Genomic DNA, 1,153,433 nt, shown 5'->3' with positions numbered 1-1,153,433 from the left:
ATCAGACATAATAAGATCTCTTAAGATCTCTTAAGATCTTAGATCTTAAGATCTTAAGATCTCTTAAGATCTTAAGATCTCTTAAGATCTTTATTGCCATCAGACGTAATATCACTCCCCCTGGTGGAAGAATGACATTACTGCAAAGACCAGGACTCTGGGGCACTGCATATTTCATGAGCATGCCTCCGTTCTGTGCCCTGCTGTTTGTCCAAACAGAACTTTTTGACAACATGTTGGGTATCGATGTGCTCATAAGAAAGTGGGTAAAAAAAAATGTGGATGAAGCAGAAGTCCAGCATGGGTGATACCATTTTCATTAAAAGCACATAAGTCCAAAATCCATCTTTATATCCAGAGACACAAAAACGGGTGATTCCTACCAGTGACAGTCACAGGTTTAAAGTGCATTTAAAATCATGCCACCTTAGTCATTGTGATAAAAAAAATGTGGCGTATACTTTCTGGTGTTACCTATTTAAAAAGTGAGAAATGTTGCTCTAAAGCAACATTTTTGGGAAAAAAAGAACATTTTCAATATTATAATTTTATCAAGTTTGTGTGTAGTACCTGCGTGTTCAAAAAGCTCACTGTACCACTAGATAAAATCTGTTAGGGGTGTAGTTTACAAAATGGGGTCACTTGTGGGGAGATTCTACTGTGTAGGTACCTTAGGGGCCCTGCAAAAGTGATATGGCGCCCACAATTTAATTCAGCCAAAATTGTGTTCCAAATTAAAAATTGCTCCTTCCATTCTGAGCCCTCCTGTTTGTCCAAACACAACTTTTTGACTGCATGTTGAATATCACTGTGCTCATAAGATATTGGATAACCAACTGTCGAGTCCACATTTTGGTGCTACGTCTTGCAAATGTGATACATTTGGGGTCAAAGCAACATTTTGTGCAAAATTTTTTTTTTCTCAATATTATGACCTAATATTATCAAATTATGTGTAGTACCAGTGGGTTTAAAATGCTCAATATACCCCTGGATAAAATCCTTGAGAGGTGAAGTTTGCCAAATGGGGTCACTTGGCGGGATTTCTGCTGTTTAGGTACCTTAAGGACCTTGCAAATGAGATACTGGGCCCTCAATTTATGTCAGCCAAATTTGTGTTTCACAATTCGGCCGGCGTCACACTGGCGAGTTTTACGGACGTAAGAGCACAGAAACTACGTCCGTAAAACTCGCATTACATACGGCACAATTATTCTCAATGGGGCTGCTCCTATTAGCCGTATATTACGGTTCAGTATTATACGGCTTTCTACGGCCGTACAAAATCGCAGCATGCTGCGTTTGTCAGCGTATTGCGCTAATAATACGCCAATGAAAGTCTATGGGGGCGAGAAAAATACGGATTCCACACGGACCTGCAGTGTGACTTGCGAGAAATACGCAGCGGTGTTAGTGAAAAGCCGGTAATTCAATTGCCGGCTTTTTCCTTCTCCTTCACAAACCCGACATGATATGAGACATGGTTTACATACTGTAAACCATCTCATATCCCCATTTTTTTTGCATATTCCACACTACTAATGTTAGTAGTGTGTATGTGCAAAATTTGTGCACTGTAGCTGCTAAAATAAAGGGTTAAATGGCGGAAAAAATTGGCGTGGGCTCCCGCGCAATTTTCTCCGCCAGAATGGTAAAGCCAGTGACTGAGGGCAGATATTAATAGCCAGGAGAGAGTCCATGGTTATTGGCCCCCCCGTGGCTAAAAACATCTGCCCCCAGCCACCCCAGAAAAGGCACATCTGGAAGATGCGCCTATTCTGGCACTTGGCCACTCTCTTCCCACTCCCTGTAGCGGTGGGATATGGGGTAATGAAGGGTTAATGCCACCTTGCTATTGGAAGGTGACATTAAGCCAGATTAATAATGGAGAGGCGTCAATTATGACACCTATCCATTATTAATCCAATTGTAGGAAAGGGTTAAAAAACACACACACACATTATTATAAAGGATTTTAATGAAATAAACACAGCGGTTGTTGTAATAATTTATTGTTCTCGCAATCCATTTGCAAACTAATATTAGTTAACCCCTTCACATGGATTACTTTGTGGGACGTGATCTGACATCAGAAGGTATGTATCTTGTGCGTTAATTATTTTGCCAAGCGAGGGTCTGAAAATGGATTGTGAGAACAATAAATTATTACAACAACCGCTGTGTTTATTTCATTAAAATCCTTTATAATAATGTGTGTGTGTTTTTTAACCCTTTCCTACAATTGGATTAATAATGGATAGGTGTCATAATTGACGCTTCTCCATTATTAATCTGGCTTAATGTCACCTTCCAATAGCAAGGTGGCATTAACCCTTCATTACCCCATATCCCACCGCTACAGGGAGTGGGAAGAGAGTGACCAAGTGCCAGAATAGGCGCATCTTCCAGATGTGCCTTTTCTGGGGTGGCTGGGGGCAGATGTTTTTAGCCACGGGGGGGCCAATAACCATGGACCCTCTCCTGGCTATTAATATCTGCCCTCAGTCACTGGCTTTACCACTCTGGCAGAGAAAATTGTGCGGGAGCCCACGCCAATTTTTTCCGCCATTTAACCCTTTATTTCAGCAGCTACAGCGCTGAAATTTTGCACATACACACTACTAACATTAGTAGTGTGGAATATGCAAAAAAAAAGGGGATATGAGATGGTTTACTGTGTGTAAACCATGACTCATATCCTGTCGGGTTTGTGCAGGAGAAATGAGAAGCCGGCAATTGAATTACCGGCTGTTCACAGATATCGCGCTGAATGAAATCTAAATACAGAATATATATATATATGTGTCTCAATGACATATATATATATATATATATATATATATATATATATATATATATATATACTGTATATATGTTTTAATGAACATTTGAGCACATAAATCCATTAGATGTCGGTTTTGCAAGCCTGCGCGAAAATCTCGCAGTATGGATGCCATACGGATTACATACGGAGGATGCCATGCGCAAAATACGCTGACACACCCTGACTACGGATCACTATTTTGGGAACATTTCTCCGTATTACGGCCGTAGTACGGACGTATAATACGTGGCGTATTGTCTTACGCCAAGTGTGACGCCGGCCTTCAAATGATGCTCCTTTCCTTCCGAGTTCTGCTGTTTGTCCAAAAAAGGTTTCTGACCACATGTAGGGTATTAGCATGCTTATAAGAAACTGAGTAACAAATTTTGGGGTCCATTTTGTAATGCTATCCCATGTAAAAGTGAAAAAGTTAGGTTTAAAGCAATATTTTAGAGGTAAAATTTATTTTTTTTCATTCCACTTTGCAATAATTCCTGTGCAGCACCTGGAGGGTTAAAATATTTTGTGACATGAGTTTGAAGTATTTCATGGGTGTGGCTTTTAAAATTGTATCACTTTGGGGGCATTTCCAACATATATGCCCCTCAAAGTCCATTTAACCCCTTTACGACATGGGCCATACTAGTACTGCGCATCTCACTTCTCTCCCTTTGATGTGGGCTCCAGCACTTAGCCTACATCTTTCCTTGCTCATGTCAGCTGTTTTGAACAATCTATCAATAAAAAAAGGATTAACCTGATCGCCAAACGACGTAGAGAGAAAAAAAGTAAAAATGCCAGAATTGGTTTTTTTGGTCGTCGCGACATTACATTAAAATCCAATAACGGGTGATCAAAAGATCATATCTGCACCAAAATGGTATCAATAAAAATGTCAGCTTAGCTACAAAAAAATAAGCCCTCACACAACTAGTGATTATGAAAAATTGAGACACTACGGGTCTCAGAAAATGGCATCATTTTTTTTTAACAAACTTTGGAATTTTTTTTCACCACTTAAATAAAAAAGAACCTAGACATGTTTTGTGTCTGTGATCTCATAATGACCTGGAGAATAATAAAGGCAGGTCAGTTATAGCATGTGGGGAACATGGTAAAAAAAAATCAAAAAACCCACTGTGGAATTGCACTTTTGTTGCAAGTTCACTGCACTTGGAATTTTTTTCCCGTTTTTGACTACACTATATGGTAAAACCAATGGATTTATTCAAAATTACAACTTGTCCTGCAAAAAACAAGCCCTCACATGGCCATACTGATGGAAAAATAAAAAAGTTATGGCTCTGGGAAGAAGGGGAGCGAAAAACAGAAATGGAAAAATGAAAATGGGCTGCAGAGAAAAGGGGTTAAAGGGGTTAAAAATTATGCAGCTATAAAGTGAACATATGGGAAATGTTATTTATTAATTATTTTGTACAGCATGAGTAACTGGTTTAAGAATATAAAAATTAAAAGTTTTCAAATTGCAAAATTTTCAAAACATGTTCCCAAAATTCCGATATTTTCCCAAATAAATGTAAAAAATGTCTGGCTTAATTTACCACTAACATAAAGTACGTTGTGTCATGTGTGCTAGGGGTCGAGCTCCCGCCTCTGCACAGGGGAAATCTCAGGCCATCTCCGCTGCGGTCTCCCATTATCTTCCTGCCGCGGTGGAGCCTGCTCAGCGGAGATGTCGGTCCCAGTGTCTCGCTCAGTCTGACTCTGTACAAAGAGTTACTGCTGCTTTTCCTGCTTCTGCCATTGAAGTCAGTTCTGGGCAGCGGCGAGCAGACACTTCTGGGACTAAGTCCTGCTTTTCTCGTTCTGAGCATGCCCAGAGTAAGATCTCTCAGTGGAGATCGAGGGTCACATGATCAGATACTGCAGCTAAGGCCATTGGTCCTTCAGGAAGGTCCTGTAGGTGCTCACGCTCTGTGGCAGCCTCTCATTGGTTCTTCTAGGAAGGTCCTGTACGTGCTGCAACTATTTAATGCTATGTTCACATTTGCGTTGTGCAGCGCAGCGTCGGCGGCGCAATGCACAACGCACACACAACGCATGCAAAACGCATGCATAATGCTGCATTTTGCGACGCATGCGTTGTGTTTTTGGACGCCAAAAAAATGCAACTTGCTTCGTCCTCTGTGCCCTGATGCTTGTGTCAAAAAAGACGCAAGCGTCAAAAAACGCAAGTCAACGCATGTCCATGCGCCCCCATGTTAAATATAGGGGCGCATGACGCATGCGTCACCGCAGCTGTGCTGCACAACGCTAATGTGAACGTAGCATAAGGCTCGCATGGCCGCACGGCAATGCGCTAGTATTGTTCTATGTTATGTGCTTTGCGCCAGTGTGGTCATGTGAGTTTGTGTTCAGGGACCCAGCTGAAATAAGCCCCTAGAATGCTGGCACCTCAGGCGAGGAGATTTTGTGTGAATGTATTCAGGGACCTGGCTGAAATAAGCCCCTAGAATGCTGGCACCTCCGGCGAGGAGTTTGTGTGCATGCATGACCACTGACTGCTCTCAGTTGGGTAGTTAGCCTGTGCCACTGTGAAGTCAAACAGGGTGCAGTGCTTTGAGTTTCTGCTACTCTGTGAAGTAACAGGGTTAGCTCATACCACCTTATACACTGTGTTCCAAATTATTATGCAAATTGGATTTAAGTGTCATAAAGATTTAATTGTTTTGTTTTTCAAATAAACTCGTGGATGGTATTGTGTCTCAGGGCTCAATGGATCACTGAAATCAATCTTAAACACATGTGATAATTGGTTTTCCAGGTGATTCTAATTAAAGGAAAATTACTTAAAAATGATGTTCCTCATTATTAAGCAGGTCACAGTTTTCAAGTAACATGGGAAAGAAAAAGGATCTCTCTGCTGCTGAAAAGCATCAAACAGTGCAATGCCTTGGTGAAGGGATGAAAACATTAGACATTTTCCAAAAACATAAGCGTGATCATCGTACTGTTAAGAGATTTGTGGCTGTATCTGAGCACAAATGTGTTTGTGCTGATAAAGGCATAATGAGGAAGATTTCTGCCAGGCAAGTTCATCGGATTTAGAGAGCAACTGCTAAAAAGCCATTACAAAGCAGCAAACAGATATTTGAAGCTGCTGGTGCCTCTGGAGTCCTTCGAACCTCAAGGTGTAGGCTCCTTCAAAGGCTTGCTGTGGTGCATAAACCTACTATTCGGCCACCGTTAAACAGTGTTCACAGGCAGAAATGGTTGTATTGGGCCCACACATACATGAAGACTAATTTTCCAAACAGTCTTGTTTACTGATAAGTGTTGAGCAACCCTGGATGGTCCAGATGGATGGAGAAGTGGATGGTTGGTGGATGGCCACCATGTCCCAACAAGGCTGCAACGTCAGCGAGGAGGTGGAGGAGTCATGTTTTGGGCCAGAATCATGGGAAACAGGTGGTAAGGCTCTTTAAGGTTCCTGAAGGTGTGAAAATGACCTCTGCAAAGTATATAGAGTTTCTGACTGACAACTTTCTTCTATGGTCTAAAAAGCAGAAACGTGCCTTCAGGAGCAAAATCATCTTCATGCTGACAATGCCCCATCTCATGCTGCAAAGAATACCTCTGAGTCATTGGCTGCTATGGGCATAAAAGGAGATAAACTCATGGTGTGGCCACCATCTTCCCCTGACCTCAACCCTATAGAGAACCTTTAGAGGATCATCAAGCAAAAGATCTATGAGGGTGGGAGGCAGTTCACATCCAAACAGCAGCTCTGGGAGGCTATTCTGGCTTCATGCAAAGAAATACAAGCAGAAACTCTCCAAAAACTCACAAGTTCAATGGATGCAAGAATTGTGAAGGTGATATCAAAGAAGGGTCCTATGTTAACATGTAACTTGGCCTGTTGGGATGTTTTGGCGTTAAATAGCTTTTAAGTGAAATTCACATTTCAGTGAATGTAACCTCCTAATGCTGAAAATTCCACAAATGAGCATTTTCAGTTCTTTAACCCCTTCCCGACATTTGACGTACTATCCCGTCGAGGTGGGGTGGGCCCGTATGACCGCCGACGGGATAGTACGTCATCACCGATCAGCGGCGCTCACGGGGGGAGCGCGGCCGATCGCGGCCGGGTGTCAGCTGCATATCGCAGCTGACATCCGGCACTATGTGCCAGGAGCGGTCACGGACCGCCCCCGGCACATTAACCCCCGGCACACCGCGATCAAACATGATCGCAGTGTACCGGCGGTATAGGGAAGCATCGCGCAGGGAGGGGGCTCCCTGCGGGCTTCCCTGAGACCCCCGGAGCAACGCGATGTGATCGCGTTGCTGCGAGGGTCTCCTACCTCCTTCCTGGCTGCAGGTCCCGGATCCAAGATGGCCGCGGCATCCGGGTCCTGCAGGGAAGGAGGTGGCTTACCGAGTGTCTGCTCAGAGCAGACACTTGGTAAGCCTGCAGCCCTGCACAGCAGATCGTCGATCTGGCAGAGTGCTGTGCACACTGCCAGATCAATGATCTGTGATGTCCCCCCCTGGGACAAAGTAAAAAAGTTAAAAAAAATTTTTTCCACATGTGTAAAAAAAAAAAAAAAAAAAAATCCTAAATAAATAATAAAAAAAAAATATATATTATTCCCATAAATACATTTCTTTATCTAAATAAAAAAAACAAAACAATAAAAGTACACATATTTAGTATCGCCGCGTCCGTAACGACCCAACCTATAAAACTGCCCCACTAGTTAACCCCTTCAGTAAACACCGTAAGAAAAAAAAAAAAAAAACGAGGCAAAAAACAACGCTTTATTACCATACCGCCGAACAAAAAGTGGAATAACACGTGATCAAAAAGACTGATATAAATATCCATGGTACCGCTGAAAACGTCATCTTGTCCCGCAAAAAACAAGCCGCCATACAACATTATCAGCAAAAAAATAAAAAAGTTATAGTCCTGAGAATAAAGCGATACGAAAATAATTATTTTTTCTATATTTTAGTTTTTATCGTATAAAAGCGCCAAAACATAAAAAAATGATATAAATGAGATATCGCTGTAATCGTACTGACCCGAAGAATAAAACTGCTTTATCAATTTTACCAAACGCGGAACGGTATAAACGCCTCCCCCAAAAGAAATTCATGAATAGCTGGTTTTTGGTCATTCTGCCTCACAAAAATCGGAATAAAAAGCGATCAAAAACGGTCACGTGTCCGAAAATGTTACCAATAAAAACGTCAACTCGTCCCGCAAAAAACAAGACCTCACATGACTCTGTGGAGCAAAATGTGGAAAAATTATAGGTCTCAAAATGTGGAGACGCAAAAACTTTTTTGCTATAAAAAGCGTCGCTGGTTTCACACTTGCGTTTTTGTCTGCAGCGTTTTTTGCACAAAAAAACGCATGCGTTTTTTCCCTATATTTAACATTGAAAACGCATGCGGTTTTTTTGTACGCGTTTGGTCGCGTTTTCAAACGCATGCGTTTTTTTTCTGCATGCGTTCATTTTCAGAAATACAACCTGCAGTATTTTCTTGCGTTTTTAAGCACATGCGTTTGTTTGCGTTAAAAACGCATGCATTTAAACACACTGAAAAGCCACCCACCACCATCAAGGTGATAAAGGGATCCAAACCCTAACCCTAACTCTACCCCTAACCTCACCCCTAACCGTTTAATGAACATTTTCTGACAGTCATAGTGCCACGTATTTCAGTGCCACGTATTTCAGTGCCACGTATTTCAGTGCCACGTGTTTCAGTGCCACGTATTTCAGTGCCACGTATCACATATTTCAGTGCCACGTATCACGTATTTCAGTGCCACGTATCACGTATTTCAGTGCCACATATTTTAGTACCACGTATTTCAGTGCCACGTATTTCAGTGCCACGTATTTCAGTGCCACGTATTTCAGTGCCACGTATTTCAGTGCCACGTATTTCAGTGCCACGTATTTCAGTGCCACGTATTTCAGTGCCACGTATTTCAGTGCCACGTATCACGTATTTCAGTGCCACGTGTTTCAGTGCCACGTATTTAAGTGCCACGTATCACGTATTTCAGTGCCACGTATTTCAGTGCCACGTATTTCAGTGCCACGTATTTCAGTGCCACGTATTTCAGTGCCACGTATTTCAGTCACGTTTAGGGTTAGGGTTAGGGGTAGGGTTAGGGTTAGGGTTAGGGCTAGGGTTGGAGGTAAAGTTAGGGTTGGGGCTAAAGTTAGGGTTGGGGCTAAAGTTAGGGTTAGGGTTTGGATTACATTTACGTTTGGATTAGGGTTGGGATTAGAATTATGGGTGTGTCAGGGCTAGGGGTGTGGTTAGGGTTACCGTTGGGATTAGGGTTAGGGGTGTGTTTGGGTTAGGGTTTCAGGTAGAATTGGGGAGTTTCCACTGTCCAGGCACATCAGGGGCTCTACAAGCGCGACATGGCGTCCAATCTCAATTCCAGCCAATTCTGCGTTGAAAAAGTAAAACAGTGCTCCTTCCCTTCCGAGCTCTCCCGTGCGCCCAAAAAGGGGTTTACCCCAACATATGTGTTATCAGCGTACTCGGGACAAATTGAACAACAACTTCTGGGGTCCAAGTTCTCTTGTTATCCTTAGGAAAATAAAAATTTGGGGGGCTAAAAATCATTTTTGTGGGAAAAAAAAGATGTTTTATTTTCACGGCTCTGCGTTATAAACTGTAGTGAAACACTTGGGGGTTCAAAGTTCTCACAACACATCTAGATAAGTTCCTTGGGAGGTCTAGTTTCCAATATGGGGTCACTTGTGGGGGGTTTGTACTGTTTGGGTACATCAGGGGCTCTGCAAATGCAACGTGACGCCTGCAGACCAATCCATTTAAGGCTGCATTCCAAATGGCGCTCCTTCCCTTCCGAGCTCTGTCATGCACCCAAACAGTGGTTCCCCCCCACATATGGGGTATCAGCGTACTCAGGACAAATTGGACAACAACTTTTGGGGTCTAATTTATCCTGTTACCCTTGTGAAAATACAAAACTGGGGGCTAAAAAATCATTTTTGTGAAAAAAAAAAAGAATTTTTATTTTCACGGCTTTGCGCTATAAACTTTAGTGAAACACTTGGGGGTTCAAAGTTCTCAAAACACATCTAGATAAGTTCTTTGGGAGGTCTAGTTTCCAATATGGGGTCACTTGTGGGGGGTTTGTACTGTTTGGGTACATCAGGGGCTCTGCAAATGCAACGTGACGGCTGCTGACCAATCCATTTAAGTCTGCATTCCAAATGGCGCTCCTTCCCTTCCGAGCTCTGTCATGCGCCCAAACAGTGGTTCCCCCCCACATATGGGGTATCAGCGTACTCAGGACAAATTGGAAAACAAATTTTGGGGTCCAATTTATTCTGTTACCCTTGTAAAAATACAAAGCTGGGTGCTAAAAAATCATTTTTGAGAAAAAAAATAAAAATTATTTTCACGGCTCTGCGTTATAATCTGTAGTGAAACACTTGGGGGTTCAAAGCTCTCAAAACACATCTAGATAAGTTCCTTATGGGGTCTACTTTCCAAAATGGTGTCACTTGTAGGGAGTTTCAATGTTTAGGCACATCAGGGGCTCTCCAAACGCAACATGGCGTCCCATCTCAATTCCAGTCAATTTTGCATTGAAAAGTCAAATGGCGCTCCTTCCCTTCCAAGCTCTGCCATGCGCCCAAACAATGGTTTACACCCACATATGGGGTATCAGCGTACTCAGGACAAATTGCACAACATTTTTTGGGGTCCAATTTCTTCTCTTACCCTTGGGAAAATAAAAAATTGGGGGCAAAAAGATCATTTTTGTGAAAAAATATGATTTTTTATTTTTACGGCTCTGCATTATAAACTTCTGTGAAGCACTTGGTGGGTCAAAGTGCTCACCACACATCAAGATAAGTTCCTTAGGGGGTCTACTTTCCAAAATGGTGTCACTTGTAGGGGGTTTCAGTGTTTAGGCACATCAGGGGCTCTCCAAACGCAACATGGCGTCCCATCTCAATTCCAGTCAATTTTGCATTGAAAAGTCAAATGGCGCTCCTTCCCTTCCAAGCTCTGCCATGCGCCCAAACAATGGTTTACACCCACATATGGGGTATCAGCGTACTCAGGACAAATTGCACAACATTTTTTGGGGTCCAATTTCTTCTCTTACCCTTGGGAAAATAAAAAATTGGGGGCAAAAAGATCATTTTTGTGAAAAAATATGATTTTTTATTTTTACGGCTCTGCATTATAAACTTCTGTGAAGCACTTGGTGGGTCAAAGTGCTCACCACACATCAAGATAAGTTCCTTAGGGGGTCTACTTTCCAAAATGGTGTCACTTGTAGGGAGTTTCAATGTTTAGGCACATCAGGGGCTCTCCAAACGCAACATGGCGTCCCATCTCAATTCCAGTCAATTTTGCATTGAAAAGTCAAATGGCGCTCCTTCCCTTCCAAGCTCTGCCATGCGCCCAAACAATGGTTTACACCCACATATGGGGTATCAGCGTACTCAGGACAAATTGCACAACATTTTTTGGGGTCCAATTTCTTCTCTTACCCTTGGGAAAATAAAAAATTGGGGGCAAAAAGATCATTTTTGTGAAAAAATATGATTTTTTATTTTTACGGCTCTGCATTATAAACTTCTGTGAAGCACTTGGTGGGTCAAAGTGCTCACCACACATCAAGATAAGTTCCTTAGGGGGTCTACTTTCCAAAATGGTGTCACTTGTAGGGGGTTTCAGTGTTTAGGCACATCAGGGGCTCTCCAAACGCAACATGGCGTCCCATCTCAATTCCAGTCAATTTTGCATTGAAAAGTCAAATGGCGCTCCTTTCCTTCCGAGCTCTGCCATACGCCCAAACAGTGGTTTACCCTCACATATGGGGTATCAGCGTACTCAGGACAAATTGTACAACAACTTTGGGGGTCCATTTTCTCCTGTTACCCTTGGTAAAATAAAACAAATTGGAGCTGAAATAAATTGTGTGTGAAAAAAAGTTAAATGCTCATTTTTATTTAAACATTCAAAAAATTCCTGTGAAACACCTGAAGGGTTAATAAACTTCTTGAATGTGGTTTTGAGCACCTTGAGGGGTGCAGTTTTTAGAATGGTGTCACACTTGAGTATTTTCTATCATATAGACCCCTCAAAATGACTTCAAATGAGATGTGGTCCCTAAAAAAAAATGGTGTTGTAAAAATGAGAAATTGCTGGTCAACTTTTAACCCTTATAACTCCGTCACAAAAAAAAATTTTGGTTCCAAAATTGTACTGATGTAAAGTAGACATGTGGGAAATGTTACTTATTAAGTATTTTGCGTGACATATGTCTGTGATTTAAGGGCATAAAAATTCAAAGTTGGAAAATTGCGAAATTTTCAAAATTTTCGCCAAATATTCGTTTTTTTCACAAATAAATGCAAGTTATATCGAATAAATTTTACCACTAACATGAAGTACAATATGTCACGAGAAAACAATGTCAGAATCGCCAAGATCCGTCAAAGCGTTCCAGAGTTATAGCCTCATAAAGGGACAGTGGTCAGAATTGTAAAAATTGGCCCGGTCATTAACGTGCAAACCACCCTTGGGGGTGAAGGGGTTAAAACATATCAAATGTTTAGAAATCCTACTGTGCATAATAATTTGGAACAGTGCATTTTGAGTTTTTATTCATTTTGGAGATTATACTGTTATCATTGGGAGGTTTCTTCAATAAAATTCGATGTATAATCTAACGGGTGATGACTTTTATTAGACTGACTGTAATTTGCACCGACCATTTAGGAAAATCTGATAAAAATGTAATTTGCATAATAATTTGGAACATAGTGTAGTTCCGCCGTTTGCTAGCAGCAGGTTCTCCTGCACGGTGGACCCCGGGCTGCTAACGCATCTATTATAATAAAACCTCTATATTTACTCGGTGCGTTCCGCTGCCCTAGCAATGTGAAAACAATCTCAGAATCACTGAGATCCAGAGTTATTACTAAGTAAAGTCACGCTGGTAAGATTTCAAAAATTTGCTCTGGTAATTAGTGTCCAAATTGGTTCTGTTTCTTTGGGGTTTAAGGTTTATGTAGACATCAAAGATTTCTCTCATATGCGAAAAAGACCCATTTCATCAGTGTTTTAGAAAGTGTCAGTTTTTACCCTAAGAATTTCATCAGATTTTTTCTCGAACTTCTTCTATCAATCAAACAAGAAAATTAAACTGTTCTAAGATGGCATATGGATTGCATCAAGGGAGTGCTTGCAGGATTTCTCACAGACCCTGAGGGTATGTGCACACGTTGCAGTTTTTTATGCATTTCCGCTGCGTTTTAGGACACGTGGAATTGCCTCAAATCTGCAGTGCGTTGTGCAAACAACTTTAATCAATGGGAAATTCAAAAATGCTGTGCACATGATGCGGAAAAAAACATGCGGATTTGCAGCGTTTTTTTACTGCAGCATGTAAATTCTTTGTGCGGAACAGCAGCGTTCCTGCACCCATTGACTTCCATTGTGTCAGTCCAATCCGCAGAAAACCTGCAGATGTAAAAAAGATCTGCGGTTTTGCTGCGGATGTGGGTGCGAGAAACTGGAGGAGGGAAGCATGTGGGCAGAGTGTGGGTGGTGACTGTATGCATGTCTGTGTGTGCGAGTGAGGTCTGCATGTCTATGTGAGTGGGTCTGCGGGGCTGTGTACGGGGTCAGCAGGGCTGTATGCGGGGTCGGCGGGGTGGTGTGCGGGGTCGGCGAGGGTCAGTGGGGCTGTGTGCGGGGTCAGCAGGGCTGTATGCGGGGTTGGTGGGGCTGTGTGCAGGGGTCTGCGGACTGTCCATGGGTCTGTGAGGATGTGCAGGGGGTCTGTGGGGCTGTGTGGGGGGTCTGCCAGGGCTGAGTCTGTGTGTGTGTGTGTGCAGGCATCGTCCGATGGTACTACAAGTCCCATTCAGCTATGCCTGCTACAGTGACAGGGATTGACACATTAGTCAGTGATGGGACAGTAGTAGTCTCATCATCCGGCTAATGTGTTGAATGTAAAAAAAAATTACATACAGTACATATATAGTTCATACTCACCATCTAAATTTAATCCACGAAGCCCTCGCTCACCTGCAAAAAAAAATAAAAAATAAACCAACAATATACTCCCTGCGGCCGACGTAATCCAATTAATGCGATTGTCCCACAACGATCTCTAGTGGAGAGCTGTAACATCAGCTGATGCGACCGCTCTCCAGGGGTTCCGGGATACAATGACGGAAGGTATTCTTCCCTATTGTATCCCTCCGCCGCTGTGAGTACAGTATAGTTCATACTGTCACTTGCGGCACAGCTGCGTGTGAAAATTCCCACACAGCATTGCCAGAAAGTGAGAGAATGAACTCAGGTAACCTCTTCAGTGATGCACTGCAGGAGTCATTGTCTCCTGTCAGTTTGTTACTGGAGGCCCTATAGAGTGGTGACATCACCAGATGTCATTGTTCTATAGGAGAGATCGTCTTGGGACACTCGTTATTAATTGGACTGTGTCGGACAGGGAGTATACAGCTGGTTTATTATTTTTTTTCAGGCGATCGAGGGCGGATAGATATATTTGTAGAAATATCCATATATGGATATATACATAGAGATAGATATGGATATATCTATCTATAGATATATCTATCCATCTATAGAAATATTTATAGATAGATAGATAGATAGATAGATAGATAGATAGATAGATGAATAGATCTATCTATATATAGATCTATCTATCTATAGATCTATCTATCTCATTCCTTCTATCTATCTATCTATCTATCTATCTATCTATCGATAGAAGGAATGAGATAGATAGATAGATAGATAGATAGGTAGGTAGATAGATAGAGAGATGAATAGAAGGAATGAGATAGATAGTGTAGGGATTTCACTCACTCAAGTACGATGGCTGACACTTCAGGAGGCACATTCCTTTAAAAGTTCATAGGTTTATTACATTATAAACCACGTGGCAAAATAACAGCAAACAAATAGCCTTTAGTTCAGGAAAAGGAAAAACAAAGTGTCCAGTCTTTCAGGCTCAGACCTGGAACTTTAACACACTCTGGAGGCTAGCAGCTCCACACATATCTCCTGTGTTAAGCATTAGCCTGTCTTATATAGAGCTAACCACACCCAGTAACCCATCACATGATTAGCCATGTGGTCTGACATCACCACAGGTTCTGACAGACATATAGGTAGCTATGGTTACATCACAGCGGCAAGCCATCTATGCGACACATATCTCCCGTCGATTAGACACCCTTTAGCCACGCTACATACCTCCCCCCTCTGCCTAAAGCCGTGGGGCTTGGCACTTTCCCCCAGTAGACAAGGGATTCTTGACAGGGCATCAGCATTACCGTGCAGCTTTCCGACCCTATGTTCCACATGGAAACAGAAGTCCTGCAGGGCTAAGAACCAACGGGTGACCCTAGCATTTCTACCCTTCGTTTCGCTCATCCACCTAAGTGGGGCATGGTTGGATATCAATCTAAATTTACGTCCCAGCAGATAGTACCGTAATGTGTCCACCGCCCATTTTATGGCCAAGCACTCCTTCTCAACCACTGAGTAGTTCTTTTCAGACGAGGACAACTTCCTACTCAGATAGAGGACAGGATGCTCCTCCCCATGTAGCTCTTGGGAAAGGACTGCTCCCACCCCGACATCTGAGGCATCTGTCTGAAGAATAAACTCTTTTTTGAAGTTTGGGGCCATCAGAACGGGTTGCTTACACAAAGCCTCTTTAATTTCTTGGAAGGCTGACTCTGTTTCTTCGGATCACTTAACCATTACTGATTTTGTCCCTTTTAGCAGGTCAGTCTGAGGCGCAGCCATCGTGGCGAAGTTTGGGATGAACCTCCTGTAATATCCCACGATTCCCAGGAAGGCTTTAACTTGCTTCTTGGAAACTGGTTTTGGCCATGTTTGAATTGCCTCCACTTTACTGATTTGGGGTTTTATTTCTCCACGACCCACTATGTATCCAAGGTACTTAGCTTCTTCTTTACCCAAGGCACACTTCTTCGGGTTTATTGTAAATCCGGCCTCTCTTATAGCATCAAACACCGCTTGGACCTTTTCCAGATGACTCTCCCAGTCCGGGCTAAAGATGATGATATCATCCAGGTACGCAGCAGCGTATGCCTTATGGGGTGCAAGGATTTTATCCATAGCCCTCTGGAAGGTCGCCAGAGCTCCCTGTAGGCCAAACGGCATCCAGACATACTGGAAACATCCATCTGATGTAGAAAACGCCGTCTTCTCCTTGGCTTCCTGTGCCATGGGGATCTGCCAATACCCCTTCGTCAAATCCAAGGTGGTTATGTACCTGGCAGGTCCAAGCCTTTCGATGAGCTCATCAACGCGGGGCATGGGATAAGCGTCAAACTTGGAGACCTCATTCAACTTCCGATAGTCGTTGCAAAACCTCCACTCTCCATCAGGTTTTGGGACCAGGACAATTGGGCTCGACCAACCGCTCTTGGATTCCTCAATGACTCCAAGCTTCAACATACGCTCCACTTCCTTGGAGATAACTTCTCGACGAGCCTCAGGAATACGATAGGGCTTCACGTTCACCCGCACATGTGGCTCTGTTAGGACCTCGTGCGCTATGACCTTTGTGTGTCCTGGCAACTCTGAAAACAGGTCCCTGTTTTTCTGGAGTAACTCCCGGCACTGTTGTTTCTGGGTCTTCGATAGCGTCTCCGCTATAGTAACCACTCCAACCTCACCTTCTGGGTTGCTTAAGAATGATGGAGTTACTGTCGGCTCCCTATCTTGCCACGGCTTGATGAGGTTGACATGGTATACTTGGAATGGATTCCGTCTTCCTGGTTGGTGAATTTTATAATTTACTTCACCAAGTTTCTCGACAACCTCATATGGCCCTTGCCATTTGGCCAAGAACTTGCTTTCCACTGTCGGAACTAACACAAGAACTCGGTCTCCCGGATTGAACTGCCTCACTCTTGCAGACCGGTTGTAGATTCTGGCCTGAGTTTCTTGTGCCTGGAGGAGGTGTTCTTTCACGATAGGCATCACCTTTGCAATCCTCTGCTGCATCAGGGCCACATGCTCAATGACGCTTCTGTGGGGCGTGGCTTCGGCTTCCCAGGTTTCCTTGGCTACATCCAGGAGTCCTCGCGGATGTCGGCCATATAGAAGCTCAAACGGTGAGAACCCTGTGGAGGCCTGTGGAACTTCACGAATGGAAAACATCAGATAGGGTAAGAGACAATCCCAGTCTCTACGGTCTTTCTCTATAGCTTTTCTCAGCATGCTCTTCAGTGTCTTGTTAAATCTCTCAACAAGACCATCTGACTGGGGATGGTACACCGAGGTCCTCAACTGGGAGAATTTCAGGGCTTTGCATAACTCCCTCATCACCTTGCTCATGAAAGGTGTCCCCTGGTCAGTCAGGATCTCCTTCGGCAGACCTGTCCGGGAAAAGACATGGACCAACTCGCGGGCTATACTCTTCGAGGAAGAATTTCTCAAGGGAATTGCCTCAGGATAGCGTGTGGCATAGTCCAGGATGACTAATATATACTGATGGCCCCGGGCTGATTTAAGTAAGGGACCAACCAAGTCCATGGCAATTCTTTCGAACGGTACCTCAATAATGGGCAGTGGCACAAGGGGGTTCCGGAAATGAGGAGTGGGAGCAGTTAGCTGACATGTAGGGCAGGACCTGCAATAGTTCACTATTTCTCGGTGACACCCAGGCCAACAGAATCTCTGCACAACCTGTTCCTGCATTTTTTCCACCCCTAGGTGTCCACCCAAGATGTGTGAATGGGCCATGTCCAACACCTTCCGTCTATATGGACCCGGCACTACCAACTGCTCTACCAACTCCTCCCTTATTTTCGTGACCCGGTACAACAACTCGCCACTCATCAGAAAATGGGGAAACCTTGTGTCTGCCCCCGGCTCCTGTACCACCCCGTCAATAACTGTGACATTATTAAAGGCTTCCCTCAGAGTGGGGTCCCTATGTTGGGCAGTCCCAAAATTTTCACCGGTTACCTCTAACACCATAGTGTCAGATGCAGGGGACACTTCCTCCTCATCCCCAACCAGCACACAAAAAGGAAACCTGTCTGTCTCTGGGTGTGGTGACACCCTTCCAGGGTTCACTGGTTCCCTACTCTTGCTAGGGAGCTCAGAACCTTTTCCCCACAAATCCCAAAACAAACAGAAATCCCGGCCAATAATTATAGGGTGCAACAAGTCCTGCACGACGCCGACTATGTGGGACTCAGTGCCACATGCCATTTCAATGTCCACCCTGGCCACAGGGTAGTCCTTTGCATCACCATGGATGCACCGTACTCTGACCTTCTTTCCCGGGAGCAGGTGGAGAGGAAAAGTGGCCCTCACCAGGGTCACTAGGCTCCCCGAGTCTATCAGTGCCGTTACTGCTCGACCGTTCACCTTTATGGGACATGCTTGAGGTCCCTCGTTGGGCGGAGAGTTCACACTGCAGGCTGGATACGCATAGTATGAACAACGGCGTCCCATGCTGCAGTCCATCTGCTCAGTGGTCTGGGAACAACGGGCAGCTATATGTCCTGGCCCATGGCACCTCCAACAAATAATATCACCCGTAGGGACCTTGGGCACCACCTCCCCTGCCCTTTGTGACCTTGGATGCACCACCCCTTTTTGGGACTCCGCTCCCTTCTGGGACCCCCAGTACGGCATGGGTTGTCTCCCAGAGGAGCCTTCCAACCCTTGGTATCTCTCGACCAGTCCGATCAGTTCGTCGGCATTCTGGGGATCACCCTGGGCAACCCAAGTCTGTATGGACCTCGGGAGGGAATGCACAAACCGATCCATCATCACTCGTTCTACCATCTGTGCAGGCGTAGAGGACTCTGGCTGGAGCCATTTCTGGACCAGGTGCAACAGGTCAAACATTTGGGAGCGAGGCGGTTTGTCCCGGTGATAAGCCCAGGAGTGAACTTGCTGTGCCCTAACAGTCAGTGTCACCCCCAAACGTGCTAGAACCTCGGCTTTCAATTTGTGATACTCTTTGGCATCCTGCAAGGTCAAATCATAGTACGCCTTCTGGGGTTCTCCTGTCAGGTATGGCGCCAGTACCTCTGCCCACTGCTCTGGCGGGAGTTTTTCCCTCTCAGCGACCCTCTCAAACACCGTCAGGAAGGCCTCAACATCATCCCCGGGGGTCATTTTCTGCAATGCGCGTCTTACCGTCTTCCGGACGTTGGTGTCATCAGCCAAACCTGGGGTTGGGGCGCTCGTCTTGCCCTGGATGGCGGTTGCCAGAAGCTGCATCTGCTGCCATTGCTCCTGCTGGTTCTGTTGCATCTGCTGCACCAACAGCCTGTTAGCCTCTTGCTGCTGTGACTGCAACTGGACCAAGTGTTTCAGCAGTTCCTCCATTTTCCCCGGCTGGCTTACACCAGACTTGACCCAGGACATTCAATAACAGACTTTTCGTCTCCGCTGGGAACGCTGCCCGCATTCTCCACCAATTGTAGGGATTTCACTCACTCAGGTGCGATGGCTGACACTTCAGGAGGCACGTTCCTTTAAAAGTTCATAGGTTTATTACATTATAAACCACGTGGCAAAATAACAGCAAACAAATAGCCTTTAGTTCAGGAAAAGGAAAAACAAAGTGTCCAGTCTTTCAGGCTCAGACCTGGAACTTTAACACACTCTGGAGGCTAGCAGCTCCACACATATCTCCTGTGTTCAGCATTAGCCTGTCTTATATAGAGCTAACCACACCCAGTAACCCATCACATGATTAGCCATGTGGTCTGACATCACCACAGGTCCTGACAGACATATAGGTAGCTATGGTTACATCACAACGGCAAGCCATCTATGCGACACATATCTCCCGTCGATTAGACACCCTTTAGCCACGCTACATAAGATAGATAGATAGATAGATAGAAGGAATGAGATACATAGATATTATTTATAGATCTATCTATCTATCCCGTATCTATCTATTATCTATCTATCTATCTATCTATCTATCTATCTATCTGTGTGTAATGGAGTGTGAGTTGGACAAATGTAAAAGAGGAGGTTGGACAAGAAATGACATCACAAATCTTTTTTTTTTGTTCAATAATAGATCTTTATTTAGCTTTCAAAAACGCATACAAAAACGCAGCAAAAACTAGTGGAATTTTACCTGCATTTTCTGCCAAGAGGTGCAGATTCTGTGCTGAAAATACCCAAAAATACCCAAAGACTTACAGTAGCATGTTTTATCCCTGACTTGTATAAAAATAAACATGTCTCCATGAGTGGACTCCTCAGTCTAAAAAACATTGACATATGACCAGACTATAATGGGTATAAGTTCTATTTTTGAAAACATAGATAGAACACGTACAGTACATGAAAAACTAACATCTAACTATGTTGTGCTGTGCAAAATGATCAATATATGTTGCCAGTACAAAACAAATTTTCCTCTGCAACATTTTTTTGATACTTGACTTACATATAATTTTTTGAAGGCTCGTAATACATGAAACCGTGCATAAAGTTTCAGAATACCTGCTACCACAGACATAATGTACTAATCTGTACTTTGTATTCACTATTACTAATAAAAATTGATTTTACAACATTTAATTAAAATCTGCATAACTGTATGTGAAAAGAAGACACAAAAGCCACCTATTTATTTTATTGTTACATTTTCACATTTTTAGGGTATTCTAAAGAAAGCCTACTAAAATGAACAGCACAAAATGTATATATTTATTCCTTCTGATTAACATGCCATGAGGCATATCACACATTTTGCAGCAATATTAACTAGGCAATATAAAATCTACACTAATTAGTTTTTTCTTTGCCAGTACAGGATAATTAACCAAACAAATTAAGGAAATCACACACCGTTGGGACTCTAGAGACTGACTGTCATAGTCTGCTCTGTCATTCCGCTCAGGCTTAAAGACCATAGTAACATATCTGTGAAAAAGTAGCCTGTGACTATTCGCTGAGAAATGATGGCAAAGTCACAGAGCCCAGGGACAGTAAGGTAATTAAAACATAATTAACAAAGATAATGAGCGGCACTCTCAGATATTAGTGTTTCTCTTTTTTCAGCTGGCCTGTGTGATTTAATAACTATAGGATAAAAACTGTATAATTGTATCTAAATTAACCGCCGTTGGAGAATTGTTGGAGCCTCTAAAACCCATGTAATGTAAACATCTAATTTATATTATGGTTACCCAAGTGTGAAAGTATATGATATATAGCACAAAGACCATGTTAATGATATGCATTGTGCAATTCACAGTCAGTGTAACATAAATGAAGGAATTGACACTCCCCAGCCATAAATTAACACTGTAGGAATAATGTTGTGTTAACTATCAACCATAAATTCATTATAGTATAGAGACCAGCTTTGTCTGCTGTCAGCCTAAAATCATCAGAAATTGTTGGGCTGTACAGTACATAAAGAGCAACTCAACAAATCCCAGTGTTGACTTCTCAATACAAAGTTTTTTATGGCTTGTAAAAAAAAGTGTTTATTGGACATTGGTCATTTTGATAAAAAAATAAAACAGGACCTAAAAATTAGAAAAAAGCATAATAAATTAAAAAAGGTGCTGTTTTTCACTTAATATTTCCTTGTTGACTTAAAGGCAATGTCAGGGTGCAGTCTTCTCTGCTGCAAAAATAATGAAAAAAAAAGCCGGGAAAAATGCTCTAAAATCATGGTATATTTGCAAATAAAGAAAATACAGTAATTTTGTGTAAAACTAGCATTAGAATATAATTTTCCTACTTCTTTTACATTTGTAGACTAGAGAAAGGCTAAACGATTTGCTGGATTCTGATTTATTTGCCAGGTCAGGATTCTCTAGCCAGTGGACAGGATGCTTGTGAATATCTCTCCTTCTGAGATCCTCAGTGCAGCTTTTGATTAGCCAGGCTAGTATGACATAATTTGTCCATCACACTGCAATGATGGTGTTGTACCAGCATGGCAAATCAAAAACAGTACTGATTATCCCAGAAAGTAAGAGATTTGTGAGCCTTCCATCTACCAGAAACTACTGACCTGGCCGACTGACACAAATCGATCTGCTCATCTCTAATGCTTACTCATATTAACTTATTTAAATCATACAAGATACAAACAGAGCATTTTCCATCATCATTTTCATCATAAGATTCGTGGTGGTGTATGGAGAGGTCTCAAGAGCTGAGCCAAATCCACAGTGTGCAAGCACAGGTTGTGTTAGATTGTCAACAACTGCCTCTATCAGCTGCAATCACTGTGAGCTCTGATCGCTTTTGTTTAACTGCTTAAATGCCTTTGTCAATTGTGGAGAAACGGGGTCAGTGGGTGCTCTCGTCCGCTGGCCAGGCTACCTTTAGCAAGACTGCATTGACCAGGGCCCATATCACTGAATGCCCGCTCTACCTCCTAGTGGGCAGTACACTACACAGACAACACAGGGTTAGAGTAAATCCGTGTGATAATACTTTATTGAACCACAATACCCAATAGCAAACAGAACAATCTCCGCAATTACCCCCAGATGGTGCACATTACAGGGCCTCACCCTTCCGCTGTCTCGCTGGGTTTAATGGTAGATGATATGTTCGAGCTCCCAGGGTCACTACTCCACCTGTGATACACAAGCAGAGAAGAGGTAATGACAATCATAGGGAGATATCCGAGAGCAGTCCTGTGTTCTTTCAGCCGGGTCCAGGGTACCCTCAGCTGGGATCCTGAAGAGTGACGATGCCATGACTTCTGTAATGTAGGCTCTCTGAACACCAACAGCTCTTCCTTTTTATAGGTCACAAATTCTCATTCAGTCATTCCACCACAGGCTTGGGAGAAGGAGGTAGGAGGCCATCCCTCACTGCAGGAGTGTACAAACAACATGCATAGATTGTCCGTCATATTGCAGAGCACCAGTGAGTCATTAACATATTAATAAACATTCAAACATTGTGCCTTTGTTTCCCAAAGATTGCAGAACAATATGAGGACATATACAATAGCTGATCAGCAGACAGTCAACAAATGACAGCCAGTGAATTAATTGCAATAAGTGCCAACAGTCATTCTCACATGAACTCTAGCTCATGTCCCTGGGTATACTGAAATAATATGTCTGGATAATTCAGATTAAATGCAATATCTCCACATCAATTTCTGACAACAGTGTTTAAGAGGCACGATCCTGCCACTGCATCTGTTTGGGAACCCATTCACTACTCACTTACCAAACACATGGGTGCTGATTAGTGATGAGCGAGTGTGCTTGTTACTTGAGATTTCCTGAGCATACTCGGGTGTTATCTGAGTATTTGAGCGTGCTCGGAGATTTAGTTTGTGTCGATGCAGCTGCATGATTTATGGCTGCTAGACAGCCTGAATACATGCAGGGTATCACGAAGGGAGTTATAAGTGACACTTACTGATTCTATCTCCTGGGAAGACAGGACCCGGAGAGAGCCACAGACTCCCAGGAATGCGGGGCAAGCGAGACTGGAGAAAGATTGCTTCAGGCCTGACAGGACCTGAATCACCTGACTGCTGGAGGGCGTGGCCTAAGCTCCAGGGAGCTAGAAGCTGAAGGAAAACTCCTAGAAAGGTAACTAAAGAACAGAGCTACCAATGGGCACAGACCGAAACATAAACAGATCAGGCCGGGGTCAGAGCACGGGATAGCATAATGGTACCAAGGGACTAGACAGAAAGGATAGTAGGGGCAAAGCAGAGGTCAAATACCAAACGGACAGAGAAAGTACAGAGAAGGAATCCAACAAACAGTATCCAAACCGAGTTAAAAAGCCAAGGGATCAAGCAAACCAGCACACAGCACAAAACTCACTCAGGGGTCAATACACTTAGCCAAGGGTGGAAGTATCACTGGCAAAGAAAACTCCCAGATGGAGGCTATAAAAAGTCCACCCAGGATCAATGTGAGGCTACAGGAATTAACCCTAGAAGAACCGACCCAGACAAACCATGACACAGGGATTGCCTGTTTATTAGGGAATCCGCACATATATTCAGGCTGTCTAGCAGCCGCAAATCATTTAGCTGCGTCACCACAAACTAAATCTCTGAGAACACCCAAATACTCAGAGAACACCCGAGCAAGCTTGGGAAATCTCGAGTAACGAGCACACTCGCTTATCACTAATGCTGACTGAATACCATGGTAGCCTGAAGCCTGGTTTTGTCCCTTTTGTACCAAGTTTTCCTCCTGTGAAGCATAGCCATCAATGGGCTTTCAACTATTTGGACTATGGCATTGGAGTGTATAGTACAATTGACCCCAGGCTCAAATTCCCTAGGGGAACTAAAAAATAGAGTGAAAAATTAATAATTTTGATTTAAATATTAAAAAATAAAGTCATCATAGGCAAAGTGTAATAGCTAAAATTGCAGTATTTGAAAGTAATGTTGCCACAAGTCCACTAAGAGATTAAAAAGCAGTTTTGAAAAACAACATAATATATACAAATTTAAAATCATCCCAACATTTTCCATTTTTGTATTTTAAAAAATTAACTTAATGGATATTTTTGTACTGTAAGAGTGGGAAATATGAAAACTATGTTATTTATCCTACATAGTGATCATCAAAAAGAAAAATGGCAGAATTACAAATTTAGGTCATCTAACCACCTAAAAAGAGGTGTAAACAATGATCAAAAAGTCACATGTACCTCAAAATCGTACCAAAAAAAAATGCATCTTGTCTGACACAAAAGCAACCTTTAATAGACAAAAAAATTATAAAAGCTTTAATGGAAACAAAAAAAAAAGTTTTTTCTTTAGAAGTAAAGCATAAAAATGTTTTTAGTTTTACCATAAGGATACGGACTCACAAAAAAAAACAAAAAAACTTTTGATACAAAAATAATACGTTGTGGTTTTATGAAAACTAAAAAAAATAAATAAAAACATCTGCAATGAGTAGAGAGTAATGTTCTATTTTATGGCTAATAGAAAGTGTATAAAATGAATTAAATTAGGGATCAACTTTAGGCAGAAATTAACTGTGCAATTCAAGGACACTTAAAACTAAGCTGAGGAAAAATGAATTCCATCTGCTTCCATCCCTGAATGTGATAAATCTTCTTGACCATGAACAATGGCAATATAATATCTAACACTGTCCTTCTGTCACTTTGTTATGTTTCATTGCCCTTTTTTTTACGGAATACATTTATTGGATGTTTTATTTTCATTTTTTTTTTCAAGATTAGGGAACATTTGTATACTTTTTGGGAAAATGATATTGTAAATATGCACAGGTCATTACATTTTAGGCTACTTTCACACTAGCGTTAACTGCAATACGTCGCAAATGCGTCGTTTTGCCGAAAAAACGCATCCTGCAAAAGTGCTTGCAGGATGCGTTTTTTCAGCATTGACTAACATTAGCGACGCATTTGCGATGCATTGCCACACGTCGCAACCGTCGTGCGACGGTTGCACCGTGCTGTTGCGGACCGTCGGGACCAAAAAACGCCTCCACCTCCCCGCACTTCCCCGCACCTCACAATGGGGCAGCGGATGCGCAGGAAAAATGCATCCGCTGCGCCCGTTGTGCGGCGGAGACAGCGCTAGCGTCGGGGACCTCGGCCCAATCATGGTCATGATTAAGGGAGCTTAGTCTCCAGAAATGCGTTGAGATTCTTACCCATATGGCTTGTGCTGAAGTTTGTATCCTCTATGCTTAAAAGTTTGTGAATAAAGAAAACTCTTTTTTACGGACTCGGTGTAGCTGGACATTCTATTCGTTTTTGGACTCTATACGCCTGGACACAGCGGGCCTGTGCTCCCGAGAATTGGTTTATGCATCACGGGTGAGCTGGTTTATATTCCTTCTCTCCAAATTTTGTAATAAAGCAAATTGTGAAAATGCTTAAAGATGGATATTTATATATGGCATTACAAGTATTGGATCAACCCTGTAATTTCCTGGTTGATATTTTGAGGTACTGTTCAATATCTCTATATAGTTTTTCTTCTTTATGGTGTCACATATTATGTGAGCACAAATTTAGTTAGGCACATCACTACTCAGTGAGTCACTGGAAAAATGGGTAAAAAAATTAAAAATATGCAGACATTTAGATACATAGTTCTATAATATGGTTGAAAAAAGACACATGACCATCAAATTAAACCAAGAAATGGGAAAGGATAAAGAGAATGTGGTGTAGGTACATGCACAGAGTGGTCGCTTCAATGCTTTGTAAACTCATAGTACATTATATCCCTGAATCATGAGTCCATGCCTCTTTTTATACAAGATGATGCCTTGTTCGTTATAAAAGTTGCTGACCAATATTGCATATTATTAGGTTGTGGTTAGAAATGAGCAAGCATTGAAATGCTCGAATGCTCGTTACTCAAACCAAGCAATTCCTAATACTTGGATACTCGTTTCGAGTAACAAGTATAATGGATATCAGTAAGAAATCCAAGCATTTTTTCTGCAGACTTTAAAAGATCTCGGGGGGGGGGTAGTGAAAATGTTGAAAGGAACAAAAAAAGTGCTGAATGGATGGAGAACAGCTTGGGAAAGACCCCTGGAAGCATCTCTGACTCTCAGATTGCTCCTGGGAACAATGAAGTCACACTTTTTTTCATGTTTAATGACTTGTATATAAAGAAAAAATTTAAAAAGGATTTTTGAAAAATATAACATAAGTAAACAAAAATGATTTTTTAATTAAAAAAGTAAAATTTCATTGTAATTTATGAAAGAAGTAAGGAGTGACAACAATTAGAGACTCAGAGGGACTCAGATACACCTTGGATTAGGCATAAAGGAGGACCTCATACACATTGTGTTCAAATTGTCATGTAGTGGTTGTACTAGACTTATAAAGGCTATGCAGTAAGTGCAAATCCTGCCAAAAGTTAAAAGCAGGGTCATCCATACACCATTTACGGCATCATTTGTAGTGTCGCATTTAAATATTGTGAATAAAGTGTAGTTGTGTTACTCCTACACTCTTAAAAGCTCTGCACACATTGCAATGCCTGAAAATAGTAACAAGCAGGATCATTCATATACCCTTAAAGGCATTAACTGACTGGAGTGCCTCTTAAAAAAATAAGAAAGTAAAGTTATGGTTGTTCAACACTCAAAAAGACTTTGCACAAAGTGCAAAGCCCAGAAAAAATTATAAGTAGTGTCAACCAGTCATCCTTAGACTGTCATGCACAGTGTGGGAAGACTAAGTGCAACATGATGGGAAGAGGGGAAGGAAACTTAAATGCTAGGGAAAGGGGGAGTTGCAGATCTAATAGCAACCTGCCCCCCCTAACATCCTTATATTGGTTCCACATCAATTGCCGAGCAGGAACCTTAGCCCTGTATATCCCTAGAGCTAGGCCCTGAATAAGGAATTGGGGGGAAGTGCACTGGTCAGTCCCCACTGTACTCTAAAGAGAAGAAGGGAGACAAAAGGGGAAAGCTACTTATATTGAGCAGACTCAGAGAGGTAACTCTAAACTTCTTCCAGCAGCACTAGAGATTAAGTAAGCCAACTACTATAGCTCCAAGCCCTCACAATGGGAAAATGAGAATATCAGCGGAGGCTCTCTGAAGCAGACTGGGAGTCTATAAACACCCAGGTCCAGTTGAGTCAATTAGAGCCAAGGGAGGTTGCCACTGAGTCCAAAAGTCAGAAGAATTAAGAAGGCGTCTGTATTGCCAAACGCAGAGACCTTCTGCAGCCAGATGCAGAGCGACTGTCTGTTGCATCTGACACACCCATGACATAGACCCCAGAAGGCAACAACTGACAGGTGTCATTCCAATATCAAACATTAAAAGCACTTTATGTGCTGCTGTCATCTGGTGGTGTGGAAAAGACAGATCTAATCCAGGATTTGTTCATTGATATCTGAGTGCAGCACATTCGGTTGACAGGTGAAAGCACCTGTCTGTTATGACCCCCTTGATGTCATTAAAAACCTGCTCATACAAGATGCTATCAGCAGGGCAGCACAACACCTCCAAGGCATAGAAGGACAGCTCATGCCAGGGGTGCAGCTTTGAGTCTCATTGGCTGAAGGTCGCAGAGGAATTAGGGAGTATGCTAGATTTGTCAGCCAGGTATTGTTTGACCATGACCATCTTTTAAAATATGTTCACTTTTTGTCAAAAATACCTGGTCATCAGGGCATGAACGCTAGGAGGGTGTCATGAAATTGGCCCAGACATTTTACAGTGTACCTCTGTCTGCTGTACCTGATGTTTGTCTCCCTTACCTCTCCTCCTTGGTTGGACAAGGAAGCTGGTTCTCTGCCGCTAGCAGTATCTGATTGGATTTTTTCAACATATTTTCCACAATGGCATTCTGGTATTACCACTATTTTAGAAGGCTTCTCCACCTCAGGAAGAGATGAGAAGTTTCTCCTTGTAGTGTGGGTCTAGCAAAGTAAACAACCAGTGCTCTCTCTTGGCCACGATGAATGTAATGTCAGAGTCACAGGAAAGGCAGCAGTACATAAAGTCTGCCATATGTGCCAAGCTCCCTACAGCCAACACCTCCTTGACTCCACTATGATGACTACTCTCCATCTTCTCCTTCTCCTCTTTTTTTTCCTCCTCATTCTCCTCCTCAGCCCATCCATGTAGAAGAGACAGGTTGAAGCTTGTGTGGGTACTAGCCTTTTTTTGCGCTATCTGCCCTGTTGTGCCTCCTTTTCCTCATGCTCCACTTCCTCAATGTTACCCAATATGCACTGAGTAGATGAGATGAAGCTGGGCTGGGTAGTATCTACCAGTCTCATGTCTTCCTATGTCTCCACCTGGTCCTTATGCAAAGCTTCATATTTAACTGCCAGCAGTGATTGTTTAAGTAGGCACAGAAGGCGGGATCACTGTGCTGATGTTGGCGTCATTGCAGGTCACCATCTTTGTGGAGTCCTCAAAGTTTTGGGTAACCTCACAAATGTTAGACATCCATGCTCACTCTTCAATTTCTATGTGTGTAGGCTGGAGCTGGTATTCCACATCTGGTGTCTGCTGCTCACAAAGCCTTGCCAGCATGGGCAGTGTGGAGTTCCAGTGCGTGGTCACATTGCACATCAGTCAATGAGCTCTCACTTGCATGCACTGCTGCAGAACTACAATAACAGCAGCAGCTGTAGCTGACTTGCGTATATGGGCGCTGACCAGAAGCCCTGGAAAATTTGGACAGGTTTTCAGAAACCACTTAACTACCAAGTTAATCATGTGGGCTAAGCATGGTATGTGTGTGAGCTTCCGAAGCATCATAGCCACCATCAGATTATGCCCATTATTTCACACCACGTGTGGATGGAGGTTCAGTAGCAAAAGCTACATATCAGTCTGGTCTGTTATTCCTTTAAGAAGTTCTGCTGATGTGTGTGGTTTGTTTCCTAGACAAATTAGTTTCAGTAGGCAGTGCTGCAGAGCTTCCAGCTTCCAGGTGATGTGGACAATGTTCTCTGAGATAACACATCAGATCAGACATGGAGGATGAAGAGAAGCAGGAGCATGTGCATGAACTCATGTGTGATGCGGAGGAGCCCTATTAGAAGTAGTGCCAGCAGTCTGCGTCAGGAGCACATGTGCCATGCCAGGATGTTGCTATGCCATGGCCTCCACAATGTTTTCCTAGTGTACCGTCAGAAAAATGTAATGCCCCTGCTTTCAGCAGGGGGTTGGACCAGATGACCCAGGAGGTCCAATTCAACTCTAATATTCTATGATTCTATGATTCTATGTCCCTGGCCACAATCCTAGCTACCGCCTTTTTAAGGGCACAGGTGATGTTAATGGACACATGTTTTTACAAGGTGCAGAAAAAGTGGTCAATAAATAAGTCAAACGTGGGCAGAGGCTCGTTTGTGGAAGGTCCCTGCACTGCGGTGGGTAAGCTTAATGGATATCTATTTATTGACTTATTTATTGACTCTGTCATGAACACAGTACTACTGTGCTAGTGGCACATACAGCGGCAGTATAACCATTGGGTAATATACTTGCTGACCGCTTTTATATTTATAGTTGGTGATTACCCCGCATGTTAGATTTGGTAACCTCTGGTTTTACCATTTATTTCCAATTTTATGGGAGTTGTCATCTCGCCTGCAGTAGCAGTTATTATGTGGGGATTTTACTCTTTCCATTTTTGGATTATATACTAGGACCTCCCACCAACCTGTCTCTTGCTATTGTTTTGTGACACTCAGCTGTTCTTGTTCATCTTATTGCCTCCAATCACTAGTGGTGTTTCATGTTTTAATTAATAAAGTATTGTGTTTTATACTCTAATTTTCCCTTTATGTCATCTTTTTTTGGTATGCTTATGATATCTGATGATAGGGTGTTACATGGTCCTACCTGTGGGTACAATAAATATTTAATTATTATCAGTTATGTACCATGTTCAGTATTACTATAAGTGGTTATTTATTCTTTTATTCCAACGCCTGGGGTAAGGACAGCTGAATGCTTTCCTGGGACAAGGATTTGGAAGTGCCTGATGATGGTGCATCATAATTTGCAATGACAGGTGCAGGGTGGGAGGCATCTTTAGGACTGGCAAGCATCTATCACACAGGAAGAGTCAGTGGTGTCACCTGCTGGCAATGCTGCAACCAATGATGAACCTAGGCGTTTGTCCCACAGAGACAGCTGCTTAAATGAAATGTGCCAGATCATTGTGGTGGTAGTGGTGGTGATGGTTAGGCTCTTCATTGTCAGACACCTTACACAGGTTGCAAATGACCATTTTTTGTCCCGGAACTATCTTTAAAAAGTCCCCGACTGGGGAAGATCTAAAGTTTGATGGAGAAATTCATGAGTGTCTGTGCTATGTCAAACAGTTGCCCGCCTTCTCCCTCTAATCACCCCACTGTCTTTCCCTGCCTGCTTTTATGCTGCCGATCCCTCCCCCTCTGTGCTGCTGGCTTAAATCTACATGCCAGATTCCAAGGTTGGGTCAGTGACTTCGTCATCCACATCTTGTCTTCCACCACCGTACCCTGGTTCTCCTGACTTGGTGGCTTAACAACAACCTTACTTATCAATAACAGTTTCTCATCATCATCTTTCTCTTTAGACAAAATTTGCCATTCCCCATCATAATTTTCTTGTGGCAATGCATCACTAAACAACCTATCAATAACAGTATTGTGAATCTGCTACCATGGAAGCCCCAGTATCAATTCAGCAGGTAAATTATCCAAAACAAAACAGAAGATGGATTTAGACTGGAGTGCTCCCACTTGGAGCTTGAAATCCACCGTTACCCTCTTTGCACAATTCTGGGTTACCAGAGTCTTGTCAAGGGTGAAGATTTGAATAGGTCTTTCTAAACTAACTGTGCTTAGCCCTAACATCATAACCAATACCTAATCAATAAATTTAGCAGCAGACCCAGAGATAATGAACACCAATATTGATAACACCTGGTTCTTGAAGAATAATATCGTATTTATCAGTGCAGAGGAAGAAAAAGGTACCTGGGAGACTGGGTGATCTCTTTGACTATCATCCAGACTCAGATATTCTCCCGATGGTTTGCTAGACTAAGGATGAGTTTAGCAATTTTTGAGAAAATGTCCGAAGAGTCCACAGTACAGAGTCCAAGATGTCTAGGTATTTTCTCCGCAACACGAAGACTGGCAACTTTAACCTCCAATGACTCCACCACGAGCAAATGGACCTGCTCTGGGGAAGTATAACTGGAAAGCTACTGTTCACCAAGTCTCTCACAGATACTGTGGTCCACTTGTGTGACCTGGGTCATGGCCTCCACCAGAGAACAAGGGGCATCCTGAAGGACAAGGGTATCCTTAAGAGTTTTGGAAAGGTTTTTGTGGAACTGGCACCTGAGAGCTGAATTGTTCTGCAGAACTTCAGTGGACCACTGCTAGAACTCAGTGCAATAGTCATCATCTGTGCCACCCCCACCCCCCACCCCCGTCCCAGGTTCATGCTTTTAGCCTCAGTGACCTGGCTCCTGTCAGGTTTATCATCAATCAGACCAATACTGTGAAAAAAGAGCCAACAGAAGACCATTCTGGGGCTTGAGGGGACAAGGAGATTGCTCAGGTCTACATATTCCCACCCCCTGGAACTCATCCCCTGACAACTGGGGGTGCAGGGTAAAAATTAACTGATAGCTCTACCTGAATACCCCAAAACTGGTCTTTCTCTCCAGAAAATTTATTAGGGAGAGCCATTACAGGTTCAGGAGAGACCAACTGTACAACTGGGCCAGCAGCGGAGGGCTTTAGGAGGTATTCATAAAATTAATTATCTGACCATGTTAAGCAGAACATTAGAAGGAACTGACATAAATAGAAAATACAATTAAAATGTATTTAAAGGGATGCAAAATGTCCTAAACACATTGTATAAACATTCACTGTGCACAAGTTATATACATTTACAATTGCCCTAGGAGAGATTGTGATATACTGTATATTCTAAAGTTAGATATAGCCTGAGGTATCTCTTGCCTATGGTTATGGATGAATATTTATGAGGGGCCATGACATTCACATAAATAGTCTTCTTCTTTTTAAAGATCCAAGGAATTTTTGCTTGGAAAGATAAGTTATGTACAGTACATACGTCCATGCAGCTTAATAACATATATATCATTAAACGTGTCAATGTCAAGAGTAGAAAACTGCTAGAATATTGTAATAATAGATTACATAGTCTTAAAAAGAGTGCAATTGTCATCCTAATTTCAAGAATGCACTGAACACAGGTACAGAAAAACTGAAATAAAATTCAGTGTTAAATAGTAAAGAAGAATACAAAAATGAGTCATTAAAACAAACACGACCTAGTCAAAATAACTGTCCTTTATATGAAAAAATTTCTGAATCTCCCTGGATCGCTGCAGATGATTTCAGGTTATAGCAATCACTAGTCAGTTAATTTATGATTTTTCTTACAGCATTTAGCTAGAGATCTGAATAAACCTAAATTACTCGAACATTTGAAAATATGGATCAGGAGTGCTGTGCTTACAGCTGACTGCAAAAGTGACAGCGTAGTTTACTGATGTTACCAATAGAACAAATGTATTGGTTTAATTGTATCATAAAATCATTGGGGAAGCATGTGTTCAGTTTTTTTTGTAATTCACTAACAAATATAACCCAGAATAAAAGAAATTAAGCGTTACCCTGAAGTAGGTAAATAATTTGTAGTAATACTTATAAAATACAAAAGGTACTTAGTTGACATAGTTGTTATTTAAATAAAAGTTGAAAAGACATCCCACCAAGACAAGGTGAACCCAATCACTAGTAATTCACCTCGCTATGTTCCAGCAGTCCTCAAAATATTTGAGGGCCGAGAAACAGCTAGGGGTGGCTATGTTTTACTCCTGCCTGATGAAAGCTAAATAGACAAGGCGCACATCAAAAGATGGAAGGGAATCACCCCCAAATGAGCAAAAAGCAATGCACTAAAGCAAAATCAAAAACATGGGCCAGCACACTTGTTTGTATAAGTATAGTACGCTGCTCAAAAAAATAAAGGGAACACTAAAATCCCTAATCTTAGATATCAATGAATGAAATATTCCAGTTGTAAATCTTTATTAATTACATAGTGCAATGTGTTCAGAGCAATAAAATCTAAAAATTATCAACGTCAATCACAACTAATATCCCATGGAGGTCTGGAGTTGGAATGATGCTCAAAATCAAAGTGGAAAATGAAGTTACAGGCTGATCCAACTTCAGTGGAAATGCCTCAAAACAAGGAAATGATGCTCAGTAGTGTGTGGCCCCCACATACCTGTATGACCTCCCTACAATGCCTGGGCATGCTCCTGATGAGGCGGCGGATGGTCTCCTGAGGGATCTCCTCCCAGACCTGGACTAAAGCATTTGCCAACTCATGAAGTCATGGATATATTCAATTGGATTCAGGTCTGGGGAATGGCCGGTCCATAGCTTCAATGCCTTCATCTTGCAGGAACTGCTGACACACTCCAGCCACATGTGTTCTGGCATTGTTCTGCATTAGGAGGAACCCAGGGCCAACCGCACCAGCATATGGTCTCACAAGGGGTCTGAGGATCTCATCTCAGTACCTAATGGTAGTCAGGCTACCTCTGGCCACCCCACACTGTCACTGACACACTGCCAAACCGGTCATGCTGAAGGATGTTGCAGGCAGCAGATCACTCTCCATGGCCTCTCCAGACTCTGTCACGTCTGTCACATGTGCTCAGTGTGAACCTGCTTTCATTTGTGAAGAGCACAGGGTGCCAGTGGCGAATTAGCCAATCCTGGTGCTCTGTTGCCAAATGTCAAGTGTCCTGCACGGTGTTGGGCTGTGAGCACAACCCCCATCTGTGGACGTCGGACACTCAGACCATCCTCATGGAGTCAGTTTCTAATCATTTGTACAGACACATGCACATTTGTGGCGTGCTGGAGGTCATTTTGCAGGGCTCTGGCAGTGCTCCTCCTGTTCCTCCTTGAACAAAGGCTGAGGTAGCAGTCCTGTTGCTGGGTTGTTGCCCTCTTACAACCCCCTCCACATCACCTGGTGTACTGGCCTGTCTCCTGGTAGTGTCTCCAGCCTCTGGACACTACGCTGACAGACACAGCAAACCTTCTTGCCACAGCTCACATTGATGTGCCATCCTGGATGAGCTGCACTACCTGAGTTACTTGTGTGGTTTGTAGAGTCCATCTCATGCTACCACGAGTGTGAAAGCACAACCAACATTCAAAAGTGACTAAAACATCAGCCAGAAAGCATTTGTACTGAGATGTGGTCTGTGGCCCTCATCTGCAGAACCACTCCTTTATTGAGTGTGTCTTGATAATTGCCAATAATTTCCAATCTGTCATCTATTCCATTTGCACAACAGCATGTGAAATTGATTGTCAAACAGTGTTGCTTCCTAAGTGGACAGTTTAATTTCACAGAAGTTTGATTTCCTTGGAGTTATATTCTGTTGTTTAAATGTTCCCTTTATTTTTTTGAGCAGTGTATATAGGTGCACATTCACACCACAATGTACTCATTAACAGATTGGTATAGCCTAGAATAACAACAATGAATAGATCCACTAGCAGGTTCATATAAAACTAAACTGTTTGCTTGAAAACAAAAAGGTAGCAATTTGTCATGAAGAGTATGCATTTTTCAATTTGTTCTGCATACTATATTGTATGTTCTTATTAAAAATAGTTAAAACTATAGAGCTGGGCACTATTCAGACATACATTCGTAATATTGTTTAAGTTCATTGTAGAGGGAGGTTCCAAAGAGTAGTCTTATTTTGAGTTACTTTATGTGATGCTGTTGCATACATTGTGTATCAGTATCCACTAATAATAATAATATATACAGTGTATATCCTTCCTCTAGTGTTAGGGTTGTGACCGACCTGTTTTAGGTTTTAAATGCATACAAATTCTACATACATTTGTTTATTGCATCAAGACTTTTTGACTTTTTGAGGAACTTATTTTAAAACAAAATACAATAAAATAAAACTATTTTACTAAATTGTAAAATGCTCTTATTAAAATTATAACATTTGTGTTGTTGTCAATTTTGACCCAGGTCTAATATAAGAGTATAAAAACAATAATAAGTCCCAAAACTGAACTCATAAACACAATATAAACCAACAGCCCACAGCCAGCTCTACCTCCAACAACTTGAGTTAGGGACATGTCCAGGCATGTATGGCCAAATCAGCTTAGAGTTGGTACTTTGCAGAGTATACATCTCCAGTTTACACATGCAACAATGATGAGAAGATTTGATGTAAGCCAAATTCTGGATTATATCTTAGATGATAATGAATCAGAGGACATACAGCAGCAAACTGATACAGATGAACAGGTTTCTGAGGAGGAAGATGATGTGGAGCATCAACCGGAAGACACAGACAGTTCTGATCAGTCTGATGAGGAGGTCACTGGTGCTGAAGCTGCTCCTGCTGAAAGATTCAAATCCAAAAGTGGCAAGATCAGTTGGAGCTCAGTACCTCCAGATGTACATGGCAGGGCAGATGCTGCAAATGTCATAAAAATGACCCCTGGGATCACAAGGTTTGCTGTGACAAGAGTAAGTGACATCAAGACATGTTTTGATCTGTTTATGCCATTGTCAATAAAAAATGTCATTATTGCTATGACAAACCTTGAAGGAAAAAAGTCCACGGCAACATGTGGAATGACCTTCATGATGATGTCCTGGATGCCTACATTGGTGTTCTTCTCCTTGCTGGAGTGTACAAATCCTGCAATGAGGCCACTGATCGCATTGACAGGCAGAAATATTTTCTGGGCAACAATGTCACTTCAAAAGTTTCAAATCATATCAAGAGTCCTCAGATTTGGTAACACAGACACCAGAACAAAATCTGACAAACTTGCTCCCATCAGGGATGTTTGGGAGAAATGGGTGCAGCTCCTTCCACTGATGATCAACCCAGGGCCAGAGGTGACAGTAAACGAACGTTTTCTCCCTTTCCACGGAAAATGCCCCTTCCGGCAATACATGCCAAGTAAGCCAGGCAAATACGGCATAAAAATCTGGACAGCCTGTGATGCAAAAACTAGCTATGCATGGAATCTACAGATTTACACAGGCAAGTCTGCAAGCGGCATCCCTGAAAAAAACCAAGGAAAACGTGTAGCCCTCGATATGACTACTGGACTGCAGGGTCACAACATTACTTGTGACAATTTTTTTACCAGCTATGACCTTGGACAAGAACTTCTCAGGAGGAAAATCACCATGGTGGGCGCAGTGGAAAAAAAACAAACCTGAGCTGCCCGCTGAATTGTTGCAGATGAAGGACAGGGCTCCACTTTCCTCAAAGTTTGTTTTTACAGACACCACCACTGCTGTTTCATACTGCCCCAAAAAACGACGGAATGTGCTACTGATGTCCACACTTCACAAAGATGCAGCTGTGTCATCAGGAAGTGACAAAAAGCCCAGAATCATCCTGGACTATAACAAAAACAAAGGAAGAGTGGACAACCTGGACAAGCTGACTGCCACCTACACTTGCCAGTGAATGACTAGGAGATGGCCAATGGTTGTATTTTACAACATCCTTGATGTGTCAGCATGCAATTCATTTGTGTTGTGGACCCACATTCACCAAGGATGGAATTCAAAGAAAAAAAACAAGCGGAGGATGTTTTTTGAGGAACTAGGAAGATCCCTTGTCAAGGCACACATTGACCAAAGGGAACAAGTGCCCCGAGACCCAGCCTCTGCAGCCTTGGTCCAACAACTCCAGAGCTCAACCAGTGCTTCGTACACACCCACAGCAACATAAAGAGCATCATCAGCAGCATCCTCCTCAACCAGGCCTGCCTGAACATCAACCACAACAGCCACAACCCCAGTGAGACCACCTGATTCTAAAAGAAAGAGGTGTCAGGTCTGCCCTAGCAATAAGGACAGAAAGACAAAGACATCGTGCTTCGCCTGCAAAAAATACCTCTGCAAAGAAAACACAAAAAGTGTAACTTTTTGCCACACATGCATCTAAATACTAATGCATCTAAAAACTAGTACTTGATTTCTGTTTATTTGATTTGCTTGATTGATTGTTGTTTGTTTGTTTGACTTGGAAAAGCTACTTTTCATTATTATTGCTATTAATGTTAATACAATTTTCATCTTTTATTTGTATTAAAGTTCTATAAAAAAAAATCTGTTTTTTGCCTTTTTCATAAAGTAGTTAGATATGAGTCAAAATTGACCCGTAACACCATAGATGTTACTAGAGTTAATAATATAAAATATATATATATGTATATTTTTTTAACATTTAAGAAATGTGTTCTAAAACCCTTCAGTAATAGTCAGGTAATATAACAAACTTTTTAAAGTTTATATTATTCTCTTGAGGTTCATTTGACAATATTTTTATATTGAAAATGAAGGGTATGCTCTCAAATGAAAGGCCCAGGGGCCACAACAGAAATATTAAAATCAATCCTTCCATGGATGAGAAACCCTAACAAGGTAACTAAGAGGTAAGAAACAAATTGGATCATAAATAACTGTTTTTAGGGTATCCTAGCGGTGATTTAAGACACGGGTCAAAACCGACCCATTAACATAAGAAAGAGTAACAGAAAGCTAACACTAGAGGAAGGATATACAGTATATTATAGAGTTTCACACTCTCAGGTATGGACAAAAAAAATGTTCCAAAAACTTCAGCTATTTTTGGCTCTATATCCAACAGAAAATCATATATCAGGGGTCTCAAACACATGACCCCTGAAGTTCCCTTGTGCAGCCCTCGGGTCCTTGAGATAATTGCATCCAGCCGACTTCGGCACCCCTTTTCAACTGAATATGCGTCATCTCACGCACATTCAATTGAAAAGTATTGCGATGTAAAGACTGGTTTTCTGCACCACAATCCCAATACCAGCCGCTGGCCAATCAGAGGCCAGCAGCTTACATCAGCATCCCGGTTCGGACCTACATGTGGAGATGGAAGAAGACACTGTTCTCTGAGGAAGCGAGGTCAGATGGAAATAACTTTTTTATGTGACTGTAAAGAGGAGCAGAATGGGGGAAATTGTTACATGAAGGGGATAAGGATGGAGACATTTCTATAAGATGAGACAAGGATGAGGACATTTGTATAATATGGTATCAGGATTGGGACATAACTATAAGATGAAACCAGGATGGGGACATTACTACAGGACAGAGGACATTATTACAGGACAGGGAATAATATTACCAGACAGGGTACAATATTACAGACTGATGGACAATACTACAGGTCATTATTACAAAACAAAGGACATTATTACATGTTTTGTGACATTATTACCAGGAAAAGAACATTATTACAGGACAGAGGACATTATTACAGGGTGAGGGACAATATTACAGGACAAGGGACATTATTACAGGTTGAGGGACATTATTACAGGATTAACCCCTTTCTGACCTCAGACGGGACAGTACGTCCGAGGTCAGAACCCCCGCTTTGATGCAGGCTCCGGCGGTGAGCCCGCATCAAAGCCGGGACATGTCAGATGTTTTGTACAGCTGACATGTGCCCAGAATAGCGGCGGGTGGAATCGCGACCCACCCCCCGCTATTAACTAGTTAAATGCCGCTGTCAAACGCTGACAGCGGCACTTAACTAGTGCTTCTGGCCATCGGGCCAGAAATGAGCGCATCGTTGACCCCCATCACGTGATCGGGAGTCAGCGATGCATCAGCATGACAACCAGAGGTCTATTGAAGACCTCTATGGTTGTTGATCCTGGATTGCTGTGAGCGCCACCCTGTGGTCGGCGCTCATAGCAATGCAGTAATTCAGCAACAAAGGAGCGATCTGAGCATCGCTCCTATTTAGCAGAACCAATCGAGTTGTGCCAGCTTCAAGCCTCCCATGGAGGCTATTAAAGCATGGCAAAAGTAAAAAAAAAGTTTTAAAACATATGAAAAAAACCCCGAAAGTTTAAATCGCCCCCGTTCGCCCCATTCAAAATAAAACAATAAAAAATAATCAAATATACACATATTTGGTATTGCCGCATTAAGTTTCGCTCAATCTATCAAGAAAGAAAGCATTAACCTGATCGCTAAACTGTGTAGCGAGAAAAAGAATGGAAACGCCAGAATTACATTTTTTTGGTTACTGCAACATTGCATTAAAATGCAATAACAGGTGATCAAAAGAACGTATCTGCACCAAAATGGTATCAATAAAAACATCTGCTCGGCATTGAAAAAATATGCCCTCACCCAACCCCAGATCATGAAAAGTAGAGACGCTACAGGTGTTGAGAAATTGCGCAATTTTTTTTTTTTTTTCGCAAAGCATGGAATTTTTTAAACCACTTAGATAAAAAAGAGGAAAAAATAAAGTCAATATTGTAGAACAACCTCAAGCACTTCAAAAAACGAAAGCATCTATCATATATCTTGAATCAATGATGAAACTTTATTCTGGGAATTCACAGCCATGAAAATAGTATAACAGAAGAAATTTATTCCCAACGTTTCGGTCAAAGAGGCCTTTTTCAAGGGTTCATTCTACATAGACAAAACATGATATGAATATAAGAAATTATAATATACCGAACACACAATAACATATATCAACTGATAGCCCTCTGTGTAATATAATACATAAGTGAAATTAATCCAATTTAAATGCATTGTGAGTTCACTTAAAAATAAACATTGAAAAGAAAAAGGATCCTACTTAAATACAATGCCAGTGATATATTAAACAATCTGTTACATGTCACTGGCCTCCGTTATGGGATGGATTTATTTACTTTGTGTCTATCTCCTATCTATTTCATCATAAGTGTGAATAAATATCCTCCCCATAGGAGATCAGTATCATGAGATGTGGAGTAAACATTAATACGTGGGTTAGATGAACCTGCAATGTCTTATTAGATGCGACACATGAGATCAATAGCAAAAAATATATCCCATATAAGATAGGGAGCCCCACCAAATAAACAAAATCAGTATTGGAGAGCCAAAAAGATAAACAAGACCATAGAAACCGCGTGCAGTGTAAAAAATAGGTTTTACCTGTAACCGTGAGCAGCGTCATATACGGCAAGTCCCAGGAAAGTGATCTATCCCGGTACAAAAGGACCTTTTATAGAGCGGTGATGTCACATCCTGCGGGTCACGTGAGTGTTGAAGCCGAGTGATCCTGGAAAAACCCGAGAGAAGTTAGAAGTGTGCATGCGCTAATTATATCTAAAGTTGTGCAAACAGACCGAACAGAGCCGAGAAAAGCCGATGGAGGAAGAGGACACAAGGCGCATGCGCTACCCGTTAAAAGGTGTAATACTAGAAAAACTGGATACCGATGCTGGGGGAAAAGATAGAAAGTGCATACTAACAAAAATAGAATGTTATATTAGCTAAAATAAAGGAGGTGAAAAAAGCAGAAGATGAATATTGGATTATATTAGAGATATAGACGAATAGCCCGAATAGAAAGGGGGAAAGAAAAAGAAAAGGGATAGGAAAGAATTATAATAAAGATCCAAGTGGGATATATTACCAGGTTCGTTATGTAACCTGTAAGAGTAAAAGAGAGAAATTATTATAATAATTACTTCATATATTCAATCCATATTATAAGATGAGGCTGTATAGTCAATAGGTAATCTCATACTCCCTATTTAGACCCCACGGTTCCAGCATCTGTAATGTGAAAATCCAATAGGATTCCCTTGATTTTAACTTCTTAATCCTATCACCACCCCTTCTGGGTAATGCTACACTTTCTATTACTTGATATTTCAATTGAGACTAGTGTTGAGCGATACCGTCCGATACTTGAAAGTATCGGTATCGGAAAGTATCGGCCGATACCGGCAAAGTATCGGATCTAATCCGATACCGATACCCGATACCAATACAAGTCAATGGGACACCAAGTATCGGACGGTATCCTGTATGGTTCCCAGGGTCTGAAGGAGAGGAAACTCTCCTTCAGGCCCTGGGATCCATATCAATGTGTAAAAGAAAGAATTAGAATAAAAAATAGGGATATACTCACCCTCCGACGCAGCCTGGACTTTACCGCCGTAACCGGGAGCCGTTGTACCTAAGAATGCGCGCTTGAAGGGCCTTAGATGAGGTCACTGCGCTCTGATTGGTCCGTAGCGGTCGCGTGACCGCTACGCGACCAATCACAAAGCAGTGACGTCACCTAAGGTCTTTCAAGCGCTTGAAATACCTTAGAAGACGTCCGCAGCTTCTGATTGGTCGCGTAGCGGTCACGCGACCGCTACGGACCAATCAGAGCGCAGTGACCTCATCTAAGGCCCTTCAAGCGCGCATTCTTAGGTACAACGGCTCCCGGTTATGGCGGTAAATTCCACGGGCCGCCGGAGAGGTGAGTATATCCCTATTTTTTATTTTAATTCTTTCTTTTACACATTGATATTAATCCCGATACCGATTCCCGATACAACAAAAGTATCGGATCTCGGTATCGGAATTCCGATACCGGCAAGTATCGGCCGATACCCGATACTTGCGGTATCGGAATGCTCAACACTAATTGAGACACATTATGTCCTGCAGCAGCAAAATGTGCTGGGATGGGTAACATGAGCCTTTTACATCTGATTGTTTATTTGTGTTGGGATATGCGGTCCCGGGTATGTTGGGTGGTTTCACCAACATATCTGAGACCGCAAGGGCACTTGATCAGATATACTACATAAGATGATTTTCATGTGAAAAAAAGTCTACTTTAAAAATTTTTTACCAGATCTAGGGTGTGAAAAAGTATCCCCCTTCATAATATTAGAACATTGCAAACAATGTAAACAAGGGAATGTGCCCCGTTTCTGTGTGAGAAATGTTGTTTGTGTACATTGAGGCCTATTTGACCCAATGTCTGCCCTGACAAGATTTCTGAGATTTGGGGGTTTCTTATAACACATAATTGGAGTGTCATTAAACTCAGATACATATGTATAAGCCTTGCTCAATAAATCCCTATGACGTAAAATACAGCTATTAATCATATGTATATATGGGTGATATGTGCTCAAGAAAGGTATTCTTTGTCTATTTGTGCTATTTTCTCTGCTCATGAGATTAGTTGTTGCGCGTTGAAGTATCTTCCTGGGATACCCCCATTGTAAAAACCTATCTGACATCTCCCGTTGTCGAACTGTTCTTTTCCTATCATTTGATACAATACGGGATGCACGATGAAGTTGAGATATTGGTAGTGACTGTTTGACTTGTCGAGGGTGACAACTGGTATAATGCAATAGACTGTTATTGTCTGTTGGTTTACAATAAAGGTCTACATCAAAATTTCAATTTGCTTCTAATGTAATCAATGTGTCTAAAAAGTAAATGGACGTTGTACTCTTATGCATTGAAAATGATAGATTGGGAACAAAGGCAGTAATATCTTGTACAAACTGAAGAAGAAATTCTTCTTCACCTTTCCAAATCATAAAAACATCGTCTATGTATCGTTTCCAATATACAGAGTGTGTTTGAAATAATGGGTGTATGTAGATGTAGGTCTCCTCAAATGCCGCCATGAAAATATTGGCTTACGGTGGTGCCATATTTGAACCCATGGCTGTCCCGATTCTTTGCATGTAATATTGGTCCCCAAATCTGAAAACATTTTTATGTAGGATTAGAGATAATAAATCCAGGCAAAACTGAAGCTGGTCTGGGGAGAAATCAGTATATTCTGTCAAGAACCATTGGACTGCTTCTATCCCTCTCCGATGGTCAATGCGCGTGTATAAACTAATCTAATCTAAAGTAACAAGTGTACACCCAGAAACAACGGGAGTGATGACACGCAGTTTAGTCAAAAAGTCCGTTGTGTCTTTAAGATTTGAAGAGATGTTAAAATATGATCCATAGTAATGGCGAGAGGTGATAGGACATTATTATAGGACAGGGGACATTACTACAGGATTGGGGACATTATTACAGGCTGATGGACATTATTACAGGACAAAGGACATTACTTTAGTATTTTAAACATTATTACAGTTTGAGGGACATTAATACAGTATTGAAGACATATTATAGGGTGAGGGACATTATTACATGACAGGGGACAATACTACAGGAATAGAGACATTATTACAGGATGAGGGCCAGAATTACTATATGGATTAATTGTAAAATTATCTTACTGTATGGGACCAATTTTGGTGTAAAAAAAAATGAAAACATAAAAAAAAGTAAAATAAAGAATGAAAAAATAATGGAATAATATGTGGCCTCTAAAAATGCTGTTTTATGTAAAAATTGAAGTAAACGTGAAGACCTGTACCATAACCCATAAGATAAACACTATTAAAAGGAATAAAAAGCACGCCTAAACAAGATTATCAAACAGCTATATTGAAAAATAATGGTATCACTGAAAACTTAATCTTCACCAGCAAAGAACGCAACCCTTCATATTCAAATTTTTTTATGTGTGGCCAATTTACCCGGCTGAGTTTGAGACCCCTGTCATATATAGATATATATATATATATATTCGTGTTAATGTATAAATATACATTATAAATCAAACTACTAAAACTACTGCTATTATTACTACTATTACTTCAGGTTGTATCTCCCCTCTCCATTGAGCCACTGAACCAGTCCAGGTGTTGGTAATAACTGAATAATCATCTGCAATGCCACATAGGGTCCGATTTATCAAGATTGGTGTTGTTCATGCCGGTATTGGTAAGAGGCTATTCTGGAGTCAGATGTTCTTGATTAATGTGCAACTTTTCAATGCTTTTAAGCCAGAATTCTGCCATGAAAGCTTTGATGAATTGGCTCATAGAGTCCACAATAAGATTGTTCTCTCTGCTCCTGGGTAAGCTGCTATAAGTAAAGGAGTTGTTTGGTTAGTAGGTATGCGCTGGTCCCCACTTAGTGAGTCAGGACTTTGATTAGTTATCGGTCGGCTGACCCCTGGGTCCTAATTTATTTGTATCCTTTGTATTTTGCTTTGTAGTTGTATGTAAAAAATTCTAATTGGATGTGGCCAGTTGTACCAAACGTGCTTGTTGTGAACATTCCCTTGAAGTGCCAGAAGCACACTTATAGCCCAGGAAATTATGATCTCCTGAGCTAATTCCCTAACCCTCTCATACTACATAAGCAAAATAATCAGAACTACACTGTGTTCCAAATTATTATGCAAATAATATTTCCTCATATTTTCTCTAAATTACCTATCTGAATTGCAGTCATTGTTATTTTCCAGTCATCTACTATCCTAGTATAATTGCAATGTTTTGGAACAAACTGCCTATGAAAACAGTATCTTTTAAAAAAAAATAAACACTCAAAATGCATGTTCCAAATTATTATGCACAGCAGAGTTTTCAACCGTTTTTTTTAATTTTGAACAAAAAAATGGTCAATTGTGAAGTTATAAGCATTATCAGCTTATTACAAAATGAAATCAAACAGTGTTTAAGTGAAAACTTTATTCTAGGTGATGTTACATTTGCACATAGGACCCCTTGTTCGAAAGAAGCTTCTGAACTCTCTCGTCCATTGAATTTGTCAGTTTTTGGATGGTGTCTGCTTCAATTGTTTTGCATGTGGACAGAATACCCTCCCAGAGCTGTTGCTTAGATGTGAACTGCCTCCCGCCATCATAGACACACCTTTTGATGATGCTCCAGAGGTTCTCAATGGGGTTGAGGTCAGGGGAAGATGGTGGCCACACCATAAGTTTGTCCTCTTTTATGCCCATAGCAGCCAGAGATGCAGATGTGTTTTTTGCAGCATGAGACGGTGCATTATCATGCATGAAAATGATCTTGCTGCGGAAAGCGCGGTTCTTCCTCTTGAACCATGGCAGGAAGTGTTGTTTTAGAAACTCCACATAGATTATCAGCAGCCGACACATCCTTTTTCTTTCCCATTTTGGCAAAAAATGTAGGCTGCTTAATAATGTGGAACAGCCTTCTTAAGTACTCTTGCCTTTATTTGGACACACCTGCCAAACTAATTTGCACAGGTATCTGCAATTGCTTTCAGTGATATAAAGAGCCCTGACACACATCACCATCAATGAGTTTAAATGACAAACAAAAAAATTCGAACCTTATCACTCCTAAACTCTTTGTGCATAATAATTTGGAACACAGTGTATACACTGTTGTTATGATCCTTAGTGGCTGAGGATCACAAATAGACCAGCAAGTGAATAAACTAAGGACAAGCTCTAGGGAGATGGTAACTGGACTGATCGCAAATCTGAACCTAACCAACACAACTAGAGGTAGCCGGTGAACGTGCCTAAAAAATTTCCTAGACGTCTCGAGCCAGCCTGAGGAACTAGCTACCCCTAAAGAGAAAGAAAGACCTCGCTTGCCTCCAGAGAAATAATCCCCAAAGATATAGAAGCCCCCAACAAATATTAACGGTGAAGTAAGAAGAAGGCACATACGTAGGGATGAAATCAGATTCAGCAAAAGAGGCCCACTAGTACTAGAAAGCAGAAAATAGAGCAGGGGTCTATGCGATCAATAAAAAACCCTTACAAAATATCCATCCTGAGATTTCAAGAACCCACACACCAACTAACGGTGTGCGGGGAGAAACTCAGCCCACTAGAGCATCCAGCAAGCGAGGGAATTACATTTTAGCAAGCTGGAACAGAAAACATGATAAACACTGCTGATCAAAAAATGAGCAAACAAAACTTAGCTTATCCTGGATGGACTGAGAGCAAGGTAGTCAGAAGGAATCTGAGTAGCACTGATTACATCGAAAGCCGGCCACAAGTGGAAGTAAAACAGAGCTATATAGGAACCTCCCAGAGGATAACAAACCAGCTGATAGCCAGAGACCAGCAGGATAACAAACAAAGCCACCAGGGGGAGCCCAAAGCAAAAGTCACACCATACCACCAGTGACCACAAAAGGGAGCCCGAAAACAGAGTTCACAACAGTACCCCCCCCTTAAGGAGGGGTCACCGAAACCTCAGGAAAACCCCCAGGGCGATCAGGATGAGCCACATGGAAGGCATGAACCAAATCAGCCGCATGAACATCAGAGGCGACAACCCAAGAATTATCCTCCTGACCATAGCCCTTCCACTTGACCAAATACTAGAGCCTCCGTCTAGAAACATGAGAATCCAAGATCTTCTCCACCACGTATTCCAATTCTCCCTCAACCAGCACCGGGGCAGGAGGCTCAACCGGAGGAACCACAGGTACCACATACCTCCGCAACAACGAGCGATGGAACACATTATGAATATCAAATGATGCCGGGAGGTCCAGATGGAATGACACAGGGCCAAGGACTTCCAGAATCTTATAAGGACCGATAAACCGAGGCTTGAACTTAGGAGAGGAGACCTTCATAGGAACGAAGCGAGAAGACAACCACACCAAGTCCCCAACGCGAAGTCGGGGTCCCACACAGCGACGGCGGTTGGCAAAGAGCTGAGCCTTCTCTTGTGACAACTTCAAATTGTCCACCACATGATTCCAAATCTGATGCAACCTATCCACCACAAAATCCACTCCAGGACAGTCAGAAGGCTCCACCTGACCTGAGGAAAAACGAGGATGAAACCCCGAATTACAAAAAAAAGGAGAAACCAAAGTAGCAGAACTAGCCCGATTATTAAGGGCAAACTCGGCCAATGGTAAAAAAGTAACCCAGTCGTCCTGGTCAGCAGAAACAAAACATCTTAAATAAGTCTCCAAGGTCCGATTAGTTCGCTCGGTTTGGCCATTCGTCTGAGGATGGAATGCCGACGAAAAAGACAATTCAATGCCCAACTTAGCACAAAAGGTCCGCCAAAATCTAGACACAAACTGGGATCCTCTGTCAGAAACAATGTTCTCAGGAATCCCGTGCAAACGAACCACATTTTGAAAAAACAGTGGAACCAACTCGGAGGAGGAAGGCAACTTAGGCAAGGGCACCAAATGGACCATCTTAGAAAAATGATCACACACCACCCAGATGACAGACATTCTCTGAGAGACAGGGAGATCTGAAATAAAATCCATGGAAATGTGCGTCCAAGGCCTCTTCGGGACAGGCAAAGGTAACAGCAAACCACTGGCACGAGAACAGTAAGGCTTCGCCCGAGCACAAATTCCACAAGACTGCACAAAGGAACGCACATCCCGCGACAAGGAAGGCCACCAAAAAGACCTGGCCACCAAATCTCTGGTACCAAATATTCCAGGATGGCCCGCCAACACCGAAGAATGAACCTTGGAGATGACTCTGTAGGTCCATCTATCCGGGACAAACAGTCTCTCCGGTGGACAGCGGTCAGGTCTATCCGCCTGAAACTCTTGCAGCACACGTCGCAAATCTGGGGAGATGGCAGACAAAATCACCCCTTCTCTAAGGATACCAGCCGGCTCTGAATCTCCAGGAGAGTCAGGCACAAAACTCCTAGAAAGAGCATCAGCTTTCACATTCTTCGAACCCGGCAGGTACGAGACCATGAAATCAAAACGAGAGAAAAACAACGACCAACGAGCCTGTCTGGGATTCAGCCGCTTGGCCGACTCGAGATAAATCAAATTCTTGTGGTCAGTCAAGACCACCACACGATGTTTAGCTCCCTCGAGCCAATGTCGCCACTCCTCAAATGCCCACTTCATAGCCAACAGCTCCCGATTACCGACATCATAATTCCGCTCGGCAGGTGAAAACTTTCTTGAAAAGAAAGCACATGGCTTCATCACAGAGCCATTGGGGCTTCTCTGCGACAAAACAGCCCCCGCTCCAATCTCGGAAGCATCAACCTCCACCTGGAAGGGAAGTGAGACATCTGGCTGACATAAGACCGGAGCCGAAGAAAACCGACGCTTCAGCTCCCGAAAGGCCTCCACAGCCGCAGAAGACCAATTAGTCACATCAGAACCCTTCTTGGTCAAATCCGTCAAAGGCATAACAACGCCAGAAAAATTAGCTATGAAGCGACGGTAAAAATTAGCAAAACCCAAGAACTTCTGAAGACTCTTAACAGATGTAGGCTGCGTCCAGTCATGAATAGCCTGAACCTTGACTGGGTCCATCTCAATAGTAGAAGGAGAAAAAATGAAACCCAAAAAAGAAATCTTCTGGACTCTAAAAAGACATTTTGAGCCCTTCACAAATAAAGCATTGTCACGTAGGACCTGAAAGATCATCCTGACCTGCTTAACATGAGACTCCCAATCATCCGAAAAAACCAGAATATCATCAAGATACACAATCATAAACTTATCCAGATATTCACGGAAGATGTCATGCATAAAGGACTGAAAGACTGAAGGAGCATTAGAAAGTCCAAAAGGCATCACCAAGTACTCAAAATGGCCTTCAGGCGTATTAAATGCAGTTTTCCATTCATCACCCTGTTTTATACGCACAAGGTTATACGCACCACGAAGATCTATCTTGGTGAACCAACTAGACCCCCTAATGCGAGCAAACAAATCAGTTAACAATGGCAAAGGATACTGAAATTTGACCGTGATTTTATTCAAAAGGCGATAATCAATACAGGGTCTCAGGGAACCATCCTTTTTAGCCACAAAAAAGAATCCTGCACCAAGAGGGGATGAGGACGGGCGAATATGTCCCTTCTCTAAAGACTCCTTTATATAACTCCGCATGGCAGCATGCTCCGGCACAGATAAATTGAAAAGTCGTCCCTTAGGAAACTTACTACCAGGAATCAAATTTATAGCACAATCACAGTCCCTATGAGGAGGTAGAGAATTGAGTTTGGGCTCCTCAAATACATCCTGGTAGTCTGACAAAAACGTAGGGACTTCAGAAGGAGTGGACGAAGCAATTGACACCACAGGAGCGTCACCATGAATTCCCTGACAACCCCAACTTGACACCGACATAGCTTTCCAATCCAGGACTGGATTATGAGTCTGCAACCATGGTAGACCCAACACGATGACATCATGCAAATTATGCAGTACATGAAAGCGAATCACCTCCTGATGAACAGGAGTCATGCACATGGTCACTTGTGTCCAGTACTGAGGTCTATTCGTAGCCAATGGTGTAGAATCAATTCCCCTTAGTGGAATAGGGAATGTTAAAGGCTCCAAATCAAAACCACAGCGCCTGGCAAATGACCAATCCATCAGACTCAGGGCAGCACCTGAATCTACAAAAGCCATAACCGGGTAAGATGACAAGGAACAAATCAGGGTAACAGACAAAATGAACTTAGGCTGTAAAGTACCAATGGTGACAGATTTTTCAACCTTTTTTTGCGCTTAGAGCATGCTGAGATAACATGAGCTGAGTCACCACAGTAAAAGCACAACCCATTTTGCCATCTATAATTTTGCCGTTCACTTCTGGTTAGAATTTTGTCACATTGCATAGATTCAGGTGTCTGTTCGGAAGACACCGCCAAATGGTGCACAGGTTTGCGCTCCCGCAAACGCCGATCAATCTGAATGGCCAGAGTCATTGACTCATTCAGACCTGCAGGCATAGGAAACCCCACCATGACATTCTTAATGGCTTCAGAAAGACCTTCTCTGAAATTTGCAGCCAGGGCACACTCATTCCACTGAGTAAGCCCCGACCATTTCCGAAATTTCTGGCAGTACACCTCTGCTTGATCTTGCCCCTGCGAGAGGGCCAATAACGTTTTTTCAGCCTGGTTCTCAAGATTAGGTTCCTCATAGAGCAATCCAAGGGCTAGAAAAAATGCATCTACACTAAGCAATGCAGGATCCCCTGGTGCCAATGCGAAGGCCCAATCTTGGGGGTCACCACGCAAAAAGGAAATGATAATCTTAACTTGCTGAACGGCATCACCAGAAGAACGAGGTTTCAAAGAAAGAAACAACTTACAATTGTTCCTAAAATTCAGGAACCTAGATCTATCTCCAGAAAACAACTCCGGAATAGGTATTCTAGGCTCTGACATAGGACTGTGAACAACAAAATCCTGAATACTTTGAACCCTAGCAGCAAGATGATCCAGACTGGAAGCCAAGCTCTGGACATCCATGTCAGCAGCTGAACTCAGAGCCACACCAAGATTAAGAGGAGGAGAGAAGCTAGCCACAGCAGCTAGACACACGGCAAAAAAAAAAAAATTCTCAAGGCTTCTTTTCTCCTGCTTCTGCCATGCAATTAACACTTTATTGGCCGGCTGTACTGTTATGATCCTTAGTGGCTGAGGATCACGAATAGACCAGCAAGTGAATAAACTAAGGACAAGCTCTAGGGAGATGGTAACTGGACTGATCGCAAATCTGAACCTAACCAACACAACTAGAGGTAGCCGGTGAACGTGCCTAAAAAATTTCCTAGACGTCTCGAGCCAGCCTGAGGAACTAGCTACCCCTAAAGAGAAAGAAAGACCTCGCTTGCCTCCAGAGAAATAATCCCCAAAGATATAGAAGCCCCCAACAAATATTAACGGTGAAGTAAGAAGAAGGCACATACGTAGGGATGAAATCAGATTCAGCAAAAGAGGCCCACTAGTACTAGAAAGCAGAAAATAGAGCAGGGGTCTATGCGATCAATAAAAAACCCTTACAAAATATCCATCCTGAGATTTCAAGAACCCACACACCAACTAACGGTGTGTGGGGAGAAACTCAGCCCACTAGAGCATCCAGCAAGCGAGGGAATTACATTTTAGCAAGCTGGAACAGAAAACATGATAAACACTGCTGATCAAAAAATGAGCAAACAAAACTTAGCTTATCCTGGATGGACTGGGAGCAAGGTAGTCAGAAGGAATCTGAGTAGCACTGATTACATCGAAAGCCGGCCACAAGTGGAAGTAAAACAGAGCTATATAGGAACCTCCCAGAGGATAACAAACCAGCTGATAGCCAGAGACCAGCAGGATAACAAACAAAGCCACCAGAGGGAGCCCAAAGCAAAAGTCACACCATACCACCAGTGACCACAAGAGGGAGCCCGAAAACAGAGTTCACAACACACTGTGTTCCAAATTAGATAGACATATATACATAGATGTGTCGGCTGCTGAGAAGCAACAAATTGTGGAGTATTTAGGTCAAGGCATGACTACAATCAACATTGCCAAGACACTTCACCGTGATCATCGCACAATCAAGAAGTATGTAACTGATTCCCAGCACACACGTGTGCGTGCTGATAAGGAAAAATTGAGGACTCTTTCCAACAGGCAATTGCATAAGGTTAAAAGAGCAGCTGCAAAAATGCCTTGTCATACCAGCAGACAAGTTTTTGAAGCTGCTGGTGCCTCCAACGTCCCCAGAACAACAAGATGCTGGGTCCTTCAGAGGTTTGCAGCTGTGCATAAGCCATCCTGTCCACCACCTCTATCCACTGCACACAAGCAGAAACGGCTCCAGTGGGCCAAACAATACATGAAGACTGACTTCCAAACTGTTTTGTTCACCGATGAGTGCCGTGCAACGCTGGATGGTCCAGATGGATGGAGTGGAGGATGGCTGGTTGATGGACACCCCATGAAAACACGGCTAAGGCGCCAACAAGGAGGAGGTGGAGTAATGTTTTGGGCTGGAATCATGGGGAGAGAGATTGGCAGCCCCTTTATGATCCCTGAAGGGGTAACGATGAACTCCATAATCTATGTGGAGTTTCTAAAAACACTTCCTGCCATGGTTCAAGAGGAAGAACCGCGCTTTCCGCAGCAAGATCATTTTCATGCATGATAATGCACCGTCTCATGCTGCAAAAAACACATCTGCATCTCTGGCTGCTATGGGCATAAAAGAGGACAAACTTATGGTGTGGCCACCATCTTCCCCTGACCTCAACCCCATTGAGAACCTCTGGAGCATCATCAAAAGGTGTGTCTATGATGGCGGGAGGCAGTTCACATCTAAGCAACAGCTCTGGGAGGGTATTCTGTCCACATGCCAAACAATTGAAGCAGAAACCATCCAAAAACTGACAAATTCAATGGACGAGAGAGTTCAGAAGCTTCTTTCGAACAAGGGGTCCTATGTGCAAATGTAACATCACCTAGAATAAAGTTTTCACTTGAAAACTGTTTGATTTCATTTTGTAATAAGCTGATAATGCTTATAACCATTTTTTTGTTCAAAATAAAATAAAAAAGGTTGAAAACTCTGCTGTGCATAATAATTTGGAACATGCATTTTGAGTGTTTATTTTTTTTAAAAAGATACTGTTTTCATAGGCAGTTTGTTCCAAAACATTGCAATTATACTAGAATAGTAGATGACTGGAAAATAACAATGACTGCAATTCAGATAGCTAATTTAGAGAAAATATGAGGAAATATTATTTGCATAATAATTTGGAACACAGTGTAGTCACTACTATATGTAGTCATACTATTATATGTAGCATCAGTTCAGATACCAAAGCATCAAAGCAATTGACATTTTATAGATTTGCGTAGGTACCTTATTACTCAGTGGCAGAAATTTACTGTATACAATCATTATGTCTATTGAAACCTAATATAATATAGGTTCTTTTCCAATTTTATAGCAAATCTCCTAATTGCTGCATGCTATGTTAATAATTGCGACAGTATATTGTAGACTAGATTGCATTTAATCTGAATGAAACGTTATCTTCATTTTAAATAATGCTTTAAAGTTCAGAGACTCACATTTTAGGAATCCATTGGCACAGAGTTGAGTTTACATGCTGGAAAGCTTAATGGTAATGAGCTGCACGATAAATTATCATAAGAGATTATGATAGCAGGATGGCATGAATGTCACAGCAGTTAATATCCTTTATAAGAATAGTTAAGAATCTCAAGTACAGGATAGAAACATTGCATTTTATTAATTGAAAGAAACAAAATTAACCTTAATCAGTGAAAGATGGCAAAAAATGTTTAATTATTGGCAATTATTTAGGTTTAAAATAAGCATGTTTTATAATATATGAGAGTCCATCAATTAAAGGGATTCTCCTCTTTCTGAAAATCCAGATCCCTGGATGTAGTGTGCTATAAAAATACAAAATGCCCTGAATTCACTGTATTCGGGTCTACCACAGAGTTTTTGCCTCTACTACTGGTATCAGTTATTGACTTCAGTGTCAATGTCATGTCGACAGTGTGGAAGCCAAAACGTGAACTTAGAGACTCTAAAGGTCCCGTCTCACATAGCGAGATCGCTAGCGAGATCGCTGCTGAGTCACAAGTTTTGTGACGCAACAGCGACCTCAGTAGCGATCTCGCTATGTGTGACACGTATCAGCGATCAGGCCCCTGCTGTGAGATCGCTGGTCGTGTCGGAATGGCCTGGACCTTTTTTTGGTCGTTGAGGTCCCGCTGACAGCGCTGAATCGGTGTGTGTGACACCGATCCAGCGATGTCTTCACTGGTAACCAGGGTAAACATCGGGTTACTAAGCGCAGGGCCGCGCTTAGTAACCCGATGTTTACCCTGGTTACCAGCGTAAATGTAAAAAATAACAAACAGTACATACTCGCCTTCTGATGTCCGTCAGGTCCCTTGCCGTCTGCTTCCTGCTCTGAGTGCCGTACAGTGAGAGCACAGCACAGCAGTGACGTCACCGCTGCGCTCTGCTCTCACTGTACGGCACTTAGAGCAGGAAGCAGACGGCAAGGGACCTGACGGACATCAGAAGGCGAGTATGTACTGTTTGTTATTTTTTACATTTACGCTGGTAACCAGGGTAAATATCGGGTTACTAAGCGCGGCCCTGCACTTAGTAACCCGATGTTTACCCTGGTTACCCGGGTGCTGCAGGGGGACTTCGGCATCGTTGAAGACAGTTTCAACGATGCCGAAGTCGTTCCCCTGATCGTTGGTCGCTGGAGAGAGCTGTCTGTGTGACAGCTCCCCAGCGACCACACAACGACTTACCAACGATCACGGCCAGGTCATATCGCTGGTCGTGATCGTTGGTAAATCGCTATGTGAGACGGGGCCTTAAGCAAAGTGTTCTATCAACATAGATAGAGCCACTGAGCTTAGTGATTCATTGCTGTGTTGTTGACTTGACATCATCACTGCAGCCAATAATTCACACTAGGAGCACTGGCAGAGACTTAGTGCTGGACCCAGACACAGTGATTTCTTTTTTTTTTTTAATAACAACCATGAGGAGGACTTTCTAAAAGTGGCAATCCCTTTAAATTGTTTTATATGAACTTTCATAATATTATTAACTTTAGAATTATCCAATATTAAAGGTTGAACTCGATGGACCTAGGTCTTTATTCAGCCTACGGAACTATGTAACTATGTAACAGAGCTGATACCCCCACACCACATACTTGGTAATTCATAGACATTACACATACCACATAGTTTTTCCAGCATCAATCTCAAACACAAGGAGAAGTAAAATGAAGATTATTTTTACATCTTTTTGCTGAGAAAATCTCACAACATACAGTATGTGCCAAACGTGATCACCAAATATATACCACTACATGACATATAGTTCTATTGCCTTAAAAGTTGCAGACTCTGCAATATAAGAGTTCATGGCCAAGTGTATAGAGTGTGCAGCAGACTATCCATTCCCTTTTCCCTAAATAATGCTTTTCAGTTAAGAAATCCATTTAATGACATGTACAGTTAAGTCTTGCTTATATTGAAATTTAATGTGGATTATTTCTTGATTTGGACATTAAAATAAGTGACAACAAATCTGTCCTAAGCCACCCCACTGCCATATGGAAAATTGTTATAATTCAAGCTCTTTAAGAATCTATTAACCTATAAAGAAAACAATAAGGCAGAAATCATCAATAAAGTAGACATGGTGAAGGCTGATTGGGCATACACGCCCTGTTACAAAGCCAAAGATTGAATGCTTAATCTGCAGCTGCCCCAGTTGATGATGTGGTGCAGTAACTATCATGTATCAGACAAATAGTTTCAAAATTAAATTTTAAAATGTTCTGCTTAGTATGATAGACAAGCAGTTAATATCTACATAAGAATTTATCAAATAGAGGGCTACACGTTTCAAAATTGAACAGGTGTCTTTCTCAGCCAGGCATGTCTTCCTCGGGCCAGGCATGTAGGATACATGCCTGGCCCGAGGAAGACATCTGTTCCATGTTGAAACGTGTAACCTTGTATCCATTTAACAAATTTGTATGGAGATGTTACCTGCCTGTCTGTCATACTCAGCAGTGCTTATGTCACCATTTTTATTATTTTAGTTTTTAAGTTTATTTTTTTATTACTTTACTTTTTAAACATTTATTTTTTATAAATGATGCCTCTCCAAGTGCAAGCTTCCCACTAATTTTATCACAGCTGTCAAACATCACTTTTCATTCCATCTGATGCAAGCAGACTCACTGACAGAATGAGTGACTGCATTTCACCATTTGTGTAGGTCAAAAGGCTTACATTTATCTTTCTAGTAAACCCAAAGAACATGAGTCCTATCACTTGCATACTCCTAATGGTCCCAAAGAAAAACATATTTACTATTAATCTCAGAAAGAATGCACACCACAGTCTTCATTGCTGACATTTTAATGTTCAAATAGACATATGATGGAGTGATTAATTCCATTTTACCAAAAGATGAGATGCAAAAATTAAAAGGTTTGGTGATACACTGTCAGATTACAGTTTTTCAAGAATCTAATCACAACACTTTTGTTACTTTCAATTCGAGAAACATTTATTTTGCTTAATAAAACACTAATTCACACTTTCCTGTGTCCATTAGACCATGAAAATATCCAGCAACTTTTTTCTCATCTTTTATTAGAGATTCGCGAAGGATTGAGTTAGCGACTAATTTGCTGAAATTCATGGTTTCATGCAAATTCGAACATTTTGAGACTTGATTCGTAGTTCACAAATAAAATCTTGTCTGGCATTATTTCCCGTACTGTTGAGGCATCAGAAAGCAGGCTAACATAATTTTGCATTACCAGCTGGTCATCCCCACAATTCCCTACAGAAATGACATCTAGCACATTATCATACCTTGTATAGTGGTGGTCAACGACTGGGCCATTAGAAATTAGCGATTCCCAGGGGAGCACAGTTTATAGAACTGCATAATCTCGATCTCCACCATAATCTCCATCTCCACAGTCACTGGATAAGTCTTGCTCTTCTGCAAAATGTAAGTTTTTATGATCAGTGGATCTACTCTCTCCTGTACAATATAAACTCTTATGGCTAGCAGAGTAATCTATTTCTCTCTTGACCTTGTGTGTAAGTTCTTATGATCAGTGGGGTCCTCTCTCATTTGTAAATTGTAAGCTCATACGGTCAGATAAATTCTCTCTCTCTCTGCTCTCATACACATGTATTTTATGAGCAATTCCAAGCTTTCCATTAATGAAATTCACACAAATGTTTTCACTGCCAATCTATTTGTGAGTTAAAATTCAGTAAAGTTGAATAATTCTAATTTCACAAGATCTGCTCATCTTTATATTTGACCGCTTTCAATTTGGGCTTCACTAGATAGGGGATGAGAAAATAAACATCCCATCCAGGCCTATCAGAGAAGACATATTGCAAATGTCAACTCATAATGAATAGTTTAACAGAGTTAATTCACTCCCCCAAATTTGATTCCCGCAGTGTCAGGACTCTGAACATTTTTTACCTTTTGTGCATTACTACCCTTTTCCAAGATGGCATCTTTGGTCTCATGTGCACTGTGTCTTCCTGCTATAAAACTCCACCCCAGCCTTCAGTCTGTGCTAGAGTATTCTGCCTTGCATCCAGCTCCTGATCTCTGATTACTCCCTGGCTATACACCTGCTCCTGTGAACCTGTTTGGTGATCCTGCTACTCTGCTCTGAGTTCCTGCTGCATACACAAGTTTCCAGTAATCCTCCTTCATCTGCTGCTCGTGTTTACTTCCACCTGCATTTGCTGGACATGTAAGCTGCTGCTGCTTTGCATTAACCTGAGACTATTAACCAGGCCTCCCTGGTTGAGCTAAGATATGATTTGATCTGCCTATAAGCATATCTATCTGTGTCTGGACTAAGACAAGGATTTATTCGTGTCAAGTATCCTCAAGAATAACTGTGCTTCATAGACTTTCTGCTTGATTGCATTTTGCTCTGAAGTTTCCTATAGACTGCTAAGCTTCGTTTATTTTTTGCACCAAGTGTTGTGGACTTGAGTTTCTCTCTGCACCTGTTTGAATCACCGTGTGATAATATAGATTTACCACTTATAAAACTGTGTCCTGTAGTTGTCTTGTTCCATGCAAAGAGTCTCCTGAGTTATCCCCTATAAATATTACATGCAGATTCACTCAATTCAGTGGAGGGGATTCGAATCTGTCAGCAAGTGCTGCCCTTGTTGTTCAACAGCCACCCCTTGTCCAGTCATTGGTTGGCTACTCTTCCTTTATATTCCCCCTCTGAGTCTTCTAATGATGCTGCTGATGACTATGCCCTATGCGGTTATGTGGGATGTGACAGATGTCAATGATGTGCACCACACCTCATATACCCACATGCAATGTGACACACGCTGTGACATATTTTTGTGTGGTGCTTAGTCAGTAGTGACACTCAAACCAAGAGGGAGAAGAATGAAGAGGAGCATTTTAGATGACTGGACAGCTGGTGGCGGTGGAACAAGTATGGGGAGGGCCGAGGAGAAGTGAATTTAAGAGCCTTTTGGCTTTTCATCAACTTTCTGGCCATCAAAATACAGATAGCTAGATTCGCACAAAGCAATTCCAACAATATTGAGATTTGCCTTAATCTCCAAATTTTGGGAAAATCTAAGTGAATTATTTATTTTGAATCGATTTGCTCATATTTATTTAACACACTTAATTAGACTTAAAAATTAGCATAGCCAAACTCAACACAATTGCTAATTGCATGCTAAAGATTAATCTTGCAAGTTGTATTTCCAGGTTAAAAATAAAAAATGTTGCATGTTATATGCAGCATATTGCATGTTATTTAAAATAAAATCTTCTGCATCCATAAGAATGAGTCTCAGAAATGACTATTTTTTATCATAAGCATAAAATATATTCATCTATGATTTGTCACAGCTTCCAAATCTATTAAAGTCATTCAGACTCCCAAGATCAAAGCTTGACAACAGTGTCTCAAGAACTGTAAGGAGTGCTACTCAGAAAAAGATATGGAAGATCTGATACAAAGTTCAATATATTAAAGCACTGAATAAAGTTCAAAAGGGGAATAGATTTCAGAGAAGCAGGTAATGTAGAACATGAGGTCATGATCTGAAGACTGAAAGTGTGTACCAAGTGCTATATAGTAATATTTACTACTTTATTTCTGAGAAAATAGTGCAAGTATAGAATTGTACTTAGGAACGTTGTAAACATAAATAATAAAATACTAAAGAAAAAGTTTCAATTTTTGATTTTGATTTTTTTACAATAAAATAAATGTAATAGCTTCCAAGCTGTTTAAAAATGTATTATTGATATTTTGCATAGTAATAAACACTGAAGCTAAGGATAGTTTGGACTATATCAACTTAACATTTAGTACTTGTTCACACAATAATTTGCAGTGTTTTTTGTGCATACAAAATGCAATGTTTTACAGTTTTGGCAAAAAGAATGAGATTTCTGAAATCTCATACACATGCTATTTACTATTTCTTTGTGTATTATAACCATCAATGTGCTTTGGAAAATCTCCAATGTGTCAATTCTTTCAGTGCATTTACAACATTTTTCATCAATTCAAATGAACAGAAAAAAAATGTTACTAAAACACGTATCAAAGCACATACAAAATGTGTGTGTTGTACTTTGCATCATTCCTGTCAAGAGATGTAGTTTTGTGCAGAAAAATTCTCAACATGTGAGCATACTCTTATGCAGTGCTCAACACTGAACACTTTGTCAAGGCATAGCCATATATCCCTTATAAACGGGATTCAGATAGAACACCATAATGGAGCCCCGACGGACCTACTTAATATGTTGGAGCAGACAGTGTAACTTTGGAATCCAATAGGACTCTGTTATGTCAGTGTTATGCTTTTAAGGGAAACATAAAAACAAAGATCAAAGCCGTGGGGTCACGCATATCGACCTCACTGCTACCTTTTGATCACAAACAGCCCTCTGCTGCCCCCCATCAACAGGACATTTATGCTGTTGACTGACAATTAACGGAGGAGACCACAGCTGTTTCCACTCAAGGTGAGTTATTGGGGAACTCACAGTGAGCGTACTGTACAGTGTCATGTAAAAGTTGTCAAACTTACTGTTATTGTGAATAGTTAAGCAAGTTGAAGACAAATTGATCTCTTAAAGGCCTAAAGTTAAAGATGACACATTTCCTTAACCTTTTTCCTTTTTTGACACATTTTAAAAATTACAAAAGAAAAATGGGCTTATGTAAAACTTTGAGCACCCTGCATGGTTAACACTTAGCAGCACCCACTTTTCAAAGTATCACAGCTTGTAAATGCTTTTTGTAAAGTCTTTCAATTCTTGTTTGAGGGATTTTTATCCATTCTTTCTTGTACATTTTTTTCAGTTCTGTGAGACTCCTGGGTAGTCTTGCATGCACTGCGATTTTGAGGTATAGCATTAGCCACAAATTTTCAATAATGTTCAGCTCAGGGCACTGTGAAAGCCATGAGAAAACCTTGAGCTTACGCATTTTGATCTAGTCTTTTGTGGGTTTGGACATGTGTTTAGGTTCATTATCCATTTGTAGAAGCCGTCCTGTTAGGTTTGGTGGATTGCAATAAATAAAATATAAAAAAAGTGCAATCGCAACCCGGGGTCCACCATGCAGAGAAGAACCCTGCTGCTAGTATGAATAATGATGGAACACAACAGCAAGTGCTACCTTGAACACACTGAGTTAACGACACCTAGTGTGAACGGAACACAGAGTACCAAGCTCAGTTACTTCACCGAGAGGTACAGCACGAGTATGTGAAGTGCTATGCCCTGTTAGTGTCACAGGGATAATAACACGTGGATAGGGCTAGCTCTGCAGCTAAACAGTGCTAGGAAATGAAGCAGATGCTGAGCCAAGAGAGAGCCCTTTGACGTTAGTTACAATACCCTGTCACTTTCACAGAGAAATAAAGCATAAGGGTTAAGCTTGTTGTGCCAATCGTGCACACAAACTAAACAGATGCTAAGCCAAGTGGCTAGTTACCCCAGTCCTGACAATACTGAACTTTTGCCTGACCGGCACCCTAAGCATGTAGCAGACCAGCAACTCAGGTGCTGAGCCAAGGGTACGAAAGCACATAAGTGTGCAACCTGCCTGCCAACTTGTACAGTCTCTGATCAAAGACATACACACACACAAACGTGCAGACAGAGTGGTACAGTAGCCACCCACACACACCAAACATAAATGACACTAGCACGCCCAGGTGCACTGCTGAGAGACTTTTATATGCTAGGCTCCACCCCAAACACTTGTGCCCAGTTTGTCGAGACATTGCCCATGGACCAATCCACATCAACAGAGCAGTTAACATCCGACCACCAATAAGAAGATGCCACATCACAGATATGCACAGAAAGGTGATCTCTGGACTTTGACTCCAGAGCGCAAGGCTGCACCTGTATATCACTGGTTATCATGGACTTGGCTGGAGTGCCAGCAGTAACCCAACATATACCACGAGCCTGAGCAAGACATCTGTGCTGAGCAGCAACCACAGCGGCCGGACCAGAATGCGAGACCACAGCACCAGACAATGCTTGGGATCTATCCCACACAGTGGGAGAATCCCGACGTCTAACACATCCTCTTTTAAACTTCAGCTTTATTTCAGATGGTGTTATGTTTGCATAAAGATATGTTTAAATTTCATTGAATCCATTCTTCCCTCTACCCATGAAATGTTCTTCATGCCCTTGACTGCAACACAACCCCAAAGCATGATTAATCCACCCCATAACTAACCCCTTCCCGACCTGTGACGCAACGTAGGCTGTTGTGAATTCTGTTCTCGAACTCCCTCCGGTGGTTATGAATGGTACTTCGGCGAGTTCTGCCCATGGACTCCCTCTGGTGGCTGTGAGTGGAGCTTCTGGTTCTGAGGTTCTTTCCTCAGCTGACCTCGTTTAGTCCTAGGCTGGCTGCTCTATTTAACTCCACTTAGATCGTTACTTGATGCCAGCTGTCAAAGTCCTTGTACTGGTTCAGTTTGCTCTTGGATCTTTCAGATGACCTGTCTACTCCAGCAAAAGCTAAGTCCCTGCTAGCTTATTTTGTTTACCACTGTTTTCTGTCCAGCATGCTATCATGATTCTGCCTGGCTAGCTGGAAGCTCTGGAATGCAGAGTGGCACCTCCACGCCGTGAGTCGGTGTGGGGTCTCTTTTGCACACTCTGCGTGGTTTTTTGGTAGTTTTTTATGCTGCCCGCAAAGATACCTTTTCTATCCTCAAGTCTGTTTAGTTAAGTCTGGCCTCCTTTGCTGAAACCTATTTCATTCCTGTGTTTGTGACTTCCATCTTAACTCACAGTCAATACGTGTGGGGGGCTGCCTATTTCTTTGGGAAATTTCTCTGAGGCAAGTTAGGCCTTATTTTCTATCTTTAGGGGTAGTTAGCTCTTAGGCTGTGAAGAGGCGTCTAGGCAGAGTCAGGTACGCTCCACGGCTATTTCTAGTTGTTGTGATAGGTTTAGGGGTTGCGGTCAGCAAAGCTCCCACTTCCCAGAGCTTGTCCTGTATTACTAGTTTGCTCATCAGGTCATTCCTAGTGCTCCTAACCACCAGGTCATCATAACAGTAGGCATCATGAAAGTTGGTGCCGATCCGACCTGTGACACCTATGTGGCATCATGGAGGGATCGCCTCCCTGCAGATCGGGTGAAAGGGCTAACTCCAATTTCACCAGATCTGCAGGGACAGGGGGAGTGGTACTTCAGCCCAGTGTGGGTGGCTTCACCCCCCGTGGCTACGATCGCTCCATGGGCGCCGCCATCTTCCAAAATGGCGGGCGTGTGCGCAGTGTTCCCACCGAATCTGCTGGCCGGCCGATTCTTTCCAGGTACATTTTGATCACTGTGACAAAACCTATCACAGTGATCAAAATAAAAAAATAGTAAACAAACCCCCCCTTTATTACCTCCATAGGTAGGGACAATAATAAAAATAAAGAAAATATATTTACTTTTATTTTTCCACTAGGGTTAGGGTTAGAACTAGGGTTAGGGTTAGGGCTAGGGTTAGGGCTAGGGTTAGGGTTAGAATTAGGCTATGTGCACACGGTGCAGATTTGGCTGGAAAACCAAATCCGCTGTGCCCATGGTGCGGAAAATACCACGTGGAAATGCTGCATTGTATTTTCCGCAGCATGTCAATTCTTTGTGCGGATTCCGCAGCGTTTTACACCTGTTCCTCAATAGGAATCCGCAGGTGAAATCCGCGCAAAAAAAACACTGGAAATCCGTGGTAAATCAGCAGGTAAAACACAGTGCATTTTCCCTGCGGATTTTTCAAAAATGATGCTGAAAAATGTCACACGCATCCGCAACGTGGGCACATAGCCTTAGGGTTAGGGTTGGAATTAGCGTTAGGGTTGGAATTAGGGCTAGGGTTGGAAATAGGGTTAAGATTAGGCTTGTGGTTAGGGTTATGGTTAGGGTTAGGGGTGTGTTGGGTTTTGGGTTGTGGATAGGGTTATGGCTAGAGTTGGGATTAGGGTTAGGGGTGTGTTGTGGTTAGTGTTGGAGTTCGAATTGAGGGGTTTCCACTGTTTAGGCACATCAGGGGTCTCCAAACGCAACATGGTGCCACCGTTGATTCCAGCCAATCTTGCGTACAAAAAGTCAAATGGTGCTCCCTCCCTTCCGAGCCCTGACGTGCGCCCAAACAGTGGTTTGCCCCCACATGTGGGGTACCGGCATGCTCAGGACAAACTGGGTAAAAACTATTGGGGTCCAATTTCTCTTGTTACCCTTGCGAAAATAAAAAATTGCTTGATAAACATGATTTTTGAGGAAAGAAAAATGATTTTTTTATTTTCACGGCTCTGAGTTATAAACTTCTGTGAAGCACATGGGGGTTCAAAGTGCTCACCACACATATGGATAAGTACCTTGGGGGGTCTAGTTTCCAAAATGGGGTCACTTGTGGGGGGTTTCTACTGCTTAGCCAGATCAGGGGCTCCGCAAACGCAACATGACGCCCGCACACCATTCCATCAAAGTCTGCATTTCTAAACGTCACTACTTCCCTTCCTAGCCCCTACGTGTGCCCAAGCAGTGGTTTACCCCCACATATGTGGTATCAGCGTACTCAGGATTAAACGGGCAACAAATATTGGGGTCCACTTCTGTTACCCTTGTGAAAATAAAAAATTACTTACTAAAACATAATTTTTGAGGAAAGAAAAATGATTTTTAGTTTCACAGCTCTGCATTGTAAACTTCTGTAAAGCACTTGGGGGTTCAAAGTGCTCACTAGGGTTGAGCGAAACGGGTCGATCATTTTCAGAAGTCGCCGACTTTTTGCAAAGTCGGGTTTCATGAAACCCGACCCGACCCCTGTGTGGGGTCGGCCATGAGGTCGGATCTTCTGATTCTGGTATCGGAATTCCGATACCGAGTTCCGATATGTTTGCGATATCGGAAATCGGTATCGGAATCCACATTTAAGTGTAAAATAAAGAATTAAAATAAAAAATATTGATATACTCACCTCTCCGGAGGCCCCTGGACATCGCCACTGGTAACCGGCAGCCTTCTTTGCTTAAAATGAGCGTGTTTACGGCCTTCCATGACGTCACGGCTTCTGATTGGTCGCGTGCCGCTCATGTGACCGCCACGCGACCAATCACAAGCCGTGACGTAATTCTCAGGTCCTAAATTCCTCATTCTAGGAATTTAGGACCTGAGAATTATGTCACGGCTTGTGATTGGTCGCGTGAGCAGTCACATGGGCGGCCTCTACCAATCACAAGCCGTGACGTCATCTAAGGCCCTTCACGCGCTCATTCTTAAGAAGGAAGGCTGCCGGAAAGAAGCAGGGCGCGTCCGAGGGTGAGTATATACCTAATAGGAATATACTCACCCTTGGCTTCTTTCCGGCAGCCTTCCTTCCTAAGAAAGAGCGCGTTCAGGGCCTTAGATGACGTCATGGCTTGTGATTGGTCGCGTGGCGGTCACATGAGCGGCACGCGACCAATCAGAAGCCGTGACATCATGGAAGGCCCTGAACGCGCTCATTTTAAGCAAAGAAGGCTGCCGGTTACCAGCGGTGATGTCCAGGGGCCTCCGGACGGGTGAGTATATCAGTATTTTTTATTTTAATTCTTTATTTTACACATTAATATGGATCCCAGGGCCTGAAGGAGGGTTTCCTCTCCTTCAGACCCTCGGAACCATAGTATCCCATTGCACTGCATTGGGTTTCGTGTTTCGGCCGACCCCGACTTTTTTATAGGATCGGCCGATTTCGCTCGACCCGACTTTTGAGAAAGTCAGGTTTTGTGAAACCCGACCCGATCCTATAAAAATAAAAGTCGCTCAACCCTAGTTTCTTGGGAAGTCTAGTTTCCAAAATGGGTTCACTTGTGGGGGGTTTCTACTGTTTAGGCACATCAGGGTCTCTGCAAACGTAACATGATGCCCGCAGACCATTCCATCAAAGTCTGCATTCCAAAACGTCACTACTTCCCTTCTGAGCCCTGACATGGGCTCTCTAAACACGACATGGTGTCTGCTAATGATTGGAGCTAATTTCTCATTCAAAAAGTCAAATGGCGCTCCTTCCATTCCGAGCCCTGCCATGTGCCCAAACAGTGGTTTACCCCCAAATATGAGGAATCAGTGTACTCAGGAGAAACTGCCCAATAAATTTTAGGATCCATTTTATCATGTTGCCCATGTGGAAATGAACAAATTGAGGCTAAAAGAAATTTTTGGTGAAAAAAAAGTACTTTATCATTTTTACGGATCAATTTGTGAAGCACCTGGGGGTTCAAAGTGCTCACTATGCATCTAGATAAGCTCCATAGGGGGTCTAGTTTCCAAAATTGGGTCACTTGTGGGGGAGCGCCAATGTTTAGGCACACAGGGGCTCTCCAAACGCGACATGGTGTCCGCTAAAGATTGGAGCCAATTTTTCATTAAAAAAGTCAAATGGCGCTCCTTCCTTTCCGAGCCCTGTCATGTGCCCAAACAGTGGTTCCCCCCCATATGGGGTATCGCCATACTCAGGACAAATTGTACAATAACTTTTGGGGTCCAGTTTCTCTTTTTACCCTTGGGAAAATAAAAAAATGTTGCTAAAAGATCATTTTTGTGACTAAAAAGTTAAATGTTCATTTTTTCCTTCCATGTTGCTTCTGTTGCTGTGAAGCACTTGAAGGGTTAATAAACATCTTGAATGTGGTTTTGAGCACCTTGAGGGGTGCAGTTTTTAGAATGGTGTCACGTTTGGGTACTTTCAGCCATATAGACTCCTCAAACTGACTTCAAATGTGAGGTGGTCCCTAAAAAAATGGTTTTGTAAATTTTGTTGTAAATATTAGAAATTGCTGGTCAAATTTTAACCCTTACAACTTCCTAGCAAAAAAAATTTTGTTTCCAAAGTTGTGCTGATGTAAAGTAGACATGTGGGTAATGTTATTTATTAACTATTTTGTGTCACATAGCTTTCTCGTTTAACAGAATAAAAATTCAAAATTTGAAAATTGCGAAATTTTCAAAATTTTCGCCAAATTTCCATTTTTTTCACAAATAAACGCAAAAATTCTCGACCTAAATTTACCACTAACATGAAGCCCAACATGTCACGAAAAAACAGTCTCAGAACCGCTAGGATCCGTTGAAGTGTTCCTGAGTTATTACCTCATAAAGGGACACTGGTCAGAATTGCAAAAATCGGCCAGGACATTAAGGTCAAAATAGGCTGGGTCATGAAGGGGTTAGTAGCTGGTGAGATGTTCTTTTTCTGAAATTCTGTGCCCTTTTCACTCCACCCATACCTTTGATCATTGTAGCCAAAGAGTTCTGTTTTAACCTCTTTGGTTCACAGAACTTGTTTCCAAAATGCTTCAGACTTGTTTAGATGTTTATTTGCATACTTCTGATGCAGAATTTTATGGTGTGGACACAGCAGAGATTTTCTTCTGATGACTCTACCATGAAGGCCATATTTGTGCAATTGTCTGTGAACAGAAGAATAGTATACCACAACTTCAGAGTCTGCTAAATCTTTCTGAAGGTCTTTAGTAGTCATGCAGGGGTTCTGATTTGCTTCTCTAGCAAACCTACAAGCACCTCTCACTGAAATTTTCGCTTGGTTTTCCAGACGTTATCTTTACCTCCACTGTTCCTCTTAACTGCCATTTCTTAATTGCACTTAAAACTGAGAAAAGAGCAACTTAAAACAATTTGCTATGTTCTTATAGCCTTTTCCTGCTTTGTGGGCCTCCACCATTTTTATTTTCAAACTGCTAAGTAGCTGCCAAATAAAACACATGGCTGCTGTTTTTTTGGCACAAGGCTAGAGGAGGCTGGGTTTTTATAAAGCTGGGAAATTTGCATCACCTTGCCTTTCCTAACAATAGTAGTGAACAATCCATGACCCTAAAAGGCTAAAGTTTTCTGAGCACACAAATCTCCAAGGGTGACCAAACTTTTGCATCAGCCCTTTTCCTTTTTAGAATTTGTAAAATGCAAAAAAATGACAATATATATTTTTCTCTACCTAAAATACAAAGGAAATGTGTCATCTTTAAGTTTAGGCATTTTAGAGATCATTTCATCTTCGACTTGCCTAAATGTTCATTGGGTGCCCAAACCTTTACATGCCGCTATATATATATAACTAATTCCAACCCATGGAGTATATATATATATATATATATACAGTATATATATATATATATATATATATATATATATACCTTGGAACTGTCACTATAGGCACTGCTCACTCTACAATAACAGCGGAAAGATTGTTATCTGCTACCACCAATCACTTTACAGGCCAATTGAGCACCCGTCACTGGTGGCATATGGCCTCGGGGTGCTGTTTTCAGAGCAATAGGTACAAAACTATTACATTTTATATTTAATTAATAAAGATAGGCAGTGTTTATTAAAAAATACAAAAGATTTTACAATTACAGCATGTAGAATTACATAAAATAAAAAGATAAACAAAAGAATAGTACTAAACCTGATGTCACTCCAATGGCTACAGATTTAGGGAGGGAGGTATTCCAGAAAGAAAATGGTCAGGACCCACAGTTAGCAGCACCTCCAAGGACTGGCAAGGGCTAGTATTTGGCATTTGACTTTTATTAACTCCTACCTTACACCTGCACATCTCCCCTTGATTACCTCATGTGAGGCGGATTTGTGGAATGTTCTCAGCCCGTCAGATTTTATGAAATCTGTAACATACATGATATCTTCACCTCTAAAGTTCCGAGACGTTCGAAATTGACTATATTTTTTAATTATGATTTTACCATTACCCAGAGACCAAACATGAACTGGTTCGCTCCATCAATCAGACAGTTATTCAATTGGAGGGATTCTATTTGGATGCGTCTCATTCATCCCTTTGTTTCGAGGCTAAAAATCTATCTATATCTCATAAATATCGGATTGTTACAAACCCCAATATTCCTATCTGGACCCCAGATCAAGAGTGTCTACAATTTGTGCCTGGGACAGCATACTTCTCCTTCTACTTCTATTTCTCATTCTCTGGTAAACACATATCCTTTTGTTATTTGGTTCCTAAAGAAAAGTTTTCAGTATGATTACCTGGACTGGACACTGGAAGGAGTCCTGTCTTCAAAATGAAGTTGAATTGTTAGCTATTCCTACCTTAATTAGTTTTAATTATTTTTTCTCCCCTAGCGTTAACTGGATACCTTTCCTCATTTGCCTAAAGTGTCAGCTCTTTGTCACTTATGTTCTATGTGAGGAGGGTGAACATCTTATAGATTTTAATCTTTCTGCATGACACATAGCGTACCATTTTGTTGTGTTTGCCAAAAAAGGACACATAGCTTTGGAACAGAGTCCAGAGTCCAAAGGGATTCTGTTTGCCCCTTTATGCTGAAACACTTGATCGGGAGTTTCATTTGAATTCTGTTTTGGGGAGCTCTGTATAAATGAGAATTAGGACTTGCAAATTGAGAACCTGCTTTCTCCTCACTTCAAATTGGATTTCATCATAAAATCATATGCTGACACATAACTCCCTCCACTCTCCTTTGAACCTCTCATCATATCATCATTAGTGTTGAGCATTCCGATACCGCAAGTATCGGGTATCGGCCGATACTTGCGGTATCGGAATTCCGATACCGAGATCCGATACTTTTGTGGTATCGGGAATCGGAATCGGAAGTTTCCAGTGTATGGTTCCCAGGGTCTGAAGGAGAGTAAACTCTCCTTCAGGCCCTGGGATCCATATGAATGTGTAAAATAAAGAATTAAAATAAAAAATATTGATATACTCACCTGTCCGGAGGCCCCTGGACATCACTGCTGGTAACCGGCAGCCTTCTTTGTTTAAAATGAGCGCGTTCAGCACCTTCCATGATGTCACGGCTTCTGATTGGTCGCGTGCCGCTCATGTGACCGCCACGCGACCAATCACAAGCCGCGACGTCATCCCTCAGGTCCTAAATTCCCTTCTAGGAATTTAGGACCTGAGGGATGACGTCACGGCTTCTGATTGGTCGCGTGGCGGTCACATGAGCGGCACGCGACCAATCAGAAGCCGTGACGTCATGGAAGGTGCTGAACGCGCTCATTTTAAGCAAAGAAGGCTGCCGGTTCACAGCGGTAAGGTCCAGGCTGCGTCGGAGAGGTGATTATATCAATATTTTTTATTTTAATTCTTTATTTTACACATCAATATGGATCCCAGGGCCTGAAGGAGAGTTTGCTCTCCTTCAGACCCTGGGAACCATCAGGGATACCTTCCGATACTTGAGTCCCATTGACTTGTATTGGTATCGGGTATCGGTATCGGATCAGATCCGATACTTTGCCGGTATCGGCCGATACTTTCCGATACCGATACTTTCAAGTATCGGATGGTATCGCTCAACACTAATCATCATCTGTTTGCAGCACTATTTCCTCTTTGGCTATATGTATATACATATATATATGTTACATGTACTTACTTGTTTAGAAATGCTATTGTCACTATGTTGAGCAAATCTTCCATTTACACTGTAAGATTATTGTGAATGAGCATTCTTAGGAATGCTTATTTCACGATGAGCTTGCAGTCTAAACAGGCTGATGACCTTCCGGTGAACCAGCAGAACACTCGATCATCGGGTGAATTGATCTTTTGTGCTGCACAAAAGATCATTGTCCTTGCTGATGCATCACACATTGAACCATTTATGACTGATCATTCAGGGCACATCTGAAGCCAAGTCAGCTTGTGTAAACATGATATTAAAATATTGCAAGCATTGCTCAGTGTACACAAACCTCTTGGGTAAGGTCAGTTGGCACTAAAGATAAGCATATCAGACAAAAATAGAATTTGCGCGTTCGTGTGGATTTTCCCAGTAAATTCAATTAGCAGATAAGTTTTTCCCTACAAATGTAATGCCCTTTATTATGGCGTAAGCTCTCTATATCTAATGTGATGAGGACCACATGAATGATAACTAGTGGCAGAAGAACTGGGGAGGTAAGAGTAAAGGTGAGATTAAGTATTTTTTCTATTTTTAAGCTTTTGTATGGCTCTTGAAAAATGAAAACAGAATAAACAAATCCTCATTCAGGCAAATGGAGATTTTAGTAAAAATTTGGGTAGAACACAGTTTCACATGAATATATTTGCTTATCTCTCAAGTTACCACAATTGTGACTCCATTGTGTTGCGGTCAAAAAGCACACAAAGCTAGCAGCCATTTTTTCATGAACAATCTTTGACAGTGCTCTTTTCTTTCTGAATGTACTTTAGAGTCATTGCCACTGATGATCCATTTTGATTAAATAGACAAATCAACTTTTGGTCAAGTCTAAAATAGCCCATAAATAAAGTTTGCTAATGCAAAAACTGTTTGCAGTCAACCATGCACATTTTTTTACCACATCTGGAAAGATCCTATTGAATGACCCTATTACAGATCATTTAGAAGTATGGTAAAACTGTATAAACATGTAATTAAATGACTGCTGATTAGCCAACCAGGCGCTGATTGGTAGCTGTTTAGTGCCCCTCATCCTCTAATGTAAATGGTCTCAGATTCTGCTGTAGTTTTATTTCATCCAAGAAAAAACATTAAGATTAGAAAATTCAGCCTACAGTGTATTTGAAGGGGTCTTTTCTCAGTTACTACAAGTTTAAAGTTTTTTTGTATGACAGTTTGCTTACCACAAAATATTGTATTGAAAGGTAAGCTGCTATGTTGTAAATGTATATTTTGGAAGCACAGAGTAATAAGTACATTGATATAAGAAAGGATTCTGTTCTGTTCAGACAAGCCAAACTTTTCTTTGACTTTCTGAAAATAAATGATAACAGCAGGTCAAACAGCATTTCTATAAGGCTAGCTTATCATTATAGCATTTAAATGAAATCATTACCTTGCAAAGGTCCTGACCTTCCACCTAGGCCATTACAAATGTATGTTACTTATTGCAGATAGGAATTCGTATTAGTAGGAAAAACATACAATTTTCTGGTGCAACCCATATTTAAAGGAGGCGCTCCTAAAGCCATAGAATGATTTCTATTCTTGAATTACTTTTAAAGAAGTTTAGTCCACAGTTAAGAAAAATATGCATTCAATGGATTGGTGATATTATTTGAAAAAAAAAGCAACTTATTTTTATGTTCTGACAAATGTCAATGGATATAAAACAAATTTGGGCAATTTGATTTGAAATTTAATGTCTTCTCTGCCTTCTCACCTTTAAAACCTGATATATATTTACAATAATCACCCTGTTTAATACTTTAGACAACAATTGTGGATCTAGATTTTGAGGACATGGATCTGTCACCAGATTTAACAATATAGACACCATCCATTCTAAAACAGATGTCAAAGAACTGATGAGGATGGTGTATTTTATTTAAAAATCCATGTCAGAATGGCTGTAGAATCCCAAAATATAAATTAGAATTAATGGAATTTGCAATTAGGGATGAGCAAAACCGAACTGGAAAGTTCGGTATTCGTACCAACCACCGAACACAGACTACTTACTGTATGTTCGGTTACCTGTTCGAGTCCAGAAGTCTAATAAAGATTCTTGAAAGGCCATTAAAAAATTCACAGGAAATTTGGAAAATAATTTGTCTGGGAGCATGCTCATTACCAAAGTAGCATGGTCCCATATTAATAATTCAACTATAAATGTAAACACAAGAATCTCCTACTCAATAAAAAAATTCTATTAACTGGGCAAAATGGAGTTCTGACTTCAATCACTTGCACTTTATAATGGGTAAACATCTCAGTTGTTACTTATTTGCATATGCACTAAGCATATATAAACAATTTTTTTTAATTAATAAAGTTATGATATTTGATTATAAACATTAAAGTCAGCAATCCATTTGGTCCATTTAATTGAATTTTGTTGAAAGTCAGCAGCACCGGTGTTATTATTCTGGGAGGGGGAAAATATCCATAGCCCTTCCCAGACTATTAATATCAGCCTGAAGCTGTCTTCATAGCTTTTAATCGTTATTAAAAATAGAGGGACCCAACGTCATTTTTTGGGGGGATCCCACATTTTAATAACCCGTAAAGTCTATGCAGACAACTGAGGGCTGATATTAATAGCCTGGGAAGCTTCATGGATATTTACCTCTTACTGGAATAATAACACCAACCCACATCTGTCTGTTTTTTCTCATCTGGTTAGTTAAAACAAGATCAGAGTAGTAGTATTTAGCCAACACCTGACCGGCGGTAACCTTTTCACTGCTGGTCACAGCTGCTCGCTCACACGCTGTCACACAGATGACAGGTTGGAAACCACTGAAAGTTCAGATTCACTTGTATGGGTTCTGGGGTTTGGACCAAATTCTGGTACCATTATGGTACCTGGACCTAAGTTTTTTATAAAGTTCTACCGAACCCGTCAGACTCGAAAATCCATGTGTCCGCTCATCTGTAATGTGTATACAGTTCCTTTTAATATCGTTAAGAGAAACTTTCAAAAGAAGGATATAGTGTCATGCAGCTGCAGTGCAGTACAGCGCAAACTTTACCAGGGGGAGCTTTATCGGGAAGCGAGACTGCACACACTGAGCAGCTGAACAGATGCCAACAAGTGGCAAGAGAGTAGTCAGAAAATGCTGAGTCAGTGCACAAGATAACACGTCAGTGCAAAAAGGATTAAAACCGAAAGGATAGTCAGGACGTAGCAAGAGATCAGTAAACCGGGACGAGCAAAATACAGTACAAAAGGGACAAATCCAAACAGAGTCAATAGCCAAGCCAGGAGATCAGATCAGGTAATCAAGCAGAACAGACAAGTGCAGGGAAAGGGCAGACAGAGGGAGACAACAGACACAGGACAAGTCAGGGTTCACAGCAGGACAAACCAAGGGTTTCCAGAGTCAGGTTCACAAGCCGAAGACAGAACTATAGCTGACACTGCCAGCAAGATTCCTGGGAGCTAAATAGCCAACCTGAACCCAGAACGAGGCAGAGCAAAGTTAACCCTTGACTTGATCCGTCCAAAAAGGGCAGACACTAATAAACCCTGGAACGGAACATGACAGTACCCTCCTCTCAAGGGGGGGCCACCGGACCCCCAGGTTTCCCAGGATAACATGCATGAAATGCCCGGATCAATCGATCAGCATGGACAGATCGCGCCAGGACCCAAGATCGATCCTCAGGACCATAACCCCTCCAATGGACCAAATACTGAAGTGAACTACAGACCATACGAGAATCCACAATCCGTTCAACTTCATACTCGGTCTGACCATCCACAGAGACAGGAGGCGGAGGGGATGGAGGCCCAGCGGAAGATGGTACAAAGGACTTAAGAAGGGATTTATGGAACACATTGGGGATCCGAAGTGACCTCAATGATCTCGTAAGGACCGATAAACCTAGGACCAAGCTTAGCAGAAGGAATCTTAAGACGAATGTTCTTGGTAGACAACCACACTTTATCTCCTACCAGAAATATAGGTAATACAGACCGTCACTTATCAGCAAAAAGTTTATGTTTGCCCTGAGCCTTCCCAATGTTCTACTGGCCCTCCCTCCACACCTCCCCCAACCGTTGAACTGCCGTATCAGCTCCTGGACATCCTGAAACCAGCCTAGAAAATTCACCAAAATGGGGGTGAAAACCGTAGTTACAGAAGAATGGAGAGGTGCCCGTGGACTGGTTAATCCGATTATTAAATGCAAATTCAGCCACGGGCAATGAAGAACACCAATCATCCTGCTGAGATGTAGCAAAACACCTCAAAATCTGTTCAAGTGACTGATTGGTCCTCTCCGTCTGCCCATTGGTCTCAGGATGGTAAGCAGAGGAGAAGGTCAAACAAATACCCAATCTTTTACAAAATGCTTTCCAAAATTTGGACACAAATTGTACCCCTCTATCAGAAACCACATTCAAAGGCACACCATGCAGCCACACTACATGCTCAACAAACAATCTGGATAGTGTCTCAGCATTAGGCAATCCTGCCAGAGGTACAAAATGTGCTTGCTTACTGAATCTGTCAACCACTACCCAGATTACAGTTTTGCCATTGGAAGGAGGGAGATCAGTGATAAAATCCATGGACAAATGAGTTCAAGGTCTATCTGGAATTGGCAATGGCACCAATTCCCCGGCCGGCCGGTTATGAGAGCTCTTAGCACGGGCACAGGTATCACAAGCAGACACAAACACAATGATATCAGAGTACATGGAGGGCCACCAAAACAGCCTAGCAATAGCTTTCCGGGTGGCAGAGATCCCCGGGTGACCACTAAGAGCCGAATCATGGATCTCCCGGAGAATCCTCAATCTGTACTGAACTGGGACAAAAAGCTTATTGTCAGGCAAAGAGGGGGGAGCAAGCCTCTCGAATCTCCTGCTCCAATTCAGAAGATACCCCCGCAACAACCACCCCGTGCTGAAGAATGGAGGAAGGAGGTTCGGGGGGTGATATCGGATCAAAACTGCGAGATAAGGCATCAGCCTTGACATTCTTGGAACCAGGTCAAAAAGTGATTGAAAAATGAAAACGAGAGAAAAAAAGCGACCACCTAGCCTGTCTAGGAGTTAACCATTTGGCAGTTTCAATATAAGAAAAGTTCTTGTGATCAGTAATCACCGTGATCCAATGAACCGCCCCCTCCAAAAAATGCCTCCATTCTTCAAAAGCTAATTTTATAGCCAATAACTCCCAGTTTCCAACATCATAGTTCCTCTCAGCAGAAGAAAACTTCCAGGAGAAAAAGGCACATGGTCTTAAGTTGGTCAAAGTAACGGGTCCCTGAGACAACACCACCCCTACTCCCACCTCTGATGCGTCCACCTCTACAATGAATGGTTTAGATGGATCAGGCTGAACTAACACAGGAGCAGACATAAAACACTTTTTGAATGTAATAAATGCTTCAACGGCCAAGGATGACCAAACTTTGAGATCAGCCCCCTTGCGAGTGAGATCGGTGAGTGGCTTGATTACCTGAGAAAACCCCTTGATGAATTTCCGGTAATAATTGGCAAAACCCAAAAAATGCTGCAGACCCTTAAGGTCTCTGGGTTGCACCCAATCAACAATGGCCTGTACCTTTCCAAGATCCATCCGAAACCCATTCGCAGAAAGGATGATCCCCAGAAAAGAAAGCTCCTGGACACAAAACAAACCTTTCTCTGGTTTAGCGAACAAATAATTTCCCCTTTACCTGTGAAGAACAGCACGTAAATGACCAATGTGAGATTCCTTGTCAGGTGAGAAAACAAGGATATCATCCAGGTATACAACCATAAAGCGCCCGATAAAATCATAAAAAACATCATTTATGAAGTTCTGAAACACCGCGGGCGCGTTCGTGAGACCAAAGGGCATTTCCAAATTTTCAAACAGGCCCTCAGAGGTGAGAAATGCCGTTTTCCACTCATCCCCTTCCTGAATGCAGATAAGGTTATATGCTCCCCTAAGATCAAGTTTGGAAAACCACTTAGCCCCAGACAATTGGTTATAGAGATCAGGAATGAGTGGGAGAGGGTAGGTATTTCTCACCGTAATTTTATTTAGTTCCCGGAAATCGAGGCATGGACGTAAACCACCATCTTTTTTCTTGACAAAAAAAAACCCGCGGCCACAGGTGAGACAGAGGGACGGATGTGACCTTTGCGTAGACTATCAGAGATATAGTTTTTCATAGCAGTACGTTCCGGGCCAGAAAGATTGTACAAACGGGCTTTGGGCAATTTAGAACCTGGAATAAGATTGATGGTACAATCATAAGAACGATGGGGTGGTAAGACCTCAGCCTCTTTTTCGGAGAACACATCACCAAAGTCCTTCAGGTACTCCGGAATACCTTCCGGACTAATGGCAGACACAAACACAGCAGAAAGACAACCATTGGAACAATTAGGACCCCATTTAACAATATCACGAGATCCCCAGTCTACTGTATAACAGGATTATGCCTCTGCAACCAGGGGAACCCCAACACCAGTCCCGCAGGAAGATTATTCATAACACAACAAGAAATTCGTTCCTGGTGCAAGGAACCCACCTTGAGGAGGAACTCCTCAGAGACAAATTTAAGCACATTTTGAGCCAACGGTGTCTTATCAATGGCAACGATATGGATGGGAGTCTCTAGCCTAACTGTCCCTAACTTTAACTTGGACACCAGACTATAGTCAACGAAGTTCATGGAAGATCCACAGTCCACAAATGCTGAAGTGGATGCAAAAACACCTCAATAATACAGTTCCACTTCTAGCAAAACTTTTTGAAATGACGAAAATGGTACCTTAGAGTCTGGATGACCTCCTAGACCATCACCCAGACTCGGCAGCTTGTTACTTGATGGACAAGAGGGGCAGTCTTTCTTCCAATGTCCCGGATCTCCACAATAAAAACATAATTTCCCATCACGTCGCCGTTTCCTCTCCTTCTCCTTGAAATTGATGGCACATGGTTCACCACAACTCCTCATGAATTAGATAAGATGTGGCGTCATGTCCCCATTTCGCTTAATCTCTGCCCATTTTGATGATGCTTGGTAAAACCAGTGTGAAAACGTCAATAGTCTCTAAAATTTGACACAACTTCAAGTTGCACAAACATTTTTTGAATTATTAAAATAATTTACACTAGCTTTCTGCCAAAAACACTTCAATGAATCTTAGTCCTTAAGTGTAATTCAAAGGATCAAATACATTGTATAACATGGTCTATGGGACGAGACACTTGTTATTAAATTGTAGTAACTTTTTTCTTTTAAACCTACAGTAAAGATAACATCACAAGAAATAACTTTAAATGCCTTTATTACAGTGGCATGTAAAAGTTAGAGCACCCCTGGTCAAAATTACTGTTATTGTGAACAATTAAGCTAGTTGAAGATGAAATGATCTCTAAAAGGGTTAAAGTTAAAAAAGGCACAATTCCTTTGTGTTTTATGCAATTATATACACTGCTCAAAAAATAAAGGGAACACTTAAACAACAGGATATAACAGCAAGTAAATCAAATTTCTGTGAAATCAAACTGTTCACTTAGGAAGCAACACTGTTTGACAATCGATTTCACATGCTGTTGTTCAAATGGAATAAGCAACAGATTGAAATTATTGGCAATTATCAAGAAACACTCAATAAAGGAGTGGTTCTGCAGGTGGGGACCTGTTGTGAACTCTGTGTTCAGGCTCCCTCTTGTGGTCACTGGTGGTATGGGGTGACTTTTGCTTTGGGCTCCCCCTGGTGGCTTTGCCTGTTATCCTGCTGGTCTCTGGCTATCAGCTGGTTTGTTATCCTCTGGGAGGTTCCTATATAGCTCTGTTTTACTTCCACTTGTTGCCGGCTGTCAATGTAATCAGTGCTACTCAGATTCCTTCTGACTACCTTGCTCCCAGTCCATCCAGGATAAGCTAAGTTTTGTTTGCTCATTTTTTGATCAGCAGTGTTCATCATGTTTTCTGTTCCAGCTTGCTAAAATGTAATTCCCTCGCTTGCTGGTTGCTCTAGTGGGCTGAGTTTCTCCCCACACACCGTTAGTTGGTGTGTGGGTTCTTGAAATCTCAGGATGGATATTTTGTAAGGGTTTTTTATTGATCGCATAGACCCCTGCTCTATTTTCTACTTTCTAGTACTAGTGGGCCTCTTTTGCTGAATCTGATTTCATCCCTATGTATGTGCCTTCTTCTTACTTCACCGTTAATATTTGTTGGGGGCTTCTATATCTTTGGGGATTATTTCTCTGGAGGCAAGCGAGGTCTTTCTTTCTCTTTAGGGGTAGCTAGTTCCTCAGGCTGGCTTGAGACGTCTAGGAATTTTTTAGGCACGTTCACCGGCTACCTCTAGTTGTTTTGGATAGGTTCATATTTGCGATCAGTCCAGTTACCATCTCCCTAGAGCTCGTCCTTAGTTTAATCACTTGCTGATCTATTTGTGATCCTCAGCCACTAGGGATCATAACAGGGACCACAGACCACATTTCTGTACCAATGCTTTCTGGCTGATGTTTTGGTCACTTTTGAATGTTGGTTGTGCTTTCACACTCGTGGTAGCATGAGAAGGACTCTACAGCCCACACTAGTGCCTCAGGTAGTTCAGCTCATCCAGGATGGCACATCAATGCGAGCTGTGGCAAGAAGGTTTGCTGTGTCTGTCAGCATAGTGTCCAGAGGCTGGAGGCGCTACCAGGAGACAGGCCAGTACACCAGGAGACGTGGAGGGGGCCGTAGGAGGGCAACAGCCCAGCAGCAGGACCACTACCTCAGCCTTTGTGCAAGGAGGAACAGGAGGAGCACTGCCATAGCCCTGCAAAATGACCTCCAGCAGGCCACAAATATGCGTGTGTCTGCACAAATGGTTAGAAACCGACTCCATGAGGATGGTTTGAGTGACCGATGTCCACAGATGGGGATTGTGCTCACAGTCCAACACCGTGCAGGACCCTTGGCATTTGCCACAAAACACCAGGATTGGCAAATTCGCCACTGGAGCCCTGTGCTCTTCACAAATGAAAGCAGGTTCACACTGAGCACATGTGACAGACACGACAGAGTTTGAAGACGCCATGGAGAGCAATCTGCTGCCTGCAACATCAGCATGTCCGGTTTGGCAATGGATCAGTAATGGTGTTGGGTTGCATTTCTTTGGAGGGCCGCACAACCCTCCATGTGCTCGCCAGAGGAAGCCTGACAGCCATTATGTACCGAGATGAGATCCTCAGACCCCTTGTGAGACCATATACTGGTGCTGTTGGCCCTGAGTTCCTCCTAATGCAGGACAATGCCAGACCTCACGTGGCTTGAGTGTGTCAGCAGTTCCTGCAAGATGAAAGTATTGAAGCTGTGGACAGGCCCGCCTTTTCCCCAAACCTGAATTCGATTGAACACATCTGGGACATCATGTTTCGCACCATCCACCAACATCAAATTGCACCACAGACTGTCCAAGAGTTGGCGGATGCTTTAGTCCAAATCTTGGAGGAGATCCCTCAGGACACCATCCGCCGCCTCATCATGAGCATGCCCAGGCATTGTAGGGAGGTCATACAGGCACATAGAAGCAACACACATACAACTGAACATCATTTCCTTGTCTTGAGGTATTTCCACTGAAGTTGGATCAGCCTGTAATTTGATTTTCCATTTTGATTTTGAGTATCATTCCAAATCCTGACCTCCATGGGGTATTCATTTTGATTTACATTTTTAGTGTTCCCTTTATTTTTTTGAGCAGTATGTACTGTAATTTTTTACATTTTTAATTTTACAAAAAGGAAAATGGGCGATTGCAAAAGTTTGGTTTACCTTTGGAGATTTGTGTGCTCCATCAACTTTCACCAAAGTTTCAGATCTTAATTAACCTGTTAGGGTTATGGCTTCTTCACTATCATAATTAGGAAAGGCGAGGTGATGCAAGTTTCCCAGGTATATAGAAATCCAGCCTCCTCTAACCTTGTGCCAAAAAACAGCAGCCATGGGTTGTTCTAAGCAGCTATCTTGTGGAGGTCAAGATAAGGTCTGGAGGACAAAGCTAAATTTCAGTGAACGGTGCTCTTAGGATTGCTAGAGAAGCAAATTAGAAACCCCTGCTTGACTGCAAAAGGCCTTCAAAAAGATCTAGCAGACTATGGAGTTCTGTTCTACTGTTCAGAGACACCTGCACAAATTTGGACTTTGTGTCATCAAATGGAAACCATTCCTGCATCCTAACCATGAATTTCAGCATCAGAAGTATGCAAATTAAAATCTAAACAAGACTGATGCAATTTGGAACCAAGTCCTGTGGACAGACGAGTTTAAAATAAAACTCTTTGGCAACAGTGATCAAAGGTATGTATGGAGAAAAAGGGCACAGAATTTCAGGAAATTTATCTTGCCAATCATTGACCTCTTCACCCCAAGCTTGTTTTTACCTTTCTGACCGGCCAATTTTTACAATTCTGACCACTGTCAATTTATGAGGTCATAACTCTAGAATGCTTCATTGGATCCCACTGATTCTGAAACTGTTTTCTCTTGACATATTGTACTTCATGACAGTGGTAAAATTTATTTGATATGACTTGCAAAGATTTATGAAAAAAACAGAAATTTGGCAAAAATTTTGCAATTTTAAAACTTTTATTAAATCAGAGAATCATATTGAACAAAATAGTTAATAAATATACTACCGTTCAAAATTTTGGGGTCACCCAGACAATTTTGTTTTCCATGAAAACTCATACTTTTATTAATCAAATGAGTTGCTAAAAGAATTTAAAATCTAGTCCAGACATTGACAAGGTGTGAAAAAAAACATTTTTATTTGAAATAATAATTTTTTCCTTCAAACTTTGCTTTCATCAAAGAATGCTCTTTTTGCAGCAATTACAGCATTGCGGACCTTTGGTATTCTCGCAGTTAATTTGCTGAGGTAATTTCTGGAGATATTTCACCTCATGCATCCTGAAGCCACTCCCACAAGTTACTTTGGCTTGATGAGCACTTTTTGCATACCACACGGTCAAGCTGCTCCCTCAACAGCTCAATGGGATTGAGATCTGGTGACTGCGCTGGCCACTCCATTACAGATAGAATGGCAGCTGCCTGCTTCTTCCCTAAATAGTTCTTGCATAATTTGGAGGTGTGCTTTGGGTCATTGTCCTGTTTTAGGATGAAATTGGCTCCAATCAAGCACTGTCCACAGGGTATTGCATGGCATTGCAAAATGGAGTGATAGCCTTCCTTATTCAAAATCCTTTTTACCTCGTACAAATCTCCCACTTTACCAGCACCAAAGCAACCCCAGACCATCACATTACCTCTACCATGCTTGACAGATGGCCTCAGGCACTATTAGGCTGTGTGCACACGTAGCAGATTTTTTGCGTTTTTTTTGCAGTTTTTCGCTATAAAAACGCTATAAAACCGCAAAAAAAACGCTAACATTAAGCATCCTATGTAACAGAATGCAATCCGCATTTTTTGTGCACATGCTGCATTTTTTTCCTGAGCGGAATCGCAATCCAGAAAAAAACGCAGCATGTTCATTAAAATTGCGGAATCGCGGCGATTCTGCACACCTAGGAATGCATTGATCTGCTTACTTCCCGCACGGGGCTGTGCACACCATGCGGGAAGTAAGCAGATCAAGTGCGGTTGGTACCCAGGGTGGAGGAGAGGAGACTCTCCTCCACGGACTGGGCACCATATAAGTGGTAGAAAAAAAAGAATTAAAATAAAAAATAGCGATATACTCACCCTCTGGCGGCCCGACCTTCTTCAGCGGCTTCCGAGGTGTGTGTGAAGGACCTGCGATGACATCGCAGTCGCATGACCCACGGTCACGTGACCGCTACGTCAATGGAAGGTCCTGAACACACAGCATTAGGAACGGACGCCGCTGAGGTGAGTATAACCTTTTTTTTTTTTTTTTTTTTTTTTATTATTTTTAACATTCTATCTTTTACTATAGATGTGGCATAGGCTGCATCTATAGTAAAAAGTTGGTCACACTTGTCAAACACTATGTTTGACAAGTGTGACCAACCTGTCAAACAGTTTTCCAAGCGATGCTACAGATCGCTTGGAAAACGCTAGCAATCTGCAAGCTAATTATGCTTGCAAAACACTAGTTTTCTGCGGGTATATGCATGCTAAATCTGCATGCGATATACCCACGGCAGGAGGCGCAGAATTGCCACGGAAATTTCCACGGCAATTCTGCTACGTGTGAACTCAGCCTTACAGTATCTTTTCAGTTGTTCTGCATGTCACAAATGTTCTTCTGTGTGATCCAAACGCCTCAAACTTGGATTTGTCTGTCCATAACACTTTTTTCCAATCATCCTCTGTCCAATGTCTGTGTTCTTTTGCCCATATTAATCTTTTCCTTTTATCAGCCAGTCTCACATGTGGCTTTTTTCTTGCCACTCTGTCCTGAAGGCCAGCATCCAGGATTCACCTATTCACTGTAGACATTGACACTGGCATTTTGAGTGAACTATTTAATAAAGCTGCCAGTTGAGGACCTGTGTGGCATCGATTTCTCAAACTACAGACTCTAATGTACTTGTCTTGCTGTTCTGTTGTGCAGCGTGGCCTCCCACTTCTCTTTCTACTCTGGTTAGAGCCTGTTTGTGCTCTCCTCTGAAGGGAGTAGTGCACACCGTTATAGGAAATCTTCAGTTTATTGGCAATTTCTCTCATGGAATAGCCTTCATTTCTAGGAACAAGAACAGACTGTCGAGTTTCACATGAAAGTACTTTTTTTCTGGCCATTTTGAGAGTTTAATGGAACCACCAAATGTAATGCTCCAGATTCTCAACTAGCTCAAAGGAAGGTCAGGTTTGTATGTTCTCTAATCAGCCAAACTATTTTCAGCTGTGTTAACATACTTGCACAAGGGTTTTCAAGGGTATTCTAATTATCCATTAGCCTTCTTACACAGTTTGCATACACAAAGTACCATAAGAACACTGGAGTGATGGTTGTTGGAAATGGGCCTCTATACACCTATGAACATATTGCATTACAATCCAGACATTTGCAGCTAGATTAGTCATTTACCACATTTACAAAGTATAGAGTGTATTACTGAATCATTTAATGTTAGCTTCATTGGAAAAAAAACTGTGCCTTTCTTTTAAAAATAAGGAAAATTCTAAGTGACCCTAAACTTTTACACGGTAGTGTAACATTTCCCACATATCTACTTTAATTCAGCATAATTTTGAAACATATTTTCTTTTCTGTTAGGAAAGTATAAAGATTAAAAGTTGACCAGCAATTTCTCATTTTTACATCAAAATGGGCAAAATCATTTTTTAGGGACCACCTCACATTTGAAGTGACTTTGAGGGGCCTATATGACAAAAAATACTGAAAATTGAAACCATTGTAAAAACTGCACTCCACAAGGTACTCAAAACCACAATCAAAAAGTTTATTAACCCTTCAGGTGTTTCACAGGAATTTTTGGAACGTGGAAGGAAAAAATAAACATTTACTTTTCTTTCACAAAATTTTCATTTAGATCTAATTAGTTTGTACTTTCACAAGGGTAACAGAAGAAAATGGACAAGTTTGTTTGTTGTGCAATTTATCCTGAGCATGCCGATACCCATATGTGGGGGAAATCTACTGTTTGGGCACATGGCAGGGCTCAGAAGGGAAGGTGCGCCATTTAACTTTATGAATGTAAAATTTGCTTAGGGAACTTATCTAGATGTGTATTGAAAACCTTGAACCCCAGGTGCTTCATAGAAGTTTACAATTTAGAGTCGTAAAAGTAAAAATAAAGCAAATTTTTCCCAGATAAATCTTTTGAAGCTGAAAAGTTTGCATTTCCATAGGGGTAAAAGGAGAACTTGCACAATACAATTTGTTGTGCAATTTCTCCTGAGTTCACAGATACCCAATATGCAGAGGAAAACAACTGTTTGGGCGCATGGCATGGCTTGGAATGATAGGAGCGCCATTTGACTTTTTGAATGTAAAATTTTCTGGAATAATTAGCGGATGCCATGTTGCATTTGGATAGCCCTTGATGTGCCTAAACAGTGAAAACCCCCTACAAGTGACACAGTTTTGGAAACTAAGCCCCATTGGGAACTTAGCTAGATGTGTATTGAACACTGTTAACCCATATGTGCTTCACAGAAATTTATACCATAGAGCTATGAAAATAAAAAATTACATTTTTCCCGCAAAAATATATATTGCTCCAAATTTTGCATTTTCATAAGGGTAAAAAGAGAAATTGCTCCATACAATTTGTTGTGCAATTTATCCTGAGTGTGCAGATGCCTAATATGTAGAAGAAAACAACTGTTTGGGTGCACGGCAGTGCTTGGAAGAGAAAACCACATTTTTCACGCAAAAATCTTTTTTAGCTGCAAATTGTGTAACAGGGTAACAGGAGAAAATGGACCACAAAAATTGTTTTGCAATTTCTCCTGTGTTCACCGATACCCAATATGTGGTCGAAAACTACTTTTGGGGTACAGTGCAAAGCTGGAGGGAAGTAGTGCTATATTACAGTGCAGATTTTGCTGCACTGGTTTGAGGGTGCCATGTTACATTGGCATAGCCCCTGACGTGCCATAACAGCAGAACCCCAATAAGTGACGCCATTTTACAAACTAAACCTCTCAATGAATTAATATAGGGGTGCAGTGATTATATTAACATGACGTGTGTTAGCCCCAAATTTTACATTTTCATATTGGGAAAACAGTAAAAATGGCTCCAAAATGTTTCCCACAATTGCTTCTGAATGTAGAAATATCCCATATGTGGCTGTACAGCACTACTTAGCCAAACAGAGAGACCCGGGAAGAACATAATGCTATTTGCCTTCTTGAGCACAGATTTTCTTGGAATAGTTTGCGGACTCCAAAATACAGAGTCCTTAAGTGCTAGAAAAGCAGAATCCCCCCTCTAGTGACCCCATTTTGAAAATATATACTCCTTTTGGAATTTATCTACAGGTGCAGTGATGATTTTGACTACATGGGTGTTTTCCAGAAACAGGCAGCAGTGTGTTAGGTGTCAAGTTCCCACTGCTGCACAGGGGGAATCTTGAACCACCTCTGCTGTGGTCTCTCATTCTCCTCCAGCCGCAGAGGAGACGTCGGTCCCAGGGTCTGGCTCAGGCTAATGCTCTCTGCTTGGTTACGCCTGCTCTTCCAGGCTCAGCCATTTTAGCCAGTACTGGTCTGCGGAAAACAGACATTTCTGGGACTAAGTCTTGCTTTCTCCCTTCTGAGCATGCCCAAGGGAGGACCTCTCATTGGAGGTCGGGGGTCACACACTCAGGTGTTGTAGCAGCTCCCATTGAACCACTAGGAAGGTCCTTGTCTGCTGCATCTATAAAAGGTTCGGCCATGCACTAGTATTAACCTATGTCATGAGCTTTTGCTACTTTGTGGTCATGTCTGCATGTGTTCAGGGTTGGCTGAAATAACCCCTAGAATACCGGCACCTCCGGTGAGGAGTTTTGTGTGTGTAAATTCCGGGCTGGCGTATAGCCACTAGAATTCTGGCTCCACCGGAGAGGAGTTGTTCGTGTGCTATGCTGACTGCATGACCACTGTTTGCTTTCTGCTCTGTTAGGTAGCTGTGATCCTCTGTGAGGTTAACAGGGCACAGCGTTTTCCTTTCTTAGCGATTCTGTGAAGTAACAGAGTTCGCTTATACCGCCATATAGTGCCGCCAATTGCTAGTAGCAGGTTCTCTCCTGCACGGTGGACCCCGGGTTGCGAATGCACCTATTATAACATATATATATATATATATATATATATATATATATATATATATATATATACTCGGTGCGTTCCACCAACCCTAACACAGTGGATGTTGCTGAATGGAAATTGCAAACTGCCTTTGTAGTAACCAGTACATAATGAACAAAAGCCAGCAATTCAGGAATTGTTTTTTGTTTCTGTTTTTTATATCGTTCTGCTTGTGGTAATATTCGCAAGGCAGCTTTACTCTTTGGATCAATACGATTACAGCAATACACAATTTATATTTTTTTATGTTTTGTTGCTATTACACAATAAAAACTGTTTTATAGAAAAAATAATTATTCTGAGGGCTATAACTTTTTTGATTTTTATGCTGATGGAGTTCTATGATGGCTTGTTTCCTGCGGAAAAAGATGACTTTTTAGCGGTACCATTTTTATTTACATTCATCTTTTTGAACGCGTTTTATTGCAGTTAATGTTCGGCGGTATGAGAATGAACCATTGTTTTTTGCCTCATTTTTTCATTTGTTTTTGTTATGGTGTTTACTGAAGGGGTTAACTAGTGGGGCAGTTTTATAGAACGGGTCGTTAAGGATGCGGCAATAGCAAATATGTTTACTTTTATTGTTTATTTCTTTATTTATATAGATAAATGTATTTAATGGAAAAATATTTGATTCTTTTTTTTTTTTTTCTTTATTTGTAGATTTTGTAAAAAAAAATGTAACATCTTTTTGCCCCGTAACCCCCAGAGCTTTTTTTGGTTTTGCATTTTTGCTTTTCGCTCCCCTCCTTCCCAGAGCTATAACTTTTTTATTTTTCCATCAATATGGCTGTTTGAGGGCTTGTTTTTTGCAGGACGAGTTGTAATTTTGAACAACAATCCCACACTTGTTTTTTGTTTGGCTTTTTTATTAGGTCCACTAAATGTTAAAACTGACCTGCCACTATGATTCTCCAGGTCATTTTGAGTTCATATGCATGTAGAAAAGCCGCGGAGACACCATCACTAGGGTTGAGCGAAACGGATCGGTCATTTTCATAAATCGGCGACTTTTAGGCAAAGTCGGGTTTCATGAAATCCGAACCGATCCTAGTGTGGGATCGGCCATGTGGTACACGATCAGAGCGCCAAAGTCGCGTTTCATATGACGCTGTCACCGCCGTTTTTCATCCAATGAAGGAGGACGCAGAGTGTGGGCAGCGTGATGACATAGGTCTCGGTCCCCACCATCTTAGAGAAGGGCATGGCAGTGATTGGCTTGCTGTCTGCGGCGTCACAAGGGCTATAAAGGGGCGTGCATGCCGACCGCCATCTTACTTCTGCCGATCTGAGCATAGGGAGAGGTGTTGCTGCAGTTAGTCAGAAGCAGGGACAGAGTTAGGGAGGAAATATAAACCCCCAAACCGCTTGTGCTGGAGCGATTTTCACTGTCCTACACCACCTTTTTGTGCAGGGACAGTGGAGGTCGTATTTTAGTGCAGCAGCTGCATAGCTGTGTGCACGGTGCTGTGCAAACCAACTGCTTTTTTAAAAGCAAAATTCCTGTTGCTCCTTTCTGCACAGTTACCTATCTTGTTTATTTGTCCACATTTTTGTGTTCAGCAGTCCCTTTTATTGCTGCCATACTTGTCCTGAGCTCATTGTAGGGAGCTTGTTATTTTTTTTTTTTAAATAATAATTCCGGCCACTTTCTGGCACGTTCATAGTGTTGTGTTATACCACTGGGCCAGAGTTGTGGTTCTGTGTCTCTACCCCAAAAAAAGGGAGAATAAAATTTGCACACAGTGTATATTCTGCTGTACTGCTAGTGTGTCGTATATATCAGGCAGCCACTTTCTGCCACGTTCATAGTTTACTGTTATACCACTTGGCCAGAGTTGTGGTTCTGTGTCTCCCCCCAAAAAAAAGGGAGATTAAAATTTGCACACAGTGTATATTCTGCTGTACTGCTAGTGTGTCGTATATGTCAGGCAGCCACTTTCTGCCACATTCATAGTTTACTGTTATACCACTGGGCCAGAGTTGTGGTTCTGTGTCTCCCCCCAAAAAAAAGGGAGATTAAAATTCGCACACAGTGTATATTCTGCTGTACTGCTAGTGTGTCGTATATATCAGGCAGCCACTTTCTGCCACGTTCATACTTTACTGTTATACCACTGGGCCAGAGTTGTGGTTCTGTGTCTCCCCCCAAAAAATGAGGAAGTCTGGTGGAAGAGGCCATGGGCGGGGGTCGTCACCTGGTACTGATGGTGGTGCTGCATCTGGTGGTAGTGGCAAAAGCACAGTAGCACCTAAGGCTGGAGGTGTTGAGCCTGCGTCATCGTCTGGCTACACAAGGCCTCGAAGGCTCTCTTACCTGGGAGTAGGAAAACAGCTTTTAAAGCCGGAGCAGCAGGAAAAAGTTTTGGCTTTCCTTGCTAACTCAGCCTCTAGCTCTTTGGCCTCCTCTTCCCAAAGTTCAAAATGTCACAGCAGCCAGTCGTCAGTGGATGCTCCCGGTCAGGAACAAGACGTTTCCTTGTGTCCTTCTCCCAAACCAAAAGTGAAGGATGCGTCAGGCGACACAACAGGTTACTCCATGGAGCTCTTTACACATACTGTGCCTGGGTTAGAAAGGGAAATTGTACCCTGCCCATTACTAGAAGAATCGGGCATGGAGTGCACTGATGCACAGCCACAGCTAGATTATGATGCTCTTCCATTGAGTCAGATCACTACGTTGCCCTTGCTGAGTTTGCTGAGCCAGAATCTGACCCTGATGAGACTATGGTGCCCTGTCCTGAACGCTATAGCACCTTACACGGTGACACTGAGGAAGGTGCACATGACATTGAGGAGGAGAAGGTGATAGATGACACAGTTGTTGACCCAGATTGGCAGCCATTGGGGGAAGAGGGTGGCGCTGCCAGTAGCTCAGAAGCGGAGGAGGGTTATCCACAGCAGCACCAATCTACATCGCAACAGCTGTCATCTGGCAGGCCCGTATCAGGCAAAAAACGTTTGACAAAACCAGTTTTAGGACAGCGTGGCCATCCTGTGAAAGTTGCACAGTGTGCAATGCCTGAAAAGGAATTCCATAGTAGGAAGAGTGCAGTGTGGCATTTTTTTGACCAAGATCCCAATGATCAGTCAAAAGTGATCTGTAAAAAATGCTCAAAGACCTTTAGCAGAGGGAAGATTCTTAACAATTTAAATACAACGTGCATGTGTAGACATTTAAACAGCATGCACTTGCAAGCCTGGACTAACTACCTAACGTCGCGTACCGTTGGTGCACCAGGTCTGAATGAAGGTAGTCAGCACCGCAACATTGCTTCCCTCACTGTAAGCCCACCGGTTAGGACACCAGCAGCAAATGTGGAGGGATCGTCGCTAGGCCAAAGCAGTCAGGGAGTCAGAAGGTTATTGGTAGGAAGCACTGTATGTAGGCCAACATCACCAACTCACTCTCAATCTGCCATGTCCACAACCACAACCACCGCTAGTTCCACCATAGACAGCTCTCCAGTCCAGCTCACCCTAGAAGAGACTCTTGTTAGGAAACGAAAGTACTCATCCTGTCATCCGCGTACACAGGGTTTGAACGCCCACATTGCCAGACTTATCCCTTTAGAGATGATGCCCTACCGGTTGCTTGAAAGCGAAGCTTTCAAAGCCCTGATGGCCTATGCAGTACCATGCTATGACCTACCCAGTCGCCACTTCTTTGCGAGAAAAGCCATCCCAGCCCTCCACCAGCATGTCAAAGACCGCATTGTCCATGCACTGAGGCAGTCTGTCAGTGGGAAAGTGCACCTCACAACAGATGCATGGACCAGTAGGCATGGCCAGGGATGTTACGTGTCCATCACGGCGCACTGGGTTAATGTCATGGATGCAGGGTCCACAGGGGACAGCAATAGTGGGACAGTTCTGCCTAGCCCACGATCTAGGAAACAGTTGGCTGTAGACGTTCGCCACCCCACCTCCTCCTCCTCCTCCAGAAGCAAAAGCTCATCCACAGAGCGCTGTCGCATAACCACTCCATCCGCAGCTGCCAGTATTGCACATGAGGTGTCCCATTACGGAACAGCTAGTGGGAAGCGTCAGCAGGCCGTGTTTGAAATGAAGTGTTTGGGTGACAACAGACACACCGCGGAAGTTCTGGCTGAGTTCTTGCAGCAAGAAACTCAGTCATGGCTGGGCAGTGTACATCTTGAGGCAGGCAAGGTAGTAAGTGATAATGGAAGGAATTTTATGGCTGCCATAGCCCTTTCACAACTCAAACACATACCTTGCCTGGCTCACACTTTGAACCTGGTGGTGCAGTGCTTTGTTAAAAATTATCCGGAGTTACCAGCCCTGCTCCTGAAGGTGCGAAGACTTTGCTCGCACATCTGCCGGTCACCCGTACACTCCAGCCGTATGCTGAACCATCAGTGATCGCTCAATCTTCCACAGCACCGCCTAATTATCGACGTTGCAACAAGGTGGAACTCCACACTGCACATGGTTCAGAGGCTGTGTGAACAGAGGTGTGCTGTCATGTATTTGTGGGAGGATACGCATACACGGGCAGGCAGTTGGATGGCAGATATGGAGTTGTCTGGTGTGCAGTGTTCCAAGCTACAAGACCTCTGTCAAGTCCTTCAGTGTTTCGAGGAATGCACACGGCTGGCAAGTGCAGACGACGCCATCATAAGCATGAGCATCCCACTTATGCGTCTGCTGATGCAAAGTTTGACGCACATCAAGGAGCTGGCGTCTGCAGCCGAGGAGGAGGGAATCCTTGATGACAGTCAGCCATTGTCTGGTCAGGGAACTGTCCAGGACGAGGTGGCGGTCGAAGAGGATGAGGAGGAGGATGATGGGGATGACTATGTATGGGAGGAGGATGCTTCTCAGGGGCCACTTGAAACTGGTGGCGTTGCAAGGTCAGGTACAGGTTTCTTGCGGGACACTTGTGATGTGGATTTCCAAGAAAGTGCTCCTCAACCCAGCAGGACCAGTGAATTGACACCAGGAACATTGGCCCACATGGCTGAGTATGCCTTGCGTATTCTAAAAAGGGACCCCCGCATTGTCAAAATGATGACCGATGACGATTACTGGTTGGCCTGCCTCCTGGATCCACGCTATAAAGGGAAAATGCAAAACATCATGCCACATGAGAACCTTGAGCAAATATTGGCTACCAAACAAGCAACTCTTGTAGACCGTTTGGTTCAGGCATTCCCAGCACACAGAGGCGGTGATGGTCCTCACACTTGCCGTAGGGGGCAATATGACAGAGGTGCTAGAGGTGCCGAAATCCGAAGTGGCGTTGGACAGAGGGGTTTTCTGACAAGGTTGTGGAGTGATTTTTCAATGACCGCTGACACAACAGGGACTGCTGCATCTATTCAAAGTGACAGGAGACAGCATTTGTCCAGTATGGTTACAAACTATTTTTCATCCCTTATCGATGTTCTCCCTCACAGGTCATTCCCCTTTGATTACTGGGCATCTAAACTAGACACCTGGCCCCAATTGGCAGAGAAGCATTACAGGAGCTCGCTTGCCCTGCTGCCAGTGTGCTTTCAGAAAGAGTCTTCAGTGCTGCTGGTTCAATACTGACTGAAAAAAGGACACGTCTGGCTACCCAAAATGTAGATGATCTAACCTTCATTAAAATGAACCAATCATGGATTGCCAATTCTTTTGCCCCACCTTCCCCTGCTGACACGTAGCTTGGGTGATAAATGACTCGCTTTTGCCCTCCTCTTACTGACTTTGCCAATTCCTCCATTTGCAGCTGCTGAATGTCCACCATAGGCCATTTTTATACCTCCCTAAATGGGCTGACTCCCCCACAGGACCGTGGTCACCACTTGGCGCAAGCACCCGTGCAAGTGCCGTTTGCCTGGACAGGTGGGTGCGCCCACTCTACCTCTACTAAACAAAGCTGAATTTGAATATACAGGCTTTCGGCCTCTATCAACAATATGAAACTGCATTTGACCTGGTTCTTGGTTTGGGCCTAGTGACGTCTGCTGCTGCCTCTTGGTTTCCTCAAAGAAACAAAGCTGAGTTTCAATCTACAGGCTTTCGGCCTCTATCAACAATATGAAACTGCATTTGGCCTGTTTCTTGGTTTGGGCCTAGTGACGTCTGCTGCTGCCTCTTGGTTTCCTCCAAGAAACAAAGCTGAGTTTCAATCTACAGGCTTTCGGCCTCTATCAACAATATGAAACTGCATTTTGCCTGGTTCTTGGTTTGGGCCTAGTGACGTCTGCTGCTGCCTCTTGGTTTCCTCAAAGAAACAAAGCTGAGTTTCAATCTACAGGCTTTCGGCCTCTATCAACAATATGAAACTGCATTTGGCCTGGTTCTTGGTTTGGTCCTAGTGACGTCTGCTGCTGCCTTTTGGTTTCCTCCAAGAAACAAAGCTGAGTTTCAATCTACAGGCTTTCGGCCTCTATCAACAATATGAAACTGCATTTGGCCTGTTTCTTGGTTTGGGCCTAGTGACGTCTGCTGCTGCCTCTTGGTTTCCTCAAAGAAACAAAGCTGAGTTTCAATCTACAGGCTTTCGGCCTCTATCAACAATATGAAACTGCATTTGGCCTGGTTCTTGGTTTGGGCCTAGTGACGTCTGCTGCTGCCTCTTGGTTTCCTCAAAGAAACAAAGCTGAGTTTCAATCTACAGGCTTTCGGCCTCTATTAACAATATGAAACTGCATTTGGCCTGGTTCTTGGTTTGGGCCTAGTGACGTCTGCTGCTGCCTCTTGGTTTCCTCAAAGAAACAAAGCTGAGTTTCAATCTACAGGCTTTCGGCCTGTATTTAGAATTTGAAACTGTATTTGCTCTACTAGCTTGGTTGGGCCCTACTAACAGTGTCTGCTGCTGCTTGTTGTTGTCCTCCACTGAACAAAGCAATGCTGCCTGTTTACTCCTGTTACCAATTTTTTTCTGCTTTTAGCCTCCTTTTTTATTTTGGGCCTATATCTGTGTTTCCTCCTCATCCTGCCTATTACCCAGCCACTGCTTGATGGGTCTGCTGGTACATTGACCCAGACCACTACATTCCCCTTGCACTCTACACAGCCAGAATCTGACCCTGCTGAAACTCAGGTCCCCCTTCCCGCATACTATACGACCTTACACGGGGACAAAGAGGAAGGTGCATATGAAAGTGCAGGTTCCTTCATCAGGTGGGGGTGCATACTCGTTGGCGACGTCACTGTCACAGGGCCCGTCATAGTACACAAAATTGTCACTGCTGGTGGGAGGCGCCCCCGCCGTTAAACACAACGCCGTACTTTGAGGGGCCCTGTGCCAGTGCCAATGCGAACGAGTGGGCCCCCCTGCTTACTCTGGATCACAGCACTTGCAAAGTTGAAATACTTACCTCTCCCTGCTCCACCGCCGTGACGTATTCCACATTTCCTGGGCCCAAGAAAAAATTGAGCCAGCCCTCCCCGCCCCCCCAACTTTAACCAAATGACCCCCAATTTTCAAAACCTAACTATTATTATAAGGTTAATTAAGATTGACAAGCTTAAGTAACAATAATTGATGTTTTTGACATTAAAATGGGCTCTGTAGGTGTTTTCCTGTCCTCCACTCACTGCCGACTTTTATTCCCCATTGACTTGCATTGGGTTTCGTGTTTCAGTCGGCCCCCGACTTTTCGCAATGATCGGCCAATTTCACTTGAACTGACTTTTGACAAAGTCGGATTTCGCGAAACCCGACTCGATCCTGAAAAAGTAAAAGTCGCTCAACCCTAACCATCACGTGTTTCTCAACACAAGCAATGAATAGCCAGGTCTTTCACCGGGAAGGAACAACCACGGGAAGGGCAGCATCCAAGAAAGGAAAACCACCTATGCCAAAACATGGTATCCATCCACAGACAGCTGTTTCAGGATATTTGCCCCTCATAAGTGTGGAGTAGGAAACTGGCTATTAGGAGCACTGCCTAGTGAAAAGACAATAAACATAAGGATGAATGACCTCGGGGAGATCAAAACATCCAACACCGCGGAGACACCATCACATGTTTCTCAACGCAGTGATCCAGAACACTGCCCCCATCCCTAAAGGGAAATATGCAAATGCATGTAGAAAAGCAGCGGAGACACCATCACGTGTTTCTCAACGCAAGCAATGAATAGCCAGGTCTTTCACCGGGAAGGAACAATCACGGGAAGGGCAGCATCCAAGAAAGGAAAACCACCTATGCCAAAACATGGTATCCTTCCACAGACAGCTGTTTCTTTTTTTTTTTCTTCCCTCAGATGGGAAAATCCATGCTACAGAAATCCAAGACCAAAGAAAAATCCCAAACAGCTGCGTCAAATACAAAATACAAAAGCTGTTCCCATCATCATCGGAACATTTCAGTTTAATACAACATCAGAAAAAACAAATCAAGACATATTTACAAGGTATCTCCACTTCTTCACCTTCCAAATCCCTTCGGCATCCACCGCCCCCTTCTCCTTTTATCCCATAGAAAACACACATACATTTTCCCCAAAATTACTTTTAGACTATTCTTTACTACAATTTCCTTCCTCTTAAAAGCATACACATTCCTCACATCCCATAATACTTCCTTTATACATGCAACCATTAACCACAACACTCTCTCCTTCACTCCATCACACATTCCCAAACCAAACATGAACAACTCGAAGGATAACAAGCTCACACCACACAATTCTTTACACAATGGTCCCATTCTTCCAATCACCTCCCTAGCATAATGACAATTCCAAAACACATGTATTACACTTTCCCTTCCACCACACCCACATCTCGGACACATATCATTTCTCACCAACCCACGATTCCTCTGAAATTCTCTAACTGGTAACACTCCATGCAAAGACTGCCACACAATCTCACTCTGCCTATTCGTCATACCGTCCAACCGCACTTTCTTCCATACTTTTTTTACTTTTGCTCTCCTGCTCGCTTTCTTAAAAACGCTCACATTTTGAGAAACTATAGAAAAACCCATACTATAAAAACAAAAAGCACAATGCAAAAATTACCACAAAACTACACACATTACACAAAAAGCCCTTGTCAAAGGTCAAGACTCACAAAAAGGAGAAAAAAAAACAAAAAACAACAGATCCACTGAGCTTTCATTCTACCCAGTATCACCATTGTCGTCCTCCGCCATTCGGACTGAACAACTAGTCTCTGAATCACTAACCCCTTCGTGCTCACTCCATTTTGTTTTAGCTGGCCAAATTTTCCTCTGAGGCATGCGGTAGTATGGAGCTGCAGGGATGGTTGTGTTAATACCTAAAAAAGGAGATTTGAAGAGTTTAAAAAATTGGAGACCGATAACATTGTTGAATTGCGATTATAAGATCTATGCGAAAGTAATGGCGAATAGGATGCATGATGTGATAGAGAGTGTGATTGGGGATGAACAGTGTTGTCCGGTGCCTGGGAGAGGTATACATGAGTGTGTGTGTATGTTGAGAGATTGTTTGTGGGACTGTTTGAGTCGGAAGAAGAGTGTATTTGTTTTGAGTTTGGACTTTGAAAAGGCGTATGATCGGTAAGCGCATGGTTTTTTGTTCCGGGTATTATTGAGAATGGGGTTCCGCCTGATTTTGTTTGGAGGGTGAGGAGCTTATATAAGGACATTTATAGTTGTGTTTTGATGAATGGTTATGTGGGTAGAAGAGTGAATGTTTTTTCAGGTGTGCGACAAGGTTGTCCTTTGCCTCCTGTGGTTTTATCTGTGCGATTGAACCGTTGCTTTGTATGTTGAGGAAAGATAAAGTGATTAGAGGTGTACAAGTGCCAGGAGGTGGGGGGAGGGAATGGAAGGTTAGTGGTTATATGGATGACGTGTGTGTGTTGTGTGATTCAGAGTATTCTGTGAGGCGGGTGAAGTTATTAGTGTCTATTTTTTGTGGTGCATCAGCTTTTAAGGTGAATTGGGAGAAGAGTGTAAGGTTTTTGGGGGAGGGGTTTTAAGTAAGGATGTAGGAGTGAATGAGGTGACTGGGTCTATTAAGGTTTTGGGGGTGAAATTTTCAGAGAGTTTGGATGGGAAAGAAAGTTGAGATGATGTGAAAGGAAAGGTTGAGCGGATGAGAAGTCTTTCGTTTTTTGGAAAAATTTTAGTTATTAAAAGTGTGATTTTGCCTATTTTCTGATATATTGCAGTGGTCTTTCCACCGGGGTATGTGTATGAGGGGGTTAAATAGGATTCTGTTTGTGTTTTTGTGGAATTCTATAATGGAGAGGGCTATGAAGGAGGTTTTGGTGAAACGTTTAGAAAAAGGTGGGTTGGGTTTTCCAAACCTTGAAGTGTTTTTTGGTGTAAATATTTTGTTTTTTGTGTTGAGGGTGATTAGGATGGATGGGAAATTTTCTTGTCTGTGTAGGTTTTTGTTTGGGGCGTATTTATTCCGTTTGAGGTGGCGAGAGAGGGATCTGAGGTATCCGGTTGCTTTTGACGTGCCTAGATGGTATGTGTGGGTTTATAAATTTTTGGTGAAGTATGAGTTGTGTGATGTGGATGTTAAGTTGTTGAGTAATAAGAAGGCTGTGTATAGGATGATTGAATGTAGAGAGACAGAGTGTGGAATAAACATGGTTAGAGTGAATGATATAGAAAAAGTATGGAAAAAAGTGAGGTTGGACGGTATGACGAATAGGCAGAGTGAGATTGTGTGGCAGTTTTTGCATGGAGTGTTACCAGTTAGAGAATTTCAGAGGAATCGTGGGTTGGTGAGAAGTGATATGTGTCCGAGAGGTGGGTGTGGTGGAAGGGAAAGTGTAATACATGTGTTTTGGAACTGTCATTATGCTTGGGAGGTGATTGGAAGAATGGGACCATTGTGTAAAGAATTGTGTGGTGTGAGCTTGTTATCATACGAGTTGTTCATGTTTGGTTTGGGAATGTGTGATGGAGTGAAGGAGAGAGTGTTGTGGTTAACCCTAGAATGCATACCCATAGAAATCTACACATTCACGCACCTGGGGCCTTTTAGGCCTGTTTACAATTATCATGGAATAACTCAAATAAAAATACTTTTCAAAGTTTATTGCAAAGTAAGGATGCATTCCCACTAGCGCAGGGGTCCGCCAGGACGGGATTCCGTAATGGATCTGACCTCCTGGTGACCCCAGCTAAGGCTGGCGGACGCATACCTGGGCCCTCGCAGGCCTGCCAGGTTACTTGTTTTCTATTTTCTGTAAAATTACTTTAGTTAGAATTTTGAAACTCTAGGTATTCCTCAGGTATATAGTTGTTAGTAATTTCCAGTTGTTCATATATTTTTATGTTATAGGCATTTCGGTATAACAACCTTTTTTTGGGACTACCCCATATTCACGCACCTGGGGCCATTTAGGCCTGTGTGCAAATAACACGGAATAACTCAAATAAAAATACTTTTCAAAATTTATTTTACAATTGCAAGGTAAGGATGCATTCCAGCTAGCGCTGGGGTCCGCCAGGAGGGGATCCGCAATGGATCTGACCTCCTGGTGACCCCAGCTAAGGCTGGCGGAATCCCGCCATTCCGGCAGCCTTAGCTGGAGTTACCAGGAGGTCAGATCCATTATGGATCCCCTTCTGGCAAACCCCAGCACTAGTGGGAACACAGCCTAAGATGTGTATATTTCAAAACATAATTATGTGCATAAAACAACAAAAAAGTAAGTAAACAGGCACGCCAAATATAGATGCAATTTTTTTATGAAAACATTTTTTGGTTGTAGCAAACTTGGTGCAGGAATATTTATTTGTAACTTTACATATTCCCCCGACAATTCTCGCATATTATTTTTTCGGCTGAATGTTCCTTGCGTACATTTTGTCCGCAAGTAGAACAGAAACGCTCTGATTTTCTTTCCTTCTTTGCTGGACAAATATAGCAGCGCTTTCTTTTTTTTTCTCTTTGCTCTGGATGTTCCAGAAAGCATATTCCACATTGGATCATTGCCTCCATAATTTGCCTTGATAAGCATATCATGCTGCTTCTCTCCATCATAGTAGGCATCAAAAGTTCATAAGACACCATTGTTGCTTGATTGCAGAAACCGAATACACTCTCGTAGATTGTTCGCTTGTGCATTGTGCTTCATGATTGGAGGAATTTTGCGGTGGTTTGGCCTCATAGTACCAACAAGTGTAAGTTGCTTTTGAAGCAAAAAGTTGGCCATTTCAAAATTGGTAAAGTAATTATCCATTGTAATATTTTTATTCTTTTTTTTTCCTTATTTTTATTATTTTTATGTTGTCATGCAGAATCCACACTCTTCCCAGCAATAGCAGAGTCATAAAAGTTCTTCCCCAGCAACAATACAGACAAAAAGACAGTATCACATGTAAACCTAGTACAGGCCTAAAAAGCACCAGGTGTGTGAATATGGGGTAGTCCCAAAAAAAGGTTGTTATACCGAAATGTCTGTAACAAAAAAATATATGAATAACTGGAAATTACTAACAACTATATACCTGAGGATTACCTAGATTTTCAAAATTCTAACTAAAGTACTTTTACAGAAAATAGAAAACAAGTAACCTGGCAGGCCTGCGAGGCCCCAGGTATGTGTTCTAGGGTTAATGGTTGCATGTATAAAGGAAGTATTATGGGATGTGAGGAATGTGTATGTTTTTAAGAGGAAGGAAATTGTAGTAAAGAATAGTCTAAAAGTGATTTTGGGGAAGATGTATGTGTGTTTTCTATGGGATAAAAGGAGAAGGGGGAGGTGGATGCCGAAGGGATTTGGAAGGTGAAGAAGTGGAGATACCTTGTAAATATGTCTTGATTTGTTTTTTCTGATGTTGTATTAAACTGAAATGTTCCGATGATGATGGGAACAGCTTTTGTGTTTTGTATTTGACGCAGCTGTTTGGGATTTTTCTTTGGTCTTGGATTTCTGGACCGTGGATTTTCCCACCTGAGGGAAGAAAAAAAAAAAAAAGAAACAGCTGTCTGTGGATGGACACCATGTTTTGGCATAGGTGGTTTTCCTTTCTTGGATGCTGCCCTTCCTGTGGTTGTTCCTTCCCGGTGAAAGACCTGGCTATTCATTGCTTGCGTTGAGAAACACATGATGGTGTCTCCGCGGCTTTTCTACATGCATTTGCATATTTCCCTTTAGGGATGGGGGCAGTGTTCTGGATCACTGCGTTGAGAAACATGTGACGGTGTCTCTGCGGTGTTGGATGTTTTGATCTCCCCGAGGTCATTCATCCTTATGTTTATAGTCTTTTCACTAGGCACTACTCCTAATAGCCAGTTTCCTACTCCACACTGATGAGGGGCACATACCCCGAAACAGCTGTCTGTGGATGGATACCATGTTTTGGCATAAGTGGTTTTCCTTTCATGGATGCTGCCCTTCCCGTGGTTGTTCCTTCCTGGTGAAAGACCTGGCTATTCATTGCTTGCGTTGAGAAACACTTGATGGTGTCTCCGCAGCTTTTCTACATGCATTTGCATATTTCCCTTTAGGGATGGGAGCAGTGTTCTGGATCACTGCGTTGAGAAACATGTGATGGTGTCTCCGCGGTGTTGGATGTTTTGATCTCCCCGAGGTCGTTCATCCTTATGTTTATAGTCTTTTCACTAGGCACTGCTCCTAATAGCCAGTTTCCTACTTCACACTGATGAGGGGCAAGTACCCCGAAAAAGCTATCTGTGGATGGATACCATGTTTTGGCATAGGTGGGTTTCCTTTCTTGGATGCTGCCCTTCCCGTGGTTGTTCCTTCCCGGTGAAAGACCTGGCTATTCATTGCTTGCGTTGAGAAACGCTTGATGGTGTCTCCGCGGCTTTTCTACATGCATTTGCATATTTCCCTTTAGGGATGGGGGCAGTGTTCTGGATCACTGCGTTGAGAAACATGTGATGGTGTCTCTGCGGTGTTGGATGTTTTGATCTCCCCGAGGTCAGTCATCCTTATGTTTATATTATGAGTTCATAGACACCAAACATTTCTAGGTTCTCTTTTATCTAAGTGGTGAAAAAGAATGCCAAACTTTGTTTAAAAAAAAATGCTCCATTTTCGAATACCCATAGCATCTCCATTTTTTGTGATCTCAGGTTGGGTGAGGGCTTTTATTTTGCATGCTAAGCTGACGTTTTTAACAATACCACTTTGGTGCAGATCTTTTGTTTGCCCATTATTGCATTTTAATGCAATGTCACAGCGACCAAAAAAAGTTATTCTGGCGTTTTTTTCTTGCTTTGCTGTTTATCGATTAGACTAATCCATTTTTTTATTGATTGATCAGGCGATTCTGAACTCAGCAATACCAAATATGTGTATGTTTGATTTTATTTTTATTGTTTTATTTTGAATGGTTTGATCTTTAATTTTCTCTATTTTTTTATGCTTTTAAAAACATTTTCTTTTTACTTTTGGCATGCTTCAATAGTCTTCATGGGAGACTAAAAGCTGCCACAACTTGATCGGCTCTGCTACATAGAGGCGATCATCAGATCACCTCTATATAGTAGATTGACTCACTTGCTATGAGCGCCAACCACTGGGTGACACTCACAGCAAGTCAACACTGACAACAATAGAAGTCTCCAGGAGACCTTCGGTTGTCATACCAATGCACCAGTGACCCGCGATCATGTGACGCGGGTCACGGGTGGGCGTTTTTCCATCGCAAATGCTGGAAGCGCTTGTTAAATGACACTGTCAGAGTTTGATAGCATCATTTAATGGGCTAAAAGCCGCAGCTGGATCGCGATTCCACCCGTGGCAATTCCTTGCACATGTCAGCTGTTCAAAACAGCTGACATGTGCTGGAAAAGATGTGGGCTCACAGCCGGAACTGACGAAAAAGGGAGGGAGTCCGACATCAGCGTATTATTGCTCCCCATGTCAGAAATGGGTTAATACATATTTTTTACTTCTTTACATTGTCTAAATCTGGGCCATCCCAGTATAGTGTCAGATGGCTGATCTGATATTCTGCACTGCAGAGTATCACATCAGCATCTGACAGGCAGAGAAGGATGTATGTCAGTGCCTGCTCTCTACAGACGCTCACTAGCCACAATCCCTGCAGGACCCATTAGGATCCTGTGGCCACATTGGGGCTGGGGCTCTCCATGGAGGATATCCGGACAATGCGATCGCATCATGTTGTCCTGATAGAAGTGCGCAGGAAACTCATTACCTGCATGATGCTCATCAATGCCGCTGTCACTACTGACAGAGGCATCAGATGGGTTAAATGCCTGTGATCAGTACTGGCACGGATCGTGGGCATTGCTGCGGGGTGTCAGCTCTCACACAGAGCTGACACCTGCATATGATTGCTGCGATGCTCAGCGTGAGGCTGCACGATCATGCCGCCATACATGTACTGCTCTTTACACAAACATTGGAGAATACTAGGAGTTTTGATGAAAATGTAGAAAAGCTTTATTTGTCACAATACAATAATCTACAAAACACTGACAATATAAATAGATGTGATATACAAAGGACACCAAGAAAATCACACTGCACAAAAGTTACATCATAGCATAACCGTTATCTGGGTGCACGGGGGTGACGGGGGTCACCGGTGCATGCATTTCCGGCCAGATGTTAAAAGGAGCGGGCGGAGAGCGATTCTGCCCGCACCTACTGTGGGCACATTTCAGCCGTTCAAAACAGCTGACATGTCCTGGCTTTGGTTTGGGCTCGTTGCCGGAGTCCACATAAAAGCGTGGGGTTCTGCCATCGGACGTGCTATTCCGTCTGATGGCAGAAAGGGGTTAAGAGATCAATTCATCTTCAACTTGCTTAACTGTTCATAATAACATCATTTTGACTAGGGGTGCCCAAACTTTTACATTCCACTCTATGTTTCACTCTAAATAAAGCAAATATGACACAGACACATGTTCGTAATTATTCGCCACATATTAACCCATTTCATGTGTCACCGGATTACCAGACCTATCATCAAATGTCATACAAAACCAAAACGAAAAAAAGATGATCAAAGGTCAGATTTAAAAAAAAATCCATACAAATTTTATTAACGGAGTATTAAAATTACATAACAACAAAACACCAAAATTGGGGAAGAAGGTGAAATAGAGCGACAAATTCACGTAGTGTGATACATGGTAAGTGACGCCATCGCCCGGAACAACAGCTTATCTAGGTGATATAGACATAGGGTAATCCCATTAATAAACCGCTACAAGCCACAGCTCATACGCCAAAATTGGCCATTTGCCACATAGCAAAATGTCATCCAGTCACTACTAGCTGGTGCAGGTAAAAAAACACCATGCCCCTATATATATCTCTCCATTCATTAAGTGGCACCACCACAGAATCCTTTCAATAGGAAAAAGACCATGCCCAGCAGGGACCATGTAATCAGGTCGCCAATACTTACCTGTCGGTGGCAGAGATACAGGGGCTTAGCTGGAGTCCAGGCGAGCGTGTCCGCCACGACGCGCATTTCGGACCTTTCCTTTTTCAAGGAGCCTGATGGGACTGCTCCCAGCCCATCTTAAATACTACTTCATAAGCGCTCTCAGTGACTCGTGTCACCGGAAGTTGTGCTCCCGGCCCGGAAGTAACGCGTCACGTCGCCGAGGCAACCACAACAATAACCAGCGCCGGCATCACAGGGAGGAGAAGTCACGGGACTGAATCCCCATGTAAAGACGCCGACCACGGGCAGCCGCAGAGGCGACAAGGTGACGGGCGCATACAGGGTGGGGATGACAACTTTATCACTATACATGATCAATGCCCAATAGGAATATAAAAACAGTAAACATACAAAAAGAGACACGACACACAGTATATAAGAAAGAAGCTAAGCGGAGACAGCTTAGTATGGCATACATGGAATATAAAGAAATACCCGAGCAGAATTGCGTATATATACACCGATCTGCCAAAATACCATATGTACCGCCAATAAACTAATGCAGTACACATATTTATCTGGCATATAGCAAAAGGAGATGCACAAAAGTCCAGTACAAGCACTGTATATATTACATTATACAATATGATTTAATATAATTAACAATAGTCGGTATATATAACAGTACATATAGAACCAGTGGGCATCCAATGTTATTCCATTCCTCCATTGTTTCAAAGACCCTCATTGGCAGATCTCCAATTATATATATATTCAACCAGTCTGCCCATCCATATAGTCATCACCGTCTCCACATATACTTATAGCTAAAACTGAAAAATAAAATAGTTAAAAATGTACACACAGAGTGAATTATGTCCGTCATCTATAATACAGAGTGACAATTTAGAGGAATGGGGTGAAACTAATATTTTTGTTAAGTCCAGATGGATGGACTGTGCCAAGTGTCCATATCCATTTGGATTCTAACTGTGCCAATCTCCTAAATGTCCCTCCACCCCAAATATTCATGTCCAGCATATCAATTCCTCTAACCCTAAATAGGCTACTATCACAGCCATGGAATCTGCTAAAGTGTCGGGGAACAGTATTCAATAGCAGCACATCCTCAGCCGTAGCTGCTGCCTCAATCCCCAACATGTGCTCACGCACACGTACCTTAAGCTGTCTAGTAGTCATGCCCACGTAAATCATGTTACATGGGGAGACAGCATAATATATTACGTTCCTGCTTGTACACGTAATACAAATTGCTCTACAGATGGAGATTTTTATAAATAGGCGGAGGATCTTAAGGAACGGTTACGGGAGCGAGGTTTCAGTAATCACATGATCAAAAAGGCATATAATCATGCCAAATACTCCTCCAGAAGCGGATTACTACATGGGACACGCCAATCGAAGGATTGTAATGACGTGAGATTTGTCACTAATTTTCAATCATACTTTTCTAAGATGAGCAAGATTCTTGATAGATCTTGGCATATTTTGAAGGCCAATCCGGTCATTACTAGATTTATCCCTGAGAGGGCTGCTATTACAGCTAGGAGGTCGAGTAACCTGCGGGACCGATTAGTCCATAGTCATTACACGGAAGAACCAATAACTACATTCCTGGATCAAATTGAGAGGCGCCGTGGAAGTGCCCCGTGCGGCCATTGTGTGGCATGTTCCAATATGGACTGCATGGATACTTTTAAAAATCAGGAGGGCTCCAAGGAATTTAACATCAAGAAAAGTATTACGTGTACAAGCAGGAACGTAATATATTATGCTGTCTGCCCATGTAACATGATTTACGTGGGCATGACTTCTAGACAGCTTAAGGTACGTGTACGTGAGCACATGTTGGGGATTGAGGCAGCAGCTACGGCTGAGGATGTGATGCTGTTGAAAACTATTCCCCAACACTTTAGCAGATTCCATGGCTGTGAAAGTAGCCTATTTAGGGTTAGAGGAATTGATATGCTGGACGTGAATATTCGGTCTGGAGGGAAATTTAGGAGATTGGCACAGTTAGAATCCTACGCCCCCTATTTGAGGAAGCCAGTCAGGCGAAACGGCACTGTCGGGGTCGCTGTGGAACACTCTGGGCATTTGGACACCTGTCTATGTAAGTTTATATACTACTATGCATTGTCCACTTTATTATTGCATTGCGCACTTTGGCACTATATGCTGCTGCAAAGTTATTAGCACCTTATGTGCCTAACTTGTGCCCTGCATTAGGTTAGACTTTAGATTTGCTTTAGCAGGCTTTTTTTAGCCATTTATCAGCCATACACATTTCACACAGCATTTGCCGCCCACTTGTACAGGAAATTAGTTTCCATATGGTTAATTCCTGCAGCTGTACAGTTGTCTTCCTTTGTGACAGAGTAGTTATTATTATTATTACTTATGCGGTATGTTCCGCACATGGTCATAGGAAATTTATTTTCATGTTTCCATGTTTTCCTTTTGTACTCATTGTCCTCAAATTTTCTATGTGGCATGTTTTAGTGCGCTTCATACCTTTGTCTAAAGTGGACTCACACATTGTGTTACAATTGTGGACTAGTTTGTGCCCTGCCTAGTGAGTGTTCCCGGCACATTGTTTTTATTAGAACATTTCCTGTTATACAAGTATTTAGTTGTTTTTTAATATTTTCATTAAAATTTATTTTATTTTACATTTGTTGCCTTAGCCTCCTTTTCCCCATAATACTCATATATGGGTAATTGGATTGAATATGTATCTTTTGAGGTGTGCACAACACTATTTGTGGACATATGATAAAACTATGTTCCAATATGGACTGCATGGATACTTTTAAAAATCAGGAGGGCTCCAAGGAATTTAACATCAAGAAAAGTATTACGTGTACAAGCAGGAACGTAATATATTATGCTGTCTCTCCATGTAACATGATTTACGTGGGCATGACTACTAGACAGCTTAAGGTACGTGTACGTGAGCACATGTTGGGGATTGAGGCAGCAGCTACGGCTGAGGATGTGATGCTATTGAATACTGTTCCCCGACACTTTAGCAGATTCCATGGCTGTGAAAGTAGCCTATTTAGGGTTAGAGGAATTGGTATGCTGGACGTGAATATTCGGGGTGGAGGGACATTTAGGAGATTGGCACAGTTAGAGTCCAGATGGATATGGACACTTGGCACAGTCCATCCATCTGGACTTAACAAAAATATTAGTTTCACCCTATTCCTCTAAATTATCACTCTGTATTATAGATGACGGACATAATTCACTCTGTGTGTACATTTTTAACTATTTTATTTTTCAGTTTTAGGTATCAGTATATGTGGAGACGGTGATGACTATATGGATGGGCAGACTGGTTGAATATCTATATAATTGGAGATCTTCCAATGAGGGTCTTTGAAACAATGGAGGAATGGAATAACATCGGATGCCCACTGGTTCTATATGTACTGTTATATATACGACTATTGTTAATTATATTAAATCATATTGTATAATGTAATATATACAGTGCTTGTACTGGACTGTTGTGCATCTCCTATTGCTATATGCCAGATAAATATGTGTACTGCATTAGTTTATTGGCGGTACATATGGTATTTTGGCAGATCGGTATATATATATATACGCAATTCTGCTCGGGTATTTCTTTATATTCCATGTATGCCATACTAAGCTGTCTCCGCTTAGCTTCTTTCTTATATACTGTGTATCGTGTCTCTTTTTGTATACTTACTGTTTTTATATTCCTATTGGGCATTGATAGTGTATAGTGATGAAGTTGTCATCTCCACACTGTACACGCCCATCGCCTTGTCACCGCTGCGGCTGCCCATGGTCGGCGTCTTTACATGGGGGTTTAGTCCCGTGACTTCTCCTCCCTGTGACGCTGGTGCTGGTTGTTGTTGCGGTTGTCTCGGCGATGTGACGCGTCACTTCTGGGCCGGGAGCGCAACTTCCGGTGACGCGAGTCACTGTGAGCGCTTATGCAGTAGTATTTAAGACGGGCTAGGAGCAGTCCCGTCAGGCCCCTTGAAAAAGGAAAGGTCCGAAACGCGCGTTGGGGCGGACGCGCTTGCCTGGACTCCAGCTAAGCCCCTGTATCTCTGCCACTGACAGGTAAATATTGGCGACCTGATTACATGGTCCCTGCTGGGCATGGTCTTTTTCCTATTGAAAGGATTCTGTGGTGGTTCCACTTAATGAATGGAGAGATATATATAGGGGCATGGTGTTTTTTCCCTGCACCAGCCAGTAGTGACCGGATGATATTTTACTATGTGGCAAATGGCCAATTATGGCATATGAGCTGTGGCTGGTAGCGGTTTATTAATGGGATTACCCTATGTCTATATCACCTAGATAAGCTGTTGTTCCGGGCGATGGCGTCGCTTACCCTGTATCACACTACGTGAATTTGTCGCTCTATTTCACCTTCTTCCCCAATTTTGGTGTTATGTAATTTTAATACTCTGTTAATAAAATTTGTATGGATTTTTTTTTAAATCTGACCTTTGATCATCTATTTTTCGTTTTGGTTATGTTTCACTCCAAGAAGACCACAGAAGTGATACCACACTCATGATTAGCTATTATACTTTGTCTGGCTGAATCTGAAAATTCTGCTTTTTTTGCAAAACCTGACCTCACAAGGAGTCTATTTGTCTTAACTATTTCATTTTGCATGAAAATATAATTCTTATAAGTTATCTGTAGTTTAATATTAATATATGTTATGTCCAACATAGTGTACAGGAGGGATGATTTTTGCAGTTGACATAGTGTTTTTAAACCCTGGTTATCATCTGCACGTTCCCCATGCTCTGTTGCTTATCATAATTAGGATATCCATTTTTCTTACGATTTTAGTAAGTGGAAAACTTTTTAAGCCATCATTAAAAAGTTGGATATTAAGTGGACTACTGAAATTACTGAACATTGAAAAGTGAAGCACTGAATATTTTCTCTAGTAATAAACACATGGTCTTTGTATTTACAGTTTCAATTAAATAAAAAAAGTAAAAGTAAAAATGCACAACATCATATAAAAAAGTTTATACAGTCATCTTTATGCAAGAATATGATACCATATTAGACAAGAGGGATCTCAAATTTTGACAGAGACAGTGATTTTGGTTTTTCAACTATATGAAAGAAAAATTTCATCTGGCGAGTCTACAAATCCAACAACACATGCCTGATCGTAGTGAATTTACTTGTTAGAGAGACATAAAACCTTACAAAGTGTTATCTAGCAATGCTGTCCTCTTCATCCGGAACTTTTATTATCCTTTACAGACCTTTTAATCCATGAAGAATCTGGGCTTCTTCAATAGGATTACTGACAAAAACATGAAGGTGAATTTCTGCGTAATAGAGTATTTGAAAAGAATGGGAGTTATAAGCATTGCAATTTAACAATGTACCGTATATACTCGAGTATAAGCCGAGATTCTCAGCCCAAATTTTTGGGCTGAAATTGCCCCTCTCGGCTTATACTTGAGTCATGATCGGCGGTGGGGTCGACGGGTGAGGGGGAGAGAGGACTGTCGCATACTCACCTAGTCCCGGCGCTCCTGGCGCTCCTCCTGCCCGTCCCACGGTCTTCGGTGCCGCAGCTCTCCCCCTGTTCAGCGGTCACGTGGGACGGCTCATTAAAGTTATGAATATGGACTCCACTCCCATAGGGTTGGAGCCGCATATTCATTCCTCTAATCAGCGGTAACGGTGATCGCTGACAGAGGAAGAAGCTGCGGCACCCAGACACCAGCTGTCCAGGATAAGGAGCCAGGGACGCCGGGAGCAGGTAAGTATGATAGTTACCTGTCCACGTTCCACCCGCCGGGCGCCGTTCCGTCTTCCAGCCCTCTTGCTCTAATTGTTCAGGTCAGAGGGCGCGATGATGTACTAGTGTGCGCGCCGCCCTCTGCCTGAACATTCAGTGCGCAGAGACGCCGAGACGGGATGCTGAGGAGCTGCGGGCAGCAAGAGAGGTGAGTATGTCATTTTTTTTTATTGCAGCAGCAGCATTATATATTGCACAGCTTTCTGTGGAGCATCTATGGGGCCATAATGAGCGGTGCAGAGCATTCTATATGGCACAGCTTTATGTGGAGCATCTAGGGGACCATAATGAACGGTGCAGAGCATTATATGTGGCACAGCTTTATGTGGAGCATCTATGGCGCCATAATGAATGGTGCAGAGCATTATATATGGCACAGCTTTCTGTGGAGCATCTATGGGGCCATAATGAGCGGTGCAGAGCATTCTATATGGCACAGCTTTATGTGGAGCATCTATGGGACCATAATGAACGGTGCAGAGCATTATATATGGCACAGCTTTATGTGGAGCATCTATGGGGCCATACTGAACGGTGCAGAGCATTATATATGGCACAGCTTTATGTAGAGCATCTATGGCGCCATAATGAATGGTGCAGAGCATTATATATGGCACAGCTTTCTGTGGAGCATCTATGGGACCATAATGAACGGTGCAGAGCATTATATATGGCACAGCTTTATATGGAGCATCTATGGGGCCATAATGACCGGTGCAGAGCATAATATATGTGGCACAGCTTTATATGGAGCATCTATGGGGCCATAATGAATGGTATGGAACATCTATCTTATTTTTGGAATTCACCGGTAGCTGCTGCATTTTCTACCCTAGGCTTATACTCGAGTCAATAAGTTTTCCCAGTTTTTTGTGGCAAAATTAGGGGGGGTCGGCTTATACTCGGGTTGGCTTATACTCGAGTATATATGGTAATTTAAAATATTTAGCTACATGACATTTTTTATAATTTTTATTTTCATTTTAGATAATTTTAAAAAATGTGTTTGATATTAAATGAATCTACAGTCAGATTCGTATTAATAGGGTTCACGCTTCAACTATACAAAATATATGCATGAAAACTTTTTGCTTTATTGAAATCTTTGTTGTTATTGCACAAGCAGAAAAGTTTATCAGTAGGCTCCAATAACTTATTTTTAAATCAATCAATTAGAATTAGACCTTAGTGGTAATTGTTTGACTTTCAGGTCATGTTCACACGTTCAATATTTGATCAGCATTAGAGATTAGCGGTGTTCGAGTCGAATTGTTCACCAATTTCAAATTCGAGCTGTTTTGGGCGGTGTTTGAGTCGTTCGATGAACTCGAACAATTTGCTTAAAATTCGGCTGTTCAAGTTTCTGTTCAATAGCTGTTCGTTCATCAAAAGCCTAACTTGATTTTCATATTAAAACTGTTTATCAATGTTAATAGACTGTTTCAGTGTATAGTGGGTGGGGGGGAGCGGGGGATAGATCTGTGCTGAAATAATGTCGATCTCCATTTTTTTTTCTTTCCCGCATTTACAGTATGGCGGTGGAGTCTCTCAGCTTATCAGCAGTGCACACACACACACAGCAATGTGGATGTGATGCACACAAGCAAGGGCATGTGTCATTGGCTGTGTATGTCACACGTCCTTGAACTATAAGAACCAGCCATTTTCCCCGTTGCCACCATTTCCTCACTGCTGCAGCTTAGTGTTAGACGGCACCGCTGCTGCTGTGGGCGCTATACAGTCTAAGAGACTTTTTTAAGAGCAAATTTTCAGTTAGATAGAGAGATAGGTTTAGGGAGTCGGGACTTGATGTAATATCAGCCCTTTTCAGGGTAGGTTACAGCAGTTCATAGCACTTTTTGCCAGGAAGGTCTGTGCAAGTGTTTGTCACAGCATTTGGTGTAATTTAGCTCAGCCAATCCTTTTGGGCTAGTAGCATTGTCTGGTAGTCATCTGAGTAGCCCGCCTGTGAAGCTAGCTACATCGCCTGTGTATCTCAATTTTTACTGCATCTAACCTAGTAAATCGTTTTGGGCTTAGTAGCAGTGTCTGCACGTCAGCAGAGTAGCCCGCCTGTGAAGCTAGCTACACCACCTGTGTATCTAAATTTTTACTGCATTTAACCCAGTAAATTATTTTGGACCTAGGAGCAGTGTCTCCACATCAGCGGAGTAGCCCAAGTGTGAAGCTACACTGCCTGTGTATCTAAATGTTTACTGCATCTAACCCAGTAAATCATTTTGGGCTTAGTAGCAGTGCCTGCACGTCAGTGGTGTAGCCCGAAAGGGAAGCTACACCCCCTGTGTATCTAAATTTTTACGGCATCTAACCCAGTAAATCGTTTTGAGCCTAGTACCACAGTTTGGCCACTCAGCTCTGCTCGGTTTCCATCCATCGTTTTGTGTGCCAACAACAACAGAGTTGCCAATTAGTAAAGCACCAAAATGAGTGGCAAAAGGCCTGCTGCTAGTGGAAAGGGGAATAGGCTTTTTGGAAAGGGAAAAAAAGGTTTTGTCCATGGGGCAGGTGGTAAAGCAACAGTAACATCTGCAGAAGAAAGACCATCTTCCAGCCAAAGTAAGATGTCTACTTCTTTTCGTGGACAATCTGATATGATCCCTTTCTTACGACCATCACTACAAGCATCGCTACAAATTCCAGATGAGGCACAAAAACAGCAGGTGCTTGAACGGATATCAAGTGCTTGTTCAAGTGGGCTCTCCTCCACCTCAACTTCAACATCACAAGTACTCCGTTCCTCAGAGGTGTCACTCCAATTGCTTTTGCTTCCACACAGCTCCCACATCTCCAGCCACCCATCTGATTATGGGGTAATACAGATGGTTGAGTCTGCAGAGCTGCTTACTCTTACTATAGCCTGGTAATCAGAGGTCTGCTCCAGAGCTTCTGTGAATCCAGACGAGGAAATGATCTGCACTGATGCCCAGAATCTTTGTGAGTCGGATCCAGGCCCAGATGAAGAAGGTTCTGAGCACAATGTAGACCCTCATTCCTAAACTGTAACTCCTGTTGGTGGAGACAATGAGGAAGATGATGATGAGACTGAGATACCTGATTGGAAAGAAAACTTGACTTTTCGGTCAGGGCAGGAAGAGGTTGGGTCTGAGGACGACGGGTGTAAGAACACACAGGGTGATGATGATGAGGTTGGAGACCCCACTTACTGTCAACCCGCAGTCAACCAGTCCATGAGGTCAGAAAAGGAGGTGGAGGAGGATGCTAGTGATGAGTCTGATGACGAGGTTAGGTTGCGCCTTCCTGGACATAGACGGAGTACTGGAAGCATGTCAATAACTGCATCCACAACCACAACTGTGCCTCTGAGCACAAGTTGCAGTGGTTCTTCAGGTCACATGGGATCTAAGCCTTGCATAGCCTGGGCATTTTTTGAGATCGCAAAGGATGACCCAACTCATGTTGTCAGTAAGATTTGTCACCAAAATCTCAGTAGAGGCCAAAAAATGAATAATTTGAGTACTTTATGCATGAACCATCACATGGATATGAGGCATAAGTTGCAGTGGGAAGCTCACTGTGCTACAATGCGGCCTAGTGGGCCGGGCCAACCACTGTCTGCCCCATCAAGTGCATCCACGGCCTCTTCATCCTCTGTGACTGTGGGGACAGCAGTCGCACATGGTTTTGGATGCAGACCTTCCGCCTCTTTACCCTCAACAGCCAGTGTGATTGGCAGGTCATCAGGACATTTGCAAGTAGAAACACCTGCTGGTGTTGAGCGCTCTCCGACATCAAGACCACCACATTTTGAACAAGGCAACATAATATCTCTTAATGAATAGATATATGTATCTAGGATACATGTATCAGCAATTTGCGCTGATTCAGGTCCCTATAGAGGAGGACCACTGTTGATGGTTGACCCCAGAGAAATAATGTGTAAGTCAGTATGGGCTGACAGTACAGAGTCCAATATGAATCCCCAATAAATACCAAGCGTGCGCGGTCACGTTACTCACTTCGTCACGCAGGTCCTTCGGACGCGCTGTTCTCACCGCTTGCACTGGGTGGGATGCCCGCCTGTTTGGATGCCGCTGCACGTTGCCAGCTGGGGAGAGGCATGCCGCCACCAGCCAGGGCAGCCATCTACTGACATTTGGATATCTCCCTTCATCGTGAACTTCTCTACCACTGTGGATTACCTTCCCCTATGGACTCCGGATTGGGGTAAGAACTATACCTTCATAACAAAATTTTCTACACAGACTGTTTTCAAGGTTTTATATCTGTTCCGCTTGGTATTTATTGGGGATTCATATTGGACTCTGTACTGTCACCCCATACTGACTTACACATTATTTCTCTGGGGTCAACCATCATCAGTGGTCCTCCTCTATAGGAGCCTGAATCAGCGCGAATTGCTGATACATGTATCCTAGATACATATATCTATTCATTAATTGATCTGGATTCTTCACAATTCTTTGTGGTAATTGTTTGATTCGCAGCATGTCTATTAGCCCTTTAGCACTTTGCACTAGAGTTGAGCGACTTTCATTTTTTTAAGATCGAGTCGGGTTTTGTGAAACCCGATTTTGTCCAGAGTCGAGTCGAGTGCAGTCGGCCGATTATCGCTAAAAGTCGGGGATCGACCGAAACACGAAACCCAATGCAAGTCAATGGGGAAACATAGTCGGCAGTGAGTGGAGGCCAGGAAAACACCTACAGTGCCCATTTTAATGCCAAAAACATCCATTCTTGTTTCTGAAGCTTGTCAATCTTAATTAACTTTATAATAATAGTTGGGCATAGGGAATTGGGGGTCATTTGGCAAAAGTTGTGGGGGGAGTAGGGCTGGCTCAAGTTTTTCGTGGGCCCAGGAAATGCGGACTACGTCACGGCGGTGTTGCAGGGAAAGGTAAGTATTTCAACGTTGCAAGTGCTGTGATCCTGAGCAAGCAGGGGGGGCCCACTCGTTCGCATTGGCACTGGCACAGGGCCCCTCAAAGTACAGCGGTGTGTTTGCATGGCGGGGGCGCCTCCCACCAGCAGCGACACTTTTGCGTACTCTGAGGGGCCCTGTGCCAGTGACGTCGCCAATGAGTATGCCCCCCCACCTGATGAAGGAACCTGCACTTTCATCTGCACCTTCCTCTCTGTCCCTGTGTAAGGTGGTATAACATGCGGGAAGGGGAACCTTACTTTCAGCAGGGTCAGATTCTGGCTGTGTAGAGTATAAGGGGAATGTAGTGGTGTAGGTCAATGTACCAGCAGACTCATCTAGCAGTGGCTGGGCAATGGGCAGGATGAGGAGGAAACAGATATAGGGCCAAAGAATAAAGTAGGCTAAATGCAGTTCAAAATTGGTAACAGGACTAAACAGGCGGCATTGCTTTGTTCAGTGGAGTAGCAAACCCAAGAGCAGCAGACACTGTTTCAAGGGCCTAACCACACTAGTAGGCCAAATGCAGTTTAATATTTGATAGTATAGGGCGAAAGCCAGAATGTGGAAGCTCAGCTTTGTTCAGTTGAGGACAACACCAGGCAGGGGCAGACAGACACCTTTAGTAGGCAGGAACAGCCAATTTTTTTAAAAAACAGCAGTTAGTAAGAGGCAGAAGGTAGAAGCTCAGCTTTATTCAGTTGAGGACAACACCAGGCAGGGGCAGACCCCTTTAGTAGGCCGGAACAGCCAATTGCATTTTTAAAAATGGTAATTTGGAACTGAAGGTTGAAGCTCAGCTTTATTCAGTTGAGGACAACACCAGGCAGGGGCAGACAGACACCTTTAGTAGGCCGGAACAGCCAATTGCATTTTTAAAAATGGTAATTTGGAACAGAAGGTAGAAGCTCAGCTTTATTCAGTTGAGGACAACACCAGGCAGGGGCAGACAGACACCTTTAGTAGGCCGGAACAGCCAATGGCATTTTTAAAAATGGTAATTTGGAACAGAAGGTAGAAGCTCAGCTTTATTCAGTTGAGGACAACACCAGGCAGGGGCAGACATTCACCTTTAGTAGGCCGGAACAGCCAATTGCATTTTTAAAAATGGTAATTTGGAACTGAAGGTTGAAGCACAGCTGTATTCAGTTGCAGCTTCTTGGCAATAATATAAAGAAGACGAGACAGGACAACACTCGTTGGATGCCATATCTGTGTTTTCACTGGAAAAAAAACTGTCATTTAACTACTTGTAGGATAAAGTTTTTGTAGCTGGAGGCCACTTTTTGTATTGTACCAGTTTTTGGTTGTATGTTTGGAACTGAAGGTTGAAGCTCAGCTTTATTCAGTTGAGGACAACACCAGGCAGGGGCAGACAGACACCTTTAGTAGGCCGGAACAGCCAATGGCATTTTTAAAAATGGTAATTTGGAACAGAAGGTAGAAGCTCAGCTTTATTCAGTTGAGGACAACACCAGGCAGGGGCAGACATTCACCTTTAGTAGGCCGGAACAGCCAATTGCATTTTTAAAAATGGTAATTTGGAACTGAAGGTTGAAGCTCAGCTTTATTCAGTTGAGGACAACACCAGGCAGGGGCAGACAGACACCTTTAGTAGGCCGGAACAGCCAATGGCATTTTTAAAAATGGTAATTTGGAACAGAAGGTAGAAGCTCAGCTTTATTCAGTTGAGGACAACACCAGGTAGGGGCAGACATTCACCTTTAGTAGGCCGGAACAGCCAATTGCATTTTTAAAAATGGTAATTTGGAACTGAAGGTTGAAGCTCAGCTTTATTCAGTTGAGGACAACACCAGGCAGGGGCAGACAGACACCTTTAGTAGGCCGGAACAGCCAATTGCACTTTTAAAAATGGTAATTTGGAACTGAAGGTTGAAGCTCAGCTTTATTCAGTTGAGGACAACACCAGGCAGGGGCAGACAGACACCTTTAGTAGGCCGGAACAGCCAATGGCATTTTTAAAAATGGTAATTTGGAACAGAAGGTAGAAGCTCAGCTTTATTCAGTTGAGGACAACACCAGGCAGGGGCCGACATTCACCTTTAGTAGGCCGGAACAGCCAATTGCATTTTTAAAAATGGTAATTTGGAACTGAAGGTTGAAGCTCAGCTTTATTCAGTTGAGGACAACACCAGGCAGGGGCAGACAGACACCTTTAGTAGGCCGGAACAGCCAATTGCATTTTTAAAAATGGTAATTTGGAACTGAAGGTTGAAGCTCAGCTTTATTCAGTTGAGGACAACACCAGGCAGGGGCAGACAGACACCTTTAGTAGGCCGGAACAGCCAATGGCATTTTTAAAAATGGTAATTTGGAACAGAAGGTAGAAGCTCAGCTTTATTCAGTTGAGGACAACACCAGGCAGGGGCAGACATTCACCTTTAGTAGGCCGGAACAGCCAATTGCATTTTTAAAAATGGTAATTTGGAACTGAAGGTTGAAGCTCAGCTTTATTCAGTTGAGGACAACACCAGGCAGGGGCAGACAGACACCTTTAGTAGGCCGGAACAGCCAATGGCATTTTTAAAAATGGTAATTTGGAACAGAAGGTAGAAGCTCAGCTTTATTCAGTTGAGGACAACACCAGGCAGGGGCAGACATTCACCTTTAGTAGGCCGGAACAGCCAATTGCATTTTTAAAAATGGTAATTTGGAACTGAAGGTTGAAGCTCAGCTTTATTCAGTTGAGGACAACACCAGGCAGGGGCAGACAGACACCTTTAGTAGGCCGGAACAGCCAATTGCATTTTTAAAAATGGTAATTTGGAACTGAAGGTTGAAGCTCAGCTTTATTCAGTTGAGGACAACACCAGGCAGGGGCAGACAGACACCTTTAGTAGGCCGGAACAGCCAATTGCATTTTTAAAAATGGTAATTTGGAACAGAAGGTAGAAGCTCAGCTTTATTCAGTTGAGGACAACACCAGGCAGGGGCAGACAGACACCTTTAGTAGGCCGGAACAGCCAATTGCATTTTTAAAAATGGTAATTTGGAACTGAAGGTTGAAGCACAGCTTTATTCAGTTGCAGCTTCTTGGCAATAATATAAAGAAGACGAGACAGGACAACACTCGTTGGATGCCATATCTGTGGTTTCACTGGAAAAAAAACTGTCATTTAACTACTTGTAGGAGAAAGTTTTTGTAGCTGGAGGCCACTTTTTGTATTGTACCAGTTTTTGGTTGTATGTTTGGAACTGAAGGTTGAAGCTCAGCTTTATTCAGTTGAGGACAACACCAGGCAGGGGCAGACAGACACCTTTAGTAGGCCGGAACAGCCAATGGCATTTTTAAAAATGGTAATTTGGAACAGAAGGTAGAAGCTCAGCTTTATTCAGTTGAGGACAACACCAGGCAGGGGCAGACATTCACCTTTAGTAGGCCAGAACAGCCAATTGCATTTTTAAAAATGGTAATTTGGAACTGAAGGTTGAAGCTCAGCTTTATTCAGTTGAGGACAACACCAGGCAGGGGCAGACAGACACCTTTAGTAGGCCGGAACAGCCAATGGCATTTTTAAAAATGGTCATTTGGAACAGAAGGTAGAAGCACAGCTTTATTCAGTTGAGGACAACACCAGGCAGGGGCAGACATTCACCTTTAGTAGGCCGGAACAGCCAATTGCATTTTTAAAAATGGTAATTTGGAACTGAAGGTTGAAGCACAGCTTTATTCAGTTGCAGCTTCTTGGCAATAATATAAAGAAGACGAGACAGGACAACACTCGTTGGATGCCATATCTGTGTTTTCACTGGAAAAAAAACTGTCATTTAACTACTTGTAGGAGAAAGTTTTTGTAGCTGGAGGCCACTTTTTGTATTGTACCAGTTTTTGGTTGTATGTTTGGAACTGAAGGTTGAAGCTCAGCTTTATTCAGTTGAGGACAACACCAGGCAGGGGCAGACATTCACCTTTAGTATGCCGGAACAGCCAATTGCATTTTTAAAAATGGTAATTTGGAACTGAAGGTTGAAGCACAGCTTTATTCAGTTGCAGCTTCTTGGCAATAATATAAAGAAGACGAGACAGGACAACACTCGTTGGATGCCATATCTGTGTTTTCACTGGAAAAAAAACTGTCATTTAACTACTTGTAGGAGAAAGTTTTTGTAGCTGGAGGCCACTTTTTGTATTGTACCAGTTTTTGGTTGTATGTTTGGAACTGAAGGTTGAAGCTCAGCTTTATTCAGTTGAGGACAACACCAGGCAGGGGCAGACAGACACCTTTAGTAGGCCGGAACAGCCAATTGCATTTTTAAAAATGGTAATTTGGAACTGAAGGTTGAAGCACAGCTTTATTCAGTTGCAGCTTCTTGGCAATAATATAAAGAAGACGAGACAGGACAACACTCGTTGGATGCCATATCTGTGTTTTCACTGGAAAAAAAACTGTCAGTTAACTACTTGTAGGAGAAAGTTTTTGTAGCTGGAGGCCACTTTTTGTATTGTACCAGTTTTTTGTTGTATGTTTGGAACTGAAGGTTGAAGCTCAGCTTTATTCAGTTGAGGACAACACCAGGCAGGGGCAGACAGACACCTTTAGTAGGCCGGAACAGCCAATGGCATTTTTAAAAATGGTAATTTGGAACAGAAGGTAGAAGCTCAGCTTTATTCAGTTGAGGACAACACCAGGCAGGGGCAGACACCTTTAGAAGGACGGAAAAGCCAATTTTTTAAAAAACAGCAGTTAATCTGAGCCAGAAGGTAGAAGCTCAGCTTTATTCAGTTGAGGCCAACTTGAATTAGGGACTGCAGACAGACTTTGCAGGCTGTCCCCTGTGTGGACCATGCATCCAATACATTAACCCATTGAGCCACAAAGGACACGTAACCTTCCGTGGCCAGGCCTACAGGTCCATGTGTCTGTTGTCAGGTATACCTTTGGACTGACAAATTGACAGAATGCAAGGACAATGCGGTCTTTAACATGCAGGTGGAGGGGTGGGATGGCTTTTCTCGCAAAAGAATTGTCAACTGGGTAGCTCATAGCGTGGTATATCGTAGTTCATCCTGGCTTTATTAATATTAAATTAAATTAAAAAATAGGCTCTATGCACTTTATAATTGGTTCCAGGGGTACACGGGCAGCAGTGGTCTGGTCAGTGGAGGCCTAGTGGAAGGAGGGACCGCAGACAGGCTTCGAAGGCCTAACATAATTAAATTGGGCTGGCTGTAGGCACTTTATTATTAGTTACAGGGGTACACGGGCAGCAGTGGTCTAGTCAGTGGAGGCCTAGTGGAAGGAGGGACCACAGACAGGCTTCGAAGGCCTAACATAATTAAATTGGGCTGGCTGTAGGCACTTTATTATTAGTTACAGGGGTACACGGGCAGCAGTGGTCTGGTCAGTGGAGGCCTAGTGGAAGGAGGGACCGCAGACAGGCTTCGAAGGCCTAACATAATTAAATTGGGCTGGCTGTAGGCACTTTATAATTGGTTCCAGGGGTACACGGGCAGCAGTGGTCTGGTCAGTGGAGGCCTAGTGGAAGGAGGGACCGCAGACAGGCTTCGAAGGCCTAACATAATTAAATTGGGCTGGCTGTAGGCACTTTATTATTAGTTACAGGGGTACACGGGCAGCAGTGGTCTGGTCAGTGGAGGCCTAGTGGAAGGAGGGACCGCAGACAGGCTTCGAAGGCCTAACATAATTAAATTGGGCTGGCTGTAGCCACTTTATAATTGGTTCCAGGGGTACACGGGCAGCAGTGGTCTGGTCAGTGGAGGCCTAGTGGAAGGAGGGACCGCAGACAGGCTTCGAAGGCCTAACATAATTAAATTGGGCTGGCTGTAGGCACTTTATAATTGGTTCCAGGGGTACACGGGCAGCAGTGGTCTGGTCAGTGGAGGCCTAGTGGAAGGAGGGACCGCAGACAGGCTTCAAAGGCCTAACATAATTAAATTGGGCTGGCTGTAGGCACTTTATTATTAGTTACAGGGGTACACGGGCAGCAGTGGTCTGGTCAGTGGAGGCCTAGTGGAAGGAGGGACCACAGACAGGCTTCGAAGGCCTAACATAATTAAATTGGGCTGGCTGTAGGCACTTTATTATTAGTTACAGGGGTACACGGGCAGCAGTGGTCTGGTCAGTGGAGGCCTAGTGGAAGGAGGGACCACAGACAGGCTTCGAAGGCCTAACATAATTAAATTGGGCTGGCTGTAGCCACTTTATAATTGGTTCCAGGGGTACACGGGCAGCAGTGGTCTGGTCAGTGGAGGCCTAGTGGAAGGAGGGACCGCAGACAGGCTTCGAAGGCCTAACATAATTAAATTGGGCTGGCTGTAGGCACTTTATAATTGGTTCCAGGGGTACACGGGCAGCAGTGGTCTGGTCAGTGGAGGCCTAGTGGAAGGAGGGACCGCAGACAGGCTTCGAAGGCCTAACATAATTAAATTGGGCTGGCTGTAGGCACTTTATTATTAGTTAGAGGGGTACACGGGCAGCAGTGGTCTGGTCAGTGGAGGCCTAGTGGAAGGAGGGACCGCAGACAGGCTTCGAAGGCCTAACATAATTAAATTGGGCTGGCTGTAGGCACTTTATTATTAGTTACAGGGGTACACGGGCAGCAGTGGTCTAGTCAGTGGAGGCCTAGTGGAAGGAGGGACCGCAGACAGGCTTCGAAGGCCTAACATAATTAAATTGGGCTGGCTGTAGGCACTTTATTATTAGTTACAGGGGTACACGGGCAGCAGTGGTCTGGTCAGTGGAGGCCTAGTGGAAGGAGGGACCGCAGACAGGCTTCGAAGGCCTAACATAATTAAATTGGGCTGGCTATAGGCACTTTATAATTGGTTCCAGGGGTACACGGGCAGCAGTGGTCTGGTCAGTGGAGGCCTAGTGGAAGGAGGGACCGCAGACAGGCTTCGAAGGCCTAACATAATTAAATTGGGCTGGCTGTAGGCACTTTATAATTGGTTCCAGGGGTACACGGGCAGCAGTGGTCTGGTCAGTGGAGGCCTAGTGGAAGGAGGGACCGCAGACAGGCTTCGAAGGCCTAACATAATTAAATTGGGCTGGCTGTAGGCACTTTATAATTGGTTCCAGGGGTACATGGGCAGCAGTGGTCTGGTTAGTGGAGGCCTAGTGGAAGGAGGGACCGCAGACAGGCTTCGAAGGCCTAACATAATTAAATTGGGCTGGCTGTAGGCACTTTATTATTAGTTAAAGGGGTACACGGGCAGCAGTGGTCTGGTCAGTGGAGGCCTAGTGGAAGGAGGGACCGCAGACAGGCTTCGAAGGCCTAACATAATTAAATTGGGCTGGCTGTAGCCACTTTATAATTGGTTCCAGGGGTACACGGGCAGCAGTGGTCTGGTCAGTGGAGGCCTAGTGGAAGGAGGGACCGCAGACAGGCTTCGAAGGCCTAACATAATTAAATTGTGCTGGCTGTAGGCACTTTATAATTGGTTCCAGGGGTTCACGGGCAGCAGTGGTCTGGTCAGTGGAGGCCTAGTGGAAGGAGGGACCGCAGACAGGCTTCGAAGGCCTAACATAATTAAATTGGGCTGGCTGTAGGCACTTTATTATTAGTTAAAGGGGTACACGGGCAGCAGTGGTCTGGTCAGTGGAGGCCTAGTGGAAGGAGGGACCGCAGACAGGCTTAGAAGGCCTAACATAATTAAATTGGGCTGGCTGTAGGCACTGTATAATTGGTTCCAGGGGTACACGGGCAGCAGTGGTCTGGTCAGTGGAGGCCTAGTGGAAGGAGGGACCGCAGACAGGCTTCGAAGGCCTAACATAATTAAATTGGGGTGGCTGTAGGCACTTTATAATTGGTTCCAGGGGTACACGGGCAGCAGTGGTCTGGTCAGTGGAGGCCTAGTGGAAGGAGGGACCGCAGACAGGCTTCGAAGGCCTAACATAATTAAATTGGGCTGGCTGTAGGCACTTTATTATTAGTTACAGGGGTACACGGGCAGCAGTGGTCTGGTCAGTGGAGGCCTAGTGGAAGGAGGGACCGCAGACAGGCTTCGAAGGCCTAACATAATTAAATTGGGCTGGCTGTAGGCACTTTATTATTAGTTACAGGGGTACACGGGCAGCAGTGGTCTGGTCAACGGAGGCCGATTGTAATGAGTGTCTGCCAGTTAGTAGTCCAAAACAACAACTAAATGTGAATGTCTCGCATTAAAACAAAACAAAAACACTAAAGGGTGCAATCATTAGGTTCAGGGGTGGGATCCTCTGCGTTGTTTCAGACCTACTAATTTTGCGCAAAGTATTTACTGTGGTAAATAGAGGACACTGCCCCTGACTATGTTAAGTACCATCATACATGTCAACACAATGGTATTGTCAGTGGCAGGTATGGAAGGATGTCAGCGCATAGACTTAACATTGGTGGAAGTGTGAGAGATAACTGTGGAAGTGGTAGAGCAATGTTTGACCTGGGGGTGGGTGAACTCTCTTGTGGCCGGCGTTACAGGCCCAAGGCCCCTCATGTTACAACAGTGTGTCTGACGTTGGGTGCGCACCACCACCGCCAGAGACACTTTATTGTACTATGAGGAACCCAGTAGCAATGCCGTCGACCAAAAGCGAGTACACCCACCTCTTCAGACAAACAGCAGTCTCACGGGTGCTTGCGCCAAGTCGCGATACCACGGCCCCGTGTGGGGAGTTTGGCCATTTAGGGAGGTGTAAACATGTCGTATGCTGGACAATCAGCTGCAGCAAATTAGACATTAGAAAAGTAATTCACAGTAGTCCACAGGCAAGAGCTTTTCATAGGAAAGCTAGGTGTCGGCCGGGCAAGGTGGGGCAAAAGATTTCGAAATCCAGTTGTGGTTCATTTTAATGAATGTTAGATCGTCAACATTTTGGGTAGCCAGACGAGTCCTTTTTTCGGTTAATATTGAACCTGCAGCACTGAATACTCTTTCTGATAGGACACTTGCTGCCGGGCAAGCAAGCTCCTGCAATGCATATTCTGCCAATTCTGGCCAGGTGTCTAATTTTGATGCCCAGTAATCAAATGGGAATGACGGTTGAGGGAGAACATCGATAAGGGATGAAAAATAGTTAGTAACCATACTGGACAAATGTTGTCTCCTGTCACTTTCAATTGATGCAGCAGTACCTGTCCTGTCTGCGGTCATAGCAAAATCACTCCACAACCTGGTCAGAAAACCCCTCTGTCCAAAGCCACTTCTGATGTGTGCACCCCTAACACTCCTAGTCTGTTGCCCCCTTGAGCTCGTGTGAGAACGATCACGTGCGCTGTGTGCTGGGAATGCCTGAAGCAAACGGTCAACAAGAGTTGATTGTTTGGTTGCTAATATTAGTTCCAAGTTCTCATGTGGCATAATATTTTGCAATTTGCCTTTATAGCGTGGATCAAGGAGGCAGGCCAACCAGTAATCGTCATCGTTCATCATTTTCGTTATGCGTGTGTCCCTTTTTAGGATATGTAAGGCATAATCCGCCATGTGGGCCAAAGTTCCAGTTGTCAAATCTCCGGTTGTGATTGGGTGAGGGGCAGTTGCAGGCAAATCTACGTCACTTGTGTCCCTCAAAAAACCAGAACCCGGCCTTGACACGCAACCAATTTCCAGTGCCCCCGGGAAAGGTTCCGCATTAAAAATATACTCATCCCCATCATCCTCCTCGTCCTCCACCTCCTCTTCGCCCGCTACCTCGTCCTGTACACTGCCCTGACCAGACAATGGCTGACTGTCATCAAGGCTTTCCTCTTCCTCTGGTGCAGACGCCTGCTCCTTTATGTGCGTCAAACTTTGCATCAGCAGACGCATTAGGGGGATGCTCATGCTTATTACGGCGTTGTCTGCACTAACCAGCCGTGTGCATTCCTCAAAACACTGAAGGACTTGACACATGTCTTGTATCTTCGACCACTGCACACCTGACAACTCCATGTCTGCCATCCTACTGCCTGCCCGTGTATGTGTATCCTCCCACAAAAACATAACAGCCCACCTCTGTTGGCACAGTCTCTGAAGCATGTGCAGTGTTGAGTTCCACCTTGTTGCAACGTCTATGATTAGGCGATGCTGGGGAAGGTTCAAAGACCGCTGATAGGTCTGCATACGGCTGGCGTGTACAGGCGAACGTCGGATATGTGAGCAAAGTCCACGCACTTTGAGGAGCAGGTCGGAGAACCCAGGATAAGTTTTCAATAAGCACTGCACCACCAGGTTTAAGGTGTGAGCCAGGCAAGGAATGTGTTTCAGTTGGGAAAGGGAGATGGCAGCCATGAAATTCCTTCCGTTATCACTCACTACCTTGCCTGCCTCAAGATCTACTGTGCCCAGCCACGACTGCGTTTCTTGTTGCAAGAACTCGGACAGAACTTCCGCGGTGTGTCTGTTGTCGCCCAAACACTTCATAGCCAATACAGCCTGCTGACGCTTGCCAGTAGCTGGCCCATAATGGGGCAACTGGTGTGCAACAGTGTCATCTGCCGATGGAGTGGTTGGCCGACTGCGGTCTGTGGAAGAGCTGTAGCTTCTGCAGGAGGACGAGGAGGAGGAGGAGGAGGGGGTGCGAACGCCTACAGCCAACTGTTTCCTACACCGTGGGCTAGGCACAACTGTCCCGAAATTGATGTCCCCTGTGGACCCTGCATCCACCACATTCACCCAGTGTGCCGTGATGGACACACAACGTCCCTGGCCATGCCTACTGGTCCATGCATCTGTAGTCAGGTGCACCTTTGTACTCACAGATTGCCTGAGTGCATGGACGATGCGCTGTTTAACATGCTGGTGCAGGGCTGGGATGGCTTTTCTGGAAAAAAAGTGTCGACTGGGTAGCTCGTATCGTGGTTCAGCGTACTCCATCAGGGCTTTGAAAGCTTCGCTTTCAACTAACCGGTAGGGCATCATCTCTAACGAGATTAGTCTAGCTATGTGGGCGTTAAAACCCTGTGTACGCGGATGCGAGGATAAGTACTTCCTTTTTCTAACCAGAGTCTCATGTAGTGTGAGCTGAACTGGAGAGATGGAGATCGTGGAACTTGCGGGTGTGCCGGTGGACATGGCAGACTGAGAGACGGTTGGATACGGTATTGTATCAGCCGGTGCCCTAGATGCAATATTTCCGCCTACAAAACTGGTGATTCCCTGACCCTGACTGCTTTTGGCTGGCAAAGAAACCTGCACAGATACTGCCGGTGGTGCGGAAAATGGTGGCCTTACAGTGACGGAAGGGATGTTGCGTTGATGACTAGCTTCATTGGACGAGGGTGTTACAACCTTAAGGGACGTTTGGTAGTTAGTCCAGGCTTGAAAATGCATGGTGGTTAAGTGTCTATGCATGCAACTAGTATTGAGACTTTTCAGATTCTGACCTCTGCTTAAGCTAGTAGAACATTTTTGACAGATGACTTTGCGCTGATCAATTGGATGTTGTTTAAAAAAATGCCAGACTGCACTCTTCCTAGCATCGGATCCCTTTTCAGGGATTGCAGACTGAGCTTTAACCGGATGGCAACGCTGTGCTCCAACAGGTTTTGGCTTTGACACGCGTTTTGGGCCAGATAGGGGCCCGGCAGATGGAACCTGTTGCGATGTTGATGCCTGCTGCGGCCCCTCCTCTACCTCCGCTTCTGAACTACTGCTGCCTGCACCCTGTTCCCCCAATGGCTGCCAATCGGGGTCAACAACCGGGTCATCTATTACCTCCTCTTTGAGCTCGTGTGCAACTTCGTCTGTGTCACTGTGTCGGTCTGTGGTATAGCGTTCGTGGCGGGGCAACATAGTCTCATCAGGGTCTGATTGTGGATCTGTACCCTGAGAGGGCAATGTGGTGGTCTGAGTCAAAGGAGCAGCATAGTACTCTGGCTGTGGCTGTGCATCAGTGCACTCCATGTCAGAATCTACTTGTAATGGGCATGGCCTGTTAAGTGTTTCACTTTCTAAGCCAGGGACGGTATGTGTAAAGAGCTCCATGGAGTGACCTGTTTTGTCGCCTGCTGCATCCTTCTCTCTTGTTGTAGTTTTTGCTGAGGAGGACAAGGAAGCGACTTGTCCCTGACCGTGAACATCCACAAGCGACGCGCTGCTTTTACATTTACCAGTTTCAGAAGAGGAGGCAAAAGAGCTAGAGGCTGAGTCTGCAATGTAAGCCAAAACTTGCTGTTGCTGCTCCGGCTTTAAAAGCGTTTTTCCTACTCCCAGAAAAGAGAGCGTTCGAGGCCTTGTGTAGCCAGACGACGAAACTGGCTCCACAGCTCCAGACTTAGGTGGAATATTTTTATCCCCACGACCACCTGATGCTCCACTACCACTGCCATCATTACCAGCTGACAATGAACGCCCACGGCCACGACCTCTTGCACCAGACTTCCTCATTGTTTTAAAAAATGAACCAAAGTAACTTTATTTGTTGCTGTCAAACAACTTACACGGTGAGCTATAACTTCAGTATGATTTCTATATCCCTTAACAGGTTGGTGAGACCACAAGGAAAATCAGGCACAATGTTACACACTCTGTTTTCTGTGGCACAAAATCACAGAGATGACACACACGCAGGACTGTCACTCAAGCACTAATGTCAATATTATTCTCCCACCTAATTTTTTTTTTTTTTTTCTCAGGGAGACTTTAGAAACCAAATAAGATAAAATGTTTTTTTCAGGGACAATTTAGAAACCAAATACTAATAAAAAAAAAATAGCCTTTCTATGGCCCACAATTAGAGAGAGAGAGAGGTGGCACACCCAGGAGTCAAGATTGGCACACAAGCTGAAAGGGCAATATTACTCTCCCACTGTTTTTTTATGTATTTTTTTTTTTTCACGGAGACTTTAGAAACCCAATAATATTAAAAAAAACAAAAAAATAAATAGGCTTTGTATGGCCCACTGAATGAGAGATGGCACACACAGGAGTGGCACACACAGGAGTGGCACACAAGCCCTGACTGAGGCCAATATTTTTCTCCCACTGATTGATGTAGTGTTTTTGTGTTGAGGTAGATTTTAGAACACAAATCTAGGAAAAAAATAAATAGGCTTTCTGTGGCCCACAATTAGAGAGAGAGAGGTGGCACACCCAGGAGTCAAGACTGGCACACAAGCTGAAAGGGCAATATTACTCTCCCACTGTTTTTTTATGTATTTTTTTTTTTCAGGGAGACTTTAGAAACCAAATAATATTAAAAAAAGCAAAAAAATAAATAGGCTTTCTATGGCCCAAAATTAGAGAGAGAGAGGTGGCACACCCAGGAGTCAAGACTGGCACACAAGCTGAAAGGGCAATATTACTCTCCCACTGTTTTTTTAAGTATTTTTTTTTTTCAGGGAGACTTTAGAAGCCAAATAATATTAAAAAAAGCAAAAAAATAAATAGGCTTTCTATGGCCCACAATTAGAGAGAGAGAGGTGGCACACCCAGGAGTCAAGACTGGCACACAAGCTGAAAGGGCAATATTACTCTCCCACTGTTTTTTTATGTTTTTTTTTTTTTTTCAGGGAGACTTTAGAAACCAAATAATATTAAAAAAAGCAAAAAAATAAATAGGCTTTCTATGGCCCACAATTAGAGAGAGAGAGGTGGCACACCCAGGAGTCAAGACTGGCACACAAGCTGAAAGGGCAATATTACTCTCCCACTGTTTTTTTATGTTTTTTTTTTTTTCACGGAGACTTTAGAAACCCAATAATATTAAAAAAAATAAATAAATAAATAGGCTTTGTATGGCCCACTGAATGAGAGATGGCACACACAGGAGTGGCACACAAGCCCTGACTGAGGCCAATATTTTTCTCCCACTGATTGATGTAGTGTTTTTGTGTTGAGGTAGATTTTAGAACACAAATCTAGGAAAAAAATAAATAGGCTTTCTATGGCCCACAATTAGAGAGAGAGAGGTGGCACACCCAGGAGTCAAGACTGGCACACAAGCTGAAAGTGCAATATTACTCTCCCACTGTTTTTTTATGTATTTTTTTTTTTTCAGGGAGACTTTAGAAACCAAATAATATTAAAAAAAGCAAAAAAATAAATAGGCTTTCTATGGCCCACAATTAGAGAGAGAGAGGTGGCACACCCAGGAGTCAAGACTGGCACACAAGCTGAAAGGGCAATATTACTCTCCCACTGTTTTTTATGTTTTTTTTTTTTTCACGGAGACTTTAGAAACCCAATAATATTAAAAAAAACAAAAAAATAAATAGGCTTTGCATGGCCCACTGAATGAGAGATGGCACACACAGGAGTGGCACACAAGCCCTGACTGAGGCCAATATTTTTCTCCCACTGATTGATGTAGTGTTTTTGTGTTGAGGTAGATTTTAGAACACAAATCAAGGAAAAAAATAAATAGGCTTTCTATGGCCCACTCAGTGAGAGATGGCACACACAGGGATGGCACTGTAGCAGAAATGCCAATCTTAATCTTCCACAAAAAAAAAACAAAAAAAAAAACAGGGACTGTCCTACAATTACTATCTCCCTGCAGTAATGTAAGCCAGGTATGGCAGGCAGCAATAGGAGTGGACTGATGCACAAATTAAATAAAAAGTGTGGACAAACAAAAAAGATAGCTGTGCAGAAAGGAAGGAACAAGAGGATATGTGCTTTGAAAAAAGCAGTTGGTTTCCACAGTGGCGTACACACAGCAATACAGCTATTACAGAGCCTTCTAGGGCAGCCCAATGAGCTACAGCGCTGAGGGAAAACAAAAAAAAAAATAGCTTCCACTGTCCCTGCACACCGAAGGTGGTGTTGGACAGTGGAAATCGCTACGGCACAAGCGGTTTGGTGGTTAGTGGACCCTGCCTAACGCTATCCCTGCTTCTGACGAAGCGGCAGCAACCTCTCCCTAAGCTCAGATCAGCAGCAGTAAGATGGCGGTCGGCGGGAACGCCCCTTTATAGCCCCTGTGACGCCGCAGACAGCAAGCCAATCACTGCAATGCCCTTCTCTAAGATGGTGGGGACCAGGACCTATGTCATCACGCTGCCCACACTCTGCGTTCACCTTCATTGGCTGAGAAATGGCGCTTTTCGCGTCATTGAAACGCGACTTTGGCGCGAAAGTCGCGTACCGCATGGCCGACAAGTACAGGGGTCGGATCGGGTTTCATGAGACGCCGACTTAGCCAAAAGTCGGCGACTTTTGAAAATGAACGACCCGTTTCGCTCAACCCTACTTTGCACCATTCCTATATACATTTTTATTTTAACAATATCTCTGCCTGCACCTTCCTCACAGACCAGCAGTTTGCCAGGGACACCCTACTCAACCCTGTCTAAGCATGGCAGCCAGCCCTCGGTCCCTCAGATGTGGACAAGTAAAAGACCATTTCCTCCTAGCCATGACAAAGCTAAGAGGTTGAATTTCACCATCTGCAAGCTGTTAGCTACAGAAATGCTGCCTTTCAGCCTGGTGGACACAGAGGATTTTCGAGACCTTATGTCCGTTGCAGTGTCCCAGTACCACATGCCCAGTCGCCACTACTTCTCAAAGAAAGCTGTGCCTGTGCTACACAGCAGAATGCCGCACACAACATCACTGCTTCCTTGAGAAACGCTGTGTGTGACAGGGTGCATTTCACCACAGACACTTGGACGAGTAGACATGGACAGGGGCATTACATGTCAGTGACTGGGCACTGGGTAACTAAGGTGACATCAGGAGAAGGGGCTGCTGTCCAAGTCTTCCCATCCCCACGAGTTGAGCGTAGATCCTCTGTATCTCTAAGTTCTTCCACTGCTTCTGCCTCCACAACCTCCTCTCGGTCCTCCACCTACACCCAAAGCCTGTCTGGTAATGCCACCCGTGTTCTAACTGCGCAGAAGGAATCCTGCACACCTCCTTAATATGCTGTCACCAGGGCTCAATGGTATCAGGCGGTGCGTACCTTGAAATGTTGTGGGAAATGTGAGTCACACAGCTGAGGAGTTGTGGTCAGCTCTGGAGACCGAGTTCCATCAATGGTTGTCTCCATTGAACCTGCAGCCAGTGAAGGCCATGTGCGACAATGCTGCAAACCTGGGTGCGACCCTTTGCCGGGGCAATGTCACACACGTGCCTTGTATGGCTCACATTTTGAACCTGGTTGTCCAGTAATTTTTATCCCACTATCCCGGACTAGATGGGCTTCTGCAGAGGGCACGGTCGCTGTGTGCTCACTTCTGCCGTTCACATCCTGCAGCTCAACAACTTGCATCTCTACAGAAGTCGCTGGGACTGCCAGTTCACCGGCTGAAATGCAATGTGCCCACACGGTGGAAATCAGCTCTGCACATGTTGCAGCGACTATGGCAGGACAAACGAGCCCTGGTGCAATATGTTATGACGTATAGCCTGGGCCAACGAGATCCAGAGGTGGGGCAAATCACACTGCAGGAGTGGTCTCAGATCAGGGACCTATGCACCCTTCTGCACAGTTTTGAAATAGCGACGAAGATGTTTAGCGCTGATGATGCCATTATCAGCATGACTATTCTGGTCATTTACATGCTGGAGCACACCATAAACAGTATTCAGAGTCAGGTGGTGGGACAAGAGGAGGAGGAGGAGGAGGAGGAACAGGAGGAGTCGTATGCCGAATGGATAATATCTCCAAGGTCCAGAAGGTCAGCAGCACCAAGGCAGCTGGCATTGGAAGGTGGTGGGGAGGGATTACTGAGGGCACATGGTAGCAGCCAAACTGTTGAGGGCGGTGCAGGAGCCGAGGAAGAAGTGGAGGATGAACTGGCGCTGGACATGGAAGACTCATCAGATGAGGGAGACCTTGATCAAATTTCTGTTGTGTGAGGTTCGGGGGAGAGGGCAGAGGAAGGAAGCATGATTCTCACCTCGCCGCCACCAAGACAACAAGGAATTGGTCCTCCTGGATGCGCAAGACACATGAGTGCCTTCTTGGTGCACTACCTGCAACATGACCCTTGAATTGTCAGAATCCGAACTAATGCTGACTACTGGGTTGCCACACTCTTAGATCCCGGGTACAAATGAAAATTTGTTGAAATAATTCCTGCCATAGAAAGGGATTCACGCATGCAGAAGTATCAGCAGAGACTGTTACAGAATCTTACATCTGCTTTTCCACAAAACACCAGTGGTGCACGAAGTGAATCTCTGAGTTCTAACTTGCCAACCGTGGGACTGTCGAGTCATCACTCAAACCGTAAGGGTACCGTCTCACAGTGGCACTTTGGTCGCTACGACGGCACGATCCATGAAATTCCAGCGATATACATACGATATTGCTGTGTCTGACACGCTACTGCGATCAGGGACCCCGCTGAGAATCGTACGTCGTAGCAGATCGTTTGAAACTTTCTTTCGTCGCTGGATCACCCGCTGTCATCGCTGGATCGGTGTGTGTGACACCGATCCAGCGATGTTTTCGCTTGGAACCAGGGTAAACATCGGGTTACTAAGCGCAGGGCCGCGCTTAGTAACCCGATGTTTACCCTGGTTACCATTGTAAATGTTAAAATAAAACACTACATACTTACATTCCGGTGCCTGTCACGTCCCTCGCCGGCGGCTTCCCGCACTGACTGTGAGCGCCGGCCGTAAAGTAAAAGCAGAGCACAGCGGTGACGTCACCGCTGTGCTGTGCTTTACGGCCGGCAATGACACAGTCAGTGCGGGAAGCAGACGGCGAGGGACCTGATGGACATCGGAATGTAAGTATGTAGTGTTTTTTTTTTTACATTTACAATGGTAACCAGGGTAAATATTGGATTACTAAGCGCGGCCCTGCGCTTAGTAACCCAATGTTTACCCTGGTTACCCGGGGACTTCGGCATCGTTGGTCGCTGGAGAGCTGTCTGTGTGACAGCTCTCCAGCGACCACACAACGACTTACCAACGATCACGGCCAGGTCATATCGCTGGCCGTGATCGTTGGTAAATCGTTTAGTGTAACGGTACCCTAACAGTAACATCGTATCTGGTGGTAACAGCAATTTTTTCCAATCGTTTCAAGAATTTTTTTAGACCATCATTTGCAAGGCCACAGGAGACAAGAAGTCTGACACATAGCCAACGCCTAGAGAAAATGGTACAGGAGTATCTCCAAGTTAACATCGATGCCATGACTGTGGAACTGGACCCTTGCTCATTTTGGGCTTCCAATCTGGAAGAATGGCCTGAGCTCATCACTCACGCCTTGGAGATCTTGTTGTGCCCCACAGCCAGCGTTCTCTCTGAACGTGTGTTCAGTGCTGCTGGTGGTGTGCTGACAGAGAAGTGCACGCGGCTGTCCAGTGACAGACAATGTAGACAGAATAACGTTCATCAAGATGAACAAATCCTGGATCCGCAAAGACTTTTCTACCCCTGTGTCATCCTGGGGAGACTAAAAGCTTGATGATTTTTGAAAATCGCCTCTCCAACCATTTTAATAAACTCTGGCGAAATTGATGCCACTTAAGTGGTGTCTGTGGCCCAATTTTTGGAAAAAATGGAGACTCTTTTTGGAGTTCCCTTGCTGTGTTTTACATGACATTGGCATCGTCAATTCCAGGTGGGTGGGGTCACTCCCCCCCTTTTAACCTTTAGAAACTACATACACTATGGCTTGGGGTAACACAGATGGTTGAGTCTGCAGATCTGTTTACTCATACTATGGCCTGGGATTCAGAGGTTTGCTCCAAAGCTTCAGTGTCTGCTAGTTAGCAGAGTAGCCCACCCATGAAGCAAGCTACACCGCCTGTTTATCTAATTACTAATTTTTAACTGCATCTAGCCCAGTAAATCCTTTTGGGCCTAGTAGCAGTTTCTGCTACTCAGCAGTGTACCCCACCCATGAAGCAAGGTACACCGCCTGTTTATCTAATTACTAATTTTTAACTGCATCTAGCCCAGGAAATCTTTTTGGGCCAAGCAGCAGTTTCTGCTACTCTACAGAGTACCCACCCATGAAGCAAGCTACACCACCTTCTTCCTTTCTCAATCTTACCCCACGGCTTTGGGGTGTCCTCTCTCCCTCCAACTCTCTCCTTCTCGCAGTTGGACTACCGCTTGTATTCACACTGTGGCAAATCTTTTGGGCCCAGGCATAAGAAGTCATCGAGTTAATGGATAATATGTGCCCCCTTAGAAACGTCCATGACGACCCATTCGAAGAATCAACTAAACACTTCAAATAGTGAGCAGGATATGGAGCACCCCATGGGCAAACAGCGATCTATGTAGCATGCTCCTTCACAGAAGCAGCCCAATAGCTGGACACTATTCGGAGGCACAGGTAGTAACCGGAACGCCCCCTCAATGTCTGTTTTCGCCTTCCCAACTTCTTGACCCACCTGATTGCCTCATCAAAGGAGGTACAGTATATAGTACCCTCCTCGGTTCCGAGTCGATGTTGTCGTTACTGACCTGCCCCTTGGATATGACAAATGGTGGATTAGTCTGAATGTATTGGGTTCTTTTTTTTGGCACGACTCCCAATGGGGATACCACTACGTCTTCTAAGGAAAGTGTTCTGAATGGACCCGCCGTTCTACCTAAAGATATTTATTTTTTTAATTTTTTTGCCACGACGTCTGGGTGTTGGTAGGCTGATTTTAGATTTTTACTCCAGCCTTTCTTGATTTTAGAAGGGCATGACATGCCTATATCTGTGTCTTCTCCTCCTTTTACTCCTCCACCTCTTTTCTTTTCACATGACTATATGCACTTGTGACTTTTCCATTTGCTTGTTGTGTCTTCTGAGCAGTTTGTCAGCTTTTGGACACATTTTAAGTTGTTTTCTATGTGTTTTCTATGTGTTTGTATGTGTTTGTGTTTGCTTGCCATTGGTTTCAATGGGGTTCGACGGTGTTCATCAAACTTTCGACGAACCTTCGGCGAACACGCCCCAATTCGACAAACCGAACCGAACTCGAACACTAGGGGGGTGGCTCAACACTAATCAGCATTTTACAACAGTATTTATAAGCCAAAAACAGGAGTGGGTGATAAATACAGAACTGGTGACGTGTTTCTAGTATACTTACCTCTAGCTATTCCACTCCTGACTGAGGCTTACAAATACTGATGTAAAATCCTGACCAAATACTGGGCATGTGAATGTAGCCTAAAGGTATATATCTCTTATTATAACTTTAGGGGATCCGCACATACATACTTTACTCAAAACTTAGAAACTCGTAAAATATGCCATGAACAATAGGTGTTTTTATTGGCTTTGTTACAAGGTTATTGGTGTCATTATTTTTACAAAAAACATTTTGCACATGCCTTTTTCCTCTGTGTTTTTTTTTCTGCTTTTAGAAGTTCTTTAATTAAGTTGAGTAGAGCTTGGAAATAAATTTCATACCCAATGTATAAGTTCCAGGGCTTAAAAAAGTTTGCCAGAAAATAAAACTAACTGGATTTGTCATAGTGTCAAAAGTTGCCAGCTTCAACAAATCCTAGTGATTTTGAGAATGTTTCTTTTATGACACATTATACTTTATGATATTGGTAAATTTAGGTCAGTACTTTTTTTGTTTATTTACAAAAAATATCAGAAATTTGAGAAAAATGTTAAAAAATTAGCAATTTTCAAACTTTGAATGATTATCCCTTTGATCCAGATAGTCATACCACAGCAAAACATTAATAAATAACATTTCCCACGTCTGCTTTACATCAGCACCATTTTTAAAATTGTATTTTATTTTGTTAGCATTTTAGGAGGTTTAAAAATTTAGCAGCAATTTTTCGTTTTTTCAAGTAAATTTACAAAATTTATTTTTTTAGGGACCTATACATGTTTGAAGTGCCTTCAGGGGTCCCATATATTGGGAAACCCCCAAAAGTTATACCATTTTAAAAACAGCACCCCTTGATATATTGAAAACTGCAGTCAGGTAGTTTATTAACCCTTCAGGTGATTTTCAGGAATTAATGCATGACAGAAATGAAAATGTGTATTTTTACCACCTAAATATTGGTAACTTCTAAACAGGCCACTATAGCCGGAAGACTCTAAGGCCGCTATTTGGCTGTGAATTTCCATGGAAAACAGGACCATACAATCATGATCTGAGGGCACCAATTGGGATAAAGAGGAAGCCCCCAGGCTCTGTTAACCATTTATGTGGTGTAGTCACTATTGACAGCAGCATCTAAGGGTTTAAACATATTTGGATGCATCAAACACTGATAGTGGCTAATGCAGCAAGTTGTCAGCTATAGTGTACAGCCGACAGCTGCTGGATTGTCACCTGTATGGGGATGCTAGTCTGTTATATCTCATTTCAGTTAAAAGACATATTGGCGGTCATTAAGGGGTTAATCTTACTTTATTCTCTCTGCTCCCCTAAGTATTTTGTTTATATTTTTCTTTTCTGCCGTTATACGATTCCAGAGATAATGCTTTTCATTTACTGCAAGGTTTTCTGCTCTTTAAGGGAAGTGCTCGCAGGACTATCTGTGGGCATATCATTAGACTGCTCTGCATTATTACCTTGTGAACAACGAACCCTTGGTATAGACCATAGAAAATAGCATTGAGTGCACTAAATATAAAGAACATTATCTCAGGAACTGTATGGGAAATCTACATAATAAATCAATAATTAGAGACATAAAAAAGTGCAAAAAACGGTACTTTTGACTTGATGATAGAACCTCTTTAAACTAACATCTACCTGCATCACAAAACATCAATATTTCAATTTGGAATTAGTCTTCCTCAACCTCTCTCTATTATGTAACAGTAAACTTATTTTCCCATGATAGGTTTGTTAGATGTCAATATGTAATATTACTTTTAAAATTAAATGTTCTATGAAGGCTGAAAGGAGAAAGCACAGAATGAGTGAATGAATGAATGAACAGCAGTTTTGTGATTATTTGTGATTAATGCTCTATAAGAGATGGGAAATAGTCTTTGGGTCTACTGTAATATTTACAAGTAGTAAAATTTAGGTTACAGGAAGAGTCCATATAACCTATCATAGAAGGAAGTACCTAATATTATATTATAATATAATGGTTAAAGGGAATTTGTCACTAGGATTAACCCTCCTAAGCAATCTTCAAAGGCATGCAGTTCATAGAAAATTGAATAAAATGATGTCTTGATATCTTAGATGCAATGATTTATCCAGAGATATTCACAATTTTCATATATGAAAATAGATCAGTTTTTTAGACAATAAAGTGATTAAGGGACCAGATTTTTTCAGGAAAAGCATAGATCAAGAATAATCTATTTTCAGTTACCATCACAAATCTGTCAAAAATCCATTTCAGTCTCCGAATTCAAAACAGTTGCCAACATTGTTTCTGATACAGGAAAAAGGTCTAGATGCCTAGGGAAAATGGAGTCTAGATTTTTAGACAAGGGATATCCCAAATGTATTTTTGATGTAGCCAATCAAGACCATTGTGATCTATCAATCATAGTATACATAGAATTCCTTTTTTTCATGTGTTTCACCCGTTTACACATAAGATCCAGATGAGGAGTTCAGACATCCTTTTTTTCGGGGTTTTAAAAGCCATCCAATATAAGGAATAAGCTCATATGAGCAAAGGTTGAAATCAATGTAATAATGTTCTTAAAGTAAATAAAGTATATAATCTCCAAACAGGGCAAGACATCAATGCTAGGAGCTATTTTACTTGTTTTTCCAGGTTTGTGGTTTACACTATTAAGTGTCCATTTGGCCTCCTGAATGTAGGAGAGACCACTAAACAAATTAGAGAACGACTTTCTCATCACAAATCTGACATCATATGCAAAATGAACTATTTACCCTTATTGGATAATTTTCATAAAGCTGGTCATGAGATTTCATAATTAAAGTTTCAGGTTTTAGAGCATGTTCCACTCCTATGTAGAGGAAGTAACTGCATAAAGATTTTAAAAACAGAGAAGCATATTGGCTTTATACATCACAATCCTTGGATCCTAAACGTTTATACAGTGACTTTATTTGTTCTTTATAGGTAGATCCCTTATATTGCTAACTGACTAACTGCACTTTTTTCATTCAGGCTCTACTACACTATGAACTATGTGCTCTAGGTTTTTTTTGTATTAACTCTTCCCATCCACTCTGTTTATATACACATTTTTTATACTCTGTTTTCTCTGCATTTTCTAATAAAGGTGGTGTTAGACTGAAACGTCAATATATGTTATGCTTTGGATCACTATTAAAACCTTATGCATCATATAGGAGTGCGGTATACTTTCTATTTTATGAACATTGGAATAATATCCTATTCAAGCACTCTCCATTGAATTTAAGCAGCGTGACGTATTACCATGTTTACTAAATCTCTAGAAAAAACATAAGTACAATGGGTTTAAATTACACACCCACAGAGCTAGCATAAATAAAATGGCCAATAGATTGATAAGAAAATTAATTCCAAGAAATTTTGGCAACCTGTATCTCCAAAATGGAGAAGTAATTTGTTGTACCTACCTTGCTGCTACTATATGTAGGCATGTATAACTTAGAATGCTAAAAATTATGAAAGTTCCTCTTTAAAAACAAAATATTTGAATTTTGTAAAAAAAATATAATTTGGTTTGTGCTACCATCTCCTGAGACTCAACCGCTTTTATTTTTCACTGAAGAAAGCAATGTGAGGGCTTGTTTTTTTGCAAGTCAAGCTGTTTTATGTATTTTTTAAAATAATTTATTTGGATGGCTCATGTACTGGCAGCCACTGTACAAGATGTAAGAGGTCATATCTGCAGATCGTTATGGGGAAGGCCATGTGGCCATAAAAAATGATTGATGTCTGAACCTCAGCACCACAAAAAAAATGAGATTGTAGGTCTTGCTGCAGTGTTAATTTATTTCATACAACGAGTCAAAAACAGATATGGTCCATACCTATTCTCCAACACTTTACTGTTGCTGGTTCTGTACTCTTCAGCCATTACATCTGATATCTTCCCCCTTATCCACTTCCTGTCTCCCCTGAAGATTCTTAGATGAAACTAGTCAGGCGTACCATGGGGAACTTGTATGTTTGATCCATGGTAGAAGGAACATCAAGGGTCATCGTGTCTAACCCCTTGCTCAATGCAGCGTATGATTCACTATACCATCTCATACAGATGTCTGTCCAGCCTTTGTTTAAAGACTTCAATTGAAGGAGAACTCACCATGTCCTGTAGAAGCCTGTTCCACTCATTGATCACCCTCACTGTCAAAAGGATTTTCTCTAATATCTAATCTGTATTTTCTCCCTTTCAATTTAATTCCATGTGCAAATGAGAATAAGGATATTCTCTCTACACCCTTAAGATGTTTGTAGACAGTCATTAAGTCTCCTCTTAGCCTTTTTTTGCAAGCTAAACATTCCCAGATTCTTTTACCGTTCCTCATAGAACATTCTTTGTAGTCTGCTTACCATCCTGGTAGCTCTTCTCTGAAATTGATCCAGTTTGTCAATGTATTTTTTTTAAATGTGGTGCCCAGAAATAGATACAGTATTCCAGATGAGGCCTGACCAAGGAGGTGTAGAGGAGGATAGAAACGTCAGGTGATCTAGATTCTATGCTTCTCTTAATACATCCTTGAACTATGTTTTACCTTTTTGTTGCTGCATCATACTGTTGACTCATGTGCAGTCTGTGATCTATTAATATACCCAAGTCTTTTTCACATGTGTTGTTGCTTAGTTTTATTCTTCTCATTCTGTGGATGTAATTTTCATTTTTCTTGCCCGCATGTAGAATCTTGCATTTCTCCATGTTAAATACCATTTTGTTAGTCATTGCCCATTGTTCAAGCTTGTCTAGATGTTTCTGAATCCTTCTTGTTGCAGTGTTGATTATCTATAACAGATTCCTGTTAGGTGATATTTATACATGAGGTTTTTGTGTCTACATTTGTTTTTTATCAAATAGCCTGTGACTATTTTCATCTATTTATATACCGTATTTTTTGGATTATAAAACGCACTTTTGTTCTGCCAAATTTTTGGGGAAAGTGGGGGGTGCGTCTTATAATCCAAACCTGTGTGCTGTAGAGGAGGGGGAGCAGCTCTGGAGTGATGTCAGGGGGCTGGAGTGGACTGGCTGCGGGTTGCAGAGACAGCAGGAGATCTTGTGCTCCTGCTCATTAGCCTCATGTAATATTCACTACACCTGCTGTCCATCACCTCGGTGCTGAAGCTGCGTGAGTTGATTCACAGGAGAGCAGCGAATATTGCATGTGCCTGAATCTCCCCCACTCCCATCTCGGATATGGCCCCCCCATGCTGCTGACAGGCACATGCCCCCCTATGCTGCTGGCAGGCATATGCCCCCCATGTGCTGCTGGCAGGCACATGCCTCCCTGTGCTGCTGGCAGGCATATGATAAAATAACAAACACTTAACTCACCTTCCGACGATGGCTCTGTGCTCCCAGCTCTCCCGTGGCTCTTCCTGTGTCTGTGCTGATATCTGATCATGTGATTGGCACACCACAGTGATGTCATCACTGTGTGCCCAGGTCACATGATCTGATGCCTGGGAAACAGGAAGCACAACCGAGGAGCTGTGAGCACGGAGCCATCATTGGGGGGCATATAGTGACCCAGGTGGCATGTCCCTGCCAGTAGCACAAGGGGACATATTGTGACCAGGGGGCATGTGTCTGCCAGCAGCACAGGGGGCATATAATGACCAGGGGGCATGTGTCTGCCAGAAGCGCAAGGGGGCATACAGTGACCAGGGGGGTATGTGTCTGCCAGCAGCACAGGGGGGCATATAGTGACCAGGGGGGCATATAGTGACCAGGGTGGCATGTGTCTGCCAGCAGCACAGGGGGCATATAGTGACCAGGGGGCATGTGTCTGCCAGCAGCACAGGGGGGCATATAGTGACCCAGGAGGGCATGTGTCTGCCAGCAGCACAGGGGGCATATAGTGACCAGGGGGGCATGTGCCTGACAGCAGCACAGGGGGGCATATAGTGACCAGGGGGGCATGTGCCTGACCGCAGCACAGGGGGCATGTGCCAGCACAAGGATGGGGGTTATATAGATACCAGAATGAGGGACATATGATTTGTAAGACGGACACTGGCATTATAAAACAGACCCCCATTTAACATAAAAAAATATTTTTTTCTCTTTTTCCTTACCAAATTTGGGGGTGCGTCTTATAATTAGGTGTGTCTTATAAAGTGAAAAATATGGTAATTAAAGTTATGTTTTAGTATTTACACTCTTTTGAATCTGATTTTACTATCTGATGTTCCAGCAGTGTAGGAAATGGTGCTGGGCAAGGTTTTTTTTTTTTTGGCAAAATGCGAATCGAATTTCAAGATTCAAATATGCATGCAACCACAAATTTCAGGAATCAATCTGCTCATCTCTGTTTAAAAGCTAAACAACGTGATTGGCTGTGGCACTGATCTGATGATACTGTGGCAGATGTCAGCTTTGTAATATAGTCAACATCTGACCTGTGTGGAGAAGGCTCTACAAGATGTAATAGTACATCATGGAACATTAAGAGGTCAAGCTCTGATCATACTAGAAATTAATTTGTACTTAGATTTTTTATACAATACTTAAAATATATGCAAATAGAAAAGCTAAGCAAATACAACTAACTTGTTTTTAGTGCCAAGTATAAACAGATTTGTAAGGCAGCAGCAGAGTATTGGATTTTGATGGAATATTGTAATTAAGTCTGAAGTTTCACGGCGTTTAAATGCCGTTTTTACATTCCTTACCTTATTTATAAATATGCTATAGAATAGGTTTAAATAGCTAATATACTAAACTCATTCCTTTTTCTAATTAAAGTGAAATGTTTCCCTTTTTAGTCTTGTTAATAATATACATTATTTTTACCAAATTTGTGCTGCTTTTGGATTTACTGCTTTAAAAAAATGTAAACCCTAACATAAGAAAAAATAAAATGTGTCTCTTCAAAATATGCTTATGTCAGGACATTAAAACTGACAATTCCACATAAATATGAAGACAGGTTTAGTTTTAAATTTCAGAATTCAGAAGGGAAATAATGAATCACATTTTCCTGGTCATTTAAATCTGTTCACAATATGATTATACTTTGCAATCCATTATATTCTTGCTGCAACGCATGTAGGTACTGTAGTGACTCTTCAAAATATAATCCTAGCAGAAAATAAAGTTTAAAGTAACATTTTGACACCTTTTATTGCAGCTGCTGAATATATATTATTGGTTTGTAAAGAAATGGTGAGCATAAAAAGTGTTAAATTAAAACAGTAAATATATTAACCCCTTTCACACCTTGGATGTTTCCATACATCCCTGTGACCTGGGTCTTCTTAGCCTGGGACGTATGGATATGTCCTGGCGATTTTGCATGGACACGGGCTTATTCTGACAGCTGACACCCGGCACTAAGTGCCCGGACCTATTCAGATTCCAAAAAGTAGAATAAAATGCAAATAAAAATGCCAAACATAAATAAACATGGTACCGCAGAAAACATCAACTTGTCCCACAAAAACAAGCCATCATACATCTTCTACCTTCAGAGGAAAAATATAAATATTATAGCTCTCAGAATAATGCGGTGCAAAAATAATCATTTTTTCTATAAATAGCTTCTTAAAAGCACCATAGAATAAAAAATAAATAAATGGGGTATCGCTGTAATTGTACTGGCCAGGAGAATAAAACGGCCTGGTCAATTTTACCACATCGGGAACTACATAAACCTCCCAAAAAAATTCCTGAATTGCTGTTTTTTGATCATTCTGCCTCCCAAAAATCAGAATAGAAAGCGATCGAAAAATGTCATGTGTCTGAAAATTGTACCAATAAAAACGTCAACTCATCCCGCAAAAAACAAACAAACACATGACTCTGTGGGCAGAAATATGGAAAAGTTATAGCTCTCAAAATATAGAGATGCAAAAACTAGTTTTTGCAAAAAAAAAATGTTTTTTAGTTTGTGACAGCAGCCAAACATGAAAAAAACTATATAAATCTGGCATCGCTGTAATTGCACCGACCCAAAGACTATAGTAATACAATCACTTATACAGCATGAGGAAAGGTGTAAAAAATAAATAAAAACAATTCTGCACCTGCTGTTTTGTTTATTCTGCTTCCCAAAAATCTCAGTAATGCTTGGCTCACAATTATCCTGCGCTTTGTGCTGAGCGTCTACACCAGGGTTTCATGTAAATCTCTAAAATATGTAATTCTAACAGAACCCCAGGCAAAAGATTCCCTATAATGAGGCAGATGGAGACACTGTGAATGGCATAGGACCTGTGATCTGGCGGTGTTCGTCTTTTTAGGATAGCACACAAGTGCTGTCGGCCACAGTTTGCGCTCTTCTGAAAAGCAGGACAATACTGGACAGAGGCCAGGCATCGTCCAGAATAATTCTGCTATCTCATTATAGTGAATGAATGTTTCTAGGATTTCATCTGAGTCACGTCACTTGGAGATTTAGATGGAAACCCCAAAGCAAGTGCTCAGCGTAGAGCACCAGATAAATGTGATCCCAAATGTTATGCAAAATGTTAACAATAAAAGCTTCAACTTAATCCACAAAATAATCAAGCCCCCTGTCTGTCATCTGTGTTATGGAAATATAGGGAGCTTCCATATTGCTGGTAGTATAAAGGCTCTGGTAAAGTGAAATGGCTCCTCGGCCCTCAAAAGAAATTCATCAAATTATGCACTCCCAAATCCAAATGCCCCCTCCCTCCTGAGCTCCACAATGTACCTAAACCACATATAATGTCCATATGTTTTTCATTTCTGAAGGGATGAGAGCCCGACTAACTTACGCGTGCATATCTCAAGAAGCATAACCCTGAGCATAACGTATTGGTGACTGCAACGTACTGGTCACTACAACATACTGGTCACTACAGCTTACTGATAACTACAACGGCAGTTTGCAATTTTCACTCGCAACATACATTGCTACTTGTTTTTGGAATGCATCCATGGAGTCAAAGTCATCACTGCACCTGTAGATAAATAACCAAAGGGGTATAATTTCCAAAATGGGGCGTTGCTTGAGGAGGGATTCTGCTTTTCTAGCAATTATGGGCTCTGTATATGGAGTCTGCAAATAATTCTAAGAAAATCTGTGCAACAGAAGGCAAATAGCGCTCTGTCCCTCCCAAGTCTCTCCATATGGCTAAGCAGTACTGTACAGACACATATGCAGTATTGCCATGTTCAGTAGAAATTGTGAGACAATTTTTTGTGACATTTTTACTGACGTCTTGTTTGAAAATGTAAAGTCTGGAGCTAAAACAAAATTTTGGTGGTAAAAATGTAATTATTTTTTCTCCTCTACCCAATAATATAAAATTCTGTGACACACCCATGGTGTTAATATGATTGCTGCAACCCTAGATTAGTTTGTTGTAGTTTTCAAAATGGGGTCACTTATGGGGGGTTTTGCTGTTCTAGGAATTCAGGGGTTCTCCCAGTGGGTCATGGCACCAGCAAACCATAACTGCAAAATGTGCACTATAGTATGGTGCTTCTTCCCTTCTGAGCTTTGTACTATGCCTCAAAAGTAGTATGTCATCACCACATATTGGGTATCGGCATGCTAAGGAGAAATTTCACAACACATTGTATAAGAAAAAATATAGAAAAAAGTCATCTCACCCATCTATCGGTCCCAGGATCCAAGCACGGAAGCTGCACTGTAGCAGAAACAAGGGAATCATCAAGGTATAATCCAGCTCAGAAAGGTCAATTAAAAAATATTTTTTTTAATCTTTATTAGAAAATTATCTTTCATAAAAAAAGTTACATATCTTAAAAAATCACCACCTCCATATGGGAATGTAATATCGGCAGACGCGTTTCAAATCCCAGTGCTTAGTCTTTGCATCAAAGACTAAGAACTGTTGTTTGAAATGCATCTGCCCACATTACATTCCCATATAGAGGTATGGAGGTTGTAATTTTTTAGATGTGAAACTTTTTTGTTATGAAAGATATTTTTCTAAAAAAAAAAAATTAACGGACCTTTCTGAGCTGGATTATACCGTCATGATTCACAGCAAATTGTAGTGTGCAATTTCTACTGTTACCCTTGTGAAAATAAAAAAAAATCTGGCTAAAATAACATTTTTGTGTGAAAAATATGATTTTTTACTTTCACGGCTCAACGTTATGAACTTCTATGAAGCATCTGGGGGTTAAAAATGCTCACCACGCATCTAAATACATTTATTGAGGGGTCTATTTTACAAAATGAAGTCACTTGTCGGGGTTTCCATTGTTTAGGAACATCAGGGGCTCTGAAAATGGGACATGGCATCCGCTAATGATTCCAGGAAATGTTACATTCAAAAAGTCAAATGTTGCTCCTTCTTTCCAAGCCCTATCGTGCACCGAAACAGTAGTTTTCTCCCACATATGAGGTATCAGTGTACTCAAGAGAAATTGCACAACAAATTGCATGGTGCAGTTTCTCCTGTTACCCTTATGAAAATGCAAAATTTAGGGCTAAAATAAAATTTTTGTGGGGAAAATTTGATTTTTTTTTCATTTTCATGACTTAACGTTATAAACTTCTGGGAAGCACCTGGTTCAATCTGCTCATCACACATCTAGATCAGTTCCTTGAGGGGTCTAGTTTCCAAAGTAGTGTAACTTGTGGGGATTTTCACTGTTTAGGCACATTTGAGGCTCTCCAAATGTGACATAGCGTCCTCTAAGGCCGGCGTCACACACAGCGTAAGAAAATACGGTCCGTTTTTTACGGCCGTAATACGGCCGTAATACGGAGAAATGTTCCCAAAATAGTGATCCGTATGTCATCCGTAGGCAGGGTGTGTCAGCGTATTTTGCGCATGGCATCCTCCATATGTAATCCGTATGGCATCCGTACTGCGATATTTTCTCGCAGGCTTGCAAAACCGACATCTAATGGATTTATGTGCTCAAATGTTCGGTAAAACATACATACAGTATATATATATATATATATATATATATGTCATTGAGACAGATATATATATATATTATGTATTTATATTTAATTCAGCGCGATATCTGTGAAAAGCCGGTAATTCAATTGCCGGCTTTTCATTTCTCCTTCACAAACCTGACAGGATATGAGACATGGTTTACATACAGTAAACCATGTCATATCCCCCTTTTTTTGCATATTCCACACTACTAATGTTAGTAGTGTGTATGTGCAAAATTTGGGCGCTGTAGCTGCTAAAATAAAGGGTTAAATGGCGGAAAAATTTGGCGTGGGCTCCCGCGCAATTTTCTCCGCCAGAGTGGTAAAGCCAGTGACTGACGGCAGATATTAATAGCCAGGAGAGAGTCCATGGTTATTGGCTCCCCCGTGGCTAAAAACATCTGCCCCCAGCCACCCCAGAAAAGGCACATCTGGAAGATGCGCCTGTTCTGGCACTTGGCCACTCTCTTCCCACTCCCGTGTAGCGGTGGGATATGGGGTAATGAAGGGTTAATGCCACCTTGCTATTGTAAGGTGACATTAAGCCAGATTAATAATGGAGAGGCGTCAATTATGACACCTATCCATTATTAATCCAATTGTTTGAAAGGGTTAAAACACACACACACGATTAAAAAGTATTTTAATGAAATAAACACACCGGTTGTTTTAATATTTTATTGCTCTCTCAATCCTGTCATGATCTCTGCAGGCAGAGATCATAGCAAGCCTATAGAGGGACAAGCTCTCGGAAGATGGAACTATACTGACCATGAACTAAGCCTGCCGCGCAACTAGAAATAGCCAGGTAGCATTTCCTATTTATCGCTAGATGCCCAGCTCTGGCCTAAGACCTAAATAGCTAGCAGAGGGAAATATAAGACCTGGCTCACCTCTAGAGAAATATTCCAAAGAAGACAGTAGCCCCCCACATATAATGACGGTGAGTTCAGATGAAACTACAAACGCAGCAGGAAAATAGTCTTAGCAAATTTGAGGTCCGCTTACTAGATAGCAGAAGACAGATAGTATACTTTCATGGTCAGCAGAAAAACACTAACAAAACACCATCCAGAGATTACCTTAAACTCTGGCATTAACTCATAACGCCAGAGTAGCAATCCCTGATCAACGAGAGCTTTCCAGACACAGTAACAAAACTTCAGCTGTGAACTGGAACAAATAGGCAAAACAAAACATGGACAAAAGTCCAACTTAACTAGTAGTTGTCTAGAAGCAGGAACAAGCACTGAGAGGCATCAGATAACATTGTTGACCGGCAAGAAACCACCAGAGAAATGAGCTTAAATAGCGACACCCACTACTGATGGAACCAGGTGAAACAGGAAAGAGGATGACAAGTCCAATTCCACAAGCGGCCACCGGGGGAGCCCAGAATCCAAATTCACAACAGTACCCCCCCCTCAAGGAGGGGGCACCGAACCCTCACCAGATCCACCAGGGCGACCAGGATGAGCCCTATGGAAGGCACGAACAAGATCAGAAGCATGAACATCAGATGCATTGACCCAAGAATTATCCTCCTGGCCGTAACCCTTCCAGTTGACCAGATACTGGAGTTTCCGTCTGGAAACACGAGAGTCCAAAATTTTCTCCACAACGTACTCCAACTCACCCTCAACCAACACCGGAGCAGGAGGCTCAACTGAAGGTACAACAGGTACCTCATACCTGCGCAATAACGACCGATGAAAAACGTTATGAATGGAAAAGGACGCAGGGAGGTCCAAACGGAAAGAAACAGGATTAAGAATCTCCAATATTCTATAAGGGCCGATGAACCGAGGTTTAAACTTAGGAGAAGAGACCCTCATAGGGACAAAACGAGAAGACAACCACACTAAATCTCCAACACAAAGCCGAGAACCAACACGACGATGACGGTTGGCAAAACGCTGAGTCTTCTCCTGGGACAACTTCAAATTGTCCATAACCTGCCCCCAGATGTGATGCAATCTCTCCACCACCGCATCCACTCCAGGACAATCCGAGGATTCCACCTGACCGGAGGAAAATCGAGGGTGAAACCCCGAATTACAGAAAAACGGGGACACCAAGGTGGAAGAACTGGCCCGATTATTGAGGGCGAACTCTGCCAATGGCAAAAAAGCAACCCAATCATCCTGGTCAGCAGAGACAAAACACCTCAGATATGTCTCAAGGGTCTGATTAGTCCGCTCGGTCTGGCCATTAGTCTGAGGGTGAAAAGCAGATGAAAAAGACAAATCTATGCCCATCCTAGCACAGAATGCCCGCCAAAATCTAGACACAAATTGGGTACCTCTGTCAGAAACAATATTCTCAGGAATACCGTGCAATCGGACAACATTCTGAAAAAACAGAGGAACCAACTCAGAAGAAGAAGGCAACTTGGGCAGAGGAACCAAATGGACCATTTTAGAGAAACGGTCACAGACCACCCAGATGACAGACATCTTCTGGGAAACAGGCAGATCTGAAATAAAATCCATCGAGATGTGTGTCCAAGGCCTCTTAGGAATAGGCAAGGGCAACAGCAGTCCGCTAGCCCGAGAACTACAAGACTTGGCCCGAGCACAAACGTCACATGACTGCACAAAGACTCGCACATCTCGTGACAGAGAAGGCCACCAGAAGGATCTTGCCACCAAATCCCTGGTACCAAAAATTCCGGGATGACCTGCCAATGCAGAAGAATGTACCTCAGAGATGACTCTGCTGGTCCAATCATCCGGAACAAACAGTCTATCAGGCGGACAACGATCCGGTCTATCCGCCTGAAACTCTTGCAAGGACCGCCGCAGATCAGGAGAAACAGCCGACAAAATTACTCCCTCCCTAAGGATACCTGTGGGTTCAGAATTACCAGGAGAGTCCGGGTCAAAACTCCTAGAAAGGGCATCTGCCTTAACATTCTTAGAACCCGGTAGGTATGACACCACAAAATTAAAGCGAGAAAAAAATAAAGACCAGCGCGCCTGTCTAGGATTCAGGCGTCTGGCAGTCTCAAGATAAATCAAATTTTTGTGGTCAGTCAATACCACCACCTGATGCCTAGCCCCCTCGAGCCAATGGCGCCACTCCTCAAACGCCCACTTCATGGCCAAAAGCTCCCGATTCCCAACATCATAATTCCGCTCTGCGGGCGAAAATTTGCGAGAAAAGAAGGCACAAGGCCTAATGACGGAGCAGTCGGAACCTTTCTGCGACAACACTGCCCCAGCTCCGATCTCCGAAGCGTCAACCTCAACCTGAAAAGGCAGATTCACATCAGGCTGACGCAACACAGGGGCAGAGGCAAAACGGCGCTTAAGCTCCTGAAAGGCCTCTACAGCATGAGGGGACCAATTAGCAACATCAGCGCCTTGTCTGGTCAAATCAGTCAGTGGTTTAACGACATCCGAAAAACCAGCAATAAATCGGCGGTAAAAGTTGGCAAAGCCCAAAAATCTCTGAAGACCCTTAAGAGAGGAGGGCTGAGTCCAGTCACAAATAGCTTGCACCTTGACGGGATCCATCTCAATGGAAGAGGGAGAAAAAATATACCCCAAAAAGGAAATTTTCTGGACCCCAAAAACGCACTTAGACCCCTTCACACATAAAGAATTAGACCGCAGAACCTGAAAAACTCTCCTGACCTGCTGGACATGAGAGTCCCAGTCATCAGAAAAAATCAGAATATCATCCAGATATATTATCATAAATTTATCCAGAAAATCGCGGAAAATATCATGCATAAAAGACTGAAAAACTGAAGGGGCATTAGAAAGACCAAAAGGCATGACCAAATACTCAAAGTGGCCCTCGGGCGTATTAAATGCGGTCTTCCACTCATCCCCCTGCCTGATCCGCACCAAATTATACGCCCCACGAAGATCAATTTTAGAGAACCACTTAGCACCCTCTATACGAGCAAACAAATCAGTAAGCAATGGCAATGGGTATTGATACTTAACAGTGATCTTATTCAGAAGCCGATAATCAATACATGGTCTCAAAGAGCCGTCTTTTTTTGAGACAAAGAAAAACCCAGCTCCCAAGGGAGAAGAAGATGGACGAATATGTCCCTTTTCCAAAGACTCCTTTATATATTCCCGCATAGCAGCATGTTCCGGCACAGACAAATTAAACAAACGACCCTTTGGATATTTACAACCCGGTATCAAATCTATGGCACAATCGCACTCACGGTGCGGAGGTAACGACCCAAGCTTGGGTTCGTCAAAGACGTCTTGATAATCAGAGAGGAACTCAGGGACTTCAGAGGGAATGGATGACGAAATAGAAACCAAAGGTACGTCCCCATGAATACCCTTACATCCCCAGCTCAACACAGACATTGCTCTCCAGTCCAAGACTGGGTTGTGAGACTGCAACCATGGCAATCCCAGTACCAAATCGTCATGTAAATTATACAGCACCAGGAAACGAATAATCTCCTGGTGATCCGGATTGATAAGCATGGTTACTTGTGTCCAGTATTGTGGTTTATTATTAGCCAATGGGGTGGAGTCAATCCCCTTCAGAGGAATAAGAGTCTCCAAAGGCTCTAAATTAAAACCACAACGATTGGCAAAGGACCAATCCATAAGACTCAGAGCGGCGCCAGAGTCAACATAGGCGTCCGTGGCAATGGATGACAAAGAGCAAATCAGGGTTACAGACAAAATAAACTTAGACTGAATGGTGCCAATGGAAACAGACTTATCAAGCTTCTTTGTACGCCTAGAGCATGCTGATATAACATGAGTAGAATCCCCACAATAGAAACACAATCCATTCTTCCGTCTAAAATTCTGTCGCTCGCTCCTGGACAGAATTCTATCACACTGCATACTTTCTGGCGTCTTTTCCATAGACACCGCCAGATGGTGCACCGGTTTGCGCTCCCGCAGACGCCTATCAATCTGAATAGCCATTGTCATGGACTCATTCAGACCTGCAGGCAAAGGGAACCCCACCATAACATCCTTAACGGCATCAGAGAGACCTTCTCTGAAAGTTGCCGCCAAAGCGCACTCATTCCACTGAGTAAGCACAGACCATTTACGGAATTTTTGGCAGAAAACTTCAGCTTCGTCTTGCCCCTGAGATAGTGCCATCAAAGTTTTTTCTGCCTGAAGTTCCAAATGAGGTTCCTCATAAAGCAAGCCCAAGGCCAGAAAAAACGCATCCACATCGCGTAACGCAGGATCCCCTGCTGGCAATGAGAAGGCCCAATCTTGAGGGTCACCCCTGAGCAAGGAAATCACAATCCTAACCTGCTGAGCAGGGTCTCCAGCTGAACGAGACTTCAGGGACAAATAAAGCTTACAATTATTTCGGAAATTCTGGAAGCTAGCTCTATTCCCTGTGAAGAACTCCGGCAAAGGAATTCTCGGCTCCGATACCGGAGCATGTACCACAAAATCTTGTAAATTTTGTACTTTCGTGATGAGATTATTCAAACCCACAGTTACACTCTGGAGATCCATTATTGTCAGGTGCACACAGAGCATACAGAGATTAGGAGGAGAGAGAGAAAAAAGACTGCAGCAAGGCAGACTGGAGGAAAAAAAAAAAAAAAATTCCAGCAGACTTCTTATAACTCTCCTTTCTCAACCTGGGTCTTTAACACTTTATGGGCCGGTCAAACTGTCAACAACCCGGTGCCCCCCACATATAATGACGGTGAGTTCAGATGAAACTACAAACGCAGCAGGAAAATAGTCTTAGCAAATTTGAGGTCCGCTTACTAGATAGCAGAAGACAGATAGTATACTTTCATGGTCAGCAGAAAAACACTAACAAAACACCATCCAGAGATTACCTTAAACTCTGGCATTAACTCATAACGCCAGAGTAGCAATCCCTGATCAACGAGAGCTTTCCAGACACAGTAACAAAACTTCAGCTGTGAACTGGAACAAATAGGCAAAACAAAACATGGACAAAAGTCCAACTTAACTAGTAGTTGTCTAGAAGCAGGAACAAGCACTGAGAGGCATCAGATAACATTGTTGACCGGCAAGAAACCACCAGAGAAATGAGCTTAAATAGCGACACCCACTACTGATGGAACCAGGTGAAACAGGAAAGAGGATGACAAGTCCAATTCCACAAGCGGCCACCGGGGGAGCCCAGAATCCAAATTCACAACACAATCCATTTGAAGACCCTCGCTTGGCAAAATAGTAAACCCACAAAATACATACCCTCTGATGAACTGTCAGGTCCCACGAGGTAATCCATCTGAAGGGGATAAAATATTTTACAGGCAGGAGCCCTGCTAATGCAGCTGTGCTCGTGCCTGTAAGCCCCGGCGAATGAAGGAAATGTAGGTCAATGACCCATAGTTACCTTCAGTCGTGGTGATGCGCCCCCTGGTGGATGTCCTCATATGACCTGGAGCATGGGAAAAAGTTCCCAGGCTGCAGTTCATGAGGACATCCAGCAGGGGGCGCATCACCGCAAATCAATGTAAGTACAGATCACCCTGATTTCCTTTCAGTACCCTGGGTTTTTACAACCACGAGCGAGTGCTTTAGCGCAGCTCCTGGCTGTAAAATGATTTAACCCCTTCAGATGGATTACCTCGTGGGACCTGACAGTACATCAGAAGGTATGTATATTGTTGGTTTATTATTTTGCCAAGCGAGGGTGTTCCGGATGGATTGAGAGAGCAATAAAATACTAAAACAACCTGTTTGTTTATTTCATTAAAATACTTTTTAATAATGTGTGTGTGTTTTTTAACCCTTTCAGACAATTGGATTAATAATGGATAGGTGTCATAATTGACGCCTCTCCATTATTAATCTGGCTTAATGTCACCTTACAATAGCAAGGTGGCATTAACCCTTCATTACCCCATATCCCACCGCTACACGGGAGTGGGAAGAGAGTGGCCAAGTGCCAGAATAGGCGCATCTTCCAGATGTGCCTTTTCTGGGGTGGCTGGGGGCAGATGTTTTTAGCCAGGGGGGGGCCAATAACCATGGACCCTCTCTAGGCTATTAATATCTGCCGTCAGTCACTGGCTTTACCACTCTGGCGGAGAAAATTGCGCGGGAGCCCATGCCAAATTTTTCCGCCATTTAACCCTTTATTTTAGCAGCTACAGCGCCCAAATTTTGCACATACACACTACTAACATTAGTAGTGTGGAATATGCAAAAAAAAAGGGGATATGAGATGGTTTACTGTATGTAAACCATGTCTCATATCCTGTCGGGTTGGGGAAGGAGAAATGAAAAGCCGGCAATTGAATTACCGGCTTGTCACTAACACCGCTGCGTATTTCTCGCAAGTCACACTGCTGGTCCGTGTGTAATCTGTTGTGAATTTGCTTTTTGGCTCCCTCTAGTGGTTACTAGTGATTTGACTCTGGGTATGTCAGTCATCCCTTGTATGCTCACCTGGGCCGTTAGTTCAGGGGTGTTGCTATATATGCTCCCTGGACCTTCAGTTCAATGCCTGGCAACGTTGTAATCAGAGCTAATCTGTTGTGCTCTTGTCTACTGATCCTGGTTCCTGCTAGATTAAGCTAAGTCTGCTTTCTTGCTTTTTGCTATTTGTTTTTGTTTGCATTTTTGTCCAGCTTGTACTTAATCTGTATCCTATCCTTGCTGGAAGCTCTAGGGAGCTGGTGTTCTCCCCCCGGGCCGTTAGACGGTTCGGGGGTTCTTGAATTTCCAGCGTGGATGTTTGATAGGGTTTTTGTTGACCATATAAGTTATCTTACTACATTCTGCTATTAGTAAGCGGGCCTCTCTTTGCTAAACCTAGTTCATTTCTATGTTTGTCATTTCCTCTTACCTCACCGTTATTATTTGTGGGGGGCTTGTATCCTACTTTTGGGGTCCTTTCTCTGGAGGCAAGAGAGGTCTTTGTTTTCCTCTTCTAGGGGTAGTTAGTTCTCCGGCTGGCGCGAGACATCTAGCGACCAACGTAGGCATGTTCCCCGGCTACTTCTAGTGTTGGCGTTAGGAGTAGATATATGGTCAACCCAGTTACCACTGCCCTATGAGCTGGATTTTTGTACTTCGCAGACTTACCTATTTCTCTGAGACCCTCGCCATTGGGGTCATAACAGTAATCCGTATTTTTCTCGCCACCATAGACTTTCATTGGCGTATTATTTGCGCAATATGCTGACAAACGCAGCATGCTGCAATTTACTACGGCCGTAGAAAGCCGTATAATACTGAACCGTAATATACGGCTGATAGGACCAGACCCATTGAGAATAATTGTGCCGTTTGTTTGGCGAGTTTTATGGACGTATTTTCTGCGCTCTTACGTCCGTAAAACTAGCTAGTGTGACGCCGGCCTAATTGTTCCAGCAAATTTTGCATTTAAAAAGTCAAATGTCGCTCCTTCCCTTCAAAACTCTGCCGTGCTCCGAAACAGTGGTTTTCCCCATGTGGGTATTGGCATGCTCAGAAGATGTTGCACAAAAAATTTTGGGGTTCATTTTTTATTGTTACTCTTGTGAATATAAAAAAATCAGGTCTAAATTACATTTTTTGGTGAAAAAATGTTAAATGTTCATTTTTTTCCACATTTCAAAAATTCCTGTAAAGCACCTGAAGGGTTAATAAACATCTTGAATGTGGTTTTGAGCACTTTCAGGAGTGCAGTTTTTAGAATCGTGTAACTTTTGGGTATTTCATGTCACATAGATCGCTCAAAGTCATTTCAGATGTGAAGTGGTCTCTAAAAAAATGTTTTTGGAAATTTTATTGGAAAAAGGAGAAATCACTGGTCAAATTTTAACCCTTATAACTTCCTAACCAAAAAAAAAATGGTTAAAAAATTGTGCTGATGTAAAGTAGACATGTGGGAAATGTTATTTATTAACTATTTTGTCCTACACATCTCTCTGATTTAATGACATAAGAATTCAAAGTTTGAAAATTGCAACATTTTCCAAATTTTTGCCAAATTTCCATTTTTTTCGCAAATAAACGCAAGTTATATTGAAGAAATGTTGCAACTATCTTGAAGTACAGAATGTCATGAAAAACTTCCTCAGAATCAGTGGGATCTATTTGAAGCGTTCCAGAGTTGTTACCTCATAAAGTGACACTGGTCAGAATTGTAAAAATTGGCCTGGTCATTTATGTGCAAACCACCTTGGGGGATAAAGGGGTTAATAAAACATTAAAAACATAATATTAAAACATTAAAACATATAAAAAAAATATATTAACACATATATAGAAAAGTAAGCATATTGTTTAACCCGTTTACCCCCAGGGGTGGTTTGCACGTTAATGACCAGGCCAATTTTTACAATTCTGACCACTGTCCGTTTATGAGGTTATAACTCTGGAACGCTTCAACGATCCTGGTGATTCTGACACTGTTTTCTCATGACATATTTTACTTCATGATAGTGGTAACATTTCTTTGATATTACCTGAGTTTATTTGTAAAAAAAATGGAAATTTGGCAAAAATTTTGAACATTTTGCAATTTTCCAACTTTGAATATTTATGCAATTAAATCACAGTGATATGTCACACAAAATACTTAATAAGTAACATTTTCCTCATGTCTACTTTACATCAGCACAATTTTGGAACCAAATTTTTTTTTTGTTAGGGAGTTATAAGGGTTGAAAGCTGACCAGCAATTTCTCATTTTTACAACACAATTTTATTTTAGGGACCACATCTCATTTGAAGTCATTTTGAGGGGTCTATATGATAAAAAATAACCAAGTGTGACACAATTCTAAAAACTGAACCCCTCAAGGTGCTCAAAACGACATTCAAAAAGTTTATTAACCCTTCAGGTGTTTCACAGGTATTTTTGAAATGAAAAATGAACATTTAACTTTTTTTCACAAAAAAATTATTTCAGCTCCAATTTGTTTTATTTTACCAAGGGTAGCAGGAGAAAATGGACCCCAAAGGTTGATGAACAATTTGTCCTGAGTACGCCGATACCCCATATGTGGGGATAAACCACTGTTTGGGCGCATGGCAGAGCTTGGAAGCGAAGGAGCGCCATTTGACTTTTCAATTCAAAATTGACTGGAATTGAGATGGGACGCCATGTTGCGTTTGGAGAGCCCCTGATGTGCCTAAACATTGAAACCCCCCACAAGTGACACCAGTTTGGAAAGTAGACCCACTGAGGAACTTATCTAGATATTTGGTGAGAGCTTTGAACCCCCAAGTGTTTCACTACAGTTTATAACGCAGAGCTGTGAAAATAAAAATTATTTTTTTCCCATAAAAATTAATTTTTAGCCCCCAGTTTTGTATTTTCCACAGGGTAATTGGAGAAATTGGACCACAAAAGTTGTTGTCCAATTTGTCCTGAGTACGCTGATACCACATATGTGGGGGGAACCACTGTTTGGGTGCATGGGAGAGTTCGGAAGGGAAGGAGTGCCATTTTGAATGCAGACTTAGATGGAATGGTCTGCAGGCGTCACATTGCATTTGCAAGGCCCCTAATGTACCTAAACAGTAGAAACCCCCCACAAGTGACCCCATATTGGAAACTAGACCCCCTAGGAACTTATCTAGATGTGTTGTCAGAACTTTGAACCCCAAAGTGTTTCACTACAGTTTACAACGCAGAGCCATGAAAATAAAAAATCTTTTTTTTCCACAAAAATTATTTTTTAGCCCCCAGTTTTGTATTTTTACAAGGGTAACAGTTGAAATTGAACCACAAAAGTTGCTGTTCAATTTGTCCTGAGTACTCTGATACACAATATGTGGGGGTGAACCACCGTTTGGGCGCGTGGCAGAGCTCGGAAGGGAAGGAGCGCCATTTGGAATGCAGACTTAGATGGATAGGTCTGCAGGCGTCACGTTGCATTTGCAGAGCCTCTGATGTAACTAAACAGTAAAAATCCCCCACAAGTGACCCCATATTGGAAACTAGACCCCCCAAGGAACTTATCTAGATGCGTTGTGAGAACTTTGAACCCCCAAGTGTTTCAGTACAGTTTATAATGCAGAGCCGTGAAAATAAAAAAATCTTTTTTTCCGCAAAAATTATTTTTTAGCCCCCAGTTTAGTATTTTTCCAAGGGTAACAGTTGAAATTGAACTTCAAAAGATGTTGTACAATTTGTCCTGAGTACGCTGATACCCAATATGTGGGTGGAACCACCGTTTTGGCGCATGGCAGAGCTCGGAAGGGAAGGAAGGAGCACTATTTAGAGTGCAGACTTAGATGGATTGGTCTGCAGGCATCACATTGCATTTGCAGAGCCCCTGATGTAACTAAACAGTAGAAAACCCCTACAAGTGACCCCATATTGGAAACTAGACCCCTCAAGGAACTTATTTAGATGTGTTGTGAGAACTTTGAACAACCAAGTGTTTCACTACAGTTTATAACGTAGAGCCGTGAAAATAAAAAATCTTTTTTTTCCACAAAAAATATGTTTTAGCCCCCAGTTTTGTATTTTCCCAAGGGTAACAGGAGAAATTCGACCACAAAAGTTGTTGTTCAATGTGTCCTGAGTACGCTGATACCCCATATGTTGGGGTAAACCCCTGTTTGGGCGCACGGGAAAGCTCGGAAGGGAAGGAGCACCGCTTTACTTTTTCAATGCAGAATTGGCTGGAATTGAGATTGGACGCCATGTCGCGTTTGGAGAGCCCCTGATGTGCCTAAACAGGGGAAACCCCCAATTATAACTGAAACCCTAATCCAAACACACCCCTATTCCTAATCCCAATGGTAACCCTAACCACACCCGTAACCCTGACACACCCCTAACCCTAATCCCAACCCTAATCTAACCATAAATGTAATCCAAACCCTAACCCTAACTTTAGCCCCAACCCTAACCCTAACTTTAGCCCCAAGCCTAACCCTAACTTTAGCCCCAACCCTAACTATAGCCCTAACCCTAGCCCCAATCCTTACCCTAGCCCTAACACTAACCCTAGCCCCAACCCTAACCCTAGCTCCTACCCTAACCCTAACCCTAGCTCTAACCCTAACCATAGCCCCAACCCTAACCCCAACCCTAACCCTAACTTTAGCACCAACCCTAACCCTAACGGGAAAATGGAAATAAATACATTTTTTTAATTTTATTATTTTTCCCTAACTAAGGGGGTGATGAAGGGGGGTTTGGTTTACTATTTATAGTGGGTATTTAAGCAGATTTTTATGATTGGCAGCTGTCACACACTAAAAGATGTTTTATTGAAAAAAATAGGTTTTGCGTCTCCACATTTTGAGAGCTATAATTTTTCCATATTTTGGTCCACAGAGTCATGTGAAGTCTTGTTTTTTGCAGGATGAGTTGATGTTTTTATTGGAACCATTTTTGGGCACATTACTTTTTTATTGCTTTTTATTCCGATTTTTGTGAGGCAGAATAACCAAAAACCAGCTATTCATGAATTTCTTTTGGAGGGGGCGTTTATACCGTTCTGCGTTTGGTAAAATTGATAGATCAGTTTTATTCTTCGGGTCAGTACGATTACAGCGATACCTCATTTATATCATTTTTTCATGTTTTGGTGCTTTTATATGATAAAAACTATTTTATATAAAAAATAATTATTTTTGTATTGCTTTATTCTGAGGACTATAACTTTTTTATTTTTTCGCTGAAGATGCTATATGGCAACTCGTTTTTTTGTGGGAGAAGATGACGTTTTCAGCGTTACCATGGTTATTTATAGTCTTCTTTTTGATTGCATGTTATTCCACTTTTTGTTTGGTGGTATGATAATAAAGAGTTGTTTTTTGCCTTGTTTTTTTGTGATCACTGAAGGGGTTAACTAGTGGGGCAGTTTTATAGGTGGGGTCGTTATGGATGCGACAATACTAAATATGTGTACTTTTATTGTTTTTTAATTATTTAGATAAAGAAATGCATTTATTGGAACAATTTTTTGTTTTTTTCTTTATTTAGGAATTTTTTTTTATTTTTTACACATGTGAATTTTTTTAAGCCACCTCTCTGCAGGACCCCGAAGTAGCCCCGTGGCCATTTTGGATCCAGTGTACCGGGTTTTAATGTGCTGCAATAGTCAGCTGACACTCAGCCGCGATCGGCCGCACTCCCCCCGTGAACGCAGCTGATCGCGCTGGACATTCTATTCCATCCTTGGGAAGTAGAGCCCACCCCACATGGACGGAATAGTACGTCCAATGGTAGAAAGGGGTTAATAAATTGAGTGTTCATTTTGCCTGTTCATAAGACACATTCTGTTCATAATGCAGGGGATAGCAGGTCATTTAACAAGCAAAACACACATTGGGAACTTCAATTCTTTTTTGTTAACAAGTCCAGCTGATCCTACCAATATGTAAGGTGATTTCTAAATAAATCATAAATACTGATTGTGTTGCTAATATTGTGGGTATTTTTGTCCATTCTGTCACCCTATTGGAAGATTCCACGTTTGCCCAGTTGGTTTAGTATGCTATCTACCTGTTAGGGCTGGTGGAATGCACAGAGTAATTTTGTAGAGCAGCATAGGTGCATTCGCAGCCCGGGGTCCAACGTGCAGGAGTGAGACCTGCTGCAACACTATATGGCAGTATAGACATGAGTTCTGTCATTCGGTCTGAATATGAACGAGCCATGTTGCTACACAGAGTTGTAAGATTCCACGTGGGAATAATACCCTAACTAGGGTTGTGCTTGCTCTGGAACTCTTCCATGCTAACCACACACAGGAAGGAACCAGATGCTAAGCCAAGCAGCTAATTGCCCCCATTGACGCTAACTGCCTGCCTGAGAGTATTCCCAAAGCTAGACGAACACACACCACTTGTAGAGAGATTGGTAGTGTATCAACTGGCGACAAGCACATAAACAAATGATACTAGCGCATGGCCGTGAGGCCACGCAATCCTTTTATAGTTGCAGCAACTTCAGGACCTTCCCAGAGGACCAATGGGAGTTGCTACAGGACCTGAGCGTGTGACCCCCCAACCTCCAATGAGAAGTCTTCCTTTGGGCATGCTCAGAGGAAAAGCAGGACTTAGTCCCAGAGACGTCTGCTCGACACTGACCAGTACTGGTTACAATAGCTGAGCCTGGAAGAGCAGCAGCAACCAAGCGCAGAGTATCTGCCTGAGCCAGACGCTGGGACCGACGACTCGGCTTAGCAGACTCCGCTGTGGCTGGAGAAGAAGGGGAGACCGCAGCAGAGGTGGTTCGAGATTCCTACTGTGCAGCGGTGGGAACTCGACACCTAACATTACCCCCCAGGGCCCTCCTCCTCGGGCCTCGCTACGCTCGAAGACAGCAATGAGTTGCGGAGCTCGAATGTGCTCAGCAGGCTCCCAGGACCTGTCCTCTGGGCCATAACCCTTCCAATCCACTAAATAAAATTTTTGCCACGTACCACCTTGCACCACAAGATAGTGTTCACCTCGTAATCATCCGTAGATGAAGCCGATGTCGCGGCAGATGACTCGGAAAACCGGGACATGTATATGGGCTTCAAGAGGGACACATGAAAGGTGTCAGTGATACCCAGGCATGGAGGAAGGGCCAGACGGTAGACCACTGGGTTAACCTGTACAAGGACCTTAAAGGAACCAAAGTAGTGAGGTGCAAACTTAGAGGACTCAACTCGCAGCCTGATGTTACGGGCGGAGAGCCACACTAAATCGCCAGGAGAAAAGGTCAGAGTGGGTCGCCGATGTGTATCGGCAGAGGACCTCATTCTCTCCTTGGAGGCCCGGATGTCATCCTGTGTGCAGTTCCAAATGTTAAACGCCTCCACAGCCCAGTCTGCCACCTTGGAGTCGGCGGAAGACACGGGCATAGGCTCCGGAACCCGCGAATGCTGGCCGTAATTAAGGAGGAATGGGGTCTGACCAGTGGAATCGGCTACGGCGTTGTTAAGCGCAAACTCTGCCCACGGTAGCAAAGATGCCCAGTCATCCTGCCTGGCAGAAACAAAATGTCACAGATATGTGACCAGGTTCTGGTTGGCTTTCTCTACCAACCCATTCGTCTTGGATGATATGCTGAAGAGAGATTCAACTCAATGCTGAGTAGACGTCAAAGCTCTCTCCAGAACCAAGATGCAAACTGGGGACCCCGGTCACTGACAATTTTGTCCGGCATACCGTGTAGGTGAAAAATATGTTTAATAAACTATGCTGCCAGAGCCCGCGCAGAAGGTAGCCGTGGAAGAAGCACCAAGTGCACATTTGGAAAAATGGTCGGAGATCACCCAAATAAAGTTACAGCTACGAGACTTGGGTAAGCCCACCACAAAGTCCATCCTGACCATCTCCCAGGGCCTGTCTGACACCTGCAGGGGAAAAAAAAGCAAACCAGCTGGCCGTTGCCGAGGAGATTTGTTCTTGGCGCAAGAGACACAAGCCTGAACATAGTCTGCAACGTCACGAGCCATATGCGGCCAGCAATATGTCCTCGCCAGTAGCTCAGATGTCCTTTTGGACCCAAAATGTCCACCCACCCTGGACGAGTGAGCCCAAGAGAGAACTTCCAGATGCAGATTGGATGGTACAAAAGTCTAGCACGGAGGCACAGACTCGAGCGAAACCAGGGCCACAGTTCTCAGGCTCTCGGTGGGGACAATAAGCCGAGGCTCCTCTTCCTCCTCCGCAGATGATACAACGGAGTGAGAGAGAGCGTCGGCACGAATGTTCTTCTCCCTGGAAAGAAAATGGAGGGTGAAATGGAATCGGGAGAAGAACAAGGACCATCTTGCCTGATCAAATTCTTGTGATCTGTGAAGACTTGGAAGGGAAAACGAGCTCCCTCCAAGAGATGTCTCCACTCCGGCCAACTTAATGGCTAGCAACTCCCTGTTCCCGATGGAATAATTCCTCTCTGCTGGTGAGAAGGTCTTAGAAAAGAAGAAGCAAGGATGCTTCCGACCTTGAGCATCCTTTTGGACAAGGACTGCTCCAGCACCAAGAGATGAGGCATCCACCTCCATTATAAATGGCTCATCTACATCGGGGCGATGTAGGATGGGAGCGCTAGCGAAGTGTGACTTAATGAAGAGAAAGGCCTTGGAGACCTCATCAGACCACAATTTTGGATTTGCTCCCTTCTTGGTGAAGGCAACCAAGGGAGCTACTAAAGTTGAGAAGTGTGGAATAAACTGGCGATAGTAATTAATGAACCCCATAAAGCGCTGCACCGCTTTAAGAGAATGGGGTTCCTGCAGTCCATCACAGCCTGTAGTTTGGCAGGATCCATAGCCAATCCCTGGGTGGAGATGATATAGCCCAGGAAAGGCAAGGACTTCTGCTCAAACACACATTTCTCCAACTTTGTGTAGAGGGAATTTGCCCTTAAGAGGTCGAAGACTCTGCAAACATCTCTCCGGTGGGAGTCAATATCTGGAGAGTAGATGAGAATATCGTACAGATAGACTACGACCGAGGTGGAGAGCATATCCCGGAAGATGTACTTCACAAAGTCTTGGAAAACAGCTGGGGCATTATAAAGCCCGAAGGGCATCACCAGATATTCCTAGTGCCCATCCCTGGTGTTAATAGCCATCTTCCATTCATCCCCCTCACGGATGCGAATCAGGTTGTAAGCACCCCGCAGATCTAATTTTGTAAATACCCTTGCTCCCCAAAGCCTATCAAAGAGCTTAGATATCAGGGGCAAAGGATACTTATTCTTAATGGTGATGGCGTTAAGACCCCTGTAATCTATGCATGGACGTAGTTCCCCATTCTTCTTCTGCACGAAGAGGAACACAGCCCCTGCAGGTGACACTGACTTCCTAATGAATCTGGATGTACTGTGTCCTGTGTACTGTGACATTGCCTCCGTCTCCGGGAGAGATAACGGATAGACTTGACCCCGGGGAGGCTCAGCACCAGGCAAGAGGTCAATAGAACAGTCATAGGGGCAGTGAGGCGGAAGGGTCTCCACAGCTCTTTTGGAGAACACGTCCGCATAGCGCCAGTATTGCTTGGGGAGAGAGGATAGATCTGCGGGTACCTCAGTAGTAGCAACCTGAACACATTCCCTCTGACATCTACCTCCACAAGATTCATCCCATCCCAAAATTCTGCCTGTGGACCACTCAATATGAGGAGAATGGTACTGTAGCCAAGGCATCCCTAACAGGACCTCATCAATTCCCTCAGGAATGATGAGCAGAGATATAATCTCCTGATGAGATGACGACATGGACAGCGTGAAAGGGATGGTCTGGTGTGTTATCTGTGAGGGCAGTGTCGACCCATTTACCACTCATACAGTCACTGGTTGAGCTAACATTACCAGGGGAATTGCGTGACCTTGGGCAAAGGCAGATGACATAAAATTGCCCTCCGCCACAGAATCCACGCAGAGCTCTACTAAGTGGGAAAATGGGCCTATAGTAATTGTCCCCTTAAAGGACAATTTGGAGGCAAATGTCACAGTGTCTAGTGTACTTCCACCTACTACCACTAGATGCTCACGTTTCCTCAACTACTGGGAACATCTGGTGGCAAGATGTCCTGACTGCTGGCAAACATGACAAACCTGGAGTGCACAAGCGGTCCGGGACTTAGATCCCACTCATGACACTTCCATGGCTTCATGTGACTCAGAGGCCTGGACTGGAGATTCCAAAGGTTTGGCGAAGGTGGGAGCCAGCCAAAACCTCTGCCTACACTGAGCTCGCTCTAACCTCTGCTCGTGAAAACAGAGGTCAATACGAGTGGACACTGCTATTAACTCCTCCAGTGTGGCGGGAATCTCCCTAGTGGCCAAAGCATCCTTCACGTGGTCAGCCAGCCCCCTCCAAAATATCGGAATAAGGGCTTTATCCAACCACTCCAGCTCAGATGCTAGGTTGCGAAAGTGGACGGCAAAATGGCTGACCAAGGACGAGCCCGGAGTCAATGCCAACATGTGGAGCGCCGTATCATGGGTGACATGAGGTCCTAAAAAGACCTGTTTCAGAGTGCTCAGGAACAACGAAGCACTCTGCACCACATGATCGTCACGCTCCCACAGCGGCGTAGCCCACTCCAATGCCCTGTCCGACAGGAGAGACACAATACATCCCACCTTAGCCCGCTCTGTGGGGAAACGTGCAGCCAGAATCTCGAGTTGTATAGAGCACTGACTCACGAAAACCCTACAAGACTTACTATCACCAGAAAATTTTTCTGGCAGCGGGAGGCGAGATAGAGTCGGAACAGGGGTGTGTTATGATCTGGTGGCCTAGGAGCAGCATGAGACGTACTCTGGAGAAGGTGGTACCTGTACTGACCGCAGACCCTGAACTTAACACCGCAACTAGAAGTAGCCGTGGAATGTACCTAACACTCCCTAGACATCTCAACACAGCCGGAGGACTAAATACCCCTAGAGATAGAAAAGGGAAAACTATCTTGCCTCAGAGAAAATCCCCAAAGGATAGACAGCCCCCCACAAATATTGACTGTGAGAGGAGAGGGAAATAACATACGCAGACTGAAATCAGGATTTAGCAAAGGAGGCCACTCTAGCTAAATAGAAAGGATAGGACAGAGTACTATGCGGTCAGTATTAAAACACTAGAAAATATCCACCACAGAAAATAAAAAATCTCCACATCTAACTAAAGATATGGAGGGTATATCTGCATCTCCAGAGATACCAGCATGGCTGAACAAATCCTTATGCAGACCAAGCTGGACAAGACAAAAACATGGAAAAGAACTGAACAATAAAGCCCACAGCATGTGGACTGCAAAAAACAAAGCCAGAACTTATCTTTGTTGAAATGAACAGCAAAGCAGGAGAGACCAGGCAGGGATGTGAATCCTCCAGGAACAATGGACAACTGGCACTGACTAAAGGGTCAAGCAAGACTAAATAGCCCAGTCCGAATTGCAATAAGTGGACACAAATGATGAATGCAGCGATCCAAAGACAGCAGCGCTACCACTTATAACCACCGAAGGGAGCCCAAGAGCAGAATTCACAACAGTACCCCCCCTTGAGGAGGGGTCACCGAACCCTCACCAGAGCCCCCAGGCCGATCAGGACGAGACAAATGAAAGGCATGAACCAAATCGTCAGCATGAACATCGGAGGCAACAACCCAAGAATTATCCTCCTGGCCATAACCCTTCCATTTGACAAGATACTGAAGCTTCCGCCTCGAAATACGAGAATCCAAAATCTTCTCAACCACATACTCCAACTCCCCATCAATCAACACTGGGGCAGGAGGATCAACAGAGGGAACAACGGGCACCACATATTTCCACAACAAAGATCTATGAAAAACATTATAGATGGAAAAAGATGCTGGAAGGGCCAAACGAAAAGACACAGGATTGATAATCTCAGAAATCCTATAAGGACCAATAAACCGAGGCTTGAACTTAGGGGAAGAAACCTTCATAGGAACACGACGGGAAGACAACCAGACCAAATCCCCAACCCGAAGCCGGGAACCAACACACCGACGACAGTTAGCAAAACGCTGAGCCTCCTCCTGAGACAACACCAAATTGTCCACAACATGAGCCCAAATTTGCTGCAACCTGTCAACCACAGAGTCCACCCCAGGACAATCAGAAGGCTCAACCTGCCCAGAAGAAAAACGAGGATGAAAACCAGAATTACAAAAGAAGGGTGAAACCAAGGTAGCAGAACTAGCCCGATTATTAAGGGCAAACTCGGCCAATGGCAAGAAAGCCACCCAATCATCCTGATCAGCAGACACAAAGCATCTCAAATAAGTTTCCAAAGTCTGGTTAGTTCGCTCGGTTTGGCCATTTGTCTGAGGATGAAATGCGGAGGAAAAAGACAAATCAATGCCCAGCCTAGCACAAAAGGCCCGCCAAAACCTAGAAACAAACTGGGAACCTCTATCGGACACAATATTCTCCGGAATGCGATGCAAACGAACCACATGCTGGAAAAACAACGGAACCAAATCAGAAGAGGAAGGCAATTTAGGCAAAGGTACCAAATGAACCATCTTAGAAAACCGGTCACAAACCACCCAGATAACCGACATCCTCTGGGAAACCGGAAGATCTGAAATAAAATCCATAGAAATATGCGTCCAAGGCCTCTCAGGGACCGGCAAAGGCAAAAGCAACCCACTAGCGCGGGAACAACAAGGCTTGGCCCGCGCACAAGTCCCACAGGACTGCACAAAAGAACGCACATCCCGTGACAAAGAAGGCCACCAAAAGGACCTACCAACCAAATCTCTGGTACCAAATATCCCAGGATGGCCAGCCAACACAGAACAATGAACCTCAGAAATCACTTTACTAGTCCATCTGTCAGGAACAAACAGTTTCCCCACTGGACAGTGGTCAGGTTTATCAGCCTGAAATTCCTGAAGAACCCGTCGTAAATCAGGGGAGATGGCAGAAAGAATCACCCCTTCCTTCAGAATGCCGACCGGCTCAAGGACCCCAGGGGAATCAGGCAAAAAGCTCCTAGAGAGGGCATCAGCCTTAACATTCTTAGAACCCGGAAGATACGAGACCACAAAATCAAAATGGGAGAAAAACAGGGACCATCGGGCCTGTCTAGGATTCAGCCATTTGGCAGACTCGAGGTAAATCAGATTCTTATGATCGGTCAAGACCACAAAACGGTGCTTGGCCCCCTCAAGCCAATGTCGCCACTCCTCAAATGCCCACTTCATAGCCAACAACTCACGATTGCTGACATCATAATTGCGTTCCGCAGGCGAAAACTTTCGAGAAAAGAAAGCACACGGTTTCATCAAGGAACCATCAGAATTCCTCTGAGACAAAACGGCCCCTGCCTCAATCTCAGAAGCGTCAACCTCCACCTGAAAAGGAAGAGAAACATCCGGCTGACGCAACACAGGGGCAGAAGTAAATCGGCGTTTAAGCTCCTGAAAGGCAGAAACAGCCACAGAGGACCAATTTGTCACATCAGCGCCTTTCTTCGTCAAATCGGTCAGGGGTTTAACCACACTGGAGAAGTTGGTAATGAAACGGCGATAAAAATTAGCAAAGCCCAAAAATTTCTGAAGGCTCTTCACGGATGTGGGCTGGATCCAATCATGAATGGCCTGAACCTTAACCGGATCCATTTCTATAGATGAGGGAGAAAAAATGAAGCCCAAAAAAGAAACCTTCTGTACTCCAAAGAGGCACTTGGACCCCTTCACAAACAAGGCATTATCACGAAGGATCTGAAATACCATCCTGACTTGTTTCACATGAGACTCCCAATCATCTGAAAAAATCAAAATATCATCCAAATATACAATCATGAATTTATCAAGATAATTCCGAAATATATCATGCATGAAGGACTGAAACACAGATGGAGCATTAGAGAGTCCGAATGGCATCACAAGGTATTCAAAATGGCCTTCGGGCGTATTAAACGCAGTTTTCCATTCGTCCCCCTGCTTAATACGAACCAGATTATATGCCCCTAGAAGGTCAATCTTAGTAAACCAACTAGCCCCCTTAATCCTAGCAAACAAATCAGAAAGCAAAGGCAAAGGGTATTGGAATTTGACCGTGATCTTATTCAAGAGGCGATAATCAATACAGGGTCTCAAGGAGCCATCTTTTTTGGCAACAAAGAAAAAACCTGCTCCCAATGGTGAAGAAGATGGCCGAATATGCCCCTTCTCCAAGGACTCCTTCACATAGCTCCGCAAGGCGGTATGTTCTGGCACAGACAGGTTGAAAAGTCGGCCTTTAGGGAACTTACAGCCTGGAATCAAGTCAATAGCACAATCACAGTCCCTATGCGGTGGAAGGGAACTGGACTTGGGCTCATTGAATACATCCTGGAAATCTGACAAAAACTCAGGAATTTCAGAAGAGGGGGAGGAGGCAATTGACATCACAGGAAAGTCACCATGAACCCCCTGACAACCCCAACTAGTCACAGACCTAGATTTCCAATGTAATACCGGATTATGCACCTGTAACCATGGGAAACCCAGCACAATAGCATCATGCAAATTATGCAACACCAGAAAACGACAATCTTCCTGATGGGCTGGCGCCATGCACATGGTCAGCTGTGTCCAAAACTGAGGTTTATTTTTAGCCAACGGTGTAGCATCAATGCCCCTCAAAGGAATAGGACTCTGCAAAGGCTGCAAGGGGAAACCACAATGTCTGGCAAATTCTAAGTCCATTAAATTTAAAGCGGCGCCTGAATCCACAAATGCCATGACAGAAAATGACGATAGTGAGCAGATCAGGGTCACAGATAACAGAAATTTAGGTTGTACAGTACTGATGGTAACAGAACCAGTGATTCTCTTGGTACGCTTAGGGCAATCAGAAATAACATGAGCAGAATCGCCGCAGTAAAAACACAACCTATTCTGATGTCTGAATACTTGTCTTTCAGCTCTAGACACAATCCTATCACACTGCCTAGGCTCAGGACTCCACTCGGAAGACAATGCCATAGTGTGCACAACTCTGCGCTCGCGCAAGCGCCGATCAATCTGAATGGCCAGAGACATAGAATCACTCAGGCCAACAGGCGTGGGGAACCCCACCATCACATCTTTAACGGATTCAGAAAGACCCTTTCTGAAGATTGCCGCCAAGGCATCCTCATTCCATTTAGTCAGTACAGACCATTTTCTAAACTTCTGGCAATATGATTCTTCTTGACCCTGAGACAGGGCCAACAAGGTCTTCTCAGCATGATCCACTGAATTAGGTTCATCATACAATAACCCAAGCGCCTGAAAAAAGGTGTCTACATTAAGCAACACCGGATTCCCAGGTTCCAGGGCAAATGCCCAATCCTGGGGGTCACCACGCAGCAGATATATAATAATTTTAACCTGCTGGATGGGATCACCAGAGGAACGGGGTTTCAGAGAAAAAAACAGTTTACAGTTATTTTTAAAGCTCAGAAATTTGGACCTATCCCCAAAAAACAAATCAGGAGTTGGAATTCTAGGCTCTAAAACTGGAGTCTGAACGATATAATCGGAAATACCCTGTACTCTAGCAGCAAGTTGATCCACACGAGAAGCCAATCCCTGAACATCCATACCAGCGCTGAACTCCTGAGCCACCCAGAGGCAAAGAGGGAAGAGAAAAAAAAAACACAACAGACTACAGAAAAAAAAAATGGCTCAGCACTTTCCTTCCCTTCTTCTGAGATGCGGTTAACTCATTGTGGGCCAGTTGTACTGTTATGATCTGGTGGCCTAAGAGCAGCAAGGGACGTACTCTGGAGAAGGTGGTACCTGTACTGACCGCAGACCCTGAACCTAACACCGCAACTCGAAGTAGCCGTGGAATGTACCTAGCGCTCCCTAGACATCTCGACACAGCCGGAGGACTAATTACCCCTAGAGATAGAAAAGGGAAAACTATCTTGCCTCAGAGAAAATTCCCAAAGAACAGGCAGCCCCCCACAAATATTGACTGAGAGAGGAGAGGGAAAAAACATACACAGACTGAAATAAGAATTTAGCAAAGGAGGCCACTTCTAGCTAAATAGAAAGGATAGGACAGAGTACTATGCGGTCAGTATAAAAACACTAGAAAATATCCACCACAGAAAATACAAAAACTCCACAGCTAACTAAAGACATGGAGGGTATATCTGCATCTCCAGAGATACCAGCTTGGCTTAACAAATCCTTATACAGACCAAGCTGGACAAGACAAAACATGGAAAATAACTGAACAATAAGACCACAGCATGTGGACAGCAAAATCAAGGCCAGAACTTATCTTTGTTGAAAAGAACTGCAAAGCAGAATAGACCAGGCAGGGATGTGAATCCTCCAGGAACAATGGACAACTGGCACTGACTAAAGGGTGAAGCAAGACTAAATAGCCCTGTCCAAATTGCAAAAAGTGAAAACACCTGATAAATGCTGTGATTCAGAGACAGCAGCCCTACCACTTACAACCACCGGAGGGAGCCCAAGAGCAGAATTCACAACATGTGCCCAAGAGAGAACCTCCGGTCACAAACTGGATGGCACAAAAGTCTTGCCCGGAGGCACAGACTCTAGCGAAACCGGGGCCACGGTTCTCAGGCTCTCAGTGGGGACAATAAGCCGAGGCTCCTCTTCCTCCTCCACAGATGACACAACGGAGCGAGAGAGAGCATCGGCATGAATGTTCTTCTCCCCAGAAAGAAAATGGAGGGTGAAATGAAAGTGGGAGAAGAACAAGGACCATCTGGCCTGGCGAGAATTTAACCGCCGGGCTGTCTGCAGGTACACCAAATTTTTATGGTCTGTGAAGACTTGGAATGGAAAACGAGCTCCCTCCAAGAGATGTCTCAACTCCGAGAAGGCCAACTTCATGGCTAGCAACTCCCTGTCCCCGATGGAATAGCTCCTCTCTGCTGGTTAGAAGGTCTTTGAAAAGAAGAAGCAAGGATGCTTCCGACCTTGAGCATCCTTTTGGAAGAGGACTGCTCCAGTACCAACAGATGAGGCATCCACCTCCATGATAAATGGCTTATCTACATCGGGGCAATGTAGGATGGGAGGGCTAGCAAAGTGTGTCTTTATGGATTTAAAGGCCTTGGAGACCTCCTCAGACCACAACTTGGGATTTGCCCCCTTCTTGGTGAGGGCAACAAAGGGAGCTACCAAAGTTGAGAAGTGCGGAATGAACTGACGATAATAATTAATGAACCCCAAAATGCACTGCAACGCTTAAGAGAAAGGGTTTCCTGCCAGTCCATCACAGCCTGTAGTTTGGCAGGATCCATAGCCAATCCCTGGGCGGAGATGATATAGCCTAGGAAAGGTAAGGACTCCTGCTCGAACATACACTTCTCCAACTTGGCATAGAGGGAGTTTGCCTGTAGGAGGTCGAAGACTTTGCAAACATCTCTCCGGTGGGAATCAATATCTGGAGAGTAGATGAGAATATCATCCAGATAGACTACGATCGAGGTGGTGAGCATATCCTGGAAGATATCGTTCACAAAGTCTTGGAAAACTGCTGGGGCATTACAGAGCCTGAAGGGCATCACTAGTTATTCATAGTGCCCATCCCTGGTGTTAAAAACCGTCTTCCATTCGTCCCCATCACGGATGTGAATCAGGTTTTAAGCACCCCGCAGATCTAGTTTAGTAAACACTCTTGCTCCCCGAAGCCTATCGAAGAGCTCAGATATCAAGGGCAAAGGATACTTATTTTTAATGGTGATGGCGTTAAGACCCCTGTAGTCGATGCATGGACGCAGTTCCCCACTCTTCTTCTGCACGAAGAAGAACCCAGCCCCAGCAGGTGACACTGACTTCCTGATGAACCCTCTTACCAGATTCTCTTGAATGTACTGAGACATTGTCTCCGTCTCCGGGAGAGATAAGGGATAAACTCGACCCCGGGGAGGCTCAGCACCAGGCAAGAGATCAATAGGACAGTCATAGGGGCGATGGGGCAGAAGGGTCTCTGCCGCCTCTTTGGAGAACACGTCTGCATAAGACCAATATTGCTTGGGGAGAGAGGATAGATCTGCGGGTATCTCTGTTGTAGCAACCTGAACATACTCCCTCTGACACCTACCCCCACAAGATTCACCCCAACCCAAAATTCTGCCTGAGGACCACTCGATATGAGGAGAGTGGTACCGTAGCCATGGTATCCCCAACAGGACCTCATCAATTCCTTCAGGAATGACAAGCAGAGATTTAATCTCCTGATGGTATGGCGACATGGACAGAGTAAGTGGGATGGTCTGGTGAGTTATCTGTGAGGGCAGTGTCGACCCATTCACCACTCGTACCGTTACTGGTTGAGCTAGCATAACCAAGGGTATTGCATGACGTTGGGCGAAGGCTGAAGACATAAAATTGCCCTCCGCCCCAGAATCCATGCAGAGCTCTACCGAGTGGGTGGATGAGCCAATAATTATTGTCCCCTTAAAGGACAATTTGGAGGCAAATGTCACCATGTCTAGTGTACCTCCACCTACTACCACTAGAAGCTGACATTTCCTCGGCCGCTGGGGACATCTGGTGGCAAGATGTCCTGACTGCTGGCAAACATGACAGACCTTGTGTGCACAAGCGGTCTGGGACTTAGATCCCTCATGTGACACTTCCATGGCCACATGTGACTCAGGAACCAGGACCGGAGATTCCAGAGGTTTGGCAAAGGTGGGAGCCAGTCGAAACCTCTGCCTACACTGAGCTCGCTCTAACCTCCGCTCGTTAAAATGGAGGTCAATATGAGTGGAGACAGATATTAACTCCTCCAGTGTGGCAGGAATCTCCCTAGTGGCCAGAGCGTCCTTAACATGACCAGCCAGCCCCCTCCAAAATATGGGAATAAAGGCTTTATCCGACCACTCCAGCTCAGAAGCTAAGGTAAGGAAGTGGACGGCAAATTGGCTGACCAAGGACTCACCCTGGGTTAATGCCAGCAGTTGGAGCGCCGTGTCATGGGTGACTCGAGGTCCTAAAAAGACCTGTTTCAGAGTGCTCAGGAACAGCGGAGCACTCTGCACCACATGATCACCATGCTCCCACAGCGGTGTAGCCGACTCCAACGCCCTGTCCGACAAGAGGGAAACAATAAATCCCACCTTAGCTCGCTCTGTGGGAAAAAGTGCAGCCAAGAGCTCGAGGTGAATAGAGCACTGACTCATGAATCCCCTACAGGACTTGCTGTCTCCAGAAAATTTCTCTGGCAGCGGAAGGGGAGATAATGTCGGAACAGGGGTGGCAGTGGACAGGGTTGCTGCAGCCACGCTAGCAGCCTGTAAAGCAACTGCAGTAACATCCACAGCTGAGGTTGAGCTCTCGAGAGCCGCCAACCTACCCTCCAGCTGCTGGATATACCGCAAAGATTGCTGAATGTCCGCCATTTACTAGCCAGACCCTGGCGCTAGTATTATGTTAGGGCTAGCGGATCGCACCAAATGAATAAAGAGACATTATTATAATATATCCAATGAAAAATAGAAACAAGTAGGAGCGCACTTACCCTGGTGGGATAATCATCGCTTTATTTGGACATCATAAAAAGCAAACGGCAGGGAGGAATGGAGACAGCTACGGACAACGGCCGTTTCGTGCTACACGGCACTTCAACGGGTCCTACAGCTGAATGGATCAAAGGAGGGTTTTATAGCCCTACATGGGTCACAAACTCCTCCCCCCACACATTTTCAAAATACAAACATTATTACATTTAAAAACAACCAATGTGATTTAAAAACAATCTCTGTGAACCTAGGTTAAAGCAGAAACAGACATTAAAGACAAAGAATGTAGAATATAAAAAGACCGACATGTCAACTTTTTCGTTTAGACCAAATGGCCCTGCTGCGTCAGCGCGCAGAATCCATCTAGCCTCCCTGCGCAGTAAGAGGCGGCACAAATCGCCTCCTCCCTCTGGCAGGGAGACCTGCTCCAAACCAGCAAATCTTAGTACCTGAGCATTACCTGCATGGTGAGTATGGACATGCTCTATTAGCCTAGGAGCTCCCTTGCCCGTTCTAACAGAATTCAAATGCTCTCTAATGCGGACAAATAAAGGCTGAATCGTTTTGCCAATGTAGAAGTTCCTGCATGGGCAGAAAAGAATGTAGACCACATGTGTAGTCCTGCAGGATATAAAATCATGCACTATATGTTGTATGTGACCAACTGTGACCCTATTTCCTGTATGATGATACACACAGAAATTGCATCCCCCGCATTTGAAATTACCTTTGGGGATACTATCCGTGAGCCAATTATTTCTGTTTGTCACAAAACGATTACAGACTACACTATCCCTAAGGCCGGGGACACACTTAACGTATAAAAAAACGGTCCGTTTTTCACGGCCGAGAATCGCACAAATGTTTCAAAAACAGTGATCCGTGTGCAGTGCGAGGAGGCGATTTCCTCGCATCAAATGATCCGTGTGACATCCGTGTGACATCCGTATGGCATCCGTATGCCGAGATTTTCTCGCAAGCTTGCAAAACCGACATCTAATGGATTTATGTGCTCAAATGTACGGGAAAACATATATACAGTATATATACAGTATATATATATATATATATATATATATATGTAATTGAGACACATATATATATATATTCTGTATTTATATTTCATTCAGCGCGATATCTGTGAAAAGCCGGTAATTCAATTGCCGGCTTCTCATTTCTCCTGCACAAACCCGACAGGATATGAGACATGGTTTACATACAGTAAACCATCTCATATCCCCCTTTTTTTTGCATATTCCACACTACTAATGTTAGTAGTGTGTATGTGCAAAATTTCAGCGCTGTAGCTGCTAAAATAAAGGGTTAAATGGCGGAAAAAATTGGCGTGGGCTCCCGCGCAATTTTCTCCGCCAGAATGGTAAAGCCAGTGACTGAGGGCAGATATTAATAGCCAGGAGAGGGTCCATGGTTATTGGCCCCCCCGTGGCTAAAAACATCTGCCCCCAGCCACCCCAGAAAAGGCACATCTGGAAGATGCGCCTATTCTGGCACTTGGCCACTCTCTTCCCACTCCCTGTAGCGGTGGGATATGGGGTAATGAAGGGTTAATGCCACCTTGCTATTGTAAGGTGACATTAAGCCAGATTAATAATGGAGAGGCGTCAATTATGTCCCCTATTCATTATTAATCCAATTGTCTGAAAGGGTTAAAAAAACACACACACATTATTAAAAATTATTTTAATGAAATAAACACAGCAGTTGTTTCAGTATTTTATTCCTCTCTCAATCCATCAGCAACACCCTCGCTTGGAAAAATAATAAATGCACAAGATACATACCCTCAGCTGAACCGTCACATCCCACGAGGTAATCCATGATCTGAAGGGGTTAATTATTTTACAGGCAGGAGCCCTGCAAATGCAGCTGTGCTCCGTGCCTGTAATCCCCGGCGAATGAATGAAATGTAGGTCATTGACCTACATTTCCTACAGTCGCGGTGATGCGCCCCCTGGTGGATGTCCTCATATGACCTGGAGCGTGGGAAAAAGTTCCCAGGCTGCAGTTCATGAGAACATCCAGCAGGGGCGCATCACCGCGACTCAATGTAAGTACAGATCACTCTGCTTTCCTTTCAGCACCCGGGGATTACAGACACGAGCGAGTGGTTTATCGCAGCTCGTGCCTGTAATATTAGTTTACCCCTTCAGATGGATTACCTCGTTGGACGTGATAGGACATCAGAAGGTATGTATCTTGTGCGTTTATTATTTTTCCAAGCGAGGGTGTTCCGGATGGATTGAGAGAGCAATAAATTATTAAAACAACCACTGTGTTTATTTCATTAAAATACTTTTAAATCATGTGTGTGTGTGTTTTTTAACCCTTTCATACAATTGGATTAATAATGGATAGGTGACATAATTGACGCCTCTCCATTATTAATCTGGCTTAATGTCACCTTACAATAGCAAGGTGGCATTAACCCTTCATTACCCCATATCCCACCGCTACAGGGAGTGGGAAGAGAGTGGCCAAGTGCCAGAACAGGCGCATCTTCCAGATGTGCCTTTTCTGGGGTGGCTGGGGGCAGATGTTTTTTAGCCACGGGTGGGCCAATAACCATGGACCCTCTCCTGGCTATTAATATCTGCCCTCAGTCACTGGCTTTACCACTCTGGCTGAGAAAATTGCGCGGGAGCCCACGCCAATTTTGTCCGCCATTTAACCCTTTATTTTAGCAGCTACAGCGCTGAAATTTTGCACATACACACTACTAACATTAGTAGTGTGGAATATGCAAAAAAAAGGGGGATATGAGATGGTTTACTGTATGTAAACCATGTCTCATATCCTGTCGGGTTTGTGAAGGAGAGATGCAAAGCCGGCAAGTGAATTACCAGCTTTTCTATAGAACACCGCTGCGTATTTCTCGCAATGCACACACATGGTCCGTGTGTAATCCGATTTTTTCTCGCACCCATAGACTTGCATTGGCGAGTCTCGGCCGAGATACGCTGACAATCGCAGCCTGATGCGAGTTCCCTCGGATCCGAAATACGGTGGAGAAAATATCGGATGATGGGAGCTGCACCATAGATTAACATTGGGCCGAGTGCTATGCGATTTTTTATCGCATAGCACTCGTCCGTATTACGGTCTAGTGTGACCCCGGCCTAATATTTCTGCTCCGGCGACTGGCAAATAAAGGTCCCCTATCAACTATCTCTTTTAAATCATTATCTTGTCGCAGAATCTGCCAATTCTTACGGATAACAGCTCTGATGTGATTGTCAAGCGGGCCAAATTTAAAACTAAACACAAATTTTTTCTCATGTTTTTTCTGGGGGACAATGGAAATGTCTGTTGCAACCGCCTTATCATAGGCACTCTTCAAAACGAAAGGGGGGTAGCCACGTTTTGTAAATCTATCAAAAAGATCAACTGACTGCTGCGAAAACCCCATTGGGTCACTATTAATTCTCTTCACCCTGAGAAATTGACTGTAAGGTAGAGATCGTTTTATATACGCGGGATGGGCACTATCGTAGTGCAGTAATGAATTTGATGCCGAGGGTTTTTGGTACACTTCTGTGGAGATACCCCTCTCGTTAATTTGCAATTTTACGTCCAAAAAGACCAAACTGGCCCCTCCAAATTGCGAGGTAAACCCCATGTTCATGGTGTTGGATGTCCCCAGGTACCTCACAAATTCCGTGAATGTATCCTGGTGCCTATCCCACACCATGAACATGTCATCGACATATCTAGCATAAAGCTTGATATGTCGGAGGAAATGGTTATTTGAGGAATAAATTCCTCCTCAAACCTGGCAAGGAAGAGGTTAGCCAGGGTACATGCGACGGGGGTACCCATCGCGGTACCCACCGTCTGCAGGTACCACTGGTTATCAAATTGAAAAGCATTGTGCTTGAGGATGAATGAAAGTCCCTCACAAATGAACTGAACAGTATCCTTTCCAGTAGGTGTATTCTCCAAAATGCATCTAATTGTGTCCACCCCCAATTTTTGTGGAATTCTCGTGTACAAACTTTCGATATCTATCGAAGTAAGGGCATATGAATCCTGCCATTCAAAATCTTTTAGAATCTTCAGAAAATCTCCCGTATCCTTAATGTACGAAGGGACGTCCCGCAGTAGGGGACGCAGCAGCCAGTCGATATAAGAGGATAGCGGCTCTGTCAAAGAACCCACCCCCGACACGATGGGACGGCCGGGGGGGGGCCTCTACCGATTTGTGCAGTTTTTGGTATATGATACCAGTGGGGTCTTCTCGGAAACTCTGGTAGTAACTTCTCGGCCTGTTTAAAAGAGAACACCCTTTTATCCACATAATATCTTAATAAAGAGCGCAACAGGTTCTTAAATTTTGTGGTGGGATCCCCCTTTAACTTCAAATATGTTCTCTCGTCCGACAATTGCCTTAATGCCTCCGTTTTATAATATTCCCTTGTCAACAACACTACATTACCCCCTTTGTCTGCACCGCGGACAATCACATCAGACCAACCTTGTATTTCGATTAAAGCCCGTTTTTCTTTGGACTGCAAGGGTTGTTCATATATTAATGCCTCTATGTCCTTTAAGACCTGCAACTGAAAAATGTCTACGGGATTACCCGGAGAAACAGGGGGCATATAGGTGGATTTATTGCCACCTGTGAAAGGTGATATAACTGTTTCATTACCAATAGTGGAAACGGGCAACGGATCCAAAGAATCAAGGAGATTGCATGTCTCTTCCTGCACGTCACCAAATGGGTCCTCCATGACAAAAAAGCCAAGAGGACCCACGTGGCAAGGTGTTTCACCTGGGACGACTTCCCGAGGAGCTGGGTGAACAGCATTGTTTTTGACCGTGGCAAACGACTTAAATAGATGAATTTTGCGAACTGCTTTAAACAAATCGATCTTAAAGTCCACAATATTAAATTGATCTGGTATACAAAAATTCATTCAATGTACGTGGAGTTAAGTTAACCACAGTTATTTCGTTGGTCTCCACGAAACTTGTCGCCTTTTCTTGGCGTTTGATTCTGCCATTTCTCCTACCCCCTCGGCGCATCCTGCATATAAAGGGGATACACCAGGAGTGGCTATTTGTAACGAAGGCACTGATCCTGTAGACGTGCAGGGATCTTCCGTGGTGCTTGAATCGGAATCTGTTGTAAGGTAATCCCTTTTGTTTTTATTGTGGGACTTTTTTCGCACCTGTCCTTTGTTTTGATTCCATTTATTAGAAAATTTCCGGTGGCCATGGGATGGACCACCATTGTTCCAAGTGAAGATCTTACCCGACTCAAAATCCACTTTATCTCTGATGAACTTGTCTCTTTTCCTTTGTTTTATTTCATTTTGAAAAATTACCAACTTAATGTCCAGTTTTTTATCTACTGCTGTCCACTGTGTTTCAGACAGCCTGGTCTTTAATTCTTCCTTTGTCTTAATGAATTCTGCTTTAGTGGCCTCATAATTAATGATGTTTTGCTGCAGGACCAAACGTAAAAAATCCTGGGAGCATTGTAATAAAATTTTTTCCCATTCTTTAACAAAAGATTCATTGTCCTTATACTGGGCCATTTCTTTGACGACTCTTAGTCCTCGCGGCACACGGCCGCACTCCATATAAGATTTAAGGGAATTGTTGGTCCAAAACAAATTAACTTCCCTTTCCGTGGCCATGAATAATTTATATTCTAATGTCTTGGTACTCAGAGAAAAAACGTTGTCATGTAGTTCACATTCTGAAAAATAGGAATCCACATTTTCCCTCCCTGCCAAGAGTCCATGTGATAAAGATACAGCCTCGGACTCCATGTTGCGGAGTCACGGTCAGTGAATAATCACCGCCGTATAAATTACAACCCGGTGTGGTGGGTGGGTGTGAACAAGTCAGCGTGCTGGTAGTGTGCAAATGGAAGTCAATATGAAAGTCCACAAAATGAAGAAAAACACATCCGCACTGCTGCTGTGTGAACAACACCCGAATGAAACGACCTCCAACCCAGCACCCAAAGGGTTGTCACGGCTATATGTATCCTCCACACCTTGTCTGTAGGGGTGCTGCATCTAAAAAAATGTAAGTGATATCCAACGAAAAATAGAAACAAGTAGGAGTGCACTTACCCTGGTGGGATAATCATCGCTTTATTTGGACATCATAAAAAGCAAACGGCAGGGAGGAATGGAGACAGCTACGGACAACGGCCGTTTCGTGCTACACGGCACTTCAACGGGTCCTACAGCTGAAGGGATCAAAGGAGGGTTTTATAGACCCACATGGGTCACAAACTCCTCCCCCCACACATTTTCAGAATACAAACATTATTACATTTAAAAACAACCAATGTGATTTAAAAACAATCTCTGTGAACCTAGGTTAAAGCAGAAACAGACATTAAAGACAAAGAATGTAGATTACAAAAAGACCGACATGTCAACTTTTTCGTTTAGACCAAATGGCCCTGCTGCGTCAGCACGCAGAATCCATCTAGCCTCCCTGCGCAGTAAGAGGCGGCATAAATCGCCTCCTCCCTCTGGCAGGGAGACCTGCTCCAAACCAGCAAATCTTAGTACCTGAGCATTACCTGCATGGTGAGTACGGACATGGTCTATTAGACTAGGAGCTCCCTTGCCCGTTCTAACAGAATTGAAATGCTCTCTAATGCGGACAAATAAAGGCCGAATCGTTTTGCCAATGTAGAAGTTCCTGCACGGGCAGAAAAGAATGTAGGCCACATGTGTAGTCCTGCAGGATATAAAATCATGCACTACATGTTGTATGTGACCAACTGTGACCCTATTTCCTGTATGATGATACACACAGAAATTGCATCCCCCGCATTTGAAATTACCTTTGGGGATACTATCCGTGAGCCAATTAAGAACCTGTTGCGCTCTTTATTAAGATATTATGTGGATAAAAGGGTGTTATCTTTTAAACAGGCCGAGAAGTTACTACCAGAGTTTCCGAGAAGACCCCACTGGTATCATATACCAAAACTGCACAAATCGGTAGAGGCCCCCCCCCGGCCGTCCCATCGTGTCGGGGGTGGGTTCTTTGACAGAGCCGCTATCCTCTTATATCGACTGGCTGCTGCGTCCCCTACTGCGGGACGTCCCTTCGTACATTAAGGATACGGGAGATTTTCTGAAGATTCTAAAAGATTTTGAATGGCAGGATTCATATGCCCTTACTTCGATAGATATCGAAAGTTTGTACGCGAGAATTCCACAAAAGTTGGGGGTGGACACAATTAGATGCATTTTGGAGAATACACCTACTGGAAAGGATACTGTTCAGTTCATTTGTGAGGGATTTTCATTCATCCTCAAGCACAATGCTTTTCAATTTGATAACCAGTGGTACCTGCAGACGGTGGGTACCGCGATGGTTACCCCCGTCGCATGTACCGTGGCTAACCTCTTCCTTGCCAGGTTTGAGGAGGAATATATTTATTCCTCAAATAACCCTTTCCTCCGACATATCAAGCTTTATGCTAGATATGTCGATGACCTGTTCATGGTGTGGGATAGGCACCAGGATACATTCACGGAATTTGTGAGGTACCTGGGGACATCCAACACCATGAACATGGGGTTTACCTCGCAATTTGGAGGAGCCAGTTTGGTCTTTTTGGACGTAAAATTGCAAATTAACGAGAGGGGTATCTCCACAGAAGTGTACCGAAAACCCTCGGCATCAAATTCATTACTACACTACGATAGTGCCCATCCCCCGTATATAAAACGATCTCTACCTTACAGTCAATTTCTCAGGGTGAAGAGAATTAATAGTGACCCAATGGGGTTTTCGCAGCAGTCAGTTGATCTTTTTGATAGATTTACAAAACGCGGCTACCCCCCTGTCGTTTTGAAGAGTGCCTATGATAAGGCGGTTGCAACAGACATTTCCATTGTCCCCCAGAAAAACATGAGAAAAAATTTGTGTTTAGTTTTAAATTTGGCCCGCTTGACAATCACATCAGAGCTGTTATCCGTAAGAATTGGCAGATTCTGCGACAAGATAATGATTTAAAAGAGATAGTTGATAGGGGACCTTTATTTGCCAGTCGCCGGAGCAGAAATTTTAGGGATAGTGTAGTCCATAATCGTTTTGTGACAAACAGAAATAATTGGCTCACGGATAGTATCCCCAAAGGTAATTTCAAATGCGGGAGATGCAATTTCTGTGTGTATCATCATACAGGAAATAGGGTCACAGTTGGTCACATACAACATGTAGTGCATGATTTTATATCCTGCAGGACTACACATGTGGTCTACATTCTTTTCTGCCTGTGCAGGAACTTCTACATTGGCAAAACGATTCAGCCTTTATTTGTCCGCATTAGAGAGCATTTCAATTCTGTTAGAACGGGCAAGGGAGCTCCTAGGCTAATAGACCATGTCCGTACTCACCATGCAGGTAATGCTCAGGTACTAAGATTTGCTGGTTTGGAGCAGGTCTCCCTGCCAGAGGGAGGAGGCGATTTGTGCCGCCTCTTACTGCGCAGGGAGGCTAGATGGATTCTGCGCGCTGACGCAGCAGGGCCATTTGGTCTAAACGAAAAAGTTGACATGTCGGTCTTTTTGTAATCTACATTCTTTGTCTTTAATGTCTGTTTCTGCTTTAACCTAGGTTCACAGAGATTGTTTTTAAATCACATTGGTTGTTTTTAAATGTAATAATGTTTGTATTTTGAAAATGTGTGGGGGGAGGAGTTTGTGACCCATGTGGGTCTATAAAACCCTCCTTTGATCCATTCAGCTGTAGGACCCGTTGAAGTGCCGTGTAGCATGAAACGGCCGTTGTCCGTAGCTGTCTCCATTCCTCCCTGCCGTTTGCTGTTTATGATGTCCAAATAAAGCGATGATTATCCCACCAGGGTAACTGCGCTCCTACTTGTTTCTAATTTTTCGTTGGATACCACTTACATTTTTTTGGATGCAGCACCCCTACAGACAAGGTGTGGAGGATACATATAGCCGTGACAACCCTTTGGGTGCTGGGTTGGAGGTCATTTAATTCGGGTGTTGTTCACACAGCAGCAGTGCGGATGTGTTTTTCTTCATTTTGTGGACTTTATTATAATATATGCATTCACAGCCCGGGGTCCACCATGCAGGAGAACCTGCTGCTAGCAAAAGGCGGAACTAAATAGCGGTATGAGCTACCTCTGTTACTTCACAGAGTAGCCGTGAACTCAAAGCACTGCGCCCTGTTAACCTTCACAGTGGCACAGGCTAACTACCCAAACGAGAGCAGTCAGTGGTCATGTATGCACACAAAACTCCTCACCGGAGGTGCCAGCATTCTAGGGGCTTATTTCAGCCAGGTCTGTTGTGATTCGGTTCGTGGGCTCCCCCGGTGGTCTCTTGTGGTACTGGTGTCCTGCAAGCTTTGCCTTCTCAGTTCACCTGTTCCTATCAGGATGTGGGAGTATCCTATTTAACCTTGCTCCTCAGTCATTCTAATGCTGGCCATCAATGTATCCAGAGTGATTCTGTTGCATGTTCCTGCTCCCAGATTTCTGCTCAGCTAAGTTGGACACTTTAGTCCTTAAGTCTATTTTTGTATGTTTTGTCCAGTTTGCACTTATGTGAATCTCTGCAGCTGGAAGCTCTTGTTGGGCTGAAATTACCACTCCAGTGGCATGAGTTGTCACATGAGTTAAGGTAATTTCAGGATGGTGTTTTGAAGGGTTTTGCAGCTGACCGCGAAGTCCTCTGTTGTATCTTTCTGCTATTTAGTTAGCGGGCCTCTCTGTGCTAAATCTGCTTTCATACTACGTGTGTCTTTTCATCTGCTCTCACCGTTATTATATGTGGGGGGCTGCTATCTCCTGTGGGGACATTCTCTGGAGGCAAGCCAGGACTGTGTTTTCTTCTACCAGGGGTAGTTAGTTCTCCGGCTGGCGCGCGGCATCTAGAGACAACGCAGGAATGCCCCCTGGCTACTTCTAGTGTGGTGTGTAGGTTTAGCATCGCGGTCAGCTCTAGTTTCCATCACCCGAGAGCTTGTCCATTTATTCTATGCTTCTGATGTTTCCTTGCCATTGGAAACCATAACAGTATGGCCAGCCGCCACAAAATGTTTAATCTATAGGCTGAAGCAGGAGAGAAAAGGAACTGTGTGAAACCTTTTTTTTTTTTTTCCTCTGAAGTTGCACTCCAGCTCTAATTGCAGTCTCCTGTTTTCCTCTCCTCTTAACCCCTGAATGGCTCAGACTTTATCTGTTGAAATATGGATCTCCAGAGTCTGGCTACCAATTTGAATAATCTTGCCTCTAAAGTTCAGAATATACAAGATTTTTTGTTACATGCTCCTCGGTCTGAACCTAAAATTCCTATACCGGAGTTTTTTTCTGGAGATCGATCTTGTTTTCTAAATTTTAAATACAATTGTAAATTGTTTCTTTCGCTGAGATCTCATTCTGCTGTAGATCCTGCCCAGCAAGTAAAAATTGTTATTTATTTACTGCGGGGTGACCCCCAAAATTGGGCATTTTCATTGGCACCAGGGGATCCTGCGTTGCTCAATGTGGATGCGTTTTTTCTGGCTTTGGGGTTGCTTTATGAGGAACCAAATTTGGAGATTCAGGCTGAGAAAGCCCTAATAGCCCTCTCTCAGGGGCAAGATGAAGCCGAAATATATTGCCAAAAATTTCGAAAATGGTCTGTGCTTAGTCAGTGGAATGAGTGCGCTCTGGCGGCAATTTTCAGAGAAGGTCTCTCTGATGCTGTAAAAGACGTCATGGTGGGGTTTCCTGTGCCTACTGGTCTGAATGAGTCCATGACAATGGCAATTCAGATTGATCGGCGTTTACGGGAACGCAAACCTGTGCACCAGTTGGCGGTGTCTTCTGAAGAGGCACCACAGAGTATGCAATGTGATAGCTTTCTGTCCAGAAGCGAACGACAGATTTATAGGCAAAAAAATCATTTGTGCTTCTATTGTGGAAATTCTACTCATGTTATATCAGCATGCTCTAAACGAACAAAGAAAGTTGATAAATCCTCTGCTATTGGCACTTTGCAGTCCAAGTTTATTCTGTCTGTAACTCTAATTTGTTCGTTATCTTCTATTGTTGCGGATGCGTATGTGGATTCTGGCGCCGCTTTGAGTCTTATGGATTGGTCCTTTGCCAGGCGCTGTAGGTTTGATCTAGAGCCTCTGGAAGTTCCTATACCTTTAAAGGGTATTGATTCTACACCATTGGCTAGTAATAAACCACAATACTGGACACAAGTGACTATGCGTATGACTCCAGACCATCAAGAGGTGATTCGCTTCCTTGTACTGTATAATCTACATGATGTGTTGGTGCTGGGATTGCCATGGTTGCAAACTCATAACCCAGTCCTTGACTGGAAAACAATGTCTGTACTAAGCTGGGGATGTCAGGGAAATCATGGTGACACATCTTTGGTCTCCATTGCTTCATCTATTCCCTCTGAAATTCCTGAGTTTTTGTCTGATTATCGTGAGGTTTTTGAGGAATCTACTCTTAATTCTCTTCCTCCTCACAGAGATTGCGATTGCGCCATAGATTTGATCCCTGGCAGTAAATTTCCTAAGGGTCGTCTATTCAATCTGTCTGTACCTGAACATGCTGCCATGCGAGAGTATATTAGGGAGTCCTTGGAAAAGGGACATATTCGTCCTTCTTCGTCTCCTCTTGGAGCGGGGTTCTTTTTCGTAGCTAAAAGCGATGGTTCTTTGAGACCTTGTATTGATTATAGACTCTTGAATAAGATCACAGTCAAGTATCAGTATCCTTTGCCATTGCTGACAGATTTATTTGCTCGCATTGAGGGGGCGAAGTGGTTCTCTAAGATTGATCTTCGCGGTGCGTATAATTTGGTGCGAATTAAGCAGGGGGATGAGTGGAAAACCGCATTTAATACGCCCGAGGGCCATTTTGAGTATTTGGTGATGCCTTTTGGTCTGTCAAATGCCCCTTCGGTCTTTCAGTCTTTTATGCACAATATTTTTCGTGAATATCTGGATAAATTTATGATTGTGTATTTGGACGATATCTTGATTTTTTCGGATGACTGGGAATCTCATGTTCAACAAGTTAGGAGGGTTTTTCAGGTTTTGCGGACCAATTCTCTGTTTGTTAAAGGTTCAAAGTGTGTTTTTGGGGTTCAGAAGATTTCTTTTTTGGGGTACATTTTTTCCCCCTCTTCTATTGAGATGGATCCTGTGAAGGTTCGGGCTATTTGTCACTGGACGCAGCCGACTTCTCTTAAGGGCCTTCAGAAATTTTTGGACTTTGCTAACTTTTATCGTCGATTCATAACTGGTTTTTCTAGCGTTGTCAGGCCTTTGACTGATTTGACTAAAAAGGGTGCTGATGTTGCAGATTGGTCTCCTGCTGCTGTGGAGGCCTTTCGGGAGCTTAAGCGCCGTTTTTCTTCTGCTCCGGTGTTGTGCCAGCCTGATGTTTCTCTTCCTTTTCAGGTGGAAGTTGATGCTTCCGAGATCGGAGCGGGGGCGGTTTTGTCGCAGAAAAGTTCAGATTGTTCAGTGATGAGACCTTGTGCGTTCTTTTCTCGAAAATTTTCGCCCGCCGAGCGAAATTATGACGTCGGTAATCGGGAGCTTTTGGCGATGAAGTGGGCATTCGAGGAGTGGCGTCATTGGCTTGAGGGTGCTAAACATCAGGTGGTGGTCTTGACTGATCACAAAAATTTGATTTATCTTGAGTCGGCCAGACGTCTGAATCCTAGACAGGCGCGCTGGTCGATGTTTTTCTCCCGGTTTAATTTTGTGGTTTCGTATCTGCCAGGTACTAAGAATGTGAAGGCGGATGCCCTTTCTAGGAGTTTTGAACCTGATTCCCCTGGTGATTCTAAACCTACGGGTTTACTTAAGGATGGGGTGATATTGTCTGCTGTCTTCCCAGACCTGCGACGGGCTTTACAAGAGTTTCAGGCGGATCGGCAGGTCATCCGGGAATTTTTGGTACCAGAGATTTGGTGGCTAGGTCCTTCTGGTGGCCTTCCCTGTCTCGGGACGTGCGTACTTTTGTGCAGTCTTGCGATGTTTGTGCTCGGGCCAAGCCTTGTTGTTCTCGGGCTAGTGGGTTGTTGTTGCCCTTGCCTGTTCCTAAGAGGCCTTGGACACACATCTCTATGGATTTTATTTCTGATCTCCCTGTTTCTCAGAAGATGTCCGTCATTTGGGTGGTGTGTGACCGCTTTTCTAAGATGGTTCATTTGGTGCCCTTGCCCAAGCTGCCTTCCTCATCTGAGTTGGTGCCCCTGTTTTTTCAGAATGTGGTTCGGTTGCATGGTATTCCGGAGAATATCGTTTCCGACAGGGGATCCCAGTTTGTGTCCAGATTTTGGCGGGCGTTTTGTGCCAGGATGGGCATTGATTTGTCTTTTTCGTCTGCATTTCATCCCCAGACAAATGGCCAGACGGAACGTACTAATCAGACCTTGGAGACTTATTTGAGGTGTTTCGTGTCTGCTGATCAGGATGACTGGGTCTCCTTTTTGCCGTTGGCTGAGTTTGCCCTTAATAATCGGGCCAGTTCTGCCACTTTGGTCTTCCCTTTCTTTTGCAATTCAGGGTTCCATCCTCGTTTTTCATCTGGTCAGGTGGAGTCTTCGGATTGTCCTGGAGTGGATACCATGGTGGATAGGTTGCATCGTATTTGGGGGCAGGTGGTGGACAATTTGGAGTTGTCCCAGGAGAGGACTCAACGTTTTGCTAATCGCCATCGTCGTGTTGGTCCTCGTCTTCGTGTTGGGGACTTGGTGTGGTTGTCCTCCCGTTTTGTCCCTATGAGGGTCTCTTCTCCTAAGTTTAAGCCTCGGTTCATCGGTCCTTATAAGATTTTGGAAATTCTTAACCCTGTGTCTTTTCGTTTGGACCTCCCAGCATCCTTTGCTATCCATAATGTCTTCCATCGGTCATTATTGCGGAGGTATGAGGTACCACTTGTGCCTTCTGTTGAGCCTCCTGCTCCTGTGCTGGTTGAGGGTGAATTGGAGTACGTGGTGGAGAAAATCTTGGACTCCCGTGTTTCCAGACGGAGACTTCAATATCTGGTGAAATGGAAGGGCTATGGTCAAGAGGATAATTCTTGGGTTACAGCTTCTGATGTTCATGCTTCTGATTTGGTCCGTGCCTTTCATAGGGCTCATCCAGATCGCCCTGGTGGTTCTTGTGAGGGTTCGGTGCCCCCTCCTGAAGGGGGGGGTACTGTTGTGATTCGGTTCGTGGGCTCCCCCGGTGGTCTCTTGTGGTACTGGTGTCCTGCAAGCTTTGCCTTCTCAGTTCACCTGTTCCTATCAGGATGTGGGAGTATCCTATTTAACCTTGCTCCTCAGTCATTCTAATGCTGGCCATCAATGTATCCAGAGTGATTCTGTTGCATGTTCCTGCTCCCAGATTTCTGCTCAGCTAAGTTGGACACTTTAGTCCTTAAGTCTATTTTTGTATGTTTTGTCCAGTTTGCACTTATGTGAATCTCTGCAGCTGGAAGCTCTTGTTGGGCTGAAATTACCACTCCAGTGGCATGAGTTGTCACATGAGTTAAGGTAATTTCAGGATGGTGTTTTGAAGGGTTTTGCAGCTGACCGCGAAGTCCTCTGTTGTATCTTTCTGCTATTTAGTTAGCGGGCCTCTCTGTGCTAAATCTGCTTTCATACTACGTGTGTCTTTTCATCTGCTCTCACCGTTATTATATGTGGGGGGCTGCTATCTCCTGTGGGGACATTCTCTGGAGGCAAGCCAGGACTGTGTTTTCTTCTACCAGGGGTAGTTAGTTCTCCGGCTGGCGCGCGGCATCTAGAGACAACGCAGGAATGCCCCCTGGCTACTTCTAGTGTGGTGTGTAGGTTTAGCATCGCGGTCAGCTCTAGTTTCCATCACCCGAGAGCTTGTCCGTTTATTCTATGCTACTGATGTTTCCTTGCCATTGGAAACCATAACACAGGTCCCTGAATACTTAAACACACAAACTCCTCACCGGAGGTGCCAGCATACTAGGGGCTTATTTCAGCCAGATCCCTGAACACTATCATACGTGACCACACTGGCGCAAAGTACAACATAGAACAATACTAGCGCATGGCCGTGCTGCCATGCGAGCCTTAAATAGTTGCAGCACGTACAGGACCTTCCTAGAAGGACCAATGAGAGGCTGCCACAGAGTGTGAGCACCTACAGGACCTTCCTGAAGGACCAATGGCCTTAGCTGCAGTGTCTGATCATGTGACCCTCGATCTCCACTAAGAGATCTTACTCTGGGCAAGCAGGACTTAGTCCCAGAAGCGTCTGCTCGCCGCTGCCCAGCACTGGCTCCAATGGCAGAAGCAGGAAAAGCAGCAGCAACTCTCTGTACAGAGTCAGACTGAGCGAGACGCTGGGACCGACGTCTCCACTGAGCAGGCTCCACTGCAGCAGGAGAAGAATGGGAGACAGCAGCGGAGATGGCCCGAGATTCCCCCTGTGCAGAGGCGGGAACTCGACCCTAACATTTTATCCCTTTGCCCACTAAAAGGACATAATTAAAACTATTGTAATGTGACAGTGTTGCATCTTATGATTTTTCAGAGTAATTATAGTCATCATTCATTTTTCATTGTATAGTCTTTAGCTGTTTCCTCATTAAACCGATGGTTTTCACATAGTTCCCAATGATTCCTCTTCAAGGCTCCCCGAAATTGAAGCGATCTTCTGCTTGCCGACCCCAAAAATCAGACCAATAGTACAAGAATAATAAAATAACAAAATCATTCCTCTTTCTCTTGGCAAAGGTCAGACTAGTTTGCTGGCCAATCAAGTACAGTGATAATGTTGTTTTTAAACCAGGTATCGGTACTTTTGGCATCATGGACAGGTGCCAAGTCCCGCTGGTAAATGAAATTTCCATCTCCAAAAAGTTTGTCAGCAGAGGGAAACATGAAGTGCTCTAAAATGTCCTGGTAGACAGCTGCTCTGACTTTGATCTCGATATAGCACAGTGGTCCTACTCCAACAGATGACATCGCTCCCCAAACTATCACTGATTGTGGAAACTTCACACTAGACCTCAAGCAGATTGGATTATGTGCCTCTCCACTCTTCCTCAGGCAATGTTCCCCTACTCTGAGGACTGTTTTTTCCAGCAGGACAATGCGCCATGCCACACAGCTAAGTCAATCAAGGTGTGGATGAAGGACCACCACATCAAATCCCTGTCATGGCCATCCCAATCTCCAGACCTGAACCCCATTGAAAAGCTCTGGAATGTAATCAAGAGGAAGATGGATAGTCACAAGCCATAAAACCAAGAAGAACTGCTTAAGTTTTCGTACTAGGAGTGGCATAAGGTAACCCAAAAGCAGTGTGAAAGACTGGTGGAAAGCATGTCAAGACGCATGAAAGCTGTTATTAAAAATCATGGTTATTCCACAAAATATTGATTTCTCAACGTTGCCTGAGTTAAAACATTAGTATTGTTGTTTATAAATGATTATGAACTGTTTTTTTTTTTTTGCATTATTCAAGCTCTGCAAGGAATGCATTTTTTTGTCATTTTCAACATTCCTCAATTTCAGAAAATAAGTACAAAATGTATTGCTTGGAACTTCGAGACATGTTGTCAGTAGTTTATAGAATAAAAGAACAATTTACATTTTACTCAAAAATATACCTATAAAGTTAAGAATCAAACAAACTGAAAATTTTGTAGTGGTCTCTTAATTTTTGCCAGAGTTGTATGTATACATGCCAAATGCCAGAATAATGAGAGATAGAGAATGTTTGAAGACATTTTTATTACTTACTGCATATCATTAGAATTTGGCACCATTGCCCTTAAACTGAATGACTTGGGTCAAACATTTGGGATATTTTGACAAGCTTCTCTCAATAGTTGGTCGGAATATGGGCACATTTCTCCTGACAAAATTGGTGTAACTATTCCAGATTTGTAAGTTGCTATGCATGCACCTGTATTTTCAGCTTTATCCATGAATTTTCAATAAAATTGAGATCAAGGCTTTGTGATGGTCACTCCAAAAAATTAACTTTGATATCCTTAAGCCACTTTGCTACAATTTTGGCAATATGCTTTGGGTCCTTCTCCATTTGGAAGACCCATTTTGCACCCAAGTTTTAACTTTCTGGCTGATGTCTTGAGATGTTGCTTCAGTATTGCCACATAATCTTCTTTTCTCATGATGCCATCTATTTTGTGAACTGCACAAGTCCCTCCTGCAGAAAAGCAAATGCACAACATGATGCTGCCACCCCCCGTGTTTCACAGTTGGGTTGGTGTTCTTGGACCTCCAAGCTTCTCCCTATTTCCTCCAAACATAATGATGGTCATTATACCCAAAAAGTTCAATTTTAGTTTCATCAGACCACAGCACATGTCTCCAAAAATTTAGGTCTTTGTTCATGTGTACATTTGTAAACATTAATATGGCTTTTTTATGTTTCTTTTGGCGTAATGGCTTCTTCCTGGCAGAGTGGCTTTTCAGCAAATGTTGATACAGTACTCATTTCACTGTGGATATTGACACAATCTTATAAGCTTTTGCTATCATCTTCACAGTGTCTTTTGCTTTTGTCCTTGGGTTGATATGCATATGTTTGACCAAAGCACGTTCATTTCTGGACACAGAACCCATCTCCTTCCTGAGCGGTATGATGGCTGGTCATTCCCATCTTGTTTGCACAGATGAACGAGGCACCTTCAGGTATCTTGAAGCTGTACCCAAGGATGAACCAGACTTGTGCAAATCCACAATTCTCTTTCTGATATCTTGGCTGATTTCGTCATACTTTCCCATGATGCTACACAAACAAGCAGTGTGTTTCATGTGTGCATTAAAATACATCCACAGGTGTGTCTCTAATTAACTCATATGTTGCCAAAAAAACAGAAGCTTCCAAACACATGACATCATCATATGGGCAGTCCAGAATTGTTTAAAGGCATAAAGCTTACTGTATGTAAGCTTTTGACTTGCAGTAAGTAATAAAAATGCCTTAAAATATTATCTCTCTCCTTATTCTGGCATTTGGCAATTATTAATAATTATGGTAATCCTAAGTCACCTAAAACGGGAGAAGTTTATTCTGATTTCATGTCAGATATTGAGAAAAACATGCATATGTGTCTTTTTATATAGTGTATGTAAATTTCTGGTTTCAACTTTATATCATGAATTTATACTTACCTTTCCTCTCACTTCCACACATTTTGATCACATATTTGATTTTGATTAGCTTTTAATCATGCCCCCTTTCTCTCACTTCCACTTTTCTTATATCTCACTCACTTCATGATTCAATGTGAACTGAATTTCCCTGCAGAATTAAAACCAATCTGGCGAATTCACATTTCGGGAGATTCACTCATCTGTATTTAACTAAAACTACAGTTCCTATGATGTGTATTAAATGAAGAGATGGTCTATACTCCATTAGAATTGTGCACACATTAAATGAATATAAGAAAATGAGGTATTAAAATAAATTTAATGTAGAAATTACACACTGCTTATTATTTTCCTATTTTGTAATTATACTGAAGCAACACTTTGAACTCTTTGGGTCATAAAGACAGAAATATAAAATTCTTTGTTAGGACACAAGTATAAGGAGGTCATTTGAGATAAGAAGTTTAGCGATGCGGACACAAACAGGGGGTCTATTCATAGCGCTTCTTTAAATAGTGTAAAAATGTAATGCATTTTAATAGAAAAATTTAATTATGCAAACAGCCACACAATCTAGGGACCTAACACAATTACTATGGTGTCTGTTCTAATTCCATATGATCTTCTGTCTTAAAACTTCATTGATTAACTCTTAAAGGAACTTGTCAAACCCATGAAATGCTAATCTGCACACTAACAAATTACAATGCTGCCAGATTAATTTATCAATTGAATCAATTATGCAAACAGAAACAAAGTGGCATCATCAATTATTATGGAGTCGGTCTGTTTTAATTTTTTTTCACAATGCAATATAAAGTTCTGCATGAAGGACTTTATTCTGTACTAAAAAATTACACCAAACACAACCAATATTAATCAGTGGAGCCCTTCAACAGATCAGAAATTTCATTTGTCTGTTTTTAATGTGGAACAGGCAAAGGTAGCACCAAATGGATACTGTATGTGAAATGAATCCAGGGCAATTTTCATGCCATGATTCACATACGTTTGACTGGCTTATTATAAAATTTGATCTAGAAGAAAAAGTGTATTGCAACTAGAGATTAGTAAATATTTCAACGTTCAGTTTGTATTACGATTGCCAATTTATTTGTTGAATATTCGCAGAACATATTTGAACGCAATTGGAGTCAATGGGAGGTAAAACAAAACGCATACACAACACCTTCAAATGGGCCCAAAAGCTGCCAAAACACATCAAATTAGGGGCAGATATCAGGAAATTGGCCTCAATTGACTCACAATACACATTTTAGAATGGCATGGCAGCAATCAACAATGTATGAGAGATCAGGGCCTGGGCCAGCATTTACAGCTTTGAATTGAACTTCAAATTAAGACGAGATAAGTGGGACACCGGTGTAGGCCTGCTGTGCTGGGAGTCCTGATACCACATGCAACAGCTCAACCTGCTTTTATGCTCAGCCAGACTCAGGTGGCATAAATATCTGTTTTGTAGACTACAGTACTATTGTTAGAAAAATGTGAGGATAGTGACATGGGTAGTTGACTCAAAGGATGTGGAGGCCTGACGATCTCAGAGGCCTACTGCTCAGGGCCGTATTTAGAGTTTCTGCTGCCCTAGGCACTTTTAGTGCTGCCTCCCCCAATGGTGAGCATGACACTATCGGCAGTGACTTTGGCAAACACCGCTGATGTGAAAGTCGCCTTTTGCAGCAGATCTGGCAGTTTTTCTGCATCTGCCGTGTAACGGATCACTTACGGCAATACTGCGTTCGGCCTCATTCATTCCCTATGAGACTTGCAGACATGTGCGGCACTTGTGGTTTTGCTGCGATCTGACAAATGCAGTACTTGCAGCAATGGAAAAAAACACTGCTAGCAGTGTTTTTTGTATCACCGTAAGTGCAAAACCGCAATTGCCGCACATGTCCGCAAGTAGCCATCACTACCTGTCCCTGCACCATGCTAGCTCATCCCTCCCTGACCTAAAACTACACTATAAAGCTTTAGAAAAACAATTTATTAACTGATATATTCCATTGACATATAATGAGGGCTCCAGGCTACGGCGCAGACTGGGACGGGCAGTCTCCGGGTCTCCATTCTCTCTGTGCACACCCTCAGTCCCTGCCTCACTGCCTGTGCTTCACTGTGCACAGACATCCCTCCACCGAACCCCGTAATCACTGCTTGCAGTAGCATACCGGCAGAGGTGTATCAGGGGCAAGAATTCATTTTGGTGCCCCCCCTCCACCAAGGACATATGCGATTTGCACACTCAGCCATGTGCCCACGAGCTCCTCTCCCTAATGCTCTCAATGTTCAGTGAAAAACTGAGAGAAGAGGGAAGAGAAGCTCGGTGTCACAGGACCACAAGTGTAAAAGTCACATATGAGTGAAGTGTCCATGTGATGACTACTGGAACCTGCAGAGCTGAATCCTGGCATTGCAGACTTCTGAATTCTCACAGCTAATGCACTGCACACTTTTAGGATTCTCCCTTGCCGGTGGACGGTCATGTCAGCACAAGTATGTGATTTGTACACTTCTGACCACATTCCGACTAGACGTGCCCGGCCTCCCTCAGTTCATTTTCAATGACGGAGGCCACACATGTCTAGTCAGCATGTGACCGCATTAATGTAAATCCCCAGCATGAGAGAATTCTGACAGCGTGCAGTGCGCACTGTGAGAAGTCAGAAATCTGCAGTCACAAAGAATGACTGCAGACTCATCACAAACCTGGACATCCCCTTTAATGCTCCTAACATAAATGAAAACATGAGAGTTAGCATCACAAATAACATTTACATCCAGGTACCTTATATATGATGTCGCCTCTGGAGCCGTTCTTCTTTTCTTCATCTTGTCCAGATCCCATGATGAGTTTTCTCATCCACAGCCATCTCTGCAGACTTCCATCTTCTCCGCTCTTTTGCAGAAAGTCTCCACATGACCCCCTTAAAGATACAAGTGTCATTATAATGCTCCTGAATAAAAAATTGCTGTTTACACTGACCTCTCCTTTCTATACCGGCCCCCTCTTCACACTGTCCTCGTGCACTTTGTCCCCCCTATAGGGCCCAGTATTTATACTCCATATTTATACTCCATCCTCCCACCCTGTGTGCATGGCTCCCCCATCTTCCCACCCTGCATGCATGGCTCCCCCATATTCCCACCCTGCGTGCATGGCTCCCCCATCTTCCCAACCTGTGTGCACGGCTCCCCCATCCTCCCACCCTGCGTGCACGGCTCCCCCATCCTCCCACCCTGCGTGCAAAGCTCCCCCATCCTCCCACCCTGCGTGCATGGCTCCTCTATCCTCTCACCCTGCTTGCATGGCTCCCCCATCCTTCTCCCCTGCGTGCATGGCTCCCCCATCCTTCTCCCCTGCGTGCATGGCTCCCCCATCCTTTTCCCCTGCGTGCATGGCTCCCCCATCCTTCTCCCCTGCGTGCATGGCTCCCCCATCCTTCTTCCCTGTCATACTCACCTCTCACCATGTGGCGCAGAACTTCCCGGCATCTCTGCAGCGTCTTCCTTCCTGTATGAGTGGTCATGTGGTAGCGCTCATTAAGGTGATGAATATGCGCATATTCATCACCTTAATGAGCGGTACCATGTGACCGCTGAAGACAGGACGCGCTGCCGGCACTGAGACGCTGTTGCAGCCACCGCTGGAGGAAGGTGAGTATTACGTCTTCAGGGAGGGGATGGGAGGGAAGGAGGGAGGGAGGGGGCGGGAGGGAAGGAGGTAGGGAGGGAGGAGGGGGGCGGACTCTTGACCCCAGAGTTTTATTAAAAAAAAAGAAAAACCTAGCTCAAGTGTGCCCCCCACATCCCGCCACCCTAAGCATGTGCCCTCAAGTGCCTAGTGGCAAATACGGCCCTGCTACTGCTGAAGGAAGCACACATGAAGGAGACCCAACCAGGTCTACACATTTCCAAAAATTAGTGTCAGACACCACCAAAGTGGCATCGATTTCAATAGAGAAGAACTAGTATAATGGGGATTGACACGTCTCCCATCACAGCCAACCCAGCAGATGGAGACTGTAATGGGCAAGATGGTGGAACCACAGTGCCATAGCCCTCAAAAAGACTCTTTCTGAGTTAAAACATTAATATTATTGTTTCTAAATGATTATGAACTTGCTTTCTTTGCATTATTTGAGGTCTGATAGCACTGGGGTTTTTTTTTGTAATTTTGACCATTTCTCCATTTCTGAAAAAAGAATACAAAATGTATTGTTTGAAAATTTGGAGACATGTTGTCAGTAGTTTAAAGAATAAATGAAAAATTTTCATTTTACTCAAAAATATACCTATAAAGTGAAAAATCAGACAAACTGAACATTTTGCGGTGGTCTCTTAATTTTTGCCCGAGCTGTACATGGAGAGCCAGGTGAAATTGATGCAACTTTGGTGGTGAATGCCACTAATTGTTGGAAATGTAAACACTCCTGTTTGGGTTTTCATCTGTTGGGTTGGCTGTAGTGGAAGAGGTGTCGGTCACTATTATACTATTTCTACTCTGGTGAAATTGATGCCACTTTGTTGGAGTCTGCCACTAATTGTGGGAAATTTGAACACTCCAGGTTGGGTCTCCATCTGCTGGGTTGACTGTAGTGGAAGACGTGTCAGTTCCTATAATACTATTTCTACTATGGTGAAATTGATGTCACTTTGTTGCTGTCTGTCAGTAATTATTGGAAATGTGAACGCTCCTGATTGGGTCTCCATCTGCTGGGTTGGCTGTAGTGGAAGACGTGTCAGTCCATATTCTACTATTTCTATTGTTATGAAATTGATGAAATTTTTGTGGTGTCTGCCCCTAATTATCTTAAATTTGAAGTCTCCTGACTAGGTCTCCATTTGCTAGTTTGGCTGTAGTGGAAGATATGCCGATCCCTAGTATACTATTTCTACTCTGGTGCAATTGATGCCACTTTGTTGGTATCTGCCACTAATTGCAGGAAATGTGAACACTCCAGGTTGGGTCTACATCTGCTGGGTTGGCTATAGAGGAAGAGATGTCCCTCCCCATTTAATTATTTCAACTCTAGTGAAATTGATAACACTTTGGTGGTGCTGCCACTAATTTTTGGAAATGTGGAGAGTCATGATTGGGTCTCTCCATCTGCTGAGTTGACTGTTGTGGGAGAGATGTCACTCCCCATTATACTATTTCTACTCCGGTGAAATTGATGCCACTTTGGTGGTGTCTGCCCCTAATCGTTTTAAATTTGCAGACCCTGATTAGGTCTCCATCTGCTGGGTTGGCTGTAGTTGAAGAGATGTCACTCCCCATTATACTATTTCTAATCTCGTGAAATTGATGCCACTTTGGTGGTGTTTGCCTCTAATTATTGTAAATTGGAAGACTCCTGATTAAGTCTCTCCATCTGCTGGGTTGGCTTCAGTGAAAGGGTGTCACTCCCCATTATACTATTTCTACTCTGGTGAAATTAATGCCAATTTGGTGGTTTCTGCCCATAATTATTTTAATTTTGAAGACTCCTGATTGGGTCCCAATCTGCTGGGTATGTTGTAGTGGAGACGTGTCATTTCCTATTATACTATTTCTACTCTCACTCTCGTGAAATTTATGCCACTTTGATGGTGTTAGGCACTGATTTTTTAAATTTGAAGACTCCTGATTGGGTCTACAACTGCTGGTTTGGCTGAAGTGAAAGAGCTGTTGCTCCCCATTTATACTATTTCTTTTCTGGCGAAATTGATGCCACTTTGGTGGTGTCTGCCACTAAATTTTGAAAATGAATAAAGTGCTGATTGGGTTGCTACATCTGCTGGGTTGGCTGTTGTGGAAGAGATATCGCTCCCCATTATACTATTTCTACTCTGGTGAAATTGATGCCACTTTTGTGGTGTCTGAAGATAAATATTTAAAATTTCAAAACTCTTGATTAGAACCTCATCTGCTGTGTAGGCTAATGTGGAATACGAGTCAGTCCCTATTATGCTATTTCTACTTTCATGAAATTGATGCTACTTGCTACTTTGGTGGTGTCAGGCCCTATTGTTTTGAAATTTGGAAATTCCTGGTTGGGTCTCCATCCGCTGGGTTGGCTGTAGTGGAAGAGGTGTCGGTCACTAATATATTATTTCTACTCTGGTGAAATTGATGCAACTTCAGTGATGTCAGGCAATCATTTTTTGTAATTTTAAAACTCCTGCTTGGGTCTCCATCTGCTGGGATGGCTGTATTGGAAGAAGGGTCTGTCCCTATTATAATATAGCTGCTCTCATGAAATTGATGCCACTTTGGTGGTTTCAGGCCCTAATTTTTTTTCAATTTGATTCCTGATTGGGTGTATATCTGAACGGTTCGATTCAGTGGAAGAGATTTCACTCCCCATTATGCTATTTCTACTCTGATTAAATTGATGCCACTTTGGTGGTGTCTGCCACTAATATTTGGAAATGTGGAGAGTCCAGATTGGGTATCTCAATCTGTTGGGTTGGCTGTTGTGGAAGAGATGTTGCTCCCTATTATCCTATTTCTACTCTGGTGAAATTGATGACACTTTGATGGTTGGTGTCTGCCCCTAATTGTTTTAAATTTTAAGACACCTGGTTAGGTTTCCATCTGCTGGATTGGCTGTAATGTAAAATGTGTCCATCCCTACTACACTATTTCTACTCTGGTGAAATTGATGTCACTTTGGCAGTGTCTGGCACTAATTTGAACATTTGAAAACTGCTGATTGGGTCTATATCTGCTGTGTTGACTGTAGTGGAAAAGATGTTGGTCCCTTTCATTTTATTTCTTTTCTGTTGAAATTTATGTCACTTTGGTGGTGTCTGCTGATTTTTTTTAATTTGAAGACTCCTGCTTGGCTCTATAGCTGCTGAGTTGGCTGTAGCAGAAGATATGTCACTCCCCATTAAACTATTTTTACTCTGGTGAAATTCATGCCACTATGTTGGTGTCTGCTACAAATTTTTGGAAATGTGTAGACTCCCGTTTTGGTCTCCTTCATGTGTGTTGCCTTTTCATTAGGCCTCCGAGACTGGCAGCCCTCCACTTACTTTGAGTCAACTACAAGAATTACTATCCTTACATTTTTCTGACAACAGTAGTCTTACAAAACTGATATTTGTGCCACCTGAGTGTGACTGAGCATCAAAACAGGTTGCGTTGTTGCATGTGGTATCAGAGCTCCCAGCACAGCAGGCCTACACCAATCCCTCACCCACCTCCTCTTAATTTGAAGTACAATTAAAAGCTGTAAATGCTGGCCCATACCCTGATACCTCATGCATGGTTGATTGCTGCTGTGCCATTCTAAAATTTGTACTGTTTGTGAATGGAGGCCATTTCCTTGTGTATGCCCCTAATTTGATGTGTTTTGGCAGCTTTTGGGAACGTTTGAAGGTGTTGTGTATGCATTTGTTTTTGTCTCCCATTGACTCCAAATGCGTTCGGTTATGTTCGACAAATAAATCCGCAAATATTGCAAAATTAGAGATCATAATTCGAACTGAACATTGAAATATTCCCTTATCTCTATTTATGATGTTGTATTTAATGTTGAATAAATGAGTAATATCAAAGGGAAAGTAGATACAATTATGGTCATCAGCAATTGACTACAGTAATTTGTAAGCATCCAGTATTTATATTATGGTATCAGATTTATATATAAATAAAAGAACAAGAATATTTCTGTTTCAAGTGGAGTTTATGGATGGACCTAGCTTTAAGTTTTTACTTATAACATTTAGATGTGGCTGTGAATTTTCAGTCTATAGAAGGATAATTAATTCTGCATGGAATTCACATAAATACCCATTAAACCTGCATGTCTAAAGTACTTCTTGGTCTGCTTTACTGCATTTTCTATTCTTAAAAAGAATTTTAGAATCAAATCTGAACTTGTGTTTATTTTACATCTTTGCTATGAAGCACTCTAGTTTATGACTGTCCTCTCCACTTCTACTGGATCAATTTGTAGATTGTAAATGTTAGAGTCAAATATTCAAATTTGAAAGATTCAAACTATTTCATACACATGTACACAATTATCAAAAGTAAATGCTTGATTTTGCTTTGAGTGCTCTCCTCCTCATATATTCATCAACTAATTGAAAATTACAATACTTGTGAATGTGAAGAGCAGCATCAAGAGCAAAGTGATATAGTAGCTCTAAGCAATAACTTAGAAGTGACAAAGCTCATTAGGGAGCGGTCCCTGGAGGACATCCAAATCCGTCTGTGAGAACTAATTGCCTGTTAAGAAAAGGTGACAGAAAGAGTAAAACGGCATCTAAAACATGTAACAAGTTGTCAAACATTCAGTCTGCAAAGCTGAACTTAATTCTACCAGCCAAGAATGAAATGCATTTATAGGGATTTGCTTAATAGTCCATGTATTTCAAGTACTTAAAGTCTGATTTGTCTACCTTGTTGCTAGCATGAAGGCAATTAAATAAATATCCAAAGGCATTGCTATTGTGCAAAGCCATTAGATGATTTTACTGTATGTTCAGGTTATTAGTCAGCATTGTGGGAAGCTCAAACTATATTTTCTGAGTTTCTATGGATTTATCTTTCCCTCAGATCTGACTGAAAACATGAACTTTTGCCTCTCTTTTTTATTATTTGTACTTTTTATATAGTTTCATGTTCTTGTTAACCTTATTTTTTTTTCTTAGAAGAAAATACTATAACTTTTTGTTGGTCTAAATTTTGCCCTCAGGATAAAAAAAAGGTTATTTTTCTATTAAATTATCGCAGCTTATCATTCCATAGCAGCTTTAAGCTTGGCTTAGAAATAGATATTTAAGCAAATCCAATTCTATCTAATACAACAAAATTAAGTTGTTTTTTCACCTAGAAAATAAAATGAGTGTATGGCATGCTATTGTTTCTCTCAATGTTTTCATTAAAGAAACCTATTTTAAATAGAAGCCATTATTTTGCTGACCAGAGTCAGGCTTTCTACCTTACATGCCTAAACTTGCACCATGATTCTTACTTGATCTGCCATCACTCTTAAGTCAGACACATTCTTTTCATTTTTCTCTGTCAAAGTCCAAGAAACCTTTGCCTTTACTATGGACAAATGATAGATTGACTGTAATGAAGGGCAGTGTGAGTCAGCTAAATGTACTACTAACAAGCCGTAATTTTTTGTGTTACGCTGATGAGTATAATCTGCTTTCCTGTCTGTCGCCTCTAGTATCTAGACAATTTCTATAATTGGATTTGCTCTGCTTTTTATCCAAGCCACACTAAACAGTTTTTTCTTTATACAGAAATTGTTGAGACAGATTTAGCAATAACCCAACAAGTAATTTAGGAAATGTATGCCTTTTTATTTGGTTATTTTTAATGGACCTCATCTGCACAGTACAGTTGCATGCTGAAATCTGATTGAAGGCACACATGTTACCAGTGGCTTTATACACTGTCATATTATAGATATGTAATATGATGTCACATGAGGAATACCTCAAGATATTTGCCAAATTTCTCAGAACTCTGGCATAAAAATGAATTTGACTGCTATGGTGAAAAAAGCGCAGTATAATATAGTATCATAAAAATCAATTGGTTTTATGTTATGACTCTTAAGATCTTAAAGGTTTATAGAGCTATACTATTTTATGTGCTTTGAACTATAAATATTGTCTGAATAATGATAATTAAAGGGTGTTTTTACTTTCAATTAAAATAACAAAATCAGATTCACTTACCATTTCAAGCCCCAGTGCTAGGGATGAGCGAGTATGCTCGTTACTCGCGTTTTCTTAATATGCTCTGGTGTTCTCCGAGTATCTTGGGTGTGGTCATAGATTATGTTTGAGTCCCTGCAGCTGCATGATTTGCAGTTGCTAGACAGCCTGAATACATGTGGGGATTCCCTAACAAACAGGCAATCCCTGCATGTGTTCAGTTGTCTAACAGCCGCAAATCATGCAGCTGTGGGGACACAAACATAAACTACGAGCACGTCTGTCGTGATCTCTGCAGGCAGAGATCATAGCAAGCCTATAGAGGGACAAGCTCTCGGAAGATGGAACTATACTGACCATGAACTAAGCCTGCCGCGCAACTAGAAATAGCCAGGTAGCATTTCCTATTTATCGCTAGATGCCCAGCTCTGGCCTAAGACCTAAATAGCTAGCAGAGGGAAATATAAGACCTGGCTCACCTCCAGAGAAATATTCCAAAGAAGACAGTAGCCCCCCACATATAATGACGGTGAGTTCAGATGAAACAACAAACGCAGCAGGAAAATAGTCTTAGCAAATTTGAGGTCCGCTTACTAGATAGCAGAAGACAGATAGTATACTTTCATGGTCAGCAGAAAAACACTAACAAAACACCATCCAGAGATTACCTTAAACTCTGGCATTAACTCATAACGCCAGAGTAGCAATCCCTGATCAACGAGAGCTTTCCAGACACAGTAACAAAACCTCAGCTGTGAACTGGAACAAATAGGCAAAACAAAACATGGACAAAAGTCCAACTTATCTAGTAGTTGTCTAGAAGCAGGAACAAGCACTGAGAGACATCAGATAACATTGTTGACCGGCAAGAAACCACCAGAGAAATGAGCTTAAATAGCGACACCCACTACTGATGGAACCAGGTGAAACAGGAAAGAGGAAGACAAGTCCAATTCCACAAGCGGCCACCGGGGGAGCCCAGAATCCAAATTCACAACAGTACCCCCCCCTCAAGGAGGGGGCACCGAACCCTCACCAGATCCACCAGGGCGACCAGGATGAGCCCTATGGAAGGCACGAACAAGATCAGAAGCATGAACATCAGATGCATTGACCCAAGAATTATCCTCCTGGCCGTAACCCTTCCAGTTGACCAGATACTGGAGTTTCCGTCTGGAAACACGAGAGTCCAAAATTTTCTCCACAACGTACTCCAACTCACCCTCAACCAACACCGGAGCAGGAGGTTCAACTGAAGGTACAACAGGTACCTCATACCTGCGCAATAACGACCGATGAAAAACGTTATGAATGGAAAAGGACGCAGGGAGGTCCAAACGGAAAGAAACAGGATTAAGAATCTCCAATATTCTATAAGGGCCGATGAACCGAGGTTTAAACTTAGGAGAAGAGACCCTCATAGGGACAAAACGAGAAGACAACCACACTAAATCTCCAACACAAAGCCGAGAACCAACACGACGATGACGGTTGGCAAAACGCTGAGTCTTCTCCTGGGACAACTTCAAATTGTCCATAACCTGCCCCCAGATGTGATGCAATCTCTCCACCACAGCATCCACTCCAGGACAATCCGAGGATTCCACCTGACCGGAGGAAAATCGAGGGTGAAACCCCGAATTACAGAAAAACGGGGACACCAAGGTGGAAGAACTGGCCCGATTATTGAGGGCGAACTCTGCCAATGGCAAAAAAGCAACCCAATCATCCTGGTCAGCAGAGACAAAACACCTCAGATATGTCTCAAGGGTCTGATTAGTCCGCTCGGTCTGGCCATTAGTCTGAGGGTGAAAAGCAGATGAAAAAGACAAATCTATGCCCATCCTAGCACAGAATGCCCGCCAAAATCTAGACACAAATTGGGTACCTCTGTCAGAAACAATATTCTCAGGAATACCGTGCAATCGGACAACATTCTGAAAAAACAGAGGAACCAACTCAGAAGAAGAAGGCAACTTGGGCAGAGGAACCAAATGGACCATTTTAGAGAAACGGTCACAGACCACCCAGATGACAGACATCTTCTGGGAAACAGGCAGATCTGAAATAAAATCCATCGAGATGTGTGTCCAAGGCCTCTTAGGAATAGGCAAGGGCAACAGCAGTCCGCTAGCCCGAGAACTACAAGACTTGGCCCGAGCACAAACGTCACATGACTGCACAAAGACTCGCACATCTCGTGACAGGGAAGGCCACCAGAAGGATCTTGCCACCAAATCCCTGGTACCAAAAATTCCGGGATGACCTGCCAATGCAGAAGAATGTACCTCAGAGATGACTCTGCTGGTCCAATCATCCGGAACAAACAGTCTATCAGGCGGACAACGATCCGGTCTATCCGCCTGAAACTCTTGCAAGGACCGCCGCAGATCAGGAGAAACGGCCGACAAAATTACTCCCTCCCTAAGGATACCTGTGGGTTCAGAATTACCAGGAGAGTCCGGGTCAAAACTCCTAGAAAGGGCATCTGCCTTAACATTCTTAGAACCCGGTAGGTATGACACCACAAAATTAAAGCGAGAAAAAAATAAAGACCAGCGCGCCTGTCTAGGATTCAGGCGTCTGGCAGTCTCAAGATAAATCAAATTTTTGTGGTCAGTCAATACCACCACCTGATGCCTAGCCCCCTCGAGCCAATGGCGCCACTCCTCAAACGCCCACTTCATGGCCAAAAGCTCCCGATTCCCAACATCATAATTCCGCTCTGCGGGCGAAAATTTGCGAGAAAAGAAGGCACAAGGCCTAATGACGGAGCAGTCGGAACCTTTCTGCGACAACACTGCCCCAGCTCCGATCTCCGAAGCGTCAACCTCAACCTGAAAAGGCAGATTCACATCAGGCTGACGCAACACAGGGGCAGAGGCAAAACGGCGCTTAAGCTCCTGAAAGGCCTCTACAGCATGAGGGGACCAATTAGCAACATCAGCGCCTTGTCTGGTCAAATCAGTCAGTGGTTTAACGACATCCGAAAAACCAGCAATAAATCGGCGGTAAAAGTTGGCAAAGCCCAAAAATCTCTGAAGACCCTTAAGAGAGGAGGGCTGAGTCCAGTCACAAATAGCTTGCACCTTGACGGGATCCATCTCAATGGAAGAGGGAGAAAAAATATACCCCAAAAAGGAAATTTTCTGGACCCCAAAAACGCACTTAGACCCCTTCACACATAAAGAATTAGACCGCAGAACCTGAAAAACTCTCCTGACCTGCTGGACATGAGAGTCCCAGTCATCAGAAAAAATCAGAATATCATCCAGATATATTATCATAAATTTATCCAGAAAATCGCGGAAAATATCATGCATAAAAGACTGGAAAACTGAAGGGGCATTAGAAAGACCAAAAGGCATGACCAAATACTCAAAGTGGCCCTCGGGCGTATTAAATGCGGTCTTCCACTCATCCCCCTGCCTGATCCGCACCAAATTATACGCCCCACGAAGATCAATTTTAGAGAACCACTTAGCACCCTCTATACGAGCAAACAAATCAGTAAGCAATGGCAATGGGTATTGATACTTAACAGTGATCTTATTCAGAAGCCGATAATCAATACATGGTCTCAAAGAGCCGTCTTTTTTTGAGACAAAGAAAAACCCAGCTCCCAAGGGAGAAGAAGATGGACGAATATGTCCCTTTTCCAAAGACTCCTTTATATATTCCCGCATAGCAGCATGTTCCGGCACAGACAAATTAAACAAACGACCCTTTGGATATTTACAACCCGGTATCAAATCTATGGCACAATCGCACTCACGGTGCGGAGGTAACGACCCAAGCTTGGGTTCGTCAAAGACGTCTTGATAATCAGAGAGGAACTCAGGGACTTCAGAGGGAATGGACGACGAAATAGAAACCAAAGGTACGTCCCCATGAATACCCTTACATCCCCAGCTCAACACAGACATTGCTCTCCAGTCCAAGACTGGGTTGTGAGACTGCAACCATGGCAATCCCAGTACCAAATCGTCATGTAAATTATACAGCACCAGGAAACGAATAATCTCCTGGTGATCCGGATTGATACGCATGGTTACTTGTGTCCAGTATTGTGGTTTATTATTAGCCAATGGGGTGGAGTCAATCCCCTTCAGAGGAATAAGAGTCTCCAAAGGCTCTAAATCAAAACCACAACGATTGGCAAAGGACCAATCCATAAGACTCAGAGCGGCGCCAGAGTCAACATAGGCGTCCGTGGCAATGGATGACAAAGAGCAAATCAGGGTTACAGACAAAATAAACTTAGACTGAATGGTGCCAATGGAAATAGACTTATCAAGCTTCTTTGTACGCCTAGAGCATGCTGATATAACATGAGTAGAATCCCCACAATAGAAACACAATCCATTCTTCCGTCTAAAATTCTGTCGCTCGCTCCTGGACAGAATTCTATCACACTGCATACTTTCTGGCGTCTTTTCCATAGACACCGCCAGATGGTGCACCGGTTTGCGCTCCCGCAGACGCCTATCAATCTGAATAGCCATTGTCATGGACTCATTCAGACCTGCAGGCAAAGGGAACCCCACCATAACATCCTTAACGGCATCAGAGAGACCTTCTCTGAAAGTTGCCGCCAAGGCGCACTCATTCCACTGAGTAAGCACAGACCATTTACGGAATTTTTGGCAGAAAACTTCAGCTTCGTCTTGCCCCTGAGATAGTGCCATCAAAGTTTTTTCTGCCTGAAGTTCCAAATGAGGTTCCTCATAAAGCAAGCCCAAGGCCAGAAAAAACGCATCCACATCGCGTAACGCAGGATCCCCTGCTGGCAATGAGAAGGCCCAATCTTGAGGGTCACCCCTGAGCAAGGAAATCACAATCCTAACCTGCTGAGCAGGGTCTCCAGCTGAACGAGACTTCAGGGACAAATAAAGCTTACAATTATTTCGGAAATTCTGGAAGCTAGCTCTATTCCCTGTGAAGAACTCCGGCAAAGGAATTCTCGGCTCAGATACCGGAGCATGTACCACAAAATCTTGTAAATTTTGTACTTTCGTGATGAGATTATTCAAACCCGCAGTTACACTCTGGAGATCCATTATTGTCAGGTGCACACAGAGCATACAGAGATTAGGAGGAGAGAGAGAAAAAAGACTGCAGCAAGGCAGACTGGAGGAAAAAAAAAAAAAAAAAATTCCAGCAGACTTCTTATAACTCTCCTTTCTCAACCTGGGTCTTTAACACTTTATGGGCCGGTCAAACTGTCGTGATCTCTGCAGGCAGAGATCATAGCAAGCCTATAGAGGGACAAGCTCTCGGAAGATGGAACTATACTGACCATGAACTAAGCCTGCCGCGCAACTAGAAATAGCCAGGTAGCATTTCCTATTTATCGCTAGATGCCCAGCTCTGGCCTAAGACCTAAATAGCTAGCAGAGGGAAATATAAGACCTGGCTCACCTCCAGAGAAATATTCCAAAGAAGACAGTAGCCCCCCACATATAATGACGGTGAGTTCAGATGAAACAACAAACGCAGCAGGAAAATAGTCTTAGCAAATTTGAGGTCCGCTTACTAGATAGCAGAAGACAGATAGTATACTTTCATGGTCAGCAGAAAAACACTAACAAAACACCATCCAGAGATTACCTTAAACTCTGGCATTAACTCATAACGCCAGAGTAGCAATCCCTGATCAACGAGAGCTTTCCAGACACAGTAACAAAACCTCAGCTGTGAACTGGAACAAATAGGCAAAACAAAACATGGACAAAAGTCCAACTTATCTAGTAGTTGTCTAGAAGCAGGAACAAGCACTGAGAGACATCAGATAACATTGTTGACCGGCAAGAAACCACCAGAGAAATGAGCTTAAATAGCGACACCCACTACTGATGGAACCAGGTGAAACAGGAAAGAGGAAGACAAGTCCAATTCCACAAGCGGCCACCGGGGGAGCCCAGAATCCAAATTCACAACACACGTCCAAGGTATTCAGAGAACACCCGAGGATGCTGGAAAAACCAGAGTAACGAGCACACTCGCTCTTCACTACCCAGTGCTCTTTCTCTGCTGCTGCTCCCAGCCTTTTCTAACAAGGTGATATCATGACTACAACACTGATCTGCTGCAGACAATCACTCTGCCATGCCATCTACTCTCCCATTGGTTGACTGCAGCAGTCATGTGTTGAAGTCTCTAATTCACCATGTCAACAAAATTGGGGGCAGTCACAGATAGTCAGTGCTGGAGCAGTGGTGGTAAATAAATTGATGGTATTTTAGAAGATAAATTATGTGAATTCTTATTGGTAGATTATCCAGTAATACCCATTCTATATATGATTCCAAAAAATTTATATGAAGGACCCTCCTGTATGCCCTATAGTGTCGGGACAGGACTCCATAATTAGTAATGCAGCTAAATTTCTTGATAGATTGTTGCATAAGTTTGTAATTAACATCTGTTCGTATGTCCAGGATACTATAGATTTTTTTAGTAAAATTAAAGATTTGACTGTAGAAAATAACACTATTTTGGTTTCCATTGATGTAATCTCTCTACACATTGAGTGAATATTAAAAGGGTTTGAGAGCTGTGGAGGCTAAACTTACCACCTTGGACATGTCTCCAGAGTGTGCATGATTCATCCTAGAATGCTGGAGTTCTTACTCAGATGGAATTACTTTCTGTTTAGAGATGATTTCTACTATTATTGCCAGGAAATGGCCATGTAGACCGATGTGGTTCCTACGTATTTAAACATTTATATGTTTGTTTTCGATGATGAGTGCATGTACACGTCCGTCCATTGGTGACGGGTCTGGGATTGTCTTAGCTATATAGATGACATTTTCTTTTTATGGGAGGGATTAATTGAGAATCTGTTAACCTTATTAAGAGGATTTAAAGAGGTGACACCGGAATTACAATTTATTGTCACATATTCCAAGAGAGAATTACAGTTTTTGGACACGCTGTACTACAAAGGTAATATCTGACAAACTGATATTTTTATCAAGTTACCTGATAATAACAACATCCTAAATTATCAAATTTGTGACCCTAAAAGGATGATTAATGCTTTACCTTGAAGTCAACTTCTGAGAGTTAGGAGGATAGTAGATGATGATAATAGGGTTGATCAATGTTTGGGTCAGATGTACAGTACAGACCAAAAGTTTGGACACACCTTCTCATATAATGATTTTTCTGTATTTTCATGACTATGAAAATTGTAAATTCACACTGAAGGCATCAAAACTATGAATTAACACATGTGGAATTATATATTTAACAAAAAAGTGTGAAACAACTGAAAATATGTCTTATATTCTAGGTTCTTCAAAGTAGCCACCTTTTGCTTTGATGACTGCTTTGCACACACTTGGCATTCTCTTGATGAGCTTCAAGAGGTAGTCACCGAGAATGGTTTTCAATTCACAGGTGTGCCCTGTCAGGTTTAATAAGTGGGATTTCTTGCCTTATAAATGGGGTTGGGACCATCAGTTGTGCTGTGCAGAAATCTGGTGGATACACAGCTGATAGTCCTACTGAATAGACTGTTGGAATTTGAATTATGGCAAGAGAAAAGCAGCTAAGTAAAGAAAAAGTAGTGGCCATCATTACTTTAAGACATGAAGGTCAGTCAGTCCGAAAAATTGGGAAAACTTTGAAAGTGTCCCCAAGTGCAGTGGCAAAAACCATCAAGCGCTACAAAGAAACTGGCTCACATGAGGACCACCCCAGGAGAGGAAGACCAAGAGTCACCTCTGCTTCTGAGGATAAGTTTATCCGAGTCACCAGCCTCAGAAATCGTAGGTTAACATCAGCTCAGATTAGATACCAGGTCAATGCTACACAGAGTTGTAGCAGCAGACACATCTCTACAACAACTGTTAAGAGGAGATTATGTGCAGCAGGCCTTCATGGTAAAATAGCTGCTAGGAAACCACTGCTAAGGACAGACAACAAGCAGAAGAGACTTGTTTGGGCTAAAGAACACAAAGAATGGACATTAGACCAGTGGAACTCTGTGCTTTGGTCTGTCCCAGTAGTATTTTGCTGTGTTCTGGGACATAGTGTGCGGGCGCATGCGCAGTAATGCTTTTCGGCTTTGCCAGCAGTCGGGCAAAGCATACTGCACGTGCGCGAGCGAAGATTGCATTGTGCACGCGCGATCTATTGAGGACAAGTATTCTAATTCTCAAACATATTGCGGACAACAGGGACGGATGGGGGGTAGAAATTAAGACGAAACGCCGCCCATCGGACCGGAAAAAGGGCATTTACATATCCCGCCATTTTAATAACCCACCCTTAATGTCATACAAAAGAAGTCCAAACACAAGGGATAAATTAGTCAGAACAGATAACAAACACAAAAGATAAATTAGTCAGAATGGATATAAGGTCCTCTAAGAGCCCGAGTACACATTAAGTTAGAAATTTTCCCTGTTTTGGATATGCATACTGTAGCAATCTAATCAAGAGAAATTAGTTTTAAACATGCATACATATGAATATTTTTTTAACAAACATCAATACATCTGCACGTCTAGTTTTGATGTGTATCTTACCTCCTGCCCCAGTAGTCTTTTCTATGTAGGAGAAAAGACAATGGAAATCAAAGCTAGGATTAGGAAGCATAAAAGTACCATCAAGACGAGTTTGAAAGGACTCCTGATTGCTAAACCGTTTTTTTGAAAAATCACATTTAGTTAACCAATTAAGCTTTAGGGTGATATATCAAGTCCCCCTGTAGAGGAGGGGAGGACACAGAATTAAATGTCTCAAAATGTTGGAGGTATAGTGGATCTTTTGTTTGGTCTGCTACCAATTCATATGCACCCCATTAGGCCTTGGAACCCACATAGTGTATGGGCCCATGAAAATCCACTTCACAATATGCATTTTTCGCTCCTGTACTCCTTGGTTTTGCACATTGGCAGGAAGGAGAGCCCTGCTGCATAGTCAGTCTTATGCACCCCATTAGGCCTTGGAACCCACATACTGTATGGGCCCATGATAATCCACTTCACAATATGCATTTTTTACTCCTGTACTCCTTTGTTTTACACATTGGCGGCAAGACCATCCCTGCTGCATAAACAGTCATATGCACCCCATTAGGCCTTGGAACCCACATAGTGGATGAACCCATGAAAATCCACTTCACAATATGCATTTTGTACTCCCATATTCCTTGGTTTTACACATTGGCAGGAAGGCGAGTCCTGCTGCATAGTCAGTCATATGCACCCCATTATACCTTAGAACCCACATAGTGGATGGGCCCATGAAAATCCACTTCACAATATGCATTTTGTACTCCTGTATTCCTTGGTTTTACATATTGGCAGGAAGGCGAGCCCTGCTGCATAGTGAGTCATATGCACCCCATTAGGATGCGACACCTGGAATAATTTAACTATTTATGATATTTCACTTGTATTTTGCACAGTATCTGAGATTTGTCATTGTAATAATGATATTTTATGAATTGTCACTTATCTATGTACTGAGCACTTTTTATATTTTCTGTATACATTATACACTTTTTAATATTTTGTAACTAATTGATTAGTATTGAATTGATGAATTGATCACCCATATATACCTGCACTTTGATAATATTCATTGCTTGAGAAAGGATTGTATCTGCAACATCGCCACGCCGTTTGGACATTAAACATCACTTTTTTGGAAGCCTGCTGTGCTGTTTCTCCCTTTTCTTTCATTATTTTAAGGAGCCTTCTGTGACTGCTGGCTTGGGATTCATGCACATTGTAAAGGTATTTTGTCTGGTACTGTTCCAAAATGTTTTCACTATATATATATATATATATATATATATATATATATATATATATATATATATATATATATATATATATATATATATATATGGCTCTGGCAAAAATTAAGAGACCATCACATCAAAGCCCTGTCAGGGGCAGCCCGATCTCCAGACCTGAGTCCCATTGAAAACCTCTGGAATGTAATTAAGAGGATGATGGATAGTCACAAGCCATCAAACAAAGAACTGCTTACATTTTTGCACCAGAAGCAGTGTGAAAGACTAGTGGAAAGCATGCCAAGACGCATGAAAGCTGTAATTAAAAATCATGGTTATTCCACAAAATATTGATTTCTGAACTCTTCCTGAGTTAAAACATTAGCATTATTGTTTCTAAATGATTATGAACTTGTTTACTTTGCATTAGTTGAGATCTGAAAGCACTGTTTGTTTGTTTTTTTTGAACATTTTTCTTTGTCAGAAAAAAATAAAAAATGTGGGATTTTTGGTAAATCCTTTTATAAATCTACGATAGTAACCCACTAATCCCAAGAATTGCCTCACTTCTTTTGCGTTGGTAGGTCTTGGCCAATCCCTTATGGCAGTTATTTTCTCGGGATCCGGTGCTACTCCCTCCGAACTCATGATGTGCCCTAAGTATTGTACCTTTGGCTTGAGAAGGTGACATTTGGATGGTTTGATTTTCATACCATACTTGGATAAGGCTTCGAACACCTCTGCCAGGTCTGTTAAGTGCTGTTCGTAAGTCTTTGAGTAGACGATCACATCATCTAGGTACAGGAGGACGGTCTTGAAGTTCTTATGTCCGAGGCAACATTCCATCAGTCGCTGGAAAGTACCGGATGCGTTGCAGAGTCCGAACGGCATGCGATTAAATTCGCTTAGACCCATTGGTGTGGTGAATGCCGTTTTTTCTTTATCTCTCTCAGCCACAGGGACTTGCCAATACCCGCTTGTTAAGTCTAAGGTGGAAAAATAATTAGCAGATTTCAAAGCAGTCAAGGACTCTTCTATCCTAGGCAAGGGATAGTCGTCTTTGTGGGTGATGTTATTAATCCGCCGGTAGTCTACGCACATTCTCATGGTTCCGTCCTTTTTTTTGACAATCACCAGAGGGGCCGCCCAAGGGCTACAACTATCTCTTATTACCCCGGCCTGTTTCATCTCTCTCAGCATGTCCTTCGCGCATTGATAGTGAGCGGGCGGTATGGGTCTATATCTTTCTTTTATCGGGGGATGGTCACCGGTGGGGATTGTATGTTCCACCCCTTCTATCCGTCCGAAGTCCAATGGGTGTTTACTGAAGACCTGTTCATATTCCGTCACTAATCTATACACCCCTTGTCTTTGATGGGTAGGTGTTCTACACCCACGTCTAGCTGTTGACACCAATCCTCCAATTCTCCATCTGAGCCGTTATTTTCCACCTGACAGGTCGATTCTAAGGGCTCAACGGTTGTGATGGCATTGTTGTCAACAGTATATAACTTTGCCACTGTAGCGTACCTTGGCAAAGTGACCTCTTCCTCTCCACAGTTCAAAAGTCGTACCGGCACCCGTCCCCGGTGTACCTCGACCACTCCTCGTGCCGTGAGTATAATGGGTCTGCTGTCGGTGTACGCTGGTTCTATTAAGGCTTGATAGTCTCATCCTTTAGTACCAATGGCCGCTCTACACCTTACCAGCATTTCTGTTTTTGGTGGGATTACAATAGGCGTTGGATCACTCACCCTCACACTGCCGATTTCTCCACCTGCAACTTCTATCTGTTGCCTTAACATTAATACTTTTATTTCCCTCCAGAGAACTCTCTGCTGGCAGGATCGGGCAGTTTCAGCAATTTGTTGTAAGACAGAAATAACTTTGGAAAAGCAGTTCTCTAACACATTCATTCCTATCAATACAGTTGTTTCACAGTTCTGTCGGTCAACATCAACGACAATTATACCCTGTTTCTTCAATTCTGCTTTACCAATCTTTATGGTCATCTCCCTGAATCCTAGTTTCGGTACCAACTTACCATTACTGGCCCATATATCTAGTTCAACATCAGAGGGTCCTTTATCAATATCTACCTCAGCCCAGTACCTCTTATAAAGCATATATAGTATGGATGAAATCTGGGAACCTGTATCCAGCAAAGCGTTGAGGGGAATTCCGTCCAGCATGATAGGGATGATGGGTCGTCCTCCGATGTACCTGTCGTGCCAGGGTGTTGGGCCTTGAAAATTCATTCCTGCGAAGCGGCCCGCATTCCCAGGGGATTCCCGTTTAAATCACAATTTTGTGCAAAGTGGCCTGGCTGCTGGCAACGGTGGCAAATGGGCTGTCCATCCGGTTGGTAGCGGTCACGGGATCGTCCTCTCCATGTTGGGTATCTCCGGGACCTCATCCATGTAACATCCTCTCTACGGTTTGCCAACTCCATCTTGGGTTCTCTCATCTCCTGCATGGTTTTAGCCATTGAAGCAACAACATCAGTTAAAGAGTCAAGCCTTTGCTGAAGAGCCTCATTAGTAATGGGCCCCAGGGACTTAGCACTGGCACCGGACGTAGCTGATGTCACTGGCATTCCCCGTTGCTGAAGTACATCTGCCATGGGTTGTGTGAGATCCTGATCCCGAGGTGCCTCTGCCAGCTGGAGACGTATAGCGCTCTCCTTTAAGTGGGCAAATGTCAATTCAGGGTTCTTAAAAACAAGCATGCTCACATGCCCCCGGTGAGAAGGGGTATAGAGTCCCTCAATAAATTGGTCTCTTAGCAGTTTATCGGCTCCTGTGTTAAAAATGGGTTCAGCCAGTGTAAGTGATTTAAGGGCTTCCTGCAGGTTTAAGGCAAAATCTCTCACGCCCTCATTAGCTATTTGTTTGCAATTAAAGAATCGTACTTTAGCTTTGCTGCTGGTAGTGATTTCAAATGTAGCTTTTAATCCAGCAAATATGCGTTCAACAGTACCTTTTAGATCAGTTGCCCATGCCGTGACTTCTCGCTTAGCATGGCCACTTAACTGCATCATCAGGAGACTTCACCCACGGGGAACATATCAAAATGAGCCAGCATCTTTTCCCTGAAACCGTCAAGGGTATTAGGGTCACCTTCATACATTGGAAGCCACGGGCCACCCGGGGTATATGGCATCAACACCGGCATGATGGGCGCCACTCCTTGCACTGCTGCGCTGCCAGGCTCTCTATCGACACTCTGTCTTTCAGCTGCATTAGCGTCGCCGGGTGCTGCGGCGTCTCCGTGCTGCGACATACTGTACCCCCTTAGTTAATCCAGACCCCTCCGGTCCCAGCTTCCGTCTAGATAATGTAGATTCGTTCCTCTGTGCAGCAGGATGACAATGACACGCCCCCTGCTGCCTCTAACTGCCGCACGCTCTGTGATGGTGGATTTTGAAGTTTTTCAGTTAGACTGGGGCTTGGGTAATGACGTAGCTCGATTAACAGTTTTGTGCCTAACGGTTATGAGATGATCACATCAGGGGTTGGCGGCCATTTTTACCCCATTATAACCAATGGAGAAAAGTCACTTTCAATAGTTTTCAATGGGGAACGGGATTTTCTTTAATAAAGTCAATTTCCAAGATTTTTTATCCAAATTTTCACAGTTTCAGACTCCAATTACGGCACACAATACCCGGTTTATGGGCTGGCCCTATCCTGTTCGTGACGCCAGTTGTGACACCCGGGAGACCGAGGTACCCAGCACCAGATCAATGAGGTCCGTCTCTTGAGGGGGATGTCACTAGTGGCTTGACCTGGTGCTGTGGCCTCAGGCGATGCACAATGTAAGGGATATCATGAAGGAACAGACACTTACTTGATCAGCAGCAGGTCCTCTCAGCTGTGATGACCCCGATCCTGGATTGATGGCTATTGTCCAAATGAAAGACTGAGGCGCTGAAACGTTTAACCAGTTTACTTCAACAAAGAGGGATTTGCAACCAATACTGTCACCGGAGTCTGTTTAAGAACTCTGAATCAGTTTGACCCTATCAGGATTTCCATCTCTTATTATGCGCAGTTTCTGTATGGCCCTGCTGCTGTTTGTGAACTGGCTGCCGACCCAATCTGTCTCTTCTGTACTCTGGTTCGACGGACAACCCGAGTCCTTTTTTGTCGGCTTACCCCCTCTGGGAGTACCGCTGAACTCTGTGTCTGTTGCTGCGTCTTACCCTAGTGAAGCTGATATCACCTCACTTCCTTCTGGTTGCTGTATTATGTATAATGAATATAACCACGGATCCGGTATCCGTCTCTGCGCCTATTCTGGGTAGAGGTTATTGCTACCCGGTTCTCACAATGTCCTTTTTCTCTATTCCTCTTTTCCTACTACGGGTATTACGGGCCTATAATCCGTTATAGGGCTGTTAGGAGTTCAGTTATACGACCTCTCACTTTCAGCTCCTCAACCCAACTGCCAGTCCTTTTCTCAGACCAGAATAGATCAAGGGGAGTCTCTGGAGCTCCCCCTTCTGGTCAGAGATGGTAGTGCAGTCTTGCTATTTTAATGTTTGTATTTGGTGTCAATAACTATTTTTGTGGCAAATACCCCTAGGGGCGCCACAAATGCATTTCTTGAAAATTCAGAGACATGTTGTCAGAAGTTTATAGAATAAAAGAACATTTTACATTTTACTCAAAAATATACCTATAAAGAAAAAAATCAGACAAACTGAACATTTTGCAGTGGTCTCTTAATTTAATCAGTCTCTTTAATCAGGTGAAATAAGTATTTAACATGAGACAAGAATTTTCTAAGTAAATATATTTCAAAAGGTGCTATTGCTGTCTTGAAGCTGTCATCACCAACAAATGCTTTTTTTAGCTTCCATTAGCGTGTTTTCCCTCTCTAATTTCCCACTATTAGGCTGCCGTCACACTATCAGTATTTGGTCAGTATTTTACATCAGTATTTGTAAGCCAAAACCAGGAGCGGGTGATAAATGCAGAAGTGGTGCATATGTTTCTATTATACTTTTCCTCTGATTGTTCCACTCCTGGTTTTGGCTTACAAATACTGATGTAAAATACTGACCAAATACTGATAGTGTGACGGCAGCCTTACACATAACTTAATTTATGGACACCTATGGTTTGATTTCTTTGCCTGTGTACATTGGACGGGTTTTTACCAACATCAAAGCTGTCCTGTATGTTTGTCTATATGTGGTTGTTTCCGGAAGAAGTGCTTGTAACTTCTAAATGTGTTAAATTAAAAGCTCAAGTTTATAAATAATTATTTGTGAACTCATGTCTTCAATAACCAGCAGCACGGAGGATATCTACAAATTTTCCAGATCCTGACACTAACACCTAGTTAAAATTATTTCATGTCAACAGCACCTTTAGAAATATATTTAGAAAATTGGTGACAAGTTCAATAATTGTGTATATATGTAAATATATATATATATATACACATACATATATATATACATATATATCACCATTATTATTGGTTCTGATAAGTTTAGGCTAAAAAAAACTCAGCCTGAGATGATTGAAATACATATGAAACAAATCTAAGAGTGCATTTCGAGGGACCAATTAGCAGAAGAACACACCCGCTGATTGGTAAAGCTCTGAACGGTGGTCGTTTGAATACCTGTTTATACGGAGAGACAAATGTAAATGCATACTGAGTGATTTATACTAGGTAGTTCAGTAAGAACAGGCTGTCATAGTTCTCGGCAATGCAATTTTAGTTTACACAGGACAGGACTATGCAGTGGTGAAAATGATGGTCTTTTATACTGCACACTACATTAGCAGTCCATTTACATGTCAAGATATTCATGAAACAAGAATCAAGAGTTTTCAACAATATGGTTCACAATTCTTTTGTAGTGTAAATGAACCTATATATGAGCCAAGTTGCTTGAGCAAATTATTTTCAACTTAAAGTTTATAAAAAAAAACTATCAAATTCACTTACTGGAACGTGATTAACTTTGTGCAAATTCATCACAATGGTGGCCAATCAGCAGAAGGCTTGGAAAGTGGTGCAAAAAAATTATACTCACCTCACCCTCATGTGTCTCACCAGCACAGTCCCACATTTGGTCTTCTATAAAGCTTCTGCTGTTTCTTTCCTTAAGCACAAAACATGCTTTTACAGCATCTTGACTCTGCTCCAGGTTGTCAGAAAGGCCTCATACATCACGGCGTGCATCATCAGAGGTGCTGGCTAGGTTTTAAACAATGTCATGACATGTCTCAGAGGCGTACTCTTCATTGGAAATAGAGGAAGAGTCAGAGTGGAGCGTTTTGGAGTGCCAGATGGGCACTATGACAGAGAGACAAGTAAAGAGAGAGTTTTTATCCATTCGTTATTATGTTTTGGGGATCAAAAGAGACCCCAGAGTATGATAAGGAGCATTCTATTTGCATTGAATAACTGATGCCAATTTAATTTCTTACTCAAAATGACCAAATTGATAAATTTAAATTAAATTAGCTTACAAGTAGAATTCACCTGAAAAGATGTTAACAATTTAGTCAAGGAAATCTTGGTCTATTGTGTCAAAGACTTGAATTGCTTTGTGTTTTGCCAATAATATAATACTTATCATGTTTGTGTACACATATTAAGTAAGTTAGTGGTTAATATATTACTAGCCTAGATTAAAAAAACTTACTAATATTGAGTTACCTGATATGATGTTTTTGGCCAAGTATTTGCTGTTATTTTGGCATGTTACACGTTTACACTAATTTTGGTATTTAACACTTGTATATATTAATATATATATATATATATATATATATATATATATATATATATATATATATATATATATATATATATATATATGTAAAAAATTTGAGAAAATTGTTCTTGGATAAATAAATAGTTCAGAGTAAAGAGACCCACATTAATAACAAGTTTTGAATTGGAATAAAGATGTGTACCTAGGTATTTGCCCTTTACAAAAATGTTTCTGTGCTAAAATAGATGACAAACTAGACCATAGATAGAATAAGACATGTCGACCGGAAAATTGTAAAACTGTAGAAATATTTTACCCCTAATTATAATGTTCATATTTTATTTAATTTCTTCACAGATGGCTTTCAGCTGTATGTCAGAAATTTCTACCATAATTGGCTCCTTCTGCACAAACTCTATCAGATTAGTCAGATTCCAGTAGGGTAATTAGTGTATTTTAGTAGTGCATTTACCAGTGTTTACTGGAATCTCTGCAGTATAATCATTAGATATCATGAGTAATTTACAATATCAACAATAATCCTGTAAGTCAATTGCATGGCTATCATTTGTCAAGTGGGGCACTTCAGAAATAAAGATGATAAATGTCTGGAAATCACATGATCTCTTCAGTGCTCAGATTAGTAAATTACTTTGTTATTCTACTACATTGATATAGCAACACAAAATGAAACCAATCTCTAGTGAGGAAACTATGAGACCTTAATAATAGTCACCTTATTGAAACCTTTTAAGAAGTGCATGTCAAATTATTGCATTCTATCATATACATGTGAAATAGCATTAGACTTAGAGACACAGAAAATATTACACCTCTGTTTTCAATCTTTTCAATCTTTTCAGGATTGTGGCAAAACAGCTTATATCGGTAGCTCACATCAGAGACAAATAGTAACATAGTAAAGAGAATTCAATGAATAAAAAACACCAAAAAAGCCAAAATAACCAACAATTCCTTTTGAATTAAGCTCTAATAACCCTAAGGCTGCTTTAAAAAGGCCAAAATGTTGTGCATGTAGGCAGGGCCGGTTTTAGACAAAGTGGGGCCTTGGGCAAAAGTTTAAAGTGGGGCCCCAAATGCTCACATTCTTCTGCACCATCACACAGAAACATTTCTATTGTATTTACAGGTGCTGACTACAGGCCGTTTAATGGGCATGATCGACAATATTGCAGTCATTCGATGCTTGTTTCCCGGCCTCTTTACTTTGGCTGAGGAAGAATGAAGGCAATTGTCTGTGCTGTGAAGACATGAGATGTGCAGTATCTGAAACAATGGATACTGGAAGCCTGTGCTAGCATTTCTTCTGCAAAATTGCTATCAGTCTGTCAAGAGAGGGAGAAGAGGGTTGCATTGACAATCCATTACAATGGGCAGCACTTTGAACACATATTATAAGTGGTCATAAACTTGTAAATAACTCATGAAGGAATTAAGTTATGCTAAAACCAAGCACACTATTGCTTTTCTTGTGAAATTCTCAATAAGTTTGATGTGTCACGTGACCCTCTTCACATTGAAAAAAATTAAAGTTGGATTCAAAATGGCCAACTTCAAAATGGCTGCCATGGTGACCACCCATCTTGAAAAGTTTTCCCCCTCCCATATACTAATGTGCCACAAACAGGAAGTTGATATCACCAACCATTCACATTTTATCTAGGTGTATCCATATAAATTGCCAACCCTGTAGTAAAATGCACTGCCATGGTCCTTGATAGACTATATTGCAGCCCCATCAGAGTATATTGCAGCACCCCTCAGAGTTTAATGCAGCCCCCTGAGTATAATGCAGCCCCCCTCAGAGTATACTGTAGCCCCCCTTCGAGCATACTGCAGCCCCCCTCATAGAGTATATTGCAGCTCCCCTGATAGAGTATAATGAAGCTCCCCCAGACTATAATGCAGCCCCCACACACAGTATAATGTAGCCCCCTCAGAGTATAATGTAGCCCCTCATAGAGTATAATGCAGCCCCCTCAGATTATAATGCAGCCCCCTCAGAGTATGCTGCAGCACCCTCATAGAGTATACTGCAGACCCCTCATAGAGTATACTGCAGACCCCTCATAGTGTATAATGCAGCCCCCTCAGAGTAAAATGCAGTCATGCACACACTATAATGTAGCCCCCTCATAGAGTATAATGTAGCCCCCTCATAGTGCATAATGTAGCCCCCTCAGGGTATAATGCAGCCCCTTCACAGTTTAATGCATCCCCGTTCAGCAGAATATAATGCAGCACCCTCAGAGTATAATGCAGCATCCCTCAGAGTATAATGCAGCCTCCTAAGAGTATAATGCAGCCCACTCAGAGTATAACGAAGCTCCTCAGAGTATAATGCAGCCCTCACACACACTTTATATTGCAGCATCCCAGAGTACAATGCAGCCCCCTCAGAGTATAATGTAGCCCCCTCAGTGTATAATGCAGCCCCATACACAGGGCTGCCACTAGGTATTTTGGGGTCCCATACCGGCAACATTTTCAGGGTCCCCTTGAGACTCCGCTCAGCTCCACCCCAGCTCCGCCTCCACCCCTTGAACCTTCCACAGTCCTACCACCGACTATTGGAAAAACTCCACTTCTGCACCACATCCTCACCAATCACACATTAACAGTTCCCATCACCAGATCACATACATAGCCTGCAGCTTTTGTAGACTCTTCTTGCCGGGCTCTACTCTACTGTATCCTATTAAACATTTGTTAAAATATTCAATACAATTTTAATAAATTGATCCACAAAAATGTAAGCAGCACACCATAAAACAATACAGTTTTAGGTAAATTTTTATTTATTTTTCAATTTTTGAAAATTACCAATAATATCACATACAGTGGACAAATACCACCGCACCATGACCGAATCACATATTACCACCACATGGTGACCAATAATACCACATACAAGTAACAAATGCCATCACGCCATGACCAGAACACGTATTACCACCACATAGGGACCGATTACTACAATACTGAACATTAATAAAAAAACCACAATACTGGTGGAATGTGATGGCATCAACTTTCTGAAACTGTATGTATCCACCAGGTGAAAAGGCAGCATTTCAATGGCCAACAGATTGGATATGGTGGAGTACAAGCTCCTAGCTTTGGCACGTGTAGGAGGAAGTATTCTTTTACATGACCACAACTGCGGGACCGAGGGCTGGCGGCTATGCTTAGAGAGGGTGGAGTATGGAGAACAGGATATACTGTTGGACTGTGGGTGAGTTGCAGGCGGAGATGTTATTTTGGTTTGAGAAAGATGTGTTACTAGGAACTAGGTAACACAAAAGCAGCAGTCTTATCCACTTCCATAACAGCTGACGGGCTCTTACTCTCCCCGACTAGAAGGCAAAAATAAGAGGAGTTTCTGCAGCCAGAGACCTGTGTGAGAAGACATGGCAGGGTGATGAGGAGGAAAAAGAAGCTGATGGGGTTGATGGGAAAGCCGGTGGATATCCACACTAAGGCATGTTGATCGAGCATGTGCCCATTCATGCATGTAGTTGTAACCCCTGCAAACTGCACACTCATGGCTGGTGCTGGCCACAGCAAGAGTTGGGGCTGAGGATGCAATGCTTTTCGTAGTTACATCACTTTGTGTCTGTGTGGAAAGCCGCAACATAACCTCCTCACTTTTCTCCTTCTCCACCTCCTCTGCTGAGCTACTCAGCTGCACACATCTGGGTTCACACCATGGAGGATCTACAACCTCATCGCCATCCTCTCTGTTTTCACACTTCTCACCCTAAGAGTCACCCTCCTCCTCTTCCTGCCCTGACACCACAGTACAGTTCACATGCACCTTTGGTATCTGAGTCTCATCAGGATCACCTCCACCCTTGGTAGTTAGTGTCTGGCGACAAGGGTCTGGATTCTTCTAGGACCCAAGTTCATCCGTCCCCGGATCAAACATGAAAACATTTTGTGCATCAGTGTAGATGCTTTCCACCTCTGGATTCTGTGATTCTTTGCGGCAGTCCTCTGATGCCCATGGAATAGAATGTGTGAAAAGCTCTGCAGAATGGCCTATCTGTGATTTTCTATAGTTAGGTGGGCATTTGGAAATTTGTTACGCACGGTAAATAAGGGTGATCTGAGGATTGTACTTTTTGTGATATTAAGATGGAGGAAGAAGAGAAGAGGCCACTTGATGCAACGCTTGCCATCCACTGGAGTACATGCTTTTCTGAGCCTCATCTACAAGGTGTGCTGCTGTGTGGCTACCAAAGAAAGGAAGTCAAAGAGCCCTTTTAGTAACAGATGTTGTCAGTGATCTTTGGATAGGACGAGATGGTGTTTGTTAAGTTGAACTGCCACTAAATGAACAATCAATATTTACTTTCTTAGATAGTGTGCCTGAAAAACAGTTATGACGAATGATTTTTAAGTGGAAATCTGGCCTTCAGATTTGTCAATGAAACACAGTTTTATCACAAACAATTTGGATTAGCTAATTGGGCATTGTGGCTGCACTCCAATATTAGGCCTAACTATTTTTAAGTGGAAATCTGACCTTCTGATTTGTCACTCTAGCACAGTTTTAGCAGCAGTGATTTGGATTAGCTAACTGGGCCTCATGGCTGCAACTGTCATGAATCCCAATGGCTAGGGATAGCACAGGACAAGCAAAGTACAAATATATTACGGACGAGCTCTAGGGTGATGGAACCTGGGCTGACCGCTGCCCTACGCCTGACAAACGCAACTAGAGATAGCCAGGGAGCGTGCCTACGTTGGTTCTAGACGCCACGCACCAGCCTAAGAGCTAACTAGCACTGCAGAGAAAATAAAGACCTCACTTGCCTCAAGCGGAATGAACCCCAAAAGATATAGTTGCCCCCCACATGTATTGACGGTGAAATGAGAGGAAGGCACACACATAGAGATGATATATATAGTTTTAGCAAATAGAGGCCCGCTGTAAACTAGAAAGCAGAACGATACAAAAGGGGACTGAGCGGTCAGCAAAAAACCCTAATCAAAAAAACCATCCTGAGATTACAAGAACCCATGTGCCAACTCATGGCACATGGGGATAACCTCAGTCCACTAGAGCTACCAGCTAGCATAGAGACATAATAAGCAAGCTGGACAAAAAAAAAACCAAACAACTGAAAATCAGCACTTAGCTTATCCTGAAAGATCTGGGAGCAGGTAGGCAGGAACCAAACAGAGCACATCTGAATACATTGATAGCCGGCAAGGGAAATGACAGAAAGGCCAGGTAAAATAGGAAACACCCAGCCACTGATGGACAGGTGGAAACCAAAGGCCGCAACCCACCAAAGTCACCCAGTACCAGCAGTAACCACCAGAGGGAGCCCACAAACAGAATCCACAACAGAACCCCCCCTTGAGGAGGGGTCACCGAACCCTCACGAGAACCCCCAGGGCGATCAGGGTGAGCTCTATGGAAGGCGCGGACCAAATCAGTCGCATGAACATCGGAGGCGACCACCCAGGAATTATCCTCCTGACCATAACCCTTCCACTTAACCAAATACTGGAGTTTGCGTCTGGAAACACGAGAATCCAAGATCCTCTCAACAACATACTCCAATTCTCCCTCCACCAGCACCGGAGCAGGAGGCTCAACCGAAGGAACAACGGGCACCTCATACCTCCGCAACAACGACCGATGGAACACATTATGAATAGCAAACGATGCTGGGAGGTCCAAACGAAAAGATACAGGGTTAAGAATCTCCGAGATCCTATAAGGACCGATGAACCGAGGCTTGAACTTAGGAGAAGAGACCTTCATAGGGACAAAACGAGAAGACAACCACACCAAATCCCCAACAAGAAGTCGGGGACCCACGCGGCGACGGCGATTAGCAAACTGCTGAGTCTTCTCCTGAGATAACTTCAAATTGTCCACCACCTGATTCCAAATCTGATGTAGCCTGTCCACCACCACGTCCACTCCAGGACAATCCGAAGGCTCCACCTGACCAGAGGAAAAACGAGGATGAAACCCCGAATTACAAAAAAAAGGAGAGACCAACGTGGCCGAACTAGCCCGATTATTAAGAGCAAATTCGGCCAGTGGCAAAAAAGCAACCCAGTCATCTTGATCAGCAGAAACAAAACACCTCAAATAAGTTTCCAAGGTCTGATTAGTTCGCTCCATCTGGCCATTCGTCTGAGGATGGAATGCAGACGAGAAAGACAAATCAATGCCCATCTTGGCACAAAACGTCCGCCAAAATCTAGACACAAACTGGGATCCCCTGTCAGAAACGATATTCTCCGGAATCCCATGCAAACGAACCACGTTCTGAAAAAATAAAGGGACCAACTCAGAGGAGGAAGGCAACTTAGGCAAGGGCACCAAATGAACCATCTTAGAAAAGCGGTCACACACAACCCAGATAACGGACATTTTCTGTGAAACCGGGAGATCAGAAATAAAATCCATGGAAATGTGCGTCCAAGGCCTCTTCGGGATGGGCAAGGATAACAACAACCCACTGGCCCGAGAACAGCAAGGCTTAGCTCGAGCACACACTTCACAAGACTGCACAAAGGTACGCACATCCCTAGACAAGGAAGGCCACCAAAAAGACCTGGCCACCAAGTCTCTAGTACCAAATATTCCAGGATGACCAGCCAACACAGAAGAATGGACCTCGGAGATGACTCTACTGGTCCAATCATCCGGAACAAACAGTCTTTCTGGTGGACAACGATCCGGTTTATCCACCTGAAACTCCTGCAATGCACGTCGCAAGTCTGGGGATACGGCGGACAATATTACCCCATCCCTAAGGATACCAGTAGGCCCAGAGTCTCCAGGAGAGTCAGGCACAAAACTCCTGGAAAGAGCATCTGCCTTCACATTCTTTGAACCTGGCAGGTATGAAACCACGAAATTGAAACGAGAAAAAAACAACGACCAACGAGCCTGTCTAGGATTCAAACGCCTGGCAGACTCAAGGTAAATGAGATTCTTGTGATCAGTCAAGACCACCACACGATGTTTAGCACCCTCAAGCCAATGACGCCACTCCTCAAATGCCCACTTCATGGCCAAAAGCTCCCGATTACCCACATCATAATTGCGCTCGGCGGGTGAGAATTTTCTAGAGAAGAATGCACATGGCTTCATCACCGAGCCATTAGAACTTCTCTGTGACAAAACCGCCCCCGCTCCAATCTCGGAAGCATCAACCTCAACCTGAAAAGGAAGTGAAACATCTGGTTGACACAACACAGGAGCAGAAGAAAACCGGCGCTTAAGTTCCTGAAAGGCCTCCACGGCCGCAGGAGACCAATCAGCAACATCAGCACCCTTTTTAGTCAAATCAGTCAAAGGTTTAACAATACTGGAAAAATTAGCAATGAACCGACGATAGAAATTAGCAAACCCCAAGAACTTCTGAAGGCTCTTAACAGATGTAGGTTGTGTCCAGTCACAAATCGCCTGAACCTTGACGGGATCCATCTCAATAGTAGAAGGAGAAAAAATGTACCCCAAAAAAGAAATCTTCTGGACTCCGAAGAGACACTTTGAGCCCTTCACAAACAGAGAATTGGCCCGCAGAACCTGAAACACCTTCCTGACCTGTAGAACATGAGACTCCCAGTCATCAGAAAACACCAAAATATCATCCAAATACACAATCATAAACTTATCCAGATATTCACGGAAAATATTGTGCATAAAGGACTGAAAGACTGACGGAGCATTGGAGAGTCCAAAAGGCATTACCAAATACTCAAAATGGCCCTCAGGCGTATTAAATGCAGTTTTCCACTCATCACCCTGTTTTATCCGCACCAGATTATACGCACCGCGAAGATCTATCTTAGTGAACCACCTAGCCCCCTTAATGCGAGCAAACAAATCAGTCAATAATGGCAATGGATACTGATACTTGACTGTAATCTTATTCAGAAGGCGATAATCTATACAAGGCCTCAGGGAACCATCTTTTTTTGGAACAAAAAAAAAACCTGCTCCCAGAGGGGACGAAGATGGACGAATATGTCCCTTTTCCAAGGACTCCTTAATATAATTCTGCATAGCAGTATGCTCTGGCAGTGACAGATTAAATAAACGACCCTTAGGGAACTTACTGCCAGGAATCAATTCTATAGCACAGTCACAATCTCTATGCGGAGGGAGCGAATTGAGCTTAGGCTCCTCAAAAACATCCCTATAGTCAGACAAAAACGCAGGGATCTCAGAAGGAGTAGATGAAGCGATTGAAATCGGAGGTGCATCATCATGAACACCCTGACATCCCCAGCTTAACACAGACATTGTTTTCCAGTCCAGGACAGGATTATGAGTTTGTAACCATGGCAGACCAAGCACTAGTACATCATGTAAATTATAAAGTACAAGGAAGCGAATCACCTCCTGATGAACGGGAGTCATGCGCATGGTCACTTGTGTCCAATACTGCGGTTTATTCATAGCCAATGGTGTAGAGTCAATTCCCTTCAGAGGAATAGGAACTTCCAGAGGTTCCAGACTAAAACCGCAGCGTTTAGCAAATGACCAATCCATAAGACTCAGGGCAGCGCTCGAATCCACATAGGCATCGACGGAAATGGAAGACAGTGAAAAAATCAGAGTCACAGACAAAATGAACTTAGGCTGCAGAGTACCAATGGCAAAAGATTTATCAACCCTTTTTGTGCGTTTAGAGCATGCTGATATAACATGAGCTGAATCACCACAATAGAAACACAATCCATTTTTCCGCCTATAATTTTGCCGTTCACTTCTGGACTGAATTCTATCACATTGCATAATCTCAGGTGCCTGTTCAGAAGACACCGCCAACTGGTGCACGGGTTTGCGCTCCCGTAAATGCCGATCAATCTGAATGGCCATAGCCATAGACTCATTCAGACCTGTAGGCGTAGGGAACCCCACCATAATATCCTTAATGGCCTCAGAAAGACCATTTCTGAAGTTTGCAGCCAGGGCGCACTCATTCCACTGAGTAAGCACCGACCATTTCCGAAACTTCTGACAATATATCTCCGCTTCATCATGCCCCTGAGAGAGGGCCAATAAAGCCTTTTCAGCCTGAATCTCCAGGTTAGGTTCCTCATAGAGCAATCCCAATGCCAGAAAAAACGCATCCACACTGAGCAATTCAGGATCCCCTGGTGCCAATGCAAATGCCCAATTCTGAGGGTCGCCCCGCAGGAAAGATATTACAATCTTGTCCTGTTGAGCAGGGTCTCCAGAGGAGCGAGATTTTAAAGAAAGAAACAATTTACAATTGTTCCTGAAATTCAGGAAGGTAGATCTATCTCCAGAAAAGAACTCTGGAATAGGAATTCTAGGTTCAGACATGGGAGTGTGAACAACAAAATCCTGTATGTTTTGAACTTTTGCCGCGAGATTACTCAGGCTGGAAGCCAAACTCTGGACATCCATGTTAAACAGCTAAGATCAGAGCCATTCAAGGGTTAAGAGGAGGTAAGAAGCAGCTAGACAGCAATTAAGGGCTAGGCAGCAAAACTCTGAAGGAAAAAAAAAAAAAAAAAAAAAAATTCCCTTAAACACTTCTCTTTCTCCTGCTTCAGCCCAAACAATTAACACTTTGTGGGCCGGCTATACTGTCATGAATCCCAATGGCTAGGGATAGCACAGGACAAGCAAAGTACAAATATATTACGGACGAGCTCTAGGGTGATGGAACCTGGGCTGACCGCTGCCCTACGCCTGACAAACGCAACTAGAGATAGCCAGGGAGCGTGCCTACGTTGGTTCTAGACGCCACGCACCAGCCTAAGAGCTAACTAGCACTGCAGAGAAAATAAAGACCTCACTTGCCTCCAGCGGAATGAACCCCAAAAGATATAGTTGCCCCCCACATGTATTGACGGTGAAATGAGAGGAAGGCACACACATAGAGATGATATATATAGTTTTAGCAAATAGAGGCCCGCTGTAAACTAGAAAGCAGAACGATACAAAAGGGGACTGAGCGGTCAGCAAAAAACCCTAATCAAAAAAACCATCCTGAGATTACAAGAACCCATGTGCCAACTCATGGCACATGGGGATAACCTCAGTCCACTAGAGCTACCAGCTAGCATAGAGACATAATAAGCAAGCTGGACAAAAAAAACCAAACAACTGAAAATCAGCACTTAGCTTATCCTGAAAGATCTGGGAGCAGGTAGGCAGGAACCAAACAGAGCACATCTGAATACATTGATAGCCGGCAAGGGAAATGACAGAAAGGCCAGGTAAAATAGGAAACACCCAGCCACTGATGGACAGGTGGAAACCAAAGGCCGCAACCCACCAAAGTCACCCAGTACCAGCAGTAACCACCAGAGGGAGCCCACAAACAGAATCCACAACATGCAACACTATATTAGGCTTCGCAATCTTTTAATCTGGCCTGATTTGCCACTGAAACACAGGTTAGCAGAAACGATTTGGAGTAGCGAACAGAGCCTTGTGGCTGTAACACAATATTAGGCCTAACGATCTTTAAGTGGAAATCTGGCCTGATTTGCCATTGAAACACAGTTTTAGCATAAATGATTTGGAGTAGCTAATTGGGCCTCTTGGCTACAACACTGTATTCGGCCTAACGATTTTTGAGAGGAAATCTGGCCTTCTGATTTACCACTGAAACAGTTTTATCACAAACGTTTGGATTAGCTAACTGGGCCTCATGGCTGCACCGCAATATTAGGCTTAACGATTTTTAAGTGGAAATCTGGCCTTCTGATTTGTTAATGAAACACGGTTTTATCACAAACGATTTAGACTAGCAAATTGGGCCTCGTGGTTGCACCCCAATAATAAGCCTAGCAATTTTTAAGTGGAAATTTGGCCTTGTAATTTGTCAAAGAAACACAGTTTTATCACAAACGATTTAAAGTAGCTAATTTGGCCTTGTGGCTGCACCCCAATACTAGGCCTAAAGATTTTTAAATACAGGTGTGAAAAACTTGTTGCATCATTCCCAAGAAGACTCATGGCTGTACTAGCTCCAAAGGGTGCTTCTACTCAATACTGAGCAATGTGTCTGAAAACTTATGACCATGTGTTATTTCAGTTTTTCTTTTTTAATAAATTTGCAAAAATTACTACATTTCTGCTTTTTTCAATCAAGATGGGGTGCAGAGTGTACATTAATGAGAAAAAAATGAACTTTTTTGAATTTACTAAATGGCTGCAATGAAACAAAGAGTGAAAAAATTTAAAGGAGTATGAATACTTTCCGTACCAACTGTAAGTGGCCCTCCAGGCTGCAACCCAATATTAGGCCTAACAATATTTTTAAATGGAAGTCTGGCCTTCTCATTTACTAGTGCAACAGTTTTATTACAAATGATTTGGATTACATAAATTTTGTGTCATGGCTGTTCCCCAATATTGGGCCTAATAATTTTTAAGTGGAAATCTGACCTTCTGATTTGACACTGAAACACAGTTTTATCCAAAACAATATGGATTATCTAATTGGCAGGGCCGGACTGGGACTAAAATTCAGCCATGGCATTTGAAGTTACACAGGCCCACTTGTCACATGGTGACTGTATAATATCTTTGTACACTTGTAGGTTACAAGAAGTGAGGGGAGTGTAACACGACTATATAACAAATAATCACAGCTGTATCCAGCATTACAGCTCGGTCCTATTTATTGCTTTTAGTTGCAGTACCAAGAAAAGCCGCTACTTTACCTACATAACTGGATCTCGTAGATAATGAAGTGATTGAGACGACCAAAGGCTACGGAACCTCTGTCTGATGCTCTATACACTTTGCCTACATCCACTTTTGGTTCCACTGCGCAGCACCAGACCCGGTGACTCTGAAGAGCGGTGACATCAGTATCTCAGTAACGTAACCGCTCTTCAGATATTCCAGGTCTTGTGTTGAGCTCGGCGACTGTGAAGAGCGGTATTGTTACTACCGTCAACATATGGCTGGCACAGTGCACCAAGATTTAAACAGCCAACGCGCATAAAGTATATCTATGAGGGTAACTAAATGTAAGCAGAGTATGTTGGCTAATGTGTCAATCACTGTCACTGTAGCAGGCACAGCCGGATGGGACTTGTAGTCCCATCGGACGATGTCTGCACACACACACTGACACAACCCCAACAGACCCACAGACATCCCTGCAAATACCCACACAAAGCCTCGCACACAACTTCGCCAACCCCCGCCAACCCCGTACAGCCCTGCCGACCCCGCACACAGCTCTGCTGACCCCGCACACAGCTCTGCTGACCCCGCACACAGCTCTGCTGACCCCGCACACAGCTCTGCACACAGCTACGCCGACCCCCCCTGCACACACATATACGCACACAGTCACCACCCACACACTCCCTCCTCCCGATATCTGCAGTGTTTCATCCGCAGCTAAACCGCAGATCTTTTTTTACATCTGCGGTTTTGCTGCGGATGTGCCTGAATCAATGCAAGTCAATGGGTGCAGAAACGCTGCAGTTCCACACAAAGAATTGACGTGCTGCAGAAAAAAAAAATGCTGCTAATCTGCGCATTTTTTTCCACAGCATGTACACAGCATTTTTGAATTTCCTATTGATTAACATTGTGTGCACAACGCACTGCGGATGAGGCAATTCCGCGCGTCCAAAAACGCAGCACAAACGCATCAAAAACCGCAACGTGTGCACATACACTAAAAGCACAATGGCTACTGATAAAATACCTAACTGTAGTGAACAGGCCCCTCAGGAGGACAGCCGCCGACACCAAAGATAGGCGCAATCAAATGAATCAGTCGACGCACCAATATAAAGAAAAAATCAACACAATATATCATGAAAAATAGGAGTACATATGTTATCAAAACGAATCAAAGGTAATTCAAGTAAAATAATCACAGAATATACCCATAGCTGTAGGAGGCGGACCAGTGACTATGCAGAATACTGCAAGATTGCGCCGCTGACAGTGGCGCAGAATGTGACAAGCGCCCTATACACACTTTCTCCAAGTGCAGTTATATTAGGCTTCTTTCACATTTGTGTTGTGTGACATACATCGCAATCCGTCGTTTTGGGAAAAAAAACGATCCCGCAAATGTGTCTGCAGGATGCGTTTTTTCCCATAGACTTTTATTGCCGACGGATTGTGACGTATTGCCACACATCGCGTCCGTAGTGCACTGGATACGTCGGTATTTGGCGGCACGAAAAACGTTCAAGGGAACGTTTTTTCGTCCGCCGCGTCGGCCATTTTCTACCCACATGCGTGGCCGGAACGCCGCCCCCTCCTCCTCGGACTTTAGAATGGGCAGCTGATGCGTTGAAAAACTGCATCCGCTGCCCATGTCGGGCATTATTTTCACAACGTGCGTTGGTACATCGGCCCGACGCTTAGCGACGGACCCGTACCGACGCTTGTGTGAAAGTAGCCTTACCAGGCAGCCCCCTCCATGGTGGTTACTCTCACCAGTTCATTGCCCCTTTTATCATAGCAGCTGCTGCAATGCATTAGTATTAAGCCCTGGTGTTAATACAGCTGCCCTTTTTCTGCTGTGTTTTTCCTCCACCCCCATCCCACACACCTCGGCACTAGTTGGCATGCAGAGGCTCCCTCCCTGGAACCTGTAGTTCACCATCACCACATCTCCTCGCATTACATGCCCAATGCTGGCTCCCATTGGGGTCTTGCAGCCACTATTGTGACACCTCACATGCTGTAGGGGTTAATGATTGCTCCTACCCCCATCCTGGTCAGGTGACTGCAGCACCCACACACATTTTCACTCTCCTTCGGTGCCCCATTCCGGAAGGCACTGCAGTGAGTGCAGATACATCATTCTCTGTGAGGAATTGATCATGTGACCTCCAGCCAGGCTCCAGCCCGGCTGCTGGTATTCTAATCCCGCCTACTCATGCATGTGATTGATCACATGCTCGTGAGTCGTGACATCACTGAAGGTCCTGACTTCCCTGACACCAATAACGGATTGAACGGCCCACGACTGCCACCAGCCCTTCTGGCATTGCCTGAACTGCCCGATGGCCAGTCTGGCCCTGCTAATTGGGCTTCCTGGCTGCAACCTAATATTAGTCCTAATGATTTAAAAATGGAAATCTGGCCTTCTGATTTGCCCCTGAAAAACAGTTTCATCACAAATTATTTGGATTAGCTAATTTGGTCTCCGGGCTGCACCTTGATATTAGGCCTAGCAATTTTTAAGTGGAAATCTGGCCTTTTGATTTTCCAGGAGACTGCCACACAGTTTTTGCACAATCTTGTTCGATGCTGGAAGATCGATTTGATACAAAACAGGATGTTATCTAGTTAACTGACAAGTTTACCTGCAGCAGCAGCACTAGCGTAGGAGTGACCTCTCTCTAGTGTGACACTGAGGTAATGGTGCCAGCAAATCAAGATATCTGCTTTTTATATGGCCAGGAACATGCGACTTTGGCAGTCAATCACAGAAGACCTTGTGTCATGACATTGTGGATGATTTCTGCACCCTGATTGACTGCTGCAATCAACACACAGAAAGTTAAGGAGAAATAAAAAAGAGCTTGCCGCTACGCTAACCTCTCCACATGCTCCTCTAACCTTTCAACACCCCGTCCCCTCATCAAATATGTCCCCTCATCTCCCCCGCCCATCATAGAGTACCACTATTCTAGCCTAAGTAATAACTAAAGCATTAGTGAAAAGGCAATGATTTGCTGAACTGTGACTGAGTTTTGCTGAGTAAAAATGCTTGTGAAAGTGAACAAGAATCTGAATGTGCTACATTCGTGTTGAATTTGAGATTGCCAAATGTTTTCCGAACAAGTTTGCTCATCTCTATTGGAGAACTAACAATGTGAGTATGATATATACACCTCCAATTCCAAAACATGGAATATATATATATACCCTGGTACGGTCACTGCTAACTTTACAATAATTCAAGAACTACTTATTGCCACAACCAATTGTTTTTTACATGTTTTTAGTAGTATATTGTTCTCAGGAGTGTGGTTTACAGAACAAAAGAAACAGAACTATTACATTTTATATTTAACCCAGAACAGTAGGCAGTGTTTATAAAAAATATGCAAAAGATTTTACAAAGGGAACAAAAAAATACAGCATGTACAATTACATAGATGGCTCAGCTAGCGAAGGAGAGCACTTTAATTAAACGTCCAATGGATGGGAATCATGCATAAAATTAGATGTATCTCTCTGCAGGAACAAATATCATAATTCACACTGTCCTTTTATCAGCACCTAAGTTACACCCACACACCTCCCCTTGATGACTCACAGTAGGGCTGGTTATGGGATGTGACTTCAGTTTCTGAAAATTATGGGGAACACAGGCGGGATAGATTGCTCTCATATTTTTATCATAAATTTTACCATTACTCAGAGACCAAACATGGCCTGTTCACACTATCTATCAGGAATTTATTTATTTGAAGGGATTCTAATGAATCCACATCAAAGTGAGTGTACAGTACATCACGTCTATAACACCAAAATAATCTACATCTTATAAATATTGGGTCGATACAAGCCCCTTTATTTCTAACCTCCCATCGGCACTAGTTGGAGACATCCAGTTTCCTACGAGGTAACAATAGTTAAATGTAAAAGTGTTAGATATTCACTTTCCTTCCTTTCAAATCTTAGATTCTATGACTGATTTCCCACAATAGATATCCTCTTTCAGTCACCTGGGCACTGCAGGAAGTCTGAGCTTCAAAAAGAGTTTTAAGTAGATTTGTCACTTCTCAATTATACGTAATTTTTTCACTTTCCATGTATTAATATGAGGTCCTATTACCAAAAGATGTTTGTAGATTGTAATTTATTCTCCTACCACAAATTCTGTGTAAGAGAAGAGGCGGCAAATGACCCATCACAAGAGATGTTTTATGGGTCTTAATATTTTCTATGAATGTTTATATCTCTACCTCTTAGAAAATATGAAATTATTTACCCTATAAGGTAATTGATGTAAATGCAGTAAAAAGAGATCAAAGCATCATGTCATATATACCGCAAAATGGTATCAATAAAAATATCAGGTTACCAAGAAAAAAATAAGTTCGCAGAAAATTGTGCCACAACCAAATTTGTTTTTGCAAAATTCTGAAATGTTACATCATCACTGCTTAAATTAAATTGTAATAAAAAATGACATAAGTTTGCTATTGCCATAGTCTTACAGACATGAAGTATCATGTTGATAGGTCATTTTTGCCACACAATGAAGGATGTAAAAACAAAAAATAAAATCAATTGTGAAATTGCAGTATTTTCACCATTGCACTGCACTTTCATTTTATTCCCTTTATTTCAGAACATGTTATGGTAAGTTGAATAGTGTCATTCAGAATTAAAATATGTTCAAAACAACTATATCAAGAGAAAAATAGAAAAGTCATCAATTTTGAATAGAAGGCTAAGAAAAAGAAAAGGAACTCAAAAATGAAAAACTACTCTATCATAAATGGCTAGTCAGGTGCACTTTGACAATGGTTGTATGTAGATGCCATGGTTTTTTGGGGATCTTGTAACAACAGTTCCTGACTGACACTTGTGTAAATTAATAATTCCTTAGATGGCTATATTTATTAACTTATTTAATTATTTGCTTTACAAAATATGTAAAAAATTCAAAGACATTCCAATGAAAAACAATACTCATGTAGATAGACCTCTAATGAATCTTTGCATGTCTTTGAATTCTTATGTCTTACCCAGTTGTCCCATTTATCCTGGGCTCGGTTCCTTCACCGTGGTTCAGTTACGTTACCTTCCTAATCCTGTTTTATGCCCACTAAGGCCTCCTTTACAATGTCCTGGTGATTTATGTACAGGAAAAATCAGTAGTAGTGACATCTGTGGTCCGTGTCCATGTGCCATCTGTATGTACGTATGTGACATCAATGTGTCTGTTTGCTGTCCATATCTGTGTGTCCTCGTTTCACATCTGTGTGGCATCTGTGTGCCCTTGTGACATGTACTGTCAATAAAGCAGTACAGTTCATGCTGGTCTCAGGCTCCGGCTGCTGTGGCATATTTCATCATTGTTGCCTAGTCTCCCTGAGATCAGCATGACCAGGCAACAATGTTGGGAATTGTATTAGGCAGCTGTGTCCCTCATGTATAAAATAAAGAATTAAATAAATCAAACATTGCTGGCTTCTGCACAATTTTCAGAACCAGCAGAGGGGAAGGGACAATATCCCAAGAAGGTTCCCAGGCTGTTAATAACAGCTCACAACTGTTTGCTTAATCATTCTTGGAGAATTTACAGGGGACCCCCCCAGAAAAAATGACGTACCGTCACCCAATAAATTCAAACCAGAAAAAGCTTAACAAACAGCTGTGGGTTGATATTAATAGTCTGGGAAGGCACTAGAGTTATTGCCCCCTGCCCAGGGTACCAACATCAGCTGCCCCAGAAATGGTAGATCCATAAGATGTGCCAAATCTTGCATTTAGCCTCGCTCTTCCCACTTGCCTTGTGGTGGTGGCAAGTGAGGTAATAGGGTTGGGGTTGATGTCACGTTTGTATTGTCAGGTGACATCAAGCCTAGGGGTTAGTAATGTAGAGTCATCTATAAGATGCCCCATTATTAGCCCCACTGTATGTTTGGAAATAAACATGCAGCCAGAATAAAATCTTTTATTTGAAATAAAACAAAACACTCGTTTTCTCTAATTTATTTAAAAAAAAATAAAGTTATGCTCACCTTTACGCATAATGCATTGAAGCCCATGTCCAAAAGAAATAAAATAATAAATAACTATATCCCTAACCTGTCAAGCGTGAGTATAATCCTTCGATGCCCATGTTCCTTGTAAAACAACAATGTATGAAAAACCTGACATATGCACACCACCATTGAATGTAATGGGTATGCATGTGTCCATATTTGGGGCCCTTAAGAAGCTGACTGCATAAGGATGCAAAAAACGGACTTGTGAAGGGGGCCTAAGTCATACACCTTTGTTTCAGGATTAGGCTCCGGAGTCCTATGTTTAGTTGCTCCACATCTGTGTTTATTGTGCTTTTAACTTCCATTCATCTCTGCTGGATTTCACTTCATCTGTTCTACTGCTTCTGTGATTGCTGTCAGTCCAAGTACTCACAGTTTCATGTGTCCTCGGGGAAACAGCACCAAGGCCTGTGCTCCATGTGCTGACCCAGGCTAGAAACCTATTGAGTCTACCTCACCAGATGAGCTTACCAAAAAGGAAAGATGGGGAGATTTCCAGATTTCATAAAAATTGAACTCAAGGAATGCGATATTGGATGCCATATGTACAAATGCATTCACAGCTATAAGAATTGTTTATTGGAGAGAATACCTTCATACCTGCAGTAATGTACTCCATATGAGCCGATTTGTCAGCACATGAAGGTTGTATATTTTTGAGCTAAAGAGCATTTTTTCCTCCATTCACAAAAGAACAACTTTTTTGCACAATACATTCTTATATACATGTGGACTTAATACTACTAACATACTTGTTTTAATTGAAAAATTGATTATTTGATTTGTCTTTTACCATCCTGCTTTAAATTCATATGAAACCGCTGACTTTGATTTATTTTCTAAGCCAAATATGCATTAAAAGTAGAACTACGGTAAGTGAAAGTCTCCTAATACAGCTAGTGATAATTCTTCAGAAATTGAATAATAAAACCAAAATTATGAATGTTCAGTGTTTATATATAGATGCTCATGCAATTAACAAATTATTTTTTATGTGTTCTAAAATAGGGATGAGAAAGCTAAAGTACACATTGTTCTGACTGTAAACTAGAAAATAAGGGTACATTTGCATATTCTTTAGTCTTCCTGATACACATAATAACATTTCTAAAAACAAAACATAAAAAGCATTTTAAGGCTTTCTTATAACTTTGTCACGGAGCTAACCTGGAAAATATATAATATAGTATAATAGCGACTTAATATCTGCAAGCTGTTTTTCCTTTTCAAAAAATAAATGTTTTAGCTATTACGTCTAAATAAATATTTGTTGCACGAATAGAAAACACAATTGCTGAAACTGTATGCGAGGATCGATAAAGATTTTTTTTCTGTTCAACAAATTGTAATTACATTGTATAAAAGACACTTGCCAATAAGGATAAAGAAACATTTTTTATGTTATTAACAATGAGTCCATTAATAAAAAGATTGAAGATGACTGGACACAAAAGCACAAGCATTGCCATGTGTATTTGAATATAAACAGACTTTTGTCATTTTTCATTATTTACTCCTTTACATCAGTCCCACCAATAACCAATGAACCAGAAAGACCCTGAGAAAATTAACCATGCTGTTTTCTCACTCATGAAGTAATAATTTATTTACATATTTTGCATTGAAACATTTTTTATAATTGAACTCTCTCTTGGCCCACTATAGCAATATTTCCACTAAATGACTAGATTGCATTACAATGAAGCAATGTAACAATTGGTAATGATAATAACTATTCCAATCATTTTATGAATGTGGTCATGAGCAATATAAAGACAGAACATTTACATTTTTCCTGCTGGGAAAAACACTGATCATTTTTCTAATCCTAAGCAACCCTAATTTTGTAGATTTTATACTTATGGTTTTTACTTTTCTAACCTCCCTTATGCACCATATTGTGTGGATTTTACATATACAGGACGCACTGCTGAAATGACCACAGCAAAATGTCTGAGCTGGAAGAGAATCCAGTGTGATGCATTTCTCAATGGCTGTCACACTGTAGAGGGATCAGCTTTATTTTCATTTGCACAAAGAAAGGCTAGAAGCTAAAAGGGAGAAGAAACAGGTTAGATATTATAAAAACAAACTTTTTGACAGTGAGGGTGATCAAAGAGTGGAACAGGCTGCCATGAGAGGCGGTGAGGTCTCCTTCAATGGAAGTCTTCAAACAGAGGCTGGACAGACATCTGTCTGAGATGGTTTAGTGAATTTTGCCCTGAGCAAGGGATTGCACCAGATGACCCAGGAGGTCCCTTCCAACTCTACGATTCTATGATTTTATGATTCTAAGAGGGGTCGAGTAATGTGGCACAGACTGGCAGAGGCAGGGCTGAACTGGAGCTCTGGTTGGTTAGCACAAAGTCATGGGTCTCAAGAGTAGAGGTTACAAGTACTGGATGGTTATTAAGATAGGTAGTCAATAGGGTTGAGCGAAACGGATCGTTCATTTTCATAAGTCACCGACTTTTGGCAAAGTCGGCGTCTCATGAAACCGAGCCGATCCCTGTGTGCCAAAGTCGCGTTTCAATGACGCTAAAAGCGCCATTTCTCAGCCAATGAAGGTGGACGCAGAGTGTGGGCAGCGTGATGACATAGATCTCAGTCCCCACCATCTTAGAGAAGGGTATTGCAGTGATTGGCTTGCTTTCTGCGGCGTCACAGGGGCTATAAAGGGGCGTTCCCGCCGACCGCCATCTTACTGCTGCTGATCTGAGCATAGGGAGAGGTTGCTGCAGCTTCTTCGGAAGCAGGGATAGTGATAGGCAGGGAACATAAAGCCACAAACCGCTTGTGCTGTAGCGATTTCCACTGTCCCATACCACCTTTTGTTTGCAGGACAGTGGAAGCTACATTTTTTTTTCCTCAGCGCTGTAGCTCATTGGGCTGCCCTAGAAGGCTCCCTGATAACTGCGTTGCTTTGTGTGTACGCCGCTGTGTAAACCAACTGCTTTTTTCAAAGCACAAATCCTGTTTTTCCTTCCTTTCTGCACAGCTATCTTGTGTGTTTGTCCACACTTTTGTGTGCAGCAGTCCTTTTACAGCTGCCTGCCATACTTTTCTGAGATAACTGCAGGGAGATAAATATTGTCAAGTCTGCCTCCGTGCCAGTCCTGTGTGTGGTATCTGTCTCTCATTGTGTGCCACAGAAAACACTGTGTAATACTTGGCCTTTTTTTTTTTTTTTCTAAATTCTCCCTTTTCCAAAAAATAAATTAGTGGGAGATAAATATTGGCAAGTCTGCCTCCGTGCCATTGCTGTGTGTGGCATCTCTCTCTCATTGTGTGGCACTGAAAACACTGTGTAATACTTGGCCTTTTTTTTTTTTTTTCTAAATTCTCCCTTTTCCAAAAAATAAATTAGTGGGAGATAAATATTGGCAATTCTGCCTCCGTGCCATTGCTGTGTGTGGCATCTCTCTCTCATTGTGTGCCACTGAAAACACTGTGTAATACTTGGCCATTTTTTTTTTGGGGGGGTACATTCTCCCTTTTAAAAAAAAAAAATTATTGGGAGATAAATATTGGCAAGTCTGCCTCCGTGCCATTGCTGTGTGTGGCATCTCTCTCTCATTGTGTGGCACTGAAAACACTGTGTAATACTTGGCCTTTTTTTTTTTTTTTTTCTAAATTCTCCCTTTTCCAAAAAACAAATTAGTGGGAGATAAATATTGGCAAGTCTGCCTCCGTGCCAGTCCTGTGTGTGGCATCTCTCTCTCATTGTGTGGCACCGAAAACACTGTGTAATACTTGTCCTTTTTTTTTTTTTTCTAAATTCTCCCTTTTCCAAAAAAAAAATTAGTGGGAGATAAATATTGTCAAGTCTGCCTCCGTGCCATTGCTATGTGTGGCATCTCTCTCTCATTGTGTGGCACTGAAAACACTGTGTAATACTTGGCCTTTTTTTTTTCTTTTTCTAAATTCTCCCTTTTCCAAAAAAAAATTAGTGGGAGATAAATATTGGCAAGTCTGCCTCCATGCCTTTGCTGTGTGTGGCATCTCTCTCTCTCATTGTGTGCCACTGAAAACACTGTGTAATACTTGGCCATTTTTTTTTGGGGGGGTACATTCTCCCTTTTAATAAAAAAAAAAATTATTGGGAGATAGATATTGGCAAGTCTGCCTCCGTGCCATTGCTGTGTGTGGCATCTCTCTCTCATTGTGTGCCACTGAAAACACTGTGTAATACTGGGCCTTTTTTTTTTTTTTAGGGTAAATTCTCCCAGAGGAAAAAAAAAATAGTGGGAGATTAAGATTGGCATTTCTGCTTGAGTGCTGGGCCTGTGTGTGCCATCTGTCTCAAATTATTTGGCCACAGAAAACCTAGTGTGTAACATTGGGCCTGATTTTCCTTTCAGTGTCAGGCACCCAGTGTCAGGCATAAAGGTATATATAAATCCTACAGAAGTTTGAGTTCACCTTATAAGTTGTTTTACAGTAACAAATAGTGTTACTTTGGTTACGTTTTGCAAGCAATGAGGAAGTCTAGTGGAAGAGGTTGTGGCCGTGGGCGGTCATTGTCAGCTGGTAATGATGGTAGTGGTGGTGGAGCATCAGGTGGTCGTGGTAAAAGCAGTACAGCACCTAAGTCTCGAGTTGTTGAGCCAGGTTCCTTGTCTGGCTACACAAGGCCTCGAACGCTCTCTTTTGTGGGAGTAGGAAAACCACTTTTGAAGCCGGAGCAGCAGGAACAAGTATTGGCTTTCATTGCCGACTCTGCCTCTAGCTCTTTCGCCTCCTCCTCGGAAAGTGCCAAATGTCAGAGCAGTGCATCGTCAGTGGATGCTCCCGGTCAGGGACAAGTCGCTTCCTTGTCTTCTTCACCCAGAACAAGAGAGAAGGATGCGTCAGGAGACACAACGGGTTACTCCATGGAGCTCTTTACACATACCGTTCCTGGGTTAGACAGTGAAACAGTTAACAGGCCATGTCCATTAGAAGTTGAATCGGACATGGAGTGCACAGATGCACAGCCACAGCCAGATTACTATGCTGTTCCTTTGACTCAGACCAGAACATTGCCCTCGCAGTGTACTGAGGCAGAATCAAACCCAGCGGAGACTATGGTGCCCCGTCACGGACGCTATACCACCGGCTTACACGGTGACACAGACGAAATCGCACACGACATAGAAGAGGAGGTCATAGATGACCCAGTTGTGGACCCCGATTAGCAGCCATTGGGGGAACAGGGTGCAGGCAGCAGTAGTTCTGAAGCGGAGGAGGAGGAGCCGCAGCAGGCATCAACATCACAACAGGTTCCATCTACCGGTCCCGTATCTGGCCAAAAACGCGTGGCAAAACCAAAACCAGTTGGAGGACAGCGTGGCCATCCGGTTAAAGAAGCTCAGTCTGCAATGCCTGAAAAGGTATCCGATAGTAGAAAGAGTGCAGTCTGGCATTTTTTTAAACAACATCCAAATGATCAGCGCAAAGTCATCTGTCAAAAATGTTCAACAACCTTAAGCAGAGGTCAGAATCTTAAAAGTCTAAATATAAATACAAGTTGCATGCATAGACATTTATCCACCATGCATTTGCAAGCCTGGACTAACTACCAAACGTCCCTAAAGGTTGCAGCACCCTCGGCCAATGAAGCTAGTCAGCAACGCTACATCCCTTCCCTCCCTGTAAGCCGACCATTTCCGACACCACCTGCAGTATCTGTGCAGCTTTCGTCGCCAGGCCAAAGCAGTCAGGGAATCACCAGGTTAGTAGTAGGAAACACTGCATGTAGGGCACCGGCAAGAATACCATCTCCAACCCTCTCTCAGTCACCCATGTCCACCGGCACCACCGCTAGTTCCATGATCTCCAGCTCTCCAGTCCAGCTCACCCTCCATGAGACTCTTGTTAGGAAAAGGAAGTACTCATCCTCGCATCCGCGTACACAGGGTTTGAACGCCCACATTGCTAGACTAATCTCATTAGAGATGATGCCCTACCGGTTAGTTGAAAGCGAAGCTTTCAAAGCGCTGATGGACTACGCTGTACCACGCTACGAACTACCCAGTCGGCACTTCTTTTCGAGAAAAGCCATCCCAGCCCTCCAACAGCATGTTAAAGACCGCATCGTCCATGCACTCAGGCAGTCTGTGACTACAAAGGTGCACCTGACAACAGATGCCTGGACCAGTAGGCATGGCCAGGGATGTTACGTGTCCATCACGGCACACTGGGTGAATGTGGTGGATGCAGGGTCCACAGGGGACAGCAATATTGGGACAGTTTTGCCTAGTCCACGGTCAAGGAAAGAGTTGGCTGTAGGTGTTCGCCCCCCCTCCTCCTCTTCCTCCTCCTCATGCAGAAGCGAGAGCTCGTCCACACACTGCAGTCGCACATCCACTCCATCCGCAGCTGCCACTGTTGCACACCAGGTGTGCCATTATGGGACAGCTAGTGGCAAGCGTCAGCAGGCTGTATTGGCAATGAAGTGTTTGGGCGACAACAGACACACCGCGGAAGTTCTGTCCGAGTTCTTGCACCAAGAAACTCAGTCATGGCTGGGCACTGTACATCTTGAGGCAGGCAAGGTAGTGAGTGATAACGGAAGGAATTTCATGGCTGCCATAGCCCTTTCCCAAATGAAACACATTCCTTGCCTGGCTCACACCTTAAACCTGGTGGTGCAGTGCTTCCTGAAAAGTTATCCGGGGTTACCCGACCTGCTCCTCAAAGTGCGCAGACTTTGCTCGCATATCCGCCGTTCGCCTGTACATTACAGCCGTATGCAGAACTATCAGCCGTCTTTGAACCTTCCCCAGCATCGCCTAATCATCGACATTTCAACAAGGTGGAACTCCACACTGCACATGCTTCAGAGACTGTGCGAACAGAGGCGTGCTGTTATGTTTTTGTGGGAGGATACACATACACGGGCAGGCAGTTGGATGGCAGACATGGAGTTGTCAGGTGTGCAGTGGTCGAAGCTACAAGACCTGTGTCAAGTCCTTCAGTGTTTTGAGGAATGCACACGGCTGGTTAGTGCAGACAACACCATAATAAGCATGAGCATCCCCCTAATGCGTCTGCTGATGCAAAGTTTGACGCACATAAAGGAGCAGGCGTCTGCAGCCGAGGAAGAGGAAAGCCTTGATGACAGTCAGCCATTGTCTGGTCAGGGCCGTGTAGAGGACACGGTAGCGGGCGAAGAGGAGGAGGAGGACGAGGAGGATGATGGGGATGAGTACTTTTTTAATGAGGAAGCTTCTCCTGGGCCAACAGAAATTAGTGGCGTTGCAAGGCCGGGTTCTGTTTTTTTAAGGGAGACAAGTGACGTAGATTTGCCTGTAACTGCCCCTCAAACCAGCACAACCGCAGATTTGCCAACAGGAACTTTGGCCCACATGGCGGATTATGCCTTACGTATCCTCAAAAAGGACCCACGCATTACTAAAATGATGAGCGATGACGATTACTGGTTGGCCTGCATCCTTGACCCTCGCTATAAAGGCAAATTGCAAAATATTATGCCACATGAGAACCTCGAACAAATCTTAGCAACCAAACAAGCTACTCTTGTAGACCGTTTGATTCAGGCATTCCCAGCACACAGCGCCGGTGATGGTTCTCACACAAGCTGCAGGGGGCTACATGGCAGAGGTGTTAGGGGTGCACAGATCAGAAGTGGCGTTGGACAGAGGGGTTTTCTGACCAGGTTGTGGAGTGATTTCGCAATGACCACAGACAGGACAGGTACTGCAGCATCTATTCAAAGTGACAGGAGACAACATTTGTCCAGTATGGTTACTAACTATTTTTCTTCCCTTATCGATGTTCTCCCTCAACCATCATTCCCATTTGATTACTGGGCATCAAAATTAGACACCTGGCCTGAATTGGCAGAATATGCGTTGCAGTATTCAGAGTATTCAGTGCTGTTGGTTCAATATTAACCGAAAAAAGGACTCGTCTGGCTACCCAAAATGTGGATGATCTCACCTTCATTAAAATGAACCACTCCTGGATTTCAAATTATTTTGCCCCACCTTTCCCGGCTGACACCTAGCTTTCCTATAAAAAGGTCTTGCTTGTGGACTGGTCTTAATGAGTGTTCCAATCTGTTAATTTGCAGCAGCTGTTTGTGCAGCATACGACATGTTTACACCTCCCCCAATGGGAAAAATCCCCCCACGGGGCCATTGTCTCGCCACTTGGCGCAAGCACCCGTTACAGTGCTGATTGTCTGAAGAGGCGGGTGTGCCCGCTTTTGGTCGATGGCATTGCCATTGGGTCCCTCATAGTACAATGTAGTGTCTCTGGCGGTGGTGGTGCGCACCCAACGTCAGACACACCGTTGTAACATGAGGGGCCCTGGGGCGGTACCGCCGGCCACAAGAGAGTTCCCCCCCCAGCTCAAACTGTGCTCTACCACGTGCAAAATTATCTTGCACAGCTCCACCAATGTTTAGTCTATGCACTGACATCATTCAATGCCTGGCACTGACAAACAATACCAATTTGTTTGCATCTATGATGCTAGTTAAAGTAGTCTGGGTCAGTGTCCTATATTGACACCAGTAAATACTAATTTACTGCCAAATTACTTTGTCATAAACTCTGCAGATGAGCCCACCCCTGTACCTAAGCATGCCACCCTTTTTTTACTTATAGTTGTTTTGCGAGACATTAACATCTATTTATTTTTTTGGAGTACTAACTGTGTCAGACACTCCTTGCAATACTCCTCCACTGACCACAATGCTGCCTGCCTGTGTATCCATGTAACCGATGTAAAACTGCCATGACTGCCTACTGTTTGTTATTTTAGGCCTTTGTGAGCCTGTCTGCGGCCCCTACTTGCAATACTCCTCCACTGACCACAATGCTGCCTGGAGTGCCTGCCTGTGTATCCATGTAACCGATGTAAAACTGCCATGACTGCCTACTGTTTGTTATGTTAGGCCTTTGTGAGCCTGTCTGCGGCCCCTACTTGCATTACTCCTCCACTGACCACAATGCTGCCTGCCTGTGCATCCATGTAACCGATATAAAACTGCCATGAGCCTATTGTTTGTTATTTTAGGCCTTTGATAGCCTGTCTGCGGCCCCTACTTGCAATACTCCTCCACTGACCACAATGCTGCCTGGAGTGCCTGCCTGTGTATCCATGTAACCGATGTAAAACTGCCATGACTGCCTACTGTTTGTTATTTTAGGCCTTTGTGAGCCTGTCTGCGGCCCCTACTTGCAATACTCCTCCACTGACCACAATGCTGCCTGCCTGTGTATCCATGTAACTGATGTAAAACTGCCATGACTGCCTACTGTTTGTTATTTTAGGCCTTTGATAGCCTGTCTGCGGCCCCTACTTGCAATACTCCTCCACTGACCACAATGCTGCCTGGAGTGCCTGCCTGTGTATCCATGTAACCGATGTAAAACTGCCATGACTGCCTACTGTTTGTTATTTTAGGCCTTTGTGAGCCTGTCTGCGGCCCCTACTTGCAATACTCCTCCACTGACCACAATGCTGCCTGCCTGTGTATCCATGTAACCGATGTAAAACTGCCATGACTACCTACTGTTTGTTATTTTAGCCCTTTGTGAGCCTGTCTGCGGCCCCAACTTGCAATACTCCACCACTGACCACACCAATGCTGCCCGTGTACCCCTGGAACCTATTTAAAAGTTCATAGAGCCTAGTTATATATTTTATTTACTATTAATAAGGCCATGATGGACTACGCTGTACCACGCTACAAGCTAACCAGTCGACACTTCTTTTGCGAGAAAAGCCATCCCAACCCTCCACCAGCATGTAAAAGACCACATTGTCCATGCACTCTGGCAATCTGTGAGTACAAAGGTGCACCTGACAACAGACGCATGGACCTGTAGGCATGGCCATGGAAGATTACGTGTCCATTACGGCGCAATGGGTTAATGTGTTGGATGCATGGTCCACAGGGGACAGCCTACTAAGTCTGTCTGCAGTCCCTAATTCAAATTGTCCTCCACTGTCTAAATCGGAGCTTCCACCTTCTGGCTTTCGGCCTATAGTATCAGAAATTAAACTGCATTTGGCCTTCAACTTTGGTTATGGCCTACTAACGGTGTCTGCCCCTGCCTGGTGTTTGTCCTCAACTGAATAAAGCTGAGCTTCATCCTTCTGGCTCTCATTTAAGTGCGGTGTTTTTAAAAATTGGTGGTTAGGGCCTACTAACGGTGTCTGCCCCTCCCTGGTGTTTTTCCTCAACTGAATAAAGCTGAGCTTCAACCTTCTGGCTTTGGGCCTATAGTATCAGATATTAAACTGCATTTGGCCTTCAACTTTGGTTACGGCCTACTAACGGTGTCTGCCCCTGCCTGGTGTTTTTCCTCAACTGAATAAAGCTGAGCTTCAACCTTCTGGCTCTCATTAAGTGCTGTTATTTTAAAAATTGGTGGTTAGGGCCTACTAACGGTGTCTGCCCCTCCCTGGTGTTTGTCCTCAACTGAATAAAGCTGAGCTTCAACCTTCTGGCTCTCATTAAGTGCTGTGTTTTTAAAAATTGGTGGTTAGGGCCTACTAACGGTGTCTGCCCCTCCCTGGTGTTTGTCCTCAACTGAATAAAGCTGAGCTTCATCCTTCTGGCTCTCATTAAGTGCTGTGTTTTCAAAAATTGGTGGTTAGGGCCTACTAACGGTGTCTGCCCCTCCCTGGTGTTTGCCCTCAACTGAATAAAGCTGAGCTTCAACCTTCTGGCTTTGGGCCTATAGTATCAGATATTATACTGCATTTGGCCTTCAACTTTGGTTACGGCCTACTAACGGTGTCTGCCCCTGCCTGGTGTTTTTCCTCAACTGAATAAAGCTGAGCTTCAACCTTCTGGCTCTCATTAAAGGAAAGGTGCCGCATTTTATTTTTTGTATTAAAAATAATTGTTTATATAAACAATTATTTTTCATACAAACTTCCTTTTTTTTACTTTAACATTTTTTTTATTATTAATTTTTTTTTAAGCCACTGGGCGCCGCCATTTTGCTTTGCAGGAGTGTAAGTGAAGCTGCACGTCACTTACACTCTGCATTTACGGCAGCCCAGGGCATAGAGATCTGCGGTCGGGAGCCGCCTCTATAGCTTGCATTATAAGCTGCTTTCTGCTGTGTCTGGCCACGCCCCCTGAGCCGTCCTGCACAGCAGAGGCAGGAGATCAGCGCCATCTTCCTGGAGCTCACACTGCAGCTGTGAGCTCCAGCTCCCAGGATAATCGCAGGAGCCCTGCAGCTATAGGAGGAGGAGGAGAAGACCAAGGAGGGGAGGGAGAAGAAAGGACTCAGCAGGGAGCCGTAAGTATCAGTGGGGAGGGGGAGAGGGAATCTATTCCTATCCCTTGTGGTGCTGACTCTGAGCAGTGTATCTCCTCCCATGTGTGTTACTGTCTGCTGAGCTGTGTATCTAATCCTCTCCTGTGTGATACTGACTGAGCTGTGTATCTAATCCTCTCCTGTGTGATACTGACTGAGCTGGGTATCTAATCCTCTCCTGTGTGATACTGACTGAGCTGTGTATCTAATCCTCTCCTGTGTGATACTGTCTGAGCTGTGTATCTAATCCTCTCCTGTGTGATACTGTCTGAGCTGTGTATCTAATCCTCTCCTGTGTGATAGTCTGCTGAGCCATGTATCTAATCCTTTCCTGTGTGATACTGTGCTGAGCTGTGTACCTAATCCTCTCCTGTGTGATACTGTCTGCTGAGCCATGCATCTAATCCTATCCTGTGTGATACTGTCTGCTGAGCCGTGTATCTAATCCTCTCCTGTGTGATACTGTCTGAGCCATGTATCTAATCCTCTCCTGTGTGATAGTCTGCTGAGCCATGTATCTAATCCTTTCCTGTGTGATACTGACTGCTGAGCCATGTATCTAATCCTTTCCTGTGTGATACTGTCTGCTGAGCCATGCATCTAATCCTATCCTGTGTGATACTGTGCTGAGCCTTGTATCTAATCCTACCCTGTGTGATACTGTGCTGAGCCGTGTATCTAATCCTCTACTGTGGGATACTGTGTGCTGAGCCATGTATCTAATCCTATCCTGTGTGATACTGACTGAGCTGTGTATCTAATCCTCTCCTGTGTGATGCCGTCTGCTGAGCCATGTATCTAATCCTATCCTATGTGATACTGTGCTGAGCCTTGTATCTAATCCTATCCTGTATGATACTGTCTGGGCTGTGTATCTAATCCTCTCCTGTGTGATAGTCTGCTGAGCCATGTATCTAATCCTATCCTGTGTGATACTGACTGCTGAGCCATGTATCTAATCCTTTCCTGTGTGATACTGTGCTGAGCTGTGTATCTAATCCTCTCCTGTGTGATACTGTCTGCTGAGCCATGCATCTAATCCTCTCCTGTGTGATGCCGTCTGCTGAGCCATGTATCTAATCCTATCCTATGTGATACTATGCTGAGCCTTGTATCTAATCCTATCCTGTATGATACTGTCTGAGCTGTGTATCTAATCCTCTCCTGTGTGATAGTCTGCTGAGCCATGTATCTAATCCTATCCTGTGTGATACTGACTGCTGAGCCATGTATCTAATCCTTTCCTGTGTGATACTGTGCTGAGCTGTGTATCTAATCCTCTCCTGTGTGATACTGTCTGCTGAGCCATGCATCTAATCCTATCCTGTGTGATACTGTGCTGAGCCTTGTATCTAATTCTACCCTGTGTGATACTGTGCTGAGCCGTGTATCTAATCCTCTACTGTGGGATACTGTGTGCTGAGCCATGTATCTAATCCTATCCTGTGTGATACTGACTGAGCTGTGTATCTAATCCTCTCCTGTGTGATGCCGTCTGCTGAGCCATGTATCTAATCCTATCCTATGTGATACTGTGCTGAGCCTTGTATCTAATCCTATCCTGTATGATACTGACTGAGCTGTGTATCTAATCCTCTCCTATGCAGTCCTCTCCCCCGTTATGTGTGATCTATATGGCGGCGTTCTGTGAGAAGTATATGGCGGTACTATGTGATGTATATGGCGGTATTATGTTTGATATATATGGCGGTATTATGTGTGATCTATATGGCGGTATTATGTGAGATCTATATGGCGGTATGCTCTATATGGCTGTATTATGTGTGCTCTATATGGCGGTATTATGTGTGCTCTATATGGTGGTATTATGTGTGCTCTATATGGCAGTATTATGTGTGCTCTATATGGCAGTATTATGTGAGATCTATATGGCGTCGTTATGTGAGAAGTATATGGCGGTACTATGTGATGTATATGGCGGTATTATGTTTGATATATATGGCAATATTATGTGTGATCTATATGGCGATATGTGAGAACACTGGTGGTATTATGTGAGATCTATATGACGGTATTGTGTGAAGTATATTGTGGTATTGTGTGCTCTGTATTATGTGTGCTCTATATGGCGGTATTATGTGTGCTCTATATGGCGGTATTATGTGTGCTCTATATGGCGGTATTATGTGTGCTCTATATGGCGGTATTATGTGAGAACACTCTGGCGTCGTTATTTGCGATGGTATTATGTGAGAACTATAGGACAGTATTATGTGTGCTCTATACGGCGGTATTATGAGTGATCTATATGGTGGTATTATGTGAGAACACTATGGAAGTATTATCTGCAGAAAGGGGACCAAATCTAGGGTGGTTCCGGTTGAGCAGCTGCACGCGGGTCTGGGGTAATAGAGGGGGCAGCATGACCTCCAGTTAGGTGCCTTCAGGGGAGGGCTGGTAAGGCAGCTGAAGAGAGGGGTCTCATGTTTATCGTTACTATATGGCTACATTTCCTTCCCAGCATCACCCCGGACTGCGCCTGTCACCTCGCTTTCACACATCGCCAGGACAGGATCTGAGGAGGGGAATGGGGTCTTTGCATGCAAAGCCTGGATCAGAACAGGCCATCAATCAGCAGAAATGTTTCCTGGATTTCTGAGGAGACGGTCCATCCATGTGTATAAAAGACAGTGCTCTATGTACAATCCCTGGCTGCTCTGCGCACCAAACAGGGTGCCCCCCATAGACCAGCACACTGCTCTCCTGAAATACTCTGTGCTGCTGTCACCCTGCTCCCTCCACCATATATCTCCCAGAATCCTTGCTGCCTGCCATCTTCGGTGACTGTCTACTTGTCAGTATAACTTTGCAGTCACCAACAAAATGGCTGCACACTGTGTTCCTGAATCCTCTCATCCCCTAGCAAACACCAGAAGGGGAGGAGAGGAGTGACATCACACCCATGTCAGCAGACTCAGCCCATAATTACTGCAGTGCAGTAATGTGAGCTAGTTGTACACTAAGTTTTTGTCAAATTTCATTAGCTGCTCCCCCTAGTGTTTAAAAGTGGAAATGCCAAACCTTTTAAAATTATTTTTCATATTTTACTAAATGAAAAACAAATGATAATATTTTTTAAGAAAATGTAAACATTAATTCTTTACATTTTTTCAATCGCTGGGAAATTTTTTTTTTGATGGCACCTTCCCTTTAAGTGCTGTTATTTTAAAAATTGGTGGTTAGGGCCTACTAATGGTGTCTGCCCCTCCCTGGTGTTTGCCCTCAACTGAATAAAGCTGAGCTTCAACCTTCTGGCTTTGGGCCTATAGTATCAGATATTAAACTGCATTTGGCCTTCAACTTTGGTTACGGCCTACTAACGGTGTCAGCCCCTCCCTGGTGTTTGTTTTTCCTCAACTGAATAAAGCTGAGCTTCAACCTTCTGGCTTTCGGCCTATAGTATCAGATATTAAACTGCATTTGGCCTTCAACTTTGGTTACGGCCTACTAACGGTGTCTGCCCCTCCCTGGTGTTTGTCCTCAACTGAATAAAGCTGAGCTTCAACCTTCTGGCTTTCGGCCTATAGTATCAGATATTAAACTGCATTTGGCCTTCAACTTTGGTTACGGCCTACTAACGGTGTCTGCCCCTGCCTGGTGTTTTTCCTCAACTGAATAAAGCTGAGCTTCAAACTTCTGGCTCTCATTAAGTGCTGTTATTTTAAAAATTGGTGGTTAGGGCCTACTAATGGTGTCTGCCCCTCCCTGGTGTTTGCCCTCATCTGAATAAAGCTGAGCTTCAACCTTCTGGCTTTGGGCCTATAGTATCAGATATTAAACTGCATTTGGCCTTCAACTTTGGTTACGGCCAACTAACGGTGTCAGCCCCTCCCTGGTGTTTGTTTTTCCTCAACTGAATAAAGCTGAGCTTCAACCTTCTGGCTTTCGGCCTATAGTATCAGATATTAAACTGCATTTGGCCTTCAACTTTGGTTACGGCCTACTAACAGTGTCTGCCCCTCCCTGGTGTTTGTCCTCAACTGAATAAAGCTGAGCTTCAACCTTCTGGCTTTTGGCCTACAGTAGCAGATATTATACTGCATTTGGCCTACTAGTGTGGTTGGGCCCTTAAAACAGTGTCTGCTGCTCCTGGGTTTGCTACTCCACTGAACAAAGCAATGCCGCCTGTTTAGTCCTGTTACCAATTTTGAACTGCATTTAGCCTACTTTATTCTTTGGCCCTATATCTGTTTCCTCCTCATCCTGCCCATTGCCCAGCCACTGCTAGATGAGTCTGCTGGTACATTGACCTAGACCACTACATTCCCCTTGCACTCTACACAGCCAGAATCTGACCCTGCTGAAAGTAAGGTTCCCCTTCCCGCATGTTATACCACCTTACACAGGGACAAAGAGGAAGGTGCAGATGAAAGTGCAGGTTCCTTCATCAGGTGGGGGGCATACTCGTTGGCGACGTCACTGGCACAGGGCCCCTCAGAGTACGCAAAAGTGTCACTGCTGGTGGGAGGCGCCCCCGCCGTGCAAACACACCGCTGTACTTTGAGGGCCCTGTGCCAGTGCCAATGCGAACAAGTGTGCCCCCCTGCTTGCTCAGGATCATAGCACTTGCAACGTTGAAATTCTTTCCTCTCCCTGCTCCACCGCCGTGACGTAGTCCACGATTCCTGGGCCCACTAAAACCTTGAACCAGCCCTACCCCCCACAATTTTGCCAAATGACCCCCAAGTTCCATTGAACAACTATTATTATAAAGTTAATTAAGATTGACAAGCTTCAGAAACAAGAATGGATGTTTTTGGCATTAAAATGGGCACTGTAGGTGTTTTCCTGGCCTCCACTCACTGCCGACTATGCTTCCCCATTGACTTGCATTGGGTTTCGTGTTTCGGTCGATCCCCGACTTTTAGCGATAATCGGCCGACTGCACTCGACTCGACTCTGGACAAAGTCGGGTTTCACAAAACCTGACTCGATCTTAAAAAAATGAAAGTCGCTCAACCCTAGTAGTCAAATCCAAGCATCAGCGGAAAGACAGACTCAGTAGTAGAAAGCACCTGGTAAACTATCAGCATGAGAAACTAAAATATATCAGAGACCTTGCTATTTATTACAGAGAGACGATAGTGTTATAATTTATTTTAGAGGTATGTTTCCACGGTCAGGAATCCCTGCGCTTTGGACACAGCGGATACCCCGCTCCGCCCAAAGTGCCGCCCCCTGTTGTACGTGTGGTGATTCCGCATGTGTTCATTGAACACATGCGGAATCACTGCATCGAATTCATAAACTCTGTTATTTATCTTGCGGAGACTGAGCTTCTCCGCAAGATTAATAGACATGCTGCTGTCTGGAAAGACGTGCCACATGTCCGGTTATGCAGGGCCGCCGGATGCGGCCCTGCACGCATAGCGGAGATGGGATTTCATAAAATCGCCTCCACTATGCTGTAACATCTGGACGCTGCAGATTGGACCCTGCGGCTGTACGCAGCGTCCAATCCACAGCAAATACTGAAGGAATCCTGACCATGGAAACATACCCTAATTCTGTATTTAGTAAGTTCCTAGGAAAAGCTTCACATGTTAACCTGTTCGGCTACTGAACATATTGTTTCAAACCAATAACAATTTAGTGCTGTTGACAAAAGTATTTCAGGAAAAAGGAGATTTAACAAGCAGTGTCCACGCTTAAGGCTATGTTCCCACAATGAGTATTTAGTGTTGTTTTTCTATTGCATATTTTCATACAAAAAATGCAGCATATTACAGTTCCAACAAACTATATGGGATTAATAGAACTCTCATGCTCTCTGCGCTTTTTTTTTAATATTACAGAAACAGACTAGTGCAATTATAAAATCTGCAACATATCAATTTCACTAGCAATAAATATGAGTTGTGTTTGGAGATTCTCCACATAAACTGCAAAGTGATGAGTAAAATCTGCAGATGAAAAGGCATAAGCATTTTTATTACATTTCTGAAGTTAAAACACAGTAAAGATACATGTAATCCAGTCATGACTTTATTAAGTTTTAGCAAAGCTAAGTGACAGGAAGTAAGCAAAGCAGATTTATAAGAAAACAACATGACATATCAAAAACATAAATGGGCAGCTTAAATGCACGTGTATTATTCCTCAGAGAAGAAGACTCCTGAGCTTTATTCACTCATCATTTAGTAGTTATGCTTCACATAATTCAGAGTGAATTCCAGCTTTTCAGTCTGCATTTCTGAGTAATAATAGAGATTACAGCGTCATGTAAAAGTCTGGGCCCCCTTGTTAAAATTACTGCTATTGTGAAGAGTTAAGCAAGTTGAAAATGAAAAGGCCTAAAGTTAAAGATGACACATTTCCTTTGTGTTTTAGACAAATATATATATACAGTATATACTCTTTTTTTTTCATCCTTTTACATTTTAATAATTACAAAAAGGAAAATAGGCTGATGCAAATGTTTGGGCACCCTGAATGGTTAGTGCCTAGTAGCACCCACTTTTGAAAGTATCACAGCTTGTAAACGCTTTTTCCAACCAGCCAAAAGACTTTCAATTCTTGTTTGAGGGATTTTCAACCATACTTCCTTGGAAAATTCTTTCAGTTCTGTGAAATTACTGGGTCATCTTGTATGCACTGCTGAAAATAAGTGACAATATACACTCACCGGCCACTTTATTAGGTACACCATGCTAGTAACGGGTTGGACCCCCTTTTGCCTTCAGAACTGCCTCAATTCTTCGTGGCATAGATTCAACAAGGTGCTGGAAGCATTCCTCAGAGATTTTGGTCCATATTGACATGATGGCATCACACAGTTGCCGCAGATTTGTCGGCTGCACATCCCAAAGATGCTCCATACAAGGCAGGATGGATCCATGCTTTCATGTTGTTTACGCCAAATTCTGACCCTACCATCCGAATGTCACAGCAGAAATCGAGACTCATCAGACCAAGCAACGTTTTTCCAATCTTCTACTGTCCAATTTCGATGAGCTTGTACAAATTGTAGCCTCAGTTTCCTGTTCTTAGCTGAAAGGAGTGGTACCCGGTGTGGTCTTCTGCTGCTGTAGCCCATCTGCCTCAAAGTTCGACGCACTGTGCGTTCAGAGATGCTCTTAGGCCTACCTTGGTTGTAACGGGTGGCGATTTGAGTCACTGTTGCCTTTCTATCAGCTCAAACCAGTCTGCCCATTCTCCTCTGACCTCTGGCATCAACAAGGCATTTCCGCCCACAGAACTGCCGCTCACTGGATTTTTTTTCTTTTTCGGACCATTCTCTGTAAACCCTAGAGATGGTTGTGCGTGAAAATCCCAGTAGATCAGCAGTTTCTGAAATACTCAGACCAGCCCTTCTGGCACCAACAACCATGCCACGTTCAAAGGCACTCAAATCACCTTTCTTCCCCATACTGATGCTCGGTTTGAACTGCAGGAGATTGTCTTGACCATGTCTACATGCCTAAATGCACTGAGTTGCCGCCATGTGATTGGCTGATTAGAAATTAAGTGTTAACAAGAAGTTGGACAGGTGTACCTAATAAAGTGGCCAGTGAGTGTATATACTTTTTTTTGCCTAAAATACAAAGGAAATATGTCATCCTTAACTTTAGATCTTTAAGTGATCATTTCATCTTCAACTTGCTTAACTGTTAACAATTATAGTTATTTTGACCATGAGTGCCCAAACTTTTACATGCCACTGTATAACCCTAAATCAGTACTAAATAAGCAATGTATTTACTAAGTTTTTTTTATGTAGATAAACACTATCTGCCCGCGTAAGCAAAGCTTTTGCACTACTATTCTGGTGTGAAATGTTTTGAAAAGTCAAATAATTTTGGCGCAACTCGATGCTGCATTAAAATGTTGAAATTTTTGGCATTCTCAATCTATTTTCCCACAGCTCCAGCAATGTGGGCAGAGTTGGGGCAGAATGGGGCATGGTGGCCGATGCTTGTCAAATTCATGATGTGCAGCAACGTTCGCTGTGCCACAAATCTTACTCCAGCACGGACTGGAGTTGGATTTGAGTTGAGGTGCACACAGAGCTGTACACCCCTTGTCCGACTCTCTGATTTATGAAGAAGCAACTTCAGCACCACGAGAAAGATAAGAGACTATAGGTCTTGCTGAAAGTGTTATTTATTTTTATCTGGCAAGGATTCAAAACGGATATGGTCCAACATTTAGACCAAGAGCGGTCTTTGTCACGGACATCTGTTTATAGCAAGAGCCAGAAACCAGTAAAGGTGTAGGCCTACACTTTGCCACAATTTCCTGATTTCTGGCCCTTGCTGCACACAGATGTCCTTGACAAAGACCACTCTGGGTGGGAATGTTGCACCATATCTCTTTTGACTCTTGCCAAATCAAAATAAGTCTCAAGACCTATAGTCTCTTATCGTTTTCATGGTGCTGTAGCTCCTATGTTGAAGATTCTGGACCACGAGTCCCTTACTTGAGCACAGTACAATTAACGACAGTGCTGCCAACGAACAAAGCTACACAAAGCTTGTGTTGGTGATTCTAAAACACAGAAAATATTTGTTTGATTCTCAAAGTGTAGAAAAAAATTACACATACAAACTTTCTTGCTGATACTGATCAATAAACAAGAGCAAGAATCAACTCAGGATTCAGGTGAAACTGTTTTCCTAAGCATTTTATATATTAACCCCTTAATGACCGGGGCTTTTTTTGGTTTTGCGTTTTCATTTTTCGCTCCCCTCTTTCCCAGAGCCATAACTTTTTTATTTTTCCATCAATATGGCCATGTGAGGGCTTTTTTTTTGCAGGATTAGTTACACTTTTGAATAACATCATTGGTTTTACCGTGTCATGTACTAGAAAATGGGAAAAAATTCCAAGTGCAGTGAAATTGTAAAAAAGTGCAATCCAACACTTGTTTTTTGTTTGGCTTTTTTTGCTAGGTTCACTAAATGCTACAACTGATATGTCATTATGATTCTCCAGGTCATTACGAGTTCATAGACACCAAAAATGTCTAGGCTTCTTTTTATCTAAGTGGTTAAAAAAAATTCCAAACTTTGCTAAAAAAATAAAAATTGTGCAATTTTCCGAAACCCGTAGCGTCTCCATTTTTTGTGATCTGGGGTCAGGTGAGGGCTTATTTTTTGTGCGCTGATCTTACATTTTTTATGATACCACTTTTGTGCAGATACGTTCTTTTGATCGCCCGTTATTGTATTTTAATGCAAAGTCGCAGTGACCAAAGAAACGTAATTCTGGTGTTTTTACTTTTATTATTGCTACGCCGTTTAGCGATGAGGTTAATCCTTTTTTTTATTGTTAGGTCGGGCGATTCTGAAAACTGTGATACCAAATATGTGTAGGTTTGATTTTTTTTATTGTTTTATTTTGAATGGGGCAAAAGGGTGTGATTTTAATTTTTATATTTTTTTCATATTTTTAAACACTATTTTTTTACTTTTGCCATAATTCAATAGTCTCCATAGGAGACTAGAAGCTGGCACAACTCGATCAGCTCTGCTACATAGAGGCGGTGGTCAGATCGCCTCTATGTAGTAGAATTGCTGAGTTGCTATGAGCGGAGACCACAGGGTGGCAATCACAGCAATCCAGCACTGACAGCCATAGAGGTCTCAAGGAGACCTCTGGTTGTCATGCCGATGAACTGATGACCCCCGATCACATGACGGGGGTCACACTTGCTGGAAGCTCAATCTAAATGCCGCTATCAGAGTTTGACAGTGGTATTTAACTAGTTAATAGCCATGGGTGGATCACGATTTCACCTGCTATTGCGGGCACATATCAGCTGTTAAGGAGCTAAAGTATGTTGACAGTGAGTCATTGAACAATGACGTCATTTTTGTTTGTAAGATTTTGTACTGGCAGTTTCTTTTTTGATTTTTCTTTTGTTGTTTTTTTATTGACAATTGTATTGCTATAACATTTTCACTGAATTTCATTGCATTTTTTCTGGATTTTACTGAGATTTATATGATCAAAAATGTATAATGAAGTTGAATTTGAATGCTCTATAGGTCATATTCTATTAGAAGTCTATACATTTCAGAAAATGACTACATTCTAAAACCATAAGATACAGGGGTTATCTAGTAGTTACAGATCTCAATATACAGCTATACATGTTTAATAGCTAACTCAGATTACTGGACAATAAATGGCAAAGATAATTTGAATTATGATTAGCATATAACCTTAGTCAAATCAGACTTTTTAATCAACGAAGCTGAATATTATTTCAGGATCATCCAAAATGTATACTGTTATATGGAGGACTCATATTATATAGGTATGTTGCTAAATAAAGCTAGAGTTGAACATTGGAGTTATTTATAGATGGTCTCTTTTTGTGTTTAAATATGTAAAATATGTTACTTCACCATATTTTATCACATATTAACATATACAGTACTGTGCAAAACTATTAGGCAAAACTCTGCATAGTAGGAATTCTTTAAAACATTGAAATATTAATTGTTTATTTTTATCAATTGCCAAAATGCAAAGTGAATGAACAACAGAGAAATTAATAAGAAATCAAATTCAAAGAAATATTTATTGTGACCACTATTTGATTTCAAAGCAGCATCAATTCTTATAAGTTCACTTGTACACAAGTTTAGAAGATCTCAACAGAGAGGTTGTTGATCTTGCTTTTTGTTGCTGGTTATTGCTGAAGAACACATTTGTAGCCAATAAGACACCTCTCTGATGGTACTACCTAATGGATAAGTATCTGACTGTATTTTGCTACATTGATCAAATTACCAACTCCATTTGCTGAAATTGACAGCTAAAATAACCAACAATGATGATCTTCATCATATAAGCTCAAGGATGTCCCAGGAAGGTAAGATCACTTGATATTACTGACCTATTTTGGACATGACATTGGGTGGTAAAGGCAAATTTCATTAGAAAGTGAGATGCTACTCAGAATGGTCAGTGGTAAAAGGAAATAAGGGAGCCCAAGGGTTCATTGACCGAATATTGTCAAGAATGAAACAGGAAATTACATCAAGCAATTGAAAGAATACATAGAAAATAGGGAAGCATGGTGACAAAATGGCCTACAGAGTATCCAAGAATCTGACACAACTGAACAGATAGAATCAGATTGAAAACAGCATGTTTAGGATTTTCTTTAGATTTAGGAGACAGCTTTTAATGCTTCAGTTAAAACTTTTGTCAAAGTCATTCAAGCCAACTTAATGATAGCATTGAAGGATCTGGCACCATATTTCTCAGAACAAATGTATTGTTAAAATTAAAGGGAAACTGTCACCAGGTTTCTCCTTGTCTCTACAACTTCTTCCAACTATCCATGAGTATTTGGTGATCAACAATGCTTTTTATAGCATGATGGAGCACTATATACCAAAAAAGAAAGTGAACTAATTTGTGCAGTGAACAAAATTTTGAATTTTTGGGTCCATGGCCAAAAAGCAACACAAAGCTCTATCTCATTGAGGATCTGTAGTCATTCCTCAAAAAGTAAGAAGATAAACAAAACATAGAAATTGAAATAAACTCAAAGCACTGATTAATCCCTTTCTGACCTTGGACGGGATAGTACGTCCGAGGTCAGATTCCCTGCTTTAATGTGGGCTCCGGCGGTGAGCCCACATCAAAGCCACGACATGTCAGCTGTTTTGAACAGCTGACATGAGCGCGCAATAGTGGCGAGTGGAATTGCGATCCACCCGCCGCTATTAACTAGTTAAATGCCACTGTCAAACGCTGACAGCGGCATTTAACTAGCGCTTCCGGCCGCGCTGCCGGAAATGCTCTCATCGCCGACCCCTGTCACATGATCGGGGGTCAGCGATGAGTCAGGATAGTAACCATAGAGGTCCTTGAGACCTCTATGGTTACTGATGCTGGCCTGCTGTGCGTGCCACCCTGTGGTCGGTGTTCATAGTAAGCCTGCAATTCAGCTACATAGCAGCGATCTGATGATCGCTGCTATGTAGCAGAGCCGATCGAGTTGTGCCAGCTTCTAGCCTCCCATGGAGGCTATTGAAGCATGGCAAAAGTAAAAAAAAAAGTTAAAAAAATATGAAATAAATAAAAAAAATACAAGTTTAAATCACCCCCCCCTTTTACCCCATTCAAAATAAAACAATACAAAAAATCAAACCTACACATATTTGGTATCGCCGCATTCAGAGTCACCTGATCTATCAATAAAAAAAGCATTAACCTGATCGCTAAATGGCGTAGCGAGAAAAAAATTTGAAACGCCAAAATTATGGGTTTTTGGTCCCTGCGACATTGCTTAAAATGCAATAACGGGCAATCAAAAGAACGTATCTGCACCAAAATGGTATCACTAAAAACATCAGCTTGGCATGCAAAAAATAAGCACTCACAGAACCCCAGATCACGAAAAATGGAGACGCTACGGGTATTTCAAAATGGCACTTTTTTTTCGCAAAGTTTGGAATTTTTTTCACCACTTAGATAAAAAATAACCTAGACATGTTTGGTGTCTATGAATTCGTAATGACCTGGAGAATCTTATTGACAGGTCATTTTTAGCATTTAGTGAACCTAGCAAAAAAGTCAAACAAAAAACACCAATGGGATTGCACTTTTTTTGCAATTTCACCACACTTGGAATTTTTTTTCCCATTTTCTAGTACACGTCATGGTAAAACCAATGATGTCGTTCAAACATATAACTCATCCCACAAAAAATAAGCCCTCACATGGCCATATTGCCGAAAAAATAAAAAAGTTATGGCTCTGGGAAGGAGGGGAGTGAAAAGCGAACATGGAAAAAACGAAAATCCCAAGGTCATGAAGGGGTTAAGCAAGAATGGTTTGCCATCAGTCAAGATTTGACCCAAAAGCTGGTATCCACCATGCCAAGGTGAATTTCAGAAGTCTTGAAAAATAAGAATCAACACTAAATATTGAGTCTATGCAGAAACTTGATATATTTGTCATTAAGAAAACATCCAAATTTCTGCAGGCCTCAAAACTTTTGGCCACGATTGTACATTAGAAACAGAGCCCTCAGATGTTGTAAAAGCAAATTCTTAAAAAAATAAAAAAGTGACCAACACAGGGGTTATTCATTGTTTTACACTAATTATCACCTACATTTAAAGGCATGAAGGGCTGCTGTAATAAGCCAGTGTTTCTTTGCACAAAAAGCACTATTTCTCATTAATAAATAATATTGCTACACAAGATGAACTTCTTCCTGACATGCGCCGTATATATATATATATATATATATATATATATATATGATGATCGCACAGGCTCACGCTGAGCACCGCCACGATCAGATGCAGGTGTCATCTCTATATGAGAGCTCACACCCTGCAGCAATACCCATGATTGGAGCTAGCACCAATCACAGATGTTTAACCCTTCTAATGCCACTGTCAATAGTGACAGCAACATCTCGGGTCATCCCATCAGCACAATGCGCCATTGTAATCATGTTGTGCTGATGGTCTTCATGGTGACTCTGGGCCAAAAGATGGCCGTGGGGTCATCCAGGTATGGTGTCCTGTCAGATCATGCTCAGAGCAGGAGAAATCTTCTCCCTGTGAAAGAGATGCCGATTTAATGCTCTGCAGTGCAGTAGAATTGCAGAGTATTACATCAGCAATCTGTCAGTGTAAAGTTCATTTCCCATTCTGTGACAATGTAAAAAAGTAAAAAAAGTTAATAAAATTATAAAAAATATTTTAAAAAATCACAAAAAAAGAAAAAATATTAATCCAATAAATACATTTATTTATATAAAAGTTAAACAAAAAAGTACATGCGGCACCCAGAGTCCGGTTGCCATGGTGACACTGCCTTCTTCTGTAGGGTGATGTCATGCCTGGAAGCAGGAAGAGGTCCCCATGCCAGGTAATACACAGCATGCATCATAATTCCTTCTCCAGGCCTGAATGGCGAGCTCTAGACCCGACTTGAGGGGAGCTGCTCTCTGGTCGGGAGGAGGAGTTAGTGTAGTCTGTTAGAGAATTAGTCTGGGGAGACGAGAGAGAGAGGAGTGGAGACAAGTGCTCTGGGGAATTGCAGCTGTGTCAGAGCTGTCCCAGGAGGGGAGCTCTGACAAGAAGGATGCCAGAGTCCTTGGCTGTGCTGGGGCTGAATGCCCCAACAGCCGAATCAGGAGGGCAGGGGATTGCAAGCTCCCTGGCCATACTGAACACCCGGAGGCACCACAGCAGGCCAAGAGCCCAGGGCTGCCAGTGAACAGGAAGTGCCCATGATAGGCTCACGCTGTCTGCCATACAGGTCGACGCCAACAAGCAGGAGACGGCCACAGCTAGCTACATGCAGCAGGGATCCAAAAATAGAGTGCAGCAGGAAGGCCTCAAACCGCACCTGGCAAGGTGGACCCCCTGAATGCTTCCAGGCTAGCCAGACCTGAAACTGCACTTTTCTGCATCCGTTGCTTATTCTCTCCATCCCAACATTCACCACCACCTGAACCGACTGTTATATCTGCCCTGGGGTGCCACTCAACCCGTGGGGAGCTGTACCATCTTTTCTGCATCACCATCAGCCCTAGTGGACCAGATCTGCAGTGTCGGTCATCCCTTGCTGAACACCACGGGTGGCATCACAAATCAATCCCATATAACTTTCCCCCTTGCATTTTTATTGCATGCCCAGGGCCTCGGAGTCGGGTCACGGCCCCGTGACTTTCCCAAAGAACTGTCAAACCCAGTTCCGAATACCCCACAGCCCTGGTGGGTGTTGCATACACATATTTGGTATTGTCTCATCCAGAACCAGTGGTAAAAAATGTCCCACTAGATAACCCCTTCAGTGAACATCGTTTTAAAAAATAAATAAAAATCAAGGCAAAAAACCATTCTTTATCATCAAACTGCCAAACTAAAAGTGAAATAAAACGTGATCAAAAAGACGAATGTAAATAAACATGATGTCTCTAAGAACATCGTCTTGTCCCACAAAAAAACAGCCAACATATAGCTCAGTCAGCGGAAAAATAAAAAAGTTATAGCTCTCAGAATAAAGCAATGCAAAAATAATTAATTTTGCTATAAATTGTTTTTATTGGGTAAAACCGAAAAAAAAAAAAACTATATAAATGTGGTATCGCTGTAATCATACAGGCCCAAAAATAAAGTTGCCTTATCAATTTCACCAACGGCATTAAAGAAAAAAAAATCCTGAATTGCTGGTTTTTGTTCAATCTGTCATCCAGAAATCATAATGGAAAGTGGTCAAAAAATGTCATGTGCCTAAAAATGGCACCAATAAAAAGAACAACTCATCCTGCAAAAAACAACCTTTCACATATCTCCGTCAGCTGAAATATGGAAATATTATAGCTATCTAAATATAGTGATGAAAAACCTTGTTTTTGCAATAAAAAGCATATTTTAGTGTGTGTCAGCTGCCAAACAGAAAAAAAATCTAAACTTGTTATATCTGAATTCGCACCAACCTAAAGAATAAAATAGTCTAATTACTGATACCACATGAGCAATGGTGTAAAAAATAAATAAAACAAATTCATCACCTGCAGTTTTTTTTTCATTCTGCCTCACAAAGAGGCAGTAAGGATTGGCTCACATTTATCCTTCACTCTGTGCTGAACAGTTACACTAGGGTTTCCGTGTAAGTCTCTGAAATGCGTGATTCAGATGAAAACCTGGGCAGAAGATTCCTTATAATGAGGCAGATGGAGGCACTGTGGATGCCCTTCCATCTGTGATCCGGCGGTGACCATCTTTTTAGGCATGCATAAAAGCGCAGTCCTCCACAGTTTTGCGCACTTCTGAAAAGAAGGATACCACTGAACTGAGGCCATTTGGAGTCCAGAGTAACTCTGCTGCCTCATTATAGTGAGTGGCTTCCTCTGATGTTTCATCTGAATCCCGTCACTCAGAGATTTAGATGAAAGCACCGATGTAAGCGCACAGCGTAGAGCGCAAGATAAATGTGATCTCAAATGTTATGTACAATGTTTTCAAAGCTTCAACTCAGTCCACAAAAAAGCAAGTCCCCACGCAGGTCTTTCATCTGTCAATGAAAATATAGGGGGCTTCCACGCTAATTGTACTACAAAGGCTCTGTAAAAGCGGTATAGCTCCTCGCTCCGTTAAAGAAATTCAACAAATTATGTGCTCCCAAATCCATTTGCCCCCTCCCTTCTAAGTCTCACAGTGTGTCTAAACCACAATTAGTGTCCACATGTTTGGCATTTCTGAGTATACAAATTTTAAGCGGGCACCATCAGAAGGCAATACTCAAGCGGGATCACCTAGGTGCATATCCATTAAATCATATTACCGTACATAAAAAGAGAAAAAGAAAATATGCACACAACAAGAGGGATCACTTAATAGTAGTCCTAACAGCCAAATGATAACATGATTGTAGATTGATATAATAATCAAAGTTCATCCACAATGATTATTCCATACAAAATCCCCATATCATCCCAAATCTTAATTCTCAGGCCCCAATAGTGTTATCTATGCATTTCTGTCATGGTAATTCAAACACACCTCCATTATTAAGAATACAGTCCGAATATCACAATAAACATTTCAGAATGTATGTGTGACCAATAAGGTCACCAAATAGATATATGTTATTTGCACAATGACAAAAAGTAAATAAATACAAGGCCCATAGAAGAGTGATCAAAAAGGCATAATAAGAACATCCTTGGAAAAAGGCAGGGGTTGAACAATGTAAATCAGTAAGTCCAAACCCATGTGTATGAAGCCGGCTAGAGAGGAATCAGGGACCCGTGCGTATTGACCACCACCATTACTTTCTCAAGGTGTTACCTTACCTAACTTACCTTGAGAAAGACACAGTGGTGGTCGATACGCATGGGTCCCTCAACTATGTCTACAGATGGCACAATGCAGTTAAGGCTGGTTTCACATTTGCGGATGAGGGCTTTGCGGAGGACTGTGTAGTTCCTCCATTAAACCCCACCCACTGCCGCACCTCTTCCTTCAGCTCCGCCTACGTTGACGAGTATCCTGTGTACCCTATCTTTAACATTGGGTACGCAGGCCATGCGGATGTATGCGGATGCCTCCACAGCGTTGTTTTCACGCTGCACTGACCACAACAAAATGCAACATGTTGCGTTTGGCGCAGGTCAGAGCAGCGTGAAAATGACGCATGCGTAGGCATCAGCATACATCTGCATGGCCTGCGTACCCAATGTTAAAGATAGGGTACGCAGGACGCATGATGAAAATAGGCGGAGCTGAAGGAAGAGGTGCAGCAGTGGGCGGGGCTTAACAGAGGAACTATGCAGTCCTCCACAAAGCCCTCGTCTGCAAACCAGCCTTTGACAGATAAGTTATCCTGGTATTCATCCATGAGACTGCCGTCACTTCACAAAACATATTTCCAGTGCCCCAGAGACCAGTGTTGACTTGATTTACACCACTCACTCTTGGTATTGTGCTTGGCGATTTAACCCCTCTGTGACCTTTGACGTACTATCCCGTCGAGGTGACCTGGGCCTATCTGACCCTTGACGGGATAGTACGTCATAGCCGATCGGCCGCGCTCACGGGGGGAGCGCGGCCGATCGCGGCCGGGTGTCAGCTGACTATCGCAGCTGACATCCGGCACTATGTGCCAGGAGCGGTCACGGACCGCCCCCGGCACATTAACCCCCGGCACACCGCGATCAAACATGATCGCGATGTGCCGGCGATGCAGGGAAGCATCGCGCAGGGAGAGGGCTCCCTGCGGGCTTCCCTGAGCCCCCCGCAGCAACGCGATGTGATCGCGTTGCTGCGAGGGTCTTACCTCCCTCCCTGCCTGCTCCAGACCCGGATCCAAGATGGCCGCGGATCCGGGTCCTGCAGGGAGGGAGGTGGCTTCACAGAAGCCTGCTCAGAGCAGGCACTGTGAAGCAGCCTGCAGTTCAATCAGATCGGTGATCTGTCAGAGTGCTATGCAAACTGGCAGATCACCGATCTGTATTGTCCCCCCTGGGGCAAAGTAAAAAAGTAAAAAAATAATTTTCCAAGTGTGTAAAAAAAAATAAAAAAAAATATTCCAAAATAATGAAAAAAAAAAAAAAATATTATTCCCATAAATACATTTCTTTACCTAAATAAAAAAAAACAAACAATAAAAGTACACATATTTAGTATCGCCGCGTCCGTAATGACCCGACCTATAAAACTCGCCCACTAGTTAACCCCTTCAGTAAACACCGTAAGAAAAAAAAAAAAAAACGAGGCAAAAAACAACGCTTTATTATCATACCGCCGAACAAAAAGTGGAATAACACGCGATCAAAAAGACAGATATAAATAACCATGGTACCGCTGAAAGCGTCATCTTGTCCCGCAAATAACGAGCCACCATACAGCATCATCAGCAGAAAAATAAAAAAGTTATAGTCCTGAGAATAAAGCGATGCAAAAATAATTATTTTTTCCATAAAATAGTTTTTATCGTATAAAAGCGCCAAAACATAAAAAAAATAATATAAATGAGATATCGCTGTAATCGTACTGACCCGAAGAATAAAACTGCTTTATCAATTTTACCAAACGCGGAACGGTATAAACGCCTCCCCCAAAAGAAGTTCATGAATAGCTGGTTTTTGGTCATTCTGCCTCACAAAAATCGGAATAAACAGCGATCAAAAAATGTGACGTGCCCAAAAATGTTACCAATAAAAACGTCAACTCGTCCCGCAAAAAACAAGACCTCACATGACTCTGTGGACCAAAATATGGAAAATTTATAGCTCTCAAAATGTGGTAACGCAAAAAATATTTTTTGCAATAAAAAGCGTCTTTCAGTGTGTGACGGCTGCCAATCATAAAAATCCGCTAAAAAACCCGCTATAAAAGTAAATCAAACCCCCCTTCATCACCCCCTTAGTTAGGGAAAAATAAAAAAAAAGTATTTATTTCCATTTTCCCATTAGGGCTAGGGTTAGGGCTAGGGTTGGGGCTAGGGTTAAGGCTACAGTTAGGGTTGGGGCTAAAGTTAGGGTTAGGGTTGGGGCTAAAGTTACGGTTAGGGTTTAGATTACATTTACGGTTGGGAATAGGGTTGGGATTAGGGTTAGGGGTGTGTCAGGGTTAGAGGTGTGGTTAGGGTTACTGTTGGGATTAGGGTTAGGGGTGTGTTTGGATTAGGGTTTCAGTTATAATTGGGGGGTTTCCACTGTTTCGGCACATCAGGGGCTCTCCAAACGCGACATGGCGTCCGATCTCAATTCCAGCCAATTCTGCGTTGAAAAAGTAAAACAGTGCTCCTTCCCTTCCGAGCTCTCCCGTGTGCCCAAACAGGGGTTTACCCCAACATATGGGGTATCAGCGTACTCAGGACAAATAGGACAACAACCTTTGGGGTCCAATTTCTCCTGTTACCCCTAGGAAAATACAAAACTGGGGGCTAAAAAATAATTTTTGTGGGAAAAAAAAGGATTTTTTATTTTCACGGCTCTGCGTTATAAACTGTAGTGAAACACTTGGGGGTTCAAAGTTCTTACAACACATCTAGATAAGTTCCTTGGGGGGTCTCGTTTCCAAAATGGGGTCACTTGTGCGGGGCTTCTACTGTTTAGGTACATTAGGGGCTCTGCAAACGCAATGTGACGACTGCAGACCATTCCATCTAAGTCTGCATTCCAAATGGCGCTCCTTCCCTTCCGAGCCCTCCCATGCATCCAAACGGTGGTTCCCCCCACATATGGGGTATCAGCGCACTCAGGACAAATTGGACAACAACTTTTGGGGTCCAATTTCTCCTGTTACCCTCGGGAAAATACAAAACTGGGGGCTGAAAAATAATTTTTGTGGGAAAAAATTTTTGTTTTATTTTTACGGCTCTGCATTATAAACTTCTGTGAAGCCCTTGGTGGGTCAAAGCGCTCACCACACATCTAGATAAGTTCCTTAGGGGGTCTACTTTCCAACATGGTGTCACTTGTGGGGGGTTTCTACTGTTTAGGTACATTAGGGGCTCTGCAAACGCAATGTGACGCCTGCAGACCATTCCATCTAAGTCTGCATTCCAAATGGCGCTCCTTCCCTTCCGAGCCCTCCCATGCATCCAAACGGTGGTTCCCCCCACATATGGGGTATCAGCGCACTCAGGACAAATTGGACAACAACTTTTGGGGTCCAATTTCTCCTGTTACCCTCGGGAAAATACAAAACTGGGGGCTGAAAAATAATTTTTGTGGGAAAAAATTTTTGTTTTATTTTTACGGCTCTGCATTATAAACTTCTGTGAAGCCCTTGGTGGGTCAAAGCGCTCACCACACATCTAGATAAGTTCCTTAGGGGGTCTACTTTCCAACATGGTGTCACTTGTGGGGGGTTTCTACTGTTTAGGTACATTAGGGGCTCTGCAAACGCAATGTGACGCCTGCAGACCATTCCATCTAAGTCTGCATTCCAAATGGCGCTCCTTCCTTTCCGAGCCCTCCCATGCGCCCAAACAGTGGTTCTCCCCACATATGGTATATCATCGCACTCAGGACAACTTGGACAACAGATTTTGGGGTCCAATTTCTCCTGCTACCCTCGGGAAAATACAAAACTGGGGGCTAAAAAAATAATTTTTGTGGGAAAAAATTTTTGTTTTATTTTTACGGCTCTGCATTATTAACTTCTGTGAAGCCCTTGGTGGGTCAAAGCGCTCAAAACACATCTAGATAAGTTCCTTAGGGGGTCTACTTTCCAAAATGGTGTCACTTGTGGGGGGTTTCTACTGTTTAGGTACATCAGTGGCTCTCCAAACGCAACATGGCGTCCCATCTCAATTCCTGTCAATTTTGCATTGAAAAGTCAAACGGTGCTACTTCCCTTCCGAGCTCTCCCATGCGCCCAAACAGTGGTTTATCGCCACATATGGGGTATCAGCGTACTCAGGACAAATTGTACAACAACTGTTGGGGTCCAATTTCTTCTCTTACCCTTGGGAAAATAAAAAATTGGGGGCGAAAAATAATTTTTGTGAAAAAATATGATTTTTTATTTTTACGGTTCTGCATTATAAACTTCTGTGAAGTACTTGGTGGGTCAAAGTGCTCACCACACCTCTAGATAAGTTCCTTAGGGGGTCTACTTTCCAAAATGGTGTCACTTGTGGGGGGTTTCAATGTTTAGGCACATCAGGGGCTCCCCAAACGCAACATGGCGTCCCATCTCAATTCCAGTCAATTTTGCATTGAAAAGTCAAACGGTGCTACTTCCCTTCCGAGCTCTCCCATGCGCCCAAACAGTGGTTTATCGCCACATATGGGGTATCAGCGTACTCAGGACAAATTGTACAACAACTTTTGGGGTCCAATTTCTTCTCTTACCCTTGGGAAAATAAAAAATTGGGGGCGAAAAATAATTTTTGTGAAAAATATGATTTTTTATTTTTACGGTTCTGCATTATAAACTTCTGTGAAGTACTTGGTGGGTCAAAGTGCTCACCACACCTCTAGATAAGTTCCTTAGGGGGTCTACTTTCCAAAATGGTATCACTTGTGGGGGGTTTCAATGTTTAGGCACATCAGGGGCTCCCCAAACGCAACATGGCGTCCCATCTCAATTCCAGTCAATTTTGCATTGAAAAGTCAAATGGCGCTCCTTCGCTTCCGAGCTCTGTCATGCGCCCAAACAGTGGTTTACCCCCACATATGGGGTATCGGCGTACTCAGGAAAAATTGTACAACAACTTTTGGGGTCCATTTTCTCCTGTTACCCTTGGTAAAATAAAACAAATTGGAGCTGAAGTAAATTTTTTGTGAAAAAAAGTTAAATGTTCATTTTTATTTAAACATTCCAAAAATTCCTGTGAAGCACCAGAAGGGTTAATAAACTTCTTGAATATGGTTTTGAGCACCTTGAGGGGTGCAGTTTTTAGAATGGTGTCACACATGGGTATTTTCTATCATATAGACCCCTCAAAATGACTTCAAATGAGATGTGGTCCCTAAATAAAAATGGTGTTGTAAAAATGAGAAATTGCTGGTCAACTTTTAACCCTTATAACTCCCTAACAAAAAAAAATTTTGGTTCCAAAATTGTGCTGATGTAAAGTAGACATGTGGGAAATGTTACCTATTAAGTATTTTGCATGACATATCTCTGTGATTTAAGGGCATAAAAATTCAAAGTTGGAAAATTGCAAAATTTTCAAAATTTTCGCCAAATTTCCATTTTTTCTGGAAATAAACACAGGTAATATCAAAGAAATTTTACCACTATCATGAAGTACAATATGTCACGAGAAAACAATGTCAGAATCGCCAAGATCTGTTGAAGCGTTCCAGAGTTATAACCTCATAAAGGGACAGTGGTCAGAATTGTAAAAATTGGCCCGGTCATTAACGTGCAAACCACCCTTGGGGGTGAAGGGGTTAAGGCTTACATGCAGCTGATCGGCCATGAAAATGTATGCTATGAAGCTCCTGGGGCACAGTTTTTGTGCTAATTTTAATTTCGTAGGTGATTTGGAGCTTTGCAGTTACTAAGTCAGCAGTGCATTGGGGACATTTTTCTATTTGCTCATCTGCACTTGTTTACCAAGCTCTATATGTATACTGTAAGTGATCTGAATTTGTTTAGAAATGTTTCTTTTTTCATTACATTATAAAATAATCCATTCTTAGACAATGTGTACAATATGTGCAAACAATGCAGACCGTTCTGAACATCTGAAAGAAAGCTTAACCGTTGCACCAGCAATTCTGTTATGCATTTATGTGAATTAATGTCTAGAAATATAATTTAAAATGGTAAGTGATGCTAATTGCAGTGCAAGGATAATAGATTTAAATATTCTGTTCCACAATGAAAGCCCCAGACACCAAAGTGGATGCTAACCTTTCTGATCCTAAAGTCTCTTCTTTTCCCCTTGTCAATTGTTTCCTTTGTTAGGAAATCAAAAAGCATATTACAGTAACTACAGGGATCAAATTCTTTTAAGTGGTAAGGGAAAAGTGAATAAAGAGCACATTTTTCAATTTTACACCGTACACCTAAGATATGAAATAACATTGCATTGGTTAATTTCTATATCAATCTAGACAGACTTCCTGACAAGCTGTAAGTAAAGGTGTTAATAAGTCAAAATGCATGTGAAACCTAGAAAATACTGAAAATTGAAATCAAATATTCTTACATTGTACGTAATCTTTAAACAGTGTTTGCATGCCTGAACAGTTTACAGCAACATCCCAGGATATTGCTATTGATAAGATAAGTGAATCTATTTGAGTGGAATTGAATTTTCCTCAAATTTTACAAAATCTGTATTCTCCAGGATAAAGATTTTTTGTTTTTTGCTCCTGGAAAATTCAGTCAAATGGTGGCCAGCTGCAGACACCATTTTGCTGAACGTTTAAAAAACAAAAACTTTTAATGCCTCACGTCACACCTGACCTGGCACTCATGCTTCCTCTGGTGAACACTGCCTACTGTTTGGTTATCAGTGCCTCTTCTTTGTGCAGTCAGGCAGCCATTGCTTTGGTTCATTTCTACGTCAATCTAGAACGACTTCCTGACAAACTATAGTAAAGGTGTAAGTGTGTCAAAAAGTATGTGAAACCTAGAAAGTACTGAGAATTTTCATCAAATATCCTTACCATTGAACGTAATCTCTAAACAGTGTTTGCATGCCTGAATAGTTTACAGCAACATCTTTGGATATTTCTATTGATATAAGTGAATATATTTTAGTGGAACTGAATTCTCCTTGAATTTTACCAAAATCTGTATTTTTTTTTTTGCTCCCTGTAAATTCAGCTAAATGGATAAAATGCATATCTATTATAGTTCATGGTGCTGTTTCCATGTCCATGTAGTTTTGAGATTCATGTAGTCCACACCAAAACACGGTGATATGCCTGGTTTTGATCTGAGTCCTAAGTCAAAGTTGCAAAATGTAAAGTCTGTGAGTTTGTGAAGAAAAAAACATAAAATAGATAGCTCTAGGATAACATATCCATTTTTTCTGACTTGATAGGAGAAGCTTAAGATATCTCCGTCAGTTTTTCTTTCCGTATACAAAAAAAGGATGAAATTCTAATGATAGCAATTGACAAAGGGACCAAACTCTGAGGAAAATCTGATTCAAAACATTGATGTAATTTGAACTGTTTATTGCAGATGAGGAAAAACTGATGACTGAATGATCTCTTAAAGTGTAGAAATGAAAGGAACATTTTTTACGACATGCAGGCAGTTTGCGCACATGGTTTGTGGACCTGCTATGCTACAGAGCCGTGTTTACCAGGGAACTAGTCTGATTGCCGTATGTGGGGTCGGGAATTAATTTTTTTCCCCATGGTGGAGCTTACTCTTACCACATGGGTTTTTTTTTGCCTTCCCCTGGATCAACATGTTAGGGCATGTTAGGCTATGGGTTGAACTAGATGGACTTAAAGTCTTCCTTCAACCTTAATAACTATGTAACTATGTACCTAGGAGGGATGAAGCTAAGCAGCTGCCTGGTTTATGCTGGAGCTCCTGATGGTGGAGTCAGGGTTGACATGCAGGTAGCCACCAGATATAACTCCTAGGCATTCCCCAGTACTGCAGCTGCTGCCACCAAGGGTCAGGTTCGCTGATACAGACTGGATTCAGAGTCATTGGCATGACAGGGGTCAGACTATGTTCAAGCAGTACAGGTTCTGAATCCTTGGGCAGAACAGATACTTACACAGAGTAACAGACAGGGCTGGTTTCAGACACTGTAACAGGCTCTGACAGTACAGACTTTGGAACACTAAACAGAAATGACATAGATGCATGTTCGAGTACCGATGGAATGGTTACAGGTTAGGGTACTGCCGATGCGGCCTCAGGTACTGCTAGGCTTCAGGGACGACCATGTGCGGCTTCAGACTCAAGGGATCACCAGGTGCTGTTTCAGGTTCATGCCCTGGCCACACAAGGATCAGGGGCTCAGGTTCAGGCCCTGGCCACACAAGGAACAAGCATCCTGGTTCTGGCTATGGCCACAAAAGGACCAGGGGTTCGGGTACAGAACAGGGACCTGACAACTCACTAGCTGCACCAAAACTAACAAGGAAAAATGTTGCTCAGACACTGGGGAGGGTGCCTCTTAAACCAGATGCCTCCTTGCCATTTGCTGAGGATATTTTCACCATGTGTGCTGTCCCTTTAAGAAAAGGGGAGCATGCTCACTAGGCGCACCACTGGGATGACTATGCAGGGTGCAGAGGAAACTAAGAGCGGAAACCAGGGGCGCTCACGGTGCTGCCGGGGAAGAGAGTATGTCTGCATCTCTGCATGGAGGGGGAAGAGGAACCATGCAGGGGTACCGGCATTGGTGTTACACTCTGTGTGAAAAGTGGAACTTAAACTGACACCTCTCATGAAGGTTGGGTTAAATGTTACTTAGGGGTACACAGGGGTGCACAATTTCTATTTTGAGGCTATGGTTATTCATATAAATACACCTATCTGGATGTTGCATTACATAATAAATAAATGCCTAGTTTTCATTAATTTGTCAGTATTCAGTGCACTATTTGCCATTACACTTTGAGTTCATTGTGAGACAAGCACAATGCAAATGTTTGCTGAGTAGTGTTGAGCGATACCTTCCGATATTTGAAAGTATCGGTATCGGCTGGTATCGGCCGATATCCGAAAAATATCGGATATCGCCGATACCGATACCCGATACCAATACAAGTCAATGGGACACAAGTATCGGAAGGTATCCTGGATGGTTCCCAGGGTCTGAAGGAGAGGAAAGACCTGCGATGACGTCGCGGCTTGAGATTGGTCGCGTGACCGCTCATGTGACCGCTCACGCGACCAATCACAAGCCGCGACGTCATCGCAGGTCCTTCACTCGCTCATTCTTAGGAACGGAGGCTGCCGGTTGCACGTCTGAGGTCCAGGCTCCGTCGGAGGGGTGAGTATATCCATATTTTTTATTTTTATTCTTTATTTTTTACATGAATATGGATCCCAGGGCCTGAAGGAGAGTCTCCTCTCCTCCAGACCCTGGGAACCATACACTGGGAACTTCCGATTCCGATTTCCGATATCACAAAAATATCGGAACTCGGTATCGGAATTCCGATACCGCAAATATCGGCCGATACCCGATAACCATACACTGGGAACTTCCGATTCCGATTTCCGATATCACAAAAATATCGGAACTCGGTATCGGAATTCCGATACCGCAAATATCGGCCGATACCCGATACTTGCGGTATCGGAATGCTCAACACTATTGCTGAGGTTTTTGCTGATTGGGATTGTGCATATGAAAGACCAAAGATGCATCATCCTGCAGTATTATAAATTATATTTCTCACTATAACAGTGTGTGCTATCCAATATACAATTTGTGATTCCTTCAAAATTTTAAATATCTCTGCATAAATGTGACTGAAAACTACTCATATTTTAAAACATCATAAACATAGATTAAAGAAATGCCACTAAAACATTGCACATTGTAATTTTTTTGCATGCGGAAAATGAAAATAAATGATAAAATATCATGCCTTTCAGTGGTAAAACTATACGAACCTTTAGAATTAGAAGATAATTTGAAGGTGAAATTAGAGTATGGTATTTTCAATTAATGGAATGACCATCAAGTGTGAGTGTGTGACCTGCTTTATCTAAAAAAATAGGGATCTAACAAAGTCTAATCTACACAGTACGCTTGCGTTTGAACAACTATTTCGATCCAAATAAGGGCCGAGTTATGAAGAGATCCTTTAAAAGGGTAACACTTTATTAAGCAGATTTTTTTTAAAAATACATAAAAAGCAGAGCAGTACACAGATGGGGAGCTGCTGAAAGCCAGACCCAAAGAAAACAATCACAGAAACATCAAAAGCCTACTCAGTACAAAAACAAATGTCTACATCAAAAAATGGACATCACTCAGGTAGAAATATAGTTATTAGTTTCAATAAGTATAATCTAATAATGCTCTAGAGTGTTTGGTCACATTTCACTACATATGGATAGAGTTATGATTAGAGTTATAAAGAGACTCTATGTCCATATTATGATGTAGGTACTAAGTATAGTGACAGAATGTTATTTTGATATCCCACTAGTCACCCACTAGTCACCAAAACCATGAATAATGAAAAACAATTATCTATAGGTTGGCTCCTAATATTCCACAATATATACGCCCCCGGAAGAAGCTGTCGGCGAAATGCGCGTCGGGGTGAGGGGACGCTGCTGTCCGGACCCAGATTTACTTTCCTGCCAAGTCCCATGATATAGGTATATTTAATCTCCTTTTTTGCTCCTCTAGCATTTTCCTTATGACATCGCGTTTACCTCTTGCGGTCATTTTTCACTGTATTCTTTGCCCAATCCAGGCTTCATTGGTTATATTGCTATACTGAAGATCACTCATTAACCTTTATTTATGTTTGCTGGTAACGTGGATGGAATATTAGGAGCCAACCTATAGATAATTGTTATTCATTATTCATGGTTTTGGTGACTAGTGGGATATCAAAATAACATTCTGTCACTATACTTAGTACCTACATCTTAATATGGACATAGAGTCTCTTTATAACTCTAATCATAACTCTATCCATATGTAGTGAAATGTGACCAAACACTCTAGAGCATTATTAGATTATACTTATTGAAACTAATAACTATATTTCTACCTGAGTGATGTCCATTTTTTGATGTAGACATTTGTTTTTGTACTGAGTAGGCTTTTGATGTTTCTGTGATTGTTTTCTTTGGGTCTGGCTTTCAGCAGCTCCCCGTCTGTGTACTGCTCTGCTTTTTATGTCTTTTTTAAAAAAATCTGCTTAATAAAGTGTTACCCTTTTAAAGGATCTCTTCATAACTCGGCCCTTATTTGAATCGAAATAGTTGTTCAAATTCAATAGGTGGAAGTGCCTTTGTGTTAAATATGGTGGACCTATGGTTATAAAACAGTACGCTTGCGGTAGTATATATTGTCCCAAACTATGGAGATTTCTGAGGATCTCAGAAGAAGAGTTCTTGATCATCAGGCTGTAAACTGTTAGGGTACGTGTCCACGTTCAGGAAAAGCTGCGTGTTTGACGCTGCGTGGGGCCGCAGCATCAAACACGCAGCGTCCAGATGTTCCAGCATAGTGGAGGGGATTTTATGAAATCCCATGTCCACTATGCATGGAAACATGCATCCGTCGGCCCTGCGACTCCGGACATGCTGCGCGTCTTTTAAGATCGCAGCATGTCCGTGTTCCTTGTGGCGATGCTGCAAGGAATAACACAGGGCCCTATGCGAGGGGTGCGATGATGCCGGATGTGTGCAATGAACACATCCGGCATCATCGCGTCCCAGAAGGGGGCGGGGCTTAGCGCCGAGCGGGTTTGCCGCTCCGACGATACTGCCGGCCATCCTGATCGTGGACACATACCCTTATAGAACCATGTCTTCAGAGTTTGGACTCCACTAATCCCCAGTCAGACAGATTGTGCAGAAATGGAGCAAATTCCAGGCTATAATTATCCTCCTCAGGAGTGTTTGACCAAGAAAGGTCACTCCAAGTGCAAGGCATATAAAAGCCGATATCCAGAACAAATTACTGGAAATATTTAGATGCATCTATTGTTGCACAAGGAGGACTCACCAGACACTAAAAGCAAAGAATAACATGCTAGTGACACTTACAGACATGTAGTATTGGACTGTTTTCCTAATTTTAATAATGCCCGAGTGTAACATTTTTTGGACTCAATTGTTTGATTTAGTTCTTTGTATCTACTTGTAAAGTTGTTAACTACCTGCCTGTTCTTCCTGGTACCAGATTAGAGCAGTCACAAACCGCTCCTTACAGTGATTCTGCAGCTTTATGTCAACAGAGCAGCTCTTCCTCTTCTTGGCTGCACTGACTATGGGTCGTGATTGCTGGTGGCATGAGGTCTTTTTGATTGACAGCTGGCTTCCCTTAGGTAGGCCCTTTTTTCATGTCTTTGTTTCCAGTACATGTGTGTGCCACATCATAACCTATGCTACAGTGCACATATCCGTGATTTTACACTGCTGTAGTTTCAGTATAAACCTTATGGAGACATGTCCGTTTTTTACAAGCAGCAGAGATGTCCATGTACTGTATGTGTTTAACATTGCAAAGCAAAGGAGAAGCTCTGTAAATGCTTCTTTTGAGATACCGGAAACACTAATGACATACTTATGACACACTGATCCAAAACACTGATGATGCCGGTACTGTTTTTTCCAATATTGGTTCTATATGGACATGGGAGGGAGGCCTTAAGCTGTGGTCAGCAACTGACCACGCTTCATAGATCGGTATCAAACACATCATATATTATTATTTCACATGTCAGGAAAAGATAAAATATTACATTAATCAGTGCTATTAGATCTTATGAAAGAGGGAAGATCAAATGTAATAGTAATTTCCCATAAATTCTTTCTGTCACAGATAATATTCAGGAAAACATGCTTGAAAACTTGACAGGTAGACATAATGTGGAAAAAGCAATCTATTAAAATAAGAGGTCATAGACATTTATTTCAATTGATATGTCTAATGCATAGCAATTATGTGAAAGGTCACAATTTTATAGCCTTTTCCATTGCTCACGTTACAGCTCCTATTGCATCATATTTGCGGTAGATTAGTAGGATCCGCAGCATTTTGAAAGTTCTAAAGTAAATTGACCACACCATATTTTCCTTTCTGAAAACACGAGTAGTAATGAGCATTCATTTAAAGTACTTTGTTTCATAAAGACTATAGCGCGTGGTGACAGAGGTGAGCTGCTGAAAAGCTGCTTCCCTACATATTCAATAGTTGCAATTTGTTCAGGTACATGTAATAATTACATTCAATGATGTTTTTTGTGCTCTGAGAGAGTAAAGCATAGTTTTCCAGCCTCCTGAATTTCTGATTATTGGCATGCCAGGCTTGATATGTCAATCTCCACAATGAGAAATATTACCCCTTTGATCCGAAACCTCTCACACAGCCAAACCAAATCTCACTCTTTGCACTCATGAGGGGCAGTACCCTGAAACACTGTGTCTGCAAATTGAGATTCTGGTTTGGCTTTTATCCTTTAAAGGGTCGACATTAACTTTTAGGATTGTAACTTCCAATAGGCGGCACTAGAGTACTAGTCCTCTTCCTCTCTGAAGAGACAATTTGCATATTTAATTTCCCAGAGGAGAATTGCAAGGCTTCAAAGTCTCCTTACCTTCTCAAGTCAGGCTTGACTTGTCACTTTCCACAAGGGGAAACGTTATTCCCTTGGATCACGGTCAGATGATTGTTGGGGTAAAAGGCACTTCTGCTTGATTGACATATCAGGCCAACAGCATTGTTGCACTGCTGAACTGAATTGTGTGCTCAGATGCTGCTGTATGACAATACCTTGCCTCTGGCACATCTGTAGCATTGGAGAGGTGGCTGGGATTAGGAACTACATATCGCTCAAGCTATCCCATATAGCTTCAAAGCAGTGCTGATAAAGCCAGTGAAGAAAGAGCTTGAAAGCATTGTGTGTGATTAGAGAAAGGTGGTGGTTGGTCCTCTTGGCAACGAGCAGTAAACAACAATAAACAACAAAAATAATTAAAAAGGAAAATTATGAGGAGTATTTAAACAATAAAGATATGCTTATACATTTCTCAACATTGAAATTGCAACATCAAGAAGGAAAGGTCGCGGAGTTATGGAAATCACAGGATTGATACACCTGTTAATGATTTGTAAATTATGAAATAATGAAAATAAAATAAAAAAAAATCTCATTGTATTTAGTATCAAGCATGAGAGTCATGTGCAGAAATCTTTGCACTTACACACTTTTGCCATGCTATTAATGAGGTTACTAACTTCTTCACTAAATATGAAGTAATCTTACATCATATGTTGTGTGTCTTTGATTTTAAAAAATTAAGAAAAAAACAAAAAAACACAACAGTTCAATTCATCCCCCTTTTGCCCCATTAAAAATAAAGCAATTAAAAAAAATGACTGTAAAAATACCCATATTGGTATAGCTTCATTTGTACAAGTCTGATTTATCAAAATATAAAAGTAATTAATCCAGTCGTTAAATGGAGTAATGAGACAGTAATCAAAACACCTAATCTATATTTCTTGTCCACCGCAACATTGCAATAAAATGCAATAAGAGCAAATCAAAACATTGTATTGTTTTTTTTTTCTCCACTTAAATATAAAAAACTATTTTTCTATACTCCCACTGTCTTGAAGAATTATCAGGTCAGGTTTACCACATTGTGAACATTGTAAATAAAAAAAAAACAAAACAATTGTGGAATTGCAATTTCAACGCACTTGGATTTTTTTCCCTGTTTTCCAGTATACTATGTGGTAAAATGAATGGTGCCATTCAAAAGTACAACTCATTCCGCAAAAAAAAAAAGCCATCATATGGCCATAATGATGAAAAAATAATAAAGTTTTGTCTCCTGGAAGAAGGGGAGGAAAAAAAACAAAATGACAACATGGAAAATGGGTTAATGGTAGTTTCAGAAATGTTCTGCCACTTGGGTCTGCAAATCATCAAGATCCTTTGCTGGCAGCTCTCTTTGCAATTGCTGACCAATAACATCCTAGATGTGCTTGACAGGAGATAAGTCTGGAGGTGCTGTAGGCCTTGGTGACACGCTTAGGTCTGACTGCTTAGAATAGTACAAGCAACATGCAGGTTGATTTGTCATGTTGAAAACAGCTCCTGGAACACTTTGGAGAGATGGCTTCACAAATAATCCATTATGTACTGCAAATACTGCAAGGAAAATCGGACATCTCATACCAAGTCAAAGGTATCAAGCAGTATTTACTCAAACTGTAAGAAGGCCTTTGCATGAAATTGGGTTATGAGCCAGATTTCTAGCCAGAAGTCATTTGACTTGTTACTCATTGAACAAATATGGTATATCATTGGTTGGTAATTGCAAAGCGACCTGCTAGTAGCGGATCTTGATAAATTTCATGCCCACATGCATTTAGAATTGCAAAACATGTATCTGCAATTATGTCTACATAGTCATACCCAATTAAGAAATTAAGATGATGTGAATAACCCTTTTTATTTTATGCACAAAAGGGGGAGAGAAAGCAGTGCTTTATAAGCATATAAAATAAAAAAAACATGAAACATAAGTATTGTTGTATAAAATATTTAAATATTTATTAATTTAATAGCAAAAAATAAAAAATACAGCTAAAAGGATCACCTGAATGTGATAGGAAAACACAACTATGACTAAAGTAGCAATAAGTGTGCTAAATCACAAATACAGTGATGCTTTTGTGACTCCTTCAGAATTATCCATGTTTCTGCACAAATTTGAGTAAAACTGCATCTGATTTTAACATCAGTCTTAAAGGGTTATCTGGGACTAATTAATTTTTTACTTTGGGTCTGAGAACTGTCATGCAGGTAGTTGCTAACTTTTCTGCCTGCCGCCGATCACTGCCACCAGAGCAGTCACAGAACATTCAAGTGGCTTATGTTGATGTCATGCCAACAAAGCAGGAAGGAAATGTATCGGTTTGTGCTCCCATTGGCGTGGGATATATATATATATATAAAATTACAAATTTAACGACTACAAATATAATAGTGTAGACTGGACAGCAATAAGGTCCCTTAAGGGTATGAGACTATACCCAATGACAATTTTTCACATGGTGAGCATACAAAACATATAATATATACATATATACATATACCTATAAATACAAGTTGCCCATTGCATAGTTAGGATGGCGTACAATCAATGGTGCAAGCGTAAGTATGCCATAGGCGCAGGAGGACGGCATCAAAAATATGCATAAATACTCTAGTAACACTGTACATGCTTGCAGAGTGAAGAAATAGCAAAACACTAGACTGACCTTGTTGTAGAGATAATAGAAGAAGGTATGGTAGAAAAAGGACCCCGCATAGACGGGACAGACAATTATGATGAGCAGGCTCCAAGAAGGACTGTGGGGAAGAAATCATACTGTGAAAAGGAAAAAAAAGAAAAAAAAAAGGGGGAAAGGAAAAAAAGGGTGGGGCAAAGAAAAGGTCATAGAAGGTACAGGTATAACATACCACTTAGTGATGTGTGGAGTAATTGGATGTCAGAGAAGGGTAAATGATCCCAGTCAGGACTATATGGAATGAACAATGGGGAAGTGTTAGGCAGCAGAACGTATGGACACAAAGAGGGCATGAAGAGAAAGAGGGAAGGCCATGGATTACCTGCGGGTCCGGGTTGTTGGAGTCCCCGTGGTGATGTGTGCAGGCATAGGCGGTAAGCGGGAACTTTATAGTGCCAATACAGGAAGTTCCGGGTGGCGCCTGCGCAGTGAAGGAATGCAGGAGAGAGGGTAGAAACGCAGACCTGCGTCTGCGTATGGTGAGGGTAACATGGAGCGGTGCACGTGCAGTATGAGGGTACTGGAGGAGAGCTCCGGCGCCTGCGCAGTGAGCACAAAGCGCAGACGCCGGGGGTATAAGCGTGAAGCGGCGCATGCGCAATAAGAAGGTGTTGGAGTGAGGGATCCGGCATCTGCGCAGTGATCACACAGCACAGACGCCAGGAGTGGCAGCGTGTGATGTGGAGCGGCGCACGCGCAATGGAGAAGGGATCCAGCGTCTGCGCAGTGAGCACAAAGCGCAGATGCCGGGAGTGTGTGCATGAACAGAGCCCTGAAGGGAGGGGGGAGGTGTGTGTGCTGGAGCAAAACCTGACCTATTAACCGAACGGCTCGATGAGATGTCCCTTAAATTTACAGCCAGGAACTATCCTAAGAGCCTACTGGATAGAGAAAAACTGCTGGCTACAAATCTTGTTTCTAACCCGAGGATTCAATCCAAACCTGAAAGGGTCCCTTTCATTCATACTCACCATCCTGTTATGCCCAGGATTTACAATGTGATCCGCAAACACTGGCCCTTGCTGAAACATTCATATCCTCAGATTGAGGCTTTCTCCACACCACCACTAATGAGTAAACGTAGGCCCAATAATATTAGAGACAAAGTGGTCAAGTCCGATATAGGCAGTTTCACGAGAGTACCCAGGCAAACTTTCCCTGGCACCAAAAGGAACGCGACATTTCCCTGCTTGGGGTGTGCCTGTTGCTCAAACGTTATAAAATCGAGCTCAATCACCCACCCTCACTCTGGCAAACAATTTGGGATTAGGGGGTTCTTCACTTGCGACTCCAACAACGTCGTATATGTGATAAAATGCCCCTGTGGTCTTCTCTATGTCAGTGAGACGACACAACATATTCGCGACAGAATTGCATCCCATAAGTCCACCATACGATGCAAAAAAACGTGGCTCCCTCTTCCCCACCATTTTATTTCTGCTAATCATTCCGTCTCGCAACTACGGTTTCAGGTACTGGAGCAGGTTGATAGACCACGCAGGGGTGGGAACCACATTAAATTGTTGATGGAACGGGAAGCTCATTGGACATACACCCTTCAGACCCTCACACCAAAGGGCCTTAACCGGGAACTAGACCTGGTTCACCGATGGCACACTGCAGGTCCCCTGATCTGCTGCTAGATTAGCTTACTGTCTTTATGAACCCTACTTGGGAGTCTATACTTTATTTTGAACACAATGTTATGAATGACAAGCATATGTGTAATAGACTGACCAGTTGCTTCTTCACGCATTAACCTTTTCTCTATACTTTCAGGCTATCTGCCTTTCACTATCGGTAACACCCGACTTGGGTAAGTACCCAGAATTCACAATTTTATTTTTATTTTTATTATTTTTACAACATTTTTTTGCCTTTTTATTTTTTTTTTTTATCTTTATTTTTAGTTTTTAATTTGTATTCTTTTTTTCGTATCTTTCCAATTTTTTTTATTTTTTATTTTTTCTAACCTTCATTTCATTCCTTCATTTTTATTTCATTTCATTTTGTCATTGTTTCATTTTTTCATTCCATTTATTTATATTTATTTTTATTTTTTCACACCAGTTTTTGCTTTATCTTTATATATTTTATTTTATTTTACTATTCATATTCCATTATGCATATTCCTCATATATCATCTATTTATTGTTTTCATTATTTTTTGCATTATTTTTATTTTTGTTTTTATTCCATTTTTACATATTTTTCTCTTCACATTTCATCATTATCATCATCATCATCATCATTCTTTTCCCTCTTTCTTATATTGACCTCTTTCCTTGTATTTACCTCCTTCCTTGTTTTCACTTTCCCTCAGTACCCACTACATATCCCTCTTCAGGCTCCCCTCCTCGCTCCAGCACACTCACCTCCCCCTCCCTTCAGGGCTCTGTTCAGCGCCAGTACCCGCTCATCCATATGTTCATGCCCACACTCCCGGCGTCTGCGCTTTGTGCTCACTGCGCAGACGTCGGATCCCTTCTCCATTGCTCATGCGCCGCTCCACATCACACGCTGCCACTCCCAGCATCTGCGCTTTGAGCTCACTGCGCAATCGCCGGATCCCTCAATCCAGCACCATCTTATTGCGCATGCGCCGGAGCTCTCCTCCAGTGCCCTTGTACTGCGTTTGCACCGCTCCATGTTACCCTCACCATACGCAGATGCAGGTCTGCGTTTCTACCCTCTCTCCTGCATTCCTTCACCACGCAGGCGCCACTCGGCACTTCCTGTATTGGCACTATAAAGTTCCGGCTTACCTCCTATGCCTGCACACATCACCACAGGGACTCCAACAACCTGGACCCACAGGTAATCCATGGCCTTCCCTCTTTCTCTTCATGCCCTCTTTGTGTCCATACATTCTGCTGCCTAACACTTCCCCATTGTTCATTCCATATAGTCCTGACTGGGATCGTTTCCCCTTCTCTGACATCCAATTACTCCACACATTGCCAAGTGGTATGTTATACCTGTACCTTCTATGACCTTTTCTTTGCCCCCCCTTTTTTTCCTTTTCCCCCTTTTTCTTTTCTTTTTTTTCCTTTTCACAGTATGATTTCTTCCCCACAGCCCTTCTTGGAGCCTGCTCATCATAATTGTCTGTCCCGTCTATGCGAGGTCCTTTTTCTACCATACCTTCTTCTATTATCTTTACAACAAGGTCAGTCTAGTGTTTTGCTATTTCTTCACTCTGCAAGCATGTACAGTGTTACTAGAGTATTTATGCATATTTTTGATGCCGTCCTCCTGCGCCTACGCCATACTTACGCTTGCACCATTGATTGTACGCCATCCTAACTATGCAATGGGCAATTTGTATTTATAGGTATATGTATATATGTATATATTATATATTTTGCATGCTCACCATGTGAAAAATTGTCATTGGGTATAGTCTCATACCCTTAAGGGACCTTATTGCTGTCCAGTCTACACTATTATATTTGTAGTCGTTAAATTTGTAATTTTTTTATATTTGTTTTTGTTGGACAGCACTCTCCTTTTTACAAAAACCTTTTCCCACAAACTAATATATTGTAATTTTCATTGTTTTTCTAGTGAGGTTTGACAAAGGCCCACTACGGGGCTGAAACATTACCTCAACTTTGCTATACTTCTGTGGTGAATGCAATAAATTACTCCTTTTGTGCATTTGAAAAATTCCAAGAATTTGTGTGCGGCTGTTTCTTATGAATTTATGAGCCAACTGGATAGCATCCAGGTTCAGCCTGCACCTGTCCTCATTGATCAGAGTGCACGCCATTTCCACTTCTACTTGTGATGTGATTGTTGTTTGCCGATGGGTTGTCATGATGGCTGGGGGTCTGCTGAAGACCCCAATGCATGTTCTTACAATCTTCCTGTAAAAGCCTGCCATTGGCTGGCGTTCATAGGAGATCTTGATTTTAGCAATAAATACTGTAGTAGTGCTGGTGCATCTGGTCCTCCTGAAGCAGCGACCCTGCCTCCTGTGACCCTGCTCCACTACCACCAGTAAGCTCACTCCAGATCGTAAGACACATAACCATTTTCCTACCAAATTTGGAGGAAAAAATGCATATTATAATCTGAAAAATATGATACTTCATTTTCGGGAACAATTCCAAGGCTGCCAACACTTTCTTTTTTTGTGTCTCCAGTTATTCTATCTGATTTGAAGAATAAGTTGACGTTTGTATTTATCGCATTGAAGTACATAGTTTTTTACAGCTTTTAAGGTTGGGTTCACATTTACCCTGTGCTCTATGCTCAGCATGCTGTATATATTGTGAGTTTTGTGTAAATCCCAAAATAATGAAATTCAGGCGAAAACCCCAGCGAAGCCATTCACCACAACATTGCAGATGGGGTCATGTTGAATTCTACTTAACCCCTTAACAACGAATAATGTGCATAGCACATCAAGAACGGGTGTCAGTTCCTTCATCATGACATGCTATATCTGTTATTACTTGAAACCCTTCCCGACATGCGCCGTATATGTACACTCCCTGACAGAAGTTATGTCGCTAATCCATGTTATGTAAATAAAAGCTTATAACCTGATGTTAAATGCATCCATTGGTTGTATAAATTATTCTTTTGAAAGCTGAAACCTGTTGTGAATTCCGTTCTTGAACTCCCTCCTGTGGTCATGAATGATACTTCGGCGAGTTCTGTCCGTGGACTCCCTCTGGTGGCTGTGAGGGGAACTGCTGGTTCTGAGGTTGCGTCCTCAGCTGCCCTCGTTTGCGGCTAGGCTGGCTTCTCTATTTAACTCCACTCAGATCGTTACTCCATGCCAGCTGTCAATGTATTAGCACTGGTTCAGATCTCTCTCGGATCTTTCTGATGACCTGTCTACTCCAGCAGAAGCTAAGTCCCTGCTAGTTCATTTGTTGTTCATTGTGTACTGAATATATTTCTTAGTACTTGCTAAGTTCTAGTCCAGCTCGCTAACATGATATTGCCTAGCTAGCTGGAAGCTCTGGGTTGCAGAGTGGCACCTCCGCACCGTGAGTCGGTGCGGGGGTCTTTTTGCACACTCTGCGTGGCTTTTTGCAGTTTTTTGTGCTGACCGCATAGATCCCTTTCCTATCCTCAGTCTATCTAGTAAGTCTGGCCTCCTTTGCTGAAACCTGTTTCATCCCTGTGTTTGTGACTTTCCTCTTAACTCACAGTTAATATATGTGGGGGGCTGCCTTTACCTTTGGGGGAATTTCTCTGAGGCAAGGTAAGGCTTATTTTCCTATCTTTAGGGGTAGTTAGCTCTTAGGCTGTGAAGAGATGACTAGGGAGAGTTAGGTACGCTCCACAGCTATTTCTAGTGTGTGTGTGTTATAAGATTAGGATTTGCAGTCAGCAGAGTTCCCACTTCCTAGAGCTCGTCCTGTTTTCTAGTTTAACCATCAGGTCATTCCAGGTGCACCTAACCACCAGGTCCATAACAGTACAGCTGGCCCACAAAGTGTTAATGCATCTCAATAGAGGGATAAGAGAAGTTCTGAGACCATTTTTTTTCTCTACAGTGTGTTTTGTCTTTCTTTTCCCCTTAACCTCTGGGTGGTTCAGGACTCAGGTGTGCATATGGACATTCAAGGTCTGTCCTCTCGTGTTGATCACCTCACTGCAAGGGTACAAAGCATTCAAGATTATGTAGTTCAGAATCCTATGTTAGAGCCTAGAATTCCAATTCCTGATTTGTTTTTTGGAGATAGATCTAAATTTCTGAATTTCAAAAATAATTGTAAACTGTTTCTTGCTTTGAAACCCCGCTCCTCTGGTGACCCCATTCAGCAAGTAAAAATCATTATTTCTTTGCTATGTGGCGACCCACAAGACTGGGCATTCTCCCTTGCGCCAGGAGATCCTGCATTGCTTAATGTGGATGCGTTTTTTCTGGCGCTTGGATTGCTTTATGACGAACCTAACTCTGTGGATCAGGCAGAGAAAATCTTGCTAGCTTTGTGTCAAGGTCAGTATGAAGCGGAGGTATATTGCCAGAAGTTTAGAAAGTGGTCTGTGCTTACTCAATGGAATGAGTGTGCCCTTGCAGCAATTTTCAGAAAAGGTCTTTCTGAAGCCCTTAAGGATGTTATGGTGGGGTTTCCCATGCCTGCTGGTCTGAATGAGTCAATGTCCTTGGCCATTCAGATCGATCGGTGCTTGCGTGAGCGCAAGGTTCTGCGCCATTTGGCGGTGTCCTCTGAGCAGAGGCCTGAGCCTATACAATGTGATAGGACTTTGACAAGAGCTGAATGGCAAGAACACAGACAACAGAATAGGCTGTGTTTTTACTGTGGTGACCCCACTCATGCTATCTCTGATTGTCCTAAGCGCACTAAGCGGTTTGCTAGGTCCGACACCATTGGTACTGTACAACCTAAATTTCTTTTGTCCGTTACTCTGATTTGCTCTTTGTCGTCCTACTCTGTTATGGCATTTGTGGACTCAGGCGCTGCCCTGAATTTGATGGACTTGGAGTTTGCCAGGCGCTGTGGTTTTTTCTTGGAGCCCTTGCAGTATCCTTTTCCATTAAGGGGAATTGATGCTACGCCTTTAGCCAAGAATAAGCCTCAGTACTGGACTCAGTTGACCATGTGCATGGCTCCTGCACATCAGGAAGATGTTCGCTTTTTGGTGTTGCATAATTTGCATGATGTGGTCGTGTTGGGTTTGCCGTGGCTTCAGGTCCATAATCCAGTATTGGATTGGAAATCAATGTCTGTGTCCAGTTGGAGTTGTCAAGGGGTACATGGTGACGTTCCGTTGTTGTCAATTTCTCCTTCTACTCCTTCTGAAGTCCCTGAGTTTTTGTCGGATTACCGATATGTATTCGATGAGCCCAAATCCAGTGTCCTACCTCCTCATAGGGATTGTGATTGTGCTATTAATTTGATTCCTGGTAGTAAATTTCCTAAGGGACGACTTTTCAATTTATCTGTGCTGGAACACGCCGCTATGTGGAGTTATATAAAGGAGTCCTTGGAGAAAGGGCATATTCTCCCGTCGTTGTCACCATTGGGAGCAGGGTTCTTTTTTGTGGCCAAGAAGGATGGTTCTCTGAGACCTTGTATAGATTACCGCCTTCTCAATAAAATCACGGTCAAATTTCAGTACCCTTTGCTTCTACTGTCTGATTTGTTTGCTCAGATTAAGGGGGCTAGTTGGTTCACCAAGATAGATCTTCGAGGGGCGTATAATCTTGTGCGTATTAAACAGGGCGATGAATGGAAAAAAGCATTTAATACGCCCGAGGGCCATTTTGAGTACCTGGTGATGCCATTCGGGCTTTCTAATGCTCCATCTGTGTTTCAGTCCTTTATGCATGACATCTTCCGAAAGTATTTGGATAGATTCATTATTGTATATTTGGATGATATTTTGGTCTTTTTGGATGATTGGGAGTCTCATGTGAAGCAGGTCAGAATGGTGTTCCAGGTTCTTCGTGCTAATTCTTTGTTTGTGAAGGGTTCTAAGTGTCTCTTCGGAGTTCAGAAGGTTTCCTTTTTGGGTTTCATTTTTTCCCCTTCTACTATCGAGATGGATCCTGTTAAAGTTCAGGCCATTTATGATTGGACTCAGCCTACATCTGTGAAGAGCCTTCAGAAATTCTTGGGCTTTGCTAATTTTTACCGTCGCTTCATCGCTAATTTTTCTAGTGTTGTTAAACCGTTGACTGATTTGACCAAGAAAGGTGCTGATGTGATGAATTGGTCTTCTGCGGCCGTTGAGGCTTTTCAGGAGTTGAAACGTCGTTTCTCTTCGGCCCCTGTGTTGTGTCAGCCAGATGTTTCGCTCCCTTTTCAGGTCGAGGTTGATGCTTCTGAGATTGGAGCAGGGTCTGTTTTGTCTCAAAGATCTTCTGATGGCTCTGTGATGAAGCCATGTGCTTTCTTTTCTAGAAAGTTTTCGCCTGCTGAGCGTAATTATGATGTTGGCAATCGGGAGTTGTTGGCAATGAAGTGGGCGTTCGAGGAGTGGCGACATTGGCTTGAGGGAGCCAAGCATCGCGTAGTGGTCTTAACGGATCACAAAAATCTGACTTATCTCGAGTCTGCTAAGCGGTTGAATCCTAGACAGGCTCGATGGTCGCTGTTTTTCTCCCGTTTCAATTTTGTGGTTTCATACCTTCCGGGTTCTAAGAATGTGAAGGCTGATGCCCTTTCAAGGAGTTTTGTGCCTGATTCCCCGGGAGTTCCTGAGCCGGCTGGTATTCTCCAAGGGGTAATTCTGTCTGCCATCTCACCTGATTTGCGGCGGGTGCTGCAGGAGTTTCAGGCTGATAGACCTGACCGGTGTCCAGCAGAAAAACTGTTTGTCCCTGATAGATGGACTAGTAGAGTTATCTCTGAGGTTCATTGTTCGGTGTTGGCTGGTCATCCTGGTATTTTTGGTACCAGAGATTTGGTGGCTAGGTCCTTTTGGTGGCCTTCCTTGTCACGGGATGTGCGTTCTTTTGTGCAGTCTTGTGGGACTTGTGCTCGGGCCAAGCCCTGCTGTTCTCGTGCCAGTGGGTTACTTTTGCCCTTGCCAGTCCCGAAAAGGCCTTGGACGCATGTTTCCAAGGATTTTATTTCAGATCTCACTGTCTCTCAAAGGATGTCGGTCATCTGGGTGGTTTGTGATCGCTTCTCTAATATGGTCCATTTGGTACCCTTGCCTAAACTACCTTCCTCCTTTGATTTGGTTCCACTATTTTTCCAGCATGTGGTTCGTTTGCATTGCATTCCGGAGAACATCGTGTCGGACAGAGGTTCCCAGTTTGTTTCAAGGTTTTGGCGGTCCTTTTGTGCTAAGATGGGCATTGATTTGTCTTTCTCTTCGGCTTTCCATCCTCAGACAAATGGCCAAACCAATCGAACTAATCAGACCTTGGAGACCTATCTGAGATGCTTTGTTTCTGCTGATCAGGATGATTGGGTGACCTTCTTGCCATTGGCTGAGTTCGCCCTTGAGTTCGGCTACTTTGGTTTCGCCTTTTTTTTGTAATTCTGGTTTTCATCCTCGTTTTTCTTCAGGGCAGGTTGAGCCTTTGGACTGTCCTGGTGTGGATTCTGTGGTGGACATGTTGCAGCAAATTTGGACTCATGTAGTGGACAATTTGACATTGTCCCAGGAGAAGGCTCAATGTTTCGCCAACCGCCGTCACTGTGTTGGTCCCCGACTTCGTGTTGGGGATTTGGTTTGGTTGTCGTCTCATCATGTCCCTATGAAGGTTTCTTCCCCTAAGTTTAAGCCTCATTTTATTGGTCCTTATAAGATTTCTGAAATTCTCAATCCTGTGTCTTTTCGTTTGGCCCTTCCAGTTTCTTTTGCCATCCATAATGTGTTCCATAGGTCGTTGTTGCGGAGATATGTGGCGCCTATGGTTCCCTCCGTTGACCCTTCTGCTCCGGTGTTGGTCGAGGGGGAGTTGGAGTATGTGATGGAGAAGATTTTAGGTTCTCGTATTTCGAGACGGAAACTTCAGTACCTGGTCAAATGGAAGGGCTATGGTCAGGAGGATAATTCCTGGGTTTTTGCCTCCGATGTCCATGCGGCCGAGTTGGTTCGTGCCTTTCATTTGGCTCGTCCTGAGCCTGGGGGCTCTGGTGAGGGTTCGGTGACCCCTCCTCAAGGGGGGGTACAGTTGTGAATTCCGTTCTTGAACTCCCTCCTGTGGTCATGAATGATACTTCGGCGAGTTCTGTCCGTGGACTCCCTCTGGTGGCTGTGAGGGGAACTGCTGGTTCTGAGGTTGCGTCCTCAGCTGCCCTCGTTTGCGGCTAGGCTGGCTTCTCTATTTAACTCCACTCAGATCGTTACTCCATGCCAGCTGTCAATGTATTAGCACTGGTTCAGATCTCTCTCGGATCTTTCTGATGACCTGTCTACTCCAGCAGAAGCTAAGTCCCTGCTAGTTCATTTGTTGTTCATTGTGTACTGAATATATTTCTTAGTACTTGCTAAGTTCTAGTCCAGCTCGCTAACATGATATTGCCTTGCTAGCTGGAAGCTCTGGGTTGCAGAGTGGCACCTCCGCACCGTGAGTCGATGCAGGGGTCTTTTTGCACACTCTGCGTGGCTTTTTGTAGTTTTTTGTGCTGACCGCATAGATCCCTTTCCAACCTCAGTCTATCTAGTAAGTCTGGCCTCCTTTGCTGAAACCTGTTTCATCCCTGTGTTTGTGACTTTCCTCTTAACTCACAGTTAATATATGTGGGGGGCTGCCTTTACCTTTGGGGGAATTTCTCTGAGGCAAGGTAAGGCTTATTTTCCTATCTTTAGGGGTAGTTAGCTCTTAGGCTGTGAAGAGGCGTCTAGGGAGAGTTAGGTACGCTCCACAGATATTTCTAGTGTGTGTGTTATAGGATTAGGATTTGCGGTCAGCAGAGTTCCCACTTCCCAGAGCTCATCTTGTTTTCTAGTTTAACCATCAGGTCATTCCAGGTGCACCTAACCACCAGGTCCATAACAGAAACCCTCCGAAATGTGATTTAGGTTAAGAAAATAAATTGGCATCAATGCAGAAATATTGATCAGTTAATGGACACAGAATGGTCAGATTTTGTCAAGACAAAAGTTTTGCCGCCTGGTCATATAATGCACCCAATCCCAGTTTACATCCTCACCTGTGCTCAGTAAATGATCGGTTAATTTGTGTGTGTATAAAAAGAAACCCAGCACTCCAGACCTTCACTTGAATTGCAACTTGAGCTCTGACAACATGCCAAAAATCCACCCTGCGACCAAAGCCTGGATTATCAAGAGGCTGAAAACCAGATCCACTGCAGAGGTGGCTGGCACCTTTAATGTGTCTCAGCATCAAGTTCAAATAATTAAAAAAAGATTTGAATAGACTGGAGATGCGTTGGACAAGCCCAGGTCCAGCAGACTCCACAAGACAACTGCTCAGGAGGAAGGTTTGTTGGTTAGAAAATCCAAAGCAAGCCCCTCTTGCACTGCAGCAGAGCTCCACCAGGCCTGGTCACCTCAAGTCCCTGTGTGAAATAGAACAGTTTGTAGGATTCTGTCTTGAATTGGCCTCCATGGTCGAATCAGTGCCCAGAAGCCAGCACTTAAAACCGTGTGGCATTTGCAAAGTCCCACAGCCTGCTAAACAGTTGGACGCAGGAAAAGTGGCAGAAGGTGGATTTCTCAGATGAATCTTCAGTAGAATTACACCACAGCTGCCACAAATACTGCAGGAGACCTACTGGAGCCCGTATGGATCCAAAATACACCCAGAAAACAGTTACATTTGGTGGTGGAAAGATCATGGTCTGGGGTTACATTCAGTATGGGGGTGTGCGAAACATTTGCAAGGTGGAAGGCAATATCAATAGCCTTAAATATCAAGAAGTATTAGCTACCTCTTATATTCCAAATCATAAAAGGGGTCAAATTCTGCAGCAGGATGGTGCTCCATCTCATACATCCATCTCTACAACAAAGTTCCTCCAGGCAAAAAAAGATCAAGGTGCTCAAGGACTGGCCAGCCCAGTCACCAGACATGAACATCATTGAGCATGTTTGGGGTAGGATGAAAGAGGAAGCTTGGAAGACAAAACCAAAGAATCTAGATGAACTCTGGGAGGCATGTAAGACTGCATTCTTTGCTATTCCTGATGACTTCATTAATAAATTGTATGAATCATTGTTGAACCGCATGGATGCAGTCCTTCAAGCTCATGGAAGTCACACAAAATATTAAATATGACTCTAATAGCACCACAACTTCATTCACCAATGTTATGCAACATATATTTGTATTTTAAGTTAATTATTTGTTTGAATATCACATTACTTTCTGTGGGCGACAAAACTTTTGTCTTGCCAAAATCTGACCATTCTGTGTCCATTAACTGATCAATATTTCTGCATTGATGCCAATTTATTTTTTATTTTCTTAACCTAAACCACATTTTGGAGGGTTTCAGATTTCAAAAGAATAATTTATACAGCCAATGGATGAATTTAACATCAGGTTATAAGCCTTTATTTACATAACATGGATAAGCGACATAACTTCTGTCAGGGAGTTACGGCACTGCGGGAGCTGTGTTCCCGCAAACCATCATATACAGCTCTGAAAAAAATTAAGAGACCACTGCAAAATGTTCAGTTTGTCTGATTTTTCTCTTTATAGTATATTTTGGAGTAAAATGTAAATTGTTCTTTAATTTTATAAACTTCTGACAACATGTCTCCGAATTTCCAAGCGATACATTTTTTTTTTTAACAGGAGAAATTAAAAAAATTAAAAAAAGACCTCAATTAATGCAAACAAAACACATTCATAATCATTTAGAAACAACAATACTAATGTTTTAGAGTTCAGAAATCAATATTTTGTGGAATAACCTTGATTTCTAATCATAGCTTTCATGTGTCTTGGCATGCTTTCCACCAGTCTTTCACACTGCTTCTGGTGCAAAAATGTAAGCAGTTCTTTTGATGGCTTGTGACTATCCATCATCCTCTTGATTACATTCCAGAGATTTTCAATGGGGTTCAGGTCTGGAGATTGGGCTGCCTATGACAGGGTTTTAATGTGGTGGTCTCTTAATTTTCGCCAGAGCTGTATGTACGTCCTGATGATCGCGCAGGCGGAGGCTGAGTACCCAGCTATCAAATGCAGGTGTCAGCTCTACATGAAAGCTGACGCCCTGCAGCAATGCCTATGTTCAGTGCTGGCAACAATCATGGGCATTTAACCCCTCTGATACAACTATCAATAGTGACAGCGACATCAAAGATCATTGCAGAAAAAGGGAGCTCCCTCTTCCCTCTCTGCTCAAATTGATACAATGCAATCGCAATTGCATTGCTCCTATGGTCTCAATGGTGACCCAGGCTAAAAGATGGCTGCACAGTCACCCAGGGATGGTGGCCTGTAAGCTCCTGCTCAAAGCATATGCTGACACGCCTCCTCAATGCCTGTGAGATGCTAATGTGATGCACTGCAATGAATAAACATTGCAAAGTATTACATCAGCGATCAGGGCGGAGGAATTGATGTCCCATACTGTGATAAGGTAAAAAAGGAAAAAAAATGTTTACAACATTTTAAAAATATAAAAAAAATACCACGTCTGGAACGACCCGACCTATAAACTGTCCTACTAGTTAACCACCCCTTAAGTGAACAATGTAAAAAAAAATTAAAACCATAGCAAAATAATATGGTTTTTCATCCTATCGCTCAAAAAAAAAGTGAAATAAAAAGGGGAAAAAAATCAAATGTAAATTAAAATGGTATCGCTGAAAACATTATCTTGCCCCACAAAAAATAAGCTGCCTTTCAGCTCCATAAGCGCAAAAGTAAAACAGTTATAGCTCTCAGAATAAAGCAATGCAAAAATAACAAATACTTTTTTCTATAACATAGTTTTTATTTTGTAGAAGCATCAAAACATAAAATAAATTCTGTAATATAATTTGGCTCTGTAATCATACTCACCTGAATAATAAAGATTTTGTCACATGGTGGACAGCATAAAAAAAAAATTCCTGAATTGCTGTTTTTTGTTTATTCTGCCTTCCAAAAATCAGAATAGAAAGCGATCAAAAAATGTTATGGAAATTAATATGGTACCAATAAAAATGCCAACTTGTCCCACAGAAAACAAGCCCTCAGATGACTCTGTCAGCAAAAACATATGAAAATTATAGCTCTCAAACTATGGCGGTGCAAAAGCTTTGTTTTACAAATAAAAGTGTCTTTTAATGTGTGACAGCAAATATTAAAAAAGATATAAATCTTGTATTGCTGTAGTTGCAAGGATTAAAAAAATAAAATCGGATAATCACTTATACTGCATGAGAAACGATGTAAAAAAGTAAATAAAACCAATTTTTCAGTGCTGTTGATTTGTTTATTCTGCCTCCCAAAGATCACAGTAAGGCTCAGCTCACATTTATCCTGCATGCTATGCTGAACACTTACAGCGGGATTTCCATGTAAATCTTTGAAATATGTGATTCAGATGGAACACCAAGTGTAAAATTGCATATAATGAGGCAGATGAGGACACTATGGAAGCCATCTGGCCTGTGATCTTGCAGTGTCTGTTATTTTAGGCATTGTGACAAAGTTACTGGCAAATTACTGGAGAGGAGATATGTTGTACTGAGGATATTAGTTTCAGTGATTTTAAACTTAGAAGTTTTGCTCATGCACCCTTAGCACTGAGAGGGATTAATCAGCCATGTTTGAGGTCTGGGTTTTTTCGTGGACAGCTTTTGTGTGGGTGGCTATCCACAATATCTGCCAAGGTTTGGTTTAGGATATAAATAGTCAGCCTTCTGAGGCATTGAATATTCATTAGGCCTGGAGGGATGAACTCCTGTGCTATGTGTTCTGGAAAGAAGGCTGAACCATTGAATGCTGATTTTCCTGAGCGGGCGGATCCCTGCAACAACACGGACTGTGCTGTATGTTATGTTTTTCCTTAAGCAAGAAATGTCTTGTTTATTTTTTCTGACTCTGCACTAGCTTATGCAGCACCCTTAATAAAATAGTGAGAGACTTAAAGAGACAGCGTTCCTGTGCCTACCTATGTGTGCAGCTGAGTGAGCAGATCTACCACAGTTGGTAGGTTGGTAGAGAATGTGGTCAATTTCCACAGGAAGCATGTGTGATGGCAGTGAACAAACCGCATGTCATGGGTAAAGACAGCCATAAGCCAGGAAGTGACATCAAACATTATGGAGGAGCTGATAAAACAGCAGGTCCAGGTCCAACAACAGCAGCAATAGCAACATCAAACAGCAGCAAATTGCACAACAAGAAAAAATAACTGTTGCTGCAACAGCTCCAACAAGCAGCAGCAGGAGATGCTTACACAGCAAATGGAAGTCCTCACAGAGGTTATTCATGGGAGACCAACAGCCCACCCCCAAGTCCAGGTGACAACACATATGTATGATGGCAGTAAGATGAGTGATGCAAAAAATGACCCCGGGCGATGATGTGGAAGCTTTTTTCACTGTGTTTGAAAGAGTGGCAAAGCAGGAGAAGATTCCTCTGGTGCAGTGGTCAGAGGTGCTATCCCCTTATCTAACTGGTGACTCCCAGAAGGCTCACTATGACCTGGTCTTACAAGATGCCCAGGAATATTCTAAACCAAAAACTGAGGTACCGGCATGATCAGGAGTTGCTATATCTTTCCGAGCTCAAATGGTCCACCACTGGGCATATTGCAGTGATAAAACCCCTCACTCCCAAATATTTGATTTGCTGCATTTGGTACACAAGTGGTTGCAGCAGGAGTCCTCCGCCCAGATGGTAGAGCTGGTTGTATTGGACAGATTTATCCACTCCCTTCCCAAGCCAGTGTTACGGATCTGCAGCCCAGGACTAGGGTAGAAGGGAGAAAGCTGACCCTGTACTAGGACTAGGCTGAAACCCTACGATGGAGTGGGCGACCTATTCCTTGAGAATAGACCCACCGACGTTTCCTAGGCTAAACTCAAACGAAGACCTACAGGTAGGGGGGAAGGGTGTCCCTGAATGATCTAGGGACTGGGAACAAAAACAGGTAACCTCCTTGTAGGAAAAAAGAGGAAGCTGCAGAAACGAATGGAAAAACAAAAACAAAAACTGGCAGAACTAGAGATCCCAGAACTGCACAATATCAAACATAGAAAGCTAACAAGGCACCTAGCCAGAACACTAGCAGATTAACACTGTTGTCCAGCAAGGACTGGGAGGCAGGTTCTGGGTAATAAAGGGTGATGCAATCACCTGACCTAGGACAAACCCAGCACCAGAGGAAAAAGACCAGCAGCCTAAAAACCACAACAAGATGGCAGATTTTCAAAACGAAATAGATTCTAACAGCCAGTGCAGACCTGGGTTGCCCAAGTGGATCCCCAAAATGCAGATGACCTCGTTGTCCTAGTGGAAAGGTACCAGGTTGTCAAGAGGTCCCTAAGGAAGTTGAGTGGTATTGAATCCTCATACTGTAGTACCCAGAGTTAGCCTGAATCCCAACAGAGGGGTAGTGAAGCCACCACTGGTGGGAGTCCAAGGTCCCAAGGGATCACTAAGGGGCTGCCAAAGACTTGCTCTGCTGGAGATGGTCCTGGACATATAGAAGCCCATTGTCCTATGTCCTACAAGCAGATGGACTGCAGCCTAGAGAGGCACTGTTCTTACTATGCCTACCCCACCTGTAGTGTGGACCATCAGCTTGTTGAGGGGCTGCAGGCATGTCCCACAACAATAAATGGGGTATTGGAGATGGGACTCGTGGAGTTTGGTGACCCTGAAAAGGGCCACACTACCCCACCACTTGATCCCCGGAAAACATGTGGGCATCTTCTGTATTCATAAGGACATCAATGACTAGCCTGTTTCCAGTGGGACTATAAAAACAAACTGTGGGGCTGAGATCCATGAGGTCTGACTGGATAAGGACCTGCTACACCAGATGATATCAGTATGAGACTTTAGCTTGTTTGGGACATATGGCGGAAAGCGGTGGTACAAGTGACTCAAATAAGAGTCGTTTCAACCATGATGAATCCCCATTGCAGTTGGAGGCAGATGAGTCCCCCCTGTGTGCTGGTGATGAAAACAAGACAGTGACCAATTAGACCAAGGTTCCTGAGTTGGGGATTTCTGAAGATAAATTTTGGGACTGCTCAAATGCAGGATGTTACATTCTTACGTTAAAAGGTGCATTTAAAAATGTGACTGTGATAAATAGGGTTGCTCAAGAGCTGGGAGCTGACACCAAGTTTCCGTATTTCGCTTTACATAAGGAGCTGTTATATCGGGTCACTAAACTAAAAGGGGAAATGATAGAGCAGTTGTTAGTGTCAGGTTCCTATAGGCGAAATGTACCAAATCTGAATGTCACTGAGACATTGTTAATTTCTGCCTATTCTGCCCTACCTGTCAGCTAACTGCTCCAGTATCTCAATTCTGCAGTCTCTTAGTGCCGCTGTCCATTATAGGGGTCCCATTTGACGAGATTGTCATGGACCTTGTTGGGCCTCAAGTTAAGTCCGCTAACGGGTACCAGTACATCCTGAGGGTGGTGGACTATTCAACACTGTTCCCGGAGGTAGCACCACAGAGAAACTCCTCTGCCAGAATTATAGCCCAAGGGCTAGTCCACATTCTCTCCTTGATGGGCCTGCCAAATCAGATCCTGACAAGCAAAGTAACTCCTTTTATGTTTAAAATGATGAGGAGTTGTGTAAGGCTCTCCAGATTACACAACTCAGAATATCAGGTTACTATCCGCAGACAGATGGCCTGGTGGAGAGGTTCTACCAGACCCTAAAGTCCATGGTTAAGAAGGTTGTGAAGAAGGATGGCCAAGACTTGGATAGCCTGGTCCTTTACCTGTTAGTCACTATTAGTGAAATTCCACAGACCTCTTCGGTCTTTTCACCATTCAAGCTACTATACAGATGGAACACTTGGGGCTTCTTGACATTACAAAAGAGACCTAAGAAGCAGAGGTTACACCCCACAGTAGCATCATCGAGCATGTGAGCCAGACGCAAGACCGGATCGCGAAAGTGATGCCAATTGTGATGCCTCCTTCAAGCACAAGAGGTCCAGGCAAGGGTCTACAATCGGGCAGCGAGGCTGAGACAGTTTAGCCCCAGAGACTGGGTGTTGGTGTTGATCCCCATAGTGGAAAGTAAATTTCTGGCCAAGTGTCAAGAGCCATACAATGTTGTTGAAAAGCTGAGTGACATTAACTACAAGGCCCACCAGCCAGGGGGAAGAAAGCTGCAAAAGGTGTACCACGTCAACCTGCTAAAACAGTGATGAGTAAGGAAATTGATGGAAACAATGTGCCTGAAGGCCAGTCCTGAAGCCAAGGCCAAGGATGTCACAGTGGCAGAGACACTGTCACCGGCCCAGAAACAACAGTGCCGAGAACTGTTTCAATGAAACTGAGACCTGTGTTCCAAGTTGCCAGGACATACACAGGTTGTTAAGCATGACATCTTGATGGAATCCCATGTAAGGGTGAAACAAAATCCCTATCAAATCCCCAAAGCTGGCCACTAGGTGATTTCAAAGAAAGTGAGGAGAATGTTAAGTCTGGGTGTCATCGAGGAGTCAAAGAGCAGCTGGTCCAGCTTAATTGTCCTTGTGCCGAAGTCGGATTGAGAGTGGCGTTTCTGTAACAAATACAGAAATCTGAATGAGGTGTCTAAATTTGATGCATATTCGACGCCTCAAGTTGATGAACTCATTGAGAGGCTAGGGTCAGCCAGATAAATCACTACCATGGTCCTAACAAAAAGGTACTGGCAAATCTTCTTGTCCCAAAGTGTCAAGGAGAAGATGGCCTTCTCAGCTCCTGATGGTTGCTTCCCGTATACCAATATGGCATTTCGACTAAAAGGAGCCTTTGTTATCTTCCACAGCGCCATGGACCGGATCCTAGCAGCTAAGATAATTTATGTCATAGCTTACCTGGATGACATTCTGGTCTTCAGCCTGGATTGGGGAAGTCACTTGGAGAAGATCCAGGTGCTACTGGATGCTCTAAGGAAGGCAGGGTTTACCATACACCCAAAGAAGTGCAATGTGGGGAAAGAAGAGGCAAAATACTTGAGTTACATCTTTGGAAGTAGAGATGGACGAACCTGAACAGTAAAGTTTGGCGTCCATACCAAACACCTACTGTTCAAGCATGGACACTGAACACAGACTTCACTAGTAAATGTTATTGTTCGAGTTTGGTCCCCCGAACACCCAGTGTTTATTGTGCTGTCATGTGCATGTGTTTATCTTTGTCTATTGAGGTGTACTGATATGCTAATTGTGCATTGTATTCTGGAACCAGCTTGTTGAATTCAAAAGAGATAGGGAAAGGCTGTCAGGGTGTACTGAAGGACAATGGGTAATTCTAAAAAAGCTTACAGGTCTTGGGTGTAAAAGACTCAGATATCTCATCGCTAGAACTGAAGTAAAACAGAGCTACCAGCTGGACATTCTGTAAGACCCAACGGATGAGAGAGAGGACTGCAGCCAATTCATCATGGCACCATCATGAGGGACACAGATCTATAATTATATAGGAAACAACCTAGGGGTTTTCAGCTCCGGTTTAAAGGACACAGATCTGATCCAATTACCATGTCTGAACCATGGATATAAATAAGAAGTACTTGGCACTCTGGAGATCTTTTTTGTAAGTTTTAGAAATTGATTTTATTCGGTGCATCCAGCTCAACATATAAACGTTTTCGGTCTATACAAAAAGACCTTCATCAGACATAGTTGTGAGTACTGGAGACCACAACATGTGTGTGAGGACCTACACACAAGGTCAAATGTCAGCTGAGGCACAGGAGCGCAAGGCGCCTGAATGAATGTGGCGATGTGTACACAAAGCGCTGCAGGAGAGCGAGAAACTCGCAGGGGCAAGAGTGCTGAAAGCCACCGACGCCACGAACGTCGTGCTGCCTGGAAGGAGACGCTCTCGGGGCTGCGTGGTCTCCAGTACTCACAACTATGTCTGATGAAGGTCTTTTTGTATAGACCGAAAACGTTTATATGTTGAGCTGGATGCACCGAATAAAATCAATTTCTAAAACTTACAAAAAAGATCTCCAGAGTGCCAAGTACTTCTTATTTATGCTTGATGGGTTGGACACCCAACTTGTGCACCTCCAAGAAGCCTTGAGTGCCGTGGTCACTATTTCTACATGTTGAACCATGGATATGTTTGGGGAAAGCCAAGTTTTGGGACCCGTTTGTCAACTGGTTCCATGGAGATGGTCAGAAAGGCCAGGTGATGACTCTCATGTCAACTGGCTTTGGACATTGTACGGACCCTATGGACTGTTCTCTGTCATCTCCCTATGCTTGTTGTTACCTCTTCTCTGTGTGTGTATCACAGGTGGAATAGCAACCCTGGGAGCTCTGATGTCATGTTAGCTGGCTTTGGACCTTGTACGGACTTTATGGACTGTTCTCGGTCATCTCCCTATGCTTGTCGATATCTCTTCTCTGCGTGTGTGTGTATCACAGGTGGAATAGTGACCCTGAGAGCTCTGACATAGCATCTACCATTATCCCGGTGAGTCAGCGGAAGGGTAATACCCTGTAATGTGCACCATCTTGGGGGTAATTGCTGGGACTGTTCTGTTTGCTATTATGTGTTGTTCTTCAATAAAGTATTGCCACACTGTTTTACCCTAACCCTGTGTTGTCTGAGTAGCGTTATGCCCACGTTTAGCGGGAGGCAAAAAAATTACTTGGCACTCAGTATTTGAAAAAAATGATTCCTTCTTTATTGTACATCCAGACCAAATAGATTCAATTAAACATTTTCGGTCCGTCATAGGACCTTCATCAGAATATCCTTATTGGAGAAAACTGGAAAAGAAACACTTTGTTATAATATCCCAGTTGAAGAAAGTGAATCCACAGTTAACAGTTTTGTGCTGGATGTCATATGAAATTATCGGAATAAAGGCAGCTGTATGCAGTCTGGTGATGGTAATGCCAATTGGACCTGGTGGGGCTAGTCACATAACAGGAGAGGAACAGTGCTACTTGAATATGCAAAGGACTCCATAGCCCTCTCACTCACCGGTGGAATCGCAACATGATGGACCTGGGTAATAAGCATCATCCCCTTTGCAAGTTTCCTGCCAAGTACTGGAGTGCTGCTCATCTCTTACCACATCACAGCCCCACAGGGTCACATTAGCTTTCCCCGTCCTGGGCATTCCTACTGAAGGGTGGGCTTGCCATATGTCTTACCGAGGCACTCAGCACCATTCCTGTCACACGTTCTTTGCATATTCAAGTAGCGCTGTTCCTCTCCTGTTATGTGAATAGCCCCACCAGGTCCAATTGGCATTACCATCACCAGACTGCATACAACCGCCTTTATTCCCATAATTTCATGAATGAGGCACATATACTAAAACCAGTCAAAAAGGAACAAGTTACTCAAGGAAGCTGCAGAAACTGCAATAATTAAACAAGGTCTAAGAGTCTATTTGGTTCTCAATTACAAATGTACTCTGTAGTGATTTTATTAAAAAATAATAGAGGCAATACATTTACACTTACTACTGTTTTAATAATTAATTTTGGGTGATACCAACATTTAATTATTGGTATAATATTATCTTGTTACGGGACTAAGAAATAAAACAGTTCAACTGAAAGCTTTAATAAAGATGAAAGCCTGAATTTACTTTTAATAACAACATTAATTTATTTACAATTTTTTTCTCCCTTGGTTACCTGCCTGTGTCTGACAATTGGAGAAACAGGGGGAAGACAGATGTCAGAGGCAAAATAAGGGAGGATATTTTCATTGGGTGCAATCAGCAGATGGCAGTCTAAGGTGTCTTTCAGGTGGAACCTTTTTGCCACTCCCCTGAGAATTGGTCTCTGCCATTCTCCAAGCTGGTTGCCAAACTGACAGCCGGATCAAAGAACATGTAAGATGCTGGCTCCCTTCAGTCAGTTATACTCGCATTTTTCAAGTACGAATACAATAAAAGCCCTAACCACCCACACTTCTGGAATCAGGGCAACAACAATAGCATGATCAAGTCATCTGATCACACTACTGATGTTACTCTCCCGCGAAAAGAGGAGGATGGCAAAAGGAAAACCCTCCAATGGAGAAAAAGAAAAAGTATGGGTGTGGAATGTGAGCAACAGTATCTGGGGAGTTTGAGAAAACAAAATAGGGAGGGTAAGTGTGAGTGGACAGTATGAGAGGAAATGTGTGAGTGGACAGTCAGGAAGAAGAATGTGTGAGTGGACATTATAGCAAAAATTGTTTTGAAGGAACACAGTGGTGGAAGAGTGCAAAGGGACAGTATGGTTAAAATGCATGAAGGACAGTGTAAGGGAGTGAGAAAGAAGTGAATTGGTGAAAGTGTGAATTGACAGGTTGAGGGTACAGGTTGAGAGGACATTATGTGGCAATGTGCGTGAACAGTATAGAGGTAGAACATGTGACGGGACAGTGTGTTGGAGAAAAGTGCGAGGGGACTGTACTGTGAGGGGAAGTGTGAGTGTATGGGGAAAAGTGTAAAGGGACAGTATGGGAGAGCAAGTGTGATGGAACAGGATGAAGGGGTGATGATGTGATGAGACAGTATGGAAAGAAAATATGTGAGGGGACAGAATGGGGAAAGTTTGATGAGACTGTATAGAGGAAGTTTTAGAGTGTAGGGGAAAGTGTGAGTGGAATTTAAAGGGGATGTCACGGTGGCTGTGACCCGGTCCGTGGCACTGGGCACCCAATTAAAGGGAAAGGTCTTTAAGGGGATTTGTAATGTCTATGTTTGTGACGCCACCTGTGGTGTTCGGTCAGTTGGAACCGACGCTGCTTAAAGGGGTCCTCTGGGGCGATGCGATGCAGCAAAATGGTAACACTTCCCACAGGTGAAGCAGGGTCCCCAGGGCTTCCCAAGTGTATGGCAAGATGGTGCAAGCCGACGAATAAGTGGAGGACACAGTGTTTACAGTCTTTTACCTGGTTTACTGATGATAGCAGTCCTTAGTCCAGGGTACCAGGTGTAGGGTAGCTGTAGTCCGGCCAGCTTGGAGGCAATAAGGGGGTCCCACTTCAGGTGAGGTCCGTAAGCCTTTCCTACTTGCACCAGATGGCGAGGTCCCTGCGGCTTAAAGCTTGCTGACATGGTCCCCTCTCTCCTGTCCTAAGACAGATATCTGTACGATAGGCAGTTTGAGTCTGTTTATAGGATCTCTCTCCCTCAGACTTGTTATAGGCAATTGACATATAGTGCTATGCCCTCCGGTTCTGACACGCGTCCTGGAGAACAACACAAACTCAGGTTCCCGGTACCCGGCTTCTGCGCTCTAGCTCTGAGGGTGTCATTCCTCTGTTCCCCTCCTGATCCCTTTCCTCCACTGTGCTTCTTCCCTCTCAGCTCCTTCACAATTCACCTCTACTTCTAATGCTCGCTCTTTCCCGGGGTAGCAGCTCCCTCGTGGCTGCTCGGCCCCTATGTCTGCTAAAGACGTACTTCTGCTCTCCTGGAGACCAACTGTTTCCCTGAAACTGACTGGCTTCTCCTCCAGACCAGGATACATAAAGTGTCAGGATGCTCCCCTTAATCCGGGTCTTGAGCTCCCCCTCCTGGCCTAGATTCAGATGTGTTGAATGCGAGTGCCTTACCTGATAGACAGAATTCCCCTTGCCTCCAAGCATGACATCACCCTCCCCGAAGGGAAGGCAACATCACTGCAGCAACCGGCTACCTGGGGTGCTGCATGAGTGGATAATATAGGGGTTGAAGGAATAGTATGGTGTGAGTGTGAGGGAACAGTATTGGAGGAAATATGTCAGAGGACAGTATGGGGGAAATTGTTATAGGACAATGTGGGGGGAGTGTACAGTATGGGGAGAGAAATGTGTGAATGGACTGAATAGGGGACAATTTGTGACTTGCTGGCATGGGGAGAGAAATGTGCAAGGGCACAGTATATGAAAAGGGTTTGGGGGAATAATATGGGAGGAAAAGTGTGAGGGAACAGTATAAGCAGTTTAAGGAGACAGTATGGTGGTAGTGTGAGGAAATAGTATGGTTTTGTGAGGGAACAGTATGGGGAAATGATTTGTGAGGGTAGAGTATGGTTAGAAATAGTACGAGGAGACAGTATGTGTGGAAAAAAATTAGGGGACAGTCTAAAGGGAAAATGAGAGAAGGCATAGTATAGAGGCTGGGTGGTGAGGGCAATATAGACAGAGGGCAGCGGAGCGGACAATGTGAGGAATGAGCAAGGAGGAGACAGTATTCAGAAGATGGGAAGTGTGAGGAGGGGGAACAATATAGACACTGGGCAGTATAAAAGAGAAACAGTGTGAGGGGACAAAGCGAAGAGGGGGTCCAGTAGGGGAAAGTGGGCATCGTGTTGGGGGACACATAAGATATGGACAGTGTGTTGGGTGTAGCTAATTAGGGTAACAAGTGAGGTTGTTATGGCAAATAAAGGCAGATGTTGTGGCTGTTATAGCTAATAAGGGAGGACATTGTAGCAGCTATAGCTAATAAGGGATAAGGGAATAATCAAAACATGCAAACAAAATAGAGATGAAAAGGATGAGAATTAATCAAATCAGAGAAAATGTTATCTACTGTATAAGGTACCTAGGCAAAAAATGTTATTTGTGATACTGACTATGTTTCATCAGCATGGTTCCTACATTATCAGCAGTCTGATGTTGGATGTTAGCAATTGTTACCATTGTTAAGGACAAATTGGTAGGTGTACATTCATGTGATACAATGGTATATAGGGCTGACGTGACACTGCAATTGATCACTGTAATAAGTTTAGGGTCTAAGTAGTGTAAGGAGACTTACAAAACTTACAATGCTCCTCTTGGAAACTAAATATTCACCTTGTCTCTTCAGAGAGAAAGGGGACTTGAACTGTAGTGCCACCTATTGCAAGCATCAAACTTATAAAGCAATATCAATCAATTAATGAGCCTTGCCATGTGACTTAGATAAAAACCAAGCCAGGAAATAAATTTGCAGACACGTGTTTCAGGTGTAACCCTTCCAAAGTACAAAGCATGAGATCTAATTTGGAAGTATGAGAGGCCTTTGACTTGGTCTAAGGGGTAATTTTTCTCTTAGTGAAGATTGATGTGCTTCAATTGCCATGTAAGGATACTTATAGACCATGCAATGCTCCTTTTGGAAAAAAAAACATGCAAATTGGAAGTAGCAATCCTAAAGATGAACATATACCCTTTAACAAGCCTTACTCTATGGCTTTGGGTAAATGAGACATTATCCCTTAGTCTCACATCAGAGGCAGGATTCTAATACAGCCTAAATGCACTGAGGAGGGGCAACACCCTGAAAAATGGGCCTAAAAAGTGACATTCTGCTATGGCTTTTATCCTAAGTCATATGGTAAGACTTGTTGAAGGGTTGATATTGGCTTTTCGGATTTCTACTTCAAATAAGTGAAACTAGAGCTCAAGTTCTTTCTGAAGATGCAAATACTAAGCTTAGTGATGATGGATCTAGATATGTAATCATGTACTAATGGTAGTTTTGGTGATATAATCCTGTGTTGATGGTGGATGTGATGCTGTATCTCTGTACTTTTATTGGTTCTTGGATGTATTTCTGTACAGTTAGTGGTTCTAATGAAGTATTCCTGTACAGATTGTGGTTCTGGTGAATTATTACTGTATTATCAGTTCTGATCCTGTACACATTTAGCAATCCATAACTTATGAGGTAATGTGATACATGGGTATGTTAATAAAATATTGTGCCATCTGACAAGTTAAAGGAAATTTGTCCCCCCATTTGAATAATTTGAGCTATTAATATAACATACAAGCTGAAACTAGTCATACCTGTATGCTTTTAAAAAGTAAAGTGCTGCGGAATATGTTGGCGCTATAGAAATAAAATTATTATTACTAATGTTCTGTAAAAATCATCATTAATTTCTTTATGTTAATTATTTATTTCAGGTTATTGTGTGTATGCTGCATGAAAGATAACACTCCTCTCTTCATTGTACATTTTTCCTCCCCTCTCTTCACTGCATACCTGTCACGTCAGATGTGCGTCCGGAAATCCAGCAAATCTGCATTCTCATTGCCGTAGCCTCTCTGCACTGTTCTGTCATTTTATGGCCACTTATTCAATTTTGTTCTGCACAGGCGCCTGAGAGTCACTGTAATTTCTGATCCCAGTTTTCTCCAACATGCAGAAAAGGTGCAAACATGACTTCCTTCCTCCCGCCCTGCATAGCATGCATGTCATTTCTGATGCCGCAGTATAATAAAATCCTGCCAGGCAGCTCTAACATTTAACAATGGAAACCCCTACAAGTGATCCCATTTTGGAAACTACTCCCCTCAAGGAATTGATTAGAGGTGTGGTGAGCACTTTGAACCCCCAGATGCTTAATTGAATTTGGTAAGGTTAAGCTGTAAAAATCTAAAAAAGCACATTTTCCCACAAAAAAATTATTTTAGCCCCAAATTTTTAATTTTCATAAGAGTAACAGGAAAGAATTGTTGTGCAATTTCTCCTCAGCACACCAATATCTCATATGTGGTATAAAACTACTGTTTGGGTGCATAGCAGGGCTTTGAAGGAAAAGAGAACCATTTGACTTTGATAGCAAAATTGGCTGCAATTGTTTGTGTGCACCATGTCGCATTTGCAGAGCCCTTGAGGTGCCAAAATAGTAGAAACTCCCACAATTGACCTGATTTTGGAAACTACACCCCTCAAGGAACTTTTCTAGAGGTGTGGTGGGCACCTTCAACTCACAGGTGCTGCACAGTTTTATAACATTGAGCAGTAAAAAAAAATACATTTTTCCAGCAAAAATGGTTCTTCAGTTTCAAATTTTTATTTCCACAAGAGTAACAGGAGAAAATGTACTCACAATTTTGTGCAATTTCTCCTGATTAGACCGATAAACCATATGGGGTGGAAAACTACTATTTTTACACCTGGCAGTGCTTGGAAGGAAAGGAGTCCCAATTGAATTCTGGAGCAATTTTGGCTCAAATAGACTGCGGATGCCATGTCACATTTGAAGAGCCTCTGACATGCCAAAAGAGCAGAAACCTAAACAAGTGACCACATTTTGGGAACTACACTGTTTATGAATTGATCTAGGGGTGTAGTGAGCATTTTGAGCGATCAGGTGATATCCAAACTTGTATAGTCTTGGGCTGAATCACTGGAAACTATCAATTTTTTCCAATAAAATGTTGCTGTGGCCCCATGTTTTCAATTTTCAAAAGGGATAATAGGAGAATATGGACCATACAATTTGCTACATAATTTCTCCTGAGTCAGTTTCCCATATGTGGTCAAAAACAACTTTCGAAACACAGTGCTAAGCTCAGAAGAGAAGGAATTCAGATTTTACTGTAATAGCTTGAGGGTGCCATGTCACATTGTCAGAGTTTCTGATGTGACCCTATTTTGTAAACTATATCTCTCAAAGAATTGTGTCACAGAAAATTTATGCAATTGGCAGTGAGCCCCAGATTTTAGATTTTCACACTGGGAAATGGGTAAAAATAGAACCAAAACGTGTCACACAATTTCTGCTGAACATGGCAATACCCCATATGTGGCTGTACAGTACTACTTCGGCACACAGAGAGACTTCGGAGGGACAAAGAGCTATTTGACTCTCAGATAACAAATAATTTTAGAATAATTTGCGGATTCCAAATACAGAGCCCCTAAGTGCCAGAAGAGCAGAATCCCCCCTTAAGTGACCCCATTTTGGAAATTATACCCCTTTGGGAATTTATCTATATTTTTCATTTATTTATTTATTAGCTAAATACAAGTACAGAAATCTACACATGCAAAGCATTGCCGATATACTGTATAGCATTGAGATATTACTATCTGTCATCTATCTATCTGAAAAATAAAAAAAATAGGCAGCACTCTAAAAATAAAGTGAAAATCCGTGGCTTTACTGATCCATTGGCAGCAACATTTTGGCAGATTTTTTTGCAGAGAAATCTGCCGAAACGTTGCTGCTAATGGATCAGCAATTCCACGGTTTTTCACTTTATTTTTGGAGTGCTGCCTGTTTTTTTTTTTTTTTTTCTATTTTGGAGGTTTGGACAGCACCTTAATAGGTTTTATTGCACCTTGTTTTTCTCTTTTTTTTGGCAGCGCTGCAAATTTTTTTTCTATTTACTAGCTATCTATCTGTCTATCTATCTACCTATCTATCTGTCTAACTTTTGTATCTCTATCTTTGCACATTTAACATCTAAAAATCTGTCATTTGTATTGTTCATTTTATTCCACTACTTGTTACAATGATGATGCAGATGAATGGCACATGAATGATACATGCGTACACATGGACACGTATACACGTATACATACATATGCCACACGGATGGTGTCACACTGACACATGTATGGAGCATGGACACGGAACACGGACCTCACCGCTACTTGTTTTTCCAGTACCGGATTTACCAGGTCATGTGAAGGTTGCTTTAAACTGAGATAAAAAAAATATTACATATTGTTCTGCACAGGTAGCTGGTGTTAGGGCTAGCGGAACGCACCGAGTAAATATAGATGTTATTATTGGTGCGGTCGCAGCCCGGGGTCCACCGTGCAGGAGGAACCTGCTGCTAGCAAATGACGGCACTATATGGCGGTTTAAGCGACCTCTGTTACTTCACAGAGTCGCACGGAAACAAGACGCTGTGCCCTGTTAACCCCACAGGAGTTCACAGCTAACTGCCGAGCTGAAGGCAGTCTGTGGTCACACACACATACAATCTTCTCACCGGAGCAGCCAGTATTCTAGGGGCTTATTTTAGCCGGGGCCCTAGATCCACACACACAATCTCCTCGCCGGACGTGCCGGCATTCTAGGGGCTTACTTCAGCCGAGTCCCTGAACACACACATAAATGTGACCACACTGGCGCATGCACAAAACTGATTCAATATTAGCGCATGGCCGTGTGGCCATGAGAGCCTTAAATAGCTGCAGCATGTACAGGAACTTCCTAGAAGGACCAATGAGAGGCTGCTACAGAGCCTGCGCACCTACAGGACCTTCCTAGAAGGACCAATAGATTTGGCTGCAGTATCTGAACATGTGACCCTCGATCTCCACCGAGAGATCTCACTCTGGGCATGCTCAGAACGAGAAAAGCAGGACTAAGGGTACCGTCACACAGTGCCATTTTCATCGCTACGACGGCACGATTCGTGACGTTGCAGCGTCGTATAAGTATCGTTGAGCGATAATTTCATGACGTATTTGCGATGTAGAAGTCGTTGGTTACTGTGCGCACATCGTATACAACCTGTGTCACACAATGCAATCATGCCGCCACAGCGGGACACTAGACGACGAAAGAAAGTTTCAAACGATCTGCTACGACGTATGATTCTCAGCGGGGATCCGGATCGCAGTAGCGTGTCAGACACAGCGATATCGTAAATGCATCGCTGGAACGTCACAAATCGTGCCGTTGTAGCGATCAAAATTGCACTGTGTGACGGTACCCTTAGTCCCAGAAGCGTCTGCTCGCCGCTGCCCAGTACTGGCTTTAATGGCAGAAGCTGGAAAAGCAGCAGTAACCCTTTGGACAGAGTCAGACTGAGCAAGACACTGGGACCGACGTCTCCACTGAGCAGGCTCCACTGCGGCTGGAGAAGGATGGGAGACCGCAGCAGAGATGGCTTGAGATTCCTGATGTGCAGAGGCGGGATCTCGACCCCTAACATGGCCCCCCCTCCTTAGACCTCACTACGTTCGAAGGCAGCAATGAGCTGCGGAGCTCAAATATGCTCAGCAGGCTCCCAGGACCTTTCCTCTGGACCATAACCCCTCCAATCCACCAAATACATTTTTTTGCCACGTACCACCTTGCACCCCAAGATAGCGTTCTCCTCGTAATCAACCAAAGATGAACCCGATGTCCCGGCAGATGACTCGGAAAACCGGGACAAGAATACGGGCTTCAAGAGGGACACATGAAAGGTGTCGGTGATACCCAGGCGTGGCGGAAGGGCTAAACAGTAGACCACAGGGTTAACCTGTTCGAGGACCTTGAAAGGACCCAAGTAGCAAGGTGCAAGCTTAGTGGACTCAACTCGCAGCCTGATGTTACGGGCTGAGAGCCACACTAATTCGCCAGGAGCAAAGGTCGGAGCGGGGCGCCGATGTGTGTCGGCGGAGGACCTCATTCTCTCCTTGGAGTCCCGAATGGCATCCTGAGTGCGGTCCCAAATGTCCCATGCCTCCACAGCCCTGTCTGCCACTCTGGAGTCGGCGGAAGACACAGGCATGGGCACAGGTACCCGTGGATGCTGACCATAGTTAAGGAGGAATGGAGTCTGTCCAGTCGAGTCAGCTTGTTCACTGCAAACTCTGCCCACGATAGCAAAGATGCCCAGTCATCCTGCCTGGCTGAGACAAAATATCGCAGATATGTGACCAAGGTCTGGTTGTCCCTCTCTACCAACCCATTCGTCTCGGGATGAAACGCAGAAGAGAGATTCAACTCAATGCTGAGAAGATGACAAAGCTCTCTCCAGAACCGAGACACAAACTGGGGACCCCGGTCACTGACAATTTTGTCTGGCATACCGTGTAGACGGGAGATGTGTTTTATAAACAACGCTGCCAAGGCCCGTGCAGAAGGTAGCCGGGGAAGCGGCACCAAGTGCACCATCTTAGAAAAATGATCGGTGATAATCCAAATGATGGTACATCCACGAGACTTGGGCAAACCCACCACAAACTCCATCCCGACCATCTCCCATCTCGGCAGGGGATATAATAACCCAGCTGGCCGTTGTCGAGAAGTGTCCAGCCTCCCGTGACGTCACGGCTTGTGATTGGTCGCGTCGCCCATGTGGCCGCGACGCGACCAATCATAAGCCAGAACGTAATATTAAAATCCTGAAGGACCTGAAATTACGTCACGGCTTGCTGTGATTGGTCGCGTCGCGGCCACATGGGCGGCACGCGACCAATCACAAGCCGGGACTTCACGTAAGGAAGTAAACGCGCAAATTTTAAGCAAAGAACGCTCCCGGTTCCCTCGGTAAGTTGCAGGCTGCGTCGGAGAGGTGAGTATAGCAATATTTTTTATTTTAATTCTTTCTTTTACACATTAATATGGATCCCAGGGCCTGAAGGAGAGTTTCCTCTCCTTCAGACCCTGGGAACCATCAGGGATACCGTCCGATACTTGAGTCCCATTGACTTGTATTGGTATCGGGTATCGGTATCGGATTGGATCCGATACTTTGCCGGTATCGGCTGATGCTTTCCGATACCGATACTTTCAAGTATCGGACGGTATCGCTCAACACTACTCAGGAGACACACGCCCAAATATAGTCTCCAATGTCACGGACCATATGTGGCCACCAGTACGTTCTAGACAGCTCTGATGTCCTTTTAGTCCCAAAGTGCCCACCCACTCTGGACGAATGAGCCCAAGAGAGAACCTCCGGTCACAAATTTGCTGGCACGAAAGTCCTACCCGGGGGCACAGACTCAAGTGAAACCGGAGCCACGGTCCTCAGACTCTCAGAAGGGACAATAAGCCGAGGTTCCTCCTCCTCCTCCGCTGATGACACTACGGAGTGGGAGAGAGCATCGGCATGAATGTTCTTCTCCCCGGAGAGAAAATGGAGGGTGAAATGGAACCGGGAGAAGAACAGGGACCATCTGGCCTGGCGAGAATTTAGCCGCTGGACAGTCTGAATATAGACCAAATTCTTGTGGTCGGTGAAAACTTGGAAGGGAAACCGAGCCCCCTCCAAGGGATGTCTCCACTCCGAGAAGGCCAACTTCATAGCTAGCAACTCCCTGTCCCCGATGGAATAATTCCTGTCTGCTGGTGTGAAGGTCTTAGAGAAAAAGAAGCAGGGATGCTTCCGACCTTGAGCATCCTTTTGGAATAGGACTGCTCCAGCACCGACAGATGAGACATCCACCTCCATTATGAAAGGTTTATCTACATCGGGGCGATGTAGAATGGGAGCACTAGCAAAGTGGGACTTAATAGAGAGGAAGGCCTTGGAGACCTCTTCTGACCACAATTTGTGATTTGCTCCCTTTTTGGTGAGGGCCTCCAAAGGAGCTCCCAAAGTTGAGAAGTGGGGAATGAACTGGCGATAGTAGTTAATGAACCCCATAAAGCGCTGCACCGCTTTGAGAGAATGGGGTTCCTGCCAGTCCATCACAGCCTGTAGCTTGGCAGGATCCATAGCCAATCCTTGGGCCGAGATGATATAGCCCAGGAAAGGCAAAGACTCCTGCTCAAACACACACTTCTCCAACTTGGCATAGAGGGAATTTGCCCGTAGGAGGTTGAAGACTTTGCAAACATCTCTCCGGTGGGAGTCTATATCTGGAGAGTAGATGAGAATATCATCCAGGTAGACTACCACCGAGGTGGAGAGCATATCCCAGAAGATATCGTTTACAAAGTCTTGGAAAATAGCTGGGGCATTGCAGAGCCCAAAGGGCATCTCCAGATACTCATAGTGCCTATCCCTGGTGTTAAAAGCCATCTTCCATTCGTCCCCCTCATGGATGCGAATCAGGTTGTAAGCACCCCGCAGATCTTGTTTAGTAAACACTCTTGCTCCCCGAAGCCTGTCAAAAAGCTCAGATATCAGGGGCAGAGGGTACTTGTTCTTAACGGTGATGGCGTTAAGACCCCTGTAATCAATGCATGGACGTAATTCTCCATTCTTCTTCTGCACAAAGAAGAACCCAGCCCCTGCAGATGACACAGACTTCCTAATGAATCCCCTTGCCAAATTCTCCTGGATGTACTGAGACATAGCCTCCGTCTCTGGGAGAGACAATGGGTAGACTCGACCCCGGGGAGGCTCAGCACCAGGCAAGAGGTCAATAGGACAGTCATAGGGGCGGTGAGGCGGAAGAATCTCCGCAGCCCTTTTGGAGAACATGTCCGCATAGGGCCAATATTGCTTGGGGAGAGAGGAGAGATCTGCGGGTACCTCAGTTGTAGCAACCTGAACGCATTCCCTCTGACATCTACCCCCACAAGATTTACTCCATCCCAAAATCCTGCCTGTGGACCACTCAATATGAGGAGAGTGGTACCGTAGCCAAGGTATCCCTAACAGGACCTCATCAATTCCCTCAGGAATGACGAGCAGAGATATTATCTCCTGATGAGATGGCGACATGGATAGAGTAAATGGGATGGTCTGGTGTGTAATCTGTGAGAGCAGTGTCGACCCATTCACCACTCGTACGGTCACTGGTTGGGCGAGCATCACCAGAGGTATTGCGTGTCGTTGGGCGAAGGCAGAAGACATAAAATTGCCCTCCGCCCTGGATTCCACGCAAAGCTCTACCGAATGAGTGGATGGGCCAAAGGTAATTGTCCCTTTAAAGGACAATTTGGAGGCAAACGTCACCGTGTCTAGTGAACCTCCACCGACTACCACTAGACGCTGACGTTTCCCCGACCGCTGAGGACATCTGGTGGCAAAATGTCCTGACTGCCGGCAAACATGACAGACCCTAAGTGCACGAGCGCTCCGGGACTTAGGTCCCGCTCGTGGCAACTCCATGGCCTCATGTGACTCGATTGACTGAACAGGAGATTCCAAAGGTTTGGCGAAGGTGGGAGCCAGCCGAAACCTCTGCCTACACTGGGCTCGCTCTAACCTCCGCTCGTGAAAATGGAGATCAATATGAGTAGATAGAGCTATTAACTCCTCCAGTGTGGCGGGAATCTCCCTAGTGGCCAGAGCGTCCTTAACATGGTGAGCCAGCCCCCTCCAAAATATAGGGATGAGGGCTTTATCCGACCACTCCAGCTCAGATGCTAAGTTGCGGAAGTCGACGGCAAAATGGCTGACCAAGGACGAGCCCTGAGTCAATGCCAAGAGTTGGAGCGTCGTATCATGGGTGACTCGAGGTCCTAAAAAGACCTGTTTCAGAGTGCTCAGAAACAGCGGAGCACTCTGCACCACATGATCACCACGCTCCCACAGCGGCGTAGCCCACTCCAACGCCCTGTCTGACAGGAGGGACATAATGAATCCCACCTTTGCCCTCTCTGTAGGGAAACGTGCAGCCAGAAGCTCAAGGTGTATTGAGCACTGACTCACGAAACCCCTACAAGATTTGACATCACAAGAAAATTTTTCTGGCAGCGTGAGGCGAGATAGGGTCGGAACAGGAGTGGCAGTGGACAAAGTTGCTGCAGCCACGCTAGCAGCCTGAACAGCTACTGCGGTAACATCCACAGCTGAGGTTGTGCGCTCGAGAGCTGCCAACCTACCCTCCAGCTGCTGGATGTACCACAAAGATTGCTGTTTGTCTGCCATTGCTAGCCAGACCCAGGCGCTAGTATTATGTTAGGGCTAGCGGAACGCACCAAGTAAATATAGATGTTATTATTGGTGCGTTCGCAGCCCGAGGTCCACCATGCAGGAGGAACCTGCTGCTAGCAAATGACGGCACTATATGGCGGTTTAAGTGACCTCTGTTACTTCACAGAGTCGCACGGAAACAAGACGCTGTGCCCTGTTAACCCCACAGGAGTTCACAGCTAACTGACGAGCTGAAGGCAGTCTGTGGTCACGGTCACACACACATACAATCTCCTCACTGGAGAAGCCGGTATTCTAGGGGCTTATTTCAGCTGGGGCCCTAGATCCACACACACAATCTCCTCGCCGGACGTGCCGGCATTCTAGGGGCTTATTCAGTCCCTGAACACACACATAAACGTGAGCACACTGGCGCATGCACAAAACTGATTCAATACTAGGCCATGGCCGTGTGGCCATGCGAGCCTTAAATAGCTGCAGCACGTACAGGACCTTCCTAGAAGGACCAATGAGAGGCTGCTACAGAGCCTGCGCACCTACAGGACCTTCCTAGAAGGACCAATAGATTTGGCTGCAGTATCTGAACATGTGACCCTCGATCTCCACCGAGAGATCTCACTCTGGGCATGCTCAGAACGAGAAAAGCAGGACTTAGTCCCAGAAGCGTCTGCTCGCCGCTGCCCAGTACTGGCTTTAATGGCAGAAGCTGGAAAAGCAGCAGTAACCCTTTGAACAGAGTCAGACTGAGCAAGACGCTGTGACAGATGTCTCCGCTGAGCAGGCTCCACTGTAGCTGGAGAAGGATGGGAGACCGCAGCGGAGATGGCTCGAGATTCCCCCTGTGCAGAGGCGGGATCTCGACCCCTAACAGCTGGTAGCTGCAAAAAGAAGAGGCAAAAAATTAAGAAAACAAAATGTCTGGTCAATAAGGCCCATTCAGGCCTGGTCAGTAATGGGTTGAACCCAAGCAAAACTACACTTGCTCTGCAGATTAACTTTGTAGCCCAAACTCTGGAATTTGACATATATGTTGAAATCCGATGCTTAGGATGACCCTGCAAACCATATGAATGACTGATACATCAAGGTTAATATTATTTACTAGATGGTGGCCCGATTCTAACGCATCGGGTATTCTAGAATATGTATGTAGTTTATTTATGAAGTTTTCAGAATAATGCAATTTATACACAGGATTCGGCTGGCTGGGCGCAACCAATTAGCGAAGCGTGGTTCAAATTCCGTGCCAATTTGCAGCCGGACTGCACCTGTCGCTGATTGTTCGCAGCCGGCCGGGCGTGACCAATCATTGAAGCAAGGGCCGGCTCCAGGTTTTTGAGGGCCCCAGGCGAAAGAGTCTCAGTGGCCCCCCTCTTTAACACATACCACGATTCATGATGCACAGATACAGCAGAGAAATATACCACAGCCAAGTAGCATATAACACAGCCCACGTAGCATATAACACAGCCCATGTAGCATATAGCACAGGCCACATAACATATAGCACAGCCCACGTAGCATATAGCACAGCCATGTAGTATATAGCACAGCCCACATAGTATACAGCACAGCCACGTAGTATATAGCACAGCCCACATAGTATATAGCACAGGCACGTAGCATATAGCACAGGCCACATAGCATATAGCACAGGCCACGTAGTATATAGCACAGGCCACATAGTATAACACAGCCCATGTAACATATAGCACAGCCCACATAGCATATAGCACAGCCATGTAGTATATAGCACAGCCCACATAGTATATAGCACAGCCACGTAGTATATAGCACAGCCCATGTAGTATATAGCACAGCCCACGTAGCATATAGCACATCCCATACAGTGTATAACACAGCCCACGTAGTATATACACAGCCTACGCAGTGCATAACACAGCCCACGCAGTATATAGCACAGCCCACATAGTATATAACACAGCCAACGTAGTATACAACACAGCCCATGTAGTATATAACACAGCCACGTAGTATATACCACAGCCAAGTAGTATATTGCCCAGCCATGTATATTGCACAGCTACATAGTATATAGCACAGCCCACGTAGTATTTAACAGCCACGTAGTATATAGCACAGCCCACGCAGTGTATAACACAGCCCATGTAGTATATAGCACAGCCCATGTAGTATATATAATACAGCCCACGCAGTGTATAACACAGCCCACGCAGTATATGGGACAGCCCACGCAGTGTATAACAGCCCGCGTAGTATATAGCACAGCCCACGTAGTATATAACACAGCCCACGCAGTGTATAACACAGCCCACGCATTATATGGGACAGCCCATGCAGTGTATAACACAGCCCATGTAGTATATAGCACATCCCACGTAGTATATAACACAGCCCACATAGTATATAACACAGGCCATGTAGTATATAGCACAGCCATGTAGTATATAGCACAGCCACGTAGTATATTGCCCAGTCATGTATATTGCAAAGCTACGTAGTATATAGCACAGCCCACGTAGTATATAACACAGCCATGTAGTATATAGCACAGCTCACACAGTACATAACACAGCCCAGGTAGTATATAACACAGCCACATAGTATATAACACAGCCACGTAGTATATAACAGCCCATGTAGTACAGCGCACAGCTCACGCAGTATATAACACTAAGGTTTATTAATGACCTTGTAGGGGGCATTCAGAGTAGAATTTCAATATTTGCAGATGACACTAAACTCTGCAGGGTAATCAATACAGGGGAGGACAATTTTATATTACAGGATGATTTATGTAAACTAGAAGCTTGGGCTGATAAATGGCAAATGAGCTTTAATGGGGATAAATGTAAGGTCATGCACTTGGGTAGAAGTAATAAGATGTATAACTATGTGCTTAATTCTAAAACTCTGGGCAAAACCGTCAATGAAAAAGACCTGGGTGTATGGGTGGATGACAAACTCATATTCAGTGGCCAGTGTCAGGCAGCTGCTACAAAGGCAAATAAAATAATGGGATGTATTAAAAGAGGCATAGATGCTCATGAGGAGAACATAATTTTACCTCTATACAAGTCACTAGTTCGACCACACTTAGAATACTGTGCACAGTTCTGGTCTCCGGTGTATAAGAAAGACATAGCTGAACTGGAGCGGGTGCAGAGAAGAGCGACCAAGGTTATTAGAGGACTGAGGGGTCTGCAATACCAAGATAGGTTATTACACTTGGGGCTATTTAGTTTGGAAAAACGAAGACTAAGGGGTGATCTTATGTTAATGTATAAATATATGAGGGGACAGTACAAAGACCTTTCTGTTGATCTTTTTAATCATAGACCTGAGACAGGGACAAGGGGGCATCCTCTACGTCTGGAGGAAAGAAGGTTTAAGCATAATAACAGACGCGGATTCTTTACTGTAAGAGCAGTGAGACTATGGAACTCTCTGCCGTATGATGTTGTAATGAGTGATTCATTAATTAAATTTAAGAGGGGACTGGATGCCTTTCTGGAAAAGTATAATGTTACAGGGTATATACACTAGATTCCTTGATAAGGCGTTGATCCAGGGAACTAGTCTGATTGCCGTATGTGGAGTCGGGAAGGAATTTTTTTCCCCATGGTGGAGTTACTCTTTGCCACATGGGGTTTTTTTGCCTTCCCCTGGATCAACATGTTAGGGCATGTTAGGTTAGGCTATGGGTTGAACTAGATGGACTTACAGTCTTTCTTCAACCTTAATAACTATGTAACTATGTAACTATGTAACACAGTCACATAGTATATTGCCGAGCCACGTAATATATTGCACAGCTATATAGTATATAGCACAGCCACGTAGTATATAGCAATGTGGGCACCATATCCCTGCTAAAAAAAATAATTAAAATAAAAAAGTTATATACTCACCTTCCGGTGGCCCCCGGATCCAGGCGAGACGTTTAGCGATGTTCCTCGCGATGCTCTGGTCTCAAGAATGCATTGCGGTCTCGCGAGATGATGACGTAGAGGTCTCGCGAGACCGCTACGTCATCATCTCGCGAGACCGCAATGCATAGCCTGGAGCGTCGCGAGGAGCGGGAAAGGCACCGGAAGGTGAGTATATAATGATTTTTTATTTTTTTATTATTTTTAATATTAGATCTTTTTACTATTGATGCTGCATAGGCAGCATCAAGAGTAAAAAGTTGGTCACACAGGGTTAATAGCAGCGTTAACGGACTGCGTTCCACTGCGGCATAACACAGGGCCGGCTCCAGGTTTTTGAGGGCCCCGGGCGAAAGAGTCTCAGTGGGCCCCCCTCTTTAACACATACACTATTCATGATGCACAGATACAGCAGAGAAATATACCACAGCCAAGTAGCATATAACACAGCCCACGTAGCATATAACACAGGCCACGTAGTATATAGCACAGCCATGTAGTATATAACACAGCCCATGTAACATATAGCACAGCCCACGTAGCATATAGCACAGCCATGTAGTATATAGCACAGCCACATAGTTTATAGCACAGCCCACATAGTATATAGCACAGCCACATAGCATATAGCACAGCCATGTAGTGTAAAAGCACAGCCACGTAGTATATAGCACAGTCCATGTAGTATATAGCACGGCCCACATAGCATATAGCACAGCCCACGCAGTGTATAACATAGCCCACATAGTATATAGCACAGCCCATGCAGTGCATAACACAGCCCACGCAGTATATAGCACAGCCCACGTAGTATATAACACAGCCAACGTAGTATATAACACAGCCCACGTAGTATATAACACAGCCACGTAGTATATAGCACAGCCACATAATATATTGCCCAGTCACGTATATTGCACAGCTACGTAGTATATAACACAGCCAACATAGTATATAACACAGCCCACGTAGTATATAACACAGCCATGTACTATATAACACAGCCATGTAGTATATAGTACAGCCCACGTAGTATACAGCACAGCCCATGCAGTGTATAACACAACCCACATAGTATATAGCACAGCCCGTGTAGTATATAACACAGCCCACGCAGTGTATAACACAGCCCACGCAGTATATGGGACAGCCCACGCAGTGTATAACACAGCCCAACACATAACACAGCCCACGTAGTAAATAACACAGCCCACGCAGTGTATAACACAGCCCATGCAGTGTATAACACAGCCCATGCAGTGTATAACACAGCCCACGCAGTATATAGGACAGCCCACGCAGTGTATAACACAGCCCATGTAGTATATAGCACAGCCCGCGTAATATATAACACAGCCCACGCAGTGTATGACACAGCCCACGTAGTATATAGCACATCCCACGAAGTATATAACACAGCCCATGTAATATATAACACAGGCCACGTAGTATATAACACAGCCACATAGTATATAGCACAGCCACGTAGAATATTGCCCAGCCATGTATATTGCACAGCTATGTAGTATATAGCACAGCTCACACAGTATATAACACAGCCCACGTAGTATATAACACAGCCACGTAGTATATAACACAGCCACGTAGTATATAACAGCCCATGTAGTATATAGCACAGCTCACGCAGTATATAACACAGCCACGTAGTATATTGCCCAGCCACATAATATGTTATTATTATTATTATTATTATTATTTATATAGCACCATTAATTCCATGGTGCTGTACATGAGAAAGGGGTTACATACAGAGTTAAAATATTGTTTACAGTAAACAAGTTTACAGTGACAGACTGGTACAGAGGGGAGAGGACCCTGTCTTTGCGGACTTACATTCTATGGGATAATGGGGAAGAGACAGAAAATCGGAGGTGCAACAGCTCTGGTGGTGGTGAGGCTCTGGCGAGGCAGCAGAATGGTTTTTGCAGGCTGTAGGCTTTCTTGAAGAGATGGGTTTTCAGGTTCCGTCTGAAGGATCCGAGGGTGGTGGATAGTCGGACGTGTTGAGGCATGGAATTCCAAGGATGAGGGATATTCTGGAGAAATCTTGGAGGCGGTTGTGTGAGGAACGAATAAGTGTGGAGGAGAGTAGGAGGTCTTGGGAGGATCAGAGATTATGTGAGGGAAGGTATTGGGAGATTAGTTCAGAGATATAGGGAGGGGACAGGTTGTAGATGGCTTTGTAGATCAGTGTTAGTAGTTTGAACTGGATTCGTTGGGGAATTGGGAGCCAGTGGAGGGATTTGCAAAGGGGAGAAACAGGGGAGTAGCAAGGAGAGAGGTGGATTAGCAGGGCAGCAGAGTTGAGGACAGACTGGAGTGGTGCAAGAGAGTTAGCGGGGAGGCCACAAAAGAGGGTGTTGCAGTAGTCGAGGCGGGAGATGATAAGGGCATGCACAAGAGTCTTAGTAGATTGTGTGGTGAGGAAGGGATGGATTCTGTCAATATTTTTTGAGTTGGAGGCGACAGGAAGTGGCAAGAGGTTGAAAGTGAAGTTTGAAGGACAAGGCAGAGTCGAGAGTTACCCTGAGGCAGCAGATTTCAGGTGCGGGAGAGAACGTGATGCTGTTTACCATAATAGAAAGATCAGGTAGGGGGATACGTGAGATGGGGGAAAGATGATGAGTTCGGTTTTGTCTACATTGAGTTTTAGGAAGCGAGAGGTGAAGAAGGAGGATATGGTTGACAGACACTCCAGGATTCTGGGCAGTAGAGAGGCGACATCTGAGCCAGAGAGGTAGATCGGCGTGTCGTCCGCATACAGATGGTACTGGAAGCCATGGGACTTTATGAGTGGCCCTAGGCTAAGGGTATAGATGGAAAAAAGTAGGTACCCTAGGACAGAGCCTTGAGGGACTCCAACAGAGAGACGGCGGGATGAGGAGGTAGTGTGGGAGTGGGAAACACTAAATGTGAGGTCAGAAAGGTATAAGGCAATCCAGGACAGGGCATGGTCTTTGATGCCAAGGGAAGAAAGAATCTGTAGCAGTAGGCAGTGAACGACTGTGTCGAAAGCAGAGGACAGGTCAAGAAGGAGGAGGATGGAGAACTGTCTGTTCGCTTTGGCTGTGAGTAATTCATTAGTAATTTTTGTCAGGGCAGTTTCGGTGGAATGGTGGGGGCAGATGCCAGATTGGAGGTTGTCAATGAGAGAGTTAGATGAGAGGTGGGAGGAAATTTGAGCATGGACATGCTGCTCAAGGAGTTTTGAAGCAAGCGGGAGCAGTGATATGGGGCGATAGCTGGGCATAGCAGTTGGGTCAAGGTTAGTTTTTTTGAGGATGGGTGTGATGGTGGCATGTTTGAAGGCAGAGGGGAAGGTACCAGAAGATAGCGATAGGTTGAAGAGATGGGTTAGGGCTGGAATGAGCATGTTAGTGAGATTGGGGAGCAAGTGGGAGGGGATGGGGTGAAGTGCACAGGTGGTGAGGTGTGACTTGGAAAAGAGGCAAGTAAGCTCTCTTTCAGTGATGTTGGACAGGGAGGTTATTAGGGAAGGGCAGAGGTCTGGTATATGGAGTGGTTGGGGTGGTGGAACAGTTAGGGTTTACCTTGTTTGGTCGATCTTGTTTTTGACGTAGGTGGCAAAGTCCTCGGAGGAGATGAGGGGAGTCGGAGGTGGCAGTAGTGGGAAGAAGGGAGTTAAATGTGCTAAACAGTTGTTTTGGGTTATAGGATAGTGAAGATACAAGGTTAGTGAAATAGGTCTGTTTAGCGGAGGTGAGGGCTAATTTGAAGTCAAATGTAGCTTGTTTGAAAGCAGTGAAGTCATCTGGCAGGCGTGTTTTCTTGCAATGTCGCTCTGCAACCCTGGATGCTTGTCGAAGTTTTTTTGTGAGATTGTTATGCCAAGGTTGTCTATTGGTTCATCGCTAGTGTTGAGCGATACCTTCCGATATCGGAAAGTATCGGTATCGGATTGGATCGGCCGATATTAAAAAAATATCGGCTATCGCCGATACCGATACCCGATACCAATGCAAGTCAATGGGACCAAAATATCGGAATTAAAATAAACCCTTTCTTTCCTTGTAGGTTCATTCTAAATGAAGGAAAACAACTAAGAATAATGTAGGATGTATTGGGGGAGGTGGTGGAGACATTAAAGGCATAGAGGTTTAGCCCAATCAAATAGAATAGCACGTTCGGAGTTACAAAGATATTGACTATGTTAAGATTTTTTTTATTTTGTCAGATATTGATGTTTTACTACTTCCATGCCCTTCACCTTCGTTTTTACTTCTCCGACACTTTCTTCTTCATCATCCTCAGCAGCAGCATCTTTGACATCAACTTCTTCTTCACCTTATTCATCTTCTTTTTCATCTTCTACCTATTATTTTTTTTGTTACATTCTTCATATTCTTTTTATTAAACTATTATTCTTCTTCATATTCTACTTCTTCATCATATTTTTATTTGTGACAGGCATTCCTGTAGTTGTTATCTATAACAGTTTGAAGATTACACCTTCCATTCTGCCTGTCACAAAAGAGTTACAACAGGATTTGTCCGCGTTCAGTTAGGCCTGCAGCAGCATGCTTTTTCCAGGGGTACCACGAGGAGGAACGGACTCAACCCCATACACTGCTTTGTCTTCTTCTGCTTATAATTTAGATAATATCTTTTGCTCTGATGTTTAGTCTTGTGCTTAATGTTCTTCTGCTCTTTGTTCTGCAGCCTCTTGTTCTTATGCTTCTCGGTCTTCCGGGTCGTCGACTTTAGGGTCTTGAACTTGGAAATGTAGCAGAAGGTACAAGAAGGCTGAGAAAATGCCGATAACCAGCTGATGGAACTGGAACTCGGATGGCTACCCGAGGGTCCAAGAGCCAATGGAACTACCGAGGACCAGCTGATGTTACTGGAACCCGGTTACTAAGCAGGAGGTACCCGTGCCAGGAAGCACTACCAAGGACCACCTGACGTTGGTGGAACTCGGACACCCAGAAGGAGGCACCTAAGCCAAAGGCTCTGCCCGGAACCAGCTGATGGTACTGGAACCCGGATGGGTATCCAAAGGTAAAAGAGCCAATGGAACTACCGAGGCCCAGCTGACGTTACTGGAACCCAGTTACTAAGCAGGAGGTACCTGTGCCAGAAAGCACTACCAAGGACCACCTGACATTGGTGGAACTCAGATACCCAGAAGGAGGCTCCTAAGCCAAAGGCTCTGCCCAGAACCAGCTGACGGTACTGGAACCAGGGGGACCTATTCAAGATTGTCTTCCTAGAGCTCCAACTAGCGGTGTTGGAGCCAAAGGTCAGCAGGGGGAGCAGAGTGTAGGCCAAAGCCTGCACTGGAGGAAGCCTATTGTCTGTTGTGTCTGCGTGGCATTTGCAGGACAAGTTGCCGGCTACACAGCAGGGGAACAGCTGGCGTTACTGAACCCCACTGACACAGTGGTGGGTGTTTTTTTCTGTGTAGCCAGCACTTCCGAGCACCAACTGGCAGTGTTAGACCCCAGGGACAGCAGGAGGAGCAGAGTGTAGGCCGAAGCCTGCACTGGAGGCAGCTTAGTGTCTGTTGTGTCTGCGTAGCATTTGCAGGACACGTTGCCGGCTACATAGCAGAGGAACAGCTGGCGTTGCTGAACCCAACTGACACAGTGGCGAGGAGAGTGTTTTTCTCTGTGTAGCCAGCACTTCCGGGCACCAACTGGCGGTGTTAAAGCCCAGGGTCAGCAGGAGGAGTAGAGGAGCAGAGTGTAGGCCAAAGCCTGCACTGGAGGCAGCTTAGTGTCTGTTGTGTCTGCTTGGCATTTGCAGGACACATTACCGGCTACACAGCAGGGGATCAGCTGGCGTTGCTGAACCCCACTGACACAGTGGCGAGGAGAGTGTTTTTCTCTGTGTAGCCAGCACTTCTGAGCACCAAATGGTGGTGTTAGAGCCCAGGGAATCAAGGAGGAGCAGAGGAGCAGAGTGTAGGACAAAGCCTGCACTGGAGGCAGCTTATTGTCTGTTGTGTCTGCATGGCGTTTGCAGGACATGTTGCTGGCTACACAGCAGGGGAACAGCTGGCGTTACTGAACCCCACTGACACAGTGGAGAGTGTTTTTCTCTGTGCAGCCAGCACTTCCGAGCACCAACTGGCGGTGTTAGATCACAGGGAATCAAGGAGGACCAGAGTGTAGGCCGAAGCCTAATTGGAGCAAGTTGAAAGGGAACCTTTAACCCCCCCAGGCGTTTGTAGCTGAAAGAGCCATCTTGTACAGCACTAATGCTGCAAAAGGAAAAGGTGGCTCTTTTTATTATGTTCCTTGCAAACGCAGAACTAGACACTTATAAAATGTGTCCCTTCACACCGTGAGACCGTCCCGGAGGTGGGACTTTTTTTCTTCTTAATGGGACGCAGCACAGCCATCATTCCTACCCCCTTGGCGACGTGCGACGCCTCCTCAGCGTTGTTTGATTCTGTCCCGGAGCCTGCACTGTTATGTTATCCCTTGGCCATGCGCAGTTAGCACTGCCCGTCTTCTGACATCATTTGGTGTGAGGGGACACATTTCATAAGTGTTAGGTTCAGCGTGTGCAAGGAGCACAAAGAAAAGAGGCACCTTTTCCTTGTGCAGCATTACTGCTGCACAAGGTGGCTCTTTCAGTAACAAACGCCTGGGGGGGTCAGGTTCCCTTAAATTTCAGTAGTTGTGTCAGCGAGGCGGTCGCAGGACACATTGCCGCAACACAGCAGAGGGCAGCTGGCGTTACTGAACCCCAATGACAGAGGAGCAACTGTTGACTGTGCAGACAGCACTTCCGGGCAGCAACTGGCGGTGTTGGAGCCCAGGGAATCAAGGAGGAGCCGATGAACAGAGTGTAGGCCGAAGCCTGATTGGAGGACGTTGAAAGCGATCCTTTAACCCCCCAAGGTGTTTGTAGCTGAAAGAGCCATCTTGTGCAGCACTAAGGATGCAAAAGGAAAAAGTGGTTCTTTTAATTATGCTCCTTGCAAATGCAGAACTAAACACATATAAAATGTGTCCCGTGAGACCGTCCCGGAGGTGGAACTTTCCTTCATTATGGGACGCAGCACAGCCATCATTTCTACCCCCTCGGTGCCGTGCGCTGCCTCCTCAGCATTGTTTGAATCTGTCCCGTAGCCTGTGCTGTTATGTTATCCCTTGGCCATGCGCACTTAGCACTGCCCGTCTTCTGACATCATTTGTTATCAGGCTGGCTGTGCCTGTGCGGACACGCTGCCCGAGATTCCGCCTCACAGTCTCTTCTGTTTTAATCACACTGCGGGCCTGGGATCCATGGGCATGCACAGTGCATATCTTCGCCTCTCACTCCCCTCCTTCCGGCTTCTTCAGACTGTGCGGCGTCACGGCCGTGGCATGCTATTAGGGATCAGCTGATGGCACACAGTCTGAAGAAGGCGGAGGGAGATGAGTGAGAGCCTGAGGTGAAGATATGCAGAGCTGGGGATCAGCTGACTGTCCAGAAGCTGATGGAATTGGTGAGTCCTCATCCTCCACCTCTTCCACAACATCATCCCTTAGAGCCTGCAGTGTTTGTTGAAGCAGGCAGATAAGGGGGACAGTCATGCTGACTAGTGCATCATCTGCACTCACCATCCGTGTGGAAATATCGAAGGAACGCAAAACCTGGCAGACGTCCTTCATAGTGGCCCACTCAGTGGTTGTGAAGTCTGAACGGCGCGGAGTGCGACTTCTTTGCACCTGATGCAGCTGGTACTCCATTACTGCTGCCTGCTACTCACACAACCGCTCCAACATTTGTAACGTGGAATTCCACCTGGTGGGTAGGTCACATATGATGCGATGTTCCGGAAGGCAGAATCGGCGCTGCAGATCTGCAATGCGCGATCTTGCCATGCTGGAACGCCGCAAGTGAGCACACTCTAGGCGGACCTTGTGCAGCAGTGCATCAAGATCCGGATAGTCCCTCAAAAAACTCTGCATGACTAAGTTGAGCACATGTGCCAGACATGGGATGTGAGTGAGGTTGCCTAGGGCCAGAGCTGCCACCAGATTTCGGCCATTGTCAAACACTACCATGCCTGGCTGGAGATTCGCTGGCACAAACCACACGTGCTCTCCTGCTTGATGGCATTCCAGAGCTCCTGCTGTTGTGGTCCGGTGGTAGGACCTCAAAACTGACCTGACACATATGACCAGAATATAGGACAAGTTCTGGGGATGTGGCAGCTATACTGACCGCAATCCTGATCCTTTCCACACACACTAAAGGCAGCCGTGGAGCGTTCCTAAAATCCTAGACGCCACGTTCACAGCCTGAGAAACTGACTACCCCTAGAGAGAAAGCAAAGACCTCACTTGCCTCAGAGAAATAACCCCAAAGTTATAGATAGCCCCCACAAATAATAACGGTGAGTTAAGGGGAAAAGACAAACGTAGAAATGAAACAAACAGGTTAAGCAAATGAGACCCACTAATACTAGATAGACAGAAAATAGATAGGAGTCTGTGCGGTCAGTACAAAAACTATCAAAAATAAACCACGCAGAGAATGCATGAACCCCCACACCGACTCACGATGTGAGGGGCGCACTCTGCACCCCAGAACTAACCAGCAAGCAAAAATCACATAAAAGCAAGCTGGACTGAACTCATTATATACTGAGAAACGTTTTCAAGGAAATAATGAGCAAACAAACTTAGCTTCTCCAGCAGGAGACTGGTCACAAGGAATATTCAGGAGAACTCAAAAACAGGACTGAATACACCGACAGCAGGCAACAAATGAAGGGCCAGGTGAATTAAATAGGCCCAGCATAGCAGGAAATGAATCAGCAGAGCCCAGCCAAGACCAGCCATATCGCTAAAGGCCACCAGAGGGAGCCCTAGAACAAACTCACACAGTACCGCTCACGACCACAGGAGGGAGCCCGAGAACGGAATTCACAACAGTACCCCCCCCCCCTTGAGAAGGGGTCACCGAACCCTCACCAGAGCTCCCAGGCCGATCAGGATGAGCCGAATGAAAGGCACGAACCAAATCGGCCGCATGGACATCGGAGGCGACAACCCAGGAATTATCCTCCTGACCATAGCCCTTCCATTTAACCAAGTACTGAAGCTTCCGTCTCGAAACACGAGAATCCAAGATCTTCTCCACCACGTACTCCAACTCCCCCTCAACCAAGACCGGAGCAGGAGGATCAACAGAAGGGACCACAGGCACCACGTATCTCCGCAACAATGACCTATGGAACACATTATGAATGGCAAACGATGTTGGGAGGTTCAAATGAAATGACACAGGGTTGAGGATTTCCAAAATCTTATAAGGACCGATGAAACGAGGCTTGAACTTAGGAGAGGAAACCTTCATCGGAACAAAACGAGAAGACAACCATACCAAATCCCCCACGCGAAGTCGGGGACCCACACAGCGACGGCGGTTAGCAAAGCGCTGAGCCTTCTCCTGTGACAACATCAAATTGTCCACCACGTGGTTCCAAATCTGCTGCAACCTATCCACCACAGAATCCACCCCAGGACAGTCAGAGGGCTCAACCTGACCCAAGGAAAAACGAGGATGAAAACCAGAATTGCAAAAGAAAGGAGAAACCAAAGTAGCAGAACTAGCCCGATTATTGAGGGCGAACTCAGCCAATGGCAAAAAAGTCACCCAATCATCCTGATCAGCAGAAACAAAACATCTCAAATAAGTTTCCAAGGTCTGATTAGTTTGTTCGGTTTGGCCATTCGTCTGAGGATGGAAGGTGTCATGATTCTCAATGGCGAGAGAACATAGCCCAGCATATATAAGAACTAGCTCTTGGAAGATGGAATCTAAACTGACCATGAACTAAACCTGCCGCACAATTAACAGTGGCCGGGTAGCGTGCCTACATTTTATCCCTAGACGCCCAGCGCCTGCCGGAGGACTAACTAATCCTAGCAGAGGAAAATACAGTCCTGGCTCACCTCTAGAGAAATTTCCCCAAAAGGCAGACAGAGGCCCCCACATATATTGGCGGTGATTTTAGATGAAATGACAAACGTAGTATGAAAATAGGTTTAGCAAAATCGAGGTCCGCTTACTAGATAGCAGGAAGACAGAAAGGGCACTTTCATGGTCCGCTGAAAACCCTATCAAAACACCATCCAGAAATTACTTTAAGACTCTAGTATTAACTCATAACACCAGAGTGGCAATTTCAGATCACAAGAGCTTTCCAGACACAGTAACGAAACAGCAGCTGTGAACTGGAACAAAATGCAAAAACAAACAAGGACGAAAGTCCAACTTAGCTGGGAGTTGTCTAGTAGCAGGAACATGCAAAGACAGGCTTCTGATTACATTGTTGACCGGCATGAAACTGACAGAGGAGCAAGGTTATATAGAAACTCCCACATCCTGATGGGAACAGGTGAACAGAGAGGATGATGCACACAAGTTCAATTCCACCAGTGGCCACCGGGGGAGCCCAGAATCCAATTTCACAACAGTACCCCCCCCTTAAGGAGGGGGCATCGAACCCTCACCAGAACCACCAGGGCGATCAGGATGAGCCCTATGAAAGGCACGGACAAGATCGGAGGCATGAACATCAGAGGCAGTCACCCAAGAATTATCCTCCTGACCGTATCCCTTCCATTTGACCAGATACTGGAGTTTCCGTCTGGAAACACGGGAGTCTAAGATCTTTTCCACAACGTACTCCAACTCACCCTCAACCAACACCGGAGCAGGAGGCTCAACGGAAGGCACAACCGGTACCTCATACCTGCGCAATAATGACCGATGAAAAACATTATGAATAGAAAAAGATGCAGGGAGGTCCAAACGGAAGGACACAGGGTTAAGAATCTCCAATATCTTGTATGGGCCGATGAACCGAGGCTTAAACTTAGGAGAAGAAACCCTCATAGGGACAAAACGAGAAGACAACCACACCAAGTCCCCAACACAAAGCCGAGGACCAACACGACGACGGCGGTTGGCAAAAAGCTGAGTCTTCTCCTGGGACAACTTCAAATTGTCCACTACCTGCCCCCAAATCTGATGCAACCTCTCCACCACAGCATCCACTCCAGGACAATCCGAAGATTCCACCTGACCGGAGGAAAATCGAGGATGAAACCCCGAATTACAGAAAAACGGGGACACCAAGGTGGCAGAGCTGGCCCGATTATTGAGGGCGAACTCCGCCAATGGCAAAAAAGCAACCCAATCATCCTGATCCGCAGACACAAAACACCTCAAATATGTCTCCAAGGTCTGATTAGTCCGCTCGGTCTGGCCATTAGTCTGAGGATGGAAAGCAGACGAAAAAGACAAATCTATGCCCATCCTAGCACAGAATGCCCGCCAAAATCTAGACACGAATTGGGTCCCTCTGTCAGAAACGATATTCTCCGGAATACCATGCAAACGAACAACATTTTGAAAAAACAGAGGAACCAACTCGGAAGAAGAAGGCAACTTAGGCAAGGGAACCAAATGGACCATCTTAGAGAAACGGTCACACACCACCCAGATGACAGACATCTTCTGAGAAACAGGCAGATCCGAAATAAAATCCATCGAGATGTGCGTCCAAGGCCTCTTCGGAATAGGCAAGGGCAACAACAATCCACTAGCCCGAGAACAACAAGGCTTGGCCCGAGCACAAACATCACAAGACTGCACAAAGCCTCGCACATCTCGTGACAGGGAAGGCCACCAGAAGGACCTTGCCACCAAATCCCTGGTACCAAAGATTCCAGGATGACCTGCCAACGCAGAAGAATGAACCTCAGAGATGACTCTACTGGTCCAATCATCAGGAACAAACAGTCTACCAGGTGGGCAACGATCCGGTCTATCCGCCTGAAACTCCTGCAAGGCCCGCCGCAGGTCTGGAGAAACGGCAGACAATATCACTCCATCCTTAAGGATACCTGTGGGCTCAGAATTACCAGGGGAGTCAGGCTCAAAACTCCTAGAAAGGGCATCCGCCTTAACATTCTTAGAACCCGGTAGGTATGACACCACAAAATTAAACCGAGAGAAAAACAACGACCAGCGTGCCTGTCTAGGATTCAGGCGCCTGGCAGACTCAAGGTAAATTAAATTTTTGTGGTCAATCAATACCACCACCTGATGTCTGGCCCCCTCAAGCCAGTGACGCCACTCCTCAAAAGCCCACTTCATGGCCAAAAGCTCCCGATTCCCAATATCATAATTCCGCTCGGCGGGCGAAAATTTACGGGAAAAAAAAGCACAAGGTCTCATCACGGGGCAGTCGGAACTTCTCTGCGACAACACCGCCCCAGCTCCGATTTCAGAAGCGTCGACCTCAACCTGAAAAGGAAGAGCAACATCAGGCTGACGCAACACAGGGGCGGAAGAAAAGCGGCGCTTAAGCTCCCGAAAGGCCTCCACAGCATCAGGGGACCAATCAGCAACATCAGCACCCTTCTTAGTCAAATCACTCAATGGTTTAACAACATCAGAAAAACCAGCAATAAATCGACAATAAAAGTTAGCAAAGCCCAAAAATTTCTGAAGACTCTTAAGAGAAGAGGGTTGCGTCCAATCACAAATAGCCTGAACCTTGACAGGATCCATCTCGATGGAAGAGGGGGAAAAAATGTATCCCAAGAAGGAAATCTTTTGAACCCCAAAAACGCACTTAGAACCCTTCACACACAAGGAATTAGACCGCAAAACCTGAAAAACCCTCCTGACCTGCTGGACATGAGAGTCCCAGTCATCCGAAAAAATCAGAATATCATCCAGATACACAATCATAAATTTATCCAAATAATCGCGGAAAATGTCATGCATAAAGGACTGGAAGACTGAAGGGGCATTTGAAAGACCAAAAGGCATCACCAAATACTCAAAGTGGCCCTCGGGCGTATTAAATGCGGTTTTCCACTCATCCCCCTGCTTGATTCGCACCAAATTATACGCCCCACGGAGATCAATCTTAGAGAACCACTTGGCCCCCTTTATACGAGCAAACAAATCAGTCAGCAGTGGTAACGGATATTGATATTTAACCGTGATTTTATTCAAAAGCCGATAATCAATACACGGCCTCAAAGAGCCATCTTTCTTAGACACAAAGAAAAAACCGGCTCCTAAGGGAGATGACGAAGGACGAATATGTCCCTTTTCCAAGGACTCCTTTATATATTCTCGCATAGCAGCGTGTTCAGGCACAGACAGATTAAATAAACGACCCTTAGGGTATTTACTACCCGGGATCAAATCTATGGCACAATCGCACTCCCGGTGCGGAGGTAGTGAACCAAGCTTGGGTTCTTCAAAAACGTCACGATAGTCAGACAAGAATTCAGGAATCTCAGAGGGAATAGATGATGAAATGGAAACCAAAGGTACGTCCCCATGAGACCCTTTACATCCCCAGCTTAACACAGACATAGCTTTCCAGTCAAGGACTGGGTTATGAGATTGCAGCCATGGCAATCCTAGCACCAAAACATCATGTAGATTATACAGCACCAGAAAGCGAATAATCTCCTGGTGATCCGGATTAATACGCATAGTTACTTGTGTCCAGTATTGTGGTTTATTACTAGCCAATGGGGTGGAGTCAATCCCCTTCAGAGGTATAGGAGCTTCCAAAGGCTCCAAATCATACCCACAGCGTTTGGCAAAGGACCAATCCATAAGACTCAAAGCGGCGCCAGAGTCGACATAGGCGTCCGCGGTAATAGATGATAAAGAACAAATCAGGGTCACAGATAGAATAAACTTAGACTGTAAAGTGCCAATTGAAACAGACTTGTCAAGCTTCTTAGTACGCTTAGAGCATGCTGATATAACATGAGTTGAATCACCACAATAGAAGCACAACCCATTTTTTCGTCTAAAATTCTGCCGCTCGCTTCTGGACAGAATTCTATCACATTGCATATTTTCTGGCGTCTTCTCAGTAGACACCGCCAAATGGTGCACAGGTTTGCGCTCCCGCAGACGCCTATCGATCTGAATAGCCATTGTCATGGACTCATTCAGACCCGCAGGCACAGGGAATCCCACCATAACATCCTTAATGGCATCAGAGAGACCTTCTCTGAAAATCGCCGCCAGGGCGCACTCATTCCACTGAGTAAGCACAGACCATTTACGGAATTTTTGGCAGTATATTTCAGCTTCATCTTGCCCCTGAGATAGGGACATCAAAGCTTTTTCCGCCTGAAGCTCTAAATGAGGTTCCTCATAAAGCAACCCCAAGGCCAGAAAAAACGCATCCACATTGAGCAACGCAGGATCCCCTGGTGTCAATGCAAAAGCCCAATCTTGAGGGTCGCCCCGGAGCAAGGAAATTACAATCCTGACCTGCTGTGCAGGATCTCCGGCAGAGCGAGACTTCAGGGACAAAAACAATTTGCAATTATTTTTAAAATTTTGAAAGCAAGATCTATTCCCTGAAAAAAATTCAGGCAAAGGAATTCTAGGTTCAGACATAGGTGCATGAACAACAAAATCTTGCAAATTTTGTACCTTCGTGGCGAGATTATTCAAACCTGTAGCTACACTCTGAAGATCCATTTCAAACAGGTGAACACAGAGCCATTCAAGGATTAGAAGGAGAGAAAGAGAGGAAGGCTGCAGTATAGGCAGACTAGCAAGTGATTCAATTATGAGCACACTCAGAACTAGAGGAAAAAAAAAAAAAAAAAAAATTTTCAGCAGACTTCTTTTTTCTCTCCTTTCTCAGCCAATAATTTAACCCTTTTGGGCCGGTCAAACTGTCATGATTCTCAATGGCGAGAGAACATAGCCCAGCATATATAAGAACTAGCTCTTGGAAGATGGAATCTAAACTGACCATGAACTAAACCTGCCGCACAATTAACAGTGGCCGGGTCGCGTGCCTACGTTTTATCCCTAGACGCCCAGCGCCAGCCGGAGGACTAACTAATCCTAGCAGAGGAAAATACAGTCCTGGCTCACCTCTAGAGAAATTTCCCCAAAAGGCAGACAGAGGCCCCCACATATATTGGCGGTGATTTTAGATGAAATGACAAACGTAGTATGAAAATAGGTTTAGCAAAATCGAGGTCCGCTTACTAGATAGCAGGAAGACAGAAAGGGCACTTTCATGGTCCGCTGAAAACCCTATCAAAACACCATCCAGAAATTACTTTAAGACTCTAGTATTAACTCATAACACCAGAGTGGCAATTTCAGATCACAAGAGCTTTCCAGACACAGTAACGAAACAGCAGCTGTGAACTGGAACAAAATGCAAAAACAAACAAGGACGAAAGTCCAACTTAGCTGGGAGTTGTCTAGTAGCAGGAACATGCAAAGAAAGGCTTCTGATTACATTGTTGACCGGCATGAAACTGACAGAGGAGCAAGGTTATATAGAGACTCCCACATCCTGATGGGAACAGGTGAACAGAGAGGATGATGCACACAAGTTCAATTCCACCAGTGGCCACCGGGGGAGCCCAGAATCCAATTTCACAACAGGAAGGCCGACGAAAAAGACAATTCAATGCCCATCTTAGCACAAAAGGACCGCCAAAATCTGGACACAAACTGGGATCCTCTGTCAGACACAATGTTCTCTGGAATACCATGTAAAAGAACCACATTCTGAAAAAACAGTGGCACCAAATCGGAAGAGGAAGGCAGCTTAGGCAAGGGTACCAAATGGACCATTTTAGAAAAACGATCACAAACCACCCAGATGACAGACATCCTCTGAGAGACAGGGAGATCCAAAATAAAATCCATGGAAATATGCGTCCAAGGCCTCTTCGGGACAGGCAAGGGCAAAAGCAATCCACTGGCACGAGAACAGCAAGGCTTGGCCCGAGCACAAATCCCACAGGATTGCACAAAGGAACGCACATCCCGCGACAAGGAAGGCCACCAAAAGGACCTCGCCACCAAATCCCTGGTACCAAAAATCCCAGGATGACCTGCCAACACCGAAGAATGAACCTCGGAAATAACTCTACTGGTCCATCTGTCCGGGACAAACAATCTCTCCGGTGGACAATGGTCAGGTCTATTGGCCTGAAACTCCTGCAACACCCGTCGCAGATCAGGAGAGATGGCAGACAAAATCATCCCCTCTTTGAGGACACCAGTAGGTTCAGAAACTTCCGGGGAGTCAGGCACAAAACTCCTAGAAAGGGCATCAGCCTTCACGTTTTTCGAACCCGGAAGATAAGAAACCACGAAATCGAAACGAGAGAAAAACAGCGACCATCGAGCCTGTCTCGGATTCAACCGTTTGGCAGACTCGAGATAAGTCAAATTCTTGTGATCTGTCAAGACCACCACACGATGCTTGGCTCCTTCAAGCCAATGTCACCACTCCTCAAATGCCCACTTCATTGCCAACAACTCACGATTACCAACATCATAATTCCGCTCGGCAGGCGAAAACTTTCTTGAAAAGAAAGCACATGGTCTCATCACAGAGCCATCAGAACTTCTCTGCGACAAGACAGCCCATGCTCCAATCTCAGAAGCATCAACCTTGACCTGAAAGGGAAGAGAGACATCGGGCTGGCGCAAGACAGGAGCCGAAGAAAACCGACGTTTCAGCTCCTGAAAGGCCTCCACGGCCGCAGGAGACAAATTCGTCACATCAGAACCCTTCTTGGTCAAATCCGTCAAAGGCTTAACCACGCTAGAAAAATTAGTGATGAAGCGACGGTAAAAATTAGCAAAACCCAAGAACTTCTGAAGACTCTTCACAGATGTAGGTTGAGTCCAGTCATGAATAGCCTGGACCTTGACTGGATGCATCTCAATAGTAGAAGGAGAAAAAATAAAGCCCAAAAAGGAAATCTTCTGGACTCCGAAGAGACATTTAGAGCCCTTCACAAACAAGGCATTGGCGCACAGGACCTGAAATACCATCCTGACCTGCTTCACATGAGACTCCCAATCATCAGAAAAGACCAAAATATCATCCAGGTACACAATCATAAATCTATCCAGATACTTTCAGAAGATGTCGTGCATGAAGGACTGAAACACAGAGGGGGCATTAGAAAGCCCAAAAGGCATCACCAGGTACTCAAAATGGCCTTCGGGCGTATTAAATGCGGTTTTCCATTCATCGCCCTGCTTTATGCGCACAAGATTATACGCTCCACAAAGATCTATCTTGGTGAACCAACTGGCCCCCCTAATCCGGGCAAACAGATCGGACAATAGTGGCAAGGGGTACTGAAATTTGACCGTGATGTTATTTAGAAGGCGATAATCTATACAGGCTCTCAGAGAACCATCCTTCTTGGCCACAAAAAAGAACCCCGCACCCAAAGGGGACGAGGACGGGCGAATGTGCCCCTTCTCCAAGGACTCCTTTATATAACTCCGCATAGCGGCATGTTCAGGTACAGATAAATTAAAAAGTCGTCCCTTAGGGAACTTACTACCAGGAATCAGATTTATGGCACAATCACAATCCCTATGAGGAGGTAGGGCACTGGATTTGGGCTCATCAAATACATCCTGGTAGTCCGACAAAAATTCAGGGACTTCAGAAGGAGTAGAAGAAGCAATTGACACCAAAGGGGCAACGCCATGAATTCCCTGGCAACCCCAACTTGACACAGACATTGCTTTCCAATCCAGGACTGGATTATGAGCCTGCAGCCATGGCAGACCCAACACAACAACATCATGCAAATTATGTAGCACAAGAAAGCGAATCACCTCCTGATGTGCAGGAGCCATGCACATGGTCACTTGAGTCCAGTACTGAGGTTTATTCTTGGCCAATGGCGTAGCATCAATTCCCTTTAGTGGAATAGGAAATTGTAAAGGCTCCAAGATAAAACCACAGCGCCTGGCAAATGACAAATCCATCAAATTCAGGGCGGCACATGAATCCACAAAAGCCATAACTGAGTAGGATGACAGAGAGCAAATCAAAGTAACAGACAAAATGAATTTAGGTTGTACAGTGTTATGACCCCAATGGCGAGGGTCTCAGAGGAACGTGGAAGTCTGCAGAATACAAAAATCCAGCTAACAGGGCAGTGGTAACTGGGTTGACCATATATCTACTCCTAACGCCAACACTAGAAGTAGCCGGGGATCATTCCTACGTTGATTCTAGATGACACGCGCCAGCCGGAGAATCTAGCTACCCCTAGTAGAGGAAAACAAAGACCTTTCTTGCCTCCAGAGAAGGGGACCCCAAAGCTGGATAGAAGCCCCCCACAAATAATGACGGTGAGGTAAGAGGAAATGACAAACACAGAAATGAACCAGGTTTAGCACAGAGAGGCCCGCTTACTGATAGCAGAATAAAGAAAGGTAACTTATATGGTCAACAAAAACCCTATCAAAATCCACACTGGAAATTCAAGAACCCCCGAACCGTCTAACGGTCCGGGGGGAGAACACCAGCCCCCTAAAGCTTCCAGCAAAGGTCAGGATATAGATTTGGAACAAGCTGGACAAAAATACAAAACCAAAACAAATAGCAAAAAACAAAAGGCAGACTTAGCTGATATAACTGGAACCAGGATCAGTAGACAAGAGCACAGCAGACTAGCTCTGATAACTACGTTGCCAGGCATTGAACTGAAGGTCCAGGGAGCTTATATAGCAACACCCCTAACTAACGACCCAGGTGCGGATAAAAGGAATGACAGAAAAACCAGAGTCAAAAAACTAGTAACCACTAGAGGGAGCAAAAAGCAAATTCACAACAGTACCCCCCCCTTAGTGAGGGGTCACCGAACCCTCACCACGACCACCAGGGCGATCAGGATGAGCGGCATGAAAGGCACGAACTAAATCGGCCGCATGAACATCAGAGGCGACCACCCAGGAATTATCCTCCTGACCATAGCCCTTCCACTTGACCAGGTACTGAAGCCTCCGCCTGGAGAGGCGAGAATCCAAGATCTTCTCCACCACGTACTCCAACTCGCCCTCAACCAACACAGGAGCAGGAGGCTCAGCAGAAGGAACTACAGGCACAATGTACCGCCGCAACAAGGACCTATGAAATACATTGTGAATAGCAAACGACACAGGAAGATCCAGACGAAAAGATACAGGATTAAGGATTTCCAATATCTTGTAAGGCCCAATAAAACGAGGTTTAAATTTGGGAGAGGAGACCTTCATAGGAACAAAGCGGGAAGAAAGCCATACCAAATCCCCAACGCGTAGTCGGGGACCCACACCGCGGCGGCGGTTGGCAAAGCGCTGAGCCTTCTCCTGTGACAACTTCAAGTTGTCCACCACATGATTCCAGATCTGCTGCAACCTATCCACCACAGAATCCACCCCAGGACAGTCAGAAGGCTCCACATGACCCGAAGAAAAGCGAGGATGGAAACCAGAGTTGCAGAAAAAAGGCGAAACCAAGGTGGCGGAACTAGCCCGATTATTAAGGGCAAACTCAGCCAACGGCAAGAATGTCACCCAATCGTCCTGATCAGCAGAGACAAAACACCTCAAATAAGCCTCCAAAGTCTGATTGGTTCGCTCCGTCTGTCCATTAGTCTGAGGATGGAAAGCAGACGAAAACGACAAATCAATGCCCATCCTACTACAAAAGGATCGCCAGAACCTGGAAACGAACTGGGATCCTCTGTCTGACACAATATTCTCAGGGATGCCGTGCAAACGAACCACGTTCTGGAAAAACACAGGAACCAGATCGGAAGAGGAAGGCAGCTTAGGCAAAGGAACCAAATGGACCATCTTGGAGAAGCGATCACATATCACCCAGATAACGGACATGCCCTGAGATAGCGGAAGATCAGAAATGAAATCCATGGAGATATGTGTCCAAGGTCTCTTCGGGACAGGCAAGGGCAAGAGCAAACCGCTGGCACGAGAACAGCAAGGCTTAGCTCGAGCACAAGTCCCACAGGACTGCACAAATGACCGCACATCCCTTGACAAGGAAGGCCACCAAAAGGACCTGGCCACCAGATCTCTGGTGCCAAAAATTCCCGGGTGACCTGCCAACACCGAGGAATGAACCTCGGAAATGACTCTGCTGGTCCACTTATCCGGGACAAACAGTCTGTCATGTGGACAAGACTCAGGCCTATCAGCCTGAAATCTCTGCAACACACGTCGCAGATCCGGAGAAATAGCTGACAAGATAACTCCATCTTTAAGAATACCAACAGGATCAGCGACTCCAGGAGCATCAGGCACAAAGCTCCTAGAAAGAGCATCGGCCTTCACATTCTTTGAACCTGGTAAATACGAGACAACAAAATGAAAGCGGGAGAAAAACAATGACCAGCGGGCCTGTCTCGGATTAAGGCGTTTAGCAGACTCGAGATACATCAGATTTTTGTGATCAGTCAAGACCACCACACGATGCTTAGCACCCTCGAGCCAATGACGCCACTCCTCAAATGCCCATTTCATGGCCAACAACTCCCGATTGCCCACATCATAATTTCGCTCGGCAGGCGAAAACTTCCTAGAGAAAAAGGCACAAGGTTTCATAACAGAGCAACCAGGGCCTCTCTGCGACAAAACGGCCCCTGCCCCAATCTCCGAAGCATCCACCTCAACCTGAAAGGGAAGTGAGACGTCAGGCTGGCACAAAACAGGCGCCGAAGTAAACCGGCGTTTCAACTCCTGGAAAGCCTCCATGGCAGCAGGAGCCCAGTTAGCTACATCGGAGCCCTTCTTGGTCATATCCGTCAGAGGTTTCACAATGCTAGAAAAATTAGCGATAAAACGACGGTAGAAGTTAGCGAAGCCCAAGAACTTCTGAAGACTCTTAACTGACGAGGGCTGAGTCCAATCAAGAATAGCTCGGACCTTGACTGGGTCCATCTCCACAGCAGAAGGGGAAAAAATGAACCCCAAAAAGGGAACCTTCTGTACACCAAAGAGACACTTTGAGCCCTTGACAAACAAAGAATTTTCACGCAAAATTTTAAAGACCAACCTGACCTGCTCCACATGTGAATCCCAATTATCAGAAAAAACCAAAATATCATCCAGATAAACAATCAAAAATTTATCCAGATACTTCCGGAAAATGTCATGCATAAAGGACTGAAAAACTGAAGGCGCATTGGAGAGCCCAAAAGGCATCACCAAGTACTCAAAATGACCTTCGGGCGTATTGAATGCGGTTTTCCATTCATCACCTTGCTTAATGCGCACAAGGTTGTACGCACCACGAAGGTCTATCTTGGTGAACCACTTGGCACCCCTAATCCGGGCAAACAAGTCAGACAACAGCGGTAAAGGATACTGAAATTTGACAGTGATCTTATTTAAAAGCCGATAATCAATACAAGGTCTCAAAGATCCGTCCTTTTTTGCCACAAAAAAGAATCCCGCACCAAGAGGGGAAGAAGACGGACGAATATGTCCTTTCTCCAGAGACTCCTTGATATATGAACGCATAGCGGTATGTTCAGGTACCGACAGATTAAACAGTCTTCCCTTAGGAAATTTACTGCCTGGGATCAAATCTATAGCACAGTCACAGTCCCTATGAGGAGGCAGTGCACTGGACTCAGACTCACTGAAGACATCCTGATAATCAGACAAATACTCCAGAACTTCCGAAGGCGTAGAAGAAGCAATAGACACAGGCAGGGAATCCCCATGAATACCACGACAGCCCCAACTTGAGACTGACATAGCCTTCCAGTCCAGGACTGGATTATGGGTCTGTAACCATGGCAGCCCTAAAACAACCAAATCATGCATTTTATGTAAAACCAGGAAACGTATCACCTCGCGGTGTTCAGGAGTCATGCACATGGTAACCTGTGTCCAATACTGCGGTTTATTTGCTGCCAATGGTGTAGCATCAATACCCCTAAGAGGAATAGGATTTTCTAATGGTTCAAGAGTAAAACCACAGCGCTTAGCAAATGAGAGATCCATGAGACTCAGGGCAGCACCTGAATCTACAAACGCCATGACAGGATAAGATGACAGTGAGCAAATCAAAGTTACAGACAGAATAAATTTAGGTTGCAAATTACCAACGGTGACAGGACTAACAACCTTAGCTATACGTTTAGAGCATGCTGAGATAACATGTGTAGAATCACCACAGTAGTAGCACAAGCCATTCCGGCGTCTATGAATTTTCCGCTCATTTCTAGTCAGGATTCTATCACATTGCATTAAATCAGGTGTCTGTTCAGACAACACCATGAGGGAATTTGCGGTTTTTCTATCACATTGCACCGAATTAGGTGTCTGTTCAGACAACACCATGAGGGAATTTGCGGTTTTGCGCTCCCGCAACCGCCGGTCAATTTGAATAGCCAGTGCCATAGTGTCATTTAGACCTGTGGGAATGGGAAAACCCACCATAACATTCTTAATGGCTTCAGAAAGGCCATTTCTAAAATTAGCGGCCAGTGCACACTCGTTCCAATGTGTCAGCACGGACCATTTCCGAAATTTTTGGCAATACACTTCAGCCTCGTCCTGCCCCTGAGACATAGCCAGCAAGGCCTTTTCTGCCTGAATCTCAAGATTGGGTTCCTCATAAAGTAAACCGAGCGCCAGAAAAAACGCATCAAGATCAGCCAATGCCGGATCTCCTGGCGCCAGCGAAAAAGCCCAATCCTGAGGGTCGCCCCGTAAGAACGAAATCACAATTTTTACTTGCTGAGCAGAATCTCCAGATGAACAGGGTCTCAGGGACAAAAACAATTTACAATTATTCACGAAATTCCTAAACTTAAACCTGTCTCCGGAAAACAGTTCAGGAATCGGTATTTTAGGTTCTGACCTAGGATTTCTGATAACATAGTCTTGTATGCCCTGCACACGAGTAGCCAGCTGGTCCACACTTGTAATCAAGGTCTGGACATTCATGTCTGCAGCAAGCATAGCCACTCTGAGGTAAAGGGGAAGAAGAAAAAAAAAAAAAAAAAAAAAACTCAGAATCTTCTTTCTTACAATCCCTCTTCTGCAATGCATCAAACATTCAATACTGGCCTGGCAAACTATTATGACCCCAATGGCGAGGGTCTCAGAGGAACGTGGAAGTCTGCAGAATACAAAAATCCAGCTAACAGGGCAGTGGTAACTGGGTTGACCATATATCTACTCCTAACGCCAACACTAGAAGTAGCCGGGGATCATTCCTACGTTGATTCTAGATGACACGCGCCAGCCGGAGAATCTAGCTACCCCTAGTAGAGGAAAACAAAGACCTTTCTTGCCTCCAGAGAAGGGGACCCCAAAGCTGGATAGAAGCCCCCCACAAATAATGACGGTGAGGTAAGAGGAAATGACAAACACAGAAATGAACCAGGTTTAGCACAGAGAGGCCCGCTTACTGATAGCAGAATAAAGAAAGGTAACTTATATGGTCAACAAAAACCCTATCAAAATCCACACTGGAAATTCAAGAACCCCCGAACCGTCTAACGGTCCGGGGGGAGAACACCAGCCCCCTAAAGCTTCCAGCAAAGGTCAGGATATAGATTTGGAACAAGCTGGACAAAAATACAAAACCAAAACAAATAGCAAAAAACAAAAGGCAGACTTAGCTGATATAACTGGAACCAGGATCAGTAGACAAGAGCACAGCAGACTAGCTCTGATAACTACGTTGCCAGGCATTGAACTGAAGGTCCAGGGAGCTTATATAGCAACACCCCTAACTAACGACCCAGGTGCGGATAAAAGGAATGACAGAAAAACCAGAGTCAAAAAACTAGTAACCACTAGAGGGAGCAAAAAGCAAATTCACAACAGTACAGTACCAATGGTGACAGACTTGGTGAACCTTTTTGTGCGCTTAGAACACTCTGAGATAACATGAGCAGAATCACCACAGTAAAAGCACAACCCATTCTGACGTCTGTGGTTTTGCCGTTCAACTCTGGTCAGAATCCTGTCGCATTGCATAGGCTCAGGTTTCTGCTCAGAAAATTCCGCCAGATGGTGCACAGGTTTGCGTTCCCGCAAACGCCGATCAATCTGAATGGCCAAAGACATTGACTCATTCAGACCCGCAGGCGTGGGGAACCCCACCATAACATCTTTAAGGGCTTCAGACAGACCCTTTCTGAAAATCGCCGCCAGGGCGCACTCATTCCATTGAGTGAGCACAGACCACTTCCTAAACTTCTGACAGTAAACCTCTGCTTCATCTTGACCCTGAGAGAGAGCCAGCAAAACCTTCTCTGCTTGGTCTACCAGATTTTGTTCCTCATAAAGCACTCCAAGCGCCAGAAAAAATGCATCCACATTTAGCAATGCAGGATCTCCTGGCGCCAGAGAGAATGCCCAATCTTGAGGGTCGCCACGTAACAAAGAGATAATAATTTTAACTTGCTGAACAGAATCACCAGAGGAGCGAGGTCTCAGAGAAAGGAATAACTTACAATTATTCTTAAAGTTCAAAAACCTAGATCTGTCTCCGGAGAACAGTTCAGGAATTGGTATTTTAGGCTCTGACATAGGACTGCGGACTACATAATCCTGAATGCCCTGCACCCTTGCAGTGAGATGATCCACACTAGAAGACAGACTCTGAATGTCCATATCTGCAGCTGAATTCAGAACCACCCAGAGATTAAGGGGAGGAGAGAGACTAAACACAGTGCAGAGAAAAAAAAAATGACTTCAGGATTTCTTTTCTCCCTCTTCTGCTGCATTAACACTTTGTGGCCTGCTGTACTGTTGTGGTCCGGTGGTAGGACCTCAAAACTGACCTGACACATATGACCAGAATATAGGACAAGTTCTGGGGATGTGGCAGCTATACTGACCGCAGTCCTGATCCTTTCCACACACACTAAAGGCAGCCGTGGAGCGTTCCTAAAATCCTAGACGCCACGTTCACAGCCTTAGAAACTGACTACCCCTAGAGAGAAAGCAAAGACCTCACTTGCCTCAGAGAAATAACCCCAAAGTTATAGATAGCCCCCACAAATAATAACGGTGAGTTAAGGGGAAAAGACAAATGTAGAAATGAAACAGGTTAAGCAAATGAGGCCCGCTAATACTAGATAGACAGAAAATAGATAGGAGTCTGTGCTGTCAGTACAAAAACTATCAAAAATAAACCACGCAGAGAATGCAAGAACCCCCACACCGACTCACGATGTGAGGGGCGCACTCTGCACCCCAGAACTAACCAGCAAGCAAAAATCACATAAAAGCAAGCTGGACTGAACTCATTATATACTGAGAAACCTTTTCAAGGAAATAATGAGCAAACAAACTTAGCTTCTCCAGCAGGAGACTGGTCACAAGGAATATTCAGGAGAACTCAGAAACAGGACTGAATACACCGACAGCAGGCAACAAATGAAGGGCCAGGTGAATTAAATAGGCCTAGCATAGCAGGAAATGAATCAGCAGAGCCCAGCCAAGAGCAGCCATATCGCTAAAGGCCACCAGAGGGAGCACTAGAACAAACTCACACAGTACCGCTCACGACCACAGGAGGGAGCCCGAGAACGGAATTCACAACATCCTGCGCTGTGTGGCTTCGATTCCCCAAAGAAATTAATTTCAAGACGGCCTGTTGACGTTTGGCAACAGCTGTGCTCATGTCGGTCGTAACAGGTAAACGTTCACGGGTCCATGTGGAGGTGGACTGTGACGGCTCCTGCAGGGATGATTCTGAGGTACTTGTGTATGAGGAGGAGTCAATGCAGACAGACTGGATTCCTGCAATCCTTGGAGTTGGCAGAACACATCTTGCGCCACTAGCACGATCTGTACCCAGCTCAACAACATTAACCCAATGGGCAGTGAGGGAAAGGTATCGCCCCTGTCCATGGTGACTGGTCCACGCATTGGTGGTGAGGTGGACCTTGCTACTGACGGCATTCAGTACCGCATGTTTTATGTGTCCCTCCACATGCTTGTGCAGGGCAGGGATGGCTTACCTGCTGAAATAAAAGCGGCTGGGCACATTGTATTGTGGGACTGCCAATGCCATCAAGTTACGGAAGCTGTCAGTCTCCACCAGCCTGAATGACAGCATTTCAAGGGACAGTAGTTTTGCAATGCCAGCATTCAGAGCCTGTGCTTGGGGGTGGTTTGCTGAGAATGGCCACCTTTTCTCCCATGCCTGTGCTACTGATGGCTGTAGACTTTGGGAGTGTGAGGATGACTGGGAACGTGGCGCTGCTGGTGGAATTACTGTGGGTCTCTGGACAACAGTGCCAGAGGTTCTTCCATGGCGATCCTGTGAGGAAGCCGAACCAGCTGTGTGTGATCTGGAGGAAGAGGTAACAACACGAGCTGAAGAAGTGGTAGGTGCCGCTGTTGGTTGGCCTAGGTCTTCAGTGTGTTTTTGTAACTCCACCGCATGCTTGGTCCGCACATGTTTCTACATATTTGTGGTATTGAGGTTGCTGACATTTTTCCCTCTTTTGACTTTCTGATGACACACCTTGCATTTGACAAAACAAATGTCATCTGCAACTGTGTCAAAAAAGGACAAGGCACTGCAAGTCTTGGGAGTGCCCGTTTTGGCTTTTGGAAGAGGGATGCTCCTAACGGGTGCCGAAGTGGAGGCTACAGGAACCACAGTCTTCCCCCTCCCTCTCCCTCTTTGGCCTGTTCAGAGAATCTCTTCCTCAGAGCTGCTCCCACCACCTTCCTGTACCTCACGCAATGATGGGTCAAGGACCTCATTATCTACACTACCCTCTCTATTTAACTGCTCCTCCTGGGTAGTCTCGGCAACACAGTACGCACCAGAAAGTGGCACCTGAGTCTCATCATCAGATGCGTACTGTGGTGTGGTGACCAGAGGCACTGGCCCACCCGCCTCTTCAGAGTCAGAGAGAAAAAGCTGTTGGGCATCACTGCACACTGCCTCTTCTTCCATTTCTCCAATGCTGCATGGCTGGCCCTCTCTTTCCATGCCAAGAGATTCAGAGAACAGAAGTAGAGATGGCTCCTGTCCTGGGCTCTCTGACTGCCTGGGCAATTTGGCAGGTGGTGAAGAGACAGATGGGTGCTCTGCAGTGCTCTGTGCCTGAGAGGATGTGGCACTAATTGAAGTTGATGTGTTAGCTGCCATCCATCCGACAACGGCTTCAATTTGTTCTTCACGCAGCAGCGGTGTACGGTGATCTCCTACAAAGCTGCGCATGAAGAACTGTTCCCTGCTGAAACTGGGTGATGATGAGTCACCGGTGCCCGCAGCAGGCACAGAATCCCCACGTCCTCTCCCTGCTTCACGCCCACGCCCATGCCCACGTGCCTTACTCCCTGCCCTCTTCATCTTTGTTGACTGATAAAGATAAGCAGAAAAGTACTAAGGGCTTAGTGTGCTTATTCCTGAACAGCTCCTAACAGGTATAAGAAACACTAATTTTCTAAAGTGTGGACTAAACTTTAATATGAGCTAATGTGGCCTACACAACTGTGTGTTTGGTGTGTTTGGTGAACTTTATTTTTTTTAGAAATGACTACAGAGCGGTGTGCACTCACACAGAGACCATGCAGACAGCTGTAAATGGCTCTGCAAGGCCAAAAAAAGCTCCTCAATGTAATCCTATGTAGTGTTTTTCCACAATTTAGCTGGATACGGGTGGAAAGCCACTAATAGGAAATATTTGAAAAGATGTGCAGCAGGCTGCACTAATTGCAAAAAAGGACAATGGATTGAATGGTATGAGGCAGTGACACACCCTGAGGTGAATACAACCGGCTGTGGCTGCACACAGACTACAGAGCGATGTGCACTCACAAAGAGACCGTGCAGACAGCCGTAAACGGAGCTGCAAGGCCAAAAAAACCTCCTATGTAGTGTTTTTCCAGAATGTAGCTGGATACGGGTGGAAAGCCACTAATAGGAAATATTTGAAAAAATGTGCAGCAGGCTGCACTAATAGCACAAAAGGACAATGGATAGAACGGTATGAGGCAGTGACGCACCCTGAACTGAATACAACTGGCTGTGGCTGCACACAGACTACAGAGCGATGTGCACTCACACAGAGACCTTGCAGACAGCTGTGAACAGTGCTGCAAGGCAAAAGCAAGGTTCTCACACAGTGGTTGCTAAATTAGCCTGGGTAAAGCACAATGAAGCAAATCGCTATCTCTAAACTGGCCCTCAGTCAGAACACAGCGTCCTGTCCCTAACTGAATTCACAGCAGAGTGAGCCCTAAATGGCGGCAGCGGATTTTATAGTGCATCATGACATCATTTCAGCAGCCAATCACAGCCATGCCAGTACTTCCATGCCCACCATGCAGAACAGGATGTGCCCACACTTCTAATCAGTCCTCATTGGCTGAATTCGGGCAGTTTGAATTCTGGGAACTTCCGATTCCGGTATCCGATATACGGAAAATATCAGAACTCGGCATCGGAATTCCGATACCGCAAATATCGTCCTATATCCGATACTTGTGGTATCGGAATGCTCAACACTATTCGTCGCACTTTGCCATGCATGAGAGGGGCAACTGAGTCTATGGCTGATGTGAGAGTGGAATTATAGAATGCAGTGGCGCTGTCCATGTCGTTGAGTGAAGATATGGAGGACAGGGATAGGAGAGAGTCTGAGAGTCTGTGAATGTCTAGATGTGTGAGGTTTCTGCATGGATGTGGTAATGGCTGGACATGGGGGGCAGGTGAGGAGGACAAGGATGAGAAGGCGAGTAGATGGTGGTCAGATAGGGGGAAGGGAGAGGTTGCGAGATTAGATAAGGAACAGAGGCGGGTGAAGATGAGGTCTAGTGTATGTCCATCTGTGTGGGTGACTGTGGAGGACCACTATAAGTCCAAAGGATAAAGTAAGGGCCAGTAGCTTGGAGTCACCCGTGATGATGGTGGGGATGTCAGCGGAGAGAAAGTGAAGGAGCCAGGTGGAGAATCGGTCAATGAAGGCAGTGGCTGGGCCCGGTGGTTGGTATATGACAGCCATTTGGAGATTGGAGGGAGCGTAGATACGGACAGAGTAAACCTCGAAAGAAGGGAGGATAAGGGAGTATACACAGCTACATAGTATATAGCACAGCCACGTAGTATGTAGCAATGTGGGCACCATATCCCTGCTAAAAAAAGAATTAAAATAAAAAATAGTTATATACTCACCTTCCGGTGGCCCCCGGATCCAGGCGAGACGTTTAGCGATGTTCCTCGCGACGCTCCGGTCTCAAGAATGCATTGCGGTCTCACGAGATGATGACGTAGCGGTCTCATGAGACCGCTACATCATCATCTCGCGAGACCGCAATGCATAGCCCGGAGCATCGCGATGAGCGAGAAAGGCACTGGAAGGTGAGTATATAATGATTTTTTATTTTTTTATTATTTTTAACATTAGATCTTTTTATTATTGATGCTGCATAGGCAGCATCAATAGTAAAAAGTTGGTCACACAGGGTTAATAGCAGCGTTAACGGACTGCGTTGCACTGCGGCATAACGCAGTGTAACGCAGCCATTAACCCTGTGTGAGCGCTGACTGGAGGGGAGTAGGGAGGGGGCACTGACAGAGTAGGAGGGGGCGAGTTCGCGGCTGGACTGTGCCCGTTGCTGATTGGTCGCATGTATATGCTTTTTGTAGAATGCTTTCATAAATAGTGGAGTTAGCAGTAACAGAACAGTAAGTGTGGATAAAATTATGAAGAACTAACTAAAAGCGTGGAAATTGTATCTTTAACAAGTTTGCTGATTAAACTGTAATAACTCCATTGCTCAGACTGATGACCAGGCAAGAAAACTTGAGTACTCAATTATATGTGGGAAAACTCATATACTTCAAAGATGCAACAATTTAGAAAGGAAATGGTGATAAACAAATCAATTGCAGCTCTGCGTTAGCATAGCAAATTATTCATTGAAAGCAAAAATGAGATCTTAGCTTAGTGATTTGGGGATGTCAATATCAGAAATGAGAAATCAATTATTATTTGTGTTTCTTTCATTAATCACAGCACTGGAACGAGTGAAGTCTAATCACACAAAAACAGGAAATACTTAATTGAGCTGAAGGACTTATAGGAAAATTGTTACTCACACTTAGAAAATAAGCGCTCCAAAACCTCTGACAGTCATTTATCTGTCGTCATTCGAACAAATGTTATTATTTTACTATGTGTCTTACAGTGGCAAGATTTTCTCTTGGAGATCAATATAGCTTGACCTTTAACAAAAAAGACTCAATGTCAGCAATTTTCCTTCATTCTTCTGCACCAGTCTTTCACTATTAATGCTAAAGAGTTGATAAGCATCCGAGGCATCTTTGTTGCATCATTCATCACCAGCTCTCTTTATTTTTCCAAGAGGCTCCAAAGTTTCAGTGTATACACCTTTAGAATTAAAATGTGTTATAAATGAATTTTAATCTTCATGTACCTTTCTGTACCTAGCAAGTAGAAGGTAATATTAATAAATACTTTCCAAAAATGGTAAATTCTGAAATTCTGCAACTTTTTTTATGCATTTTATACAGAGATGAGTGGCTTACGTTTGAGTCAAATTTCCTGAAATTTTCTGTTTCACACAAATTTCAAACATTTTGAGATTTGTTTATCAGTTCGCAAGAAATATTTCCTCATCACCATTTCTCACACTGCTCAAGCAACAGAGAGCAGGCTAATATTATTTTACATGGCTGCATGGGCTTACCCATAATGACCTGCTGCTATGATATATTATACTTTGTATTGTGGTTGTCAGTACCTGGACGATCACAGGTGAGCTGTTCCCAGTGGAGCACAGTTTAAACGGCAGTCATTTTCCATCTTCAAAGTCATTGGGTAAAGTCTCTATCTCCTGTAGAGTGTAAGTTTCCATGATCTGTGTTGTCAATCTTTCTCTCCTGTAGAGTATAAGCACTTACGGTCAACAGGGTCCTCTCTCTCTCCTGTATACTGTAAGTGCTTATGATCATCAGGTCCTCTTTCTCTTTTATGTAGAGAGTAAGTTCAAATGGTCAGCTTAAAAAACTGTCTAGAAAAAGGAACAATTGGGGGAAAAATGATAAAGGTAGCATTAATTGGTCCTCAGGTCCTTTGCTCTCCCTAAGTCATAAAGTGATGTCCACCTGACTGTTTTGTGTAGTTTAGCAGGTACAAATCCCTTTGTTGTATACTTTTGTACTAAGCAGAAGTTTTAATGTGGCCTTACACCCTGACTCCGCAAGTCATTCTACATTTGCAATGCATAATCAGCCTGGTGCCCTCTCTTTGCCTCCTACTCTAAGACCTTATGGAGTATACAACAACTGCAGGCCTATGCTATGGATGGACTATCTGGAGAATATAGGAGATATTGTAGTTAAATGTCTAGACTGTATTGCATGATGTTTAATGCTTATTTTTGTTCAATTTGACCCTTGTAATCCTCCATGTTGATGATGAAGAAGGTCACAATTGCTATTTGTCTCAACTAAACCAATACTAATGATTCTGCTAAAAACTGAAAATCTGCTACAATACCAGTATTCACTTTAAGGTGATGCCCCAAAACTCTAGCTGAAAAATAAGGTAAAAAAGCCATTATCATGTAACACAGCTCAATGTCATCAATAGAGTGGAAACTAATAGTAATGAGGTATCAAAATCAATCATGTCAATAGGGAGTGCACCCTATTACCCAAGTAACTTGCACGCTTTCTCTGCTAAGTCCTACTCATTGCAGTCACTGCTCTACTACTCCTTGTGGCAAGTCGTCTCACTAGTTGCCTCTTGTAGCACTCCCAGCACTAATGCATCTTATGATTTCTCCATCTGGCTATAGGGAGGCTGGGACAAATTTGCAGGAGTTTAAGCCTAATGTATCATGTAGAGTTCTGCTCCCCTTGCAAATCCCCTGCCAGCAGTGGATATTTTAGACTGCTCCTACCTCCTCTCCTTGCCTGAGCCTAAGTTCTAGTTTGAAGCCCGCTTCTAATTTCCTGTCTAGATGTTTTCCTGTTTAGCTCCTCCTGTTACCGACCCACCTAATTGTTCTATCTGATCTCTCCGCTCCTGATGCTTGCTTTGTACTTTGACCCTGAGCTGCCTGCCCTAACCCGTCAGACTAAATTACTGCCTTGGCCCTCTGTACCTCGTGTTCTGCCCCTGACCATTTGGTCAGCTGCTCCTGGTCTGGGGACTGCCCTGGAGTGGCACCTGGTAGCTACCTCAACAGCAAAGCCTATCCTCACCATCGGCGGCTCTAGTGAAAACCAGGAAGCCACTTAATCTTGCCTCTCCAGGATAAGTCCAGCCAGTGGCGCAGTTGGTCTACACCCATCTCCGTCACACACCCCTTATTATGCAACAAAATGCAACACATATTTAACATGACTAAAAAGGATTAAAAACAGATGACTAGGTGTCCATTGTATGATATTAGGGCAGTCTTACGTGAAAAATGCTTGTGTGAAGATAGAATAACAGCATGCACCAAAGAAATGTGTGAGGAAAGGAACATTTCGTCTCATAGATGCCCATATACTTTCTACGCATTTAATAATGAATTAGTTGAATTATTTCAATATAGGTCAATTTAACCTCTACACCGGAATTACGATTCCAGTGTGATTCACCTCAAGTTGGTGATTAACTATTTAATTAATACGATTATTAAAAAAGCATTATTGGACCTTCGAGCATTTCATTTAGAACTGTCCAGCTTTAATGTGTTCCATTAACATTTTCCCTCACTCTAAAAGAGTCTATATTGTTCTCAATTACAAACATGCTTTGTAGAGATTTTATTAAAACATAATGGCTGCAATACATTTACACTTATTACTATTTTAATAATAAATGTTGGGTGAAGCCAACTTTCAATTATTAGTATAATATTATCCTGTGAAAGATCTAGAAAATAACATAGTTCAACTGAAAGCTTTATTATGGACGAAAACATGAATTTACTATTAATAAGGATAGTCATGTAAATTAAAAAAAAAAAGAATATGGAAACACACTTGACTAAAAGGCTTTGTTACATGCACATATGCCCTGCACTGTGCATGTGGGAAGAGTGGGGCCTATCACTAATACCAGTTAATAATATGATGTAAATAATATAATAATCCATAATGTTTTGGCCGCAGACTTACTATGAGTGTGAAAACAAGAGAATAACCACATTCTATGAAGAGCTGTGTCAGGGCAAATCACGCTAGTGCTTGAACTATTGAACTACAAATTTATGAACGGATTATGAATGGATGTCAGCATGCAGGTATTCACTTCTATAATTTTGTACAGAAAAGTTCTCAAGTTGAGTGCTTACTCTGGGAAAAAGTCAATAAAAATGTAATGACGGTCAGTATTGACCCTTTAACAAGGATAAGGATACCAAGCCAAAACTCTCCATTTGCACTTGTATTTGGGGGTGTTTGCCCCTCAACAGTGGAAAGCCGGGGAACTAATTTGGATAAGTAAGAGGACTCTGATTGTGGATCAAAGGGCTTGTTCACACCCCTGTATAAATCGGAACAGTGCTATCTGATTTTTTAATGGAATAGCATTTGGAACAATGGTATTCAATAGGACAGTACTGATGCCCATTTTTTTCACTGACAGAATTTGTCTGTATAAAAAAATCGCAGCATGCTGCAATTTCTCTTTAAAATTGGATGGATGTGAAAAAAAAATTAAATGCTGTACAGAACCATAGAATGACATCTGATTTTTTTCTCATACATTACAGTTTTGCAGCATAGTAAACTGTAAATGGTCTTGTAAATTATTAATAACTGCTGAGTAAGAATAAGGGTTGCACATTGATTGCACAAGGACAGCACTTGGATGACAGGTGGGTAAAAAATCATCCCACTTTTCTAGATAAAAATGCTGACAAATTTTTTATACGCTTGTGTGACCCTAGCCTTAGGGGGATTATTTCTCCTTGAGGAGAGTGTGAAGATGGCGTAAAGAGACTTATAGGTCATGCAATGCTCCTCTATGCAAGTAGCCTCTTTAGAGAGGAAGAAGATGGGAACTTTAGTGCTACTGGATTAGTGCGACAGAGAGGGGCCAGAAGATTGCAATGTCTGTTTTCATAAACTTCTACACTGATTAGAATTGCTTCACTATCTTGGTAAATTTGCATTTTTTCCTTGCTAGCAGTGCAAGGGTTAATCAGTTCAGTTGATCTCCTGGATTGTCTCAGCTGTTCAGTGTTGACCACTCCCTTCTGCTATATATGCTCACCACTAGAGCTTGGGAATTGCCAGTAATAGTTCTTACTGCCTGGTTAGGAGCTGGAGGTGAAGTTCATGTTTGGAGTAGGCATTTGGAGGGTTGTTCAGGAGATTGTTGCATGGTGTTTGTGTGTTCATCCTCATATGAGCCTTGGGAGACCCGGCGGGACATCACTGAAATTATGTAGACGTGGGAGGTTAGTATCTTTTTTTTTTTTTGCACTGGGAAACATAGTGTTTAAGAAGAGGTTATTCAAATAATTGACAACTCCTTTAATGACTATGAATTTAGAATCGGAGGTCATTAAAGTAGCTATAATGTGTAGGTGCCCCAATACTGTGCTCTGATAATGTAAACAAAGATATGGCACATGGGACAGTGAAGACTGCATTATCTATAACCTGTTTCCTTAAATTATCTACGAATAACTGTTTTTCTTCTCAAATGGTGATATGTGGTAATGTGATTTCCTTTTTGATGCCTCTGATTGCAAGTTTGGGTCACTACAAACACATAAAAACACATTTTCTGATCCTTGCAGAAAGCACAAAATCCACAGCCCTCTCACACTGAGCTTGGACTTCTGGCTCTGATGAGGCCCAGGAGGGTTCTGTGCAAGCTTGAGAAAGGTCATGATGCGTAACAGGGATCAGAAATATGTGGCATGACATTGTATGCGCATGCACAGATTTCTAATCCCTGTTGCACAGGCATGACGTCATGTGTGCTTTGACAATGCATGCGCATGCACAAAACTTTCCCGAGCCTTATCAGAATTGAAAGTCTTGGCTGGATGGTAGAGGCCCGGGTATCAGGAGATGCGGAAAGGACCAGATGTGTGACAGAGGCCAGAATGGTGAGCAGTAAAGTTAGTATACAGATTTTCTTTATTTTTTAACCTTTCAATTGCCATTTGCATTTCAGAACAATTGTGACCAGCCATTTTCAGAAGCGAATTGAAATACATTTATATATATATAAATATATATATATTTGGCAAATGTGTATTTTTGTAAAACTAGAATAGAACTCAATTCTACTTGAATATATTCACTTGTCTGAACTTTACTGTATGATAACTATTTCCACTTATAGGTAGCTTTGAATTTTTCAGGAGCATTTGCCTTATGTGCAAAGTTTTAATTATCTTGATAACAAGACCTCTTTGAAAGCAAATTCATAGAGTTAATTATCTTCTAAATTCAAGACTCTAATAAAATATAATTTAGGCTGTGAATGAACAAATAGCTAATCTTTCATCCTTTTTATTCCATTAAAGGTTTGTTTCATTACTTTTATTGCTAGTTGTAATAGAATCCAGTACTCTTTCCGCAATCAAGCAGCCAGAATTGTAATTATACATAGTCCATCATTCCATATACTTCAGACAAAAGTCAAGCAAGTTTGGTTTCAAATGATGTGTTTCTTTAATTTACAGCAACAAAATGCTTAGAAAGTTGCAGGGAATGCAAATCAATAATTAATCTGTCAGATATAAATGCTGTTAATTAGATCTATTTGTCATTCCAAACTCATTGCCATTAGGACACATGCCAAAAAAGAAAAAAAAAAATCTTTCATTCTTCGCTAATTTTAAATAATGTGTCAATGGTTGGAAAATAGAATATATCGCATCATTTGCATGCTTTCCAACTTTCTGAAAACATTAGAAAAGTGGCATGTGTCGTAACCAGACGGAAGACAGATTCACGCATGGAAGCTCTAATGAGGTGCTTTCTGGGCCAAGATAAACCATTAAGTGTATTGCCAAATTTGTATAATGACACTGGGCTCCAACCCAAATCCAATCAGCAAATATCTAATAAAATAAAGCAAGGGTAACTACCTATCAATTTTAATTGTCAGTTGCTACATATACCTGTAAAAGTTATAACTTGTTATAATAGGATACATTTCGAAAAACAATTAGAAAATAGGAATATAACAAATTAACACTATCTCTGAAAAACACTGCTTTGTAATTAAATGACATACAAGGGCAAAAGTAAAAACATATGATAGCAAAGTACTTGGCAGATTTACCAAAATATGTTTCTCATGAGCTATGATTCATAGTCTAAAGGAAATGTTCTCAGAGTAATGAGGATCAGATACTGAAAGAGCACATTTCTTATACAGTATGTATCTAAGGCTACATTTTCCAGATAAGGACTTAGAAAAATCTGTACATACAATTCCAAATATTTAACATAGAGTATGTATTTTTTGGCAAGAAAAGATCTGCTGGCAAAAATCATATGTTCTCGATGCTCAGAGCATTAAAAATTAAATTAAGAAATGTTTTGCTGTAAAGTACAATCTTATTTGATCTTTATAGGCTTAAATGTAAGTTCTCATTAAAGAATGTGTGTGTCAGACAGAAAGATTGGCTGATTCAGGTCCCACTCCCGACATATCGGGAAGACAACTAAATATATGTAAAATTACATGGCGGCTATACAGGTGAATAGTGATTCAAACAAAAACTACTTGACTCCATCAGTACAGTGGCCACTTGTGCAGAGAATTTTTCCATTCGGGCTCAATGAGGCGGTTCTCCAGTGGTAGACCTCCATGCATGATGTCCATTTCCAAAAAAATGGCATAAGTACAGAGGATGACTTAAAGAGCCAACCCCTTTACTTCTTACACATGGTAATGAAAGCTATTTCACAGATAAACACGGTGAAAAGTTTACTGAAACTAAAAGACAAAATAAAAAATTATTATTACAAATAACAATAAACATTATGTAGGGAAATCCTTTTAATATTATAACCATAAGTGCATAAGAGCAATACTGCTAGTATTTATAAGAGATTAAATAAATATTTGTTTGTATCTTAAAGAGACCCTGCCACCATGAAAATGAAGTCCAATCTGTATGCACCATGTTATAAAGTCAGGGGAACTGAGCAGAATGATATATAGTTTGGTAAGAAAATATTCAGTATAACCCATTTTTAATCATGTACATCTCTGCTCTTTCCTGGATATTTGGTCCAGTGGGTGATCCTGTCAGTGACTGACAGCAATCTCTCTATGCACTCTTACAGAAATAAAGCTGTCAGTCACTGATAGGACCGTCCACTGGACCAAAAGAGTAAAGGATTGTATGATTAAGAAACAGGCTATATTGAATCTTATCTCATAAAAATAGATATCAATCTACTTCAGGTCAAACTGTTCCATAATATGATACCAGAAGGATGGATTGCATTTTCATGTTGGCAGGTTCCCTTAAAATCTTAACTTCTATTTTTCAATAGATTGCTAATTTTACACTGTAAGAATGCATTTGAATCAGTTTGGACTGTATGTCTATATGTTTGTTTGAAATTCAGTACTTTAGGGCAAAACAAAAATGTAGATTAATAGTTTCCGATCTCTAAGGCAGTTTCCTGTATTAGAAATTGTATTCCTTTCCCTTTACACCTACAGTTGTATTACCTTAATTACGTGTAGTCTTAGTATTTATTGTTTATTTGAGAGCAGGGTCACATTCCTACAGACACTGGTGAGTTTTCTCACAGATACTATACCTTTTTCTAGCTTGGCACTAAACTACTACTACTTTTTCTGTTTATGAAGATCCAACCCATCTAGTTTGCCAGATGTTCGACACCCACTAATTTGACATTGATGACTTGTCCAGAGAACAGAAAATCAGTATATACAGTGCCTTGTGAAAGTATTCGGCTCCCTGGAACTTTTCAACCTTTTCCCACATGTCATGCTTCAAACATAAAGGTACCAAATGTAAACTTTTGGCGAAGAATCAACAGTTGAACGGAATTTACTGCTTATTTTAAATTTTTGTGGAAATTCAAAAACTGAAAAGTGGGGCGTGCAATATTATTTGGCCCCTTTAACTTAATATTTTGTTGCACCACCTATTGTTGCGATTACAGCTGCAAGTCGCTTGGGGTATGTCTCTATCAGTTTTGTACATCGAGAGACTGAATTTCTTGCCCATTCTTCCTTGGCAAACAGCTCGAGCTCAGTGAGGTTTGATGGAGATCGTTTGTGAACAGCAGTTTTCAGCTCTTTCCACAGATTCTCGATTGGATTGAGGTCTGGACTTTGACTTGGCCATTCTAACACCTGGATACGTTTATTTGTGAACCATTCCATGTAGATTTTGCTCTATGTTTGGGATCATTGTCTTGTTGGAAGACAAACCTCCATCCCAGTCTCAGGTCTTTTGCAGACTCCAACAGGTTTTTTTCAAGAATGGTCCTGTATTTGGCTCCATCCACCTTCCCATCAATTTTAACCATCTTCCCTGTCCCTGATGAAGAAAAGCAGGCCGAAACCATGATTCTGCCACCACCATGTTTGACAGTGGGGATGGTGAGTTCAGGGAGATGAGCTGTGTTGCCTTTATGTCAAACATATCATTTGGCATTGTTGCCAAAAAAGTTAGATTTTTGTTTAATCTGACCAAAGCACCTTCTTCCACATGTTTGGTGAGTCTCCCAGGTGGTTTGTTGCAAACTTTAAACAACACTTTTTATGGATATCTTTGAGAAATGTCTTTTTTCTTGTCACTCTTCCATAAAGGCCAGATTTGTGCAGTGTACGGCTGATTGTTGTCCTATGGACAGACTGTCCCACCTCAGCTGTAGATCTTTGCAGTTCATCCAGAGTGATCATGGGCCTTTTGGCTGCATCTCTGTTCAGTCTTCTCCTTGTTTGAGATGAAAGTTTAGGGACGGACAGGTCTTGGTAGATTTGCAGTGGTATGATACTCCTTCCATTTCAATATGATCGCTTGCACAGTGCTCCTTGGGATGTTTAAAGTTTTGGAAATCATTTTGTATCCAAATCCAGCTTTAAACTTCTCCACAACAGTATCACGGACCTACCTGTTGTGTTCCTTGGTCTTCACGATGCTCTCTGTGCTTCAAACAGAACTCTGAGACTATCACAGAGCAGGTGCATTTATACGGAGACTTGATGACACACAGGTGGATTATATTTAACATCATTAGGCATTTAGGACAACATTGGATCACTCAGAGATCCACAGTGAACTTCTGGAGCGAGTTTGCTGCACTAAAAGTAAAGGAGCCGAATAATATTGCACATCCCACTTTTCAGTTTTTGAATTTCCACAAAAATTTAAAATAGGCAATAAATTTTGTTGAACTTCACAATTGTGTTCCGCTTGTTGTTGATTCTTCACCAAAAATTTACATTTGGTATCTTTATGTTTGAAGCATGTTATGTGGGAAAAGGTTGAAAAGTTCCAGGGAGCCAAATGCTTTCTCAAGGCATTGTAATATAGTGTACTACCCCTTTAAGCATAAAATGTATTAAGGAAGACTTACAGGTGGTGTCCACTATTAAGTCAACCTTTGTTAAATATTATATTCTCAAATATAAAATAAAAAACATATTTTACTGACTTCCCGTAGCGGAGATGTCATCCAGAGATGTCAGCATCACATCTCCCAAAGCTTTTAGCCCTGCAGCCATCTGGTTGCTAATGGGCTGCTGCACTCTAACTTCCTTTTGATGTTCAAGGTTTTTTCAAAGGAAATGAGAGCACAGCAGCCCAATATCGGTCTCTGATTGGCTGAAGATCTCACATGGCATAACAATGACACATAAACTTCAAGAGAAGTGACGCCAACATTGCAGTAACATGACTGCTACAGGAGATGAGTATAAGATGTTTTTATTTTGCATTTCTGAATTGATTCTTTAGGAAGGGGTTGTCTGAGTAGTGGATAAGAACTATAAGTGATTCACTCTCTCTGGCAGCAATTAAGGTAGACGCACAGGCCTTTTTGGTTCTAGGGCAAAGTATTTTGGAAGTTTATCAATAGTAAAAAACTTCAGCAAAGTGAACATGAACAGAATATAGCTATGTGTGCAAAGGTAACAGAAAAGGAATAGCCCTTAAATACAGTACAAGCTCACCCATTTAACTAGCCATCCTCCACTCTCAACCTTTGGCAGAGAATGAGCAATACAAACAGGTCTTTCCTGCTCTGAACACAGACACTAATAAGACTGCCTGGATGCTTTGTATAGACTATACCACACCAGAAGGTAGAGATATGGGAGCAGCCAGTCCCACTCATGTCTTTGAATGCCCTATTAACACTCTCAGCATTATCTGTGGTGGAGCCTGCTTTCCGGGTTTACGTCACTGAGGTTAACCACCTGGATGACATATCTCGCTTCAAGGACCAATCGGGTGGTCATCATACACCACTTTGAAGAATTTACTCTGTTTAGTCAAAGTAAAAGATAAAAATGTTCAGCTATAATGTAAACATTTAAATATTGTCATGATCCGTTCCAGGGTTTATTAGTGTCTGCCCTTTTTTCTGGATGGATAATGTCAAGGGTTAACTTTGCTCTGCCTCATTCTGGGTTCAGGTTTGCTATTTAGCTCCCATGAATCTTGTTGGCAGTGTCAGTTATAGTTCTGCCTTCGGCGTGTTTACCTGACCCTGCTGGTAGCTCTTGATTTGCCCTGCTGTGAACCCTGGCTTGTCCTGTGTTTGTTAACTCCCTCTGTCTGCCCTTTTCCCAGTATTTCTCTGTCTGTTTTTCTGCTTGATTCTCCGGTTCTGATCTTCTGGCTTGGTTATTTACTCGGTTCTGATCTTCTGGCTTGGTTATTTACTTAGTTGCTGTTTGTCCCTTTTGTACCGTATTTGCCCGTTCTGGTTTACCGATCTCTGGCTATGTTCCGACTATCCATCTGTCTAATCCTATTGTACTGTCGTGCTATCTAGTGTTTTTTTTGACTCGGCTTGTCTGACCACTCTCTCGCCGCTTGGTGGCGTCTGTTCTGCTGTCCTGTGAGTGCAGTCTTACTTTCCTCCCAAGCCCTCTCTGGTGGAGGTTGCGCTGTACTGCACTGCAGCAGCCTGACATTATAACTGACCCATACATTTAAGGGATTTCTGCATTTTTTTCCCTCTGCTCTGTTTGTTATGGATCCACTCCATAACTTGGCGGATCAAATGGACAGTTTGACAACTATGTTACAAGACCTGTTTGTGGAACAGAGGGCCTTATCCTCATCTCAACCACCTGCAAAGTGAGCTTTCTGACACAGTTAAATTGTTGCAGACTGACTGTAAGCACTCTGACACTGTGGATGTTTCTTTGCACTCTCCCGAACCTACTGTCAAGCTCCCAGATACCTTCTCTGGGGAGAGGGAGAGATTTCATACTTTTAAGCAGAATTGCAAGCTTTTTTTTCTCTTAGACCCAGATCTTCTGGAGATGAGATTCAGTGGGTGGGGATAAATATTTCCTTACTGCGGGAGGGACCTCAATCATGGGCTTTCTCTTTACCTGCTTCTGCCCCTGAATGTGTGTCTGTGTGTTATGGACCTGGTGGTTAGGTGCACCTGGAATGACCTGATGGTTAAACTAAAAGACAGGACAAGCTCTGGGAAGTGGGAACTCTGCTGACCGCAAATCCTAATCCTAACACACACACTAGAAATAGCTGTAGAGCGTACCTAACTCTCCCTAGACGCCTCTTCACAGCCTAAGAGCTAACTACCCCTAAAGATAGGAAAATAAGCCTTACCTTGCCTCAGAGAAATTTCCCCAAAGGTAAAGGCAGCCCCCCACATATATTAACTGTGAGTTAAGAGGAAAGTCACAAACATAGGGATGAAACAGGTTTCAGCAAAGGAGGCCAGACTTACTAGATAGACTGAGGATAGGAAAGGGATCTATGCGGTCAGCACAAGAAACTACAAAAAGCCACGCAGAGTGTGCAAAAAGACCCCCGCACCGACTCACGGTGCGGAGGTGCCACTCTGCAACCCAGAGCTTCCAGCTAGCAAGGCAATATCATGTTAGCAAGCTGGACTAGAACTTAGCAAGCACTAAAAAACATATTCAGTACAAAATGAACAACAAATGAATTAGCAGGGACTTAGCTTTTGCTGGAGTAGATAGGTCATCAGAAAGATCCGAGAGAGATCTGAACCAGTACTAATACATTGACAGCTGGCATGGAGTATCGATCTGAGTGGAGTTAAATAGAGAAGCCAGCCTAGCCGCAAATGAGGGCAGCTGAGGAGGCAACCTCAGAACCAGCAGTTCCACTCACAGCCACCAGAGGGAGTCCACGGACAGAACTCGCCGAAGTACCATTCATGACCACAGGAGGGAGTCCGAGAACGGAATTCACAACATCTGTGGATAGATTCTTTGAGGCTCTGGGACTTATTTATGATGAACCGGATCGGGTCAGGGTGGCAGAGGCCATGATCATGAGTCTCTCCCAGAATGAACTCACTGCTGAACAGTATTGTTCTGAGATTAGGCGGTGGTCCGTTGAGGTGTCTTGGAGTGACTATGCTCTGAGGCGCTTGTTTGAGAGAGGACTTTCTGCTCATCTTAAAGACGCGCTGGCCCTTCACACGCCTCCCAGTTCCCTGGTGGAGGCCATGACTCAGGACATTCGTATGGACCGGAGATTACGGGAGAGATTTATCCAGCGTGAGATTCCTGTTTTGCCTGCAAATCTGAGGTGATGTCATTCAAGGAGACTATGGAAGTTGGTACCATCAATTTCAAGGAGAAGGAGAGGAAACGGCGACGTGATGGGAAATTATGTTTTTACTGTGGAGATCCGGGACATTGGAAGAAGGACTGCCCCTCTTGTCCATCGAGTAACAAGCTACCGAGTCTGGGTGATGGTCTAGGAGGTCATCCAGACTCACAGGTACCTTTTTCGTCATTTCAAAAAGTTTTGTTAGAGGTGGAACTGTATTATGGAGGTGTTTTTGCATCCACTTCAGCGTTTGTGGACTGTGGATCTTCCAAGAACTTCATTGACTCTAGTCTGGTGTCCAAGTTAAAGTTAGGGACAGTTAGGCTAGAGATTCCTATCCATATCGTTGCCATTGATAAGACACTGTTGGCTCAAAATGTCCTTAAATTTGTCTCTGAGGAGTTCCTCCTCAAGGTGGGTGCTTTGCACCAGGAACGAATTTCATGTTATGTTATGAATAATCTTCCTGCGGGACTGGTGTTGGGGTTCCCCTGGTTGCAGAGGTATAATCCTGTTATAGACTGGGGATCTCGTGATATTGGTAAAAGGGGTCCTAATTGTTCCAATGGTTGTCTTTCTGCTGTGTTTGTGTCCACCATTAGTCCGGAGGGTATTCCTCTTCCAGAGTACCTAAAGGACTTTGGTGATGTGTTCTCCGAAAAAGAGGCTGAGGTCTTACCACCCCATCGTCCTTATTATTGTACCATCTATCTTATTCCGGGTTCTAAATTGCCCAAAGCCCGTTTGTACAATCTTTCTGGCCCGGAACGTACTGCTTTGAAAAACTATATCTCTGATATTCTACGCAAAGGTCACATCCGTCCCTCTGTCTCACCTGTGGCCGCAGGTTTTTTTTTGTCAAGAAAAAAGATGGTGGTTTACGCCCATGCCTCGATTTCCGGGAACTAAATAAAATTACGGTGAGAAATACCTACCCTCTCCCACTCATTCCTGATCTCTATAGCCAATTGTCTGGGGCTAAGTGGTTTTCCAAACTCGATCTTAGGGGAGCATATAACCTTATCCGCATTCAGGAAGGGGATGAGTGGAAAACGGCATTTCTCACCTCCGAGGGCTTGTTTGGAAATTTGGTCATGCCCTTTGGTCTCACAAACGCGCCTGCGGTTTTTCAGAACTTCATGAATGATGTATTTTCTGATTTTATCGGGCGCTTTATGGTTGTATACCTGGATGATATCCTTGTTTTCTCGCCTGACAAGGAATCTCACATTGGTCATTTACGTGCTGTTCTTCACCGGTTACGGGGAAATTCTTTGTTTGCTAAACCAGAGAAATGTTTGTTTTGTGTCCAGGAGCTTTCTTTTCTTGGGATCATCCTTTCTGCGAACGGGTTTCAGATGGATCGCGGAAAGGTACAGGCCATTGTTGATTGGGTGCAACCCAGAGACCTCAAAGGGTTGCAGCATTTTCTGGGTTTTGCCAATTATTATCGGAAATTCATCAAAGGGTTTTCTCAGATAGTCAAGCCACTCACCGATCTCACTTGCAAAGAGGCTGATCTCAAAGTTTGGTCATCCTTGGCAGTTGAAGCATTTATTACATTAAAAAAATGTTTTATGTCTGCTCCTGTATTAGTTCAGCCCGATCCATCTAAACCATTCATTGTAGAGGTGGACGCATCAGAGGTGGGAGTAGGGGTGGTGTTGTCTCAGGGACCCGTTACTTTGACCAACTTGAGACCATGTGCCTTTTTCTCCCGTAAGTTTTCTTCTGCTGAGAGGAACTATGATGTTGGGAACCGGGAGTTATTGGCCATAAAATTGGCTTTTAAAGAATGGAGGCATTTTTTGGAGGGGGCGGTTCATCGGATCACGGTGATTACAGACCACAAGAATTTGTCTTATATTGAAACCGCCAAATGGTTAACTCCAAGACAGGCAAGGTGGTCGCTTTTTTTCACTCGTTTTCATTTTTCAATCACTTTTCGGCCTGGTTCCAAGAATGTCAAGGCTGATGCCTTATCTCGCAGTTTTGATCCGATATCACCCCCTGAACCTCCTTCCTCCATTCTTCAGCACGGGGTGGTTGTTGCGGGGGTATCCTCTGAATTGGAGCAGTAGATTCGAAAGGCTCAGTCTCTTGCTCCTCCCTCTCTGCCTGACAATAAGCTTTTTGTCCCAGTTCATTACCGATTGAGGATTCTCCGGGAGTTCCATGATTCTGCTCTTAGTGGTCACCCGGGAATCTCTGCCATCAGGAAAGCTATTGGTAGGCTGTTTTGGTGGCCCTCCATGAACTCTGATATCATTGAGTTTGTGTCTGCTTGTGATACCTGTGCCCGTGCTAAGAGCTCCCATAACCGGCCGGCCAGGGAATTGATGCCATTGTCAATTCCAGATAGACCTTGGACTCATTTGTCCATGGATTTTATCACTGATCTCCCTCCTTCCAATGGCAAAACTGTAATCTGGGTAGTGGTCGACAGATTCAGTAAGCAAAATGTGTCCAAATTTTGGAGGACATTCTGTAAAAGATTGGGTATTTGTTTGACCTTCTCCTCTGCTTACCATCCTGAGACCAACGGGCAGACGGAGAGGACCAATCAGTCACTTGAACAGATTTTGAGGTGTCTTGCTACGTCTCAGCAGGATGATTGGTGTTCTTCATTGCCCATGGCTGAATTTGCATTTAATAATCGGATTAACCAGTCCACGGGCACTTCTCCATTCTTCTGTAACTATGGGTTTCACCCCCATTTTGGTGAATTTTCTAGGCTGGATTCAGGATGTCCAGGGACTGATATGGCAGTGCAACGATTGGGGGAGGTGTGGAGGGAGGTCCAGAAAAACATTGGGAAGGCTCAGGGCAAGCATAAACTTTTTGCTGATAAGCGACGGTCTTTTGGACCTATATTTCTAGTAGGAGATAAAGTGTGGTTGTTTACCAAGAACATTCGTCTAAAGATTCCTTCTGCTAAGCTTGGTCTCAGGTTTATTGGTCCTTACGAGATCATTGAGGTGGTCAATCCAGTTGCCTTTCGGTTACGTCTTCCTCAGTCGCTTCGGATTCCCAATGTGTTCCATAAATCCCTTCTTAAGTCCTTTGTACCATCTTCCGCTTGGCCTCCATCCCCTCTGCCTCCTGTCTCTGTGGATGGTCAGACCGAGTTTGAAGTAGAACGGATTGTGGATTCTCGCATGATCCATAGTTCTCTTCAGTATTTGGTCCATTGGAGGGGTTATGGTCCTGAGGATCGATCTTGGGCCCCGGCGCGATCTGTCCATGCTGATCGATTGGTCCGTGCATTTCATGCATGTTATCCTGGGAAACCTGGGGGTCCGGTGGCCCCCCTTGAGAGGAGGGTACTGTCATGATCCGCTCCAGGGTTTATTAGTGTCTGCCCTTTTTTCTGGATGGATCATGTCAAGGGTTAACTTTGCTCTGCCTCATTCTGGGTTCAGGTTTGCTATTTGGCTCCCATGAATCTTGTTGGCAGTGTCAGTTATAGTTCTGCCTTCGGCGTGTTTACCTGACCCTGCTGGTAGCTCTTGATTTGCCCAGCTGTGAACCCTGACTTGTCCTGCGTTTGTTAACTCCCTCCGTCTGCCCTTTTCCCAGTATTTCTCTGTCTGTTTGTCTGCTTGATTCTCCGGTTCTGATCTTCTGGCTTGGTTATTTACTTAGTTGCTGTTTGTCCCTTTTGTACCGTATTTGCCTGTTCAGGTTTACTGATCTCTGGCTATGTTCTGACTATCCATCTGTCTAATCCTATTGTACTGTCGTGCTATCTAGTGTTTTTTTTTACTCGGCTTGTCTGACCACTCTCTCGCCGCTTGGTCGCATCTGTTCTGCTGTCCTGTGAGTGCAGTCTTACTTTCCTCCCAAGCCCCCTCTGGTGGAGGTTGTGCTGTACTGCACTGCAGCAGCCTGACAAATATGTTACCTCCTCAAATGTCAGTCAAATTTTCATTTTTGTGTATTTTTTTCAATTAATATAGCCACAGCTTATTTGTTTACTCTCAGGGGATGTCCTTATTATGTGGTGACAAAATTGTAAGGTGCCTAACACCTTTGTGATCAGCACACAATCAAAACAGATCACCATTCTTTAAAAATATACAGTATATATTTACAATCACTGAAAAACACAGGTAATTTGAAGGAATTAAGGATTTGATGGACAAATTATATTGAAAAATGATACAACTTCCAATTAGATAATGTAGAAACATTTTCCTTATAAAAAAACAATGTCAAATTAACATATGGGGGAAGGGTATTTATTAGATAAGTCAATTATACCTTGCCAGACTTTAATACCAACCCAATTGGCAGCAGATTCCACCAATAAAAATAGATTTTTGGCCATATTTGGGTAGTGGTTTTTAAAGAAGTTTTAAGTGATTAAAATTTTCATTTAAAAGCAGTTTAACTTTGTAGAAGTAATTTCTTAACAGAGTAAAAGAACATAGATAATATTAAAAGCAAATGTAATGATGAAATAAACAATGATATGAAGATGCCTTCAAAGCTTTAATCTAAAATGATGAAAGAAATTGTATTATACCTCAGTGATTAAATAAAGAATTTTGATAATTTAAGAGACTAATTTTAACAAGGGAAAAATAATAACCATGATTGTGTTATAAAATAGGCTAGTATAGGAAAAAAGCTGGCATTTTCACCTAATATATATGCATTGCAAATTATTGTGATTTTTTTTCTTACATAGCTGTTCAACATCCTTTATTTGAAATATATTTAAAATATGTGGTCAATAAATTTAAATACATTTTAACAGTTAAAAAAACACAGCAATAAGTTTAAGTCATGTTTTCACTATAGAACTATGACTAGAAAACTTATAACTGGAGTTTGTTTCTTTAGCTAAATCCTTAAACTTAAAGGGGTTTTCGGAGACTTTCCTTACTTTTTCGTATGGGGAAAAGAGTTTACCAGCAGGTAGTTTCCTACTACTTTACCAAAGAAGGATAAATAAACTTTGTAGAAAAAATCCAGCTCACCGCAGTAGAATCCAATGGTCGTCCATGGAAGGAAATTTGTGTTAGCAGCAAACGAGCAGTATCAAAGAAGAAAAGGTATGCAGCAACAGATCCATTGGTGAATAATTATATCAAAACAAAAATCTTTAACCCCTTCACCCTGAAGCCTGTTTTCAACTTCCTGACAAGGCCATTTTTTTCAATTCTGACCACTGTCAGTTTCTGAGGTTATAACTCTGAAACGCTTCAATGGATCCTAGTGATTCTGAGAATGTTTTCTCGTGACATATTGTACTTTATGATAGTCATAAAATTTTTTTGATATGACTTGCATTTATTTGCGAAAAAAATGGAAATTTGGCAAAAATTTTGAAAATGTCACAACTTTCAAACTTTTAGTTTTTATGCCATTAAATTAGAGAGTCAAATCACAAAAAAGTTAATAAATAACATTTCCCATATGACTTCTTTACATCAGCACAATTTTAAAAACATATTTTTTTTGTTAGGAAGTTATAAGGGTTTAAAGTTGACCAGCGATTTCTCATTTTTACAACAAAATTTCCAAAACCATTTTTTTAGGGACCACCTCACACTTGAAGTGACTTTGAGGGGCCGATATGACAGAAAATGCCCAAAAGTGACACCATTCTAAAAACTGCACCCCTCAAGGTACTCAAAACCACATTCAAGAAGATTATTAACCCTTCAGTTGCTTCACAGGAATTTTTGGAATGTTTTAAAAAAAATGAACATTTAACTTTTTTTCACAAAAAATTTACTTCAGATCAAATTTGTTTTATTTTTTCAAGGGTACCAGGAGAAATTGGACCCCAAATGTTATTGAGTAATTTGTCCTGAGTACGCTCATACCTGATATGTGGGGATAAACCACTGTTTGGATGCATGGCAGAGCTCGGAAGGGAAAGAGCGCCGTTAGACTTTTCAATGCAAAATTTGCTGGAATTGCGATCGGACACCACGTCACGTTTGGAGAGCCTCTGATATGCCTAAACAGTGGAAACCCCCCACAAGTGACCCTATTTTGGAAACTAGACCACCCAAGAAACTTATCTAGATGTCTGGTGAGCACTTTGAACCCCCTAAAGTTTATAATGTAGAACCGTGAAAATTAAAAAATCATTTTTTTCCAGAAAAATGATTTTTAGCCCACAATTTTTTATTTTGCCAAGGGTATCCAGAGAAAATGGACCCCAAACGTTGTTGTGCAATTTGTCATGAGTACCCTGATACCACATATTTTGGGGGGAACCACCGTTTGGGCACATGGCAGAGCTCGGAACGGAAGGAGCGTTGTCTTAGAATACAGACTTTGATGGAATGGTCTGTGGGCATCACGTTGCTTTTGCAGAGCTCCTGCTGTACCAAAACAGTAGAGACCCCCACAAGTGACCCCATATTGGAAACAGACCCCCAAGGAACTTATCTAGATGTGTTGTGAGAACTTTGAACCCCCAACTGTTTCACTAAAATATATAACCATGAAAATAAAAAATCTTTTTTTCCACAAAAATTATTTTAACCCCCAAATTTTTATTTTCACAAGGGTAAAAGGAGAAATTGGACTGCAAACGTTGTTGTGCAATTAGTCCTGAGTACGCTGATACCTCGTATGTCGGGGTAAACCACTGGCTGCACGGCAGAGCTCAGAAGGGAAGGAGCACCGCTTTACTTTTTCAATGCAGAATTGGCTGGAATTGAGATTAGACGCCATGTCACGTTTGGAGAGCCCCTGATGTGCCTAAACAGTGGAAACCCCCCAATTCTAACTCCAACCCTAACCCCAACACACCCCTAACCCTAATTCCAACCCTAACCATAACCCTAACTACACCCCGAACACACCCCTAAACCTAATCCCAACCCTACCCACACCCTTAACCCGAACACACCCCTAACCCGAACACACCCCTAACCCCAACACACCCCAACCCCAACACACCCCTAACCCCAACACACCCCAGCCCCAACACACCCCAACCCCAACACACCCCTAACCCTAATCCCAAATCTAACCATAACCCTAGCCACACCCCTAAACTTGACACACCCCTAGCTCTAATCCCTACCCTAATCCCAACCCTAACACCAACTCTAGCCCCAACCCTAACTTTAGCCCCAACCCTAACCCTTACTTTAGCCCCAACCATAACCCTAACCCTTTTTACTATTTTTCCCTAAGGGGGTGATAAAGGGGGGTTTGATTTACAATTTATAGCGTGTTTTTATAGCAGATTTTATGATTGGCTGCTGTTAGTCATTAAAAGATGCTTTTTTTGCAAAAAACAGCTTTTGCATCACCACATTTTGAGAGTTATAATTTATCCATATTTTGGCCCACAGAGTCATGTGAGGTCATGTGCACATTTATTTGGGGGAGGGGGTGTTTAAACCATTCTGTGTGTGGCAAAATTGATAAGGCAGTTTTATTCTTCGGGTCAGTACAATTACAGCGATACCTCATTTATATAATATTTTTATGTTTTGGCGCTTTTACACAGTAAAAACTATTTTATATAAAAAATAATTGTTTTTGCATCACTTTATCCTGAGAGCTATAACTTTTTTATTTTTCTTCTGATGGAGCTGTATGGCAGCTTTTTTCCGGGACAAGATCACGTTTTCAGAGGTACAATTTTTATTTATATCCGTCTTTTTTATTGCGTTTTATTGCACTTTTTGTTCGGCGGTATGATGATAAAGCGTTGTTTTTTGCCTCGTTTTTTATTTAATTGTTTTACGATGTTCACTGAAGGGGTTAACTAGTGATATAGTTTTATAGAGTGGGTCATTACGGACGCGGCGATACGTGTACTTTTATTGTTTTTTTATTTACATAAATAAATGGATTTATTGGAAAAGTATTTATTTATTTTTTTTATTTGGGGATTTTTTTTATATTTTTATACAGTGTATTTTTTTTTTACTTTTGTAACATTGCTCCAGGTTGGGACACCACTATATAAAGTCAGATTGCTGATCTGACACTTTGCATAGCTCTGTGTCGGATCAGCGATCTGACAGGCAGTGTAGGAGGCTTGCTGGCACCTGCTCTAAGCAGAAGATCGCAAGCCACCTCACTGCAGTACCCGGAAGGACCCCCGCAGCCATTTTGGATCCGGGGTGTCCATGGAGACTGCATTGTGTTGTTCCGGTGGGAGAGCGCAGGGACCCCCCTCCCTGCATGATTGTTTTCTATGCCGCTGTCACTACTGACAGTGGCATCAGAAGGGTTAAATGACATGATATGCACTGGCACCGATCGTGGGCATTGCTGCGGGTTTCAGCTGTCACATACAGCTGACACGTACACACGATCGCTCACCGTGAGGCCGCACGATCGTGCCGCCATACTAGTACTGCGGTTTGAGGGAACGCAGTTTCCACAGAGCAGTACTAGTATGGCGCATGTCAGGAAGAGGTTAATGTATAACATGGCTAAAATTATGGTATAAAACCATTGCCTTAAAAAGGCAAGTAACCCGGGAAACTCATGGCCTTACGTGTTTCAAACTGAATGGTTCATTCTGAACTATGATTAAAAACCAGTCGGTTTGAAGCACATAAGCCCTTGCGATTCCCGGGTTAATTGCCTTTTTTTCTAAACTAATGGTTTTATACCATAATTTTAACCATGTTATACTTTAAAGATTTTTGTTTTTATATAATTATTCACCGATGGATCTGTTGCTGGATACCTTTCCCTCTTTGATATTGACCAAAGATGTGTATCCTCTAATGAATAAAAAAATCGAGAAAAAAAAAAAAAAAAATATATATATATATATAAATTAATGAAGAGACCCAATAGTCAGAAGGATAAAGTAATAAATTCAAATTTATTTAAAAAGTATTAATAAATATCATTTGACACTTGGCACATGGGTATGGGAAAATTATGGCTAAAAGTAGTATAACGAAAGATATAATAAACCCTATATATATATATATATATATATATATATATACACTATGTTCCAAATTATTATGCAAATTACATTTTTATCAGATTTTCCTAAATGGTCAGTGCAAATGACAGTCAGTCTAATAAAAGTCATTACCCGTTAGATTATACATCAAATTTTATTGAAGAAACCTCCCAATGATAACAGTATAATCTCCAAAATGAATAAAACCTCAAAATGCACTGTTCCAAATTATTATGCACAGTAGAATTTCTAAACATTTGATATGTTTTAAAGAACTGAAAATGCTCATTTGTGGAATTTGCAGCATTAAGAGGTCACATTCACTGAACAAAAAGCTATTTAACGCCAAAACATCCCAACAGGCCAAGTTACATGTTAACATAGGACCCTTCTTTGATGTCACCTTCACAATTCTTGCATCCATTGAACTTGTGAGTTTTTGGAGAGTTTCTGCTTGTATTTCTTTGCATGAAGTTGGAATAGCTTCCCAGAGCTGCTGTTTGGATGTGAACTGCCTCCCACCCTCATAGATCTTTTGCTTGATGATCCTCTAAAGGTTCTCTATAGGGTTGAGGTCAGGGGAAGATGGTGGCTACACCATGAGTTTATCTCCTTTTATGCCCATAGCAGTCAATGACTCAGAGGTATTCTTTGCAGCATGAGATGGGGCAGATGATTTTTCTCCTGAAGGCACGTTTCTGCTTTTTAGACCATAGAAGAAAGTTGTCAGTCAGAAACTCTATATACTTTGCAGAGGTCATTTTCACACCTTCAGGAACCTTAAAGGGCCTTACCAGCTGTTTCCCATGATTCCGGCCCAAAACATGACTCCTCCACCTCCTCGCTGACGTTGCAGCCTTGTTTGGACATGGTGGCCATCCACTACTCCATCCATCTGGACCATCCAGGGTTGCTCAACACATATCATTAAACAAGACTGTTTGGAAATTAGTCTTCATGTATATGTGGGCCCAATACAACCATTTCTGCTTGTGAACACTGTTTAAGGGTGGCCGAATAGTAGGTTTATGCACCACAGCAAGCCTTTGAAGGATCTACACCTTGAGGTTTGAGGGACTCCAGAGGCACCAGCAGCTTCAAATATCTTTTTGCTGCTTTGTAATAGCTTTTTAGCAGCTGCTCTCTTAATCCGATGAACTTGCCTGGAAGAAATCTTCCTCATTATGCCTTTATCAGCACAAACACATTTGTGCTCAGATACAGCCACAAATCTCTTAACAGCATGATGATCACGCTTATGTTTTTGGAAAATTTCTGTTTTCATCCCTTCACCAAGGCATTGCACTATTTGATGCTTTTCAGCAGCAGAGAGATCCTTTTTCTTTCCCATGTTACTTGAAAACTGTGACCTGCTTAATAATGTGGAACAACATTTTTAAGTAGTTTTCCTTTAATTAGAATCACCTGGAAAACCAATTATCACATGTGTTTAAAGGCCCCGTCTCACATAGCGAGATCGCTGCTGAGTCACTAGTTTTGTGACGCAACAGCGACCTCAGTAGCGATCTCGCTATGTGTGACACGTACCAGCGATCAGGCCCCTGCTGCGAGATCGCTGGTCGTGTCGGAATGGCCTGGACCTTTTTTTGGTCGTTGAGGTCCCGCTGACATCGCTGAATCGGTGTGTGTGACACCGATCCAGCGATGTCTTCACTGGTAACCAGGGTAAACATTGGGTTACTAAGCGCAGGGCCGCGCTTAGTAACCCGATGTTTACCCTGGTTACCAGCGTAAATGTAAAAAAAACCAAACAGTACATACTCACCATCTGATGTCCGTCAGGTCCCTTGCCGTCTGCTTCCTGCTCTGACTGAGATCCGGCCGTACAGTGAGAGCGCAGCACAGCAGTGACGTCACCGCTGCACTCTGCTCTCACTGTACGGCGGCTCAGTCAGAGCAGGAAGCAGACGGCAAGGGACCTGACGGACACCGAAAGGCGAGTATGTACTGTTTGTTTTTTTTGGTAACCAGGGTAAACATCGGGTTACTAAGCGCGGCCCTGCGCTTAGTAAACCGATGTTTACCCTGGTTACCCGGGTGCTGCAGGGGGACTTCGGCATCGTTGAAGACAGTTTCAACGATGCCAAAGTCGTTCCCCTGATCGTTGGTCGCTGGAGAGAGCTGTCTGTGTGACAGCTCCCCAGCGACCACACAGCGACTTACCAATGATCACGGCCAGGTCGTATCGCTGGTCGTGATCGTTGGTAAATCGCTATGTGAGACGGGGCCTTAAGATTGATTTCAGTGATCCATTGAGCCCCGAGACACAATACCATCCACGAGTTTATTTGAAAAACAAAACAATTAAATCTTTATGACACTTAAATCCAATTTGCATAATAATTTGGAACACAGTGTATATATATATACTAGCTGAAGAGCCCGGCGTTGCCTGGGCATAGTAAATATCTGTGGTTAGTTATAGCACCTCACTTCTCTTATTTTCCCATCACGACTCTCATTTTCCCCCTCACATCTCTCATTTTCTCCCTTACACCTCTCATTTTCCCCCTCACTCCTCTTATTTTCCCCCTCACTCCTCTCATTCCCCCCTAACACTTGTCATTTCGACCTCACATCTGTCATTTTCCAATCACTCCACTATTTTCCCTCACTCCTCTCATTTTGCACTCACACCTTTTCATTTTCACCTCACACCCCTCATTTTCACCTCACACCTCTCATTTTCCCCACAGTATATACATGTTTGTCATCTCCCTTGTATATAATATACACCTGTATGTCATCTGCTGTATATAATATATACCTGTATGTGATCTCCCCTGTAAATAGTATATACCTGCTGTATGTCATCTCCTCTTGTATATTGTATATACCTATGTGTCATCTCCTCCTGTATATAGTATATACCTGTATGTCATCTCTTCTGTATATACTATATACCTGTATGTCATCTCCTCCTATATATAGTATATACCTGTATGTCATCTCCTGTATATAGTATATACCTGTATGTCATCTCCCCTGTATATAGTATATACCTGCTGTATGTAATCTCCTTTTCTATATACCTATGTGTCATCTCCTCTTTTATATAGTATATACCTGTATGTCATCTCCTCCTGTATATAGTATATATGTGTGTCATCTCCTCCTGTATATAGTATATACCTGTAAGTCATCTCCTCCTGTATATAGTATATACCTGTGTCATCTGCTCCTGTACACTCACTGGCCACTTTATTAGGTACACCTGTCCAACTTCTTGTTAACACTTAATTTCTAATCAGCCAATCACATGGCGGCAACTCAGTGCATTTAGGCATGCAGACATGGTCAAGACAATCTCCTGCAGTTCAAACCGAGCATCAGTATGGGGAAGAAAGGTGATTTGAGTGCCTTTGAACGTGGCATGGTTGTTGGTGCCAGAAGGGCTGGTCTGAGTATTTCAGAAACTGCTGATCTACTGGGATTTTCACGCACAACCATCTCTAGGGTTTACAGAGAATGGTCCGAAAAAGAAAAAAAATCCAGTGAGCGGCAGTTCTGTGGGCGGAAATGCCTTGTTGATGCCAGAGGTCAGAGGAGAATGGGCAGACTGGTTCGAGCTGATAGAAAGGCAACAGTGACTCAAATCGCCACCCGTTACAACCAAGGTAGGCCTAAGAGCATCTCTGAACGCACAGTGCGTCGAACTTTGAGGCAGATGGGCTACAGCAGCAGAAGACCACACCGGGTACCACTCCTTTCAGCTAAGAACAGGAAACTGAGGCTACAATTTGTACAAGCTCATCGAAATTGGACAGTAGAAGATTGGAAAAACGTTGCTTGGTCTGATGAGTCTCGATTTCTGCTGCGACATTCGGATGGTAGGGTCAGAATTTGGCGTAAACAACATGAAAGCATGGATCCATCCTGCCTTGTATGGAGCATCTTTGGGATGTGCAGCCGACAAATCTGCGGCAACTGTGTGATGCCATCATGTCAATATGGACCAAAATCTCTGAGGAATGCTTCCAGCACCTTGTTGAATCTATGCCATGAAGAATTGAGGCAGTTCTGAAGGCAAAAGGGGGTCCAACCCGTTACTAGCATGGTGTACCTAATAAAGTGGCCGGTGAGTGTATATAGTATATACCTGTGTGTCATCTCCTCCTATATATAGTATGTACCTGTATGTCATCTCCTCCTGTATATAGTATATACCTGTGTGTCATCTGCTCCTGTATATAGTATATATCTCTGTCATCTCCTCCTGTATATAGTATATATGTGTGTCATCTCCCCTGTATATGGTATATACCTGTGTGTCATCTCCTCCTGTATATAGTATATACCTGTGTGTCATCTCCTCCTGTATATAGTATGTACCTGTATGTCATCTCCTCCTGTATATAGTATATACCTGTGTGTCATCTCCTCCTGTATATAGTAAATACCTGTGTGTCATCTCCCCTGTATATAGTATATACCTGTGTGTCATCTCCCCTGTATATAGTATATACCTGTGTGTCATCTCCCCTGCATATAGTATATACCTGTGTGTCATCTCCCCTGTATATAGTATGTACCTGTATGTCCTCTCCCCTGTATATAGTATATACTAGTGTGTCATCTCCCCTGTATATAGTACATATGTGTGTGTCATCTCCTGTATATAGTTATACCTGTATGTCATCTCCTCCTGTATATATTATATACCTGTGTGGCATCTCCCCTGTATATAGTATATATGTGTGTGTCATCTCCCCTGTATATAGTATATACCTGTGTGTCATCTCCTCCTGTATATAGTATATACCTGTGTGTCATCTCCTCCTGGATATAGTATATACCTGTGTGTCATCTCCCCTGTATATAGTATGTACCTGTGTGTCATCTCCCCTGTATATAGTATATACCTGTGTGTCATCTCCCCTGTATATAGTATGTACCTGTATGTCATCTCCCTTGTATATAGTATATACCAGTGTGTCATCTCCTCCTGTATATAGTATATACCTGTATGTCATCTCCTCCTGTATATAATATATACCTGTGTCATCTCCAATGTATATAGTATATATGTGTGTGTGTCATATCCTTCTGTATATAGTATATACCTGTGTGTCATCTCCTTCTGTATATAGTATATACCTGTGTGTCATCTCCTTCTGTATATAGTATATACCTGTGTGTCATCTCCTCCTGTATTAGACCTCGTTCACACGTTATTTGCTCAGTATTTTTACCTCAGTATTTCTAAGCTATATTGGCAGCCTGATAAATCCCCAGCCAACAGGAAGCCCTCCCCCCTGGCAGTATATAATAGCTCACACATACACATAATAGACAGGTCATGTGACTGACAGCTGCAGTATTTCCTATATGGTACATTTGTTGCTCTTGTAGTTTGTCTGCTTATTAATCAGATTTTTATTTTTGAAGGATAATACCAGACTTGTGTGTGTTTTAGGGCGAGTTTCATGTGTCAAGTTGTGTGTGTTAAGTTGTGTGTGGCGACATGCATGTAGCGACTTTTGTGAGATGAGTTTTGTGTGGCGACATGCGTGTAGCAACTTTTTGTGTGTCGAGTTGCATGTGACAGGTTAGTGTAGCAAGTTGTGTGCAGCAAGTTTTGCACATGGTGAGTTTTGCATGTGGCGAGTTTTATGTGTGGTGCGTTTTCAGTATGTGCAAGTTTTGTTTGAGTCAACTTTTGTGTGTGGCGAGTTTTCCATTAGGAGAGTTTTGCACGTGTGGCGAGTTTTGCGTGAGCCTAGGTTTGCATATGGCGAGTATTGCGCGTGGCGAGTTTTGAGCGGCGACTTTTGTGTTTCGACTTTTATGTGGCGAGGTTGGTGTATGTGTTGTGAAATGTGTGCTGAGGGTGATGTATGTGTTCAAGCACGTGGTAGTGTGTGGCACATTTTGTGTGTGTGTTCATGTCCCTGTGTGTGGTGAGTATCCCATGTCGGGGCCCCACCTTAGCAACTGTACAGTATATACTCTTTGGCACCATCACTCTCACTCTTTAAGTCCCCCTTGTTCACATCTGGCAGCTGTCAATTTGCCTCCAACACTTTTCCTTTCACTTTTTCCCCATTATGTAGATAGGGGCAAAATTGTTTGGTGAACTGAAATGCGCGCGGTTAAAATTTTGCCTCACAACATAGCCTATGACGCTCTCAGGCTCCAGACGCGTGACTGTGTAAAATTTTGTGGCTGTAGCTGCGACAGTGCAGATGCCAATCCTGGACATACACACACACACATACACACATACTGTACACACACACATTTAGTTTTATATATTAGATATCTGTATTTATTTGCTGAGATAGTGTGGCTGGACCACAGAATTAGCACAAAAGATTTAGATGCTGAAATGTGGACTTCTGGATGGACAACACAATTAGCACCAAAATTTAGTTGCTGAAAAGTATACTGCTGACTGGACCACACAATTTGGAGAAAGGATTTAGATTCTGAAATGTGGACTCCTGGCTGGACCACACTATTAGCACAAACTATTTAGATTCTGAAATGTGACTTGGTGCCTGGACCAAACTATTACCAGAAAGGATTTCATTTCTGAAATGTGGCCTGGTGTCTTCACACACTATAAGTGCAAAGTATTTGGGTTCAGAAATGTGATTTGGTGTCTGGATTACACTATTAGCATAAAAGATTTAGATTTTGAAATGTGACCTGGTATCTGGACCACACTATTAGCAGAAAGGATTTAGATTCATAAAATTGGCCTGGTGTCTGGACCACATTATTAGCACAAAGGATTTAGATTCTGGAATGTGGACTCCTGGCTGCACCACACGATTAGCACACACAATTTAGATTCTGAAATATGGACTCCTGGCTGCACCACACTATTAGTACAAATAATTTAGATTCTTAAATATGGACTCCTGGGTGCACCACACTACAGGTCCTTCTCAAAAAATTAGCATATAGTGTTAAATTTCATTATTTACCATAATGTAATGATTACAATTAAACTTTCATATATTATAGATTCATTATCCACCAACTGAAATTTGTCAGGTCTTTTATTGTTTTAATACTGATGATTTTGGCCTACAACTCCTGATAACCCAAAAAACCTGTCTCAATAAATTAGCATATTTCAACCGTCCAATCAAATAAAAGTGTTTTTTAATAACAAACAAAAAAACCATCAAATAATAATGTTCAGTTATGCACTCAATACTTGGTCGGGAATCCTTTGGCAGAAATGACTGCTTCAATGCGGCGTGGCATGGAGGCAATCAGCCTGTGACACTGCTGAGATGTTATGGAGGCCCAGGATGCTTCAATACCGGCCTTAAGCTCATCCAGAGTGTTGGGTCTTGCGTCTCTTAACTTTCTCTTCACAATATCCCACATATTCTCTATGGGGTTCTGGTCAGGAGAGTTGGCAGGCCAATTGAGCACAGTAATACCATGGTCAGTAAACCATTTACCAGTGGTTTTGGCACTGTGAGCAGGTGCCAGGAAGCATGAAGTGCTCCAAAATCTCCTGATAGCTAGCTGCATTGACCCTGCCCTTGATGAAACACAGTGGACCAACACCAGCAGCTGACATGGCACCCCACACCATCACTGACTGGGTACTTGACACTGGACTTCAGGCATTTTGGCATTTCCTTCTCCCCAGTCTTCCTCCAGACTCTGGCACCTTGATTTCCGAATGACATGCAAAATTTGCTTTCATCAGAAAAAAGTACTTGGGACCACATAGCAACAGTCCAGTGCTGCTTCTCTGTAGCCCAGGTCAGGCGCTTCTGCCACTGTTTATGGTTCAAAAGTGGCTTTACCTGGGGAATGCGGCACCTGTAGCCCATTTCCTGCACACGCCTGTGCACGGTGGCTCTGGATGTTTCCACACCAGACTCAGTCCACTGCTTCCTCAGGTTCCCCAAGGTCTGGAATCGGTCCTTCTCCACAATCTTCCTCAGGGTCCGGTCACCTCTTCTCGTTGTACAGCGTTTTCTGCCACATTGTTTCCTTCCAACAGACTTACCATTGAGGTGCCTTGATACAGCACTCTGGGAACAGCCTATTTGTTGAGAAATTTCTTTCTGGGTCTTACCCTCTTGCTTGAGGGTGTCAATGATGGCCTTCTTGACATCTGTCAGGTCGCTAGTCTTACCCATGATGGGGGTTTTGAGTAATGAACCAGGCAGGGAGTTTTTAAAAGCCTCAGGTATCTTTTACATGTGTTTAGAGTTAATTAGTTGATTCAGAAGATTAGGGTAATAGGTCGTTTAGAGAACCTTTTCTTGATATGCTAATTTATTGAGACAGGTTTTTTGGGTTATCAGGAGTTGTAGGCCAAAATCATCAGTATTAAAACAATAAAAGACCTGACAAATTTCAGTTGGTGGATAATGAATCTATAATATATGAAAGTTTAATTGTAATCATTACATTATGGTAAATAATGAAATTTAACACTATATGCTAATTTTTTGAGAAGGACCTGTATTAGAACAAACGATTTAGATGCTGTAAAGTCAATCTGACACAGGATATAGATTAACCAAATGGAAAAAAAGGAGTTTTAGAGACTAAGAACAGTCAATTTTATTACAAATTTATTTAGACATAAAACAAATGCTTGATTCTCGAGCGGCTTTCTAGCTTCCTCGGGTAGGTGGTGGTTGGAGTTTAAATGCCAAAACCCAATTTGCAGGTACTTAAATATTGGAAAAGCTGCATTCACATGACCACCAAAAGGCCAATAAAATTCTATCTGTCTACACATTCGCACTGCACAGTGAGCACCAACCACTCAACCCATATCCGTGGCTATCAAGGTAGTCTGCACATATCAACCACACAACCTGTGCTTTCCACTCACTTGCAGACTACCTTGATAGATGCAGATTGTGTGGTTGGCAAAAAGTTCATTGGGACTTTGTTATGTGTCCTTGGCGACCTGACTGGGCTAATTTTATTATGGGTAAGTGTACTTCTTATTTTCAATAAGGTCTGGCTGTTTTTCTATCAAGATGCTATATATAAACACGTTGAGAGTGTGCAGTTAATGTCCATGGTGTCAGTTAGACAATATAAGACACTCCCCTGTGTCTTTTTATTAAGTGTGATTTTCTCTGTTTTTAATAGCTGTATTGAGTATTTACCCTTTATTGCACCTACCTCAGTCTGATACCTCTTGTAATTACAATATTTGCACTTGTCACTAAGGGTACCGTCACACAGTGGCATTTTTATCGCTACGACGGCACGATTCGTGACGTTGTAGCGATATCGTTACGATCTCGCAGTGTCTGACACGCTACTGCGATCAGACACCCTGCTGAGAATCGTACGTCGTAGCAGATCGTTTGAAACTTTCTTTCATCGCTGGATCTCCCGCTGTCATCGCTGGATCGTTGTGTGTGACAGCGATCCAGCGATGCGTTCGCTGGTAACCAGGGTAAACATCGGGTTACTAAGCGCAGGGCCGCGCTTAGTAACCCGATGTTTACCCTGGTTACCAGCGTAAAAGTAAAAAAAAAAAAACAGTACATACTGACCATCTGATGTCCGTCAGGTCCCTTGCCGTCTGCTTCCCGCTCTGTCTGTCTGCCGGCCGGAAAGTGAGAGCAGATCACAGCGGTGACGTCACTGCTGCGCTCTGCTCTCACTGTACGGCTGCACTCAGTCAGAGCAGGAAGCAGACGGCAAGGGACCTGACGGACATCAGATGGTCAGTATGTACTGTTTGTTTTTTTTTACTTTTACGCTGGTAACCACGGTAAACATCGGGTTACTAAGCGCGGCCCTGCGCTTAGTAACCCGATGTTTACCCTGGTTACCAGCGAACCTCGGCATCGTTGGTCGCTGGAGAGCGGTCTGTGTGACAGCTCCCCAGCGACCACACAACAACTTACCAACGATCACGGCCAGGTCGTATCGCAGGTCGTGATCGTTGGTAAATCGTATAGTGAGACGGTACCCTAAGTCTTTTTTTTCTGATTTGTCATCCTTTGTAATTACTATTTACTGTTTGGCATCTGTCTATAAAATTCCTTTTTTCTGTTTGTTTAATCTGTAACCACTTTAACATGTAGTTATTGGATCCAATGATAGAACTCAATATAAAATGAAGGGATAGCAAATTGGAAATTGAATCCAAACTGGTATGGCACCAGTATGTTGCTATATCACATTCCTGCAATGGTAGTATGACTGTCTACTAATTCTAAGAATGCTCTATGCATTACGGGCTGTTAATACTTAGTGAGAAGTGTAAGAGTTTGAGATGATGGATAAATATCAGTGACTGACATACTATTGAGGGACATCTGTGACTGGCATAACATTTTGGAAATACTGGTGACTAGCATAACAGTATTGTGTCAAGTAAAAGAATAGATCACCGATTCTTACAGAACTTTTTTTAGTTTGACCCATAGGCTTTAACAATAAAGCATCATACAGGATGGATTTCAGCTCTACCCAAGTCTTTGTCTAAAATATAATATTCTAAAAACTCAGCAGCCCAACTCCATTTTTACCTTTTGGCTTCTTTTGGGTTTCTTCAGAGATATCTTGATGGGCTGCTGAGTTTTTAGAATATGCTGTTTTATCCATGTCATTTTTTAAGTAGAAATACATCTTGCCCTTTTATTTTGGCTCAGTGGATTCTCACTCATGTGGATCAAAATGTTATGTTCATCTTATTTTTCAGATTACAAACATGTATTTATCAGCTCCCATGGAAGGGAAGACTCCAAGTCTACTGTTTATGGGACAGATTTGATCTGAAAGAGAACCTGTCACCAGGTTTGGCCGATACGAGTTACAACCACTGTCTTTCAGAGCTGATATACAGCATTCTATAATGCCCCCAACCTGACCTGTAAGAGAAGAAAAAAAACTTTAATTTTACTCGCCTGTTGGCGGTCTGGTCCGATGGGTGTCGCAGGTCCTGGTCTGGCACCACCCATCTTCTTACGATGCCACCCTCCTGCTTGCTTCATGTGGATGATGCAACCATGTGTCATCCACACAGGCTCCCTGGCATCGAGGCGTACCTGCGCAGGCGTACTTACTGCCCGGTTGAGGGCAGAGGAAAGTACTGCAGTGCACAGGAGCCGGGAAAGGTCAGTGAGGCCCAGCGCCTACGCACTGCAGGGATTTGCTCAGCTCTCAACAGGGCAGATAAGTACACCTGCACAGGAGTGTAATGTCGGGGAGCCTGTGAAGCAAGCAGGAGGGCGGCATTGCAAGAAGATGGGAGGTGCCGAACCAGGACCTGCGACACCCATCTGACCGGACTGTCCCCAGGTGAGTATAATAAAAGTTATTTTTCTTCTCTTGCAGGTCGGATCAGGGGCTTATCTACAGCATTATAGAATGCTGTATATCAGCCCTGAAAGGTGATGGCCGTAACTCGTATCGGCCAAACCTGGTGACAGGTTTCCTTTAAAGAAAGATCCACATATTAACATCTGCAGCAACAGTTACTTCTGAGAGAAGTCCTAATTTGTACATAACGTTTTACATATTAGTATAATTTTGAAGGCTGCTTGACCCATCTGTATGTTATCGCTGCATCTGGACTTACGAACATTGACTTTGAATATTATAGGGAAACAGATCTTACCAGTTTTTTTCTCTCCCTCATTTTCTTCATGATCACATTGTGGCATGCAATCCCCCGCATCGGTGTTTTGAGTTTTTAAAAAATTTAAATTAAAAATTATTGATGTTTTGTGATTATTACTCTGATGGTGTGTTTCCAAATCACAGCATGCTTTAGGTATAACATTACTAGCAAACATGGAGGCCTAAAGGAGGAGCTAGTAATGATAAGTAGATTTATTTCAATTACACATTTTAAGGTTAATACTGAAATTGGAAGCTGATAGAAATGATTATATGCACATAAGGATGATATTTGAGCATCTGCGGTAATGGGAACATCTTGTAAGAAGCACTCAATGCTATGGCTTTTATGTGCAAAAGACCTTTGAATGTAATTGTGACATGTAAAAATTATAGTTTTAGATCAGAATATATTAACAAAACATTGCTACATTTTCATCCTACAGAACCTTCCAAAAATCTGCTAGCTTTATTAATTTAGATAAAGACATTTGTCAGGCCATTACTGTGCATTCTGTCTTCAAAGGAGAATGCCATATGATGCAGGGTGAAAAAAACAGAAGGAAAAAACTGGCTGAAGAGTGAAAAAAACAAAACTCTTTATTCTGATACGTTGACACAGTTGAATTTGGACCTGGATTAAGTCAATTCTGTTGAAATGGAAAGTTTTGAAATAAATTTGCAAATACTTCTTCACTACATTTCAGTCACAAACAAATTATTATGACCGAACTGCAGTGTCAAGTACATCCAGAGCCCCGTGTATGACTGGAGGTGTGCAGCCCCTTTACTCAGCTGGTATGAGGGCATGCTGGGACATGGATCCATGTTATGTCGGGTAACTATGGGTATTGTGTGAGCGGTTTCATTCCCAGATAGAAAACAATACTGTCTCAAGTTTGTAGTACAAACATCACTTTACTTGCAAGTGAGAGATACTTAATGGCTCTCAAACAAAAGGAGCAAATGTGTGGCACCCCTGAAGGTCCAGACGCCACAGAGGTACTGCATCTCAGCCAGAAATGTGGCATCCCAACTCTCTGGTAAGGAGGGAGCATTGTACTAAACTCTAACACTCGCACCCAACAGACATCAGTTTAGATGGGGCATCTGGTTGAACCCTTAGGGACGATGGCCTCATATCAGTCTAGATAGGATGTTGGGGAGTGGGTGGAGGAGGTAGGAAAAAGGGGAGGAGCTAATTAGGCAGGAAGAAGTGTGTGAGAGTAGTTGGAGAAAGGAAATGGAGTGAGCAGACGTGGGGGTCTGCAGCTCCTGACAGACAGGAAGGAGCAAGAGAATTGAAAGGGAGGAGAAGAAGCTCCCAGCAAGAAAGGGTTCCAGAGGCACGAGTAGTGACCAAACTACCAGTGGGGCTCATTCCAAAAGTGGAGGAACCAGGCCGCAGTAAGGGACTGGCCCCTGATCTAGTGGGACAGCTTCAGGCACCAGCTAGCAATCCAGAGGCTGCTGTGATTGCAGGTGCATCAGCCACATTTGCACCTACTCGCCAAAAAGGTGAACACTTAGGATCCAGGGTACAGAGAGTACGTCGCCCGACAAGACCCGCGTTTACTGGCTGGGAACACTGAGTGGCGATAGCCAGCGCAGAAAGATGGCCAGGAGAGGCACTTATATAAGAGGAGTTCTGGACAGGTGCCCAACTTGCTGGAGGGATTCCTGAACTTCATACCTGGAGGACACAGCACCCCGGCTGGGGAATCTGAACTGTGAATAAAGCCGTGAGAACTGCAACAAGCTTTGTCTTTCTATTTCTTTCCGGCATCATCCACTCTGCCCCTCCACCTGTCGCTAGTAACATTGCCACCCACATCACTAACTGGCCTGGGGACCAAGCTCTACCTGTGGAGAGCTATAACAACTCAGCTGCATTATCATTTGCCCCAGAGGACTTTAAAGCAGCGTTGGCTAACACCTTAATTGCCGAGTATCACAGGTGGTGTCACGAACATTTTCCACTTTTCTACAAAACTTCTCTTTAAAGACTTCCTCTTTAACTTGGATGTCCAGGGCCACAGACCTGGTCACTGCCACCGTGACCACCCTTTTAAGTACCACAGAACCCTGTACCGAGTATCCCACGGCCCCATGGGGCGCTTCAAATGCGTCAACAATTTAAATGATAATAGTTTATCCTCATCACACTCTCATCAGAGGTGCACAAAAAATAGCCTCCACAGAACATACACCCACTGAACAGAATTGACACCTAACTTCCTCTGACATCTAAACTATGCAACTCACATTAGAGGAGTATTCAGGAGCTACAACATAGCGTCATGAGGTCTATATAAGAGTTGTGACGCCATGCTCGGCACACTCTACCCCAGACACAGGCTGCGTAAGGAGACATACAGCTGATAAAGGGACAGTATTGTAACTGCATATTAGGCATGGATTCAACCACATTTACAGTTCTGTGAAGTACAACAACAACCCTTCTTAGGCCTAATTATAATTACTAGTGCTGAAGGGATCTTGTAGGATAGGATAGGGTGAATTGCAAGCCCTTTATGCTGCAACCTGCACCTCATACCAAAAGCTATACCCAGGCAAAGTGCGGCCCGTGGGCCACATCCGGCCCTCTGGCTGTCTCAGCCTGGCCTGCAGACCAAGACAGCCCTGGGGCTGGAAACCAGACTTCTCCGGGACGCTCTGTGCCCGCTTGCTGGCTCTCTCCGTTTTCTCCCTAGGCGCAGTCAGCATTGGTGGAGGAGGGGCCTCCAGCCACTTCCTCCACCATTCAGCGTGTGAAACAGCTGACGCGATGACATCATCTCATCGCGTCAGCTGTGTACCGCCAGAGAGTCAGCGCACCGGAGGCAGATAGAAGATCAGAGCGCCAGGGAATGGGACTGAGGTGAGTATGTGGTGGTCTTTTTTTCACATGGGAATTCTATGGCGGTGACAGAAAGCCCATGGGTATTCTATGGGGGTGACAGACAGCACAGAAGGAATCTATGGTGGTGACAGACAGCACATGGGGATTCTATGGGGGTGACAGACAGCACATGGGGATTCTATGGGGTTACAGACAGCACATGGGGATTCCATGGTGGTGACAGACAGCACATGGGGATTCTATGGGAGTTACATGCAGCACATGAGGATTCTATGGGGTGACAGACAGCACATGAGGATTCGATGGGGGTGACATGCAGCACATGAGGATTCTATGGGGTGACAGACAGCACATGAGGATTCTATGGGTGTGACAGACAGCACATGGGGATTCTGTGAGGGTGAAATACAGTGCACGGGGATTCTATGGGGTGACATTGTTATTATTATTTATTTATATAGCGCCATTAATTCCATGGTGCTGTACATGAGAAAAGGGGTTACGTACAGGGTTATAGATAACGTTTACAGTAAACAAATTTATAATCACAGACTGGTGCAGAGGGAAGAGGACCCTGTCCTTGCGGACTTACATTCTATGGGATAATGGGGAGGAGACAGAAGGTCGGGGAAGTGGCAGCTCTGGTGGTGGTGAGGCGGCAGCTCCTGCGGTTGGTGACGCGGCAGCTCTGGCGGTTGGAGATGTGGCAGCTCGGGTGGTGGTGAGGCAGCAGAATGGTTATTGCAGGCTGTAGGCTTTCCTGAAGAGATGGGTTTTCAGGTTCCGTCTGAAGGATCCGAGTGTGGTGGATAATTGGACATGTTGAGGTGTGGAGTTCGAGAGGATGTTGGGGAGAAATCATGGAGGTGGTTGTGTGAGGAACGAGAGGTCTTGGGAGGATAAAAGATTACATGAGGGAAGATATTGGGAGATTAGTTCAGAGATATAGGGAGGGGACAGGTTGTGGATGGTTTTGTAGATCAGTGTTAGTAGTTTGAACTGGATTCATTGGGGAATTGGGAGCCAGTGGAGGGATTTGCAGAAGGGAGAAGCAGGGGAGTAGCAAGGAGAGAGGAGGATTAGCCGGGCAGCAGAGTTGAGGACAGACTGGAGTGGTGCAAGAGAGTTAGCGGGGAGGCCACAGAGGAGGGTGTTGCAGTAATCGAGGCAGGAGATGATGAGGGCATGCACAAGAGTTTTAGTAGATTGTGGGCTGAGGAAGGGACAAATTCTGGCAATATTTTTGAGTTGGAGGCGACAGGAGGTGGCAAGAGTTTGGACGTGTGGCTTGAAGGACAGGGCAGAGTCGAGAGTTACCCCGAGGTAGGGGATTACAGGTGCAGGAGAGAGCGTGATGCCATTTACCATATTAGATAGATCAGGTAGAGGGATACGCGAGATGGGGAAAGATGATGAGTTCGGTTTTGTCTACATTGAGTTTTAGGAAGCGGGAGTTGAAGGAGGATATGGCTGATAGATATTCTGGACATACAGCGCATGGGGATTCTATGGGGCTGTCGTGCAGAACATGGGGATTCTATGGGGGTGACATACAGCACATGGAGAGGCTATGGGGCTGTTGTGCAGAACATGGGGGGCTATGTGGTGACGTAGCAAATGGGGAGGCTATGTGGTGACGTAGCGCATGGGGAGGCTATGGGGGTGACATGTCACACATGGGGATGCTATGGGGTGACATTTAGCACATGGGGAGTCTATGGGGTAACATGCTGTGCATGGGGAGGTTATGGGGCTGTCGTGTAGAATATAGGGATGCTATGGGGTGGCATGCTCCACATGGGGATTCTTTGTAGGTGACATGCAGCATATGGGGATTCTATGGGGCTGTTGCGTAGAACACGGGGAGACTATGTGGTGACGTAGCATATGGGGAGGCTATGTGGTGACATAGCACATGGGGAGGCTATGAGGGTGACATGGATCATAGGGAAGCTATGGGGGTGACACGTCACACATGGGGATGCTATGGGGCTGTCATGCAGAACATGGGGATTCTATGGGGTGACATAGCACATGGAGAGGCTATGGGGCTGTTGTGCAGAACATGGGGAAGCTATGTGGTGATGTAGCAAATGGGGATGCCATGGGGTGACATGTCACACATGGGGATGCTATGGGGTGACATTTAGCACATGGGGGTCTATGGGGTAACATGCTGTGCATGGGGAGGCTATGGGGCTGTCGTGTAGAATATAGGGATGCTATGGGGTGGCATGCTCCACATGGGGATTCTTTGTGGGTGACATGCAGCATATGGGGATTCTATGGGGCTGTTGTGTAGAACATGGGGAGACTATGTGTTGACGTAGCACATGGGGAGGCTATGAGGGTGACATGGATCATAGGGAGGCTATGGGGGCGACATGTCACACATGGGGATGCTATCGGGGTGACATGTAGCACATAGGGAGACTATGGGGGTGACATGCTGTGCATTGGGAGGCTATGGGGCTCTTGTGCAGAACATGGGGATGCTATTGGGGTGACATGCTGCACGTGGAGAGGTTATGGATCTGTCGTGCAGAACATAGGGATGCTATGGTGGTGACATGCTGCACATGGAAAGGCTGTGTGTTTGTCATGCTGCACATGGGGAGGCTATGAGGGTGTCATGTTGCACATGGTGAGGCTATGGTGGCCTCATGCAGTATATGGGAAGGCTGTGTGGGGCTCATGCAATATATAGGGAGGCTGTGTGGGGCTCATGTAGTATATGGGGAGGCTGTGGGACTCCTGCTGTATATGGGAAGGCTGTGTGGGGCTCATGCAGTATATGGGGAGGCTGTGTGGGGCCTCATTCAGTATGTGGGGAGACTGTGGGGCTCATGCTGTATATGGGGTGGATGTGTGTGGCTCATGCAATATATATAGGGAGGCTATGTGGGGTGCATGCAGTATATGGGGAGGCTGTGTTGGGCTCATGCATTGTATAGGTAGGCTGTGTTAAGCTCATGCTGTATATGGGGAGGCGGTATGAGGCTCATGCTGTATATAAGGGCTGTGGGGTGTTCATACGATATATAGAAGGGGCTGTACTTGGGTTGAAAGATATATAGGGGTATCAGCATACTTAACTCTGCTTAATATTAAGTGATACAATTAATATTAATAAATTAATTAATGAATAGAATTAATTTAAGCTATTGGCTCTGCCCTCCACAACAGTCATGGTCTCTCATGTGGCCCCTCGGGAAAATTAATTGCCCACTGCTGCCAAAAGCCCTTCTCAGGGCTAATCATTCTTTTTGCTCTTAATTCTGCAAATTGTTCTGAGCAGGGAAAGATTATACACCATTTTTATGCAGTTGTGCGTCAAAAGCATACAGCCAGACTTGGCTGGATCTCAATAGCATTGCTTAATTTTTACTGCAGTCTCATATGTCCAACTTAATTGGGAAAATTTGCCTGGCATTGTAATCCTTCAATTTTGTTGAGCAGTTAATTTTTTTTACTGCATTTAGCATGCTACAGTTGTGCCTCAAACCCCCCAAAAAGAAATTTAAAAAAATTGCATTGCTATTTTTATACTGCAGTCTGATACGTCCATCTGAGGTGTACATTTGCCTGGCATTGTAATATAGCCTTTTTTGAGCTGTAAAATTTCATATGGCATTTAGTGTGCTAGAGTTGGGTCTCAGATCCCCTCCCCAAAAAAGTTTCTTAAAAAATTTGCATTGCTATTTTGATACTTCAGTCGTATACGTACATTTGAACTTCTCAAATTTTGCTGGCCTTGTAACACTGCAATTTTTTTTAGCAGTGACATTTTATACACCATTTATTGTGCTAGATTTCAGCCTCAAAACACACAAAAAAAATCCTTTGGTTACAAATAGGATTGCTATATTGATACTACAGTCTTATACATTCCTCTGGAGTGCACAAATATTGATGGCATTGTAATACTGTCTGCAACGTTTTCTCAACAGCGATATACAATTTAAAATGGGCATGGAAAAGGATGGTTGAAGTGCATATGATGCTGATGGTGAGCGCAGAGGCCGAGGATGTGGGCAGGGTGAAACCATGCCTGCTGTGGGAGCATAGAAAACATACATATCATGTCGATCAAGCTTCCTGTCCCACTTTGAAGGGAGGCGCTGAACATCACTCTTGAAGCCAGACCAATGTGAAAAGGTTGCTGGGTAGCAGATAATGCTTCCAGTCACTTTGCCAGCACCCCCTGTCTACCACACAGTCCAGTAACAGTAGCCGTGATTCTGGGTCACACAATCCTCACCCTGATCCTCCTTTCCCCACCATACCAAGTGCCTGTAGACAAGAGATCCCACACTTGGACACTTTGAAGAGCTGTTCCCATTTCCATTTATAGATTCTGGCCACTCGTCCTGCCCTTTCTGACCGGGACATGAGGGAATCGCATGTAGTGATATTTGAGCAGCCACGCTTACGAGAATGTGACGGTGGAAAAATGCAATTACTGTCGCAAGAGATGGATAATGATGAGACACAATTGCCAACAAGTGGTGTTATGTCAGCAAGTCAGAAGGAGGACCAGGGTGCGGAAGTGGAAGATGAGATGATGGACGATTAAGTCACTGATGCAACTTGGGAAGGTGACAGACAGAGCACAGGGGGAGCGATCCGCCATACCACAATAGGCAGGAAGAGGCAATGGGGTGCTTAGTGACACAAGGCGGGAAACTGAACCCCAGAGCACCAACACGGGTTAAGTTGCCAAGCCAAGGGTTAGGGTTTCCCGAGTTTGGCGCTTTTTTAAAGACAGTCCAGTTAACCCAAAAAAGGCCATTTGCAACATCTGCCATGCCAGCATCAGCAGAGGCAGCACAACTACCAGCCTGACCACCACCAGCATACTCAGTCATATGCAAGCAAAGCACTCTATTACTTGGGCCGAATGCCAGTGTCTAGAAACAGTATCTGCGGGTGACACCACTGCCTCTTTTCCTGTTCTATGGGGATGCCAATCCCTGCCCATAATGTAGGCAAAGATGCCTCCTATCATGCACCTGTCGTTGCACACTTGCAACCACCATCAGCAACCATGCCTATGTCCTGGTCCCAGTGCAGCGTTCACTTGTCCCTACCCCAGTCCTTGGAATGCAAGAGAAAATATGCAGCCACCCACCGACAGTCTGCAATACTAAATTAACACATTTCCTGACATTGTTATACAACTTTGGAAATGTTGCCATTGTGGAGCTGGAACCTAGCATGGCGGAGGCTGTCCCTCGGTATTCAGTTTCGAGCTGCCGCTATTTCGACCCGTGTGCCATCCCCGCCTAACACAAATACGTGTCCCATAACATTAGCCGTGCCCTGACCAAAGCTGTGACTGGAAAGGTCCATTTAAACATAGACATCTGGATATGTGCTTGAGGCCGGAGGCAGTACATTTCCCTGATGGCACACAGGGTAAACATCGTGGAAGCCGGGACCTAGTCAGAGTCTGGGACAGGACACAAGCTACCAACACTGAGGATTGCCAGGCCCTCATTTAATCAGGGTTGCCCCCATGTTCTACAGCAGTTCCTGCACCTTCTCCTCCCCCTCCATCTCACAAATGTCAACATCAATTGCAAGCTGGAAACACTGCATTACTCCCTCAGCCAAGCGGCAACAAGCTGTATTGAATATGATCTAAGCTTAGGTGACAAACCACAAACCGCCACAGAGTTGTTGAAACTGACTGATCTGTGGCTATCAACCCTGAACCTACAACCAGGTATGGTCGTATGTGACAATGCCCATAACCTGTTTGAAGTTCTGAAGCTTGATAACCTCGCTCATGTACCATGCCTAGCCCACATGCTCAACTAAGTGGTTCAGCTGTTTCTCAAAACCTCCCCAAATCTGCCTGAGCTATTTGTGAAAGTACACCATGTGTGTGCCCATTTCCGTGAGTCAGCTACAGCTGCCACCACCCTGGCAGTGTTGCAGCCGCATTTGCAACTTCAAGCTCACTGACTGGTGTGCAATGTCAGCACACGTTGGAACTCACACCATGCACGTCTGTATTCTGGTCAGCCTCCGCACATAACAGCTAATGAGTGGGCATGGATGTCTGACATCTATGCTGTTGTCCAAAATTTTGAGGACTCGACCAAGATGGTAAACAGTGATGATAAACGGCATCACCATCCCACTTCTCTGTCTACTGAAATGCTCGCTGTTCACAATAAAGAGGAGGCTTTGCAACAGAGCAAGTTGAGATGGATCAAGAAATTATACTGGGTGATACTACACAGCCAAGCCTCATCTCATCTTCTCAATGCGGATTGGGTGATAATGAGGAGGAGGAGGAACAGGAGCTTGTTGCCTATGCTACAGATGGTAGTACCCACACGACCTTCATCCCATCTTTCAGCATGGATGGCCTGAAGTACAAGGAGGAGAGGGAGGATGAGGAGGAGGAGGACAAGGAGGACAACATGGACATGGAAAATTTAGAAACCAAAAGAGCCAATAGGTTCTATTAGTATATGTCCCAGTTTCTTGCTGTGGGCTGTCAGGTCACATAGGGAGTTCTCACACTGCATACAGGATTTCACAGTTGGGACAGTAGAGTCTGCACAGTAAGTACAGAAGATCTTGGTCTCCTCCACATCAGGCTGGGAAGATGTGAAACACTTGACTATAATCCCCAGCAGGGTTGATGAAATAACAGTCCTTGATGCTGATACATTAAAATAATCACTTTTTTCAGAGCAAATTCAAATAAAAATAAAATCCAGCTCACCGTGATTGCATCTTGAGGGTGTTTGGAGCCTGGAAGCGCCTTGTCAAGGTGTAGAAAATGCACAAACAAGGAAACTCCAGCTCCACGATCGATTTGTGATTCTTTTCTTTACATAAGTGATTCGGAGGACATAATCAGTCAGCTATACAATTTCAAATGGCACGCATGAACGCGTTTCAGGTGTCTGTGCACCCTTAATCATGATGCCTGTACTTGGGATGTAACCTCTTTAATGTTGTCTATCCATTGAACACACAAGTGCGCCAATTAGCTAAGTTCATTAAAATCTGTTATACAACACAAGTGATATACAAACCGATAATAGATTCAAAAGTATATATGATCAGATATTGCAAAGTATAAGTTCAAATGATAATATTGATTATGCAGCGATAAATAAGAGTGGTAACCATAGAAGCCTATAAAAGCATGTGTAATTTTATGTCACTAAGCATGAACTGAAATAATAACTATTAATTTAAGTTTCAGACATGTTGAACATGTAATTCTTTTTTATGTAAATTGTAGCATAAAAATTTTGATAGTAGATTGCAATCATTATATGTCCGGGACAGCTGAGAAATCAGATAGTTTTGTTTCCTCATTCATTTACTGTTGGCATCTATGAAAAATGTTCCCTTTCCTTTTAATCCATCTTATGTGAGACCCCCCTCCCCACATCAGGAACACAACGTAACTGGTTATTTTTGTCTCAACAACCCCTTCCAAAACTAACCCCAATCAAAGGTTTTGTCACGATTCCACCACTCCGTGTGTCTGAGATGCAGTTACAGATAGCTCAGCAGTCCAATTTGAAACAGGGGTGTGCTGAAGCTGTCAGTACTTTGATTGACAGCTCAGTGTCCAGTGTCTGTTGCAGGGGCATGCTGAGCTGCCAGTGTTTTGCTTGTCAGCTCGGTCATCCAATCTGAGACTGGGACGTGCTAGCATTCTCCACATATTCATTGTCCCAGGTGATTGCCAGGCTACTTAGCTGGGCTGTTAGCTGAAACTACATCTAGAAGAGGCCTGGGGTTAAAGTGTGGTTGGTTTTCTCTGTGCCTAGCATTTTGCTTGATGAAATTTTGTTGCCTGACCTTTGACCTCATCTGTCTTAAGGCAAGATTGCCTTGTGCAGGCATGTACTACGGAGGACAGAGAATGAACTTCAATCCAATATTGCAGCCAGCATGCAGCCAGCGGGTAAGGAAAGGGTGAATCAAACACCCGAAAACCCCGCCCATATGATTGAAAATTGTTCCCTCCAAATTCAGGTGACAGAGTCCCTTTAACCCCTTTGACCTGATCTGCTATATTTCTGGTATTTTGACCTCGGACTGTTACCTGACAACGCCTTTGTCTCTTGCCTCTGTTTATGGCGTACCAGGATCTTGACCTCGGACTCCATCACTATCCCCACTCACGGCTTGTCGTGAGAAGTGACTCAGCATCAGAGGTTTCCAATGCCTTGGTTCTCTTACATACCTGGCTTTGTTATTAAAGCAAGTAGTCATATTATAAGATAATTTTTTTTACCAGAGCAGTTTAACTTATAGCAAATAAAAGCTTTTTCATTTATGTAAAGCTATATATTGTTTCAATTCAATTGTTTACATCCTTTTTGCTGAAGCCATTTATTGAGAACATTCATTGTTATCTAAAGCATGAATAACTGTCTTGTCCATGTGATGGTCACACTGGTTCACAATTTGTAACTACACAGCTATCAGATCTGTCTTGTAACAAGCTGTGCACCTGTGTGTTCAATGTATGGCCAAGACAGATCTTGATCCTGTAAGTGAACAATAAAGGTTCTTATGGCAGCAGGCAAACATTCTAAAACTGTGAAGAATTGAAAAAGAAATGTAATGGAAAATTGTGTAACTTTTCATCTTCCAATAAATAAGTTTTATTTGCTGAGACCATAGTATCACTTTACTTAATAAAAATTGTACTCTCACAAGGTAATGACATCATATGTATTGTTGTAGGCAACAAATTCCCAAAAATTAATTGGGGGCACACATCTCAAAAAATAAATATATACTTTAATCAGCAATATGAATGTTGTAACTTTATCAGTTTAGCACAACCTTAACAATTCTTAAGTGGTTATGCAGGCCCTTCAAAAAGTTCACCATGGGATTAGAGCTGGATGCCTGTTAGTCTGCTCTGACTAAGGAAGACGAGATGTCACCATTACATCAAAAGCAAAACCACTACACCTTGTGATTGGCTGCAGGGTCAGATGACTAGATGTCTTCAGAAAAACATACTATAGCGTGCTGCTCAAGTTGCTTGACCACTGCAGTTAATCACAGGTTGCAGCAGTCCTGCTGCTGGGGCGAGAGAGACATTTCCCCTCCATTGACCCCTCCTCTTTTTATTCCAGTTGAATCTAAGTGAATCTAAGTGGTTTTAGGCATGCTATCATCCTTTTATAGATTATGTGCATTTGAGACATATTGTCATTCTGGTGGGTTGTGGACCCACTGCGCCACAGGTCAGGATTACATTGTACGGGGGTAACTAAGCGGCTACCAGGTCTGCAATAGAGCCTCTGATGGTGAAGTTAGGCTTGAGCTGAAAGTAGCCACCAGGTTCCACTCCAAGGGAGTCCCTGGTACTGCAGCAGCTGACCCCAGATACAATGCTGCTCATCATTTTTGGCCCCATCATCATTTTTTTCATAAGCTGTACAATATCTTTAGAAATAAATGGAAATGTACCAAAATTATATCCTCAGGATGTTTTAAACAGTGGTCCAAAGTAATACAACAAAACATTACTTTTCAATTTACATGTTGCAATTTCAATGAAGAATCAGAATAAACAACATGGGCAGCAATAATGACATCTCTAATTAATACTTGGTTGCATACCCTTTGGCATTGATGACAGCCTCCAAATGCTTCTTGTAGCCATCTATAGGCTTCCTCCACTTCTCAGCTGGTATTTTCTCCTGTTCTTCCAATGCAGTTTGTTCAAGCTCTTGAACTTTTGCAGGATTCTTTTTCTCAATGGCAGATTTCAGCTCACTCCAAAGATTTTTAATAGGATTGAGATCAGGACTCATTGATGGCCATTTAAAAACATTTTCTTTTATAATCATTACGGTATACTTTTGGATGTGTGCTTTGAGTCATTGTCTTGCTGGAGGACCCATGATTTTCGACTCAAAACCAAATTTTCTTATACTGGGTATGCCATTTCACTCTAAAATCTGTTGATAATTCTAATTCTCTAATTTCATGTTTCCTATGATACAGTCAAAGCCTCCAGTACTAAACACAGCAGAGCAACCCCACTGCATTATGGATCCTCCGCCATGCTTAATTGTTGGTAGGGTGTTCTTTTACTTATAAGCTTCATTGCGCAGTCTGTAAACAAACTGTTGCTTTGCATTACCAAAAAGCTCTATTTTTTGCTTCATCTGTCCAAAGAACATTATTCCGGAAGGATTGTGGTTTGTCAAGGTACTCTTTGGCAAAGATCAGTGGTTCCTTTTTGAGTCTTTTCTTCAGCAATGGTTTCTTTCTTGGCCTTGGCCCATAAAGCTCTACTTGGTTTAGTGTGCGGCATATGGTATTTGTTGAAACCAGAACCCCAGACTGTTCCACGTTGGCCTTTGGGTCTTTGGATGTTAGACGTGGTGTTTTTTCCACCATTTGCACCAACCTTCAAACACATCTCATGTTAATTTTCGTCTCTCCCCCACGTCCAGAGAGGTTCCTGAAGGTTCCATGGTTGGCAAACTTCTTAATAACATAGCGCACTGTTGAAACTGGGGTACCAAGGACTTTGGAGATGGCCTGATAACCTTTGTAATTCTTGTGTTTGCTAACAATAGCAGTTCTGATGTCCTCAGACAGCTCATTTGTCTTCACCATGGCTTTTTAAAACACTGAAGTCATTATTCTTTGGCTAATTAATGTCACATGGGCACCAACAATTAATCACAGGTGACTCTCATTTGTGATTTACTACAGGCAAGTCAAAATGTGTTTCCATACTAATTTAATGTAATGGGGGCCAATACCAGTGCAGTGTCACAGCAAGCTTTAGGTTTTTCTATTTTTTCCTCCCATTGTTTTTGTTTAGCACTTGCTCATTTCACAAGTGCTCTATACCAAAAACAGTTTCACTTGATTCAATTTTTAGAGGAGATATTCCACATTATGTAATTAAACTTCACTGGTGCCAATGACGATGAGCAGGACTGTACTTGTGACGGTTCAGATGGCACGGGTACGGACAGAATGACTAACACAGACAGGATGGGTTCAAGTACTGGATTAGATTCTGGGAGAGTGGGTTCAGAATAACAGGACAGAATCTAGTACAGGGTAGCAGAAAGGGTTCAGTAACATGGACTTGAAAATGATCTAGTGGGTGCAAGACAAACTATTTACTAAAGTTGCTCTGGCACCTTCCTAAAGGGGAGGGTGCTTAACCATAGGTCTGACACACACAGCTCACACATTTTTGTCTCCCCTCCTCTCCAAGACAGCAGGGAATGCTGCCAATCCCAGTACCTTCCTAACTTTAGGTGCTGTTTGAAATCTCCCCACTTAGTTTTACCACCATCCTTGTGGAAAGCAGGTGTTACCTCCGTGGCCTCTCAGGCTCATTGTATCTAGAGAGTCTCACTTTTGAAGGTTTGTACTTTCTGGGTTTTTTTCATCACAATTGTTTATTTTGCTTGTTTTATGACTGAATAATGCAACATTTGTGGATAATTCGTAGAAATAAGTAGGGTTTTCTTACAAATAAGAGGCTTTTCAGGCATATTGCACCCAAAAACGTAATAATAATCTCTGATATGATATGATATATGATAATGTGATTTGCCAACTTTGCTTTTCTCTCGGCCAATATAAGCTGCTAAGCTGCTGAGCTCACAGCTTTAGTGACCTGTGGAGATGTCACTGATGCTGCGTTTCCCATGGGCAGCACATTGGGAGCAGCACTATGAACTATGGTGATCTCAATGAGATCACTGCTAACGCAGTGAGAAAATTTTCACAGTGCTAGCTGGCGGCAAAATGCGCATCGGGTTGAGGGGATGCAATAACTGGCCATTCTGGAGCCTATATCCATATTCAGGTATTTCTGACAGTCCTAAGGGATGCTCTTCATAAGAGGCATTGGCATAAGAGGCTTGTGTTCACACTAATAGGGTGAATGTTATAATTAGAGATGAGAGAATATGTTCGGAAAACGATCGCCAAACATAAATTCGGCACAAATATGGAATAATTGTATTCATGATCGGAAACACGAGCATTTTTTCTTAAAATCGGGAAACTTGGTACCATTTGGTAAAAACTGCGGGAAAATAATTGCATTGCCGCTAAAGTATTTTTAGCACATTGGCTAGGATAGTGGTGGTGTATGATGAGCTGGGGTCACATGTTTGATAGGAGAAGCGGGTGGGGAGAGCTCAGAGGAGTGATGTGCTTGTAATTTTTTTTTCTAACTTTATGTATGCAAATTGAGGCTAGCCAATCAGGATGCAGGAGTCATCCGCAATGTCCAGACAAAAAGACTTGTGCCATTGGCTGCTGAAATCACATGACCTTTTTGTATAAAGAGCAGACATCTTGTTTTAGTGTCATTTTGTCAGTATAGCGCTTCAGAAAGGCTACTCTTGATGCTGCTTTTGGATGCTGAGAGACTTTAGCTGGTTAGCTAGGTGGTTGTTTCTAAGTCAAATATTAGATAGCTAGTGTCCTGTGTGGCTGTGAAATCAACCTTCCAAGCAGATTTTTTTCTTGTGCCTTTAGTGAGGTCCACAAAGACAACAAAGCACATTTCATAGAAGTGTGTTGTGCACCGCTTCTATTGTGCTCCATGCACGAGTAGACCTTTCAAAATCTATTTTTTTCTGTTGATAACATGATTCAGAAAAACGTATGTCACCTTGTCATTTAGTGTCGCTGAATTTCATCTGTGTGCAAAGCTGTGTCAGGGTAAAAAAAAAAATTCTGTTGCTAACTAGTGTTGAGCGATACCTTCCGATATCGGAAAGTATCGGTATCGGAAAGTATCGGCCGATACCGTCAAAGTATCGGATCTAATCCGATACCGATACCCGATCCCAATGCAAGTCAATGGGACGAAAATATCGGAATTAAAATAAACCCTTTCTTTCCTTGTAGGTTAATTCTACATGAAGGAAAACAACTAAGAATAATGTAGGATGTATTGGGGGAGGTGGCGGAGACATTAAAGGCACAGAGGTTTAGCCCAAACAAATAGAATAGCAGGTTTTTTTGTTTTTTTTTATGACGTTCGGCGTTAGAAAGATTTTGACTATTTTTTTTTTTTATTTTGTCAGATATTGATGTTTCACTACTTCCACGTCCTTCACCTTCTTTTTTACTTCTCCCACACTTTCTTCTTCATTATCCTCATCATCAGCTTCTTTGACATCAACTATCTTCACCTTATTCATCTTATTCTACCTCTAATTTTTTTTTTTACATTGTTCATATTCTTTTTATTTAACTATTATCTTTTTCATATTCAACTTCTTCATCATATTCTTATTTGTGACAGGCATTCCCGTAGTTGTTATCTATAAAAGTTTGAAGATTACACCTTCCGTTCTGCCTGTCACAAAAGAGTTACATTTGTCCGCGTTCAGTTTGGCCTGCAGCATCAGGCTTTATCCAGGGGCACCACGAGGAGGAACGGACTCACCCCCATACACTGCTTAGTCTTCTTCTGCTTATAATTTAGATAATATCTTTTGCTCTGATATTTAGTCTTATGCTTAATGTTCTTCTGCTCTTTGTTCTGCAGCCTCTTGTTCTTCTGCTTCTCGGTCTCCCATGTCATCGTCGTCTCCAGGGTCGTCGTCTCCGGGGTCGTCGTCATCGGGGTCGTCGTCATCGGGGTCGTCTTCAGGGTCATTGTCTCCAGGGTCGTCGTCATCTCGGTGGTTGTCGTCTCTGGTGTCGTCATCATCTTAGGGGTGGTCTTCCGGGTCATCGTCTTTAGGGTCTTGAACTTGGAAATGTAGCAGAAGGTACAAGAAGGCTGAGAAAATGCCGAGAAACAGCTGATGGAACTGGAACTCGGACGGCTACCCGAAGGTCCAAGAGCCAATGGAACTACCGTGGACCAGCTGACGTTACTGGAACCCGGTTACTAAGCAGGAGGAACCCGTGCCTGAAAGCACTACCAAGGACCACCTGACGTTGGTGGAACTCGGATACCCAGAGGGAGGCACCAAAGCCAAAGGCTCTGCCTGGAACCAGCTGACGGTACTGGAACCAGGATGGGGAGCAGAAGGTACAAGAGAAAAAGACACTGCCGAGAACCAGCTGACGGTACTGGAACCCGGATGGGTAGCCGAAGGTCCAAGAGCCAATGGAACTACCGAGGACCAGCTGACGTTACTGGAACCCGGTTACTAAGCAGGAGGTACCCGTGCCTGAAAGCACTACCAAGGACCACCTGACGTTGGTGGAACTCGGATACCCAGAGGGAGGCACCTAAGCCAAAGGCTCTGCCCGGAACCAGCTGACGATACTGGAACCAGGATGGGGAGCAGAAGGTGCAAGAGCAAAAGACACTGCCAAGAACCAGCTGACGGTACTGGAACCCGGATGGGTAGCCGAAGGTCCAAGAGCCAATGGAACTACCGAGGACCAGCTGACGTTACTGGAACCCGGTTACTAAGCAGGAGGTACCCATGCCTGAAAGCACTACCAAGGACCACCTGACGTTGGTGGAACTCGGATACCCAGAGGGAGGCACCTAAGCCAAAGGCTCTGCCCAGAACCAGCTGACGGTACTGGAACCAGGATGGGGACCTATTCAAGCTTGTCTTCCTAGAGCCCCAACTGGCGGTGTTAGAGCCCAGGGTCAGCAGAAGGAGGAGCAGGGGGAGGGGAGTGTAGGCCGAAGCCTGCACTGGCGGCAGCTTTGGGTCTGTTGTGCCTGCGTGGCGGTCGCAGGACACGTTGCCGGCTACACAGCAGGGGAACAGCTGGCGGTGCTGAACCCCACTGACACATTGGCGAGGTGTTTGGCTCTGTGCAGCCAGCACTTCCGGACAGCAACTAGCGGTGTTGGAGCCCGGGCTCTGCCGGTGGAGCAGAGTGTAGGCCGAAGCCTAATTGAACCGATTTCAAAGGTAACCTTTAACCCCCCCTCAGGGGTTACAAACTAGAAGAGCCACAGCTTATGCAGCAGTAGTGCCGCACAAGTCAAAGGTTGCTCTTTTAATTTTTCTCCTTGCACACGCCGAATGAAACACGTATAACATTTAGCCCTTTATACAGTCAAACTGTGTTGGAGGCGTGAGTTCCCTTCGTAATGAGACGCAGCACAGCTGACAAAAATGCCACCTTGGTGCTTGGCGCGGCCTCCTGAACTTCGTTATTTGTTGCACAGGAGTCTGCGCTGTCGTGTTATCCCTTGGCCTTGCGCTGTTAGCGCTGCCCATCTTCTGACATCATTTCATGTCGGCTGTTGCAGTTTGCGATGACCATGAATCCGACCCACGCAGTGTCTTTACATTGTTAAAACACTGCGGGGCTGGGATTCATGGCCTGGCGCAGTACATATGTTCGCCTCTCGCACTCGGGTCCTTACACCCGCTTCAGACTGTGCGGCGTCAGCTGATCCCTTATCGCATGCCACGGCCATGAAGCTGCACAGTCCGAAGAAGGCGGAAGGAGATGAGGGATAGGCGAAGAAATGCAGCGTTCATGCCCGTCAATCACACCCTCGCAGTCAAAATAAATAAGACACCGAGGGGCGTTGTGTGGGGCAAGGCGGCGGCATAGGCGCAGCCAGCCAAACAATGAGGCCAGAAGACGTGCAGCGCTACCAAGGAGCTTGTTGCGTGTCAATACAAAGGAAAATCACACCTGAGGGACGTTTTAATGGTCGCAGAGGACTCATTTTAGACGTGTTCAGTTCAACATGGGCAAGGAGAATAAGTTTCTGAGCCACCTTGCACACATGCAGCATTACTGTCGTACAAGGTGGCTGTAAAACGTAGAAACACCTGGGGGAGGGGGGACAGTTTTCCTTCAATTCCAGTTCTTGTGTCTGCGTGGCTGTTGCAGGACACGTTGCTGGCTGCACAGCAGGGGAACAGCTGGTGGTGCTGAACCCCACTGACACATTGGCTGGTGTTTTTCTCTGTGCAGCTAGCACATCTGGGCCCCAACTGGCGGTGTTAGAGCCCAGGGTCAGCAGGAGGAGGAGAGGGAGCAGAGTGTAGGCCAAAGCCTGCACTGGAGCAAGTTGAAAGGGAAACTTTAACCCCCCCCCAGGCGTTTGTAGCTGAAAGAGCCATCGTGTACAGCACTAATGCTGGAAAAGGTAAACTTAGCTCTTTTAATTATGGTCCTTGCACATGCTGAACCTAACACTTATGAAAAGTGTCCCCTCCTACCGTGATACCGTCCGGTAGGTGGAACTTTCCTTTGTGATGTGACGCAGCACAGCCGTCATTCTTACCCCCTTGGCGCCGTGCGCCGCCTCCTCAGCATTGTTTGAATCAGTCCCGGAGCCTGCGCTGTTAGGTTAGCCCTTGGCTATGCACACATTTTGCGCTGCCCGTCTTCTGACATCATTTGGTGTCAGGCAGGCTGCGCCTGTGCGGCCGCGCTGGCCGAGATCCCACCTCGTACTGTCTTCTGATTTAATCCCACTGGGGGCCTGAGATCCGTGGCCATGCGCAGTGCATATCCTCGCCTCTCACTCCCCTCCCTACGGCTTCTTCAGACTGTGCGGTGTCACGGCCGTGGCATGCTATTAGGGACCAGCTGACACCGCACAGTTTGAAGAAGCCGTAGGGAGATGAGTGAGAGGTGGAGGTTCAGATATGCACTGCGCATGTCCATGGATCTCAGGCCCCCAGTGGGATGAAATCAGAAGACAGTACGAGGCGGGATCTCGGCCAGCGTGGTCGCACAGGCGCAGCCAGCCTGACACCAAATGATGTCAGAAGATGGGCAGCGCAAAATGTGTGCATGGCCAAGGGCTAACCTAACAGCGCAGGCTCCGGGACTGATTCAAACAACGCTGAGGAGGCGGCGCACGGCGCCAAGGGGGTAAGAATGACGGCTGTGCTGCGTCACATCACAAAGGAAAGTTCCACCTACCGGACGGTATCACGGTAGGAGGGGACACTTTTCATAAGTGTTAGGTTCAGCATGTGCAAGGAGCACCACGAAAAGAGGCACTTTTTCCCTTTGCATCATTACTGCTGCACAAGATGGCTCCTTCAGTAACAAACGCCTGGGGGGGGGACAGGTTCCCTTAAATTTAACTTGTTGTGCCTGCGTGGCGGTCGCAGTACACGTTGCCGTATACACAGCAGGGGAACAGCTGACATTACTGAACCCCACTAACACATTGGCGAGGTGTTTGGCTCTGTGCGGACAGCACTTCTGGACGGCAACTAGCGGTGTTGGAGCCCAGGGACAGGTGGAGGAGGAGGAGGTGGAGGAGGTAGGAGGGATTGCCACACACACAGCAGGGGAACAGATGACGTTACTGAACCCCAATAACAGAGGAGGGACTGTTGACTGTGCGTACAGCACTACCAGGCAACAACTAGCGGTGTTGGAGCCCAGGGACAGGTGGAGGAGGTGGAGGAGGTAGGAGGAGGTAGGAGGGATTGCCACACACAAAGCAGGGGAACAGCTGACGTTACTGAACCCCAATAACAGAGGAGGGACTGTTGACTGTGTGTACAGCACTACCAGACAACAACTAGCGGTGTTGGAGCCCAGGGACAGGTGGAGGAGGTGGAGGAGGTGGAGGAGGTAGGAGGGATTGCCACACACACAGCAGGGGAACAGCTGACGTTACTGAACCCCAATAACAGAGGAGGGACTGTTGACTGTGTGTACAGCACTACCAGGCAACAACTAGCGGTGTTGGAGCCCAGGGACAGGAGGAGAAGCAGAGGAACACAATGTAGGCCGAAGGCTGATTGGAGAAAGTCGAAAGGGAACCTTTAACCCCCCCCCAAGGCATTTGTAGCTGAAAGAGCCAGCTTGTGCAGCAAAAAAGATGCAAAAGGAAAAGGTGGCTCTTTTCATGATGCTCCTTGCAAACACAGAACTAAACACTTATAAAATGTGTCCCCTGATACCGTGTGACCGTCCCGGAGGTGGGACTTTCCTTCGTAATATGATGCAGCACAGCCGTCATTCCTACCTCCTTGGCGCCGTTCCCCGGCTCCTCAGCGTTGTTTGATTCCGTCCCAGAGCCTGCGCTGTTATGTTATCCCTTGGCCAGGCACACTTAGCGCTGCCCATCTTCTGACATAATTTGGTGTCAGGCTGGCTGCGCCTGTGCGGCCGCGCTGGCCGAGAGCCCGCCTCGCAGTGTCGTCTAATGTAATCCCACCGCGGGCCTGGGATCCGTGGCCATGCGCAGTGCATATCCTCGCCTCTCACTCCCCTCCCTACGGCTTCTTAAGACTGTGCGGTGTCACGGCCGTGGCATGCTATTAGGGACCAGCTGACACCACACAGTCTGAAGAAGCCGTAGGGAGATGAGTGAGAGGTGGAGGTTCAGATATGCACTGCGCATGTCCATGGATCTCAGGCCCCCAGTGGGATGAAATCAGAAGACACTGCGAGGCGGGCTCTCGGCCAGCGCGGCCGCACAGGCGCAGCCATCCTGACACCAAATGATGTCAGAAGACGAGCAGCGCTAAGTGTGCCTGGCCAAGGGATAACATAACAGCGCAGGCTCCAGGACGGAATCAAACAACGCTGAGGAGCCGGGGCACGGCGCCAAGGGGGTAGGAATGACGGCTGTGCTGCGTCATATTACAAAGGAAAGTCCCACCTCCGGGACGGTTTTACGGTATCAGTGGACACATTTTATAAGTGTTAAGTTCTGCGTGTGCAAGGAGCTAAACAAAAATAGCTACCTTTTCCTTGTGCAGCATTACTGCTGCACAAGGTGGCTCTTTCAGTAACAAACGCCTTGGGGGGGGGGACAGGTTCCCTTACATTTCAGTTGTTGTGTCAGCGTGGCGGTCGCAGGACACATTGCCGGCTACACAGCTGGGGATCAGCTGACGTTACTGAAACCCAATAACACTGGGTCGTATGTTTTGACTGTGCAGATGGCACTTCTGAGCCTCAACTGGCGGTGTTGGAGCCCAGGAATTTAAGTTCGGGTGGTAGAAAGATGAACACAACAGGAGACCTGGATACTGTAGACAGTCACCTAATTATTTAATCAGGAAGAGGAGTGGCAAATTCCTGCGAGATCCAGGCCTTGTTCATTTTCAGGAAAGTAAGCCGGTCAACGTTATCGGAGGATAGTCGCATGCGACGGTCAGTTAGTACACCACCTGCAGCACTAAAGACACGTTCCGATAATACACTAGACGCAGGGCAAGCCAGCACCTCCAATGCATACTGGCTTAGCTCTGGCCATGTATCCAGCTTTGAGACCCAAAACTTGAAAGGGGAAGAGCCGTCTGGGAGTACAGCAAGAGGGCAAGACATGTAGTCTGTCACCATCTGATGGAACCGTTGCCTCCTGCTGACTGGAGCCGTCTGTGATGGTGTAGACTTTTGTGGCGGGCACAGAAAACTGTGCCACAGTTGGGCCATACTGGTCTTGCCTTGGGCAGAGGCACTGCTTCTGCTCCCTCTTTGTGCAGAGCCTCCACCACTGCCTGGACGCACTGAGCTGCTTTGGAATGCACTAGCAGCACTTCTCTCACTTGGAATGGAGAAGATGATGGAATTCACCAGTGTGTCTTGGTACTCCCGCATTTTTTGCTCCCGGTTCAACGGTGTGATGAGGCTTTCTACGATGTCCCGGTAGCGAGGATCGAGGAGGGTGAACACCCAATAATCAGACATGTTGAGAATGTGGGCGATGCGGCGGTCGTTTCTCAGGCACTGCAGCATGTAATCCACCATGTGCTGCAGACTGTCAACTGCCCAAGAAACGCTGTCCCCCGCTGGAGGCGTGATCTCTGCCCGCTCGTCATCACCCCACCCTCGCTGTACACACTGACTACTGGACAATTGTGTAACTCCCTCCTCTGGACGGATGTCTTCCTCCTCCATTGACTCCTCCTCATCCTCCTCACAAACTGTCCCCTGCCTACGCGTTTGTGAGGAACCACGTGGCGCTGACTGTCCAGAAGATGATGGAAATGCTGAATCCTCATCCTCCACCTCTTCCACAACATCATCCCTTAGCGCTTGCAGTGATTTTTCAAGCAGGCAGATAAGGGGGACAGTCATGCTGACTAGTGCATCATCTGCACTCGCCATCCGCGTGGAATAATCAAAGGGACGCAAAACCTGGCAGACGTCATTCATAGTGGCCCACTCTGTGGTTGTGAAGTCTGTACGGCGCTGAGTGCGACTTCTTTGCGCCTGAAGCAGCTGGTACTCCATTACAGCTTGCTGCTGCTCACACAACCGCTCCAACATATGTAACGTGGAATTCCACCTGATAGGTAGGTCACATATGATGCGATGTTCCGGCAGGCGGTGTCGGCGCTGCAGAGCCGCAATGCGCGCTTTTGCCGTGCTGGAACGCCGCAAGTGAGCACACTCTAGGCGGACCTTGTGCAGCAGTGCATCAAGATCCGGATAGTCCCTCAGAAAACTCTGCACGACCAAATTGAGCACATGTGCCAGACATGGGATGTGAGTGAGGTTGCCGAGGCCCAGAGCTGCCACCAGATTTCGGCCATTATCACACACTACCATGCCTGGCTGGAGATTCGCTGGCACAAACCACACATCGCTCTCCTGCTTGATGGCATTCCAGAGCTCCTGCGCTGTGTGGCTTCGATTCCCCAAAGAAATTAATTTCAAGACGGCCTGTTGACGTTTGGCCACGGCTGTGCTCATGTCGGTCGTAACAGGTACACGTTCATCACGGGTCCATGTGGAGGTGGACTGTGACGGCTCCTGCAGCGATGATTCTGAGGAACTGGTGTAGAGGAGGAGTCAATGCGTACAGAATGGATTCCTGCAATCCTTGGAGTGGGCAGGACACGTCCTGCGCCACTCGCACGGTCTGTACCCGGCTCAACGACATTAACCCAATGGGCAGTGAGGGAAAGGTATCGCCCCTGTCCATGGTGACTGGTCCACGCATCGGTGGTGAGGTGGACCTTGCTACTGACGGCGTTCAGTAGCGCGTGTTTTATGTGTCCCTCCACATGCTTGTGCAGGGCAGGGACGGCTTGCCTGCTGAAGTAAAAGCGGCTGGGCACATTGTACTGTGGGACTGCCAATGACATCAAGTCACGGAAGCTGTCAGTCTCCACCAGCCTGAATGACAGCATTTCCAGTGACAGAAGTTTGGCAATGCCTGCAGTCAGAGCCTGTGCTCGTGGGTGGTTTGACGAGAAAGGCCGCCTTTTCTCCCATGCCTGTACTACCGATGGCTGTACACTGGGCTGGGAGTGTGTGGATGACTGGGAAAGTGGTGCTGCGGGTGGAATTACAGCGGGTCTCTGGACAACAGGGCCAGAGGTTCTTCCACGGCGATCCTGGGAGGAAGCCGAACCAGCTGCGTGTGAGCTGGAGGAAGAGGCAACACGAGCTGAAGAGGTGGTAGCTGCCGCTGTTGGTTGGCCTAGCTCTTCAGTGTGTCTTTCTAACAACACCGCGTGCCTGGTCCGCACATGTTTCCACATGTTGGAGGTATTGAGGCTGCTGACATTTCGACCTCTTTTGACTTTGTGATGACACACCTTGCATTTGACATAGCAAATGTAATCTGCAACTGTGTCAAAAAAGGCCCAGGCACTGCAAGTCTTGGGAGCGCCCTTTTTGGCTTTTGGAAGAGACATGCTCCTAACGGGTGCCAAAGCGGAGGCTGCAGGATCCGCAGTCTTCCCCCTCCCTCTCCCTCTTTGGGCCGTACGGGGAATCTCTTCCTCAGAGCTGCTCCCACCACCTTCCTGTCCCTCACGCCAAGATGGGTCAAGGACCTCATCATCTACACTACCCTCTGCCCCCAACTGCTCCTCCTGGGTAGTCTCAGCAGCAGAGCACGCACCAGTAAGTGGCACCTGAGTGTCATCATCAGCGGATGCGGCCTGCGATGTGGTGACCGGAGGCACTGGCCCACCCGCCTCTTCAGACTCAGAGACAAAAAGCTGTTGGGCATCACTGCACCCTGCCTCTTCTTCCATTTCTCCAATGCTGCTTGGCTGGCCCCCTGTTTCCAAGCAAAGAGATTCAGAGAACAGAAGTAGAGACGGCTCCTGTCCTGGGCTCTCTGTCTGCCTGGGCAATTTGGCAGGTGGTGAAGAGACAGATGGCTGCTCTCCAGTGCTCTGTGTCTGAGAGGATGTGGCACTAATTGAAGTTGATGCATTAGCTGCCATCCATCCGACAACGGCTTCAATTTGGTCTTCACGCAGCAGCGGTGTACGGCGCTCTGCGACAAAGCTGCGCATGAATGACTGTTCCCTTGTGAAAGTGGGTGCTGATGAGTCACCGGTGCCCGCAGCGGGCACAGAATCCCCACGTCCCCTCCCTGCTCCGCGCCCACACCCACGCCCACGTGCCTTACTCACTGCCTTCTTCATCTTGGGTGACTGATAAAGATAAGCAGAAAAGTACTAACGGCTTTGTGTGCTTATTCCTGAACAACTCCTCCTAACAGGTATAAGAAACACTAATTTTCTAAAGTGTGGACTAGACTTTAATATGAGCTAATGTGGCCTACAGAAATGTAAAGTGGTGTCACTGGTGTGTTTGGTGAACTTTATTATTTATTTATTTTTTGGGGGCTGAACTGACAACAGAGAGAGCTGCAGTCACACGGAGACCGTGCAGACAGCCGTAAACGGCGCTGCAAGGCCCAAAAACCCTCCTCTACATTATCCTATGTAGTGTTTTTCCACAAGTTAGCTGGAGACGGGTGGAAAGACACTAATAGGAATTTTTTGAAAAAATGTGCAGCAGCCTGCACTACTTAAAACAAAATGAAAATTGATTTTGCGGTATGACGCAGTGAAGAACCCTGAGCTGGAGACAACCAGGCTATGGCTGCTCACAGACTACAGGGCGAGCTGCAGTCACACGGAGACCGTGCAGACAGCCGTAAACGGCGCTGCAAGGCCCAAAAACCCTCCTCTACGTTATCCTATGTAGTGTTTTTCCACAAGTTAGCTGGAGACGGGTGGAAAGACACTAATAGGAATTTTTTGAAAAAATGTGCAGCAGCCTGCACTACTTAAAACAAAATGAAAATTGATTTTGCGGTATGACGCAGTGAAGAACCCTGAGCTGGAGACAACCAGGCTATGGCTGCTCACAGACTACAGGGCGAGCTGCAGTCACACGGAGACCGTGCAGACAGCCGTAAACGGCGCTGCAAGGCCCAAAAACCCTCCTCTACGTTATCCTATGTAGTGTTTTTCCACAAATTAGCTGGAGACGGGTGGAAAGACACTAATAGGAATTTTTTGAAAAAATGTGCAGCAGCCTGCACTACTTAAAACAAAATGAAAATTGATTTTGCGGTATGACGCAGTGAACAACCCTGAGCTGGAGACAACCAGGCTATGGCTGCTCACAGACTACAGGGCGAGCTGCAGTCACACGGAGACCGTGCAGACAGCCGTAAACGGCGCTGCAAGGCCCAAAAACCCTCCTCTACGTTATCCTATGTAGTGTTTTTCCACAAATTAGCTGGAGACGGGTGGAAAGACACTAATAGGAATTTTTGTTAAAAATTAGCAGCAGACTACACTACTTGGAAAAAAAAAAAAAAAAAAGAACAGTATGAGGCAATGAACCACCCTCCCTGAACTGAATACAACCAGCTATGGATGGCCTATGTGGCTGCACTCAGACTAGAGAGTGGGCTGCACTCACACACACACACACACACACAGACCTTGCAGATCGCTGTGAAAACAGCGCTACAAGGCAAAAGCAAGGTGAATAGTAGGTGAACACAGCGGTTGCTAAATTAGCCTTTGGAAAGCACAAAGAAGCAAATCGCTATCTCTAAACTGGCCCTCAGTCAGCAAACAGCGTCCTGTCACTAACTGAATTCACAGCAGAGTGATCGCAAAATGGCGCCAGCGACTTTTAAACTGCATCATGACATCATTTCAGCAGCCAATCACAGCCATGCCAGTAGTTTCATGCCCCCCATGCTGAACAGGATGTGCCCACACTTGAAATCATTCTCATTGGCTGAATTTGTGCATTTTCAATCTGGGAACTTCCGATTCCGGTATCCGATACGCGGCAAGTATCGGAATCCCGGTATCGGAATTCCGATACCGCAAGTATCGGCCGATACCCGATACTTGCGGTATCAGAATGCTCAACACTATTGCTAACGTGATTCAGCACGCCATGTCTCACCTTGTCATTTAGTGGTGGGGAAGTTCATCTGTGTGCAGAGCTGTTGCAGAGTAAAAAGGCCTATTTTTTCTGTTGCAAACATGATACAGCATAACATATCTGTTGTGAATTTGGTTTCTGGGCTCCCCCGGTGGTCACTGGTGGTACTGAACGTGGGTTTGTCATCTCCTCTGTTCACCTGTTTCCATCAGGATGTGGGAGTTTCTATTTAGCCTTGCTCCTCAGTCATTTCTATGCCGGCCAACAATGTTACCAGAAGCATTTCTGTTGCATGTTCCTGCTCCTAGACTACTTTCAGCTAAGTTGGATTTTTGTCCTAAGTTTGTTTGCATTTTTGTTCCAGTTCTCTGTGTTTGAATATTTCTGAGACTGGAAGCTCTTGTGAACTGAAATTGCCACTCTGGTGTCATGAGTTGATATTAGAGTTCTAAAGTAATTTCAGGATGGAATTTTGAATAGGGTTTTCAGCTGGCCGTGAAGTCCCCTTTTCTGTCTTCCTTCTATCTAGTAAGCGGACCTCAATTTTGCTAAACCTATTTTCATACTTCGTATGTCAATTTCCTCTAATATCACCGACAATATTTGTGGGGGCTACTGTCCGCCTTTTGGGGAAAATTTCTCTAGAGGTGAGCCAGGTCTGTATTTTCCTCTGCTAGGGTCAGTCAGTTCTCCGGCTGGCGCTGGGCGTCTAGGGATAAAACGTAGGCACGCTACCCGGCCACTTTCAGTTGTTGTGATAGGTTTAGCTCACGGTCAGCTCGAGTTCCCATCTTCCAAGAGCTAGTCCTTTTTGTATGCTCAACTATGTTCTCTGTGTGTTGAGAACCGTGACACATATCCCACCTTCTCATTTTGTGGAGGTGAAAGTCATTTGTGTGCAGAGCTGTTGCAGAGTAAAAAAACTATTTTTTTCAGTAGCTAATGTGATTCAGCATGCCATATCTCAACTCATCATTTAGTGGTGGTGAAATTCAGCTGTGTGCAAAGCTCATGCAGAGTAAAAAAAAATTCTTTGACAAACATGATACAGCAGGCTAGATCTGATTTTGAAATTGTTTGGAGCATATCCTCTAAGTTATAAAGGCCTCATCCACACAAAATATACTATACTCTGTTACTAACATGATACAGTAGGGGAGATCTCAGTTTGAAATTATTTGTAACATATCTTCTATGTTATACAGGCCTCATCCACAGTAAAAAAAAAATATATATATACTTTCTTCTGTTACTAATGTAACACAGTAGGGGAGATATCAGTTTGAAATTGTTTGGAGCATTTCTTGTATGTTAAACAGGCCTCATCCACAGGAAAAAAAATACATTTGTCATGCTGCTGCAGTGCAGTATAGCACAACCTCCAAAAGAGGGAGCTTGAGAGGGAAGTGAAACTGCATACACAGACAAGCACCACATCAGAGACAGAAGTACCAAAGGGATCAGCAGTACACGTGGTCAGGAACAAGCCAGGAGGTTCAGCAACAGTCAGAAGCTGATAAGACAAAGTCAGAAGGCAGAAGCGAGTCCGAATACAAGCCAAGTCAGAAACCAGAAAATCAAACCGACAAACAGGGAAACGCTGGGAAAAGGACAGACAGAGGGAGTCAACAGACACAGGGCAAGTCAGGGATCACAGCAGGACAGATCAAGAGTGACAGAGTCAGGCTCACACACTGAACGCAGAACTATAGCTGACACCAACAGCAGGATGCATTGGAGCGATATAGCAAACCTGAACCCAGAATGAGGCAAAGCAAAGTTAACCCTTGACTTGATCCACCCGGAAAAAGGGCAGACAGGATTAAATTCTGCAACGGATCATGACAGTACCGAAGATAATGTGCGTGAAATGCCCGAACCAATCGATCAGCATGGACAGATCGCACCGGGACCCAAGATCGATCCTCAGGACCGTAACCCCTCCAATGAACCAAATACTGAAGTGAACTATGGACCATGTGAGAATCCACAATCCGTTCCACTTCATACTTGGTCTGACCATCCACAGAGACAGGAAGCGGAGGGGATGGAGGCCCAGCAGAAGATGGTACAAATGACTTAAGAAGGGAATTATGGAGCACATTGGGGATCCGAAGCTACAGAGGAAGCCGTAAGCAAAAGGCAACTGAATTGACCACCTCAATGATCTCATAAGGACCAATAAACCTGGGACCTAGCTTAGCAGAAGGAACCTTAAGATGAATATTCTTGGTTGACAACCACACTGTATCTCCTACCAGGAATAAAGGTCCTACAAACCGTCGCTTATCCGCAAAAAGTTTTGGTTTGCCCTGAACCCCCCAATGGTCTTCTGGACCTCCCTCCACACCTCCCCCAATCATTGCACTGCTGTATCAGCCCCTGGACATCCTGAATCCAGCTTAGAAATTTGCCAATGGGGGTGAAAACCATAGTTACAGAAGAATGGAGAGGTGCCAGTGGACTGGTTAATCCAATTGTGAAATGCAAACTCAGCCACGGCAATGAAGAACACCAATCATCCTGCTGACATGTAGCAAGACACCTCAAAATCTGTTCAAGTGACTGATTGGTCCTCTCTGTCTGACCGTTGGTCTTAGGATGGTAAGCAGAGGAGAAGTGTCATGAATCCCAATGGCTAGGGATAGCACAGGACAAGCAAAGTACAAATATATTACGGACGAGCTCTAGGGTGATGGAACCTGGGCTGACCGCTGCCCTACGCCTGACAAACGCAACTAGAGATAGCCAGGGAGCGTGCCTACGTTGGTTCTAGACGCCACGCACCAGCCTAAGAGCTAACTAGCACTGCAGAGGAAATAAAGACCTCACTTGCCTCCAGCGGAATGAACCCCAAAAGATATAGTTGCCCCCCACATGTATTGACGGTGAAATGAGAGGAAGGCACACACATAGAGATGATATATATGGTTTTAGCAAAGTGAGGCCCACTGTAAACTATAAAGCAGAACGATACAAAAGGGGACTGAGCGGTCAGCAAAAAACCCTAATCAAAAAAACCATCCTGAGATTACAAGAACCCATGTGCCAACTCATGGCACATGGGGAGAACCTCAGTCCACTAGAGCTACCAGCTAGCATAGAGACATAATAAGCAAGCTGGACAAAAAACCAACAACTGAAAATCAGCACTTAGCTTATCCTGAAAGATCTGGGAGCAGGTAGGCAGGAACCAAACAGAGCACATCTGAATACATTGATAGCCGGCAAGGGAAATGACAGAAAGGTCAGGTAAAATAGGAAACACCCAGCCACTGATGGACAGGTGGAAACCAAAGGCCGCAACCCACCAAAGTCACCCAGTACCAGCAGTAACCACCAGAGGGAGCCCACAAACAGAATCCACAACAGTACCCCCCCCCTTGAGGAGGGGTCACCGAACCCTCACGAGAACCCCCAGGGCGATCAGGGTGAGCTCTATGGAAGGCGCGGACCAAATCAGTCGCATGAACATCGGAGGCGACCACCCAGGAATTATCCTCCTGACCATAACCCTTCCACTTAACCAAATACTGGAGTTTGCGTCTGGAAACACGAGAATCCAAGATCTTCTCAACAACATACTCCAACTCTCCCTCCACCAGCACCGGAGCAGGAGGCTCAACCGAAGGAACAACGGGCACCTCATACCTCCGCAACAACGACCGATGGAACACATTATGAATAGCAAACGATGCTGGGAGATCCAAACGAAAAGATACAGGGTTAAGAATCTCCGAGATCCTATAAGGACCGATGAACCGAGGCTTGAACTTAGGAGAAGAGACCTTCATAGGGACAAAACGAGAAGACAACCACACCAAATCCCCAACAAGAAGTCGGGGACCCACGCGGCGACGGCGATTAGCAAACTGCTGAGTCTTCTCCTGAGATAACTTCAAATTGTCCACCACCTGATTCCAAATCTGATGTAGCCTGTCCACCACCACGTCCACTCCAGGACAATCCGAAGGCTCCACCTGACCAGAGGAAAAACGAGGATGAAACCCCGAATTACAAAAAAAAGGAGAGACCAACGTGGCCGAACTAGCCCGATTATTAAAAGCAAATTCGGCCAGTGGCAAAAAAGCAACCCAGTCATCTTGATCAGCAGAAACAAAACACCTCAAATAAGTTTCCAAGGTCTGATTAGTTCGCTCCGTCTGGCCATTCGTCTGAGGATGGAATGCAGACGAGAAAGACAAATCAATGCCCATCTTGGCACAAAACGTCCGCCAAAATCTAGACACAAACTGGGATCCCCTGTCAGAAACGATATTCTCCGGAATCCCATGCAAACGAACCACGTTCTGAAAAAATAAAGGGACCAACTCAGAGGAGGAAGGCAACTTAGGCAAGGGCACCAAATGAACCATCTTAGAAAAGCGGTCACACACAACCCAGATAACGGACATTTTCTGTGAAACCGGGAGATCAGAAATAAAATCCATGGAAATGTGCGTCCAAGGCCTCTTCGGGATGGGCAAGGATAACAACAACCCACTGGCCCGAGAACAGCAAGGCTTAGCTCGAGCACACACTTCACAAGACTGCACAAAGGTACGCACATCCCTAGACAAGGAAGGCCACCAAAAAGACCTGGCCACCAAGTCTCTAGTACCAAATATTCCAGGATGACCAGCCAACACAGAAGAATGGACCTCGGAGATGACTCTACTGGTCCAATCATCCGGAACAAACAGTCTTTCTGGTGGACAACGATCCGGTTTATCCACCTGAAACTCCTGCAATGCACGTCGCAAGTCTGGGGATACGGCGGACAATATTACCCCATCCCTAAGGATACCAGTAGGCCCAGAGTCTCCAGGAGAGTCAGGCACAAAACTCCTGGAAAGAGCATCTGCCTTCACATTCTTTGAACCTGGCAGGTATGAAACCACGAAATTGAAACGAGAAAAAAACAACGACCAACGAGCCTGTCTAGGATTCAAACGCCTGGCAGACTCAAGGTAAATGAGATTCTTGTGATCAGTCAAGACCACCACACGATGTTTAGCACCCTCAAGCCAATGACGCCACTCCTCAAATGCCCACTTCATGGCCAAAAGCTCCCGATTACCCACATCATAATTGCGCTCGGCGGGCGAGAATTTTCTAGAGAAGAATGCACATGGCTTCATCACCGAGCCATTAGAACTTCTCTGTGACAAAACCGCCCCCGCTCCAATCTCGGAAGCATCAACCTCAACCTGAAAAGGAAGTGAAACATCTGGTTGACACAACACCGGAGCAGAAGAAAACCGGCACTTAAGTTCCTGAAAGGCCTCCACGGCCGCAGGAGACCAATCAGCAACATCAGCACCCTTTTTAGTCAAATCAGTCAAAGGTTTAACAATACTGAAAAAATTAGCAATGAACCGACGATAAAAATTAGCAAACCCCAAGAACTTCTGAAGGCTCTTAACAGATGTAGGTTGTGTCCAGTCACAAATTGCCTGAACCTTGACGGGATCCATCTCAATAGTAGAAGGAGAAAAAATGTACCCCAAAAAAGAAATCTTCTGGACTCCGAAGAGACACTTTGAGCCCTTCACAAACAGAGAATTGGCCCGCAGAACCTGAAACACCTTCCTGACCTGTAGAACATGAGACTCCCAGTCATCAGAAAACACCAAAATATCATCCAAATACACAATCATAAACTTATCCAGATATTCACGGAAAATATTGTGCATAAAGGACTGAAAGACTGACGGAGCATTGGAGAGTCCAAAAGGCATTACCAAATACTCAAAATGGCCCTCAGGCGTATTAAATGCGGTTTTCCACTCATCACCCTGTTTTATCCGCACCAGATTATACGCACCGCGAAGATCTATCTTAGTGAACCACCTAGCCCCCTTAATGCGAGCAAACAAATCAGTCAATAATGGCAATGGATACTGATACTTGACTGTAATCTTATTCAGAAGGCGATAATCTATACAAGGCCTCAGGGAACCATCTTTTTTTGCCACAAAAAAAAAACCTGCTCCCAGAGGGGACGAAGATGGACGAATATGTCCCTTTTCCAAGGACTCCTTAATATAATTCCGCATAGCAGTATGCTCTGGCAGTGACAGATTAAATAAACGACCCTTAGGGAACTTACTGCCAGGAATCAATTCTATAGCACAGTCACAATCTCTATGCGGAGGGAGCGAATTGAGCTTAGGCTCCTCAAAAACATCCCTATAGTCAGACAAAAACGCAGGGATCTCAGAAGGAGTAGATGAAGCGATTGAAATCGGAGGTGCATCATCATGAACCCCCTGACATCCCCAGCTTAACACAGACATTGTTTTCCAGTCCAGGACAGGATTATGAGTTTGTAACCATGGCAGACCAAGCACTAGTACATCATGTAAATTATAAAGTACAAGGAAGCGAATCACCTCCTGATGAACGGGAGTCATGCGCATGGTCACTTGTGTCCAATACTGCGGTTTATTCATAGCCAATGGTGTAGAATCAATTCCCTTCAGAGGAATAGGAACTTCCAGAGGTTCCAGACTAAAACCGCAGCGTTCAGCAAATGACCAATCCATAAGACTCAGGGCAGCGCCCGAATCCACATAGGCATCGACGGAAATGGAAGACAGTGAAAAAATCAGAGTCACAGACAAAATGAACTTAGGCTGCAGAGTACCAATGGCAAAAGATTTATCAACCCTTTTTGTGCGTTTAGAGCATGCTGATATAACATGAGCTGAATCACCACAATAGAAACACAATCCATTTTTCCACCTATAATTTTGCCGTTCACTTCTGGACTGAATTCTATCACATTGCATAGTCTCAGGTGCCTGTTCAGAAGACACCGCCAACTGGTGCACGGGTTTGCGCTCCCGTAAACGCCGATCAATCTGAATGGCCATAGCCATAGACTCATTCAGACCCGTAGGCGTAGGGAACCCCACCATAATATCCTTAATGGCCTCAGAAAGACCATTTCTGAAGTTTGCAGCCAGGGCGCACTCATTCCACTGAGTAAGCACCGACCATTTCCGAAACTTCTGACAATATATCTCCGCTTCATCATGCCCCTGAGAGAGGGCTAATAAAGCCTTTTCAGCCTGAATCTCCAGGTTAGGTTCCTCATAGAGCAATCCCAATGCCAGAAAAAACGCATCCACACTGAGCAATGCAGGATCCCCTGGTGCCAATGCAAATGCCCAATTCTGAGGGTCGCCCCGCAGGAAAGATATTACAATCTTGACCTGTTGAGCAGGGTCTCCAGAGGAGCGAGATTTTAAAGAAAGAAACAATTTACAATTGTTCCTGAAATTCAGGAAGGTAGATCTATCTCCAGAAAAGAGCTCTGGAATAGGAATTCTAGGTTCAGACATGGAAGTGTGAACAACAAAATCCTGTATGTTTTGAACTTTTGCCGCGAGATTACTCAGGCTGGAAGCCAAACTCTGGACATCCATGTTAAACAGCTAAGATCAGAGCCATTCAAGGGTTAAGAGGAGGTAAGAAGCAGCTAAACAGCAATTAAGGGCTAGGCAGCAAAACTCTGAAGGGAAAAAAAAAAAAAATTTCCCTTAAACACTTCTCTTTCTCCTGCTTCAGCCCAAACAATTAACACTTTGTGGGCCGGCTATACTGTCATGAATCCCAATGGCTAGGGATAGCACAGGACAAGCAAAGTACAAATATATTACGGACGAGCTCTAGGGTGATGGAACCTGGGCTGACCGCTGCCCTACGCCTGACAAACGCAACTAGAGATAGCCAGGGAGCGTGCCTATGTTGGTTCTAGACGCCACTCACCAGCCTAAGAGCTAACTAGCACTGCAGAGGAAATAAAGACCTCACTTGCCTCCAGCGGAATGAACCCCAAAAGATATAGTTGCCCCCCACATGTATTGACGGTGAAATGAGAGGAAGGCACACACATAGAGATGATATATATAGTTTTAGCAAATTGAGGCCCACTGTAAACTAGAAAGCAGAACGATACAAAAGGGGACTGAGCGGTCAGCAAAAAACCCTAATCAAAAAAACCATCCTGAGATTACAAGAACCCATGTGCCAACTCATGGCACATGGGGAGAACCTCAGTCCACTAGAGCTACCAGCTAGCATAGAGACATAATAAGCAAGCTGGACAAAAACCAAACAACTGAAAATCAGCACTTAGCTTATCCTGAAAGATCTGGGAGCAGGTAGGCAGGAACCAAACAGAGCACATCTCAATACATTGATAGCCGGCAAGGGAAATGACAGAAAGGCCAGGTAAAATAGGAAACACCCAGCCACTGATGGACAGGTGGAAACCAAAGGCCGCAACCCACCAAAGTCACCCAGTACCAGCAGTAACCACCAGAGGGAGCCCACAAACAGAATCCACAACAGAGAAGGTCAAGCAAACACCCAATCTTTTACAAAATGCCCTTCAAAATTTGGACACAAATTGTACCCCTCTATCAGAAACCACATGCAAAGGCATGCCATGCAGCTGTACAATGTGCTCAACAAACAGCTTAGACAGTGTTTCAGCATTAGGCAATCCTGCCGGAGGTATAAAATGTGCCTGTTTACTGAATCTGTCAACCACTACACAGATTACAGTTTTGCCATTAGAAGGAGAAATATCAGTGATAAAATCCATGGACAAGTGAGTCCAAGGTCTATCCAGAATTGGCAATGGCACCAATTCCCTGGCTGGCCGGTTATGAGAGCTCTTAGCATGGGCACAGGTATCACAAGCAGACACAAACACAGTGATATCAGAGGTCATGGAGGGCCACCAAAACAGCCTAGCAATGGCTTTCTGGGTGGCTGAGATTCCCGGGTGTCCACTGAGAGCAGAATCGGAGAACTCCCGGAGAACTCTGTACCGGTACTGAACCGGGACAAAGAGCTTATTGTCAGGCAAAGAGGGAGGAGCAAGAGACTGAGCCTTCCAAATCTCCTGCTCCAATTCAGAGGATACCCCCTCAACAACCACCCTGTGCTGATGAATGGAGAAAGGAGGTTCAAGGGGTGAGATCGGATCAAAACTGCGAGTTAATGCATCAGCCTTGACATTGTTGGAACCAGGACGAAAAGTGATTGAAAAATGAAAACGAGAAAAAAAAGCGACCAACTAGCCTGTCTAGGAGTTAACCGTTTGGCAGTTTCAATACAGGACAAGTTCTTGTGGTCCATAATCACCATGATCCGATGAACCGCCCCATCCAAAAAATGCCTCCATTCTTCAAAAGCCAATTTTATGGCCAATAACTCCCAGTTACCATCATAGTTCCTCTCTGCAGAAGAAAACTTCCGGGAGAAAAAGGCACATGGTCTTAAATTGGTCAAACTAACAAGTCCCTGAGACAACACCACCCCTACTCCCAGCTCTGATGCTTCCACCTCTTCAATAAACGGTTCAGATGGATCAGGCTTAACCAATACAGGAGCAGACATAAAACACTTTTTTAATGTAACAAATGCTTATACTGCCAAGGGTGATCAGCCCCCTTGCAAGTGAGATTGGTGAGTGGCTTGAGAACCTGAGAAAACCCCTTGATGAATTTTCGATAATAATTGGCGAAACCCAGAAAACGCTGCAACCCCTTGAGGTCTCTGGGTTGCACCCAATTAACAATGGCCTGTAACTTTCCAGGATCCATATGAAACCCATTGGAAGAGAGGATGATCCCCAGAAAAGAAAGCTCCTGGATAGAGTTGAGCGACTTACTTTTTTAGGATCGAGTCGGGTTTCGCGAAACCCGACTTTGTCAAAAGTCGGGTCGGGTGAAATTGGCAGATTATTGCGTAAAGTCGGGGGCTGACTGAAACACGAAATCCAATGCAAGTCAATGGGGAATCAAAGTCGGCAGAGAGTGGAGGACAGGAAAACACCTACAGTGCCCATTTTAATGCCAAAAACATTAATTCTTATTACTGAAGCTTGTCAATCTTAATTTACTTTATAATAATAGTTAGGCATTGAAAACTGGGTGTCATTTGGCTAAAGTTGTGGTGGGGTAGGGCTGGCTCAAGTTTTTCGTGGGCCCAGGAAACGCTGAATAAGGTGGAGCAGGGAGAGGTAAGTATTTCAACTTTGGAAGTGCTATGATCCTGAGCAAGCAGTGGGGGCCCACTCGTTGGCATTGGCACTGTCACAGGGCCCCTCATAGTACGGTGGTGTGTTTGACGGAGGGTGGCGCCTCCCACCGGCAGAGACACTTTTGTGTACTATGAGGGGCCCTGTGCCAGTGACATCGCCAACGAGTATGCCCCCCACCAGATGAAGGAACCTGCACTTTCATCTGCACCTTCCTCTTTGTCCCCGTGTAAGGTGGTATAGTATGTGGGAAGGGGAACTGTTGTGAATTTGGTTTCTGGGCTCCCCCGGTGGTCACTGGTGGTACTGAACGTGGGTTTGTCATCTCCTCTGTTCACCTGTTTCCATCAGGATGTGGGAGTTTCTATTTAGCCTTGCTCCTCAGTCATTTCTATGCCGGCCAACAATGTTACCAGAAGCATTTCTGTTGCATGTTCCTGCTCCTAGACTACTTTCAGCTAAGTTGGATTTTTGTCCTAAGTTTGTTTGCATTTTTGTTCCAGTTCTCTGTGTTTGAATATTTCTGAGACTGGAAGCTCTTGTGAACTGAAATTGCCACTCTGGTGTCATGAGTTGATATTAGAGTTCTAAAGTAATTTCAGGATGGAATTTTGAATAGGGTTTTCAGCTGGCCGTGAAGTCCCTTTTTCTGTCTTCCTTCTATCTAGTAAGCGGACCTCAATTTTGCTAAACCTATTTTCATACTTCGTATGTCAATTTCCTCTAATATCACCGACAATATTTGTGGGGGCTACTGTCCACCTTTTGGGGAAAATTTCTCTAGAGGTGAGCCAGGTCTGTATTTTCCTCTGCTAGGGTCAGTCAGTTCTCCGGCTGGCGCTGGGCGTCTAGGGATAAAACATAGGCACGCTACCCGGCCACTTTCAGTTGTTGTGATAGGTTTAGCTCACGGTCAGCTCGAGTTCCCATCTTCCAAGAGCTAGTCCTTTTTGTATGCTCAACTATGTTCTCTGTGTGTTGAGAACCATGACAGTTTGGCCGGCCAAGGGTTAAAATAATTGGCTGAAGAAAGGAGAGAATTAGAAGTCTGCAGAGAATTTTTTTTTTTTTTTCTTCCCCTGAGTTTGCTTCTCTGCTTATACTGCAGCCTTCGTCTCTCTCTCCTTCTAATCCTTGAATGGCTCTGATCTCACCTGATTAAAATGGATCCTCAGAGTTTAGCTACTGGTTTGAGTAATCTCGCTAATAAGGTTCAAAGTTTACAGGATTTTGTTATTCATGCTCCAATATCTGAACCTAGAATCCCTTTACCTGAATTTTTCTCCGGGGATAGATCTCGCTTTCAGAATTTCAAACATAATTGTAAATTGTTTTTGTCTCTGAGATCTCGCTCCGCTGGAGATCCTGCACAGCAGGTCAGGATTGTAATTTCCTTACTCCGGGGCGACCCTCAGGATTGGGCATTTGCTTTGGCACCAGGGGATCCTGCGTTGCTCAATGTGGATGCGTTTTTTCTAGCTTTGGGGTTGCTTTATGAGGAACCCCATTTAGAGATTCAGGCTGAAAAAGCCTTGATGGCCCTGTCCCAGGGTACAGATGAGGCGGAAATATACTGCCAAAAATTTCGTAAGTGGTCTGTGCTTACTCAGTGGAATGAGTGCGCCCTGGCGGCGATTTTCAGAGAGGGTCTCTCTGATGCCATTAAGGATGTTATGGTGGGGTTCCCTGTGCCTGCAGGTCTGAATGAGTCCATGACAATGGCTATTCAGATTGATCAGCGTTTGCGGGAGCGCAAACCTGTGCACCATTTGGCGGTGTCTACTGAGAAGGCGCCAGAGAATATGCAATGTGATAGAATTCTGTCTAGAAGCGAACGGCAGAACTTTAGGCGAAAAAATGGGTTATGCTTCTATTGTGGTGATGCAACTCATGTTATATCAGCATGCTCTAAACGTACAAAGAAGGTTGATAAGTCTGTTTCAATCAGCACTTTACAGTCTAAGTTTATTCTATCTGTGACCCTGATTTGCTCTTTATCGTCAATTACCGCGGACGCTTATGTCGACTCTGGCGCCGCTTTGAGTCTTATGGATTGGTCCTTTGCCAAATGCTGTGGTTATGATTTAGAGCCTTTGGAAGTTCCTATACCTCTGAAGGGTATTGACTCCACGCCATTGGCTAGTAATAAACCACAATACTGGACACAAGTGACTATGCGTATTAATCCGGATCACCAGGAGATTATTCGCTTTCTTGTATTGTATAATCTACATGATGTTTTGGTGCTTGGATTGCCATGGCTGCAATCTCATAACCCAGTCCTCGACTGGAAAGCAATGTCTGTGTTAAGCTGGGGATGTCAGGGCACTCATGGGGACGTACCTTTGGTTGCCATTTCGTCATCTGTTCCCTCTGAGATTCCGGAATTCTTATCTGATTATCGTGACGTTTTTGAGGAACCTAAACTTGGTTCACTGCCTCCGCACAGAGATTGCGATTGTACAATAGATCTGATTCCGGGCAGTAAGTTTCCAAAAGGTCGTTTATTTAATCTGTCTGTGCCTGAACATGCTGCTATGCGTGAATATATTAAGGAGTCCTTGGAAAAGGGACATATTCGTCCTTCGTCATCTCCTTTAGGAGCCGGCTTTTTCTTTGTATCTAAAAAGGATGGCTCTTTGAGGCCGTGTATTGATTATCGGCTTTTGAATAAAATCACGATTAAATATCAGTACCCTTTGCCATTGCTTACTGATCTGTTTGCTCGCATAAAGGGGGCCAAGTGGTTCTCTAAGATTGATCTTCGTGGGGCGTATAATTTAGTGCGAATTAAGCAGGGGGACGAGTGGAAAACCGCATTTAATACGCCTGAGGGTCATTTTGAGTATTTAGTAATGCCTTTTGGTCTTTCAAATGCCCCATCAGTCTTTCAGTCCTTTATGCATGACATTTTCCGTGAATATTTGGATAAATTTATGATTGTGTATTTGGATGATATTTTGATTTTTTCGGATGACTGGGACTCTCATGTCCAGCAGGTCAGGAAGGTTTTTCAGGTTTTGCGCTCTAATTCCTTGTGTGTAAAGGGTTCTAAGTGCATTTTTGGGGTTCAAAAGATTTCTTTTTTGGGGTATATTTTTTCCCCCTCTTCCATTGAGATGGATCCTGTCAAGGTTCAGGCTATTTGCGATTGGACGCAACCCTCTTCCCTTAAGAGCCTTCAGAAATTCTTGGGCTTTGCTAATTTCTACCGTCGATTTATAACTGGGTTTTCTGATGTTGCTAAACCACTGACTGATTTGACTAAGAAGGGTGCTGATGTTGCTGATTGGTCCCCTGCTGCTGTGGAGGCCTTTCGGGAGCTTAAGCGCCGCTTTTCTTCCGCCCCTGTATTGCGTCAGCCTGATGTTACTCTTCCTTTTCAGGTTGAGGTCGACGCTTCAGAAATTGGAGCTGGGGCGGTTTTGTCGCAGAAAAGTTCCGACTGCTCCGTGATGAGACCTTGCGCGTTCTTTTCTCGTAAATTTTCGCCCGCGGAGCGAAATTATGATATTGGTAATCGTGAACTCTTAGCTATGAAGTGGGCTTTTGAGGAATGGCGTCATTGGCTTGAGGGGGCTAGACATCAGGTGGTGGTATTGACCGACCACAAGAATTTGATTTATCTTGAGTCTGCCAGGCGCCTGAATCCTAGACAGGCGCGCTGGTCATTATTTTTCTCTCGGTTTAATTTTGTGGTTTCATACCTACCGGGTTCTAAAAATGTGAAGGCGGATGCCCTTTCTAGGAGTTTTGAGCCTGATTCTCCTGGTAATTCTGAACCTACGGGTATCCTTAAGGAGGGAGTGATTTTATCTGCTGTTTCCCCAGACCTGCGACGGGCCTTGCAGGAGTTTCAGGCGGATAGAACTGATCGTTGCCCGCCTGGTAGAATGTTTGTTCCTGATGATTGGACCAGTAGAGTCATCTCGGAGGTCCATTCTTCTGCGTTGGCAGGGCATCCTGGAATCTTTGGTACCAGGGAGTTGGTGGCTAGGTCCTTCTGGTGGCCTTCCCTGTCACGAGATGTGCGAGGTTTTGTGCAGTCTTGTGATGTTTGTGCTCGGGCCAAGCCTTGTTGTTCTCGGGCTAGTGGATTGTTGTTGCCCTTGCCTATTCCGAAGAGGCCTTGGACTCACATCTCGATGGATTTTATTTCTGATCTCCCTGTTTCTCAGAAGATGTCTGTCATCTGGGTGGTGTGTGACCGTTTCTCTAAGATGGTCCATTTGGTTCCCTTGCCTAAGTTGCCTTCCTCATCCGAGTTGGTTCCTCTGTTTTTTCAAAATGTGGTTCGCTTGCATGGTATTCCGGAGAATATCGTTTCTGACAGGGGGACCCAATTCGTGTCTAGATTTTGGCGAGCGTTCTGTGCTAGGATGGGCATTGATTTGTCTTTTTCGTCTGCTTTCCATCCTCAGACTAATGGCCAGACCGAGCGAACTAATCAGACCTTGGAGACTTATTTGAGGTGTTTTGTCTCTGCGGATCAGGATGATTGGGTTGCCTTCTTGCCCTTGGCGGAGTTTGCCCTCAATAATCGGGCTAGTTCTGCCACTTTGGTTTCTCCTTTCTTCTGTAATTCGGGGTTTCATCCTCGTTTCTCTTCCGGTCAGGTGGAGCCTTCGGATTGTCCTGGAGTGGATGCTGTGGTGGAGAGGTTGCATCAGATTTGGGGGCAGGTGGTGGACAATTTGAAGTTGTCCCAGGAGAAGACTCAGCATTTTGCCAACCGCCGTCGTCGTGTTGGTCCTCGTCTTTGTGTTGGGGATTTGGTGTGGTTATCTTCTCGGTTTGTCCCTATGAAGGTTTCTTCTCCTAAGTTTAAGCCTCGGTTCATCGGCCCGTACAAGATATTGGAGATTCTTAACCCTGTGTCCTTTCGTTTGGACCTCCCTGCATCTTTTTCTATTCATAATGTCTTCCATCGGTCATTGTTGCGCAGGTATGAGGTACCTGTTGTGCCTTCCGTTGAGCCTCCTGCTCCGGTGTTGGTTGAGGGTGAGTTGGAGTACGTTGTGGAGAAGATCTTGGACTCCCGTGTTTCCAGACGGAGACTTCAGTATTTGGTCAAGTGGAAGGGCTACGGTCAGGAGGATAATTCTTGGGTGACAGCCTCTGATGTTCATGCCTCCGATTTGGTCCGTGCCTTTCATAGGGCTCATCCTGATCGCCCTGGTGGTTCTGGTGAGGGTTCGGTGCCCCCTCCTTGAGGGGGGGGTACTGTTGTGAATTTGGTTTCTGGGCTCCCCCGGTGGTCACTGGTGGTACTGAACGTGGGTTTGTCATCTCCTCTGTTCACCTGTTTCCATCAGGATGTGGGAGTTTCTATTTAGCCTTGCTCCTCAGTCATTTCTATGCCGGCCAACAATGTTACCAGAAGCATTTCTGTTGCATGTTCCTGCTCCTAGACTACTTTCAGCTAAGTTGGATTTTTGTCCTAAGTTTGTTTGCATTTTTGTTCCAGTTCTCTGTGTTTGAATATTTCTGAGACTGGAAGCTCTTGTGAACTGAAATTGCCACTCTGGTGTCATGAGTTGATATTAGAGTTCTAAAGTAATTTCAGGATGGAATTTTGAATAGGGTTTTCAGCTGGCCGTGAAGTCCCCTTTTCTGTCTTCCTTCTATCTAGTAAGCGGACCTCAATTTTGCTAAACCTATTTTCATACTTCGTATGTCAATTTCCTCTAATATCACCGGCAATATTTGTGGGGGCTACTGTCCGCCTTTTGGGGAAAATTTCTCTAGAGGTGAGCCAGGTCTGTATTTTCCTCTGCTAGGGTCAGTCAGTTCTCCGGCTGGCGCTGGGCGTCTAGGGATAAAACGTAGGCACGCTACCCGGCCACTTTCAGTTGTTGTGATAGGTTTAGCTCACGGTCAGCTCGAGTTCCCATCTTCCAAGAGCTAGTCCTTTTTGTATGCTCAACTATGTTCTCTGTGTGTTGAGAACCATGACAGGGAACCTGACTTTCAGCAAGGTCAGATTCTGGCAGTGTAGAGTGCAAGGGGAATGTAGTGGTCTGGGTCAATGTACCAGTAGACTCATCTAGCAGTGGCTGGGCAATGGGCAGGATGACAGTGGTAGTAGGCGCAACGTATTAACTGGTCTAAATGGAGGCCAGGGCCCCTGTATATTTTAACTATCATCTATCATTTCAGCAAATTTGTATTGGCAGTGCCATTGAAGGATTTAACAGCACAGACTACTACAGTGGTGGAGCAGGGAGAGGTAAGTATTGCCAGTGGTAGAGCACTGTTCAACCGGGGGGGGAACACTCTCTCATGGGCAGCGGTAATGGCACAGGGCCCCTCATATTACGATGGTGTGTGTGACGTTGGTTGTGCACCACCACCGTCAGAGACACTTCATTGTACTATGAGGGACCCTGTGCCAGTGCCGTCACCCAAGAGTGGGCACACCCACCTGTCCAGGCAAACGGCACTCACACGGGTGCTTGCGCCAGATGGTGACCACGGCCCTGTGGGGGGAGTCAGCCCATTTAGGGAGGTATAAAAATGGCCTATGGTGGACATTCAGCAGCTGCAAATGGAGCAATTGGAGAAGTCAGTAAGCAAGACATTTTTCAGGCAAGCTACGTGTCAGCAGGGGAAGGTGGGGCCAAATAATTTGAAATCCATGATTGGTTCATTTTAATGAAGGTTAGATCATCAACATTTTAGGTAGCCAGATGTGTCCTTTTTTCTGTCAGTATTGAACCATCAGCACTGAATACTCTTTCTGATAGCACACTAGCAGCAGGGCATGCGAGCTCCTGTAATGCATATTCTGCCAATTCAGGCCAGGTGTCTATTTTAGATGCCCAGTAATCAAAGGGGAATGACCTGTGAGGGAGAACATCGATAAGGGCGGTAAAGTAGTTCATAACCATACTTGAAAAATGCTGTCTCCTGTCACTTTGAATCGATGCAGCAGTACCTGTCGTGTCAGTGGTCGTTGCGAAATCACTCCACAACCTAGTCATAAAACCCCTCTGTCCAACGCCACTTCGGATTTGTGCACCTCTAACACCTCTGCCATGTTGCCCACTACGGCTCGTGTGAGAACCATCACCGCCGCTGTGTGCTGGGAATGCCTGAACCAAACGGTCTACAAGAGTTTCTTGTTTGGTAGCCAATATTTGGTCAAGGTTCTCGTGTGGCATGATATTTTGTAATTTTCCTTTACATCGTGGATCCAGGAGGCAGGCCAACCAGTAATCGTCATCAGTCATCATTTTGATAATGCGGGGGTCCCTTTTTAGGATACGCAAGGCATATTTAGCCATGAGGGCCAATGTTCCAGGTGTCAATTCACTGCTTGTGCTGGGTTGAGGAGCACTTTCTTGCAAATCAACATCACTTGTGTCCCGCAAAAACCCTGTACCTGACCTTGCAATGCCACCAGTTTCTATTGCCCCCTGAGAAGCATCCTCCTCCCATAAATATTCATCCCCATCATCCTCCTCCTCTTCGTCTGCCACCTCATCCAGGAGAGTTCCCTGAGCTGACAATGGCTGACTGTCATCAAGGCTTCCCTCCTCTTCGGCTGCAGATGCCTGTTCCTTAATGTGCGTCAAACTTTGCATCAGCAGACGCATTAGTGGCAAAATATATGAAGAGATGAAATGGGCGGCACAAGAGGAGTACAAACTCTTTAGGACTGGGACTCAGGGCAACACCGATTTGCAGCTGTCACGATTCTCTAAGTATATGGTGCTCTGCATTGCTAGCATTTAGCTGTAAATTCTTAAAGACAAGAAAAGTATGCGGCACTCACCCTTTTTGCTGTGCATTCATGATCTTTATTGGTTTAAAACTGTTGCATGTTTATACATCCATTAGGACATCAGGTTTGCAGGAGGGTGCGGTAGTGGAGGGAGGATGAGTGCCGCATACTTTTCTTGTCTTTAAGAATTTACAGCTAGACGCATTAGTGGGATGCTCATGCTTATGATGGCGTCTTCTGCACTTACCAGCCATGTGCATTCCTCAAAACAATGAAGGACTTGACAGAGGTTTTGTAGCTTCGACCACTGCACACCTGTCAACTCCATGTCTGCCATCCAAGTGCCTGCCCATGTATGTGTATCCTCCCACAAATAGATTACAGCACGCCTCTGTTCGCACAGCCTCTGAAGCATGTGCAGTGTGGAGTTCCACCTTGTTGCAACGTCGATTATTAGGCGGTGCTGGGGAAGATTCAGCGATCACTGATGGTTCAGCATACGGCTGGAGTGTACGGGCGACAGGCGGATGTGCGAGCAAAGTCTTCACACCTTCAGGAGCAGGGTTGGTGACCCCGGATAATTTTTCAGAAAGCACTGCACCACCAGGTTCAAGATGTGAGCCAGGCAAGGTATGTGTTTCAGTTCTGAAAGGGCTATGGCAGCCATAAAATTCCTTCCGCTATCACTGACTACCTTGCCTGCCTCAAGATGTACACTGCCCAGCCATGACTGAGTTTCTTGCTGCAAGTACTCGGCCAGTACTTCTGCGGTGTGTCTGTTGTCGCCCAAACACTTCACTTGTAACACAGCCTGCTGACGCTTACCACTAGCTGTTCGATAATGGGACACCTCGTGTGCAACACTGGCAGCTGCGGATGGAGTGGTCATGCGACTGTGCTCTGTGAACGAGCTTTCGCTTCTGGAGGAGGAGAAGTGGTGGCAAACGCCTACAGCCAATTGTTTCCTAGACCATGGGCTAGGCAGAACTGTCCCACTATGGCTGTCCCCAGTGGACCCTGCATCCACCACATTAACCCAGTGATGGACATGTAACGTCCCTGGCCATGCCTACTGGTCCATGCATCTGTTGTGAGGTGCACCTTTCCACTGACTGATTGCCTCAGTGCATGGACAATGCCGTCTTTGACATGCTGGTGGAGGGCTGGTATGGCTTTTCTCGCAAAGAAGTGCCAACTGGGTAGGTCATAGCGTAGTACTGCATAGGCCATCAGGTCTTTGAAAGCGTCGCTTTCAACCAACCGGTAGGGCATCATCTCTAACGAGATTAGTCTAGCAATGTGGGCGTTCAAACCCTGTGTACGCGGATGAGAGGAGGAGTACTTTCTTTTCCTAATGAGAGTCTCTTGTAGGGTGAGCTGGACTGGAGAGCTGCATATGGTGGAACTAGCGGTAGTGGTGGTGGTGGACATGGCGGATTGAGAGAGGGTTGGTGATGGTATTCTTGATGCTGGCCTACATACAGTGTTTCCTATCAATAACCTTGTGATTCCCTGACTGCTTTGGCCTTGCGATGATACCTCCACATTTGCTGCTGGTGGTGTCCTAACCGGTGGGCTTACAGTGAGGGAAGCAATGTAGCGTTGCTGACTACCTTCATTCTGAGCAGGTGCACCAATGGTACGTGACATTTGGTAGTTAGTCCAGGCTTGCAAGTGCATGCTGGTTAAATGTCTACGCATGCACGTTGTATTTAAATTTTGAAGATTCTTCCCTCTGCTAAAGGTCTTTGAGCATTTCTTACAGATAACTTTGCACTTATCATTCGGATCTTGGTTAAAAAATTGCCACACTACACTCTTCCTACTATGGAATACATTTTCAGGCATTGCACGCTGTGCTACTTTCACCGCATGGCCATGCTGTCCTAAAACTGTTTTTGTTTTTGACAAACGTTTTTGGCCTGATACGGGCCTGCCAGATGACAGCTGTTGCGATGTAGATGGCTGCTGCGGATCATCCTCCTTCGCTTCTGAGCTACAGGCAGCGGCACCCTCATCCCCCAATGCCTGCCAATCTGGGTCAACAACTGGGTCATCTATCATCTCCTCTTCAATGTCATGTGCACCTTCCTCTGTGTCACCGTGTAAGGTGCTATAGCATTCGGGACGGGTCACCATAGTCTCATCAGGGTCAGATTCTGGCTGAGTACACTGCGAGGGCAATGTAGTGATCTGAGTCAATGGAACAGCATAATAATCTATCTGTGGCTGTGCATCAGTGCACTCCATGTTTGATTATGTCTTGTAATGGCTAGTTAACAATTTCCCTTTCTAACCCAGGCACGGTATGTGTAAAGAGTAACCTGTAGAGTCGCCTGACGCATCCTTCACTTTTGGTTTGGGTGAACGACACAAGGAAACGTCTTGTTCCTGACCGGGAGAATCCACTGACGACTCGCTGTTTTTATATTTGGAGCTTTCTGAAGAGGAGGCGAAAGAGCTAGAGGCTGAGTCAGCAAGGAAAGCCAAAACTTTTTCCTGCTGCTCCGGCTTTAAAAGCTGTTTTCCTACTCCCAGATAAGGGAGCCTTCGAGGCCTTGTGTAGCCAGACGATGACACTGGCTCAACACCTCCAGCCTTAGGTGCTATTGTGCTTTTCCCACTACCACCAGATGCACCACCACCACCACCACCATCAGTACCAGATGGCAACCTACGCCCACGGCCTCTTCCACCAGACTTCCTTATTTTTTGGAAAATCTAACCAAAATAACAACCGTTATATGGTACTGTAAAACAAGGTAGAAGGTGTATATAAACTTGTTGAGAATTTGAATCTCCCTTTTTTTTTTGAGACTGAACCAAAACTGAGGCCCAGTGTATAAAACAACGCAATGTAAGTGGCAGAAAGTGGCTGGCTGATATTCGACAAACTAACAGGACTGAAATATGTCCACTTTGTGAGAATTTCAATCTCCCTTTTTTGGGGGGGGACTGAACCACAACTGAGGCCCAGTTTATAAAACAACGCAAGGAAAGTGTCACGGGGAGACTAGGTGAGCGAGAGCTAATAACCCGGGCCCCTGCAATTTCCCTCAGACTAGGGAAAATCTGACTGACCCTCTACCTGGAGTTTACACTGATGGTGTGCATGTCCAGGCCTCGAACCTCACCCTGTCTCCTGTTTCAACCTTAGGCTGAAACCTCCGCACACCACCCAGTGAAAAGGTAATACATCAATACCCACAGTTAGCACAGACAAGAATAAAAAAAATATACACCACGCAACAGTCACACAGGAATACACTATAAATGTGCAGGGCAAAATAAATACAAATATAGGAAGGAGTGTTATTACCTGGTGGTTACGGAGAAGCACTGATATGACCTGGTGGGTAAAATGAATCATGGACAAGCTCTGAGGAGGTGGTAGCTTTACTGACCGCAGTTCCTAATCCTAACACAAACACTAGAAATAGCCGTGGAGTGTTCCTGACTCTCCCTAGACACCTCGTCACAGCCTAAGAACTAACTACCCCTAAAGATGGAAACAGAAAACTATCTTGCCTCAGAGAAATTCCCAAAAGGAAAGATAGCCCCCCACAAATATTAACTGTGAGTACAGAGGGAAATGACATACACAGAGATGAAAACAGATTTTAGCAAAGGAGGCCAATTTCTAATCTAGATAGACAGAAATAGAAAAGGATACTGTGCGGTCAGTATTAAAAACTAAAAATCCACGCAGAGTTTACAAAAATGATCTCCACACCGACTCACGGTGTGGAGGGGCAAATCTGCTTCCCCAGAGCTTCCAGCTAGCCTGAATAATTCATAATGACAAGCTGGACAAAAGGAACATAACTTAAACTGAGCAGTAAGTCCAAAGCAAATGGACAACCAAAGAACTAGCAAGAACTTATCTTATGCTGAAATGGACAGGCCATCAGAGAAATCCAAGGAGAGATCTGAATCCAACCCAGAGAGCATTGACAGCTGGCATGGACTACAGACCAGAGCCAAGTTAAATAGCAAGGCCAGGGGAGCCGATTAGTGAAAGCAGCTGCTGCGGCTAAACTCAAGGAGCAGCAGTTCCACTCGAAACCACCAGAGGGAGCCCAAGGGCAGAACTCACAAAAGTACCATTCATAACCACAGGAGGGAGCCCAAGAACGGAATTCACAACAAAGGAGTAAATAAGACAAAGGAAAATACACCACCAGCAACAAATCTCCAACAACCAGCTCTCCACTCCAGACCGAGATAACAACGCACAAGACAGAAGCTATAATCGGCGACGCCCAATGATCAGGAGAACTATTTAAAGGCAATGGGCATGGCCCAGCTTCCAATCCGAGGATCAGGTAAATTAACCCCGGAACAGCTAGATAAAATCTAGCCGACGCTAGTGGTCAAAAGCGGAATTACCGCTGTCTGTTGAACGACCTGGTCTGAACAGCGTCCGACATGACAGTACCCCGCCTTCTACGAGGGACCTCAGGGCCCTCACGGCTTATAGGACCCGGCTTGTTTGGATGGCGACGATGAAAAAACCTGACCAGCCGATCCGCATGAATGTCCGAGGCTGGTACCCAGGACCTCTCCTCAGGCCCATAACCACGCCAGTGTACCAAGTACTGTAAAGTGCGGTGCACTACACGAGAGTCAACCACCTTGGAGACTTCAAATTCCAAATTACCATCCACCAAGACTGGAGGTGGCATGGGTGCCGCGTCCACAGAACCCACCACCTTCTTTAGCAGAGACCTGTGGAACACGTTGTGTATCTTATAAACCGTAGGGAGCTCCAATCAGTACGCTACTGGGTTAATGACGGCGGTAACCCTAAATGGACTAATAAACCGTGGACCCAATTTAAGGGACGGTATTTTGAGTCTTATGTTTTTTGTGGATAACCACACCCAGTCATCCACACTCAGGTCCGTACCTGGCACACGCCTACTGTCAGCCACATGCCTACTGTCAGCCACACGTTTGTACCTAGCACCCACACTCAACAGGCGCTGTTTAACTCTCCTCCAGACTGACGACAATTGTGCTCCCAACTGGTCCTCCTCCGGAACGCCGGAAGAGCCCCTCTGACTCAAAGTACAAAATTGAGGATGTAGCCCATAAACACAAAAAAACGGAGACTCCCCAGACGACTCCTGGCGGTGATTATTGATGGCAAACTCAGCCAAAGGAAGAAAGGTAGACCACTCCTCCTGGTTATCAGAGACAAAACAGCGTAGGTACTGTTCCAAATTTTGGTTCATACGCTCAGTCTGACCATTTGACTGAGGATGAAACGCCGAAGAATGAGACAACTTGATCCCCAGCCGTGAGCAAAATGCTTTCCAAAATTTTGCCACAAACTGAGTACCCCTATCAGACACGATGTCAGATGGAACCCCATGAAGTCTGACCACCTCCTGCACAAAGACCTGAGCCAGAGTCTTAGCGTTAGGCAACGAAGGCAAAGACACAAAGTGTGACATTTTTGAAAACTGATCAACAATCACCAAGATGACCGTGTTCCCAGCTGATGAGGGCAAATCAGTGATGAAATCCATGGAGATTTCCGTCCATGGCTTACTAGGTACCTCAAGAGGAAGTAGTGTGCCAACAGGACGGGAGCGGGGTGTCTTAGCCCTAGCGCACGTGGTACAAGCTGACACGTATGAGACCACGTCCTGTCGGATCTTGGGGCACCAAAACCGACGTGACACCATCTCCAAGGTACCTCTAACCCCTGGGTGGCCAGCCAGGACAGCATCATGATGCTCCGCCAAAACCTTTAAGCGGAGATGAAGAGGTACAAAAGATTTGTTGATGGGAAGCTCAGATGGTACCTCCTCCTGAGCCTCGGCAATCTCAGCCTCAACCTCGGTAGTGAGAGCCGAAACCACAACACCCTTTTGGAGGATGGGTACTGGATCCTCCCGAGGTTCTCCCCCCGGAAAACACCTGGACAGAGCATCCGCCTTAGTGTTTTTAGACCCCGGTCTGTAAGTGACAACAAAATTGAACCGCGTGAAAAACGATGCCCAGCGAGCCTGCCTGGGGGACAGACGCTTGGCTGACTCCAAATACAGCAGATTCTTATGATTGGTAATATGTTGTGGATTCTGTTGGTGGGCTCCCTCTGGTGGTTACTGCTGGTACTGGGTGACTTTGGTGGGTTGCGGCCTTTGGTTTCCACCTGTCCATCAGAGGCTGGGTGTTTCCTATTTTACCTGGCCTTTCTGTCATTTCCCTTGCCGGCTATCAATGTGTTCAGATGTGCTCTGTTTGGTTCCTGCCTACCTGCTCCCAGATCTTTCAGGATAAGCTAAGTGCTGATTTTCAGTTGTTTGGTTTTTGGTCCAGCTTGCTTAGAATGTTTCTATGCTAGCTGGTTGCTCTAGTGGACTGAGGTTCTCCCCATGTGCCATGAGTTGGCACATGGGTTCTTGTAATCTCAGGATGGTTTTTTTGATTAGGGTTTTTTGCTGACCGCTCAGTCCCCTTTTGTATCATTCTGCTTTCTAGTTTTCAGCGGGCCTCTATTTGCTAAAGCTATATACATCATCTCTATGTGTGTGCCTTCCTCTCATTTCACCGTCAATATATGTGGGGGGCAACTATACCTTTGGGGTTAATTCCTCTGGAGGCAAGTGAGGTCTTGTTTTCTCTGTAGTACTAGTTAGCTCTTAGGCTGGTGCGTGGCGTCTAGAACCAACGTAGGAACGCTCCCTGGCTATCTCTAGTTGCGTTTGTCAGGCGTAGGGCAGCGGTCAGCCCAGGTTCCATCACCCTAGAGCTCGTCCGATATTTGTTATACTTTGCTTGTCCTGTGTTATCCCTAGCCATTGGGGATTCATGACAGTATAGCCGGCCCACAAAGTGTTAATTGTTTGGGCTGAAGCAGGAGGAAAAGAAGTGTTCAAGGAAAATTTATTTATTTTTTTTTCCCTTTAGAGTTTTGCTGTCTAGCCCTTAATTGCTGTCTAGCTGCTTCTTACCTCCTCTTAACCCTTGAATGGCTCTGATCTTAGCTGTTTATCATGGATGTCCAGAGTTTGGCTTCCAGCCTGAGTAATCTCGCGGCAAAGGTTCAAAACATACAGGATTTCGTTGTTCACACTCCCATGTCTGAACCTAGAATTCCTATTCCAGAGTTTTTTTCTGGAGATAGATCTACCTTCCTGAATTTCAGGAACAATTGTAAATTGTTTCTCTCTTTGAAATCTCGCTCCTCTGGAGACCCTGCTCAACAGGTCAAGATTGTTATATCGTTCCTACGGGGCGACCCTCAGAATTGGGCATTTGCATTGGCACCAGGGGATCCTGCGTTGCTCAGTGTGGATGCGTTTTTTCTGGCATTGGGATTGCTCTATGAGGAACCTAACCTAGAGATTCAGGCTGAAAAGGCTTTATTAGCCCTCTCTCAGGGGCATGATGAAGCAGAAATATATTGTCAGAAATTTCGGAAATGGTCGGTGCTTACTCAGTGGAATGAGTGCGCCCTGGCTGCAAACTTCAGAAATGGTCTTTCTGAGGCCATTAAGGATGTTATGGTGGGGTTCCCTGCGCCTACAGGTCTGAATGAGTCTATGGCTATGGCCATTCAGATTGATCGGCGTTTACGGGAGCGCAAACCTGTGCACCAGTTGGCGGTGTCTTCTGAACAGGCACCTGAGACTATGCAATGTGATAGAATTCAGTCCAGAAGTGAACGGCAAAATTATAGGCGGAAAAATGGTTTGTGTTTTTATTGTGGTGATTCAGCTCATGTTATATCAGCATGCTCTAAACGCACTAAAAGGGTTGATAAATCTTTTGCCATTGATACTCTGCAGTCTAAGTTCATTTTGTCTGTGACTCTGATTTTTTCACTGTCTTCCATTTCCGTCGATGCCTATGTGGATTCAGGCGCTGCCCTGAGTCTTATGGATTGGTCATTTGCTAAACGCTGCGGTTTTAGTCTAGAGCCTCTGGAAGTTCCTATTCCTCTGAAAGGAATTGATTCTACACCATTGGCTATGAATAAACTGCAGTATTGGACACAAGTGACCATGCGCATGACTCCCGTTCATCAGGAGGTGATTCGCTTCCTTGTACTGTATAATTTACATGATGTATTAGTGCTTGGTCTGCCATGGTTACAAACTCATAATCCTGTCCTGGACTGGAAAACAATGTCTGTGCTAAGCTGGGGATGTCAGGGGGTTCATGATGATGCACCTCCGATTTCTATCGCTTCATCGACTCCTTCGGAGATCCCTGCGTTTTTGTCAGATTATAAGGATGTTTTTGAGGAGCCTAAGCTCAATTCGCTCCCTCCTCATAGAGAGTGTGACTGTGCTATAGAATTGATTCCTGGCAGTAAGTTCCCTAAGGGTCGTTTATTTAATCTGTCACTGCCAGAGCATACTGCTATGCGGAATTATATTAAGGAGTCCTTGGAAAAGGGACATATTCATCCATCTTCGTCCCCTCTGGGAGCAGGTTTTTTTTTCGTGGCAAAAAAAGATGGTTCCCTGAGGCCTTGTATAGATTATCGCCTTCTGAATAAGATTACAGTCAAATACCAGTATCCATTGCCATTATTTACTGATTTGTTTGCTCGCATTAAGGGGGCTAGGTGGTTCACTAAAATAGATCTTCGTGGTGCGTATAATCTGGTGCGGATAAAACAGGGTGATGAGTGGAAAACCGCATTTAATACGCCTGAGGGCCATTTTGAGTATTTGGTAATGCCTTTTGGACTCTCCAATGCTCCGTCAGTCTTTCAGTCCTTTATGCACAATATTTTCCGTGAATATCTGGATAAGTTTATGATTGTGTATTTGGATGATATTTTGGTGTTTTCTGATGACTGGGAGTCTCATGTTCTACAGGTCAGGAAGGTGTTTCAGGTTTTGCGGGCCAATTCTCTGTTTGTGAAGGGCTCAAAGTGTCTCTTCGGAGTCCAGAAGATTTCTTTTTTGGGGTACATTTTTTCTCCTTCTACTATTGAGATGGATCCCGTTAAGGTTCAGGCTATTTGTGACTGGACACAACCTACATCTGTTAAGAGCCTTCAGAAGTTCTTGGGGTTTGCTAATTTTTATCGTCGGTTCTTTGCTAATTTTTCCAGTATTGTTAAACCTTTGACTGATTTGACTAAAAAGGGTGCTGATGTTGCTGATTGGTCTCCTGCGGCCGTGGAGGCCTTTCAGGAACTTAAGCGCCGGTTTTCTTCTGCTCCTGTGTTGTGTCAACCAGATGTTTCACTTCCTTTTCAGGTGGAGGTTGATGCTTCCGAGATTGGAGCGGGGGCGGTTTTGTCACAGAGAAGTTCTAATGGCTCGGTGACGAAGCCATGTGCTTTCTTCTCTAGAAAATTCTCGCCCGCCGAGCGCAATTATGATGTGGGTAATCGGGAGCTTTTGGCCATGAAGTGGGCATTTGAGGAGTGGCGTCATTGGCTTGAGGGTGCTAAACATCGCGTGGTGGTCTTGACTGATCACAAGAATCTCATTTACCTTGAGTCTGCCAGGCGTTTGAATCCTAGACAGGCTCGTTGGTCATTATTTTTTTCTCGTTTCAATTTCGTGGTTTCATACCTGCCAGGTTCAAAGAATGTGAAGGCAGATGCTCTTTCCAGGAGTTTTGTGCCTGATTCTCCTGGAGACACTGGGCCTGCTGGTATCCTTAGGGATGGGGTAATATTGTCCGCCGTATCCCCAGACTTGCGACGCGCATTGCAGGAGTTTCAGGTGGATAAACCGGATCGATGTCCTCCAGAAAGACTGTTTGTTCCGGATGATTGGACCAGTAGAGTCATCTCCGAGGTCCATTCTTCTGTGTTGGCTGGTCATCCTGGAATATTTGGTACAAGAGATTTGGTGGCCAGGTCTTTTTGGTGGCCTTCCTTGTCTAGGGATGTGCGTACCTTTGTGCAGTCTTGTGAAGTGTGTGCTCGAGCTAAGCCTTGCTGTTCACGGGCTAGTGGGTTGTTGTTATCTTTGCCCATCCCGAAGAGGCCTTGGACGCACATTTCCATGGATTTTATTTCTGATCTCCCGGTTTCACAGAAAATGTCCGTTATCTGGGTTGTGTGACCGCTTTTCTAAGATGGTTCATTTGGTGCCCTTGCCTAAGTTACCCTCCTCCTCTGAGTTGGTTCCTTTGTTTTTTCAGAACGTGGTTCGTTTGCATGGGATTCCGGAGAATATCGTTTCTGACAGGGGATCCCAGTTTGTGTCTAGATTTTGGCGGACGTTTTGTGCCAAGATGGGCATTGATTTGTCTTTCTCGTCTGCATTCCATCCTCAGACGAATGGCCAGACGGAGCGAACTAATCAGACCTTGGAAACTTATTTGAGGTGTTTTGTTTCTGCTGATCAGGATGACTGGGTTGCTTTTTTGCCACTGGCCGAATTTGCTCTTAATAATCGGGCTAGTTCTGCCACGTTGGTCTCTCCTTTTTTTTGTAATTCGGGGTTTCATCCTCGTTTTTCCTCTGGTCAGGGGGAATCTTCGGATTGTCCTGGAGTGGACGTGGTGGTGGACAGGCTACATCAGATTTGGAATCAGGTGGTGGACAATTTGAAGTTATCTCAGGAGAAGACTCAGCAGTTTGCTAATCGCCGTCGCCGCGTGGGTCCCCGACTTCTTGTTGGGGACTTGGTGTGGTTGTCTTCTCGTTTTGTCCCTATGAAGGTCTCTTCTCCTAAGTTCAAGCCTCGGTTCATCGGTCCTTATAGGATCTCGGAGATTCTTAACCCTGTATCTTTTCGTTTGGATCTCCCAGCATCGTTTGCTATTCATAATGTGTTCCATCGGTCGTTGTTGCGGAGGTATGAGGTGCCCGTTGTTCCTTCGGTCGAGCCTCCTGCTCCGGTGCTGGTGGAGGGAGAATTGGAGTATGTTGTTGAAAAGATCTTGGATTCTCGTGTTTCCAGACGCAAACTCCAGTATTTGGTTAAGTGGAAGGGTTATGGTCAGGAGGATAATTCCTGGGTGGTCGCCTCCGATGTTCACGCGACTGATTTGGTCCGCGCCTTCCATAGAGCTCACCCTGATCGCCCTGGGGGTTCTCGTGAGGGTTTGGTGACCCCTCCTCAAGGGGGGGGTACTGTTGTGGATTCTGTTGGTGGGCTCCCTCTGGTGGTTACTGCTGGTACTGGGTGACTTTGGTGGGTTGCGGCCTTTGGTTTCCACCTGTCCATCAGAGGCTGGGTGTTTCCTATTTTACCTGGCCTTTCTGTCATTTCCCTTGCCGGCTATCAATGTGTTCAGATGTGCTCTGTTTGGTTCCTGCCTACCTGCTCCCAGATCTTTCAGGATAAGCTAAGTGCTGATTTTCAGTTGTTTGGTTTTTGGTCCAGCTTGCTTAGAATGTTTCTATGCTAGCTGGTTGCTCTAGTGGACTGAGGTTCTCCCCATGTGCCATGAGTTGGCACATGGGTTCTTGTAATCTCAGGATGGTTTTTTTGATTAGGGTTTTTTGCTGACCGCTCAGTCCCCTTTTGTATCATTCTGCTTTCTAGTTTTCAGCGGGCCTCTATTTGCTAAAGCTATATACATCATCTCTATGTGTGTGCCTTCCTCTCATTTCACCGTCAATATATGTGGGGGGCAACTATACCTTTGGGGTTAATTCCTCTGGAGGCAAGTGAGGTCTTGTTTTCTCTGTAGTACTAGTTAGCTCTTAGGCTGGTGCGTGGCGTCTAGAACCAACGTAGGAACGCTCCCTGGCTATCTCTAGTTGCGTTTGTCAGGCGTAGGGCAGCGGTCAGCCCAGGTTCCATCACCCTAGAGCTCGTCCGATATTTGTTATACTTTGCTTGTCCTGTGTTATCCCTAGCCATTGGGGATTCATGACAGTAATAACAGTAACATGATGTACAGACCCCTCCAGGAAGTGTCGCCATTCCTCAAAGGCAAACTTAATAGCCAACAACTCCCTGTTGCCGATATCGTAGTTACGTTCGGCGGACGACAGTTTCTTGGAGAAATAGGCGCACGGACGCAAACCACTCAAAGATGAGCCTTGAGATAGTACCGCCCCCACACCAACCTCAGACGCATCGACTTCCACAACAAAGCGTTTTGATACGTCTGGCTGCACAAGAATGGGGGCTGAAACAAAACTGTTCTTAAGAAATTCAAATGCGCGTACAGCAGCCTCAGGCCAAACGGAGAAATTGGTACCCTTTTTAGTCATGTCAGTTAGCGGTTTAGCAATGATGGAAAAATCCTTGATAAATTTCCTATAGTAGTTAGGAAACCCAAGGAACCGCTGAAGTGCTTTCAGGTTATCAGGACGTTCCCAATGCAGCACCGCTTGCACCTTAGCGGCATCCATTTTAAAACCAAAAGCAGACACAATATAACCCAAGAAAGGCAACTCTTGAACAAAAAATACACATTTCTCAAGTTTAGCATACAGCTTATTCTCTCTGAGAAGCTGTAACACCTGCCTGACATGATCTAAATGAGCATCACAGTTGCAAGAATATATGAGAATGTCATCTAGGTACACGATAACGAATTTCCCCAAAACATGCGAGAACACATCATTGATGAAATGTTGAAACACTGCAGGTGCGTTAGTCAACCCAAATGGCATCACCACATTTTCAAAATGACCCTCAGGGGTATTAAAAGCCATCTTCCACTCATCACCTTGACGGACTCTTATGAGGTTGTACGCCCCCCTGAGGTCAAGCTTGGTAAACCACTTAGCACCTGCCACCTGGTTGAACAAATCTGGTATCAGTGGCATAGGGTATGGATCACGAACCGTAATCTGGTTCAACTCCCTGAAATCCAAACACAGGCATAGTCCGCCATCTTTCTTCTTCACGAAGAAGAACCCTGCTGCCACCGGCGAGGATGACCTTTGCTCAAGCTTTCAGCAATATAATCTTTTAACGCTTGTCTCTCCGGACCGGAGATGTTAAACATCCTTGCTTTAGGCAATTTGGCCCCTGGTTTAAACCTGATAGAACAGTCATAGGGACGATGTGGCGGCAACTCTGAACAACCCTTCTCAGAGAAAACATCCACAAAATCCAGAAGTGACTCTGGAACGCTTGAAGTCACCGCAGCCACACATGTGGCCAGGCAATTCTCCTGGCAGAACTCGCTCCACTGAATTATGTCCTGAGTTTTCCAGTCAATTACCGGGTTGTGTATAGACAACCAAGGAAAACCCAAAACCACCTGAGCAGGAAGAATCCTGAGCACCTTACATGTAACCCGCTTGAAATGTAGAACCCCAATGTGGAGTTTCACCTCAGTCACAAATTCAGTAATCTCCCCCTGAGAGAGAGGAGCAGCATTGATGGTGACCACGCAGATAGGATGAGACAGTTTTTCAATCCTAAAACCTGCTGTGCGCGCAAACTCCTCATCAATGAGATTTGTGGCTGAACCACTATCCACAAAAACAGTAATTTGCAGCTCACTGTGTCATGATCTCTGCAGGCAGAGATCATAGCAAGCCTATAGAGGGACAAGCTCTCGGAAGATGGAACTATACTGACCATGAACTAAGCCTGCCGCGCAACTAGAAATAGCCAGGTAGCATTTCCTATTTAACGCTAGATGCCCAGCTCTGGCCTAAGACCTAAATAGCTAGCAGAGGGAAATATAAGACCTGGCTCACCTCTAGAGAAATATTCCAAAGAAGACAGTAGCCCCCCACATATAATGACGGTGAGTTCAGATGAAACAACAAACGCAGCAGGAAAATAGTCTTAGCAAATTTGAGGTCCGCTTACTAGATAGCAGAAGACAGATAGTATACTTTCATGGTCAGCAGAAAAACACTAACAAAACACCATCCAGAGATTACCTTAAACTCTGGCATTAACTCATAACGCCAGAGTAGCAATCCCTGATCAACGAGAGCTTTCCAGACACAGTAACAAAACTTCAGCTGTGAACTGGAACAAATAGGCAAAACAAAACATGGACAAAAGTCCAACTTATCTAGTAGTAGTCTAGAAGCAGGAACAAGCACTGAGAGGCATCAGATAACATTGTTGACCGGCAAGAAACCACCAGAGAAATGAGCTTAAATAGCGACACCCACTACTGATGGAATCAGGTGAAACAGGAAAGAGGATGACAAGTCCAATTCCACAAGCGGCCACCGGGGGAGCCCAGAATCCAAATTCACAACAGTACCCCCCCCTCAAGGAGGGGGCACCGAACCCTCACCAGATCCACCAGGGCGACCAGGATGAGCCCTATGGAAGGCACGAACAAGATCAGAAGCATGAACATCAGATGCATTGACCCAAGAATTATCCTCCTGGCCGTAACCCTTCCAGTTGACCAGATACTGGAGTTTCCGTCTGGAAACACGAGAGTCCAAAATTTTCTCCACAACGTACTCCAACTCACCCTCAACCAACACCGGAGCAGGAGGCTCAACTGAAGGTACAATAGGTACCTCATACCTGCGCAATAACGACCGATGAAAAACGTTATGAATGGAAAAGGACGCAGGGAGGTCCAAACGGAAAGAAACAGGATTAAGAATCTCCAATATTCTATAAGGGCCGATGAACCGAGGTTTAAACTTAGGAGAAGAGACCCTCATAGGGACAAAACGAGAAGACAACCACACTAAATCTCCAACACAAAGCCGAGAACCAACACGACGATGACGGTTGGCAAAACGCTGAGTCTTCTCCTGGGACAACTTCAAATTGTCCATAACCTGCCCCCAAATGTGATGCAATCTCTCTACCACCGCATCCACTCCAGGACAATCCGAGGATTCCACCTGACCGGAGGAAAATCGAGGGTGAAACCCCGAATTACAGAAAAACGGGGACACCAAGGTGGAAGAACTGGCCCGATTATTGAGGGCGAACTCTGCCAATGGCAAAAAAGCAACCCAATCATCCTGGTCAGCAGAGACAAAACACCTCAGATATGTCTCAAGGGTCTGATTAGTCCGCTCGGTCTGGCCATTAGTCTGAGGGTGAAAAGCAGACGAAAAAGACAAATCTATGCCCATCCTAGCACAGAATGCCCGCCAAAATCTAGACACAAATTGGGTACCTCTGTCAGAAACAATATTCTCAGGAATACCGTGCAATCGGACAACATTCTGAAAAAACAGAGGAACCAACTCAGAAGAAGAAGGCAACTTGGGCAGAGGAACCAAATGGACCATTTTAGAGAAACGGTCACAGACCACCCAGATGACAGACATCTTCTGGGAAACAGGCAGATCTGAAATAAAATCCATCGAGATGTGTGTCCAAGGCCTCTTAGGAATAGGCAAGGGCAACAGCAGTCCGCTAGCCCGAGAACTACAAGACTTGGCCCGAGCACAAACGTCACATGACTGCACAAAGACTCGCACATCTCGTGACAGAGAAGGCCACCAGAAGGATCTTGCCACCAAATCCCTGGTACCAAAAATTCCGGGATGACCTGCCAATGCAGAAGAATGTACCTCAGAGATGACTCTGCTGGTCCAATCATCCGGAACAAACAGTCTATCAGGCGGACAACGATCCGGTCTATCCGCCTGAAACTCTTGCAAGGACCGCCGCAGATCAGGAGAAACGGCCGACAAAATTACTCCCTCCCTAAGGATACCTGTGGGTTCAGAATTACCAGGAGAGTCCGGGTCAAAACTCCTAGAAAGGGCATCTGCCTTAACATTCTTAGAACCCGGTAGGTATGACACCACAAAATTAAAGCGAGAAAAAAATAAAGACCAGCGCGCCTGTCTAGGATTCAGGCGTCTGGCAGTCTCAAGATAAATCAAATTTTTGTGGTCAGTCAATACCACCACCTGATGTCTAGCCCCCTCGAGCCAATGGCGCCACTCCTCAAACGCCCACTTCATGGCCAAAAGCTCCCGATTCCCAACATCATAATTCCGCTCTGCGGGCGAAAATTTGCGAGAAAAGAAGGCACAAGGCCTAATGACGGAGCAGTCGGAACCTTTCTGCGACAACACTGCCCCAGCTCCGATCTCCGAAGCGTCAACCTCAACCTGAAAAGGCAGATTCACATCAGGCTGACGCAACACAGGGGCAGAGGCAAAACGGCGCTTAAGCTCCTGAAAGGCCTCTACAGCATGAGGGGACCAATTAGCAACATCAGCGCCTTGTCTGGTCAAATCAGTCAGTGGTTTAACGACATCCGAAAAACCAGCAATAAATCGGCGGTAAAAGTTGGCAAAGCCCAAAAATCTCTGAAGACCCTTAAGAGAGGAGGGCTGAGTCCAGTCACAAATAGCTTGCACCTTGACGGGATCCATCTCAATGGAAGAGGGAGAAAAAATATACCCCAAAAAGGAAATTTTCTGGACCCCAAAAACGCACTTAGACCCCTTCACACATAAAGAATTAGACCGCAGAACCTGAAAAACTCTCCTGACCTGCTGGACATGAGAGTCCCAGTCATCAGAAAAAATCAGAATATCATCCAGATATATTATCATAAATTTATCCAGAAAATCGCGGAAAATATCATGCATAAAAGACTGGAAAACTGAAGGGGCATTAGAAAGACCAAAAGGCATGACCAAATACTCAAAGTGGCCCTCGGGCGTATTAAATGCGGTCTTCCACTCATCCCCCTGCCTGATCCGCACCAAATTATACGCCCCACGAAGATCAATTTTAGAGAACCACTTAGCACCCTCTATACGAGCAAACAAATCAGTAAGCAATGGCAATGGGTATTGATACTTAACAGTGATCTTATTCAGAAGCCGATAATCAATACATGGTCTCAAAGAGCCGTCTTTTTTTGAGACAAAGAAAAACCCAGCTCCCAAGGGAGAAGAAGATGGACGAATATGTCCCTTTTCCAAAGACTCCTTTATATATTCCCGCATAGCAGCATGTTCCGGCACAGACAAATTAAACAAACGACCCTTTGGATATTTACAACCCGGTATCAAATCTATGGCACAATCGCACTCACGGTGCGGAGGTAACGACCCAAGCTTGGGTTCGTCAAAGACGTCTTGATAATCAGAGAGGAACTCAGGGACTTCAGAGGGAATGGACGACGAAATAGAAACCAAAGGTACGTCCCCATGAATACCCTTACATCCCCAGCTCAACACAGACATTGCTCTCCAGTCCAAGACTGGGTTGTGAGACTGCAACCATGGCAATCCCAGTACCAAATCGTCATGTAAATTATACAGCACCAGGAAACGAATAATCTCCTGGTGATCCGGATTGATACGCATGGTTACTTGTGTCCAGTATTGTGGTTTATTATTAGCCAATGGGGTGGAGTCAATCCCCTTCAGAGGAATAAGAGTCTCCAAAGGCTCTAAATCAAAACCACAACGATTGGCAAAGGACCAATCCATAAGACTCAGAGCGGCGCCAGAGTCAACATAGGCGTCCGTGGCAATGGATGACAAAGAGCAAATCAGGGTTACAGACAAAATAAACTTAGACTGAATGGTGCTAATGGAAACAGACTTATCAAGCTTCTTTGTACGCCTAGAGCATGCTGATATAACATGAGTAGAATCCCCACAATAGAAACACAATCCATTCTTCCGTCTAAAATTCTGTCGCTCGCTCCTGGACAGAATTCTATCACACTGCATACTTTCTGGCGTCTTTTCCATAGACACCGCCAGATGGTGCACCGGTTTGCGCTCCCGCAGACGCCTATCAATCTGAATAGCCATTGTCATGGACTCATTCAGACCTGCAGGCAAAGGGAACCCCACCATAACATCCTTAACGGCATCAGAGAGACCTTCTCTGAAAGTTGCCGCCAAGGCGCACTCATTCCACTGAGTAAGCACAGACCATTTACGGAATTTTTGGCAGAAAACTTCAGCTTCGTCTTGCCCCTGAGATAGTGCCATCAAAGTTTTTTCTGCCTGAAGTTCCAAATGAGGTTCCTCATAAAGCAAGCCCAAGGCCAGAAAAAACGCATCCACATCGCGTAACGCAGGATCCCCTGCTGGCAATGAGAAGGCCCAATCTTGAGGGTCACCCCTGAGCAAGGAAATCACAATCCTAACCTGCTGAGCAGGGTCTCCAGCTGAACGAGACTTCAGGGACAAATAAAGCTTACAATTATTTCGGAAATTCTGGAAGCTAGCTCTATTCCCTGTGAAGAACTCCGGCAAAGGAATTCTCGGCTCAGATACCGGAGCATGTACCACAAAATCTTGTAAATTTTGTACTTTCGTGATGAGATTATTCAAACCCGCAGTTACACTCTGGAGATCCATTATTGTCAGGTGCACACAGAGCATACAGAGATTAGGAGGAGAGAGAGAGAAAAGACTGCAGCAAGGCAGACTGGAGGAAAAAAAAAAAAAAAAAAAAATTTCAGCAGACTTCTTATAACTCTCCTTTCTCAACCTGGGTCTTTAACACTTTATTGGCCGGTCAAACTGTCATGATCTCTGCAGGCAGAGATCATAGCAAGCCTATAGAGGGACAAGCTCTCGGAAGATGGAACTATACTGACCATGAACTAAGCCTGCCGCGCAACTAGAAATAGCCAGGTAGCATTTCCTATTTAACGCTAGATGCCCAGCTCTGGCCTAAGACCTAAATAGCTAGCAGAGGGAAATATAAGACCTGGCTCACCTCTAGAGAAATATTCCAAAGAAGACAGTAGCCCCCCACATATAATGACGGTGAGTTCAGATGAAACAACAAACGCAGCAGGAAAATAGTCTTAGCAAATTTGAGGTCCGCTTACTAGATAGCAGAAGACAGATAGTATACTTTCATGGTCAGCAGAAAAACACTAACAAAACACCATCCAGAGATTACCTTAAACTCTGGCATTAACTCATAACGCCAGAGTAGCAATCCCTGATCAACGAGAGCTTTCCAGACACAGTAACAAAACTTCAGCTGTGAACTGGAACAAATAGGCAAAACAAAACATGGACAAAAGTCCAACTTATCTAGTAGTAGTCTAGAAGCAGGAACAAGCACTGAGAGGCATCAGATAACATTGTTGACCGGCAAGAAACCACCAGAGAAATGAGCTTAAATAGCGACACCCACTACTGATGGAATCAGGTGAAACAGGAAAGAGGATGACAAGTCCAATTCCACAAGCGGCCACCGGGGGAGCCCAGAATCCAAATTCACAACATCACTGCCAGCGATAAAAACCTTAGCTGATGACCTTTGCTCAAGCTTTCAGCAATATAATCTTTTAACGCTTGTCTCTCCGGACCGGAGATGTTAAACATCCTTGCTTTAGGCAATTTGGCCCCTGGTTTAAACCTGATAGAACAGTCATAGGGACGATGTGGCGGCAACTCTGAACAACCCTTCTCAGAGAAAACATCCACAAAATCCAGAAGTGACTCTGGAACGCTTGAAGTCACCGCAGCCACACATGTGGCCAGGCAATTCTCCTGGCAGAACTCGCTCCACTGAATTATGTCCTGAGTTTTCCAGTCAATTACCGGGTTGTGTATAGACAACCAAGGAAAACCCAAAACCACCTGAGCAGGAAGAATCCTGAGCACCTTACATGTAACCCGCTTGAAATGTAGAACCCCAATGTGGAGTTTCACCTCAGTCACAAATTCAGTAATCTCCCCCTGAGAGAGAGGAGCAGCATTGATGGTGACCACGCAGATAGGATGAGACAGTTTTTCAATCCTAAAACCTGCTGTGCGCGCAAACTCCTCATCAATGAGATTTGTGGCTGAACCACTATCCACAAAAACAGTAATTTGCAGCTCACTGCCAGCGATAAAAACCTTAGCAGGGAGCATGCATTGAGAAACCACCATGGAGGATATACATAAGCTCAGATTGGTCTCCTCCACACCCTCTGAGCTTAGAAGTTTTCCGCCGTTGCGTTTTTCTTAGACAGCAGAGGACAGATGTTAATAAAATGACCAGTTTTACCACAGTAAAAATAGGCTCCCTGCTTTCTGAGCTCAGGGGCTCAACGCTTCACATGTGACACCCCTGTGATTTGAATAGGCTCCATGGGCTCACCTGCAGCAACCTCACGTGAACCTAAACCCTCTCCCATAGGCGGTGTCTTATGCTCCCCCTGACGCAAACGGCGATCAATGCGGACAACCAGACTCATAGCGGAATCTAGAGAAGCAGGAGTCTCGTACATCAGAAGGGCTTTTTTAACCCTTCCAGAAACCCCATGAATAAACTGACTCCGCAATGCTGGATCATTCCATTGTGTATCGATCGCCCAGTGACGAAATTCAGAACAGTAATCCTCTGCAACTCACTCCCCCTGGCGAATAGTGCATATCTTCGATTCTGCTAGAGCCATTCTGTCAGGTTCATCGTAGATTTTTCCAAGAGAGGAAAAAAAACTCTCCACAGAGTCAAATGCAGCAGAATCAGATGGCAAAGAAAACGCCCATGCTTGGGGATCCCGGCTTAACAATGACAACACCAGGCCCACACGATGAGCCTCATTACCCGAGGAGATTGGGCGGATACGGAAATATAGTTTGCAAGCTTCACGAAAAGAAACAAATTTACTGCGTTCCCCAGCAAATTTTTCAGGCAAAGGAAATTTAGGCTCAGCAACTCTTCCTGTCGCTCCAGCTTGCACATTAGATACTGCTAGTCCCTGTTGCTGTACTGCCCCCCTCAACTCATTGACCTGTAGGGACAGCGCTTCCAACTGGCGGGTTATGGAAGTCATGGGATCCATGACAAAACACACAAAAAAAAGAAACCCCCCTTTTTTTTTGTTGTTGTTGTTGGGCCGATTATAATGTCACGGGGAGACTAGGTGAGCGACAGCTAATAACCCGGGCCCCTGCAATTTCCCTCAGACTAGGGAAAACCTGACTGACCCTCTACCTGGAGTTTACACTGATGGTGTGCATGTCCAGGCCTTGAACCTCACCCTGTCTCCTGTTTCAACCCTAGGCTGAAACCTCCGCCCACCACCCAGTGAAAAGGTAATACACCAATACCCACAGTTAGCACAGACAAGGATAAAGGAAAATATACACCACGCCGCAGTCACACAGGAATACACTATAAATGTGCAGGGCAAAATAAATACAAATATAGGAAGGAGTAAATAAGATAAAGGAAAATACACCACCAGCAACGAATCTCCAACAACCAGCTCTCCACTCCAGACCGAAATAACAACGCACAAGACAGAAGCTACAATCGGCGACGCCCAATGATCAGGAGAACTATTTAAAGGCAATGGGCATGGCCCAGCTTCCAATCCGAGGATCAGGTAAGTTAACCCCGGAACAGCTAGATAAAATCTAGCCGACGCCAATGAGCACATAGTGGTCAAAAGCGGAATTAGCGCTGTCTGTCGAACGACCTGGTCTGAACAGCGTCCGACATGACAGTAAGTGGCAGAAAGTGGCTGGCTGATATACTACAAACTAACAGGACTGAAATATATCCAGTTTGTGAGAATTTCAATCTTCCTTTTTTGGGGGGGACTGAACCACAACTGAGGCCCAGTTTATAAAACAACACAATGTAAGTGGCAGAAAGTGGCTGGCTGATATAAGACAAACTAACAGGACTGAAATATATCCACTTTGTGAGCATTTTAATCTCCCTTTTTTGGGGGGGGGGACTGAACCACAACTGAGGCCCAGTTTATAAAACAACGCAATGTAAGTGGCAGAAAGTGGCTGGCTGATATACGACAAACTAACAGGACTGAAATATATCCACTTTGTGAGAATTTCAATCTCCCTTTTTTTTGGGGGGGGGACTGAACCACAACTGAGTCCCAGTTTATAAAACAACGCAATGTAAGTGGCAGAAAGTGGCTGGCTGATATACGACAAACTAACAGGACTGAAATATATCCACTTTGTGAGAATTTCAATCTCCCTTTTTTTGTGGGGGACTGAACCACAACTGAGGCCCAGTTTATAAAACAACGCAATGTAAGTGGCAGAAAGTGGCTGGCTGATATATGACAAACTAACAGGACTGAAATATATCCACTTGAGAATTTCAATCTCCCTTTTTTGGGGGGGGACTGAACCACAACTGAGGCCCAGTTTATAAAACAATGCAATGTAAGTGGCAGAAAGTGGCTGGCTGATATACGACAAACTAACAGGACTGAAATGTATCCACTTTGTGAGAATTTCAATCTCCCTTTTTTTGGGGGGGACTGAACCACAACTAAGGCCCAGTTTATAAAACAACGCAATGTAAGTGGCAGAAAGTGGCTGGCTGATATACGACAAACTAACAGGACTGAAATATATCCACTTTGTGAGAATTTCAATCTCCCTTTTTTGGGGGGGACTGAACCTCAACTGAGGCCCAGTTTATAAAACAACGCAATGTAAGTGGCAGAAAGTGGCTGGCTGATATACGACAAACTAACAGGACTGAAATATATCCACTTTGTGAGAATTTCAATCTCCTTTTTTTTTGGGGGGGGACTGAACCACAACTGAGGCCCAGTTTATAAAGCAACGCAATGTAAGTGGCAGAAAGTGGCTGGCTGATATACGACAAACTAACAGGACTGAAATATATCCACTTTGTGAGAATTTCAATCTCCCTTTTTTTTGGGGGGGGGGGGACTGAACCTCAACTGAGGCCCAGTGTATAAAACAATGCAATGTAAGTGGCAGAAAGTGGCTGGAAGATATGTGAAAAAATACAAGGAATGTAGTACAATTTCAATCTCCCTACAATGATCTCAGGACAAGTATGGCAGCAATAAAAAGGACTTCTGCACACAAAAGTGTGGACAAATAAACAAGATAACTGTGCAGAAAGGAGCAACAGGATTTTTGCTTTTAAAAAAGCAGTTGGTTTGCACAGCACCGTGCAAACAGCAATGCAGCTATCAGGGAGCCTTATAAGGCAGCCTAATGAGCTACAGAGCTGATGCACAAAAATATAGCCTCCACTGTCCCTGCAAAAAAAAGGTGGTGTTGAACAGTGGAAATCGCTACAGCACAAGCAGTTTCGGGGTTAATCTTCCCTCCCTAAGTATATCCCTTCTTCTGATGAAGCCGCAGCAACCTCTCCCTATGCTAACATCGGCAGAAGTAAGATGGCGGTCGGTGTGCACACCCCTTTATAGCCCTTGTGACGCCACAGAAAGCAAGACAATCACTGTCATGCCCTACTCTAAGATGGTGGGGACCGAGACCTATGTCATCACGCTGCCCACTCTCTGCTTCATCCTTCATCCTTCATTGGCTGAAAAATGGTGCTGAACACGTCATATGAAACGCGACTTTGGCACTCTGATCGCCGACCGCATGGCCGATCCCTCATTAGGATTGGGTCGGGTTTCATGAAACCCGAGTTTGCTGAAAGTCGGCGATTTTTGAATTTGTCCGATCCGTTTCGCTCAACGCTACTGAAGGGAACCGAAAATTCATAGTGATGATTGCTACTTTTGTACTTGCAATGTGGAGGGATTCATCCTTAAAAACAAGAATTAATTTATATACTCGGACCTCCCATTAGCGATTTGCCCTGTGCCTCAAGGTCCTGCAGTACCTGTACCTTCACTTCCAGAGACTTGAAGATACACCTGATTCAGAAGATTCAGAACAGGAAGAACAGAATTCTGGCGAAGACTTTAACGCTAGTCCCAACAAGCCACAGCTTTCTTCACAGCTCAAATTAAATGATTTAGTCAGGGACTTGGACCTTCCTAAATATTCTGCAGAAATTTTAGGCTCTAGACTATAGGAAAAGAACTTACTAGCTTCTAGTACCTGGTTTTCATGGCACTGAAGAAGAGAAAAGGAATTCCTTCCATACTTTTCTCAAGACGGCACTCTAGTGCTGATAGAAAAATGTTACATTGAGTACAATGTGCGCTGTTGTGAATTTGGATTCTGGGCTCCCCCGGTGGCTACTGGTGGAATTGAACTGGTGTCTTCATCTTCTCTGTTCACCTGTTCCCATCAAGATGTGGGAGTCGCTATATAACCTTGCTGCTCTGTTAGTTGCTTGCCGGTCAACAATGTTATCAGAAGCCTCTCTGTGCTTGTTCCTGCTCCTAGACAACTACTAGATAAGTTGGACTCTTGTCCATGTTTGTTTTTGCATTTTTGTTCCAGTTCACAGCTGTAGTTTCGTTACTGTGTCTGGAAAGCTCTTGTGAACAGGAATTGCCACTCTGGTGTTATGAGTTAATGCCAGAGTTTTAAAGTAATTTCTGGATGGTGTTTTGATAGGGTTTTCAGCTGACCATGAAAGTGTCCTTTCTGTCTTCTGCTATGTAGTAAGTGGACCTCAAATTTGCTAAACCTATTTTCATACTACGTTTGTTATTTCATCTTGATTCACCGCCAATACATGTGGGGGGCCTCTGTCTCCTTTCGGGGTATTTCTCTAGAGGTGAGCTAGGACTAATATTTTCCTCTGCTAGCTTTATTTAGTCCTCCGGCTGGTGCTGGGCATCTAGAATCAACGTAGGCATGCTACCCGGCCACTGCTAGTTGTGCGTTAGGTTTAGTTCATGGTCAGCTCAGTTTCCATCTTCCAAGAGCTAGTTCCTATATATGCTGATGCTATGATCTCTTGCCATTGAGATCATGACAGTTTGACCGGCCCACTAAAGGGTTAAAATCCTTGGCTGAGAAAGGAGAGTAATAAGTAGTCTGCTGAAATTTTTTTTTTTTTTTTTCTCTCCTTTGAATGGCTCTGTGTCCACCTGTTTGCAATGGATCTTCAGAGTGTAACTGCAGGTTTGAATAATCTCGCCACGAAGGTACAAAATTTGCAAGATTTTGTTTGTAATGCACCTGTATCTGAGCCGAGAATTCCTTTGCCGGAGTTTTTCTCGGGGAGTGGATCTGGGTTTCAGAATTTTCGAAATAATTGCAAATTATTTTTGTCCCTGAAATCTCGCTCTGCCGGAGATCCTGCACAGCAGGTCAGGATTGTGATTTCCTTGCTCCGGGGCGACCCTCAAGACTGGGCTTTTTCATTGACACCAGGGGATCCTGCGTTGCTCAATGTGGATGCGTTTTTTCTGGCCTTGGGGTTGCTTTATGACGAACCTCATTTGGAGCTTCAGGCAGAAAAAACTTTGATGTCCCTATCTCAGGGGCAAGATGAAGCGGAAATTTACTGCCAAAGATTCCGTAAATGGTCTGTGCTTACTCAGTGGAATGAGTGCGCCCTGGCGGCGACTTTCAGAGAGGGTCTCTCTGATGCCATTAAGGACGTTATGGTGGGGTTCCCTGTGCCTGCGGGTCTGAATGAGTCCATGACAATGGCTATTCAGATCGATAGGCGTTTGCGGGAGCGCAAACCAGTGCACCATCTGGCGGTGTCCACTGAGAAATCGCCAGAGAGTATGCAGTGTGATAGAATTCTGTCCCGAAGCGAGCGGCAGAATTTTAGACGGAAAAATGGGTTGTGTTTCTATTGTGGTGATTCTACTCATGTTATATCAGCATGCTCTAAGCGCACTAAAAAGCTTGGTAAATCTGTTTCCATTTGCACCTTACCGTCTAAGTTTATTCTATCTGTGACCCTGATTTGCTCTTTGTCATCTATTACCACGGACGCCTATGTCGACTCTGGCGCCGCTTTGAGTCTTATGGATTGGTCCTTTGCCAAACGCTGTGGGTATGATTTAGAGCCTTTGGAGACTCCCATTCCTCTGAAGGGGATTGACTCCACCCCATTGGCTAATAATAAACCACAATACTGGACACAAGTAACTATGCGTATTAATCCGGATCACCAGGAGGTTATTCGCTTTCTGGTGCTGTATAATCTACATGATGTTTTGGTGCTGGGATTGCCTTGGCTGCAATCTCACAACCCAGTCCTCGACTGGAAAGCTATGTCTGTGTTGAGCTGGGGATGTAAGGGGGCTCATGGGGATGTACCTGTGGTTTCCATTTCATCATCTATTCCCTCTGAAATTCCTGAGTTCCTGTCTGACTATCGTGACGTCTTTGAAGAATCCAAGCTTGGTTCGTTACCTCCGCACCGAGAGTGCGATTGTGCCATAGATTTAATCCCGGGTAGTAAATACCCAAAGGGTCGTTTATTTAATCTGTCTGTGCCTGAACATGCTGCTATGCGTGAATATATAAAGGAGTCCTTGGAAAAGGGACATATTCGTCCATCGTCATCTCCCTTAGGAGCCGGTTTTTTCTTTGTGTCAAAAAAAGACGGCTCTTTGAGACCATGTATTGATTATCGGCTTTTGAATAAAATCACTGTTAAATATCAATACCCATTGCCGTTGCTGACTGATTTGTTTGCTCGCATAAAGGGGGCCAAGTGGTTCTCTAAGATTGACCTTCGTGGGGCGTATAATTTGGTGCGAATCAGGCAGGGGGATGAGTGGAAAACCGCATTTAATACGCCCGAGGGCCACTTTGAGTATTTAGTGATGCCTTTTGGTCTTTCAAATGCTCCGTCAGTTTTCCAGTCCTTTATGCATGATATTTTTCGCGATTATTTGGATAAATTTATGATTGTGTATCTGGATGATATTCTGATTTTTTCGGATGACTGGGACTCTCATGTCCAGCAGGTCAGGAGGGTTTTTCAGGTTTTGCGGTCTAATTCTTTGTGTGTGAAGGGTTCTAAGTGTGTTTTTGGGGTACAGAGGATTTCCTTTTTGGGATATATTTTTTCCCCCTCTTCCATTGAAATGGATCCTGTCAAGGTTCAAGCTATTTGTGATTGGACGCAGCCCTCTTCTCTTAAGAGTCTTCAGAAATTTTTGGGCTTTGCTAACTTTTATCGTCGATTTATTGCTGGTTTTTCGGATATTGCTAAGCCATTGACCGATTTGACTAAGAAGGGTGCTGATGTTGCTGATTGGTCCCCTGATGCTGTGGAGGCCTTTCGGGAGCTTAAGCGCCGTTTTTCCTCTGCCCCTGTGTTGCGGCAGCCTGATGTTGCTCTACCTTTTCAGGTTGAGGTCGACGCTTCTGAGATCGGAGCTGGGGCAGTGTTGTCGCAGAAAAGTTCTGACTGCTCCGTGATGAGGCCTTGTGCCTTCTTTTCCCGTAAATTTTCGCCCGCTGAGCGGAATTATGATGTTGGGAATCGGGAGCTTTTGGCCATGAAGTGGGCTTTTGAGGAGTGGCGCCATTGGCTTGAGGGGGCCAGACATCAGGTGGTGGTATTGACTGACCACAAAAATTTGATTTATCTTGAGACCGCCAGGCGCCTGAATCCTAGACAGGCGCGCTGGTCATTATTTTTCTCTCGGTTTAATTTTGTGGTGTCATACCTACCGGGTTCTAAGAATGTTAAGGCGGATGCCCTTTCTAGGAGTTTTGAGCCTGACTCGCCTGGTAACTCTGAGCCCACAGGTATCCTTAAGGATGGAGTGGTATTGTCAGCCGTTTCTCCAGACCTGCGGCGGGCCTTGCAGGAGTTTCAGGCGGATAGACCTGATCGTTGCCCACCTGATAAACTGTTTGTTCCTGATGATTGGACCAGTAGAGTCATCTCTGAGGTTCATTCTTCTGCGTTGGCAGGTCATCCTGGCATTTTTGGTACCAGGGATTTGGTGGCAAGGTCCTTCTGGTGGCCTTCCCTGTCACGAGATGTGCGAGGCTTTGTGCAGTCTTGTGACGTTTGTGCTCGGGCCAAGCCTTGTTGTTCTCGGGCTAGTGGATTGTTGTTGCCCTTGCCTATTCCTAAGAGGCCTTGGACGCACATCTCGATGGATTTTATTTCAGATCTGCCTGTTTCTCAGAAGATGTCTGTCATCTGGGTGGTGTGTGACCGTTTCTCTAAGATGGTCCATTTGGTTCCTCTGCCCAAGTTGCCTTCTTCTTCCGAGTTGGTTCCTCTGTTTTTTCAAAATGTTGTTCGTTTGCATGGTATTCCTGAGAATATCGTTTCTGACAGAGGGACCCAATTCGTGTCTAGATTTTGGCGGGCATTCTGTGCTAGGATGGGCATAGATTTATCTTTTTCGTCCGCTTTCCATCCTCAGACGAATGGCCAGACCGAGCGGATTAATCAGACCCTGGAGACATATCTGAGGTGTTTTGTGTCTGCTGACCAGGATGATTGGGTTGCTTTTTTGCCATTGGCGGAGTTTGCTCTCAATAATCGGGCCAGCTCTGCCACTTTGGTGTCCCCGTTTTTCTGTAATTCGGGGTTTCATCCTCGATTTTCCTCTGGTCAGGTGGAATCTTCGGATTGTCCTGGAGTGGATGCTGTGGTGGAGAGATTGCATCAGATCTGGGGGCAGGTGGTGGACAATTTGAGGTTGTCCCAGGAGAAGACTCAGCTTTTTGCCAACCGCCACCGTCGTGTTGGTCCTCGGCTTTGTGTTGGGGATTTGGTGTGGTTGTCTTCTCGTTTTGTCCCTATGAGGGTCTCTTCTCCTAAGTTTAAGCCTCGGTTCATCGGCCCATATAAGATATTGGAGATTCTTAACCCTGTTTCCTTCCGTTTGGACCTCCCTGCATCCTTTTCTATTCATAACGTTTTTCATCGGTCATTATTGCGCAGGTATGAGGTACCGGTTGTGCCTTCCGTTGAGCCTCCTGCTCCGGTGTTGGTTGAGGGTGAGTTGGAGTACGTTGTGGAGAAAATCTTAGACTCTCGTGTTTCCAGACGGAGACTCCAGTATCTGGTCAAGTGGAAGGGATACGGCCAGGAGGATAATTCTTGGGTGAATGCATCTGATGTTCATGCCTCTGATCTGGTTCGTGCCTTTTATAGGGCCCATCCTGATCGCCCTGGTGGTTCTGGTGAGGGTTCGGTGCCCCCTCCTTGAGGGGGGGGTACTGTTGTGAATTTGGATTCTGGGCTCCCCCGGTGGCTACTGGTGGAATTGAACTGGTGTCTTCATCTTCTCTGTTCACCTGTTCCCATCAAGATGTGGGAGTCGCTATATAACCTTGCTGCTCTGTTAGTTGCTTGCCGGTCAACAATGTTATCAGAAGCCTCTCTGTGCTTGTTCCTGCTCCTAGACAACTACTAGATAAGTTGGACTCTTGTCCATGTTTGTTTTTGCATTTTTGTTCCAGTTCACAGCTGTAGTTTCGTTACTGTGTCTGGAAAGCTCTTGTGAACAGGAATTGCCACTCTGGTGTTATAAGTTAATGCCAGAGTTTTAAAGTAATTTCTGGATGGTGTTTTGATAGGGTTTTCAGCTGACCATGAAAGTGTCCTTTCTGTCTTCTGCTATGTAGTAAGTGGACCTCAAATTTGCTAAACCTATTTTCATACTACGTTTGTTATTTCATCTTGATTCACCGCCAATACATGTGGGGGGCCTCTGTCTCCTTTCGGGGTATTTCTCTAGAGGTGAGCTAGGACTAATATTTTCCTCTGCTAGCTTTATTTAGTCCTCCGGCTGGTGCTGGGCATCTAGAATCAACGTAGGCATGCTACCCGGCCACTGCTAGTTGTGCGTTAGGTTTAGTTCATGGTCAGCTCAGTTTCCATCTTCCAAGAGCTAGTTCCTATATATGCTGATGCTATGATCTCTTGCCATTGAGATCATGACAGTGCGCTAGTAGAGACTCTATAATAATTCTGAAACCTATGCTTCTGCACAATGGCAGCAAGTTTGCTTCTTTGCCTGTTGGACATTCTGTGCACTTGAAGGAAATTATCAAAACTCAGCTGTCGGGTGAACCGGGACCAGGAGCTCTTTCCCTGTCCCTAACACTAGGGGTCACTCTAGCTCACCCTATTCCCCGGTATACTTCTGAAGGTGAAGATGCCATGGCCTTCACCCTTGCCTTATCTCCTGAATCAGCCCTCCGTCTGTTCCCTTCCCCCACCCAGGGATGAGGGGAGCTGCCATGCACCGCAGTACAAGGGGTAACTGAAAATACTAGGCATACAGATATTCAGTCACATATAGCAGGGGAATGCACTGGGGAGTGGAGGACAGGGAACAATCAAAGTACGAGGACGGAAAGAAATTATCACACCTACAAACCCACGCAGTCACAGATAACCCCTACAAACTCCTTCTCATAATAAGCACCAAACACCTCTCCTCCAAGCCATGCAGCATAAGCTAGGTCTGACGATGTGTTTCTAACAGGACCCATATTACATAGGGGATAGGAGTTACTAACCAAGCTCAGCGGAAAGCTCAGACTCCCAGAGCTCCCAACATGGTTGATTAACCTCTGCTCTGCCCAAAGAAATAAACAATATTTAAAAAGAAGGTGAAGTGCTTCTTTTCAGCTCAGGAGTAGGAGAAATCAGACGCTGCATTCTTCAGGCTCCTCTCTGTTGCGGTAACCCTGTGACAGAAAGCAATGAGAATTTAGACTTTATTCTAAAGAAAACTAACTACGAGGATCAAGGATAGACAATATGTAGTGATCTGAAAGTTCTCTCTTTGCTCCTTGGGCAGCAAGGAGTACCCATGCTATTTGTGTGAATAGGACACCAGTGATATATCTCCTCACTGGAGTCAAAAGAGGTGTTGAATGAGAACATCTTTGCAACCTGGACTCAAGAAAACACAGTTGCAGAAAGTTTAGTTGATCCCTTTAAATTTCTCTAGCAACCACTCCACATTAAGCTTGCACTGATGAAGCAGTTTGTGAAAGCTCTACCCATGAAAGAGAGAATTGTAAGTACCTATTTACCAAGTTTCAAGGGCTGTCCAGAGCAAAACTGAAGGAAGGTATTTTTGTGGGTCCAGATATTAGGAAATTCATGAGTGACGAAGTGTTCAAAACAAAATGAAAGTTGTTGATAAAAGGGCTTGGGATTTTTTTTAAAGAAGTATGTGAAGAAATTTCTAGGTAACAACAAAGATCTAAAATTTAAGTTAAAAAAATGTTCAATCTCCAGAAGAGATAAGCCTTCTTTACCATGAAAACAAATTATCTGTGGAGCAGCCTACTTCAGAAGCTGTCAAGAGCAAAACTGAAGAAAAGCATTTTTGTGTGTCCAGATTTCTGGAAATTTATGAATGATGACTTGTTCAAAACAAAATGAAAGTTGGTGATAAAAGAGCTTGGGATTTTTTTTTAAGAAGTTTGTGAACAAATTTCTAGTTAGCAACAAAGATCTAAAATTTAAGTTTAAAAAAAATGTTCAATCTCCAGAAGGGATAAGCCTTCTTTACCATTAAGGCCGGGACTACACATGCAAGAAACACGGCCGAGCCTCGCATGTTAATACCCAGCCCTGCCGTCGGCACTCAGGAGTGGAGCGTGTGGCTCCATGCATTGCTATGCGGCTGCACGCTTTGCTCCGGAGTGCAGGCGGCAGGGTTGGGTATTAACATGCAAGGCTCGGCCGTGTTTCTCGCATGTGTAGTCCCGGCCTAAAACAAATTATCTGTGGAGCAGCCTACTTCAGGAGCTGGTCACAAGGGTTTTAAAAAGTATTAGGCCAAGTCAACACGTTGAGTATTTGGTGAGTCTTTACCTCAGTATTTGCAAACCAAAACCTGGAGTGGAACAGACAGAGTAAAAGTTTAACATAAACACATCATCACTTCTGCTCACATTAGTGTAAACATGGGACAAGTGTTCTCTGATTTTTTATTAGATCGAACTTTGTCCAATGTTATGCAATGGGGCCATGCTGATGCACCATTTTTTTCACTGATAGTGGAAAAAATTGCAGAATTTTGCGATTTTACTTTGAAATCGGATGCCACTCGCCCATTCAATTCTATGGGTGCGTGGAAAACATCAAACTGCACTCGGATGAAATTCGAGTACAGTCCAAGTCCCTCAGACACGTAGAATGGAGAAATTTCATTCTTCATCTTCTCCTGACAGAATCGCATCACACTAGGCTGAAACTTGGATCAAACTCTGATCAGAGTTTAATCAGTTTTGTTTTCATAATCTGCCTGATTCTCTCGAATGAGAATGGCCATCTGTCCATAGCCTGAATGTTGATCTAGCTGATCACACTCGCAATCAGGAGGAAAAAATCTTCTCTAAAGAGTTCATGATGTATGGCTGTACCTGCATAACTTCCCTTAATCCTCTCCTCTGTCAAGTCAAGTCAAGCAATATTCAAATTGCCTCTTCAGAAAGGAAGAGGAGCTGAACCAACCTTCTGGAAGTAGCAATCATAAAAGTCAATATCGACATTTTCACAAGCCATACCATATGACTTAGGATAAAAGCCAAACCAGAATCTCAATTTGCAGACATGGTGTTGCTGGGTGTTGCCGCTTGTCAGTGCAAAGGATGAGATGTGATTTGGCTAGGTGAGAGGCTTAAGACTGGGACCTAAGGGGTAACATTTCTCCTTGTGGAGAGTGACAAGCCAAGCATCTTAGGTCAAGCAAAGAACATGGCAGGCAGTAGACAAAATATTGCAGGAAAACATGCCAGGGTATATCAGTTAACAACAGAATGAAATGTACACTAACACGAGCTAGAACCAAATGGATTTTATTAAAACACAATATATTGTGGGAAGAATCCTTATAAAACCTAGAACAGAAATACAGTGACTGGAATGATTTGGTGTTTAATGACCCTTTAATATGTCAGAACCTGGCACATGTGAATAACCCAAAAATGTGATCACAGTGCAAACATTGGGGGTAAAATAAATGTTGTTTTATGTAGCATCAGAAATCTTATAGGCCTGATGGAAGTAGGCGCGCACTTGTATGTTGCAACTCCACATAGCTACTTTACAGACATTTCAACCTTCATATAATTATAATTAACAGTTGCGTAGAACTTTTTTAATTTTGATAAGCATGCTGGAAATTACATGTTTAAAATTACCTTTTGCTGTCTATGTTTTCAATGGAGTATGATTTTATTCCTATTCTTTCATCATGAAGCAAGCACTGTAACACAGCATAATAAATAAGATCAAAGAAGAAAAACACCAACAGGAAATCAGAGGTGGAAACATTACAAAATTCAATTAAAAGAAAAAGAAACAATTACTTTTTTTATTTGCTTGTTGTCAAGTTAGCCAAAAAGAATGTATATTTCTTTACCAGCATCACGCAAGTGCAAATTGGATGGGACTCACAGCATACCATTATTCAAGATGTTTTGTGTGGATCGCTTAATACACGTAAATGTCCACACTAGTTGAGCTGAAAATCTATTTTAATTTATTTATGCAAAACTACAAAAACCTGAAGCTTTTCGTGACACTGATTCTTGCATTGCTTCTTAGAACATCCAGACACCTGCTACTTTCGATATACTGAATCGCATACTGTTGTTCTGCACATTTTCTAAACACAATGTACAATTTGCCATTTTGAAAATGATAGCTAGTTTCTGAACACAACAATAATTAACCTGTTATTGATTGGAGACCAGAGAAAACTTTTTTTTAGTGCCAGAAACAAAATCGTTTATTGTTAAAACTATGTGAAAAATTTGCCAACATATGGAGGAAAAAAATGTTATTACAAAATTATTGGAAGTAGTAGTAATGGTATTTTTCTGGTATAAAATTACTTAAAATCACGCAATTAGTTGCTCAAAAATGTTGCAAATTTTTTAAGACCAGTCAAAGCCATCTCTGACAATTTTATGAATTTAGCTCAGCAAGGAAGGAATGTGGTCAAGCATGCCTGAAAAATTTAAAATAAGTTATGCCACATAGGCTGTGAAAATTACAAATTACAACAACAATGTAGTCTAGTCAGGGTTTGCAATAGTACATGGCAGCTAAAAAAGCACCAAAGTCAGAGCAGAAACGCTATAAAAGCCTCATCCACAACTGCTTCAAAAACATTTTGAAATCTGTTCCAATTTATTTCTGTGGCAAATCAACTTCAAAGAGGAGTTTTGTGACGTTTTGTTTTTTTTTTTACATTTTTTCCCCTAAAAATTTTTTTAAAAATCCTGGGGAAAAAGTAAATTGCACGCCACTACTTTAAGGCCGGCGCCACACTAGAGAGTTTTACGGACGTAAGAGAGGCGCAAAAGCAACGCATTGCACACGGATCAATGATTCTCTATGGGGCAGCTCCTATCTGCCATACATTTCGAAGTCATATTTTACAGGCTGAGAAAATTGCAGCATGCTGCGTTTGTCAGCGTATTGTGCAAAAAATCCTCCAATAAAAGTCTATGGGGCGAGAAAAATGCGGATAACACACAGACCATCAGTGTGACTTGCGAGAAATACGCATCAGTGTTCTATAGAAAAGCCGGCAATTCATTGCGGTGTACAGTAAAATCACACTGACAGGTTAGAATAGATAGAATAAATGTCTACACATAGCATAGGTATATCTTTTTCCGGAGGCAGCTTCAACAGCAGCATTCATCCTTCAATGTTAACTCCTTTCTGACATCGGGCGTATATTTACGCTGATGTCAGACTCCCTCCCCTTGATGTGGGCTCTGGGGGTAAGCCCACATCTTTCTCGGCACATGTCAGCTGTTCAAAACAGTATGGGAGAGGGGACCTCTGCTCACTGACACCAACATCTTCTGAGATGATGAGGCCCGCAGCATTGCCTCACTCCTCCTGCCGCCATCGACATCCTGAATCAGTGACACCCCAGTTACCTTCAGATTATAAGAAGCACCCCCTTTTTTCGCCCACATTTTTGGGAAAAAAGTACATCTTAAAATACCGCACTCACCAAAAAATGAGAATTTCCTGGAGTAGTTTCCATTGAAAATTGTGGCTTTTGAAGTCCTGAAATAAAATAAGTGTGACCATAGCCTTACAGCACCTCTTCAGTGTTTTTTTTATTTCACTGCCAGAGTGGTGTCACCAATGAAAGTTCCCAGCCCCTAGTAATATACTTACCAGCTGTTATCTTCCCCTGTTCTTGTCGCCGATCCGCTTGTCTTCTGCTGGTTGTCACCTGCTGGATCCGTCAAGTTTTTCCTGGGCCTGCTGGAGATCACTTCTCAATGCAAGTCTATGAGAGCCAGAATGAGGTCAAAATGAGACTCTCAGAGACTTACACTGAGAGATTGTGACCATTACCTCTGACTTCTGGTCAGTCAAAAGTTGCTGTTACAAGATGGTTGTATGGACCAGAGCATCAAGTGAAAGAACAGTAGATAACGGCTGGTATGTATAATACTAGAGGCAGGAAACTTGGATTATTGATAGCACTTCAGTGGTCAAATAATTACAAAAATGCTGGAGTAATGATTTCATGAATTTTGGTGTATTTAACTCCAGCACACTGTTTATCAAGACTGCCATGCAAAACGTCAATCTTGATGAATCATGCTTATATGTTTTCAGATATATACTGTTATGCAGTAATGTCTCTCACTATAGAATGTATGGCTTTGGTATATTTGACACACCAATGTATTTATAATGTTTATGGCTTCTTAAGACTAAGTTAGTGTTCTGAGGTTTAGGGTTATGTGGTGTGGTAACAATGTGTACTTCCTCACCAATAATAGCAGAACATAAGAAATGACATTAACACCCTTAAGGCCTCATTCAGAAATCTGTTTTTCATGTACATTTACTGTTTGTGGTTTTCATGGATGGCACTCGAACCTGTGATAATCTACATGGCCACTTATATGTCTGCAAATTTTCATGGACTGAGCAAACCGAGAAAAAGTGCCGCGACCTGTCTCATTTTTATATGAAGGTCGGATCAAAATCAGCAATGCAAGCCTATGGATCCGTGAAAACAATCAGACTGCAGTTGGCTGACATCTGAGGGCAGTCTGGTTTTAGGCCATATTCACACTATCATTGTAAGATATATAAGACTATAAGATGCATTGAATCATAAGACACATCCAGAATTTTTGGGAGAAAAATAAGAAAACATTTTTTTTGTAATTAAAATTGTGGTGCGTCTTGTAGTCCAATTTTATGGCAGCTTACTAGGGCGGCTACGGTGGAGCTGGGTCACAGGAGGCAGGGTCGCCATTGTGCAAAGCAGGAGTGGGATGATGCTGCAGGCCCTTGTACTGTGAGTATTGGGCTCTCAGCGGTGTGTAGCTGTTGGTCCTGAGCTTTCATAAAATGTGGTCCGGGTCCCCTTCCTATTGATTTCCCTGAGGTGGGCTTTGGGAGGTGCATGCACAGATTGAGATCTCGGGAGCCAACATCTCGGCCCATAGGTATTACATCTCCGCATGTGCTGCTTCTGGTGGCCATTTTCCCGAAGCACACTGGAAGGAAACCAATGGGAAATGCGGGGATTCCTCTCACCCCCAAAATTTTGTGAAAGACCAGGGCCAACAGCCTTGAACCACTGGAACACCCTCTTCTCTCAACACGGGACTTGCAGCATCGGCCCACTCTTGTTTCCCCCACCAGCCTCCTGCAGCATCGACCCTGCTTCCTGTGACCCTGCTTCATTGGAGCTGGCAAGCTACATTCAGATTATAAGACGCACCCCCATTTTCCTCCCACATTTTGGGGAAAAAAAAGTGTGTCTTATAATCCAAAAAATACGGTACATTTCCCTATGTTAACAATTGCAATGTATCATAAAAATAGGATGCAGTACAGATGATTAGCATGGGATCTGATCTTTTATCTGATTTTTTTTTTTTGGCGCACCCATGAACTTAAATAGGTGAGTCTCAAAAGAAATATGGAATAGACCAGATCATGCTGCGATTTACTTCAGACGACCTCTTGGTCCATGTGAAAAAACTGTAATAAAAAACAGCCCTATTAAAAAATATTGTTCAGTGCGATGGCTGTGTCCATGTGCTATGCAATTGTTACATGGACAGCATACTTACATACAATATAATAGTCTCAGTTTATTATCTAAAATGAATGGCAGTTTATAACACCAGATCCTTATCCTATGAAGGAAGGAGGAAGCAGAAGCACAATGCAATGCAAGACTTTATTCTGATCAGTCACACGATAAAGAACCTATTGTTTCCAGAGCAGTCTTCTTTGACAAGGTGATATGAACAATGACACTAAATCAGGTTCGATGTGCCCTTGTGAGCAACCCCTGTTCTCAGACATATTGGTGGAAGCACGATGCTTATGTTTGACCACCATATCAACTCCTTAGGAATTTTTAACACCTAGCACTTTTGATGCATTTCTTTCTGCCTTTTTGTGTGGAAAAATCACAGTATTTTACAGTAACAACAAAAAGAATTAGATTTCTAAAATCTCATTCACATGGTGTAGATTTTTATTTGCTTTTCTGACCTGTGATGCACTTAAAAAAATATGCATGTCAATTCTTTCAGTAATTTTACTGCAGGTGCTTATACCAAAAATGTGTAAGAGGGTGGTGCTGTTATGGACAGTAACACGCTGCCACTTTAAGAGACAGCACCCCCTTGTCTGGTGTGATGGAATGTCCTGCTTCCCCCTGCTATAGGCTGTGAAGATGAACTGCCCTAGAATTAGGGGAGGAGTTGAGCCTGAACTGTGTGTGTGAGCTGGAGCTGCAAGAGAGGACTGTGTGCTGCTTGCTACAAGAAAGGTCCCACAGTCTGGGACGAAGTGTACTTGTGAAATTTGCAAGACTTTTCCGGGTACAGCAAAGGTGTCTGTTCTGTGCTAGTTTGTGAAGCCACGAAGATACTGAGAAAGGGACTTACAGTTTCGAGGAGCATCCCTAGGATCCTGAAGCAAGGAGAAGACCACGCTTCATAGAGCTGACAGAAAGCCATGCGCACCACCGTATAGACTGCTGGGGGCCCCCCTGGGACTGGACCTGAGTCCCCAACATCACCGTGAGTCTATTCCTGTTTGGTGCACCTGTTAGGGCCTAGTGCAGGCTTCAGTAGTCAGTACACGGGAGCCATGTGGCCTGCTTAGTAAAGACCAGGGAGGTTATACGTAAAGTAGCATCGTTATTTGTGTATTGTTTAAAGTTGCTTGTGAGACATATTCTGAGTCTGTAATAGTTGGAGCACCGTGCTATTTTACGGACAAGATAAAGTTCATAACTCATGTAAAGTGTCTCTTGCCATTGCATACCCCTGTTTGCATCTTCCTCAACCACTTCATTCCTTGCCTCCCAATAAATCTACCCTTTGTTGTTTGCACCTTATCTTGTGTACAGTAGTCTTCCTGCACCGTGGTGGTCCCCCGGCCATCGCTTCAAATGCATTAAAACTGCATAAAAACACATTAAAAATAAAAATGAACAAGTGTAATTCTGCTGTAGTTAACCTGCCATAGCCTGCATTTTTTTCATGCAGAAACAGTGATTTCTTCTAGAAAATGATCTTTAGTGCTATGATCACCTAAGACCAGTATAAATATAGTTAATATTTAATATATGTGTATAAATTAACAACAAACTAAATGTAAGTAAGCAAACATTTCTCTGGACCCAGAGATCAGTGTTACTATTAACTCATCTAATTGAAATAGCCAGAGGACAGATAAAACAGCAAACAATCTGTCACGGGTAGCCTAGGTGGGCAAGAGCTAATAACCCGGGCCCTTGCAATTTCCTTCAGACTAGGGAAATCCTGACTGACCCTCTACCTAGAGTTAACACTGATGGTGTGCATGTCTAGGCCTCCACCCTCTCCCTGTCTCCTGTTTCAACCCTAGGCTGAAACCACCACCCAGTGAAGAGATCATACCCACAGTTAGCACAGACAAGGATAACGGAAAATATACACCACGCCACAGTCACTGAGGAATACACTATAAATGCACAGGGCAAAATAAATACAAATATAGGAAGGAGTAAATAAGACAAAGGGAAATACACCACCAGATACTATACTCCAACTCCTAGCTCAACACTCCAGACCGAGATAACCAAGCACTAGACAGAAGCTATAATCGGCGACGCCCAATGTTCAGAAGAACTATTTAAAGGCAGTGGGCGTGGCCCAGCTTCCAATCCGAGCACCAGCTAAATTAACCCCGGACCAGCTAGATAAAATCTAGCCAACGCCACTGAGCACATAGTGGACAAAAGCGGAATTACCGCTGTCTGTCGAACGCCCTGGTATGAACAGCGTCCAACATGACAGTACCCCGCCTTCTACGAGGGACCCCAGGGCCCTCACGGCTTATAGGACCCGGCTTGTCCGGATGTCGGCGGTGAAACATACTGACCAGCCGGTCCGCATGAACATCCGAGGCTGGTACCCAGGACCTTTCCTCAGGCTCATAACCACGCCAGTGTACCAAGTACTGTAAAGTGCGGCACACTACACGAGAGTCAACCACCTTGGAGACTTCGAATTCCAAATTACCATCCACCAAGACTGGAGAAGGCATAGCTGTCGCGTCCACAGGACCCACAGTCTTTTTTAGTAACGATCTGTGGAACACGTTGTGTATCTTATACACCGTAGGAAGCTCCAATCGGTACGCTACAGGGTTAATGACGGTGGCGACCCTAAATGGACCAATAAACCTTGGACACAATTTAAGGGATGGTATCTTGAGTCTTATGTTTTTTGTGGATAACCACACCCAGTCATCCACACTCAGGTCCGGACCTGGCACACGCCTACTGTCAGCCACACGTTGGTACCTAGCACCCACACTCAACAGGTGCTGTTTAACTCTCCTCTAGACTGATGACAATTGTGCTCCTAACTGGTCTTCCTCCGGAACGCCGGAAGAGCCCCTCTGACTCAAAGCAAAAAATTGAGGATGTAGCCCGTAAACACAAAAAACGGAGACTCCCCAGACGACTCCTGGCGGTGATTATTGATGGCAAACTCAGCCAAAGGAAGGAACATAGACCACTCCTCCTGGTTATCAGAGACAAAGCAGCGTAAGTACTGTTCTAAATTTTGGTTCATACGCTCAGACTGACCATTTGACTGTGGATGAAACGCCGAAGAATGAGACAACTTGATCCCCAGCCGTGAGCAAAATGCTTTCCAAAATTTTGCCACAAACTGAGTACCCCTATCAGACACGATATCAGACGGAACCCCATGAAGTCTGACCACCTCCTGCACAAATACCTGAACCAAAGTCTTAGCGTTAGGCAATGAAGGCAAAGACACAAAGTGCGACATTTTTGAAAACCGATCAACAATCACCAAGATGACCGTGTTCCCAGCTGAGGAGGGCAAATCAGTGATGAAATCCATGGAGATTTCCATCCATGGCTTACTAGGTACCTCAAGAGGAAGTAGTGTGCCAACAGGACGGGAGCGGGGCACCTTAGCCCTAGCGCACATGGTACAAGCTGACACATATGATACCACGTCCTGTCGGATCTTGGGCCACCAAAACCGACGTGACACCAACTCCAAGGTACCTCTAACCCCTGGGTGGCCAGCCAGGACAGCATCATGATGCTCCGCCAAAACCTTTAAGCGGAGATGAAGCGGTACAAAAGATTTGTTGATGGGAAGCTCAGATGGTACCTCCTCCTGAGCCTCGGCAATCTCAGCCTCCACCTCGGTAGTGAGAGCCGAAACCACAACACCCTTTTGGAGGATGGGTACTGGATCCTCCCGAGGTTCTCCCCCCGGAAAACAACTGGACAGAGCATCCGCCTTAGTGTTTTTAGACCCCGGTCCGTAAGTGACAACAAAGTTGAACCACGTGAAAAACAATGCCCAGCGAGCCTGCCTGGGAGACAGACGCTTGGCAGACTCCAAATAAAGCAAATTCTTATGGTCGGTAATAACAGTAACCTGATGAACCGACCCCTACAAGAAGTGTCGCCATTCCTCAAAGGCCAACTTGACTGCCAACAGTTGCCGATATCGTAGTTACGTTCGGCGGGTAACAGTTTCTTGGAAAAATAGGCGCATGGACGCAAATCACTCAAGGATGAGCCTTGTGAAAGTACCGCCCCCACACCAACCTCATATGCATCGACTTCCACAACAAAAGGTTTTGATACGTCTGGCTGCACAAGAATGGGGGCTGAAATAAAACTGTTCTTAAGAAATTCAAATGCGCGCACAGCAGCCTCAGGCCAAACGGAGAAATTGGTACCCTTTTTAGTCATGTCAGTTAGCGGTTTAGCAATGATGGAAAAATCCTTGATAAATTTCCTATAGTAGTTAGAAAACCCAAGGAACCGCTGAAGTGCTTTCAGGTTATCAGGCCGTTCCCAATGCTGCACCGCTTGCACCTTAGCGGCGTCCATTTTAAAACCAGAAGCAGACACAATATAACCCAAGAAAGGCAACTCTTGAACAGAAAATACACATTTCTCAAGTTTAGCATACAGCTTATTCTCTCTGAGAAGCTGTAACACCTGCCTGACATGATCTAAATGAGTATCACGGTCGCAAGAATATATGAGAATATCATCTAGGTACACGATAACAAATTTCCCCAAAACATGCGAGAACACATCATTAATGAAATGTTGGAACACTGCAGGTACGTTAGTCCAGAGGTCCCCAACCGCCGGTCCGCGTACCAGGACCGGGCTGTTGGGGTTTTTCAGCCGGTCCGCGGCGCCGCTGAAAGCTAGCTCCGCGGCCCTGCGCCTGGTCAGAGCTCGCACAATTAAATCCCTCATCATCCCCGGCGCCCGGCGGCACCTCGGCTGCAGGGGGTCCACAGCCACAGAGCTCTGTCTGAGCTGTTTCGCCAGCTCCTGGCGCTGCGCAGCTGCAATAGCAGCAATACTCACCCCCGCCGGCCCTCACCATGGATACACACAATACACTTCCGGGCGACGCTGGGTCATCTCTCCTGTTACTTCCGGTCGGCTCATCATCCTAAGAGCAAGAAGACAGAGAGAGAGCCCCACGTCGTCCAGCGCAGCGTCCACCAGGTCACCGTCCAGGACATGAGGTCCAGCAGTGGCAGCGCCAAGCAGGAAAAGACAAGCAGCAGCTGCAGTGAGGACCGTGCAGCACCCTCTCCTGCTGTGTCCACAACGAGGGCGATGGACGGGCCGGTGAAGCAGTGAGTGAGTCAGTGACTCGTCTGCACTTTGCGGGGGCGGGGGGAATATGGGATGCAGCCTGCTGCTGCTGAGCCTGGGTCTGCTCTGCTGCGTGCTCACTGACCCTTTTACTTGCAAAATCTGATCTCCAGTGATGCCCCTGGGCCCTGTCACACATGAAAGACATGGAATAGCTGCTTGAGGGCATGAAGTTGTGGTGGCACGTCTCTGTTCAGTGCGGCACATTGTAAACACACCACAAGGTGCATTGCTAGCATATGCAATCATTCAACAAAGTCACTTTCTCATTATAAATGTCATAATTATATGATAAGTATGCACTAAGCTCCATCCCTCCATAACCCCACCCCCATATGACCAAAGCCCCGCCCCTGCCCCACCGGGCCATGGAAAACTGGTCTTGCTTAAAGCCGGTCCCTTGTTGTGAATCCGCTTTTTGGGCTCCCCTGGTTGTTGCTGGTGGTACTGGTAACTTGTGTGTGCTTTGCTGTCTCAGTTCACCTGCTCCCATCAGTGTTTGGGAGTTTCCTATTTAGCCTTGCTCTCCAGTCATTTCCTTGCCGGTCATCATTGTAACCAGAGCCTTCGGTTGCATGTTCCTGCTACTAGTCTGCTGATCAGCTAAGTGGACTTTGTCCTTTTGTTTTGTATCTTTTGTCCAGTTTGCAGTTTTTGTTATTCTCTGTAGCTGGAAGCTCTTGCGGGCTGAAATTGCCACTCCTGTGTCATGAGTTGACACAGGAGTCTTAAAGTAATTTCAGGATGGTTTTTTGAAAGGGTTTTCAGTTGACCGTGAAGTCCTCTTTTGTATCCTTCTGCTATCTAGTAAGTGGACCTCTCTTTGCTAAATCTACTTTCATACTGTGTATGTCTTTTCCTCTTAACTCACCGTTATTACATGTGGGGGGCTGCTATCATCTTTTGGGGTATTTCCCTAGAGGTAAGCCAGGTCTGTTCCTTCCTCTACCAGGCGTAGTTAGTCCTCCGGCTGGCGCGTGGCATCTAGGAGTCGTAGGTATGCTCCCTGGCTACTATTAGTTGTGTGGTAGATTTAGCTCACGGTCAGCTCGAGATTCCATCACCCAGAGCTCGTCCGTTATTTTTGTGTTCTGATGTTTCCCTGCCATTGGGAATCATGACAGTCCCTGGTGCAAAAAAGGTTGGGGACCTCTGCGTTAGTCAACCCAAATGGCATCACCAAATTTTCAAAATGACCCTCAGGGGTATTAAAAGCCATCTTCCGCTCATCACCTTGATGGACTCTTATGAGGTTGTACGCCACCCTGAGGTCAAGCTTGGTAAACCATTTAGCACCTGCCACCTGATTGAACAAATCCGGTATCAATGGCATAGGGTATGGATCACGAATCGTAATCTGGTTCAACTCCCTGAAATCCAGACACGGACGTAATCCGCCATCTTTCTTCTTCACGAAGAAGAACCCTGCTGCCACAGGCGAGGATGAAGGCCTGATGTGCCCTTTGCTCAAACTTTCAGCAATGTAATTTTAATGCTTGTCTCTCCGGACCAGAGATGTTAAACATCCTTGCTTTAGGCAATTTGGCCCCTGGTTTAAACCTGATAGTACAGTCATAGGGACGATGTGGTGGCAACTCTGAACAACCCTTCTCAGAGAACACATCCACAAAATCCAGAAGTGACTCCGGAACGCTTGAAGTCACAGCAGACACACATGTGGCCAGGCAATTCTCCTGGCAGAACTCGCTCCACTGAATTATGTCCTGAGTTTTCCAGTCAATTACCGGGTTGTGCATAGACAACCATGGAAAACCCAAAACCACCTGAGCAGGAAGATTCCTGAGCACCTTACATGTAACCTGCTCAGAATGTAGAACCCCAATGTGGAGTTTCACCTCAGCCACAAACTCAGTAATCTCCCCCTGTGAGAGAGGAGCAGCATTGATGGTGACCACGCGGATAGGATGAGGCAGTTTTTCAATCCTAAAACCTGCTGTGCACGCAAACTCCTCATCAATGAGATTTGTGGCAGAATCACTATCCACAAAAACAGTAATTGGCAGCTCACTGCCAGCGATAATAACCTTAGCAGGGAGCATGCATTGAGAAACCAACATGGAGGATATACATAAGCTCAGATTGGTCTCCTCCACACCCTCTGAGCTTAGAAGTTTTCCGCCGTTGCGTTTTTCTTAGACAGCAGAGGACAGATGTTAACAAAATGACCAGTTTTACCACAGTAAAAACAGGCTCCCTGCTTCCTGAGCTCAGGGGCTCGATGCTTCACATGTGACACCCCTGCGATTTGCATAGGCTCCGTGGGCTCACCTGCAGCAACCTCACGTGAACCTAAACACTCTCCCATAGGCGGTGTCTCATGCTCCCCCTGACGCAAATGGCGATCAATGCGGACAACCAGACTCATAGCGGAATCTAGAGAAGCAGGAGTCTCGTACATCAGAAGGGCTTTTTTAACCCTTCCAGAAACCCCAAGAATACTGACTCCACAGCGCTGGATCATTCCACTGTGTATCGACCGCCCAGCGGCGAAATTCAGAACAGTAATCCTCTGCAACTCGCTCCCCCTGGCGAATAGTGCGTATCTTAGATTCTGCTAGAGCCATTCTGTCAGGCTCATCGTAAATGTTTCCAAGAAAGGAAAAAAAACTCTTCACAGAGTCAAATGCAGCAGAATCAGATGGCAAAGAAAACGCCCATGCTTGGGGATCCCCGCTTAACAATGACAACACCAGGCCCACACGCTGAGCCTCATTACCCGAGGAGATCGGGCGCATACGGAAATATAGTTTGCAAGCTTCACAGAAAGAAACAAATTTACTGCGTTCCCCAGCAAATTTTTCAGGCAATGGAAACTTAGGCTCAGCAACTCTTTCTGTCACTCCAGCTTGCACATTAGATACTGCTAGTCCCTGTTGCTGCACTGCCCCCCTCAACTCAGTAACCTGTAGGGACAGCGCCTCCAACTGGCGGGTTATGGAAGTCATGGGATCCATGACAAAACAAAAAAAAGGAAACCCCCTTTTTTTTTTTTTTAGGGCCGATTTATACTCACACAGCAGTACTGTACAAATAGAAAGATATCCAACAAAAAGATTGACACCATCATTTAGTGGCATCCAAATGTGTTAGTTTACCCCTTCTATTTATTACAACTAGGAACTTATATGAGATTGCTTCCTAATGGTTGCTTGGATGTAGGATAAATATGTTGGCCACCTTTGGGGACTTTTTTTTCAAAATTAACCCCTTTCCGACGTTGGGCATTTTAGTACGCCCACGTCGGAATTTCCTCCCTTTGATGTGGGCTCCGGCACTGAGCCCAGATAGTTCCCGACACACGTCAGCTGTTCAAAACATGACATGTGCCTCTAACAGCCGCGGGTTGAATCACAATCCACCCGTGGCTGTTAACTTGTTAAATGCCACTGTCAGTCTCTGCCACCCATCTGCGACCCTGCTATGTGATCGAGGGTCACCGATGGGTTGGCATGACAACCAAAGATCTCCAGCAGACCTCTATGGTTGTCATTGCCAGATTGCTGTGAGCGCCGCCCCGTTGACGACGCTTATAGCAAGTGAGAATTTCTACTACACACAGGCGATCTGATCATCACCTGTGTGTAGCAAAGTATTGCCACTTCTAGTCTCACATGGAGACTATTGAAGCATGCAAAAAGTAAAACAAAAATGTTTTTAAAAATATTAAATAAATGAAAAAATATAAAAGTTCAATCATCCCCCATTCGCCCCATTCAAAATTAAACAATAAAAAAAATCAAACATACACATATTTGGTATCTCTGCGTTCATAATTGCCCAATCTATCAATATAAAAGAAAAATAACCAGTTTGCTAAATGGCGTAATGAGAAGCAAATTAAAAATGCCAAAATTATGTCAAAAATGCCAAAAGATCGTATCTACACCAAAATTGTATTAATAAAAACATCAGCTCGGCATGCAAAAAATAAGCCCTCACCCAGCCCGAGATCACATAATATGGAGATGCTACAGGTCTCAGAAAATGGCACCATTTTAATTTTCTTAACAAAGTTTGGATTTGTTTTTCACCACTTCATTAAAAAAGAAACTAGACATGTTTGGTGTCTGTGAACTCACAATGACTTGGAGAATCTTAGTGGCAAGTCAGTTTTAGAATTTCGTGAACATGGTAAAAAAAACAAAAGCAAAAAGCAACTGAGGAATTACACTTTTTTTGCAATTTCACCGCATTTGGAATTTTTTCCCCGTTTTCCAGTACTCAAAATGTTAAAACCAACAAGCAAAGAGCAAGACTTCACATGGTCATTTTGACCAAAAAATAAAAAAGTTATGGCTCTGGGAAGAAGGGGAGCAAAAAACAAAAACGCAAAGAACGAAGGGGTTAAATACATGTATTTTGCTCTTAAAATTGTTTTTGTAATTAGGTTTTATCACAATTCTGACACTGTTTGACTTTGACTTTGTTTCCCTGCACATTGAACCTTAAAGAGGTTGGCAACTTCTCTTTATATTGATAGACTATTCTTAGGATTGGATATTAATATCTGAGTTGCTGTGTTCCAGCAGCATACAAGAACTTCTAGTCACTGTAGTTGGTGACAGTTGATCGGCGAGGGTGCTGTGTGTCGCACCCCCACCGATCAGAAATTGATGGCCAACCATGAGGAAAGGCGATCAATAAAAAAGTACTAGCCAACCTTTTTAATGAACTCTGTAGCCATAAATCAGCATAGAGGAGCTCAGAAAAAAAGACAGTTAATAAAGAATTACAAACTCTTCTGTTAGACGGTCTGAATAAGCTCAGTGATGGATTCTCAGCTTTCCTCACAAACAAACCAGCACTTCTGCCCATGCAATGGCTGCTGATGGAGGATCACGTGACTGGACCAGTCCATCAGCCTCCTCAATTAACCCCTTCACGCCACAGCCCTTTTTCACTTTTGCGCTTCTGTTTTTCACTTCCCTTTTCCCAGAGCCATAACTTTTTCATTTTTCCACCAATATGGCCATGTGAGGACATGTGTTTTTGCAGGACGAGCTTTACTTTTGAATGACATCATTGGTTTTAACATATCTTGTACTGGAAAACAGGAAAAAAATTCCAGGTGCGGTGAAATTGCAAAAAAGTACAATTCAACAACTGTTTTTTGGATTTTTTTTACCATGTACACCAAGTGCTAAAACTGAACTGTCAATATGATTCTCCACGTCATTGCGAATTTGAAGATACCAAATATGTATAGATTGTTTGTTAAGTGGTGAAAAAAAAATCAAAAAGTTTGTTAAAAAAAAAAATTGCGTCATTTTCCGAGACGTGTAGCATTATCATTTTTCGTGATCTGCGGCAGGGTGATTGTTTATTTTTTGCGCACCCATCTGACGTTTTAAATGAAACCATTTTGGAGTGGATACAATCTTTTGATCGCACATTATTGCATTTTAATGCAACATTGATGTGACCAAAAAAAAGGAATTCTGGCATTTTGACTTTTTTTTGCTACGCCATTTACCAATCAGATTAATTCTTTTTATATCTTGATAGATCGGGTGATTCTGAACGCGGCAATACCAAATAACTGCATTTTTTTTATTATTCTTTTATTTTGCATGGGGCGAATGGCGGATGATTTAAACTTTTATATTATTTAAATTTTTAAAAACTTTTTAAAAACTTTTTTTTTACTTTTCACTTGCTTCAATAGTCTACATAGGAGACTAGGAGCTGTGATAATTCAATCGGCTCTGCTACATACAGGCGATGATCAGAACTCCTGTGTGTAGCAGAAATAGTCACTTGCTATGAGCACCGATCGCTGGGCGGCGCTCACAGCAATTTCGCAATGACAACCACAGGGGTCTGCTGCAGAACCTGGGTTGCCATGCCAGCCCATCGGCGACCCTGCAGTCATGTGACACAGGCGCCGTTGGGCATGATTAGTGACGTTCTTCCGGCACAATCACATTAAATGCTGCTTTCAGAGATTGACAGCAGCATTTAACAAGTTAACAGACGCGGGTGGATCGTGATTCCACCTGCACATGTTAGGGGGATATGTCAGCTGTTCAAAACCGCACCGGAGCACACATCAAAGAAAGAGAAATGACATGCACAGTTCATGTATGGCGCATGTCATGAAGGGGTTAAAAAGCAGCTTTCCCATGTGAGCGGTTTTACATTTGGAGGATAGCTGATGGGCATGTCTTTTCACATTCTCCTCCACCAGTAGCAGAGGTGTAGCTAAGGGGTCAGCCCAGGAGGGGGCAAAACATTTAAGTGGGCCCCTAACCAGGTAACTGTGTGCACAACTACGGTAGTGAACCCTGATCGTGAATATAGAGGTACAGTACCTCAGCAGATGACCGCTCTGTTACTGAAAATAAATCTCTAGACACTGAAATTACCCCAATATGGTGATCCTACAGTGGGTACAGAAAGTATTCAGACCCCTTTAAATTTGTAACTCTTTGTTTCATTGCAGCCATTTGGTAAATTTAAAAAAGTTCATTTTTTTCTCGTTAATGTATACTCTTCACCCCATTTTGACTGAAAGAAACCGAAATGTAGTATTATTTGCAAATTTATTAAAAAAGACAAACTGAAATATCACATGGTCATAAGCGTCATGAACCGGGGGGGGGGGGGGGGGGTGTTTGGTTGCCCAAAGTTCTTTCTTCAGAGATTTATTTATATCCCACTTCCCAGTTCCGGTTTGGAACTTGCAGCTCTCTGGCACTTGCTTTACCCTCAGGTCAGTCAGGGAACTGCACCTAGGATAATTAGTCACCAAAAAGGCTGCCCAGTCATGTACTGGCTATTGGGCATGCTGCAGTGAGGGTGATATACCTATTCCCCACCGCAGCTGGGCAATGCTCTTATAATCCCCTTTCCATTACTGTCAGCTATACCCAATAAGATCAGTACGCTCTGCCTCCACCAGCTTCTATTCCTATGATTACTAGTGGGTCAGGAGCCAACCCAATAAGTAGCGTAATTTGCTTCAGAGGATGTTGGAGGTACATTTTAGAGCAAGGAAAACTGAGCTAGTAAATATTATAGCTTTTACTCCAAAAAGATTAGGCAGTGTTTACAAAAGGTATAAAAAATGATATTACAAGATGAGACAATTATAGTATGTACAGAATGATTACAAAATAAAAGGGATTAAAGTTGAAAAAAACGCTTACAGTTCTCTCATATCATGGCTGGCCATGCGGCTGGGGGAAGGGTGACACATCCCAATGCATCAGAGCAGATTTCAGAGTTTCTGTTAGCTGACTTCCTGGGCAAATACACTCCTAAAATTAGGCTGAATCTCTAATACCCTCTGCTCCTGACATCACTGAGTGGGCTGTGCCCTGGAATGCCCTCCTCTTTCTGGAAGTTATGTCAAATCTTCTATTACTCATACCTCTTGGGGAGGGGCTCGTGGAAGGATGACAAATGTATTATTGATCTTGTTTTGAGATTAGCGTTCTATTAAGTCTAACCATGAGGTGTCTGTATGACCCGGTTAAGTAGTTATCCATTTCTCGGATACTGCTGGTACAGGAAATTAGGAAACGCACTGGTGTGTAGCTCTATCATTGCACACCCCAAATATGTAACTTTCACACCTATACCTCTACTTGGGGTCGAGTTATTCCATCTTGAATAACTCTGATACACAAATGGTAGCACAAGGCTGCAAACAAGGAAGTGGTTTCTGCTAAGCAATGCATTCTTGAGGGAGGGGGATGAGTGGTTTAGAATTACACAGACAGAGTGAGGAGAGCTATCTAGGCAGGGAGAAGAAGGAGGGGCTTTGGGGGGAACCACATCTGAAGCGTGCGTCTTACACAAATCTAATGGATGTTGCAGAGCTCAGTGTGCATGATAATATAGAATCAAATACGTCATATTTCCTGACAATAAGTATTCAGACCCTTTGCTCAGACACTCATATTTAAGTCATATGTTATCATTTCCTTGTGATCCTCCATGTGATGGTTGTACACCTTCATTGAAGTCCAGCTTTGTTTAATTAAACTGATAGGACCCCTCTCTTGGCTGTAGTGGTTGGGGCCACATCTGGAAATAGTTCATAGGAGCTACCTTGGAACTTCAAGGATGAGGAATTTCAAGCCATTTACATTAGTTGTTCTTTCGCTTTGTAGAAGTGGAGTATAAAGATAATGTGACAGTAGGGCCCCCTGATCAGTGGTGGGAGTGGTTGGGATCCTAGATGTTGAAGCTGAAATTGATTCAAAATCTGTCTCATCTGGAGTGGAGGAGCATGATGATTCCATTAGGGAAAGTGGTCCAGAAGAAATTTTGCTGCTTCGATCTGCAGAGAGCGGGTTTCTGAAGTCAGGATTTGCTGAAGCGATTCAGTGTGTCTTCAGCATGAGGTCAGATATGGCTTATTGGAAAATCCAGTATTTATGACCCCAAAATAGTTAAAGGGAACTTGCCACCCCCTCCAGGCATTTGTAACTAAAAGAGCCACTTGTGCAGCACAAATGCTGACAAGGTGGCTCTTTTAGTTATGATGCCTGCACACACTGAAATAAACTTTTATAAAATGTGCCCCCTCATACCCTGAAATCACCAGGGAGGCCGGACTTTCCTTCCTAATCAGACACAGCACAGCCGTCACTCCGGGCCTGTGCGCCGCCTCCTCTTACTGCATTGTCGTCCCTGGTGCCTGCGCTATAAGTACAAAGGGCAGCGCAACTGCGCATGCCCGAAAAAAAAACTTAATGCGCAGGCGCCGGGGATGAAAATGCTGCAAGAGGAGGCAGGGCCCGACGCGCACAGGCTCAGAGTGACAGCTGTGCTGCGTCTGATTAGGAAGGAAAGTCCTGCCTCCCTGGTGATTTCAGAGTATGAGGGGGCACATGTTATAAACATTTATTTCAGCGTGTGCAGGCATCATAACTAAAAGAGCCACTTTGTCAGAATGCAGCATTTGTGCTGCATAAGGTGGCTCTTTTAGTTACAAACGCCTGAAGGGGGTGACAGGTTCCCTTTAAGTAGGTTAAAATAAAAGCATATTGCTCATTGTGCTTCGCATGGTGGGATAGTGAAAGTTAAGTAATCACGGAAGTATAGGGCCATTAAAATTAAGCAATAAAAAGCAAATTTCATCTCAAATAAACTGTAGGCAATTTGTAAAGTAGTTGTTAAAATAATGTTTATCTTAGTGGAGTAGGAAACAATAGGCTGGAGATTTTAATTTTTATAATTGATGACGTATATATGATGAATGGCCAATAGGTGATAGCAAAGTCCATCTGGAAATATAATTAAGTGTGAGTGCTATGTTCTTGTGGACCTGGGATTCGTTTAACTGTGCCAATCCAGGAGCTGAGGAGAGCCAGGTAGATCTGTTGCTTTAGGCTTGAAGTGTCAGTGTAGGGAGCCACCCAGGAACCTCACAATGATCCCAGATGCCAGGTATCCAGAGACAGAAAGCAGGTTTGGAGGTATAGTCAAGGGTCTGCAGGACCAACAGTGCCTCTTACAGGGTGCCCTTCTATGTTGGGGTCTTCCCTCCTTAGTGAGTATTACACCCTGGAGAGGGGTACCCAACTGGGGTAGGATGCGCACAGACCACTCAAGCCCCAGCGTCCTCCAAAGGGCTGTAAGGAATTCCTGAATTTGCCCTGCTGTGGGTAGCAGGGATTTCTCACTTCTGTGGATGCGGCTCCCTCGTGCAGCCAACCACCAAGCCAAGACTCAGGACCAGAAGGCGTGATCACCGTCAGGGAGGCGCGGAATGGACTTCCTTTGGGGAGGCAGTGGCTACAAGCATGCAGGTAGACCACAATGTCGCCGGCCACCACGAGCCACAATAGTAAGCTCAAAGGAGTCATCACTAGGGTTGAGCAACTTTTATTTTTATAGGATCGGGTCGGGTTTCACGAAACCCGACTTTCTCAAAAGTCGGGTCGAGTGAAATCGGCCGATCCCATAAAAAAGTCGGGGTCGGGGTCGGCCGAAACACGAAATCCAATGCAGTGCAATGGGATACTATGGTTCCCAGGGTCTGAAGGAGAGGAAATTCTCCTTCAGGCCCTGGGATCCATATTAATGTGTAAAATAAAGAATCAAAATAAAAAATATTGATATACTCACCCTCGGACGCGCCCTGGTACTAACCGGCAGGCTTCCTTCCTAAGAATGAGCGCGTGAATGACCTGCGGTGACGTCGCGGCTTGTGATTGGTCGCGAGCGGTCACATGGACAAGCCGTGACGTCATCTAAGGTCCTTCACGTGCTCATTCTTAGGAAGGAAGGCTGCCGGAAAGAAGCAGGGCGCATCCGAGGGTGAGTATATTCCTATTAGGTATTGCACGTTTCTGTGCAAAAAAGACTCAAAAAAAACCAAACAAGCAAGCAAACAACGAGCACCGCCAGACCAAAGGCCAAACCTTGGAGGTTTGAGTAAAGAGTTTTGAGAGTTTAAATAGAAACCCTCATAGAGCATAGGATAAATGTAAAGTATTCTTTTGGTTAGTACGATTACAGTGTTACCAGATTTACGGTATTTAGGGACTGTTTTGCTACTTTTGCACACTCAAGATGAATTGTTATCAAACTTTTTTTTTAATCTCCAGATTCTAAGAGTTATACCTTTTTTTGGCCAAAATAGTTGTAAGAGGGTTTGTGTTTTGATTGTGAATTAATGTTCTAATTTATATCATTTTGAAGTACATAACATGTTATAATTGCTTATAATTCATATTTTCAGATGCAAAATGAGAAAAACCTAGCAAATCAGGAACTGATTTTCTTTTTTATACCCCAGACACTGTGCAGTATAAGTGATAAGACAACTTTGTTCTTTGGGTTAATACAATGACGAGATATAAAGAACTTCTTTTATGCTTTCATACTGTTGCACATTAAAAAAACAATAGTTTGCAAAAAATAATTTGTTTTTTATTGACATATTCTGAGAGATTTAACTTTTTTATCCTTCTACCAACAGAGCCATATGAGCACTTCTTTTTTTATGAAGCTTCAAATAGGAATTCATAAAACTAAAACAAAATTATTCAATAATTAAAAAAACAAAAGCAACAATGTATTTCACCAAGACATACAGTTGGGGATAATGGGTACAAAAGGAAGAATAAATAGAATCTGAACATGTTTCGAATGTTTAATGTGTGGAAGCCATGAAACAACGTGGGGGCTACTAAATGGGTTATGATACAAATTGGTGGCTACTGTGAAGGCCATCATACAGTGTGGGAGCAAATCTGGGGCCATCACACTGCATGCAGGAAAAGAAATCTTCAGTGTGGAACTCAATTTCCGTAAAAAGTACAATGTTTTATTGATAACAAAATCCAGCATCAAAATTGGAAAGACATGATGACAATGGGGTCCCTAGTGGTCTGAAGCTGACGCGTTTCGACCGTTCAGGTCTTACTCATGGCACACATGGCACTTACTCATGCCTTGAGTAAGACCTGACCAGTTGAAAGGCGTCAGCTTCAGACCACTAGGGACACCATTTTGATCATGTCTTTCCAATTTTGATGCTGGATTTTTAAATTTGTTATCAATAAAACATTGGAAATTTTACTGAAATGGAGTTCCATGCTGGAGATTTCTTTTCCTTCTTTTGCTACAGACAACGCCCCTGATCATGGTGTCTCCGAGCGAGGACTAACAGAGGATCATTCAGAGTCTGGTAAGCTGACTTTATTTCCCCTTTTCCTTTTTCCTCCATATATATATCATACTGCATGGGAGCAATCATACAGTGTTGGGCTTACAGTGGGGCCATCATACAGTGTGAAGACCATTAAAAAGTGTGGGGTTACAATGGTGTCATTGAACTGCACGGGGGCTATTAAGGGGCCATTATATAGTTGGGGTCCATTATACAGTATGAAAGCTACTAACAGGCCATTACATAGTGTGGGGGCTACTGTAAGGGCATCATACAGTTTGGGGGCATTATACTATGTGTAGGGACTTGGGATATTATTAAATGTTAAATGGGCACTTATTGTTATAGCGACACTCAGGGCGTTGTGACTATCAAAGGGGCACCCAGAGGGCATTATTACTTTCTACGAGAAAAAAATATGGGCACTGTTTTCAAGGGCACTTGCACAGGGTATTAATATGTTATAGAGGTTTGTTTTACCATCTAGAGAGCACAAAGGAGGCAGTTTAGTATGCAAGGGGCACAGTGGTGGCATTATTATGTGGGGCAGTAAGAAGAGCGCTGTTATTATGTCAAACAACAGGTGCAGTAATGGGGACGCATATGGAAACAGTGGTTCATTATTGGGATTTGTAAAGGTTGGGAGTAGATAGGGATGGTGCTAGATATGTTAGGAGTCAAATGTGTCTTTATTGTAAACTTAGGAGACGAGTTGTGGATGATAGAATTTGTCATGTCGGTTTGGGCCTGATGGAAAAATCAACGACTCCATCAGAAAGAACGTCAGATGTAAGTCACTGTATATAACTGTGCTGTGATCTCATATATGTTCTGCATATGGCGGTAATATCGGTGTCTGTCTTTGTGTAAAGATTTATTTTCAGTAACAGCATAGTCATTTGCTGAGTTTTCCCACTATTAGGGTAACTCTGCAGTTTTTCCCAAGAAGTTCCTGTTGAATATGTTGAATGAACCTTTGAATGCAAAAGGGACTGCAGACCTTGGGAGTTGCTGCAAAAAACAAATATTTTATCCAGCAGGACTAGAAATCTAGAAATGTAGCTATAAAATTGCTAATGGCTCACTACTGTATCATTTACATCGCCAGGTTTAACACATGCTGCATTTGCGACCATTCTACAAAAATAGCATAGTCTATCCAAGATACTGCCTACATTCAATGCATAGGTTAGCTTTGTGCTTGCTACATTTATAAGTTGCTTTACTGGCTTAATTGCCCTGATTTGTTGCCTATTCTTCAAAGAATTGATCTTCAGACTGTCTGAAATACTGAACTCTTTTATTATGTTTTACCTAGTGAGGTGGATTCTCAAAGTCATTGGTCCGGATGAGAGGGCTTTCTGCTGTAATGACAAATGATGTTAACGCCACAAGTTAGAAAGGCTGGACAAATGGAGGCTCTAATTGTTATATGGCAAGTGGAAAAACAGAGTAATAAATTGAGTGATCAGAGGCCGATGAAGCACAATTGGGATACAGGCACAATAGAGAGAGCTCGTCAAGGTAGCAGAGCCTGAACTGCCGCAGAACTGCCAAAAATTAGGGACTCAGATATACCCTGTATTCAACATGAAAGAGGGCCTTAAACACATTCTATTCAAATTGTCATATATTGGTAATCCTAAGCTCATAAAGACTATGCACTGTTGAGGCTTTATATCAAGGAAATGGACTCCAGACCATGGAATAGTCTGTGGGTGAACACTATAATACCAATAAGGGAGTATATACTAAAAACAAGGAGTCAACAGGTCTGTCAATAAAAGTAGATACCGTATATACTCGAGTATAAGCCGACCCGAGTATAAGCTGACCCCCCTAATTTTGCCACAAAAACTGGGATAACTTAATGACTCGAGTATAAGCCTAGGGTGGGAAATGCAGCAGCTACCGGTAAATGTCAAAAGTAAAAATAGATACCAATAAAAGTAAAATTAATTGAGACATCAGTAGGTAAAGTGTTTTTGAATATCCATATTGAATCAGGAGCCCCATATAATGCTCCATGAAGTTTATGATGGCCCCATAAGATGCTCCATATTAAAATATGCCCCATATAATCCTGCATAAAGGTTAATAATGGCCCCATAAGATGCTCCATAGACACATTTGCCCAATATAATGCTGCACAAATGTTGATTATGGCCCCATAAGATGCTCCATACAGACATTTGCCCCATACAATGCTGCACAAACATTAATTATGGCCGCATATGATGCTCCATAAAGATATTTGCCCCATATAACGCTGCACATGGCCCCATAAGATGCTCCATAAAGATATTTGCCCCATATAGTGCTGCACAAACGTTGATTATGGCCCCATAAGATGCTCCATACAGACACTTGCTCCATATAGTGCTGCACAAACGTTGATTATGGCCCCATACAGACACTTGCCCCATATAGTGCTTCGCAAACGTTGATTATGGCCCCATACAGACACTTGTCCCATTTGCTGTTGCTGCGATAAAAAAAAAATCACATACTTACCTCTCCATTGCTCAGGCCCCTGTCACTTTCAATATTCACCTGACTTCATTCCGGTGCCGCTCCATCTTCAGAGTCTTCTGCACTGACGTTCAGGCAGAGGGCGCACACTAACCACGTCATCGCGCCCTCTGACCTGAGTGTCACTGCAGAAGATGCTGAAGACGGAGCGGTGCCGAAACGAGGAGCGGGTGAAAATTGTGCAGCGCAGCTCTCCCCTCCCCGTTATACTCACCTGCTCCTGGTGTGGTGCAGTCCCTGTTTCCCCGGCGGCGCAGCTTCTTCCTGTACTGAGCGGTCACTGTTACCGCTCATTACAGTAATGAATATGCGGCTCCACCACTTTGGAAGGTGGAGCAGCATATTCATTACTGTAATGAGCAGTACCATTTGACCGCTCAGTACAGGAAGAAGCTGGGGAGCCAGGGACGTGCAGGGACCGCACCAGGAGCAGGTGAGTATTATTAGACAACCCCCGCTCCCCTTCCCCTGCTGACCCCTGGGTATGACTCGAGTATAAGCCGAGAGGGGGACTTTCAGCCCCCAAAAATGGGCTGAAAATCTCGGCTTATACTCGAGTATATGCGGTATATCTTTATTAAATAGTAATCACAAAATGGGCAGTAACGTAATACATTCATAAAGACAAGATAATTGGTGATAAAGACTCAAGTAATTAAAGTCTGGGGTCTATACATGATTATAGGGGTAGGGAGAGTGAGTCTCCTGGGAATATTAGTAACTATATAATTGATGGCATAAATTGTATGTCTAGAGACATCTCACAAATACAGGAACAGATTAAATAACAATGCTAATCAGTATAAATGTATTGCTCCTGCAGAGTAACATTGTGAACACTTTTTAGAGATAACCATTTCATTTTTTAACACCCAGATAACCATTCTTACCCATGTATTCCTTTGTGCGACACCAGACTAGCAGCCCCAACTTGTGTTTCGTGTGGGCTTCCAAAGCTTCCGAAGGGGGCTGTGACACAATGTGTGTTAAGGTCTATCCCTATATAATACCACTTTTTGAATAATATTTCTTAAATATATAACAACTTTTATTGACAGACCTGTTGACTCCTTGTCTTTAGTATATACACTCCATATTTGGAGTGCTCTGTCGATTTATTTTGGAGGCCTATTAGACAATTGGGCCCCACCCTTTACACAATTGTTATGGTTTCTGATGATATTGTTCCAATAATACTGATACAATGAGTAAAATTTCTGCATCTCTTGACAGGAAAAACGTAGCTGCAAAAACATGCGTTTTGCTGTGTTTTTGGTGTGTTCTTGTCTGCATTTTTAGTTGATTTAAGTGAAGTCAATGGTGAAAAACGCAGGGCAAAAACACACAGGGAATTGACATTCTGCAGATTATTTTCTGCACCAAATCTGCAAGTCAATAATACGTGACACTTAGGCTATGTGCGCACGTTGAGTATTTGCTTGCAGAAATTTCTGCAAGGTTTCTGCATCTCTTGGCAGGAAAAATGCTGCGCAAAAAAGTGTGTTTTTTCTGCGTTTTTGGTGCATTTTTTGCCGTGTTTTGGCATGCGTTTTTGTACAGCAATGATTGCTTTTTTGAGCTAAATAAAGATATTTAAAAAAAAATGTTTTGTGATGTAATTTTGTGGTTCAACACCACCTTTTTCATTCTGTGATTGACACCTAGCTCTAGAGTTTGTAATAAAAAGGTGTCAGCCCTACACCCTTATTACTAAGCCGATAGGTTAACACAAACACACAAACACACACATTGTCACCAGAATGAACATACATAAGCTGTAATCAGACAGCAACAGTTAATTTTGTGTGGTCTCCCATGTAATTTTAGTAACCAGCAGAGGGAAAGCCGATGGCTGAGGGCTGATATTAATATTCTGGCAAGGAGCTGCTCTCAAAGACAGCTGGCGATACACTGGCAGGAGGTAATCACTCCTGCAGTGTATCACTGAGCTGCTGTGAGAGAGTTCACAGAAGTTCATCAGCTGATCAGCTCTGGTGATCTCCCTGACAGCACCACTGCTGCGTGGGAAAGTTCTTATGCAGCAGTGCTGTAAGTGATAGCATCAGAGCTGATGAACTCCGGTGAACTCTCACGGCAGCTCAGTGATACACTGCGAGAGCGATTACTTCCTGTCAGTGTATCCCGGGCAGCCGGGTAGAGCGGTCACATTTCCCGATGTGACTATGGCGGACAGGTGAGTATATGGTGGTTTATTATTTTACATTATTTCTAGGAGATGAGGGTGTTGGAGATTGGGCATTAAGATGAGTATACAGTTTTTTTATTTGAATATGTATGTAATTTAACTTTTTTATATAACTGTGAACACAGGTGCCGGCAGATGAGACTACATCTCCCATAAGCAGCACCTGCTGTCACTGTTATCAGTGACAGCAGACGTAGCCTGATGGGAGCAGTAGTCTCATCAGCCCATGCCTGTGGGTCACAGTCACAGCTGAGGGGTCATGCTGACATCTGACAGAATGATCCCGCAGTGCTGTGACCAACAGTCTACAGTAGCCTTACCGCGGGTGACAGTCACAGGTGCGGGATCACACTGACATCTGTCAGCATGATTCCGCAGCGCTGTGACCGATGATCTGCGGTAGCAGTACTGTGGGTGACAGTCACAGCTGCAGGGTCACACTGACATCTGACAGCATGATCCTGCAGCGCTCTGACTGACAGTCTGCAGTAGCATTACCACGGGTTGTAGTCACAGCTGCGAGATCGCGCTGACATCTGACAGCATGATCCCGCAGCGCTGTGACCGACAGTCTACAGTAGCCTTACCGCGGGTGACAGTCACAGCTGTGGGATCACATTGACATCTGACAGCATGATCCCACAGTGCTATGACCGATCGTCTGTGGTAGCATTACTGTGGGTGACAGTCACAGCTGCGGGGTCACGTTGACATCTGCCAGCATGATCCCGCAGCGCTCTGACCGACGGTCTTACCGCGGGAGCGTTACCGCCGATAAGAACCACTGCGCCTGTGTTTCCCACTCTGTCACACAGATGACAGTGTGGGAGACACCGTAGGAAGATGGTAAAATGCAAAACAATAAGTCAGCAAATCCGCAAACACTTATACCTGCGTTTTTGCTGCGGATTTGACTGACTCAATTGAAGTCAATGGGTGCAGAAATGCAAAAAGAATTGACATGCTGCAGAAAAAAACAGACTGCAAATAAGCACGAAAATTTACTGATCATTTGAACAGCACCTCAGGATTGTCATTGAATAAGCTTGCATAAAGATTCCATAGCGTTTTTGGCCCATTTCCGCATGGAAAAAATGCTGCCAAAATGCATCAAAAACACACTGTGTGCACATAGTCTTAAAGGGGTTGTCCACTACTTTCAATTAACCCCCCCAATGTATCCCCCCGGGGCCCCTACTGAATTGTGTAAATACCTTCCATTCTCAGTGATGCACTGCAGGAGCCATTGTTTCCTGTCAGTGTGTGACTGGAGGTCCTATAGAGCTCTATAGTGGAGATCGTCGTGGGACACTCGTTATTAATTGGACTACGGCAGACAGGTACTATACGGTTTATTATTTTACATTTTTTGTAGGCGCTGAAGTATGGCAAGTATGGTAAAATTAAGAATATTAAAATACTTTTTTCCTAATGTGTGTGTTTTATTAACCCTTTACTAGAATTGGATTAATAATGGATAGGCGTCTTATTGACGCCTCTCCATTATTAACCCAGCTTAATGTCGCCTTACAATAGCAAGGTGACATTAACCCCTTATTACCCCATATCGCACCACTACACGGGAGTGGGAAGAGAGGGGCTAAGTGCCAGAATTGGCGCATCATACAGATGCGCCATTTCTGGGGCGGCTGCGGACTGGTATTTGTAGCCGGGGGGGCCAATATCCATGGCCTCTCTAGGCTATGAATATCAGCCTGCAGATGTCTGCGTAGCCTTTCTGGCTATAAAATATAGGGGGACCCCACGTCATTTTTTTTGGGGGGTCCACCTATTATAATAGCCAGTAAAGGCTACGCAGACAGCTACGGGCTGATATTCATGGCCTTGGAGGGGCGATTGGTATTACCCCCTTCCCAGGCTGCAAATATTGGCCCTGGCCATCGGCTTTCCCCCTCTGGTGCAGAAAATTGCGCGGGAGCCCACGCCATTTTTATTTTTTATTTTTTTAACTGAAAGATATTGTTGATTAACCCCTTTCTGCCAGCTGACCGGAGTGAGCCCACTTCAAAGCCGCAACATGTCAGCTGTTTTCAATACAACAAAAAAATTTACATGATCGCTAAATGGCGTAGCGAGAAAAAAAAATCAAAAGCCAAAATTATGGTTTTTTGGTTGCCGCGACATTGCATTAAAATGCAAGAACGGGTGATCAAAAGAACGTATCTGCACAAAAGTGGTATAGTTAAAAATGTCAGCTCGGCATGCAAATAATTAGCCCTCACCCGACCCGATATCTCAGAAAATATAGACACTATGGGTATCGGAAAATGGCGCAATTATTTTATTTCTGTTTAGCAAAGTTTGGAATTTTTTATCACCACTTAGATAAAAAATAACCTAGATGTGCTTGGTGTCTATGAACTCGTAATGACCTGGAGAATCATAATAGCAGGTCAGTTTTATGCTGTGTGCACACGTTGCAGATTTGGGTGCAGAATTTTCTGCACAAAGTCTGCATGTCCTGCAGCTGTGTTTTTGATGCATTTTTTCACGGTTTTCACGTGGTTTTGATGTGGGTTTTTGGTGCAGTTTTGAAGCAGTTCTTGGTGCCGTTTTTGGTGCGTTTTTTGCGTGGTTTTGATTCAGTTTTTGGTGCAGTTTTGATGCAGTTTTTGGTGCAGTTTTGATGCCATTTTTAGTGCGGTTTTCATGCAGTTTTGATGCAGCTTTTGATGCTGTTTTGATGCAGTTTTTGGTGCAGTTTTGATGCAGTTTTCGGTGCGGTTTTGATGCAGTTTTTTTGCAGTTTTGATGCAGTTTTTGGTGCGGTTTTGATGCAGTTTTTGAAGCAGTTTTCATGCGTTTTTGATATATTTTTTGGTGCAGTTTTGGAGCAGTTTTGATGCAGTTTTTGCTGCAGTTTTCTTGTGTTTTTGGTGCGGTTTTGATGCAGTTTTGGGTGCAGTTTTGATGCAGTTTTTGATACAGTTTTTGATGCAGTTTTCTTGTATTTTTGGTGCGGCTTTGATGCAGTTTTATGTGCAGTTCTGATGCAGTTTTTGGTGTGGTTTTAATGAAGTTTTTGATGCAGTTTTGATGCGTTTTTGATGCATTTTGGTGCGGTTTTGGTGCAGTTTTGATGCAGTTTTTGGTGCAGTTTTCTTGTGTTTTTGGTGCGGTTTTGATGCAGTTTTTGGTGCGGTTTTGATGCAGTATTTGGTGCGTTTTTGGTGCAGTTTTGATGCATTTTTGGCGCGGTTTTGATGTAGTTTTTGGTGCCGTTTTGATGCAGTATGGTGCAGTTTTGATGCAATTTTTGGTTCAGTTTTCATGCGTTTTTGATGAAGTTTTAGCTGCGGTTTTGATGCCGTTTGTGGTGTGTTTTTGATGCAGTTTTTGGTGCGGTTTTGATGTAGCTTTTGGTGCAGTTTTGATGTAGCTTTTGGTGCAGTTTTGATGCAGTATTTGGTACGGTTTTGATGTAGTTTTTGGTGCAGTTTTGAGGCACATTTTGGTGCATTTTTGGTGCAATTTTGATGCAGTTTTTGGTGCAGTTTTGATGCAGTTTTGAGGCAGTTTTTGGTTCAGTTTTGATGCAGTTTTTGGTGCGGTTTTGATGCAGTTTTTGGTGCAGTTTTGGTGCAGTTTTGAGGCAGTTTTTGGTTCAGTTTTGATGCAGTTTTGGGTGCGGTTTTGATGCAGTTTTTGGTGCAGTTTTGGTGCAGTTTTGAGGCAGTTTTTGGTTCAGTTTTGATGCAGTTTTGGGTGCAGTTTTGGTGCATTTTTTGCGCAGTTTTGATGCATTTTTTGGTGCGTTTTTTGTGCTTTTTTGTATGCATTTTTGAAAGCTAAATGAAGATGTATTATTGAACAAAAAGGAGATTTGTGATGTCATTATTGTCCAACCCACACTCAATTACACACAGATAGACAGATAGATGATAGATGAAATGGATAGACAGATCTACGTATAGATAGATCTATAGATGCATATATCTATCTATTCATATATCTATCTATAGATATATCTGGATAAATATATCTATTGATAGATGTATGGATAGTGTAGGGTGCGTGTCCACTGTCCGGATTATATCCGGATTAGCTGCAGACTGGATGCTGCGTACTTGTAGCCCCATCGGATGATGCCTGCACAGACACCCCAAAAGACCCCCCGCACAGTCCCGCACACACCCGAACAGTCCCGCACACACCCGAACAGCCCCGCACACACCCGAACAGTCCTGCACAGCGCCGCACACATCCGAACAGTCCCGCACACACCCGCACACATCCGAACAGCCCGCAGACCCCGCATACACCTGAACAGTCCCGCACAGCGCCGCACACATCCGAGCAGCCTGCAAACCCCGCCCACACACACCCAAACAGTCCCACACACATCCGAACAGCCCGCAGACCCCACCCGCACACACACATACATGCACACAGTCACCGCCCACACACTTCCCTCCTTCTGAACTGCAGCGTTTCTCGGACCCACATCCGCAGCAAAACTGCAGATCTTTTTTAAATCTGCGGTTTTGCTGCGGATGTGCCCAACTCAATGAAAGTCTAAGGGTGCAGAAACGCTGCAGTTCGGCACAAAAGAAGTGACATGCTGCGGGAAAAAAAGCTGTGTTTTGGTGCGGCTTTTTCCGTGCATGTGCACAACAAGTCTGCGGCTCCCATAGACTTACATTGGTTGTGCACTACACTGCAGATTTGATGCAATTCTGTGCAGCAAAAAAACATGCGGATCTGCAATCAAATCCGCAATGTGTGCACACAGCCTTAGCATTTAGTGAACCTAGCAAAAAAAGCCAAGCTAAAAACAAGTGTGGGATGGCACTTTTTTTGCAATTTCATCACACTTTGAATTTTTTTCACATTTTCTGTTACACGACATGGTAAAACCAATGGTGTCGTTCAAAAGTAGAACTTGTCCCACAAAAGATAAGCCCTCACATGGCCATATTGACGGAAAAATTATGGCTCTGCCAAGGAGGGGAGCGATAAACAAAAAAAGCTCCAGGGGTGAAGGGGTTTAGAAAAATGGATATGGACATATCTATGGAAATAGACATAGATACATATCTATCTATCTATCTATCTATCTATCTATCTATCTATCAATCTGTGTGTAATGGAGTGTAGGTTGGTAAAATGTAAAAGAGGAGGCTGGACAGAAATGACATCACAAATCTTTTTGAAGATAGAGGAGGGAGAGCAGGGAGGGGTTTGGGTTTGTTTTGGAGTGGGTGTGGTAGGTTCGAGCTTAGTGGCCAGTGCAAGGCATCATGGAACTTGTAGTATCCGAGCACAATAACTCAGGAGAAAGGAAGTTGTCGATTAACCCCATGAGAGCTGGATCCAGCACTGAAGATGTGCTGCTACAGCATGATAAAAGGTAATATTGCTAAAATAAACACAGTGGATGTTTTCAGTGGCCCATAATAGCAAGATTTAGGAAAAAACATTTTTTGTAGTGGACAACTTCTTCTTTAAGGTTTCTCATTTGTTTTGCTGGCATCAAGTTTTACTTCAGGTTTTGTCACAAATCCACGCAAAAAAAATTTGACAAAAGTCCAAATCTGCAACATGTGCACACTTAATTCATTTGAGGAAGCCAATATGGCGAAACGGCGCTGTCGGGGTCACTGATGGTCTCACAGAAAGTGTAAGTAGCAGTATTGATGGGCTGGGGCAGGATCATTTTTTGCGGCACCTTGATAATTTTGTTGTTTCTTCCGTCGTGATTGAGCTACTATTATGCCCATATTAAATACCTTTGGATATAGCACAGAGCACTTTACATGGTGTCTGGTTTACTATATTTTTGCTGCTAGGTGTAATTTAGGGGTATTGTTATGTAGCACAAAGCACTTTACAAGATAGAAACACATGGCATGTCTAAGTGTATATGGAAGTAAAATGAATTATTTTGCACAGCATTAGGCACTTTAAAACTTTTTCTATATACATGGAGACTATGCATTGAAGTGCATAAGAATTAATAATCTTTGCCAGCAAGAGCGTTTTGCCCTGCCCACTCCTAGTTGAAATAATATATATTTGTAATATACTTTAACCACGGTGGAAAAACACATGATGTACTAATTTATATTATTTCTGATATCTGCGTAGTCCTATGACATTTTGGATACCTACATTAATGTGATCATTGGTTATTTCGTATTTTTGGAACTCCCTTGTCTTTTTTATATGTTTTTATGTACTGTTATTGTTAATAAAAATATATTTATTTTACCCATATTTGTCTTAGCCTCGGTATTTCATCAGTTATTTTCTGATGATTTTGGGATGAATTTAGCGTTTGGAGGTGACTAAATTTACGATTGGACCTTTTTTCATTCTTTGGTAATGTATAAAACATGTGCACACTGCCTAAAATTTTGAACAAGTTTTTTCAGGCTTACATAGCAACAAAATCATCCCAAGAGTATGTAAAAGTCTCTGGATGAGCAATATAATACCAATACCTTTTTTAAATAATTTTTTAGAGGCTTTATACCAAGGAAATGTACTCTATACCATGGAATTATCTATGGATGAGCAATATAATACCAATTAATTTTGAACAAGTTTTTTGAGGGTTATATACCAACAAAATGTAGTCCAAACTATGGAATAGGTGAACAATACCGATACATTTTTGAACAAGTTTTTGAGGCTTATATATTTCAAAGAAATATACCCAAGAAGATTATATAATACCCTATGGGTGAGTAATATAAGAACGATACAATTTTGAATACATTTTTTTGAGGCTTTAATAGCAACAAAATGTACCAAGAAGATGTAATATCCTATGGGTGAGCAATTCAAGAACGACACAATTTTGAACAAGTTTTTTGAGGCTTTTATAGCAATAAAATTTATCCTAGAGTATGTAATACCATATGGGTGAGCAATATAATACCGATAAATGTAAAAAAAGTTTTTTTAAGGCTTATATAGCAATGAACTGTACCCAAGAAAATGTAAAACTCCATTGATGAGCAATACAAAAACAATAAAATTTAGAAAAATTATTTTGAGGCTTATATAGCAACAAACTGTACCCAGAAGATGAAATACACTACAGTATGCATAAGTAAAGAAGAGTGATCTAATCCTGAAATATTTTTCTACGTTTTATGAAAATTTTACATACCAACGTAATGCAATAATAACCAAGTTAAACTATATGGATGAGTAACTGAATACATAAAAAAAAATTGATAGAAAATGTTTTTAAAGTCCATTTGATGTACATACAGTCATAAAGGCTTTGCAGAAAGTGCAAAGCCAGCCAGAAATGATGAGGCGGGTCATCCATACACCTCTGAAAGGCAACTACTGGCGAGCATCATTAAAATATTGAATATTACAAACACTTTATGTGCTGCTGTCATCTAGTGGTTCAGAAAAGTGTGAGCTAATTCAGGCTTTGTTCATTTCTATGAGAATGAACCTGTCTGTATTCTCTATTGATCGGACAATGTGCCTGTCTATTATGACCCCCCGGCAGCACTACAATCCCACTCAGACAAGATGCTAGCGGCATCACACTTACCTGTGTGAATAGCGTCTTATGCAAGCCCTATCTGTGTGCATTTTTGCTGCTAGGCAGCCAACCCTTCTATTATTTAAGTGAGTGGGTGGTTGTTCTCATCAGTAGCTTGCACCTGTGCTGCTCCAGCCTTTATCAATGGGGGCCTGCTGCACCCTGCTCGTACATTTGTCATTTGACAAGGTTTTGGTGAGGATATTCCCTGTAAAGTGGGACAGGAACCTAAGCGTCCTGGATGGGTGTGTTTCTTGTGCTCCAACAACAGGTGTGTTCACACATGCCCCATGTCCTTGGCATCTCTGTACACCATCATCAGCACTTCCACTTATCCATTCCTTACTGCATGCCTTACACATTTTGTAATTGCTAGGTCTCTTGAAACCAAGTTTATTTTTAATGAAAGAAAAATTGGTCACCCGCAGCAATCTAAGCGTTTTTTGAGAGTTTACTCTACTGTAATGTAACAGAAAGAATGCAAAAGTTTATGGATGAGAATAAATTCAATCCATAAAAAATGGTTCAATGCTTTTTTCAGTTTTAGAGATAAAAGAAATGCTCACAGACCATGTAACACTGTATGGCTGAGAAATGGAAGCCTACAAAATTTTTAAAAGGTTTTTCTCAGTTTTAGAGATCATAGAAATGTACTCCACGCTACAGAATAGTGTATGGCTGAGAAATGTAGCACAAAAAAGTGAACGATTTTTGGGTGTCTTATATAACACAAAAAAGAACTTTAAAGCACGCAATACTTGAAGGATCAAAATATATTACATTTTGTCAGCCCCTACAAAAAAGCTGCAGCTATATATTTGTCAATGGACTGCACAGCTCTAATCCCTGTCTACAGACTAGACTTTGTCACTCTCCCTGCTCCTGTGACTCTCCCTCCCTAGGATAAATGCAGATGGTGTGTGATACAAACAGCAAAGCAAATGATTAGATGGGCTGGTAGAATGACGGCTCAGCTTCAGCACCAGTATCAACACTAAAGGCCTCTGATTCGTTATACTGTGAACCCACAGGGATAGACAAGCATGCTCTCTCTTTAATATGAAGTGTGCTGAGATGGACGGCATCTGTCCTTTTATAATACCTGATAATGTCAGATGGCCAGCCAATCACAGTAATGCCACCTCCAAGATGGTAATTGCATTATAGTGACTTACAGGCAATCCTCGCATGCTTATTGGCTGCATGACGGGTGCCAAAGATTTTGGGCAGGAATTCGAGTCTTACATCGAGCGCCGACCATTGGTCACTGATAGTGATGAGCGAATATGCTCGTTACTCGAGATTTCCCGAGCACGCTCGGGTGTCCTCTGAGTATTTTTTAGTGCTCGGAGATTTAGTTTTCGTCACTGCAGCTGAATGATTTACATCTCTTAACCACCTTGATTACATGTGGGGATTCCATAGCAACCAGGCAACCCCCACATGTACTTATGCTGGCTAACATATGTAAATCATTCAGCTGCGGTGATGAAAACTAAATCTCCGAGCACTAAAAAATACTCAGAGGACACCCGAGCGTGCTCGGGAAATCTTGAGTAATGAGTAGATTTGTTCATCACTAGTCACTGAGTAACGAGCTCATCCGAGCACCATGATGCTCGAGTGATAACCGACTATCACCGAGCACATTTGCTCATCCCTAGTACCAAAGAGAGAAATGCGAGTGTGCTGTGCTGCTGGTATGGAATTGACAGGATACAGATATATAGAAATAGATTGTACTTAATTCCCAAAGCATTTCTAGGTTGAAAGGACTTCTTCTGCAAGGGAACCACAATAAAGATCATAGAGTTCTTTATTGTGGTTCTTCAGAGGAAGAGGTCCAGTCGACCTAGAAATACATTGAGAATAAATTACAATCTGTTTCTATTCATCTAGATCATGCAAATTCCTTCCTTTTCCATCAGCGCAGCACATCTGCATTTCTCCCTTTGGTACAATGATGTGGCAGAGCTGAGTATCTTAGGAGATGCAATGTAGCAGAGAAGAGCTGTTCAGGTGACTTTCAGCAGATGTAACAGAGCCCTGTGATGTAGGAAAGTTGAGTTGGTCAGGTGACACTCTATAAATGTAGCAGAGCCCAGTAATATATCAGAGTTAAGTTGGTCAGATTCCATAATGTTGCATTGTAGCAAAGTCGATTATGATAGAATTAGGAAAGTCTGGAGTCTCACTTTAGGGAAGAATAGTAGAATGAGATGTAGTATAAAAGTCCTAGACACAAATGTAAAATGTCTTTAGCTAACACAAAAGGAAAGATATCCCAATGTGGGAAGTTAACACTTAACACAACAAAACATATTGAACTTGCTTACTTAGTTGGCAAGTTACACTTTTATACATTGGTATATCTTGCTGCATTGTGATATCTGTAGTCATTTTAAGAAATGGTAAATGTGTATAACATCAGATGCATGCTGCTACCTGAACGAGAATTCAGAGGAGCTCCTCGGGTTATCATTGCAACCTGCCTAGGAGAACCAAAAGGGCTTACTGGAGCAGAAGATGAACGGGAGAATCAGGACATTTGAATAGCAGTAACGCCTTTTAGGGTCACTCTAAGGCTGCCGTCACACTAGCAGTATTTGGTCAGTATTTTACATCAGTATTTGTAAGCCAAAACCAGGAGTGGGTGATCACTATCAATATTAGATGACATCAAGATAGTGGAAGCAAAATACTCTGGGTCAATGACATAAGTGGGCAATGTAAAACTGATCTGAAAATCTGGAGTGTCATGCTTGCGGTTCATTCCTGCTGGATAGCAGGTGAGAAGTCGAATTAGAAAAAGAAAAGCAATTGAAATGATTCCAGATTTTCATGGTTACTTTGTTTTGTCACATGAAAGCTCTGCATACTTCTAATAAATACAGTTTTTCCTCATTTAACTGGGATCTAATTATAAGACATTTTAAGAATAGGCACTATGATAAATTTGAAGAAAAGTATTATCTCCTAATATATATCAATGTTTTGAGACCACCATAGCGAATAACTCTGGAATAGTATATAATATTACACTAATGGAATTACTACAGAGAATAATATTTTTATGAACAAAAACGCTCAAGTATTTCAAAATGTAGAGTGTGTATAGGGAGAGATTAGTTACTCAATGGGAGTTTGGCAGGGAGAAGTTACTTGGACCAGTCAGTTTACATGTATGTTTTTCTATTACACACAGCAGCATTTCAGAGTACAACATACCTGACTGAAATTAACGATCCTGTGCCTGTTACATGCTGACCTCGGTCTGGAGAACATGTATCTGTTCTTAGGTTTCCAATAAATCCAGAGATTTCTAATAATTCTCACAGAAGTTTCTATTGTTGCATCCAGGATACGTAATACACTGTGAGCTAATGTATTGACAACATATTTCTCTCTCCTGTCATGAAAACTTACTTCAATGTATTATTGCTGGTAAAATGCATGAATCTAGTATTCAGGCTGTTTAACACACATATAATTATCATTTGAAAATCTCTCACAAAAATTTCTGTCATTGTCGATTGTCGATTTTCATCTGAATGGAGTTTGCAGAAATCTAAGTGTTTTCCTGCAAAAACAACACTATTTTCAGATATATGAACATATTAAATGTATATGTATAGTAATGATTAGTGATGAGCGAATATACTCGGTGCTCGGGTGTCCTCTGATTTATTTGTTAGTGTTCGGAGATTAAGTTTTCATCGCCTCAGCTGAATGATTTACATCTGTTAGCCAGGCTGAGTACATGTGGGGGTTGCCTGGTTGCAATGGACGTAACTGTATTTCCAGATTGCAAGTAATGTAGTGCAATCCAGTGTACAGTAACATTCCTGTGATGGCACGAGCACGATAGTAGTTATCCTGCTGCCGCTGAGCTTATATGTCACTGAATTGATTTATGATCCGCTCAGAGGGCTGGAGACACAGCAGAAACACTCGCTGCTGTGATAAAACAGGCAGGGAAATGTGTTAATGTAGAAAGCAGCAGCTTTGAATCCTGCTATCTCATCTGTATACTCACTTATCTGAAGTGACTTATTCTTTCTCCTGGCTAAGAGATGTGGCATGTGCCGACAACTGGAGCAGCTCTGCACGTTCAGACATGGCCTTTGCACAGAACACAGCAGGGGCTCATTTATAAGATTATCTCAGACCAAAAACATTTTTTTAACACATCCATGTGGAACTTATCATTACTCCAAGATGTATTGGTTAAAAATTAATTTATGGGACAACTCCTTTAAAACACCTGAATCTGGCAGAATTTGTCCTTTGATTTTATTCCTTCCCATGAAGGGTTAATAAAAGTTACTTATGTATACCCCAAAATGATAACACTGACAAACAACACTTTCCAGAAAAAGCAAAGTCGCAAAAAAAAAATAATGGATCCTGGTACCGACAAAAAAAGAAGTAAAAGAAAAAGGTTTGCCATGAAGGCCAAATCTTGCTGTGATGCCAAGGGGTTAAGACACCTCACTAAAATTACTGTATGAGATAAAAAATATAGTATGTTTTGCATTTTCCCTTTACTGAGCTTCTTTTGAAAATCAATTACTGTCAGAGATTTCACATAAAATAGCACTTATTTCTATTCTCTAGGGCACATTGTACTTTTTGTATCATATAATTAAAATGCCAAATGTATTGGTGGCATCATACTGGAAAAAAGACTAAAAGACTCAAAATCCTATGGAGGATTTTCAGCTATTCATGGTATTCTTATACTGTAGTACTTAAATATGGGGATTTCTATATCTATAATTGTCATTATTATCATCTTCCTTTTTTACATCTTATACCATTTCTTTATATTCCTAAATATCTCATTAAACTTAGCTGTATTGCAGGCTTAATAGACCTCTTAAAAGCAGGGAATTGTAGTAAACTAATCTGATACAAATGAAATAAGACATTGATCGAATAAACAGCACCACCGGAATAACAAACGCTTCAATGAATTGAAACGCCAGAGCAGAAAATTAAATGGTGAAAATGAGAAACTACGTTGAATCCAAGAAAAGCTTTTAAAACTTCCACTAAAAAAATCATTGGATAAAGCAGACAGTGCTAATGTGATAGCATGCAAAGCAGCAGGAGATTATGTGAACCCGTCAGTTGAGAGATGGTGACTTGTCGACTTAAGTCCTCATGCACACAAGTGTATTTGTGACCCATTTTGAGCAAAACTTGAAAATGTTTTGCCAAACATCTGTATGCCACTAATTTTCATAAGGGGTTGTTCGCTCATAAATCCTGTAATAATTTTTGATAATGTGGCTCATACTGGGCAACCTATCTGCGCTCTATATTGTAAACCTCTGTATGGATAGTGGCTATGGAGCCTAACCATGCAACGATTCAACCATCTTCAGAGCAGTGCTTGCAAGCTTTATAGCAAAGAGTCTGTAAGCGCTTGCCTAGGAAACTGGCCACAACTGTTAGGCTATGTGCACATGTTGCGGATTAGCCTTAGGAATTTCTGGTGCGGATTCTGAACGTCTTGGCAGAAAACGCAGCTGCAGATTTCTTGCATATTTTGTGCAGATCCGCAGTGTTTTTTGTGCGGTTTTGCTGCGGATTCTTTGCGGATTTTCACAGGGTTTTTTTACCCCTGCGGATTTCTATAATGGAATGGGTACAAAAACGCTGCAGGTCCGCAAAAAAAAGTGACATGCTACTTGTTTTAATCCGCAGCATTTCCGCACAGAATTTTTCGCACCATCTGCACAGCGTTTTTTTTTTCCTCATTGATTTACATTGTACTGTAAATCAATTGCGGATCTGCAGCATTTCTGAATCCGCAACGTGTGTACATACCCTGAGACTAAAAACATAGTCGCATAATATTTGTGAAAAGAGACACTATAGTAGGTGTAAATTACCACAAAGGGACGACTATTCCAAACTGGCATGTAAAATCAGGAGAATATGGAGTAGGCATAGTTCAAATAGTAAATTTTATTAGTATAACATCACATTTTTAAAAAGTTGGGCAAGAAAAGACAGACAGACAGACAACAACCATGGATCCTCAAAGTAATCTTTAAAAAGTTGCAGTGGATATATATATACACTCACCGGCCACTTTATTAGGTACACCATGCTAGTAACGGGTTGGACCCCTTTTGTCTTCAGAACTGCCTCAATTCTTCGTGGCATAGATTCAACAAGGTGCTGGAAGCATTCCTCAGAGATTTTGGTCCATATTGACATGATGGCATCACACAGTTGCCGCAGATTTGTCAGCTGCACATCCCAAAGATGCTCCATACAAGGCAGGATGGATCCATGCTTTCATGTTGTTTACGCCAAATTCTGACCCTACCATCCGAATGTCGCAGCAGAAATTGAGACTCATCAGACCAAGCAACGTTTTTCCAATCTTCTACTGTCCAATTTCGATGAGCTTGTACAAATTGTAGCCTCAGTTTCCTGTTCTTAGCTGAAAGGAGTGGTACCCGGTGTGGTCTTCTGCTGCTGTAGCCCATCTGCCTCAAAGTTCGACGCACTGTGCGTTCAGAGATGCTCTTAGGCCTACCTTGGTTGTAACGGGTGGCGATTTGAGTCACTGTTGCCTTTCTATCAGCTCGAACCAGTCTGCCCATTCTCCTCTGACCTCTGGCATCAACAAGGCATTTCCGCCCACAGAACTGCCGCTCACTGGATTTTTTTTCTTTTTCGGACCATTCTCTGTAAACCCTAGAGATGGTTGTGCGTGAAAATCCCAGTAGATCAGCAGTTTCTGAAATACTCAGACCAGCCCTTCTGGCACCAACAACCATGCCACGTTCAAAGGCACTCAAATCACCTTTCTTCCCCATACTGATGCTCGGTTTGAACTGCAGGAGATTGTCTTGACCATGTCTACATGCCTAAATGCACTGAGTTGCCGCCATGTGATTGGCTGATTAGAAATTAAGTGTTAACAAGAAGTTGGACAGGTGTACCTAATAAAGTGGCCAGTGAGTGTATATATATATATATATATATATATATATATATATATATATATATATACAGGTCCTTCTCAAAAAATTAGCATATAGTGTTACATTTCATTATTTACCATAATGTAATGATTACAATTAAACTTTCATATATTATAGATTCATTATCCACCAACTGAAATTTGTCAGGTCTTTTATTGTTTTAATACTGATGATTTTGGCATACAACTCCTGATAACCCAAAAAACCTGTCTCAATAATTTAGCATATCAAGAAAAGGTTCTCTAAACGACCTATTACCCTAATCTTCTGAATCAACTAATTAACTCTAAACACATGCAAAAGATACCTGAGGCTTTTAAAAACTCCCTGCCTGGTTCATTACTCAAAACCCCCATCATGGGTAAGACTAGCGACCTGACAGATGTCAAGAAGGCCATCATTGACACCCTCAAGCAAGAGGGTAAGACCCAGACAGAAATTTCTCAACAAATAGGCTGTTCCCAGAGTGCTGTATCAAGGCACCTCAATGGTAAGTCTGTTGGAAGGAAACAATGTGGCAGAAAACGCTGTACAACGAGAAGAGGTGACAGGACCCTGAGGAAGATTGTGGAGAAGGACCGATTCCAGACCTTGGGGAACCTGAGGAAGCAGTGGACTGAGTCTGGTGTGGAAACATCCAGAGCCACCGTGCACAGGCGTGTGCAGGAAATGGGCTACAGGTGCCACATTCCCCAGGTAAAGCCACTTTTGAACCATAAACAGCGGCAGAAGCGCCTGACCTGGGCTACAGAGAAGCAGCACTGGACTGTTGCTAAGTGGTCCCAAGTACTTTTTTCTGATGAAAGCAAATTTTGCATGTCATTCGGAAATCAAGGTGCCAGAGTCTGGAGGAAGACTGGGGAGAAGGAAATGCCAAAATGCCTGAAGTCCAGTGTCAAGTACCCACAGTCAGTGATGTGTGGGGTGCCATGTCAGCTGCTGGTGTTGGTCCACTGTGTTTCATCAAGGGCAGGGTCAATGCAGCTAGCTATCAGGAGATTTTGGAGCACTTCATGCTTCCATCGGCTGAAATGCTTTATGGAGATGAAGATTTCATTTTTCAGCACGACCTGGCACCTGCTCACAGTGCCAAAACCACTGGTAAATGGTTTACTGACCATGGTATTACTGTGCTCAATTGGCCTGCCAACTCTCCTGACCTGAACCCCATAGAGAATCTGTGGGATATTGTGAAGAGAAAGTTGAGAGATGCAAGACCCAACACTCTGGATGAGCTTAAGGCCGATATTGAAGCATCCTGGGCCTCCATAACATCTCAGCAGTGTCACAGGCTGATTGCCTCCATGCCACGCCGCATTGAAGCAGTCATTTCTGCCAAAGGATTCCCGACCAAGTATTGAGTGCATAACTGAACATTATTATTTGATGGTTTTTTGGTTTGTTATTAAAAAACACTTTTATTTGATTGGACGGGTGAAATATGCTAATTTATTGAGACAGGTTTTTTGGGTTATCAGGAGTTGTATGCCAAAATCATCAGTATTTAAACAATAAAAGACCTGACAAATTTCAGTTGGTGGATAATGAATCTATAATATATGAAAGTTTAATTGTAATCATTACATTATGGTAAATAATGAAATTTAACACTATATGCTAATTTTTTGAGAAGGACCTGTATATATAGTACAGTCCAAAAATTTGGACACACCTTATCATTTAAAGATTTTTCTGTATTTTCATGACTATGAAAATTGTACATTCACACTGAAGGCATCAAAACTATGAATTAACACATGTGGAATTATATACTTAACAAAAAAGTGTGAAACAACTGAAATTATGTCTTATATTCTAGGTTCTTCAAAGTAGCCACCTTTTGCTTTGATGACTACTTTGCACACTCTTGGCATTCTCTTGATGAGCTTCAAGAGGTAGTCACCAGAAATTGTCTTGCAACAATCTTGAAAGAGTTCCCAGAGATGCTTAGCACTTGTTGGCCCTTTTGTCTTCACTCTGCGGTCCAGCTCACCCCAAACCATCTCGATCGGGTTCAGGTCTGGTGACTGTGGAGACCAGGTCATCTGGCGTAGCACCCTATCACTCTCCTTCTTGGTCAAATAGCCCTTACACAGCCTGGAGGTGTTTGGGGTCATTGTCCTGTTGAAAAATAAATGATGGTCCAACTAAACGCAAACCGGATGGAATAGCATGCCGCTGCTAGATGCTGTGGTAGCCATGCTGGTTCAGTATGCCTTCAATTTTGAATATATCCCCAACAGTGTCACCAGCAAGGCACCCCCACACCATCACACCTCCTCCTCCATGCTTCATGGTGGGAACCAGGCATGTAGAGTCCATCTGTTCACCTTTTCTGTGTTGCACAAAGAGACGATGGTTGCTGCTTTTTTCTTGCCATAATACAAATTCTAACAGTCTATTCAGTAGGACTATCAGCTGTGTATCCACCAGACTTCTGCTCAACACATTTGATGGTCCCAACCCCATTTATAAGGCAAGAAATCCCACTTATTAAACCTGACAGGGCACACCTGTGAAGTGAAAACCATTACCGGTGACTACCTCTTGAAGCTCATCAGAGAATGCCAAGAGTGTGCAAAGAAGTCATCAAAGCAAAAGATGGCTACTTTGAAGAACCTAGAATATAAGACATATTTTCAGTTGTTTCACACATTTTTGTTAAGTATATAATTCCACATGTGTTAATTCATAGTTTTGATGCCTTCAGTGGGAATTTACAATTTTCATAGTCATGAAAATGCAGAAAAATCTTTAAATGAGAAGGTGTGTCCAAACTTTTGGTCTGTACTGTATATATGGATAGAAATCATAGAATCATTGAATGTTACGAGTTGGAAGGGACCTCCATGGTCATCATGTCCAATCCCCTCCTCAATGCAGGATTCACTAAACCATCTCAGACCGATGTCTGTTCAGCCTCTGTTTGAAGACTTCCAATGAAGGAGAACTCGCCACCTCTCGTAACAGCCTGTTCCACTCATTGATCACCCTCACTGTCAAAACTGTCATGCTTGGGTTGGGAGAGCAGCAGACAGTCCGTGCATTAGTGGTCTGTGCTCAGATGGATTGGTACAAATGTCTGCCTGGGCCCTTAGCTGGTGATCTAGCTAATGAGCAATAAACAATAAAATTAAAAATCTGTTCTTGTGAAGGGGGAGATTTTTTAACAACAAGTATATTGCAAAGCTCCACTATGCAGTTTTGCACATTTAAGAAGAAACACAATCTTTAAAGTATAATTCTCATTATATTACATATTATAAATACAATTGAAAACTGCTGGTAAAAGCCAAAAACTTTGCAATTTACTTGTAATTTCAAAATCCTCTCCATTCTCAAGAATTCAAGAATGGAGGGATTGTTTTTATTTTTTACTGCTCATTGCTTAATAGGAACCTGTCAGGTGATTCATGCTGCTCAAACCAATGGAAAATATACTTTGCAGATCTGTCCAGGGACCATAGCTGGAGACAAGATGAGTCTGACGCCTCCCCAGGTCGGCTCTTCCCAGCAGTGCATCGGTTGATTGACAGGTCTCACCCTATATACACACAAGTGAGAGACCTGTCAATCACCTCCAGCAGTGCTGGTAAGAGCCGGATAAGGCCCTTTCATTCCAATAAAACATTTAGTCAGCTTTTGATCAGTAGAAATATAGTGACACAATGGTAAAGAACGCAGCATTTAAAAATAAAATAAAATCTAAACCTTGCATTTCCTGCCAATTTAATTCCTACAAACTATATAAAAAGGAATCATTAGATTCTAGATGTTTCCCCTGTGAAGCCCTTTAAATTGTATTGTAAAGTTATAAGTACACAATTTGCTACGAGCTATTCTTCCCAGACTTACTACAGAAGTTTGCAGCCGGGGACACTTCATTTAATGTCAGCGTAATCCAAGAAACATAACTTTGTTCTGTGCTGTGAAACCTCCTGTAGGCAGATTGTTTGTGTGAGAATGGCGATGGCAAGAGCTGTGTAATGGGCATTATGAATAATATAGAGGCATTATACAGTTCCACACACAATTTGGTTAGGGTTGAGTGCCATGCTGTTAGCTCATCGCAGGTATCAGACAGACTATTAACATTGATTCGCTTTGATGACTGATGTGAATGTGTTTGATACATTTAAAAAAAGCATTTTAAGTATGTCTAGGAACAAGAATAGTAGAACCGTTTTATATTTAGTATGTATTATTAATGAGCCTTAGGGTTCGTGTAGACGACCGTATCATCGGTCCGAGTGCGATCAGACAAAACATCAGATTGCACTGGCACCAATGTTATTTTATGGTGCTTTGCACATGTCCAATTTTTTTCCTCTGAAAAAATTGCAGTATATCCAAGTTGGATCCGATTATTGGATTGCACTCAACCATACACGGCAATGAATACGTGGAAAACATCGAACGGCACTCGGATGACATCTGAGTGGAGTCCGATATTCGCAGGCTGACAGAACGGAGAAGATAGAGAATTTTTCTTCATCTTCTCATCTAAGAGAATCATATCACACTGTGCTCACACTCTGAATAGACTCTAATCAGTGTTTGGTCAGAGTGTTATTTGCATAATCGGCCCTCAGAAGAGGGAATATACGGTTGTGGGATCCTAGCCTTAATATTATTTGCTAGTATTCATTAACTAATAGTATAAAAAAAAAAGTTGAAGAATGAAAAATGTTCAGATGTTTACAGGGATCCAAAAAGTATCGTTTCTCCTTGCGGAGAGTGACATGTTAAGCATGTCGAGGTGAGGAGACTTAAAGCCGCAATGCTCCTCTGGGAAATATGCAAATTGTCTCTTCAGAGAGGAAGAGGACTAGAACTCTAGTACCACCTATTGGGCGTATATTTCCCAGAGGAGCATTGCGACTTTTAGTCTCCTCACCTTGACATGCTTAATATGTCATTCTCCGCAAGGAGAAAGGACACTTCTTGGATCCCTGTCAGATGCCTCTCTCTCAGCCAAACCAGATCTCCTCTTTGCACTGACGAGGGGCAGTACCCCGAAATATAGTATCTAGTGTTGAGCGATACCTTCCGATATGCAAAGGTATCGGTATCGGATTGGATCGGCCGATATCCAAAAAATATCGGATATCACCGATACCGATACCCGATACCAATGCATATCAATGGGACACAAAATATCGGAATGGTTCCCAGGGTCTGAAGGAGAGGAAACTCTCCTTCAGGCCCTGGGATCCATATTCATGTATAAAATAAAGAATAAAAATTTAAAATATTGATATACTCACCCCTCAGACGGCCCCGGCTCTCACCGGTCCAAACGTCTGCCTCCGTTCCTAAGAATGCAGGGAGTGAAAGACCTTCGATGACGTCGAGGCTTGTGATTGGTCACGTGAGCGGTCACATGAGCGGTCACAAGCCGTGACGTCATCGAAGGTCCTTCACTCCCTGCATTCTTAGGAACGGAGGCACCGCTAAGAGCCAGGGTCCGCCGGAGGGGTGAGTATATCAATATTTTTTATTTTTATTATTTATTTTTTACATGAATATGGATCCCAGGGCCTGAAGGAGAGTCTCCTCTCCTTCAGACCCTGGGAACCATACGCACCGCACACTTCCGATTCCGATTTCCGATATCGCAAAAATATCGGAACTCAGTATCGGAATTCCGATACAGCAAATATCGGCCGATACCCGATATTTGCAGTATCGGAATGCTCAACACTAATAGTATCTGCAAATTGAGATTCTGGTTTGGCTTTTATCTTAAGTCATGTGACAAGGCTCGTAAAAGGGTCAACATTGACTGTTAGGATTGCTACTTCCAATAGGTGGCACTAGAGTTCTATTATTATTATTATTATTTATTTATATAGCACCATTAATTCCATGGTGCTATCGTTTACAGTAAACAAATTTACAATGACAGACCAGTAAGAGGGGAGAGGACCCTGTTCTTGCGGACTTGCATTTTATGTGATAATGGGGAAGAGACAGAAGGTCGGGGGTGAGGCAGCTCTGGTGGTGGTGAGGCGGCAGTTCTGGAGATGGTGAGGCGGCAGCTTTGGCGGTGGTGATGCGGCTGCTCTGGCGGTGGTGATGCGGCAGCTCGGGTGGTTAGTGACACGGCAGCTCGGGCGGTGGTGACGCGGCCACTCTGGCGGTGGTGACGCGGTAGCTCGGGTGGTTGGTGAGGATGCAGAATAGTTATTGCAGGCTGTAGGCTTTCCTGAAGAGATGGGTATTCAGGTTTTGTCTGAAGGATCCGAGGGTGGTGGATAATCAGACGTGTTGAGGCGTGGAATTCGAGAGGACGGGGATATTCGGGAGAAATCTTGGAGGCGGTTGTGTGAGGAATGAATAAGTGTGGAGGAGAGTAGAAGGTCTTGGGAGGATCGAAGATTACGTAAGGGAAGATAGTGGGAGATTAGTTGAGAGATATAGGGAGGGGACAGGTTGTGAATGGCTTTGTAGATCACTGTTACTAGTTTGAGCTGGATTCGTTGGGGAATTGGGAGCCAGTGGAGGGATTTGCAGAGGGGAGAAGCAGGGGAGTAGCGAGGAGAGAGGTGGATCAGCCGGGCAGCAGAGTTGAGGACAGACTGGAGCAGTGCAAGAGAGTTAGCGGGGAGGGTGTTGCAGTAATCGAGGCGGGAGATGATGAGGGCATGCACAAGGGTTTTAGTAGATTGTGGGCTGAGGAAGGGACGGATTCTGGCAATATTTTTGAGTTTGAGGCGACAGGAGGTGGCAAGAGTTTGGACATGCGGTTTGAAGGACAGGGTAGTCCTCTTCCTCTCTGAAGAGACAATTTGCAAATGTTTACAGTATCATTCACACAGAGACTCCCAGGGAAATAATAGTAGGGTTGGACACAACACCAGAGAACGTTGTGATTGACTATAAATAACAACATTAGGAAATGTTCTGCCTTTACAAATAATTACATGTAAGAACTTTTTCCCTATGCTTATTACTGTTAGACCACGTGCACACGTTCAATATTTGGTTAGTATTTGACCTCAGTATCTGTAAGCCAAGCCCAGGAGTGGGTGATGAATCCAGAAGTGGTGATGTGTTTCTATTATACTTTTCCTCTCATTCTTAAACTCCTGGTTTTGGCTTACAAATTCTCAGGTAAAATGCTGACCAAATACTGAACGTGGACTTACTATTTGTTCCAATAAAAGAAAACTAAATTCTTATTTCTTCTAGAAAAATGCTCAGATCACTGAGGTGCAGCTAGGCAGAAGGGTCTGCCTAACTTGGATTGGAGAATCAAGCTATGGGACTGGTTGGTAAGAATCTTTTCAGAAGAGGAATTTAATGAGTCACATGGAGTAAAACCCCAAAGCATCCAATACTAAGTTTTATAAAAATAGAGTTGCAATACGTCATTGCCCATACATACAGGGGGCACACAGTGGGATATTTGCTACATATTACAGTTTTAGAAGTATGGGTGACCTTCTACAAAATCTCATAAACATATTGTGGAGAGAAGCCAGAGCAGAAATTAATCAGAGCTGCTGCTGATTTGAAATCTTGACAATTTATGCTGAGGATTTTCACTACACCCTTTTGACTGCCGAATTTCCTGTTGCAGAGATTTTCGTATCCCCATACTTTCTTCTCCTCCACTGAGTAAACTACTACTTCTCCATTTATATCTCCAATGCTACAAGTCGCTGTTATTTTACCAAAAAGTGTTATCGACCGTTAATATACTTTCTCCATTCCATAGATTCTGTTTTTATTCCAATTTCACAATTTATTTGCCTCTCGCATAATGAAACAAAAACTGAAGAAAAGATGAAACTGATGAAACCAACCTAGACAATATTTACAGGCTGGTCTGTTAATGATTTCCAGGACCCATTCATGTGCAGGAAGGCACGAAATGGCCATCATCCAGCATGTGTCCGAAAATTCTCATGCGCCCATATTTTAACTCAAACTAAATAAAGTCTTATGGGATGGGATGGTGAGTGCCACCTTTCTTTTTCTTGTTGGCTAACTTTGGATTGACTGATTTTTGATGCGGCACCCGAGATCTTATTTGTTCAGTGGAAAAAACGCTCCATAAAAAATACGGTTTTCTGGCGGAGTTTGGATTTTGGCGTTGGATTCTTTGCTATTTTTCCCTGGTCTGTTAATGGAACTGCACAATCCCTGCACAGCAGACCATCCTAGCAGCTGGTGGTCAGTTTTCAAATCTATTTTCTGAATGGACCACTAAATGACTACAAACATTGAGATGTTTTTCCTAAACTCACATATTGTAACTTCATATGAACACCCTGGTTGTGTTGTGATTCCTGACTTGCTCTGACTACAATTCTCCTAATTCTCTGTGCTTTCTCCGGTTTTGATTCTAGTTTACGTGCTTTTTTTTCTTGCTCACCAACCCTTGACTTACTACCAGCTCTTTGATCCATTGTGATTTTTTTTTTCCTCAGGTTATTCAACGGTGTATTACCATAATGAAGATCAAGTCTCATCAAACATCCCATTAAAATCACTAAAATATGTAATTAACATAAATTTGTTAAATTGCATTGTTCATAATGAAAGTTTGGCCCAAGAAGCACGATTCCTACACTTTGAATGGTCACTGCTTACGTCCAGCTTCAGCTCTTCTTTTGCAAAATGATCATGGGCAGATCTAGTTGTTCAGTACAACAATGGTACCTTTCAGAAACATGTATCTGTAATACATACAGGGGTGGATATGCCATCCATGCCAATAATGCAGCCACACAGGGGTCCAATGGGTGATGGGGCCCACTTCCACCTCCAAATCAGTAAGCAGTTTTTGTCACACACCCAAAGAGGGGTCCAAATATGATTCTTGCACAGGGGCCATCTTTTGTCTGTGTTCACCAGTGACTATATATGTAGCCATTCTTAAACTAATATGTAAAAATAATATTATAATAAAAAGTTAACTTAATGGCGTATTTCTATCTACATCTACATATCTATTATATTTCCATATCACCTATCATGTGGCCTACGTTTAGCATCTAACCAATATTAAAAAAAACAACCCAGTCCAGTACAGCAGTATTATTTATAATAACTATATTTTGTCTAATGAAGTTACACTTAAACATCTTGTATTTCGAAAACAGAATTTTACTAAGCTATGGATTAGGTCAGTGAAGGAAAAAAATCAATAGATTTAACATGACACCTACTGGGAAACGGAGGCTCATGGCATGGTATGATCAATAGTCTATTACTGCACTGCTAGTGTTGCTGTTCACAGATCTGATCAATGCGCACTACAGTGACATGAAACTTCCAAGCTAGCCATAGAGCCCAGCCTAGCTAATTCACCGTATTTCACAAAATAGCTTAAAGGAACACTGAAATACAAGCTTCATTTAATATGATAGCATCATCCTTGGTTCTGTTTTGCTTTCTATAGTTCCCTAAAGGTTTTTATTCTGTTCTTCTTTCTCCTACCAACAAAGGGTTTGGGCAAAGCATGAAATTTAGGATATGTTGACACTCAGATCTATTGCTTTGGATTTTCACCTGGTCTGGTACCACACCGGTCTCAGTGTCTTAGCTTCTAGCAATGATGTATTATGCAGACATTATGTAGATATGTGACCCACTGCAGGCAATCACATTCTGCTGTACAGAGGATGGCAGTGGACCAGGTTAGTGTTACCAGAATTAGATCATTTATATATTGAATCTTTAGTTCCAGCTCAGCAGTATGAATCCTGTATGGATGATTTATGAACAATTTGTTGGATTTTCCTTGATATTATGGGTCAGATGTCCTGCAGATTTATCTGCCGTACATTGCCCTGCATTCAATGGAGATCAAACAATGCAGAATCCTCTTAATTTTCCTCAGTCCTTACTCCTAAATGCTTCTGCTCGGCACCCATAACCTGCCTTGAGACCAAACAATATCTCTACTTGCTTCTGATTTTAAACTCCAATTATGTTTATTATTTTTACGGAATCTGTGAGAAAACAATTAGGTTATGTGCGCATGTTGAGTATTTGCTTGCACAAATTTCTGCAAGGTTTCAGCATCTCTTGGCAGAAAAACGCTGCGGCAAAAACACTTGCTTTTGTATTCTTTTTTGTATGTGTTTCTGCATGAGTTTTTGTACAGCAATTAAAGGGAACCTGTCACCTGAATTTGGCGGGACCAGTTTTGGGTCATATGGGCGGGGTATTGGGCAATATTGCCTTGCACTGGCGTGTACTCCGGAGGACAGAGAATGAACTTCAATCCAATATTGCGGCCAGCATGCAGCCAGCGGGTAAGGAAAGGGTGAATCAAACACCCGAAAACCCCACCCATATGACCCAAAACTGGTCCCGCCAAATTCAGGTGACAGGTTCCCTTTAAGGTTTTTTTGAGCTAAATAAAGTTTTGTGATGTAATTGCTTGCTTCAACACCATCTTTTTCATGTTGACTCAGTGTGGCATCAGGGTAATGGGATTTTGGCTTGGTGTCAGCAGCTGTCATTGACACCTAGCTCTTAGTAATGAAAAGGTGTCAGCCTGACAGCCTTATTACTAAGCCAATAAGGAAACACAAATATACAAACACACACACACAAAAACAAATTGTCACCAGCCTATGTAGGAGCGTTAACAAAACGAATTCACATAGGCTTTAACCAGACAGCAAATGTTAATTTTAAAGAAAAAAAATTGTGTGGGCTCCCGCACAATTTTAATAACCAGCAGAGGGAAAGTTCGATGGCTGATGTTAATATTCTGGGAAGGAGCAAATAGCCATAAAGGTTCTCAGCTGTTTGATTAGCCTTTACTGACTAGTTTACAGGGAGACCCCAGAAATTTTTTTACATAGGATCCCCCTATAAAAATCTAACAAGCAAAGGCTAGGCAGACAGCTGTGAGCTGATATTAATAGCCTAAGAAGGGGCCATGGATATTGGCCCCTCCCAGACTACAAAACATCAGCTCTCAGCAGCCCCAGAAAAAGCACATCTATAAGATGCACCAAATCTGGCACTTGGCCTTGCTTTTCCCACTTGCCCTGTAGCGGTGGCAAGTGGGGTTCATATTTGTGGGATTGATGTCACCTTTGTATTGTCAGGTGATAACAAGCTCACAGGTTAGTAATGGAGAAGTGTCTATAAGACACCTATCCATTAGTAACACCACAGTGATATTGTATAAAAACACACACCCAGAATAAAATCCTTTATTTGAAATAATGACACAGACTCCTTTAATGAATCTTATTCAAGCCATACTTACTGAATGCCCAATCCACTGATGCCAATGTCTCCTGCAACAAAAATTAAAATTAATAAACCACAATATTCCTCACCTGTCTGCAGAGAAGATAATCCACAATGTCCCATGACAATCCTGATCACTTTGAGAGCAGTCACTGATGTGACGGCTCTCAAAGACAGCCGGCAATACACTGGCAGGAGGTAAACATGTGAACGACGGAGCATCACAGTGTGAATGTTCGGGTGTCGGCTGATATCCAGAGAGGTGCACACCGGGTAAAGCATTGCAGCACAGCCTTTCAGGTGACGGTGGCAGCTCAAAGAGGCATGCACCAAGAGTAATCCTGTGGAGAGCTCTATTCTGTTGCTCCACAGATATATGGACTAGAGGTTCAGCGAGCAAAACCAGAAACTGCCCGCTGCCACCAGAAGTAGGACCGCATGCTGGGCGAGGATGCTAGCAGACACCACATCGACCAATCCTGAAACCCATGGGACCTTCAGCGAGTGACAGACTGCAGAGCCACGATAAGTGAACTTTTAACCAGAAACTGTTAAACATCCATTTATCCAGTTTAGTTTTGCACACTTTTACCCTGCTATCTCTCTGCGTGGAGTTTCTTTCTGTTGACTAATTAAATATAGTTAACCCCTGCTCTGCAGCATTTGTGCTACTGCATCCAAGTACCTGCATATTACAGCTGCGTGAATTTTCTCCCGCAGCGGAGCCATAAGTGAGAACACTGGAGCTGATGAGCTGATGAACTCTGATGAACTCTCTCACGGCAGCTCAGTGATACACTGTTGGAGTGATTACCTCCTGTCAGTGTATCGCCGGCCGCTGGGTAGAGCAGTCATATCTCCCAATGTGACTGTTCTACATGTGAGATTACCATGGGACACTGAGGATTACATGAACTATGGTGGACAGGTGAGTATATGTTGGTTTATTATTTTTGATTATTTCTTGTAGACGAGAGCATCGGCGATTTGGTGTTAGGTGAGCATAATGAGTTTTTTATTTTTATTTGAATGTGTTTGTAATTATTTAACTTTTTTTTTTAACTGTGAGCACAGGTGCTGGCAGATGAGGCCATGTCTCATCAACGGCACCTGCTGTCATTGTTATCAGTGACAGCAGACATAGCTTAATGGGAGCAGTAGTCTCATCAGCCCACTCCTGCTGACCTGCAGTAAGCTTTTAACTGCAGGTCACCGCTGCGGGTCACAGACAGAGCTGCGGGGTCACACTGACATCTGACAGCATGACCCTGCAGCATTCTGACTGCTAGTCTTACCGGCAGTAGCGTTACCGCGGTTCACAGCTGTGCATCACATTCACAGCTGTGGGTCACGCTGACATCTGACAGTATGATCCCGCAGCGCTCTGACAAATGGTCTTATCGGTGGTAGCGTTACTGCGGATCACATTCACAGCTGCAGGGTCACGCTGACATCTGACAGCATGACCCTGCAGCACTCTGACCGATGATAGCATTACCACCGATAAGAACCACCATGCAAGTGTTACAGCGTGTGTGAGTGGGGAACATCATAGGAAGCCGGTAAAATGCAAATCTGCAAAAAAAAATTTATACCTGCATTTTTGCTGCAGATTTCATTGACTCAATTGAAGTCAATGGGTGAAAAACGCTGCAGAAATGCACAAAGAATTGACATTCTGCAGAAAACAATGCACTGCAAATACTTAAGGAAATTTACTGATCATGTGCACTACACTTCAGGATTGTCAATTAATTAGCTTGCATAAGGATTCCACAGAATTTTTTGCCCATTTCTGCACAGAAAAAATGCTGCAAAAACGCAATTAAAAAGCACTGTGTGCACATAGCTTTATGGTGTCCGGGTTTTTAATATCCATTTTGTAGAGATTTCTTCCCTGGAAGCATTGGTAATGACTAGTGTTGAGCATTCCGATACTGCAAGTATCGGGTATCGGCCGATACTTGCTGTATCGGAATTCCGATACCGAGATCCGATACTTTTGTGGTATCGGCTATCGGGTATCGAAACAACATTAATGTAATAATGTGTAAAAGAGAGAATTAAAATAAAAAATATTGCTATACTCACCTCTCCGACGCAGCCCGGACCTCAGCGAGGGAACCGGCAGCGTTGTTTGTTTAAAATTCGTGCGTTTACTTGGTTACGTGAAGTCCCGGCTTGTGATTGGTCGCGGCGGCCATGTTGCCGGGACGCGGACCAATCACAGCAAGCCGTGACGTAATTTCAGGTCCTTGCAGGATTTTAAAATTACGTTCCGGCGTTGTGATTGGGCGCGTCGTGGTCACATGGGCGACGTAACCAATCACAAGCCGGGACGTCACGGGAGGCTGGACACGCGCACATTTTAAAATGCGCGCGTGTCCAGCCTCCCGTGACATCCCGGCTTGTGATTGGTCGCGGCGGCCATGTTGCCGGGACGCGGACCAATCACAACGCCGGAACGTAGTTTTAAAATCCTGCAGGACCTGAAATTACGTCACGGCTTGCTGTGATTGGTCCGCGTCCCGGCAACATGGCCGCCGCGACCAATCACAAGCCGTGACGTCACGGGAGGCTGGACACGCGCACATTTTAAAATGGGCGCGTCCAGCCTCCCGGCTTGTGATTGGTTGACCGCGATGCAACCAATCACAAGCCGGGACGTCACGGGAGGCTGGACAAGCGCGCATTTTAAAATACGCGCGTGTCCAGCCTCCCGTGACGTCACGGCTTGTGATTGGTTGTGTCGCCCATGTGACTGCGGCGCAACCAATCACAACGCCGGGACGTAATTTTAAAATCCTGCAGGACCTGAAATTACGTCACGGCTTGCTGTGATTGGTCCGCGTCCCGGCAACATGGCCGCCGCGACCAATCACAAGCCGGGACTTCACGTAACCAAGTAAACACGCGAATTTTAAACAAAGAACGCTGCCGGTTCCCTCGGTAAGGTGCCGGTTCCCTCGGAGAGGTGAGTATAGCAATATTTTTTATTTTAATTCTTTCTTTTACACATTAATATGGTTCCCAGGGCCTGAAGGAGAGTTTCCTCTCCTTCAGACCCTGGGAACCATCAGGAATACCGTCCGATACTTGAGTCCCATTGACTTGTATTGGTATCGGGTATCGGTATCGGATTGGATCCGATACTTTGCCGGTATCGGCCGATACTTTCCGATACCGGACGGTATCGCTCAACACTAGTAATGACTAATGTAATTTCATTTATTAAGATTTTTTTTATTTCAGTTATCAATTTGAGAAATATATTTTGTGGATGAAATTACGATGTGTCGCTTGGTCATTCCACTATTTACACAAAGCAATTAACCATTTAATGGTGTCCGAATATTTTTACAGGGCTTTATTCTGCAGCTCCATAAAAATACAGTGCTGAAAGTGGGTTTCACACATTATTAATAATTTTCTACATTATGCTCAATGAACACTGTGTAAACTATAAATGTTGCCACTTTTTGGGATCATCGATCATGCGATCACCAGGACAGTTATCAATGACATATTTTTCACGTTTTGTGTTTTCTTTTTGCGATATAAAGTAAAAAAAGGAAAAAAAATGTGTATACACTGGTAACCTGCCTAATACATTTTAATCTCATGTGAAGATGAAAATTGGGCTAAACAGAGACTAATTGGGCTAAACAGAGAGGCCTAATGGCCTGCAAACAGTTACAGATGATTGTTTCGATGTTATTTTGTTTCTATCATGAAACAAATAACATGTATTCAACTTGTCAGGTATCATTCTGATTGCTCCTTTGCAATTATTTGGGTGAATTAGTGCATAAAGTCATCACATTGGAAATCAATTTATCAAAATGATAGCTTTTTAAGAAATCAAATATTTTTAATAAATGATATTTTTTTGCCGAGATGCCTTCACTAGGTCCTGTTATACAGATGTCATCATCGATGCATGATAGAAATTCAATACGTCATGCTGAAATTTACTGGTATTTTGATCTTATAATTGTATATATTGAAGCAATTTAATAGAGCTAATAATGCTCGAGAAGTAAACTACTAATATCTACAAGGAAGTAAAATGTAGATGTCCCAGCTGTGCATCTGATTTATATTTTATATATACATATACAGTATATAGATATATCTATATATCTATATATGTTTATATATACAGAGAGAGTGTAACTGGCAAGAAAAACTACTTTATCCTGCCAGGAAATCTTGTCAGTGTTATGTACCGTCTTTATTAATATGACCAAAGTGGAAAGGATCTAATGAAAGTGGTCATTTATTGTGAAGAAATAACAAAGGACTGAAATGTTCTCTCTAGATAATAAGTCAGATGCTGTGCCAAAGACACAAAGTCCAGCATTAATTTGTATGAATATGTAAAATAAAGCTGATTTATCAGTACTGCTTAGATTCATTGCATATTTTTTGTTTTATTAATATGCTAAGAGGAACATGAATAAAGTTCTATTGAAAAGTCACTAAAATCTCAACATACATAGTACAAGTATTAAGATTAAAACAAAAATACAACCACTATCAAGGCCAAGAATTCCATATTGGCCATTAGAAAAAACTTTCATCAGAAGTTTGAGAATGCTTGTGAGGACAGTATTGTCTGTTATTTCCTCTCTGCCAATCAATAGTGATACGCTGGCTAAATGTATGACATACTGTAGCTGGCGGCTGAACACTTGTTCTGCCAATAGCTATTTCTCCTGACTTCAACATAAGCATAATTTTTTTCCAGTTGGGAGAGAGATATGATTAAGACTGGCGTCACACTAGGCGTAAGTAAATAGGGTCCTTTTTTTACGGCAGTAATATGCAGTAATTGTCCCAAAACACTGTTCCGTATTCAATGCGAGGATGCGATTTTTACGCACAAATTTATCCGTGTGTCATCCGTATGGCTTCCGTATGGCGATTTTTTTTTTCTCGCAGGCTTGCAAAATGGACATATCATGGATCCATCGGCTCAAATATTCTTATAAACATATATACAGTCTATATATATATATATATATATATAATATGTCAGTAAGACATATATATATATATATATATATATATATATATATATATATATATATATTTAACCCCTTTACCCCCAAGGGTGGTTTGCACGTTATGGACCGGGCCAATTTTTACAATTCTGACCACTGTCCCTTTATGAGGTTATAACTCTGGAACGCTTCAACTGATCCCAGTGATTCTGACATTCTTTTCTCGAGACACATTGTACCTCATGATAGTGGTAAAATTTCTTTGATATTACCTGCGTTTATTTGTGAAAAAAATGGAAATTTGGCAAAAATTTTGAAAATTTTGCAATTTTCCAACTTTGAATTTTTATGCAATTAAATCACAGAGATATGTCACACAAAATACTTAATAAGTAACATTTCCCACATGTCTACTTTACATCAGCACAATTTTGGAACCAAAATTTGTTTTTGTTAGGGAGTTATAAGGGTTAAAAGTTGACCAGCAATTTCTCATTTTTACAACACCATTTTTTTTTAGGGACCACATCTCATTTGAAGTCATTTTGAGGGGTCTATATGATAGAAAATACCCAAGTATGACACCATTCTAAAAACTGCACCCCTCAAGGTGCTCAAAACCACATTCAAGAAGTTTATTAACCCTTCAGGTGTTTCACAGGAATTTTTGGAATGTTTAAATAAAAATGAACATTTAACTTTTTTTCACAAAAAATTTACTTCAGCTCCAATTTGTTTTATTTTACCAAGGGTAACAGGAGAGAATGGACCCCAAACTTTGTTGTAGAATTTGTCCTGAGTACGCCGATACCCCATATGTGGGGGTAAACCACTGTTTGGGGTGCATGGTAGAGCTCGGAAGGGAAGGAGCGCCATTTGACTTTTCAATGCAAAATTGACAGGAATTGAGATCGGACGCCATGTTGCGTTTGGAGAGCCACTGATGTGCCTAAACATTGAAACCCCCCACAAGTGACACCATTTTGGAAAGTAGACCCCCTAAGGAACTTATCTAGAGGTGTGGTGAGCACTTTGACCCACCAAGTGCTTCACAGAAGTTTATAATGCAGAGCCGTAAAAATAAAACAAAAATTTTTTCCCACAAAAATTATCTTTTTCCCAAGGGTAAGAGAAGAAATTGGACCTCCAAAGTTGTTGTCCAATTTGTTCTGAGTGCGCTGATACCCCATATGTGGGGGTAACCACCGTTTGGGCGCATGGCAGAGCTCGGAACAGAAGGAGCATCATTTGGAATGCAGACTTAGATGGATTGGTCTGCAGGCGTCACATTGCATTTGCAGAGCCCCTAATGTACCTAAACAGTAGAAACCCCCCACAAGTGACCCCATATTGGAAACTAGACCCCCCAAGGAACTTATCTAGATGTGTTGTGAGAACTTTGAGCCCCCAAGTGTTTCACTACAGTTTATAACACAGAGCCGTGAAAATAAAAAATATTTTTTTTTCCCCACAAAATTTATTTTTTAGCCCCCAGTTTTGTATTTTCCCAAGGGTAACAGGAGAACTTGGACCCCAAAAGTTGTTGTCCAATTTGTCCTGATTACGCTGATACCCCATATGTTGGGGTAAACCCCTGTGTGGGCACACGGGAGAGCTCTGAAGGGGAGGAGCACTGTTTTACTTTTTCAACGCAGAATTGGCTGGAATTGAGATAGGACGCCATGTCGCTTTTGGAGAGCCCCTGATGTGCCTAAACAGTGGAAACTCCCTAATTCTAAACGAAACCCTAATGCAAACACACCCCTAACCCTAATCCCAACGGTAACCCTAACCACACCTCTAACCCAGACACACCCCTAACCCTAATCCCAACCCTATCCCAACCGTAAATGTAATCCAAACTCTAACCCTAACTTTAGCCCCAACCCTAACTTTAGCCCCAGCCCTAACTGTAGCCTTAACCCTAGCCCCAACCCTAGCCCTAACCCTAGCCCTAACCCTAGCCCTAACCCTAGCCCTAGCCCTAACCCTAGCCCTAAACCTAACCCTAATCCTAACCCTAGCCCTAACCCTAGCCCTAACCCTAGCCCCAACCCTAACCCTAGCCCTAACCCTAGCCCTAACCCTAGCCCTAGCCCTATGTTGTGAATTAGACTTTTTGGCTCCCTCTTGTGGTTACTAGTGATATGACTCTGGGATTTTCTTCCCTCAGGTTCCACCCACCTGGGTCGTTAGTTCAGGGGTGTTGCTATATAAACCTCCTGGATCCTTAGTCCAGTGCCTGGCATCGTTGTAATCAGACTCATTCTGTTTGCTCCTATCTGCTGGTCCTGGTTCGTGCAAAATTAAGCTAAGTCCTGCTTCTTTGTTTTTTGGGTTATTTGCTTGCTCTCATTTTTGTCCAGCTTGTTCTAAATGTGATTCCTGACCTTGCTGGAAGCTCTAGGGGGCTGGTGTTCTCCCCCCGGGCCGTTAGACGGTTCGGGGGTTCTTGAATTTCCAGTGTGGATATTTTTGATAGGGTTTTTGCTGACCATATAAGTTATCTTTCTATATTCTGCTATTAGCTAGTGGGCCTCTCTTTGCTAAATACCTAGCTCATTCTTATGTTTGTCTTTTCCTCTTACCTCACCGTTATTATTTGTTGGGGGCTTGTATCCAACTTTTGGGGTCTTTTCTCTGGAGGCAAGAAAGGTCTTTCTTTTCCCTTCTAGGGTTAGCTAGTTCTCCGGCTGGCGCGAGACGTCTAGAATCAACGTAGGCACGTTCCCCGGCTACTGATATTTGTGGTGTTAGGATTAGATATATGGTCAGCCCAGTTACCACTGCCCTATGAGCTGGTTTTTTGTGTTTGCAGACTTAGAAATTATTTCTGAGACCCTCTGCCATTGGGGTCATAACAGTATGCCAGGCCAACATTGAATGTTTAATGCATTGCAGAAGCGGGATAATAAGAAAGGAAATTCTGAGGTTTTGTTTTTTTTTTTCCTTTCCTCTCTTCCTCCCCTTTACCTTTGAGTGGCTTGTGCTTGCTGCAGACATGAATGTCCAGACCTTGATTACAAGTGTAGACCAGCTGGCAGCTCGTGTGCAGGGCATACAAGATTTTGTTACCAGTAGTCCTATGTCTGAACCTAAAATACCTATTCCGGAATTGTTTTCTGGAGACCGATTTAGGTTTAGGAATTTCAAGAATAATTGTAAATTGTTTCTTTCTCTGAGACCCCGTTCATCTGGAGATTCAGCTCAGCAAGTTAAAATTGTTATTTCTTTTTTACGGGGCGACCCCCAGGATTGGGCTTTCTCGCTAGCGCCAGGAGATCCGGCATTGGCAAATATTGATGCGTTTTTTCTGGCACTCGGATTGCTTTACGAGGAACCCAATCTTGAAATTCAGGCAGAAAAAGCCTTGCTGGCTATTTCTCAGGGCCAGGATGAAGCTGAAGTGTATTGCCAAAAATTTCGGAAATGGTCCGTGCTTACTCAGTGGAATGAGTGTGCTCTGGCCGCAAATTTCAGAAATGGCCTTTCTGAAGCCATTAAGAATGTGATGGTGGGTTTCCCCATTCCTACAAGTCTGAATGATTCTATGGCGCTGGCTATTCAAATTGACCGGCGTTTGCGGGAGCGCAAAACCGCTAATCCTCTGGTGGTGTTGTCTGAACAAACACCTGATTTAATGCAATGTGATAGAATTCAGACTAGAAATGAGCGGAAAAATCATAGACGTCAGAATGGGTTGTGTTTTTACTGTGGTGATTCTACACATGTTATATCAGCATGCTCTAAACGCCTAACAAGGGTTGTTAGTCCTGTCGCCATTGGTAATTTGCAACCTAAATTTATTTTGTCTGTGACTTTAATTTGCTCTTTGTCTTCTTACCCTGTTATGGCGTTTGTGGATTCAGGTGCTGCCCTGAGTCTTATGGATCTGTCATTTGCCAAGCGCTGTGGTTTTGTTCTTGAACCGTTAGTAAATCCTATTCCTCTTAGAGGTATTCATGCTACGCCATTGGCGGAAAATAAACCGCAGTTTTGGACGCAGGTGACCATGTGCATGACTCCTGAACATCGGGAGGTGATTCGTTTTCTTGTTCTGCATAAAATGCATGATTTGGTCGTTTTGGGTCTGCCATGGTTACAGACCCACAATCCAGTCTTGGATTGGAAGGCAATGTCTGTGTCAAGTTGGGGCTGTCAGGGAATTCATGCTGATTCCCCGCCGGTGTCTATTGCTTCCTCTACTCCTTCGGAAGTTCCTGAGTATTTGTCTGATTATCAGGATGTATTCAGCGAGTCCAGATCCAGTGCTCTGCCTCCTCATAGGGACTGTGACTGCGCCATAGATTTGATTCCAGGTAGTAAATTTCCTAAGGGAAGATTATTTAATCTGTCTGTACCTGAGCATGCCGCAATGCGTTCGTATGTCAAGGAGTCTCTGGAGAAGGGGCATATCTGTCCATCCTCTTCCCCTCTTGGTGCGGGATTCTTTTTTGTGGCCAAGAAGGACGGATCTTTGAGACCTTGTATTGACTATCGGCTTCTGAATAAAATCACTGTAAAATTTCAGTATCCTTTGCCTCTGTTGTCGGACTTGTTTGCCCGGATTAAAGGTGCCAAGTGGTTCACCAAGATAGATCTTCGTGGTGCGTACAACCTTGTGCGCATTAAGCAAGGAGATGAATGGAAGACTGCATTTAATACGCCCGAAGGTCATTTTGAGTACTTGGTGATGCCTTTTGGGCTCTCTAATGCTCCCTCAGTGTTTCAGTCCTTTATGCATGATATTTTCCGGAAGTATCTGGATAAATTTATGATTGTTTATCTGGATGATATTCTGGTTTTCTCTGAAGATTGGGACTCACATGTGGAGCAGGTCAGGATGGTGTTTCAGGTTTTGCGTGAGAATGCTTTGTTTGTTAAAGGCTCAAAGTGTCTCTTTGGTGTACAGCAGGTTCCCTTTTTGGGGTTTATTTTTTCCCCTTCTGCTGTGGAGATGGACCCAGTCAAGGTCCGAGCTATTCATGAGTGGACTCAACCCACGTCAGTTAAGAGTCTTCAGAAGTTCTTGGGTTTTGCTAACTTCTACCGTCGTTTTATCGCTAATTTTTCTAGCGTTGTTAAACCTTTGACGGATATGACCAAGAAAGGTTCTGATGTTGCTAACTGGGCTCCTGCAGCCGTGGAGGCGTTCCAAGAGTTGAAGCGCCGGTTTACTTCGGCGCCTGTTTTGTGCCAGCCTGATGTCTCACTTCCCTTTCAGGTCGAAGTGGATGCTTCTGAGATTGGGGCAGGGGCCGTTTTGTCACAGAGAGGTCCTGGTTGCTCGGTAATGAGACCATGTGCTTTCTTCTCTAGGAAGTTTTCGCCTGCTGAGCGGAATTATGATGTTGGCAATCGGGAGTTACTGGCCATGAAGTGGGCATTTGAGGAGTGGCGTCATTGGCTCGAGGGTGCTAAGCATCGTGTGGTGGTCTTGACTGATCACAAAAATTTGATGTATCTCGAGTCTGCTAAACGCCTGAATCCTAGACAGGCCCGCTGGTCATTGTTTTTCTCCCGTTTTGACTTTGTGGTCTCGTATTTACCAGGTTCAAAGAATGTAAAGGCTGATGCTCTTTCAAGGAGCTTTGTGCCTGACTCTCCTGGAGTCGCAGAACCTGTTGGTATTCTTAAAGAGGGAGTTATCTTGTCAGCTATTTCTCCTGATTTGCGACGCATGTTGCAGAGATTTCAGGCTGGTAGACCTGACTCTTGTCCACCTGACAGACTGTTTGTTCCTGATAAGTGGACCAGCAGAGTCATTTCCGAGGTTCATTCCTCGGTGTTGGCAGGTCATCCGGGAATTTTTGGCACCAGAGATCTGGTGGCTAGGTCCTTTTGGTGGCCTTCCTTGTCACGGGATGTGCGGGCATTTGTGCAGTCCTGTGGGACTTGTGCTCGAGCTAAGCCTTGCTGTTCTCATGCCAGCAGGTTGCTCTTGCCCTTGCCTGTCCCGAAGAGGCCTTGGACACACATTTCCATGGATTTCATTTCTGATCTCCCGGTGTCTCAGGGTATGTCTGTCATCTGGGTGGTATGTGATCGCTTTTCGAAAAAGGTCCATTTGGTGCCTTTGCCTAAGCTGCCTTCCTCTTCCGATCTGGTTCCTGTGTTCCTTCAGAATGTGGTTCGTTTACACGGCATTCCTGAGAATATTGTGTCTGACAGAGGATCCCAGTTTGTTTCCAGGTTCTGGCGATCCTTTTGTGCTAGGATGGGCATTGATTTGTCGTTCTCGTCTGCCTTTCATCCTCAGACTAATGGACAAACGGAGCGAACTAATCAGACTCTGGAGGCTTATTTGAGGTGTTTTGTTTCGGCAGATCAGGATGATTGGGTGACCTTCTTGCCGTTGGCTGAGTTTGCCCTTAATAATCGGGCTAGTTCCGCTACTTTGGTTTCGCCATTTTTCTGCAACTCTGGTTTCCATCCTCGTTTTTCCTCGGGACATGTGGAGCCTTCTGACTGTCCTGGGGTAGATTCTGTGGTGGATAGGTTGCAGCAGATCTGGAATCATGTGGTGGACAACTTAAAATTGTCACAGGAGAAGGCTCAGCGTTTTGCCAACCGCCGCCGCGGTGTGGGTCCCCGACTTCGCGTTGGGGATTTGGTGTGGCTGTCTTCTCGATTTGTTCCTATGAAGGTCTCCTCTCCTAAATTTAAGCCTCGCTTCATCGGTCCTTACAAGATATTGGAAATCCTTAATCCAGTGTCCTTTCGCTTGGATCTTCCTGTTTCGTTTGCCATTCACAACGTGTTCCATATGTCTTTGTTGCGACGCTACGTTGTGCCTCTGGTTCCTTCTGCTGAGCCTCCTGCTCCGGTGTTGGTTGAGGGCGAGTTGGAGTACGTGGTTGAGAAGATCTTGGATTCTCGTCTCTCCAGACGGAGGCTTCAGTATTTGGTCAAGTGGAAGGGCTATGGTCAGGAGGATAATTCCTGGGTGGTTGCCTCTGATGTGCATGCGGCCGATTTAGTTCGTGCCTTTCACGCTGCTCATCCTGATCGCCCTGGTGGTCTTGGTGAGGGTTCGGTGACCCCTCCTTAAGGGGGGGGTACTGTTGTGAATTAGACTTTTTGGCTCCCTCTTGTGGTTACTAGTGATATGACTCTGGGATTTTCTTCCCTCAGGTTCCACCCACCTGGGTCGTTAGTTCAGGGGTGTTGCTATATAAACCTCCTGGATCCTTAGTCCAGTGCCTGGCATCGTTGTAATCAGACTCATTCTGTTTGCTCCTATCTGCTGGTCCTGGTTCGTGCAAAATTAAGCTAAGTCCTGCTTCTTTGTTTTTTGGGTTATTTGCTTGCTCTCATTTTTGTCCAGCTTGTTCTAAATGTGATTCCTGACCTTGCTGGAAGCTCTAGGGGGCTGGTGTTCTCCCCCCGGGCCGTTAGACGGTTCGGGGGTTCTTGAATTTCCAGTGTGGATATTTTTGATAGGGTTTTTGCTGACCATATAAGTTATCTTTCTATATTCTGCTATTAGCTAGTGGGCCTCTATTTGCTAAATACCTAGCTCATTCTTATGTTTGTCTTTTCCTCTTACCTCACCGTTATTATTTGTTGGGGGCTTGTATCCAACTTTTGGGGTCTTTTCTCTGGAGGCAAGAAAGGTCTTTCTTTTCCCTTCTAGGGTTAGCTAGTTCTCCGGCTGGCGCGAGATGTCTAGAATCAACGTAGGCACGTTCCCCGGCTACTGATATTTGTGGTGTTAGGATTAGATATATGGTCAGCCCAGTTACCACTGCCCTATGAGCTGGTTTTTTGTGTTTGCAGACTTAGAAATTATTTCTGAGACCCTCTGCCATTGGGGTCATAACAGCCCTAACCCTAGCCCTAACCCTAGCCCTAGCCCTAACCCTAGCCCTAACCCTAACCGGAAAATGTAAATAAATACGTTTTTTAAATTTTTTAATTTTTCCCTAACTAAGGGGGTGATGAAGGGGGGCTTGATTTACTTTTATAGCGGGTTTTTTAGCGGATTTTTATGATTGGCAGCCGACACACACTGAAAGACGCTTTTTATTGCAAAAAATATTTTTTGCGTTACCACATTTTGAGAGCTATAATTTTTCCATATTTGAGACCACAGAGTCATGTGAGATCTTCTTTTTTGAGGGACGAGTTGACATTTTTATTGGTAACATTTTCGGGCACGTGACATTTTTTGATCGCTTTTTATTCCGATTTTTGTGAGGCAGAATGACCAAAAAACAGCTATTCATGAATTTCTTTTGGGGGAGGCGTTTATACCGTTCCGCGTTTGGTAAAATTGATAAAGCAGTTTTATTTTTCGGGTCAGTACAATTACAGCGATATCTCATTTATATCATTTTTTTATGTTTTGGCGCTTTTATACGATAAAAACTATTTTATAGAAAAAAATATTATTTTGGCATCGCTTTATTCTGAGAACTATAACTTTTTTATTTTTTTGCTGATGATGCTGTATCGCAGCTCTTTTTTTGCGGGACAAAATGACGCTTTCAGCGGTACCATGGTTATTTATATCTGTCTTTTTGATCGCATTTTATTCCACTTTTTATTCGGCGGTATGATAATAAAGCGTTGTTTTTTGCCTCATTTTTTTTTCTTTCTTACGGTGTTTACTGAAGGGGTTAACTAGTGGAACAGTTTTATAGGTTGGGTCGTTACGGACGTGGCGATACTAAATATGTGTACTTTTATTTTTTTATTTAGATAAAGAAATGTATTTATGGGAATAATATATATATATATTTTCTTTATTTAGGAATTATTTTTTTATTATTTTTTTTACACATGTGGACATTTTTTTTTAAACTTTTTTACTTTGTCCCAGGGGGGACATCACAGATCGGTGATCTGACAGTTTGCACAGCACTCTGTCAGATCACCGATCTGACTTAGAGCACTGCAGGCTTACCAGCGCCTGCTCTGAGCAGGCACTCGGTAAGCCACCTCCCTCCCTGCAGGACCCGGATGCCGCGGCCATCTTGGATCCGGGACCTGCAGCGAGGAAGGAGGTAGGAGACCCTCGGAGCAACGCGATCACATCGCGTTGCTCCGGGGGTCTCAGGGAAGCCCGCAGGGAGCCCCCTCCCTGCGCGATGCTTCCCTATACCGCCGGCACACCGCGATCATGTTTGATCGCGGTGTGCCGGGGGTTAATGTGCCGGGGCAGTCCGTGACCGCTCCTGGCACATAGCGCCAGATGTCAGCTGCGATAGGCAGCTGACACCCGGCCACGATCGGCCGCGCTCCACCCGTGAGCGCGGCCTATCACGCTGGACGTACTATTCCGTCCTTGGGAAGTAGGGCCCACCCCACATGGACGGAATAGTACGTCCAATGACAGAAAGGGGTTAATTCAGCGCTAGATAGCAGAAAAGGCGATAATTTAATTGCCGGCTTTTCCTATCTCCTTCACAAACCCGACAGGATGTGAGACATGGTTTACATACAGTAAACCATCTCATATCCCTTCTTTTATTACATATTCCTCTTTACTAATGTAAGAAGTGTCTCTGTGTAAAATTTGGGGGCTCTAGCTTTTAAATTAAAGGGTTAAATCCCGGAAAAAATTGGCGTGGGCTCCCGCGCAATTTTTCCGCCAGAGTGGGAAAGCCGGTGACTGAGGGCAGATATTAATAGCCTAGAGAGGGACCATGGTTATTGCCCCCCCTGGCTAAAAACATCTGCCCCCAGCCACCCCAGAAAAGGCACATATGTAAGATGAGCCTATTCTGGCACTTAGCCTCTCTCTTCCCACTCCCCTGTAGCGGTGGGATATGGGGTAGTAAAGGGTTAATGTCACCTTGCTATTGTAAGGTGACATTAAGCCAGGTTAATAATGGAGAGGCGTCAATTATGACACCTATCCATTATTAATCCAATAGTACGAAATGGTTAATAAAACACACACACATTATTAAAAAGTGTTTTAATGATATAAAGACACATGCTGTTTTAATATTTTATTATACTCTTAATCCACCTGAAGACCCTTGTAACCTGAAATAAAGTTAAAAAAAAACAATCAACAATATCCCATACCTTCCGTCGTTACAGTCTTTTCCCACGCTGTAAATCCATCTGAAATCATTTTACACCCAGGAGCTCTGCTAATGCAGCTGTGCTCCTGACTGTAAAACTTGGTGAATGAATGGAATGCAAGGGAATGTACTGTAGTTACCTCGAGTCGCGGTGATGCGCCCTCTGCTGGATGAACTCATATGAACTCGAGTGTGGGAAAATATTCTGAAAAGTCCCCATGCTCGAGTTCATATGAGTTCATCCAGCAGAGGGAGCATCACCGCGACTCAAGGTAACTACAGTACATTCCCCTGCTTTCCATTCATTCACCAAGTTTTACAGTCAGGAGCACAGCTGCATTAGCAGAGCTCCTGGGTGTAAAATGAGATAACCCCTTCAGATGGATTTACAGAGTGGGGCAAGACTGTAGCGACGGAAGGTATGGGATATTGTTGTTTGTTTCAGGTGACAAGGGTCTTCAGGTGGATTAAGAGTATAATAAAATACATTAACCCTTTATTACCCCATATCCCACCGCTACAGGGGAGTGGGAAGAGAGAGGCTAAGTGCCAGAATAGGTGCATCTTACAGATGTGCCTTTTCTGGGGTGGCTGGGGGCAGATGTTTTTACCCAGGGGGAAGGGCCAATAACCATGGTCCCTCTATAGGCTACTAATATCTGCCCTCAGTCACAGGCTTTCCCACTCTGGCAGAGAAAATTGCGCGGGAGCCCACGCCAATTTTTTCCAGGATTTAACCCTTTAATTTAATAGCTAGAGCCCCCAAATTTTACACAAAGACACTTCTTACACTAGTAAAGAGGAATAAGTAATAAAAGAAGGAATATGAGATGGTTTACTGTATGTAAACTATGTCTCACATCCTGTCAGGTCTGTGAAGGAGATAGGAAAAGCCGGCAATTGAATTACCGGCTTTTCTGCTATCTAGCGCTGAATTAAATATAAATATATATACATATATGTATATATGTGTATCACTGATATATATATATATATATATATATATATATATATATATATATATATATACACACATTCTATGTGTACACATTTATTCTACCTATTCTATTCTATTCTATTCTGTCAGTGTGATTTTACTGTACACTGCACTGAATCACCAGCTTTTCTATAGAACACCGGTGCGTCTTTCTCGCAAGTCACATGCATGGTCCGCGTGTAATCCGTAATTTTCTTGTCCCCATAGACTTTAATTGGCGTATTTTTTGCGCAATACGCTGACAAGCGCAGCATGCTGCGATTTTCTACGCCAGTAACATACCGTATATTACGGATGCGTAATATACGGCAGATAGGAGCTGCCCCAAAGAGAATCATTAGGCCGTGTGCAATGCGTATTTTCTGGACGTATTTTCTGCGCTCATACGTCCGTAAAACTTGCTAGTGTGACGCCGGCCTTACCCCTTTAAATCATTAGGCCGTGTGCAATGCGTATTTTCTGGACGTATTTTCTGCGCTCATACGTCCGTAAAACTTGCTAGTGTGACGCCGGCCTTACCCCTTTACCCCCGAGGGTGGTTTGCACGTTAATGACCAGGCCAATTTTTACAATTCTGACCACTGTCAATTTATGAGGTAATAACTCTGGAACTTTTTAAAGGATCCCAGTGATTCTGAGACTATTTTTCATGACATATTGTTCTTCATGATAGTGTTAAAAATTTTTCAATATGACTTGCGTTTATTTGTGAAAAGAAGGAAATTTGGTGAAAATATGGAACATTTCGTAATTTTCCAGCTTTGAATTTTCGCACCCTTAAATCACAGATATATGTCACACAAAATAGTTAATACATAACATTTCCCACATGTTTACTTTATATCAGCAAAATTTTGGAACCAAATTTTTTTTTGATAGGAAGGCATAAGAATTAAACATTGACCATCAATATTTCATTTTTCCAGCAAAATTTACAAAACCATTTATTTTAGGGACCACATCACATTTGAAGTCACTTTGAGGGGTCTATATGATAGAAGATACCCAAAAGTGACACCATTCTAAAAACTGCACCCCTCAATCTGCTGAAAACCACATTCAAGAAGTTTATTAACCCTTTAGGTGCTTCACAAGTACTCTTTAAAAAAAAAAATTTTTATTTTGACAAGGGTGACAGGAAAAAAATGGACCCCAAATTTGTTGTGTTATTTCTCCTGAGCATGCCGATACCCCATATGAGGGAGAAAAACAATGTTAAGGCGCGCGGCAGAGCTCGTAAGTAAAGGAGCACCATTTCTCTTTCTGAATGCAAAATTAGCTGGAACAATTGCTTGATGCCATGTCACATTTTGACAGTCCCTGATGTGCCTAAGCAGTGAAAATCCTCCACAAGTGACACCATTTTGGAAACTAGATCCCTCAAGGAATGTACTTAGATGGGTGGTAAGCACCTTGAACCCTCAGGTGCTTCACAGAAGTTTATAAATTCGGACAAACAACCGCACTCAGAAAATGTATTCAGATTTCATCAGAAGAGTGAAGTATTTATTGAGTAACACCACAGTGGTCAATGGGGTTCTGAGGTAACATTTCGACCCTATGGGTCTTTATCTAACCTCACTTACTAAGTATAGAATGATAGGGGAGAGAGGAGGACGCTTGTCCAATGAACGGAGACAGAGGCTCCACAAAGTATCCAAGATAGCTGGAAGGTGCGAGGGTCCGGTACGGCATGGATAGGGAGCAGGGTCCCTAGAGGCACTGTGGGTCCAGTAGGAGAAAAAAAGGTGGTAGTTTTTCCTATGGCAATACACAGCATCCAAGTTAACAGCCTAGCAGTTACACCCTTCTATTAGATCAGGCGGGCTGCCCAGTGCTATCAAAATGCATGCCATGTGAACAGACACCACAGTTTACAAGACAAAATGGGCCCAACTGCACCCTGGGGAAAAAGTGCAAAAAACACATATAATATAATATATGAGGTATTAGGCAGTAAAGAAAAAACTACATTTTTACCATCAAAATTTTATTTTAGCCCCAGATTTTAAATTTTCACACAGGAAGCGGGTAAAAATGGCAAAAAATTTGTCCCACAATTTCTACTGAATGTAGCAATACCCTATATGTGGCTGTACAATACTGTTTAGCCATACGAAGAGACCTGAGTGTTTTTTTTTGTGTATTGAGTTGAAGCTTTTATTGGGAACATTTGAAATAACTTTTTGGATCACATTTAACTGGCGCACAACTATGACCACTTACTTTGGGGTTTCTATCTAAATCTCTGAGTGACGTGATTCCGATGAAACCCCCAAGGGATCCATTCACTATAATGAGGCAGCAGAGTTAGGCCGGGGTCACACATGCGTGTTTTACGGACGTAAGAGCGCAGAAACTACGTCCGTAAAACGCGCAAAATAAACGGCACAATTATTCTCAATGGGGCTGCTCCTATCAGCCGTATATTACGGTTCAGTATTATACGGCTTTCTACGGCCGTACAAAATCGCAGCATGCTGCGTTTGTCAGCGTATTGCGCAAAAAATTCGCCAAAGAAAGTCTATGGGGGCGAGAAAAATACTGATTCCACACGGACCAGCAGTGTGACTTGCGAGAAATACGCACCGGTGTTAGTGAAAAGTCGGTAATTCAATTGCCGGCTTTTCATTTCTCCTGCACAAACCCGACAGGATATGAGACATGGTTTTCATACAGTAAACCATCTCATATCCCCTTTTTTTTTGCATATTCCACACTACTAATGTTAGTAGTGTGTATGTGCAAAATTTCAGCGCTGTAGCTGCTAAAATAAAGGGTTAAATGGCGGAAAAAATTGGCGTGGGCTCCCGCGCAATTTTCTCCGCCAGAATGATAAAGCCAGTGACTGAGGGCAGATATTAATAGCCAGGAGAGGGTCCATGGTTATTGGCCCCCCCTGGCTACAAACATCTGCCCCCAGCCACCCCAGGAAAGGCACATCTGGAAGATGCGCCTATTCTGGCACTTGGCCACTCTCTTCCCACTCCCTGTAGCGGTGGGATATGGGGTAATGAAGGTTAATGCCACCTTGCTATTGTAAGGTGACATTAAGCCAGATTAATAATGGAGAGGCGTCAATTATGACACCTATCCATTATTAATCCAATTGTTTGAAAGGGTTAAAAAACACACACACACACACACATGATTTAAAAGTATTTTAATGAAATAAACACAGCGGTTGTTTTAATAATTTATTGCTCTCTCAATCCATTTACAGGCCCTCGCTTGGCAAAATAATAAACGCACAAGATACATACCTTCTGATGTCCGATCACGTCCCACGAGGTAATCTATCTGAAGGGGTTAACTAATATTACAGGCACGAGCTGCGATAAACCACTCGCTCGTGCCTGTAATCCCCGGGTGCTGAAAGGAAAGCTGGATCTGTACTTACATTGAGTCGCGGTGATGCGCCCCTGCTGGATGTTCTCATGAACTGCAGCCTGGGAACTTTTTCCCACGCTCCAGGTCATATGAGGACATCCACCAGGGGGCGCATCACCGCGACTGAAGGAAATGTAGGTCAATGACCTACATTTCATTCATTCGCCGGGGAATTACAAGCACGAGCACACCGCTGCATTAGCAGGGCTCCTGCTTGTAAATTATTTTAACCCCTTCAGATGGATTACATCGTGGGACGTGACGGTTCAGCTGAGTGTATGTATCTTGTGCGTTTATTATTTTGCCAAGCGAGGGCCTGCAAATGGATTGAGAGAGCAATAAATTATTAAAACAACCGCTGTGTTTATTTCATTAAAATACTTTCAAATCATGTGTGTGTGTGTTTTTTAACCCTTTCAAACAATTGGATTAATAATGGATAGGTGTCATAATTGACGCCTCTCCATTATTAATCTGGCTTAATGTCACCTTACAATAGCAAGGTGGCATTAACCCTTCATTACCCCATATCCCACCGCTACAGGGAGTGGGAAGAGAGTGGCCAAGTGCCAGAATAGGCGCATCTTCCAGATGTGCCTTTTCTGGGGTGGCTGGGGGCAGATGTCTTTAGCCACGGGGGGGGGGCAATAACCATGGACCCTCTCCTGGCTATTAATATCTGCCCTCAGTCACTGGCTTTACCATTCTGGCGGAGAAAATTGCGCAGGAGCCCACGCCAATTTTTTCCGCCATTTAACCCTTTATTTTAGCAGCTACAGCGCTGAAATTTTGCACATACACACTACTAACATTAATAGTGTGGAATATGCAAAAAAAAGGGGGATATGAGATGGTTTACTGTATGAAAACCATGTCTCATATCATGTCGAGTTTGTGCAGGAGAAATGAAAAGCTGGCAATTGAATTACCGACTTTTCACAGATATCGCGCTGAATGAAATCTAAATACAGAATATATATATATGTGTCTCAATGACATATATATATATATATATATATATATATACTGTATATATGTTTTACCGAACATTTGAGCACATAAATCCATTAGATGTCGGTTTTGCAAGCCTGCGCGAAAATCTCGCAGTACGGATGCCATACGGATTACATACGGAGGATGCCATGCGCAAAATACGCTGACACACCCTGACTACGGATCAATATTTTGGGAACATTTCTCCGTATTACGGCCGTAGTATGGATGTATAATAAGTGGCGTATTGTCTTACGCCAAGTGTGACCCCAGCCTTACTCTGGACTCAGTCTGACCTCTGTTCAGCTGTGTCCTTCTTTTCAGAAGTGCACAAAACTGTGGCCGACGGCACTTTTATGCAATCCTAAAAAGATGGACACCGCCGGATCACAGGGCAGACGTTGTCCACAGTGCCTCCTTCTTCCGCCAGTGTTTTTGTCTGGATCACATATTTCAGAGATTTAAAACAGCAGGTGAAGAATTTGGTTTTATTTATTTTTTACGCCGTTCCTCGTGCGGTATAAGTGATTAGGAGACTTTATTCTTCAGGTCGGTGCAAACACAGCAATACCAGATTTATATTGGGATTTTATGTTTGGCTGCTGTCACACACTAGAAGACGCTTTTTATTGAAAAGGATAGTTTTTACATCACCATATTTTGAGGGCTATAATTTTTCCATATTTTGGCCCTCAGAGTCATGTGATGCTTGTTTTTTGTGGGACGAGTTGATGTTTTAAATGATATCATTTTCAGACACAGGACATTTTTTGATCGCTGTTTGTTCCGATTTTTGGGAGGCGGAATGAACAAAAACCAGCAATTCAGGAATTTTTTGGGGGGGTTTATGTCGACCCATGTGTGGTAAAATTGATAAGGCAGTATTATTCTTTGGGTCATTACTAGGGTTGAACGAAACAGATCAAACAAATTCCAAAATTGCCGACTTTCGGCAAAGTCGGGTTTCATGAAACCCGACCCGATCCTAGTGTGGGATCGGCCATGCGGATGGTGATCTCCGCCCCAAAGTCGCGTTTCATATGACGCTTTCACCACCATTTTTCAGCCAATGAAGGAGGACGCAGAGTGTGGGCAGCGTGATGACATAGGTCTCGGTCCCCACCAACTTAGAGAAGGGCATGACAGTGATTGGCTTGCTTTCTGTGGCATCACAGGGGGTATAAAGGGGCGTGCACGCCGACCGCCATCTTACTTCTGCCGATCTTAGCATAGGGAGAGGTTGCTGCAGCTTCATCAGAATAAGTGATATAGTTTGGGAGGGAAGATTAACCCCCAAACCGCTTGTGCTGTAGCGATTTCCACTGTCCAACAACACCTTTTTTTTGCAGTGGAGGCTATATTTTTGTGCATCAGCTCTGTAGCTTATTAGGCTGCCTTATAAGGCTCCCTGATAGCTGCATTGCTGATTGCACGGTGCTGTGCAAACTAAATGCTTTTTAAAAAACAAAAATCCTGTTGCTCCTTTCTACAGTTATCTTGTTTATTTGTCCACAGGGCACTTTTGTGTGCAGCAGTCCTTTTTATTGCTGCCATACTTGTCCTGAGATCATTGTAGGGAGATTGAAATTGTACTACTGTACAGTCCTTGTATTTTTTCATATATCTTCCAGCCACTTTCTGCCACTTACATTGTGTTGTTTTATACATTGGGCCTGAGTTTTGGTTCAGTCTCCCCTGTTGTGAAATTGGATTTTGGGCTCCCCCGGTGGCCACTGGTGGAATTGAACTGGTGTGCATCATCCCCTCTGTTCACCTGTTTCCATCAGGATGTGGGAGTCGCTATTTAACCTTGCTCCTCTGTCACTTCCATGCCGGTCAACATTGTAATCAGAAGCCTTTCTGTGCATGTTCCTGCTGCTAGACAACTCCCAGCTAAGTTGGACTTTAGTCCTCGTTTGTTTTTGCATTTTGTTCCAGTTCACTGCTGTAGTTTCGTTTCTGTGTCTGGAAAGCTCTTGTGATCTGAAATTGCCACTCTGATGTTATGAGTTAATACTAGAGTCTTAAAGTAATTTCAGGATGGTATTTTGATAGGGTTTTCAGCTGACCATGAAAGTGCCCTTTCTGTCTTCCTGCTATCTAGTAAGCGGACCTCAATTTTGCTAAACCTATTTTCATACTACGTTTGTCATTTCATCTAAAATCACCGCCAATATATGTGGGGGCCTCTGTCTGCCTATCGGGGAAACTTCTCTAGAGGTGAGCCAGGACTATATTTTCCTCTGCCAGGATTAGTTAGTCCTCCGGCCGGCGCTGGGCGTCTAGGGATAAAAAACGTAGGCAACGCTACCCGGCTACTGTTAGTTGTGCGGCAGGTTTAGTTCATGGTCAGTTTAGTTTCCATCCTTCCAAGAGCTAGTACTTATGTTTGCTGGGCTATGTTCTCTTGCCATTGAGAACCATAACAGTTTGACCGGCCTAAAAAAGGGTTAAATTAATTGACAGAGAAAGGAGAGAAAAGAGAAGTCTGCTGAAGATTTTTTTTTTTTTTTTTCTCCCCTTCCCTTCAGTTCTGAGTGTGCTTGTAATTTAATCTCTTGCAAGTCTGCCTATATTGCAGCCTTTCTCTCTCTCTCTCTCCTTCTAATCCTGGAATGGCTCTGTGTTCACCTGTTTAAAATGGATATTCAGAGTTTAGCTGCAGGTTTGAATAATCTCACCACGAAAGTTCAAAATTTACAAGATTTTGTTGTTCATGTTCCTATATCTGAACCTAGAATTCCTTTGCCTGAATTTTTCTCGGGGAATAGATCTTGCTTTCAAAATTTCAAAAATAATTGCAAGTTGTTTTTGTCCCTGAAATCTCACTCTGCTGGAGATCCTGCTCAGCAGGTCAGGATTGTGATTTCCTTGCTCCGGGGCGACCCTCAGGATTGGGCTTTTGCATTGGCTCCAGGGGATCCTGCGTTGCTCAATGTGGATGCGTTTTTTCTGGCCTTGGGGTTGCTTTATGAGGAACCTCAGTTAGAGCTTCAGGTGGAAAAGGCCTTGATGTCCCTATCTCAGGGGCAAGACGAAGCTGAAATATACTGCCAGAAATTCCGTAAATGGGCTGTGCTTACTCAGTGGAATGAGTGCGCCCTGGCGGCGAATTTCAGAGAGGGTCTCTCTGATGCCATTAAGGATGTTATGGTGGGGTTCCCTGTGCCTGCGGGTCTGAATGAGTCCATGACAATGGCTATCCAGATCGATAGGCGTCTGCGGGAGCGCAAACCTGTGCACCATTTGGCGGTGTCTACTGAGAAGACGCCAGAGAATATGCAATGTGATAGAATTCTGTCCAGAAGTGAACGGCAGAATTTAAGACGAAAAAATGGGTTGTGCTTCTATTGCGGTGATTCAACTCATGTTATATCAGCATGCTCTAAGCGTACTAAGAAGCTTGATAAGTCTGTTTCAATTGGCACTTTACAGTCTAAGTTTATTCTATCTGTGACCCTGATTTGTTCTTTATCATCTATTACCGCGGATGCCTATGTCGACTCTGGTGCCGCTTTGAGTCTTATGGATTGGTCCTTTGCCAAACGCTGTGGGTATGATTTGGAGCCTCTTGAAACTCCTATACCCCTGAAGGGGATTGACTCCACCCCATTGGCTAGTAATAAACCACAATACTGGACACAAGTAACTATGCGGATTAATCCGGATCATCAGGAGATTATTCCCTTTCTTGTGCTGTATAACCTACATGATGTGTTGGTGCTTGGATTGCCATGGCTGCAATCTCATAACCCAGTCCTTGACTGGAAAGCTATGTCTGTGTTAAGCTGGGGATGGAAGGGGAAGCATGCGGACGTACCTGTGGTTTCCATTTCATCATCTATTCTGTTATGACCCCAATGGCGAGGGTCTCAGAGGAACGTGGAAGTCTGCAGAATACAAAAATCCAGCTCATAGGGCAGTGGTAACTGGGTTGACCATATATCTACTCCTAACGCCAACACTAGAAGTAGCCGGGGATCATTCCTACGTTGATTCTAGATGACACGCGCCAGCCGGAGAATCTAGCTACCCCTAGTAGAGGAAAACAAAGACCTTTCTTGCCTCCAGAGAAGGGGACCCCAAATCTGGATAGAAGCCCCCCACAAATAATGACGGTGAGGTAAGAGGAAATGACAAACACAGAAATGAACCAGGTTTAGCACAGAGAGGCCCGCTTACTGATAGCAGAATAAAGAAAGGTAACTTATATGGTCAACAAAAACCCTATCAAAATCCACACTGGAAATTCAAGAACCCCCGAACCGTCTAACGGTCCGGGGGGAGAACACCAGCCCCCCTAGAGCTTCCAGCAAAGGTCAGGATATAGATTTGGAACAAGCTGGACAAAAATACAAAACAAAACAAATAGCAAAAAGCAAAAGGCAGACTTAGCTGATATAACTGGAACCAGGATCAGTAGACAAGAGCACAGCAGACTAGCTCTGATAACTACGTTGCCAGGCATTGAACTGAAGGTCCAGGGAGCTTATATAGCAACACCCCTAACTAACGACCCAGGTGCGGATAAAAGGAATGACAGAAAAACCAGAGTCAAAAAACTAGTAACCACTAGAGGGAGCAAAAAGCAAATTCACAACAGTACCCCCCCCTTAGTGAGGGGTCACCGAACCCTCACCACGACCACCAGGGCGATCAGGATGAGCGGCATGAAAGGCACGAACTAAATCGGCCGCATGAACATCAGAGGCGACCACCCAGGAATTATCCTCCTGACCATAGCCCTTCCACTTGACCAGGTACTGAAGCCTCCGCCTGGAGAGGCGAGAATCCAAGATCTTCTCCACCACGTACTCCAACTCGCCCTCAACCAACACCGGAGCAGGAGGCTCAGCAGAAGGAACTACAGGCACAATGTACCGCCGCAACAAGGACCTATGAAATACATTGTGAATAGCAAACGACACAGGAAGATCCAGACGAAAAGATACAGGATTAAGGATTTCCAATATCTTGTAAGGCCCAATAAAACGAGGTTTAAATTTGGGAGAGGAGACCTTCATAGGAACAAAGCGGGAAGAAAGCCATACCAAATCCCCAACGCGTAGTCGGGGACCCACACCGCGGCGGCGGTTGGCAAAGCGCTGAGCCTTCTCCTGTGACAACTTCAAGTTGTCCACCACATGATTCCAGATCTGCTGCAACCTATCCACCACAGAATCCACCCCAGGACAGTCAGAAGGCTCCACATGACCCGAAGAAAAGCGAGGATGGAAACCAGAGTTGCAGAAAAAAGGCGAAACCAAGGTGGCGGAACTAGCCCGATTATTAAGGGCAAACTCAGCCAACGGCAAGAATGTAACCCAATCGTCCTGATCAGCAGAGACAAAACACCTCAAATAAGCCTCCAAAGTCTGATTGGTTCGCTCCGTCTGTCCATTAGTCTGAGGATGGAAAGCAGACGAAAACGACAAATCAATGCCCATCCTACTACAAAAGGATCGCCAGAACCTGGAAACGAACTGGGATCCTCTGTCTGACACAACATTCTCAGGGATGCCGTGCAAACGAACCACGTTCTGGAAAAACACAGGAACCAGATCGGAAGAGGAAGGCAGCTTAGGCAAAGGAACCAAATGGACCATCTTGGAGAAGCGATCACATATCACCCAGATAACGGACATGCCCTGAGATAGCGGAAGATCAGAAATGAAATCCATGGAGATATGTGTCCAAGGTCTCTTCGGGACAGGCAAGGGCAAGAGCAAACCGCTGGCACGAGAACAGCAAGGCTTAGCTCGAGCACAAGTCCCACAGGACTGCACAAATGACCGCACATCCCTTGACAAGGAAGGCCACCAAAAGGACCTGGCCACCAGATCTCTGGTGCCAAAAATTCCCGGGTGACCTGCCAACACCGAGGAATGAACCTCGGAAATGACTCTGCTGGTCCACTTATCCGGGACAAACAGTCTGTCAGGTGGACAAGACTCAGGCCTATCAGCCTGAAATCTCTGCAACACACGTCGCAGATCCGGAGAAATAGCTGACAAGATAACTCCATCTTTAAGAATACCAACAGGATCAGCGACTCCAGGAGCATCAGGCACAAAGCTCCTAGAAAGAGCATCGGCCTTCACATTCTTTGAACCTGGTAAATACGAGACAACAAAATCAAAGCGGGAGAAAAACAATGACCAGCGGGCCTGTCTAGGATTAAGGCGTTTAGCAGACTCGAGATACATCAGATTTTTGTGATCAGTCAAGACCACCACACGATGCTTAGCACCCTCGAGCCAATGACGCCACTCCTCAAATGCCCATTTCATGGCCAACAACTCCCGATTGCCCACATCATAATTTCGCTCGGCAGGCGAAAACTTCCTAGAGAAAAAGGCACAAGGTTTCATAACAGAGCAACCAGGGCCTCTCTGCGACAAAACGGCCCCGGCCCCAATCTCCGAAGCATCCACCTCAACCTGAAAGGGAAGTGAGACGTCAGGCTGGCACAAAACAGGCGCCGAAGTAAACCGGCGTTTCAACTCTTGGAAAGCCTCCACGGCAGCAGGAGCCCAGTTAGCTACATCGGAGCCCTTCTTGGTCATATCCGTCAAAGGTTTCACAATGCTAGAAAAATTAGCGATAAAACGACGGTAGAAGTTAGCGAAGCCCAAGAACTTCTGAAGACTCTTAACTGACGAGGGCTGAGTCCAATCAAGAATAGCTCGGACCTTGACTGGGTCCATCTCCACAGCAGAAGGGGAAAAAATGAACCCCAAAAAGGGAACCTTCTGTACACCAAAGAGACACTTTGAGCCCTTGACAAACAAAGAATTTTCACGCAAAATTTTAAAGACCAACCTGACCTGCTCCACATGCGAATCCCAATTATCAGAAAAAACCAAAATATCATCCAGATAAACAATCAAAAATTTATCCAGATACTTCCGGAAAATGTCATGCATAAAGGACTGAAAAACTGAAGGCGCATTGGAGAGCCCAAAAGGCATCACCAAGTACTCAAAATGACCTTCGGGCGTATTGAATGCGGTTTTCCATTCATCACCTTGCTTAATGCGCACAAGGTTGTACGCACCACGAAGGTCTATCTTGGTGAACCACTTGGCACCCTTAATCCGGGCAAACAAGTCAGACAACAGCGGTAAAGGATACTGAAATTTGACAGTGATCTTATTTAAAAGCCGATAATCAATACAAGGTCTCAAAGATCCGTCCTTTTTTGCCACAAAAAAGAATCCCGCACCAAGAGGGGAAGAAGACGGACGAATATGTCCTTTCTCCAAAGACTCCTTGATATATGAACGCATGGCGGTATGTTCAGGTACCGACAGATTAAACAGTCTTCCCTTAGGAAATTTACTGCCTGGGATCAAATCTATAGCACAGTCACAGTCCCTATGAGGAGGCAGTGCACTGGACTCAGACTCACTGAAGACATCCTGATAATCAGACAAGTACTCCGGAACTTCCGAAGGCGTAGAAGAAGCAATAGACACAGGCAGGGAATCCCCATGAATACCACGACAGCCCCAACTTGAGACTGACATAGCCTTCCAGTCCAGGACTGGATTATGGGTCTGTAACCATGGCAGCCCTAAAACAACCAAATCATGCATTTTATGTAAAACCAGGAAACGTATCACCTCGCGGTGTTCAGGAGTCATGCACATGGTAACCTGTGTCCAATACTGCGGTTTATTTGCTGCCAATGGTGTAGCATCAATACCCCTAAGAGGAATAGGATTTTCTAATGGTTCAAGAGTAAAACCACAGCTCTTAGCAAATGAGAGATCCATGAGACTCAGGGCAGCACCTGAATCTACAAACGCCATGACAGGATAAGATGACAGTGAGCAAATCAAAGTTACAGACAGAATAAATTTAGGTTGCAAATTACCAACGGTGACAGGACTAACAACCTTAGCTATACGTTTAGAGCATGCTGAGATAACATGTGTAGAATCACCACAGTAGTAGCACAAGCCATTCCGGCGTCTATGAATTTTCCGCTCATTTCTAGTCAGGATTCTATCACATTGCATTAAATCAGGTGTCTGTTCAGACAACACCATGAGGGAATTTGCGGTTTTTCTATCACATTGCACCGAATTAGGTGTCTGTTCAGACAACACCATGAGGGAATTTGCGGTTTTGCGCTCCCGCAACCGCCGGTCAATTTGAATAGCCAGTGCCATAGTATCATTCAGACCTGTGGGAATGGGAAAACCCACCATAACATTCTTAATGGCTTCAGAAAGGCCATTTCTAAAATTAGCGGCCAGTGCACACTCGTTCCAATGTGTCAGCACGGACCATTTCCGAAATTTTTGGCAATACACTTCAGCCTCGTCCTGCCCCTGAGACATAGCCAGCAAGGCCTTTTCTGCCTGAATCTCAAGATTGGGTTCCTCATAAAGTAAACCGAGCGCCAGAAAAAACGCATCAAGATCAGCCAATGCCGGATCTCCTGGCGCCAGCGAAAAAGCCCAATCCTGAGGGTCGCCCCGTAAGAACGAAATAACAATTTTTACTTGCTGAGCAGAATCTCCAGATGAACAGGGTCTCAGGGACAAAAACAATTTACAATTATTCACGAAATTCCTAAACTTAAACCTGTCTCCGGAAAACAGTTCAGGAATCGGTATTTTAGGTTCTGACCTAGGATTTCTGATAACATAGTCTTGTATGCCCTGCACACGAGTAGCCAGCTGGTCCACACTTGTAATCAAGGTCTGGACATTCATGTCTGCAGCAAGCATAGCCACTCTGAGGTAAAGGGGAAGAAGAAAAAAAAAACTCAGAATCTTCTTTCTTATAATCCCTCTTCTGCAATGCATTAAACATTTAATACTGGCCTGGCAAACTGTTATGACCCCAATGGCGAGGGTCTCAGAGGAACGTGGAAGTCTGCAGAATACAAAAATCCAGCTCATAGGGCAGTGGTAACTGGGTTGACCATATATCTACTCCTAACGCCAACACTAGAAGTAGCCGGGGATCATTCCTACGTTGATTCTAGATGACACGCGCCAGCCGGAGAATCTAGCTACCCCTAGTAGAGGAAAACAAAGACCTTTCTTGCCTCCAGAGAAGGGGACCCCAAAGCTGGATAGAAGCCCCCACAAATAATGACGGTGAGGTAAGAGGAAATGACAAACACAGAAATGAACCAGGTTTAGCACAGAGAGGCCCGCTTACTGATAGCAGAATAAAGAAAGGTAACTTATATGGTCAACAAAAACCCTATCAAAATCCACACTGGAAATTCAAGAACCCCCGAACCGTCTAACGGTCCGGGGGGAGAACACCAGCCCCCCTAGAGCTTCCAGCAAAGGTCAGGATATAGATTTGGAACAAGCTGGACAAAAATACAAAACAAAACAAATAGCAAAAAGCAAAAGGCAGACTTAGCTGATATAACTGGAACCAGGATCAGTAGACAAGAGCACAGCAGACTAGCTCTGATAACTACGTTGCCAGGCATTGAACTGAAGGTCCAGGGAGCTTATATAGCAACACCCCTAACTAACGACCCAGGTGCGGATAAAAGGAATGACAGAAAAACCAGAGTCAAAAAACTAGTAACCACTAGAGGGAGCAAAAAGCAAATTCACAACACTATTCCCTCTGAGATTCCTGAATTCTTGACTGAATATCGTGACGTTTTTGAAGAACCTAAGCTTGGTTCATTACCTCCGCACCGGGAGTGCGATTGTGCCATAGATTTGATTCCGGGTAGTAAATACCCTAAGGGTCGTTTATTTAATCTGTCTGTGCCTGAACATGCTGCTATGCGAGAATATATAAAGGAGTCCTTGGAAAAGGGACATATTCGTCCTTCGTCATCTCCCTTAGGAGCCGGTTTTTTCTTTGTGGCTAAGAAAGATGGCTCTTTGAGACCGTGTATTGATTATCGGCTTTTGAATAAAATCACGGTTAAATATCAATATCCGTTGCCACTGCTGACTGATTTGTTTGCTCCCATAAAGGGGGCCAAGTGGTTCTCTAAGATAGATCTCCGTGGGGCGTATAATTTGGTGCGAATTAAGCAGGGGGATGAGTGGAAGACCCCATTTAATACGCCCGAGGGCCACTTTGAGTATTTGGTGATGCCTTTTGGTCTTTCAAATGCCCCTTCAGTCTTTCAGTCCTTTATGCATGACATTTTCCGTGATTATTTGGATAAATTTATGATTGTGTATCTGGATGATATTTTGATTTTTTCGGATGACTGGGACTCTCATGTCCAGCAGGTCAGGAGGGTTTTTCAGGTTTTGCGGTCTAATTCCTTGTGTGTGAAGGGTTCTAAGTGCGTTTTTGGGGTTCAAAAGATTTCCTTTTTGGGATATATTTTTTCCCCCTCTTCCATCGAGATGGATCCTGTCAAGGTTCAGGCTATTTGTGATTGGACGCAACCCTCTTCTCTTAAGAGTCTTCAGAAATTTTTGGGCTTTGCCAACTTTTATCGTCGATTTATTGCTGGTTTTTCTGATGTTGTTAAACCATTGACTGATTTGACTAAGAAGGGTGCTGATGTTGCTGATTGGTCCCCTGCTGCTGTGGAGGCCTTTCGGGAGCTTAAGCGCCGCTTTTCTTCCGCCCCTGTGTTGCGTCAGCCTGATGTTGCTCTTCCTTTTCAGGTTGAGGTCGGCGCTTCTGAAATCGGAGCTGGGGCAGTTTTGTCGCAGAGAAGTTCCGATTGTTCCGTGATGAGACCTTGTGCCTTTTTCTCGCGTAAATTTTCGCCCGCCGAGCGGAATTATGATGTTGGGAATCGGGAGCTTTTGGCCATGAAGTGGGCTTTTGAGGAGTGGCGTCATTGGCTTGAGGGGGCTAGACATCAGGTGGTGGTATTGACTGACCACAAAAATCTAATTTATCTTGAGTCCGCCAGACGCCTGAATCCTAGACAGGTGCGCTGGTCGTTGTTTTTCTCTCGGTTTAATTTTGTGGTGTCCTACCTGCCGGGTTCTAAGAATGTTAAGGCGGATGCCCTTTCTAGGAGTTTTGAGCCTGACTCCCCTGGTAACTCTGAACCTACAGGTATCCTTAAGGATGGAGTGATATTGTCTGCCGTTTCTCCAGACCTGCGGCGGGCCTTGCAGGAGTTTCAGGCGGATAGACCTGATCGTTGCCCACCTGGTAGACTGTTTGTTCCTGATGATTGGACCAGTAAAGTCATTTCTGAGGTTCATTCTTCTGCGTTGACAGGTCATCCTGGAATCTTTGGTACCAGGGATTTGGTGGCAAGGTCCTTCTGGTGGCCTTCCCTGTCTCGAGATGTGCGAGGCTTTGTGCAGTCTTGTGACGTTTGTGCTCGGGCCAAGCCTTGTTGTTCTCGGGCTAGTGGATTGTTGTTGCCCTTGCCTATCCCGAAGAGGCCCTGGACGCACATCTCGATGGATTTTATTTCGGATCTTCCTGTTTCTCAGAAGATGTCTGTCATCTGGGTGGTGTGTGACCGTTTCTCTAAGATGGTCCATTTGGTTCCTCTGCCTAAGTTGCCTTCTTCTTCCGAGTTGGTTCCTCTGTTTTTTCAAAATGTGGTCCGTTTGCATGGTATTCCGGAGAATATCGTTTCTGACAGAGGAACCCAATTCGTGTCTAGATTTTGGCGAGCATTCTGTGCTAGGATGGGCATAGATTTGTCTTTCTCGTCTGCTTTCCATCCTCAGACTAATGGCCAGACCGAGCGGACGAATCAGACCTTGGAGACATATTTGAGGTGTTTTGTGTCTGCAGATCAGGATGATTGGGTTGCTTTTTTGCCTTTAGCGGAGTTTGCCCTCAATAATCGGGCCAGCTCTGCCACCTTGGTGTCTCCTTTTTTCTGTAATTCGGGGTTTCATCCTCGATTTTCTTCTGGTCAGGTGGAATCTTCGGATTGTCCTGGAGTGGATGCTGTGGTGGAGAGGTTGCATCAAATTTGGGGGCAGGTAGTGGACAATTTGAAGTTGTCCCAGGAGAAGACTCAGCTTTTTGCCAACCGCCGGCGTCGGGTTGGTCCTCGGCTTTGTGTTGGGGACTTGGTGTGGTTGTCTTCTCGTTTTGTCCCTATGAGGGTTTCTTCTCCTAAGTTTAAGCCTCGGTTCATCGGCCCGTACAAGATATTGGAGATTCTTAACCCTGTGTCCTTCCGTTTGGACCTCCCTGCATCTTTTTCTATTCATAATGTTTTTCATCGGTCATTGTTGCGCAGGTATGAGGTACCGGTTGTGCCTTCCGTTGAGCCTCCTGCTCCGGTGTTGGTTGAGGGCGAGTTGGAGTACGTTGTGGAAAAAATCTTGGACTCCCGTGTTTCCAGACGGAAACTCCAGTATCTGGTCAAATGGAAGGGATACGGTCAGGAGGATAATTCTTGGGTGACTGCCTCTGATGTTCATGCCTCCGATCTGGTCCGTGCCTTTCATAGGGCTCATCCTGATCGCCCTGGTGGTTCTGGTGAGGGTTCGGTGCCCGCTCCTTGAGGGGGGGTACTGTTGTGAAATTGGATTTTGGGCTCCCCCGGTGGCCACTGGTGGAATTGAACTGGTGTGCATCATCCCCTCTGTTCACCTGTTTCCATCAGGATGTGGGAGTCGCTATTTAACCTTGCTCCTCTGTCACTTCCATGCCGGTCAACATTGTAATCAGAAGCCTTTCTGTGCATGTTCCTGCTGCTAGACAACTCCCAGCTAAGTTGGACTTTAGTCCTCGTTTGTTTTTGCATTTTGTTCCAGTTCACTGCTGTAGTTTCATTTCTGTGTCTGGAAAGCTCTTGTGATCTGAAATTGCCACTCTGATGTTATGAGTTAATACTAGAGTCTTAAAGTAATTTCAGGATGGTATTTTGATAGGGTTTTCAGCTGACCATGAAAGTGCCCTTTCTGTCTTCCTGCTATCTAGTAAGCGGACCTCAATTTTGCTAAACCTATTTTCATACTACGTTTGTCATTTCATCTAAAATCACCGCCAATATATGTGGGGGCCTCTGTCTGCCTATCGGGGAAACTTCTCTAGAGGTGAGCCAGGACTATATTTTCCTCTGCCAGGATTAGTTAGTCCTCCGGCCGGCGCTGGGCGTCTAGGGATAAAAAACGTAGGCAACGCTACCCGGCTACTGTTAGTTGTGCGGCAGGTTTAGTTCATGGTCAGTTTAGTTTCCATCCTTCCAAGAGCTAGTACTTATGTTTGCTGGGCTATGTTCTCTTGCCATTGAGAACCATAACACTCCCCCCCAAAAAAGGGAGATTCACATTCTCTCAAAGAGGATATACTACAGTCCTGTTAGTTTGTCGTATATCAGCCAGCCACTTTCTGCCACTTACATTGTGTTGTTTTATACACTGGGCCTGAGTTTTGGTTCAGTCTCCCCCCCAAAAAAGGGAGATTCAAATTCTCACAAAGAGGATATACTACAGTCCTGTTAGTTTGTCGTATATCAGCCAGCCACTTTCTGCGACTTACATTGTGTTGTTTAATACACTGGGACTGCGTTTTTGTTCAGTCTCCCCCCAAAAAAGGGAGATTCAAATTCTCACAAAGTGGATATACTACAGTCCTGTTAGTTTGTCGCATATCAGCCAGCCACTTTCTGCCACTTACATTGTGTTGTTTATACACTGGGCCTGAGTTTTGGTTCAGTCTCCCCCCCAAAAAAGTGAGATTCAAATTCCCACAAAGTGGATATACTACAGTCCTGTTAGATTGTCGTATATCAGCCAGCCACTTTCTGCCACTTACATTGTGTTGTTTTATACACTGGGCCTCTGTTTTGGTTCAGTCTCCCCCCAAAAAAGGGAGATTCAAATTCTCACAAAGTGGATATACTGCAGTCCTGTTAGTTTGTTGTATATCAGCCAGCCACTTTCTGCCACTTACATTGTGTTGTTTTATACACTGGGCCTGAGTTTTGGTTCAGTCTCCCCCCAAAAAAAGGGAGATTCAAATTCTCACAAAGAGGATATACTACAGTCCTGTTAGTTTGTCGTATATCAGCCAGCCACTTTCTGCCACTTACATTGTGTTGATTTATACACTGGGCCTGAGTTTTTGTTCAGTCTCCCCAACAAACAAAGGAGATTGAAATCCTCACAAAGTGGATATACTACAGTCTTGTTAGTTTGTCATATCCCAGCCAGCCACTTTCTGCCACTTACATTGTGTTGTTTTATACACTGGGCCTGAGTTTTGGTTCAGTCTCCCCCCCAAAAAAGGGAGATTCAAATTCTCACAAAGTGGATATACTACAGTCCTGTTAGATTGTCGTATATCAGCCAGCCACTTTCTGCCACTTACATTGTGTTGTTTTATTCACTGGGCCTCAGTTTTGGTTCAGTCTCCCCCCAAAAAAAGGAGATTCATTTCTCACAAAGTGGATATACTACAGTCCTGTTAGTTTGTCGTATATCAGCCAGCCACTTTCTGCCACTTACATTGTGTTGCTTTATACACTGGGCCTGAGTTTTTGTTCAGTCTCCCCCCCAAAAAAGGGAGATTCAAATTCTCACAAAGAGGATATACTACAGTCCTGTTAGTTTGACGTATATCAGCCAGCCACTTTCTGCCACTTACATTGTGTTGTTTTATACACTGGGCCTGAGTTTTGGTTCAGTCTCCCCCCAAAATAAGAGCATTTCAAATTCTCACAAAGTAGATATACTACAGTACTGTTAGTTTGTCGTTTGTCAGCCAGCCACTTTCTGCCACTTACATTGTGTTGTTTTATACACTGGGCCTCAGTTTTGGTTCAGTCTCCCCCCAAAAAAGGGAGATTCAAATTCTCACAATGTGGATATACTGCAGTCCTGTTAGTTTGTCATATATCAGTCAGCCACTTTCTGCCACTTACATTGTGTTGTTTTATACACTGGGCCTGAGTTTTGGTTCAATCTCCCCCCAAAAAAAGGGTGATTGAAATCCTCACAAAGTGGATATACTACAGTCCTGTTAGTTTGTCATATGCCAGCCAGCCACTTTCTGCCACTTACATTGTGTTGTTTTATACACTGGGCCTGAGTTGTAGTTCAGTCTCCCCCCCAAAAAAAGGGAGATTCAAATTCTCACAAAGAGGATATACTACAGTCCTGTTAGTTTGTCGTATATCAGCCAGCCACTTTCTGCCACTTACATTGTGTTGTTTTATACACTGGGTCTAAGTTTCGGTTCAGTCTCCCCCCCAAAAAAGGGAGATTCAAATTATCACAAAGAGGTTATACTACAGTCCTGTTAGTTTGTCGTATATCAGCCAGCCACTATCTGCCACTTACATTGTGTTGTTTTATACACTGGGCCTGAGTTTTGGTTCAGTCTCCCCAACAAAAAAGGGAGATTCAAATTCTCAACAAGTTTATATACACCTTCTACCTTGTTTTACAGTACCATATAATGGTTGTTATTTTGGTTAGATTTTCCAAAAAATGAGGAAGTCTGGTGGAAGAGCACGTGGGCGGTTGTTGCCAGCTGGTACTGATGGTGGTGGTGGTGGGGGTGCATCTGGTGTTAGTGGCAAAAGCACAATAGCACCTAAGGCTGGAGGTGTTGAGCCAGCATCATCGTCAGGCTACACAAGGCCTCAAAGGCTCCCTTATCTGGGAGTAGGAAAACAGCTTTTAAAGCCGGAGCAGCAGGAAAAAGTTTTGGCTTCCCTTGCTGACTCAGCCTCTAGCTCTTTTGCCTCCTCTTCAGAAAGTTCCAAATATAAAAGCAGTGAGTCGTCAGTGGATGCTCCCGGTCAGGAACAAGACGTTTCCTTGTGTCGTTCACCCAAACCAAAAGTGAAGGATGTGTCAGGCGACACTACAGGTTACTCTTTACACATACCGTGCCTGGGTTAGAAAGGGAAATTGTTAACTGCCCATTACAAGATGAATCGGACATGTAGTGTACTGATGCACAACCACAGCTAGATTATTATGCTGTTCCATTGACTCAGATCACTACATTTCCCTCGCAGTGTACTGAGCCAGAATCTGACCCTGATGAGACTATGGTGCCCCATCCCGAACGCTATAGCACCTTACACGGTGACACAGAGGAAGGTGCACATGACATTGAAGAGGAGGTGATAGATGACCCAGTTGTTGACCCAGATTGGCAGCCATTGGGGGAAAGGGTGCCACTGCCAGTAGCTCAGAAGCGGAGTAGGATGATCCGCAGCAGCCATCTACATCGCAACAGCTGTCATCTGGCAGGCCCGTATCAGGCCAAAAACGTGTGTCAAAAGCAAAAACAGTTTTAGAACAGCGTGGCCATCCGGTGAAAGTAGCACAGCGTGCAATGCCTGAAAAGGTATTCGATAGTAGGAAGAGTGCATTGTGGCAATTTTTTAACTTTTGACTGATCATTCGGATCTTGGTTATCTGTAAGAAATGCTCAAAGACCTTTAGAAGAGGGAAGAATCTTCAAAATTTAAATACAACGTGCATGCTTAGACATTTAACCAGCATGCACTTGCAAGCCTGGACTAACTACCAAACGTCACGTACCGTTGGTGCACCTGCTCAGAATGAAAGTAATCAGCAACGCTACATTGCTTCCCTCACTGTAAGCCCAACGGTTAGGACACCACCAGCAGAAAATGTGGAGGTATCGTCGCAAGGCCAAAGCAGTCAGGGAATCACAAATTTATTGGTAGGATACACTGTATGTAGGCCAGCATCAAGAATACCATCACTAACCCTCTCTCAATCCGCCATGTCCACCACCACCACCACCGCTAGTTCCACAATATGCAGCTCTCCAGTCCAGCTCACCCTACAAGAGACTCTCATTAGGAAGAGAAAGTACTCATCCTCTCATCCGCATACACAGGGTTTGAACTCCCACATTGCTATACTGATCTCGTTAGAGATGATGCTCTACTAGTTGGTTGAAAGCAAAGCTTTCAAAGACCTGATGGCCTACGCAGTACCACGCTATGACCTACCCAGTCGGCACTTCTTTGCGAGAAAAGCCATCCCAGCCCTCCACCAGCATGTCAAAGACAGCATTGTCCATGCACTGAGGCAATCAGTCAGTGGAAAGGTGCACCTCACAACAGATGCATGGACCAGTAGGCATGGCCAGGGACGTTACGTGTCCATCGCGGCACACTGGGTTAATGTGGTGGATGCAGGGTCCACAGGGGACAGCCATAGTGGGACAGTTCTGCCTAGCCCACGGTCTAGGAAACAGTTGGCTGTAGGCGTTTGCCACCCTTCCTCCTCCTCCTCCTCCAGAAACGAAAGCTCGTCCACAGAGCGCAGTCGCACGACCACTCCATCCACAGCTGCCAGTGTTGCACACGATGTGTCCCATTATCGAACAGCTAGTGGTAAGCATCAGCAGGCTGTGTTACAAATGAAGTGTTTGGGCAACAACAGACACACCGCGGAAGTACTGGCCGAGTACGTGCAGCAACAAACTCAGTCATGGCTGGGCAGTGTACATCTTGAGGCAGGCAAGGTAGTCAGTGATAACGGAAGGAATTTTATGGCTGCCATAGCCCTTTCAGAACTGAAACACATACCTTGCCTGGCTTACACCTTGAACCTGGTGGTGCAGTGCTTCCTGAAAAATTATCCGGGGTTACCAGCCCTGCTCCTGAAGGTGCGAAGACTTTGCTCGCACATCCGCCGGTCGCCCGTACACTCCAGCTGTATGCTGAACCAGCAGCGATCGCTGAATCTTCCTCAGCACTGCCTAATAATCGATGTTGCAGCAAGGTGGAACTCCACACTGCACATGGTTCAGAGGCTGTGCGAACAGAGGCGTGCTGTAATTTATTTCTGGGAGGATACACATACATGGGCAGGCACTTGCATAGCAGATATGTAGTTTTCTGGTGTGCAGTGGTCGAAGCTACAAGACCTCTGTCAAGTCCTTCAGTGTTTTGAGGAATGCACACGGCTGGTAATTGCAGACAACGCCATCATAAGCATGAGCATCCCACTAATGCGTTTGCTGATGCAAAGTTTGACACACATTAAGGAGCAGGCGTCTGCAGCCGAGGAGGAGGGAAGCCTTGATGACAGTCAGCCATTGTCTGCTGAGGGAACTGTCCTGGATGAGGTGGATGATGGGTATGAATATTTATGGGAGGAGGATGCTTCTCAGGGGGCAATAGAAACTGGTGGGGTTGCAAGGTCAGGTACTGGGTTTTTGCGGGACACAAGTGATGTTGATTTGCAAGAAAGTGCTCCTCAACCCAGCACAAGCAGTAAATTGACACCTGGAACATTGGCCCACATGGCTGAGTATGCCTTGCATATCCTAAAAAGGGACCCCCGCATTATGAAAATGATGATATAAAGGAAAATTACAAAATATCATGCCACATGAGAACCTTGAGCAAATATTGGCTACCAAACAAGCAACTCTTGTAGACCGTTTGGTTCAGGTATTCCCAGCTCACAGCGGCGGTGATGGTTCTCACACGAGCCGTAGGGGGCAACATGGCAGGTGTTAGAGGTGCACAAATCCGATGTGGCATTGGACAGAGGGGTTTTATGACCAGGTTGTGGAGTGAATTCGCAATGACCGCTGACACGACAGGTACTGCTACATCGATTCAAAGTGACAGGAGACAGCATTTCTCCAGTATGGTTATGAACGACTTTTCCTCCCATATCGATGTTCTCCCTCACACATCATTCCCCTTTGATTACTGGGCATCTAAAATAGACACCTGGCCTGAATTGGCAAAATATGCATTACAGGAGCTCGCTTGCCCTGCTGCTAGTGTGCTATCAGAAAGAGTCTTCAGTGCTGCTGGTTCAGTACTGACCGAAAAAAGGACACGTCTGGCTACCCGAAATGTTGATGATCTAACCTTCATTAAAATGAACCAATCATGGATTTCAAATTATTTGGCCCCACCTTCCCCTTCTGACACGTAGCTTGATTGAAAAATGTCTTGCTTTTGGCCTCCTCTTACTGACTGCTCCAATTCCACCATTTGCAGCTGTTGAATGTCCACCATAGGCCATTTTTATACCTCCCTAAATGGGCTGACTCCCCCCACAGGGCCGTGGTCACCACCTGGCGCAAGCACCCATGCGAGTGCCATTTGCCTGGACAGGTGGGTGTGCCCACTCTTGGGCGACGGCACAGGCACAGGGTCCCTCATAGTACAATGAAGTGTCTCTGACGGTGGTTGTGCACAACCAACATCAGACACACCGTCGTAATATGAGGGGCCCTGTGCCAGTACCGCCTCCCACGACAGAGTGTTCCCCCCCAGCTCGAACAGTGCTCTACCACTTGCAATACTTACCTCTCCCTGCTCCACCACTGTGTAGTCTTGGCTGTTAAATCCTTCAATGGCACTGCCAATACAAATTTGTTGAAATGATAGATGATAGTTAAAATATACAGGGGCCCTGGCTTCCATTTAGACCAGTTAATACTTTGCGCCTACTACCACTGTCTGCTACTCAGCAGAGGAGCCCACCCCTGTACCTAGCTATGCCACCTGTTTATTTATGAACAATTTTTTGGCAGACATTTAGCCCACTTTGTTATTTGGGCCTACTAACTGTGTCTGCCGCTCATTACAGATGTCCTCCACTGAACAAAGCAATGCCGCCTGTTTAGTCCTGTTACCACATTTGAACTGCATTTAGTCCACTTTGTTATTTGGGCCTACTAACTGTGTCTGCCGCTCAATAAAGTTGTCCTCCACTGAACAAAGCAATGCCGCCTGTTTAGTCCTGTTACCACATTTGAACTGCATTTAGCCTACTTTATTATTTGGACCTACTAACTGTGTCTGCTGCTCATTACAGTTGTCCTCCACTGATCAAAGCAATGCCGCCTGTTTAGTCCTGTTACCAATTTTGAACTGCATTTAGCCTACTTTATTATTTGGGCCTACTAACTGTGTCTGCCACTCATTACAGTTGTCCTCCACTGAACAAAGCAATGCCGCCTGTTTAGTCCTGTTACCAATTTTGAACTGCATTTAGTCTACTTTATTATTTGGGCCTACTAACTGTGTCTGTTGCTCATTACAGTTGTCCTCCACTGATCAAAGCAATGCCGCCTGTTTAGTCCTGTTACCAATTTTGAACTGCATTTAGCCTACTTTATTATTTGGGCCTACTAACTGTGTCTGCCACTCATTACAGTTGTCCTCCACTGAACAAAGCAATGCCGCCTGTTTAGTCCTGTTACCAATTTTGTACTGCATTCAGTCTACTTTATTATTTGGGCCTACTAACTGTGTCTGCCACTCATTACAGTTGTCCTCCACTGAACAAAGTAATGCCGCCTGTTTAGTCCTGTTACCAATTTTGAACTGCATTTAGCCTACTTTATTATTTGGGTCTACTAACTGTGTCTGCCGCTCATTACAGTTGTCCTCCACTGAACAAAGCAATGCCGCCTGTTTAGTCCTGTTACCACATTTGAACTGCATTTAGCCCACTTTATTATTTGGGCCTATATCTGTGTTTCCTCCTCATCCTGCCCATTGCCCAGCCACTGCTAGATGAGTCTGCTGGTACATTGGCCCAGACCACTACATTCGCCTTGCACTCTACACAGCCAGAATCTGACCCTGCTGAAAGTCAGGTTCCCCTTCCCGCATACTATACCACCTTACACGGGGACAAAGAGGAAGGTGCAGATGAAAGTGCAGGTTCCTTCATCATGTGGGGGGGCATACTCGTTGTCGATGTCACTGGCACAGGGCCCCTCATAGTATGCAAAAGTGTCTCTGCCAGTGGGAGGCACCACCCGCCGTCAAACACACTGCCGTACTATGATGGGCCCTCTGCCAGTGCCAACGAGTGGGCCCCCCTGCTTGCTCAGGATCACAGCATTTGCAAACTTGAAATACTTACCTCTGCCTGCTCCATCGCCATGACTTATTCCGCAGTTCCTGGGCCCACGAAAATCTTGAGCCAGCCCTACCCCCCCACAACTTTAGCCTAATGACCCCCAGTTTTCAATGCCTAACTATTATTATAAAGTAAATTAAGATTGACAAGCTTCAGTAATAAGAATTGATGTTTTTGGCATTAAATTGGGCACTGTAGGTGTTTTCCTGTCCTCCACTCACTGCCGACTTTGATTCCCCATTGACTTGCATTGGGCTTCATGTTTCAGTCGGCCCCCGACTTTTCGCAATAATCGGCCGATTTCACCTGACCCGACTTTTGACAAAGTTGGGTTTCGCGAAACCCGACTCGATCCGAAAAAAGTAAAAGTCGCTCAACTCTAGTCATTACTACTACAGCGATACCCTACTTATATAGTTTTTTTGTTTTGTCGCTTTTACACAATAAAAACTATTTTATAGACAAAATAATTATTTTTCCATCGCTTCATTATGAGAGCTATAACTTTTTAATTTTTTCGCTAATGGAGCTTTATGGCAGCTTGTTTTTTGCAGGACAAGATGATGTTTTCAGTGGTATCATGTTTATTTATATCTGTCTTTTTGATCGTGTTTTATTCTGTTTGTTTGGCAATATGATGATAAAGCATTGTTTTTGCCTTTTTTAATTTATTTTGTTTGTGGTGTCCACTAAAGGGGTTATCTAGAGGGATAGTTTTATAGGTTGGGTCATTTCAGACGCGTCGATACCAAATATGTGTACTTTTACTGTCTATATTTTTTTCATTCAAATATTTATTCATAGATACAATATCTTTTGATTTTTTTAATTATTTTTGATTTTTTTTTTTTTAATATTTTTACAATTATTTTAAAACATTGGTTTCCTTTTTTTTTCTTTTTCTTTAGTCCCACTATGGTACTATCATTTTTTGCAGGCTGATTGCTTCTACAGCATGAAGATGCAGTAGCATCCCCATGCTGTAGAAACTGTCAGCTCTGCACCAACAGAGAAAGTTGCTGATCATGCACTGCGCATGATCAGCATGTTTCTTAGTTCTGGTGACCCTGATGTCTTCCTGATGACATCGGGTCACAATGGCAAAGATCAGGACCTTGCGTCACAACTCGGGGTCTGCTATCCAAAATCAGAGGGGCTCCCAGAATGCTGTGATCTCTTTTGCTTCTGGCACTTAGTGTCAGCTGACACTCGGCGGCGATTGTGCGCAAACCACCCGATCGCGTAGCCGTAATAATCTGTCCCTGGTCAGATAGACCAAGGTCACATGGACGGATTATTGTGTCTAATGTCAGAAAGGGGTTAAAACACTATGGTCATTATGAGTAGGGTTGAGCGACTTTGATTTTTTTAAGATCGAGTCGGGTTTTGTGAAACCCGACTTTGTCCAGAGTCGAGTCGAGTGCAGTCGGCCGATTATCGCAAAAAGTCGGGGATCGACCGAAACACGAAACCCAATGCAAGTCAATGGGGAAGCATAGTCGACAGTGAGTGGAGGCCAGGGAAACTCCTACAGTGCCCATTTTAATGCCAAAAACATCCATTCTTGTTTCTGAAGCTTGTCAATCTTAATTAACTTTATAATAATAGTTGGGCATTGAAAATTGGGGGTCATTTGGCAACAGTTGTGGGGGGTAGGGCTGGTTCAAGGTTTTAGTGGGCCCAGGAAACGTGGACTACGTCACGGCGGTGGAGCAGTGAGAGGTAAGTATGTCAAGTTTGCAAGTGCTGTGATCCTAAGCAAGCAGGGGGGGCCCACTCGTTGGCATTGGCACTGGCACAGGGCCCCTCAAAGTACAGCGGTGTGTTTGCACGGCGGGGGCGCCTTCCACCAGCAGCGACACTTTTGCGTACTCTGAGGGGCCCTGTGCCAGTGACATCGCCAACGAGTATGCCCCCCCACCTGATGAAGGAACCTGCACTTTCATCTGCACCTTCCTCTTTGTCCCTGTGTAAGGTGGTATAACATGCGGGAAGGGGAACCTTACTTTCAGCAGGGTCAGATTCTGGCTGTGTAGAGTGCAAGGGGAATGTAGTGGTCTAGGTCAATGTACCAGCAGACTCATCTAGCAGTGGCTGGGCAATGGGCAGGATGAGGAGGAAACACAGATATAGGGCCAAAGAATAAAGTAGGCTAAATGCAGTTCAAAATTGGTAACAGGACTAAACAGGCGGCATTGCTTTGTTCAGTGGAGTAGCAAACCCAGGAGCAGCAGACACTGTTTTAAGGGCCCAACCACACTAGTAGGCCAAATGCAGTTTAATATCTGCTACTATAGGCCAAAAGCCTAAAGACTGAAGCTCAGCTTTATACAGTGGAGGACAACACCAGGGAGCGGCAGACCCCGTTAGTAGGCCGTAACCACCAAGCTTTTTAAAAAAACAGCACTTAATGAGAGCCATAAGGTTGAAGCTCAGCTTTATTCAGTTGAGGTCAACACCAGGGAGCGGCAGACACCGTTAGTAGGCCGCAACCAAAGTTGAAGGCCAAATGCTGTTTAATATCTGATACTATAGGCCGAAAGCCAGAAGGTTGAAGCTCAGCTTTCTACAGTTGAGGAGAACACCAGTGAGCGGCAAACAGAGGTATTAGGCCCCAAACACCAATTTTTTTTAAAAAAAGCACTTAATGAGAGCCAGAAGGTTGAAGCTCAGATTTATTCAGTTGAGGAGAACACCAGTGAGCGGCAGACACCGTTAGTAGGCCGCAACCAAAGTTGAAGGCCAAATGCTGTTTAATATCTGATACTATAGGATGAAAGCCAGAAGGTTGAAGCTCAGCTTTATACAGTTGAGGACAAACACCAGTGAGCGGCAGACACCGTTAGTAGGCCGCAACCAAAGTTGAAGGCCAAATGCTGTTTAATATCTGATACTATAGGCCGAAAGCCAGAAGGTTGAAGCTCAGCTTTATACAGTTGAGGAGAACACCAGTGAGCGGCAAACAGAGGTATTAGGCCCCAAACACCAATTTTGTTTTAAAAAAGCACTTAATGAGAACCAGAAGATTGAAGCTCAGATTTATTCAGTTGAGAACACCAGGGAGCGGTAGACACCGTTAGTAGGCCGTAACCACCAAGCTTTTTAAAAAACAGCACTTAATGAGAGCCAGAAGGTTGAAGCTCAGCTTTATACAGTTGAGGACAAACACCATGGAGCGGCAGACACCGTTAGTAGGCCGCAACCAAAGTTGAAGGCCAAATGCTGTTTAATATCTGATACTATAGGCCGAAAGCCAGAAGGTTGAAGCTCAGCTTTATACAGTTGAGGAGAACACCAGTGAGCGGCAAACAGAGGTATTAGGCCCCAAACACCAATTTTTTTTTAAAAAAGCACTTAATGAGAGCCAGAAGGTTGAAGCTCAGATTTATTCAGTTGAGGAGAACACCAGTGAGCGGCAAACAGAGGTATTAGGCCCCAAACACCAATTTTTTTTAAAAAAAAGCACTTAATGAGAGCCAGAAGGTTAAAGCTCAGATTTATTCAGTTGAGGAGAACACCAGTGAGCGGCAAACAGAGGTATTAGGCCCCAAACACCAATTTTTTTTAAAAAAAGCACTTAATGAGAGCCAGAAGGTTAAAGCTCAGATTTATTCAGTTGAGGAGAACACCAGTGAGAGGCAAACAGAGGTATTAGGCCCCAAACACCATTTTATTAAAAAAAAAAGCACTTAATGAGAGCCAGAAGGTTGAAGCTCAGATTTAGACAGTGGAGGACAATTTGAATTAGGGACTGCAGACAGACTTAGTAGGCTGTCCCCTGTGGACCATGCATCCACCACATTAACCCATTGCGCCATAATGGACACGTAACCTTCCGTGGCCATGCCTACAGGTCCATGCGTCTGTTGTCAGGTGCACCTTTGTACTCACAGATTGCCAGAGTGCATGGACAATGCGGTCTTTTACATGCTGGTGGAGGGTTGGGATGGCTTTTCTCGCAAAAGAAGTGTCGACTGGTTAGCTACAGCGTAGTCCATCATGGCTTTATTAATATTAAATAAAATATATAAATAGGCTCTATGAACTTTTAAATAGGTTCCAGGGGTACACGGGCAGCATTGTGGTCAGTGGAGGAGTATTGCAAGGAGGGACAGCAGACAGGCTAACGAAGGCCTAAAATAACAAAAATTAGTCTCAAGGCAGTTTTAAATCGGTTACATGGATACACAGGCAGCATTGTGGTCAGCGGAGGAGGATTGCAAGGAGGGACAGCAGACAGGCTAACGAAGGCCTAAAATAACAAAACTTAGTCTCAAGGCAGTTTTAAATTTGTTACATGGATACACAGGCAGCATTGTGGTCAGTGGAGAAGTATTGCAAGGAGGGACAGCAGACAGGCTAACGAAGGCCTAAAATAACAAAACTTAGTCTCAAGGCAGTTTTAAATTTGTTACATGGATACACAGGCAGCATTGTGGTCAGTGGAGGAGTATTGCAAGGAGGGACAGCAGACAGGCTAACGAAGGCCTAAAATAACAAAAATTAGTCTCAAGGCAGTTTTAAATCGGTTACATGGATACACAGGCAGCATTGTGGTCAGCGGAGGAGGATTGCAAGGAGGGACAGCAGATAGGCTAACGAAGGCCTAAAATAACAAAAATTAGTCTCAAGGCAGTTTTAAATCGGTTACATGGATACACAGGCAGCATTGTGGTCAGTGGAGGAGTATTGCAAGGAGGGACAGCAGACAGGCTAACGAAGGCCTAAAATAACAAAACTTAGTCTCAAGGCAGTTTTAAATTTGTTACATGGATACACAGGCAGCATTGTGGTCAGTGGAGGAGTATTGCAAGGAGGGACAGCAGACAGGCTAACGAAGGCCTAAAATAACAAAACTTAGTCTCAAGGAAGTTTTAAATTTGTTACATGGATACACAGGCAGCATTGTGGTCAGTGGAGGAGTATTGCAAGGAGGGACAGCAGACAGGCTAACGAAGGCCTAAAATAACAAAAATTAGTCTCAAGGCAGTTTTAAATTGGTTACATGGATACACAGGCAGCATTGTGGTCAGCGGAGGAGGATTGCAAGGAGGGACAGCAGATAGGCTAACGAAGGCTTAAAATAACAAAACTTAGTCTCAAGGCAGTTTTAAATTTGTTACATGGATACACAGGCAGCATTGTGGTCAGCGGAGGAGGATTGCAAGGAGTGTCTGACACAGTTAGTACTCTCAAAAAATAAATAGATGTTAATGTCTCGCAAAACAACAAAAAAAAAAGTGTGGCATACTTAGGTACAGGGGTGGGCTCATCTGCTGAGTTTCTGACAAAGTAATTTGGCAGTAAGTATTTACTGGTGTCAATATAGGACACTGACCCAGACTACTTTAACCAGCATCATAGATGTCAACAAATTGGTATTGTCAGTGCCAGGCATTGAATGATGTCAGCGCATAGACTAAACATTGGTGGAGCTGAGTGAGATAATTTTGCATGTGGTAGAGCACAGTTTGAGCTTGGGGGGGGGGAACTCTCTTGTGGCCGGCGGTACCGTCCCAGGGCCCCTCATGTTACAACGGTGTGTCTGACGTTGGGTGCGCACCACCACCGCCAGAGGCACTTCATTGTACTATGAGGGACCCAGTGGCAGTGCCGTCGACCAAAAGCGGGCACACCCACCTCTTCAGACAAACAGCACTGTAACGGGTGCTTGCGCCAAGTGGCGAGACCACGGCCCCGTGGGGGGAATTTTCCCATTGTGGGAGGTGTAAACATGTCGTATGCTGGACAAACAGCTGCTGCAAATTAAGAGATTGGAACACTCAGTAAGACCAGTCCACAAGCAAGACCTTTTTATAGGAAAGCTAGGTGTCAGCCGGGAAAGGTGGGGCAAAATAATTTGAAATCCAGGAGTGGTTCATTTTAATGAAGGTGAGATCATCCACATTTTGGGTAGCCAGACGAGTCCTTTTTTCAGTTAATATTGAACCAGCAGCACTGAATACTCTTTCTGATAGCACACTAGCTGCTGGGCAAGCAAGCTGCTGCAATGCATATTCAGCCAATTCAGGCCAGGTGTCTAATTTGGATGCCCAGTAATCAAATGGGAATGACGGTTGAGGGAGAACATCGATAAGGGATGAAAAATAGTTAGAAACCATACTGGACAAATGTTGTCTCCTGTCACTTTGAATAGATGCTGCAGTACCTGTCCTGTCTGCCGTCATTGCGAAATCACTCCACAACCTGGTCAGAAAACCCCTCTGTCCAACGCCACTTCTGATTTGTGCACCTCTAACACCTCTGCCCTGTAGCCCCCTGCAGCTCGTGTGAGAACCATCACTGGGAATGCCTGAATCAAACGGTCTACAAGAGTTGCTTGTTTGGTTGCTAATATTTGTTCTAGGTTCTCATGTGGCATTATATTTTGCAATTTGCCTTTATAGCAAGGGTCAAGGATGCAGGCCAACCAGTAATCGTCATCGCTCATCATTTTAATAATGCATGGGTCCCTTTTGAGGATACGTAAGGCATAATCCGCCATGTGGGCCAAAGTTCCAGTTGTCAAATCTGCGGTTGTGCTGGTTTGAGGGGCAGTTACAGGCAAATCTACGTCACTTGTCTCCCTTAAAAAAACAGAACCTTGCAACGCCACTAATTTCTGTTGGCCCAGGAGAAGCTTCCTCATTAAAAAAGTACTCATCCCCATCATCCTCCTCGTCCTCCTCCTCCTCTTCGCCCGCTACCGCGTCCTCTACACGGCCCTGACCAGACAATGGCTGACTGTCATCAAGGCTTTCCTCTTCCTCGGCTGCAGACGCCTGCTCCTTTATGTGCGTCAAACTTTGCATCAGCAGACGCATTAGGGGGATGCTCATGCTTATTATGGCGTTGTCTGCACTAACCAGCCGTGTGCATTCCTCAAAACACTGAAGTACTTGACACAGGTCTTGTAGCTTCGACCACTGCACACCTGACAACTCCATGTCTGCCATCCAACTGCCTGCCCGTGTATCCACAAATACATAACAGCACACCTCTGTTCGCACAGTCTCTGAAGCATGTGCAGTGTGGAGTTCCACCTGGTTGCAACGTTGATGATTAGGCGATGCTGAGGAAGGTTCAAAGAACGCTGATAGTTTTGCATACGGCTGGAGTGTATGGGCGAACGGCGGATATGCGAGCAAAGTCTGCGCACTTTGAGGGGCAGGTCGGGTAACCCCGGATAACTTTTAAGGAAGTACTGCACCACCAGGTTTAAGGTGTGAGCCAGGCAAGGAATGTGTTTCAGTTGGGAAAGGGCTATGGCAGCCATGAAATTCCTTCCGTTATCACTCACTACCTTGCCTGCCTCAAGATGTACAGTGCCCAGCCATGAGTTTCTTTCTGCAAGAACTCCGACAGAACTTCCGCGGTGTGTCTGTTGTCGCCCAAACACTTCATTGCCAATACAGCCTGCTGACGCTTGCCACTAGCTGTCCCATAATGGCACACCTGGTGGCCAACAGTGGCAGCTGCGGATGGAGTGGATGTGCGACTGCGGTCTGTGGACGAGCTCTCGCTTCTGCAGGAGGAGGAGGAAGAGGAGGAGGGGGGGGGGCGAATGCCTACAGCCAACTCTTTCCTTGACCGTGGGCTAGGCAGAACTGTCCCAATATTGCTGTCCTCTTTGGACCCTGCATCCACCACATTCACCCAGTGTGCCGTGATGGACACGTAACGTCCCTGGCCATGCCTACTGGTCCATGCATCTGTTGTCAGGTGCACCTTTGTAGTCACAGACTGGCTGAGTGCATGGACGATGCGGTCTTTAACATGCTGTTGGAGGGCTGGGATGGCTTTTCTAGAAAAGAAGTGTCGACTGGGTAGCTCGTAGCGTGGTACAGCGTAGTCCATCAGCGCTTTAAAAGCTTCGCTTTCAACTAACCGTTAGGGCATCATCTCTAATGAGATTAGTCTAGCAATGTGGGCGTTCAAACCCTGTGTACGTGGATGCGAGGATGAGTACTTCCTTTTCCTAACAAGAGTCTCATGTAGGGTGAGCTGGACTGGAGAGCTGGAGATCGTGGAACTAGCGGTGGTGCCGGTGGACATGGGTGACTGAGAGAGGGTTGGAGATGGTATTCTTGCCAGTGCCCTACATGCAGTGTTTCCTACTGCAAACCTGGTGATTCCCTGACTGCTTTGGCCTGGCGACGAAAGCTGCACAGATACTGCAGGTGGTGCGGGAAATGGTGGGTTGACAGTGAGGGAAGGGATTGCGTTGCTGACTAGCTTCATTGGCCGAGGGTGCTGCAACCTTTAGGGACGTTTGGTAGTTAGTCCAGGCTTGCAAATGCATGGTGGATAAGTGTCTATGCTTGCAACTTGTATTTAGACTTTTAAGATTCTGACCTCTGCTTAAGGTAGTTGAACATTTTTGACAGATGACTTTGCGCTGATCATTTGGATGTTGTTTAAAAAAATGCCAGACTGCACTCTTTCTACTATCGGATAACTTTTCAGGCATTGCAGACTGAGCTTCTTTAACCGGCTGGCCATGCTGTCCTCCAACTGCTTTTGGTTTTGCCACGCGTTTTTTGCCAGATACGGGCCCGGCAGATGGAACCTGTTGTGATGTTGATTCCTGCTGCGGCTCCTCCTCCTCCGCTTCAGAACTACTGCCGCCTGCACCCTGTTCCCCCAATGGCTGCCAATCGGGGTCAACAACTGGGTCATCTATGACCTCCTCTTCTATGTCGTGTGCAACTTCGTCTGTGTCACCGTGTAAGCCGGTGGTATTGCGTTCGTGACGGGGCACCATAGTCTCCGCTGGGTTTGATTCTGCCTCAGTACACTGCGAGGGCAATGTTCTGGTCTGAGTCAAAGGAACAGCATAGTAATCTGGCTGTGGCTGTGCATCTGTGCACTCCATGTCCAATTCAACTTCGAATGGGCATGGCCTGTTAACTGTTTCACTGTCTAACCCAGGAACGGTATGTGTAAAGAGCTCCATGGAGTAACGTGTTCTGTCGACTGACGCATCCTTCACTGTTGTTCTGGGTGAAGGACACAAGGAAGCGACTTGTTCCTGACCGGGAGCATCCACTGACGATGCACTGCTCTGACATTTTGCACTTTCCGAGGAGGAGGCGAAAGAGCTAGAGACAGAGTCAGCAATGAAAGCCAATACTTGTTCCTCCTGCTCCGGCTTCAAAAGTGGTTTTCCTACTCCCAGAAAAGAGAGCTTTCGAGGCCTTGTGTAGCCAGTAGTGTTGAGCATTCCGATACTGCAAGTATCGGGTATCGGCCGATACTTGCTGTATCGGAATTCCGATACCGAGATCCGATATTTTTGTGATATCGGGTATCGGTATCGAAACAACATTAATGTAAAAATGTGTAAAAGAGAGAATTAAAATAAAAAATATTGCTATACTCACCTCTCCGACGCAGCCTGCACCTTACCGAGGGAAGCGGCAGCGTTCTTTGTTTAAAATTCGCGCTTTTCTTTCCTTTACGTGAGTCCCGGCTTGTGATTGGTTGCGTGCCGCCCATGTGACCGGGACGCAACCAATCACAGCAAGCCGTGACGTAATTTCAGGTCCTTCAGGATTTTAAAATTACGTTCCGGCGTTGTGATTGGTTGCGTCGCAGTCACATGGGAGACGCAACCAATCACAGCAAGCCGTGACGTAATTTCAGGTCCTTAAGGATTTTAAAATTACGTCCCGGCTTTGTGATTGGTCCGCGTCCCGGCAACATGGCCGCCATTAACCAATCACAAGCCGTGACGTCACGGGAGGCTGGACACGCGCGCTTTTTAAAATGGGCGCGTGTCCAGCCTCCCGTGACGTCCCGGCTTGTGATTGGTTGCGCCGCGGTCAACCAATCACAATCCAGGAGGCTGGACACGCGCCCATTTTAAAATTTTAAAATGCGCGCGTGTCCAGCCTCCCGGCTTGTGATTGGTTGACCGCGGCGCAACCAATCACAAGCCGGGACGTCACGGGAGGCTGGACACGCGCCCATTTTAAAAAGCGCGCGTGTCCAGCCTCCCGTGACGTCACAGCTTGTGATTGGTTAATGGCGGCCATGTTGCCGGGACGCGGACCAATCACAGCAAGCCGTGACGTAATTTCGTCACGGCTTGCTGTGATTGGTCCGCGTCCCGGCAACATGGCCGCCCTGACCAATCACAAGCCGGGACTTCACGTAACCAAGTAAAAGCACGAATTTTAAACAAACAACGCTGCCGGTTCCCTCGCTGAGGTCCAGGCTGCGTCGGACAGGTGAGTATAGCGATATTTTTTATTTTAATTCTTTCTTTTACACATTTATATGGATCCCAGGGCCTGAAGGAGAGTTTCCTCTCCTTCAGACCCTGGGAACCATCAGGAATACCGTCCGATACTTGAGTCCCATTGACTTGTATTGGTATCGGTATCGGATTGGATCCGATACTTTGCCGGTATCGGCCGATACTTTCCGATACCGATACTTTCAAGTATCGGACGGTATCGCTCAACACTAGTAGCCAGACAACGAACCTGGCTCAACAACTTGAGACTTAGGTGCTGTACTGCTTTTACCACGACCACCTGATGCTCCACCACCACTACCATCATTACCAGCTGACAATGACCACCCACGGCCACGACCTCTTCCACTAGACTTCCTCATTGTTTGCAAAACGTAACCAAAGTAACGGTATTTGTTACTGTAAAACAACTTATAAGGTGAACTCAAACTTCTGTTGGATTTATATATACCTTTATAGGTGCCTGAAAGGAAAATCAGGCCCAATGTTACACAGTAGGTTTTCTGTGCCCCAATAATTTGAGACAGATGGCACACACAGGACCAGCACTCAAGCAGAAATGCCAATCTTAATCTCCCACTATTTTTTTTTTATGGGAGAATGTAAAAAAAAAAAGGGAGAATTTAGAAGAAAAAAAAAAGGCCAGTATTACACAGTGGTTTTCGGTGGCACACAATGAGAGACAGATGCCACACACAGGACTGGCACAGAGGCAGACTTGCCAATCTTTATCTCCCACTAATTATTTTTTTTTTAAAAGGGAGAATTTAGAAAAAAAAAAAAAAGCCCAGTATTACACAGTGGTTTTCGGTGGCACACAATGAGAGACAGATGCCACACACAGGACTGGCACAGAGGCAGACTTGCAAATCTTTATCTCCCACTAATTATTTTTTTTTTAAAAGGGAGAATTTAGAAAAAAAATAAAAAAAGCCCAGTATTACACAGTGGTTTTCGGTGGCACACAATGAGAGACAGATGCCACACACAGGACTGGCACAGAGGCAGACTTGCCAATCTTTATCTCCCACTAATTATTTTTTTTTTAAAAGGGAGAATTTAGAAAAAAAAAAAAAAGCCCAGTATTACACAGTGGTTTTCGGTGGCACACAATGAGAGACAGATGCCACACACAGGACTGGCACAGAGGCAGACTTGCAAATCTTTATCTCCCACTAATTATTTTTTTTTAAAAGGGAGAATTTACCCAAAAAAATAAATGGCCAAGTATTACACAGTGGTTTTTGGTGGCACACAATGAGAGACAGATGCCACACACAGCAATGGCACAGAGGCAGACTTGCCAAACTTTTTCTCCCACTAATTTTTTTATTTTTTACAGGGAGAATTTACCCCCCCCCCAAAAAAAGGCCCAGTATTACACAGTGGTTTTCGGTGGCACACAATGAGAGACAGATGCCACACACAGGACTGGCACAGAGGCAGACTTGCCAATCTTTATCTCCCACTAATTATTTTTTTTTTTAAAGGGAGAATTTACCCCAAAAAATAAATGGCCAAGTATTACACAGTGGTTTTCGGTGGCACACAATGAGAGACAGATGCCACACACAGCAATGGCACAGAGGCAGACTTGCCAAACTTTTTCTCCCACTAATAATTTCTTTTTTTACAGGGAGAATTTACCCCCCCCAAAAAAAATGGCCCAGTATTACACAGTGGTTTTCGGTGGCACACAATGAGAGACAGATGCCACACACAGGACTGGCACAGAGGCAGACTTGCCAATCTTTATCTCCCACTAATTATTTTTTTTTTTAAAGGGAGAATTTAGAAAAAAAATAAAAAAAGGCCAGTATTACACAGTGGTTTTGGGTTGCACACAATGAGAGACAGATGCCACACACAGGACTGGCACAGAGGCAGACTTGCCAATCTTTATCTCCCACTAATTATTTTTTTTTTTAAAGGGAGAATTTACCCCAAAAAATAAATGGCCAAGTATTACACAGTGGTTTTTGGTGGCACACAATGAGAGACAGATGCCACACACAGCAATGGCACAGAGGCAGACTTGCCAAACTTTTTCTCCCACTAATAATTTCTTTTTTTACAGGGAGAATTTACCCCCCCCCAAAAAAAATGGCCCAGTATTACACAGTGGTTTTCGGTGGCACACAATGAGAGACAGATGCCACACACAGGACTGGCACAGAGGCAGACTTGCCAATCTTTATCTCCCACTAATTATTTTTTTTTTTAAAGGGAGAATTTAGAAAAAAAATAAAAAAAGGCCAGTATTACACAGTGGTTTTGGGTTGCACACAATGAGAGACAGATGCCACACACAGGACTGGCACAGCGGCAGACTTGCCAATCTTTATCTCCCACTAATTATTTTTTTTTTAAAAGGGAGAATTTAGAAAAAAAATAAAAAATGCCCAGTATTACACAGTGGTTTTCGGTGGCACACAATGAGAGACAGATGCCACACACAGGACTGGCACAGAGGCAGACTTGCCAATCTTTATCTCCCTGCAGTAATCTCAGGAAAGTATGGCAGGCAGCTATAAAAAGGACTGCTGCACACAAAAGTGGGGACAAACACACAAGATAGCTGTGCAGAAAGGAAGGAACAACAGGATTTGTGCTTTGAAAAAAGCAGTTGGTTTGCACAGCGGCGTACACACAGCTATCGGGGAGCCTTCTAGGGCAGCCCAATGAGCTACAGCGCTGAGGAAAAAAAAATGTAGCTTCCACTGTCCCTGCAAACAAAAGGTGGTGTTGGACAGTGGAAATCGCTACAGCACAAGCGGTTTGTGGCTTTATGTACCCTGCCTATCACTATCCCTGCTTCTGAAGAAGCGGCAGCAACCTCTCCCTATGCTCAGATCAGCAGCAGTAAGATGGCGGTCGGCGGGAACGCCCCTTTATAGTCCCTGTGACGCGGCAGAAAGCAAGCCAATCACTGCAATGCCCTTCTCTAAGATGGTGGGGACTGAGATCTATGTCATCACGCTGCCCACACTCTGCGTCCACCTTCATTGGCGGAGAAATGGCGCTTTTAGCGTCATTGAAACGCGACTTTGGCGCGAAAGTCGCGTACCGCATGGCAGACCCCACACAGGGATCGGGTCGGTTTCATGAGACGCCGACTTTGCCAAAAGTCGGCGACTTATGAAAATGAACGATCCGTTTCGCTCAACCCTAATTATGAGGCTAAAGGATTATTTCCAACTTAGACATTCAGCATGGCGCTTCATCAAGCAAAGAGTTTTGGGAGACCTACAGTCTGGAGATGGATACGGGTCATACATTTATCTGACATGTATCGCATACAAATTACTGTAGATTGTTGTTGATAGAACGAAGATTTGTGTGGCCTACTGATAAATATGAAAACGAGGCATTCAAACGGGTACATAATAAGGAGACGTACACTTTGCTTCCCCACAACCCTCTACCGAAATTTGTGAGGGAACTTATGGAGATTCTGGAGGAGTCTCTATATCAGGGAACCATCAGTAAAAAAACATTTGATGGGTTGGTAGTGGAATGCCCTATTATGCCCACGTTTTACCTTCTCCCCAAGGTCCACAAGGACTCTGTGAATCCCCCGGGACGTCCAATTGTCTCTGGCATAGGAGGGCTCTGTGACCCAGTATGCAAATACATAGACTACTACCTTAGGTCACAGGTAGAGACTAGGGTTGAGCGACCTTTACATTTATAGGATCGGGTCGGGTTTCACGAAACGCGACTTTTTCAAAAGTCGGGTCGAGTGAAATCGGCCGATCCTATAAAAAAGTCGGGGTCGGGGTCGGCCGAAACTCGAAACCCAATGCAGTGCATTGGGTTTCCAATGGTTCCCAGGGTCTGAAGGAGCGGAAACTCTCCTTCAGGCCCTGGGATCCATATTTAAGTGTAAAATAAAGAATTAAAATAAAAAATATCGCCATACTTACCGTCTGATGCGCCCTGGTACTAAGCGGGAACCTTCCTTCCTTAGAATCAGCCTTCCAGGACCTTGCGGTGACGTCGCGGTGACGTCGCGGCTTGTGATTGGTCGCGCGGCCGCCCATGTGACCGCTCGCACGACCAATCACAAGCCGCGACGTCACCGTGACGTCACTGAGGGTCCTGGAAGGGCTGATTCTTAGGAAGGAAGGCTGCCGGAAAGAAGCCGAGGGTGAGTATATTCCTATTAGGTATATACTCACCCTCGGACGCGCCCTGCTTCTTTCCGGCAGCCTTCCTTCCTAAGAATCAGCCCTTCCAGGACCCTCGGTGACGTCACGGTGACGTCGCGGCTTGTGATTGGTCGCGCGAGCGGTCACATGGGCGGCCGCGCGACCAATCACAAGCCGCGACGTCACCGCGATGTCACCGCAAGGTCCTGGAAGGCTGATTCTAAGGAAGGAAGGTTCCCGCTTAGTTCCAGGGCGCATCAGATGGTAAGTATAGCGATATTTTTTATTTTAATTCTTTATTTTACACTTAAATCTGAATTCCGATACCAATTCCCGATATCTTAAACATATCGGGAATCGGTATCGGAATTCCGATTCCAGATTCAGAAGATCGCCGACTTCATGGCCGACCCCACACAGGGTTCGGGTCGGGTTTCATGAAACCCGACTTTGCCAAAAGTCGGCGACTTCTGAAAATTGCTGACCCGTTTCGCTCAACCCTAGTAGAGACGTTACCCTCCTATGTCAGGGACACTACGGATGTCCTGAGGAGACTGGATGGTCTCTCCTTGGAGCCGGACATGGTATTAGTTACAGCAGATATTGAAACACTCTACACCTCCATCCATCATGATGATGGGATGGAGGCTGTGACTTTCTTTCTTGAGTCAAGTAGCATTGACTCAGATGTGGTGAGCCTGGTGTTGAGGCTCTTGCGGTTCATCCTGACACATAATTGTTTTACTTTTAATGACCGATACTACCTCCAGAGTCGCGGGACCGCGATGGGGGCGGCGTGTGCGCCCTCTTATGCTAACCTGTTTTTGGGATACTGGGAGAGAGCCATATTTGGGGGCACACACTCTGCCCCCCAAGTACTGGGGTGGTATCGGTACATTGATGATATTTTGTTTATTTGGCAATGGCCTGTGGAACATCTTCACCAGTTTATGCAGGATTTGAACCGTAACAGCCTCAACATTAGGCTCACTTACAACTTTAGTAGGGTGAGTATCTCTTTCCTTGACATCATGCTGCACATCCAAACTGACGGCTCCATTGGTACGGACGTTTTCAGGAAAGAAACCTCAGTCAATGCCCTCCTTCATGCCTCCTCGTCCCATACTGGCTCCACAATTGGAGCAATTCCCATAGGGCAGTTTTTAAGGATGAGAAGGATATGTTCTACTGAGGAGGCATTTGCGAAACAGTCTGTGGACCTTGGGGAGAGATTTAGGTCACGTGGGTACAGTAATAGGAGTATAAAAAGAGGGTATGTTCGGGCTAAAAATCAAAAAAGATGTGATCTCTTATCACAAATACCTAAAATAAAAAAGAAGGATGAGAAAATTAGGTATATATCCACATTCAATCACCAGTGGGGAAAAATGAGGAACACCTTGAGGAGACATTGGCCCATACTAAGAACAGAACCAGTTTTGGCCGAATATCTCTCAGAAGAACCCCTTATGACAGCGAGGAGGGCGAAAAATCTGAGAGATATCTTGGTCAAAAGTCACTACGTTACTAAGACTCCACCTATCTTCGGTACTGGAAAACGAAAATGGGGCTTCTACCCATGTGGGGACTGCCTGGCGTGTCGCAATCATGTGAGGACATTATCATTTGCCTCTGTGGATGGTAAAGAGTTTAAAATTACAGACTACATCTCCTGTAGTACCACTTTTGTGGTCTACATGGCAACATGCACATGTGGCCTATCCTATGTTGGACTGACCTCACGGGAACTGAGAGTCAGAACCCGTGAGCACGTCAGGGACATCACGGCGGCTAAAGAGGCAAAGGATGATGTACCTCTCAAGGCAGCATCATAGATGTAATCCGAAAGATTTAAAAGTTTTTGGGATTGACCATGTTAGGGGGGGAATAAGAGGTGGGGATTTGAAGAAAAAACTCGCACAACTTGAATGCCGATGGATTAATATACTGGGCACCATGTCCCCACACGGTCTGAATGAACAGCTAAGCTTTGCGTCTTTCTTATAAGATCTTCAGTTTCGGGTCAGCCTTTATCTTTTGTTTCTGGATTTTAACTATGTGTGTCTCTATGTTTATTTGTAGTACCTTTGCACCTATCCATCTTCATCATTGTTTGTTCTTCTGGGCGTGTGTGTGACATCTGGATATCCTGTCAGCTGTATCTCCTGATGGACAAAGAGATTGGAAGAAAACCTAATTAGTCATTGACTATGTTATTTATCTCTTAACCATAAATTGAGAAAGTTTTTCATGGCAGCAATAATATGGTCGAGATATGTATTGTAAGCTCTGTTTTCTGGACACATTGTAGTTAATATATTTGTGATATGTGCTATTTTTATATTTTTATTTTTTCTTATTTGTGTTTTATATCTTTATGTACCGGGAATGTAGTATGACCGGGATTGTATGAGTATATATGTACTATATGCATACTCTCCATCCTATATTGTAGGTGGAGTTGGAGTATGTAGTTGGTGTTTTGAACACATCACAGTCACTTATTAATAGATTGTGCTCTGTCTGGTCTATATCAGGATATCTCACACTATCATAGATACGTCTATATATGCACTTTTTGCACTTTATTCACTCATCACGAGTACTGGGACTCATTCCCCATTCTACTTATATGTATGGGGGGTGTCTTCATATCACGGTCACTTTGGTGACATTCTCACCATTTTATACCTCATGCGATCAGTGACTTTGTTGCTGCCCTTAGTTCGTCCCTTAGGTAAGATGGCCGCTGGTGCACGCTCGCATGCGCGCCACACTGGGGTTCGCAGATCATCATCTCTGGCATTCAATAGCGGTGGAGCAGGAAATGACGTCTTGAGGGTTTTCCCTCTGCCTACTCGCAGCGCCGTAGATGCCGGGGATGGTGTGTGCGGCGTCCCGGATATGGCGGTGCGCATGCGCCAATTATGGTGCGCTATGGCCGCTACAGCTGACGGTATACCCTTAAATACAACCCCAGTTAGACACACAAGCATGTCCCCCCGAGGAAGCCTACGCGAAACGCGCGTCGGGGCCGCCGGACACACACTGGCACTAATTTAACTTGGGTAAGATTGGCAGAACTTTTTTATACCTTTATATATTCTGGGTTCATTAATTAGTAAATATATATGGTGGTATTGGGCACATGGAGATTCATGTGGAGCATTATGCACTTTGCAGTCACAGTTATGAGTTACTGATAGATTAACATGTACCCAATACACACTAGTTTCTGTTTTCTCTGAGCCCTAGGTGCTATTTGCAGTGTGGTTTGTCCGCCGTACATGTACCAAACGTGTACCTTGTCTGTCATGTTTGTCATGATTTTTTTTGTGTATGACTATATTTAATAAAATGTGTTACCCTTTTTATATCATTATGATCTTCTGGGTTATTTATACTCCGTAGCCTTTTTGTAGGATTTGTTCAGTAGTGGAGTTTTCCCTGTTATATCCCATGTCCATTATAGGGTATATCCCTTTTAGGAGTTTTCCAACTGACATGCATCAGTGGTATTTGTATTTAGAATGAAGATTTGGCTGATTATTTGGCTGATGGTAATCTCAACTGTCTCTCCCAAGAGTGTTTAGCCCAATGAGCTGTCTGTTGTCGGCTTATGTCCTGGAGAAAAGAATCAATCACCAGTAGTGTTGAGCATTCCGATACCGCAAGTATCGGGTATCGGCCGATACTTGCGGGTATCGGAATTCCAATACCGAGATCCGATACTTTTGTGGTATCGGGTATCGGTATCGAAACAACATTAATGTAAAAATGTGTAAAAGAGAGAATTAAAATAAAAAATATTGCTATACTCACCTCTCCGACGCAGCCTGCCTTACCGAGGGAAGCGGCAGCGTTTTTTGTTTAAAATTCGCGCGTTTACTTCCTTACGTGAAGTCCCGGCTTGTGATTGGTCGCGTGCCGCCCATGTGGCGGCGACGCAACCAATCACAGCAAGCCGTGACGTAATTTCAGGTCATTCAGTATTTTAAAATTACGTCCCGGCTTTGTGATTGGTTGCGTCGCAGTCACATGGGCGACGCAACCAATCACAAGCCGTGACGTCACGGGAGGCTGGACACGCGCGCATTTTAAAATGCGCGCGTGTCCAGCCTCCCGTGACGTCCCGGCTTGTGATTGGTTGCGTCGCGGTCAACCAATCACAAGCCGGGAGGCTGGACACGCGCGCATTTTAAAATGCGCGCGTGTCCAGCCTCCCGTGACGTCCCGGCTTGTGATTGGTTGCGTAGCCCATGTGACTGCGACGCAACCAATCACAAAGCCGGGACGTAATTTTAAAATCCTTAAGGACCTGAAATTACGTCACGGCTTGCTGTGATTGGTTGTGTCGCCCATGTGACTGCGACGCAACCAATCACAAAGCCGGAGCGTAATTTTAAAATACTGAATGACCTGAAATTACGTCACGGCTTGCTGTGATTGGTTGCGTCGCCGCCACATGGGCGGCACGCGACCAATCACAAGCCGGGACTTCACGTAAGGAAAGAAAAGCGCGAATTTTAAGCAAACAACGTTGCCGGTTCCCTCGCTGAGGTTCAGGCTGCGTCGGAGAGGTGAGTATAGCAATATTTTTTATTTTAATTCTTTCTTTTACACATTAATATGGATCCCAGGGCCTGAAGGAGAGTTTCCTCTCCTTCAGACCCTGAGAACCATCAGGAATACCGTCCGATACTTGAGTCCCATTGACTTGTATTGGTATCGGGTATCGGTATCGGATTGGATCCGATACTTTGCCGGTATCGGCCGATACTTTCCGATACCGATACTTTCAAGTATCGGACGGTATCGCTCAACACTAATCACCAGTCCAAAATTGCACATGCCGGTTTGACATCTCCTCCAACATTAGAATTATGGCTGACTACTTTGTTTCACGCATGTGATGCTCATTCAAACTCACCTGTGGCAAGTAACAGGAGTGGGCAATATGAAAATCACACCTGAAACCTCATAAATAGGAGAATAGTTGGCTCAGTCTTTGCATTGTGAGTCACATTAAGTGGAACGCCCACCAGGGCCGTGGGGTACTCGGTACCGGGTCCTGTATTTAAATGGATGTGTCACGGCAGCGGTGACCTGGTTTGTGGCCCTTATGTTAAAGGAAAAGTCTTTAAAGGGGTTTGTGAAGTAGTAAAAGTTTGTGACGCTAACTGTGGTACTTGGTCAGGGACGACCGAGGCTGCTTAAAGGGGTCCACTGGGGTGATGTTATGGCAGCTAGGATGGTATTGCTTCCCACAGGTGAAGCGGGGTCCCCAGGTCTCCCAGTGTAGCAGGGACAGGTGATAGGTGGTGTAGAAAGAAATGGAGGACACAGGGTTGCAGTCTCTTTACCTCCTTACTGAAGAGTTCAGGCAGCCTCAGTCCAGGGTACTGGATCACAGGTACTGGTATGATCCAGCTGGCTTGGAAGCGAATCTGGAGTCCCCTTTTTCAGGTGGAGTTGGAAGCCTTCCCTCTAGCGCTGTGGTGTAGTCCCTTGCTGCTTCAGGCCTCACACAAGGTCCTCATGTTTTCTCTCTGTCGTACGGGAAAAGGGGTTTTGGTAGGACACTAACCCGTACGACAGGTAACTTGAGCCTTTTTTTACAGGATCTCTATCACGACCCGGGCTCTATCTGCTACCGTGTCCTCGGGTGTTAATGGTGGACAGGTAATTTGCAATTTGCTGTCCACTGCTTTCTGCCGTGGGGCATGAAGTTACCCCCACAACCTTGGTCTTCCGGCTACCGGTATCTGTGCTCAACGTGGAGGAAGCTCACTCGCAGCTTCTCTCTCCAGCTCTTCACTTCACCTTTGCTCCTTCCTCCTTTCAGTCTCTTTACAAGTTGCTCTGCTCTCTTTTTCCTTCCCAGGAGCTGCAGAATCACTCGTCTGCACGGTCTCAGCTTTCCTTCCTCGCTCTCCTCTCTAACTGTCTAACTCCAGCTGCTTAGCAACTGACTCCTCCTCCCGACCAGAGAGAGCAGCTCCCCTGAAATCGGGTGTAGAGCTCCCCCTTTTGGCCTGGAGTCAGAATGGTGTTGTATGTGCTGAATACCTGTTAAAGGAGATCCTTCTTCGCTTCCAAGCATGACATCACTCTCCCCATGATGAAAGCAATGCCACTGTAATAGCCGGTTACCTGGGGTGTTACACAAGCATGTAGAACAGAAAGAGGAAAAGAGAACTGTTTAAGGACTTGGGAACCAAAATTGTTGAAAAATGTCAACAATCTCAAACTTATAATCCATCTCCAGAGATCTTGATGTTCCTTTGTTCATGGTGCGCAACATAATGCAGAAGTTTACTACTCATGGCACTGAAGCTAATCTCCCTGAACAAGAATGGCAGAGAAAAATTGATAAAAGGTTGCACAGGATAGTCAGGATGGTGGATAAGCAGTCTCAAACATTTCCAAAGAAATTCAAGCTGTTCTGCAGGCTAAGGATGCATCAGAGACAGTACAAGCTAGCCTTCGACATTTGAATTAAATTAAGCACTATGAAGGAGACACAGGAGGAACTCGCTGCTGGCACAAAGACATAAAAAAGCTGCAGTTTGCCAAAATGTATGTAAGTTAGCCAAAATCCTTCTGGGAAAGTGTCTTGTCGACAGATGAGACCAAGACAGAGCTTTTTGTTAAAGCACATTATTTTACTGTTTACCGAAAACAGAATGAGGCCAACAAAGAAAAGATCATGGGAACCACAGTCAAATATGGTGGAGGTTCAAAGATGTTTTGGGGTCGTTTTTCTGCCTCTGGCATTTGGTGCCTTGACTTTGAGAGAGCCATCATTAATTCGGAAGATTACCAAAGGATTTTGGGTGGCAATGTAGTGCCCAGTGTCAGAAAGCTGGGTTTGCATCCTAGGTCATGGGTCTTCCAGTAGGACAATGACCCCAAACATACTTCAAGAAGAAAGCAGAGATGGATGGAAACAAAGCTGCTGGAGAGTTCTCAAGTGGCAAGCAATGAATCTGGATCTAAATCACATTAAACACCTGTAGAGAAATTGCTGTTGGGAGAAGGCAGCCTTTAAATATGAGAGACCTGGAGCAGTTTGCAAAAGAAAAGTCGTCCGAAATTCCAGTTGAGAGGCGTAAGAAGCTTGTTGTTGTTTATAAGAAGCAATTGATTGCAGTTATTTATTGCAAAGGGTGTGCAACCAAATATTAAGGTAAGGTTGCCGACAATCTTGTCTGGACCATTTTTGGATTTTTGTGTGAAATTTTGTCTAATTTGCCTTTTTTTATCTGTTTTTTTGTTGTTCCAATACACACTAAATAAGTAAACATGTGCATAACAAAACATATGTAATTGCAATAATTTTCTGGGAGAAATTCTTCATTTTCTGGAACAATTTCAAGAGCGCTGACACTTTCGGCCATGGCTGTATGTGTCAGTGGAGGCATACAGGAACACATCTGCTGGCTCAAATGGTTATCCAAAATTAACAGCTACCTGTTATTTACTCTGTATACACACTCCATGTCTGCTCTTCATCATATAACCTGCTTCAATTACCTATTCACAGTGGGAGAGAGGGGAGGGCAGGCAGTGATCCGATGCTCCCAGCCTTGTATCTGAATAGCTCGTATCTCTACTCATGGCAGTTTTACATTTTTAAGTAAAATGTTATTGGTCCACACCGCTGTAATACCATTCATTCAGACTCACAAAAAGGTTCTGATGGTGCTGTGATGTTTCATTTATCTAAACCTGGGCAAAATGTATTGACATTTATGAATTTCTTATATCAGAGACAAACAAATAGAGCTAATAAGAGTCTTCTGAGGCTAATGAAGCTATCGCTTCTAACTTACCCATAAAAGGCGTGTTCGAGTTGGCTATTTTCAATATGAAAAAAGGGAATAAACTGAGCCAAACTCTGGCAGATTTTGTCCTGAAGGTGCAAAAAAATCACCATATTGAAATCCAACATGCCTGATCTTTCCAACTGTCTTGCTGCTCGCAGACATAAGAGAATTGGCTGCAACATTGTTTAGTTTACACGCATCTCAGAAATAAAAAAAGCAAGGAGATAGGAAATGATGAGAACGCTCATATGTGGTGCTCTGCATTCGTTATAGCACATATTTCTGATGAACCCATAACATTGCCAATCACAGTGCCTACATAGTAAATCAGTTAGGGCCACCCAATAATAATGCCTAATTTTATTCTACTTTCCATCTCTACACAATTACATCTCACAGGTGAATAATGATGGCACAATGCTTAATGTAGTAGCAGCAATAACTAAAATGTATACGGGGAATATGTACAACTATTTCTTTCTCTCTAACTGTACTATTGAATATCTTGGTTCGTTACAATCGTTATATGATCAAGGATCCGTGTCTCTAAGGGCACTAAAAATGACAGGAAAGCTCCCGATCAAATAGAGAACAAAAAAAAGAGAGGCAGAATGATGGCAGTAGTGTAAGCCCTCCAGCTAAGCATAGCCTACAAATAACATGAACACAAACAACATCAATTAGTTCTAAAATACTCTTTATTTACATAGATGGGGATTTCTGTCATGATTTCATTCTTCTTGATGATTGCTCTGCGCAGTCGGTGGTGCAGAGCGTTTTCCATATTTATACACTTCATGAATAATAAAGCAAGATAAATGCATATGTTAACTTCCATCAATCTGAATATACGTTTACACATACATAAATGAGCATGGGTGCTGCTCGTACATCCACTTCTGCGTTTTGCATTGCACTCACAGATGGTATTCAGGCGAGAATAGTCTGCATTTCTGTTTGTGAGTTTACTAAATTGTTGTCGAATAATTTTGTTTGTTGGAGAAAAACAGACAGGTGTACATCCATCTGTTTGTCCAAGAATGTCAGCCATATTGTTATCTGCTTTACAGCAGCTCAAAGCACAGTTCTGTTTGGTTTCTTATGTCCTTTTCTATTTGTTGACCGATCTTATGTACATGGTTTTTATTCCCGCTAACCTTTACGAAGAAAATCCCAACAAGTGTCACTGGCATATCTGTAAGCAGAAAAGATAACATTTACATTTTAGTTTCCACTATAGAAAGGGAATAATAATCAGGTGTTTCATTGAGGATGCAATGTTAGTTTGCCACTGGACAAGATCCAGTTTCTTATGCTATCCACATAAATAAACTCAACATGTTAGGGGAACACATACTATAAATCAACAATGGAATAGTTTGCTGCCAGTACTCAGCAAGTTAAAGTGTGCAGTCCTGTCTGCATTCTTTCTGGTCTTTAGTTAGTGACCCACTATATGGATTACTCTATAAAATACACAATAAATTGGCTAGCTTGTGCTGCAACTCACTAGGAAGCTTTAAAAAATAAAGCTATATCAACTCTTTCCACCTTTAATTCTTAGAGCATACAGGACCAAACTTACTAAAGATTTATGTCTTTTTAGAAAAGGAATATAGGACTAATAAAAAGTTAAAAAAGAGGTCATACAAAACAATCAAAAAGGTAATAAAATGAAAAGGGATAAATAACAGAAGATCTAGCACAATCCTGAGAGTGAACCTCTGTGACTTCGGGGCATCCAAAGCCATAGCACCCCGCTATTGGCGGGCACCCACATAGAGGAGGTAGCGGTAAGCTTAGGAATCTGACAGAGTACAGTGAGGTATAGGGCAAAGTGACCTGATTGTTCCAACCTGGGTTCTTTAAAGGTCTTCATGGGTTCATTGATCTGCATTCTAGCAGATCTGTATTCCACCAGCTGGAGTCGTAGTCCCTTGGACTGATGTCCTTTCAACAAGCTTTATTAGACTGGCGATTCTGAAAAGAAAACCAGACATACAATAAAAAGTCTGTGTTCTGGGTTCAGCACCAGATATTAGGTGTCCGGCACAAACGTCAAACTTTCCAGTTCGGGTTCAATCATCGCTAATGAACAGTATTGTATTCTCAAACTGTGCAAAAATTATCAATTTTTTTTATAGAGCAGAAACAGGCAAGCAATGGCTTCTCAACTAGGGGTGAAAAAATAATAATTTTGGGATATTCAAGAGGTTTGCTATTTGCAAAGTAAATAAACATTTGAAAAAGTTTTATTAAGCCATCCAAAATGATCCCTTCATTTCGGGATCAGGAATACATTATCTGTTTTCCAAAGAAATAAACAAACATTGACTTGCCAATAAGTTTATCAAATACCAGCAGGCTGCGACATTACAAATCAGGCCCTTTGGGTTACCCTTTTTGTTTTTGCAAAGCCAAGAGCTTGTGCTTTGCCACATAAGAATGGCTGAGGGTAGGTGCACACGTTCAGGATTTTTTGTGTTTTTTTCGCGTTTTTTTGCTATAAAAACGCGATAAAATCGTGAAAAAAACGCTTACATATGCCTCCCATTATTTTCAGTGTATTCCGTATATCTTGTGCAAATGTTGCATTTTTTTCCGCAAAAAAATCGCATTGCAGAAAAAAAAGCAACATGTTTATTAATTTGCGGAATCGCGGGGATTCCTGTTGTGATTTTGCTTTTTGCTCCCTCTAGTGGTCATTAGTGATTTGACTCTGGAGCGTCTGTCTTTTCCTATATCCTCACCTGGGCCGTTAGTTCAGGGGCGTTGCTATATAAGCTCCCTGGACCTTCAGTTCAATGCCTGGCATCGTTGAAATCAGAGCTAATCTGTTGTGCTCTTGTCCTCTGATCCTGGTTCCTGTTTTTCAAGCTAAGTCTGCTTCTTTGCTTTTTGCTTTTGTTTTGTTTGGTATTTTTGTCCAGCTTGTTCCTATCTGTATCCTGACCTTTGCTGGAAGCTCTAGGGGGCTGGTGTTCTCCCCCCGGACCGTTAGACGGTTCGGGGGTTCTTGAATCTCCAGCGTGGATTTTTATAGGGTTTTTGTTGACCAGATAAGTTATCTTGCTATATTCTGCTATTAGTAAGCTGGCCTCTCTTTGCTGAAACCTGGTTCATTTCTGTGTTTGTCATTTCCTCTTACCTCACCGTTATTATTTGTGGGGGGCTTGTATCTTGCTTTGGGGTCCCTTTCTCTGGAGGCAAGAGAGGTCTTTGTTTTCTTCTCCTAAGGGTAGTTAGATTCTCAGGCTGGCGCGAGTCATCTAGCGATCACCGTAGGCGTGATCCCCGGCTACTTCTAGTGTTGGCGTTAGGAGTAGCTATTTGGTCAACCCAGTTACCACAGCCCTATGAGCTGGATTTTTGTATCTTGCAGACATACACGTTCCTCTGAGACCCTGTCCACTGGGGTCATAACAGTATGCCAGGCCAGTATTAAATGTTTAATGCATTGCAGAAGTGGGATTATAAGAAAGAAAATTTTGAGTTTTTTTTTTCCCTCTCTCATTTTTTTTTTTCTTTTCCCCTTTACCTCAGAGTGGCTTAAGCTTGCTGCAGACATGAATGTCCAGACCTTGATTACAAGTGTGGACCAGCTTGCCGCTCGTGTGCAGGGTATACAAGATTATGTTACCAGAAATCCTAGGTCTGAACCCAAGATTCCGATTCCTGAACTGTTTTCAGGAGACCGATTTAAGTTTAGGAATTTCAGGAATAATTGTAAATTATTTTTGTCCCTGAAACCTTGTTCGTCTGGAGACTCTGCTCAACAAGTAAAAATTGTTATTTCATTCTTACGGGGTGACCCTCAGGATTGGGCTTTTTCGTTGGCGCCAGGAGATCCGGCATTGGCTGATATTGATGCGTTTTTTCTGGCGCTCGGTTTACTTTATGAGGAACCCAATCTTGAGATTCAGGCAGAGAAAGCCTTGCTGGCTATGTCTCAGGGCCAGGACGAGGCTGAGGTGTATTGCCAAAAATTTCGGAAATGGTCCGTGCTGACACATTGGAACGAGTGTGCACTGGCCGCTAATTTTAGAAATGGCCTTTCTGAGGCCATTAAGAATGTTATGGTGGGTTTTCCCATTCCCACAGGTCTGAATGATACCATGTCCCTGGCTATTCAAATTGACCGGCGGTTGCGGGAGCGCAAAACCGCAAATTCCCTCATGTTGTTGTCTGAACAGACACCTGATGTGATGCAATGTGATAGAAAAACCGCAAATTCCCTCATGGTGTTGTCTGAACGGACACCTGATTTGATGCAATGTGATAGAATCCTGACTAGAAATGAGAGGAAAATTCATAGACGCCGGAATGGCTTGTGCTACTACTGTGGTGATTCTACACATGTTATCTCAGCATGCTCTAAACGTATATCTAAGGTTGTTAGTCCTGTCACCGTTGGTAATTTGCATCCTAAGTTTATTCTGTCTGAAACTTTGATTTGCTCACTGTCATCTTATCCTGTCATGGCGTTTGTAGATTCAGGTGCTGCCCTGAGTCTTATGGATCTCTCATTTGCTAAGCGCTGTGGTTTTATTCTTGAACCATTAGAAAATCCTATCCCTCTTAGGGGTATTGATGCTACGCCATTGGCAGAAAATAAGCCGCAGTATTGGACACAGGTTACCATGTGCATGACTCCTGAACACCGCGAGGTGATACGTTTTCTCGTTCTACATAAAATGCATGATTTGGTTGTTTTGGGGCTGCCATGGTTACAGACCCATAATCCAGTCCTTGACTGGAAGGCTATGTCAGTGTCTAGTTGGGGCTGTCGTGGTATTCATGAGGATTCCCTGCCTGTGTCTATTGCTTCTTCTACGCCTTCGGAAGTTCTGGAGTACTTGTCTGATTATCAGGATGTCTTTAGCGAGTCCAGGTCCAGTGCATTGCCTCCTCATAGGGAATGTGACTGTGCAATAGATTTGATTCCAGGCAGTAAATTTCCTAAGGGAAGACTGTTTAATCTGTCGATACCTGAACATACCGCTATGCGTTCATATATCAAGGAGTCTCTGGAGAAAGGACACATCCGTCCGTCTTCTTCCCTCTTGGTGCGGGATTCTTTTTTGTGGCTAAAAAGGACGTATCTTTGAGGCCTTGTATTGACTATCGGCTTTTAAATAAGATCACTGTCAAATTTCAGTATCCTTTGCCGCTGTTGTCTGACTTGTTTGCCCGGATTAAAGGTGCCAAGTGGTTTACCAAGATAGACCTTCGTGGTGCGTACAACCTTGTGCGCATTAAGCAAGGGGATGAATGGAAAACCGCATTCAATACGCCCGAAGGTCATTTTGAGTACTTGGTGATGCCTTTTGGGCTCTCTAATGCCCCTTCAGTTTTTCAGTCCTTTATGCATGACATTTTCCGGAACTATCTGGATAAATTTCTGATCGTTTATCTGGATGATATTCTGGTTTTTTCTGATAATTGGGACTCGCATGTGGAGCAGGTCAGGATGGTCTTTAAAATTTTGCGTGAAAATTCTTTGTTTGTCAAGGGCTCAAAGTGTCTTTTTGGTGTACAGAAGGTTCCCTTTTTGGGGTTCATTTTTTCCCCTTCTGCTGTGGAGATGGACCCAGTCAAGGTCCGAGCTATTCTTGATTGGACTCAGCCCTCGTCAGTTAAGAGTCTTCAGAAGTTCTTGGGTTTCGCTAACTTCTACCGTCGTTTTATCGCTAACTTTTCTAGCATTGTGAAACCTTTGACGGATATGACCAAGAAGGGCTCCGATGTGGTTAATTGGGCTCCTGCTGCCGTGGAGGCTTTCCAGGAGTTGAAACGTCGGTTTACTTCGGCGCCTGTTTTGTGCCAGCCTGATGTCTCGCTTCACTTTCAAGTTGAGGTGGATGCTTCAGAGATTGGAGCAGGGGCCATTTTGTCGCAGAGAGGCCCTGGTTGCTCTGTTATGAGACCTTGCGCCTTTTTCTCTAGGAAGTTTTCGCCTGCGGAGCGAAATTATGATGTGGGCAATCGGGAGTTGTTGGCCATGAAATGGGCATTTGAGGAGTCGCTGAACCTGTTGGTATTCTTAAGGATGGTATTATCTTGTCAGCTATTTCTCCAGATCTGCGACGTGTGTTGCAGAGATTTCAGGCTGATAGGCCTGATTCTTGTCCACCTGACAGACTGTTTGTGCCTGATAAGTGGACCAGCAGAGTCATTTCCGAGGTTCATTCCTCGGTGTTGGCAGGTCACCCAGGAATTTTTGGCACCAGAGATCTGGTGGCCAGATCCTTTTGGTGGCCTTCCTTGTCTAGGGATGTACGGTCATTTGTACAGTCCTGTGGGACTTGTGCTCGAGCTAAGCCTTGCTGTTCTCGTGCCAGCGGGTTGCTCTTGCCCTTGCCTGTCCCTAAGAGACCTTGGACACATATCTCCATGGATTTCATTTCTGATCTTCCGGTGTCTCAGGGCATGTCTGTTATCTGGGTGATATGTGATCGCTTCTCCAAGATGGTCCATTTGGTTCCTTTGCCTAAGCTGCCTTCCTCTTCCGATCTGGTTCCTGTGTTTTTCCAGAACGTGGTTCGTTTGCACGGCATCCCTGAGAATATTGTGTCAGACAGAGGATCCCAGTTCGTTTCCAGATTCTGGCGATCCTTTTGTAGTAGGATGGGCATTGACTTGTCGTTTTCGTCTGCTTTCCATCCTCAGACTAATGGACAGACGGAGCGAACTAATCAGACTTTGGAGGCTTATTTGAGGTGTTTTGTCTCTGCTGATCAGGACGATTGGGTGACCTTCTTGCCGTTAGCTGAGTTTGCCCTTAATAATCGGGCTAGTTCCGCCACCTTGGTTTCGCCGTTTTTCTGCAACTCTGGTTTCCACCCTCGTTTTTCTTCGGGTCATGTGGAACCTTCTGACTGCCCTGGGGTGGATTCTGTGGTGGATAGGTTGCAGCGGATCTGGAATCTTGTGGTGGACAACTTGAAGTTGTCACAGGAGAGGGCTCAGCGCTTTGCCAACCGCCGCCGCGGTGTGGGTCCCCGACTACGTGTTGGGGATTTGGTGTGGCTTTCTTCCCGCTTTGTTCCTATGAAGGTTTCCTCTCCCAAGTTTAAACCTCGTTTTATTGGTCCTTACAAGATATTGGAAATTCTTAATCCTGTATTGTCACGATTCACACCGTGACTGTCACCAATTGTCAAGATCCCTTAGCTGCTGCCTACAATATGTCACGGCTTGGGGTGACTTTAGACCAGCAGACGGCTATCACATGTGCAGGGGGGCTTATCCGAGTTATCCCTCCACGGCCACAATGTGATGAAAAAAAACACACACGAGGCTATTGCCCTCTTAGTTTACAGCAGGGGCTTATTTTAGGTATCCCACTGCTCTTCAGTATACCATGAACTGCAGGGATTTGTGTCTATCCCGCTTACAGTTCCACTTAAACCTTGCAGCTCTCTGGCGCCCCCCTTTCTGTCAGGTCAGATTAGGTACTGCACCTAGGGTGATTAGTCGCCAGAAACGCTGCCTGCTATGTACTGGCTATTGGGTGCACTGCAGCGACGCGATAACTACTCCCACTCAGGCAGGAACAATAATTATCAAGCCGCAGTCGCTACAGGGACCCCCAAAAGCCGGCACACGGTCGCTGCCACCAGCTCCAATTGAACGGGTCTGGAGCCAACCCCCAAAATAGTAGCGTAATTCCCTTCAGAGACAGGGTACGTATTTAGAGCAGGAAGGACGAACTAGTATTAAATATGATACCCCATAAATGATTTTTAGGCAGTGTTTATAAAATATTTTACAAAGATGTTACAAATGAGACAATTGCAAATATGTACAAGGTAATTATGAAAATAAAAGGATTAAAGGAAGAAACGATAACACTCACATTTCTCAGATCATTGCATGGCAGTCAGCCAGACATCCCAGCTCATTGGATGTGCTGCTCAGGGCTCACAGGAAAAGAGAAGAAGAAGACTGAGCCGGGAGATCTGGCCACAACTTTATAATCTACAGTCTGTGACCTCACAGAAAGGGCTGGCTTTTCCAGATCCTCCTACCTTTCAGTCTGAGTAACTTGGATACAAATTGGTCTAATGCTTATAACTCCGTCCCAGTACATATCAGAGTCATATCACACCCAGCATAGAGCTTGTATTAACATGAGCTTTCTAAGGAGATCAAATATGTCCTATTATTTACAGAGCAATCCCTACTTCTTCCCCCGATGGAGTTAGGCGACTGTGTTTAGAGTGATGGGTAGATGCTTCGACGGAGATAAAGAATATGTATTTATCATTCCACTATCCTAAATAGTTTGTCTAATATCTCACAATAACCGAACAAAGGACCGCATGGTTCTAGAAGTTTCTCTAACTGTTAAAGCTGAGCACTTACTACTACAGGAACTGGGGGTCGTAAATGCCTTTCGTCAATAAAACTCACTTCCCCCATCTACATTGGCAAGCAAGCTCAACTCTGAAGCAAAAGTCAAGGGGGGCCTCCTAGCCCACATCCTGGGCTGACAAGAGCACTAAACTTATGATATTTCATACCATATCGTGACACCTCCCCCTTTTGGCGTGCGCTACGGCGGCAGGACCTCTCGGTATGCCTCCATGCGCACCTCCGTGGGTTCACCCTGGCGGGACAGTCCATCTGCATTCCCATGCTCCCTGCCCGCTTTGTGTTCAATGGTGAAGTCAAATTGCTGAAGGGCAAGGCTCCAGCGTAGCAACCTGCCATTGGTTCCACACATGGTGCTTAGCCAGCGCAGAGGGTTGTGGTCGGTCACCACAGTGAAGGTGCGACCGTACAAGTAGGGCTGCAAGCGCTGCAGGGCCCAGACTATGGCCAGGCACTCCTTCTCAATGGTGGAGTAGGCCACTTCCCTCAGCAAAAGTTTCCGGCTCAGGTACAACACGGGGTGCTCTTGGTCCTCCGAGTCAACCTGGCTGAGCACAGCACCGAGGCCAAACTCGCTGGCGTCGGTCTGTACCAAGAACGGTCGACTGCTGTCGACTGCTTTCAACACAGGGGCGTTGCACAGTGCTGTTTTCAATGCCTGGAAGGCCCCCTCACAGCCATCTGTCCAGTTGACGATGTGGGGTAGCTTCTTCCTGGTGAGGTCCGTCAAAGGTTTTGCCAGGCTACTATAGTGCTGCACGAAGCGCCTATAGTACCCTGCAGTGCCCAGGAAGGACATCACATGTTTCTTGGTCCTGGGAGTGGGCCAGTTCACGATCACGCCCACTTTGTCAGGCTCCGGTTTCAGGGTGCCTCCGCCTACCCGGTGCCCCAGGTAGTGGACCTCCCTCATGCCCATCTGGCACTTTCCCGGCTTGATAGTCAGTCCTGCTCGGTGAATTCGCCCGAGCACCTCCTCAAGATGCTGCAGGTGTTCATCCCAGGAGGGACTGAAGATGGCAATGTCATCTAAGTACGCCACGGCGTACTTCTCCAGTCCCTGAAGCAGGAGATTGACCATCCGCTGGAAAGTGGCAGGGGCATTCTTCATGCCGAAGGGCATGACCGTGGACTCGTACAGTCCAAAGGGTGTGATAAAGGCGGACTTCTCCTGCGCCTCGGGGCTCAGGGGAATCTGCCAGTATCCGCGACTCAGATCCATTATTGTCAGGTATTCTGCGCCAGCTAACTTCTCAAGCAGCTCCTCGATGCGCGGCATTGGGTGCGCGTCAGAGGCTGTAATGGCGTTGAGCCCCCTGTAGTCCACGCAGAACCGGGTGGTCCGGTCCTTCTTTGGCACGAGAACTACAGGTGAGGCCCACGCGCTCTTTGACCGTCGAATCACCCCCAGCTGTAACATCTCATCGATCTCCTGGCGCATAATCTGCTGCACCTGGTCAGAGATTCGATAGGGTGTTCGCCGTAGTGGGGCGTGATTCCCGGTGTCCACCTCGTGGACCGCTAACTCAGTCCTTCCAGGCCGGTTGGAGAACACGACCCGGAAGGGTTCCAGGGTGGTTTGCAACTGCAACCGCTGTGGTTCATCTAGCGAGGCGCTTACCTCCACGTCCTCAATGGACCCACGGGCCTTGGCTTGGGCCAGCATGTCCAGGAGGGTGTCCTCCTCCCCGTCTTCGGGTGCGCTGCAGACCGGTAGGACGAAAGGTTCACGTTCGTGATGAGCCTTCATCATGTTGACGTGAAAGGCCTTTCGCCTACCCCGAGTGTGGTCAAGCGTGACCACATAGGTGACCGGGTTGAGCTGTTGGTGGACGACGTACGGGCCCTCCCAGGCTGCCTGAAGCTTATCCGTTGGTACAGGAACCAGCACCCACACCTTTTGACCCACGTGGTAGGTCCGCTCCCGGGCGTTCTGGTCGTACCAGTGCTTCTGATCAGCCTGAGCCTGCGTCATGTTGTCATGCACCAACTGCGTCAAGGTCTGCATCTTGTCACGGAAGCGCATGACATACTCCACTATGGACACTTCAGAAGGGTTCGGCTCCTCTTCCCAGGATTCTCTTACCAACCCAAGGGGTCCCCGGACTCGCCTGCCGTACAGGAGCTCGAAGGGGGAGAACCCCGTCGAGGCCTGCGGAACCTCTCTGTAAGCGAATAGCAGGTGTGGGAGGTACCGCTCCCAGTCGCGCCCTTGTGTCTCAACCAGCATGCGTAGCATCTGTTTGAGGGTACCATTGAAGCGTTCACACAAGCCATTGGTCTGTGGGTGATACGCACTCGATACCAGGTGCTTCACCTGCATTTTCTTACAGAGAGCCTCCATTAGGTGAGACATAAATTGGGTCCCTCGATCAGTAAGCATTTCCCTGGGAAATCCTACACGTGAAAAGATGGCCAACAGGGCATCCGCCACCTTATCTTCCCTAGTTGACAACAGAGCTACTGCCTCTGGGTACCGGGTAGCGTAGTCTACCACAGTAAGAATAAATCGCTTTCCAGAGCTGCTGGAGACGGCCAGCGGGCCCACAATGTCCACCGCAATCCTCTGGAAAGGCTCCTCTATCACTGGCAAAGGGATCAGGGGAGCCTTAAGAGCAGGCCCCGCCTTCCCCACTCTTTGACAGGTGACACAGGAGCGGCAGTAGTTTGACACATCTGTCCCCATCTTAGGCCAATAGAAGTGTTGAGACAGCCGGGCCTTAGTTTTGCTGATCCCCAAGTGTCCAGCTAGCGGGATCTCATGGGCAATCCGCAACAACTCACCCCGGAATTGCTGTGGGACGACCAGCTGTCTTTCCCTCAACCACTCCGTTTGTGATTCTCCGGGTACTGTCTCCCGGTACAACCTTCCTCCTTCCCAGAACACCTTCTCCTTATCAGTCTCGGAGAAGCGCGTCCCGGCGAGTTGTCTCAAACTCTCTAGGCTCGCATCTGTGTGCAGAGCGGCCTGAAACTCCTGGCTAGGGGAAGCCAGAAGCGACGTCAGGGTCCCTTCCCCACGGGAGCCCTCTGGGACCTGCTCTGGGTCCACCTCTGGTTCAGTCATTCTGATGACTGAGGAGGGTCCGGGAGGCAAACAGTTATCTGCGTTCCGGGCACTCTGACTGCGGGTGACAGCAGCTATGTAGGCTGTCTCCCCGGGGATTTCTACAGACCCAACAGCCGACGCTGCTATGGGCTCTACCTCCCCATCCACCCCCATTACCTCAGGAGCATTGCTACTTATGGGCCAGTTACCTTCCTCGGTGGCACTGGTCAATTGCATGGCATCCACTTCCTCACGGTTCCCATGTATTTCCCCATTTCCGGTAGCACCGACACTTGCCCCTGCTAGGGGTTCCTCAGCCGTCTCACTCCGCAGAGCGACGTGGCTGAGCACTCCTGTACCTATGGACACATCAACTTTCACAGAAACATCATTATCAGATACAGTTGGCACAGGTACAGCATTTTCACCATCAATCCTAGGGAAAAAATGGTTAGCAGATGCATCACTACAAGATAAAGCATGGTCAGGTAACACATGCGATTTCCCATCATCATCATCATCATCATCATCAGGGTTAACGTTACCCTTATTAGCAGATTGGGGAGGGGTGTCAGGGACGTAGTATGCAAACAACCTCCCCAAATCAGTCCCCAACAAAACATCAGTGGGCAAATTATCAGACAGCCCCACTTCTTTCACCCCGCTCCCGGCACCCCAATCAATAAAAACCCGGGCCATCGGTAAGGGACAGCTGATGCCCCCAATCCCAGTGACAGTTAGGGTTTTCCCCGGAATGATTTCTTCAGGGGCCGCCAGTTCGGGTCGGATGAGGGTTCGTTCAGCCCCGGTGTCCTTGAGGCCGGTAGCAACACGACCTCCCACAGTGACGGGCTGTACGTTGTCACACACCCTCCCAACCACACCACCCACCAAAAGAACGGCTGCATTAGGCCCTGGGGCCTGGGATGAGGGGTTCTTCTGCTTGGCTTGACATTGGTGACTGAGGTGTCCAGTCTGCCTGCAGTGGTAACACTGGCGAAGTTCGGTGGTAGGCCTGGTGCTGTTGGCCACGGGGACAGGACCTCTGGTGTGTTGGCTGGCAGGGGTACCGGCGTTGGCTGCAGGCTTACCCCCTCTCCAGCTGGTGGTGACTGGCTTCCGCACTTCCGATCTACGGTTGGCCTCATAGGCATCGGCAATCTGCGCTGCTTTCGTCACATCGTTGGGTTCTCTGTCCATCACGAACTGTCGCACTTCAGTTGGGCAAAGACGGAAGAACTGGTCTTTGATCATCAGGTCTCGCAGCTGTGCAAAGGTGGTCACTGACAGTCCTTGGGTCCACTGGTCAAAGTGGGTCCCCAGTCTATGCACCACATCACTGTAACTGTCGTGTGGGCCACGTAGGAGGGTCCGAAACTTTTTACGGTACACCTCGGGTGTAAGCTGGTACTTGGCTATCAGAGCCTGCTTGATGGCCTCATAGTCACCATCTTGTTCTTGAGGGAGGGCGGCAAACGCCTCCAGAGCTTTTCCTCTCAGCCCTGGTGTAAGGTACCGTGCCCATTCTTGTGTAGGCAGCTGGTACTGTCTGCAGGCTTTCTCAAAGGCCCGCAGAAAAGTGTCCAAGTCCCCATCCTTTTCCATAACAGGAAAGTGGTCGGGCCGGGGCTTTGGTGTCTGAGCGCTGCTGGGCTCACGACCGGACTGGGACAACCCCTGCATTTGCAGTCGGGCCATCTGCAGCTGGTGCTTCCGCTGCGCTTGGGCCTCTCGCTCGGCTCGGGCCTCGGCCTCCTGCCGGTATTGCTGAATCAGCTGCAGACGTCGGTCCAGGTCATCTGCAGAGCATTGTTGCAGAGCCAGCTGCAGGAGGTGGTCTGCACCCCCCTGGTTGCCAGTAGGGCCCGTATTCAGTGGTTGGACCTCTGCTGCAGCACCATGTTCGCTTGTGCCGGCTTCTGCGGCCTCTGGGCTCTGTGGCCTGGCTTGGTCTACTTCAAATTGCACCAGTTCAGCGACCATTTGAGCCTTGGTTTTGTTTGTACAGTCAATCTGCTGTGACATGCACAAGGCCATAAGAGTGTCCTTGGACTGCTTCTTATAAAAGGTTTCTCCCAGCACAACCATGGTTGCCAAATAAAAGATAGGATAGAAAAACGAAGAAAAAGGGAGGGGATAATCACCAGTACACAATTGTCTCACAACTAATAAACACTGAGTTCGTTCTCCAAACTTATTTGCGCAGAGTTCTCGCAAGAACTTTCTGCAAGTTTTTAGTGAGAGGAATGATTGCTCAAACCAAATCACTAATGCTCTAATATCCCACCGCCTTGCCACCAATATGTCACGATTCACACCGTGACTGTCACCAATTGTCAAGATCCCTTAGCTGCTGCCTACAATATGTCACGGCTTGGGGTGACTTTAGACCAGCAGACGGCTATCACATGTGCAGGGGGGCTTATCCGAGTTATCCCTCCACGGCCACAATGTGATGAAAAAAAACACACACGAGGCTATTGCCCTCTTAGTTTACAGCAGGGGCTTATTTTAGGTATCCCACTGCTCTTCAGTATACCATGAACTGCAGGGATTTGTGTCTATCCCGCTTACAGTTCCACTTAAACCTTGCAGCTCTCTGGCGCCCCCCTTTCTGTCAGGTCAGATTAGGTACTGCACCTAGGGTGATTAGTCGCCAGAAACGCTGCCTGCTATGTACTGGCTATTGGGTGCACTGCAACGACGCGATAACTACTCCCACTCAGGCAGGAACAATAATTATCAAGCCGCAGTCGCTACAGGGACCCCCAAAAGCCGGCACACGGTCGCTGCCACCAGCTCCAATTGAACGGGTCTGGAGCCAACCCCCAAAATAGTAGCGTAATTCCCTTCAGAGACAGGGTACGTATTTAGAGCAGGAAGGACGAACTAGTATTAAATATGATACCCCATAAATGATTTTTAGGCAGTGTTTATAAAATATTTTACAAAGATGTTACAAATGAGACAATTGCAAATATGTACAAGGTAATTATGAAAATAAAAGGATTAAAGGAAGAAACGATAACACTCACATTTCTCAGATCATTGCATGGCAGTCAGCCAGACATCCCAGCTCATTGGATGTGCTGCTCAGGGCTCACAGGAAAAGAGAAGAAGAAGACTGAGCCGGGAGATCTGGCCACAACTTTATAATCTACAGTCTGTGACCTCACAGAAAGGGCTGGCTTTTCCAGATCCTCCTACCTTTCAGTCTGAGTAACTTGGATACAAATTGGTCTAATGCTTATAACTCCGTCCCAGTACATATCAGAGTCATATCACACCCAGCATAGAGCTTGTATTAACATGAGCTTTCTAAGGAGATCAAATATGTCCTATTATTTACAGAGCAATCCCTACTTCTTCCCCCGATGGAGTTAGGCGACTGTGTTTAGAGTGATGGGTAGATGCTTCGACGGAGATAAAGAATATGTATTTATCATTCCACTATCCTAAATAGTTTGTCTAATATCTCACAATAACCGAACAAAGGACCGCATGGTTCTAGAAGTTTCTCTAACTGTTAAAGCTGAGCACTTACTACTACAGGAACTGGGGGTCGTAAATGCCTTTCGTCAATAAAACTCACTTCCCCCATCTACATTGGCAAGCAAGCTCAACTCTGAAGCAAAAGTCAAGGGGGGCCTCCTAGCCCACATCCTGGGCTGACAAGAGCACTAAACTTATGATATTTCATACCATATCGTGACATGTATCCTTTCGCCTGGATCTTCCTGTGTCGTTTGCTATCCACAACGTGTTTCATAGGTCCTTGTTGCGGCGGTACGTTGTGCCTGTGGTTCCTTCTGCTGAGCCTCCTGCTCCGGTGTTGGTTGAGGGCGAGTTGGAGTACGTGGTGGAGAAGATCTTGGATTCTCGTCTCTCCAGGCGGAGGCTTCAGTACCTGGTCAAGTGGAAGGGCTATGGTCAGGAAGATAATTCCTGGGTGGTCGCCTCTGATGTTCATGCGGCCGATTTAGTTCGTGCCTTTCACGCCGCTCATCCTGATCGCCCTGGTGGTCGTGGTGAGGGTTCGGTGACCCCTCACTAAGGGGGGGGTACTGTTGTGATTTTGCTTTTTGCTCCCTCTAGTGGTCATTAGTGATTTGACTCTGGAGCATCTGTCTTTTCCTATATCCTCACCTGGGCCGTTAGTTCAGGGGCGTTGCTATATAAGCTCCCTAGACCTTCAGTTCAATGCCTGGCATCGTTGAAATCAGAGCTAATCTGTTGTGCTCTTGTCCTCTGATCCTGGTTCCTGTTTTTCAAGCTAAGTCTGCTTCTTTGCTTTTTGCTTTTGTTTTGTTTGGTATTTTTGTCCAGCTTGTTCCTATCTGTATCCTGACCTTTGCTGGAAGCTCTAGGGGGCTGGTGTTCTCCCCCCGGACCGTTAGACGGTTCGGGGGTTCTTGAATCTCCAGCATGGATTTTTATAGGGTTTTTGTTGACCAGATAAGTTATCTTGCTATATTCTGCTATTAGTAAGCTGGCCTCTCTTTGCTGAAACCTGGTTCATTTCTGTGTTTGTCATTTCCTCTTACCTCACCGTTATTATTTGTGGGGGGCTTGTATCTTGCTTTGGGGTCCCTTTCTCTGGAGGCAAGAGAGGTCTTTGTTTTCTTCTCCTAAGGGTAGTTAGATTCTCCGGCTGGCGCGAGTCATCTAGCGATCACCGTAGGCATGATCCCCGGCTACTTCTAGTGTTGGCGTTAGGAGTAGCTATTTGGTCAACCCAGTTACCACAGCCCTATGAGCTGGATTTTTGTATCTTGCAGACTTACACGTTCCTCTGAGACCCTGTCCACTGGGGTCATAACAGATTCCACACACATAGGAATGCATTGATCTGCTTACTTCCCGCATGGGGCTATGCCCACCATGCAGGAAGTAAGCAGACCATGTGCGGTTGGTACCCAGGGTGGAGGAGAGGAGACTTTCCTCCACGGACTAGGCACCATATAATTGGTAAAAAAAAAAAAGAATTAAAATAAAAAATAGTGATATACTCACCTTCTGATGGCCCGGAGTCTTCCCGCCTCTCATCGGTGCATGCTCTCTCTTCCGTTCTTATAGATGCTCTGTGTGAAGGACCTGCTGTCATGTCGGATGCTGTTCAGACCAGGTCGTTCGACAGACAGCGATAATTCCGCTTTTGACCACTATTTGCTCATTGGCGTCGGCTAGATTTTATCTAGGTGTTCCGGGGTTAATTTACCTGATCCTCGGATTGGAAGCTGGGCCATGCCCATTGCCTTTAAATAGTTCTCCTGATCATTGGGCGTCGCCGATTATAGCTTCTGTCTTGTGCGTTGTTATCTTGGTCTGGAGTGGAGAGCTGGTTGTTGGAGATTCGTTGCTGGTGGTGTATTTTCCTTAGTCTTATTTACTCCTTCCTATATTTGTATTTATTTTGCCCTGCACATTTATAGTGTATTCCTGAGTGACTGCGGTGTGGTGTATATTTTCCTTTATCCTTGTCTGTGCTAACTGTGGGTATTGGTGTATTACCTCCTCACTGGGTGGCGGGTGGAGGTTTCAGCCTAGGGTTGAAACAGGAGACAGGGTTGGGTTCGAGGCCTGGACATGCACACCATCAGTGTAAACTCCAGGTAGAGGGTCAGTCAGGATTTCCCTAGTCTGAGGGAAATTGCAGGGGCCCGGGTTATTAGCTCTCGCTCACCTAGTTCCCCTGTGACATTATAATCGGCCCAACAACAAAAAGAAAAAAAAAAAGGGGTTTCTTTTTTTTTCTTTTGTCATAGATCCCATGACTTCCATAACCCGCCAGTTGGAGGCGCTGTCCCTACAGGTCACTGAGTTGAGGGGGGCAGTTCAGCAACAGGGACTAGCAGTATCTAATGTGCAAGCTGGAGCGACAGGAAGAGTTGCTGAGCCTAAATTCCCTTTGCCTGAAAAATTTGCTGGGGAACGCAGTAAATTTGTTTCTTTTCGTGAAGCTTGCAAACTATATTTCCATATGCGCCCGATCTCCTCGGGTAATGAGGCTCAGCATGTGGGCCTGGTGTTGTCATTGTTAAGCGGGGATCCCCAAGCATGGGCGTTTTCTTTGCCATCTGATTCTGCTGCATTTGACTCTGTGGAGAGTTTTTTTTCCTCTCTTGGAAAAATCTACGATGAACCTGACAGAATGGCTCTAGCAGAATCTAAGATACGCACTATTCGCCAGGGGGAGCGAGTTGCAGAGGATTAATGTTCTGAATTTCGTCGCTGGGCGATCGATACACAATGGAATGATCCAGCATTGCGGAGTCAGTTTATTCATGGGTTTTCTGGAAGGGTTAAAAAAGCTCTTCTGATGTACGAGACTCATGCTTCTCTAGATTCCGCTATGAGTCTGGTTGTCCGCATTGATCGCCGTTTGCGTCAGGGGGAGCATGAGACACCACCTATGGGAAAGGGTTTAGGTTCACGTGATGTTGCTGCAGGTGGGCCCACGGAGCCTATGCAAATCGCAGGGGTGTCACATGTGAAGAGTCGAGCCCCTGAGCTCAGGAAGCCTGTTTTTACTGTGGTAAAACTGGTCATTTTATTAACATCTGTCCTCTGCTGTCTAAGAAAAACGCAACGGCGGAAAACTTCTAAGCTCAGAGGGTGTGGAGGAGACCAATCTGAGCTTATGTATATCCTCCATGGTGGTTTCTCAATGCATGCTCCCTGCTAAGGTTTTTATTGCTGGCAGTGAGCTGCCAATTACTGTTTTTGTGGATAGTGGTTCAGCCACAAATCTCATTGATGAGGAGTTTGCGCGCACAGCAGGTTTTAGGATTGAAAAACTGTCTCATCCTATCCGCGTGGTCACCATCAATGCTGCTCCTCTCTCTCAGGGGGAGATTACTGAATTTGTGGCTGAGGTGAAACTCCACATTGGGGTTCTACATTCCGAGCGGGTTACATGTAAGGTGCTCAGGAATCTTCCTGCTCAGGTGGTTTTGGGTTTTCCTTGGTTGTCCATGCACAACCCGGTAATTGACTGGAAAACCCAGGACATAATTCAGTGGAGCGAGTCCTGCCAGGAGAATTGCCTGGCCACATGTGTGGCTGCGGTGACTTCAAGCGTTCCGGAGTCACTTCTGGATTTTGTGGATGTGTTCTCTGAAAAGGGTTGTTCAGAGTTGCCGCCACATCGTCCCTATGACTGTTCTATCAGGTTTAAACCAGGGGCCAAGTTGCCTAAAGCAAGGATGTTTAACATCTCCGGTCCGGAGAGACAAGCGTTAAAAGATTATATTGCTGAAAGCTTGAGCAAAGGGCACATCAGGCCGTCATCCTCGCCGGTGGCAGCAGGGTTCTTCTTCGTGAAGAAGAAAGATGGCGGATTACGCCCGTGTTTGGATTTCAGGGAGTTGAACCAGATTACGGTTCGTGATCCATACCCGATGCCATTGATACCAGATTTGTTCAACCAGGTGGCGGGTGCTAAGTGGTTTACCAAGCTTGACCTCAGGGGGGCGTACAACCTCATAAGAGTCCGTCAAGGTGATGAGTGGAAAACGGTTTTTAATACCCCTGAGGGTCATTTTGAAAATTTGGTGATGCCTTTTGGGTTGACTAACGCACCTGCAGTGTTCCAACATTTCATCAATGATGTGTTCTCGCATGTTTTGGGGAAATTCGTTATCGTGTACCTAGATGACATCCTCATATATTCTTGCGACCGTGATGCTCATTTAAATAATGTCAGGCAGGTGTTACAACTTCTCAGAGAGAATAAGCTGTATGCTAAACTTGAGAAATGTGTATTTTCTGTTCAAGAGTTGCCTTTCTTGGGTTATATTGTGTCTGCTTCTGGTTTTAAAATGGACGCCGCTAAGGTGCAAGCGGTGCTGCATTGGGAACGTCCTGATAACCTGAAAGCACTTCAGCGGTTCCTTGGGTTTTCTAACTACTATAGGAAATTTATCAAGGATTTTTCCATCATTGCTAAACCGCTAACTGACATGACTAAAAAGGGTACCAATTTCTCCGTTTGGCCTGAGGCTGCTGTGCGCGCATTTGAATTTCTTAAGAACAGTTTTGTTTCTGCCCCCATTCTTGTGCAGCCAGGCATATCAAAACCCTTTGTTGTGGAAGTCGATGCGTCTGAGGTTGGTGTGGGGGTGGTACTATCTCAAGGATCATCTTTGAGTGGTTTGCATCCGTGCGCCTATTTCTCCAAGAAACTGTCGTCCGCCGAACGTCACTACGATATCGGCAACAGGGAATTGTTGGCAATCAAGTTGGCTTTTGAGGAATGGCAACACTTCTTGGAGGGGTCGGTACATCAGGTTACTGTTATTACCAATCATAAGAATCTGCTGTATTTGGAGTCAGCCAAGCGTCTGTCCCCTAGGCAGGCTCGCTGGGCATTGTTTTTCACGCAGTTCAATTTTGTTGTCACTTACAGACCGGGGTCTAAAAACACTAAGGCGGATGCTCTGTCCAGGTGTTTTCCGGAAGGTGAACCTCGGGAAGATCCAGTACCCATCCTCCAAAAGGGTGTTGTGGTTTCGGCTCTCACTACCGAGGTTGAGGCTGAGATTGCCGAGGCTCAGGAGGAGGTACCATCTGAGCTTCCCATCAACAAATCTTTTGACAAAGTAGAAACAGAAGGTGCTCCAGCTCCAATAAAAGAGATTCTTTATTAATGGTTAAAATCCAGTGACATAATAGATCCTTGCTGTAGTACAAATGTGGGGGTACAGAGCCCATGCAACGCGTTTCGATCGCTGCCGATCTTAATCAATGCATACATTTTGGATTTTAACCATTAATAAAGAATCTCTTTTATTGGAGCTGGAGCACCTTCTGTTTCTACTTTGTAATTATCCCTCGTCTGGATCCGAGACGAAGCTCCGTGCGCCTGCAAGGATCGGTGAGCTGGCCATGGCTTTTTAGCCATCATCTTATTTTGTTTTTGTAAACAAATCTTTTGTACCACTTCATCTCCACTTAAAGGTTTTGGCGGAGCATCATGATGCTGTCCTGGCTGGCCACCAAGGGGTTCGAGGTACCTTGGAGTTGGTGTCACGTTGGTTTTGGTGGCCCAAGATCCGACAGGACGTGGTCTCATACGTGTCAGCTTGTACCACGTGCGCTAGGGCTAAGACGCCCCGCTCCCATCCTGTTGGCACACTACTTCCTCTTGAAGTACCTAGTAAGCCATGGACAGAAATCTCCATGGATTTCATAACTGATTTGCCCTCATCAGCTGGGAACACGGTCATCTTGGTGATTGTTGATCGGTTTTCTAAAATGTCGCACTTTGTGTCTTTGCCTTCGTTGCCTAACGCTAAGACTCTGGCTCAGGTATTTGTGCAGGAGGTGGTCAGACTTCATGGGGTTCCATCTGACATCGTGTCTGATAGGGGGTCTCAGTTTGTGGCAAAATTTTGGAAAGCATTTTGCTCACAGCTGGGGATCAAGTTGTCTCATTCTTCGGCGTTCCATCCTCAGTCAAATGGTCAGACTGAGCGTATGAACCAAAATTTGGAACAGTACCTACGCTGTTTTGTCTCTGATAACCAGGAGGAGTGGTCTACCTTTCTTTCTTTGGCTGAGTTTGCCATCAATAATCACCGCCAGGAGTCGTCTGGGGAGTCTCCGTTTTTTTGTGTTTACGGGTTACATCCTCAATTTTGTACCTTGAGTCAGAGGGGCTCTTCCGGCGTTCCGGAGGAGGATCAGTTAGGAGCACAATTGTCATCAGTCTGGAGGAGAGTTAAACAGCGCCTGTTGAGTGTGGGTGCTAGGTACAAACGTGTGGCTGACAGTAGGCATGTGCCAGGTCCGGACCTGAGTGTGGATGACTGGGTGTGGTTATCCACAAAAAACATAAGACTCAAAATACCGTCCCTTAAATTGGGTCCACTGTTATGAACTGGTGGCCTAGGAGCAGCATGGACGAGCTCTGGAGTAGGTGGCCTCTATACTGACCGCAGACCCTGAACTTAACACATCAACTAGAAGTAGCCGTGGGATGCTCCTGTCACTCCCTAGACACCTCGTCACGGCCGGAGGACTAATTACACCTAAAGAAAGAAACAGGAATACTATCTTGCCTCAGAGAAAATTCACAAAGGAAAGGCAGCCCCCCACAAATATTGACTGTGAGAGGAGAGGGAAATTACAAACGCAGACTGAAAACAGAATTTAGCAAAGGAGGCCACGCTACCTAGAAAGAAAAGACAGGAAAGAGTACTGTGCAGTCAGTATAAAAAATACTACAAAATCCACCACAGAGAATACAAAATCTCCACACCTAACTAAAGGCATGGAGGGTAACTCTGTGACTCCAGAGCTTCCAACTTGGCTGAGTAAATCTTAACACAGACAAAGCTGGACAAGAAAAAACATATAAATTCACCGAACAATTAAGTCCACCGCATGTGGACTGCAAAAACAGAGCCAGGACTTATCTTTGATGATTTGGACAATCCAGAAGGAGAAACCAAGCTGAGATGTGGGTCCCTAGAAAACAATGGACAACTGGCACTCACTAAAGGAAGGAGCAAGACTAAATAGCCCCGTCCAAAATGGAAGCAGCTGATGACCGTTGTGAAGGACAAACAGCAGCACTACCACTTATATCCACCGGAGGGAGCCTAAGAGCAGAAACCACAACAGAATTCACAACAGTACCCCCCCCTTGAGGAGGGGTCACCGAACCCTCACCAGAGCCCCCAGGCCGATCCGGACGAGCCAAATGGAAGGCACGAACCAAATCGTCAGCATGAACATCGGAGGCAACAACCCAAGAATTATCCTCCAGGCCATAACCTTTCCACTTGACAAGATACTGAAGCCTCCGTCTAGAAAAACAAGAATCCAAGATCTTCTCCACAACATACTCCAACTCCCCATCAATCAACACCGGGGCAGGAGGATCAACAGAGGGAACCACGGGCACCACATATTTCCGCAACAAAGATCTATGAAAAACATTATGGATGGAAAAAGAGGCTGGAAGGGCCAAACGAAAAGACACTGGATTGATAATCTCAGAAATCCTATAAGGACCAATAAACCGAGGCTTGAACTTCGGGGAAGAAACCTTCATAGGAACATGACGAGAAGACAACCAGACCAAATCCCCAACCCGAAGCCGGGAACCCACACGCCGACGACAGTTGCCAAAACGCTGAGCCTCCTCCTGAGACAACACCAAATTGTCCACAACATGAGCCCAAATCTGCTGCAACCTGTCAACCACAGAGTCCACCCCAGGACAATCAGAAGACTCAACCTGCCCTGAAGAAAAACGAGGATGAAACCCAGAATTACAAAAGAATGGTGACACCAAGGTAGCAGAACTAGCCCGATTATTAAGGGCAAACTCGGCCAATGGCAAGAAAGCCACCTAATCATCCTGATCGGCAGACACAAAGCATCTCAAATAAGTTTCCAAAGTCTGGTTAGTTCGCTCGGTTTGGCCGTTTGTCTGAGGATGAAATGCAGAAGAAAAAGACAAATCAATGCCCAGCTTAGCACAAAAGGACCGCCAAAACCTAGAAACAAACTGGGAACCTCTATCGGACACAATATTCTCCGGAATGCCGTGCAAACGAACCACATGCTGAAAAAACAACGGAACCAACTCAGAAGAGGAAGGCAACTTAGGTAAAGGTAGCAAAAAAAAAAAAAGCAACCCACTGGCGTGGGAGCAGCAAGGTTTGGCCCGCGCACAAGTCCCACAGGACTGCACAAAAGAACGCACATCCCGTGACAAAGAAGGCCACCAAAAGACCTACTAACCAAATCTCTGGTACCAAAAATCCCAGGATGGCCAGCCAACACAGAACAGTGAACCTCAGAAATCACTTTACTAGTCCATCTGTCAGGAACAAACAGTTTCCCCGCTGGACAGCGATCAGGTTTATCAGCCTGAAACTCCTGAAGAGCCCGTCGCAAATCAGGGGAGATGGCAGAGAGAATCACCCCCTCCTTAAGAATACCAACCGGCTCAAGAATCCCAGGGGAATCAGGCAAGAAACTCCTAGAGAGGGCATCAGCCTTAACATTCTTAGAACCTGGAAGATACGAGACAACAAAATCAAAACGGGAGAAAAACAGGGACCATCTGGCCTGTCTAGGATTCAGCCGTTTGGCAGACTCGAGGTAAATCAGATTCTTATGATCGGTCAAGACCACAATACGGTGCTTGGCCCCCTCAAGCCAATGTCACCACTCCTCAAATGCCCACTTCATAGCCAACAACTCACGATTGCCGACATCATAATTGCGTTCCGCAGGCGAAAACTTTCGAGAAAAGAAGGCACACAGTTTCATCAAGGAACCATCAGAATTCCTCTGAGACAAAATGGCTCCTGCCCCAATCTCTGAAGCGTCAACCTCAACCTGAAAAGGAAGAGAAACATCCGGCTGACGCAACACAGGGGCAGAAGTAAATCGGCGCTTAAGCTCCTGAAAGGCAGAAACGGCCTCAGAGGACCAATTAGCTACATCAGCGCCCTTCCTCGTCAAATCGGTCAGGGGTTTAACCACACTGGAGAAGTTGGCAATGAAACGACGATAAAAATTAGCAAAGCCCAAAAATTTCTGAAGGCTCTTCACGGATGTGGGCTGGATCCAATCATGAATGGCCTGAACCTTAGCCGGATCCATTTCGATAGATGATGGAGAAAAAATGAAGCCCAAAAAAGAAACCTTCTGTACTCCAAAGAGGCACTTAGACCCCTTCACAAACAAGGCATTGTCACGAAGGACCTGAAATACCATCCTAACTTGTTTCACATGAGCCTCCCAATCATCTGAAAAAATCAAAATATCATCCAAATATACAATCATGAATTTATCAAGATAATTCCGAAAAATATCATGCATGAAGGACTGAAACACAGATGGGGCATTAGAGAGTCCGAATGGCATCACAAGATACTCAAATACTCAAAATGGCCCTCGGGCGTATTAAACGCAGTTTTCCATTCGTCACCCTGCTTAATACGAACCAGATTATATGCCCCTCGAAGGTCAATCTTAGTAAACCAACTAGCCCCCTTAATTCTGGCAAACAAATCAGAAAGCAAAGGCAAAGGGTATTGGAATTTGACCGTGATCTTATTCAAGAGGTGATAATCAATACAGGGTCTCAAGGAGCCATCCTTCTTGGCAACAAAAAAAAAACCTGCTCCTAATGGAGAAGAAGATGGCCGAATATGCCCCTTCTCCAAGGACCCCCATACATAGCTCCGCATGGCGGCATGTTCAGGCACACACAAGTTGAAAAGTTGGCCCTTAGGAAACTTACAGCCTGGAATCAAATCAATAGCACAATCACAGTCCCTATGCGGTGGAAGGGAACTGGACTTGGGCTCATCGAAAACATCCTGGAAATCTGACAGAAACTCAGGAACTTCAGAAGAGGGGGAGGAGGAAATTGACATCAGAGAAACGTCATCGTGAACCCCCTGACAACCCCAACTAGTCACAGACATAGATTTCCAATCCAGCACCGGATTATGTACCTGTAACCATGGAAACCCCAGCACAACAGCATCATGCAAATTATGTAACACCAGGAAGCGACAATCTTCCTGATGGGTTGGCGCCATACACATGGTTAACTGTGTCCAAAACTGAGGTTTATTTTTAGCCAATGGTGTAGCATCAATCCCCCTCATAGGGATAGGACTCCGCAAAGGCTGTAAAGAAAAACCACAACGTCTGGCAAATTCTAAGTCCATTAAATTTAAAGCGGCGCCTGAATCCACAAATGCCATGACAGAGAATGACGATAATGAGCAGATCAGGGTCACTGATAACAGAAATTTAGGTTGTACAGTACTGATAGTAACGGAATTAGCGATTCTCTTGGCACGCTTAGGGCAATCAGAAATAACATGAGCAGAATCGCCGCAGTAAAAGCACAACCTATTCTGACCTCTGAATCCTTGGCGTTCCGTTCTAGACACAATCCTATCACACAGCATAGGCTCCGGACGCCGCTCGGAAGGCAACGCCATAGTGTGTACAACTCTGCGCTCACGCAAGCGCCGATCAATTTGAATGGCCAGAGACATAGAATCACTCAGACCTGCAGGCATGGGGAACCCCACCATAACATCTTTAACAGATTCAGAAAGACCCTTTCTGAAAATTGCCGCCAAAGCTTCCTCATTCCACTTAGTAAGCACAGACCATTTTCTGAATTTCTGGCAAAATGACTCTGCCGCTTCTTGACCCTGACACAGGGCCAAAAGTGTTTTCTCAGCACGCTCTACAGAGTTAGGTTCATCATACAATAACCCAAGCACCTGAAAAAAGGTGTCCACACTAAGCAAGGCCGGATTCCCAGACTCCAGGGAAAATGCCCAATCCTGCGGGTCACCGCGCAACAGAGAAATGACAATTTTTACCTGCTGGATGGGATCACCAGAGGAACGGGGCTTAAGAGCAAAAAACAGTTTACAGTTATTTTTAAAGCTCAAAAATTTGGACCTGTCCCCGAAGAACAGATCGGGGGTAGTAATTCTAGGCTCTAAAACAGGAGTCTGCACAATATAATCAGAAATACCCTGTACTCTAGCAGCAAGTTGATCCACCCGAAAAGCAAGTCCCTGAACATCCATGTCGACGCCTAACTCCTGAGCCACCCAGAAGTGAAGAGGGAAAAAAAAACACAACAGAGTACAGAAAAAAAATGGCTCAGCACTTTCTTTCCCTTCTTTTGAGATGCGGTTAACTCATTGTTGGCCAGTTGTACTGTTATGAACTGGTGGCCTAGGAGCAGCATGGACGAGCTCTGGAGTAGGTGGCCTCTATACTGACCGCAGACCCTGAACTTAACACATCAACTAGAAGTAGCCTTGGGATGCTCCTGTCACTTCCTAGACACCTCGTCACGGTCGGAGGACTAATTACACCTAAAGAAAGAAACAGGAATACTATCTTGCCTCAGAGAAAATTGACAAAGGAAAGGCAGCCCCCCACAAATATTGACTGTGAGAGGAGAGGGAAATTACAAACGCAGACTGAAAAAGGAATTTAGCAAAGGAGGCCACACTACCTAGAAAGAAAAGACAGGAAAGAGTACTGTGCGGTCAGTATAAAAAATACTACAAAATCCACCACAGAGAATACAAAATCTCCACACCTAACTAAAGGCATGGAGGGTAACTCTGTGAATCCAGAGCTTCCAACTTGGCTGAGTAAATCTTAACACAGACAAAGCTGGACAAGAAAAAACATAGCAATTCACAGAACAATTAAGTCCACCGCATGTGGACTGCAAAAACAGAGCCAGGACTTATCTTTGATGATTTGGACAATCCAGAAGGAGAAACCAAGCTGAGATGTGGATCCCTAGAAAACAATGGACAACTGGCACTCACTAAAGGAAGGAGCAAGACTAAATAGCCCCGTCCAAAGTGGAAGCAGCTGATGACCGTTGTGAAGGACAAACAGCAGCACTACCACTTATATCCACCGGAGGGAGCCTAAGAGCAGAACCCACAACAGAATTCACAACAGTCCACGGTTTGTTGGTCCATTTAGGGTCACCGCCGTCATTATCCCAGTAGCGTACCGATTGGAGCTCCCTACGGTGTATAAGATACACAACGTGTTCCACAGGTCTCTTCTGAAGAAGGTGGTGGGTTCTGTGGACTGGCACCTCCAGTCGTGGTGGATGGTAATTTGGAGTTTGAAGTCTCCAAGGTGGTTGACTCTCGTGTAGTGCGTCGCACTTTACAGTACTTGGTACACTGGCGTGGTTATGGGCCTGAGGAGAGGTCCTGGGTACCAGCCTCGGATATTCATGCGGATCGGCTGGTCAGGTTTTTTCATCGTCGCCATCCAGACAAGCCGGGTTCTATAAGCCGTGAGGGCCCTGGGGTCCCTCGTAGAAGGCGGGGTACTGTCATGTCGGACGCTGTTCAGACCAGGTCGTTCGACAGACAGCGGTAATTCCGCTTTTGACCACTATTTGCTCATTGGCGTCGCCTAGATTTTATCTAGCTGGTCCAGGGTTAATTTACCTGATCCTCGGATTGGAAGCTGGGCCATGCCCATTGCCTTTAAATAGTTCTCCTGATTATTGGGCGTCGCCGATTATAGCTTCTGTCTTGGGCGTTGTTATCTCGGTCTGGAGTGGAGAGCTGGTTGTTGGAGATTCGTTGCTGGTGGTGTATTTTCCTTAGTCTTATTTACTCCTTCCTATATTTGTATTTATTTTGCCCTGCACATTTATAGTGTATTCCTGAGTGACTGCGTTGTGGTGTATATTTTCCTTTATCCTTGCCTGTGCTAACTGTGGGTATTGGTGTATTACCTCCTCACTGGGTGGTTGGCAGAGGTTTCAGCCTAGGGTTGAAACAGGAGACAGGGTGAGGTTCGAGGCCTGGACATGCACACCATCAGTGTAAACTCCAGGTAGAGGGTCAGTCAGGATTTCCCTAGTCTGAGGGAAATTGCAGGGGCCCGGGTTATTAGCTCTCGCTCACCTAGTTCCCCTGTGACACCTGCGATGACGTCGCGGTCATGCAGGTCCTACACACAAAGCAACAGCTGAGGAGATCGGGGGCCATCAGAGGGTGAGTATAACCTTTTTTAAATTTTTTTATTATTTTTAACATTATATCTTTTTACTATTGATGCTGCATAGGCTGCATCTAAAGTAAAAAGTTGGTCACACTTGTCATGCACTATGTTTGACAAGTGTGACCAACCTGTCAATCAGTTTTCCAAGCGATGCTACAGATCGCTTGGAAAACTTTAGCATTCTGCAAGCTAATCACGCTTGCAAAATGCTAAAAAAAACGCGGAATAAACGGGAAAAAAACGCAAAAAGAAGCATGCAGATTTCTTGCAGAAAATTTCTGGTTTTCTTCAGGAAATTTCTGCAAGAAATCCAGACGTATGCACATACCCTAAGGGTACGTGTCCACGGTCAGTTAACACTGCGTGTTTGACGCTGCGCCGAGCTGCAGTGTCAAACATGCAGCGTCCAGATGTTCCAGCATAGTGGAGGGGATTTTATGAAATCCCGTGTCCACTATGCGTGGAAACACGCATCCGACTTCCCTGCGACTCCGGACATGCTGCACGTCTTTTCAGATCGCAGCATGTCCGTGCTACCTGCGGCGATGCTGCGTCGCCGCAAGTAGTATCACAGGGCGCTATGCGAGGGTGCGATGATCCTGGATGTGTACAGTTAACACATCCGGCATCATTGCGTCCCAGAAAGGGGGCGGGGCTTCGCCGCTCCGGCGATACCGCCGGCCATCCTGAACGTGGACACGCACCCTAAAAAGAAAAAAAAAACTATTTTCTGGTGACATAGCCATTACCTTTGTCAGGTAGATATATTTATTTAAGATTTTTTCTTTTATTCAATTCAGGTTGTGAGCCACGCAGTGCAGTTGATGGGGGGCCAAATTTATGGGAGATTTGTTGAGTGATGCACAGCAGAAACCCTCCACTTTATGGCTTTTGTCCCCAATGATTTCCACCTGTAAAGCTGCTGTGTGTATAATCTGTGAATGAAAACTATGCCCTCTGGCTGTTGGGGATGGAGTCATGTCTGTTGAAGAGGAGATGGAGGAGGTGTAGAAGAAAACAAATAACCTCCTCTTGATGGTGGAAACAGACATAGCTTTCAGTTGCAGTGTCTTCATCACCTGTCCTGGTTGCACAAATCTCTGCCAATCTTAACATTCCCCAGTTTTCCATGAAGCTCAAGTATTATTCCTGCCTGTTTGCTGCTCCAAGTGTCTACAGTGCAGTGCACTTTGCAGCTTAGGCCTCTTTCACACTTCCATCTTTCTTTTTCCGTCACAATCCGTCGTTTTGTGAAAAAAACGGATCCAGCAAATGGTGTTGCTGGATCCGTTTTTTTCTCATAGACTTGTATTAGCGATGGATTGTGATGGATGGTCGTCCGTTTCATCCGCCGTGCACTGGATCAGTCATAAAATTGATATCCGTCGGGTGGAGACAAAGCACAGAGGAACTTTATTTCTGTGCGTCGGAAAATCGCTCTACGACGGATCCTGCGCTGCCCGTCATTAGCTATAATGGAAGCCTATGGACACAGGATCCATCGCTGACTGTGAAAAGCAGGAATCCTGCGACGGATGCAGCTTTTTCAAACTGAGCATGCGCGAAAGAATTTCCCGTCAGCGAAATTCTCTCTCGCTCTCTCTTTCTCTTTTTACTATTGATGCTGCCTATGCAGCATCAATAGTAAAAAGACATAATGTTAAAAATAATAAAAAAATTAAAAAATCATGATATTCTTACCTTCCGGCGGCCCCCGCAGCCTTCCCAATGCTCACGATGCTGCCGACTGCTGCGGTTTCCAGTGATGCATAGCGAAATGACCCGATGATGTAGAGGTGTCGCGAGACCGCTACGTCATCACAGGTCATTTTCTCGCTATTAGTGTTGAGCGATACCTTCCGATATTCAGAAATATTGGGATCGGATTGGATGGGCCGATATCCAAAAAATATCGGGTATTGCCGATACCCATACCGGAAACCAATGCAAGTCAATGGGACACAAATATCGGAATGAAAATAAGCCCTTTCTTTCTTTGTACATCCTGTTCCAGAGGGGGGAAGAGTGTGGGCGGTGCGGGCCTGTCGGGGGTCTGTACGGGCCTCTCGGGGGTCTGTATGGCCTGCCGGGGGTCTGTGCGCCCTGCCAGGGGTCTGTACGGGACTCTTGGGGGTCTGTGTGGCCTGGCGGGGATCTGTGCAGCCTGCCGAGGTTCTGTACAGGCCTAAGGGGGTCTGTGCGGCCTTCCGGGGGTCTGTGAGTGTGTGCAGGCATTGTCCGATGGCACTACAAGTCCCGTCGGGCTATGCCTGCTACAATGGCAGTGATTGACACATTAGCCAATGATGGGACAGTAGTAGTCCCATCATCCGGCTAATGTGTTGAATGTAAAAAAAAATACATACTACATACATACTACATACAACATACTACATACATGCATACAACATACTACATACATACAACATACTACATACATACTGCATACATACATACATACAACATACATACATACTACATACATCCATACATACTACATATATACTACATACATACAACACACATACTACATACATACATACTACATGCATCCATACATACTACATACATACTGCATACATACATACTACATATTACATACATACATACATACATACATGCTACATACATACTACATACGTACTACATACAATACATTCACACATTACATATATACAGACATACAGTACATATAACATAGATTACATACTGACCATCACTTGTCATTTTGATCCCCGAAGCCAGTGTTATCTGTAAAAAATATGAAAATAACAAACAAACAATATACTCCCTGATCTGCAGAAATCCAAGAGTGTCCCACGATGATCTCCCGTGGAGAGCTCTCTCGGGGCTCCAGGAACACAATGATGGGAGGAAGGTATCCTTCCGCACTGTATTCCTCCGCCACTGTAAAAAAAAATAGTCCCTAGTCTCACTTTAGGTATTGCTGTGTGAGAAATTTTCCCATGCAGCAATTGCCATAAAGTGAGACTCTGAACTCTAGTAGCCATTGTCTCCTGTCAGTGTGTCACTGAAGGTCCTATAGAGCAGTGACACCACCCGATGTCACTGTTCTATAGGGGAGATCGTTGTGGGACACTCTTTTATTAATTGGAGTACGGCAGACAGGTAGTATACGGTTTATTATTTTACGTTTTTTGCAGGCGCTGAAGTATGGTAAGTATGGTTAAATGAAGAATATTAAAATACTTTTTTCCTAATGTGTGTGTATTTTATTAACCATTTACTAGTATTGGATTAATAATGGATAGGCGTCTTATTACAATAGCAAGGTGGCATTAACCCCTTATTACCCCATATCCCACCGCTACATGGGATCTGATCTGATGATCGCTGCTATGTAGCAGAGCCCATCGCATTGTGCCAGCTTCTAGCTTCCTATGGAGGCTATTGAAGCATGGCAAAAGTAAACAAAAAAAAAGTAAAAAAAATTTGAAAAAAATAAAAAATATATAAAAGTTTAAATCACCCCCTTTCACCCCATTCAAAATAAAGCAATAAAAAAAATCAAACCTACACATACTTGGAATTGCCGCATTCAGAATCACCTGATCTATCAATAAAAAAAAGCATTAGCCTGATCGCTAAACAGGGTAGCGAGAAAAAAATTAGAAACGCCAGAATTACGCTTTTTTGGACTCCACGACATTGCATTAAAATGCAATAATGGGCGATCAAAAGAACGTATCTGCACCGACCCCAGATCATGAAAAATGGAGACGCTACGGGTATCAGAAAATGGCGCAATTTTTTTTTTCTTTTACCAAAGTTTGGAATTTTTTTCACCACTTAAGATGAAAAACAACCTAGACATGTTTGGTGTCTATGAACTCGTAATGTCCTGGAGAATCATAATGGTTGGTCAGTTTTAGCATTTAGTGAACCTAGCAAAAAATCCAAACAAAAAACAAGTGTGGGACTGCACTTTTTTTGCAATTTTTCCGCACTTGGAATTTTGTTCCTGTTTTCTAGTACAAGACATGCTAAAACCAATGATGTCTTTCAAAAGTACATCTCGTCCCGCAAAAAATAAGCCCTCACATGGCCATATTGACGGAAAAATAAAAAAGTTATGGCTCTGGGAAGTAGGGGAGCGAAAAACGAACACGGAAAAACGGAAAATCCCAAGGTCATGAAGGGGTTAAAAGTATCGGAACTCAGTATCGGAAATCCGATAGAGCGAATATCGGCCGATACCTGATATTTGCAGTATCGGAATGCTCAACACTACTCGCTATGCATCACTGGGAGCGGAGCACCGCAAGCATCGGGAAGGCTGCGGGGGTCGGGCGGGACGGCGGAAGGTAAGAATATGATTTTTTAAATTATTTTTATCATGGGTTGTGTTGTGTATGCGTTTTCGCAGCAAAAAACGTGGATCTGTCTTTTCAACATTTTGACGGATTGTGACTGATTGTAAAAAACGGAAGTGTGAAAGAGGCCTTAAAGACTAGTTGAGAGAGTTGAGAGAGTAGCTCACTTTTCCTCAGAAAACAATCAAGGATGGGAATCTAGTTCCATGATGGCAAAGGAGGAATAATCAGACCACTGCAAACAGTATTTGTGGATGACGATGATGATGATGATTATGAAACATCTTGGTGCTACTTGAGGATGCGTTCAGGCTGACAGAAAGATGAACATGAGGAGAAGAGGTCAAGGGATAACTTGGAGCTTGCTCTGATTTCTGGTGTACTTTCTTTTCCTAAATAGCAGTTTATGTTGCTTCATGTGCTGATGGAGAGCCTCTGTTACCAGGCTATGCCAGTCTGAACATCTATGGCTCATTCTAAGGTATCCACCACATAATCATCATCATCTTTAATGTGGTGACTAGAGTTGAGCGACTTTTACTTTTTTCGGATAGAGTCAGGTTTCGCGTGAAATCGGCCGATTATTGCGAAAAGTCGGGGGCCGACTGAAACATGAAACCCAATGCAAGTCAATGGGGAATCAAAGTCGGCAGTGAGTGGAGGACAGGAAAACACCTACAGTGCCAATTTTAATGCCAAAACATCAATTCTTATTACTTAAGCTTGTCAATCTTAATTTACTTTATAATAATAGTTAGGCATTGAAAACTGGGGGTCATTTGGCTAAAGTTGTGGGGGGGGGGGTAGGGTTGGCTCAAGATTTTCGTGGGCCCAGGAAACACAGAATACGTCACGGCGGTGGAGCAGGGAGCGGTAAGAATTTCAACTTTGCAAGTGCTGTGATCCTGAGCAAGCAGGGGGGCCTCAATCGTTGGCACTGGCACAGGGCCCCTCATAGTACAGCGGTGTGTGTGACGGCGGGTGGCACCTCCCACTGGCAGAGACACTTTTGCATACTATGAGGGGCCCTGTGCCAGTGACGTCGCCAATGAGTATGCCCCCCCACCTGATGAATGAACCTACACTTTCATCTGCCCCTTCCTCTTTGTCCCCGTGTAAGGTGGTATAGTATGCGGGAAGGGGAACCTGACTTTCAGCAGGGTCATATTCTGGCCATGGAGAGTGCAAGGGGAATGTAGTGGTCTGGGTCAATGTACCAGCAGACTCAACTAGCAGTGGCTGGGCAATGGGCAGGATGAGGAGGAAACACAGATATAGGCCCAAATAATAAAGTAGGCTAAATGCAGTTCAAATGTGGTAACAGGACTAAACAGGCGGCATTGCTTTGTTCAGTGGAGGAAAACAGAAATGAGTGGCAGACTAAGTTAGTTGGCCCAAATAATAAAGTGGGCTAAATGTCTGCCAAAAAATTGTTCATAAATAAACAGGTGGCATAGCTAGGTACAGGGGTGGGCTCCTCTGCTGAGTAGCAGACAGTGGTAGTAGGCGCAAAAGTATTAACTGGTCTAAATGGAGGCCAGGGCCCCTGTATATTTTAACTATCATCTATCATTTCAACAAATTTGTATTGGCAGTGCCATTGAAGGATTTAACAGCACAGACTACACAGTGGTGGAGCAGGGAGAGGTAAGTATTGCAAGTGGTAGAGCACTGTTCGAGCTGGGGGGAACACTCTCTCATGGGCGGTGGTACTGGCACAGGGCCCCTCATATTATGACGGTGTGTCTGATGTTGGTTGTGCACCACCACCGTCAGAGACACTTCATTGTACTATGAGGGACCCTGTGCCAGTGACGTCGCCCAAGAGTGGGCCCACGCACCTGTTCAGGCAAACGGCACTCGCACGGGTGCTTGCGCCAGGTGGTGACCACGGCCCTGTGGGGGGAGTCAGCCCATTTAGGGAGGTATAAAAATGGCCTATGGTGGACATTCAGCAGCTGCAAATGGAGGAATTGGAGCAGTCAGTAAGAGGAGGCCAAAAGCAAGACATTTTTCAGGCAAGCTACATGTCAGCAGGGGAAGGTGGGGAAAAATAATTTGAAATCCATGATTGGTTCATTTTAATGAAGGTTAGATCATCAACATTTTGGGTGTCCTTTTTTCGGTCAGTATTGAACCAGCAGCACTGAAGACTCTTTCTGATAGCACACTAGCAGCAGGGCAAGCGAGCTCCTGTAATGCATATTCTGCCAATTCAGGCCAGATGTCTATTTTAGATGCCCAGTAATCAAAGGAGAATGACCTGTGAGGGAGAACATCGATAAGGGAGGAAAAGTAGTTCGTAACCATACTGGACAAATGCTGTCTCCTGTCACTTTGAATCGATGCAGCAGTACCTGTCGTGTCAGCGGTCATTGCAAAATCACTCCACAACCTGGTCATAAAACCCATCTGTCCAAAGCCACTTCGGATTTGTGCACCTCTAACACCTCTGCCATGTTGCCCCCTACGGCTCGTGTGAGAACCATCACCGCCGCTGTGTGCTGGGAATGCCTGAACCAAATGGTCTACAAGAGTTGCTTGTTTGGTAGCCAATATTTGCTCAAGGTTCTCATGTGGCATGATACTTTGTAATTTTCCTTTATATCGTGGATCCAGGAGGCAGGCCAACCAGTAATCGTCATCAGTCATCATTTTGATAATGCGAGGGTCCCTTTTTAGGATACGCAAGGCATACTCAGCCATGTGGGCCAATGTTCCAGTTGTCATTTCACTGCTTGTGCTGGGTTGAGGAGCACTTTCTTGCAAATCAACATCACTTGTGTCCCGCAAAAACCCTGTACCTGACTTTGCAACGCCACCAGTTTCTTTTGCCCCCTGAGAAGCATCCTCCTCTCATAAATATTCATACCCATCATCCTCCTCCTCCTCCTCTTCGTCCGCCACCTCGTCCAGGAGAGTTCCCTGAGCAGACAGTGGCTGACTGTCATCAAGGCTTCCCTCCTCCTCGGCTGCAGACGCCTGCTCCTTAATGTGCGTCAAACTTTGCATCAGCAGACGCATTAGTTGGATGCTCATGCTTATGATGGCATTGTCTGCAATTACCAGCCGTGTGCATTCCTCAAAACACTGAAGGACTTGACAGAGGTCTTGTAGCTTCGACCACTGCACACCAGACAACTCCATGTCTGCCTTCCAAGTGCCTGCCCATGTATGTGTATCCTCCCACAAATTAATTACAGCACACCTCTGTTCGCACAGCCTCTGAACCATGTGCAGTGTGGAGTTTCACCTTGTTGCAACGTCAATTATTAGGCGGTGCTGGGGAAGATTCAGCGATCGCTGATGGCTCAGCATACGGCTGAAGTGTACGGGCGACCTGCGGATGTGCGAGCAAAGTCTTCGCACCTTCAGGAGCAGGGCTGGTAACTCCGGATAATTTTTGAGGAAGCACTGCACCACCAGGTTCAAGGTGTGAGCCAGGCAAGGTATGTGTTTCAGTTCTGAAAGGGCTATGGCAGCCATAAAATTCCTTCCGTTATCACTGACTACCTTGCCTGCCTCAAGATGTACACTGCCCAGCCATGACTGAGTTTGTTGCTGAAAGTACTCGGCCAGTACTTCCGCGGTGTGTCTGTTGTCGCCCAAACACCTCATTTGTACATCTTTACCTACATTCATGCTCTGAATCCCTCCTCCCTCTCACAGACATAAGTTTCTAACACAATGCGGATGACGCTACCACTCTATATAACACCACAATAGCTGTAGCTTTGGAATCTGCTGCCCCACTTACACATACCAAAGCTCACAAAATCAACAGACAGCCCTGGCACACCAGCCTGGTCAAAGAACTGAGGCAATCTTCCAGGGCTGCTGAGCGCAGATGGAAAAGATCCCACTCCAACGAGCACTTCATCGCATTCAAACAGTCCCTCACTACTTTCAAGACCACACTCGCCACAGCTAAACAAACCTACTTCTCATCTCTCATATCCTCCCTGTCTCACAACCCTAAACAGTTGTTCCACACCTTCAATTCTCTCCTCCGTCCCCCAGCACCTCCTCCCTCCCCACTTATCTCAGCTGAAGACTTTGCCTCATTTTTCAAGCAGAAGATTGAGAACATCAGAGACAGTTTTGGTCAACAACCCCCAGAGCCCTTCCTCCCGACTTCCCAGCCCTCCACCTCCAAAACCAACTTCTCCACCATTACAGAAGATCAACTCTCCACTCTACTCTCAAGATCACATCTCACCACCTGTGACCCGCTCCCATCCCACTTCATCCCAAACCTCACCACAGTCTTCATCCCAACCCTAACCCATCTCTTCAACCTATCACTAACAACTGGTGTTTTCCCCTCAAGCTTTAAACATGCCTCCATCACACCTATCCTCAAAAAGCCCTCTCTTGACCCATCCTCTGTATCTAGCTATCGCCCTATATCACTTCTCCCTTATGCCTCCAAACTACTGGAACAACACATCTACCTTGAACTGTCCTCCCATCTCTCTTCTTGTTCCCTCTTTGACCGCTTATAATCTGGCTTCCGGTCACACCATTCCACTGAAACTGCCCTAACTAAGGTCACCAATGACCTCTTAACTGCCAAGAGCAAGCGATACTACTCTGTCCTCCTCCTCCTCGACCTGTTGGCTGCCTTCGACACAGTGGCCATTCCCTATTATTACAGACCCTCTCATCCCTTGGCATCACAGACTTGGCCCTATCCTGGATCTCATCATACCTAAGAGACCGGACCTTCAGTGTCTCCCACTCACACACCACCTCCTCACCTCACCCCCTATCTGTCGGAGTCCCACAAGGTTCAGTCCTTGGGCCCCTGCTCTTCTCCATTTACACCTTTGGCCTGGGACAGCTCATAGAATCTCATGGCTTTCAGTATCACCTCTATGCTGATGACACACAGATCTACATCTCTGGACCAGATATCACCTCCCTACTAACCAGAATACCTCAATGTCTGTCCACTATTTCATCCTTCTTCTCCGCTAGATTTCTGAAACGTAACATGGACAATACAGAATTCATCATCTTTCCCCCATCTCATGCGACCCCCCCAATGAACCTATCCATTACAGTACATGGCTGCCCACTCTCCCCAGTCCCACAAGCTCGCTGCCTCGGGGTAATCCTTAATGCTGATCTCTCCTTCAAACCACATATCCAAGCCCTTTCCACTTCCTGCCGACTTCAACTCAAAAATATTTCACGAATCCGTACATTCCTCAACCAAGAATCTGCAAAAACCCTAGTCCATGCCCTCATCATCTCTCGCCTTGACTACTGCAACCTCCTGCTCTGTGGCCTCCCCTCTAACAATCTCGCACCCCTCCAATCTATTCTAAACTCTGCTGCCCAACTAATCCACCTGTCCCCCCCTGCTATTCCCCGGCCTCTCCCCTCTGTCAATCCCTTCACTGGCTCCCCATTGCCCAGAGACTCCACTACAAAATCCTAACCATGACGTACAAAGCCATCCACAACCTGTCTCCTCCATACATCTGTGACCTCGTCTCCCGGTACTTGCCTACACGCAACCTCCGATCCTCACATGATCGCCTTCTCTACTCCCCTCTTATCTCCTCTTCCCACAATCGTATACAAGATTTCTCTCACGTATCACCTCTACTCTGGAACCCTCTACCACAACACATCAGACTCTCGCCTACCATCGAAACCTTCAAAAAGAGCCTGTAGACCCACCTCTTCCGACAAACCTACAACCTGCAGTAACCACCGATTGACCAAACCGCTGGATGACCAGCTCTATCCTCACCTACTGTATTCTCACCCATCCCTTGTAGATTGTGAGCCTTCGCGGGCAGGGTCCTCTCTCCTCCTGTACCAGTTATGACTTGTATTGTTTAAGATTATTGTACTTGTTTTTATTATGTATACCCCTCCTCACATGCAAAGCGCCATGGAATAAATGGCGCTATAACAATAAATAATAATAATAATAATAATAATTTGTAACACAGCCTGCTGACGCTTACCACTAGCTGTTCGATAATGGGACACCTCGTGTGCAACAGTGGCAGCTGCGGATGGAGTGGTCATGCAACTGCTCTCTGTGGATGAGCTTTCGCTTCTTGAGGAGGAGGAGGAGGGGTGGCGAACGCCTACAGCCAACTGTTTCCTAGACTGTGGTCTAGCCAGAACTGTCCAACTATGGCTGTCCCCTGTGTACCCTGCATCCATCACATTAACCCAGTGCACCGTGATGGACACGTAATGTCCCTGGCCATGCCTACTGGTCCATGCATCTGTTGTGAGGTGCACCTTTCCACTGACTGATTGCCTCAGTGCATGGACAATGCGGTCTTTGACATGCTGGTGGATGGCTGGGATGGCTTTTCTCGCAAAGAAGTGCCGACTGGGTAGGTCATAGCGTGGTACTGCGTAGGCCATCAGGTCTTTGAAAGCTTTGCTTTCAACCTACTGGTAGGGCATCATCTCTAACGAGATTAGTATAGCAGTGTGGGCGTTCAAACCCTGTGTACGCGGATGAGAGGATGAGTACTTTCTTTTCCTAACGAGAGTCTTTTGTAGGGTGAGCTGGACTGGAGAGCTGCATATGGTGGAACTAGCGGTGGTGGTGGTGGACATGGCGGATTGATAGAGGGTTGGTAATGGTATTCTTGATGTTGGCCTACATACAGTGTTTCCTACCAATAACCTTGTGATTCCCTGACTGCTTTGGCCTTGTGACGATACCTCCACATTTGCTGCTGGTGGTGTCCTAACCGGTGGGCTTACAGTGAGGGAAGCAATGTAGCGTTGCTGACTACCTTCATTCTGAGCAGGTGCACCAGCGGTACGGGACGTTTGGTAGTTAGTCCAGGCTTGCAAGTGCATGCTGGTTAAATGTCTAAGCATGCACGTTGTATTTAAATTTTGAAGATTCTTCCGTCTGCTAAAGGTCTTTGAGCATTTCTTACAGATAACTTTTGACTGATCATTCGGATCTTGGTTAAAAAGTTGCCACACTACACTCTTCCTACTATGGAATACCTTTTCAGGCATTGCACGCTGTGCTACTTTCACCGGATGGCCACGCTGTCCTAAAACTGTTTTTGTTTTTGACAAACGTTTTTGGCCTGATACGGGCCTGCCAGATGACAGCTGTTGCGATGTAGATGGCTTCTGCGGATCATCCTCCTCTGCTTCTGAGCTACTGGCAGTGGCACCTCTTCCCCCAATGGCTGCCAATCTGGGTCAACAACTGGGTCATCTATCACCTCCTCTTCAATGTCATACGCACCTTCCTCTGTGTCACCGTGTAAGGTGCTATAGCGTTCGGGACGGGGTACCATAGTCTCATCAGGGTCAGATTCTGGCTAAGTGCACTGCAAGGGCAATGTAGTGATCTGAGTCAATGGAACAGCATAATAATTTAGCTGTGGCTGTGCATCAGTGCACTCCATGTCCGATTCATCTTGTAATGGACAGTTAACAATTTCCCTTTCTAACCCAGGCACGGTATGTGTAAAGAGCTCCATGGAGTAACCTGTAGTGTCGCCTGACGCATCCTTCACTTTTGGTTTGGGTGAAGGACACAAGGAAATGTCTTGTTCCTGACCGGGAGCATCCACTGACGACTCGATGCTATTATATCTGGAACTTTCTGAAGAGGAGGTGAAAGAGCTGGAGGCTGAGTCAGCAAGGAAAGCCAAAACTTTTTCCTGCTGCTCCGGCTTTAAAAGCTGTTTTCCTACTCCCAGATAAGGGAGCCTTCGAGGCCCTGTGTAGCCAGACGTTGACGCTGGCTCAACACCTCTAGCCTTAGGTGCTATTGTGCTTTTTCCACTACCACCAGATGCACCACCACCACCATCAGTACCAGCTGGCAACCACCGCCCACGGGCTCTTCCACCAGACTTCCTCATTTTTTGGAAAATCTAACCAAGATAACAACCGTTATATGGTACTGTAAAACAAGGTAAAAGGTGTATATAAACTTGTTGAGAATTTAAATCTCCCTTTTTTTTGGGAGACTGAACCAAAACTCAGGCCCTGTGCATGAAACAACACAATGTAAGTGGCAGAAAGTGGCTGGCTGATATACGACAAACTAACAGGACTGAAGTATATCCATTTTGTGAGAATTTGAATCTCACTTTTTTTGGGGGGAGACTGAATCAAAGCTCAGGTCCAGTGCATATAACAACGCAATCTAAGTGGCAGAAAGTGGCTGGCTGACATACGACAAACTAACAGGACTGAAGTATATCCACTTTGTGAGAATTTGAATCTCACTTTTTTTTTTGAGACTGAACCAAAACTCAGGCCCAGTGTATAAAACAACACAATGTAAGTCGCAGAAAGTGGCTGGAAGATATATGAAAAAAATACAAGGGCTGTAGTACAGTTTCAATCTCCCTACAATGATCTCAGGACAAGTATGGCAGCAATAAAAAGGACTGCTGCACACAAAAGTGTGGACAAATAAACAAGATAACTGCAGAAAGGAGCAACAGGATTTTTGCTTTAAAAAAGCAGTTGGTTTGCACAGCACTGTGCAAACAGCAATGCAGCTACCAGGGAGCCTTATAAGGCAGCCTAATAAGCTACAGAGCTGATGCACAAAAATATAGCCTCCACTGTCCCTGCAAAAAAAAGGTGGTGTTGGACAGTGAAAATTGCTACAGCAAAAGCAGTTTAGGGGTTAATCGTCCCTCCCTAACTATATCCCTTCTTCTGATGAAGCTGCAGCAATCTCTTTCTATGCTGAGGTCGGCAGAAGTAAGATGGCTGTTGGTGTGCATGCCCCTTTATAGCTCCTGTGACGCCGCAGAAAGCAAGCCAATCACTGTCATGCCCTTCTCTAAGATGGTGGGGACCGAGACCTATGTCATCACGCTGCCCACACTCTGCGTCCTCCTTCATTGGCTGAAAAATGGCACTGAAAGCATCATATGAAACGCGACTTTTGTGCGCAGATCGGCGACCTCATGGCCGATCCCACACTAGGATCGGGTTTCATGAAACCCGACTTTGCCGAAAGTCGGCGATTTTTGAATTTGTCTGATCCGTTTCGCTCAACCCTAGTGGTGACAGTTTTCCCAGTGTGGAGAGTGTTCTGAGCTCCTTGCCCCCACCTCAAGATTTGCCCTTTGCTGCTAACACTGCTCACAGAGCAATCAACACTAGGGTTGAGCGAAACGGGTCGATCATTTTCAAAAGTCGCCGACTTTTGGCTAAGTCGGCGTCTCATGAAACCCGATCCGACCCCTGTGCTTGTCGGCCATGCGGTACGCGACTTTCGCGCCAAAGTCGCGTTTCAATGACGCGAAAAGCGCCATTTCTCAGCCAATGAAGGTGAACGCAGAGTGTGGGCAGCGTGATGACATAGATCCTGGTCCCCACCATCTTAGAGAAGGGCATTGCAGTGATTGGCTTGCTATCTGCGGCGTCACAGGGGCTATAAAGGGGCGTTCCCGCCGACCGCCATCTTACTGCTGCTGATCTGAGCTTAGGGACAGGTTGCTGCCGCTTCGTCAGAAGCAGGGAGAGCGTTAGGCAGGGTCCACTAACCACCAAACCGCTTGTGCTGCAGCGATTTCCACTGTCCAACACCACCTTCGGTGTGCAGGGACTGTGGAAGCTATTTTTTTTTTTTTTTCCCCTCAGCGCTGTAGCTCATTGGGCTGCCCTAGAAGGCTCCGTGATAGCTGTATTGCTGTGTGTACGCCACTGTGGAAACCAACTGCTTTTTTCAAAGCACATATCCTCTTGTTCCTTCCTTTCTGCACAGCTATCTTTTTTGTTTGTCCACACTTTTTATTTAATTTGTGCATCAGTCCACTCCTATTGCTGCCTGCCATACCTGGCTTACATTACTGCAGGGAGATAGTAATTGTAGGACAGTTTTTTTTTTTGTTTTGTTTTTTTTTTGTGGGAGATTAAGATTGGCATTTCTGCTACAGTGCCATCCCTGTGTGTGCCATCTCTCACTGAGTGGGCCATAGAAAGCCTATTTATTTTTTCCGTGATTTGTGTTCTAAAATCTACCTCAACACAAAAACACTACATCAATCAGTGGGAGAAAAATATTGGCCTCAGTCAGGGCTTGTGTGCCACTGCTGTGTGTGCTATCTCTCATTCAGTGGGCTATAGCAAGCCTATTTTTTTTTTTTTTTTTTAATATTATTTGGTTTCTAAAGTCTCCCTGAAAAAAAAAAAAAACCTAAAAAAACAGTGGGAGAGTAATATTGCCCTTTCAGCTTGTGTGCCAGTCTTGACTCCTGGGTGTGCCACCTCTCTCCCTCTCATTCAGTGGGCCATAGAAAGCCTATTTATTTTTTTTTTTTAATATTATTTGGTTTCTAATTCTCCCTGAAAAAAAAAAAAAAAAACTAAAAAAACAGTGGGAGAATAATATTGCCCTTTCAGCTTGTGTGCCAGTCTTGACTCCTGGGTGTGCCACCTCTCTCCCTCTCATTCAGTGGGCCATAGAAAGCCTATTTATTTTTTTTTTTAAATATTATTGGGTTTCTAAAGTCTCCCTGAAAAAACAAAAAATACATAAAAAAACAGTGGGAGAGTAATATTGCCCTTTCAGCTTGTGTGCCAGTCTTGACTCCTGGGTGTGCCACCTCTCTCCCTTTCATTCAGTGGGCCATAGAAAGCCTATTTATTTTTTCCGTGATTTGTGTTCTAAATTCTACCTCAACACAAAAACACTACATCAATCAGTGGGAGAAAAATATTGGCCTCAGTCAGGGCTTGTGTGCCACTGCTGTGTGTGCTATCTCTCATTCAGTGGGCTATAGCAAGCCTATTTTTTTTTTTTTTTTTTTTTTAATATTATTTGGTTTCTAAAGTCTCCCTGAAAAAAAAAAAAAAACCTAAAAAAACAGTGGGAGAGTAATATTGCCCTTTCAGCTTGTGTGCCAGTCTTGACTCCTGGGTGTGCCACCTCTCTCCCTCTCATTCAGTGGGCCATAGAAAGCCTATTTATTTATTTTTTTTAATATTATTTGGTTTCTAATTCTCCCTGAAAAAAAAAAAAAAAAACCTAAAAAAACAGTGGGAGAATAATATTGCCCTTTCAGCTTGTGTGCCAGTCTTGACTCCTGGGTGTGCCACCTCTCTCCCTCTCATTCAGTGGGCCATAGAAAGCCTATTTATTTTTTTTTTAAATATTATTGGGTTTCTAAAGTCTCCCTGAAAAAACAAAAAATACATAAAAAAACAGTGGGAGAGTAATATTGCCCTTTCAGCTTGTGTGCCAGTCTTGACTCCTGGGTGTGCCACCTCTCTCCCTTTCATTCAGTGGGCCATAGAAAGCCTATTTATTTTTTCCGTGATTTGTGTTCTAAATTCTACCTCAACACAAAAACACTACATCAATCAGTGGGAGAAAAATATTGGCCTCAGTCAGGGCTTGTGTGCCACTGCTGTGTGTGCTATCTCTCATTCAGTGGGCTATAGCAAGCCTATTTTTTTTTTTTTTTTTTAATATTATTTGGTTTCTAAAGTCTCCCTGAAAAAAAAAAAAAACCTAAAAAACAGTGGGAGAGTAATATTGCCCTTTCAGCTTGTGTGCCAGTCTTGACTCCTGGGTGTGCCACCTCTCTCCCTCTCATTCAGTGGGCCATAGAAAGCCTATTTATTTATTTTTTTTAATATTATTTGGTTTCTAATTCTCCCTGAAAAAAAAAAAAAAACCTAAAAAAACAGTGGGAGAATAATATTGCCCTTTCAGCTTGTGTGCCAGTCTTGACTCCTGGGTGTGCCACCTCTCTCCCTCTCATTCAGTGGGCCATAGAAAGCCTATTTATTTTTTTTTTTAAATATTATTGGGTTTCTAAAGTCTCCCTGAAAAAACAAAAAATACATAAAAAAACAGTGGGAGAGTAATATTGCCCTTTCAGCTTGTGTGCCAGTCTTGACTCCTGGGTGTGCCACCTCTCTCCCTTTCATTCAGTGGGCCATAGAAAGCCTATTTATTTTTTCCGTGATTTGTGTTCTAAATTCTACCTCAACACAAAAACACTACATCAATCAGTGGGAGAAAAATATTGGCCTCAGTCAGGGCTTGTGTGCCACTGCTGTGTGTGCTATCTCTCATTCAGTGGGCTATAGCAAGCCTATTTTTTTTTTTTTTTTTTATTTTAATATTATTTGGTTTCTAAAGTCTCCCTGAAAAAAAAAAAAAAACCTAAAAAAACAGTGGGAGAGTAATATTGCCCTTTCAGCTTGTGTGCCAGTCTTGACTCCTGGGTGTGCCACCTCTCTCCCTCTCATTCAGTGGGCCATAGAAAGCCTATTTATTTTTTTTTTTAATATTATTTGGTTTCTAATTCTCCCTGAAAAAAAAAAAAAAAACCTAAAAAAACAGTGGGAGAATAATATTGCCCTTTCAGCTTGTGTGCCAGTCTTGACTCCTGGGTGTGCCACCTCTCTCCCTCTCATTCAGTGGGCCATAGAAAGCCTATTTATTTTTTTTTAAAATATTATTGGGTTTCTAAAGTCTCCCTGAAAAAACAAAAAATACATAAAAAAACAGTGGGAGAGTAATATTGCCCTTTCAGCTTGTGTGCCAGTCTTGACTCCTGGGTGTGCCACCTCTCTCCCTTTCATTCAGTGGGCCATAGAAAGCCTATTTATTTTTTCCGTGATTTGTGTTCTAAATTCTACCTCAACACAAAAACACTACATCAATCAGTGGGAGAAAAATATTGGCCTCAGTCAGGGCTTGTGTGCCACTGCTGTGTGTGCTATCTCTCATTCAGTGGGCTATAGCAAGCCTATTTTTTTTTTTTTTTTTTTAATATTATTTGGTTTCTAAAGTCTCCCTGAAAAAAAAAAAAAAACCTAAAAAAACAGTGGGAGAGTAATATTGCCCTTTCAGCTTGTGTGCCAGTCTTGACTCCTGGGTGTGCCACCTCTCTCCCTCTCATTCAGTGGGCCATAGAAAGCCTATTTATTTTTTTTTTTTAATATTATTTGGTTTCTAATTCTCCCTGAAAAAAAAAAAAAAAACCTAAAAAAACAGTGGGAGAATAATATTGCCCTTTCAGCTTGTGTGCCAGTCTTGACTCCTGGGTGTGCCACCTCTCTCCCTCTCATTCAGTGGGCCATAGGAAGCCTATTTATTTTTTTTTTTAAATATTATTGGGTTTCTAAAGTCTCCCTGAAAAAACAAAAAATACATAAAAAAACAGTGGGAGAGTAATATTGCCCTTTCAGCTTGTGTGCCAGTCTTGACTCCTGGGTGTGCCACCTCTCTCCCTTTCATTCAGTGGGCCATAGAAAGCCTATTTATTTTTTCCGTGATTTGTGTTCTAAATTCTACCTCAACACAAAAACACTACATCAATCAGTGGGAGAAAAATATTGGCCTCAGTCAGGGCTTGTGTGCCACTGCTGTGTGTGCTATCTCTCATTCAGTGGGCTATAGCAAGCCTATTTTTTTTTTTTTTTTTTTTTAATATTATTTGGTTTCTAAAGTCTCCCTGAAAAAAAAAAAAAAACCTAAAAAAACAGTGGGAGAGTAATATTGCCATTTCAGCTTGTGTGCCAGTCTTGACTCCTGGGTGTGCCACCTCTCTCCCTCTCATTCAGTGGGCCATAGAAAGCCTATTTATTTTTTTTTTTTAATATTATTTGGTTTCTAATTCTCCCTGAAAAAAAAAAAAAAAACCTAAAAAAACAGTGGGAGAATAATATTGCCCTTTCAGCTTGTGTGCCAGTCTTGACTCCTGGGTGTGCCACCTCTCTCCCTCTCATTCAGTGGGCCATAGAAAGCCTATTTATTTTTTTTTTAAAATATTATTGGGTTTCTAAAGTCTCCCTGAAAAAACAAAAAATACATAAAAAAACAGTGGGAGAGTAATATTGCCCTTTCAGCTTGTGTGCCAGTCTTGACTCCTGGGTGTGCCACCTCTCTCCCTTTCATTCAGTGGGCCATAGAAAGCCTATTTATTTTTTCCGTGATTTGTGTTCTAAATTCTACCTCAACACAAAAACACTACATCAATCAGTGGGAGAAAAATATTGGCCTCAGTCAGGGCTTGTGTGCCACTGCTGTGTGTGCTATCTCTCATTCAGTGGGCTATAGCAAGCCTATTTTTTTTTTTTTTTTTTAATATTATTTGGTTTCTAAAGTCTCCCTGAAAAAAAAAAAAAAACCTAAAAAAACAGTGGGAGAGTAATATTGCCCTTTCAGCTTGTGTGCCAGTCTTGACTCCTGGGTGTGCCACCTCTCTCCCTCTCATTCAGTGGGCCATAGAAAGCCTATTTATTTTTTTTTTTTAATATTATTTGGTTTCTAATTCTCCCTGAAAAAAAAAAAAAAAACCTAAAAAAACAGTGGGAGAATAATATTGCCCTTTCAGCTTGTGTGCCAGTCTTGACTCCTGGGTGTGCCACCTCTCTCCCTCTCATTCAGTGGGCCATAGAAAGCCTATTTATTTTTTTTTAAAAATATTATTGGGTTTCTAAAGTCTCCCTGAAAAAACAAAAAATACATAAAAAAACAGTGGGAGAGTAATATTGCCCTTTCAGCTTGTGTGCCAGTCTTGACTCCTGGGTGTGCCACCTCTCTCCCTTTCATTCAGTGGGCCATAGAAACCCTATTTATTTTTTCCGTGATTTGTGTTCTAAATTCTACCTCAACACAAAAACACTACATCAATCAGTGGGAGAAAAATATTGGCCTCAGTCAGGGCTTGTGTGCCACTGCTGTGTGTGCTATCTCTCATTCAGTGGGCTATAGCAAGCCTATTTTTTTTTTTTTTTTTTTTTTTTAATATTATTTGGTTTCTAAAGTCTCCCTGAAAAAAAAAAAAAACCTAAAAAAACAGTGGGAGAGTAATATTGCCCTTTCAGCTTGTGTGCCAGTCTTGACTCCTGGGTGTGCCACCTCTCTCCCTCTCATTCAGTGGGCCATAGAAAGCCTATTTATTTATTTTTTTTAATATTATTTGGTTTCTAATTCTCCCTGAAAAAAAAAAAAAAAACCTAAAAAAACAGTGGGAGAATAATATTGCCCTTTCAGCTTGTGTGCCAGTCTTGACTCCTGGGTGTGCCACCTCTCTCCCTCTCATTCAGTGGGCCATAGAAAGCCTATTTATTTTTTTTTTTAAATATTATTGGGTTTCTAAAGTCTCCCTGAAAAAACAAAAAATACATAAAAAAACAGTGGGAGAGTAATATTGCCCTTTCAGCTTGTGTGCCAGTCTTGACTCCTGGGTGTGCCACCTCTCTCCCTTTCATTCAGTGGGCCATAGAAAGCCTATTTATTTTTTCCGTGATTTGTGTTCTAAATTCTACCTCAACACAAAAACACTACATCAATCAGTGGGAGAAAAATATTGGCCTCAGTCAGGGCTTGTGTGCCACTGCTGTGTGTGCTATCTCTCATTCAGTGGGCTATAGCAAGCCTATTTTTTTTTTTTTTTTTTTTTTTTAATATTATTTGGTTTCTAAAGTCTCCCTGAAAAAAAAAAAAAAACCTAAAAAAACAGTGGGAGAGTAATATTGCCCTTTCAGCTTGTGTGCCAGTCTTGACTCCTGGGTGTGCCACCTCTCTCCCTCTCATTCAGTGGGCCATAGAAAGCCTATTTATTTTTTTTTTTAATATTATTTGGTTTCTAATTCTCCCTGAAAAAAAAAAAAAAAACCTAAAAAAACAGTGGGAGAATAATATTGCCCTTTCAGCTTGTGTGCCAGTCTTGACTCCTGGGTGTGCCACCTCTCTCCCTCTCATTCAGTGGGCCATAGAAAGCCTATTTATTTTTTTTTTAAATATTATTGGGTTTCTAAAGTCTCCCTGAAAAAACAAAAAATACATAAAAAAACAGTGGGAGAGTAATATTGCCCTTTCAGCTTGTGTGCCAGTCTTGACTCCTGGGTGTGCCACCTCTCTCCCTTTCATTCAGTGGGCCATAGAAAGCCTATTTATTTTTTCCGTGATTTGTGTTCTAAATTCTACCTCAACACAAAAACACTACATCAATCAGTGGGAGAAAAATATTGGCCTCAGTCAGGGCTTGTGTGCCACTGCTGTGTGTGCTATCTCTCATTCAGTGGGCTATAGCAAGCCTATTTTTTTTTTTTTTTTTTAATATTATTTGGTTTCTAAAGTCTCCCTGAAAAAAAAAAAAAAACCTAAAAAAACAGTGGGAGAGTAATATTGCCCTTTCAGCTTGTGTGCCAGTCTTGACTCCTGGGTGTGCCACCTCTCTCCCTCTCATTCAGTGGGCCATAGAAAGCCTATTTATTTATTTTTTTTAATATTATTTGGTTTCTAATTCTCCCTGAAAAAAAAAAAAAAAACCTAAAAAAACAGTGGGAGAATAATATTGCCCTTTCAGCTTGTGTGCCAGTCTTGACTCCTGGGTGTGCCACCTCTCTCCCTCTCATTCAGTGGGCCATAGAAAGCCTATTTATTATTTTTTTTAAATATTATTGGGTTTCTAAAGTCTCCCTGAAAAAACAAAAAATACATAAAAAAACAGTGGGAGAGTAATATTGCCCTTTCAGCTTGTGTGCCAGTCTTGACTCCTGGGTGTGCCACCTCTCTCCCTTTCATTCAGTGGGCCATAGAAAGCCTATTTATTTTTTCCGTGATTTGTGTTCTAAATTCTACCTCAACACAAAAACACTACATCAATCAGTGGGAGAAAAATATTGGCCTCAGTCAGGGCTTGTGTGCCACTGCTGTGTGTGCTATCTCTCATTCAGTGGGCTATAGCAAGCCTATTTTTTTTTTTTTTTTTTTTTTTTAATATTATTTGGTTTCTAAAGTCTCCCTGAAAAAAAAAAAAAAATAAATTAGGTGGGAGATTAATATTGACATTAGTGCTTGAGTGACAGTCCTGCGTGTGTGTCATCTCTGTGATTTTGTGCCACAGAAAACAGAGTGTGTAACATTGTGCCTGATTTTCCTTGTGGTCTCACCAACCTGTTAAGGGATATTGAAATCATACTGAAGTTATAGCTCACCGTGTAAGTTGTTTGACAGCAACAAATAAAGTTACTTTGGTTAAGATTTTAAAACAATGAGGAAGTCTGGTGCAAGAGGTCGTCGTGGGCGTTCATTGTCAGCTGGTAATGATGGTAGTGGTAGTGGAGCATCAGGTGGTCGTGGGGATAAAAATATTCCACCTAAGTCTGGAGCTGTGGAGCCAGTTTCGTCGTCAGGCTACACAAGGCCTCGAACGCTCTCTTTTCTGGGAGTAGGAAAACCGCTTTTAAAGGCGGAGCAGCAACAGCAAGTTTTGGCTTACATTGCAGACTCAGCCTCTAGCTCTTTTGCCTCCTCTTCCGAAACTGGTAAATGTAAAAGCAGCGCGTCGCTTGTGGATGTTCACGGTCAGGGACAAGTCGCTTCCTTGTCCTCCTCAGCAAAAACTACAACAAGAGAGAAGGATGCAGCAGGCGACACAACGGGTCACTCCATGGAGCTCTTTACACATACCGTCCCTGGCTTAGAAAGTGAAACATTTAACAGGCCATGCCCATTACAAGTATATTCTGACATGGAGTGCACTGATGCACAGCCACAGCCAGAGTACTATGCTGCTCCTTTGACTCAGACCACCACATTGCCCTCTCAGGGTACAGATCCACAATCAGACCCTGATGAGACTATGTTGCCCCGCCACGAACGCTATACCACCGACCGACACAGTGACACAGACGAAGTTGCACACGAGCTCGAAGAGGAGGTAATAGATGACCCAGTTATTGACCCCGATTGGCAGCCATTGGGGGAACAGGGTGCAGGCGGCAGTAGTTCAGAAGCGGAGGTGGAGGAGGGGCCGCAGCAGGCATCAACATCGCAACAGGTTCCATCTGCCGGGCCCGTATCTGGACCAAAACGCGTGTCAAAGCCAAAACCTGTTGGAGCACAGCGTTGCCATCCGGTTAAAGCTCAGTCTGCAATCCCTGAAAAGGGATCCGAGTCTAGGAAGAGTGCAGTCTGGCATTTTTTTAAACAACATCCAACTGATCAGCGCAAAGTCATCTGTCAAAAATGTTCAACTAGCTTAAGCAGAGGTCAGAATCTGAAAAGTCTAAATACTAGTTGCATGCATAGACACTTAACCACCATGCATTTTCAAGCCTGGACTAACTACCAAACGTCCCTCAAGGTTGTAGCACCCTCGGCCAATGAAGCTAGTCAGCAACGCAACATCCCTTCCGTCACTGTAAGGCCACTATTTTCCGCACCACCGGCAGTATCTGTGCAGGTTTCTTTGCCAGCCAAAAGCAGTCAGGGTCAGGGAATCACCAGTTTTGTAGGAGGAAATATTGCATCTAGGGCACCGGCGGAAACAATACCGTCTCCAACCGTCTCTCAGTCTGCCATGTACACCGGCACACCCGAAAGTTCCACGATCTCCAGCTCTCCAGTCCAGCTCACCCTACATGAGACTCTGGTTAGAAAAAGGAAGTACTTATCCTCGCATCCGCGTACACAGGGTTTTAACGCCCACATAGCTAGACTAATCTCGTTAGAGATGATGCCCTACCGGTTAGTTGAAAGCGAAGCTTTCAAAGCCCTGATGGAGTACGCTGAACCACGATACGAGCTACCCAGTCGACACTTTTTTTCCAGAAAAGCCATCCCAGCCCTGCACCAGCATGTTAAACAGCGCATCGTCCATGCACTCAGGCAATCTGTGAGTACAAAGGTGCACCTGACTACAGATGCATGGACCAGTAGGCATGGCCAGGGACGTTATGTGTCCATCACGGCACACTGGGTGAATGTGGTGGATGCAGGGTCCACAGGCGACATCAATTTAGGGACAGTTGTGCCTAGCCCACGGTCTAGGAAACAGTTGGCTGTAGGCGTTCGCACCCCCTCCTCCTCCTCCTCCTCGTCCTCCTGCAGAAGCTACAGCTCTTCCACAGAACGCAGTCTGCCAACCACTCCATCGGCAGATGACACTGTTGCACACCAGTTGTCCCATTATGGGCCAGCTACTGCCAAGCGTCAGCAGGCTGTATTGGCTATGAAGTGCTTGGGCGACAATAGACACACCGCGGAAGTTCTGTCCGAGTTCTTGCAACAAGAAACGCAGTCGTGGCTGGGCACAGTAGATCTTGAGGCAGGCAAGGTAGTGAGTGATAACGGAAGGAATTTCATGGCTGCCATCTCCCTTTCCCAACTGAAACACATTCCTTGCCTGGCTCACACCTTAAACCTGGTGGTGCAGTGCTTATTGAAAACTTATCCTGGGTTCTCCGACCTGCTCCTCAAAGTGCGTGCACTTTGCTCACATATCCGACGTTCGCCTGTACACGCCAGCCGTATGCAGACCTATCAGCGGTCTTTGAACCTTCCCCAGCATCGCCTAATCATAGACGTTGCAACAAGGTGGAACTCAACACTGCACATGCTTCAGAGACTGTGCGAACAGAGGCGTGCTGTTATTTATTTGTGGGAGGATACACGGGCAGGCAGTAGGATGGCAGACATGGAGTTGTCAGGTGTGCAGTGGTCTAAGATACAAGACATGTGTCAAGTCCTTCAGTGCTTTGAGGAATGCACACGGCTGGTTAGTGCAGACAACGCCGTAATAAGCATGAGCATCCCCCTAATGCGTCTGCTGATGCAAAGTTTGACGCACATAAAGGAGCAGGCGTCTGCACCAGAGGAAGAGGAAAGCCTTGATGACAGTCAGCCATTGTCTGGTCAGGGCAGTGTACAGGACGAGGTAGCGGGCGAAGAGGAGGTGGAGGACGAGGAGGATGATGGGGATGAGTATATTTTTAATGCCGAACCTTTCCCGGGGGCACAGGAATTTGGTTGCGTGTCACGGCCGGGTTCTGGTTTTTTGAGGGACACAAGTGACGTAGATTTGCCTGCAACTGCCCCTCAACCAATCACAACCGGAGATTTGACAACTGGAACTTTGGCCCACATGGCGGATTATGCCTTACGTATCCTAAAAAGGGACACACGCATTACGAAAATGATGAACGATGACGATTACTGGTTGGCCTGCCTCCTTGATCCACGCTATAAAGGCAAATTGCAAAATATTATGCCACATGAGAACTTGGAACTAATATTAGCAACCAAACAATCAACTCTTGTTGACCGTTTGCTTCAGGCATTCCCAGCACACAGCGCACGTGATCGTTCTCACACGAGCTCCAGGGGGCAGCAGACTAGGAGTGTTAGGGGTGCACACATCAGAAGTGGCGTTGGACAGAGGGGTTTTCTGACCAGGTTGTGGAGTGATTTTGCTATGACCGCAGACAGGACAGGTACTGCTGCATCAATTGAAAGTGACAGGAGACAACATTTGTCCAGTATGGTTACTAACTATTTTTCATCCCTTATCGATGTTCTCCCTCAACCGTCATTCCCATTTGATTACTGGGCCTCCAAATTAGACACCTGGCCAGAATTGGCAGAATATGCATTGCAGGAGCTTGCTTGCCCGGCAGCAAGTGTCCTATCAGAAAGAGTATTCAGTGCTGCAGGTTCAATATTAACCGAAAAAAGGACTCGTCTGGCTACCCAAAATGTTGACGATCTAACATTCATTAAAATGAACCACAACTGGATTTCGAAATCTTTTGCCCCACCTTGCCCGGCCGACACCTAGCTTTCCTATGAAAAGCTCTTGCCTGTGAATTACTTTTCTAATGTCTAATTTGCTGCAGCTGATTGTACAGCATACGACATGTTTACACCTCCCTAAATGGCAAAACTCCCCACACGGGGCCGTGGTATCGCGACTTGGCGCAAGCACCCGTGAGACTGCTGTTTGTCTGAAGAGGTGGGTGTGCTCGCTTTTGGTTGACGGCATTGCTACTGGGTCCCTCATAGTACAATGTAGTGTCTCTGGCGGTGGTGGTGCGCACCCAACGTCAGACACACCGTTGTAACATGAGGGGCCCTGGGGCGGTCCCGCCGGCCTCAAGAGAGTTCCCCCCTACCCCAGCTCAAAATGTGCTCTACCACGTGCAAAATTATGTCGCACAGCTCCACCAATCTTTAGTCTATTCGCTGACATCATTCAATGTCTGGCACTGACAATACAAATTTGTAGACATCTATGATGCAACTTAAAGTAGTCTGTGTCTGTGTCCTATATTGGCACCATTAAATAGTTACTGCCAAATTACTATGTCAGAAACTCAGTAGATGAGCCCACCCCTGTACCTAAGTATGCCACCTTTTTTTTTTGTTTTGGTTGTTTTGCGAGACATTAACATCTATTTATATTTTGGGAGTACTGGGACAGACACTCCTTGCACTACTCCTCCACTCACCACCAAGCTGCCTGTGTATCCATGTAACCGCTGTAAAACTGCCATGAGCCTATTGTTTGTTATTTTAGGCCTTTGATAGCCTGTCTGCGGTCCCTACTTTAAATACTCCTCCACTGACCACCAAGCTGCCTGCCCGTGTATCCATGTAACCGCTGTAAAACTGCCATGAGCCTATTGTTTGTTATTTTAGGCCTTTGATAGCCTGTCTGCGGCCCCTACTTGCAATACTCCTCCACTGACCACCAAGCTGCCTGCCCGTGTATCCATGTAACCGCTGTAAAACTGCCATGAGCCTATTGTTTGTTATTTTAGGCCTTTGATAGCCTGTCTGCGGTCCCTACTTTAAATACTCCTCCACTGACCACCAAGCTGCCTGCCCGTGTATCCATGTAACCGCTGTAAAACTGCCATGAGCCTATTGTTTGTTATTTTAGGCCTTTGATAGCCTGTCTGCGGCCCCTACTTGCAATACTCCTCCACTGACCACAATGCTGCCTGGAGTGCCTGCCTGTGTATCCATGTAACCGATGTAAAACTGCCATGACTGCCTACTGTTTGTTATTTTAGGCCTTTGATAGCCTGTCTGCAGCCCCTACTTGCAATACTCCTCCACTGACCACACCAATGCTGCCCGTGTACCCCTGGAACCTATTTAAAAGTTCATAGAGCCTAGTTATATATTTTATTTACTATTAATAAGGCCATGATGGACTACGCTGTACCACGCTACAAGCTAACCAGTCGACACTTCTTTTGCGAGAAAAGCCATCCCAACCCTCCACCAGCATGTAGAAGACCGCATTGTCCATGCACTCTGGCAATCTGTGAGTACAAAGGTGCACCTGACAACAGACGCATGGACCTGTAGGCATGGCCACGGAAGATTACGTGTCCATTACGGCGCAATGGGTTAATGTGGTGGATGCATGGTCCACAGGGGACAGCCTACTAAGTCTGTCTGCAGTCCCTAATTCAAATTGTCCTCCACTGTCTAAATCGGAACTTCCACCTTCTGGCTTTCGGCCTATAGTATCAGAAATTAAACTGCATTTGGCCTTCAACTTTGGTTAGGGCCTACTAACGGCTTCTGCCCCTCCCTGGTGTTGCCCTCAACTAAATAAAGCTGAGCTTCAACCTTCTGCTCCAAATTACCATTTTGAAAAATGCAATAGGCTTTTCAGGCCTACTAAAGGTGTCTGTCTGTGTGCCCCTCCCTGGTGTTGTCCTCAACTAAATAAAGCTGAGCTTCAACCTTCCGGCTCTCATTATGTGGTTTTAAAAAAAAAAATGGTGGTTAGGGCCTACTAACGGCTTCTGCCCCTCCCTGGTGTTGTCCTCAACTAAATAAAGCTGAGCTTCAACCTTCCGGCTCTCATTATGTGGTTTTAAAAAAAAAAATGGTGGTTAGGGCCTACTAACGGCTTCTGCCCCTCCCTGGTGTTGCCCTCAACTAAATAAAGCTGAGCTTCAACCTTCTGCTCCAAATTACCATTTTGAAAAATGCAATAGGCTTTTCAGGCCTACTAAAGGTGTCTGTCTGTGTGCCCCTCCCTGGTGTTGTCCTCAACTAAATAAAGCTGAGCTTCAACCTTCCGGCTCTCATTATGTGGTTTTAAAAAAAAAAATGGTGGTTAGGGCCTACTAACGGCTTCTGCCCCTCCCTGGTGTTGCCCTCAACTAAATAAAGCTGAGCTTCAACCTTCTGCTCCAAATTACCATTTTGAAAAATGCAATAGGCTTTTCAGGCCTACTAAAGGTGTCTGTCTGTGTGCCCCTCCCTGGTGTTGTCCTCAACTAAATAAAGCTGAGCTTCAACCTTCCGGCTCTCATTATGTGGTTTTAAAAAAAAAAATGGTGGTTAGGGCCTACTAACGGCTTCTGCCCCTCCCTGGTGTTGTCCTCAACTAAATAAAGCTGAGCTTCAACCTTCCGGCTCTCATTATGTGGTTTTAAAAAAAAAAATGGTGGTTAGGGCCTACTAACGGCTTCTGCCCCTCCCTGGTGTTGTCCTCAACTAAATAAAGCTGAGCTTCAACCTTCCGGCTCTCATTATGTGGTTTTAAAAAAAAAAATGGTGGTTAGGGCCTACTAACGGCTTCTGCCCCTCCCTGGTGTTGCCCTCAACTAAATAAAGCTGAGCTTCAACCTTCTGCTCCAAATTACCATTTTGAAAAATGCAATAGGCTTTTCAGGCCTACTAAAGGTGTCTGTCTGTGTGCCCCTCCCTGGTGTTGTCCTCAACTAAATAAAGCTGAGCTTCAACCTTCCGGCTCTCATTATGTGGTTTTAAAAAAAAAAATGGTGGTTAGGGCCTACTAACGGCTTCTGCCCCTCCCTGGTGTTGCCCTCAACTAAATAAAGCTGAGCTTCAACCTTCTGCTCCAAATTACCATTTTGAAAAATGCAATAGGCTTTTCAGGCCTACTAAAGGTGTCTGTCTGTGTGCCCCTCCCTGGTGTTGTCCTCAACTAAATAAAGCTGAGCTTCAACCTTCCGGCTCTCATTATGTGCTTTTTAAAAAAAAAATGGTGGTTAGGGCCTACTAACGGCTTCTGCCCCTCCCTGGTGTTGTCCTCAACTAAATAAAGCTGAGCTTCAACCTTCCGGCTCTCATTATGTGGTTTTAAAAAAAAAAATGGTGGTTAGGGCCTACTAACGGCTTCTGCCCCTCCCTGGTGTTGCCCTCAACTAAATAAAGCTGAGCTTCAACCTTCTGCTCTAAATTACCATTTTGAAAAATGCAATAGGCTTTTCAGGCCTACAAAAGGTGTCTGTCTGTGTGCCCCTCCCTGGTGTTGTCCTCAACTAAATAAAGCTGAGCTTCAACCTTCCGGCTCTCATTATGTGGTTTTAAAAAAAAAATGGTGGTTAGGGCCTACTAACGGCTTCTGCCCCTCCCTGGTGTTGTCCTCAACTAAATAAAGCTGAGCTTCAACCTTCCGGCTCTCATTATGTGGTTTTAAAAAAAAAAATGGTGGTTAGGGCCTACTAACGGCTTCTGCCCCTCCCTGGTGTTGTCCTCAACTAAATAAAGCTGAGCTTCAACCTTCCGGCTCTCATTAAGTGGTTTTAAAAAAAAAAATGGTGGTTAGGGCCTACTAACGGCTTCTGCCCCTCCCTGGTGTTGCCCTCAACTAAATAAAGCTGAGCTTCAACCTTCTGCTCCAAATTACCATTTTGAAAAATGCAATAGGCTTTTCCGGCCTACTAAAGGTGTCTGTCTGTGTGCCCCTGCCTGGTGTTGCCCTCAACTAAATAAAGCTGAGCTTCAACCTTCTGCTCCAAATTACCATTTTAAAAAATGCAATAGGCTTTTCCGGCCTACTAAAGGTGTCTGCCCCTCCCTGGTGTTGTCCTCAACTGAACAAAGCTGAGCTTCCACATTCTGGCTTTCGCCCTATACTATCAGATATTAAACTGCATTTGGCCTACTAGTGTGGTTAGGCCCTTGAAACAGTGTCTGCTGCTCTTGGGTTTGCTACTCCACTGAACAAAGCAATGCCGCCTGTTTAGTCCTGTTACCAATTTTGAACTGCATGTAGCCTACTTTATTCTTTGGCCCTATATCTGTTTCCTCCTCATCCTGCCCATTGCCCAGCCACTGCTAAATGAGTCTGCTGGTACATTGACCTAGACCACTACATTCCCCTTGTACTCTACACAGCCAGAATCTGTCCCTGCTGAAAGTAAGGTTCCCCTTCCCGCATGTTATACCACCTTACACAGGGACAAAGAGGAAGGTGCAGATGAAAGTGCAGGTTCCTTCATCAGGTGGGGGGGCATACTCGTTGGCGACGTCACTGGCACAGGGCCCCTCAGAGTACGCAAAAGTGTCGCTGCTGGTGGGAGGCGCCCCCGCCATGCAAACACACCGCCGTACTTTGAGGGGCCCTGTGCCAGTGGCAATGCGAACGAGTGGGCCCCCCCCCTGCTTGCTCAGGATCACAGCACTTGCAACTTTTAAATACTTACCTTTCCCTGCAACACCGCCGTGACGTAGTCCGCATTTCCTGGGCCCACGAAAAACTTGAGCCAGCCCTACTCCCCCCACAACTTTCCCCCAATTCCCTATGCCCAACTATTATTATACAGTTAATTAAGATTGGCAAGCTTCAGAAACAAGAATGGATGTTTTTGGCATTAAAATGGGCACTGTAGGTGTTTTCCTGGCCTCCACTCACTGCCGACTATGCTTCCCCATTGACTTGCATTGGGTTTCGTGTTTCGGTCGATCCCCGACTTTTAGCGATAATCGGCCGACTGCACTCGACTCGACTCTGGACAAAATCGGGTTTCCCAAAACCCTACTCGATCTTAAAAAAATGAAAGTCGCTCAACCCTAATCAACACTAGTCATTTGAATCATCTCCTTTTCCTTCAGACCAATGTAATCTAAGTACAAAAGCTGACTGTTCATCTCATCCAGTAAATCAACTGGAATAAGATATTCTGGTCTACCATCTTTCTCAGCCTCCATGATGCTGTAGGTTAAGTGACTAAGTGGCAGAACAGATACAGGTCTGCTTCTCAAAACTGAAATTCTATTATTTAAAACATTAAAAGTTATGGCAATGTAGAAGAACTAAGCAGAATGCTAACTTAAGCTGACAGTGTCACTGTCGGAGGCAACATTATCCTGCCGTGAATGAGACAAGTTATAACTTATGTGACATATATTCCATAACACCTTAACTTTAGAAAAAAAGAGACATGGAACACACATCCAAAATTCATAAATTGATCTATTGAGGCACATTGCATTACTTGATGTCATGTGAGACCGCTCTACAACTATTGATTTACAGCAATGTGTGAACGTGCGAGTCACCTTTCTTTTAGCAATCGAATGTGACGGATTCTCATATTGTTTGAATTCTTTACAACTTGCAAATTTGATAAATTTTGACTTGAAGTTAATTTGCAGGGAATCAATTTGATCATCTCTATTTGCTACTGCTGTTCAACCCTTGCTCAGCTACATTGACTTTGATAGATATTAATATGGTCAACCCAGTATTAGTTACTGTGGGATTGGGTTGCTAAGGTTAGCAGGTTCCATGGTTCATAATTTTGGGGATGAATGGAAGATCCCAGCAATCAGACGAAAAGAAATCACACACAGATGCCATATTTAAAAACTGCAATCAAAATAATTTCTATATTTTCTGTAAATCTGGCCAGAAATATCTACACATCTAAAGTCCAGTCCGTAAAAATTATACAGTTTACAGTTGACAAACACTAGCAGAGGAATTATCTATCTCTGAAACTTGTTGGCTCTATTTCAGCTACACTACAAAATGAGAAACAGGATAGCCATGTGATAACAATTTTAAGAACAAACAGTTTACTTGCCAGAAATTTAAAAATGTGTTTTGCATTCAAAAGATGACTGCTCCATTAACATCTAATAGGAAGAATAATGTTATTTTTATGACTACTTGTAAATAAACCATGTAGGTCTCTGTGTAAGGTAAAAAAGGAATTATACAATGTTTAAAAAAAACTTTTTCACTAGGGATGAACAATCCTGAATGATAAAGTTGGGGGTCCGGTACTGATTCCAGAACAAGGAATTTTTACTGCACATCCGGTTTCCTGATCGGATTTGCCAGACTAACGTTGGAGTCACATATACCGTATAAAAAAAATCGGTCCCTATTTCATGCCCGAGAATCGCAGAAATGTTCCCGAACAGTGATCGGCATGTCATCCGATTTTCTCGCATCTAAGCATCCATGTGACATCCGTATGGCATCCGTATGGCGAGATTTTCTCGCTGGCTTGAAAAATGGACATATAATGGATCCCGGCCCAGAAAATCATGAATAAATTATTATTATTTATTTATATAGCACCATTAATTCCATGGTGCTGTACATGTGAAAAGGGGTTATATACAGGGTTATAGATATATTGTTAACAGTAAACAAATTTACAGTGACAGACTGGTACAGAGGGAAGAGGACCCTGTCCTTGCGGACTTACATTCTTTGGGATAATGGGGAAGAGACAGGAGGTCGGTGTGCTGCAGCACTGGTGTTGGTGAGGCGGCAGCTCGGGTGGTTGGTGGGGAGGCAGCTCTGGTGGTGGCGACACGGTAGCTCGGGTGGTTGGTGAGGCAGCAGAATGGTTATTGCAGGCTGTAGGCTTTCCTGAAGAGATGGGTTTTCAGGTTCCATCTGAAGGATCCGAGGGTGGTGGATAATCGGACGTGTTGAGGCGTGGAATTCCAGAGGATGGGGGATATTCGGGAGAAATGTTGGAGGCAGTTATGTGAGGAACAAAAAGTGTGGAGGAGAGTAGGAGATCTTGGGAGGACCGAAGATTATGTGAGGGAAGATAGTGGGAGATTAGTTGAGAGATATAGGGAGGGGACAGGTTGTGGATGGCTTTGTAGATCAGTGTTAGTAGTTTGAACTGGATTCGTTGGGGAATTGGGAGCCAGTGAAGGGATTTGCAGAGGGGTGAAGCAGGGTAGTAGCAAGGAGAGAGGTGGATTAGCCAAGCGGCAGAGTTGAGGACAGACTGGAGTGGTGCAAGGGAGTTAGCGGGGAGGCCACAGAGGAGGGTGTTGCAGTAATCGAGGTGGGAGATGATGAGGGCATGCACAAGAGTTTTAGTAGATTGTGGGCTGAGGAAGGGATGGATTCTGACAATATTTTTGAGTTGGAGGCGACAGAGGGTGGCAAGAGTTTGGATGTGTGGTTTGAAGGAAAGGGCACAATCGAGAGTTACCCCGAGACAGCGGATTTCAGGTGCGGGAGAGAGCGTGATAGCATTTACCATAATAGATTAGGTAGGGGGGATATGCGAGATGGGGGAAAGATGATGAGTTCGGTTTTGTCTACATTGAGTTTTATGAAGCGAGAGTTGAAGAAGGAGGATATATCTGACAGACACTCCTGGATTCTGGACAGAAGAGAGGCGACATCTGAGCCAGAGAGGTAGATCTGAGTGTCATCCGCATATAGGTTGTACTGGAAGCCATGGGACTTTATGAGTAGTCCTAGGCCAAGGGTATAGATGGAAAAAAGTAGAGGCCCTAGGACAGAGACTTGAGGGACTCCAACAGAGAGGGGGCGGGATGAGGAGGTAGTGTGGGAGTGGGAAACGCTAAATGTGCAGTCGGAAAGGTATGAGGCAATCAAGCACAGGGCAAGGCCTTTAATGCTGAGGGAAGAAAGAATCTGTAGCAGAAGGCAGTGGTCGACTGTGTAAATAACAGAGGACAGGTCAAGAAGGAGGAGGATGGAGAACTGTCTGTTAGCTTTGGCTGTGAGTAAGTCATTTTGGTCTGAGCAGTTTCGGTGGAGTGGTGGGGTCGGAAGCCAGATTGGAGGTTGTCAAGGAGAGAGTTAGATGAGAAGTGGGAGGAAAGTTGACCATGGACATGCTGCTCAAGGAGTTTAGAAGCAAACGGGAGCAGTGATATGGGACAATAGCTGGGCATAGCAGTTGGGTCAAGGTTAGCTTTTTTGAGGATGGGTGTGATGGTGGCTAGTGTTGAGCGATACCGTCCGATACTTGAAAGTATCGGTATCGGAAAGTATCGGCCGATACCGGCAAAGTCAATGGGCTCAAGTATCGGACGGTATCCCTGATGGTTCCCAGGGTCTGAAGGAGGGGAAACTCTCCTTCAGGCCCTGGGATCCATATGAATGTGTAAAAGAAAGAATTAAAATAAAAAATATTGCTATACTCACCTCTCCGACGCAGCCTGGACCTCACCGAGGGAACCGGCAGCGTTCTTTGCTTAAAATGCGCGCGTTTTCTTCCTTCCGTGACGTCACGGCTTGTGATTGGTTGCGTGCCGACCATGTGGCCGCGACGCGACCAATCACAGCAAGCCGTGACGTAATTTCAGGTCCTGAATGCCTAATTCTGCATTCAGGACCTGAAAATTACGTCACGGCTTGCTGTGATTGGTCGCGTCGCGGTCACATGGGCGGCACGCAACCAATCACAAGCCGTGACGTAATTTTAAAATGCGCGCGTTTCCTGCCTCCCGTGACGTCACGGCTTGTGATTGGTCGCGTCGCCCATGTGACCGCGACGCGACCAATCACAAGCCGGAACGTAATATTAAAATCCTGAATGCCTAGAATTAGGCATTCAGGACCTGAAAATTACGTCATGGCTTGCTGTGATTGGTCGCGTCGCGGCCACATGGGCGGCACGCGACCAATCACAAGCCGTGACGTCATGGGAGGCAGGAAACGTGCGCATTTTAAGCAAAGAACGCTGCCGGTTCCCTCGGTGAGGTCCAGGCTGCGTCGGAGAGGTGAGTATAGCAATATTTTTTATTTTAATTCTTTATTTTACAAATTAATGTTGTTTCGATACCGATACCCGATACCACAAAAGTATCGGATCTCGGTATCGGAATTCCGATACCCGCAAGTATCAGCCGATACCCGATACTTGCGGTATCGGAATGCTCAACCCTAATGGTGGCATATTTGAAGGCAGAGGGGAAAGTACCAGAAGATAGCGATAGGTTCAAGAGATGGGTTAGGGCTGGAATGAGCATGTTAGTGAGGTTAGGGAGCAGGTGGGAAGGGATGGGGTCAAGTGCACAGCTGGTGAGGTGTGATTTGGAAAGGAGGCAAGTAAGTTCTCCTTCAGTGATGTTAGAGAGGGAAGTTATTGGGGAAGGGCCGAGGTCTGGTATATGGAGTGGTTAGGGTGGTGGAACAGTTAAGGTTTGCCTTGTTTGGTCGATCTTGTTTTTGAAGTAGGTGGCAAAGTCCTCAGAAGAGATGAGGGGAGTTGGAGGTGGCAGTGGGGGGCGGAGAGAGTTAAATGTGCTGAACAGTTGTTTTGGGTTGTAGGATAGTGAAGATACAAGGTTAGTGAAATAGGTCTGTTTAGCAGAAGTGATGGCTAGTTTGAAGTCAAGTGTAGCTTGTTTGAAAGTGGTGAAGTCATCTGGCAGGCGTGGTTTTTTCCAACGCCGCTCCGTGACCCTGGATGCTTGTCGGAGTTTTTTGGTGAGGTTGTTATGCCAGGTTTGCCAATTGCTTTGTCGCACTTTGCCATGCATGAGAGGGGTGACTGAGTCTATGGCTGATGTGAGGGTGGAGTTATAGAAAGTGGTGGCGCTATCCGTGTCGTGGAGTGAAGATATGGAGGACAGGGGTAGAAGAGAGTCTGAGAGTCTGTGAATGTCTAGGTGTGCAAGGTTTCTGCGAGGATGTGGTACTGGCTGGATGTGGGGAGCGGGTGAGGAGGACAAGGAAGAGAAGGTAAGTAGATGGTGGTCAGATAAGAGGAAGGGAGAGGTTGTGAGATTAGATAAGGAACAGAGGTGGGTGAAGATGAGGTCTAGGGTATGTCTGTCTGTGAGGGTGGCTGTGGAGGACCACTGAGTAAGTTCAAAGGATGAGGTAAGGGCCAGGAGCTTGGAGGCTGCTGGTTGGCAGGTGTCAGTAATGATATTAATGTCACCCATTATGATGGTGGGGATGTCAGCAGAGAGAAAGTGAAGAAGCCAGGTGGAGAATTGGTCAATGAAGGCACATAAATAATGTGTAAACCTATCTATTGGCTCCACAAGTTCTATCCTACAAGCGAAAAAAATGCGCAATTTTCTTTGCCAGAGAGGGAAAGACAATGGCCGGGGCCGATACTTGTAGCCTGGGAAAAGGTTAATACCCATGGATCTTCCCAGTCTATGAATATCAGCCCGCAGCTGTATATTGAGCCTTTACTGGCTATTCTAATAGGGGGACCCCCCAAAAAATGACATGAGGTCCCCCTATAATTAATAGCCAGAAAGGCTATGCAGACAGTTGTGGGCTGATATTCATAGCCTAGGAAGGGGTCAAGGATATTGACCCCCCTGGCTAAAAATACCAGCACCCAGTCACCCCAGAAAAGGGGCATCTATAAAATGCGCCAATTCTGGCACTTAGCCTCTCTCTTCCCATTGCCCTGTAGCTGTGGCATATGGGGTAATAAGGGGTTAATGTCACCGTGCTATTGTAAGGTGACATTAAGCCTGGTTAATTATGGAGAGGTGTCAATAAGACACCTATCCATTATTAATCCAATAGCATGAAAGGGTTAAAAAAATACACACACATTAAGAATAAAGTATTTTAATGAAATAATTAAACACACAGGTTTTCCATCTTTATTACACTCTCAATCCAAGCAAAGCCCTCATTCTTCTATAAAAAAATAAAAAAATCAACAATATCCCATGCCTGTCCACCGTACAGTCAAGTCCCACACTGCAATCCATTCTAAGGGGTTAAATAATTTACAACCGGGAGCGGTGCTAATGCTACCGCCCCGACTGTAAACCACTGTGTAATGAATGAAAAGCTGCCTGCACAGCCTTCCCGCCTGACCGGACATGAACTCATTAGCGTGGGAAAGTTTCTGAACATTTTCCCATGCTGCCGAGTTCACCTCAGGTCAGGCTGTGAGTCTGTGCATGCTCAGTGATGTCAGCGGTAGTCGCTGAGGATGCGCAGAGCCCCGCCTGACCTGAGGTGAACTTGACAGCAATAGTGATGAGCGAGCATGCTCACCACTACTCGGTACTTGCCCGAGTATCACGGTGCTCGGTGTACTCGGCGAGCACTGAGCATTTCTGGGATTATTCGGTGGGAGCTTGGGTCTCCGCCCTGCAATGCACTGTAATACTCCAGCCATCTTTGTTGTGGTATTACAGTGATTGGCTGGCTGCACAGCGTCATCAGGTCTATAAGAGAGCATTGTGCTCCGGACTCAGCTAGTGTAGGGAGAGCTGCTGCTGAGATAGGGTCTGATTACTTCTTTTATTAACTAGTGTGGGTCTACCATCACAGAATAAATAAATCCAGATAAACCAACAGTCCTTTTTAGGACTAATTAGGGGGTATATTGATTGCAGTGCTAGGTAGGCAGGAAATTCTATGTGCGCATCAGTGCAAGGCATGCAGGCACTGTATGTGGGTATATAGATCTAACTGCATACATCAAGAAGGTCCATTACTGTCTGCTGCTGCCTATTATATATATACCTAGCTGCAGATATATGTGGCTAGGAATATTTTTTTTTTGGCACCTGAATCCTTCTAATTTTATTAGAAAGCAATCCAGAGCCCCCTTTTTTTCTACATTTATTTGCTTGGTCATACTGCAGACTACAGCCAGGTCATTTTAACACAACAGTGTGAAAATCTAGCAATTCCAAATTGCTTTTGTTTGTCCAAGGCATCACATCTGAGTGCGCAGAAAATTCTGCCCTTTTTTTCGTACTGTAGTATTTTATGGAGTGTCATACTATATTTTTGGACACCAGTTTGCTGACCAAAAAATCTTTATCTGGCCAAAAAATATTTAGCTACAGTTCTTATATTTATCACTGTGTTTTGTCCCCCACACGCATTGCATACCATTGCACTAAATATTTTACAATTTTAGTGTCATAGCCGACTTATTGACACAATTTTGGTGGTCCCAAAAAAATCCAGGCCTCATATTTAACAGTGTTCTTTCTCTGTCAGACTCCTGGTCTATCTGTACTCTCCAAATAGTTGCTTTTCAGACCTACATTCCACTTTTTTAGTTGTCTGCTACCCTAGGTCTATACACTATTTTGGGGGAAAAATTTAAAATATACAGGACACATACTGTATATTACAGTGTGGTATCTCCGTGACACGCCTCATATATCTGTGGGCTAAAAAGTATGCTTTTGAGGCTTCCATTCACCATTTATTGCTGTGTGTTACCCTAGCTCTAAACACTATTTTGGGGTAAAAAATTAAAAAATACAGGCCATATATATTACAGTGTGGTATTTCCGTGACACGCCTCATCTATCTGTGGGCTACAAAGTGTGCTTTTGAGGCTTCCATTCACCTTTTTTTTGCGGTGTGTTACCCTAGCTCTAAACACTAATTTGGGGTACAGGCCACGTATTGAACAGTCTGTTATCTCCGTCAGACTTCTGGTTTATCTGTGCTCTCCAAATTGTTGCTTTTCAGGCCTACATTCCACTTTTTAATCTGTCTGCTACCCTAGGTCTATACACTATTTGGGGGGAAAAATATAAAAAATACAGGCCACGAATTGAACAATCTGGTATCCCTGTGACATGCCTCATCTATCTGTGGCCTCCAAATTGTGTAATTAGATTAGTCGAGGCTTGCATTCAACTTTTTATTAAAATGGGCAAGGCAAGTGGCAAGGGATGGGGAAGTGGACTTGATGGTGATGTGCATGCAGAGGTTGAGGCTGTGGGCAAGCTGAAATTGGGCCACAACAAACACCCACTTCTTATCACAACAGATTCCTGTCAGAATTCATAGGGCATGGCAGAACAGCACTCTTGACACCAAAGCAGAGTAAAAAAGGTAGTTGATTGGATGGTGGATAATGCTTCCAGTCACTTTACCAGCAGCACCCTGTCTTCCACACTGTCAAGTCTGAGTAGCCATGACTCTGGACCGCATATTTCTTATCCTGATCCTCCTTCCTCCCACCATGCTGAGCGCAGTGAGACAACTGATCCAACACTTGAACACTCTGTAGAGCTGTTCACTTTTCCATTTTTCGATTCTGGCCTCTCTTATGGTCCACTTGAAGCAAGGCAAGATGAGATTCCATTTAGCGGTGCCCAAATATTTGAGTAGCCACAGTCACACGAAAGCGACGGTGTTAATGTGTCACAAGAGGTAGACGATGATGAGACACAATTGCTGGAAAATGAGGAAGAGGACCAGGGTGCAGAAGTGGAAGATGAGGTGGTGGTGGATGATATAGGAACTAACCCAACCTATCAGGAGGACATGCATAGCGAGGACAGCAGCACACAGGATGATGAAGGCGTAGCACCCCAACAGGCAGGAAGATGCAGTGTGGTGTTTGCAGACAGAAGGCGAGCAACCGTTACACGCAACACCAGTATGACAGAAGTTGCCAGTCCAACTGTAAGGTCTTCACGAGTCTGGTTGTTTTTAAAAGACTCTGCCGATAAAACAGGCCATTTGCAGCACCTGCCATGCCTTCATCAGCAGGGGTAGCAAAACTACCAGCCTGACCACCACCAGTATGATCACGCACATGACAACAAAGCACCTAACTTTGTGGGCCGAACCACAGGCACCAGGAACAGAAGCTGCAGGTAAAACACCACTCCTTCTTCCACTGTTGTGCATGAAAGCGAATCCCCTGTCTATGGTGCATGTAAAGATGCCTCCTGCTCTGCACCTGCCGTTACCCAGACTCAACTAGCACCATCATCGAGCACATCAACGTCCTTGTCCCAGCACAGCATTTCAGTTGTCCTTACCACAGTCATTGGAATGCAAGAGGAAGTACGCCTCCAACGCCCCACAGGCCACAGTACTAAATTCACAAATTTCTCTTCTGCTTTGTGCTCGAAATGTTGCCTTTTAGGCTCATGGAGGCAAAAGCTTTCCGCAACCTGATGACGGCGACCATCCCAAGGTATTCGGTCCCCAGCCACCACTACTTCTCCTGGTGTGCTGACCCATCATTACACAAGCATGTGTCCCATAACATTAGCCACGCCCTCAAAAATGCTGTTACTCAGAAAGTTCACCTAACCAAGGACACGTGGACAAGTGCTTGTGGGCAGGGACGGTGCATCTCGCTGACGGTACACTGGGTTAACATAGCGGAAGTCGGGACCCAGTCAGACATTGGGATGGTGCACGTCCTCCCAACCCTGAGAATTGCGGGCCCTACATCAATCTGGGTTGCCCCCACAGTCTACAGCTCCTGCATCTCTTCCTCCACCTCCTCATCTCTGAAAGCAGCACATAAGTCACAAGCTTGAAGTACTGCAGCACTCCATGTGCTTAACCTCATTGTTCAGCGTTTTCTCAAAACCTACCCAGAGCTGCTGGATTTGCTTCTGAATGTACACCGACTGTGTGCCTATTTTAGAAAGGCAGTTACAGCTTCAGTTGCCCTTGGCATGCTTCAGCAGCGTTTGCAGCTTCCGGCTCACCGACTGGTCAGTGATGTCTCCATGCATTGGAACTCTACACTGCATATGTTGGAAAGGATTTGTGAGCAAAAGAAGGCTACCAACATCAACAAGGCCGTCGTTATTCAGTTCAGACTCTACACATAAGACCTCAGGAGTGGACATGGATGTCAGACATGTGTACCATCCTGCAAAACTTTGAGGAGTCAACCAAAATGGTGAGCAGCGATGATGCTATAATTAGCATCACAATCCCACTTTTCTGCATTTTGAAAAGCTCTCTGCTCTCAATGAAAGAGGATGCATTGCAGGTGGAGCATGAGGACATGGAGCAAGGAATCATGCAGGATGATTACACAAAGCCCAGCCTCATGTCATCCCAACATGGATTGGTTGACAATGAGGAAGAGGAGGAGGAGGGAGAACAGGAGCTACTGTAATGCGGTATAGATGGTACTACAAGCACAACTGTCACACCGTCTATTTAGTGTGGATGGCCTGAGGACGGGGGGGGGGAGGAGGAGGACACCTTGGTCACTTGTCCTGTTGTTGAGGACACGAAAGACTTTCCTGTTACTAGTATGGCACGCATGGCAGACTTTATGTTGCGCTGCCTTTCCTATGACCTTCGTATTGTAAAAATTTTTGGTGACAGTCATTACTGGGTAGTGACACTTTTAGATCCACGCTACAAGGAGAACTTTCAATCTCTTGTTCCAGAGGCAGACAGGTGTACTAAAAAGGTGCAGTAAAAGCTCACACACACAAAAAAAGGACTTAAAAATCCTCCAAAAAATTGAAAAAAATCACAGAGAAAAAAGCAGAGATGATTACCTGCTGAAGCCTCCAAACAAATGCACTATCAGGGTGCCGCGGACCCGATAAATGATGGCAAAAACACCGGTGCAAAAAATACAGATGAAACAACCACTTTCAATCCAGTGTTGGCTGTTTGGCATTAGTGCACAAAAAGATAAGCGATAATATTCTTTATGTGGCATTGTTCACACAGGCAATGCAGAGCATCTGGTTTACAGCCTATTACTAACGCACATACAGGCGGGCCGCCCAGTGCTACAAAATGCATGCTGTGTGAATAGAGGCCTACAGTTTACAGAGCCATCTTGGTCCGACTGCACCCTGCTAGATAAAGTGCAAAAAAAAACACATATCAATGTATGTAAGGTATTAGTTTATTTTGGGCCCTCAATACGTAAGCTGGCAACCTGCATCAAGGGTCCTTACATTTTGCCAGTCCTAACGCTAAACATTGAGTAAAAGCTCACAGACACAAAAAGAGGACTTAAAAATCCTCCAAAAAAATTGAAAAAAATCACAGAGAAAAAAGCAGATACCGTATGATTACCTGCTGAAGCCTCCAAACAAATGCAAACAAAATGGTGCAGAACCAGAGGGCTATTGTTGCGGAATTAAAAAAATTCCCATCTGAAAACACTTGCGGCAGACATCAGAGTGCGTTGGACAACAAAAAAGTACAGGCGAGAGAGACACAACTCCAATCCAGCAGTGGCAGGGCAACACTGGCAAAGTTCTGGGACAGTTTTCTCAGACCCTCCTATCGCCCTGGTCCAGAGGCGTGGAGTAATGTCACAATGAATGGAATGTTTGGGAAAATGGTGAGGGAGTACCTTGCTGACCGTACCAACGTCGTTCGTGATTCCTTTGTGCTTTTTAATTATTGGGTATACATGCTGGACACATGGCATGAACTGGCTTTATACACTTTGGAGGGCCTGGCCTAGCATTTCATCAGAGCAGGTTTTTAGTGCTGCTGATGGAATTATAACAGATAAGCGCATTCGCCTGTCAACTGAAAAAGCAGACAGGGTGACTCCTATAAAAATGAACAAGGGCTGAATTGGGCCAGACTTCTCTACACCACCAACTGATAACAGAAAACATAACCTCCAATACAGTGTCTTTTTGGGAGTTGCATTCCCATGCACCTCTTCACACCTACACATGGGTATGCGCTTCCTTATTTTGGCTATTTGGTATCCTCCTCCTCCTTCTCCTCATCCTCATCATACACCACCACTCGAACACCAGGGTGAACGTGTTCTATGATGCTACAGCCAGTCTATTTTTTTGCAAGGGTGTCTTTGGAGCTCCCCCAGACGCAGGGCCGCGGGGTACTCGGTAGCGGGCCTCTCTGTCTCGGTCTTGGGGTTGTCACGGTGGCCTGACCCGGTCCGTGACCCTGCTAAAGGGCGTCCAATTAAAGGTGGTGGTGCGTGGTGCGATGAAATAACGAGGACAAAGGGTTGCAGTCTCTTTACCTCTTTACTGAAGGCTTCGGGATCCGCAATCCAGAGCACTGCTAACAGGGCTGGCTGAGACCGGCCGGTCTGAAGGCACATCCAGAGTTCCCTTTGCAGGTGGAAATCAGTGCCTACCTACTAGCGCCTGGGTGTTGTAGTACTTTCCTGCTGAGCACCACGGTATAGTCCTCACAACTGTCGTGTATGTTTCTGATGTTCTTTCTCAGATGATATGGATAGGACGCACCCGCATGACGGGATAGGCCTGGAGCTATTTTATAGGGACCCTAGAGATGCCCCTCTCCTACAATTTGCCTCCGTTGTCTTCATTAGGTGAAATAGGTGAAGTAATGCTTAGAGCCCAATACTTCCTCGGCGTTCCGGCCACCGGCTACGCGCCTCAGTAGGATGTTGCCGATCTCGAGGCACGACTCATACTGGTTCTTTCGCCTTTGTGCTGTGATCTCGTTTCTCACTTCTCCACAATAAACCTTGCTTCTTGTCCTTTCTTAAGATACCGCCGCAATGTAGTGCAGGCGCGGCTCCGTAACGATCTGTCCTGTTTGCTAGGCCACTGTCAGGATCCCACCCCTGACAGGGACCCCCCTGAATCTTCCCAAGCAACCTCTTCTCTCAAAAGGTGTTGCCTGGGCAAAACTCAGTCAGCTTCTCCCTAACTTCCTATCCAGCCCCCAGTTTTACCAAAGTGTGAGGAGTGGCCTAATACATAGAACGCTTTTCTCCCCCTGGTGGCCAGAGTGTGAAGTGTAATGTGTGACTGTGATACCTGGTCAGGTGAACTCCTAAAGTGCAATCAGACGTACCATCACTCCCCTTAGTGGCAGAGCGACGTTACTGCAACGACCAGGTCTCTGGGGCGCTGCATCTTTAAGGCCCGTACATTTTTTTTTAAAATGTACCCCACTTGGGGAAATGTTTGTCAGCCCATGCACTTAGTGTATGGGCATTACAAGTATAGGAGACCAGCTCCTTTAAATTGGTAAAACATTCATAGGAGGACATCCTCCACATCTGTTCAGACACAACCACTAGAACACGAGGGTGAACATATTCCGTGATGCAAAAGTCACTCTAATTTTTGGCAAGGGTGTTTATGATGCCTGTAAAGAATTTTTTTTTTTTTTTAAATGAGACCCCCCAGGGGAAAATATTTGTCAGCTCTTACACTTAGTGTATGGGGTTTACAAGTATAGGAGATCTGCTCCTTTAAATTGGGAAAACATTCATAGGAGGACATCCTCCATGTCTATTCAGACACCACCACTAGAACACGAGGGTGAACATATTCCATGATGCTACTCTAGTTTTTTGCAAGGGTGTATGATGGCCATAAAAAATTTGTTTAAAAAAAATTTACCCTCCATTGGGAAATGTTTATCAGCCTGTGCACTTAGTGTATGGGCATTCCAAGTATAGGTGAAGCACTCCTTTGTAACGTTAAAAAATTTTTTATCAGACCCTCCTCCTCCACTTTTCTTCCAAGGGGGATTGTGGTGCATGCAAATTACGGCCAGGCCTTGCATTCACTTCATGGACAATATTTATGGTAATAAAAAAAAAATAAAAAAAAATAATTGGGAACTTTTGTTTCATGTGGCCTACCAGTAGGGTTGAGCGAAACGGGTCGTTCATTTTCATAAGTCGCCGACTTTTGGCAAAGTCGGCGTCTCATGAAACCCGATCCGATCCCAGTGTGGGTCGGCCACGTGGAACGCGAACTTGGCGCCAAAGTCGCGTTTCGAATGACGCCTTCCCCGCCATTTTTTTGAGCCAATTAATTGTGGGCAGCGTGATGACATAGGTTCCGGCTCCTGCGGCATCATAGTGCTATGTTACGTTTTCGGACGTAGTAATTTCCGGAGTCAAAAAATAACATATGCCTTGCACGGAGCAGAGAGAGAGAGAGAGAGAGAGAGAGAGAGAGAGAGAGAGAGAGAGAGAGAGAGAGAGAAAATAAGAAAAATAATTTCATTGACATACATTGGGTTTCGTGTTCCGGGTCCGGAACCCGACTTTACAGTAGAATCGGCCGATTCCATACGATCCGACATCCGAGAAGGTCGGGTTTCACAAAACCCACCTCGATCCTAAAAAAGCTAAGGTCGCTCAACCCTACCTACCAGTACTTGGTTTCAAAGGGTTATTGGAGTGCATGTAACATTGGTGCAGGGCAGGCCTTGCATCCACTGCATAAGAAAACAGTATGGGAGATACAATTTCTTCCAATGGGAACAATTTTGTCATGAGGCCCGCAAGTATGTCTGCTGAAACAATCATTGGACGACATGTAACTTTAGGGCAGGCCAGACCTTGCATTCAATGCAACATCCCTCCTGTACATCTCGTGAAAGGGGTATTGGGGTGCGTCCAAGTTTTTGGCAGCCCAGCCACTCACTGCATAATCAATCACAGTATAAGAGACCCACTGTTTAATGGCCCTTTAAGAAGATTAATGCCGCTTGATGCCCCTCTAAAAATAGGCTCTGTAACATTAAGAGTCCCTCCTTCATTAACGAAACAAGATGGGTCTGTTTATGTGTCACACATCACATGGCCAGCTAGGGTTGTTAAGTTTTACAATGACATTACCCAGTGAATGCATTTGTATTGGTTGAAAGCGATGCTAAAGTTGAAAAACGCATCAAAAACGCTGCGTGTGAACATAGCCCAAGTCGTGGAGGAACATTTTTATTTGGAGTTAATTATTTTGCCTTATATACAAGTCATTACCCTTGATGTTCCATATACTTCAGAGCAAAATCGATTTGGGTTTAAGTTTTGTATGTTTTTTGATGCACCTGTAAAAATGGCATGAAACTCTGACAACATTGTTTACAGCTGTGATCTAGGAGTCAGAAATGCCTCCAGAGACATTTGCCATGATGCTCCCGTGTCATTTGAGCAGTGTTTCCATCATTTCAGACGTTTTTAGACCTTAAAAGAACCCCCGGGGGTGATCACTGTAAAATTGCTCGGGTCTCCCATAGACTTACATTGGGCTCGTTGTTCTGGCCGAGTACCCGAGTATTACAAATTGCTCAACCCCAGCAACGAGCACCAGAGCATTTTAGTGTTCGCCCATCACTATTGATGATGTATGTGCTGATGTAGCGTGGAGTAGCGCATTTACTGATCTTTCCTTACGGAACTCATCAGCATGAATCGTACAATAAGCACATGTCACGATTTTAATAAGCAGTATATATCAATCTCGTGTGTAGCGATTTTATATGCTAATTTGATGTTACGATTATTTTGATTCAGACAAAGGATGAAATTCAGAACGTCAGACTTGGGACCCTGCCAAATGATGAATACATCATCGATGTACCTATACCAGCACAGCATCTGGGAGGCGGCGTACGTGCTGTCTCCAAAAATCTCTCTCACAGTACCTGAGAAAGAGATTAGCGTACGATGGCACGCACATCGAGCTTCTCACAGTGCTGCGATTTTGAAGGTAGAACTAATCCTTAAATGTGTAATAGTGAATCAAGACAAACTGTAACAATTCCAGGACCAAGGACCATAGTGCTAAGTGTAGGTTACTCATGCCCAGGAATAACTACACAGCTTTCAGTCCATCCATGTGTCTAATGCTGGCATATAAGGACTTGACATCCACCATAGCAAAAAGCATATCTGGTTCAAGACTAAGGCCATCCAGTTTCCTTACTCACTCGCCCTCCATATGGTTTACCCCCCTGTGTGCTCTGTTCCCTATGTCTAGAGATTTATTCATTATTTGAGCAATGATATGCAGGTATTTGCATTACCAAAATTAATGGAAGCAAAACATTCTGAGTAGTATTATGTGTCACATGCTTAAATGTATTTAATAATAAAACTTTTATTTTGAAAAGTTGAGGGAACAAAATACTGTGTGGGGGCGCTGTACAACGTGGGATGTTCATCTAATTGAAACATCAAACTATAAAGTTATTTTTAAAAATGATTTATACTGTGAAAGCCAAATATCTCAGTGAATAGACTGGGTCAGCAAGCTATAGGCTGTAAAAATGATGGTCTACAATTATCTGCCCACATAACTGTAACTCAGTACGCTATATTCTGTATGTGAATTAATGACTTGCAAATACTCTAAGAAAATGAGTGTTCCGGAAAAAGTTCTATCGAGTGAATGATTAGAATTATATATTTTTAGTTGCTTGTGAAGTTCTGCCAAGGTCATTTGATTTATATTAACACTTTGCATACATTCCTCAACTTTTATAACAATCAGTGAAAGCCAAAATTATTAAATCACCTACAGCAAACCACACATAAATTGTTATATATTGTATGCTCTTCCGGTTAATAGAGGTATCATGTTGCACTTTACTCTTTTACATGACATGCAAAATGGCACATGGATGACGCTTATATCATCTTGTCTTTCTTTTGTCAATATAATTGAATTGCCACTCACCTAAAGTGACATCTCTTTTGTCCCATAAATTCTGTCACTGACCATCATAGAAGCATGCTATTTTATTGCTTTTATGGCAGTAGATAAAAGCTATGTTTTGGAAATTTAATTTAAGAGTTTCTCTGAAATCTAAATTCAGTGTGCAATGCTCAATTTTCATCCTGGTAGCAAAATGTTTCAAAACAAAGAAGATAATTTTGATTTTTAATTTTGTGTTATGATGATTGTAAGCAACATTAATGTATATTGTCTAATACGTGCCCACAGCAACCAATGATATGCCGTAAAGCTTGTCTCTTTTGAAAATATTGTTAACTGGCCCAACATATTAGATACATTTCACCTTAATATAATGATTTCCTGACCAATCTGCCCCCAAAGGCAGATGTTGGGATAAATATTAATTGAGCTGTTAGATTTCAACATGCCTGATTCCTTTTTCACAATGTACACACATGCAAGGATGGACCAACTGAATGTGCATGAGTATTGTGGTACTGATAAAAATAACATTCAGATAGCAATCTATAGTGTATGTACAGGCCAACCCCAAATGATGATATAGCCTCACATGTCTCCACATCACATCCACAGTAGTGACAGAGCATCACATGTCTCCACATTACATCCACAGTGGTAAGGAGCTTCAGTATGGTAGTAATACATTTGGAAATCGAAGCCAGTGGCCTAGACAGGGGTATATAGATTGCAGTTGTACATGGGCTCTTGTGTCTGAGGGCACTCCAATGTCTGTAGGAGTATAATGGAACTAAAATTACATAAGGCACTTGGGTATCTTTCATAAAGGCTCAGAAACTTAAAACACCAGGTCTAGGAGGTATGATAAAAATAAGCCATCTTGTATGGGAAACTCTCTTTGTTTCCATTGTGTTGGCAAGAATGATATTGATATTTTCTGTGAAACAGTCTGTAACCAGCCGTGATATCTGCAAGAACGTTGAAGAGAATTTTAAATTCCACATGCTTCTAATACATGTTTCATTATTCTTCATTCTCACAGGAATATACAGGAATATACCACAAACAGAACCCAGTTTACTTTTAATGTATAAAATAAATCATGTATACACCAGAATTTACACTGACAGTACAGGAACAAATCATAATAAATAAATACTGATATACTATAGGTATATAACATAATGAATACTGATATAAAAGATGTAAAATGTTCTAAAATATGTTTTAAATATGTTTGTGGGAAAGGTAGAAACTAATATTGGATCTAGTATTATACATAGATCACACGTCAAAAATAAATAGAATTAATAGTGTGTTCTACTATACTGTAATATTTATGTATTATTTATTATGAAATACAGTATTGTGCAAATGTTTAAGGCAAGAAAAAAATGCTGCAAAGTAAGAATTGTTTCAAAAATAGAAGTGCTAATAGTTTATTTTTATTAACAACTTCACGACCTTGGACATATCCATACGAAAACGTCGGTATGTACTTTCCGACCTTGGAAGTATGGATACATCCAGGCAATTTTGCATACACAGGAGCTATGTTGCTTGCTTGCTGCACCTTGAACTTACTGCCAGGAGTGGATTCCGCACCATTCCCGGCACTTTAAATAACTAAATTCAGTGATTGATATTGAAGCATTTAGAAAGTAAGCAGAGAGAGGGAGCCATGGTGATCCGATGTCAGAAGATTGCCTATAGTGAGTCAAACGGAGGCCCTGTGGATGCTGTCTGACATGTGATATGGTGGTGTCTGTATTTTTAGGTGTGCCTAAAAGTTTCTTTGGCCACAGTTTTGTGCACTTTTGAAAGAAGGACACTGCTGAACAGAGGCCAGATGCAGTCCAGAGTAACTCTGCTACATCATCGTAGTGAATGGATCCTTCAGGAGTTTCATCTGAATCATGTTGCTCTGAGATTTTGATGGAAACCCCGATATAAGTGCTCAGCATAGAGTGCAGGATAAATGAGATCCAAATGTTATGTAAAATGTTCCTAACAAAAGCTTTAAATTAATCCATCAATAGAAATATAGGGGGCTTCCATACTACTGGTAGCACAAAGGCTCTGCAACATCCACTGCTGCTTGTTTCTGGAAGACACCCATTGAGTGAAAATCATCACTATAGCTGTAGATAAACTCCCAAAGGGCTATCATTTCCAAAATGGGGTCAATTGAGGGGAGATCCTACTCTTCTAGTACTTAGGAGCTCTGTAGATTGAGTCTGCAAACTATTCTAGGAAAATCTGTGTTCCAGAAGGCAAATAGCGCTCTGTCCCTCCCGATTCTCACCATATGGCTAGGTAGCACTGTTTAGCTACATATGCGGTATTTCCAAATTGCATCAATTATGCTTACTAGTGTTGACTAGTGTTGAGCATTCCGATACCGCAAGTATCGGGTATCGGCCGATATTTGCGGTATCGGAATTCTGATACCGAGATCCGATATTTTTGTGATATCGGGAATCGGTATCGATATTAATGTGTAAAATAAAGAATAAAAATAAAAAATATTGATATACTCACCTCTCCGACGCAGCCTGGACCTTACCGATGTAACCGGCAGCTTCCGTTCCTAAGAATGAGCGCTTGAAAGACCATTGATGACGTCGCGGCTTGTGATTGGTCGCATGAGCGGTCACGTGACCGCCACACGACCAATCACAAGCCGCGACATCATCTAAGGTCTTTCAAGCGCTTTATTCTTTATTTTACACATTAATATGGATCCCAGGGCCTGAAGGAGAGTTTCCTCTCCTTCAGACCCTGGGAACCATACAGGATACCTTCCGATACTTGGTGTCCCATTGACTTGTATTGGTATCGGGTATCGGTATCGGCGATATCCGATACTTTTCGGGTATCGGCCGATACTATCCGATACCGATACTTTCAAGTATTGGACGGTATCGCTCAACACTAGTGTTGACTCTTTATGTTAATGGTTGGCCATTTCTATCTATTGCACATACTTACCAGCTGGGTACCCATTTATTGACTGAGTTCAACCTATAATCAGGGTATAATTCATGCATAGGGACAATCAGCTACAGTGTGGAATGACCACACCGTTGTGTAACCCTCAGGGTAATAGGTGTATATCACAGCTAAGAGAGTATCCCAATCAATAAAATATAACTTTTAATCATTAAATATTAAAATTGGACAAATATAACACACATAAAAAACACATAAAGTGCTCGTGCCAACCAGTGCTCAAATATAAAAATTTAGTTTGGTCTCACCAAATACAAGCAGACGGATATTTGTAGTAGGTTATGACATTCATTAGAAGTCTGTGGTGGTCCACTCAGCAGGGTGAGGTAGGGGATGCGGGATAAATTCTAAAGCCCCTGTTGTGCCCCTGTAACACTCCTGTCCTAGCAAGGACAGGCCCCAAGTGAACCCTGCTATGGGCATCCACCAACCAAGAAAGAGTTAAGGGAGCTCCAAATTTTTTATATTTGAGCACTGTTTGGCACGAGCACTATATGTGTTTTTATGTACAGAACACACCAGACAGTTTTAAAGCTTTGGGAATCATTTAAATAAGCCTTTATTTCTAGAAATGGCAACAATATATTAAAAGGTATATATATAAAAAATGTGATTTTATAATATAAAATTTATATAAACATGTATATGAAACCACCGCAGGTACAGAATAAAAATACCCATATACAGAATTGTACCCCAATATATATATATATATATATAAAAAATATATATAAAAAATATTCCTTATATCTTCATTTGATCACACTGTGTGCATAATAAAGTGCAAAAAGTTAGAAAGTGCAATAAAAAACCAGGTTGAGAAACCAATATATCTGTGAAAAAAATCATGCCATAATTTCATAATAATGTGCAAAATACGCAATAGCAGCTATAAACAGAACTAAACCAAATCGTGTGCAAGGAAAATCCTAAAAAAAGAGAGAGTGCACTATATCAGAAAATTTTCTTATATAATTAGCACCACGTATCCTAAGAAGTGCATCCTAAGAAGTGCCTCCGTGCCTAGTGCCTGGATCAGTGTGAAGATAATGGACAAATGTCCACATACAGCGATATAGTGCTGCAGTAATATCGCCGCTACAAATACCTGGGGTTGTATAGGGTCCTGAGCCTGCGGGCGCCCGTCGCGCATTTCGGAATAGTTCCTTCGTCAGGTAGTACCCCCTGACGAAGGAACTATTCCGAAAGGCGCGTCGGGCGCCCGCAGGCTCAGGACCCTATACAACCCCAGGTATTTGTAGCGGCGATATTACTGCAGCACTATATCGCTGTATGTGGACATTTGTCCATTATCTTCACACTGATCCAGGCACTAGGCACGGAGGCACTTCTTAGGATACGTGGTGCTAATTATATAAGAAAATTTTCTGATATAGTGCACTCTCTCTTTTTTTAGGATTTTCCTTGCACACGATTTGGTTTAGTTCTGTTTATAGCTGCTATTGCGTATTTTGCACATTATTATGAAATTATGGCATGATTTTTTTCACAGGTATATTGGTTTCTCAACCTGGTTTTTTATTGCACTTTCTAACTTTTTGCACTTTATTATGCACACAGTGTGATCAAATGAAGATATAAGGAATATTTTTTATATATATATATATATATTTTTTATATATATATATTGGGGTACAATTCTGTATATGGGTATTTTTATTCTGTACCTGCGGTGGTTTCATATACATGTTTATATAAATTTTATATTATAAAATTCACATTTTTTATATATATACCTTTTAATATATTGTTGCCATTTCTAGAAATAAAGGCTTATTTAAATGATTCCCAAAGCTTTAAAACTGTCTGTTGTGTTCTGTATCTAAGGTGGCTTCAGCTCTTTGGGTCTCCCTTAATTGCAGTGGTTTCCACTGTTGCTTTTTCAGTACACCCTGATCACCGGTCACTTATTATTTTGGAGTAATATACACATATATATATATATAGATTAATGATATCATTTGAGGGATTATAAGGGTGTACTAAATTCAATTTATGTGTTTTTATGTGTGTTATGTTTGTCCAATTTTAATATTTCATGATTAAAAGTTATATTTTATTGATTGGGATACTCTCCTAGTTGTGATATATACATGTATATACAGTATATATATATATATATATATATATATATATATATATATATATATATAATTCATGCATAGGCGGTTTCAATATATCATTGTCTATTCTAGAATGGTAGTTTTATTTCATGGAATAAAGCATGTCACAGCAGCACCACAGAACTTTATATCTTTATCATCTATAGGGACCTTCCTTCTTTCCATCAGTCCCTATTTTTAGCCCTACTTCTCCCTTCAGCCCATATTATCTACAGTATATTGCTGTATAATTGTTGTTGTATTTGTTATATAATAAACTTTTCATACTTCTACTTTATCCTCCTTGTTTTGGGGTCTTCCTATCTCTGCTGATCTTAATATAGAATTTATCTAATGAGACTTTACTATATATTACGCCAGAGCAGCTGCGGATAGGGGCTCCGTCCTTTTAGGTTTATTGTGTTAATCTTTGAGGTTTACTTTACCATATAGTAGTGGTATATTGTTCTTTATAGGTTAATATGTAGTTATTCTTTCTTCACCACCCAATTTTAATGGGTTTACCATGACAGGAGCAAGAAGACCTCAGCGTCTGATTTCTCCTACTCTTAGAAGAACTTCAACTTCATATTAGACAGTGCAGATTTCTTTTAGCAGTGCAGGGGTTAATCTGCTCAGTTGAGAGCTATTGGAAGCTTTCTTGCATTAAAGCTCTCAGCTGTTCACTGCTAGCCCCTCCCATCTCCTATATAATCTATGCCCTGGCTAGCACTCTTTTCATGATTAGGAGATTGCGCTGCATGATTAGGAGATGGCGGTTTGTGGTAGTTGTTTGAGAAGGCTTTTGGTGGATTTATCTGAGACTGCTGCTAGGTTTTGGGTGGGGGTTAATTCCACTTCTTCTCCTACTTTGGTTTTACCCCATCCTCCACTCCCCAGTGCATTCCTTTGCTGTTTGTGTGAGTTTATTTGTACAACTGGTATTTTCTGTTGCCCCTGTTTGTATTACCTTGTCAGTCTGTTTTGTGTATTGTGGTACACTAATACTCCCCATTTCCCTGGATGGAGGAAGGGTACAGACTGAGGGCAGATTCAGGAGCAAAGGCAAGGTATGTTACCCTGGCGTCTTCACCATCAGAAGTCATTCAGAAACAGGGCGAGCTAAGGTGCCCCTAACGTTAGCGACAGAGAAGGAGCCCCTGGTCATGGGACACCCAACAACAGAGTTGTGACATTAGCTCTGTTCGAAATAGTTTTTTATCCATTATAGATCCTATCTTTGACAAGGCAACTGCAGCAACTCAGCCTGGAGGTGGCAGATCTGTGCACTGTCATTTTGTAGCACCCTAACACATCAGGTTTGAGGACCGTGACTCCTAGACAACCCTTAGTGGAGCCCAAGATGACTTTGCCTGACAGGTTTTCTGGAGGGCGTGACAATTTAGTTGCTTTCAGGGGGGCCTGAAAGCTATACTTCCTCAGGAACCGAGGAAAAACAGGTGTGGATAATAATCTCTCTCCTTCAGGGTGACCCCCAAGCATGGGTCTTTTCTCTCCCATCTGGCTCTCAGTCTCTCCGGACAATGGAGGAATTTTTTACAGGTGCTGGGTTGACGATCCCGACCGAGTCTCCCTGGCTGAGTCCACACTATGTCAACTTCAATAGGGAGACCGGCCGGTGGAGGAGTAATGCTCCAAGTTTAAGAGGTAGTCCACTGACACTAAGTGGAATGATGCCACGCTCCGAAGTCAGCTCTGTGAAGGGCTATCAGAAATTGTGAAGGATGCCTTGGTGTTTCATGTGACTCAATTACTGGAAAAGAGAAACACCTTACTGTGGCTTCCCGGTACACATGAATTGGCCAATTTATGAGCTAAGCTTTCTCAATTTTTCATATTTCTAGTGCAGTAATGCAATTCAATTTTCATATTTGCTTGCTATGGCGCTACAGAGTGCTGCCTTTTTTGTTTGAGTGTTTATGAGTTGGTGACTCTAGGTTAGCAACTGTTCACACTTAGTTTATGTTTGGATGTGACGGTCAGTATTTTGAAATTTCCCTTCCCTTGAGGCGGCCATGTCTCTTGCTATCCTGGTGGATCGCCATCTTTGCCAATGATATAAAGAGACAACCCTATGTGTTAGGGCTAGCGGAACGTACCAAATAATTAGGAAGATAGAGTAAGGTGCGTTCGCAGCCTGGGGTCCACTGTGCAGAGATGGAACCTGCTCCTAAGCAATGATGGACTATATGGTGGTACAATGTAGACACACACACGGGTTAACTTCACCCTGTGTGGAGGAAGCGAACCCTGTTGCATCACATGGCCACGGTACCGCACCAAGAGCGCAAGCAAGAAGTCCCAGAACTCAATCCCAAGACACAGGATTTGAGTTCATATAGACCTCTTGCGCTCAACACCGCAACTGGGGTGTCAGAGAGAAAGAAATAATATTAATAAAGATGCACGAGAGTGCATGCGGTGCCGCACTGGCGGACGCTACTAACCACCCAGGCTCGGGTCAGGAAAGCGCTGTGAAAGCGCACGGCACTGCACTGGCGGTCACAGCAATAGATGCTGTTTTGTGTGTTACGTGCTGACGGCTAAGTCGGGCGCTAGATATCAATCATCCACCTTACGCGAGCAGTCATTCAATAGGGATGGGATATTTAAGAACGACTTGCACTCATCAACACACACATATACAAATGTACACTAGCGCATGGCCGTGCAGTCATGCGAACCTTTTATAGCTGCAGCATGTACAGGACCTTCCCAGAAGGACCAATGGGAAGCTGCCACAGAAGTTGAGCACCTTCAGGACCTTCCTGGAGGACCAATGGGATCTGTGTTATGGACCTGGTGGTTAGGTGCACCTGGAATGACCTGATGGTTAAACTAGAAGACAGGACAAGCTCTGGGAAGTGGGAACTCTGCTGACCGCAAATCCTAATCCTATAGCACACACACTAGAAATAGCTGTGGAGCGTACCTAACTCGCCCTAGACGCCTCTTCACAGCCTAAGAGCTAACTACCCCTAAAGATAGGAAAATAAGCCTTACCTTGCCTCAGAGAAATTTCCCCAAAGGTAAAGGCAGCCCCCCACATATATTAACTGTGAGTTAAGAGGAAAGTCACAAACACAGGGATGAAACAGGTTTCAGCAAAGGAGGCCAGACTTACTAGAAAGACTGAGGATAGGAAAGGGATATATGCGGTCAGCACAAAAGACTACAAAAAGCCACGCAGAGTGTGCAAAAAGACCCCCGCATCGACTCACGGTGCGGAGGTGCCACTCTGCAACCCAGAGCTTCCAGCTAGCAAGGCAATATCATGTTAGCAAGCTGGACTAGAACTTAGCAAGTACTAAAAAATATATTCAGTACACAGTGAACAACAAAAGAACTAGCAGGGACTTAGCTTCTGCTGGAGTAGACAGGTCATCAGAAAGATCCGAGAGAGATCTGAAAAAGTACTGATACATTGACAGCTGGCATGGAGTAACGATCTGAGTGGAGTTAAATAGAGAAGCCAGCCCAGCCGCAAACGAGGGCAGCTGATGAAGCAACCTCAGAACCAGCAGTTCCACTCACAGCCACCAGAGGGAGTCCACGGACAGAACTCGCCGAAGTATCATTCATGACCACAGGAGGGAGTTCAAGAACTGAATTCACAACAGTACCCCCCCTTGAGGAGGGGTCACCAAACCCTCACCAGAGCCCCCAGGCCGATCAGGACGAGCCAAATGAAAGGCACGAACCAACTCGGCCGCATGGACATCGGAGGCAAAAACCCAGGAATTATCCTCCTGACCATAGCCCTTCCATTTGACCAGGTACTGAAGTTTCCATCTCGAAATACGAGAATCTAAAAACTTCTCCACCACATACTCCAACTCCCCCTCGACCAACACCGGATCAGGAGGGTCAACGGAGGGAACCATAGGCGCCACATATCTCCGCAACAACGACCTATGGAACACATTATGGATGGCAAAAGAAGCTGGAAGGGCCAAACGAAACGACACAGGATTGAGGATTTCAGAAATCTTATAAGGACCAATGAAACGAGGCTTAAACTTAGGAGAAGAAACCTTCATAGGGACATGATGAGACGACAACTAAACCAAATCCCCAACACGAAGTCGGGGACCAACACAGCGACGGCGGTTGGCGAAACGTTGAGCCTTCTCCTGGGACAATGTCAAATTGTCCACTACATGAGTCCAAATTTGCTGCAACCTGTCCACCACAGAATCCACACCAGGACAGTCCGAAGGCTCAACCTGCCCTGAAGAAAAACGAGGATGAAAACCAGAATTACAAAAAAAAGGCGAAACCAAAGTAGCCGAACTGGCCCGATTATTAAGGGCGAACTCAGCCAATGGCAAGAAGGTCACCCAATCATCCTGATCAGCAGAAACAAAGCATCACAGATAGGTCTCCAAAGTCTGATTAGTTCGTTCGGTTTGGCCATTTGTCTGAGGATGGAAAGCCGAAGAGAAAGACAAATCAATGCCCATCTTAGCACAAAAGGACCGCCAAAACCTTGAAACAAACTGGGAACCTCTGTCCGACACGATGTTCTCTGGAATGCCATGCAAACGAACCACATTCTGGAAAAATAGTGGAACCAAATCAGAGGAGGAAGGTAATTTAGGCAAGGGTACCAAATGGACCATCTTAGAGAAGAGATCACAAACCACCCAGATGACCGACATCCTTTGAGAGACAGGGAGATCTGAAATAAAATCCATGGAAACATGCGTCCAAGGCCTTTTCGGGACTGGCAAGGGCAAAAGTAACCCACTGGCACGAGAACAGCAGGGCTTGGCCCGAGCACAAGTCCCACAAGACTGCACAAAAGAATGCACATCCTGTGACAAGGAAGGCCACCAAAAGGACCTAGCCACCAAATCTCTGGTACCAAAAATCCCAGGATGACCAGCCAACACCGAACAATGAACCTCAGAGATAACTCTACTAGTCCATCTATCAGGGACAAACAGTTTTTCTGCTGGACAACGGTCAGGTCTATCAGCCTGAAACTCCTGCAGCGCCCGCCGCTAGGGTTGAGCGACTTTCATTTTTTTAAGATCGAGTAGGGTTTTGGGAAACCCGATTTTGTCCAGAGTCGAGTCGAGTGCAGTCGGCCGATTATCGCTAAAAGTCGGGGATCGACCGAAACACGAAACCCAATGCAAGTCAATGGGGAAGCATAGTCGGCAGTGAGTGGAGGCCAGGAAAACACCTACAGTGCCCATTTTAATGCCAAAAACATCCATTCTTGTTTCTGAAGCTTGCCAATCTTAATTAACTGTATAATAATAGTTGGGCATAGGGAATTGGGTGAAAGTTGTGGGGGGAGTAGGGCTGGCTCAAGTTTTTCGTGGGCCCAGGAAATGCGGACTACGTCACGGCGGTGTTGCAGGGAAAGGTAAGTATTTAAAAGTTGCAAGTGCTGTGATCCTGAGCAAGCAGGGGGGGGGCCCACTCGTTCGCATTGCCACTGGCACAGGGCCCCTCAAAGTACGGCGGTGTGTTTGCATGGCGGGGGCGCCTCCCACCAGCAGCGACACTTTTGCGTACTCTGAGGGGCCCTGTGCCAGTGACGTCGCCAACGAGTATGCCCCCCCACCTGATGAAGGAACCTGCACTTTCATCTGCACCTTCCTCTTTGTCCCTGTGTAAGGTGGTATAACATGCGGGAAGGGGAACCTTACTTTCAGCAGGGACAGATTCTGGCTGTGTAGAGTACAAGGGGAATGTAGTGGTCTAGGTCAATGTACCAGCAGACTCATTTAGCAGTGGCTGGGCAATGGGCAGGATGAGGAGGAAACAGATATAGGGCCAAAGAATAAAGTAGGCTACATGCAGTTCAAAATTGGTAACAGGACTAAACAGGCGGCATTGCTTTGTTCAGTGGAGTAGCAAACCCAAGAGCAGCAGACACTGTTTCAAGGGCCTAACCACACTAGTAGGCCAAATGCAGTTTAATATCTGATAGTATAGGGCGAAAGCCAGAATGTGGAAGCTCAGCTTTGTTCAGTTGAGGACAACACCAGGGAGGGGCAGACACCTTTAGTAGGCCGGAAAAGCCTATTGCATTTTTTAAAATGGTAATTTGGAGCAGAAGGTTGAAGCTCAGCTTTATTTACTTGAGGGCAACACCAGGGAGGGGCAGAAGCCGTTAGTAGGCCCTAACCACCATTTTTTTTTTTTAAACCACATAATGAGAGCCGGAAGGTTGAAGCTCAGCTTTATTTAGTTGAGGACAACACCAGGGAGGGGCACACAGACAGACACCTTTAGTAGGCCTGAAAAGCCTATTGCATTTTTCAAAATGGTAATTTGGAGCAGAAGGTTGAAGCTCAGCTTTATTTAGTTGAGGGCAACACCAGGGAGGGGCAGAAGCCGTTAGTAGGCCCTAACCACCATTTTTTTTTTAAAACCACATAATGAGAGCCGGAAGGTTGAAGCTCAGCTTTATTTAGTTGAGGACAACACCAGGGAGGGGCAGAAGCCGTTAGTAGGCCCTAACCACCATTTTTTTTTTTTAAACCACATAATGAGAGCCGGAAGGTTGAAGCTCAGCTTTATTTAGTTGAGGACAACACCAGGGAGGGGCAGAAGCCGTTAGTAGGCCCTAACCACCATTTTTTTTTTTAAAACCACATAATGAGAGCCGGAAGGTTGAAGCTCAGCTTTATTTAGTTGAGGACAACACCAGGGAGGGGCACACAGACAGACACCTTTTGTAGGCCTGAAAAGCCTATTGCATTTTTCAAAATGGTAATTTGGAGCAGAAGGTTGAAGCTCAGCTTTATTTAGTTGAGGGCAACACCAGGGAGGGGCAGAAGCCGTTAGTAGGCCCTAACCACCATTTTTTTTTTAAAACCACATAATGAGAGCCGGAAGGTTGAAGCTCAGCTTTATTTAGTTGAGGACAACACCAGGGAGGGGCAGAAGCCGTTAGTAGGCCCTAACCACCATTTTTTTTTTTTAAACCACATAATGAGAGCCGGAAGGTTGAAGCTCAGCTTTATTTAGTTGAGGACAACACCAGGGAGGGGCACACAGACAGACACCTTTAGTAGGCCTGAAAAGCCTATTGCATTTTTCAAAATGGTAATTTGGAGCAGAAGGTTGAAGCTCAGCTTTATTTAGTTGAGGGCAACACCAGGGAGGGGCAGAAGCCGTTAGTAGGCCCTAACCACCATTTTTTTTTTAAAACCACATAATGAGAGCCGGAAGGTTGAAGCTCAGCTTTATTTAGTTGAGGACAACACCAGGGAGGGGCAGAAGCCGTTAGTAGGCCCTAACCACCATTTTTTTTTTTTAAACCACATAATGAGAGCCGGAAGGTTGAAGCTCAGCTTTATTTAGTTGAGGACAACACCAGGGAGGGGCAGAAGCCGTTAGTAGGCCCTAACCACCATTTTTTTTTTTAAAACCACATAATGAGAGCCGGAAGGTTGAAGCTCAGCTTTATTTAGTTGAGGACAACACCAGGGAGGGGCACACAGACAGACACCTTTTGTAGGCCTGAAAAGCCTATTGCATTTTTCAAAATGGTAATTTGGAGCAGAAGGTTGAAGCTCAGCTTTATTTAGTTGAGGGCAACACCAGGGAGGGGCAGAAGCCGTTAGTAGGCCCTAACCACCATTTTTTTTTTAAAACCACATAATGAGAGCCGGAAGGTTGAAGCTCAGCTTTATTTAGTTGAGGACAACACCAGGGAGGGGCAGAAGCCGTTAGTAGGCCCTAACCACCATTTTTTTTTTTAAAACCACATAATGAGAGCCGGAAGGTTGAAGCTCAGCTTTATTTAGTTGAGGACAACACCAGGGAGGGGCAGAAGCCGTTAGTAGGCCCTAACCACCATTTTTTTTTTAAAACCACATAATGAGAGCCGGAAGGTTGAAGCTCAGCTTTATTTAGTTGAGGACAACACCAGGGAGGGGCAGAAGCCGTTAGTAGGCCCTAACCACCATTTTTTTTTTTAAAACCACATAATGAGAGCCGGAAGGTTGAAGCTCAGCTTTATTTAGTTGAGGACAACACCAGGGAGGGGCAGAAGCCGTTAGTAGGCCCTAACCACCATTTTTTTTTTTAAAACCACATAATGAGAGCCGGAAGGTTGAAGCTCAGCTTTATTTAGTTGAGGACAACACCAGGGAGGGGCAGAAGCCGTTAGTAGGCCCTAACCACCATTTTTTTTTTAAAACCACATAATGAGAGCCGGAAGGTTGAAGCTCAGCTTTATTTAGTTGAGGACAACACCAGGGAGGGGCAGAAGCCGTTAGTAGGCCCTAACCACCATTTTTTTTTTTAAAACCACATAATGAGAGCCGGAAGGTTGAAGCTCAGCTTTATTTAGTTGAGGACAACACCAGGGAGGGGCAGAAGCCGTTAGTAGGCCCTAACCACCATTTTTTTTTTTAAAACCACATAATGAGAGCCGGAAGGTTGAAGCTCAGCTTTATTTAGTTGAGGACAACACCAGGGAGGGGCAGAAGCCGTTAGTAGGCCCTAACCACCATTTTTTTTTTTAAAACCACATAATGAGAGCCGGAAGGTTGAAGCTCAGCTTTATTTAGTTGAGGACAACACCAGGGAGGGGCACACAGACAGACACCTTTAGTAGGCCTGAAAAGCCTATTGCATTTTTTAAAATGGTAATTTGGAGCAGAAGGTTGAAGCTCAGCTTTATTTAGTTGAGGGCAACACCAGGGAGGGGCAGAAGCCGTTAGTAGGCCCTAACCACCATTTTTTTTTTTTAAACCACATAATGAGAGCCGGAAGGTTGAAGCTCAGCTTTATTTAGTTGAGGGCAACACCAGGGAGGGGCAGAAGCCGTTAGTAGGCCCTAACCACCATTTTTTTTTTTTAAACCACATAATGAGAGCCGGAAGGTTGAAGCTCAGCTTTATTTAGTTGAGGGCAACACCAGGGAGGGGCAGAAGCCGTTAGTAGGCCCTAACCAAAGTTGAAGGCCAAATGCAGTTTAATTTCTGATACTATAGGCCGAAAGCCAGAAGGTGGAAGTTCCGATTTAGACAGTGGAGGACAATTTGAATTAGGGACTGCAGACAGACTTAGTAGGCTGTCCCCTGTGGACCATGCATCCACCACATTAACCCATTGCGCCGTAATGGACACGTAATCTTCCGTGGCCATGCCTACAGGTCCATGCGTCTGTTGTCAGGTGCACCTTTGTACTCACAGATTGCCAGAGTGCATGGACAATGCGGTCTTCTACATGCTGGTGGAGGGTTGGGATGGCTTTTCTCGCAAAAGAAGTGTCGACTGGTTAGCTTGTAGCGTGGTACAGCGTAGTCCATCATGGCCTTATTAATAGTAAATAAAATATATAACTAGGCTCTATGAACTTTTAAATAGGTTCCAGGGGTACACGGGCAGCATTGGTGTGGTCAGTGGAGGAGTATTGCAAGTAGGGGCTGCAGACAGGCTATCAAAGGCCTAAAATAACAAACAGTAGGCAGTCATGGCAGTTTTACATCGGTTACATGGATACACAGGCAGGCACTCCAGGCAGCATTGTGGTCAGTGGAGGAGTATTGCAAGTAGGGGCCGCAGACAGGCTATCAAAGGCCTAAAATAACAAACAATAGGCTCATGGCAGTTTTACAGCGGTTACATGGATACACGGGCAGGCAGCTTGGTGGTCAGTGGAGGAGTATTTAAAGTAGGGACCGCAGACAGGCTTCAAAGGCCTAACATAAGAAAATGGGCTGGCTGTAGGCACTTTATAATTGGTTCCAGGGGTACACGGGCAGCAGTGGTCTGGTCAGTGGAGGAGTATTTAAAGTAGGGACCGCAGACAGGCTATCAAAGGCCTAACATAACAAACAATAGGCTCATGGCAGTTTCACAGCGGTTACATGGATACACGGGCAGGCAGCTTGGTGGTCAGTGGAGGAGTATTGCAAGTAGGGGCTGCAGACAGGCTATCAAAGGCCTAAAATAACAAACAGTAGGCAGTCATGGCAGTTTTACATCGGTTACATGGATACACAGGCAGGCACTCCAGGCAGCATTGTGGTCAGTGGAGGAGTATTGCAAGTAGGGGCCGCAGACAGGCTATCAAAGGCCTAAAATAACAAACAATAGGCTCATGGCAGTTTTACAGCGGTTACATGGATACACGGGCAGGCAGCTTGGTGGTCAGTGGAGGAGTATTTAAAGTAGGGACCGCAGACAGGCTTCAAAGGCCTAACATAAGAAAATGGGCTGGCTGTAGGCACTTTATAATTGGTTCCAGGGGTACACGGGCAGCAGTGGTCTGGTCAGTGGAGGAGTATTTAAAGTAGGGACCGCAGACAGGCTATCAAAGGCCTAACATAACAAACAATAGGCTCATGGCAGTTTCACAGCGGTTACATGGATACACGGGCAGGCAGCTTGGTGGTCAGTGGAGGAGTATTGCAAGTAGGGGCTGCAGACAGGCTATCAAAGGCCTAAAATAACAAACAGTAGGCAGTCATGGCAGTTTTACATCGGTTACATGGATACACAGGCAGGCACTCCAGGCAGCATTGTGGTCAGTGGAGGAGTATTGCAAGTAGGGACCGCAGACAGGCTTCAAAGGCCTAACATAAAAAAATGGGCTGGCTGTAGGCACTTTATAATTGGTTCCAGGGGTACACGGGCAGCAGTGGTCTGGTCAGTGGAGGAGTATTTAAAGTAGGGACCGCAGACAGGCTATCAAAGGCCTAAAATAACAAACAATAGGCTCATGGCAGTTTCACAGCGGTTACATGGATACACGGGCAGGCAGCTTGGTGGTCAGTGGAGGAGTATTGCAAGTAGGGGCCGCAGACAGGCTATCAAAGGCCTAAAATAACAAACAATAGGCTCATGGCAGTTTTACAGCGGTTACATGGATACACAGGCAGCTTGGTGGTGAGTGGAGGAGTAGTGCAAGGAGTGTCTGTCCCAGTACTCCCAAAATATAAATAGATGTTAATGTCTCGCAAAACAACCAAAACAAAAAAAAAAGGTGGCATACTTAGGTACAGGGGTGGGCTCATCTACTGAGTTTCTGACATAGTAATTTGGCAGTAACTATTTAATGGTGCCAATATAGGACACAGACACAGACTACTTTAAGTTGCATCATAGATGTCTACAAATTTGTATTGTCAGTGCCAGACATTGAATGATGTCAGCGAATAGACTAAAGATTGGTGGAGCTGTGCGACATAATTTTGCACGTGGTAGAGCACATTTTGAGCTGGGGTAGGGGGGAACTCTCTTGAGGCCGGCGGGACCGCCCCAGGGCCCCTCATGTTACAACGGTGTGTCTGACGTTGGGTGCGCACCACCACCGCCAGAGACACTACATTGTACTATGAGGGACCCAGTAGCAATGCCGTCAACCAAAAGCGAGCACACCCACCTCTTCAGACAAACAGCAGTCTCACGGGTGCTTGCGCCAAGTCGCGATACCACGGCCCCGTGTGGGGAGTTTTGCCATTTAGGGAGGTGTAAACATGTCGTATGCTGTACAATCAGCTGCAGCAAATTAGACATTAGAAAAGTAATTCACAGGCAAGAGCTTTTCATAGGAAAGCTAGGTGTCGGCCGGGCAAGGTGGGGCAAAAGATTTCGAAATCCAGTTGTGGTTCATTTTAATGAATGTTAGATCGTCAACATTTTGGGTAGCCAGACGAGTCCTTTTTTCGGTTAATATTGAACCTGCAGCACTGAATACTCTTTCTGATAGGACACTTGCTGCCGGGCAAGCAAGCTCCTGCAATGCATATTCTGCCAATTCTGGCCAGGTGTCTAATTTGGAGGCCCAGTAATCAAATGGGAATGACGGTTGAGGGAGAACATCGATAAGGGATGAAAAATAGTTAGTAACCATACTGGACAAATGTTGTCTCCTGTCACTTTCAATTGATGCAGCAGTACCTGTCCTGTCTGCGGTCATAGCAAAATCACTCCACAACCTGGTCAGAAAACCCCTCTGTCCAATGCCACTTCTGATGTGTGCACCCCTAACACTCCTAGTCTGCTGCCCCCTGGAGCTCGTGTGAGAACGATCACGTGCGCTGTGTGCTGGGAATGCCTGAAGCAAACGGTCAACAAGAGTTGATTGTTTGGTTGCTAATATTAGTTCCAAGTTCTCATGTGGCATAATATTTTGCAATTTGCCTTTATAGCGTGGATCAAGGAGGCAGGCCAACCAGTAATCGTCATCGTTCATCATTTTCGTAATGCGTGTGTCCCTTTTTAGGATACGTAAGGCATAATCCGCCATGTGGGCCAAAGTTCCAGTTGTCAAATCTCCGGTTGTGATTGGTTGAGGGGCAGTTGCAGGCAAATCTACGTCACTTGTGTCCCTCAAAAAACCAGAACCCGGCCGTGACACGCAACCAAATTCCTGTGCCCCCGGGAAAGGTTCGGCATTAAAAATATACTCATCCCCATCATCCTCCTCGTCCTCCACCTCCTCTTCGCCCGCTACCTCGTCCTGTACACTGCCCTGACCAGACAATGGCTGACTGTCATCAAGGCTTTCCTCTTCCTCTGGTGCAGACGCCTGCTCCTTTATGTGCGTCAAACTTTGCATCAGCAGACGCATTAGGGGGATGCTCATGCTTATTACGGCGTTGTCTGCACTAACCAGCCGTGTGCATTCCTCAAAGCACTGAAGGACTTGACACATGTCTTGTATCTTAGACCACTGCACACCTGACAACTCCATGTCTGCCATCCTACTGCCTGCCCGTGTATCCTCCCACAAATAAATAACAGCACGCCTCTGTTCGCACAGTCTCTGAAGCATGTGCAGTGTTGAGTTCCACCTTGTTGCAACGTCTATGATTAGGCGATGCTGGGGAAGGTTCAAAGACCGCTGATAGGTCTGCATACGGCTGGCGTGTACAGGCGAACGTCGGATATGTGAGCAAAGTGCACGCACTTTGAGGAGCAGGTCGGAGAACCCAGGATAAGTTTTCAATAAGCACTGCACCACCAGGTTTAAGGTGTGAGCCAGGCAAGGAATGTGTTTCAGTTGGGAAAGGGAGATGGCAGCCATGAAATTCCTTCCGTTATCACTCACTACCTTGCCTGCCTCAAGATCTACTGTGCCCAGCCACGACTGCGTTTCTTGTTGCAAGAACTCGGACAGAACTTCCGCGGTGTGTCTATTGTCGCCCAAGCACTTCATAGCCAATACAGCCTGCTGACGCTTGGCAGTAGCTGGCCCATAATGGGACAACTGGTGTGCAACAGTGTCATCTGCCGATGGAGTGGTTGGCAGACTGCGTTCTGTGGAAGAGCTGTAGCTTCTGCAGGAGGACGAGGAGGAGGAGGAGGAGGGGGTGCGAACGCCTACAGCCAACTGTTTCCTAGACCGTGGGCTAGGCACAACTGTCCCTAAATTGATGTCGCCTGTGGACCCTGCATCCACCACATTCACCCAGTGTGCCGTGATGGACACATAACGTCCCTGGCCATGCCTACTGGTCCATGCATCTGTAGTCAGGTGCACCTTTGTACTCACAGATTGCCTGAGTGCATGGACGATGCGCTGTTTAACATGCTGGTGCAGGGCTGGGATGGCTTTTCTGGAAAAAAAGTGTCGACTGGGTAGCTCGTATCGTGGTTCAGCGTACTCCATCAGGGCTTTGAAAGCTTCGCTTTCAACTAACCGGTAGGGCATCATCTCTAACGAGATTAGTCTAGCTATGTGGGCGTTAAAACCCTGTGTACGCGGATGCGAGGATAAGTACTTCCTTTTTCTAACCAGAGTCTCATGTAGGGTGAGCTGGACTGGAGAGCTGGAGATCGTGGAACTTTCGGGTGTGCCGGTGTACATGGCAGACTGAGAGACGGTTGGAGACGGTATTGTTTCCGCCGGTGCCCTAGATGCAATATTTCCTCCTACAAAACTGGTGATTCCCTGACCCTGACTGCTTTTGGCTGGCAAAGAAACCTGCACAGATACTGCCTGTGGTGCGGAAAATGGTGGCCTTACAGTGACGGAAGGGATGTTGCGTTGCTGACTAGCTTCATTGGCCGAGGGTGCTACAACCTTGAGGGACGTTTGGTAGTTAGTCCAGGCTTGAAAATGCATGGTGGTTAAGTGTCTATGCATGCAACTAGTATTTAGACTTTTCAGATTCTGACCTCTGCTTAAGCTAGTTGAACATTTTTGACAGATGACTTTGCGCTGATCAGTTGGATGTTGTTTAAAAAAATGCCAGACTGCACTCTTCCTAGACTCGGATCCCTTTTCAGGGATTGCAGACTGAGCTTTAACCGGATGGCAACGCTGTGCTCCAACAGGTTTTGGCTTTGACACGCGTTTTGGGCCAGATACGGGCCCGGCAGATGTAACCTGTTGCGATGTTGATGCCTGCTGCGGCCCCTCCTCCACCTCCGCTTCTGAACTACTGCCGCCTGCACCCTGTTCCCCCAATGGCTGCCAATCGGGGTCAATAACTGGGTCATCTATTACCTCCTCTTCGAGCTCGTGTGCAACTTCGTCTGTGTCACTGTGTCGGTCGGTGGTATAGCGTTCGTGGCGGGGCAACATAGTCTCATCAGGGTCTGATTGTGGATCTGTACCCTGAGAGGGCAATGTGGTGGTCTGAGTCAAAGGAGCAGCATAGTACTCTGGCTGTGGCTGTGCATCAGTGCACTCCATGTCAGAATATACTTGTAATGGGCATGGCCTGTTAAATGTTTCACTTTCTAAGCCAGGGACGGTATGTGTAAAGAGCTCCATGGAGTGACCCGTTGTGTCGCCTGCTGCATCCTTCTCTCTTGTTGTAGTTTTTGCTGAGGAGGACAAGGAAGCGACTTGTCCCTGACCGTGAACATCCACAAGCGACGCGCTGCTTTTACATTTACCAGTTTCGGAAGAGGAGGCAAAAGAGCTAGAGGCTGAGTCTGCAATGTAAGCCAAAACTTGCTGTTGCTGCTCCGCCTTTAAAAGCGGTTTTCCTACTCCCAGAAAAGAGAGCGTTCGAGGCCTTGTGTAGCCTGACGACGAAACTGGCTCCACAGCTCCAGACTTAGGTGGAATATTTTTATCCCCACGACCACCTGATGCTCCTCTACCACTACCATCATTACCAGCTGACAATGAACGCCCACGACGACCTCTTGCACCAGACTTCCTCATTGTTTTAAAATCTTAACCAAAGTAACTTTATTTGTTGCTGTCAAACAACTTACACGGTGAGCTATAACTTCAGTATGATTTCAATATCCCTTAACAGGTTGGTGAGACCACAAGGAAAATCAGGCACAATGTTACACACTCTGTTTTCTGTGGCACAAAATCACAGAGATGACACACACGCAGGACTGTCACTCAAGCACTAATGTCAATATTAATCTCCCACCTAATTTATTTTTTTTTTTTTCTCAGGGAGACTTTAGAAACCAAATAATATTAAAAAAAAAAAAAAAAAAGGCTTTCTATGGCCCACAATTAGAGAGAGAGAGGTGGCACACCCAGGAGTCAAGACTGGCACACAAGCTGAGAGGGCAATATTACTCTCCCACTGTTTTTTTATGTATTTTTTGTTTTTTCAGGGAGACTTTAGAAACCCAATAATATTTAAAAAAAAAAATAAATAGGCTTTCTATGGCCCACTGAATGAGAGGGAGAGAGGTGGCACACCCAGGAGTCAAGACTGGCACACAAGCTGAAAGGGCAATATTACTCTCCCACTGTTTTTTTAGGTTTTTTTTTTTTTTTCAGGGAGACTTTAGAAACCCAATAATATTTTAAAAAAAAAATAAATAGGCTTTCTATGGCCCACTGAATGAAAGGGAGAGAGGTGGCACACCCAGGAGTCAAGACTGGCACACAAGCTGAAAGGGCAATATTACTCTCCCACTGTTTTTTTATGTATTTTTTGTTTTTTCAGGGAGACTTTAGAAACCCAATAATATTTAAAAAAAAAAATAAATAGGCTTTCTATGGCCCACTGAATGAGAGGGAGAGAGGTGGCACACCCAGGAGTCAAGACTGGCACACAAGCTGAAAGGGCAATATTACTCTCCCACTGTTTTTTTAGGTTTTTTTTTTTTTTTCAGGGAGACTTTAGAAACCAAATAATATAAAAAAAAAAAAAAAAAAAAAATAGGCTTGCTATAGCCCACTGAATGAGAGATAGCACACACAGCAGTGGCACACAAGCCCTGACTGAGGCCAATATTTTTCTCCCACTGATTGATGTAGTGTTTTTGTGTTGAGGTAGAATTTAGAACACAAATCACGGAAAAAATAAATAGGCTTTCTATGGCCCACTGAATGAAAGGGAGAGAGGTGGCACACCCAGGAGTCAAGACTGGCACACAAGCTGAAAGGGCAATATTACTCTCCCACTGTTTTTTTATGTATTTTTTGTTTTTTCAGGGAGACTTTAGAAACCCAATAATATTTAAAAAAAAAAATAAATAGGCTTTCTATGGCCCACTGAATGAGAGGGAGAGAGGTGGCACACCCAGGAGTCAAGACTGGCACACAAGCTGAAAGGGCAATATTACTCTCCCACTGTTTTTTTAGGTTTTTTTTTTTTTTTTCAGGGAGACTTTAGAAACCCAATAATATTTTAAAAAAAAAATAAATAGGCTTTCTATGGCCCACTGAATGAGAGGGAGAGAGGTGGCACACCCAGGAGTCAAGACTGGCACACAAGCTGAAAGGGCAATATTACTCTCCCACTGTTTTTTTAGGTTTTTTTTTTTTTTTCAGGGAGACTTTAGAAACCCAATAATATTTAAAAAAAAAAATAAATAGGCTTTCTATGGCCCACTGAATGAAAGGGAGAGAGGTGGCACACCCAGGAGTCAAGACTGGCACACAAGCTGAAAGGGCAATATTACTCTCCCACTGTTTTTTTATGTATTTTTTGTTTTTTCAGGGAGACTTTAGAAACCCAATAATATTTTTAAAAAAAAATAAATAGGCTTTCTATGGCCCGCTGAATGAGAGGGAGAGAGGTGGCACACCCAGGAGTCAAGACTGGCACACAAGCTGAAAGGGCAATATTATTCTCCCACTGTTTTTTTAGGTTTTTTTTTTTTTTCAGGGAGAATTAGAAACCAAATAATATTAAAAAAAAAAAATAAATAGGCTTTCTATGGCCCACTGAATGAGAGGGAGAGAGGTGGCACACCCAGGAGTCAAGACTGGCACACAAGCTGAAAGGGCAATATTACTCTCCCACTGTTTTTTTAGGTTTTTTTTTTTTTTTCAGGGAGACTTTAGAAACCAAATAATATTAAAAAAAAAAAAAAAAAAAAAAAAAAATAGGCTTGCTATAGCCCACTGAATGAGAGATAGCACACACAGCAGTGGCACACAAGCCCTGACTGAGGCCAATATTTTTCTCCCACTGATTGATGTAGTGTTTTTGTGTTGAGGTAGAATTTAGAACACAAATCACGGAAAAAATAAATAGGCTTTCTATGGCCCACTGAATGAAAGGGAGAGAGGTGGCACACCCAGGAGTCAAGACTGGCACACAAGCTGAAAGGGCAATATTACTCTCCCACTGTTTTTTTATGTATTTTTTGTTTTTTCAGGGAGACTTTAGAAACCCAATAATATTTTTTAAAAAAAATAAATAGGCTTTCTATGGCCCACTGAATGAGAGGGAGAGAGGTGGCACACCCAGGAGTCAAGACTGGCACACAAGCTGAAAGGGCAATATTACTCTCCCACTGTTTTTTTAGGTTTTTTTTTTTTTTCAGGGAGACTTTAGAAACCAAATAATATTAAAAAAAAAAAAAAAAAATAGGCTTGCTATAGCCCACTGAATGAGAGATAGCACACACAGCAGTGGCACACAAGCCCTGACTGAGGCCAATATTTTTCTCCCACTGATTGATGTAGTGTTTTTGTGTTGAGGTAGATTTTAGAACACAAATCACGGAAAAAATAAATAGGCTTTCTATGGCCCACTCAGTGAGAGATGGCACACACAGGGATGGCACTGTAGCAGAAATGCCAATCTTAATCTCCCACAAAAAAAAAAAAAAAAAAAACTGTCCTACAATTACTATCTCCCTGCAGTAATGTAAGCCAGGTATGGCAGGCAGCAATAGGAGTGGACTGATGCACAAATTAAATAAAAAGTGTGGACAAACAAAAAAGATAGCTGTGCAGAAAGGAAGGAACAAGAGGATATGTGCTTTGAAAAAAGCAGTTGGTTTCCACAGTGGCGTACACACAGCAATACAGCTATCACGGAGCCTTCTAGGGCAGCCCAATGAGCTACAGCGCTGAGGGGAAAAAAAAAAAAAAATAGCTTCCACAGTCCCTGCACACCGAAGGTGGTGTTGGACAGTGGAAATCGCTGCAGCACAAGCGGTTTGGTGGTTAGTGGACCCTGCCTAACGCTCTCCCTGCTTCTGACGAAGCGGCAGCAACCTCTCCCTAAGCTCAGATCAGCAGCAGTAAGATGGCGGTCGGCGGGAACGCCCCTTTATAGCCCCTGTGACGCCGCAGACAGCAAGCCAATCACTGCAATGCCCTTCTCTAAGATGGTGGGGACCAGGATCTATGTCATCACGCTGCCCACACTCTGCGTTCACCTTCATTGGCTGAGAAATGGCGCTTTTCGCGTCATTGAAACGCGACTTTGGCGCGAAAGTCGCGTACCGCATGGCCGACAAGCACAGGGGTCGGATCGGGTTTCATGAGACGCCGACTTAGCCAAAAGTCGGCGACTTTTGAAAATGATCGACCCGTTTCGCTCAACCCTACCCGCCGCAAATCAGGTGAGATGGCAGACAGAATTACTCCCTCTTTGAGAATACCAGCTGGCTCAGGAACTCCCAGGGAATCAGGCACAAAACTCCTTGAAAGGGCATCAGCCTTCACATTCTTAGAACCCGGAAGGTATGAAGCCACAAAATTGAAACGGGAGAAAAACAGCGACCATCGAGCCTGTCTAGGATTCAACCGCTTGGCAGACTCGAGATAAGTCAGATTTTTGTGATTTTTAAGACCACTACGCGATGCTTGGCTCCCTCAAGCCAATGTCGCCACTCCTCGAACGCCCACTTCATAGCCAACAACTCCCGATTGCCAACATCATAATTACGCTCAGCAGGCAAAAACTTTCTAGAAAAGAAAGCACATGGCTTCATCACAGAGCCATCAGAAGATCTTTGAGACAAAACAGCCCCTGCTCCAATCTCAGAAGCATCAACCTCGACCTGAAAAGGGAGCGAAACATCTGGCTGACACAACACAGGGGCTGAAGAGAAACGACGTTTCAACTCCCGAAAAGCCTCAACGGCCGCAGAGGACCAATTCACCACATCAGCACCTTTCTTGGTCAAATCAGTCAACGGTTTAACAACACTAGAAAAATTAGCGATGAAGCGACGGTAAAAATTAGCAAAGCCCAAGAATTTCCGAAGGCTCTTCACAGATGTAGGCTGAGTCCAATCATAAATGGCCTGAACTTTAACAGGATCCATCTCGATAGTAGAAGGGGAAAAAATGAAACCCAAAAAGGAAACCTTCTGAACTCCGAAGAGACATTTAGACCCCTTCACAAACAAAGAATTAGTACGAAGAACCTGGAACATCATTCTGACCTGCTTCACATGAGACTCCCAATCATCCGAAATGACCAAAATATCATCCAAATATACAATAATGAATCTATCCAAATACTTTCGGAAGATGTCATGCATAAAGGACTGAAACACAGATGGAGCATTAGAAAGCCCGAATGGCATCACCAGGTACTCAAAATGGCCCTCGGGCGTATTAAATGCTGTTTTCCATTCATCGCCCTGTTTAATACGCACAAGATTATACGCCCCTCGAAGATCTATCTTAGTGAACCAACTAGCCCCCTTAATCCGAGCAAACAAATCAGACAATAGAGGCAAAGGGTACTGAAATTTGACCGTGATTTTATTGAGAAGGCGGTAATCTATACAAGGTCTCAGAGAACCATCCTTCTTGGCCACAAAAAAGAACCCTGCTCCCAACGGTGACGACGACGGGCGAATATGCCCTTTCTCCAAGGACTCCTTTATATAACTCCGCATAGCGGCGTGTTCCGGCACAGATAAATTGAAAAGTCATCCCTTAGGAAATTTACTACCAGGAATCAAATTAATAGCACAATCACAATCCCTATGAGGAGGTAGGGCACTGGATTTGGGCTCATCGAATACATCTCGGTAATCCGACAAAAACTCAGGGACTTCAGAAGGAGTAATTGACAACTGTTATGGTTCTCAATGGCAAGAGAACATAGCCCAGCATACATAGGAACTAGCTCTTGGAAGGATGGAAACTTAAACTGACCATGAACTAAACCTGCCGCACAACTAACAGTAGCCGGGTAGCGTAGCCTGCGTTTTATCCCTAGACGCCCAGCGCCGGCCAGAGGACTAACTAATCCTGGCAGAGGAAAATATAGTCCTGGCTCACCTCTAGAGAAATTTCCCCGAAAGGCAGACAGAGGCCCCCACATATATTGGCGGTGATTTAAGATGAAAATGACAAACGTAGTATGAAAATAGGTTTAGCAAAATCGAGGTCCGCTTACTAGATAGCAGGAAGACAGAAAGGGTACTTTCATGGTCAGCTGAAAACCCTATCAATACACCATCCTGAAATTACTTTAAGACTCTAGTATTAACTCATAACATCAGAGTGGCAATTTCAGATCACAAGAGCTTTCCAGACACAGAAACGAAACTGCAGCTGTGAACTGGAACAAAATGCAAAAAACAAACAAGGACAAAAGTCCGACTTAGCTGGAAGTTGTCTGGTAGCAGGAACATGCACAGAAAGGCTTCTGATTACAATGTTGACCGGCATGGAAGTGACAGAGGAGCAAGGTTAAATAGCGACTCCCACATCCTGATGGGAACAGGTGAACAGAGGGGATGATGCACACAAGTTCAATTCCACCAGTGGCCACCGGGGGAGCCCAAAATCCAATTTCACAACAGTACCCCCCCTCAAGGAGGGGGCACCGAACCCTCACCAGAACCACCAGGGCGATCAGGATGAGCCCTATGAAAGGCACGGACCAGATCGGAGGCATGAACATCAGAGGCAGTCACCCAAGAATTATCCTCCTGACCGTATCCCTTCCATTTGACCAGATACTGGAGTTTCCGTCTGGAAACACGGGAGTCCAAGATTTTTTCCACAACGTACTCCAACTCGCCCTCAACCAACACCGGAGCAGGAGGCTCAACGGAAGGCACAACCGGTACCTCATACCTGCGCAACAATGACCGATGAAAAACATTATGAATAGAAAAAGATGCAGGGAGGTCCAAACGGAAGGACACAGGGTTAAGAATCTCCAATATCTTGTACGGGCCGATGAACCGAGGCTTAAACTTAGGAGAAGAAACCCTCATAGGGACAAAACGAGAAGACAACCACACCAAGTCCCCGACACAAAGCCGAGGACCAACCCGACGCCGGCGGTTGGCAAAAAGCTGAGTCTTCTCCTGGGACAACTTCAAATTGTCCACCACCTGCCCCCAAATCTGATGCAACCTCTCCACCACAGCATCCACTCCAGGACAATCCGAAGATTCCACCTGACCGGAGGAAAATCGAGGATGAAACCCCGAATTACAGAAAAAAGGAGACACCAAGGTGGCAGAGCTGGCCCGATTATTGAGGGCAAACTCCGCTAAAGGCAAAAAAGCAACCCAATCATCCTGATCTGCAGACACAAAACACCTCAAATATGTCTCCAAAGTCTGATTCGTCCGCTCGGTCTGGCCATTAGTCTGAGGATGGAAAGCAGATGAGAAAGACAAATCTATGCCCATCCTAGCACAGAATGCCCGCCAAAATCTAGACACGAATTGGGTTCCTCTGTCAGAAACGATATTCTCCGGAATACCATGCAAACGAACCACATTTTGAAAAAACAGAGGAACCAACTCGGAAGAAGAAGGCAACTTAGGCAGGGGAACCAAATGAACCATCTTAGAGAAACGGTCACACACCACCCAGATGACAGACATCTTCTGAGAAACAGGAAGATCCGAAATAAAATCCATCGAGATGTGCGTCCAAGGCCTCTTCGGGATAGGCAAGGGCAACAACAATCCACTAGCCCGAGAACAACAAGGCTTGGCCCGAGCACAAACGTCACAAGACTGCACAAAGCCTCGTACATCTCGTGACAGGGAAGGCCACCAGAAGGACCTTGCCACCAAATCCCTGGTACCAAAGATTCCAGGATGACCTGCCAACGCAGAAGAATGAACCTCAGAAATGACTTTACTGGCCCCACGGAGATCTATCTTAGAGAACCACTTGGCCCCCTTTATGCGAGCAAACAAATCAGTCAGCAGTGGCAACGGATATTGATATTTAACCGTGATTTTATTCAAAAGCCGATAATCAATACACGGCCTCAAAGAGCCATCTTTCTTAGACACAAAGAAAAAACCGGCTCCTAAGGGAGATGACGAAGGACGAATATGTCCCTTTTCCAAGGACTCCTTTATATATTCTCGCATAGCAGCATGTTCAGGCACAGACAGATTAAATAAACGACCCTTAGGGTATTTACTACCCGGAATCAAATCTATGGCACAATCGCACTCCCGGTGCGGAGGTAATGAACCAAGCTTAGGTTCTTCAAAAACGTCACGATAGTCAGACAAGAATTCAGGAATCTCAGAGGGAATAGATGACGAAATGGAAACCAAAGGTACGTCCCCATGCATCCCCTTACATCCCCAGCTTAACACAGACATAGCGTTCCAGTCGAGGACTGGGTTATGAGATTGCAGCCATGGCAATCCAAGCACCAACACATCATGTAGATTATACAGCACAAGAAAGCGAATAATCTCCTGATGATCCGGATTAATTCGCATAGTTACTTGTGTCCAGTATTGTGGTTTATTACTAGCCAATGGGGTGGAGTCAATCCCCTTCAGAGGTATAGGAGTTTCAAGAGGCTCTAAATCATACCCACAGCGTTTGGCAAAGGACCAATCCATAAGACTCAAAGCGGCGCCAGAGTCGACATAGGCATCCGCGGTAATAGATGATAAAGAACAAATCAGGGTCACAGATAGAATAAACTTAGACTGAAAAGTGCCAATTGAAACTGACTTATCAAGCTTCTTAGTACGCTTAGAGCATGCTGATATAACATGAGTTGAATCACCACAATAAAAGCACAACCCATTTTTTCGTCTAAAATTCTGCCGTTCGCTTCTGGACAGAATTCTATCACATTGCATATTCTCTGGCGTCTTCTCAGTAGACACCGCCAAATGGTGCACAGGTTTGCGCTCCCGCAGACGTCTATCGATCTGGATAGCCATTGTCATGGACTCATTCAGACCCGCAGGCACAGGGAACCCCACCATAACATCCTTAACGGCATCAGAGAGACCCTCTCTGAAATTCGCCGCCAGGGCGCACTCATTCCACTGAGTAAGCACAGACCATTTACGGAATTTTTGGCAGTATATTTCAACTTCATCTTGCCCCTGAGATAGGGACATCAAGGCTTTTTCCGCCTGAAGCTCTAAATGAGGTTCCTCATAAAGCAACCCCAAGGCCAGAAAAAACGCATCCACATTGAGCAACGCAGGATCCCCTGGAGCCAATGCAAAAGCCCAATCTTGAGGGTCGCCCCGGAGCAAGGAAATCACAATCCTGACCTGCTGAGCAGGATCTCCAGCAGAGCGAGATTTCAGGGACAAAAACAACTTGCAATTATTTTTGAAATTTTGAAAGCAAGATCTATTCCCCGAGAAAAATTCAGGCAAAGGAATTCTAGGTTCAGATATAGGAACATGAACAACAAAATCTTGTAAATTTTGAACTTTCGTGGTGAGATTATTCAAACCTGCAGCTAAACTCTGAATATCCATTTTAAACAGGTGAACACAGAGCCATTCCAGGATTAGAAGGAGAGAGAGAGAGGAAGGCTGCAATATAGGCAGACTTGCAAGTGATTCAATTGAAAGCACACTCAGAACTGAAGGAAAAAAAAAAAAATTTTTCAGCAGACTTCTTTTTTCTCTCCTTTCTCTGCCAATTAATTTAACCCTTTGTGGGCCGGTCAAACTGTTATGGTTCTCAATGGCAAGAGAACATAGCCCAGCATACATAGGAACTAGCTCTTGGAAGGATGGAAACTTAAACTGACCATGAACTAAACCTGCCGCACAACTAACAGTAGCTGGGTAGCGTAGCCTGCGTTTTATCCCTAGACGCCCAGCGCCGGCCGGAGGACTAACTAATCCTGGCAGAGGAAAATATAGTCCTGGCTCACCTCTAGAGAAATTTCCCCGAAAGGCAGACAGAGGCCCCCACATATATTGGCGGTGATTTAAGATGAAAATGACAAACGTAGTATGAAAATAGGTTTAGCAAAATCGAGGTCCGCTTACTAGATACCAGGAAGACAGAAAGGGTACTTTCATGGTCAGCTGAAAACCCTATCAATACACCATCCTGAAATTACTTTAAGACTCTAGTATTAACTCATAACATCAGAGTGGCAATTTCAGATCACAAGAGCTTTCCAGACACAGAAACGAAACTGCAGCTGTGAACTGGAACAAAATGCAAAAAACAAACAAGGACAAAAGTCCGACTTAGCTGGAAGTTGTCTGGTAGCAGGAACATGCACAGAAAGGCTTCTGATTACAATGTTGACCGGCATGGAAGTGACAGAGGAGCAAGGTTAAATAGCGACTCCCACATCCTGATGGGAACAGGTGAACAGAGGGGATGATGCACACAAGTTCAATTCCACCAGTGGCCACCGGGGGAGCCCAAAATCCAATTTCACAACAGACAACAACGGAACGTCACCATGTACCACTTGACAACCCCAACTGGACACAGACATTGATTTCCAATCCAATACTGGATTATGGACCTGTAGCCATGGCAAACCCAACACGACCACATCATGCAAATTATGCAACACCAAAAAGCGAACATCTTCCTGATGTGCAGGAGCCATGCACATGGTCAACTGAGTCCAGTACTGAGGCTTATTCTTGGCCAAAGGCGTAGCATCAATTCCCCTTAATGGAATAGGATACTGCAAGGGCTCCAAGAAAAAACCACAGCGCCTGGCAAACTCCAAGTCCATCAAATTCAGGGCAGCACCTGAGTCCACAAATGCCATAACAGAGTAGGACGACAAAGAGCAAATCAGAGTAACGGACAAAAGAAATTTAGTCTGTACAGTACCAATTGTGACGGACCTAGCGAACCGCTTAGTGCGCTTAGGACAATCAGAGATAGCATGAGTAGGGTCACCACAGTGAAAACACAGCCCATTCTGACGTCTGTGTTCTTGTCGTTCAGTTCTGGTCAAAGTCCTATCACATTGCATAGGCTCAGGCCTCTGCTCAGAGGACACCGCCAAATGGCGCACAACCTTGCGTTCACGCAAGCGCCGATCAATCTGAATGGCCAAGGACATTGATTCATTCAGACCAGCAGGCGTGGGAAACCCCACCATAACATCCTTAAGGGCTTCAGAAAGACCTTTTCTGAAAATTGCTGCAAGGGCACACTCATTCCATTGAGTAAGCACAGACCACTTTCTAAACTTCTGGCAATATACCTCCGCTTCATCCTGACCTTGACTCAAAGCTAGCAAGATTTTCTCTGCCTGATCCACAGAGTTAGGTTCGTCATAAAGCAATCCAAGCGCCAGAAAAAACGCATCTACATTAAGCAATGCAGGATCTCCTGGCGCAAGGGAGAATGCCCAGTCTTGTGGGTCACCACGTAACAAAGAAATAATGATTTTTACTTGCTGAATGGGGTCACCAGAGGAGCGGGGTTTCAAAGCAAGAAACCGTTTACAATTATTTTTGAAATTCAGAAATTTAGATCTATCTCCAAAAAACAAATCAGGAATTGGAATTCTAGGCTCTAACATAGGATTCTGAACTACATAATCTTGAATGCTTTGTACCCTCGCAGTGAGGTGATCAACACAAGAGGACAGAGCTTGAATGTCCATATCTACACCTGAGTCCTGAACCACCCAGAGGTTAAGGGGAAAAGAAAGACAAAACACACTGCAGAGAAAAAAAAAATGGTCTCAGAACTTCTCTTATCCCTCTATTGAGATTCATTAACACTTTGTGGGCCAGCTGTACTGTTATGGACCTGGTGGTTAAGTGCACCTGGAATGACCTGATGGTTAAACTAGAAGACAGGACAAGCTCTGGGAAGTGGGAACTCTGCTGACCGCAAATCCTAATCCTATAGCACACACACTAGAAATAGCTGTGGAGCGTACCTAACTTGCCCTAGACGCCTCTTCACAGCCTAACAGCTAACTACCCCTAAAGATAGGAAAATAAGCCTTACCTTGCCTCAGAGAAATTTCCCCAAAGGTAAAGGCAGCCCCCCACATATATTAACTGTGAGTTAAGAGGAAAGTCACAAACACAGGGATGAAACAGGTTTCAGCAAAGGAGGCCAGACTTACTAGAAAGACTGAGGATAGGAAAGGAATCTATGCGGTCAGCACAAAAGACTACAAAAAGCCACGCAGAGTGTGCAAAAAGACCCCCGCACCGACTCACGGTGCGGAGGTGCCACTCTGCAACCCAGAGCTTCCAGCTAGCAAGGCAATATCATGTTAGCAAGCTGGACTAGAACTTAGCAAGTACTAAGAAATATATTCAGTACACAATGAACAACAAAAGAACTAGCAGGGACTTAGCTTCTGCTGGAGTAGACAGGTCATCAGAAAGATCCGAGAGAGATCTGAACCAGTACTGATACATTGACAGCTGGCATGGAGTAACGATCTGAGTGGAGTTAAATAGTGAAGCCAGCCCAGCCGCAAACGAGGGCAGCTGATGAAGCAACTTCAGAACCAGTAGTTCCGCTCACAGCCACCAGAGGGAGTCCACGGACAGAACTCGCCGAAGTATCATTCATGACCACAGGAGGGAGTTAAAGAACTGAATTCACAACAGATCTGCTGCAGTATCTGAGCATGTGACCCTCGATCTCCAATAGGAGACCTTGCCCTGGGCATATTCAGAAGGGGAAGAGCAGGACTTAGTCCCAAAAGCGTCTGCTCACTGCTGCCCAGCACTGGCTTCAATGGCAGAAGCTGACAAAAATAGCAGTAACCCTATGCACAGAGTGAGACTGAGCAAGATGCTGGGACCAACGTCTCCGCTGAGCAGACTCCACTGTGGCTGGAGAAGAATGGGAGACCGCAGCGGAGATGGTTTGAGATTCCCCCTGTGCCGAGGCGGGAACTTGACACCTAACAATGTGTGGACCACATATCAACACAAAAAACAGACGTGTAAAGGAAATATAAGCCTGATCCTACAGATAAGTGTGCTAGCATTTAGATATAATATAGGTGAATGATGGTATCTGTCAACAAATAGTGATATCCATTTCTCAAGCATCATGTTTGTCTATTAACCCTTTCTCAACATGCACAGTAGATATATAGCATTGTGGGAGCTGTGTTACTGCAGACTGCCGTACGTATATGTAATGCACCACAATTGCATGGGCTCATGCTGAGTGCCACTGTGATTGGGTGTGCGTGAGTCAGCTCTCTGTGAGAGCTGACACCCTGCACCAATGCCCATGATCAATACTAACACCGATCGCAGATGTTTAACCCCTCTGATGCTGCTGTCAATAGGGACAGCAACATAGAGTGGCATTGCACAGGGAGTGGCTCCCTGTCTGCTTCCATTGGTACAATGCGTGGTGACTCCTGGCTGCAAGATGGCCATGGGGTCATTTAGGATCCAGCATGCAAGGTGGTTTGTGAGCACTTGCTAAGAGCAAGAACTGACATGCATCCTCCCCTGCCTACCAGATACTGCAGTGCAGAAGCATTGCAGAGTATCAGATCAGCGATCTGTTACTATACAGTGATGTCCCAACCTGGGACCATGTAAAAAAGTTTAAAAAAAATAAATTAAAAAGTGTAAAAATATTTTTTACAAATTCCCAGATAAAGAACAAAAAAAGTAAAAAATATTATTCCAATAAATAATTGTATTTATTTATATAAAGTAAAAATTAAAAAAGTACACATATTTACTATCACTGTGTCTGGAATGACCTGACCTATAAAACTTTCCCACTGGAACATGGTAAAAAAAAAAACAAGGCAAAAAACAATGCTTTATCATCATACCTCTGAACAAAAAGTGCAATAAAACGAGATCTGAAGGATGAATGTAAACAAACTACCAAAAACGGGATCTTGTCCCGCATAAAACAAGCCACAATAAAGCTTCATCAGCAGAAAAACAAAAAGTTATAGCTCTCAGAATAAAGCGATGCAAAAATTATTACTTTTCTATAAAATAGTTTTTATGTAAAAATTCCAAACAGAAAAAAACTATATAACTGTGGTATCACTGATTTGAAGAATAAAGCTGCCTTATCAATTTTGCCACATGGTGAATGATATTAAAAAAAAATAAAATTCCTGAATTGCTGGTTTTTGTTCATTCTACCTACCAAAAATTAGAATAGTTAGGGATAAAAATGTCATGATACCAAAAATGGTACCAATAAAGACATCAACTCGTCCCACAAAAAAGAAGCCATCACATGGCTCTGTCTGCCAAAACATGGAAAAATTATTGCTGTCTAAATATGGTGATGCAAAAACTAGTTTTTCCAATAAAATGCATCTTTTAGTGTGTGATATCTGCCAAGCATAAAAACCCAAAATAAATCTGGTATTGCTGTAATCACACCCACCCGAAGAACAAAGTAGACTATTAATACACTTATACTGCACAAGAAATGGCAGAAAAAATAAATAAAACCAATTATTCACCTGCTGTTGATTTGTTCATTCTGCCTTCCAAAGATTGCAGTAAGGCTCAGCTCACATTCATTCTGTGCTCTACGCTGAGTGCTTACACTAGGTTTTCAGTATAAATCTCTAAAATACATGATTCAGACGGAACCTACAGAAGGAAGATTTCTGTAGTGATGAGAGACCACTTAGTTTACGAGTTCGTGTCTCCAAAAGTATGAGCTGGGCATAATGTACTGGTCACTACAATGTAATGGTCACTACAATGGCAGTTTGCAATTTTCACTTAATAATATCCACTACTGCTTGTTTCTGGAAAAGACGCATGGAGTCAAAATTGTCACTACACCTGTAAATAAATTCCCAACTTTGTAAATAATTTCCAAAATGTGGAGGGATTCTGCTTTTGTAGCACTTAGGGGTTCTTTATATGGTGTCTGCAAACTATTCTAGGAAAATCTGTGCTCCAGAAGGCAAATAGCACTCTGTTCCTCCCTAGTCTCACTGTGTAGCTAAGCAGCACTGTACAGCCATATATAGGGTATTTCTACAATCAGAAAACATTGTGAGACACATTTTGGTGCAATTTTTACCCATTTTCCAGTATGAAAATGTAAAATTTGTAGCTAACACACAATCTTGGGGGTTCTGCTGGTTTGGTCTCAGGAGCTCTGCGAATGTGCCATGGCACACTGAAACCAGTGCAGCAAAATCTGTACTGTAATATGGCTCTCCTTCTTTTCTGAGCTTTGCACTGTGCATGGAGAGCCCAACACGCATGCTCTCCATGCATGTGACAGTGAAACAGCCGTGATACATGCAGCTGCGGCGCCGGACAGCTGATCAGCAGGAGTGATCCAGGTAGCCGTGTCCCCTCTGCAGCTTCTTTGGTAAGCGCTATAGCTTGCTGAATAAGGAGGGATATTTGCCCATCTCTACCGTTGATTAATTTATTAAATAAATTATTTAAGGATTTCTGAGTTCACTTCTTTGGTTCTGGGGCATATGTTACATTTCCCAAGGCTATAATGAAGTTTCTATTGTATTGAAGTGCTATCCAATACCTTATGATTATAAGGACAACCTTTTTTTTATTATAGTTTATGTTTGAATTGAATTTTACAGATTATAGGTGACAATAAAGGTGGAATAAATACACAAAAACACACACAGTAAAGGTACCTTCACACGAAGCGACGCTGCAGCGATAGCGACAACGATGCCGATCGCTGCAGCGTCGCTGTTTGATCGCTGGAGAGCTGTCACACAGACAGCTCTCCAGCGACCAACCATGCCGAGGTCCCCGGGTAACCAGGGTAAACATCGGGTTGCTAAGCGCAGGGCCGCGCTTAGTAACCCGATGTTTACCCTGGTTACCAGCGTAAAAGTAAAAAAAACAAACAGTACATGCTCACCTGCGCGTCCCCCAGCATCTGCTTCCTGACACTGACTGAGCTCCGGCCCTAACAGCACAGCGGTGACGTCACCGCTGTGCTTTCACTTTCACTTTAGGGCCGGAGCTCAGTCAGTGTCAGGAAGCAGACGCTGGGGGACGCGAAGGTGAGCATGTACTGTTTGTTTTTTTTACTTTTACGCTGGTAACCAGGGTAAACATCGGGTTACTAAGCGCGGCCCTGCGCTTAGCAACCCGATGTTTACCCTGGTTACCAGTGTAAAATATCGCTGGTATCGTTGCTTTTGCTTTCAAACACAACGATACACGGTGATCGGACGACCAAATAAAGTTCTGGACTTTATTCAGCGACCAGCGACATCACAGCAGGATCCTGATCGCTGCTGCGTGTCAAACGAAACGATATCGCTAGCCAGGACGCTGCAACGTCACGGATCGCTAGCGATATCGTTTCGTGTGAAGGTACCTTAAGTAAAAGACAGATTATGTGTTGTTTATTCAGTAGAATTATGTCTCAGCTGGATACCACCACTTAAGATCTCCAGCCTCAGTGTGGCATCTGTGTTACTAGAGATCATGCCACTCAGTTACTTTTAGCCAGATTGATATTTCTCTGTTTGAAAAAATAAAAGCTTCAAAACAAACATAGAAAGTATGACAGATAAAAAAATCTATTCTAGATAATAAGCAAAATTTACAGTGAAAAATGTATTGTTTTTACTTTTGTGAGGGTTAGTCTTCTCAAACGACAAAGTATACAGGATAATAAGGGAGATGTAGTCAAATGATTTACGCTCAAATATGACTTTATAATCATGTACAGTTTTCATTGACTATTATACTATTATATAGCATTAAACAAGGTTTTCCAGAGTTTATGACGCTCCAACTTCAGCACAACTCATCAGCCAGAGACTTGGAGAATGTAGGGTATTCTAGTTTCATATCTGTTGTGCCCTATTGCACACAGATTTTATTTATTAAATATTACCACTACCACCTTCGGTACATAAATGCATCATTAGAATCATTATTATATTAATATATCACCAGTACCATCATCAGGAAATGAACACATCACCAGAACCACCATCAGTATATGAAATTAGCAGTAGTACCACCATCAATACATGAATACAGCATTAGAACCACCATCACAACCATCAAAACTGCAAGATGTTGTAGTTTTCCATGGACTGCAACATACTCATAGTCTGTCTCCTCTAGGTTCTATATCTCTAGTGGCTTTGTTACTGGAAGAGGGTCTTCATATGACACTGGTCTCATAGCTGGAGGCAGATTGGAATATTCAATGGATTTCTTATTCTTAGCAGAGAAACAAGAGACATTATTTAGACAGAACTAACGGTCACATGATCCATCTATTCCTGCCATATCATTAGGAGAGCAAACGGTATTCAACCTCTCAGACAATCTTTAAGATCAACAGCTCTTCTTGCACATCGGATGTGAGGAGCCCAGGATTTGTCTTGATCAACAATCTTGCATCCAAAGTACAGCTCATAGGCTTGCATGATGAGAGCTGTCATGGTGCATCTTTGAAGCTTAAGCGTGTACTTAGCACAAATGTAGCTATTGCGACTGTTCTGACACTGATGAAATATTTTAGCTATATCAGCTAGTACTGTAGTAGTTTATAGCTGCTTAGATTTAACATAACTTGCAGAATCTTTGGAAGCAGATTTTACAGCCTCTACAGTTAACGTCCAGACATGTCTAGACATGCCTAGGTGTGCAAAGTCTGTAACAATTCCACTGAGGTTTGGCAACTTCAGTGAAATGCAAGGAATTCATGCCTTTTCTTGCCTATAAATTACATAACAGAACATATATTGTGGACAATACATGGACAGCCTGAAAATATGAAAAAAAAATTAAAAAATCGCTCAAACAGAAGACTCCAGGAATACGGTGTGTGACAGCAAAAATCCAAGGTGATTTTCATGATCAGCAGCTAAAATTACATTAGACACCCAAAAATCTTCATTATCCAGTGATATCGTCTTCACCTGGAGTGCTATGACTTAAAGGTTATGGGGGTCAGAAAAGATAGAGATGGCATTGACTGAATTGAAGGTCCACAACTGTAAAGATTTAATGTTATGGGGGGTGGAGAAGGATGAATGTGAACAAATCAGAGAAAAAGAAGTGTGTAAAACATGGCTAGGATCACCAATATATACAAAATGCAAATATATATTTATTAAAGTGCATATACAAGAATGACAAAAACACAGATAAAAGCAATTAAAAAACCCAAAAGCTAAAATATATAACTACTACAGGACCATATTAGGACCATTCAGACTCTTCCACTGTGTGAGTATATGATAGATACAGTATAATCAAACTGTCCTGGAAAAATAATTGTGCAAGTAATACAGCAGACTGAATAACTTAAGATCACAGACTGCAAATGTAAACAGATACACGAATAAACCTACAAATAAATCCCAGAAAAAAATTAAGGGGAACAGAGGAAAATATTGTTGTATCCCAAACTGAGAGATACAGCAAATACCATAAGAGAATAGAGAAGTCCCAAGATAGCAAGGCTGTATAAGATCTGTTGGTAGAAAAGTCAAATGAAGACCATCCAGTCACAGCATGATGCATAGAGGAAAGAGCCCCATGCATATCGCCACAGAGCTTACTATATAAGATTGTCATTAAAGGGACTCTGTCACCTGAATTTGGAGGGAACAATTTTCAGCCATAGGGGTGGGGTTTTCGGGTGTTTGATTCACCCTTTCCTTACCCGCTGGCTGCATGCTGGCTGCAATATTGGATTGAAGTTCATTCTCTGTCCTCCATAGTACACGCCTGCGTAAGGCAAGACACATAAAGGGGTGGAATCATGACACCCGCCCTCGACATGTGATGAACATGCACATCACATGTCCGGATGGGGTTAATTTACAATTTACATCACCTTGTGTTCATCTAGAAGTAAACTTTGCAATGATCATAGCTGAAATGTATTAGATAATATAAAACTCTAACTCAGACTAAAAAAAATAAATTAAAATTTGACATGTATTTTCTTATAATTATGACCATTGGGTTGGCCCACTCATGTTACAATAACCTGACATGTTGGAATATCATTTTCCAGCCTGTTCTATGTCACTGACGGCTCCTGCTAGTAATTCAGCTGCTCTACGTTAATAGAGTAGGTCTTCTTCCAAGCTGTTTTGTTGATGGGGCATGACTACCGATGTCATTCTTATTGACAGCCGGCTTACGTCAACAGAGCAGAGCAGAAGAGATGTCGCTGCTCTATGGACGTGACCTCAGCAAAAGCCGCAGAATCACCGTAAGAGCGGTCAGTGAAAGCTCTGCTCTTGGCAGAACAGGCAGATAGTTAGCAACTACCTGCATGCTAGTTCTTAGGCCCACAGTAAAAAAAATTGCTATAGTCCTGGATAACCCCTTTAAGTAATGACTGCAAAATGACATTTCCTTGGGGCAGAACGGTGGCGCAGTGGTTAGCACTGCAGCCTTGGAGCGCTGGAGTCCTGGGTTCAAATCCCACCAAGGATAATATCTGCAAAGAGTTTGTACTGTGTGTTGTCCCCATGTTTGTGTGGGTTCTCCAGTTTCCTTCCATACTGATAGGGAATGTAGAGTGTGCGCCCCATCGGTGACAGTGATGATAATGTGTGCAAACTGTAAAGCGCTGCAGAATATGTTAGCGCTATATAAAGATTATTATTATTGCTTTTGTGATGTGTTATTTTCAGCACAACCTAATAGCTTGTGATCCTAAACATGAGATATCTTTCAACATCTGCCGGAACGTATTCAAAACAATTCTTTTTATAAGGTTAACCTCTTGATTATGAGGATTAAATAGAATAGTAATCTATAATTTTATTTAACCTGCAAATATTTTATCGCCTGATGTGTCAATTAATGAAAGCAAAGGATGTTGGAATGATTAGGTTTTTGCCCCACACGGGAGTCATTAAACATCACGAGTTAATGAGTTCAATCTGTACCATCTGCTGATCATATTTGCAGCTCCATTTTTAAAATAGCTCCTTCCATTGTTATCTCGTTGAGGCATTCGCCTAGCATTATCTGTTTGGATGACATGCATAGATTGTAAGACGTTCAAATAAATGATCATTTAACAAATGAATGTGCATTACACATAACAAATCACCGGGAAGGAGTGAAACATCGTGATGCAGGAGAAAGACTTGCAAAGAATAAAATGTTCCAGATTTAAAATAAAGTATAGGTTATGAAATAACAGGGCAGCTGTTTGTGTCAGGAAGCAGAAAACATACGATATAGCAATAGTCCACCCACTCTTTTGGGATGTGCGACCATGCCATGAAGGACATTAAACATGTGAGCTCCAGAAAGGTTACTATGCGTGGTGCAGGAGGAAAAGGTATAATAACATAGCTATTTTACCGGCTGACAAATATCTCCATGCGCTTGTGATTAATGGATTACTGACAGACAAGACGGTTATATTGATGCAGGTGTTGTCTAGAAAGGACGGTCCTTCCAGGTTTGAAGAAAAGAAAATGCACAAATAAAAGCCAGATGGAAATGTAACAATCTGTTCCAAGTTCTGCACACACAGACATTTCTAAACCGATACTTACAGAGCTTTTCAGGGACTGACAATTTCTAAAACCTAACATTATCCAAGCTAAGTAAGTGCAAAATTACACTGCTTGATATGACACACATTCACCAATTTTATCTGCATGTCTGCAATTTTAGGGTGAATGGAGGTCCACAGTTCCAAAATGCACACTTTGTGACTATCGAAAATAAAATGTTTATTCAGTATGTCTCATTATGTAAATGCAATCCTAATAAAGAAAGATATTGTCATTGCACAAACTGATTTTGCTTCATTCACAATAGTTAATGATTCTTAATGACTGCTTTGTAGAAAACAAAACAAAAGCATCATTTTTTTTTCAGTCTATTATGTGTTTACTTTTCTAGCTCTGGTTCATTTTTGTACTTTCTAAGCTTTAAAAGAAAGAAAGCACTAATGCCACCTATTGGAAGCGTCTATCCTGTAAATCATTCACTGGCCCTTTAACAGGACCAAAATGTCCCTTTAGGCTAGTGTTTCCCAAACTCCAGTCCTCACGGACCCCAACAGGTCATGTTTTCAGGATTTCCTTAGTATTGCACAGGTGATGGAAGTATCAGGAGTTCTCCCACTTGTGCAGCACCATGGAAATCCTGAAAACATGACCTGTTGGGGTCCGTGAGGACTGGAGCTTGGGAAATACTGCTTAGGCTATATAAAAAAATACCATTAAAGACTTGCAATATTTGGGGGCCTCATTAGAGCCCATGAGCTTCAAGTTATGCCTCTGCCAACCAGAGTCCCTTCCAAAATTATTGGACACACATTCAGATATGTGCTTGCCCACTGTCATTGCAGAGGATACTGGTAGCTTGGGAGAGATGCCTATGACATGGATCTATAGGTTTACTGTTTCTCTTTTTGTATCAATAGTATCTTAAAGGGAATCTAGCACCATGCTTTGCCTCCCCACCTGGGAGCAGGATAATGTTGGGAAAGAGACTCTGATTCCACCAAAGTGTCACTTGCTGGGCTGCTTGCATTTTGATAAAATCACTGTTTTATCTGCTGTTCTGTCCACTAATGGTTCTATAAATGCTGTGTCCTGTATGACACCACCCATATAACCGCTTAACATTTTTCTGTGTACACTGTGAATAGGCAGAAAGCTGCCAATTTGTGCTATGGTGGTGTAAGGCTATGTTCACACTTTGCGGTTTTTGCTGCGGATCCGCAGCAGATTTGCAGCTGCGGATCCGCAGCCATTTTCCATGCAAGGTACAGTACAATGTTACCCTATGGAAAACAAAAACCGCTGTGCCCACTTTGCGTTTTTCCGCTTGAAAATCAGCGCGGATTTTCTGCGGAAAAAAAGAAGTAGCATGTCAATTCTTTCTGTGGATTCCGCAGCGGTTTTCCACCTGCACCAATAGGAAAGTGCAGTTGGAAACCCGCAGTGGAATCCGCAGTAGAAACCGCACCATAAACCGCAGTGAAAACCACCGCGGTTTTGCACTGCAGTTTTTCCAAATCCGCAGCTGAAAAATCCGCAGCAAAAAAAGGATAGTGTGAACAAGCCCTTATACAGAATATGGGGTACTATATGGCAGCAGAGTTACTAGTCTTCTAGTGATAATCCCCTGCAGATGAAAGTGATTGTATCAAAACTACAGCAAGTAGCCCAGTAAGTGACACATCACTAGCATTATTTATTAATTATGTTTCCATATAATGCTGTTCTCAGATAAGGTGCCAAAATCCTGGAGACAAAATCCCGCTATAACATCTCACAGCTCACATCATACATCCCTCCAGTACCACGTTAACCTTTAGTGACATCTGTCGTACAAGGTAAGGATTTATGGGGCACTCTCTGGTGATCTCCGAGTATTTATGACTGCTCAGAGATTTAGTTTTCATCACCTCACCTTAATGATTTACAGCTACTAGCCAGATTGATTACATGTGGGGATTCCCTAGCAACCAGGCAACCCCCACATGTACTCAGGCTGGCTAGTAGCCGTAAATCATTCAGCTGCCGTGATGAAAACTAAATCTCTGAACACTAACAAATACTCGGAGGTCACCCGAGCAACGAGTACACTCGCTCATCACTAGTCGCTACCAGTTCCCATTAGCTCCCCCTGCAAAGTGACTGCCAATTGCTCATAGCTTGTATTGCAGACAGACACCTACTAAAGCCCAAGTAAGGTTTTCTTTTGTTACTGAGAAAATCTTGCGTTCCTTAATAAATACTAATAAATAAATATTAAATAGTTTCCCATGTGCTAATTTAACATTTGTTCTGCATTTTTTATGCCAAAACAAGAAGTTAACAGTAAGGCTATGTGCACATGTTCAGGATTTTTCGCTTTTTTTGGCCATTTTTCACGGAAAAAAAACGCTAAAAAAATGCTTACATTAAGCATCCCATCATTTTAATGCATTCCACAATTTTTGTGCACATGCTGCTTTTTTTTCCACAAAATAAACGCATCCCGGTAAAAAACACAGTATGTTCATTAATTTTGGGGATTTTTCACATTTTTGCAGCTATATTATTACATTGGGAAGCTCCGGAAAAAAAATGCGAAAATCCGCAAAAAAACATGCAAAAATGCGATAAAAACGTGAAAAAAACAAGAGCGGATTTCCTGCAGAAAAAGTCCGGTTTTGTTCAGGAAAATTCTGCAGACATTCCTGAACGTGTGCACATAGCCTAAAGGGAAGATAGGTAAATATGTTTAATCCACTCCAAACTTTTTCTTCAAAAACTACATAAAAATCTAACGAAAAGACACTGAAGACAAGCTTAGAGAAAGGTCTTAGGCTACTTTCACACTAGCGTCGGGAACAACCCGTCGCTGCGCGTCGGGCCGACGTTCCCGACGCTAGTGTGGTCTCCGCCGCACAACGGGGGCAGCGGATGCATATTTCCCACGCATCCGCTGCCCCATTGTGATGTGCGGGGAAGTGCGGGGAGGTGGGGGCGGAGTTCCGACTGCGCATGCGCGGTCGGAAAAAGCGGACCGTCGGGAGCAAAAAACGTTACATGTAACATTTTTTTCTCCCGACGGACCGCTACCATACGCCCAAACGCCGCCAAACGCATTCACCGTTTGGAAATGCGTCGCAAATGCGTCGCAAATGCGTCGCTAATGTTACTCTATGACGAAACAACGTATCCAGCAAAAACTTTTGCTGGATGCGGCGTTTCGCAAAAACGACGCATTTGCGACGTATTGCAGTTAACGCTAGTGTGAAACTAGCCTTATGTAGTTGTTGCCATGTGCCGGGTGTGGGCTTGTAAGTGGATTATTAGAAATTCAGTGAAAATTGATTGCTCCTTCCCACTGGTTTGTGCAGATAATACAAGGCCATTAATAACAAGCAATCAATTTACACAGAATTTCTGCTAATTGCAAACTGCTGCCACTTTCATAAGGTGGCCTAATGCTGGGAGCATGTTGCCTGCTATATGGGTCCCTATCCTTGTTAAAGCACATCATCATGCTTTATTTTGTTAAAAAAAAATCACAAAAATCTCTACCAGAGTCAGTTGTCTTGATTTTTTCAGCGTAAAAGACTGGCTTATTGCACAAGGAGGACATTTTTAAGACTGGCTCTTCAAATGTCCATTTTGATTATCTCAAAAGGCTAGGGAGATGGGTTGATAGCCCCAGGAATGGGATAAACCACAGCAGAGGCTCACCTTACGACATTATACAGCAAGCAGGCACATAACTGGAGGAAAAAATGAGGAACAATTCCAGCTCCTATAATTCCTAATTTTATTTAAAAAAATGTAAAAACTTGAATCAACAGGTACAAGGCATAAGGCTATGCGTTTCGAAAGCACATAGGTGTTCTTTATCAAAGGTGATATAAAAAGGTGCAGGAATATGCAACATAAGTAAATAACGTAACGTTTTGACCCTACCAGCGTCTTATTCATAATGTCACTTTAAGCAGACTATGTATGGGTGCTCCGGCGCCTTTGTCTTGTTTGCATATCTAAAATAGTGTGCGGTTAATCACTACTTACATTGTACAATCTCACATGCATCACAGAGAAGCATTCTGGATTTACACCCTTGGCACGTGTTATTATTCGGAGGTCCTAAATGCACGCAAGGAGAATATGTTTCATTATTGACAGTGCAATCTACTCTAAAATCTGAGTTTCTTTTGTGTGTTTTATTCTCTTTTTTTTAATACGTTGAAAATAATTTTTGTATGTCTCCCATCCATCTATATTCATGTTGCTATTGGATCCTTTAGTCAATCATGCTGTTTTTAACATGTGACCTTCAGTTAATTACTCCATTGGTCATTTCTCTCTGTATAGATCTATTACCACTTTCACACTGCTTTGATAAAGAACCCCTGTGTGCTCTCGATACGCATGGCCTTGAACTTGTGGATTAATATTTTTACATTTTTGAAATAAATTATGGAATATTAGTACCCGTAATTTTTCAAATTTTTTCTTGCACAGTTTCCCTGCTCCTGCATGCCTATGACCGATGTAGTGAGTCAAACCTTTTTTTCCACATCACTGGAGGGTCAGCATATTGTATAGGTCTGAGTGAATAAGGAATCAAAAACGCTTGTTATGTGTGGGCTACACTCAAACAGTTAATGTGAAGTACAAAAAAAAAGATAAAATACTGAGCGTTGTGCGCTTCTACTTCGAGAATTCCAGATGGAATACAAAGTGGATCCAGCAGGATGTGGTCGAAATAAGAACTCAATAATCTGAAAGCAAATAGGCATGAAGTGGGAGCTAAAAAGCCCATGAAGACACATTGCATGGACTTTGTACCCCTGCCAGAAGTGAGCAAGGTTCAGTATTATATTATTATATTTTCCATATTTCATGTTACATTCTAATATCAAGTTAGCTGAAGTAAAATGTTCCTACACCAGTCCATCGCATTGTAAGTACAATTAATTTTCTTGAGTCACTGATGACTTTCCAGAGCAAGCTGTCATGGTTCCCAATGGCAAGGGAACGTCAGAGAACTTAAACAACAGACTAGCTCTTGGGTGATGGAATCTCGAGCTGACCGTGAGCTAAACCTACCACACAACTAACAGTGGCCGGGTGGCGTACCTACGTTTTATCCCTAGACGCCTAGCGCCAGCCGGAGGACTAACTAACCCTAATAGAGGAAAAGACAGACCTGGCTACCTCTAGGGAAATTCCCCCAAAAAGGAGACAGAAGCCCCCCACATATATTGACGGTGAGTTCAGAGGAAAAGACATACGCAGTATGAAGGTAGGTTCAGCAAAGTGAGGTCCGCTTACTAGATAGCAAGAAGATACAATAGGGAACTTCACGGTCAGCTGAAAACCCTATTAAAATACCATCCCGAAATTACTTTAAGACTCATGTGTCAACTCATGACACCGGAGTGGCAATTTCGGCCCACAAGAGCTTCCAGCTACAGAAAAATAACATAACTGTGAACTGGAACAAAAATGCAAAACAAACTTAGGACTAAGAGTCCAACTTAGCTGATAGTAGTCTAGAAGCAGGAACATGCAACAGAAAGGCTCTGGTTACATTGATGGCCGGCACTAGAATAACTGAGCAGCAAGGCTAAATAGGATACACCCATATCCAGATGGAAACAGGTGAACAGAGAAAGTGAAGCACACAAGTCCAGTACCACCAGTGACCACCGGGGGAGCCCAAAAACCAAATTCACAACAGTACCCCCCCCTCAAGGAGGGGGCACCGAACCCTCACAAGAACCACCAGGGCGATCAGGATGAGCCCTATGAAAGGCACGGACCAAATCAGAGGCATGAACATCAGAGGCTGTCACCCAAGAATTATCCTCTTGACCGTAGCCCTTCCACTTGACCAGATACTGAAGTTTCCGTCTGGAAACACGGGAGTCCAAGATCTTCTCCACAACGTACTCCAATTCACCCTCAACCAACACCGGAGCGGGAGGCTCAACGGAAGGCACAACCGGTACCTCATACCTGCGCAATAATGACCGATGGAAGACATTATGGATAGAAAAAGATGCTGGGAGGTCCAATCGAAAGGACACGGGGTTAAGAATCTCCAAAATCTTATACGGGCCGATGAACCGAGGCTTAAACTTAGGAGAAGAAACCCTCATAGGGACAAAACGAGAAGACAACCACACCAAGTCCCCAACACGAAGACGAGGACCAACACGACGACGGCGGTTAGCAAAATGCCGAGTCTTCTCCTGGGACAACTCCAAATTGTCCACCACCTGTCCCCAAATCCGATGCAACCTATCCACCACAGTATCCACTCCAGGACAATCCGAAGACTCCACCTGACCGGAAGAAAAACGAGGATGAAACCCCGCATTGCAAAAGAAAGGAGAAACCAAAGTGGCAGAACTAGCCCGATTATTGAGGGCAAACTCCGCCAACGGCAAAAAAGCAACCCAGTCATCCTGATCCGCAGACACAAAACACCTCAAATAAGTCTCCAAGGTCTGATTAGTTCGCTCAGTCTGGCCATTAGTCTGAGGATGGAACGCAGACGAAAAAGACAAATCAATGCCCATCCTAGCACAGAACGCCCGCCAAAATCTAGACACGAACTGGGTCCCCCTGTCAGAAACGATATTCTCCGGAATACCATGCAAGCGAACCACATTTTGAAAAAACAGAGGAACCAACTCGGATGAGGAAGGCAACTTAGGCAAGGGCACCAAATGGACCATCTTTGAAAAACGGTCACACACCACCCAGATGACAGACATTTTCTGAGAAACAGGGAGATCAGAAATAAAATCCATAGAGATGTGAGTCCAAGGCCTCTTCGGAATAGGCAAAGATAACAACAATCCGCTGGCCCGAGAACAACAAGGTTTGGCCCGAGCACAAACATCACAAGACTGCACAAAAACTCGTACATCTCGAGACAGGGAAGGCCACCAGAAGGACCTAGCCACCAAATCCCTGGTACCAAAGATCCCGGGATGACCTGCCAACACAGAAGAATGAACCTCCGAGATGACTCTACTGGTCCAATCATCAGGAACAAACAGTCTACCAGGCGGGCAACGATCAGGTCTATCCGCCTGAAACTCCTGCAAAGCCCGTCGCAGGTCTGGGGAAACAGCAGATAATATCACCCCATCCTTAAGGATACCTGTAGGTTCAGAATCACCAGGGGAATCAGGCTCAAAACTCCTAGAAAGGGCATCCGCCTTCACATTTTTAGAACCTGGTAAGTATGAGACCACAAAATTAAACCGAGAGAAAAACAACGACCAGCGCGCCTGTCTAGGATTCAGGCGCCTGGCAGACTCAAGATAAATCAAATTCTTGTGATTGGTCAATACCACCACCTGATGTCTAGCCCCCTCAAGCCAATGACGCCACTCCTCAAAAGCCCACTTCATAGCCAAAAGCTCCCGATTACCAATATCATAATTTCGCTCGGCGGGCGAAAATTTTCGTGAAAAGAACGCACAAGGTCTCATCACGGAGCAGTCGGAACTTTTCTGCGACAAGACCGCCCCAGCTCCGATCTCGGAAGCATCAACCTCAAGCTGAAAAGGAAGAGTAACATCAGGCTGACGCAACACAGGGGCGGAAGAAAAGCGGCGCTTAAGCTCCCGAAAGGCCTCCACAGCAGCAGGGGACCAATCAGCAACATCAGCACCCTTTTTGGTCAAATCAGTCAAAGGTTTAGCAACATCAGAAAAACCAGTTATAAATCGACGATAAAAATTAGCAAAGCCCAAAAATTTCTGAAGGCTCTTAAGAGAAGAAGGTTGCGTCCAATCACAAATAGCCCGAACCTTAACAGGATCCATCTCAGTGGAAGAGGGGGAAAAAATGTACCCCAAAAAAGAAATCTTTTGAACCCCAAAAATACACTTAGAACCCTTCACACACAAGGAATTAGCCTGCAAAACCTGAAAAACCCTCCTGACCTGTTGGACATGAGAATCCCAGTCATCCGAAAAAATCAAAATATCATCCAGATACACGATCATAAATTTATCCAAATATTCACGGAAAATGTCATGCATAAAGGACTGACAGACTGAAGGGGCATTTGAAAGACCAAAAGGCATTACTAAATACTCAAAATGGCCCTCGGGCGTATTAAATGCGGTTTTCCACTCATCCCCCTGCTTAATTCGCACCAAATTATACGCCCCACGGAGATCAATCTTAGAGAACCACTTAGCCCCCTTTATTCGAGCAAACAAATCAGTCAGCAGTGGCAGAGGATACTGATATTTGACTGTAATTTTATTCAAGAGTCGATAATCAATACACGGCCTCAAAGAGCCATCTTTTTTAGATACAAAGAAAAAACCGGCTCCCAAGGGAGATGAAGAAGGACGAATATGTCCCTTTTCCAGGGACTCCTTAATATATTCTCGCATAGCAGCATGTTCAGGTACAGATAGATTAAATAAACGACCCTTTGGAAATTTACTGCCCGGAATCAGAAATATGGTACAATCGCAATCTCTGTGAGGAGGTAGTGAACCAAGCTTAGGCTCCTCAAAAACATCACGATAATCAGACAAAAATTCCGGAATCTCAGAGGGAATAGATGACGAAATGGAAACCAAAGGTACGTCCCCATGAGCCCCCTGACATCCCCAGCTTAACACAGACATAGCTTTCCAGTCAAGGACTGGGTTATGAGATTGTAACCATGGTAATCCGAGCACCAAAACGTCATGTAGATTGTACAACACAAGGAAGCGAATCATCTCCTGATGGTCTGGATTCATACGCATAGTCACTTGTGTCCAGTATTGTGGTTTATTACTAGCCAATGGTGTAGAGTCAATACCCTTCAGAGGTATAGGAACTTCCAGAGGCTCTAGATCAAACCCACAGCGCCTGGCAAAGGACCAATCCATTAGACTCAAAGCGGCGCCAGAGTCGACATAGGCATCCGCGGTAATTGACGATAATGAACAAATCAAGGTCACAGACAGAATAAACTTAGACTGTAAAGTGCCAATTGAAATAGACTTATCAACCTTCTTTGTACGTTTAGAGCATGCTGATATAACATGAGTTGAATCACCACAATAGAAGCACAACCCATTTTTTCGCCTAAAATTCTGCCGTTCGCTTCTGGACACAATTCTATCACATTGCATATTTTCTGGAGCCTTCTCAGAAGACACCGCCAAATGGTGCACAGGTTTGCGCTCCCGCAAACGCCGATCAAACTGAATAGCCATTGTCATGGACTCATTCAGACCTGTAGGTGCAGGGAACCCCACCATAACATCTTTAATGGCATCAGAGAGACCCTCTCTGAAATTCGCCGCCAGAGCGCACTCATTCCACTGAGTAAGCACAGACCATTTACGAAATTTTTGGCAGTATATTTCAGCTTCATCTTGCCCTTGAGATAGGGCCATCAAGGCTTTTTCAGCCTGAATCTCTAAGTTAGGTTCCTCATAAAGCAACCCCAAAGCCAGAAAAAACGCATCCACATTGAGCAACGCAGGATCCCCGGGTGCCAATGCAAATGCCCAGTTTTGAGGGTCACCCCGCAGCAAGGAAATTACTATCTTAACCTGCTGTGCGGGATCTCCAGCGGAGCGAGATCTCAGGGAAAGAAATAATTTACAATTATTTTTGAAATTCAGGAAACGAGATCTATCCCCGGAGAAAAATTCTGGTATAGGAATTCTAGGTTCAGATATAGGAGCATGAATAACAAAATCCTGTAAATTTTGAACCTTCGTAGCAAGATTATTCAAACCTGTAACCAAACTCTGAGGATCCATTTTAATCAGGTGAGATCAGAGCCATTCAAGGATTAGAAGGAGAGAGAGAGACAAAGGCTGCAATTAGAGCAGAAATGCAACTGAGTCAACTAAAAAGCAAACTCAGAAGGAAAAAAAAAAAAAAAAAAAAAATTCTGCAGACTTCTTTTTCTCTCCTTTCTTCTGCCAACGGTTTTAACCCTTGGCCGGCCATACTGTCATGGTTCCCAATGGCAAGGGAACGTCAGAGAACTTAAACAACAGACTAGCTCTTGGGTGATGGAATCTCGAGCTGACCGTGAGCTAAACCTACCACACAACTAACAGTGGCCGGGTGGCGTACCTACGTTTTATCCCTAGACGCCTAGCGCCAGCCGGAGGACTAACTAACCCTAATAGAGGAAAAGACAGACCTGGCTACCTCTAGGGAAATTCCCCCAAAAAGGAGACAGAAGCCCCCCACATATATTGACGGTGAGTTCAGAGGAAAAGACATACGCAGTATGAAGGTAGGTTCAGCAAAGCGAGGTCCGCTTACTAGATAGCAAGAAGATACAATAGGGAACTTCACGGTCAGCTGAAAACCCTATTAAAATACCATCCCGAAATTACTTTAAGACTCATGTGTCAACTCATGACACCGGAGTGGCAATTTCGGCCCACAAGAGCTTCCAGCTACAGAAAAATAGCATAACTGTGAACTGGAACAAAAATGCAAAACAAACTTAGGACTAAGAGTCCAACTTAGCTGATAGTAGTCTAGAAGCAGGAACATGCAACAAAAAGGCTCTGGTTACATTGATGGCCGGCACTAGAATAACTGAGCAGCAAGGCTAAATAGGATACACCCATATCCAGATGGAAACAGGTGAACAGAGAAAGTGAAGCACACAAGTCCAGTACCACCAGTGACCACCGGGGGAGCCCAAAAACCAAATTCACAACAGCAAGCACTGTCTGTCTGTTATTGTTCTCAATGGCAAGAGAACATAGCCCAGCAAACATAAGAACTAGCTCTTGGAAGGATGGAAACTAAACTGACCATGAACTAAACCTGCCGCACAACTAACAGTAGCCGTGTAGCGTAGCCTGCGTTTTATCCCTAGACGCCCAGCGCCGGCCGGAGGACTAACTAATCCTGGCAGAGGAAAATATAGTCCTGGCTCACCTCTAGAGAAATTTCCCCGAAAGGCAGACAGAGGCCCCCACAAATATTGGCGGTGATTTTAGATGAAATGACAAACGTAGTATGAAAATAGGTTTAGCAAAATTGAGGTCCGCTTACTAGATAGCAGGAAGACAGAAAGGGCACTTTCATGGTCAGCTGAAAACACTATCAAAACACCATCCTGAAATTACTTTAAGACTCTAGTATTAACTCATAACATCAGAATGGCAATTTCAGATCACAAGAGCTTTCCAGACACAGAAACGAAACTACAGCTGTGAACTGGAACAAAATGCAAAAACAAACAAGGACTAAAGTCCAACTTAGCTGGGAGTTGTCTAGCAGCAGGAACATGCACAGAAAGGCTTCTGATTACAATGTTGACCGGCATGGAAGTGACAGAGGAGCAAGGCTAAATAGCGACTCCCACATCCTAATGGAAACAGGTGAACAGAGAGGATGATGCACACCAGTTCAATTCCACCAGTGGCCACCGGGGGAGCCCAAAATCCAATTTCACAACAGTACCCCCCCCTCAAGGAGGGGGCACCGAACCCTCACCAGAACCACCAGGGCGATCAGGATGAGCCCTATGAAAGGCACGGACCAAATCGGAGGCATGAACATCAGAGGCAGTCACCCAAGAATTATCCTCCTGACCGTATCCCTTCCATTTGACCAGATACTGGAGTTTCCGTCTGGAAACACGGGAGTCCAAGATTTTTTCCACAACGTACTCCAACTCGCCCTCAACCAACACCGGAGCAGGAGGCTCAACGGAAGGCACAACCGGTACCTCGTACCTGCGCAATAATGACCGATGAAAAACATTATGAATAGAAAAAGATGCAGGGAGGTCCAAACGGAAGGACACAGGGTTAAGAATCTCCAATATCTTGTACGGGCCGATGAACCGAGGCTTAAACTTGGGAGAAGAAACCCTCATAGGGACAAAACGAGAAGACAACCACACCAAGTCCCCAACACAAAGCCGAGAACCAACCCGACGCCGGCGGTTGGCAAAAAGCTGAGTCTTCTCCTGGGACAACTTCAAATTGTCCACTACCTGCCCCCAAATCTGATGCAACCTCTCCACCACAGCATCCACTCCAGGACAATCCGAAGATTCCACCTGACCAGAAGAAAATCGAGGATGAAACCCCGAATTACAGAAAAAGGGAGACACCAAGGTGGCAGAGCTGGCCCGATTATTGAGGGCAAACTCCGCTAAAGGCAAAAAAGCAACCCAATCATCCTGATCTGCAGACACAAAACACCTCAAATATGTCTCCAAGGTCTGATTCGTCCGCTCGGTCTGGCCATTAGTCTGAGGATGGAAAGCAGACGAGAAAGACAAATCTATGCCCATCCTAGCACAGAATGCTCGCCAAAATCTAGACACGAACTGGGTACCTCTGTCAGAAACGATATTCTCCGGAATACCATGCAAACGGACCACATTTTGAAAAAACAGAGGAACCAACTCGGAAGAAGAAGGCAACTTAGGCAGGGGAACCAAATGGACCATCTTAGAGAAACGATCACACACCACCCAGATGACAGACATCTTCTGAGAAACAGGAAGATCCGAAATAAAATCCATCGAGATGTGCGTCCAGGGCCTCTTCGGGATAGGCAAGGGCAACAACAATCCACTAGCCCGAGAACAACAAGGCTTGGCCCGAGCACAAACGTCACAAGACTGCACGAAGCCTCGCACATCTCGAGACAGGAAGGCCACCAGAAGGACCTTGCCACCAAATCCCTGGTACCAAAGATTCCAGGATGACCTGCCAACGCAGAAGAATGAACCTCAGAAATGACTTTACTGGTCCAATCATCAGGAACAAACAGTCTACCAGGTGGGCAACGATCAGGTCTATCCGCCTGAAACTCCTGCAAGGCCCGCCGCAGGTCTGGAGAAACGGCAGACAGTATCACTCCATCCTTAAGGATACCTGTAGGTTCAGAATTACCAGGGGAGTCAGGCTCAAAACTCCTAGAAAGGGCATCCGCCTTAACATTCTTAGAACCCGGCAGGTAGGACACCACAAAATTAAACCGAGAGAAAAACAACGACCAGCGCGCCTGTCTAGGATTCAGGCGTCTGGCGGACTCAAGATAAATTAGATTTTTGTGGTCAGTCAATACCACCACCTGATGTCTAGCCCCCTCAAGCCAATGACGCCACTCCTCAAAAGCCCACTTCATGGCCAAAAGCTCCCGATTCCCAACATCATAATTCCGCTCGGCGGGCGAAAATTTACGTGAGAAAAAAGCACAAGGTCTCATCACGGAGCAATCGGAACTTCTCTGTGACAAAACCGCCCCAGCTCCGATTTCAGAAGCGTCGACCTCAACCTGAAAAGGAAGAGCAACATCAGGCTGACGCAGCACAGGGGCGGAAGAAAAGCGGCGCTTAAGCTCCCGAAAGGCCTCCACAGCAGCAGGGGACCAATCAGCAACATCAGCACCCTTCTTAGTCAAATCAGTCAATGGTTTAACAACATCAGAAAAACCAGCAATAAATCGACGATAAAAGTTAGCAAAGCCCAAAAATTTCTGAAGACTCTTAAGAGAAGAGGGTTGCGTCCAATCACAAATAGCCTGAACCTTGACAGGATCCATCTCGATGGAAGAGGGGGAAAAAATATATCCCAAAAAGGAAATCTTTTGAACCCCAAAAACGCACTTAGAACCCTTCACACACAAGGAATTAGACCGCAAAACCTGAAAAACCCTCCTGACCTGCTGGACATGAGAGTCCCAGTCATCCGAAAAAATCAAAATATCATCTAGATACACAATCATAAATTTATCCAAATAATCACGGAAAATGTCATGCATAAAGGACTGAAAGACTGAAGGGGCATTTGAAAGACCAAAAGGCATCACCAAATACTCAAAGTGGCCCTCGGGCGTATTAAATGCGGTCTTCCACTCATCCCCCTGCTTAATTCGCACCAAATTATACGCCCCACGGAGATCTATCTTAGAGAACCACTTGGCCCCCTTTATGCGAGCAAACAAATCAGTCAGCAGTGGCAACGGATATTGATATTTAACCGTGATTTTATTCAAAAGCCGATAATCAATACACGGTCTCAAAGAGCCATCTTTCTTAGCCACAAAGAAAAAACCGGCTCCTAAGGGAGATGACGAAGGATGAATATGTCCCTTTTCCAAGGACTCCTTTATATATTCTCGCATAGCAGCATGTTCAGGCACAGACAGATTAAATAAACGACCCTTAGGGTATTTACTACCCGGAATCAAATCTATGGCACAATCGCACTCCCGGTGCGGAGGTAATGAACCAAGCTTAGGTTCTTCAAAAACGTCACGATATTCAGTCAAGAATTCAGGAATCTCAGAGGGAATAGATGATGAAATGGAAACCACAGGTACGTCCCCATGCGTCCCCTTACATCCCCAGCTTAACACAGACATAGCTTTCCAGTCAAGGACTGGGTTATGAGATTGCAGCCATGGCAATCCAAGCACCAACACATCATGTAGGTTATACAGCACAAGAAAGCGAATAATCTCCTGGTGATCCGGATTAATCCGCATAGTTACTTGTGTCCAGTATTGTGGTTTATTGCTAGCCAATGGGGTGGAGTCAATCCCCTTCAGGGGTATAGGAGTTTCAAGAGGCTCCAAATCATACCCACAGCGTTTGGCAAAGGACCAATCCATAAGACTCAAAGCGGCGCCAGAGTCGACATAGGCATCCGCGGTAATAGATGATAAAGAACAAATCAGGGTCACAGATAGAATAAACTTAGACTGTAAAGTGCCAATTGAAACAGACTTATCAAGCTTCTTAGTACGCTTAGAGCATGCTGATATAACATGAGTTGAATCACCGCAATAGAAGCACAACCCATTTTTTCGTTTAAAATTCTGCCGTTCACTTCTGGACAGAATTCTATCACATTGCATATTCTCTGGCGTCTTCTCAGTAGACACCGCCAAATGGTGCACAGGTTTGCGCTCCCGCAGACGCCTATCGATCTGGATAGCCATTGTCATGGACTCATTCAGACCCGCAGGCACAGGGAACCCCACCATAACATCCTTAATGGCATCAGAGAGACCCTCTCTGAAATTCGCCGCCAGGGCGCACTCATTCCACTGAGTAAGCACAGCCCATTTACGGAATTTCTGGCAGTATACTTCAGCTTCGTCTTGCCCCTGAGATAGGGACATCAAGGCCTTTTCCGCCTGAAGTTCTAACTGAGGTTCCTCATAAAGCAACCCCAAGGCCAGAAAAAACGCATCCACATTGAGCAATGCAGGATCCCCTGGAGCCAATGCAAAAGCCCAATCCTGAGGGTCGCCCCGGAGCAAGGAAATCACAATCCTGACCTGCTGAGCAGGATCTCCAGCAGAGCGAGATTTCAGGGACAAAAACAACTTGCAATTATTTTTGAAATTTTGAAAGCAAGATCTATTCCCCGAGAAAAATTCAGGCAAAGGAATTCTAGGTTCAGATATAGGAACATGAACAACAAAATCTTGTAAATTTTGAACTTTCGTGGTGAGATTATTCAAACCTGCAGCTAAACTCTGAATATCCATTTTAAACAGGTGAACACAGAGCCATTCCAGGATTAGAAGGAGAGAGAGAGAGAAAGGCTGCAATATAGGCAGACTTGCAAGAGATTCAATTACAAGCACACTCAGAACTGAAGGAAAAAAAAAAAAAAAAAAAATCTTCAGCAGACTTCTCTTATCTCTCCTTTCTCTGTCAATTAATTTAACCCTTATGGCCGGTCAAACTGTTATGGTTCTCAATGGCAAGAGAACATAGCCCAGCAAACATAAGAACTAGCTCTTGGAAGGATGGAAACTAAACTGACCATGAACTAAACCTGCCGCACAACTAACAGTAGCCGGGTAGCGTAGCCTGCGTTTTATCCCTAGACGCCCAGCGCCGGCCGGAGGACTAACTAATCCTGGCAGAGGAAAATATAGTCCTGGCTCACCTCTAGAGAAATTTCCCCGAAAGGCAGACAGAGGCCCCCACAAATATTGGCGGTGATTTTAGATGAAATGACAAACGTAGTATGAAAATAGGTTTAGCAAAATTGAGGTCCGCTTACTAGATAGCAGGAAGACAGAAAGGGCACTTTCATGGTCAGCTGAAAACACTATCAAAACACCATCCTGAAATTACTTTAAGACTCTAGTATTAATTCATAACATCAGAGTGGCAATTTCAGATCACAAGAGCTTTCCAGACACAGAAACGAAACTACAGCTGTGAACTGGAACAAAATGCAAAAACAAACAAGGACTAAAGTCCAACTTAGCTGGGAGTTGTCTAGCAGCAGGAACATGCACAGAAAGGCTTCTGATTACAATGTTGACCGGCATGGAAGTGACAGAGGAGCAAGGCTAAATAGCGACTCCCACATCCTAATGGAAACAGGTGAACAGAGAGGATGATGCACACCAGTTCAATTCCACCAGTGGCCACCGGGGGAGCCCAAAATCCAATTTCACAACACTGTCTGAATCGCTTTTGACGGCTCTTGTTACAGGTATAAACTAGGAAGTGCTGGAAGTGCAGAAAAGGAGACAGGAAGGAGAATGCCGCCAGCTACTGTCAAGGGATCACTGTCAATTAGAAGTTGAGAAAGGGCGCTAAAATACAAATGAAGAGGTGGAACGGTGCACCAAAGTCTTGCCAGTGAGAAGGATGCACCACAGTCTCCTCATTTGCATTTGAATTAAAAATTACTTTCTCAGGCACCATACCAGATACAGGTACAGTGCTAGTATGGTGGTTATAGTAGTAGTGGCTACAACCCTCCCAACAATGTATAACCAATTTAAAATGCATTTTGGGGTAGATAGACTCATTTTAAGTAGGATAAAAATAAGAAGTAGAGATATAAAAAAAAATTAAAAATGTATAAAAAATAAAATTAAAAATCTTTTCTTCAATTCAAAACAAGAAAAAAATTCAAACAATTCAGTTTTTACTCTTTTTCCTCAAATAAAATGATATTAAATGTAAGTTATAACTTTTTGGTTTTGGCGAAAAATAAATGATTTTCATAAAATATATGTTGTTTTAAGTAGTAAACCTACTCAAGAGAGCTTGTGTGTGTAGGCATTCACTCAAAAAGTTAATGTGAAGTATGAAAAAAATAATCATAAAATACTGAACATTGTGAGCTTCTGATTGGAGAATTCCAGATGGAATACAAGGTGGATCCAGCAGGATGTGGTTAAAATCAGTGCTCAAAAATATGAAAGCAAACCGGTGTGAAGTAAAAGTTATAAAGACTTGTACAAATGATTTGAAATGCTTCATGTTGAGACGACTACAGCTCCGTGTCCCCAAAGGGGTCTAACAAGTATACTGGAAAGTAAAAAAAAAAGTTTTAAAAATCTGAAAAAATAAAAAGCAAAAAAGTTCATATCACCCCCACTTTTTCTCTATTATAAATAAAGATAACACATTTTTTTTCAAATTATACATATGTTGTACTGCTGCATTCAGAAAAGTCCAATTTATCAAAATATAAAAATTATTAACCCGATTGGTAAACATGAACTAAAAAATTCAAGAGTGTTAAAATTATGTTTTTTTGGTTACTGAAATACCACAAAAAATGCTGTAAAAACTGATCAAAACATTATATCTATCCTATAATACAAGTAAAAACATCGCCTCACAAAAACTAAGCCATTACACAGCGTTACGTGTCTCGGATCATTGCGACAACCCCAAAAATGTATTTTTCTAAAAATTTTGAATTTGTTATCACCTCTATAAAATAAAAAAACTCGACATGTTTTGTATTGCTGTAATCGTACTGATGAGCAGAATCATATTGTGAAGTAATGTTTGCCACAAAATGTGCACCATAAAAACATTTCCTAAAAAGCAATATCAGAATTGCATTGTTTTCACAATTTCTCCCCACTAGGAATACATTTTTCCTTTTTTCCAGTACAATATGTGGTAAAGTGAATGACATCATTCAAAAGTACAACTCGACAGAAAATATGCCCTCATATGTCTATGTGTACTAAAAAATTCAAAAGGTTTGGCTCTGGGAAGAAGGGGAGGAAAAAATGAAAACGCAAAAACGGAAATTGGCTGCATCATGACTGGTTAAATAATTGAGCTTTATTCACATTAAAACAATTTATATATTTTAATGATTAAAAAAGTGTCTATTTCTATTTCATTCACCATATGCGTCCAGTGCTGGTGGTCGCACATGCTTATTACCTAGTCCTATCACCCAGCTCCAGCAAAGTGATTCCTGCTTTTGTGCAGGCCAGCCATCAAAAATGTGTGCATTAGAAGTGGCACCAAATGAATATTATGGGTGCCATAGTAAGTTTATAACAGCAATATCTAGACACAGGGCATGGATTAAAATTATTCTTATTAATATATGTTGATTTTTTCTTTTTTTAATTTGCATAAGAAATAAGTCATATTGTGGGGTAAGGGGTCATGATATTTAAAAGTGAAATTAGCAAAAATTTGCAAACCCATAAAGTGAATGTTTATTACTAGGGTTGAGCGACTCATTTTTTTAAGATCGAGTAGGGTTTTGGGAAACCCGATTTTGTCCAGAGTCGAGTCGAGTGCAGTCGGCCGATTATCGCTAAAAGTCGGGGATCGACCGAAACACGAAACCCAATGCAAGTCAATGGGGAAGCATAGTCGGCAGTGAGTGGAGGCCAGGAAAACACCTACAGTGCCCATTTTAATGCCAAAAACATCCATTCTTGTTTCTGAAGCTTGCCAATCTTAATTAACTGTATAATAATAGTTGGGCATAGGGAATTGGGGGAAAGTTGTGGGGGGAGTAGGGCTGGCTCAAGTTTTTCGTGGGCCCAGGAAATGCGGACTACGTCACGGCGGTGTTGCAGGGAAAGGTAAGTATTTAAACGTTGCAAGTGCTGTGATCCTGAGCAAGCAGGGGGGGGCCCACTCGTTCGCATTGGCACTGGCACAGGGCCCCTCAAAGTACGGCGGTGTGTTTGCATGGCGGGGGCGCCTCCCACCAGCAGCGACACTTTTGCGTACTCTGAGGGGCCCTGTGCCAGTGACGTCGCCAACGAGTATGCCCCCCCACCTGATGAAGGAACCTGCACTTTCATCTGCACCTTCCTCTTTGTCCTTGTGTAAGGTGGTATAACATGCGGGAAGGGGAACCTTACTTTCAGCAGGGTCCGATTCTGGCTGTGTAGAGTACAAGGGGAATGTAGTGGTCTAGGTCAATGTACCAGCAGACTCATTTAGCAGTGGCTGGGCAATGGGCAGGATGAGGAGGAAACAGATATAGGGCCAAAGAATAAAGTAGGCTAAATGCAGTTCAAAATTGGTAACAGGACTAAACAGGCGGCATTGCTTTGTTCAGTGGAGTAGCAAACCCAAGAGCAGCAGACACTGTTTCAAGGGCCTAACCACACTAGTAGGCCAAATGCAGTTTAATATCTGATAGTATAGGGCGAAAGCCAGAATGTGGAAGCTCAGCTTTGTTCAGTTGAGGACAACACCAGGGAGGGGCAGACACCTTTAGTAGGCCGGAAAAGCCTATTGCATTTTTTAAAATGGTAATTTGGAGCAGAAGGTTGAAGCTCAGCTTTATTTAGTTGAGGACAACACCAGGCAGGGGCACACAGACAGACACCTTTAGTAGGCCGGAAAAGCCTATTGCATTTTTTAAAATGGTAATTTGGAGCAGAAGGTTGAAGCTCAGCTTTATTTAGTTGAGGGCAACACCAGGGAGGGGCAGAAGCCGTTAGTAGGCCCTAACCACCATTTTTTTTTTTAAAAACCACTTAATGAGAGCCGGAAGGTTGAAGCTCAGCTTTATTTAGTTGAGGACAACACCAGGCAGGGGCACACAGACAGACACCTTTAGTAGGCCGGAAAAGCCTATTGCATTTTTTAAAATGGTAATTTGGAGCAGAAGGTTGAAGCTCAGCTTTATTTAGTTGAGGGCAACACCAGGGAGGGGCAGAAGCCGTTAGTAGGCCCTAACCACCATTTTTTTTTTAAAAAACCACTTAATGAGAGCCGGAAGGTTGAAGCTCAGCTTTATTTAGTTGAGGACAACACCAGGCAGGGGCACACAGACAGACACCTTTAGTAGGCCGGAAAAGCCTATTGCATTTTTTAAAATGGTAATTTGGAGCAGAAGGTTGAAGCTCAGCTTTATTTAGTTGAGGGCAACACCAGGGAGGGGCAGAAGCCGTTAGTAGGCCCTAACCACCATTTTTTTTTTTAAAAACCACTTAATGAGAGCCGGAAGGTTGAAGCTCAGCTTTATTCAGTTGAGGACAACACCAGGCAGGGGCACACAGACAGACACCTTTAGTAGGCCGGAAAAGCCTATTGCATTTTTTAAAATGGTAATTTGGAGCAGAAGGTTGAAGCTCAGCTTTATTTAGTTGAGGACAACACCAGGGAGGGGCAGAAGCCGTTAGTAGGCCCTAACCACCATTTTTTTTTTTAAAAACCACTTAATGAGAGCCGGAAGGTTGAAGCTCAGCTTTATTTAGTTGAGGACAACACCAGGCAGGGGCACACAGACAGACACCTTTAGTAGGCCGGAAAAGCCTATTGCATTTTTTAAAATGGTAATTTGGAGCAGAAGGTTGAAGCTCAGCTTTATTTAGTTGAGGGCAACACCAGGGAGGGGCAGAAGCCGTCAGTAGGCCCTAACCAAAGTTGAAGGCCAAATGAAGTTTAATTTCTGATACTATAGGCCGAAAGCCAGAAGGTGGAAGCTCCGATTTAGACAGTGGAGGACAATTTGAATTAGGGACTGCAGACAGACTTAGTAGGCTGTCCCCTGTGGACCATGCATCCACCACATTAACCCATTGCGCCGTAATGGACACGTAATCTTCCGTGGCCATGCCTACAGGTCCATGCGTCTGTTGTCAGGTGCACCTTTGTACTCACAGATTGCCAGAGTGCATGGACAATGCGGTCTTCTACATGCTGGTGGAGGGTTGGGATGGCTTTTCTCGCAAAAGAAGTGTCGACTGGTTAGCTTGTAGCGTGGTACAGCGTAGTCCATCATGGCCTTATTAATAGTAAATAAAATATATAACTAGGCTCTATGAACTTTTAAATAGGTTCCAGGGGTACACGGGCAGCATTGGTGTGGTCAGTGGAGGAGTATTGCAAGTAGGGGCCGCAGACAGGCTATCAAAGGCCTAAAATAACAAACAGTAGGCAGTCATGGCAGTTTTACATCGGTTACATGGATACACAGGCAGGCACTCCAGGCAGCATTGTGGTCAGTGGAGGAGTATTGCAAGTAGGGGCCGCAGACAGGCTATCAAAGGCCAAAAATAACAAACAGTAGGCAGTCATGGCAGTTTTACATCGGTTACATGGATACACAGGCAGGCACTCCAGGCAGCATTGTGGTCAGTGGAGGAGTATTGCAAGTAGGGGCCGCAGACAGGCTATCAAAGGCCTAAAATAACAAACAGTAGGCAGTCATGGCAGTTTTACATCGGTTACATGGATACACAGGCAGGCACTCCAGGCAGCATTGTGGTCAGTGGAGGAGTATTGCAAGTAGGGGCCGCAGACAGGCTATCAAAGGCCTAAAATAACAAACAGTAGGCAGTCATGGCAGTTTTACATCGGTTACATGGATACACAGGCAGGCACTCCAGGCAGCATTGTGGTCAGTGGAGGAGTATTGCAAGTAGGGGCCGCAGACAGGCTATCAAAGGCCTAAAATAACAAACAATAGGCTCATTGCAGTTTTACAGCGGTTACATGGATAGACGGGCAGGCAGCTTGGTGGTGAGTGGAGGAGTATTTAAAGTAAGGACCGCAGACAGGCTATCAAAGGCCTAACATAACAAACAATAGGCTCATGGCAGTTTTACAGCGGTTACATGGATAGACGGGCAGGCAGCTTGGTGGTGAGTGGAGGAGTATTTAAAGTAGGGACCGCAGACAGGCTGTCAAAGGCCTAACATAACAAACAATAGGCTCATGGCAGTTTTACATCGGTTACATGGATACACGGGCAGGCACTCCAGGCAGCATTGTGGTCAGTGGAGGAGTATTGCAAGTAGGGGCCGCAGACAGGCTATCAAAGGCCTAAAATAACAAACAGTAGGCAGTCATGGCAGTTTTACATCGGTTACATGGATACACAGGCAGGCACTCCAGGCAGCATTGTGGTCAGTGGAGGAGTATTGCAAGTAGGGGCCGCAGACAGGCTATCAAAGGCCTAAAATAACAAACAGTAGGCAGTCATGGCAGTTTTACATCGGTTACATGGATACACAGGCAGGCACTCCAGGCAGCATTGTGGTCAGTGGAGGAGTATTGCAAGTAGGGGCCGCAGACAGGCTATCAAAGGCCTAAAATAACAAACAGTAGGCAGTCATGGCAGTTTTACATCGGTTACATGGATACACAGGCAGGCACTCCAGGCAGCATTGTGGTCAGTGGAGGAGTATTGCAAGTAGGGGCCGCAGACAGGCTATCAAAGGCCTAAAATAACAAACAGTAGGCAGTCATGGCAGTTTTACATCGGTTACATGGATACACAGGCAGGCACTCCAGGCAGCATTGTGGTCAGTGGAGGAGTATTGCAAGTAGGGGCCGCAGACAGGCTATCAAAGGCCTAAAATAACAAACAGTAGGCAGTCATGGCAGTTTTACATCGGTTACATGGATACACAGGCAGGCACTCCAGGCAGCATTGTGGTCAGTGGAGGAGTATTGCAAGTAGGGGCCGCAGACAGGCTATCAAAGGCCAAAAATAACAAACAGTAGGCAGTCATGGCAGTTTTACATCGGTTACATGGATACACAGGCAGGCACTCCAGGCAGCATTGTGGTCAGTGGAGGAGTATTGCAAGTAGGGGCCGCAGACAGGCTATCAAAGGCCTAAAATAACAAACAGTAGGCAGTCATGGCAGTTTTACATCGGTTACATGGATACACAGGCAGGCACTCCAGGCAGCATTGTGGTCAGTGGAGGAGTATTGCAAGTAGGGGCCGCAGACAGGCTATCAAAGGCCTAAAATAACAAACAGTAGGCAGTCATGGCAGTTTTACATCGGTTACATGGATACACAGGCAGGCACTCCAGGCAGCATTGTGGTCAGTGGAGGAGTATTGCAAGTAGGGGCCGCAGACAGGCTATCAAAGGCCTAAAATAACAAACAATAGGCTCATTGCAGTTTTACAGCGGTTACATGGATACACAGGCAGCTAGGTGGTGAGTGGAGGAGTATTTAAAGTAAGGACCGCAGACAGGCTATCAAAGGCCTAACATAACAAACAATAGGCTCATGGCAGTTTTACAGCGGTTACATGGATAGACGGGCAGGCAGCTTGGTGGTGAGTGGAGGAGTATTTAAAGTAGGGACCGCAGACAGGCTGTCAAAGGCCTAACATAACAAACAATAGGCTCATGGCAGTTTTACAGCGGTTACATGGATACACGGGCAGGCAGCTTGGTGGTCAGTGGAGGAGTATTTAAAGTAGGGACCGCAGACAGGCTTCAAAGGCCTAACATAAGAAAATGGGCTGGCTGTAGGCACTTTATAATTGGTTCCAGGGGTACACGGGCAGCAGTGGTCTGGCCAGTGGAGGACTAGTGGAAGGAGGGACCGCAGACAGGCTTCAAAGGCCTAACATAAAAAAATGGGCTGGCTGTAGGCACTTTATAATTGGTTCCAGGGGTACACGGGCAGCAGTGGTCTGGCCAGTGGAGGACTAGTGGAAGGAGGGACCGCAGACAGGCTTCAAAGGCCTAACATAAAAAAATGGGCTGGCTGTAGGCACTTTATAATTGGTTCCATGGGTACACGGGCAGCAGTGGTCTGGCCAGTGGAGGACTAGTGGAAGGAGGGACCGCAGACAGGCTTCAAAGGCCTAACATAAGAAAATGGGCTGGCTGTAGGCACTTTATAATTGGTTCCAGGGGTACACGGGCAGCAGTGGTCTGGCCAGTGGAGGACTAGTGGAAGGAGGGACCGCAGACAGGCTTCAAAGGCCTAACATAAAAAAATGGGCTGGCTGTAGGCAGTTTATAATTGGTTCCAGGGGTACACGGGCAGCAGTGGTCTGGCCAGTGGAGGACTAGTGGAAGGAGGGACCGCAGACAGGCTTCAAAGGCCTAACATAAAAAAATGGGCTGGCTGTAGGCACTTTATAATTGGTTCCAGGGGTACACGGGCAGCAGTGGTCTGGCCAGTGGAGGACTAGTGGAAGGAGGGACCGCAGACAGGCTTCAAAGGCCTAACATAAAAAAATGGGCTGGCTGTAGGCACTTTATAATTGGTTCCAGGGGTACACGGGCAGCAGTGGTCTGGCCAGTGGAGGACTAGTGGAAGGAGGGACCGCAGACAGGCTTCAAAGGCCTAACATAAAAAAATGGGCTGGCTGTAGGCACTTTATAATTGGTTCCAGGGGTACACGGGCAGCAGTGGTCTGGCCAGTGGAGGACTAGTGGAAGGAGGGACCGCAGACAGGCTTCAAAGGCCTAACATAAAAAAATGGGCTGGCTGTAGGCACTTTATAATTGGTTCCAGGGGTACACGGGCAGCAGTGGTCTGGCCAGTGGAGGACTAGTGGAAGGAGGGACCGCAGACAGGCTTCAAAGGCCTAACATAAAAAAATGGGCTGGCTGTAGGCACTTTATAATTGGTTCCAGGGGTACACGGGCAGCAGTGGTCTGGCCAGTGGAGGACTAGTGGAAGGAGGGACCGCAGACAGGCTTCAAAGGCCTAACATAAAAAAATGGGCTGGCTGTAGGCACTTTATAATTGGTTCCAGGGGTACACGGGCAGCAGTGGTCTGGCCAGTGGAGGACTAGTGGAAGGAGGGACCGCAGACAGGCTTCAAAGGCCTAACATAAAAAAATGGGCTGGCTGTAGGCACTTTATAATTGGTTCCAGGGGTACACGGGCAGCAGAGGTCTGGCCAGTGGAGGACTAGTGGAAGGAGGGACCGCAGACAGGCTTCAAAGGCCTAACATAAAAAAATGGGCTGGCTGTAGGCACTTTATAATTGGTTCCAGGGGTACACGGGCAGCAGTGGTCTGGCCAGTGGAGGACTAGTGGAAGGAGGGACCGCAGACAGGCTTCAAAGGCCTAACATAAAAAAATGGGCTGGCTGTAGGCACTTTATAATTGGTTCCAGGGGTACACGGGCAGCAGTGGTCTGGTCAGTGGAGGACTAGTGGAAGGAGGGACCGCAGACAGGCTTCAAAGGCCTAACATAAAAAAATGGGCTGGCTGTAGGCACTTTATAATTGGTTCCAGGGGTACACGGGCAGCAGTGGTCTGGCCAGTGGAGGACTAGTGGAAGGAGGGACCGCAGACAGGCTTCAAAGGCCTAACATAAAAAAATGGGCTGGCTGTAGGCACTTTATAATTGGTTCCAGGGGTACACGGGCAGCAGTGGTCTGGCCAGTGGAGGACTAGTGGAAGGAGGGACCGCAGACAGGCTTCAAAGGCCTAACATAAAAAAATGGGCTGGCTGTAGGCACTTTATAATTGGTTCCAGGGGTACACGGGCAGCAGTGGTCTGGCCAGTGGAGGACTAGTGGAAGGAGGGACCGCAGACAGGCTTCAAAGGCCTAACATAAAAAAATGGGCTGGCTGTAGGCAGTTTATAATTGGTTCCAGGGGTACACGGGCAGCAGTGGTCTGGCCAGTGGAGGACTAGTGGAAGGAGGGACCGCAGACAGGCTTCAAAGGCCTAACATAAAAAAATGGGCTGGCTGTAGGCACTTTATAATTGGTTCCAGGGGTACACGGGCAGCAGTGGTCTGGCCAGTGGAGGACTAGTGGAAGGAGGGACCGCAGACAGGCTTCAAAGGCCTAACATAAAAAAATGGGCTGGCTGTAGGCACTTTATAATTGGTTCCAGGGGTACACGGGCAGCAGTGGTCTGGCCAGTGGAGGACTAGTGGAAGGAGGGACCGCAGACAGGCTTCAAAGGCCTAACATAAAAAAATGGGCTGGCTGTAGGCACTTTATAATTGGTTCCAGGGGTACACGGGCAGCAGTGGTCTGGTCAGTGGAGGACTAGTGGAAGGAGGGACCGCAGACAGGCTTCAAAGGCCTAACATAAAAAAATGGGCTGGCTGTAGGCACTTTATAATTGGTTCCAGGGGTACACGGGCAGCAGTGGTCTGGTCAGTGGAGGACTAGTGGAAGGAGGGACCGCAGACAGGCTTCAAAGGCCTAAAATAACAAACAATAGGCTCATGGCAGCTTTACAGCGGTTACATGGATACACGGGCAGCTTGGTGGTGAGTGGAGGAGTAGTGCAAGGAGTGTCTGTCCCAGTACTCCCAAAATATAAATAGATGTTAATGTCTCGCAAAACAACCAAAACAAAAAAAAAGGTGGCATACTTAGGTACAGGGGTGGGCTCATCTGCTGAGTTTCTGACATAGTAATTTGGCAGTAACTATTTAATGGTGCCAATATAGGACACAGACACAGACTACTTTAAGTTGCATCATAGATGTCTACAAATTTGTATTGTCAGTGCCAGACATTGAATGATGTCAGCGAATAGACTAAAGATTGGTGGAGCTGTGCGACATAATTTTGCACGTGGTAGAGCACATTTTGAGCTGGGGTAGGGGGGAACTCTCTTGAGGCCGGCGGGACCGCCCCAGGGCCCCTCATGTTACAACGGTGTGTCTGACGTTGGGTGCGCACCACCACCGCCAGAGACACTACATTGTACTATGAGGGACCCAGTAGCAATGCCGTCAACCAAAAGCGAGCACACCCACCTCTTCAGACAAACAGCAGTCTCACGGGTGCTTGCGCCAAGTCGCGATACCACGGCCCCGTGTGGGGAGTTTTGCCATTTAGGGAGGTGTAAACATGTCGTATGCTGTACAATCAGCTGCAGCAAATTAGACATTAGAAAAGTAATTCACAGGCAAGAGCTTTTCATAGGAAAGCTAGGTGTCGGCCGGGCAAGGTGGGGCAAAAGATTTCGAAATCCAGTTGTGGTTCATTTTAATGAATGTTAGATCGTCAACATTTTGGGTAGCCAGACGAGTCCTTTTTTCGGTTAATATTGAACCTGCAGCACTGAATACTCTTTCTGATAGGACACTTGCTGCCGGGCAAGCAAGCTCCTGCAATGCATATTCTGCCAATTCTGGCCAGGTGTCTAATTTGGAGGCCCAGTAATCAAATGGGAATGACGGTTGAGGGAGAACATCGATAAGGGATGAAAAATAGTTAGTAACCATACTGGACAAATGTTGTCTCCTGTCACTTTCAATTGATGCAGCAGTACCTGTCCTGTCTGCGGTCATAGCAAAATCACTCCACAACCTGGTCAGAAAACCCCTCTGTCCAACGCCACTTCTGATGTGTGCACCCCTAACACTCCTAGTCTGCTGCCCCCTGGAGCTCGTGTGAGAACGATCACGTGCGCTGTGTGCTGGGAATGCCTGAAGCAAACGGTCAACAAGAGTTGATTGTTTGGTTGCTAATATTAGTTCCAAGTTCTCATGTGGCATAATATTTTGCAATTTGCCTTTATAGCGTGGATCAAGGAGGCAGGCCAACCAGTAATCGTCATCGTTCATCATTTTCGTAATGCGTGTGTCCCTTTTTAGGATACGTAAGGCATAATCCGCCATGTGGGCCAAAGTTCCAGTTGTCAAATCTCCGGTTGTGATTGGTTGAGGGGCAGTTGCAGGCAAATCTACGTCACTTGTGTCCCTCAAAAAACCAGAACCCGGCCGTGACACGCAACCAATTTCCTGTGCCCCCGGGAAAGGTTCGGCATTAAAAATATACTCATCCCCATCATCCTCCTCGTCCTCCACCTCCTCTTCGCCCGCTACCTCGTCCTGTACACTGCCCTGACCAGACAATGGCTGACTGTCATCAAGGCTTTCCTCTTCCTCTGGTGCAGACGCCTGCTCCTTTATGTGCGTCAAACTTTGCATCAGCAGACGCATTAGGGGGATGCTCATGCTTATTACGGCGTTGTCTGCACTAACCAGCCGTGTGCATTCCTCAAAACACTGAAGGACTTGACACATGTCTTGTATCTTAGACCACTGCACACCTGACAACTCCATGTCTGCCATCCTACTGCCTGCCCGTGTATCCTCCCACAAATAAATAACAGCACGCCTCTGTTCGCACAGTCTCTGAAGCATGTGCAGTGTTGAGTTCCACCTTGTTGCAACGTCTATGATTAGGCGATGCTGGGGAAGGTTCAAAGACCGCTGATAGGTCTGCATACGGCTGGCGTGTACAGGCGAACGTCGGATATGTGAGCAAAGTGCACGCACTTTGAGGAGCAGGTCGGAGAACCCAGGATAAGTTTTCAATAAGCACTGCACCACCAGGTTTAAGGTGTGAGCCAGGCAAGGAATGTGTTTCAGTTGGGAAAGGGAGATGGCAGCCATGAAATTCCTTCCGTTATCACTCACTACCTTGCCTGCCTCAAGATCTACTGTGCCCAGCCACGACTGCGTTTCTTGTTGCAAGAACTCGGATAGAACTTCCACGGTGTGTCTGTTGTCGCCCAAACACTTCATAGCCAATACAGCCTGCTGACGCTTGGCAGTAGCTGGCCCATAATGGGACAACTGGTGTGCAACAGTGTCATCTGCCGATGGAGTGGTTGGCAGACTGCGTTCTGTGGAAGAGCTGTAGCTTCTGCAGGAGGACGAGGAGGAGGAGGAGGAGGGGGTGCGAACGCCTACAGCCAACTGTTTCCTAGACCGTGGGCTAGGCACAACTGTCCCTAAATTGATGTCGCCTGTGGACCCTGCATCCACCACATTCACCCAGTGTGCCGTGATGGACACATAACGTCCCTGGCCATGCCTACTGGTCCATGCTGTAAACCAAAAAGAAGATGGACTCCACAAGCTAAAAATTACAATTTTATTGAAGAACCATAAAAACAGTACATACAAATAAAGTATATTAATAAAGACAAGATAATAATAAATAAAAGAAAAGCGACACTAGTGCCGCATACATATATATCCTGCTAAAGTATGTGAGATCCAATTATCTTGGATACAAATATCCTAGCAACAATAGCGTGACAGTTCACATATAAGAAGCAGGTACAGGGGGACAATAGGTGTGCACATGAGTCATACAGGACAATAAAGTGCCTCTTGCATATAATAAAGGTAAACCCTAGTGTCAATATGTAAATATAGTAAGGAAAATTCCAAGCACAGTGTACTTACAAGTGAAGAGATATATATGCACACGTAGAGTCACCCTGCAGCAGTATGCGGAAGAGGGGAGCCCCGACGCGCGTTTCGCGAATATTGCTTCCTCGGGGGGCGCTAGTGTTATGATGGAAATGAAGCTCTTTATATACAAATGAAATGAATGCTCGGTGTGGTAATGTCGGCGCTAGTCCCGCCCAGCGCCAGCCGGAAGCGGCCGGATCAGCGTCCGACGTCACTCCCAGGCGCCCCCCACTGACGCGCCAGTGGTAGGAGCCGCAGAAGCGACGCCGGGAGGACGCGTCTCCATGGCAACCAACAAGCGCCGGCCGGAAGCAGCGCACACCGCAGAGAACAGGAGACAAAGGAAGGGAAGCGGCCCTATAAAAGTGCAATGGCACGGCAAACCTGTGCTGAAGAATACACAGACCTGACTGGGTAAAAGAGGAAGTGGTAAGAGAAGAAGATAATAAACGGTGTGCTAATTAAATATACAATATGAGGCATACAAATAAATGCTCAGATGAAATACCCCATGAAACATGGAGCATGTATCCCTACAGTATAGATAATATAAGTGATGGATATAACAAAACATATATCCGTATAAAAAAGTACACTAAGAATAAATATATATACACACATATATATATATATATATATATATATATATACTCTGAACAGTGAAACATCAAGAATTGACCATACAAGTGATAAAGATAATAATTATGAAAGGTATATAATAAATAATGTCAATCCTATCCAAGGTAGTGAGACATATGCAACATTAAATACGGGTGATGATATAAAATCCATATACTGTAACCGAATCATAAATGAGTGCATATTTTGACAGCTGAAGCATAAAAAGTGGCAGTGCATCTAATGAATGAAGAAAATACAGATATAAGATGCCCATAAGGGCCAGAAAATTATAAAGTGCATAAGAGAGCCCCATGTGTAGGTATACGTAAGTATATAGATATGTGCACATATAAAGAATATATATATACATATACACCAACACGAAAAATTAATACAAAGGAAAAATGAAGGATGTAATATATAGTAATAAAATCCATATAAGTGTCTAAGTGTAGGTACCCATGTATATATAAGAGTACAGATATAGGATGCCCATGGGGGCAAAAAATGTCCTAATAAAGTGCGTGTGAGTGCCCATGTGTGAATACACATGAACACATATATAAAAATATAAATATATGCCAACTAAATAAATTAATACAAAAAATGAGTGAGTATGGTATATAACAGTAAAATACATACGAGTGTCTATGTGTAAATACCCATGTATATATACATATAAGAAAAAATAAAGAGATAAAGAATAAGAAATGCCACTACAATAAATAAGTACACAAGAAAAAAATGATAACAACGCTTTCAGAGCAGAATTTCCCAGTCAGGAACAGTCGAAGGCCACTCCAGTATGGAAAGTCCATATACGCCTCCATGGAACAATAAGGAAAGACATATTAAAATGTAATCTGTTGAATAAACAAAAGAGATATGAAAATCAAGAAATAAAACAGAGATTAAAAACACTAGACTAAAACCGTTTTAAATAGAAACCAGAAGGAACTATAAAAAACTATAAAAATGGGACAAAACTAAGGACCTCATTGAGACCCTTAGGACGAATGCAATCAATGCGTACTATCCATTGGGCTTCCAACTGGGCAAGACGTTTCTTCAAATCACCGCCTCGTCCATCCATGATGACACGATCAATGCCACGCACTCGAAGCAGCTGGCTATTACATTCGTGTTTTTCTTTGAAGTGCCTTGGTATGGGCTTCAAAAATTCATCTGCCAGTGGATTAGATGCCGCCTTAATGTCGCGGATGTGTTCCAGGATTCTGATACGTAGCTGTCGTGATGTTAGGCCTACGTATATAAGCCCACACGGACATGTGGCGTAATACACCACATAGTCCGTGGAGCACGTGATATGCTGGGTGATACGGAATTCCTTGGATCCATCACTGGATAAGCAAGTAAAGCAACGCTCCAAATTCCTACATGCCGTACAATCTCGGCAGGGAAAGAAACCCCACCTAGGGCCCCTAGAGCCAAAAGTATACTTGGGTTCACAACCCCTGTAGTGACTGTGGGTTAACAAATCCCTGAGATTTTTATTTCTTCGGTAATGTTTTGTTATATCCATCACTTATATTATCTATACTGTAGGGATACATGCTCCATGTTTCATGGGGTATTTCATCTGAGCATTTATTTGTATGCCTCATATTGTATATTTAATTAGCACACCGTTTATTATCTTCTTCTCTTACCACTTCCTCTTTTACCCAGTCAGGTCTGTGTATTCTTCAGCACAGGTTTGCCGTGCCATTGCACTTTTATAGGGCCGCTTCCCTTCCTTTGTCTCCTGTTCTCTGCGGTGTGCGCTGCTTCCGGCCGGCGCTTGTTGGTTGCCATGGAGACGCGTCCTCCCGGCGTCGCTTCTGCGGCTCCTACCACTGGCGCGTCAGTGGGGGGCGCCTGGGAGTGACGTCGGACGCTGATCCGGCCGCTTCCGGCTGGCGCTGGGCGGGACTAGCGCCGACATTACCACACCGAGCATTCATTTCATTTGTATATAAAGAGCTTCATTTCCATCATAACACTAGCGCCCCCCGAGGAAGCAATATTCGCGAAACGCGCGTCGGGGCTCCCCTCTTCCGCATACTGCTGCAGGGTGACTCTACGTGTGCATATATATCTCTTCACTTGTAAGTACACTGTGCTTGGAATTTTCCTTACTATATTTACATATTGACACTAGGGTTTACCTTTATTATATGCAAGAGGCACTTTATTGTCCTGTATGACTCATGTGCACACCTATTGTCCCCCTGTACCTGCTTCTTATATGTGAACTGTCACGCTATTGTTGCTAGGATATTTGTATCCAAGATAATTGGATCTCACATACTTTAGCAGGATATATATGTATGCGGCACTAGTGTCGCTTTTCTTTTATTTATTATTATCTTGTCTTTATTAATATACTTTATTTGTATGTACTGTTTTTATGGTTCTTCAATAAAATTGTAATTTTTAGCTTGTGGAGTCCATCTTCTTTTTGGTTTACTATATATTTTGATGGCTGAGCATTTATCTGCAGCGCCCTCTCTATAGGTTTATCTATCTAATTTGTGTGTGTTTCAGCACCTGTTCTATAGGGCCATGGATCTCAGAGCACGGGATCAATCCTGGCTGGCACATATTGATGCAATTTTCAAAAGTGAAGCGACACCTAGTGGTTCGAGTGAAAATGGGACTATTATGGAAATCAAAACTAATTTAAAATCTTTGCTTAAAAAACGAATGCGCACGTGGTGGAATAAGGCTACTTTGGAGAGTTATTTATCAAAAAACATGATTCCTAGAGGTCTTCGGGTCAAAATTTTACCCTCATTCCCTGTGGAGGATTCATTATTTCGTTCTAAGTGGGAGGAAGCGTGTAATGTGTGTTCACGCTCCCTTATTGGCCTTTTGATAGGAATGGATAAAAATAATTTGGATAACATGGAGAAAGAGATTGAGACTCTCCAATTGAAACTCACCGAGTCGGTGAGTCTTACAGATATGGATATTTTCAAAAAGGATCTGGATGGTCAATTTATTATCTGGGAAAAGGAAATTAAGGAGGTCAAGACTAGTAAGTTTATGCGGGATGTGCAGGACTTCAAGACCAATACAGTGTACAAATGGCATAAACCCCGGTCCTCTATCAGATCCTCTTCAATCTCGTCCCAATCTTCGGCAGAAGGGAGTACAGAGGTTTTGGATATACAGCGTTTTTCGGCCACGGGTAGAAACAAACGTAAGGGTACCAACTATACTCGCAAATACAATTTCTCTAAGCGCCCCCATACTCACATGGCGGGGTCATCCAAATTACAGGTGATTAATCTCTCTTCTGTGACTCTTACAGAGGCACAATTGGAAGTATTGAGCCTTGGCTTATCATTTTCTCCCACCTCACCATTTAATTTTTTCACAGCCGTGAAAGACCTCCATTTATTTGCCAGGAAACTTGTTTTGCATAAATTACACCAAAGAAAAAATGCAGATAATGCACAATGGACTGTTGAGGAACAAGAAACTATTGCAATTTTAAATGAACTATGTGAGGAATCCTCCCCGGGTATACCCAAGGGTAAGTTCATACTCCCCAAGCCTAAACGTTTTCCCCCCCTCAACTTGTTTCCCGAAATTGAAACATTTGTTCGAGTGGTTACGGAGGATTTCAAGAAAATCCCGGTGGGTTCACAGCACGACAACCTGACCCGCAAACAGCGACAAGCATTGAGCGAGCTACGCTCTATGAGTCAATTACTTATCAAACCCGCTGATAAAGGCGGTAATGTCGTGCTGTGGCCCACTGAGATGTATGAAAAAGAGGCTTTCCGGCAGCTTCGGGATGGGGATACGTATAGGAGGCTAAGTTTTAATCCCACCTCTATTTTTCAGGCGGAATTATCTGACCTAGTAGAGGAAGCGTTTATAGACGGAACAATTACTAAGGACTTGAAGGATGGCTTGGTCCCTAATACACCTCGGACTCCATGTCTGTATTTATTACCCAAAGTCCACAAAAACTTGATGTGTCCAACTGGCCGCCCCATTGTCTCCGGGAATGGGGGTCTCTCTGAAAATATTGGTAAGATGTTGGATTTCTATCTTAAACCTATTGTTGAAACACTACCATCGTACCTGCGAGACACAGGGGACATCTTATCAAAAATCTCTAATATTAACTTGGAACCCGATATGTGGCTAGTAACATTAGACGTTGAGTCTCTCTACACGTCTATCAGACATGCAGATGGTATGGAGGCGGTTAGTTTCTTTTTGAACAACACTGATATGGATGACTATCTCAGTAAATTTTTGTTATCCCTGCTGGAGTTTGCACTAACCCATAACTTTTTTATTTTTAAGGAAGTACTCTACCTACAGCTCCAGGGTACAGCCATGGGGGCGGCCTTTGCGCCGTCCTATGCATGTCTGTTCCTGGGGCTGTGGGAGAGGAAGGTTTTCATTACTGATGCTACACCTCTTTCGTCTAATATACTTATGTGGTCTAGATATATAGACGATGTTTTTGCAATCTGGCAGGGCACTGAAAATGATTTAAAGAAATTTGTGGAGGAACTAAATGCCAATGATACTAATATAAAACTTACCTGCCATTACAGTCGGGACAGTGTGGACTTCCTTGATGTGCGTATCCATAGGGGCAGTGATGGTCTGCTACAAAGCGATCTGCATCGGAAAGAGACATCGGTTAACAGCTTACTGCATTCTACATCAGCACACCCCAGACATCTCAAGAACAGTATCCCTTATGGACAGTTCCTAAGAGCTAAACGCATCTGCTCCGAGGAAAAAACTTACCAAAAACATGCTGAGGATATCTCTAACCGTTTTTTGGACCGTGGCTACTCATCAAGAACAATCCGTAAATGTAAAAGAAGAGCCTCTGGGATTGATCGTGTCAACCTCCTAAAGACAAAAAAGGAATCAAAAACATCCAATCAGGTGAGATTTATAGCCACGTACTCCAACAATTCCACACTAATGAAAGAAGTCTTGGATAAATATTGGCCTATTATTAAGTACGACACAGTACTTTCCAAATGCCTGACTGATACACCCTCCATCACCTACCGAAGAAATAAAAATCTCAGGGATTTGTTAACCCACAGTCACTACAGGGGTTGTGAACCCAAGTATACTTTTGGCTCTAGGGGCCCTAGGTGGGGTTTCTTTCCCTGCCGAGATTGTACGGCATGTAGGAATTTGGAGCGTTGCTTTACTTGCTTATCCAGTGATGGATCCAAGGAATTCCGTATCACCCAGCATATCACGTGCTCCACGGACTATGTGGTGTATTACGCCACATGTCCGTGTGGGCTTATATACGTAGGCCTAACATCACGACAGCTACGTATCAGAATCCTGGAACACATCCGCGACATTAAGGCGGCATCTAATCCACTGGCAGATGAATTTTTGAAGCCCATACCAAGGCACTTCAAAGAAAAACACGAATGTAATAGCCAGCTGCTTCGAGTGCGTGGCATTGATCGTGTCATCATGGATGGACGAGGCGGTGATTTGAAGAAACGTCTTGCCCAGTTGGAAGCCCAATGGATAGTACGCATTGATTGCATTCGTCCTAAGGGTCTCAATGAGGTCCTTAGTTTTGTCCCATTTTTATAGTTTTTTATAGTTCCTTCTGGTTTCTATTTAAAACGGTTTTAGTCTAGTGTTTTTAATCTCTGTTTTATTTCTTGATTTTCATATCTCTTTTGTTTATTCAACAGATTACATTTTAATATGTCTTTCCTTATTGTTCCATGGAGGCGTATATGGACTTTCCATACTGGAGTGGCCTTCGACTGTTCCTGACTGGGAAATTCTGCTCTGAAAGCGTTGTTATCATTTTTTTCTTGTGTACTTATTTATTGTAGTGGCATTTCTTATTCTTTATCTCTTTATTTTTTCTTATATGTATATATACATGGGTATTTACACATAGACACTCGTATGTATTTTACTGTTATATACCATACTCACTCATTTTTTGTATTAATTTATTTAGTTGGCATATATTTATATTTTTATATATGTGTTCATGTGTATTCACACATGGGCACTCACACGCACTTTATTAGGACATTTTTTGCCCCCATGGGCATCCTATATCTGTACTCTTATATATACATGGGTACCTACACTTAGACACTTATATGGATTTTATTACTATATATTACATCCTTCATTTTTCCTTTGTATTAATTTTTCGTGTTGGTGTATATGTATATATATATTCTTTATATGTGCACATATCTATATACTTACGTATACCTACACATGGGGCTCTCTTATGCACTTTATAATTTTCTGGCCCTTATGGGCATCTTATATCTGTATTTTCTTCATTCATTAGATGCACTGCCACTTTTTATGCTTCAGCTGTCAAAATATGCACTCATTTATGATTCGGTTACAGTATATGGATTTTATATCATCACCCGTATTTAATGTTGCATATGTCTCACTACCTTGGATAGGATTGACATTATTTATTATATACCTTTCATAATTATTATCTTTATCACTTGTATGGTCAATTCTTGATGTTTCACTGTTCAGAGTATATATATATATATATATATATATATATATGTGTGTATATATATTTATTCTTAGTGTACTTTTTTATACGGATATATGTTTTGTTATATCCATCACTTATATTATCTATACTGTAGGGATACATGCTCCATGTTTCATGGGGTATTTCATCTGAGCATTTATTTGTATGCCTCATATTGTATATTTAATTAGCACACCGTTTATTATCTTCTTCTCTTACCACTTCCTCTTTTACCCAGTCAGGTCTGTGTATTCTTCAGCACAGGTTTGCCGTGCCATTGCACTTTTATAGGGCCGCTTCCCTTCCTTTGTCTCCTGTTCTCTGCGGTGTGCGCTGCTTCCGGCCGGCGCTTGTTGGTTGCCATGGAGACGCGTCCTCCCGGCGTCGCTTCTGCGGCTCCTACCACTGGCGCGTCAGTGGGGGGCGCCTGGGAGTGACGTCGGACGCTGATCCGGCCGCTTCCGGCTGGCGCTGGGCGGGACTAGCGCCGACATTACCACACCGAGCATTCATTTCATTTGTATATAAAGAGCTTCATTTCCATCATAACACTAGCGCCCCCCGAGGAAGCAATATTCGCGAAACGCGCGTCGGGGCTCCCCTCTTCCGCATACTGCTGCAGGGTGACTCTACGTGTGCATATATATCTCTTCACTTGTAAGTACACTGTGCTTGGAATTTTCCTTACTATATTTACATATTGACACTAGGGTTTACCTTTATTATATGCAAGAGGCACTTTATTGTCCTGTATGACTCATGTGCACACCTATTGTCCCCCTGTACCTGCTTCTTATATGTGAACTGTCACGCTATTGTTGCTAGGATATTTGTATCCAAGATAATTGGATCTCACATACTTTAGCAGGATATATATGTATGCGGCACTAGTGTCGCTTTTCTTTTATTCATTATTATCTTGTCTTTATTAATATACTTTATTTGTATGTACTGTTTTTATGGTTCTTCAATAAAATTGTAATTTTTAGCTTGTGGAGTCCATCTTCTTTTTGGTTTACTATATATTTTGATGGCTGAGCATTTATCTGCAGCGCCCTCTCTATAGGTTTATCTTCTGGTCCATGCATCTGTAGAGAGAGGTGGCACACCCAGGAGTCAAGACTGGCACACAAGCTGAAAGGGCAATATTACTCTCCCACTGTTTTTTTAGGTTTTTTTTTTTTTTTTCAGGGAGACTTTAGAAACCAAATAATATTAAAAAAAACCCAAAAAAAAAAATAGCCTTTCTATGGCCCACTGAATGAGAGAGAGAGGTGGCACACCCAGGAGTCAAGACTGGCACACAAGCTGAAAGGGCAATATTACTCTCCCACTGTTTTTTTATGTATTTTTTGTTTTTTAAGGGAGACTTTAGAAACCCAATAATATTTTAAAAAAAAAATAAATAGGCTTTCTATGGCCCACTGAATGAGAGGGAGAGAGGTGGCACACCCAGGAGTCAAGACTGGCACACAAGCTGAAAGGGCAATATTACTCTCCCACTGTTTTTTTATGTTTTTTTTTTTTTTTTCAGGGAGACTTTAGAAACCAAATAATAAGAAAAAAAATAAATAAATAAATAGGCTTTCTATAGCCCACTGAATGAGAGATAGCACACACAGCAGTGGCACACAAGCCCTGACTGAGGCCAATATTTTTCTCCCACTGATTGATGTAGTGTTTTTGTGTTGAGGTAGATTTTAGAACACAAATCAAGGAAAAAAAAAAATGCTTTCTATGGCCCACTGAATGAGAGAGAGGTGGCACACCCAGGAGTCAAGACTGGCACACAAGCTGAAAGGGCAATATTACTCTCCCACTGTTTTTTTATGTATTTTTTGTTTTTTAAGGGAGACTTTAGAAACCCAATAATATTTAAAAAAAAAAAAATAGGCTTTCTATGGCCCACTGAATGAGAGGGAGAGAGGTGGCACACCCAGGAGTCAAGACTGGCACACAAGCTGAAAGGGCAATATTACTCTCCCACTGTTTTTTTATGTATTTTTTGTTTTTTAAGGGAGACTTTAGAAACCCAATAATATTTAAAAAAAAAAAAATTAGGCTTTCTATGGCCCACTGAATGAGAGGGAGAGAGGTGGCACACCCAGGAGTCAAGACTGGCACACAAGCTGAAAGGGCAATATTACTCTCCCACTGTTTTTTTATGTATTTTTTGTTTTTTAAGGGAGACTTTAGAAACCCAATAATATTTAAAAAAAAAAATAAATAACCTTTCTATGGCCCACTGAATGAGAGGGAGAGAGGTGGCACACCCAGGAGTCAAGACTGGCACACAAGCTGAAAGGGCAATATTACTCTCCCACTGTTTTTTTATGTTTTTTTTTTTTTTTTCAGGGAGACTTTAGAAACCAAATAATAAGAAAAAAAATAAATAAATAAATAGGCTTTCTATAGCCCACTGAATGAGAGATAGCACACACAGCAGTGGCACACAAGCCCTGACTGAGGCCAATATTTTTCTCCCACTGATTGATGTAGTGTTTTTGTGTTGAGGTAGATTTTAGAACACAAATCAAGGAAAAAAAAAAATGCTTTCTATGGCCCACTGAATGAGAGAGAGGTGGCACACCCAGGAGTCAAGACTGGCACACAAGCTGAAAGGGCAATATTACTCTCCCACTGTTTTTTTATGTATTTTTTGTTTTTTAAGGGAGACTTTAGAAACCCAATAATATTTAAAAAAAATAAATAAATAGGCTTTCTATGGCCCACTGAATGAGAGGGAGAGAGGTGGCACACCCAGGAGTCAAGACTGGCACACAAGCTGAAAGGGCAATATTACTCTCCCACTGTTTTTTTATGTATTTTTTGTTTTTTAAGGGAGACTTTAGAAACCCAATAATATTTTTTTAAAAAAATAAATAGGCTTTCTATGGCCCACTGAATGAGAGGGAGAGAGGTGGCACACCCAGGAGTCAAGACTGGCACACAAGCTGAAAGGGCAATATTACTCTCCCACTGTTTTTTTATGTATTTTTTGTTTTTTAAGGGAGACTTTAGAAACCCAATAATATTTTTTTTTAAAAATAAATAGGCTTTCTATGGCCCACTGAATGAGAGGGAGAGAGGTGGCACACCCAGGAGTCAAGACTGGCACACAAGCTGAAAGGGCAATATTACTCTCCCACTGTTTTTTTAGGTTTTTTTTTTTTTTTTCAGGGAGACTTTAGAAACCAGATAATATTAAAACCCCCCCCAAAAAAAAATAGCCTTTCTATGGCCCACTGAATGAGAGAGAGAGGTGGCACACCCAGGAGTCAAGACTGGCACACAAGCTGAAAGGGCAATATTACTCTCCCACTGTTTTTTTATGTATTTTTTGTTTTTTAAGGGAGACTTTAGAAACCCAATAATATTTTTTTAAAAAAATAAATAGCCTTTCTATGGCCCACTGAATGAGAGGGAGAGAGGTGGCACACCCAGGAGTCAAGACTGGCACACAAGCTGAAAGGGCAATATTACTCTCCCACTGTTTTTTTATGTATTTTTTGTTTTTTAAGGGAGACTTTAGAAACCCAATAATATTTAAAAAAAAAAATAAATAGGCTTTCTATGGCCCACTGAATGAGAGGGAGAGAGGTGGCACACCCAGGAGTCAAGACTGGCACACAAGCTGAAAGGGCAATATTACTCTCCCACTGTTTTTTTATGTTTTTTTTGTTTTTTAAGGGAGACTTTAGAAACCCAATAATATTTTAAAAAATAAATAAATAGGCTTTCTATGGCCCACTGAATGAGAGAGGTGGCACACCCAGGAGTCAAGACTGGCACACAAGTTGAAAGGGCAATATTACTCTCCCACTGTTTTTTTATGTTTTTTTTTTTTTCAGGGAGACTTTAGAAACCAAATAATAAGAAAAAAAAAAAATAAATAAATAGGCTTTCTATAGCCCACTGAATGAGAGATAGCACACACAGCAGTGGCACACAAGCCCTGACTGAGGCCAATATTTTTCTCCCACTGATTGATGTAGTGTTTTTGTGTTGAGGTAGATTTTAGAACACAAATCAAGGAAAAAAAAAAATGCTTTCTATGGCCCACTGAATGAGAGAGAGGTGGCACACACAGGAGTCAAGACTGGCACACAAGCTGAAAGGGCAATATTACTCTCCCACTGTTTTTTTATGTATTTTTTGTTTTTTAAGGGAGACTTTAGAAACCCAATAATATTTAAAAAAATAAATAAATAGGCTTTCTATGGCCCACTGAATGAGAGGGAGAGAGGTGGCACACCCAGGAGTCAAGACTGGCACACAAGCTGAAAGGGCAATATTACTCTCCCACTGTTTTTTTATGTATTTTTTGTTTTTTAAGGGAGACTTTAGAAACCCAATAATATTTAAAAAAAAAAATAAATAGGCTTTCTATGGCCCACTGAATGAGAGGGAGAGAGGTGGCACACCCAGGAGTCAAGACTGGCACACAAGCTGAAAGGGCAATATTACTCTCCCACTGTTTTTTTAGGTTTTTTTTTTTTTTTTTCAGGGAGACTTTAGAAACCAAATAATATTAAAAAAAAAAAAAAAAAAATAGCCTTTCTATGGCCCACTGAATGAGAGATAGCACACACAGCAGTGGCACACAAGCCCTGACTGAGGCCAATATTTTTCTCCCACTGATTGATGTAGTGTTTTTGTGTTGAGGTAGAATTTAGAACACAAATCACGGAAAAAATAAATAGGCTTTCTATGGCCCACTCAGTGAGAGATGGCACACACAGGGATGGCACTGTAGCAGAAATGCCAATCTTAATCTCCCACAAAAAAAGCAAAAAAAAAACAGGGACTGTCCTACAATTACTATCTCCCTGCAGTAATCTAAGCCAGGTATGGCAGGCAGCAATAGGAGTGGACTGATGCACAAATTAAATAAAAAGTGTGGACAAACAAAAAAGATAGCTGTGCAGAAAGGAAGGAACAAGAGGATATGTGCTTTGAAAAAAGCAGTTGGTTTCCACAGTGGCGTACACACAGCAATACAGCTATCACGGAGCCTTCTAGGGCAGCCCAATGAGCTACAGCGCTGAGGGGAAAAAAAAAAAAAATAGCTTCCACAGTCCCTGCACACCGAAGGTGGTGTTGGACAGTGGAAATCGCTACAGCACAAGCGGTTTGGTGGTTAGTGGACCCTGCCTAACGCTCTCCCTGCTTCTGACGAAGCGGCAGCAACCTGTCCCTAAGCTCAGATCAGCAGCAGTAAGATGGCGGTCGGCGGGAACGCCCCTTTATAGCCCCTGTGACGCCGCAGACAGCAAGCCAATCACTGCAATGCCCTTCTCTAAGATGGTGGGGACCAGGATCTATGTCATCACGCTGCCCACACTCTGCGTTCACCTTCATTGGCTGAGAAATGGCGCTTTTCGCGTCATTGAAACGCGACTTTGGCGCGAAAGTCGCGTACCGCAAGGCCGACAAGCACAGGGGTCGGATCGGGTTTCATGAGACGCCGACTTAGCCAAAAGTCGGCGACTTTTGAAAATGATCGACCCGTTTCGCTCAACCCTATTTATTACTAAAGTGACACTTATTGCATTTTGGGCATTGGCTTATTCTTCCTAACTCATCCTGGAAAGTGAAGTATAACGTCTTCTCATAAAATCCATTATTTCGTGAGAATAAACTTCAGAATTGGTAGCTGACTTGTTTACCATGACCTATATCAGGGGTTTCAAACTTGGCTGGGTATGTGAGCTGCATATAGAAAAAATGTGAATTTTGGGGGTTTCACTCTTTAAAGGACAAAGTGACATTTTAAATGATACAATTTTTTTTCTATATACCTTTTGAACATTTTTGCCGTGTTTTTTTTAAATCTTTTCTAGATGTCCCCATAAGGTAATTATGTCCTCATCCAGGTCCCAATATTGAAGTTATATCCCCATCCAGGTTCTCATATTGCAGTCATGTCCCCATATCCAGGTCCTCATATTGTAGATATGTCCTCATCCAGGTCCCCATATTGTAGTCATGTCCTCATCCAGGTCCCCATATTGTAGTCATGTCCCTATATCCAGGTCTCCATATTGTAGCTATGTCCCCATCCAGGTACTCATATTCTAGTTATGTCCCCATGCAGGTTCGCATATTGTAATCAGGTCCCCGTCCAGGTCCTCATACTGTAGTTATGTCCCTAGGTTTTAGAGGAAAAAAATAGAAAAAAGTGAAGCAAAAAATGTGGTCAATTCTGTACTAATATCCCCCATCTTGGTATATATATATATGTCCCCAAACTAGGTACACATGGCCCCTCATCCCTATCCTGGTATGCATGGTTCCCTCATCCCTATCCTGATATGCATGGCACCCAACCACATCCCTATCCTTAAATGCATGGTGCCCATCCCCATCCCTGTCCTGGAATGCATGGCACCCATCAACATCCTGGTATGCATGATCCCCTCATCCCTATCCTGGTAATCATGGCCCCCTCATCCCTATCCTGGTATTCATGACCCCCTCATCCCTATCCTGGTATTCATGGCCTCCTCATCCCTATCCTGGTATGCATGGCCCCCTCATCCCTATCTATGGTCGTCTCATCCTCATCCTGGTATGCAAGGCCCCCTCATCCCTATTCTGATATGCTTGGCCCCCTTATCCCTATCCTGGTATGCATGGAGCCCTCATCCCCATCCTGGCATGCATAGCCTCCTCATCCCTTACTGTGCCTGCTATTAAAGAGAAATAAATATTCACTGCTCTCCACTCCCATTTCTCCCCACTTTATTTCTTTAACAGCTGAAATAAAATGCTGCCGCCGCCAGCCATCAGGACCGGGCAGGGATGCCAAGGGGTCTACAGTGCCTGCGGGCCACGTGTTTGAGGCTCCTGACCAGGGCCGGCTCCAGGTTATTGTGGGCCCCGGCCAAAGGGGTCTCAGTGGGCCCACATACCTCGATTTATGATGCACAGATATGGCGGAGAAATATAGATATACTACACAGGGCCTAGCCTTCCCCCTCATCTTTCACATAGGCAGATATGCACACACACAATATGCAGACATGTACATGCAGCGCCCCAGAGTCCTGGTCGTTGCAGTACTGTTGCTCCGCCACTAAGGGGGGCTATGGTATGTCTGATGGCACTGAAGGAATTCATCTGACCAGGTATCACATACACCAATACATTTCACAGTCTGGCCTCCAGGGGGAGCTAAGGGTACTATTCATTAGGCCACTCCTCACACTTTGGTAAAACTGGGGGTTAGGCAGGAAGTTAGATCAGAGAAAGCTGACTGGGTTGGAACCAGGCAACACCTTGTGGCAGAGGGTGTTGCAGGGGAAGATTCGGTAGGGTCCCTGTCAGGAGTGGGACCCTGACAGAGGCCTGGCAACTAGAGAGAACGTTACGGGACCGTGCCTGCACGACATTGCGGCGGTGCCCAAGGAAGGAAAAGAAGCGAGATTTATTGTGCTGAGTGAGAAACGAGATCAACGCATAAGGAGAAATACCAGTAGGAGTCGTGCTGTAAGATCAAGGCAACATCCTACTGAGGCGCAAATAACCGGCGGCCGGAACGCCGAGGAAGTATAGAGCTCCAGGCAATACTTCAAACCTATGGCAGGACAGTCAGTCACAGGCGGGCTGTCTCACCTAAATCACCTACGAAGACATAGGGGGCACACTAGGATAGGGGTGACTCTAGGGTCCCGGAAGAGCTCCGAGCCTACCCGTCATACGGGTGCGTCCTAACCAGACCATCAGGGAGGGACGGAGGAGAAGAACATCATCCGATCGAGTTGTGAGGGAACACAAGAAACAGAAACAACAGTTGTGGGGACTATCCCATAAGCACAGCAGGGGAGGACCGCAACACACAAGCGCTAGCAGGTAGACACTGATTTCCACCTGCAAAGGGAATTCTGGAGGTGCCATCGGACCGGCCGGACTTGCGCAGCCCGGTTAACCGTATTCTGGACTGAGGACCCTGAAACCTTCAGTAAAGAGGTAAAGAGACTGCACCCCTGTGATTGATTGCGTCCTGCACCACACACCGAACTGTCATCCCTTTATTTGGGCGCCCCTCAGCAGGGTCACGGACCGGGCCTAGCCACCGTGACAACCCCAGAACAGAGACTCAGAGGCCCGGTACCGGGTACCCCTCGGCCCTGCGGCGGTGGGGGCGCTGCATACACATACAATACGTAAGCATACACATACATACAGTACGCAGACATGCACAAACATACAATAAGCAGACATGCTCACGCATGCAGTATGCAGATATGCACATATACAGTACTTAGACATGCACACACATACAGTACTCAGACATGCACACACATATAGTACTTAGACATGCACACACATATAGTACTCAGACATGCACACATACAGTACAGACATACACACACATACAGTACTCAGACATGCACATATACAGTATGCAGACATTCACACACATACAATACGCAGACATGCACACACATACAGTATTCAGACATGCACACACATACAGTACAGTACTCAGACATACAAACACATACAATACGCAGACATGCACACGTATACAGTACAATATGCACACATGCACACGCATACAGTACAATATGCACACATGCACACGCATACAATACGCAGACATGCACAAGCATACAGTACAATACACAGTCATGCACACATACAATACTCAGATATGTGCATACATATATTTGAAAACAAATACACAAAAATACATAAATATATACAGTAATACACACTGATATACACAGATCTGCACATCACACAGGCATACACAGACATACAGACAGACACAAGCGTCACTCACCTCCCCCTGGCTTGTCACCCATCAGGCTCCTCTGGCATGGCTAGGAGGGTGGAGGGTGCGCTGCTTGATGGCTGTCACTTAAACTGACATGGCCGCCCACAGTGCACTCTGCAGCTGTGTCTGCTACTAATGATGCGGTCAGGCCGACACTGTGCCTTTAACTTTGCTTTTGTGTCGGCCCGGCCGTGTCATTACTAGCAGACACAGCTGCACAGTGCACTGCGCGCGGCCATGTTTGTTTAAGTGACGGCTGAGCTCAAGTAGTGCCGAAGCTGCAGGGGGAGCGGCCCGGGCCCCCTGGTGTCCCGGCCATGAGTGGGCCCCCCATTTGTTCAGGGCCCCTGCACTTGCCCGGGTACGCCGGGTGCTGACTCCGGCCCTGCTCCTGACCTAGATACAGTGGTAACTTACCATGTACCCTAGAATTGCTCTTTTCTCTATAGAGAAGAGATTTGGAATTTGCTGCATACAAAGCTCTGCCATTTTTTAGAGTCTCAGACAGCACATGCAATACCCACAGGAATGTACATACAATATAAAAATGCTCCTACTCAATGAAAGTGTTGAGAGGAGTCATTTTATGATTTTAGGTAAATGATAATGAAGGATGGAATTTAAAGTGTCTCTTGTGTAAAATTTGTTAGCTTGTACTAATTATATTTACCATTTTACTGAGAGTGAAAAGACACACTGATAACACCACTCCATTTATAATGTGTAGTTTTTTTTCTATTCATTCATGTTAACCGAGGATCCAATATTTAATGTGTATTCTGCTGCTGAAAAGGTCATATGGGACTTAGCAATGACTGTTGCTAAGTTCTGTCCCAAAATGATCAATTATGATGTACACAAGTGGTCAAAATTGTTGGTACCCCTCGTTTAATGACAGAAAAACCCACAATGGTCACAGAAATAACTTGAATCGGACAAAAGTAATAATATGAAAATGAACAAATGAAAGTCAGACATTGCTTTTCAACCATGCTTCCACAGAATAAAAAAAAATAAAAAATAGGACTGAAATAGGCCTGGACAGAAATGATAGTACCCTTAACTTATTATTTTGTTGCACAACCTCTTGAGGCAATCACTGCAATCAAATGATTCCTGTAACTGTCAATGAGACTTCTGCGCCTCTCGACAGGTATTTTGGCCCACTCCTCAAGAGCAAACTTCTCCAGTTGTCTCGTGTTTGAAGGTTGCCTTTTCCATACGTCATGTTTCAGCTCTTTCCATAGATGCTCAATAGGATTTAGGTCAGTGCTCATAGAAGGCCACTTCAGGATAGTCCATTGTTTTCCTCTTAGCCATTCTTGGGTGTTTTGAGCTGTGTGTTTTGGGTCATTATGCTGTTGCAAGACCCTTGACCTGCGACTGAGACCAAGCTTTCTGACACTGGGCAACACATTTCTCTCTAGAATCCCTTAATAGTCTTGAAATTTCATTGTACCCTACACAGATTCTAGACACCCTGTGCCAGAGCCTCCTCCATATTTCATAGTAGCGACAGTGTTCTATTCTTGATATGCTTAATTTTGTCCATCTGTGAACATAGAGCTGATGTGCCTTGCAAAAAAGTTCAATTTTTGTCTCATCTGTCCATAGAGCATTCTCCCAGAAGCTTTGTGGCTTGTCAACATGCAGTTTGGCAAATTCCAGTCTGTCTTTTTTATGATTTTGTTTCAACAATGGTGTCCTCATTGGTCGTCTCCCTTGAAGTCCACTTTGGCTCATACAACGACGGATGGTGCGATCTGACACTGATGTTCCTTGAGCTTGAAGTTCACCTTTAATCTTTTTAGCAGTTTTTCTGGGCTCTTTTTTACCATTCGTATTATCCGTCTCTTTGATTTGTCATCAATTTTTCTCCTGCGGCCTCGTCCAGCGAGGTTGGCTACAGTCCCATGGATCTTTAATTTCTGAATAATATGTGCAACTGTAGTCACAGGAACATCAAGCTGCTTGGAGATAGTCTTTATAGCGTTTACCTTTAGCATGTTTGTCTGTAATTTTCTTTGTAATCTCCTGAGACAACTCTTTCCTTTGCTTCCTATGGTCCATGTTGAGTGTGATACACACCATGTCACCAAACAGCACAGTGAGTATCTGTTGTCTTTTATACAGGCCTACTCACTGATTCCAAGCTTGTAGACACCTGTGATGCTAGTTAGTCGACACACCTTGATTTAACATGTTCCTTTTGTCACATTATTTTCAGGGGTACCATCATTTCTGTCCAGGCCTATTTCATGAGTTTTATTTTTTTTTAAATTCTGTGGAAGCATGGTTGAAAAGCAATGTCTGACTTTCATTTGTTTATTTTCATAGATCTTTTATTTATTATTACTTTTGTCAGATTCAAGTTATTTCTGTGACCATTGTTGGTTTTTCTGTCATTAAACGAGGGGTACCAACAATTTTGACCATGTGTGTATTTGACAAATCAGTAATGATCCTGTTCCCCCCAATTGGATGTAACAGGTCCATCAGGTGTTTTACCAGATACAATTAACTATTCTACGTTAGCTGAAAAAACCTTTGAACCTTGAACTATAGCCCTGCGATCAAAATTAGTTAACCCCTTAATCCCATATGATGTACTATCCCGTCGAGGTGACCTGGGACTTCTCAGTGACGGGATATTACGTCATATGCAATCGGCCACACTCACGGGGGAGCGTGGCCGATCGTGGCCGGGTGTCAGCTGACTATCACGGACCGCTCCTGGCACATTAACCCCCGAAACACTGCAATTAAACATGATCGCAGCGTTCTGGGGGCATAGGGAAGCATCGCGCAGGGAGGGGGCTCCCTGCGTGCTTCACTAAGACCCTCGGTACAAGGCGATGTGCTCACCTTGTACCGAGCATCTCCTCCCTGCAGGCCCTGAATCCAAAATGGCCACGGGGCTACTTCCGGGTCCTGCAGGGAGGTGGCTTACAAGCGCCTGCTCAGAGCAGGCGCTGGTAAGCCTGCAGCCCTGCTTGTCAGATCGCTGATCTGACACAGTGCTGTGCAAAGTGTCAGATCAGCGATCTCACCCTATAGTGTGGTGTCCCCCCCCCCCCCGGGACAACGTTATAAAGTAAAAAAAATATATATATTTAGATGTGTAAAAAAATAAATTCCTAAATAAAAAAAAAATATTGTTCCCATAAATAAATTTCTTTATCTAAATAATAAAAAAATAAAAGTACACATATTTAGTATCACCCCGTCTGTAACGACCTTGCGTATAAAACTGTCCCACCAGTTAACCCCTTCAGTGAACGCCGTAAAAAAAAACAAAAAAACCCCGAGGCAAAAAACAACGCTTTATTATCATACCGCAGAACAAAAAGTGGAATAACACAGATATAAATAACCATGGTACTGCTGAAAACGTGATCTTGTCCCGCAAAAAACAAGCCATCATACAGCATCATCAGCGAAACAATAAAAAAGTTACAGTCCTCAGAATAAAGCGATGCAAAAATAATTATATTTTCTATAAAATAGTTTTTATCGTATAAAAGCGCCAAAACATAAAAAAATTATATAAATGAGGTATCGCTGTAATAGTTCTGACCCGAAGAATAAAATTGCTTTATCAAGTTTACCAAACGTGGAATGATATAAATGCCCCCCCAAAAGAAATTCATGAATAGCTGGTATTTGGTCATTCTGCCTCACAAAAATCGGAATAAAAGCAATCAAAAAATGTCACGTGCCCGAAAATGATCCCAAAATGGGGAGACGCAAAAACTGTTTTTTGCAATAAACAGCATCTTTTAGTGTGTGACAGCTGCCAATCATAAAAATCCACTAAAATACCCGCTATAAATAGTAAATCAAATCCACCTTCATCACCCCCTTAGTTAGGGCAAAATAATGAAATTAAAAAAATGTATTTATTTCCATTTTCTCATTAGGGTTAGGGCTAGGGCTAGGGCTAGTTTTAGGGCTAGGATTAGGGCTAGCGCTAGGGTTATGGTGTCACGGGGAGACTAGGTGAGCGAGAGCTAATAACCCGGGCCCCTGCAATTTCCCTCAGGCTAGGGAAATCCTGACTGACCCTCTACCTGGAGATTACACTGATGGTGTGCATGTCCAGGCCTCGAACCTCACCCTGTCTCCTGTTTCAACCCTAGGCTGAAACCTCCGCACACCACCCAGTGAAGAGGTAATACACCAATACCCACAGTTAGCACAGACAAGGATAAGGGAAAATATACACCGCGCCGCAGTCACTCAGGAATACACTATAAATGTGCAGGGCAAAATAAATACAAATATAGGAAGGAGTAAATAAGACAAAGGAAAATACACCACCAGCAACGAATCTCCAACAACCAGCTCTCCACTCCAGACCGAGATAACAACGCACAAGACAGAAGCTATAATCGGCGACGCCCAATGATCAGGAGAACTATTTAAAGGCAATGGGCATGGCCCAGCTTCCAATCCGAGGATTAGGTAAATTAACCCCGGAACAGCTAGATAAAATCTAGCCGACGCCAATGAGCACATAGTGGTCAAAAGCGGAATTACCGCTGTCTGTCGAACGACCTGGTCTGAACAGCGTCCGACATGACAGTACCCCGCCTTCCACAAGGGACCCCAGGGCCCTCACGTCTAATAGGACCCGGCTTGTCTGGATGGCGATGATGAAAAAACCTGACCAGCCAATCCGCATGAATGTCCGAGGCTGGTACCCAGGACCTCTCCTCAGGCCCATAACCATGCCAGTGAACCAAGTACTGTAAAGTGCGGCGCACTACACGAGAGTCAACCACCTTGGAGACTTCAAATTCCAAATTACCATCCACCAAGACTGGAGGTGGCATAGGCGCTGCATCCACAGAACCCACCACCTTCTTTAGAAGAGACCTGTGGAACACGTTGTGTATCTTATACACCATAGGGAGCTCCAATCGGTACGCTACTGGGTTAATGACGGCGGTGACCTTAAATGGACCAATAAACCGTGGACCCAATTTAAGGGACGGTATTTTGAGTCTTATGTTTTTTGTGGATAAACACACCCAGTCATCCACACTCAGGTCCGGACCTGGCACACGCCTACTGTCAGCCACACATTTGTACCTAGCACCCACACTCAACAGGCGCCGTTTCACTCTCCTCCAGACTGACAACAATTGTGCTCCTAACTGGTCCTCTTCCGGAACGCCAGAAGAGCCCCTCTGACTCAAAGTACAAAATTGAGGATGTAGCCCGTAAACACAAAAAAACGGAGACTCCCCAGATGACTCCTGGCGGTGATTATTGATGGCAAACTCAGCCAAAGGAAGGAACGTAGACCACTCCTCTTGGTTATCAGAGACAAAGCAGCGTAAGTACTGTTCCAAATTTTGGTTCATACGCTCAGTCTGACCATTTGACTGAGGATGAAACGCCGAAGAATGAGACAACTTGATCCTAAGCCATGAGCAAAATGCTTTGCAAAATTTTGCCACAAACTGAGACCCCCTATCAGACACGTTCAGACGGAACCCCATGAAGTCTGACCACCTCCTGCACAAATACCTGAGCCAGAGTCTTAGCGTTAGGCAACGAAGGCAAAGACACAAAGTGCGACATTTTTGAAAACCGATCAACTATCACCAAGATGACCGTGTTCCCAGCTGAGGAGGGCAAATCAGTGATGAAATCCATGGAGATTTCCGTCCATGGCTTACTAGGTACCTCAAGAGGAAGTAGTGTGCCAACAGGATGGGAGCGGGGCGTCTTAGCCCTAGCGCACGTGGTACAAGCTGACACGTATGAGACCACATCCTGTCGGATCTTGGGCCACCAAAACCGACGTGACACCAACTCCAAGGTACCTCTAACCCATGGGTGGCCAGCCAGGACAGCATCATGATGCTCCGCCAAAACCTTTAAGTGGAGATGAAGCGGTACAAAAGATTTGTTGATGGGAAGCTCAGATGGTACCTCCTCCTGAGCCTCGGCAATCTCAGCCTCAACCTCGGTAGTGAGAGCCGAAACCACAACACCCTTTTGGAGGATGGGTACTGGATCCTCCCAAGGTTCTCCCCCCGGAAAACACCTGGACAGAGCATCCGCCTTAGTGTTTTTAGACCCCGGTCTGTAAGTGACAACAAAATTGAACCGCGTGAAAAACAATGCCCAGCGAGCCTGCCTGGGGGACAGACGCTTGGCTGACTCCAAATACAGCAGATTCTTATGATCGGTAATAACAGTAACCTGATGTACTGACCCCTCCAAGAAGTGTCGCCATTCCTCAAAGGCCAACTTAATAGCCAACAACTCCCTGTTGCCGATATCGTAGTTACGTTCGGCGGACGACAGTTTCTTGGAGAAATAGGCGCACGGACGCAAACCACTCAAAGATGAGCCTTGAGATAGTACCGCCCCCACACCAACCTCAGACACATCGACTTCCACAACAAAGGGTTTTGATATGTCTGGCTGCACAAGAATGGGGGCTGAAACAAAACTGTTCTTAAGAAATTCAAATGCGCGCACAGCAGCCTCAGGCCAAACGGAGAAATTGGTACCCTTTTTAGTCATGTCAGTTAGCGGTTTAGCAATGATGGAAAAATCCTTGATAAATTTCCTATAGTAGTTAGAAAACCCAAGGAACCGCTGAAGTGCTTTCAGGTTATCAGGACGTTCCCAATGCAGCACCGCTTGCACCTTAGCGACGTCCATTTTAAAACCAGAAGCAGACACAATATAACCCAAGAAAGGCAACTCCTGAACAAAAAATATACATTTCTCAAGTTGTGCATACAGCTTATTCTCTCTGAGAAGCTGTAACACCTGCCTGACATGATCTAAATGAGCATCACGGTCGCAAGAATATATGAGAATGTCATCTAGGTACACGATAACGAATTTCCCCAAAACATGCGAGAACACATCATTGATGAAATGTTGGAACACTGCTGGTGCGTTAGTCAACCCAAATGGCATCACCAAATTTTCAAAATGACCCTCAGGGGTATTAAAAGCCGTCTTCCACTCATCACATTGACGGACTCTTATGTGGTTGTACGACCCCCTGAGGTCAAGCTTGGTAAATCACTTAGCACCCGCTACCTGGTTAAACAAATCTGGTATCAGTGGCATAGGGTATGGATCACGAACCGTAATCTGGTTCAACTCCCTGAAATCCAAACACGGGCGTAATCCGCCATCTTTCTTCTTCACGAAGAAGAACCCTGCTGCCACCGGCGAGGATGACGGCCTGATGTGCCCTTTGCTCAAGCTTTCAGCAATATAATCTTTTAACGCTTGTCTCTCCGGACCGGAGATGTTAAACATCCTTGCTTTAGGCAACTTGGCCCCTGGTTTAAACCTGATAGAACAGTCATAGGGACGATGTGGCGGCAACTCTGAACAACCCTTTTCAGAGAACACATCCACAAAATCCAGAAGTGACTCCGGAACGCTTGAAGTCACCGCAGCCACACATGTGGCCAGGCAATTCTCCTGGCAGAACTCGCTCCACTGAATTATGTCCTGAGTTTTCCAGTCAATTACCGGGTTGTGCATAGACAACCAAGGAAAACCCAAAACCACCTGAGCAGGAAGATTCCTGAGCACCTTACATGTAACCCGCTCGGAATGTAAAACCCCAATGTGGAGTTTCACCTCAGCCACAAATTCAGTAATCTCCCCCTGAGAGAGAGGAGCAGCATTGATGGTGACCACGCGGATAGGATGAGACAGTTTTTTAATCCTAAAACCTGCTGTGCACGCAAACTCCTCATCAATGAGATTTGTGGCTGAACCACTATCCACAAAAACAGTAATTGGCAGCTCACCGCCAGCGATAAAAACCTTAGCAGTGAGCATGCATTGAGAAACCACCATGGAGGATATACATAAGCTGAGATTGGTCTCCTCCACACCCTCTGAGCTTAGAAGTTTTCTGCCGTTGCGTTTTTCTTAGACAGCAGAGGACAGATGTTAATAAAATGACCAGTTTTACCACAGTAAAAATAGGCTCCCTGCTTCCTGAGCTCAGGGTCTCGACGCTTCACATGTGACACCCCTGCGATTTGCATAGGCTCCGTGGGCTCACCTGCAGCAACCTCACGTGAGCCTAAACCCTCTCCCATAGGCGGTGTCTCATGCTCCCCCTGACGCAAACGGCGATCAATGCGGACAACCAGACTCATAGCGGACTCGAGCAGGAGTCTCGTACATGAGAAGGGCTTTTTTAACCCTTCCAGAAACCCCATGAATAAACTGACTCTGCAATGCTGGATCATTCCATTGTGTATCGATCGCCCAGAGACGAAATTCAGAACAGTAATCCTCTGCAACTCGCTCCCCCTGGCGAATAGTGCGTATCTTAGATTCTGCTAGAGCCATTCTGTCAGGTTCATCGTAGATTTTTCCAAGAGAGGAAAAAAAACTCTCCACAGAGTCAAATGCAGCAGAATCAGATGGCAAAGAAAACGCCCATGTTTGGGGATCCCCGCTTAACAATGACAACACCAGGCCCACACGCTGAGCCTCATTACCCGAGGAGATCGGGCGCATACGGAAATATAGTTTGCAAGCTTCACGAAAAGAAACAAATTTACAGCGTTTCCCAGCAAATTTTTCAGGCAAAGGGAATTTAGGCTCAGCAACTCTTCCTGTCGCTCCAGCTTGCACATTAGATACTGCTAGTCCCTGTTGCTGTACTGCCCCCCTCAACTCAGTGACCTCTAGGGACAGCGCCTCCAACTGGCGGGTTATGAAAGTCATGGGATCCATGACAAAACACAAAAAAAGAAACCCTTTTTTTTTTTTTTTTTTTTTTTGGGCCGATTATAATGTCACGGGGAGCGAGAGCTAATAACCCGGGCCCCTGCAATTTCCCTCAGACTAGGGAAATCCTGACTGACCCTCTACCTGGAGTTTACACTGATGGTGTGCATGTCCAGGCCTCGAACCTCACCCTGTCTCCTGTTTCAACCCTAGGCTGAAACCTCCGCCCACCACCCAGTGAAGAGGTAATACACCAATACCCACAGTTAGCACAGACAAGGATAAAGGATAATATACACCACGCCGCAGTCACTCAGGAATACACTATAAATGTGCAGGGCAAAATAAATACAAATATAGGAAGGAGTAAATAAGACAAAGGAAAATACACCACCAGCAACGAATCTCCAACAACCAGCTCTCCACTCCAGACCGAGATAACAACGCACAAGACAGAAGCTATAATCGGCGACGCCCAATGATCAGGGGAACTATTTAAAGGCAATGGGCATGGCCCAGCTTCCAATCCGAGGATCAGGTAAATTAACCCCGGAATAGCTAGATAAAGTCTAGCCGACGCCAATGAGCACATAGTGGTCAAAAGCGGAATTACCGCTGTCTGTCGAATGACCTGGTCTGAACAGCGTCCGACATGACATAGGGTTAAGGCTAGGGTTAGGGCTAGGGTTAGGGTTAGGGCTAGGGTTATAGTTAGGGTTAGGGCTAGGGTTAGGGCTAGGGTTAGGGTTAGGGCTAGGGTTAGGGCTACGGTTAGGGTTGGGGCTAGGGTTAGGGCTACAGTTAGGGTTGGGACTAAAGTTAGGGTTAGGGCTGGGGCTAAATTTAGAGTTAGTGTTGGTGCTAAAGTTAGGGTTAGGGCTACAGTTAGGGTTGGGGCTAAAGTTAGGGTTGGGGTTGAGGCTAAAGTTAGGGTTAGGGTTGGGACTAAAGTTAGGGTTAGGGCTACAGTTAGGGTTGGGGCTAAAGTTAGGGTTTGGATTACATTTACAGTTGGTATTAGGGTTAGGGGTGTGTCAGGGTTAGGGGTGTGGTTAGGGTTATGGTTGGGATTACGGTTAGGGGTGTGTTGAGTTAGTGGTGTGGTTAAGGATGGGATTAAGGTTAGGAGTGTGTTGGGGTTAGGGTGTGGTTGGGGTTAGGGATGTGGTTGAGTTAGGGTTTCAATTAGAATTGGGGGTTTCCACTGTTTAGGCACATCAGAGCTCCCAAATGCAACATGGCATCTGATCTCAATTCCAGCCAATTCTGTGTTGAAAAAGTAAAACAGTGCTCCTTCCCTTCCGAGCTCTCCCATGTGCCCAAACAGGGGTTTAAAAAACATTTTTATGGAAAATAAATTATTTTTTATTTTCACGGCTCTGCGTTATAAACTGTAGTGAAACACTTGGGGGTTAAAAGTTCTCACAACACATCTGGATAAGTTCCTTGGGGGGTCTAGTTTCCAATATGGGGTTACTTGATGGGAGTTTTTACTGTTTAGGTACATTAGGGGCTCTGCAAACGCAATGTGATGCCTGCAGACCATTCCATCTAAGTCTGTATTCCAAACGGCGCTCCTTCCCTTCCGAGCTCTGCCATGCGCCCAAACAGTGGTTCCCTCCACATATGGAGTATCAGCGTACTCATGACAAATTGGACAATAACTTTTGGGGTCTAATTTCTCCTGTTACCCTTGGGAAAATACAAAACTGGGGGCAAAAAAATAATTTTTGTGGAAAAGAAAAGAATTTTTATTTTCACGGCTCTGCATTATAAACTGTAGTGAAACACTTGGGGGTTCAAAGGTCTCACAACACATCTAGATAAGTTCCTTAGGGGTCTACTTTCCAAAATGGTGTCACTTGTGGGGGTTTCAATGTTTAGGCACATCAGTAGCTCTCCAAACGCAACATGGCGTCCCATCTCAACTTCAGTCAATTTTGAATTGAAAAGTCAAATGGCGCTCCTTCCCTTCCGAGCTCTGCCATGCGCCCAAACAGAGGTTTACCCCCACATATGGTGTATCAGCGTACTCAGCACAAATTTTACAACAAAGTTTGGGGTCCATTTTCTCCTGTTACCCTGGGTAAAATAAAATAAATTGGAGCTGAAGTAAATTTTTTGTGAAAAAAGTTAAATGTTCATTTTTTTTTAAACATTCAAAAAATTCCTGTGTAACACCTGAAGGGTTAATAAACTTCTTGAATGCGGTTTTCAGCACCTTCAGGTGTGCAGTTTTTAGAATGGTGTCACGCTTGGTTATTTTCTATCATATAGACACCTCAAAATGACTTCAAATGTGATGTTGTCCCTAAAAAAAAAATGGTGTTGTAAAAATGAGAAATTGCTGGTCAACTTTTAACCCTTATAGCTCCCTAACAAAAAAAAATTTGGTTCCAAATTGTGCTGATGTAAAATAGACATGTGGGAAATGTTATTTATTAAGTATTTTTTGTGATATATCTCTGTGATTTAAAGGCATAAAAATTCAAATTTGGAAAATTGTGAAATTTTCTAAATTTTCGCCAAATTTCAGTTTTTTTCACAAATAAATGCAGGTAATATCAAATAAATGTCACCACTTTCATGAAGTACAATATGTCATGAGAAAACTGTGTCAGAATCATCAGGATCCGTTAAAGTGTTCCAGAGTTATAACCTCATAAAGGGACAGTGGTCAGAATTGTAAAAATTGGCCCGGTCATTAACGTGCAAACCACCCTTGGGGCTTAAGGGGTTAATGCACGTTGCACATTATTCTTATTAGCAAAATTTGCAAGCTTTCAGAAGTAAGAATAATTTAAATAACTCAATACAGGAAATATAACACGTAGTTTGTCCAACTTAAGCACAAAACACCACATTTAATGACCACTGAAGTCTCATAATTATTCAATCACTAGATGGTGGCCCGATTCTAACACATCGGGTATTCTAGAATATGTACAGTTGTGGCCAAAAGTATTGACACCCCTGCAATTCTGTCAGATAATTCTCAGTTTCTTCCTGAAAATGATTGCAATAACAAATTCTCTGGTATTATTATCTTCATTTAATTTGTCTTAAATGAAAAAACACAAAAGAGAATGAAGCAAAAAGCAAAACATTGATCATTTCACACAAAACTCCAAAAATGGGCCAGACAAAAGTATTGGCACCCTCAGCCTAATACTTGGTTGCACAACCTTTAGCCAAAATACCTGCAACCAACCGCTTTCGGTAACCATCAATGAGTTTCTTACAATGCTCTGCTGGAATTTTAGACCATTCTTCTTTGAAAAAACAGCAAATTAAGGCCGAGATGCTTACCTGCCTAGGCCTCAAACAAATGCACTATCAGGATGCAGTGGACCCATGTGGTTGAAGATACACAGGTGCAGCATAACCAATGAGGCAGCCACTCTCAACCTGCCAAACTAATGGAGGGGGTGGCTGCTTGGCACATTGCTGCACATAAAAGACTTGTATGTGGCGCTGTTCACACAATGGAGATGCACAGCATCCAGGCAAGCATTTGGTTAGCGCTGGGCAGGCCCGCCTGATCTAATAGAAGGGCGTCACTACTAGGCTTGCCTGGATGCTGTGCATCTCCATTGTGTGAACAGCGCCGCATACAAGTCTTTTATGTGCAGCAATGTGCCAAGTAGCCACCCCCTCCATTAGTTTGGCAGGTTGAGAGTGGCTGCCTCATCGGTTATGCTGCACCTGTGTATTTTCAACCACATGGGTCCACTGCATCCTGATAGTGCATTTGTTTGAGGCCTAGACAGGTAAGCATCTCTGCCTTAATTTGCTGTTTTTTCTAATTTTTGGAGGATCTTTGAATTCTCTTTTTGTGCTTTTGCTGTTTAGAGTTAGGACCATTCTTCTTTGGCAAACTGCTCCAGGTCCCTGATATTTGAACGGTGCCTTCTCCAAACTGCCAATTTTAGATCTCTCCATAGGTGTTCTATGGGATTCAGGTCTGGACTCATTGCTGGCCACCTTAGAAGTCCCCAGTGCTTTCTCTCAAACCATTTTCTAGTGCTTTTTGAAGTGTGTTTTGGGTCATTGTCCTGCTGGAAGACCCATGACCTCTGAGGGAGACCGAGCTTTCTCACACTGGGCCCTACATTATGCTGCAAAATTTGTTAGTCTTCAGACTTCATAATGCCATGCACACGGTCAAGCAGTCCAGTGCCAAAGGCAGCAAAGCAACCCCAAAACATCAGGGAACCTCCACCATGTTTGACTGTAGGGACCGTGTTCTTTTCTTTGAATGCTTCTTTTTTTCTCCTGTAAACTCTATGTTAATGCCTTTGCCCAAACATCTCTACTTTTGTCTCATCTGACCAGAGAACATTCTTGCAAAATGTTTTAGGCTTTTTCAGGTAAGTTTTGGCAAACTCCAGCCTGGCTTTTTTATGTCTCGGGGTAAGAAGTGGGGTCTTCCTGTTGCAAAGCGCGTCTTCTTGCAGTCACCGCTGTACGTACGAAAGCTTCAATCAGCAAGATATCCTGAGTAAACAGTATTTACTTCATACTGGATAAACATGAGATACAATTCAGTGTCACACAGTCCGTGCACTGAAGACATAACACATTCAAGAAGAAGAAGAAAAACAGGAAGTAAGAAAACAACCAACAATTGAGAGCTTCCCTCCCCACATTACAGCAAGTATATAACTTTACACACTATCGCCATCTGCTGTCTGGTTAGTATAAAGTCCTCCTTTCACTTATAATAAGTCCTAATCTGTTGCGTATGCCAACACCCTTTCTCAACTATAAGGACTTATTCAATCAAACCCAACTTTTTTATTAGTCTCTGATGTTTATCAGCATTCAACACCTTCATGAAGATGTCTGCTGTCATTTCTTCAGTAGGACAGTACTCTAACTTCAAGACTCCTTGTTCCTGATGATCTCTCAAGAAATGATATTTCACATCAATATGCTTGGTTCTAGGATTGACTCTTTCCATCTGAGCAAGAACAAGACATCCTTGATTGTCCTCTTTCAGTTTTGTTAGTGCCAACTGTGGTTGTCCTAATTCTGTCAACAATTGTCTTAACCACAGTACTTCTTGACTCGCATGTGCTGCGGCAACATATTCTGCTTCTGTTGAAGATAGTGTCACAAGTAGTGTTGAGCATTCCGATACTGCAAGTATCGGGTATCGGCCGATACTTGCTGTATCGGAATTCCGATACCGAGATTTGATACTTTTGTGGTATCGGGTATCAGGTATCGAAACAACATTAATGTAATAATGTGTAAAAGAGAGATTTAAAATAAAAAATATTGCTATACTCACCTCTCCGACGCAGCCTGGACCTCAGCGAGGGAACCGGCAGCGTTGTTTGTTTAAAATTCGCGCGTTTACTTGGTTACGTGAAGTCCCGGCTTGTGATTGGTCACGGCGGCCATGTTGCCGGGACGCGGACCAATCACAGCAAGCCGTGACGTAATTTCAGGTCCTTGCAGGATTTTAAAATTACGTTCCGGCGTTGTGATTGGGCGCGTCGTGGTCACATGGGCGACGTAACCAATCACAAGCCGGGACGTCACGGGAGGCTGGACACGCGCACATTTTAAAATGCGCGTGTGTCCAGCCTCCCGTGACGTCCCGGCTTGTGATTGGTCGCGGCGGCCATGTTGCCAGGACGCGGACCAATCACAACGCCGGAACGTAATTTTAAAATCCTGCAGGACCTGAAATTACGTCATGGCTTGCTGTGATTGGTCCGCGTCCCGGCAACATGGCCGCCGCGACCAATCACAAGCCGTGACGTCATGGGAGGCTGGACACGCGCACATTTTAAAATGCGCGCGTCCAGCCTCCCGGCTTGTGATTGGTTGACCGCGATGCAACCAATCACACGCCGGGACGTCACGGGAGGCTGGACAAGCGCATTTTAAAATGCGCGCGTCCAGCCTCCCGGCTTGTGATTGGTTGACCGCGATGCAACCAATCACAAGCCGGGACGTCAAGGGAGGCTGGACAAGCGCGCATTTTAAAATACGCGCGTGTCCAGCCTCCCGTGACGTCACGGCTTGTGATTGGTTGCGTCGCCCATGTGACTGCGGCGCAACCAATCACAACGCCGGGACGTAATTTTAAAATCCTGCAGGACCTGAAATTACGTCACGGCTTGCTGTGATTGGTCCGCGTCCCGGCAACATGGCCACCGCGACCAATCACAAGCCGGGACGTCACGGGAGGCTGGACACGCGCTTATTTTAAAATGCGCGCGTGTCCAGCCTCCCGTGACGTCACGGCTTGTGATTGGTCACGTCGCCCATGTGACCACGACGCGCCCAATCACAACGCCGGAACGTAATTTTAAAATCCTGCAAGGACCTGAAATTACGTCACGGCTTGCTGTGATTGGTCCGCGTCCCGGCAACATGGCCGCCGCGACCAATCACAAGCCGGGACTTCACGTAACCAAGTAAACGCGCGAATTTTAAACAAACAACGCTGCCGGTTTCCTCGGTAAGGTGCAGGCTGCGTCGGAGAGGTGAGTATAGCAATATTTTTTATTTTAATTCTTTCTTTTACACATTAATATGGTTCCCAGGGCCTGAAGGAGAGTTTCCTCTCCTTCAGACCCTGGGAACCATCAGGAATACCGTCCGATACTTGAGTCCCATTGACTTGTATTGGTATCGGGTATCGGTATCGGATTGGATCCGATACTTTGCCGGTATCGGCCGATACTTTCCGATACCGATACTTTCAAGTATCGGACGGTATCGCTCAACACTAGTCACAAGTGACTGTTTCTTACTTGTCCAACTTATTGGTACACCTGAGAGAAAAAAAATATGTCCACTGGTAGATCTTCTGTCAGTTGGATCTCCAGCCCAATCTGCATCAACATATCCTGTTAAAATGCAATCATCACTTGTGGGTAATTTCAGCTTAACATTCCTAGTTCCTTTCAAATAATGCATTACTCTCTTCACGGCATTCCAATCAGCTTTATTTGGTTTTGATACCGTTCTACTCAGGATTTCTACTGCTGCTGCGATGTCTGGTCTTGTAACAGTCGCTAGATACAGTAGTTTTCCTATTGCTGTTCTGTATTCTTCATTATTTGGTAGCATATTTTTTTCACTGTTCATCTCTTTGAGATAATTAGTTTCCATTGGAGACTTTACTGTTTTTGCATCCTTTAATCCAAATTTTTCTGTCATGTCTTGAATCATGTGATTTTGATTCAGTAGGAAACTTCCGTCTTCTTCTCTTTCTACCTGTATTCCTAGATATTGTTTTACATTTCCCAAGTCTTTGATTTCGAAATGTTGCTTCAGGATTTTTAGAATGTTTACGTTATCCCTTTCTTGTTCAAAACAAATCAAAATGTTGTCTACATATATGAGTATATAAATCCATCTATTAATCAGCCTTTTTGTGTATAAGCATGGATCAGCTTTGCTTCTTTGAAATTTTTCATTTGTAAGTACTTCCGTGATTCTGTCATTCCACGCTTTAGCTGCTTGCTTAAAGCAAGCAATCATATATGCTTTTCTGTAGTTTACAAACTTTGTTTGGATTTCTTTCATCTTTGAATCCTGGAGGTTGTTCCATATAAATGTCTTCTGTTAAATCTCCATTCTGAAAAGCTGTCTTTACATCCAGATGTCTCAGTTGCATCTGTTTCATTGCTGCAACTGTAAGTAAAGTTCTTCTTGTTGTGTGTTTGACAACTGGAGCAAATGTCTCATCATAGTCTTCTTCATATTTTTGAGAATACCCTTTAGCTACGAGTCTTGCTCGGTATCTTTCAGCTGTGCCATCTGTTTGGTATTTAACTTTAAAAATCCATTTACATCCTATGTTTTTTCTTCCTTTTGGTAAATCTGTTAGTGTCCATGTATTTGAATCTTGCATGGATTTAATTTCTGTTTCTGTTGCTTCTATCCATTTATTAGCTTCTTCTACATGAAGTTTAGATATGTCTTCCCAAGAGGTAGGCTCATAGATTTTTCTTATGCTTGTCTTGTATGAGAGATGTTTTGGTGGTTTTCCTTTGTTCTCTCTCATTGAACGTCTTGGTTCTGTGTCTGTTTGTAGTTGTGATTCTTCACTTTCAGTATTTTGTTCTTCATTAATTTCTGCTTCTTTCTTATCAGATATTTCTTCAGTTGTGTCACTATTGGTTTTCTCATTTTTTGTTTCAACTGAAATCACAATGTCTTCATTTAAATCTTCAATGAATGTCACACTGTTACTCACCGTAACTCTGTCTGTTTTGGGATCTAGGATTCTGTATCCTTTGCAATTTTCACTATATCCAACAAATATTCCTTCCATGGATCTGTTTTGAAGTTTGGAACGTTTTTCTGTTGGAATGAATATAAAAACTTTACATCCAAAAACTTTTAAATGATTGACACTTGGTTTCATACCTTGCCACAGTTCATATGGAGTTTTCGTCAGTTTTCTGGAAAAAAGTCGGTTCTGTAGATATGTAGCTGTCATTGCTGCCTCACCCCAATATTTCTCTGGTAGTTTGGAATCCGTCAGCATACATCTTATCATTTCTGTTAGAGTTCTGTTTTTTCTTTCTGCTACTCCATTTTGTTCAGGTATGTATGGAACCGTTTTCTGGTGTTCTATTCCATTTTGTCTTAAGTAGTCTTCTATTCTGTGACCTGTAAATTCACCTCCATTATCACTTCTGATGACAATTGGCTTCCTTTGAAATTTGTTACTTGATCTTGTTACATAGTCTACAAGTTTATCAAAAACTTCACTTTTGTTTTTAATTAAGTATGTGACTGTGTATCTTGAGTAATCGTCTATAAAAGTCAACATGTATCTATTGCCTCCTGATGTAGTCACTTTCATGGGTTCACATACGTCAGTATGCACCAAATCAAGTGGTCTTTCGCTTTTCATCTCACTTTCTTTTGGAATAGATATCCTTGTGGCTTTGGATTTTATACAACATTCACATCTTATGGTAATTGAGCAATCTGATATCTTTAAATCTTTTGTCAATTCTTTTCTCTGTAGTTCCCTTATACTGTCAGGGTGTCTATGTCCTAGACGTCTATGCCACATGTGAATACAGCTTTTGTGATCAAGAAATTCTTGTCACTTGTCATATAACTTGTTGCTCCTGAATCAATAAACCAACCAAGTGATGATTTCCTGTCTGTTACTTTAAATGTGCCATTCCAATTATTCTCACATGAATCGGAAATTGTGTTTTTTACTTTCTGTGTATGCTTTTTATGTTGTAATTTTTGTTGTTCTGCTTTCCATATGGTACAGTCTTTCTTTAAATGACCTTTTTTCTTACATCTGAAGCATTTTTTGTCTCTTTATTATAGGGTTTTTTGAATTCTGTAGCTTTAAGAGTGTTTTCACTGTCCTTTTCAGTAGAAGAATCATTTCTTTGTTCTTTTCTTCTCTGATATTCATCTATTAGTCTTGTTTTCACAAAATCTAATGTAATGTCAGTTTCTGGTCTCGTCTCAAGGGCAATTATCAAGGCTGTATAAGAATCTGGTAAACTGCACAACAATATAGCTGCTACATGACTTTCTTTAATGTCTTCACTAGGGTTGAGCGAAACGGGTCGGCAATTTTCAGAAGTCGCCGACTTTTGGCAAAGTCGGGTTTCATGAAGCCCGACCCGACCCCTGTGTGGGGTCGGCCATGAAGTCGGCGATCTTCTGAATCTGGAATCGGAATTCCGATACCGATTCCCGATATGTTTAAGATATCGGGAATTGGTATCGGAATTCAAATTTAAGTGTAAAATAAAGAATTAAAATAAAAAATATCGCCATACTTACACTCTGACGGGCCCTGGTACTAAGCGGGAACCTTCCTTCCTTAGAATCAGCCTTCCATGACCTTGCGGTGACGTCACGGTGACGTCGCGGCTTGTGATTGGTCCGCGGCCACCCATGTGACCGCTCGCGCGACCAATCACAAGCCGCGACGTCACCGTGACGTCACCGAAGGTCCTTGAAGGGCTGATTCTTAGGAAGGAAAGCTGCCGGAAAGAAGCAGGGCATGTTCGAGGGTGAGTATATACCTAATAGGAATATACTCACCCTCAGCTTCTTTCCGGCAGCCTTCCTTCCTAAGAATCAGCCCTTCCAGGACCTTACTTGTTTAGAGAGTTGTACTGAAGATATTCTCCTGTATGTCCTGCCTGTGTTGAATTCTCTGTAATTATATCCAGCTCCTGGGATCGTGAATGCCTCTGTCGCTCTGTATCTGGATTTATTTTCTTCTGTTTAAAGAGCTTATCTGTGTGCTCCGTTATCTGGGGTTATAAACCAGGATCCTGCTGCCTGGGCTTGTAGTGCAGACCTGCAGTGTCTGGGCCCAAAAGACTTTCACACTAGCGTCGTGCACTGCACGTCGCTATGCGTCGTTTTGGAGAAAAAACGCATCCTGCAAAAGTGCTTGCAGGATGCGTTTTTTCTCCATAGACTTTTATTAACGACGCAGTGCGACGCATTGCCACACGTCGCAACCGTCGTGCGACGGTTGCATCGTGTTGCGTCGGACCGTCGCCACCAAAAAACGTTACATGTAATGTTTTTTGGTGCATCGTCTGCAGCATTTCCAACTGCGCAAGCGGACGGAACTCCGCCCCTGCCTCCCCGCACCTCACAATGGGGCAGCGGATGCATTGAAAAACAGCATCCGCTGCCCCCGTTGTGCGGTGCTTCCACAGCTAGCGTCGGTGTGCTGCAACGTCGCATAGCGACGTGCAGTGCATGACGCTAGTGTGAAAGTAGCCTAACCTGTTGCAGAGTGCGTCTTCTTGCAGTCACCGCTGTACTTACGAAAGCTTCAATCAGCAAGATATCTTGAGTAAACAGTATTTACTTCATACTGGATAAACATGAGATACAATTCAGTGTCACACAGTCCGTGCACTGAAGACATAACACATTCAAGAAGAAGAAGAAAAACAGGAAGTAAGAAAACAACCAACAATTGAGAGCTTCCCTCCCCACATTACAGCAAGTATATAACTTTACACACTATCGCCATCTGCTGTCTGGTTAGTATAAAGTCCTCCTTTCACTTATAATAAGTTCTAATCTGTTGCGTATGCCAACACTTCCTGCGTCTCCTACGATACAGTCCCTTTTCATTCAGACGCCGACGGATAGTACGGGTTGACACTTGTACCCTCGGACTGCAGGGCAGCTTGAACTTGTTTGGATGTTAGTCAAGGTTCTTTATCCAACATCCGCACAATCTTGCTTTGAAATCTCTTGTCAATTTTTCTTTTCCGTTCATATCTAGGGAGGTTAGCCACAGTGCCTTGGGCTTTAAACTTCTTGATGACACTGCGCACGGTAGACACAGGAACATTCAGGTCTTTGGAGATGGTCTTGTAGCCTTGAGATTGCTCATGCTTCCTCACAATTTGGTTTGTCAAGTCCTCAGACAGTTCTTTGGTCTTCTTTCTTTTCTCCATGCTCAATGTGGTACACATAAGGACACAGGACAGAGGTTGAGTCAACTTTAATCCATGTCAACTGGCTGCAAGTGTGATTTAGTTATTGCCAACACCTGTTAGGTGCCACAGGTAAGTTCCAGGTGCTGTTAATTACACAAATTAGAGAAGCATCACATGATTTCTTGAACAGTGCCAATACTTTTGTCCACCCCCTTTTTATGTTTGGTGTGGAATTATATCCAGTTTGGCTTTAGGACAATTCTTTTTGTGTTTTTTCATTTAAGACAAATTAAATGAAGATAATAATAACAAAGAATTTGTGTTTGCAATCATTTTCAGGAAGAAACTGAGTATTATCTGACACAATTGCAGGGGTGTCAATACTTTTGGCCACAACTGTATGTAGTTTATTTATGAAGTTTTCAGAATAATGCAATTTATACACAGGATTCAGCCGGCCGGGAATGACCAATTAGCGAAGCGTGGTTCAAATTCGTGGCCGGACTGCACCTGTCACTGATTGTTCGCGGCTGGCCGGGTGTGACCAATCTGTGAAGCCAGGGCCGGCTCCAGGTTTTTAAGGACCCCGGGCGAAAGAGTCTCAGTGGGCCCCCCTCTTTAACACATACCACGATTCATGATGCACAGACACAGCAGAGAAATATACCACTGCCAAGTAGCATATAACACAGCCCATGTAGCATATAACACAGCCCACGTAGCATATAGCACAGCCATGTAGCATATAGCACAGGCCACGTAGTATATAGCTCAGGCCATGTAGTGTATAACACAGCCCACATAGCATATAGCACAGCCCACGTAGCATATAGCACAGCCACGTAGCATATAGCACTTTATTTCAGGTGACAAGGGTCTTCAGGTGGATTAAGAGTATAATAAAATATTAAAACACCATTTTATTTCATTAAAATACTTTTAAATAATGTGTGTGTGTGCTTTATTAACCATTTTGTACTATTGGATTAATAATGGATAGGTGTTATAATTGACGCCTCTCCATTATTAACCTGGCTTAATGTCACCTTACAATAGCAAGGTGACATTAACCCTTCATTACCCCATATCCCACTGCTACAGGGGAGTGAGAAGAGAAAGGCTAAGTGCCAGAATAGGTGCATCTTACAGATGTGCCTTTCCTGGGGTGGCTGGGGGCAGATGTTTTTAGCTAGGGGGGTCCTATAACCATGGTCCCTCTCTAGGCTATTAATATCTGCCCTAAGTCACTGCCTTTCCCACTCTGGTGGAGAAAATTGCACGGGAGCCCACGCCAGTTTTTTCCGGGATTTAACCCTTTAATTTAATAGCTAGAGCCACAAAATGTTATACAGAGACACTTCTTACATTAGTAAAGAGGAATATGTAATAAAAGAAGGGATACGAGATGGTTTACTGTATGTAAACCATGTCTCATATCCTGTCGGGTTTGTGAAGGAGATAGGAAAAGCCGGCATTTGAATTACCGGCTTTTCTGCTATCTAGCGCTGAATTAAAAATAAATATATATATATATATATATATATATATATATGCTGTACAGACCAACAGTTTGGACACACCTTCTCATTTAAAGATTTCACTGTATTTTCATGACTATGAAAAAGGTACATTCACACTGAAGGCATCAAAACTATGAATGAACACATGTGGAATTATATACTTAACAAAAAAGTGTGAAACAACTGAAATTATGTCTTATATTCTAGGTTCTTCAAAGTAGCCACCTTTTGCTTTGATGACTGCTTTGCACACTCTTGGCATTCTCTTGATGAGCTTCAAGAGGTAGTCACCGGGAATGGTTTTCACTTCAAAGTTGTGCCCTGTCAGGTTTAAGAAGTGGGATTTCTTGCCTTATAAATGGGGTTGGGACCATCAGTTGTGTTGTGCAGAAGTCTGGTGGATACACAGCTGAATAGACTGTTAGAATTTGTATTATGGCAAGAAAAAAGCAGCTAAGTAAAGATAAACGAGTGGCCATCATTACTTTAAGAAATGAAGGTCAGTCAGTCCGAAAAATTGGGAAAACTTTGAAAGTGTCCCCAAGTGCAGTGGCAAAAACCATCAAGCGCTACAAAGAAACTGGCTCACATGAGGACCGCCCCAGGAAAGGAAGACCAAGAGTCACCTCTGCTTCTGAGGATAAGTTTATCTGAGTCACCAGCCTCAGAAATCGCAGGTTAACAGCAGCTCAGATTAGAGACCAGGTCAATGCCACACAGAGTTCTTGCAGCAGACACATCTCTACAACAACTGTTAAGAGGAGACTTTGTGCAGCAGGCCTTCATGGTAAAATAGCTGCCAGGAAACCACTGCTAAGGACAGGCAACAAGCAGAAGAGACTTGTTTGGGCTAAAGAATACAAGGAATGGACATTAGACCAGTGGAAATCTGTGTTTTGGTCTGATGAGTCCAAATTTGAGATCTTTGGTTCCAACCACTGTGTCTTTGTGCGACGCAGAAAAGGTGAACGGATGGACTCTACATGCCTGATTCCCACCGTGAAGCATGGAGGAGGAGGTGTGATGGTGTGGGGGTGCTTTGCTGGTAACACTGTTGGGGATTTATTCAAAATTGAAGGCATACTGAACCAGCATGGCTACCACAGCATCTTGCAGCGGCATGCTATTCCATCCGGTTTGCGTTTAGTTGGACCATCATTTTTTTTTCAACAGGACAATGACCCCAAACACACCTCCAGGCTGTGTAAGGGCTATTTGACCAAGAAGGAGCGTGATGGGGTGCTACGCCAGATGACCTGGCCTCCACAGTCACGAGCCCTGAACCTAATCGAGATGGTTTGGGGTGAGCTGGACTGCAGAGTGAAGGCAAAAAGGTCAACAAGTGGTAAGCATCTCTGGGAACTCCTTCAATATTGTTGGAAGACCATTCCCGGTGACTACCTCTTGAAGCTCATCAAGAGAATGCCAAGAGTGTGCAAAGCAGTCATCAAAGCAAAAGGTGGCTACTTTTAAGAACCTAGAATATAAGACATATTTTCAGTTGTTTCACACTAATTTGTTAAGTATATAATTCCACGTGTGTTAATTCATAGTTTTGATGCCTTCAGTGTGAATGTACAATTTTCATAGTCATGAAATACAGAAAAATCTTTAAATGTGAAGGTGTGTCCAAACTTTTGGTCTGTACTATATATATATATATATATATATATATATATATATATATATATATATATATATAGACTGTATATATGTTTTTAAGAATATTTGAGCAGATGGATTCATGATATGTCCATTTTGCAAGCCTGCAAGAAAAAGACGCCGTACGGAAGCTATACGGATGCCATACGGTTGACATACGGATACATTTGTGCGTAAAAATCGCATCCTCGCATTGAATACGGAACAGTGTTTTGGGACAATTACTGCGTATTACGGCAGTAAAAAATGGACCATATTTACGTACGCCTAGTGTGACGCTGGCCTAAGGCTATTTTTGCAGGATACATTGTACTTCACATTAGTAGTAAATGAAGGTTGAAAGTTATCTTACATTTATTTGTGAAAATATTGGCAAAAAAAAAAAATTGGCAAAAAATTTAAAAATTTTGCAATTTTAAAACGTTTAATTTTTTTAATTTTAATTACAAGACTGTGGTACATGTCACAAAAAAATCACACAAAATGTCACACAAAATAGTTAATAAATAACATTTCCAAAATTTCTACTTTACAGCAGAATAATTTTTGAAACATTTTTTTTTGTTAGGAAGTTAGAAGGGTTATAAGATTGTCAGCAATTTTGATTTCTTTTTCCCACAAAATGTACAGAACCAATTTTTTTTAGGCACCAACTCACATTTTGTTAGGGCTATCGGAACACACCAAATAATTAGAGAGAACGTATGAGGTGCGTTCGCAGCCCGGTGTCCACCGTGCAGAGATGGAATCTGCTGCTGATTAAAAATGGACTATATGGCGGTACAATGTGGATACACACATGGGTTAACTTCACCCTTTATGAAGGAAGCAAACCCTGTTGCGTCACAGGGCCGCGGTACCACACAAAGAGTGCAAGCAAGGAATCACCGAATTCTATCCCAGGAAACAGGATTAGAGTTCGTGTAGACCTCTTGCACTCGACACCACAATTGGGAAATCAGAGTAACTGAGAAAGTAACTTATGTGCACAAGAGTGCATGCTGTGCCACTCTGGCGGACACCACTAACCTCCCAGGCTTGGGTCAGGAAAACGCTCTAATAGCACACGGTGCTGCACTGGCATTCACAGCAATTAGATGCTGTTTCGTGTGTTTTTTGCGGATAGCTCAGCCGGGCGCTAGATAGCAGACATCCACCTTACGCGAGCAGTCATACACAAGGGAGGGGATGATTAAAGAACGACTTGCACTCATCAACACACACACGTTTTCAAATGTACACTAGCGCATGGCCGAGCGGCCATGCAAACCTTTTATAGCGGCAGTGCTACAAGACCTTCCAGATGGACCAATAGGAGCTGCAACAGGACCTGAGCATGTGACCCCCGACCTCCATTGGGAGGTCATCCCGTGGGCATGCTCAGCATGGGAAAAGCAGGACTTAGTCCCAGAAAGACCTGCTTGTTGCTGAACATTGCTGGCTACAAGGACAGAGCCTGAGTTAGATGCTGGGACCGACATCTCCACTGAGCAGACTCCACTGCAGCTGGTGAAGAATGGGAGACCGCAGCGGAGATGGTTCGAGATTCCCCTGTGCAGAGGCGGGAACTCAACAGCTAACACATTTGAAGTGATTTTCAGAGGCCTATATCAAAGAAAATACCCCAAAGTGACACCATTTTAAAAGCTGCACCCCTCAAAAGTGCTCTAAACCATATTCAAGAAGTTTATTAACCACTTAGGAACCCTTCACAGTAATTAAAGCAACGTTAAATGAAAAAATTAAAATGTTACTTTTTCCCCACAAAAATGTTGTTTAAACCCCAGATTTTTTATTTTCACAAAGGAAAAAAAGGACCCCAAAATGTGTTGTACAACTTCTCTTGAGCATACTGATATGTGGTGGAAAACTACTGTTTTGCCTCACAGCAGGGAAGGAGCACCATTTGTCTTTTGGTACACAAAAATGGCTGGAATCGATAGTGTATGCCATGTAGTGTATGCAGAGCCCCTGAACTGCCAAAACAATGGAAACAGAACAAGTGACCCCATTTTGGAAACTAGACCCCTCAGTGAATTTATCTGACTGTATGGTGAGCACTAGGGTTGAGCGACTTTCATTTTTTTAAGGTCGAGTCGGGTTTTGTGAAACCCGACTTTGTCCAGAGTCGAGTCGAGTGCAGTCGGCCGATTATCGCTAAAAGTCGGGGACGAAAACACGAAACCCAATGCAAGTCAATGGGGAAGCATAGTCGGCAGTGAGTGGAGGCCAGGAAAACACCTACAGTGCCCATTTTAATGCCAAAAACATCCACTCTTGTTTCTGAAGCTTGTCAATCTTAATTTACTTTATAATAATAGATAGGCATTGGAAATTGGGGGTCATTTGGCTAAAGTTGTGGGGGGTAGGGCTGGTTCAAGCTTTTAGTGGGCCCAGGAAACGTGGACTACGTCACGGCGGTGGAGCAGTGAGAGGTAAGTATGTCAAGTTTGCAAGTGCTGTGATCCTAAGCAAGCAGGGAGGCCCCCTCGTTGGCATTGGCACTGGCACAGGGCCCCTCAAAGTACAGCGGTGTGTTTGCACGGCGGGGGCGCCTCCCACCAGCAGCGACACTTTTGCGTACTCTGAGGGGCCCTGTGCCAGTGACGTCGCCAACGAGTATGCCCCCCCCACCTGATGAAGGAACCTGCACTTTCATCTGCACCTTCCTCTTTGTCCCTGTGTAAGGTGGTATAACATGCGGGAAGGGGAACCTTACTTTCAGCAGGGTCAGATTCTGGCTGTGTAGAGTGCAAGGGGAATGTAGTGGTCTAGGTCAATGTACCAGCAGACTCATCTAGCAGTGGCTGGGGAATGGGCAGGATGAGGAGGAAACAGATATAGGGCCAAAGAATAAAGTAGGCTAAATGCAGTTCAAAATTGGTAACAGGACTAAACAGGCGGCATTGCTTTGTTGAGTGGAGTAGCAAACCCAGGAGCAGCAGACACTGTTTTAAGTGCCCAAACACACTAATAGGCCAAATGCAGTTTAATATTTGCTACTGTAGGCCAAAAGCCAAAAGGTAGAAGCTCAGCTTTATTTAGTTGAGGACAACACCAGGCAGGGGCAGACACCGTTAGTAGGCCCATAACCACCTATTTTTAAAAACACAGCACTTAAAGAGAGCCAGAAGGTGGAAGCTCAGCTTTGTTCAGTTGAGGACAACACCAGGGAGCAGCAAACAGAGGTATTAGGCCCCATCCAGCAATTAAAAAAAAAAAAAAAAAATTAATCAGAGCCAGAAGGTAGAAGCTCAGCTTTATTCAGTTGAGGACAACACCAGGCAGGGGCAGACACCGTTAGTAGGCCGGAACCACCAATCTTTTAAAAAACAGCACTTAATGAGAGCCAGAAGGTAGAAGCTCAGCTTTATTCAGTTGAGGACAACACCAGGCAGGGGCAGACACCGTTAGTAGGCCGGAACCAACAATCTTTTAAAAAACAGCACTTAATGAGAGCCAGAAGGTAGAAGTTCAGCTTTATTCAGTTGAGGACAACACCAGGCAGGGGCAGACACCGTTAGTAGGCCGGAACCACCAATCTTTTAAAAAACAGCACTTAATGAGAGCCAGAAGGTAGAAGCTCAGCTTTATTCAGTTGAGGACAGCACCAGGCAGGGGCAGACACCGTTAGTAGGCCGGAACCACCAATCTTTTAAAAAACAGCACTTAATGAGAGCCAGAAGGTAGAAGCTCAGCTTTATTCATTTGAGGACAACTTGAATTAGGGACTGCAGACAGACTTACCAGGCTGTCCCCTGTGTGGACCATGCATCCAATACATTAACCCATTGCGCCACAAAGGACACGTAACCTTCCGTGGCCATGCCTACCGCTCCATGTGTCTGTTGTCAGGTGTACCTTTGGACTCACAGATTGACAGAATGAAAGGACAATGTGGTCATGCTGGTGGAGGGGTGGGATGGCTTTTCTCGCAAAAGAATTGTCAACTGGGTAGCTCATAGTGTGGTACAGCGTAGTCCATCATGGCTTTATTAATATTAAATAAAATAAAAAAATAGGCTCTATGCACTGTAAAATAGGTTCCAGGGGTACACGGGCAGCAGTGGTCTGGTCAGTGGAGGCCTAGTGGAAGGAGGGACCGCAGACAGGCTTCAAAGGCCTAACATAATAAAATGGGCTGGCTGTAGGCACTGTAAAATAGGTTCCAGGGGTACACGGGCAGCAGTGGTCTGGTCAGTGGAGGCCTAGTGGAAGGAGGGACCGCAGACAGGCTTCGAAGGCCTAACATAATAAAATGGGCTGGCTGTAGGCACTGTAAAATAGGTTCCAGGGGTACACGGGCAGCAGTGGTCAGGTCAGTGGAGGCCTAGTGGAAGGAGGGACCGCAGACAGGCTTCCAAGGCCTAACATAATAAAATGGGCTGGCTGTAGGCACTTTATAATTGGTTCCAGGGGTACACGGGCAGCAGTGGTCAGGTCAGTGGAGGCCTAGTGGAAGGAGGGACCTCAGACAGGCTTCCAAGGCCTAACATAATAAAATGGGCTGGCTGTAGGCACTGTAAAATAGGTTCCAGGGGTACACGGGCAGCAGTGGTCAGGTCAGTGGAGGCCTAGTGGAAGGAGGGACTGCAGACAGGCTTCCAAGGCCTAACATAATAAAATGGGCTGGCTGTAGGCACTGTAAAATAGGTTCCAGGGGTACACGGGCAGCAGTGGTCAGGTCAGTGGAGGCCTAGTGGAAGGAGGGACCGCAGACAGGCTTCCAAGGCCTAACATAAAATGGGCTGGCTGTAGGCACTGTAAAATAGGTTCCAGGGGTACACGGGCAGCAGTGGTCAGGTCAGTGGAGGCCTAGTGGAAGGAGGGACCGCAGACAGGCTTCCAAGGCCTAACATAATAAAATGGGCTGGCTGTAGGCACTGTAAAATAGGTTCCAGGGGTACACGGGCGGCAGTGGTCAGGTCAGTGGAGGCCTAGTGGAAGGAGGGACCGCAGACAGGCTTCGAAGGCCTGACATGATAAAATGGGCTGGCTGTAGGCACTGTAAAATAGGTTCCAGGGGTACACGGGCAGCAGTGGTCTGGTCAACGGAGGCCGATTGTAATGAGTGTCTGCCAGTTAGTAGTCAAAAACAACAAAAAAATGTGAATGTCTCGCATTAAAACAAAACAAAAACACTAAAGGGTGCAATCATTAGGTTCAGGGGTGGGATCCTCTGCGTTGTTTCAGACCTACTAATTTAGCGCAAAGTATTTACTGTGGTAAATAGAGGACACTGCCCCTGACTATGTTAAGTACCATCATACATGTCAACACAATGGTATTGTCAGTGGCAGGTATGGAAGGATGTCAGCGCATAGACTAAACATTGGTGGAAGTGTGAGAGATAACTGTGGAAGTGGTAGAGCAATGTTTGACCTGGGGGTGGGTGAACTCTCTTGTGGCCGGCGGTACAGGCCCAGGGCCCCTCATGTTACAACAGTGTGTCTGACGTTGGGTGCGCACCACCACCGCCAGAGACACTTTATTGTACTATGAGGGACCCAGTAGCAATGCCGTTGACCAAAAGCGAGCACACCCACCTCTTCAGACAAACAGCAGTCTCACGGGTGCTTGCGCCAAGTCGCGATACCACGGCACCGTGTGGGGAGTTTGGCCATTTAGGGAGGTGTAAACATGTCGTATGCTGGACAATCAGCTGCAGCAAATTAGACATTAGAAAAGTAATTCACAGTAGTCCACAGGCAAGAGCTTTTCATAGGAAAGCTAGGTGTCGGCCGGGCAAGGTGGGGCAAAAGATTTCGAAATCCAGTTGTGGTTCATTTTAATGAATGTTAGATCATCAACATTTTGGGTAGCCAGACGAGTCCTTTTTTCGGTTAGTATTGAACCTGCAGCACTGAATACTCTTTCTGATAGGACACTTGCTGCCGGGCAAGCAAGCTCCTGCAATGCATATTCTGCCAATTCTGGCCAGGTGTCTAATTTTGATGCCAAGTAATCAAATGGGAATGACGGTTGAGGGAGAACATCGATAAGGGATGAAAAATAGTTAGTAACCATACTGGACAAATGTTGTCTCCTGTCACTTTCAATTGATGCAGCAGTACCTGTCCTGTCTGCGGTCATAGCAAAATCACTCCACAACCTGGTCAGAAAACCCCTCTGTCCAACGCCACTTCTGATGTGTGCACCCCTAACACTCCTAGTCTGCTGCCCCCTGGAGCTCGTGTGAGAACGATCACGTGCGCTGTGTGCTGGGAATGCCTGAAGCAAACGGTCAACAAGAGTTGATTGTTTGGTTGCTAATATTAGTTCCAAGTTCTCATGTGGCATAATATTTTGCAATTTGCCTTTATAGCGTGGATCAAGGAGGCAGGCCAACCAGTAATCGTCATCGTTCATCATTTTCGTAATGCGTGTGTCCCTTTTTAGGATACTTAAGGCATAATCCGCCATGTGGGCCAAAGTTCCAGTTGTCAAATCTCCGGTTGTGATTGGTTGAGGGGCAGTTTCAGGCAAATCTACGTCACTTGTGTCCCTCAAAAAACCAGAACCCGGCCTTGCCACGCAACCAATTTCCAGTGCCCCCGGGAAAGCTTCCGCATTCAAAATATACTCATCCCCATCATCCTCCTCGTCCTCCACCTCCTCTTCGCCCACTACCTCGTCCTGTACACTGCCCTGACCAGACAATGGCTGACTGTCATCAAGGCTTTCCTCTTCCTCTGGTGCAGACGCCTGATCCTTTATGTGCGTCAAACTTTGCATCAGCAGACACATTAGGGGGATGCTCATGCTTATTATGGCGTTGTCTGCACTAACCAGCCGTGTGCATTCCTCAAAACACTGAAGGACTTGACACATGTCTTGTATCTTCGACCACTGCACACCTGACAACTCCATGTCTGCCATCCTACTGCCTGCCCGTGTATGTGTATCCTCCCACAAAAACATAACAGCCCGCCTCTGTTGGCACAGTCTCTGAAGCATGTGCAGTGTTGAGTTCCACCTTGTTGCAACGTCTATGATTAGGCGATGCTGGGGAAGGTTCAAAGACCGCTGATAGGTCTGCATACGGCTGGAGTGTACAGGCGAACGTCGAATATGTGAGCAAAGTCCACGCACTTTGAGGAGCAGGTCGGAGAACCCAGGATAAGTTTTCAATAAGCACTGCACCACCAGGTTTAAGGTGTGAGCCAGGCAAGGAATGTGTTTCAGTTGGGAAAGGGAGATGGCAGCCATGAAATTCCTTCCGTTATCACCAGGGGCGGACTGGGCCAGGTGGCAGGAGTGCATATGCCCCCCGGGCCGGTGCCTGAGCAGCTGCACAGGGCCGCTGGAGGACCGGCAACGATTTTAATACATAGCGCGCCGCATCCCTCCAGCCGGCCCTTTAAAACTAAGCCAGGTCCTGTGTGCGCGCGTTGCCCGCGCTGATAAGTGCCGCGGCAGCCCACGCTAGTGCGCGAGCACGGCCGCGGTCCTAGTTCCTGCGCGTGCTCGTCTGCTGCCCGTGTCAGCGCGGGCATGCAGGAGACCACGCGCGCACATTTGAAAAGGCCGGCGCGCATAGGACGCCTCCACCTGACTGTGTCTGACGCTGTCCGGCCTGTACCAGCGTCAGAGAAGACTGCTCACCAATGCCTGGGATCCTCTTCACCGCCGACGCTGGAGAGGACCCGACACACCTCAGCCCTTCATCCTCCCGACCTCCCCCCCCAATCTCAGGGACCTGGGTGAGTCCCAAGATGATTTTTTAATGTCTATACAGCAGTTGCACCTATATAATGTGTATAGACTGCTATATATACGTTATATAGGTGATACTGCTGTATATAATCACTATACCACTAAAATGTATGTATAGCAGCCTATATCTTATATAGGTGACACGGCTACTGATGTGTATATACCTTATATAGGTGACACTGCAGTGTGTGTGTATACATACTGTATATACAGTATACTGTACACACACACGTATTTGTATACATATATATGTACATGTATACACAGCAGTACCACCTATATAAAGTATATACACATAAGTAGCAGTGTTACCTATATAAGATGTAGACTGCTATACATACATTATATAGGTAGTATAGTGATTATATACTGTACATCAGTATCACCTATATAATGTATATTTAGTAGTCTATACACATTATATAGGCAATACCGCTACTGATGTGTATATAGGTGATACTGCTGTGTATATATGTTGTTATATAGGCGATACTGGTGTGTGTGTGTGTGTATACACACACGTACATATATACACAACAGTATCACCTATATATAACATATACAGTATACACATCAGTAGCAGTATTGCCTATATAATGTATATAGACTGCTGTATACATGATATATAGGTGATACTATCATTATATACAGCAGTAGCAGTATCGCCTATATATCGTGTATCCAACATTTGCAGTATCACCTGTATAATGTATAGACTACTGCATATACGTTGTATAGGTGATACTGCTGTGTATAGCAGCACTATCTATCTGTGTCTAATATATATATATATATATATATATATATATATATAATTTTATTTTATCAGTTTCATCTATATAATGTGTGTACACCAGTCACACTATCACATACAATATATAGGTGATACTACAACTATACACATCAGTCGCAGTGTCAACTATATATTGTATATACAGTAGCTTCAATGTGATATATGTTCAGCAGTCGCGGTGTCTCCTATGTACATCAGCCTCTGTGTCTCCTACGTGATGTATGTATCATAACATAGTATAATTCTGTCCTAATTACCGTATATTGTAGAGATGTGTGTGTGTATATATTTTTTGAATATATATATATATATATATATATATATAACATAGAGAGAGAGTGTAGAGATGTTTGTATAGTATGGCGCTATGTATATATACAATATATATATATATATATATATATATACAATATATAGTTGACACTGCGACTGATGTGTATAGTTGTAGTATCACCTATATATTGTATGTGATACTGTGACTGGTGTACACACATTATATATACACTACTGCCACATCTCTACACTATCTACTATATAATTGTCTAAGGGTCACTTCCGTCTGTCTGTCACGGATATTCATTGGTTGCGGCCTCTGTCTGTCATGGAATCCAAGTCGCTGATTGGTCTCGCCAGCTGCCTGTCATGGCTGCCGCGACCAATCAGCGACGGGCACAGTCCGATTAGTCCCTCCCTACTCCCCTGCAGTCAATGCCCGGCGCCCGCTCCTTATTCCCCGCAGTCACCGCACACAGGGTTAATGCCAGCGGTAACGGACCGCGTTATGCCGCGGGTAACTCACTCCGCTACCGCCTCTATTAACCCTGTGTGACCAAGTTTTTACTATTGATGCTGCCTATGCAGTGTCAATAGTAGAAAGATCTAATGTTAAAAATAATTTAAAAAAAATAAAAAATCATTATATACTCACCTTCTGCCGCCTTTCCCACTCCACGCGACGCTCCGGTGACCGGTCCATGCAAGCGGCAGGTTCCGTTGGCAAGGATGGTCTGCGAGAAGGACCTGCCGTGATGTCACGGTCATGTGACCACGACGTCATCACGGGTCCTGAGCGCCTGCACGAGAAGGACCTGCGATGATGTCACGGTCAAGTGACTGCGACGTCATCACACCCTGGGACCGGAAGCTGCCTCCTGCATGGCACACAGGCGACAGAACTACAAGGGACCCCTCGGAAGGTGAGTATATGTTTATTTTTTATTTTTTAACCTGTGACATACATGGCTGGGCAATATACTACGTAGCTGGGCAATATACTACATGGCTCTGTGGTGTATACTACGTCGCTGTGCAATATACTACGTGGCTCTGTGCTGAATACTACGTCACTGGGCAATATACTACGTCACTGGGCAATATACTACGTGGCTGGGCAATATGCTACGTGGCTGGGCAATATACTACGTGGCTGGGCAATATACTATGTGGCTCTGTGCTGTATACTACGTAACTGGGCAATATACTACGTGGCTGGGCAATATACTACGTGGCTCTGTGCTGTATACTACATCGCTGTGCAATATACTATGTGGCTCTGTGCTGTATACGTGGCTCTGTGCTGTATACTACGTGGCTGGGCAATATACTACGTGGCTGGGCAATATACTACGTGGCTGGGCAATATACTACGTGACTGGCCAATATACTACGCGGCTGGGCAATATACTACGTGGCTGGGCAATATACTACGTAGCTGGGCAATATACTACGTGACTGGCCAATATACTACGTGGCTGGGCAATATACTGCGTGGCTCTGTGCTGTATACTACATCGCTGTGCAATATACTACGTGGCTCTGTGCTGTATACTACATCGCTGTGCAATATACTATGTGGCTCTGTGCTGTATACTACGTAACTGGGCAATATACTACGTGGCTGGGCAATATACTACGTGGCTGGGCAATATACTACGTCACTGGGCAATATACTACGTGGCTGGGCAATATACTACGTGGACATGCATATTCTAGAATACCCGATGCGTTAGAATCGGGCCACCATCTAATATAATATATACACCGCTCTATATTCCTTAACACGGTATATAATATGCCTCTGTGTATATAATAGATTGTAGTATACCGTATAAACTCATGTATAAGCCGAGTTTTTCAGCATATTTTTTTTGTCCTGAAAACACCCCCCTCGGCTTATACACGAGTCATTGTCCCAGAAAAACGGAGGGGGAGCAGCGAGTCACAAAATATTCCAGTGCCTTGAATATTCATTTCTCTTATAGGGTTCACAGCCACAGCCGCCGGCTTCCAGCACACATCCTACTTACCTTCCCTGCGCTCCCTCGCTGCATCTTGTTCTGGCGCCAGCAGCTCTTCAGGCTGAGCAATCATGTGTCTGCCTCTCATTAAGGTAATGAGTATTCACCCCTCTCCACTCCCATAGGCGTGGGTAAATATTAATTATCTTAATGAGTGGGGGACACGTGATCACCCAGCCACAGGAGCTGCTGGCACCAAAACGAGATGCTGCGAGGGCATGCAGGGAAGGTAAGTAGGATGTGGTTTTTTTTTTATCGGAACCATGCATACATGAACAAGGAAGGAGCCATGCATAAAAGGACGGGGATAAGGAGCCATGCATACAAGGACGAGGATAAGGAGCCATGCATACAAAAATGGGAATAAGAGGCCCATGCATACAAGGACAGGGATGAGGAGCTATGCATACAAGGACGGGGATAAGGAGCCATGCATACAGGGACAGGGGAGCCATGCATACAAGGACGGAGATGTGGGGACAATGCATACCTGGCTTATACTCGACTCAATAAGCTCTCCCAGTTTTTTTCTGGCAAAATTAGGTGCCTCGGCATATACTTGGGTCGACATATACTCAAGTATATACGGTATATTGTGGAGCTGTGTATACTTCTACTGTCCTGCATAAATGGTGTAATTCTCAGTATCTATTCTTATTATGTATGTGTGTGTATCTGTCTATCTATCACTCTGATTAATTGTGAGAAAAGTAGCATACTCCTTATTGGCTCATGTGGCAACGTTTCGGATCCATAACTGCACATTTCTCTGATATGGAAGTGAAATGTTGCCACATGGACTAATATAGTGTATAAAAAAAAAATCGGTTCCATTTTCTTCCACAAAAGTGGTACGATTCTCTTCTCACTTGCTGTCCGTGTGCAGTCGTTTTTTTTTTTCTCAGCAGATGTTGCAGTCTGATACACAGCGAGTCAGACCATTGAGAAGATGGAGAAATTAATTTCTCCGTCTCCTCCACACTTGTGCTGCGAGAGCATTGGAGCACGGACACTCGGATCATGCTCACAGCAGAGCAAGAGCCAAGTATCATTGGCAGATCACATCCAATGCCATATGCTAGTGTTATTCCACCCTAATGAGCACCTGTATTAAAGGGAACCTGTAATCCCCCCCCCCCTGGCGTTTTTAACTAAAAAAGCCATCTTGTGCAGCTCTAATGCTGCACTCTGTGAAGGTGGCTCTTTTAGTTCTGGTCCCTTCCAACGCTGAAGTAATCGTTTTTAGAATTTGCCTGTCATACCTGTAGTTTGTCAGGGGGGCATGTCTTTTCCCCCCGACACAAACGCCTCCCTCAGTACTCTGTGTGCCAGGCGCCACCTCCTCTTCCTTCATTAGCGTCTCCAGCGCCTGCGCTGTAAGTTTTTTTTGGGGCATGCGCAGCTTGCGCTGCCCTTCCAACTTACAACGCAGGCGCCGGGGGCACTAATGAAGGAGAGGAGGAGGCGCCTGGCTCCGGAGCAGATACTGCTGGGCGGCAGGAGGAGCGCTGGTCCCCTGTGAGGGAGATGGCACCTCTGCTGTGAGTCCTCTGCAGAGTGGTCACTGGGCACTGTCCTCCTCAGTCCTCTGCCATCCTCTGGGCTCTCCTCATCCCCAGGGTGTCCCCAGCGCCTGCCTGCGGTGTAAAGAGCACCATGTAAATGGACCTGTGGTCGATCATGCGCATTGCGGCGCCATTCACATGTGGCTCTTCAAATAACGCCTTTAAGAGAAGTGAAGAAGGGCAGGACAAAGTATAGCAAAATTCACTGATCGGGATGGGGAGTGTTATAGTATGTGGGCTGGTGGGGTTTGTGTGGCAGGGCTGTTTTTTTTTGTCCCAGTCCGGCCCTGTGTGTGTGATTATACAGTGTGTGCGTGAGATTATACAGTGAGGCTGTGTGTGAGATTATTCAGTGGGGCTGTGCGTGTCATTATACAGTGGGGCTGTGCCTGTCATTATACATTGGGGCTGTGCGTGTCATTATATAGTGGGGCTGTGCGTGTCATTATACAGTGGGGCTGTGCGTGTCATTATACAGTGGGGCTGTGCCTGTCATTATACAGTGGGGCTGTGCGTGCGTGTGTGTCACTATACAGTGGGGCTGTGTGTGTGTCATTAATTATACAGTAGGGTTGTGCGTGTGTGTGTCATTATACAGTGAGGCTGTGCTTGTCATTATACAGTGGGGCTGTGCCTGTCATTATACAGTGGGGCTGTGCCTGTCATTATACAGTGGGGTTGTGTGTGTGACTGTCACTGTATACAGTAGGACTGTGTGTTTTATATATATATATATATATATATATATATATATATATATATATGTATAATATATATTCATTCGCATGCTTGCAGTCACAAGACCACCTGTTCCCGGCGCCGGCACTAGAGAATCCTCTCAGTGTGCACGATATGAGGATTCACACACAGTGACTTTAGACATGTAGCTTAAGATCCGACAACCCCTTTAAGGATGGGCCGCGACTCATGGGCCACTGCTGTGTGGTTGCCCCCCAGGCTAAAATTTGCCAGCCAGCCCCTGGTTATCACTCACTACCTTGCCTGCCTCAAGATCTACTGTGCCCAGCCACGACTGCGTTTCTTGTTGCAAGAACTCGGACAGAACTTCCGCGGTGTGTCTGTTGTCGCCCAAACACTTCATAGCCAATACAGCCTGCTGACGCTTGCCAGTAGCTGGCCCATAATCGGACAACTGGTGTGCAACAGTGTCATCTGCCGATGGAGTGGTTGGCCGACTGCGGTCTGTGGAAGAGCTGTAGCTTCTGCAGGAGGACGAGGAGGAGGGGGTGCGAACGCCTACAGCCAACTGTTTCCTAGACCGTGGGCTAGGCACAACTGTCCCGAAATTGATGTCCCCTGTGGACCCTGCATCCACCACATTCACCCAGTGTGCCGTGATGGACACATAACGTCCCTGGCCATGCCTACTGGTCCATGCATCTGTAGTCAGGTGCACCTTTGTACTCACAGATTGCCTGAGTGCATGGACGATGCGCTGTTTAACATGCTGGTGCAGGGCTGGGATGGCTTTTCTGGAAAAAAAGTGTCGACTGGGTAGCTCGTATCGTGGTTCAGCGTACTCCATCAGGGCTTTGAAAGCTTCGCTTTCAACTAACCGGTAGGGCATCATCTCTAACGAGATTAGTCTAGCTATGTGGGCGTTAAAACCCTGTGTACGCGGATGCGAGGATAAGTACTTCCTTTTTCTAACCAGAGTCTCATGTAGTGTGAGCTGGACTGGAGAGCTGGAGATCGTGGAACTTTCGGGTGTGCCGGTGTACATGGCAGACTGAGAGACGGTTGGAGACGGTATTGTTTCCGCCGGTGCCCTATATGCAATATTTCCTCCTACAAAACTGGTGATTCCCTGACCCTGACTGCTTTTGGCTGGCAAAGAAACCTGCACAGATACTGCCGGTGGTGCGGAAAATGGTGGCCTTACAGTGACGGAAGGGATGTTGCGTTGCTGACTAGCTTCATTGGCCGAGGGTGCTACAACCTTAAGGGACGTTTGGTAGTTAGTCCAGGCTTTAAAATGCATGGTGGTTAAGTGTCTATGCATGCAACTAGTATTGAGACTTTTCAGATTCTGACCTCTGCTTAAGCTAGTTGAACATTTTTGACAGATGACTTTGCGCTGATCAATTGGATGTTGTTTAAAAAAATGCCAGACTGCACTCTTTCTAGCATCGGATCCCTTTTCAGGGATTGCAGACTGAGCTTTAACCGGATGGCCACGCTGTCCTCCAACAGGTTTTGGCTTTGACACGCGTTTTGGGCCAGATACGGCAGATGGAACCTGTTGCGATGTTGATGACTGCTGCGGCCCCTCCTCCACCTCCGCTTCTGAACTACTGCCGCCTGCACCCTGTTCCCCCAATGGCTGCCAATCGGGGTCAACAACTGGGTCATCTATTACCTCCTCTTCGAGCTCATGTGCAACTTCGTCTGTGTCACCGTGTCGGTCGGTGGTATAGCGTTCGTGGCGGGGCAACATAGTCTCATCAGGGTCTGATTGTGGATCAGTACCCTGAGAGGGCAATGTTGTGGTCTGAGTCAAAGGAGCAGCATAGTACTCTGGCTGTGGCTGTGCATCAGTGCACTCCATGTCAGAATCTACTTGTAATGGGCATGGCCTGTTGTGTTTCACTTTCTAAGCCCAGGACGGTATGTGTAAAGAGCTCCATGGAGTAACCCGTTGTGTCACCTGCTGAATCCTTCTCTCTTGTTGTAGTTTTTGCTGAAGAGGACAAGGAAGCGACTTGTCCCTGACTGTGAACATCCACAAGCGACGCGCTGCTTTTACATTTACCAGTTTCAGAAGAGGAGGCAAAAGAGCTAGAGGCTGAGTCTGCAATGTAAGCCAAAACTTGCTGTTGCTGCTCCGGCTTTAAAAGCGGTTTTCCTACTCCCAGAAAAGAGAGCGTTCGAGGCCTTGTGTAGCCAGACGACGAAACTGGCTCCACAGCTCCAGACTTAGGTGGAATATTTTTATCCCCACGACCACCTGATGCTCCACTACCACTACCATCATTACCAGCTGACAATGAACGCCCACGGCCACGACCTCTTGCACCAGACTTCCTCATTGTTTTAAAAACTTAACCAAAGTAACTTTATTTGTTGCTGTCAAACAACTTACACGGTGAGCTATAACTTCAGTATGATTTCAATATCCCTTAACAGGTTGGTGAGACCACAAGGAAAATCAGGCACAATGTTACACACTCTGTTTTCTGTGGCACCAAATCACAGAAATGCCACACACGCAGGACTGTCACTCAAGCACAAATGTCAATATTAATCTCCCACCTGCTTTTTTTTTTTTTTCCTCAGGGAGACTTTAGAAACCGAATAAGATAAAATGATTTTTTCAGGGACAATTTAGAAACCAATTAATAAAAAAAAAGGCTTTCTATGGCCCACTGAGTGAGAGATGGCACACACAGGAGTCAGGAGTGGCACACAAGCCCTGAGGCCAATATTTTTCTCCCACTGATTGATGTAGTGATTTTTTTTCAGGTAGATTTTAGAACCCAAATCAAGCAAAAAAATAAATAGGCTTTCTATGGCCCACTGAGTGAGAGATGGCACACACAGGAGTCAGGAGTGGCACACAAGCCCTGAGGCCAATATTTTTCTCCCACTGATTGATGTAGTGATTTTTTTCAGGTAGATTTTAGAACCCAAATCAAGCAAAAAAATTAATAGGCTTTCTATGGGTCACTGAGTGAGTGATGGCACACACAGGAGTCAGGAGTGGCACACAAGCCCTGAGGCCAATATTTTTCTCCCACTGATTGATGTAGTGATTTTTTTCAGGTAGATTTTAGAACCCAAATCAAGCAAAAAAATTAATAGGCTTTCTATGGGTCACTGAGTGAGTGATGGCACACACAGGAGTCAGGAGTGGCACACAAGCCCTGAGGCCAATATTTTTCTCCCACTGATTGATGTAGTGATTTTTTTTCAGGTAGATTTTAGAACCCAAATCAAGCAGAAACATTAATAGGCTTTCTATGGCCCACAATTTGAGAGAGAGAGAGGGCACACCCAGGAGTCAAGACTGGCACACAAGCAGAAAGGGCAATATTAATCTCCCACTGTTTTATTTATTTTTTCTTTTTCAGGGAGACTTTAGAAACCAAATAATAAAAAAAAGGCTTTCTAAGGCCCACTGAGTGAGAGATGGCACACACAGGAGTCAGGAGTGGCACACAAGCCCTGAGGCCAATATTTTTCTCCCACTGATTGATGTAGTGATTTTTTTTCAGGTAGATTTTAGAACCCAAATCAAGCAAAAAAATAAATAGGCTTTCTATGGCCCACAATTTGAGAGAGAGAGAGGGCACACCCAGGAGTCAAGACTGGCACACAAGCAGAAAGGGCAATATTAATCTCCCACTGTTTTATTTATTTTTTCTTTTTCAGGGAGACTTTAGAAACCAAATAATAAAAAAAAGGCTTTCTATGGCCCACTGAGTGAGAGATGGCACACACAGGAGTCAGGAGTGGCACACAAGCCCTGAGGCCAATATTTTTCTCCCACTGATTGATGTAGTGATTTTTTTTCAGGTAGATTTTAGAACCCAAATCAAGCAAAAAAATAAATAGGCTTTCTATGGCCCACTGAGTGAGAGATGGCACACACAGGAGTCAGGAGTGGCACACAAGCCCTGAGGCCAATATTTTTCTCCCACTGATTGATGTAGTGATTTTTTTCAGGTAGATTTTAGAACCCAAATCAAGCAAAAAAATTAATAGGCTTTCTATGGCCCACAATTTGAGAGAGAGAGAGGGCACACCCAGGAGTCAAGACTGGCACACAAGCAGAAAGGGCAATATTAATCTCCCACTGTTTTCTTTTTTTTTTCTTTTTCAGGAAGACTTTAGAAACCAAATAATAAAAAAAGGCTTTCTATGGCCCACTGAGTGAGAGATGGCACACACAGGAGTCAGGAGTGGCACACAAGCCCTGAGGCCAATATTTTTCTCCCACTGATTGATGTAGTGATTTTTTTTCAGGTAGATTTTAGAACCCAAATCAAGCAAAAACATTAATAGGCTTTCTATGGCCCACTGAGTGAGAGATGGCACACACAGGAGTCTGGAGTGGCACACAAGCCCTGAGGCCAATATTTTTCTCCCACTGATTGATGTAGTGATTTTTTTTCAGGTAGATTTTAGAACCCAAATCAAGCAAAAAAATTAATAGGCTTTCTATGGCCCACTGAGTGAGAGATGGCACACACAGGAGTCAGGAGTGGCACACAAGCCCTGAGGCCAATATTTTTCTCCCACTGATTGATGTAGTGATTTTTTTTCAGGTAGATTTTAGAACCCAAATCAAGCAAAAAAATAAATAGGCTTTCTATGGCCCACTGAGTGAGAGATGGCACACACAGGAGTCAGGAGTGGCACACAAGCCCTGAGGCCAATATTTTTCTCCCACTGATTGATGTAGTGATTTTTTTTCAGGTAGATTTTAGAACCCAAATCAAGCAAAAAAATAAATAGGCTTTCTATGGCCCACTGAGTGAGAGATGGCACACACAGGAGTCAGGAGTGGCACACAAGCCCTGAGGCCAATATTTTTCTCCCACTGATTGATGTAGTGATTTTTTTTCAGGTAGATTTTAGAACCCAAATCAAGCAAAAAAATTAATAGGCTTTCTATGGCCCACTGAGTGAGAGATGGCACACACAGGGATGGCACTCTAGCAGAAATGCCAATCTTAATCTCCCACAAAAAAAAAAAAAAAAACAGGGACTGTCCTACAATTACTATCTCCCTGCAGTAATCTCAGCCAGGTATGGCAGGCAGCAATAATGAGTGGACTGATGCACAAATTAAATAAAAAGTGTGGACAAACAAAAAAGATAGCTGTGCAGAAAGGAAGGAACAAGAGGATTTGTGCTTTGAAAAAAGCAGTTGGTTTGCACAGTGGCATACACACAGCAACGCAGCTATCAGGGAGCCTTCTAGGGCAGCCCAATGAGCTACAGCGCTGAGGAAAAAAAAAAATGTAGCTTCCACTGTCCCTGCACACCGAAGGTGGTGTTGGACAGTGGAAATCGCTACAGCACAAGCGGTTTGGTGGTTAATGGACCCTGCCTAACGCTATCCCTGCTTCTGACAAAGCGGCAGCAACCTCTCCCTAAGCTCAGATCAGCAGCAGTGAGATGGCGGTCGGCGGGAATGCCCCTTTATAGCCCCTGTGACGCCGCAGACAGCAAGCCAATCACTGCAATGCCCTTCTCTAAGATGGTGGGGACCAGGACCTATGTCATCACGCTGCCCACACTCTGCGTTCACCTTCATTGGCTGAGAAATGGCGCTTTTCGCGTCATTGAAACGCGACTTTGGCGCGAAAGTCGCGTACCGCACGGCCGACCCCGCACAGGGGTCGGATCGGGTTTCATGAAACCCGACTTTGCCAAAAGTCGGCGACTTTGGAAAATGAACGACCCATTTCGCTCAACCCTAGTGAGCACCTTGAACTCCCAGAAGTTTCACAGAATTTTATAAAAATCGTCAAAATAATAAATCATATTTTTCAAACAAAAGTGTTGTTTTATCACCTAAAGATGAGTACCAAGTACCCATAGACCACTATAACACTAACAAAGTAAAATCAATAAAGTTTATTGAAAAATAATATTAAAAACATATCCTGACATGTGAGGATCTCAAAAGACTCAGTAAATTCACACATGGCAGTGGTAATACATTAGCACATATCGCTTAGCATTGTCTAATATATACACTCACCGGCCACTTTATTAGGTACACCATGCTAGTAACGGGTTGGACCCCCTTTTGCCTTCAGAACTGCCTCAATTCTTCGTGGCATAGATTCAACAAGGTGCTGGAAGCATTCCTCAGAGATTTTGGTCCATATTGACATGATGGCATCACACAGTTGCCGCAGATTTGTCGGCTGCACATCCCAAAGATGCTCCATACAAGGCAGGATGGATCCATGCTTTCATGTTGTTTACGCCAAATTCTGACCCTACCATCCGAATGTCGCAGCAGAAATCGAGACTCATCAGACCAAGCAACGTTTTTCCAATCTTCTACTGTCGAATTTCGATGAGCTTGTACAAATTGTAACCTCAGTTTCCTGTTCTTAGCTGAAAGGAGTGGTACCCGGTGTGGTCTTCTGCTGCTGTAGCCCATCTGCCTCAAAGTTCGACGCACTGTGCGTTCAGAGATGCTCTTAGGCCTACCTTGGTTGTAACGGGTGGCGATTTGAGTCACTGTTGCCTTTCTATCAGCTCGAACCAGTCTGCCCATTCTCCTCTGACCTCTGGCATCAACAAGGCATTTCCGCCCACAGAACTGCCGCTCACTGGATTTTTTTTCTTTTTCGGACCATTCTCTGTAAACCCTAGAGATGGTTGTGCGTGAAAATCCCAGTAGATCAGCAGTTTCTGAAATACTCAGACCAGCCCTTCTGGCACCAACAACCATGCCATGTTCAAAGGCACTCAAATCACCTTTCTTCCCCATACTGATGCTCGGTTTGAACTGCAGGAGATTGTCTTGACCATGTCTACATGCCTAAATGCACTGAGTTGCCGCCATGTGATTGGCTGATTAGAAATTAAGTGTTAATAAGAAGTTGGACAGGTGTACCTAATAAAGTGGCCGGTGAGTGTATATAGTTCATAATCCCGTATGAGGTTCACAACACATCCTCAAAGGCCAAAATCTTACGTACAATGCCCGGATGATGGGAACTAAACATTAGGGAAATTCTTCTAAAGATAATAACCAATGCTTACCCATTCTTAATCAAGATACCACTGCGCAGAGCGCCCCGTCGCGCGTTTTGCCCACGTGCTTTCTCTTTGACACTCCCCTTGAGAAAGCACGTGGACAAAATGCACGTCGGGGCGTTCTGCGCAGTGGTATCTTGATTAAGAATGGGTAAGCATTGGTTATTATCTTTAGAAGAATTTCCCTAATGTTTATTTCCCATCATCCGGGCATTGTACTTGAGATTTTGGCCTTAGAGGATATGTTGTGAACCTCATACGGGATTATGAACTATATATATATATATATATATATATATATATATATATATATATATATATATATTAGACAATGCTAAGCGATATGTGCTAATGTATTACCACTGCCATGTGTGAATTTACTGAGTCTTTTGAGATCCTCACACGTTAGGATATGTTTTTAGTATTATTTTTCAATAAACTTTATTGATTTTACATTGTTAGTGTTACAGTGGTCTATGGGTACTTGGTACTCATCTTTAGGTGATATATTGATTTGTCCACTATTGTGATTTTTCAATATAACTAATGGAGAAGCAGGCATAGCAATGCTTCTAGATAGGAGTATTTATTTATGCTGTTGGAATCTTTATTTTGATAAAAATGTTGTTTTAGCAACATTTTTTTTATTTTCACAAAGGTGACAAAATAAATGGACCCAAAAATTTGTTGTGAAATTTCTCCTGAAAATGCCGATACCCCATATTTGGTTGAAAACATGGAAAAATGCTGTTTGAACACACTGCCGAGCTCCAAAAGGAAGTAGTAACTTTTTGACTGCAGACTTTGATGGAATGGTCTGCGGGCATCATGTCATGTTTGGAGAGCCCCTCATGTGCCTATACAATGGACACCCCCACAAGTGACCTCATTTTGGAAACTACACACCTCAAGGAATTTATATAGATGTGTGGTGAGCATCTTGACACCTAGGTGCTTCACTGAATTTTACATTGAACCATGAAAATGAAAAAAAAAGTTAATTTAGCACAAATTGTTTTCATTTTCACATGGGTAGCAGGAGAAAATGGACCCCAAAATATGTTGTGCAATTTCTACTGAGTACAAAGATACTCCATATTTGGTGGAAAATGACTGTTTGGGCTCACCGATGAGCTCCAAATGGAAGAAGTGACATTTCATAGCTCAGAATTTGCTGGAATTGCCTATGGATGCAATTATGCATTTGCAGAGCTCTTGAGGTGCCAAAACAGTAGAAACTGTTTTCCAGGTATGTGAATTTTATAATGTGGTGTTATTTGTGAGTTGTGCAGAGTACATCAGATTGGCATGTCAATTTTGTCGCTTGCATCAGACTGTCATATGTAAGTTGTCTAGAGTGCATCAGGTTGGCATATGTAAGTTATATACAGTAGAGAACATCAAGTCATGCAATAAATTAAAATAAATCAGAAATAAATTTAGTAGTGCATACATAAGTGGTACAGTGAAACAGTCTTTTTTGCACAAGCCAGGTTTGTTGGGGCAAGTGTCACGCTGAAAATTTGTGTCCTTTCTTATCCCCTTCTGCAACACACTTTGCCACTATTTGTGACCTTTCTTTCTTTGCAGTTTGAGGAACCTCACCTGGGAAATGTTGACCTGGTACCATATGGGCACAAGTACTGGGTCCTTCCCCTTCCTGACTTCCAAATATTAGGTCCTTGATGACTACCTCCTGAAACTGAAGGAATGTGCCAGTCTAGTCTGTAGATCCTGATAGCACATAAGTGTTATACATTGCCATCTGTACGATGCGCACAGCCAGCTTTTCCTTTTTTTGACCAAGGTGTCCTGTCTGGTTTTTGCATAGAGTATCGCATGCTGCAGTAGCTCTGGCAGAGAGGAATTTGAAAACTGGGATTCTGGTGTAGATGTTATCTAAGTAAAGGTAATAACCCTGATCCAGCAGTGGGTCCATCAATTCTCACACAATTTTCCCACTCTCTCCTAGAACAAGGAGGATTCAGAGTGGTTAAATCCCGGTGTCCTTTCCTTTATAAACCCTAAATCTGTAGGTGTACCCTGAGGCACTCTCGAACAACTTGTACTGTCTAATTCCATACCTGGCCCTCTTACTTGACATGTATTGCCAGAATTTAAGCTTCCCATTAAAGTGTAATAGGGATTCATCTAAGCAGATGTCCCTTTGGGGAATGTACACATCAGAAAATTTGTTGCTGAAGTGATCAATGATTGGCCTAACTTTGAAAAGTCAGTCGAAATTGGAGTAATCTCAGGGTGGACATTGTGCATTATCATTGTAATGCAATAACTTGTGAATGGACTCAAAGTGTGTCCGGGACATTGCTGTGCAGAAAGCTGTAGTGCTATATAAAACATCAACACTCCAATATTGCCAAACTTCTGGTTTCTTCACTAACCCCATGTGAAGGACAAGGCCCCAAGGCTTCATAATTTTCATTGCATCTTTGGGGGTCCAGTTAGCAAATGATGAAGTGGGAATTTTGTGATAAAAATTGTTGGTAGTACAAATTTGTCTGGGGTACCTTGAGATCTATAATGTCTGAGAAAAGACTTTGAAAAAGTCAATCTCCGTGACACTGTCATTATCATGAAGTACAATATGTCAAGCGTAAACAGTCTCATAATCAGTGGGATCCGTTAAAACGTTCCAGAGTTATTACCGTATAAATTGACATTGTTCAAAATTGTAAAATTTGTCCCGGTCATGAAGGTGAAGACAAGCTCAGCGGTGAAAGGGTTAAAATTCTGAAATTAATATTATTAACCAGGTGTCAGTAAAGACAAATTACTGAGTGCCGACGAAATCTAATGCTAATTGTGATTATATTTTATTTAAAAAAATTGTAGTATAATATGATTACTACTGTATATTTTTACTGTGGATTACACTGTACCTAATCCGGCTCTATCAACTAATCTAAATTTATTTGTACTTGATTTTTTTTTTCTTTCTATACTTTCTGTCTGACACTAAGGCCGGCATCACACTCAGCGTATGAAAATACGGTCCGTATTTTACGGCCGTAAAACGCTGAAATGTTCCTAAAATAGTGATCCGTATGTCATCCATAGGCAGGGTGTGGCAGCGTATTTTGCGCATGTCATCCTCCGTATGTAATCCGTATGGCGTCCGTACTGCGAGATTTTCTCGCAGGCTTGCAAAACCGACATCTAATGCATTTATGGGCTCAAATGTTCGGTAAAACATATATACAGTATATATATATATATATATATATGTCATTGAGACACATATATATATCTTTATATTTAATTCAGCACGATATAGCAGAAAAGCCGGTAATTCAATTGCCGGCTTTTCATTTCTCCTTCACAAACCCGACATGATATGAGACATGGTTTACATACGGTAAACCATCTCATATCCCTTTTTTTTTGCATATTCCACACTACTAATGTTAGTAGTGTGTATGTGCAAAATTTGGGCGCTCTAGCTATTAAATTAAAGGGTTAAATCGTGGAAAAAATTGGCGTGGGCTACCGCGCAATTTTCTCCACCAGAGTGGTAAAGCCAGTGACTGAGGGCAGATATTAATAGCCTAGAGAGGGTCCATGGTTATTGGCCCCCCCTGGCTAAAAACATCTGCCCCCAGCCACCCCAGAAAAGGCACATCTGGAAGATGCGCCTATTCTGGCACTTGGCCACTCTCTTCCCACTCCCATGTAGCATCAGGGGGTGCAAGAGACGCCTATTATGGGTGAGGGCGTAGGTACACGTGAGGTTGCTGCAGGTGAGCCCACGGAGCCTATGCAAATCACAGGGGTGTCACATCATCGAGCCCCCTCAGTCAGGAAGCAGGGAGCCTGTTTTTGCTGTGGTAAAAAAGGGCATTATGTTAATGCTTGTCCTCTGTTTTCTAAGAAAAGTGCAACGGCGGAAAACTACTAAGCTCAGAGGGTGTGGAGGAGGCCAATCTGAGCTTATGCATATCCTCCATGGTGGTCTCTCAATGTATGCTTCGTGCCAGAGTTATGGTTGCTGGCAGAGAGCTGCCAATCACTGTTTTTGTGGATAGTGGGTCGGCCAGTAATCTCATTGATGAGGAGTTTGCGCGCACGGCCGGGTTCACGGTCGAAAAACTACTCATCCTATCCGGGTGGTCACCATCAATGCTACTCCACTCCCACAGGGGGAGATTACTGAGTTTGTGGCTGAGGTTAAACTCCACATTGGGGTCCTACATTCTGAGCAAGTTACATGTAGGGTGCTCAGTAATCTTTCTGCACAAATGGTTCTGGGTTTTCCTTGGTTGTCTATGCACAACCCGGTGATTGACTGGAAAACTCAGGACATAATTGAATGGAGCGGATTCTGCCAGGAGAATTGCCTGGCCACATGTGTGTCCGCTGTGACTTCTAGCATTCCTGAGTCTCTGCTGGATTTCGCAGATGTGTTCTCTGAGAAGGGTTGCTCAGAATTGCCACCACATCGACCCTATGACTGTACTATTAGGTTTACACCAGGGGCCAAATTGCCGAAAGCTAGGATGTTTAACATCTCTGGTCCAGAGAGGCAAGATTTAAAAGACTACATTGCTGAGAGTTTGAGCAAAGGGCACATCAGGCCTTTCGTCCTCGCCGGTGGCAGCGGGGTTCTTCTTCGTTAAGAAGAAAGATGGCGGACTACACCCGTGTCTGGATTTCAGTGAGTTAAACCAGATTACGGTTCGTGATCCATACCCTACGCCACTGATACCTGATTTGTTCAACCAAGTGGCTAGTGCTAAGTGGTTTTCCAAGCTTGACCTCAGGGGGCGTACAACCTCATAAGAGTCCGTCAAGGTGATGAGTGGAAGACAGCTTTTAATACTCCTGAGGGTCATTTTGAAAATTTGGTGATGCCATTTGGGTTGCTGTATTTCAATATTTCATAAATGATGTGTTCTCGCATGTACTGGGGAAATTTGTTATTGTGTACCTAGATGACATTCTCATTTATTCATGCGACAGTGATACTCATTTAGAGCATGTGAGGCAGGTGTTACAGCTACTCAGAGAAAATAAGCTCTATGCAAAACTGGAGAAATGTGTTTTTTCGGTTCAGGAGTTAACCCAAGAAAGGCATATTGTGTCTGCTTCAGGGTCTAAAATGGACATCGCTAAGGTGCAAGCGGTGCTGCATTGGGAACGGCCTGATAACCTAAAAGCACTCCAGCGGTTCCTTGGATTTTCTAATTATTATAGAAAATTTACCAAAGATTTTTCTACCATTGCTAAACCGCTTACTGACATGACGAAAAAGGGTACCAGTTTCTCCGCCTAGCCTGAGGCTGCTGTGCGCGCATTCGAATTTCTGAAGAACAGTTTTGCTTTGGCCCCCATTCTGGTGCAACCGGACGTATCAAAACCATTTACCGTGGAAGTTGATGCGTCTGAGGTTGGAGTGGGGGCGGTGCTGTCACAAGGCTCATCTTTGGGCGAGTTGCGTCCATGCACCTACTTTTCCAAGAAGCTGTCACCCGCCGAACGTAACTACGATATCGGCAACAGGAAGTTGTTGGCTATCAAGTTGGCTTTTGAGGAATAGCGACACTTCTTGGAGGGGTCAGTCCACCAGGTTACAGTTATCACCGACCATAAAAATCTGCTTTATTTAGAGTCAGCCAAGCATCTGTCCCCCAGGCAGGCTCGCTGGGCTTTTTTTTTCACGCGATTCAACTTTTTTGTTATGTACCGACAGGGGTCTAAGAACACTAAGGTAGATGCTTCATCCAGGTGTTTTCTGGGGGGAGAACCTCGGGAAGATCCGGTACCCATCCTCCAAAAGGGTGTAGTGGTCTCGGCTCTCACGACAGAGGTTGAGGCTGAGATTGCCGAGGCTCAGGAGGAAGTACCACCAGAGCTTCCCATTAACAAATCATTTGTACCGCTCCATCTTCGCCTAAAGGTGTTGGGTGAGCATCATGATGCTGTTCTGGCTGGCCATCCAGGGGTTAGGGGTACCTTGGAGTTGGTGTGGCGTCGGTTTTGGTGGCCCAAAATCCGACAGGACGTGGTCTTGTACATGTCAGCATGTACCACGTGTGCTAGGGCTAAGATGCCCCTTCCTGCTGGCTCATTACATCCTTGTCCTTCTCCCTGTGTTGTTCATCATTTTCAGTGGTGAGGCTAGCATCCTTGCCAGCCAGTGCACTAGCCAGGGAACAGTGAAGTGACAATCAGGGACTAGGCACGTGACGGCGGTGAGAGGAAGAACCCGCCTCGTTCCCTATTGTTAGGGCCTTCCTCACCCCATTCCATCCTGTTGTTGGTGTATGTTGTGTTATCCGCTGGACTTAACCGTGTCATTCTTGACATTATCACCGAACCATACTTTTTTGCAGTGAACCCATGGCCCAGGCTGAGGCTTTTGCTTACCTGATCCAGACCCTCATGGAAGACATTACCGAGTTGCGGAGGTGGTGTTTCAGCTTAAGCAGTTGACGGGGTTCTTGGTCTCGACTCAAGTCCTGGCTAAACTGGAACCCAAATATCTCTCCTTGACAGATTTTTGGGTGGGAGAGATATATTTATGGTCTTCAAAGAAGCCTGTAAATTGCATTTCAGGCTTCGCCCTTGTTCTTCAGGGAGTGAGGAACAGTGTGTGGGGATTATAGTTTCCCTTCTCTCGGTTGATCCCCAATTCTGGGCCTTCTCCCTGCTGACTGATTCACCATCTTTGTGATCGGTGGATGAGTTTTTCATAGCATTGTCACTGGTGTATTTGGATCCTGATGGTGTCTGCCTGGCTGAGTCTAGACTCCCTAAAATCAAGCAGGGGGGCTGGCTGGCTGTGGAGTACTGCACGGAGTTTCAGAGATGGGCCACTGACACACAATAGAATGACCCTGCTCTTAGGAGCCATTTCTGTCAGGGTCTGTCAGCTAGGCTTCAGAATACTCTGGTGCAGTATGCTACTCCTGGGTCATTGGAGGCCACCATGGCCCTTGCTATCCGGGTGGATAGTTGTCTCAGGGAGAAATAGACACCAAATCTACCCCCTGTTGTTCTTTCTAGTGAGGAGGACAAACTGGTGCAGACGGACAAACCCATGGAGATGGGCATAGCCTCCACTCAAACTAGGTTACCTGCAGTTCGCCGTGGGATGGGGGCATGTTTTTTTCTGTGGTCTGACTGATCATTACATCAATGTCTGCCCAGTTTGCGGCAAAGTATGTACTCCATCATAAAAGCCCCTTTCCCCTGGTCATGTAGATAGAGATGAACAAGGTGTGTACATTTCCTCCACCTTTACATCTCAGTGTACCATTCAGGCTGAAGTGGTGGTTGGTGGGGAACCTGAGACTACACCGGTTCTTGTGAATAGTGGAGCTGGAGTCAATTTGGTGGGTTGAGACATCATTTCCTGTGAAGTCCGGTGTTGAGGGTCCAGAGGCCCCTCATTGAAAAGTGGGTATTGTCACAATTCATTTTTTGATTCATGGCAGCCCTGGTTCCACTATAATTTAAATGTAGCTTTTTTCCTTTCAGGCCAGCAAGGGTTAATGTCAGTTTCCTTCCTGGCAGCTGCTTTGTTGCTAGTAAGCTGATGTGGGTGGTGACCACTTCCATCTTCCTTTAGAAAGTCACATGACCCATCAGCTGACTGTCGGTGATACAGTAATCTATGATGACCAGCCTGGAGTAAAGAGCTCTCTGGTTTCAGTGGTGAATCTGCTGTTTTCGTGGAGTTTGTGGTTCTGGTACATTATACTCTGCTGTGTGGTGCTTTAAAGCAGTGACAGTGTTAAGTACTATTTCCCCTTTCTTGGTCTGTCTTGTTGTTGTCCCTCTCCCTGTGTTGTTCACCATCTGCAGTGCTGAGGCTAGCGTCCTTGCCAGTCATTGCACTAGCCAGTGAAAGGGAATAGTGAGGTAACAATCATGGACTAGGAACGTGACAGCAGAGGGAGGAAGTACCTGCTTAGGGCATTAGGGGAGTTTAGGGACAGGCTCAGGTTGGAGTTCAGGAGGTGCCCCTTCCCTTGTTCCCTATTGTTAGGGCCTTCCTTACCCCATTTCATCCCATTATTAGTATATGCTGTGTTGTCCGTTGGACTTAACCGTGTCGTTGTTGACACTGCGTCCATGTGCTTTTTTTTTTTAAAAAAAAACTCATCTGTGGAAAGAAATTATGATGTTAAGAATCATTTGTTACTTTCTGTTAACTTGGCCTTTGAGTAATGGAGGCATTTTTTGGAGGGGGCGGTTCATCAAGTTACTGTGGTCACTGATCACAATAATCTAGCATACATTGAATCAGCTGAACGATTAACCCCCAGAAATGCCAGATGGTCCTTGTTTTTCTTTAGGTTTAATTTTTCTATCATATTTGGACAGGTGCCTAAGAATGTGAAAACTGACACATTATCTTGCAGTCTCTATTTAGTTTCTCTTCCAGAACCTCCATTCTCCATTTTTCTTCATGGTATTGTGGTTTCTATGGTAACCTCAGATTTGGAAGAGGAGATTCATAAAGTCCAGTAATTGGCCCCTTCTGGTACCCAAGGATCCAAAGTATTTGTGACAGTGTATTTAATATTGTGTCTTTTATGCGAGTGTCATGTTCCATCTTGAGTGGTAACAGCTATGTGAAAAGCCATTGCTAGACTTTTTTTGTGGCCATCCATGCATGGTGATATTAATTTTGTATCCCCTTGTGAAGTTTGTAAACGTGCTAAAGTTTGTCATTAATGGCTGATTGGGGAATTGACTCTATTGCCAATTTCAGAAAGACCATGGACACATCTGTCCATGGATTTAATTACATAGTTGCTTCTGTCTGGTGGGAAAATTGCTATCTGGGTGGTGGTTAACCGATTCAGCAAACAAGCTAATTTTGTTGCTTTGTCAGGATTACCTAATGCAGAGACACCCTGCAGGTAGTTTATTTCTCATATTGTAAGGTTACATGGAATCCCTCTTAAAGTTATGTCTGAAAGGGGAGTGCAATTGGTCTCAAAATTCTGGATAACTTTTTGTAGATTAAATTGTAATTTTCCTCTGCTTACCATCCTGAAACCAATGGTCAGACTGAGAGGACAAATCAATGTCTGGAACATAGGACTGGTCTTCATTTTTAGTTCTCGCCGAGATCACCTTTAACAGTCAGGTAAATAAGTCAACTGGAACCTCACAATTTTTCTGCAATTATAGTTTATCAACATTTTGGATAATTTCTTGGATTAGTTCTTAATTAGTGATGAGCGAATATACTCGTTACTCGAGATTTCTCGAGCAAGCTTGGGGGCCCTCCAAGTATTTGTTAGTGCTCGGAGATTTAGTTTTTCTTGCCGCAGCTGAATTATTTACATCTGTTAGCCAGCATAAGTACATGTGGGGATTCCCTAGCAACCAGGCAACCCCCACATGTACTTATGCTGGCTAAAAGATGTAAATCATTCTGCTGCGGCAAGAACAACTAAATCTCCGAGCACTAAAAAATACTCGAAGGACCCCCGAGCATGCTCGAGAAATCCGAGTAATGAGTATATTCGCTCATCACTATTCTTAATGTTTGGGGTGGAGGTCGCTGGGGAGAGACTTGAGGATGTCTCGAGGGAGGTACAAAAGAATATTGGGACTGCTCAGATTTGCCAAAAATAGAAGGCCGATAGAAAATGTTTGATGAGTCCAGTTTTTAAAATTGAAGATAGAGTAAGGTTATCATTTAGAAATGTTTGACTTAAAGTGCCATTGGCGAAGTTGGGTCCAAAGAATATTGGTCTGTATGAGATCCTGGAGGTGGTCAATCTGGTGGCGTTAAGATTAAAGCTCCATAAATCGCATTTAATGCTTGGCTCCAGGCCAGCAAGCCAGATTTCATACCCATTTAAAGTTTGAAAACAGGCTAAGATCGTTTCAGCCTACGACCTCTAATCATTCATTTTAACGGATAAAACTGGGTCTGTATCATTGGCGAGTGTAGACTCACTGTGTCATGGGCTGGGCTTACACTGGAGAGGCTTGACTACATGTCCACTGGGTCTGCATTAGGGCATATGATAGTGAAGATAATCTTGGTCTCCGGTAGACACCAGGTACCACTCCTAATCGTTCCCCAAGACTGTAGCAGCTGATTGGAAGGTGAGAGGCATGGGTACAAGATACAGAAAGACAAAGACAAAGACATGATCAGACAATCCGAGGTAAGGGCAGTCAGCACAGGTTTGATATATGTAGCCGAGGTCAAGAGCATATGCGTCAGATAGGACAGATAAACAAGTTGGGTTGTTAATGAGAGACAGAATATAATAGAAGGCAAAAATGAGGTACTAGCAGGCTAGGAACCAATGTTCAGGCAAAGAGTGGTGGGAGGAGCTGCCTAGTAAAGAGCCTGCTGCCACGGAATAGGCCAGGGAACCTAACCTCTACAGGACACAGCAGAGTAAAAATTTGTCAGAGACTGACCACGCTCCAACTAAAGCCAAATGGAAAGGAAATTCAGATGCAGCAGTGCTGAGGAGTGCTGCAAGAAGCAAAATTCAGGGATCCAGCCTGACCCAATGAGAAGCAGTGGGGTGAACATGGTGAGTAGGGTGGTGCTAAGGAGGCATGCTAGTTAGCAGCATGACAGGGTCTCTGGAGCATGCAAGCTATTCTTAGGGAAACTTTGTAGGGAACCAGCTACTAGATTGTTCGATTAGTCTTTCACCCCTATGCCCAGGTCAGACTACCGATTTGCACGTCAGGACCGAAGCCAACGTCCTACGAAGTTCTGATGCTGTCCACATTCCCTGAAATTTGCTCTGGTGACTGTGAATAGCAGTAAAGTTCCTGCTCTTCACAGGCGCCGAGTACTGATAACAACATTCTTCACCGTAGCTGTTCATGCAGCAGTCAGCAAGACCCGGTGGTTCTGAGGAGCATCAATTTACTGCTATTCACAGACGCCGGAGCTGGTATATGGGAACGTGGAGTACATCAGAGATTCGTGGGAAAAATTTTGGAAATAAGTTGGTGATTGAGGTACAATCTCTTGTTTTTATTTCTTTTTATGTTTTTCAGATATCCATTTCTGGACTAAATCAGATTCGCTGGATTACGACAGAAGTGCTTTGGATTTTTTTTTCTTTTTTTCAATAAATTTGTGAATGGGGGATAGTGTGAGGGAGTCTTTATTCAAATAAAATTTCAGGGTGTGTGTTTTTAATTTTTATTACTGGGCTAGTAATGTGTCTCATAGATCTCTCTAATCTTCTCCATTACTAACCTCAGGGCTTGATGGCAGTTGTGATTTTTGACAAATCACAACTGTCATCAACCCCAGCTATCATTACTCTGATTGCCACTGCATCAGGGCAATCGGGAAGAGAAAGGCATAGTGCCAATTTGGCACATCTAATGTGATGTGCTAATTCTGGGGTGGCTGCGGGCTTGTATTTTTAGGCTGAAAAGGGACCAATTCCCAGGGACCTTCCCAGCCTGTCTGCTTTACCTTTGCTTGTTATCAAAGATAGGGGTGACCACACGTCATTTTTTTACATTATTTATTTCACAGGTTATATAAAACCTAACAACATTTAGTGTCACATGAAAGGCACTAAAGGGTGCAAGTTTATTATATGTAGGGGGCTTGTGACATTGTACTGTATATCTACAGGACATCAAGCTATTATATCTATCTATCTATTCTGTGGGTTCTGGCTATGAGTTTACTGTCCTTGCTGATGACATTTTGGATTTCCTTTGAGATGTATGCTTAAAAATCAGGCGGCATACGCATAGTCTGTGTGCTGTTCAATTTTTTTCTTGCACCCATAGACTTGCGTCTCGTCCGATATATGCAATCAATCGCAGCATCCTGAGACTTTTTCCTAAGTCCAATTAAAGCTGAGGAAAAACTTGAAAATCAGCTCTGACTCGTTTAATAAAATTGTTGCAAGTACAATGCAATGCCATCTCGCATTGCACTCTTCCAATTTAGGGCCTACAAGCTGCACATACAACTCATTACCATACAATTTTACCTATGGATTTCTCTAATTAGCAAAATGGATTTCTACAAGAAAGGTAAGCAATTAATCAGCATGAAAGCACATTTATGTACATGCCATTAGTTTGGAGTATAAAATCCCAATGACAGATTCTCATTAAATTGTCCTTGTTTGATTGGTCTATTGCAAACATCAGAAAATTTGTAAATTATGATAATAAACCAAATTTGCAATACAGGTGGAAACATTTTGATTGCATCTGTACATACTCTAACCAAGGCTGAATTACCTCAGAGCTCCTATCCCCAGCACCCAGCACTTTGGGTACAACAGTCAGCAAATTTGTAAAGTTTGGGAACAAAAAAGGGCAGCAGAAGATACTATGAAATAAAATGTGCGTCATTGAAACTGTACATATGACACGCAATTTATTGACAAGAATTATATTGTTTAAGCTAGTTTAAAAAAAGACTGAAATATAAATCCCATATCTCTTAGTAAATTTGGCTCATTTAGGTTTTAAGTTGTGCTAAAGTTAAAAGTGAAAAGTATACCTGCTATGAGATTTGTGGCAACATTTGTAACATTCTCTTGCTCACATGTCAATAAAGTTGGAGCCCATGCACAGTTTTCTGTAGATTTTTTAAATGTATGTGCCAAGAAATGTCACACATTTTATCACAGTTTGTAATATTAATAAACTCAGGAAAAAATACATTGCAATTACCATAATTAAAAAATAGTTTTTCTATCAATCCACTATAACATTTTAATCTAGGCAGCTATTAATACTGTGAATTTAGAAATCTAATTTTCCATTGCAATATTTGCAATATTATTATTGGAGCTTTATCAGAGAAAAGCAATAGCTCTTAAGAAATTTTATAAAATGGATAATAGTCTACAAAGTATTGTTCAGCGTAGTGTAAACATTTCCGGTGAATAGACTATAGCAGCCATTAATTAAATCTACAAAAGAAAAATGTACTAGTTGAGTGTTCACACTGAGCGCTTAGTACTGCATACTGTGGATGTATTCTCGTTAACAATAATAATGACACCAGGATCTTGGTGTCACAAAGATGATATACAATCCTGAATAAAAATCCTCAGATCAAAGTACATCTGCTCTTGGTAATAGTATTTCCTTGATTTACAAAGCAAAACTCTCAGTCTTTTATGTTTAAAATTTCAAAGTGCTTGTAAAAATAATAATAATAAAAATAAGCAACTTTCCAATTTATTTTGTCTTAAAAATCCTCTTCCATTCACAATACAGTGAGTTTTAATGTACTACTCTTTGCCAAGGTTACTGGCTACCTCTGCAGTCTATCACTGGTGGCAATTCTCCTAGACAAGGTGTACATAACTTCCAAGTTCTTTTTCTTTTTCTTTTTTGCAAGCGCTGCTCTGACTTTGTCCCATTTATCTTAATGTGGATGGCAGAAATCCATGTACTTGCTATCAAGACACACCTATTCACATGAATGCCAAACTATGTACAGATGAGCAAATCTTTTTAAAATTCAAATTTTCCAGCTCTGAAAATGTTTTCCCAAAATTGGAATTGTAAGTGCTGCAAAGACTTATATTGCTCTGAAATGTATAATGCTATAAGGTTTACCAGCACTGCATCCAACCCCTTTTAAAGGGGTTGTCCACTACTTTCAATTAACCCCCCAATGTATCCCCCGGGGCCCCTAATGAATTGTGTAAATACCTTCCGTACCTTTTCGCCTGTGAGCGGCGCTATGCTGGTGGCTGAGTCCGGGTTACGTGACCCCCAGGCTGCAGCCACCGCTAATTTCTTCCAATGTCATGTCAATTTCCAGACTCTGGAAATTGACGTGACGTCTGCAGCAGGCGTGACCCAGCCTCACAGTCAGCGGTCACTCAAGAAGAGTGACTGGGCTGTGGGCGGTGCTGGGGGCTGCAGGGCTGTGCTGGGGGCAGGCGGGGCTGTGCTGGCTGTAATGGATGGGCGGAGCTGGGCTGTGATGTGCGGGCACGGGGGTCTGCGTGCCGGCGCCAGGATGTGCGGGTGCCGGGGGTTTGCGGGCGGTGCTGGGGTCTGCGGGTGTGTGCGGTGGGTCTGCTGGCCGTGCTGGGGTCTGCTGAGGGGGGGTGGTCATTGGTGTGTGTGCGTGTCTCTGTGTGCAGGCATCATCCGATAGGACTACAAGTCCCATCGGGCTCTGCCTGCTACAGTGACAGTGAGTGACACATTAGCCAATGATGGGACAGTATTAGTCCCATCATCTGGCTAATGTGTTGAATGTAAAAAAAAACACATACACACATATACAGTACATGCATACAACATACACCATGTGACATGCACCATGTGACATGAACCATGCGACATGCAGCATGCGACATGTGACGACATGCAACATGCATCATGTGACTTGCAGTATGCGACATGCATCATGCACCATGCGACATGCAACATATGACAACATGCGACATGCACATGCACAATGCGACATGCAGCATGCGACATGTGATGACATGCAGCATGCGACATGTGACGACATGCAGCATGCGACATGCAACATGTGACAACATGGAGCATGCACCATGCGACATGCACATGTGACATGCACCATGCAGCTTGCGACATGCACCATGCAGCATGCACCATGCAGCATGTGACATGCAGCATGTGACATGCAACATGTGACATGCAACATGTGACATGCATCATGTGACAACATGTGAAATGCATCATGCGACATTCACCATGCGACATGGGACATGCACCATGCGACATGCACATGAGACATGCAGCATGCGACATGCAACAACATGCGATGTGCAACATGCGACATGCAGCATGCGACATGCAGCATGCCACATGTGACAACATGCCACATGCACCATGCTACATGCACCGTGCGACATGGGACATGTGACATGCACTATGTGAAATTCACCATGCGACATGCACCATGCAACATGCACATGCAGCATGTGACAACATGGAGCATGCACCATGCGACATGCACATGTGACATGGAACATATGACAACATGCGACATGCACCATACAGCATGCGACATGCAGCATGTGACATGCAACATGTGAAAACATGCGACATGCACCATGCGACATGCACATGCGACATGCACCATGTGACAACATGCGACATGCAGCATGTGACATGCAGCATGCAACATGTGACATGTGACAACATGCGACATGTGACGACATGCAACATGTGACATGCACCATGCGACATGCAGCGTGCGACATGCAACATGTGACAACATGTGGCATGCAACATGTGACATGCACCATGCGACATGCACATGCGACATGCAACATGTGACAACATGTGGCATGCAACATGTGACATGCAGCATGCGACATGCACATGCAACATGCAACATGTGACAACACGTGGCATGCAACATGTGACATGCAGCATGCAACATGCACCCTGCAACATGCACCCTGCAACATGCAGCATGCGACATACACCATGCGACATGCAACATATGACATCCAGCATGACACATACAGTGCATACATACAACATGCATATAGACATACAGTACATATACTCACCATCACTTGTCACTTTGATCCTCGAAGCCAGTGTCATCTGTAAAAAATATTAACATAAACAAACAATATACTCCCTGATCCGCAGATATCCAATTAAAACAAGTGTCCCACGACGATCTCCCGTGGAGAGCAGCAGCATCAGCTGATGTGACCGCTCTCCGGGGGCTCCAGGAATACAATGATGGAAGGTATCCTTCCACAATGTGTTTCCCACAATGTATTCCTACGCCTCTGAAGTATGGTAAGTATGGTTGAATTAAGAATAATAAAATACTTTTTTCTGGCTGTGTGCCAGAATTGGCGCATCTCACAGATGCGCCATTTCTGGGGTGGCTGCGGACTGGTATTTGTAGCCAGGGGGGGTCAATATCCATGGCCCCTCTCTAGGCTATGAATATCAGCCCACAGCTGTCTGCGTAGCCTTTCTGGCTATAAAATATAGGGGGACCCCAAGTCATTTTTTTGGGGGGGTCCCCCTATTTTAATAGCCAGTAAAGGCTACGCAGACAGCTGCGGGCTGATATTCATAGCCTGGGAGGGGCCATGGGTATTACACCCTTGCCAGGCTACAAATATTGGCCCCCGGCCATCGGCTTTCCCCCTCTGGCGCAGAAAATTGCGCCGGAGCCCACACCATTTTTTTTTCGTTTTTTTTTAACTGAAACATATTGTTCATTAACCCCTTTCTGCCAGCTGACGGAATAGTACGTCAGCTGGCAGTATCCCCCACTTTGAGGTGGGCTTCAGCGGTGAAGCCCACTTCAAAGCCGCAACATGTCAGCTGTTTTCAATACAACAAAAAGGATTTACATGATTGCTAAACGGCGTAGCGAGAAAAAGAACAAAAGCCAAAATTATGTTTTTTTGGTCGCTGCGACATTGCATTAAAATGCAATAATGGGCGATCAAAAGAATGTATCTGCACAAAAGTGGTATCATTAAAAATGTCAGCTCGGCATGCAAAACATTAGCCCTCACCTGACCCGATATCTCAGAAAATATAGACGCTATGGGTATCGGAAAATTATTTTATTTCTTTTCAGCAAAGTTTGGAATTTTTTTTCACCACTTAGATAAAAAAAATTACCTAGACGTGTTTGGTGTCTATGAACTCTTAATGACCTGGAGAATCATAATGCTAGGTCAGTTTTATGCTGTGTGCACACGTTGCAGATTTTGGTGCAGAATTGATGTGGGTTTTTTGTGCGGTTTTGATGCAGTTCTTGGTGCAGTTTTGGTGCATTTTTTGCACGGTTTTGATTCAGTTTTTTCTGCAGTATTTGGTGTGTTTTTTGCGTGGTTTTGAGTCAGGTTTTTTATGCTTTTTTAATGCAGTTTTTGGTGAAGTTTTGATGCAGTTTTTGGTGCAGTTTTGATGTGTTTTTGGTGCGGTTTTGATGCAGTATTTGGTGCAGTTTTGATGCAGTTTTTGGTGAAGTTTTAATGCAGTTTTTGGTGCAGTTTTGATGCAGCTTCTGGTGCGGTTTTGATGCAGTTTTTTGCATGGTTTTGATGCATTTTTTAATTTTTTTTGTGCGGTTCTTGTGCGTTTTTGTATGCGTTTTTGAAAGCTAAATAAAGATGTATTATTGAACCAAAAAATGATTTGTGCTGTCATTATTGTCCAACCTCCTCTTTTACATTTGTCCAACCCACACTCAATTACACACAGATAGACAGATAGATGATAGATGAAATGGATAGACAGCTCTACATATAGATAGATCTATAGATGCATACATCTATCTATTCATATATCTATCTATAGATATATCTGGATAGATATATCTATTGACAGATGTATGGATAGTGTAGGGTGCGTGGCCACTGTCTGGATTACATCCGAATTAGCTGCAGATTGGATGCTGAGTACTTGTAGTCCCATCGGATGATGCCTGCACACACACCCCAAAAGACCCCCCACACACCCGAACAGTCCCGCACACACCCGAACAGTCTCGCACACACCCGAACAGCCCTGCACACATCTGAACAGTCTCGCACACACCGGAACAGCCAGGCACACACCCGCACAGCCCCGCACACACCAGAACAGTCCTGCACACATCCGAACAGCCAGGCACACACCCGCACAGCCCCGCACACATCCGAACAGTCCCGCACACACCTGCACACATCCGAACAGCCCGCAGCCCTGCACACACCTGAACAGTCCCGCACAGTGCCACACACATCCGAACAGCCCGCAGACCCCACCCGCACACATACACGCACACAGTCACCGCCCACACACTTCCCACTTCATGAATTGCAGCGTTTCTCGGACCCACATCCGCAGCAAAACTGCAGATCTTTTTTACATCTGCGGTTTTGCTGCAGATGTGCCCGACTCAATGAAAGTCTAAGGGAGCAGAAACACTGTAGTTCCGCACAAAAGAAGTGACATGCTGCTGAAAAAAAAAGCTGTGTTTCGGTGCGGCTTTTTCCGCAGCATGTGCACAACAAGTCTGCAGCTCCCATAGACTTACATTGGTTGTGCACTACATTGCGGATTTGATGCAATTCTGTGCAGCAAAAAACCCTGCGGATCTGCAATCAAATCGCAACGTGTGCACACAGCCTTAGCATTTAGTGAACCTAGCAAAAAAGCCAAACAAAAAACAAGCGTGGGATTGCACTTTTTTTGCAATTTCATCGCACTTTGAATTATTTTCACATTTTCTGTTACACGACATGTTAAAACCAATGGTGTCATTCAAAAGTAGAACTTGTCCCGCAAAAGATAAGCCCTCACATGGCCATATTGACGGAAAAATGATGGCTCTGGAAAGAAGGGGAGCGATAAACGAAAAAAGCTCCGGGGTTGAAGGGGTTTAGAAACATAGATATGGACATATCTATGTAAATAGACATAGATATATAGATACATATCTATCTATCTATCTATCTATCTATCTATCTATCTATCTATCTATCTATCTATCCCTCTATCTGTGTGTAATGGAGTGTGGATTGGACAAATGTAAAAGAGGAGGTTGGACAGAAATGACATCACAAATCTTTTTGTAGCTAGAGGAGGGAGAGGAGGGAGGGGTTGGGGTGTGTTTTGCAGTGGGTGTGGTAGGTTCAGGCTTAGAAGCCAGTGCAATGCATCATGGAACTTGTAGTATTAGAGCACAATAACTCAGGAGAAAGGAAGTTGTCGATTAACCCCACGACAGCTGGATGCAACACTGAAGATGTGCTGCTACAGCATGATAAAAGGTAATATTGCTAAAATAAACACAGTGGATGTTTTCAGTGGCACATAATAGCAAGATTTTTGAAAAAATAAAAAAAAATTATTGTAGTGGACAACTTCTTTAAGCTTTTTGATGCAAACTTTAAAGTGACCTCAACAACTCTGTCAATGAGTAAACGGATGGTAACTGAAAGTCTGTTTAACCCCTTCACGACTAGAAATATTTTTGTTTTTGCGTTTTCATTTTTTGCTCACCTTCTTCACCAGAGCCATAACTTTTTTATTTTTCTGTGAGCATGGCTATGTGAAGGCTTGTTTTTTGCAAGACAAATTATACTCTTCAAAGTCACCATTGATTTTACCCTATCGTGTACTGGAAAGTGGGAAAAAAATTCCAAGTGCGGTGAAATTGCAAAAAAAGTGCAATTCCACAGTTCTTTTTTTCCAATTTCACTAAATGCTGAAACTGACCTGTCATTATGATTCTTCAGCTCATTACGAGTTCATAGACACCAAAGTTCTAGGTTCTTTTTATTTAAGTGGTAAAAAAACAAAGTTTAATAAAAAAAAAAATGGCACCATTTTCCAAGACCTGTTGCATCTCCATTTTTTCGTGATCTGGTGCTGGATGAGGGCTTATCTTTTGCATGCCGAGAAGACATTTTTATTGATACCATTTTAGTGTAGATACGATCTTTTGATCTCCCGTTATTGCATTTTATTGCAGTGTAGCGGCGACCAAAAAAACCGTAATTCTGAGGTTTTCATTTTTTTGTTGTTATGCTCTTTAGCGATCGGATTCATTTTTTAAATTGATAGATAGGGTAATTCTGAACGGGGCGATACAAAATATGTGTACATTTGATTTGTTTTCATTATTTTATTTTGAATGGGGCGAAAGGGAGGTGATTTGAACTTTTATATTTTTTTATATTTTTACAAACATTTTGTTTTATTTTTTGCATTCTTCAGTAGTCTCTATGGGAGACTAAAAGTTGCACTGCTACGATCGCCTCTGCTACACACAGGTGATGATCAGATCACCTATGTGTAGCAGAAATGCTCACATGCTATGAGTACCGACCACTGGGCAGCGCTCATAGCAATCTAGCAATGATAACCATAGTGGTCTGCTTCAGACCTCTGGTTGTCATGCTGACCCATCAGTGACCCGCAATCATGTGACAGGGTCATCGATGTGCGGGAATGGCAACTCGTTTCCGGCAAGCGTGAGTTAAATGCCCTGTCAGAAATTGACAATGGCATTTAACTAATTAACGGTCACGGGTGTTAGGGTTGGCGGAATGCACCAAATATATTTATTAGATGGGATTGGTGCGTTCGCAACCCGGGATCCACCGTGCAGGCTCCTCCTCCTCAGATGACACTACGGAGCGGGAGAGAGCGTCGGCATGAATGTTCTTCTCCCCGGAGAGAAAATGGAGAGTAAAATGGAACCGGGAGAAGAACAGGGACCATCTAGCCTGGCGAGAATTCAGCCGCTGGGCCATCTGTATATATACCAAGTTCTTGTGGTCAGTGAACACTAGGAAGGGAAAGCGAGCTCCTTCCAAGAGGTGTCTCCACTCTGAAAAAGCCAACTTCATGGCTAGCAACTCCCTGTCCCCGATGGAATAATTCCTCTCTGCTGGTGTGAAGGTCTTGGAGAAGAAGAAGCAAGGATGCTTCTGACCTTGAGCATCCTTTTGGAAAAGGACTGCTCCAGCACCAACGGATGAGGCATCTACCTCCATGATAAATGGCTTATCTACATCGGGGCGATGTAGGATGGGAGCGCTAGCGAAGTGTGACTTAATCGAGAGAAAGGCCTTGGAGACCTCCTCTGACCACAACGTGGGATTTGCTCCCTTCTTGGTGAGGGCAACCAAGGGAGCTACCAAAGTTGAGAAGTGTGGAATGAACTGGCGATAGTAATTAATGAACCCCATAAAGCGCTGCACCACTTTAAGAGAATGGGGTTCCTGCCAGTCCATCACAGCCTGTAGCTTGGCAGGATCCATAGCCAAACCCTGGGCAGAGATGATATTACCAAGGAAAGGCAAGGACTCCTGCTCAAACACACACTTCTCCAACTTGGCGTAGAGGGAGTTTGCCCGTAAGAGGTCGAAGACTTTTCGAACATCTCTCCGATGGGAGTCAATATCTGGAGAGTAGATGAGAATATCATCCAGATAGACTACGACCGAGGTGGTGAGCATATCCCGGAAAATGTCGTTCACAAAGTCTTGGAAAACGGCTGGAGCATTACAGAGCCCGAAGGGCATCACCAGGTATTCATATTGCCCATCCCTGGTGTTAAAAGCCATCTTCCATTCGTCCCCCTCACGGATGCAAATCAGGTTATAGGCACCCCGCAGATCTAATTTTGTAAATACCCTTGCTCCCCATAGCCTTTCAAAAAGCTCAGCTATCAGGGGTAATGGGTACTTGTTCTTAATGGTGATGGCGTTAAGACCCCTGTAGTCTATGCATGGACATAAGTCTCCAGTCTTCTTCTGTACGAAGAAGAACTCAGCCCCTGCAGGTGACACTGACTTCCTAATGAATCCTCTTGCCAGATTCTCTTGGATGTACTGAGACATTGCCTCCGTCTATGGGAGAGACAACAGATAGACTCGACCCCGGGGATGCTCAGCACCAGGCAAGAGGTCAATAGGACAGTCAAAGGGGCGGTGAGGCGGAAGGGTCTCCGCAGCCCTTTTGGAGAACACATCTGCATAGGGCCAATAGTGCTTGGGGAGAGAGGAAAGATCTGCGGGTACCTGTGTTGTAGCAACCTGAACACACTCCCTCTGACATCTACCCTCGCAGGATTTACTCCATCCCAAAATTCTCCCTGAGGACCACTCTATGTGAGGAGAATGATAGCGTAGCCATGGTATCCCCAACAGGACCTCATCAATTCCCTGAGGAATGACTAATAGGGAGATAATCTCCTGATGTGATGGAGACACAGAAAGCGTGATAGGAATGGTTTGGTGGGTAATCTGTGAGGGTAGTGTCGACCCATTTACCACTCGAACGGTTACTGGTTTGGCGAGCATAACCAGGGGTATTGCGTGACGCTGGGCGAAACGGATGACATAAAATTACCCTCCGCCCCAGAGTCTACGCATAGCTCTACCATAAGAGTGGATGGGCCTAAGGTAATTGTCCCCTTGAAGGACAACTTTGAGGCAAACTTTGCCGTGTCTAGTGTACCTCCTCCAACTGCCACTAGACGCTGACGTTTCCCCGACCGCTGAGGACACTTGGAGGCAAGATGTCCTGACTGCCGGCAAACATGACAGACCTTATCTGCACGAGCGGACTGGGACTTGGATCCCGCTCGTGTCACCTCTATGGCCTCATGTTACTCAGACCCCTGGAGATTCCAGAGGTCTGGCGAAGGTGGGAGCCAGCTGAAACCTCTGCCTACACTGGGCTCGCTCCAACCTTCACTCGTGAAAACAAAGGTCTATGCGAGTTGATACAGCTATGAGCTCCTCCAGTGTGGCGGGAATCTCCCTAGTAGCCAAAGCGTCCTTCACATGGTCAGCCAGCCCCCTCCAAAATGCGGGAATGAGGGTTTTATCTGGCGATTCCAACTCAGTCGCTAATGTCCGGAAGAGAACCACAAAATGGCTGACCATGGTTGAACCCTGAGTCAAAGCCAGCAGTTGGAGCGCTGTATCATGGGTGACTTGAGGTCCTACAAAGACCTGTTTCAGAGTGTCCAGAAACTGAAGAACACTCCGCACCACATGATCGTTGCGCTCCCACAGCGGCATAGCCCACTCCAACGCCCTGTCCGACAAGAGAGAGATTATGAATCCCACCTTTGCCCGCTCTGTGGGAAAACGTGCAGCCAGGAGCTCAAGGTGTATACCACACTGGCTCACGAAACCCCTACAGGACTTACTGTCCCCAGAGTATCTCTCAGGCAATGGGAGGTGAGATAAGGTCAGAACAGAGGTGGCAGTGGGTAAAGCTGCTGCAGCCACGCTAGCAGCCTGAACAGCTATTGCGGTAACATCCACCGCCGAGGTTGCACGCTCAAGAGACGCCAACCGGCCCTCCAGCAGCTGGATGTACCCCTGCAATCGCTGTTCATCCGCCATTACTTAGTCAGATCCTGGCGCTAGTATACTGTTAGGGTTGGCGGAAAGCACCGAATATATTTATTAGATGGGATTGGTGCATTCGCAACCCGGGATCCACCGTGCAGGAAAGAACCTGCTGCTAAGTAATTGGCGGCACTATATGGCGATATGAACCAGCTCTGTTAGCTTCACAGAGCGGCCGAGAAAGCAAAGCTCTGTGCCCTGTTAGACTTTCACAGAGGCACAGGCTATCTACCCAAATGAGAGCAGTCAGTGGTCATGCATGCACACAAAACTCCTCGCGGGAGGTGCCAGCATTCTAGGGGCTTATTTCAGCCAGGTCCCTGAATACACACAAACACAATCTCCTCACCGGAGGTGCCAGCATTCTAGGGGCTTATTTCAGCCGGGTCCCTCAACACATACAAACACATGACCACACTGGCGCAAAGCACATAACTTAGGAAGATACTAGCGCATAGCTGAGCGGCCATGCGAGCCTTAAATAGCTGTAGCACGTACAGGACCTTCCTAGAAGGACCAAAGAGAGGCTGCTACAGAGCCTGCGCACCCACAGGACCTTCCTAGAAGGACCAATAGATTTGGCTGCAGTACCTGAGCATGTGACCCTTGATCTCCACTGAGAGATCTTACCCTGGGCATGCTCAGTGTGTGCAAAGCAGGACTTAGTCCCAGAAAAGCCTGCTCGCCGCAGATCAGTGCAGGGTACAATAGCAGAGCCTGGAGAGGCAGCAGTAACCCTTTGCACAGTATCAGTCTTAGTGAGACGCTGGGACCAACGTCTCCGCTGAGCAGGCTCCACTGCAGCCGATGCAGACACGGATCAAGATTCCCCCTGTGCAGCAGAGGAAACTCGACTCCTAACAACGGGTTGGTCAAGATTCCAGCTGGGGCTGTTGCGGGCATAAGTCAGCTGTATATATCAGCTGACATGTGCCCGGGACGGTGCGTGCTCAGCGTTGGAGTCCGCACCAAAGAGAGGGAGTCTGACATCAGCATACTGTTATATCTGATGTAGGAAAGAGGTTAATGACACCATATCTCCCAACTTTTGAAGAACCGAAAGAGGGGAAAATTATATGGCATACATAGTGTGCCATGGTATATTTTAGATTACACCCCTTGCCACACTCCAAGCCACACCCATTTAACATTTCTTTCTACACTGACACAAGGAAATGTCACAGGGTCAACGGCAGTAAGGCAAATTCAGCAGACGCTCAAAACTGCAGGGCGTAGACCCAAATCTGAGACTGTTTACTCTATCTGGGACAGTTGGGACTAGAGATGAGCAGCTCGATTCACATGACTCTGGTCTAGAATACAGGTCAGTTCTACCTGGTGGCTGGACTTGAGGCCAGCAAATCCCTTACCCTCCATATTATTAGTGATTTTTTTTTTAAAAAGTATTTTTACAAATATTTATAATTGTTTAGTTTTTACTTAGTGGGACTATGACTTTCAACCCTTTCATTGCAGTTATAAAGCATTCAAATTCAGGAGCATTGCCATGCTTTGCAACTGTCAGTGCTGCACTTACACAAATTATTTAGATCATGCACTGCGCATGATCTAACTAAATTGCTAGAGTCTGGTAACCCAGATGTTGTTATGATGACATCAGCTCACCATGGCAACTATCGAGCCCCTGCAATGATGTTGGTGCCAATCAGAGTGTCTTCTAAATGCTACAATCGATGTCATAGGGGGTTAATATGCCAAGAGTGGTGTGCACACCACTCCCTGCAGGAAGTGCTGAGTGTCAGCTGTCAGAATCGCTGTTCACCCAGCGGTGATTGCGTGCACAACTAAATCGCCTGGATGTACCTATACGTCCAAAGTCCAAGCTTTTTCTTATAGGAAGAAAAAAAAATCTCTTTTATTCTCCCTCTAGAATACAGGGACATAGAAATACAATGCTATGTACAGATGTATCTCTATGCATCAGTATCATTTGCCTGTGGGCTCAGTGCCTGCAGTATACTGTAGATCAAGTATTCAAAATGATCCTGGCAATATGACTGCAGGCTGTGACTCATGGCTTTAGCTGTTTGCAATTACAGAAGTTGTGAGTTCACGTCTTGGCGTGACACACAAAAAAGTGAAGGTAACATTTTTGTAATATTTTTAGTAGCTATACAACAAAAAAAAATCTGACTTTTTCTTCACTTTTAGAACACAGGGACATAGAGATACACTGCTATGTACAGATGTGTCTCTCTGTACCTGTATCATCTGCTTCTGGGTTAACAGGCTACAATACAGCTCAAGGTTACCAAATTCTCCCAAGTTTATCATTGTTGACTGTGGCTCATAGCTAGAGCTCATGTCTGTGAACATGGAGGTTGTGAGTTTAGTTCTCAGGGAGAATGGAAAGGAAAATTATTTATTTAATGTTTGTGTGAGCAGAGAGATGCAGGCCCCATCCTGAGGGCTCATACTCACATGCGAGAAACTCAGATGAGTCTCGCACGTCAATACCCGGCACTCAGATTGGAGCATGCGGCTGCATAGCAATACATGCAGCCGCACGCTCTGCTCCTGAATGCTGGGTGCAGTGCTGGGTATTGACATGCGAGACTCATCCGAGTGTACACCCCCCGAGGAAGCACAACAGCGAAACGGGCATTGGGGTTTGTTTTCCACGTCTTATACTAAGGTTGGTCTTTTATGGGTATTTCTACATTTACCACATCAATTATAATCATTTGCATACGATCTATGGGTCTGTACTGCATTACAATTTGATTTGATTAAGTTGCTTTGTTTATGGCCATAAGAATGGTTTGGTATTTTTCTATATGATTAATTTCATCTGGAGACCAGTATGCACTATACACCTGTCACTTTATTCTGTTGTATTTGAAATGAGGCCCTAATGAACTTTTAGAATTAATAGTTGCTACCATTTGTACTTGTGCATTTGCTTACATATATAATCACCAACTTTGCTGCTTACTTTGTGAATTATATGCGCATATTCATATGCATGTGGTATAATTATGCCCCCTTGATTACACCAACCGCCTATTGGACGTGGCACTAGGGTGTCACTTAACCCTTTTTCTTTTCCTTTTTTCTATGTATTTATTTATTTTTATGATGATAGCATTTCTTTGATATAATCATCAATAAAATTTCTGTTTTAATTACTGCTCTGAGATCCATTTTTTCTTTGGTTTGTTATTGATATTGTTATGGATGAGCCTACAATATATGGCCTTTTTTTCTGGTAATAATTCATCTGCTTCAAGCGTGTATAGTGTGTGACAGCAGCCCAACATAAAACCCTGCTATAACGGCTCTTTCACATGTCCTGATATTTCTGGTACCGGAGATGTCAGTGTCTGTGTGTAATACTTGCGGCACACGAGTGGCATGCATGTGCCGCATCATTACCACAAGGACGGGCACCAAGGAAGAAGCGTTACAGTAAGCACTGTTCTCCGGCGCCAGGTGCTGAACACGGCTCTCACCATTCTCCCCTGCTCTGCTGGCGATTGGCGCTTACTGTAATACTTCTTCTCCGATGGCGATGCGTGTCACATGGATGACATCCATGTGTGTTATGCTTATACATGCGTGCTGGATGTCTTGTGGTCCGTGCTGACATTAAAAAACGGACATGTCAGCATGTTTTGCCCACGGACACATGGTCTATGGAAACATACTGACATGTGCACAGACTCATTCATTTGAATAGGCAAATAGTGCTCCGTTCCTCCTGAGTCTCTCTGCATGGCTGCCCAATGTGATAAAATTCTGTGACACACCCATGGTGTCAATATGATCACTGCACCCCTAGATGAATTCATTGAGAGGTGTAATTGATAAAATTCCATCACTTATGGGTGTTTCTGCTGTTTTGGCACCTCATGGGCTCTCCCAGTGGGTTATGGCACCTGCAAACCATAACATTAAAATCACCTTCCATTCTGAGCTCTCCCATGTGCCCAAACAGTGGTTTACCCCCACATATGGGGTATCAGTGTACTCAGGACAAATTGCACAATAACTCTTGGGGTCCAGTTTCTTCTGTTACCCTTGAGAAAATAAAAAATTGGGGGTGAAAATATCATGTTTGTGGAAAAAATAAAAATATGATTTTTTTTATTTTCACGCCCGGGCGCTATAAACTTTAGTGAAACACCTGGGAGTTCAAATTTCTCACCACATATCTACATAAGTTCCTTGGGGGGGTGCATTTTCCAAAATGTGGTCACTTGTGGGGGTTTCCACTGTTTAGGTAGATCAGGGGCTCTCCAAACGTGACATGACGCCCGCAGACCATTCCATCAAAGTCTGCATTCCAAAACGTCACTACTTCCCTTCCGAGCCCTGACGTGTACCCACACAGTAGTTTTTTCCCACATTTGGGGTATCAACGTACTCTGTTGTGAATTTGGTTTCTGGGCTCCCCCGGTGGTCACTGGTGGTACTGAACGTGGGTTTGTCATCTCCTCTGTTCACCTGTTTCCATCAGGATGTGGGAGTTTCTATTTAGCCTTGCTCCTCAGTCATTTCTATGCCGGCCAACAATGTTACCAGAAGCATTTCTGTTGCTTGTTCCTGCTCCTAGACTACTTTCAGCTAAGTTGGATATTTGTCCTAAGTTTGTTTGCATTTTTGTTCCAGTTCTCTGTGTTTGAATATTTCTGAGACTGGAAAGCTCTTGTGAACTGAAATTGCCACTCTGGTGTCATGAGTTGATATTAGAGTTCTAAAGTAATTTCAGGATGGAATTTTGAATAGGGTTTTCAGCTGGCCGTGAAGTCCCCTTTTCTGTCTTCCTTCTATCTAGTAAGCGGACCTCAATTTTGCTAAACCTATTTTCATACTTCGTATGTCAATTTCCTCTAAAATCACCGACAATATTTGTGGGGGCTACTGTCCGCCTTTTGGGGTAAATTTCTCTAGAGGTGAGCTAGGTCTGTATTTTCCTCTGCTAGGGTCAGTCAGTTCTCCGGCTGGCGCTGGGCGTCTAGGATAAAACGTAGGCACGCTACCCGGCCACTTTCAGTTGTTGTGATAGGTTTAGCTCACGGTCAGCTCGAGTTCCCATCTTCCGAGAGCTAGTCCTTTTTGTATGCTCAACTATGTTCTCTGTGTGTTGAGAACCATGACAGTTTGGCCGGCCGAGGGTTAAAATAATTGGCTGAAGAAAAGAGTGAATTAGAAGTCTGCAGAGAATTTTTTTTTTTTTTTTTCCCTGAGTTTGCTTCTCTGCTTATACTGCAGCCTTCATCTCTCTCTCCTTCTAATCCTTGAATGGCTCTGATCTCACCTGATTAAAATGGATCCTCAGAGTTTAGCTACTGGTTTGAGTAATCTCGCTAATAAGGTTCAAAGTTTACAGGATTTTGTTATTCATGCTCCAATATCTGAACCTAGAATCCCTTTACCTGAGTTTTTCTCCGGGGATAGATCTCGCTTTCAGAATTTCAAACATAATTGTAAATTGTTTTTGTCTCTGAGATCTCGCTCCGCTGGAGATCCTGCACAGCAGGTCAGGATTGTAATTTCCTTACTCCGGGGCGACCCTCAGGACTGGGCATTTGCTTTGGCACCAGGGGATCCTGCGTTGCTCAATGTGGATGCGTTTTTTCTAGCTTTGGGGTTGCTTTATGAGGAACCCCATTTAGAGACTCAGGCTGAAAAAGCCTTGATGGCCCTGTCCCAGGGTACAGATGAGGCGGAAATATACTGCCAAAAATTTCGTAAGTGGTCTGTGCTTACTCAGTGGAATGAGTGCGCCCTGGCGGCGATTTTCAGAGAGGGTCTCTCTGATGCCATTAAGGATGTTATGGTGGGGTTCCCTGTGCCTGCAGGTCTGAATGAGTCCATGACAATGGCTATTCAGATTGATCGGCGTTTGCGGGAGCGCAAACCTGTGCACCATTTGGCGGTGTCTACTGAGAAGGCGCCAGAGAATATGCAATGTGATAGAATTCTGTCTAGAAGCGAACGGCAGAACTTTAGGCGAAAAAATGGGTTATGCTTCTATTGTGGTGATGCAACTCATGTTATATCAGCATGCTCTAAACGTACAAAGAAGGTTGATAAGTCTGTTTCAATCAGCACTTTACAGTCTAAGTTTATTCTATCTGTGACCCTGATTTGCTCTTTATTGTCAATTACCGCGGACGCTTATGTCGACTCTGGCGCCGCTTTGAGTCTTATGGATTGGTCCTTTGCCAAATGCTGTGGTTATGATTTAGAGCCTTTGGAAGTTCCTATACCTCTGAAGGGTATTGACTCCACGCCATTGGCTAGTAATAAACCACAATACTGGACACAAGTGACTATGCGTATTAATCCGGATCACCAGGAGATTATTCGCTTTCTTGTATTGTATAATCTACATGATGTTTTGGTGCTTGGATTGCCATGGCTGCAATCTCATAACCCAGTCCTCGACTGGAAAGCAATGTCTGTATTAAGCTGGGGATGTCAGGGGACTCATGGGGACGTACCTTTGGTTGCCATTTCGTCATCTGTTCCCTCTGAGATTCCGGAATTCTTATCTGATTATCGTGACGTTTTTGAGGAACCTAAACTTGGTTCACTGCCTCCGCACAGAGATTGCGATTGTACAATAGATCTGATTCCGGGCAGTAAGTTTCCAAAAGGTCGTTTATTTAATCTGTCTGTGCCTGAACATGCTGCTATGCGTGAATATATTAAGGAGTCCTTGGAAAAGGGACATATTCGTCCTTCGTCATCTCCTTTAGGAGCCGGCATTTTCTTTGTGTCTAAAAAGGATGGCTCTTTGAGGCCGTGTATTGATTATCGGCTTTTGAATAAAATCACGATTAAATATCAGTACCCTTTGCCATTGCTTACTGATTTGTTTGCTCGCATAAAGGGGGCCAAGTGGTTCTCTAAGATTGATCTTCGTGGGGCGTATAATTTAGTGCGAATTAAGCAGGGGGACGAGTGGAAAACCGCATTTAATACGCCTGAGGGTCATTTTGAGTACTTAGTAATGCCTTTTGGTCTTTCAAATGCCCCTTCAGTCTTTCAGTCCTTTATGCATGACATTTTCCGTGAATATTTGGATAAATTTATGATTGTGTATTTGGATGATATTTTGATTTTTTCGGATGACTGGGACTCTCATGTTCAGCAGGTCAGGAAGGTTTTTCAGGTTTTGCGCTCTAATTCCTTGTGTGTAAAGGGTTCTAAGTGCATTTTTGGGGTTCAAAAGATTTCTTTTTTGGGGTATATTTTTTCCCCCTCTTCCATTGAGATGGATCCTGTCAAGGTTCAGGCTATTTGTGATTGGACGCAACCCTCTTCTCTTAAGAGCCTTCAGAAATTCTTGGGCTTTGCTAATTTCTACCGTCGATTTATAACTGGGTTTTCTGATGTTGCTAAACCACTGACTGATTTGACTAAGAAGGGTGCTGATGTTGCTGATTGGTCCCCTGCTGCTGTGGAGGCCTTTCGGGAGCTTAAGCGCCGTTTTTCTTCCGCCCCTGTATTGCGTCAGCCTGATGTTACTCTTCCTTTTCAGGTTGAGGTCGACGCTTCAGAAATTGGAGCTGGGGCGGTTTTGTCGCAGAAAAGTTCCGACTGCTCCGTGATGAGACCTTGCGCGTTCTTTTCTCGCAAATTTTCGCCCGCGGAGCGAAATTATGATATTGGTAATCGTGAACTCTTGGCTATGAAGTGGGCTTTTGAGGAATGGCGTCATTGGCTTGAGGGGGCTAGACATCAGGTGGTGGTATTGACCGACCACAAGAATTTGATTTATCTTGAGTCTGCCAGGCGCCTGAATCCTAGACAGGCGCGCTGGTCGTTATTTTTCTCTCGGTTTAATTTTGTGGTTTCATACCTACCAGGTTCTAAAAATGTGAAGGCGGATGCCCTTTCTAGGAGTTTTGAGCCTGATTCTCCTGGTAATTCTGAACCTACGGGTATCCTTAAGGAGGGAGTGATTTTATCTGCTGTTTCCCCAGACCTGCGACGGGCCTTGCAGGAGTTTCAGGCGGATAGACCTGATCGTTGCCCGCCTGGTAGAATGTTTGTTCCTGATGATTGGACCAGTAGAGTCATCTCGGAGGTCCATTCTTCTGCGTTGGCAGGGCATCCTGGAATCTTTGGTACCAGGGAGTTGGTGGCTAGGTCCTTCTGGTGGCCTTCCCTGTCACGAGATGTGCGAGGTTTTGTGCAGTCTTGTGATGTTTGTGCTCGGGCCAAGCCTTGTTGTTCTCGGGCTAGTGGATTGTTGTTGCCCTTGCCTATTCCGAAGAGGCCTTGGACTCACATCTCGATGGATTTTATTTCTGATCTCCCTGTTTCTCAGAAGATGTCTGTCATCTGGGTGGTGTGTGACCGTTTCTCTAAGATGGTCCATTTGGTTCCCTTGCCTAAGTTGCCTTCCTCATCTGAGTTGGTTCCTCTGTTTTTTCAAAATGTGGTTCGCTTGCATGGTATTCCGGAGAATATCGTTTCTGACAGGGGGACCCAGTTCGTGTCTAGATTTTGGCGAGCGTTCTGCGCTAGGATGGGCATTGATTTGTCTTTTTCGTCTGCTTTCCATCCTCCGACTAATGGCCAGACCGAGCGAACTAATCAGACCTTGGAGACTTATTTGAGGTGTTTTGTCTCTGCGGATCAGGATGATTGGGTTGCCTTCTTGCCCTTGGCGGAGTTTGCCCTCAATAATCGGGCTAGTTCTGCCACTTTGGTTTCTCCTTTCTTCTGTAATTCGGGGTTTCATCCTCGTTTCTCTTCTGGTCAGGTGGAGCCTTCGGATTGTCCTGGAGTGGATGCTGTGGTGGAGAGGTTGCATCAGATTTGGGGGCAGGTGGTGGACAATTTGAAGTTGTCCCAGGAGAAGAGTCAGCATTTTGCCAACCGCCGTCGTCGTGTTGGTCCTCGTCTTTGTGTTGGGGATTTGGTGTGGTTATCTTCTCGGTTTGTCCCTATGAAGGTTTCTTCTCCTAAGTTTAAGCCTCGGTTCATCGGCCCGTACAAGATATTGGAGATTCTTAACCCTGTGTCCTTTCGTTTGGACCTCCCTGCATCTTTTTCTATTCATAATGTCTTCCATCGGTCATTGTTGCGCAGGTATGAGGTACCTGTTGTGCCTTCCGTTGAGCCTCCTGCTCCGGTGTTGGTTGAGGGTGAGTTGGAGTACGTTGTGGAGAAGATCTTGGACTCCCGTGTTTCCAGACGGAGACTTCAGTATTTGGTCTAGTGGAAGGGCTACGGTCAGGAGGATAATTCTTGGGTGACAGCCTCTGATGTTCATGCCTCCGATTTGGTCCGTGCCTTTCATAGGGCTCATCCTGATCGCCCTGGTGGTTCTGGTGAGGGTTCGGTGCCCCCTCCTTGAGGGGGGGGTACTGTTGTGAATTTGGTTTCTGGGCTCCCCCGGTGGTCACTGGTGGTACTGAACGTGGGTTTGTCATCTCCTCTGTTCACCTGTTTCCATCAGGATGTGGGAGTTTCTATTTAGCCTTGCTCCTCAGTCATTTCTATGCCGGCCAACAATGTTACCAGAAGCATTTCTGTTGCTTGTTCCTGCTCCTAGACTACTTTCAGCTAAGTTGGATTTTTGTCCTAAGTTTGTTTGCATTTTTGTTCCAGTTCTCTGTGTTTGAATATTTCTGAGACTGGAAAGCTCTTGTGAACTGAAATTGCCACTCTGGTGTCATGAGTTGATATTAGAGTTCTAAAGTAATTTCAGGATGGAATTTTGAATAGGGTTTTCAGCTGGCCGTGAAGTCCCCTTTTCTGTCTTCCTTCTATCTAGTAAGCGGACCTCAATTTTGCTAAACCTATTTTCATACTTCGTATGTCAATTTCCTCTAAAATCACCGACAATATTTGTGGGGGCTACTGTCCGCCTTTTGGGGTAAATTTCTCTAGAGGTGAGCCAGGTCTGTATTTTCCTCTGCTAGGGTCAGTCAGTTCTCCGGCTGGCGCTGGGCATCTAGGGATAAAACGTAGGCACGCTACCCGGCCACTTTCAGTTGTTGTGATAGGTTTAGCTCACGGTCAGCTCGAGTTCCCATCTTCCGAGAGCTAGTCCTTTTTGTATGCTCAACTATGTTCTCTGTGTGTTGAGAACCATGACAGTACTCATGACAAATTGTACAACAACTTCTGGGGTCCAATTTCTCCTGTTACCCTTGGGAAAATAAAAAATTGGGGACTACAAAATCATGTTTGTGGAAACAAAATGATTTTTTTTATGTTACGGCTCTACATTATAAACTTCTGTGAAGCCCTTGGGGGTTCAAAGATCTCACCACACATCTAGATAAGTTGCTTGGGGGTCTAGTTTCCAAAATAGTTTCACTTCTGAGGGTTTCCACTGTTTAGGCACATCAGGGGCTCTCCAAACGCGACATGGCGTCCAATGTCAATTCCAGCCAAAAAGTCAAGCAGCGCTGTGCCCAAACAGTAGTCCCCCCCACATATGGGGTATCAGCGTACTCAGGACAAATTGCACAATAAGTTTTGGAGTCCAATTTCTTCTGTTACCCTTGGGAAAATAAAAAAAATTGCATCTGAAATCATTTTTTTGTGAAAAAAATGTAAATGTTCATTTTTTTTTAAACATTCCAAAAATTCTTGTGAAGCACCAGAAGGGTTAATAAACTTCTTGAATGTGGTTTTGAGAGCCTTGAGGGTTTTTTAGAATGGTGTCACTTTGGGGTATTTTCTATCATATAGATAGACCCCTCAAAGTGACTTCAAATGTAATATGTGGTCCCTTAAAAAAATGGTGTTTTAAAACATGAGAAATCGCTGTTTAATTTTTAACCCTTATAACTTCCTAACAAATAAAAATATTTGTTCCAAAATTGTGCTGATGTAAAGTAGACACATGGAAAATGTTACTTATTAAGTATTTTGTGTGACATATCTGTGTGATTTAAGGGCATGAAAATTCAAAGTTGGAAAATTGCAAAATTTTCAAAATGTTAGCCAAATTTCCATTTTTTTCACAAATAAATGCAAATCATATCAAAGAAATTTTACCAATATCCTGAAGTACAATAAGTCTCGAAAAAACTGTGTCAGAATCACCTGGATTCATGGAAGCGTTCCAGAGTTATTACCTCATAAAAGGACAGTGGTCAGAATTGTCAAAATTGGCCTTGTCATTAACATGCAAACCACCCTTGGGGATAAAGGGGTTAAACATCAAATTATACTAGAAAAACAAGTGTGTCATGCATCACTTTGTGAGGCAGTCAAGAGTAAATTTTTTTCATCAATATTGGCTTGCTGCTTCTGCATGAATAGAAAAAAGTTGTATAATTGAAGTTCAGCAGCAACACTCTAGCCATTGTGATCAGTCAATGCCAACTCTCCTATCTCTCTCCCAATCGAGCAAATCTCAGTGTTATTCTCTTTTCTTCACATACAATACACTAATCTTCAGAATTGCAGATCAGTACTATCTTTACAATGTATTCACTGCTTTATGGCTTTCAATCCGTATGTCTATGGCAAAGTTGTGACCTATGCATATTAAGCACAAAATGACCACTGCATTCCTTGTTTTTACTTTTATACACTTAGCAACAGTTCCTCAAGTAGGGCTATGCTATAACATGTGATACATATAGCAACCCCACAGGGGGTTGGTAGTGGATGGCACAACGAACACACAATGGGATGGAAAAGGGGGGAGGAAGGCCCTATCAATAGGGAAATGAAGGAATGGTCAGCTCATGCTCAAGCCTGAACCTGACCCTGCTCTCCTCTAATGCCCTAAGCTTGTCCTTTCCCCGCCACTGTCAGGCACCTCGTCCCTCATGGTCACCTCACACTACCCTGGTTAGTGCACTGGCCGGCAATGAGCGCCAGCCTCACCACTGCAGATAATATCACACAGGGGACAGTGAAAAACACGAAAGGCATGAGGAGAAAACACCACACTTAGCTTCCAAACTCCGCTGCCAAGCACCACACTGCAGATGACACAGAAGCCGGACTCCAAGCTCTAGAAACAGCAGACACCAGAGAGCTGCCACTGCAAGGCTGGTCTCCATAGAGAAACTCTATCATCAACAGTCAACAGATGCATCAGGTGACCATTTAAAGGATAGTGGGAGTGGTCACCACTAGTGATGAGCGAGTGTACTCATTGCTCGGGTTTTCCCGAGCACGCTCAGGTGAACTCCGAGTATTTGAGTATTTGTTAGTGTTCGGAGATTAAGTTTTCATTGCCTTAGCTGAATGATTTACAGCTATTAGCCAGACTGAGTACATGTGAGGGTTGCCTGGCTGCTAGGGAATCCTCACATGTAATCAAGCTGTCTAGTAGCTGTAAATCATTCAGCTGCCGAGATGAAAACTTAATCTCCGAACACTAACAAATACTCGGAGGTCACCCGAGCATCCTCGGGAAAACCCGGGCAACGAGTACAGTCGCTCATCACTAGTCAACACCACATCAGCTGACCTAACAGCACTGCAGTTACACCAGATTGCCAGCAGGGGGGGAAACTGACATTAACCCCCGATGGTCATGAAAGGAAAAAGCAACATTTAAAATAGCGTGGAACCAGAGCTGTCACGAATCCAAAAATGGATTGTTACAAAGACATTATGGTGAAGCCTGCCCAGCCTCACCCAAGGTCATGTCAGCCTTAGGTGGCTGATACAATCTTCTGCAATGTATAGAATGGTTGTGGCCGTTTTAAGCAATTTGTGGAACGCGAATTGCAAATTGTTCATATTCACTAATTTCACCAAATTTCAAAAAATTTGACATGCATTTGATTCACACAAAATAAATTAACTCATCTTCAAAAAATAAAACTTTGATGAATGCAGCTTTGGCACATCATATAGATGTGTTGGGTAATATATGAGACAATAAATATGGCCACCAGCCATTTTACATGGCATTTTTTTTTTGGCAGGACAAGTTGTAGTTTTGAATAAAATCATTAATTTCTCATTCCCTTATGACAGCACCACAGAGAGAGGGGATCCGCCCTTCAGGGAAAGGAAACCTACAGATAAAAGGGCGATACCTCACCCTCACATCAGTTGGTTTCCTGTCCCTGATGGGGAACCTTCAGTGCGGTACCTGCACAAAGACGTCATCTGGATGAAGGACCAGTGCTGGTCAGTCAGGATCCGGCACAGAGGAGGCTCCTGCCACGACTGATAGGGTGCCTGGGGCCGCCACTGCTGGGACTGATGGGTCCTTCAGGGTGAGCGGGGCAGAGCGTAGCCGCCGCTCTGGAATGGATTATGGGGCTCCTGGATTCCCCGGGAGTACACATGCTGACAATGTGTACAGTGAGTGCACCAAGATGGCCGCCACTCCGGAAGTAGAGCGGAACTTCAGGGTCACGGGCGGGCGCATGCGCAGTAATGCTCCCTCAGTCACAATGATCGCAGGTGGAGGGGGCGGGACCGGAAGTGGCGCCACAGAGCGGCAGATTTAAAAGGGGAAGATGCAGACAGCTTTTTGCTGCATGCAGTCCCCATGAATATGGAAGGCAGCGACGAGCAGCACCATGAGCAGCAGCAGCAGCAGCTTAAGCCTCATGTCACGGGAGACCTAGGTAGGAAAGAGCTGATAACCCGGGCCCCTGCGATTTCCCTCAGACTAGGGAAACCCTGACTGACCCTCTCCCAGAGTTTACACTGATGGTGTGCATGTCTGGGCCTCCACCCTCGCCCTATCTCCTGTTTCAACCCTAGGCTGAAACCACCACCCCCCACCAGTGAAGAGACCACACTCCAATTCCCACAGTTAGCACAGACAAGGATAACGGAAAAATAAGCACCACGCCGCAGTCACTCAGGAATACACTATAAATGCAAAGGGCAAAACAAATACAAATATGGGAAGGAGAAAATAAGACAAAGGGAAATACACCACCAGCAACGATACTCCAACTACTTAGCTCACCACTCCAGACCGAGATAACCACGCACAAGACAGAAGCTATAATCAGCGACGCCCAATGTTCAGGAGAACTATTTAAAGGCAGTGGGCATGGCCCAGCTTCCAATCCGAGCACCAGGTAAATTAACCCCGGACCAGCTAGATAAAATCTAGCCGACGCCAATGAGCGCATAGTGGACAAAAGCGGAATTACCACTGTCTGTCGGACGACCTGGTCTGAACAGCGTCCGACATGACAGTACCCCGCCTTCTACGAGGGACCCCAGGGCCCTCACGGCTTATAGGACCCAGCTTGTCTGGATGGCGGCGGTGAAACAACCTGACCAGCCGATCCGCATGAACGTACGAGGCTGGTACCCAGGACCTCTCCTCAGGCCCATAACCATGCCAGTGTACCAAGTACTGTAAAGTGCGGCGCACTACATGAGAGTCAACCACCTTGGAGACTTCAATTTCCAAATTACCATCCACCAAGACTGGAGAAGGCATTGGTGTCGCGTCCACAAGACCCACAACCTTCTTTAACAATGATCTGTGGAACACGTTGTGTATTTTATACACCGTAGGAAGCTCCAACCGGTACGCTACTGGGTTAATGACAGCGGCGACCCTAAATGGACCAATATACAGTGGACCCAATTTAAGGGATGGTATTTTGAGTCTTATGTTTTTTGTGGATAACCACACCCAGTCATCCACACTCAGGTCCGGACCTGGCACACGCCTACTGTCAGCCACACGTTTGTACCTAGCACCCACACTCAACAGGCGCTGTTTAACTCTCCTCCAGACTGATGATAATTGTGCTCCTAACTGGTCTTCCTCCGGGATGCCGGAAGAGCCCCCCTGACTCAAAGTACAAAATTGAGGATGAAGCCCGTAAACACAAAAAAACGGAGACTCCCCAGACGACTCCTGACGGTGATTATTGATGGCAAACTCAGCCAAAGGAAGGAACTTCGACCACTCCTCCTGGTTATCCGAAACAAAGCAGCGTAAGTACTGTTCCAAATTTTGGTTCATACGCTCGGTCTGACCATTTGACTGAGGATGAAACGCCGAAGAATGAGACAACTTGATCCCCAGCCGTGAGCAAAATGCTTTCCAAAATTTTGCCACAAACTGAGACCCCCTATCAGAAACGATGTCAGACGGAACCCCATGAAGTCTGACCACCTCCTGCACAAATACCTGAGCCAGAGTCTTAGCATTAGGCAATGAAGGCAAAGACAAAAAGTGCAACATTTTTGAGAACCGATCAACAATCACCAAGATGACCGTGTTCCCAGCTGAGGAGGGCAAGTCAGTGATATAATCCATGGAGATTTCCGTCCATAGCTTACTAGGTACCTCGAGAGGAAGTAGAGTGCCAACAGGACGGGAGCGGGGTGTCTTAGTCCTAGCGCACGTGGTGCAAGCTGACACGTATGAGACCACGTCCAGTCAGATCTTGGGCCACCAAAACCGACATGACACCAACTCCAAGGTACCCCTAACCCCTGGATGGCCAGCCAGGACAGCATCATGATGCTCCACCAAAACCTTTAAGCGGAGATGAAGCGGTACAAACATTTTGTTAATGGGAAGCTCTGGTGGTACCTCCTCCTGGGCCTCGGCAATCTCAGCCTCAACCTCGGTAGTGAGAGCCGAAACCACAACACCCTTTTGGAGGTTGGGTACTGGATCTTCCCGAGGCTCTCCCCCCGGAAAACACCTGGACAAAGCATCCGCCTTAGTGTTTTTAGAACCAGGTCTGTAAGTGACAACAAAGTTGAACTGCGTGAAAAACAATGCCCAGCGAGCCTGCCTGGGAGACGCTTGGCAGACTCCAAATAAAGCAAATTCTTATGGTCTGTAATAACAGTAACCTGATGAACCGACCCCTCCAAGAAGTGTCGCCATTCCTCAAAGGCCAATTTGATTGCCAACAACTCTCTGTTGCCGATATCGTAGTTACGTTCGTCGGGCGACAGTTTTTTGGAAAAATAGGCGCATGGACGCAAACCGCTCAAGGATGAGCCTTGTGACAGCACCGCCCCCACACCAACCTCAGACACATCGACTTCTGCAACAAAAGGTTTCGATACATCTGGCTGCACAAGAATGGGAGCTGAAACAAACCTGTTCTTAAGAGATTCAAATGCGCACACAGCAGCCTCAGGCCAAACGGAGAAATTGGTACCTTTTTAGTCATGTCAGTTAGCGGTTTAACAATGATAGAAAAATCCTTGATAAACTTCCTATAGTAGTTAGAAAACCCAAGGAACCGCTGAAGTGCTTTTAGGTTATCAGGCCGTTCCCAATGCAACACCGCTTGCACCTTAGCGGCGTCCATTTTAAAACCAGAAGCAGACACAATATAGCCCAAGAAAGGCAACTCCTGTACCGAAAATACACATTTCTCCAGTTTTGCATATAGCTTATTCTCTCTGAGAAGCTGTAACACCTGCCTGAATCGATCAAAATGAGTATCACTGTCGCAAGAATATATGAGGATGTCATCTAGGTACACAATAACGAATTTCCCCAAAACATGCGAGAACACATCATTTATGAAATGTTGAAACACTGCAGGTGCGTTTGTCAACCCAAATGGCATCACCAAATTTTCAAAATGACCCTCAGGGGTATTAAAAGCCGTCTTCCACTCATCACCTTGACGGACTCTTATGAGGTTGTACGCCCCCCTGAGGTCAAGCTTGGTAAACCACTCAGCACCAGCCACCTGGTTGAACAAATCCAGTATCAATGGCATAGGGTATGGATCACGAACCGTAATCTGGTTTAACTCCCTGAAATCCAGACACGGCCGTAGTCCACCATCTTTCTTCTTAACGAAGAAGAAACCTGCTGCCACTGGTGAGGATGAAGGCCTGATGTGCCCTTTGCTCAAACTTTCAGCAATGTAATCCTTTAGCGCTTGTCTCTCCGGACCGGACATGTTAAACATCCTTGCTTTAGGCAATTTGGCCCCTGGTTTAAACCTGATAGTACAGCCATAGGAGCGATGTGGTGGCAACTCTGAACAACCCTTCTCAGAGAACACATCCACAAAATCCAGAAGTGACTCAGGAACACTTGAAGTCACAGCAGAAACACATGTGGCCAAGCAATTCTCCTGACAGAAATCACTCCACTGAATTATGTCCTGAGTTTTCCAGTCAATAACCGGGTTGTGTGTAGACAACCATGGAAAACCCAGAACCAATTGTGCCGGAAGACTCTTGAGCACCTTACATGTAACCTGCTCGAAATGAAGAACCCCAGTGTGGAGTTTAACCTCAGCCACAAACTCAGTAATCTCCCCCTGTGGGAGAGGAGCAGAATTGATGGTGACCGTGCGGATAGGATGAGGCAGTTTTTCGATCCTAAAACCAGCAGTGCGCGCAAACTCCACATCAATGAGATTTGTGGCAGAACCACTACCCACAAAAACAGTGATTGGCAGCTCTCTGCCAGCGACAACAACTTTGGCAGGGAGCATGCACTGAGAAACCATCATGGAGGATATACATAAGCTCAGATTGGACTCCTCCACACCCTCTGAGCTTAGAAGTTTTCCGCCGTTGCGTTTTTCTTTGACAGCAGAGGACAGATATTAATAAAATGACCAGTTTTACCGCAGTAAAAACAGGCTCCCCGCTTCCTGAGTACAGGGGCTCGATGCTTAACATGTGATACCCCTGCGATTTGCATAGGTTCCGTGGGCTCACCTGCAGAAACCTCACGTGAACCTAAACCTTTTCCCACAGGCGGCGTCTCATGATCCCCCTGACAGAAACGGCGATTAATGCGGACAACAAGACTCATAGCGGAATCTAGTGAAGCGGGAGTCTCGTATATCAGGAGGGCTTTTTTAACCCTATCAGAAACTCCATGAATAAAGTGACTCCGCAGCGCAGGATCATTCCACTGAGTGTCGACCGCCCAGCGGCGAAATTAAGAACAGTTCCCCCTGGCGAATAGTGCGTATCTTAGATTCTGCTAGAGCCATTCTGTCAGGATCATCGTAAATGTTTCCAAGAACAGAAAAAAACTCAGATGGCAAAGAAAACGCCCATGCTTGGGGATCCCCGCTTAATAATGACAACACCAGGCCCACACACTGAGCCTCATTACCGGAGGAGATCGGGCGCATGCGGAAATACAGTTTGCAAGCTTCACGAAAAGAAACAAATTTACTGCGTTCCCCAGCAAACTTTTCAGGCAAAGGAAACTTAAGCTCAGCAATTTTACCTGTGGCTCCGGCTTGCACATTAGCTACTGCTAGTCCCTGTTGCTGCACTGCCCCCCTCAACTCAGTGACCTGTAGGGACAGCGCCTCCAACTGGCAGGTTATGGAAATCATGGGATCCATGGAAATAATGTTGGCCGATTATAATGTCACGGGAGACCTAGGTAGGAAAGAGCTGATAACCCGGGCCCCTGCAATTTCCCTCAGACTAGGGAAACCCTGACTGACCCTCTCCCAGAGTTTACACTGATGGTGTGCATGTCTGGGCCTCCACCCTCGCCTTATCTCCTGTTTCATCCCTAGGCTGAAACCACCACCCCCCCACCAGTGAAGAGACCACACTCCAATTCCCACAGTTAGCACAGACAAGGATAACGGAAAAATAAGCACCACGCCGCAGTCACTCAGGAATACACTATAAATGCAAAGGACAAAACAAATACAAATATGGGAAGGAGAAAATAAGACAAAAGGAAATACACCACCAGCAACGATACTCAAACTACTTAGCTCACCACTCCAGACCGAGATAACCACGCACAAGACAGAAGCTATAATCAGCGACGCCCAATGTTCAGGAGAACTATTTAAAGGCAGTGGGCATGGCCCAGCTTCCAATCCGAGCACCAGGTAAATTAACCCCGGACCAGCTAGATAAAATCTAGCCGATGCCAATGAGCGCATAGTGGACAAAAGCGGAATTACCGCTGTCTGTCGGACGACCTGGTCTGAACAGCGTCCGACATGACACCTCAGCAACAGAAACGCCATCATAAACAACAAGATGGGCCCAAGGAAAAATACAAGAGTAGCGACCCTTTACACCACAGCACAGATGAGTATATGGCTATCTGAGCATTATATGTGATATAAATTGATGAACAGTATTGGCCTCAGATGTGCAGATTATGATGATGTGTTAAAACACTACCTAAAGGGAACATATGACTTTTGAGGTGTCGCTTGCTGGGGTCTCTGGAACTATTATGTCTGAAAGTGGCCTTTGATTTTTGTGGGGGTCGATCGGTGGCCTAGTGGGGATAGCAAACTCCATTCTGTATTTCATCTGAGGGGTAGTGTTGAGCGATACCGTCCGATACTTGAAAGTATCGGTATCGGAAAGTATCGACCGATACCGGCAAAATATCGGATCCAATCCGATACCGATACCCGATACCAATACAAGTCAATGGGACTCAAGTATCGGACGGTATCCCTGATGGTTCCCAGGGTCTGAAGGAGAGGAAACTCTCCTTCAGGCCCTGGGAACCATATAAATGTGTAAAAGAAAGAATTAAAATAAAAAATATTGCTATACTCACCTGTCCGACGCAGCCGGGACTTCAGCGAGGGAACCGGCAGCGTTGTTTGTTTAAAAATCGCGCTATTACTTGGTTACGTGAATTCCCGGCTTGTGATTGGTCAGGTCGGCCATGTTGCCGGGACGCGGACCAATCACAGCAAGCCGTGACGAAATTACGTCACGGCTTGCTGTGATTGGTCCGCGTCCCGGCAATATGGCCGCCCTGACCAATCACAAGCCGGGACGTCACGGGAGGCTGGACACGCGCTCATTTTAAAATGGGCGCGTGTCCAGCCTCCCGTGACGTCACGGCTTGTGATTGGTTGCGCCGCGATCAACCAATCACAAGCCGGGAGGCTGGACGCGCTCATTTTGAAATGGGCGCGTGTCCAGCCTCTCGTGACGTCACGGCTTGTGATTGGTTGCGCCGCGATCAACCAATCACAAGCCGGGAGGCTGGACGCGCTCATTTTGAAATGGGCGCGTGTCCAGCCTCCCGGCTTGTGATTGGTTGACCGCGACGCAACCAATCACAAGCCGTGACGTCACGGGAGGCTGGACACGCGCCCTTTTTAAAATGAGCGCGTTTCCAGCCTCCCGTGACGTCACGGCTTGTGATTGGTTAATGGCGGCCATGTTGCCGGGACGCGGACCAATCACAGCAAGCCGTGACGTATTTTCGTCACGGCTTGCTGTGATTGGTCCGCGGCCCGGCAACATGGCCGCCCTGACCAATCACAAGCCGGGACTTCGCGTAACCATGTAAAAGCGGGAATTTTAAACAAACAACGCTGCCGGTTCCTGCGCTGAGGTCCCGGCTGCGTCGGACAGGTGAGTATAGCGATATTTTTTATTTTAATTCTCTATTTTACACATTTTAACATTAATGTTGTTCCGATACCCGATACCCGATACCACAAGAGTATCGGAATCCCGGTATCGGAATTCCGATACAGCAAGTATCGGCCGATACCCGATACTTGCAGCATCGGAATGCTCAACACTACTGAGGGGTATTGATCAGCTGCAATACTCTATACAAACAGACACTATGGTAATTATTGGTGATTTAGAATGTATATACATTTCTTGAAAAGTGGCATAGAATGCGGCGTCTTTGGCTTTCTCCTAACAACACTACAGAACAAATGAGACAAGTATATAATCTTACACCATATGTGCCTACAGATTGATACTTTGGTATAAAGGGGATACTATTCCCTATTTTTTCCCATTTTTGGAGCTGAATAGAGCATTTATTATTGTGGGAAGTACCCGCTCTATTTATTATTTATATTTTTTTCATTTTTTATAGTTTTTTTTTGCATTTTTTGTGTTTTTTTCACTGGGGCAATGGGTGTATTGGGACACATTTTTTAATGGATCATAGGAATTTGCAGGGACAGGAGGGCAAGCCGCCGTGGAGTGTGGGCGCCTACCGCTGAAACTTAGGGTGCCAACCTCCACTGTCAGGTAGGGGGCATTTGGGTTTATTTATAGGGCCCAACAGGATATACTATTGGTTTATATCCTTTTTTTTCCCTATGATATATTTGTATGTTTGCTACTTGTCTCCAATTTTGGAATACCCTTTTAAACTTTATACATTAAAAGTTATATTTTAGAGATCCTTGTTTTTTTCTTGTTTGGTTTTTCTGGTAATTTAGGATCTTGACGTATTTGTTTTTGGTGGATCCATGATAAGAGGGGCAGCAGCATTCCTTGCGGACTCTTCTGGAGATTCAGTCTGGTTATCATCAAAGATGGCAGCTCTCTCAAACGGGGCAAGGAGAACCCTATGGCTCAAAAGCTGGCCTGGAGATATTCAGACGAAACTTCAACTGTGCTCGATTCCTTGTGAAGGTAAATACTTGTTCGGAGAAACTTTGGACGACATACTCCAAAAAGCAGGAGATAAAAAGAAAGGATTCCCGAACCTAGGGCCAACACCATTCCAACGGACCTTTCAGAATAAGAAATTTTTCTGTAGAAAGCCCCCAAGAGAACAATATAGATGGGAGGAAGGAAGAAAGAAGGACAGGGGATTTCTCTTCAACAACCCCTCCCGAGATAAAAAAAAATCCCCCATATGACTGTCTCCCCAGGGTGGGGGGAAGATTAAATCTTTTCCTACTGGCCTGGGAAAGAATATCCAGCAGTCCTTGGATTCTGAGTCTAATTGGGTCGGGGTTGATAGATTTATCCTCCTTTCCCCCTCGGAACTATGTCATAACTCCCCTAAGATTCTCAGCAAGGGAGAACGGAGCGTTAGAAAACAGAGTCTTAAATCTAGTAAAGAAAGTGGTCTTACAGCGCATTCCACCTCACGAAAGGAGAAAAGGGTTTTATTCTCCACTGCTTCTGGTATCAAAACCAGACGGTACATATCGAACTATAATAAACCTACGTAAATTAAACAACTATGTCAGAAACCAAAAATTCAAGATGGAATCAATAAGATCCACCGACAAAATACTATTTCCAGGATGCTTTATGACGGTATTAGACCTCAGAGATGCATATTATCATGTTCCGATCCACAAGGAATATCGGAAATTCCTCAGGCTGGCAGTCTTCATAAACGGGGAGGTCGAAGAATTCCAATACAGAAATCTCAAAAGTTCAAAGAGACAGGGTAATGAGAACCCTGGAAAACCTAGGTTGGCTCCTAAACTTAAAAAAATAAAGATTGGAACCCAGCAAAATCCAGGCATTTCAAAGTCTAACACTGGACTCACAGAAACAAGAATGCCGCCTCCCAGTATGCAAGACACAAAATATCTTACATATTGTAACAAAATTCTTACGAAATCCCTCCATGACACTAAGGAAGGCAATGTGACTACTGGGCTCTCTCTCTCTCTGCATGCCTATCAGTGGTACAGAGGGCACAATTGCACACAAGAGACCTCCAATGGAACATATTGGAGAATCAGCGAAAGGCGAGAGGCCGCTTAGAAAGCCAGATAACTCTAAATTCCTCTTCTACTCATTCCCTTCTTTGGTGGACAAATACCCACAATTTTTCCAAAGGGATCACCTGGGTGAGAAAGATATCCCATATAATTACTACAGATGCAAGCCCCACGGGATGGGGAGCTCACATGAACAACCTAGTTACACAGTGGACATGGGGAATTCAGGAATTAGAAGCCTCTTCCAATCAGAAAGAACTATGGGCTGTGGGTCAGGCTCTCTCGATTTTCCTACCCCACCTATGAGGTCATCATGTCCGCATATTCTTGGATAACCAGGTGGCAGTAGCTTATATAAACCATTAGGGAGGGTACCAGGTCCCGAACTCTGATGGGCACCACCTCCAGGATCCTCGAACTAGCGGAGGAGAATCTTCTATCCCTCTCAGCACTACATATTCGCGGGTAGAAAATAAAAAAGCCGATTATCTGAGTCGTACTCAACTAAGGCAAGGAGAATGGGTCTTGAATCAATCCATCTTACAAAAATAACAAAGATGTGGGGAACCCCAATTACAGATTTCTTTGCCGATCACAAGAACAAAAAAAGAAGATGTTTTTTGCTCTCTCAACCCCAAGGGAAATCCTCAAGTACTAGATGCCTTTATGCTCATTCTAGCCCAAGAGAACCTGGTTCTCTTGGCTGAGGATACTGTCCATCGCCGGCAGTTGGGGGCTACCGGATATCCCGGATCTCCTGTCCCAGGGACCAGCTTTACACCCTCAAGCAGTGAACCTCCATTTAACAGCATGGAACTTGAAAGGGCTCTGCTGAGGGAAAGAGGGTTCTCAGAAGAACTGATTTCTACACTACAAAAAAAAAAAAACCAGTTACTACTAGAACTTACTGCAAAACCTGAAGGAAGCTCCTATCCATCTCCAAAGTAAAGATCCAGGAGGGGGCCTCAATTACAGAAGTACTTGAATTTCTACAAAAAGGTCTGGAAAAGGGCCTAGCAGTGAGCACGTTAAAAGTACAGGTAGCAGCCTTAGGTGCACTTTATAATCAGGACATTGCAGGCAACCCTTGGGTAGCAAGATTCATCAGAGCCGCAACGAGATCTAAACCATTGGTCAGCAGGAAACTGCCATCCTGGGATCTGAATCTAGTCCTATCTGCCCTGACGTGACCCCCATTTGAACCAATAAACACAGCCTCCCTTAAAGTGTTATCCTTAAAAAACATACTCCTGGTAGCCTTAATATCAGCCCGTAGGGTGAGTGACATTCAGGCCCTATCGGCAGCATTCCCATTCACGAAGATCCTAGATGATAGGGTTATATTAAAACCTGACCCAGCATATTTACCTAAGGTGGCATCCCGGTTCCACAGGTCCCAAGAGGTAGTCCTTCCTTCCTTTTGCCCAAATCCCAGAAATAGTAAAGGAGAAATTCCACACTCTAGATGTCAAAAGATGCCAAGTCCAGTACCTAGAGTCCACCAAGAGCTGTAGGAAGAAAGGATCTCTCTTTGTTTGCTTTCAGGGACCAAGGAAAGGTCTTAAAGCATCCAATAGTACACTGGCAAGGTAGATAACGGAAGTGATAATCCTGGCTTACTCATCCACGGGGAACACGATCCCAGATGATCTAAAAGCTCATTCTACAAGGGCCATAGTGACCTCATGGGCAGAGAGGTCAGAGGTATCTATAGAACAAATCTGCAAGGCAGCCACCTGGTCATCACATTCAACCTTTTTTAGGCACTACAGATTAGATTTAAACTCTACATCTGATTTGACCATCAGGCTGTGGTCCCTCCCTAAGGTTCCATTCTCTGAAATTCTCTCCATGGTGCTGTCATGGGGGTTTCTCAGAGCCCATGACAGCACCCTCTTATTCCCTCCCATTATGAGTGCGGTGAGCACATTTTCATGTACATAGCATAATTCAGTATAGGCACAGTGTTCTCTTTCTGATAAGCAATACTGTAATGTATATATATATATTTTGTTGTCACTAACCTGGAGGTCCTCCGATGCTCTGTAAACCAACTGATGCGAGGGAGAGGTACCACCCTTTTATCTGTAGGTTTCATATCCCTGTAGAGCGGATCCCCTCTCTCCGTGGTGCTGTCTTGGGCTCTGAGAAACACCGTTATCGGTGAGCAACTATGACTTTTACCATATACTATACTAGAAAAATTGTAACTGAAATCAAAATGCGGTACGCTGGTGAAAAACACATAATTGTACAACTGTTTCTGAAAGTAAATTTTACTGCTTTCGTTATAAGGTAAAATCATTCTTTGGGACAGTATGATTATGGTTTCACCATAATATTCCATGTAACACAGCTGATATTTGCACTTCATGGAACGGGCTCAGCTCCTGAGCCTGGTCCATATGATAGGGCACAGCCGTTCTACATGTATGGCAGCTGTCATTAAGGGGTTAAAATATTTCCAAACTGTTTCTTATGCGAGCATTATAATTTTGAAAATAGAGGTAACAAACATAGGATACAAATATCTTCATTGATGAAATGTTCAGGTAGGTTTTAACTAATAAGCAGTAATATCACCCCAGACCGTGGCTTTTGATGGGGTGTATTAATCCGTGTCTCAGATAACTGACTTCTTGATGGATCTACGGTATAAAATAACATCACGAATTGTTGTGATTTCAGATAATATAACCTGTTTGATGAATAGGCTGCATTGTCTGGAAGAAAAATAGAGTTTTTGTTGTCCTTGCTGTAACTAGCAGCAGGGACTCTTCCACCCTTCAGAGCATCACATCTCTGCAAGGATTTAATTCCATGCAGCAAAAAATTTAGTGTAAAACAAAATGATGTCCCTTGACAGCTAGTACCATGTGTTCTCTGCAGATAGCATCAAGTTTTATCTATCAAGACCCTATTAGCACATCAATCTCACACTGTGCAATATGTGATTGGAGGAATGATTTATGGATTTTGCACTCCATACTTATTTCATAAATTTACCCCGGTGATTTGTCAATAGACGTTCTGATTGTGTTGTTTCCTCCAGGCACAGTTCATGGTGTTGTGAGAAGCTGTCGTATGCATATCTTATGTTAGTAATATCAATAAAAGTGGGGTAAAAAAATGTGCCCTTGATCAAAAAGGGAAAGTTATCATCAGGTGAAAGAAGACTGCTGATTATTTAATGCAGTCAATGTAACTGACACTTAGGGTATATTCACACTGGGCGTTTTTGCTGCGTTTTTTAAACTCATTTTCAGCTGCTTTTTCAGTACCAGCAAAGCTTATAAGATTTCAGAAATCTCATGCACACACATTGTTTTTTTGTCATCAGGAATTTGTGCTTTGTGCATTTTTTTTCTATAGAGCATGTCACTTCTTTCAGCATTTTTTCAGCATTTTTTCAGCATTTTTCACCCATTGACGTGAATGGATGGTGAAACAACGCTGCAAAATCACAGGTTGACTTTTTGCGCTGCAGAAAAGTCAAAGACAGCAGGATGTGACCTCACAGTCAGCTCTGATACATCTAGATGGCAGGCTGCATGGTAGCATGATGCCACCATACATGGGGGGCCTGAACATACAGTGTTTCCCATGCTGTCTTGTTCATGACAGCATGGCAAACACCACTTCTGATTGGCGTTGAAATCATCCCCACAAGTCAGACAGCCAAGGTTCCCATGCTGTCAGAAGACAGCATGAGCGCTCAGCTGTGATCAGAGGTATAAAGTATACCTCCAGTCACTGGTGTCAGCTGATGGGTCTGCTGCTCCTATAAGCTGCCGCCTGCTGCCGCCAATAACAGTGAAAGCAGGAGTGGCTGATGGGAGTATTCATCAGCCAGCTCCTGCACTGTAAATAAATAATTGAAAAATAAAAACAGCTTGGGTTCCCCGGTATTTTTGATAACCAGACAGAAAAAACTCACAGATGGGGGTTGTAACCCTTAGCTGTCAGCATTAGCAAGGCTGGTTATTAAGAATAGAGGGGTCCCCATGCCATATTTTTTTAATTATTTAAATATATAATTTAAAAAAATGGCATACTTAATGACCAGGCCAATTTTTACAATTCTGACCACTGTCAATTTATGAGGTTATAATTCTGGAACGCTTTAACGGAGCCTGCTGATTCTGAGAATGTTTTTTCAAGGCATAGTTTACTTCATGACTGTGGTAAAATTTCTTCGATATTACTAGCATTTATTTATGAAAAAAAACAAACATAGCAAACATTTTTAAAATTTAGCAATTTTCAAATTTTTAATTTTTCTGCCCTTAAATCAGAGAGATGTGTCACACAAAATAGTTAATAAATTACATTTCCCACATGTCTACTTTACATCAGCACAATTTTGGAAAAATATTTTTTTTGTTAGGAAGTTATAAGGTTTAAAATTTCTCAATTTTTACAACAAAATTTACAAAACCATTTTTTAGGGACCATCTCACATTTAAAGTCACTTTGAAGGGTGTACATGACAGAAAATACCCAAAAGTGACACAATTCTAAAAACTTCACCCCTCAAGGTGCTCAAAACCACATTTAAAAAGTTTATTAACCCTTTACGTGCTTCACAGTAACTGAACCAATGTGGAAGGAAAAAATTAACATTTAACTTTTTTTTTTACAAACATTTTAATTCAGAACCAATTTTTTTTTATTTTCGCAAGTGTAAACAGAGAAATGAATGATGAAGGGTGTTGTGCTAATTCTCCTGAAAACGCCAACACCCAATATGTGGGGGTAAACCACTGTTTGGGTGCACGGCAGAGCTCGGAAGGGAAAGAGCGCCGTTTGACTTTTTCAATGCAGAATTGGCTAGAATTGAGATCGGGCGTCATGTCGCGTTTGGAGACCCCTTGATGTACCTAAACAGTGTAAACTCCCCACAAGGGACACCATTTTGGAAATTAGACCCCTTAAGGAACTTATCTAGATGTGTGGTGAGCAATTTGAACCCCGAGGGCTTCAAAGAAGTTTATATCGTTGAGTCGTGAAAATAAAAAATAGTATTTTTTCCACAAAAATGATTTATTTTGCCCTCAAATTTTTATTTTCACATGGGTAGCAGGAGAAATTAGACCACCAAAGTTATTGAGCTATTTGTCCTAATTACTCTGATACCCCAGTACGTGGGGGGACCACTGTTTGGGCGCATGTCAGAGCTCAGAAGGAAGGAGCACCGTTTGACAGTGCAGACTTTGATAGAATGGTCTGCGGGCATCATGTTGCGTTTGCAGAGCCCCTGATGTGCCTAAACAGTAGAAACCCCCAACAGGTGACCCCAATTTGGAAACTAGACCCCCCAAGGAGCTTATCCAGATGTGTGGTGAGCACTATGAACCCCCAAGTGCTTCACAGAAGTTTATAACGTAGAGCCGTGAAAATTAAAAAAAAACATTTTTTTCTACAAAAATGATCTTTTCACCCCAAAATTTTACTTTCACAAGGGTAACTGAAGAAATTGGACCATCAAAGTTGTTGTGCAATTTGTCCTGAGTAGTCTGATACCCTACAGTGTAATTGGGGTGGGGACCACTGTTTGGGTGCATGGCAGAGCTCGGAAGGGAAGGAGAGCTGTTTTGGAATGCAGACTTTGACAGAATGGTCTGCGGGTATCATGTTGCGTTTGCAGAGCCCCTGATGTGCCTAAACAGTAGAAACCCCCCACAAGTGACCCAATTTTGGAAACTAGACCCCAAGGAACTTATCTAGATGTGTTGTGTGAACTTTGAACCCCCAAGTGTTTCACTAAAGTTTATAACGCAGAGCCGTGAAAATAAACAATAATTTATTTTTTTCCACAAAAATGATATTTTAGCCCCAATTTTTTATTTTTCCAAGGGTATCAGAAGAAATTGGACCTCAAAAGTTGTTATCCAATTTGTCCTGAGTACGCTGATACTCCATGTGTGGGAGAAAACTACTGTTTGAGCACGCGTCGGGGTTCGAAAGGGAAGTAGTGATGTTTTGGAATGCAGACTTTGATGTAATGGTGTGCTGGCGTCATGTTGTGTTTGCATAGCCCGTGATGTGCCTAAACAGTAGAAACATCCCCACAAGTGACCCCATTTTGGAATTTAGACCCCCTAAGGAGCTTATCTTGATGTGAGGTGAGCACTTTGAAAGCCCAAGTGCTTCACAGAAGTTTATAACGCAGAGCCGTGAAAATAAAAAATATTTTTTTTCCACAAAAATGATTTTTTAGCCCTCAATTTTTAATTTTCTCAAGGGTAACAGGAGAAATTAGACCCCAAAAGTTGTTTTCCAATTTGTCCTGAGTACTCTTATGCCCCATATGTGGGGGTAAACCACTTTTTGGGTGCACGGCAGAGCTCAAAATGGAGGGAGCACCATTTGACTTTTTGAACGCAAAATTGGCTACAATCAATGGTGGCGCCATGTCACGTTTTGAGACCCCCTGATGTACCTAACCAGTGGAAACCCCCCAATTCTAACTCCAACCCTAACCTCAACACACCCCTAACCCTAATCCCAACCCTAACCATGACCATAACCCCAACACACCCCTAACCCTAATCCCAACCCTATCCATAACCCTAATCACAACCCTAACCCCAACACACCCTTAACCCTAATTCCAACCCTAACCCTAATCCCAATTCTAAACCTAATCCCAACCCTAACACTAATCCAAACTCTAATCCCAACCCTAAACCTATTCCCAACCCTAACCCTAATCCCAACTCTAACCCTAACTTTAGCCCCAACCCTAACCCTAATTTTAGCCTCATCCCTAACCCTAACTTTAGCCCAACTCAATTAAACCCAACTGTAATCCTAATGGGAAATTGGAAATCAATATATTTTCTTTATTTTATTATTTTTTCCTAACTAAAGGGGTGAAAAAGGAGGGGTTCATTTACTGTATTTTTTATTTTGATCACTGTGATGGACCCTATCACAGTGACCAAATGAACCAATAGGAATAATCTTCCTATTGTTGCCGGATGCCGGCTCACCATTTTCTTACCAGAAGAAGACGCCATCGGCCGTGGTGGGAAGCAGGAGGACCCAGGGACACCAGGAGATACTGGTAAGTATCAGGAGGAGCGGGGACCCTATTTCCCTGTCCTCTTATGTGTGATCACATTGGAGGACAGGAGAAATTAAATGGCAAATTGCGCTTTTTTTTGTGGTCAACGTTACAAGGTTAATAACGGCAATCTTAACCCATGGGTTGATAAAAACAGACCTGAATCATGTTCTCTGGGGTCTCGGCTACCCCCGGCAGCTGAGACCCCGGCAAAAATCTGACTCTGGGGGCGCTATGCACTTTTTTCACAGTGCCGTTAACTAACGGCGCTGTGGTTTGAGTACCCTTAATTACCGCCGTTAAAACGTGTATCAGCAGTCGATAAGGGGTTAAACAAAACACGCTTTTTTACTTTTTTATTTAAAAATAACAAACACAGTTATACTCACTTAACGTCCATTCCACTGAATCCCTCATCTCCTGTAATAAAAGAAACAATTAAAAACAACTATATCCCTCACCTCTCTGTCGTTCTGTCCCACACGGTAATTTTCAACCTGGATTGTGCCAAGATGCGACTGTCCAAGCTGAGAACTACTGGTGAATGAGCTGCTGCGAGCGCAGCATCAGTGACTAGTGGGGACATCACTGAGGCTACGTTTCCAGCCGGGCTGAACTGCGGTGAACTTGGTGAGATCTCACTAGCACCATGAGAATGTGTATCGCCGCTGCGGCAGCGATACGCGTGGGTTGCTTGCGTACACCCCTTTCTGTCCCACTGCTGACCATTTAAGGCACAGACAGTTTCATGGCCACTTTTGGGCCAGAGTATTTTTGGGTCTGAGCTGTTGCTTTCCCCTTTCTCCCCAAGCCAGCTGCACACCTACGGCACGGCTTTTTCATATACAGACATACACTTTCCATATGTGAGCCTGTTGGTGAGATTTATATTTCTTATTATGTGCTGTGTACATGTACATTCTGTATATTTGTAGGGGTATTTACTCATGCTGGCTTGGTGGGTTATATTACATTTTTCTACCAGTTATTATATTGGATTAGGGGTGTCACGCTTACACTGGTTGTATTTTAATTGTTTTTATGTGCTTTTTGTGATGTCTAATAAAATGTTTTGGTTTATTTTCTACATTATGTGGTTGTGCAGGCCTTTTTATAGTCCAATCTGTTTTCTCTGTTCCTTATGATTCACAATATTGGACTTGGCTTGGCACCCTTCTACTCTTATTTTAGAGTCTTATCCAGCTTGGGTGCACCCTATGTCATTATTCATGTTAATTATCTAGCCCTCGGGGGCTTGTATTATAACTTTGGGGTACTTTTCTCTTGAGGCAAGTGAGGTCTTATTTTCTCTGAAAGGGTTAGTTAGTTCTCCGGCTGGTGCGAGACGTCTAGAATCAACGTAGGTACATTCCCCGGCTGCTTCTAGTTGTTGTGCTAGGATCAGGTATGCGGTCAGCCAAGTTACCACCTCCCTATGAGCTGGTTTTTTGTGTTTGTGGACTTAGCTGGAACTCCTGAGATCCTCTACCACTAGGATCACAACAGTATTCCAGGCCAAAGTGAATATTTAATGCATTGCAGAAGCGGGATTAAAAGAAAAGAAGTTCTGAGTTGTTTTTTTTTTTCTTCTTCCCCTTTTTCTCTGAGTGGCTTGAAGCTCTGCTGCAGACATGAATGTTCAGATTCTGATTACTAGTGTGGATCAGCTTGCTGCACGAGTGCAGGGCATTCAGGATTTTGTTACTAGTAGTCCTATGTCAGAGCCTAAGATACCTATTCCTGAGCTGTTCTCTGGAGATCGATTTAAATTTAGGAATTTTAGGAATAATTGTAAATTGTTTCTATCTTTGAGACCTCGTTCGTCTGGAGACTCAGCTCAGCAAGTTAAAATTGTTATCTCCTTCTTGCGTGGCGACCCTCAGGATTGGGCCTTCTCATTGGCGCCAGGAGATCCGGCATTGGCAAATATTGATGCGTTTTTTCTGGCGCTCGGATTGCTTTATGAGGAGCCCAATCTTGAAATTCAGGCGGAAAAAGCGTTGCTGGCTATCTCTCAGGGCCAGGATAAAGCTGAAGTGTATTGCCAAAAATTTTATAAATGGTCCGTGCTTACTCAATGGAATGAGTGTGCTCTGGCCGCAAATTTCAGAAATGGCCTTTCTGAAGCCATTAAGAATGTGATGGTGGGTTTTCCCATTCCTGCAAGTCTGGATGATTCTATGGCTCTGGCCATTCAGATTGATCGGCGTTTGCGGGAGCGCAAATCCGCTAATCCTCTGGTGGTGTTGTCTGAACAGACACCTGACTCAATGCAATGTGATAGAATTCAGACTAGAACCGAACGGCAAAATCATAGACGTCAGAATGGGTTGTGTTTTTACTGTGGTGATTCTACACATGTTATCTCAGCATGCTCTAAACGCCTAACAAAGGTTGTTAGTCCTGTCGCCATTGGTAATTTGCAGCCTAAGTTTATTTTGTCTGTGACTTTAATTTGCTCATTGTCTTCCTACCCTGTTATGGCATTTGTGGATTCAGGTGCTGCCCTGAGTCTTATGGACTTGTCGTTTGCAAGCGCTGTGGTTTTGTCCTGGAGCCTTTGGAAAATCCTATTCCTCTTAGAGGAATTGATGCTACGCCATTGGCAGAGAATAAACCGCAGTATTGGACACAAGTGACCATGTGCATGACTCCTGAACATCGGGAGGTGATTCGTTTTCTTGTTCTGCATAAAATGCATGATTTGGTCGTTTTAGGTCTGCCATGGTTACAGACCCATAATCCAGTTTTGGATTGGAAGGCTATGTCTGTGTCAAGTTGGGGGTGTCAGGGAATTCATTGCGATTCCCCGTCAGTGTCTATTGCTTCTTCTACTCCTTCTGAAGTTCCTGAGTATTTGTTGGACTATCAGGATGTATTCAGTGAGTCCAGGTCCAGTGCTCTTCCTCCTCATAGGGACTGTGACTGCGCTATAGATTTGATTCCTGGTAGTAAATTTCCCAAGGGACGATTATTTAATCTATCTGTACCTGAGCATGCCGCGATGCGTTCATATATAAAGGAGTCTTTGGAGAAGGGACATATTCGTCCATCCTCTTCCCCTCTTGGTGCGGGATTCTTTTTTGTGGCCAAGAAAGACGGGTCTTTGAGACCTTGTATAGACTATCGGCTTCTGAATAAAATCACGGTTAAATTTCAGTATCCTTTGCCACTATTGTCGGACTTGTTTGCTCGGATTAAGGGTGCCAGTTGGTTCACCAAGATAGATCTTCGTGGTGCGTACAACCTTGTGCACATTAAGCAGGGAGATGAATGGAAAACTGCGTTTAATACGCCCGAAGGTCATTTTGAGTACTTGGTGATGCCTTTTGGGCTCTCTAATGCTCCTTCAGTGTTTCAGTCCTTTATGCATGACATCTTCCGGAAGTATCTAGATAAATTTATGATTGTTAATCTGGATGATATTCTGTTTTTTTCTGATGATTGGGATTCTCATGTAAAGCAGGTCAGGATGGTGTTTCAGGTTTTGTGTGATAATGCTTTGTTTGTGAAGGGCTCAAAGTGTCTCTTTGGAGTGCAGAAGGTTTCCTTTTTGGGTTTTATTTTCTCCCCTTCTACTGTGGAGATGGACCCAGTCAAGGTCCGAGCTATTCATGATTGGACTCAACCCACGTCTGTTAAGAGTCTTCAGAAGTTCTTGGGTTTTGCTAATTTCTACCGTCGTTTTATTGCTAATTTTTCTAGCATTGTTAAACCTTTGACGGATATGACCAAGAAAGGTTCTGATGTTGCTAATTGGGCTCCTGCAGCCATGGAGGCCTTCCGGGAGCTGAAGCGCCGGTTTACTTCGGCGCCTGTTTTGTGCCAGCCTGATGTCTCACTTCCCTTTCAGGTTGAAGTGGATGCTTCTGAGATCGGTGCAGGGGCTGTTTTGTCGCAGAAAGGCTCTGGTTGCTCTGTGATGAGACCATGTGTTTTTTTTTCTAGGAAATTTTCGCCTGCTGAGCGGAACTATGATGTTGGTAATTGGGAGTTGTTGGCTATGAAGTGGGCATTTGAGGAGTGGCGTCATTGGCTCGAGGGAGCTAAGCATCGTGTGGTGGTCTTGACTGATCACAAAAATCTGATGTATCTCGAGTCTGCTAAGCGCCTGAATCCTAGACAGGCTCGTTGGTCATTGTTTTTTTCCCGTTTTGACTTTGTGGTCTCGTACCTGCCTGGTTCGAAGAATGTGAAGGCTGATGCTCTTTCTAGGAGCTTTGTGCCTGACTCTCCTGGAGTCTCAGAGCCAGCTGGTATTCTTAAAGAGGGAGTAATCTTGTCGGCCATTTCTCCTGATTTGCGACGTGTGTTGCAGAGATTTCTGGCTGGTAGACCTGACCCTTGCCCACCTGATAGACTGTTTGTTCCTGATAAATGGACCAGCAGAGTTATTTCCGAGGTTCATTCCTCGGTGTTGGCAGGGCATCCTGGGATTTTTGGTACCAGAGATTTGGTGGCTAGGTCCTTTTGGTGGCCTTCCTTGTCGCGGGATGTGCGTTCTTTTGTGCAGTCCTGTGGGATTTGTGCTCGGGCTAAGCCTTGCTGTTCTCGTGCCAGCAGGTTGCTTTTGCCCTTGCCCGTCCTGAAGAGGCCTTGGACACACATTTCCATGGATTTCATTTCAGATCTTCCGGTGTCTCAGGGAATGTCTGTCATCTGGGTGGTGTGTGATCGTTTTTCCAAGATGGTCCATTTGGTGCCCTTGCCTAAGTTGCCTTCCTCTTCCGATCTGGTTCCTTTGTTCTTCCAGAATGTGGTTCGTTTGCACGGCATTCCTGAGAATATCGTGTCTGACAGAGGATCCCAGTTTGTGTCCAGATTCTGGCGATCTTTTTGTGCTAAGATGGGCATTGATTTGTCGTTTTCATCCGCCTTTCATCCTCAGACTAATGGCCAAACGGAGCGAACTAATCAGACGCTGGAGGCTTATTTGAGATGTTTTGTTTCTGCAGATCAGGATGATTGGGTGGCCTTCTTGCCATTGGCTGAGTTTGCCCTCAATAATCGGGCTAGTTCCGCTACTTTGGTTTCGCCATTTTTCTGCAACTCTGGTTTTCATCCTCGTTTTTCCTCGGGTCATGTTGAGCCTTCTGACTGTCCTGGGGTGGATTCCGTGGTGGATAGGTTGCAGCGGATTTGGAATCATGTGGTGGACAACTTGAAGTTGTCACAGGAGAAGGCTCAGCGTTTTGCCAACCGCCGCCGCGGTGTGGGCCCCTGACTTCGTGTTGGGGATTTGGTTTGGTTGTCTTCTCGGTATGTCCCTCTGAAGGTTTCCTCTCCTAAGTTTAAGCCTCGCTTTATTGGTCCTTATAAAATTTTGGAAGTCCTTAACCCGGTGTCTTTTTGTTTGGATCTTCCGGTGTCGTTTGCCATTCACAATGTGTTCCATAGGTCTTTGTTACGGCGGTACGTTGTGCCTGTGGTTCCTGCTGTTGAGCCTCCTGCTCCGGTGTTGGTTGAGGGCGAGTTGGAGTACGTGGTGGAGAAGATCTTGGATTCTCGTCTCTCTATACAGAGGCTTCAGTATCTGGTCAAATGGAAGGGCTATGGTCAGGAGGATAATTCCTGGGTGGTCGCCTCTGATGTTCATGCGGCTGATTTGGTTCGTGCCTTTCACGCTGCTCATCCTGATCGCCCTGGTGGTCTTGGTGAGGGTTCGGTGACCCCTCCTTAAAGGGGGGGTACTGTTGTGAACTATACTTCTTGGCTCCCTCTTGTGGTCACTAGCGGTATGGCACTTGGATTGTCTTTCCCCAGGTTGGTACTCACCTGGTTCGTTAGGCCTTGGGTGTTCCTATTTAGACTTCCTAGAAACTCAGTCTAGTGCCTGGAATCGATGTAATCAGTCTATGTCTGTTTGCTCCTGTCTCCTGGTCTCCTGATTTTTGCAAGATAAGCTAAGTCCTGCTTTCTTATTTTTGTTTATTTGCATTGCTTTCATTTTAGTCCAGCTTGTTTAAAATGTGATTCCTGATTTTGCTGGAAGCTCAAGGGGGCTGATATTCTCCCCCCACACCGTTAGTCACTGTGGGGGTTCTAGGATATTCAGCGTGGATATTTTTGTAGGGTTTTTTGCTGACCGCATAAGTCCACTTCCTATCTTCTGCTATTAATTTAGTGGGCCTCTCTTTGCTGAATCTAGTTCATTCTTACGTTTGTCTTTTCTTCTTACCTCACCGTTATTATTTGTTGGGGGCTTGTATTATAACTTTGGGGTACTTTTCTCTTGAGGCAAGTGAGGTCTTATTTTCTCTGAAAGGGTTAGTTAGTTCTCCGGCTGGTGCGAGACGTCTAGAATCAACGTAGGTACGTTCCCCGGCTGCTTCTAGTTGTTGTGCTAGGATCAGGTATGCGGTCAGCCAAGTTACCACCTCCCTATGAGCTGGTTTTTTGTGTTTGCGGACTTAGCTGGAACTCCTGAGATCCTCTACCACTAGGATCACAACACCAGGGCCAACCGCACCAGCATATGGTTTCAGAAGGGGTCTGAGGATCTCATCTCGGTACCTAACGGCAGTCAGTCTACCTCTGGCATGCACGTGGAGGGCTGTGCGTCCCTCCAAAGAAATGCCATCCCACACTATTAATGACCCACTGCCAAACCGATCATGCTGAAGGATGTTGCAGGCAGCAGATCATTCTCCACAGCGTCTCCAGACTCTGTCACATTTGTCATATGTGCTCAGTGTGAACCTGCTTTCATCTGTGAAGAGCACAGGGCACCAGTGATGAATTTGCCAATATTGGTGTTCTGTGTCAAATGCCAAGTGTCCTGCACAGTGTTGAGCTGTGAGCACAACCCCCTTCTGTGGACGTTGGGCACTCAGACCATCCTCATGGAGTCGGTTTCTAACCGTTTGTGCAGAGACACTTGCACATTTGTGGCCTGCTGGAGGTCATTTTGCAGGGCTCTGGCAGTGCTCCTACTGTTCTTCCTTGCACAAAGGCTGAGGTAGCGGTCCTGCTGCTGGGTTGTTGTCCTCCTACTGCCCCTCCACGTGTCCTGGTGTACTGGCCTGTCTCCTGGTAGCGCCTCCAGCCACTGGACACTATGCTGACAGACACAGCAAACCTTCTTGCCACAGCTCGCATTGATGTGCCATCCTGGATGAGCTGCACTACCTGAGCCACTTGTGTGGGTTGTAGAGTCCATCTCATGCTACCACGAGTGTGAAAGCCAACCAACATTCAAAAGTGACCAAAACATCAGCCAGAAAGCATTGGTACTGAGACGTGGTCTGTTTAGCTAAATAATTTTATTATTTTATAACTGGAAAAATAAACTGGTTTAATTAATTCACAGTCTGGAAATGTCTGTTTAACTGTCATCATCTTTTCTATAAATGCTGGGAGGCAAATTTAAAAATTTAAGCAGACAAGTGTTTGGAATCCTCAAGACTCAAACACCCTTGTCCCAGACCTAGGTGGCGTTTTACACATCAAGACATGCTTACAATGACAGATTTATTATTTAATTTCCACTTAATAGAATTCTGTGTAGTCACAGATAATATATTTTGCTGCTTTGATTTTCAAGCTTCTGTATTTTTTTGAATTTTTCATTTGCAGACACAAAATCACAAATGTGTACACATTTGTTAGGCTTTTTTCCCTCCAACTTTTCCTATGGTATGCACTGATAGACTCCATAATGCATCAATGAGATTAGTAAAGTTTCTTTGACATTAGTTGAACATGACTGTTGTGATCAGAAACCAAGATACCAGTAGGAACCGATCTTTAGTTATATATCATGAAAGCTATCATCCTTAGAAGACATTTTAAGGCATGTAGTTAACCTGAATTTTACATCTACGTTGTACATCTTGACAGTATTGGCAAACATAATGTGTTGTGTGTATGTTTGAGTATGTCTGTATCTAAAGCTATGCATGTGCGTGTGTGCATGTCTGTATTTTGTAAATGTGCATCTAGTATGTGTGTCTCTGCCCAATTTAAATAAACATGCATGTATGCGTACAGGTATGTAAGGGGTAAGTTTTCCTTGTGGAGAGTACCTAAGCGACGTCAGGAGACTTATAGACAGAGGCGTCACTGTAGTTTGATGGGCCCCAATGCGGACCCACACCAAAATGTTGGTCAGATGTACAGGCCCCTTTAGCATTTCAGCATGCAGATAAAATATGTAACTCTTACAGAAAAAGCAGCAATAAAATAATGTTCATAGTAATTATAAATTTTAGTCACGCCGTTACTAACTTACTAATAACACTGGTCAACAGCATTTTTGGTGCCAAAGATATTTCATCGAATTTAGGGTATTTTTGGGGTGCTGATTCTGAATATGTCATCAGTTTTGCCAGATTGGCTCAAGTTTTTGAGATTTTTGGTATCTTATTTATAGCACTTGTTGGTAAATGCGACGCATCATCTCATTAATTTCTTTGGATTAGTACTTGAACTGAGCAGTTCTCAATATAGTTTTGTGTTAATTAGTGTTCTAAAAGTTTGTTCATAGCTTGATTTTTGCACTAACTTTATGTTGTTGTCTGTTTTCCAGTGAAAAGCATGAACTCATCAAGAAGAAGTTGTCTTAACGATCCAGACTCATTCTGTTACATTTGTGGTGAATACACACTGCCAAAACATAGAAGAAACATAACAGACTTCGTAAAAAAAGTGTATTTTGCCTATTTTGGGGTTATGCTTGGGGACCAAGACAAGTTTTGGGCACCACACATAGTGTGCAAAGCATGTATCGAATTATTACGAAAATGGAGCAAAGGACAAAGAAAAAGCTTCAAATTTGGTGTTCCAATGGTGTGGAGAGAGCCAAAAAATCATCATGATGACTGTTATTTATGGTAAACACAGGTACAGGCACATCTTCACAATGAGGGACAGGCCTTCTTGCAGATTCCATGTTACTCCCATTTTCGTTTCTTATGCTTATTGAATCCTTGCACTTGCACTGCACAGAAATAACAGTCATCATGATGATTTTTTGGCTCTTTCCACACCATTGGAACACCAAATTTGAAGCTTTTTCTTTGTCCTTTGCTCCATTTTCGTAATAATTCGATACATGCTTTGCACACTATGTGTGGTGCCCAAAACTTGTCTTGGTCCCCAAGCATAACCCCAAAATAGGCAAAATACACTTTTTTTACGAAGTCTGTTATGTTTCTTCTATGTTTTGGCAGTGTGTATTCACCACAAATGTAACAGAATGAGTCTGGATCGTTAAGACAACTTCTTCTTGATGAGTTCATGCTTTTCACTGGAAAACAGACAACAACATAAAGTTAGTGCAAAAATCAAGCTATGAACAAACTTTTAGAACACTAATTAACACAAAACTATATTGAGAACTGCTCAGTTCAAGTACTAATCCAAAAAAATTAATGAGATGATGCGTCGCATTTACCAACAAGTGCTATAAATAAGATACCAAAAATGTCAAAAACTTGAGCCAATCTGGCAAAACTGATAGCATATTCAGAATCAGCACCCCAAAAATACCCCAAATTCATTAAAATATTTTGGACACCAGAAATTTTTTTTTTTTTTGTTGACCTGTGTAATGAACCACAAAAAGGGATAAATACCTGTACACCATAACCATATATTATCACCGCATAGTGCCTGAGGATAACCACCACCTTACTGTTACTGAACAAAATCCACTATGCCGAGACTAATATACCAATAATACCACATACAATGGATACATACCACATCATAACTGGACCCCTTATTATCACCACATAATGTCAAAATAATACCACATGAAAGGGATAAATACCTCCCAACTGTAACCAGAAAACATATTACACCACGTAGTGACCAAATAATACAACATTAAAGGGATAAATGCTTCTACACCATGACCAGACCACATATTACCATCACGTAGTGGCAGAATAATACCACATACAGGGGAGAAATAGCACCACATCATAACACTTATTAGCACCAAATAGTTACCAAATAATACCACATGCAAGGGATAAATACCTCTAATCTGTGACCACACAACATATTACCCCCACATAGTGACCAAATAATACTACATACAAGGAATAAATACTTCCATATCATGACCAGACCACATAATACCAACACATAGTAACTGAATTATGCCACCTTACTGACCATTACCAAGAACCACAGTGCTAACAATAATTTAAATTATACACAAGAGCAATGTAGATAAAATATACAGCATTTGTAAATCCAGTGACTTACTAATAATGCATCTAAATGAAATTATTAATTTTTGCCTGTCTTTATCATTCAGAGCAGACTGCTGTGACTTCTTCCAGCCAGGACTCGTCTTTTCAGAAAGTAACACACATACATCTATGACTGATCACTTCTTCAGCAACTGCCACACTTTTCCCTCCACTTCTATACTGTCCCAGATTGCATTGCCCTGTGGGCATCCCTATAATACCCTTCAGATTATCGTACCTTGTACTGTGGTAATCTGTACCTTGGTAAATCTCTCTCTTCTGTAGTGTGTAAGCTCCTATGGTCAGCAGGGTCCTCTCTCTCCTGTAGAGTACAAGCTCTTATGTTCAGGGGGTCTTCTCTCTCTCTTACCTATAGAATGTAAGCTCTTATGGTCAGGGGGGTCCTCTCTATTTCTCTCTCCCAGACAGTATAAACTCTGTTGTAGCGTGCAAGCTCTTATTTTCAACTGGATACTCTCTTTCGCCTGCAGAGTCTAAAGTCTTATGGTTAGTGTGGTCCTCTCTCTCTCTCTCCTCTTCCTCACATGTATATTCAAAGTAATTAAAAACTTACCAGTATTGAGAAATGTTTTTGTCAAAAATTAAATTTTCTGGAAAAAATTGGCAAATTCGAAATTCAAAAGATTCTCTCACACCTGATACTTCTATCCTCAACATTTTATGTTGGAGAAAAGTTGGGACAGCACTGAACACAAATCATGAACTTTGGGTAACACTGATGTAGTGGTCATGCATTCCTTTGAGAGCTATCAGAAGGATATCAGAATATATAATAATGGCATGATTCAATTTGCTATTAGTTCTATAGTTCTACATATAGGTATTTTATCGAAAATGAAATTGTTCATGTCTGTAGCAGAACAATATAAAAGGACAGGCTCTTAAAAGTTCTTTTTTTCTTCTTTAAGTATATTTGTTTACTTTTATATGTCTTACAAGCTGCTGTGGGTATTGCTAGTATGGGTTTATTGACAGAGAGTACATATTTATACTGTCCTTAGGACAAAAAATATCACACTTGAGCACCAATTATTATAGTTAGCTAGTGCTACCTTCTTTTAGTTATCTCATTCAAACACAAACTAAAATTTTGTTTTTCAGATGTTTCGTGATCAACATGTTATGCAATGACATCCTCATGAAACACATATAACACTGGTCAACAGCATTTTTGGTGCCAAAGATATTTCATCGAATTTGGGGTATTTTTGGGGTCCTGATTCTGAATATGTCATCAGTTTTGCCAGATTGGCTCAAGTTTTTGAGATTTTTGGTATCTTATTTATAGCACTTGTTGGTAAATGCAACGCATCATCTCATTAATTTCTTTGGATTAGTACTTGAACTGAGCAGTTCTCAATATAGTTTTGTGTTAATTAGTGTTCTAAAAGTTTGTTCATAGCTTGATTTTTGCACTAACTTTATGTTGTTGTCTGTTTTCCAGTGAAAAGCATGAACTCATCAAGAGGAAGTTGTCTTAACGATCCAGACTCATTCTGTTACATTTGTGGTGAATACACACTGCCAAAACATAGAAGAAACATAACAGACTTCGTAAAAAAAGTGTATTTTGCCTATTTTGGGGTTATGCTTGGGGACCAAGACAAGTTTTGGGCACCACACATAGTGTGCAAAGCATGTATCGAATTATTACGAAAATGGAGCAAAGGACAAAGAAAAAGCTTCAAATTTGGTGTTCCAATGGTGTGGAGAGAGCCAAAAAATCATCATGATGACTGTTATTTATGGTAAACACAGGTACAGGCACATCTTCACAATGAGGGACAGGCCTTCTTGCAGATTCCATGTTACTCCCATTTTCGTTTCTTATGCTTATTGAATCCTTGCACTTGCACTGCACAATCATCATGATGATTTTTTGGCTCTCTCCACACCATTGGAACACCAAATTTGAAGCTTTTTCTTTGTCCTTTGCTCCATTTTCGTAATAATTCGATACATGCTTTGCACACTATGTGTGGTGCCCAAAACTTGTCTTGGTCCCCAAGCATAACCCCAAAATAGGCAAAATACACTTTTTTTACGAAGTCTGTTATGTTTCTTCTATGTTTTGGCAGTGTGTATTCACCACAAATGTAACAGAATGAGTCTGGATCGTTAAGACAACTTCTTCTTGATGAGTTCATGCTTTTCACTGGAAAACAGACAACAACATAAAGTTAGTGCAAAAATCAAGCTATGAACAAACTTTTAGAACACTAATTAACACAAAACTATATTGAGAACTGCTCAGTTCAAGTACTAATCCAAAGAAATTAATGAGATGATGCGTCGCATTTACCAACAAGTGCTATAAATAAGATACCAAAAATCTCAAAAACTTGAGCCAATCTGGCAAAACTGATGACATATTCAGAATCAGCACCCCAAAAATACCCCAAATTCATTAAAATATTTTGGACACCAGAAAAAAAAATTTTTTTTGTTGACCTGTGTAATATATGACACTCTCTACAGAGATTTCACAGCAAATGGCTCCAGGCCTCCAGGGGTTATGATTAGTGTTGAGCGATACCGTCCGATACTTGAAAGTATCGGTATCGGAAAGTATCGGCCGATACCGGCAAAGTATCGGATCCAATCCGATACCGATACCCGATACCAATACAAGTCAATGGGACTCAGGTATCGGACGGTATTCCTGATGGTTCCCAGGGTCTGAAGGAGAGGAAACTCTCCTTCAGGCCCTGGGAACCATATTAATGTGTAAAAGAAAGAATTAAAATAAAAAATATCGCTATACTCACCTGTCCGACGCAGCCTGAACCTCAGCGAGGGAACCGGCAGCGTTGTTTGTTTAAAATTCGCGCTTTTACTTGGTTACGTGAGGTCCCGGCTTGTGATTGGTCAGGGCGGCCATGTTGCCGGGACGCGGACCAATCACAGCAAGCCGTGACGAAATTACGTCACGGCTTGCTGTGATTGGTCCGCGTCCCGGCAACATGGCCGCCATTAACCAATCACAAGCCGTGACGTCACGGGAGGCTGGACATGCGCGTATTTTGAAAAGCGCGCGTGTCCAGCCTCCAGTGACGTCCCGGCTTGTGATTGGTTAATGGCGGCCATGTTGCCGGGACGCGGACCAATCACAGCAAGCCGTGACGTAATTTCGTCACGGCTTGCTGTGATTGGTCCGCGTCCCGGCAACATGGCCGCCCTGACCAATCACAAGCCGTGACGTCACGGGAGGCTGGACACGCGCGCTTTTCAAAATACGCGCATGTCCAGCCTCCCGTGACGTCCCGGCTTGTGATTGGTTAATGGCGTCCATGTTGCCGGGACGTCACTGGAGGCTGGACACGCGCGCTTTTCAAAATACGCGCATGTCCAGCCTCCCGTGACGTCATGGCTTGTGATTGGTTAATGGCGGCCATGTTGCCGGGACGCGGACCAATCACAGCAAGCCGTGACGTAATTTCGTCACGGCTTGCTGTGATTGGTCCGCGTCCCGGCAACATGGCCGCGCTGACCAATCACAAGCCGGGACTTCACGTAACCAAGTAAAAGCGCGAAATTTAAACAAACAACGCTGCCGGTTCCCTCGCTGAGGTCCCGGCTGCGTCGGACAGGTGAGTATAGCGATATTTTTTATTTTAAATCTCTTTTTTACACATTATTACATTAATGTTGTTGCGATACCCGATACCCGATACCACAAAAGTATCGGATCTCGGTATCGGAAATTCCGATACAGCAAGTATCGGCCGATACCCGATACTTGCAGTATCGGAATGCTCAACACTAGTTATGATATAATTTCCATCAACCATATAGCATTGAACTTTGTACCTTTAACATTGGTTATATAAATGGTACAGTAAACACCTTTATTCTCACCTGATTGTTTATGGTCATGACACTACAGTCGGCTTGAACATGAAACTCTTGCTTGCCTCCGGCTTTGCAAATACCTTTAAAGATTGTACATTTCCCAATGGATCTTCTCAACCTAACTGTCTGTGAATAACATCCCTTGAATCATGTTTTACAGATTTAGTAAAGGACCTTTACCCTTTTTTTTTTATCAGGGCATTGGTAAAATTAAAGCTACTACGATATGTAGCTTTGATGTGACTTTTCTTGTGAAGTGACAAGTAGCACAAAAATGTCAATATTTTTATCTTTGTTTTCACATTTTTGTATTCATTTTTGCTACTTCTCATTATACAGCACTAGCTTTTATAATGTGCTAAGCCAGATGTCAATTAAGATACATTTAAAGTCATTGGTGTTATGTAGAACTGTCAGTGGTCCCCTGGCAGCATTGCTACCACAGTCAGACTTAGTGCAAGTTACTCCAATCACCAAATTCCAGGGGTTGCCCTAGCCTTGACCATTTATTCTTTGTAAAAGGATCTGGACTTATGCAGGGGTTCTTGGGTTGGGGCAACAGAGTCAGCTGCTGGCCATTGGTGCAAATTGGCAAAAGCAATAGTCCAGAAGCCGGGTCAGAACCAGAATATAGGTGTAGGGACAAAATCTTAAGGCAGGAGAATAGTCAATAATGAGTCAAGTTTAAAATTAGGAAAGTTGACTGGCAATGCAGGCAAGTCACACAGAAGTTCACTGAAGCTAGTCAAATCATTACTGGCAGTGGACGGCAGAATTTTAGTTTAAACTGATGGCAGGTAGCAGCTGTACTCATAACACATGGGATGGAGCAACAGGAAACAGAATTAAAGTTGTTACCCCTCATTACCTGCCATAAGATTGCAGCTTTGCACGGAGACAGAAGCAGAGACAGATTATGAGCCCCAGTGGGGACAGCGCTGATAAAGTCTGTAAAGAGCTGCAGAATATGATGGGGCTATACACAGTGACTTGCGAAAGTATTCACCCCCTTGGATTTTTACCTATTTTGTTACTTTACAACCTATGTATAAATATATTTGTAGTCCGATTTGTGGGTGATGCATCAGCACTAAATAATCTAAGTTGAAGTAGTGAGAATAATATAGGAGTAAATAAAATTTATGGGGTCAAATAACTAAAAATTGACGTGCATATGTGTTCATCCCCTTTGTGATGAAACCCTTAAAAAATCTGATGCAAGCAATTTGGAGTGCCAGCCAGGGCCATGGGATACTTGGTACTGGGCCGGTTCTTAAAGGGATGTGTCACAGCGGCAGTGACCTGGTCCGTGGCCCTGGGTGTCCAACTAAAGGGGATGAAGCGTAGTTGGAAATAAAGTCTATAGAGTAATGCTCATGACGCCACCTGTGGTTCTTGGCCAGGGATGGCTGACGCTGCTATAAACGGGTCCACTGGGGCCGATGGTATTGCAGCAGAGTTGGTATAGCTCCCCACAGGTGGAGCTTGGTCCCCAGGACTCCTGGTGCAATTGGTAAGGGATGGTAGATGTTGATATGCAGGAAAGAATTGGAGGACACAGGGTTGCAGTCTCTTTACCTTTTACTGGTGAAGTTCAGGTACATAGAATAAAGGTGGTCTTTGCAATCTGGGCAGCCTGGAAGCGATTTGGAATCTGCCTAGCCAGGTGGGGTTGGAAGCCTTCCTTTCTGCTCTGAATTCTCTTTCCCTTGCTGCCTGAGGCTTCACACAAGGTCCTCTCTCAATCTGTCCTTTTAGCTAGACACTACCCGCATGGCAGGCAGCTTGAGCCTTTTTACAGGTGTCCCTTCTCTTGTGGTGACTCCGGGCTCTAACCTGTTGCTTTCCCTTCGGGTGTCAGTGGTGGCCAGGAGACCTTCAATCTCCTGCCCTCTGGTTTCTGCTGTGGGGCATACAGTTCCCATACAACCTCGGACTCCGGTGTCCAGTTTCTGCACTCAAACCTGGAGTGAGCCCAATTGCTGCTCCACTCCCAGTTTCTCTCTTCTCCTGTGCTTCCTCTCCCTTCACTGTCTCACACAGACTGGCCTCTAACTCCTTCTCCAAGCCAGAACTTATAGGGAAGCTACCCTGAAACCGAGTCTAGAGCTCCCCCTTCTGGCTTGGAGTCAGAAAAGTGTTGTATGTAAGTGTTACCTGTTAAAGGGATCCCTTCTCACTTCCAGGCATGGCATCACCCTCCCCGAGAGGCAGGAAATACCACTGTGACAACCAGATTCCTGGGATGTCACAAATTAGCTTCATAAGTCACATGGTCTGTCAGTATAAACACACCTTTTATGAAAGATCAAAGAGGCTGTAACACCATTAACCCCTTCCCGACCTGTGACACAGCGTATGCGTCATGAAAGTCGGTGCCAATCCGACCTGTGACGCATATGCTGTGTCACAGAATGATCGCGTCCCTGCAGATCGGGTGAAGGGGTTAACTCCTATTTCACCCGCTCCCCAGGTCCTCCGATCCCCCCCCCCGTGTTCCGGTCCCACCCCCCCATACTTACCTAGCTCCGATGTCCCTCCCGGTGTCCGGCCGTCTGCTTCATGGGCGCCGCCATCTTGGAAAATGGCGGGCGCATGCGCAGTGCGCCCGCCGAATCTGCCAGCCGGCAGATTCGTTCCTGCACATTTTGATCGCTGTGATAAGTTCTATCACAGCGATCAAAATAAAAAAAATAGTAAATAAATCACCCCCTTTATCACCCCCATAGGTAGGGACAATAATAAAATACAGAAAATATAATTATTTTAGTTTTTCCATTAGGGTTAGGGTTAGGGGTAGGGTTAGGGGTAGGGTTAGGGGTAGGGTTAGGGGTAGGGTTAGGGGTAGGGTTGCACTTATGGTTGCACTTATGGTTGCACTTAGGGTTGCACTTAGGGCTAGGGTTGCACTTAGGGTTGCACTTAGGGGTGCACTTAGGGTTGCACTTAGGGCTAGGGTTGCACTTAGGGTTGCACTTAGGGTTGCACTTAGGGCTAGGGTTGCACTTAGGGTTGCACTTAGGGTTGCACTTAGGGTTGCACTTAGGGCTAGGGTTGCACTTAGGGTTGCACTTAGGGTTGCACTTAGGGTTGCACTTAGGGCTAGGGTTGCACTTAGGGTTGCACTTAGGGGTGCACTTAGGGTTGCACTTAGGGCTAGGGTTGCACTTAGGGTTGCACTTAGGGTTGCACTTAGGGCTAGGGTTGCACTTAGGGTTGCACTTAGGGTTGCACTTAGGGCTAGGGTTGCACTTAGGGTTGCACTTAGGGTTGCACTTAGGGCTAGGGTTGCACTTAGGGTTGCACTTAGGGTTGCACTTAGGGCTAGGGTTGCACTTAGGGTTGCACTTAGGGTTGTACTTAGGGTTGCACTTAGGGTTGCACTTAGGGCTAGGGTTGCACTTAGGGCTAGGGTTGCACTTAGGGCTAGGGTTGCACTTAGGGCTAGGGTTAGAATTAGGGTTAGAATTAGGGTTAGAATTAGGGTTAGGGTTGGAATTAGGGTTAGAATTAGGCTATGTGCACACGGTGCGGATTTGGCTGCGGATCCGCAGCGGATTGGTCGCTGCGGATTCGTATCAGTTTTCCATCACGTTTACAGTACCACGTAAACCTATGGAAAACCAAATCCGCTGTGCCCATGGTGCGGAAAATACAGCGCGGAAACGCTGCGTTGTATTTTCCGCAGCATATCAATTCTTTGTGCAATTCCGCAGCGTTTTACACCTGCTCCATAATAGGAATCCGCAAGTGAAATCCACACAAAAAACACTGGAAATCCACGGTAAATCCGCAGCTAAAGCGCAGTGCGTTTTACCTGCAGATTTTTCAAAAACTGCGGAAAAATCCACACAAATCCGCAACGTGAGCACATAGCCTTAGGGTTGGAATTAGGGGTAAGACTAGGGTTAGTGGTGTGTTGGGGTTACGGTTGTGGTTAGGGTTGGGATTAGAGTTAGGGGTGTGTTGGGGTTAGTGTTGGAGTTAGAATTGAGGGGTTTCCACTTTTTAGGCACATCAGGGGGTCTCCAAACGCGACACGGCGCCACCATTGATTCCAGCCAATCTTGCGTTGAAAAAGTAAAATGGTGCTCTCTCCCTTCCGAGCCCCGATGTGTGCCCAAACAGTGCTTTACCCCCACATATGGGGTACCAGCGTACTCAGGAGAAACTGATCAACAACTTTTGGGGTCCAATTTCTCCTGTAACCCTTGGGAAAATAAAAAATTGCGGGCTAAAAAATTATTTTTGAGGAAAGAAAAATGATTTTTTATTTTCACGGCTCTGCGTTATAAACTTCTGTGAAGCACTTGGGGGTTCAAAGTGCTCACCACACATCTAGATAAGTTCCCTTGGGGGTTTAGTTTCCAAAATGGGATCACTTGTGGGGAGTTTCTACTGTTTAGGCACATCAGGGGCTCTGCAAACGCAACGTGATGCCCGCAGAGCATTCCATCAAAGTCTGCATTTCAAAACGTCACTACTTCACTTCCGAGCCCCGGCATGTGCCCAAACAGTGCTTTACCCCCACACATGGGGTACCAGCATACTCAGGAGAAACTGATCAACAACTTTTGGGGTCCAATTTCTCCTGTAACCCTTGGGAAAATAAAAAATTGCGGGCTAAAAAATTATTTTTGAGGAAAGAAAAATGATTTTTTATTTTCACGGCTCTGCGTTATAAACTTCTGTGAAGCACTTGGGGGTTCAAAGTGCTCACCACACATCTAGATAAGTTCCCTTGGGGGTTTAGTTTCCAAAATGGGGTCACTTGTGGGGGGTTTCTACTGTTTAGGCACATCAGGGGCTCTGCAAACGCAACGTGATGCCCGCAGAGCATTCCATCAAAGTCTGCATTTCAAAACATCACTACTTCACTTCCAAGCCCCGGCATGTGCCCAAAAAGTGGTTTACCCCCACATATGGGGTATCAGCATACTCAGGAGAAACTGGACAACAACTCTTGGGGTCAAATTTCTCCTGTTACCCTTGGGAAAATAAAAAAATCAGGGCTAAAAAACATTTTTTGAGGAAAGAAAACGTATTTATTATTTTCACGGCTCTGCGTTATAAACTTCTGTGAAGCACTTAGGGGTTCAAAGTGCTCACCACACATCTAGATAAGTTCATTTGGGGGTCTAGTTTCCAAAATGGGGTCACTTGTGGGGGGTTTCTACTGTTTAGGCACATCAGGGGCTCTGCAAACGCAAAGTGACGCCCGCAGAGCATTCAAAGTCTGCATTTCTGTTGTGAAATTGGATTTTGGGCTCCCCCGGTGGCCACTGGTGGAATTGAACTGGTGTGCATCATCCCCTCTGTTCACCTGTTTCCATCAGGATGTGGGAGTCGCTATTTAACCTTGCTCCTCTGTCACTTCCATGCCGGTCATCATTGTAATCAGAAGCCTTTCTGTGCATGTTCCTGCTGCTAGACAACTCCCAGCTAAGTTGGACTTTAGTCCTCATTTGTTTTTGCATTTTGTTCCAGTTCACAGCTGTAGTTTCGTTTCTGTGTCTGGAAAGCTCTTGTGATCTGAAATTGCCACTCTGATGTTATGAGTTAATACTAGAGTCTTAAAGTAATTTCAGGATGGTATTTTGATAGGGTTTTCAGCTGACCATGAAAGTGCCCTTTCTGTCTTCCTGCTATCTAGTAAGCGGACCTCAATTTTGCTAAACCTATTTTCATACTACGTTTGTCATTTCATCTAAAATCACCGCCAATATATGTGGGGGCCTCTGTCTGCCTATCGGGGAAATTTCTCTAGAGGTGAGCCAGGACTATATTTTCCTCTGCCAGGATTAGTTAGTCCTCCGGCCGGCGCTGGGCGTCTAGGGATAAAAAACGTAGGCAACGCTACCCGGCTACTGTTAGTTGTGCGGCAGGTTTAGTTCATGGTCAGTTTAGTTTCCATCCTTCCAAGAGCTAGTACTTATGTTTGCTGGGCTATGTTCTCTTGCCATTGAGAACCATAACAGTTTGACCGGCCAAAAAGGGTTAAATTAATTGACAGAGAAAGGAGAGAAAAGAGAAGTCTGCTGAAGATTTTTTTTTTTTTTTCCCTTCCCTTCAGTTCTGAGTGTGCTTGTAATTGAATTTCTTGCAAGTCTGCCTATATTGCAGCCTTTCTCTCTCTCTCTCTCCTTCTAATCCTGGAATGGCTCTGTGTTCACCTGTTTAAAATGGATATTCAGAGTTTAGCTGCAGGTTTGAATAATCTCACCACGAAAGTTCAAAATTTACAAGATTTTGTTGTTCATGTTCCTATATCTGAACCTAGAATTCCTTTGCCTGAATTTTTCTCGGGGAATAGATCTTGCTTTCAAAATTTCAAAAATAATTGCAAGTTGTTTTTTTCCCTGAAATCTCGCTCTGCTGGAGATCCTGCTCAGCAGGTCAGGATTGTGATTTCCTTGCTCCGGGGCGACCCTCAGGATTGGGCTTTTGCATTGGCTCCAGGGGATCCTGCGTTGCTCAATGTGGATGCGTTTTTTCTGGCTTGGGGGTTGCTTTATGAGGAACCTCAGTTAGAGCTTCAGGCGGAAAAGGCCTTGATGTCCCTATCTCAGGGGCAAGACGAAGCTGAAATATACTGCCAGAAATTCCGTAAATGGGCTGTGCTTACTCAGTGGAATGAGTGCGCCCTGGCGGCGAATTTCAGAGAGGGTCTCTCTGATGCTATTAAGGATGTTATGGTGGGGTTCCCTGTGCCTGCGGGTCTGAATGAGTCCATGACAATGGCTATCCAGATCGATAGGCGTCTGCGGGAGCGCAAACCTGTGCACCATTTGGCGGTGTCTACTGAGAAGACGCCAGAGAATATGCAATGTGATAGAATTCTGTCCAGAAGTGAACGGCAGAATTTAAGACGAAAAAATGGGTTGTGCTTCTATTGCGGTGATTCAACTCATGTTATATCAGCATGCTCTAAGCGTACTAAGAAGCTTGATAAGTCTGTTTCAATTGGCACTTTACAGTCTAAGTTTATTCTATCTGTGACCCTGATTTGTTCTTTATCATCTATTACCGCGGATGCCTATGTCGACTCTGGCGCCGCTTTGAGTCTTATGGATTGGTCCTTTGCCAAACGCTGTGGGTATGATTTGGAGCCTCTTGAAACTCCTATACCCCTGAAGGGGATTGACTCCACCCCATTGGCTAGTAATAAACCACAATACTGGACACAAGTAACTATGCGGATTAATCCGGATCATCAGGAGATTATTCGCTTTCTTGTGCTGTATAACCTACATGATGTGTTGGTGCTTGGATTGCCATGGCTGCAATCTCATAACCCAGTCCTTGACTGGAAAGCTATGTCTGTGTTAAGCTGGGGATGTAAGGGGACGCATGGGGACGTACCTGTGGTTTCCATTTCATCATCTATTCCCTCTGAGATTCCTGAATTCTTGACTGAATATCGTGACGTTTTTGAAGAACCTAAGCTTGGTTCATTACCTCCGCACCGGGAGTGCGATTGTGCCATAGATTTGATTCCGGGTAGTAAATACCCTAAGGGTCGTTTATTTAATCTGTCTGTGCCTGAACATGCTGCTATGCGAGAATATATAAAGGAGTCCTTGGAAAAGGGACATATTCGTCCTTCGTCATCTCCCTTAGGAGCCGGTTTTTTCTTTGTGGCTAAGAAAGATGGCTCTTTGAGACCGTGTATTGATTATCGGCTTTTGAATAAAATCACGGTTAAATATCAATATCCGTTGCCACTGCTGACTGATTTGTTTGCTCGCATAAAGGGGGCCAAGTGGTTCTCTAAGATAGATCTCCGTGGGGCGTATAATTTGGTGCGAATTAAGCAGGGGGATGAGTGGAAGACCGCATTTAATACGCCCGAGGGCCACTTTGAGTATTTGGTGATGCCTTTTGGTCTTTCAAATGCCCCTTCAGTCTTTCAGTCCTTTATGCATGACATTTTCCGTGATTATTTGGATAAATTTATGATTGTGTATCTGGATGATATTTTGATTTTTTCGGATGACTGGGACTCTCATGTCCAGCAGGTCAGGAGGGTTTTTCAGGTTTTGCGGTCTAATTCCTTGTGTGTGAAGGGTTCTAAGTGCGTTTTTGGGGTTCAAAAGATTTCCTTTTTGGGATATATTTTTTCCCCCTCTTCCATCGAGATGGATCCTGTCAAGGTTCAGGCTATTTGTGATTGGACGCAACCCTCTTCTCTTAAGAGTCTTCAGAAATTTTTGGGCTTTGCTAACTTTTATCGTCGATTTATTGCTGGTTTTTCTGATGTTGTTAAACCATTGACTGATTTGACTAAGAAGGGTGCTGATGTTGCTGATTGGTCCCCTGCTGCTGTGGAGGCCTTTCGGGAGCTTAAGCGCCGCTTTTCTTCCACCCCTGTGTTGCGTCAGCCTGATGTTGCTCTTCTTTTTCAGGTTGAGGTCGACGCTTCTGAAATCGGAGCTGGGGCAGTTTTGTCGCAGAGAAGTTCCGATTGTTCCGTGATGAGACCTTGTGCCTTTTTCTCGCGTAAATTTTCGCCCGCCGAGCGGAATTATGATGTTGGGAATCGGGAGCTTTTGGCCATGAAGTGGGCTTTTGAGGAGTGGCGTCATTGGCTTGAGGGGGCTAGACATCAGGTGGTGGTATTGACTGACCACAAAAATCTAATTTATCTTCAGTCCGCCAGACGCCTGAATTCTAGACAGGCGCGCTGGTCGTTGTTTTTCTCTCGGTTTAATTTTGTGGTGTCCTACCTGCCGGGTTCTAAGAATGTTAAGGCGGATGCCCTTTCTAGGAGTTTTGAGCCTGACTCCCCTGGTAACTCTGAACCTACAGGTATCCTTAAGGATGGAGTGATATTGTCTGCCGTTTCTCCAGACCTGCGGCGGGCCTTGCAGGAGTTTCAGGCGGATAGACCTGATCGTTGCCCACCTGGTAGACTGTTTGTTCCTGATGATTGGACCAGTAAAGTCATTTCTGAGGTTCATTCTTCTGCGTTGACAGGTCATCCTGGAATCTTTGGTACCAGGGATTTGGTGGCAAGGTCCTTCTGGTGGCCTTCCCTGTCTCGAGATGTGCGAGGCTTTGTGCAGTCTTGTGACGTTTGTGCTCGGGCCAAGCCTTGTTGTTCTCGGGCTAGTGGATTGTTGTTGCCCTTGCCTAGCCCGAAGAGGCCCTGGACGCACATCTCGATGGATTTTATTTCGGATCTTCCTGTTTCTCAGAAGATGTCTGTCATCTGGGTGGTGTGTGACCGTTTCTCTAAGATGGTCCATTTGGTTCCCCTGCCTAAGTTGCCTTCTTCTTCCGAGTTGGTTCCTCTGTTTTTTCAAAATGTGGTCCGTTTGCATGGTATTCCGGAGAATATCGTTTCTGACAGAGGAACCCAATTCGTGTCTAGATTTTGGCGAGCATTCTGTGCTAGGATGGGCATAGATTTGTCTTTCTCGTCTGCTTTCCATCCTCAGACTAATGGCCAGACCGAGCGGACGAATCAGACCTTGGAGACATATTTGAGGTGTTTTGTGTCTGCAGATCAGGATGATTGGGTTGCTTTTTTGCCTTTAGCGGAGTTTGCCCTCAATAATCGGGCCAGCTCTGCCACCTTGGTGTCTCCTTTTTTCTGTAATTCGGGGTTTCATCCTCGATTTTCTTCTGGTCAGGTGGAATCTTCGGATTGTCCTGGAGTGGATGCTGTGGTGGAGAGGTTGCATCAGATTTGGGGGCAGGTAGTGGACAATTTGAAGTTGTCCCAGGAGAAGACTCAGCTTTTTGCCAACCGCCGGCGTCGGGTTGGTCCTCGGCTTTGTGTTGGGGACTTGGTGTGGTTGTCTTCTTGTTTTGTCCCTATGAGGGTTTCTTCTCCTAAGTTTAAGCCTCGGTTCATCGGCCCGTACAGGATATTGGAGATTCTTAACCCTGTGTCCTTCCGTTTGGACCTCCCTGCATCTTTTTCTATTCATAATGTTTTTCATCGGTCATTGTTGCGCAGGTATGAGGTACCGGTTGTGCCTTCCGTTGAGCCTCCTGCTCCGGTGTTGGTTGAGGGCGAGTTGGAGTACGTTGTGGAAAAAATCTTGGACTCCCGTGTTTCCAGACGGAAACTCCAGTATCTGGTCAAATGGAAGGGATACGGTCAGGAGGATAATTCTTGGGTGACTGCCTCTGATGTTCATGCCTCCGATCTGGTCCGAGCCTTTCATAGGGCTCATCCTGATCGCCCTGGTGGTTTTGGTGAGGGTTCGGTGCCCCCTCCTTGAGGGGGGGGTACTGTTGTGAAATTGGATTTTGGGCTCCCCCGGTGGCCACTGGTGGAATTGAACTGGTGTGCATCATCCCCTCTGTTCACCTGTTTCCATCAGGATGTGGGAGTCGCTATTTAACCTTGCTCCTCTGTCACTTCCATGCCGGTCATCATTGTAATCAGAAGCCTTTCTGTGCATGTTCCTGCTGCTAGACAACTCCCAGCTAAGTTGGACTTTAGTCCTCGTTTGTTTTTGCATTTTGTTCCAGTTCACAGCTGTAGTTTCGTTTCTGTGTCTGGAAAGCTCTTGTGATCTGAAATTGCCACTCTGATGTTATGAGTTAATACTAGAGTCTTAAAGTAATTTCAGGATGGTATTTTGATAGGGTTTTCAGCTGACCATGAAAGTGCCCTTTCTGTCTTCCTGCTATCTAGTAAGCGGACCTCAATTTTGCTAAACCTATTTTCATACTACGTTTGTCATTTCATCTAAAATCACCGCCAATATATGTGGGGGCCTCTGTCTGCCTATCGGGGAAATTTCTCTAGAGGTGAGCCAGGACTATATTTTCCTCTGCCAGGATTAGTTAGTCCTCCGGCCGGCGCTGGGCGTCTAGGGATAAAAAACGTAGGCAACGCTACCCGGCTACTGTTAGTTGTGCGGCAGGTTTAGTTCATGGTCAGTTTAGTTTCCATCCTTCCAAGAGCTAGTACTTATGTTTGCTGGGCTATGTTCTCTTGCCATTGAGAACCATAACACATTTCAAAATGTCACTACTTCCCTTCCGAACCCCGACGTGTGCCCAAACAGTGGTTTACCCCCACATATGGGGTATCAGCGTACTCAGGAGAAACTGGACAACAACTATTGGGGTCAAATTTCCCCTGTTACCCTTGGGAAAATAAAAAATTCAGGGCTAAAAAAAATTTTTTGAGAAAAGAAAAATTATTTTTTATTTTCATGGCTCTGCGTTATAAACTTCTGTGAAGCACTTGGGGGTTCAAAGTGCTCACCACACATCTAGATTAGTTCCTTGGGAGGTCTAGTTTCCAAAATGGGGTCACTTATGGGGAAGCTCCAATGTTTAGGCACACAGGGGCTCTCCAAACGCGACATGGTGTCCGCTAATGATTGGAGCTAATTTTCCATTCAAAAAGACAAATGGCGTGCCTTCCCTTCCAAGCCCTGCCGTGCACCCAAACAGTGGTTTACCCCCACATATGGGGTATCATCGTACTCAGGACAAACTGGACAACAACATTTGGGGTCCAATTTCTCCTGTTACCCTTGGGAAAATAAAAAATTCTGGGCTAAAAATCATTTTTGAGGAAAGAAAAATTATTTTTTATTTTCACGGCTCTGCGTTATAAACTTCTGTGAAGCACTTGTTGGTTTAAAGTGCTCACTATGCATCTAAATAAGTTCCTTGGGGGGTCTAGTTTCCAAAATGGGGTCACTTGTGGGGGAGCTCCAATGTTTAGGCACACAGGGGCTCTCCAAACGCGACATGGTGTCCGCTAACGATTGGAGCTACTTTTCCATTCAAAAAGTCAAATGGCGCGCCTTCCCTTCCGAGCCTTGCCATGCGCCCAAACAGTGGTTTACCCCCACATATGAGGTATCAGCGTACTCAGGAGAAATTGCCCAACAAATTTTAGGATCCATTTTATCCTGTTGCTCATGTGAAAATTAAAAAATTGAGGCTAAAATAATTTTTTTGTGAAAAAAAGTACTTTTTCATTTTTACAGATCAATTTGTGAAGCACCTGGGGGTTTAAAGTGCTCACTATGCATCTAGATAAGTTCCTTGGGGGGTCTCCTTTCCAAAATGGGGTCACTTGTGGGGAAGCTCCAATGTTTAGGCACACAGGGGCTCTCCAAACGCGACATGGTGTCCGCTAACGATGGAGATAATTTTTCATTCAAAAAGTCAAATGGCGCTCCTTCCCTTCCGAGACTTACCATGTGCCCAAACAGTGGTTTACCCCCACATGTGAGGTATCAGTGTACTCAGGAGAAATTGCCCAACAAATTTTAGGATCCATTTTATCCTGTTGCCCATGTGAAAATTAAAAAATTGAGGCTAAAATAATTTTTTTGTGAAAAAAAAGTACTTTTTCATTTTTACGGATCAATTTGTGAAGCACCTGGGGGTTTAAAGTGCTCACTATGCATCTAGATAAGTTCCTTGGGGCGTCTAGTTTCCAAAATCGGGTCACTTGTGGGGGAGCTCCAATGTTTAGGCACACGGGGGCTCTCCAAACGCGACATGGTGTCCGCTAAAGATTGGAGCCAATTTTTCATTCAAAAAGTCAAATGGCGCTCCTTCCCTTCCGAGTTCTGCCGTGCGCCCAAACAGTGGTTTACCCCCACATATGAGGTATCAGCGTACTCAGAACAAATTGGACAACACCTTTCGTGGTCCAGTTTCTCCTTTTACCCTTGGGAAAATAAAAAAATAGTTGCTAAAATATCATTTTTGTGACTAAAAAGTTAAATGTTCATTTTTTCCTTCCATGTTGCTTCTGCTGCTGTGAAACACCTGAAGGGTTAATAAACTTCTTGAATGTGGTTTTGAGCACCTTGAGGGGTGCAGTTTTTAGAATGGTGTCACTTTTGGGTATTTTCAGCCATATAGAACCCTCAAATTAACTTCAAATGTGAGGTGGTCCCTAAAAAAAATGGTTTTGTAAATTTTGTTGTAAAAATGAGAAATCACTGGTCAAATTTTAACCCTTATAACTTCCTAGCAAAAAAAAATGTTGTTTCCAAAATTGTGCTGATGTAAAGTAGACATGTGGGAAATGTTATTTATGAACTATTTTGTGTCACATAACTCTCTGGTTTAACAGAATAAAAATTCAAAATGTGAAAATTGCAAAATTTTCTAAATTTTCGCCAAGTTTCCATTTTTTTCACAAATAAACGCAGAAATTATCGACCTAAATTTACCACTAACATGAAGCCCAATATGTCACGAAAAAACAATCTCAGAATCGCTAGGATCTGTTGAAGCGTTCCCGAGTTATTACCTCATAAAGGGACACTGGTCAGAATTGCAAAAAACGGCAAGGTCATTAAGGCCAAAATAGGCTGGGTCATGAAGGGGTTAAGCAAGAGGCCCCACTAACGAAACAACACCATGAAGATCAAGGAGATCTCCAATCAAGTTGAGGAAAAAGTTGTTAAGAAGCGCAAGTCAGCGATGGGTTATAAAAAAATCCCAATCTCTGAAGATTTTCCGGAGAACTATGAAATCTATTATCGTCAAATAGAAAGAACATGTTACCACAACAAACATGCCAAGAGAGGACCACCCACTATAAATCTCTGCCCTGTCAAGGAGTGCATTAATCAGAGAGACAGCACAGAGACCAAAAGTAGCCTAGAAAGAGCTGCAGAGTTCCCAAGCAGAGACTGGAGTATTTGTCCATATGACCACAATAAGCCGTTATGGAAGAGTGAGCAGAAAAATGTCTTTATTTTCACACAATAATTGTAAGGCTCGTTCTGAGTTTGCCAAAATACACGTGGGAGACTCCCCAAATGTATGGAGGAAAGTGCTGTGATCAGATGATACCAAAATAGAACTTTTTAGCCATCAAGGTAAACACTATTTTTTTCCAGAAAAAAAAAGAAAAAGGGCATTCCATCTCCATAAAATTGAAAATTTTATTCATCCATTAAAATGTTGGTGGCTATTTTTTCCAGCAGACCCTAGAAGGAGATCTGGGGCAGTGAAAATGTGGAAATGGATGGAAAAAGTGCTGACTTAAAGGATAACAGCATGAGGAAGACCCTTGGAGGAAAAATCTCTCACTCCCAGATTGCTACTGAGAACAATAGTGTTCCACTTTTACTCCACTTTAACACTAGGACTACTGGACTGGTCCCCCCCTAGAACTACAGAATGGAGTCATTTTGATTCCTGTCTTGTTTTCTTTTAGTTTTAGAGTTTCTTGCTCCTGGTATTGCTGTAACTTTAATTTATAGAATGTATATTTAATGTATAGAATGCAAAATAGCAAGAATATTGTCAGGCTTTAGCACACTTCTTCTAGCCATATTAGCAATTAGCAAAACTGCAGGCCGTATTCTACAGAAATTATGTAGCCACTTAAGAGTTCACTGGTTCACTGATGGATGTCCTGTATATGTCCTGTGTATGTCACTCTTAGAAGCACCCTGGACCAAGTAGCGCCCCTCACCCTCAGAGCCTCCAAACACAGAGTGAAACAGCCCTGGCTCACATCGCAAACCCGATTTCTCCAGCGATGCTCTAGGTGTGCTGAACGCTTATGGAGGAACACACGCACACCAGAAGACTTCATACACTTCAAATTTATGTTAAGGACCTAAAACTCTGCCCTTCACCTTGCCAAACAGACACCACCCTGATCTCCTCACTAGCCAACAACCCCAAGAAACTTTTTGACACCTTTCACTCCCTCCTCAGGCAAAAAGCACAAACCCCTATCACAGACATTTGTGCTGATGACCTGGCCTCCCACTTTATAGAGAAAATAGACAATATCCGTCAGGAAATCCGCTCCCAATCACAAAGTTCAGTGACTCCCATCCCTCCCTGCATTTCCCCTGGCTCATTCTCTACATTCGATCCCATCACAGAAGAAGAAGTTTCCAGGCTCCTCTCCTCTTCTCGTCCGACTACATGCACCACCGACCCCATTCCCTCACACCTCCTCCAGTCTCTCTCTCCTGTCCTCACAACTCACCTAACTACAATCTTTAATCTCTCCCTCTCCTCTGGCATTTTCCCCTCCTCCTTCAAACACTCTATCATTACTCCATTACTAAAGAAACCCTCCCTCGACCCATCCTGCCCAAATAACTACAGACCAGTCTCCAATCTCCCCTTCATCTCTAAACTCTTGGAGCGCCTGGTCTACTCCCGCCTTACCCGTTACCTCTCCACTCACTCCCTCCTAGACCCTTCACAGTCCGGTGTCCGCCCCCTACATTCGACTGAAACTGCACTCTTCAAAGTGACCAATGACCTTCTGACAGCAAAACGTAATGGTGACCACTCTCTGCTCATTCTTCTCGACCTTTCTGCAGCTTTCGACACTGTTGACCACCCTCTCCTACTCTCTAGGCTCCAGTCACTAGGCATTAAGGACACTGCTCTCTCCTGGTTCTCTTCCTACCTTTCTGACCGCTCCTTCAGTGTTCTGTTCTCTGGCTTCCTCTCCTCTTCCTCTCACTGTCGGGGTACCTCAGGGCTCAGTCCTTGGTCCCTTTCTCTTCTCCCTCTACACAGCCCCAATTGGACAAATCATCAGCAGATTTGGCTTTCAGTACCATCTTTATGCTGATGACACACAACTATACACGTCATCCCCTGACCTTACCCCCGCCGTACTACAGAACGCCACTGACTGTCTGTCTGCAGTCTCCAACATCATGTCCGCTCTCTCTCTGAAACTCAACCTCTCCAAAACTGAACTTCTTCTGCTCCCGCCGTCTACTAACCTCTCTAAATCTGACATTTCCCTCTCCATGGGTGGCACCATAATAACACCCCGGCAGCAGGCGCGCTATCTGGGTGTTATGTTTGACTCTGATCTCTCCTTCACCTCCCATATACAATCTCTTGCCTGCTCGTGCCGCTTACACCTAAAGAACATCTCTAGAATCCACCCTTTTCTCACCATGGAAACAACAAAAACCCTCACTGTCGCCCTAATCCACTCCCGCCTGGACTACTGCAATGCTCTATTAATTGGCCTCCCCCTTACTCGACTTTCCCCTCTCCAGTCCATCCTTAATGCAACAGCCAGGGTCGTCCATCTGGCTAATCGCTACTCGGACGTGTCCGCTCTTCACCAGTCATTACACTGGCTGCCCATTCATTACAAGATACAATTCAAAGTACTTGTTCTCACCCACAAAGCTCTCCACAGTGCGGCACCCCCTTACATCTCCTTCCTCATTTCTGTCTATTGGCCTTACCGACCTCTGCACTCTGCAAATGATTTCCGACTAACCTCTGCACTAATCCGTACCTCCCACTCCCGACTCCAAGACTTCTCCCGCTCTGGAATGCTCTGCCCCAAGATATTAGGACCATCCACAATTTGCATAGTTTTAGGCACTCGCTCAAAACACATTTGTTCAGAGCGGCCTATAATGTTCACTAATCAAACTCATTTTATATTTGTGTGTGTGTAGCCCATTCACTATCCCCATCTATCCCCCACCCCCTGAAGATGGCTGGACCATCATTGTAAATACATCATTGTAAATACACACCTGTACTTTGTATCTCCCCCACCTCATGGTAGATTGTAAGCTCTCACGAGCAGGGTCCTCTTATTTCGCTTTAATTATTGTATTGTTAACGTTGTTACTTATGACTGTTGTGTTTGAAACTGTTAAACTGTAAAGCACTGCGGAATATGTTGGCGCTATATAAATAAAGATTATTATTATTATTATTTGCAAAAGTGCTAGTTATTCTAAGTCTAAGCCAACATATTTGTAACATACAAGTAAATGAAAGCTAAAAGAAATAATAACATTCAGCGACAACGACTAGCTAAATATAGTAGGGAGTCAAAATGACTCCCTTTGGTAATTAAAGGTAAATTTTGAAAAAAATCTTAAATGAGAAAAAGTCACCGATAGGGTTGAACGAAACGGATCGGACAAATTCAAAAATCGCCGACTTTCGGCAAAGTTGGGTTTCATGAAACCCGACCCGATCCCACTGTGGGATCGGCCATGCGGTCAGAGATCTTAGCGCCAAAGTCGCATTTCATATGACGCATTCAGCACCATTTTTCACCCAATGAAGGAGGACTGTCATGGTTCCCAATGGCAAGGGAACGTCAGAGAACTTAAATAACAGACTAGCTCTTGGGTGATGGAATCTCGAGCTGACCGTGAGCTAAACCTATCACACAACTAACAGTGGCCGGGTGACGTACCTACGTTTTATCCCTAGACGCCCAGCGCCAGCCGGAGAACTAACTAACCCTAATAGAGGAAAAAACAGACCTGGCTTACCTCTAGGGAAATTCCCCCAAAAAGGAGACAGAAGCCCCCCACATATATTGACGGTGAGTTCAGAGGAAAAGACATACGCAGTATGAAGGTAGGTTCAGCAAAGCGAGGTCCGCTTACTAGATAGTAAGAAGATACAATAGGGAACTTCACGGTCAGCTGAAAACCCTATTAAAATACCATCCAGAAATTACTTTAAGACTCATGTGTCAACTCATGACACCGGAGTGGTAATTTCGGCCCACAAGAGCTTCCAGCTACAGAAACATAACATAACTGTGAACTGGAACAAAAAATGCAAACAAACTTAGGACTAAGAGTCCAACTTAGCTGATAGTAGTCTAGAAGCAGGAACATGCAACAGAAAGGCTCTGGTTACATTGATGGCCGGCACTAGAATAACTGAGCAGCAAGGCTAAATAGGATACTCCCATATCCTGATGGAAACAGGTGAACAGAGAAAGTGAAGCACACAAGTCCAGTACCACCAGTGACCACCGGGGGAGCCCAAAAACCAAATTCACAACAGTACCCCCCCCCTCAAGGAGGGGGCACCGAACCCTCACAAGAACCACCAGGGCGATCAGGATGAGCCCTATGAAAGGCACGGACCAAATCAGAGGCATGAACATCAGAGGCTGTCACCCAAGAATTATCCTCCTGACCGTAGCCCTTCCACTTGACCAGATACTGAAGTTTCCGTCTGGAAACACGGGAGTCCAAGATCTTCTCCACAACGTACTCCAATTCACCCTCAACCAACACCGGAGCGGGAGGCTCAACGGAAGGCACAACCGGTACCTCATACCTGCGCAATAATGACCGATGGAAGACATTATGGATAGAAAAAGATGCTGGGAGGTCCAATCGAAAGGACACAGGGTTAAGAATCTCCAAAATCTTATACGGGCCGATGAACCGAGGCTTAAACTTAGGAGAAGAAACCCTCATAGGGACAAAACGAGAAGACAACCACACCAAGTCCCCAACACGAAGACGAGGACCAACACGACGAAGGCGGTTAGCAAAATGCCGAGTCTTCTCCTGGGACAACTCCAAATTGTCCACCACCTGTCCCCAAATCCGATGCAACCTATCCACCATAGTATCCACTCCAGGACAATCCGAAGACTCCACCTGACCAGAAGAAAAGCGAGGATGAAACCCCGAATTGCAAAAGAAAGGAGAAACCAAAGTGGCAGAACTAGCCCGATTATTGAGGGCAAACTCCGCCAACGGCAAAAAGGCAACCCAGTCATCCTGATCCACAGACACAAAACACCTCAAATAAGTCTCCAAGGTCTGATTAGTTCGCTCAGTCTGGCCATTAGTCTGAGGATGGAACGCAGACGAAAAAGACAAATCAATGCCCATCCTAGCACAGAACGCCCGCCAAAATCTAGACACGAACTGGGTCCCCCTGTCAGAAACGATATTCTCCGGAATACCATGCAAGCGAACCACATTTTGAAAAAACAGAGGAACCAACTCGGAAGAGGACGGCAACTTAGGCAAGGGCACCAAATGAACCATTGAAAAACGGTCACACACCACCCAGATGACAGACATTTTCTGAGAAACAGGGAGATTAGAAATAAAATCCATAGAGATGTGAGTCCAAGGCCTCTTTGGAAAAGGCAAAGATAACAACAATCCGCTAGCCCGAGAACAACAAGGTTTGGCCCGAGCACAAACATCACAAGACTGCACAAAAACTCGTACATCTCGAGACAGAGAAGGCCACCAGAAGGACCTAGCCATCAAATCCCTGGTACCAAAGATCCCGGGATGACCTGCCAACGCAGAAGAATGAACCTCCGAGATGACTCTACTGGTCCAATCATCAGGAACAAACAGTCTACCAGGCGGGCAACGATCAGGTCTATCCGCCTGAAACTCCTGCAAAGCCCGTCGCAGGTCTGGGGAAACAGCAGATAATATCACCCCATCCTTAAGGATACCTGTAGGTTCAGAATCACCAGGGAAATCAGGCTCAAAACTCCTAGAAAGGGCATCCGCCTTCACATTTTTAGAACCTGGTAAGTATGAGACCACAAAATTAAACCGAGAGAAAAACAACGACCAGCGCGCCTGTCTAGGATTCAGGCGCCTGGCAGACTCAAGATAAATCAAATTCTTGTGATCGGTCAATACCACCACCTGATGTCTAGCCCCCTCAAGCCAATGACGCCACTCCTCAAAAGCCCACTTCATAGCCAAAAGCTCCCGATTACCAATATCATAATTTCGCTCGGCGGGCGAAAACTTTCGAGAAAAGAACGCACAAGGTCTCATCACGGAGCAATCGGAACTTTTCTGCGACAAGACCGCCCCAGCTCCGATCTCGGAAGCATCGACCTCAACCTGAAAAGGAAGAGTAACATCAGGCTGACGCAACACAGGGGCGGAAGAAAAGCGGCGCTTAAGCTCCCGAAAGGCCTCCACAGCAGCAGGGGACCAATCAGCAACATCAGCACCCTTTTTGGTCAAATCAGTCAAAGGTTTAGCAACATCAGAAAAACCAGTTATAAATCGACGATAAAAATTAGCAAAGCCCAAAAATTTCTGAAGGCTCTTAAGCGAAGAAGGTTGCGTCCAATCACAAATAGCCCGAACCTTGACAGGATCCATCTCAATGGAAGAGGGGGAAAAAATGTACCCCAAAAAAGAAATCTTTTGAACCCCAAAAATACACTTAGAACCCTTCACACACAAGGAATTAGACCGCAAAACCTGAAAAACCCTCCTGACCTGTTGGACATGAGAATCCCAGTCATCCGAAAAAATCAAAATATCATCCAGATACACGATCATGAATTTATCCAAATATTCCCGGAAAATGTCATGCATAAAGGACTGAAAGACTGAAGGGGCATTTGAAAGACCAAAAGGCATTACTAAATACTCAAAATGGCCCTCGGGCGTATTAAATGCGGTTTTCCACTCATCCCCCTGCTTAATTCGCACCAAATTATACGCCCCACGGAGATCAATCTTAGAGAACCACTTAGCCCCTTTTATTCGAGCAAACAAATCAGTCAGCAGTGGCAGAGGATACTGATATCTGACTGTAATTTTATTCAAGAGTCGATAATCAATACACGGCCTCAAAGAGCCATCTTTTTTAGATACAAAGAAAAAACCGGCTCCTAAGGGAGATGAAGAAGGACGAATATGTCCCTTCTCCAGGGACTCCTTAATATATTCTCGCATAGCAGCATGTTCAGGTACAGATAGATTAAATAAACGACCCTTTGGAAATTTACTGCCCGGAATCAGATCTATGGTACAATCGCAATCTCTGTGAGGAGGTAGTGAACCAAGCTTAGGCTCCTCAAAAACATCACGATAATCAGATAAAAATTCCGGAATCTCAGAGGGAATAGATGACGAAATGGAAACCAAAGGTACGTCCCCATGAGCCCCCTGACATCCCCAGCTTAACACAGACATTGCTTTCCAGTCAAGAACTGGGTTATGAGATTGTAACCATGGCAATCCGAGCACCAAAACATCATGTAGATTGTACAACACAAGGAAGCGAATCGTCTCCTGATGGTCTGGATTCATACGCATAGTCACTTGTGTCCAGTATTGTGGTTTATTACTAGCCAATGGTGTAGAGTCAATACCCTTCAGAGGTATAGGAACTTCCAGAGGCTCTATATCAAACCCACAGCGCCTGGCAAAGGACCAATCCATGAGACTCAAAGCGGCGCCGGAGTCGACATAGGCATCCGCGGTAATTGACGATAATGAACAAATCAAGGTCACAGACAAAATAAACTTAGACTGTAAAGTGCCAATTGAAATAGACTTATCAACCTTTTTTGTACGTTTAGAGCATGCTGATATAACATGAGTTGAATCACCACAATAGAAGCACAACCCATTTTTTCGCCTAAAATTCTGCCGTTCGCTTCTGGACAGAATTCTATCACATTGCATATTTTCTGGAGCCTTCTCAGAAGACACCGCCAAATGGTGCACAGGTTTGCGCTCCCGCAAACGCCGATCTATCTGAATAGCCATTGTCATGGACTCATTCAGACCTGTAGGTGCAGGGAACCCCACCATAACATCTTTAATGGCATCAGAGAGACCCTCTCTGAAATTCGCCGCCAGGGCGCACTCATTCCACTGAGTAAGCACAGACCATTTACGAAATTTTTGGCAGTATATTTCAGCTTCATCTTGCCCTTGAGATAGGGCCATCAAGGTTTTTTCAGCCTGAATCTCTAAATTAGGTTCCTCATAAAGCAACCCCAAAGCCAGAAAAAACGCATCCACATTGAGCAACGCAGGATTCCCGGGTACCAACGCAAATGCCCAATCCTGAGGGTCACCCCGCAGCAAGGAAATTACTATCCTAACCTGCTGTGCGGGATCTCCAGCGGAGCGAGATCTCAGGGAAAGAAATCATTTACAATTATATTTGAAATTCAGGAAACGAGATCTATCCCCGGAGAAAAATTCTGGTATAGGAATTCTAGGTTCAGATATAGGAGCATGAATAACAAAATCCTGTAAATTTTGAACCTTCGTAGCAAGATTATTCAAACCTGTAGCCAAACTCTGAGGATCCATTTTAATCAGGTGAGATCAGAGCCATTCAAGGATTAGAAGGAGAGAGAGAGGCAAAGGCTGCAATTAGAGCAGAAATGCAACTGAGTAAACTATAGAGCAAGCTCAGAAGAAAAAAAAAAAAAAAAATCTGCAGACTTCTTTTTCTCTCCTTTCCTCTGCCAACGGTTTTAACCCTTGGCCGGCCATACTGTCATGGTTCCCAATGGCAAGGGAACGTCAGAGAACTTAAATAACAGACTAGCTCTTGGGTGATGGAATCTCTAGCTGACCGTGAGCTAAACCTATCACACAACTAACAGTGGCCGGGTGACGTACCTACGTTTTATCCCTAGACGCCCAGCGCCAGCCGGAGAACTAACTAACCCTAATAGAGGAAAAAACAGACCTGGCTTACCTCTAGGGAAATTCCCCCAAAAAGGAGACAGAAGCCCCCCACATATATTGACGGTGAGTTCAGAGGAAAAGACATACGCAGTATGAAGGTAGGTTCAGCAAAGCGAGGTCCGCTTACTAGATAGTAAGAAGATACAATAGGGAACTTCACGGTCAGCTGAAAACCCTATTAAAATACCATCCAGAAATTACTTTAAGACTCATGTGTCAACTCATGACACCGGAGTGGTAATTTCGGCCCACAAGAGCTTCCAGCTACAGAAACATAACATAACTGTGAACTGGAACAAAAAATGCAAACAAACTTAGGACTAAGAGTCCAACTTAGCTGATAGTAGTCTAGAAGCAGGAACATGCAACAGAAAGGCTCTGGTTACATTGATGGCCGGCACTAGAATAACTGAGCAGCAAGGCTAAATAGGATACTCCCATATCCTGATGGAAACAGGTGAACAGAGAAAGTGAAGCACACAAGTCCAGTACCACCAGTGACCACCGGGGGAGCCCAAAAACCAAATTCACAACAGAGGACGCAGAGTGTGGGCAACGTGATGACATAGGTCTCGGTCCCCACCATCTAAGAGAAGGGCATGACAGTGATTGGCTTGCTTTCTGTGGCATCACAGGGGGTATAAAGGGGCGTACATGCCGACTGACATCTTACTTCTGCCGGTCCTCCTGTTTGGGCAACAACAGACACACCGCGGAAGTACTGGCCGAGTACTTGCAGCAACAAATGCAGTCATGGCTGGGCAGTGTACATCTTGAGGCAGGCAAGGTAGTCAGTGATAACGGAAGGAATTTTATGGCTGCCATAGCCCTTTCAGAAATGAAACACATACCTTGCCTGGCTCACACCTTGAATCTGGTGGTGCAGTGCTTCCTCAAAAATTATCCGGAGTTACCAGCCCTGCTTCTGAAGGTGCGAAGACTTTGCTCGCACATCCGTCGGTCGCCCATACACTCCAGCCATATGCAGAACCATCAGCGATCGCTGAATCTTCCCCAGCACTGCCTAATAATCGACGTTGCAACACGGTGGAACTCCACACTGCACATGGCTCAGAGGCTGTGCGAACAGAGGCATGCTGTAATTAATTTGTGGGAGGATACACATACACGGGCAGGCACTTGGATGGCAGACATGGAGTTGTCTGGTGTGCAGTGGTCAAAGCTACAAGACCTCTGTCAAGTCCTTCAGTGTTTTGAGGAATGCACATGGCTGGTAAGTGCAGACGACGCCATCATAAGCATGAGTATCCCACTAATGCGTCTGCTGATGTAAAGTTTGATGCACATTAAGGCATCTGCAGCCAAGGAGGAGGGAAGCCTTGATGACAGTCAGCCATTGTCTGCTCAGGGAACTCTCCTGGATGAGGTGGTGGATGAAGAGGAGGAGGAGGAGGATGATGGGGATGAATATTTATGGGAGGAGGATGCTTCTCAGGGGGCAATAGAAACTGGTGGCGTTGCAAGGTCAGGTACAGGGTTTTTGCGGGACACAAGTGATGTTGATTTGCAAGAATGTGCTCCTAAACCCAGCACAAGCAGTGATTTGACACCTGGAACATTGGCCCACATGGCTGAATATGCCTTGCGTATCCTAAAAAGGGACCCCCACATTATCAAAATGATGACCGATGACGATTACTGGTTGGCCTGCCTCCTAGATCCATGCTATAAAGGAAAATTTCAAAATATCATGCCACATGAGAACCTTGAGCAAATATTGGCTACCAAACAAGCAACTCTTGTAGACCGTTTGGTTCAGGCATTTCCAACACACAGCGGCGGTGATGGTTCTCACACGAGCCGTAGGGGGCAACATGGCAGAGGTGTTAGAGGTGCACAAATCCGAAGTGGCATTGGACAGAGGGGTTTTATTACCAGGTTGTGGAGTGATTTCACAGTGACCGCTGACACGACAGGTACTGCTGCATCGATTCAAAGTGACAGGAGACAGCATTTCTTCACTATGGTTACGAACTACTTTTCCTCCCTTATCGATGTTCTCCCTCACAAGTCATTCCCCTTTGATTACTGGGCATCTAAAATAGACACCTGGCCTGAATTGGCAGAATAAGCATTACAGGAGCTCGCTTGCCCTGCTGCTAGTGTGCTATCAGAAAGAGTCTTCAGTGCTGCTGGTTCAATACTGACCGAAAAAAGGACACATCTGGCTACCCGAAATGTTGATGATCTAACCTTCATTAAAATGAACCAATTATGGATTTCAAATTATTTGGCCCCACCTTCCCCTGCTGACACGTAGCTTGCCTGAAAAATGTCTTGCTTTTGGCCTCCTCTTACTGACTGCTCCAATTCCTCCATTTGCAGCTGCTGAATGTCCACCATAGGCCAATTTTATACCTCCCTAAATGGGCTGACTCCCCCCACAGGGCCGTGGTCACCACCTGGCGCAAGCACCTGTGCGAGTGCCGTTTGCCTGGACAGGTGGGTGTGCCCACTCTTGGGCGACAGCGCTGGCACAGGGTCCCTCATAGTACAATGAAGTGTCTCTGACGGTGGTGGTGCACAACCAACGTCAGACACACCGTCGTAATATGAGGGGCCATGTGCCAGTACCGCCGCCCACGAGAGAGTGTTCCCCCAGCTCGAACAGTGCTATACCACTTGCAATACTTACCTCTCCCTGCTCCACCACTGTGTAGTCTGGGCTGTTAAATCATTCAATGGCACTGCCAATACAAATTTGTTGAAATGATAGATGATAGTTAAAATATAAAGGGCCCTGGCCTCCATTTAGACCAGTTAATACTTTGCACCTACTACCACTGTCTGCTACTCAGCAGAGGAGCCCACCCCTGTACCTAGCTATGCCACCTGTTTATTTATGAACAATTTTTTGGCAGACATTTAGCACACTTTATTATTTGGGCCTACTAACTGTGTCTGCCGCTCATTACAGTTGTCCTCCACTGAACAAAGCAATGCCGCCTGTTTAGTTCTGTTACCAATTTTGAACTGCATTTAGCCCACTTTATTATTTGGGCCTACTAACTGTGTCTGCCACTCCTTACAGTTGTCCTCCGCTGAACAAAGCAATGCTGCCAGTTTAGTCCTGTTACCAATTTTGAACTGCATTTAGCCTACTTAATTATTTGGGCCTACTAACTGTGTCTGCCCCTCATTACAGTTGTCCTCCACTGAACAAAGCAATGCCGCCTGTTTAGTCCTGTTACCAATTTTGAACTGCATTTAGCCTACTTAATTATTTGGGCCTACTAACTGTGTCTGCCACTCCTTACAGTTGTCCTCCGCTGAACAAAGCAATGTTGCCAGTTTAGTCCTGTTACCAATTTTGAACTGCATTTAGCCTACTTAATTATTTGGGCCTACTAACTGTGTCTGCCACTCCTTACAGTTGTCCTCCGCTGAAGAAAGCAATGCCGCCAGTTTAGTCCTGTTACCATTTTTGAACTGCATTTAGCCTACTTAATTATTTGGGCCTACTAACTGTGTCTGCCCCTCAATACAGTTGTCTTCCACTGAACAAATCAATGCTGCCTGTTTAGTCCTGTTACCAATTTTGAACTGCATTTAGCCCACTTTATTATTTGGGCCTACTAACTGTGTCTGTCACTCCTTACAGTTGTCCTCCGCTGAAGAAAGCAATGCCACCAGTTTAGTCCTCTTACGAATTTTGAACTGCATTTAGCCTACTTAATTATTTGGGCCTACTAACTGTGTCTGCCCCTCATTACAGTTGTCCTCCACTGAACAAAGCAATGCCGCCAGTTTAGTCCTGTTACCAATTTTGAACTGCATTTAGCCCACTTTATCTTTTGGGCCTACTAACTGTGTCTGCCACTCCTTACAGTTGTCCTCCGCTGAACAAAGCAATGCTGCCTGTTTAGTCCTGTTACCAATTTTGAACTGCATTTAGCCTAGTTTATTATTTGGGCCTACTAACTGTGTTTCCTCCTCATCCATGCCATACTTGTTGGCGACGTCACTGGCACAGGGCTCCTCATAGTACGCAAAAGTGTCTCTGCCGGTGGGAGGCGCCACCCACCGTCAAACACACCGCCGTACTATGAGGGGCCCTGTGCCAGTGCCAATGCCAATGAGTGGGCCCCCCTGCTTGCTCAGGATCACAGCACTTGCAAAGTTGAAATACTTACCTCTCCCTGCTCCACCGCCCTGATGTATTCTGCATTTCCTGGGCCCACGGAAATCTTGAGCCAGCCCTACCCCCCCACAACTTTAGCCAAATGACCCCCAGTTTTCAATGCCTAACTATTATTATAAAGTAAATTAAGATTGACAAGCTTCAGTAATAAGAATTGATGCTTTTGGCATTAAAATGGGCACTGTAGGTGTTTTCCTGTCCTCCACTCACTGCCGACTTTGATTCCCCATTGACTTGCATTGGGTTTCGTGTTTCAGTCGGCCCTCGACTTTACGCAATAATCGGCCGATTTCACCCGTCCCGACTTTTGACAAAGTTGGGTTTCGCGAAACCTGACTCGATCTGAAAAAAGTAAAAGTTGCTCAACTCTAGTCACTGAGTCACAAGCCAGAATTCAGAAAAACGTAGTCATAGAAGAGAAATAAAGTTGCGAGGAGGCAAAATGACTCCATCGGTAGTGCTAGTGTTTTAAGAACTGACCATAAAACATACAGAAAATGGAGCTTACAGGAAAAAAAGTTAAGAAACATTTTTTCTGTATAATGACTTGTATATAAGGCAAATTTTCAAAAGTATTTTTATTATTATAATTTTAATATACCAGAAATTATTTTTATTTAAATTGGAAATTTCAGTGTATTTTATAAAGGAAGCAAGAAGTGCCCAAAATTAGGGACTCAGATACACACTATACAAGACATAAAGGATGGCTCCATACACATGATAATGTAGTGGTACTCCTAGACTCTTAAAGGCTTTTTACTAAGTGCAAATCCTAACCAAAATTACAAGCAGGGTAATCCATACACCCTTGAAGGCAAAAACTATAGTGCCTCATTCAAATATTCTGAGAAAAAGGGTAGCTGTATTACTCCTACACTCATAAAAACAGGGCACACAATGCACAGCCTGTCAATAAGTACAAGGAGGGTCTTACTTGAAGGCACCAACTGGAGTGCCTCATAAAATAATTAAGAAAGCGTAGTTGTGGTACATCTACACTCATAAAGGCCTTGCACAAAGTGCATAGCCAAGAAAAAATATATGTACTGTCATTCAGTCATCCATAGGTGCTAGAAGACAACTGGCACATGACAGCGCAACAAACACCCGATGTTTGGGGGGCCAAACCCAAACAGTAACACAGACTTCCTGATAAAGTCCATGTTCGTTGTCAAAGTCCGTGTTGCCCAGCGACAGGCCCAAAACATCACTGTTCTAGAGGAGATCTGCATGGAGGAATGGGCCAACATACCACCAACAATGTGTGCCAACCTTGTGAAGACTTACAGAAAACGTTTGACATCTGTCATCATCAAAAAAGGATATATAACAAAATATTGAGATGAACTTTTGTTAATGACCAAATACTTATTTTCCAGCACAATTTGCAAAATAAATCTTGCCAAATCAGACAAGGTGATTTCTGGATTTGTTTTCTCATTTTGACTCTCATAGTTGTGGTCTACCTATGATGTCAATTACAGGCCTCTCTCATCTTTTCAAGTGGGAGAACTTGCACAATTGGTAGCTCACTAAATACTTTTTTTACCCCACTGTATATCACAGAAATGTATCCCAGAACATGGAATACTATATGGGTGAGTAATTTAATAAAAAAAACAACAACATTTTTTTTGAGTTATAAAACACCAAAATGTACCACAAAGTACGTAATTTTTGATGGATCACAATATATTCAATTTTTCCACATAAATTAAAGAAATCAACTGCCGCAGCTATATATTTAGCAACAGACTGCAAAGCCCTAATCCCTTCCTTCAGACTTCATTTAGCCACTCTCCCTGCTCCTGCAACTCTCTCTCCTTCCCTAGACTAAATGCAGAATGTATATGATACAAACAGCAAAGCAAAGGATTAGCCCTTAGGTCTCTTAGTATGATGGTTCAGCTTCAGAACCAGTATCAACAATACAAGACTTTGATTCGCTATACTGTGCACACACACGCCTAGACAAGCACTCTCGCCATACAATAACAACTGTCACAAAGCTGTATAATGGAGTCAGCGTGCCAAGCCTGGTGGCGCCTGTCCTTTTATAATTCCTGATGATGTCATAAAGCCAGGAAATCACAGTAATGCCACTACACAGATAATTACGGCCTTACAGTGACTCGCAGGCAATTCTCATTTGTTTATTGGCTGTGTAAAAGGCAGCAAACATGCAGGGCAGACAATGCTCGTCAAGTGTCAAGCACATTTGAACACCCAGATAGTAATAATAATTATAATAATAATAATAATAATTTTATTTATATAGCGCCAACATATTCCGCAGCGCTTTACAACTTATAGAGGGGACTTGTACAGACAATAGACATTACAGCATAACAGAAATCACAGTTCAAAACAGATACCAGGAGGAATGAGGGCCCTGCTCGCAAGCTTACAAACTATGAGGAAAAGGGGAGACACGAGAGGTGGATGGTAACAATTGCTTTAGTTATTTGGACCAGCCATAGTGTAAGGCTCGGGTGTTCATGTAAAGCTGCATGAACCAGTTAACTGCCTAAGTATGTAGCAGTACAGACACAGAGGCTATTAACTGCATAAAGTGTATGAGAACTTGATGCGAGGAACCTGATTATGTTTTTTTTTTTTTTTTTTTTTTTTTAATTTTAATTAGGCCACACAGGGATAGTTAGGTTAATGCGTTGAGGCGGTAGGCCAGTCTGAACAAATGCGTTTTTAGGGCACGCTTAAAACTGTGGGGATTGGGGATTAATCATATTAACCTAGGTAGTGCATTCCAAAGAATCGGCGCAGCACGTGTAAAGTCTTGGAGACGGGAGTGGGAGGTTCTGATTATTGAGGATGCTAACCTGAGGTCATTAGCGGAGCGGAGGGCACGGGTAGGGTGGTAGACTGAGACCAGAGAGGAGATGTAGGGTGGTGCTGAGCCATGGAGTGCTTTATGGATGAGGGTAGTAGTTTTGTACTGGATTCTGGAGTGGATGGGTAGCCAGTGTAATGACTGGCACAAGGTAGAGGCATCGGTGTAACGGTTGGTGAGGAATATGATCCTGGCAGCAGCATTCAGGACAGATTGGAGCGGGGAGAGCTTGGTAAGAGGGAGGCCAATTAGTAGAGAGTTACAATAGTCCAGACGAGAATGAATAAGTGAGACAGTAAGAGTTTTTGCAGAGTCGAAAGTAAGAAAAGGGCGAATTCTAGAAATATTTCTGAGATGCAGATAAGAAGAGCGGGCCAGTGATCGGATGTGGGGGGTGAATGAAAGCTCGGAATCAAGGATGACCCCAAGGCAGCGGGCATGTTTCTTGGGAGTAATGGTGGAACCGCACACAGAGATGGCAATGTCAGGCAAAGGTAGGTTAGTAGAGGGAGAGAACACGAGGAGTTCAGTTTTTGACAGGTTAAGTTTCAGATAGAGGGAGGACATGATGTTAAAGACAGTGGTAAGACAATCACTGCTGTTTTCTAAGAAGGTCGGAGCGAAAGCAGAAGAGGTGTATAATTGGGTGTCGTCAGCATAGAGATGGTACTGGAAACCAAATCTACTGATTGTTTGTCCAATAGGGGCAGTTTACAAAGAGAAGAGGAGGGGGCCTAGGACTGATCCTTGAGGAACCCCAACAGTAAGGGGAAGGGGAGAGGAGGAGGAACCAGCAAAACATACAGTGAAGGATCGGTCAGAGAGATAGGAGGAGAACCAAGAGAGAACGGTGTCCTTGATGCCGATGGAGCGGAGCATAGTGAGGAGGAGCTGATGATCCACAGTGTCGAATGCTGCGGAAAGATCCAAGAGAATTAGCATGGAGTAGTGACTAGTGTTGAGCATTCCGATACCGCAAGTATCGGGTATCGGCCGATACTTGCGGTATCGGAATTCCGATACCGGGATTCCGATACTTGCCGCGTATCGGATACCGGAATCGGAAGTTCACAGATTCAAACTGCACAAATTCATCCAATGAGAATGATTCCAAGTGTGGGCACATCCTGGAGGGCATGAAACTACACATGGAGGGCATGAAACTACTGGCAAGGCTGTGATTGGCTGCTGAAATGATGTCATGATGCAGTTTAAAAGTCGCTGGCGCCATTTTGCGCTCACTCTGCTGTGATTTAAGTTAGTGACAGGACGCTATTTGCTGACTGAGGGCCAGTTTAGAGATAGCGATTTGCTTCTTTGTGCTTTCCAAAGGCTAATTTAGCAACCGCTGTGTTCACCTACTATTCACCTTGCTTTTGCCTTGTAGCGCTGTTTTCACAGCGATCTGCAAGGTCTGTGTGTGTGTGTGTGTGAGTGCAGCCCACTCTCTAGTCTGAGTGCAGCCACATAGGCCATCCATAGCTGGTTGTATTCAGTTCAGGGAGGGTGGTTCATTGCCTCATACTGTTCTTTTTTTTTTTTTTTCCAAGTAGTGTAGTCTGCTGCTAATTTATTCAAAAAAATCCTATTAGTGTCTTTCCACCCGTCTCCAGCTAATTTGTGGAAAAACACTACATAGGATAACGTAGAGGAGGGGTTTTGGGCCTTGCAGCACTGTTTACGGCTGTCTGCACGGTCTCCGTGTGACTGCAGCTCGCCCTGTAGTCTGTGAGCAGCCATAGCCTGGTTGTCTCCAGCTCAGGGTTCTTCACTGCGTCATACCGCAAAATCAATTTTCATTTTGTTTTAAGTAGTGCAGGCTGCTGCACATTTTTTCAAAAAATTCCTATTAGTGTCTTTCCACCTGTCTCCAGCTAATTTGTGGAAAAACACTACATAGGATAACGTAGAGGAGGGTTTTTGGGCCTTGCAGCGCCGTTTACGGCTGTCTGCACGGTCTCCGTGTGACTGCAGCTCTATCTGTTGTCAGTTCAGCCCCCAAAAAATAAATAAATAATAAAGTTCAGCAAACACACCAGTGACACCACTTTACATTTGTGTAGGCCACATTAGCTCATATTAAAGTCTAGTCCACACTTTAGAAAATTAGTGTTTCTTATACCTGTTAGGAGGAGTTGTTCAGGAATAAGCACACAAATCCGTTAGTACTTTTCTGCTTATCTTTATCAGTCAACCAAGATGAAGAAGGCAGTGAGTAAGGCACGTGGGCGTGGGCATGGGCGCGGAGCAGGGAGGGGACGTGGGGATTCTGTGCCTGCTGCGGGCACCGGTGACTCATCAGCACCCACTTTCACCAGGGAACAGTCATTCATGCGCAGCTTTGTCACAGAGCGCCGTACACCGCTGCTGCGTGAAGAACAAATTGAAGCCGTTGTCGGATGGATGGCAGCTAATGCATCAACTTCAATTAGTGCCACATCCTCTCAGACACAGAGCACTGGAGAGCAACCATCTGTCTCTTCACCACCTGCCAAATTGCCCAGGCAGACAGAGAGCCCAGGACAGGAGCCGTCTCTACTTCTGTTCTCTGAATCTCTTGGCTTGGAAACAGGGGGCCAGCCAAGCAGCATTGGAGAAATGGAAGAAGAGGCAGGGTGCAGTGATGCCCAACAGCTTTTTCTCTCTTCCTCTGAAGAGGCGGGTGGGCCAGTGGCTCCGTTCACCACATCGCAGGCCGCATCAGCTGATGATGACACTCAGGTGCCACTTACTGGTGCGTGCTCTGCTGCTGAGACTACCCAGGAGGAGCAGTTGGGGGCAGAGGGTAGTGTAGATGATGAGGTCCTTGACCCATCTTGGCGTGAGGGACAGGAAGGTGGTGGGAGTAGCTCTGAGGAAGAGATTCCCCGTACGGCCCAAAGAGGGAGAGGGAGGGGGAAGACTGCGGATCCTGCAGCCTCCGCTTTGGCACCCGTTAGGAGCATGTCTCTTCCAAAAGCCAAAAAGGGCGCTCCCAAGACTTGCAGTGCCTGGTCCTTTTTTGACACAGTTGCAGATGACATTTGCTATGTCAAATGCAAGGTGTGTCATCACAAAGTCAAAAGAGGGAAAAATGTCAGCAACCTCAATACCTCCAACATGTGGAAACATGTGCGCACCAGGCACCCGGCGGAGTTAGAAAAACACACTGAAGAGCTAGGCCAACCAACAGCGGCAGCTACCACCTCTTCAGCTCGTGTTGCCTCTTCCTCCAGCTCACACGCAGCTGGTTCGGCTTCCTCCCAGGATCGCCGTGGAAGAACCTCTGGCCCTGTTGTCCAGAGACCCGCTGTAATTCCACCCGCAGCACCACTTTCCCAGTCATCCACACACTCCCAGCCCAGTCTACAGCCATCGGTAGTACAGGCATGGGAGAAAAGGCGGCCTTTCTCGTCAAACCACCCACGAGCACAGGCTCTGACTGCAGGCATTGCCAAACTTCTGTCACTGGAAATGCTGTCATTCAGGCTGGTGGAGACTGACAGCTTCCGTGACTTGATGTCATTGGCAGTCCCACAGTACAATGTGCCCAGCCGCTTTTACTTCAGCAGGCAAGCCGTCCCTGCCCTGCACAAGCATGTGGAGGGACACATAAAACACGCGCTACTGAACGCCGTCAGTAGCAAGGTCCACCTCACCACCGATGCGTGGACCAGTCAACATGGACAGGGGCGATACCTTTCCCTCACTGCCCATTGAGTTAATGTCGTTGAGCCGGGTACAGACCGTGCTAGTGGCACAGGACGTGTCCTGCCCACTCCAAGGATTGCAGGAATCCATACTGTACGCATTGACTCCTCCTCTTACACCAGTTCCTCAGAATCATCGCTGCAGGAGCCGTCACAGTCCACCTCCACATGGACCCGTGATGAACGTTTACCTGTTACGACCGACATGAGCACAGCCGTGGCCAAACGTCAACAGGCCGTCTTGAAATTAATTTATTTGGGGAATCGAAGCCACACAGCGCAGGTGCTCTGGAATGCCATCAAGCAGGAGAGCGATGTTTGGTTTGTGCCAGCGAATCTCCAGCCAGGCATGGTAGTGTGTGATAATGTCCGAAATCTGGTGGCAGCTCTGGGCCTCGGCAACCTCACTCACATCCCATGTCTGGCACATGTGCTCAATTTGGTCGTGCAGAGTTTTTTGAGGGACTATCCGGATCTTGATGCACTGCTGCACAAGGTCCGCCTAGAGTGTGCTCACTTGCGGCGTTCCAGCACAGCAAAAGCGGCAGACACCGCCTGCCGGAACATCGCATCATATGTGACCTACCTACCAGGTGGAATTCCACGTTACATATGTTGGAGCGGTTGTGTGAGCAGCAGCAAGCTGTAATGGAGTGCCAGCTGCTTCAGGCGCAAAGAAGACGCAGTCAGCGCCGTACAGACTTCACAACCACAGAGTGGGCCACTATGAAGGACGTCTGCCAGGTTTTGCGTCCCTTCGATTATTCCACGCGGATGGCGAGTGCAGATGATGCACTAGTCAGCATGACTGTCCCCCTTATCTGCCTGCTTGAAAAATCACTGCAAGCGCTAAGGGATGATGTTGTGGAAGAGGTGGAGGATGAGGATTCAGCATTTCCATCATCTTCTGGACAGTCAGCGCCACGTGGTTCCTCACAAACGCGTAGGCAGGGGACAGTTTGTGAGGAGGATGAGGAGGAGTCAATGGAGGAGGAAGACATCCATCCAGAGGAGGGTGTTACACAATTGTCCAGTACTCAGTGTGTACAGCGAGGGTGGGGTGATGACGAGCGGGCAGAGATCACGCCTCCAGCAGGGGACAGCGTTTCTTGGGCAGTTGGCAGTCTGCAGCACATGGTGGATTACATGCTGCAGTGCCTGAGAAACGACCGCCGCATCGCCCACATTCTCAACATGTCTGATTATTGGGTGTTCACCCTCCTCGATCCTCGCTACCGGGACAACGTAGAAAGCCTCATCACACCGTTGAACCGGGAGCGAAAAATGCGGGAGTACCAAGACACACTGGTGAATTCCATCATCTTCTCCATTCCAACTGAGAGAAGTGCTGCTAGTGCATTCCAAAGCAGCTCAGTGCGTCCAGGCAGTGGTGGAGGCTCTGCACAAAGAGGGAGCAGAAGCAGTGCCTCTGCCCAAGGCAAGACCAGTATGGCCCAACTGTTGCACAGTTTTCTGTGCCCGCCACAAAAGTCTACACCATCACAGACGGCTCCAGTCAGCAGGAGGCAACGGTTCCGTCAGATGGTGACAGACTACATGTCTTGCCCTCTTGCTGTACTCCCAGACGGCTCTTCCCCTTTCAAGTTTTGGGTCTCAAAGCTGGATACATGTCCAGAGCTAAGCCAGTATGCATTGGAGGTGCTGTCTTGCCCTGCAGCCAGTGTATTATCGGAACGCGTCTTTAGTGCTGCAGGTGGTGTACTAACTGACCGTCGCATGCGACTATCCTCCGATAACGTTGACCGGCTTACTTTCCTGAAAATGAACAAGGCCTGGATCTCGCAGGAATTTGCCACTCCTCTTCCTGATTAAATAATTAGGTCACTGTCTACAGTATCCAGGTCTCCTGTTGTGTTCATCTTTCTACCACCTGAACTTTAATTCCTGGGCTCCAACACCGCCAGTTGAGGCTCAGAAGTGCCGTCTGCACAGTCAAAACATACGACCCAGTGTTATTGGGTTTCAGTAACGTCAGCTGATCCCCAGCTGTGTAGCCGGCAATGTGTCCTGCGACCGCCACGCTGACACAACAACTGAAATGTAAGGGAACCTGTCCCCCCCCCCAGGCGTTTGTTACTGAAAGAGCCACCTTGTGCAGCAGTAATGCTGCACAAGGAAAAGGTAGCTATTTTTGTTTAGCTCCTTGCACACGCAGAACTTAACACTTATAAAATGTGTCCACTGATACCGTAAAACCGTCCCGGAGGTGGGACTTTCCTTCGTAATATGACGCAGCACAGCCGTCATTCCTACCCCCTTGGCGCCGTGCCACGGCTCCTCAGCGTTGTTTGATTCCGTCCCGGAGCCTGCGCTGTTATGTTATCCCTTGGCCAGGCACACTTAGCGCTGCCCGTCTTCTGACATCATTTGGTGTCAGGATGGCTGCGCCTGTGCGGCCGCGCTGGCCGAGAGCCCGCCTCGCAGTGTCTTCTGATTTAATCCCACTGGGGGCCTGAGATCCATGGACATGCGCAGTGCATATCTGAACCTCCACCTCTCACTCATCTCCCTACGGCTTCTTCAGACTGTGCAGTGTCAGCTGGTCCCTAATAGCTTGCCACGGCCGTGACACCGCACAGTCTTAAGAAGCCGTAGGGAGGGGAGTGAGAGGCGAGGATATGCACTGCGCATGGCCACGGATCCCAGGCCCGCGGTGGGATTACATTAGACGACACTGCGAGGCGGGCTCTCGGCCAGCGCGGCCGCACAGGCGCAGCCAGCCTGACACCAAATGATGTCAGAAGATGGGCAGCGCTAAGTGTGCCTGGCCAAGGGATAACATAACAGCGCAGGCTCCGGGACGGAATCAAACAACGCTGAGGAGCCGGGGAACGGCGCCAAGGAGGTAGGAATGACCGCTGTGCTGCGTCATATTACGAAGGAAAGTCCCACCTCCGGGACGGTCTCACGGTATCAGGGGACACATTTTATAAGTGTTTAGTTCTGTGTTTGCAAGGAGCATCATGAAAAGAGCCACCTTTTCCTTTTGCATCTTTTTTGCTGCACAAGCTGGCTCTTTCAGCTACAAACGCCTTGGGGGGGGGTTAAAGGTTCCCTTTCGACTTTCTCCAATCAGGCTAAGGCCTACATTGTGTTCCTCTGCTTCTCCTGCTGTCCCTGGGCTCCAACACCGCTAGTTGTTGCCTGGTAGTGCTGTACGCACAGTCAACAGTCGCTCCTCTGTTATTGGGGTTCAGTAACGTCAGCTGTTCCCCTGCTGTGTGTGTGGCAATCCCTCCTATCTCCTCCACCTCCTCCTCCTCCTCCTGTCTCTGGGCTCCAACACCGCTAGTTGTTGCCCGGTAGTGCTGTACGCACAGTCCCAACAGTCCCTCCTCTGTTATTGGGGTTCAGTAACGTCAGCTGTTCCCCTGCTGTGTGTGTGGCAATCCCTCCTATCTCCTCCACCTCCTCCTCCTCCTCCTGTCCCTGGGCTCCAACACCGCTAGTTGCCGTCCAGAAGTGCTGTAAGCACAGTCCCAACAGTCCCTCCTCTGTTATTGGGGTTCAGTAACGTCAGCTGTTCCCCAGCTGTGTGTGTGGCAATCCCTCCTATCTCCTCCACCTCCCCCTCCCCCTCCTGTCCCTGGGCTCCAACACCGCTAGTTGCCATCCAGAAGTGCTGTACGCACAGTCCCAACAGTCCCTCCTCTGTTATTGGGGTTCAGTAACGTCAGCTGTTCCCCAGCTGTGTGTGGCAATCCCTCCTATCTCCTCCACCTCCACCTCCCCCTCCTGTCCCTGGGCTCCAACACCGCTAGTTGCCATCCAGAAGTGCTGTACGCACAGTCCCAACAGTCCCTCCTCTGTTATTGGGGTTCAGTAACGTCAGCTGTTCCCCAGCTGTGTGTGTGGCAATCCCTCCTATCTCCTCCACCTCCACCTCCACCTCCCCCTCCTGTCCCTGGGCTCCAACACCGCTAGTTGCCGTCCAGAAGTGCTGTACGCACAGTCCCAACAGTCCCTTCTCTGTTATTGGGGTTCAGTAACGTCAGCTGTTCCCCAGCTGTGTGTGTGGCAATCCCTCCTATCTCCTCCACCTCCACCTCCCCCTCCTGTCCCTGGGCTCCAACACCGCTAGTTGCCGTCCAGAAGTGCTGTACGCACAGTCCCAACAGTCTCTCCTCTGTTATTGGGGTTCAGTAACGTCAGCTGTTCCCCAGCTGTGTGTGTGGCAATCCCTCCTATCTCCTCCACCTCCTCCTCCTCCTCCTGTCCCTGGGCTCCAAGACCGCTGGTTGCCGTCCAGAAGTGCTGTACGCACAGTCCCAACAGTCCCTCCTCTGTTATTGGGGTTCAGTAACGTCAGCTGTTCCCCAGCTGTGTGTGTGGCAATCCCTCCTATCTCCTCCACCTCCACCTCCCCCTCCTGTCCCTGGGCTCCAACACCGCTAGTTGCCGTCCAGAAGTGCTGTACGCACAGTCCCAACAGTCCCTCCTCTGTTATTGGGGTTCAGTAACGTCAGCTGTTCCCCAGCTGTGTGTGTGGCAATCCCTCCTATCTCCTCCACCTCCTCCTCCTCCTCCTGTCCCTGGGCTCCAACACAGCTAGTTGCCGTCCAGAAGTGCTGTACGCACAGTCCCAACAGTCCCTCCTCTGTTATTGGGGTTCAGTAACGTCAGCTGTTCCCCAGCTGTGTGTGTGGCAATCCCTCCTATCTCCTCCACCTCCTCCTCCTCCTCCTCCTGTCCCTGGGCTCCAACACCGCTAGTTGCCATCCAGAAGTGCTGTCCGCACAGAGCCAAACACCTCGCCAATGTGTTAGTGGGGTTCAGCACCGCCAGCTGTTCCCCTGCTGTGTATACGGCAACGTGTACTGCGACCGCCACGCAGGCACAACAAGTTAAATTTAAGGGAACCTGTCCCCCCCCTCCCAGGCGTTTGTTACTGAAGGAGCCACCTTGTGCAGCAGTAATGATGCAAAGGGAAAAAGTGCCTCTTTTCGTGGTGCTCCTTGCACATGCTGAACCTAACACTTATGAAAAGTGTCCCCTCCTACCGTGATACCGTCCGGTTGGTTGAACTTTCCTTTGTGATGTGACGCAGCACAGCCGTCATTCTTACCCCCTTGGTGCCGTGCGCTGCCTCCTCAGCGTTGTTTGAATCAGTCCCGGAGCCTGCGCTGTTAGGTTAGCCCTTGGCCATGCACACATTTTGCGCTGCCCGTCTTCTGACATCATTTGGTGTCAGGCTGGCTGCGCCTGTGCGGCCGCGCTGGCCGAGATCCCGCCTCGTACTGTCTTCTGATTTAATCCCACTGGGGGCCTGAGATCCATGGACATGCGCAGTGCATATCTGAACCTCCACCTCTCACTCATCTCCCTACGGCTTCTTCAGACTGTGCGGTGTCAGCTGGTCCCTAATAGCATGCCACGGCCGTGACACCGCACAGTCTGAAGAAGCCGCAGGGAGGGGAGTGAGAGGTGAGGATATGCACTGCGCATGGCCACAGATCCCAGGCCCGCGGTGGGATTACATTAGATGACACTGCGAGGCGGGATCTCAGCCAGCGCAGCCGCACAGGCGCAGCCAGTCTGACACCAAATGATGTCAGAACACGGGCAGCGCAAAATGTGTGCATGGCCAAGGGCTAACCTAACAGCGCAGGCTCCGGGACTGATTCAAACAACGCTGAGGAGGCGGCGCACGGCGCCAAGGGGGTAAGAATGACGGCTGTGCTGTGTCACATCACAAAGGAAAGTTCCACCAACCGGACGGTATCACGGTAGGAGGGGACACTTTTCATAAGTGTTAGGTTCAGCATGTGCAAAGACCATAATTAAAAGAGCTAAGTTTAACTTTTCCAGCATTAGTGCTGTACACAATGGCTCTTTCAGCTACAAATGCCTGGGGGGGTAAAGTTTCCCTTTCAACTTGCTCCAGTGCAGGCTTCAGCCTACACTCTGCTCCCTCTCCTCCTCCTGCTGACCCTGGGCTCTAACACCGCCAGTTGGGGCCCAGATGTGCTAACTGCACAGAGCCAAACACCAGCCAATGTGTCAGTGGGGTTCAGCACCACCAGCTGTTCCCCTGCTGTGTAGCCGGCAACGTGTCCTGCAACAGCCATGCAGACACAAGAACTGAAATTGAAGGGAACCTGTCCCCCCTCCCCCAGGCGTTTTTACGTTTTACAGCCACCTTGTACGACAGTAATGCTGCATGTGTGCAAGGTGGCTCAGAAACTTATTCTCCTTGCCCATGTTGAACTGAACACGTCTAAAATGAGTCCTCTGCGTCCATTAAAAAGGCCCTCAGGTGTGATTTTCCTTTGTATTGACACGCAACAAGCTCCTTGGTAGCGCTGCCCGTCTTCTGGCATCATTGTTTGGCTGCCTGCGCCTCTGCGGCCGCCTTGCCCCACACAACGCCCCTCGGTGTCTTATTTATTTGGACTGCGAGGGTGTGATTGATGGGCATGAACGGTGCATAAGTTCGCCTGTCCCTCATCTCCTTCCGCCTTCTTCGGACTGTGCGTCTTCATGGCCGTGGCATGCGATAAGGGATCAGCTGACGCCGCATAGTGTGAAGCGGGTGTAAGAACCCAAGCGAGAGGCGAACATATGTACTGCGCCAGGCCATGAATCCCAGCCCCGCAGTGTTTTAACAATGTTAAGACACTGGGGGGCTGGGATTCATGGTCATCGCAAACCGCAACGGCCGACATAACATGATGTCAGAGGATGGGCAGCGCTAACAGCGCAAGGCCAAGGGATAAAACAAAAGCGCAGACTCCTGTGCAACAAATAACGATGCTCAGGAGGCCGCGCAAAGCACCAAGGTGGCATTTTTGCCAGCTGTACTGCGTCTCTTTACGAAGGGAACTCACACCTCAAAATCAGTTTGACTGTGTAAGGGCCAAAATGTTATACGTGTTCCTTTCAGCGTGTGCAAGGAGCAAAATTCAAAGAGCAACCTTTACCTTGTGCAGCATTACTGCTGCATAAGCTGTGGCTCTTCGAGTTTGTAACCCCTGAGGGGGGGGTTAAAGGTTACCTTTGAAATTGGTTCAATTAGGCTTCGGCCTACACTCTGCTCCCCCTGCAGAGCCCGGGCTCCAACACCGCCAGTTGGGGCCCGGTACTGCTAGCTGCACAGAGAAAAACACCAGCCAATGTGTCAGTGGGGTTCAGCACCGCCAGCTGTTCCCCTGCTGTGTAGCCGGCAACGTGTCCTGCAAAAGCCACGCAGACACAAGAACTGAAATTGAAGGGAACCTGTCCCCCCTCCCCCAGGCGTTTGTAAGTTTTACAGTCACCTTGTACAGCGGTAATGCTGCATGTGTGCAAGGTGGCTCATAAACTTATTCTCCTTGCACATGTGGAACTGAAAACACGTCTAAAATGTGTCCTCTGTGTGACCATTAAAACGTGCCCGAGGTGTGACTTTCCTTTGTAATGACACGCAGCAACCCCCTTGGTAGCACTGCCGTCTTCTGACATCATTGTTTGGCTGGCTGCGCCTCTGCGGCAGCCCTGCCCGACACAACGCCCCTCGGTGTCTTATTTATTTTGACTGCGAGGGTGTGATTGATGGGCATGAGCAGTGCATATGTTCGCCTGTCCCTCATCTCCTTCCGCCTTCCTCAGACTGTGCGGCTTCATGGCCGCGGCATGCGATAAGGGATCAGCTGACGCCGCACAGTCTGAAGCGGGTGTAAGGACCCGAGTGTGAGAGGCCAACATATGTACTGCGCCAGGCCATGAATCCCAGCCCCGCAGTGTTTTAACTATGTAAAGACACTGCGGGGCTGGGATTCATGGTCATTGCGAACCGCACCTGCCGACATTAAATGATGCCAGAAGATGGGCAGCGCTAACAGCGCAAGGCCAAGGGATAAAACGACAGCGCAGACTCCTGTACAGCAAATAACTACGCTCAGGAGGCTGCGCCCAGCACCAAGGTTGGATTCTTGACATCTGTGCTGCGTCTCATTACGAAGGGAACTCCCGCCTCCAACACAGTTTGACTGTATAAAGGGCTAAATGTTATACGTGTTTCATTCAGCGTGTGCAAGGAGAAAAATTAAAAGAGCAACCTTTGACTTGTGCAGCACTACTGCTGCATAAGCTGTGGCTCTTCTACTTTGTAACCCCTGAGGGGGGGTTAAAGGTTACCTTTAAAATTGGTTCAATTAGGCTTCGGCCTACACTCTGCTCCCCCTGCAGAGCCTGGGCTCTAACACCGCCAGTTGGGGCCCGGTACTGCTAGCTGCACAGAGAAAAACACCAGCCAATGTGTCAGTGGGGTTCAGCACCGCCAGCTGTTCCCCTGCTGTGTAGCCGGCATCGTGTCCTGCAACAGCCACGCAGGCACAACAGACCCAAAGCTGCCGCCAGTGCAGGCTTCGGCCTACACTCTGCTCCCTCTCCTCCTCCTGCTGACCCTTTGCTCCAACACTGCTAGTTGGGGCTCTAGGAAGACAAGCTTGAATAGGTCCCCATCCTGGTTCCAGCACCGTCAGCTGGTTCCGGGCAGAGCCTTTGGCTTAGGTGCCTCCTTCTGGGTATCCGAGTTCCACCAACGTCAGGTGGTCCTTGGTAGTGCTTTCAGCACGGGTACCTCCTGCTTAGTAACTGGGTTACAGTAACGTCAGCTGGTCCTCGGTAGTTCCATTGGCTCTTGGACCTTCGGCTACCCATCCGGGTTCCAGTACCGTCAGCTGGTTCTCGGCAGTGTCTTTTGCTCTTGTACCTTCTGCTCCCCATCCTGGTTCCAGTACCGTCAGCTGGTTCCGGGCAGAGCCTTTGGCTTAGGTGCCTCCCTCTGGGTATCCGAGTTCCACCAACGTCAGGTGGTCCTTGGTAGTGCTTTCAGGCACGGGTACCTCCTGCTTAGTAACCGGGTTTCAGTAACGTCAGCTGGTCCTCGGTAGTTCCATTGGCTCTTGGACCTTCGGCTACCCATCCGGGTTCCAGTACCGTCAGCTGGTTCTCGGCAGTGTCTTTTGCTCTTGTACCTTCTGCTCCCCATCCTGGTTCCAGTACCGTCAGCTGGTTCCGGGCAGAGCCTTTGGCTTAGGTGCCTCCCTCTGGGTATCCGAGTTCCACCAACATCAGGTGGTCCTTGGTAGTGCTTTCAGGCACGGGTACCTCCTGCTTAGTAACCGGGTTCCAGTAACGTCAGCTGGTCCTCGGTAGTTCCATTGGCTCTTGGACCTTCGGGTAGCCATCCGTGTTCCAGTTCCATCAGCTGTTTCTCGGCATTTTCTCAGCCTTCTTGTACCTTCTGCTACATTTCCAAGTTCAAGACCCTAAAGACGACGACCCGGAAGACCACCCCTAAGATGTCGACGACACCAGAGACGATGACCACTGAGATGACGACGACCCTGGAGACGATGACCCTGAAGACCACCCCGATGACGACGACCCCGGAGACGACGACCCTGGAGACGACGACGACATGGGAGACCGAGAAGCAGAAGAACAAGAGGCTGCAGAACAAAGAGCAGAAGAACATTAAGCATAAGACTAAATATCAGAGCAAAAGATATTATCTAAATTATAAGCAGAAGAAGACTAAGCAGTGTATGGGGGTGAGTCCGTTCCTCCTCGTGGTGCCCCTGGATAAAGCCTGATGCTGCAGGCCAAACTGAACGCGGACAAATGTAACTCTTTTGTGACAGGCAGAACGGAAGGTGTAATCTTCAAACTTTTATAGATAACAACTACGGGAATGCCTGTCACAAATAAGAATATGATGAAGAAGTTGAATATGAAAAAGATAATAGTTAAATAAAAAGAATATGAACAATGTAAAAAAAAAATATAGGTAGAAGAAGAAGAAGATGAATAAGGTGAAGATAGTTGATGTCAAAGAAGCTGATGATGAGGATAATGAAGAAGAAAGTGGGAGAAGTAAAAAAGAAGGTGAAGGACATGGAATTAGTGAAACATCAATATCTGAAAAAAAAAAAAAAACATAGTCAAAATCTTTCTAACGCCGAACGTCATAAAAAAAAACAAAAAAACCTGCTATTCTATTTGTTTGGGCTAAACCTCTGTGCCTTTAATGTCTCCGCCACCTAACCCAATACATCCTACATTATTCTTAGTTGTTTTCCTTCATGTAGAATTAACCTACAAGGAAAGAAAGGGTTTATTTTAATTCCGATATTTTCGTCCCATTGACTTGCATTGGGATCGGGTATCGGTATCGGATTAGATCCGATACTTTGACGGTATCGGCCGATACTTTCCGATACCGATACTTTCCGATATCGGAAGGTATCGCTCAACACTAGTAGTGACCATTAAATTTAGCTGTTAGTAGGTCATTAGAGACTTTAGTGAGGGCAGATACTCGAGTGATATCCGCGTATCACCGAGCATGTTTGATCATCTCTAGATGCAAAATACTGTGATATTCTTGACCAAAACCTGCTTCAGTCTGTTAGTGGTTTGAGACTGGGATAGAGGTTCCCCTCCCAACAAGACAATGATCCAAAGCATAAGGCTAAAGCAACACTCGAGTGGTTCATGGGGAAACGTGCAAATGTTTTTGAGTGGCTTGATGAAAGTCCAGGCCTTAATCCAGTTAAAAATCTGTGGGCAGACTTAAAGATTGCAGTTCACCAGAGGAAACCATCTATCTTGAAGGAGCTGGAGCAGTTTTGCCTTGAGGAATGAGCAAATTTCACAGTGGCAAGATGTGGAAACATCATAAAGACTTATCAAAAGTGACTTGCAGCTGTAATTACTGCAAAAGGAGGCTCTACAAAGTACTGACTTTAGGGGTGTGAGTTTTTTGTCCTATTTGCTGTTTGCCTCACAAAAACAAGAAAAACAAATGTTCACAGTTGTAGGCATGTTCTATAGATAAACTGATGCAACCCCTCAAAAAATAGTGAAATTCGAGGTTGTGAGTTAGCAAATCATGAAAAATGTCAAGGGGATGGATACTTTTGCAAGTCACTGTAAGTGTAATAAATAATAAATACAATAATAATAATAATAATGTAATATTCAGTTCTTGAAAACTCACTCCTCCACACTATTATATTACCTTTTTTTTTTTTTACTGTTTGTATGATCTTCTTATTGTGTACTAATGTATTTACTATATGCTATAGAAAGAGGATCTGTGCAATCCAAAGAGTTACACTCTTTTTCTCTGTCCACAGAGAAGTATCCCAGGAGACTTTTTGTAAATGTCAGACCGGCATTGATGTTGCCTTGTTCTATAAATCCTATTTTTAATCAGTCTCGTTTTCTTGTGGCGTCCTTAACACTGACCTTACAATAAAAGAGAAAAGTATAAGAATAGGGAGAATGACCATACTATGGAATTTTTTTTATTAAAGCTTTTCCTGTTAAATATGAACATGTTAATGTGGTTTTATTTTCAAGAAAGTGAAGTTAAAAAAGACTTTTAGGGTCCAATTCATGATTTGCATTTTTTAAGTCACCTTTCTTTCTTGTCTTGTGGTATTAGTTGATGTTTTTAAGGCCAAATTTACACACAATCATAAATGCTCTATTTTTTGTCTTCAGCATTTTAGATTTTTTTTTAGCGGAAAAAGGAACCAGTTTAATTACACTTACTTAATAAATCAGACATTTGTAAATCCTAATCCTACTTAAAATGACAACCTTATAAAAGAAACACATATCAAATAGACTTTAAAAATCTGCAAAATTCAAAGATGAGTAAGGCACAAATGAAAATTAGAAGAAAAACTGCTAAAACTGTACTAAGCAGTCACATATGCAATACTAAATTGAGCCCTTAATAATTTTTTTTTGGTTTATCTGAAAATAGTGGGATTTAAGTTTTAAATCATAGCACCTTGACATCAGCAAGCACTAATGCATAAAGGTTACCTCTTAGTGATGCCATTGCCTAAACAGCATTCTATGTCCTTAGTGCATAATGTATGTGTTTTTCCCCTGCTTTCTAGAACAATGCTGCAACGCTGCACACAGATTGGAGCTTCTAAGGACTTTAACAAATTATTCTGTATTTCTGTTAGATGGGTTGTATTGTCTGCATCCTTGACGTGTAGTTAAAGGTTTTAAGGTGATGTAACAAATGTGATGTGTAAGAAAAAAATTGAAAATAAATTAACAATTTTTGAAATTCAATTTCAAAAGTTTTATTTTTTCAATAAGAACAATCGCTTCAAAAAGCAGAATAAGAAACAAATGTAACACGAATTTAAGAAAAATATAGTAGTGCTTCATAACACTATTAAGAAAATAAACTTTATATGAAAAATATTTCCATTTATTGGTTAATTTTCCCCAGGTGTTTCACATAAATCACCCATACATAAAGGAATTGTTATGTGTTTATTAGTGTTGAGCGATACCTTCCGATATTTGAATGTATCGGTATCGGATTGTATCGGCCGATATCCGAAAAATATCGGATATCGCCGATACCGATACCCGATACCAATACAAGTCAATGGGACACAAATATCGGAAGTGATCCTGGATGGTTCCCAGGGTCTGAAGGAGAGGAAACTCTCCTTCAGGCCCTGGGATCCATATTCATGTGTAAAATAAAGAATAAAAATAAAAAATAGGGATATACTCACCCTCTGACGCGCCCTGGTTGTAACCGCTGCAACCGGCAGCCTCCGTTCCTAAGAATGAGCGAGTGAAGGACCTTCGATGACGTGGCGGCTTGTGATTGGTCACGTGACCGCTCATGTGACCGCTCACGCGACCAATCACAAGACCGCGACGTCATCGCAGGTCCTTCACTCGCTCGTTCTTAGGAACGGAGGCTGCCGGTTGCAGCGGTTACTACCAGGGCGCGTCAGAGGGTGAGTATATCCCTATTTTTTTATTTTTATTCTTTATTTTACACATGAATATGCATTCAGATCCCGATTCCCGATATCGCAAAAATATCGGAACTCGGTATCGGAATTCCGATACCGCAAATATCGGCCGATACCCGATACTTGCGGTATCGGAATGCTCAACACTAGTGTTTATTACTGAACCATTCATTACTGTTAAGCATGCAGCAATTTTGAGACAAAAGCATTTTTAGCATGAATTCATAAAGAATGATATAGTTAATGTATAAAAAAAATATTTTCTATGTAGGCCATATCTAGCTTTTATAATGAATTTATAGAGTTACATATTATTTTATACCAGATAGTAGCAGAAGAACCGTGCAAATTAAAAAAAAAACTTTTTGACACAACTCCATGGATTTTATCAATGCATTGTTCTGCCGTATGTTTTTGTCTCTTGCATCAAAAAGTAAATGTATACAGTGAGTAAACAGGCAATACAAGTATAAAGGTGAATAATGTACCTCTGAGTAGTAGAGGGGTCATCGAAAATTGGAAAAGTTTATAAATAATTGTCTTTTTTTTTACAAATAATGGCTTATTCAGGCATTTTTCACCATGATTTACTACAAAATTGTCCTACTAATGGATATTTAAAAAAAAAATAAAATCTGAAACCTTTGCATCTCATAAGAGAGGCAACAATGGAAGATAAGACCTGAGCATAATTATTTTTTCCTTGTCTTGTTTCTTTTTTATTTTACCTTTTGTATCTCCAAAAATATCAATATCAATATTTTTTTCATGAGAGTAGGAAGTCTCTACCCGCATTTGTCAAATATGAGTAATGGAGACCTGATTCTTGTTGGATGAACTAAACCCTGCTCTATATGTTTTACACTAAAATGCTGCGGAGTTTCAGAGACAACACACTTTTAAAAGGTGGCCTGAGGCGATGGAATCAGGGTTTCAAGACTCAGAGTTAGGTCCCTAAAATTTGTCAATATAAAGGAAAGGAGTGGGAAGAATACTCCGGGGACCTTTGCTAGACTAGTCATCCTAGTCAAATTGTCCACAGCCCACCCCTTTCTCTGGAACACTGCAGAATTTTAGTGAAAAACATACATGACTGACATAATGGAGAATGTCATGGTTTAGGCAACATGAATCAACTGTCAGGTGCCCTCTAAAGTAGACTACAAGGACTATCACCTTAACCCCATACACTTTAGGTGGCTGTTGGCCAAACGATGCTTTGTCAGATTATTTTGCCGACAGCCATTTCGATAATCTCTGCCACACACAGGAGAGCTGGGTCCTCATGTAAATGCTGTTGACGGACATCTCTGCTGATGGCTTATCTCCAGAGCAAAGCTCCTTCAGCAATCGGTTGGCTGGCGTCCCATACACATTACAATGTCAGTCGAAACTATTGATATCAGTGGGTGCAGCTGACATTGCTCTAATGTGTATTGGGGGCTTAATTTTCTGAATACGATATATTACTCACTAACAATACAGCATTAAAAGAATGGATGTACTCTATGTTAGTCCATTGTAATGATATGCTATATAAATAATATTCTTTATATCTGTAAAACAAGATATAGTTCTTTCTGTATGCTTGTATAGTTCTTTCTGTATGTTGTCCAGATTTTTGAGTTTTGAGGAAATTTTTTTTCTACAACTTTACTTGTGAGTTAGAATCTATTCATGAGATGCTAGAACCTAAAAGAAATTGGGCAAATTTAAGCAAAAAAAACAACAACTGTGCATCGACCAGGCTTAAAAGTTTGTTCTGGAGGTGAATGAGTTTTTATTTTCAAGTACGGTACATAATACAGCATGTATTCACATAGGACAATTAAAAACATATCTCAAGCTGTGAAAATGCAGGCAGTATTGCCTTGTAAAGAAAGCATTATTCTTCGAGAAATGTCTCATACTGCTCGATTGAGACAAGAACAAGGAGATTAGTGTACTGAGGGCTTGTCTTAAACTTGTTAGTCAGCAAAACATGGTGATCATATTACACGCTGCTTGAGGTAAGTGCCTGAGACAGGTTTCCAGCATTGAGATATTGTTTGGTCCAGATCAGTTTACTGTGGCAAACTAAAAATGCAAATGGGTTTTGAACTTTTTCATACATTGCTTATAGTAAAGAAATGAGCTGGAAGTCCACATTTATTTCCAACATTCTTAGCAAAACTGCACTGTTATTATGGTAATTTATGCCATCCGTAATGTACTGGACTTTCTATTTTTGATCACTTGTCTGTTGAATTTGTTCTTTTTTCATTTGTGAAAGTTTAGAACATTTAGTGAAGTCTGTCTAAAGGTCATCATAGGTAATTTAGCAAAAATTTACCCAAACGTAATTCTTAGATACTAATCCAAATACTATTCTTCCTCACTAGTCATTTTTACAATGTTTTTCAGATGCCTGCAATTGTGAGATCACATATATTTTACAGCTTTAATAAAATCCCTGGAAATTGAGTCTTCTTCTTTCACAGTGTTAAAATAAAGCTTCATTTTTTATGTTTATAGCAAATTATTATGGAAATCGATACGGCTGCCATTGCACTGAAGAAATGGGTTGCACTCCGAAATTGCAAATTATTTAATCTCACTTTATAAAACGGACAGTTCTAGGAATTCGCAACAATAACATTTGCCACAATACTGTGGGATATAGCACTACACTCTAATTAATGGAATAAAATCCTCAATATTAACTTCAACTGCTAAACCAGCCTCATTCTTTGCTATAGCGAGATAGAGAAGGTGGCTGGTTAGATGTTGTAAGACATAGTCAGCCTTCTCCCTTCAGACGCTTCTTTGGGCATGCCCTGATATGGGAAATGCTGCTCTGTGTATAGCATAGTACAAAAAGAGAAGATGTGGAATGGGACAGAAAAAGCTATTAGATAATAGGGATACTTGGCGTTATTGTTCTTTTTCAGTGCATCATAAAAGCCCCTTTTGCTTGAGAGTTAATTTTTTATAGTAGGAAATGCTACATATGAAACTTGCAGTAACCGTTCCTCTCTTTGTGATCACCTCTTAATAGTTATACTTCTTTACATCATGCTCGTTAGCCACCATGCAAGCTGTGAATATGGAAATGAGACTATGAGAAATGATTAAAATCTCAGGAGACCTAGTGCATCAATTATGCATGCTTGCTTGGAATCCTGTAGAAGTTCCTTTGCCTTATGGAAGATATATGTTTTCTGGAGAGCTGTTGTAGGTATCATTCAGAAGAGGAACATGTTTATCACTACTTTTGAAGCTAGTTATTGAGAAGCTTTCGTATTGCCCTCTTGAACATAGTTCTGTCTTTGCACACAACATAAACGTGTACAGGGAGTTTCTCTTTTTCGCATATCTTCTATAGCTTTCAAACAAATTTCTACTATTGTGCATTTTTTTTGGTGGATTGCAGGCCAAAAATTTTAAAGGGAACCTGTCAGCATGTTAAGCTGATATGAGATACGACCACCTCCTTTCAGGGCTGAAATACAGCATTCTATAATGCTATATATAAACCACCAACCTGGCCTGTAATGGAAGAAAAATAACTTTTATTATACTCACCTGCAGGTCAGTCCGATCCGAGGGGTGTTGCTCTTCTTGGTCCGGCGCCTCCCTTATCCTTGCGATGCAGTCCTCCCTCATCATCCACACAGTCTGCTTGGCATCGCGCTCCTGCACAGGCATACTTATCTGCCCTGTTGAGGGCAGAGCAAAGTCCTGCAGCTCACAGGCGGTGGGCCTCTCTGACCTTTCCTGGTGCCTGCGCACTGCAGTACTTTGCTCTGCCCTCAACAGGGCAGAGAAGTACCCCTGCTCAGGAGCCCCCAACTTGACCTGTAAGAGAAGGAGGATGGCATTGCAAGAAGATGGGAGGCGCCGGACCAAGAATAGCGACACCCCTCAGACCGGACCACCGCCCCGCAGGTGAGTATAATAAAAGTTATTTTTCTTCTCTAAAAGGTCAGGTTGGGGGCAGATATATAGCATTATAGAATGCTCTACATAAGCCCTGAAAGGCAGTGGCTGTATCTCATATTGGCCTAACCTGGTGACAAGCTCCCTTTAATATTGAGTTATTGAGGAGACGTAGAAGATATATGTTCTGGTAGACAACACTGCTGTGAAAAAGGACAAGTTCCAAGTGTGGTAATACTGCAAGTAGCTTTCATTAACACATTTCAAGTTCATACCCAATCCTTTCTCAAAGCTGAACTACATACCATGATATGTAGTTCAGTTTTGAGAAAGGCTTCGGTAAGAACCTGGTAGTCTCTTTTAAGATGCCAGCCCAACTGACTTCAGGCCCTAATGTGCCACTGCACAGGTGGCATATGTTATGCCGGCCTTTGCATTGTTCCTTCTAAATAAACTATCTAAAATTTCTGAAATTCCTTTTAGTATATTTTTTTTAATTTTATTAGCAAACAGATTGCCTTTATCTTCATTTAATAAAATGTTAACATGCCTATCAAGTGTTATTATTATGTGCTAACATTAAGCTGTTTTTACAAATTAAAATTTGCCATTTTTAGCACAGCAATTTGTTTCTTTGCTACCTGCAGATCTTTACAGAATAGACCAGTGTGAGCCATATTGAACAGCAGAACAAGAGAAACGGCCTTGTGCCTACAGTAGTTAGTTTTCTTCCATTCTTGCTTATTTATTGTGCAGATTTTAATAATAGTAAAGAATTAAATAGTTTAAATCAAATTCATATTCTATGTGGATAATGTTCTGCATAAAAGAAGAGAGTATTTTACATATATGTTTGCACATTTAAAACCAATACAGGGTACTGAATGTGTTTAAAATTATAAAATAGTAATTTCAATAAAATAATTGGAAATAAGTTAAACATATTTGAGATGAGCGAATCGATTCGATGCAAATCGAATTCATCTTAAACTTTAAGAAATTTGCACTTCTTGGTGTATTTTATCAATTTGCAATTTGATTTGTGTGAATTGCTAAAAAATATACCTGTTAGCATGTACCAGCTTTTTCATTTTTCTTGCTCTCTCACAATAACAAAGTAACTCCAAACTCCATTTTAACTTTTATGCTAACTCTCACTGATTAGCACAGGCCACATTCTGTATATATACATAAATATGAACCAACTCCCAGCTGATACTAAACCACCGTTCATGCTGTGATGGAGGCAGGATATGTACCTCCAAATGTCACTTAAGCTTTGGCAGCATTGCTGTACGTTCATTATCAAAGGCAGTTATCAGGTTATCTTCCATCAAGATACTCCTTAGAATCTACTTGGTTTATCCAAAGACCACCATCATTTTGCAGAATTATCACTAGTTTGTTTTAGGGAATACTTAGATCCTCATTAAACATCACATATATAGTGACAATGCGCCCAAATGTCTGCCTTCTGTTCTACATATTTCAGCTCAAATCTCAGGTTTTTATCAGCACCAGACCCAAATCTCCATCAGTCCTTTTACCTTCAGTGCTTTACTACTTTCCAACTACCTAATTATTATGATTTGGGTTTACTCCTTCCATTTCCTCCAGGTTTTGTTGTCTTTATTATGAAGATTGTAATCTGTTTTGTTTATAATGCTTTACAAATGGAAGAATGGGAGATCATATGGGGCAGGACGGAGACACATGGGGCAGGATGGAGACATACACAGGGTCAGTAACTAAATGTGCGATCTCAGAAGCATTCAGTTCAAATCTATTGCCACACAGTAAGCCACCGGCCCCATGCTCTGCAACAGTTAACAGCCGCCAGCCATTCAGTGGCCGACAGCTGACATTGGTGCTCACATCCCCGGTGTATGACATCAATGCCATGCGCCGGCGCACCCGCACTTCAAATGGATGAGTGAGGATGCTGCTGAATCGCAGCAAGGAGGGAAGAAACTTTTTTTGCACTGAAAGCCGCAATATGGGGCAGGATGGAGACACTTGGGACAGAATTAGAGATCATATGGTGCAAAATGGAGACACAATGGGCATGATGGAGATACATGGGGCAGGATGGAAACACATTGGGCAGGAAGAGAGATCATATAAGGTAGGATGGGAGATCAGCTGAGGCAGGATGGGAGATCACGTGGTGCAGAATGGAGACACATGGGGCAGGATGGAGACACATTGGGCAGGATGGAAACACACTGGGAAGGATGGAGACACATGGAGAAGGATGGGAGAACACATAAGGGCAGAATGGGAGATCTTATGGGGCAGGATGGAGACACTTGAAGCCAGAATGGGAGATCATATGCTGCAGGATGGAGACACTTGGGGCAGGATAGAGACACATGTGGCAGGATGGGAGGACACATGGGGCAGGATGGGAGACACATGGGGCCACGATAACAGAACATATGTCGCCAGGAATAAGACACATGGGGCCAGGTGGTAAATGCTATTTCAGAAAGGGGCAAGTATGTGGGACATTATTACTGTAGGGGCTAATTAAGGGATATTATTACTGCTGTAATGTATTTTATTTTTTAGGCTACTGTTTTCAGTGGGGAGGAGGTCCTGTTACTGTGCAGGGAGGCACTATGTCACTTTTTTCTTCATCTGGCTCAGTGTAGAAGTTGGGGATATTTTGGAAATGTGCTCTAGATAACTGTGTTTTATTTTCTGCAGTGACGAGTCCTGGCTGAAATTAGTAATGGTGGTCTGTGCCAAATGAAGAAGAAAAGCGAAGATGAATATCTTCAACTAGAAACGTCACTGATGAGTTTGCTACCTGAACATTTATACTATACACTGTATACTATGTACAGAGCTCTGTGCATAATGTCACTGATGAGCCCTGTATTTTCTGTACACTGACACTATATGCGGAGGTCCTGTGTATAATATAAATGGTGATCACTATATTACTTGTACAATGACACTAAATACAGAGTTCCTGTGTATGTCACTGGTGACCCCTGTATTACCTGTATACTATATACAGAGCTCTTCTGTATAATGTCACAGGTGATCTCTGTATTACATGTATATTATATACAGAGCTCCTGTATATAAGGTCACTGGTGAGTCACTATTACCTGAATATTGACACTACATACAGAGCTCTTGTGTGCAATGAATGTCACTGGTGATCACTGTATTACCTGTAAAATATATACAGAGCTCCTGTGTACAATGCCACAGGTGAGTCTTTATATTACATGTACACTAACACTATACACTGTATACTATATACAAAACTTCTGGGTATAATGTCACTGGTCAGCTCCTGTATTGCCTGTACATTTACACTATACAATGTATACTATATGCAAAGCTCCTGTTTATAATGCCACTGGTGAGTCACTGTATTACCTGTACACTTACACTGTACACTGTATACTATATACAGAGCTTCTGTGTATAATGTCACTAGTGAGTAACTGTACTACCTGTACACTTACACTATAAACTGTATACTATGTGCAGAGATCCTGTGTATATTGGCACTTATAACAATATTAGTATTGTGATTTTTTATTAATGATCTTTTTTGTAGTATTCAGTCACTATATGATAGTAATATGTGGTCTGGTCATGGTGTGGCGGTATATGTCCCTTGTATGTGGTATCATTTGGTCACTATGTGGTGGTAATATGCGATCTGGTCATGATGTGGCAATATTTGTCCCCTGTATGTGTTATTACTCAGTCACTGTGTGGTGGTAATATGTAGTTCGTCCATGGTGTGATGGTATTTGTCCCTTGTATGTGGTATTATTGGCCATTTTAAAAAATGCATGTGACACATTCCCTTAAAGAAAAATAAATAAAAATAGAATAGTAGAATAGGAGTCCAAAAGAGTCTACCTTGTCATGGTGGCAGGTTTAACATTTTTTTTGACCAAAACAAAAGCTGATGGCTACGTATGTTATATGGCGTTTGATGGGAACTGTTAATGTGTGTTTGGTGAGGACATAGTGCAGAAGTGGAATTTTTCCAAGAGTGGGCAGTAGGACGGTGGAAAGTTCAAGGGATGGGGCAGAGCTGGGGTGAAGCCTGTACGGAGTTTCAAGGGGGTCTGAAAATTTTGCCAGTATTGGGCTCTGAAATTCCTGGTGGTAGCTTTCCATGTAAGTAACATAGTTAACACTGTTTTGATAAAAAGAAGGCATGAAAAGCCATTCCACTGCAATAAGGTGTGCCCAATTGGGATTAGTCCCTAAATCTTGTAGTTTACCTCACTATGTGTCAACAGATGTAAAAATACATAAGGACAGAGAAGGACCTGAGTCATGACAACCTATCATCTGCTTAGTCATAACATAGATTGGAATATTATAATAGCAATATAATAATGTCAAGCAATGGTTTTTTCTTGCACAACAACATAGGAAATTTATGCTGGGTAAGAACTGTTTTAAATCTTTATATGTACAAATATTTTTAAAACTGTGCCACAAGCCTGTAACTACAAAAGTGACTTTGTGACCCAATGTCCTTAATGGCTTGAGGCTAGCTGTGGAACCTGAAACTTTATTATGTGCCCAGATGAGTCCAGTCACCTCCGTGTCACAAACCTGCACCTACAATCAAAGTAATAAATCTGACCGACTATATTTATTGGCTCATAGGTAGCTCTACAACCTGAAACTATAATATGAGCTCAGAATTACCTGGTCAACCTTGTCTTGGAAATATATTAATTTAATAAAAAAACAATTATCATGACAGAACCTGAATGATATAAATGGATTGTCACTTTTACATTGGTAAAATATACAGCTTGAAAGATCTCAGAATTATTTGCACCGTTTAGGCGAAACAAGGTTAATACACAAGGTTATTAAGGAAGCTTCTAGCTTCAATGGTATTAGGCTAATGAGAGATATTTATAATGCTCCTGTATTCAGTGCATCATTAGTAACACAATAAACTCTAGAGCTATTAGCAAAAAATGCTAATATTGTTTATCATCCAGAAGGTGAGTAACTGAAATACGACTGTGATGTTATATGTCTATTATATTTATGTTCATCAAATTGTAATTATATATGCTATATTACCATGTTGTACTATATCATTCTATTTGTATAAATGTGTTTCAGTATAATAAATAATTCAGGACATTAAGGCCTATGAATGGTATAACATAAGTGACTCACTTATACTGTTACTTTTTCCCTACAGTGTCATCCATAAATGAAATGCACTGCAGAACTTAACCCCTTCACCCCGAAGCCTGTTTTCATCTTCCTGACCAGGTCAATTTTTGCAATTCTGACCACTGTCACTTTATGTGGTCATAACTCTGAAACGCTTCAATGGATCCCACTGATTCTGACATTGTTTTCTCCCGACATATTGTACTTCATGATAGTGGTAAAATTTATTTGACATGACTTGAGTTAATTTGTGAAAGAATCGGAAACTTGGCGAAAATTGTGTAGGTTTCAAACTTTTATTTTTTATGCCCTTCAATCACAGAGTAATATCACACAAAATAGTTAATAAATAACATTTCCCACATGTCTACTTTACATCAGCACTATTTTTGAAACATATTTTTTTTGCTAGGAAGTTAAAAGTTGACCAGCAATTTCTAATTTTTACAACACAATTTGTAAAGCCATTTTTTTTAGGAACCACTTCACATTTGAAGTGACTTTGAGGGGCTTATATCATGGAAAATACTCAATACGACACCATTGTAAAAACTGCACCCCTCAAGGTACTCAAAACCACATTTAGGAAGTTTATTAACCCTTCAGGTGCTTCATATGAATTAATGGAATGTAGAAGGAAAAAATAAACATTTAACTTTCTTTCACAAAAAATTTCTTTTAGACCTTATTTTTTTTGGCTTTTGCAAGGAGACAATGGACCATACAATTTGTTGTGCAATTTCTCCTTAGCATGCTGATACCCTATATGTGGGGTAAAACCACAGTGTGGCAAACGGCGGGGCTCGGAAGGAAAGGATTGACATTTCACTTTTTGAATGTAAAATTTGCTGGCATAATCAGCGGACACCATGTCATATTTGGAGAGCCCCTGATGTGACTAAAAAGGGAAAACCCCCAAAAGTTAACCCATTTTGGAAACCGAATCCTTAAGGAACTTATCTGGATGTGTATTGAGCACCTTGAACCCACATTTGCTTCATAGAAGTTTATAACGTAGAGCCATGGAAATAAAAAATAATAACATTTTTCCCAAATAAATCTTTTTTAGTTCCAAATTTTGCATTTTTGTATGGGTAACATGAGAAATTTCTCCATAATATTTGTTTTTCAGTTTCTCCTGAGTACGCCGATACCCAATATGTGGAGGAAAACAACTGTTTGTTATCATGGCAAGGCTTGGAAGCGAAGGAGCACAGTTTGATTTTTTGAATGTAAAATTTGCTGGAATAATTAGCGGAAGACATGTCACTTTTGGATAGTCCCTGATGTTCTTAAACAGTGGAAACACCCAACAAGTGACACCTTTTTGGAACCTAGACCCCTTTAGGGAACTTATCTAGATGTGTATTGAGCACCTTGAACTCACAGGTGCTTCCCAGAAGTTTATAAGATAGAGCTGTGGAAATAAAAAAAATCCCATTTTTCCCAGATACATTTTTTTTAGCTCCACATTTTGCATTTTCATAAGGGTAAAAGGTGAAATTGCTCCATACAATTTGATGTGCAATTTCTCCTGAGTATGCCGATACCCCATATGTGGGGGAATACTACTTTGTGGGTGCAAAGCAGTGCTTGGAGGGAAGGAGCGCCATTTGACTTTTTGAATGCAAAATTTGTTGGAATAATTAGCGGATGCCATGTCATGTTTGGAGAGCCCCTGATATGCCTAAACAGTGGAAACTCCACAAAAGTTACACCATTTTGGAAACTAGACCCCTTTGGGAACTTATAAGTAACATAAGTCCCAAATGTTTTAAATACCTCAATAGAATATAATAAGACAGAATTTCCCTTATGTGCATGGGGAAATAAAGGTATATGCACTATGATTAAAATTGAAAACTTTATTAACCCTGCTGTTCTGTTAGGTCAAAAATGACCGTTTTTGAAATTCTATAATGTTATAAAAATTCAGCGTGTGATTCTGAGACTTGAGGCTCCCTGACTTTTCGTCATTAGGGGGGTACTCTCTGTGGGAATTTTTTTTTTTTTTAATTTTTGTTTACTTTATTTGGTACAATTTTTTTTACACTTGTACTGTTCGGTCAAAAATGACCGATAGGCCTTTATTCAGCTCTCCAGACAATTTTTGACAAAAATAAAGGTGCTATCACCTCATTTTGAACTATATATTGCATCTACTACTATTTATCAATGTATCTGACTACTTTTGGTCAGAACAGATTTACACATACCAACATTTTCAAGTTGCGATACAGCCGACGGATTCGCTTCCAGTATAGCTATGCGCAATTTATTTCGCTGGTTTTTATTTACACTGCTGTTCATATAGATCTAGTTCCATTCAGTTGTCAACATTTCATATTGTAAATCATGATTTTCTGATTTTCCATGTGTTTGCTGGTTGTACAGTATTACACTGTGCAATGCTGTCCTAAGCAGAATTCACCTAAAGTGTTGTACTGTGAGCTTTTTCCTGCTGCAGGGTGGTGTCTGCTCTGATCTTATCTGTAGACAGATAACATAGCAGTGTAGAGTTTCAGTTCAGCTGGAGACAACACAGAGTGAGCAGAGGTTCAGACGTCAGACAAAAAACCTTTTTTTTTAAAAAAAAGTTTGTATATAGTTTAGAATAAAGAAAAGTTTTTATGTGCAATATGAAGCAAATATTGCAAAAAATGTTAATTTATTTGATTCAAAAAATAAAAGTTTTTGATTTAATTTTTCATCTGATTATTGAAAACCATGTTCACATACAGTAAAACAATGTAACAGGTAATCAAATAACACTTGAATTAGGTACAAATCACAACTTTGTTAGGTCCGGTAAAAAATGACCGGGAACAGTATAAGTGTATAAAAAACAACGTTTTTTGCCATTTTATAGAGAAAAAAGCTTTTTTTTTTTTTTTTTGCCTTTGAAAAAAGTATATCTACATAATGTTTGATATTATTACTTATAGTTAACATTTAGATCAAGATTTTTTTTTTTTCTGCAAAAATAATCAATTTTTACAAAAATCGAAAAAATACCATGTTCCCTTTTGGATATAAAAAAAATATAAAACAAGCTTTGTATTTATTTTTTTTTCTGGTATTTGAACAACCATCTTCACAAGCAATATAATAGTGCAAAAACTGTTTAAAAAAACCACTTAGATTAGCTAAAAATGATTATTTTATAAGGACGGTCAAAAATGACCGGGAACAGTACAAGTGTATGTGAAATCTAAACAGAACAGCAGGGTTAAATACAATGTAAGATAAAACACCAAACAGAGATAGACAAATAGGAAACCTATAAAAACAAAGCAACTACCATATTGACACAATAAGCATACGGTAAAATTACATGTAGAAACATAAGCCAATATCTGTTGAATGCTGGAACATGTAGTCTAAGAGGACTTGCTTCAAAGGACCATGTAATTGTAAACGCAATACCATACGTCTAAGATTTGAATGTAACTCAACCAGACACTGCACTGAAGTGACCTTTGTCTAAAGTAGATCTATATAAAGTGCAAATATGCTACCGGCCACTAGTTAGCAAATATCTTTATGGGCTACAATGTGCAAGTTCCATATACCACAAGCATACTATTAGAGTTCAACCAGAATCCAGATATGCATGGATTGAACTAAGGGCTATATGCGTTTCTAAGTGTCAACTTACATGAAAGATGCAGGAGTTTTGAGTGTCTGTGTTGCCAACTTATCTAGATGTGTATTGAGCACCTTGAACTCACAGGTGCTTCCCTGAAGTTTATAAGATAGAGCTGTGGAAATAAAAAAAATCCCATTTTTCCCAGATACATTTTTTTAGCTCCACATTTTGCATTTTCATAAGGGTAAAAGGTGAAATTGCTCCATACAATTTGATGTGCAATTTCTCCTGAGTATGCCGATACCCCATATGTGGGGGAATACTACTTTGTGGGTGCAAAGCAGTGCTTGGAGGGAAGGAGCGCCATTTGACTTTTTGAATGCAAAATTTGTTGGAATAATTAGCGGATGCCATGTCATGTTTGGAGAGCCCCTGATATGCCTAAACAGTGGAAACTCCACAAAAGTTACACCATTTTGGAAACTAGACCCCTTTGGGAACTTATCTATATGTGTATTGAGCACCTTAAACCTCCATGTGCTTCACAGACGTTTATAACACAAAGCTGTGAAAATAAAAAAAAATCTAATTTTCTCACAAAAATATTTTTTAACTGCAAATTTTGTATTTTAACAAGGGTAACAGGAGAAAATGGACCCCAAAATGTGTTGTGCAATTTCTCCTGACTTCAACGATACCCCATATGTGGTCAAAAACTACTTTTATGTCACAGTGCTCCTTATTACAGTGCAGATTTTGCAGCACTTGTTTGAGGGTGCCATGTTACATTGGTAGAGCCCCTGAGGTGCCAGAACAGCAGAACTCCACATAAGTGACCCCATTTTACAAAGTAAACCTCTTAATGAATTTATCTAGGGGGTGTAGTGATCATATTGACACCACAGGTGTGTCACAGACTTTTATACCATTGTGCAGTGAAGAAAAATAATTTTCATTTTTACCACCAAGATTGTGTGTTAGCCCCAAGTTTTACATTTTTATACTGGGAAATGGGTAAAAGTGGCACCAAATTTGTCCCACAATTTCTGCTGAATGTAGAAATACCCCTCATGTTATGTTGCTGTACAGTACTGCTTAGACATACACAGAGTCCAGGGAGGGACAGAGCGCTATTTGACTCCAGAAGCATAAATTTTACTAGACTAGTTTGCAGATTCCATATAAAGTGCCCCTAAGTGCTCGAAAAGCAGAATCCACTCTCAAGTGACCCCAATTAGAAATTTTAACCCTTTGGGAAATTATCTACAGATGTAGTAACATTTTTGACTCCATGGGAGTTTTCCAGAAACAAGCAGTAACGGGTGTTGCTGAGTGTAATCTGCCATTGTAGTGACCAGTATGCTGTAGTGACCAGTGCATTGCAGTCACCAGTACATTATGCCCAGCTCATGCTTCTGGATATACACTGTAAATTAGGCGGTCTCTCATCGCTTCAGAAATGCCAAACATGTGGGTGCTAAATTTGGCTTAGGCACACTGGGGCTCTGAAAGGAGGAGTCATTTGCTGAATTTCTTTTGGGAAACAAGGAGCCATTTAGCTTTTCCAGAGCCTTTGTGCTACCAGTGACGTGGAAGCCCCCTATATTTCCATTAACAAATGACAGATCTGAGTGGGGACTTGCTTTTTTTGTGAATTGAGTTGAAGCTTTTATTGGGAACATTTTATATAACGTTTTGATCACATTTGTCCGGCGCTCTACACTGAGTGCTTACTTTGTGGTTTCCATCTAAAACTCTGAGTGGCGTGACAGATGAAACCCCCAAGGGATCCATTCACTATAATGAGGCAGCAGAGTTACTGTGGACTCCTGTTATGGTCTGGTGATTAAGGAGCGACATGCGACTAGCTCTGAGCAGGTGGTAACTATACCGACCGCAGTTCCTGATCTTAACACAGACACTAGCAGTAGCCGTGGGATGTTCCTGTCACTCCCTGGACACCTCGTCACAGCCGGAGATCTAGCTACCCCTAAAGGTAGAAGCAGGAAAGCTATCTTGCCTCAGAGAAAATCCCCAAAGGATAGGACAGCCCTCCACAAATAATGACTGTGAGAGGAGAAGGAAATGACATACGTAGTATGAAGCAAGATTTAGCAAAGGAGGCCACTACTAGCTAGAAAGAATTAGTACAGGACAGAACACTGTGTGGTCAGTAATAAAAACTAGAAAAAGTCCACCGCAGAGAAATGCAAAAATCTCCACACCTGACTAAAGGTGTGGAGGGCAAACTCTGCTGCCCAGAGCTTCCAGCTTAGCTGACTAGATACATACTGATAAGCTGGACAAATGAGCAAGACATAGAAAGTGCTAAACAACAAAGTCCACAACAAGTGAACTGCAAAAAGACAAGCAAGGACATAGCTTTGCTGAAATGGTCAGAGTGACAGGGAAATCCTCAGAGAGCCATGACTCCAAGCTCAACAATTGACAACTGGCATTGAATTAGGGAAAAGGCCAGACTAATATAGCAGAGCCAGAAAGACGATCAGTGAAAACAGCTGCTGATGCTAAATCCAAGAAGCAGCCATACCACTCAAAACCACAGGAGCCCAAGAGCAGAACTCACAAAAATGCTACTTATAACCACCAGAGGGAGCCCAAGAGTGGAATTCACAACAGACTCCGTCTGGCCTCTGTTCAGTGGTGTCTATTTTAGAAGTGCACAAAACTGTGGCTGATGGCACTTTTATGAAATCCTAAAAAGACAGACACCACCGGATCACAGGTCCTATGGCGTCCACAGTGTCTCCATCTGCCTCATTATAGGGTATCTTCAACTAGGGGTTCTGTATGAATTACGTAATTCAGAGATTTACATGGAGACCCCGGTGGAAGCCCTCGGCAGCAGAGTGCAGGATAAATGATGTGTGCTGAACCTTACTGCGATCTTTGGGGAGCAGAATGAAAAAATCAATAGCATGTGAAAAAAATTTTTTATTTATTTTTTATACCATTGTTCGTGTGGTATAAGTGATTAGGCAACTTTATTCTACAGGTCGGTGCGAATACAGCAATACGCGATACCAGATTTATGTTCGGGGTTTTATGTTTGGCTGCTGTCACACACTAAAAGACGCTTTTTATTGTGAAAACTAGTTTTTGCATCACAATATTTAGAAGGCTATAATTTTTCCATATTTCGGCTGACAGAGTCATGTGATGGCTTGTTTTTTGCGGTACGAGTTAATGTTTTTATTGGTATAATTTTCGAGCTACTTTGATCATTTTGTGTTCCGATTTTAGGAAGACAGGATGAACAAAAACAAGCAATTCAGGAATTGCTTTTTGTTTTTCTTTCTACAGTATACCGTTCCGCATGTGGTAAAATTGGCTAAGGCAGCTTTATTCTACGGTTTAGTACGATTACAGCGATACCAAATTTTTATTTTTTTATGTTTTGGTGCTTTTACACAATAAAAACTATTTTATAGAAAATTATCATTATTTTTGCATCGCTTAATTCTGAGAGCTGTAACTATTTTATTTTTCTGGTGATGAAGCTGTATTACAGCTTGTTTTTTGCAGGACAAGATAATGTTTTCTGCAGAAGCATTTTTATTTACAGTCATCTTTTTGATCACAATTTATTGCACTTTTTGTTCAGCGCTATCATGATAAAGCATTGTTTTTTGCCATGCTTTTTATTTTTTTTTTTACAGTGTTCACTGAAGGGGTTAACTAGTGTTACAGTTTTATAGAGCTGGTCATTATGGATGCAGCTATACCACATATGTGTACTTTTATTGTTTTTTTTACTTACAAAAATAAATGTATTTATTGGAAAAATATTTGTTTCTTTTTTTGCTCTTTATTTGGGGATTTTTTTAAAAAATATATTTTTCCACTTTTTAATATATTTTTTTTTACTTTCTTACATTGTCCCAGGATGGGACATTACTGTATAGCATCAGATCGGTGATTTAATGTTCTGCAATGCTTCTGTACTGCAGGGCATCAGAACAGCATCTGACAGGCAGGGAAGGAGGTGTCTCAGGTCCTGACCTGAGCAGGCACTGACATGCCACCTTCCCTGAAGGACCTCGCAGCCATCTTGTGGCTGGGGGTGTCCATGGAGAGTATCAAGACAACGCAATCGCACCGCATTGTCCTGATGGAAGCACGCAGGGAACCCGTTCACAGCGTGATGCTCCTCGATATCACTGTCACTACTGACAGTGGCATCAGAGGAGTTAAGTGAGCGCGATCAGTGCAAGCACCGATCATGGGCATTGCTGCTGGGTGTCAGCTCTCACATAGAGCTGACACCCACACCCGATCTCTCGGCGTTCAGCGTGAGGCCGCAAGTCTGTTAGAGAAAATTTACATGATTAAATTAGCATTTCCATATAGGACAGCTTTATGGAAGCATATCTTTCTTTCCAAAATCCATTGTCTTTTAAGTAATATGCAAACTGATAGATGCATTGTGGGTGGCTGTGGTCGACATACCACTTGCGTAAGCTGTGCAGCCTCACAGTGGCCCAACCGCAAAGTGGCCCAACAGGTAACGGGCCCCACTTCTATCTCCAATGCAAGTGGAATTGTCCATTACATTGTGCTATTGAAATGCAAAGGGCCCATATATTGTTCTTGCCCATGAATATTCTTCTGTCTGTGTCTGCTTTGTCTGTGTCCCCAATTCATTGATTAACAGCATGGGTTTCACTTGGCTCCAAAGTTTTAATTAAAAAAGCAATGGAGGAGCTGACTGGACAGATTGACTGTCCAAGTTACACCAAGCACCTAATTTTAAAGATTGTTTTCTTGAAAAATAGCCCATAGAGTTTGGAATTACAGATACGCTTCCTTTCAGGGAAAGTTGAAATGTGCTTATTTCATAACATATTTTCACTCTGACAGACTCTCTTTAAGACTTCTGCATTATTATTTTATTTTTAATCAAAGATCCATTATTTAAAAAAAGAAAAAAAATGTGCCCAACTTTTAACGTGCCTACATTATGCCTACATTATGAGTTAGCAACAATCTTCCACAGTAACGTGTAATGATGGAGATGGCATTTATTTATGTACAGCCTGTATTTCTGACCTGTTCAACTATTTTACATTGAGATATTCATTCTGTAAATTGATATGTACTGCAGATGATTACGGGGAGTTACTAACAAAGTACATATCACATACCCTAAATGTGTGATCATCAAGGCTTTGTAATGGTCAGACATTGACTGATGAGGCTTTTTTGGGCACAAAAACAGAGAAAAAAGGTGGCACTCACCATCTGGTAAAACATTCCTTTATTTAGTCCGTAACACGGGTACAGTGGGAGAGGAACGGATACCTTCTGTGGACAATGACTGTTTCCTGCTAGCTGCACTTCAACGGGTTCTAAGAGCATATGACCCGTTGAAATGCAGCTAGCGTGAAACGGCGATCGTCCACAGAAGGTATCCCCTCTTCTTCTGCTGTACCCGTGTTATGGACTAAATAAAGGAAAGTTTTACCGGATAGTGAGTACCACCTTTTTTCTCTGTTTTTGTATTATATTTGATTCATTTTTTGGTGTGCATTCATATTCCCTCAGTTGTCTGGTGTCCAGCCTACACCCAGGTAGATTGCAATCTCAGCTGAGATAACCAGAGAAGTAAGTGCCGGCAACACACCTCTTTTTAGACTTTTTTTGGTATGTGCTGAAGATATATTTTATTTCAATATATTAAAGCTAATGTCAAATAATCTTGTTCAATCTACATCAAATACATGTTTCTGTAGTCTGGTCTTCATTCAGTTTCAGGATATGTAGCATATGCATTCAGTTTATATTACTTGTCTAACCTTCATACTTCCCCATTGTGTAAAGATGAAGTCTGCAAGTACACCATCTTTTTAACATCAAAGTAGATGGTCACAAGATTGTCATACTCTGATATATAAAATATATTTCACGCTGTAAATGCCCTTTTGTATGAGTGTCTCAAATAGTAATGGCCTGCCATAAAGATAAAAGGTCCCCTAGGAGAAAATTGCTTCAACGGCATAAAGAGTCAAGTTCTAAAATTGTAGCTTATGTTCTGAATTGTTAAGTGACATTATTTGGCACTTGATAAAGGTGAAACAAATATTCTCGATATGACAACTACTTCAATCTGCTTACATTTAAAGAAGACCTGTCATCTTTCTGTTTTTATGTACGTGGCAAGAACTTTAAGAATGTTTGTATTGCATCCTATTTAAAAATATCAAGGACAAAGATTACTAAGACTGAGTAAAACAGTGGAATCTGCCCAACATTTCCTGCTTAAAGTTAATCTGTCCACTAGGTTTTTGCTACCTCATCTGAGAGCAGCATAAGCATGTAGGATAATAGACCCTTAATCCATTGATGCATCATTTTGATCACTGGGTACAGCAGTTCTGACACAATCAGAGTTTTTAGACTTAACAGTGCAGCAGAGCTGATTAAGCTAACTCCGCCCACACCAGGCTGTGCATTTGCATTGTCAGCTGACAGTGAGTGGCTTATCACAGGAGAGGGCAGATTTGAATTAGCATGCACTTACTGCTGTAGCTGCTGTAGGGCAGTGATAATCACCAGGTGTTAAACCCTTCAGTATAAGTAAATAACACCATGCAACCTGACACATTGTTGAAATCTGTGTCTTAACCCTTACTTATCGCTGTCCTCAGTTTATATAGCAACGACTTACTGACAGATTACCTTTAAGCAAGCAATAATGCTCTAAAATAAGACTTGTTCTCTGTTGGTTTCTTTTCTCTACCTGTACTGACACGTACTGTAAAGCAATAGAGAAGAAGCTGGATAGACAGAATATCTTTTATTGCAGTTTTTTTATTTTAAGTTACTTAGAATGGTCCTTTTCATCATATACATAAAAAGTAATATAAAAGGAATATGGCCTACTGTTTAAATCAGGTTTGTATGTTAAATATAGACTGTGAACAGACTGATTAGGAAATTCGTATTCCTAACTACAGTGTTCCCAGTTAATCCAAAAGGTTTAAAAACCCAAACTTGAATATTTAACAAAGTAAAACTGAGAATTGTCTTTCTGTCATATCTATATGTGCATAATTAATGGCAACTATTAGTTTGCAAATTTATTATGCAACTAAATGAAAAACATAAATTTTCTCATCACAATTGTTTATTGTCATGTGTTAAAGTGAGAATAATAACCAAACAATTCAAAATGTACAAAAATACATTTCTGACATTTCAAAAGAAACATCAGTGACCAATTTAAGAAGGGTCCACAAGTTCTCAATAGTGTTTAAGTCAGGTTAGGAAAAGGGCCATGGTATTATTCCTTCATCCTTAACCTTAATGCCGTTACTGGCTAGCAAAGCAGCGGAGTTTTTTCATGCATGTGATAAAAAGAAAACCATGATTTTTATGTAGGACAATGCTTTAACACTAGAACTACTGGTGGGGTCATTTTGACTCCTTTCACTTTTTATTTCTTCTTCTGTGACTACATTTCGGAATTCCGGCTTTAAACTCGGTGACTTTTCCTAAAACAGGATGTTAAAAAAGATTTTGTGACAATAAATAATTGTGGTGAAAAAATTGTGCGTTTTTTTCAAAATTTACCTTAACTACTAATGGTAGTCATTTTAACTACCTACTATATTTTGCTGTCCTTTTGTCACTAAATGTTGCTGTAAAGTTTTGTGCATAATTTTTCCCCTGTATCTTATTTACCATGATGTTCATATAGATGTAGTTCAATTCAGATGGCAACTTTTCACATTTTCCTTGTGTTAGGGTACTTTCACACTAGTGTCGGTACGGACCCGTCGCAGTGCGTGGGGCAGACGTACCGACGCATCCTGTGAAATAAAATCACAACGGGGCAGCGCATGCAGTTTTACAACGCATCCGCTGACCATTGTGAGTTGCGGGGAGGAGGGGGTGGAGTTTCGGCCGCGCATGCTATGTGGCTATATGCCTGCTCCTGTGAACCTGTGTGGTGGACCTGCTACTCTGCTCTGAGTTCCTGCTGCATACACCAGTTTTCAGTAACTCTCCTTTATCTACTGCTCGTGTTTACTTCCATCTGCATTTGCTGGACATGTAAGCTATTTCTGCTCTGCAAAAACCTGAGACTATTAACCAGGCCTCCTTGGTTGAGCTAAGATATGATTTGAACTGCCTTATAAGCTTATCTATCTGTGTTTGGACTAAGACAAGGATTTATTCGTGTCAAGTATCCTCAAGAATAACTGTGCTTCATAGACTTTCTGCTTGATTGCATTTTCCTCTGAAGTTTCCTATAGACTGCTAAGCTGCATTTAATATTTACACCAAGTGTTGTAGACTTGAGTTTCTCTCTGTACCTGTTTGAATCACCGTGTCATAATATAGACTTTACCACTTATAAAACTGTGTCCTGTAGTTGTCTTGTTCCACGCAAAGAGTCTCCTGAGTTATCCACTATAATTATTACAGGATACTCTAGCCATAAAAAAGGAGACTGCTGGAACAATGACTGCAGAAAGCAGATTAGAGGAGGTGTTTTCCATAATTAGATCACTGCAGAAAGATGTGGAAGGTCTGCAAAAGAAGTTTGGAAGCTTTGAACACAATCAACAAGTGTTTGGACAAACTTTGCAGTACTTAAGCAACCGAATGGCAGCCCAGGAAAACAAACTTGCTGGCATAGAGTCACAGTATGGGTGGGCTTTTCAGGACATAAGCACGCTAATAGCTGCACGAGTGACTTTACCCTCTGGGCAACTGCCACCAGCTAGCCCACCTAAGTTGCCCCCATTCAGATTTAATGGTGATCGCGACAAATTTTGTGGCTTTGTGAATCAATGTATGCTATATTTTGATGTGCATGCTGACACATTTTCTTAATGATAGGTCCAAAGTATTGTGTGTAATAATGCTGCTGACCGCACGAGCGCTCGCCTGGGCTAATCCGATGATTGAGTCTCGTGACCCACAGTTAAATAACTTGGATGATTTCTTGGCCACTATGGCATTAATGTTTGATGACTCTAGTCACCGTGCAACAGCTGAATCTGCTTTGTTGTCATTACGCCAGGCTAAACGTTCTGTTATTGAGTATGTCACTGAATTCAGGAGATTAGCGGTAGATACCAATTGGGACAGTTATGTGTTGTGAATTTGCTTTTTGCTCCCTCTAGTGGTTACTAGTTTTTTGACTCTGGTTTTTCTGTCATTCCTTTTATCCGCACCTGGGTCGTTAGTTAGGGGTGTTGCTATATAAGCTCCCTGGACCTTCAGTTCAATGCCTGGCAACGTAGTTATCAGAGCTAGTCTGCTGTGCTCTTGTCTACTGATCCTGGTTCCAGTTATATCAGCTAAGTCTGCCTTTTGCTTTTTGCTATTTGTTTTGGTTTTGTATTTTTGTCCAGCTTGTTGCTAATCTATATCCTGACCTTTGCTGGAAGCTCTAGGGGGGCTGGTGTTCTCCCCCCGGACCGTTAGACGGTTCGGGGGTTCTTGAATTTCCAGTGTGGATTTTGATAGGGTTTTTGTTGACCATATAGGTTACCTTTCTTTATTCTGCTATTGGTAAGCGGGCCTCTCTGTGCTAAACCTGGTTCATTTCTGTGTTTGTCGTTCCTCTGAGACCCTCGCCATTGGGGTCATAACAGTTTGCCAGGACAGTATTAAATGTTTAATGCATTGCAGAAGAGGGATTATAAGAAAGAAGATTCTGAGTTTTTTTTTTTTTTTTTCTTCTTCCCCTTTACCTCAGAGTGGCTATGCTTGCTGCAGACATGAATGTCCAGACCTTGATTACAAGTGTGGACCAGCTGGCTACTCGTGTGCAGGGCATACAAGACTATGTTATCAGAAATCCTAGGTCAGAACCTAAAATACCGATTCCTGAACTGTTTTCCGGAGACAGGTTTAAGTTTAGGAATTTCGTGAATAATTGTAAATTGTTTTTGTCCCTGAGACCCTGTTCATCAGGAGATTCTGCTCAGCAAGTAAAGATTGTTATTTCGTTCTTACGGGGCGACCCTCAGGATTGGGCTTTTTCGCTGGCGCCAGGAGATCCGGCATTGGCTGATCTTGATGCGTTTTTTCTGGCGCTCGGATTACTTTATGAGGAACCCAATCTTGAGATTCAGGCAGAAAAGGCCTTGCTGTCTATGTCTCAGGGGCAGGACGAGGCTGAAGTGTATTGCCAAAAATTTCAGAAATGGTCCGTGCTGACACATTGGAACGAGTGTGCACTGGCCGCTAATTTTAGAAATGGCCTTTCTGAAGCCATTAAGAATGTTATGGTGGGTTTTCCCATTCCCACAGGTCTGAATGATACTATGGCACTGGCTATTCAAATTGACCGGCGGTTGCGGGAGCGCAAAACCGCAAATTCCCTCATGGTGTTGTCTGAACAGACACCTAATTCGGTGCAATGTGATAGAAAAACCGCAAATTCCCTCATGGTGTTGTCTGAACCTGATTTAATGCAATGTGATAGAATCCTGACTAGAAATGAGCGGAAAATTCATAGACGCCGGAATGGCTTGTGCTTCTATTGTGGTGATTCTACACATGTTATCTCAGCATGCTCTAAACGTATAGCTAAGGATGTTAGTCCTGTCACCGTTGGTAATTTGCAACCTAAATTTATTCTGTCTGTAACTTTGATTTGCTCACTGTCATCTTATCCTGTCATGGCGTTTGTAGATTCAGGTGCTGCCCTGAGTCTCATGGATCTCTCATTTGCTAAGCGCTGTGGATTTACTCTTGAACCATTAGAAAATCCTGTTCCTCTTAGGGGTATTGATGCTACACCATTGGCAGCAAATAAACCGCAGTATTGGACTCAGGTTACCATGTGCATGACTCCTGAACACCGCGAGGTGATACGTTTCCTGGTTTTACATAAAATGCATGATTTGGTCGTTTTAGGGCTGCCATGGTTACAGACCCATAATCCAGTCCTGGACTGGAAGGCTATGTCAGTCTCAAGTTGGGGCTGTCGTGGTATTCATGAGGATTCCCTGCCTGTGTCTATTGCTTCTTCTACGCCTTCGGAAGTTCCGGAGTATTTGTCTGATTATCAGGATGTCTTCAGTGAGTCTGAGTCCAGTGCACTGCCTCCTCATAGGGACTGTGACTGTGCTATAGATTTGATCCCAGGCAGTAAATTTCCTAAGGGAAGACTGTTTAATCTGTCGGTACCTGAACATACCGCTATGCGTTCATATATCAAGGAGTCTCTGGAAAAAGGACATATTCGTCCGTCTTCTTCCCCTCTTGGTGCGGGATTCTTTTTTGTGGCAAAAAAGGACGGATCTTTGAGACCTTGTATTGATTATCGGCTTTTAAATAAGATCACTGTCAAATTTCAGTATCCTTTACCGCTGTTGTCTGACTTGTTTGCCCGGATTAAGGGTGCCAAGTGGTTCACCAAGATAGACCTTCGTGGTGCGTACAACCTTGTGCGCATTAAGCAAGGTGATGAATGGAAAACCGCATTCAATACGCCCGAAGGTCATTTTGAGTACTTGGTGATGCCTTTTGGGCTCTCCAATGCGCCTTCAGTTTTTCAGTCCTTTATGCATGACATTTTCCGGAAGTATCTGGATAAATTTTTGATTGTTTATCTGGATGATATTTTGGTTTTTTCTGATGATTGGGATTCGCATGTGGAGCAGGTCAGGTTGGTCTTTAAAATTTTGCGTGAAAATTCTTTGTTTGTCAAGGGCTCTAAGTGTCTCTTTGGTGTACAGAAGGTTCCCTTTTTGGGGTTCATTTTTTCCCCTTCTGCTGTGGAGATGGACCCAGTCAAGGTCCGAGCTATTCTTGATTGGACTCAGCCCTCGTCAGTTAAGAGTCTTCAGAAGTTCTTGGGCTTCGCTAACTTCTACCGTCGTTTTATCGCTAATTTTTCTAGCATTGTGAAACCTTTGACGGATATGACCAAGAAGGGCTCCGATGTAGCTAACTGGGCTCCTGCTGCCGTGGAGGCTTTCCAGGAGTTGAAACGCCGGTTTACTTCGGCGCCTGTTTTGTGCCAGCCTGACGTCTCACTTCCCTTTCAGGTTGAGGTGGATGCTTCGGAAATTGGGGCAGGGGCCGTTTTGTCGCAGAGAGGCCCTGGTTGCTCTGTTATGAAACCTTGTGCCTTTTTCTCTAGGAAGTTTTCGCCTGCCGAGCGAAATTATGATGTGGGCAATCGGGAGTTGTTGGCCATGAAATGGGCATTTGAGGAGTGGCGTCATTGGCTCGAGGGTGCTAAGCATCGTGTGGTGGTCTTGACTGATCACAAAAATCTGATGTATCTCGAGTCTGCTAAACGCCTTAATCCGAGACAGGCCCGCTGGTCATTGTTTTTCTCCCGCTTTGATTTTGTTGTCTCGTATTTACCAGGTTCAAAGAATGTGAAGGCCGATGCTCTTTCTAGGAGCTTTGTGCCTGATGCTCCTGGAGTCGCTGATCCTGTTGGTATTCTTAAAGATGGAGTTATCTTGTCAGCCATTTCTCCGGATCTGCGACGTGTGTTGCAGAGATTTCAGGCTGATAGGCCTGAGTCTTGTCCACCTGACAGACTGTTTGTCCCGGATAAGTGGACCAGCAGAGTCATTTCCGAGGTTCATTCCTCGGTGTTGGCAGGTCACCCGGGAATTTTTGGCACCAGAGATCTGGTGGCCAGGTCCTTTTGGTGGCCTTCCTTGTCAAGGGATGTGCGGTCATTTGTGCAGTCCTGTGGGACTTGTGCTCGAGCTAAGCCTTGCTGTTCTCGTGCCAGCGGTTTGCTCTTGCCCTTGCCTGTCCCGAAGAGACCTTGGACACATATCTCCATGGATTTCATTTCTGATCTTCCGCTATCTCAGGGCATGTCCGTTATCTGGGTGATATGTGATCGCTTCTCCAAGATGGTCCATTTGGTTCCTTTGCCTAAGCTGCCTTCCTCTTCCGATCTGGTTCCTGTGTTTTTCCAGAACGTGGTTCGTTTGCACGGCATCCCTGAGAATATTGTGTCAGACAGAGGATCCCAGTTCGTTTCCAGGTTCTGGCGATCCTTTTGTAGTAGGATGGGCATTGATTTGTCATTTTCGTCTGCTTTCCATCCTCAGACTAATGGACAGACGGAGCGAACCAATCAGACTTTGGAGGCTTATTTGAGGTGTTTTGTCTCTGCTGATCAGGACGATTGGGTGACATTCTTGCCGTTGGCTGAGTTTGCCCTTAATAATCGGGCTAGTTCCGCCACCTTGGTTTCGCCTTTTTTCTGCAACTCTGGTTTCCATCCTCGCTTTTCTTCGGGTCATGTGGAGCCTTCTGACTGTCCTGGGGTGGATTCTGTGGTGGATAGGTTGCAGCAGATCTGGAATCATGTGGTGGACAACTTGAAGTTGTCACAGGAGAAGGCTCAGCGCTTTGCCAACCGCTGCCGCGGTGTGGGTCCCCGACTACGCGTTGGGGATTTGGTGTGGCTTTCTTCCCGCTTTGTTCCTATGAAGGTCTCCTCTCCCAAATTTAAACCTCGTTTTATTGGGCCTTACAAGATATTGGAAATCCTTAATCCTGTATCTTTTCGTCTGGATCTTCCTGTGTCGTTTGCTATTCACAATGTATTTCATAGGTCCTTGTTGCGGCGGTACATTGTGCCTGTAGTTCCTTCTGCTGAGCCTCCTGCTCCGGTGTTGGTTGAGGGCGAGTTGGAGTACGTGGTGGAGAAGATCTTGGATTCTCGCCTCTCCAGGCGGAGGCTTCAGTACCTGGTCAAGTGGAAGGGCTATGGTCAGGAGGATAATTCCTGGGTGGTCGCCTCGGATGTTCATGCGGCCGATTTAGTTCGTGCCTTTCATGCCGCTCATCCTGATCGCCCTGGTGGTCGTGGTGAGGGTTCGGTGACCCCTCACTAAGGGGGGGGTACTGTTGTGAATTTGCTTTTTGCTCCCTCTAGTGGTTACTAGTTTTTTGACTCTGGTTTTTCTGTCATTCCTTTTATCCGCACCTGGGTCGTTAGTTAGGGGTGTTGCTATATAAGCTCCCTGGACCTTCAGTTCAATGCCTGGCAACGTAGTTATCAGAGCTAGTCTGCTGTGCTCTTGTCTACTGATCCTGGTTCCAGTTATATCAGCTAAGTCTGCCTTTTGCTTTTTGCTATTTGTTTTGGTTTTGTATTTTTGTCCAGCTTGTTGCTAATCTATATCCTGACCTTTGCTGGAAGCTCTAGGGGGGCTGGTGTTCTCCCCCCGGACCGTTAGACGGTTCGGGGGTTCTTGAATTTCCAGTGTGGATTTTGATAGGGTTTTTGTTGACCATATAGGTTACCTTTCTTTATTCTGCTATTGGTAAGCGGGCCTCTCTGTGCTAAACCTGGTTCATTTCTGTGTTTGTCGTTCCTCTGAGACCCTCGCCATTGGGGTCATAACAGTTATGCACAATTGCCTATTTTTAAAAGGGGTCTGTCTAGTATTATAAAAGATGAACTAGCTCGCTCTGAGTCACCACAAGAGCTAGAGACATTTATACAGCATTGTGTGCGCATAGACATTCGCCTTACTAAGCGTAGGCAGGAGAAATTTGCTGCATATAACCGTATTTCTAACTTTTCCCTTCCTTCCAAAGAGCCTGCAGGTAAAACCTCTCGGGAGGTGGAGGAGGTGCCCATGCAAATTGATTCCATTCAGAGGCGCAAGATCAATGAGCTCCAGGAGCATCACCTTCGTGAAAGTCTATGTTTCTACTGTGGCCAGTCTGACCACTTCTTGATCAATTGTCCTAAGTGTCCTAGACGGCCTAACAAGGTGCTAGCAGCAGTAGGGGAGTATGACAACTGTGATGATGAATCTGACATCTCTGAATGTAGCCTGCCTTTAAACGCTGTATTCCATTCACTTTCTGTGACTTCACCCCTCAAGGAGCTGAAGGAGAAGAACTCTCACTGTTCTTTCCCTATTAAGATCCTGTGTCCAGGACAGTGGATTTCCAGTGCAGCTATGATTGACTCAGGTGCAGGTGACAAGTTCATGGATATCGCATTTGCCAAGGAACTTGGTATTGAAATTCAGCAAAGAGCTTCTCCAATTACCATGGAAACAGTGGATGGGTCCCTTTAATCTCTGGGCTCCATGGCTACAGAACCACATGTACAGGTATTTTCTTTACCTCCAGCATATAAAGAGTTCTCTGACATCTGTGACAAGAAGAATGCTGATCAGCTTCCTAGACACAGGCATTATGACTGTCCCACTGAACTGCTTCCTGGGGCAGCTATTCCTTTTGGTAATGTATACCCTTTGGCGGCACCTGAGCTTCAAGCCTTAAAGGAGTATATTGATGAAAATCTGGCCAAAGGCTTCATACATCCTTCTTCCTCACCAGCAGGGGCACCTATATTTTTTGTAAAAAAGAAGGATGGGACCCTGAGACCCTGTGTTGACTATCGGGAACTCAATAAGGTAACCGTACGAAACCGTTACCCTTTGCCTTTGATTCCCGGATTACTGGAAAGAGTCTGCCATGCTAAGGTGTTCTCTAAACTGGATCTTCATGGGGCTTATAATTTGGTGTGTATTTGTCCAGGGGATGAGTGGAAGACAGCATTCCGATGCCGGTATGGACACTTTGAATATCTTGTGATGCCCTTCGGGCTTTGTAATGCCCCTGCAACATTTCAACACCTTGCTGATGACATTTTCAGAGATTTGTTGGACCAGTTTGTGGTGATCTATTTGGACGATATTCTAATCTTTTCTGACTCTCTACAGGAACATGAAAAACATGTCAAAGCCATTTTAAGACATCTGAAAGAGAACCATCTGTATATCAAGCCGGAGAAATGCGAGTTCCATCATTCTGAGATACAGTTCTTAGGTTATATCATCTCTCCTGTTATGACCTGGTGGTTAAGGAGCAACATGGGACGAGCTCTGAGGAGATGGTATCTTTACTGACCGCAGTTCCTGAACCTAACACAACACTAGAAGTAGCCGTAGAATGTTCCTGTCACTCCCTAGACGTCTCATCACAGCCGGAGAACTAACTACCCCTAAAGATGGAAACAGGAAAGCTATCTTGCCTCAAAGAAAATTCCCAAAGGACAGACAGCCCCCCACAAATATGGACTGTGAGTGGAGAGGGAAATGACATACACAGAATGAAACCAGGATTTAGCAAAGGAGGCCACTTCTAACTAGATAGACAGAATAGGAAAGGATACTGTGCGGTCAGTATTAAAAGCTAAAAAAATCCATCACAGAGTTTACAAAAAATCTCCACACCTGACTAACGGTGTGGAGGGCAAATCTGCTTCCCCAGAGCTTCCAGCTTAACTGAATATTGAATACTGACAAGCTGGACTAGAGCAAACATAAAATAAGCTGAATGATTAAGTCCACAGCAAGAGGAAAACAAATGAACATGCAAGGACTTATCTTTGCTGAACAGGACCGACTATCAAGGAAATCCAAGGAGAGATCTGTATCCAACCAAGAAACATTGACAGCTGGCACTGGCTGAAGATCAGAGCCAGGCTAAATAGCAGAGCAGGAGAGACGATCAGTGGAAGCAGCTGCTAAGCTAAATCCAAGGAGCCGCAGCTCCACTTAAAACCACCGGAGGGAGCCCAAGGGCAGAATTCACAAAAGTGCCATTTACAACCACCAGAGGGAGCCCAAGAACGGAATTCACAACAGTACCCCCCCTTGAGGAGGGGTCACCGAACCCTCACTAGAGCCCCCAGGCCGATCAGGACGAGCCAAGTGAAAGGCACGAACCAAATCAGCGGCATGGACATCGGAGGCAACAACCCAAGAATTATCCTCCTGGCCATAACCCTTCCACTTGACAAGATACTGAAGCCTCCGCCTTGAAAAACGAGAATCCAAAATCTTCTCCACCACATATTCCAACTCCCCCTCAACCAACACCGGAGCAGGAGGATCAACAGAGGGAACCACGGGCACCACATATCTCCGCAACAAAGATCTATGGAAAACATTATGGATCGCAAAAGAGGCAGGAAGGGCCAAACGAAAAGATACCGGATTGATAATCTAAGAAATCTTATAGGGACGAATAAAACGAGGCTTGAACTTAGGGGAAGAAACCTTCATAGGAACATGACGAGAAGATAACCAAACTAAATCCCCAACACGAAGCCGGGGACCAACACACCGACGGCGGTTAGCAAAACGTTGAGCCTTTTCCTGAGAAAACGTCAAATTGTCCACCACATGAGTCCAAATCTGCTGCAACCTGTCCACCACAGAATCCACACCAGGACAATCAGAAGTCTCAACCTGCCCTGAAGAAAAATGAATGATGAAAACCAAAATTACAAAAAAAAGGCGAAACCAAAGTAGCCGAACTAGCCCGATTATTAAGGGCAAACTCGGCTTACGGCAAGAAGGCCACACAATCATCCTGATCAGCAGACACAAAGCATCTCAAATAGGTCTCCAAGGTCTGATTGGTTCGCTCAGTTTGGCCATTTGTCTGAGGATGAAATGCCAAAGAAAAAGACAAATCAATGCCCATCCTAGCACAAAAGGACCGCCAAAACCTAGAAACAAACTGAGAACCTCTGTCAGACACAATATTCTCCGGAATGCCATGCAAACGAACCACATGCTGAAAAAAAAATGGAACCAAATCAGAGGAGGAAGGCAATTTAGGCAAAGGTACCAAATGGACCATCTTAGAAAACCGGTCACAAACCACCCAGATAACAGACATCTTCTGGGAAGCAGGAAGATCCGAAATAAAATCCATGGAAACATGTGTCCAGGGCCTCTCAGGGATCGGTAAAGGCAAAAGCAACCCACTAGCGTGGAAACAGCAAGGCTTGGCCCGGGCACAAGTCCCACAGGACTGCACAAAAGAACGCACATCCCGCGACAAGGAAGGCCACCAAAAGGACCTAGCAACCAAATCTCTGGTACCAAAAATCCCAGGATGACCAGCCAACACCGAACAATGAACCTCAGAAATTACCTTACTAGTCCATCTATCAGGAACAAACAGTTTCCCCACTGGACAGCGGTCAGGTTTATCAGCCTGAAATTCCTGAAGCACCCACCGTAAATCAGGGGAGATGGCAGAAAGAATCACCCCCTCCTTGAGAATACCAACCGGCTCAAGGACTTCCGGAGAATCAGGCAAAAAACTCCTAGAGAGGGCATCAGCCTTAACATTCTTAGATCCCGGAAGATACGAGACCACAAAATCAAAATGGGAGAAAAACAGGGACCATCGAGCCTGTCTAGGATTCAACCGCTTGGCAGACTCGAGGTAAATCAGATTCTTATGGTCGGTCAAGACCACAATGCGGTGCTTAGCTCCCTCAAGCCAATGTCGCCACTCCTCAAATGCCCACTTCATAGCCAACAACTCCCGATTGCCGACATCATAATTACGCTCCGCAGGCGAAAACTTTCTGGAGAAGAAGGCACACGGTTTCATCAAAGAACCATCAGAACTTCTCTGAGACAAAACGGCCCCTGCCCCAATCTCAGAAGCGTCAACCTCAACCTGAAAAGGAAGAGAAACATCTGGCTGACGCAACACAGGGGCAGAAGTAAATCGACATTTAAGCTCCTGAAAGGCCTCAACAGCCGCAGAGGACCAATTCATCACATCAGCGCCTTTCTTCGTCAAATCGGTCAGGGGCTTAACCACACTGGAAAAGTTGGCAATGAAACGGCGATAAAAATTAGCAAAGCCCAAAAATTTCTGAAGGCTCTTCACAGAAGTGGGTTGAATCCAATCATGAATGGCTTGGACCTTAACAGGATCCATTTCTATAGCCGAGGGAGAAAAAATAAAACCCAAAAAAGAAACCTTCTGAACTCCAAATAGGCATTTAGACCCTTTCACAAATAAAGTGTTAGCACGAAGGATCTGAAATACCATCCTGACCTGTTTCACATGAGACTCCCAATCGTCGGAAAAAATCAAAATATCATCCAAATATACAATCATGAATTTATCAAGATAATTCCGGAAGATATCATGCATGAAGGACTGAAACACAGATGGGGCATTAGAGAGCCCGAATGGCATCACAAGGTATTCAAAATGGCCTTCGGGCGTATTAAATGCAGTTTTCCATTCGTCACCCTGTTTAATACGAACAAGATTATACGCCCCTCGAAGGTCAGTCTTAGTAAACCAACTAGCCCCCTTAATCCGAGCAAACAAATCAGAAAGCAAAGGTAAAGGGTATTGGAATTTGACCGTGATCTTATTAAGAAGGCGATAATCAATACAGGGTCTCAATGAGCCATATTTCCTGGCAACAAAGAAGAATCCCACTCCCAACGGTGACTAAGAGGGCCGAATATGCCCATTCTCCAAAGACTCCTTAACATAACTCCGCATGGCGGCATGCTCTGGCACAGACAGATTGAAAAGTCGGCCCTTAGGGAACTTACAGCCAGGAATCAAGTTAATAGCACAATCACAGTCCCTATGAGGAGGAAGGGAACTGGATCTTGGGCTCATCAAATACATCCTGGAAATCCAACAAAAACTCAGGAACTTCAGAAGAGGGGGGAGAGGAAATTGACCTGTAACCATGGAAAACCCAGTACAACCACATCATGCAAATTATGCAACACCAGAAAACGACAATCTTCCTGATGTGCTGGAGCCATGCACATGGTCAGCTGAGTCCAGTACTGAGGTTTATTCTTGGCCAATGGTGTCGCATCAATGCCCCTTAAGGGAATAGGGCTCTTCAAAGGCTGTAAGGAAAAACCACAGCGTCTGGCGAACTCTAAGTCCATTAAGTTCAGAGCAGCGCCTGAATCCACAAATGCCATGACAGAAAAGGACGATAATGAGCAAATCAGGGTAACAGACAAGAGAAATTTAGGCTGCACAGTACTAATGGTAACAGATCTAACGACCCTCTTAGTATGCTTAGGGCAATCAGAAATAGCATGAGCAGAATCACCACAGTAAAAACACAGCCTATTCTGACGTCTGAATTCCTGCCGTTCTGCTCTAGACCAAATCCTATCACATTGCATAGGCTCAGGACTCTGCTCAGAGGACACTGCCATATGGTGCACAACCTTGCGCTCGCGCAGGCGCCGATCAACCTGAATGGCTAGAGACATAGATTCGTTCAAACCAACAGGCGTGGGGAACCCCACCATAACATCTTTAAGGGCTTCAGAAAGACCCTTTCTGAAAATTGCAGCCAGAGCATCTTCATTCCATTTAGTGAGCACAGACCACTTTCTAAATTTCTGGCAGTATAATTCTGCCGCTTCCTGACCTTGACACAGGGCCAACAAGGTTTTTTCTGCCTGATCCACAGAATTAGGTTCATCATACAGTAATCCGAGCGCTTGAAAAAATGCGTCTACATTAAGTAATGCCGGATCCCCTGACTCAAGGGAGAATGCCCAATCCTGAGGGTCTCCACGCAGCAGAGAGATGACAATTTTCACCTGCTGAATGGGGTCACCAGAGGAACGGGGTCTCAAAGCAAAAAACAATCTGCAGTTATTTTTAAAGTTCAAGAACTTAGATCTATCCACAAAAAACAAATCAGGAATAGGAATTCTAGGCTCCAAAACCGGAGTCTGAACAACATAATCTTGGATACTCTGTACCCTTGCAGCAAGTTGATCCACATGAGAGAACAAACCCTGAACATCCATGTCAGCGCCAAAATCCTGAACCACCCAGAGATTAAGGGGAAAAAAAAGACAAAACAGGCTGCAATGAAAAAAAAATGGTTCAGAACTTTTTTTTTCCCTCTTTTGAGATGCATTCAATACATTGCTGGCCAGCTGTACTGTTATGACCTGGTGGTTAAGGAGCAACATGGGACGAGCTCTGAGGAGATGATATCTTTACTGACCGCAGTTCCTGAACCTAACACAACACTAAAATCAGCCGTGGAATGTTCCTGTCACTCCCTAGACATCTCGTCACAGCCGGAGAACTAACTACCCCTAAAGATGGAAACAGGAAAGCTATCTTGCCTCAGAGAAAATTCCCAAAGGACAGACAGCCCCCCACAAATATGGACTGTGAGTGGAGAGGGAAATGACATACACAGAATGAAACCAGGATTTAGCAAAGGAGGCCACTTCTAACTAGATAGACAGAATAGGAAAGGATACTGTGCGGTCAGTATTAAAAGCTAAAAAAAATCCATCACAGAGTTTACAAAAAATCTCCACACCTGACTAATGGTGTGGAGGGCAAATCTGCTTCCCCAGAGCTTCCAGCTTAACTGAATATTGAATAATGACAAGCTGGACTAGAGCAAACATAAAATGAGCTGAATGATTAAGTCCACAGCAAGAGGAAAACAAATGAACATGCAAGGACTTATCTTTGCTGAACAGGACCGACTATCAAGGAAATCCAAGGAGAGATCTGAATCCAACCAAGAAACATTGACAGCTGGCACTGGCTGAAGATCAGAGCCAGGCTAAATAGCAGAGCAGGAGAGACGATCAGTGGAAGCAGCTGCTAAGCTAAATCCAAGGAGCCGCAGCTCCACTTAATAGCACCGGAGGGAGCCCAAGGGCAGAATTCACAAAAGTGCCATTTACAACCACCAGAGGGAGCCCAAGAACGGAATTCACAACACGCTCCCCAGGGGCTGATCATGGAATCTGGTAAGATTCAGGATATCCTTGACTGGCCGGTACCCAAGAACGTTAAGGAGGTCCAACTTTTTTTGGTTTTGCAAATTTCTACAAGCGCTTCATTCGAAATTTTTCTGATATTGTCCATCCCATTACTTCCTTGACAAAGAAGGAAAAGCCCTTTAAGTGGTCATCACAGGCTCAAGAAGCTTTTGATCGGCTTAAGATCTGTTTCACATCAGCACCGCTGCTGATACACCCAGATCCAACACTTTCATTCAGTGTGGAGGTGGATGCTTCTGATAATGCTTTGGGGGCTATTCTCTCCCAAAGAACTGGAGAGAAGGGTCTGCTACATCCTTGTGCTTTCTTTTCCCGTAGACTAACCTCAGAAGAGAAGAATTACGATGTGGGAGACAAGGAATTGCTGGCTATTATTGCAGCTTTCAAAGAATGGAGGCATCATCTGCAAGGAGCTGCACAACAGATCATAGTGCTAACTGACCATCGCAACTTAGAGTTCCTTAGATCCGCTAGATGTCTTTCTCCTCGTCAGGCTTGTTGGAACTTATTTTTAAATCAATTTAACTTTGTTATCTCGTACTATCCAGGTTCTCGTAATGGGAAGGCTGATGCTTTATCCCGAATCCATGCTGCGGATTCCATACCTGGAGCCCCGTCCAAGACCATTCTATCTGATGCCAATTTCATCGGAGTTATCCACGATCAGGACTTGTGGAAGGAGTGCAGGGAGGCCTATGAAGGTGATGTATTTCTGGCCAACCCACCTGTGGATATTATTCTTGTCTTTAAGGGTGTCATGTGGTTCAGAGATCGACGTATCTACGTCACTGAGGTCATCTGTCTGAAGATCCTCAAGTTGGTACATGACTCCAAGTTGGCTGGTCACAGGGGGTACAGAGGACACAAGAGTTCCTGAGCCGATTCTTCTGGTGGCCAACTTGCCTGAAGGATACCAGGGACTATGTTCTCTCTTGTGTGGTATGTGCCCGTTACAAGACTCCTCATGTGGCACCTATGGGTCTTCTACAACCATTACCTGTTGCATCCCGCCCTTGGGGGTCTATATCAATGGACTTTATTGTGGAGCTGCCTACATCGGGGGGCATGAATACAATCATGGTGGTAGTTGATCGCCTGACTAAAGCTGCTCATTTTGTTCCATGCACCAGCCTCCCCTCAGCTAAAGATACAGTGAACTTGGTTATACAGAATGTCTTTCGGTTGCATGGGGTTCTGGATGAGATCATCTCTGACCGTGGAGTACAGTTCACTTCAAGATTCTGGAAGGGATTTTGCTCTGCACTCAATATTAATGTCTGTCTCTCTTCCGCTTAACATCCCCAGACAAATGGTCAGACTGAGTGTACCAACCAGATGCTGGAACAATATCTAAGATGCTATTTAGCCATCTCCAGGATGATTGGTTGGAGTTGCTGCCGTTAGCCAAATTTTCATATAATAATTTTCAGAGTGCCTCCACTAAATTGACACCTTTCTTTGCCAATCTGGGTTATCATCCGTGTATTTTACCTAGGTCTCCAATTAATTCCCGGTTCCGGTAGTGGAGGAAAGGCTGACTGCGATGAGACAAAATCTGGAGGCTCTGAAGGAATCCCTGACCACAGCTCAAGAACGTTATAAGAGATCGGCTGATAGATTCCGTAAACCTGCACCCATGTTCAAGGTAGGAGATTCCGTGTGGTTTGCAACTAAGAATCTGAAGTTAAACGTTCCTTCACAAAAACTTGGACAGAAATTCATTGGCCTCTTCAAGATCAACAGTAGTTTTACAACGCATCCGCTGATCATTGTGAGTTGCGGGGAGGAGGGGGTGGAGTTTCGGCCGCGCATGCTATATGGCTATATGCCTGCTCCTGTGAACCTGTGTGGTGGACCTGCTACTCTGCTCTGAGTTCCTGCTGCATACACCAGTTTCCAGTAATCCTCCTTTATCTGCTGCTCGTGTTTACTTCCATCTGCATTTGCTGGACATGTAAGCTGTTTCTGCTCTGCAAAAACCTGAGACTATTAACCAGGCCTCCTTGGTTGAGCTAAGATATGATTTGAACTGCCTTATAAGCTTATATATCTGTGTTTGGACTAAGACAAGGATTTATTCGTGTCAAGTATCCTCAAGAATAACTGTGCTTCATAGACTTTCTGCTTGATTGCATTTTCCTCTGAAGTTTCCTATAGACTGCTAAGCAGCGTTTAATATTTACACCAAGTGTTGTGGACTTGAGTTTCTCTCTGCACCTGTTTGAATCACCGTGTGATAATATAGACTTTACCACTTATAAAACTGTGTCCTGTAGTTGTCTTGTTCCACGCAAAGAGTCTCCTGAGTTATCCCCTATAATTATTACACAGGGTGAGCAGTGTGCTCCATCCCCTGAGCACCAACACTGCAACCTGTCGGGCTTGCTGGCTCCCGCCGACTTCAGCAGGACCATAGAAGAGAAAGGCTCCATGCGCTCTGTGACTGTGTACGTGCAGAAGGAAGAAAGCCGAGTGCCAGACAGACACATGTGGCCTACCCCATCAGTTGCTAGACTTCAGCCCGCGATTGTTCCTGGAAGTACTGAAGCCTCTCTTACTTTGGCCGCACAAGTTTATGGACTGGGGCTCAGCGGAAGGTACTGGAGACCGATCGTTGCCTCCAGAAGACGGATCATTGTTCTAACGACCCCTTCTGTGGACATCTTTCTGGCCGTTGCCGGCGCTGCAACCTCTGCGGGATCATCTGCAGTGGATGAGCATAAAGGACACGATAAGTCTAACAATGGGACCGTTATTGTTCTGCACTTGTTATTCCTATTATCTACCCTTTAACCATTTAGCTCCCTGCAAGGAGTTAATACCCTGTTTGATTAAACTGTTAAATCTGTTAAACCTTGCTCTGCTTTCTGTCTGTCACTGCATCCCGCAATCTGCTTACATGAGTGAAAGTGGATAGCGATGAGCGAATCTGTTTGAAAAACAATCGCCAAACATAAATTCGGCACAAAAATGGCACATTCGGATTTGTGATCGGAAGCACGAGCAAAATTTTATAAAGTCGGAAAAAATCGGAAACATTTGGTAAAAAGTGCTGTAAAATATTTGCATTGCCACTAAAGTATTATTAGCACTTAGGCTACGATAATGGTGGTGTTTGATGACGGGAGGCATGATTGTAAACTGTACTTTTATTTTTCTTCTAACTTTATAAATGTACATTGCGGCTAGCTATTCAGGGCGCAGGAAACATCCACAATGTCCTGACACAACTGCTTATGTCTAGTGTTGAGCGATACCTTCCGATATGCAAAGGTATTGGTATCGGATTGGATCGGCCGATACCCAAAAAGTATCGGATATTGCCGATACCGATACCCGATACCAATGCATATCAATGGGACACAAAATATCGGAATGGTTCCCAGGGTCTGAAGGAGAGGAAACTCTCCTTCAGGCCCTGGGATCCATATTCATGTATAAAATAAAGAATAAAAATAAAAAATATTGATATACTCACCCCTCTGACAGCCCCGGCTCTCACCGGTCCAAGCGTCTGCCTCCGTTCCTAAGCATGCAGAGTGAAGGACCTTCGATGACGTCGCGGCTTGTAATTGGGCGCGTGACCGCTCATGTGACCCCTCACGCGACCAATCACAAGTCGCGACGTCATCGAAGGTCATTCACTCCCTGCATTCTTAGGAACGGAGGCACCTCTAAGCGCCAGGGTCCGCCGGAGGGGTGAGTATATCAATATTTTTTATTTTAGTCTCCTCTCCTCCAGACCCTGGGAACCATACGCACCGCACACTTCCGATTCCGATTTCCGATATCGCAAAAATATTGGAACTCGGTATCGGAATTCCGATACAGCAAATATCGGCCGATACCCGATATTTGCAGTATCGGAATGCTCAACACTACTTACAGTTAGGTCCATATATATTTGGACAGAGACAACATTTTTCTCATTTTGGTTATAGACATTACCACAATGAATTTTAAACAAAACAATTTAGATGCAGTTGAAGTTCAGACTTTCAGCTTTCATTTGAGGGTATCCACATTAAAATTGGATGAAGGGTTTAGGAGTTTCAGCTCCTTAACATGTGCCACCCTGTTTTTAAAGGGACCAAAAGTAATTGGACAGATTCAATAATTTTAAATAAAATGTTCATTTCTAGTACTTGGTTGAAAACCCTTTGTTGGCAATGACTGCCTGAAGTCTTGAACTCATGGACATCACCAGACGCTGTGTTTCCTCCTTTTTGATGCTCTGCCAGGCCTTCACTGCGGTGGTTTTCAGTTGCTGTTTGTTTGTGGGCCTTTCTGTCTGAAGTTTAGTCTTTAACAAGTGAAATGCATGCTCAATTGGGTTGAGATCAGGTGACTGACTTGGCCATTCAAGAATATTCCACTTCTTTGCTTTAATAGACTCCTGGGTTGCTTTGGCTTCATGTTTTGGGTCATTGTCCATCTGTAGTATGAAACGACGACCAATCAGTTTTGCTGCATTTGGCTGGATCTGAGCACACAGTATGGCTCTGAATACCTCAGAATTCATTTGGCTGCTTCTGTCCTGTGTCACATCATCAATAAACACTAGTGACCCAGTGCCACTGGCAGCCATGCATGCCCAAGCCATCACACTGCCTCCGCCGTGTTTTACAGATGATGTGGTATGCTTTGGATCATGAGCTGTACCAAGCCTTCGCCATACTTTTCTCTTTCCATCATTCTGGTAGAGGTTGATCTTGGTTTCATCTGTCCAAAGAATGTTCTTCCTGAACTGTGCTGGCTTTTTTAGGTGTTTTTTAGCAAAGTCCACTCTAGCCTTTTTATTCTTGATGCTTATGAGTGGCTTGCACCGTGCATTGAACCCTCTGTATTTACTTTCATGCAGTCTTCTCTTTATGATAGATTTGGATATTGATACGCCGACCTCCGGGAGAGTGTTGGTCACTTTGTTGGCTGTTGTGAAGGGGTTTCTCTTCACCATGGAGATTATTCTGCGATCACCCACCACTGTTGTCTTCCGTGGGCGCCCAGGTCTTTTTGCATTGATGAGATCACCAGTGCTTTCTTTCCTTCTCAGGATGTACCAAACTGTACATTTTGCCACTCCTAATATTGTAGCAATTTCTCGGATGGGTTTTTTCTCTGTTTTCACAGCTTAAGGATGGCTTGTTTCACCTTCATGGAGAGCACTTTTGACCGCATGTTTACTTCACAGCAAAACCTTCCAAATGCAAGCACCACACCTCAAATCAACTCCAGGCCTTTTATCTGCTTAGTTGAGAATGACATAATGAAGGGATTGCCCACACCTGTCCATGAAATAGCCTTGGAGTCAATTGTCCAAATACTTTTTGTCCCTTTAAAAAACAGGGTGGCACAGGTTAAGGAGCTGAAACTCCTAAACTCTTCATCCAATTTTAATATGGATACCCTCAAATGAAAGCTAAAAGTCTGAACTTCAACTGCATCTGAATTGTTTTGTTTAAAATTAAATTGTGGTAATGTCTATAACCAAAATGAGGAAAATGTTGTCTCTGTCCAAATATATATGGACCTAACTGTATAAATATATACACTTTAATAACTAAAAAAGTCAAAAAAGGACACATATTGTAGTCAGCGGTAAGCAGAGATAGCCTGGTGACCATGAGGTTCATGGGTAACTTTTTATTTTATAATAGTTTATGTAAAAAACATAATGTCCTCAAAAACATTTTATATGAAGTATGGAGATGTGAATGTGTAGAGCATAGTGAGTTTAACGGCAATGATTACACTTCCATTACATTTCATAGCACAAACATTAGCTGTTCTTTCCATCATGTTTTGTTCCACTTTGTGAATAATAATCTCCATGGTTACCAGTCTAAAAATATATACAGTGTGATAAGAGTTTTTCCTATTGTTATGTATTTAATAAAACTGTTCTTCTACACTGTTAAATTGTTTTTGATTATTCCTAATAATATAGATCAAGGTAAAAAGTGATACAGAGAGCACATCATCCCTTTAATTTTACTGCAGACCCTAATGTATTCTCAGTTTCAGTGATCTCACAGAGCAGGAAAGGCCGAGAATAGATGGACTGGCTTATATCTGTGGGGTTGTCAGGCTGGCAAACTTTGTTAGTGGTATTCAGGTGACATACTTGCGTGGAAGGAGGCTGGAGTAATGCCTCCTTCCTTTCCACCTTGGGTAGCAGTAACCGAAGGTGTAAATTTCTATATCTACCTATCTATCTATCTATCTATCTATCTATCTATCTATCTATCTATCTATCTATCTATCTATCTATCTACCTATCTATCTATGTTTCTATATACACACTTTATATATATATATATATATATATATATATATATATATATATATATATACACATATATATATATATATATCATTTTTCCTGTGATGTAATGTGATTAGAATGGTTAACTCATCACTATTGGAGAATTTAAAGTCACCGCTGCAATTACTCCTTTTCTAGAAATGATTGAATTTGTAAAGATTCAGATTTGGCAACTCTCTCGAATCTATCTAGGAAATTAAAAAATCACATCAAGATTTTTCTCATCCACAGCATAATAAGTGTAGGATGGTAAAATAAAATAGTTCTCTCCTCACAACTCACCTGTTCCGCTGCCTCCACAGCTTGCGATCTAGTCAGTCATCCATGCCTTTTCTTTTCATCTTGCCTTATTGTGTCAATCTCCTTTGGCCTGCTTGACTCCAGTACAGGAATTCTCTCTTGAATAGGCCTCTGACATCACCTTAAAAGTAGACCATTCAAACATAACATTTTTAGACACAGACAAATTTTCAACACTTTTTTGGGAGGGTTACATACCAGCAAAATGTACTCCAGGGCACGTACTACTCTATGGATGATAAACAAAATACCAAATAAAATTTAAACGCTTTTTTGGAATGTTTTATGCCACAGAAATGTACCCCAGAGCACTTAATACTGTATGTATGAGTACGTGAATACAGAAAAAAATGTTAACGTCTTTTTGGAGTTTTATATGCCACAGAATTGTTCCCCAGAGCATGGGATGCTCTATGGATGAGTAAGAGTATTCAGAAAAATGTTTCAACCCTTTTTTAGAATATATCAACGAAATGTACCACAGACCATGTAATAGTATATACTGTAGATGAGTAATTGAATACAGACAAATGTTTCAAAGCTTTTTTGGACTGTTATATAACACACAAATGTTCCACAGACCACATAATAGTATATGGATGAGTAATTGAATACAGAAAATGTTTCATCTTTTTTTGGTCTCTTATGTAACACTAAAATGTACCACAGAGCACAAAAAAGTATATGGATGAGTAATTGAATACAGAAAAATGTTTCAATGCTCTTTTGGACCGTTAAGTAACATTGAAATGTACCACAGACCACGCAATAGTATGCGGATGAGTGATTGAATACAGGAAAAATATTTCAAGACGTTTTTGGAGTGTTATATAACACAGAAATGTTCCACTAAGCACATAATCCTCTATAGATGACAATATAGCAGGTCTGTCTTGACCGTGGTCTGTCTCTATAAGGATGCTCTAAAAGGATAAAAGCAGAACTATGCCAGAAAAATAACCCCCTGCTATAAATGCTTTATTATTATTATTATTATTATTATTATTATGCTTCATTATTGCTATCAATCTGACAATCGATTTGCTTCATCTTCAGGTATGTCCACTGGCTGCAATCCCAATCCCATCACCGTCACCCAACTTTTCTGATCCTTCTCACCTTGTATAGGTCTGCTATTCCTGGTATGTACACTGGCTGCAATCCCAATCCCATCACCAAACTATCATGATCCTTCTCACCTTGTATCCATCTGCTATTCCTGGTATGTCCACTGGCTGCAATCCCAATCCCATCACCATCACCCAACTTTCCTGATCCTTCTCACTTGTATCCGGCTGCCAGGGCCGTATTTAGGGTTTCTGCTGCCCTAGGCACTTTTAGTGCTGCCTCCCCCTTTGGTGAGTATGACACTATCGGCAGTGACTTTAGCAAGAATCGCTGATGTGAAAGTCGCCTTTTGCAGCAGATCCATCAGTTTTTCTGCATGTGCCGCGTAACGGATCACTTACAGCAACACTGCGTTCGGCCTCATTCATTCCCTATGGGATTTGCGGCACTTGCCATTATCTGGCAAATGCAGTATCATACCTCCCAACTTTTGAAGAAGGGAAGGAGGCATATACAATAATTATAAACAAAACAATATGGCCACAGTGCTCCATACTGTATAATAGCCACACATGATGCTCCATACTGTATATTGACCACACATGATGCTCCATACTGTATAATGGCCACAAATGATGCTCAATACTGTATAATGGCCACACGTGATGCTCCATACTGTATAATGGCCATTGGCCACACATGATGCTCCATACTCTATAATGACCACACGTGATGCTCCATACTGTATAATGGCCACACATGATGCTCCATACTGTATAACGGCCACACATGATGCTCAATACTGTATAATGGCCACACATGATGCTCCATACTGTATAATGGCCACACATGATGCTTAATACTGTATAATGGCCACACATGATGCTCCATACTGTATAATGGCCACACACAGTTCTCCATACTGTATAATGACCCCCCTCCTGTATGCATGGCTCATATTCCCCCCCGTATGCATGGCTCATACTCCCCCTCGTATGCATGGCTCATATTCACTCCCCCTGTATGCATGGCTCATATTCCACCTCCCCCTGTATGCATGGCTCATATTCCACCTCCCCCTGTATGCATGGCTCATCTCTCCACCCCCCCTGTATGCATGGCTCATAATTCCCCCCCTGTATGTATGGCTGATGGCTCATATTCCCCCGTATGCATGGCTCATAATTCCCCCCCCTGTATGTATGGCCGATGGCTCATATTCCCCCCCTGTATGTATGGCTGATGGCTCATATTCCCCCGTATGCATGGCTCATAATTCCCCCCTGTATGTATGGCTGATGGCTCATAATTCCCCCCGTATGCATGGCTGATGGCTCATAATTCCCCCCCTCCCTGTATGCATGGCTGATGGCTCATAATTCCCCCCCTGTATGCATGGCTGATGGCTCATATTCCCCTGTATGCATGGCTCATAATTCCCCCCCCATATGCATGGCTGATGGCTCATCTCTCCACCCCCTCCCCCGCTCCTTCTCCCATCTTGCATGGCTGGGGCGGCTTACCTTCCTCCTTCATCCCCCCGCCCCCAGTCCCCCGTCCCCCATACTCACCTGTCAGCTGTCCCACACACCGCGTGGCTGCACCGACATCCTCCCTCTGGCTCTGTCCCGCCGCAGCGCCTTCTTCCTGAGTGAGCAGCCATGTGGTACCGCTGATTAAGGTCATGAATATGCGCATATTCATGACCTTTAATGAGCGGTACCACGTGACCGCTCACTCAGGACGCGCTACAGACGCTTAGACCAGGCATTGCTGGAGCAGGGTGAGTATCGTCTTCAAGGAGGGAGGGTGGGACTCGGAGGCGGGCGGGGGCGGGCGGTGGGGGGCGGGGCGATCGGTTGCATTTGTGACCCGGGACTAAAAAAAAAAAAAACAACAACAAAAAAAAAAACCTTACTCAGGTGCCGCCCCCCGCAATGTCGCCGCCCTAGGCACGTGCCCTCGCGTGCCTAGTGGCAAATACGGCCCTGCCGGCTGCTATTCCTGGTATGTCCACTGGCTGCTATTACTGTTTTTCTTTTCTTCCTGCATGTTTTACCACCATAATTATTTGATGCTAACACACAGTTGGCTTTATCTTTCCATTTTGTTCTATTTCCTTTTGAATTTTCAGTTCTGACTTCTAATGTCTCCCCTCCTGTGTCTGTGATTAGTCTCCCTACTGCCTCTCCCTTCTGATCACACCTGGCCTATTTCATGTGCACTTAGCCTATTATAAATTCAGAGTCGCAGGTCTGTCTTGACCGTGGTCTGTCTCTATAAGGATGGCCCTAAAAGGATAACAGCAGAAATATGCCAGAAGTGAACAGAAGGTACGGCTAACCGCTGTTAATAAATGTACTAAATTTCTTTCCCTTTCCACCACACTTAATCTCATCATGTTGACATATACGCTCTAACAATTCTGGCTCATTACTCCTCAGTCTCCTTTTCTATCCCCACACCCCAACACCCTCTAACAAAGTAATAATTTCTCCTTCCCTCCTGCCTCCCCACCTGACATCCTCTGCTGACTTGCTGCTCAACCTCAGATTTCTCCTAATAAAGCACAAAACAAGCTGCCCACTCTCCTTCACCCACCTGCTCTGTCTCTTTCTGCTTCTCCTCACTGCTGGCGACATATCTCACAATCCTGGACCTTCACATCTCATACCTCCCATTACCCCCTCTTATCGCTCCCAACCCAACATAAACACCCAAAATCTTGCCCACCTCAAATACGTACCCTTGACGCCCACCACCCTGCTCCCTCTCTCTGGAACACTCTGAAATGCCCGCTCCATCTGCAATAAACTCCACATAATTCACGACCTCTTTACCTCTCTTAATCTTTCCTTCCTGGGCCTCACCAAAACATGGCTGACACCCAGTGGCACAGCCTCCCCTGCTGCACTATGTTACGGTGGCCTCCACTACCAATTCTCCACCTGGCTTCTTCACTTTCTCTCTGCTAACATTCCCACCATCATCATGGGTGACTTCAACATCCCCATTGACACCCACCAGTCAGCAGCCTCCAAACTCCTGTCCCTTACTTCATCTTTTGGACTTACTCAGTGGTCCTCCTCAGTAACCCACACAGATGGGCACACATTAGACCTGTTCTTCACCCATTTCTGCTCTCTGTCTAACTTCACAACCTCCCCTCTCCCTCTCTCTGACCACCATCTACTCACTTTCCCATCACTGTCCTCTACACCTGTCACCCATGTCCAGCAACATGCGCACCCTTGCAGAAACCTCACACACCTAGACCCCCACACACTCTCTGACTCTATTCAGCCACTGTCCTCCATAGCTTCACTCCACGACACAGACATTGCCACTAGTTTCTACAATGCCACTTTGGCATCAGCCATCGACTCGGTCGCCCCTGTCAGGCATAGCAGAGTACAACGAATCAATAGACAACCCTGGCACAATAACTAACATAATCACTAAAAAGCTTCGGCAAGTATCCAGAATTGAAGAGCGGCATTGTAAGAAATCACATTTGCAAGATGATTTCACTGCACTCAAACAAGCAACACTCGTATTCAAATCAGCTCTCACCTCTGCTAAACAGGCCTACTTTACATCCCTTGTATCTTCCCTATCCCACAACCCCAAACAGTTGTTCAACACCTTTAACTCCCTCCTCTGGCCAACACTGCCCCCTCCGACTTCCCTAGTCTCTGCCGAGGACTTTGCCACACGCTTCAAAAATAACATAGACCAAACAAGGCAAGTCTTTGTTGTCCGACCACCACAACCCCTTTGTATGCCAAACCAATGCCCTAATCTCATGACTTCCCTCTTGAGAATCACTGAAGGAGAGCTTGCTCATCTTCTCTCCAAATCACACCTCACAACTTGTTCACTTGACCCAATCCGATCCAACCTCCTCTCCAACCTCACCACTACACTAATCCCATCCCTAACCCATCTCTTCAATCTAACACTAAATTCTGGTACCTTCCCATCTGCTTTTAAACATGCCACAATCACACCTATCCTCAAAAAGCCATCCCTTCACCCTAGCGCTATGTCTAGCTACTGCCCCATATCTTTTGCTCCCATTTGCTTCCAAACTACTTGAGCAGCACGTCCATACTGAACTTTCCTCTCACCTTGCATCTAACTCTCTCTTCGACAACCTACAATCTGGCTTCCATCCCCACCATTCCATTGAGACTGCCCTGACCAAACTTACGAATGACTTGCTTACAACCAAAACTAACAGACAATTCTCTATACTCCTCCTTCTAAACCTGTCCTCTGCCTTCGACACGTGACCACTGCCTCCTACTACAGAACCTCTCTTCCTTTGGTGTTAAAGACCTCGGCCTATCCTGGATCTCCTCATACCTTACCAGCTGCACATTTAGCATTTCCTACTCCCATACTACCTCTTTATCTCACCCCCTCTCTGTTGGTGTCCATCAAGGCTCTGTCCTAGGACCCCTTTTCTTCTCAATCTATACCCTTTACCTGGGACAACTCATAAAGTCCTATGACTTCCAGTACCATCTGTATGCTGATGACACTCAGATCTACCTCTCTGGTCCAGATGTCACCTCTTTGCTCTCCAGAATCCCAGAATGTCAATCAGCCGTATCCTCCTTCTTCTCCTCAAACTCAGTGTGGACAAATCTGAACTAATTATCTTTCCTCTATCTCGCACACCTTTCCTACCTGATCTATCTACCACAATAAATGAATTCATACTTTCTCCTGTCCCGATAATCTGCTGCCTCGGAGTAACCCTTGACTCTGCCCTGTTCTTTAAACTGCACATTCAAACTCCCACCACCTCTTGTCGCCCCCAGCTCAAAAATTTTTCCAGAATCCATCTTTTCCTCAACCTTCACTCTACCAAAATGCTCGTACATGCCCTAATCATCTCCTGCCTCGACTACTGCAACATCCTCCTCTGTGGCCTACCTTCTAATACTCTCACACCCCTCCAGTCCCTCCTTAACTCTGCTGCCTGATTAATTAATCACTCTTCTCGCTACACTCCTGCTTCCCCTCTTTGCAAATTCCTTCACTGGCTCCCAATTTCCCAGTGAATCCAGTTTAAACTACTAACGCTGACCTACAAAGCTATCCATAACCTTTCTCCTTCACATATTTCCAAACTAATCTCTCACTATCTTCCCTCAAGTAATCTCCGATCCTCCCAAAACCTCCTTCTCTCCTCCATGCTTATTCGCTCCTCACCCAATCGCCTCCAAGACTTTTCCTGAATATCCCCCATAATCTGGAATTCTGTGCCCCAACACGTCCGGTTATCCACCACATGCGGATCCTTCAAATGGAACCTGAAAGCCTATCTCTTCAAAGAAGCTTACAACCTGTAATGACCACACGGCCACCTGAACACCATCGATGCTATTGCAACCCCTGACCTACTGTCTCCTTCCCCACAATCCTGTAGAATGTAAGCCCACAAAGGCAGGGTCCTCTTCCCTCTGTATCAGTCTGTCGTTGTTAGTTTTGTCTACTGTAAGTGTTATTTGTATTTTGATGTAACCCTGTCTAGTGTACAGCGCCATGGAATTAATGGTGCTATATAACTAAATAATAATAATAAAATAATAATAATATAGTACATTTTCTTCACCCAAAAAAATTTAAATGAGGTCAACTGCCACAACTGTATAATTAGCAATGGACTGCAAAGCCCTAATCCATGTGTAGAGACTGTATTTAACCACTGCCTGCTCCTGCAACTTTCTCTACTTCCCTAGGCTAAATGCTGAATGGAATGTATCTGATACAAGTAGCAAAATTAGCCCTTAAAATAACTATTCGTATGATGGTTTAGCTTCAGCACCAGTATTAGCACTACAGGGCTCTAATTTGTTAAACTCTGCACACACGTCTCGACATTCACTCTATCCCTAAAAACTGTCACAGAGCAGTAGAATAGAGTCAGTGCCGAGCCTTGCAGTGTCTGACTTTTTATAACATCTGATGATGTCACATGGCCAGCCAATCGCAGTAATGCCACTATCAAGATGGTTACGGCATTACAGTGATGTGCAGGCAATCCCTCCATGATAATTTGTTATGTAACAGGCGACAAAAGCATGAGGAGTTTGAAATTGAGCACCGACTAATGCTCGCCAAGTAACGAGCACATCTGAGCACCCAAATACTCGAGTGATATCAGAATATCATAGAGTAATACCAGTCTTGGTTTTTCTGTAGCGATTTTTTTTTTCAATAACAGCATCGTTTTCTGCTCAGTTTCCCCTTCATCTACTATGATTTTTGTGTGCTACCATTGTTGTAAACATGTTTAAGTAGCTTAGGAGCACTCTCAGATGGGTTTTAACCCGCGTGCAAATCCCCTATACCTCTGAGTTTTAGAAATTAATGTTTTGTGTGTTTTAGGAAATTTGAGTAATTGAGTAGAGAAAGGACTGTTTGTTTTATTTTTGTTTGTTTTTTTCTCTTTTTGTGCTAAGGAATGGTTACATTATTTTTTTCAACCTTATTAAGGAAGCAGCCTAGACTGAAACTTAAAGAAGTTTTCCACTGCTAATTTAATCCTCATTTATATGTCCTAACTCTTCCTAATCAGCGTTGGACTGGAGCACCTTGGGCCCACCAGAGAAAATCATTCTTGGGGGCCACTATGAAGCTACATAGAAATAAATACAAGACCACCAATTGTGCGGTAAATGAGCTAATATCAGGGTATAATATAAGGTAGTACACATCATAATGATATAGCAGGGTTTGGGGTAGCCCCCTCATAGAATATAATGTAGCCCACCATAGAATATAATATAGCCCCCTCATAGAATTTACAGTAGCTCCCTTCATAGAATATAATGTTGCCTCTCTCATAGAATATAATGCAGCCCCCCTCATAGGGTATAATGCAGCACCCCACAAAATATAATGCAACCCCCTCATATAGTATAATGCAGCCCCACCACAGAATATAATGTAGCCCCCTCTGAGCATAATGCAACCCCCTCATAAGGTATAATGCAGACTCTCATAGGGCATAATGCTACCCCCTCATATAGTATAATGTAGCCCCCAAGAATATAATGTAGTCCCCTGAGAGAATAATGTCATTGTGTCATCTGTGAATTCATGATACCATCAATGCAATGCAGCTCTCCTATACCAGCAGCACTCATGCTGCCCCACATAAAGACACTGACACCACTATGTTTTACTTTAGGCAGCATGCAATTTTCTTTGTACTCCTCATTTTGCAACACTATACATTTTTTAAGTAATCAATTCTAAAAACATTTATTTTGGCCTCATCACTCCAGAGTATAGAGTCTTAATGCTTTTCAGCATGGGTTCTAAATAATTCTAGGTGGACTGTTTTGTGCATGGGCTTTATGAGAGGCTTCCATTGTGAACAATATCCATGCATGCCATTCTTCTGCAGTGTGCACCATATTGTGTCACGTGAAACACTCGCCCCAGTTTGGCTTTTATAGTAGGTGAACTTTTCTTCAACTCTTATTATCAGAAAATTCCTCTGTTTAGGTGTTAACCTTCTTAATCGACCTGAATGTCTCTGTTAGACAGCTGCAGTTCCATCTTTGTCAAATTTTTGTGTCACATTTGCTACAGTATTCTGACTGATAAGTAAAGCTTTGCTGATCTTCTTGTAACTTTCATCTTTTTTGCGTCCAAAAGTTATTTTCTTTCTTAGGTCTTCTGATATTTCTCTTCCATGTGACAGCATGAAATGAGAAAAGGGTTTTCTATGTTAAGTAACACCCTTTTATAATCAACTGTCTGCTGGACCCCTGTTTAATGAATATAATAAGACTTATGTGTGATTAATTATTGTAAATTAAAATGTTGTAGTTTAAACTTTAGCTTTAGTAATACGACTTTCATTTATTGGTGTTTGCTTATTTAACAAATATGGTCTTTAACAAATTAAGAAAATTACTTTTTTGGGTGTGCAAAATAACAACTCTTGTTTGTAATCAATGGCCTTTGTTTTAGGGAGTATTTTGTAGTATGTAATGCTAAAGAAAATGTTGATTTTGAAAGGAAACTAAAGGTTTTCTGATAAATCTGATGGGATGTATGAATGTGATATACAGCAGTGACTGTATGAAGTTGTATTTTTTCATGATGTCTTTATAACAGTTGTAACTAGTGTTGAGCGATACCTTCCGATATTTGAAAGTATCGGTATCGGATTGGATTGGTCGATATCCAAAAAACATCGGATATTGCCGATACCCGATACCAATACAAGTCAATGGGACACAAATATCGGAACGTAATAGGGAGCGATCCTGGATGGTTCCCAGAGTCTGAAGGAGAGGAGACTCTCCTTCAGGCCCTGGGATCCATATTCATGTAAAAAATGAAGAATAAAAATAAAAAAATGGATATACTCACCCTCGGACGGCCCCTGGCTCTCAGCTGTGCAACCGGCAGCCTCCGTTCCTAAGAATGCAGTGAGTGAAGGACCTTCGATGACGTCGTGGTCACATGAGCGGTCACATGAGCGGTCACGCGACCAATCACAAGACCGCGATGTCATCGCAGGTCCTACACTCACTGCATTCTTAGGAACGGAGGCTGCCGGTTGCACCGCTGAGAGCCAGGGGCCGTCAGTGGGTGAGTATATCCATATTTTTATTTTTATTCTTTATTTTTTACATGAATATGGATCCCGATTCCGATTTCCGATATCCCAAAAATATCGGAACTCGGTATCGGAATTCCGATACAGCGATTATCGGCCGATACCCGATATTTGCAGTATCGGAATGCTCAACACTAGTTGTAACACTACATTTCTCAAATTTTTTTTATTGTAATTGTCCTAGGTTCTGGAAGTTTGCATAAAAATTTTAACCCATTATTGCACACATTTTCACAAAATAGGCCACATCTTTTCTGACACATCCTTTTTTCAGCAGGCAGAACCACACATCCTTCTAGGATAAGGAAAGTCTTTCCTCAAACAGCAGCTGAACTAGAAACAACTGGTGTCAAACAGCATGCTTTAATAATCAATTTGGTGTCCACAGACAGGCAGAGTAAAGCTGCATGCTTGCTTTTTGTGTCCAACTTTGGGTGGTATCGATGACAAAAACTGATACCATTGAATGTAAAACTATTTTCATAGGACTCAGTTTTGCCTTTAATCTTCTTCCAATATACAGGTGCATCTCACAAAATTAGAATATCATCAAAAAGTTAATTTATTTCAGTTCTTCAATACAAAAAGTGAAACTTATATATTATATAGATGTACAGTTAGGTCCATATATTTGGACAGAGACAACATTTTTCTCATTTTGGGTTTAGACATTACCACAATGAATTGTAAACAAAACAATTCAGATGCAGTTGAAGTTCAGACTTTCAGCTTTCATTTGAGGGTATCCACATTAAAATTGGATGAAGGGTTTAGGAGTTTCAGCTCCTTAACATGTGCCACCCTGTTTTTAAAGGGACCAAAAGTAATTGGACAGATTCAATAATTTTAAATAAAATGTTCATTTCTAGTACTTGGTTGAAAACCCTTTGTTGGCAATGACTGCCTGAAGTCTTGAACTCATGGACATCACCAGACGCTGTGTTTCCTCCTTTTTGATGCTCTGCCAGGCCTTCACTGCGGTGGTTTTCAGTTGCTGTTTGTTTGTGGGTAGTGTTGAGCATTCCGATACCGCAAGTATCGGGTATCGGCCGATACTTGCGGTATCGGAATTCCGATACCGGGATTCCGATACTTGCCGCGTATCGGATACCGGAATCGGAAGTTCCCAGATTCAAACTGCACAAATTCAGCCAATGACAATAATTCCAAGTGTGGGCACATCCTGTTCAGCATGGAGGGCATGAAACTACTGGCATGGCTGTGATTGGCTGCTGAAATGATGTCATGATGCAGTTTAAAAGTCGCTGGCGCCATTTTGCGCTCACTCTGCTGTGAATTCAGTTAGTGACAGGACGCTGTTTGCTGACTGAGGGCCAGTTTAGAGATAGCGATTTGCTTTTTTGTGCTTTTCAAAGGCTAATTTAGCAACCGCTGTGTTCACCTACTATTCACCTTGCTTTTGCCTTGTAGCGCTGTTTTCACAGCGATCTGCAAGGTCTGTGTGTGTGTGTGTGTGAGTGCAGCCCACTCTCTAGTCTGAGTGCAGCCACATAGGCCATCCATAGCTGGTTGTATTCAGTTCAGGGAGGGTGGTTCATTGCCTCATACTGTTTTTTTTTTTTTTTTTCCAAGTAGTGTAGTCTGCTGCTAATTTTTTTTAAAAAAAATCCTATTAGTGTCTTTCCACCCGTCTCCAGCTAATTTGTGGAAAAACACTACATAGGATAACGTAGAGGAGGGTTTTTGGGCCTTGCAGCACCGTTTACGGCTGTCTGCACGGTCTCCGTGTGACTGCAGCTCGCCCTGTAGTCTGTGAGCAGCCATAGCCTGGTTGTCTCCAGCTCAGGGTTCTTCACTGCGTCATACTGAAAAATCAATTTTCCTTTTCTTTTAAGTAGTGCAGGCTGCTGCAAATTTTTTCAAAAAAATCCTATTAGTGTCTTTCCACCCGTCTCCAGCTAATTTGTGGAAAAACACTACATAGGATAACGTAGAGGAGGGTTTTTGGGCCTTGCAGCACCGTTTACGGCTGTCTGCACGGTCTCCGTGTGACTGCAGCTCGCCCTGTAGTCTGTGAGCAGCCATAGCCTGGTTGTCTCCAGCTCAGGGTTCTTCACTGCGTCATACCGTAAAATCAATTTTCCTTTTCTTTTAAGTAGTGCAGGCTGCTGCACATTTTTTCAAAAAAATCCTATTAGTGTCTTTCCACCCGTCTCCAGCTAATTTGTGGAAAAACACTACATAGGATAATGTAGAGGAGGGTTTTTGGGCCTTGCAGCGCCGTTTACGGCTGTCTGCACGGTCTCCGTGTGACTGCAGCTCGCCCTGTAGTCTGTGAGTAGCCATAGCCTGGTTGTCTCCAGCTCAGGGTTCTTCACTGCGTCATACCGTAAAATCAATTTTCCTTTTCTTTTAAGTAGTGCAGGCTGCTGCACATTTTTTCAAAAAAATCCTATTAGTGTCTTTCCACCCGTCTCCAGCTAATTTGTGGAAAAACACTACATAGGATAACGTAGAGGAGGGTTTTCTGGCCTTGCAGCGCCGTTTACGGCTGTCTGCACAGTCTCCGTGTGACTGCAGCTCTCTCTGTTGTCAGTTCAGCCCCCCCCAAAAAAATAAATAATAAAGTTCACCAAACACACCAGTGACACCACTTTACATTTGTGTAGGCCACATTAGCTCATATTAAAGTCTAGTCCACACTTTAGAAAATTAGTGTTTCTTATACCTGTTAGGAGTTGTTCAGGAATAAGCACACAAAGCCGTTAGTACTTTTCTGCTTATCTTTATCAGTCCACCAAGATGAAGAAGGCAGTGAGTAAGGCACGTGGGCGTGGGCGTGGGCGCGGAGCAGGGAGGGGACGTGGGGATTCTGTGCCTGCTGCGGCTACCGGTGACTCATCAGCACCCACTTTCACCAGGGAACAGTCATTCATGCGCAGCTTTGTCGCAGAGCGCCGTACACCGCTGCTGCGTGAAGAACAAATTGAAGCCGTTGTTGGATGGATGGCAGCTAATGCATCAACTTCAATTAGTGCCACATCCTCTCAGACACAGAGCACTGGAGAGCAGCCATCTGTCTCTTCACCACCTGCCAAATTACCCAGGCAGACAGAGAGCCCAGGACAGGAGCCGTCTCTACTTCTGTTCTCTGATGCTCTTGGCTTGGAAACAGGGGGCCAGCCAAGCAGCATTGGAGAAATGGAAGAAGAGGCAGGGTGCAGTGATGCCCAACAGCTTTTTCTCTCTGAGTCTGAAGAGGCAGGTGGGCCAGTGCCTCGGGTCACCACATCGCAGGCCGCATCCGCTGATGATGACACTCAGGTGCCACGTACTGGTGCGTGCTCTGCTGCTGAGACTACCCAGGAGGAGCAGTTGGGGGCAGAGGGTAGTGTAGATGATGAGGTCCTTTACCCATCTTGGCGTGAGGGACAGGAAGGTGGTGGGAGCAGCTCTGAGGAAGAGATTCCCCGTACGGCCCAAAGAGGGAGAGGGAGGGGGAAGACTGCGGATCCTGCAGCCTCTGCTTTGGCACCCGTTAGGAGCATGTCTCTTCCAAAAGCCAAAAAGGGCGCTCCCAAGACTTGCAGTGCCTGGGCCTTTTTTGACACAGTTGCAGATGACATTTGCTATGTCAAATGCAAGGTGTGTCATCACAAAGTCAAAAGAGGTCGAAATGTCAGCAGCCTCAATACCTCCAACATGTGGAAACATGTGCGGACCAGGCACGCGGCGTTGTTAGAAAGACACACTGAAGAGCTAGGCCAACCAACAGCGGCAGCTACCACCTCTTCAGCTCGTGTTGCCTCTTCCTCCAGCTCACACGCAGCTGGTTCGGCTTCCTCCCAGGATCGCCGTGGATGAACCTCTGGCCCTGTTGTCCAGAGACCCGCTGTAATTCCACCCGCAGCACCACTTTCCCAGTCATCCACACACTCCCAGCCCAGTCTACAGCCATCGGTAGTACAGGCATGGGAGAAAAGGCGGCCTTTCTCGTCAAACCACCCACGAGCACAGGCTCTGACTGCAGGCATTGCCAAACTTCTGTCACTGGAAATGCTGTCATTCAGGCTGGTGGAGACTGACAGCTTCCGTGACTTGATGTCATTGGCAGTCCCACAGTACAATGTGCCCAGCCGCTTTTACTTCAGCAGGCAAGCCGTCCCTGCCCTGCACAAGCATGTGGAGGGACACATAAAACACGCGCTACTGAATGCCGTCAGTAGCAAGGTCCACCTCACCACCGATGCGTGGACCAGTCAACATGGACAGGGGCGATACCTTTCCCTCACTGCCCATTGGGTTAATGTCGTTGAGCCGGGTACAGATCGTGCGAGTGGCGCAGGACGTGTCCTGCCCACTCCAAGGATTGCAGGAATCCATTCTGTACGCATTGACTCCTCCTCTTACACCAGTTCCTCAGAATCATCGCTGCAGGAGCCGTCACAGTCCACCTACACATGGACCCGTGATGAACGTTTACCTGTTACGACCGACATGAGCACAGCCGTGGCCAAACGTCAACAGGCCGTCTTGAAATTAATTTATTTGGGGAATCGAAGCCACACAGTGCAGGAGCTCTGGAATGCCATCAAGCAGGAGAGCGATGTGTGGTTTGTGCCAGCGAATCTCCAACCAGGCATGGTAGTGTGTGATAATGGCCGAAATCTGGTGGCAGCTCTGGGCCTCGGCAACCTCACTCACATCCCATGTCTGGCACATGTGCTCAATTTGGTCGTGCAGAGTTTTTTGAGGGACTATCCGGATCTTGATGCGCTGCTGCACAAGGTCCGCCTAGAGTGTGCTCACTTGCGGCGTTCCAGCACGGCAAAAGCGCGCATTGCGGCTCTGCAGCGCCGACACCACCTGCCGGAACATCGCATCATATGTGACCTACCTACCAGGTGGAATTCCACGTTACATATGTTGGAGCGGTTGTGTGAGCAGCAGCAAGCTGTAATGGAGTACCAGCTGTATCAGGCGCAAAGAAGTCGCACTCCGCGCCGTACAGACTTCACAACCACAGAGTGGGCCACTATGAATGACGTCTGCCAGGTTTTGCGTCCCTTTGATTATTCCACGCGGATGGCGAGTGCAGATGATGCACTAGTCAGCATGACTGTCCCCCTTATCTGCCTGCTTGAGAAATCACTGCAAGCGCTAAGGGATGATGTTGTGGAAGAGGTGGAGGATGAGGATTCACCACTTCCATCATCTTCTGGACAGTCAGCGCCACGTGGTTCCTCACAAACGCGTAGGCAGGGGACAGTTTGTGAGGAGGATGAGGAGGAGTCAATGGAGGAGGAAGACATCCGTCCAGAGGAGGGAGTTACACAATTGTCCAGTACTCAGTGTGTACAGCGAGGGTGGGGTGATGACGAGCGGGCAGAGATCACGCCTCCAGCAGGGGACAGCGTTTCTTGGGCAGTTGGCAGTCTGCAGCACATGGTGGATTACATGCTGCAGTGCCTGAGAAACGACCGCCGCATCGCCCACATTCTCAACATGTCTGATTATTGGGTGTTCACCCTCCTCGATCCTCGCTACCGGGACAACATAGAAAGCCTCATCACACCGTTGAACCGGGAGTGAAAAATGCAGGAGTACCAAGACACACTGGTGAATTCCATCATCTTCTCCATTCCAAGTGAGAGAAGTGCTGCTAGTGCATTACAAAGCAGCTCAGTGCGTCCAGGCAGTGGTGGAGGCTCTGCACAAAGAGGGAGCAGAAGCAGTGCCTCTGCCCAAGGCAAGACCAGTATGGCCCAACTGTGGCACAGTTTTCTGTGCCCGCCACAAAAGTCTACACCATCACAGACGGCTCCAGTCAGCAGGAGGCAACGGTTCCGTCAGATGGTGACAGACTACATGTCTTGCCCTCTTGCTGTACTCCCAGACGGCTCTTCCCCTTTCAAGTTTTGGGTCTCAAAGCTGGATACATGGCCAGAGCTAAGCCAGTATGCATTGGAGGTGCTGGCTTGCCCTGCGGCTAGTGTATTATCGGAACGCGTCTTTAGTGCTGCAGGTGGTGTACTAACTGACCGTCGCATGCGACTATCCTCCGATAACGTTGACCGGCTTACTTTCCTGAAAATGAACAAGGCCTGGATCTCGAAGGAATTTGCCACTCCTCTTCCTGATTAAATAATTAGGTGACTGTCTACGTTATCCAGGTCTCCTGTTGTGTTCATCTTTCTACCACCTGAACTTAAATTCCTGGGCTCCAACACCGCCAGTTGAGGCTCAGAAGTGCCGTCTGCACAGTCAAAACATACGACCCAGTGTTATTGGGTTTCAGTAACGTCAGCTGATCCCCAGCTGTGTAGCCGGCAATGTGTCCTGCGACTGCCACGCTGACACAACAACTGAAATGTAAGGGAACCTGTCCCCCCCCCAAGGCGTTTGTTACTGAAAGAGCCACCTTGTGCAGCAGTAATGCTGCACAAGGAAAAGGTAGCTATTTTCATTATGCTCCTTGCACACGCAGAACTTAACACTTATAAAATGTGTCCACTGATACCGTAAAACCGTTCCGGAGGTGGGACTTTCCTTCGTAATATGACGCAGCACAGCTGTCATTCCTACCCCCTCGGCGCCGTGCCCCGGCTCCTCAGCGTTGTTTGATTCCGTCACGGAGCCTGAGCTGTTATGTTATCCCTTGGCCAGGCACACTTAGCGCTGCCCATCTTCTGACATCATTTGGTGTCAGGCTGGCTGCGCCTGTGCGGCTGCGCTGGCCGAGAGCCCGCCTCGCATTGTCTTCTGATTTAATCCCACTGGGGGCCTGAGATCCATGGACATGCGCAGTGCATATCTGAACCTCCGCCTCTCACTCATCTCCCTACGCCTTCTTCAGACTGTGCACCGTCAGCTGATCCCTAATAGCATATCACGGCCGTGACGCCGCACAGTCTGAAGAAGCCGTAGGGAGGGGAGTGAGAGGCGAGGATATGCACTGCGCATGGCCACGGATCCCAGGCCCGCGGTGGGATTACATTAGACGACACTGCGAGGCGGGCTCTCGGCCAGCGCGGCCGCACAGGCGCAGCCAGCCTGACACCAAATGATGTCAGAAGATGGGCAGCGCTAAGTGTGCCTGGCCAAGGGATAACATAACAGCGCAGGCTCCGGGACGGAATCAAACAACGCTGAGGAGCCGGGGCACGGCGCCGAGGGGGTAGGAATGACAGCTGTGCTGCGTCATATTACGAAGGAAAGTCCCACCTCCGGGACGGTCTCACGGTTTCAGGGGACACATTTTATAAGTGTTTAGTTCTGTGTTTGCAAGGAGCATAATGAAAAGAGCCACCTTTTCCTTTTGCATCTTTTGTGCTGCACAAGCTGGCTCTTTCAGCTACAAACGCCTTGGGGGGGGGAGTTAAAGGTTCCCTTTCGACTTTCTACAATCAGGCTTCGGCCTACATTGTGTTCCTCTGCTTCTCCTCCTGTCCCTGGGCTCCAACACCACTAGTTGCTGTCCAGAAGTGCTGTACGCACAGAGCCAAACACCTCGCCAATGTGTTAGTGGGGTTCAGTAACGCCTGCTGCTCCCCTGCTGTGTGTGTGGCAATCCCTCCTATCTCCTCCACCTCCTCCTCCCCGTGTCCCTGGGCTCCAACACCGCTAGTTGTTGCCTGGTAGTGCTGTACGCACAGTCCCAACAGTCGCTCCTCTGTTATTGGGGTTCAGTAACGTCAGCTGCTCCCCTGCTGTGTGTGTGGCAATCCCTCCTATCTCCTCCACCTCCTCCTCCCCCTGTCCCTGGGCTCCAACACCGCTAGTTGTTGCCTGGTAGTGCTGTACGCACAGTCCCAACAGTCGCTCCTCTGTTATTGGGGTTCAGTAACGTCAGCTGTTCCCCAGCTGTGTGTGTGGCAATCCCTCCTATCTCCTCCACCTTCTCCTCCTCCTGTCCCTGGGCTCCAACACCGCTAGTTGTTGCCTGGTAGTGCTGTACGCACAGTCCCAACAGTCGCTCCTCTGTTATTGGGGTTCAGTAACGTCAGCTGTTCCCCAGCTGTGTGTGTGGCAGTCCCTCCTATCTCCTCCACCTCCTCCTCCTCCTGTCCCTGGGCTCCAACACCGCTAGTTGTTGCCTGGTAGTGCTGTATGCACAGTCCCAACAGTCGCTCCTCTGTTATTGGGGTTCAGTAACGTCAGCTGCTCCCCTGCTGTGTGTGTGGCAATCCCTCCTATCTCCTCCACCTCCTACTCCCCCTGTCCCTGGGCTCCAACACCGCTAGTTGTTGCCTGGTAGTGCTGTACGCACAGTCCCAACAGTCGCTCCTCTGTTATTGGGGTTCAGTAACGTCAGCTGTTCCCCAGCTGTGTGTGTGGCAATCCCTCCTATCTCCTCCACCTCCTCCTCCTCCTGTCCCTGGGCTCCAACACCGCTAGTTGTTGCCTGGTAGTGCTGTACGCACAGTCCCAACAGTCGCTCCTCTGTTATTGGGGTTCAGTAACGTCAGCTGTTCCCCAGCTGTGTGTGTGGCAATCCCTCCTATCTCCTCCACCTCCTCCTCCTCCTGTCCCTGGGCTCCAACACCGCTAGTTGTTGCCTGGTAGTGCTGTACGTACAGTCCCAACAGTCGCTCCTCTGTTATTGGGGTTCAGTAACGTCAGCTGTTCCCCAGCTGTGTGTGTGGCAATCCCTCCTATCTCCTTCACCTCCTCCTCCTCCTGTCCCTGGGCTCCAACACCGCTAGTTGTTGCCTGGTAGTGCTGTACGCACAGTCCCAACAGTCGCTCCTCTGTTATTGGGGTTCAGTAACGTCAGCTGCTCCCCTGCTGTGTGTGTGGCAATCCCTCCTATCTCCTCCACCTCCTCCTCCTCCTGTCCCTGGGCTCCAACACCACTAGTTGTTGCCTGGTAGTGCTGTACGCACAGTCCCAACAGTCGCTCCTCTGTTATTGGGGTTCAGTAACGTCAGCTGCTCCCCTGCTGTGTGTGTGGCAATCCCTCCTATCTCCTCCACCTCCTCCTCCTCCTGTCCCTGGGCTCCAACACCGCTAGTTGTTGCCTGGTAGTGCTGTACGCACAGTCCCAACAGTCGCTCCTCTGTTATTGGGGTTCAGTAACGTCAGCTGTTCCCCAGCTGTGTGTGTGGCAATCCCTCCTATCTCCTCCACCTCCTCCTCCTCCTGTCCCTGGGCTCCAACACCGCTAGTTGTTGCCTGGTAGTGCTGTACGCACAGTCCCAACAGTCGCTCCTCTGTTATTGGGGTTCAGTAACGTCAGCTGCTCCCCTGCTGTGTGTGTGGCAATCCCTCCTATCTCCTCTACCTCCTCCTCCCCCTGTCCCTGGGCTCCAACACCGCTAGTTGTTGCCTGGTAGTGCTGTATGCACAGTCCCAACAGTCGCTCCTCTGTTATTGGGGTTCAGTAACGTCAGCTGCTCCCCTGCTGTGTGTGTGGCAATCCCTCCTATCTCCTCCACCTCCTCCTCCTCCTGTCCCTGGGCTCCAACACCGCTAGTTGTTGCCTGGTAGTGCTGTACGCACAGTCCCAACAGTCGCTCCTCTGTTATTGGGGTTCAGTAACGTCAGCTGCTCCCCTGCTGTGTGTGTGGCAATCCCTCCTATCTCCTCCACCTCCTCCTCCTCCTGTCCCTGGGCTCCAACACCGCTAGTTGCCGTCCAGAAGTGCTGTCCGCACAGTCCCAACAGTCCCTCCTCTGTTATTGGGGTTCAGTAAAGCCTGCTGCTCCCCTGCTGTGTATACGGCAACGTGTCCTGCGACCGCCACGCAGGCACAACAAGTTAAATTTAAGGGAACCTGTCCCCCCCCCCAGGCATTTGTTACTGAAGGAGACACCTTGTGCAGCAGTAATGATGCAAAGGGAAAAAGTGCCTCTTTTCGTGGTGCTCCTTGCACATGCTGAACCTAACACTTATGAAATGTGTCCCCTCACACGGTTAAACCGTCCGGTCGGTGGAACTTTCCTTTGTCATGTGACGCAGCACAGCCGTCATTCTTACCCCCTTGGCGCCGTGCGCCTCCTCCTCAGCGTTGTTTGAATCTGTCCCGGAGTCTGCGCTGTTATGTTATCCCTTGGCCAGGCACACTTAGCGCTGCCCGTCTTCTGACATCATTTGGTGTCAGGATGGCTGCGCCTGTGTGGCCGCGCTGGACGAGATCCCGCCTCGTAGTGTCTTCTGATTTAATCCCACTGCGGACCTGTGATCCAAGGACATTAGCAGTGCATATCTTAACCTCCGCCTCTCACTCATCTCCCTACGCCTTCTTCAGACTGTGCGCTGTTAGCTGATCCCTAATAGCATGCCACGGCCGTGACGCTGCACAGTCTGCTCCCTCTCCTCCTCCTGCTGACCCTGGGCTCTAACACCGCCAGTTGGTGCCCGGTACTGCTAGCTGCACAGAGAAGAACACCAGCCAATGTGTCAGTGGGGTTCAGCACCGCCTGCTGTTCCCCTGCTGTGTAGCCAGCATCGTGTCCTGCAACAGCCACGCAGACACAAGAACTGAAATTGAAGGGATCCTGTCGCCCCACCCCCAGGTGTTTGTATGTTTTACAGCCACCTTGTACAGCAGTAATGCTGCATGTGTGCAAGGTGGCTCGGAAACTTATTCTCCTTGCACCCGTGGAACAGAACACGTCTACAATGTGTCCCCTGAGACCATTAAAACGTCCCTGAGGTGTGACTTTCCTTTGTAATGACACGCAACGACCCCCTTGGTAGCACAGCCCTTCTTCTGACATCATTGTTTGGCTGGCTGCGCCTCTGCGGCCGCCCTGCCCGGCACAACGCCCCTCGGTGTCTTATTTATTTTGACTGCGAGGGTGTGATTGACGGGCATGAGCAGTGCATATCTTCGACAGGCTGTCACTCAGCTCCTTCCGCCTTCTTCAGACTGTGCGGCTTCATGGCCGCGGCATGCGATATGGGATCAGCTGACGCCGCACAGTCTGTAGCAGGTGTAAGGACACGAGCGAGAGGCGAACATATGTACTGCGCCAAGCCATGAATCCCAGCCCCGCAGTGTCAAACACTGTAAAGACACTGCGGGGCTGGGATTCATGGGCATCGCGAACCGCACCAGCCGACATGCAATGATGTCAGAAGACGGGCAGCGCATGGCCAAGGGATAACGCAACAACGCAGACTCCTGTACAGCAAAATGCGATTCTCAGGAGGCCGCGCCAAGCACCAAGGTGGTATTCTTGCCAGCTGTGCTGCGTCTCATTACGAAGGGAACTCTCGCCTCCAACACAGTTTGACTGTATAAAGGGCTAAATGTTATACGTGTTTCATTCAGCGTGTGCAAGGAGAAAAATTAAAAGAGCAACCTTTGACTTGTGCAGCACTACTGCTGCATAAGCTGTGGCTCTTCTAGTTTGTAACCCCTGAGGGGGGGTTAAAGGTTACTTTTGAAATCGGTTCAATTAGGCTTCGGCCTACACTCTGCTCCACCTGCAGAGCCCGGGCTCCAACACCGCTAGTTGCTGTCCGGAAGTGCTGGCTGCACAGAGCCAAACACCTCGCCAATGTGTCAGTGGGGTCCAGCACCGCCAGCTGTTCCCCTGCTGTGTAGCCGGCAACGTGTCCTGCGACCGCCACGCAGACACAACAGACCCAAAGCTGCCGCCAGTGCAGGCTTCGGCCTACACTCCCCTCCCCCTGCTCCTCCTCCTGCTCCTCCTCCTGCTGACCCTGGGCTCTAACACCGCCAGTTGGGGCTCTAGGAAGACAAGCTTGAATAGGTCCCCATCCTGGTTCCAGTACTGTCAGCTGGTTCCGGGCAGAGCCTTTGGCTTAGGTGCCTCCCTCTGGGTATCCGAGTTCCACCAACGTCAGGTAGTCCTTGGTAGTGCTTTCAGGCATGGGTACCTCCTGCTTAGTAACCGGGTTCCAGTAACGTCAGCTGGTCCTCGGTAGTTCCATTGGCTCTTGGACCTTCGGCTACTCATCCGGGTTCCAGTACCGTCAGCTGGTTCTCGGCAGTGTATTTTGCTCTTGTACCTTCTGCTCCCCATCCTGGTTCCAGTACCGTCAGCTGGTTCCGGGCAGAGCCTTTGGCTTAGGTGCCTCCCTCTGGGTATCCGAGTTCCACCAACGTCAGGTGGTCCTTGGTAGTGCTTTCAGGCACGGGTACCTCCTGCTTAGTAACTGGGTTCCAGTAACGTCAGCTGGTCCTCGGTAGTTCCATTGGCTCTTGGACCTTCGGCTACCCATCCAGGTTCCAGTACCGTCAGCTGGTTCTCGGCAGTGTCTTTTGCTCTTGTACCTTCTGCTCCCCATCCTGGTTCCAGTACCGTCAGCTGGTTCCGGGCAGAGCCTTTGGCTTAGGTGCCTCCCTCTGGGTATCCGAGTTCTACCAACGTCAGGTGGTCCTTGGTAGTGCTTTCAGGCACGGGTACCTCCTGCTTAGTAACCGGGTTCCAGTAACGTCAGCTGGTCCACGGTAGTTCCATTGGCTCTTGGACCTTCGAGTAGCCATCCAAGTTCCAGTTCCATCAGCTGTTTCTCGGCATTTTCTCAGCCTTCTTGTACCTTCTGCTACATTTCCAAGTTCAAGACCCTAAAGACGATGACCCGGAAGACCACCCCTAAGATGATGACGACACCAGAGACGATAACCACCGAGATGACGATGACCCTGGAGACGATGACCCTGAAGATGACCCCGATGACGGCGACCACGATGACGACGACCCCGGAGACGACGACCCTGGAGACAACGACGACAACCTGGAAGACCGAGAAGCAGAAGAACAAGAGGCTGCAGAACAAAGAGCAGAAGAACATTAAGCATAAGACTAAATATAAGAGCAAAAGATATTATCTAAATTATAAGCAGATGAAGACTAGGCAGTGTATGGGGGTGTGTCCGTTCCTCCTCGTGGTGCCCCTGGATAAAGCCTGATGCTGCAGGCCAAACTGAACGCGGACAAATGTAACTCTTTTGTGACAGGCAGAACGGAAGGTGTAATCTTCAAACTTTTATAGATAACAACTTCAGGAATGCCTGTCACAAATAAGAATATGATGAAGAAGTTGAATATGAAGAAGATAATAGTTAAATAAAAAGAATATGAACAATGTAACAAAAAAAAAAAATAGGTAGAAGATGAAGAAGAAGATGAATAAGGTGAAGAAGTTGATGTCAAAGAAGCTGATGATGAGGATAATGAAGAAGAAAGTGTGGGAGAAGTAAAAAAGAAGGTGAAGGACGTGGAAGTAGTGAAACATCAATATCTGACAAAATAAAAAATAAAAATAGTCAAAATCTTTCTAACGCCGAACGTCATAAAAAAAAACAAAAAAACCTGCTATTCTATTTGTTTGGGCTAAACCTCTGTGCCTTTAATGTCTCCGCCACCTCCCCCAATATATCCTACATTATTCTTAGTTGTTTTCCTTCATGTAGAATTAACCTAAAAGGAAAGAAAGGGTTTATTTTATTTCCGATATTTTCGTCCCATTGACTTGCATTGGGATCGGGTATCGGTATCGGATTAGATCCGATACTTTGACGGTATCGGCCGATACTTTCCGATACCGATACTTTCCGATATCGGAAGGTATCGCTCACCACTATTTGTGGGCCTTTCTGTCTGAAGTTTAGTCTTTAACAAGTGAAATGCATGCTCAATTGGGTTGAGATCAGGTGACTGACTTGGCCATTCAAGAATATTCCACTTCTTTGCTTTAATAAACTCCTGGGTTGCTTTGGCTTTATGTTTTGGGTCATTGTCCATCTGTAGTATGAAACGACGACCAATCAGTTTGGCTGCATTTGGCTGGATCTGAGCACACAGTATGGCTCTGAATACCTCAGAATTCATTTGGCTGCTTCTGTCCTGTGTCATATCATCAATAAACACTAGTGACCCAGTGCCACTGGCAGCCATGCATGCCCAAGCCATCACACTGCCTCTGCCGTGTTTTACAGATGATGTGGTATGCTTTGGATCATGAGCTGTACCAAGCCTTCCCCATACTTTTCTCTTTCCATCATTCTGGTAGAGGTTGATCTTGGTTTCATCTGTCCAAAGAATGTTCTTCCTGAACTGTGCTGGCTTTTTTAGATGTTTTTTAGCAAAGTCCAGTCTAGCCTTTTTATTCTTGACACTTATGAGTGGCTTGCACCGTGCAGTGAACCCTCTGTATTTACTTTCATGCAGTCTTCTCTTTATGATAGATTTGGATATTGATACGCCGACCTCCGGGAGAGTGTTGGTCACTTGGTTGGCTGTTGTGAAGGGGTTTCTCTTCACCATGGAGATTATTCTGCGATCACCCACCACTGTTGTCTTCCATGGGCGCCCAGGTCTTTTTGCATTGATGAGATCACCAGTGCTTTCTTTCCTTCTCAGGATGTACCAAACTGTACATTTTGCCACTCCTAATATTGTAGCAATTTCTCGGATGGGTTTTTTCTCTGTTTTCACAGCTTAAGAATGGCTTGTTTCACCTTCATGGAGAGCACTTTTGACCGCATGTTTACTTCATAGGAAAACCTTCCAAATGCAAGCACCACACCTCAAATCAACTCCAGGCCTTTTATCTGCTTAGTTGAGAATGACATAATGAAGGGATTGCCCACACCTGTCCATGAAATAGCCTTGGAATCAATTGTCCAATTACTTTTGGTCCCTTTAAAAAACAGGGTGGCACAGGTTAAGGAGCTGAAACTCCTAAACTCTTCATCCAATTTTAATATGGATACCCTCAAATGAAAGCTAAAAGTCTGAACTTCAACTGCATTTGAATTGCTTTGTTTAAAATTAAATTGTGGTAATGTCTATAACCAAAATGAGAAAAATGTTGTCTCTTTCCAAATATATATGGACCTAACTGTATTTCAAGTGTTTACTTCTGTTAATGTTGATGATTATGGCTTACAGCCAATGAAAACTCAAAAGTCAATATCTTAGTAAATTAGAAAACTTTATAACATCAGCGTGAAAAAATGATTTTAATATTGGCCTACTGAAATGTATGTTCAGTAAATGCACTCAATACTTGGTTGGGGCTCCTTTTGCATCAATTACTGCATCAATGCTTCATGGCATGGAGGCGATCAGTCTGTAGCACTGCTGAGGTGTTATGGAAGCCCAGGTTTCTTTGATAGCAGCCTTCAGCTTGTCTGCATTGCTGGGTCTGGTGTCTCTCATCTTCCTCTAGACAATACAATACAATACAATACAGATGAGTTTGCTGGCCAATCAAGCACAGTGATATTGCTGTTTTTAAACTGGGTATTGGTACTTTTAGCAGTGTGGATAGGTGCCAAGTCCTGCTGGAGAATTCAATTACCATCTCCAGAAAGCTTGTCGACAGAGGGAATTATGAAGTGCTCTAAAATTTTCTGTTAGACGGCTGCACTGACTTTGGTCTTGATAAAACACAGTGTACCTACATCAGCAGATGACATGGCTCCAAAACCATCTGTTAGGGCTCGAGTTCCCACCTCTGCACAGGGGGAATCTTGAGCCATCTCTGCTGTGGTCTCCCATTCTTCTCCAGCCGCAGTGGAGCCTGCTCAGCGGAGACGCCGGTCCCAGCATCTGGCTCAGGCAGATACTCTGCATCTGGCTACTGCTGTTCTTCCACGCTCTGCCATTATAGCTAGTACTGGTCAGTGGCGAGGACTCGCTTCTGGGACTAAGTCCTGCTTTCTCCCTTCTGAACATGCCCAAAGGAAGACCTCTCATTGGAGGTCAGGTGTCACATGCTCAGGTCCTGAAGCAACTCCCATTGGTCCTCTAGGAAGGTCCTGAACTTGCTGCAACTATAAAAGGTTTGCATGGCCGCATGGCCATGCGCTAGTATCAATCTTTGTGCCAGTGTGGTCATGTATGCTTGTGGTCAGGGCTCGGCTGAAATAAGGTCCTAGAATACCGGCACCTCCAGTGAGGAGGTTGTTTGCTTGTATTTAGGGCCCAGTTGAAATAAGCCACTAGAATACTGGCATCTCTGGTAAGGAATTGTTTGTGTGCTTCTCTGACTGCATGACTGCTATCAGCTCAGCAGTTAGCTGTGTACTCCTGTGAGCTTAACAGGACACAGTGCTTTTCTATCACAGCGACTCTGTGAAGTAACCGAGCTCGCTTATACCGCCATATAGTGCCATTTGCTAGCAGCAGGTTCTCCTCCTGCACGGTGGACCCCGGGCTACGAACGCACCAATAATAACATTTATATTTACTCGGTGCATTCCACCCGCGCTAACACCATCATTGATTGTGGATTCTTCACACTAGACCTTGGAAATCAAGGTCGCAGAGTCTGGAGGAAGAGTGGAGAGATCCAAGATGCTTGAGGTCTAGTGCAACTGCAAGGGTTTAGTTATCTCCTCTCTCTCAATCCAGCTCTCAACCTCTGTTTTAGTCTATAAAGTTAGCACAGATCACATAACGACACATTCAGAGCAAACCGATTTCTTAACGCTGCTGCCACCACTCAAACACACGGGATGATGAGTCCCCAAAATAAATTACTGTCTGACAATCGAAAGGTCACACACTCCCTCAAAAGCTCTGGATTCTTTAGAGCATACAAGGATCAAAGCTATTAAAGATTTTAAGCTTTAATATAAAAATATACAGTGCTTACAATAAAATAAATAAAAAGGTAAGCATAGAATGACAGAATTCTGCAAAATAGTTATAAAAAAGAGAGAAATAACATAAATTCCTAAATGTTTTGGTCTACAGTTATCTTTTGTTTCCTTGAGGGAAGGAGAAATCAGTTATGGATCACATCAGCATCCTAGGAAGCCCCCAAATGTGAACAAATTCTTTTGTGACACTCAGCTTTTTATAGTCCTGACGATGGATTCATATTTCCCGGATGACCCAGATTGACCCACTTAAAAGTTTCAAATATCCTGTGTCTCCCTCCAGTCCTCTCTATACAGTCAATAGGAAATATTCTGCCTAGTACAGACCATTTACTAACCTCTTTGAAGCTAAGGGTTCAGGAGACGAGCTGCCATGTTTGACACCTCTCAGTATTCTCCCAGGAGACTCCCCCACACCCCATGGTGCTGAGTTCCTGCAATAGCCATAGGCAAATAACTGTGGAGACAGTCATTTGGACACAGCTTTAACTAGCTATTTTACTTACAATTATATATTTCCTTCACAGGCATTACAACCAACAAGACGATAGTGCTAATCTAATTTCCATAACATAATACTGATAGTTTTGACAAATTGTCTATTTAGTCTGGAATAAAATAATGAATTATTTTAAACTTTCTACAACAGAACAAGCTGCAGACCTAAATTGACTAATCTTCATGTTGTCTGGGGGCTGCTGTACTGTACAGTTGTTAAAGAGTTGACATTTTATATCTTCACTTAAAATTGATCTGACATAGCATCAAGTCACGAAAGTTGGTTTGCTCACCCAAGCTAAATCTTTTGTTAGAGCTAAATTGTTAATACAGCACTTAGATCTCATGATTTTACTATTGCATTTGTCTTCTAAATATAGTGTGGAAAATACACTTTGTTATGTGACTGCCTTGGATAACTGATTTTACCATGCCAAAAAATAAGAATATTTGGGACGTAAAAAATAGTACTAATTTAGTGTGAAATTTCAATATTATGACCATTGTAAATTGATATTTCTCTTCTTTTCCGTTAATTGTTCGGTAGTAACATACAGTGTCTTGAAAAAGTATTCATACCACGTGAAATTTTCCAGATTTTTTCACGTTACACCTACAAATGTTAATGTTATGTTATTTATTTGAATTTTATGTGATATACCATCACATAGTAGATATTTGTAAAATGTAAAGGAAATGACTAAAGATGGGAGACTTCATCGATGTTGAACCCCTTCACCCCGAAGCCTGTTTTCACCTTCCTTGACCAGGCCAATTTTTACAATTTTGACCACTGTCAATTTATGAGGTCATAACTCTAGAACGCTTTAATTGATCCCACTGATTCTTAGACTGTTTTCTCGTGGCATATTGTCCTTCATGATAGTGCAAACATTTCTTTCATTTAACTTGTGTTTGTGAAAAAATCTGAAATTTGGTGAAAATTTCACAATTTTCCAACTTTTTAAATTTTTATTCCCTTAAATCAGAGAGTCATGTCATACAAATTAGTTAATAAATGACATTTCTCACATGTCTACTTTACATGAGCACAATTTTTGAAGCATCATTTTTTTGTTCGGAAGTTATAAAAGTTCACACTTGACCAGCGATTTCTCATTTTTACAACAAAATTTGCAAAACCATTTTTTTAGGGACCACCTCACATTTGAAGTGACTTTGAGGGGCTTATATGACAGAAAATAATACCAAAAGTGAGACCATTCTAAAAACTGCACCCCTCAAGGAACTCAAAGCCACATTAAAGAAGTTTATTAACCCTTCAGGTGCTTCACCAGAATTAATAGGATGTGGAAGGAAAAAATTAGCATTTAACTTTCTTTCCTAAAAATTATCCTTTAGACCTCATTTTTTTTACTTTTGCAAGGGTAACAAGATAAAAAGGACAACACAATTTGTTGTTCAATTTCTCATGAGCATTCTGATACCCCATATTTGGGGGAAAACCATTGGGCACACGACAGGGCTCAGAAGTGAAGAAGCGCCATTTTTTTAATGTAAAATTTGCTGGCATAATTAGTGGATGCCATGTCATGTTTGGAGAGCCTCTGATTTGACTAAACAATGGAAACCCCCCACAAATTACCCTATTTTGAAAACTAGACCCTTTAGGGAATCTATCTAGATATATTGAGCACCTTGAACCCACAGATGCTACACAGAAGTTTATAACGTAAAGCCATGGAAATAAAATAATCACATTTTTCCCAAATCTGTTTTAGCTCCAAATTTTGCATTTTCATAAGGGTAACTGGAGAAATTGTTAAATAGAATATGGTGTACAATTTCTCCTGAGTTTTCCGATACCCCTATGTGGGTAAAACTACTGTTTGGACACACAGCAGGGTTTGAAAGGGAAGGAGTGCCATTTGACTTTTTGAATGTAAAATTTGGTGGAACAATTAACGGATGCTATATCGCATTTGGAGAGCCCCTGATGTGCTGAAACAGTGGAAAACCCAACAAGTGACACCATTTTGGAAACTATATCTCTTAGGAACTTCTTTAGATGTGTTTTGAGCACCTTAAACATGCAGGTGCTTCACGGGAGTTTAAAACGTACAGCCGTGGAAATAAAAAAAATCTCATTTTTCCAAATAAATCTTTTTTTTGCATTTTCATAAGGGTGACAGGTGTAGTTGCTACATATAATTTGCTGTGCAATGTCTCCTGAATACTCCAATACCCCATATGTGGGGGAATGCAACTGTTTGGTCGCACGGCAGGGCCTAGAAAGGAAGGAGCGCTGTCACATACCCACTTCTCAGCATGCGACTTGGGTTTGTGTCTGAAGGGGTCAATCTAACTCCCTTCTCTCATTCCAGCATTCAACCTCTGTCCTATGCTGTAATGGGAGCATAGATCACACCCCGACACAGTCCACACACCCTCCTCATGCATGCTGCCAAAACTCACCGAACACACGGGCGATGAGTCCCAGAAGTATTACTACTATTGTTTGCCCATCATAAGGCTCACACACTTTTAGCCTGTGGATTATTTAGAACATGCAAGGTTCAACTTATTAAAGTTTTATGAAAAAGTAGAGTGCTTACAATAAAAAGGGTATAAAATGTGGTAATAAAAAGTGACATACAAGTATGCAAAACAGTTACAAAAATAAACGGGAGAAAACTTACAGAAATATCTAATTTTGTAGTCTGCTTTCTGCTCCCTGAGGGGGGACGAATATGGAATGGAACACATCAGCTTGGCTGCCCCTCAATCTGTGAACAGCTCTATATGTGTGCAGGCCTAATTTATAGAGACAACCTGGAGGTCAAATTTCTAGACCAGCCTCTCAGGTTGATATTATGATTGCTTGTTTTTGACTGGTCCATGGCCACTCCAACAATGAATATATTATTTCTCTGAAACTCTTGGTGTAAGTTCTCACAGATGGATAGTAAATAGAAATTGTCAGGCTGTACTAGGTTCCATTTGACATCTGCCTTTGTGGCCACAGAGGTGTTAAATGTTTCCAATTCTGTCTTTCCAGGAAGGCCCCCCTGTGGTCTGAGAGCAGGAAAACTGCCTTTTCTCAGGATAACACATATTATCACCTTCGTGAGACCTGCAGCCTTCAGGACAGATGTTAAAAGACAGCTAGTCACACATTCATATCTATACATATTTCACTACACCTCCCTCCTTATGAACGTGAATGGGGGTTGACTTATAAATATTGCTGTAATATCAGACTCCATCTAAGCAACTACTCTGTTGAGCCAGCTCAATGGGTTATGATCTGTTTTCACGGTGAAGTTGCGCCCATAGAGGTATGGTTGCAGCTTCTGCAGAGCCCACACAATTGCCATACATTCCTTCTCAATGGTGGCATAAGCCACTTCTCTGGGCAGGAGTTTCCTGCTTAGGTAGAGAATTGGATGCTCCTCACCTTTCTGGTTCAGCATCTCCTCTACCTGTTCCCTCATGTGTGCCTGCACCTCTGCTGACACCTGGTATGCAGACTGCCGCACTGGGGGATTAGTGCCAGTGTCCACATGGTGAGTTGCTAAGTGAGTCCTCCCAGGTTCCCTTGTGAAGACTTCTGTGAACTTACTGAGCACCCCCATCAGCTCAGACATCTGACTGTGGGATAGCTCAGGGTTAAACTCTGCTGACTTCAGGGACTCCATGTACTAAGTCCCAGCCCCCACATCTAGTAACAGATCAGCCTCCCCCTCTTCAGGCAGGCTACAGACAGGTAAGACACAGGTCTCCCTGTCATGATGAACCTTCAACATATTTACATGAAATATTTTCTGACGCTTTGCTTGCTCATCTAAGGTCACCACATAATTTAGCCACTTGTGTACAGTGTATGGTCCCTCCCATGTGGCCTGTAATTTATTCTGTAACATAGGGACCAACACCCAAACCTTCTGCCCCTCTTCGTAAGCCCTCAGTCTGGTTGATTTGGGCCTGGGTCACAGCCAGGTTGCTTTCTTTTTGCATTCTTTCTCTGAGCTGCAATACATATGAAAATACTGAGACTCCCTTAGTTTTGGGGTCGCCCTCCCAACAGTCCTTAATCAAATCAAGTGCCCCCCTGACCCTCCTCCCATAAACCAGTTCAAAGGGGGAGAATCATGTAGACGCCTGGGGTTTCTCTGTGTACGCAAACAACAGATGGGGTAGGTACCGCTCCCAGTCTTTCTCTTCAGTCTCCACCAGTATTTTCAGCATTGGGTTTTAATATTCCATTAAAATGCTCGCAGAGTCCGTTGGTTTGGGGTTGATAGGCGCTGGCCACAAAATACTGCACTTGTATTTTCTCGCAGAGGCTTTCCATCAGACTGGACACGAACTGGGTTCCCTGATCGGTTAACATTTCCCTGGGGAAACCCACATGAGAGAAAACAGTCAGTAAAGCATCTGCCACTTTGTCTGCTCGGATGGAGGACAAGTTCACAGCTTCCAGGTATTGTGTAGCATAGTCTACCACTGTGAGGATGTACTTTTTGCCAGAGCTGCTAGGGATGGCAAGTGGCCCTATAAAATCCACAGCCGCTCGCTAGAAAGGCTCATCAATAGTGTTGGGCGATACCTTCTGATATCCAAAAGTATTGGTATCGGATTGGATCAGTCGATATTCGAAAAATATTGGATATCGCCGATACCGACACCCGATATCAATGCAAGTGAATAAGATCAAAATATCGGAAATAAAATAAACCCTTTCTTTCCTTGTAGGTTCTTTCTACATGAAGGAAAACAACTAAGAATAATGTAGGATGTATTGGGGAGGTGGACGAGACATTAAAGGCATAGAGGTTTAGCACAATCAAATGGAATAGCAGGAATTATTTTTTTTTTAAGACGTTCAGAGTTACAAAGATATTGACTATGTTAAGATTTTTTATATTTTGTCAGATATTGATGTTTCACTAATTCCATGCTCTTCACCTTCTTTTTTACTTCTCCGACACTTTCTTCTTCATCATCCTCAGCAGCAGCATCTTTTACATCAACTTCTTCTTCACCTTATTCATCTTCTTCTTCACCTTCTTCCTATTATTCTTTTTTGTTACATTCTTCATATTCTTTTTATTAAACTATTATTCTTCTTCATATTCTACTTTTTCATCATATTCTTATTTGTGACAGGCATTCCTGTAGTTGTTATCTATAAAAGTTTGAAGATTACACCTTCCGTTCTGCCTGTCACAAAAGAGTTATAAAAGGATTTGTCCGTGTTCAGTTTGGCCTGCAGCAGCAGGCTTTATCCAGGGGCACCACGAGGAGGTACGGACTTACCCCCATACACTGCTTAGTCTCCTTCTGCTTATAATTTAGATAATATCTTTTGCTCTGATTTTTAGTCTAATGCTTAATGTTCTTCTGCTCTTTGTTCTGCAGTTTCTTGTTCTTCTGCTTCTCGGTCTTCCGGGTCGTTGTCTCCAGGGTCGTCGCTGACGTTACTGGAACCCGGTTACTAAGCAGGAGGTACCCGTGCCAGAAAGCACTACCAAGGACCATCTGACATTGGTGGAACTCGGATACCCAGAAGGAGGCACCTAAGCCAAAGGCTCTGCCCGGAACCAGCTGACGGTACTGGAACCAGGATGGGGAGCAGAAGGTACAAGAGCAAAAGACACTGCCGAGAACCAGCTGACGGTACTGGAACCCAGATGGGTAGCTGAAGGTACAAGAGCCAATGGAACTACCGAGGACCAGCTGACATTACTGGAACCCGGTTACTAAGCAGGAGGTACCCGTGCCAGAAAGCACTACCAAGGACCACCTGACGTTGGTGGAACTCGGATACCCAGAAGGAGGCACCTAAGCCAAAGGCTCTGCCCGGAACCAGCTGACGGTACTGGAACCAGGGGGACCTATTCAAGATTGTCTTCCTAGAGCCTCAACTAGCGGTGTTGAATCCCAGGGACAGCAGGAGGAGCAGAGTGTAGGTCGAAGCCTGAACTGGAGGCAGTTTAATATCTGTTGTGTCTGCGTGGCGTTTGCAGGACACGTTGCCGGCTACACAGCAGGGGAACAGCTGGCATTACTGAACCCCACTGACACAGTGGTGAGTGTTTTTCTCTGTGCAGCCAGCCCTTCGAGCACCAACTGGTGGTGTTAAAGCCCAGGGACAGCAGGAGGAGCTGAGTGTAGGCCGAGGCCTAATTGGAGCAAGTTGAAAGGGTACCTTTAACTTCCCCCCAGGTGTTTGTAGCTGAAAGAGCCATCTTGTACAGCACTAATGCTGCAAAAGGAAAAGGTGGCTCTTTTAATTATGCTCCGTGCAAACGCAGAACTAGACACTTATAAAATGTGTCCCCTGATACCGTGAAACGATCCCGGAGGTGGGACTTTCCTTCGTAATGCGACGCAGCACAGCCGTCATTCCTACCCCCTTGGCACCGTGCGCCGCCTCCTCAGCATTGTTTGAATCTGTCCCGTAGCCTGGGCTGTTATGTTCAACCTTGGCCATGCGCAGTTCATCATCATTTGTTGTCAGGCTGGCTGTGCCTGTGCGGCCGCTCTTCCCGAGATCCCGCCTCGCAGTGTCGTCTAATGTAATCACACTGCGGGCCTGGGATCCATGGGCATGCACAGTGCATATCTTCGCCTCTCACTCCCCACCTTCCGGCTTCTTCAGACTGTGCGGCGTCACGGCCGTGGCATGCTATTAGGGATCAGCTGACGGCGCACAGTCTGAAGAAGGCGGAGGGAGATGAGTGAGAGCCTGAGGTGAAGATATGCACTGCACATGCCCATGGATCCTAGGCCCGCAGTGTGATTAAATGAGAAGAGACTGCGAGGCGGGATCTCGGGCAGCGCGGCCGCACAACCGCAGGCAGCTTGACAACAATTGATGTCAGAAGACGGGCAGCGCTAAGTGCACATGGCCAAGGGATAACATAACAGCACAGGCTACGGGACATATTCAAACAATGCTGAGGAGGCGGCGCACGGCACCAAGGGGGTAGGAATGACGGCTGTGCTGCGTCACATTACGAAGGAAAGTTCCATCTCCGGGACGGTTTCATGGTATGAGGGGATACATTTTATAAGTGTTAAGTTCTGCATGTGCAAGGAGCTAAACTAAAATAGCTACCTTTTCCTTGTGCAGCATTACTGCTGCACAAGGTGGCTCTTTTAGTAACAAACGCCTGGGGGGGACAGGTTCCCTTAAATTTCAGTAATTGTGTCAGCATGGCGGTCGCAGGACACATTGCCGGCTACACAGCTGGGGATCAGCTGATGTTACTGAAACCCAATAACACTGGGTCATGTGTTTTGACTGTGCAGATGGCACTTCTGAGCATCAACTGATGGTGTTGGAGCCCAGGGATTACAGTTCAGGTGGTAGAAACATGAACGCAACAGGAGACCTGGATACTGTAGCCAACCAATTATTTAATCTGGAAGAGGAGTGGCAAATTCCTACGAGATCCAGGCCTTGTTCATTTTCAGAAAAATAAGCCGGTCAACGTTATCGGAGGATAGTAGCATGCGACGGTCTGATAGTACACCACCTGCGGCACTAAAGACGCGTTCCGATAATACACTAGCAGCAGGGCAAGCCAGCACCTCCAATGCATACTGGCTTAGCTCTGGCCATGTATCCAGCTTAGAGACCCAAAATTTGAAGGGGGAAGAGCTGTCTGGGAGTACAGTAAGAGGGCAAGGCATGTAGTCTGTAACCATCTGACGGAAACATTGCCTCCTGCTGACTGGAGCCATCTGTGATGGTGTAGACATGTGTGGCGGGCACAGAAAACTGTGCCACAGTTGGGCTATACCGGTCTTGCCTTGTGCTTCGGCACTGCTTCTGCTCCCTCTTTGTGCAGAGCTTCCTCCACTGCCTCGACGCACTGAGCTGCTTTGTAACGCACTAGCAGCACTGCTCTCAGTTGGACTGAAGAACATGATGGAATTCACCAGTGTGTCTTGTTACTCCCGCATGTTACGCTCCCGGTTAAACGGTGTTATGAGGCTTTGTAAGTTGTCCCGGTAGCGAGGATATAGGAGGGTGTACACCCAATAATCAGCCGTGTTGAGAATGTGGGCGATGCGGCGGTCATTTCTCAGGCACTGCAGCATGTAATCAACCGTGTGCTGCAGACTGCCAATTGGCCAAGAAACGCTGTCCCCTGCTTGAGGCGGGCTCTCTGCCTGCTCTGCATCACCCCACCCTCGCTCTACACACTGACTACTGGAGAATTGTGTAACTCCCTCCTCTGGACCGATGTCTTCCTCCTCCATTGACCCCTCCTCATCCTCCTCACAAAGTGTCCCCTGCCTAGGCCTTTGTGAGAACCACGTAGCGCTGACTGTCCAGAAGCTGATGGAATTGGTGACTCCTCATCCTCCACCTCTTCCACAACATCATCCCTTAGCGATTGCAGTGTTTGTTGAAGCAGGCAGATAAGGGGGACAGTCATGCTGACTACTGCATCATCTGCACTCGCCATCCGTGTGGAATCATCGAAGGAATGCAAAACCTGGCAGACGTCCTTCACAGTGGCCCACTCAGTGGTTGTGAAGTTGGAACGGTGCGGAGTGCGATTTCTTTGTGCCTGATGCAGCGGGTACTCCATTACTGCTGGCTGCTGCTCACACAACTGCTCCAACATATGTAATGTGGAATTCCACCTGGTGGGTAGGTCACATATGATGCGATGTTCCGGAAGGCGGAATTGGCGCTGCAGAGCTGCAATGCACGATCTTGCCATGCTGGAACGCCGCAAGTGAGCACACTCTAGGCGGACCTTGTGCAGCAGTGCATCAAGATCCGGATAGTCCTTCGCAAAACTCTGCACGACCAAGTTGAGCACATGTGCCAGACATGGGATGTGAGTGAGGTTGCCTATTCCCAGAGCTGCCACCAGATTTTAGCCATTGTCACACACTACCATGCCTGGCTGGAGATTCGCTGGCACAAACCACACGTCGCTCTCCTGCTTGATGGCATTCCAGAGCTCCTGCCCTGTGTGGCTTCGATTCCCCAAAGAAATTAATTTCAATATGGCCTGTTGACGTTTGGCCATGGCTGTGCTCATATCGGTCATAACAGGTAAACGTTCACGGGTCCATGTGGAGGTGGACTGTGACGGCTTCTGCAGCGATGATTCTGAGGAACTTGAGTATGACGAGGAGTCAATGCGTACAGACTGGATTCCTGCAATCCTTGTAGTTGGCAGAACATGTCCTGCGCCACTCGCACAATCTGTACCCGGCTCTAGAACATTAACCCAATGGGCAGTGAGGGAAAGGTATTGCCCCTGTCCCTGGTGACTGGTCCACGCATCGGTGGACCTTGCTACTGACGGCGTTCAGTAGCGCATGTTTTATGTGTCCCTCCACATGCTTGTGCAGGGCAGGGACGGCTTGCCTGCTGAAATAAAAGCGGCTGGGCACATTGTATTGTGGGACTGCCAATGCCATCAAGTTATGGAAGCTGTCAGTCTCCACTAGCCTGAATGACAGCTTTTCAAGGGACTGTAGTTTTGCAATGCCAGCATTCAGAGCCTGTGCTCAGGGGTGGTTTGCAGAGAATGACCGCCTTTTCTCGCATGCCTGTGCTACCGATGGCTGTAGACTGGGCTGGGAGTGTGAGGATGACTGGGAACGTGGTGCTGTGGGTGGAATTACAGTGGGTCTCTGGACAACAGTGCCAGAGGTTCTTCCATGGTGATCCTGTGAGGAAGCCGAACCAGCTGTGTGTGAGCTGGAGGAAGAGGCAACAACACGAGCTGAAGAGGTGGTAGGTGCAGCTGTTTGTTGGCCTAGGTCTTCAGTGTGTTTTTGTAACTCCATCGCGTGCTTGGTCCGCACGTTTCCACATATTTGTGGTATTGAGGTTGCTGACATTTTTCCCTCTTTTGACTTTCTAATGACACACCTTGCATTTGACAAAGCAAAGGTCATCTGCATCTGTGTCAAAAAAGGACCAGGCACTGCAAGTCTTGGGAGCACCCATTTTGTCTTTTGGAAGAGGCATGCTCCTAATGGGTGCCGAAGTGGAGGCTACAGGAACCACAGTCTTCCCCCTCCCTCTCCCTCTTTGGCCCATTCGGGGAATCTCTTCCTCAGAGCTGCTCCCACCACCTTCCTGTACCTCATGCCACGATGGGTCAAGGACCTCATCATCTACACTACCCTCTGCCACCAACTGCTTCTCCTGGGTAGTCTCGGCAGCACAGTACGCACCAGAAAGTGGCACCTGAGTCTCATCATCAGATGCGTACTGCAGTGTGGTGACCGGAGGCACTGGCCCACCAGTCTGTTCAGAGTCAGAGAGACAAAGCTGTTGGGCATCACTGCATACTGCCTCTTCTTCCATTTCTCCAATGCTGCTTGGCTGGCCCCCTGTTTCTAAGCCAAGAGATTCAGAGAACAGAAGTAGAGATGGCTCCTGTCCTGGGCTCTCTGACTGCCTGGGCAATTTGGCAGGTGGTGAAGAGACAGATGGGTGCTCTCCTGTGCTCTGTGCCTGAGAGGATGTGGCACTAATTGAAGTCGATGCATTAGCTGCCATCCATCTGACAACGGCTTCAATTTGTTCTTCACGCAGCAGCGGTGTATGGCGATCTCCTACAAAGCTGCGCATGAAGGACTGTTCCCTGCTGAAACTGGGTGATGATGAGTCACCGGTGCCCACAGCAGGCACATAATCCCCACTTCCTCTCCCTGCTCCGCGCCTATGCCCACGTGCCTTACTCCCTGCCTTCTTCATCTTGGTTGACTGATAAAGATAAGCAGAAAAGTACTAAGGGCTTAGTGTGCTTATTCCTGAACAGCTCCTAACAGGTATAAGAAACACTAATTTTCTAAAGTGTGGACTAGACTTTAATATGAGCTAATGTGGCCTACACAACTGTAAAGTGGTGTGTTTGGTGAACTTTATTAATATTTTTTTTTGCAGAACTGACTACAGAGTGAGCTGCACTCACACACAGATAGTGCAGACAGCCGTGAACGGCTCTGCAAGGCCAAAACAAGCTCCTCTATGTAATTCTATTACAAAGCCACTAATAGGATAAATTTAAAAAAATGTGCAGCAGGCTGCACTAATTGAGAAACAGACAATGGAACGGTATGAGGCACTGACGCACCCTGAGCTGACTACAACCGGCTGTGGCTGCGGACAGACTACAGAGCGATGTGCACTCACACAGAGACCGTGCAGAGAGCCGTAAACGGCGCTGCAAGGCCAAAAAAAACTCTTCTATGTAATCCTATGTAGTGTTTTTCCACAATTTAGCTGGATACGGATGGAAAGCCACTAATAAGAAATATTTGAAAAAATGTGCAGCAGGCTGCACTAATTGCAAAAAAGGACAATGGATTGAACGGTATCAGGCAGTGACGCACCCTGAGCTGACTACAACCGGCTGTGGCTGCGGACAGACTACAGAGTGAGCTGCACTCACACACACAGAGACCTTGCAGACAGCTGTGAACAGCGCTACAAGGAAAAAGCAAGGATCTCACACAGCGGTTGCTAAATTAGCCTGGGTAAAGCACAATGAAGCAAACCTCGGTATCGGAATTCCGATACCGCAAATATCGGCTGATACCCGATACTTGCGGTATCGGAATGCTCAACACTACTTATCAATCACTGGCATTGGTATCATTGGAGCTTTCTGCATGTTCCTGGACTTTCCACCTCTCTCTGACAAACTATGCATGATCGACAGTAATTGGCAATGTCTGTCCCAATCTTGAGCCAATATAAGTTATGTGTCAGGCGGGCTTTATTCTTTTGTATTCCAAGGTGTCCGGCTAGAGGAATTTCAAGAGCAATTCTCAGTAATTGTTCCCTAAATAGATAAGGAACAACCAGCTGCTTTTCACAGTCCCAAGGTTCTGTAGTATCTGTGGGGAGTGTCTCTTTATACAGTCTGCCCTGGTCCCAGTATACTCTCTCTTTGTCAGAAGCAGAAGGGGGTCAGTCTGCAAGACATCTGACCTTCTCCAGACTGACATCTGTCCGCAGGGCCTCCTGGAAGCTCTGACTGTCAGTCTGCAGCCCCTGGCCTAGTGTGACTGCCAGGACCTGGTCTGAAGCTGAGTCTTCAGAGTTGGTTATCAGGGACCTTAGTGGGTCTGCCATGTTAGGAGGTTCCGGGGTCACAGTATGTGCCTCCTGTTCTGGCAGTTCTGCCTGAGACTCATCCTCTAATCTCTGGGGTTGAGTCTGAGCTGCAGCCTAACTCCAGGTCACAGTTGCCACATACATACATTCCTGTGCATTGGTACATTTTCCCTGCTCGCACGGGATCTCAGGTGGGTCACTTGCTTCCACCTTCTCTGTAGCATTTACTTGCAAAGGAGAAATATAGTGGGACACCATCCTCCCCAGGTCTGTGCCTAGCAACACATTGGTGGGAATAGCCTTGATATTCCCACTTCTCTCAGTCCTTTCCCTGCTCCCCAGTCCAGGTACACATGGGCCGTGGGCACGGCAGGGCTGACCCCTCCAATCCCGGTTATAGACATAGTCTTTCCTGGTATGATATCTGCAGGGGTTACCATTGCTGGACACACCAGAGTCACCTCTGCCCCAGTGTCTCTGAGACCAATGGTGACTTTATTACCAACAGTGACAGATTGACAGTTCTCATTAGCCCTCGCATCTGAGCCGGCAACAAAGAGGACAGACAGTGGGGCACAGATGGCTTTGTGGTTGTGGTTGGGCATTTCTCCCTATCAGGGCAGACCGCGCTAACATGTCTCTCTTTGTTGCAGGAGAAGCACCAGCGTGCATCACCTAAAGAATGTCTAGTCCCCGGGATCCCATAGGAGATGGGCTTGGACAGCCCTGATGATCGGCCGGCAAAGGGAGAAGGGTCCTTGTTTGGCTTACCTCCCTTCAAGCTGAGTTCCGATGGCTTCTGCACCTCAGGCATCCTGTTAGCCACATAGCAGTCCACAATCTTTTCAGCCTGATCCACAGTTTGTGGCTCCCGAACACACACAAATTGTTGTACATATGTGGGGCACATGTGAAGAAATTGATCCTTGACCATAAGATCCGTTAAGTCCTCAAAACTGTTAACAGAAAGTCCCATGATTCATTGGTGGAACGTGGTCCTCGAGGTGCTCACAACATCCGCATAGCTGTCAGTTGATCCACTTTCTCCGATACACTTCTGGGGTTAGGTGGTATTTCCTGATCAGTGCCTCTTTTATGGCCTTATAGTTCCCATCTAGGTCTGGTGGGAGGCCAGCAAAAACTTCCAGGGCTTTGCCTCACAAACCTGGGGTTAGATACTGTGCCCACTGCTCACAGGGTAGATGGTATTGCCTGCAGGTTTTTTCAAACCCCCGAACGAAAGTATCTAAGTCCGTATCCTTTTCTATCACAGGGAATTTTTCCAGATGTGGTCTCCTTGGATTTATGTCCTGGGAGGGGGTTAGCTGAGGACTAATACCCCTCTCTATTTGAGCCATCTGTAGCTTGAAAGCTCTCTCCTCTCGGCATTCTGCAGCCTCTCTCTCCTCCCAGTCCTGGCGTTCTGCAACCTGTCGGTACTGTAGAAGAAGCTGCATGCGCAGATTGGGATCAATTGTTCCCAGCTGTTGTAAGTACATTTGTAAAGTAGAGTCCATCGGCACTTCCATCAAGTTTCTCCAGTGCATGAGCTGGCATTGCTCGGTCTCTCTGAGGTGGACTCTCTCTTTGCCCAGATGTTCCAGTGCTTTGCTCTATGTCCTGCTTGACCAAGCCGCGTATCAGAAGTTCCTTGGATTTGTCAGCCATCTCTATTCCTCTCTGCTCACAGAGGTCAATCAGAGCCTCTTTGCTCTGTTTCTTTTACTGGGCTGCCATATCGATGTACAGCCTTTGCCAAATAAAACATAGAAAAGAAAGGGAAGGGAAGGGAAACTGTTTGCAAATATGTCTAAGTAAGCACTGAGCTGAACGTTGTAGAGCTGGTGGACTCCACGCAAGGATACCAATTCTTTAGTACAGGGAATAATTGCTTAAACCATGCACTAATGCTCTAATAGAAATAATTCTATCTCACCACTCTGCCACCAATTTGTCACATACTCACTTCTCAGCACGCGACTTGGGGTTGCGCCTGCCAGGGTTAATCTAACTCTCCTCTCTCAGTGCAGCATTCAACCTCTGTTGTATGCTGTAATGGGAGCAAAAATCACACCCCGACACAGTCCACACCCCGCTCATACATGCTGCCAAAACTCACCGAACACACGGGCGATGAGTCCCGGAAATATTACTACTACTGTCTGCCAATCATAAGGCTCACACACTTTAAGGCTATGGATTCTTTAGAACATGCAAGGTTCAACTTATTAAAGTTTTATACTTAATAGAAAAGGTACAGTGCTTACAATAAACAGGGTATAAAAAATTGTGATAAAAAGTGACATACAAGTATGCAAAACAGTTATAAAAATAAACTGAAGAAAACTTACAGAAATATCTAACTTTGTAGTCTGCTTTCTGCTCCCAGAGGAGGGGACAAATATGGGATGGAACACATCAGCTTGGCTGCCCTTCAATCTGTGAACAACTCTATATGTGTGCAGGCCTAATTTATAGAGTCAACCTGGAGGTCAACTTTCTAGACCAGCCTCTCAGGTTGATATTATAATTGCTTGTTTTTAACTGGCCCACGGCCACTCCACCAATGAATATATTATTTCTCTGAAACTCTTGGTGTAACTTTTTGAATGCAAAATTAGCTGGAATAATTTGTGGATGCCATGTCGCTTTTGGAGAGCCCCTGATGTGCCTAAACAGTAGAAACCCCCCCACAAGTGACACCATTTTGGAAGCTAGACCCCTTTAGGAACTTATCAAGATCTGTATTAAGTACCTTGATCCCCCCTGGTGCTTCACAGAAGTTTATAATGTTAAGCCGTGAAAATAAAAAAATCACATTTTCCCTCCCCAATTTTTTTTAGCTTGTAGTTTTACAAGTTTAACAGGAGAAAATGGACACCAAAATTGTTCACCAATACCCCATATGTAGTCAGAAACTACTTTTGAGGCACAGTGCAAAGCTTAGAATTGAAGTAGCACCATATTACCTTGCAGATTTTGCTGCATTGGTTTGAGAGTGCCATGTTACATTGGCAGAGGCCTTGAGGTTCCAGAACAGCAGAACACCCCATAAGTGACTCCATTTTACATAGAAAATCTGAATTCATCTAGGGGAGTGATTGTTTTGACACCACAGGCATTTCACAGACTTTAAAACCATTTGGTAGTGAAGAAAAAATAATTTACATTTTTACCACAAAGATTATGTGTCAGTTCCATGTTTTATATTTTCATACTGGGAAATGGGTAAAAACGGCACTAAAATTTATCCCACAATTTCTGGTGAATGTAGAAATACACCATATGTGGCTGTACAGTACTGCTTAGCCATATGGAGAGACTTGGCAGGGATGGACCGCTATTTGCCTCCTGGAGTGCAGATTTTCCTAAAATGGTTTGCAGATTCCATATAAAGAGTCTCTAACTGCTAAAAAAGTATAATCCCCTCTCAAGTGACCCCATTTTGGAAATTATAACCCTTTGGGAATTTGTTTACAGATGTAGTGATGATTTTGACTCCATGGGTGTTTTCCGGAAACAAGTATATTGCAGTCACCAGTATATTATGCACAGCTCATACTTCTGGAGACACGCACCTGTAAATTAGGTGGGCTTTTATCACTACAGAAATGTCAAACGTGGCAGCTAAATGTGGTTTAGGTACACTCTGGGCTCAGAATGTCATTTGGATTTGGGAGCACAGAATTTGCTGAATTTTTTTTGGGGAGCGAGGAGCCATTTAACCTTTCCAGAGCCTATGTGCTACCAGTAACGAGGAAGCTCAGTATAATTCCATTAACAGATGACATACCTGAGTGGGGAATTGCTTTGTTTGTGGATTGAGTTAAAGCTTTATTGGGAACAATTTACATAACATTTGGGATCACATTTATATGGCGCTTTATGCTAAGCACTTACTTTGTGGTTTCTATCTAAATTTCGAGTAACGTGACAAATGAAACTCCCGAGGGATCTATTCACTATAATGAGGAAGCAGAGTTACTCTGGACTTTTCAGAAGTGTACAAAACTGTGGCCGATGGCACTTTTAATTTGTGGGACAATTTTATAGAGCGGGTTGTTACGGACACGACAATACCAAATATGAGCACTTTTATTGTTTTTTATTTTTTTTACATAAATAAATGTATTTTTTGGAATTTTTTTTTTTTTTGCTTGTTATTTGGAGATTTTTTTTTTAAAATATTTTTACACTTTTTAATATTCTTTTTTACTTTTTTACATTGTCCCAGGATGGGACATCACTGTACAGTATCAGATCGCTGATCTGATACCTAGCAAAGCTTCTCCACTGCAAGGCATCAGACCAGCATCTGACTGGCAGAGAAGGAGACGTCTCAGGTCCTGCTCTGAGCAGGTACTGACATGCCATCTTCCCTGAAGGACCCTGTGGCCATTTTGTGGCTGGGCATCTTCATGGACACCATCAGGACAATGTGATCACACAGGGAACCCATGTCGTTGTCACTACTGACAGTGGCATCAGAGGTGACATCAGAGGGGTTAAATGCCCACGATCGGTGCTGGCACAGATCATGGGTATTGCTGCGGAGTGTCAACTTTCACATAGAGCGTACACCAAGAACCCAATTGCCATGGTGCTCAGTGTGAGGTTGTGCAATAGTGCAGTCATACATACTGCTGTTTGCGGGGACGCTTCTCCCACAGAGCGGTATACAGTGGGGAAAAAAGTATTTAGTCCGCCACCAATTGTGCAAGATCTCCTACTTAAAAAGATGAGAGAGGCCTGTAATTGACCTCATAGGTAGATCACAACTATGAGAGTCAAAATTGAGAAAACTAATCCAGAAAATCACCTTTTCTGATTTTGCAAGATTTATTTTTTAAATTATGGTGGAAAATAAGTATTTGGTCATTAACAAAAGTTCATCTCAATATTTTGCTACATATCCTTTGTTGGCAATGACAGAGGTCAAACGTTTTCTGTAATTCTTTGCAAGGTTGGCACACACTGCTGGTGGTATGTTGGCCCACTACTCCATGCAGATTTTCATAGAGCAGTGATGTTTTGGGCCTGTCGCAGGGCAACACAGACTTTTAACTTCCTCCAAAGGTTTTCTATAGGGCTGAGATCTGGAGACTGACTAGGCCACTCCAGGACCTTCATATGCTTCTTTCGAAGCTTCTTTCGTGCTTGGAATCCTTATCATGCTGAAAGACCCATCCACGATTCATCTTCAATGCCCTTGCTGATGGAATGAGGTTTGCACTCAAAATTTAACAATACATGGCCCCCATCACTTTTTCATATACAAGGATCAGTCATCATGGTCCCTTTGCAGAGAAACATCCCCAAAGTATGATTTTGCCACCCCCATGCTTCACAGTAGGTATGGTGTTCTTTGGATGCAACTCAGTATTCTGTCTCCTCCAAGCTTCTTAAAGAAGGTACAGGTCTGTCAGAGCCAGAAATCTTGCATGTTTCCACTATAATTTGCAAACTAAATCTTGCCAAAACAGACAAAGTGATTTTCTGGATTTCTCAATTTTGACTCCCATAGTTGTGGCCTACCTATGATGTCAATTACAGGCCTCTCTCATCTTTTTAAGTAGGAGAACTTGCACAATTGGTGGTTGACTAAATACTTTCCCCCCCCTGTATGTATGGCATATGTCGGGAAGGGGTTATAAATGTTTGGTTTGGGTAACAGAATGGTGCCCGAACTCGATCCCGAACCTGGACCCGATTCCAATGAATGGAGGGATCAATCATTAGGTATTTCCCACACTGTCACCTGTGTGACTGTACGAGAAACACTGGCTCTGATCAGCAGTATGTTCGTTACCGCCAGTCAGAGTGCTGCAGTTCCCACACTGTCATACAGATAACATCATGTAAGCCAGCAGTTCTGATGGGTGGTAAAATGGTTTCTGCAAGTCACAGGTGTCTGCCAATAAGAGCACTACTCTCATCATCTTACACCTGGTCTCACTGATAGCAGAGAGCAGGTGCAAAATGATGGGAGACATGGGGTCTCATCTATTCTTGGTACCCAGAGCAAGCAAAACTGATAGCTACCGACTGCAGCCCCCAGCTGTCAGCTTTTTCATGGCTGTTTATCAATAATAGAAGGGTTCCACAATGTTTATTTTAATTATTTAAATGAATAATTTAAAAAAATGGTGTGTGGTCCCCTCCATTTTTTACAACCAGCCAAGGTAAAGCAAACAGTTGGGAGCTGTTATTCTCAGACTAGGCCATGAACATTGCCTAAAAATAGCAGCCCCCAGCTGCCCCAGGAAAAGCTCATCTAATAGATGCAAAAAATCTGGTGCTTTGTCCGGCTCTTCCCACTTACCCTGGTGTGTTGGCAAATGAGGTAATAATTCTGGGGTTCATATCAGCTTTGTAATGTCAGCTGACAACAAACCCACAGGTTAGAAATGGAGAGGCGCCTATAAGACTCCCCCATTACTAACTATAAAATCAAATTGTGAAAAATACACAGCCAGAATAAAGTCCTTTAATAGGAAGAAAGGAACAGACTCCTTTATTTTAAATAAATACTCCCCTTAGCTCTTTTCCCAATTTATCACTGTAAAATAAAAAAATAACAAACCACCGTATTCCTCACCGGTCTGATGAGAAGATAACCCATAACTGTCCCACAACGTTCTTGAAGGTTTGGAGAGCAGTCACATCAGTGATGCAACCTCACTCCAAGCCAGCTTGATCACACTAGTTAGAGCTTGGAAATCTCTGCTTATGACTGATGGTAACTGTAATGATGGTATGTCTCTACAAGCTTTGAACATCTAAAGACTGAGGTTTAAGTGGTAAACTTTCTCCTTTTGGAGAGTGACAAACTGGTTCTTGCATGCCATTTTCAGGAGGCTTATTCAAAATGCAATGGTTCTCTGGGAAATTTCCAATTTAGAGAGGAGGAGAACTAGAACTCTACGAGAGTGCCACCTGTTTGAAGCAACATTCCCACAAGTCTTTAATGAGACTGAAATTGTTACCCATTCTTCTTTTCAAACTATCTCTAGCTCAGTGTGATTGGATGGGCAGTGTCTGTGAACAGCAATTTTCAAGATTTTGCCAAAGATTCTCATTGGTATTTCGGTCTTGACTTTGAGTTAATATAAATTCTGAACACATCAATATGCTTTGATCTAAACTTTTCCATTGTAGTTCTGCCAGTATGTTTAGGGCCATTGTTCTGCTAGAAGGTGAACCTATGCCTCCGTGTTAAATCTTTTGTAACTTCTAACAGTATTTCCTCCAGGATTGTCTTGTGTTTAGCTCCATCCATCTTCCCATCAACTCTGCCCAGCTTCTGTGTCATCAGTGAAGAAAAACATCGCCATGCTGCCACCATCATGTTTAATGCTGGGAATGGTGTTTTCAGTGTGATGTGCAGTGTTAGTTTTCACCAGACAAAGTGTTTCACATTTAGCCTAAAAGTTCTACTTTAGTCTCATCTGACCGGAGCACATTTTTCCACCTGCTAGCTGTGTCCCTATATGGCTTTTTGCAAACTGCAAACAGAGTTTCTTATGGCTTATTTTTAAAAGTGGCTTTCTTCTTTCTTCTTCCATAAAGGTCATATATATGGAGTGCATGACTAAGACTGGAGTTACATCAAATGTATAAAAAAATCGGTCTGATTCTCACTGCCGAGAGTAATGTGAGTATAATGCAAGTGTCATATGTTTTTTATGCAATACAATGTTTCACACTTAGCATCAGATTTATATCCTAATGCAGTGTGATTGCAATGCAATTTTTAACATGAGCTTTTGCATAGAGCAATTCTCTATGTCATTTACACATAGTTTTTAAAGGAAATATTCATCGAAACACATGGCAGTGTAATAATTATAGGGGATAATTCAGGAGACTCTTTGCGTGGAACAAGACAACAGGACACAGTTTTATAAGTGGTAAAGTTTATATTATCACACGGTGATTCAAGCAGGTGCAGAAAGAAACTCAAGTCCACAACACTTGGTGCAAATAATAAATGCAGCTTAGCAGTCAATAGGAAACTTCAGATGTAGATGCAAACAAACAGAAGTCTATGAAGCACAGTTATTCTTGAGGAAACTTGACACGAATAGATCCTTGACTTAGTCCAGACACAGATAGATATGCTATTAGGCAGTTCAAATCATATCTTAGCTCAACCAGGGAGGCCTGGTTAATAGTCTCAGGTTTTGCAGAGCAGAAACAGCTTACATGTCCCGCAAATGCAGATGGAAGTAACACGAGCAGCAGATGAAGGAGGATTACTGAACACTGGTGTATGCAGCAGGAACTCAGAGCAGAGTGGCAGGATCTCCAACACAGGTTCACAGGAGCAGGTGCAGGTGCAAGGCCAGGGAGTAATCAGGAGCTGGATGCAAAGCAGAATAATCTAGCATGGACTGAAGGCTGGGGTGGAGTTTTATAGCAGGAAGACAAGTGCACATGAGACCAAAGACGCCATGTTGGAAAAGGGCAGTAATGCACAAAAGGTAAAAAATGTTCAGAGTCCTGACATTACTCCCTCCTTAGAAGCGGTCTCAGGATGATCCTGGACCTTGTTTCTCAGGGCGATCCTGGACCTGGTTTCTCAGGGAATCTCTGATGAAAACGAAAAATCTTCTGTTGGGCATTGATGTTTTCCACAGGTTTCCAAGAGTCTTCCTCAGGGGGATATCCCTGCCATCTTATCAGATATTGGAGCCGATTCCTGCGAATCCTGGAATCAATAATTTCCTCCACCACGAATTGTTCTTGCCCATCAATCACCACAGGCTGCGGAGGTGGCACAACACGTCCCTGGAAGGTATTAGGAGATACAGGCTTTAGTAAAGATACATGAAAAACTGGGTGTACCTTCATTGTCCTAGGTAGCTTCAGCCGGCAGGCCACAGAGCCCACAATACCGTTGATCTTGAAAGGGCCAATGAATTTCTGTCCAAGTTTTTGTGAAGGAACATTCAACTTCAGATTCTTTGTTGCTAACCACACGGAATCTCCTACCTTGAACATGGGTGCAGGTTTACAGAATCTATCAGCCGATCTCTTATAACGTTCTTGAGCCATGGTCAGGGATTCCTTCAGAACCTCCAGATCTTGTCTCATCGCAGTCAGCCTTTCCTCCACTGCTGGAACCGGAGAAATAATTGGAGACCTAGGTAAAATACACGGATGATAACCCAGATTGGCAAAGAAAGGTGTAAATTTAGTGGAGGCGCTATGAAAATTATTATATGAAAATTCGGCTAACGGCAACAACTCCAACCAATCATCCTGGAGATGGCTGACATAGCAGCTTAGATATTGTTCCAGCATCTGGTTGGTACGCTCAGTCTGACCATTTGTCTGGGGATGGTAAGCAGAAGAGAGACATACATTAATATTGAGTGCAGAGCAAAACCCCTTCCAGAATCTTGAAGTGAACTGTACTCCACGGTCAGAGATGATCTCATCCGGCACCCCATGCAACCGAAAGACATTCTGTATAACCAAGTTCACTGTATCTTTAGCAGAGGGGAGGCCGGTGCACGGCACAAAATGAGCAGCTTTAGTCAGGCGATCAACTACCACCATGATTGTATTCATGCCCCCCGATGTAGGCAGCTCCACAATAAAGTCCATTGACATAGACCCCCAAGGGCGGGATGGAACAGGTAATGGTTGTAGAAGACCCGTAGGTGCCACATGAGGAGTCTTGTAACGGGCACATGCCTCGCAAGAGAGAACATAGTCCTTATCCTTCAGGCAAGTTTGCCACCAGAAGAATCAGCTCAGGAACTCTTGTGTCTTCTGTACCCCCCTGTGACCAGCCAACTTGGAGTCATGTACCAACTTGAGGATCTGCAGACGGACGACCTCCGGGACGTAGATACGTCAATCTCTGAACCACATGCCACCCTTAAAGACAAGATTAATATCCACAGGTGGGTTGGCCAGAAATACATCACCTTCATAGGCCTCCCTGATAACTCCGATGAAATTGGCATCAGATAGAATGGTCTTAGATGGGGCTCCAGGTACGGAATCCGCAGCATGGATTCGGGATAAAGCATCAGCCTTCCCATTACGAGAACCTGGCCGATACGAGATAACAAAGTTAAATTGATTTAAGAATAAGTTCCAATGAGCCTGACGAGGAGAAAGACATCTAGTGGATCTAAGGAACTCTAGATTGCGATGGTCAGTTAGCACTATCAACTGTTGTGCAGCTCCATGCAGATGATGCCTCCATTCTTTGAAAGCCGCAATAATAGCCAGCAATTCCTTGTCTCCCACGTCGTAATTCTTTGGGAGAGAATAGCCCCCAAAGCATTATCAGAAGTGTCCACTTCCACAATGAAAGGATGTGTTGGATCTGGGTGTATCAACAGCGGTGCTGATGTGAAAAAGATCTTCAGCCGATCAAAAAAGCTTCTTGAGCCTGTGATGACCACTTAAAGGGCTTTTCCTTCTTTGTCAAGGAAGTAATGGGACGGACAATATCAGAAAAATTTCGAATGAAGTGTCTGTAGAAATTTGCAAAACCAATAAACCGTTGGACCTCCTTAAAGGGCCACTGTCACCCCCCCCCAGCCGTTATAAACTAAAAGAGCCACCTTGTGCAGCAGTAATGCTGCAGTCTAACAAGGTGGCTCTTTTAGTTTTTGATTCATTTATTACCTCAAAAAAGCATTTTAAAAATTGGCCACACATACCAGATATTGTACCTGGAGGCGGTCCGAATCGTCCTCTATGAAGCTCCCAACTGCCGTCACTCTTCTCTTCAGGGGCGATGGTACCCGCCCCCTGAGCACTGTTATCTTCTGAAATCCGGCGCCTGCGCTGTGCGTGCCTGCCTGGGGCCTGCGCAGTGTTCATTGTCAGTGCGGCCACACTGTTGCTGAATCCCCGGCCCCGCACTGTTATTCATTATGCACAGTGCGGGGCTGGGGTTCCTGGGAAGGCGGGGGAGCTGGGGAGCGTCGGAGCTGGGGAGCGTCTAAACAGCGCAGTGCGCATGCCCAGGAACCCCAGCCCCGCACTGTGCATAATGAATAACAGTGCGGGGCTGGGGTTCCTGGGAAGGCGGGGGAGCTGGGGAGCATCTAAACAGCGCAGTGCGCATGCCCAGGAACCCCAGCCCCGCACTGTGCATAATGAATAACAGTGCGGGGCAGGGGATTCAGCAACAGTGTGGCCGCACTGACAATGAACACTGCGCAGGCCCCAGGCAGGCACGCACAGCGCAGGCGCTGGATTTCAGAAGATAACAGCGCTCAGGGGGCGGGTACCATCGCCCCTGAAGAGAAGAGTGACGGCAGTTGGGAGCATCATAGAGGACGATTCGGACCGCCTCCTGGCACAATATCTGGTATGTGTGGCCAATTTTTAAAACGCTTTTTTGAGGTAATAAATGAATCAAAAACTAAAAGAGCCACCTTGTTACACTGCAGCATTACTGCTGCACAAGGTGGCTCTTTTAGTTTATAACGGCTGGGGGGGGGGTGACAGTGGCCCTTTAACGTTCTTGGGTGCCGGCCAGTCAAGGATAGCCTGAATCTTACCAGATTCCATGTTCAGCCCCTGGGGAGAGATGATATAACCCAAGAACTGTATCACAGAATGATGGAACTCGCATTTCTCCGGCTTGATATATAGTTGGTTCTCTTTCAGACGTCTTAAAACAGTTTTGACATGTTCTTCATGTTCCTGTAGAGAGTCAGAAAAGATTAGTATATCGTCCAAATAGATCACCACAAACTGGTCCAACAAATCTCTGAAGATGTCATTAACAAGTTGTTGAAATGCTGCAGGGGTGTTACAAAGCCCGAAGGGCATCACAAGAGATTCAAAGTGTCCATACCGGCATCTGAATGCTGTCTTCCACTCATCCCCTGGACGAATACGCACCAAATTATAAGCCCCACGATGATCCAGCTTAGAGAACACCTTAGCATGGTGGACTCTTTCCAGTAATTCGGGAATCAGAGGCAAAGGGTAACGGTTTAGTACGGTTACCTTATTGAGTTCCTGATAGTCAACACAGGGTCTCAGGGTCCCATCCTTCTTCTTTACAAAAAAAATGTGTGCCCCTGCTGGTGAGGAAGAAGGACGTATGAAGCCTTTGGCCAGATTTTCATCAATATACTCCTTTAAGGCTTGAAGCTCAGGTGCCGCCAAAGGATATACATGACCAAAAGGAATATCTGCCCCAGGAAGCAACTCAATGGAACAGTCATAATGCCTGTGTGGAGGAAGTTGATCTGCATTCTTCTTGTCACAGAGGTCAGAGAACTCTTTATATGCTAGAGGTAAAGAAGATACCTGTACATGTGGTGCCATAGCCGTGGACTCAGGGACAGCTTCTGTTAATGCTGAGTTGCTCCTTGTTGGAAAGATAATCTGCTTTGCCTCCCAGTTGATAATTGGGTTCTGAGAACGCAACCAAGGAATGCCTAAAATCACAAGAAAATTAGGAGAAGAAATTAGCAAGAAAGTTGCTCCTGATGATTAGGCTCCAACAAAATTTCAAGGGGTACGGTCTCCTGATCCACAGGCCCAGAGATTAAAGGTGACCCATCCACTGTTTCCATGGTAATTGAAGAGTCTCTTTGCTGAATTTTAATACCATGTTCCTTGGCAAATGCGATATCCTTGAAATTGCCACCTGCACCAGAGTCAATCATAGCTGAACTGGAAATCCACTTTCCTGAACACAGGATCTTAATAGGGAAAGAACAGTGAGAGTTCTTTTCCTTCAGCTCCTTGGGGGGTGAATGTTATAATCTGGTGGCCGAGGAGCAGCATGAGACGTACTCTGGAGAAGGTGGTATCTGTACTGACCGCAGACCCTGAACTTAACTCCGCAACTAGAAGTAGCCGTGGGATGAACCTACCAATCCTAGTCACCTCGACACAGCCGGAGGACTAATTAACCCTATAGATAGAAAAGGGAAAACTATCTTGCCTCAGAGAAAATCCCCAAAGGATAGACAGCCCCCCACAAATATTGACTGTGAGAGGAGAGGAAAAAACATACACAGACTGAAAACAGGATTTAGCAAAGGAGGCCAATCTAGCTAAATAGGAAGGATAGGACGGAGAACTATGCGGTCAGTATTAAAACACTAGAAAATATCCACCACAGAAAATACAAAAACTCCACATTTAACTAAAGATATGGAGGGTATATCTGCCTCTCCAGAGATTCCAGCTTGGCTGCATAAATCCTTACACAGATTAAGCTGGACAAGAAAAAACATGAAATGCACTGAACAATAAGGCCCACAACATGTGGGCTGCAAAAACAAGCAGAACTTATCTTTGTTGAAATGAACAGCAAGCAGGAGAGACCAGGAAGGGATGTGAATCCTCCAGAAACAATGAACAACTGGCACTGACTAAAGGATAAAGCAAGACTAAATAGCCCAGACCAAATTGCACTAAATGAGCACACCTGAAGAATGCTGCCCTCCAAAGACAGCAGCGCTACCACTTATAACCACCGGAGGGAGCCCAAGAGCAGAATTCACAACAGGTGAAGTCATAGAAAGTGAATGGAATACAGCGTTTAAAGACAGGCTACATTCAGAGATGTCAGATTCATCATCACAGTTGTCATACTCCCCTATTGCTGCTAGCACCTTGTTAGGCCGTCTAGGACACTTAGGACAATTGATCAAGAAGTGGTCAGACTGGCAGCAGTAGAAACATAGACTTTCACGAAGGCGATGCTCCCGGCACTCATTGATCTCGCGTCTCTGAACGGAATCAATTTGCATGGGCACCTCCTCCACTTCCCAAGATGTTTTACCTGCAGGCTCTTTGTAAGGAAGGGAAAAGTTAAAAATACGGTTATATGCAGCAAATTTCTCCTGCCTACGCTCAGTAAGGCGAATGTCTATGCGCACACAATGCTGTATAAATGTTTCTAGTTCTTGTGGTGACTCTGAGCGAGCTAGTTCATCTTTTATAATACTAGACAGACCCCTTTTAAAAATAGGCAATTGTTCATAACTGTCCCAATTGGTATCTACCGCCAATCTCCTGAATTCAGTGGCATACTCAATAACAGAACGTTTAGCCTGGCGTAAAGACAAAAAAGGAGATTCAGCGGTTGCACGGCGATTAGGGTCAACAAACATTAATGACATAGCGGCCAAGAAATCATCCAAGTCATTTAACCGTGGGTCACGAGACTCAATCATCGGATTCGCCCAGGCGAGCGCTCGTGAGGTCAGTAGCATTATTACACACAATACTTTGGATCTATCAGTAGGAAAACGGTCAGCATGCACATCAAAATATAGCATACATTGATTCACAAAGCCACGAAATTTGTCGCGATCACCATTAAATCTGAACGGGGGCAACTTAGGTGGGCTAGCTGGTGGCGGTTGCCCAGAGGGTAAAGTCACTTGTGCAGCTATTTGCGTGCTTATGTCCTGAAAAGCCCGTCCATACTGGGACTCTATGCCAGCAAGTTTGTTTTTCTGGGCTGCCATGCGATTGCTTAAGTCCTGCAAAGTTTGTCCAAACACTTGTTGATTGTGTTCAAAGCTTCCAAACTTCTTTTGCAGATCTTCCACATCTTTCTGCAGTGATCTAATTATGGAAAACATCTGCTCTAATCTGCTCTCTGCAGTCATTGTTCCAGCAGTCTCCTTTTTTTTATGGCTAGATTATCCTGTAATAATTATAGGGGATAATTCAGGAGACTCTTTGCGTGGAACAAGACAACAGGACACAGTTTTATAAGTGGTAAAGTTTATATTACCACACGGTGATTCAAGCAGGTGTAGAGAGAAACTCAAGTCCACAACACTTGGTGCAAATAATAAACGCAGCTTAGCAGTCAATAGGAAACTTCAGAGGTAGATGCAAACAAACAGAAGTCTATGAAGCACAGTTATTCTTGAGGAAACTTGACACGAATAGATCCTTGACTTAGTCCAGACACAGATAGATATGCTATTAGGCAGTTCAAATCATATCTTAGCTCAACCAGGGAGGCCTGGTTAATAGTCTCAGGTTTTGCAGAGCAGAAACAGCTTACATGTCCAGCAAATGCAGATGGAAGTAACACGAGCAGCAGATGAAGGAGGATTACTGAGCACTGGTGTATGCAGCAGGAACTCAGAGCAGAGTGGCAGGATCTCCAACACAGGTTCACAGGAGCAGGTGCAGGTGCAAGGCCAGGGAGTAATCAGGAGCTGGATGCAAAGCAGAATAATCTAGCACAGACTGAAGGCTGGGGTGGAGTTTTATAGCAGGAAGACAAGGGCACATGAGACCAAAGACGCCTTATTGGAAAAGGGCAGTAATGCACAAAAGGTAAAAAATGTTCAGAGTCCTGACAGATGGGTAGAGATTAAAGCTGGCAATTTAGCAGCCACTTACAGTAAAATCACAGCAGGATCCAACTGGATAGAGTAGATGGATTACGTAGAGTATATACACATACTGTATATAGATAAATAGATATCAGTCACATATATGTATATATTACATAGATAGATAGATAGAAGAAAAGCTGGCAATTCATCTGCCACATACAGTAAAATCGCTTCAGGAGTCAACAGGATAGAATATATGGATTACATACAGTATATACACATAGAATAGATAGATATATAGCTGTCAGTGACATATACAAATAGCACAGTGCATGTGCAGCTTACTGTACATGTATTTAATTATTAAAAGATTATTTTGCTGAATGAAATGGCGTAGGCTCTCGCATAATTTTCTTAACCAGCAGCGGGAAATCCGATGCCTGGGGGCAGATGGTTATAGCCTGGGAAGGGGGTAAAACCCATGGTGCTCCCCAGGCTATTAAAATCAGCTCACAACTGTATAGAATTAAAATAACAACAACAATATTTCTCACCTGTCTGCTGAGAAGATGATAATCCATTTGTTTAACAATGGGTGTAGCTCTGCTACATCTAGATGGTAGGCTGCATGGTTGCATGATGCAACCATACAGCCTGACATCCAGCAGAGACATTGAGCAGCGTCTGCTACCGTGGCCAAGTGTTTTGCGGTAAACTCCTATAACCTGTCAAACGTCACCACAAGCGTAAGAAAGTGCTCATGTATGCAGTGCGGTCAGAAAGGTCCTGGGAGTTCACAGCCAATGAACTCACTTCACCTAACTGACATCAGCGTGAGCACTATTAGAAATTTTGCTACTGCACTTGCGCTGACATCAGTTTAAGTGAAGTGTGTTCATCGGTCCTGGGAGTTCACAGTCATTCTGATGGCACCTTGAGGGTGAGAACTTTCTCACGCTCGCTGTGATGTCAGACAGGTTATAGGAGTTCATCGCGAGACACTGAGCAGTGATAGAACTACACAAAGTAGTTTAATCTGTGAAATGTTGATATACAATATCGTTCAAAAGTTTAGGGTCACCCAGACAATTTTGTTTTTTCCATGAAAACTCATACTTTTATTAATCAAATGAGTTGCCAAATGAATTTAAAATCTAGTCCAGACATTGACAAGGTTCGAAAAAAAGATTTTTATCTGAAATAATAATTTTCTCCTTCAAACTTTGCTTTCGGCAAAGAATGCTCCCTTTGCAGCAATTACAGCATTGCAGACCTTTGGCATTCTAGCAGTTAATTTGAGGTAATCTGGAGAAATTTCACCCCATGCCTCCAGAAGCCCCTCCCACAAGTTGGTTTGGCTTGATGGGAACTTTTTGTGTACCATACGGTCAAGCTGCTCCCACAACAGCTAAATGGGGTTGAGATCTGGTGACTGTGCTGGCCACTCCAATACAGATAGAATACCAGCTGCCTGCTTCTTCCCTAAATAGTTCTTGCATAATTTCAAGATTTGCTTTGGGTCATTGTCCTGTTGTATGATGAAATTAGCTCCAATCAAGCGCTGTCCACAGGGTATGGCTTGGCGCTGCAAAATGGAGTGATAGCCTTCCATATTCAAAATCACTTTTACCTTGTACAAATCTCCCACTTTACCAGCACCAAAGCATCCCAAGACCATCACATTACCTCCACTATGCTTGACAGGTGGCGTCAGGCACTCTTCCAGCATCTTTTCAGTTGTTCCGCGTCTCACAAATGTTCTTCTGTGGGACCCAAACACCTCAAACTTGGATTCGCCTGTCCATAAGACTTTTTTTATCCAATTTTCCTATGTCCAGTGTCTGTGTGTGTCCTTTTTGCCCATATTAATCTTCACTGTAGATGTAGTCGCCTCTTCACTGTAGATGTTGACACTGGCATTTTGTGTGTACTATTTAATGAAGCTGCCAGTTGAGCACCTGTGAGGCGTCAATTTCTCAAACCACAGACTCTAATGTACTTGTCTTGTTGCTCAGTTGTGCAGCGAGGCCTCCCACTTCTCTTTCTACTCTGGTTAGAGCCTGTTTGTGCTCTTGTCTGAAGGGAGTAGTATACACCTTTGTAGGAAATCTTCAGTTTCTTGGCAATTTCTCGCATGGAATAGCCTTCATTTCTAAGAACAAGAATAGACTGTCGAGTTTCACATGGAAGTTCTGGTCATTTTGAGGGTTTAATGGAATCAACAAATGTAATGCTCCAGATTCTCAACTAGCTCAAAGGAAGGTCAGGTTTATAGGTTCTCTAATCAGCCAAACTGTTTTCAGCTGTGTTAACATGCTTGCACAAGGGTTTTCAAGGGTATTCTAACCATCCATTAGCCTTCTTAGGCCGGCGTCACAATCAGCATATGAAAATACTGTCCGTTTTTTATGGCCGTAATACGCATAAATGTTCCCAAAATAGTGATCCGTATGTCATCCGTAGGCAGGGTGTGGCAGCGTATTTTGCGCATGGCATCCTCCGTATGTAATCCGTATGGCATCCGTACTGCGATATTTTCTCGCAGGCTTGCAAAACCAACATCTAATGGATTTATGTGCTCAAATGTTCGTTAGAACATATATACAGTCTATATATATATATATATTTATTTATATATATATATATATATATATATATATATATATATATACAGTTAGGTCCATATATATTTGGACACAGACAACATTTTTCTAATTTTGGTTATAGACATTACCACAATGAATTTTAAACAAGACAATTCCGATGCAGTTGAAGTTCAGACTTTCAGCTTTCATTTGGGGGTATCCACATTAAAATTGGATGAAGGGTTTAGGAGTTTCAACTCCTTCACATGTACCTCCCTGTTTTTAAAGGGACCAAAAGTAATTGGACAGATTAAATAATTTTAAATAAAATGTTCATTTTTAGTACTTGGTTGAAAACCCTTTGTTGGCAATGACTGCCTGAAGTCTTGAACTCATGGACATCACCAGACGCTGTGTTTCCTCCTTTTTGATGCTCTGCCAGGCCTTCACTGCGGTGGTTTTCAGTTGCTGTTTGTTTGTGGGCCTTACTGTCTGAAGTTTAGTCTTTAACAAGTGAAATGCATGCTCAATTGGGTTGAGATCAGGTGACTGACTTGGCCATTCAAGAATATTCCACTTCTTTGCTTTAATAAACTCCTGGGTTGCTTTGGCTTTATGTTTTGAGTCGTTGTCCATCTGTAGTATGAAATGACGACCAATCAGTTTGGCTGCATTTGGCTGGATCTGAGCACACAGTGTGGGTCTGAATACCTCAGAATTCATTCGGCTGCTTCAGTCCTGTGTGACATCATCAATAAACACTAGTGACCCAGTGCCACTGGCAGCCATGCATGCCCAAGCCATCACACTGCCTCCGCTGTGTTTTACAGATGATGTGGTATGCTTTGGATCATGAGCTGCACCACGCCTTCGCCATACTTTTCTCTTTCCATCATTCTGGTAGAGGATGATCTTGGTTTCATCTGTCCAAAGAATGTTCTTCCAGAACTGTGCTGGCTTTTTTAGTTGTTTTTTTTTGCAAAGTCCAGTCTAGCCTTTTTATTCTTGATGCTTATGAGTGGCTTGCACCGTGCAGTGAACCCTCTGTATTTACTTTCATGCAGTTTTCTCTTTATAGTAGATTTGGATATTGATACGCCGACCTCCTGGAGAGTGTTGTTCACTTGGTTGGCTGTTGTGAAGAAGTTTCTCTTCACCATGGAGATTATTCTGCGATCATCCCCCACTGTTGTCTTACGTGGGCGCTCAGGTCTTTTTGCATTGATGAGTTCACCAGTGCTTTCTTTCTTTCTCAGGATGCACCAAACTGTTGATTTTGCCACTCCTAATATTGTAGCAATTTCTCGGATGTTTTTTTTTTCTGTTTTCGCAGCTTAAGGATGGCTTGTCTCACCTGCATGGAGAGCTCCTTTGACCGCATGTTTACTTCACAGCAAAACCTTCCAAATGCAAGCACCACACCTCAAATCAACTCCAGGCCTTTTATCTGCTTAATTTAGAATGACATAACGAAGGGACTACCCACACCTGTCCATGAAATAGCCTTGAAGTCAATTGTCCAATTACTTTTGGTCCCTTTAAAAACAGGGTGGCACTTGTTAAGTAGCTGAAACTCCTAAACCCTTCATCCAATTTTAATGTGGATACCCTCAAATGAAAGCTGAAAGTCTGAACTTCAACTGCATCTGAATTGTTTTGCTTAAAATTCATTGTGGTAATGTCTATAACCAAAATTAGAAAAAATATCGTCTCTGTCCAAATATATATGGACCTAACTGTATATATATGTCAGTGAGACACATATATATATATTTATATTTAATTCAGCGCTAGATAGCATAAAAGCCAGTAATTCAATTGCCGGCTTTTGCTATCTCCTTCCCAAACCCGACATGATATGAGACATGGTTTACATACAGTAAACCATCTCATATCCCTTTTTTTTGCATATTCCACACCACTAATGTTAATAGTGTGTACGTGCAAAATTTGGGCCCTCTAGCTATTAAATTAAAGGGTTAAATTGAGGAAACAATTGGCGTGGGCTCCCGCGCAATTTTCTCCGCCAGAGTGGTAAAGCCAGTGACTGAGAGCAGATATTAATAGCCTAGAGAGGGACCATGGTTATAGGAACCCCCCTGGCTAAAAACATCTGCCCCCAGCCACCCCAGAAAAGGCACATCTGGAAGATTCTAGATGTCCTCATATGAACTCGAGCCTGGGAAAAATTCCCACGCTCGAGTTCATATGAGTTCATCCAGCAGAGGGCGCATCACCGCGACTCAAGGTAACTACAGGACATTCCCCTGCTTTCTATTCATTCCCCGGGGTTTTACAGCCACGAGCACTGCATTAGCAGAGCTCCTGGGTGTAAAATGATTTAACCCCATCAGATGGATTTACATCGTGGGACGTGACCTGAACGACGGAAGGTATGCGATATTGTGGTTTTTTTATTTTTCCTTTTTTACAGAATGAGGGCCTTCAGGTGGATTAAGAGTATAATAAAATATTAAAACACCCTGTGTCTTTATTTCACTAAAGTACTTTGTAATAATGTGTGTGTGCTTTATTATCGCTTCGTACTATTGGATTAATAATGGATAGGTGTCATAACTGACTCCTCTCCATTATTAATCTGGCTTAATGTCACCTTACAATAGCAAGGTGACATTAACCCTTCATTACCCCATATCCCACCGCTACATGGGAGTGGGAAGAGAGTGGCCAAGTGCCAGAATAGGCGCATCTTCCAGATGTGCCTTTTCTGGGGTGGCTGGGGGCAGATGTTTTTAGCCAGGGGGTTCCTATAACCATGGTCCCTCTCTAGGCTATTAATATCTGCTCTAAGTCACTGGCTTTACCACTCTGGCGGAGAAAATTGCGCGGGAGCCCACGCCAATTTGTTCCGCAATTTAACCCTTTAATTTAATAGCTAGTGGGCCCAAATTTTGCACATATACACTACTAACATTAGTAGTGTGGAATATGCAAAAAAAAAGGGATATGAGATGGCTTACTGTATGTAAACCATGTCTCATATCATGTCGGGTTTGGGAAGGTGATAGCAAAAGCCGGCAATTGAATTACCGGCTTTTATGATATCTAGCTCTGTATGAAATATAAACATATATATATATATATATATATATATATATATGTGTCTCACTGACATATATATATATATATATATATATATATATATATATATACCTATTCTTTGTGTGGACATTTATTCTACCTATTCTATTCTATTCTGTCAGTGTGATTTTACTGTACACCGCACTGAATTGCCGGCTTTTCTCTATAACACCGGTGCGTGTTTCTAGCAAGTCACACGCATATAATACGGATCAGTAAAATACGGCAGATAGGAGCTGGGCCATAGAGAATCATTGTACCGTATGCAATCCGTATTTTCTGCACCTCTCATACGTCCGTAAAACTCGCTAGTGTGACGCCGGCCTTACACAGTTAGCAAACACAAAGTACCATAAGAACACTGGAGTGATTGTTGTTGGAAATGGGCCTCTATACACCTATAAAGATATCGCATTACAATCCAGACGTTTGCAGCTAGAATAGTAGAATAGTCATCTACCACATTAACAATGTATAGAGTGTATTTCTTAATCATTTAATGTTAGCTTCATTGGAAAAACTGTGCTTTTCTTTAAAAAAAAAGGAAACTTCTAAGTGACCCTAAACTTTTGAATGGTAGTGTAAATAATAATATAATTAAGGGCCACACCTATTACAATGGAATCTATAACCAGGTTTATGCCTCTTGATCTGAAAGCAGATTAAGATAGTGACACATACTCTGATTTCACTGCATGTTCACTATTTTTTTTATTTTGCAACTCTACTTGTCTTTTCTATGATGTGTTTTGTCTAATGATGCCATTTGCTCAAAAAATGTTGTGCTTCTTCAGAGCTTGCTCTGGGCACGTGCACTGTCACCTCTTTTTCAGAGATGCTGCCAATCACAGGTCAGCAGCTCAAATAGCAGTCTGAGACTCTGCCAAACTGTAATTGACAGTATCTGGAAAGGAGAGATGAAAGCACACACCCCTAGAGGAGACTCTGAAGAAATGCCCAGTTGAATTGCAAACATAAATAAATGTGATCATCTCTGCAATGGAGGGATGCAGCGCAAAATGGAAAAGAGCATTAGAATTGGCAGAGCTCATGGATTTTTGCAGGGTAATTTACTGAATTTAGTTGTGAGAGGTCCTGTTTAAAGGCGACCTATCAGTTGATACATGCTCTCTGACCTATAAGCCACACAGATGATTGATCGAAAAGGCAGGTCCCCAGTGGTCCCCCTCCACTCAGCTTGAGTGACAGGTATTGTATCCAAGAAGTATTGTTTCTCCTTGCAGAGATTGACATGCTAAGCATGCTGAGATGAGGAGACTTAAAGCTGCAATGCTCCTCGGGGAAATATGCTAATTATGGAAATTGTCTCTTCAGAGAGGAAGAGAGCTAGAACTCTAGTGCCACCTCTTAGAGGTAGCAAACCTACAAGTCAATGTCAAATGTTTAACGAGCCTTGTCACGTGACTTAGGATATTAACCAAACCAGAATCTCAATTTGCAGACACTGTATTTCGGGGTACTGCCCCTCATCAGTGCAACATGAAGATCTGGTTTGGCTGTGTGAGAGGTGTCTGACCGATATCCAAGAAGTATAATTTCTCCTTGCGGAGATTGACATGTTAAGCATGCAGAGATGAGGAGACTTAAAGCCACAATGCTCCTCTGGGAAATATGCTAATTATGCAAATTGTCTCTTCAGAGAGGAAGAGAACTAGAACTCTAGTGCCACCTATTGGAAGTAGCAATCCTACAAGTCAATGTCGAACCTTTAACAAGCCTTGTCACATGACTTGTATAGTATGTAATACTCTAGAAGAATTGAATACATTAGCTCTTGTAGCCAATGCATAGCTTGGATCGCTCATCTTTTATCATCCAAATGATTTTCCAAGCTCCGGATCCCTGATGTCCCCTCATGATGACTATAGTACGACTGGAGAAAGCACTAGCAGGCCAAGATGTAGGATGGACAGATCCCAGACAGTTCTGCTTTATATTTTACCAAAACTCCTGAAATATCTCTTAAACAGTTCGAGATACAAATTAAATAACTTATTCCTATTGTGGTAGAAGTTTGAAGTTGTCTCTTAATTTTTACTGTATTATTAAACATAGGAATGTTGAAAGACAAAATCATTAGTAAGATTATGATAATTAAAGTCAAGTTTTATACTTTCTATTGATTGAATCAAATGCTATTCTAAGTGGAGGAATTGTTCACATGGTAGAGTGAATTTGTACAATTGTCACTACATTAAATATATGGCATAAGACAATGAGACAGAGATCTCATTGTTTGGGTTGTATTATGATGTATTATATCTGATAAATTCAGCTTTATTTAAAAAAGCAGAAAATAAGGTCACAAGAGAACCCTGTTGCCTACAGTTACTGCTGTAGAGAGATGAGTAACAGCGCCGAGATGAAACTCTTTGTTTGAACTGGCATGAATATTTTACATGCTGTTTTTCCAAACAAGTACAATATTTCTCATTGAAGAGCGTCTGTAAAGGGCAGGTTAAATACAGATTTATTTTTTCTTTGTAACTTTTGTTTCCTGCATATATACACAATGTTATGTACTTTTAGAGTAGGCTACTATGGATTTTTTTATGCACATTTTCTCTATTTTTCTCAAAGGGCACAAATTTAATTTGCATTGTCATGAATCATGATTATTTTCATTTCTATATATTTTGTGAATTAAAGATTTCTCCTTTCTCCATGGCTTGATGTGATGAATTGCTGAACTATGGGCATGAAGCAAAATAAACTAAAATAAAAAATTAAATCTGCATTGGATTTGTAAAAAAACGCTGCTGAGCAGTATGTCCGGTACAGAGAAAGCTGGAAAGATACAAAGAAGGCACTTCGCCACAGAGCTAGAGATAAAAGATAGCCTTGAGTAGCTGGATTACTAGTGATCAGTATGAGAAATGCTGTCAGAGAGAACAAAGCAAACTCTTAGATCTCTGTGCTAAATACAATTTAAGGTGACACTATTGTGAACTAAGCTTCATATTACCGATACTGCTTTCTGTGCTACATGTACTGCATACCAGTTTTAATTTTTTTTTCATGTATATTAAACAGCAAACCAGTCAAAGGTACAGATAGATTTTTTTTCATATGGTAATTTTTGCCAAGCCAGACATGGCATGAGGCTTTAGTCAAGATCAAAGGCAGAACTGCACAGGAGAGCAAAGACAACAGGAAATCCATGTTTAAAGCAGGGCAGGAAATTGCTTAGCAGAACGCTTGTACAACCTGTCTGTCAAATGACTGACACCTATTTGGATAGGGAATATAATACTCTGGGTTATGCCATAAAGATGAGAATTCTGATATTAGTAACTTAAATACCTTATGCCACATGGGATTTAGTCATTAACTCCACAACAACATGAGAAACATGCGGTCAGCATTGTCATGTTGAAATGTGGCTCCTAGAACACTGAAAAATTGGCCATATCACTCATACTTTGATCAAATCAATTGAATCTTTAGCTGTTAGTGCACCTGGAATGAAGACTAGAGGAGCCCAGCTACTGTACATTATGCCATCACACACCATAATCCGGGCATAGGAACGGTGTGACATACCACTAATCATCACTAATAACTGAAGAGCATAGGCCTCCATTTTATATTGTCATCTTGAATTACCGTATTTTCTGGTGTATAAGACGACTGGGCGTATAAGACGACCCCCAAATTTTCCATATAAAATATGGAATTTGGGATATACCCGCCGTATAAGATGGGGGTCATCTTATACGCCCAGTCATCTTATACGGCATGTGGTTCCCAGTGTCTGGAGGAGAGGAGACTCTCCTTCAGGCCCTGGGATCCATATTCATGTAAAAAATAAAGAATAAAAAAAAAAATGTGGATATACTCACCCCTCTGACAGACCCTGGCTCTCAGCGGTGCAAGCGTCTGCCTCCGTTCCTAAGAATGCAGTGAGTGAAGGACCTGTGATAACGTCGCGGTCACGTGACCGCTTATGTGACCGCGACGTCATCAAAGGTCCTTCACTCACTGCATTCTTAGGAACGGAGGCAGACGCTCGCAGACGCTTGCACCGCTGAGGTCCAGGGTCCGTCGGAGGGGTGAGTATATCCATATTTTTTATTTTTATTCTTTATTTTTTACATGAATATGGATCCCAGGGCCTGAAGGAGAGTCTCCTCTCCTTCAGACCCTGGGAACCATCCAGGATCGCTCTGTGCACCAGTACCCGGCGTATAAGACGACCCCCGACTTTTTAGACAATTTTTAGAGGTTAAAAAGTCGTCTTATATGCCGGAAAATATGGTACCTACAAATTACTCTAAAACCATAATTACAACGTATTATAAATATACGAATTATATTTGATGCAATTATGCAAACTGTAAATACAGAAAAATTCAGCACAGTCATTTCCAAAAGAAACCAAACAAAATTGCCCCATTAAAAATACATAAAAGCAGTGTGATCACATTGGTAAATTCCACTATGGCACAATTTAATATCAATCAGGAGCAACTAAATATATAAATAAAGTAGTGAAGGCACAGCAATGGAAACTGCAGGCAAAGAAAATATAACAATTATGATGTAAAAAAAACATGATTAATATGAATAAATACACAAGGAATATATTTAATCAAAATGGCAAAAAATAATAATAATTTGAAATACAAATTTATGACAATATGACCATACTAAGGTTGTTCTAGCCAGTTAGAATATAAATCTACTGTGCGTATTATAAGTAAAAAAAGACGATTCAAACAGTACCCACCACACGCCTTAATAATTGGACCAAGTGACTCACACTGCCAGTACTATTGTCTTGTCCAACACCATAATAGCCTTTGGGAGTGGTGGTGTGATGTGAGTAGAACACCAGTAGCCGGCCTGTAGCCCAATGCTGTAAAAATGCCACCTGATGGTTTGTGTGGACTGCCGACGTATCGCGACGTATGGCCATACGTCATGTCCGTTGTGCACTGGATACTTCGTGGTTTGGCGGACCGTCATCACGAAAAAACGTTCAAGGGAATGTTTTTTTGTACATCGCTTCCGCTATTTCCTACCACGCATGCTCGGTCGGAACTCTGCCCCCTCCTCCCCGGACTTTAGAATGGGCAGCGGATGCTTTGAAAAACTGCATCCGCTGCCCACGTCGTGCCAAATTTTCACAATGTGCATCGGTACGTCACGCCGACGCTTAGCGACGGACCCGTACCGACGCAAGTGTGAAAGTAGCCTTAAGGGAGATTTTTTTTCTTCTTACTTCAATGGGATATCTATGTTAGTTTCCCCACAGCATTAAATAGGCTTATTGTGGCCTTTCAGAAGGGGTTTTGTCATGATCTCAATGGCAAGAGAACATAGCATAAGCATATATAGGAACTAGCTCTTGGAAGATGGGAACTGAGCTGACCATGAACTAAACCTACCGCACAACTAGCAGTGGCCGGGTAGCATTCCTACGTTTTATCCCTAGATGCCCATCGCCAGCCGGAGGACTAAATAATGCTAGCAGAGGAAAATATTAGTCCTAGCTCACCTCTAGAGAAATACCCCGAAAGGAGACAGAGGCCCCCCACATGTATTGGCGGTGAATTAAGATGAAATAACAAACGTAGTATGAAAATAGGTTTAGCAAATTTGAGGTCCACTTACTAAATAGCAGAAGACAGAAAGGACACTTTCATGGTCAGCTGAAAACCCTATCAAAACACCATCCAGAAATTACTTTAAGACTCTGGCATTAACTCATAACACCAGAGTGGCAATTCCTGTTCACAAGAGCTTTCCAGACACAGTAACAAAACTACAGCTGTGAACTGGAACAAAAATGCAAAAACAAACATGGACAAGAGTCCAACTTATCTAGTAGTTGTCTAGGAGCAGGAACAAGCACAGAGAGGCTTCTGATAACATTGATGACCGGCAAGCAACTAACAGAGAAGCAGGGTTATATAGCGACTCCCACATCTTGATGGGAACAGGTGAACAGAGAAGATGAAAACACCAGTTCAAAACCACCAGTAGCCACCGGGGGAGCCCAGAATCCAAATTCACAACAGGGTTTTTTCCATTATCTGGTTTTCTGGGGACGCCCAGAACAGGGTTTTGTCTATTTCATGTGCAACTATTGTATGTATATGGGGTGTCGTTTTAGGTATGTTTCTGTCATTTGAATATAATATTGTATACGCTATCGTGTTACGGGACTACAAGTGATGTGTTTTGTCTTTTAAATGTTTTTATTGTGGGTTTGTCTACCAATAAACTTTGCATATATTTTTCTTCAATATCTTGGGTGTGCGCCTAATATGCATGGTTCTTTCCTTTTTTGAAACATTATAAAGTGCTTGACAGTGTAAAAATATAAATCTACAAGATATCCTATATAGGGTTCAGAACCTACCCATGTGTGAATGCCCGTCTACGATGCTGCTGAGACCCTGGAGCGCATTTTGCTCATCGCTTTCCCAAGGGGAGGCATGTATGTGATATCCTACCTCGTCTTGCTTTTATATCCCATCTGGATTAATCCTAGGCGAATCACCAGTCGCGCATGGCACCGCCACCCCCGGGTCCCTGGTGCATTGGTTTCCGGCACTCAACTCGACGTGCGGGGAGGAAATCCTCTGTGTCGTCATATCTGCTCGCCGTCAGTTAACAGACAAATGCGTGGATCCCAGGTGCAGTGCACATGCGTGTCGCGATTGACAGATGCATTAAGACTGGTCTATTGCGCGACCGCAAATGGAAAGAAGGATCACACCTACAAAGGCCATTTCCAGGTACATAATAAAGCAAGTAATAGATACAAAAAAAATTTAAATGATAATAAATAGAAATTAATATCAGAAAAATATAAAAATAATAAATAATGAACTGCCCCAATAATGGGATCAAATAAATACTGTATATGCCAGTATAAACTATAAATATGTGTGAAGCTGGGGAGCAAAAATGCCCACCAAGCACCTACGCCACCCTTGCATCACACAAATGAAGGAAATTTCAGTATAATATACATAAATCAATACCACGGAGCATATACATAAAGACTAATCAGCAACAAAAATAAACAAAATAAATAAAATTAAATATACACAACAAAAAGGTTTTTTGTCCAATGAAAGAAAATCTTCATGTTCCAACTGTGACCCCAAATTGATCAATGAATCCCAAACATCTGAGAGTAGACAGGACTATACCATGTATCAAAAAACAGGACAGATATGAGTAAGTTACTAGAAAAAGATAAAACAGTAAAAAATGAACAGATAGACAAAAACACCAAAAATTAATTAAAATGCGACAGGGAGTTACAGGAACGGAGCAAAGCTGAGTTTTTCATTAAGTCCCATCGGGGACATAGTGCCCAGCTCCACAATCAACCTAACTTCAGATTGTGCCAAGGTCTCTTTCAAGTTCCCACCCCTTATTCCACCATTTACTCTGTTAACCCCTTCACCCCCAAGGGTGGTTTGCACGTTAATGACCGGGCCAATTTTTACAATTCTGACCACTGTCCCTTTATGAGGTTATAACTCTGGAACGCTTCAACGAATCTTGGCGATTCTGACATTGTTTTCTCGTGACATATTGTACTTCATGATAGTGGTAAAATTTCTTCGATATAATTTGCGCTTATTTGTGAAAAAAACGAATATTTGGCGAAAATTTTGAAAATTTTGCAATTTTCCAACTTTGAATTTTTATGCCCTTAAATCACAGACATATGTCACGCAAAATACTTAATAAGAAACATTTCCCACATGTCTACTTTACATCAGCACAATTTTGGAACCAACATTTTTTTCTGTGACGGAGTTATAAGGGTTAAAAGTTGACCAGCAATTTCTCATTTTTACAACACCATTTTTTTTTAGGGACCACATCTCATTTGAAGTCATTTTGAGGGGTCTATATGATGGAAAATACCCAAGTGTGACACCATTCTAAAAACTGCACCCCTCAAGGTGCTCAAAACCACATTCAAGAAGTTTATTAACCCTTCAGGTGTTTCACAGGAATTTTTGGAATGTTTAAATAAAAATGAACATTTAACTTTTTTTCACAAAAAATTTATTTCAGCTCCAATTTGTTTTATTTTACCAAGGGTAACAGGAGAAAATAGACCCCAAAATTAGTTGTACAATTTGTCCTGAGTACGCTGATACCCCATATGTGGGGGTAAACCACTGTTTGGGCGCATGGCAGAGCTCGGAAGGAAAGGAGCGCCATTTGACTTTTCAATGCAAAATTGACTGGAATTGAGATGGGACGCCATGTTGCATTTGGAGAGCCCCTGATGTGCCTAAACATTGAAACCCCCCACAATTGACACCATTTTGGAAAGTAGACCCCCTAAGGATCTTATCTAGATGTGTGGTGAGCACTTTGACCCAACAAGTGCTTCACAGAAGTTTATAATGCAGAGCCGTAAAAATAAAAAATCATATTTTTTCACAAAAATGATTTTTCGCCCCCAATTTTTTATTTTCCCAAGGGTAAAAGAAGAAATTGGACCCCAAAAATTGTTGTGCAATTTGTTCTGAGTACGCTGATACCCCATATGTGGGTGTAAACCATTGTTTGGGCGCAGGGCAGAGCTCGGAAGGGAAGAAGCTCCATTTGACTTTTCAATGCAAAATTGACTGGAATTGAGATGGGACGCCATGTTGCGTTTGGAGAGCCCCTGATGTGCCTAAACATTAAAAACCCCCACAAGTGACACCATTTTGGAAAGTAGACCCCCTAAGGAACTTATCTAGATGTGTTTTGAGAGCTTTGAACCCCCAAGTGTTTCACTACAGTTTATAACGCAGAGCCGTGAAAATAAAAATTCTTTTTTTTTTTCACAAAAATGATTTTTTAGCCCCCAGTTTTGTATTTTCACAAGGGTATCAGGATAAATTGGACCCCAAAAGTTATTGTCCAATTTGTCCTGAGTACGCTGATACCCCATATGTGGGGGGAAACCACTGTTTGGGCGCATGACAGAGCTCGGAAGGGAAGGAGCGCCATTTGGAATGCAGACTTAAATGGATTGGTCTGCAGGCGTCACGTTGCATTTGCAGAGCCCCTGATGTACTCAAACAGTACAAACCCCCCACAAGTGACCCCATATCGGAAACTAGACCCCCCAAGGAACTTATCTAGATGTGTTGTGAGAACTTTGAACCCCCAAGTGTTTCCCTACAGTTTACAACGCAGAGCCGTGAAAATAAAAAATCTTTTTTTTCCCACAAAACTTATTTTTTGGCCCCCAGTTTTGTATTTTCCCAAGGGTAGCAGGAGAAATTGGACCCCAAAAGATGATGTCCAATTTGTCCTGAGTACGCTGATACCCCATATGTTGGGGTAAACCCCTGTTTGGGCACACGGGAGAGCTCTGAAGGGAAGGAGCACTGTTTTCCTTTTTCAACGCAGAATTGGCTGGAATTCAGATCGGATGCCATGTCCCGTTTGGAGAGCCCCTGATGTGCCTAAACAGTGGAAACCCCCCAATTATAACTGAAACCCTAATCCAAACACACCCCTTACCCTAATCCCAACAGTAACCCTAACCACTCCTCTAACCCAGACACACCCAACCCTATTCCCAACCGTAAATGTAATCCAAACCCTAACCCTATCTTTAGCCCCAACCCTAACTGTAGCCCCAACCCTAGCCCCATCCCTAGCCCTAACCCTAGCCCTAACCCTAGCAATAACGCTAGCCCTATCACTAGCCCTAACACTAGCCGTAACACTAGCCCTAACCCTAGCCCCAACCCTAGCCCTAACCCTAGCCCCAACCCTAGCCCCAACCCTAGCCCTAACCCTAACCCTAGCCCCAACCCTAGCCCCAACCCTAGCCCTAACCCTAGCCCTAACCCTAGCCCCATCCCTAGCCCTAACCCTAGCCCTAACCCTAACCCTAGCCCTAACCCTTGCCCTAACCCTAACCCTAGCCCTAACTCTAGTCCTAACTCTAGCCCTAACCCTAACCCTAACCCTAATGGGAAAATGGAAATAAATACATTTTTTAATTTTTTTATTTTTCCCTAACTAAGGGGGTGATGAAGGGGGGTTTGATTTACTTTTATAGTGGGTTTTTTAGCGGATTTTTATGATTGGCAGCCGTCACACACTGAAAGACGCTTTTCATTGCAAAAAATATTTTTTGCGTTACCACATTTTGAGAGCTGTAATTTTTCCATATTTGAGTCCACAGAGTCATGTGAGATCTTGTTTTTTGCGGGACGAGTTGACGTTTTTATTGGTAACATTTTCGGACACGTGACATTTTTTGATCGCTTTTTATTCCGATTTTTGTGAGGAAGAGTGATCAAAAACCAGCTATTCATGAATTTCTTTTGGGGGAGGCGTTTATACTGTTCCGCGTTTGGTAAAATTGATAAAGCAGTTTTATTCGTCAGGTCAGTGCGATTACAGAGATATCTCATTTATACCATTTTTTTATGTTTTGGCGCTTTTATACAATAAAAACTATTTTATAGAAAAAATAATTATTTTGGTATCGCTTTATTCTCAGGACTATAACTTTTTTATTTTTTTGCTGATGATGCTGTGTGCCAGCTCGTTTTTTGCGGGACAAGATGATGTTTTCAGCGGTACCATGGCTATTTATATCAGTCTTTTTGATCGCGTGTTATTCCACTTTTTGTTCGGCAGTATGATAACACAGGTCAACAAAAAAAAAATTTTTTTCTGGTGTCCAAAATATTTTAATGAATTTGGGGTATTTTTGGGGTGCTGATTCTGAATATGCTATCAGTTTTGCCAGATTGGCTCAAGTTTTTGAGATTTTTGGTATCTTATTTATAGCACTTGTTGGTAAATGCGACGCATCATCTCATTAATTTCTTTGGATTAGTACTTGAACTGAGCAGTTCTCAATATAGTTTTGTGTTACACACTGCCAAAACATAGAAGAAACATAACAGACTTCGTAAAAAAAGTGTATTTTGCCTATTTTGGGGTTATGCTTGGGGACCACACATAGTGTGCAAAGCATGTATCGAATTATTACGAAAATGGAGCAAAGGACAAAGAAAAAGCTTCAAATTTGGTGTTCCAATGGTGTGGAGAGAGCAAAAAAATCATCATGATGACTGTTATTTCTGTGCAGTTCATGCGCGTGTAACAAATTACGTCTTTTTTTTACACATTTTACGAAAAATCTCAAAAACTTGAGCCAATCTGGCAAAACTGATGACATATTCAGAATCAGCACCCCAAAGTTACCCTAAATTCGATGAAATATCTTTGGCACCAAAAATGCTGTTGACCAGTGTATAATAAAGCGTTGTTTTTTGCCTCGTTTTTTTTTTATTTCTTACGGTGTTTACTGAAGGGGTTAACTAGTGGGGCAGTTTTATAGGTTGGGTCGTTACGGACGCGGCGATACTAAATATGTGTACTTTTATTGTTTTTTTTATTTTATTTAGCTAAAGAAATGTATTTATGGGAATAATATTTATTTATTTTTTTCTTTATTTAGGATATTTTTTTTATTTTTTTTTTACACACATGTGGGGAAATTTTTTTTAACTTTTTTACTTTGTCCCAGGGGGGGACATTACAGATCATTGATCTGACAGTGTGCACAGCACTCTGCCAGATCGACGATCTGCTGTGCAGGGCTGCAGGCTTACCAGCGCCTGCTCTGAGCAGGCACTCGGTAAGCCACCTCCCTCCCTGCAGGACCCGGATGCCGCGGCCATCTTGGATCCGGGACCTGCGGCGAGGAGGGAGGTAGGGGACCCTCGGAGCAACGTGATCACATCGCGTTGCTCCGGGGGTCTCAGGGAAGCCCGCAGGGAGCCCCCTCCCTGCGCGATGCTTCCCTATACCGCCGGTACACCGCGATCATGTTTGATCGCGGTGTGCTGGGGGTTAATGTGCCGGGGGCGGTCCGTGACCGCTCCTGGCACATAGTGCCGGATGTCAGCTGCGATATGCAGCTGACACCCGGCCGCGATCGGCTGCGCTCCCCCCGTGAGCGCGGCCGATCGTGTATGACGTACTATCCCGTCGGTGGTCATATGGGACCACCCCACCTCGACGGGATAGTACGTCAGATGTCAGAAAGGGGTTAATACCTCTAATTTTTAGGCCCCGAGGATCTGAGATATGATGTTGTCTAAAATGCTTGGGTAAAGTTTTTAGCAGTGAAGGATCATCTACCTCCTTCACTGCAAGGATGTTCCCTCACTCTGACACGCAATTCCCTAGATGTTAAACCAATATACATCTTTAAACAAGGACACTGAGCATAGTAAATCATGTACGAGGTGGTACACGAGATATAGTAAGTAATAGTGTACTCACGGGTACCATCTACTGAAAGAAACGTCTTGGCTCTTTGGATGTTATACAAATTACAGGCCACACAGTTCCCACAAGGGTAGCAGCCCCACCTCTGCTTTTTCAAATCAAACAAATTCATGACATTAAATAGATAGGGATTTATGCTTTTTTGAATAAAACAGTGTCAACTAAGTACCCTATGTTATTTACATTTACTATTTATTTAATTACTGCAGGGTATTTGCTTGTGAAGGGGAACAGCTGGGTGGAGGGGGAGGAGCCACACAGATCCCTCTACTGCCACTAGTTGTTAAGGATAACAGCCTGGGGGGGGGTCACCCAAATCCCACCATTGCCACTAGTTTGTCAGGGGAAAGCATCTCTGCTGCCTCCAATCGTCAGGACAACTATGCAATTGGCTGACGAGTGATGGACGAAGCTGCTGCTTCCACTACTAAGCCATTTATTGGGAAACTCACAGTGAGCGTATGGTATATACACCTCCTTTTCCAATGTGTGGGATATTTATACAGTATGCATCTCCATATGGTTACTGCCAACTCTACAGTAACAAAAAAAAAAAAACACTACTAGCTGCCACCACCAATTGTTTATACAGGCTGATTGGACACCTGTTACAGGTTGCATATGGGGAACAGAGCTATTAAATTTTATATATTTAATACAGAAAGTTAGACAGTGTTTATAAAAAATATATAAAGATCATACAGAATGGGAACAAATAATACAACATATACAATTGCATACTTAAATAAAAAGGAAGGTGGAAAGCACTACAATAGACCACTCTCACAGCGAACTATGACTTTCAAAGTGAACAAAGACAGAGACCCAAACTTTCATTTTTGTTAGCTCAAGGTTACGCCAACATACTCCTCCTTGATGAGCTCACATAGGGGCTGGTTGTGGGATGTGCTATGTTCTTCATAATTCCATGATATCCACAACTTAAATGATTTCTTTGCCTCTGGAGTTCCCATGCGATAGATATTGTCGTCATGTTTCTTATCACTATTTTATCTATCTATGGAGATGAAACATGGCCAGTATTAAGTTGGGGGGTAGTTATGGCCTTTCTGTGGTGGGAGTGAATGTGTTAAGTTCATCCCTTCACTAGGATGCCTAAAATATATAATCCCTAAATATTCATCACTGACCACTGTCTCCAAAACATCTAAGAGGACTCTTTGATCAGAGTAAGCTCTAGCCCACTACTTTCCTCTTCTGCAAAAACAGATCTCAGACTTGTTGTCTTCTTCCCATCAAATTTCTCTGCTGTAATTATTTGGTCACTGCAGGGACCCCTACTTCAATGGAGGTTGAAGTGTTAGGACTTTTTCTCTTTTCACCAGTTATATTTAATCCCGCATGTTCAATGGGAGTATGGTATGTCCTCTCTCTGGAGATGTATTATGGATTTTAATTTTTAATGACATTCCTCATTTTGTTTTTTTGTGTAGCTACATGTTGCACTTACAACAAGATATGTCCTGACTCATTTAAAAGGAAGACGGACTCCAATACACCCTGTACTAGACTTCAGAGGAAAATGCAATCACGCAGAAAGTATATGAAGCACAATTATTCTTGAGGATACTTGACACGAATAAATCCTTGTCTTAGTCCAAACCCAGATAGATAAGCTTATAAGGCAGTTCAAATAATATCTTAGCTCAACCAGGGAGGCCTGGTTAATAGTGTCAGGTTATTGCAAAGCAGCAGCAGCTTACATGTCCAGCAAATGCAGATGAAGTAAACACGAGCAGCAGATGAAGGAGGATTACTGGAAACTTGTGTATGCAGCAGGAACTCAGAGCAGAGTAGCAGGATCACCACACAGGTTCACAGGAGCAGGTGTATAGCCAGGGAGTAATCAGAGGTCAGGAGCTGGATGCAAGGCAGAATACTCTAGCACAGACTGAAGGCTGGGGTGGAGTTTTATAGCAGGAAGACACAGTGCACATGAGACCAAAGACTCCATCTTGGAAAAGGGCAGTAATGCACAAAAGGTAAAAAATGTTCAGAGTCCTGACAGCATTGCAGAATAAGATAGCGCCATATAAGCAAAGCATAATAAATAATAAATAAATAAGGACTGCCAAAAATTAGAAGAATGGACTGCAATGCACCCTGGAAGAGACGTAGAGAAGGGCCTCAGAAAATTTTTTTTTTACCATTTTTAATGGGTGGGACTCCTATACTGTTAAAGCCTATGCAGTAAATACAAGGGCTAAAATACATTTACCCCTGGGGGAGGTGGGGTATGCATATTATTATTCTTTATTATTAAAGCGCCATTTACTCCATGGCAATTTAAATGTGAAAAGGGGTATACATAAAAAAACATGTACAATAATCTTCAACAAAATGAGTCACAACTGGTACAGGAGAAGAGAGGACCCTGCCCGCGAGGGCTCACAATCTATATAGTTGTGTGAAAAAGTGTTTACCCCCTTCCTGATTTCCCATTCTTTTGCATGTTTGTCACACTTGAATGTTTTAAATTACCAAACAAACATAAATATTAGACAAAGATAACATAACGAAACCAAATGTGCAGTTTTTAAATGAAGATCTTTATTATTAAGGCAAAAAGAAATCCAAACCTACTGGGCCATGTGTGAAAAATTAATTATCCCCTAAACCTGCAATTGCAATCAAGCATTTGCTATAACAGACAAGGAGTCTTTTACAGTGCTCTGGAGGAATATTGGCCCACTCATCTTTGCAGATTTGTTGTAATTCAGCCACATTGGAGAGTTTTCAAGCATGAACTGCATTTTAAAGGTCATGCCGCAGCATTTCAATCAGATTAAGGTCAGCACTTTGACTAGGCCACTCCAAAGTCTTAATTTTGTATTTCTTAAAACTAGAGGTGGACTTGCTGATGTGTTTTGGATCATTGTCTGACTAAATAACCCAAGTGTGCTTCAGCTTAAGGTCTCGAACCTTTGGCTGGACATTCTCCTTCAGGAATTTTTGATAGACAGCAGAAATCAAAGTTGCATTTACCACAGAAAGTCTTCCAGATCCTAAAGCAGCATAACAGCCCCAAACCACCACACTACCACCATCATAATTGACTGTTGGAATGATGTTCCTTTTCTGAAATGCTGCATTATTTCTTTGCCAGATGTAATGGGTTATACACTTTCTAAAAATTTAAACTTTTGTATGTTCACAGAGTATTACGGTATTTGAAAAGTCTTGGGGATCTTCATGGTGTTTTCTGGCAAAACTAAGATGAGCCTTTGTGTTCTTATTGCTCAGCTCAGCAGTGATTTTCATCTTGGACCTCTGCCAGGCATTTCATTTTCCCCAGTTTCATTGTTATGATGGAGTCATAAACACTGACTTTAATTGAGGTAATTTGGGAATGCAGTTCTTTGGATGTTGTTGTAGGGTCTTATGTGACCTCTTAGATGAGTCTTTGCTGCGTTCTTGGAGTAATTTTGGTAGGTCGGTCAAGGTTCACCACTGTTTGATATTTTTGCCATTTGTGGATAACGGCTCTCAATTTGGTTTGCTGGAGTCCAAAAGCTTTAGAAATGGCTTTATGACCTTTTCCAGGCTTATAGATCTCAATTACTTTGTTTCTCATTTGCTCCAGAATTTCTTTGGATCTCGGCATGATGTCTAGCTTTGTCCTAGCTGAGGATCTTTTGGTCTACTTCACTTTGTCAGGCAGGTCTTACTTAAGTGATTTCTTGATGTATAACAGGAGTGGCAGTAATCTGGCCTGAGATGTAGCTTGAGAATTTGAGCTCAGCTTCCAAAGATGTGATAAACCACAGATAATTTATGTTTTAAGTGGGGTTGCAATTACTTTTTCATACAGGGACCTGTAGGTTTGGATTTATTTTCCCCTTAATTATAAAAACCTTCAAATAAAAACTGCATTATGTGTTCAATTGTGTTATCTTTGTCTAATAATTACCGTATTTTTTCGGACTATAAGACGCACCGGACTATAAGGCGCACCCAGGTTTTAGAGGTGGAAAATAGGGAAAAAAATATTTGAAGCAAAAAAATGTGGTAAAATATTTAATAACATACTATTATATGTGGTGTTATTATATATAATAGTATGTTATCATGTTGGAAGCTGCGGGACCAGTGTGGGGTCTGTGAAGTACTATATGAAGCTGCTGGAGGGTGAGTATAAGAATGGGGGCACAGGCTTATATTGAAAGAAAAAAAAAATGTGACAAAACCAGCTCACCTACTAGGCATTTGTTGTGGGGAAGCCCGGATGACGTGCAGTCTTCACGTAAGGCAGTGGAACAAATAGAGGAGAAAATCCAGCTTCCAAAAATATCAAAATTTATTGAAGATAAAATCCAAGATCCAAAAACATGGTTCACAGGAGAAGAAGTGGCAGCATGCTACATGTTTCGAACAATAAGTTATTTTTCAAAGCTGCTCACCATGCACCAGAATGAGGTTTAAATAACAGCTGTGACACATCATGTGGGATCTGAAGGCAGTTTTCTATACGTTGTACTATCGTTCAAAAGATTATTCATTTGATCTTTATAAGTCAATGTGTCCATGACAACGATCAGGCCACCTTTGTCTGCCTTCTTTATAGTGATCTCATCCATCTTTTTAATTTCTTGAAGAGCCTTGCGCTGTTTCCAATTTAAATTGCCTTTATATGTTTTTTGTTGGACATGTGTGTCTAAAGATCTCAAATCTCGTTCAATGACAGCTTGAAATCTGTCCATACAGTCCACTCTTGATTGAATGGGGTAAAATGATGGATTTTTTGTAATAAATTGGTCAGCTTGATTTACATCTCGAATTAAGGATACATTGGAACCGTTCAGGTCATTCAGATTTCTCAAGATACATTGTTCATTAAACATAAGGTCACAAAATTCATTCCTGACAACAGAAGTATCCACAGCGGCAGTTGATTCCTGTTTAAAAAAATGTCTTTTGACTGTCAAATTACGAATAAATCTGTTGATATCCATCAGTGTATGAAATAAATCAAACCGTTGATCCGGTGCATATTTAAGTCCCAAGGACAACACTTGCAATTGTTCAACTGAGAGATCACAACTAGAAATATTTAAAATATTAGAAAAGTCACCTGAAAAAGATGTTACTTCCTGTTGCGGGTAGCCATGCGAGAGTTTCCTGCGGTGTTTGCGGCCCCCGCGCCTCTTGCGTTTTTTGAATTGAATCAATTCTTGGTCTACGGTAGTAGGTATTGGTATTGTCCATACTTTGATTGATATTTTCATTACCACCAGTTTCAATAGACCCATTATCCATAGAATCCATGTCTGAGGAGCTGAAAGAAACTCGGCGCTCAGATATATCAGAGGAGTTAGTACGTTTCAGGATTGGGCGAGGGCTTTTATGTGTTTTTTGCCATCTGCCCCATTCATATACCTGATTTGTTTGATAATCTCTTAAGTCACGTTGAAATTTATTTTTCTTGCGACTCATGATTAAATCTTCTGATTTCGATAGAGATATTTTAATATTTTTTAATTCCTCATTAAATTTAATAGTGTCTTTATTTTCCAAGCTAGTTTTAATGTCATTAATTTCTGACTGAATATTTTTCAGCTTGGTGTCCTCATATTTCATAATTAATTGCATTAGCTGAATAGAGCAATTACTTAGGATCATGTTCCATTCTTGCACAAACTGCTGTGAATATGTGGTGGTGGGAATTTTCTTGATGCGCAATCCTCTAGGGATCATTTCTTTTTGCACATAATTGTCCAATGTAGTAAAATCCCACCACACTTTCATTTCATTTATCATCAGTTTTTCAAGCTTGCTGACGTCTGTGCTGAAAAGGTCTGACTCAGACCCATCAATTGTGGAAATATTGAAAGCACCACTCCAGCACTGCAAAATAACACTGGAGTGCTGCTTTAAAATCCCATGGGAGAACTATAACTCCCAGCATGTCCTGCAGATCCTATGACATGCTGGGAGTTACAGTTCACTAAAGGAGTGGCAGAGTGCTTTATTGTGTTTTGGAAAGACTAACCTCTTAATTGTGGCAGCCAGCCAGCCTGTGGTGAGGTAAAAGCATCCCATGACTGCACACACAGAGCCCTCCCTCTTGTTGCCTTTCCACAGCACAGGTAATGGAAGCCAGCAGATTCTAGTGTTGGAGTCTGAAGGACCTGTGATGATGTCAAGAAGAGGGAGGGCTCTGTGCTGCCATGTGCTGCTCCAGCCCGCCCACTTCTGACATCATCACAGGTCCTCCTTGTGCACACTGCACAGCACTCAGCTCCAGCCCAGGAAGGTATGCAGCGATCTCCTCTCCCCCGGACCCTGCTGCTGCTGCCTCCTCCTCCCCCCGGACACACAAATCTCCCCAGCTGCTGCAGGAATCAGCGCTGAGGAATCCATGTGTGTCGCTGCATAAGTGCAGTATTCATTTGCTGCTCCCGGCTCACTGCTCAGCTGATAGGTGGGCGGGGAGTAGCTAATGAATATTCACTGCACTTAATCATCGGGACCACATGGTTTCCCCAGCAGCTGATTCCCGGCAGTGGGGACATTTTTCTGCCTCCTGAAGTGGGATATTATTGCGATCCCACTCGCTGCTGCCCCCCTCCCCACATGCTACATCCCTACCATAAAACGCACCCACACTTTCCTCCCAAATTTGGAGGAAAAAAAGTGCATCTTATGGTCAGAAAAATATGGTAAATTTGTTTGGTAATCTGATACATTTAGGTTATACAAACATGCAAAAGAATAGGAAATCAGGCAGGGGGCAAAAACTTTTTCACACAACTGTATATTTATATACACTCACTGGCCACTTTATTAGGTACACCATGCTAGTAACGGGTTGGACCCCCTTTTGCCTTCAGAACTGCCTCAATTCTTCGTGGCATAGATTCAACAAGGTGCTGGAAGCATTCCTCAGAGATTTTGGTCCATATTGACATGATGGCATCACACAGTTGCCGCAGATTTGTCGGCTGCACATCCCAAAGATGCTCCATACAAGGCAGGATGGATCCATGCTTTCATGTTGTTTACGCCAAATTCTGACCCTACCATCTGAATGTCGCAGCAGAAATCGAGACTCATCAGACCAAGCAACATTTTTCCAATCTTCTACTGTCCAATTTCAATGAGCTTGTACAAATTGTAGCCTCAGTTTCCTGTTCTTAGCTGAAAGGAGTGGTACCCGGTGTGGTCTTCTGCTGCTGTAGCCCATCTGCCTCAAAGTTCGACGCACTGTGCGTTCAGAGATGCTCTTAGGCCTACCTTGGTTGTAACGGGTGGCGATTTGAGTCACTGTTGCCTTTCTATCAGCTCGAACCAGTCTGCCCATTCTCCTCTGACCTCTGGCATCAACAAGGCATTTCCACCCACAGAACTGACGCTCACTGGATTTTTTTTCTTTTTCGGACCATTCTCTGTAAACCCTAGAGATGGTTGTGCGTGAAAATCCCAGTAGATCAGCAGTTTCTGAAATACTCAGACCAGCCCTTCTGGCACCAACAACCATGCCACGTTCAAAGGCACTCAAATCACCTTTCTTCCCCATACTGATGCTCGGTTTGAACTGCAGGAGATTGTCTTGACCATGTCTACATGCCTAAATGCACTGAGTTGCCGCCATGTGATTGGCTGATTAGAAATTAAGTGTTAACAAGAAGTTGGACAGGTGTACCTAATAAAGTGGCCAGTGAGTGTATATCTACATATATATACATATACAGTACAGCTCTGGCAAGAATCAAAAATTGTTCAGTTTGTCTGATTTTTCTCTTTATAGGTATATTTTTGAGTAAAATGTAAATTGTTCATTTATTCTGTAAACTTCTGACAACATGTCTCCGAATTTCCAAGCAATTAATTTTGTATTTTTTTCTGAAAAGGAGAAATGGTCAAAATTAAAAAAAACACCCAGTGCTTTCAGACCTCAAATAATGCAAAGAAAACAAGTTCATAATCATTTAGAAACAACAATACTAATGTTTTAACCCAGGAAGAAAGGATTATGGTGTGCACTCAGCCTTTCTTTACACTACTAATACTTGGCGTTTGCACCTGCCGTTCCCTCGTTTCAGTGCAATTTCTCCATGTCTACTGACACTTTTGCATATGATGAGGCCACAAGTTCCAATATATTGTCCCATGTGACGCGTTCTAGTGAATTTCTCAGGACCCCAGTGCATGAACTGAGGACCAGGGACTTTGAGAAGGAGAGACGTAGGTTAATCTCCTACGATCTCCACTGCACAACCCTAGCGGAGTACCAAAGACAAAATAAAATACCCAGGGGGCTTAGGTGTAATCTGCATCCTACCCTCTTCTCCGATAACCCGGAGTATTGTGAAAAATACAAGAAAATTCTTAACAAATGCTCCCTTGATATTATTATATTAACCATAGAATTTCTCCAAAAAGCCATATCTGAGACAAAACAGAATATTCAGACCATAGAGGGACAACTTTCCACAACTCTTTCCTTGGCTGAGTGGTCTTCCTTTAAAACCAAGACGGATAAGGCCTTGACTGAACACCAGAAAGTTCTTCAGGAGCGTAAGCATCAAAAGTTTCAGGGGACTCTGAAGATTACGCCAACAACAGAGTCTACAAATGGACCGATTCTTCCGCCTCCACCTGGCGCCGTCCACGATACCCACACAGAAATGGATCCTACAGCTCGGAAAGTGACTCTTCAACCACCTCCAACCGCCAACATTTTTTATCCAAGGGACGCAGAGGGGGACATCATCAAGGAGACCCACAAGGCGATCCAAGAATGACAACACGATCACAGGTGAGACCACAAACCTAGTGATCAATATATCGGATCATCTTCTCTCCCCTGCAGAATTTTCGGTTTTACAGAAAGGACTTTCCTTCTGTCCTACACCGGTTTGGGACACTTTCCAGTTAAAAAAGGACGTTGAATTTTTTTACCGGGCGGTCAGATTAAAAACTCATTTTGGCTTGAATATGTATAGCACTTGTACTCCAGCACCCCCCGTGGAGGGTGACGTGGTTCCATCACTGTATATTTCCTTTTTTGCCTTCATAACCAGAGTAACTTTTGTCCTCCTCGGACATATCATGCCACTAAAACGTTTATCTCTCTGGTAGAGCAGGAGATTAATTCTCTCACTCACCAACAACGCCTTGGTCTTTTTCCATCACATTCAAATATCTCTTCCACTGAGAAGCAAGCACTTTCTTCTCTTCACGCCAATAAATCCATTATTGTAAAACCAGCTGACAAAGGGGGAGCTATTGTAGTAATGAACCGTGTACAATACATGAATGAGGTTAATCGCCAGTTGTCAGATACCAATACCTATGGTATTTTACCAAGGGACCCGGTCACCAACATCAGCCTTAAGATTCGCAGAGTTATTGACATGTACCGTGCACGACACACTATAGACCACAAAACAGCTACCTTCCTTGCCAATCCTCACCTGATCACACCGTTTTTTTACGTCCTACCAAAGATTCATAAGTCACTTCAAACCCCCCCGGTAGACCAATAGTGGCCTCGACGGATTCTGTCTTGTCTCCCCTCTCTGTCTTTCTGGAAAAGGTCCTAACACCACTGATCAGATCAACTCGGTCCTTTCTCCTAGAAACTGGGCACTTTCTTAGAGTGATTAAACAACTTGGCACAGTTCCACCTGATAGCACCCTTGTTACTCTTGACGTAAATAGCCTTTACACGTCTATCCAACACACCAAGGGCATCGAGGCCACTAGGTATCTGCTGTGCTAATCCTCTATGTCGGAAGACGCTATCCAATTTTGCCTCGATTTGCTTCATCTTGTACTTTTTGAAAACTACTTCTTGTTTGAGGATACGTTCTACATTCAGAAGTGTGGCACAGCAATGGGTTCGAACGTCGCGCCGGCTTACGCTAATGCCTTTATGAACCATTTCGAAATTACCTACGTATTCACAAACAGTCTCTTTGCACGGTATGTTTTGGGATATCACCGCTGTATAGATGATATCTTTCTCATTTGGACAGGTACCTCTGATACACTAACATCTCTTCATGCATATTTGAACTCAATTTTCCCTGAATTACAATTTACCATTCACCATGACACTGAATCAGTGCCATTCCTGGACACTAGGGTCTCAAAGGACCTTTTTGGGGGCATATCTACAGACATTTATTGTAAGCCCACGGACTGCAACAGTCTTTTACACTACACCAGTTGTCATCCTCGTGCTATGAAAAACAGTCTGCCACGGTCTCAGTTTAATAGGGTTGCCCACATTGTCTCTGACCCCAGTGCTCTGAATGACAGATTGGACACGATGGCACAGAAATTCTGGGCTAGATGTTACCCTTCGAGACTCCTCATTGAGGAGAGGACACGGACTCTTTCACCTCCATCCCCTCTTCCATGTAATAGACCCACTGAGAGGGTTCCATTTGTCCATGTCTTCCATCCACTTATGCCCAAGATCTACTCTATCATTAGGAGACACTGGCCCCTTTTAGCTAAAGCATATCCCGACATTGCCCCCTTTAGGGAACCGGCCCTCATGTGTAGCAAAAGACCCTCTAACATCAAGGACAGGCTTGTCAGGGCGGACGTAGGCAGCACGCGCCCCACCACTACACAGAGACACCTTACTACCCGACATAATGGTACTTTCCCTTGCCTAAGCTGCGCAGCATGTTCTAACATTATAAAATCTGATTTTATAACCCACCCTAGGACTGGTAAATCTTACCCCATACGGGGTTTTTTCACATGTATGCCAACTTTGTGATTTATCTGGTAAAATGCCCCTCTGGGCTCCTCTATGTGGGGGAAACCACACAACACATCAAGGACTGTATTGCCAGTCATAAGTCCACCATCAGATGTGGCAAAAATTGGCTACCCCTACCAGACCATTTTATGAGATCAAGGCATACAGTGGCCCAACTCAAATTTCAAGTTATTGAGCACGTCCCCCGTCCCAGGTGAGGGGGTGATCATGTCAAGCTACTCAAGTCACGTGAGACCTATTGGATCCATAAATTGGATACCCTGGCCCCTAAGGGACTTAATAGGGAGATTGAATAGTTGTTGTGAGCATTTGAGAATTTTTATGGATTTTTTTCTCTACTAACATTTTTTTCTATCCTTTTACAGACTCTCTAACTAAATGTGACATTAGATCCACTTTTCTATTTGAAACAAGGTGAGTTATCCTCTTCCTCGTATGCATACACGAACACATGTTCATCATCTAGACAGTCCACACATTCCACTAGTATGTATGTATATATGTGTGTGTGTATCTTTGCACATATGTGTATATGCGGATGCTCTCCTCTATCCCCATTATTTCATATGTACAATCCCCTCCTTTTGTTTTTTGTTTTTGCTTAATCTTAGGTTTGGTATGCCCCTCATCCAACATCCAGGCGGCTTCTACACCACTTTTGCAATTGGGCTTACCCTCCATTTATCGTACCTTTTATCCTATACCATTCCTCTCATTCGACATCCTTATATTTTGTTGGACTACATTTTGTAGTTTTTTCTACTATGCCTACCATTTTCTACCTGACCGCATAGTGTTTTCGATACCTACAGTTAGGTCCATATATATTTGGACAGAGACAACATTTTTCTAATTTTGGTTATAGACATTACCACAATGAATTTTAAACAAAACATTTCAGATGCAGTTGAAGTTCAGACTTTCAGCTTTCATTTGAGGGTATCCACATCAAAATTGGATGAAGAGTTTAGGAGATTCAGCTCCTTAACATGTGCCACCCTGTTTTTATAGGGACCAAAAGTAATTGGACAGTTCAATAATTTTAAATAAAATGTTCATTTTTAGTACTTGGTTGAAAACCTTTTGTTGGCAATGACTGCCTGAAGTCTTGAACTCATGGACATCACCAGATGCTGTGTTTCCTCCTTTTTGATGCTCTGCCAGGCCTTCACTGCGGTGGTTTTCAGTTGCTGTTTGTTTGTGGGCCTTTCTGTCTGAAGTTTAGTCTTTTAAAAGTGAAATGCATGCTGAATTGGGTTGAGATCAGGTGACTGACTTGGCCATTCAAGAATATTCCACTTCTTTGCTTTAATAAACTCATGGGTTGCTTTGGCTTTATGTTTTGGGTCATTGTCCATCTGTAGTATGAAACGACGACCAATCAGTTTGGCTGCATTTGGCTGGATCTGACCACACAGTATGGCTCTGAATACCTCAGAATTCATTCGGCTGCTTCTGTCTTCTGTCACATCATCAATAAACACTAGTGACCAAGTGCCACTGGCAGCCATGCATGCCCAAGCCATCACACTGCCTCCGCTATGTTTTACAGATGATGTGCTATGCTTTGGATCATGAGCTGTACCACGCCTTCGCCATACTTTTCTCTTTCCATCATTCTGGTAGAGGTTGATCTTGGTTTCATCTGTCCAAAGAATGTTCTTCCAGAACTGTGCTGGCTTTTTTAAATGTTTTTTAGCAAAGTCCAGTCTAGCCTTTTTATTCTTGATGCTTATGAGTGGCTTGCACCATGCAGTGAACCCTCTGTATTTATTTTCATGCAGTCTTCTCTTTATAGTAGATTTGGATATTGATACGCCTACCTCCTGGAGAGTGTTGGTCACTTGGTTGGCTGTTGTGAAGGGGTTTCTCTTCACCATGGAGATTATTCTGCGATCATCCACCACTGTTGTCTTCTGTGGACGCCCAGGTCTTTTTGCATTGATGAGTTCACCAGTGCTTTCTTTCTTTCTCAGGATGTACCAAGCTGTAGATCTTGCCACTCCTAATATTGTAGCAATTTCTCGGACAGGTTTTTTCTGTTTTCGCAGCTTAAGGATGGCTTGTTTCACCTGCATGGAGAGCTCCTTTGACCGCATGTTTACTTCACAGCAAAACCTTCCAAATACAAGCACCACACCTCAAATCAACTCCAGGCCTTTTATCTGCTTAATTGAGAATGACATAATGAAGGGATTGCCCACACCTGTCCATGAAACAGCCTTGGAGTCAATTGTCCAATTACTTTTGGTCCCTTTAAAAACAGGGTGGCACATGTTAAGGAGCTGAAACTCCTAAACCATTCATCCAATTTTAATGTGGATACCCTCAAATGAAAGCTGAAAGTCTGAACTTCAACTGCATCTGAATTGTTTTGTTTAACATTCATTGTGGTAATGTCTATAACCAAAATTAGAAAAATGTTGTCTCTGTGCAAATATATATGGACCTAACTGTATTACTAACAGCAGGGTCTGTGACATGTTTACCGGTCGGCATAGCAATGGGCTGACATGCGCACTGCATACAGCACAGTTGCGACACGTCACTTCCGGTTCTCACTGCGAGTAAATTAAGAGTAAGGGCCGCATAATTACCCTCTTCAAATTTTGAATGACTGCCACCTGATGACCCTATAAAGATTTTGAGAGAGGGCCACCTGATGGCCCTGTAAAGATTTTGAGTGAGGGCCAACTGATGTCTCTATAAAGATTTTGAGTGACTGTTGCCTGGTGATGACACTACATTTGAATTTGTGATATGTTCCTCTGTTGTCTTCCCGTAAGGTTGAAAAAGTCTAGGCCAATCCAAGCATTACTCATTTTGATAAGAGTCAGCCTGTCAGCATTTTACAGGTGGATGTGTCAGTTATTAAGCCCCCAGAGGCATTAAAATCCCTCTTTGACAAAACGCTTGTGGCAGGGCAAGCCATGACCTCCAAGTCGTAGAGGGACACATCATGCCATGTGTCCAGCTTGGATACCCAATAGTTGTACCGCACACAAGAATCATGGAGGATGCTGATATGATCGGCTAAGTATTTTTTTCACATCTTCAAAAACCTTTCCTTTTTTGACAGACTAGGCATCAGGGCCTAAGCATTAGGAGGGTCTAATGAAAGTGTCCCAGACCTTTAGTAGTGTTCACCTGCCTCTGTTGGACCTGGTGTGTGCTTCCTTTGTCTTTACTCTTTGATTGCCCAAGGATCTATTACCTCTGTCACTAGTGTTGTCAAATGGGAATTTTTTTACTAATTGTTCAACTTGGTCCTTCTGGTATCGCACCATTTTACTAGCCCTCTGGGGTGCTGGAAGGAGAGATGAAAACTACTCCTTGCAGTGTTGGTTGAGAAGGGTGAACAACCAGAAATCAATGTTGCACAAAATGCAAATAATGTGAGGGTCACTAGAAAGGCAGCAGGACATACAAACAGTTATATGTGCCAGACTCTCAACAGGCAAGACTTTCCTCTCCACCAGGCTGATGAGTCTCCATCTCCTCCTCCTCTCGCTCTTTCTCTTCCTCTTCAGCTTATCCACATTGAACAGACAGGATGACACTGGTTTGGGAGTACCTGTGGAGACACGGGAGTCAGCAGGTGCTCTAGTCCACTGACTCAAGATCACATGGACCAGGGATTATCCCACTGAATGTCTGCTCTCCTTTTATCATGGGTATAATACTTCTCAGACAACATAGAATGAGGCTAAAACAGTGTGGCAATACTTTATAAGACCACAAACAGGCAAATGACACATAGAACAGTCTAAGCAAAATACCCAAAATATAGCAAAATTACAGAGTCTTACCAGTCCACTGACTCTCCGGGATTAAAACTAGCTGTTACTTCCAGTGCAGACTAGCCCCACCTGTGGCATGCACAGAGAGGAGGTAATGACAAGCTTAGTAAGCTGACAGTCCATTGAAGTACAAAGCCAGGTGACTGGATGGTGACAACCTGGCTTCTCCGAAGATCTCTATGGAGCCATGTGACCAGTGGGTCCCAATCCTGGCTTCCCCAAATGTATCCATCGGACTCAGGTGACCAGTGGATCCAAATCCTGATTTCCCCAAATGTAACAAGGGGTTCAATAATGGTCAAAGGAGCAGACCTGAATTTCAGCTGGGGTCGTGGTACCCTAAGCTGGCATCCTGTAGATGTCAAATCTGTGTTCCTATTGATGGAGCTATGATGTTCTGGCAGCTTTCTTGCAGAGTATTCCTGGCTATAAAGAATCTGGTTCTTTGAATCTCTGGTAAAGATTTAGTGGACCCCTGGATGCTTTTGTTCGGTGGGTTCTACCAAACAGTTAAAAAACAGTTAAGGTTCGGGTACCAGAACGGTACCCGTACCCAGATCCCATTCACTTGAATGTGGGGCCTGAACATCCAGTGTTTTCCACACTGTCATGTGCATAACAGCGTGTCAACACTGCTCCTGATTGGAAGTAAAGTTATTACCGCCAGACGCACAGTCACGGTTCCCACGCTGTCAAATGACAGTGTAAGCTCGCAGCTGTGATCAGAGGGAAAAAGTTTACCTCCGGTCACTGGCGTCAGCTGATAGGATTGCTGCTCCCATCAGCTTACGCCTGCTGCTGCAAATAACAGCCAGAGCAGGCGGCGGCTGAACGGAGTATTCATCAGCTGGCACCAGCCCTCTAAACAAATATTATAAAAAAACCAGGCTGAGTTTCCCTGTATTTTTGATAACCAACAAGGCAAAACTGACAGCTGGGGGCTGCAAGCCTCAGCTGTCAGTCTCAGCAACTTTGGTTATCAAGGGATCCCCACTCTGTTTTCTTTGAATTAATTAACTAAATCATTTTAAAAACCGACATGGGGTCACCCCATTTTTGACAACCAGCCAAGCTACAGCTGGGGGTTGGTATTTCCAGGCTGGTAAGGACCCATGGATATTGGCCCCCCAGCCTAAAAATAGCAGCTCACAGCCATCCAGAAAAGACGCATCTATTGGCATGGGAACTGACCGGCGGTAATGATCAGAAACAGTGTTTGCCGAACTGTCATACATATGACAGCACTAGAAACACCCTGCGTTCTAGGGGCAGAACCCGAACAGTAAAACGGACTTCCTGGTGAAGTCCGTGTTCGGTGTCCATGCCCAAACAGTAGATGTTCGGTACGAACGCTGAACTTTACTGTTCGGATTCGTCCATCTCTAATCTCGCTGGATGTCTTGTTACAGAGGCACATCCCCATTGTATAGTTCACAATTGTTGTCCTTCAAGCCATCATCCAGAGGTCAAGAGGAAGATGTGATGAGATTAACTCGCTTTGTTTGAGTATTTAATCAATTTGCATAGTTTTAGGCCATGTGCACACGTTCAGTATTTTTCGCGTATTTTTCACGTTTTTTTCGCTATAAAAACGTGAAAAAAACGCGAAAAAAACGCTTACATATGCCTCCTATTATTTACAGTGTATTCCGCATTTCTTGTGCAAATGTTGCATTTTTTTCCACAAAAAAATCGCATCGAGGAAAAAAAAGCAACATGTTCATTAAATTTGCGGAATTGCGGGGATTCCGCACACCTAGGAATGCATTGATCTGCTTTCTTCCCTCACGGGGCTGTGCACACCATGCGGGAAGTAAGCAGATTATGTGCGGTTGGTACCCAGGGTGGAGGAGAGGAGACTCTCCTCCATGGACTGGGCACCATATCATTGGAAAAAAAAAAAAGAATTAAAATAAAAAATAGTCATATACTCACCTTCGATGGCCCCCGGAGTCTTCCCGCTTCAGAGGTGCATGCTGCCACTTCCGTTCCTATAGATGGTGTGTGTGAAGGACCTGCGATGACGTCGCGGTCTTGTGATTGGTCGCGTGACCGCTCATGTGACCACTCACGTGACCGCGACGTCATGGAAGGTCCTGCACACACACACAATCTATAGGAACGGACGCCGCTGAAGAGATCGGCTGTCTGCAGAGGGTGAGTATAACCATTTTTTAATTTTTTTTATTATTTTTAACATGATATCTGTTTACTATTGATAGTAAAAAAGTTGGTCACACTTGTCAAACACTATGTTTGACAAGTGTGACCAACCTGTCAGTCAGTTTTCCAAGCGATGCTACAGATCGCTTTGCAAACTTTAGCATTCTGCAAGCTAATTACGCTTGCAAAATGCTAAAAAAAGCGAAAAAAACGGGAAAAAAATGCCAAAAAAATGGGGATTTCTTGCAGAAAATTTCCGGTTTTCTTCAGGAAATTTCTGCAAGAAATCCTGACGTGTGCACATACCCTTACTCCTGTGTTTTGCAAGGCAATAAGCCACAGGATCCACACACTGGTCAATCAACATATTAAGCAAACATCCATTGTTCAATGACCCTGCATTCCTGTCTTGAAAAGATAGCAGACAATAAGCTGTAAAGCTGATATAAGAGGCAAACAACAGAAAATCAAACATATAAAAAATCAACATTTAAAACTCGGATAACAACAGTATATGGTTCCTAACCAAATGAAAATAGACGTCTGAATAATTAAGTTTAAATGCTGTGTCATCACAGTACCCTTTGTTGCACAGACAACTATCTCATGTTCCTCCTCCTCCTGAGCCCCACATAGCTTTCCATATAGTATAATGGGCATCATACAGTCCTCCATATGGTATAATGTGCCCCCCTTAATCCTCCATATATTTTAATGCACTCTACACAGTCATTCATACAATATTATGCACTCCCCATTGTCCTTCATACAATATAATGCACTGCCCATGGTGCTCCATACAATATAATACACTTTTCATGGTCTTCTATACAATATAATGCACTCCCCATGGTCCTCCACAGAATATAATGCACCCCCCACGGTCCTCCATATTCTATTATGGCCATCAGTCGCTGATTTAAAAAAAAAAAATACAATTCTCACCTCACCCCATTCCACCCGATATTCCAGTCTCCTGAGAGTTTGGTGTGAAGTGCTGCACATCTCAGTACATCAGGAGCGCTGTAATTAAGTCATCGTGCTCACTTCTCTGACACGTCAGATGCTAAAGCAGAATTATGGGGATGGAAGCATCAACTGATACTCCCTCCTCCATTATCATTGTTTGGGCTGACAGCTGGAGGAGCACCCAATGAGGGCACTGATGGGCAGAGTACAGGATCACAGGCCCCATAGCAGTCACGTGGCCTGCCGTAATTGGTGGTAAGCCACTGCTTACCAATATATGAAATGTGTAGCTCCAGTACATGGTCACGTTACACACCAGTCATTGACCTGGCACTTGTAATTCCTGCGCAGCACTGCCAGATTGGCGGCAGCTGTAGATAACTTTCGGAAATGGGTGCACACGTGACATACCTTCAGAAGTAACTCACACAAATCTGGGTAGGTTTTCAGAAACCTCTGAACCACTAAGTTGAGCATGTGGACCAGACATGGTACATACTGTATGTCAGCTTTTCAAGTTTCAGAGTAAGCACCTAGTTACGGCCATTATCACACATGATGAGGCCTGGTTATAGGTTTAGCGATGAGAACCACAGATCTGTCTGGTCTGTTATTCTTTTCAACTACTCTGTGAAGATGTGCTGTTTGTCACCTAAATTAGTTAGTTTCAGCAGATCCTGTTACCACTTCACTGAGGCAGTGCTGCAGTGTTTCCAGCTTGCCATTGATATGGACGATGAGGACCAAGGTGACAATTCGGAGATGGTGGGTGAGGAGGAGGAAGGGGTGAAGAAACTGGTGTGGGAGGTGGAGGACACCCTGATGGGACTAGTATACAGAATACTCAGTGTCAGTAGTACATGAGATTTTCCAGAGTGTAACTCTGTCCTGGATATCACAAGGTTCATTTAGTGTGCCATCAGATAAGTATAGAATTCCTGGCCACAAGCACTTGTCCATGTGTCGATCATTAAGTGTATCTTTCCAGTAATTGCATTGGTCAGGGTACGGGTGATATTATGGGACACTTGTTGGTGTAAGGTGGGGATGGTACACTGGGAATAATAGTGGCAGCTGGGTTCCGAGTACCGAGGGATGGCTGCTGCCACGAGGTTGCAAAGCCATCTGTCTACAAGCCTAAATAGCAACATTTCTAAGTAAAGCAGTCTGGAAATGTGACCATTTAGTGTTTGGCCTGTGGGTGAGTGGCTGCGTATTTTCTCTTGTGTTGCAAGGCCTGGAGTAGGGGCAATTGAATAATAATAATCTGTTTATTTATATAGCGCCAACATATTCCGCTGCTCTTTACAGTTTCTGCATACATTATTATCGCTGTCCCCAATGGGGATCACAATCTGGATTCCCTATTAGTATGTCTTTGGAATGTGGGAGGAAACTGGAGTACCCAGATGAAACCCACGCAAACATGATCAGAACATATAAACTCCTTGCAGATGTTGTCCTTGCTGGGATTTGAACGCAGGGCTCCAGCTCTGCAAGACTGCAGTGCTAACCGCAGAGCCACCGTGCTTCCCCGTGAAAATTGTGCTACGACAAGGAATTGGACATGGTTGCTGATGGTGCTTGCAAATGTGCAATGACAGGTGCAGGGCGGGAGTCATCCATGCCTTCATCATGGACAGAGTATTGGCAAGCAAGTAGCACAGGGGAAGAGACAGTGATGTCAACTATAGACACTGATTGTGGACCCAGGCGTTCAGTCCACCTATTTGGGTGCTTTGATGATCAAGGCTCTGCTGATCTTGGTATGGCACAGGTTGCAGATGACCATTCTTTTATCATCTGAACTTTCTTTTTAAAATTGCCAGACTGATGAACACCTAACCCTTGACATTGGAACTGGATGGTTGTGGGTGTTCTGCTGATCAGTTGCGTGTCTTCTGCTTGTTGCAGTACTGTGGATCCCTCCCCCGCTGAACTGCTGTCCTTTCTCTGAATGGCACCTTCAAAGTTGGTTCAGTGACTTCATTGTCCACCACCTCATCTTCCACTTCCACACTCTGGTCCTCCTGACGTATTGACTTAACAGCATTTGTTGGCAACTGTGTCTCATCATCGTCTATCTCGGGAGATATTAGTTGCCATTCCCCACCATCCTTTTTCTGATCTTGGCTGCTCAAATATTTGTGCATCACTACACATGAGCTCCCATTGAAACTTGCAGGGTGAGAAGTCAGAATCAATAAATGGAAATATAAAGAACCCCTTGGAGTGTCCGAGGGTGTGATCACTTGCCTCTTGGGAATTACCATGATGGGAAGAAGGAGGATCAAGGTGAGGATTATGTGGTCCAGACTCTTGGGTAGTGAGACTGGACCACATGGAAGACAGGGTGGTGCTGGAAAACATATTGTAATTATCTGCTATCCAACCAACCACCTGTTTGCACTGTTCTGGCTCTAAGAGTGGTGTCACCACTCCCCTTTGTAAAGTGGGGTAGGCTCTAGGTCTTGTGGATGAGCTTGTTTGTTGTGCTCTCGCACCAGGCACAATTTCACATGTCCCATGGCCTCAGCCTCTGTGATATAATGAGCATATCCGCTTCCCTGTGCCTTTTGCATGCCTCGTGTATTTTAAATTAGGCATATATTTATATGCCTGCAAGCTTTCCATTAATAATGGGGAAAATAAAATATTAAGCTCTGAAAAGGACCGTTACTTTTAATGCTGCAGCAGTGGTATGCAAGTACTGCAATAGCAGTATTAAACTTTGCCTATACGCATCTAATCCAAAACTATCCTTCCACTGAATGCAGGTAACAGCGGCTTTACTAGAGAATGGCAAATATTTAGCCATAAAGATGACTGTTTTTTAATGATGCAGCAATGGTATACAAGTACTACAATAGCAATATTGATCCCTGCCTAGATGCCTCTAATCCAAAACTATCCCTCCACTGAATGCAGGTAACAGTTTACTATAGAAAGGAAAATATTTAGCCCTGAAAAGTACTGTTGTTTTTAGGTTGCAGCAGCAGTATACTTATACAAGGACAGAAAGGCAATAAATCATGACTATATGACTGCTCTAAAACACACTCTCCCTCTTGTAACAACTGTCACTGAAATGCTTCCTGAGGACAGTGTGCCGAGCAACATGTCACTGGGTGTTATATAGGATGTGGCCACGATGTGGTCTGCAAATAATAGTATTGCCAGTATCCAACATGGTTACGACATGAATGTCAGGCTATCTCTGCATGTTTATTGACTGTCTAACAGGCACCAAAGATGCAGAGCAGAGACTCTAGCGTGAAACTGGAGCACTCGTGATACTCAATTGAGTAACGAGCGTGCCCAAGCACCCTGATGCTTGATCGACTATCTAACAGTGTCGAGCACCCCCGCTCTTCACGAGTTTATAATCCTGAATATTTAGGAAAGTAAAAGTGAGATTTTGTCTTACTTGGGAAAATATCTATGTTTGCATAATTTTTGGGCAACTATTAGTGTGCAATAGTGTTGAGCATTCCGATACTGCAAATATCGGGTATCGGCCGATATTCGCTGTATCGGAATTCCGATACCGAGTTCCGATATTTTTGTCATATCGGAAACCGGAATCGGAAGTTCCTATAAGTTCCTAGGCGTGTGCGGTGCGTATGGTTCCCAGGGTCTGGAGGAGAGGAGACTCTCCTTCAGGCCCTGGGATCCATATTCATGTAAAAAATAAAGAATAAAAATAAAAAATATGGATATACTCACCCCTCCAACAGACCCTGGACCTCAGCGGTGCAACCGGCAGCCTCCGTTCCTAGGAATGCAGTGAGTGTAGGACCTGCGATGACGTCGTGGCTTGTGATTGGTCGCGTGAGCGGTCACATGAGCGGTCACGCGACCAATCACAAGCTGCGACGTCATCGAAGGTCCTTCACTTTGCATTCTTAGGAACGGAGGCAGACGCTTGCAGCGGTGACAGCCAGGGCTCGTCCGAGGGTGAGTATATCCATATTTTTTATATTATTCTTTATTTTTTACATGAATATGGATCCCAGGGCCTGAAGGAGAGTTTCCTCTCCTTCAGACCCTGGGAACCATCCAGGATCACTTCTGATATTTGTGTCCCATTGACTTGTATTGGTATCGGGTATCGGTATCGGCGATATCCGATATTTTTTGGATATCGGCAGATCAAATCCGATACCGATACTTTCAAATATCGGAAGGTATCGCTCAACACTAGTGTGCAACATTATTATAGAATTAAATGAAAAGCATAATTTTTCACATCTCAACTGTTTATTTTCATCAGTAAGGTCGGTTTTACACGGTAGCAGAGATATCCATGTCCGTGTGTCCGTGTGTGTACTACATGTGGCACATGTGTGGCAATCGTGTGCCACATCAGTACCACACGGAGAGCCACTGGGGGAAAAGCGCTACAGTAAGCGCTGTTCTTCCACGTCCCAGTGCTTAAGCCAGCTCTCATCATTCTCCCCTGCTCTGCCGGCAAGCAGAGGAGAATGATGAGCTTATTAAAGTCTGAACGACAGCAGGTGGGGGCTTTTGGGACTCTTACCCTTATTATCCGACACCTGCTGCCGCTAATAACAGTGACAGTAGGTGCGGATGATCAGGGCATTCCACAGCCGCCGGCTGCGATCTAAGGAAATAAATAAATGGATGAAAAGCCCGACGTGGGTTCCCCCATATTTTCTTGCACCAACCAGACAAAACTCACAGCTGAGGGCTGCAACCCTCAGCTGTCAGCTTCTGCAAGGTTGGTTATCAAGAATAGAGAGGTTTCCACACTGTTTTTTAAATTATTTAAAAAAAATACTTAAAAAAGCGGTGTGGGTGTCCTCCCCAATTTTTGACAACCAGCCTTGTTAAAGCTAGCTCACAGCAGGGGATTGGTATTCTCAGGCTGGTAAGGGGCAATTGATGTAAGCCCCCAGCCTAAAAACATCAACCTGCAGCTGCCCAGAAAAGGCACATCTATTAGATGCGACTTTTCTGGTATTTTGCCCAGCTCTTCTCACTTGCCCTGTAGCGGTGGCAAGTGGGTTAATATTTAGGGGGTTGATGTTACCTTTCAGGTGACATCAAGCCCACGGCTTAGTAATGGAGAGGCATCTATAAGACACCTATCCATTGCTAATTCTATAGTTATATGTTAAATAAAGACATGGCCAGAATGAAGTCCTTTATTTGAAAAAAGTGACATCAACCCCACAAATATGACCCCACTTGCCACCGCTACAGAAGTGGGAAGAGCAGGGCAAAGCACCAGAAAAGGTGCATCTAATAGATGCACCTTTCCTGGACAGTTGCAGGCTGCTGTTTTTAGGCTGGGGGGCTTATATCAATGGCCTCTTACCAGCCTGAGAATACCAGCCCCCATCTATGAGCTTTAGCAAGGCCGGTTGTCAAAAATGAGGGAACACCACGCCAACACCATTATTTATTTAAATAATTTAAAAAACAGCATATTCTTGATAACCAACCTTGCAGAAGCTGACAGCTGAGGGTTGCAGCCCCCAGCTGTGAGTTTTGTCTGGTTGGTTCAAGAAAAGAGGGGGAACCCATGTCGGGTTTTTCATTCATTTATTTCCTTATATCGCAGCCGGCAGCTGTGGAATACCCTAATCATCCGCACCTACTGTCACTGTTATTATTGGCACCAGGTGTCAGATCATGGCGGTAAGAGTCCCAAAAGCCCCCACCTGCTGTGGTTCGGACTTTAATATGATGCTCATCATTCTACTCTGCTCGCCGGCAGAGCAGGGGAGAATGATGAGAGCCGACTTCAGCACCTGCGGCCAGGAAACAGCCCTTATTGTAGCACTTCCCCGATGCCGATGCGTGTCAAACGGAAGACATCAATATGTGTTCTCCAGGTGCACGTGTGAGACATTTTGCCATTCGTGCTGATGGTAAAAAACGGACATGTCAGTGTGTTTTGCCAATGGGCACAATCATTAAAAAAAAAAAAAGGCGTGGGGACCCCTCTATTCTTGATAGCCAGCCTTGCTGAAGCTTACAGCTGAGGGTTGCAGACCCCAGGTGTGAGTTTTGCCTGTCTGGTTATAGAAAATATGGGGGAACCCAAGCCGCATTTTTCATTAATTTATTTAGTTATAGTGCAGGCAGCGGGTGAGGAATATTCCCATCATCAGCTCCTGCTGTCACTGTTATTAGTGGCAGCAGGTGTAGGTTGATGGGAGTAATAGTCCCAAATGCCCCCACCTGCTGTCATTGTTCGGACATAAATATAACTCTCATCATTCTCCTCTGCTCAGCCTATCGCCGGCAGAGCAGGGGAGAATGTGGAGAGCCATCTTAAGCACCCAGCGCCGGGGAGCAGCGCTTCTTCCCTGATGCCAATGTGTATCACATGGATGACATCCATGTGTGTTCTCCGTGTGCACGTGTGTAGCACGTTTTGCGGCCAGTGCTGATGGTAAAAAATGAACATGTCTACGTGTGGGGTACATGGACACATGGTCCACAGAAACACATTGACATGTGCACACACCCATTCATTTGAATGGGTCTACGTTTGTACGTGTCTCCAGTAAGTGTGAAAACTGTCACCACACGTACCTGAGACACGGACGTGTGAAAGAGGCATTAAAGTGAGAATAAATCTCTAAATGTACAAAAATACATTTATTATAAAAAAAAAAATCAGTGACCAATATAACCCCTTTACTTTTCAATATCTGTCATAAGCCTTCTATCCATGGAGTCAGTCAGTTTCTTAATCGGTTGGTGATTATTTTTTTGGGGCAGCACCAACAATGCCTCCCAGACAGCGTTCAGAGAGATGCACTGCTTTATTTCACCATTAATGGGTGTTTGTTTTTTCTCAACATGTTTCATTGCAACATACAAAAGGTATGTATCAAGAAAGGATATCATGGAGATGACTGTGAGGAAAGTCAATGCATATACAAACATCAGAAAATCCAAGTTCAAAAGGATGAGTGTAATCAAAGAAAAGTTTCAAAGTATATCCATTGCTGCAGTAAATTAAGTGCACCAGTCAGCAGTCCCTGACATTTGTTTCACAAGAAATTTTGCTTCCTCAGGGGGCGTCCTTTTGTGGATGTTCTCTGAGGAAAGTCTCTGCGGCAGTGTATTTACTATTTCACCTTTGTTGCCACTTCATACAGACCCTTTGTCCTTTTGATTGGAATTGTGCTTACCATATTTATTGAAGTAGGCTACTAATATGTTTCTCTGGATGAGTGTCCCCTACCCTGCTTTCATTCTATATTTTTGTGCAGTACGGCCATCATTTTTTCTTCGGGTATAGTGGTCAATGTATTTGCCATTTATCCATTCACTTTACAATTTTAATGCGTTCTGTTACATCTATGTGTCTTTTTGTATTCTAATAAAAATGTAAATACTTTTTTCTAGTTTTGACTCAGGTTCTCCTTTTTCCACATGAATTCAACAAGTAACATAGAGACAGATAGTAACAGACAGAGCCAGAGAACGCTTTAACTTGCAGTCAAAGTGAGAGGCTCAGGGGTTTAAATAAAAGGATTGCAAGTAACAAGTAGAGCATGCAAAGAGGAAAGCTGGTGAGAATGCAAGATAGAAGTCATATACTGGCCAGAAATGGCGTTATTCTTCAAGTATACACACATGACACCTTATACTGAAAAGTAACTTGAAAGCACAGGTAATCTTTAAGCAAGATTAGAACAAATGGAAATAAAAGAGTGCAGAGGATTGTTAACTGTGGAATTAACTTCTGGAATATTTGACTATAGTATGTTGTATTTTTATGTAACGATTAGTGAATTAGGGAGACAAATAGCGCATATAGGGTCTTATCCTCAGGTTAAATGCAGTTTTTTAACAGGGAGCTGCTCACCTGATGGTGTAGAGCAAAAGCATGTGCGTATCGACTGCTGCAGATCCACGGGCAGCCCACGCCACCTTCTCAGAGACGTTGTGCAGGATAGTTTGTGGATTTAGTCCGCGCTGCCACAATAATACAGATTCAAATGTAATGAAAAACTCTGGTGGTTTATTCAATGTTTTTCAAGGTCTATCTGACCCCTTCATCAGGAAAATACAACAAAAACATCATGTCTTTGTGGTATTTTCCTGATGAAGGGGTCAGATAGACCTTGAAACTCGTTGAATAAACCACCAGAGTTTTTCATTACATTTGAATCTGTATTATTGTGGCAGCGTGGACTAAATCCACAAACTATCCTGCACAACGTATCTAACGATTAGGTAAGAGTGGAACGGTAAATCTTCATCCTGATATTGTGATGACATGGAAGAAATATAAAGAATTGGTTTAATTATTGCTTGCTGGAATCCGATGTACTAATGCATGAATTGAAGTAGTATGGTAACTCTGTCATATCCCGGGAACACTAAGTGATCACATACTGTGTTGACTGTAGGGATACTTAGTAGTGCAATCAGCACCTATTACACATTTATGGCATACTAGATGGTGGCCCGATTCTAACGCATCAGGTATTCTAGAATATGCATGTCCACGTAGTATATTGCACAGCCCACGTAGTATATTGCACAGCCCACGTAGTATATTGCACAGCCACGTAGTATATTGCCCAGCCACGTAGTATATTGCCCAGCCATGTAGTATATTGCCCAGTCACGTAGTATATTGTTTAGTGATGTAGTATATTGAACAGCCACGTAGTATATTGCCCAGTGACATAGTATATTGCCCAGCCACGTAGTATATTGCCCAGCGACATAATATATTGCCCAGCGACGTAGTATATTGCCCAGACATGTAGCATATTGCCCAGCACACGTAGTATATTGGCCAGACACATAGTATATTGCCCAGCCACGTAGTATATTGCCCAGCCACGTAGTATATTGCCCAGTGACGTAGTATATTGCACAGCGACGTAGTATATTGCCCAGACATGTAGCATATTGCCCAGCACACGTAGTATATTGCCCAGACACATAGTATATTGCCCAGCCACGTAGTATATTGCCCAGCCACGTAGTATATTGCCCAGTCACGTAGTATATTGCCCAGCCACGTAGTATATTGCCCTGCGATGTAGTATATTGCCCAGCCACGTAGCATATTGCCCAGCCATGTAGTATATTGCCCAGCCATGTAGTATATTGCCCAGTGATGTAGTATATTGCCCAGCCACGTAGTATATTGCCCAGTGACGTAGTATATTGCCCAGCCACGTAGTATATTGCCCAGTCACGTAGTATATTGCCCAGCCACGTAGTACATTGCCCAGTCACGTAGTATATTGCCCAGTCACGTAGTATATTGCCTAGTCACGCAGTATATTGCCCAGCGACGTAGTATATTGCCCAGCCACGTAGTATGTTGCCCAGCCACGTAGTATGTAGTATATTGGTCAGCCACATAGTATATTGCCCAGCCACGTAGTATATTGCCCAGTAATGTAGTACATTGCCCAGTGACGTAAAATAAAAAATAAACATATACTCACCTTCCGAAGTGCCGTTGAAGTCCTGGCACCTGTGTACGGTGCACGCGGCAGCTTCCGGTCCCAGGGTTGGTATGAGCGCAGGACCTGTGATGACGTCACGGTCACATGACCGTGATGTCTTGGCAGGTCCTTTTCGTGCAGGCGCGCAGGACCTGTGATAACGTCGCGGTCACATGACCGTGATGTCATGGCAGGTCCTTCTCGCATAGCATCCTTGGCACCAGAACCTGCCGCTTGCACTGCCGAGGACACCGCGCCACTTCGGAGGGTGAGAATAACCTTTTTTATTATTATTATTATTTGTAACAGATCTTTTTACTATTGATGCTGCATAGGCAGCATCAATAGTAAAAAGTTGGTCACACAGGGTTAATAGCTGGAGGGGAGTATGGAGCGGGCACTGACTGCGGAGAGGAAGGAGCGGCCATGTTGCCGCTGGACTGTGCCTGTCGCTGATTGGTCATGGGTGTTTTGCCACGACCAATCAGCGACTTGGATTTCCATGACAGACAGAGGCCGTGACCAATGAATATCCGTGACAGACAGAAAGACAGACAGAAAGACAGACAGACAGACGGAAGTGACCCTTAGACAATTATATAGTAGACTAGACTGTGGCCCGATTCTAACGCATCGGGTCTTCTAGAATATGCATGTCCCCGTAGTATATGGACAATGATGATTCCAGAATTCGTGGCAGAGTTCGCCCGTCGCTGATTGGTCGAGGCAACCTTTATGACATCATCGTCACCATGGCAACCATTATGACACCTACGTCGATACTGTGCCCGTCGCTGATTGGTCGAGGCCTGGCGGCCTCGACCAATCAGAGACGCGGGATTTCCATTATGACATCATCATCGCCATGCTGTGCCCGTCTCTGATTGGTCGAGGCCTGGCGGCCTCGACCAATCAGAGACGCGGGATTTCCAGGACAGACAGACAGACAGAAAGACAGACAGACAGACAGACGGAAAAACCCTTAGACAATTATATATATAGATACTTTTCAAATGCCATTAATGTCTCTAATGCATTTCTTTTGTAGTCCTCAAGTAAGAAAAGTTTCTGCATTCTTGATTTAAAGAGCACATGATAAACCTAGGCAAATGCTAGGACCCACTGCGTCTGGGGGCCTGCTTGGCCCTGTACACATTACATGTACTGGAGCAATTGTAAGGGCTGAACCTACTCCATATAGCATGGATGCCAGCCAGCTTGCTCCTACCACAGCAGTTTAACCCCTTGGATGCTGCTGCCAAATGTAACAGCACCATTAAAGGGAACCTGTCACGTGAGAAAACACTAACCTACAGATATGGGGTAAATATGCAGGCTAATATCGTTCTGAACCTGCCCAGTGCCAGCACGTACTGTAGACCTCTGCTGCCGAAAGGAAATTAACTTTATTCATCCCAGTAGCTTTCAGATTTCAGTCCTAGGTGTAGTGCTGGTGCGGTTTCAGTCACTGCTCTGTGCATAGACTGTGGTGGCTGTATCCAAGCCCTGGGCACTAACGTACAGCCGGTCCTAATTCTGAGCTTGCGTTCAGTCAGTGCCTGGGGCATGGTTACAACTGCTTCTCTCTATACATAGAATGGTGACTAAAACTGCACCTGCAGCAGTGCAGTGACTGAAACCCAATTGTTACCTTGAGGAATAAAGTTAATTTTCTCCTAGCAGTCGGAGTCTAAGTGTGCAGGTTAAGAATATTATTAGCCTGCAGATTAACCCCATATCTACAGGTTAATAACATTTTTCATGAAATCTAGGTACATATTGAAGACTCCATGCCTCCCTTGTTTGTAATCCTAGGAAATCAAGTTTAAATCACCCACTTTTGCCTGATATGATAATAAAATCTAAAAAAATGAACATATTTGCTTTTGTTGTGTATAACTGTTGTAACTAATAACATGTTCTAATATTTATCCATATAGTGCATGTGTGAGGTGGCCAGGGTGGTAGTCATGGCGAGGAGCTGTTGGGTTCCTACACCATGGCACCCTGCGAAGAAAATATAATGTCCCATCTGTTGTGTGGTGTGGGAGTATTGCACAAAACTCACGCTTACATACACACTCAGGAACACACACCGTATTCCGCTTTAACAGTGCAACTTTACTTGATTACAAAGAATCCATGGCAGTTCAGTGCAGCACAAGTTCATGTTTTCAGCCTGAGCTTTCCCTCTCAGTGCTGGCTCCTCTAGCTTCTGAGATGCTCTTCCTGGCTCTGCAGTCCCATACTCAGCCTGACCTTTCCCTCTCAGTGCTGGCTCCTCTCGCCTCTGAGATGCTCTTCCTGGCTCTGCAGTCCCATACTCAGCCTGACCTTTCCCTCTCAGTGCTGGCTCCTCTCGCCTCTGAGATGCTCTTCCTGGCTCTGCAGTCCCATACTCAGCCTGACCTTTCCCTCTCAGTGCTGGCTCCTCTCGCCTCTGAGATGCTCTTCCTGGCTCTGCAGTCCCATACTCAGCCTGACCTTTCCTTCTCAATGCTGGCTCCTCTAGCCTCTGCGATGCTCGTCCTGGCTTTTTCGGTCCCATATTCACCATGAGCTTTCCTTCTCGATGCTGTCTCCTCTAGCCTCTGAGATGCTCGTCCAGGCTTTTTCGGTCCCATTTTCACCATGAGCTTTCCTTCTCGATGATGGCTCCTCTAGCCTCTGAGATGCACGTCCAGGCTCTGGGGTCCCCATATTCCTGGGCCCACTTTCCTGTACTGGTTCCCACTCCTGCTACCTTCACTGGGAGATGAAAAAGGTTCCTCTGTCCTGACTCGAGCCATAGGCCCCAAATTCTCTATGGGATATCATCGTACCAAGTGCCGGCATTCTGCTTTACCCCAAGCGTTCTGGCCCTCTGGCCTGTTCTGCCTTCTCCTGAATCACTCTCAAGCACTGCCTTAATGTTACAACTATAATACAATGCTGTACACAGCTCCCACTGACTGACTGAGAATCAAGAAGTTCCCTTAAAAAAACTCACTCACTGACTCTTACCCCCCCCCCCCCCCCCAATTTGGAAATCTCCTACTTTAACTATTCCTGTACTGGCACCCTAGTTTCCTGACTATATTGTGCCCCGCTATACTAAACAAAATCGTATCCTAATTTATAGCTGCCCTCTTATCCTATCCTTTATATCTTTTCCAAATCTTGTAACACAAAACACATAAAATTAGATGTAAAACCCTTATACAATATAACAACCATATTATTATTAGTAAGTTACACATAAGCATCATTACCTAACATTAATTTTATGCACATGAACACTAGGGGGAAATGTGATTTACAGCTTCTGTTACACTGTTAGGCTGGTTTCACATTTGCAGTTGTGTCTGCAGCATTTTGGACACATACATCCGCATGTTTCGTTTATTCCTATCTTTAACATTAGGGACGTAGGTGCCTGCGATAGGCTGCGTTTTGCCACGTTTGACGATGCATGCTTCGTTTCGTTGTCTGCGGCGTGGTAAACGCTACATGTAGTAATTTCAGAGGCATCAATTTGCCGTGGTTGTTAGCAGATGGAATGAGTCAAAAAAATGCATTGCAGTGTATGTGAACGCATTCGTTCGCAACCACATGCGTCTGTTTGAGTTTGTGAATGCATGCGTTTTCCCACAGCAGAACCTGTCTAGACAGTGATTAGCCCCCCCCCCCCACATACAAACTGATAAAAGGAAGGAGTGGGCCTTTGCAGTCCACAACTCAGCAGACAGGGAACAAGAGCAGACAGACGCAGGAAAGAACCTGGGAGGAATCAACACTCTGAACAATGTGAATATCAAAGTCAATGTCTTTATTTTCCATTTTCTGTCTCTATATGTCCTAATTTATGTCTTTTTTTTCTTGCTGAATGCATCAGAATGTCATCTTCTTCTAATGTCTCAAATATTAATGTATTTATTTATTTTCTAGGTTTCAAAATGGGATGAGGACCTCATTGACAACGATATTCTCATCTCCCTGGTCCATGAGTGAGTCACGTTGTGGGACACCCGGGTTCCGCAGCACTCAGACAACGTGACGATTCGGCGGCTATGGAATGAAGTGGCCCAAGCGATGTGGGATGCCTGCAACAACACCCCGACTCGGGTCCGCAATGCATTTCGTAAGTATTGCAATGCGGTGTGATGCAGCAGTGACCTTAGCCGGGATCACACAACTGTGTGTGATGAGAGAAACTCCTGAGAGTTTCTCTCATCACACACAGTTGTGTGATCACGGTCAAAAGTGCATTGTCTAACCATAATTTTTATTTTTCAACAGTGCTCAAAGTCAAAACACGTCGGCGTTCGATGAAGGATCGCTTCAACAAGGACCTTCGTCAAGAGAGCCAGGCTCCTAGTGATTCTAGAGCAAGGATCCGAAAATATAAATATCACCGCATCCTGGCATTTTTGAGACCAGTCCTTGCCCAGAGAGCATAAGTATTTTTTGTGGTGTATTGGATTGTGTTGTATTGCCTAATCTGTATTTTTCTATTCCACAGGAGTTGGCGCTTTTACTATTGTAAATGTTTGGTACTAATGTTTTTTTTTCACAGCACATGGAACAGCACTCTAGTCTTGACCCTGGTTCTGGAGTGGTCCTTCATCAAACAGCCATGGATCCATCCCAGCCATCCAGCAGCGCTGCAGCTCCTGCTTGGACATCCTCCACTGCCACCACCATGCAGCAGCAGCAACAACAATGGCATGGCATTCCGCACAACCATGCAGCAGCAGCCGGACCCTGGCACGGCCTTCCCCACCACTACCATGCAGCAGCAGGACCCTGGCATGGCCTTCCCCACCACCACCACCATGCAGCAGCTGGACCCTGGCATGGCTTTCCACACCACCATGCAGCAGCAGCCGAACTCTGGCATGGCCTTCCACACCACCACCACCATGCAGCAGCAGGACCCTGGCATGGCCTTCCACACCACCACCATGCAGCAGCAGCCGGACCCTGGCATGGCCTTCCTCACCACCACAACCATGCAGCAGCAGCGGCACACAGACCCTGACAGGTCGGCCACCATGACAAGGCCGCAAGAAATGAGCCCACCAAGGCTCCCCAGACCGCAGCGCCAATCCCAAAAAGGTAAAAAAATAAAAAGCAGCGGACTATCTTTATTCCTCCCTCCTCACCTCCAAATGTTTCTGTGATGTCAGGTTTGTCTCACCCTTCCAGTGTGTCTCTGCCTTCTCCTCATGTGTCCAGCACCGTCCCTGAACTCCCAGACCCCATTACTTTAATTGCCCCTTCTCCTGCAACCCCTGCGTCGTCGACAGTTAGCCAGGCCTCACAGCTACACACCCCCCACTTCCGACACTCTACCCCAAGCAGGCGCAGTTAATTTTTTATTTTTTTTTTATAAATAAATGTTAATGTTTTTTGCCCCCAATACTGTTTAGTTATTTGTGTATTTCGCTGACGGCAACAACTGCGCCGTACACTTTGTTTTTTTGCCACCTCATAGCTCCAGTAGTTATTAAGTACAACACTGCAGCTTTGTGTGTTTGATATGGAGCTATGAGTTGTCAAAAAATAATATTACTTTTATTTTCTCCATAATCTCTTCAGTCTGCTTAATCTGTGTCGCAGACTGAAGAGACAATGGCGGTAATACAAAGCAGAACTATACTCAACAGGTCATGTGTAGTGTTGAGCATTCCGATACCGCAAGTATCGGGTATCGGCCGATATTTGCTGTATCGGAATTCCGATACCGAGATCCGATACTTTTGTGGTATCGGGTATCGGTATCAAACAACATTAATGTGTAAAAGAAAGAATTAAAATAAAAAATATTGCTATACTCACCTCTCCGACGCAGCCTGGACCTCACCGAGGGAACCGGCAGCGTTGTTTGCTTAAAATGCGCGCTTTTCCGTCCTTCCGTGACGTCACGGCTTCTGATTGGTCGCGTGCCGCCCATGTGGCCGCGACGCGACCAATCACAGCAAGCCATGACGTAATTTCAGGTCCTTCTAGGCATTCAGTATTTTAAAATTACGTCCCGGCTTTGTGATTGGTCGCGTCGCGGTCACATGGGCGACGCGACCAATCACAAGCTGTGACGTCACGGGAGGCAGGAGACGCGCGCATTTTAAAATGCGCGCGTGTCCAGCCTCCCGTGACGTCACGGCTTGTGATTGGTCGCGTCGCCCATGTGACCGCGACGCGACCAATCACAAGCCAGAACGTAATTTAAAAATCCTGAAGGACCTGAAATTACGTCACGGCTTGCTGTGATTGGTCGCGTCGCGGCCACATGGGCGATGTGACCAATCACAAGCCGTGACGTCATGGGAGGCTGGACACGCGCGCATTTTAAAATGCGCGCGTCTCCTGCCTCCCGTGACGTCACGGCTTGTGATTGGTCGCGTCGCCCATGTGACCGCGACGCAACCAATCACAAAGCCGGGACGTAATTTTAAAATACTGAATGCCTAGAAGGACCTGAAATTACGTCACGGCTTGCTGTGATTGGTCGCGTCGCGGCCACATGGGCGGCACGCAACCAATCACAAGCCGTGACATCACGGAAGGAAGGAAAAGCGCGCATTTTAAGCAAACAACGCTGCCGGTTCCCTCGGTGAGGTGAGTATAGCAATATTTTTTATTTTAATTCTTTATTTTACACATTAATATGGTTCCCAGGGCCTGAAGGAGAGTTTCCGGGGATACCGTCCGATACTTGAGTCCCATTGACTTGTATTGGTATCGGGTATCGGTATCGGATTAGATCCGATACTTTGCCGGTATCGGCCGATACTTTCCGATACCGATACTTTCAAGTATCGGACGGTATCGCTCAACACTAGTCATGTGTCAAAAAACTCATTATTTATGACACCTGACCTGGTGAGTAGCGAACTGCCTTGTATAACCACTAGTGATGAGCGAATATATTCGTTACTCGAGATTTCCTGAGCACGTTCGGGTTTCCTCTGAGCATTTTTTAGTACTCGGAGATTTAGTTTTTATTGCCGCAGCTGAATGTTTTACATCTGTTAGACAGCATAAGTACATGTGGGGATTCCCTAGCAACCAGGCAATCTCCACATGTACTTATGATGGCTAACAGATGTAAATCATTCAGCTGCGGCAATAAAAACTAAATCTCCGATCACTAAAAAATACTCGGAGGACACCCGAGGGTGCTCGGGAAATCTCGAGTAACGAGTATACTTGCTCATCACTAATAACCACCATTTTTTCTTCAGTCTACGGAATCTATTTCACACAAACTGAAGAGACATATCTATACTCACCTGGACAGGTGTCAGAAATAGTGAATTCATGAGGCTGGGTTTTGTGCTCATGGAATCATTATTTCTCACACATGACTTGGTGAGTATAGATCTACTTTGTATTATACCTCCATCGTCTCTTCAGTCTGTGTCCAATAGATACTGCAGAACAGAATCAGGATGTAATGACATCAACTACCTTACCACTAGCAATCCAAGTGGTTTTTAGAGGAAATACATATGAGACTCAGTACAGATATCAAAACACGTTGTTTAATAACAAAAAATATTAGTAACATTTAAAACATAAATGGTACAGACCCAAACCCAACAGCACATTTTATACAATATTATCTTGCCATGCCACACGTCCAATGTCAGAAACAAAATAAGCAGCAAATTGGTTCCCGCATGTGGCCAACTTCAACAGTTGACTGCAGCGGGTGATGCTGGTAATCTGGCAATGGGTTTGCAACTGGTTCATCCAGTTCAATGTTTAGTCGCTGCATAGCCATTATGTAATTGTGGAGAACCACACAGGCTCTGACCACATCATCGTCTGTCTCCATTTTTAGATTAATGGCTGTCCCAAGAATGCGCCATTTTGAGACAAGAATCCCAAAGGTACACTCCACTGTTCTTTGGGCCCTGGTCAGTCTGTAGTTATAAATACTTTTAGTGTGGTTCAAGTCCTGACTGGAAAATGGCTTCAGTAGGTTTTCACACATCTGAAAGGCCTCAACCCCAACCATAACAAATGGCATTGGTGGGCCTTGAGTGTTGGGAAGAGGTTGTGGCAGAGGAAAATTAAAATTTTTGCCATACACATGTCGGCCCGTATCTGAGTTCTTGATAGTCTGGGAGTCATTGCCATGGCCAAAAGCTCCAATGTCCATGGCGATAAAGTGACAGTCCGCATCTGCTGTTGCCATGAGCACTACAGAAAAATATTTTTTGTAGTTGAAGTACTCAGATCCAGTTCTGGTGGGTTTGATAATGCATATGTGCTTTCCATTAACTGCTCTCAAACAGTTGGGGAAATCACACACACACTCTAGAATTTTCCAGCAATTTCCATCCACATGTCCGTGGTGGGTAGGGGGATAAATTCATCCTGGAGAACGTTCCACAAAGCCCGGCAGGTGTCCGCAACTATTCCAGACAAGGTGGAAATTCCAAGCCAGTACTGAGAGCGATGATAAGCCCTCTCCGGTAGCCAGGAATCTGAAATAAAAAAAAAAAAAAATTAAAATAATTATATTTATGGTGGCGTTTAACTAAAGGCAATAAGGAAAATACAAATGATACATGGCAGACCAACAATAGTTATGACTGGCATTTGTTTAGAATTTTTACGTACCTTAATGTGATCAGGAGATGTTCCTCTGCAGGAATCGATCTACGGAGCTGGGTGTCCTGTCTCCGGATGGCTCCTTAGACACGACCAAGCAAATCCCGAAAAGACTCTTGAAACATCCTGGTATTTTCCGGGAATTTGTCCGGGTTGGCATTAAGCTCGCCATATAGCGTGTGGTAGGCTCCACGGCTCTCCCGGAGTTCAATAATGTGGTGTCTCCAAAAACACCGATGCTGTGTCCTTCTCTGTTGTTCCCTATTTCTTTGTTGCTCCCAAGCAAATGCATGGGTCAGAAACAGCTTGATACTTAAATCCAGGTTGAAATAAAAACTCTCCATGCGAAGATCCATCATGACACAGGATACAGTAGCAAACTGTGAAGATTTCAGCAGTACAAGGGTCTATATAAAGATATCCCATAATAGATGCCCACTGTAGTCCCATTGGTGGTGTCTATTTATCTAGATTTTTCCACAATGCACACAGAAAACACAAACGCATGCAAACCGCATGAAAAAGCGTGCAAACGCAGCTTTTTTTATCGCATGCGTTACCTTATGCGCTTAAAAAACGCTGCGTTTGCATGCATTTATATGCGGTTTATCGTGTGTTTCAGCTTGCAGATTAAATGCTGCGGACTCTACCGCAAATCTGAAACTAGCCTTACACATGCCTAAATGATGAAAAAAAACGAAATTTCAGAATTGCTGTTTTTTCTGTCACTTTACTTCCTCAAAAGGTGTGGGAGACTGCATGCCAGAGACCATAAGGTAAAAGACATGGTCACAATCATCCAGAACAGAAGACTATTATCACACACTGAACACTCTCTCATGATTTATATCATGATAGGACAGTCTCTGTAAATGTAAAACCTATTGCAATAAGGTTTTTTTATAGGTGAAGGGCTTTAGAGATGAAGAAGAGCTCAAGCGTTTATTTTTGATCGTAAAATATTATATTGGCTTATTATACTGAGCCAGGTGTGAACAATTATACTCTCTAACTACTCACTATGTAGACAGTGTACCTAGCGATAACAATATTTCTATTCTTTTTGTTCAGAACATATTAAAACTGCATATAGTTTGCCTTTCAGCTGCCTTATCATCTGTCATAAAACAAAGGCTCACAAAGACAATTTGAATAATAACCCGAGAACTTTTACTCTATCATTGATCAACTTTTTATACGTTGCAGCTGTCATACTGGCCCGCATCCCGTAAATAAATGGGAAATTCAGTTACAATAGGCAATGGTTTATAGAGTAAGGCTAGCTCGCCCGCTGATAAATATATATGCCTAAGGATTAATGCTTATAATCCATTTTCCCTTGTGCAACAACAGAATTTTTTTTGTATGTATTTTATCTGCGAACAGTTCATCCCTTTGGTTCATTTTCGATGATGCCGGAGGCTGGCAGGCTCCAGTAGAGAGCATGAAGTGAACAGTAATATGGAATTCATCTTCTACAATGTTCTGCTGTATACATACTGACTGGTAGCATTATAAGGTTCTGTAATGACAGTCAGTCCTCTAGTCTAAAAGGGACAAAACACCAACTCCACAACTGCGGAAGATTATTAAGTAAAATCTAAAAGGATCCATACACTTCTAAAGATATTCCGACATGCTGGATTAACTCTCTTGTGCACTTTGAGGATTTATGAATCTTGTTTCAAAGTTTTTACAGTATATACAAGAAATATGCTAATTCTGTTTTACTGCCCTTCCTTTATCTATGAAAAGAGTAACATGCTCAGAGGAAAATATACCGGAAAACTACGTGGGAGGACCTTCTCATTGTGCATTCTGCCCCTGTGCTGTCCAGCGTGATTTCGTGCTTCGCTGCACCCCTTTCTTGCCTTGCTTGTTTATTCACTTAACCGCCATCAGTCTTTTGTGTTAACAATACTAACTATAAACCTTATTTCTATCCTCTGGGATTCCCTTGAACTGCGGTTTTGTTCTGTGACATTAACTATGCTGCATTCCTTTTTAACCAATTTTTTTTTTTTATGTGACCGTGGTTTGCTCTTTTGGGCAGTATGTATTTCCCTAAGTCTAATCCTGCTTTCAGCAAAAGTTCATTAACTACTTTTCTTAAAGGGCCACTGTCACCCCCCCCCCAGCCGTTATAAACTAAAAGAGCCACCTTGTGCAGCAGTAATGCTGCAGTCTAACAAGGTGGCTCTTTTAGTTTTTGATTCATTTATTACCTCAAAAAAGCGTTTTAAAAATTGGCCACAAATACCAGATATTATACCTGGAGGCGGTCCGAAGCGTCCTGTATGAATCCTCCAACTGCCGTCGCTCATCTCTTCAGGGCCGATGGTCCCCGCCCCCTGAGCGCTGTTATCGTCTGAAATCCGGCGCCTGTGCTGTGCGTGCCTGCCTGGGGCCTGCGCAGTGTTCATTGTCAGTGCGGCCACCTGAATCCCCTGCCCCGCACTGTTATTCATTATGCACAGTGCGGGGCTGGGGTTCCTGGGCATGCGCACTGCGCTGTTTAGACGCTCCCCAGCTCCGACGCTCCCCAGCTCCCCCGCCTTCCCAGGAACCCCAGCCCAGCACTGTGCATAATGAATAACAGTGCGGGGCGGGGGATTCAGGTGGCCGCACTGACAATGAACACTGCGTAGGCCCCAGGCAGGCACGCACAGCGCAGGCGCCGGATTTCAGACGATAACAGCGCTCAGGGGGCGGGGACCATCGGCCCTGAAGAGATGAGTGATGGCAGTTGGGGGATTCATACAGGACGCTTCGGACCGCCTCCCGGTATAATATCTGGTATTTGTGGCCAATTTTTAAAACGCTTTTTTGAGGTAATAAATGAATCAAAAACTAAAAGAGCCACCTTGTTAGACTGCAGCATTACTGCTGCACAAGGTGGCTCTTTTAGTTTATAACGGCTGGGGGGGGGTGACAGTGGCCCTTTAAGTGTATTTGCCTGCTTTGAAGTGTGATTTGACCATTTTTTTAGAATTTTGTAAATATTTTTCCCAGCAATATGCGCTCCTGAAGGATGATGATGGAACTCGATATTCTGATTCAAGGATGATTTTTAGTTCAAACTAAAATACAACCGGTTTCGACTTCTTAGAGTCCTCCTCGGGTATAATGTCATGCGTGTTAGGGTTCGAGTTCCCGTCTCTGCACAGGGGGAATCTCGGGCCATCTCCGCTGCGGTCTCCCATTCTTCTCCTGCCGCAGTGGAGTCGTCGGTCCCAGCGTCTCGCTCAGTCTGACTCTGTACAGAGAGTTACTGCTGCTTTTCCTGCTTCCACCATTGAAGTCAGTGCTGGGCAGTGGTGAGTAGTGTTGAGCGATACCGTCCGATACTTGAAAGTATCGGTATCGGAAAGTATCGGCCGATACCGGCAAAGTATCGAATCTAATCCGATACCGATACCCGTTACCAATACAAGTCAATGGGACACCAAGTATCGGACGGTATCCTGTATGGTTCCCAGGGTCTGAAGGAGAGGAAACTCTCCTTCAGGCCCTGGGATCCATATCAATGTGTAAAAGAAAGAATTAAAATAAAAAATAGGGATATACTCACCCTCTGACGCGCCCTGGACTTTACCGCCGTAACCGGGAGCCGTTGTACCTAAGAATGCGCGCTTGAAGGGCCTGAGATGACGTCACGGCGCTCTGATTGGTCCGTAGCGGTCACGTGACCACTACGCGACCAATCACAAAGCCGTGACGTCACCTAAGGTCTTTCAAGCGCTTGAAATACCTTAGAAGACTGTTATGACCCCAATGGCAGAGGGTCTCAGGAATAATGCTAAGTCAGTAAATACAGAAAACCAGCTCATAGGGCAGTGGTAACTGGGCTGACCATATAACTAATCCTAGCACCACAAATACCAGTAGCCGGGGAACGTTCCTACGTTGGTCCTAGACGTCTCGCGCCAGCCGGAGAGCTAACTACCCCTAGAAGGGAAAAGAAAGACCTTTCTTGCCTCCAGAGGAAATACCCCAAAAAGTTGGATAGAAGCCCCCCACAAATAATAACGGTGAGGTAAGAGGAAAAGACAAACATAAGAATGAGCTAGGTATTTAGCAAAGAGAGGCCCACTAGCTAATAGCAGAATATAGAAAGATAACTTATATGGTCAGCAAAAAATCCTATCAAAAATATCCACACTGGAAATTCAAGAACCCCCGAACCGTCTAACGGCCCGGGGGAGAACACCAGCCCCCTAGAGCTTCCAGCAAGGTCAGGAATCACATTTAGTACAAGCTGGACAAAAATGATAGCAAATAAATAACCCAAAAAACAAAGAAGCAAGACTTAGCTTAATTTAGCACGAACCAGGACCAGCAAACAGGAGCAAACAGAATGTGTCTGATAACACCGATGCCAGGCACTAGACTAAGGTTCCAGGAGGTTTATATAGCAACACCCCTGAAGTAACGACCCAGCTGGGTGCAAACTGAGGGAAGGAAATCCCAGAGTCATATCACAAGTAACCACAAGAGGGAGCCAAAAAAGTCTAATTCACAACAGTACCCCCCCCCTTAAGGAGGGGTCACCGAACCCTCACCAAGACCACCAGGGCGATCAGGATGAGCAGCGTGAAAGGCACGAACTAAATCGGCCGCATGCACATCAGAAGCAACCACCCAGGAATTATCCTCCTGACCATAACCCTTCCACTTGACCAAATACTGAAGCCTCCGCCTGGAGAGACGAGAATCCAGGATCTTCTCCACCACGTACTCCAACTCGCCCTCAACCAACACTGGAGCAGGAGGCTCAGCAGAAGGAACCACAGGCACAACGTAGCGTCGTAACAAAGACCTATGGAACACGTTGTGAATGGCAAAGGAAACCGGAAGATCCAAGCGAAAGGACACTGGATTAAGGATTTCCAATATCTTGTAAGGACCGATGAAGCGAGGCTTAAATTTAGGAGAGCAGACCTTCATAGGAACAAATCGAGAAGACAGCCACACCAAATCCCCAACACGAAGTCGGGGACCCACACCGCGGCGGCGGTTGGCAAAACGCTGAGCCTTCTCCTGTGACAATTTTAAGTTGTCCACCACATGATTCCAAATCTGCTGCAACCTATCCACCACAGAATCTACTCCAGGACAGTCAGAAGGCTCCACATGTCCAGAGGAAAAACGAGGATGGAAACCAGAGTTGCAGAAAAATGGCGAAACCAAAGTAGCGGAACTAGCCCGATTATTTAGGGCAAACTCAGCCAACGGCAAGAAGGTCACCCAATCATCCTGATCTGCCGAAACAAAACACCTCAAGTAAGCCTCCAGAGTCTGATTAGTACGCTCAGTTTGTCCATTAGTCTGAGGATGAAAGGCAGACGAGAACGATAAATCAATGCCCATCCTAGCACAAAAGGATCGCCAGAACCTGGAAACAAACTGGGATCCTCTGTCAGACACAATATTCTCAGGAATGCCGTGTAAACGAACCACATTCTGAAGGAACACAGGAACCAGATCGGAAGAGGAAGGCAGCTTAGGCAAAGGCACCAAATGGACCATTTTTGAAAAGCGATCACATACCACCCAGATGACAGACATACCCCGAGACACCGGGAGATCAGAAATGAAATCCATGGAAATATGTGTCCAAGGCCTCTTCGGGACAGGCAAGGGCAAGAGCAACCCGCTGGCACGGGAACAGCAAGGCTTAGCTCGAGCACAAGTCCCACAGGACTGCACAAATGACCGTACATCCCGTGACAAGGAAGGCCACCAAAATGACCTAGCCACCAGATCTCTGGTGCCAAAAATTCCCGGATGACCTGCCAACACCGAGGAATGAACCTCGGAAATGACTCTGCTGGTCCACTTATCAGGAACAAACAGTCTGTCAGGTGGACAAGAGTCAGGTCTACCAGCTTGAAATCTCTGCAACACACGTCGCAAATCAGGAGAAATGGCTAACAAAATAACTCCTTCTTTAAGAATACCAACAGGTTCTGTGACTCCAGGAGAGTCAGGCACAAAGCTCCTTGAAAGAGCATCAGCTTTCACATTCTTTGAACCTGGTAAATACGAGACCACAAAGTCAAAACGGGAAAAAAACAATGACCAGCGGGCCTGTCTAGGATTCAAGCGTTTAGCAGACTCGAGATACATCAAATTTTTGTGATCAGTCAAGACCACCACACGATGCTTAGCACCCTCGAGCCAATGACGCCACTCCTCAAATGCCCACTTCATGGCCAGTAATTCCCGATTGCCAACATCATAATTTCGCTCAGCAGGCGAAAACTTCCTAGAGAAGAAAGCACATGGTCTCATTACCGAGCAACCAGGGCCTCTCTGTGACAAAACGGCCCCTGCCCCAATCTCAGAAGCATCCACCTTGACCTGAAAGGGAAGTGAGACATCAGGCTGGCACAAAACAGGCGCCGAAGTAAACCGGCGCTTCAACTCCTGGAATGCCTCCACGGCTGCAGGAGCCCAGTTAGCAACATCAGAACCTTTCTTGGTCATATCCGTCAAAGGTTTAACAACGCTAGAAAAATTAGCGATAAAACGACGGTAGAAGTTAGCAAAACCCAAGAACTTCTGAAGACTCTTAACTGACGTGGGTTGAGTCCACTCATGAATAGCTCGGACCTTGACTGGGTCCATCTCCACAGCAGAAGGGGAAAAAATAAACCCTAAAAAGGGAACTTTCTGTACTCCAAAGAGACATTTTGAGCCTTTAACAAACAAGGCATTCTCACGCAAAACCTGAAACACCATCCTGACCTGCTCCACATGTGAGTCCCAATCTTCAGAGAAAACCAGAATATCGTCCAGATAAACAATCATAAATTTATCCAGATACTTCCGGAAAATATCATGCATAAAGGACTGAAATACTGAGGGAGCATTAGAAAGCCCAAAAGGCATCACCAAGTACTCAAAATGACCTTCGGGCGTATTAAATGCAGTCTTCCATTCATCACCTTGCTTAATGCGCACAAGGTTGTACGCACCACGAAGATCTATCTTGGTGAACCACTTGGCACCCTTAATCCGGGCAAACAAGTCCGACAAGAGAGGCAAAGGATACTGAAATTTTACAGTGATTTTATTCAGTAGCCGATAGTCAATACAAGGTCTCAAAGATCCGTCCTTCTTGGCCACAAAAAAGAATCCCGCACCAAGAGGGGAAGAGGATGGATGGATATGCCCCTTCTCCAGAGACTCCTTGATATATGAACGCATTGCGGCATGCTCAGGTACTGACAGATTAAATAATCTTCCCTTAGGAAATTTACTACCTGGAATCAAATCTATGGCGCAGTCACAGTCCCTATGAGGAGGCAGAGCACTGGATCTGGACTCACTGAATACATCCTGATAATCAGACAAATACTCAGGAACTTCCGAAGGAGTAGAGGAAGCATTAGACACCGGCGGGGAATCAGCATGAATTCCCTGACAGCCCCAACTTGACACAGACATTGCCTTCCAATCCAGGACTGGATTGTGGGTCTGTAACCATGGCAGACCCAAAACGACCAAATCATGCATTTTATGCAGAACAAGAAAACGAATCACCTCCCGATGTTCAGGAGTCATGCACATGGTCACCTGCGTCCAAAACTGCGGTTTATTTTCCGCCAATGGCGTAGCATCAATACCTCTAAGAGGAATAGGATTTACTAACGGTTCAAGAACAAAACCACAGCGCTTGGCAAATGACAGATCCATAAGACTCAGGGCAGCACCTGAATCCACAAACGCCATAACAGGGTAAGAAGACAAAGAGCAAATTAAAGTCACAGACAAAATAAATTTAGGTTGCAAATTACCAATGGCGACAGGACTAACAACCCTTGTTAGGCGTTTAGAGCATGCTGATATAACATGTGTAGAATCACCACAGTAAAAACACAACCCATTCTGACGTCTATGATTTTTCCGTTCATTTCTAGTCTGAATTCTATCACATTGTATTAAATCAGGTGTTTGTTCAGACAACACCACCAGAGGATTAGCGGTTTTGCGCTCCCGCAAACGCCGGTCAATTTGAATAGCAAGCGCCATAGAATCATTCAGACTTGTAGGAATGGGGAAACCCACCATCACATTCTTAATGGCTTCAGAAAGGCCATTTCTGAAATTTGCGGCCAGAGCACACTCATTCCACTGAGTAAGCACGGACCATTTCCGAAATTTTTGGCAATACACTTCAGCTTCATCCTGACCCTGAGAAATAGCCAGCAAGGCTTTTTCTGCCTGAATTTCAAGATTGGGTTCCTCGTAAAGCAATCCGAGCGCCAGAAAAAACGCATCAATATTCGCCAATGCCGGATCTCCTGGCGCTAGCGAGAAAGCCCAATCCTGAGGGTCGCCCCGCAAAAAAGAAATAACAATTTTAACTTGCTGAGCTGAATCTCCAGATGAACGGGGTCTCAGAGAAAGAAACAATTTACAATTATTCTTGAAATTCCTAAACCTAAATCGGTCTCCAGAAAACAATTCCGGAATAGGTATTTTAGGTTCAGACATAGGACTACTGGTAACAAAATCTTGTATACCCTGCACATGAGCTGCCATCTGGTCAACACTTGTAATCAAGGTCTGGACATTCATGTCTGCAGCAAGCACAAGCCACTCAAAGGTAAAGGGGAGGAAGAGAAGGAGAGAAAAAAAAAACTCAGAATTTCCTTTCTTATTATCCCACTTCTGCAATGCTTTAAACATTCAATGTTGGCCTGGCATACTGTTATGACCCCAATGGCAGAGGGTCTCAGGAATAATGCTAAGTCTGTAAATACAGAAAACAGCTCATAGGGCAGTGGTAACTGGGCTGACCATATAACTAATCCTAGCACCACAAATACCAGTAGCCGGAGAACGTTCCTACGTTGGTCCTAGACGTCTCGCGCCAGCCGGAGAGCTAACTACCCCTAAAAGGGAAAAGAAAGACCTTTCTTGCCTCCAGAGGAAATACCCCAAAAAGTTGGATAGAAGCCCCCCACAAATAATAACGGTGAGGTAAGAGGAAAAGACAAACATAAGAATGAGCTAGGTATTTAGCAAAGAGAGGCCCACTAGCTAATAGCAGAATATAGAAAGATAACTTATATGGTCAGCAAAAAATCCTATCAAAAATATCCACACTGGAAATTCAAGAACCCCCGAACCGTCTAACGGCCCGGGGGGAGAACACCAGCCCCCTAGAGCTTCCAGCAAGGTCAGGAATCACATTTAGTACAAGCTGGACAAAAATGATAGCAAATAAATAACCCAAAAAACAAAGAAGCAAGACTTAGCTTAATTTAGCATGAACCAGGACCAGCAAACAGGAGCAAACAGAATGTGTCTGATAACACCGATGCCAGGCACTAGACTAAGGTTCCAGGAGGTTTATATAGCAACACCCCTGAAGTAACGACCCAGCTGGGTGCAAACTGAGGGAAGGAAATCCCAGAGTCATATCACAAATAACCACAAGAGGGAGCCAAAAAAGTCTAATTCACAACAGAAGACGTCCGCAGCTTCTGATTGGTCGCGTAGCGGTCGCGTGACCGCTACGTGACCAATCACAAAGCAGTGACGTCACCTAAGGTCTTTCAAGCGCTTGAAAGACCTTAGGTGACGTCACTGCTTTGTGATTGGTCGCGTAGCGGTCACACGACCGCTACGGGCCAATCAGAGCGCCGTGACGTCATCTAAGGCCCTTCAAGCGCGCATTTTTAGGTACAACGGCTCCCGGTTACAGCGGTAAAGTCCAGGCTGCGTCGGAGAGGTGAGTATATCCCTATTTTTAATTTTAATTCTTTCTTTTACACATTGATATTAATCCCGATACCGATTCCCGATACCACAAAAGTATGGGATCTCGGTATCGGAATTCCGATACCCGATACTTGCGGTATCGGAATGCTCAACACTAGCGGTGAGCAGATGCTTCTGGGACTAAGTCCTGCTTTTCTCGTTCTGAGCATGCCCAGAGTAAGATCTCTCAGTGGAGATCGAGGGTCACATGATCAGACACTGCAGCTAAGGTCCTGTAGGTGCTCACGCTCTGTGGCAGCCTCTCATTGGTCCTTCCTTGAAGGTCCTGTACATGCTGCAACTATTTAAGGCTCGCATGGCCGCATGGCCATGCGCTAGTATTGCTCTTTATTTATGTACTTTGCGCCAGTGTGGTCTTGCATGAGTGTGTTCAGGGACCCGACTGAAATAAGCCCCTAGAATGCTGGCACCTCTGGCGAGGAGTTTGTATGCTTGGGTATTCAGGGATCTGGCCGAAATAAGCTGCTAGAATGCTGGCACCTCTGGCAAGGAGTTTCGTGTGCATGCATGACCACTGACTGCTCTTGTTTAGGCAGTTAGCCTGTGCCTCTGTGGAGTCTAACAGGGCGCAGTGCTTTGAGTTCACGGCTGCTCTGTGAAGTAACAGAGTTAGCTAACACCGCCATTTAGTTCTGCTATTTGCTAGCAGCAGGTTCTCCTGCACGGTGGACCCCGGGCTGCAAACGCATCTATCATAATAAAATCTATATATTCATTTGGTGCGTTCCGCTAGCCCTAACAGAATACTAGCACCAGGGTCTGGCTAGTAAATGGCGGACATACAGCAATCATTGCGGTATATCCAGCAGCTGGAGGGTAGGTTGGCGGCTCTCGAGAGCTCAACCTCAGCTGTGGATATTTCCACAGTTGCTGTACAGGCTGCTAGCATGGCTGGAGCAACCTTGTCCACTGCCACCCCTGTTCCGACATTTTCGCGCCTCCCGCTGCCAGAAAAATTTTCTGGAGAATGCAGATCTAGTAGGGGATTCGTGAGTCAGTGCTCTATTCACCTCAAGCTACTGGCTGCACGTTTTCCCACAGAGCGGGCTAAGGTGGGATTTATTGTGTCCCTCTTGTCGGACAGGGCGTTGGAATGGGCTATGCCGCTGTGGGAGCGTGACGATCGTGTGGTGCAGAGTGCTCCGTTGTTTCTGAGCACTCTGAAACAGGTCTTCCTAGGACCTCAAGTCACCCACGATATGGCGCTCCAACTGCTGGCATTAACTCAGGGTGAGTCCTTGGTCAGCCAATTTGCCATCCGTTTCCGAACTTTAGCTTCGGAGCTGGAGTGGTCGGATAAACCCTTATCCCCATATTTTGGAGGGGGCTGGCTGATCACGTTAAGGACGCTCTGGCCACTAGGGAGATTCCAGCCACACTGGAGGAGTTAATAACTGTCTCTGCCCATATTGACCTCCGTTTTAACGAGCGGAGGTTAGAGCGAGCCCAGTGTAGGCAGAGGTTTCAGCTGGCTCCCACCTTCGCCAAACCTCTGCAATCTCCGGTCCAGGTTCCTGAGTCACATGAGTCCAGGGAGGTGTCTAGAGCGGGTTCTAAGTCCCGGACCGCTTGGGCACCCAAGGTCTGTCATGTTTGCCAGCAGTCTGGACATCTTGCCACCAGATGTTCCCAGCGGTCGAGGAGACATCAGCCTTTAGTGGTAGTCGGTGGAGGTACACTAGATACGGCGACGTTTGCCTCAAAATTGTCCTTTAAGGGGACAATTATTATTGGCTCATCTTCCCACTCTGTAGAGCTCTGCGTGGATTCTGGGGTGGAGGGCAATATTATGTCTTCCGCCTTCGCCCAACGTCATGCAATACCCCTGGTTATGCTAGCGCAACCAGTTACGGTACGAGTGGTGAATGGGTCGACACTGCCCTCACAGATAACTCACCAGACCATTCCTTTTACTCTGTCCATATCGCCATCCCATCAGGAGACAATATCCCTGCTCGTCATACCTGAGGGAATTGATGAGGTCCTATTGGGAATACCTTGGTTACGGTACCACTCTCCACATATCGAGTGGTCCTCAGGCAGAATTTTGGGATGGGGTGAGTCTTGTGAGGGCAGGTGTCAAAGGGAGTGTGTTCAGGTTGCTACTACAGAGGTACCCGCAGATCTATCCTCTCTCCCCAAGCAATACTGGTCTCATGCACCCTTCCGCCTCACCGCCCCTATGACTGTCCTATTGACCTCTTGCCTGGTGCTGAGCCTCCTCGGGGTTGAGTTTATCCGTTATCTCTCCCGGAGACGGAGGCTATATCTCACTGCATCCAAGAGAATCTGGCAAGAGGGTTCATCAGGAAGTCAGTGTCACCTGCTGGGGCTGGGTTCTTCTTTGTTCAGAAGAAGAATGGAGAACTGAATCCATGTATACATTACAGGGGTCTTAACGCCATCACCGTTAAGATCAAGTACCCATTACCCCTGATATCTGAGCTTTCTGATAAGCTACGGGGAGCAAGGGTATTTACAAAATTAGATCTGCGGGGTGCTTACATCCTGATTCGCATCCGTGAGGGGGACGAATGGAAGACGGCTTTTAACACCAGGGATGGGCACTATGAGTATCTGGTGATACCCTTCTGGCTCTGTAATGCCCCAGCCATTTTCCAAGACTTTGGAATGACATCTTCCAGGATATGCTCACCACCTCGGTCGTAGTCTATCTGGATGATATTCTCATCTGCTCTCCAGATATTGACTCCCATCGGAGAGATGTTCGCAAAGTCTTTGACCTCTTACGGGCAAACTCCTTCTATGCCAAGTTGGAGAAGTGTGTGTTTGAGCGAGAGTCCTTGCCATTTCTTGGTTATATCATCTCTGCCGAGGGTTTGGCTATGGATCCTGCCAAGCTACAGGCTGTGATGGACTGGCAGGAACCCCATTCTCTTAAAGCGGTGCAGTGCTTTATGGGGTTCATTAACTACTATCGACAGTTCATTCCACACTTCTCAACTTTGGTAGCTCCCTTGGTTGCCCTTACCAAGAAGGGAGCAAATCCCAAATTGTGGTCTGAGGAGGTCTCCAAGGCCTTTAATTCCATAAAGTCACACTTTGCTAGAGCTCCCATCCTACATCGCCCCGATGTAGACAAACCATTTATCATGGAGGTGGATGCCTCATCTGTTGGTGCTGGAGCAGTCCTCTTCCAAAAAGATGCTCAGGGTCGGAAGCATCCTTGCTTCTTCTTTTCTAAGACCTTCTCACCAGCAGAGAGGAATTATTCCATCTGGGACAGGGAGTTGCTGGCCATGAAGTTGGCTTTCTCGGAGTGGAGACATCTGTTGGAGGGAGATCGTTTTCCTTTCCAAGTCTTCACAGACCATAAAAATTTGGTGTACCTGCAGACAGCCCAGCGGTTAAATTCTCGCCAAGCTAGATGGTCCTTGTTCTTCTCCCAGTTCTATTTCAGGCCTTCAAGGAGAGAATGAGGTCCTCCGCCGATGCACATTGGCGCCCCGCTCCGACCTTTGCTCCTGGCCACTTAGTGTGGCTCTCCGCACGTAACATCAGGCTGCGTGTTGAGTCCACTAAGTTTGCACCTCGCTATTTGGGTCCTTTCAAGGTCCTCGAACAGGTTAATCCTGTGGTCTATCATTTAGCCCTTCCGCCACACCTGGGTATCACCGACACCTTTCATGTGTCCCTCTTGAAACCTGTATACATGTCCCGGTTTTCTGAGTCATCTGCCGGGACATCGGGTTCGTCTACTGACGATTACGAGGTGAACCCTATTTTGGGGTGCAAGGTGGTTTGTGGCAAAAAATTTTATTTGGTGGACTGGAAGGGTTACGGTCCTGAGGATAGGTCCTGGGAGCCTGCTGAGTGCATTCGGGCTCCACAGCTCATTGCTGCCTTCGAGCGTAGTGAGGTCCAAGGAGGGGGGGTAATGTTAGGGTTCGAGTTCCCATCTCTGAACAGGGGGAATCTCAGGCCATCTCCGCTGCGGTCTCCCATTCTTCTCCTGCCGCAGTGGAGTCTGCTCAGCGGAGACGTCAGTCCCAGCGTCTCGCTCAGTCTGACTCTGTACAGAGAGTTACTGCTGCTTTTCCTGCTTCTGCCATTAAAGTCAGTGCTGGGCAGCGGTGAGCAGATGCTTCTGGGATTAAGTCCTGCTTTTCTCATTCTGAGCATGCCCAGAGTAAGATCTCTCAGTGGAGATCGAGGGTCACATGATCAGACACTGCAGCTAAGGTCCTGTAGATGCTCACGCTCTGTGGCAGCCTCTCATTGGTCCTTCCTGGAAGGTCCTGTACATGCTGCAACTATTTAAGGCTCGCATGGCCGCACGGCCATGTGCTAGTATTGCTCTTTATTTATGTACTTTGTGCCAGTGTGGTCTTGTATGAGTGTGTTCAGGGACCCGGCTGAAATAAGCCCCTAGAATGCTGGCACCTCCGGCGAGGAGTTTGTATGCTTGGGTATTCAGGGACCTGGCCGAAATAAGCCCCTAGAATGCTGGCACCTCCGGCAAGGAGTTTCGTGTGCATGCATGACCACTGACTGCTCTTGTTTAGGCAGTTAGCCTGTGCCTCTGTGGAGTCTAACAGGGCGCAGTGCTTTGAGTTCACGGCTGCTCTGTGAAGTAACAGAGTAAGCTAACACCGCCATTTAGTTCCACTATTTGCTAGCAGCAGGTTCTCCTGCACGGTGGACCCCGGGCTGCGAACGCATCTATCATAATAAAATCTATATATTCATTTGGTGCGTTCCACTAGCCCTAACAATGCGTATTTTAGTTTGAAATAAAAATCATCCTTGAATCAGAATATCAAGTTCCATCATCATCCTTCAGGAGCGCATATTGTTGGCAAAAATATTTACAAAGTGTTATCGCCTATGAAAGCACTGTTCAGTGCGCTCATCAGTTCCCAGATCTCTGCAGCAAACTGAATGGAAAGAGGAATGAAGTGATCCATGGATTAGATCTATACGCAGTATATCAAGACACTAAAAAGGTGAGTGCATTCACACTGAGTATACACCTTTGGAAACTAACTACTACACTCAGAAGTCTGAACTTCCCATTTCTCTCCCTATAATTCCATCTTGTTTTATACTATATATATATGTATGTATATATATATATATATATATATATATATATATATATATATATATATATATTTTAGAATATTACTCTTTACTTTGTTATGGATAGTTTGGCAATGTAAGATCAATACTACAGTATAAGTGAATATGCTGTCGTAACTGGTTGTGCCTTTATGCCCCGTTAATAGTTACTTGTTAAAAATTCCATACCTGAATCTAAAGATTGTATGTATTTTGATTCTTTTGTGAAAAGCAAAAAATTCTTAAAGGGGTTGCCATGGACATTAACATTGAGGGCTTATCCTTAGGATAGGTCATCAATGTCTGATCGGTGACGGTGCGACCAGAACCACTTTGTTACAGAGCTGCACAGCACAGCTCCGTCAACTGTATGGTGGCCATGGCTAGGTGCTGTTCACCTGATCCCTGTTCATACCAATTAGGGGTGGATGTGCAGTAACCACCAGTAATGGAACTGTGAAGCTCCATAATTGAGGAATTCCAATTTCCAACAACACTGGGAACAGCTGATCAGTGAGGGTGCCGGGCGTCATACCATACTGATCAGATATTGATGATCTATCCTCAGGATAGGCCATCAATGTTAAAGTTACGGATAATCTTTTAAATGGAAATTAATACCATTGTTTTGAGGAATGAAACTGTTATATTCTTTACCCATCTAATATAACTATTGTAAGCAAGGTCGTATTTGGCATTCATTCTGCCATAGGCACCTTAAGTAGTCACGCACCCTAATGATCAGTATGTCTAAGTTCATTATCCCTTCTGTAACCTGCCTGAAAAAGTGCCAATTAAATGTTAAAAACAATTAACTCATACACTGCAATGTAAAAATGACTTGATTTTTATATGAAAAATAGATATTGGCGTGCACTCTGAGTTTCACTAGTGGACGTGCCAATTGCCAATTGAGGGGATTGGTGAAATCCCTCATAGACCACGTCGAATAAATGTCAATTGCACACTCCTTTTTAATGCAAATAAGATTTCTTTAATTAACTGTCAAAAATAAGAGCAACCTTTGAATGTCAACAAGTTTCGGCCAACTCAGCCTTTTTCAGGACAGTTGCACTCAGCAGGTATTCTCTTCTAGACAGGGATTTTTCTTCCCTGGAGGTGTGATTTGTTAAATCTGGAAGGTATAGTTCATAAGATATCCTTGGGTAGATTGATGAATGTGGAAAGACTGTATTTCACATGTCCCAGATCAGGTACTTGCTTAGATGTGCAGTCAGAAGGCTGCTGGAAGATCTTAAGTCAATGATTCCAGATTTAACAAATCGCACCTCCAGGGAAGAAAAATCTCTGTCTAGAAGAGAATACCTGCTGAGTGCAACTGTCGAGAAAAAGGCTGAGTTGGCCGAAATGCGTTGACATTTAAAAGTTGCTCTTATTTTTGTCCTTTAATAAAAGAAATCTTATTTGCATTAAAAAGGAGTGCGCAATTGGCATTTATTCTACTTCCAGAGAGCAGCGGGTCTCATAGAGAACACATGAGCACTCTGCAAAATGAGCACTCCTGTGTATGGAAGAGTCGGGCGAGATAGCTGTTGGTCGAACTATCGAACAGCTTTCTATAATGTATAGAGGCTTTAATTTATTATTTGTTCTTTTGGCAAACATTCAGGCAGCTATATTTTTATTAAAGCACACTGACCCTATAATGTTTTAGTGTCAAGTCAGATAAATTAAATATTACAAAATAAAACTGCATCACCAAAACCACTCCAGTATAGTAATTAGTCATGGGCAAGCACTAAAATGCTCGAGTGCTCGTCATTTAAATTGAGCAAATCGTAATTTTCGGGTGCTCATTTCGAGTAATGAGCATAATGGAAGTTAATGGGAAACTAAAGTTTTTTTCCGGCAGACTCTATTAGAAGGTTTAGGGGGGGACAGAAATTTGCTGAAATGGATATAAACACCACTGAACAGCATGGGAAGACCTCTGGACACAGTTCTTACTAAATCTTATTAGAGTATTACTCCACTTTTATGGACTGACAATAAAACATACAAAACCAAAGATAAAATGGATTTTACAGGAAAAAATATTATGAAACAGTCTTTCTTGTATTATGACTTGTATATAAGACAAAATCAAAAAGACAAGAAAAGAAAACACCATATCTCACCGCATTTCCCTGTCATTTTTGCAATAAGTAAATAAGTAATACCGGTAATTTAAAAAAATGACATAAGGCCCCCCCCACTATTTTTAATAACCAGCTAATGCAAAGCGGACAGCTGTGTGATGATATTATCAGGCTGGTAAGGTCCATGGTTATTGGCATCTTCCCAGCCTAAAAATACTAGCCCTTAACTGCCCCAGAATGGGCACATTACATTAGATACACCAATTCTGGTGCACTGTTTCAGCTCTTCTTGATTGCCCTGGTGTGGTGGCAATTGGGGTAATCGGATTAGAGGTTGATGTCAGCAGCTGGTACTGACACCAAGACTTGGGGTTACTAATGGATAGGTGTCAGTCAGACACACCCATTATCAACCCTGTAAAATAAAATCAATAAACATACACAGAAAAGTCCTATATTTTAACAGAAAAAAACCCAGACACCCTTTTTCACCAATTTATTGTCCTCCAAAAATCCCATGTTGGTCTGTCATAGTCCAATGGATCAACCGTAATCCACATCGATGTCCCACGATGAGCTCTGTCCAAAATTCCTGCTTCATAAGTTGTGACACCAGCACACACTGTAGAATCACACAGCACTTCACGATAGCCGGCAGTGTCTGAGACCGAAGGTATCCTTCCTGATGTCACCGCTCATCACAACTGCCATCTCTCATGCTACCTTCAGTGTGGTCACTGAAACGGACTTCAAAGAAGTGATCATGGTGCCATGGACTACGTCGACCTTTAGTTTCTACTAAATGGGTAAATGAGGGGAATTGTTAGGGAGTTAATTTTAAATAAAGGACTTTTGTGTGCGTTTATTTGTTTTTAAATAACTCATCTGCCGATACCTCAGATGTAAAAGCTTAATGAATATTCACTGCTTCCCCGCCCATCTCTTGGTGCACGCCCCAGAAAAAGTGCATCTATTAGATGAGCCAATTCCTGATGCTTTGCCAGGCTCTTTCCACTTGCCCTGGTGTGGTAGCAAGTGGGGTAATATTTGTGGAGTTCATTTTAGCTGTTTTATGTCTACAGCCCACAGATTAGTAATGGAAAGGCATCTATAATATATCTCTCCATTACTAACCCCATAGTTAGATTGTAAAAAAGACAGCCAGAATAAAATCCTTTATTTGAAAGAAAGATACTGACTCCTTTATTCCATTTAAGCCCTTGTCCCCTGTAAAAAACAAAGAATAATAAACAACCATTTTACTCAACTTACGTTCATTCCATTGAAGCTCTGGTCCCCTCTAAAAAAAAGAAAAATAGAAAACAATCATATCCCTCACCTGTCTGAAGTGAAGATATCCCATGTTGTAATCCATGTCTGCGATATGTGCTCTACACCCTGGATGGTGCCATGATGCGACCATCCCGGTGGAAAACCACAGCAGAATGAGGTGCTGCGAGTTCAGCCTCAGTGACTAGCAGTTATGTAGTTGAGGTTACCGCTGGTCACAGAAACTGCATTCCCACAACACTTCACTGTGAGTCTGGACAATGAACTGTGGTGACCTCAATGAGATCACCACAAGCACCAGTGAACCCGAACATCCACAGATTCGCTCATCACTAGAAATGAGCGAACAGCTGTATGTGTCGTGGCTGTGTGACAGTCACAAGATACAAATTTCAAAAAACTGACCGTCACATCCAAATATAGATCAAGTGTGAACAGATGCTGAACCTAGAGTCACCAACTCATACACAGTCAAACAAACAAGGCAGCACACTGTAGCGCCAAAACATGCAAACATGAAACATGAAAACTGAACTGCATTACTGCACTAGAAATATGAAAAAATGAGAGCGTTTAGCACATAAATTGGCCAATTCATGTGTACCTGGTAGCCACTTTACGGCATCTCTCGTATACCAGGTCCTACACTTTCCTTTCCTCGCTGAGAATAAACGTCTTCATCTGAATGGGTACCTGTGAAACCTCTTCTTAGACTAAATTTCTCTCTCTCTGTGGAGGGGTCACAGGATACAGGCTCTCCATGCATATGTGACTGTCACACAGCTGTGACACATGCAGCTGCGGCACCGAACAGCTGATCATTGGGAGTGCTCCAGGTATCAGGGCTCCAAATGCAGCGTCTTCGGTAAGAGCTAAAGCTTTCCAAATAAGGAGGGAGACGATGATGTTGGCTCATCTCTACACATCGCTAATCCTGATTAATGGTATGATATGATCTTTTAGGGTAACTCTGAACCACAATCAATGTCAGTGCTCTCTGACTGTGGATAGGAGCTGTGAGTTTTTCTGAGGTAAGGTTTCCCGGTGGGTCATTTAATTTGCCAGCAGTTTCTGAGCCTGTATGAAAGATGGGAATCATACATACTGTATGACATACCAGTATATCATATATCAAGGAGGGGTTATCCTTTTTATGTAACATACAATATACATTACATTGGTTTACATAAATTAGCACTATAGTGCATAACTAACTGTAAAGACATTGGTGCTATTAATGTTGTCAATTGTAAACTTAGCTGGTAAGACACAAAAGGGAGAAACATAAGATAAAATATCACATAGCATATCAACTCAGGGAGCACAGTTCTAACTCTTCTACAACAAGATGAATGGTAACCCATGTGAGCAGTGAAAGATATGTCAGTCCTGAATATAACAGTGAAGGATAGGTGTAATAAGTCTTTTTTTTGCATGTAGGTTGCAGACCCACTTTCAACCCTCTTACAAGCCACTACTTTGTGCCAAATTTTGGTCACACTTTTGGTGCATGGCGGCATGCACATTAAACAATGGCCCTTCCTATGAATTACTACTTTGTCGAAAAATCACAATGTGGTTCAAGGCAATGTGGTTCAAGGCATGTACTCCAGTATTTTTGGCACAAATTTTGGCACATTTAACTAAAAACTGCAAATAAAAATAAACATTGGCACTGCTCATATCCCATATGAAACAATGAAAACTCAACTCTGGGAAAAACTGCTTATAGGTAGCAAGTGATCAGTAGAAATCAGGGCACTCTCCCCTGCTAAGTTTTACTTCATTTATTTGAGCAGATGCAAAAAACATTAGGTGACCAAAAAATAGCCTACGGACGCTTTATGTAATCAAACCCTTCATCAAGGCTTAAGTGTTCAAACATTCCCCTACTCCTTAAATTCACACTTTTGGTGGTACCGCTTACCATTAAAAGACTTTGTTTTAATGGTAAGTGGTCCCATAAAGAGTGTGGTGCTGTGATTATGGATCCTCGATGCCCCAATTTTGGTACTGTACTTCTAGCCGATTTAGAACAAGATATGACTTTTCTTGCAAATTAACTCTGAGGTGCATAGATGTTTATTATTTGATTGGGATCCAGGGAGGATTTTTGTGCAATTATTAAATATGTAAATAATAATAATAATAGGAATATGTTTTTCACTAGTAAATATAGGCAATTTAATTTTTGGAAAGCAATGGAAAAACTACATGTACACCAGTCATTAAACCTGAAGGTTTTACTATTAGAAAGGACTATAAACTCCTTATTCCTGGGCCATTTTCCTTTTTTGGATTTTTTTTGCTCTTCTTCTTCCCAGCGCCATAAATTTTTTACTTTTCTGTCAATATGGCCATGTGAGAGCTTGTTTTTTGTATGTCAACTTGTCCTTTTGAACAACACCATGTGTTTTAACATATCATATACTGGAAAACAGGAAAAAAAATCCAAGTGCGGTGAAATTGCAAAAAAAAGTGCAATTTCACAGTTGTTTTTTTGTTGTTGTTCATTACATGGTAAAACTGACCAGCCATTATGATTCTCCAGGTCATTACAATTTCACAGACACCAAACATGTCTAGGTTCTTTTTTTTAAGTAGTGAAAAAAATTCCCAAATTTGTTTGGGACCATTTTCCAAGACCTGTAGCGTCTCCATTTTTCATGATCTGGGGCTGGGTGAGGGCTTATTTTTTGCATGCCGACCTGACATTTTTATTGATACAATTTTGGTGTAGATACAAAGTTTTGATAGCCCGCTATTGCATTTTATTGCAATGTAGTGGTGACAAAAAAAGGTAATTCTTGTGTTTTTAATTTTTTTCTTGTTATACCATTTAGCGACTAGAAGCTGCAGTACTTTGATCATCTCTGCTACACACAGGCGATGATCAGATCTACTGTGTAGAAGAAATGCTCACTTGTTATGAGCACCAACCATGGGGCGGCACTAATACTAATCTGGCAATCTGTTGCAGACCTTTGGTTGTATGCCGACCTATCGGCGACCCGCGATCATGTGATGGGGTTACTGATGGGCAGGATTATGACTCTCTTCCTGTAAGTGCGAGTTAAATGCCACTGTCAGAGATTGACAGTGGCATTTAACCCCTTCATGACCCAGCCTATTTTGGCCTTAATGACCTTGCCGTTTTTTGCAATTCTGACCAGTGTCCCTTTATGAGGTAATAACTCAGGAACGCTTCAACGGATCCTAGCGGTTCTGAGATTGTTTTTTCGTAACATATTGGGCTTCATGTTAGTGGTAAATTTAGGTCAATAATTTCTGCGTTTATTTGTGAAAAAAATGGAAATTTGGTGAAAATTTTGAAAATTTCGCAATTTTCAAATTTTGAATTTTTATTCTGTTAAATCAGAGAGTTATGTGACACAAAATAGTTAATAAATAACATTTCCCACATGTCTACTTTACATCAGCACAATTTTGGAACCAACATTTTTTTTTGCTAGGAAGTTATAAAGGTTAAAATTTGACCAGTGATTTCTCATTTTTACAACAAAATTTACAAAACTATTTTATTTAGGGACCACCTCACATTTGAAGTCAGTTTGAGGGGTCTATATGGCTGAAAATACCCAAAAGTGACACCATTCTAAAAACTACACCCCACAAGGTGCTTAAAACCACATTCAAGAAGTTTGTTAACCCTTCAGGTGTTTCACAGCAGCAGAAGCAACATGGAAGGAAAATATGAACATTTAACTTTTTATTCACAAAAATAATATTTTAGCAACAATTTTTTTATTTTCCCAAGGGTAAAAGGAGAAACTGGACCATGAACGTTGTTGTCCAATTTGTCCTGAGTATGCTGATACCTCATATGTGGGGGTAAACCACTGGTTGGGCGCACGGCAGGGCTCGGAAGGGAAGGAGCACCATTTGACTTTTTGAATGAAAATTTGGCTCCAATCTTCAGCGGATAGCATGTCACGTTTGGAGAGCCCCCGTGTGCCTAAACATTGGAGCTCCCCCACAAGTGACCCCAATTTGGAAACTAGACACCCTAATGAACTTATCTAGATGCATAGTGAGCACTTTAAACCCCCAGGTGCTTCACAAATTGATCCGTAAAAATGAAAATGTACTTTTTTTTCACAAAAAAATTCTTTTAGCCTCAATGTCTTCATTTTCACATGAGCAACAGGATAAAATGGATCCTAAAATTTGTTGAGAAATTTCTCCTGAGTACACCGATACCTCATATGTGGGGGTAAACCACTGTTTGGGCATATGGTAAGGCTCGGAAGGGAAGGAGCGCCATTTGACTTTTTGAATGAAAAATGATCTCCATCGTTAGCGGACACCATGTCGCATTTGGAGAGCCCCTGTGTGCCTAAACATTGGAGCTCCCACACAAGTGACCCCATTTTGGAAACTAGACCCCCCAAGGAACTTATCTAGATGCATAGTGAGCACTTTAAACCTTTATGTGCTTCAGAAATTGATCCATAAAAATGAAAAAGTGCTTTTTTTTCACAAAAAAATTTCTTTTAGCCTCAATATTTTCATTTTAACATGGGCAACAGGATAAAATGAATCCTAAAATTTGTTGGCCAATTTCTCCTGAGTACGCCGATATCTCATATGTGGGGGTAAACCACTGTTTGGGCGCACGGCAAGGCTCGGAAGGGAAGGAGCGCCATTTGACTTTTTGAATGGAAAATTAGCTCCAATCATTAGTGGACACCATGTCGCCTTTGGAGAGCCCCTGTGTGCCTAAACACTGGAGCTCCCCCACAAGTGACCCCATTTTATAAACTAGACCCCCCAAGGAACTTATCTAGATGCATAGTGAGCACTTTAAACCACCAGGTGCTTCACAGAAGTTTATAACGCAGAGCCGTGAAAGTAAAAAATAATTTTTCTTTCCTCAAAAATGATTTTCTAGCCCAGACTTTTTTATTTTTCCAAGGGTAACAGGGGAAATTGGACCCCAATAGTTATTGTCCAGTTTCTCCTGAGTACGCTGATACCCCATATGTGGGGGTAAACCACTGTTTGGGCACACGGCAGGGTTCGGAAGGGAAGGCACGCCATTTGGCTTTTTGAATGGAAAATTAGCTCCAATCATTAGCGGACACCATGTCGCGTTTGGAGAGCCCCTGTGTGCCTAAACATTGGAGCTCCCCCACAAGTGACCCCATTTTGGAAACTAGACCTCCGATGGAACTAATATAGATGTGTGGTGAGCACTTTGAACCCCAAAGTGCTTCACAGAAGTTTATAACGCAGAGCCATGAAAATAAAAAATAATTTTTCTTTTCTCACAAATGATTTTTTAGCCCTGAATTTTTTATTTTCCCAAGGGTAACAGGAGAAATTTGACCCCAAAAGTTATTGTACAGTTTCTCCTGAGTACGCTGATACCCCATATGTGGGGGTAAACCACTGTTTGGGCACATGCCGGGGCTCGGAATTGAAGTAGTGACATTTTGAAATGCAGACTTTGATGGAATGCTCTGCGGGCGTCACGTTGCGTTTGCAGAGCCCCTGATGTCCCTAAACAGTAAACCCCCCACAAGTGACCCCATTTTGGAAACTAGACCCTCAAAGGAACTTATCTAGATGTGTGTTGAGCACTTTGAACCCCCAAGTGCTTCACAGAAGTTTACAACGCAGAGCTGTGAAAATAAAAAATCATTTTTCTTTCCTCAAAAATTATGTTTTTGCAAGCAATTAGTTATTTTCACCAGGCTTAAAGGAGAAATTGGACCCCAATAGTTGTTGCCCAGTTTGTCTCGAGTATGTTGGTTTCCCATATGTGGGGGTAAACCACTATTTGGGCACACGCCGGGGCTCGGAAGGGAAGTAGTGACGTTTTGAAATGCAGACTTTGATGGAATGATCTGCAGCATCACGTTGCATTTGCAGAGACTCTGATGTGTCTAAACAGTAGAAACCCCCCACAAGTGACCCTATTTTGGAAACTAGACCCCCAAAGGAACTTATCTAGATATGTGGTGAGCACTTTGAACCCCCAAGTGCTTCACAGAAGTTTACAACGCAGAGCCGTGAAAATAGAAAAAATCATTTTTATTTCCTCAAAAATGATATTTTAGCAAGCAATTTTTTATTTTCACAAGGGTAACAGATGAAATTGGACCCCAATAGTTGTTGCCCAGTTTGTCCCGAGTATGCTGGTACTCCGTACGTGGGGGTAAACCACTGTTTGGTTGCACGTTGGGGCTCGGAAGGGAGGGTGCACCATTTGACTTTTGGAACGCAAGATTGGCTGGAATCAATGGTGGCGCCATGTTGCGTTTGGAGACCCCTGATGTGCCTAAACAGTGGAAACCTCTCAATTCTAACTCCAACACTAACCCCAACACACCCCTAACCCTAATCCCAACTCTAGCCATAACCCTAACCCCAACACACCCCTAACCACAACCCTAACCCAACACACCCCTAACCCTAATCCCAACCCTAATTTCAACCCTAACCACAACCCTAACCCCAACACACCCCTAACCATAACCCTAACCACAAGCCTAATCTTAAACCTATTTCCAACCCTAGCCCTAATTCCATCCCTAACCCTAAGGCTATGTGCCCACGTTGTGGATTCGTGTGAGATTTTTCCGCACCATTTTTGAAAAATCCGCAGGTAAAAGGCACTGCGTTTTACCTGCGGATTTACCACAGATTTCCAGTGGTTTTTGTGCGGATTTCACCTGCGGATTCCTATTGAGGAACAGGTGTAAAACGCTGCGGAATCCGCACAAAGAATTGATATGCTGCGTAAAATACAACGCAGCGTTTCTGCGCGGTATTTTCCGCACCATGTGCACAGCGGATTTGGTTTTCCAAAGATTTACATGGAACTGTAAACCTGTTGGAAAACTGCTACGAATCCGCAGCAGCCAATCCGCTGCGGATCCGCAGCCAAATCCACACCGTGTGCACATAGCCTAATTCTAAGGCTATGTGCAAACGCTGCGGAAAACGCTGCGGATCCGCAGCGTTTCCGCAGCTGCGGGTCCGCAGCAGTTTCCCTTGAGATTATAGTTCAATGTAAAAGCACCAAAAATGAAAAAGGAAAAAAAACACTTCCGCACTGCTGCTATAAGTTAGACCCTTGAGTCTCCCTATGTTATTGCCAATTGCCGCTTTAGACTGAAATATGGAACAAATTTACCGGGGTGCTGCTGTATAATAGTCCATAAATGATATCCAAAAAAGAAAAAAGATGAAGCGCACTCACCGGTAGTAAATCCAAGTCAATGTAAACCTATGGGAAACAAAAAACGCTGTGCCCATGCTGTGGAAAAAACTGCGCGGAAACGCAGCGGTTTACATTCCGCAGCATGTCACTTCTTTCTGCGGATTCCGCAGCGGTTTTACAACTGCTCCAATAGAAAACCGCAGTTGTAAAACCACAGTTGTAAAACCGCAGTGAAATCCGCAGAAAAACCACGTTGAATCCGCGATAAGTCCGCAGCGGTTTTACACTGCGAATTTATCAAATGCGCTGTGGAAAAATCCACAGAGGACCAGAATACCCTAACCCTAAGGAAAAATCCACAGAGGACCAGAAAACCCTAACCCTAACCCTAACCCTAAGGAAAAATCCACAGAGGACCAGAAAACCCTAACCCTAACCCTAACCCTAACCCTGATTCTGAACCTAGTGGGGGAGAAAAATATATATATATTTTCTTTATTTTATTGTTGTCCCTAGCTATAATGGTGATAAAGGGGGGGTCATTTACATTTTTTTTTATTTTGATCACTGTGATAGGTTTTCACAGTGATCAAAATGTACATGGAACGAATCTGCTGACAGGCAGATTCGGCGGGCGTACTGCGCATGCGCCCGCCATTTTGGAAGATGGCGGCGCCCAGGGAGGAGACGGACCGAAACCGGGAGGCTCGGTAAGTATGTGGGATAAGGGGGGGAGCTAGGGGGGTGGATCGGAGCACAGGGGAGGTGGATCGGAGCAAGGAAGGAGCGGGCAGGAGGACGGGGGAGCGGACAGGAGGACGGAGAGGACCGGGCCACATAACGGACGACTGGGGAGGCGAACGGTGGCGGTGGCGGGGGCAGATCAGGTTTTCCAGCCATGGCCGATGATATTGCAGCATCGGCCATAGCTGGATTGCAATATTTCACCTTTTTCATAGGTGAAATATTGCAAATTGCTCTGATTGGCTGTTGCACTTTCAACAGCCAATCAGAGCGATCGTAGCCACGTGGGGGCAAAGCCACCCCCCCTGGGCTAAAGTACCACTCCCCCTGTCCCTGCAGATCGGGCGAAATAGGAGTTAACCCTTTCACCCGATCTGCAGGGACGCGATCATTCTGTGACACAGCATATGCGTCACAGGTCGGATTGGCACCGACTTTCATGACGCATACGCTGTGTCACAGGTCGGGAAGGGGTTAACTAGTTGAGAGCAGTGGGTGGATCACAATTCCACCTGTGGCTGTTGCATGCACAGGTCAGCTGTATAGATCAGCTGTCATGTGCCTGGAAAGGTGCGGGATCAGTGCCGGAGCCTGCATCAACCAGGGAGCAACCGATATGTGCGTATTATTACTCCACATGTCAGAAAGGGTTTAAAGGGATTGACTAGGTATTGGGGGTATACCCTATGGCATACTCCCTTATGTGATTGCAGACTTGTGATCTCTCATAGGGTGCACAGTGATGTCAAGATTCTCTGGTGCCTACATGTATTTTATGAGCAATTACAAACTTTCCAGTATTGACATTTGCAAAAATCAAGCTTTTTAGAAAAATCAGCAAAGTCGGCCAATTTGAATTTCAAAAGATCCTCTCATTTCTAGTTGTATTATTTCTAATTATGATGTAGTACAGTTTGAAAAAGATTTATTTAAGGCAGTGCGTAAAATTTACTAACATAAAATGTATAATATATACGGTATTGTAATAATAATAAAGAATTGATAGGCATACAACTACTGGGTGAAAGATAGATTCCAATAGAGCCACTTGATTTTAGCCATAACCCTAATTTTTTCGAGTGTGAGCAGACAAATATTACATCAACTAATAGATATTGAAATTGATGGGGAAGGATACATTTCGAGTGATCAAAGATTTACTGAAGATACATCATCAAATACTAATCTGCTTTACCTACCAGCTCCCCTAGACATTTTTTATGAACAAGTCAAGAAAAACATTAAGACTTGTTCATTTTGTCAGATTTTCACTTGGAGGAAGGTTACAGACTGACTAGTATTGACATTGAACGCTTATACACCCCTGTTCCTCAAAATTTGGGGGTACAGGTTTTTAGACATCAATTGCTCCATTCAAAAGATATTACACTGACAGACTATCTTTGTGATTGTCTGTCATTTATTTTAAATAACAATGTTTTGTTTTCGATGTGAATTGTCAGAGCCGTTGAATATCAATATTGGAAAACTTGTAACTGCTCAGAAAATACACCTGGGGGAGAGGAAAGAGAGAGAACTCCGCTAACCATAAGAGTTTACACTGTATAAGACAGAAAGAGGACACCGCTGACCATATGAGCTTAAACTTTACAACAGGGGTGGGCAATTAATTTTCCCGAGGGGCCACATGAGAGACCGTGACTGATGTGGAGGGCCAAAACAATAGGCTGAAATTAATTAAACTCAATATTAATATCGATATATTCTAATTATTAAATTAATGATTATATTAATATTAATTGTATCACTTAATATTGAGCAGAATTAACTATGCTAACACCCCCTATATATAGTTTGAAGCTGAGTATGACATGAGCTCCCCCAAAGCCCCTTATATACTGTAAGAGCCCCCACACAGCCTCCCCCATATGCGGCATGAGCCCCACACAGCCTCCCACGTATACTGCATGATCCCCACACAGCCTCCCCCCATATGTGACATGAGCCCCACCCAGCCTCCCCCATATGTGATATCAGACCCATACAGCCTCCCTATATACTGCATGAGGACCACACAGCCTCCCTATATATACTGCATGAGCCTCACACAGCCTTCCTATTGCATGCCACCCCCATAGCCTCCCCATGTGCAGTATGATGCCCCCATAGCCTCCTCATGTGCTGCATGAAACCCGCTCAGCCTCCCCATTTGCAGTATGATGCTCCATAGCCTCCTTACGTGCTCCATAACACCCCTTAGCCTCCCAATGTGCAGTATGATGCCCTCATAGCCTCCTCATGCTCAATATGGCACCACATACCTCCTCATATGCTCCATGACACCTCCATAGCCTTCCCATGTGCTGCATGACACCCCATAGCCTCCCCATGTGCAGTATGATGCCCTCATAGCCTCCTCATGTGCTGCATGAAACCCACATAGCCTAGCCATATGCAGCATGACACCCCCATAGCCTCCCTATGTACAGTATGATGCCTCCATAGCCTCCTCATGTGCAGCACGATGCCCCCATAGCCTTCTCATGCACAGCATGGCACCCCCATAGCCTCCCCATGTGCAGTATGATGCCCCCATAGCCTCCTCATGCAATGCAGAATACCCCCATTGCCTCTTCATGCGCAGCAGGATGCCCGTATAGCCTCCTCATGTGCAATATGATTCCCCCATAACCTCCTCATATGCTGCATGACACCCCCATAACCTTCCCATGTGCCCATGTGCTGCATGACACCCCCATATCCTCCCCATGTGCAGCATGATGCATCCATAGCCGTCCTATATGCTGCATGACACCCCATAGCCTCCCCATGTACAGCATGATGCCTCCATAGCCTCCTCATGTGCAGCATGATGCCCCCATAGCCTTCTCATGCACAGCATGACACCCCATAGCCTCCCCATGTGTAGTATGATGCCCCCATAGCCTCATGTGCAGCATGATGCCCCATAGACTTCTCATGTGCAGCATGACACCCCCATAGCCTCTCCATGTGCAGTATGACGCCCCATAGCCTCCTCATGCACAGCAGAATGCCCACATAGCCTCCTCTTGTGCAGCAGGATGCCCGTATAGCCTCCTCATGTGCAATATGATACCTCTTTACCTCCTCATATGCTGGATGACACCCCCATAGCCTCCCCGTGTGCAGCATGACAACTCCATAGCCGTCCAATGTGCTGCATGACACCCCATAGCCTCCCTATGTGCAGCATGACACCCCATAGCCTCCTCATGTGCAGCATGATGCCCCCATAGCCTCCCCATGTGAAGTATGACACCGTCATAACCTCCTCATATGCTGCTTGACACCCCCATAGCATCCTCATGTGCTGCATAACACTCCATAGCCTCCCCATGTGCAGCACAACACCCCCCATAGCCTCCTTATGCACAGCAGGAAGACTCCATAGCCTCCTCATGCACAGTATGATGCCCCCATGGCCTCCTCATATTCTGCATGACACCCCCATAGCCTTCCCATGTGCTGCATGACACCCCCATAGACTCCCCATGTGCAGCATGACACCGCCATAGTCTTCCCATGTGCTGCATGATGCCTCCATAGCCACCCCATGCCCACCCAAACATCCCATACACATGAAAAAAAAGAACAGCACATAATCACCTTTGTCCCATTCCCCGGCGCTCTGCTTCTGTCCCTGCCTCCGGTGCGCTGCTCCGAAGTACACAGCAACCGCGATGAAATGACATCATCGCATCAGCTGTTTCACACGTTGATTGGTGGAGGAAGAGGCTGGAGGCCCCTCCTCCACTAAAGAAGTCAGCGCAGATGGAGACCGCGAGCTGGCAGGCATGATGTGGCCCGTGAACCTCTGGTTTCCAGCCCCACGACTGTCTTGGTCCGTGGGCCGGACAGAGACAACCAGAGGGATGGAAGTGGCCCGCGGGCCACACTTTGCCCAGGTCTGCTCTACAGGATAGAGAGGACCCCGCTGACTAAAGAAGCTTACTACAGAAGAGGGAAACTTACTCAGTAACTTGGTATGTGAAAAATGACTGTGCTGTTAAATCTGTACCCAACTGCGAACCGCTGATCTGTGATGGCCCAGGTACTGACCACCATTGTTCAAGGTGTGGTAATCGTAAATGCCATAGATGTGAGGCTAATAAGAATTTCAAGAAATTTGACTAAAAATCGTTCCTCTGTGAATTAAACTGCTCATCTCTAATATTTATTACTTGGTGTTGATCCAAAGAGGATTTTGATGCATTTATTAAGTATATAAATCATAATAATCTAAATCATAATAATAAAATAATCATTGATTATGTTTTTCACTAGTAACTATTAAGGTGACACTATTGAATTTTAGGATGTATTGATTGAAGTCAGGAATAGAAAACTGTATAATAGTAGTTATCATAAACCAAGAGTTGCCAATTCTTTATTGAACTATTACCATCCATGACATATTAGAAGGTCTGTACCATATGGACAATTTTTATACTTACAAATACATAATTCTGTTGTAGAAATGTTCCAGAAACAAGTCGAGTTTTATTTATCTGATTAATATCTAGAGATTACCCTGAACAAATAGTGAATAAGGCCTTACAGATGGCAAGTGAGGATAGGATAGAACTTTTAAAACAATTTACATTTCAACATAATTTGCATTTGCATTTTCATTTATTATCTGGTTATGACATCTTTGGCATTATGGTAATTTCTAACACACATGATAAACAATAATATACGGTATATACTAATAATAATAATACAAGTTTTAGTATCAAAAACTCTTTTGGTCTCTCTTTTATTCAGTCTGTAGTTTATAGGTACTAATACTAATCGTTACTACTATCAAAATTAGAGAGGCTATTTTATTCTACATCATATTTTTCTAGTTTACAAGCTTTATTATGTGCCTAGTAGTGTTGAGCGATACCGTCCGATACTTGAAAGTATCGGTATCGGAAAGTATCGGCCGATACCGGCAAAGTATCGGATCCAATCCGATACCGATACCCGATACCAATACAAGTCAATGGGACTCAAGTATCGGACGGTATTCCTGATGGTTCCCAGGGTCTGAAGGAGAGGAAACTCTCCTTCAGGCCCTGGGAACCATATTAATGTGTAAAATAAAGAATTAAAATAAAAAATATTGCTATACTCACCTCTCCGAGGGAACCGGCAGCGTTGTTTGCTTAAAATTTGCGCTTTTCTTTCCTTACCTGAAGTCCCGGCTTGTGATTGGTTGCGTGCCGCCCATGTGACCGCAACGCAACCAATCACAGCAAGCCGTGACGTAATTTCAGGTCATTCAGTATTTTAAAATTACGCTCCGGCTTTGTGATTGGTTGCGTCGCAGTCACATGGGCGACGCAACCAATCACAGCAAGCCGTGACGTAATTTCAGGTCCTTAAGGATTTTAAAATTACGTCCCGGCTTTGTGATTGGATGCGTCGCAGTCACATGGGCGACGCAACCAATCACAAGCCGTGACGTCACGGGAGGCTGGACACGCGCGCATTTTAAAATGCGCGCGTGTCCAGCCTCCCGTGACGTCACGGCTTGTGATTGGTTGCGTCGCTGTCAACCAATCACAAGCCGGGAGGCTGGACACGCGCGCATTTTAAAATTCGCGCGAGTCCAGCCTCCCGTGACGTCCCGGCTTGTGATTGGTTGCGTCGCTGTCAACCAATCACAAGCCGGGAAGCCATTTTAAAATGCGCGCGTGTCCAGCCTCCCGGCTTGTGATTGGTTGACAGCGACGCAACCAATCACAAGCCGGGACGTCACGGGAGGCTGGACACGCGCCCATTTTAAAATGCGCGCGTGTCCAGCCTCCCGTGACGTTACGGCTTGTGATTGGTTGCGTCGTCCATGTGACTGCGACGTAACCAATCACAAAGCCGGGACGTAATTTTAAAATACTGAATGACCTGAAATTACGTCACGGCTTGCTGTGATTGGTTGCGTCGCCCATGTGACTGCGACGCAACCAATCACATAGCCGGAGCGTAATTTTAAAATACTGAATGACCTGAAATTACGTCACGGCTTGCTGTGATTGGTTGCGTTGCGGTCACATGGGCGGCACGCAACCAATCACAAGCCGGGACTTCACGTAAGGAAAGAAAAGCGCAAATTTTAAACAAAGAACGCTGCCGCTTCTCTCGGTAAGGTGCAGGCTGCGTCGGAGAGGTGAGTATAGCAATATTTTTTATTTTAATTCTCTCTTTTACACATTTTTACATTAATGTTGTTTCGATACCGATACCCGATACCACAAAAGTATCGGATCTCGGTATCGGAATTCCGATACCCGCAAGTATCGGCCGATACCCGATACTTGCGGTATCGGAATGCTCAACACTAGTGCCTAGTGGAATGGATTTATCTAACACAAGTGAATCTTCAGTCCATCGGGCCAATATTAAGTTGGGGGGGTTCTGCCAGCCTTACAGTGATGTGAATAAATGCGTTATGTCTGTCCCTTCGCTACGACGCTGAAAAAATATCTCTCATAAATATGGGATTGATGCAAATTTGGATGTTCATCACTGACCACTGGTTCCAAAACATCTCAGAGCCATGCTTTGATCAGAGGAAGCTCTATCCCTGGGGACTGTACTTCCCTGCTACTGTGTAAACAAATCCCAGTCTTAGTGTCTCTGTCTCAGAGCAGATTCTGCTGCAATTACCTGGTCACTGGTCCCTACTTTAATGGAAGTTGAAATGTCAGCTTCCTCACACTTCCCCAATTATAATTAGTTTTTCTCTTCCCCACTTCTAATTAATTCCATATGTTCAATGTGGAGTCGTACTTCAATGGAGGTTGAAGTGTTAGCTCTTTCTTTTTTCCCAGCTATTATTAATCCCATATGTTCAATATGAGGGTGATATGTCCTTTCTCCGGAAATGTCTTATGGATTTTAATTTTTCTCTATGACACATGTATTTAAAGGAGGAGAGAAATGTTTGAACACTGAGACCCTGATGTGGCATGTGATCACAATTAATGGTCTTATTTCATTGTTTGTCCACTTTCTTATGCTACTGCATGAGTAAATTAAGTGAAACCTAACAGTGGTGAGTAGGGTTGAGCGAAACGGGTCGGCAATTTTCAGAAGTCGCCGACTTTTGGCAAAGTCGGGTTTCATGAAACCCGACCCCTGTGTGGGGTCGGCCATGAAGTCGGCGATCTTCTGAATCTGGAATCGGAATTCCGATACCGATTCCCGATATGTTTAAGATATCGGGAATTGGTATCGGAATTCAGATTTAAGTGTAAAATAAAGAATTAAAATAAAAAATATCGCTATACTTACCCTCTGACGGGCCCTGGTACTAACCTTCCTTCCTTAGAATCAGCCTTCCAGGACCTTGCGGTGACGTCGCGGTGACGTTGCGGCTTGTGATTGGTCGCGCGGCCGCCCATGTGACCGCTCGCGCGACCAATCACAAGCCGCGACGTCACCGTGACGTCACCGAAGGTCCTGGAAGGGCTGATTCTTAGGAAGGAAGGCTGCCGGAATGAAGCCGAGGGTGAGTATATTCCTATTAGGTATATACTCACCCTCGGACACGCCCTGCTTCTTTTCAGCAGCCTTCCTTCCTAAGAATCAGCCCTTCCAGGACCTTCGGTGACGTCACGGTGACGTCACGGCTTCTGATTGGTCGCGCGAGCGGTCACATGGGCGGCCGCGCGACCAATCACAAGCCGCGACGTCACCGCAAGGTCCTGGAAGGCTGATTCTAAGGAAGGAAGGTTCCCGGTTAGTACCAGGGCCCGTCAGAGGGTAAGTATAGCGATATTTTTTATTTTAATTCTTTATTTTACACTTAAATATGGATCCCAGGGCCTGAAGGAGAGTTTCCGCTCCTTCAGACCCTGGGAACCATTGGAAACCCAATGCACTGCATTGGGTTTCGAGTTTCGGCCGACCCCGACCCCGACTTTTTTATAGGATCGGCCGATTTCACTCTACCCGACTTTTGAAAAAGTCGGGTTTCGTGAAACCCTAGCCGGTCCTATAAAATTGTAGTTAGAACACAGTTATACCATAAATTCAGGGAATACAATCTTCTATATTCACCACAGTGTCTATATTTAACCAATACTTGGTATACTGTGTACATGAGTGGCCACCGCCACCTAGTGGAGACAAAAACCCAGACACCTAATTACGGATAACCAGAGAGCACCAGAGCAAGGGACTATGTTTAAAAATAATGTTTTATTCAATATATTCTGACAATAACAGATTAAAATACTTAAAACCAATATTACAATACAAGACAAAAGATGATAGCATATATTATGCCGGCCAATTAAACTGATACTCCCTAATTCTCACTGCTTGTATATAGGAATAAACTAAAGTGCAAAAATGTGCTAAAAATTCATATATAAAAACCCCAAAGGAATACCCTATAATAAATTTTAGAATGGAGTTGCAAATGGCAAAAAGGTGTAACAGTGTAACAGTACTCACAATTCTGTGCTAAAAAGTGGCATACAAAAAGTGCAAAAGTGTTATGGCCAAAAATCAGCCAATATAAAGCAGCCAAATGTGCAAAATAAGCAAAAAACGCTATCGCATAATGTGCAAAGCGAGCCAATATAGAACAGCCAAATGTGCAAAATAAGCAAAGAACGCTATCGCATAATGTGCAAAGCGAGCCTGGGAGGACTATCAAATTTATAGGTTAATACCTGGTAAATGGCCGTGTCCTGAATCCACGCACCCCAACGCGCGTTTCGGATTCCTTCCTTCGTCAGGGACCCCCTGACGAAGGAAGGAATCCGAAACGCGCGTTGGGGTGCGTGGATTCAGGACACGGCCATTTACCAGGTATTAACCTATAAATTTGATAGTCCTCCCAGGCTCGCTTTGCACATTATGCGATAGCGTTCTTTGCTTATTTTGCACATTTGGCTGTTCTATATTGGCTCGCTTTGCACATTATGCGATAGCGTTTTTTGCTTATTTTGCACATTTGGCTGCTTTATATTGGCTGATTTTTGGCCATAACACTTTTGCACTTTTTGTATGCCACTTTTTAGCACATAATTGTGAGTACTGTTACACTGTTACACCTTTTTGCCATTTGCAACTCCATTCTAAAATTTATTATAGGGTATTCCTTTGGGGTTTTTATATATGAATTTTTAGCACATTTTTGCACTTTAGTTTATTCCTATATACAAGCAGTGAGAATTAGGGAGTATCAGTTTAATTGGCCGGCATAATATATGCTATCATCTTTTGTCTTGTATTGTAATATTGGTTTTAAGTATTTTAATCTGTTATTGTCAGAATATATTGAATAAAACATTATTTTTAAACATAGTCCCTTGCTCTGGTGCTCTCTGGTTATCCGTAATTAGGTGTCTGGGTTTTTGTCCCCGGTCCTATAAAAGTAAAGGTCGCTCAACCCTAGTGGTGAGTGCCATGTGTGATTACATTTTTTTTTTATTCCTGCTTCTATATACCACAATTACACCAAATATGAACAAGATTATTGTTCATACTTTAGCTTATTCTTTCAGATCACATAATCTAATGGAAAACTTTATACTGTATGTTATCTGTTCATTACTAGCTGTTCATTTCCTCCTAAGTTCCTTTTGACTTTCAGAAAAGACACAAAATTGCTTGTAAGCCTACCAAGGAATGGCACAGTTTGTGCAGTTCACATAGCATCCAACACTTAATATTCTTTCAAAACGATTCCCTTTAGTATTGCTGAGGGAATACTGATCAACATTATTTGCTTGGTGAATTCAAGATGAAAACACTTAGACAAAGCTAAGGTAAATGATGCATGTAGCTAATCTGCACACCTCCACTTACAGTTTTAAAATAAATGTGTTAAATTAACAAGGAGAAAAGAAGCAGAACATTAATCACAATTTACCAAACTAATAAAACAGAACTGTTCACAGAATCACATGCACTAAGAAGGGCTATGTAAATGGGTCATTTAAATATTGCAGCAAAAAGTACTGTTATAGTATGGGTTGCTACTTATGCTATTTAAAGAAATCTGGCACCGGGTTTTTCTAGGTAATCAGAGATCACCATACTGCAGGAGTAGAAACCAAGGTAAGTGTTGTCTCACTTATTAAGCTGTATTTTGCTTTTTCAATACATCCAGTGTTTTATCAGCAGGAAATTATCACTGTAGGACAATTGACCTTGTGCACCTTAGTCCAGTCCTACCTCCATTACTGATTAACAGCTCTCTCACTATACAATGTACACAAAAAAGCTGGGATGTGGTCAGGGTTAAACACAGCTCATCAACTGAACTATGCTAGAACTGCAACAGAGAAAACTGTGATTGTATCTTAACTGCTGCAGACAAGAAACTAAGTAATGCATTGCTGGAATCAGGGTTTCTGTCTCATGCTGCTGTCAAATTCCATAGCAAAAACCTGCTGACAGATTCTATTTAATTTATAACCTGTGGTGCGGTGACACATGTTACAGCCAGGGGGTGCCGTGTGTGTGTGCTTCAGGATGCGCTTGGAAGCATAATTATGGTGATGAGACAAAGTCCGGCAAGGATTATAAATGGCCGGTATGTGTCGCAGAGGTGCTCTGCACTATAAGCCCAAAATTATATGGTTATGCTGGGACTTACAGTTCCACAAGAGTTTGTTGTGTTTACTTATAAGGGCGGGCTTATAGGGTTAGCTGGTGAGCTGGGCAGGACTGGCTAACCACACACACTCCCATCTAGGGGAGTGGTTACAACCATATAATGTGACTGAGGTCTGGTCACATGGTCAGAGTGTAGGGATCTGTGTTTGGTCTATGTGCAAAGTCCTGAATGGTCAGGGCATTGGATTGTCCTGGGATGGACTGGAGTCCTGCAAGCACCTGGGGAGACCATGGACTGATGGCCTGTGTGTTGGAAGTGCCTGTGATTGGACTTCCTGGAAGCGCACGGAGAGGCTGCATCTACAGAGCCTGAGACGGTTTCTGTGTTGGGGAAGCTACAGTTCCTACTGTGGGTCTGGACTATCCAAGGTGCCCTGGTCACAAGGACGGTGATCCCAGTGAGGCAGCTTTCCCTTGTGAACCAGCATTGGCAGGAGTCAGTGTGTGGAGTCTGAGCTCCTCAAAAGGTAACTCCAGGTAACAAGGGGTTATGGACAGACACGTATCTGCCATTGGAACAGACTGTTGATGGCAAATGTGTTCCGATGATGTGTATAATGAACCGTTTGTGTTATGGTTTATTATGTTTAATAAACTGGAATAGACTGTTTAAATGGAGAAACTGTGCCTGAGTGCTTAAATCACATGCCAAGCGAGTGTTCCTGTAATAATTATAGGGGATAACTCAGGAGACTCTGTGCGTGGAACAAGACAACTACAGGACACAGTTTTATAAGTGGTAAAGTCTATATTATCACACGGTGATTCAAACAGGTGCAGAGAGAAACTCAAGTCCACAACACTTGGTGCAAATAATAAACGCAGCTTAGCAGTCTATAGGAAACTTCAGAGGAAAATGCAATCAAGCAGAAAGTCTATGAAGCACAATTATTCTTGAGGAAACTTGACACGAATAAATCCTTGTCTTAGTCCAAACACCAATAGATAAGCTTATAAGGCAGTTCAAATCATATCTTAGTTCAACCAGGGAGGCCTGGTTAATAGTCTCAGGTTATTGCAAAGCAGCAGCAGCTTACATGTCCAGCAAATGCAGGTGAAGTAAACACGAGCAGCAGATGAAGGAGGATTACTGGAAACTTGTGTATGCAGCAGGAACTCAGAGCAGAGTAGCAGGATCACCACACAGGTTCACAGGAGCAGGTATATAGCCAGGGAGTCACCAGAGGTCAGGAGCTGGATGCAAGGAAGAATACTCTAGCACAGACTGAAGGCTGGGGTGGAGTTTTATAGCAGGAAGACACAGTGCACATGAGACCAAAGACGCCATCTTGGAAAAGGGCAGTAATGCACAAAAGGTAAAAAATGTTCAGAGTCCTGACAGTTCCCCAACCCACTCAGGTAGCGTTTCACCACAAACCATAAGGACTGTCTTTGTCTATGTTCATATATGCATTGTGGCTATAATTTTGAAGCTGTTGTACAACACATATCCACCTGATGGCAAGAATACTGCTGCATGCAAGACTTGTCTTGTCAAATCTGATAGTAAAGCTGTATAGGTAATAGAGCTACATATCTATGCAGCCAACTTTGTTTGCATCTCTATGGTAACATGCTACCCTATGTGACTCTATAAAAAAAATGACGAAAACTATAAAGTTTAATCCTGTAATTATAATCTTTATAATCAGATTCCAACTTTCTGATAACATGTGAAAGGTATGTTAGCATATAAAGAATCATTGGGGGTGATGCAGGTTCCCCTCTTTAAAAGTAACCATAGCTTTAGTATGTGTTCCGTAAATCAATAGTATACATGAAAAGCAACTTTGTAATATTTCTTATCTGCTTCTTTCTCCACTAGGATTAATTATTTATTTTCAAAATTCCTAATTTACTGGTAAAATCTGTATTCAGTGAAAACAGATTTTTACATTACTAAGAAAGGAGATGGCAGTTGCTACCTAAAAAAATTCTATGTAGAGTAGAGGGGAGAAGGGAGGAGCTAGAGACAGAGAACCTCTCTTTACCTCCCCTTCCATTAATATAGAATGTTAAAAGTAGCAACTGCCATCTCCTATATTGATAATATAAAAATGTTTCTTAACTGAATACATATTTTCCTTTTGAACTGAAAATTTTGGAAATTTTGAAAATTAATGATCACTCCTAGTGAACAAAGAAGCAAATTTCACTGATAAGATTACAAAGATTCTTATATGATGTATAGTATTCATTTATGAAACAAAAAATAAAATGTAATTTACTCTTTAAAAGGTATCTCTAAATATTTGACAAAATGGCACCTGCCAAGTAATTTAAATTGCAGCTCAACCTACTCATGAGTCAGAATGGCTTGCTGTCTGAAGAACCACAGCTCCAGAGACCAGTGTCACAACTGACAGAGGAGCTGTATTGTAATCACACATACCAGTGAGCTGCCAGAGAAGTGTATGATAGGAGAGTAAATAAATATTCTCCTCAGATGGATTAGCACAGAACACTGAGGCAGGTGAAAAAAATCTTTTGTGCTTTGTCAGAAGAGGAGGACATTTATTTCTTCTCCAGTCACGTGCTCCTCCAGCAACTCCAGTAAGTGTGCTTATTATTCTGCAGAATGCTACTTATCCTGGACAGGCTGCCGTTTGAGTTATGTGACAGGTGCCATTTTATCACTTTCTTGGATAACCCCTGTTAAATAAAAAAAATCTGTGGACTATTAAGTCTTATTGGAAATAGTCCATGGGAAAGAATAGACAAATTAGGTTACTCCAAAAGAAACAAATTTAGTTTTTTAATCTCTATAATACAAATATGTGACTGTAAAGAACAATTTTGAAAATTGTATAAATTCTTCATTTTCCTTTTTCAATTTTTTATAACTATTATGAGCAAATTAGAAATGAGACAAAACAAGCAAATCTTCATCACACCAGTAAATGATCTAAATGTTACCGCACCCATGCCAGTTACTCACTAATGCAAGAAGCGTTTCTCATTGTTCTTCTGAATGATGTTATCTTCAGGCTATAGCCACATTTCAAATCTCTAAATAGTCTATGTACAACAGCATATTCCATATGGGTTTGCTGAGAACATTAATGCAAGATATATGTTTGTAAAAATGTATTACCTCAATAAATCTTAAGTCACGTATCTGTGCATTGTTCGGCATTTACATCAGCACTTCCAAAGATTTGTTTTCGAAGGCACTATAATTTCTAGATTTTCAATGCTCCCATGTCACAGCCCATGATCAAGGTCATGACTCTCATACTATAAAAACTTAGAAATACAGCAGTGCATATGTAGAATTTTATTTTTTTTAATGTAATAGACTAAATAATTCATTAGTCCTAAGATGTGCTGAATTTTCAAGATGTTCCTAAACTAAAATACTAAAATATTTAATACAAATGCATAAAACTGTTCCATTTCAGGTCATGATTCAATTCTTTTGTATTTAAACCTTTGAATTACACAGTATTGGGTTTTTCAAGATTTCATTTTGTTTGCCAATATATTTGTCATCTTATGGAAATTAAAGAGAAATTAATGTTTCTATAATAAAAATAGTAATAATAATAATAATAATAATTATATAGAATACAAAAAGTATAATAGGTGTTATATTTCCTGGCTGTATAGCCAAAGCTGAAGTTTTAGATAGCTTTCTACTACAAGCTCTAAAGTTTAATTTTTTTTTTTAAATCTTATTTGGTTCAAGAGTATGATTTCAGTATTAAATCTTAATTGTTAACTTTTGCGTCAGGATATTTTACTTGTGTATTACACTTATTACACTTGTCCAACCCCTTAGATAAAAATTATGTACCTGTACGTCAGTGCTGAAGTGAATGTGTGTAGAGGAGCTAAGTTCACTGCAAACAAGTACCATATATACTCGAGTATAAGCCGAGATTTTCAGCCATTTTTTTGGGCTGAAAGTCCCCCTCTCGGCTTATACTCGAGTCATACACAGGGGTCGGCAGGGGAGGGGGAGCGGGGACTGTCTAATTATACTCACCTGCTCCAAGCGCGGTCCCTGCAGGTCCCTGGCTCCCTGGTGCCCCAGCTTCTTTCTGTACTGAGCGGTCACATGGTACCGCTCATTACAGTAAAATGAATATGCGTATTCATTACTGAAATGAGCGGTAACAGTGTCTGTTCAGTACAGGAAGAAGCTGTGGCGCCGGGAAACCAGGGACTGCACCACGCCAGGAGCAGATGAGTATAACGGGGTGGGGAGCGCAGCGCTGTGCAAAATTCACCTGCTCCGCGTTCCAGCGCCGCTCCATTTTCAGCGTCTTCTACAGTGACGCTCAGGTCAGAGGGCACGATGACGTGGTTAGTGCGCGCCCTCTGCCTGAATGTCAGTGCAGCAGATGCTGCAGTTGGAGCAGCGCCGGAACGAAGTCAGGTGAATATTGAAAGTGCCGGGGGCCTGAGCGACGGAGAGGTGAGTATGTGATTTTTTTTATCGCAGCAACCGCAAATGGGGCAAGTGTCTGTATGGAGCATCTTATGGGGCCATAACATCTGTGCAGCACTATTTGGGGCAAGTTTCTGTATGGGGCCATAATCAACGATTGTGCAGCACTATATGGGGCAAATATCTTTATGGAGCATCTTATGGGGCCCTAATTAACTTTTGGGCAGCATTGTCTAGGGCAAATGTCTGTATGGAGTATCTTATGGGGCCATAATGTTTGTGCAGCACTATATGGGGCAAATATCTTTATGGAGCAACTTATGGGGCCATAATTAATGTTTGTGCAGTATTATATGGGGCAAATGTCTGTATGGAGTATATTATGGGGTCATAACATTTGCGCAGCACTATATGGGGCAACTATCTTTATGGAGCATCTTATGGGGCCATATTTAACGTTTGTGGAGCATTATATGGGGCAAGTGTCTGTATGGAGCATCTTATGGGGCCATAATCAAGGTTTATGCAGCACTATATGGGGCAAATATCTTTATGGAGCATCTTATGGGGCCATAATCAACATTTGTGCAGCATTATATTGGGCAAATGTATCTATGGAGCATCTTATGGGGCAATAATTAACCTTTATGGAGCATTATATGGGGCTCCTGATTCAATATGGATATTCAGAAACACTTAACCTACTGATATCTCAATTAATTTTACTTTTATTAGTATCTATTTTTATTTTTGACATTTCCCGGTAGCTGCTGCATTTCCCACCCTAGGCTTATACTCGAGTCATTAAGTTTTCCTAGTTTTTTGTGGCAAAATTAGGGAGGTCGGCTTTTACTCGAGTATATACGGTAGATGTCAGTTATGTTACATACAGTCATATGAAAAAGTTTGGGCACCCCTATTAATCTTAAGCTTAATGTTTTATAAAAATAGTTTTTTTTGCAACAGCTATTTCAGTTTCATATATCTAATAACTGTTGGACACAGTAATGTTTCTACCTTGAATTGAGGTTTATTGTACTAACAGAAAATGTGCAATCTGCATTCAAACAAAATTTGACAGGTGCATAAGTATGGGCACCCTTATCATTTTCTTGTTTTAAATACTCCTACCTACTTTTTACTGACTTACTAAAGCACTTTTTTTGGTTTTGGAACCTCATTGAGCTTTAACCCCTTCACCCCCAAGGGTGGTTTGCACGTTAATGACCGGGCCAATTTTTACAATTCTGACCACTGTCCCTTTATGAGGTTATAACTCTGGAACGCTTCAACGGATCTTGGCGATTCTGACAATGTTTTCTCGTGACATATTGTACTTCATGATAGTGGTAAAATTTCTTTGAAATTACCTGCGTTTATTTGCAAAAAAAATGGAAATTTGGCGAAAATTTTGAAAATTTTGCAATTTTCCAACTTTGAATTTTTATGCCCTTAAATCACAGAGATATGTCACACAAAATACTTAATAAGTAACATTTCCCACATGTCTACTTTACATCAGCACAATTTTGGAACCAACATTTTTTTTTGTTAGGGAGTTATAAGGGTTAAAAGTTGACCAGCAATTTCTCATTTTTACAACACCATTTTTTTTTAGGGACCACATCTCATTTGAAGTCATTTTGAGGGGTCTATATGATAGAAAATACCCAAGTGTGACACCATTCTAAAAACTGCACCCCTCAAGGTGCTCAAAACCATATTCAAGAAGTTTATTAACCCTTCTGGTGCTTCACAGGAATTTTTGGAATGTTTAAATAAAAATGAACATTTAACTTTTTTTCACAAAAAATTTACTTCAGCTCCAATTTGTTTTATTTTACCAAGGGTAACAGGAGAAAATGGACCCCAAAAGTTGTTGTAAAATTTGTCCTGAGTACGCTGATACCCCATATGTGGGGGTAAACCACTGTTTGGGCGCATGGCAGAGCTCGGAAGGAAAGGAGCGCCATTTGACTTTTCAATGCAAAATTGACTGGAATTGAGATGGGACGCCATGTTGCGTTTGGGGAGCCCCTGATGTGCCTAAACATTGAAACCCCCCACAAGTGACACCATGTTGGAAAGTAGACCCCCTAAGGAACTTATCTAGATGTGTGGTGAGTGCTTTGACCCACCAAGGGCTTCACAGAAGTTTATAATGCAGAGCCGTAAAAATAAAACAAAAATTTTTTCCCACAAAAATTATTTTTCAGCCCCCAGTTTTGTATTTTCCCAAGGGTAACAGGAGAAATTGGACCACAAAAGTTGTTGTCCAATTTGTCCTGAGTGCGCTGATACCCCATATGTTGGGGTAAACCCCTGTTTGGGCACACGGGAGAGCTCGGAAGGGAAGGAGCACTGTTTTACTTTTTCAACGCAGAATTGGCTGGAATTGAGATCGGACGCCATGTCGCGTTTGGAGAGCCCCTGATGTGCTGAAACAGTGGAAACCCCCCAATTATAACTGAAACCCTAATCCAAACACACCCCTAACCCTAATCCCAACAGTAACCCTAACCACACCTCTAACCCTGACACACCCCTAACCCTAATCCCAACCCTATTCCCAAATGTAAATGTAATCTAAACCCTAACCGTAACTTTAGCCCCAACCCTAACTGTAGCCTTAACCCTAGCCCCAACCCTAGCCCTAACCCTAACCCTAATGGGAAAATGGAAATAAATACATTTTTTTTATTTTTCCCTAACTAAGGGGGTGATGAAGGGGGGTTTGATTTACTTTTATAGCGGGTTTTTTAGCGGATTTTTATGATTGGCAGCCGTCACACACTGAAAGACGCTTTTTATTGCCAAAAATATTTTTTGCGTTACCACATTTTGAGAGCTATAAATTTTCCATATTTTGGTCCACAGAGTCATGTTAGGTCTTGTTTTTTGCGGGACGAGTTGACGTTTTTATTGGTAACTTTTTGGGCACGTCACATTTTTTGATCGCTTTTTATTCCGATTTTTGTGAGGCAGAATGACCAAAAACCAGCTATTCATGAATTTCTTTTGGGAGAGGCGTTTATACTGTTCCGCGTTTGGTAAAATGCATAAAGCAGTTTTATTCTTTGGGTCAGTACGATTACAGTGATACCTCATTTATATTATTTTTTTATGTTTTGGCGCTTTTATACGATAAAAACTATTTTATGGAAAAAATAATTATTTTTGCATCGCTTTATTCTCAGGACTATAACTTTTTTATTTTTTTGCTGATCATGCTGCATGGCAGCTCGTTATTTGCGGGACAAGATGATGCTTTCAGCGGTACCATGGTTATTTATATCTGTCTTTTTGATCGCGTGTTATTCCACTTTTAGTTCGGCGGTATGATAATAAAGCGTTGTTTTTTGCCTCGTTTTTTTTTCTTATTCTTACGGTGTTTACTGAAGGGGTTAACTAGTGGGCCAGTTTTATAGGTCGGGTCGTTACGGACGCGGCGATACTAAATGTGTGTACTTTTATTGTTTGTTTTTTTTATTTAGATAAAGAAATGTATTTATGGGAATAATATATATATTTTTTTTCATTATTTTGGAATATTTTTTTTTATTTTTTTTTACACATTTGGAAAAATTTTTTTTTACTTTTTTACTTTGCCCCAGGGGGGGACAATACAGATTGGTGATCTGCCAGTTTACATAGCACTCTGACAGATCACCGATCTGAGAGAAGTGCAGGCTGCTTCACAGTGCCTGCTCCCTCCCTGCAGGACCCGGATCCGCGGCCATCTTGGATCCGGGTCTGGAGCAGGCAGGGAGGGAGGTAAGACCCTCCCAGCAACGCGATCACATCGCGTTGCTGCGGGGGGCTCAGGGAAGCCCGCAGGGAGCCCTCTCCCTGCGCGATGCTTCCCTGCACCGCCGTCACATCGCGATCATGTTTGATCGCAGTGTGCCGGGGGTTAATGTGCCGGGAGCGGTCCGTGACCGCTCCTGGCACATAGTGCCAGATGTCAGCTGTGATAGGCAGCTGACACCCGGCCACGATCGGCCGCGCTCCCCCCGTGAGCGCCGCCGATCGCGCTGGACGTACTATCCCGTCGGTGGTCATACGGGCCCACCCCACCTCGACGGGATAGTACGTCCGATGTCAGAAAGGGGTTAAACTTCATAGCTAGGTGTATGCAATCATGAGAAAAGCTACTTAAAGTGGCCACTTGCAAGTTGTTCTCCTGTTTGAATCTCCTCTGAAGAGTGGCATCATGGGCTCCTCAAAACAACTGTCAAATGATCTGAAAACAAAGATTATTCAACATAGTTGTTCAGGGGAAGGATACAAAAAGCTGTCTCAGAGATTTAACCTGTCAATTTCCACTGTGAGTAACATATTAAGGAAGTGGAAGAACACAGGTACAGTTCTTGTTAAGGCCAGAAGTGGCAGGCCAAGAAAAACATCAGAAAGGCAGAGAAGAAGAATGGTGAGATCAGTCAAGGACAATCCTCAGGCCACCTCCAGAGATCTGCAGCATCAACTTGCTGCAGATGGTGTCACTGTGCATCGGTCAACTATACAACGCACTTTGCACAAGGAGAAGCTGTATGGGAGAGTGATGCGAAAGAAGCCGTTTCTGCAAGCCCGCCACAAGCAGAGTCGGCTGAGGTATGCAAAAGCACATTTGGAGAAGCCAATTTCTTTTTCGAAGAAGGTCCTGTGGACTGATGAAACCAAGATTGAGTTGTTTGGTAATACAAAAAGCCATTATGCATTGCGGCAGAAAAACACAGTGCGTTGTATAGTTGACCGATGCACAGTGACACCATCTGCAGCAAGTTGATGCTGCAGCTCTCTGGAGATGGTCTGAGGATTGTCCTTGACTGATCTCACCATTCTTCTTCTCTGCCTTTCTGATGTTTTTCTTGGCCTGCCACTTTTGGCCTTAACAAGAACTGTACCTGTGTTCTTCCATTTCCTTACTATGTTCCTCACAGTGGAAATTGACAGGTTAAATCTCTGAGACAGCTTTTTGTATCCTTCCCCTGAACAACTATGTTGAATAATCTTTGTTTTCAGATCATTTGACAGTTGTTTTGAGGAGCCCATGATGCCACTCTTCAGAGGAGATTCAAACAGGAGAACAACTTGCAAGTGGCCACTTTAAGTAGCTTTTCTCATGATTGCATACACCTAGCTATGAAGTTCAAAGTTCAACGAGGTTACAAAACCAAAAAAAGTGCTTTAGTAAGTCAGTAAAAAGTAGGTAGGAGTATTTAAAACAAGAAAATGATAAGGGTGCCCATACTTATGCACCTGTCAAATTTTGTTTGAATGCAGATTGCACATTTTCTGTTAGTACAATAAACCTCATTTCAAGGCAGAAACATTACTGTGTCCAACAGTTATTAGATATATGACACTGAAATAGCTGTTGCAAAAAAAACAATTTTTATAAAACATTAAGCTTAAGATTAATAGGGGTGCCCAAACTTTTTCATATGACTGTATGTGTGCTTTTAACCAATCTCTGACATTGGCATTTCAATGAAGTAGTTCCTGGGAGCACAACCTCCCATCGGCCCCTTGTGATACAATTGTTGAGGATTACTGGGTCAGCATGGCAGCCAGAGGGCCGCTGAAGGTTCCCTTCACTGCCATCTTGAACCCTTGTGAAGCTCAGCCATTAATTAAGCTTCACAGGAGTCCACGATTTTTGCTATATACTGTAATGCTGTGCTATTGTATTATATTGTGTAAGCCATCAGATGATCACAGGTTTAATTTCCCTAAGGGAACTAAAAAAATAGAAAGTTTTAAAAAAATTCAAAAGATTGTTTAACCCATTTCTGACATTGGATCTAATATTCCATCCATGTGCTCTGGGCCTATTTGATAAGGGACGGAATATAAAGACTGAGCGATTGCCCGTGCACACGAAGGGTGTGCGGGTGATCACTGCTGGGTGTCAGCTGACACCTGGCACTAAGTGCCAGGAGCACAGACTGCTCCAGTCACTTTAACCCCCGAAATGCTGCAATTGAACACAATCGCAGCATTCTGGAAGCTGGCAGAAGGCTGACAACCCCTCTGCCTTTGTGTCGGAGACCGTGCAGCATGACATGGGGTCCCGATCATTGCCATGGTGACCCGATGTTGTCATGATGACATCTGGGTCACCAGACCTAACATACAGTGCATGATGAGCAAGTTTGTCTGTCAGTGCAAAACTGACAGTTTCTGCAGCAAGGGGATGCTGCTTTATCTCCATGCTGTATAAGTGATCAAAATTCATTTTGGGAAAAAATAAAAAAGAGTAAAAAAAATGTTTTAAAGTAATTGTAATAATATTTTTTTTAAAAAATAAAAAATAATAATAAAAAAATCAAAAGATATTGTATCTCTAAATAAATACACTGCTCAAAAAATAAAGGGAACACTAAAATCCCACCTCCTAGATATCACTGAATTAAATATTCCAGTTGTAAATCTTTATTCATTACATAGTGGAATTTGTTAAGAAATATAAAACCTAAAAATGATCAACTTAAATCATAACTAATATCCCAAGGAGGTCTGAAGTTGGAATGATGCTGAAAATCAAAGTGGAAAATGAAGTTACAGGCTGATCAGTGGAAACGCTTCAAGACAAGAAAATGATGCTCAGTAGTGTGTGGCCTCCACGTGCCTGTATATTCTCTCTACAATGCCTGGGCATGCTCCTGATGAGGTGACAGATGGTCTCCTGAGCTATCTCCTCCCAGACCTGGACTAAAGCATTCGGCAACTCCTGGACAGTCTGTGGTGAAACGTGACGTTGGTGGATGGTGCAAGACATCATGTCCCATATGTGTTCAATTGGATTCAGGTCTGGGGAACAGGCGGGCCAGTCCATAGCTTTAATGCCTTCATCTTGCAGGAACTGCTGACACACTACATGAGATCTGGTTTTATCCTGTATTAGAAGGAACCCAGGGCCAACCGCACCAGCATATGGTCTCACAAGGGGTCTGAGGATCTCATCTCGGTACCTAATGGCAGTCAGACTACTTCTGGTGAGCACATGGAGGGCTGTGCGGCCCTCCAAAGAAATGCCACCCCACACCATTACTGACCCACTGCCAAATTGGTCATGCTGAAGGATGTTGCAGGCAGCAGATAGCTCTCCATGGTGTCTCCAGACTCTGTCACGTCTGTCACATGTGCTCAGTGTGAACCTGCTTTCATCTGTGAAGAGCAAAATGTGCCAGTGGCGAATTTGCCAATCCTGGTGTTCTGTGGCAAATGCCAAGTATCATGCACAGTGTTGGTCTGTGAGCATAATCCCCATCTGTGGATGTCAGGCACTCAGACCATCCTCATGGAGTTGGTTTCTAAAAATTTGTGCACACGCATGCCCATTTGTGGCCTGCTTGAGGTCATTTTGCTAGGCTCTGGCAGTGCTCTTCCTGTTCCTCCTTGCACAAAGGCTGAGGTAGCGGTCCTGCTGCTGGGTTGTTGCCCTCCTATGGCCCCCTCCACATCTACTGGTGTACTGGCCTGTCTCCTGGTAGCGCCTCCAGCCTCTGGACACTATGCTGACAGACACAGCAAACCTTCTTGCCACAGCTCACCTTGATGTGCCATCCTGGATGAGCTGCACTACCTAAGCCACTTGTGTGGGTTGTAGAGTCCTTCTCATGCTACCACGAGTGTGAAAGCACAACCAACATTCAAAAGTGACCAAAACATCAGCCAGAAAGCATTGGTACTGAGATGTGGTCTGTGGTCCCCACCTGCAGAACCACTCCTTTACTGAGTGTGTCTTGATAATTACCAATAAATTCCATCTGTTGTCTATTCCATTTGCACAACAGCATGTGAAATTGATTGTCAAACAGTGTTGCTTCCTAAGTGGACAGTTTGATTTACTTGGAGTTATATTCTGTTATCTAAATGTTCCCTTTATTTTTTGAGCATTGTATTTGAATAAAAAAAGAAATGAAAGTACACATATTTGTTATCACCGCATCAGCAACGACCCGACCAATAAAACTGTCCCACTAGTTAACCCCTTCAGTGAACACCATGAAAAAATAAAATACAAGGCAAAAAACAATTCTTTATTATCATACAGCAGAACAAAAATTGGAATAAAAGATGGTAAAAAAGACAGATATAAATAAACATGGCACCGCTCAAAGCATAATTTTGTACCTCAAAAAACAAGCGATCAAACAGCTCGATCAGCAGAAAAATTAAAAAGGTATAGCTCTCACAATGAAGCGATGCAAAAATAATTACTTTTTCTATAAAATAGTTTTTGTGTCAAAGTGCCAAAATATAAAAAAAATATAAATGAGGTATTGCTGTAATCGTACTAACCCAAAAAATAAAACGGCCTTATCAATTTTACCACACACAGAATGTCACAGCCCTCAAAAGAAATTCCTTAATTGCTGTTTTTGTTTGTTCTGCCTCACAAAAATCAGAATAGAAAGCAACCAAAAAATGTAGTGTGCCCGAAAATGGTACCAATAAGAACGTCAACTCGACCGCGAAATATGGAAAAATTATAGCTCTCAAAACGTGGTAATGCAAAAACTATTTTCTGCAATAAAGAGTCTTTTAGTGTGTGACAGCAACCAAACATAAAAACCAGATATAAATCTGGTATTGCTGTACTGGCACCGAATCGAAGAAGTAAAATCGCTTAATCACTTATACTGTACAAGGAAAAGCATAAAAAAGCAAATAAAACCAATTATTCACCTACTGTTCATTTTTTCATCCTGCCTCCCAAAGATCGCAGTAAGGCTCGGCACACATTTATCCTGCACTTTGCATTGAGCGCTTTCCATGTAAATCTCTGAAATATGTGATTCAGATGAAACCGCTGGCAGAAGATTTCCTTTGATGAAACAGATGGAGGCACTGTGGATGCCATTTGGCCTGTGATCCAGTGGTGTCTGTCTTTTTAGGCGTGCATAAAAGTGCCATCGGCCACAGTTTTGTGCATTTCTGATAAGTACACCGCTGAACAGAGGCCTGATGGATTCCAGAGTAACTCTGCTGCCTTCTTATAGTGAATAGATCCCTCCGGTGTTTCATCTGAATCACGTCAGAGATTTAGATGGAAACCCTAAAGTTTCAGCATAGAGCACCACATAAATGTGATCCCAAAAGTTACGTAAAATGTTTCCAATAAAAGCTTTAACTCAATCCACAAAAGTCTTCACTCAGATCCTTATCGGCTAATTAAAATATAGGAAGCCTCTGTTAGGGCTAGCGGAACACACCGAGAAAATATAGTTTTTTATTATTTTTGATGCATTCGCAGCCCGGGGTCTACCGTGCAGGAAAACCTGCTGCTAGCAAATGGCAGAACTATATGGCGGTATTGGCTAGCTCTGTTAACTCACAGAGCAGCCGTGAAAGCAAAGCACTGCACCCTGTTAGACTTCACAGGAGCACAGGCTAATTGCCCAACAAAGAGCAGTCAGCGGTCATGCATGCACACAAAACTCCTCACCGGAGGTGCCAGCATTCTAGGAACTTATTTCAGCCAGGTCCCTGAATACACACAAACACGCAAACTCCTCGCTGGAGGTGCCAGCATTCTAGGGGCTTATTTCAGCCAGGTCCCTGAACACAATCTTACATGACCACACTGGCGCAAAGCACATAACTTAGAAAGATACTAGCGCATGGCCATGCGGCCATGCGAGCCTTTTATAGCTGTACCCAGAACGAGACCTTCCTAGAAAGACCAATGAGAAGCTGCCACAAAGCCTGAGCACCTTCAGGACCTTCCTGGAGGACCAATGGGCTTTGCTGCAGTATCCAAGCATGTGACCCTTGATCTCCAATGAGAGATCTTACCCTGGGCATGCTCAGAAGGAGAAAAGCAGGACTTAGTCCCAAAAGCGTCTGCTCGCCGCTGCCCAGCACTGACTTCAATGGCAGAAGCTGGAAAAGCAGCAGCAATCCTCTTCACAGAGTCAGATTGAGCGAGACGCTGGGACCGACGTCTCCGCTGAGCAGCCTCTACTGCGGCAGGAGAAGAATGGGAGACCACAGCGGAGATGGCCCGAGATTCCCCCCTTGCAGAGGCGGGAACTCGACCCCTAACAGCCTCCACATTAGTGGTAGTACAAAGGCTCTGAAAAAGCAAAATGGTTCCTCTCCCACCTAAAGAATTTCAGCAAATTTTGCGCTCCCAAATCCAAATGCCCCCCTCCTTTCCGAGCCCCACAGTGTACCTAACCACTTACAGTGTCCACGTTTGGCATTTATGAAGCAACGAGAGCCAGCATAACTTACAAGTGCATGCCTCCAGAAGCACGGGCTGGGCATAATGTACTGGTGACTGCAAAGTACTTGTCACTACAGCGCACTGGTTACTACAGGGCAGTTTGTAATTTTAACTTGGCAACATTTATTGCTGCTTATTTCTGGAAAATACCTATGGAGTCAAAATCAGCACTACACCTGTAGATAAATTCCCAAAGGGGTATAATATGCAAAATGGGGTCACTTGAGGGGGGATTCAGCTATACTAGCAATTAGGGGCTCTGTTTATGGAGTCCGCAAACGCTTCTAGGAAAATCTGTGCTCCATGAGGCAAATAGCGCTCTGTTTTTCCCGAGTCTCTCCACATGGCTAAGAAGAAAGGGTAAAGCCACAAATGGGGTATTGCCACATTCAGTAGAAATTGTGAGACAAATTTTAGTTTCAGTTTTACCAACTTGTTGTGTGAAAATATAAAATCTGGGGCTAAAACTAAATTTTGATGGTAAAAATGTAGTTATTTTTTCTTCACTGCTCAATGGTATAAAATTCTGTGGCATACCCATGGTGTCAGTATGATCACTGCACCCCTAGATGAATTCATTGAGAGGTGTAGTTTGCAAAATAGGGTCACCTATGGGGGATTCTGCTGTTCTGTCACCTCATGGGCTCCCCTAGTGGGTCATGGTACCTGCAAAACATAACAGTGAAATCTGGTGCTCCTTGCCTTCTGAGCTTTGCACTGTGCCTAAAAAATATTTCCCGATTAAATGTAGGGTATTGCTGAACTCAGGAAAAAATGGACCTCTGTTTGTTGTAAAGCAAAATCGTATTACCCCCTAGAAAAATTTAAAACTTGGGAGTAAAACAATATTTTTGTGAGGAAAATTTATTATTCTCATGGCTCAATGTTATAAACTTCTGTGAAGCACCTGGAAGTTTAAGGTGCTTACCACGCATCTAAATACATTCCTTGAGAGGTTTATTTTCCAAAATGGTGTCACTTGTGGGGGGTTTCCACTTTTTAGGTACATCAGGCGCGCTCCAAAGGGGACATGACGCATTCAAAAAGTCAAATGGCGCTCCTTCCCTTTTGAGCTCTGCCATGCGCCCAAACAGTGGTTTTCTCCCTCATATGGAGTATCAGCATACTTAGGAAAAATATCACTACAAATTTTGGGGTCCATTTTTTCCTCTTACCCTTGTCAAAATAAAACATTTTGGATCTGAATTAATTTTTTGGTGAGAAAAGTTAAATGTTCATTTTTTTCCACATTCCAAATATTCCTGTGAAGCACATGAAGGATTAATAAACTTATTGAATGTGGTTTCGAGCAACTTGAGGGGTGCAGTTTTTTGAATGGTGTCACTTTTAGGCATCTTATATCATATAGACCCCTCAAAGTGACTTAAAATGTGATGTGGTCCCTAAAAAAATGTTGTAAAAATGAGAAATTGCTGTTCAACTTTTAACTTTTGTAACTTCCTAATTTTGGTTCCATAATTGTGCTGATGTAAAGTAGACATGTGGAAATGTTAATTATTAAGTATTTTGAGAAGCACAACCCATTTTTTTAAGATAAATCTCCATCATCCTGAAACATAACCGCAACTTTTTACCTACTAAACTGTGCATGTTAGTTAAAATAAATTTGTATTAGCATCCTCTTTTACTCTCATTGTCTAATATTAGAAGCATGCACACACCATTTGAATATAGCAGCCAATATTTGGGTCAGGTTATTTTTTTGTAGTGGCACATGCCCATGTTTTTTCACATTTAACCCCTTCATGATATGGCCAATTTCTGTTTTTGTGTTTTCATTTTTTTCTCCCCTATTCCAAGAGCAGTAACCTTTTTATCTTTCCCTCCAAATAGACATACGAGGGCTTGTTTTTTGCAGAACGAGTTGTACGTTTTAATGACACCATTCATTCTACCACATTTTGTATTAGAAAATGGGAAAAAAAATTCCAAGTGCGATAAAATTGTGAAAAAAGCGCAATTCTGACATTGTTTTTGGAAAATGTTTTTAAGGCGTACATTGTGTGGTAAACATTACCTTATATGACTCTTTTCATCAGCAAGATAACGTTGAGACCAAATATGTCCCGTTTACTCATTTATTTAGTGGTGGAAAGAAAATCAGAATTTTGAAAAAAGGACTTATTTTTTGCTGGTTGAGATGACATTTTTATTGATACTATTTTGGGAAAGATATGATATTTTTATTGCTTGTTACAACATTTTTTGTTAAATTCCAGTGACTAAAAAATGTAAATTTAGTGTTGTAGAATATTTTGAGTTTACAGTGTTTACCGATTGTGTTAATTATTTTTTCATTTTGATAAATTGGACTTTTCTGCATGCGATTTTACCATGTATGGGTATTTTTTTTCTTTTTTATTATTTTAATTGTTATTGGGGGAAAAGAGTGTGATTTGAACTTTTATGGGTTTTTTTCATAATTTTTTAAACTTTTTTTAAACTTTTCATTGTAGCCCCCGTAGGAACCTGTGATCGTCGGATCGCCTGCTCTATATACAGCAATACCACAGTGTTGATGCATATAGTGAAAATCATGGACTCCTTTGAAGCATGTCCACACACAGGATTTCAAGGGCATTTCGTAACGATAAGCACAAGGTCATCAACAGATTTCCAGCTCTCATAGCTCTCATAGCAAACCATTGTCGATCTGTGATCACGTCAGTGCACTATGATGCTGTCAGAGTTTGACATTTAACAGGGTAACTATTGAGGTTGTTAGAGCAAGGTCCTGGCTGTAACACAGTCATTACCTGCTGAGTATGGGGCAAGCTCACCAATAGGAGCCAATTCCATACATCCACTACCGACTTGTGCTGTACATGTATGACAGATGACGGTAAGGGATTAAAAAGTTTGTTTTTGAATACCTGTTCTAAGCATCTAATTTAGATAACGTTTCATGGCCATATGGATCACTATTGCCTCATGTTTGTTTCTGGCTATGAACTAAAGTGTAGGAACTGCAACCTAGAATTTTAATTTTCCTTAAATTATGTTTCACTTTGGTTGAAGGTGGAGGAACATCATTTTTTTAAATTAATAAATTATGATGAATTGAAAACAATGCACAAAACAGTGCACAATACTTCACCCCCAAAACATGAGTGAGTAACAGGTAAAGAATAAATCTATAAGATATGGAAGAAAAGGAGTCCCGGACAGAAAGGCAAAAGTTGAAAAATAAATGTTCACAGAAGACAATTTGAAAAATAATAATGTTATCAATTTATCAAAACATAATTTATCCTAGAAACAATTAGATGTATAGGAAAAGGATAGATCTTTTTGTCCCTCATCATATATGAATTTATTTGAGATATTCCTTGTACTAAATGAGTTTATGTGCAGATTAATGCTGAAGAGACAGTTGGCTCTTTTACAGTTTACAAATAAAGTGTCAACTTTTTCTATGAAAAAATTTTATCTAAAGTGTTTAGAACCTGAGAAGGTGGCAGAAGAGATGTTCAATATCCTAATCACTACACCATTAAAAAATAAATCTTCTTTCAATCCAGTTGAATGAAGAATAAAGACTTTTTTTAGAGGGTGCACAAGGAATGTAGGGACCAGAATTAAGAAAATAGTAAGAAGGATGGTGGAATTATATTCAACCTATGCTGGAAACGGAAAAAGGCCTTACAAATTTTGAAAAAGATTGATAGCAAAAGTAAAAGAGCAGATAAGGGTGTGCCATGGTGATAATGGATAAAGTATAGTATATAATGAAACAACGCAATATTTTAGGGATTGATAAATATTAGAGGATACTTGAAAATGACCCACTGCTGTTATTTAAGAAAGCATTTTCTATACTTAAATAGTAAGGCATATGATTAGCAAATTCTGATGAAAGAGACTATATCATGGATAAGAAACCAGTCATATCATATTTTCATTTCCATCCAAAATGGCATAAAACATTAAGGAACCCCTAGGGAATGTTTAGGAATAGATACTTTGTTGTGCAATCTTTTGGAGTACAAAGGCAGAAAACTGCAGAGATTTGTTTTGTTGATAACAGCATACCTAAGCGGTTCCTAACCTTTTTTTGAACCACGGACCAGTTTCATATAGTAGTATTTTTCCACAGAAAGAGATTTGTTGAGAGAATCAAGTGCATAACAAAACACAATAAAGTGCATAAAGTTACATAGTTACATAGATTGAGAAAAGACTTTGGTCCATCAAGTTCAACCTTTCTCCACAAATTATAAAAGTCACTAAATTATCTGTAACCAGCAATGTGATATGTACTGAGGAAATCGTCCAGCCCCTTTTTTTAAAAAATCGGTTATAGTATCTGCCATTAATACTTCTTGAAGTAGGACTTTCCACAGTCTCACTGTTCTAACTGTAATGAACCCTTTCATATTTAGATGTCGCAATCACCTTTCTTTCCACCTTTAGTGAGTGCACCCTGGTCCTTTGTATAGCCTTTGAAAGGAATAAGTTATGTGTCAGTCCTTTGTACTGACCACACAAATGTTTATCCATATAAATGAGATCTCTTCTGAGACATCTTTTTTCTAAGCTGAACAAGTCCAGCTTTTCCAAGCTCTCATCATATGTGAGGCCTTCCATCTTCAATCCCTATTAAATACCTATTTGTCCATATTTGAACTGACCCTAACTTCCAAATAACCTTTTTAAAATATTGAGCCCAAAATTGGATCCTATATTCTAGATGTGGCCTCACCAGTGACTTATAAAGGGGTAACAATACGGTGGGATCGTGGGATTTTATATATCTTTTTATACACCCTAAAATCTTGTTTGCTTTTGCTGCTTCTGCTTTACATTGAGTACTACTACTCAGCTTACTTGTAACCAGAACACCAAAGTCCTACTCCTGTATTGTAGAACTGAGTATACCCCCATTTAATGTATATGCAGCAATAGGATTTCTCCGTCCCAGGTGTATTAGTGTACATTTATCTACATTAAACCATTAATGCCAAGTGTTTGCCCATTCAGACATGTTATCCAGATACTTTTGTAAAACTGTATTGTTAAGGTCAGTTTTTTAATATCCTACATGGTTTGGTATCATCAACTTAGACTGCCAATTTACTCTTAATCCCTTCTAGAAAGTCATTAATAGAAAGATTGAAAAGAATCTTTCCTAGTACAGATACACTTGGTACCCACGCTGACTATATCCCATTTAGAAAATGTACCATTTACTATGACTTCTTGTTTCCTGTCATTTAGCCAGTTATTTTTCCCATCCACATATGATGTCCACTAGTCTCTGCTTCTGGAGTAAAAGGCTGTTATGTGGTATAGTATCAAATGCCTTTGCAAAGTTCAGATAAATCACATCAGCCACATGACCAACATCCTGATTTGCTCTTACCTTCTCATAGAAACCCAAATTGGTTAGAAGAAACAATGAACTGTATACCCTTTTTTTTGGGTAGGAAACGGTGCATGAGAATACATCAGAAAAAAGGAATATTTGAATTGGCTGTATGTTCCGCTTCGTGAGGTTAAGAAGTCTGGGCCAATCCATGCTTTGTTGATGAGTCAGCCTGTCAATATTTTCAGTTGACAGGCAGATGCACCTATCCATTATTATGCCCCAGGCATCACTAAAACCTCTGACAAAACGCTAGCGGCAGGGCAGACCAGCACCTCCAAGACGTAGAGGGACAGTTCATGCCACATGTCCAGTTTGGATTTGCCTCCAAAAGAATCACAGAGGATGCTGGCATGGTCAGCTAGGTACTCCCTAATAATCTTCAAAAATATTTTCCTCTCCTTTAATCTACCATGCGCATCAGGGCCTGGATGCTGAGAGGGTCTAATGAAACTGTCCCAGACCAGTGTTCCCCAACTCTCCATCTCTTCCTCTTCAACCCATCCATGCTGAACAGATGGAATGAAGCTAGTATGGGTAGTACCCTCTGTAGTGCAGGTAACCATCTCATGTTCGTCCTTCTCCTAATCAACTCATCCTCCTCATTATCACACAATCCGTGCTGAGAAGAAGAGAAGAGGCTGGATACTATCACCCTGTGTACTTTCTTCCTCCATCTCCACCTGGTCCTCATGCAAATCTTCCTCTTTAATTGTGAGCAGAGAGCACTTGAGTAGACCCAAAAGTGGGATGGTTACACTGATAATGGCATCATGGCTGTTCACCATCTTGGTTGATTCCTCAAATTTTTGCAGAACCTTACAGATTTCAGACATCCATGCTCACTTGACGGTTGTTATGTGTGGAGGCTGAACAGAATACCAATGGCTATGTTGAAGATGGTACTCAACTACTGCACACTGCTGATAACAAAGCATTGCCAACATATGAAATGTGGGGTTCAGCACATGGTCACATCACATACCAATTGGTGAACATGCACTTGCAAGCGCTGTTGCAGCATTGCCAAATCGGCAGCAGCTGTAGCTGACTTGCAGAAATAGGTATATAAGTGGCGAACCTTCAGAAGTAGTCTGGGTAGGTTTTCAGAAACTACTGAACTACTCGGTTGAACATGTGGGCTAGGCTTGGTACCTGAGTCAGCTTGACAAGCTTTTGAGCTGCCTACAGGTTACCGCCATTATCAGACATAACTATGCCTGGCTGTAGGTTCAGCAGCGAGAGCCACAGACCTGTCTGGTCCATTATACAGTACCTTTGATCAACTACTGTGGTGGTGTGCTGTTTGTCACCTACACAAATTAGTTTCAACAGAGCCTGTTGCCACTTCACAGTGCTGAAGTGCTTACAGCTTGCGACTGATATAGACAATATTGTCTGATACGACAATTCAGAAACAGAGGAGGAAGACAGGGGTGCAGTAACTTGTGTAGGAGGTGGAAGAAACCCTGATGGAAAAAGGGCCTGCAATCCTCGACGTCGGTAGCACTTGTGCTGTCCCACAGTGTGACTTGGTCCCAGCCTCCACTAGGTTCTCACGGTGTGCCGTTAGGGAAAAGAAGCATCCCTGGTTACAAGCACTTGTCCACATGTTGGTCATTAAGAGGACCTATCCATTAACTGCACTGAGCATGGGTGATGTCATGGGAACAAGTGCTCGTGTAAGATGGGGACAGCACACCAAGAAAAATAGTGGCGGCTCGGACCGAGTGTCAAGGGACGGCCACTGCCATGAAGTTTTGGTAAGCCTCAGTGTACACAAGCCTTAATTGCAAAATGGCAAGCAGTCTGGAAATGTGGCCTTTTAGTGTTTGTGCCTGTGGGTGGCTAGAAATTTTAGCTTGTGTTCCAAGGCTTAATGTATGGACAGCTGAACACACAAGGAACTGGATGTGGTTGCTGATGGTGCTTATGAGTGTGCAGTAACAGATGCAGGGTGGGAGGAAATTGGTAAGCATGTAGAACAGTGGAAGAGACAGTGGTATCACCTGCAGCCACCGATTGTGGACCCAGGCAAATGGCCATCTAGTTTGGTGCTTTGATGAAATATGCTCAAGCATGCTGGTGGAGGTCAGGCTGGCAATGTTCAATGCCCTACTGATCTTGGTATGGCACAGATTGCAAATGACCATTCTTTTATCATCCAAACTTTCTTAGAAAAAATTGCCAGACTGTGGGAGCACCTAACCATTGGCCAGGGAACTTTACACGTTTGGGTGTTCTGGGGAACAGTTGCCCGACTTCTGCCTCTAGTCACCCCACTGCTTCTTCCTACCTGTTGCAGTGCTTTTTATCCCTCCCCCTCGCTCTGCATGGCACCTTCCAAGGTTGGGTCAATGACTTCATCATCCACCATCTCATCTTCTTCATCCACACTCATCCTGACCTGTTGACTTAGCAACATCACTTGTTGGCAACTGTCTCTTATCATCATCTACTTCTTGAGACACTAATTGCTGTTTCCCACTGTCGTTTTCTTCTGACCGTGGTTGCTCAAATATTTGGGCATCACTACACAATAGCCTCATGAAATGTGCACGGCAAAAGGCCAGAATTAATACATTAAAATGTAGAGAGCTTTTCGGAGTGTCCGAGTGTGGGATCACTTGTTTCCTGGGAGTTGCCATGGTGGGGGAAAGGAGAATCATGGTGACGATTATGTGGTCCAGACTCTTGGCTAGTGAGACTGGACAGTGTGGAAGACAGGGTAGTGCTTGGAAACATACTAGAAACATTATCTGCCATCCAACTGACCACCGATTCACACTATTCCGTTTTTAAGAGTGGTGTCCCACCCTTTCCTGCAAAGTGGACAGGAAGCTAGTTTTCATGGTAGTTTTGCCTGCCCTATGACTTAGTCCTCTGCGTACACCATAAGCAGCAAGTCCACTTTTCGATCCCTTAGTGCATGCCTTGCACATTTTCAATTGGATATACTATATATGCCTTCAAACTATCCGGTACGAATGGGGAAAAGGAAATATTAAGTTCTGAAAATAACTTTTGTTTTAACAATGCAGCAGCGGCATACAAGTACTGCAATAGCAATATTATACCCTGCCTAGATCCCTATTATTCTAAACTTTAGACTTGATATTTTATTTTAAATGCAACTTTTTTATTTTATTTTTTTCAGTCTTTGAGTCTTCTTACCTATCATCATTGCGTCTTTCTCCCTTTTCACTGAATACAGACTTTAACAGTGAATTGTAAATTTTGAGGATGAATGATCAGACCAGGAGGAGAAAGAAGGCGATCTCTTTGATACGATATATTGCAAATTCATGTTTACAATTTATGAAGTAGAAATTGAAACAATGTTTACTCTATAAGTTCTAGAGAGTTAATGTAGTTTGTGCATTTCTTATGAAAAAATGTAACCCCAAAACGCAGTTAAACCTGTTTATGTTTTTATGATGTGTAATACATGTAATAAATAAATCATATTACAGACCTTTTTCTCAAATCAGTTCTTTTGGCACGTGTGCTAATTATTTTTGTGGATAGATCACAGACAAATTATTCTCCAAAAAAACTGAGACTTGTCCTACTTTGATCCATGTTGCAAATTAATCTCTTCAATAAAGTCAATGGACCCGGGAAAAAAATTGAAAGCACGCTTGCTAATGCCATCAGTGTGCTGTCCATATTTTACTGTTTAATGGGTAGATTTATTTTCGATAAAAAAGAAAAAAGAGAAAAAACACATCCAACAGGTATTATTAAAAACTACACCCAAACAATAAATGAGTGCAGCACACTCAAAAATTCATAGACAGTTTTTCATGTATGAAATAAAAAACTGACATGTGAAGCAAGCCTTAATGTGACTGACTTACTGAAAAATAATATATTGATGTCAGTGAAGCATGGAGTCAGTTCCATCATATCTTAACTATTGGATAAGCTAATAACTAGTGTTGAGCGATACCTTCCGATATGCAAAGGTATCGGTATCGGATTGGATCGGCCGATATCCAAAAAATATCGGATATCGCCGATACCGATACCAATGCATATCAATGGGACACAAAATATCGGAATGGTTCCCAGTGTCTGAAGGAGAGGAAACTCTCCTTCAGGCCCTGGGATCCATATTCATGTATAAAATAAAGAATAAAAATAAAAAATATTGATATATTCACCCCTCCGACGGCCCCGGCTCTCACCGGTCCAAGCGTCTGCCTCCGTTCCTAAGAATGCAGAGTGAAGGACCTTCGATGACGTCGCAGTTTGTGATTGGTCGCATGACCGCTCATGTGACCACTCACGCGACCAATCACAAGCCGCGACGTCATCGAACGTCCTTCACTCCCTGCATTCTTAGGAACGGAGGCACCGCTAAGAGCCAGGGTCCGCCGGAGGGGTGAGTATATCAATATTTTTTATTTCTATTATTTATTTTTTACATGAATATGGATCCGAGGGCCTGAAGGAGAGTCTCCTCTCCTCCAGACCCTGGGAACCATACGCACCGCACACTTCCGATTCCGATACCTGATATTTGCAGTATCGGAATGCTCAACACTACTAATAACCTCTGGCCGTGTTTTCTTTTTGCTATAGTTGTGTGAAGGGAAGCAGAGGATTTGTGTAAGAAAAGTAGAGTTCTCATTCCAGATGTATTATGGAACTATAGGCACAACTATAGGCACAAATGTTTATACCTATGTAGGTGAAAAGAAGTAAAACATTATGCCTACTTCAAATTTACAGAGAAGAATCTTTAGGCCATATGCACACGTTGAGTATTTGGTCAGTATTTAAACTCAGTATCTGTACGACAAAACCAGGAGTGGGTGATAAATCCAGAAGTGGTGACGTGTTTCTATTATACTTTTCCTCTGATGGTAACACTCCTGGCTACAAAAACTCACCAAATACTCCACTTGTTTTTTTTGGCCACGTTCACATGTTCAGTATTTGGTGAGTATTTTACATCAGTATTTTTAAGCCAAAACCAGGAGTGGAAGAATCAGAGGAAAAGTATAATAGAAACACATCAACAAATCTGCATTTTTTACCCACTCCTGGTTTAGCGTACAAATACTGAGGTAAAAAAGTGACCAAATACTGAATGTGTGCACGTGGCATTGGTATTAAATTATTTGTGGATTCTCCGTAAATGGGTTCTACTGCAATTAAATTTCTTGGCTGGAATCTTTTATAAAAAGTTTTCCTGTGTCTAGATATTCATGTTATGGAACATACTCATATTCCTTTGATTGCTTTTTCAAAACACATAATGTGTTTAGTGCCAGGGTGAAAATGTTGATTCTCTGGTACAATTCTTATTGGCTTCTACAATAGCAAGAATTCCCGCCTGACCATGTCCTTGAGGATAGAGAGGCGACTAAATTACTCAGCGAGTGAGCCTGCTAACATTGGACACATTGGATAGCCTGAAAAGAGTAGCAAAATAATGCTAGGATGCACTATACCAAATATGTAGCAATAGTATCTAGACATAGAAAAAGTTATTTTCAAATTATTCCAATTTAATGTATTATTGTAGTTTATTTGTAATCTAACAAAGAAATTGAATATTTAATCACGGCACAACCCTTTGTGAAATATTCGGATATTGTTAGCAAAGGTTAATGTTTAGTAGAAATGTTAATTGCTTTCATTGTAGCCTAAAATTATTAGAGAATCGCATGTTAAATGACCAGCATAGCTATGCTTAAACAACCAGAATCTGGAGTACATTAGTAGAAAGAGTACTGATTATAACACTTTCCCTGTACTATATTACAGAAAATATTTTATTCTTTTTAATAATTAAATCCCACAACAAAATACAAAAAGCAAAAAAAAGCATAATATAAATCTGAATCTTATTTAAAATGCATGTTGTAGTGTAACTTTAAATTAGAGTTGATGTACTAATTCAAGTTTCTCACATCTCTAGTTTATTTATTTTCTTATTATGTTTTCCTAGGTGATTCAGTATTTCATTCACAGAAAAGATTGTAATTTGCAGAAAAAAGTTGCTGTCTAACTTGGTTTAACCCCTTCACCCCCAAGGGTGGTTTGCACGTTAATGACCGGGCCAATTTTTACAATTCTGACCACTGTCCTTTTATGAGGTTATAACTCTGGAACCCTTCAATGGATCTTGGCGATTCAGATATTGTTTTCTCATGACATATTGTACTTCATGATAGTGGTAAAATTTCTTCGATATAACTTGCGTTTATTTGTGAAAAAAATGAATATTTGGCGAAAATTTTGAAAATTTCGCAATTTTCCAACTTTGAATTTTTATGCCCTTAAATCACAGACATATGTCACGCAAAATACTTAATAAGTAACATTTCCCACATGTCTACTTTACATCAGCACAATTTTGGAACCAAAATTTTTTTTGTGACGGCGTTATAAGGGTTAAAAGTTGACCAGCAATTTCTCATTTTTACAACACCATTTTTTTTTAGGGACCACATCTCATTTGAAGTCATTTTGAGGGGTCTATATGATAGAAAATACCCAAGTGTGACACCATTCTAAAAACTGCACCCCTCAAGGTACTCAAAACCACTTTCAAAAAGTTTATTAACCCTTCAGGTGTTTCACAGGAATTTTTGGAATGTTTAAATAAAAATAAACATTTAGCTTTTTTTCACACAAAATTTATTTCAGCTCCAATTTGTTTTATTTTACCAAGGGTAACAGGAGAAAATAGACCCCAAAATTTGTTGTACAATTTGTCCTGAGTACGCTGATACCCCATATGTGGGGGTAAACCACTGTTTGGGCGCATGGCAGAGCTCGGAAGGAAAGGAGCGCCATTTGACTTTTCAATGCAAAATTGACTGGAATTGAGATGGGACGCCATGTTGCATTTGGAGAGCCCCTGATGTGCCTAAACATTGAAACCCTGTACAAGTGACACCATTTTGGAAAGTAGACCCCTTAAGGAACTTATCTAGATATGTGTTGAGCACTTTGACCCAACAAGTGCTTCACAGAAGTTTATAATGCAGAGCCGTAAAAATAAAAAATCATATTTTTTCACAAAAATGATCTTTTCGCCCCCATTTTTTTATTTCCCCAAGGGTAAGAGAAGAAATTAGACCACAAAAGTTGTTGTGCAATTTGTCCTGAGTACGACGATACCCCATATGTGGGGGTAAACCACTGTTTGGGCGCATAGCAGAGCTCGGAAGGGAAGGAGCGCTATTTTACTTTTCAATGCAAAATTGACTGGAATTAAGATGGGATGCCATGTTGCGTTTGGAGAGCCCCTGATGTGCCTAAACATTAAAAACCCCCACAAGTGACACCATTTTGGAAAGTAGACCCCCTAAGGAACTTATCTAGATGTGTTTTGAGAGCTTTGAACCCCCAAGTGTTTCACTACAGTTTATAACGCAGAGCCGTGAAAATAGAAATTCTTTTTTTTTTCACAAAAATGATTTTTAGCCCCCAGTTTTGTATTTTCACAAGGGTATCAGGATAAATTGGACCCAAAAAGTTGTTGTCCAATTTGTCCTGAGTACGCTGATACCCCATATGTGGGGGGGAACCACTGTTTGGGCGCATGACAGAGCTCGGAAGGGAAGGAGCGCCATTTGGAATGCAGACTTAAATGGATTGGTCTGCATGCGTCAGGTTGCATTTGCAGAGCCCCTGATGTACCCAAACAGTACAAACCCCCCACAAGTGACCCCATATCGGAAACTAGACCCTCCAAGGAACTTATCTAGATGTGTTGTGAGAACTTTGAACCCCCAAGTGTTTCACTACAGTTTACAACGCAGAGCCGTGAAAATAAAAAATCTTTTTTTTTCCAACAAAACTTATTTTTTGGCCCCCAGTTTTGTATTTTCCCAAGGGTAGCAGGAGAACTTGGACCCCAAAAGATGATGTCCAATTTGTCCTGAGTATGCTGATACCCTATATGTTGGGGTAAACCCCTGTTTGGGCACACGGGAGAGCTCTGAAGGGAAGGAGCACTGTTTTCCTTTTTTCAACGCAGAATTGGCTGGAATTCAGATCGGATGCCATGTCCCGTTTGGAGAGCCCCTGATGTGCCTAAACAGTGGAAACCCCCCAATTATAACTGAAACCCTAATCCAAACACACCCCTTACCCTAATCCCAAAAGTAGCCCTAACCACTCCTCTAACCCAGACACACCCAACCCTATTCCCAACCGTAAATGTAATCCAAACCCTAACCCTATCTTTAGCCCCAACCCTAACTGTAGCCCCAACCCTAGCCCCAACCCTAGCCCTAACCCTAGCCCTAACCCTAGCCCTAACCCTAGCAATAACCCTAGCCCTATCACTAGCCCTAACACTAGCCGTAACACTAGCCCTAACCCTAGCCCTAACCCTAGCCCTAACCCTAGCCCCAACCGTAGCCCTAACCCTAGCCCCAACCCTAGCCCTAACCCTAACCCTAGCCCCAACCCTAGCCCCAACCCTAACCCTAACCCTAGCCCTAACCCTTGCCCTAACCCTAACCCTAGCCCTAACCCTAGCCCTAACTCTAGTCCTAACTCTAGCCCTAACCCTAACGGGAAAATGGAAATAAATACATTTTTTAATTTTTTAATTTTTCCCTAACTAAGGGGGTGATGAAAGGGGGTTTGATTTACTTTTATAGCGGGTTTTTTAGCGGATTTTTATGATAGGCAGCCGTCACACACTGAAAGACGCTTTTCATTGCAAAAAATATTTTTTGCGTTACCACATTTTGAGAGCTGTAATTTTTCCATATTTGAGTCCACAGAGTCATGTGAGATCTTGTTTTTTGTGGGACGAGTTGACGTTTTTATTGGTACCATTTTCGGACACATGACATTTTTTGATCGCTTTTTATTCCGATTTTTGTGAGGCAGAGTGATCAAAAACCAGCTATTCATGAATTTCTTTTGGGGGAGGCGTTTATACCGTTCCGTGTTTGGTAAAATTGATAAAGCAATTTTATTCGTTGGGTCAGTACGATTACAGCGATATCTCATTTATATCATTTTTTTTATGTTTTGGCACTTTTATACGATAAAAACTATTTTATAGAAAAAATAATTATTTTGGTATCGCTTTATTCTCAGGACTATAACTTTTTTATTTTTTTGCTGATGATGCTGAATGGTGGCTCGTTTTTTGCGGGACAAGATGACGTTTTCAGCGGTACCCTGGTTATTTATATCAGTCTTTTTGATCGCGTGTTATTCCACTTTTTGTTCGGCAGTATGATAATAAAGCGTTGTTTTTTGCCTCATTTTTTTTTTTTTTTTTCTTACGGTGTTTACTGAAGGGGTTAACTAGTGGGGAAGTTTTATAGGTTGGGTCGTTACGGACGCGGCGATACTAAATATGTGTACTTTTATTGTTTTTTTAATTTTATTTAGCAAAAGAAATGTATTTATGGGAATAATATATATATATTTTTTCTTTATTTAGGATATTTTTTTTATTTATTTTTTTACACATGTGGGGAATTTTTTTTTAACTTTTTTACTTTGTCCCAGGGGGGGACATCACAGATCATTGATCTGGCAGTGTGCACAGCACTCTGCCAGATCTGCGATCTGCTGTGCATGGCTGCAGGCTTACCAGCGCCTGCTCTGAGCAGGCACTCGGTAAGCCACCTCCCTCCCTGCAGGACCCAGATGCCGCGGCCATCTTGGATCCGGGACCTGCAGCGAGGAGGGAGGTAGGAGACCCTCGGAGCAACGCGATCACATCGCGTTGCTCCGGGGATCTCAGGGAAGCCCGCAGGGAGCCCCCTCCCTGCGCGATGCTTCCCTATACCACCGTTACACCGCGATCATGTTTGATCGCGGTGTGCCGGGGGTTAATGTGCCGGGGGCGGTCCGTGACCGCTCCTGGCACATAGTGCCGGATGTCAGCTGCGATATGCAGCTGACACCCGGCCGCGATCGGCCGCGCTCCCCCCGTGAGCGCGGCCGATCGCGTATGACGTACTATCCCGTCGGTGGTCATACGGGCCCACCCCACCTCGACGGGATAGTACGTCAGATGTCAGGAAGGGGTTAAAAAAAATCACTATCTTTAAAAACTGAGTATATGTCCTGTATCTAAAGGCATATTTACATGGGCCAATAGTCATCAAAAGTAGCATTTATAGCAACGATCATTCCTGATTATTGACCTTTGTAAACACTTCATTGGATAATTCACGCTGGCCTTTAAATTATAGTTATTTGCAGCACATTTTCCCATTTTAACAGGGGATGTCAGATTTCTTGCTGATAACTTGAATACTGTACGGAGACAAAACAATTGTATTAACGGGCTATTGCACCTTTTTTATGAACATAAATCACCTGGGTAAATAGGAAATACAATTAAACATAAGTCTATCCTAAAAAGAATATAAACTAGATAGATTAGACTAGATACATTTATATATTACCGTATATACTTGAGTATAAGCCGAGATTTTCAAACTTTTTTTAGGCTAAAAGTGACCATCTCTGCTTATACTCAAGTCATTGTCCGAGAGGGTCGACAGGGGGAGGGGGAGCTGCAGGAGTGGCAGTTGTCACATCATACTCACCTGCTCCCAGAGCGGTTTCTGCTCTTCCCTGCTTCTCCGATGGTCTCCGACACCCCCAGCTCTTCCTGTGTTCAGCGGTCACATGGTACCACTCATTAAAGTAATGAATATGGACGCGACTCCACTCCCATAGGCTTGGAGCGCATATTTAATACTTTAATGAGCGGTACCATGTTACCGCTGAACACAAGAACAAGCTGCCGGCGCCAGAGACCACCGGAGAAGCAGGGACAGCGCCAGGAAGGGGTGAGTATGACGGGGAGGGTGAGCCATGCGATATTCACCTGTCCCTGTTTCATCACTGGGCTCTGTCATCCGCGTCCTCTGTCTGTGATGTTCAGGTCACAGGGCGCAAGGATGTGGTTGGTGCATGCCCTCTGCCTGAACAGTCATTACAGAGACCCAGAAGACACAGCGATGCGCGGTAGTGGAACTGGGACAGGTGAATGTTGCAAGTGCCGGTGCCCTGAGCCAGCAGCAACTCCCGCACCTGGCCCCCATAGCACGCTGGTGTCCCTGCCTGCTTAGCGCATAGGTACTAGACCCCCAGCAGCGAGAGGTGAGTATGTCTTTTTTTTATCGCAGCAGCAGCAGCTGCAGCATATGGGGCATATTATTCTATGGAGCATCTTATGGGGCCATCAACTTTTGTGCAGCATTATATAGGGCATAATATTCTATGGAGCATCTTATGGGGCCAACATTAGCCTTTTCTGCAGCATAATATGAGGCATAATATACTATGGAACATCTTATGGGACCATCAATCTTTGTGCAGCATTATATGGGGCATAATATTCTATGGAGTATCTTATGGGGCCATCAACCTTTGTGCAGCATTAGAGGGGCATTATATTGTACAAAGCATCTTATCGGGCCATCAACCTTTTTGCAGCATTATATGGGGCATAATATTCTATGGAGCATCTTATGGGGCCATCATTAACCTTTTATGCAGCATTATATGCGGCATATTTTAATATGGAGCATCTTATGAGGCCCATCATGAACTTTATGGAGCATTATAAGGGGTGTTTTTTGTAAGGAACATCTTATGGGGCACATCATGAAATGTATGGAGCATTATATGGGGCTCCTGATTCAATATGGATGTTGAAAAACACTTAACCTACTGATGTCTCAATCAATTTTACTTTTATTGGTATCTATTTTTATTTTTGAAATTTACCAGTAGCTGCTGCATTTCCCACCCTAGGCTTATACTCGAGTCAATAAGTTTTCCCTGTTTTTTGTGTCAAAATCAGGGGTCTCGGCTAATACTCGGGTCGGCTTATACTCGAGTATATACGGTATTTTATAATATATATGTTATTGTCACAACGGTGACTGTCATGGCTTGTAAGCGCTGTCCTACTCACTGCGTACACTGCTCTGTTTCTCCCAGGCTCTGACCATCTCACTGTGCTGCCTCTTGCCTCCTGTAACTGAAAGTCTCCACCCAGTTACTTGCGGCCAGACTCGGCAAGAATTCATGGTCACTGTGTCCTGCAGAGTTGTGGTTACTTGGCCTATAACCTGCCTGCAGGTGGTATATTAGGCAACTCTTACCTCTTCACTTTTCCTGAGCTTAGCTCTCAGTGCTCTATAAAGGTGTTGCATATAAGGGAAAAATAAGCACCAATGAACCAAATAAATGAATTTGTAAAAGATAAAGCTTTATTATGACAAATATAAAAAACATGACAACAATTATAAAGAACATAACATGTAAATTGCACAAAAATAAAGTGCAGCCAATTATATCCCTATAAAACAATGGTAAGTAATACATATAAAGTATAGAGGGTAGAGGTAGCACCAACACATAAGGAGAATAGAGCTGTATGCAATGTTGCAATTTTATAATGTGGGGTGTGCAAATAAATCATGTAAATTACAGTATTGCCTGGGAGTTGTGGTGCCACTGCCCCAATGTACATTTCAGCCAAAGTGCCACAGTTTCTACCCGGTCCCACGCCTCTACCATGTTTGGCCATCCTGCCTCAGAACTGGCAGCCTCTCCAGGGGAACTGCCTACAGGCCCCGTCTCACATAGCGAGATCGCTAGCGAGATCGCTGCTGAGTCACAAGTTTTGTGACGCAACAGCGACCTCCATAGCGATCTCGCTATGTGTGACACGTACCAGCGATCAGGCCCCTGCTGCGAGATCGCTGGTCGTGTCGGAATGGCCTGGACCTTTTTTTGGTCGTTGAGGCCCCGCTGACATCGCTGAATCGGTGTGTGTGACACCGATCCAGCGATGTCTTCACTGGTAACCAGGGTAAACATCGGGTTACTAAGCGCAGGGCCGCGCTTAGTAACCCGATGTTTACCCTGGTTACCAGCATAAATGTAAAAAAAAACAAACAATACATACTCGCCTTTCGGTGTCCAGGTCCCTTGCCGTCTGCTTCCTGCTCTCACTGACTGCCGGCCGTACAGTGAGAAGTGAGAGCACAGCAGTGACGTCACCGCTGCGCTCTCGCTGTACGGCGGCTCAGTGAGAGCAGGAAGCAGACGGCAAGGGACCTGGACACCGAAAGGCGAGTATGTACTGTTTGTTTTTTTGGTAACCAGGGTAAACATCGGGTTACTAAGCGCGGCCCTGCGCTTAGTAACCCGATGTTTACCCTGGTTACCCGGGTGCTGCAGGGGGACTTCGGCATCGTTGAAGACAGTTTCAACGATGCCGAAGTCGTTCCCCTGATCGTTGGTCGCTGGAGAGAGCTGTCTGTGTGACAGCTCCCCAGCGACCACACAGCGACTTACCAACGATCACGGCCAGGTCGTATCGCTGGTCGTGATCGTTGGTAAATCGCTATGTGAGACGGGGCCTTACGTCTTCAGTTCCAGGTGGAGCAGCTAAGCTTCAGCTTCCACTCCTGTCCCATTATGATGGAGATCCCTAAGGAGAGACTTGGCTTTATTAACCAGTTCCAAAGCCACTCCTATCTTTTTCCTTCAGACCAAAGCAAAATTGTATTTGTGGTCTCTCTGCTGTCCGGACAAACTCTGACTTGGGCAAATCCCACTTGGGAGAGTAGGGGTAATGAAACCCACAAATTAGAAAAATTCCTGGAGATGTTCAGAGGAGTGTTGAAGGTACCAGGTTGCACCGCCTCAGCCACCTTGTCCCTTTTGACTCCATTGAAACCATGGCTCAGTATACTTTACACTTCCTTACCCTGGCTGTGGAGCTAGCTTGGAATGAAGAGGCCCTGGTAGCAACATTCTGGCAGGGTCTTTAGTTCATATTAAGACAGAATTGGCTGACAAATATCTATCATCTTTCATGGATGCCTTTATAAACTATGACTACTAGGATTGATCTCCATTTTCATGAGCAGGCTCTGCAACAAGCTCAAGTACCCACATAAGCTTTTAAAAAGCGATTAGTTTAATGTAGCAGCATCAAGGACTGTTTTTTTCAGCAAACCTGCTGGGAAATATTGTGGAGTGTTTCTCATCTAGTCTGACATGGAGGAGACCAGGATCTGCTGTATTTACCATACAAAGTCTTATGTTCCGGCTACGAAATACTATATGCATAAGAACTCCCTCAACCATCTGACAGCCCACAAGATACTGTCTCTTCATTCCAAGCCAGAAGGGACAAGGTGGCTGAGGAGGTGCACCCTGGTACCTTCAACACTGCTCTGAAAATCATGACCAGCTCTACCCTCACCTACTGTATTCTCACCCATCCCTTGTAGATTGTGAGCCCTCGCGGACAGGGTCCTCTCTCCTCATGTACCAGTAATGACTTGTATTGATTAAGATTATTGTACTTGTTTTTTATTATGCATACCCCTCCTCACATGTAAAGCGCCATGGAATAAATGGCACTATAATAATAACTCCGTGCCCTAATCACTTAGTCAGTTTGGTAAGTGACGTTCACCAGTGCGACACTGAATGCACTCAGTGCGCTAAATCTATTAGTTTAGTGCTTGTTCAGGCTTCGCTAGCGCGATGCCGAGCATCTAGTGAGTCTTGATAGACTCATACCCCTGCGTCCTTGGGGCAGAGTTTTGTGACCTAAACTAGTGCTAATACCGCTGTGCCCTGTGACAGCTAACAGGGTACGGTATCTGTATTCTGTGGTAAAGTGGTTCTGTGAAGTAACAGAGTTCATCGCAACTACACACTGGGTGGCTTCTAACCCACGTGTGTCCAGTGCGATACCGCCACTTGTGTCTGCCAATACTGAGCAGCAGTTACCATCTCTGCACAGTGGATCCCAGGCTGCGAACGCATCTTATTATTATCTTTATATTTATTTGGTGCGTTCCGTCACGACTCAGCAGTCTGGTTTCATATGGAGTGACTGCCAACTTTTGTCCTAAGTCTGGACAACCCATTCACTGACAATGCAGCTTGAAACTTAACAGCAGAATAATATTTTTAAAAAATCTTCATTTCATAGCAAATTGCTAGCAACACATCTGTTACATATTACAGTCTTTTCTGCAAAATGTTTTAAGAACTTACAGTAGAGCTAAGAAAGGTTAAAGTGGTTCAGTAAAAATTAAAATAATAGTCCCCAAACAAACATTATCTGGGCAGCCACTGTGTTTGTCACTGCTATGGAAGGCAGTGTGGTTGTCACCCCTGTGGATGGCAGTGTGGTTGTCACTGCTATGGAAAGCAGTGTGGTTGTTACTGCAATGGGATGCAATGTAGTCATTAGTGTTGTTCTAAGCACATTTTAAAAACACTGTGGGTGAAACCTGAGTGGAAAGTTGAAAATACAGGATGTGAGAAGGTCACTGGTAAAATACTGGGGGGGGGGGGGATATCTGTCACTCAGTATGTTACCCTCAGTGATATAAACCTGGAAAATGCTCAAGCATACTAAGTGTTGAGAGGGGTTAATCGGCTATATTAAGCGCTGGGTTTTTGTCAACACTTGAAAAGTGAGTGGGAAATTGTTCACCATATTTCCACTCCATATGGTGTGGTCCAGAAGGTAAATATGGAGCCGGTGGACTCATTCAGTGATTGATGTATCTGGAGATGAGATTCTCCAAAGCTGTGCTTGTATTAAAAAGAACTGAGCAGTGTTTTTTTCCCTAAGCCGATGGATCCCTACAGCCACACAGACTGTATTGTATGCTATTTTTTTCCAGTTATGCCAGAAGGGTCATGTCTATTTATTTAACTTTGCACTGGTTTATGTAGTACATTTTAATAAACCAGTTGAACATGGAAATAGAAAGTGATCATGTGACTACCTTTCTGAGAAGGTGAGTGAGCCAATCTACCACAAGTGATTCTGCCCAAGGCATAAAACAGTTTTAGGGTATGTGCACACGTCAGGATTTCTTGCAGAAATTTCCTGAAGAAAACCGGAAATTTTCTGCAAGAAATCTGCATTTTTTTTTGGCGTTTTTTTCCCGTTTTTTTTTTGCGTTTTTTTTAGCATTTTTCCAAGCGAAATTAGCTTGCAGAATGCTAAAGTTTTCCCAAGCGATCTGTAGCATCGCTTGGAAAACTGACTGACAGGTTGGTCACACTTGTCAAACATATTGTTTGACAAGTGTGACCAACTTTTTACTATAGATGCTGCTTATGCAGAATCAATAGTAAAAAGATATGTTAAAAATAATAAAAAAATAAAAAAATGGTTATACTCACCCTCTGCAGACAGCTGATCTCCTCAACGATGTCCGTTCCTATAGATGATGTGTGCAGGACCTTCGATGACGTCGCGGTCACGTGGCCACGATGTCATCGCAGGTCCTTCACACACACCACCAATAGGAACGGAAGCAGCAGCATGCACCGCTGAGAGGTGGGAAGACTCCGGGGGCCATCGAAGGTGAGTATATGACTATTTTTTATTTTAATTCTTTTTTTTTTTACCAATTATACGGTGCCCAGTCCATGGAGGAGAGTCTCCTCTCCTCCACCCTGGGTACCAACCGCACATGATCCGCTTACTTCCCGCAGGGTGGGCACAGCCCCGTGCGGGAAGTAAGCAGATCAATGCATTCCTAGGTGTGCGGAATGCCCGCAATTCCGCAAATTTAATGAACATGTTGCTTTTCTTTCCGCGATGCGATTTTTTCGCGGAAAAAAATGCAACATTTGCACAAGAAATGTGGAATACACTTAAAATAATGGGAGGCATATTTAACCTTTTTTTTCTCATTTTTATCACGTTTTTATAGCGAAAAAACGCGAAAAAAACACGAAAAATACTGAACGTGTGCACATGGCCTTACAATTTCATACTGCAAGAAGTACTCCTTTGAATTTGACTACAATCTTTGGAAGTAGTGCAATCTAGATAAAAAATAGATGTGCACACCAAGTTAAAAAAATAACCATTATTTTAATTTTATTTAATAAATCATTAGAACTCCCTAAAATAAGCAACTTTAAAGTGTATCTTATCAGATATATTTGTTTCTTTTTCCTTCTGGATTGATCTTTTGCTCTCAATTCATGGGTAAAATCGATAAAATAGGAGATGACATTTTTTGAGCTGATCATAAAGTTCTATGGAGAAGAGAAGCAGATACAGACATTCTACCGCAAGCTCTACTTAAAGGTCAGTTACAGTTCTCCATAAATCTTTACGAGCATATACTGTCATTTCTTATCTCACTCATGGGAAAATCTGTATTCAATGAAGACATGATAAATTTTACTCATGAATAGTGTTGAGCATTCCGATACCGCAAGTATTGGGTATCGGCCGATATTTGCGGTATCGGAATTCCGATACCGAGTTCCGATATTTTCCGTATATCGGTTACCAGAATCGGAAGTTCCCAGAATTCAAACTGCCCAAATTCAGCCAATGAGGACTGATTAGAAGTGTGGGCACATCCTGTTCTGCATGGTGGGCATGGAAGTACTGGCATGGCTGTGATTGGCTGCTGAAATGATGTCATGATGCACTATAAAAGTCGCTGCCATTTAGGGCTCACTCTTCTGTGAATTCAGTTAGGGACAGGACGCTGTGTTCTGACTGTGGGCCAGTTTAGAGATAGCAATTTGCTTCATTGTGCTTTACCCAGGCTAATTTAGCAACCGCTGTGTGAGAACCTTGCTTTTGCCTTGCAGCGCTGTTCACAGCTGTCTGCAAGGTCTCTGTGTGAGTGCACATCGCTCTGTAGTCTGTGTGCAGCCACAGTCAGTTGTATTCAGCTCAGGGTGCGTCACTGCCTCATACCGGTCTATCCATTGTCCTTTTTTGCTATTAGTGCAGCCTGCTGCACTTTTTTTCAAATATTTCCTATTAGTGGCTTTCCACCCGTATCCAGCTACATTGTGGAAAAACAATAAATAGGATAACATAGAGGAGGTTTTTTTGGCCTTGCAGCGCCATTTACGGCTGTCTGCACGGTCTCTGTGTGAGTGCACATCGCTCTGTAGTATGTCCGCAACCACAGCCCATTGCAGTAAGCTCAGGGTGCGTCACTGCCTCATACCAGTCTATCCATTGTCCTTTTTTGCTATTAGTGCAGCCTGCTGCACATTTTTTCAAATATTTCCTATTAGTGGCTTTCCACCCGTATCCAGCTAAATTGTGGAAAAACACTACATAGGATTACATTGAGGAGCTTTTTTTAGCCTTGCAGGGCCGTTTACGGCTGTCTGCATGGTCTCTGTGTGAGTGCACATCGCTCTGTAGACATTTCTGCAAAAAAAAAAAATAAAGTTCACCAAACACACCACTTTACAGTTGTGTAGGCCACATTAGCTCATATTAAAGTCTAGTCCACATAGTCCAAATTAGTGTTTCTTATACCTGTTAGGAGCTGTTCAGGCATAAGCACACTAAGCCCTTAGTACTGATCTGCTTATCTTTATCAGTCAACCAAGATGAAGAGGGCAGGGAGTAAGGTACGTGGGCGTGGGCGCAGAGCAGGGAGAGGACGTTGGGATTCTGTGCCTGCTGCAGGCACCAGTGACTCATCATCACCCAGTTTCAGCAGGGAACAGTCCTTCATGCGCAGCTTTGTAGGAGATCGCCGTACACCGCTACTGCGCGAAGAACAAATTGAAGCCGTTGTCGGATGGATGGCAGCTAACGCATCTACTTCAATTAGTGCCACATCCTCTCAGGCACAGAGCACTGGAGAGCACCCATCTGTCTCTTCACCACCTGCCAAATTGCCCAGGCAGTCAGAGAGCCACGGACAGGAGCCATCTCTACTTCTGTTCTCTGAATCTCTTGGCTTGGAAACAGGGGGCCAGCCAAGCAGCATTGGAGAAATGGAAGAAGAGGCAGTGTGCAGTAATGCCCAACAGCTTTGTCTCTCTGACTCTGAAGAGGCGGGTGGGCCAGTGCCTCCGGTCACCACACCGCAGTACGCATCTGATGATGAGACTCAGGTGCCACTTTCTGGTGCGTACTGTGCTGCCGAGACTACCCAGGAGGAGCAGTTGGTGGCAGAGTGTAGTGTAAATGATGAGGTCCTTGACCATCGTGGCATGAGGTACAGGAAGGTGGTGGGAGCAGCTCTGAGGAAGAGATTCTCCGAATGGGCCAAAGAGGGAGAGGGAGGGGGAAGACTGCGGTTCCTGTAGCCTCCACTTCGGCACCCGTTAGGAGCATGCCTCTTCCAAAAGTCAAAATGGGCGCTCCCAAGACTTGCAGTGCCTGGTCCTTTTTTGACACAGTTGCAGATGACATTTGCTTTGTCAAATGCAAGGTGTGTCATCAGAAAGTCAAAAGAGGGAAAAAAGTCAGCAACCTCAATACCAGAAATATGTGGAAACATGTGCGGACCAAGCATGCAGTGGAGTTACAAAAACACACTGAAGACCTAGGTCAACCAACAGCGGCACCTACCACGTCTACAGCTCGTGTTGTTGCCTCTTCCTCCAGCTCACACATAGCTGGTTCGGCTTCCTCACAGGATCACCATGGAAGAACCTCTGGCACTGTTGTCCAGAGACCCACAGTAATTCCACCGCAGCACCACATTCCCAGTCATCCCCACACTCCCAGCCCAGTCTACAGACATCGGTAGCACAGGCATGGGAGAAAAGGCGGCCATTCTCGGCAAACCACCCCTGAGCACAGGCTCTGAATTCTGGCATTGCAAAACTGCTGTCCCTTGAAATGCTGTCATTTAGGCTGGTGGAGACTGACAGCTTCCGTAACTTGATGGCATTGGCAGTCCCATAATACAATGTGCCCAGCCGCTTTTATTTCAGCAGGCAAGCAGTCCCTGCCCTGCACAAGCCTGTGGAGGGACACATAAAACACGTGCTACTGAACGCCGTCAGTAGCAAGGTCCACCTCACCACCGATGCGTGGACCAGTCAACATGGACAGGGGCGATACCTTTCCCTCACTGGCCACTGGGTTAATGTTGTTGAGCCGGGTACAGATCATGCTAGTGGCGCAGGACGTGTTCTGCCAACTCCAAGGATTGCAGGAATCCAGTCTGTCCGCATTGACTCCTCCTCATACACAAGTTCCTCTGAATCATCGCTGCAGGAGCCATCACAGTCCACCTCCACATGGACCCGTGAACGTTTACCTGTTACGACCGACATGAGCACAGCTGTGGTCAAACGTCAACAGGCCGTCTTGAAATTAATTTCTTTGGGGAATCGAAGCCACACAGCGCAGGAGCTCTGGAATGCCATCAAGCAGGAGAGCGAATCTCCAGCCAGGCATGGTAGTGTGTGACAATGGCCGAAATCTGGTGGCAGCTCTGGCCCTAGGCAACCTCACTCACATCCCATGTCTGGCACATGTGCTCAACTTGGTCGTGCAGAGTTTTTTGAGGGACTATCCGGATCTTGATGCACTGCTGCACAAGGTCCGCCTAGAGTGTGCTCACTTGCGGTATTGCAGCATGGCAAGATCGCGCATTGCAGCGCTGCAGCGCCGATTCCGCCTTCCGGAACATCGCATCATATGTGACCTACCCACCAGCTGGAATTCCACATTAAATATTTTGGAGTGGTTGTGTGAGCAGCAGCCAGCAGTAATGGAGTACCAGCTGCATCAGGCGTAAAGAAGTCACACTCCGCGCCGTTCAGACTTCACAACCACTGAGTGGGCCACTATGAAGGACGTCTGCCAGGTTTTGCGTTCCTTCGATGATTCCACGTGGATTGCGAGTGCAGATGATGCACTAGTCAGCATGACTGTCCCCCTTATCTGCCTGCTTCAACAAACACTGCAAGCGCTAAGGGATGGTGTGGAAGAGGTGGAGGATGAGGAGTCACCAATTCCATCAGCTTCTGGACAGTCAGCGCTACGTGGTTCCTCACAAAGACCTAGGCAGGTGACACTTTGTGAGGAGGAGTCAATGGAGGAGGAAGACATCGGTCCAGAGGAGGGAGTTACACAATTCTCCTGTAGTCAGTGTGTAGAGCGAGGGTGGGGTGATGCAGAGCAGGCAGAGATCATGCCTCAAGCAGGGGACAGCGTTTCTTGGCCAGTTGGCAGTCTGCAGCACATGGCTGATTACATGCTGCAGTGCCTGAGAAACCACCGCCGCATTGCCCACATTCTGAACACGGCTGATTATTGGGTGTACACCCTCCTAGATCCTCGCTACCGGGACAACTTACAAAGCCTCATAACACCATTGAACCGGGAGCGTAAAATGCGGGAGTACCAAGACACACTGGTGAATTCCATCATCTTCTCCAGTCCAAGTGAGAGCACTGCTGCTAGTGCTTTACAAAGCAGCTCAGTGCGTCAAGGCAGTGGAGGAAGCTCTGCAAAAAGAGGGAGCAGAATCAGTGCCTCAGCACAAGGCAAGACCAGTCTGGCCCAACTGTGGCACAGTTTTGTGTGCTTGCCACACATGTCTACACCATTACAGACAGCTCCAGTCAGCAGGAGGCAACGTTTCTGTCAGATGGTGACAGACTACATGTCTTGCCCTCTTACTGTACTCCCAGACGGCTCTTCCCCCTTCAAATTTTGGGTCTCTAAGCTGGATACATGGCCAGAGCTAAGCCAGTATGCATTGGAGGTGCTGGCTTGCCCTGCTGCTAGTGTATTATCGGAACGCGTCTTTAGTGCCACAGGTGGTGTACTAACAGACCGTCGCATACGACTATCCTCCGATAACGTTGACTGGCTTACTTTTCTGAAAATGAACAAGGCCTGGATCTCGCAGGAACTTGCCACTCCTCTTCCAGATTAAATAATTGGTTGGCTACAGTATCCAGGTCTCCTGTTGCGTTCATGTTTCTACCACCTGAACTGTAATCCCTGGGCACCAACAACGCCAGTTGATGCTCAGAAGTGCAGGCTGCACAGTCAAAACACATGACCCAGTGTTATTGGGTTTCAGTAATGTCAGCTGTTCGCCTGCTGTGTAGCCGGCAATGTGTCCTGCGACCGCCACGCTGACACAACTACTGAAATTTAAGGGAACCTGTCCCCCCCAGGCGTTTGTTACTGAAAGAGCCACCTTGTGCAGCAGTAATGCTGCACAAGGAAAAGTTAGCTCTTTTAGTTTAGCTCCTTGCACAGGCAGAACTTAACACTTATAAAATGTGTCCCCTCACACCGTGAGACCGTCCCGGAAGTGGGAGTTTCCTTGGTAATGGGACGCAGCACAGCCGTCATTCCAACCCCCTTGGTGCTGTGCGCCGCCTCCTCAGCGTTATTTGAATCTGTCCCGTAGGCAGCACTGTTATGTTATCCCTTGGCCATGTGCACTTACCGCTGCCCGTCTTCTGATATCCACCTGTGCGGACGCGCTGCCCGAGATTCCGCCTCGCAGTCTCTTCTGATTTAATCACACTGCGGGCCTGGGAACCATGTGCATGCGCAGTGCATATCTTTACCTCAGGCTCTCACTCATCTCCCTCCGCCTTATTCAGACTGTGCGCCATCAGCTGATCCCTAATAGCATGCCGCGGCCGTGTCGCCGCACAGTCTGAAGAAGCCGGAAAGAAGGGAGTGAGAGGCGAAGATATGCACTGCGCATCAGTAACGCCAGCTGTACCCCTGCTGTGTAGCCGGCAACGTGTCCTGCAAAAGCCACGCAGACACAACAGATATTAAACTGCCTCCAGTGCAGGCTTCGGCCTACATTCTGCTCCTCTGCTCCTCCTGCTGACCCTGGGCTCTAACACCGCCAGTTGGTGCTCGGAAGTGCTAACTGCACAGAGAAAAACACCCACCACTGTGTCAGTTGGGTTCAGTAACACCAGCTGTTCCCCTGCTGTGTAGCTGGCAACGTGTCCTGCAAACGCCATGCAGACACAACAGATATTAAACTGCCTCCAGTGCAGGCTTCGGCCTATACTCTGCTCCTCTGCTCCTCCTGCTGACCCTTGGCTCTAACACCACCAATTGGTGCTCGGAAGTGCTGGCTGCACAGAGAAAAACACCCGCCACTGTGTCAGTGGGGTTCAGTAACGCCAGCTATTCCCCTGCTGTGTAGCCGGCAACGTGTCCTGCAAACGCCATGCAGACACAACAGACAATAAGCTGCCTCCAGTGCAGGCTTTGGCCTACACTCTGCTCCTCCTTGATACCCTGGGCTCTAACACCGCCAGTTGGTGCTCGGAAGTGCTGGCTGCACAGAGAAAAACACCCGCCACTGTGTCAGTGGGGTTCAGTAACACCATCTGTTCCCCAGCTGTGTAGCCGGCAACGTGTCCTGCAAACGCCACGCAGACACAACAGACATTAAACTGCCTCCGGTGCAGGCTTCGGCCTATACTCTGGTCCTCTGCTCCTCTTGCTGACCCTGGGCTCTAACACCGCCAATTGGTGCTCGGAAGTGCTGGCTGCACAGAGAAAAACACCCGCCACTGTGTCAGTAGGATTCAGTAGCGCCAGCTGTTCCCCTGCTGTGTAGCCGGCAACGTGTCCTACAAACGCCACGCAGACACAGCAGATATTAAACTGCCTCCAGTGCAGACTTCGGCCTACAATCTGCTCTTCCTGCTGTCCCTGGGCTCTAACACCACCAGTTGGTGCCCGGAAGTGCTGGCTGCACAGGGAAAAACACTCGCCACTGTGTCAGTGGGGTTCAGTAATGCCAGCTGTTCCCCTGCTGAGTAGCCGGCAACATGTCGTGCAAATGCCACGCAGACACAACAGATATTAAACTGCCTCCAGTGCAGGCTTCAGCCTACACTCTGCTCCTCTGCTCCTCCTGCTGACCCTGGGCTCTAACACTGACAGTTGGTGTTCGGAAGTGCTGGCTACACAGAGAAAAACACTTGACTCGCCACTGTGTCAGTGGGGTTCAGCAACGCCAGCTGTTCCCCTGCTGTGTAGCCGGCAATGTGTCCTGTAAACGCCACGCAGACACAGACACTGAGCTGCCTCCAGTGCAGGCTTCGGCCTACACTCTGCTCCTCTGCTCCTCCTTGATTTCCTGGGCTCTAACACTGCCAGTTGGTGCTCGGAAGTGCTGGCTACACAGAGAAAAACACTTGCCTCACCACTGTCTCAGTGGGGTTCAGCAACGCCAGCTGTTCCCCTGCTGTGTAGCCGGCAATGTGTCCTGCAAACGCCACGCAGACACAACAGACAATAAGCTGCCTCCAGTGCAGGCTTCGGCCTACACTCTGCTCCTCTGCTCCTTTTTGATTCCCTGGGCTCTAACACTGCCAGTTGGTGCTTGAAAGTGCTGGCTACACAGAGAAAAACAATCGCCTCGCCACTGTGTCAGTGGGGTTCAGCAACGCCAGCTGTTCCCCTGCTGTGTAGCTGGCAACATGTCCTGCAAACGCCACACAGACAAAACAGACACTAAGCTGCCTCCAGTGCAGGCTTCGGCCTATACTCTGCTCCTCCTGCTGTCCCTGGGCTCTAACACTGCCAGTTGGTGCTCGGAAGTGCTGGCTGCACAGAGAAATACACCCGCCACTGTGTCAGTGGGGTTCAGTAACGCCAGCTGTTCCCCTGCTGTGTAGCCGGCAACTTGTCCTGCAAATGCCACACAGACACAACAGACAATAAGCTGCCTCCAGTGCAGGCTTCGGCCTACACTCTGCTCCCCCTGCTGACCCTTGGCTCCAACACCGCTAGTTGGGTGTTGTGAATCCGCTTTTGGGCTCCCCTGGTGGTTGCTGGTGGTACTGGTGACTTGTGTGTCTTTGCTGTCTCAGTTCACCTGCTCCCATCAGTGTTTGGGAGTTTCCTATTTAGCCTTGCTCTCCAGTCATTTCCTTGCCGGTCATCATTGTAACCAGAGCCTTCGGTTGCATGTTCCTGCTACTAGTCTGCTGATCAGCTAAGTGGACTTTGTCCTTTTGTTTTGTATCTTTTGTCCAGTTTGCAGTTTTGTTATTCTCTGTAGCTCAAAGCTCTTGTGGGCTGAAATTGCCACTCCTGTGTCATGAGTTGACACAGGAGTCTTAAAGTAATTTCAGGATGGTTTTTTGATAGGGTTTTCAGTTGACCGTGAAGTCCTCTTTTGTATCCTTCTGCTATCTAGTAAGTGGACCTCTCTTTGCTAAATCTACCTTCATACTGTGTATGTCTTTTCCTCTAAACTCACCGTCATTACATGTGGGGGGCTGCTATCATCTTTTGGGGTATTTCCCTAGAGGTAAGCCAGGTCTGTTCCTTCCTCTACCAGGGGTAGTTAGTCCTCCGGCTGGCGCGTGGCATCTAGGGTTAATCAGGTATGCTCCCTGGCTACTATTAGTTGTGTGGTAGATTTAGCTCATGGTCAGCTCGAGATTCCATCACCCAGAGCTCGTCCGTTATCTTTGTGTTTTGATGTTTCCCTGCCATTGGGAATCATGACAGTATGACCGGCCCGTGTTAAAGTTACTGGCAGAGGAAAGGAGAGAAAAAGAAGTCTGTAGAGTTTTTTTTTGTTTTTTTTCCTATGTTTGCTCCATAGTTGGATCAGTTGTATTTCAGCTCTAATTACAGCCTTTGCCTTTCTCTCCTTCTAATCCTTGAATGGCTCTGATCTCACCTGTTTAAAGATGGATCCTCAGAGCTTGGCTGCAGGTTTAAATAATCTTGCTACTAAGGTTCAAAATTTGCAAGAATTTGTTATACATACTCCGATGTCTGAACCTAAGATTCCTACACCAGAGGTGTTTTCCGGAGATAGATCTCGGTTTCTGAATTTCAAATATAATTGTAAATTATTCCTTTCTTTCAGACCTCACTCCTCTGGAGATCCTGTCCAGCAGGTTAAGATTGTGATTTCTTTGCTGCGAGGTGACCCTCAAAACTGGGCATTTTCATTGACACCAGGGGATCCTGCGTTGCTCAATGTGGATGCCTTTTTTCTGGCTTTAGGCTTGCTTTATGAGGAACCTAATTTGGAGATTCAAGCTGAAAAAGCTTTGATAGCCCTATCTCAAGGGCAAGATGAAGCTGAGATATACTGCCAAAAATTTTGTAAATGGTCTGTGCTTACTCAGTGGAATGAGTGCGCCCTAGCGGCAAATTTCAGAGAGGGCCTCTCTGATGCCGTTAAGGATGTCATGGTCGGGTTCCCTGTGCCTACAGGTCTGAATGAGTCCATGACAATGGCTATTCAGATTGATCGGCGTTTGCGGGAGCGCAAGCCTGTGCACCATTTGGCGGTATCTTCTGAAAAGTCGCCAGAGAATATGCAATGTGACAGAACTCTGTCCAGAAGCGAGCGGCAGAATTACAGGCGTAAAAATGGGTTATGTTTCTATTGTGGTGATTCTGCTCATGTTATTTCAGCATGCTCTAAACGCACAAAGAAGGCTGACAAGTCTATTTGCACTTTACAGTCTAAATTTATTCTGTCTGTAACCTTGATTTGTTCATTATCAGTTATTACTGTGGATGCCTATGTGGACTCTGGCGCCGCCCTGAGTCTTATGGATTGGTCCTTTGCCAGGCGCTGTGGGTTTGATTTAGAGCCACTGGAAGTCCCTATACCTCTGAAGGGTATTGATTCTACCCCTTTGGCTAGTAATAAACCACAATTCTGGACGCAAGTGACTATGCGTATGACTCCAGACCATCAGGAGGTGATTCGCTTCCTTGTGTTGTACAATTTACATGATGTTTTAGTGCTTGGATTACCATGGTTACAATCTCATAACCCAGTCCTTGACTGGAAAACAATGTCTGTGATAAGCTGGGGATGTCGGGGGGCTCATGGGGATGTACCTTTGGTTTCCATTTCGTCATCTACTCCCTCTGAGATTCCAGCATTTTTGTCTGATTATCGTGATGTTTTTGAAGAGCCTAAGATTGGTTCTCTCCCTCCCCACAGAGATTGTGATTGCGCCATAGATCTGATTCCTGGCAGTAAATTTCCAAAGGGTCGTTTGTTTAATTTATCTGTGCCTGAACATGCTGCTATGCGAGAGTATATTAAGGAGTCCCTGGAAAAGGGACATATTCGTCCTTCTTCATCTCCTTTAGGAGCTGTTTTTTTCTTTGTGTCTAAGAAGGATGGCTCTCTGAGGCCTTGTATTGATTATCGACTCCTGAATAAAATTACAGTCAAATATCAGTATCCGTTGCCTTTGTTGACTGATTTGTTTGCTCGCATAAGAGGGGCTAAGTGGTTCTCTAAGATTGATCTTCGTGGGGCGTATAATTTGGTGCGAATTAAGCAGGGGGATGAGTGGAAAACCGCATTTAATACGCCTGAGGGCCATTTTGAGTATTTAGTAATGCCTTTTGGCCTTTCAAATGCACCTTCGGTCTTTCAGTCCTTTATGCATGATATTTTCCGTGAATATTTGGATAAATTTATGATTGTGTATTTGGACGATATTTTGATTTTTTCTGATGACTGGGAGTCTCATGTTCAACAGGTCAGGAGGGTTTTTCAGGTTTTGCGGACTAGTTCTTTGTGTGTAAAGGGTTCAAAGTGTGTTTTTGGGGTTCAAAAGATTTCTTTTTTGGGGTACATTTTTTCCCCTTTTTCTGTTGAGATGGACCCTGTTAAGGTTCGGGCTATTTGTGACTGGACGCAGCCTACTTCTCTTAAGAGTCTTCAGAAATTCTTGGGCTTTGCTAATTTCTATCGTCGATTTATAACTGGGTTTTCTGGCGTTGCTAAACCTTTGACTGATTTGACTAGAAAGGGTGCTGATGTTGCCGATTGGTCCCCTGCTGCTGTGGAGGCCTTTCGGGAGCTTAAGCGCCGCTTTTCGTCTGCTCCTGTGTTGCGCCAGCCTGATGTTTCTCTTCCCTTTCAGGTTGAGGTCGATGCTTCCGAGATCGGAGCAGGGGCGGTTTTGTCGCAGAAAAGTTCCGATTGCTCAGTGATGAGACCTTGTGCGTTCTTTTCTCGTAAATTTTTGGCCGCCGAGCGAAACTATGATGTTGGTAATCGGGAGCTTTTGGCCATGAAGTGGGCGTTTGAGGAGTGGCGTCATTGGCTTGAGGGTGCCAGACATCAGGTGGTGGTTTTGACTGATCACAAGAATCTGATTTATCTGGAGTCTGCCAGGCGCCTGAATCCTAGACAGGCACGCTGGTCGTTGTTTTTTTTCTCGGTTTAATTTTGTGGTCTCATACTTACCGGGTTCTAAAAATGTGAAGGCAGATGCTCTTTCTAGGAGTTTTGAGCCTGACTCTCCTGGGGATTCTGAACCTGCTGGTATCCTTAAGGATGGGGTGGTTTTGTCTGCTGTCTCCCCAGACTTGCGACGTGCTTTGCAAGAATTTCAGGCAGATAGACCTGATCGTTGTCCACCTGGTAGACTGTTTGTTCCTGATGATTGGACCAGTAGAGTCATCTCGGAAGTTCATTCTTCTACTCTGGCAGGTCATCCTGGAATTTTTGGTACTAGAGATTTGGTGGCTAGGTCCTTCTGGTGGCCTTCCCTGTCTCGAGATGTGCGTGTTTTTGTGCAGTCTTGTGATGTTTGTGCTCGGGCCAAGCCTTGTTGTTCTAGGGCTAGTGGGTTATTGTTGCCCTTGCCTATTCCGAAGAGGCCTTGGACGCACATCTCTATGGACTTTATTTCTGATCTCCCTGTTTCTCAGAAGATGTCTGTCATCTGGGTGGTGTGTGACCGTTTTTCTAAAAATGGTCCATTTGGTGCCATTGCCTAAGTTGCCTTCCTCATCTGAATTGGTCCCTCTGTTTTTTCAAAATGTGGTTCGCCTGCATGGGATTCCGGAAAACATCGTTTCTGACAGGGGAACCCAGTTCGTGTCTAGATTTTGGCGGACATTCTGTTCCAGGTTGGGAATTGATTTGTCTTTTTCATCTGCATTCCATCCTCAGACTAATGGCCAGACGGAGCGAGCTAATCAAACTTTGGAGACTTATTTGAGGTGTTTTGTGTCTGCGGATCAGGATGACTGGGTTGCCTTTTTGCCGTTGGCAGAGTTTGCTCTTAATAATCGGGCTAGTTCTGCCACTTTGGTTTCCCCTTTCTTTTGCAATTCAGGGTTTCACCCTCGTTTTTCATCTGGTCAGGTGGAATCTTCGGATTGTCCGGGAGTTGATGCTGTGGTGGATCGGTTGCATCGGATTTGGGGACAAGTGGTGGACAATTTGAAGTTGTCCCAGGAGAGGACTCAGCAGTTTGCTAACCGCCGGCGTCGTGTTGGTCCTCGCCTTCGTGTTGGGGACTTGGTGTGGTTGTCTTCCCGTTTTGTCCCTATGAGGGTTTCTTCTCCTAAGTTTAAGCCCCGGTTCATCGGTCCTTATAGGATTTTGGAGATTCTTAACCCTGTGTCCTTTCGTTTGGACCTCCCGGCATCTTTCGCTATCCATAATGTATTCCATCGGTCGTTGTTGCGGAGGTATGAGGTACCGGTGGTTCCTTCTACTGAACCTCCTGCTCCTGTGCTGGTAGGGGGTGAATTGGAGTACGTTGTGGAGAAGATCCTGGACTCCCGTATTTCCAGACGGAGACTTCAGTATCTGGTTAAATGGAAGGGCTATGGTCAAGAAGATAATTCTTGGGTAACTGCCTCTGATGTTCATGCCTCGGATTTGGTTCGTGCCTTTCATAGGGCTCATCCAGATCGTCCTGGTGGTTCTCGTGAGGGTTCGGTGCCCCCTCCTTAAGGGGGGGGTACTGTTGTGAATCCGCTTTTGGGCTCCCCTGGTGGTTGCTGGTGGTACTGGTGACTTGTGTGTCTTTGCTGTCTCAGTTCACCTGCTCCCATCAGTGTTTGGGAGTTTCCTATTTAGCCTTGCTCTCCAGTCATTTCCTTGCCGGTCATCATTGTAACCAGAGCCTTCGGTTGCATGTTCCTGCTACTAGTCTGCTGATCAGCTAAGTGGATTTTGTCCTTTTGTTTTGTATCTTTTGTCCAGTTTGCAGTTTTGTTATTCTCTGTAACTGGAAGCTCTTGTGGGCTGAAATTGCCACTCCTGTGTCATGAGTTGACACAGGAGTCTTAAAGTAATTTCAGGATGGTTTTTTGATAGGGTTTTCAGTTGACCGTGAAGTCCTCTTTTGTATCCTTCTGCTATCTAGTAAGTGGACCTCTCTTTGCTAAATCTACCTTCATACTGTGCATGTCTTTTCCTCTAAACTCACCGTCATTACATGTGGGGGGCTGCTATCATCTTTTGGGGTATTTCCCTAGAGGTAAGACAGGTCTGTTCCTTCCTCTACCAGGGGTAGTTAGTCCTCCGGCTGGCGCGTGGCATCTAGGGTTAATCAGGTATGCTCCCTGGCTACTATTAGTTGTGTGGTAGATTTAGCTCACGGTCAGCTCGAGATTCCATCACCCAGAGCTCGTCCGTTATCTTTGTGTTTTGATGTTTCCCTGCCATTGGGAATCATGACAGTTGGGGCTCTAGGAAGACAATCTTGAATAGGTCCCCTGGTTTCAGTACCATCAGATGGTTCCGGGCAGAGCCTTTGGCTTAGGTGCATCCTTCTGGGTATCCGAGTTCCACCAACGTCAGGTGGTCCTTGGTAGTGCTTTCTAGCACAGGCACCTCCTGCTTAGTAACCGGGTTCCAGTAATGTCAGCTGGTCCTCGGTATTTCCATTGGCTCTTGTACCTTCGGCCATTCATCTAGGTTCCAGTACCGTCAGCTGGTTCTCGGCAGTGTCTTTTGCTCTTGTACCTTTTGCTCCTCGTCTTGGTTCCACTACCATCAGCTGGTTCCAGGCAGAGCCTTTAGCTTAGGTGCCTCCTTCTGGGTATCTGAGTTCCACCAACGTTAGGTGGTCCTTGGTAGTGCTTTCTGGCATGGGTACCTCCTGCTTAGTAACCGGGTTCCAGTAATGTCAGCAGGTCCTCGGTAGTTCCATTGTCTCTTGTACCTTCGGCTACCCATCCGGGTTCCAGTACCGTCAGCTGGTTCTCGGCAGTGTCTTTTGCTCTTGTACCTTCTGCTCCCCATCCTGGTTCCAGTACCATCAGCTGGTTTCAGGCAGAGCCTTTGGCATAGGTGCCTCCTTCTGGGTATCCGAGTTCCACCAACTTCAAGTGGTCCTTGGTAGTGCTTTCTGGCACAGTTACCTCCTGCTTAGTAACCGGGTTCCAGTAATGTCAGCTGGTCCTCGGTATTTCCATTGGCTCTTGTTACTTCGGCTACCCATCCAGGTTCCAGTACCGTCAGCTGGTTCTCAGCAGTGTCTTTTGCTCTTGTACCTTCTGCTCCTCGTCCTGGTTCCAGTACCATCAGCTGGTTCCGGGCAGAGCCTTTGGCTTAGGTGCCTCCTTCTGGGTATCTGAGTTCCACCAACGTTAGGTGGTCCTTGGTAGTGCTTTCTGGCATGGGTACCTCCTGCTTAGTAACCGGGTTCCAGTAACGTCAGCTGGTCCTCGGTAGTTCCATTGCCTCTTGTACCTTCAGCTACCCATCCAGGTTCCAGTACCGTCAGCTGGTTCTCGGCAGTGTATTTTTCTCTTGTACCTTCTGCTTCCCGTCCTGGTTCCAGTACCATCAGCTGGTTCTGGGCAGAGCCTTTGGCTTAGGTGCCTCCTTCTGGGTATCCGAGTTCCACCAACGTCAAGTGGTCCTTGGTAGTGCTTTCTGGCATGGGTACCTCCTGCTTTATAACCGGGTTCCAGTAACGTCAGCTGGTCCTCGGTATTTCCTTTGGCTCTTGTACCTTCGGCTACCCATCCGGGTTCCAGTACTGTCAGCTGGTTCTCGGCAGTGTCTTTTGCTCTTTTTTACCTTCTGCTCCCCATCCTGGTTCCAGTACCGTCAGTTGGTTCCGGGCAGAACCTTTGGCTTAGGTGCCTCCTTCTGGGTATCCGAGTTCCACCAACGTCAAGTGGTCCTTGGTAGTGCTTTCAGGCACGGGTACCTCCTGCTTTGTAACCGGGTTCCAGTAACGTCAGCTGGTCCTCGGTAGTTCCATTGGCTCTTGGACCTTCGGGTAGCCATCCGAGTTCCAGTTTCATCAGCTGGTTATCGGCATTTTCTCAGCCTTCTTGTACCTTCTGCTACATTTCCAAGTTCAAGACCCTAAAGACGACGACCCGGAAGACCGAGAAGCAGAAGAAAAGAGGCTGCAGAACAAAGAGCAGAAGAACATTAAGCACAAGACTAAACATCAGAGCAAAAGATATTATCTAAATTGTAAGCAGAAGAAGACTAAGCAGTGTATGGGGGTGAGTCCGTTCCTCCTCGTGGTGCCCCTGGAAAAAGCCTGCTGCTGCAGGCCTAACTGAACGCGGACAAATCCTGTTGTAACTCTTTTGTGACAGGCAGAATAGAAGGTGTAATCTTCAAACTGTTATAGATAACAACTACAGGAACGCCTGTCACAAATAAGAATATGATGATGAAGTAGAATATGAAAAAGAATAATAGTTTAACCCCTTAATGACAGCCAATACGTGTTTTATCTGACCTGAGATATAACAGAATAGCCTCCGTATACAGAGGACAATCCAGCAGCTGTTGGCTGTCCACTATAGCTGACAACTTGCTGCATCAGCCACGATCAGTGTATGCACCGTCCAAATCTTTTTAACCCCTTAAATGCTGCTGTTAGTTGTGGCTACATCATTATAAATAGTTAAAAGAGTGTGGGGGTTCCTCTTTATCCCAATTGGTGCCCTCAGATCATGATTTTGTGGTCCTGATGTTTGCAATGGCATTTCACGGCCAAATAGTGGCCTTAGAGTCCGACGGCTGTTGTAATCTGTTCAGAAGTTAGAGGCATTTAGGTGGTAACAATACACATTTTCATTTCTGTCATGCCACTTTGTATTAATTCCTGAAAAGCACCTGAATGGTTAATAAACTACCTGACAGCAGTTTTCAGTATGTCAGGGGGTGCTCTTTTTAAAATGATATAACTTTTGGGGGTTTCCCAATATCTGGGACCCCTAACGGCACTTCAAACATAGATAGGTCCCTAAAAAAATAAATTTTGTAAATTTCCTTGAAAAAATGAAAAAAACTGCTACATTATTAAACCTCCTAAAATGCAAACAAAATAAAATAACATTTTACAAATGGTGCAGATGTAAAGCAGACATGAGGGAAATGTTACTTATTAATGGTTTGCTGTAATATGACTATCTGGATTAAAGGGATAATTATTCAAAGTTTGAAAATTGCTAATTTTTTTTCATTTTTCTCAAATTTCTGATATTTTTTATAAATAAACACAAAACATAACAACCTAAATTTACCATTATCATAAAGTATAATGTGTCACGAAAAAACACTCACAAAATCACTGAGATAAAGTGACACTGGTCAGATTTTAAAAATTTGGCTCAGTCACTAAGGGGTTAATAAAAAGAATATGAAGAATGTAACAAAAAAATAATAGGTAGAAGATGAAGAAGAAGATGAATAAGGTGAAGAAGAAGTTGATGTCAAAGATGCTGCTGCTGAGGATGATGACGAAGAAAGTGTCGGAGAAGTAAAAAAGAAGGTGAAGGGCATGGAAGTAGTGAAACATCAATATCTGACAAAATAAAAAAAATGTTAACATAGTCAATATCTTTGTAACTCCGAACGTCTTGAAAAAAAGAAATTAAAATTCCAGCTATTCTATTTGATTGGGCTAAACCTCTATGCCTTTAATGTCTCTGCCACCTCCCCCAATACATCATACCTACATTATTCTTAGTTGTTTTCCTTCATGTAGAATGAACCTAAAAGGAAAGAAAGGGTTTAATTTAATTCCGATATTTTGGTCCCATTGACTTGCATTGGTATTGGGTATCGGTATCGGCGATAGCCGATATTTTTTTAATATCGGCCGATCCCATCCGATACCGATACTTTCCGATATCAGAAGGTATCGCTCAACACTACTCATGAATTGATAATTTTGATAATTAAAGATCAGTCCAGGAGGAGAAAGAAGCAAATTTCATGTGTACAATTAATTTTTAAAATTAAAATTAAAATGACAGTCTTTAAAACAGGCGTGGGGAATGTTTTTCTGCCATGGGCCATTTGGATATTTATACCATCCTTTGGGTGCCGTACAAACTCTGCCCATAAAGTACATCGTGAGTCTGGCACTATAAGAAATTAATGAGCTGGTTGTAAACAAAATACACCTCCCTGCCCAAGAATGCGCTCCCTGAGAATCTGCTGGGGGAGCCTGATAAAAGGTCATCGAGGGCCGTAAATTGCCCTGGGGCCTGAGGTTCCCCACCCTGGCTTTAAAACATGCACTATTATTTAAATCACTTTCCTAATAGCAACTAGTCTATTATTGAAAAACAACAATTGAATGCCTAAAGGCCCTTGCGCTTGCATTTGCAAGGCCCTGCTCCATTTTAATATTGAATGGCATGCCAGACCCTCAAATCTTATCCAGTCTCTTTATCCATCTCATTTCTTTTAGGGCTCGGCTACATTGCATGACCTTTGGCTGAAAAGGACCACCAATTAGCTGTTTGTCTTTTTATAGCCTGTTTAAACAGGTTGACTGCACTTCTGATGTTAGGGTACTGTCACACTCTGCAACTTTCCAACGATCACGACCAGCGATACGACCTGGCCATGATTGTTGGAAAGTCGTTGTGTGGTCGCTGGAGAGCTGTCACACAGACAGCTCTCCAGCGACCAACGATGCCGAAGGCCCCAGGTAACCAGGGTAAACATCGGGTTGCTAAGCGCAGGGCCGCGCTTAGTAACCCGATGTTTACCCTGGTTACCAGTGTAAAATGTAAAATAACAAACAGTACATACTTACATTCGCCGTCACCGCTGTGATCTGCTCTTACTTTACGGCCGGCAGTCAGTCAGTGCGGGAAGCAGACGGCAAGGGACCTGACGGACACCGGAATGTGAGTATGTAGTGTTTGTTTTTTTTTACTTTTACGATGGTAACCAGGGTAAACATCAGGTTACTAAGCGCGGCCCTGCGCTTAGTAACCCGATGTTTACCCTGGTTGCAAGCGAACGCATCATTGGATCGGTGTCACACTCACCAATCCAACGATGACAGCGGGAGATCCAGCGACGAAAGAAAGTTCCAAACGATCTGCTACGACGTACGATTCTCAGCAGGGTCCCTGATCGCTGCTGCGTGTCAGACACAGCGATATCGTATGGATATTGCTGGAACGTCACGGATCGTACCATCGTAGCGACAAAAGTGCCACTGTGAGACAGTACCCTTAATAGATTGTTTGGAGGGGAGCACATAGGCTGTCATTTTTTTCAGAAGGACATGTCCTGTTTACACAGATCAATGTGCTGCTGGAGCAACTATTTTTCAGTAGGCTTCGAATACTTCTCACTAAGCCAATTTTCACTGCAATTTCAGGTGGTCATTTTAGAATTTAGAAATGATCTTAAAAATGTTTACAATATACTAAAAGTGTCTATCTAGGCATGAACTCGAGAGTTACATGTACAGTAAGTAACTACTGATAAGGGTTGCTTACCTGCTATTCATTCTTTTAAATACTTTCTGCATCATTGCATTTTTGATATCCATTAGGACAGAGTAATCTTTGACTACAGCTTATCTACCATACCTACTTAGGGTGTGCGGTAGTCTGAGACACCTGTCCTTTCTTACCATTAGTCAAAGCACTTTTTCCATCAGCTGCAACAATGAGCTGAAACATCAATGAATAAAAGCCTATCTGTGATCATGTAGACCACACCAGCCATATAAAATAGATATATTGCTTGGCCTATGTAATCTTAGAGAACAAGCTGCTACCCGCCCCACTCCCCTTTATGCATAAAGACAAAAAAGAAAGAACTAACAGTCTGCCAGTACCTAATATTTTGTTATCACTGGATTTTTTATGAGACCCAACTCAATTTTAACTATTTATGCCTTATCTATTTGATCAACCTTTTCTGTTTATAGCTTGGTCAAATAATGGACTATCCCAGGCTTGCCAAGACAATAGAGGGTAGATGTCCAGCATAGTATGGGAGGAATGAATATATATTACAAGTTACTCATTTATGAGTAGGACGATTATCCAGCAACTGGCACAAATAGAATAAGGCAATAAGTAGGGGAAGCATAAATGTCTGCTTTATATCCTACATTTAGAGTTACAATGTTAACATATGCTGTCTTCACTATTAAATGTTTCTGAAAAGGCAGTGGAACATTCGCAGTTCAGTTAAACATTTAACCTGCATTACTTTAAAGAATATGCATATAATCTTGGTTTGGCAAATGAATGCAACGCAAGGCACAAGAGGCCACTTGACCCTCTCACAGTTTAGAACTGCTCAGTTTCCTCGTACTGATGATGAGTCATACTACAACGGGAAAACTTTTCTTCCCCTTCTAGTTATATCTCTTATATCATCATATCTTGAAAATGAACAATATTTCTGCAACACAGGTGCAGTTCTGGTTCAGTTTTCACAAATGACTTTTACTTGACTTTTCAACCAAAAAACAAATTATTATACAGACCAGATGTAGCCAAATCCTCTAAAGACAAATCCCTGAACGGGTCACTAATTTACTGTATATCATTGGAAATGAAATTACCTGGATATCTATTTTTGCTTTATTGTTCCCTGAAGTTTAAAGTGTATCCATTAGTTAGTACTGTAGCTGTACAGTATGAATTGATATTATATTTTAACTTTTAGTAACCATAGCATTATAATTATTTCATCTTTATGTAATTAAAGGAGTAAATACATTCACTCACACAATATAAAAGGCTTCTATTTATCAGCTGATGAAAAGACTGTATTTGTATTTGGAATTACACTCTCTATTTCATACTTAGTACCATTACTTTCTGCTCAATCAGGTTTTATTGAAGAATTTAATTGCTTTGTGTTTGTGTCTAATGTATGGGAGCAAATAGGGTTTCTGTGATATATTTAATTGCCATATAAATAAATAATATATAATCTATTTTTACATCTAAAGATTCAATTTATATAATTCAAATTAACATGCAGACGGTACAACATTTCAAACCCTTAACCGTGGTTTTAGCTTTAACCCTTTCAGGGGAGATGCTACTCTTTCAATGTGCTTCTTTGGGAAACCATTGGGGTCTAAACAGGGCCCCTGTTAGACGATCTCCTACTGGTAGAGTAAAAGCATGAACACTATCAATAAACCTGGTTGCAGCTAATATCCAAGTCTATGACACAGCATGCAAAGGTATGCTATGAATTCAAGGTCATGGAGGCATGTTACTGACCTATAGGGGTGTGATCTGTGACTTTAGAGACAACAAAGCAAATTGATTTATTGTAATAAGTACCTAAAATATGCCTAGAAGCATTTTGGTTTTTCAAAGTAATTGTGTTCATAATATTAACTTTAGACTCAAAATTGTAAATCAGAAAATGTTTAGGATTTTATGACTATTTTTTTTATCCTTACAAAATGTAACTTAATTGTTTTCTTGTCCTGCTTTAGGCAGCCACTAATTCTGAGCAAAATGTAACCATTGGTTTTTCAAAGTAATTGTGCTCAAAATATTAACTTTAGACTCAAAATTGTAAATCAGAAACTGTTTAGGATTTATCTTTTTTTTTTTTTTTATTCTTACAAAATGTAACTTAATTGTTTTCTTGTCCTGTGTTAGGCAGCCACTAATTCTGAGCAAAATGTAACCAGTCGAATGTGGTTTTAGTTGATTAAACTTTCCAATTCTCTTTAAAATATTCCAATGATAGTTTTTAAAATGATTTTTGAGACCAAGAATTGTAAAACCAGGACTGCACATATTTGTAAAAGGACAATGCTTTAGATGTGCATTATCTCTTGGTATAATGGTATCTAAGAGAGCTGAAATGATAAAGCTGCAAATACACTTAACTAAACAATATGCTTTAAAAGTAGCATAAATGTGTATCCTGCCTTTATCAGCCAGCTTTGAGTGAAGAAAATAAAATTAATGTACTCAGTAATCTATAGCTGAAGATTAAAGCCACTTATCCTTTTTAGCAAAATATTGCTGTATACGTATAAAAAATAAACTTTGGTGATGTGAAAGTGTAAAGGGGTCTTCCCATCTCCAAGATCCCATCCCAATATGTTGTAGGTGTAATAATAATAATATGAACAAAAAATCTCTAATTAGAAATTTAGTTCTTCTGGTTAGCTATGTCGCTTACCCTGTGTGCAGGGTATTGCAGTAGCTTAGATACCCATGGTAACAACCACTCATATAGTGACAGTTAGTGAGTTATTATTCGCAAATATGGATATCTAAGCTACTGCAATGCGCTGGAGATGGGGTAGCTGACATAGCTTATCAGTACAACTATACTACAGTACATTTTTAATTGTAGGTATTTGCTAATATTATTATTATTATTATTATTACCTGTTACTTTTACATATTGGGATAGGATCTTTGAGATGGGAATACCTCTTGAAAAATATGTTTTTTTTACGTTTGCAGTCAAAAACTGAGTAATTAACATTCAAAATTCTAATATATAGATGTAAAACAGTATGTCTGATTTTAGTGAATATGTACATATAATGCATAACTAATGTTTACAGAGTATGGTGCATATCAACAGAGTATTCGCAAAAGCAAATAGTAGAAAAGTCATCTTTGAATAAATAATCTAACAAAGAATTTCAGTCACAAATACAATGTATTATCTTTTAGTACGCTACGTTGTGGAGTTAGATCATTGACTGAATAAGCCTTTTCAATGAACATGGCCAATGTGACCTTGCTGTATCTTTTGATTTCTTATTGACTTTGGTTCACGTCATTGTTATCCTGTACTCTGTCATTCTATTTTGATAGTACATAAAGATCAGATTGGCACTCTCCTTGCATTAATGCAGTAAATCTCCCTAAACACGAAAGATCAAGAACAATATATTTAACATTGAGATTGCAACAACAAGAAAGAATAGTCATGGAATTATGGAAATCACAGGATTGATAGACATGTTAATGATATGCAAATGATGAAAAACTTGACAGAAAATTTTCAATCTATCACAATTTATTTAGTGTTACGTATGAGCACCACTCACAGAAATACACGCACTTTCACATATTGGAATGTTATCACTGAGGTTATTAATGATTGTCTGAGAAATGCTCTGCCAGGAAGATTTCAATTGGCAATGCAAATCATCAAGATCCACCGTTGGCAGCTCCATTTAAAATTGCCAAAGACGTCTCAAATGTGCTTGATGGGAGACAAGTCAGAAGATGCTTTAGGCCTTGCAGGATGCTAACAGAAGCACAGGCAACATGCCATATGGTATTGCTGTCTTAAATAAAAGCTCCTGGGACAATCACACACCCACCTTATGAACAAACATACAGAAAACAGTATGTACAGCAGTGGTGGATTCCCAAATATATACAATTCTTTATGAAAACTGGTCACATCATGGAATATTGGCTACAGACCTCAGTAAAACATGTTTTTAATTTTTTAATTTCTCATCTCTGTTGCAGAGATATTAATAATAATAATAATAATAATAATAATAATAATAATATTTTTTATTTCTATAATGCTAACATATTCCGCAGCACTTTATATTTTATACGAAATTTGTACAGACAATAAAAACATTACAGAAATACACATAACTCAACATTTACTAACAGGAGTGAGGGTTCTGCTCCCAAGCATATAATCTATGAGGAAATAGTGGAGGCACAAAAGGTAAATGGCAAAAAGTGCTTGTATTTTATGGTCCAGCCATCAATATAATAAATAGGGTATTTAAATAATGCTACATGAACATTTACCCTTTAACCCTTTAACATTTGTATTGGATCTGGACCTACACAAGGGCTCCTGTGTGCAAGCCATGGGGTACGCTGCTGGCCAGTGGAGCCAGCTAGCAAAAGGTAGTAAGGAAGGCACGTCAAAACTGGACGGCTGCAAAATGGAACAGAATTGCAAGGATATAGAATAGTCAAAATATGAGCTGAAGCGCTGGAGCACAAACAAACTAATAAAAGGCTGAAAGCATAGGAATAAACCAGAGCAAGACTAACTATCCGCACTAATCTGTATCTTCCACTCCTGGCTCCAAGACTTTTTCTAAGTGGCATCAATCCTCTGGAATGCTCTACCCCTAGAAATTAGGATTAACCACAACTTACACAGTTTTAGGTGCTCCCTAAAAACACATCTGTTTAGGGCGGCATATCACGTTCCCTAATCAAATTCCAATTATATAAAGCCCATTCACTATTTCTCTGAACCCTCCATTAAACTCCACCGTATCCAGAAGCACTACAAATACTGGCAGGTGGACAACTCATGCAGCCTTTATCTATCCCCCACTTCCTCAAGATGGCTGGACCATTATTGTAAATACACACCTGTACTTTGTGTCTCTCCCCACCTCATTGTAGATTGTAAGCTCTTCCGAGCAGGGTCATCATTATTTTGCTCTAATTACTGTTTTATCTATAACTTTGTTACTTATTACTTGTATATGAACTGTTGAATTGTTGGCGCTAAATAATGATTATTATTATGACTATAAATGGTATTGGATATGCGGATTTCAGTAGTTTAAATAGCTACCAGCCCGAATGTTGCTGCAAGTCCAAGAGAAAACAGGACTAGAGTTGCCAGCCCACGTCACCAGCAATGAATGAGCGATGCAACCCGGCTACCGAAGAGGGGCAGACACTGACAGATTATTTCTTATGCAGGAAATTTTTGTTGATCTCCTGGAATTGCAGTCAGAGAATGGTCTTCCTGATATCAACAAAATAATATTTTTTGACCTTTTCAACCTTTAAAAGCATAAAAAATCAGTTAGTACAGTGTGATACTAAACATGCTGTTGTCACCAAAGGATAACCATCGATTAACCATAGTCACGCATTTGTATTAAAAAAAACAAAACAAATGCAGACAGCACACCAAGTGATATGGCAAAATAAAAACTGTGGTGTAGCCCATAGTAGCAGTGGCAATATTTCGGTTCGGAGGTATGAACCTTTCTCAAACAGTGATGGGATACTAATGCAATATATTCAAAGGCAAAGTAATTAGTAAACTAAATATACAAAATTCAGATATATAACCATGTGCATATGCATTACAAATACCTGTAAGTGAAGGTATTACAATATCACGGTGTACAGAAAAAGTGCAATAGTGCTTAATTCTGCAGGTAAATACCAGGTGAAAAAAATGACAATAAACATAACTCAGAACACTCACCCTATAAATCACAGGAACATCTACATAACAAAACCTTCATATTCAACATCCTAATAAGCACTCTGCACATTTCAGAAGAAAAAGCAGGTGTGCAATGTGGATGATTGAGGTCAGCGGAGTCATCTTGGAACAGGTTAGTGAATGCTGTGCACATGTCCACACTCATTTATTAGTATAAAAGGGATGTGAAATGACATCACAGAGTGTGGAGAAAGCCAGATTAATTGTTGCACATTAGATGGTGTTAAAAATGCCATCTTGGTAAAGGGCAAATGTACTGGCAATAACAGCACCACTTTATAGTTAGGCATATACAGTTTAACCCCTTAGTGACAGAGCCAATTTGGTACTTAATGACCGAGCCAATTTTTACAATTCTGACCAGTGTCACTTTAAGAGGTTATAACTCTGGAACGCTTTATCGGATCCCACTGATTCTGAGTTTGTTTTTTCGTGACATATTGTACTTCAAGATAGTGGTAACATTTCTTCGATATTACTTGCGATTATTTATGAAAAAAATGGAAATATGGCGAAAATTTTTAAAATTTTGCAATTTTCAAACTTTGTATTTTTATGCCCTTAAATCAGAGCGATATGTCACAAAAAATAGTTAATACATAACATTTCCCACATGTCTACTTTACATTAGCACAATTTTGGAAACAATTTTTTTTTTTTGTTAGGGAGTTATAAGGGTTAAAAGTTGACCAGCAATTTCTCATTTTTACAACACCATTTTTTTGTAGGGACCGCATCTCATTTGAAGTCATTTTGAGGGGTCTATATGATAGAAAATAACCAAGTGTGACACTATTCTAAAAACTGCACCCCTCAAGCTGCTCAAAACCACATTCAAGAAGTTTATTAACCCTTTATGTACTTCACAGGAACTGAAACAATGTGGAAGAAAAAAATGAACATTTAACTTTTTTTTGCAAACATTTTACTTCAGAACCATTTTTTTTAATTTTCACAAGTGTAAAAACAGAAATTTAACCACAAATTTTGTTGTGCAATTTTTCCTGAGTACGCCGATACCCCATATGTGGAGGTAAACCACTGTTTGGGCGCACCGCAGAGCTTGGAAGTGAAGGAGCACCGTTTGACTGTTTCAATGCAGAATTGGCTGGAATTGAGATCAGACGCCATGTCGCGTTTCGGGAGCCCCTAATGTGCCTAAACAGTGGAAACCCCCCACAAGTGATACCATTTTGGAAACTAGACCCCTTAAGGAACTTATCTAGATGTGTGGTGAGCACTTTGAACCCCCAAGTGCTTCACAGAAGTTTATAACGTAGAGCCGTGAAAATAAAAAATTGCATTTGTTTTCACAAAAATGATTTTTTTGCCCACAAATTCTTATTTTCACAAGGGTAACAGGAGAAATTAGACCACAAAAGTTGTTGTGCAATTTCTCCTGAGTACGTCAATACCCCATATGTGGGGGTTAACCACTGTTTGGGCGCACCGCAGAGCTTGGAAGTGAAGGAGCACCGTTTGACTTTTTCAATGCAGAATTGGCTGGAATTGAGATCGGATGCCATGTCGCGTTTGGAGAGCCCCTGATGTGCCTAAACAGTGGAAACCCCCCACAAGTGATACCATTTTGGAAACTAGACCCCTTAAGGAACTTATCTAGATATTCGGTGAGCACTTTGAACCCCCAAGTGCTTCACAGAAGTTTATAACGTAAAGCCGTGAAAATAAAAAATCGCATTTTTTCTACAAAAATGATCTTTTTGCCCCCAAAGTTTTATTTTCACAAGGGTAACAGGAGAAATTAGACCACAAAAGTTGTTGTGCAATTTCTCCTGAGTACGTCAATACCCCATATGTGGGGGTAAACCACTGTTTGGGCGCACCGCAGAGCTTGGAAGAGAAGGAGTGTCGTTTTACTTTTTCAATGTAGAATTGGCTGGAATTGAGATCGGACGCCATGTCACGTTTGGAGATCCGCTGATGTGCCTAAACAGTAAAAACCCCCCACAAGTGACCCCATTTTGGAAACTAGACCCCCCATGGAACTTATCTAGATGTGTAGTGAGAACTTTAAACCCCCAGGTGCTTCACAGAAGTTTATAACGTAGAGCCGTGAAAATAAAAAAATCGCATTTTTTCTATAGAAATGATCTTTTTGCCTCCAAATTTTTATTTTACCAAGGGTAACAGGAGAAAATGGACACCAGAAGTTGTTGTACAATTTGTCTTGAGTACGCCGACACCCCGTATGTGGGGGTAAACCACTGTTTGGGTGCATGGCTGAGCTCGGAAGCAAAGGAACGCCATTTGACTTTTCAATGCAAAATTGACTGGAATTGAGATCGGACGCCATGTCGCGTTTGGAGAGCCCCTGATGTGCCTAAACAGTAGAAACCCCCCAAAAGTGACCCCATTTTGGAAACTAGACCCCCCATGGAACTTATCTAGATGTGTAGTGAGAACTTTGAATGCCCAAGTGCATCACAGAAGTTTATAATGCAGAGTCGTGAAAATAAAAAATATTTTTTTTTTAACAATAAAGATTTTTAGCCCCCAAGTTTTTATTTTCACAAGGGTAACAAGAGAAATTGGACCCCAAAAGTTGTTGTCCAATTTGTCCTGAGTATGCTGGTACCCCATATGTGGGGGTAAACCACTGCTTGGGCGCACGGCAGAGCTCGGAAGGGAAGGAGCGCCATTTTGGAATGCAGACTTTGATAGAATTGTCTGCGGGCGTTATGTTGCGTTTGCAGACCCCTAATGTACCTAAACAGTAGAAACTCCCAACAAGTGACCCCATTTTGGAAAATAGACCCCCCAAGGAACTTATCTAGATATGTGGTGAGAACTTTGAATGCCCAAGTGCTTCACAGAAGTTTATAATGCATAGTAGTGAAAATAAAAAAAATTTTTTTTTCCCACAAAAGATTTTTTTTAGCCCCCAAATTTTTATTTTCACAAGGGTAACAAGAGAAATTGGACCCCAAAAGTTGTTGTCCAATTTGTCCTGAGTATGCTGGTACCCAATATGTGGGGGTAAACCACTGTTTGGGTGCACGGCAGAGCTCGGAAGAGGAGCGCCATTTTGGAATTCAGACTTTGATAGAATTGTCTGTGGGTGTTATGTTGCGTTTGCAGAGCCCCTGATGTACCTAAACAGTAGAAACCCCCAACAAATGACCAAATTTTGGAAACTAGACCCCCTAAGGAACTTATCTAGATATGTGGTGAGAACTTTGAATGCTCAAGTGCTTCACAGAAGTTTATAATGCAGAGTAGTGAAAATAAAAAAATATTTTTTTCCCACAAAAAAGATTTTTAGCCCCCAAGTTTTTATTTTCACAAGGGTAACAGGAGAAATTGGACCCCAAAAGTTGTTGTCCAATTTATCCCGAGTACGCTGATGCCCCATATGTGGGGGTAAACCACTGTTTGGGCGCACGGCAGAGCTCAGAAGGGAGGGAGCACCATTTGACTTTTTTAGCGCAAAATTGGCTGTCGTGTTTGGAGACCCCCCTGATGTACCTAAACAATGGAAACCCCCAAATTATAACTCCAACCCTAACTCCAACACACCCCTAACCCTAATCTTAACCCGATCCATAATCCTAATCACAACCCTAACGATAATCACAACCCTAACCCCAAAACAGCCCTAATCTCAACCCTAACCATAACCCTAATCAAAACCCTAAATCCAACACACCCTTAACCCTAATCCCAAACGTAACCCTAATCCCAACCCTAATCCAAACCCTAATCCCAACTCTAACCCTAACTTTAGCCCCAACCCTAACCCTAACTTTAGCCCCAACCCTAACCATAACTTTAGCCCCGTCGTCACAAAAAATGTTCAATGTAACCTTTTTTTTGTACGTCGCGTCCGCCATTTCCGCGCATGCGTGGCTGTAACTCTGCCCCCTCCTCCCCAGGACATAGACTGGGCAGCGGATGCATTGAAAAACTGCATCCGCTGCCCACGTTGTGCACAATTTTCACAACGTGCGTCGGTACGTCGGGCCGACGCATTGCGACCGCCCCGTACCGACGCAAGTGTGATAGAAGCCTAAGGCTACTTTCACACTAGCGTCGTACTCGGCCCATCGCAGTGTGCCGGGCCGACGTACCGACGCTAGCGTTGTAAGCGCCGCACAACGGGTGCAGCGGATGCTGTTTTTTCAACGCATCCGCTGCCCCATTGTGAGGGGAGGCGGGGGCGGAGTTCCGGCCGCGCATGCGCGGTCGGAAATGGCGGACACGTCGCACAAAAAAGTTACATGTAGCTTTTTTTGTGCCGACGGTCCGCCAAAGCACGACGCATCCGTCGCACGACGGATGCGACATGTGGCAATCCGTCGCAATGCGTCGCTAATGCAAGCCAATGGAGAAAAAACGCAACCTGCAAGCACTTTTGCAGGATGCGTTTTTTCTCCGACGCATTGCGACGGAAGCCAAAAAACGCTAGTATGAAAGTAGCCTAACCCTAACCCTAGCCCTAACCCTAACCCTAAATTTAGCCCCAACCCTAGCCCTAACCCCAACCCTAACTCTAGCCCTAACCCTAGCCCTAACCCTAACCCTAACCCTAACTCTAACCCTAACCCTAACTCTAACCCTAACCCTAACCCTAACTCTAACCCTAACCCTAACTCTAACCCTAACCCTAACTCTAACCCTAACCCTAACCCTAACTCTAACCCTAACCCTAACCCTAACCCTAATTTTAGCCCCAACTCGTCTTCTCCTGCCGGCCAGCAGATGGCAGCAGATGGCGGGCGCACTGCGCATGCGCCCGCCATAAGGAAAAAGCCGGCTGGCAGGAGAAGACAGAAGAGGACCCAGGGACACCGGGTGAGTATGTTAGGTCCCCGAATCCCCCTATTTCTCTGTCCTCTGATGTGTGATCACATCAGAGGACAGAGAAATACAGATCGCTTTTTTTTTTTTTTTTTTTTTGCGGTCGCCGGTAAACTGTTAATTACCGGCGATCGCAAAACAGGGGTCGGTGCAAACTGACCCCGATCTTGTTCTTTGGGGTCTCGGCTACCTCCGGCAGCCGAGACCCCAAAGATCTTCCGGGTGCCCGGAAAAAAGATGGCGGCGCCCATGGGGACCCACGAGGAGCACCGGGGGAGGTAGGTAAGTATCGGGGGGCTATTGGGGGCCATCGGGGACCCTATTTCTCTTTCCTCCGATGTGCGATCACATCGGAGGACAGAGAAATTAAACGGCACATCGCGTTTTTTTGTTGTTGTTGCGACCGCCGGTAAACGGTTAATTACCGGCGATCGCAACTCGGGGGTCGGTAAAAAACCCCCGAATCATGTTCTCTGGGGTCTCGGCTACCCTCGGCAACCGAGACCCCAGAGAAAATCCGACTCTGGGGGGCGCTATTCACTTTTTCCACAGCGCCGTTAATTAACGGCGCTGTGGTTTAAGTACCCTTAGCGGCCGCCGTTAAAAGGCGTATCGGCGGTCGTTAAGGGGTTAAACTAGAAGTTTACATACACTATATCAAAAGACAAATATGCATGTTTCTCTCAATATCTGACATGAAATCAGAATAAACCTGTATATATATCCATTATAGGCATTACTAAATCTGGGTTTCCACTAAAGAGCCTTTAAATTGTTGGACAGAATCTTAGCAGACCTCAGAATGTTGTATGCATCTTATCTATTCAGGGGAATTGGCAACATTGGAGTACTTTAGTTTCTTGGTGAATTGATTTGCATTAACATTTCTTGAGAAAGCTCAACAAAGCTGGAAACTTGACATTTTAAAAAATGTGCTCATTAGTAATAATAATACAAAATAGAATTTGTATGCCACAAATACAGTATTCCCATAACAGTTGCAGACCCTAAGGCTGTTTGCACATGTCCGGAATTGCCATGGAAATTTCTGCTGCAATTCCTGAACTCCCTGCCATGGGAAAGACGCATGCGGAATTAGCATGCTTTTTCCCGCTAAACACTAGCATTTTACAAGTGTAATTAGCTTGCAGAATGCTATCGTTTTCCAGGCATAGCAATGCTTGGAAACTTGATTGACAGGTTGGTCACACTTGTCAAACATAGTGTTTGACAAGTGTGCCCAACTTTTTATTATTGCTGCCGCCTATGCAGCATCAATAGTAAAAAGATCTAATGTTAAAATAATACAAATTTAAAAATCGTGATATTCTCACCTTCCGGCGTCCCCAGCAGTCTTCCCGCATCTCGAGATGCTCTCGTCCCCAATAATGCCTAGCGGCAATGACCTCCTATGATGTAGTGGTCTTGGGAGACCGCTACATCATCACAGGTCATTGCCGCAAAGCATCACTGGGAAAGCGAGCATCGCGAGGAGCGGTAAGACTGTCGGGGACGCCGGAAGGTGAGAATATCATGATTTTTTATTTCAATTCTTTTTTTTAAGAATTATATGGTTCCCAGGGCCTGGAGGAGAGTCTCCTCTCCTCCACCCTGGGCACCAACCGCACATGATCCGCTTACTTCCTGCGAGGTGGGCATAGCCACATGCGGAAAGTAAGCGGATCAATGCATTCCTATGTGTGCGGAATCCCAGCGATTCCGCACAAAGAATCAACATGCTGTGTTTTTTTTCCAGAATGCGATTCTGCCATGGAAAAAAACGCAGCATGTGCACAAAAAATGCGGAATGCATTCTAATAATAGGATGCTTAATGTATGCGGTTTTTTCGCAGTTTTATGGTGTTTTTATAGCGAAAGAACAAAAAAAAATGTGAAAATTCTTGAACCTGTGCACATAGCCTTAGACATTCATTGCAGTGATAGTAAAAACAATATTACAGGACCCGCAAATACAATTACTAACACCACGCTCTTATGTAGAATACATCACCGAGACGGCCGCAGGGCAATAGTGACCCCGAAAATATTGTAACAGGTTTCCCAAGTATATTAATATCTTTAAACCAATCACATACAGCCATATTTTATGAATTTGGAGACTTTCTTTTAAATTACAACCTGTATAATGGTTTTTAGTTTAATTCGTGAATATGGTTTAGCAAGAATAATACCCCAGTGGTATTCTCAGATTGGAATAAGTGTCACGGTTTTGCATTTTTTTAAAAAGTGACTGAAAGATCAATTATCCATCTTCATCTTCATCTTTTAATGCATTCCTATTAACTTTAGAAATGAAAATATAGGATTAAAAAAATGTAATTTTAAGTTTATGTGACATTTTTATGTAAAATACAGATTCTTCTATTCAAATCCTTAGTATCTTTTTTCTTTAGGCTGCTTATTAATGTTTACTGTGATTGCAGAGATCTATTCAATGTTTAAAGCAGAATAATTGTTTCCTTTGGCAGTAAGAAATCAGGCAGAGCAGTGAAAGAAGCTTTTTTGGAGAAAGGACAAAGATTTATAAGATCTAGAAAAAAATCTGTCTGTCTTTCCCTATTCAGCAGTTCAATTCCTTTGTGATAATGACTGATATTCATCAAAAATGTAGCAAGATATGATACTTTCTTTTGCAAATTCATCTGCCTGAAAAGATATATGCACATGCTCCTGTTACATTTCTAAGACAAGATCAGTGATAGTATAAAACATTTTACCGCTGTAAGGAAATTATTGCACAATATAATATTTAACACTGAACTTCAGTAAAAAAGAAGATAAATAAAAAGTAGAATAAATTACAGATTCATAAACTGGAACTGTGTGTCATAACATAGGAAACAAAGCATATTTTATGGAGCTAAGCCTCTGTTCTCAGCTATCACAACTGATCTTTTTTTTCAATGCATCTGTATAAACAACATCTATAATTCCCATGTGAACACAGCCATAGATACTTAATTATGTTATATAATATTATGTTTTCTGCAACACCAATTCCAAAAAAATTGGGTTGCTGTGTAAAATGTAAAGAAAAAAAAATATTGCAATGAATTGTAAATCTCTTACAATCGCATTTTATTCATAACGGAACATAGAACACAGATCAGAAGGTGAAAATTAGCCATTTTTCCATTTAATTTGAAAAAAATAACTCATATACAAATTGATGGCAGCAAATTGCACAAACGAGTTGGGACAGAACCATGTCTACCATTGCGTAACCTCTCCTCTTCTTTTTACAACAGTCTGTAAATGTCACTGAAGTGAGTAGACAAATTGCTGGAGTTTTGGGAGAGGAATGTTGTCCTATTCATATCCAATTAAGAATTTTAGCTGTTCAACAGTCTGGGGTCTTTTTTGCTGGATTTTCCATTTCATAATACACCAAGTGTTTTCTATTGCTGAAAGGTCTGGACAAAAGGCGGCCAGTTCCTTATCCGAACTCTTCTGTGAAGTCATTCTGTCTTGATAAATGCAGTGTTGGAGTTAGCATTATCTTTCTAAAATATGCAAACATTTCACATTTTAATAAAACTGACCACAGAACAGTTTTACATCTTGCCTCAGTCCATTTTAATCAAACTTTGGCCCTGAGACGATGATAACTGTTCTGGATTTTGTTGATATATGACTTCATCTTTGCATGATAAGAGCTTTGACTTCTATTTGTGGATTGCAATCCAAACTGTGTTCACAGAAAATTATTCCTGTATGTATTCCTGAGCCCATGCAGTAATTTGCATGACCGATTAATGACTGTTTGTAATGCATTGAGCGACTGTAGATCACTAGCATCCAATACTGACCGTCAGCATTGTCCCTTGTGCACATGGATTTCTCCAGAATCTCTGAAACTTTTGATGAAAATAAGTAATGTAGTTGGTGGGATAGTGAAAGTCTTTGAAATTTTACATTGTGGAACATTTTTTAAAAATTCTTCCAAATTTTTTTAATGAAGTCGTTCACTGATTAGTGAACCTTTGACTATCTTTGCTTCTGAGAGACTTTGCCTCTGTAACATGCTCTTTTTATACAGTCATGTGACTTAGTTGAAAGTTGACCCCCCAACTGTTTTTCACTGGTATCACTTACTTTGCTAGCCTTTTGTTAACTCTGTCCCAACTTGTTTGAGATGTGTTGCTGCTATCAGTTTCTAAATTAGTTATTTTTTTTCAAACTAAATGAAAAAATGTCTAATTCTTGATCTGTGTTTTATGTTCGGTTTTTAATAATATATACAGTAGCTATAAGAGATTTCCAAATCTTTTGCATTCTTGCTAGTGCAGCGCCCCAGAGTCCTGGTCATTGCAGTACTGTCGCTCCACCACTAAGGGGAGCAATGTTACGTCTGATGGCACTTAAGGAGTTCACCTGACCAGGTATCACAGTCACACATTACACTTCACACTCCGGCCACAAGGGGGAGCAAAGGGTTCTATGTATTAGGCCACTCCTCACACTCTGGTAAAACTGGGGGCTGGATAGGAAGTTAGGAAGAAGCTGACTGGGTTTTGCCCAGGCAACATTTATTGAGAGAAGAGGTTGCTTGGGAAGATTCAGGGGGGTCCCTGTCAGAGGTGGGATCCTGACAGAGGCCTAGCAAAAAGGACAGATCGTTACGGAACCACGCCTGCACTTCATTGCGGCGGTATCTTAAGAAAGGATAAGATGCGAGGTTTACTGTGGAGAAGTGAGAAACGAGATCACAGCACAAAGGCAAAAGAACCAGTAGGAGTCGTGCCCCGAGATCGGCAACATTCTACTGAGGCGCGTAGCCGGTGCCCGGAACGCCGAGGAAGAATTGGGCTCCACGCATTACTTCAAACCAACGGCAGGGCAGTTAATTATAGGTTGGCTGCCTCACCTAAATCACCTAATGAAGACAACGGAGGCAATTGTGGGAGAGGGGCATCTCTAGGGTTCCTATAAAATAAGTCCAGGCCTACCCCATCATACGGGTGCGTCCTATCCATATCATCTGGGGGACAGAGAGAAAGAACAGAAACATACACAATAGTTGTGACGACTATCCCGTGGTGCTCAGCAGGGAAGTACTACAACACCCAGGTGCTAGTAGGTAGGCACTGATTTCCACCTGCAAAGGGAACTCTGGATGTGCTTTCGGACCGGCCGGTCTCAGCCAGCCCAGTTAACAGTGCTCTGGATTGCGGATGCCGAAGCCTTCAGTAAAGAGGTAAAGAGACTGCAACCCTGTGTCCTCGTTATTTACTGCGATCTACACCGCCACCTACACCTTTTATTGGGCGCCCCTTAGCAGGACCACGGACTGGTTCAGGCCACCGTGACATCCTCAGAACCGATATACCTGGTACCGAGTACCCCGCCGTCCTGCGCCTGGGGGCCGCTCCAACTTGGCATCACGAACAGGATCTACTTAAGCCTGAAGAATCAGGTCATGTATGCCTTTGAACTGTGACTGAATTGTGCTTGAACCGTGATTTATTGCAAAGACTGTGTATTGCTATTTGCTGCCAAAAGTTCCCGCCAAAACCGCCGCCATTACAGTGCAACGTGGAGAGCAGGAGAAGGGCGTAGACTTGTGGGCGTGAACAAGCTGAAGAGCGCGAAGAACAATGGCCGCCCAGTCTAAATATCTCTGTGCCATGAGGACATGTCCATCAGCAGCTGAGATCCACCTCCTGATTCTCAATGGGAGGCAGAGACAAAGAAAGCGAAACCACCCACGAAGGAGAGAGCGGGAAAAAGACCAGGAAGTGCGCCACGTGGAGAATGCCATGGCTGATAGCTCAGAACCAGAGTGTGGGGTGGAAGCGGAGGACTCCCCCAGCTACCCAGAAGAGCAGAGAGGTCAAATCTGCATAGTCGGCACTGACCTCCTGCAGATCGAGATGGAGGAATTAATCGATCAGCTCCTTCAACTGCGGGTGGAGACCAAGGCCGAACCCCAGGAGATGCCAGCAGAGGATTCCCCGACATCGGTTCCTGTACCGCTGCCCCAACTGCTGCCGATGTCTCCACCGACGTCACTGCCAACGGAGCCAGCCGCGAGGGAGGACGCTGCACCGGCCGGTAAGCACGCTCACCCTGCCCCGCCAGCCAAGGACCTGCTGATAGGCCCTGTCGCCGCACCCCCTCTCCCTGGGACCTATAGACTCCAGAACCTTACCCCCTGGGACCAGGTCACGGGTATGGAGCACCTCCTAAAGGTCCCGATCTTGCCAATCACCTTACCGGGCGAGGTCTATGCGGAGCGCACAGTGTGCCGCTGGGTGAACCCAGGATCCAACTTCATGGGGTTCCCCGGGGTGAAGACGCAGGAAGGGGAGATGGTGGAGGCCCTTAGCTGGGCAGAATTCCAGGCCCAGCTAGACCAACGGTGGGAGAAGGAGGAGAAGGATTACCAGGCCTGGTGGGAGGCCCATCACCAGCGGGACTTGGCGTAAAGGTCCGGGCCCGTAAGGACCACACCACTTACCAGGCCCCAAGCAGGCAGGGCATCATCACCGCCTTTAAACTCCATGGGGGCTGGGGCTTCATTAAGGAGCCGGGCCTGTACGCTGAAGTTTTTGTGAATCGGAGGGATGTGGAGTCCCACCTTAGAGAGGGCCACCCGGATCGGGATCTCTACCTGGGGGATGAAGTCACCTACACCCAGCCCTTTGGGGAAAAGGGGTGGTTCACCCTGAACGTCCACAAGAAGCGAAGCTCCGTGATACCCCCGACTAAGGTGCCGGTGAAATTGTCCCCCGTGGCGAAGGCGCCCCCTTGTGGTCAGGCCACGGTTACCACCAAGACCACCGTTGCTACCCCGACGTGCACCATCGTGAAGACCACGACCTGCAATATTGCCACCACTACCACTGTGGTGGCCCGAGAACTGACTGCGGTGATTGCTAGTGCCCAGGCCATCCCAAGATCTAAAACTGTGGGTACCCAGACCCCTGTCTGGAGTGAGGGAGCTCCTGCAACAACATCTGGTAGCTGCAGGTATTCGGGCGGATGGCCTCGCCCATTGCTACCTGTGGAGCTGCAGCCACCTGAACAGGAGTAAACCTCAGAACCGGAACCAATGTATATAGTTCATTTAACTGTTTGTCTTCCTGTTGTTCTGCTGCTTATACCCGACCAGGGTTGTCCTTAAAGGGATCCCTTAGTTGACCCGGGATCCCTATTGTTTTTGCTTTTTGTTTTTGCTTTTGTTCATCATTGTTTACAAGGACTGCTGAATCATGGACGGTGAATGGTTCACAAACTGTGTTGTAAATAGTTCGCACCTTCTTAAAGGTGCCCCCCTACTGGTTTTACAAAAATGAGAACTTTTTGAAGAGACTGTTCTTGAATACAGCGCAGAAGTTCTTGCCTTAAACGGACTTGCAGATAGAGAGTCTGCACTACCTCAAAGAGACTTGGTCCCCTCTTAAAGGGAATGTTCATGTGTTGCACTTAAGTATAATGTTACTTTGAGAATGTTGAATAGTAATGAATAGTGTGTAGTTATTTAAGAAATAATAGGAAATGTTCGATGATGTTACTAGAGGTTGAGGACAGGAAAGAGTTGAAAGCCGAGTTTCGGTGAAGTGAACCCGTAGGGGTTAGTGAGTCCTCCTGGAAACCATAGAAAGATGGTTGATTGATCTTATACTGTGAATAAAAATTGAGCTTATAGAAGAAAAGAGGCAGTAGGCCCGGACGAGTAGCCAGGTGGTCCTGCTTGTTCGAAATCAGAGAGTAAAGAAAAGTGTTGCATTTAGAAAAGAGAAATAAGGACAAGGTTAATTTATATTTTAGAGTTTTATAGTAAGCCTTTAGTGGGTTCAGCTTATACGCCCTTAAAGGAGAAGTTAAATTATTGTTCTAGGAAAATTTGCACTTAGTAGATAGAATGCCCGGCTGGGTAATAAAGGTTATTTATAGTCAGTTATTTAAATGTTATTTAACCCCTTAACGACCGCCGATACGCCTTTTAATGGCGGTCGCTAAGGGTACTTAAACCACAGCACCGTTAATTAACGGCACTGGGGAAAAAGTGAATAGCGCCCCCAAATAGCGCTCCAAAATGTATCTAGATATCAAGCAACTCAACAATAAAGACACGCTGGACAATGAATTGGACAGAATTTATAGTAATTTATTTGTTGGCAAAGACTTGAAAAAAAATTGGAACACAATTAATAAAACAAGTTATCTTATTCTCCAAAAAATATAAGGACTTCAAGCTTATTGAAAAATACATTTAAGCTTGAAAGGAGAAGGAAGATGCAAAAAGAGAACAAATATTATCAAATTCAAATAAGAAGGGTCACAGTCCAGAATCCCACTACTAATTAGCTATAAAATATCTATATTATTTTAAACAACCTACCAGATTGGTTTACGTTTACTTACTATTACGTCTTACAGAAAAAAAGCCCACTCTAGATGATCTGTGTCCATAAGGATTTATATGAAAGTTTTTCTGTTAGATTCAGTTTACAGCTTACAGATGAAAAGTTTTAATATTCTTCATTGGATGCCATATGCATAGAACATTTCTATCCTTAAAGCATTGTTTTTACAGGACACAAAAAACGGCGATCCATATTAAAAGCTAAGAGCTAAGCACTCATTCAGTCATTAGCTATCTTTCCCCACTCCTCCATACACAAGAGCCCTTGGCCAAACGTTTATGTCACAAGGACTCTATTTGTGGTCACTTGACACTCTAAAGATGGCTACCATAAACAGGCATTATGCTAGCTATCCAGTTTTCCAGATCTGGGATCTGGACTTACACAGGGACCCCTTGGCTGAGGCTACAGGAGTCACTTGTTTGGTGGTGCAAGTTGGCTAGAAGAAAGGTCGGGTCAGAACTAGGAGGTACGAGTAGATACCAAACCATCATGCAGGAGAATAGTCTGTAAACAAGCTGAAGTCAGAATCAGGAATATCTAAGGCACAGGAAGTTTGATATACAGACTAGAGCTAGTTATCTTACAAGAGGCTGTGGGAACTGATTCTGCTGCTGACAGCTGGAAGAAACACAAACACACAAAATTTTACCCAAAAGCTTCTACATTGCCAAGAGTCACAAATCCTAGGAGTAAAACAGAGCTACGGAAAAGTCACCCTGTGTGAGTCGATAATCAAAGCAGGAATAGAGGGGACAAGCACTGGCACAGATGCCACAGTTTTAAAGTGGGAGAAAGAAAAAAAGCCACAAATGGCTCTGTAAATGGCTTATCTACTGAAAATCAGAGGGTTCTGCATTAAAATTTAAACCCTTCTCTCCCTCAACATCATCCGTTTGAAAATTCCTGGTTCATGGGCCCATTTTGATTTATACGGCCTTAACTTATGTGGTTGCCTAAAAGTCCTTAATGGCAGCATTTAAAGACTGTGTGACTCAATTGGCCAGTTTAAAAAAAATATGGCCCTGATCATAATTGAAACAGTTTTCTTCAGAATTGGTTGGTGGTGGTATGCTACTTCCTACCTTTTTTTGTGCATTGTGCTTTTTCAGAATGGATCATTTGACTGCCATACATTATTTCATGCATAACCTGAATGTACATATAGTTATTCTTAGTTTAGTTTTGCCTTAAATATGCCATTGTGATGGCGGGTGTGTTAATGTAGCCTAGTAGTGTGTGCTGCAATATTCCTCAGTAGGGTGAGCATAGTACAATACTCAAATAAGGCGTGTGTGGGTGTGTGGCACCAAAAGTTGGTGGTCATGGGGTGTGTTAAGGCAGATAGGGCTTATGATGAATCTGTCCATACAGAAGTAAACATGCTGTGGTTCCTTCTATTGTTCTGTTTATGTGCACATGGAGAGATCTGTTAAAAGCTCTACACTCTGAGGCATGAGTATTGTTGCTACTCACAGTATAAGGCCGAAGTTACGCTAGCATATAGCATCTGATGCGAGAACATGGGATGCGATATGCTAATGACCCTCGGCTCCTGCTTTGCTGTGAGCGGAAGCATAGACTTGTATGGGTGCGAGTGAGCCTGGTCTCGCTGCCAATCACAGCATGGTGCCCCATGACTGAAAGCTTGCAGCTCCTGAGCGGAAATAAGTTAATTTTCTTCCGGTAGCCACTCTTTCAGTAAAGTGGCTGGGTAGCATTGGAACACTTTTATCTGCAGATTAACCCTATTTTTGCAGATAAACAGCATTTTCCAAAGTGACAGCTTTTCTTTAAAATTAAAAAAAATATTTGTTTTACATTTGCTTACCAAAAATGTGCTCTTTTAAAACACGAAGTTTTGCTTTATGACTAATCAGTCATAAACTATTTTACTATCATAAACCTTTTATTGTCACAGCTACTATTTTACCACTGTTAGAACATTTTCTTGATTTTATTCTATAACGTAAACAGTCAGATAGTTTCCTTTGCAAAAGCTTTAAACAATGCAATGTGATAAACAGCCACTTAAATAAAACAGTGCATTGAGTTCTAGTCAGAATCATATGCAGTATGCTTTATCTTGTATGAATTATAGCAACTTTTAATCTGTCACCTGTAATGCACTTCTAAATGTATTGTCCATATATATATATACACCAACTCTTATCACATTACTCATGGTGTTTAACTAGAAAAGCCTCTGACTTTCTCCAATGTCGCATATCTGGAAAGCAATACATCACGCATTTCAAGACATCTCAAACAAGCAGTATGCTGAATTGGGAATAAGCTGAAAGCAGAAAACTTTACATAAATAATCCTATTTTACTGCTCAAAGGAAATGAGTCTTTCTTCTTGCAAGGTTTTTGTACACCTTCCAATAAGTTACTACATGTAAAAAGAACATTTAGCAATTTTCTTCCTTTTAACTTGCTGCCCACTCTCCATATTAGGCCAGTCTCACACATCCAGATATTTCCAAACCAGAAGAAACGGTCCCGGAGCTATCCGTGTCCGTGTGTCCGTGTGTGCACGTAGGCCATCCGTGTGCTGTCCATGTCCGTGTATTGAAACATTTTTTTCAATTTTAACCCTATGACTTAAAAAAAAAGCACACGGAGGGCACACGGATAGCATCCATGTGCGGTACGTGTTTACACACACCCATTGACTTTATTGGGTCCGTGTGATCCATGCGCTCTCACGAACACTGACATGTCTCCGTGTTTTGAACATGGACACATGGTCCGTGAAAACTCACTGACATCTGCAGAGACACATTCATTTTATAGTGTCTCTTGTGTGTCAGTGTCTCCAGTACGTGAGGAAACTGTCACTACTAGTGTTGAGCGATACCTTCCGATATGCAAAGGTATCGGTATCGGATTGGATCGGCCGATATCCAAAAAATATCGGATATCGCCGATACCGATACCCGATACCAATGCATATCAATGGGACACAAAATATCGGAATGGTTCCCAGGGTCTGAAGGAGAGGAAACTCTCCTTCAGGCCCTGGGATCCATATTCATGTATAAAATAAAGAATAAAAATAAAAAATATTGATATACTCACCCCTCCGATGGCCCAGGCTCTCACCGGTCCAAGCGTCTGCTTCCGTTCCTAAGAATGCAGGGAGTGAAGGACCTGCGATGACATCGCGGTCTTGTGATTGGTCACGTGACCGCTCATGTGACCGCTCATGTGACCGCGACGTCATCGAAGGTCCTTCACTCCCTGCATTCTTAGGAACGGAGGCACCGCTAAGAGCCAGGGTCCGCCGGAGGGGTGAGTATATCAATATTTTTTATTTTTATTATTTATTTTTTACATGAATATGGATCCCAGGGCCTGAAGGAGAGTCTCCTCTCCTCCAGACCCTGGGAACCATATGCACCGCACACTTCCGATTCCCGATATCGCAAAAATATCGGAACTCGGTATCGGAATTCCGATACAACAAATATCGGCTGATACCCGATATTTGCAGTATCGGAATGCTCAACACTAGTCACTACACTTACCGAAGCCACTGACATTTGAAACCGGCCTAAGACTGGTATGTTCATCAAAAGCAATTTTAACTTGTGTGAGAGGACAGGTGCATCTTCTCTGTCATTTCCGCATTGGACTTTCCTAATTGCTACTTTAAATGGTCAATTCGATTTATTGGCTTTAAATCATTTCACAATTTATGACAAAAATATACGTCATGAGATCAGGTGGAGATTCTTGTACTGTGATGTCCATTTTCATCAGGTTGATTTAACTGGTTGAATCTATGCATTAACCAAACACCACCTTGAGCAAAGCTGTAACATACTGTTCTTTCTGCACCTTTAGGCCACGTGCACACGCTGCGGATTACTCTGCGGATTTTTCCGGACGGATTTTGGTAAATCCGCAGTGAAACCGCACTGCGGATTTCCTGCGGAATTACCGCGGATTTGTTGCTTTTTTTGTGGATTTTGTGCGGATTCCACCTGCAGTTTTACACCTGCAGATTCCTATTATGGAGCAGGTGAGGAATCCGCACAAAGAATTGACATGCTGCAGAATAAACAATGCTACGTTTCCACGCGTTGTTTTCTGCAGCATGTGCACTGCTGATTTTGTTTTCCATAGGTTTACATGGTACTGTAAACTCAGGGAAAACTGCTGCGAATCCGCAGCGTCAAATCCGCTGCAGATCCGCAGCAAAATCCACAACGTGTGCACATACCATTAACTTAAACCCTCAGATGCTGCTATCAATAGTGACAGCGGCATCTAGGAGGTTAGAAAGAGTGAGCTGGCAGTTGGGGGACTAAGTTGATATGGCAGTTGGGGGACTAACAATATAAGGGTATATGAACACATACTGTAATTATTTGTTGCAGACATTTCTGCATAAAAAAACATGTCTCTTATCTAGGAAAATGCTTCATGTGTGTATTTTTGCATGCTTTTTTCATAGTTTTTTGCCCATTCATTAGAATGGAGGAAAAATGCTGAAAAATGCTTAAAGAATTGACAGATTTCAATCAGCTTCAAGTATGCAAAGAAAAAATAAGCAACATGTGCATGAGACTTCAGGTAATGTTCTCAGTGTGAAAAACAGGATAATCTTGAGACTTCAGGTATCTCATTCATTTTGCTGTTACTAGGAAATGCATCAGTTTTTTTAACAAAGCTGAGCAGAAAAAACGTGACAAAAATACTGCAAATACTTGATGTGTGCACATACTCTTAGTATTCAAACTAGGACTCATCAGACATATGGAATAATAGATTGCCTGTCAGGTTTAGGCCACGTGCATGTTGAGTATTTGGTGAGTGTTTTATCTCAGTACTTGCAAGCCAAAGCCAGGAATGGGTGATAAATACAGAAGTGGTGATTGTTCCACTCTTGATTTTGACTTACAAATACTGAGGTAAAAAACATATCAAATACTCAATGTATGAGCATGGCTTTATAAGGACAGACATAAATCACTTACCATATATACTCGATTATAAGCCGAGATTTTCAGCCCATTTTTTTGGCTGAAAGTGCCCCTCTCGGCATACACTTGAGTCATTGTCCCAGGGTGTCGGCGGAGGAGGAGGAGTGGCACTGTCAAATCATACTTACCTGCTTCCGGTGCGTCTCTGCACGTTTCTGCTTCTTTGGCGCCCGCAGCTTCTTCCTGTGTTCAGTGGTCACGTGGTACCGCTCATTATAGTAATGACTATGGATGCATATTCATTACTTTAATGAGTGGTAAAATGTGGCCGCTGAACACAGGAAGAAGCTGCGGGTGTCGAAGATCACCTGTCAGTGAGAAGCTGGCAGGGACCACGCCGGGAGCAGGTGAGTATAATGGGGACTAGAGGGTGAGTATTGCGCGATATTCACCTGTCCGCATTCCACCGCTGGCCACCGCTGTGTCTTCTGCATCCTCTGCCTGTGACGTTCAGGTCAGAGGGCGCGATGACTCGATTAGTGTGCACGCCGCCCTCTGCCTGAACCGTCACTGCGGAGAACGCAGAAGACACAGTGGCACCCAGCGGTGGAACGTGGACAGGTGAATATTGCAAGTGCCGGGGGCCTGCTCAGGACTGCACTAGGTGAGTTTTTTATCGCAGCAGCCGGCTATGGGGCAAATGTTTCTATGGAGCATCTTATGGGACCATAATCAACCTATGCAGCATTGCATGGGGCACATTATCTATGGAGCATCTTATCGGGCCATAATCAACCTATGCAGCATTGCATGGGGCACATTATCTATGGAGCATCTTATGGGGCCATAATCAATCTATGCAGCATTGTATGTGGCACATTATCTATGGAGCATCTTATGGGGCCATAATTAATCTATGCAGCATTGTATGGGGCACATTATCTATGGAGCATCTTATGGGGCCATAATCAACCTATGCAGCATTGTATGGGGTGTATTTTCTATGAAGCATCTTATGGGGCCCATCATAAACTTTTTGGAGCATTTTATGGGGCATATTTTATTATGGAGCATCTTATGGCAACCCCCACATGTACTTATGCTGGCTAAAAGATGGAAATCATTCAGCTGCGGCGCTAAAAACTAAAACTCCGAGCACTAAAAATACTCGGAGGACACCCAAGCGTGCTCAGGAAATCTCGAGTAATGAGTATATTCGCTCATCACTACAGGTAACCAGTGTTCAAGAGCCATGTTGCTTGAAACATGTATCTGAGATGTCTGTTTACAATCTTCAATTTTAAAGGATAAACCAATAAAAGTTTGCTGATTTTTAAATAAGCCCTGTGAGTGAGCTGGATCCACTTCTATTTTTCCCGCTGATCGCAAGTAGCAGATTCGTAAGAAGACTAAAAAAATAGAAAATTAAAGTTAAAAATAATTTTTAAAATGTAATAAAAAAATAAGCATATTTGATTTGCTGCTTCTGTAGAGATCTGAAATATTAAAATATTGAATTAGTTAAGCCTTTCAGTAAACACTGAAGAGAGTAAAAAAAATAAAAACTGTAAAATTGCATTTCTTTTGGTCAGCTCACATCTTTGAAAAAAATGCACCTCCAACAACATAGCAACATAGTAACATAGTTAGCAAGGCTAAAAAAGACATTTGTCCATCCAGTTCAGCCTATATTCCGTCAGAATAAATCCCCAGATCTACGCCCTTCTAAAGAACCTAAATAGTAACATAGTTAACAATAGTAACATAGTTAGCAACTTGTTGCAAATGAGATTAACCTCAGAAAATGGTGACACAAAGCAAAATAATTTTTTCCATAAAATTCTGAACTTTTTATGCAAGCTTTTATTCTCATGGAATCCAAATTCAGACATTTGCATGACATTTTGGACCACAACCCAGAACTTTTTTTGATCAAACAGATTGCTAATTGAGATAGTAGAAAATAAATGATTCAGTATCAACTAACGCTGTCATATAGGTGATTATGTCACTGTACAAAATCATCGTAGTAATAGCAGTAGTAGTCTACAAGATCACTGTAGGACTAGTAGTTATAGTTGTTTGCAAGATCATTGTAGTACTGGTAGTCGTAGTAGTCTACAAGATCACTGTAGTACTTGGTAGTAGTAGTAGTAGTTTACAAGATCACTGTAGTACTAGTAGTAGTAACAGTCTACAGGATCACTGTAGTACTAGTAGCTATAGTAGTTTGCAAGATCAATGCAGTACTGGTAGTCGTAGTAGTCTACAAGATCACTGTAGTACTTGGTAGTAGTAGTTTACAAGATCACTGTAGTACTAGTAGTAGTAATAGTCTACAAGATAACTGTAATACTAGTAGTAATAGTAGTCTGCGGGATCACTTTAGTACTAGTAGTAGTAATAGTCTACAAGATCACTGTAGTACTAGTAGTAATAGTAGTCAACAAGATCACTGTAGTACTACTAGTAGTAATAGTCTACAAGATCACTGTAGTACTAGTAGTAATAGTAGTCAACAAGATCACTTTAGTACTAGTAGTAGTAATAGTCTACAAGATCACTGTAGTACTAGTTGTAATAGTAATCCACAAGATCACTATATTACTGATAGTAGTAAGTCTAGGAGATCACTGTAATTCTGGTAGTAGTAGTCTACAAGATCACTGTAGCACTTGGTAGTAGTGGTAGTTTACAAGATCACTGTAGTACTAGTAGTAATAATAGTCTACAAGATCACTGTAGTACCACTAGTAGTAATAGTCTAGAAGATCACTGTAGTACTGGTAGTAGTAGTAGTAGTCTACAAGATCACTGTAGCACTTGGTAGTAGTAATAGTCTACAAGATCACTGTGGCACTAGTAGTAATAGTAGTCTACAAGATCACTGTAGTACTACTAGTAGTAATAGTCTGCGAGATCACTGTAATATTGGTAGTAGTAGTAGTAAGCTACAAGATCACTGTAATACTACTAGTAGTAATACTCTAGGAGATCACTGTAGTCCTGGTAGTAGTAGTCTACAAGATCACTGTAGTACTTGGTAGTAATAGTAGTTTACAAGATAACTGTAGTGCTAGTAGTAGTAATAGCCTACAAGATCACTGTGGCACTAGTAGTAATAGTAGTCTACAAGATCACTGTAGTACTACTAGTAGTAATAGTCTAGAAGATCACTGTAGTACTGGTAGTAGTAGTAGTCTACAGGATCACTGTAGCACTTGGTAGTAGTAGTAGTTTACAAGATCACTGTAGTACTAGTAGTAGTAATAGTCTACAAGATCACTGTGGCACTAGTAGTAATAGTAGTCTACAAGATCACTGTAGTACCACTAGTAGCAATAGTCTAGAAGATCACTGTAGTACTGGTAGTAGTCTAGTCTACAAGATCACTGTAGCACTTGATAGTAGTAGTAGTTTACAAGATCACTGTAGTACTACTAGTAGTAATAGTCTACAAGATCACTGTGGCACTAGTACTAATAGTAGTCTACAAGATCACTGTAGTACTACTAGTAGTAATAGTCTAGAAGATCACTGTAGTACTGGTAGTAGTAGTAGTCTACAGGATCACTGTAGCACTTGGTAGTAGTAGTAGTTTACAAGATCACTGTAGTACTAGTAGTAGTAATAGTCTACAAGATCACTGTGGCACTAGTAGTAATAGTAGTCTACAAGATCACTGTAGTACCACTAGTAGCAATAGTCTAGAAGATCACTGTAGTACTGGTAGTAGTCTAGTCTACAAGATCACTGTAGCACTTGATAGTAGTAGTAGTTTACAAGATCACTGTAGTACTACTAGTAGTAATAGTCTGCGATATCACTGTAATATTGGTAGTAGTAGTAGTAAGCTACAAGATCACTGTAGTACGAGTAGTAATAGAAGTCAACAAGATCACTTTAGTACCAGTAGTAGTAATAGTCTACAAGATCACTGTAGTACTAGTAGTAATAGTAATCCACAAGATCACTGTATTACTGATAGTAGTAGAAGTCTACAAGATCACTTTAGTACTAGCAGTCTACAAGATCACTGTAGTACTAGTAGTAGTAATAGTCTACAAGATCACTGTGGCACTAGTAGTAATAGTAGTCTACAAGATCACTGTAGTACTACTAGTAGTAATAGTCTAGGAGATCACTGTAGTACTGGTAGTAGTAGTAGTCTACAAGATCACTGTAGTACTTGGTAGTAGTAGTAGTTTACAAGATCACTGTAGTGCTAGTAGTAGTAATAGTCTACAAGATCACTGTGGCACTAGTAGTAATAGTAGTCTTCAAGATCACTGTAGTACCACTAGTAGTAATAGTCTAGATCACAGTAGTACTGGTAGTAGTAGTAGTCTTCAAGATCACTGTAGCACTTGGTAGTAGTAGTAGTAGTTTACAAGATCACTGTAGTACTAGTAGTAGTAATAGTGTACAAGATCACTGTGGCACTAGTAGTAATAGTAGTCTACAAGATCACTGTAGTACTACTACTGTCTGGATACACATCATGAGAGCATTATACTGCCTCTGTACAAATCCCTAGTTAGACCGCACATGGAGTACTGTGTCCAGTTTTGGGCA

The sequence above is a fragment of the Ranitomeya variabilis genome, chromosome 2, assembly GCF_051348905.1.
Source record: "Ranitomeya variabilis isolate aRanVar5 chromosome 2, aRanVar5.hap1, whole genome shotgun sequence".
NCBI classification, from domain to species: domain Eukaryota; kingdom Metazoa; phylum Chordata; class Amphibia; order Anura; family Dendrobatidae; genus Ranitomeya; species Ranitomeya variabilis.
The sequence above is the reverse complement of the archived record's forward strand: the minus strand, read 5'-3'. Positions refer to the sequence as shown.